Genomic DNA, 911,113 nt, shown 5'->3' on the forward strand with positions numbered 1-911,113 from the left:
GCCGTCGATCGTTGCGCCGAGAACTCGAACAATTGAACTGTGCAGTTGATTACCGCACGCTCCCTGTGGATATAGCGTGTACCGCACCGCCGACGTCGCACCGCCAACGTAGGACGGCCAGCGCTTTCGTTGAACAATAGCACGGTCAACGTGCTGGACAATCGAATCAGTCGACTGCCGAGATAAAGGCCACACGCAAAGTATCAAACAATGTAGATCGGTGGTTGCAATGGCTTGACCACGCGGAATCGATCACTTCACTCGCGAACTTAGAAGCACCAAATCTCTATCACTTCGACCGTGATCCGGTTCGAAGGACCATAAATTATGTAAACTCTTCGATCACAGGTCTCTGGGTGATATCGATCCTACAGGTCGTTACTTCGATTGCTGGACACTTCTTTTCGCGAATAACTAACACGGGACTCGTACAGAAAAACGACTGCTTAAGTGCACGGTTTATTGCAAACTGATCTGGTTGGGTATGATCGGATGATCTTCGGGTGTCTACTTCAACTGATATTTTACATATGAGTATTGAATGTTTGCAGAGAATGAGATAGGGTTCCCTCTCACAATCATCATTGAAGATGATGATTGTTGCAGAGTGGTTTAAAATACTAAATTGGATTAACTAATTTACAGATATATTACATGATTATCTTCAGAATATTTCATATCAGAAAATTTCATTAATCCATGCTTCTCATGCCATTTTGACTCCAAGATAACAGATTTTTCGGTACCACCTAGAACAAAACTCAATTTACTACTGACAAAATTTGCAAGAATTGTATAAGTATGTATGGACAACTTTTGTGGAATATGATAAACTTTAATTTCGAGCTATAATCATTATTGTACATATGTCTTTCCGTTCAATAGTTATGATTTTTTAAAGTGTAGAAAAGCCCGAAATTACCAAATCGACTTGAAGCACATGAGAATTATGATGCTTACTTGACCGGTGGGATTCAAGACATTTTCTAAAATGTGAACATGTCTAATCAACACCCTCGGTGTGCCTCAATAGTCTGTTGAGTTTGATCTTCTCGAGCACCTTCCTCGCCGTGTCGATCAAGCATATTGGTCTCTATGGCGAAGGGTGTCCGGGTGGTTTCCCCACCTTCGGCAATAGTGCCTCTGGAAAAACTCCCTCGTCTAGGCATTTCTGCATAGCAGACCTGAACATCCCGGGAGCATCTGCAATAGATACTTCTAAGGCCAGGTTCGGAACTTCGTCCGGACCTGATGCCTTACCAACGCTAAGGGACTTTGCTATCCCCGCAAGTTCCTTATCGGTAAATGTAACCTCATCACCTGCCGCAGTCTCCAGCTGTCCCAGCTGCGGAAAAAGCCCCTCGATGATCCCCTCCAACATCTCTGATGACTGCTCGGTAGGTGCAGTTACACCTCTTGTCTTGGCCAGCACGATCCTATAGGAATCCCCCACGGATTCGTATCGTCACTCTGACAGAGATCCTCATAGCAGGGCTCCCTGAAAAACGTCATTGGAGTATGGTGTCTTCCACCTACGAGGACTTGGCTTTGGCCTAGTCGCCCCTTCTTCTATTCGCTGTCTGCTGTTGTTGTATAAAGTGTAGTCGATATTGTAGCGAATCGCCAGGTGATCGCTATGAGTGTAGGCTTCATCTATCCTTTAGTTCGAACTACTTGTTAGGCCAGAACTACAAAAACTAATGTCGATGATCGACTTCGTTCCGTACTTTTGGTACCGACATTAGCCAGATTGACATCTAGCATGACTAGTGCCTCTAGTAGGATCTCACTCCACTGGTTCGTAAAGCGATTTCCCCATTCAACGGCCCAGGCATTGAAGTCACCTGCAATTGGCTTCTTTAGCGGTGTTGAAATAATTCCATATTCTGAATCTGCATGCCAAACTGAGCCGAAATCCAAATTTTCATGAATTTTTGTGCCCGGGAACCTATTTAAAAATACAATTTGAAGTTTGTATGGGAGCGATTTGATGAATCACCCCTCGTTGGATTTTGTACTGGGAAGAGCTGTCAAACAGTTGCCCAGCTGTCAAAAGGTGATTTGAAAAAATATCTTTGCAATTGATTTTAGGTATCAAAACAAAGTTTAAAAATCTGAAAAAAATCATAGTGGTTCAAAAAAAGGTGCTCTTTCGTTTAAAAATATAAAATTATTGAATTTATCTAAATTTAAAACCCCTATTGGTAATATAAAGTATATGTATACTGACAGGATACCGTATTCAATAAAATTACAATTACAATTACAATAAGGTTTAGCTGTGTTATCTGCACTGCTGCACTGCGATTTGTTCGCTACGGCTTTCATGAAGACCGGGCACCTAGGACCACCCGTTGGATGTCTATTGTTCACGTATTTCCCGGTACAAATCAGACAAATGGATGGACTCCCCAACGAACATTTTTGCTGTACAAGAGTGGAACAAACTACTCTTAAGCAAACTTTAGCTTAAGAAACTGTTATTCAGCTAGTTCTGTTACTTGGGTCGTGCATTCTTTTGCCTTATGGCCTTTGGCGCCTCATACACAGTTTGCTCCTTTCAGGGCATTTGCAGTCTCATGATTTGTGTCTTAGTTCCAGATACCTGAAATAAACCCCTGAAATAAACTTCAATCGTGGTGGATTCGTTGGTCGATTTATACTTTGACTCACTGACGACGACATCCCGAGCAAGGTAAATACACCTGCCTGCGATTGTTCTACAAACGATATCTGTTCTCGCCGTAGCCTATGAAGTGGCACGTCTGGCTAATCGCAACCAGCTTGGATCGTTTCTCCTTCAGAAAAAGCTAAAGGGCTTGCTTCCCTCTGATGCGGAGTTGGGACACGTCTGGTTTGTGTCCGTACCATATCTCGTACGGCGTTTTCTTGTTCAACGCCTCGCGCTAGAGCTTCTTCTCGGTAGACCAGAGCTTTCGCTTTATTCAGGATTGTTCGATTCAACCGCTCAGCCACTCCGTTTTGCTGCGGCATTTGTGGAATGGTGTACACCACCATCGTACCACCGTGTCTGCAGTAGTGCCGGTAATCCTTTCCAACATATTTACCTCAGTCGTCGCACCGGAGGCGACGATTTTTTTGGCTTAAGTGGCCGTCCTCGCCATGCTCGCGTATTCCTTGAAAGCATCCAGTACCTCATCTCTTGCCACAAGGATGTATACGGCGAGGAATACGGCACAGAAATCGGAAAAATCATCAGCAAATGTAACGAAGTACATTTTCCGTTCCAGGTCGTCGGTGTTACGAAGCCGCACACGTCGCTGTGCACCAGTTCCAATGGTTAATTGGAAGTCGTTAACCGGACAACTTACCGGTGGCAACGACCTCGCCGCCGCCGGATTTCGTTGCGTCGTCTGTCACATTGAGCTTTGTCGAGATCCAGCGCCCATGGTACTGCTCTGTAATTTTCAGGATTTCACTGACTCGACAGGCAACGAAAGGAGAATGGCGGCGGTGGTTCGAGTACAGCCAGCAGATGACGTCGCTGAAATCCGAATGGTAGAACCGCTTGCTGATGTTGAAGGTCAGGGAATCAAGAACTGTTTGGCAGAGTCATGTGCCAATAACCACTGCCATGAGCACGAACCTCGTAATCGATATCGTAAAGAAACTATTCTTGTTTTAGCAGCTATTAGACAGCACCAGACGACTTCATTCCGGACGAATCTCAAGAAGCATGCAGCGGCCATGCCGTTTTCGTTCGTATCAACGAAGGTGTGCAGGTGAAAGTCGTCGAATGCAGGATTCGAGTGGGAAAGGAAACATCGTTGTATTTGGACGTGCTCGACTTGAGCACAGGACCTGCAGTCAACTACACCACTTGGAGAAGGCGTTGTCGTCTCACTGGATGCCACTTCACCAGATTTCTTGCAGCAGGATCTTGAGAAACATTAGAAAGGGCGCGATGAGTCCAAGGGTGTCGAATATCGTCATAAGAACTCGGAGAACTCCTCGTTTAGTAGGTTGACTGAGACCTTCCACAAATCTTGATCATAGCGGTCCCAACCGACTTTGTAGGTTGAAACGTCGATAGCTGTACACCACCACCTCCTAAGCACCTTTTCGGTTGTCATTTCTGGCAAGAGGTCCAAACTCTTCTCCTTGGCGCCACATCTGCAAAGACTTCCAATCGATTCGTACCACAGTGTCCGATTACGGATTGAGGCTGGACACTGTGTGGCGGAGAAACCTCAGAATCTGCACTCAGCCCAGTGCACTCGGCCTACCATATCGGATCCTGTATAATAAATTGTTGGGAATTTGCCAACATATACATAATAGCACGGAGGTGTTTGCAAATAAATAATACCACAAACGACCGAAGGTATAGGATTTACGTGTAGAGTGGATACAACGTTGACAGTTCATCGATGTTCAGGGTCTGGTACGGCAGAAGAAGCTTGTACACTGTGCGTGCACTGCTGATAGCGAAACTTCTAGCCCCACTGTACACGCCGACTATCTCCAGTTCAACGATCTTGGACTTCCCCATCCAACTCTATTTCGTCGGCAAGCTCTCCATCCAGCAGCGTAAGATCGGAGCCATCGTTGAGGAATGCGTGAGTGCGGATTGATCTATACGTTTACCGTGCAGCACTACCGGAAGGTAGCGAAACAGTACGTCGCCTGGTGTGTGCGACAACCATGTGCTGTTAAACTAGAGCCGGCTCTTGCGGATTCAGTAGTTTCCGCTGCTGAAGACACTACTACTGTTAAAGTGTATGGCGTCGCCAGAGTAGCTGACGATTGCTGTTCTTGATCATTGAGGAGCAACGCATGGTGTTTGAACCGGCATCCATTCTTACCGCAGGACTAGGCTTGGCACAATCCATTGTGGCGGCAAAATACAAACTCTCGTACTACACCCGAACGTGAGTCCCGAGAAAATTTGAGGAACCCTTGGATTTGTCAACCGTCTTGGAAGTTCCTTTCACTAGAGAGGTACGATGAACGAGGTATTGCCGAGGAACTTTCAGGATATGCGTTCACGAAAGCATTTTCTTTCTTCGCACTATAACTCTCGTACCGAAGTTTTCCTGCATTCGTGATGTTCGGAATAGTTACAGCGCTGATCGCTTCGGCAAGGGAATAATCCAGCTATTGAACGCAGCTAAGTTGACTCCTGATAAGTATATTCTGTACTACATATATCCAGTTCAGCTTGATCGATGGATGTAACTTGCTCACAAGCTGATGTAGAAGGATTGTATTGTGCAAGTAATCGTTCAGGCCGCAGGTGTCAAAAGTGGTGCAAAACTTCTCCACACGTTGCCGTCACCACTAGAGTTTCTAACTTGTCTTCTCTTAAGGGCGGCAGAGAGTTGATTTTCCCAATGAGCGTATGCACGATGGCTTCCGGCTGACCGAACATCATTTTCAGGGTCTTCAGCACACCAGGAACGTTTGAAGGATGTACTAGACGAATCTTCAATACTTCAAAGGCTCGTCCTTTAAGGCTTTTCTGCAATTGGAAGATGTTCTCTTCGTTTGTGAAGCCGCACGCACCGTGGTGTCGGCGAACGTCGCTATTAATAAAACCCAATTCTCGGGTTGCCGGAAAACTGGGGCAGACCCTTGGAAACAGCCTGCCGGGCCGTTAACTGCTTCTTGGTTAACGGATAGCAATATTCTTCACGTTCTATAACACGGTTGACGAAGGGTGGGACTTCTCGGTTGCGTTGTTCTTCAACGAATGACCTACATCTGAGGTTGCCCGGGGAATCGGCGCCAATATCAAAAGGTTCGTGTTGGGCTGACCGCTGATCTCCCAGCTGCGAGTGGTGACTCAATTGCGCTCGGGGACGCCAGAATCCGATACGCTGTTTACAGCAGATCCTCTCTCACTAACCATCTGCTCCAGCAGGCTATTATAGGACACATGTCCGCGAAGTGCTCAGCACCACTTCTGAAGGCAAAAGCCTCGATAATCACAGTTTCAACTCTGATTCCATTTAACTTTTACGATTGATTTGTCGTCCTTGATCTACGACCTTGACGTCGCTCATCGCCTTCAAGACTGCCGAATACTCTTGCGACTGTTTGCAGTCTTGATGACAAGCGCGTTGCTCTTCTCACGCTTGGCACCAGCCCTCCTACATTTCCTACGCCTGGTGTCTCTACGCTCCTGCACCTCCTGCGGTTTCTTCTTCTTTTTCGTCTCTACTTTTGTCGTTCTCCACCTGACCCGCCTGGGATCCGATTTACCGGCTTTTCCACCGACTTCCGGATTTAACAACCGCCTAGTCTTGCGGCGTCACCTGGTAGATTACCTGACGGCTGCCCTCACACGCTTTTGCAATTGCTTGTCTCATGGGCAAACACGTCAACTGCAGTTTTAGGGCTGCTCGAGAATGTGAAGGCTTCCGTCTGGGTGCGGCCGCTACCAGTTTCCATGAGTTTCTCTAAGTCCTAAGCTAAACCGCTAAGGCTAAGTCCTGCTTAGCCGCCATCATTGACTTACAAAATCTGCTTGAGGTCCTTGCTGATCTTAGACGCAAAGTCAATGATGGAAAGAAGCGGTCAAAAGCTGCTGCGCAGCCACCTTTATCACCAAAAAGCCCAGCTCTATTTTTCTATTATTATTGATGGTTCTCAACAGCTACGCCTCATCCATGAACTCTCCCGACAAGTAAGTGGGAGAGGAAATGGGGTTTCCAACACTGCAACTACGTACGCAGCTGCCTTCTTCTGTTTCCGCTCTCCTCAACGAAGACCTAGCTAACTTACTTCTTGCGAAAGGGTTAACCTCTCCACTACCGCTTTGTTTCTGATTAGGGCCTGTTCATAAACTACGTAGACTCTTATGGGGGAAGGGGGAGTTCTGGTCAAAGTCTACGCTCCCAACAAATTAAAAAAAAATAGTCTGAACAAAAGTCAACAAGGGGGGAGGGGGGTCTGAGATGCCCAAAAATAAGTTTATGTAGTTTATGGACAACGCTTTACTGTTATTGTTGCTAATATTAAATCTTACGAGTTGCAGGTGTATACTAGGCCGTCCCTTATTTTGCAAAAATTGGAAATGTTAAAAGTTCGTTAGTGGAAAATGATCGTTTTAGCTAAAAAATGATCGTGTCAAAATTTGAAGTCCGTATCTCAAGGCTGCAAAACGGTGAGTCGATAAGGAGAGCGTCCAATATAGCTCTGGTCCTCACAAGTTCCTACCTCATGCTTCCACGGGTCAAGCGATGACAAAGACCGCCAGCTAAGAGTTGTGTGCTTAGCTGGTAGCGCAGCCTGGGCACTGTTGTCCTTCTGACATCAGCTAGATTGAGGAGGTACGATCCGAGTGTCTGTTCACCAAGGAGGTGCGGCTCAAACAGCGTCTGTTCTGGCATCCAGCGGCTGAGTAAGAAACGCTGCACCACGCCCAGCTAGATCCAAGGTGGTAGCCCCATCAGCGTGGTCGTCCCAGTGCTGGTTGGGACGTTAAACAGAACTGGCACGATGGCCCTCCGGCGAGACAGGAGTGTTGGCGTAGGCCCAATAAGCCACCCGTAAAAATCCCCATTGCGAATAACATAGGAGAAAATACGACTCGATACAATCGGCAAAGACCCACGCGACGAAATAAGGACTACGATTGGAAACTTGGAACATGGAATTGCAAGTCACTAGGTTTCGCAGGATGTGACAGGATAATCTACGACGAACTAAATCCCCGCAACTTCGACATCGTGGCGTTGCAGGAACTTTGTTGGACTGGACAGAAAGTGTGGAAAAGCGGGCATCGAGCGGCTACTTTCTACCAAAGCTGTGGCACCACCAATGAACTGGGAACAGGATTTATAGTGTTGGGCAAGATGCGACAACGTGTGATCGGGTGGCAGCCGATCAACGCAAGGATGTGCATGTTGAGAGTTAAGGGCCGTTTCTTCAACTACAGCATCATCAACGTCCACTGCCCACACGAAGGGAGACCCGATGACGAGAAAGAAGCGTTCTACGCGCAGTTAGAGCAAACATACGATGGGTGCTCGCCGCGTGACGTGAAAATCGTTGTCGGCGACATGAACGCGCAGGTAGGAAGGGAGGAAATGTACAGACCGGTAATCGGGCGAAATAGCCTGCACGCCGTATCGAATGATAACGGCCAGCGGTGCGTAAACTTTGCAGCCTCCCGTGGTATGGTAGTCCGAAGCACCTTCTTCCCCCGCAAAGATATCCACAAAGCCACCTGGAGATCACCCGACCAACAAACAGAAAATCAAATCGACCACGTTCTAATCGACGGTAAATTCTTCTCGGATATAACCAACGTCCGCACATACCGCAGTGCGAATATAGATTCGGATCACTACTTAGTCGCTGTATGCATGCGCTCAAAACTTTCGACAGTTATCACCACGCGTCGAAGTCGAACGCCGCGGCTCAACATCGAGCAACTTCGTAACGTAGAAGTGGCTCAAGATTACGCGCAGCAGTTAGCAGTGGCCCTACCAACGGAAGAGCAGCTTGGCGCAGCTACACTTGAAGATGGCTGGAGGGACATCCGATCCGCCATAGGTAGAACCTCGGCTACAGCACTAGGCTTCGCGACTCCGAATCACAGAAACGACTGGTACGACGGCGAATGTGAACAGTTGAAAAACGAGAAGAATGCAGCATGGGCGAGAATGCTGCAACACCGTACGAGAGCGAATGAGGCACGTTACAAACAGGCGCGGAACAGGCAGAACTCAGTCTTCCGGATGAAGAAGCGCCAGCAGGAAGAACGAGATCGCGAAGCGATGGAAGAGCTGTACCGCGCTAAGGACACACGAAAGTTCTACGAGAAGCTGAACCGCTCGCGCAGAGGCTTTGTGCCACAAGCCGACATGTGCCGAGATAATCACGGGAATATTCTCACGAGCGAGCGTGAGGTGGTCGAGAGGTGGCGGCAGCATTACGATGAGCACCTCAATGGCGACGTTGCAAGTACCGAAGGTGGCGTGGTAACAGATCTAGGAGTATGTGCACAGGACGAAAGACTTCCGGCCCCTGACCTTCAAGAGATTGAGGAGGAGGTTGGCCGGTTGAAAAACAACAAAGCCGCTGGAGCAGATCAACTACCAAGCGAGCTTCTAAAATACGGTGGAGAAGCACTGGTGAGAGCACTACAGTGGGTCATTACCAAGATTTGGGAGGAGGAAGTATTACCGGAGGAATGGATGGAAGGTATCGTGTGTCCCATCTACAAAAAGGGCGACAAGTTGGATTGCGGGAATTACCGCGCGATCACACTACTGAGCGCTGCCTACAAGATACTCTCTCAAATCTTATGCCGCCGTCTATCACCGATTGCAAGAGAGTTCGTGGGGCAATATCAGGCTGGATTTATGGGTGAACGCGCTACAACGGACCAGATGTTCGCCATCCGCCAGGTGTTGCAGAAATGCCGCGAATACAACGTGCCCACACATCACTTGTTCATCGATTTCAAATCGGCGTATGATACAATCGATCGAGAACAGCTATGGCAGATTATGCACGAATACGGATTCCCGGATAAACTGATACGGTTGATCAAGGCGACGATGGATCGAGTGATGTGCGTAGTTCGAGTATCAGGGACACTCTCGAGTCCCTTCGAATCTCGCAGAGGGCTACGGCAAGGTGATGGTCTTTCGTGCTTGCTGTTCAACATTGCTTTGGAGGGTGTAATAAGAAGAGCGGGGATAAACACGAGTGGGACGATTTTCACGAAATCCGTTCAGCTGCTTGGTTTCGCCGATGATATTGATATTATTGCTCGTAAATTTGAGACGATGGCGGAAACGTACATCCGACTAAAGAGTGAAGCCAGGCGAATCGGACTAGTCATTAATGTGTCGAAGACAAAGTACATGCTGGCAAAGGGCTCCAGGGAGGAATCACCGCGCCCGCCACCCCGAATTCATATCGACGGTGATGAAATCGAGGCGGTTGAAGAATTCGTGTACTTGGGCTCACTGGTGACCGCCGACAACGACACCAGCAGAGAAATTCAGAGGCGCATTGTGGCAGGAAATCGTTCTTACTTTGGACTCCGCAGAACTCTACGATCGAATAAAGTTCGCCGTAACACGAAGTTAACCATCTACAAAACGCTGATTAGACCGGTCGTCCTCTATGGGCACGAAACATGGACCCTACGTGCAGAGGACCAACGCGCCCTTGGAGTTTTCGAACGGAAGGTGTTGCGTACCATCTACGGCGGAGTGCAGATGGAAGACGGGACTTGGAGAAGGCGAATGAACCACGAGCTGCATCAGCTGCTGAGAGAACCAACCATCGTCCATACCGCGAAAATCGGGAGGCTACGGTGGGCGGGTCACGTCATCAGGATGTCGGATAGCAACCCGACTAAAATGGTTCTCGAGAGTCATCCGACCGGTACAAGAAGACGTGGAGCGCAGCGAGCTAGGTGGATCGACCAAGTGGAGGACGATCTGCGGACCCTACGCAGAGTGCGGAACTGGAGACAAGCAACCATGGACCGAGTGGAATGGAGGCGGCTACTATGTACAGCAGAGGCCACACCGGCCTTAGCCTGACCGGTAAGGTAAGTAAATCTCAAGGCTAAGTGGTCCCTCAAGGGGCCTAAAGTTGTCAAAAATTGTATGGGACCAAAAAACATGAAATTTTTTTCGACGAAAAAAAATACGCTTTTCTACTAAAACCGGTGATTTTAGGACCCTAAAGGGCCAAAAAAGTGCTTAGATTTGCGATATCTCTACTCGTTTTTGTGTTTTGTCGAAAAAAAGTCATGTTTTTTTGGTCCCATACATTTTTTGACAACTTTAGGCCCCTTGAGGGACCACTTAGCCTTGAGATACGGACTTCAAATTTTGACACGATCATTTTTTAGCTAAAACGATCATTTTCCACTAACGAACTTATACACTTCTAAATTTTGCAAAATAAGGGACGGCATAGTGTATACTCTATAGAGGTCCGCCACGCCAGAGCCCTGTATAACGCGGTAATGGACAAATTACTGTGGGGTGCCCAGGTATCATACAGGCTCCGCAAATGATCGAGCATCTTTTCACCCCCTCGACCATTTATTCGTCGCCACGGATCGCCTGACAACTTAAATTGGGGTTACCCTGTTTGGTGGACTCTTACCGGAACTTAATACTATTCTAAGCCGGCAGCTACACAGCCACGGTTCCACGGTTTAGTGGATCAGAAATGAAGTCCTGCCTCCTTCGTTGGGTTGAATGTGCTCTCTAATCACACATTATCTAAACCTCCTGCTCAGGAATCTCATATGACTAAATCTGGACTAATTTCGTCGAACACAGGGCATTCTTTCCCTTCTACTCGCGAGTCAAGCTCATTGCTAAGCCTTTCAATACGAAAAGAACATTTATTCATAAAAATAGGGCTTACGTAACTTACCTCCTCCACTCAAGCCTTCACGATTACCTTATCCCGGGCGATCTGGAACGCCGCAATCAGCGACGCCATCTGCGGTTTCTCAACGCATCCGGCGGCTAGCCGTTCCTCCACGGCAGCCATCTTGATCAACAGCTGGGACATCACCCTCGGCGGCAGTTCCATCCGGTGCACGTACAGATGGATCTCCGTCAGGATGTCCTCCAGCGCGAGGCCCTTGTTGGTTTTCAGCTCTTGGATTTCTTGAGAAAGATGGTAAAGAATGTTAAAAAAAACCCTCAATAGAAATTTGGCGAAGAAGTTACTCACTCTCAAACGTCTCCCGGAAGCTCTCCACGTTCAGCAGCCAGTTGACAATGTTGGTGATGTCGATTTTCAACGGATGACCCACGCAAGTGTACACATTGTCCTCCGTAACGTCCTTGTACGCCATCCAGGTACTCTGCAGCACGTTCAGCACCTTCCGCATATCGCCTCCGGCCAGCGTCATCAGTGCCTTCTTCCCATCCTCCGACACCTTTATCCCTTCGGCATCGATCACGTGTTCCAACCGCGGCAGAATTTGATCCGGCGCCAGCGGAGCAAATCGGAACCGAGTGCATCTCGACTGCAGCGCCGGAATAATCTTGCTGAGGTAATTGCAAATAATACAGAACCGCACATTGTCCGTGTACTTCTCGATGATTCGCCTCAGGGCGTTCTGCGCGTCGTTGGTCATGGCATCGGCTTCGTCCAGAATGATCAACTTGTACCCGCCGCTGAAAATCGTCCTCGTCGAGGCAAAGTTCAGGATCTGGTTGCGGACGATGTTGATACCACGGTCGTCCGAAGCGTTCAGCTCCAGCACCATCTGGTTGAAGGACTGCGGTTTGTAGAGCTGCCGGGCGCACGCCAGAATCGTGCTGGTTTTACCCGTTCCGGGCGGGCCATAGAACAGCAGGTGCGGAAGCTGCTCCTCCTGGATGAATTTGTTGACTGTCGGAGCAAACAAAAAGGAAACACGAAATTAGGAACGATGCGACATTGTGTGGGCAGATGCACTTACTTGTGGAGATGATTTCCTCGTGGGAAATGAGATCGCTGAGGGTGGCCGGACGGTACTTCTCCACCCAGGGGAGATTCGATTTGCCGTCTTTGAGCATTTTAGCGGCACTGTTGGTCACTTTCGATCGGAATTCACACAGAAAATAACGAAATGGACTAACTGAGAGCAAGATGCGTTCGCCGCCCGCCGGAATGTTTTGACTGCAACTGCGAGCGACTGTTGTGTTTTGTGTTTTTGCGCCAAATCCAAGTGTCAGTTGGGTGAATTCAATTGTGTTCATTAGGGTACATGCAACGATTCATGCGCAACCGCACACTGAACTTCAAGCTTCTTTATATTCGGTCAAAACACAGCCAAAAAAAAACAGTAAGTTCTAGACGAGGTTCTAGATTGAGTTTAAATAAGGGCGAAAGTAACATGAGAGAGTTCTCTTCATCGACTCTCTCTTCTTCAAATTAAAGTGACAAGATGCAAGTATGGTTGAACTTTTTGGTCAAAAATCGCGAGGTTGCGATGCAATCTAGCGTCTAAGTGTAAAAAAGTTCGATTGAATTTGCATCTTGTCACTTTAATTTGTTGAAGAGAGAGTCGATGAACACTGAACCAAAGCCTTATCCTGTATGTGACTGAAAATAGATACGGTCGCGCCCTTTAACAATAAACAGTCGAAAATCGGATGATGCCCATACGCTCGAATTCAAGTCGGATAATAAACAAGCGAATACTTGTCATTCGGTGTCCGTAAGATATTTATTCAAATTAGACTTCAGCTGAATGCCATATATAATATGAATGAGTTTCATTCGTAAAATAAATGAAATAATATTGAAATGTGAATGCAATAAATTAGCTTTTACTTATTTTTAAATTCAAAAAAATAGATTTCTTAATTTATTGAAAGAAAAGTGTGCTATATTATTGCTTTGTATATGTTTTTATTAGAACTATGATATAAAACATGTGATCCACACGCCATGTTATAGGAATAAAATATATTAACAAACTTTGTTCAGCATTATATTAGGTTCCTTCGCTGGTGCTGCCCCAATTTACAACGATAAAAATGCAAAGGAAGATGATCCATCCTCGTTTTGTCGGAGCACCAAATCCAAGAGCTGCCCAAGCGCCATCCTGAAAACAAGATTACAATATGTTTATGCACAAGAAGTGCTTCTGTTGTAATAATTTTATTGCTTACCTTGAGCACAACGGCATGTTTGTGCACGTTTGTATTTTCCGGAAAAAGCGCCGATAGAAATAACTGTGGATCAAACAGAACTTTTCTGCTTTTTCCGATCTTACCCCAATATGGCTGCCGGACAAAACGAAAATGTTCATCACGAACCAGCACCATCCATTCAAGCGCGGCGTTTAGAGCACAGCGGGGCAGCGCGGACGTCAACCACGAATAGATGTGCCGTAGTCCACATGAATTTGACATGTTTGGGAAATTGACACTTTTGGGCACTCTGACAGATCTGAGATGTGCACGACATTTGCGAAATAGTCATTATCATAAGTTATTACTTAAGTAAAACGTGTAAAACTAGCAAAAGGTTACCAAAATTTTGGCGTGCAATCGTTTAAAATTACACGACAACGCAAAGATAGCAAATAAATCAGTAAGAAATTGTGTAATGCATCAGTTTTCAGCACAAACAATTTTGAACGTGTTTTTGTTGTGAGCTACGAGGATTTTGCCTTTTGTTGGCCCCCTGTTAGAGCATCAATTCTAGATTGAGTTTAAATAAGGGCGAAAGTAACATGAGAGAGTTCTCTTCATCGACTCTCTCTTCTGCAAATTAAAGTGACAAGATGCAAATTCAATCGAACTTTTTTACACTTAGACGCTAGATTGCATCGCAACCTAGCGATTTATGACCAAAAAGTTCAACCATACTTGCATCTTGTCACTTTAATTTGAAGAAGAGAGAGTCGATGAAGAGAACTCTCTCATGTTACTTTCGCCCTTATTTAAACTCAATCTAGAATTGATCTCCATCAGGAGACGCATACGACGACTGGATGATTCGCGTTATGGGGCGCGCGTGAATCAAACATCCTCCATAAAGTGGATGATGCTCGTTCGCTTGCTTCTCAGCCCATTTTCGAGTGACGGTGCATACTGTGACCATTGTAAATTTAAGACTGTTGTCAATAGACAATCGTTCGAAAAAGCTGTGATTCGGCATTCGGCTGCAGCACTCATTTGGAAAAGGGTGTATTCTATTTTGGATGAGAGGGAATGATGATTCATTCATTTCAAGGAGGGTGTTTCCGTTTAGTGAAGAGAACTCTCTCATGTTACTTTCGCCCTTATTTAAACTCAATCTAGAGTTATTGTTCGTGCAGCTGAAAATCGGAATTTTTGACACGCAAAAATCGATTTTTCTCCTAAAACGTGTGTTGAATGATTTTATATTGTCGGGCCGCCACCAAACCAGACGTCGCACAATCAAGTCGCGACGCGACCCAACTCGCGACGTTTTTGAATCATGTCAAACGTAGTGCGCATCCTTCCCGCATCCAGCAACACAGCGCACTAGATGCGAAACAGTTGCGACACTTGTGGACCCCTAGGTGGACCCGATTGTGGACCAAGAAAATTACAATTTTTGATTGAATGTCTGTCTTGATTCCAACCGGATAGACAATAGGGTGAAAACGAAGCTTGTTTTTCTCAGAGATGGTATTGTGCGTTTAGCACTAAATTGATTTCCGAAAAACCTTCATTGACTTCCGCTGCCTTTGCTATGCGTTAAACGTAACATCGGAAGTAGTGCGCTGTACAGTAAATTTGGTTTTCTATACAGCGCACTACTTCCGACGTAATGTTTAACGCATAGGAAAGGCAGCGGAAGTCAATGAAGTTTTTTCGGAAACCAATTTAGTGCTAACGCCACAATACCTCGGTGGTAACATTGAAGTAAAATAATTGTTCTTGTATAGACAAATCGCTGGCTTGCACTTGTTCCACATCGCAGCGATTTGAACCCTGCGGCAAAATGTTGCAAATTAGAAACAAAATCATTATGCCTATGCGTTTCTTTCGGATTCATTACACTAACAGAGAATGGATTACGCCACCATACAAATTTCAAGCTGTTTACTTCATTTTTTCTGACTGGCATTTTCCACCCGTGTTGCGCACGATGTTTCCGAGTGGATAGGTGCAGGCGGTGCCGCTGTATATGTGAAAAATACGTGGTACACGAGCGCCGTCTATGATTCCGTAGCGCCAAGGAGTTGGAAACTCTGACACCTTGTGTGAAACACCCATTTCACACACCTAAAACACCTTTTGACACCATGTCGTCACCTATCAATAGAGCTTGCTGACGTTTATTCACCTCTCTCGTTCAAGCATGCAGGTGGGATAGGATTTGTTTTCATCGGAAAACCTTTCCTGATGAAAACAAATCCTATTCCGCCTGCATGTTTCAGAGAGAAAGGTGCATAAACGTCAGCAAGCTCTATTGTAGCACCATGATTATATTTTATTCTGGCGCCACTGGTCTGCCGATGTTAGAGTGGTGTGGTATCCGTGATCGATCCGCGGTAAAATTATAAAATCCCGACCAAAACTCTCGTTCATATTTCGCACGCCGCGCATGAAACATCCATACGCCACAAAATTCGTTCATAAACTGACTTCTTGTCATTCGGAACAATCGCTTTACGACCACGAAAATCCCAAACCCACACACTATTCCTATTTCACTCACGCACATTCTCATTCATGTCATCTCCGCTTCACGGTCGCTGTCTTCCGATTCATACGAGGGCATTCGAACTGACGACAGACTCGGAGGCATTTGCTTCGAAAGCACCAAACAAAAGCTTTCATCGCAGAAGCTGTGCGATGTTTATTTCGCGCGTGCACTCTAAATCCGTAACCAATTTTGAAAACGACGTATAATCAATGGTGTAGCATTGATTATACGTCGTTTTCAAAATTTGTTACTGAAATAGCATGCACGCAAATCGACATGTATCATCCACAACATTATAAAATTATTAAACATGCAATGGCATTAAGTGAAATGCTAAATCTAGAAACCTAGTATTTCCATGTGTGTTTGTGAGCACCTATTTTTATTGATGAATTTTATCAATTTTAATATACAATACACACTCACTACAAGTGGGTCATCGTTTATATGGAAAAATTAAAAATTTTGATGGTATCCCATCAGATCAAAGCTTTTTTGATCCCATTTCAGGGCCCAAATAAGTGTGCAAAATTTGGGAACGATCGATTATGTCTACGTTTTGCGCATCGCGTTTGAATTCAACTTAAGTTTGTATTGTCGGGCCGCCACCAAACCGGACTTCGCACAATCAAGTCGCGACGCGATCCAACTCGCGACGTTTTTGAATCATGTTAAAAGTAGTGCGCATCCTTCCCGTTGTTGCGAAACAGATGCGACACTTGTGGTCCAAGGAAATGGCAATTTTTGATTGAATGTGTGTCCTGATTCCAACCGGATAGACAATATGGGTTTTACATGGGAAAACACACTTTTTTGCATTTCTCTCATAACAAGCTCGATTTTTTCTGAAACCATGTAACCGATAAAGTGAAAACATAGCCTAGGGTGTCCTGAAAACTTTGTCGAAGACCGCGAAGTGATATGATGCTTATGAAAAAAGTTATAGCGTTGGCATTGCTTGGCGAAACAGCATGATTTGTTGCTATTGTTATTTCTTTACATGTTGAAGCATAAACCCATGCATGCGGTTCGTTGGTTATAACGGTTATAACTATTTTCACAAGCATTGGATCGCTTTGCGGCCTTCAACAAAGTTTTTCAGGACACTCTAGGCCGAGCTCTAGGCTATCATTTTACAGTATTGGTTAAAAAATTTTAGACAAACTTTTTCAACTTATGATGCAAAAAAGTATGTTTTTCCATACAAAATCCCATACAAATTTCAATTGCAATGCGGATTTGGCAAAATGATTTGCCAGGGTGTAGAGGCAGTTTGTCCTTAAGCTATTACTTTTTATGCTGCTACACTTTGCATGTTATGTATTCTATTCATAATGTATGTTAAAAGTGTTACTTATAATTTCTATTACTCGCACATAAACTGACTCCGCCAGCAAATGTGGTTTGTGCACATGGATTTTATCAGTCAAATAATTTGAGTGTATAATCTGTAAGTGATCGACTAGCTCAGGCTTACGTTCTCAGGGTCGATCGCATCACTTTCTTGGGGTAGACTTACGATACCATTACCAAAGGAACAACGAGCAACGCCACAGGAAAATCAAGTCCTTCTTCCTAGAAATAACTTACGCAACACAAGAGAAGCTACGCTTATACATATTTATTTAAAGAAAGTTACATAGAAATAGGGGGGGGGGGGGGGGGGGTTCGTTGCGGCCGATGCATTGACGATGGGGCCCATGGGCATGCAGGAGAGAGAGAGAACATGTATTTGGTGTTGGTACTTGCCACTCGCTGGTATTAGTGGAGCTGGGGAAGCCAACCGCGATTCCATCGGTCGGATCGACATCAACGACGGCAGCTGGTGGTTACTTCGGGTGGCTTGCGTGTCGGATGGGACGCTACACTTCCCACTCGCCTCCCTGCTGTTCCAATCGCAGGAGATCAGTCCGTTTGATCCGGCAATCGGCCAGATTCGGATAGCGTCCAGGGGATTCGTGGAATGGCGGCAGGTCTTCTTGACGGTAGGTTCTTGGAGTCGGCTTCACCGACAGGCGTCCTTCACAAGGTGTGGTCCAATAATCGAGGTTCTCTGGTCCAAGTTTCTCGGTGACGTTCAAAGACTCGTGCACGGGGCCTCAACACATCGGATATTGAGCTGCTATGAGCGGGGGTAATCCCACCGGACCTCACAGTAGCCCTCACCTCAATGGCGGTCGTTGAGGCTCTCCCGCCACGTGTGGCGCGACAATAACGGAGGGGGCTCGCCGGCCACCAGCCTTTGACTCGCCACCACTTTCAACACTTTCCTCGATGCCCGGGGGAGGGGTGGTTCGTTGCGGTCTTCCTCGATGCCCGGGGGAGGGATGATGCCCAGACTCTGTCTACCAGGCCGAGATCACTAGCACATTGGGACACTCCTAGGTCGTGTCCCAAAATGGCCTTCGTCACCGGGTTTGGGTAACGGGGAAGAAGCAGGATCAATGATCACCCTTTTCGGGGGCCTCAACACTTCTCGGGGCACTTGATGGTCTTCGCAACACTTTTCTGCGGTTGGAGAAAATCACGCACTCTTGGACGCGGTAGATTTAATTGCCTCGCGACGGTAATCGTTCGTTCGACCAATCTCGTCTGATTCTCGCTATTGACTGCCGAGCATCCAACCAATTTCCTTCACCGATCTCCCAGCTCCCGCATCGTTCTCTCGTTCTCTTCTCTTGCTTTCTCCGGAAATCGTGTTACCAACCTCTCCGATACATGTATATTTTAGGACAGAAGTGAGAAGTGAGATTGCAACAGGGGGTATTTAGAGGCCTATCTACTATTGGACCGAATTCAAAAAAGGTGTCTTATCCTACAACTATCTGAACTGATTTTATATATTTAAATAACATCAACAAATTTTAACCTATCTGAAGTTTTTGATATCCGGTAGTACATTAGTCTCATTGTAGCCGTTAGTTACCCTGATAAAAAATATCATAAAAATACGATAAATTTTATTGTTACAACACCATTTATTCGAAAAATATTCACCATTAAACGTTTTGTAATTTACACTGTACACTCACCATCACCCCTATTGTTCTTTACCATTCGGCGAATGGTAAATGGCACTTTTACAATAAAAAATGGTGGTCGTTATGTATCTTAACCATAAAATTTTGAGAAAATTTTCATACACTTTTTCGCGAAAAACAATAGAATGTATTGTGTTTTTATGAGACATTTTTAGGGCAATTTTCAAAAGAAAACAATATATCTTAATGTTTTTTCATTGTTCTTACAATACAAATACAATTAATTGAATGGCGTCAAATAAATCGTTGTTGTAATAAAAATACTATAATATTCGTTGTTATTTGTAAGCAGTTTTCGTTTTTGAAAATCCATAGAATTTATATTTCCCGCTAACATTTATATCCAGCATTTGCGAGCACTAACGGCCACCAGAATGATATGTGTGGTATCGGTCTAGAATAGTAGGTCATGGATTAGGTAGTCAATCAGTGAGTTGAATACGGACAGCGAGCAAGCAAGTCAATATAGTGATGTTATACGTGTATTACATAGAAATATGGCTATGTTATTCCTCAGTAGAAACTATCCGAATAACTCAATATGATACAGAATATTATATTGGCGACGAGGAGAAAATGTAAGTACTTTAAAAGTAATACTGAAAAATGATTCCATTTGTGAAATTGGTGAAAATGCAATCGCCACAGCCACACGGTAGGAATTTGTTACCCATCGAATCATAGTGAAAATTCACTATGGCAACCAAAATGAAAGATTTCAAGAAGCTTCTCTGTGTGAGCTTTTGAAATATGTCATTATTATCCAATATTAGATAAAGTCAAGGATAAAGCTAAGAAATGTGATAACGCTACATGCGTTACATATAAGATAGAAAGAAGAACAACTGTCAAACATAGAATATCAAAACAAAAGTTTGTCTTTCTTTTGTTGCCAAAGAATTGTTGTTGGCGGACCCAATTGATAGAAAACATTTTGAATGAATTGTACTTTTGTGAATGGAGAGTGGAAGAGAGCTTGCAGATTGTGCGAAAAAAGAAACAAGGAAACATTTGAAAAAGTAAAACCAACCAGATTAAAGTGATTCCGAGTATAAAACACTCGATAAAAATACTGAAACTTGTCAAGTGAGATTCATTCATATTTACTCTAATTTTGAACAAAAATGATAATCGAATTAACATGTTTTGATGATAATAAATTCTTTTATGAATGGTTTGTTGGAGCTGAATATGATACCATGGTACTGTTTAACGGAAAAACTGGCGGAATTGCCAAACATATGAAACCGGTTGACTTATTAATCAAAATCATTTGGTTCGCTAGAATTGTAGAAAGACGGAATCGTCTAAGCGGGTTCGCTAAAGATATTGAAGGACGGAATCGTCTAAGCGGGTTCGCTACAGATATTGAAGGACGGAATCGTCTGAGCGGGTTCGCTAGAATTGTAGAAAGACGGAATCGTCTAAGCGGGTTCGCTAAAGATATTGAAGGACGGAATCGTCTAAGCGGGTTCGCTAGAATTGTAGAAAGACGGAATCGTCTAAGCGGGTTCGCTAAAAATTTTGAAGGACGGAATCGTCAGAGCGGGTTCGCTAGAATTGTTGAAAGACGGAATCGTCTAAGCGGGTTCGCTAAAGATTTTGAAGGATGGAATCGTCAGAGCGGGTTCGCTAAAGATGTTAAAAGGCAGAATCGGCAGAGTGGGTTCGTTAAAGACATTGAGTGACGGAATCGTCCAAGCGGGTTCGCTAACCATGTTAACTATGCCAACAGAGGGGTTCGCTAAAGATTTTGAAGAGCGGATTCGCTAGAGTTGTTGGAAGGCGGAATCGTCAGAGCGGGTTTGCAGATGATTTTGAAGGGCGGAATCGTCAGAGCGGATTCGCTAAAGAAGTTGAGTAACGAAATCGTCGGAGCGGGTTCGCTTGGAATGATGAATGACGAAATCATCTGAACGAGTTTACTTAAGATGTTAAGAGGTGAATTCGCTAAAGTTTATGAATGATGAAATCATCAATGCGAGTTCGCTAAAGAATCAACGGTGTAATTGTAATAACGGCATCGTTGGAGAATTAATTTAACGGTGGAAGCGGTGTAAAAGTGACTGAAATTTCTGAAGCGGGTTCGAAATCCAACAAATTTATTGAATTGCAATCAACATACATATACACATCAACAAACTGATACCAATGGGTATTTAAGAATATTATAACTTACAAGAATGAAATATGTGATTTACAATAACCAAGGGGATTGTAATTGAATTAAAGCTTCTCAGACGAGTTTGTACATGGTCCAAATGGAAACAAGATTTGGAGTGGTACTTTGAGTAAGAGGAAAATCTTTTTTGGATACTATAAACGTACCACAGTCGACTGTGGACAGATCTTGTACCTTTGTGGTTCTGTGAATATCTGTGGCAATCTGAATGAAGGCGGACATTTTTCACCCGTTTCAACAGGTCCGCCGTATTAAGGCGTGATAATAACCAAATTAGGTTGTCAAAAAAAAAGTTATCCTGAATTTGTGTTACTTTGGAGAACGCAGGATTAACATTGCTAAAACAACAAACCCGAGGAACTTTTATAAGATTAGAATGTTAAAGAATGTCGATCCGTGAAGCTCAAACTGAAAGTCTGAACACTAGATATACTTTTGACCTGAAATTAAAGATCCGGGTGCTAGTTAGAAATAAACTGAACACAAATTCCTGTATCTTCGGTAAGTGTTATATAGTTGATCACATCAGCAGTAGGTTCCAGGGGCGTTCAATTTCGTTTCAATGATACACTTTCATGCAGCATTTGAATGAGTCACTTTATCCGTTTGACACACTATTTGAGTCTCGTTTCGATTCGGAAAACGTTGTCATTTATCGTAGCACTCAGTAGTCTCTCTTCTGGGTCGCGTTGCTTGCGCTTCACCTGGAAGAGCGTCAGTACCTCTCTCTTGCCTAGTCTCTCAATGGTTACGGGCGTCGGTTTATTGCATTTAAGTGGTCGAACTTGTATTCCTTTTTCGTAAAACATAATTATCATTATACTGGTATGCACCACTATTTGAAAATTTATCGAAAAGCTGCAAACCGGCTTTCAAGTTGTCAAATGAATTCATATAAGTTGATTTGATTTTGGTTTTATGTTTATGTACATTTATGTATAGTAAAAAAAAACTACAAACTACAAGTCTGAGAGCAAATTGAAAACTAATGTTGATGTTGTCATATTGTGAATTATGATAACTCAGGTTCTTATCGTTTTGGCCGTTTTAACGGTTAAAACATCAAAAAAATGAGAGTAGAAAAATGTTCCTTTTACAGCAAGTTGAAAACACTTCCTGCTGTTACTGATAGCAAATTGTCTTTGCTATAATTTTGTTGTTGGACTTTTTCTCGTGATGACAATAGGGTAGAGGTGTTATTTGATCGTACCGAGGAGATTTATGATCTGAAGTAATCTTTATTTTTTTAACCCATGGTTTAGCTGCTAAATGAACTAGGTGTTCGATCTACTGATATTCTTATTTGAGCGGTCAAAAATGTCAGATGACCAAAAATGATTCAGGAATTAAGAAGTCTTGTAGAATTATTAAAATACATACATTGGTCGATTCATTCCCAACCTAGTGGTTTTATGTATTGATGTGGGCTAAGCGGAATAAGCTCAACCAATATTAATGTCGATGTGAAATATTAGCAACGGTATGTTTGGTAGTTCTGAGTAGACTGACGTCTATTTTATCCACGAATGGCTTTCGAGCCCTTCGGCTCTGTTGGTCGGGCTATAAACTTATAGTTTATGAATGCGCCAGGGGTGCGAAATCAAGCTACAACAATGGAAGAAAAGAGCCTTCAAGAAGATTACTTATAGTCGGAAAATCATCGTCGACGTAAGTCCAAAATCCAGAGAAGCTAAGAGCGGGATTAGTTTAGGAGGATAAGTACAGAATAGAAGTATCTCTTTTACAAGTAAGTCTCTTACAAATCTACTTCTAATGAAGCGTGAAGATTTGGCGTTGAGCTTGGTAGCATAAAAGATTAGGCTGTATTTTCTTGAAAGCAGATTACTACTATCCAGTTTGTCAATTTCCAAGGCACAATATTTTGATAAATCGATGAACCATAATGTTAACCATCTTCTGGGATATGCAATACCAATAGTAGTACCATTCATGCAAGTAAATGAAACATGTTTGGCAAAACATGAGATGCTAAATCATTTTTGAACGGCAGATTTAAAGATTTTAAGCACTAAAAAAACAACCTATCATGCTTTAATGAGACCAGAACGTTTAGTAATTCAAAAATCCCTTCAACGAGTTCCTTAATGTGATTTATTGATTTCATTAGACCTTTGTCGTTAGGACCTTATTTACACTAGTGTAGGTTCGACTGTTTCTTTTTTAATATTATTAATATTATTAAAATTATTTAATATTATTTACTTTGTTGGTCGACTATATCAGTCAATTTACGGAACGTATCGTCGTGAAATAAATAACAGCGGAATTTGAGTTAATTCCGGAAGTAATTCCGTCAGATAACAGGCCACAGTTTATTATGCAATCTTTAATTATTTTTTTTGTAAGAAAAACCGAGTATAAGTAAAACATATTGGCCGTATGCTATTGATAAGGTAAAAAGAATGAATAGTACAATTTTGAAGAGCTTCCGAGTAAATCTAGAATTGCAAAATGATTCCTGCACACCAACTCGACAACCAATTATCAACAGCTCTTATGTTTAGAAGGACCAAGCAACCAAACGTATACTTTTTGGCCGGTATTCTATCTGAAACAGTTCGTGATCGTGAGTGGAAGTAGAAATTCGAAGCAACAAGAAAAGCCGATATTCAGAGATGTTTCAAGAGGAATGACCTATAAAAAAGGGGATAGTGGTCAAGCGTATCATCACGGAAAGTAAACTGTCTACAAAATGGTTCGAAGCACACTTAACAAAGAAAGTACAAAAGCGTAATTTCGTTCCAAGAAGTCAGGAAATGTGTAATGCTGAACTGTCATTTGAAGTGATTAGTTGGAGGATGTACGGAGAAAGATGACAATATTGAAGCAGATGTAGGAGCAGCAATAGGGGAAGCCGCAGAATTAGTTTCGTCCACGTGTTCGACATAGTTGGTGGGAAAAGAGACCCCATATCTAAAAATAAAAATGATAGCTTATGTCAATAAAAATGATTGTTTTTAGAAGTAAGTAAAAGGGGAGTGTGGTATCGGTCTAGAATAGTAGGTCATGGATTAGGTAGTCAATCAGTGAGTTGAATACGGACAGCGAGCAAGCAAGTCAATATAGTGATGTTATACGTGTATTACATAGAAATATGGCTATGTTATTCCTCAGTAGAAACTATCCGAATAACTCAATATGATACAGAATATTATAATATGCACATTTCATGATAAGAGTCAAACACTCTGATGTCTGTCTGGTATGTGTTGCTTGGCGGCTGTTGATAAGATCTATCATCAATCTTTTCAAATAACTGCCAAATATCACAAGTCAGACCTCAGGTTGTATGATCCATACCATAAATCGTTCACAATTCATGTGGCCATTAGTATCTGTAAATGCTGAAGAAAAATGTTACCGAGAAATATGAATTCTTTAGTTTTTAAAAGACGAAATCTGTTTACATAACAACAAATATTATTGCATGTTTATTTTAACATCGGTTCAATTGATCCCATTAAACAAATTGTATTTGTATTGTTATCAATGGTAGTTTACTATTTACTAGATTCCTTTAATTTATTGGAAAACATTAGAAAAATCATTGTTTGTCTTTTTCTTGTCGAAACGTCCTCACTTGGCTAAAACCTGCTTTTCAGCTAGTTTTCTATAAGTACTTCCTCAGTTATTCATTGATAGCTTCCTCTGCCAACACGGCTTGACGTCTGTCAGTCGTTGAAGTTTTAGCGAATAACATTCGATAATCGAAACATCTACTGTACTCAAATTTAAAACGAAAACTATAAAAAAATATGTCAAGTGATTTTGTATTTGATTATACAAACATGATCCAAGCAACAATAATATATATCGTTATTTATTTGTTACGAATTGTTTTTAAGTGAAATTGAGAAATAAACCCTCTTTAATAAAAAGTCCATGAGAACTTTGCAGGCACTTTTGCAACTATATAAAAACAACTTAAATTAATTTTTACTGATAGTAACTTTAAATTATTATAGAACTATTGAAATACAATCGAATCAATTAGTCACTAATAAAGCTAATGTTCACTTATTGTACGAACTATATGGGCTTGATATCTATTGTAAAAAGTTACAATATATCTACTATGTGTTTTATGGTGAACAATAAAACCAGTCATATGTTAATAATATTTACCATGTAATGAATGGTAACTTTTTATCCGGGTACGGTAACAAATCGAAGGGACAAACGCAAAAGTCCTTCTCCGCATTGTAACCCTCATTGGTCTAGTCAACCGCCATCAGTAACAGCACGGTGCTACACGGTTATGAATATTTATTGGGTACCGGACTGGTCACCGAAAATTTGATCGTTTTCTTTGGTACATCGAGGTCTTGAAATTAGTCTATGGTGCTACTTCCTCGCCACCACACATCCACCCAAAGCTGAAACGAAGGAGATAGAATGCCAGACCACAGACCCTCAGGTCCGGCGACCTTGCCGGCGACATCGTCAGAAAAATCTTTTAATTCTTCACGACGCGCGCTGTAGTAAAAAGTACAACACTACAAAAAAAAACCTCGCTCATCGCATGCAGCGACGTTACAGCTGCTTGATGTCGCGCGTCCTGAAAGGTGAAATTACATATATAATTCTTAACTATAACAAAACAATTATAACTTTTATGTTTGCGCAAACATAACCATAATAAGGGGCCTCATGATAAATATTGCTTCCATTATACTTTGTATATTGGCACACATAAAACACAGACAAACAGACGTATCACTTGTAACAAAATGCGATAAAAATCATCGTCACGTAAGCATAATCGCCCAATGCTAATTATGCTGTAGTACGCAAACCCACTGAGTAGATGGCGGTAGTGAGCAAACGTCAAACAGGAGCAAAAACGATGCGAGCGCTATGAGCGAGCGATTTGCGAACTACGGAATATTTGAATAATCCGTTAAAAGGGAAACGATGGGAAATGAGTTTGTCTGTGGTAAAATTTTGTGGTAAAATTAAGCTAGTATGACACTCTTTGACCAATGCCAAATATTTGACCACTTTTGACAGTTAAATTTTGACCAAGGTGTACCTGGCAAACAAAAATATTTGTCACTCTCGAAAAACGAATAGGGACAAACTGAGCCAAACAACCTGCCAAAATTTATCTGTCAAAAGTGGTCAAATATTTGGCGTCTGGGCAAAGAGTGTAAATATTTAATAGCACCCTTATTAAACATTAAATTTAATTTTAAATTAAATATATATCATGAAATTTATATCAGTGTATGTAGAGTGGAGTTCATTTCCAAGCGTTAGAATTTGTGTTCATCCAAAATGAACAAAATGAAATGTGTTTGTTAAAACGTTAGCAAAAATCAAAATAAACAAGAGTAAACAAAAAATATCAAACACGAAAAGTCACGAAAAACCACAAACAAAAGCAAACAGTTTTTCTAGCCAAAAGTTTTGTGTCACATTCCGGATTAATTTAAGCTGTTTGTGTTCGGTTTTTAATGTTAACTGCGTTTGTAACATGTTAATCATCCGAGTGAAATTCATGTGCTAGTGTGTCCCGAATGAAATGAACGAATCCAGCAGTGCCAACGAATCGGCGGCGAGCACATCCCGTGGATTCCTGAACGCGACCAGCTACTCGCTGAACGACGACAGCGAACTGCTCGGCGATGAAAGTGTCCTGCAGCTACTGGATAAGCCATTCTCCCAGCTGGTCGATGGGATGCAGCTGCGGAAGAACGATAGGTATGCGGGGTTTGATAATAACGCCGGTGACAGTTGGATCTATCCGACGAACTACCCGGTCCGGAAGTACCAGTACTCGATCGTGCAGGCGGCTCTGTTTCGGAACACGCTGGTGGTGCTGCCGACGGGATTGGGGAAAACGTTTATCGCAGCGGTGGTGATGTATAATATTTATCGGTGGTATCCGACGGGGAAGGTGATATTCATGGCCCCGACCCGGCCGCTGGTCAACCAGCAGATTGAAGCATGCTATAAGGTGATGGGGATTCCGAAGGAGGACACGGCGGAGATGACGGGGAAGCAGCAGCGGAAGAATCGGACCGGGTTGTGGCAGAGCAAGCGGGTGTTCTACGTGACGCCGCAGGTGGTTCTGGCGGATATAAATTCGCCGGAGCAGAATTTTCCGACGGACGAGGTGAAGTTGGTGGTCGTGGATGAGGCTCACAAGGCGAAAGGTCGCTACGCCTACACGGAGGTGATCAAGGCGATCGCCGCGACTAACAGGAATTTCCGGGTGCTGGCATTGTCGGCGACTCCGGGTCGGACCCTGGAGGACGTGGCGGAAGTGGTCAGGAATCTCCTCATTTCGCACATCGAAGTTCGGTGGGAGAATTCCATCGACGTTTCGCCGTACAGTTTTAAGAAGAACATCCGAACGGTTTTGATTCCGTTGGGTCCGAAGCTTTCCCGGATAAGGGAGCAGTACATGGAGATTCTGGATCCGTACGTGCGGCGGTTGCAGGAGGAGAATGTGATTTCGGGGCACGCACGGTCTTTGAGCCGCGGTTGGTTGATCATGGAGCAAAAGCGGTTCCGGGAGGCCAATCTGATCCAACGGCATCCGAACTACTCGGCGATCAATTCGGACTTGATCACGTGTGTGAGCATGTACCACGCGTTGGAACTGCTGGTCCGGCATGGGATCCGGGCGTTCTTGAACTTCTTCGAGGACGAGAGCAATCGGACAGTGGAAAAGTACTTTGTGGCGAAGGATGCCCGGTTGAAGGCTTTCCTGGACGATCTGCGGGAGGAGTACGGGAGGAATCCGTTTGCGATATTGGCGGGGGCTGGTGGCGGAGAGGTCGGGGTGGGGCAGCCGCCGGCGAAGGTGGAGAAGGACGAGGGAATCGACTTTGGACATCCCAAGTTTGCTATCTTGGAGAGGCATTTGAAGTCGCACTTTCAGGTGAGTTCATTAACCATATCGCTGTACGCTACAGAGCAAGATTATGACGTTCCGCTTGATTTCAGAACAACCCGGACTCGAAGGTGATCATCTTCTGCGAGTACCGCGATTCGGTCGCGATGATTCACCGTCTTCTTTTGCGCAACCGTCCGCTGATCAAGCCGAAGTGCATCGTTGGCCAGGGCGGCACCGGTGGAGGTCTCCGAGCCGTTACGCAAAAAGAGCAGATCGCCGCCATGAAGGACTTCCGGTCGGGGGCGTGTAACACCCTGATCGCGACCTGCGTGGCCGAAGAGGGCATCGATGTGGGCGAGGTGGATCTGATCGTGTGCTTCGACATCACCAAGAATCCGACGCGGTTTGTGCAGCGGATCGGACGAACCGGGCGGCAACGCGTCGGAAGTGTGCTCATGTTGGTGACTGAGGGCAAAGAGCACGACACGCTGAAGGAAGTGCTGGCCTTGAAGGATAAGACCAATCAGAAGCTGTCTAGAAGTCGGGAGATTCTGACGATTTTGTACAGACAGTCGCCTCGGCTGATCCCCACCGAGTTTGACCCGAAGTGTGTGAAGACCTTTATTAAGATTCCGGAGGAGGCCGAAGAACCGGAGAGGAAAGTTAAGAAGGGCCGAAAGAGGAAGAACAATGAGAATCAGGGAGGGGATGCGGTGGGAGATGAGCAGCCGGAGACGAGGAAAAAGCGGAAGAAGGTTGAGGCACCGAGAGGGACCCAAGATGTACGGAACTTCTTTCGGAAGGTCGATACGGATCTTGACGCCACGGAGCGTGAAATCTTCGCAAGTCCGGAGAAGGATGTCTCGATCAATTCGGTGGATACGTCGCGAGGGAGTTTCCGTGTGCCGCAGGATGCATCGTTGAGGCTGGGGAAGACCGATCAGGAGCAGGAACTGGAGAAGATCATTAAGCCACTTCTGCGTCACAAAGCTAGGATTGACAGGGAGCAGTTTCTCCGGGATCGTAACGAGCTTTGTATTCAAGAAGAAAAGATTTCCAAGTCCATCCTTTGTACAAGTCCTCTGAAGAAACTCTTCCTGGAAGCAAACCTTGGATACCTGAAGGAGGCTATCGAGAAAAGTGAAGTTTTGCATGCAGTCGTTGGCGATGAAGAGGACGATGACCTAATTGTGTTGGATGATCGAGGTGACTGCCTCAAGTCGGAGATCAGGACCATCGAAAATCTTTTTGGTGGACGAACTCTGCTCAAGGATCGAGTCTCGGATATTGAAGACTACAGCGCAGCTATTAACCGGCTACGATCGCCGGAAAATAAAGGAAAAGTCGATCAACCGGAAATTTCGGAAGATCAGGTAACGCAGTTCAACGAGATCTTCGCCAGGTTCTCCACTCATTACCTCGAAACCAACGTTTCGCATCACCGCCTCAGCCCTGAACCTCCCAATTCTCCTCTGTATCCTGAAGTGCCATATGATCCCACCACTTCAAACCTCTTCGACTCGCAACTCTTCCTCCCACCGCTCCCAGAACCAGAAGAATCCCGCTACCAACCGAACCCGGCAGATCTTCCCGAACCGCCGCCACCTCCGGACGACGAAACCCCAGTGAACCGCCACAAAGCCAAGTCCCGAACCGCACACCTCATCAAGAGCGAGAACCCAGCGAGAACTCCCGCCGACTACAACAACAGTCCCCTGTTGAGGGCGTTCAACCGCTCGATCCAGAAAGCGAAGAACTCCGACTACGCCTCGCCGTTAACCAGCCGACCCAAGGCACTGAACTTCCGCATGGTGCTGGAATACTTCGGGTTGGACGATCTGGACCAGGTGTTCGAGGAACCGACGGAAAACCCGCCGCCTGCAGAACCCTCAGGACGGAAATTCCTAGATCGCTTGCAGACGGTTGCAGAAGACGAAGAACCTGCGGCGGTTGAGACTTCCCTGACGCAGCAGATCGCCGAGTTGAGCAAAAGTCTTTTCGACCCTAAAGACCTGGAGATGCAAGCGCAGGAGGCCGCCTTCCTGGCCGGGGACTTCGATCGTACGGTTGAAGGTTCTCCGGTGATCACTGCGAGCGAAGAAAATAGGGATCTTGCCAGGAAGGAGCTCGAAGCTCTTGAGGCGGACTTCCTGGACGCTGACTTCTCTGCCGCTGAGCGCGTCAAGAGTTCATCAACGAAAACTCAGATCCCGATCGAGGACTTTCTCCGGGAAAACTTCCCGGATGAGAAAACTCAGGCAGTGCCGTGTTCGGCCACTTCCGTCAGGAGCGTTCCCAGTAGTGACCTGTTTCCGCTGAGCGCGGCAAGCAGCCGGAAGAAGAAGGAGCTCGACCTGGACATCTCGGGTTGTTTGGAGGATCTGGTGGGCGACTCCGGCGGAAGCGAAGAAGTTGTCCCGAACTCGCAAGAACCTCCGCCAGCGCCACCACCACCGTCTAAAAGCCAAGCCCGGCAATCTCAGAAAAAGAATCTGGTTGTCGGCACCCTGGAGGATCTTCTGGCGGACAGCGATGACGACCTGTTCAAGAACAGCTGCCCATCGAAGAAATCCGCCGACAATTCGGACAGTACCGTTGACTACGATCTGAGGGACGCCCTCGCGAGTGCCACTTCCCAGAAAGAGAACATTCCGATCGGCCAGCTGCCTAGTACGCCCACCTCCCGGCGAAAATCGGACAGCAAACCTCAGGAATCGCCCCAGGTCGTGGAGCGATCGCCGTCTCTCCTACGCAAGAAGTTGAACTTCACGCGACTTCGGCTTAGCCGAACGAACAACACTGGAACGCTGGAAGTGAACTCGGCACCGGTGGTTCGAGCTCCGGACTCCTCCGCTTCCAACCACCACCAGTCACCGTTCTTCGCCTCCTGCCGGCCAGGAGGTGATCGAGAGGAGCAGGGCTCCCGTTCTAGCAGTTTCCGACAAGAACTGGAACGGAAGTTTGGATTCCAGCAACAGATTCAGCAGCAAGACGATCACTTGGAGGGATCTCAGCCCGAAATGTCAATGATCGTGCCCAGAAGCAAACGAAAAGCGTTCGTCGTTAGTTCCGAATCGGAGGGAGAGGGCGCTGGCGCCGGCCATGATCGGAAGCCGGTGGAAAGTGACGAAGACGACGACGGAGATGTCTTCCAGACGGCAAGATCGGTAAGTTGTGGACGCTCTGAGTCTCAAGTCCTCATGATCAACCCGCAAATCTTTCTTACAGAACGTGAAATCCTCGTCGGAGACGATGAGACCACCTCCGACAATCTTCCGACGACCGGAACGCCGAAAGACTCCTCCGAAGTGGCAGCAACCGAGCAAGCGACGGAAACGGAACCAGCGTCCGGACTTTTTCCTGAGTCAAGCTGCGGTGTCTGACGATGATGACGGTGATGAGGATGAAGAGGACGAAGCTGACGACGACGCATTGTCCCAGTTTGTGGACGATTCCATCATCCACCACGGACCGGTGGAGGAGGACGATCCGGATGCGATGCGGGCCAAGTACTTGCAGTCGGTTAGGTGAGTTGTTTTTCCTTAGATACCTCTACTAGAGTACTTCCTCTCGTTGACCTTACCGCTCTTGATCACGGACGCCATCGTCACTTGTTTCAGGTTCAACTTCAATGCTTAGAGAGCCAACCGTTAAGTCTTGGTACTGCTTTACCCAATACTATATCGTTGTACGATATCTCACGTATCGTAGCTAGCGATCCTTCTAATACCCGTCCTCTAAATCTTAACCTTTAGTTTCATAGAGCACCAGAGTGCTAATCAGCTTCGAAACCGAAGCGTTTCGGTCGTTGGACAATATTTCCCGTAATGATCATTCTACGCCGAGTTCGCTGACATGTGTGTTACGTCTAGTATTTGTCCCTGATATCCCTGGCAACAGGCCAAATTAGTACCGATTCCTCCTGAGTCCTGACCCATGAGTGAGCCGAATGTGTCCGTTTCTCAACCGAGTCAGCACCTTCCGATCTCATAAATTTTCCGCATCTTCCATTTTTATGTGTCGTTTTAAATCCTGTGGGCTGTGGAAGAAAGCTTCTCGGTCTGTCTGATCCAGCGGGTTGGACCACAGAGTGGATCCGAAGTTATCTCTTGATATGCTAGAACGTCGGCAGCCACATTGTCAGATATGCCTGCGTATTCAGGCACCCAGATAAAGGTTAGGTTCATGTATCCTCGATCAACCATGGATGTCCAGCCTTGCCATGCTCTAGGGTAAACAGACAATTTGCGGAGTCGGAGAATACCACGGTATAGAAACCGGTTAAGCCTCCTCAGACACTCCATAACCTATTTCCTCTTATGCTAATGAGCCATTGGTGGATAGGTGTGACCTATCTGCATACGAAGTTACTCGTCAGTCGATCCTAGAGAAGTCGGCATCCTAGGCCCATTGACGAGGCCTAGTGTCCTAGTGGCTAACAGTGGCAGGTTCGTCGACGTGAGATCGTGCCACTGGTTCGAGGCACGCTGGACAACCGGCGTTCCACCGGATAGGTGGTCTCTTTACCAAGAACGCGCAGACTTAGTAGTTGCAGGTCCTCCACTACCACCAGTGGTAGCCTTCCACACTCCACCACCAGAGAAGCTCCTAGTAAAGGCTTGAAAGTAGCCTGAGCAGATTCTAAACACCTCATTGTATCGAGGTTCTAGAGTTTTTAACACCGCGGCGCAACCTTTGCTCCACAATTCAGATCAGGAACACACATTTCCCTGGCTACTTCAGCCAATAATGTACCACGAGAAGCGTCCAATAAGGACCCGAAGGATGGTCAACTTGGCATTGAGTTTCTGCTTCGCTTGCTTGACCTGTTTGATGAAGGTAAGCTTATTCCTAAGTGGTCTCAGTGATCTTCGCGCTGGTACGCGCAATTTGACTTATTGACCCTACCGGTCAGCAGACGAAGGCCTGAGTGTCCTCTGCTGTTCGTAGGAGTCGTCTCCATTCGACTCGGTCCATGGCTGTTAATTAGGTACTCCGTTTTTCTGCAAATCTATCGTGAATCCGTTTTTCGTATAAATATGTTTTGATAGTTTCCCAACTCTCCCGTTCTTCACTTAATGTATACTGCTTTATGTATCCTCCATAATCTTAATCACCTTCACCTTAATCGTACAGTACTTTCTTTAACCACAGTGGCTCCTGACTACAGGCTTCAGCTAGAGCGACGAATTCAGCTTCGGTTGATGATAGTGCTTCAGAATCCTTCCTTCTTCTTTCGTTGGATATATCCTGGGTCCATAGGGATTGCTGACGGCTTGGCATTTCGAAAGGCCGATTTTCTACGCCTTCTGGTTCACCATGTAAAAGCCGCTGCTGAACTCGACATGCATTCCCAGGAACAATTTGAGATTTCCGAGTAGCGATATTTTGAACTTCTTCTCAATAAGGGCCACAATTTCTTGAATTTGTGTCTCGCTGCTACACGCGATTACCATGTCGTCTACAAAAACTGCGATGAACGTGTACCTCTTTTTCGTAATCCTCTGCCGTAGATGCGATCCATCCCATTCCCCGAAGTACTGCATCCAGCGTTTTATTCTAAACACGACCAGCATGCTTGAGGCCATACAAGCTTCTTCTCAATCGGCAAACTGTGTTGGAACTAGGTTGTTCGATTCCTGGAGGTACCTTCAGGTATATGGTTTCTTGCAACTCGCCGTACAAATAGGCCCTCTCAATGTCCTCCTGCTTGACAATCAGGTTCTCGTGAGAAGCAACAGTCAACAGGATCCGGAAGGTGGCTTGCTTCCCAACCGGAGAGAAAATTTCTTCATAGTCCATCCCATAGTTATAGCATGACGGTGGCGTCCGCCTCCTCGTGTTCAAACGACAATTCGACAGCAGATTCAAACTCCTCCTGAAGGTTACCATCAGTGACTCGTTCATCCTGAGCTACGACATCTGCTACAGGATCTTCCTGTAGGTGGCGACGTCTTGATTGGCCTGATGTCTTCTTGTATTGAACTCCACGAAGTCCGTATCTAAACTTACAAAAAGCTTCAGCGATTTCATGTCCGGGATCCTCCACGAATATCCAACCAACGTCATCTTCTGCGAAACAGGACTTTGCTTTTTCGGAGAGGCTTCAGCTCCAAAAACACGCCCGTATGAAATTTCACATGGAGTGACATAACGGATTTTGATGGAAGTACGTTGTGACGATAAACCGGCGTATTCATTGCTTCCTCCCAAAATCAGTTGTCTTATTTGGCATCAGCCAGCATGTATCTTATCATCTCGGACAGGTATCGGTTGTTTCGTTCAGCAACTCCATTGGACTTCGGCAAGTAACCTGTAGTGTGCTCTCTCTGTCTTGGATTCCGTTTTGCTTGTCAAACTTCTGCAGCTCTGTACTGACATATTCTCCACCATTATCCGATCGTATGGCTTTCGAACGCGACCTTTTTGCGTCTTCCCGAATGTTCTCCGGAATTTCCTATTTTCTCTTCAGAAAGTAGAGCACACAGAAACGACTGTGGTCATCGATCAGGGTCATAAAGTACTTGAAACCACCCAGTGAGTACGCATTCATGGGGCCGCAAACGTTGGTACTAGGTCCAACGTTGCCGTTGACTACTTCTGGGTGTTCTTCGGGAATGGCTCCGAGCTTTCTTTTCCTTGAGACACACTTTACAAATTTCGTCGGTTCCACAGTCACATGCTTGTATTCCGCTTGCCAAATTCTTGCTGATGATCAGTAGAATGACGGCTAATCCCGGTGTAGCAAACGCCTGCGCCAAGTTTGCTGGTAGCTCTCGGTTTGATTCTGTCCGGCAACCATCGCTCTTTCACCGTGGATCTTCAACCGGTACAGGCCTCCATGCATGACTGCTACACCTACTACTTCCGTCTTGGGCAAAATTTGGAAACCGCTTTTTCCTAATTGCACGTTTGCACCTTTTCCGATCAACTTATCCGCCGAGATAAGGTTCATTTCCAATCCAGGGGCGTAGAGAACATCGGACATGGCCTTAATGATCCGATTACCGTTGGAATCTTCACCGTTTAAACAACTCACTCTTCTCCAAACTTGACTTGAGGGCATTGAAAAAACTTATTCTTTCGCAGTACATATGAGATGTCACGCTGGAGTAAACAATCCACAGGCGTATTCTGAACGGCGTATGAGGTGAGACGTGTCGAATGAGGGGATAAAAGTCGACTCGGTCCCATTTGCATTAGTCGTCTCACATCAAGTGAAACGAAACCGTCCATCTCACCTCACACGGCGCGCAGAATACGCCTGCCAGTCAGTCTTTTTTCGATCAGTAGAATCCAGAACGAATGCGTACAGCTTGTCATGAGGCTAGTCATTACTAGTGCCAGGATTGTGTTTCGGTTTCGACTTCGAGTTCTTGTTCAAAGATTTGTCGAGATGGGTTGATATTTTGAAGGCTTGGCAATCTTTCTTCTTGTGCGCTTTCATTCTGAAAAAATGGCAGGTGATCTTCTTTGCTTTTACCTCGAACGCGGATTCATCCACGACAGCATCATTCTCTTGTTACTACCGGGCGTAGTCCAAAACTTTTCTCTTCGAAAAAGACAACTTCAGTTCAATCGTTCTTCAGAATCAGCAAGGCTGTCCGGATGCTTTCGTAAGATGCCGGAAGGCTTCGCTAAATAATTGCCTTGAAGTCTTGAAAACAATTCCTTCAGCTCGTACACATGTACTTCAAGATCTCCTCCTTCTGATAGCTTCTTATCGCAGACTTGACCGATGAGCGATACTCTTCAACACATTGTAGTCTTCAGATGCTGCTCCTTCAAGCGATTCCAGATTTTCTTCGCAGTCTGGACGTCTCGGATGAGTGGATGTTGTCGCGCTTTTCGACCAATAAAACAATTGTCACTGTCTTTGCGATGGGACGAACAACGACCTAACGGATTACTGAGCTCCATTCAGAAGAGTTAGTACGCTGGGACCGTCAGGGGGTTGGCTACGGATAACTCGAGAGAAGCCGTTCTGGTCTGCCTTCTCAATACTCCAGTAGACAAGGAAGTCTACGGCCTGCGACAAGAGAATAGAGAGAAGTCGCTATCATAAGATCGTCCACTTGCCATGTAAACCGACTAGCGACATCCTCCAGCGACATATCCAGTAACTGACGTAACCGCTCACCTCTTACGTCTACTTTATGTGATCCCCGTGATGAATGATGGGAGTTTAGCCGCACACAATCACTTAAAGTACAGGTAGCTGTCGGACGCCGTCCTCCTGCATACCTATGACGTTTCTTTCTAGTCTAACCTCGTCATTGATTGAACCACTTCAATGCGGTATATAACTCAATCGCTGCCAGTCCAACGCCGCAACCAGAGTTTCTTGGAAGGCCATGACGCAAGGATTGTACCTGTTCGTAAGAAGTTGGATCTCAGGTACCCTTGATCTCAACCCGTGTTCTTTCCAGTGCAGTGTGCGACAAGCGAGTATCCACTCCCAGTAAACGGTGCAATGCTAGCCATGGGTTCACTCTGCCCGATAACAGCAGCGCATTCGCTTCGGCGCTTCTTTCCTTTGAGACAAGATATCAGGCTTTACCAAGGGGTTGGTCACTCGGCACATTGTGCCCGGCACACATGCCGGCACATCTCGGCACACATGCCGGCACAATCCGGCACACATGGGCACAACATAGAAATCCAACTTTGCGGTATGGAATCAAACTGTCATTATACTTACGATTGCAAAAAATCCCTTCATACAGATTCTAGACAAGTGTTCTGGGTGGAATTTTGTCGGTAAACACCGACTAGACCAATAACATTCGCCAAAAATAGAAAGGATTATAATTAGCGCAAAAACATTCTAAGAAAATATTCCACTGGGCACATTCGGCACACCTCCGGCACGTTCGGCACACTTCGGCACACACTGAAAAACAACCGGCACAGTTTAGGCATATATTGGCACACGCTCAAAAATCACGGCACAAATGAAGTGTGCTGAATGACCAACCCCTTGGGCTTTACCTTCCTTTTCATGATCTTCATCTGTCGCTTTGATGCCCCTTTCTTTTAGGGCGAGATGTAATTGACTTCTTTGACCGGGTTTTCATCTGTCCGCTTTGGCGTCTCTCTCCTTTGAGACACGATATCAGGCGTTACCTTCCTTTTCACGATTCTCATCTGCCGCTTTGGCGTCTTCCTCTTTTTGGGCAAGAATTATTGACTTGTTTGACCGGATTTTCATCTACCGCTTTGGAGTCAGAATTGAAACCAGATATTAGGCGTTATCTTCCTTTTCATGAATTTCATCTGCCCCTTTGGCGTCTCCTTCTTTTGATGCGAGATATTATTGACTTTGACCGGTTTTTCATCTGTCGCTTTGGCGTCTCCCTACTTTGAGACAAGATATCAGGCGTTACCTTCATTTTCATTATTCTCACCTGTCGCTTTAGCGTTTCTCTCCTTTGAGGCGAAACATTGAATATCGCCTTCCTTGACCGGATTTTCATCAATCTTTTTAGCGTCTCCCTCCTTCGAGACGAGATATTAGGCGTTAGCTTCTTTTCATAATTCTGATCTGCCGCCTTGGCGTCTCCTTCTTTTAGGGCAAGCATTATTGACTTCTTTCACCGGTTTTTCATCTGTCGCTTTGGCGTCCCCCTCCTTTGAGACAAGATATAAGGCGTTACCTTCCTTTTCATGATTCTCATCTGCTGCTTTGGCGTCTCCCATTTTTGGGGCAAGAATTATAGACTTCTTTGACTCCTTTGAGACGATATATCAGGCGTTATCTTCCTTTTCATGAATTTCATACGCCACTTTGGCGTCTCTCTCTCTCTTTTGGGGCGAGATATTATTGACTTCTTTGACCGGGTTTTCATCTGTCGCTTTGACGTCTCTCTCCTTTGAGGCGAAACATTGGGTATCGTATTCCTTGACGGATTTTCATCTACTTCATTGGCGCCTCCCTCCTTTGAGACAAAATATTAGGCGTTACCTTCCTTTTCAGGATTTTTATCAGCCGCTTTGGCGTCTCCCTCTTTTAGGGCAAGAATTATTGACTTCTTTGATCGATTTTTCATCCACCGCTTTGGCGTCCCCCTCCTTTGAGACAAGATATCAGCTTTAGCGTTTCCCTCCTATGATATAACATATTATTGCCTGCCTCAGCTGGATTTTCAACCGCAACAGCGTTTCGTTTGAACTAGGGAAGTGGAACCATCTCGGCAGGGGTCCTATTTTGGGCACTCTTCTGCTATAACTCAGCCAATCCTGAACCAATTGACACAATTTTTGGAACGCGATGTGATACGTATTTATAGTATCTAGTCGTGTACAAAATTTTAAGTCAATTGGTTTGGAATTGACTAAGTTATAGCGAAGAGTGCCCAAGCCATTCCGCTGCCCAAGTGGTTCGCTACTCTAGTTGTGTTATACCTAATTTTGGTTACCAGGAAGCAGTTCCATTACTTACCCCAGCTATTAAGCAACTATCAGAATTACCAATTGTTTCAGCGCAATGGAGTTCCTGCGAAGCAAACAAATTGACTGGTTACACAACTTCCAATAGCATTTTATTTACACTTACCACCAATTTTACCTCTTTCTCTTCTTCCAGGAGTCCCATCCGCCGACCGGGAGGTTTCAAAATCCCCGCCGCCCCGTCCCGGTTCGTCAACACGTTGGACATCTACTCGCAACCGCCGGATCGCCATCACCATCAACAATCGATGTACGAGATGAATTCCTTCCTGGTGTCCGAAGGGGAAGAAGACCTCGAAGGATCGGAAGAGGAGGAAGACGAGCACGAATTCCCGTTGTCACAATCCCGCAGCCGCAGCACCCCGGAGGAACTGGACGAACTGGAACAGGCCGAAGCCATTCTGCGGGAACGGCGTCGGGCCCGGCGACTGCAGAAGCACCTACCCAAAGCCAAACGACGGCGGAGGAAAATCATGGATGGAGGTGGTGACGGATCCAGCAGTTCCGACGACGAAGGCGAAGAACTGAGGGCATTCCGGCGGGAGATTCACTCGATGCCGTCCGATTAGAACTAGCGCTGGAAGACTTGTGTGAGTACAAAATTGTGCTGTGAGATTGTGTTATGCTGGGAAAGAGATGTTTTAAAAACGAAGACAGTTTTGGTAATCTGTTGATTTGGATGACATTCCGACGTTTCGGCTGCCGAAAGTATTTCGCCTTCGCCAGGGTGTTCTTTGCCTCTATTTCTCTGTCAATAACCTTTCTTGTTTCGTCGCAATAAGGTATCTGTGATTCTTCATCATATATATTATATCGCTTCATTCCAACGGGTACGTTTTCTTTGATTTCGTTTCGTCGTATTTCTTGTCTCTTCTAATTTGTAATCCTACGCGCGCGTTTATCCATTTTTATTTTTATTTTTTTTTCAATCAGTTAAGGTCAAGTCTACACATTATATACGTTTGCAGGGGGGAAATGGAATTCAATAATATCTCCGGCGGCTTCGAGAAGGAAGAAGGTGTTTGGGCCTAGGGGGTGCTAAAACCAATAAGTAACACACAAATCTCCCTGTCTCGGTTGTTGCCCCTTGTCCTTGTTTCCAGTGCCTCGCTTCCTTCTTCGGCGCATGGTTTGCATTCACACGTTTCTGTTTCGCAGGTCACTTGTCGCTTCTCTGAGGGTGGTTGCAGCGGTTCTGCTTCCTCTTTTCTACATCTCTCCTTTTCTTTGTATTGTTTCTCGTTGATTGGTTTTCTGATCAGCTGGTTTTGTTTCCTTCTGTTTTCTAAATGATTGATCTGTTGTTTGGTTTTATTTACTATTCTGAGAAGTTTGAGAATTGGTTATAATGGCTGTCGTTTTTTTTGGTAATTGTAGTAGTAGATAAGGGGAACTCGCTTTTCTGTTTCTAGTTGTTTATGTGCTAACTGTTGTTTCTACATATTTCGTTAAGTTCTCTACTTTGTGTCAGAGTTAGTTTTTATTGAATTTTGTAGCAGTCTAACATTAAATTACGCGATGAACCGAATGAATCTATAGCTTGTCGGCAAAAATGAATTCGTATGTTTATGCTGTTGTACGATATTCATGTTTGGCATTCGTTGAGGGAAAAGGTTGATCCATTCACTTGAAAATGAACACTCATGCGTGAACAACATACAATGAACTTATCTATCGGTGAACCGAATTCACTCCGTGCGAGAACTTTGACACTAGAGTGGGCCATTTTCAATCAGAATTTTTGATTGGAAATGACTTCGCTGTAGTGTCAGCAATTCTCGTCCCGAGTGAATTTAGCTCACCGGTGGATCAGTCCATCGAACGGTATTCACTCAGTTCATCTTGCGAAGCCATGTTAGACCGATTCAAAACCTTTTTTTGCTTCTATTCTGTAGATTAGTTTGTGTGATTGGTTGCTTCAACTGCGTATGACTGTGTGAGTGTGAGATAAATATGTCTATGTGGATTCGCTTTAAAACAGATTTTGGAGAAGTTGCATCCGTTACAATCATCACTTGTAACCGAAGTTGTCTGTCCCGATAAACAGAAAAAAATTCCGGGAGGTTTTTGGTTTATCCACGCAGAGGCAGATCTTCGATCAGGTCCGAGGGTACCTCCAACAAACGAACAAACAAACGTGGCGTGCACTCGTCTCTCTCTCTCTCTAGTGCGGTCAATTCAGCGACGGTGTCCGCGCATCGTTCCAGTTGACCTCGATGTTGGGCCACTTGGTCTGCAGGCAGGTCAGCATCGGATCCGACGGGTTGCACATCCGTACGTCGCTCTCGAGCTGGATGGCCTGGCCCTTGCTGTAGCGCACCCGGTTGTCGCTGTTCGAGTTCGGGATGCCGTTGTAGTGCAGCAGGTCGAACGTGTCCGGGACGGACTTTTGCTCCGTCGGGAAGAACTCGTTCATGAAGTCGTTCAGCAGGATGATCCCGAGGCTCTCCGGGTCCAGCTTTCGGCGCATCAGGTCCACGCTGGCGGAAAAAGAATTGGAAAGGTTAGTCGGAATGGAGTCTTTTAGTGAGAGGTGGGAGCTCAGCTAAAATAACTCCGGGGCGTCCATGAAAAAAACACCATATGAGAAGCGGAAGCTCCGGGAATGAAAGCATACCCAACATGGAGACAAAATCAAGACGAAGCTCTAGAATGCGATCACCCGAGGAGGGAGCCCCTACTGGAGCTGGCCCTGTGACGAAGGACAGAGCAACAGCTGGAATTGGGAAAGGGGAGGACAAGATCGAACGATATGTCGAAAAGAAGTTCTGTTTGGCTGGATGCATCGAACACAAGTGCACACAAGTTCCAGGATCATCAGTGGATAACGACAACAACTGCGAGATGAACTAGCGCTCCTCACGGTCACATAATTCATGGAGTTCCGTGAGACAGACCACATGTCTCGAATACCAAAGCTGCGGAATTCCTAGCGGTTAACAAGTGCTGTAAGCATCCTTAACCAGGAAACTTTACTACAGTACTTGGAGGCCGTACAGAACCTCGAGGATCTACAGTTTACTGTGTATTCAGCTGCGGTGGCTGGTGCCAAGATGTTGGGATTGCGGACGCGCCTGCAAAGAGACGGTTAAGGTCGCACACGCCTCAGAAGAATACAAAAACACGCTTGGATGTGACGTTTGAAGAACCGAATCGCCACATTGCGGACCAAGATTGGTCGAATAGCACAGTATAGGCAGTGGAATCGATCAACAAGCACAGTATAGGCAGTGGAATAATAAAAACTCCATTCTTCAAAAGGTCCTTCACATAGCAGTATTTCGTGTATACATATGTTTTTTTTTTATTTGCTTGTAGTTCTATCTGCAACAGTTAGAGCTATGCAGCTCTGGTTAGCTTCATAAACGCGTACAGGCAGCTTCAACGGTTCGTCCAGGTCATCCATCAGTTTGTTTACGCATCTATTGAAGTTATTGTTAACGAAACAGCAGTTTGATTGCTGTACTTTCAGTTGACTAGACCACCACAAAACTTAAAAATATAACTTGCAATCGCCGCACTCGGCCTGGTGTTAACGGCGATATACAGCAAACACCCAATCAGGTTCTGGAACTGCTCTGGATTATGCAAAGCTTCCTCCTTTTGTTGTAGAAAGCCGGTCATCATCCTTCCAGCTTCCATCCTAATCTGTATTCCAAGCAAGAGTGAAGATCTCCTAACTTCGTGATCTTGAACTCCTTCTCAAGTGTTGCAACCAAAGCACAGTACTCCGACTCCGTTTGGACAACCATGACAACATCATCGACGTAGATCAGGAGATACATTTGGAACTTCGTTGCTTGCTTCACGTACAGGCAAGAATCGGCTGTGGAGCTTGGGAATCCCATCTTCCTGAAAATGTTAATGGTTCCAAACTCTCGCTGCTTGTTTCAGTTTATATAGGTTTTTTCGTAGTCTGCACACGTCGTTGGAATTGCTGTTCTTGAAGCCTGGAGGTTGTCATGCTATTTTGATGTTCAAATGGCGCATCAGCATCTGGTCCCTGCTTGCGAGTGTTAAAACAGTCGGAAAAGCTACTTGCTTTACGACCGGAGCAAATACTCGGTCATAATCCGTCCAGAACTCTTGAGAAAATCCTTCGGCCACTAGTCTGGCTTTCTATCTTGCCACTTAACCGGTCTAATCCTGCTTCCGCTTGTAGACCCATTAGTATCCTATTGCCTTACGACCTGGAGGTAGTTCGATGATCTCCCATTTCTTTATTTTTTGTGCTCTGTACCGGATACAGCTTCTTCGAATGTTTTCGGTTCTGCTTGTTGAATGACCAGTCTGATGGTTTCCGCGAATCTCTCCGAACACACTCCAGTTGATCGAGTTGATCGACGAACTGCCGCAATTCCGTTAGATTCACCACACACTTGGTGCTCAACTTCTGGCACATCTTGATGCACAGCCTCTCCAGTTTCATGTTCGGCCTCGTAAAATTGCAAGGAATCATCAAGTTCACCACGATTAACAACGCCCTCCTGCTCAGCATCCATCACATCCGTTATTTGTACAGCAACTTCGTCAATGCTTTCATCGATCAGGGGTCCTTCCACGGATCCAAACACACGCGCCACAACCGAACACTTTCAAATGGCTTAAATCCGGTATCCAGTCGTATACTCCGCATCAGAGAGTAAAAAATTCGAAGATTGAGAGTGAAGATTGACATTCTCATTTTTTCATTCGTGTTTGACCACATTCATTGTCAGCTGAATGCCTCTCTTTTCTCATTCAATTCTCTGTCACGAATATTTTTTCGCACGCCGTAAAATGTCCAATTTCTGTTAACAGACGCACAATCCGACTTAATGGACAAATAGAGAACATAATCAATATTCTAATTTACTACTATACACAAGTTATGACGTGATTGGAAGTATAATCGGGAGTTACGGTCCAGTTATATTTCTCAGTGAAAATTGTCAGTGACAGAAAAATGAATGAATAGGTGAAAAATTCATTCACCAAAATGAATTTTATTTTGATCCCTCAGTTGAAAATTTTCAAAATTCACGTTGAATTTCATTCATTGAAAATGAAAATTTTAAACTCTGCTCCGCATTGATGCCTTCTCCAACGTAGAGTTTCCGGATTCTCTGATTCGTAAACTTGCCTCCCCTGTCCGATCGGATAATTCTCGGCTTCTTTCCAAATTGGTGTTTTGCCATACGTACACACTCACGAAATCTGTCCTTAACTTCCGATTTCTCCTCCCCTGTGATCATGGTCTATCATGGCCAAGTAATATCTGTATCCGCCTGGAGTTTTCGTCATCGGGCCGCTTACATCACTATGAACGATGTCAAGGATCTCCATTGAAGTGTTTACAGCTACCAATGGAAGAGCCGGTCACTTCATTTGGATCTCGGAAACCAAGTGCTTCCGTTCAATCTCACCTAGGACATTTGAATCTCTGTGACCGAGTCTGTGGTGCCACAAGTGTTAACAATGTTTGTTATGTTGACAATTGCTTACCATCAAGGAACGAGTTTTCGACCGCGTTTAGTCGGTACAGACCACTAACTCGATCTACCGTTGTCATTTCAGTTCCATTGAAGCACATACTGCATCTATTGTCATCAAATACGGTACGGATACCTTTCTTCTCAAGCTTCGTCACTGATATCAAGCTCGGGGGTGCAGCAGAAATGGTCGCACAGTACTGCCCAAACTCAGGAATGACCATTGATCGTTGGCGATGTGAGAAGTCGCGCCGGAGTCCACAATCCAGGATTTCGATACATCACCATGGCTTCGGATCATGAACGTAAATGCCCCTTGTTTCCTTAATTTTTCACGTATTTACTGGCTTGGCTCTTTCGTTGCTTGGCGCCTTCTTTAACCTCTCGTTGGTATTTCGCTGCGCCACGTTATGCTCGACAATTCTTCTTCCGAGTGTGGTAGTCCGCGAAGAATGAGAGCAACCTTCAAACACTTTTGCATCCAGAATCCGGAGTTCTCCAACCTTGCGTAGTTTTTCGTGATCTTTGCGGTAGTTCTGATATGTGATATGCTTCAGGAGGGTCACCTTTTGTCCTAGCGAAGTTTTGTTGTGATTCTTCTTCAACGCTACCCATGCCGATATTATTGGATGGAAAATAGCAGAGAAAGCAGTAAAACACGTCTTTAGGTCGAGGTGTGATCTTTATTCATCTCCTTTTCTCTCTTCATTCATGCCCCATTGCGTTACACTAATGGTCCATTCACACTGTCGATTGCGTATTTGATGAATGCGTGATGCTCAATGGCACAACGATGCTCAATGGTACAGTGCTGCCATCACTGTTCTCCAGCTTCACCCTGTTCAGCGGTTTTGTTAGTATGTCCGCCAACATGTCCGCCGATGGGAAATGATTGTGCTACTTTTACTCGAATGTCGTTTCCCCGAACGCCGTTTCCCCGAATGTCCCTTTTCCCCGAATTCCGTTTCCCCGAATGTCGTTTCCCCGAATTCCCGTTTTCCCGAAACGCGAAAGAAGTAGTTTTAAGGCTCAAGTATCTGTCATCATTTTTCGGAAAACTAAAAGCAGTTTTTTCACTGGAAATCAAAACAATGACCATGGAAATATATTCACTGTATTCCATTCCTCATGTGGAATGCAGTGAATACATTTTCATGGCAAAATTTTTTGTTTTGAACGAGAAAACTGCTTTTAAATTCTTGATGATGACAATGATTACAATGACGAATGGTTCAACGTTAATTCACTAGTTTTTATATATTCTTCAAAAATATGTATGTGTGTATGTACATGATTTAACTGAGATTTAACTAAATACAACAACTTCAACGGAAACTTTGTCAGTACTAGTTATTTCAAAAACTATATTAATTGCCATGTTAACAAAAACTTGTTAGCATTTACACTTGGAAGAACCGCCTTCTTTGAAAGAAGGGCAAATTTCTAGGAAAACTATATTAGCTGCCATGTTAACAAAAATGTGTTAGCACTAAAACCTGAAAGAACCGCCTTCTATGAAAGAAGGGAAAATTTCTAGGGAAACTATATTAGTTGTGATGTTAAAAAAAACTTTTTAGCATTAAAACTTGAAAGAACTGCATTTTTAAAAGAAGGGGAAATTTCTAGTGAAACTATATTAACTACGATGTTAATTAAAACTTGAAAGAATCGCCTTCTTTGAAAGAAGGGAAAATTTCTAGTGATGCTATATTAGCTGCGACGTTAACACAAATTTAAGGAACATTTTTAGTGGATCAATATTAACTATAATGTTAACAGTTCCCAAAGAACTCGAAAGAACAACCATCTTTGTAGGAAGGAAGTTTCCTATGATTAAGTGTTAGCCGACAATACTTTAGAAATAAAACTAATAAAAGCGGCCTAGCCAGTAGCATCTAATCATTTTTTGACAGTACATTATTTTTTTTCGGGGAAACGTACTTATTTGGGCAAACGGCATTCGGGGAAAAGGGTTATTCGGGGAAACGGCATTCGGGGAAACGGCGTTCGGGGAAACGACATTCGGGGAACCGACATTCAGGGAAAAGTAGCACAACCATGGGAAATATATCACATTTATGTTGCGTAATTTTGCCAAATCCTTCACTTTGATTGTCTTCGAAGATTTGCTGGGAACCAGAGAAGTCCTTCAGTAACTTTTTGACCCAAAGCAGCTCCCGACAACTTTCAGCTGCTAACGAAATGTACTCCGCCTTGGTCGATGAAAAAGTCACGCACGCTTGCATTCTGGCACACCACGAAATCAAGCCAGCACCAAAGCGAAATATGTAACCCGAATTCGATTTCCGGTCCTCCAAATTCCCGGCCCAGTCTGCGTCCGAGTACCCTTGAAGTTCTTCTTTGTCTTCAGGTAGCGCAGAATCCTTTTCGCTTCCGTCCAATCCGCATTCATTGGATTGCTCACCTGCCTTCCAATAATCGACTTATAGCGATGTCTGGCCGGGTCGGTGAATATAGGTACAGCAAACCACCGACGAGGCTATGGAACTTGTGATTGTTCGGTAGACTTTCCAACTCCTCTTTTTGCTGTAAATATCCGACCTCCATAGGAATAAGGACTACTTTCGCATCCGCAAGTCCAAACTGTTCAACCAGCTTGATCCTACTGCTTGGATCGTTACCTTCCTTCGTCAGTCTTATCCTCAAGAAATGCTTTACCTCTCCAAGTGTTGTTATTTGGAACTCCGTAGTCAAAGCCTTCACAATCCCGTCGTATTCCTTGTCATGGGAGGTGACGACCAGCATATCATCCACATAGACGAGGACGTACACTGTGCTGGCGTTCTTCTTCCGCACAAACAGGCGCATTCGACAAACCTTGTCACTTCCAACTCATAGTTTTAGGTGGTGCCCGCATATAGATGGTCTCCTTCGAATCGCCATTCAAATACGCCGTATTCACACCAACGTGTCTTACCTTCGATCCCGCAGCGACTTCAGCTCGTCGTTCATGGAAGCCTTCCAGTGATCACTCTCGGGACCACTCACCGCCTGCTGGTAGCTACGAGGCTCATCTTGCTGACACTTAGCTAACTTTCCATCCGCCATATAACGCTCATGTGGAATACCTTTGGTTGACCTTGCTTACCGACGAGGTGTATCTGCGAGTTGCTCCTCCTAAAAGTGGTTCGACTCCTTCTCGATAGGAATGATATCCTCATCTTGGCAAGATTCTTCATTTCCACTGGCATCTTCATGCACGCTTTGGTCTGCTGAATCATCGAAAAGGCTGGATTTATGGGCGAACGCGCTACTACGGACCAGATGTACGCCATCCGCCAGGTGTTGCAGAAATGCCGTGTATACAACGTGCCCACACATCACTTGTTCATTGAATTCAAACCGGCGTATAATACAATCGATCGAGAACAGCTGATACGGTTGATCAAGGCGACAAGTGATGTGCGTAGTTCGAGTATCAGGGACACTCTCGAGTCCCTTCAAATCTCGCAGAGGGTTACGGCAAGGTGATGGTCTTTCGTGCTTGCTGTTCAACATTGCGTTAGAGGGTGTAATAAGGAGAGCGGGGATAAACACGTGTGGAATGCCGTACATTTAGTAAAATCGTATTTAAGTAATCGCTCTCAAGTCGTTGATATTGACGGTAATCATTCCACCCCAATTAATATCTTATCGGGGGTACCACAGGGGTCGGTCCTTGGGCCACTATTATTTTCACTTTTTATTAACGATCTGCCGTCTGTTTTAAAAGTTTGTATGATCCATATGTTTGCCGATGATGTACAGCTGTATTTTTGTTCAACTGACATTGGAGTGAATGAGATGGCCAGACTAATAAATGCTGACCTAAGAAATGTGGCGCGGTGGTCTCTGATGAATCTACTGCCTATCAATCCCTCAAAAACAAAAGCAATTTTCTTTTCGAGGCGTCAGGCAAGTCCCGTTTAACCGGAACTAATAATAAATAACGAACGAATTGAATACGTTGATAAAGCCAGTAACTTAGGAGTTATATTCCAGAGTAATCTAGAATGGGACTACATACCAACTCAATTCGAAATGCGGTAAGATCTATGCAGCACTGCGCCATCTTAAAATCACAGCTGGAGCATTGTCAGTATCGACAAAAATTAACCTCTTCAAATCTTTATTGTTGCCTCATTTATCCTACGGCTTGGAAGTAATCTTGAATGCTTCTGCAGCTTCATGTGAGCGATTACGCGTTGCTCTTAATCATTGCATACGATGGGTATACAGTTTGTCAAGATATTCTCATGTAACACATTTACAACGACAACTTTTAGGGTGTTCTTATCAAAATTACTTTGAATTGCGATGTTGTCTTCTTTTATTCAAAATTGTTCACCATGGACCTCGATACTTGGCTGACAAGATACAACCTTTCAAGAGCAATCGTGTACGACACTATGTAATTCCTCAGCATTTCTCTTCACACTACGGCGACTCCTTTTTTGTTCGTGCAATAAATATATGGAATCTGCTTCCAACAGACATCCAATCAATTGATTCATACTCAAGATTCCATCGGCAATGCTTGAACTGGTTTAATGGGGAAAGATAAGTGAATGGAATGAGCAAACAGATATTTTCTTTTTCTTTTGTTTTGATAGTATTATAATGATTTTTGTTATGGAAGTGGTCCGGACAATGAAAAAACCGATTGTAGAATTTAATAAGGATTAAGCCTTACTCTACATGTATAAAATGAAATAAATGAAATAAATGAAACGAAATGAATGATTTTCACGAAGTTCGTTCAGCTGCTTGGTTTCGCTGATGATATTGATATTATTGCTCGTACATTTGAGACGATGGCGGAAACGTACATCCAACTAAAGAGTGAAGCCAGGCGAATCGGACTAGTCATTAATGTGTCGAAGACAAAGTACATGATGGCAAAGGGCTCCAGGGAGGAATCACCGCGCCCGCCACCCCGAATTCACATCGACGGTGATGAAATCGCCGTCACTGGTGACCGCCGACAACGACACCAGCAGAGAAATTTAGAGGCGCATTGTGGCAGGCAATTGTGCTTACTTTGGACTCCGCAGAACTCTACGATCGAATAAAGTTCGCCTTAACACGAAGTTAACTATCTACAAAACGCTGATTAGACCGGTCGTCCTCTATGGACACGAAACATGGACCCTACGTGCAGAGGACCAACGCGCCTTGGAGTTTTCGAACTGAAGGTGTTGCGTACCATCTACGGCGGTGTGCAGATGGAAGACGCGACTCGGAGAAGGTGAATGGAGCACGAGCTGCATCAGCTGCTGAGAGAACCAACCATCGTCCACACCGCGAAAATCGGGAGGCTACGGTGAGCGGGTCACGTCATCAGAGTGTCGGATAGCAACTCGTGGGTTAAAATGGTTCTCGAGAGTCATCCGACCGACCGGTACAAGAAGACGTGGTGCACAGTGAGCAAGGTGGGTCGATCAAGTGGAGGACGATTTGCGGACCCTTCGCAGAGTGCGATACTAGAGCCGCACAGCCATGAACCGAGTAGAAAGGAGACAGCAGAGGACACTCAGGCCTTAGTCTGACCGGTAAGGTACGTATGTCCCGAAAAGAATATCGGTAAAATTCCCCTTTTCAAAAAAATTCACTTCAGTTCACTTTGGTTCGAATTACTTACTATTCCGGATCGCTAACGAGATCCACCGCGCACAGCACATCCTGCAGCAGCGGACTCGGGATGAAGTTGCTGCCCTCGGTGTCGAACTGCCGGAACACCCGCCTGGCCATGTCGCTGTTCGTTTCCTGCGACACTAACCGCCGTTCGTTGCTAAACAGGACCGTGAGGTGCGTTTCCGAGCCCATCACCCAGACGGGGTTCTTCGGGTTCTTGTAGAAGAACCCGACCGTGCAGTACTGCATCTGCTCCATCAGCGTGATGAATCCGATGTCCGACTGTTGCGTGATGCCTTTCAGTTCTGAAATGAGGGTTTTTGCGCGATTATTCGATCTGAGCTCAGTTTAAAAATCTAGAAACGGCATACTTAAGCCACCGACGTCCTGTTCGTTGTCCCAAACGTAGGGAACAGCCCTCCCGGTTAGCATGAGATTGATCAGTGCCTGACTGCCGTAACCGTACGTGCCGTGTATTAGCGGTTCCGATGTATCCGACACTTCACCTAGTACGTTATCAAGTTCCTACCAGGAAAACAACAAAATCATTTTGAAACTTAACATCATTCAAAAATCCCCGAAACTCACCTTCGTCAGCAGAACCGTATACAACAGCAGCAACACTCCGCACTCATCGGCCAGCACGTGAAAGTTGCTGGCGTAATACTTCTCGACGTCATCGATCTGTTCCAGCTCGCTGACGCAAAGCCTCTGGTGGAACGTCTCCGGATTCAACGGATCCGGACTGGTTCCGGCGCCGCCACTTCCGCTCCCCTCCGACCCTTCCTCCATGGTGTTCTGATTGACCAGATCCGAAGCAGCTTCTGTCGTCGTCGTTGAGGCCGCATCCACCCCTAGTTCCACTTGCTCATTCGGTGGTAGGTTCTCCAGGGCGTCCACCATTTCGGCATCGCCCTCTATCTCTTCCGCGGCAGAGGTGGTTGCTTTGCCGGATGAGGAGCAGCCTCCCGGACCGCTGCCGGTCTGACGAGCTTGCAGGCTAACGATCCGGTACTTGGAGGATTTGCACTTCATCAGAATCTGGCAGATGGCTTGGATGAGCAGGGTTTTGCATTTGTCTGGTGTTAGCTGCGGGGAAAATAGAACAGAAAGGTGGTGGTCATTTGAAGGTCTACAGTAGTTTAGATTGATAGATCATCTGTAATGGGTTAACTAATCTTTTTTTTTTTTGAAAGGTTCCTAGCTGCACGCCGAGGGACGTAGAAACCTCTCCCATCACTGTGCGCACAATCGTCTCGCGTCTATATGGAGGAGCACGATGCGTTTGCGCGGACAACGACAGTTCACTAGGCCTTTGGATAGGATAGAGAACGTAATCCTTCAGAAGCAGTTCACCAGCCGTGCACGGAACATGTCGTCCAGTAAGACACTGTTGCGTACTGACTCAGAAGGTTACGGTAGAAGGTGTGAAAGTTTTGGTTTTGTCATATGGTCGATTTTGTTTGAATTTGTTCTTTTGTCATGTCACGGTTCAAGGAATGTTATTGTTCAAATTCATGTTGTGCCCTGTAATCCACTAATCTTTGGTGTGTCTATGATCCGTTACATGGTCGATGTGTTCGTTATGTAAATTATTTGATCCTCATTTTAGTACTGTTTTTTATCTTTGAAAGTTGTCTTTCGTCCATATCTCTAGCACTATCAGCATCTGTCCAAACATTTCATACATTTAACGCCTAATTTGTCATAAATAGGTTACATTAGTCAATGTCGAACTAGCCAGTTTTAGTCGATTTTGTCAAATATGCGTCTTAAGTCTTGATCACACGCTAGCTTCGAATCTATAAGCAAGCACTATTAAATGCTGCACTTTCCCACTATTAGTTTCTTAGTTAATTTAAATTGATATTGCAAGAAAACGTTATTAAGCATCAGGCATTCGAAATATATTAGGGTTTACTCAAAAAACTATCAGATATAAAAATAATAAAAGTTAAAATTAAATCACGTAAGCAAATCAAATGTTGTGAACTAGGTATAAGCAAATTGAATACACTAGATACAACTAAGTATTACATTATTGATTTTTATAGTGTTTGTCAAAATTAACCGAATAGTGGGAAGCCCAGACAACAATGCAGTCTGCTGACTCCAAAAAGATTCTAAGATTCGTCACAAAACACAAATATTTTCATTATGTTTCACAACGACACTCAAAACCCTTCCAGAATCAACCGACCGGAACTGTTTTCTGAGTATAGAAACTACTGCAGCTGGCTAGATCTCTTGAACACCGTCGTCTTCTAAGAATGGAGCAAAGATACCAACCAATTGCGTCAATGTGACGTTCAGAGTAGACAGTCTACCAGAACGGGTCAGATTGTTCTACTGCTCTAGCCGCGTTCAACCGTTTGTGGAAAAGGTAGTGATCTGCCTAATTGCCTACGCACGAATCAACGTACTGCGAACTGTCGAAGTGGAAAACGCTGCCAGCGATGCGCAGAACGACACGAGGATGACAAAGAGTACGAAAGATACCAAAAATGTAAGAAGTGCGCCAACTGCAGAAGCACGGACCACAATACAACAGATCCGAATTGTCCTGAAATCAAACGTCAGGACAAAATCAAGAAGAGCTTATGACAAAGAGGAATCTCACATACGCAGGTCAAAACGTGTATGAAGCTCTGTACGATGCTGAAGAGTTCCCAACTCCGGCAGAAACATTTGCGGACATGGCAAAAGGCAGATTCCGCTGGAAGGACCCACTGCGAGAGCAGTGGCTGCCAACAACGAAAGGAAGAAAGTATAAGCTGCAGTGAACATGGGGAAACCAGAAAACCAAACCAAAACGAGGAAAACAACAACAAACGCGGACAGAACAACTGAAAGGCGAAATCTCATTGTTGGAAACGAAGCAGAAGAAGCTAGCAAGGGAGTGGCTCTTAACAACAATCAACGTGTGGACGAAAAGGAGCGCTTGGAAAGTCTTTCCAAGCAGATCATGGAACGGGTACAAAAGGAGCAACAGAACCTGCTGATGACGTTCTACGCGGACTTTATCGCTCAACTGGATAACGACGAAAACACCAAACAGAAGTTCAAGATGTGCACCAATAGGCACTTCAATTTCGCAAAGTCAGTTACACACCACACCGACACCAAATAAGGTAAGCACTTCTTCATTACATAGCTGTAACCAGAAAAAAAGATAAATAAATAAAATTAGCTTTTACCTCATACCAAGTAAAATTCGGGGAGTTCAAGAAATCAATAAAAGTACTACAGTGTACAACGCGCAGAGGTTTGGTAAACATAAGGCAGAAATCCACAGAGTTCTATTCGATGAAGGCTTCGATGTAGCTCTCTTGTCCGAGACAATGCGGCACTGGAAACCACCAACAAGTACCGAATCTCTGGATGCCATCTTATTCGAGACAAAATGGTTACGGGGGAACGGCGATCCTTTTGAAGAACGAGCATAGCTATACCAGAGTAAATCTATCTGCTCTATCCAATAGAACACAAGTTGTAGTAATTTCGGTGTTATCGCTAAAATCGGTCTTTTTTTCATGTACGTAAGCCCCTGTTTGATACTATACATCGGTTTGACAGAATAATCATTGAAGGGGATTTCAATGCCCACCATGGAGACTGGGGAGACTGGAATGTTGACAGAAAAGGTGAAATACTAGCTGATATGATCAATGACTCGAACAGCCTTCTGTTGAATGATGGATGCATGACGTTTATCCCGCTAATATCAGGATGTGGGTAGGTCTTCGGCAATAGATCTAAGCATGTGCTCTCCACAGATGCTGCAAAACGTTCAGTGGTGGACGTTGGCGTATGGCATTGGCAGTCACCACGTAGCAATTGAAATTACTATCAACAACGGTAAGAAAAAGCGTCCAAAGTACTGTTACGACAACAAGAAAATAGCATCTTCGATAGCAAGCATGGAACCAACCGAAATACACAATGTAGAGGACTTGAAATTAGCGATAAAAAAGATTCGGAAGTGAAACGGGAAGAAAGACACTAAAACGCCCAAGTTTTGGTGGTCGGACTCGGTGGACCAGGCTTGCAAGGAGAAGACAGAAGCGAGACGAGCTTTCAATAGGTAGTCGTCCAGTTTGCAGAATCTCATCCAGTTCAAACGCAAAGCGGCTATTCAAAAAAAAAAAAACGTGTGGAAATCCGAAAGAAGTTTGACGAATTTGCAGAGGAGATTGGTCCACATACCAGTGCCTACGAGTTGTGGAACAAAATCGGTAGGCTCACCGGAAAGAAGATAAGAATCGCAGAGCAATTATCCAGAAGAAGAAACGAAGATCTGCCCCAGGGGAGGACAGTGTTTCATATGAAGTACCACGTCAACTAAGTCCAAGAGTAGCGGAAAACGTGACCGAAGATTTAAATCGAATGTGAATTCGTGGTACCCTAACTGAGGAACTTAAGACCATCAAAGTTGTAGCAATACCAAAGCCAGGCAGACATCAATCAACGGTAGAAGGGAAAAGACCGATTTCACTGATACCTACCATGACCAAGGTAATGAATACAGCTGTGTTAGATATTCTACAAAATCACCTTTACCAGAACAACATCATGCCAGAGAAGGCATTCGGGTTTCGGCGAGGAAACTCAACATCCACTGCAATTTCATTTGTCGTCAATGAAATAAAAAGAAACAAACTGACTGTATTAATATGCGTAGATTTGTCGAACGCGTTTAATGCTGATCGCACAGACACTTTGGTAGAAACGTTAGCTAGTATAGGAGCATCCGTTGAGGTCGTAACGTGGATATCCTTTTTTTCTAAAGAACGGGAAGAGTGTTCTACACCAGCATCATGGGGTGATCTCGCGAAGAGTTTCGAACGGGATGCCACAAGGAGATGTCTTGTCTCCAACACTATTTAACGTGCACACCACTGTATTGCACGACATACGCGCAGAAGGAATCACATTGGTTCAGAATGCTGATGATTTCGAAATAATTGTAACGGCAAACAACTGGGAAACTTTGAATGTTAGAGCACAGGAATATATGGATAAGTTTGTGGCAGAATGCGAAAAACTGAATTTGGCAATAAACTAGGGGCAAGACAAATACAGCGAGAGTAACTCTGTTATCGAAGTGTTGCCAAGGATAGGAATACTCACTTGCAAAGTGTTACACTCACTTGCTATTTTCTCAGTTCAGAAGCGTGCTATCAAGAAACGATATAGGTATGGACGACTTTTGCCTTTTGGTTTTGTCTAAAAGTTTGCCGAATAGAGTAGAGGTCGCACACGCATATCGAAGTCGTGAGGGAGCTGTGAAGGCAACTCTCCACTAGGTGAATGTAAATTACACTCAGCTCGTGGAGAGTCGCTTCCACAGCTCTCTCCCGACTTTGGTGTGCTTGTGTGACTACTACTCTATTCGGCAAACTTTCAGACAAAACCACAAGGCAAAAGTCGCCCATACATCGTTTCTTGATAGCACGCTTCTGAACTGAGAAAATAGCAAGTGAGTGTAAGTCTTTGCAAGTGAGTGTTCCCATCCCTGAGTGTTGTATCCAGAATTCCTCTGGATAGCTCTGGATAACTCTGGTTTGCCCGAAAGGTTGCCTGATACCAGTGAAAAATCGAACAGTCTTGCCCGATTTCCGGCTTCGTAGAGACGTTTCTGAATGGATTCGAGCGAAAAGAGTTACTCAGGATTGATCAGAGTTGCTCCGGATTTCACAGTGTCTAACCCCTAGATCGACAGTTAGTGGAATCGACATTAGAAGAAGAGGTTGCCCTTTTAGGCATAGTTTAGTGTGTATCCTTTCAACCGTATTGTATAGCAAACACGTATGAATGTATTTTTAACATGGTTTTTAAAATTGGAACTCTGACATGCTCGCATTCTGCCAAATAATGCTATTACACATTGCTAACACTAAGATACTCCAAACTCAAGGAAGTTGAGAACATTTCCAATCCGGAAATTTTCTGAACCACATCATCTTCAATCGAACAGAGACTTATTCAGCATGGTCCAGCTTTATAACCGCGTACCTTAGAAATGATTCTTTACAGATGGCAGCTTTAAATTTCAAATCAAATCATTACCCAAGTAACCATGGAGCTGTATATTGAGCATTAATTTCACTTTATAGTGTATTATATGACTTGCGATATAAAGTTGCTATATATAGGTACCATTAAAGTATGGTTACAGTTGAAAGTGGCGCTACTATTGTGTATATAATGCTTCAACAACCAGCTTTTCTTTAGTCATTGCTAAAGTATATAAAAGGCTTGTACCATATAGAAGCTGTTAATCAAATACAGCTAATGCAATAAAATCGAATGGGACAAAAGAAAAAAGGTGTTTATCGTCTGTCTACTTTATCCTGCTTCAACTTTCTCACTCTGATGAGTTTTTTTTTTCTGTATCGGGAATCGAACCTTGATTGCTGATGCTGCTCCACGATAGAATCCGAACGCGCCTACGATGTGTGCTACAATTGCCATGTCTGTCTCTCGGGAAAATTGCTCAATTTAAGGAAAGTATACTCAAATTTTACCTTACTGTATTCTCAACAGCTTGAAAACGTTGTTTTGAATAATGTTGGCTCCCTCAGTGAATAATTTTGTTTATGTTCCAACCAAGAAATGTTAAACCATTTCATTCAGCAACATCATTTATCATATAAAAATACTTTCCTAGAATGGTTCTATATCCTTGAACGTGATTGATTAGACGCCCGATTCATTCTTTCAATCAGCAAAGTAAATACAGTTATTAATGAATTGTTTGAGGACAAACACCATTTAGGTTTATCAACCAAATCTAAACATCTAAATCAAGCAAAATTGAAATGAACATTTTGGATTCGAGTTTTTGTATTCTTTAGAATGGTTCTTCCATTCAAAACCTTTCTGCATTTTTCTCCTGAATGTGGATTTATTGTTTACATGTTAAAAAATGATGCATACTTTAGTAATGGTATACATAAAGCAACAAATGCCTGCGTTATTGTTTACTATAAGGCTTTTAAAATGGCAATGCAATGAAGCATTAAACAACGCCACTTTAGAACTACCGTCAAGGCACCATTCACCGTGGATCTACGAAGATTCGGGGCAAATAAGGGCTGTCATTTGACACCAGTCTTATAAACATTGTTGGTGCCGCTTTTAATAGTCTTCATTATAGGTTAAAATTAAAGCAATATCCACAGAAGTAGAAATTTTTTCACAAAATTTGGTGATATAGTACAATTAGTAAAGGGTAGTAGGGTCGCCTAATTCCGTGGTAGGTCACCATTCACCGTGGTAGTAGGGACCCATTCACCGTGTATGAGAAATTTTATTCTTCTTTGTTTAAAAATGATCAAAACAACCCAGCCAAGGGAATTTTCTTCGTTTAAATTCATTTCAAGTAATAACTTGCAAGATTTTATTAGAAAAATGAATGTTCAAATTTTCGATTTTTTTCTAGATATATGGGACAACATGGGGCACGATAAATGGAGACCATTGATTTTTAGGGTACCCATTTACCGTGCCTTTTTGTTTCAATTAAAAAGTACGAGTAATCGTACTTTCTTGTTAAAACTTATTTCGGTAATGGAACATACATACCTGATATGTGAATTTAATTGCTTCTTGGTGGAATAAAAACGTTACTACATTTAGTTTATCGCTTAAATCACCTTAGCGCAGTTTTCGTTTTTTCACTATGAATGCAGTGAACGAGCAGAAACCCGCTTCATGTAAACACACTTTAGTGTCAAAATGATACTTTTAAATGTTTCTAATGAGCGTTATGGCATGGTAACAGTACATTAGTGTTGTATTGGTGAAATTGAAGGGAAATTGTCATATCATTCAATCATAATATGGAAATAATGAAAAAATATTCGAAGGCACACGGTGAATGGAGCCCCCACGGTGAATGGCGCCTTGACGGTATATTGAACTGTCAAAAAACCCTTAATGCTTCAATGCATTCATAATGTAGGTTTAATGCTTTATCACTTGACAGATGTTGAATAGAAGTTATCGTGCATTAGCTATACTCACATACGGTTGAATTAATGTTATGTTATAATGCTTGTGGTTACTTGGGTATATTCTGACAATGTATAGAGATAACCATCAATATATCATTTTCTTGTAGATGATCTCGAAATGTAGAATCCACTATAGTTTACATCTTGTATCGTAATGTTACAAAACATTGCACAAGGTCGAACAAGAATTTACATCAGTAATGCACATGTACCAACATTCGCATCATAAATTGCATCAATAAACGTAATAACTACTACCCCCACCAACCCCCTTCGCCCATACTTACATCACTGAAGCTGTGTCCGGGTGTTTCCATCAGCAAAATCTTCAGCAGATAGGCCTGCACCGGAGCGATTACACAACAGGGTCCGCCGTCGTGCTGGACCAGCGCCGATGGTTCGTACGCACTGAAATCGAATCCCTGGGACCACCGTCGGAACACTTCCGGCCGAATGACGGGACCCCACAACAGCTGCCGGATGTCACGCAATTCCCCTTCCAACTGTTGCCGAGAGACCGTCGACGTCGTCGTCGTCGTCGTTGAAGTTCCTTCGCCTCCGGCCTGCTGCTGGTGCGGATCGCCGCCACTACTCGGCTGCGGCTGCTGCAACGAATGCTCACCCATCTTCGCCGTCGTCGTCGTCGTTCCGCTTGCCTTCGTCGACAGAATCCAATCCCTTAAAAAGCCAAATGTCACAGCAGCGCAGCTCAGGCAGAGGAGCAAAAATCCCACACACAAAATCGCCAACACTTTTACGGGTTCGAAGTACTTTCCCGCAGAACAATCTCCTGGAGGCGACGGTGAAAGTGAGCCTATCCGCACCAGGGTCTTCCCGCAGCTGCTGAGAATCCGTAGCGGGTACCGTTCGAAACCAGCACGTCAACAATGGGGATGAAAAATTCGATTTTTCCGCTGCCAGATCTTGCACTGCTGACTGCTGCCACTGCGTTTTTTCTTCCCTTTTTTGCACTCCTCCGCACACACTTTCTTCGCAGCTGCCACTTTCTGAATCACCGCACGACGCTTCTGTCAGCAGAAGCACCACCGATTCCGCGAAAACCGCGACGCGATGTTTGTAAAACCACACTCGGTCGTCGGAACGCACCAGAATCTCTTCCGAATATGTGCACCACCGGATGCTCGATTTTATCCGTCTTTTCGATTACGCACGGCAGGCAGAATGTGTCTTGCTGGTGGGCTGGAGTGACACACGCACACGGGACAGCGATGGGGAATCGAATCGCGAACGAAAACGACAAAACTGCGATGGAAGGCGAGAAAGAATGCACCGCACGGACGATCCACCAACAACAAAAGCACCAACACAGTTGCACAAACACGCGCGTGTACTTCGCGACTTCGCGACGTGACGGCAACAGACGATGCGACATTTTTTACGGGCGCAAGGTCACTTTAAAACAAGGGATGTTAACTTGTGATTAAATCTGGAGCTCGATTTGAAAAGGTCGTATGTGCTTTTGTCGATTAAAACATCGATCAGATGGATTCGCTTATTATATTGTGCGCTTAGCACTGAATTGATTTCCGAAAAAACTTAATCGACTTCCGCTGCCTTTCCTATGCGTTAAACATAACGTCGAAAGCAGTGCGCTGCCCTGATAAAAAATATCATATTTAAAAATACGATAAATGTTATTGTTACAACATCATTTTTTCGAAAAATATTCACCATTAAACGTATTGTAATTTACACACTCACCATCACCCGAGCCATCACCCCTATTGTTCTACAGTCCGGATTCGCTGGTTGGGTCACGACTGCGCCCCGATTAGCGAATCGTGTTCGTTCGTTGGGGCAACTGATCAAAATGCTCTAGACACACGCAAGTGACGAGAAATACGTCACGGAACACTCACATACTTGCGTAAACGTTCTGTATACAGGAGCTGTGATGCGACGGCGGTCAGACGTCAAACTCGTTTTGACATCTATTTTGACATTGACAGTGCTTTTTAGTTGGGTTTGGCCCCAACCAGTGAACATTCAACCATCGAGACAGCCCATCTAACGAGCTCTCAACGAACGAATCGTCACTGTATACCATTCGGCGAATAGTAAATGGCACTTTTACAATAAAAATGGTGGTCGTTATGTATCTTTACCATAAAATTTTGAGAAAATTTTCATACACTTTTTCGCGAAAAACAATAGAATGTATTGTGTTTTTATGAGACATTTTTAGGGCAATTTTCAAAAGAAAACAATATATCTTAATGTTTTTTCATTGTTCTTACAATACAAATACAATTAATTGAATGGCGTCAAATGAATCGTTGTTACAATAAAAATACAATAATATTTGCAAGCAGTTTTCGCTTTTGAAAATCCATAGAATTTATATCTAGATTGAGTTTAAATAAGGGCGAAAGTAACATGAGAGAGTTCTCTTCATCGACTCTCTCTTCTTCAAATTAAAGTGACAAGATGCAAATTCAATCAAACTTTTTTACACTTAGACGCTAGATTGCATCGCAACCTAGCGATTTATGACCAAAAAATCAACAATACTTGCATCTTGTCACATTAATTTGAAGAAGAGAGAGTCGATGAAGAGAACTCTCTCATGTTACTTTCGCCCTTATCTTGGACCACCGCCATTGCGTTGCGGTTCGCAAAGCGTCCAAAATCCCACCGTTCTCGATACACGGGCTCAGTCAATAGAGCTTTGTCTCGCCCGTGTAGCTAATAGCCAAGGAGAACGAAGGCAGGACACAAGGGGTTGGAAACTCTGACACCTTGTGTTAAACACCCGTTTCACACACCAAAAACACCTTTTGACACACTTCGACACCTTTCAGATGTGCTACCAGGATATTTTTTTATTTTTCTGGCATCACTGACCTGCCGATGTTTTTGTTTTGTTGATTTAAATTCGCAGTCGCAGTGCAGAACACAAAAGTGCTCGCAATAATCTGTGCGCGTTCGAAGAAATACGTTCGTCTGCCTCCCAATCACATGGGATCGGGACAAATTGTCGTTAGATTGCTCGGAACCGGGAAGAGGCAGCCGAGGAGGCAGCAACGGAAGGCCGGATGAGTTTACACTGGAGAGCTTCGACCCGCCCAGCTTAAAAGATTCGATACAGCTGGTAGACGAAATCCTGTGTCAACACCATCATGGACCGGATGACGAAACTCGACTACTCTGCCGCCGCCACCGCTGCAGCCCAAGACCAAAATAAAGGAGGCCGACTGCCAGACGTTTAACACCGGTAAACCAAGGAAGCCGGAAAAGGTCTTGACCAGCCGAGCGTAGCAATCAGGTTGGAACGAGGATCCTGGTGCAACAGCGGAATTCCGTGAGGGCCTGCCAGGGTCAACCACCGGTGGGTAACCGGTACGGAAGTGGTGGTGGTATGGGTGCTGACAACGGTGGACAATCGGTGGCGCTTCAGTCGTTACCCGTCGCACAGCCGGACGGATTGATCGAAGTTGACCGATACATACCGAGTCACGTTCACCAGCGCCGTGATCAGTTTCATAGTGGCCATGATTTCCGTGTGACGGATCGTCCGAAACGATTGAGTCCACCGGAACTGTTTGACCAACGTATGTGTGAAGTCACAAAAGTTCATCTTGAGCTGTTTCCAGACATGATCAGCAGCTTCTCTTGGAGCAGCAAGTGAAAACGCCGGAACACGATCAACTACCGAGTAACCGGTACAGAAGTGGTGGTGGAAGGGATGCTGATAACGGTGGACAATCGACGCATCAATTTACTACCGAAAGCAACAGCGAGGAATGTAAATTCTAGTCGTATTGAGAAAGTATTCTTTTCTGTTTTTGGACGGGTTTTTACTTTCAATTCGAGTTTTAGTTTAACAACGTTAATAGTGAGTTAGATTTTGTGATTTAATACGAGCATTAGCACTATTCACACTTACAATCAGAAAAAAATGGAACTAATATGCCAACAATGAATTGTATTGAAAGTAAAGTAAACAGTGTAATAAAAGTGAAGTACGAAAGTCTAATCCGCTCTTGATATCCAAATTGTGCTGAAAAATCATGTAAATGATGTAATGTGGATTCAAGAAAACTATGCTTCATTTTATATTTCGCATTTTAATTGGCAAAGTTCTTGCTTCTGGTGTAAATTCCCCACTAAAAACTCCTTCCTAAACCATAGCAATGATCCCTCCCAAGACGTCGGATTGATTAGATTTTATCTTGCTCTGAACGAAACTAGCGCTTCTTCGAGAACTGACTTCCGAAAAACCAATATTTTTATTTTAATAATAATTCAATCTGGTTATAATTACAATTCCTTTTATGCAATTCCACCTTCCACCTTCATCCATGTTTCCCTTCAGCTCGGTGTGCTTGATCGTTAGCGTGGCACTTCAGTCGTTGCCCGTGGTACAGCTGGACGGCTTGATCGAAGTTGACCGATGCATGCAGTCACGTTCACCATCGCTGTGATCAGTTTCATAGTGGCCATGATTGCCGTGTGACGGATCGTTCAAAGTGATTGAGTGCACCGGAACTGTTTGACCAACGTCTGTGTGAAGTCACAAAAGAGATCTTGAGCTGTTTCCTTGGTTGATCTCGTCAAACTACTCAGACTCGACATCGTCCGGATTCTCACTGTTGCAGCTCTGTGGTAATTTGCAAGGGGAATGACATATCCTTTTCTAACCGGAATATCCGCATTTATCCGTTTCTAACCGTCGCTAACCGTTGCTAAGCGAGCTGCTAAGTGAGCAGAAGTTAGACGCGGATAACGACGGTTAGAAACGGATAAATGCTGATATTCCGGTTAGAAAAGGATATGTCATTCCCCTTGGTAATTTGGCCTATTAGAACTAGTTCATCAGCGTAGTTAATACCGATTGGGATTCGAATCCTTTCAGGATGTATTTCTCGATCCAGCCGTCCACGATTGTGGTGATAGCCGACTTCGAGTATCTCCGAATCAAATACATTTTTTTCTCATCCGTTGCACTTTCCAATCCGTCACCACCACTAGCAGATGAGCGCGAACACATTTCTTGGAGTTTTGAACTTCTTGTTCAACTGCTGCTGCTGCATCGTAACGCGTTCCGAGTCGGAATATGAATTTACCGTTCCGACGTAGTCTGGATCGTACCGATTGTTATCGCTTTTTACCCGGGCCACGATTGATTCCTTCAGATTCCTTCCACTACCATCAAAACAAACAACTGATGAGGAGAATCTCGAAAAGTGTTGCTAGTAAATTGAAAAAGAATGACGTCTATCACATGAGCTGTCATTGAACTGCTCATGCACCGAGAAACACGCAAAAACACCCAAAAACACCCGATCAGCACACTTCAGCACATTCCAGGGTGTCAGAGTTTCCAACCCCTTGCGGTGGTCCTCACCCTAGCACAGCACTATCACAAGCACTACACTTTTCTATGCCCGAACCACGGGCCGGCACAAATAGTCGGGGAACAAATGTTCACTAAGTTCACTCCCGACAAGGCAAGGAACAACCATCTAGCCTACGCACAACGCGAAAACGGCACTAATTAATTGTTCCGGCACGCTTTCGCGGAGTTAAAACTGCGCCCGTCGCGTTTCGTGGTTCGACACTTTCTTCTTCTCAAAACAAAATAGCCACCACACACCGCAAACGATTGTTCTGCTGCTGCTGCTGCTGCTGTCGATGTGTGCAATGTGGTGGGAGATTGGGGTCAAATGACTCACCGATACAATATACATACGAATTTGAATACCCTACATTCTAACTAACTAAATTTAAATAAAAAATAATAAAAATAAACAAATTAAAATGATGCAAAACACAGTGGTGTATGTGGGTAAAATGCACACTAAAATTAAAGAACACAAAATTGCAACCACAGGTTACACCCTCTTCCCCTTTTTCACCGATTTCTTCTGCAGTAGCAGGACTGGATCATCGTTCGCCTTCGCTTCATCACACTAGAAACATCATTTCCTTGTCCTTGCTAGATCTCGTCACCGTTTGACTCCACGATTACTAACCCATCGACCAAGGGGAATGACATATCCTTTTCTAACCGGAATATCAGCATTTATCCGTTTCTAACCGTCGTTATCCGCGTCTAACTTCTGCTCACTTAGCAGCTCGCTTAGCAACGGTTAGCGACGGTTAGAAACGGATAAATGCGGATATTCCGGTTAGAAAAGGATATGTCATTCCCCTTGCCATCGACGTCTCTTCCTTCGGATCTTCTACAGGAATGTCATCCAGCACGGCATGCTCAACGATAGCTAGAGCAGCATATATGGTTTTGTCCCCTTCTTCGCTCGATTGCTATTGCGGCGTGGTTTTCTTGGCTGTTACGCTTGATGTTCCGTTTAATTTTGAGTTTTGGCGAAGCATCCTGATGGACTGGGCAATGAACTTGCTTCCGAGGGTGTTGAATTTGATTCAAGCTTCTGGTCAACAACTTCCTATTCCTGAAATAAAGAAAATGTTGAAAAATATCTGATCAATTAATACTTCATAGAATTAACAGCTTCTCTTACTTACCGGGACCGGAATTCTGCAACATCCGGCAAGGTATAAGCACCGACGAACCGACGTGACAGCTAGAACAAATAAATTCAAATTTGTTGTCCGCGACGCCATGATTAAAAATAGCCGAACACTATCGCCACCTCTATAACGACCCGCGATGATTTGATAGCTCGACACCAAACCCTCGTGTGTTCATATAGGAAACGGTTCGCGTCTGAGCTGATTTGACAGAAGCGATCGCTCGCTTCGCTGGTCGACCGTTAAATTTGGGGGGGGGGACAGTTTTGGATCGCCACTGTCACGTCGGTTCGTCTGTGGTATAAGGTCGCTACGGCCGTTTAGATTGCCCACCAGCGGCCACCAGCGATGATCGTAAATTCACATCAAAACAACGATCACAAATGCTCAAGTGCTGCCAGTAATTTGGAAAAAAGTGACGTCTATCACTTTATATGTCAAAAACGTCAAAGCACCGAAAAACACCCAAAAACACCCGATCAGCACACTGCAACACAATCAAGGGTGTCAGAGTTTCCAACCCCTTGACTGGAATCTATCCAGTGCAGCTAGAATTACACGATAAAAAATCTGCAAGCTAATATGAACTCATTGGATCTTTGATGTTTTGATTTAAAAATAAAGTGTGCCCTGGGTCCAGCTCGGTCCAGATTTGATACCGGGACCTTGTGCGTCATGATCTTCCCCCTTACCATTACACCACTTCACATCTAATAGAGGAATGCGAATCAAAGCAAAACAGTTTCTACCACCTGTCAAACATATTTACTTTCACGCCACTCTCAAATCAATAGCATTTCACTTCGGATCGTACTGCTTTGTACATTAGATCAAATCAAAATTATAAAAAAAGCAAAAATATTTCAAAGGGATGTAGACTGGAATCTATCCATGAATGTCGAGATCATTGAGCTATTGTTTAATCCATACGGCTATTAATGCCTGATGATAAATTGTTGCTAAATGTGTATAAAAACCAATCTGTGACTGCGTCTCAGGGCGCCCTTTTGATGCAGTCCTGCTCTGTCGCACAGGAAATTTGAAATTCACTGAGTTTACTTTGATGACTATGGGCGGAGCAAACTGACATTAGAAGCGTCGCGTTAAAAAAACAGTATTGGGTGATTTTTCTAGGGGAAACATGAGGGAAAAACTGGCGTCACAAATCGAACTGAATTTGTTCCTTTACATTTATATCTTACTGTTCAGTCTAGGTCGTGTCAGGGGCCTGCACTGAACCCAAACATCCTCCCCAAATCAAATGTAAAGTTATACGCACGAGCCCTTTAACGCGCATCATTCGCTTGGCGAATGATTTATCAACCGAATGACTCCGATCCAGGATGATACTCATCTGAATGGCAGTCATCTGGAAACCATATGATTTATCAGATGAAAAAGGAATGATCTTGCATTCAGTTTTTTCATGAGTTTTATATGGTTATCGAAAGAAGAAGGTTTGTATTCTGTACGAAAATCAAAGCAGCTCTAAATGTTTATGGGTCCACCGCTTAATTTGTGTGAAACATGCTTAAATAATGAAAATCTGAGACGAGACTCGCGAAGAGGAAAAAAAGCAACGTCAAGTGAAGCCCAACTGAGCTATCAGTTGTAGCCCGTTTGATTACGTTACCTAAAACGAGGAAAGTATTGCTATCCGAGATAAATTCTGAAGCCAAAATTCACTCCGAGCAGCATTTTCTTCTCCTGTACTGTCAAAAATAAATTGAAAACAAAATATTCCCATGATTACCTTGCTTGGCGATTGTTGGCGATGCAAAATTTCACCTCAACATGATTTTGTGCGTGAATGGGATTCAGTCACACTGCATGTGAGGTGATGCGGTCACGTACGTGTTTGAACCACCAGACCAAAACATAATGTCAACAGATAGGAAGAAGGAAAAAATAACAAAGTGGAGAAAAAGAAGACCGTCTTCGCGAGTCTCGTCTCAGATAAAAATGAGTTTATTTTTAGCGTTTATTGAGAAAATAAAATGTAGGGGGAATTTGACATGCTTGACTCAATAAATTAATAAAGTAAACTTTTAAAACACGGCACTGATCGACTCCGGAATGACAGCAATGCGGGTTTGTTAATTTAGTTACAGGTTCCAGATGGAAACATTGACGGGTGCCACGGCAGCAAATGTGATCATGTTCGTTTCGATTCCACCTTCCATTTTGGAGTGCGGAAACTGGTTCCCGTATGAACTTTCGCCCTCTTCGTTGTTTCGATTAGCGCTGCAGCAAGACGTTTATCTGAAATAGATGAAATCATATTTATAATTGTATACTTTGAAAATTTATTCTAATATACTTACCAAAATGTGAACAAACCCAAATAAACCTCTCGTCACTGTTAAACAGAACAATGGCCGAACTCAAACTGTTCCTGACGACCGACGCAACAGTTCGGCTCACGGAGACTGCAAATAATTGCAAAAGCGGATGACGAATCATCCGGAAAGCGGGTGACAGTCATAATAGGGCGCGCTCAGTGTACTTTTCATCTGCTGACGGGATGATAGCCAGATGCAGTCGCACGCAATTCAAAAATCGAATGAAGACGTACTCATCAAGCATAGTACAGTAATCTGAGTGGGCACTGCCTTTCATTCGATATTTCGATGATAAGCGATTCGCTCGTTGTCATCAGATGAAAAGGGAAGGGTGGATTTTGAACATAAGCCAGATGACAAAAAATACGATTGAGTGATGATGTTTGGGTTCAGTGTGGTTTCCACCATGGCGCAGGTTCCACCTTAACTAAAGTAATTCTCCGTGTAAAAAGAGAACTTCCCAGCCGGGAAAATCTCCAAGCTCGAGATATTTTTCAAGCCAACTTCCCTTTCTTCCCATCGGTCGCGTAAACAAAACAACACAACACGCACACACTCAAGCCGAAAGGATGCATTTTTCGATACATTTCGACAATGTCGCGTCGCACCACCCACCACCAACGACGTGTCGTTTGCGGCTTCTGTGGTGACGGGAAACCGTTTTTGTGCAGATGTATGCGTAAATAACCGACGTTTTTATTGCGAATCGCGCAAGCAACACAACAAAATCGGAGATTGCGTCGCGGCGACGTTCTTCGGCCAGCAGCAAGCAGCAGAAGTTTTTTTTCGCTCATCTCGCATTCAGACGGTTTCAGAAGATAGACACATCACGACATCCGATCAGCAGCCAGCCAGTCAGAAGAAAAGCGTAGTGTTCGTTTTGTTTGTTGTTTTTTCCGTCGCAGGTTGAAAAGCCAAGAGTTTGAATCTGTTTTTCTTCGGAAAAGTGGAAAAAGTGCAGTGTCAATCAGGTTCGGGAGTGAAAAATCGGTGACATTTCTGCGCACGAAAGGAGAACAAAAGCGTCGACATTTTTTTTTTTTCGGTTGAGGTGGGGTGACATCTTGCGCGATTTTTTTCCTCTTCGTCGCGATTGTACGTGTTCCCTTTCTATCGAGTGTTCCGATTTGAACGTGGACTGTTTGGGAGGAGGCGGATGCAGCGGCAGATCTATCAGCTGTCCGATCAGCAGCAACAGACAGGAGAAGCCGACCGGCTGGAACTTCCGCACCATCATGGCCATGGAGTACTACGCAATTTATCTGCCCTACAAGGAACCGGAGCTGTGTAAGGAAAATACCCCACCTCCTAAATTGATCCCCCCTCCCTCCCATCCACCTACCCAGCCAACGTTAATCGCAGTCTGCTTCGATTAGCATTGACTGTCATTCCAATTTCCGAATCGAACCCAAACTACAACAACAAGCTAGACAACAGACTGTCATCATTGTTTCCAATTCCGATTCTTGTTTATTTTTAGCCGTCAAGAGCTTCTACAACGATAAGGAGGAGGCACTCAAGGTGCTGAAAGCGCACAAGGAAGCCCGGCTCAAGGCGTTCCGCACCAGCGAGGAGGCGGTCTATTTCTATCTGAACGGACCGTCGGATCCGGTGCCGTCGTCGATGTCGATGTCGTCTTCGGCCGCAGCACCCAAATGTAAGTACCTACTCTGCTAGTGTTCCATTCTCTCTCAGTTCTTTTTTGGTTTTGTTGATAGTGTTTCAACAGAGCGAAAACGGGATTAAAAATACCGATTTCTCCGCGATTGGAATAGTTGACTCGGGGTTTATTTATGGAACATCTAGTGCTCCAATCCATGTGCTGGAATTTTGCTTAATTGAGTTTAGATGAAGATAGCTTTCGATAGGTTTATTCAGTTTCAGTCACACATGATAGTGCAAGCTGTTGTAGTACTGCATCATGTTCAGGTTTTATTTCTCAATTAAAGAAAATTGCCGTAAGTTTCTTACTGTTATATATTGTGTAATTGCTACATTCTACAGTTTTCATGTTAAATAATTGTCTGTAAATTTATTCGTAGTCATTCTTAAATTTCTAAATAGGTACTTGGTAAAAATCCTTTGAAATTGATTATCATAACTGAAAACAAATGTAAGCTTATGCGGGCTCACAGGAAAATTTGTTGGAAACTAGTTACGACTTCTTGTTTTGCCGTGGTTCAACTCATGGAAAACAAGGTGCTGGCTGGTATGGTTATCAAGAGCGGAATTCCCTTCCAACGTATCCCTTTGCAAACCACGAGACCTCACTAGCAAAACTCTACGAGCAGGAAGCTCCCTGACAGTTGAAGAAGTTCGAATAAGCTCATATTAGCTGGGAAACCTTCCATCCCAAAATCTGCTGGAAAGCGCAAGAGCTGTATCAGAAGCTTCAAGTAAGAGCGGGTAGCTGCGCACGCAGCTCCGCCGTGGGAGCTACGATCCACTCCTCGGCAAGCCGACCGGTAGAGATACTGGACGAACCGTGGTTGTTGAGGACCATTAACCAACAAAGAGAAGGACTACCCGCAATCGAGGTGGCTGAGCAGCAGCTTGACAAGATCATCTTCATCGGCACTGCGTCTACGAAGTCCAATATAAGTAAGAACCTGAAAACGGCCCTGTTGCGACTTTGTAAGTCGATGGACGATGCCAAGCACTCGCAGGTAGTCCAAAAGGTGTGGTGGATGCGACTGCTCGTGATAAGCACTCGCAGAAGAAGATAAAGCCCCAGGTCGAGGGAGCTAGGAAAGTCAAACCAAGGCGTAATAAAGTAGGTGCTAAGCACGAGAAAGGTGACGCACTCGTCATCCAGACCGAACAGTCGAAGTCTTCGGACGTCTTGAAGCCGATGCGAAGCGATGCCAAGCTCGTGGAATTGGGAGCCAACCTGCGCAATAATACACGTATTCGTACGGGCGAGATGATCCTGGAGCTGAAGTGCAACGGCGCCGCCTACAAGAGGCGGCCAAGAGGTCCTTGGCGAAGGGGTAGAGGTGAGGGCTCTCACACAAGAAGCGACTCTGAACGTGGAAAACCATGACGAGATCACTGGCGCGGAAGAGCTCGTCTCGGTACTGCGGCAACAATGCGAGGTGCAGGTGACCACCGCAGCCTTTCGGCTATGTAAGGTATCGGCAAGGACACAGGTAGCCTTGGCACAACTACAACTTCGTTAAACTAAAGAAGCTTAAGATGGGGTCGTCAGTATGCCAACTTATCCTACACGAACCACCGGAGGCTTGTTTCAGATGTCTGAAACCAAAATCCGAACATTAATTTCCTCCAGCTTCAACAGAAGACAGTTGAGAACTGCTACCATGCAGGTAACGCCATACAGAATCAGATCCAAGCACTGTCGCTCTCTGAGAAAAGGCAACCGGCCTTTCAGTTGTGCGCGCTAATTGAAGCGGCGACGGATACGAAAATTGAAGCAGCTCCCCCAAACGGGCCTCCGAATGCTGCTGTGCAGCCAGCGATACCGATCCAGAGCCATAACTGCCTCCGTTGCAAGCAAGGTTGCAAGTTCCTTTGCCGACCTTCGACGGGTTGTACGAAAAGTGGTACTCATTTAAAGCGTTGTTCTCCACTGTGATGTGCCGATACCAGCACTGAAGCTGTTCCACCTGCGAAACATTCTCGTCGGGAAAGCAGCTGGCATAAACGATCAAGACCTGGTCAATAATATTGACTACAATGCCACATGGAGAGTGCTCACAAAAGGGTACGAAGATAAACGCGTCGTCGTCGACAAACACGTCGAAAATTTGTTCATTCTGCCGAAGGATGAACAAAAGAATGCAACCAATATGAGGAAGATGATTGACACCTGCACCAGGAACGTGGAGGCCTTGAAGCACCAGAATTATTTGACATTTCGGAATGGCTGACGTTCAACCATCGAAGACGTGTCGATATGCTTATCGGCGCCGAATTGTTTTGGAAACTGCTGGCCAATACGAACTCGGTCCGAACATTCCAACTTTCAAAAATACCAAGCTCGGATAGATTGCTGGAGGAACAATTGTTAGCGTTACGCAAGTCATTGCCCGAACATTGAGCCAAACTACCGACGACGATCCCCTCATCGAGTAGCTGAAAAGCTTCTACAAGGGAGGGCTGCGACGAACTTCGGTTGCCTACCAAGGCGGACGATAGCACAACAGAAAATCGGAGATTCACCGGAAATGGCGCAGAAACGCTTTCTGAAACTGGAACATTAGTTGGACCAGCAACCGGCACTCAAGGAACAGCACTCAGCTGGGATCGGTCTACTGCTTGTTACACCACTGCATTCTGAGACCTACGAGCACAACTATCTAACTGAGAGTCGTTTTCAGTGGAACCGCTAAGACGACGGTTGTTTCTATCAACGCCGTGCTGATGACGGGCTCAATCATTCACAACGATCTAATCGCAATTCTGCTACGTTTCCGAAGATTTTAATACATACGTGTTCACAGGCTAGACAATCCGCAAGTGTTTCGTAAAATTGGTGTCCATCAACACCTTACCATGTACAAACGCATCTTCTGGAGGTACAACAGAAGCGATTTCTCACCGTTCGAAAGCTGCAGACTGTGAGCCCTTCGCCGTTTCAAGCAACTATGGCGCTGAAGCAAGCTGCTGTTGATCATAATGAAAAATTCCCGGAAGCCGCCAAGGTAATCGAAAAGGAGACGTAGGTATGTGGATGATATTTTGACGGGAGCCGATACGCTAACTGAAGCATGCCAGTTATAACGTGAACACACGGGTCTACTGGAGAAAGGGTGCTTTGATGCTCATAAGTAGTGTGCCAACCACTTTCAAATTCTGCAAGATGTCCTCGAAGAACTGTGAGGAACCTTCTTCGCGGTTAGTGACAATAGTTCGAAAGTGATTGTTGGAACGTTTTCATGATTATTTTAGTCAATTGTTTTAGACAGTTTTTGATCGCCGGTTTCTCGAAAAGTTACGGTCGTCGTTCTCGAGGAAGGCCGCGCCGGTCGAATGGACGCGTAAATAACATCAACTCTCGCGAAAGAGTCGGAAAATAAGCTGAAAATGTACAGCACGCCAGTCGGTGTTCGACAGCAGCTGAAAAAGAAAATGGCGGAGGAGTTCCAAGCGATTGTGCTACAGCGCGGTGCCGTGCAAGGCAAAATTACTCTGATCAGAAACGTTCTCTTCCAATGCGGGCAAGACAACACAATCCCGGACGAATTCCTGTTGCGTACCCAGTTGAAGACGATTGATGCTGCCTACGATGAATTTAACCAGTCTCAGAACAAAATCTACGCTCTTTCGCCCGCCAGCGCGGAGAAAGGGGAGCAGAAGTACTCTTCACATTCCGCTGCCTACGTTCGACGGGAATCCAGAAAACTGGTTCAAGAGACCGTCCCTTATTTTACAAATATGGGAATTGTTATAAGTTCGTTGTTGGAAAATAATCGTTCTAGCTAAGAAATGATCGTGTCAAAATTTGAAGTCCGTATTTCAAGGCTAAGTGGTCGCTCAAGGGACCTTAAGATGTCAAAAATTGTATGGGACTAAAAAATATGCAAATTTTTTTCGACGAAAAAATACACTATTCCACTAGTACCGATGGTTTTAGGACCCTAAAGTGCCAAAAATGTGCTTAGAATTGTTATATCTCCACTCGTTTTAAAGTTTGACGCGATTATTTCTTAGAAAAACGATTATTTTTCAACAAACTTATAACATTTCCAATGTTTGCAAAATAAGGGACGGCCTATGGATTACTGCACTAATTTATACTGGCCTGCTTACTCTCAAAAGAAATTTGGTGGATCGATTGGATCATTTGAGCGTAGATTATTTGACAGCCCGCTACAAAGACGAACGGAAGATTGTGGGCATCCCCATCAACGGGACACTTATCGTCAAAGCTATGACGAGCGAGAATGGGAAACAACTACCCGATCTTGTGGATGAGTGCAAGCGGCATGTTGATGCACTCAATTTCTACGAATTCGAGATGGATGGACTCTCACACATCATGGTCGTCAGTATCCTGACGTCGAAGCTCGATCTGGAAACAAGGAAGTTATGGGAAAGCATCATCGACCACGGTGACATTCCGGATTATGCCGATATGATCAAGTTCCTCACAACTCACAGCAAAGTTTTGGAACGGATCGAACCAGCTAGCAAGCCGAAGAAGTCCAGCAACGCTATTACGAAGAATCCCCCACTGACTGAAAGCCGAAATCCCAGTCGAACCTCTACAAGTATTTGCAATGGCGACAAATGCACGCACATCTTTCTACACCGAAGTCCGCGAACGATACCCCACTAAAGATATCGTCCTTGCCAACGTCGGTCGAACACCGATACAATTTTGTGAGCAAGACCACCTGAATTATAAGTGCAGCGATTATCTTAAGCTGAATCCGAAGAAACGCTGCGGGAAAGCTGAGCAAGCTGGAGTCTGCTATAACTGCTTGAGGCAGGGACTCATCACTGCGCGCTATTCGTCTAGAAGTCGTGCAAAGCCTGCAACAAGCGACATCATTCTACTCTCCACTTGAACACTACTCCCACGGATGTCGTCGAGCAGAGAACGGTTGCGGTACCAGTGGCATCAAACGAGGATTCCACAAAGCCCACTACGACGAACAAGATCAGCGTTTCCTGAACACTCTATCAACAAAATACACTGTTGTGTACAGCACTTGTGAACATTCTCGACTACAGTGGCAAGGCCCAACCGTGCCACGTTATGCTGGATTGTGGTTCACAAGTGAATCTATTGACGGAGAAATTAACATCGTTGCTACGGGTGAAGCGCCGGAGCGTGAAGGTCGATGTCACGGGGGTGGATAGTTCTACGACCAGGGTTACGGCCTTGGTACACGTGAACGTACAAGAAATACACAAACAACATTGGGTGTCTGGTGATCAATCGGATCACTGGAATCATACCTGCGATGAACGTTGACATTTGTACGTGGCCGATACAGCCCGGGCTTAACCTTGCCGACCCGGAGTCTCACTACCCTCAGCGGGTGGATATGTTAATTGCAGTCGGTCTTCTGAATTCAGGTAAATTTAGGCTCGCCGAAAGCCTACCGTTTTTACAGGATACAGTTTTTAGAAGCATGAAGTCATCCACTGCAACGTCGCGGTCCGTGAAGCAGAAGATCGATCAATCTCGTTGAACGATTCTGGGAATCCGAGGCGGTAGCCACAACTTTCAGTCTGTAGCCGGCTGCCGCGCTCTCGAACGGGAGATACATTGTCAAGTTGCCTTTTCGTGACAATGTGAGTCAACTCGGCGACTCGAAGCAGCACGCTCTACTACGATTCTCGTACCTCGAGAAGAAGCTGGCGAAAAATGCAGAACTCAAGGAGACATATTGCGCTTTTATGGAGGAGTACAGGCAGCTTGGCCACTGTCGGAAAGCCGATTCCGAACGAAGAAGAAGCTGGTGGATTCTACCTGCCCCACCACGCTATACTCAAACTAAGCTCATCTACCACTAAGCTTCGAACCGTACTTGACGCTTCGGTACAATCAAATTCGGGTCTGTCTTTGAACGACACTTTGATGAACGGCCCTACTATCCAGGATCCGCTCATCGATATTGGTCTTCGATTTCGAACACATGCGTTTGTGGTCACGGCAGACATCTGTAAGATGTATCATATGATACTGGTACATACTGATCACACGTGTTTTTGGAGAATAGATCCCGCAGAGCCACTCAAGACATTCGAGCTATTGACTGTTACCTATGGGACGGCGTCTGCGCCGTACTTGGCCACACGCACGCTCAAGCAGTTGGCTCGTGATGAAGGGCACGGCCACCCTCGTGGAGCAGAAATACTTGAAAACGACTTCTATATCGATGACGCACTTTCGGGTGCTGATACCCTAGAGGAATTGATGCTAGCCCGTACTGAACTGGAAGAGGTACTGATGATGCTCAAACTCTGACCCTTTCCCGTCGAGAGAAGCGGATGTCATACGAATTGGATGGCGTAAACGATTTGATCAAGACCCTCGGGCCTCGGCATTTTGTGGAACCATACCAGCAATCAATTGATGTTTCGTATTGCTCCCACTGATCGGACGGATCCGGTATCGAAACGCTACATTTTGTCAGAAATAGTCAGATCCTTTGACCCGTTGGGTCTGCAAGCACCGGTTTGTTTCACCACTAAATTGATAATGCGTCAGTTGTGGATGAAAAAGGTATCATGGAACGAAAAGCTGAACAAGGAATTTGCATAGAACTGGAACAATTTTCGTGATGGTCTACGGCAGTGTTTCCCAAACTTTTAGGAGGTTTCGCCCCCTTGGAGTTTGCGAAAAACATTTTCGCCCCCCTAAGTGAGATTTATTTTTCTATAATAAAAGACTGAAAATTTGGTAAGCGGAAGCCTGCGAAAGCCCACTATTTGACGCTACTGTGGCAAACTGGTAATTAATGTATCTCAATAAGTATCGCTCTCATATTCATGAGTTCTTTTCCAAATGCATTGATTGTCTGCACTTGAGAAAAAAAAACTAATGTTGCATGTAAAAACGAACGCTTGTTTGCCTCAACCAGATGTTTTACCAGTGTTTTAAAAGTGGGTTCTTTAACACCCGAGATGTTTGATCACAAGTACTCAAATAAGACTGGTGGAAAATTGAAGAAAACAATTGAGGGGGTTAAGTGACATTACACAATTTTGAGTAATTTATTGTAATTTTTCCTAACATCGTAGAAACAATTTTAAAAAAGTTCCTGAAAGTTTGAAATCTGAAGAATTTTATGATTTGCTCAGCTCTTAATCGATAAAATGGTCATTTACACCCCTTTGATTCTGGGCCCCTCAATTATAAAATTATCATTTATGCAAAAAGTGCAACTCATGAGTGTATTAGTGTATTTTTGAATGTAGTCAGCTTTGCTCAGTAATTTAAAATGAAATGCATTGACAAGCTTCCTATAAATTAGAGAACTTTTTAATGTCAAATAATGTTTAATGTCACAATTGTGACGACTTTCATCCGAAAAGTGTTTTAAGATTAATCTTAAATTTCATGTTTTAGGTTGAAATTTTCATGAAAAACAAACCGCATGATAAAAAAACTTTTTATCTCGTAAAAATAAACCCTGTTCCTTTCATAATTTTTACAGAAATCAATCAGGATTTTTTGCCATAGAAATTTCTTTTTGATTAGATCTCCAGATTCACTAGAAATTCTTTCGGAAATTCATGTAGCAATCGTTTGTTTTTTTTTTAATTTTGCCAAAATGTCCACATAAACATAGAAAATTTGGTTCATTCAATCGATTTCAGTACAGACATTTTTCAAAAATCCTAGAAACAAAAAATCTTGAAATGTTAAGGAGTTTTAATAATTCAGTTGACATTGAATACAACACAATCCAATACTTTTGATTTTCCTCAATTATTAAAAAAAAATCGCCCCCCTTTTTAGTATTTTCGCCCCCCAATTTTGGTTTTTCAAATTTTCGCCCCCTTAGACCTGATTTTCGCCCCCAAGGGGGCGATTTCGCCCACTTTGGGAATCACCGGTCTACGGGCTCTGTTGGATCTACAAATCGAATGTCGACTCATCGCACCCAAAAGAGTTGCTTTCAAGTTGCATGCATTTTCAGATGCCTCGCAAGATGCATATGGCACCTGCGTCATATGTAGCATTATGGCGGACAATACAGTGGAAGTTCACTTGTTGATCAGCAAATCGCTCTTCTCACCGAAGGCCACAATCCCGAGATTTGAACTACAGGGGATACTCAAAATAACTGGGACAGGTAAAATTTTCACTTTTCAAAAAATGTTCAACTTGCTGTAACTTTTTGAAAAGGGCATCAAATATTCTCAAATTTTTACTGTAAGTTCATCAACTAGTTGTGTATCAGTGGTTCAAATTTGGAAAAGATCGGGCTATTCTTCACGAAGATATAAAGATTCTTGAAAAGGGTATAATTATTCGGTAGCCAACTTTGAGCTTTTATATCTCCGGATTCAATGAACTGATTGCAATGAAATTTTGACCATTCATGACTTATATGATGAACTCTTAAAAACGTTTAACTTAACTTTAAATTTTTAACAAGAGAAAAAGTTATAACGATTTCATTCATTTCACTATTTTTTAGTAAATTCATCAATTTCTAATATGCATCCCATTACTTTTTCAATTTATTAGCGGCTATGTTGTAACTTTCCTTCAAAACACTTTTATATATAAGTCATTTAGAGGGAAATTAATTGAACTATAATTTGCATCTTGAATTTTGAAATGATATTGAAGTTTTGGATAATTTGGTGTTTTAATAGCAAAATAATCTAATCGTTATAATTTTCTTCCGTGTTAAAAATTTTATATTAAGTCAAAGGTTTTTCATAGCTCATTATACAAGTCATGAATGGTCAAAATTTCATTGCAATCGGTTCATTGAATCCGGAGATATAACAGCTCAAAGTTGGCTATCGGATAATTTTACCTTTTTCTAGAATCTTTATAACTCCGTGGACAATGGTCCGATCTTCTCCAAAATTGGACCACTGATACACAACTAGTTGATGAACTTACAGTAAAAAATTGAGAATATTTGGTGCACTTTTCGAAAAGTTACAGCGAGTTGAACATTTTTTGAAAAGTGAAAATTTTACCTGTCCCAGTTATTTTGAGTAACCCCTGTATGTGGCTTTCGTTTGATGTCAGGGTTGGTGGTCATGGTCGTTTCGGCACTCAAGGTGGAATTCGATCGAATAGTGATGTACTCGGACTCGACCATCACTTTGGGGTGATTATCGAAGTCGCCAATCCAACTCAACAACTACGTAGCGAATCATGTGGCACACATTCAAGAACTAACCCATCGACTAACCTATGATTACAAGTACGTGTGCACCAACACGAATCCAGCGGACCTTGTTTCCCAAGGTCTGTATCCGGAGGCCCTAATCGGTTTGGTAGTACGGTTCAGATTTCATTCAGAAAAGCACTTACGAAGAAGACCCATTGGATGAGGTTGCCGAACTACCAGAAGTGAAAGTTGCCGTAGCAGTGGTGACTGATTACAACGAGCTAGAGTACAACAGAGTTTTTGCGAAGTTCAGCTCATTCTGCAGATTACTACACGTGATCCGTTACAGAGGTGGCGCAGTGACTCGGAGATTGGCTAGTTCAGACGTTATACAAGAGGGGGCCCAAGGGTTCGAAGTCGGCTACGTATGTCAAACCGGTGCCCTGCGGTCAAAATCGACCCTTATGTTTTACCGTAATCCCGTCATGTTTTATTTACCGTCTCATTCGTTAATACTTAGATCTAACCTTTAACTTTTTATTCCCTATCTCCCACAGCACCGACCAGCTCGACGGCCAAGCTCAAGCTCGAAAAGACGCCCTTCAAGGCACCGAAAAGCCAAGAACTGGTAGCCTTCCGCAAGAACATCGAAAAGAACGAACTGGACATGGTGCGCAACATCGTCCAGCTGAATCCGCGCTATCTGGTCAGCTCGGGCGACATGCCCACCATCCTGAAGGAAGGTCCCCGCTACAACGCACTGCACGTAGCGGCCATCGAAGGCAGTACGGACATGTGCAAGCTTATACTGCAGACAATCGAAAATCCCGGCTTCATCGAGTTCCTGCACGGTCAGCGGAATCCCTCAACGGACGAAGTCAGTGCCATCCTGTTGGATCTGTATCTGAACATGCCGGACAAGTGCCGGAGCGAAACGCCTCTGCACTTTGCGGCCAAGTTCGGTTCGGTGGGCGTTGTGGAGGTGTTGATTTCGTACCCGCAGTGCAAGATGACCAAAAACTCCGACGGACACCTGCCGAAGGATGTAAGTGTGCGGGGATGGGGTGATAGAAACACAATATAAATAGTAAAACGGAAAAACTGGAACTGCAAATTTTCAGAACATAGAACTCCGTACAGTAGCTTTTGAGAATTTTGTCCGGAATCCCTTCCGAGAATTCCTTCAGTAATTCTTCTGAAATTTTTTGGAATTTTGACTTCTTGGAGGGATTCATCTCAAAATCCCTCCAAGAGTTGCTTCCAAGGTTTCTTCAGAAACTCCTCCTGAAATTCCTACAGGAGTTCTTTCTTGGATTCTTCTAGGAGTTCATTCTGAAAACCTCTTGGAGTTCTTTCTGAGATTCCTAAAATAATTCATGCAGGGTTTCTTCTGGGATTTCTGCCTCTAACATTCTAAAAGTATTTTTTTGCATTGCTTTCTGGGGTTCCACCAGGAGTTGCTTTCTTGGATTTCTCCAGGAAATCTTCCTTGATATCTTTTCCAGGTGATGAAATTTCTCCAGGAGTTTCTTTATTGATTCTTCTTGCAGCTCCATGATTAATCCCGGTGAAAACTCTTAGAGAAATCCCCAGATGAAACTCCTCAAAGAATATTTGAAGGATCTCCTGCATTAATCCTGGAAGGAAATTAGCGAGAAATTCAGAAAGGAACTCCTGAAGGAATTCCAGAAGGAGTCATTGCAGGAATCTCAGAATGAACTCCTGGAGAAATCTACGGAAACACAGAAGATTCTTGGAGGCATCTTAGAAGGAACACTTGAAGGAACTCCAAAAGTTCATTCGAGGTTTCCTCCAGAAGTTCCTTCCAAGATTATTTCAGGAATTCTTTCAGGGATTCTTTCAGAGATTCATCCAGAACTACTTTTCAAACTTTCTCCAGGAATCACTTTCAAGATTTCACCAGACGGTTCTTTTGATATGCCTCCAAGAGTTCCTTTTATAGTTCCCTCGAGAATTTCTCCAGTAGTTCCTTCTGGGATTCCTGCAGGAGTTCTTTCTGGGATTTCTTCATGAAATCTTTCTGAAAACCGCCAGAAATTCCGGGAGTTATTTTTGGGATTCTTAAAAAGATATCTTCTAGGATTCCTAAAAAGGTTCTTTCTGGGTTTCCTCCAGAAATTCCTTCTGAGATTGTTTCAGGATTTTTTTCAGGGATTCATCCAGAAATTCTTCTCAAAATTTCTCCAGGAATTACTTTTAAAATTCTTCCAGAAGCTTCTTTTGATATGCCTTCAAAACTTTCGTTTAGAATTCGTTCGAGAATATCTCCAGAAGTTCCTTCTGGGATTTCTTCAAGAGTTCTTTCTGAAAACCACCAAAAGTTCCTTCTAGGATTCTTAAAAATGTTTTTTTTTTATTTTTCCAGGAGCTCCTTTTGGGATTTCTCCAGGAGTTCATTCTGGGATTCTTCCAGGAGTTCGTTTTTAGACTCCTCCAGAAATTCCGTCAGGAATTAATTCTGTGATCCTTTAAAACATTCCTTAAGGAATTCTTCCAGGAGTTTCTTCTGGGATTCCTCCAGGAGTTCCTTCTGGGATTCTTCCAAGAGTTCGTTCTGGGTTTTCTCCAAGAGTTTGCTCTGCGCTTTCTTCAGAAATTTTCTCTGGGATTCCTGAAAAGGTTGTTTTTTTTTTATTTTTCCAGGAGCTCCTTTTGGGATTTCTCCAGGAGTTCATTCTGGGATTCTTCCAGGAGTTCGTTTTTAGACTCCTCCAGAAATTCCGTCAGGAATTAATTCTGTGATCCTTTAAAACATTCCTTAAGGAATTCTTCCAGGAGTTTCTTCTGGGATTCCTCCAGGAGTTCCTTCTGGGATTCTTCCAAGAGTTCGTTCTGGGTTTTCTCCAAGAGTTTGCTCTGCGCTTTCTTCAGAAATTTTCTCTGGGATTCCTGAAAAGGTTCCTTCTGGAACCACCTAAAAAGTTCCTTTCGAGTTTTTCTAGGGATTCCTACTGCAATTCTTCGAGAAATTCCTTCTGGGACTCCTTCCTTTCTGCGAGTTCTTTCTGAAAATCTCCTGAAAAGCTCCTTCAAGGATTCCTTCTGGAATTCTTCCTAGGAATTCTCCAACAGTATCGTTTGGGACTCCTGCAAGAGCTTCTTCTGGGATTCTTAAAAAGGTTTCTTCTGGGATTCCCCCAGAAGTTCCTTCTGGGATTCTTGCAAAAGTTTGTTCTGGGTTTTCTCCAGGAGTTTCTTCTAGGATTCCTAGAATGGTTCGTTCTGGAATGACCTAAAGTAGTTCCTTCCGAGATTTTTTCCGAAGTTCTTACTGCTATTCCCTTAGATGTTTCTTCTGGAATTCCTCCAGGAGTTCTTTCTAAAATCCTAAGGAATCCTTCGAGAATTGCTCGAAAAGCTCCTTCAAGGATTCCTTCTGAAGTTCCTTCAGGGATTTCCAAAGGAGTTTCTCCTGGAAGTTCTCCAACATTATCAACTGGGACTCCTTCATGGGCTTCTTCTTGGATTCTTAAAAAGGTTCCTTCTGGGATTCCTCCAGGAGTTCATTCTATGATTCTTACAAGAGTTTGTTGTGTTTTTGTCAGGAGTTTCTACTGGGATTCCTTCTGGAATCACCTCAAAAGTTGCTTCCGGGAGTTCCTACTGCAATTCCTCCAGAAGTTCCTTCTGGGATTCCTCTAGGAGTGAAAATCTTCTGGAATCCTTCGGGAATTCCTCCAAAAGCTCCTTCAGGGATTCTTTTTGAAGTTCCTTCCGGGATTTCTGATGGAGCTTATCCTGGGAAACCTCCATCAGTACCAATTGGGACTCCAGCAAGGCTTCTTTTGAGACGTTTCTGGGATTCCTACAAGAGTTCTTTCTGATGATCTCCAAAAATCTATTCAGAAATTCCTCCAACAGCTCCTTCAAAAATTCCTTCTGAAGCTGCTCTTGGAATTTCTAAGAAGTTTATCATAGGAATCCTCAGTACAGTATCTTCTGTAATTCCTCCAGGAGTTCTTTCTGCGAGTTTTCCAGGAGTTCATTGTAGAATAACTCCAGAGGTTTCTTCTGGTATTCCCAGACGGAATTCCCGGGAAAATAAAAGAAGAAATTCCAGAAAAAAACTAATTGAGCTAATCCAGGAGGAACTTTTGAGGAATTTCTGGAGCAATACCTAGAAAAAACTCTTGAAAGAACTACATGAGGAACTCCTGGTGAATTCCAGAAGGGACTACTGGAGGATTTCCTGAAGCAGCAACTGCTGAAAGAATTCGGCTTTCTAACTGAAGGAGTCCTAAAAGAAATTCAAGAAGGAAATCCGGAAAGAAGTTATGAAGGAATTTCAGAATGAATCCCGGGAGAAATTCTTGACGGAATCTTGAAGGAAACTCCTGCGAGAATCCTGTCCTAGGGTTAGAAACTCCCGGATAAAACTCCTTGGGGAATTTCAGAAGGCTCTGCTGAATGCAACTCCGACTGAAAATCTGAAGAAACTATTGAGTATGAAGGCGCCGTGGCGCCCGTCAGCAGTTTGCTCTTTTTTCATCATTTTTTTTCAAGAATAAAACATTCTTGCTTGTTTTCCTGCATTTGTGAACAGCGGAGTGTTTTTAGTTTGACATACACCCAAACCTTATTTTACGTCCACTGTTGGCTTAGCGAAATAAAATTCTACTGCCAAAATTATAATCAAAATAGACATTTTTATATTTTTGTACACTTCTCCTAATCACGGAGATGTTTTAAAAAATATAAAAATATTGAGTTTGCTCTTTGTCTTGGCGGTAATTTTTTTTTGTCGCTTAGCCAAGCATGGACGTAAATAAAGGACGAGGTGTAGTTCGAATTAGGCATCGCCTAAGGAATTATAGGTGGAATCCCCGATGGAATAGATAGAGGAATTTCTGAAGGAATTCCAGGAGGAATCTCTAAAATAACTCCTACAGGAATCCTTGAAAGAATTCCTGTAGTAATCCTTAAAAGAACTTCTGGAGGAATCCATGGCGGAACTTCTTCAGAGATCTGTCTAGGGTCTTTTGAAGCAATAACTGTATGCATTCCTATATGTATCCCTGATTGAACTCCTGGAGCTATCACAAAATCGTCCTGGAGGAGCCTCTGAAGTAACTCCTGGAGAGATCTCTGAAGAAACTCTTGGTGAAATCACTGACTGAAATTTTATAAGAATTCTAGAAGAAAATCCAGGAGGAATACCTGAAGGAACTCGTCAAATAATCCTTGAAGTGACTCCTGGAGGAATCCCTGAAAGAACTCCTAGACAAATCACTGAATGATGTCCTGGAGTAATCTCTAAATGAAGTCCTGGACTAATCCCTTACGGAACTCCTTAACTAATCTCTGAAGGAACTTCTGGAGATATCTCTGATGGAACTCAAGGAGCGATCACTGAAAAAGTTTCAAGATAAATCTGATTGAAATTTTAGAGAAATCACAGACAGAATTTCAAGAGCTATTCTTTGAGAAATTCCTGAAGGAATACCTGGGAAGGACTCCCTGGAGGAGCTCAATAAATAATCCTTCCTAATCTCAGAAAGAGCTGCTAGGGTTATCCCTCGAAACGAAACTACGAAAATCGAAGGAACTCCTAGACAAAACTCTTTAAGAATTTCTTTAGGAATTCACGCAAGAATCCTAGAAGAAATTTTAGGAAGAATTCCAGGCAGAATCCCTGAAGGTACTCGTGACGTCATCTCCGATGGAATTCCTAGAGAAAGCCGAGAAGGACTTCCTGAAACAATACCAGAAGGAATCCGTCGAGCAATTCTTAGAGGAATCCCTGAAGCAATTCCTGGAGGATTCCCAGCAAGAACAACAAGAGGAATCCTAGAAGGAATTTCAGGAGGAATCCTTGGAGCCATTTTAGGAAGAATCTCTGTAAGAACTCCTGCAATCCTTGAAAGAATTCCTGTAGGAATCGATGAAGGAGCTCCATGAGGAATCCCTGAAAGATTTTCCAGAAACTCATCTCATCTCTTCTCATCTACCCTATTCTCTACCCTACCCTACCTAACCCTCTACCAAAGAATAAAAATAGAAAGAATGCCCTCTCTTGTCTTTTTCTATGTAAACGTCAAGCGACAAGACAAGTGGCGCTCCCTAAGCGTTTCAAGGTGGAAGCACTATGTAATAGTGTACGTGGTTTGTCATAAGATATGGTGGTGTGCGTATGTTTTGGTATCCGCATACAATCAATAACACACACTACCGCATGAAGGTTGAACTTTCATCCGCAGATAGCGCGGCGGTAGTGTCACCCCGAGCATCAGCGGAGTGGTCATTCTTGATATTCTTATTCTTTGCCTCTACTCTACCTTCTACCCTAACCCTCTACTCTACCCTCTACCTTACCCTTTACCCTAACCATCTACCCAACCCCTACCCTACCCTCTACCCTAACCCTCTACCCTACCCTCTACCCTAACGATTTACCCTAACCCTCTACCCTACTTTATACCCTAACCCTCTACCCTACCTTTTATCCTATCCATCTACCCTACCCTCCACCCTAACCCTTTACCCTACCCACTATCCTACCCTCTATCCTAACCCTTTACCCTACCCTCTACCCTTCCCTCTACCCTACCCTCTACCCTACCTTTTATCCAAACCCTCTACGCTAACCCTCTACCCTACCCTCTACCCTAACGGTTTACCCTACCCACTATCCTACCCTCTACCCTACTCTCTACCCTACCATCTACCCTACCCTCTACCCGACTCTCTATCCTAACCCTCTACACTACCCCCTACCCTACCCTCTACTCTAATCCTTACCCTACCCATTATCCTACCCACTATCCTACCCTCTACCCTTGGTCATCATCTCAATACCCAGCACTTGTTTGCAAATTTTACCAACTTGCATGCAAGCATTACAGACAGAAGGACAAATAGACAGATCAAGGCTATTCTATTAAGTAATACCGAAAGGAAATCTTGAAGGAGTCTCTAAAGGAACTTCTACAAGGAAGGAGCTTCCTAGAGGAATCCCCGTTTGAAACCGTGGAGGAATCCCAGAAGGAACTCTAGGAGCTCTCTACAGTCTTACGTAATTTATACTAATTCTGCCTGACCTTTTCCATCCCAACAGATCATTTGCAGTCGCGCCAAAAGTAAAAACGACACGCCGGAGATTCGCAAAGCCATAGCAGATCTGCTGCAGGAGCGATTTTTCGTTCCGGTGATTCGAGCCGTCGACAACAGCACCCCGCCGGTCGTAGGGGAACCGTTCACGTTCTCGAACCCTCCGAATCTGGATGCCAAAGACCGATTCAGTCCCAAGTTGGAAATCAAAGCCTACGCCGGACCGATGGACAAGGAGAAGGCCCATGTGTTCTGCAAGCGGTGGAAGACGCCGCCTAGGTTGATCCCCTCGCCGAAGTTTATCTCGCCGGTCAAGGCGTTGAGTTCCAGTAAGATTCCGGTTTCTACGGTGAGTCCTCTGTCGTCGACGCCGATCGGGAAGAAAACCGGCGGCCGGAGAGCGCTGTTTCCCAATAGGTCCTTCGAGCTGGACCCGGATGAGCATGATAAGAGCAACTCGCTGAATAACAACTTCGAGATCGAGGTCGTCAAAGAGGATGTGGATCAGGAAGCGCTGGAGGAGCAGCGGCAGCTGGACGAGAAAAATGGGAACAGCATGACGATGGGTGGCAAACCGACACCGAAAATTATCAACCTGAGGGCGAGCCCGGCGAAGAAGGGAATCGATGGATTCCTGTTCCGGAAGTACCGGGAAAGATTGCAGAACTCGTTTGCCACGATCTACGACGACGATGATGACGAGCTGGACGGAGCGATGAACGATAGCCGAGATCTGGAAAGTGTGGCCGAGAAATCCATGGGGAACGGCGAGGCCAACTACAGCTACTTTTGTGATGAAAACAACTCGATCTACGAAGGAACCAACATAACGGAATCGCCTTCGTTCAAGGAACGGAAACTGCGGCTGACCGATACGGAGAAAGGCCTTGAGATCATCGGGCGTAACTTGGCTCAGGACCACGACGTCGGATGGAACGAATACTGGAACTTTCTCGGGACGTTCGCAGACCTAAGAAGTCCCGAAGGCCTCCAACTGCTGGAAGACTACCTCCGAAAGCGCCAACTCCAGCTAGATCTGAACGAGCAGGAAGCACTCCTGAAAGCATCCCGTCTTCCGGTGGCCGCCAAACTCGCCGCCGTACCCTCTTCCCCGGAGAAACCCAACGACAGCCTTGGGTCGATCTGTGACGCCCTGGACAAAATGTCCCTGGCCGATGCCCTGAAAGCCTCGCCTCAAATCACTGCCGTAAACTTCCGCAAGCGACTGGGCAACCAGCAGCAGCAGTCAACTCCGGTGCCACCGGAACCGATCCGCTCGCGGATCACCAACCCGTACCTGTGCCTGCACAACTCGCTGCAGGTGTTTGCCAAACGGTTCGTCAAGAATCTGGACGAGAGCAGCAGCAGCACCATGACGCTGGACTTTGGGACGTTCTTCCAGCAGGCCGTCGTCGATTGCGTGCGGAAGCTGAACACCATGGTGGACAACTACCGGAAGGACGCCGCGTTCGGGTCGATCGACTTCAGCAAGGTGCACTCGCGGTACGCCCAGCTCATTGTGATCACCATCGAGCAGCAGCGGGAGACGGCGCAGGGAGTGGTAAGTTGAAAATTTGGTCAGTTAGTATGTCTAAAAGATAGTCCGGTGGACTGAAAGCGAACTCGATTGATGATCATCAGTCATGTCGACTGACTTTCAGTCAGTTAAATTGACTGATGACAGGGATGACTTCCAGCCAACTCAAATGACTGACTGACTTTCAGTCATTTTAGTTGAATGACTTTCAGTCAGTTGAATTGATTGATGACAGTGATGATTTTCATTCAACTCAAATGACTGAGTTTCAGTCGTTTTAGTTGAATGACTTTCGGTCAGTTCAACTAACTGACTTTCAGTCAACTGGACTGTGACTTGTTGAACTATTAACTGATTTCCAATCATCTGAATGATATTCAGTCAACTGAACTGAGATCGAGTCGATTGAATCTATCATGTCTTCAGTCAGTTGAACTGACTGACATTCAGTTAAACTGACTGACATTCAGTCAAATTAAATGAATTCCATTTCAAATGAACCGATTGAAATTCAATCAGCTTGGTGACTGATTTTCAATCATTTGAAAAAAAAAAATGATCAGTTAGTATGTCTAAAAGATAGTCGGTGGACTGAAAGCGAAACCGAATGGTTGAAAATCAGTCAACCAAGCTGGTTGAATTTAAATCGGTTCATTTGAAATGAATATCATTTAATTTGACTGAATGTCAGTCAGTTTAACTGAATGTCAGTCAGCTCAAGCTGCTTGAATGCCATTTCAGTTAACGAATGGAAATATGTCATTTCAGCTGACTGGAAATCAGTTAATCTAGATGAAGCTCGACTAAAAGTTACAGTCCAGTTGACTAAAAGTCAGTCAGTTGAACTGACCGAAAGTTATTCAACTAAAACGACTGAAAGTCAGTCATTTGAGTTGACTGAAAGTCATCACTGTCATCAATCAATTCAACTGACTGAAAATCAGTCGACATGACTGAGGGTCATCAATCGAGTTGACTGAACGTAATTTGGTTAGCTGATTGAAATCCCTTCACCTTACCAGACTGAACCTGAAAATCAGGTAATCCAGATGACTGAGAGCCTGTCATTCAAGTTTGTCAGTTGAGCCGACTGAAAGTCCGTCAGTTCAACTGACTGAAAATCAGTCATTCATGGCTGAAAGTCAGTCAGTCGATTTGACTGACAGTCAGTCAGCCATAATGAATTAAAGTCAGTCAATCGATACGACTGAAAGTCAGTTAATTCAGTTGACTGATAATCAATCAGCCAAGCTGATTGAAAGACAGTCGAGATGACTGAATGTCAATCAGTCCACCTGATCAGATTGAATGAATTTCACTCATTTCCGCCAACCATCAATACCATTTTCTTCCTCCCTTCCAGATCCACCGCTTGAAAGTCCTGTTGGACAAAAGCCGAGAGCTCAACTCGGCCAGCCGCTATCCGGACCTGCACGACAGTCTGATCTGCCTGCAGAACTTCCTCGATTTCTACATCTACAAAAAGACGGAACTGATGAACGGCCTCAGTCACGACGCCGCCAATGCCGCCGACGATCCGAACGCTGATGGTCAGGACTGTTCGCCGCCGCACCAAACCGAGGCCAGCTGTAGTCGAACGTGGCGAGAGGATCCCCTGGTGCACTGCTGCAATTGTCGGATCGACGGAGTCTACGCCAAGAAGGGCAGCCTGGAACGGTTGAACAAGCGGCGCGAGCAACGGAAGCTGGCGGCCGCTGCGGCCAGTAGCGGTAGTAGCAGTGCGGCAACGGCACTGAGCAGGACGGTTTCTAGTCTGGGACGAACGGCGGCGGCGGCAGAGGTGACACCGACTACGACGGAGTTGGGAAACTTCGATACTTACCGGAATCCCACGACGCGTGGTGGAGCCTCCGACGATGAGGATGACGAGTACTTTGTAAGTAAACATCAATTTCAAGGAAAAAGCAAAACATCTAACCCGTGAATCTTCTTCGCAGAGTTGCAGCGACTCGGAGCTGGAAAGTGACTCCGACTCGGACGATCCGAACGTGAGCTACGAAACTCCCCCGTCCAGTCCTTCGTTCTTCTCGAAAACGGGCGAATTCGATTTTAGCTCCTTGTCGAACTCGGCGGAAAACGACGACGACGACGACAAACCGATGCTGAGTGCTGACGAGGAGCGCGACGATGACCAATTCCTGGATGTGGAAGATCGTGAGGAAGATAGTAGTGGGGGTAGTAGTAGCAGCAGCAGTGATGAGCAACGGTACAAAGTTTTTATCGAGGGACAGGAACCAAGCAAACAGGACGTGGACGTGCTGAATGTGCTGGAGAAACGCGTGATAGACCAGGACAAGTTTCCGCTGGTGCATGAGTGGCGGAAAGCGATGCTGAAGCTGTCGACGGAGGCTAGGGACAGGTGAGTGAAGGGGTCTATGAAATGAATCAAGTTCAGGGCTGGTAGCGATTAATTTCTGAGAATTGTTCACTTTTCACACACATTTCATCCACACGTTTTCCCAGAATTGCTCCCAAAGCTAATCGCCGAATTTCTTGCGGAGTTTCTCCGGAGATATCTGCTGAAGTACCTGCAGGGATCTCCTCCAGAGAATTTTGCGGGTTTCCTCTTGAAGTTCTTCGTGGAATTTCTCTAAGAGGTTTTCCTCCTGTAGTTGCCCTTATAGTTCCTCCCGAGATCACTCTCAGAAGTTTTCCCAAGTGTTTCCAGGGATTTCTCCCGGAGTTGCTCCCGAGATTTTTATTCTTCTGCCGGAGCCTTCTTTCTGGATTTCTCCAAGAGTTTCTTCCAAGATTCTTTCCAGATTTTTTTTCAAGTATCAGGAGATTGGGCTGAAGTACAGGTTACCCGTCCTTGGCTTCACCCATTCGGCCTAATGACCCAGTACCGGCTTTCCAATAAGGATTTTTGCAGGAGCTCTGCTAGGAATTTCATCCAGAGAGATTACTCTTTCATTTCCTCCCGGGACTTCCCTTCGATTATTATTATTATTACCATTGGAATGGTATTAAACAGTAACTATTTAAGAAACCCCAAGAGCACTAAGAATTTCGGCACAAGTTCCCGAAGAATACCTGGAAAAACTCTGGAAGAAATTCCGGTAAAATCTCTAAAAATAATCTCAGAGGGCCGGGCAAGCAATCCTGTAAACTGCGAGAGAAAGCCTAAAAAATCTGAAAGTATTCGCGGGAAGGATTCCATGAGAAATATCAGCATTACAGATATTCCAAAAGGAACTCCGGAAGAATCTTCGGAAAATATCTAGCGAGAGAGTCCAGGACCTGGGACTCCAAGAAGGAGTGCTCCATCTGAAAGAATAATCACCACGAACTGGTCCATGCCGACGAATCAATAAGGAACTCGAGGTTCAGCCGTACGGAAGCGCCTAGCGGCGATGAGAATGTCGGCAACGTCAACGCCAAGAACATGAATACGCTGCGACGAGTTGGAAAGGTGAGGACATCCAGACGTTATCGAACATCGCACTGCCCGTGGTGAAATTCGATATTGCTAAGGTGAAACAACTGTACCCAATGCTGGATGAAGACAAACTGAGTGCGATTTAAGATGCATGTTCCTAGTATGCTTGCTTATTGGTTCGAATAACGCAGGTCTGATTGTGCCTTTGAAGACGGTGCAATACTCGCTCGATGGTTTACAACTGACTCGATGTCTCCTGGGGTGAACAATCCATGGCGTAGTTGACCCAGCCGGCGTCACGCGCTCCTGTGATCCGCTGACGATGATATCAAACTTATGGACCTGGAGGAGCAAATGTATATGGTGGACAACTTCGGAATATCTGGTCAGTCGATGAAAATAGCCGATGGAGATCAGCGGACAGATCCCGCCCAAGTAACCACGCTGTTGAAGCTGTACGTATTGCATAAATAACGTACATATATTGATATGCATTACTCTATATAAACCAATAAAGTTGAATTAAAGTGGGAAGTGGCGCCACTATTGTTGAGTTACGATTATACCAGTATAATCGTAAGTCAGCAATAGTGGCGCCACTTGCCACTTTATTTCAACTTTAATGGTTAATGTAGAGCAAGGTTTGTCTACCCGATCAGAAAGGCATAACTAAATTATAACCGATTAAGTTATTTATTTCAAAGATTTTTCATAACAGAATGAGTTATAAAATTCGCCGGTTAGGTGTTAAAATAACAAAAATTATAACTGAAATTGCTCTAGTCATAACATAATTATAACAGGTCTTGATACAATTATAACAAGCTTATAACAAAATGAGATATAAAAAATCAATCAAATTATATCACATGTTGTTATAAAGCAGTTATAAATATATTGGGTAAAAATTAAGTAGTGTAAAAATTAACTCATTTTTGGGTAATCAATTTTTAGAGTGAAATTTTATTTTTAGTAAAAAGTTACTGGCATCAAAAAACTTCTCCACATAGTATACATAAAACCCAGGGATTCGAACCTACGACGGCTAGAACCTAGAACAGGAGCTCATCGTTTTTACCAGTGAGGCCATCACAGCACTTGAAGTGAGGGGCAATATATGCTGAAATGGTTCTTCATATTGGTAGCTCCTCTATAAATTGACTCGCTGATCCAACATACCGTATGACGTCATCTTACCCAGTTATGACGTCACCATGTACGTTACTACAGCCCATTTAGTCCCTCAGCTTCAATGTCGTGTGCGCTCGTTGTGCACTAGAGCCAGCGTTCACTACTTCGGAGCTGGAGCCCACATCGCTGTACCTACGCGAATGGACGTCACACGAAACTGTTTTTAATACAGTTGATAGCAATTATATCTTCGAGTTATTAACTAAGTTGAACAGATAGCTAATGACTTTCAAATAGTGAAAAGTGTGTAACTAAGCACTAGTTGCGCCAGCGTTTATTTAAATGTTTAAAGCGTTTTTTGGCATGTTTTATTTCATTATTATTAATTAATGATATTCCTTCTGCATAGTTGTTCAGTAGTATTATGGCGCTTAAGTGGTGAATGTTTCAGTAGGAATATCCACCGCAAATTCTTGCAGGAATATTCCCTTGGAGGAATTGTCGATAAAATTTGTAAAGAAACCTTTTGATAAATACTTGAAGTAATTTGTTTTCGAACACAGCGCGTTCAGGAAATCCAAAGGGATATCAAAACACTTCGTTTCGCTGTTGAACTGAATATTTTATTAACTTTAACAAAACAACTTCACTTCATTTGCTAGTACATAACTATTTCGATCGGCAGATATGCATACACAGATTATCTATGCGAAAAAAAGCTGTAGTTAATTGTAGTGATATTCACAACAGAGACGGAGTGACCACATACTAAGAAATTTCGAAGAAATTGGAATTGGATTGAAAAGTTTAACTTTAAAACTAGAACTTAATTAATTACTGAGATCCTTCAGAATTTCTGATGGATTTTCCCTGATGGAGAATCCTTTGAGGATTTTTTGATGCATGGGCTGAAGTAATTTGCTAAGAATGTCTTAAAGAATCTCCCTTTTGGATTCTCTGAAGAAATTCTCAAGAGACGAAATGTATGTTGGATTTTAAACTTAAGTTAAACCTTGCGGGAAATCCCTATCACGAATGATCTGTATACTGTACAATTGAATTCATAGTAATAGTTTAAGTTGAGAGCTCCGACAGATCAAAGGCGACGTGAGCTGGTCGGTGAAATATAACTGGTGAATTGGAATGTGTGTTTGTGTACTATGATCGGAGATGATGGTTCATGGGAGTGGTTTACTTGGGATCTCATCATGTATATGAACTAATCTTCCAACAAATCCTTGGGGTAAAGTTCTTTGAAGAATTCAAAAAGGAGGTCATGGAAAAAGTCATGGAGGAATTGTTGAAGAATTCCTTAGAGTATTACCCGGAAGAATACGTGGAGGAATTTCTTATGGTTTTTTTTGCAGAAATTCCTGGAGGAAACCTTTGAGAATTTTTGGAAAAAATCTCTAGAGGATTTCCTTGGAGGAATTACCGTAGGAATATTTAGAGTAATTTTTTGTAGGAATCATCGGAAGCCTTTCTTAAGAAATCCTTGGAGAAGCTGAAGAATTCTCTAACCACAATTTCTAGAGGAACTCTAGGGGAAATCTATTTAAGAACTTTTGGAGAAATATTTGAATATTTGACTGGACAATCGTCAGTAAGAATTCACGTAGCAATCGTTGAGAAAACTCTAGGAGAAATCTCTGGAATAACTTCTAGTGAGCTTCCTAGAAGACCTACAAGAGAAATACTTTTAATATCTCTAGAAATATTCCCTGATAGTTCTCCGTAGCCATCCATAATAAACATTCAACCTGTAAGACATGTACAAAATCCTGTAAACAAATGTAAACGCCGCAGTTCAATTACATGTAACATTTTCCACTTGAGAGCCAAGGACTTCTCGACAACTTCGCTGATGAGGACAGCAGAATAAAGAGATTTTACATATCAAATAGCTCGTAGTAGTGAAATTGTGCATACAATTTTACACCATTCGAGAATTTCAAGAATCATGGACAACTATGCTGAACATACGAACTGTGCAGGCGATCTGGATCATGATTAGAAACGTTTAAAATTACCCAATATAATCACGTAATGTTGGAGTTGCTTACCTCATTTTCCACCTTCCAAAGTCACAAGCTTTCTGTACAAATTTGATAAAGACATGAGCTTTTTTGGTAGTTCATATAATTTATTTTATTTATTTATTTATTTGTAAGTTAATTCATCTGACAATAGTTATTGGGAACGTTCAAAAATTACGTGATTTGGGGGAGGGGGGGGGGGGGGGGTCTAGAAAAGTGTGACAATACGTGTATTGGGTATAGGAAAAATGCGTGACAGAGGGGGGAGGGGGGGGGTCTAGAAATCCCGAAAAACGATGGACGTAATATTTGAATCTTCCCATTAGTCTTAATGAATCTTATATACTATTTCTAAAACTATTTACACTCATTCCGAAGTCAAAATTAGGATACGCTTCTTTAAAAATACTCATCATTGAGCGAATGGTCTCATTAAAATCATAGTTATAAAAAGGACGAGGAAGGCGAAAGAGGTCGTTTGAGCGAAGCGTATAAGCGGGCACATTTATATCCAACGACGCCAGCAGAAAGGGAGCATCTATTTTACCGGCCAGGATTTTAAAGACAAACACTGCCTTAGCAGCTTTCCTACGATGTTCCAATGTCTCGATGTTTATCAGCCGGCATCTCGCTTCATACGGTGGCAGATTGTAGGGATCATTCCAGGGAAGACTGCGTAGAGCAAATCTTACAAACTTCCGTTGAACAGCTTCCAAGCGGTCGATAATTGTGGCATGATACGGGTCCCACACAACCGAAGAGGTTTCCAGTATGGGTCGAACTAGTGAAACGTACAAAGCCTTCAGTGTATACGGGTCACGGAACTCTTTTGTGATCTTGGACACAAATCCTAGCTGGCGACGAGCTTTTCCAAGTATTTCCTCATAGTGCATTTTGAACGTAATTTCGCTATCTAGTGTAACTCCGAGGTCACGTACAGATTCCACGCGCAGGAGTGGTTCGTCATCAATGACATATTCATGCAAAATTGGTCTTTTTTTTCGTTGAAAACTTATGACGGAGCACTTAGGCACACTAAGCGTCATGTTGTTCGCCCGGCACCAGACGACAAGCCGGTCAATCAGGCTTTGTAAACGCATGCAGTCGCACATATCCTCAATCATCATGAATATTTTCATATCGTCAGCGTATAAAATGCAGAACCCTTCGCCGATTTCAAGGACAACGTCATTGAAAAAGAGCGAGAACAGAAGAGGATCCAAGTTGCTTCCTTGAGGGACACCAGAGCTGTTCGTGAACCAATCAGAGACAGACGAGCCAATTTTCACCGCAAGTTTTCTATTGCATAGGTACGATCTTAGCCAATCAACGAGCTGAGCAGTAACCCCGAGCTTTTCCAGTTTAGCCAGAAGAATCGAATGGCTGACGCGGTCGAAGGCAGCTTTCAAATCGGTGTACACAGCATCCAGCTGCTTACCACGCGCAATAGTGCGTACACATAGCGACGAAAATTCAACCAAGTTAGTCGTTACGCTCCGCCCAGGATAAAACCCATGTTCCTTTGGACTGATGTAGCTTTTTGCGCACGACAACAGGTAGGTAGAAACTACAATTTCAAACAACTTCGAGCACGCGCACAAAGACGTTATCCCTCTATAATTTCTGATGTCATTTTTCGAGTCCTTTTTATGAACTGGAAACATGAATGAGGCCTTCCATAGAGTAGGAAAGCGACATTGTTGCATTGACAAATTGTACAAGTGGATTAAGGGAGCTATCAGACACTGGAAGCATTTTTTAAGGACACAGGCAGGGATTCCGTCAGGTCCAGCTTTGTATGACATTTTTAGCTTGGACAGCGCTTTCGTTAAAACTTCAGCAGTAACCGTAAAAGTGCCGGCATCGATAACATCAGCAGGAACGTACGAAAGTGCGTCACGAATATTACGATCATTTTGCGGTTCGATGAAGACTGATTCAAAGAATTGTGCGAACAATGTAGATTTTTCTTGTGCTGTGTTCGCTTTGTGGTGATCTAGGTGCATAGCGGAAGGCAGCCCCGAATCCTTTCTTTTCGAGTTCACGAAACTCCAAAACTGCTTAGGGTTGCGCTTCAGGTCACGTTCAGTTTTTCTCGCGTAACGCCGATAAAGTCGGTTGTTCAACTGCTTATAACGCTGGCTGTAGTACTTATAAGATGCTTTACTCCACGATGTTCTGTTTCTACGGTGCGTTCGACGTGCGGCGTTTCTTTCTCGTTTAAAACTTCGAAGCTCCCGACTCGACCACGGTGGTTTTACAGGATGGCGCTGTAGTGGCACACATTCCGTGAAAACATGACGAAGGGTCTGCGTGAACTTGTTTACGCAATCATCAACATCAGGGGAACGGCAAACCACGGACCAGTCAATTTCCATCAGCCGGTGGCTCAATACATCATAGTTGGCTCTTTTGAAATTAAATGCTGAAAGATCGTAAGTGTCGTCCACATCAAAGGTATTAGTGCAGTCGTGCACCGTCAGGACATGAGGAGGATGAGCTGGATCAACAGCAATCAGTGGATTAACAGCTTCATCAAGATCGCATTCTCCAACAAACGACTCACTAACGAGGACAAGATCGAGAGTATTACCAGCGTGATTCTTTGCATTGTTAACAATTGTTAAAGGATATCAACAATTGTGTATTTTTTAAGCACAATGGCGCCATACAGCGGTTAATTTTCGCACTAAACATTACCGAAAGATATTGATTAGTTACTCATTGCATTTTAAAAATTATTACTGAGTTTGTTATAATGTTGATGTAATGATGATCAAATCACATATTCATTTATTGTAACTGACTTTGTTAGAACCTTGAAATAATACAAACTAGTTTTCGTACCGATTCCAACAAATATATCTAAATATAACAAACCTTGATATAAATATCAACCGTTGATACAATTATGTTATGTTTTTGTTATGCCTTTCTGATCGGGTATGCGCTTTATATATGCAATACCATACGTATAGCTTCAACAGCATGGTTACTTGGGCGGATACCAGTCCTCAAGCCCTTCATCGCCTCCAAACCATCGAGAACAAGATGGACTCGAATCTTGATTTCGCTGATCGGTACTGCAGAAAGATACAGGACTACGTCGACAAAGGGTACGCTAGACAACTGGAGCCTGAATTGCTAGCTGAAACACCGAACTCCTGGTATCTGCCATGCCGCATTTCAGCGTGGCTACTAATGAGAAGTTCCGCTTGCTGATGGACGCCAAGGTAAAGTCGCACGGCTTTTCCCGGAACGATCTGCAGCTGAAAAGGGTCCGAACTTTGTTCCTCCGTTGATCGCGGTCTGATACGAGCCCGAATGAAGAAGGTTGCCTTCGTTGCGGACATACGGAAAATGTTCCATCAAGACCTCACGGGTTTCTAACGAGGAAACCGATTGACTTGATTTTTCTCGACATAAAAAAGCGTACGACTCCGTGTACCAGGACAAGGTCTTCCGCTCGAATTTCTAACGTTACCTTTACCTTTCAAATAGGACTTTCACCGTTCCTGTGATTGATAAGACCTCCAACGCCCCAACATTCCTTTGAGCGTGCCCTTGTAACGATCAGTGTGGAGCCGGATTCTCTATGACGTCCCCACTTCTAGTGTACTGATGATAGAGTACCGTCATGCTGAGCCTAAACACGAACGGTCAGGAAGACATCCACATTCACAACTGACACCCTACATACTGAACCCATCAACACGTGGGTCGGATCTTACGGCTTTACTTTCTATCCAAGAAAAGGCATGATCAGATATTTTTGCATCAGAAATATGGAGAAATAAGGCTTTTACTTTTCGTTGTTTAAGATAACTTTCATCAGCTTCCCATGAGTGGTTGAATGGGTTTAAAATGTTCAGTTCGCGTGATTGGGCTTATTTATGACTTGCTGGAGGTTTCCCTCCAGATGATCCTTTTGGGATTTCCCCAGGAATTTCTTCCGAAACATCTCTAGGAGTTCGTTTCGTGATACCTCCAGATCTGACATTTTTTCCTAGGGTTTCTTTCAGCATTCCCCCCGTGGTGTCTCCAGAAATTCATTCCAGGGTTCCTGTAGGGGTTCCTTCTGTGATTCCTCGAGGAACTCCAACTGAGATTCTTCTTGGGGTTCCTTCAGAAGTTCCCTCTGGGATTACTGCTGTGACTTTAAGTGATTCCTTTCGGAATTTCTGCAGGAGTTTGTGTCCATCTCAATCCATCTCTTCCAGGATTCCTTTCCGGATTATCCTAACGGTTTGTTTTGGAATGTCTTCAAATGTTTGTGTTTTTGGGATTTCAGGAAAGAACTAATGGAAAATGGAACCTATTGGAGGAAACCTGAAAAAAAAATACTCCTGGGAGAATTCCATACATAGCCGATGATGGAGGAACACCTGAAGAAATTGTTGGAGGAATTTCCCATGTCACTCCGGCAGAGATGGCATGCTCCTCAGTGCGAAACGTGAGAAGAAAAAACATACACTCTACACACGACTTTCAACGAGAGCGAGGGTGAACTACGCAACTTTTTTCACACACAAACCAGCCGCTCACTCTCTGGCATCCATCAGCGGCACACTCAAAATGAGTGCTCATACAAATGATAGAACAAGCATGTTTTTCAGTTTCTGCGTGCACATTTTGTGCGCACAGAAAATGTGCACACAAAAATTCGTTGAGTGCGCACTCAGTCGTGCTTCCAGTGCAATACTGTGTGTACCACAGGGAGTATGAAAGTACTATTACGCCGTCTAGTAGCAAATGCATCTGCTTGTCTAAGATATTGCTAATTTAGAGAAAACTTTCCGTTTTACGGTAGATTGAAAAGCTACCGCAGCTGTCAGACTGATGATTTTCACCAAGGTATCATCAATCAGTCCAAGGATACCTTGGATCAAGCCTTGGATACGACGCCGATGATCATTGTTTGTTGTTTTGTTGTTGCTTTCCAGAACATTTCACTTTGCAAGCATGCTTTGATTTGGCCAAACTTTTCAATGATAGGATGATTTTCATAGCTGCGGTAGTACTTTGACAGCTGCGGTAGAACTCGGCGGCTACCGCAGAGTGGAAAGTTTTCTAAAAATCCGCAATATCACATAAATCACAGACAAATAGATATGTGACACTAACGAAATTTCAATCTCATATATCTCATGATCCTGATTACTTAGAGAGTTGGTGTCTTCGGCAAAGTTGTTTGGCTGGTCAAGGACTAACCGATAATAAAACTTAAGATTCAAAATTCCACCGCTAGGCGGTGCTAGTGAGTTAACAAATTTTGTTTTTCATAAATATCAGGAAAATTTGCAAAAAAACTGCAACTAGCGCCGCCTAGCTGCAGAAACTTGAACCAAACGGTAATTATTCTGAAAGCCCATGATCTACTAAACAATATTGCCGAAGACACCATCTTTCTACAAAATCAGGATGCTGAGATATGCGAAATTTAAAATTTGTTTGCTCTCTAGCGCCGCCTAGCGGTAGAATTTTGAATCTCAAGCCTTATTATCGGTTAGTCCTTGACTAGCCAAACAACTTTGCCGAAGACACCAACTCTCTAAGTAATCAGGATCATGAGATATATGAGATTGAAATTTCGTTAGTGTCACATATCTATTTGTCTGTGATTTATGTGATAATATCATAGACAAGCAGATGCAACACTGACAAAATTTCTGTCCAATATATCTCAGGATCCTGATTACTTAGAGAGTTGGTTTCTTCGGCAAAGTAGTTCAGCTGGTCATGGGCTTTCACAATATGGGCCGTATGATTCGTGATTTCACCGCTAGGCGGCGCAAGAGAGCGTACAAATTTTACATTTCACATATCTCAGTACTCTGATTCTTTAGAATGATGGTGTCTTCGGCAAAATTGTTTGGTATATCAAGGGCTTTCAGAATAATTACCGTTTGGGTCAAGTTTCTGCAGCTAGGCGGCGCTAGTTGCAATTTTTTGCAAATTTTCCTGATATATATGAAAAACAAAATTTGCTAACTCACTAGCACCGCCTAGCGGTGGAATTTTGAATCTTAAGTTTTATTATCGGTTAGTCCTTGACCAGCCAAACAACTTTGCCGAAGACACCAACTCTCTAAGTAATCAGGATCATGAGATATATGAGATTGAAATTTCGTTGCAATTTTTTGCAAATTTTCCTGATATATTTGAAAAACAAAGTTTGTTAGCTCACTAGCACAGCCTTTTGGTGGAATTTGGAACCAAAATATCCATCAACTGTAAGTACTTGACCAGCTTAAGACGTATGCTTGTTTCTGATATCACAGGATTTGATACCCCTGGTTTTGGGCTCACTGGCATGCTTCCGGTTCACCAAATGCTCAAACAACACTGACCCCTTTGAACACACTGCGTGTGCACTGAGTTCTGTTTTTTCTGCGTGTGCGCAGAAATTGCGCACTGGGATTATGATCTGCGGGCTCTCATTGCTCTCACGCAGCACTCTAATCACCCGCACAAAAACTCTGCGTGAGAGAAATTATGTACATTTTATTGTGCGTTTTTTCTCTTTCTCTTTTGAAAGAAAAATGAAAGTGAGAAGTTCAGTGAAAGATGAGTGTAAATGGGCACAGTTTCTGCGTGACATGCCATCCCTGCACTCCGGTACCCAAGTAACCAGTAAGCATTTTAAATAGCATTCCATCGGCATTATAGTACCTTTACGACAAGGCGTTTAAGGCTAATTAGCCGTATATGCGCCTATAGTTCTACCTCACAGCAGGTTTTGGCAAAATAACGGGCTGTCTTAGTGCTATCCCTTCAGGAACGTCGTGACGAAATGTCAAAGAAGCGTAACGCCTCGTCGAGCAAAAAAAAAAAACAAAAATAGATTGACGTCTGCTTCTCGTTCTCTCAAGCCTGCTTCCCCGCTTCATCGTCCTTCCATGTTCCAGCCGGTGCTAGGTGGTACTTTTTTGCTGATTTTTGTAGTGATGTAGGTTTGAACTTACGATCCGGAGATTGATGAATCATATCTGCTTCTGATTCTGTTGCTCTTGATCCACGATGCTAAAGCTGTTCCGGTGGCGTGCGTTGATTTAATCGCCAATATAAAGAATGATTCGATAACAGCTTCAGATTCAACATCCAAAGCTTGTTTTCTTTGAGATATTTCATTGTGGTAGAGCATTCCAATCCAATCCAGCTGCAGTAATGTTTTCTTTGGTGCTTTTGGGTGAGTAAGGGAAAATGAAGAAACAAATAAGATGCACAAACTTGCAAACAGAAGCATAGGATCTGGAAGAGAGAGACAGTATGTATTACCAAATGCGTAACATATCTCCCAACCTTTTTGCTCTGAGCATTTAAAGAGCAGATGAAAAGCATTCTGATTGCTCCCAAGTGAAAACACTTCAAGCAGTTGAAATGCTAATTAACAGCCAAAAGCTTTTGAGCAGCACAGCTTATGCTAACTCAAGGCAGTTATGCATTCGAACTGCTTATGTAGGGCAGCAAGCAGTTTAAATGCATAATACGGGCTGATATACGGCTTATTCAAATGCTTAGTGGTTACCTGGGATAGTTTCTTGAAGAATACCACAAAAACTGAAGAAATTCCGTAATAAACTCCCAAAGGTTTTTCATCCCAGGAACATCTTCGAGAATTACAGAGTGGAATTCCGGAGGACTTCTAGAAGAATTTGTAGAAAACAGGAGGAATCCAGAGAAGAGTTCCTAGAGGTATCCTGGATAAACTTCCTGAGAAAAATCCGGAAGAAGTTTTTGAAGAAAACCTTGAAGGGGTTCCCGAAACAATCCCGTTCCTGGAGGATTTCCGGAAAGAAGTTCTTGGAGGAATCCTGGAAGGAGTTTCCGGAGGAATTCCGAAGGAGTCTCAGAAGGAATTCGTGGAAGAATCCCGGAAGAAGGTCTTGGAAAAATGCCAGGAAAAGTGTTTGGATGATATCCGGAAGGAACTTGCAGAGGAATTCCCAAAGGAGAATCCCAGAAGGAGCTTATAAATAAATGCCGGAATCCTGTAAAAATCTTTGAAGAAGCTGCCGGAGGAATTCTGGAAAAAGTTCCCGTAGGAATCCCGAAAGGAGTTCTCGCATGAATTCCGGAAAAAGTCTCTGGCGGAGTCCCGGAAGGAGTTCCGTAGGAATCCCTAAAGAAATTATCGGAAGAAGTTCTTGAAAAAATTTCCGGAAATAGTTCTTGAAGGAATACCGGAAGAGGCTTTTGAAGAATTCTCGGAAGGGTTTCCCAGAAGAATCTCTTCTTCTTCTTCTTAATGGCTCTACGTCCCCACTGGGACTTGGCCTGCCTCGCTTCAACTTAGTGTTCTTTGAGCACTTCCACAATTATTAGTAGAAGGGCATTCTTTGCCTGCCATTGCATGAATTTGTATATTATGAGGCAAGCACAATGATACACGATGCCCAGTGAGTCGAGAAAATTGTCCCGACCAGAACGGGAATCGAACCCGCCGTCTCCGGATTTGCGATTCGTAGCCTTAACCATTATGCTAACTGGAGACCCAGAAGAATCTCAGTATTCCTAAATAATTTCCTAAAGAAATCCCAGGAAGAATATCTGGAGGAATCTCGTAAAGAATTCCTTGAGGGAACCTAATGGAATTCCGGAAAGAATTCCTACTGGAATTTTGGAAGTAGCTCCTGAAGGAATCCCCGATTGATTTACTAAAGCAATCCATGAAATAACTTTTGGAGAAATCGCCGAAGAAAATCCTTATGGAATTCCTGAAAGGATCCCAGAAGGAACTTCTGGTGTAATCTCAGAAGAAGATCCATGAGAAATTTCAGTAAGAATAATGGAACGAATTCATAAGTGAACATCTGGGAGGATACTAGGAGGACCTTCTGAAGGATTGCCAGAAAGAATTCTTTAACCCTCCTAAGATGTTAGGTTTTTCGCACCACGATAATGTAGTGCACGTTCAGCGTGCCTGTCTGGGTCATATTGATCCCAACAACCTACTAGGGTTAAGAAATCCAGGAGGAAATCCCGATAGGGCTGAGTAAATCCTCAGATTGTTTAGGAATCTGAGAAGAAATTTCTGGAAGAGTTCCAAAGGGAACTTCTGAATGATCTTAAATAATCCTACAGAAGTATTTCATAAGAAACTCCCTGGAAATGCCAGAAGAAACTCCTGGGAGTCCTGGAAAAAAGTTTGTGGAGAAAGCGCGGAAGAAAGTCCTAGGGGATGAAATTTCTGTAGAATTTCAGATAGAGCTTACTTACTTCAATTTTTTTTTCGACTTCTTTTATTTGTTTGTTAAGGATGTGCCACCATTAGCCTTTGGAATCACCTCTGATGCGATGTCTTGCTGGGTTTTAATCTAATGCTTACTTGCAGATTTCGTTTCTGCCCCTGCTTAGAGAGTGTGTCCGACCCACCTGCACTGGCGCAGTCTTGTGTCTCGCACCTTTGACAGCTGCATAAAACCTCCGCATATCGTTCCGATCCATGTTTTGTTGCACTGCAGCTAAACAATTAAACATTTGTAGGAGTACTCTTCCACACATTTTAAATCCTTGAATGACTTTCCCGTTTAAATCTATCGTCGTCGTTCAATCGCTACCAGTTAAAAATTCGGAACCGTTGAACTTCAAATAACGCAACCATTCATCCTTTGCAGACTATCCTCAAACACGCAGAAATCTCGCTGGCGGGCAGCCACCAGCGGAGGCATCTCGGTGTCAGATCTCAGCATCAGTAGCACCAACAACAACATCCCTAGCAGCACCCTCATCAGTGGTGGCGCTGGCGGCATTGACGGTAACGTCAGCCCTCCAGCTAGTCCCGTAGGTTCCATCTCCAGGGTGATGGGAAGTATGGGAAGCAACGTTGGCGACAACGGCATCACATCCACAGCCTCATCCTTCGATGGCCGGTTAAGCTTGATGAACGTCTCGGACTACGCCACCGGTGGCAGGCTCCATCAGCGAGTGGCTCCTGCGACGTCGTCGTAGTCGCCGTGGCCGTCTTGGACGCTTTGGAGGTTAGTTTTTCTTCGTTTTTCATTAGTTCCTTCTTCCTTTTTGGTTCAGAAGGACCTTTGTTTTATCCGTGCGAGTTAGGAATCGAGGTTTGTTCTTGATTCGTCGTTGAAGTGATTTTATTCCGTTTTACAATTAGGTTATTCAGGAGGTTCAGAATTTTATGTTTTAGAAATCACTTAGCACATTTTTAGTATGTAGGTACAGAGGAAAACCAGCCTGCCAAACAATCAGACAAATCGCGACGTTCAGAGAACTGAACCAGTCAGCAACACTTAACATAATTCCTCGTCACCGCTCTCGAACAGCGCAATCCAGTCAAGTGTCAAGAACCAGTGTCCATTGTGAGACTAAGATACCTAAGCCTTCTATTTCCGTTTCTACTCCTAAACTTAAACCTGAATTTTACACTAACTAAGTAAGCGAACTAAGCGATTAATGAATGAAACGCTATTATATGGGACATTTATCTAAAGAAATGCAAAACATTAGTCAATCTGTATCCGCTTCTCCCGTGCTTGGTTTAATCGCCTAAAACTATTCGAAAACTGCCCATGTTCTGTCATCGTCGTCATGCTCTTCATTCGAAATTTATATGAGATGCAAATTAGGGTATCCCCTTCAAACAACACCTCACACTTCAAGGAATCTGAAGGTAGAAGCTGGAGTAATTAAGTCCAATGAATAAATTGGCACGGTTGACAAGCGCTCCCCTCCCAGTCGGTGCTCACTCACAGGTGCTAAATACAGAAGGCATTTAGTTCTTTCTCTGCGCCTATCAACTGCCTCTCTTCCCTCCCGTCGTCGCATTGTGGCATTGTCATGCGAAACTTTTTATGTGACAGGGCTTCTGACATGATGCCTGTTGAATAATTTATGATCCCATTCATTGGGTGACAAGGATTCTTTCCGCATTCCCTTTCGTGGTGCCTGCTTAATTGAGGTCCGTGTGTGTGTGTCTCTGCAGATGGTGCTGCTGTACTCTGTCCAGTGGAATTGTTAATAAGTTTTCTCGAGTGGTTGTTGTCAAATTATGTATAATTCTTGAAACTTTGTGTATTCTGTTTTGTATTGGTTTTGGTTTGAACTATTTCAACACCATTTTGTCGGTTTTCCAGGGATTAGGGTTCCCCCTTTCTAAGTTCCATCCATAAATTACATACGTAGACCTCTGAAGAACCTTCAAAACTGTGATATAGAGGACCTTAGGCCAACAATCTACTGTTTCCGAAATCCAAAAACCATTATAGAAATCAAAAATGAAAGATTTCGAACTGATTCAACGGCAACGACTTTTAGCGCGAAACAACAGACAACAATTGGATAACAATTGGTCCAGCAGGGTACACTGGCACAACTAGCCATTGAGGCATGCCGCATGCCGTATAAAGCTTGAGATCCTAGGACTGAGCGAGGTCCGTTGGCCGAACTTTGGAGAACACACATTGGTTTCGTTTGTTGCTCAGCGCTCACGCCCGCACTGCGTTCTTGAAGTGGGAACCTATTAAGGACAAACGTCTTGAAATCCCGTTTCAACAGTGCATCGGTATTTCAGACGCACAAATCTCAAGAAGCAAGCTTCAAACAACAATGCATTTTATTATTCTGTTCTTGTTCACTTGTAATAAGCTTAAAATAAGAAGATCAGGTGCGCTGGTATTGTTTACGAAGAGATTTGTGCGCTCAAAATCGTAAGTAGGTGCCAGAGTCGGCCATTGTGGCGGCAATTTTGGAATTCTAACAAGGAGAGGATTATTGTGGCCAGATTCAGAACACGGGTTCGAGACCTTACCATGATCCAATGTTACGCGCCAACCGATGCTGCCGAATTGCAAGACAAAGAGAACTTTTACAGCCACCTGAATGCTGTCATGGACAAGATTCCGAAAGATGATAGGGTCGATTCAAATATGACGTCCATCATTTTTCCGGATTTTTAGACCCCCCCCCTACCCCCACTGTCACGCTTTTTTGTATACCTTATACATGGCGTGTCACACTTTCTCAGACCCCCCTCCCCCCTAAATGATGGACGTCATATTTGAACGACCCCATATCAAGACCCTCATGGGCGACTTCAACGCGAAGGTTGGTTCCGACAACTCGGACTATGAGCACGTCATGGGACGCCATTGTCTCGGAGAAATGAGCAAAAACGAAGAGCTGTTTGCAGAGTTTTGTGGCAGCAATGACCAGTGCACAAAGTGACATGGGTTTTCCGTGATGGCGTCACAGAAAATCAAATCGACCACATCTGCATCAGCCAAAAATGGAGACGGAGCCTTCTTTTTTTTTATCTAATCGTTTATTTGGTAGGCTCGCTTGTTTACTTTAAAACTCTACAGAGCCGAAAAACTTGAGATATAATATAATGTGAAATATAATATAAAATAGCTATATCGAGGCTTCAATAACGAGACTTTCTGGCGACCTTCATTCTCGGTCCAGAACCTGAACTGGAGCCTGAGGCTGAGGAAGCATACTGGGCCCGCCGTTGATTTGCTTGAGGATTCAGCATCGCATCATGGATCGCTCTAGCCACCTGTTCCAATTGTTCCAGGCTTTCTTTACGCTTCGCTTCCTTTTCAGCATCCGTTGCCGCCTTTCGGACGTTTTTCACTTGTTCCGCTTCCGATACTTCCGTGGGCACGTCTATGTATTCTTCGTCGTCTTCTTCCAGAACTTCAATTACTTCTTCCTCTTCAACTTCCGCAATTTTTGGGGTTTCCAATGTGCTTCCTTGTCCAGACACGACGTCAGCATATGAACAAGCTACCGAGTTGCCTTGTCCTTGATTTGCCCTTTGTTTTCGGTTTTGACGCTGAGGGCAAGACTCCCTCCGATGTCCAAGTTCTCCACACAGAAAACAAGTGTCCTTAAGACCTTCGTAAAAAATCCTTGCCTTCCTTTCTCCAACATCAATCGATGGCGGGATACTCCTTTGTACATCCATATATACTCCTCGTACACCAGTGTACATGTGACCGAGGCCTGATTCCGCTGGAAACTTCTCTCGCGTCACATGATTTATTTCACCGAACTTCCCGAGTGTCAACGACAGACTATCATCAGACAGCTCCGGTGGCAGGTCGAACACACGGACGTACTGCATATTAGCACCCGCGATTGACATCTTCACTGCCACCGACTTGCCGTTTGCATAAATAAACTGTCGTGGTTCCACGTTCTTTTACAACGATTCCGTCATGGCCTCCGAAGTCGTGAATTTGATGTACAAAGTACGATTTTGAGCTGTTTTGTACGCAGCTTCCATCAAGCTCAAATCCGTGTCCAATTGCTTCAGAAAATGAGCTGTTTCCTCCCATGACGGCGGTGGACTTCCCGCGGGGAAACGGTACTGCACGGTGTTGATAATTATCTCACTCATATCGAAACGCGTACAAAAAGCACCAGCGACAATTGACCGTAACCGACCGAGAACAAAGCGCGCTCGAGGTTCACAACACAGCAAAGGCTGAATACAAAGAGGACCGAGTGCACGTCCGTGTTTGACGACGGCTGCTGTAGAACTGCCGGAGCCTTCTTGATGTGCGGAGCAAACGTAGCGCCAACATTGCGTCCGACCATCATCTCCTTATCGGCGAGATCCGGCTGCGCATTGCGAGGATCCATCGCCGACACACGCCGACTGGAAGACACTGCGGTGAAAAGGTTCTTCGTCGAGCAGCTAGAGAACCGTGCTGCGGATATTCCGGAAGGTGGAAGCGAGAAAAGATCAATGGAGTGCCATTAAGAACGTCCTCATCGCTACCGACGAGAATACTTTGGCTGAGTTACGCACCCGGAGAAAGCAGTGGATCACAGGTGATACTTGGAGGAAGATAGAGGAGCGAAGGAACGCCAAAGCCGCGGTAGAGCGAGCGAAAACACGATGAGCCAAAGCCGTAGCTCGTCAGTGCAATTAATTCGGCTCTTGAGAAGGAAGTGAAACGCGTAGGCGCGGCAAAAGAGCGTGGGTGATGAATGTTACGATGCCCGCGAAAGACACGTCTGGACAGCTATTCACAGACCCGGCTGACCATCTGAAACGCTGGTTTGAGCACTTTGGAAACCTTTTCTAAGTGTGGTCCACGCCACCAACACCTCAGCATGATCCGCCAAGGGTTCGACGCATTGCCCGTGGCAACAGCGAAGCTTCAACATTGCAGGAGATAAAAACAGCCACCCATATCATGAAATCGAACAGGACCCCGTGGGTAGATCGCATTTCAGCTGAGATGCTCAAAGATGACCCCGTAGTATCTGCACAACTGCTGAATCAATTATTCTGCAATATGGGGGACACCACGACATTTCCGGCCGATTGGATGCAAGGCGTCTTAGTAAAAGTACCTAAAAAGGGTGACTTGACTGTATGCGACTGCATGGTCATAGGCTGACAGGGAAGGGGGGGGGGTTTGCTTCGGCAAACCTGAGCGTCTGTTCTCCAGGAGGAGCGGCTCACAACAGCGTCTGATATCCATGTTAGGGGCGGCTGATCTACGTCCGAGTGCCAGCGATGGACTCTAAACTCAACTGTGCACTATGGTCCTCCGGAAAGTAGGGGGTTGGTGTCAGGCCCTACGAGCCAGCCGTAAAAAACCATTGTAACGGAAAATCAGCAACAGAATAATACGAACCGAGACCAACGGCAACGACCCCAGAGAACAAAAAGGACCTGCGATTGGAAATTCGGTACGTGGAAAGGCCGATCTCCCAACTTCATTGGGAGCACCCGCAGACTCGCCGATCTACTGAAGGATCGCGGGTTCGGCATCGTAGCGCTGCAGGAGGCGTGTTGGACAGGATCCATGGTGCGAACGTTTAAAGGTAATCATACCATTTACCAGAGCTGCGGCAACACACGCGAGCTGGAAACAGCTTTCATCGTGATGGGTGATATTCCGAGGCGGTTGGTGGCCGATCGACGAAAGAATGTGCAGGTTGAAGATCAAGGGTCGATTCTTCAACATCAGCATAATAAACGTGCAAAGCCCTCACTCCGGAAGCACTGATGATGACAAAGACACATTTTACGCGCAGCTCGAACGCGAGTACGATCGCTGCCCAAGCCACGACGTCAAGATCATCATAGGAGATTTAAACGCTCAGGTAGGCCAGGAGGAGGAATACAGACCGACGATTGGAAAGTTCAGCGCTCACCAGCAGACGAACGAAAACGGCCTACGACTCATTGATTTCGCCGTCACCAAAAATATGGCCATACGTAGCACCGTTTTCCAACACAGCCTCCCTTATCGTTACACCTGGAGATCACCACAGCAGACGGAATCTCAAATCGACCACGTTCTGATTGGCGGACGGCACTTCTCCGACATTATCGACGTCAGGACCTATCGTGGCGCCAACATCGACTCCGACCACTATCTGGTGATGGTCAAACTGTGCCCAAAACTTTCTGTCATCAACAATGTACGGTACTGGCGACCGCCACGGTACATCCTAGAGCGACTGAAGCAACCGGATGTCGCCTCAGCATACGCGTAGAATCTCGAGGCCGCGTTGCCAGACGAGGGCGAGCTCTACGAGGCCCCTCTAGAGGACTGCTGGAGTACAGTGAAAGCAACCATCAACGACGCAGCCGAGAGCACCATCGCGTACGTGGAACGGAATCGACGGAACGAATGGTTCGACGAAGAGTGCAGAACAGTTTTGAAGGAGAAGAACGCAGCGAGGGCGGTAATGCTGCAGCAAGGGACCCGACAGAACGTGGAACGTTATAAACAGAAGCGGAAACAGCAGACCCGCCTCTTTCGGGAGAAAAAGCGCCGCCTGGAAGAAGCGGAGTGTGAAGAAATGGAACTGCTGTGCCGTTTCCAAGAAACACGGAAGTTCTATCAGAAGCTCAACGCATCCCGCAACGGGTTCGTGCCGCGAGCCGAAATAAGCAGGGATAAAGACGGAGGCCTCTTGACGGACGGACGTGAGGTGATCGAAAGGTGGAAGCAGCACTTCGATCAGCACCTGAATGGCGTGGAGAACGTAGGCATGGGAGACCACGGCAACGGAGGAAACGACGACACCAGTGCAGCGGAGGACGGAAATGAACCAACTCCCACGATGAGGGAAGTTAAGGATGCCATTCACCAGCTCAATACCAACTGTTAACGCACTTAACTGGCCCTTTGGATATACGGTCGTTTGACGTCGACCACTACAACTACCTGTAACTGTTCCCGTGACCGGGTTAGGCTATGAACAGAAGACTTTCTCTCTACCATTGTTCGGTACAACGTGGAAGAACATGTAAACAACATTATTGTACCACCTATTTACTCTTATAATCTAAAGTGAATTTCTGGATTAAAATTAAACCTACAAATTAAAGCTACAACTAAACCTTATATCGAGCACTAGGACACTGTTTAGAACAGGTACAGTGGAATCGGATACACAGTTTATTCTATATTAACATACATTTTCCTTTGGGCAATGAACTTCGCCTCTATAGGTTTGATTCGTAGTTATTACCTTGATTATTATTATAAACCCATCTATTAAGAGTCCTGCTGTAAATAAGGCCAAGTGTTGAACTGTGAGTATAAGATAACTATAACATAGTGAACAAGAACAACTGTTAATTGATGGCCCACTATCATCTACAATAGGTTCCAGATAGAAGGAAAATTGTGCCCACTTGAGGTTCATTACGCTCAACTATCAAAACTAAATTGTAAGTAGAATGTTTACCTATATTTAGACAATCACTAAACCACTGAAATATAATTGCAGTCGAGTCACGCGCGCTACGCTCGGACTACGAAAAAGTTTATACAGTAAAACCTCCATGAGTCGATATTGAAGGGACCATCGACTCAAGGAAATATCGAGTAGTGGAACAAAAATCCTTTGGGAAGCTTTTTGGGGGGACCATCATAGTAACCCAGAAATTATTTTTCAGTATGGAAAAAATTACTTCCATGAGTCGATATCGAGTCAAGGAACATCGACTCATGGAGGTTCGACTGTACACCAACAAAGCAGCTGGTAAGGATGATATCGCAGCTGAACTCATCAAGATGGGCCCAGAAAAGTTGGCCACCTGTCTGCACCGGCTGATAGTCAGGATCTGGAAAACCGAACAGCTACCGGAGGAGTGGAAGGAAGGGTTAATCTGCCCCATTCACAAGAAAGGCGACCATTTGGAATGTGAGAACTTCAGGGCGATCACTATTTTGAATGCTGCCTACAAAGTGCTATCCCAGATCATCTTCCGTCGTCTGTCACCTAAAACGAATGAGTTCGTGGGAAGTTATCAAGCCGGCTTCATCGACGGCCTGTCGACAACGGACCAAATCTGCACTGTACGGCAAATCCTCCAGAAATGCCGTGAATACCAGGTCCCAACGCACCACCTGTTCATCGACTTCAAGGCGGCATACGACAGTATCGACCGCGCAGAGCTATGGAGAAACGGCTTTCTTGGGAAGCTGACTAGACTGATTAAAGCAATGATGGACGGTGTGAAAAACTGCGTAAGGGTTTCGGGTAAACTATCCAGTTCATTCGAATTTCGACGGGGACTACGACAAGGTGATGGACTCTCATGCCTACTTTTCAACATCGCTCTGGAAGGTGTGATGCGACGAGCCGGGCTCAACTGCCGGGGAACGATTTTCACAAAATCCGGTCAATTTGTGTGCTTTGCGGACGACATGGACATTATCGCTAGAACATTTGGAACGGTGGCAGAGCTGTGAAATTCGGAGGCGCATCATCAGCGGAAGTCGGGCCTACTACGGGCTCCAGAAGAACCCACGCACCAAATGCACCATGTACAAAACGCTAATAAGACCGGTGGTCCTCTACGGACACGAAACATGGACCATGCTCGAAGAGGACCTACAAGCACTCGGAGTTTTCGAGCGACGCGTGGTAAGGACGATCTTCGGCGGTGTGCAGGGGAACGGTGTGCTGCGGAGAAGGATGAACCACGAGCTCGCTGCACTTTACGGCGAACCCAGCATCCAGAATGTGGCCAAAGCCGGAAGGATACGGTGGGCAGGCCATGTTGCAAGAATGCCGGACAACAACCCTGCAAAGCTGGTGTTTGCCACTGATCCGACTGGCATAAAAAGGGTGGATCGCAGAGAGCACGATGGGTGGACCAGGTGGAGCGATTTGGAGAACGGCAGCCGAATGTATGTATTAGAGTGGGTCATCGTTTATATGGAAAAGTGAAAAATTCAATGGTATCCCATCAGATCAAAGCTTTTTTGATACCATTTCAGGACCCAAATAAGTGTGCAAAATTTGGGCACGATCGGTTATGTCTACGTTTTGCGCATCGCGTTTGAAGTTTGTATGGGGTTTTACATGGGAAAACACACGTTTTTGCATTTCTCTCATAACAAGCTCGAATTTGTCCAAAATCATGAAACCGATAAAGCGGAAACATAGCCTAGAGTGTCCTGCAAAACTTTGTCGAAGACCGCGAAGTGATCGGATGCTTATAAAAAAAAGTTATAGCATTGGCATTACTTGGCGAAACGGCATGATTTTGTTGCTATTATTATTCCTTTACATGTTAAAACATAAACACATGCATGCGAATCGTTGGTTATAACTATTTTCACAAGCATCGGATCGCTTTGCAGTCTCCAACAAAGTTTTTCAGAACACCCTAGGCTATCATTTTACAGTATCGGTTAAAAAGGCAATGCGCAAAGTGTAGACGCAACCGATCGTGCTCAAATTTTGCACAGATACTCAGGGCCCGAAACGGAACCAAAAAAGCTTTGATCTGAAAAAGTGGTTCCGATGACCCACACTAGTATGTATCGTTGGTAAAATGACATAATTATTCAACACAGATATTGTCTATGTATTGGAAAATTTATTTGTAATAATAAAAGTGGGTACATATTAAAATTCCATGCATAGCCTGTTAAACATAATATTATCATGGTAAATACCCATTGTAGATGAGCCCTTCATTGTCATTTATCACATTCTTATCCGACGGTTTGATCCTCTCGCTGTACGGCGCCACCAGAATTGGACGAAACTGGTTCGGTCTGGCCAGGTGCGCAATGCGTTCGTACCGGGAAATGTACCGTTTGGTCGGTCCAACCAGTACCAATCCCTTACTGGCCGGCACCTTAACGGCTTCAAATTCCTGGTCGATCAGCGCCACGGTTATCACTTGTTTGTTGTTGAACGGTCGTTTGCTCGGACCTTCAGGTTGTGGTTCCGGTGGAATTGCCAGAGTCGAAGTGTCAATGCGATTTCCAAGATCCGGTTTAAGGCTGAGATTGTACCGGTGTTGTGGTTGCTTCAGCTCTTCCTGTTCGATGGCGATCAGTTCGTCACGGTTTTTATACAGCATGCAGCAAGCGCGCATCGTGAAGAAGTAGATGATCTCTACTCCAGAGAGTAGGCTGAAGCCCAAAAAGAGGCCAGCGATGCCTCCAAACGATACCAGCAGGTCGACCCAGCCGAACAGAACCTCGCGCTTGTAGCGAATGATGGGCCACGTGAGATACTCGATCGTAACTACCGCATCCTTGTTGCCATCTGAGATCAATCTGCGTGGGAAATTGAACATTTTAATATCTGGAAGTCTTCTCCAAACACAACACTTACGATTTGGAATACTTCTCGATGTCGTACACCGTATTGTGGCAACCCAGCTCGCAGTCCTGACACCCACTGATGCTGGTGATGTTCGCGGCATACTTGTCCAAGCATACCATATCTCTGACGGTGCAGAACGGAAGCGAAACCGGCGGAGCGTAGAACGGTGGAATGCACCGGCAGTACTTGAGACACTTCTGCATCCGGCATTCCTTCATGCACCCGGAAAACGTGTAATCGTCCCAGTAGTACTTGAGTTTTACCTCGTCCGGGAAGATGCACTTACGCTGCCCGGTGGACAGCTGACGGGCATCCTCGGTGGTGTAGGTTTCCTTCATCGAGATGAGAAAGTCGATGGCGAAGTTTTCCTCCCATTCGACGTGCGGACGGAAGTCCCAGCCGGAGATTTCGTTGTACGAGTGCACGAAGATGTGCGATCGTCGAATCGGTTTGAACGTGAGGCCCCACTTTTTGTCCGTTTCGTAAAGGAAGTTGACCTTGGTGGTGCGTTCTCTGTTTTTTTTAGGAAAGATGAGGTAAAGTTTTAGAAATAATCAAGGGCGCAATGGGACCACGCTACGGCTCTGGGTATAAGCTTTCTGTTAAGTGGTAAAAAGTTTGTATTTGCACCGAATTTCATTGAAAAATTGAATTATTCGTCAACAATGATTTTAATCTTAATTTGAACCATCGTAATCATAATTTGAACCAATTTTAATCTTAATTTGAACTACTGGCGGCTGCAGCTTGAGCATCTCCCACAACAGCCAATTTCATGCTGAACAATAGAAAAACACATGGATCTGCTAATTCCCATATCTATTTTTCATTAGGCAGTGGAATTTCAACTAAGAATGTTCAAAACTCTTCAGGAACTTGGAAACTAAGGGCAACTTCACTGGTGGTCCAAATCCTTGTTTTGTTCCAAATTTTTGAACCAAACCAAAAATTGAGCTTGCACCGGTGTTGTAAATTTTGTTTTAAAAATGTTTTATACCATTTTTCTGATCTATTTTTTTGGAACTGACATAAATTTTGTTTCAATTTTGTCTCGATTTGGAACAAATTCTTGCCTGTTCCAAATCCTTTTTGACAGCTCAGTTTGTTTTCAGATTGTTTGTTTGTCACCAGTTCGCAGCTGTTCGCGAAAAAAAAAACAACGAATTTTCCAACGAATTCCGGAATCCTGAAGTGCCCGCGGAGGATCCCGCCGCATACAGTCATAGATTTTTGGAGGTACACATCGCCGGACCCATCTGGAGCGAGTATTTGCGGATTGAAATTTGTGGCAGATAAAAGGATCCGTGTCCCGACGAGCTACAGCGGCTACAACGATTGAGCAAAGGAGATGCTACCGGATCACCGGATTCATAGTTACCCCCAACTCCGAGTTGCGTATCGGAACAACAGAAGCAGCTTCAGGAGTCAAACCGCCTGAAGAGTTTATTTTTGCCGCATTGCTGCGATGCTGTAAAAATATTGGACTGACCGGGCGCTGCAGAAATGCTGGACGCACTCCGTCGGAGTGAAAGGAATTAGCTGGAATCCAAGCTGGAACCACGATTAATGTGTCACGATGGTAACTGACATCCCTTCAGCAGATTAATTAAGAATGTCTGTAGGGATTTTTTAAAGAATTTCTGCAATATCTACTAGAGATCCTGCGAAAGCTACTGCCAAGATTTCTTGCTTCAGGAGTTCCATCTGAAATTCCTACAGAAAGGCATTGCCGGACAACTTTTACCAGAATTACCTTAAGGTCTGAGGTCAAGCTCGTCCGTTGAAAATTTGAAATTACCACGTGCTGCCGTTGAAAAAGCACGTTTTAGCTCTCTCGGAGAGGCAGCTTGTCCCACTCGTTCGGGGTTGGCAGTGTGGCCAGGATTATTTTGAAATGAGTTTATGGTTCAGTATAGCCAAAGTTGTACAAGATGGTTTTGTATCAACATTCTGGTTTTCATTTTGTCCTCAGTGACAAAAGTTATAACATGGATATGGTAGAAGATTTGCAGAGAAAGAAAATAATGTAAACAAATATAATAATGAAAGATGTGAATATAACTGGCTCAGTAAAAGGTCGGGTATTCATCAAGAATATACTGATGGTGTCTGAGCTCGTTTCTTGATCAGTACATAAACTTTACAAAAATTATCGTTGTTATCCAAGGCTATGGGTATCTTAGCATGCATATACGATATAAGAATGCGAAAATGATTCATTGATCATAGAAACCACTTAGCTATTTGCTTTATAATTATAAGCTAAGTAGCAGGTTGAGTCCAAAAGACGGGAGTTACGAAGAAATAGAACAAGAATAAGTGTATTGTATTGATACAGCAATAAAATGCATGGCGAATTATATATAACAAGCAGAGTTACTTCTTATTATGCTTGACGTCGGAGAAGATTTCCACTATTGTTTCATCGAGCATTTCATTGTGTTTTCATTTATATTGAAACTAAATACTATCACAGCATGGAATCATAAATGGTTAGACTTATCAAACCTCTTGTATCTAAAGATAGATCTCAAATCATTATTGGCAACCACCAAAACGGTGATCCACACCGACCTCAATTTTCTCATTTCAGTCGATACCAACAAAGCAGAAGAGAAAAAAAACTCTCCCGGCTGAAGGCTGTGGATGGATGCCCGCAGATGGGAGAACAATAGAGCACGGTATAAACAAACGCCGTCCTGGCAGGGCAGGTGCGTTTGGTAGCTGCGAAATAGTTGCTATGAAAATGATTTCGTGCAGTTCGAGCAAGTTGCTCGAATACTCAATCAATGATTTTATGTAGCAGCAAATGCATTGATTTGCATTCATTGCATTGCATTGATTGCAATTCAAGGTTTACATGGAAAACTAAGAGAAAATAAACTAAATCTTCTCAAAACTTAAACAAAACAGAAACATTTTATAGATTCAAATTTATTTAACATATTTCATTCAAACATACAGAGAAAATAAAACTGCTCGAAACTCTAGTCGGCTGTAAGCGTCGACTCATAGGAGAGCTACGAATTTTATAGAAATCATATATGGTATACCCGATGATTTTGGGTGGATCGGTGAATATTTTTTTATCATCCGGAAATTCATCTAGAAATTCAATGGATTTCCTTCGAGAATTTCTCTAGGAATTCCTCTTGAAGTACCTCCAGAAATTTCTCTAGGAGGTCCTCCACGAATGCCTCAAGGTGTCCTTCAAGGCAGTCTTCAGGAGATTTCTTGAGAAGTTCCTCCCGGAAATCCTCAAGGTGTTCCTCCAAAAAATCCTCTAGGAGTACCTTTACGAGTTCCTCTGGAAATACCTTGGGAAGTGTCTCCAGAAATACCTTTTGGAGCCCAACCAAGAAATTCCAGAAAATTTCTAGAAGTTCAAAAGATTTTTTTTCTACGAGCTTCTCCAGGATATTCTTGGGGAGTTCCTCCGAGAATTCTTCCCAAAGTTCCTCGCAAATCTCCTGTAGAAAATCCTCAAGGAATCCCTCTAGGAGATTGTCTAGGAGTTTCTTCTAGAAATTCTTCTAGAAGTAGGATTTTTTCTATAAGTTCCTCCGGGAATTCCTCGAGGACTGCCAAAGGAAACTCTTTGAAGTTTCTCTAGGGATTTCACTAGAAGTTACTTCGTGAAATCCTTTTCGAGTGTCTCCAGGAATTCTTCTTGAGTTCTTCCGGAAATTCCTCTAGAAGTTCTTCCAGAAATTGCTTTTCGAGTGCCTATGAGATTTCTTTGTAGGAGTTCCTCAAAGAATTCCTCGGGATTTCTCTAGTCGGTCCTCCGCGAGTTCCTCTAGGAGTTTCAATTGCATTTTTTTTTTCTAGGAGTTTCTCTAGGAATTCCCCAAAGAGCTCTCTTGAGATTGCCTCTAAGAGTTCCTCCAGAAGTTTCTCTAGGAACCTTTGAAAAGTTCAAATGCATATTTTCTAAGAGTTTGTTCTGGAATTCTTCGAGAGGTTCTTCCGGATATGCCTATAGGAATTTCTCCGGGAATTCCTGAACGAGTTCCCACCCTTAGTAATTTGTCCAGCAGTTTCTGCGGGGCTTCCTTTAGAAGTTTCTCCAAGAGTTCCTATGGTCTCGCCGGGAATTCTATTAGGATTTCCTCCAAGAATTACTCTAGGAGTTCCTCCAGGAATTTCTGTACAAGTTCTTCCGGGAATCCTAAGAATTTTTTCGGGAATTACTCTTGGTGATCATTCAACAATTCCTCCAGGAACTCCTCCAAACAATTCTTAAGTAGTATACCTCTAATTCCTGTAGGAGTACCTCCAAGAATTTCTTGAGAAATCTCTCCGGAAATATCTCTAGGAATACCTCTAGAAATTACTCTAGAAGTTGAACATGCCTTTTTTCACGAGTTACTCCTGGATTTCCTCGAGGAGTTTCTCGGAGAATTCTACCAGAAATTCGTCCAGATTTTTTTCAAGAAGCTCTTCTAGGAGTTTCTCCGGAAACTCTTTCAGAAGTACCGATTGGATTTTTTTATGAGATCATCCGGGAATTTCTCTAGAATTTCTCTGAGAGATTCTCCGAGGATTCCTCAAGGAATTCCTCAAGGAGTTTCTCCGGTTAATCCGCTAGGTGGTCTTCTGGGAATTGCTATAGAAGTTCCAAGAGGATTTTTTTTTCTAGAAGTCTCCCCGAAAATTACTCTAGGAATTCCAAGAATTTCGCTAGGAGTCCTTCCGGGAGTTTTCTTGGGAGTTCCATCAAAAATTCCTCTAGAGGTTCATCCGGAAATTACTCTTCGAGCTCCTATCGGATTTCTTTCTAAGAGTTGCTCCGGGAATTCCTCTAGGAGTTTCAATTTGATTTTATTCTAGGAGTTCCTCCAAGAATTTTCCTAGGAGTTCTTTTGGAAATTTTTCAAATGTGATTTTTTCTAAGTGTTCGTACATAAATTTCTCGAGAAGTTCTCCAGGAAATGCCTATGGGAGTTTAACCGGGAATTCCTGAAGGAGTTCCTACCCCAGAATTTTCTCGATGGGTTTCTCCGGGAATCTAGATCCTAGATTCCTCTAGGATTTCCTCCAAAAATTCCTCTAGGAGTTCCTCCGGAACTTCTTCAAAAAGTTCACCAGAATCTCGTCTAGGAATTCTTCCAGGAATTTATTTAAACATTCTTCTATAAATTCTTCAGGTAGCTCCTCCGGAAATTGATCTTCGAGTTTTTATAAGATTTCTTTCTGGGAGTTCTTCAGGGAATTTCTCGAGATTTCCCTAGTCAGTCCTCCGGAAATTCCTCTAGGAGTTTCAATCGGATTTTTTTTTCTAGGGGGTCCTCCAAGAATTCCCCAAAAAGTTTTCTCGAGATTTCTTCTAGAGGATCCTCCAGCAATTTATAAGGAGGCCTCAGCGAAATTCTTCTAGAAATTCAAATGGGATTTTTTCTAAGAGTTCGTACGTTCGTATCTCTGAGAATTCCTGTAGTTTTGCCGGGATTTCTACTAGAATTCCTTCAAGAATTCCTCTAGAAGTTCCTCCAGAAATACCTCAAGAAGTTCCTCCAGAAATTCTTCCAGGAATTTCTCTAGAAGTTCTCCCGGGAATTCTTCTAGGAGTGTCTCCGGGAGTTCTTCTTGGTCGTCAACCAGCAATTTCTTCAGACGTTCCTCCAAAAAATCTTTAAGAAATATCTCCTGGAATTCCTCTAGGAGTATCTCTCCCGAGAATTCCTCTACAAATTTCTCCAGATTTTTTTCTAAGAGTTCCTCCTGAAATTCTTCTAGGAGCTCCTACGGGATTTTTTCTTTTAGTTCGTTCAAGAATTCCACGAGTGGATCCTTCGGGAATTCTTCTTGAAATTTCTTCAGAAACTCATCTTGAAATTCCTTCAGAAATTCCTCTACGAGTAACTCCAGCAATTTCTCCAGGAGTTTCTCCTAGAATACCAACTAGAAGTCTCTCTGGGAATTCTTCTAGGACTTCCAAGAATTTCTCTAAGAGTCCCCCTGGGAGCTTCATTGGGGGTTCCTCTAGGAGGTGCTCCAAAAATTTCTATAAGACTTTCTCCTTGTTCCTCAAGGAGTTTCTTCAGCAATTTCTCTACAGGTGTTTCAAAAACTATTCTATGAATTTATTTTTAAAGTTCCTGCGGGAATTCCTCTATGCTGTCGTTCGGGACTTCTTCTAGGAGTTACAATGTATTTTTTTTTCTTGCAGTTCCTCCGGAAATTGCTCTACGTAGAATTAGCGACACCAGTAGAATTCGTCCAAAATTACCTCCGAAAATTCCTATGGAAGTTCCTTCGGGAATTCCTCAAGGTGTTTCTCCGCATATTTACCCAGGATTTCCACCGCAAATTCTTCTAATTGTTTTCTTCAGTAATTTCTCTTACAATTTCTCCACGAATTCCTCTGGGAGTTGCTCCAGGGGTTCCTCCAGAAATACTTCTTGGAGTTCCCTTCAGAATTCATCTAGGTGGTCTTCTGGGAATTCCTCTCTAGGAGTTTCATAGGATTTTTTTTTTCCTAAAATCTCACCGGGAATTCCTCTGGGAGTTCCTCCGGGTATTATTACATGAATATCCCAAAGAGTGTCGTAAGCAATTTTCTTCAAATGTCATCCAGGAATTATTTTATGAGTTTCTCCCGAAATTCCTCTTGGAGTTCCTCTAAAAATCCTGCAAGAAATCCCGTCGGGAATTTTTATAGGAGTACCTTCAAAAATTTCTCTATAAGTTCCTCCTGGAGTTCTTCTTGAGATTTTGTGTGTATGTTTCTCCGGGAATTAAACTAAAGTTTCTCTAAGAAATCCTGTCGGAGTATTTTCAAGGACTTTTCAAAAGTTCCTCCGAAATTGCTCTACCAGTTCTCAAGGAATTTCTTTCTAGCAGATCCTCCGGTGATTCTTCGGGGAGATACCCCGAGAATTTCTGCAGGCGATCCCGATATTCCTCTAGAAGTTTCAATGGGATCTTTTTCTTGGAGTTTCTCCATGAATTCCTCGAGTGATTCTTCCGGAGTTTCCCCGGGAATTGCTCTGGGAGTTTCATTTCTCCTAGAGAAATGGCTGAAGAAACTCCATGAGGAATTTAAGGAGGAACTCCTGGAAGAATTCCGAGAGGAACACCCAGAGAAATTCCAGGAGGAAGTCCTAGAGGTATACCTGGAGGAACTCCTAGAGCAATTCCCAGAGGAATTCCTAGAGGAGTTCTTGAAGGAACTCCCAAAAGAATCCCCGAAGAGAATTTTAGAAAAAAAAATCTCTTGGAACTCCTGAAGGAATGCACCTAAAGAAAGAGGATCTCCAAGAGGCATACCTGGAGGAACTCCTATAAAAAATCCCGCTGGAACTCATCGAAGAGAAACACCTAGAAAAACTCCTAGAAAAACTCCACAGATTATTACAGGAGTTTCCTCTGAGATTCCTTCGGAAATTTATCCTGGAGTTCTTCCGGGATTTCAACTTAGGATTCCACTTGAAAATCCTCTAGGCATTCATACTAGGATTCCACCTAGACTTCCTTCATTGATTTCTCTCTTTCTTCCTGGCATTCCTACTGCCATTCCTCCAGGAATTCCTCTTGGCATTCCTCTAGGAATCTCCTGGGATTCTTCCAGGGATTCTGCCTGGAAATCCTCCAAGGATTCCTCCAGGAATTCCTCCAGGAATTCCTCATGGGATTCCTGCGTGAATTTCTCCTCAGATTCCTCCATGAAATCTTCCTTGGATCCTCCTTGGAATTCCTCCTAGGACTCCTCCAAGAAATCCTCCTCGGGATTCCTAGAAGAGCTCTTCCTAGGATTATTACATAGCTTCCTTTTGGTATTCCACCAATAATTCTTCCTGGGATTTTTCCAGGAATTTCTCTTCGGATTCCTTCAGATATTACTCTAAGGAATCCTCTAGGAATTCTTTCAAGAATATCTCCAGGAATTCCTTCTAGGATACTCACAGGTTTTTTTTTCTGAGATTTTACCAGCAATTCTTCCTGGGAAGAATCCCAATCCAAGAATTCCTCTTGGAGTTTCTCCAGAAAATTCTCCTATGATTCCCCCAAGAAATCCTCCTGGGATTCCTTTTGGAATTCATCTTCGTCAATCTTCCTGAGCTTCCTATGGCAATTACTCCTGGTATATCTCTAGGAATTCCTCCTGAGGTTTCTCCAAAAAGGCCTTCAAGAATTTCTCCAGAAATTCATCCAAGCCATTCCTCTTGGGAATCCTCCGGGAATGTCTTCGGAAATGCTTCAGGAATTCCACAAATATTTCTTCTGAAACTCCTCCTATGATTCCTCCTAGTATCAATACAGGAATTAATTCTTGGATTCCTTCAGCCATTTTTCTCTGAATTTTCCAAGGCTTTCACCACGAAATTTTACAGGAATTGTTCCAAGGATTCTTACATGAGTTTTTTCTGGGGTTCCTTCTACAATTCGTCCTAGAATTCCTCTAGGAATTCATCCTAGGATTCCACTTGGAAGTCCTTTAGGAGTTCGTCGTAGGATTCAACTTGGAATTCCAACGTGGATTGCTCCAAAAATACCTCCAAGTATTCCTTCAGGGGATCCTTTAGGAATTCCTCTAGGCATTCTTCTGGGAGTACCTCGTGGGATTGTTCCAGGCATTCCTGCTGGGATTCTTCCAGGAATTCCAGGTATTCCTATTGGCATTCCTCCAGGTATTCCTCTTGGCATTCCTCATGGGATTCCTCCAGGAATTCCTCCTGGCATTCATCCGGGAATTCCTCCTTGAATTCCTCCAGGAAATCCTCCTAGGATTCTTCCAGGAAATCCTCCTGGGATTCCTCCAGGAAATCCTGGGAGGTTTTCTATAAATTTCTCCTAAGATTTTTCTAAATTTTGTTGCGGGGCTTCCTACAGAAATTTCTCCTCAGGTTTCTTTAGGTGTTCCTCCAAAGATTTCTCCAGGATTTCTTTTGGGAATACTCCAGGCATACCTTCGGAAAATCTTCAGGAATTCTTCCAGAAGCTCCACCTGGGACTCCTCCATTAAATCCTCCTGCGATTCCTTCAGGAAATCCTCCTGGGATTCTTCCTGGAACTCTTCCTTGTATTATAACAGGCAATAACTCTGGAATTTCTGAATCAATTCTTCCAGGGATTTGTTCAGGAATTCCTCCAGAATTTTTTTTGGATTCCACTAAGAATTCCTCCAGAAGCAATGCTTATGAGAAATCTCAGTAGGATTTGCTGTAGAAATCTCAGTAGGATTTCCTGGAGAAATCTCAGTAGGATTTCCTGGAGAAATCTCAAGAGGAATTCCTGGAGGGATCTCAGTAGGAATTTCTGGTGGAAACTCATTAGGAATTTCTGAAGGAATCCCAAGAGGAATTTAAGGAGGAATAGAAAAATTGGGAGAAATATCTGGTGGAATCCAAGGAAAAATTCCTAGAAGAATTCTAGAACGATTTTCTGGAAGAACCTTACGAGGAATTTCTGGAAGATCACCAGAAGGAATTTCTAGAGGAACCCCAAGGGAAATTCCTTCAGGAACTCCAGGATGAATTCCTGGAGATATCTTGGGAGGAATTTCTGCAAGAATCCAAGAAGTAATTTTTGAAAAAACCTAGAAGAAACTCCTGGAAAAATCCCAAGAAAAATGCTTGGAAGAATCCTAGGTAGAATTTCTGAGAAAATCCCAGGAGGAATTTCTGGATGAGTCCTTGAAGGAAATCCTGTAGGAATCCGAGGAAGAATTCCTAGAGGAATCCCGGGAGGAAACCCTGGAGAAATCTCAGAAGAAATTCCTGGAGGAATTTCAGGAGGATTTTCTCAAGGAATCACGGTTACAACTGTTGTGGGAATCCCAGAAGGAATTCCTCGAAACATCCCGGAAAGTATTCCTTGAGAATGCTTAGGAAAAATTCCTTGAGAAATTCCAAGAGGAATTTCTATAGAGGAATCCCAAGATGAATTCCTGGAGGAACCCCAATAGAAACGCCTGCAGGAAATCCAGGAGGAATTCCAGTAGAAACCCCGGGAGGAATTTTATGAGGAATTTATCAAAAAAAAATCCTGAGAGAAATTCCTGGAAGAATCTCAATTTGTGGAGAAATTCTTGGAGAAATGCTTGTAGAATCGAAGGCAGAAATACTGGAAGAATCCAGGAAGGAACTCTTGGGGGAATCCCAGGAGTAAGTCTTGAAGGTATCCCAGAAGGAACGTCGAGTTCTAGGAGGAATTTCGCAAAGATGACCCGCAGGATTTCCTGAAGGAATCGCAGGACGAATGCTAGGAAGACTCCAAGGAGGGATTCCTGAAAGAGTTCCAGAAGAAGTTCCTGGAAGGAAATCAGAAAGAATCTCCGCAGCAATTTCAAAAGAACTTCATAAAGGAATCTCAGGAGGAATTTCTGGAAGAATCCCAGGAGGAATTTCTGGAAGAATCCGAGAAGCAATTCCTGGAGGAATCGCAATAAGAATCCCTGAAGTCGAAGATTCCTTTAGATCTAAGACAAAATTCCAGTAAGAATTCAATAATTAATTCATGGAGGAATCCCAGGAGAAATTCGTGAAAGAATTCCTGGAGGAATCCTTGAAACAATCACTTTAGAAATTCCAAGAGGAATTCCTGGAGGAATCCCAGTAAGAATCCTAGGAGGATCCTTGAGTTCTTCGGAAATTCTTATTGCGATTTCTCCGGGAATACTACCTGCGATTCCTCCAGGAATTGCTTCTTGGATTTTTCCAGAATTCCTCCACAAATTCATTTTGGGATTCCTCAGGAAGTCTGTATGGAATTCTTCCAGGAATTCCTCTTGGGATTAATCCAAGAATGCTTCCTAGAATTTCTCTAGGAATTCCTCCCATAATTTCTCGAGAAATTTCGCCTGGGATTCTTCCAGGAATTTCTCTCAGGATTTTTATTTTTGATAAATTCCTTCTAAAATTCATCCATGAATTCCTCCTGGGATCCCTCCAGGAATTTCTCCTTGGATTCCTCCCACGATATACTTTCAGGAATTCCTTCAACAAATTTCCCAGGAATTCCTTCCAGGGTTTTTCCATGAATTTCTTCTTGTAATCTTTGAGGAATTCCTCCCGGGGTTTCTACTGGAATTCCTCCTGGATTTCCTGCAGGGATTTTCCTTGGGATTCCTCCAGGAATTCATCTTGGGATTCCTCTAGGAATTCGTCTTGGAATTTCTCAAGGAATTTCTCCTAAGCATTCTCAAGGAATACTTTCCGGGATGTTTCGAGGAATTCCTCCTGGGATTCCCACAACAGTTTTAACCGTGATTCCTTGAGAAATTCCTCCTGAAATTCCTCCACGAATTTCTTCTGAGATTCCTCCAGGGTTTTTTTTTTCTTTATTAAAGAGGCTTTCAGCCAGACGCTGGTTCCTACAGGATTTCCTTCAAGGACTCATCCAGAAATTCCTTCTGGGATTTTCTCAGAAATTCTACCTAGGATTCTTCCAAGCATTTTTCTTGGGATTTTTCCAAGAGTTTTTTCTGGGATTCCTCCAGGAGTTCCTTCTAGGTTTTTTTTTAGGAATTACTCCTTGGATTCTTGCAGAAATTCCACCCGGGGTATCTCCAGGAATTTATCCTGGAGTGCCTGCAGAAATTTCCCTTGGGGTTCTTCCAGGAATTCCTTCTGGTGATCTTCTAGAAATTCCTCATAAGAGTCTTCCAGAAAATCGTTCTAGAATTCTTCTAGGAATTTTTCCTTCGATTCCACCAGATATTTCTCCTAATTTTTTTATACCTTCTAAAATTCCTCTTGGGATTCCTTCAGGAATTCCTATTGAGATTTCCTCCAGAAACTCCTACTGAGAATCCTCCAGGAATTCCTCTTGAGATTTCTCCAGGAAATCCTACTGAGATTTCTCATAAGAGTTGCTACAGGAGGAATTCTTAGTGGAATCAAAAAAAAATCTGGAGGAATTGCTGAACAAATCCCTGGAAGAATTGATTCAGAAATTCCAGAATAAATTCCTGTTATAATGCAAGGAAGAGTTCCTGGAGGAATCCCAGGAAGATTTCCTGAAGGAATCGCAGGATGATTTAATGGAGGAGTCCCAGGTGGAGCTTCTGGAAGAATTCCTGAAGATTTTCCGAAGATATGCCTGGAGAATTCCCAAAAGAAATTCCTGGAGAAATCTTTGGAGGAACACCTTAAGAAACCTTAGGAGGAATTTCTTTAGGACACCCCGCAACAAAATTTAGAGGAATCCTAGGAGAAATTTATAGAAAACCTCCCAGGATTTCCTGGAGGAATCCTAGGAGGATTTCCTGGAGGATTTCAAGGAGGAATTCACGGATCAATGCCAGGAGGAATTCCTGGAGGAATCCCATGAGGAATGCCAAGAGGAATACCTGGAGGAATGCAATAGGAATACCTGGAATTCCTGGAAGAATCCCAGCAGAAATGCCTGGAACAATCCCACGAGATACTCCCAGAAGAATTCCAAGAGGAATTCCTGGAGGATCCCCTGAAGGAATACTTGGAGGTATTTTTGGAGCAATCCATGTTGGAATTCCAAGTTGAATCCTACGACGAACTCCTAAAGGACTTCCAAGTGGAATCCTAGGATGAATTCCTAGAGGAATTCTAGGACGAATTGCAGAAGGAACCCCAGAAAAAACTCATGTAAGAATCCTTGGAGCAATTCCTGTAAAATTTCGTGGTGGAAGCCTTGGAAAATTCATAGAAAAATAGCTGAAGGAATCCAAGAATTAATTCCTGTATTGATACTAGGAGGAATCCCAGGAGGAGTTTCAGAAGATATATTTGTGGAATTCCTGAAGGATTTCCGAAGATATGGCTTGGATGAATTCCTTGAGAAATTCTTGAAGGCCTTCTTGGAGAAACCTCAGGAGGAATTCCTAGAGAAATACCAGGAGGAATTCCCAAAGGAAGCTCAGGAAGACTACGAAAAGGAATCCCAGGAGAAATCCGAAGATGAATTCCAAAAGGAATCCCAGGAGGATTCCCTGGGGGAATCATCGGAGAATTTTCTGGAGAAACTCTAAGAGGAATTCTTGGAGAAATCCCAGGAAGAATTGCTGGTAAAATCTCAGAAAAAAAACCTGTGAGTATCCTAGAAGGAATTCCTGAAGATATTCTTGAAGGAATTCCTAGAGGATTCCTTAGAGTAATATCTGAAGAAATTCGAAGAGAAATTCCTGGAAAAATCCCAGGAAGAATTATTGGTGGAATACCAGAAGGAAGCTATGTTATAATCCTAGGAAGAGTTCCTATAGGAATCCCAAGGAGGATTTCCTGGAGGAGTCCTAGGAGGAATTTCTGGAGGAATCCAAGGAGGATCCAAGGAAGAATCCGAGGAATCCGAGGAGGAATTCACGAAAGAATCCCATGAGGAATTCCAAGAGGAATTCCTGGAGGAATCGTCGGAGGAATTCCTGGAAGAATCCCAGAAAGAATTCCAGATAGAATCCCAGGAGATTCCTAGAGGAATGCCAAGAGGAATTCCTGGAGGAATGTCAGGAGGAATGCCAGGAAGTATTTCTGGGGAAATCAATGAAGGAATTCTAGGTGGAATCCTAGCATGAATTCCTAGAGGATTTCCAAGTGGAATCCTAAGTTGAAATCCCGGAAGAACTTCTCTTCGATGAGTTCCAGTGGGATTTTTTATAGGAGTTCTTCCAGGTATGCCTCTTGGAGATCCTTTGGTAAATTCTTTAGGTGCATTCCTTCAGGAGTTCCAAGAGATTTTTTTTTTTTCTAAAATTCTCTTCGGGGTTTCTTTCAGGAGTTCCTTCAAAAACTCCTCTAGGAATTCCTCTGGGAATTGCTCTAGAAGTTCCTCCAGGTATACCTCTAGGACTTCCTCCGGGAATTTCTCTGGGAGTTCCTCCCGGAATTCTTCCAGGGGTTTCTCCTTAAATTCCTCATGGAGTTTTTTCAGCCATTTCTCTAAGAGAAATGAAACTCCCAGAGCAACTCCCGGGGAAACTCCGGAAGAATCACTCGAGGAATTTATGGAGAATCTCCAAGAAAAAGACTCCATTGAAACTTCTAGAGGAATATCAGGATCGCCTGCAGAAATTCTCGGGGTATCTCCCCGAAGAATCACCAGAGGATCTGCTAGAAAGAAATTCCTTGAGAACTGGTAGAGCAATTTCGGAGGAACTTTTGAAAAATCCTTAAAAATACTCCGACAGGATTTCTTAGAGAAACTTTAGTTTAATTCCCGGAGAAACATACAAAAAATCAATTAGAACTCCTAAAGAAAAACACGGAGGGCAGCCTAAAGGAATTCTCAGAGGAACGCCAAGAAAAATTTCAAGAGGAACTCTAGAAGGAACTTATGGAGAAATTTCTGAAGGTACTCATATAAAAATTCCCGACGGAATTTCTTGCAGGATGTTTAGCGGAACTTCAAGAGGAAATGACATTTGAAGAAAATTGCTTACGACACTTTTTGAGAAATTCAAGTAATAATACCCGAAGGAACTCCCAGAGGAATTCCCGGTGAGAATTTAGGAAAAAAATCCTATGAAACTCCTAGAGAGGAATTCCCAGAAGACCACCTAGATAAATTCTGAAGGGAACTCCAAGAGGTATTTTTGGAGGAACCCCTGGAGCAACTCTCAGAGGAATTTCCGAAGAAATTGTAAGATAAATTACTGAAGGAAACAATTAGAAGAATTTGCGGTGGGAATCCCTTGAGGAATTCCCGAAGGAACTTCCATAGGAATTTTCGGAGGTAATTTTGGACGAATTCTACTGGTATCGCTAATTCTACGTAGAGCAATTTCCGGAGGAACTCCAAGAAAAAAAATAAATTGTAACTCCTAGAAGAAGTCTCGAAGGACAGCATAGAGGAATTCCCGCAGGAACTATAAAAAGAAACTCATAGAATAGTTTTTGAAACACCTGTAGAGAAATTGCTGAAGAAACTCCTTGAGGAACAAGGAGAAAGTCTTATAGAAATTCTGGGAGAACCTCCTAGAGGAACCCCCAATGAAACTCCCAGGGGGACTCTTAGTGAAATTCTTGGAAGTCCTAGAAGAATTCCCAGAGAGACTTCTGAAAGGTATTCCAGGAGAAACTCCTGGAGAAATTCCTGGAGTTACTCATAGAGGAATTTCTGAAGGAATTTCAAGATGAGTTTCTGAAGGAACTTCAAGAGGAATTCCCGAAGGATCCACTCGTGGAATTCTCGAACGAACTAAAAGAAAAAATCCCGTAGGAACTCCTAGAAGAATTTCAGGAGGAACTCTTAGAAAAAAAATCTGGAGGAATTTGTAGAGGAATTCCCGGGAGAGATACTCCTAGAGGAATTCCAGGAGATATTTCTTAAGGATTTTTTTTGAGGAACGTCTAGAGAAATTGCTGGTTGACCACCAAGAAGAATTCCCGGAGACACTCCTAGAAGAATTCCCGGGAGAACTTCTAGAGAAATTCCTGGAAGAATTTCTGGAGGAACTTCTTGTGGAATTCTCGGAGGAACTTCTAGAGGAATTATTGGAGGAAATCCTAGTAGAAATCCCGGCAAAACTACAGGAATTCCCAGAGAAACTTATCGAGAAAATCCTGGGAGTATAAACTCTTTCAGGGATTCCCGGTGAAACTCCTGAGATTTCTCAAGTAAATTCTCTCGAGATTTCGCGAGAGATTTCGCCTGGGATTCTTCCAGGAATTTCTCCCAGGATTTTCTTGATAAATCCCTCATAAAATTCCTCCATGTGTTCTTCCTGGGATTGCTCCAGGAATTCCTCCTGGGATTTCCGCAAGATTTTTCCTGGGATCCCTTCAGGAATTACTCCTTCGATTCCTCCCACGATACAACCAGGAATTCTTCCCGGGATTTTCTCAGGCATTCATGTGGAAATTCCACTGGAGGTTTCTACTAGAATTCTTTCAGAAATTCCTTCTAGGATTCCTCCAGGAATTCCTTCAACAAATTCTCCAGGAATTCCTTCCAGGGTTTTTCCATGAATTTCTAGTTGTAATTTTCGAGGAATTCCTCCCGGGGTTTCTGCTGCAGGAATTTCTCTTGGGGATTCTCCAGGAATTTATCTTGGGGTTCCTCCAGGAATTCCTCTTGGAATTTCTCAAGGAATTCCTCCTGAGCATTCTCAAGGAATTCTTTCCGGGATGTTTCGAGGAATTCCTCCTCGGATTCCCACAACAGTTTCATCCGTGGTTCATTGAGAAATTCCTCCACGAATTTCTTCTGGGATTCCTCCAGGGTTTCCTCCCGGGATTCCTCTAGGAATTATTCCTCGGATTCCTACAGGATTTTCTTCAAGGACTCATCCAGAAATTTATCCTGGGATTCTCTCAGAAATTCTACATAGGATTCTTCCATGCATTTTTCCTGGGATTTTTTTATGATTTTTTTCTTGCGATTCCTCCAGGAGTTCCTTCTGGGATTTTTCCAGGAATTACTTCTTGGATTCTTGCAGAAATTCCCCCCGGGATATCTCCAGGAATTCATCCTGGAGTTCCTGCAGGGATTTTCCTTGGGGTTCCTCCAGGAATGCCTTCTGGTGATCTTCCAGAAATTCTTCGTAAGATTCTTCCAGAAAATCATTCTAGAATTCTTCTAGGAATTTTTCCTTGGATTCCACCAGGCATTTCTTCCAATTTTTAAGTCCTCCTAAAATTCCTCTTGGGATTCCTTCAGGAATTCCTCTTGAGCTTCCTTCAGGAATTCCTACTGAGATTTCTCCTAAGAATAGCTACTGGAGGAATTCCTAGTGGAACCAAAAAAGAAATTTTTGAAGGAATTGCTGAACAAATCCCTGAAAAAATTGATTCGGAAATCCCAGAATAAATTTCAGTTATAATTCAAGGAAGAGTTCCAGGAGGAATTCCAGAAAGATTACAGGAGTCACAGGTGAAATTTCTGGAAGAATTCCTGAAGAATTTGCGTTATGCTTAGAGAATTCGCAAAAGAAATTCCTGGAGAAAGCTTTGGAGAAATACCTAAAGAAGCCTGAGGAGGAATTCCTAGAGAAATAATAGGAGAAATTCCTATAGGAAGCCCCGCGACCAAATTTAGAGGAATCCTAGGAGAAATTTCTAGAAAACCCTGCAGGGTTTCATGGAAGAATCTTAGGAGGACTTCCTGGAGGAATCCTAGGAGGATATGCTGGAGGAATCCAAAGAGGGATTCACAGATGAAACCCAGGAGGAATGCCAAGAGGAATACCTGGAGGCATGTCAATAGAAATACCTGGAATTTCTGGAAGAATCCCAGCGGGAATGCCTGGAACAATCCCACGAGGTACTCCCAGAAGGATTCCTGGAGGAATGTCAAGAGAAATTCCAGGACGATCCTCTGAAGGAATTCCTGATGGAATACTGGGAGGTATTTTTGGAGCAATCTATGAAGGAATTCCAAGTCGAATCCTAGCTGAATTCCTAGAGGATTTCCAAGTGGAATCCTAGGATGAATCCTAGGAATCCTAGGAGGAATTCTAGGGCGAATTGCAGAAGAAACCCCAGAAGAAACTCATGTAAGAATTCTTGGAGCAATTCCTGTAGAAATTCGTGGAGGAAGGCTTAGAAAATTCCTAAAGGAATCCAAAGAATAATTACTGCAGGAATTGCTGGATCAACCACTGGGAAAATGGCTGAAGGAATCCAAGAATAAATTCCTGTATGGATACTAGGAAGAATTCCTGGAGGATCCACAGAAACATTTCACGAATGAATCCCAGAGGAGGATTTTAAGGTGATATTTTTGTGAAATTCCTGAAGGATTTCCGAAGATATTGTTGGAGGATTCTCAAGAGGAATGGCTTGGATGAATCCCAGGAGAAATGCCTGTAAAAATTCTTGAAGGCATTTTTGGAGAAACCTCAGAAGGAATTCCTGGAGAAATACCAGAAGGAATGCCCATGGGAAGCTCAGGAAGACTTCTAAAAGGAATCCCAGGAGAAATCCGAAGAGGAATTCCTGAAAGAATCCCAGGAGGATTTCCTGGGGGAATCCTAGGAGAATTTTCTGGAGAAATTCCAAAAGGAATTCTTGGAGAAATCCCAGGAGGAAATCCCAGGAGAAACTGTCGGTGAAATCTCAGTAAAAAAAACCTGTGAGTATCCTAGAAGGAGTTCCTGGTGATATTCTTGATGAAATTCCAAGAGTAATTTCTGAAGGAATTCGAAGAGAAAATCCTGGAAAAATCCCAGGAAGGATCATTGGAGGAATACCAAAAGAAAACCATGCAATAATCCTAAGAAGAGTTCCTCTAGGAATCCCGAGAAGGATTTCCTGAAGGAGTCCTGGGAGAAAGTTCTGGAGGAATCCTTGGAGGATTTCCAGGAGGAATCCAAGGAAGATTTCATAGAGGAACTCAAGGAAGAATTCACGAATGAATCCCAGGAGGAACTCCTGGAAGAATCCCATGAGGAATTACAAGAGGAATTCCTGGAGGAATCCTCGCAAGAATTCCTAGAAGAATCCCAGAAAGAATTCCTGGAAGAATCCCAGAAGGAATTTCTAGAGGAATGCCAAGAGCAATTCCTGGAGGAATGTCAGGAAGAATTCCTGGGAGAACCCCTAAAAGAATGCCAGGAAGTATTTCTGGAGTAATCCATGAAAGAATTCTAGGTGGAATCCTAGCATGAATTCCTAGAGGATTTCCAAGCGGATTCCTAAGATAAATGCCTAGAGAAATTCCAGCAGGAATTGCAGAAGGAATCCCAGAAGAAACTTCTGTAAGAATCTGTGGAGCAATTCCTGTACCTATTAATTCCTGGAGGAATCCTTTCAGAATTCCAAGAGGAATTCAAAGAGCAATTTGTGGAGAATCCAAGAAGAAATTCCCTTATTATTACTAGGGAGAGTTCCTGGAGTAATCCCAGGAGCATTTCCCGGAGGAAACCTAGGAGGAATTCCTGGAGGGGACATTTGTGTTGGAATTCTTGAAGGATTTCCGAAAATATTCCTGGAGGATTCTCAAGAGGAATGGTCTGGAGGAATTCCAGGAGAAATTCTTGAAGACATTTTTGGAGAGTCCTCAGGAGGAATTCCTAAAGAAGTTCCTGGAGGAGTTCCCATAGGAAGCTCATGAAGCCTTCGAAAAGGAATCCCAGAAGAAATTTCTTAAGAAATCCGAATAGGAATTCCTGAAGGAATCCCGGGAGGATTTCCTGGGGGAATCCTAGTAAACATTTCTGGAGAAATCCTAATTCCTGGAGGAATCCTAGAAAAATTTCCTGGTGGAATCCTAGGATAAATTCCTGGAGGAATCCCAGGTGAATTGCTAAAGAAATCTCAAGAAAAATGAGATTCTGTGAGATTCCTAGGAGGAGTTCCTGGAGATATTATTGGAAGAATTCCCAGAGGATTCCTTGGAGAAATTCCTGGAGAAATCCCAGAAAGAATTATTGATGGAATACCCGAAGAATAACATGTAATAATCATAGGAAGAGTTCCTGCATACCAGGAGGATTTGCTGAACTAAATCCTGGCCATCCGGAAGAACAACCCACGCAACAGTTGATTCCAACACCAGCAGACGCCGAGCACACAAGCGCAGTACTCCCGGATGATTTCCAGAGAAACTCGTTACCCAATCATCACCTTACCCATCCTTGAAAAATGTGACCTCCTAACCTCGAGTTGCCCTAATTTAGAGTACATTGGCCTCTATTCAGAACTAATCACTAAAATTAAGTAGTTATTGCCTTCAATAAATTAACTAGATTAAAAAAAAAAAGATTTCCAGGAGGAATCTTAGGAGGAATTCGTAGAGGTATCCCAGTTGGAATTCCTTTAGAAATCCCAGGAGGAATTCCTGGTGGAATTCCAGGAGGAATTTCTGAAGAAAATCCTGTAAGAATCAGAGAAGGAATTCCGGGAGGAATTCTAAGTATGTATCCAATAGTCACGAATTATACATAGATTCTTCAAAAATCCTTGAAATCCTTTAGTGGACCAATGTATGGACAAAGAATTAAATATATGGACAAAAAATTATATAAGGTTCGCGTAGTTTCTTCAAAAATCCTTGAGCTACCTTATAGATAAAATATGGTCAAGAATTTCAAGTCTTCCTAAAATTGATTAAGTTTACATAGTTTTTTTCGAAATCCTCGAATTACCTTAGCGAACCAAGATAAGAACAAAAAAAAATCTAAATATTTCTCAAAGTCGTTAATTTTTTATAGATTCTTCAAAAATACTCAAACTATCTTTGCGGACAAATAATTCCCAATATTTTTACGAATGTAGAATAAGAAATTCTACATTTTTAAAATATTCAAATAAACTTATAGAGCATTCACAAATGACGTAGCTTTTCCCATACCTATTACATGGTGCGTAGCAATTTGAGGAACTCCATTCTATCCCAAAATTGCTACGTGATTTATGGACGGTCCCTTAGAGGATCCAGGTATGAACAAGAAATTCCAAAAGTCAAGAATTTTACACAGATTCTTCAAAAATCCTTGAACTTCTCTAGCGGACCGAGATGTGTACAAATAACACTAGCTTACAAAATAAATCGAAAGTCGTGAGCTTCTATCAACGACCAAAATTTTTGATGCATAACTATGTGCTGATATCAAGATCGTGCAGCAAAAAAATTTAAGTAGAACAGTTTTTAAGTTTTTCCTGAAAATCGAGCTCTACAGTTTTCAAAAATATGAAATTTACTAATATATAAATATCTATCGTTGCGATCAACCAATTTTCAATCCTTTTCCATAAATAGAAAGCTGAATACAATATGTTTCAATCATCTGAACATAATTTTTGAATCAAATTAGTGGGATTCGAGATATTGGTGATTATATTGGCCAATCTGCTTAAATTTGAGCGAATTTTCCATAAAATAATGGAGATTTGTATTTTTATTTTTCAGTAAGAAAATATCAATTGAAAAATTCTTTCTCATGGGCAAAAAAGTTCCTTATATTCCTAAGAATGAAGAATAATAATTTATACTATTCGAAAATCCTCAAATTACCAAAGCGCACCCAGATTTGGACATGGAATTCCTAGTAATTCTAAATGTCGAAAATGGCGGGTATGATCTCCTAACGATTCATAAACTATTTATAATGGGAATTGCCTCTACTTTCATGTGATTAGTGTTATCGTCGGGCCTACAACACGATATAAAAGTACAGAATGGTTATTGGAAGAGAAAAGTCAAAATTTATAACTATGGAAGAGCTCATGGATGCAAAAGCCCACTAAAATGACGTTTGAGTAGTGCCGCATTTACAGAAAATTAACTCTTTTCAATGGCATAGCACAAAAATCAAACGTGGGAACACGTGCCTTGATTCACAGAACAGCAGGCTTCGTCTTAGTGAGAACAATACTCAAAAAAGAAGAAGAACAATACTCAAAAAGAAGAAGAAGAAGATATAAAACATCTCATCAATATTTTAGCAGAGTAACCATGCACTATCAAATGATACTTGTTTCCCAGAAATACTCAACTTTTGAGAATATCTATAAGTTTACTAAATTATCCAACAATGAATTTGATATAAATGATTGTGTTCATAATCGTTTTTTTTTTCGCTCTGCTGTTTCTACCATTGCATTGATGTTATTGTTTTTCATTTGGTTTATAAACAAAACAGGAATAAAAAAGAAAAATTGAAAAACGGTTAAAGTTTTTTGTTACAAATTTGATAATAAATGAAAAAAAAAATTTATCTGTTTGGATTCGAGCACCTTAGAGGTGAACAACTAAACGCACCGCAGTCGTAAATACAGAGCCAACGATGGAGAGCGAAAGTAAACCGCGTAGGGTTGCCAACAATGCCTCGACTCTTCTAATTTCCTCACAGGGTGAATGATTGAAATAAAATGATAAATGTGTGCATACGTCTTTTGCTATATTTTCATTTTATTTCACTGCTACTTGCACTTGTGATATGAACCATTTTTATACTATAAACAAAAGCGTTTTCAGTATGTGACATAATTTCAATTAGTTGGTAATGTATCCTACCACCACAAGACATTTTTGGTAACCCTGAATCCTTGCGCTACCCGCTATGCTCTTGCTCTTTCTCTGGATGAGAGAAAATGGGAGATTGGCTCCTCTCAAATTTGAGTAAATTTGAATGATTTTACCAAAATTACATTTTCTAAAAAAGCACGGTTTACAAAGTTTTATGCTGTAACATGTACTTTTTTTTACGTTTACAGCATCTATGAACTTATAATAGTATTTGCACATGGGCTTTTGAGGATACATGACTTTTTTGTGTATCAAATTTGCAAGTAAAGTGCACAACCATCTACTTTTTGTCTGTAGATTTGATCGCTCTTGACCACGGTATTCAAATTTGGGATATCCTAAAATCATGAAATTTTTACAGAAGACTCTGGGATACCTGAAGAATAATTGCACATGAGGAAATTGCGATATTCGACCTCATATTCGACAAATTACGCAGAATATACCAAAAACCCATGAAATCCTCTCTCTCGTGAGAAGCGTGACCTCAGACCTTAAAGATCCCTCCCGAAGAACGCTGGGGATTTGTTCAAAAATTACATGTGAAAATTCTTCTATGAATTGTCTTGTGGGATTCCGCCAGATATTGCATTTGGGAATTCCATTAGGGTAGAATTCTCTAAGGGTATTCAACCACAAATTCTCTGGGCATTTTACAAGAAATTCTCTCTGAGGATTCTTCCTAGGAGTTTCCTCTTGGATTTCTACAGGAGTTCCCACCGGGGATTCCACCAGGCAACGGCGTTGCCAGCTTTTTATTTTTCTTGCTCACTCTCCTGACCAACACGAGAAATACCTAGCGGGATGAAACCAGGGGCGACTGGCCCATCTCTCCATTCTTCTATTTCTCATGTTTGTTTAGGGAAGTAATCTAGAAATGAAAAAAGCTGACTGAGCCGTTGCCACCAGGAAATTCCCACCAAAGATTCCACCAGGAGTTCCCACCGGAAATTCCTCCCGCAGCTCATCCGGGAATTCCCTTGGAATTCCACCAAGAGTAGCTCCAAGATTCCTGGAATTCCTCCAGGAGCTCCTCCGGGAAAACTTCCAGGAGATTCTTCGGGAATTCCTACAGAAGTTCCTCCGGGAATTCCAAACAAAATTCCCACAGGAGTTCCTCCGGGAGTTTCTCCAGAAGTTCCTCAGGGAATTCCTCTAGGAGTTCCTCCAGGAATTTCTCTAGGAGGTACTCCGGGAATTCTTCCAGAAGTTCCTTCGGGGATTCCTCCGGGAATTCCTTTGGAAGTTCCTGCGGGAATTCCTCCAAGAGTTCTTTCGGGAATCCTTCCAGGAGTTACTTCAGGGTTTCGGAAATTCATCCAGAAGTTCCTCCAGGATTCCTGGTATTCCTCCAGGAGTTTCTCCGGGAAAACTTTCAGGAGATTCTCCGGGAATTCCTCCAGGAGTTCCTCCGGGAATTTCTCTAGGAGGTACTACGGGAATTCTTCCAGAAGTTCCTTCGGGGATCCCTCCAGGAGTTCCTCCGGAAATTTCTTTGGAAATTCCTCCGAGAATTCCTCCAGCAGCTCATCCGGGAATTCCTCCGGGAATCCTTCCAGAAGTTACTCCAGGATTCCTGGTATTCCTCCAGGAGTATCTCTGGAAATTCCTCCAGGAGTTCCTCCGGGAAAACTTCCAGAAGATTCTCCGGGAACTCCTACAGAAGTTCCTCCAGGAATTCCTTACAATATTCCTACAGGAGTTCCTCCGGGAATTCCTCCAGAAGTTCCTCAAGGAATTCCTCCAGGAGTTTCTCCTAAAATTTCTCCAAAAGTCACTCAGGGATTCCTCCCTGGAGTTCCTCCAAGAATTCCTTCAAGAGTTCTTCCAGGAATCCTTCCAGGAGTTACTTTAGGATTTCTGAAAATCATCCAGAAATTCCTCCAGGATTCCTGGTATTCCTCCAAGAGGCTCTCTGGGAATTCCTCCAGGAGTTCCTCCGGGAATCCTTCCAGAAGTTACTCCAGGATTCCTGGTATTCTTCCAGGAGTTTCTCTGGGAATTCCTCCTGGAGTTCCTCCGGCAAAACTTCCAGGAGATTCTCCGGGAATTCCCGCAGAAGTTCCTCCGGGAATTCCTAAAAAAATCCCAAAGGGGTTCCTCCGGGAGTTTCTCCGGAAATTCCTCCAGAAATTCATCAGGGAATTCCTCTAGAAGTTCCTCCGGGAATTTCTCTAGGAGGTACTCCGGGAATTTCTGTAGAAGGTACTCCGAGAATTCCTCCAGAAGTTTCTTCGGGGATTTCTCCAGGAGTTCCTCCGGGAATTCCTTTGGAAGTTCCTCCGGGAATTTTTCCAAGAGTTCCTCCGAGAATTCCTCCAAGAGTTCCTCCGGGAGTTCTTCCAGAAGTTACTCCAGGATTCCTGGCATTCATCAAGGAGTTTCTCCTAAAATTTCTCCAAAAATCACTCCGGGATTCCTCCCAGGAGTTACTCCGGGAATTCCTCCAAGATTTTTTTTCCGGGAATACTTCCAGGAGTTACTTCAGGATTTCTGAAATTCATCCAAAAGTTTCTCCAGGATTCCTGGTATTCCTCCAGGAGTTTCTCTGGAAATTCCTCCGGGAAAACTTCCAGAAGATTCTCCGGGAATTCCTACAGAAGTTCCTCCAGGAATTCCTAACAAAATTCCTAGAGATGTTCCTCCGGGAGTTTCTCCGGGAATTCCTCCAGAAGTTCCTCAGGGAATTTCTCTAGGAGGTACTCCGGGAATTCCTCCAGAAGTTCCTTCGGGGATTCCTCAAGGAGTTCCTACGGGAATTCCTCTGGAAGTTCCTCCGGGAATTCCTCCAAGAGTTCATCCGGGAATTCTTCCAGAAGTTACTCCAGGATTCCTGGCATTCCTCCTAGAATTTCTCCAAAAGTCACTCCGGGATTTCTCCCAGGAGTTCCTCCGGGAATTCCTCCAAGAGTTCTTCCGGGAATCCTTCCAGGAGTTACTTCAGAATTTCTGAAATTCATCCAGAAGTTCCTCCAGGATTCCTGGTATACCTCCAGGAGTTTCTCTGGGAATTCCTCCAGGAGTTCCTCCGGGAAAACTTCCAGGGGATTCTCCGGGAATTCCTAACAAAATTTCTACAGGAGTTTCTCCAGGAATTCCTCCAGAAGTTCGTCAGGGAATTCCTCTAGGATTTCCTCCGGGAATTTTTCAAGGAGGTACTCCGGGAATTCCTCCAGAAGTCCCTCCGGGAATTCCTTTGGAAGTTCCTCCAGGAATTCCTTTGGAAGTTCCTCCGGGAATTCCTTTGGAAGTTCCTCTGAGAATTCCTCCAAGAGTTCCTCCGGAAAACCTTCCAGAAGTTACTCCAGGATTCCTGGCATTCCAGGAGCTCCACCTTAAATTTCTCCAAAAGTCACTCCGGGATGCCTCCCAGGAGTTTCTCCGGGAATTCCTCCAAGAGTTCTTCCGGGATTCCTCCAGGTGTTTCTTCAGGAATTCCTCCAGGAGAATTCCTCCAGGAGTTTCACCGGGAATCCCAACAGAAGATCCTCCGGGATATCCTCCAGGAGTTCCTCAGGGAATTCCTACAGGAGTTCCTCCCAGAGTTCTTCCTGCAATCCTCCCAGGATTTACACCAGGACTCCTGAAATTCATTCAGATGTTCCTCCAGAATTTCTGATGTTTCTCCAGGAATTACTCCAGGAGATTCTTCGGGAATTTCTACAGGACTTCTTCCGGAAATCCTGCAGGATTCCTGGAGTCGATGCAGGAGTTCCTTCAAGATTCTTGGAATTCCTCCAGGGGTTGCTCTGGGAATTCCTCCAGGAATTCCCCCAGGAGCTTCTCCGAGAATTTCAACAGAAGTTTCACGGGAATACCTCCAAAAGTATCTCTTGAAAAACCTCCAGAATTTTCTTTAGAAATTCCTCCAAGAGTAGTTACAGGTTCCTCCGGGAAAACTTCCAGGAGATTCTCCGGGAATTCCTACAGAAGTTCCTCCGGGAATTCCTCCAGAAGTTCATCAGGGAATTCCACCGGAAGTTCCTCTCGGAGTTCCTCCAGGACCTTCTCCAGGATTTCCTTCAGGAGTTCCTCCGGGAATTCATCCAAGAGTTCCACCAGCATTCCTGGAATACCTCCAGTAGTTCCTCTAGAATTCCTGGTATTCCTCCAGGAGTTTTTCCGGAAATTTCTTCAAATATCACTCCGGGATTCCTCCCAGGAGTTGCTCCGGGAATTCCTACAGAAGTTCCTTCTGGAACTCCTCCCAGGAGTTCCTCAGGGAATTCCTCCGGGAGCTGCTCCAGGACTTACTCCGGGAATTCTTTCAGGAACTCCTCCGGGAATTCCTTCAGGAGTTTCTCCGGGAATTCCTCCAGTAGTTATCCCAGAATTCCTGGTATTCCTCCAGGAGTTTATCCGGGAATTTCTTCAAAAGTCACTCCGGGATTCCTACCAGGAGTTCCTCCGGGAATTCCTACAGAAGTTTCTCCGAGAATCCTTCCAAGAGTTACTCCAGGATTCCTGAAATTCATCCAGAACTTCCTACAGGATTCCTGGAATTTCTCAAGGAGTTCCTCCGCGAATTCCTACAGAAGTTCCTCTGGGAATTCCTCCAGAAGTTCTTCCGGGAATTCCTCTGGAAGTTCATCCGGCAATTACTTCAGGAGTTCCTCCGGGAATTTCTTCAGAACCTCCTCCGGAAATTCCTTCAGGAGTTTCTCCGGGAATTCCAACAGAAGATCCTCCGGGAATTCCTCAAGAAGTTCCCCAGGGAATTCCTCCAGGAGTTGTACCGGGAATTTTTCCAGAAATTCCTCTAAGAGTTTCTCTGGGAATTGCTCCAGGAATTCTTCCGGAAAAATTCCGGGAAAAATCCAGGAGTTCCTCCTAAAATTGCTCCAAAAGTCACTCCAGGATTTGTTCCAGGAGTTCCTCCAGGGATTCTTCTAAAGTTTTTCCGGGAATTCCTACAGGTGAGTTCTTTGGGGAATACCTCCAGGAATTTATCCGAAAATTTCTACAGGAGTGTCTCCTGGAACTCCTCCAGAAGTTCCTAAGATGATTTTTCCAGGCATGCTTAAGAGAACTCCTTCAGGAGCTTCTCAGGGAATTCCTTCAAGAGTTCCTTCGGAAATTTCTCCATGAGTTCCTCCGAGAATTCAGAAAACTCTTTGAGGAACATCCAGTCCTTCAGGAATTCCTCCAGGAGTTTCTCCGGGAATTTCTCTAGGAGTTTCTAAGAGGATTCTTTCGGGCATTCTTAAGAGAATGCCTTCACAAGCTTCTCCGGGAATTCCTTCGGAAATTCCTCCAAAACTCTTAAAGGAACATCTGTTGGGATTGCCGGAGGATTTCTCCGAGGAACTTCATGAAGAAGTCCGTCAAGAACTCCTTGTGGAATTCTCGAATGAGCTCCTGAAGGAATTCCTGGAAGAACTCCTGAAAGAATTCTCAAAGAAACTCGTGCAAAAATCTCCGGAAAAACTCCTGTAAAAAATCCAGGAGGAACTCCTGGAAGAATTCCTGGAGGATCTTTGTGAGAATTAATGGAGGAACGCCTAAGCAAATTTCCGCAAAAAATGGAAATATTTCCGTATGAGATTTCTTGGAGGAACTCATAGAATAATACCCGGAAAAATGACTGAAGGAACTCCTGGAGGAATTTCCTGAGGAGCTCCTGGAGGAATTTCCTGAGGAGCTCCTGGAGGAATTCCCGGAAAAAGTCCTGGAAGAACTCCTAGATAAATTATAGAAGTAACTCCTGGAAGACTCCTGGAGGAATTTCTTGAAGAATTTCTGGAGAAATCCCCAGAACAACTCTTGGAGGAATTAACGAAGGAATTCTTATAAAGGAATTTCCGGAGGAACTCCAGGAACTCTTGAAGGAATTCTCGGAGTAACTTTTAGAGGAATCACCGGAAGATCTCCTGGAGGAATTCCCGGAGGAACTTCTGAGAGAATTCCCAAATAAACTCCTGCAGAAATTTTCACGGGAATTCGTGGAAAAATTCCCCGAAAAACTCCTACAAGAATTCTTAGAGAAACTCCTGAATGGAAGAATTCCCGGAGAAACTCTTGGTGGTACTCCTGGAGGAACTTTTACAGGAATTCTGAAAGAATTCCCGGAGAAACCCCAAAATAAATCTCCGGAGTCACTCCTGGGAGGATTCCCGGAGACATTCCTGGAAGGAAACTGCTGCAGAAATCCACGGAGGAACTTCTGGAAGAATAACTGAAAAAAATCCTGGAGAACTTCCTGGAATTCTTGAAGGAATTCTTGCTGAAATCTCCGGAAGAACTTCTAGAGAAATTCTTGGAGAAACCCCTGTAAGAATCCCCGGAATAAAACTCTTGGAACAATTCCAGGAGGAACTCCTGGAGAAACTCGTGGAAGAATGCCTGGAGGATCTTTAGTAAGAATTTTTGGAAGAACCCCTGGAGATTTGTTGGACGAACTCTTGGAGAATTCCTGGAAAAAATCTCGGAAGAAATCTTAGGAGAATTTCCGGAGAATTCCCTAAGGAACTCCTGTCTAAAGGAACTGCTAGAGAAATTCACGGAGGAATTACTGGAAGAACTCCTGGGGTATTCTCGGAAAAACCCCTAGAGGAATTGTCGAAGGAATTCCTGGAGAATTTCCTAGAGGGGTGCTACGTGCTAGAGCAGGTCCTGGAGCAATTCCCAGAAGAACTGCTAAAAGAACTCCTGCAAGAATTCTCAAAGAAACTCCTGCAGAAATCTCAGGAGTAACTCCTGGAAAAATTTCTTCTGGGAGGAATTCTTGGAAGAATTCTCGATGAAACTCTTGCTCGTATTCTCGGCGAAACTACTGAAAGAATTTCCAAAGAAACCTTTAGAGGATGTCTAGAGAAAAACAAAATCAAAGAATCAAATCCTCGGAGTCTGCAGGAAGAATTATGAGAATATAAGAATTCCTGGAGAAACTTCTGGAAGAATTCTCAGAAGAACTCCTGAAAGAATTCCCTGAGATATTCCTAGAAGAATTCTCGAAGAAACTCCTCTGGGAATATCTCCTGAAAAAATGACGGAGGAACTCCTGGAAGAATTCCTGCAGAAATATTCGAAAGAACTTCTGGGCGAATTCTTGGAGAAACCACTGAAAGAATTCCCGGAACAACTCTTGGAGAAAATCCCGGAGGAACTCTTTGAGAATACCTGGAGAAACTCGTGGAAGATTTCTCGGAGGATCTTCTATAAGAATTGTGGAGCGGACCTGGTGTGGTGGTTAGAACACAATACTATCACGCCTAGGACCTGGGATCGAATCCCACTCCAGACATACTCACAAAATGTGGGTTTTTCCTTCGGAAGGGAAGTAAAGTGTGGGTCCCGAGATGAACTAGCCTACACACCAAATTTTGAATTTCTCATCCAGCAAAACGTATTGCTGGAACCATATCAGCAAATCAAATTTTACTGAACAATCAGTAATGGTAACTGAAAAATCAGCAAACACTCAAATTGCTGGATAATCAGTTAAACACTTGTCAAACACTTTTTTTTTTTTTTTTTTTTTTTTTTTTTTTTTTTTTTTTTTTTTTTTTTTTTCCTCCCCTGTTGGGGAATTTAAGCCACTGCGTCAAACACTTACAATTTTTCAAAAATATTTTTGCACGTCTGCATTACTGGATAGCCAGCAAAAATTATTGCTGGATGGATTGCTGGATCCACAGCATGTCAAAAACCAGCAAAATTTTGCTGGTTTCCAGCGAAATAAAAATAGTGTGTGTATACAGCTGTTCTATTTTCGTCAAAAATTTATCGAACACGGTTTTCCAAATTAAGTGTGTAGTGATTACAATCAATCTCATGTATCAAAAAAACGCCTAAAAGTAGGCAATTTTCAGCAATTTCTTATAGATCATTGACCGCCTTGAGGACGGTCCAAATTTGACCTCAAAAAGTGCACAGGTGGATAAAATAGGCGAAGTAAAGAAAGTTTTATTAGTTTATAAGAGAAAAATTGAGATAATCCGTCTTTATGATCCGTCCCGAAAGGGATATCTTCAAATATTTGTATTGTCACAAAATCTCTTGATAAAAAGTTTTGATATTGAAAATCATTCCACTGGTTGAAAAAATATAGCAAAAAAAGTAAATAAAACTTATTCACATCTAAAATAAACTATTAAATCTTAAGTTCTGGTTAACTTACTCCAAATCCGATTTCGACACGTATCGTGCGTTGAACGAATAGCAGAACCCATGCTCCGAATACACCTGCTTGAAGTACGCACAGCAATCGATCGGTTCGTCCTTGTACCGACAGTCGGCGAATGTTTTGGCGCAACTGATCGCCATTTTGAAAACCAGTTTCCGCAGGTTCTGCAGTTGCTTCATGACCAATCCGTTCTTGTCCGAAATGTTACTGCTCAGGGCCACCATCTTATCCAGCACGCCGTACGACATCTGTGTCAACAGCTGCAGAAACGGTTCGTACTGTTCCGATCCGGGTTCGTAGTTGGCCAGCGTGATCAGGGCCACCTCGCTGACTTCCTTCTCGTCGTACGGCACCTCCGGGCAAACCATCACCGTGGGGAAAATCACCTCCTGGTTGTGAAAATCCGTGTCCAACCCGGTGATGGTCGGATTGGTTTGGAACTTTTCCCACAGACTGAAGATGATCACGATGGCCGCGACGGCCCCGGTGGCCACAAAGCTGAACCACATGAACCGCTCGAAAAATGGCCGCCCCTCTTCGGCGATGTAGCGCACTCCATGGAGGGTGGAATTTTCAAAGAACTCCTTCGTCTGGTACAGAAGGCTGCCCTTCAACAGCCGGATCGTTCCGAAGGGGTCCTTACTTTTCTTCTTTTTCTGTTTCTTCGCCTTCTTGGCCTTGGCGGGCTTCTTCTCGCCGGCCTTTTTCTTGACAGTCCCTAAATCCGAGGTGTTCATCCTGCCTTACTAAGGTGATTCACATTTTATTGCTTCGCAATAGCACGGTCGACGAACATCACTTGAAACTACACACTAGAACTGGAGTGTTACACGTGTTCCCTCGTTTTGGAAACGTTGTCCAGCAGTGCTGGGCGTGCTCGCGTGATTGACTGTGATTATAGGGTTCGGGTGAAATCGACACCATAACCAGACGTATAATGCATATAATTTTTCGGTTATGCGCACTGATTTCCGGCGTAACAATCTTATCGGAGGTTGTAATCTGTATGTTGGTCTGAGGACACGCGACTGCCGTGTGATGAGGGCGTTGTTTTGGGTGGATTTCAGTATAATTCTTCAACGATACTGTAAGCTGGATAACATTTCTTACTGAAACACTTTTCCGATATTGAAACAGAAATTCAAGGGTGTGGAAAAAAGTAAACTAAACAATTGACTATTTCGGCTAAATATGTGAATCATGCTTACAAATTTGTGAAGTTTTTGCCATTGCTATGTATCCGGCAACGTAGGAATGCATATTGGTGAGTTCGTTTCATACTATTATTTTATTTGTGAAAGTTTAGTAGAATGTCTTTCATGTATTTCATGGAAAGTGAGGTCTCGGTCTTTAGTAGTTCTATGACAAACAATTATTAAACGATTTCACCATTTCACCCTCAATTACGGTACTCATCAAAGTGTTGTAAAAGAAAGCCGGCTTGGGATATGTCGTCGTGTCGCTGTCGTCCGCCAGTTTGGAAACTGGCTTGTGAAATGGGCTCATAACAGTTATTAAATATAATCCATATTTATATTGCTCACGTTTAAAAATAAATTAATCACTGTCACTGAATTACATATCCGTCGATTGATGGAGGGTCGTTTATTAGTAAACTATGTCCACGCAGGACATACATAGTGGACTAGTATACCAGGTTATGGGTCCAATAGCGTGTTACACTGTGCGTTTTAACCTGGAAAAAGATAGGCTACATAAACCTTGAAGTTGAAGTACTGAAGATCAAGGCGGATGGATTGGATGCAACGGGAGACAGGAGACATTGGAGCGATATGTAAGGGTTCGTTCAAATATTACGTAACGCTAAGGGGGGAGGGAGGGGGTCTAGGGCTGTGTTATGCTTCATACAAAATTTCAAAATTTCCTATACAAAAGTTGTTACGTGGGGGAGGGAGGGGGTCTAGAATGGTCAAATTTTGCGTTACGTAATATTTGAATGAACCCTAATACGAGAATGCTGGACGGCTACTGGCTGGTCGACAGACACGGAAGCAGCTTGCAGGACGTATTGAGCACTATAATTATCGGATGGAACACTTGACACTTGGACGAGAATGTAAAACCGGAAGGAAACACTTTCGTAGGAACAGCTTGGATAGAGGCTCCGCCAGAGCATTTTTTTTAAAAATGACCCTTTTTGATGTAAATTCTCAAAAAAAAAATTTTTTTTCGAATAGGGTATTGGTTCCCTTCTTAAGCATATGGCTCCCATTTTCATCCTACGAAAAACAAAGGATTGAAGCGCTGTTTGTTTTGTTTCTTATTTTTGTATTTTTTTTTGTTAGAAGTGAGCACCCATGAAAACAAAAAGAACGGAATCAATCGGTGCCGTAATCGCTTGTTTTCGAATATGATGAATATGGGAGCGTGAGATTAATGATGGAACACATACCCTATATTAAATCTTTTGTTTTTGAAACGGTGCCTATGAATAGATAGTACTATCAGATAAAAACTTACATGGTTGAAAATAAAAAATAGTACATGTATTTTTGCCTTTCTCGTACGCTAAGGGTACTGGAAAGGTTATATGTTCACTCCAAAAATGAATTTTTGATAGAAGGCCCGGAGGGTCGAGTCACATATACCAATCGACTCAGCTCGACGAATTGAGGTGATGTCTGTGTGTATATGTGTGGACAAAAAAACTCACATCACTTTTTGGCAGTAAACCTCAACCGATTTTAATGACCAACGGTTCATTCGACGCGGAATCTGGTCCCATTGTTTCCTATTGAAAATGGTTCGGATCGGTTCAGCCGTTCCGGAGTTATGGCCATTTAGGTGTTCCGGACCGGTACCCTTGGAAGGGGCTAGACATGAAAATGCAACAAACCCATGCATGCGACCCATCAAACCACGGCATTTTTGATTATCTGATGAACGGTAAGCAGGAACATAGTCTCAGACCATACCTGAACCGGTAGTGCTCCGGAACCGGTTCCGGGGGTCCTGATGAAAGTGTTCAAATACAACATTGAACATAACCCATTCATGCGATACATTAAACAGCGGCATTTTCGGTAACCTGATGAACGGTTAGCAGGAAAATAGTATCAGACAATATCTGAACCGGTAGTGTTCCGGAACCGGTTCCGAATGTCCCGCCGGAAATGACCAAATACAAAAGTGACCCAATTCCATGCATACGATACATCAGAGCGCTTTTTTGATAACCTAATGAAAGGTTAGCAAGAAACTAGTCTTCGACCATATCTGAACCGGTAGTTTTCCGGAACCGGTTTCGGATGTCTCACCGGAAACGTTCAAATATAATAGTGAACCAATCCCATGCATGCGACACATCAAACAGCTTTTCGCTAACCTGATGAACGGTTAGCAAGAAAATAGTCTCAAACTATATCTGAACCGGTCTTGTTCCGGAACCGTTTCCGGGTGTTCCACTGGAAATGGCATTATATAAAAGAGAACCAATTCCTCCCATGCATACGATATAAAAAATAACGGCGTTTCCGATAACCTGATGACTGGTTATCAAGGAAGTAGGCTAAGATCTCATTAGGGACTGCCGGTAGTACCGGAACTAGCTCCGGGTGTCCCTCCAAAAGCGGCCAAATATAAAATTTAACCAAACCTATGCATGCGACACAGCAAAGCGCGACTATTTCGATAACCTTACGAATGTTAGCAAGCAAATAGGTTCAAACTATACAGGGTGTTAGGTTCGTGAATGCAAACTTTTTAAGGAGTGATAGAGGATCATAAATGGTGAAAACAATTTTCTATGCATATAGTCAAATCTCAACCGTTACTTATTAATTGAACTTTAAATGTTTTTGACTTTGCTTGCCTCAAACTGGCTATAACTTGAAAATGGTCAAACTTATCGCAGCTTTTTAACCCTCATTCGAAAGATTATTAATTTGGGACAATAGGTCCTGTCCGGGAACCGATTTTGGGTGTCTCGTCATAAGTGGTAAACATAGAAGAAGAACAGGTAACGAGTGCCCGCCGGAAATTGTAAAATATAGAAGTTAACCGAAGACCACATTATCAAGAAGACTTGCAGCACTGCTGAAAATCGGGAGTTTCTGCTAGCATCGCCACCCCGGATGAAGGTGGCACTATTCAAGATAGTGTGTAAATTTTCATACTCGCACCAATACACTCTTACACTTTACCACCTTAGCTCACCAGGTTGCGGTGCCGGTGACGCTTGCCGTTAGTATGGGAAAATAACTGAGTTGCATGTCTTCTTGATAAAGTAGTCTTCGAGTAAACCAAAATCATGCATGGGGCCATCCATTACGTCACGATCCTTGGGAGAGGTGGGGGTGTTGATTTGTTCAAGTGTGACAAGCAATGTATTAAGTATAGGAAAAACCCGTACGAAGGGAGAAAGGGGGGCTTCGAAAATTCAAAATTTCAACGTGACATACTTAATGGCTGCTCCCCATGCAACACATCAATTCGCGGCTTTTTATGCAGCCAGTTGACAAGAAAACAGCCACTGACAATATTTGGGACAACCAGTAGTGTCATGGAATCGGTTCCAGGTGTCCACCGGAAATGTCCAACTGTAAAATTGAACCAAACTCATGCATGCGGCACATCAAATAGTGGAATTATGAAAGTGAACACGCAAAAACGCCTTCGCTCAAAAATGTGTTCGGCCTGCACATTTTTAGTAAACATCCATGCCGCACATGACTGTGTTGGAAACACACATTTTTTTAAAATTGCTCGTACGCTCACATGAGGATGTATTTTGCAATAATTTCGACATGGCAACCTCACTGGGTTTATAAACCACCTTCAAATACCGAAAAATATTGAAATTTTGCAAAAATGTGAGCGTACGAGCAATTTAAAAAAATGTGTGTTTCCAACACAGTCCTTGTGCGGCATGGGCGTTACTCAAAAATGAGAGCTTTTATTTTAGAGAGAACAAATCATGGGTTTTTTTTTGGTAGCCTGGTATACGTTGGGGAAGATTAAAAGTGAATAAATAGCCAAAGTCTTCATATATGCAAGAGAACAAAATCGTGATCAAAGCAATCTCATCAAATCACACCATTTTAAATTCCTGCGGTGTTAATATAAAGTAGGATGGATCAACATGTTATGGGAAAATTATAATTTGATCGCATCATCAATGAATAAAGTTTTTCCAATTTCCTTTTACATCTGAAATTACTGTGTACAATTTGGGCCCATAAGGAGTTCAAATTTTACATGAATCGTATTAAGCGTTTAAGTATTCTCTGGATCGACTCATGTCGACGTAAAGATCGTGAGTATATATTCGACGAGAAAGGCACTATCACCACTAGGTGGAATCATCTGGGTTTTTTTTAGTAAATTTTGTTGAAAAATGTTCAAAAAATAGACCTTTTACCAGCCCTAGCGGAACCTCTGAACGTTTTTTTTTAAATCGAAATGTTCTATAAAAATGCTTCCAATGTGTAAGGGTTGAGCAGCTTGACTTTTCAAACATCGATTTTTTTTTTGGGACAGCCTAATACAGACGTAAACATTAGGATATTTAATTAATTATAATACCTATTGAACTTAGTGGGTTTAATTTGCACTCATTTGCATCCAAGATAGTTACACAGCATTGAAAAACTGCTCTTTTTCAAAAATAGCCATAACTTACCCTATTGACATTTTAGAACCCTATTCACTTCTACAAAGTTGTTAATTTTGACATTATACTTATGACACACATGTGATACAAGAACCACTGTACAATTGCGCTTAAAATGGGTGCCATACTGAAAATTCTCTCAGTTCAAATCAGTCTTGTTAGAATTTTCTTGACACTGCGTACCGTTGGACAGGAATCACACTCGTATCACATGTCTGTCTGGGGTATTATACATAACTATGTAGAACATTGCAACTTTCTAATCCAGCAATTCACGAATGATAATGGTCGCCCCATTCGTGCTCACTTTCTGGTAGGCATAAGCCGATCTGACGTTTGGCTTGTGTCGTTTGACAGCGGCTCGATAAGTTATACACTCAGCCTAATAAATTTAAGATTTCCATAAGACCCAACTTATGAAATGGCCTTTAAACAATTCATAATGATCCGAATGAATTTCATAAGGTCGCTTTATGACGTAAAATCGTCTCACAGCTTGGCTTTTATATATGTTTAGCAATATGGTATTCTCAAGCGTCGGTAGCCGTGTGGGTAGAACGACGTTCGTGGATCGAGTCCAGTCTGCATCATTTTAAGATTGTTTTGTTCTTTTCATAATTCTATCTTATGAAATTTGTCATAACAAGCACGATCAATTTTCATAAGGTATTCTTATGGCATCCATATATTTTACTTTTTTAATTCTTCAATCACTTAACCTAATTTACAGCTCTTTTTGTCCATAAGGTCACTGCATTAGCGATTCCAATTGGCGGCTGCACTTACACTACACCACAGAGAACAGACATCCAGGCTAGAACAAAGAGTTGTGTAAGGATTTGAATCTTCACTTGAGTAAGGTTTTTATTTTCTTTATTTATTTCAATTCATAGTACATATTTAACAGTTGGTAATTAAGTATGATCCCTATTGAACTATTGTTCTTTGAAAGGGTCATCAGATCTTATTGGACTAGCTTAGTAAATTATTCATTACAATTAAAAAAGAAAGATAATGAAATAACAATGATTATAATTAGAAAAAAAGTTGTTCACAGGAACTCAACGAACAATGAAGGTTTCAATATTACTTTTTATATGAGCTATAAAACGACGTTTAAACTGAGCTATGGATTGAGCATTCTTGATGTCCTCTGGCAGTCGATTAAATGTGTCTGGTCCTATATTCTGGAATCGTTTCCTTCCTACCTCAGATCTGAAACCAGGTCTCTGCAAGAGATGAGCGTACCGCGTGCGATAGTGATGGGATGCGGAGTTGAACGACCAATTGTGGTGCATGTTGAGGCTATTCGTGGTTTTGTACATGATCATACAGACTCTGAGAGTGTAGAGTCCTTGAATTGGTAGAATATTATGTTCTGTCGTACTGTACAGATCGTTCGTTGGATGTAGGAAAGGTAGCTTGAATATTGCTTTTATACATCGGTTTTGCTGAATTTGGATGTCCTTGAGATAGGTGTTATAAGACGATCCCCAAGCAGAGATACCGTACTGGTACCGGCTATGGATGTACGCGAAATACACTTTGAGCAGTACATGTTGAGGCACATATCTCGCGAGTTTACGCAGAATCCCACACAGAGATGCACAGTTTGCAACAGTTTTCCGTATATGAACGTCCCATCGTAGTTGATCATCTATGTGAACACCTAAGTATTTGTAGTACGACACCCTTTCGAGAATCTCTCCTTTGATAGTCAGAGTAGGAAACAATGAAGTTTCATCCTCTTTGGCACCAAAAACCATCGATTTTGTTTTGCTCAGGTTCAGCGCAAGAAGGTTATTCTCTAGGTAAGCTGTAACAAGATGTAGATCGTTGCACATATATTGATACAGTTCAGCCACAGAGTTGGTTTCGTACGTAAGCGCTGTATCGTCTGCAAATAATCTAGGTTGTCCTTTCAACGGGAGCTTTGCAATATCGTTTATATAAAGCAAAAACAGCAAAGGGCCGATGTTGCTTCCTTGAGGAACGCCACAACTAACGTTTCGATACTCACTACAAATCCCGTCAACCATAACCTTCTGATATCGACCGGTGAGATAGCTATTAATGAGATCATTCGCAATACCACGGATTCCATAGGCGTCGAGTTTCTTCAGAAGTATCGAATGATTAATGGTGTCAAAGGCCTTAGACAGATCCAAAAACACTGCTCCGGCTACCTTCCTTCGATCTACAGATCGAGCGATGTCGTCCACCAACTCTAAAATAGCTACATCGGTCGTAGATCCTTGTCTGAACCCGAATTGTCTTTCATAAAACAGGCCTGTAGTCTCTAGGAAACAGTGCAAACGTGTCGACAAAAGTTTTTCAAATACTTTGTTGATAGTTGGTAGGACGGAAATGGGTCTATAGTTGGTTGGATTTGTTGGATCGCCGCTTTTGAAGACTGGATACACGAGGGCCTTTTTCAAACAGTCGGGATACGCTGTAACGTTTATGTAATTTGTTGATGTTATTGTACGTACGGATATGAAAATCATAAAAAGCACAAAACAGCACCAAATCAAATATAGTGTTCCAAGAGTAAATAATCAAACACCCCTATGAAATGCCTCATTACGCCACTGTGAACCAAACCACCATCGACGCCGCGACGTTCAAGCCTTTGCCACACCGGCGCCGTACACAACCGATGCACACAGCCGAAGCTAGGCACATAGTTCACCAACAACGAGCGCACCATCGTCAGCGACCAACGTTAGAGTCGGTTACCCAGCAACACGATACGAACAGTCGATTCTACGCTCTTCCACCTGCTAGAGCAGGACGAATGTAGGATCGCTCGATGCATCGGTGATTCTTCGTCGGCACACACACCAACAGATCATCCACCTTCAGCCTGGTCGTATGGTTTGCAGCACGACAGTCCCGACAGCTCACTCGATCGCTTCGGAGGCAAGCAATACGAGCTCAAATCCCCGTGCTTGATCCACCCAGGAAAGTGACCGTCCGACCGATAGAGAAAAGGATTTTCCCTAAAGAACCTAGTCGCCATCGACTCGGTAAGCCACGCCACAACGTACGAGAGCCAAAACGTCGCTTGCTGTAAGTTTCCCAAACACCAAAACGGCCAACAGAAACGCTGATTAACTTTGATTGCAGATCAAACGCAACCGGAAGATCATTCACCGGATCGACACCTGGAAAGGCGAGGCAAACGTTAAGTGCGATTGATTTGCTGATAAGTAGACGGTGAGTGATTATTCTTGGAGAGCCAGCCAGTGGATTTAACGGTAGCATTACACTCGCAATAGGTTCCGGACGGCACATTGGGCGTTCGCCAGCACGGTGAGGAGCAGCGTGCAAGGGGAAGTGAACGATGCAAGGTGAGTCGCTTTGTGAAAAGCGTCAAACAAAAGGGAATTAACAAAGCGCATTTCGTATCCACAGACAATTGGAGCGGCCTGGACGCTTAGCACTGCGCGCGACAGCCTACGACGCACGAGCACACACACGTTGAAAACCCCTATTCAGGGTAAGCAGTATATGTCGCCGCACACAAACAATCTCTAACTTGTCGCGCGACAGGGTTTTTTTTTCTTGTAGTGTTTCATCACGTGAACGGCACAAATCGCGCAACAACCTACAGCCAACTGATCGTCGTGACTCAATGTCTTAAATTTGACAGGTCCGGCCCATCGTATGGGTTTGTTAGTATTGGTAGCGAAAAAAATGTAAACATGCGACAAATTGGCGGTGACGTCAAGTTTGCAAAAACAAAAATAGATTGCTTGCAATGTGAATTGGAATAGTAGTTCTTTAAGTACTTCTGTGTTCTAAATAAAGAATTTCCATGAGTTTTTCATTCAATTTATGGTAGTGTGATAATCCACTAATGTTGGCATACCACGGAGAATCGAAAGTTAGCTTGTCAAGCCATCAGAAGCCAGCAGTGCAGCAGAAATCACCAAGGAATCACATCCGCCGTGGCCTCGTTTTGCGGCACCAAAGAAAGTCCACCAGAAGCAGATTCCTGAATTAAAACCATCTACCTTCCAAAGAATATCAACTAGGCACCACAAACTACATATTATAAACTTCACCGACAAAATATGTATGCGGTTAAGCTTGAAAGTTTCGGATGCATAAAAGTAAACTTTGCAGTAGGTGGCTTTGGCTGTGGATCGCGCAACAACGGGAGATAGATTCTGGTCTTGGAGATTGAGGAAGCGGAACCATCATAGAATCTAGAGATTCGCGGAACAATATCGGCAATAGTAGGATCCGAAAATAAATCGAGTCCCGATGATGACCAACATAGTGAGATCAACCTGGATAGTTAAATAAAACTGATACCGATAGTAATGGAACTAAAATAATTATAGTTCTCTGATAAGCATTTCAATTTAAAAGTGATAAGGTGACTTGGGGTATTTTTGGCAGTCATGTTTTCTTGATTACGAGGGGATTCTGTCGGCAACATTGCCTAAAACTTGACCATGTAAATAAGTGTGATAGTGGAAGTTTTTAGGTCAACTTTGAGTTCAATCGATTCTTAGAACCCCTTGACGGAGAGAACAAAGCTGCCAAAAATAGCATTTGTTCCCCTATTTCAGTACCCGAAAAAGTGTAAAAGTGTATTGTATTCGTGGACAGATAATATTTAAATCACCAGACACTCATTAATAGAGGCAATTCAATCATAGGCTACTACAGTGTTTCAACGATCAGAAAGAATTTCAATCATTCATGGATGTATTACTGGTTTACGATTGTGCTGTTTTTTCCCGAATACCCCATTTCTCCGGATGACTATCATTATTGCTCGAAGCGACCAGTTATCATAAACAGTTCGTGGTCCAAGGGCATATATAACCTATGAGTTGTTGAAAGAGTAAACCAACAATTAACTGAAAAGTGTTTAGACCAAGGTTCAGACAGTATTCGAAGAACTAGTAGCGTTTCTTCTGCATTTTTTTAGACACTAGCTGTCCCCGGCAAACTTCGTCTTGCCTACTACGTTTTTGACGTTTCAAGTCCCTAGCCAAGTCCAAGTCCCCATTCAAAATGTATGAAACATCGATTTTCAAAACCAAAAAGATAGATAGATAATGTTCTGTTCTAATCATATGATCCTTCTTCCCAAAATAACCTAAAGAGATAATCGGTGATGAGAAATTGCCCATTGCATATACTGCCCCCGCTCGCATAACAGTCCCATTTTTGCTGGATTTCCTATTCATATAGGACTGTTTTGCGAGTGAGGCAGCTTAATGCCTGTGTGATACTGAACGTCAGAAAGATATGAACATGATTTTTTCAACTTATTTTCCAAATTCGTTGTATCTTTGAATAAAACATTTTCAGTTCGAATCGATTTATTTACGTGTTTTGAAAATTTTGATCGATATGGTGAGATCAAGGATCGGATATAGCCACGCCGTGATGATCTGAAAAATAATTTAGTTATTTGTAAAAAGCAAGGTAAAACGTAATGTAAAACAGAAATATTTCAGAAGATTTTACCTAGCACCTGTCTTCAATTGATTATATGGTTTAGTTTTCTACTATTCTGTCGAATAGCTGGAGTTCGCTCCTTTTTGTATGCTTCACCTGCGTTTTCTTTGCCCCTATGTCTGCGTTTCTTTCTAATTTTGTTTTCATGAATTTTGCTCTCCTCCAAACGTTTCTTCAAATGTCGTACTCGTATGTTAATTCTGCTGTCAACGTATTTTTTTATAATTTTTTGTGGAACTTCGGGAAACTGCTTATGCAGTCGACTGATAGATCTTTGCTGGACATTTGTAGGATCCCGGAAGCCAATTATAGACCGGTCTTCAGTCGTGGGTTCTGATTTATTATTGACATGATTGAAGAACGAATCCATTTGAGAACAAACATTATTCCACGAATCTGTCGGTTGTAATAGTCCTCCATAGGACAAATCTTGTACGTAGTTCTCAGGTCGTGAATCATCTTGATCTTCATTCTGCAGTGTGTGAGTGTAATTTGCAAGGTCAGGGAAATTTTTCAGTAATCCTCGAGCCACGAATCCGGCAAAATATTCCCCACCGTCAGCTTCCTCTAGACTACTTTCTCTTGGGACAAACTGCCACGGCTCATCATCATCATCACTGTCAACATCGTTCAAATTATCTTCATTTTTCCTCTTTGTATTAACGTTCATTTTCTTCCGAAACAGTCTTGCCATAATAAAATCTTCATCGACTTGGTTGTCCTCAGTATTTTTGTTACGTTTCAAATTGGGCACATTTTTCCCAAGAAAAATTAGTCGTAAACGATCGAGTGCCTTCAACGGAGACGGGTGGTCATGAGTTCCACCGTTCAACCTTATGATAGCAAAAAGATTTTCAATAAAATCTTGGTTCAATTTGTAGGTCATGATAAAAATCACTCCATATTGCTCCTGCATTCTTAAGAACAGCTTTTTCGTTGATGCTATAGAAATTAGAATCGCTTTTTGGAACACCTGAAAAACAAATTAAAAATAGCAAGATTTAAATTATTAAAATATGTTTAGTCTATATGGTCGGTGTTATGTCAGAGCGAAAACATGTTCACACAGAGAAACAGATGTCACACCATAAATCGCTTTCTATCGATCACCTTTTTAACGGTTGATTCAAATTGTCGGTAGTTTGGTCAATAAATCGTAGCTGCAACTTTCTGTTTTCTGAGAAGTGATTTTTGGGATAATATGTTTTTCGGTGTGATGTGAATTTCGAAGCAAGTTAAAGGTATTGGTTTTTCGGGAAATAACATTCATAGTATAGGATCTAAGACTCACCTCAAGATGCGACCTATGTGGCAAGCAGTGCCGATTTAAAGCTCTGATGTTCTTCATCAGCTCAGCCATATCATCCAGTATTTTGTCTTGATTGGGAAGATCCATGCCATAGCATTTTTTACTTGGAATGTTCTGCGAAATTTGGTACGAATTCATGACGTCGAACCACAGATTGACTTTCTCAATTATTTCTGCTAGGAGGACCGCCTCTTCATACTCTCCAAAATGGCGCCGTAAATTCACGGCCGTCGTGTGACTTAGCAACTCAGCAGCTAAGCGCACATTTTGCCTTTCAGATTTCTGCACGGTCAAATGTTTTATAGAAATTTTGAAAAGAGAATTCAGTTCTATGTTTTTTGATTGTGCGTTTTGGGATGCCATCGGGTTTTGTAGAGTCGATGCCTTTTCCACCAAAAGTTCCAAGAACTTCTTAGTGACCAGCTTGCCTGTGTAAAACAAGAGTAGTAAAACTTTAATAAGATAGTTAATTTACAGACAAATAGACGTAACATCAACAACAATTTTCGTGAAAATCCACCACCCACTTTACACTACCATCGTCAACAGAAGGCGCTAGAGTGAAACGTCAAACGCAATGAAAAATGATGCGCGCACCTCTGGTTTTGAAAGCCACAACTTTGAATGCTCGTGAAAAGCGTGGTCGATAGTAATTTCGGAGGTGTTACGTCTGTTTGTGGGTTAATAATCCTTCTAACAAGGAATAAAAAGACATACAAAAATTTCAAACTGTGTTTAAAGATCTGTTCTGTAGTCCAATGACCATTGGGCTTAACACATTGAACGACCGAACATTTATAAGGTCAAACTAACTAATCATATACCCACAGACAAACAGACGTAACACTTCGAACATTTTACGGTTCAAATCATAGTCACGGAAACATATTCGCCCAATGCTATAAGGACTGAGTTTGGCCAACCTTCATCTAGATGGCGGTAGTGGGCAAACGTCAAACACGAACAAAAACGATGCAAGCGCCACGAGTGGGTAGTTGGCCAACTATCAAATTTTCGAATATACCGTTAAATCGTTGTACGATGGGAATTCTCAGAGTGTTACGTCTGTTTGTCTGTGATATACCTATCTATAGGTATTACTGACGTATACGTCATATAATCTATATATGCTCCCGCCTATGGCATTTACTTGCTCTATTTGTATTTACCTTTGTAGTAAAATCCGTGATCCAATAACCAGTTTCGGATGAGTTTAAGAAGATGAGGTGCGTCCGGAAAAAAGAAAATGTCCTCGTTGGTGACAGGGTGCTTCATACTAGTTCGTTCCGAAGAGTAGTCTATGCCAATTTTGTTCCACAATGTCCGGTTTTTCGAGCTGCAATCATGTACGTTTCCCACAACTGTGAAACCGATTTCGTGTAACCGAGTGATGACTTCATTCAAGATAGGCAACGTCACTGCCTGATCGAAGTTGACATATATTGGCTGCTTCCAGTTAGAAAAAAGTCCACGAGCTGATATGACCTGCATTTCGTTATGAGGTCCTACTATCTCATCATTCCGTCTGTCACGCTCGAACGTTTGGCTGACTGACATTTCATCGTAGCCTAGAATAACTACTTTCTCTCGTTCTGTCATATTCGCACCAGCTAACTTGAGGACCGTCAATACATCGGCGATAATCCCTTTCCGCATGTCAATGTTGGATGCCCATTGCCTAAGAGTTCGGAGACACGGTAAAGGAATCCTCATTTCTCGACGAACAATTTCGTAGCCAGGTTGACTGTGGTACCTGTGAAGGATATAATAAATCATAGTACTGAGACATGTTTGGATCGTTGTGACGAGCTGTTATTTTGTGCTAAAACCTAATCTAAAATTCATGTATATTTGTTGGCATAAATAGGGTCATGGTTAAAAATACTCAGTTTATTTGTAACCAAATGGCACTGTGGAATACATGCGTACCGTGAGGTCGCCATTCACCGCTCGTTTCATTCATAGAAATTGTATGTAACGAGCGTCGAATGGAGCATGAGCGGGGAATGGCGGCCTCACGGTATATTATCTAGCCGTATGCAAAATTTCAAGTCAACTAGTATGAAAGCGACTGAGTTACAGTGGAATAGTTTCAATTTTGTCGTTACCTCAAAGAAAATGCCATTTGAATATCTTCTGGTGTCCAAATAACTCTTTTCTTGTTTCCGAGGATTAAGTCGGCCTGATTCGGGGTGAACACCTTGAGGAATGCTGATCGAATTCGCGAATTGATTACGGATTCAGGAACGTTTTTCAACTCAGCGCAAGCCTTTCGAAGGGTTTCAACGTCCTGGTCCTGGTCATCCTTCTGTTTATTTAGTTGTCGGATATCACGCTGTAGTGTTTTAATGTGTGAATCCTTGCTCCGTAGCTAAAATACAGAAGATAAATTAAAAAAAAAATAGTACTCTTTTTAATAATAACATTTACCTGCATTCGAAGGTTTCGAATCGTTTGCCGTTGATGTTGCAAAATTGTATTTAGCCTGGCAACAGAACCACGAGATGCTTTGGGTTTGATGATTGATTCGGCTCGTTCGCTCTCTTCAGGGATCTCGCAAATGATTTGATCTTGATCCGGGAGCGAAATAATTGAGTCTCCAGAGCCACGCTGTATTTCAGGCCTATTGATAGCTTCGGACCCTTCAAGAATCTCAGAACTGATTTCCAAATCATGAGCTGTTGACTTCATCACGGTATCACACAGCAACTTGATGTTGTAGTCCGGATCAATTTCATCGGATACGATGATCGTGCTGCATAAATCAGGGATGAAGCTTATGTCGAGAGATTCTTCGAGTTTTTGTTCTGTATCGGGACACGAAAGCTCGCTCTCGATAGAGCTGGGTAAGCTGTTATCAGCATCCAGATTATGAGTCGACCCCGGGCCCGGGGAACACGACATGCGCTGAAAGTCATCAGACAGTGCTTCCGGAAACTTCTGGTGCTGCTGTAGAAGAGTTTCGACCAACTTTTCACGTGACTTCCGACGTGCACGTTTGAAACGTTCAGATGGTTGTTGTTCCATATCGAGACACGAAAGCTCGCTCTCGGTAGAGCTGGGTAAGCTGTTATCAGCATCCAGATTATGAGCCGACCCCGGGGAACACGACATGCGCTGAAAGCCATCAGACAGTGCTTCCGGAAACTTCTGGTGCTGCTGTAGAAGAGTTTCGACCAACTTTTCACGTGACTTCCGACGGGCACGTTTGAAACGTTCAGATGGTTGCTCCGGAGGTAAGTGTAGAACAGTTGGAACAGCTAAAAATATATATTTGTTACACATGAGTACACATATAAGATCCTATTTTAACCTACCATTTAGCGTCAAGCGGCGTCTACGGATGTCCGGGTCGTAATAGTTATGATAATCTTCCGGGATAAAATGTTTGGAGCACACGTAAATCGGCCAGTCTTTGTTGCAGTTCGTACCAATGCCGCAGAACAACAACCACTTTTTTCTTACGTCTTCTTTCTTTGGAACGCGATGAAGCTTTATTTTCACAGCGCTATTTTGAATTGAGTACCGCCGGGTATCGCATTTTCGCACAGAGCACGCCATTTCCACACAAAACTGCATCAAATAATGAAAAATCAGTACAGCCTGCACAGCCGGCAGGCAGGAAACTTTATGTAAATAATAAACGTGACGTCACCACTTTTGGCAGCGATCAAAACAATCATCGACTATAGTGTATACAGAGAGTCACACGACTACTATGATACATCTCACAAATACATTATGCTTTTTCATCCGCACCTGTAAATCCAGCACATCGGGCGGATCCCAAGCGGGTGAACGTTGCAGGCCATAGCAGCGCAACTCGGTCGGCCAAACTAATTGCCAGCAGCCCAGAGAAGGCGGTGAGGTGGAGCATACCCGTCGGCGGCCCCTTTCGCCTACTACCGGTGAAGTTAATCGGGTGTGTGGCATACGGCGAGTGAACAAGAGCGAGTTTCGTGTGGGCTGCCGTCCAGAGATCGAGGTCGTGGAGTGATTCCACGCGTGGTCGGTCCAACGGCACACCTAGGAGCATGCACGTGGAGAGAGGGTGCGCAATCCTCAGACGGTAGTCTGGCAGCGTCGCAACGCGTCGAGGGTCCGTGAGTAGACCGAAATCATTAGTCTTAAGCATCAACATATTTAAGCACGACATAGTGCGAGTTAGGAGCTAGGGCAAAACTTTGATGGACTCGGTTTTGTAAAGGGGACGACAATATACACTCTAAAATGATTTGATTGGTGCGTTTTGATTAGTTGGTGCATATGCCAAGCCGTATGAGTTGCTTTACCCCTTTTGTTGAGCTAGCGGGAAAACTTGATTACAACGCTCCAGATGACAAACTATCATTGAAGCAGTTGCAGATAATACCAGATAATACTGCGCTGTACTGCTTAAGTGCTGATACAGGGAAGCTGTCTACTCCTGTTGCTTTAGAGCTGTCTAATGTTTCTATGATGTTGATCACTTCTGATTGTGTAGCAGATCTGAAGAATATAGATCTATCAGATAACTCCACGGTATTGAACCTGTTGATATTGCCATCCGATTGCAAACAACTAGCAACGTTTTCTCCCACAGATGTAAAGAAGCTGTGTGTATTATCACCTACTTCACCGGGCTCAGTAACAAGGTGACCATCTACGATGAGTTTGTGTTGCTTGTGTTCGCCGGTTTTGTTTCCAAGTGCGTCGTTGACTCGGGTCCAGAATACTTTGGGATTACTCGTAGAGAAGAATCGTTGGTAGTATCTAGATTTTGCACGCCTTTTAGCTTCAGCCAACTTGTTATTGGCATGTTTTAGGAGATCCTTCACATGTTGATCCTGACGATTCCTTTTCCACCTTTGAAACAGATTATTCGATATTCTTCCGAGCTTCCAAATGTCCAAATTGTACCACGGGCAAACATTTTTTTTTTACTTTCACCTCTACTGTGATTGTCTTGGAGAAGGAATCTTTGAGCTGCTTATAACGGCTGGTAATTGCTAGCAGTCGATCGTTGGGTTGCATGGATGAAAAATCGGTGGTCTCCAGAAACGATAGGAAATGTGTTTCTAATAATCGGTGGTTTACAACAGATTTGTATAACGTTCTGGTGCATTTTTCTATTTTAGTATTGAAGTGAGTTACTATGTAACAATGATCACTTAAATTACAATCCATTGTGCAGTTCGTAATGCGCTCGGAGGTTTCAGCATGACAAACGACGTGATCAAGTATGTTGCTGCTTGTGGGGCGTGTAACATGCGTATTTGTGACAAGCATGTTGTACGAAGCCAATAACTGTAGATACGTTTGGGCACCGCGCGAATCGATACTGTTTATAGGGAAATTGATATCCCCAAGGATGAAGCAAGGGTTTCTTGGATCTGACAATGATATGATGCTTTCCACGAAGGAGAAAAAGCGGTTGGAATCGAAGCTAGGAGGTCGATAGATTCCATGAACCGTGACACGAGATTTCCCAGGTAGTATAGCGGTTTCAATGTGGTGTAAACCATCGTCAGCTGTGTTAGCTTTCACTTCAAAATTGAGCCCATTTCTGATGAAAACGGCAAGCCCTCCAGAGGATGTTGTGCGACAAGAGTGAATGCTACTAAATCCCGGGATGTTGTAATACTTTTGTCTGCTAGCTTTAATCCAAGTTTCTCCAATGACCAGAACGACAACGACAATGGGAAGACCTTGCAGGAAAATGCAAAGTGAATCCAACTTTTCGAATCGATTTATACCTCGAAGATTAATCTGCACCATGTTCAAACCAGCAGAGTTGAAGTGTTCCAGCAGGTTTTCCAAAGAGTTCGCGCGATGATTTTGAGCTTGATTGATCGAATCCATTTATGATAGATTGCATTTTTACTGGCTTGCTCTCTACCATTATTGTTGGGTTCTCAGCGTTAGCTTTTGTAGATCGCTCCGCGATCGGATTTTGATAGGGGAGGAATTTTCAGTAAATTTCACATATATCACTCCATCTCGACCAGGCCAAACGTAGCGATATTTCAGCGAGGTCTTTTTCGTTTTTAGTTCACGAAAGATATCCAGAGAAAGTGGGGATAGCTCATCTCGAATAAAAACCTTGTTGGTCCAGCCATTAGGCCACCTAACGCCAGCAATCATCGAAACAGTGAGTGTGCCAAATTGTCTCTTCCTAGCAATTAGACGTTCTTTGGCCTGGGTAGTTTTGAACGTAATTCTGATCGGATTGTTTTCTGCTTTGTTGGAAATTAGTCTGGTACATGAAATAATAGCATCATCCTCATCACCGCAACCGAGCAATTCACATGTTTTGGCAACTAAAGATTTTGTATCTTCGTTCGGTAAACGCGGTATTCCTAGCAGAATGGCGTTAGAGGCTAATTCTGAACGCCGTTGCATATCTAGTGTAGACTCTTGTTTGTCAACTGCAACCGATACTACTTCGGTTTTAGTTGAAAGATCAGACAACGTTTTCTTCAAGAAGGTGTTCTCCGATTTCAATTTAGCAATTTCCGATTTCAGTTGAATTATCTGATTGCCGAAATCGTCCAATTTGTCCGACAAGAATTGCTGACTGTGCTCGATATTCGCAAAACTTATTTGCATGCTCATTGAGCGCATTAGAAATCAGATTTGGCAACTCTGCTACGTTTATACGAGCTGCTGTTGTCATGTTTCTAGTATTCGCTAGCAGATGGCGCTTTGCGAAAAATGATTGAACGTGACGTCTGTATGATTGATTCTGGTGATCATACACAGCTATACACAGCAACAAGATCTAGATTATTTACTCACACAGTGACGGATGACCAGCAGGTTTTGGATATGCAGGAGCGATCTTCTTGCAAATCAATACACGATGACAGCAGTAACGCCGCCAAACACCATATTGCCACAGTCAGTGGTGAATTGAAATATTTCAAGTGATGAATTAAATTAGTATGGGAAATTAACCGATTGCAACGCCGCGCTATTGCCACTTGTGTTGCCGATGAAATATTCCTTACACAAAGTTCAGATTGGACTTGGATGTCTGTTCTCTGTGGTTTAATGAGAAATATATATATTTATTAAAAAATATGTTTTTGCGACACCGTTTTTCATTATACGGTGGAGCTCACTAAAGACACTGTAAGCAAAGACACGAAATGTTCCAATTTGAATTCCAAGTTTATTATTAACTAGCTGACCCCGGCAAACTTTGTCTTGCCTACTGCGTTTTTGACGTTTCAAGTCCCCAGCAAAGCCCAAGTCCCCGTTCAAAATATATGAAAACCCGATTTTCAAAATCTCTCAATTTTCCCATGTTTTTTGCCTCATAAACCTTCCTTGGGTGAAAACTAACAGAAAAGCCCCAGAATTTTTCATTTTTTATTTTTAATCGGCTGGTTCCTGACTATTGAATCATAACATATAGAAAGCGGTTTTCATTATGATCGCTGGGAAGAGCTGTACTTCAAGTAAGGGTAGTTGTGAAACCGGAAGTTCATGCTTGATCCTTTTTTTTGCACCGGAAATAAGGGTTAAACCAGATGTTTTCACAATTGGACTGTGAATCTGGCTTTTAATAATATTTCTGATTTCTGGCAAGCGGCGCTATTCGGTGTGGTGCTGGTGTTCTGGTTAGCTTGGGAAGTTCCGAAATCCGAGTCCGGCCTGTATGTATAATAGAGTGGGTCATCGTTCATATGGATAAATGAAAAAATCAATGGTATCCCATCAGATCAAAGCTTTTTTGACCCAAATAAGTGTGCAAAATTTGGGCAGGATCGGTTATGTCTACGTTTTGCGCATCGCGTTTGAAGTTTGTATGGGGTTTTACATAGGAAAACACACTTTTTTTGCATTTCTCTCATAACAAGCTCGAATTTTTCTAAAACCGTGTAACCGATAAAGTGAAAACATAGCCTAGGGTGTCCTGAAAAACTTTGTCGAAGACTGCGAAGTGTTCTGATGCTTATGAAAAAAGTTATAGCGTTGGCATTGCTTGGCGAAACAGCATGATTTTGTTGCTATTGTTATTCCTTTACATGTTAAAACATAAACAGATGCATGCGGTTCGTTGGCTATAACTATTTTTACAAGCATCGGATCGCTTTGCGGTCTTCAACAAAGTTTTTCAGAACATTCTAGGCTATCATTTTACAGTATCGGTTAAACAGTTTCAGACAAACTTTTTCAACTTATGACAAAAATGCAAAAAAGTATGTTTTCCATACAAAATCCCATACAAATTTCAATTGCAATGCGCAAAGTGTAGACGCAACCGATCGTGCTCAAATTTTGTACAGATACTCAGGACCCGAAACGGAACCAAAAAAGCTTTGATCTGAGAAAACGGTTCCGATGACCCACTCTAATGCGCATGCGAGTGAGAATTTGTTTAATAATTTTTTACCCGATTGTCGAAATAAGTTCCGGTCTTTGGCAACATTCATCTTTAGGATCTGAAGTATTCAATTCGGCGTTGACCCTATGACTTCATCCATGTGGTAATGCTCCACAGCGAGGAGAACCTTTTTCGAAAATTGTCCATAGTAATTCCCATATAAATCTATTTTGCTTTTGGGCCATCATTAAATCACCACCGAAATGGCTGAAAATTTTATAGGACCCTAGTTTTGCACCAAGGATTGTATTGAACAAATGGGAGCTTTGAATTTTTGACATGTTTAAAGTCTGAATTGCCCTAGTGACGAGTTATCAGCTTGAACTCAATGATAACTTAACTTCTTATCATTTTGGTATTCGAGAAGTAAATCTGAGTTATCATTTTTGTTATGTTGGCTCTTAATTCAACCTAAATGATAACAAACTCAATTTTCAAACGAATGATAACCAGGTAACAGAACTTGTTATCATTTTGTTATCCGCCTTTGCTAGGGTATTGTCTACTAAGAACAAGGTATGGATGTGGAGATCATCTTCTCTAAGTAAAGTATTCTAAAATTTTGCCTAATTCTGGAGATATTGGATTCGATTGGATTGATTGGAGGACTGTTCTATTTATAGGACGCTGGGCGTTCGGGGCATCTGTCCTATAAATAGGACGCTGGGCGGATATGGGTTAATAGGATTCTGCGGAAAACCACGAAGCGCATCGAACATAGTTTCGAAATAGAACTTTTATGGAAGTACGACTGTTTCGAGTTCCTGGGACACTACCATAAAGCGATGACTGCTGTATCTGAAGTAGCGTAAATATGCAGATTGACCTTGCCATTGAAGAAAGCGTAAGAAGACAGCTGTCCGGGTATACGTTATCCTTCCATCCATAAGACGACGGAGAAGAAGGAGCTGGACGAGTTGGACACAAGACGTACATCTACCTTTAGGAGTACATAGTTATCAATTCCAAGAAGCCGTCCAATATTCACATATTTGTGATGCGGTGGCGATTGTAGGCGGCATCACTCTCAGCGATGCTTCTAAAAAGACCACAACATTTCTTTGCACATTATGTTCTCTTCGGGTTCCGAGAGAGACATTTTTTTTTTATGCGCGGACTTGCATGAGATGTTTCAACAGATATACGGATTAGGCCGTTAGACCGCCACACTGAACAGCTAATCTGGTGCGAAAACTCATCTCAGGATCCAGAAGTTGGTATACTGGATGGACGTCGCCACCTTTGGAGCATCAAGTTTATTGTAAACTTTGTCAAGAATTTGAACGCTGAAGAGCTTGCAAAAGAGTTTTTCGCCGCTGAAAATGCCATTATCCAGAAACACAACGATGATTACTCGGGCAGCGCTGACAAGGAGGAAAAAGCAATAAAGCTCGCAAAGGAGGTTAAACATGTCTATTCTCGGCGTACTTTATCTCGGCTTTCGAACTTCGTGAAAGTTTTGGCACGGGTTAGAGAGACCAACCTAGCCACGGAAAAGTATCTCCTGCTAGACGTTTTCATGATCTCCGCTATTCCAGCATTGAACACAGAGCACCCGGCTCAACGTCAGGCGCTACGTGTAGTCATGTGTCCGTTTGATCCAGCATCTTCATCCACGGCAAGATATCACTAAATAACTGTAAAAGTGTTTTCACGCAGACTAGGACAAGTACCCGAGAACTGTCCTCATCCAACTATTTAGGGCTCAAATAAAACTACTTACTAAAATGAGTTCATTGCACAAAATCAACATTTAATTCAAACATAATTTTATGACACACTTCACATACACCCTTCCGAATCAGCAGTTTAAGGTAAATATCCATTGTAAAGCCTGCCATTTGAATTTTCCTCGCTGTATGGCACTTTCAAATTCGAGCGAAACTGATTGGGCCTGGCCAAGTTCGCTATCCGATCGCTCCGTGAAATGTACCGTTTGGTCGGTTCGGCCAGAATCAAACCTCTGTTGTTGGGCACCTTAATGGCTTCGAAATCCTGCTCGATCAGTCCAACCGTAATCACGTGTCGGCTGTTGAACGATCGCTTGGTCTGATCCTCGGATTGTGTTGCCAAAGGTGACCTTGCCAAGGCCGACAATTTCGGACGGATCCGATATCTGAGACCTGCCTTAAGGCTGAGGTCGTAACGGTTTTGAGACTGTTTTAGCTTTTGCTGCTCTATGGCTATCAGCTCATCACGGTTCTTGTACAGCATGCACCAAGCACGCATCGTGAAGAAGTAGATGATCTCCACCCCAGAGAGAAGGCTGAAGCCCAAGAAAAGGCCAGCAATTCCTCCGAACGATACCAGCAGGTCGACCCAGCCGAACAGGACTTCGCGTTTGTAGCGGATGATGGGCCACGTGAGGTACTCGATCGTTACCACTTCATCCTTGGTGACGTTCGTTACCCTGCGAATGCGAAACTATATTGTTGAACTTTGCAGATCTTGTAGAAACAAACACTTACGATTTGGAATACTTCTCGACGTCGAACACCATATTGTGGCAAGCCAGTTCACAATCCTGGCAGCCTCTGATGCTGGTGATGTTTGCCTTGTACTTGTCCAAACATGCCAGCTGCTTAACAGTACAGAACGGCAACGAAACCGTCGGTGCGTAGAACGGTGGAATGCACCGGCAGTATTTGAGGCACTTCTGTATCCGACACTCCTTCATGCACCCGGAAAACGTGTAATCGTCCCGGTAGTACTTGGGCTTGACCTCGTTCGGAAAGATGCACTTGCGCTGTCCGACGGACAGCTGGCGGGCGTCTTCGGTGGTGTAGGTTTCCTTCATCGAGATGAGAATGCCGATGCCGAAACCGTCCTCCCATTGGGTGAGCGGGTGGAACTCCAGACCGGAGATTTCGTTGTGCGAGTGCAGGTAGATGTTCGAGGGGCGAGATGGTTGGATTGTGAGGCCCCACTTCTTGTCCGTTTCGTACAGGTAGTTGAAGTCGGTTGAGCGTTCCCTGTTGGTGGAGTATAGTAAAGCTATCGTTAAAAAAATTGCCACAATTGTGATGCTTGAGAACTAACAATAATGTTATGGATGTTCTTCAATGACTCCAATGGGAAGATTTCTTCACCCTGACTTAAGCGTAAAGCCAGGTTTAACTGTATGGGTTGCCCGTGTAGCTGCCGGCTTAGAATAGCACTACGGACCACCTGTTCCGGGGGTAAAAGCCCACCAAACAGGTAACCCCAATCCAAGGTGTCAGGCGACCCGTGCTGAGGGATGAATGGTTGAGGGAGTTTAAAAGATGCTCGATCTTTAACGGAGCCCGTAGCGTGGGTAGATCGCCTTTTTGGGTTGCGTTGCGGTGATAGATCTACCAAACCGAAATCTAGTGTCGTCCTATTTTTCATTTTTGGAATATGTGTTCTGGTAATTCAAGGAATTATAGTATTTAGTCCTTACTACTGGTGTTTTGGTGACTTCAAGTTCTGAATTAAACTGAGTTTACCAACTTTACTTTGCATATAGTTAAAAACCTCACCATCTGAGGCTAAACTTAATGCAAAGGAAATCAAATTGGGTTAGGGATCCATGTATGTACTAACTCTTCGAAGACTGGAAAGTGCTAGTACGCAAGGACCATACTAAAACCCTTATTACTGAACACATTTTCCATTATTGGAATAATATTGCTGCTAATGTTAAAACCCGGGTCCTAAACTTCCTACTGGGGTGAATTTAGCAGTAAAACAAGGGTGATGCTAGATTTCGGATGAATGATCAATATCAGTACCCTTGTTTTGTTTTCTAAGAAAACAAAACAAAAACTGTATCAAAATCGATACTTTATTGCCCCTCAATGGCAATTGAGTAATGCGACATGCACTACACTAAGGATACGGGTAATGTCACCAGGGGCGTTTAATTTCGTTTCAATGAGACACTTTCATGCAACATTTGAATGAGTCACTTTATCTGTTTGACACATTATTCGAGTCTTTCTTTTCGATTCGGAAAACGTTCTCATTCATCGTAGCAGTCGGTAGTCTCTCTTCGGGGTGGCGTTGCTTGTGCTTCACTCGGCAGAGCAGTAGTGTCTCACTCTTGCGCATTAGTCTCTCAATGGATACAGGCGCCGGTTAATTGGATTTAAGCGTTCGAACTTGTGCTCCTTTTTCATAAAACATAATGATCATTCTATTGGCGTGCACCACTATTTGAAAAATTGTTTTAAATAGTGTTTTAGCACATTGAAAATTTTCAATGACCCACAATTGAAACGAAAATCCAAAGTGTTTCACTTCAATTTTCAAACACACTTGTTTCAGTAGCAATAATGAACGAACGCGTTGCAGTGTGAGTTATGAAGCATCGCAGTAGTCCCGTCGCATGGGAAACGATTTGCTACAGCTTTCGTGCGTCATGTTTTCCTTTCGAAATTGCACGTCCCTGAATGTCACAATAGATCTAAAAACTGGTCGCAGTGACAAACCCGAACAGGAATAAAAAGCCTGGCTTACCGGTTAAGCCGAGGTGAAGAAATCGGCCCTAAGGAAGTGCCCGGCGGTGCTTTATTATTTTTTTAAAATATTGAATTATGTACATCGAGAATGATTAGGGCCTGTCCATAAACTACATAGGCTCTGGGGGGTTGGTCTCACCAAAGTCTACGCTCCATACAAATTTCGAAAATTTTGTATGGGCAAAAGTGTACGAGGGGGGAGGGGGGGGGGGGTCCGAGATGACCAACAATGAGTCTACGTAGTTTATGGAGAGGCGCTTAGCTAGTCCTTTTTGAAGTAAACCGAAGTTCGGATAAGAGGATATAAGAGTTAAACAGCGTCTTAAAGGTTAGGTTGTTCTGTACCTAACGTTTCCACCGGTCACAGTGGGCAAAAACCAACCAAAACCGACAAAGAATTCTGTATCTTTCGTTCCAAGTGGCGTTGAACATCGAACTAAACCATTTCCGAATGGAAAAAACCTGGGGAATCGATTGAGATTGGTTGCATCCACCATACGCGACGGCAAATTGCTCTATGGGGCTCATTTAGCCCCAAATCCCTTATATTTCAAAAACATGTTATAGTTTTCGCATCGCAAATCAGATTTTTTGGTATTACTTGAGGTGTCTATCATGACAAAATGTCTTGAGGGCTTACACAAAAAGATTTGAGCATAATAAATTCTCGTAAGTTTGTTCAAACACCCCATTTCACCCCAATTCCCTTATATTAGTATATTATTAGTAGTTTTCTAATTGTTTGCCTAGCTTCTCAGCATAATTTAATGCGATACTGATTTCAAAATCTTCAAACATACAGGCTTATTCTGCGCGGCGTGTGAGGTGAGACGGACGGTTTCGTCTCACGTCACGTGAGACGACTAATGTAAATCAAATGGGGCGAGTCGACTTTTGTCACCTCATTCGACTCGTCTCACCTCACACGCCGCGCAGAATAAGCCTGATAATATTCAAATTGATGTAAGCTCCCTGGGCCGAATCTTTTAAAGTTACCGGAGCAATTTAGCCCCAATTCCCTTATATTATGATTAGGGACAATGGAAATTCGCGGAAAAATTTCTCAAATTTCGCGCGCTACCATTGTAAATTTCGCGGCAATTTCTCGGACTCATATTTTTGACCGTTTTGTTGAGAAAAACTTGAATTTTGTAAAGCGTGATCAAAAATTCATCAAAAAAGTAACAAATCTGATGAAAATCAGATGAGAGCATAAATATAAAATTCATTAAATTTTTATCATGCTGATAAAGAATCGTTAATTACTCTACACTGTCAAAAGCTAACAGTCAATTTCTACCAAAAAGTTTTGAAATAATGGAAATTTGTAGGGTGTTTTCTCAAATTTGCCAGATTTCACGGCATTTCGCGGGATATTTCGAATTTCGCGGTCAAGACCCAATTTCGCGGATTTCGCGGCTTCCGCGAAATCGCGAATTTCCATTGTCCCTAATTATGATATTCCTAAAAAAAGCGATTTTTTCAAGACTAATTCGACTTACTTCGCATAATATAAGATACTCATGATACTATTTTTTGCTCTGTGTGTATGTCTTTTATAAAGCAATCGATTCGGGTATTTCAGTAGCGCTACATTAACTCCTATGACCCATTTGGCCCTACTTCCCTTATATTTCAAATGAAAATAATGAGTAGCTCATCGTTAATCAAACTTTTTGGATTTTTTTAGGTTTTCAACATGAGAAACTGTATGCAGAGCATACATAAACAGATCTGTATGACCACACACATGCGCGAAAAAGACGGATCATAATTCTACTTTATCGATCTTGTTGCGCCGTCCTTTTCATGCTCATGTTACATCTGTCAAAATGACCTGAGAGTTGTCAGTCATTAGTCCTGTTCAACGACGTAGGTTTAACTTGCTCGAAGTTGCTGCATCCTACTCTTACTCATTTGTCAACAAACGGGAAAGAGCGGGATGGAGCAAGTTCGAGCAAGTTCAACCTACGTCGTTGAACAGGACTATTTTGAGGTTAGGTTCGTTGGTGCAATAAAGAATGTGCCAAAATCGTCAATGCCACTTACGTCACTTTGCAGCATTACGGCAGTGCGGCAACAGTGCGAGGCGTAGCTGGCCCCGGAAAGGCCCGGCAGGGACATAGATGACCTTGGTACAACTAGCTGTGGTGTGCGCTAATAAGACCGTAATAGTAGGTAAAGCTCAAGGTGAGCTAGTCGGTACGCCAATAGACCATACACGAGCCATACACAAGCCACCGGAGTAAGCCTCCGGTGTCTGGAACCAGGACACAAGTCGTGGGACTGCGAAGGCCCTGACAAGAGCAAGATTTGTAGTCGATATGGAGGTGAAGGCCTTAAGGACAGACTTGTTAGAACCCCAAAATGGCCGCCACAATGGCCGACTTTGGCACCTACTCACGATTTCGAGGGCACAAATCTATTTTTAAACAAAACCAGCGCCCCTGAGCTTCTTATTTTAAGCTTATTAGAAGTGAGCAAGAAAAGAATAATTAAATTCACTGTTGTTTGAAGCTTGCTTCTTGAGATTTGTTCGTCTTAAGTTATGATGCACTGTTGAAGCGGGATTTCAAGACGTTTGTCCTTAAGGTATAAGACTGCACGAATCCTGCCAAGTGTTTGATTTGTTCTAGGGTAAAAGCCCCCTTCTTCGGCCTAGTACCTATATTCATCTCATTTTGTCTCAAGGACTAGAGATGTGCGCCGTCGAGATTTATTACTTCACGCCGCCGGATGTTTTGATTTTCTAGCACGCCGCCAGCTTAAAACTCATCACGCCACCGAACTTAGAATTTCCCCAATATTCTTCAGAAAATAATCGATTTAAGTTTAAAAGCTCCCAAAATGAATGCATGTCATTCATTGCCGAATAAACAAAATATTTCGTTCAATGATCCTGTTGAGATTTTAGTTACTTTTTAGTCACTTATATATCATCATATAAAAATCCTAGCAAATATCATATTCTTCACACAAGGTGTATAAAGCATGCAATGACAGCATGCATGCTTTTCCCCGCGTGACGTCATAACAACGTTCGTTTATATTTGAGGGGGTTAGAAGCAAAGGGGTGTAAGTGACAAAAACCCACTTTGGGGCTGTCCATAAACCACGTGGTCATTTTTTGGGACTTTTCAACCCCCCCCCCGCCCCCGCGTGGTCATTTGTCCATACAAAATTTTTAATTTGTCCATACAAAATTGTCATTGGCCGAACCCCCCCCCCCCCATCCTATGACCACGTGGTTTATGGACAGCCCCTTTCGAGTAAATCAGGTTTCAAATTTTTCGTCAATTTTTATTACATACATACAAAATGTGAGGAATTTCAAAATCAACCCAATTTTCTCCGATGTAATGAAATCTGAAGAATTCAGGTTCTAATAATTCAATTCATGCCATAACTTAAGAATTATTATGGATTTTTTTTTATTTATTATGGAACGTTTAATTGTCTGCCGCACTATATACGAGTGCGCAATTACAAGTTACTACACTAAAACCTCAATTTATGCACATGGCTGGGGGTGCATAAATTAAAAAAGGCATAAAATGAGGGAAATTTGTGCATAAAAAAAAAACGCTTCCGTAACGCCTCTGAATCCCGCCAAAAATGCTCTGAAACTTCCTGAAATGCCTCCAAAATCCCTCTAAAATCCCCTCGGACCCAATGTAACGCATCTGAACCCCCACTTGCACCCGTTTAACGCACGTGAGATCCTCGGAAACCCCCGAAAACGTACCAGTAACGCCTCCAAACCCCGTCGAAAATCCTCTGAAACTCTCTGCAATGCTTTCGAAAACCCCCTCAGACCCCCGAAAACCCCCCGGAGATCTCCTGGTACCTCGCGGAAACCCCTGGGAACCCCCTGAAACTCCCCTGTGACTTCCATTTGCTCACCCTTATAAACACCCTTTAGCCGCCGTTGCAATAGTTACCGTCATTATTAACCTTCCAGGACGCGCGCCGTCAAACAACTGAAACTGCACCGCGCTAGCGCTGTATACGAAAAGCGAGGTTTTTTGGTAGTGTTGTACTTTTTACAACAGCGCGCGCGCTGAAGGGTTAAATATTCTTATGCACAATATTGGTTCTGAGTAGCTTTCCCTTAATTTATGCAGGTCATAAAAAAAGGTGCATAAATTAAAATGTGCATTAAAATAACATGCATAAATTGAGGTTTTAGTGTATTTACATTCTCATATGCAAAGTATAGTTTGTTAAAATGTTTCGCTATATGAGATGTAAAAGAGCGAAATATTGAATTCTCATTTTTAACGCCGCCGCCGCCGACGACCAAAAATGATGTTTTAACCGCGGCGCACATCTCTGCCGAAGCACCAAAGCAAGCATCACAGCGGTGCCAGACATCAAGAAACAAGTAGTTAATTGAATGAGATTTGGTCACTACAAATTCGATGTTTTTTCAATCAGAATATGGTCGTTTCTTGGTTTAACATCTTGGTAATCGAACTTCTACGCAAATCGATCAATAATTTCATTTTCCAACGCCATTTCTTTCAAAATATTTGGTTTGGTTTTCATCTAAATATGCTGCTACCGCTCAAGCTTTACGAACTATCATCCAGTTCGGCAGCACTGATTTGCCAATCAGCTGTGAATGTATGCGAGTGCAAAACGTGGGGAGCGAGCATAGACGATTCGTCGCGCCGCACATTGTTGTGACTTCTCCTTTGCGAGAGAGGAAAACAATTACAATGAAACTGTCACCTGCTAGGGAAAGGGAGTGCGTTAGTGGGTGAGTGCAGAATGCTCTACGATGAGAAAATGTGAGAGTGGTTGTGGATTTGCTGTAAATACTGTTGAGATGAATAAGGGGCCACCCGGTGGACCGCGATGAGATGAAAATTTTACGGTGTGCTGAAGATAGGTGCAAGTGGCTCGCGATTTGTGATCGCAATTAAATCAAATATTGAAGGTAAATCCCACTCTAGTGCATCGTAAGATCAACAGTGGAAGTGAGCACGTGTGTTAAAGGTTTGTATCATTAAGTTTGAAGCGTATACATTGCGCTGTGAGTGATTTTTCATGTTGCACATCCTTAATGAGACTAAGATAGGCACAAATACCCTAGGAAATCCGCGAACAGTAATCACCCAAAGAGAGGTCGAAGGTGCTCGGCCTTCAGCAAAGCCACAGCTAACAAGTCTTTGACGCTTCGTGACCTTGTTTACGGTTCAAACAAATAATTTCGTCAGCTTCCCTTGGGTGGTTGAGGGAGCTAAAAATGTGGTGTTCGCGTAAGTGAGAAACTGTGCTAATTTATGACTTGGTATCCCTCCTGAAGCTCCTTCTGGGATTTCACAAGGATTCGTGCCAGAATTTCCCCATGAGTTCCTTTATAGGAATTCGTTCGTGGGATCTCCAGTTAGCCTAATGGTTAAGGCTATGGATTTCCAATCCGGAGATGTCGGGTTCGATTCCCGTTCTGGTCGGGAAATCCCGACTCCCTGGGCATAGTGGATCATTGCATTTGTCAAACAATGTACAAATTCAGGCAATGGCAGGCATAGAAAGTCCTGTGGAACTGCTCTAAGAACACTAAGTTGAAGACAGGTAGGCCTATTTCCAATGCGAACGTCGAGCCATAAAGAAGAAAAAGAAGAAGAATTCGTTAAAAGATTCTTCACGGTATTGCTCTGGGTATTCCTTTTGAGATTGCGCCAGTATTTTTTCCAAGGCATCTATGAAATTCAGGAAGGAATGATTAGAGAAAACTTGGTAGCAACAAGAGCGGAAATTCTTCACAAATGATGAGGACATTCCTTGAAAAAAATATTGGAGAAATTTCTTAAGAAACTCCACGAGTAATTCCATTAAGAATGTCACAAAGAACTTCTGGAGGAATTCCGTAATAAACTCATGAAGGATTTGCCTCCTAGGAGCATTTGGGAGAATTCCAGAATGAATTTCCGGAGGAATCTCAGAAGGAACTGCATGAATTTTAGAAGAAACTCCTGGAGAAGTACAGATTTCTAAAAGGAGTACTGGATTAGAGTTCCTGAAAAAAAAACTGGATTCAGTCTCTGAAATAATCTCGAGATGTGCGTCCGAAGGGATCTCTGATGAAGTTCCCGAAGGACTCCTGTGAAAAGCGTCTGAACTACCGGAAGATGTTCCTGGAGGAATCCCTGAGGAGGTTTTTGGACTTGGAGGTATCTTGGAAGGAGTTCCTGGAAGAAACCCAGAAGAAATTCCCGGAGGAATCCCAGAAGGAGTTCCCAAAGCAATATCGGAAGGAGTTCCTAGAGTAATTGAGGACGGAGTTAACGAATAAGGAGATATTCAGGAAGTCGATCCTGAGAGAATCACGGAAGAAGTTCCCGGAGAAATTCCGGAAGGAGTTCACGAAGGAATACCGGAAGAAGTTCCAAATAAATAATGGTCGTATGCACCACGGATTATCATACACGAATCACGTATAATACTCGATTTTGGTCCTATTTTGGCGCACTAAACTAGTTTGAAGATTAAAGGAGACTGGCTGCATGCTTGAAATTGCGTTCACACGCATGCCAATGAATTCGTCAAATCATCGAGAAATGAAATGAAATCAAAATTATTCCGTTCTTTTTCCAAAATATATTTATGAACTCGGGCTATTCGGAGTTTCTTCAGGAATTTCACGGGTTCTCTAGGCGTTTCTTCTTGTATTTTTCAAAGAGTTACTTCATGAATTCGTTCCTGCCTTTCTTCAGGGTTTCATAGGGATGCTTTTGTAGGAATTCCAACAGGGATACTTTCAGGGATTTGTCCAAAAGTTATTACAGGAATTCCCAAAGGAATTTCTTTCTCAGAATGTTTCTGGAGTTCCTGTAGAGTTTTTTGTTGCGTTCCTTCAGATAGGAGTTCTAGGAGTTTCTTCAGGGATTCCGCCGAGAGTTTAGAGAATTCCTTTCCTTTGGCAATTTTCTTTGAAAAAAATTTCGGAAAACAACTTGAGAATTGAGAAATTTTATGGTAGTTTTTTTTTTGAAATTCATTCGAATATCTGTAAGAGAATTTTATCGAAAATTTCTTTGTGCACTTCTACAGCAATTGATCTTGAAATTCCTTCTTCAATATTTTTTTGATGATCCTTTTGCGAATTCCTTGTTTTGGAAATTTATCTGGGATTCTTTTCCGCAATTTCTTAAACAATTCCTTCGGAAATTCTTTTGGAAATATCCCATGCAACTTCTTTGAAAAATCTTGAGGCAATATTTTGGGGAATTTATTTGGTAATTCTTAAAATTTTCTTGATAAATTAATTATGGAATTTCTTCAGAAAATTTTTGAGGATTTGCTTCGAATATTTTTGGAGAATTACTCAAACAATTTATTTGGAGTTCGCTGCAAAAACATTTGTGGAAATTTTGTAGTTAATCATTTTCAAAATCACTTGTAAAAATGTTGTGGCAATTAATTTGAGCAATTCTTTTGGGAAATGCTTGAGCAATTTCTTTTAAATCTTTTTCGTCCACATTTCGGGGAATTTCTTCGTCGATTGTAAGTAATGTTCCTTTACAGATTTCATCTAGAACTTTTCCAGTAATCACTGTAGCAATTTCTACGCAAAAAGCTTTGAGTTTCTTAAAAAAATATTTATAAATTCTTCCAAAAATTTGAAATACTAGAGCATTTTTTTGAAACGTTTTCGTCATAATTTTAAGAAATTATTTTGTTGATTATATTAAATATTTCTATACAGGTTTCTACTAGAACTCTTTCGGTATTTACTCTAGGAATTCTTTGGGAAGAGCTTCAAACTCCTAAACTTCTGAAATTTCTTTATGAATTCCTGTAACAATTTGTTTGTCTATATTTTGTTCGTTTATTTGTTTGGAAATTCTTTCCATTTTTTGACAAATAAATTATGGATTTCTTCGGCATCTCCTTCGATAATTTGGGAAATACTTCGGGAATTTCAATCGAAATTCAGTCTATTATCATTTATTTGAACATTCTTTTGAGATGCCCTTCGATAAATTGCTTGAGAATACATCCGAAAATTTCTTAGGTATTTTTGTAATAACTTCGCCAATTTTGTCTGGAATGCAGTTGAAATTCACTTCAATTCACTGGAAATTCCTGTGAGATTGAATTCGAAATTCCTGCGAACATTTCTAATGATTTTTTTCGGTAAAAAATTTAGTAATTCTTTCAGCAATCCAGTTGAAATAGACTTTCCCAATTAATTTGAAAAGTGCTTTCAGATATCCTTTATTTGGGAATTCCCCGGAAATTTGTAAGACATTCTTTCTGTAATTCTTTTGGTAATTATTTCGGAAATTTCAAGAAGAATCCAGCTGAAAACTGACGTTACTTCTTTTGATGTTTTTTTGTGAATCTTTCGGCAATTCAGTTGAAATTGGCTTCGGCATTTTATTTGAATCGAGTCGAACCAGCCAAGGGCTGAAAGTCTCTTCAATAAAGACAAATCAAGACAAATTTTATTTGTGTATTTATTAATGATTCCTTTCAGAAAGTTATTTAGATATTTCTTCAAAAATATCTAGGAAAATTTTGTTGATTTTTTTTTTTTTGATAATTTTGATTGGTAAACCCCTCAGAGATTTCTAAGAATTCGATAGATATCCGGAAGAAGTTTTTGGATGAATCCTGGAAGGAGTTCCCGCAGCTCCAGAAGAAATTCTTGAAACAAACCCCGGAAGTGATTCCTGAAAGAATTCCGGAGGTTGGTCATGGAGGATGTTCTTGCATAAATACCGGAAGAAGTTTTGGAGGATTCTCGAATGGATTTACTCAGTGGCGTAGCCAGAAATTGTCTCTGGGAGAGGTTTTCAACGGTCAATGATACCATTTTTGATTTGACACTTACATTTTGTAAACAGTAATGAGTAATTGTATTCGTAGTTTGAAAATAGCGGCGCAGCCGAAAAAAATTTTCGTTGCAAAGCGCTCTACACTGAAAATTTGTTCCACAAATGTTGGCTCTGATTTTAACCCTGAAACCCCCCCCCCGTGGCTATGCCAGTGGATTTACTAGATAAATCTCAGAATTCCCAAACAAATTCTTGTAGAAATCTCAGAAGGAACTGCTGGAGAAATCTTGCACGGAATTCTTGGAGAAATCCCGAAGAAATCCCGGATGAAGTTCCTGCAAGAATTTTGGAAGGAGTTATTGAAGAAATTTCGGAATGAATTCCTAAAGCAATCCAGGAAAGAACTTCTGGAGGAATCCCGGAAATCTCTGGTGAAATTCCTGGAAGAATCCCAGAAGGCGTATTTCAGAAGGATACATACATTTATTTGTTCAACATCATTAATACAAGACATAATCAACAATAGTACGCCACAATACTCGGTTTGTGGCTGCCGCTCTCCATCCTCGGTCGCGCCCAATGCTCGCCAAGTCACGCTCCACCTGGTCCGCCCATCGTGCTCTCTGCGCTCCACGCCTTCTTGTGCCAACCGGATCCGTTGCAAACACCAGCTTTGCAGGGTTGTTGTCCGGCATTCTTGCAACATGCCCTGCCCACCGTCTCCTTCCGGCTTTGGCCACCTTCTGGATGCTGGGTTCGCCGTAAAGTGCAGCGAGCTCGTGGTTCATCCTTCTCCGCCACACACCGTTCTCCTGCACACCGCCGAAGATCGTTCTTAGCACGCGTCGCTCGAAAACTCCGAGTGCTTGTAGGTCCTCCTCGAGCATGGTTCATGTCTCGTGCCCGTAGAGGATCGCCGGTCTTATTAGCGTTTTGTACATGGTGCATTTGGTGCGTGGGTGAATCTTTTTCGACCGCAGTTTCTTCTGGAGCCCGTAGTAGGCCCGACTTCCGCTGATGATGCGCCTCCGAATTTCACGGCTCACGTTGTTGTCAGCCGTCAGTAAGGATCCGAGGTAGACGAATTCCTCCACCACCTCGAAAGTATCCCCGTCTATCGTAACATTACTACCCAGACGGATCCGGTCGTGTTCGGTTCCGCCTACCAGCATGTACTTTGTTTTTGAGGCATTCACCACCAGTCCGACCTTTGCTGCTTCGCGTTTCAGGCGGGTGTACAGTTCTGCCACCGTTCCAAATGTTCTAGCGATAATGTCCATGTCGTCCGCAAAGCACACAAATTGACCGGATTTTGTGAAAATCGTTCCCCGGCTGTTGAGCCCGGCTCGTCGCATCACACCTTCCAGCGCGATGTTGAAGAGTAGACATGAGAGTCCGTCACCTTGTCGCAGTCCCCGGTGAGATACGAATGAACTGGATAGTTCACCCGAAACCCTTACGCAGTTTTGCACACCGTCCATCGTTGCTTTAATCAGTCTAGTCAGCTTCCCAGGAAAGCCGTTTTCGTCCATGATTCTCCATAGCTCTGCGCGGTCGATACTATCGTATGCCGCTTTGAAGTCGATGAACAGGTGGTGCGTTGGGACCTGGTATTCACGGCATTTCTGGAGGATTTGCCGTACGGTAAAGATCTGGTCCGTTGTCGACCGGCCGTCGATGAAGCCGGCTTGATAACTTCCCACGAACTCATTTGTTTTAGGTGACAGACGACAGAAGATGATCTGGGATAGCACTGAAGTTCTCACATTCCAAATGGTCGCCTTTCTTGTGAATGGGGCAGATTACCCCTTCCTTCCACTCCTCCGGTAGCTGTTCGGTTTCCCAGATCCTGACTATCAGCCGATGCACAGGTGGCCAACTTTTCTGGGCCCATCTTGATGAGTTCAGCTGCTATACCATCCTTACCAGCTGCTTTGTTGTTTTTGAGCTGGTGAATGGCATCCTTAACTTCCCTCAGCGTGGGAGTTGGTTCATTTCCGTCCTCCGCTGCACTGGCGTCGTCGTTCCTTCCGTTGCCGTGGGCTCCCGTGCCTACGTTCTCCACGCCGTTCAGGTGCTGATCGAAGTGCTGCTTCCACCTTTCGATCACCTCACGTCCGTCCGTCAAGAGGCCTCCGTCTTTATCCCTGCATATTTCGGCTCGCGGCACGAAGCCGTTGCGGGATGCGTTGAGCTTCTGATAGAACTTCCGTGTTTCTTGGGAACGGCACAGCAGTTCCATTTCTTCACACTCCGCTTCTTCCAGGCGGCGCTTTTTCTCCCGAAAGAGGCGGGTCTGCTGTTTCCGCTTCTGTTTGTAACGTTCCACGTTCTGTCGAGTCCCTTGCTGCAGCATTACCGCCCTCGCTGCGTTCTTCTCCTCCAAAACCGTTCTGCACTCTTCGTCAAACCATTCGTTCCGTCGATTCCGTTCCACGTACCCGATGGTGCTCTCGGCTGCGTCGTTGATGGCTGCTTTCACTGTACTCCAGCAGTCCTCTAGAGGGGCCTCATCGAGCTAGCCCTCGTCTGGCAACGCGGCTTCGAGATTCTGCGCATATTTCAGAAGGATATCCTAGAGGAATCCCAGGAAGAACAATGGGAGGAACCCGGAAGGGATAATCTAGGGATACTTTAGGACGAACAGATGTAATTCCTTAAAAAATCCTGGAATAATTATCTGGAGGAATACGGGGATGACTTCCTGGAAGAATCCCAGATAAAACCTTTTTAGGAATCTCAGTATAAAGGTGAGAGGTAACTTTTAAGGGAATCCTAAATAATCCCTCAGAAAAGTCTTATGAAAGTCGTGGAATAGTTCTGGTAGAACTTTGTGCAGAAACCGTGGAAGAAATCCCTGGGTGAGTTCTGGATGGAATTCCAGAAGAAGCTTCTGGACGGATGTCACCAGCAAGTCATGAATCAGAACATTTTCTTAAGCACGTGAACCTCACATTTTGAAATATTCTGGTAGGATTCTCGGAACGATTCAGGAAGGATTTTTTTCTTCCAAATACTTCCGGAAACTTCATCGCCTTCGTTTCAGAATTTATAATCAAAATCGAAATAGAAATGAGTGGAAGCAGTTATTCTCATTATTTTCTAACTATTGCTAGGAAATTTGTTCAAAAACTTCAAGAATTTATACTTGGAGCACAGGTAGAGGTTAGAGAATCTCTATTGGTTTCAGAAAGTCTACCAGAACCTCCCAGGAATTTTAGTTGTGATTTCAGAAAAACTCAAGATTATTCTAGGAGGTTTTCCTCCATCAGAAGTTACTTCTGGATTTTTTCCAGGACTTTTTTCTAAAAGTCTTGAAGAGGTTCCTTCTGGGACATTTCCAGGATTTATTTGTGGGATGCCTGTAGTGAATCCTGAAGGAATTGCTTCAGAGATTCCTTCTGGAATGTCTCCAGGAACTCCTCTCGGGATCCTCCAACAGTTTTAGGAATACTCAGGGAATTGTTTTCGAGATTCCTGCATGAATGCCTTCTGAGATTTCTCCACGAGTTTGTTGTGAGATTCCCTTTTTGGAAAGTCCTTAGAGGTTTTTTTTTCTGGGATATAGATTTTAATTCCGAGAACTATTGGTATGACTAGTGGAGGGAACTCAGAAGAATTTTCTGGGCGATTCCTTACAAAACTTGCGGAGGAAGTAAGTAAGCAGTCGTTGGAGGAATTGCTGAAGGAAGTCCTGTATGAATGTAATGAGAAACGCATAGTTGTCATTCCATAAGGAATTCCATCAGAAAAACATCTGATATAATTCCAGAACATTCCGCATGAATTAAAAAAGTATGGACAGGGATCCCGCAAATGGTTCCTGAAGGAATCTTGAAAGAGTTTCTGTAGGAATCCTGGAAGGATTTCCTGAAGAAATCCCAGAAGGAGTTCTTGAGAGAATCTCGGATGAAACCTCAGGGAGAAACCCGGGTTCCCGAAGAGCCCCCGAAGAATCCCAGAAGGAGTTCCTGAAGGGAATCTGGAATGAGTTCCTGCGCATATCCCGCCAGCAAACCCAGGAGAAAGTCCGCCCAACTAACATTTATTATGAACTAGCTGTCCCGGCAAACTTTGTCTTGCCAAGCTGCGGTGGTTTGACAACTGTTGGGGGTATCGCAGCAACGCACTCTAGATTGATTTAATTTCCATCATCCTGAATTTGTTCCCGGCTCATAAAAAATCTGTATTTTCACAATTTTAATACTTTTTTAAATAATTTCCGTAACTTTTTCTGAATATAAACACAGCCACCATGAATACGAAACAAACCCTGCATAAGTCATCCTGATTGGTTCACCCGTTCGTAAGTTTTGTTGCCTCAAAGGGACTTCAAACTCATTTTTATATATATAGATGTAAACGTCAACAAAGCGTCCTCAATACGGCTTGATGCTGAGTTACTGTGTTGTACATGTGGACGGAAGCTTCTATGCAAGCCCTATACCAATGAATCTGGCGAACTTAATCCACATGTATATGTTGTGCGAGCAGCTTCTATGCCACGAAGTCGTAGCTCTTTTATCGGTTCCTATATAACCACTAACTGAATAACATCTTGAGAAGGCGCTTTTTCAGCCTTTTCGCAGTTGTTAAATAATAGTTATACGGCATCCCCAAATTAAACGTTTACATCCGACAAGCCGTGTTGGTATTCCAACAGTTTCTTTATTACAGCTTCTATCTGTAATTATATCGCATAACGGCCTTCAAAGCGCTTCTGGTTTGTGGATTTGTCAGTATTAGGAATTGTGCTGTATAGTAGCAGCTGTTTTGTTAGTGGGGACTCCTATTCGATTTGTTCAAGTTTTCACATCTTCCGGGAAATCTCCCGGAGTTGGAACAGAGTGCAGTAAAGGCAGCCCCAGTGACAAGTGATTGATTTTTGTAAACCGAGTTTGGCAGCTGTATGGTGCTTGTTTTGCAGTCGTGTATTAGCTTATGGTTAATATTTGACTAGCTTCCCTTTTACTCAGCTTTGATTGCTTCAATTCAATGGTTACACAACAGAAAGCAAATGACTGAAGCTTATACCGCTGAAAATGTTAGTTGGGCGTAAGAAGTTCCTGAAAGAAAACCTGTAAGAAGTTCTTATAGCAATTCCAAAAAACTCCTGGAGAATTCCCAGAAAGAACGCCTAGGTAAATCAAAGAAGGGTTCCTCAAAAGATCTCCCAGAAGGAGCTCGTGCATGAATTTCAGATGGAATTTGTGTGGGGATCATTGCAGGAACTCCTGTGCGAATCTTAGGAAGAATTCCTAAAAAATCCCAGAAGTAACTCGTGGATGGATTTCGGATGAAAATCCTGGAGTGAGCTTCTGGAGAAGTCTCAAAAAGAATTCCGGAAGGTACTAGAGGAAGCTCAGAAAAAAACTCATTTAAAGATCTCAGAAGCAACTCATGAAAGAATTATAAAAATAATTCCTGGAGAAAGCTAAGAAGGAGGAATCTTCTAAAGGAGGAACCCCAGAAGAAACTCTTTGAGAAATCCCCGAAGGAATTCCTAGACGCTTCACAGAAAGAACCCCAGAAAGAATCTTAGAAAGTACTCTTTGCGGAATTTCAAATCACACTCCTAGACGAGTTCTCAAAATAGTTAACTCTGATAGAAATTCCCTCAGGAATCTTAGAAGGGTTACTTTCTTGAGGAATCCCAGTTTTCCTCAAGGATTTTCTATTGTGATTCCATCAGAAGTTCATTCTGAAATTCCTTCCGAGATTCCCCCAGGAATTCCTTCCGGATATTTCATTCAACATTTTTCCAAGACTTTCTTCGGGGATTTCGCTTTTAGGGGGAAGTGTGGATGAGCAAAGCGTGAAGATACCAAAACTGCATAGGTCACACAAAAAATGTGACATAGGGGGAAGGTGGTCTGAGTTAAAAACTATTTATTTTTGCGTCACGTAATTAATGAACGTACACTGATATATGTTGCCCTTTACTGACATTTACCAGATTTGTTGGTATATCATAAACATACAGAAAAACTTGTAGTTAGAAGGACAGAATGTTGTTGATTTGTGAAAAAAATTGCGTTCTGGTGGGATTCGAACCCACGACCCCGTATTCGCTAGACCGGTGCTTTAACCAACTACCAACTAACTGTGGCTTAGTCGGTTAAAGCACCGGTTTAACAGAACGCGTTTTACCCTTCTTACACCCATAAGAAGGGTATAAATACCGCTTGGAAAACCGACTTTCGATCCGAGGCCCGCAGGGCCGAGTCACATATACCAATCAACTCAGCTCGACGAATTGAGCAAATGTCTGTATGTGCGTGTGTGTGTATGTGTGTGTGTGTGTATGTATGTTACAAAAAAATGTCACTCACGGTTCTCAGCCATCTGTTGACCGATTTGAGTTCTCTTGGAAGCAAATGAAAGCTACTACATCCTAGTAGAACGCTATTGAATTTTATTTTGATTGGACGTTCGGTTACCGAGATATCTTTCAAAGAGTGCTAGGGAGTAGTACAACTTAATTATTTTAGATATTTTTGACAAAGTGTATCACCATAAATTTCTCAGCCGTCTATCAACCGATTTGGGTTCTTAAGGCCCCAAACGAAAGCTACTACATTCTAGTAGAACGCTATTGATTTTTTTTTGATTGGACGTTCGGTTACCGAGATATCTTTCAAAGAGTGCTAGGGAGTAGTACAACTTAATTATTTTAGATATTTTTGACAAAGTGTATCACCATAAATTTCTCAGCCGTCTATCAACCGATTCGGGTTCTTAAGGCCCGAAACGAAAGCTACTGCACCCTAGAAGAACGCTTTTGAATTTCATTCCGATTGGACATTTTGTAACCGAGATATCTTTCGGGGAGTACTTTGGAGTAATACAACTTAACTTTTTAAGAGGTCTTTGACAAAATGCTTCATAATAAATGAATCAGCCGTGTGCAATCGATTTGAGTTCTCTCAGCATCAAATGAAAGCTACAGCATCCAAGTAGTATGCTATTAAATTTCATGCCGTTTGGACATTTTGTTTCCGAGATATCTTTCCACGAGTACTAAGGAGTAATGAAATTTACGCTTTTGAGAGATTTTTGATAAAATGTATCATAATACATTTCTCAGACGTTTGTCAACAGATTTTTTATGATCATATTTGGTTTCTCAAGGAGCTCTGCATGAAAATGCAATTGCATCAAATGTATAAAAGCTACTATCTCTTTGTAATATTTGAGCTTAATAAACAGTAGCAAAAATATCACGGAATGTATGTAGGAAAAGCCTTTTTTATTTATGATCAAATTTGGTTTCTCAAGCTAGCTCTACATGAAAATGCAACTGCATCAAATACATAAAAGCTATTATCTCTTTGTAATATTTGAGCTTAATAAACAGTAGCAAAAATATCACGGAATGTATGTAGGAAAAGCCTATTTTATGACCAAATCTGGTTTCCCAAGTTAGCTCTACATGAAAATGCAATTGCATCAAATACATAAAAGCTACTATCTCTTTGTAATATTTGAGCTTAATAAACAGTAGCAAAAATATCACGGAATGTATGTAGGAAAAGCCTTTTTACCCTTCTTACACCCATAAGAAGGGTATAAATACCGCTTGGAAAACCGACTTTCGATCCGAGGCCCGCAGGGCCGAGTCACATATACCAATCAACTCAGCTCGACGAATTGAGCAAATGTCTGTATGTGCGTGTGTGTGTATGTGTGTGTGTGTGTATGTGTGTGTGTATGTATGTTACAAAAAAATGTCACTCACGGTTCTCAGCCATCTGTTGACCGATTTGAGTTCTCTTGGAAGCAAATGAAAGCTACTACATCCTAGTAGAACGCTATTGAATTTTATTTTGATTGGACGTTCGGTTACCGAGATATCTTTCAAAGAGTGCTAGGGAGTAGTACAACTTAATTATTTTAGATATTTTTGACAAAGTGTATCACCATAAATTTCTCAGCCGTCTATCAACCGATTTGGGTTCTTAAGGCCCCAAACGAAAGCTACTACATTCTAGTAGAACGCTATTGATTTTTTTTTTTGATTGGACGTTCGGTTACCGAGATATCTTTCAAAGAGTGCTAGGGAGTAGTACAACTTAATTATTTTAGATATTTTTGACAAAGTGTATCACCATAAATTTCTCAGCCGTCTATCAACCGATTTGGGTTCTTAAGGCCCCAAACGAAAGCTACTACATTCTAGTAGAACGCTATTGAATTTCATTCCGATTGGACATTTTGTAACCGAGATATCTTTCGGGGAGTACTTTGGAGTAATACAACTTAACTTTTTAAGAGGTCTTTGACAAAATGCTTCATAATAAATGAATCAGCCGTGTGCAATCGATTTGAGTTCTCTCAGCATCAAATGAAAGCTACAGCATCCAAGTAGTATGCTATTAAATTTCATGCCGTTTGGACATTTTGTTTCCGAGATATCTTTCCACGAGTACTAAGGAGTAATGAAATTTACGCTTTTGAGAGATTTTTGATAAAATGTATCATAATACATTTCTCAGACGTTTGTCAACAGATTTTTTATGATCATATTTGGTTTCTCAAGGAGCTCTGCATGAAAATGCAATTGCATCAAATACATAAAAGCTACTATCTCTTTGTAATATTTGAGCTTAATAAACAGTAGCAAAAATATCACGGAATGTATGTAGGAAAAGCCTTTTTACCCTTCTTACACCCATAAGAAGGGTATAAATACCGCTTGGAAAACCGACTTTCGATCCGAGGCCCGCAGGGCCGAGTCACATATACCAATCAACTCAGCTCGACGAATTGAGCAAATGTCTGTATGTGCGTGTGTGTGTGTATGTGTGTGTGTGTGTATGTGTGTGTGTGTGTGTATGTGTGTGTGTATGTATGTTACAAAAAAATGTCACTCACGGTTCTCAGCCATCTGTTGACCGATTTGAGTTCTCTTGGAAGCAAATGAAAGCTACTACATCCTAGTAGAACGCTATTGAATTTTATTTTGATTGGACGTTCGGTTACCGAGATATCTTTCAAAGAGTGCTAGGGAGTAGTACAACTTAATTATTTTAGATATTTTTGACAAAGTGTATCACCATAAATTTCTCAGCCGTCTATCAACCGATTTGGGTTCTTAAGGCCCCAAACGAAAGCTACTACATTCTAGTAGAACGCTATTGATTTTTTTTTGATTGGACGTTCTGTTACCGAGATATCTTTCAAAGAGTGCTAGGGAGTAGTACAACTTAATTATTTTAGATATTTTTGTCAAAGTGTATCACCATAAATTTCTCAGCCGTCTATCAACCGATTTGGGTTCTTAAGGCCCCAAACGAAAGCTACTACATTCTAGTAGAACGCTATTGATTTTTTTTTTTGATTGGACGTTCGGTTACCGAGATATCTTTCAAAGAGTGCTAGGGAGTAGTACAACTTAATTATTTTAGATATTTTTGACAAAGTGTATCACCATAAATTTCTCAGCCGTCTATCAACCGATTTGGGTTCTTAAGGCCCCAAACGAAAGCTACTACATTCTAGTAGAACGCTATTGATTTTTTTTTTTGATTGGACGTTCGGTTACCGAGATATCTTTCAAAGAGTGCTAGGGAGTAGTACAACTTAATTATTTTAGATATTTTTGACAAAGTGTATCACCATAAATTTCTCAGCCGTCTATCAACCGATTTGGGTTCTTAAGGCCCCAAACGAAAGCTACTACATTCTAGTAGAACGCTATTGATTTTTTTTTGATTGGACGTTCTGTTACCGAGATATCTTTCAAAGAGTGCTAGGGAGTAGTACAACTTAATTATTTTAGATATTTTTGACAAAGTGTATCACCATAAATTTCTCAGCCGTCTATCAACCGATTTGGGTTCTTAAGGCCCCAAACGAAAGCTACTACATTCTAGTAGAACGCTATTGATTTTTTTTTTTGATTGGACGTTCGGTTACCGAGATATCTTTCAAAGAGTGCTAGGGAGTAGTACAACTTAATTATTTTAGATATTTTTGACAAAGTGTATCACCATAAATTTCTCAGCCGTCTATCAACCGATTTGGGTTCTTAAGGCCCCAAACGAAAGCTACTACATTCTAGTAGAACGCTATTGATTTTTTTTTGATTGGACGTTCTGTTACCGAGATATCTTTCAAAGAGTGCTAGGGAGTAGTACAACTTAATTATTTTAGATATTTTTGACAAAGTGTATCACCATAAATTTCTCAGCCGTCTATCAACCGATTTGGGTTCTTAAGGCCCCAAACGAAAGCTACTACATTCTAGTAGAACGCTATTGATTTTTTTTTTTGATTGGACGTTCGGTTACCGAGATATCTTTCAAAGAGTGCTAGGGAGTAGTACAACTTAATTATTTTAGATATTTTTGACAAAGTGTATCACCATAAATTTCTCAGCCGTCTATCAACCGATTTGGGTTCTTAAGGCCCCAAACGAAAGCTACTGCACCCTAGAAGAACGCTTTTGAATTTCATTCCGATTGGACATTTTGTAACCGAGATATCTTTCGGGGAGTACTTTGGAGTAATACAACTTAACTTTTTAAGAGGTCTTTGACAAAATGCTTCATAATAAATGAATCAGCCGTGTGCAATCGATTTGAGTTCTCTCAGCATCAAATGAAAGCTACAGCATCCAAGTAGTATGCTATTAAATTTCATGCCGTTTGGACATTTTGTTTCCGAGATATCTTTCCACGAGTACTAAGGAGTAATGAAATTTACGCTTTTGAGAGATTTTTGATAAAATGTATCATAATACATTTCTCAGACGTTTGTCAACAGATTTTTTATGATCATATTTGGTTTCTCAAGGAGCTCTGCATGAAAATGCAATTGCATCAAATACATAAAAGCTACTATCTCTTTGTAATATTTGAGCTTAATAAACAGTAGCAAAAATATCACGGAATGTATGTAGGAAAAGCCTTTTTTTATGATCAAATTTGGTTTCTCAAGGAGCTCTGCATGAAAATGCAATTGCATCAAATGTATAAAAGCTACTATCTCTTTGTAATATTTGAGCTTAATAAACAGTAGCAAAAATATCACGGAATGTATGTAGGAAAAGCCTTTTTTTATGATCAAATTTGGTTTCGCAAGGAGCTCTGCATGAAAATGCAATTGCATCAAATATATAAAAGCTACTATCTCTTTGTAATATTTGAGCTTAATAAACAGTAGCAAAAATATCACGGAATGTATGTAGGAAAAGCCTTTTTTACCCTTCTTACACCCATAAGAAGGGTATAAATACCGCTTGGAAAACCAACTTTCGATCCGAGGCCCGCAGGGCCGAGTCACATATACCAATCAACTCAGCTCGACGAATTGAGCAAATGTCTGTATGTGCGTGTGTGTGTATGTGTGTGTGTATGTGTGTGTGTATGTATGTTACAAAAAAATGTCACTCACGGTTCTCAGCCGTCTGTTGACCGATTTGAGTTCTCTTGGAAGCAAATGAAAGCTACTACATCCTAGTAGAACGCTATTGAATTTTTTTTTGATTGGACGTTCGGTTACCGCGATATCTTACAAAGAGTGCTAGGGAGTAGTACAACTTAATTATTTTAGATATTTTTGACAAAGTGTATCACCATAAATTTCTCAGCCGTCTATCAACCGAATCGGGTTCTTAAGGCTCGAAACGAAAGCTACTGCACCCTAGAAGAACGCTTTTGAATTTCATTCCGATTGGACATTTTGTAACCGAGATATCTTTCGGGGAGTACTTTGGAGTAATACAACTTAACTTTTTAAGAGGTCTTTGACAAAATGCTTCATAATAAATGAATCAGCCGTGTGTCAATCGATTTGAGTTCTCTCAGCATCAAATGAAAGCTACAGCATCCAAGTAGTATGCTATTAAATTTTATGCCGTTTGGACATTTTGTTTCCGAGATATCTTTCCACGAGTACTAAGGAGTAATGAAATTTACGCTTTTGAGAGATTTTTGATAAAATGTATCATAATACATTTCTCAGCCGTTTGTCAACAGATTTTTTATGATCATATTTGGTTACACAAGTTAGTTATACATAAAAATGCAATTGCATCAAATACATAAAAGCTACTATCTCTTTGTTATATTTGAGCTTAATAAACAGTAGCAAAAATATCACGGAATGTATGTAGGAAAAGCCTTTTTACCCTTCTTACACCCATAAGAAGGGTATAAATATTGCTCGAAAAACCGACTTTCGATCCGAGGCCCGGAGGGCCGAGTCTCATATACCAATGAACTCAGCTCGACGAACTGAGCAAATGTCTGTATGTGTGTGTGTGTGTGTGTGTGTGTGTGTGTGTGTGTGTGTGTGTGTGTGTGTGTGTGTGTGTGTGTGTGTGTGTGTGTGTGTGTGTGTGTGTGTATGTATGTTACAAAAAAATGTCACTCACGGTTCTCAGCCGTCTGTTGACCGATTTGAGTTCTCTTGGAAGCAAATGAAAGCTACTACATCCTAGTAGAACGCTATTGAATTTTATTTTGATTGGACGTTCGGTTACCGAGATATCTTTCAAAGAGTGCTAGGGAGTAGTATAACTTAATTATTTTAGATATTTTTGACAAAGTGTATCACCATAAATTTCTCAGCCGTCTATCAACCGATTTGGGTTTTTAAGGCCCCAAACGAAAGCTACTACATCCTAGTAGAACGCTATTGAATTTTATTTTGATTGGACGTTCGGTTACCGCGATATCTTTCAAAGAGTGCTAGGGAGTAGTACAACTTAATTATTTTAGATATTTTTGACAAAGTGTATCACCATAAATTTCTCAGCCGTCTATCAACCGATTTGGGTTCTTAAGGCCCCAAACGAAAGCTACTACATCCTAGTAGAACGCTATTGAATTTTTTTTTTGATTGGACGTTCGGTTACCGCGATATCTTTCAAAGAGTGCTAGGGAGTAGTACAACTTAATTATTTAAGATATTTTTGACAAAGTGTATCACCATAAATTTCTCAGCCGTCTATCAACCGATTCGGGTTCTTAAGGCCCGAAACGAAAGCTACTGCACCGTAGAAGAACGCTTTTGAATTTCATTCCGATTGGACATTTTGTAACCGAGATATCTTTCGGGGAGTACTTTGGAGTAATACAACTTAACTTTTTAAGAGGTCTTTGACAAAATGCTTCATAATAAATGAATCAGCCGTGTGTCAATCGATTTGAGTTCTCTCAGCATCAAATGAAAGCTACAGCATCCAAGTAGTATGCTATTAAATTTCATGCCGTTTGGACATTTTGTTTCCGAGATATCTTTCCACGAGTACTAAGGAGTAATGAAATTTACGCTTTTGAGACAAAAAAATCTGGTAGTTGAGCCCATGGTCGATGATTCTATTATGGAAAGCAATTAACTACAATATTTTCTAGAATGACCAAAAATCACAATCATACTAACGAATAATACAACAATAATTTTAATAAGTGTAAGAAGGGTTCTGTTTACCATAGGTGGATTAATTCAGGTTTTTTTTCACAAATTCATCTCTCAATTTGTCATTTAGCAACATTCTGTGCATTCTAACTACAAGTTTTTCTGTATTAATGAACGTGTCCTAAGAATTCTTATCAAGATTCCTGCAGAAGTTTCTTTAATGATTCTTTCAGGAGTTTCTTCTTAGAAATCCTCAAAGAATGTCTTTCTCGATTGCTCTGGGCGTTCGTTCTGTGATTATACCAGAAGTTGCTTCTGGGATTCCTCAAGAAGTTTCTTGTGGGATTCTTCGTTTTGAGGATTCCTCCAGGAGGAGGTCCTATACACAAGTGTATCATAGGGAGAAGGAAAGGGGTTTCAAAAGGTCGATTTTGCGTTACATAATTTGTGGGGTTTTCAGTTCGAACTTGTGGATAAGGCTTTGGATCGACAATCCGGAGACGGCGGATTCGATTCCTGTTCCGGTCGGGAGCTTTGCTCTACTTCCCTGGGCAAACTGCATCATCATTATACTTGCCTCACAATATACAAATTTATGCAATTGTAGGCAAAGAAAGCCCTTGAATGATTAACTGTGGAAGTGTTCAAAGAACACTAAGTTGAAGTGAGGCAGGCCAAGTCCCAGTGGGAACGTAGAGCCACAAAGAAGAAAAATAAGAAGAAAAAAGAAGAAAAAGAAGAAAAAGAAGAAAAAGAAGAAGAAGAAGAAATAGTAGTTGAAGAAATAATTTGTATATCTCCTCCAGGAGTTTTCTCTGGGGTTTCTCCAGAAGTTCTTTTAAGGATTCCTTCTTTGATTTTTTTAGACATTCCTGCTGTGATTCCTCTAAGAGTTTCTTCACCAGGATTTTTTCAGATACATATTCTTTCTGAAATTCCGTGCGGGTATTCTTCAGGATGGATTCCTCATAGAATCTTTCATGGATTCTTTCCATAATTCCTTCTGTAATCCCTCCAAGAATTTAACCCGGCATTTCTTCCGGAATTCCTTCATAAGCTCTTTCCAAGTTCGCTTCAGGAAATCATTTCGGGACTGCTTTAGGAATATCTTCCTAGATTTCTTAAGGTTTTATTTTCTAAGATCCATCAAAAAACTTCTTCCGAATATCCTTCAAGATGGCATTGGCCGATTTTAGTGCTACGTAATTTGTGTACTATGCTAAGTAAGTGCAGTCTTCCATGTGTCTGATGCATATATTTTGAATTCAATCACACTATACCCATGAAAGTTGACGAAAAGTCCAAACCGCAAAAAATAAGGCCACAAAACTCAAGACCTTAGAAAATTTTTGCATAGAAACCGCGTCGTGCAGTGCCTTCTCCAGCTTCCAGGAGTTCCTTTCAATCCTTACAATTGCTTATGTGGTGTGTCTCAACATTATCAAGCAAAGTTACGGTTGTAGATCACATATTATGCATTGCAGAACATCATGGATAACCCTGAATATCTCGAAGGTATCTCACAGACTCTTGTTATATTCGTATGTAAGTATTCGCAGTTCAGTGTGGAGTGTTTTTTAGAGATTTTGTATGAATTTGAATCGTGTGTTGTATAAACAAGTGCAGGAAGTGTTCGTATCTGTTGTGTAGTTTTCTCCGTTAGTTAGATATCTGCTAGACCGTAGTTGAATAGTCTAGCATACTACACCACCAGTTTCCAAAACCCACCACCAGAGGGGCAAGCAGATCCTGTTGGTAGCCTGGAAGGAATGGTGATGAAGCAACAAAGATGGACGGGTTAACGGGCACGATGATGAGACAGGGACACGAATGGTCTAGGTCGCTGACCGAGTATGAAAGACAGTGACCCAGTTGGACTCCATGATTCTTGAGAATTTCAAAAGGACCGCCAACCTAAAAGGTCGTAGTTACTAATCGTTCCAACCCCCCCCCCCCCCCCCCTACGACGGGCAGTTCCAACGAGACCCGTCGTCCATCGAGTCCGTAAACACACTCGGTGACAGCCCGAAGACAAGAAGGGCCTACGGAAGCCGCCATCGCTACCTCGAAGGTTACTGGTGCGCCGAGAGCGTAAGGCCGCCAGCGTACAGGATATGGTGGGAGCTGATGAAAGGTGGAAGGTAGAAGGGATTCCGAATAGGTGAAAAACAGGTTAGAGTAGACTAAGAATGTGGGAAAGTGTAGGGAGGAGAAAAGGCCGGAAAAGTCCGGGAATAAAGGTGTTAAAAATGTGAAGTGACGTAAGTTTCTTTGTACGACAGTGCGCAGATTCCCTGCCCGCGAATAACTGGTCGAGAAGCATGCTGACCCTGAGGTGTTCTATGAGGGAGTCTCAGGAAGGCTCCTCTACTGAGCTAGTCGGCAGTCGCACGTATGAGCTCCAATTAGTCCAGTTGATCGTGTAATATAACTCCAAATAACAAAAAAAAAATAAACTCTGGCCGCGATAGATTCTATGATCTAAACTTAATAATAGTTTGGGTGAACTAGAAAACCCCAACTCATCTTATAATGTTTGCTAAAGACCCACTGAACGCTGTAGATCATATCTTACGTGAAAAGTTACTGTTACACCTGTAGACTTTATGACGTATAAACTCAAGGACAGTTTGGATGACCTAGAACATCCGAAAAATATCCTTCATATTTTTTGCCGTTTCAATGTTTTCGAGCATTAAAAATATTGAAGAATGTCTTAAGCAGCTTAAAGCTGCCTGAGATACTCATCAAAATCTTATATATCCTGAAGTTTCTCGTGAGTTTACTTACGGAGCTTTTGGCTACTTGGGTAGCTCTATTCAATAGTTCTCTGTGTAGTTTAGATAGTTTAAGTCAATTACGGATCAGTAGCAACTATGATATAATATTGAAAAACTCACCACTGCGCCATGGTATCGTAGAATTTTGCATTAAACCCATAGCAGAACCCAACCTCCGAAAACACTGCCCTAAACTGGCTGCAGCAGTCCATTTCCATCCCTCGGAACCAGCATTTCGAAAGCACATCGGCACACGCAGCCCCCACGTAGAACACGAACGATCGCACATTCTTCACTTTTCCATCCAGGAAACCCACGTCCTCCAGCGTGACCATGTTCCAATAGGAAATCCCCGCCAGCGCCTCCACCATCGGTTCCACTTCGGTGTAGTTCGCCAACGGGTCAAGCAGTGCCATCACCTTCTCCCCTCGGACCACTTCCAGCACATCCATGGGGCAGACCAGCACCGTCGGGAAGATGGTCCAATTGTTGCGGGACCCGGTGTCCGGCCCGGTAATGGTGGGCTTCGTCTGGAACCGCTCCCACAGATTGAAGATGATTATCAACGTGGTGACCGTGCTGATGGACACCATACAGAACCAGCAGAACCGTTCCCAAAACGGACGTCCCCGCTCGGTGATGAATCGGACTCCGTGCAGGGTGGATTGGGCGAAAGTTTCCCTCAATTGTACTAGTAGACTAGTACGGAGCAGTTTGAGGAAGGCCAGTAGTGGATCCATGCTGCCGTCTTGAGGTCGTGATTTAACGACACTGGACATGCAGGCTCGGTTCTTGCTGGAAAACTAGAACGGACTCCCTGATGCTAGAAGTGCGCCGAGTAAATCTGACGTGACCGTTGCATATAATTCAGTCGGTGGGGGCGGGGTTGTGCTGTTATAATTGAATTGCACCATGGCGAGGTTGTAAGCGTGAATGTTGGACATGATTTTCGTTTTAAACGGGGAACATGCTAGAATTAACGAGCAAAGCATTCTGCGGCGAGACAGCACCCTGCATAAGCTTGCCAACAGATTTATGGTGTTTTACTAGATTAGGAGTATTTATTAAGTGTTATGGTGTGTTTTAAACGTTTACTTGAACTGATTTCAATAATGACCAACAATCTATGCCACAGAAAAGGATATTTTTCCGCGTATTGTGCTTATTTGGGGATATAATATTTCACAAATGAGGGGCCCAGATGCAATGTATTCCCAACTAACATTTTCAGCACTATAAGCTTCAGTTATTTGCTTTCTGTTGTGTAACCATCGAATTGATGCAGTCAACGTTGAATAAAAGAGAAGCTAGTCAAATATTAATCATAGGCTAATACATGGCTGCAAAACAAGCACCATACAGCCTCATACAGCTACCAAACTCGGTTTTCAGAAATCCATTGCTTGTCACTGGGGCTGCCTTTATTGCACTCTATACCAACTCCGAGAGATTTCTCGGGAGATGTGAAAACATGAACAAATCGAAGAGGAATCCCCACTTACAAAACAGCTGCTACTATACAGTACAGTTCGTAATACTGACAAATCCACAAACCAGCAGCGCTTTGAAGGCCGTTATGCGATAACATTACAGCTAAAAGCTGTAATAAAGAAACTGTTGGTATACCAACACGGCTTTTCGGATGTAAACATAATTGTCAAAACAAGTTTTCAACGGGATATATAGCTACTATACAATTACTTCATAGCTATCCATCTCTGTGTTGTGAAATTAATTGAGTTGCTTTTATTGCACTTTAATCCAACTCTGGAAGATTTGCCGGTAGATGTGCAAATCGAACAAGAGTCCCAGCCAAAAAAAAACAGCTGCTTTTATAAAGTACATTTGGCAATGTTGCCAAATACACAAAACAACAGCGCTTCGCAGCTGTTTAAAGAACATAAAAGAGTGTTAGAAGTTGTGACGAATAACCTGTTGGCGCAACCACACAGCTTGTTCAATGTGAACATTATTGCGTTTGACGTTTCACAAGCTTTTGTAGCAAAATGAAGTTGGGTAAGGCTTCTTGTGGCACAATCATGAAGCCTTGCCTGGAGCAAAACCAAACGGGCTATTTTCTATGCTATTTATATATAGCAGTGTGGCAGCGAGGACATCATCGGAACCAGTGGATACGGAGATCGGGAGTTCGATTCCAAGTAACGGCAAGTACTTTAATTATTCCATTTTAAAACCGATAATACCGTGACGCAATACATGTGGAACTGATGTATTGCGTCACGGTATGCATAACCTTGTTTTATTTAATCGATTAATTTGGAAATGCCGTATAACTATTATTTAACAACTGTAAAAAAGCTGAAAAAGCTCCTTCTCAAGATGTTATTCAGTTAGTGGTTACATAGGAGCCGAGAAAAGAGCTATGACTTGGTGGCATAGAAGCTGCTCGCACAGCATATACGTGTGGATTAAGTTCGCCAGATTCATTGGTATAGGGCTTGCATAGAAGCTTCCGTCCATTCCATAGGTACAACACAGTAACTCAGCATCAAGCCGTATTGAGGACGCTTTGTTGACGTTTACATGCACAATAAATGTTAGTTGGGAATTAATCTTTTTGTCGATTTTGAGCTGGACGAATTTAAGATAATTTAAAAATTATTAGAAAAAATACAATAAATTGGAGATAATTGGGTCCGTTTTGAAACTCCATACAGTTTGAATGGGATGAAAAATTGCTGAAAATTTTAAATATCATTTACTTGAAAGTGGGGTTTTGTCACTTACACCCCCTTGCTTCTAACCCTCTCAAATATTGTCTTTTTACAACTGCTGGTACAACTTGACTGTTAATGCACATGAAAATACGCATCCAACATCTTGAAGTTAAATAAAAAACATCCACATGAATCCTGGGATATTTCACAAGAGAAGCCAGGAGAAGTTGTTTTTCCAGTCTGCCTGTAGAGTTTCGGATAACTGCATGAGATTCCTGGAAAACATTTCATGTAATTTCTGGGAGAATTGTCACCTTACTCTGGGAAAAGTCGCCTGGAAATGTTTCAATAAAAAAAAAAACTAGAATCAACTTCACCGAGAACCCAGCCATATATTTTAGGGAAATTTTGAAAGGAAAAGTTTTTCGGAGAAATATATTTCCAAGAAAACCCTGGACACATTTTCAGCATAATTGTGGACTTATGCTTATGGAGAAGCCTGAAAAATATTCCAGGAAAATTTTCAAAACAGCTTCTAGAAGAGGCCTTCAAAAACATCCAGACGAAGCTTGTGGAAGTTTCAAAGGAATCCTAAATCATTATTTTTTTTCAGGAAAACTCTGGGAAACCTTCGGTAACAATCATCGGAAACTCCAGTAGAATACTGTGAAAGTCTCCAAAAAAATATGGAAAAAGCTTTCAATAGGAACCTAGGGAAATTTTCAGATTTAAGTCCGAAATAGCTTTCCAGACAATCTGGCGTCAGAGAACAGCCTGAGTAATATTCTTGAGCTTCCGATCCAGAAACCAGAATCGTGGAAAAAAGTTTCTGTGAGAGGTATAAAAAGCTTTCGAGAGTAAATAGCCTAAAAAAGCTGTCAACGGAAACCTATCAGTAAAAAAACTAAAATTGTTTTTAGTAGATGCCAAGATGATTAAGAAAACCATGTGTGTACAGTGTAAAGGGTTCCCAGAGAAATCTGGAATATATCCCAGGAGCAACATTGAAACCACCAGAGGTGTTCCAGGAGGTTAAGGAGATGGTACGGGAATTCCAGAGGCGTTCAGCCTCATGGGGTTTTAGAGGGTAATGCAGTTTCAAGAGCGTTCCAGGGATGTTACATATGGTTTCCAAGGGTCCCAGAGGCATACAGCCCAAGTAACATTTTGATGACAAACTAGTCTTGAAGAGGTTTTTAGAACGGTCATAAAACCTAATATATTAAAAAAAGAACAACACAACACAAAAATAACACAGCGCAACATTTTTTTGTCTCAAGAGCAAACTTATGTGTCTCTGACAGATTTTGGGCCGCTGAATCCGAATCCGGGCTCAGATTTTCTCCAGCACGTGACAATTTTGAGCTATACCTCAATTTATTGGGCAATATATGCGATTTTGAGCTTTTTTGACTGCAAACCATTAAGCATGGAAATATATATTTTAAGCAATCAAAGGATAAATTGGTTGATAACCGTCTAAATTAACGACTCATGCAAAATATTTCGTTTTATCAAATTAAATTTGATAGATTTAAGCATTTTATGTTAGTATGTAAACTTGCATGCAACTTTTGGAGGATGACTTGTATGGGAAATATCGTACCTAACATAAATCGCTTAAAACTATCAAATTTGATATGGTAAAACGCAATATTTTGCATGAGTCTTGGTTTTTTTTCGTCAAATCATGCTAATTTTATTGGAACTTGAGCTTTGATAACACATTTATTTAAAGATTTAAATTGTGAGACACCTTGGGCGTTAACGGGTTACTAATGTGGAAGATCCCCTCTTAGGATCCCTATCAGGGTTCTGGGCAATCTCTATTAGAATTCGCCAGGAATCCGCCAGAACTCCGTCTAAGCATTCTGGGAGAATCCCGAGGAAAAACTTCTCTCCAGATTCTGAGGCAATCCATCACAGGATTCAGAGAGAATCCATCTAGGGAATCTGACGAAAATCCCTCAGGATTCTGTGAGAATTACTCTAAAGATTCTGAGCGAATCCATTTCAGAAAACTGGGGTAATCTATCCCAGGATTGTAGGAAAATCCTTAACAGAATTTAGGGAGAATTCCTATTGGAAAAGTCTTTATTTCTTTTCTGGAATAAAGTCTCTCAGGATACTGGTGTGATAATTTTCAGCATTTTGAAGGAATCTCACAGAATTTTAGTGGAATTCTCAGAAGTATGGAAGAGTCCCTTTAAAATTCTGGAGGAATTTTTCTCAGCAATATTTTATGGGAATACCTATCAGAATTCTATCTAGGGAATCTCTGGATTCTAAAGAAATTCATTTCAGGATTTTGGGGTATTCCCTTCCAGGGTTCCCCACTGAGAGCGAAATCCCTTTTAGGATTCTAAGAAATTTCTGGATGATCTGGGTTGATTCCTCTAAGGATTCTGGAAGACCCTCACTTAGAATCCCATTCAGAATTCTGAGCAAATCTTTCCCAGCATTCTCAAGATCTCCTCTTCTTGGAGAATCATACCCAGCGTTCGTAGAATTGTGGCGAAATTCCTCTCCACAATTCCGGAGAAATATTTCTTAGGATTCCGGGGGAATCCCACACAGGATTCCGCGAAAGATCCTTTTCAGATTCTGGGGGAATATCACTTAGTATTAAGCGGGTACCTACATTGATACCTTGTTGGCTACAAAGTAACTTTACTCCAACGCCGAGCGTATAGTAGAGCACCATCTTCGTCGGTCTTGGGCGATGTTCCTCCAGTTTCCCCGAACGTGTAGGGATCATAGATCTTCTTGAACCGCGTGCAGCCAGCGAGTTCGCGGCCGCCCACGAAGTCGCCTACCTCTACCGGGTTCTCTGCTGAATATTGTTTTCGCTATTCTTTCTTCCGACATTCGCACTACGTGTCCAGCCCACTGAAGTCTGCCGTATTTTATACGTTTCACAATATTTGCATCTTCGTACACTTGGTACAACTCGTGATTCATGCGTCTGCGCCACACTCCATTTTCTTGTTTCCCACCGAGAATTGTCCGCAGCGCTTTGCACTCAAAAACTTCAAAAGCTTTTCGGTCTACCTCCTTTAGCGTCCACGCTTTGTGACCGTAGAGGGCAACCGGACGAATCAGCGTCTTATACAGAGCGAATTTTGTTTGCGTTTGCAAGTTACAGGACCTAAGCTGGCTACGCAATCCATAAAAGGCCCTATTCGCAGCTGCAATACGCCTTTTCACTTCACGGGAAACGTCATTGTCACATGTCACAAGTGTTCCAAGATAAACAAATTGTTAAACAACTTCAAACACTGCCCCATCAATCACTACATCAGCACTAACACCACTAGGCCTGCTTCTGTCTCTACCCGCTATCATGTACTTCGTCTTGGTAGAGTTAATCGTGAAGCCTATCCTCGCTGTCTCTCTCTTCAGAGGAGCATAAGCTTCCTCCACTGCCCTACGATCGATGCCGATGAGATCAATATCGTCCGCAAAACCGAGGAGCATGTGCGACCGTGTGATGATAGAGCCATTCCTCTGCACGCCTGACCTCCCAATCGCTCCTTCGAGTGCAATATTGAGCAATAAATTTGGAAGAGCATCCTCCTGCTTCAATCCATCCAAGGTCACAAACGACGTAGATACTCCGATAGTCCGCGATCCGAATACTTGATTTTGATCCATACAGCGTTGCGCGTATCAGCCTAATAAGTTTCGCCGGAAAACCATGTTCTGACATTATCTGCCAAAGCTCATTTCTTTTCACTGAATCGTACGCTGCTTTAAAATTAATGAACAGATGGTGAGTCTGCAAGTTATATTCCCGAAATTTATCTAGGATCATCCGCAGGACAAACATTTGATCCGTCGTTGATCGGCCCTCACGAAAACCAGCCTGGTATTTGCCGACGAAGGACTCCTCAAGAGGTCGCAGTCTGTTGAACAGGACACGCGACAGTATCTTATACGCCGAATTTAAAAGGGTAATCCCTCTGTAATTGGCACACTCCAGTCTGTGCCCTTTCTTGTAGATTGGGCATATGAGGCCATCCAACCAACTGGTGGGCAATTCTTCATCCTCCCAAATCTTTATAATAATCTGGTGGATTGATTGATGTAGCTGCTCTCTTCCATGCTTAAGAAGTTCGACCGGGATCTCGTCCTTCCCAGCAGCCTTGCTGTTTTTCAGCTCCTTAAGGGCCTTTTTAACCTCATCCAGTGTTGGTGGTTCCACTGCTTGACTGTCATCCTTTATGTTAATCCTGTTCCTGGGTGCTCCTCCGCTGCTACCATTCAACAAATCTTCGAAGTGCTCCTTCCACCTGGCTGCCACCATTGTTTTGTCTGTCAGCAAATTTCCTTCCCGGTCATTGCACATGGCGGGCACTGGCGCAGTCTTGTGCCGCGCGCCATTGGCAGTTGCATAAAACCTCCGCATATCGTTCCTGTCCATACTTTCCTGCGCTTCAGCAATAACACTCTCTTCATGTTGCCGTTTTTTCTGCGGTGGATTCGTTTCTCTTCTGCTCTTGCAACCCTGTACCGCTCTCTGTTCTGCCGGGTACCGGCCACTAGCATTCGACTTCTGGCGGCATTCTTTTCGTTCGTCACTCATTGGCAGTCCTCGTCAAACCAACCATTACGTTGGCGTCGCTGAGCGGTACCTATATAGGTATATAGGTGATATCACCTCTTGCGTTGTTGTTATCACTGCTTCATGGATAACTCTCCATAAGCTGTTGCCATTAAGCGGGTACTCTTTCTCTAATATTCTGAAAATTCGGTTTTCTGGGGTACTCCCGGTCAGGATTCTGGGAAAATTTCTCTCAATATTCTGCGGAAAGATTCTAGGGCACCTCCTTTCAGAAATATTTGTTAATGACGAGATTCTGGGCAAAGTTCACTAGAGAAATTTGGATTTTGGAGAATCCCTCGCATAGATTTTGTAATTCCTCTTAGGGTTTCAGTCAGGTGTTGAATTTTAAAATATTCAAGAGAAATCACTCTCACAGTTCAGAGAAAATCCCTTTAACCCTTTGGAGACGGCATTTTCACCTCTCTAGATGCAGCCTCGCTAGTCTAGAACACGTTTGTGATGGTCGATTTTCTCGGCTGGGTACATACGACCCATCCGTCCCCAAAGGGTTAAGGAGTTTAGAGAAGTCCTTTAAAAGATTCTGGGGGAATGTATTGCAGGAATATGCGGTAGTTTTTCTGGTTTATGTGGAAATACCTTTCAGAATTCCAGAGAATCATTCTCAGGGAAGTCCTTTCTAGAAGTTTCCGTAATCCCTTCCAGCGAGAATCCTTATCAGATTTTCGGAAAAATTCCTCTCAGGTTTCTAGATCTATTTTACTCAAGAATTTGGAAGAATACCTCTTATGATCCCTCTCAGGATTCTGGGAAAATCTTTCGTAGAATTCTAATACTTTTCGGTTGATTGATTGATTTGTCTTTATTTCAGAGATTTTCAGCCCTTGGCTGGTTCATCTCTCAAGACTTTTCGGGATTCTGACATCAATCTAAAGGATTCCACCCAGGATTTTAGAGGAATAATGGGGGAATAACTAAAAGGATTCTGGAGGAATCACCTATATCGCCCAGAATTCTGTGAGAGTATATCTCAGGTTTCTTCAGCAATCCTATCCAGTATTTTGAGGAAACCTTTCTCATGATTTCAGGATTCTTGGTAATTTCTTTCAAGTTTCTTGGGTTATTCATCTTAGAATTCCGATTTTTTTGTGAGAATTTCTCTCAGTATTCTAGATAAATTTATCTCAAGAATGTGGAATAACCGCTCTTGAAATTCCTCCCAAGATTCTGGGTGAAATCATCTTAGGGTTCTGGGATAATCCCATTCAGGACTCTGGGATAATCCTTCTTAGGATTCTGGAACATTTTGGTAGAATGGCCAAAGGAAAGCTTTTCTTAGGATTCTGAGACAATCTATTACAGGATTCTGGGAGAAATCCTCTCGGGACTCTGTTGTTCTAGATCACAGGTTCCCGAACTTTCAGGTGCGCGACCCCCTTTTGCCAGCAGACGTACTTTTCGCGTCTTACCATAGAAATTTTCTCATTTGTTGCCTGTTACAGTAGAATATTCGACTGTCTCTCGCGACCCCCTGGATGAAAACCGGCGACCCCCTGGGGGGTTGCGACCCACAGTTTGGGAAACCATGTTCTAGACTGTTCCAGCGAGTTTCAGATTGTCCCATGGGCGTTCTAGGAGTGCTCCAGGTGACCACAGGGAGTTTTAAGGAGATTCAGGAGCGTTCCAGGGAGTTTCAAAAGGTTTCAGGGGCTTAACAGCGTGTTCCAGGGGCTTACATGAGGTTTCAGGGCGGTGCAAGATGTTTCAGGAGTGATCCAGGGGGCTTAAAGGGCGTTCCATGTGTTTCAGGGACGTCTGTTCCAGTGGTATTCAAAGAGTTTCAAAAGCGTTCCAGGGGATTTCAAGTACGTTTTAGGGTATTCCGGCTGGTTTCATGGGGTTTCATGAGCGTTACAGGTATTTTTTAGAGGTTTCAGAAGTGTTATAGGAGTTTTCAAGAGGTTTCAGGGAGTTTCAGAAGTTTCCAGAAGGTTTCAGGGGCGTTTCATAGGGTGTCAGGGTGTTCCAGCGGGTTTCAAGAGATTTCAGAAGCATTTCAAGGCATTTCAGGAAGTTTCTGGGAGTGTCAGATAGTTCCAGGAGTGTTCAAGAGATTTCAAGGAGTTTCAGTAGCCTCCCATGAGTTTTCATAGGATTTCAAAGGCGTTCCTTGGGCGTTCCAGGGATCTATAATTTCACCTGAAAACCTAGCATGTGTGAAGAATTCCTTTAAATTAAAATTCACGAATAAAAAGAAAAAATAAAACCTAAAAAGCCCTCTGAAAAACCCATGAAACTTCCTTGGAAGCCTCGACAATGTTTCATGAATCCCCAAAGAACCCCTCCGAAACCCTTCTGGAACTGAGAATGAGCATAGGTGACCGTACAACTCGTAGTTGCTACTCTGCGATTGACCGGAGCAATCGAAATTGCACAGAATCAATGAATAGGGCTTGGGACTAGTTTACCAATGTGCACCACATCACGGGGTGAATCTGCGTCACGAATAGTGCTGCTTCCTGAACACTAGCGAACCTGGTGTTGGAAGGCACGCTTTTGTATACAGCGAGCATAGAGCGTCCGCTCCGAAAACGTCGCCAATCTAGTTTTCAAGAGACAATTTAACAGTCTCCATCTCTAAACTTCATGTTTGTCCAAAGATACATACATATCTGTCCTGTGCTTACATCCAATAGAGCTGATTTTAATCGTAACTAGTGCCTGAAATAGGCCAAGCTACGAAAAGCTAACGCACGTAAGAGTGAAATTACAGAAGGCTGAATACTTAATGCTAGGTAAGCACCTCAATCGAAAACTCTTCTTTTGAAAACTATTCACTTTTCAGTGCAAACTTCACCGGAAGGCGTAGTGCCATGGTTCAGTCAGCTAAATCAGCTCTTTGGAGCTAAAAAAAAAACGTAACAGTGATTTCAAAGCGCAGCCACTTGCGCGCACAGCTTGCTGCGATTCTACCAACGGCCGGCTTCCAATTGGGCATATTCACGTGAAAATTAGTGTATTATGCGAGGTATGCACTTCAAACGGAATCGCTCAAGTAATTTTCGTTCAGTGCATTATTTTTCCGTAACCGAAATGGTCAAGAAATTTAAGGGCGTACGGGACGGTCCGCCTTGCTCCGTGGCTACTAAGATGGTAATCTCAGATTCTACTTCATATTTTGCAACAAAAACCTGTCATTGTGTATACTCACTTGCAGTGCATATGCTGATTGTTTTTCAGCATCTTCAGTGCGATAGAACTCGAGATTACCATCTTCAAAATCGTGAGGAAATTGTTAGAAAGAGAGGCAAGATAGGAATAATAACACGGTGTCCCGTTTCACCTTAGCACAGCAAGCCCCATTTGATTTGACGTTTCGTTTCAGCTCCTTACCTAGGATAGGATGTGACACCTGCAACTTCTCTGTCTAATTTCACAGCTTGCTGTCTTGTTTTTCCGCGTTGCTAAGATTATTGGTCCCCAAATTGGTCTCTTTTGGGCTGACTAGTTGTCGTATCCTATCCTAGCTCCTTACTAGGATCGGGAATAAAGCGACGCTTTATTATTTCTTGAGCGATTCCTTGCCTGAATTTTCCACGCATCGAGATAGACCAAGAAATTTCTTGCGATCTGCGTACTACCCTAAAAAAAACCTGAATTTTGTCTAATTTTGAAGAGTTTGTTATCCTCATAGACTGAGAAATAACGGAGGGCTTAGAGTGTGGAACCATGTTATAGGGATTCCGACTGTACAAAGGATGCAAAACCGAAGGAACTCGTGAAAAATCAGTTCATTTTTTGATCCCTAAACGCGTTTAATCTTATAATAACAGCACGCGCGGGAGATGCAGGATTAAAAGCTGATACCCACCTGAAGCGCCACCACCGAACCCGGATTACTGTTGATGGGTGTTGATGACGATGGTCAGTCAGTCCCTTCCAGTCCTAATACTGAGGCCGGCGTTTAAGGGACCGCACGAAACGGTCATCAAAATGCAATTAGATGCAAATCTTTCCCGTGCGTTATTGTTGATGCTGATTTTGATGGGGGCTGGGCAGGATTTTTTTTCCTGACTCACTCGACCAGAGACTAAACTGTGCTGTGACTGACTGGCTGACGTGATTGTGTCGACCACCAGATTATGGGTGGTAATAGCTACCTTTAACGTGGATGGAGGGAACTTTTCGGATTTATGGAAATGATGGGACAGACGGTCGTTCTATACGAGCGGCGCGGCACGCACGACTCCCACCCTTTACCACTGATGATCGTTTTCCATGTGTTAGTGCAATTTATTTTAGTAGTTTATTACTTCATTCCGTTCTGTTTTTAGATTTAGGTAAGAATTTTAAAGTTGGAGGTTTCTCATACACTTTTGATTTTGTTTCTTGGGGTGTACCTATATTTTCCTTTTTCTTCTGTCACACAGTTTTGATTTGAGTTGCCATTTTGATTTTTGACGGTAAAGTTGCTTTAACTTTTAGGTTTGCTGGCCGGGTGTGGGTGGGATCGCTCTTTGAAAATGTAGCTCACATACGCGAGAGGAACAGTTTGATATGTTGAATCGATTCGGTCATTGTACGTAGTTTTATGCAAATGGAGTTTAGCTCGGTAAGTAGGTAGGTTCGCTAAATTGTTGTGTGGTTTTCGATACTGTTGAAAGTGGAAGTCTTTCGAGGAAAGTTGTATTTATAGGTATACAAAGTTGCTTTAGAAATGTTTTCAATATTGCCAGTCGTGTTCAATGAAAGAATAACTTGTGTCAGATGTAGATAGCTGCGCTCCTGTGATAGAGATAGTGATAACAGTTCCGGTGGATATGCTCTAGGGCAATTAAGAAATCCCTAATGAACTATCTCCTCCCAGGAGACTCCGAGAAAAGCTTTCATGAGCAGCTTGGAATAATAAGGAGAAGCCTGGTAAACTTCTAGAGCTTGTAAATAAGAGCTTCCTAGTGAAATCCAGTAGAGGGTTCTAGAAAACCATTTAAAAGCATTCATGAGAAGCGTAGAAAAAGTCTACAGCTAAAGTCTGATATATTTTCTAGTATGGGCCTGGAAAAGCTTTTAGAAGAAGCTTGAAACAACTTCAACGATATGCCCGGTGAAGCTCACAAGAGAAAACTGGAAAAGCTTCCAGCGAAAGATTAGATAAACTACTAGGTACTAGAACAAGTCTCAAAAGCCTCATTTCAAAAGAAAAATGGTTTGGTTTCCAGTGAAACCCCAATAAAAACTCTCAAGAGTAGCTTGAGTAGGTCTCCAATGGAAACTTGGAAAAGCTTCCATAAAATGCCTAGAAATAAGCCAGAAAAAGCTTTCACGAGAAACCTGAAAAGTCTGGTAGATGCCATAAAAAGCTTCCAGAAGAAATCTGCCAAAGTTTCCAGGAAACGCAAGAAAAACTTCCATGGAAAGTAATGAACACTTTCTAAGAAAATTTTGCAAAAGCTTTCATAAGGAAAGACCAGAAAGGCTCCAAAAGAAGCCTGCAAAAGCTTTCAGGAAAAATCATAAAAAGTGTGGAACAATTTCAAGAAGAACGTTGGAAAAGCTTCCATAAGAGAACAGGAAAAACTTCCAGGAGAAGTTTGTAGAAACTTTCAGTATTAGCGAGAACCATAGACAGTTTTCAGCAAAAAACTATAAAATATCCAGTAAAAGCTTCCATGAGAAGAATGGAAAACCTTACAGGAGAATGCTGGAAAAGTTATTGGGGAATGCATTGAGAAGCAACCAGAACAAACTTAGAAATACTTTCAGAATGACAAACTTCTAGAAGAAGCCTGGAAAGCTTGTAGTTCAAGTCTTGAAAATGTTCAACTTCCAGGAGAATCCTGATAAAGTTCATTAGAAAAACTCGGGAAAGCTGCCAGAAGAAATTTCAAAATGCTTCCTGAGGAGACCTGACTAAGATCTCAAGGGAAGCCTGTAAAAGCTCCCACGAGAACTCTGGACAGGAAGCGTTTACGTGAAATCTGGCAAGGCTTTCTGGAAAAGCTTAAAAAAGCTTCCATGGGAATGCTGGAAAACTAGAAATAGTAGAAACCTGGATCAGTTTCCAGGAGAACTTTGGAAAAGCTTTCGTAAAACAGACAAGAAAGACTACCAGTAGAATTCTGGAAAAGCTTGCATAAACAATCTGGATAAGCTCCTAAGGAAAGCTTGGGAAAACTTCCAGCAGAAGCCAGAAACTCCAAGAAGAATCAGAAAATTCAATGAGAAACATGCAGTAACATTTTTCAGCGGAATACAGGACAAAGTTCCTTGAGATGTCTGGAAACAAAGGAGAACCTTGGACAAGTTTTCTTCAGGAAACAGGAAAGTCTTCCAGAAGTAGCCTTTAAAAGCTTTCATGGCAAGATTGTAAAAGCTTCCAAGAGAAGCCTGAAACATTTTTCACTGGGAATCTACTAGGATATCCAGCAGAATCCTGGGAAAATTTCTATGAGAAGACAGGAAATGCTTAATGGAGATTGCTGAAAAAGCATCCAGTAAAAGCATGGAGAAGCATACATAAGAAAAAAGAAAGATAAAAAACTGGAAAAGCTGTGAGGAGAAACCTGGAAAAGCTGTTAAAAAAAGCCTTGTAAAGCTGCCATGGGAAAATTTTACAGCTGTCTGGAAAACTATACAGGAGAAGCACGAAAAAGTTTGCAAAAGAAGCCAGGACAAGCTTCTGAGGAACGCCTAAAAACATTCAGGAGAATTTTTGAAAAGCTTTCATAAGAAAACAAATAAAATAAATAGATAAAAGAAACTTCCAGGAGAAGTCTGAATAAAGCTTCCATGACAAGTTTCCAGACTCCAAGAGAACTCTAGAAAAAAAATCAGGAGAAGTTTTTCTAGAAAAATTCTGGAAGAGCTTCCATGAGAACAGCCTAGCGAAGCTTTTGAGGAAAATTTTTAGGAGAATCCTAGAAAAGCTTCTATGAGAGAGCAGGAGCAGGAGAGAGCCCTAAAAAACCTTTAAAAGCATCCGAGAAAAACTATGAAACAATTTCAGAAGTCTGGAAAAGCTTCCAGGAGAAGCCAGAAAAAGATTCCAGAAAATGCCTGGAAAGCTCTCAGAAGATGTCCGGGAAAAAATTCATGAGAAGCTTGGACAAAAATCCAGAAGAAATTATTATTATTGATTTTTTTTTTATTATGGGGAAATTCAGCCCGAGGCTGGGTCATCCCCGTCCAGAAGAAACCTTAAAAAGCTCTTCAGTTCAATTCTGAAACATCCGTGAGAACGCTGGACAAGCTATCAAGTGAATGCTTTCAGAAGCTTCCTGGAATGGTTTTCCGAAGACGCCTGAAAAGCAATCCCTGATTGGCTTTGGGGATAGCTTCCTAGGGAAGCTGGCAAAGCCAGGAGAAGCCTGGCAAAGCTTCCAGGAGATGAATTTTATAGCTTTTATGACATGCCTGGAAAACCTCCAAAGTAAGCAGCAAAAATGAAAATGTAAAAGCTTCCAGCAAAGGTTTCAGTAAAAGTTTAGATGAGCTTTCAGAAAGCTTGTTAAAGCTAACAACAAAAGCATGAAGTTTATTTCGAACTCTCAGTCAGTCCTGTTATTGGTCGTGATCATCCCATGACGATGAACAAGTAGGCCTTTTCATCGTCACGAAATGAAACGAGCACTCGCGCTCTTCGTCATGTCATTTCGCAATAATCAAGCGTCATGACGAAAACTTCCATATTGTTTTGAAATTAAAATTTGTCCGTAGTCCAAGCAAATTTAGGCTAGTCGTTGTATTTAATAGATAGAGGAGGCATGTATTTATGATTCGAAGGATTTAAACAATAACAAAATCCATCTTTGTGCTGGTAATTGCCCTGTTAACAACCTTGTCACGCTCCGTCATGACCAACAAATGAGCGAATATTGTTAGACTCTTTTGGTCATCGTCTCTCGATTCAATGACATTGAGAGAGGCATTTCTGTAAAAATCACGTGACGAATCGTGTTGAAATTGACGCTTTCCAAGCCTGCTCTCAGTAAAAGATGTTTAGTTTTCAGCAAAACTTTATGAAAAGCTAGTAGGAGCTTTCATCAAAACTTATTGACACTTTCAGTAAAAGCATGTTGTAGTTTCTGGTTGGAGTCGGAGGAGCTTACAGAAAAAATGTTCTTCCCAACAAACATTGTTGCTGTACAACAGATGAATAAACCACTCTTAAGCTTAATTTCGAAATTTTTGGCCGAATAAGCTTTTAATCAGCATTCATTGTTAATTTGATTATTCATGGGACTTTCCTTGAAAAAAACGAAAGTTTGTTCAAGCTTATATAAAAAGCGTAAAGCTTTTAGAAAAACAATCATCAGCAAAACTATCAGCAAAAGCTTGTTGAGGGTTTAAAAGAACCTTGTTAAACCTTACAGCAAAAAACTTGGAATTTCTATCAGAAATGTTCGCTAGAATAAAACCATCAGCAAAAGCTCGTTTGAGTTTTTAGAAAAAGAAACAGAAGCCGCTGGATAGAGCTTTTAGCAGAAGATTGCTAGAGACTACAAAAATACCTTCCAGCACATCGCAGTTCTGATTTCCACTTTCAACTTTCAACTTTCAGTAAAAGCCTTCAGTAAACTTTAACTATAAAAGAAACCCGGAAAAGCTTCCACTAGAAGCATGGAAAAGCTGTCAAGAGAAACCTGGCAAAGCTTTTAAGTGAATTCTGCGAAAGCTTCTACGAGTAGCGTAAGCACTTCCAGGAAAACTTGAAAAAGCTTCCTTACAAAGCGTGTAAACGTTTCCATAATGGGTCTTAAATTCTAGAAAAATAAAACTAGAAAAACTTTTATGAGAAATTTGGAAAAGCATTTATAAATTGCCTGAAAAAGCTCGCTGAAATGACCTGAAAAAGTTTCTCAGAGAAGCTTTGAGAAGCTTCTGAGAGAAGCCTAAAAAATTTTCTGCAGGAAAGCTTACACGAGTAGCCTCGAAAAGTTGCCCGGACGATTTTGAAGAAAAAAAACAAAGATTCCATATGAAGACCATAGGATAGGCCTGGAGAAGACTGAAAAAGCTTCAATGAGAAGTAAGAGTAGCTTCCTGAGCAAACAAGAAGAAGCATCCAGGAGAAGCTCGACAAGCTTCCAGAAAAACTGGCAGTGGTATCCTTGAAAAGCGTCAGAAGAAACTTTAAAAATCTTTCATAAGAAGCCTTGAAAACCTTTCAGCACTCTGGAAAAGTTTCTATAAAAAGCGTGGAAAACTGTCTAAGAGAAGCTTGGAAATGCTTCCAGGAGCAAGGTGGAAAAAATCTTCCACAAGAAGCCTGGAAAAGCCTTCATGAGAAACCTTTAAAGCTTCCAGAAGTGACCAGAAAAAGCTCCTAAGGGGTGTCTGGCCATTTGCCCGAATGTCGTTCGACCAAATGACCCTGAACCGTGCTAAGGAAAGATTGGAAAAACTTCCACGATAAGTCTGTATAAGCTTCTAAGAGAGATCAGGAAAAGTTACCAGGAGTAGTCCGGAAAATCCTTCGAACGAAACTTTAAAAAGCTTCCGGGAGTCACTAAAAGCTTCCAAGAGAAGCCAGACCAGCTTCTTGGAGCGTCCTGGAAAAGCTCCCAAGGAAGCTTGGGAAAACTTCCACGATAAGCCTAGATGAACTTCTAAGAAAGACCACGCAAAAGTTACCAGGAGAGGAGAGGAGCTCGGAAAAGCTTCCTAACGAATCCTAAGAAAGCATCCGTGGTAAGTTAACTTAAAAACAACTTAACAGTAAAAGCTCTTGGATAAACCTGGAAAAGACTCCATTAGAAAAACTCCCAGCCTAGAAATGCTTCCAAAAGAAGCCTCGAAAAGTTTCATTGAGCAGCCCTCATGTAACATTTTTTAGTCAAATACATTAGAAGAGGTTCTTCGAACCATCACAAAACCAATATAAAAGGTATAAGGTTTTACGACGGTTCTCTAAACTTTTGCAAGACTAATTGGTCATCAAAATGTTATTTGGGGCAGAAATGCTTTCATAATAAACTTATGGATTATTATTATGATGCTTCTTTCAGAAACCTGGAAAATTTCTATAGAAAGCCTAGAAAAGTTCACAGGACAGGCCTGGCAAAGCTTCTTTAAGAAGCCGGGGCAACCTGGTTAAAGCCTTGAAATATTCCAAGAAGAAACTAGCAAAGGCTTCCAAGAGAAGTCAGAAAAAAAATTCAACTAAATGCAGGAAAAGCTTGCATGAGAAGTTTTGAAAATTTTACAGAAGAAACGTGGAAAAAAATCTAGCCAAGTTTTCAAATTATTTTTCTTGAAAACAACGGAAAATTTCCAAAAAAAGTCTGATTAAGCTTTCTGGGAAAAACTTCCATGAGAAATCTGGCAAAAGTCTTCAGGAGTATCTTAGAGAGGCGGCTTAAATATGCTTTTTAGGGAAGCCTTAAAAAGCTGTCTGCATTTAAAAGCTTTCTGCAGAAAAAAAACTTGCATGAGAAATGTTCAAGAGAATCGTGGGAAAATAAGGAAAGATTTCCAGGAAATGCGTAAGAAAGCTATCTTAAGAAGCCTGAATAAGCTTGCATGAGAAGCCTGGTAAAAGTCCGTAGATAAATCCTGCAAAATTTCTCAGTGTGAGAGCCTGAAAAAGCTTCAAGGAAAAAGTTGGAACAACTATCAGGAGTAGCCTGGTAAAGCTTATAAGAGAAACCTGGATTGGCTTCCAATAGAAGCTTGGAAAAGTTTCCAAGAGTAACCTGGCTAAGCTTTTAAGTGGATCCTGCAAATGCTTCCACGAGTAACCTGAATAATCCCCAAAAGACACCGGGAAAAGCTTCCATAAGAAGCCTGAAAAAGCTTTGAGGAGAACTCCAGTAGGGGTACCTTATTCAATCGGAAACAGACAAGAAAAAAAAAACCTGGAAAAGTTTCTATGATGAGCCTGAAAAAGCTTCTATAAATAGCCTGAAAGCTTGTACAGGAGAGACCTGGAAAAGCTTCTTAGAGATGCTTTGAGAGGCTTCTTAGAGAAACCTTTAAAACGTTCTGCAAAAAGAAAAAAAAACTATCAAAGAGCTTCCATTAGAAGCTCTGAAACATTTTCAGCACTCGGGAAAAGCTCAGAGAGAGGAGACAGCTGGCTTCGATTGCGTGCTATTTAATGTCAAGGAGGACCTGTCACAAACTATCACCGCGAACCGAGCTGAAAATCGCACATTGGTGGTGTGGAGTGGCCAAATATTCAAAGTATCTTATAAAAATTTCGCTCCGTTTGTTGAAATTAAAAAAGATAAAATGCTGTTGGACAGTTTTCCTCAACCAGCGCAACGAATCCATTTATTTTCCATGCTCTGTCGCAGCAAACTCAATATGCAAAACAGTTTTGACCAATAATAAATTTTCAAACCATTGTGCGGCGCACAAAATTGTAAAAAGAAGTAAGAAGAAGAAATCTAAACATCGACGCCGTCAGTGAGTTGTCTCCTCTCTCTCAGGGGAAAAGTATCTATAAATAGTGTGGAGAAGCTTGGAAAAGCTTCCAGGAGCAGAGTGGAAACAATCATTCATAAGAAGACAGAAAATAATCCCAGAAGTAGCCTGGAAAAGCTAACATGAAAAGCTTGCAAAAGCTTCTAAGAGAAACCAGCAAAAGTTATCAGGAGAAGCCTGGAAAGTCTCCAAACAAAAATTGAAAAAAAAAACATCGGGGAGAAGCTAGGGAAAACTGCCAAAAGAAATATGAAATAGATTCTTAGAGAAGCCTGCAAAAGTTTTTAGAAGAAATTTGATAAAACTTTCAGAAGAAACCTGAAAATAAAATCTGAAATAAGCCATGAAAAGGGGAATGCAGAAAAGCTTCTAGGAGTGGACAGGGAATGTCCAAAGGAAAGCTTCGAAAAACTTCTAGGATAAGCCCGGATTACCTTCTAAGAGAAACCAGCAAAAGCTTCCAGAAGATACCTGGAAAAGCTTTCTGATGACGCCAAAAAAAGCTCCCCGGACAACCATTGAAATGCTTCCATAAGAAGTTTGGAAAATTCCACGAGGAGCTTGGAAAAAACTTCCAAGAAAAGCCTTGAAAAGCAACCGGGAGGAGTTTTGAAAATCTCTCAAAAGAAACTTGGAATAGATTCTAACAGAATCCTAAAAAAGTGTCCAGGAGCAACCTTGAAGGAATTCCAAAAAATGCATGGGAATGCTTTCAGCAAATGTATAAAAAACTTCTAAGGCAAACTTTAAAAAGCTTCCGGAAAAAGCAAGGGGAAATCTTAAATAGATTTCAGAAAAACCCTTTCTGGGGGTTTCTGGGAGAATGCTGGAAAAGTTTTAAAGAGAAGCCAGGGAAATCTTCCAAAAGAGCCTGTAAAAGAGGTCAAGAAAAAACTATGAATGTCTTTGAACGCTTCGAGGAGAAACCTGGAAAAGTTTACTTGAAATACATGAAAAAATCTCATGGACAGCCTGAAATGCTTCCAGAAGGAGCAGAAAAAAATAGAAAAGAATCAAACACATGGCCAAAACGTTTGAGAAAGCTTTCAGCATAAGCTTTCAGTAGATTGGATCATTCAGCAAAATCTTGTTGAAGTTTCCAGCAAATGCTCGTTGGACCTTTAAGTAGAATCTCATTTCAACGTTCAGGCTGATAAAGCTTTCGGTTGAGCTAACAAAAAAAGCTTGAAGCTTTAGGCATAAGCTAGTTGGAGCTTTCAGTAAAAGCTGGAATATCTAGCAAAAGCTTGTAGCTGTTATCAAGAACTTGTTGGAGCTTTCAGGGCAAGTTCATAGAAGCTTTCAACAAAAGCTTTTTGAAAAGTTTACCAGAAGATTATTGAAGTTTTAAGAAGGAGTTTGTAAGAGCTTTAATTAAAAATCTATGGAGAGGGGAACCAGCGTCTGGCTGGAAGCGTTTTTGATGAAGATAAGAAAAAGCTTCTTGAAAATTTCGAAAGTACTTTTTTTAAGTCTACACCTTAAATTTTTGAAAAAAAATCTCAAAAGAAGCTTTGAATAGATCTTTAGGGGTGTCGGAAAAAAAGTTAACGACAAAATTCATGAAGCAGCTTAGAAAAGCTTCCAGAATCGGTATCTTCTAAGAAACTGAAAACTCCAAAAGCTTTCAAGGCTAACTTTAACAAGCTTCCAGAAAAATTAAAGAAATGTTTCCAAAAGAAATTGTCCAAAAAATGCTTTCAATAGATTGTAATAGAAACCTTGAGAAGTTTCAAGGAGATTTTAAAAGAAGCCGGAAAAAAGCTTTAAGAAGACGCATTAAAAGCTCTCAAAACAACCCCTGTAAAGCTTCCTGTACAATTTTGGAGAAGTTTTCATGAGAAGCCTGCAATATCGTTCAGAAGAAGCCTGAAAGAGCTATCAAAAATATTTGGAAGATTCCATGAGATGTTTGAAAACACTTTCAGGATAAGTTTGGAAATGTTTTCCGGAGATATATGAAAAAGCTCTTATGAGAAGGCTAAAAAAAGCTTCCAGTAGACATAAGGCCGGAAAAGCAGAAGCTTAGAGATATTATCAGTAATAGCTTGTAGGACCTTTCAACAAAGCTTGTTACTTTCAGCCTTGGAGCATTGAGTGGAAATTTATTGGGTGTTCCAGCAACATTGTTGACGCTAACAACAAAAAGCTCGAAGCTTTGGGTAAAAGCGTGTTTGACCTTAAGGTAATGTGTCGCAAAAGTTTGTAGCTGTCATCGAAAGCTCATTTGAACTTTCAGGATAAGCTTTGGAATAAGCTCATGAGAGCTTTACGAAAAAGCTTTTCCAAAAGTTTACCAGGAGCTTGTAGAAGTTTTCACATAGAGCCTGTAAGATCTTTAATCAAAAACTTGAGAGGTGAACCAGCCTCTGGCTTAACGCTTTTCTTTAAATTAAAAACAGAACTTTTTCTACGTCTACAGCAAAAATTTGTGAAGGCATTAAAAAACGAGCAAAAGCTCGTTAACGCTTACAGAAAATGATGGTCGATCGTTTCGGTAGAAGCCTACGTTTGGAAAAGCTTTGAGCTTTTTTAAAAAAGATTATTTAACTTTTTGGGAAAAACATGTTGAAGCTTTCAGCAAAAAAAACTGGAGCTTTGCTTAAGAGAGCTTACAGAAAAAAGTTGTAGCTTACAATAAAGGCTTGGAGCATTTAGCAAAAGCTTGCGAGTTTGTTCAAGCTTATCAAGTTTATCAAAAGCTAGTAACTTTCAACGAAAGCTTGTTAAAGCCATTATCAAAAGCTTGCTGGACCTCTCGACAGAAGCTTACTCAAGAGTTTAGCAGAAGCTTGTTGAAGCAAAAGCTTGTAAGGGCTTTAAGAGAAAGCTTGACAGAGATTTAGCAAAACTTTTTGAAAAATTCAGTTAGGTAAAGCTTTTAGATGAAGCTTATTGAAGTTTTATACCAGTACTATTGGTAGATGCCTTCCTTAAATAGATAGTAAAACTAAATCATCATCATCATCAGCCAAAGCTGGTTGAAACCTGCAGCTAAAACATGTTGAAGCTTTCAGCCAAAGCTTTGTGAAGAGTTCAGCAGAAGCTTGTAGGAGTTTCCGGCAAAAGCTTGTTGGATCTTTCAGCAAAAGCTTATTGAAGAGTTCAGCAAGAGTTTGTTGAAGCCTACAGCAAAAGATTGCAGAGGCTTTCACAAAATGCAATACTGCAGCTGAATACAGAAGCCTGATAAATGTTGCATAAAAAGCTCGATGGAGCTTTCAGCAAATGCTTACTAGAGCCTAAAGCAATAGCTTGTAAGTTGCAGCAAAAACTTGGTAGTGCTCTCAGAAAAATGACTGTTGGAGACTCAGAAATAGCCAATGTCTTAGTTACGTCTTTTATTGAACCCGTTTGAGCAATATGGCAATATAGATAATATTCAGGATATATGGACGATTTCGGTGCGCTTTTCGGTAGGAATTCTGTTTGTTTTGAAAATTTTAACACTTTTCAATGCTATTTTACTTTTTTGATTTTTATCGCAACAGTTTCTCGACATAATACGAACACATCAGTAGTGTCATTCCACACAGTTATTATCAATTGTACAATTCTCAACATTTAAAAAGAAGCTGGTCTGTAAATTTTATGTGTCGTTTGATTGATGTTGACAGTGGATTTCTTCTCACTAATGCTGTTTTAGCTTAACCCCCCCTATAGTAGCTTCAGCAACAAAGTAAAACATTCGATTCAATTGCAACACGTAAAAATTTACTTGAGACATACACTCAAACCGTTGCGGTTACATTTACCATAACCTAGAAACTGTAGTTTGGAGCCACTCATAACATAATAGTCCAAACGTCAACCAAAAACTCAAACGATTTCAATAACAATACTGTTTTGTTGACTATCTATCTACCACATCACTCACACACTCTTATAATTTGTTGATTTCATTTGACGTTTCTGACGTTTCATCGCCTACTTTTGCCTACTATTGTTTTCGTTGTTTCTCCGCGCCTACTCCTTTGTCGAACAGGGAAAAGGTCAATCAATAATGAAAACCGCTTGCTTTGATCCCATTTGGTTGCTGATTCTACATTTGTTTTGGTTTCCACCTAATCGAAAACACAAAAGTGCCTAGTTTTTAAAGTGTGGGTTTTTTGTGTGTGTGTTTGCAATATTTACACAACAAATGTACAAATAAACCACAGCTACATATATACATCTACGCGTGAATGTACGCGCACTACCACCGGCGCGTTAGATCTCTAGATCACAAACAGGTCGCTACAGCTGCCGGAGCTGCGCCGTTTGACGCGCAGGTTCCGTTTGAACTTCAAAAACGAAGTCAGCAGCAGTTTGGTGCGGTTGGCGAATTTGTTTGCAGCGGTACCGGTGGCGGAGCACGACTTGTCGTCGATGAGGTTAAACCGCTTGACGTTGCTGGGCTGCGGCGAGGAACGCTGTTGCTCGCGGGCTTCCTGCTGTTGCGCTCCCTGGTCTTCCTGCGTATGACCGTCGAAGGAGAGCCGTTTCAGGAAGCGGCTGTTTACGCTATTGAGGTTCTGGGTTGAGGTGCTGGGCAGGTCGTACCGCTTCCGGTGCAGAAGGTTCATCTCGTTGTCGGTGGATCGCTCGTCGTCGCTTTCGGCGTCGTCATCGTCGGGGAAGTCGTGTACCTTACGGCGGAGACGCTTGTCACCTAGGTTGTAGTCATCGTCGTCTTCGGAGCCGAACTTTCCGATGCTGCTGCGACGAACGATTCGCCGTATCCGGCTGGTGGCGTCACGGGCGGGAAGTTCCCGCATGGACATGGCCATTTTGCGACCCTTGATGGGTGTCTTGACCGGAGGAACTATGGAGCCGGCTATACTGTTGCGTTGCTTGTCCGTCAGCCGGTTGATTCGTTGAGGGTTCAGCTTGACCTGGGCTACGATACCGACGAGCAGTTCGTCCACGTTGTAGTCCATGCCGCTGGACGTTTCGATGAACTTGGCACCGATTTCTTTGGCAAGCCGCCGGGCGGCATGCGTAGGAACTTCGCGCTGACGCTCGAGGTCAGTTTTGTTGCCGACCAGGATGACGCCCCGGGTCAGCAGCATTTCCGAATCTCTTAGGAAGTGCAGAATCTTCTCTGCTTTCTTGAACGATCCGCGGTCTACCACCGAGTAGACCACGACGAAGATGTCGATGTGGTACGTCGAGCAGAAGGCCTCCTCCTGTCGAAGGGATAGAGTTTGCGTGGGAAAATCTGAAAACTTTTTAGAGAACAAAAACCTACCGACATCTCGCAAGCTGGATGATCGATGATCTCCAGGTCGGTCTCTTGACCGTCCAGCAGTACCGAAACCGTCTTCTGACCGTAGTCATCATCTGAAAGCAACTGTAGTGAGTTTCCTAAAGCACGGAACAGTAGTCCTCCCAGACTTACCAAGGCTCAAATCGTACGCGCAGATGTACTCCGACGTGGTGAACTGGTAGGTCAACGCCGTCTTACCAACTCCGGAAGCTCCCAGCATTGCCACCTTGAAGCCCGGTATCTTCTCCTTTTCGCCGTCGTCCAGATTGTCCTCACTGCCTTCCCGGGAGGCCGAGGCCATCTGGACGTCCTGCTTCTGGGAACCGCTGCTACCCTTGCGATCTTTGGCACCTCCAGACCCGGTCGAGGTGACCGAGTTGATCGACCTCGATCGACGGCTTCTGTGAACGATAAGGAAATCAGGGTAAGTTAAGACATCCAACGAATCAAATATGGTTAAAGTACCGCATCGAATCTCCCAGGTTGCAGATCCCGTGCGAAGTGATGCTGAAGCTCCGTAACCGGTAGTACTCGAGGTCCATGTCAGCGCAATGGATGGCCGAACGTCGTGTGTCCGCCAGTCGAGGCTAGCAAATGATACAAAACATGAAAGTTCAAAGTTAATTCAAAGCTCGCTTACATCTGATTGAGAAAGTTTCCTTTGCAGGAAGAATCTGGAGCAACCATCTGTGGGATTCTACACATTTGTACGTTCCAAGCATTCAACATCTTTCCGCCCGGAACTAGGTCACAGACAAAATCGACCAGCACATCGCAATGGCATCTAATATTTTGATTCGATATTAGCAACTTTTAGCTGTCTGCAGTTAGTTAGTGCCAAGTTAACGAGCCATGATCTGAAAAAGCGTTAAAACTTTCGCCGCCTTAATTACGCTCCCTCTGCTGAAGGCACAGATTGAGCCAAAGGCAACTTGGCCCCATGCTAACGGAATTGAAAGCATGCACGGATGAGCATAAATCTTCTTCTTGGCGCTGCTGGCTGCTTCTCAGACAAACCCAAACCTCGAAACAGCAGCACACCCTGAATGGATGATATGAGAAAAGTTTTCGGGGAAGCGTGCCGAACCCCAAATGGAGTTTTGGGACAGAAGTTTCCAAACTGATTTCATATTGGGTATCGTTTTTTTTTTAAATTTGCTGGACATTCTTTCAAAATATATAATGTAAATGAATTTTTAACCGAAAATTTCGTTGCGAAAGAAGTTACGAACCGACTTTCTATCTAAAATATGTTCTCAGGGAGTTTCAGGATCAGGATCAGCTTGATAAATCCGAGCAAGTTTTCTAATGAAATTAAAGCATATTTAATTTCAAAATTCTTTATAGTACAAACATCACTAGAGAATTTCTTGAAGAACTTTTTGAATGAAACTCCGAATGTGGTTTTCATCACGCTTGAAAACCACTGAGTAGTGTTTCCAGGTCAGCAAACTATCTGATGTGACCAATCTTCAAAAAAAAGTTGTTTATGATATTATATGTGAATTATGTTTTACATAGAACTTTTGCTTGACCCTGCATACCCTGATTGAAGCGAAACTGTACATGTACAATGTAATTTGAAAACTGTACTGTCAATAAACTTTAAGTAGTTGTGTATCAATGTTATGAATGTCATGAATTCTTCTAACGATTATGTGAAGAAATCCAACATGGGCGTCTCCAGAAGTTTTTTATGGACGTCTTGCAGGATTTGTTTAGGATAAGGATAATAATGAATTATATCCAAGTAATTAGTAAGCTTTTAAAATAGCAGCCCTCAGCAATATAGTAGTCTTTACGACAAGGCTTTAAATGCTAATTGGCCGTATATGCGTCTATAGGGCTACCTTACAGCAGGTTTTTGCCAAATAACAGGCTGTCTGAGTGCAGCACCTTCAGAAACGTCATATCAGCTTCATGCTTTCTTAGCGTTCCAAAGCGTTCCCACTTCTTCGTCATTGTACACTCCAGCTAATGTTAGGTGACACTTTTTTGCATGTTACTGAAATTTGAACTTACAATCCGGAGATTACTCAATCATGATTGCTGCTCAAGTTTCTGCTCCACGCTGTGCGCTGATTTTTTTTTTTTTTTTTTAATTTCTTTGTATATGTGAATTTTAACTTATTGCTAATTCTTCACAGAGGCTGTGCGCTGATTTTATCCCAATTATAAAGAATGATTGAAAGACAGCTTCAGTTCTAATACCCGGAAATTGTTTTCCAGTAGATGTTCCTATGTGTATGAAGCATTTTCATTTCATTTCATTTTCAAAATTTTGGAAGTAAAATTCGACTACAATTAGCAAATGTAAACAAAACAGCGTAAACCACAACAAAGTCACGCAAAAAGTTTGTACATCTAGCTTTGTGGCAAGTGTTTACAGCAGTTGTAAACGAAACAAACAACTTTGCCGAATGGTCCACTGCACGAATTTGTGCTGGCCTGCTTACTCTCACAGAAAATTTGACATTTGAGCGGTGCCGACACCGCTCAAGCGTCAAATTTCGTGTGAAAGTAAGCAGGCCAGTATATATTCGTGCAGCAATCCATCGACATATGTAACTTCCGCCCCATATAGCCGAGGCGGAAAACGCACGGGTATTCAGCATGACCATGCTGAGGGTGACGGGTTCGATTCCCGGTCGGTCCAGGATCTTTTCGTAAAGGAAATTTCCTTGACATCCTTGGGCATAGAGTATCTTCGTGCCTGCCACACGATATACGCATGCAAAATGGTCATTGGCAGAGAAAGCTCTCAGTTAATAACTGTGGAAGTGCTCATAGAACACTAAGCTGAGAAGCAGGCTTTGTCCCAATGAGGACGTTACGCCAAGAAGAAGAAGAAGAAGAAGAAGAACTTCCGCTCATTTTTATGTAGAGTGTTGGTATTGCAGTAGTTCCTCTCTGGAGCCACCATATGTTGGTGTCAGCAAAATCTTCCGATTGGCAGCACGATTGGTGTGATGTTCCTATTGTTACGCTGGGACTAGACCGAATGCTTACTGAATCCAGCAGCATCGCGATGAAGAATCGACGATGATCAGGATGACGAAACCCACAATCGGTTCACGGTACCGTTGCGAAGGGATACGGTATTACATTCCGTGTGCGAAAAAATCTGTTCTGATAAACGTGAACAAACAAACGCAAATATGAGAACAAGCAAATATGCACCGTGAACTGGAACTAGTTCCAGCTGTCAATATGGGCGTTCTAGAAACCGTGATATCTAGTTCACGGTGTACATTTCTTATTGTTGTTATCGTTGCTATGCATAGTTCCCGTTTGTTCCCGTTGCCGTGACTGAAAGTTCACGTATATCGGAACGGATTTTTTTGTGTATGTGATAACCAACATACTAGACGGAACGTGTTACTTTCGAACACCGATACTACTCAACTCACTCAGGGTAAGAGGTTCGAGAGGAAGAATAATCAAAATCGATACGTCCAAATCGTGTACACTCAGCGAAGTAAACTACCGAAATTCATCAAAATACCTTATGAAATTTAGGCTTCGCGTTCGTAACTTAGAGGATTTCTAATAGGTTATGTAAGAGAGAGATAGAATGCGCTGTTGAGCACATAACATGTCTACCATACTCTCTGCTCTTGTTAAGCATTTTAAGAGCAGTTAAAAAGCATTCTGAATGCTCCCGAGCAAAAGCTCATCAAGCAGTTGAAACGCTAATTCACAGCCGAAACCTTTACAGTAGCACAGCGTATGCTATTTCACTGCGCCTATATATTCGAACTGCTTCTGTTGGGCCACAAGCAGTTCAAATGCTTAATATGGTCTGATGTACGGCTTAGTCAAATACTTAGCGGTTTCCTGAGAATTCCGGAAGGAACCCTCCCAAATTTGATGGTCAATTAGTCTTGTAGAAGTTGTGAGAACCGTCATTAAACCTTTTACCTTTTATTTTAGTTTTATGATGGTTTTGGAAACCTCTTCTAGACTATTTGACTATAAATTGTGGAATCAGTGCTCTGCGGCAGAGCTGGGGCTTACGGATTGCTCCAGCGACGTAAGCCAAGGCGTGGCGAGGGTCCAGCAGTGGGCTCCTTCAGAAATTCCACACATCCGGAAGCAACTCTGTACAAGCGATAAGCGATACGGCACCGTTTCGCAAAGTGCCACAGCCCAGCTAGGAGTACCTCGGGCACATCAGGAACGACGCCAGTAAGTTCCTGATTGCGGCATACTGGTCCTACTTTGTAATTGGTAATTGAGACGGTCCACGCTTAGGTAACTACGCACAAGTGAGTTGGTAGCGACGACATTCTCTCCTATTAGTAAGATCGGGTAACACTCAGGTAACCTCCCTGCTTGCATAGATAACCACCAGGATCCTTGGTGACTACTTCATTGGCAGAGAAGGATAACGGCTCTTAGGGGGGCCCAATAGACATGACTAGTAAAACTACAACTACAATCAAAGTAAGCGAGACCCGTGCAGGAGAGAGAGTGACGGTTAACCCGTTCGCCACCACGTGGGGGCAAGAGTGGAAGCTGAAGTACTCCCCTGCGAACAAGCGCCATGGTGGTACAGCGTCGGCTAAGTATGCGCAGACGTCTAGTGGTTAAGGCTGTCATAGGTGGGCACCGTTAACCGAAAAGTTAACGCCGTTAACCGTTACCGTTAATGCTTTAAAATTTAACGCGTTATCGTTAAATCGTCAATCATGTTGACGTGTAATGATTAATAACAAGAAACGGCAGCACTGATGGTCCACTGCACGAATTTGTGCTGGCCTGCTTACTCCCACACGAAATTTGACGGCACCGCTCAAACGTCAAATTTCCTGTGGGAGAAAGCGGGCCAGCAGGAATTCGTGCAGTGGACCATGGTCATGAGGTTCTATTTTTAGAAAAATTCAATCTAGTATGTTCAAATAATGAAGTTGTAAATAAATACATTATTCGCTGCAATTCCTGTTTCATTGAGTTAACCAACAGGTTTTGGGCCCGCAGCAGGCAATTTGCAATGAGGGATCCGTTGATGCTGAAGTTCTGATTCGCTTTGGTTGGTGCATAAAATCTTGAGTGGCCGACGATGGATAATTCTAAATGGAGTATTCAGCGGCTTGGATACGATAATTACGAAGTCTGGAAGGGTCGAGCAAGGCAGTGTTTGATCAGAGAAAGGCTTTGGGCAATGGTGAACGACAGAATGGACTGTGAAAAATGGACGGTCGTGACTGGGATTAGAGATGGACAGTTTAATCATTTGGCAAGTACAAACCAGTGAAAGGACAGTAAAGTTAGGAGTAATTAGTCAGGAGGAGTCTGTTCCTTTGCTACTGGTTGTCGAGGAGAAGTGTTGACGTGTAATGATTAATAACAAGAAACGGCAGCACTGATGGTCCTGAGGTTCTATTTTATGAAAATTTCATTCTAGAACGTTAGTTGGTGTCAAATGATGAAGTTGTAAATAAATACATTATTCGCTGCAATTCCTGTTTCATTGAGTTAACCAACAAATCATTCATAGAAATTTAACGTTGTTGAAGTTAACCGTTAACGTTGAAATGAAATCTATGAATTTAAAATATAGATTTATAGTGGAATCGATGAAATCACCGAAAAGAATATCCAATTACAGGACTCTTTGCAGTTCAGAAGGAATTTTTCGGCCTATCAAAATTCATTGCCTGAATCGCCCAAGAAACCGTTTTTCTTCGATCGCAGTACGCAGTTGCGAAGAAATGACAATTCAAATGGCAGTTATGCCTGGTTTAGACAGTGCAAGTGACTTGATTCAAGTGAATGGAAAATGCCCAATTGAATGCGAATTGAACGTGTAAACACCACCATTCATTTCACATGAGCAACTCACTTGACTTGAACGAAAGTTGAACATGTTGAACTTTTTCATTCAAGTCAAACGAAATCGTCACACTTGCCCCGTCTAAACCCGCGATTCATGTGAGCTGAATTCAAGTCATCTGTCAGTGAGATGAATTCAATTCAGTTTGCTTACGCTCCGCACGAGTTGAACAATGTAAACACTTGCTTCAACTGAGATGCATTCAAGAGCATTCAAGTGAACACTCAAGTCATTTGCTCAGTCTAAACACATCATTCCATTGGATTGAACATCTTTGAGAAGTTAGCAAGTGAAATGTTCGTTTCAGTTGAACAATGTAAACCAGGCATTACTGTAGGAAGTTTCTGCCAGGAATCGATCAAGAAATTTCTTGAGCAATTCCTTTTATGCACGAAACTGGGCTTATCCAGCAAATCCACAAGAACACTGTTGATAGTTAAGCAAAATGGGTGGGTCGACTTTATCGGACTACTTTGATAAGTGTTCAACGGGGATTTAATATGTGAAAACGCACTTTTTGCATTATTTTCATAAAGGATTCAAATTTGACTAATACCATGTGAAAGTATGGTCTAAGATATACTGAAAACTTGTTCATAGATTATTCTTCATTTCTTGCCTTTTTATTTTCACACTAGCCCTGAGTTTTACTCAAACAACATCAAGGTATACAAGAAATACTAATGCCCATTCTGTTGGCACGATTTCATTACAGAAACGGAATATTTATTACCGCTCGTGTCCTATCGACATACGAATCAGAATGAAAGCTAAAGTGAAACATGCAGCAAAATGATAGGACTTATAGAAAATTAACGGTTGATTTAACGAGCGCCGAATTCAACGCCGTTAACGTAATTCGATAATGGTTTGAAAAATTTACTGTAACGTTAAATCGTTAAATTAATTTTAACGCCGTTAATTAACGGTTAACGGATTAACGGAAATGTGCCCACCTCTGAAGGCTGTGGATCGCCAATCTGGAGACAGCGGGTTCGACCCCGTTCCGGTCGGGAAAATTTTCTCGATTCCCTGGGCATTGCCCAACAAACATTTTAGCTCTATAAGAGTGGAACAAATCACTCTTAAGCAAACTTTAGCTTAAGAAACTGCTATTCAGCTAGTTCTGTTTCTTGGGAGTGCATCATTGTTCTTGCCTCACGATATACAAATGCATGCTATGGCAGGCAAATAATAACTGTGGAAGTGTTCAAAGAACACTAAGTTGAAGCAAGGCAGGTCAAGTCCCAGTTGGAACGTAGAGCCATAAAGAAGAAGAATAAGACTAACTGGTCTTTTTCCATGCTTATTCTCTTTCTCCCAATCAGTGCATCGATCACTTATTGGCTGATATTTACAAAGGACTTCAGACTCTTCATTAGTTACATGAGGTTAGCTTAAGTGAAGAAAATTGAATAAAGACAATAGAGTTCCAACCGTCCGAAGTGTTAGATCTTCGCCATTTGATATCACCGCATTTAGCCGGACTATGAACGTTCTCTGAACTTTACACCACCACCATCATTATCTCCTCAAGCCAAGCGCATAACATCGAATCAACGGAGTCGACTGAGCAAAAAACAACACCAAACCATCAAGCCACACCCGTTGTAGCAGCTACAGTGGAGGCTTCGGGCAGCCGAGGCCCCGTCAGTGCGGACGCTACACTCCAACCGGAACTGGCGGACAACTCACGGCACCTGAATGTCCTCTCTGTCGGGACGCAAAAGAGTTTATACACCCATTCCCCGAAGGACGACGAGAGAGTTTCTCCGCTGGACAACGTGGGAGTCAAGCCAACCCTGAATCCTCTTACAAACCACCGGAAAGGCACTACACACAATACACAATATACAATATCATAGACGATGGCAAAGCTGCTTCCTTCCGCTGCCAATTCACATAGCTCCAAAAGAATTTCGGATGCAATTTAAGCCGTTGCTCTATTCCCCTTTGATACCGTTGAAAGCAGAAACGACTTAAACGCTTGTACTCGTAGTTCAACCTTACATAATAGTGTTTCAAGGGCATTGTGCGAAATTTAGTAAATCGTTTGAGTGCTGCCTTTTTAGACCTTTTCAGCGATCGGAGATAACTCGTCATCCACGGAACCTTGAAATCTGTTCGTACGACCTTCTTTGGAACGTGACGATCAATGACATACGCCAAGATGTTGGAAAAGGTTTTCGCTGCGATGTTCACGTCGAAGGCTTCTAGGATAGACTCCGAATCCAGGCCGGGTAACAATTCAGCTATGCTACGAAGATCGGTTCTCCGGAAATCGTAAGACAAAGCAGATGTGTAGAGGCACCGATGACGTCGGACCGTGCCTAACGGTCACCGACACATGCGCGCGAGACTGGCCTCACCTATATTAGATATCATTGAGCAATGGCAATGAAATCACGTGTGGGTATGATAGAAAAATTGTAAACAGAACCGTAACAATAGCAAGCTGAAGCGTTGGAGTTAAAGAGAAGATTATTGAAAATAAGTGATTAAATCTTGTTTGAAGCTTAAAATAAAATCGGGCAAATTGAAGAAGGGGATAATTTGTACCAGGTAATATGGATTGCAATTAACTTAAATTGAATACTAACTGCTAAATGTTGTAGGCCAAAAATAGATTGCAGTGGACCCTAGCAGACACTGAACTTTAGTTGCGAGGGAAACTATCCATGTAAGATAAAATAATTTACTTTATTATGCTGAACTACAAAAAATATACATATTTTAGTTTTGAGCTGTTGTGAACCGCACCCTACTACAAAAATAGTTTTCAACTGATCCGAATAAGATGGGTTGTTGATAAAATCGCGAACGGCATTTGTTTCAATGGCGACTTATAAAGGTGGATGACGGCGAACAACCTTTACTAAAGGTGCTGGTGCCATCGAGATACTAGCAGTGGTATTGCGACCACTCACAAAGCAAAGATCAGGCTGCTTTCGTTCAACACGCCATTGATTTGAATTAGAGCGGCGGTACTGTAACTGTCCAGAAGATTTACGGCTCCGACGTGAAAAGTAGAATGCTCGTGATCGGGACGAAGAAAACCACTGTGAATTGGAATCCAAGCGATGCTGGAAAGGTTGAAATCGCTCATTTGGTCATAGAGAGTTGCGACATTCGAAACAGCTGCGACAGAGTTACTGTGTACATCGATAAGATCCACATATTGAACCCGATCTGGAGGAATGTATAATGCGCAAAGATAAAGTTGACGATCGCCAAGCAGAATTGCCACCCAAACTTGTTCAATGGTGTACTATGAATCGTTCACGATTAGCCTAAGTTTTAGCCCAGAATGAATTGCTATGAGGACGCCTCCTTCAGTGGCTTTTCGGCTGTTGTTTGCGTTCCTATCGCAGCGGAATATTTCGTATGCGCCTCCAAAAATGCAGCTTGAGATCGTACGGGAGTCTAGCCATGTTTCGGTTGAGACGATGACATCGAAGCACTGGTCCAACACAGCTAAATGATAGTCTTCCAGGAGGCCGTTCATCCCGCCCACATTTTGGTAGTAGACTGTTATGTCCGAAACCATTTGTCGATGAGTCGCAGCACTAGAAATCGGGATACCATCATGTGGAGAAGTTTTAACTTGTCGATCATACTTGCCGATAGCTGAAGTTCGGAAGACCCCGTCAACCATCCCAAACACAGGACCGGGACGACTGCTAGTCGCTGGCGGGAGGGGCTCGACTGTGTTGGAAGGATCAGGGGCTTCCTCAAGACTAGTGGCAAATGTGCGTCCCGGTGTCAAGTTGGAGACTACGTAGGTCGAAGCTGAGTAGTGGGTAGAACTGTGACGTGTTGGAACAGAGGATGTTTCTTGTAGGGGAGAAGTATCGCTGGTCTTGACGCAAACCGAAACTCTTTCAGGTGGCGCAATGTTTGTTGGTTCGCTATACTCGTCGAAACTAGGAGTTTGGAAGACCCCGTTTTCCACCTCACACGCAGGACCGGGACGGCTGATGGTCGCTGGCGGGAAAGGCTCGACTGCGGCGAGAGGAATAGGGGCTTCCATGTGGCTAGCGGCAAATCTGCGTCCCAGTATCAAAATTGTTGAAGACAAACACGCTTGGATTGATGACGTTGAGCTAGAAGCAACGAGGGCTACAGCGGATGAAGACTAGAGTGGGTCATCGTTTATATGGAAAAATGAAAAATTCAATAGTATAACATCAGATCAAAGCTTTTTTGATCCCATTTCAGGACCCAAATGACTGTGAAAAATTTGAGCACGATCGGTTATGTCTACGTTTTGCGCATTGTGTTTGAAGTTTGTATGGGGATTTACATGGGAAAACACACTTTTTTGCATTTCTCTCATAACAAGCTCAAATTTTTCTAAAACCATGTAACCAATAAAGTGAAAACATAGCCTAGGTTGTCCTGAAAAACTTTGTCGAAGACCGCGAAGTGATCTGATGCTTATGAAAAAAGTTATAGCGTTGACATTGCTTGGCGAAACAGTATGATTTTGTTGCTATTGTTATTCCTTTACATGTTAAAACATAAACACATGCATGCGGTTCGTTGATTATAACTATTTTCACAAGCATCGGATCGCTTTGCGGTCTTCAACAAAGTTTTTCAGAACATCCTAGGCTACCATTTTATAGTATCGGTTAAAAAGTTTCAGACGAACTTTTTCAACTTATGACAAAAATGCAAAAAAGTATGTTTTCCCATACAAAATCCCATACAAATTTCAATTGCAATGCGCAAAGTGTAGACGCAACCGATCGTGCTCAAATTTTGCACAGATACTCAGGACCCGAAACGGAACCAAAAAAGCTTTGATCTGAGAAAACGGATCCGATGACCCACACTAATGAAGACTTCGAAAAGAAAGCGTACTTGCCTGTAACAGGAGTTCGGAAGACTCCATCTTCCAGCTCACACGCAGGACCGGGACGACTGCTGGTCGCTGTCGGGAGCTTCCATGAGACTTGTGGCAAGTGTGCGTCCCGAGGTGGTGGAGGTATTGGTTTCGATTATTCCATTGAAACGATGGCTTCTAATGAAATGCTCAAAGGATCATCGGATGCGGCTACAGCTCCCGGGTGCCAAAAATTTTCATGGGATCTGTTGTCGGTGAATTCCCTGATGTATAGGACCTAGTATAGGACACCTTTTGGCCAAGTCGATGTGGACACAGCCTTAGGTTTCAACTCCAAGTTCATGCCATTTTTTTAACGAAATGAAGGACATTGTGCGTATGTCCCTTCCTTTGGCCACTAGCCGGACGACTTGCATGTCGTCGGTGCTTAGGCGTTATGCTTATGCTTATCTTATGACTATCAAATGTTAGTTCAGTCAAATTAATAAAAAAAAAAATGCAAAGTTGCTTCAAAATACAAAGTCTGATAGCCACATTGGATTCTGAGAGGGTGCTGCCAATACCGAAGACGAGTTGGAGAGAAATTCGTCTAAAATAAAACACATCTAATAAGTGTTAAAGTAATTTACATCTAGCACCTGAAGTATTTTTAGGCAAAATACGTTTAATTGGCAAATTGATAGATAAATTTGTGAAGAAATTACCACTTGTTTTGGTGGCAATCGAACCCACGACTCCGTATCGCTAGTCCGGCGCTTTAACCAACCAAGCCACAGAACAAGTTACAATTCTGCGGAATAGAAAGTCAAACTGGATTCCAAGCACCACCCTAACCGGGTCCGTCTTCCACAACTTTATCTCTTTTTCGGCTCTTAGATGTCAATCTTTCGCACTCTCGCGGCCTACGAATATTAAGTGTGGGCGTATTGTTTTTAGAATGTTAATATTGAAGCTTGATTCTGTTCCGCAGAATTGTAACTTGTTCTGTGGCTTAGTTGGTTAAAGCGCCGGACTAGCGATACGGAGTCGTGGGTTCGAATCCCACCAAAACAAGTGGTAATTTATTCACAAATTTATCTCTCAATTTGCCAATTAAACGTATTTTGCCTAAAAATACTTCAGGTGCTAGATGTAAATTACTTTAACACTTATTAGATGTGTTTTATTTTAGACGAATTTCTCTTCAACTCGTCTTCGGTATTGGCAGCACCCTCTCAGAATCCAATGTGGCTATCTGAAACTAATCGGTCAATACTCACAGTGGCAGACCGACTCAAGATACAAGAGACTCTCCGGTAATCCCAGGGTCGGCTAGCTACTGGGTAATCAAGGGCACATTTCACGATACAAAAACTAAACACAGATCTTTAACGTTACTTACATATTTATTAAAATCCCTAATTTGTGGCGTGTGCGTGTTGTTCTGTGTATAAATACTGTGTTAATTTGTTAAGTGTAACCTATCTATGCTCGGTGGTACCGGTACATACCGCTGCTGCTTGTTGATGGTGGGTTCGTTGGCCGACACAGCGACTCCTGTCCAGCTGTGCGGCCGGAAATCTCGCCGGATGACGAGGCGAGCGGTGTCAAGGGCCGATACTCGGCCGACGGGCCAGCGGGCGTTGCTTGGGGGGGGGGGGGGGGTATGCAGGCGTCTTCCCTCTTGCACGCAATCGGCCGGCCGTGGACTAACCACCTTGACGGCCGAGAGGGGAAAGCTCCTTAACGTTTAGGGCCTTCGGCCCGAGCTATTCGTCCTCCTATGAGGACTGATGTTCCTTGACGGTTAGGCGCGGTAACCGTTCCCGGTTCCACGGGCCGAGCCGTGTGCTGGACGGAGACCTATTTTAGGTCCAACAAAAGAGGTCCTGAACGGTATTTATTCCCATTCAATCCCTTGACTCCTCTAAAGGGGGGGGGGGGGGGGGGGGTTTCTTGAATTTCTCGTTCACTTTAACCACTGCACTACGGAAATCACGTCTACAGCGCACGGACGCCTGATTTTTCTCAGAGGCCAAATTTAGGCAATGGCCGCTACAATTTACTTTTCTCCCATTCCGTCATTCCACTTAATTTTAATTTTAGCATTCAGCCAGCCATGTTTTGAAATTGGTAGCCGACGAATACATTCACAGCGGTACTGAACCCTATCACTTCTGTGATATTTCCTTCTGTTTTTACACAAGAAACGTGAAGGGTCCGACAAATACAACAAATACAAAACAAAAATCAACAATTTGTAACCAAACGGTTACATATCAGACTTTGTATTTTGAAGCAACTTTGCATTTTTTTTATTAATTTGACTGAACTAACATTTGAGGGTTCGAATCCCACCAAAACAAGTGGTATTTTTCTCACAAATTTATCTCTCAATTTGCCAATGAAACGTACTTTGCCTAAAAATGCATCTTTTTACAACTATTTCAGACATACTGGCCAACTGTTATTGCCGGAAAAGAGCAATAAAATCATTGTAAATTACACCTATTTGGGACGTTATTCCCCTTGTTTTCCATCTTCTATTCGGCGCTCTAACCAATAGATACAACATCCACTTATAAGTTATATTAAAAATTCATATGCTGTACGTCTAGACGTATTGTTATTGCAAAAGTTTTCGTCCGTTTTATATCGTTTCAGGTATAATTCATTAACTTAGTGAGCTCTCTGATGTCAGTTTCACCCAAGCTGTTGAAATGTATCACCGTGATCGAGATACATACATATAGAGACACTAGGGGTAGATTAGACAGTGGACACCTTTGACTTTCGATTTCCAACGGGAAGTGTTTTCTTAGATTCTCGTTGACTTTGAAATAATGCAATCAATAGATTTTGATTTGCAGCTTGAAGGTTCCGCTGCCATTTTCGAAATGAGTGGATGCCAAATGTCATCGATTACTAGATTAGATTGGAAAAACATCAGTTCAAGCCTAACTTTACCAAACACCGTATCTAACAAAATCCACGAACGGAGAAAATCGAAGGGGAAGTTCACTGTTCCCATAGCATTTCAGAAACGTGAAAAATCCGGGTATTATTTCACAAATCATCCCCAAAGGTGAGTGATACAAGTAGCCCTTAACGAAATTAAGCACCTCATGTAAAAATCTCTTTTTTGTTTACATATGCTACATACGGTGTTTGGTAAAGCCTGTATCCGCAATAATCGGGACACAGAAATACGGCTGTAACTCTGGCATGAATCAATAAAAATGTCCAAAAAATTGACCGAATAATCTTTGGTGTTTGTTTATGATTTGTGCCAAATTTAATAAAAATCGGTACATTACTTTCAACTGTAGCTCAAAAACAAAACGACGTGCGTTAAAGCATTTTGTACAGACACGGCCAATTTTCATCTATATGACAGATGGTTATTTTGCGCTACAGATCAAAGTACTGCAAGGATAATAACGAAATTTTATAGGCAGTTGTGATACACACAAAGGCACTATCATACAAAATTTCATCAACATTGATCAACTGGTTTGGAAGCTACCAGTGTTGATAGGAGTGAGTGTTAGTGGAATTTTTTCGTGTTTTTCATATGCGCTGTTAGCCTACTCATAACTTTTAAATTTCTCGGCCAATTTTCATGAAATTTTCACAGAAGATAGTTGATATTGTGCATATTATACCTGCAAAATTTCATGATATGTGGAATTGTACTTTAAACAGTACATTCGAAACAACAAGGGATGCTCACTAAATCCTGCCCAAAGGGCTAAAATCACGGTTAGTCCCAAAACATGTTTAGATCATAAAATTGTTCATAGTGCATCGATTTTTTGAAATTTTGTACATGCAAAGAACGTATATCGAGAGGTTACAAAAAAAAAGTTACAGCGTCGACACGCTAAAGTAGATGCTGTACAAAATTCATTTGTGTACGTTCTACTGTTTCATTGCTACAACAAAAAGTACTGCGCCGATTTACATGAAATTTTGCAGGTAAAATGAACACATGTTAAGATGTTCCCAGGCCAAATTTGAGCAATTTTAGTGTATCCATTGCAGAGTTACAGACGTTTTTCTGTGTCCCGATTATTGCGGATACAGGCTTTAAAGTTAGGCTTGAGTTCAGACATGCATGGCAGCGTGGTTCATGAAATCGTTTTTGCTCCACACCACATATTCGATTCGTAAACAGATTCTTTGCCATCTCCCAAAATTTGAGTTCATTTGGTTAAAAATTGAGAGTGCACAAGTCCTTCAAAGTCTGTATGGAAATTACTGAAATGATGTTTTTCATTCAATCGACCATAGCATTTCCTTTCCCCACAGGGTTAGTTGACCCTTGGTACTCCTATGCTACTCTATCAGCTACGACTTTGTTGAAGACCACATTGGAATCGGACGCCTCATTAACCTTTCAGGACGCGGGCCATCAAGCAACTGAAACTGCATCGCGCTCATGCTGTATACAACGAGTGAGGTTTTTTAGTAGTGTTGTACTTTTTACAACGGCACGCGTCCTGAAGGGTTAACTAGTTATCGATTTGTATCCAACTGGACAAACTTTAACAGTGATCCTCTAGCTTCCCAGCAGGCAACATTGCTTCTTATGGATTACTGCACGAATTTATACTGGCCTGCTTACTCTCACGCGAAATTTGACGTTTGAGAGGTGTCGGCACCGCTCAAACGTCAAATTTCCTGTGAGAGTAAGCAGGCCAGCATAAATTCGTGCAGTGGACCATAGGGCACTGCATGAAATTCTTTCCCTCTCTTTCACTCTTACAGACATTTTGTAAACAACAAGGCCAAGAAACGTCAAAATCCCATACAAAATCAAAACAATGTAGGGCCCTATGGCGCCAAAGATAGCACACTGAAATCATGGCTACTATGTTTCACTGCAAAATGCAGTGATGCCCATCTATTAGTTTAACCATCATGAGTAAAGATTTCGATTCTGGATAAAAATCGGTAACTAATTAATGAGGCATGCGATTTCAATGCAGTCTTCGGCAAAGTTGTAGCTGATAGAGTAACCTAGCAGTATCAAGGGTATACTACGGCTCTAGAGCAATTGAAGAACTACTACGGTCGATTGAATGAAAAACATCGTTTTCCCATAGTAATCCCCATACAAACTTTGAAGGGCTTGTGCAGTCTCAATTTTCAATCAAATGAGCTAAAATTTTGGGAGAAGGCATAGAATTTGGCTACGAATCGAATGAGCGGTGTGGAGTAAAAACGATTTTTTGAACCACGCCAATGCATGGATTAAGTAGATGCAGGATGTCGGCTTGTGCTCGTTAGTATATACGGTTTTTTAATTACCAATGAGCACCCCGATATGGTCGTAAAACGTTGTTTACAGATAAATTAGTGAGCTCGTTTCATGATACTTGTATATTTTAGGAAATTAGTCGTGTAAACTATAGCCACAGCCTATGATTTTCCCTCTGCAAATAACTGTTGAGCGCGTTCATCAATCAGAAATGTATGCTATTTGCTGTTTACTAAACAGTGTTTGGGGTAACTTCTACTAGCTTGGATCAAGCTAAGCTAAATAATCGATATTTCTATATTAATGTGATTAGATCGTCCACAATGCCCCCATTGTCCCTATTCATTGAAAAAGCGCGCCAAGCACGGCCGACCATTCAGTAAAACCGGTAATGAAGTCATTTCTCACGCAGACCTAATAGAAGCAATTCGCCGACTACGTGGCCGCTCGTCTTCACCAGAACTACCTAGCAGTCAGTACGAAACTCGTAAAAGGAAGCAGCAGCGTAGTAAAGATATTATGGCTACCGTCGTCGCGTCGTGCTTTGTCAGCAAAATCATGACGTCCCCATCACATCAGCCCCACCCTCAGCACGCGAATTTCTTTATCCTCGCCACTCACTAAGCCCGGAAAGCTTTGTTCTTCGTCCTGTTCAGGACTCACCCCAATAGCAGCAATGGATTGCGGGAAGTACAGGGGATGGCCAAAATGTTTGGGATAGGCAACTTTTTTTCTCCCACAAAAAAAATCAACATGCTGTAACTTTTCATAAAGTGCATCAAAAAATCTCAAATTTTGACTGTTTGTCAACCTATTATATGTGCATCATTGGTACAAATTTGGGCTTGATTGATTAATTTTTCGCAAAGTTAGAACCGTTCGGGTAAAACACTATTTTTTAAACAACTATTTTTTGAACTGTCATATCTCGGAAACCAGTGAACCGAATTGAATGAATTTTTTAACGTTTATCAACAATATATTGATACTTAATACGACGTTATAAAATGTAATATTTTCTCACGGCGAATTAAGTTATACCGGGTTGAAATTTTTACCCATATAGAGTAAAATTTACAATACCACACAAAAATTATTAAGTTTGTTCTTCCTTCAATCTAAATAAGCTCTAATATATCTGATTAGAGATAATTTGAGCACAGAAGTGGAAAATCTCTGGATATCAAAACTAAAATTTATTGACATTGATGTAAAAAATATACATTTTTTCGAGAAAAATCCAAAAAGTATCAATCCATGATAACTTTTTTCAACGTTTCAAAAGTACCAATGTTTTAATAGTTTGTGAAGCATTTACATATTGTTAGTGTACGTTCAAAATTTCATTCAATTCGGTTCACTGGTTTCCGAGATATGACAGCTCAAAAATGAGTTGTCTAAAAAAAGGTGTTTTACCCGAACGATTCTAACTTTGCGAAATATTAATCAATAGAGCCCAAATTTGTACCAATGATGCACATATAATAGGATGACAAACAGTCAAAATTTGAGATTTTTTGATGCACTCTATGAAAAGTTATAGCATGTTGAACTTTTTTGTGAGAGAAAAAAAGTTGCCTATCCCAAACATTTTGGCCATCCCCTGTATGTCGTCCTCGTTGTCGACAAACGACATAAGAAGGTATAAAAAAGAAATAAATCATTCATTCTTGCACGTTCGTCGTTCTTGGGCCAGTATTTGAGAAGACGACTATTACAGCATTCCAGTGGGAGTAATCTCAGACTCTTCAATGAAATAGTGATGATTATATTCAATTATGTATTTCCTTATATGAAGAGTTCTTAGCCGCGGCATGTTGAGATCTCAAGCGGACGTCTTCATTCTTTGGTATTTAGGACATACCTAAACCTATTGAGTACAATGTTTCACATGAGCTATTCAAGTTATAGTAGTTTGGCATTTTGGGAATAAGACATGGAAAATTGAATCAATTCATATTACTGAGAAGAGCCTTTACGAACATTTTTGAAACATGTGACTATCTATCCACATTTCGATACCGGGTATCGTTGTCAACAGCATTTTGAATAAAACAACCTTCTCGTATCGCCGCCACTCCAAATTCAATTTACTTTTGCAACAGTCGAGCAATGTCGAAACATTTCCCATAACGCACATTACATCAACGGTTACAAGCAGGGATGAGAAATGTACTGGAAAAAACGGTTACCGGCTGTACATTTGACACTTTTCCACACGAACATCATAAGCCCAGCCAAACTCAAACTGTTCGAAAAATAAATGTCATAACATTTTTTTTCCTGCAGCCTTCTTCCGCGAAACGGTTTCCAAGCGCGAGAGCGCCAGTACTCGAGCACAACGACGACAAAAATGTCTGTCTCTCCCGTTTTCGCATTTTTGTGCGTTTCAAACCGCTTCTAGACAAACTTCTTTACATGCATCACAAAGCTAGGAGTGTGCTCTAGCTATTTGTGCAAATCGATTTAAATTATTTATTAAAACAAGTGAGTTATTAGCAGTTGAAAATATTTGACATTTTTCGCAATCACCCGCCTCAGCATGACTGCTCATAAATATTTTCGTGGGGAAGCGAAAACCATCAAGCGTCTGCTTGACTGCCGTCGGCGCGGCGTCTGATGGTATTGGTGCTGCCGTTGTTTTGTTTTTATTTTACTGCCAGTATCGATGAACGGAAAAGGAAAAAAAGTATTTTTGCCATCCCTGGTTACAAGCTCAAAGCGGCTGCGGCTGGCATGGTGCTCGTTGCCAGAAAGCAAGAAATTCCTATGAACTTCTATCGCCAGCATCACCGCCGCCGTACTGAATGCTCCAGGGGAAATACAACGTGAGATCACGTCCGCCTTGCCCTGCAATGGTCGTCTGTCTCCTTCTCAGGTTGCCCATACGATGATGGTATGCGAACAAGCACTTCCAAAGTGCCTTTGACATAACCGTCTGACAACTCACTTTGGGGCGAGAAGTGGCCCATATTGGTCAATCCATAGCAAGTCGAAAAAAAAAATTAAACCGACATTTGAGCACATGCCGCCTAGTTATATTCAGTTACTGAGAGCAATAATGATCAATAATTGGCAAATAAAGGTCTTCATCTCGAAGAAACTCAGGTTTTTCGCGAGTGGAATTCGAACCAAGGTCTTTGGCATAAAGTTCATTGAAATGTGTTCAGAAGTGTACTAATTTATGACTTGTTTGTGGGTGCTCCACCAGCAACTCCTTCTGGGATTCCCCCAGGATTCCACCATGAGTTTTTTTCTGGGATTCTTCCAGGAGTTTATTTCTGAGTTTCTTCAAGAGTTTCCAGGATTACTCCAGGCACTTCTCCATTGATTTTTTTTTGAGATTACTTTCGAAATTTATCCAAGAATTCCTTCTGAGGCTCTTCAGGATGTTCCAGTATTCCTCAAGGAATTCGTTTTATTATTCCTCCCAGATTTCGATCCGGGATTCTTCCAAGATTTCATTCCGATATTCCTCCAGGAATTCGTTTCGAGATCCTCACCGAAATTCCTGATCTGAATTTCGGGATACCTGCAGGAATACTTGGATGAGTCCTAGAAAGATTTTCTGGAGAAATCCCAAAAAGAGCGAATCTCAGAAGAAGGAAGAAGAGCTCTTTGAGGAGTCCCAGAAGAAACTTATAGAACTCCTGGTCAATCTCGGACAAAAATCATGAAGGAATCTCAGAAGGAACTCTGGAAGGAATCCTGAAAGAAACATCTAGAGGATGGAAGAGCTTCTGTAGAAATCTCTAAAGGATGAACCGTAAAAAAATCCAGGAGCTCCTTGAGAACTGCTCGAGGAATTCCAGAACTCTTGCAGTAATCTCAGAAGGTACTTCTTGAAAAATAATCAAACTAGGGCAGCGTTTCTCAAACTATGGGTCGCGACCCACTGGTGGGTCGCGGACTGATTTTAGGTGGGTCGCGAAGTGTTTATTAGATACACCAATTAAAAGCGAACAAGATCAAGTAAGCGGTAATCAAAGAGTATTTATTAGCTTATATCGAAAGTTATTGATAGCCATTTTCTAATTCACTTCCCTTTTCTCCTTAAATCTATTCAAAATTTTGTATTATTAGTCTTGCTTGGAGTATATTGCATATTGAAACTTCTGTTTCCGTTCTGAAATCTATTCTAAAACTGTGAGTTTTCTATCGGATGTTTTAAGATTAGGATACAATTTTAGATTTTACTTGTGTTCTGAAAAAAAATGTTGTTGCTTGCCGTTAGCATTTTCTGTTAGATTAATACGCCAGTTACTGCAGTTAAAATATAAAAAATATTCAAATTCAAAAAATTACCAAACTTCGACAAGAAACCTTACTTTTACGAAACTTCAATAATGCTAAACTTCTGTGAAATTCAGATGAATGTAGGTAATCTGAACTTCACCGGAACAACTAAAAAGTGTTTTCAGTAAAATGGAAATACAATAAGTGTGTATGAATGATATCATTAAAAATTTCAAGAGGACCCATCTGACCATCCAGCAGTACTATAATTCTAAAACTATTTGATGTTCACCCACTCGCTATGAATATCTATATTTTCAACTAATATTTAATTTTAAAGTAGATTTTGAAGTTCTGCAGAAACATAAAATTACCACTATATGGTAGAAACTTGGTATCTTATCTCAAATTGTATAGACTAAGAGTTAACTGATGCTGCAAACTTGGGCACCTTAACCTTTCTTAGACTTTTTTTTAAAAAAAGAGAAAAAAAAAAACTAAAAGAGCACAAACAAGTTTGAAAGCTACGTAACGTTAGTTCATCACAACTTATGAGAGTGATAAAATGTATTTATTCAAAAAGGCAGTGCAAATCTACAAAAAATGACTTATTTTATGAAAAACCATGCTGGTGGGTCGCCAAAATCTTTAAACATCAAAAGTGGGATGAAAAAGTTTGAGAACCCCTGAACTAGGGAATTCTAAAAAATCCCAGAAGGTTTTTTTGGGAATCCCAAGTTTCCTCCATGATTTTCTTCCGAGATTCCTTCAGAAATCCCTAATTTCTTCTGGTATTTATCCAAGGAAGGCTTTATAAGATTTGTTCAACAATTCCCTTCAAGATCTTTCCCGATATTCCATCGGTGATTCCTCCTGAAGTTCTTCTTAACATTCCTCCTAAAATTACTTTCTGGGGTACTTGAGATGTTCTTTCTGAAATTATTTCAGGAGTCCCTGCTAGGACTTTTGAGATTCTGATGATTACTCCAAGGGTTCCTTCATGGGCATCCTCAAGATTTTCTTGTAAGATTATTAATTAAAGAGTTCCCTTTTTGGGATCTTTCCAGGAGTTTCTTTTGGAATTCCTTATTTTGAAGATTCCTTCTTCTGAGATTTCTCCAGGAGGTTTTTCTAAGATTCCTCCAAAAGTTCCTTCACCGATTTCTGCCGGAGTTCCTTTTGGAATTCCTTTTTTTTTATTAACCAGGAGTTGCTTCTGAGATATCTCCAATTTTTAAATTTATTGAACAATGAATGTGAGAGTATGCATTTTGACCCATTCTCACCCCCAACGACGGTACTACAAAAAAAAAAAATAAAAAACAAAAGTCTGTAGAAGATTTTCAGTAAAATATGGTAGGACCACTTCTTGGACTTCAACTAGACATTTCTTACTAAAACAACTTGAACTATCGTATTAAGTAATATTGTAATACATATAAAACACATTGTTTATATCTTTGTTATCTTTATTCATTCCAAACATAGTGAGTGATGGAATCCTTGAAGAAATTTGTGAAGCAATTCCTGGAAAATCGATGAAGAAGTTCCGGGAAGAACTCCTTCCTAGATGAATTTCTTGAGAATTCATAGGAGACATTTTTTGTATGAATCCCTGAAAAAATGATTCCTTGAAAAATTTCGGAAGCATTACTCGGAGAAATCCTGAGCGTATTCTTGGAGGACTGCATGAAGATGAAGAGGAACCTCAGAAACAATCGCTGGTAGCCGAAACTACGTGGCTTTTTTGTAATTCTAATAAATTCTAATACAATCTATTACTACCCATCATAGTCTATTGAAGTTTTGATCCCAGAGCTATTCTAAGGCCTCCAAAGTACTCCGAAGTTTGTGTCACAAATTCTAATCCAAATTTTATACACGATGAATGATTACAGAACATTTTATACACGATGAATGATCACAGAACATAGTCTACGGTCTAGTCTACGGTACTCAAAAAGCCTCAAAGCACCCCTAGAAAATTCATGGTACATGAGTTGGGTGATCTAGGTCATCCAAACTACTCTGGAATTCATTTTCTTAAGACCTACAACATCTAACATTGTTTGTGTTCACTCTGTTCAAGAAATTTGTTTACGTTGATGTCCATTAGACCTCGCAATGCTATGAGAAACTCGATATTGTGGCAGTTGGACATTCCGTAAAATACAAATGGCCTCCAATATACTTTGAAGTTTGGGTAACGATATCTACATACTGTATCATTCTTTAATAGTAAAAAATATTCGTGGAATGTAGTCTTTACTGCTGATGGAGCCTCAGTGCACAACTATAATGGCTTTGGTACATCCATGGGGTATTCTAGGCTATTCAAACTTAGGAATTTAGGACCTTCAAGGCCTACAACAGGCTCTACTCTTAATTCTCTTGACTCTATCGGCATAGTTCTTTCACGATTGTGTCTGTTGCACTTTGTTATATATCGAGTATCCCTATGTTTTGTTATTTGGGTGTCCACTGGCATACATATCAACCCAATGTATTTTAAAGTATGGGTCGCAATATCTGCAAATCTTGGGATATTTTTAACCCTCCTTTGGCCTTATGGTCAATTTTTACCCAAACCGTATACTACGCCAGCGATCTGTTCCCAACGTGATGCAAAAGGAAGGCTAATGTAGCGAATGCTCGCGGAATATAATTTACGCTACTCCCAGAGCCTCAGAGTGCAATTCTGATAACTCAGCAACATTCACTTGGTGACAGTGTTGGTAAAATCACACTCAAAGCAGACTCATGAACCGCTCATGCGTGAGCAAACTCGCGTGCAATTCTGAATCATTTTCTCATGCGCGAGATTTTCATGCAAAATCTCGCTCTCACGAGTCAAGCGCCTAAATCTCGTTCGCTTGTAAAACGAACCCAAATAAATTTGAACGGCATTCAATGCTATTGTACGCTAGATTTGCTTTTGCTCTATCATATAATCCTAAAGACTTTGATGTAAATAATAAGAACACCAAGAAATGAAGCAATGAGTGAAATCGCGAGTCAAATCATGCTTGATTTTTTCGGTGGTGAGTTTGGCGAGTCAAGAATCGCGCGTGAAACAGCTCAACCATGAGATTTGAGAATTTGAGTTTTTGCCAACACTGCTTGGTGATATAGGTCATCCAAACTATTCTGGGATTAAGACCTTCAAGCCCTACAAACTCTACTCTTGTATCTCTTTACTTTATCGGTATATTTCCTCCAGAAAATCCTTCAGAAACTCCTCTAAGACTTTCGCCAAGAATTCCCCAAAAAAATTTTCCAGGGATTCCTCAAAGAATTTCTGCCAATAATTCCTTCAAGAATTCCTGCACGAATTTTTCAAGAAATCCCTCGAAAATTCTTCCAAGAGTTCCTTCAAAAATTCTACTAATTTTAAATCCATTCAAGAATCCCTCTCGGAATTTCTACAAGAATTCCGTCAAAAACTCCACCTTGACTCCACCAGAATTTTCTCCAGAAATTCCTTTAAAAATTCTGCCAAGAATTGTTCTAAGAATCCCTCTAAGTATTCCTCCAAGAAAATCTTCACGAATTCCTGGGGCTAGTTTAACTAGGGACCCACGGCTTCACTTCCCTTTCGAAGGAAGAACTTACATTTTTGTGAGCTTGTCGAGAGCGGGTTTTGATTCCATCGGCGTAGTAGTCACGTGCTTTAACCAAACACACCGGGTCCGCTATACTAATCTGCAGAAATATTTGAATAAACTCCCGAAGATAGCTCTTGTGAAAGTTCTAGAAAAATTTGTTGATAAATTTCGAGAGGTATTTCTGAAGATGTGCCACAAGGAATAAAACCTACAGGAATTTTTGAAGGTTTTCCTGGAGGAACCTGAACTCCTATATAGAATTTTCGTCCCATAGAGACTTATTCTTGTTTTGATGAAACCTTTTATATAAGGTATGAGTGTACTGGGGATGGACATTCTTCTTTTTGAAAGAATTTTTGTAGGAACACCTGAGGGAATCAGAACAAACGAAATCTTGTGAAATTTTTAGAGGAATACTTGCAGGAATATAAGGAAAATTCTTGTATGAATTCTAGCAGAATTTGTTCTGGTGAAGTCATAGATGAAGAAAAGGTTTTTTGGAGACATCTTTTACAGAGCTCTTGGAGGATTGCTTGTAAGAGTTCCTGAAGAAATCCCTGGATGAATTGCTATAGGATTCTCTCGAAAAATTTCTAGAGAAATCTCTAAATAAATCTATATTGGAATTTCTGAAGGATTCCTGTAAGTAATTTATGCAGAAACGTGTAGAGAAATTTCCGGATGTATCCCTCAAGTAATTTCTAAAGGAATTGCAATCTCCGATGATATCCTTAGAGGAGCTCCTGGGAAAATTCTTGAAGAATTATTGGAAGAATTCCTATTGAAATCTCTGAAGAAATTCCTGTTAGGATTCCAGTTAAAAATTCTGAAGAAATAAACGGAGCGCGTCCTGAAAAAGGTTGTTGGAGAAGTTCTGGAACAATTCCTGGGGGAAGCAGCAGAAATGTCATGAATTCCAGGAGAATTCTCTGCATGCATTTTGGAATAAATCACAAGAGAAATTCTTTCAGTAATAGAAAGAGATATTCCTGCAGGAATACCACGGAGGTTCTGGAAGAATCTCAAGAGTGAACCCCGAGAATCTCCATAGGGAAATCTATAGAGGAATCCAAGATAAAATTCTAGAAGAATCCAAGGAGCAGTTTTAGTTTTTTTTCATCAGTTTTTAGCTAGTTCTTCATGATCCAATTCTAGAAGGAATTATTAGAAAAATCGCCACAGAAATTTCCGGGTACATCTCTAGAGGAGTTCGTGTAGAATTTCCTGGAAAAGCCCTATAGGAATGCTAGCAATAATTTCTGGAGGAATCCTAGCAGGAGTTTCTGAAGGAATTGCAAGAAAAACTGCTGGAGGTACCACGGAGAAATTTTAGGAGGAATGCCTGAAAAAAATCTTAGAAACATATCTGAAGTGATTGTTGAGCTTGAGCTTGTAGACTACACTAGACTAGACAAGTTTATTGAAAGATGAGAATAAGATCTTTTGAACAAGATTTAAAAAAATTGAAATCGGCTTGCGCCATTCTGAGAGATTGAGTGTCAAAAATAAACCGTTTTTATAAGAGAAAATCATGAATAACTATTTAAGGATATAGAACTTTGCTGTCTTTGGAAAAAAATGTTGCATATTAAATGCACTAAAACTTCTCTGTACTAAGTTTTAGCGAAAAATCAATGTATAAAAAGATGTCGAAAGAAAACTTTTTTTCGGGTGTCAACTGTGAATACCGGGCAACTCACTGGAACAATCCGTTCCCAGCCATCTTAGCAAACTGCAGTAGAATCACTTGGCATAATACGGAACCTCACGGTGATGGCGTCTTGCTCCGCCAACAGTCCACTCGTCAATGAGGCAGCATCACACTGACGACGACCCCGTCATGGTGCTGGCTGTCACTGATGCTTGCTAGGGGAAATACACGCATGGGAAATGCTACTCAGCTTTGTTCATACCCCACATCAACCTATTTTTTTTTTCAAAAACAAAATATCTCTGAAACAATATGGTTTTTTCGGCAAAGTTGTTCATACTTCAGACTGCTTCTCAACTTTGTCGAACATTCGATTATTCTATATGGAAACAATAAAAAAGTTGACATTGTGATCTTGAGAACCATGTGGACCACCCTTTTTTTACATTATTGGAAAAATGTTCCAAAAATATGAAGAAATTTTCCCGAAGACAGCCTAAAGCCCAAACTAATAATTTAGGCGTAATATTTTTTTTCCACTTAAATACGGCCCACACAGTTAGAAAAAATCACCAACTTCGGTTATGTTTTACCGAAATCTAAACCTTTAAGTTTGGTTTACAGGAAAAAAACGGTAATGGTAGCAACTTTTACCGAAGCTCGTTAGAATTTGAGAGATAAACGATACCATTTTACCGAAATTTGTTTATTTTTTACAGAATTTCGTTGAAAACCCATTACCGAATGCTCAGCGGTTGAGATTTCGGTAAAAATGACCGAACGCGATTAGCTGTGCACGGACTATTGCACAACCCAACAAACAATTTTGCTGCACAAGAGTGGAACAAACTTTAGAAACTGGTAATGGTTCCATAGCCGTATTTACGAAGACAAAAATGTTTGTGCCTAAACTTTAAGTTTTAGATACATGATGTTTTTAGGAAAGTTTCTTCATATTTTTCTACCTTTTTTCTCGTAATAAATAGGGTGGTCCCTCTAGTTTAGCTGATTCAAACATCTGCTTTTAATATTTTTCTGTACGTTTACAAAATGTTCTACAAAGTTGTAAAAAAACTTATTAAAGTTAGAGTTAGAGTGATTCATGAAATTCAGCTTTCTTGCAATAAGTTTTAATCCATTCATTTTTCGAGAAAATTTTATTTTGAGCACTTTTAGAACCATCGATGACGCATATTTTCCCAAAGAGCTCAATGTTCAATCTTTCATATATAAAAAGATATTGGCTTTTTTCTACGAAAAAACATTTTTTCAAAAAGTCATCTTAAAAAGGAGCAAATGGATTTTCAATCGTCTATTGCATTGAAAAGATCGTACTCTTTTCTATTTATGGTGAAAAAAAATGTGAGTATCTTTTTTTGTTTGAAGCTTTTTATTGAATTTTAAAAATACGTTTTTTACATAGAAAATCAGATGTTACTCACAAAATCGATGACATACAAATTTGGCGTCTTCGACAATATTGTGAATTTTTGGATGATCTGAAAGTGCTCAGAAAGTAAAGCGAAAAAATCAATGCATAACATTATATTGAATGAAAACGAATTTTCATATGGAAAACGAAACAATTCAAGCAAATTTAACTTGTCTTTGTTAGATAGATCGAAGCCTCAACAAAGACATCAAGGAAGTCGATAGGAATTTTACCTGGGCCCAGGTCAAGGCTAAAGCGAGCAGCCGCCCAGGATGGAGATCTTTTACGTTGGCCCTATGCACCCCCAGAGGTGCTCAGGATACATATGGGTAAGTAAGTTGCAATGCTTTTCACAAGAGCACTTCACTAGCTAGGAAGTCTCTTCTCTGTAATGTGGTTAGCAACTACACCTTTCTCTGTCAGTCCGTTTGTTACTTTAAGCCTTATGGCGTTTTTTTTTTCAAAGAAATGCCGAAATGCTATTCAGTTTTACGTTTTTAAGAGAATAGTGTGACAAACGTGTATCAACAAGTCCAATACGTTGTGCCTCCGCCGGATATCTTTGCTCCAACGCACACTGTTTCCAAAGGCCCAATTTCGTGATCGAAATTGTTTTGGGCATGAAAAATTGATTTTAGAGATTTGGTGTCTTCGAAGAAGTTGTTTGGTATATCAGAGCCCTTCTTTTGGAAGTATTACTAATGTGATTAATCCACCTAAAAGTGAGATACAAATTCGATTTTTCTCATAAGTGAAGATAGCGTGTTTATGTGTTCAAAGAAGTTGTAGAAAATGTCATTATGAGAAAACTTGCCGAACAAACTTTTGCTCTATCTGCTCAATTTCTAGAGATATGGACCATTATTTGTGAATGACCCCTTAAAATCAGTTATTTTGTTGTAAGTTTTTCCAGACATTTTTGGGAATTTTCAAATGTTCTACAAAGTTATTTAGTATGACAAAATACGTGTTTCTTCTGAAGACGGCAACATTGTATCTTTGATAGTTTTTGAGATATTAAATAATTTATTTAAAAATATAGCCTTTTTTACGGCTTTGTGACATTTACAGAGGCAATGAAAGAAGTTTATAATAGGTGTACATTTTATTTCAACTCAGGCTGGACACTTGCTTCCTTGACAGTAAAATTGAGCTGTGAAATATTTTAGTTCGTAACTGAAATTTTCAAAAAACTCAAAAAGTATTGAAGGTAGAACTTTGTCGTCTTTAAAGAAAACATGTATTTTATCATATATGATAACTTCGTAGAACATTTAAAAATTCCTAAGAATGTTTGAAAAAAGTTACAATGAAAAAACTGATATTTAGGGGTCGTTTTCAGGAAATGACCCATATCTTTCAAAATGGAGCATATAGAACAAAAGTTTGTTCGGCAAGTTTTCTTAAAATGATATTTCCTACAACTTTCCTGAAGACATCAGTATACTATATTCACATATGGTAAACACTGAATTTTAATCTCACTACTAGGTGAATTGATCACAAAAGTAATACTTTCAAAAGAAGGATTCTTGTCTATCAAACAACTTCTTGCAACAAACTTTTGTCCTATCTGCTCCGTTTTGAAAGATATGGGTCATTTTCTGTTAACGACTCCTAAATATCCGTTTTTTCATGGTAACTTTTTTCAGACATTTTTAGGAATTTTTAAATGTTCTACAAACTTATTATATATGATAAAATTCATGTTTTCTTTGAAGACGACAAAGTTCTATCTTCAATACTTTTTGAGTTTTTTGAAAATTTCAGTTACGAACTAAAATATTCCATAGCTCAATTTTACTGTTAAGGAAGCAAGTGTCCAGCCTGAGTTGAAACAAAATTTACACCTATTATAAATTATTCAATTGAAAAATCTTGCCCCATTTTGCCTCTGTAAATGTCACAAAACCGTAAAAAAGGCTACTTTTCAAAATAAATTAGCAAATATCTCATAAAGTATCATAGATACAATGTTGCCGTCTTCAGAAGAAATACGTATTTTGTCATATTAAATAACTTTGTAGAACATACGAAAATTCCCAAAAATGTCTGGAAAAAGTTACAACAAACAAAAAAACTGATTTTAAGGGGCCATTCACAAATAATGGCCCATATCTCTAGAAATTGAGCAGATAGAGCAAAAGTTTGTTCGGCAAGTTTTCTCATAATGACATTTTCTACAACTTCTTTGAACACATAAACACGCTATCTTCACTTATGAAAAAAATCAAATTTCTATCTCACTTTTAGCTGGATTAATCACATTAGTGATGCTTCCAAAAGAAGGGCTCTGATATACAACTTCTTCGAAGACACCAAACCTATAAAATCAATTTTTCATGCCCAAAACAATTTTCGATCACGAAATTGGGCCTTTGGAAACAGTGTGCAACGCAGTGATTGTTTGGACGTCACATGGAATTATCTGCATATTTTTAGCCTTTCTCATCATATTCCGTCCTACAAAACTCACCTTCCGATTCTCCACCGGCATGCTGGAGGTCCGCATCCGTTGACGCGCCGAGTCGGTTGATCCCGGACCTCCTCCGCTTCCGCCACCACCCCCTCCTGCACCAGTCCCCGGTGGCACCGGTGTCCTACTACCGTCCCGTCCGCCACCGCCACACACGATGGCCGTGGTGCTGATGCTGACGGTGCGATGTGCCGTGGGATGCCCCAACGGATGCGAATGGTGATACGACTGCTGTTGCTGCTGCTGGTGTTGTTGTTGTTGGTTGCTAAAATTTCCGTCGTTTTCCTCGTTCTGAAAGCGTCCGGATTTGCTGTGGGGCGGTGCCGAAGTGCACCCATCCAACCCGCCGCCATGTTTCAGTCGCGACGTAGACGGTGACGATGATAGATGGCCACCGGCGCCGCCATCTTTCGGCAGCGGCGGCGCCATTGTGCCAAAGTTGAAATTGAGCTGCTGCAGTTTGCCATTCGGTTGGCCACCTCCGGTGGAGGCGTGTTCCAACGGCTGCTGTCCGATGCCGTCGATAGCTTCGGTGTTTGTGGCGGATGTTAAGGGGTTGCCTCCTTCGGCGGTGCTGGTGCTAATACCGCTGACGCTTTCCACCAGGGTGGACAGGGTGGACGTGGACGAGGCGAGGGTGCTTCCTTTGGTGCTGGTCGAAAGGGTGGAAAATTTGTCTCGGGGCTCGAACCTGTAAATTGGAAGGCGGAAAAATGTGTGACTTTATTAGTAGTAGTATTATTTTATGGGAAGAGTTTTACTTCTTGGAAAGCATTTTTCTACACACATTTTAAGTATGATTTACATTATATTCAATTCATCCTAAAATGTTCGTGGAAATACTCATACCGTCGTTTATAAAAGCACATTAAAGCCATCTTTTAGATAAGTAGTTCCTTTTTCAATTGTTGTTTTTAAGTGCTGCGTCCCAAGAAATTTAGGGATATGGCTAATCAAATATCGTCAAAGAACTTATAAAAAACTATAAAAACGCTCTGATAAAGTTATTTATCATATCAAATAGATACAACCAGATACAAATCAGATTTTTACTTGAGTGGGAGACAAAAATTTTCATGATCCCCGTCATGGTCTTAGGTGATTCAGGTTCAGTCCGATGAAATCTACTCTAGTGGCACCATTTACTTGAAGTTTATACCATTCCTGACACGATTCACAACCGAGATATAAAAGCACAAATAAACCCCCATCGCACCATTCTTCTTCAAATGCGCCATGGAAAATGCGGACTTTGGAGGAACGAATGAATGAATGCACGGAATATTCAGATTATGCTAGTTTGAGCTCTCTTCCATTCCAAGCAGCAACGGCGAGTTGGCAGTCATCTTCCATCACAACCTACCTACGCGACAACTACTGCGAACACGACGGTGCAGTGCGGGGATGACTATGCGCGAACCAAGTTCGTTAGATAAACCGGTCGGATAAGGACACGCCATCTCGTCATACGGCGGCAAAGGCCAAGAAAGACGACGACGGACAACTTATTTTCCTCCTGCCTGCCTACCGTGGAATAGGGTGACTTTGGTTGCGAAATCGTGCCTACGTTCGCCTCGCCATTCATCGAAGTGTTGCTTCCAACTTTCAATCATCTCACGTCTATCCGTTAAGATGCTTTCGTCATCATCCCTGCACATTTCGGCTCGAGACACGACAGTAATGTCATCGAGGTTACTCCATGTTACTCACTGGATAACCAGCTCTTTTTTCAACTCCCGGTATGAGCGCTCTCGAAAACATAAGAAAAACAGCCTATGAGTTTTTTACCCTTCTTACACCCATAAGAAGAGTATAAATACCGTTCGAACACTTGGCCTGACTTTCGATCCGATGCCCGGAGGAGGGCCGAGTCTCGTATACAGGGGTTTCTTCAGTTTCTTACAGATTTTTCACTCGTTATTCCTCCAAAATGTCACAAAAGTTTATGATTTGTTTTTTTTTTTCAGAAATTCTTCAAAACTTTTTGAGAGATTCCTCCAGAAAACTATCGAAGGATTTAGCATAGCATAGTATAGCGTAGCATAGCATGAATACTTGCACAAATCTTGGATGGAGTTGCAAAGTTGAATATATCCATTGACTTTTGTGATTTCGCTACTATCTACAATGCCATAGACTTACTCAGTTCCACACACCTGGCCAAGTCCTTGCAAGCATTTATAAATCCTTTCATTAACTTAGAAAGAGCCCAGAACTAACGCAGCTTCCAATAGATGAAAGGATGTTGAAATTAGCGAATTTTCAACTTACATGTAGTTATATAACAATATAGGGTATTGAAAATAGAACAAGTAAAAGAAGAATCATGAAACATTCTCACCAAATTTGAAAGGTCCATCGTTAGATCCGTTTGAGGAGCGATTTCCCTGCTTCAGTGACGTCCAGTGGATGAATCTTGATAACTGGTTTTATTTGTATTAAAACTTGAAGACCGATGCTTAATCCAGAAATTCATCCGAATCGCATTTCGGGATGCTGGGTCATTAGGCCGAAGGTCATTAGGCCGAAGGCCATTAGGCCGAAGGTCATTAGGCCGAATGGTCATTAGGCCGAATGGTCATTAGGCCGAATGGTCATCAGGACGAATTGAAAGTTAGCCGTTGTTTTTACCTTTTCCAACAATTTTTGACAAAAACTAGTTTAACAATGGAACTAGAAAGAATAGCCTATGTTTTAAAGAAGGAAAAATTTATGAATTGAATATCAGCAATTTCAGCGCCAAAAACTATTTCAGCAATGATACTAGAAAGAACAGCCTATATTTAAAAGAAGGAAAAATTCATGGGTAAAATATCAGTAGATTCAGCATCAATAAAGTATCTTCGTGCCTGTCACACGATACATACATGCAAAATGGTCATTTGCAGAGGAAGCTCTCAGTTAATAAGCTGAGAAGCAGGCTTTGTCTCAGTGGGGACGTAACGGCAAGAAGAAGACCCAATGACCATTCGGCCTGATGACCATTCGGTCTAATGACCATTCGGCCTAATGACCATTCGGCCTAATGACCATTCGGCCTAATGACCTTCGGCCGAATGGCCTGACACCATCTTGAAAATATAACACGGTACTAAAACATTTCTTCAAAAATCTTGCTGAAAACGTAAAATATACCTAGCATGAATAACACTTTCCACCTATTCTCTGGCGTTGCATTCAAAAATAAGCGGAGCAAGAAAACACTTGAAACACAATGGGTGGTATAAGCCTAATCTGAACGGTTACACTTCACTAATTAGTTCTTTTAAATAAAAAGGCTTAGGTAAGAACTTACACAAACACTTGAAAGTTTCTTATTCAGCGATATCTCTCCAAGCCGAAATGAAACATAACAGACGAGACCCGCAAATTTCAACACGTCCACACGCGCGCACAGACTACTTCGATCTCCTCCAGAAAACTATCGAAGGATTTATTTAAAAAACATGAATGGATAATGTGGTAGTTTCGTGTACCACCTAGTAGGCCTTGCCATTGATGAAAATTATTATTACTGGATCTGTCAAGCTGGAGAGTACCACAGTGGCGACGAGGAAGAACCCATTAAATTTTAATAAGCAAAACCAGATTGTGGCCGAGTGAAATCTACTACGACTCATTTTGTAACGTAATGGACGGATACGAGGATCAGGATCAGCGGAAATTCGATGGCATTATTTTCAATTGGAAATTTCGAGAACGAGGACAAACAAAGGAAGGACAAGGAAAGCAGTTTTAACGCTGAATGAAACTGAGATAGCCGGAACTTGAGGTAATTATAGTCTGTTTTCCGACGGATAGCATCTGATCGGATCAGACATGAGGGAAGTCGGAAAATCTCGCCTCGAAAGAGAGAGATGCCGAAACGGCGGATGAAAATCCGGTCGTAGACGGCAATAATGTCTCGCCTTAGAGAAGGGAGACGTCAAAGCGGCGGATGAAATTCCGGCCTGGGCTGGCAATAATTTCTCGCCTCAGAGAAGGGGGACGCCAAAGCGGCAGATGAAAATCTGGCCGGTACTGGCAATTATGTCTCGCTTTAGAGAAGGGAGACGCCAAAGCGGCTGATAACAAACGAGTCAATACAGACCTGAAGATATACTCAAAAAGCGGGATCCAGGTTGCAAATAAGATTCGATTCAAAAGAAGAGATACAATAACACAGAACGGTCCAATATTTACATGTATGATTTAACAAAAAGCATGATTCCAAATAAAAAAAAAAGAAATGAACTGTTTGTTTCTACTGACAAAACTAAAAAAACAATGTAAATCAAATTAATTCGCGCAGTACCACCAAAAATAATTTTGAAGGTATTTTTGTAACCATTTCTACTAGAGATAACACAAAATTCTATTTGATACTTTATTGATTGCAATACAAGTGCAAAATTAATGATTTAATATTTTACTTATATGAAGTAGGAAAAAAATGCAATTTTCTTTAAACAAAAGGAGATGTGGTAGTTTCGTGAACCACCTAGTAGGCCTTGCCATTGATGAAAATTATTATTACTTGATCTGTCAAGCTGGAGAGTACCGTAAACCGGGGTGAAATTGATCAGCGGGGTGAAATTGATCATTTGGGTACTACATTGTAATTCCATACTAGGAACTCTTAAGCGTCGTAATGATCTTAAACTTTTTACGTTATCTGGTTCGTAGATGTCTAGAGATGAGTGTAGAATTTTATTTTTTTTAGATAAAAGTTAGTTTTGCCTTATTTTTTTAGAAATTTGCAATGTATTACTCATTTAGCTGAAATCATGGCTACTAAACAATCGATTGCTAATAGGACTTCCCTTAAATTCTCTGTTTCAACATTTTTTGTGGAGCCTTGGTTGGAAAGTTATGTAGCTAATAAGAACATGAAATAGTTAAAAAAAAGTTCATTTTATGTTGAAATAGTCATTTATTGTGACAGAAATCACTTATTTCAAATGAAATTGCCTACCTGTAGGCGTTTAAGGGGAAATTTCAAAATTTAATTCTGCATTTAAAGTAATAAATTCACTAGTTGTAAGATTTTAAACGCGTTATTCGGTTTTAGAAGGGCAAAATTAAGCGGACAAGGAAATTTTCCTTTCCAACTGATGCTTAATTGGATACTGATCAATTTCGCCCCAAAGTGGCATTTCCAATTTAACGTGGAACAATTCGTCATTGAAATAATCGTCATCATCAAAATTTTAAAAGCAGTTTTCTCGTTCAAAACTAAAGATTTTGTAACGAAAATATATTCACTGTATTCCTCATGAGGATAGGAATACAGTGAATACATTTCCATAATCATTTATTTGATTTACTGCGAAAAAACTGCTTTTCGATTTCGGAAAAATGATGACGAATGCTTGAGCCTTAATGATTTTTGGAGTTATTTAACTTAAAGTTTAAACTTGTTGAACAAAATTCTGTCAAGTGGTTCCATGGAGATCCACTGGGTACTGATTTGACATAAATTCTTTTGGCAATATTTGGAATTCCACCAATGTTATCCGCAAAAGTTGTTTTAAAGTGATCAATTTGACCCCGGATTACGGTACCACAGATAATTTCGGATATTTATCCAAAATTCCTCTAGATTCTTCAGAAATTCCTCCAGCGATTCGTTCACAGAATCTTCCAGCAAATTTGAAGGCAATTCGGTCAGGAATGACTTCGGAGATTTCTCTGAGAAATCCTTCAGGTGTCAATCATTGAAACCTACTATAATGGTGCTCACTGCATCAAAACAAAGGCGCCCGTTTACGAACTTCACAACATGGTGACAGCAGCCAGAACACTCAAGGCAACGGTGGCGCTATCTGTTCAGCTAATAGCGGCCTTTTTAGTTATTTTAATGGTGCATTATTCCATAGAATCTGTTAGAATATTCTTTGTTTCCTTTAGAACTTTCTCCAAAGTTTACTAGAGATTACCCCACAAATTAATTTTGGAACATCTTTCATAAAACTTTCCATGAATTTCTTCCGATATTGCTCCATACATTTCTGCAAAAAATCCTCAAGGAATTTCTTTTGCTAAGTCTAGAATTACCTTCCAAATTTTCGTTACAGGATCCTCCAGACAGTTCTCCAAAAAATCCGCTAGAAGAGCTTTCAGTGGTTTCCTAAAAAAGTCCGCCATAGGTTTTATTCCAGGAATTCATAAGAGAATTCTTTCGGTAAATCATCTATGGCCTTCTTTAGAAATGCATTCAGTGATTCTCTAAGAAAATCAAATGTTCCTCCAGAAATTTTTCCAAGGATTGCTTTAGAAGTGAATCTGTGAATTCCTTCAGAAATTCTTCTATATACTACTTAAAAAAATCTTACAGGGATTCTTTTAGAAATATCTCTGAAGGTTCCTTCAACAGTTCCCAATAAGCTTCCTCCATAAATTTGTCCAAGAATGCCAAGTCAAAGGAAGTCTTCTATAAGTTTCTTCCACAATTTATTTTTCTCAGAAACTCCTCCGTCTTTTTTTCAGAAATTTTTCCAGGGATTCTTCAAGAAATTTCTCCAGGGTTTCCTTCAGATGTTCCCTCATAAATTTCTCTAAGATTTCTTTAGATATATTTTTGTGGACCAGGAATTACTTGAAATTTTTCTTGAAATTCGTTTAAAACTTTCATCGTAAATTTCTCCAGGAATTCCTTTGGAATTTTCTACAGGGATTGTTTTAGAAATTCTTTCAAATATTTTTTTAAATAAATTATTCCAATGGTTTCTTCAGAAATTTGTCTAGATGTTCCTATAAAAGTTCGTTCAGGTTTTTCTCAGGAAGTCCACCAGAGATTTATTCAGGAATTACTCAGGGACTCCATTGAAAATTTCCGTATGACTCTTTTCCGGAATTTTTTCAGATATTCATCCAGAAAAACCTGCAGTAATTTGTCCAGAGATTCCTGCAGGATTTCATACTGAGATTCCTCAAAGATTTCCTCCAGATATTCGTCCATGTCCTCTCTCCTCTTCTTGGCGTAACGTCCTCACTGGGACAAAGCCTGCTTCTCAGCATAGTGTTCAATGAGTACTTCCACAGTTTTTAACTGAGAGCTTCCTCTGCCAATGACCATTTTGCATGTGTATATCGTGTGGCAGGCACGAAGATACTCTATGCCCAAGGATGTCAAGGAAATTTCCTTTACGAAAAGATCCTGGACCGACCGGGAATCGAACCCGTCACCCTCAGCATGGTCATGCTGAATACCCGTGCGTTTACCGCCTCGGCTATATGGGCCCTATTCGTCCATGTATTGGCACGGTAAAGGCTGGGTATGCTGCGCAATTCAGATCCCATTGTGATCCACTAGCCTCTGCCCAGCAACTCCTATCCCTACCTCCACGCGGTACCGGCCGGAAACTATGAGCAACCTTAGGGAAGATCGGGTAACCAACCCCGGTGGGACCTTTGGTCGTAGGCTGACAGGGAAGGGGGGGTTTGCTTCGGCAAACCTGAGCGTCTGTTCTCCAGGAGGAGCGGCTCACAACAGCGTCTGATCCCCATGTTAGGGGCGGCTGATCTACGTCCGAGTGCCAGGGAAGGACTCTAAGCTCAACTGTGCACTATGGTCCTCCGGAAAGTAGGGGGTTGGTGTCAGGCCCTACGAGCCAGCCGTAAAAACCCATTGTAACGGAAAATCAGCAACAGAATAATACGAACCGAGACCAACGGCAACGACCCCAGCGAACAAAAAGGACTTGCGATTGGAAACTCGGTACGTGGAACTGCCGATCTTTCAACTTCATTGGGAGCACCCGCATACTCGCCGATCTACTGAAGGACCGCGGGTTCGGCATCGTAGCGCTGCAGGAGGTGTGTTGGACAGGATCCATGGTGCGAACGTTTAGAGGTAATCATACCATCTACCAGAGCTGCGGCAACACACGCGAGCTGGGAACAGCTTTCATCGTGATGGGTGATATGCAGAGGCGCGTGATCGGTTGGTGGCCGATCGACGAAAGAATGTGCAGGTTGAGGATCAAAGGCCGATTTTTCAACTTCAGCATAATAAACGTGCACAGCCCATACTCCGGAAGTACTGATGATGACAAGGACGCATTTTACGCGCAGCTCGAACGCGAGTACGACCGCTGCCCAAGCGACGACGTCAAGATCATCATAGGAGATTTGAACGCTCAGGTAGGCCAGGAGGAGGAATTCAGACCGACGATTGGTAAGTTTAGCGCCCACCAGCAAACGAACGAAAACGGCCTACGACTCATTGATTTCGCCGCCTCCAAAAATATGGCCATACGTAGCACCTTTTTCCAACACAGCCTCCCTTATCGTTACACCTGGAGATCACCACAGCAGACGGAATCTCAAATCGACCACGTTCTGATTGACGGACGGCACTTCTCCGACATTATCGACGTCAGGACCTATCGTGGCGCCAATATCGACTCCGACCACTATCTGCTAATGGTCAAACTGCGCCCAAAACTCTCCGTCATCAACAATGTACGGTACCGGCGACCGCCACGGTACAACCTAGAGCGACTGAAGCAACCGGATGTCGCCTCAGCATACGCGCAGAATCTCGAAGCCGCGTTGCCAGACGAGGGCGAGCTCGATGAGGCCCCTCTAGAGGACTGCTGGAGTACAGTGAAAGCAGCCATCAACGACGCAGCCGAGAGCACCATCGGGTACGTGGAACGGAATCGACGAAACGAATGGTTCGACGAAGAGTGCAGAACGGTTTTGGAGGAGAAGAACGCAGCGAGGGCGGTAATGCTGCAGCAAGGGACTCGACAGAACGTGGAACGTTACAAACAGAAGCGGAAACAGCAGACCCGCCTCTTTCGGGAGAAAAAGCGCCGCCTGGAAGAAGCGGAGTGTGAAGAAATGGAACTGCTGTGCCGTTCCCAAGAAACACGGAAGTTCTATCAGAAGCTCAACGCATCCCGCAACGGCTTCGTGCCGCGAGCCGAAATATGCAGGGATAAAGACGGAGGCCTCTTGACGGACGGACGTGAGGTGATCGAAAGGTGGAAGCAGCACTTCGATCAGCACCTGAACGGCGTGGAGAATGTAGGCACGGGAGCCCACGGCAACGGAAGGAACGACGACGCCAGTGCAGCGGAGGACGGAAATGAACCAACTCCTACGCGGAGGGAAGTTAAGGATGCCATTCACCAGCTCAAAACCAACAAAGCAGCTGGTAAGGATGGTATCGCAGCTGAACTCATCAAGATGGGCCCAGAAAAGTTGGCCACCTGTCTGCATCGGCTGATAGTCAGGATCTGGGAAACCGAACAGCTACCGGAGGAGTGGAAGGAAGGGGTAATCTGCCCCATTCACAAGAAAGGCGACCATTTGGAATGTGAGAACTTCAGGGCGATCACTATTTTGAATGCTGCCTACAAAGTGCTATCCCAGATCATCTTCCGTCGTCTGTCACCTAAAACAAATGAGTTCGTGGGAAGTTATCAAGCCGGCTTCATCGACGGCCGGTCGACAACGGACCAGATCTTTACCGTACGGCAAATCCTCCAGAAATGCCGTGAATACCAGGTCTCAACGCACCACCTGTTCATCGACTTCAAAGCGGCATACGATAGTATCGACCGCGCAGAGCTATGGAGAATCATGGACGAAAACGGCTTTCCTGGGAAGCTGACTAGACTGATCAAAGCAACGATGGACGGTGTGCAAAACTGCGTAAGGGTTTCGGGTGAACTATCCAGTTCATTCGTATCTCGCCGGGGACTGCGACAAGGTGACGGACTCTCACTCTTCAATATCGCGCTGGAAGGTGTGATGCGACGAGCCGGGCTCAACAGCCGGGGAACGATTTTCACAAAATCCGGTCAATTTGTGTGCTTTGCGGACGACATGGACATTATCGCTAGAACATTTGGAACGGTGGCAGAACTGTACACCCGCCTGAAACGCGAAGCAGCAAAGGTCGGACTGGTGGTGAATGCCTCAAAAACAAAGTACATGCTGGTAGGCGGAACCGAACACGACCGGATTCGTCTGGGTAGTAATGTTACGATAGACGGGGATACTTTCGAGGTGGTGGAGGAATTCGTCTACCTCGGATCCTTACTGACGGCTGACAACAACGTGAGCCGTGAAATTCGGAGGCGCATCATCAGCGGAAGTCGGGCCTACTACGGGCTCCAGAAGAAACTGCGGTCGAAAAAGATTCACCCACGCACCAAATGCACCATGTACAAAACGTTAATAAGACCGGTAATCCTCTACGGGCACGAGACATGGACCATGCTCGAGGAGGACCTACAAGCACTCGGAGTTTTCGAGCGACGCGTGCTAAGAACGATCTTCGGCGGTGTGCAGGAGAACGGTGTGTGGCGGAGAAGGATGAACCACGAGCTCGCTGCACTTTACGGCGAACCCAGCATCCAGAAGGTGGCCAAAGCCGGAAGGATACGGTGGGCAGGGCATGTTGCAAGAATGCCGGACAACAACCCTGCAAAGCTGGTGTTTGCAACTGATCCGGTTGGCACAAGAAGGCGTGGAGCGCAGAGAGCACGATGGGCGGACCAGGTGGAACGTGACTTGGCGAGCATTGGGCGCGACCGAGGATGGAGAGCGGCAGCCACAAACCGAGTATTGTGGCGTACTATTGTTGATTATGTCTTGTCTTAATGATGTGGAACAAATAAATGTATGTATGTATGTCGTCCATGTATTACCCCCAGAAAGTTATCTGGCGTTTCCTCTAAGGATTACTCCATTAGCTTCTCCAAAGATTCTTTATGAATTTATTTCAAGAAAAATTCCTAGGAATTTCAACGGAAATTCCTTTGGAAAGTTTTTTTTTATGAATCTTTGCAGACACTCATCTGTACGTTTTTTTCCACGTTTCAAATATCAGAAAATCCTATTAGAATTTTATTGAAGGATTTCTCCTGGAATTTCCTCAAAAATTCCGATTTTTCTACTACAAACTATACCAAGAAGTTTCTCCAGATATTAAAAAAAAGTTGTTAAGAAATTCCTCCTGGGATTCCTTTAAAATTTTCCCTGGGATTTCTTCAGATATTTCTCCAGAAAAACTTTTCTAAGATTTCAGATTCTACTGAAGATTTCTTCAGAAATTTCTTCAATGATTCTGTCAGAAATATCTGTCTTCTGTTCGGGATGGTATTTTCATCTCCAGAATCTTTTTCAAAATATTAGGGATTTCTTCAGGAATATTAGCAAAAGATTTCTTCAAAAGTTCTTATATGGAGTTTTTAAGAAATTTATCTAAAAGTTTCTTTACAAATTGTACAGGGATGGCATCAAAATTGCCGACTCTGGGTTTCTCCAAGAAAGTAATTCCTACAAGTATTTTTTTTTTTCATTGCTCCTGCGGTTCCATCAGAAATGTATCCTGGGATGTCTTTAGAGATCCTTCCTTTTTTTTCAGATATACCTCCAGGAATTTTTCAGAAGTTCTTCCAGAAATATCAAAGAAATGATACTACATTTTTTTTTAAAGGAATCCCTGAAGGTATTTCTAAGAAATCCCTGAGAGGTTGTCTCAATAAATCCCTTAAAAAACCACCGGAGATATCTTTGGAAACTCTTAGATAAAATTATTGAATAAAATGGTAAGATTTCTGGACAAAAAATCCTGATGCAATTTCTGAAGATATCTCTGGAGCAATTCCTTGATGAATGCTTAGGAGAATACCTGAAAAAAAAACCATCAAGATACCCCCTTGATTGTCAGAATGAACAATCGAGAGATAATTTAGGAGGAGCTCTTCAAGTACTTCCAAGGAAAAATGCTTGAACATTTTCTGGGATATCTGAATAATTAATTGCAAATTCCTTGAGAAACGCTTAAGAGTAGATTCTGAAGTAATTTCTGCAGGCATTTGTTATAGAATCTTTGAAAAAAAAAAAAATCTGAACGAATTCCTGAAGGAAGGAAGTAAGCAGTGTCTGGAGGAATACCTGAAGGAACTATTGGAGGAAGAATTCTTTGAGATTTTTTTGTAGAAATTTCCAAGAAAATGCCAGCAAAAACCATGAATACATGGAGCAATACCTGAACGAACCTCTGGAGAAATTCAAGCAATAATTTCTGAAAAAGTTTCAGGACAAGTTCCTGAATTCCTTATTCCCAATCTTTATGGTAAAATTTCTCCTGGAATTTCAACTTTTGTATAAACATTTGGAAGAAAACAACCCTGGAAAAACTTCTAAAATAATCTGTAAAGATTTTTTTGAGGATTTTTTTTTCAGAAATGTTTGAAGGAATGCATGAAGGAATTAATAAGCATGAACTTATGTAGCAATCCTTAAAAAAAATTCCATAGAATCCCTTAAGAAATTCTCAGAGGAATTTCAAAAGGAATTTCTGAAGAAACCCGTCAAAATGAATCTTCTGATAAATTGGTTGAGAAACTCCTGAAGAAGTCCCAAACAAAATACCTGGTGGAATTCCTGAAAGAATCGCTGGAGCAAGCTCTGGAAAAATTTTCAAAGAGTTCTTCGGACAGAGACACATTCTGAAGAGGTACTAAGAGAAATCTTTGAAGCAATTCTTGCTAAAAACATTCTAAGAAATCCTGAGATAATATTCTTTCTGTAAACATCTAAGAAATTCTCTGAAAAAACTCTGAAATAGTCCTGGAGAATTGGAGGAACCCTTAAATAAATTTTGGGAGTAATTCCTGTAGGAATCACCAAAGGAAGCCCTGGAGAAATCCATGGAGTAATCCCTGGATCAATTCCTGGACATATTCCTCAAGGAATGCTTGAAGGAATGTCTGGAGGAATCCCTGAAGAAATTTTGGAAAAAATTCTGGTAGAATCCCCGGAGGAATTCCTTGCGAAATCCCTGAAGGAATCCAAGCAGAAATCCCGGGAGGAATCCCAAGAGGAATTCTTAGAGGAATCCCTGGAGGAATCCTACGAAGAACCCCTAGATGATTCCTTTGAGAGGAATCTCTGAATGAATGCCTGGAGGAATGCCTTGAAGCATTCCTGGATGAACTCTGAAGGAACCCAATGATGAATCCCGGAAACAATAGTAAAAGGAACTCTTAAAGGAATCCCTTAACAATTCCTGTAAGAATTCCTGGACTTGTTCCTGGAGGAACTGTTGAAAGAATTCCAGGAAGAATCATTGCAGGAATTTTTAAAATAATCCCTGGAGTTGTTTCTGAAAGATTCTCAAATTTTCCGAGTAAATCCCTGAAGGAAATCCATAGGGAGTCCCTGGAGAAATTCTTGAGGAAATCCCTGACGGAAATATTGGAGGCTTTCCTGAGGGAACCCCAGGAGGAATCCCGGAAGCAATTCCACGAGGAACTTCTTAGCATATTCCAGAAGAGCTTCTAAACGAGTTCCTGGAAGAATTTCTGTAGGAAGCCCTGGAAAAATCACACTGTTGGAATATCGAGCAGAATGATCGCGCATTATTTGTGCAGCCCGGTGTCCAATCAGAAGCTGAACAACGACCTGAAGAGCCACTACACGCTGGAGGAGTTTGGCATTTCCATCGCCATGCTTTCGGAGCCGGAAGAAGACCAGAGCGAAGGAGATTCTGAAGAAGATGACAACACCGAATTTCTCGACACACAGTAAAACCGCTCAGCACTAAAATGTGTAAGCCCTACTCATAAGTGCATAATTTCCAGACCACACAAAAATGTGTTACAGTTACACATTCTCAAAAACAGCTCGTATACTCGTCTAGTTGCGAAATGTCGATATTTTTTTGTTTTCCAAGCTCACTAGTAAACCTAGCTAGATTGCTGTACAAAAATTGTTGCGAATTTAACGATTTTGCGGACACAGGAGCTGATTTTGTGAATGTGCAAGGGTTACACATTTTTGGTGTAGTCTGGAAATTATGCACTTTAGTGCTGAGTGGCGTTAGCGTGCAGCTGCCCTATGACAGTGAAGCGGCTGGAGTGCCGGAATCATATCGAGTATTGTTAAAGTATACGTTCCATGATCGCCAAATATCTTCAATCCACTCCCGACAAAGGCGGATAACAAAATGATAACAAGTTCTGTTACCTGGTTATCATTCGTTTGATAATTGAGTTTGTTATCATTTAGGTTCAACTAAGAGCCAACATAACAAAAATGATAACTCAAATTTACTCCACCAATACCAAAATGATAAGAAGTTGAGTTATTATTAAGTTCAAGTTGATTACAAATTGTGTTATACAATATTTTATTCAATATTCCATTTAGTTATCAACAAGAAAAAATACAGCTGATTGATAACAGGTTTTGTTATCATTTAGTTATCATTCACAGCTATTTTATCGACCAAAATAGTAAAAATCTACTTTACCGTCATAGCAGCTGCAAAAAGTTTCTTATAATTATAACACCCATGTTTTCAACTACCACACCCAGTGGGTCTCGAACCCTGATCGAGTGATTACACAAGTTTACAAAATAAAACGAAAGTTGTGAACTTCTGTCAACGACCAAAATTTTTTAAGCACAACTTAGTGCTGATTTCGAAACCGACCTTCAAAAAATTTAAAGTAGAACAGTTTTTGAGTTTTAGCTCAATATCGAGTTTTGCAACTTTTCAAAATATGTAATTTACTAAAATTCAAATATATTGCGTTTTGTTCAACCAATTTCAAATCTTTTTCCATAAATTAAAAGCTGAATACAATACCATTCGATCATCTGAATACAGGTTTTGCGTCAGATTGATGAAATTCAAGATATTGGCGAGTTTTAGGGACGATCTTCTTAAATTTTAGCAAAATTCCCAAAATTTTTTGAAGAAATGTATTTTTTTCAATAAGAAGAAACAAACTTAAAAAATCTTTCTCGACGTTTATTTGACATATCATATGTAGGCGAGTTACAGTAAACATTTCAGCTCAATCGGAGCACTGATTACGGAGAATGAGATGTTTGAAGTGAGCGACTTTGCTTAAAAATAGAACAAAAATCGATTTCAAATCATCAACCTTGTATGGAAAGTCGAAAAAAATTCCGCTCTACTGTAATTTTTTTCCTTCGCGTTTTCGAACTCAGGGCATGATTCTACACCAAAAATGATCATCAGCTTACCGAGTTCAAAAATGCTGTAAACTAGTGTTATCGATCGCAGCCGATAGCCCCTATACCAACGGGACTCAGTGAGAGGGAGAGTATAGTTGAATTAAGGCTACGCTTTCGTACTGCAGTCGAATCGAAGATGGAAAGAGAAATCTATTTTTAGATTCGAGGTCCATCAGACCCTCAGTTATGGGAAACCTTTGAAAGTTGCTTTTGGAAACTGATAAAATATTTTGTTACAATTTAGTATTTCAGAATTTGTTAAAACAGGCAATCAAAGACACCCTGCTCTACGGTTGCCGCATTTTCGCTGACAACAGTTTCAGAAAAGACGGTGGCTGGCTGGCTGGTCGTTGAAGGTGCACGCCAGCAACTGCTCTTCTCCGAACGACCCGGCAAGACTAATAAGAGAGCCATGCGATATCCTAGTGTATAGGTAGGTAGGTTGGTACAAAGTAGTACGACCGAAGGCGAAAGGAAGAATCATCGTTGTCGTCCCCATCGCCGACTGTGTGGTCTCGTCATAGCAAGTCATGAATTTTAAAACGTGCAATCTCTCAAACAGCTCGTTTCCTTTAGAGGTCTCGTCGACAACGAGACCGAAACGAGTGGCGATGAAGCTGGAACATCCATAGAACGTAAGGAAGATGCAGTTTTTTTTTCTTCCTTGCGCAAGTTAGTTCCGCCTTCCGGCCATAGTGAAGTGCCAGATTGAGTTTTTCCAAAGGAGCAGCTCTTTAGCCGCACTATTTACCGCGCGCTTCCTTGGATGACGGTGTGTAATGGACCCCACCACTGACTGCACTGATGATAGTGGGTGATCCAAGTTGGCGGATGAAAATATTCAAATCAGCGTGTTAACTCGCGATCGTGAACCGGAATAAAGAGAAAAATCGTGTTATTTATGCGTCCCTGGAGGGGCGGAAAACACGAAATTGGGTTCCATCATTTTTATCATTAATCGGGATCAGTGTCAGTGGGTGAATGAAATCCACTTCTCTAGAGCTCTTTGCGTCTACACAACCTGGAAATCTACTCGACCAGCAGCACAAAACACGTGTGTTTGGGGAGGCCAGCAATGCGAAGCGAAGCGAAAATGGAACAAGACCGACCTGAAGAATCTCATTAAAAATTTGAATTTCCCAGCAGTTCAAGTGCGGCTGGAAGGAGGACTTACAGCGCAGCGGAAGAGACAGAGCCGTTGTTACGGCTCACCTAGCTATTCACTGTTCGCAGATGGGCGATAACAAAAGAATGGAAACGAGCTTCGCGCCACACCACCGGTGCGGTAGTGGTGTCCTCCGCTGCTGGAGGAGTCCCCAGGGATCCAAAGGACAGGAGGAGAGTATGCTTTGCAATTTACGAAGCTTTTGTCGTTGATGTGGCTTTTGGAATTTGAATGACGCTCTGGCACTGGGTGAGATGGGCTGGACGAAGTAGGCCTTGGTGGGAACAGGAGTACTACTAAACAGGAACCAGATACCTTTAGCATAGCGCAAAGTAGGCGAAGGACGAGAATGGTTGTTGGAATTTTACTGATGTCGGCAGATGCTACCGAATATTGCTTTGTAATTCGGACCGGAAATATGCTCTGGTACATCCATATCGAGCGTAAATTTATCATGAAGACAAATTGCAGAACTTTTATACCTGTGCATTGCAATAGAAAACATAATACCTGGAGCGAATGATACGAGGGAGTTTTTTTTTTCTACGATAATCATTTTTTCATGGTTTCGATAAAATTATAAGAGAACGTTGGAAACTTTCAAACGAATACAGTTTTTGAATGAACCAATCCCTGGCAATCTTTTCCCAACACACCACAAACAACTTCATAGAGTAATGCGGGGCAAAAGTTCGCACGGGGCAAAAGTTCGCAGTGGGTCTTTTTCTGAGCACGAGTTAAGAACCCAAACAAATCTGTATGGGTTCGACACGTAACCAGGTCAGCTACTCGTCAATAAAATTTGGAACTATTTCGTTATGGTTTGGCAGAGTTATGCGGAAAATGTGTTTCTAGGGGTTTTTGATAGATTTTTGGACCTTTTGGAATAAGAATTTGTAGTAACAGGAAGAAGAAGAACCTCATAACCTCTTTATGTCGGAGAATCGTTATTCCACAGTAGTTCGCGAGGTGCACTCGAATAAACAATAAACTACTAGTGCTTCTTGCAGAAAGGGATATTCTTAAAATCGCGACAGTGGGGCAAAAGTTCGCACTAGATTTCTGAGTCTAGTACATCAATATAATTACAGAATCTTTGAAGCAATGATAATTTCGTATAGAAACTACTATATGTGCATAATATAAGTAGTATGCACCCTAAAATCGTTGCGACAGAGGGTCTGAACTTAGTTTTGTAAGAAGATTGATTGTAAAGCAAACATTATGTTCACGCATTAAAATCAACAAATGAAAAATGGCTAAAAACATTTTAAAACATTTTCTTCGTCATCCTCGTCGTGTCTTTTCGTATGTTTCTGAAGGTCACATGTTCATCTACTTTACCGGGGTCTTTCATAGCTTAGTTTGTAAATTCACAGTTATAATCCATCACCATACTGACGGGGATAAGATTCGATAACAGTCCCGTTCAACAGTTTTGCTGCCTATTTGATTTTTTTTTCATGCATTTTGTGCAACACGCATCTCTATGATTACCCCACAATGTATTTTGACAACTTCGGTAGCGCTGTAAAGGACAGTTAATAGATGCGGAAGTCTTCATAAAACACACTCTATACAAAAGCTGAACACCAGGTCGTATTCCAGTTGGGCCGTAATTCTAAGAACAGAAAGAAACAGATTTCATGGCTAGAGTGAAAAGATGAACATGAATTAACATGAAATAAATGAACATCACGCCAATAAACTACCCTGTAGAGTAAAGTGGGGCAAAAGTTCGAGTGGGGCAAGAGTTTCTTTTGAAGTTTTTGAGCTCAATTCAAATTATTTCTTTCGGGTGTCAAGGTTGTTCGAACCCTTTTTTTTAAAAAGAGTCTTTCACTCCAAAAATTATGAAAATTGATCAATATTTCAAGAACTTATGACAAAAAGTTGGTTTTTGATCAAAACATTGTATCATGCGATGGCCCTTCCAACGCATGGAATGAAATTTTAATGAAATCGAATTCGATATTTTATTTTGGGGCGTAACAAGGTATATTTTGAAGATGCTCTAGCATGTATAACTTTTTGAAAAAAAGATTTGGAAAGCGTATTTTACACATAGTGGGGCAAAAGTTCGAGTCAGGTGGCAACTTTAGGTATAAACCTAAAATTCTGCAAAATGTACATATTATCTTCAAGAGTGATGGAATTAGTGAGAAAATTCGATTAAAGTTGTAAAAAATGTTGTTTTATCTGAATTTGGCGGAAAACTACTAATTTTTGGTGCAGTAAATTTAACCCTGATTTGGGTAAAATCCAAATCGAATTTTAAAGTGTATTCCAGTTCTAACATCAAATATAGAGATGGTCGGGTTTCGGGTTTTCAAACCCGAAACCCGACCCGAACCCGAACCCGACGGGTACGGGTCGGGTTCGGGCTTGGAAATTTGACAAAAGCTCGGGTTCGGGTCGGGCACGGGTTTAAAAAATTTCAAAATTTTCGGGTACGGGTCGGGTCGGGTTTGAATAACGTCGGGTTCAAATCGAGTTTGGTACCAGTTTAGATAAATCAGTATTTAGAAAAATGATTCATTTGTTGTATCCGATACATTTAACGATTATTTTTCAACTCGGGTTTCGGTCGGGTTTATTGACATATATTTTTTCGGGTTCGGGTCGGGTTCGGGTTTGATCGACGAAAATTTTTCGGGTTCGGGTCGGGTCCGGGTTTGACAGAACAAAAAAATGTCGGGTACGGGACGGGTCCGGGTTTCGAAATTGAAAATTGTTCGGGTACGGGTCGGGTTCGGGTCTGTAAAATCTGAAACCCGACCATCTCTAATCAAATATTAAGTGGTTTCAGGTATTCCTATTACCAAAGTGTCAAAATAGTGTGCTACGGTTAGCGAAATTCCACAAACACTAGATTCGAACTTTTGCCCCAGTGGTGGGGCAAGAGTTCGAATAAAACACACACATATAAAAAGTGTTGTAACTCAAAATTGAAAAGACATTTAGCGTAACTTTGTTAAGCAAAATTTTAGCTCATGGATGGTAGAATCACCACACGGTATTTATTTATTTTTATCTGCTTCGATTTTTTGAAATTGGTTGAATTATCAACTAAGGTCGAACTTTTGCCCCACCTTACTCTACAAGGTGCGAACTTTTGCCCCCACTATGGGGCAAAAGTTCGCATTGGAGTACTTGTTTTAAAAATTGTATTACTAAAACTACCAAAGGAACGCGAAAAAAATCTAGTACTACGTATTGAAGGCAACATGATAGGGACCCGTTTAACGAAGAAAAACGATATTATTTTCTTATCGTTCAATAGTCATTTTGTGAAGTCTGTTAGGTGCGAACTTTTGCCCCGCATTACTCTAATACATTATCCTCCGAATGTTTCTACAAAAGTACGCCAGGAATTAAATCTCCCTTACAGCCGATGCGTTGTAATCAGTATGGTAATGCTGAAGATGACGGGTTCGATTCCCAGTCGGTCCTGCAACTATTCGTAAAGAAAATTTACATGAATACTCTACACAGGTTGTCACGCTCGGTAATTTTTAACGAAATCTCAACTGCTGAGCATTCTTCAGTAACGGGATTTAAGCAAACTTTTGTAAAACACAAAACTTCGGTAAAATCTTATCGTTTATCTGTCAAACTCTAACATCTTGGATATACTGGATATACAAAAATGGCGTTTGTACTCCAGACCGGACATTTTCTTCATATCAAATATATCCATATTTCATGATTTTGAAGCCTCTGACAGCTACCATCTTGAATTTTGTCACGCCATCTTGGATATTCTGGTCGCCAGTTTTGGACTCCGGTCATCTACCCCATACCACATATACCCATATTGCATGGGTGTAAAACACAATTAAAAAGGATTTGGATCCGCCATCTTGGATTTGAGACCGCCATCTTGGATATTCTGGTAGCCTTTTTTGGATTTCAGATATCTTTCCTTTACCAAATATATCCACACACTTAATTTTCAATACCGTATTCGGTAAATTTTTGACGAAAATAGAACAGCAAAATACAGCTATACTTCATTGTTTACCTTTTAGACCCAGTTTTGACAGTTGGTGTAATGAGCCACAGTAAAATCAATTACCGAAGCTACCGAAATAGTTTTGCTGTTCTATTTTCGTCAAAAAAGTGCTGAACAGGCAATTCAGGATTGAGTGTGCATATTGCATGGTTTAAGAACCGAAAACACCATTAAACAGCCGCCATCTTGAATTTGGAGCCGCCATCTTGGATTTTATATCGCCATCTTGGATATTCAATTTATTTTTGGACTCAAGACATCTTCCCCATACCAAATATACCCAGTATTAAATATACAGCTCGTATTGTCCCCAGCAAACGTTTTTTTTCCTGCTGCGTTTTTTGACGTTTCAAGTCCCAGCTAAGACCAAGACCCCGTACTAGATGCATAAGAAATCAACTTTCAAAAACTATCCAGATTTCTTCCCTCTACTCAATATACCCATATTGCATGGTTTTAGAGCCTACAACACCATTGAACAGCCGTCATCTTGAATGTGGAGCCGACATCTTGGATTTTAGACCACCATCTTGGATATTTTGTTCGTCATTTTCAAACTCCATACATCTTTTTAGAAACTGAAACACCATTAAACAGCCTTCATTTTGAATTCGGAGCCGCCATCTTGAAAATTAGGCCGCCATCTTGAATTTTGGTGAAACGACTACGTCTGCACGGCAGAGGAAGGAGATGACCCAACTGCCACGCTGAAGAAACCTAAGGAATGTAAGAACTTCAACGCGATCACCATTTTGAATGCTGCCTACAAAGTCCTATTCCCAATAATTTCCGTCGTCTATCACCTTCCTAAAGTGAATGAGTACGTGAGCCAGTTTCTTCGACGGCCGGTCGATAATGGACCTGATCATTACTGTACGGCAAACCTTCCAGAAATGTCGTGAATACCAGGTCGCAAAGCACCACCTGTTGTTCATCGATACGGCGGTGTCGACCGTACAGAGCTACGGAAAATCATGGACAAATACGGCTTTCCTGGGAAGCTCACCGGACTGATAAAAGCAGCGCTGGTTTGTACACATAAGGATTTCGGATGAACTATCAAACATGATGGTTGGTGGAACGTTGCGTAATTAATGGAACCGTAGACGCGTAGAACGAAAGGTTCTTGGAAGAGACGGATGAGTACTTCGGATGAGACATCTGGAATAGCAATTAACCTGACGGTTTTTAACATGGTGGCTCCAGAGAGGATACACAGTGCACAGTCGTTCAGAACCCAGATTTATAAGCAAAGCTACATTCAGTGGCTTCAAATGATTTTTTGACGAATATGGACTTCTACAAAGCTGTTTCTAATAATAGGGCACTGCACACCGTGGTTTCTAAGGTAATGTATTCTGTGTCTTTGACTTTTCGTGGCGTTGCTTACGATTCGGGAATTCTTTCGAGATTCCTGGAGGAGTTCCATGTAGGAGATATTGCCACAATTCTTCCAGGAAGCACTACTGGGATTCCTCCAGAGATTATTTTTGGATTGCTTAAGGAACACCTTCTGGGAATCCTCCAGAAGTTCTGGGAATTCTTAAATTTCTCTAGGAACTGATTCCGTGATTTCTATGGAAGTTTTTTTCTGGGGTTACCACAGTTTTTTTTTTCTGGGATTTCTCCAGGTATTCTTACCGTCTCTCTTACAGAAATTTATTTCAGGAATCTTCTAGGAGTCCCTTCTCTGATTCCTCAGGGAGCTTCATCTGAGACTTTTCTTGAAGTTACTTCAGATGTTTCCTTCGGAATTCTTCCAGGTATTTCTTCTGAGATTCCTGCAAAAACTCTTACCAGAATTCCTTCTAAGATTTCAAGAGACTCCCTCCGGGATTTCTCCACGACTTCTTGGAATCTTCCAGGAATTTCTACTGTAAACATCTAGAAGAACTCCAGAATAAACTTCCGGAGGAACTCCGGAACTCCGGGGGCCCATATAGCCGAGGCGGTAAACGCACGGGTATTCAGCATGACCATGCTGAGGGTAACGGGTTCGATTCCCGGTCGGTCCAGGATCTTTTCGTAAAGGAAATTTCCTTGACTTCCTTGGGCATAGAGTATCTTTGTGCCTGCCACACGATATACGCATGCAAAATGGTCATTGGCAGAGGAAGCTCTCAGTTAATAACTGTGGAAGTGCTCATAGAACACTAAGCTGAGAAGCTGGCTTTGTCCCAATGAGGACGTTACGCCAAGAAGAGAGAGAGAGGAACTCCAGAGGGAGCTCCTGATGGAATCAGGAAAGAGTCTCTAGAGAAATCCTGAAAAAATCTTGGAAGCAGGTGCACCAAAGGTTTGGTAAAACCGTCGGCTGCTGAGGTATTTTACGTCGATTGTTCGGTTGTCCAGCGAGTCATGCACGAAGTGATATGGTATATCCACGTGTTAGGTCCGAGGATTGTACGACCTGTTATTGGCACCGCCGACCGCCATGATTGTCAAACAGCCCGACTAGATGAAAAAAAAAACAAAATTATTACAAGTTGTTTTAATTTGTTACAATGGTTTTTGTATCAACGGTTGTTATAAAACATATACCGTTAGTAGTTAAAATAACAAAAATTCTAACAAAAATCGTTCCAATAAAAACAAAAAAGCACGCAGTCATTTTCTCTCTCGTGATTGTCCAGCGAAAATGCGGAAATGCCAACTCAGTTTGCAGTTAATTACTCCAGGAGTTCCATTGGAAGTGCCTCGAAGCGTTCATCCAGGATTATTTTCCTTCACTAGTTCAAAGATTTCTTTGAATCGAAGTTTCTGTAAGGTTTCTCTAGCAGAAACTCCTTCTGTGGGTTAAAATTTACGTTGAAATTACTTCAAAAAACCCTCAGGGAATCACTAACACACATATCCACGAGAACTCCTCCGGAAATTCATCCAAAACCTCCTCCTGGAATTCATAAAGGAATTTCTCTTTCCTTCCGGGAATTCATCCATAAATGCTTGACGGAATTTCTCCAGAAATTATTTGGGAATTATGTCGGAAATTCCTGCAAAGATTCCTGAATTTTTTACTGGAATTAATCCAGAAATTTATCCGAAAATTCTTCATAAAATTTCTCCAGAAAATTTTCTGGGAATAAATCCAGAAATTATTCCGGGAATTCCTTCAAAAATTCCTCTAGGTTTCCTCCAGAAACTTCTCGCTGAGTTCCTTCAGGAATTCCTATAGGAACTCCTCCAGAAATTTCTCAGGATATTCTTCCAGACATTCCTTTGTGAATTCCTTGACATATTTTTTCAGCATTTTTTCCAGAAACTCCTCCGGGAATACCTCCAGGAATTCTTTCGGAAATACCTGAAAAAATTCCTCAGCGAGTTTTCCAAAAAATCCTACGAGATTACGTCCAAAAAGTCCTCTGGGTTTTTTTCAAGATTTTTTTTTTCCGGAAACCGGACATTAGTCCGGGAATTTCTCCAGAAGGTCCTCCGGCAATTTCTGAAGAAACTCCTCCGCGAGTTCCTTCAGAATCTTCTCATGGGATTCCTCCGCAAATTTGGCAATCCTGTCAGAAATTTTTCCAGAAGTTCTTCTGGAAATTCCACAAGAAATTCCACTGGAAATTTATCCACACATTACTCCGGGAAATCTTCAAGGAATTGCTTCAGAAATTCCTTCAGAAATTCCGTTGGGAATACGTACAGAGAAACATAAGTGAATTCCTTCAGAATTTTTTACGGGATTTTCACTAGAAATTCCATCGTAAAATCCTCCAGAAGTTTCTCCGAGAATTTCTTCAAACCATTCCTTCAGCAATTCCATTATAAATATCTTCAACAATTCCTCAGGGAATTCTTCGAAACATTCCACTAGAAAATCATCAAGAAATTCCTCAAGGAATACCTCTTGAAATTTCTCTGGGAATTCTTCTAGAAATTCCTTCGCAAATTCATCAAGCATTGCTCTGGAAATTCCTCCGGAAGCTTCTTCGGGAATTTCTCAAGATCAAGGTCCCCCAGAAACTCCTCCGGGGATTCCTCTAAAATTTCCTCCAGGAAATCCTCCAGAAATTCCTCCGGGAACTCCTTTAGAAATTACTGCTGGAATTCTTCCAGAAGTTCTTCTGCGAACTTCTCCAGATTTTACTTTTGTAATTCCTTCAGAAATTCTTCTGCAAATTCCTCCAGTAATTCCTCTGTCAATTCCTCAGAAACCCTACCCATTTTTTTTCTGGACATTCCTCCAGACACTCCTCCGGAAATTTATCTGGGAATTGCTCCAGAAATTCCTTTAGGAATCGGTCCACAAATTCCTTCGGGAATTCTTCCAGAAATTCTTCAAATTCATTCTTTTTCCAGAAATTTTCCTTAAAATTCTCAGGAAACCCCTTCAAAAATTTCTTCGATAATTCCTCCAGAATTTTTTCCGGGTATTTCTCCAGAAATTCCTCAGGAAATTCTTCCGGAGATTCGTTTGGAATTTTTTCAAGAAATTCCTCAAGACTTTTCTCTGGGAATACCTCCAGAAAGTCCTCTGGGAATTCCTCTAGAAATTCCTCTTGGAATTCGTCCACAAATTCTGCCGTGCATTTCTCACGAAAGAACTAGAGGAATTTATCCAAAACATCCTCTGGAAACTGTTCCCGAAATTTGTTCAGAAATTCTTCCAGGAATTTGTTCAGAAAATCTTTCAGACATTCTCAAAGGAATTGCTGGAGGAATTCTTGAAGCAATTCCTGGAGGAATTCCCGAAGCAATTCCTGTAAGAATTCCCAAAGCAATTCCTGGAGGAAATTCCGAGGATTCTTTTGGAGGAGCTCCCGAAGAAATAACTGGAGGAATTCCCGAAGAAATTCTTGGAGGAATTCCCCAAGCAATTCTTGGAGGAATTTCCGAAGCAATTCCTGGAGGAATTTATGAAGCAATCCCTGTAAGAATTCCCGAAGAAATTCCTGGAATAATTCCCGAAGAAATTCCTGAAGGAATTCCCGAGGAAATTTTTGGAGGAATTCCAGGATGAATCCTGAAGCAATTCCTGGAGGAATACCCGAAGCAATCCCTGGAGAAATTCCCGAAAAAATTGCTAGAGGAATCCTCGAAGAAGTTCCTGGAGGAATTCACGATGGAATTTCTGAAGGAACTGCCGAAGAAATTCCTGGGGAAATTCCCGAAAAAAAAATCCTGGAGGAGTTTCCCAAGAAGTTCCTGGAGGAATCCCTGGAGGAATTTCTGGAGGAATGTCCGGAGAAATTCTTGGAGGAGTCTCCGAAAGAAATTCCCGAGTAAATTCCTGGAGGAATTTCCGAAGAAATTCCTGGTGGAATCCCCAAAGGACTTCCAGAAGAAATCTCCAAAGGAATTCCTGGAGAAATGTCCGAAGAAATTTCTGGAGGAATTCCCGAAGAAATTCCTGGATGAATCTCTGAAATAATTTCTGGAGGAATCTCCGAAGGAATTTCTGGAGAAATCCTCGGCGGAACCCTGCGGGAATTCCTGCAAAAATCCGTGAATGAATTCCTGGACAAATTCTCAAACGAGTTCGTGGAGAAATCCCCGAAGAATTTCCTGAAGACATGTACGAAAGAATCCCTGGAGGAATCTCTGAAGGAATTCTTCTAGGAGTCTTCGAAGGAGTTCTTGGAGGAATCCTCAAAGGAATTCCCAAAGGAATTAGCGAAGGAACTCCTAGAAGAGTTACCCAAGGAATTCCTAGAGGATTCACTTAAAGAATTCCTGGAAGAATTCCCGATGAATCCCAGAAGGAACTACTGAAAGAATCTTTGAAAGAATACTCTAAGGAATCTCTGGAGGAATGCCTGACAGAATTCGCGGAGAAACTCCTGCTTGATATTTAGGGGTTCATTTCAAATTTTATTTTCAAGCATAATTTTTCTCGAATAAATCGGTGATTGTAGAACACGATTGGGCAAAATTTGCGCTCAAAAACGCGATATCTCCACTGGTTTTGAAATATTTGAAAATAAATGTTATATTTTGGTATCCAACCCAAAAACTACCGAAATAAGACATTTTTTTCAAATATCTCAGAAACCAGACCATGTTCTAGAATCACTGATTTAGTCTAAAAAAAATGTTTGAAAATTAGATTTGAAATGGTTTTTCAATGTTTGCTCTAGCAAAAAATCCACTTAAATTCATTTTTATACAGTTCACCAATTTCGACCAGTAGTAGATCACTTCCCACTTGGAAAATCATATCTCGAAGATTTTTTTTAAATTAGCTTCACCCTACTCCTACAGGTATTTAAAGAGTAACTGCTAGCGATCTCCCAGAAAAAGACCGGTTGAACTTTGAGATAAATTCCCATTGAAACTTCCACAGGAATTCTAGAAGGAACTCGTAATTTAAACTCGTAAACTCATAGAGAAATTCCACGGAGAAATCCTAATCGGACGCCTAGAGAAATTTCCGGTGGAACTGCTAAAGGATTTCCTGAGGAACTCCTAGAGGAATTTCTGGTTGAACAATAAGAGGAATCCTCGATCCTGTGGTAATTTGCGGTGTACTTATGGTACTTGGAGGAACATTTCAAATTCAAGTCGCTGGACGCAGGTACAGATGCTTGGTTTGGTTCACTTTATGTAAAAGATGAAAACAAACCTTTTTTCCAGCTTCTTGAGACCTTTCTTGATCTAATCCAGCGTTTTCCACACTGCTTTGTCTGTTAGCAAATTTCCTTCCCGATTATATTATGTCCCGCACGTGACAAACAATGGCGCAGTCTTGTGCCGCGCACCTTTGACAGTTTCATAAAATCTCCACATATCGTTTCGCTCCATGCTTTCCTGCGCTTCAGCAATCACGTTCTCTTCCTGCTGCCGTTTACAATATTATGTAAGTTCAAAATAAGATGTAATTTCCATAGGAGTGCGGTTTGTATCGACCACCTTTATTAAACATACCCGGTGCCACGGTAGCCACAAGCAAAATGTCCGTCGTCGTCTTTCTTGGCCTTTGCCGCCGTGACGAGATGGCGTGTCCTTATCCGACCAGTTTATCTCACGAACTTGGATCGCGCATAGTCGTCCCCAGCGCCCGCACCGTCCTGTTCGTAGTAGTTGTCGCGTAGGAAGGAAGACGACTGCCAGCTCAGCGTCGCATGGATGAGTTGAGTATAAACTAGCATAATCTGAATATTCCGTGCATTCATTCGAAGTCCGCATTTTCCATGGCGCATTTGAAGAAGAATGGCGCGATGGGGTTTATTTGTGCTTTTATATCTCGGTTGTGAATCGTGTCAGGAATGGCATAAACTTTAAGTAAATGGTGCCACTAGAGTAGATTTCATCAAGCTGAATTCGATTCACTCTATCAGAGGTTTTGCATATTTCTTGCCATCGTGTCTTCAAGTTCCATGGATTTCTGAAAATGTTGCCATTCAGAAATTGATTTTTCTTAGCAATTAGTTTAGCCTTAGATAATTATTAATTTAGCTCTTGTAATTATCGAAGATCCTAAGAACGTTTATGTTCAGCTGTCGTTTGTCCAAACTTTGCAAAAAAAGTCTTATTTTAACAACATTGGTAAGGTAAGAATCGATTATCTATGAACAGTAGTATTTTATACCCACCATCCAACACTTCCGAAACACATTTCCTAATTTAATCAATTTGATCGAACATCAAGCATCAACTTTTGACGGGATTAAAGCGAATTACCATTTGATGACATGTGATCCGATCTTCTTCGAATCGAAACATCATTGAACCAAATTCCATCCTTCTCTTCTCAGTACCAACACTAACGAAGTTTGGCATCGTCTCGTCGAGCATTGAGCCTCTTCCCGGTAGTACCACCTTGTATTGGAAGGCTTGAAGGAGAGACTAGCTATCAGACAACCGCAAGATAGTACCACTGCTGGGTCTGCTGATGCTGCTAACAGGATGGGAAACCAATCCACCGTGAAGCGAGTAGAGCAGTAGTAGTAGTAGGTGGTAGTCTGACAAATCCCATCTCCATACATAAAACCTACCGGTGCGTGGTGCTGTTGGATCTGGATCTAGTTCGGGGTAAGTATGGAAAACGTACATATGCTTTTAGACTATAGCATACGGCGACGGCTGGAGTTTTCTCTGTTCCATATCATCAGAGGTCGTTCGGAATGCTGCGCTGCTCCCCGAGATATGTGTAGAAGATAGCAAGAGAACATCCAGACTTGAAAAGGGGACACGTTCCCGGTCGGCTGCCGCAAACGGAATACTCGATATGCAGAACCGGCATTGGAGGGGAGATCGGGGTGAGAAAACCCTCACAATTGCCCAGTATGACAATAGTTCCCTAGCGTCACCTATTGGCAGAATGTCCAACCGAAGAGTCCGTTATCTGTAAATCCTGGATCTGCACAACAACTTTGCCGAAAACATCATCTTTGTAAGTAATCACCCGACTAGAAAATTATATCAAGTTTGTAACATATCGTGTTATGATGTTATAAAAAATTTCAATAACTTATTATGTTATAAACTAGATGCAGGGTGATGTTAAAATAACTAAAATTGTAACAAAAAGTACTCTGATGTAATCAAGAAAATAACTTATTGTGGTATGAACAGATCAAAATTATAACAAAACGTGAATAAATCTTAGCTTCAAAATAACAAGTTTCTATCATAATTTGATACAATTGTGTAACAATGCTATATAATCAGATATTATAACATAATGTGATATAACTGAGTTATAATATTTATGTATACCAAATGTTTCTAACAGAAGTATAACACAATAAGTTATAAATATCAGGTTTAGTTAGAAAGATGTTACATTTTTGTAAGTCGGGCAGTAATCTGAATTAGCGTTGGCTCTAGGCATTCCTCCAAGAATTCCTACCGACAAGCTTCCAGGGATTCCTTCGAGGATTTCTTCTGGAATTGCTACTGGGGTTCCTTCTTGAATTCCTTCACTGATCCAGGGATTCCTTTTGGGATTTCAGAGGTTCCTTCGAGAATTAATTCCGCTTTTTCTAAGATTTTTTCCCGAGATTTTTAAGGGGTCAAGGGTCAAGGGTTTGCCACCAGTGATTCCTCCAGGCGGAGTTCTTGATTCCTCTCGGAATTCCCTCACTGATTTCACCATGTTTCCTTTAGGGATTTCTTTAGAAATTTCTTCAGGATTTTCCGTGTGGAACTCCTCCTGGGATTCCTGCATAGATTACTCTCGGGATTCTTTCAGAAATTTCTTCCGGTACTTCTTCAGGAGCTTCTACCAGAATTCCTTCAGCGATTGCTCCGTGAATTCCTTCCAGGATTCCTCGTGTGATTCACTCCAGATTTCATTTAGGGCTTCCCTCTGGGATCCTTCGGGATCCTTGTAAGAAATTCTCCGGAGTTTCCGGAATTCTTTCAAACAATCCTCCAGGATTCATTCGGATATTTCTCTCGGAATCTCCAAGAGATCAAGAAATCTTCCTGGATTGCTTCAGGAATTTCTCTCCAAATTCCTTACTCGCTGGATTATTACCGGAGCAAGTGTAGCAAAAATATCTTTGTGTGTTTTGCACTTTTGTGCCCTAACACGTGTAAAAAAAACGCTGTGATCTTGGGATCGTTTTGAAGTCCGTTTTAGCCTTTCAGACACCACTTCATCTATCTATCTAAAAAAGAATTTCTGTCTGTCTGTCTGAAAAAAAAAACACGGAAAACAGAGTTAAGAGTTTAGGATCGTTTACGGCGTGTTCAAGGGTTGAACCATGGGTTAAACGCTGAAGGGTATCCGAGAACACCCTGGAGTTTAGGCCATCCGATCTACTAACGTTTTTGGTTGTCTTTAAGAGCTTTTTGACTAAGGTACATACTCACTCAGCCTCAGGTAGCATTGATCTGTCAAGTTCAATGATTCTGTAAGGGTCTCCTTTGAGTAAAGATCATCGAATCCACGAGAGCTACTAATACTATTTATTAGGACTATGAATAAGGTTTATACTCACACTGCCTCTGCCATCTATGTTCAACAAAGTCTTAAGTTCTATGATTGTATAGTATTATATCCAAGAACATCCAGGAGTTTATGCCATTTGATCTACAAGTGTAATCATTGTTCTATTGGATCACTACAGCCTCAGATAACTATGTGTTGTCGAGAGGAGAGTTCATTTTCAGTTTGAGGGGCTCCAAAAACTTCCTCGAGTATATGCCATCGGATCTACCAACGTAGTTGATTGTCTCTTCGAGCTTTATGGTCAAGGTTCATACTCACGCAGCCTTAGGTAGATATGATCTATCAAGTGGTGAGTTCGATGGTCTATTTAAAAATACCTTGAGTAAAGGTCATCAAATCTACGAAAGCTACTAGTTGTATCTACTTAAATTTTGAATGAGGTCTATACTCACACAGCCTCTCGTATCTATTCGATTTATTTTATTATATTTTAATTTATCCATTGAGTATAGGTCATCGGATCTACTAACGTATTTGGATGTCTCTAGGAGCTTTATATCTAAGGTTCATATTCGCACAGTCGCTGATAACTACGGTCTGTCAAGTGGTGAGTTCAATTAGTCTTTAAGAGTCTCCAAGAACTCCCTTGAGTAAAGGTCATCGAATCTACGGGAGCTACTCGTTGTATCTAAGAGCATTATGAATGATTTCCATACTCACACAGCCTCAGGCATCTATATTCTATCAAGTGTTGAGTTCTATCATTGTGTAGGAGTATCCGATAACTTCCTGGATTCAAGGCCATCTGATATACATGCGTAATCAGTCATCTATTGGAATATTATGAATGAAATGTATGCTTGCATAGCCTCATGCAACTATGTGCTGTCAAGTGGAGTCAAGGAAACGTCTTGAAACACCGAAACCTCTGAAACCCCCATGACTAATCTGTTAAATTCATCTGAATTCTTTTGAAACACCCCAGAAACCTCATAAAACGTCATGAAATGCCTTGAAACACCTTGAAACGCCGTTTAAACTCTCATGAAACCTCCGTGAAATACACCTGAGAGCCGCTAAAGTTCCCTAAAACCCTCTTTGAAACCTTCTGAAACGCTCTGAAATGCCTTGAAACGTTTTGAAATGCATTTAAATTTCCCTTAAAACCTCCGCACCATTAACCTGAGAGCCTCTAAAGCCCCTCTCAAGCGTCCTGAAATGCACTGAAATGCATTGAAACACTTTCAATCGTCTCTGAAACCCCATCTGAAATCATGTGAAGCTCACCTAACAGTCTATAAAGCCCCCTAAAACGCCTCTGAAACCTCCTGAAATACCTTGAAACGCAATGAAATGTCTTGAAACACTTCTGAAACCACTTGAGAGCCTATGAAGCCCCCTAAAAGCCCTCTGAAATCTCCTGAAACGCCGACTCCCCTTAAACTTCCGTGAATATCCTCTGACCCTCACTCTTTACATCTGAAAGCATTGACCTCCCTCCCCTTTGCATCTTGCTAGCCATTTTCCCTTCTTCAACTTTTTCTGTAACCTTGCAATTCATTTAGGTAAGGAACTGAATCCGTATAACAGCATGGCATGGCAATAAAGTATCGCTTTTGATACAGTTTTGGTTTTGTTTTCTTAGAAGCATCAAAACATACCAAATTTCATAATAAGGCCGCATTATTGAGGCTTAGGAATCTCCGAAGGAATTCTGTGGGAAACTTTGAAAAAAACTGCAGAAGGAATCCCTGAAAGAACTCGTGAATGAATCCCTGAAGAAACTGCTATATAACATCCTGAAGGAACTTCTTCAGGAATCCCTGGTGGACCACGAATCTCCTTTAGCGAGAGTTCGGTAGAATCTTCTCGAGAAATTACTGCTTGGAATCTTAAAGGAATTTCAGGAGGAATTCCAAGAAGATTTATTATTATTATTATTTTTCTTTATTATCGAGATTTTCAGCCCTCGGCTGGTTCATCTCGTAATTCCAAGAAGACTTCCTGATGGAATCCCCGAAGAAATTCCAGGAAAAATCTCTGAAGGATTTCCAGGAGGAATCCCTAAAAGAATTCCAAGAACAATTTCCGAGAGAATTCCAGCAAATTCCAACAGCAATCCCCAATTGAATACCAGCAAAAATCTCCAAAGGAACCCCAACGGGAACCCCGAAGGGATTGAAAGAGAAATCTCCGAAGTATTTTCAGAAGGAATCCTCAAAGGAATTACAGGAGAAATCACCGAAGGAATGGCAGGAAGAATCATCGAAGGATATCCAGATGGAATCATCGAAGGATATCAAGGAGGAATTCTCGATGGAATTGCAAAAGGAATCCGCGAAGAATTTCTGGGAAGAAAAAAAATATCAGCAGGAATCCCCAAAGAAATTCGAAGTGGCGTCCCCAAAGGATATCCAGGAGGAATGCTCAAAGGAACTCAAGGAGAAATCCTCGACGGAACAGCAAGAGAAATCCCCGAAAGAATTTCTACAGGAATTCCCAGTATAATTCCACCAGGAATCTCCAAAGGAATTCGACGAAGAATCCCCGAAGGGTTTCCAGGAGGAACCCCTGAAGGAATCCCAGGAGAAATCCCCGTAGAAATTTGAGGAGGAATCATCGAAGGGTATCTAACAAGAATCCCCGAAAAGTTTTCAGGAGAAATCCCCGAAAGAATTTTAAGAGGAATCCCCGAAGGAATTTCAGGAGGAATCCTAGAAGGATTGACAGTAGGATTCTTTGAAGGATTCCCGAAAGGAATCTCTGAAGGATTTCTAAGCGAATTCTTCGAAGGATTTGCAGGAGGTATCCCGGAAGGAATTCCAAGAGGAATCTCCGATAGGTTTCCTGAAGGAATTCCAAGAGGACATCCTGAAGGATTCCCTGAAAGAATTTCTGGAGGAATTCTTCTCGTGTAGGAAATACTGGAGATATGCCTGATTATATTCAAAAAAATTCTTGAAGGAACTCCTTTAGGAATTCTTGATGTAACTCCTCCTGGAGCCACCCTGAGTCCTTCTGAAACAATCTCCGAAAATATGAGAAACTAAAGGACGAATTCCTGAAGGAGCTCCTGGAGGAGTCTTAGAAGAAACTCCTTAACTAATCCCTGAAGGATTTTTTATAGGAATCCCTGAAGAAACTTCAGGGGGAATCTTTGAATTTGCCTGGCGGTATGCTTAGATCCTGCTATAAGAATCTACGAAAGAAACCCTGGATAGATCTCTGAAGGAACTTCTGGACTAATTCCAGATGGAGCTCTGGCAGAAACTCCGGAAGAAACGGCATCCATGAATTTTCCTGAAAGAATCTCTGATGAAACTCCTGTTGGTATATCTGAGGGAACTTCTGAAGAATTCCCCAATGAAACTTCTGGAGACATCCTTAAATCCTTCTGGAACTACTGCGGAGATCCCTAAGGGAACGTCCGGAGCAACCCTTGAAAGAACTACTGTACTGCAGGAGTCTTCGAACAAACTTCTGGTTTGATTCCTGGCGGAACTTCTGTCGGAATACCTGAAGGAACTTATAGACAAACCCCTGAAATAGCTCCTGGAAAAACCTGTGACAAATCTTCATGAGCCATTTCAAAGAAATTGCAGACTAAATGTCTGAAAAAAAAAATCTGGAGGATTCATGGAAAGGGACTCTTGCAGAAATTACTGAAGAAACTCTTGTGGTAATCGCTGAAGGAACCCCTGAGGCATCTCTGGATTCTTTTGAAAGAATCTCTGAAGGAACTACCGAAACGATACCTGAAGGAACTCCTAGAGACATCCCTGAAGGAACACCAGGGAAATCTCTGATTGGAATTCTAGAGGAATTCCTGGAGGAACTCCTGGAGCAATCTCTGACGGAGCTCATGTTGGAAGTCCTGAAGGAACGCCTAAACAATTTTTTTAAGGACCTCGTATAGGAATCCCTGAAGGAACTTCTGGATGAATCCCTGATGAATCTCCTGGACGCATCCCTGAATCTTCCTGAAAGAATCTCTGAAGGAGCACCTGGAGACACCTCTGAAGGAATTCCGGAAGAGGTCTAAAGAAACTTCTGAGAAATCCTTGATCGGAATTTTAGAAGAATCTGTGAAGAAATTTTAGGAGAAATCTTTGAAGGAACTAGGCGTGAAAAATGAAAATCAGCGGGATTTTTTGGAGATTTCGCGAGGACTTCTGTTAGAATTTCCTCCCGGAACTCTGCTAGAGATTCATTTAGGATATTTCAGAGATTGCTCCAGGATTCATTCGGAGATTGCTCCAGGGATTCTTCGTGGATTTCTTCCGGAATTTCTTTTTCACATTCCTTTCGGTATTCCTTCAGGGATTTCTTCGCTTTTTCAGATTCTTACAGCGATTCCTGCAAAAATTGATGCCTCCAGAATGCTTCCAGGGTTTTTTTTTCGGAGATTCCATCTGAGGTTTATCGCGGGATTCTTTCCGGGACTAGGAATGATATTTATTGGTGAGCTCGTTCTATATTATTTTGTTAATTATTTATCAAACACCAACGGTGTACGTCGGGGCTCGTGGCGTAGTGGTCACACGTTTACTTTATAAATGGATGGTCGTGGGTTCGATCCCCCTCCCAAGAGCGGCAGACACCTGACCCTCTTCTGAGATTATGCTCTAACGCAGTGGTTACCAAACTGCGGCCCGCGGGCCGCATGCGGCCCGCGATCTAATTTTCGAATATATTAGAAAGATTTCAAAAACTAAAAGCAGACACTTCTATCAAAGCCCTTTTAAGAAGTAAAGAATTAATTCCCAAGCAAAAGATACAAATAAACGAAAAGCTATTTTAAATCAGTATAGTTAACTTTAAAAATAATTTTTATCTGCAAAATTATTATGCCTAAAAAATATAAAAAGTCATATATTTTGACTCTAAAACATTATTCTGATGAATATAAAGGATGACTTGTACGTCGAAGTTAAATGTTCTATTAAAATTTTATCAAAATAAATTTTTAAATGCCTTGCGGCCCGTAGCCTTCTTGTGAAATTCGATTGTGACCCGCGTAGACAGTACGCCTGAGGACCACTGCTTTAACGAACCCGGAGCTTGGATATCGGCTAACGGCAACTCATAATGGACCCCAATCGGCCTGGAAAAGGAACAAGAGCCACACAGGGACAGGGTAGAAAAGTGACAGCAGCGCCAAACGCAACCAGTTCGATATAGTAGAATTAGAATAGAATACATTTAGGCGCTGTACAAAGTGTAAGTGCTGCTGCCATTTGGAATCGCTCACGCAGTGCTCTAGTGAACTGTAAGCTATTAGGTTAAGTGGTTGAAGAAAAAAAAACCAACGGTTCATTTCGTACCGATTCCCCCCACATTTCCGAAACCGAATGGGAAATATTTCAACCATAGGAAAAACAGCTGTATTTGACCCGGCGGGCAGATAAATGTGGTTGGGAATTGAAGGTAGGTAGGGAATAGGTAGTGGTGGGAAAGAAGGTTAAGCATCTTGCGCTCGACTACATACACCTTCGCTCTTTATTCCGAACGGGTTCTGCGATGAAAAATAGCAAGATGAAGTGAAAATGAAGTGGAACATTGCTCACAGCTGGAGATGAATGGATTCAATAGGCTCCCGTATAACCTACTTAAAGATTCTATCGCCGGCCGCGACGATGGGTAGGAGCTTGGCCATTTCTATTCAGGATTTGAATATGCGTCTTTTCTACTGAAATGTTCCTAGCAACTGCCCTGTTGGGCACTGTTTTGATATGTTCCTTTTCGCTGTTTTTTGTCGATATAATTTTTTTTAATAAAATCAACTACATATCTATTATTTTTCTAAAATTGGAAGTGGAGGTAAAAAGGAAAGCTATAAATATCATTATTCGCCATATTAAAAAAGTTAAAGTTTAAATCTGCATCAAATGAGAGCCTCCATTAGTTCAACAAGACAACGTCCTTCCGCACTTCCCTCCGAAACATTATGTTGATATGCTGTGTAAACATATCAATAACACTACACTAAACAAGTCGTTTTGTCACCACTTTAAAAGCTCTCAAACCCCTCGCATCGTTAAAACTCACAAACAGGCGCTCATCCTTCCGCACAGCAGAGCACTGCAGTATACAGTTTGTACGTAGTTGTTATTATATCCGTTGGTTGTTTGCTCTCTTCAACTCTCCGCGCCCTGTCCGATCCCTTTCCTCGCTTTGTATGTCACTTTTCTCAACTACAAATTCATCCATCTGTGTAGGCACAGTAGGGTGGGCCAAGATCGGTGAAATATGGAAGCCTATCTTTTCCGTCCTCCATTTTTTGCTTCTATTTTCTATCTTCGATCTTCGATCTTCAATCTTCAATCTTCAATCTTCAATCTTCAATCTTCAATCTTCTATCTTCTATCTTCTATCTTCTATCTTCTATCTTCTATCTTCTATCTTCTATCTTCTATCTTCTATCTTCTATCTTCTATCTTCTATCTTCTATCTTCTATCTTCTATCTTCTATCTTCTATCTTCTATCTTCTATCTTCTATCTTCTATCTTCTATCTTCTATCTTCTATCTTCTATCTTCTATCTTCTATCTTCTATCTTCTATCTTCTATCTTCTATCTTCTATCTTCTATCTTCTATCTTCTATCTTCTATCTTCTATCTTCTATCTTCTATCTTCTATCTTCTATCTTCTATCTTCTATCTTCTATCTTCTATCTTCTATCTTCTATCTTCTATCTTCTATCTTCTATCTTCTATCTTCTATCTTCTATCTTCTATCTTCTATCTTCTATCTTCTATCTTCTATCTTCTATCTTCTATCTTCTATCTTCTATCTTCTATCTTCTATCTTCTATCTTCTATCTTCTATCTTCTATCTTCTATCTTCTATCTTCTATCTTCTATCTTCTATCTTCTATCTTCTATCTTCTATCTTCTATCTTCTATCTTCTATCTTCTATCTTCTATCTTCTATCTTCTATCTTCTATCTTCTATCTTCTATCTTCTATCTTCTATCTTCTATCTTCTATCTTCTATCTTCTATCTTCTATCTTCTATCTTCTATCTTCTATCTTCTATCTTCTATCTTCTATCTTCTATCTTCTATCTTCTATCTTCTATCTTCTATCTTCTATCTTCTATCTTCTATCTTCTATCTTCTATCTTCTATCTTCTATCTTCTATCTTCTATCTTCTATCTTCAATCTTCAATCTTCACTTCTATCTTCTATCTTCTATCTTCTATCTTCTATCTTCTATCTTCTATCTTCAATCTTCAATCTTCAATCTTCAATCTTCAATCTTCAATCTTCAATCTTCAATCTTCAATCTTCAATCTTCAATCTTCAATCTTCAATCTTCAATCTTCAATCTTCAATCTTCAATCTTCAATCTTCAATCTTCAATCTTCAATCTTCAATCTTCAATCTTCAATCTTCAATCTTCAATCTTCAATCTTCAATCTTCAATCTTCAATCTTCAATCTTCAATCTTCAATCTTCAATCTTCAATCTTCAATCTTCAATCTTCAATCTTCAATCTTCAATCTTCAATCTTCAATCTTCAATCTTCAATCTTCAATCTTCAATCTTCAATCTTCAATCTTCAATCTTCAATCTTCAATCTTCAATCTTCAATCTTCAATCTTCAATCTTCAATCTTCAATCTTCAATCTTCAATCTTCAATCTTCAATCTTCAATCTTCAATCTTCAATCTTCAATCTTCAATCTTCAATCTTCAATCTTCAATCTTCAATCTTCAATCTTCAATCTTCAATCTTCAATCTTCAATCTTCAATCTTCAATCTTCAATCTTCAATCTTCAATCTTCAATCTTCAATCTTCAATCTTCAATCTTCAATCTTCAATCTTCAATCTTCAATCTTCAATCTTCAATCTTCAATCTTCAATCTTCAATCTTCAATCTTCAATCTTCAATCTTCAATCTTCAATCTTCAATCTTCAATCTTCAATCTTCAATCTTCAATCTTCAATCTTCAATCTTCAATCTTCAATCTTCAATCTTCAATCTTCAATCTTCAATCTTCAATCTTCAATCTTCAATCTTCAATCTTCAATCTTCAATCTTCAATCTTCAATCTTCAATCTTCAATCTTCAATCTTCAATCTTCAATCTTCAATCTTCAATCTTCAATCTTCAATCTTCAATCTTCAATCTTCAATCTTCAATCTTCTATCTTCTATCTTCTATCTTCTATCTTCTATCTTCTATCTTCTATCTTCTATCTTCTATCTTCTATCTTCTATCTTCTATCTTCTATCTTCTATCTTCTATCTTCTATCTTCTATCTTCTATCTTCTATCTTCTATCTTCTATCTTCTATCTTCTATCTTCTATCTTCTATCTTCTATCTTCTATCTTCTATCTTCTATCTTCTATCTTCTATCTTCTATCTTCTATCTTCTATCTTCTATCTTCAATCTTCAATCTTCAATCTTCAATCTTCAATCTTCAATCTTCAATCTTCAATCTTCAATCTTCAATCTTCAATCTTCAATCTTCAATCTTCAATCTTCAATCTTCAATCTTCAATCTTCAATCTTCAATCTTCAATCTTCAATCTTCAATCTTCAATCTTCAATCTTCAATCTTCAATCTTCAATCTTCAATCTTCAATCTTCAATCTTCAATCTTCAATCTTCAATCTTCAATCTTCAATCTTCAATCTTCAATCTTCAATCTTCAATCTTCAATCTTCAATCTTCAATCTTCAATCTTCAATCTTCTATCTTCTATCTTCTATCTTCTATCTTCTATCTTCTATCTTCTATCTTCTATCTTCTATCTTCTATCTTCTATCTTCTATCTTCTATCTTCTATCTTCTATCTTCTATCTTCTATCTTCTATCTTCTATCTTCTATCTTCTATCTTCTATCTTCTATCTTCTATCTTCTATCTTCTATCTTCTATCTTCTATCTTCTATCTTCTATCTTCTATCTTCTATCTTCTATCTTCTATCTTCTATCTTCTATCTTCTATCTTCTATCTTCTATCTTCTATCTTCTATCTTCTATCTTCTATCTTCTATCTTCTATCTTCTATCTTCTATCTTCTATCTTCTATCTTCTATCTTCTATCTTCTATCTTCTATCTTCTATCTTCTATCTTCTATCTTCTATCTTCTATCTTCTATCTTCTATCTTCTATCTTCTATCTTCTATCTTCTATCTTCTATCTTCTATCTTCTATCTTCTATCTTCTATCTTCTATCTTCTATCTTCTATCTTCTATCTTCTATCTTCTATCTTCTATCTTCTATCTTCTATCTTCTATCTTCTATCTTCTATCTTCTATCTTCTATCTTCTATCTTCTATCTTCTATCTTCTATCTTCTATCTTCTATCTTCTATCTTCTATCTTCTATCTTCTATCTTCTATCTTCTATCTTCTATCTTCTATCTTCTATCTTCTATCTTCTATCTTCTATCTTCTATCTTCTATCTTCTATCTTCTATCTTCTATCTTCTATCTTCTATCTTCTATCTTCTATCTTCTATCTTCTATCTTCTATCTTCTATCTTCTATCTTCTATCTTCTATCTTCTATCTTCTATCTTCTATCTTCTATCTTCTATCTTCTATCTTCTATCTTCTATCTTCTATCTTCTATCTTCTATCTTCTATCTTCTATCTTCTATCTTCTATCTTCTATCTTCTATCTTCTATCTTCTATCTTCTATCTTCTATCTTCTATCTTCTATCTTCTATCTTCTATCTTCTATCTTCTATCTTCTATCTTCTATCTTCTATCTTCTATCTTCTATCTTCTATCTTCTATCTTCTATCTTCTATCTTCTATCTTCTATCTTCTATCTTCTATCTTCTATCTTCTATCTTCTATCTTCTATCTTCTATCTTCTATCTTCTATCTTCTATCTTCTATCTTCTATCTTCTATCTTCTATCTTCTATCTTCTATCTTCTATCTTCTATCTTCTATCTTCTATCTTCTATCTTCTATCTTCTATCTTCTATCTTCTATCTTCTATCTTCTATCTTCTATCTTCTATCTTCTATCTTCTATCTTCTATCTTCTATCTTCTATCTTCAATCTTCTATCTTCTATCTTCTATCTTCTATCTTCTATCTTCTATCTACTATCTTCTATCTTCTATCTTCTATCTTCTATCTTCTATCTTCTATCTTCTATCTTCTATCTTCTATCTTCTATCTTGAATTCCGGAAGGATTTCCTGCAGAAATGCTTGGAAACGTTACTAGCATGTTAGTGCTTTGTTTGTTTAAATTAGGTCACAGTGACTTCTGCGTAACCAAAACCTGCGCTGCCGTGATTCTTCTTTGACATGTGTGTTGCTTGGAAGAATCCTTATAGGATTTATTGAAACAATTCCTTTTTGGAACACCTGAGTGAACGCCTGAAGAAACTGCTGGAGGGATTTCTGACGAAATCCCTGGAAAACTTTGAGACAACTTCTTGTAGAAATTCCAAGAGCAATTTCTAGAGATATTCCTACAAATATTGGGAAGGAGATCCCTGACGAAATTCCTGAAGAAAGCCTAGGATAAGTCCTTAAACAATCGTTGAAGGAAACCCTTGAGGGATTCTCGGAGAATTTCTGGAGCAGTCTCTTGACAAATTTTGAAATAATCCCTGAAGGGCTTTCTAAAGGAACACCCTCAAAATTACTTAGAACAATCTCTGGAGGAGTTCCTGAAAAAAAAAAACCAATGGATAACTTCTTGAAGGATTTCTTGGAGAAATAATAATAACATCAGGATACATTCCAGGACGAATTTCTGAAGGAATTTCTTTGCAAGAACTGCAGGGGGTATTCGTGAAAGAATTCATGGATGGATTCCTGAACAAATCTGTGGACGAACTCCTGGACGATTTCTTGAAGATAATTGTGAAAAACTTCCTTGTTGATTTCTTGGAAAACTTTATCTTAAAGAGTTCCAATACAAATCGCTGGAGGAATTCCACGAAATCTTCACGTAATCCTGGACAAATTCTTGGGTGCATCCCTAGAAAAGATGACGAAAGGAACTTCTGAATACATTTTTGAAGAGATCCCGGGAGGAATTTCTGAAAAAATCGTCAGAGGAATTCCTAGAGCAATCCCTGGAAGAACTGCCGGAGCAATCCCTGGGAAATTCCTGGAGAAATCCCAGGAGGAATTTCTGAATGAATCCCAAGAGCAATTCCTGGATGAATTCTTGGACGAATTCCTGAAGGAATGCCTGGAGGAAACTCTGTAGGAATCCCTGGAAGAATTCTCTGGAAAATTTCTAGAGGAATTTTTGGAGGCATTGCTGGAGGAATCTCAGGTGGAATCCCCGGAAGAAATCCTGGAGAAATCTCTGGAGGAATCCCTGAAGCAATTCTTGGAGAAATCCCTGATATAATGCTTAAAGGAATCCGTGGAGGAAATTCGTGGAGAAATCCCTTGAGGAATTCCTGAAGGAATCCCTTAAGCAATTCTTGGAGGAATCTCTGGAAGAACCCTTGAAGGAATCCATGAAGAAATTTCTGAATAAATTCTCGGAAGAATTCCAAAGGAAATTTCTGAAGGAATCCCTGAAGCAAATCCTGGAGGAATTCCTCGAGAAATCTCTAGAGGAATTCTGAGAGAAATTCTTGGAGGAGTTTTTAGAGGAATTTCTACAGGAATTCCTGGTTGAATTCTGGAGAAATTTCTTAAGGAATCCCTACGGGATTTCCTGTAGAAATTCCTAGAGGAATCCCAGAAGCAGTTTCTGGAAAAATCTCTGGAGGATTTCCTGGAGGAATGCCCAGAGGAAGCCCTAGAGGAATTCTTGGATGGGTTCCAGGCGAAATCATTGTTGGAATCCCTGAAAGAATCCCTGGAGGTATTCCTGGATAAATTCCTGGAGGAATTCCTGGATAAATTCCTGGAGGAATTCCTGGAAGAATTCCTGGATGATTTCCTGGAGATAATCCTAAAAGAATTTCTGAAGGACTCCCTGGACGATTTCCTGGTTGAACTTCTGGAGCAATTGCTGTGGGAATTTCTAAATGAATTGCTGTAGGAATTTCTGAGTGAATTCCTGGAGAAATTGCTTTAACAATTCCTGACGAATTCCTGAAGGCGTCCCTGGAAAATTTCCAGGATGAAATCCTGCAGGAATGCCTGGAGGAATGCCCAGACGAATTCCTGGAGAAATTACAGGGGAAACCCTAGAGAAATCCCATGAGGAATTTATCTGGGAATCCCTGGAGGAACACCTGGAGGAATGCTGGAGGAATGCCTGGAGGAATGCCTGGAGAAATTTCTGTACGAATTCCAGTAGGTATTCCTGGAGGAATCTCTTGCGGAGATCTAGGAGGAATCCCTGGAGAATTTTTGCAGGAGTTCCTGGAAAAATTCATTGATCAATTCCTGGAGGGATTTCTGAAGGAATTCACTGGATTTGTCACTGGATGAATTCCTGGAGGATTTCCTGGAGGCAAGCCTAGAGGAATCGCTGGAGGAATACCTAGCGCAATCATTAATGGATTCCTTAGAGGAATTTCGATGGAATGCCTGGAGGAATCCCTGGAAGAATTTCTGGAGCAATTTCTATTGGAATTACTGGAGACATGCCTGTAGGAATTCCTGGAGGAATCTCTGGCGAAATTCCTGGAGAAATTCCTTAAGAAATCCCTCGAAGAATTCCTTGAAGAATCACTGGAGCAATTCCAAAAGGAATCCCTGGAGGAATCCCTGGAGGAATTCCCGTAGGAACTCCTGGAGTAATCTGTAGAGGAACTTCTGGAAGAATCTCTAGAGGAATTGCTGGAGGAATCCCTGCAAGAACACCCGGAGGAATCCCTGGAGGAGTTTTAGGGGAATCCCTCCAAGAATTCCTAGAGGAATTCCTTGAAGAATTCCCGGCGGAACTTTTGGAGGAATCCCTGGAAGGAGGAATTCCTGAGGGTATCCCAAGAGGAGTTTCTGAAGAAATCCCTGGAGGAAGTACTGAATAAATCACAAATTAAATCTTGGAGTTATTCTGAAGGAATCCTATGCAGAGTTCTTGGAGGAACTCCTGCACGAATCCCTGTAGCAGTTCCTGAACGAATTTGGGCCAATTCCAAAATGAGCTTCCGGAGGAATTCCAGAAGGATCTGCGGGAATTCCAGAAGAAACATCTGAATATATCCCAGAAGAAGTTCCTGGGGGAACTTCAGGAAAACAAACCGGGGGAATCCCAGAGGAATTTCCTGGATGAACTCCAGAAATAATGCCTAGTGAAATCCCAGAAGGAATTCCAAGAGTAATCTCGGGATGGAATTCCTGAAGGAATCTTGGAGAGAGAGAAGAAATTCATGTCGCATTCCCAGAAAGAGCTTCCGAAGAAATCTCTGATGGAATCCCAGGTCACATTCCAGGAGGGTTTCCCGACGAAACATCTGATATAAACCGTGAGAAACTGTGAGAAGCCCCAAAAGGAACTATAGGTGAAACGTATGAAGAAAATTATAGAGGAATCATAGCAGGAATAAATTACTTCCAATTACTTCATTCCCAGAATGAATTACTGAAGAAATCCCAGAAGGAACTTCTAGAGGAATCACAGAAGCAACTCTTAGAGGGCTCCTGGAAGAATCCCAAAAGTATTTCTGGAGGAATCAGGGAATTTTACTGGAGAAATCCCTGAAGCACCTTGGAGTTTGGAGTTGGAGTTTTAGATAGAATTTCTGGAAGATACCCGAAAGAAATTCCTGAAGGAAGCCCGGAATGAATAGGTGAGTGAATCCCGGAAGCCATTCTGGTTGAAATTCTTGGAGGGATGTCAGAAGGAACTCTTTGTGGAATTTCTGAAGAAAACCCTGGAGAAACCCATGAAGGAACTCCTGAAGGAATCTCTTCTTCTTCTATCCTCTGGTCGAAGCTGTTGTTCTGACAGCTTCTGTGTGTGGCCCGGTGACGACCATTATATGGCCAAAAGGATTCTCAAAAGGAGGACTTTTAGAAGGAAGTCCTGGAGGAATCCCAAAGTAACTCCTTGCGGTATTTTGGAATGAATTACAGAAAAAATATCTGAAGGAATTTTTGGAGGTATTCCGGAATCCATAAAAGAATTCCCCAAGTCACCAGTAAGCATTTAACCCTAAAAGGGATACCTTCATGGCCTCAGTTTCGTCACATCGCTGAGTGTGTTCCATCAAAGACGAGCTCTGAAAGGCGCCTGGGGTCCAATGGACCCCAGGTATCCCTTTTAGGGTTAAAAAAGCACTCCTTCAGCATTACAGTTGCTTTTACGACAAGGCGTTTAATGCTAGTTAGCCGTATATACGCCAATAGTGCTACCTCACAGCAGGTTTAGGCAAAATAACGGGCTGTCTTAGTGCAACACTTTCAGGAATGTCGTAACAAAATGTCAAAGAAGCCTAACGGCCCGTCGAGCAAAACAAAACAAAAATATATTTGCGTCTGCTCTTCGTTCAGTCAACCCGCTTCCCCGCTTCCTCATCCTTCCATGTACTTCAACTGATGATAGATGGTACTTTTTTGCTTGTTTTCGTAGTGATTTGGATTTGAACCTACGATCCGAAGATTACTCAATCATATTTACTCCTCAATCTGCTGCTGCTATTCTACGACGCTACAGCTGTTCCGAGACGTGCGTTGATTTTATCCTCAATATAAAGAGTGCTTGAAAAACAGCTTCAATTGCAACACCTAAAACTTGTTTTCAAAGAGATATTTCATTGTGAGTAGAACGTTTTCATTCCTTCTTTGATCTGTAGCATATGATTCTCTCTTCCTCTTTCGATTAATCTTATGATCCGTCAAAGCATCACCCTATTCGGCACACATTTTCCGAAGAAATGAAAATTAGTAACTTTTTGAAGGCCAAGTTTCCAATACAAACAAGCTGCAGCAATGTTTACTTCTGAGCCCTTGGATGAGTAAGGGAAAAACGAAGAAGCAAATCAGATGCACAAGATGTAAACAGAAGCATAGGCCCCGTAAGAGAGAGGAGCGATTCCAAGCAACAGCATTAAAATTAAGGAAATTTTTTAATTCATGATTTTCTGTTGAGCTGAAACTTTGCACAGTTTTTCAGTTCCATCTAAATCGCCATTTTCAATATCAAATTTTTATTCTGAATCACGACTAACTTTCAAAAGGAGTGTGTGTGAAAATGATTCAAAAATATTCAAATGTCTTCACAGCAAAAATGGTTCGTTCGATTGTTGTGAATTTTTTAGCAAAGTTAGATAACTAAATGGTAAATCCTAAGAAAATATACACTGTAAAAAAAAATCTTTTTTAACATTAAAAAATACCATTTTTGTCACAAAAACTCAAATATCTCAAAAACCTATCTTTTTACCAACGTAACTTTTTTTTAGAGGAAACGGTCCATTGTATTAGCAATCTGCCATAAAAGTTTTGTGATGGTAAACTTATAAACAAAAAAGTTATGAAATTTCAAACATTTCACAATTTTCACATTTAGTAATAATTTTTTTTAAGTGTAAATTATTTCGGCCGGAAATCGCAGTTTGATGCTGATTTTATTGTTAATGGCTTTGCGTGAGTAAAACAAGCTGTTTTTATTATGTATTATGTATATTATATGTACAGTAATGTTCCGATTTTATCACGCCCTCAGCGCATCAGTCGTTTATTCATTAATTTGCTGTTACAATTGAGGACAACTGTTTTCCCTCTTCTTCAAGATGAATGTTGAAAGCGTGTTTTGCAACGTTAAAAATATTGAAATGGGTATAGATGTTGAAGAATAGTTCAAAACATTTTTGAAAAGGGGCGTGATTAAATTGTTTAAACAGATGTCGCTGATGGTACGGTGGCATGACTCTGCACTTGGCACTTCTGGCAATTTCTCAGTTGTTGTCGTTTTCGAACTTTTTGCGCCCTACTTTACCGATGATATACGGATTGTTCGCTTGTCAATGTCTAGACGGCAGGACGTGCAAATGCGTAAATTTGTATTTAATGTGGACATTTGGGCATAACCAGTCTCTTTCAATTTATCTATGGTGCTTTCGGTGAGATTTCGTAACTCTTTTGAAAATTTTTTTCCATCAAACGGCCTACAAGAGAGCGTTGAGTTGTAGACCGTTGAGAAAGCGACTAGTCATGTTGTTCGTTAGATTATAATAAACAAAATCACTTATTAGTTTTAACTGACTAGTTTGGTGTCGTTTGCTTGGCTGAAGAAAAAAAATACTATAAAATCTTTAATATCCATATCGGTAGTATTTTTTTTGTGCTTTTTCGTGAGCATTGTCATGGTATGTACACAGACAAACAAACATAACACTGACGAAATTTTCATTGACCACGATCGTTAAGATCATTTTAAATCTTGGTTGTGGCTTTCATAACCAGAAGAGCGCCCATCGTATTTCTTTGCGTTTGACGTTTCACACTAGCGCCTTCTGATGACGATATTGCACAACGCAGTGTTTCGTGAAACATTTCCACCAGGTGGTGGTAGTGTGAATTGTGCGATGGATTTTCACGAAAATTGTTCTAGGTGTTTCGACTGTTTGTCTGCGGTATGTACCTCTCATGCATTTGTTGTTGTTGAAGTTACTCGCTTTCTTGCAATCAAAAAGTCCGTCCTCTAAGAGGTAATTTTTTTTTGCAGATAAACTAGACGTATACGCGTATGTAAAACTTTTATTATGCAGCTTTTGTCTTAAAAATAAGTTTAATTCTATTTTTCTTATAATCAACAGGTTTTCAACACTATCAAGAGATTTTTTCACCAGTCACGTACAATAAAAAGTATGACACTCTCAATATTTTTGATCACAACACTGGATCGCGTCTAAGTTTCAGATAGATACTATAGTAGATGTTTTGGGTGGCTTTCTCAGTCTTTAAGTCGAGAACGAAATGTTTCCTACTCTCCCGACGTTTCGGCCGAAGGGTTTTGGCCTTTCTCAAGGGTCGTAGAAAGGCCAAAACCCTTCGGCCGAAACGTCGGGAGAGTAGGAAACATTTCGTTCTCGACTTAAAGACTGAGAAAGGCACCCAAAACATCGATCAAACATCCAGTCGAAACCCTCTTGAAAGATACTATAGTAGTTATGAATAATCAAACAAAAATATAATGAAAACAACTTGTTTAATTCAGGCGATAGCCTTTACAATAACATCAGCATCAAACTATAATTCTCGAAATTATTTACACAGAAAAAAATTTTTTTTTTGTTACTAAATGTAAAAATTGTGAAATCTTTGAAATGTCATAACTTTTTTGTTTATTAGTTTACCATCACCATAATTAAATGGTAAATAGCTGATATAATAGGCCATTTCCCCTAAAAAATTGACGTTGGTAAAAAGATAGGGTTTTGGGAAATTTGAGTTTTTGTGACAAAGATCATATTTTTTTATTGTAAAAAAAGAATTGTTTTACAGTGTATATTTTCTTAGGAATCATCATTTAGTTATCTAACTTTGGTGAAAAATTCATAACAATCGAACAATCCGTTTTTGCTGTACAGCTTTTAGAATATTTTGGAACCGTTTTCGCATACACCCTTTTGAAAAGTTAGTCGTGAGTAAATATGAAGGTTTAATATCGAAAAATGGCGATTTAGATAAAAATGAAAAACTGTGCAAAGTTTCAGATATTTTTGAAATGGTCGCTCAGGATCGACTGACATGACCCCGTGGAATTCCTCAGAGATAACTTGTGCTGTGCAATGCATAACATATCTCCCATCAACTTTGTTCTTAACATTTTAAGAACAGTTGAGAAGTATTCTGATTGCTCCCAAGCGAAAACACCTCAAGTAGCTGAAATGTTGATTAAAAGCCAAAAAGGCTTTTGAGCAGCATAACAAATGCTATTGCAAGGCAGTTACGCATTTGAACTGCTTATGTAGGGCAGCAAGCAGTTCAAATGCATAATTCGGGCTGCTATACGGCTTATTGAAATGCTTAGTGGTTACCTAGGCCCTGTGGAATCCCAGAGGGAACTTCTGAAGGATTCCTGGAGGAGCTTTTAGGCGAAACCACAGTGGAAATTTTTTCCCCGACTGGAACGCGAATCAAGCCGCTAACCGCACTGCTACGAAGCAACATTTTCAACGCTCGTGAACTTACATTTTGAATTTAATCGCACTACATATACCTAGGGAAACTATAAATGGCATAGACTATTTTGATCGATTTTTGACACTCCCCTTCCCGCTCATAGCACATTTTCCTATACCTTCTACATAAATCCTAGCAAAACCAGAGACTCTCTCCTCCCCTCTAATTGCTACGTCATTTAACCCTCTAATGGATACCTGGGGTCCATTTGGATCCCAAGCAACTTTAAAGTAATGGCAAACATGTTTGGTATAACATATTGACTTTATTTTTGCAATACCTTCAAACTAGACCTAGTTATATTATTTGAGTAAAAATAAAGTTGCTTTCATGGCATACTTTTATTTTTATTCCATGTCAAAGTTGAACCGGGCGATTTTGTATACCTCGGGTCCATTGGGACCCCAAATTGAATTCTCTATATCTATTGATTCTGTTGTTTTAGAATATTCATGTCTTTGGCAAATTTGTTCGGTAAGTCAAGCGCCATCTGGCGGTGAATTGATTAATTCCAAATTGCCCCACTAGATGGCGCTATTTGGCATTAACAATAATGTCTTCAAACGAAATTATCGGAAGATCTAGAGTTTGCAGAAGCGTCACGTCTTCGGGAAAGTTGCTCAGTAAGTCGAGCGCTTACAGATAATGGACGGATTGATTCGGAATTCCACCACTAGGTGGTGCTAGTGAGCATGTAAATTTTGTATCTCGTATATCACTGGATCCTTATCAATTAGAAAGATGACGCCTTCGAGAAAGTTATTGTGTTGGTCAAGTACTTCCAGATGATGGGCCGTTTGATTTGAAACTCCACACATAGCTGGCGCTAGTGAGCATGGAAATTCAACATCTTATATATCTCAGGATTCTAATCACATTGAAAGATGGTGTGGTAAACAAAGTTGTTTCATGGGTCAAGAACTTACAGATGATTTGATTCGGAAATCCACACATAGATGGTGCCATTGAGTATGCAAATTTTAAATTTCAAATATCCCAGGATACTGATCACTCTCATACCGTCTCTATTATCTTCAGCAACGATGTTTGGTAGGTCAAGAATTTACAGATAATGGACCGTTTGATTCGAACCTCTGTCACTAAATGACGCTAGTGAGCACACACATTTTGAATCATTTATACATCAGCATTTACATTATTTAGCAAAATTGAAGTTTCTGCAAATATATTGCAAGAACTTAAAAATGATGAATCGTTATGTATTAATTTAAATATCTCATATGTATAGCACAAGATTGTAACTATTTGGCAGGGATGGCATACCGCACAGAAACTGCGCCCATTAAGCTCATCTTTCACTGAACCACACAGTTTCATTCACCTTTCAAAAGAGAAAAAAAGGAAAACGCACATCTGAAAATATAAAATTGCTCTCACGCAGAGTTTGTGCGCGGGTGACTAGACCCCTGCGTGAGAGCAGTGAGATCCCTCAAGCCATCCCACTGCACAATTTCTGCGCGCACTCAGAAAAAAAAAACACCACTCAGTGCACACGTAGAGTGTTCACAGGAGACTGTTCAAATATTTTGATGATCCAAACGCATACCACTGAGTCCCCAAAAAAGCTAAAATACATCTCATCTTATAATTTCAGAGACAAACAGACATAACACTAACTCAATTTCTCACCCATATATTTCAGGGTTTTGATTACTTAGATTGTTGGTGTGTTCGGCAATACTGTTGAGCTGGTCAAGGACTAACAGTTGGTGAGCCGTTTGATTCAAAATTCCACTGAAAAGTGGCGCTAGAGAGCCAATGAATTTTAATTTTTAAATATCTCTGGACGTTGGTTGCTTTGAGAAATGGTTTCTTCGGCAAAACTGTTTGGTAAGTTAAGGGCTTACAGGTTTTTACTATTTGATGAAAAATTTCATCTCTAGGCGGCGCTAGTTACAAATTTGCAATAGGTTGCAAATGATTAGAATTTCTAAAAATGTATTCATCAAGCTGTAACTTTTTTCCCTTCAGACATATTTAAGTCACGTCAAATGGTAATCAAAGACGAATGTATTAGTCATACATTTTCAAAATTTCATTAAACTTGGTTTACTTAACCTTAACATATAGTAAATTAATGAACTGCAGTGAAATGAGGAGTATTTTACTAGAAACACTTCAACTTCACGTAGAGTTAACCAATCAAGCCCAATTTTGTACCAATTATAGCTATCTAGTTGGGGAACTTGCAGTAAAAATTTGAGAAGACGTGATCAGATATTTTTGTCTCACAAACTACGAGAGCTAGGAGTAGGATAGAACCTAGATCATCTATGATGCGAGATAATCACGCTCACCACTGTATGTTTGACAATGCTATCCGCACGGCCACAAGTTTGCCATGTAAGTATAAGAAACATACACCCACACATAAATTGAAGTCATTGTCACTATGTTGTACAGCGTGAGCCACGACGCAAAAAGTAACTAGTTCAACAAATTGGGTAAACCTGAAATGTATGGCAATGATACATTATATATTAAAATTGCATGGTTTGTATCGCCATCTATATGTGGAGTTTCGAATATACGGCTCATTATCTGTAAGTCCTTGACCTACCCAACAACTTTGCCGGAGATATCATCTTTCTAGGTGCCCAGGATCCTGAGATACATGAAATATAAAATTTACACGATTAGTTGCACCATCTATGAGTGGGATTTTCAAACAAACGGTCCATCATTAGCAAACACTTGACCCAATAAACAACTTTGCCAAAGACACTAAATTTCTATGTGGTCAGATTCTTGATATAAATGTGATCATATACTTAATACTTACATGCTCACAAGCGCCACCTATGTGTGAAGTTCCGAATCAAACGGATCGGCATCTGTCAGTCCTTGAGCATCTCAACAACTTTGCCGAAGATACCATCATTCTAGATGATCAGGATCCTGAGATATATCAATATCAAATTTGCACGCTCAGTAGCGCCGTCTATGTGTGAAATTTTCAAACGAACAGTCCATCATTAGTAAACGCTTTACCTAATAAACAACTTTGCTGAAGACACCAAATTTCTATGTTTTAAGGATCTTGATATTTATGTGCTCAAATACTTAATACTTACATGCTCACTAGCGCCGCCTATATATGAAATTCCAAATTAAACGGTCCAGTATCTGTAAGTCCTTGACTAACCCAACAACTTTGCTGAAGACACCGATCTTCTAATAAGTCAGGATCATGAGATACTGAAGAACAAATTTGGGGTCCAAATGGACCCCAGGTTTCCGAAATGGACCATCATTTAAGGTTTCCGAAATGGACCATCATTTTAGGTTTCCTGTAGAGGGTTAAGGACGCTCCCCTTCGGAAAACCGATGAAAGTCCGAATAGTTTGTTAACATTTAGGCCAAGAAACATCGAAGATTGGAGCTGCTATTTGTGGTGTTTCCAGGTGTTTCCATTTCATGTTCCGTAATAAACTTTCATAAAACAGATCTAAGCTTAGGGGCATCGTATTAGTTTTTTAAACTTCGATCCATTCCTCCTTAGGACCACCCTATTACACAGCACACTTACTGACTGCTACTGTTTCCCTACTTCCTAGTCCTTTCGTTTCTATCCCGTGAGTAGGTACGTGCACCCACTGTTGTGCCCTTTATTGTAGGCAACAATTTGACCCTTCTTGTTCTCCTGCTTCTATTGCTGCCTATTGTTGTTGACGAAGCAAACTTTCCACAACAAGGTAAACCACACAAATTTTACTCATTTTCTTCATGTTCTGCTGTTTGGTTGGTTAGTCGGTCAGACGACCGTTTGATTGCTTGGTTGACTTGGCGGTTTTTACTCGCTTTTGCCATCTCTCCTTAAACGTCCACACAAACCTTGCAACAGACAAGGCTTTTTAGATTACATATTTCACGAGCACTTTTCAGCGAGGCGTTGTCCTCGGAAGAGCAACATTTCCCAGCAACAAACAATAATCTCGAAGTTTCGACGGCGACGACAACGAGATGTTCAACTCACTCACCTCACTTTCTCGAACGTCCTCCTGCTGCCGCCATCGTAGTATGCGGGATAAAAGTAGCAAGCGTAGTAGTCGTCCTCGTCTGGTGCCTCAGTTGCAACATCAACGTTGGCGGCGGTGTAATGTTCCAGCAACAGCGATCTAGTAGGCAGTAATGGTCTGGTTACATGAATTTGAATCATGCTTTACACTGAGATGCCACGTGGAACCGTAGGAAAATTGCACTCTGCACTCCGACTTGAAGTCGGTCTAGATTGTAACTGAGAGTTCGCGCTACCGCGTCTCGCGAACCCGAGGAATCAAGGTCCACTCTTGATGCGATGATGAGACGTTGGAGGAGGATGAAGTGTTTTGGAAAAGTGCCTAAACAATCGTTAACCCAGTTGGAGGGGTGGTTGTTGTTTGCTGGACCCAAGTACGTACACCCACCGCTGGGTGGATAAACACGGTTTCCCCCCAGTCTATTTTCGAAATGTAATACGCGCGATAACCGTCATTCAACCGGACTTGACGTTGATGACGCTATATAATGGTCATAAGTGAAAAGTGATGTGTAAACCATTTACTGGGCTGTGTTTTCATCAGTCAACAACAATGCCCCGTGAAGGGCGAAAGGTGTTGATGATTGAGTTGCTATTTTGGAACTTGCGGTTCGTAGTTTAGAATTCTGTCGAACAAAGGTCACTTCTTAGAAGCATTCAAATTAAGTTGTTTTTCAGTTTGAACACGATCACACATGAAAATATCCCTAAAAGTAAATTAAAAGTTTGAGCAAATATTCATTTGTTTATATTGCTATATATACTTGAGCTTGTTTACCACTCGTAATTACTACTCCAGTACTGCATTACAAGTTTTATTTTTGTGTTAGATGAAGTAATTCTCGCTGAGACCGGCCCACTATTTACACCTTGTCTTCAAAAATGTTTATGGTGGCGATTTTCTGAAAGTCCTCGCTAAAAAAGTAAGGAAAATGCATTTGGTTACTCATATTGATGGACCCCCCGTTAGATAGAGCCACAACAAAGTTCGCAAGCCCCTCGTTTTTGGTCAAATGGTGGTTCATTTAAACCGTTATAACTCGAAAGTTTCTCCAAAAACCACCTCAAAACGAATTGTTGTTGCAAAGAGCAAAGATAGAGCTACTATTTACAATAATAAGAAGTTGGGTCGGCCATATTGATTTTGGCCGCCATCTTTGATTTTTATACCAAAGCATTTTTCACCACCGATTTTCAAAATTTTTGCATCAATTGAAAGCTGAGACATTTATACATAACATATCAAAAAATTTGAAAGGCCTTTTTATCCTATCAAAAGTTATCTGCAGTTTTGCAAATTAAGCGACGTTTCCTCCATACACTTCCATGCGCACCGGCAACGACATGCCACAGCATCCGAGTTTACGCCTGCATGTAAATATGCACAAAGGCATCTGCCGCAAAATTTCGGCACATCGGAGGTTCGTTTCCGCTTTTGACTATTTCTCAATGATGCGGGCATTGCTTTTATAACTTTTTGCCTTTCTCGTACACCAAGGTGTACCGAAAGGCTATATGTTCACTCCAAAAATGAAATTTTGATAGAGTCCCCGGAGGGGTAAGTTTCATATACCAATCGACTCAGCTCTCGACGAGTTGAGATGATGTTTTTGTGTGTGCGTGCGTGTGCGTGTGTGTGTGTGTGTGCGTGCGTGTGCGCGCGTGTGTGTGTGTGTGTGTGTGTGTGTGTGTGTGTGTGTGTGTTTTTTTTTCCTCCCAACCTCCCAAGCAGAGAAAACCGATTGGAAAAACTCTGCTACACCTTGACGCCTCGATCCCCCTTGTACCACTGATATGCGACTGCTTCAGGGGGGGCAATGCGCTCATGCGCTCTTCTGCTATTGTGCTCATGCACTTTTTGTCGCTTCTAAATTTGTTATTCTAGTCGTTCTCGTTTTCGTACCTAACCTATCGCCATTCAGCGACACAGTTAGCACAAACATACACCAAATTTGTTATTCTAATACCACCAGCAAGTACTTCGGATCATACTAAGTTTCTCCGAGGAACGGTGCCGTTTTAGCACTCCAGTTTTTCGCGCACGACTCGGATAGTCCCCGACGGTGGATCTACCCTACGCCGACAAAGACTTCCCCGGCAGTGGAACATCTTCCGAAACCGTTTCTTCCCGGACAGGTGCCGAGGTCTCTCCTGCGATTCCGGTTGGAGACTGGCTTCCGGTTCACAGGCGCCCCGACGACCAAGTTCCGGTGCTTCTCCGCGATATACTCGTGCTAGTCCCCGGCGGTGGACGGACCTAGCCTACTCCGACAGAGAAAGACCCCGACGGTGGAAGTTCTCTCGATGTTTTCATCCCGACCAGTAAGGTGCCGAAGTCGACCCGGCGATTCCGGTTGGTGGTAGACTTCCGGTTCACCGGCGCTCCGACGACCAAAAACCGGTACTACGCAACGGACGACTCAGTCATGTCCCCGGCGGTGGATCAAGCCTACTCCGATCGCGTTCCGGCGCTCTCTGGTCTTCGCGCCACTTCCTTTGCAGCGCGGACAGCATCCTCGTTACTGCTCTGTCGACAGTGTTCCACGTAGCTTCGTCGCGACACATTTCTTCGACAATGTTGCCGACTGTCAGGCCGCGCATATCCCTGCGCATCTCCGAGAACCTAGGGCATTCGAAGACGACGTGCGCCGGTGTTTCCTCCACGTTCACACACTCCGGACACAGAGGGGAAGACGCGTGACCGAATCGAAACAGGTACTTCCGGAAACAGCCGTGCCCGGACAGAAACTGCGTCAGCTGGAAGTTCACCTCCCCCTGTTCACCCACGCCGACACATTTGGGATCAGTCGGTGGGTCCACCTTCCGTTCGCCGCATTGTCCCACTCTTGTTGCCACTTCACCAGTGAGTCCATTCTAGCAGCTGCTCTCGCATTCCTTACGTTACTCCGCCGATAGCACTCAACGTCTTCCTCTAGGGTGATGCAGATGGGCATCATCCCAGCGATAACGCATACAGCCTCCGACGAGATCGTTCTGTAGGCACTCGCGACTCTCATAGCCATGAGCCGGAACACACTGCCCAGCCTTCCACGGTTTCTCTTCGTTTTTAGCGCCGGAGCCCAGGCTGGCACTCCATACCTAAGTATTGAGGTTGCAACATTTGCCAAGAGGCGCCTCCTACTGCTTTTTGGACCGCCCGCGTTTGGCATAATCCTCGCTACTGTGTTAACCGCCTTCGCCGCCTTTTCGCAGGCGTAGTCTACGTGCGCGTTAAAGTTTAAGCGGTCGTCGACCATCACGCCCAGGTGCTTCAACGCGCGCTGCGATGAAATTCTCTCCTCTCCGATCGTGATCTCCAACCTTTGCACTGTTTTGCGGTTACTGACTACGAGCACTTCTGTCTTGTGATGGGCTATCTGCAGCTTCACTCCATTCATCCATCTTTCCACTGTGTCGATTGCCTCCGATACCAGCACTTCGACTTCATCGATTGATTCGCCAGATACCGCTAATACAACGTCGTCTGCGAACCCCACGATAATGACACCTGCCGGAAGCTTCAGTGTTAACACACCGTTGTACATTGCGTTCCAGAGCGTAGGGCCAAGTATTGACCCTTGTGGAACACCTGCTGTCACTCTAAACGACCTCTGCCCTACGTTGGTTTCGTACACAAGGACTCTATTCTGGAAGTAGTTCCTTATAATCCTACACAGATAGTCGGGGACCCGCATATTATGCAGGGCTACGGCGATAGCTTCCCAACTGGCGCTGTTAAACGCGTTTTTAACGTCTATCGTTACCACGGCGCAGTAGCGATCTCCTCTCCGCTTTTATAAGGATGCCATTTCCGCCATCTCAACGACGGTCCGAATTGCGTCAACCGTCGATTTTCCCTTGCGGAAGCCGAACTGCATCGTGGACATCCCTCTAACACTTTCGGTATACTCGGTCAGCCTGTTAAGGATAATCCTCTCCAGGAGTTTTCCGAGCGTATCCAACAGACAGATCGGCCTGTACGATGCTGGATCTCCCGGCTGCTTTCCTGGTTTTGGCAGCAGCACTAGTTTTTGGACCTTCCATATATCCGGAAAGATGCCTTCCTCCAGGCATTTCTGCAACACTGACCTGAACATATCGGGATACTCCAGGATCGCTGCTTTCAACGCCACGTTGGGGATTCCTTCCGGACCGGGAGCCTTCTTCACCTTCAATGCTTTCGCCACGGCAACGAGCTCGTCGTTGGAGACCAGTCGGTTTACGTCAAATTCCGCATCGCCCTCGCTGTACGGCGTAGGTAGCCACGTTGTTGTATCGTGTTTTGGAAACAAACCCTCCACGATACCCTTCAGTTTGTCTGGGCACATTTCGACTGGCGTCATTGGGCCCTTCAGCTTTGCCATTATGATGCGGTAGGCATTTCCCCAGGGGTTAGCGTCGGCTTCCTGACATAGCGCCTTGTAACAGTTCGCCTTGCTCTGCTTGATAGCTCGTTTGAAGGCAGCTCTAGCTTCACGGAACGCAACCTTGCGCTCTTCTCTATCGGCCGCAGTTCTTGCCCTCTGAACTCGTCTCCTAGCTCGGAGGCAAGTCGCACGAAGGGTGCTGAGCGTCGCATTCCACCAGTACGCTGGGCGTCTAGCGTTCCTAGGTTCAATCTTCCTCGGCATTGCTGCATCACATGCCGTTGCTAGCGCTTCCGTCAACCACCCTGGGTCGAGGTTTGCCGCATCGCTATTTGGCCGAAGTGCCTCGATAAAAGTCTCCTTGTCGAAGTCCTTCGTCTTCCACTTCCGCTCATAAGTTCTAGTTCTCTGTATGGACGTAGGAGCTCTCTGGCCTATCTTGTAGAGGATCGCCTGGTGGTCGCTGTGGGAGTACTCCTCACTCACCCTCCAGTCCATGTCTTCCATCAACGATGGACTACAAAATGTAATGTCGATGATGGATTCACGTGTGTGTGTGTGTGTGTGTGTGTGTGTGTGTGTGTGTGTGTGTGTGTGTGTGTGTGTGTGTGTGTGTGTGTGTGTGTGTGTGTGTGTGTGTGTGTGTGTGTGTGTGTGTGTGTGTGTGTGTGTGTGTGTAGTCTCAGACCATATCTGAACCGGTAGTGTTCCGGAACCGGTTCTGTGTGTCCCGCCGGAAGTGGCCAAATATCAAATTGAACATAACTCATGCATGCGACACATCAAACAGCGGCTTTTTTTATAATCTGATGAACGGTTAGCAGGAAAACAGTATCATACCACATCTGAACCGGTAGTGTTCTGGAACCGGTTCCGGATGTCCCACCGGAAGTGGCCAAATATAAAAGAGTTCCAAACCCATGCATGTAATACAACAAATAACGGCTTTTCTGATAACCTGATGACTGGTTATCAAAGAAATAGGTTAGGACCACATTAGAGACAGCTGGTTGTATTCCGGAACCAGTTCCGAGTGTCTCACCGGAAATGGCCAAATATAAAAGTGAACCAAACCCATGCATTCGACACATCAAACAGCGGCATTTTCGATAACCTGATGAAGGTTAGCAGGAAAACATTATCAGACCATATCTGAACCGGTAGTTGTCCGGAACCGGTTACGGGGGTCCCGACGGATGTGGCCAAATATAAGAGTACACTGAAAATATATTTTGTTTCATTGTACGAAATCGCTCGTCATGTTTACAAATGCCATTCGTTGTTTTCTGCAACGAAAAGCTTCGTAATGTGCATGAGTTCTTTTCGTACAAAATTGCTCCGACACATTTTTCTGTCTCTTTTTTTTGTCGGAATGATAATAAACATGCTTAAAAAAATACCACACATTCGTCCACTTGGATATCACAGGCTTCGAATCACGTATCTTCTGATTGATACCTACCAGTGCTAACCACCCATCTGTGGGCGCTTGTTGAAACCATCTGAAAACAACCAGAACGCTTTCCACTTTGGTTCTGTTTATAAATAACTTTTACTTCCAACCGAGTGCATGTTTCCTTTCCTCTTCTCGCACACGCACCGGCATATGCTCATGAAAACAGGTTGCTTTGTTTTCTCTGCGATCCAATCAATCGTCAGTGATGCCTGCAAAACTTTGTTGCATTCTACGAAGCAAAATTTTCTTTTTACGCATGGTTAGTAAAAAACGTTTGACATTTGTATGTTTTATTTTATTCTACACAGCTGGAGCTAAAATCTACGAATGAGCAAGTTGACCGCGTGTCGGATTCGTGATTTCGTACATGATACTACTCCATTTGTATTGTTTCAGCATGGTGGTACGAATGGACCGTACATTATACGCAAATTGCTTTCAATTTACGAAAATTAGTTTTACGAAACATATTCGTTGAGGTTTAACGAAAGAATATTCTGAGTGTACCAAACCCATGCATGCGATACAACAAATATCGGTTTTTCTGATAACCTGATGACTGATTATCAAAGAAATAGGTTAGGACCACATTAGGGACAGCCGGTAGTGCCGTAACCAGTTCCGGGTTTCCCTCCGAAAGCGGCTAAATATAAACTTGAACTGAACCTATGTATGCGACACAGCAAAGCTAGGATTTTTTGATAACCTTATGAACGTTAGCAAGCAAACAGGTTCAGACCGGTGAAAAAAATGTTTTACGCATATGGTCAAATCTCAACCGTTGTTGGCCCAATGCCAACGTAGCCGTATGCTTAGTTAGTAATAGAGCCACACTAGTGGCGAGTGTATCGATTTAGACAAATCTGATGATGGCTGAAGAAGAGTAAGCCGAAACGTAATAAATCGAGGCGTTAGTGTGTAGCAATCACCGAAAAATATCAACAACCAATAAATATATATGTATGCTTCGAAGGACTAGATGCGTAAGCATCCACCGGAATCACTCGGACCTCCAACTGTCACCGCCAGCTCAGATTTGCCATTCAATTGTCACACTGCATTCGTCTGCCTCCTGGGAACCAGCTCTGAAAAGAGCTGGTTGAAAATAACTCATAAGAACACTGAAAATATATTTTGTTTCATTGTACGAAATCGCTCGTCATGTTTACAAATGCCTTTCGTTGTTTTCTGCAACGAAAAGCTTCGTAATGTGCATGAGTTCGTTTCGTACAAAATCGCTCCGACAAATTTTTCTGTCTCTTTTTTTTGTCGGAATGGCATACAAATGCTTAAAAAATACCACATGTTCGTCCACTTAGATATCCTAGGCTTCGAATCACGTATCTTTTGATTTATACCTACCAGTGCTAGCCACCCAGGGCGCTTGTTGGAGCCGTCCTAAAACAACCAGAACGCTTTCCACTTTGGTTCTGTTTATAAATAACTTTTACTTCCAACCGAGAGCATGTTTCTTTTCCTCTTCTCGCACACGCACCGTCATATGCTCATGAAAACATGTTGTTTTGTTTTCTCTGCGATCCAATCAATCGTCAGTGATGACTGCAAAGCTTCGTTGCATTCTATTTACGAAGCGAAATTTTCTTTATACGCATGGTTAGTAAAAAACGTTTGACATTTGTTCATTTTGTTGCATTCTACAAAGCGTGAGCTAAAATCTACGAATGAGCAAGTTTAGCGTCTGTCGGATTCGTGATTTCGTACATGATACAACTCTATTTGTACTGTTTCAGCATGGTGGTACGAATGGACCGTACATTATACGCAAATTGCTTTTATTTTACGAAAACTGGTTTTACGAAGCATATGCGTTGAGGTTTAACGAAAGAATATTCTGAGTGAAGCGGTAGGCAGCGAACAATTCGGTGACCATGAATGCAAACGAGCAAGCAGGTACAGCAGCCGAGGATGGATGGATGGATGATGGCAGCAGCAGCTTTCAGCAGCGGAACGACGAAATCTTCCCCATCAGCCAGCTCCGGACGAAACCAAACACTTTCGGTTGAGTGGTAGAAATTCGCCCCTGTTGGCGAGTCACGGTTGTTCGGATGATGGAATAAATCTCCAATCACTTGCACTTAACTTTAACTTTATTCCGTACAGTGTAGTCGTACATGTAAAACTGATCAATGTTCACAAATGTTCCTCCCGTTTTATACCCTCTTGCTTCGATGCGATTGCATCATCTTTTCTCTGATTGGCTGGGCGCTATTGCGCAGTTAGATAAAAAAAATACAAAAACAAAAACCACTTAAAGTGGGACTGGAAAGCCCACCTTCGTCGCGCAGGCGTATACTGGCAGTTGCTGTCGGCGGCTGAGATTATGATTATGACTGCCAGTAGCATCAGTGTTTCTCAATGTTTTCGCAATCGCGAATAACCGTTACGTAGTAATTGAACTTTACATGTTTTTGACTTTGCTTGTCTCAAACTGGCTATAACTTGAAAATGATTTCAGAGATTATTAAATTTGCTACCAAAAAGATCTTGGAATCTATTGGTTTAGTTAGATAACTAAAGCAAAAAAGCTCGAAAGTAGTGTTTTGCCTTTCTCGTACACTTAGTGTACTAAAGAACTATATGTTCACTCAAAAAACGATTTTTCGAAAAAAGGCTCGGTAGGTCAAGTCGCATATACCAATCAACTCAGTTCAACGAATTGAGATTATGTCTGTATGTGTGTATGTATGTATGTATGTATGTATGTATGTGAGCAAAATAAGTTCAGTCACTTTTAAGGCACTTCCCATTGGCCGATTTTTCGGATTATAGCTTGAATCGAACCGGAATTGTTTGCCATCAAAAATGGTCCAGATCGGCCAAGGCGTTCCGGAGTTATGGCCATTTCAGTGATCCGTACCAGCACCGGTAGAACTAGCCGTATATAAAACTAAACTCTTCCCATCATTGTATGAAAGTGCGATGTACATCAACATTTCGCTTGAGTTTTATTGAAATGGGGTTTCGAAGGCACGAGAAAGGCGTCATCACCGCTAGGTGGATTAATTAGGGTTTTTAGTGTTTTGAAACACTTAAACCTTCAGCTTTCCATTAATGGGTTTAAATTCGTGTTCGTAAACACTGCGAAATAACGCTGCATTTATGAAAACGGCCGGCACCGGGCCCAGTGCGCAAAAGTGGCATGGTTTACAAAACGGCAGATAACTTTTGAAAGAAGAAAAAGACATCGTTAATTTTTTGATATGTTATGTATAAATGTCTCAGCTTTCAATTGAAGCAAAAAATTTGAGAATCGGTGGTTGCCATCATGATGAAAAAAATGTTTTGGTATGAAAATCCAAGATGGCGGTCAAAATCAATATGGCCGACCCAACTTTTTATTATTGTAAATAGTAGCTCTATCTTTCCTCTTTTCAACAACAATTCGTTTTGAGGTGGTTTTTGGAGAAACTTTCGAGTCATAACGGTTTAAATGAACCACCATTTGACCAAAATCGAGGGGTTTTGCAAACATTGTTGTGGCTCTAACTAACGGGGGGTCCATCAATTTGAGTAACCAAATGCATTTTCCTTACTTTTTTAGCGAGGACTTTCAGAAAATCGCCACCTTAAACATTTTTGAAGACAAAGTGTAAATAGTGGGCCAGTTTCAGCGAGAATTACCCATGTTGTATTTTAACTTGTAAATATTCTCCCAGTATTAATGCACATTTAAAGGGCTCTGGTAGAATGGAGGCCCGCAATCCTATTTCGATTGCCAACATTCAGGCCATTTCGGGCCGCGATTAAGTACTAGAGATGTAAACCTTTCCCTGGCACAGACTTCAAGTTATAGGACTATTGTGATGAAACCCGAATCGGCAGGCCCCCTTCCTTAGGATTAGAAATTCCTAGACAAAACTCAAGCTATGAAAGCAATTAATGCTGCGAACAAAAGGCAGCCTGCCAGAGAAAATACGATTACAGGATTGATTGATGGACCAACATTTATGAAACCTCGTCATCCTGGGTTCGGAAATTGTTATCCACTAGGGTAACAGGGCAAAATATATGTTTTGTGCTATAAACGGACCAATGAGTTCTTAATGAATATCTATAACAAATACTGCGAAATAATCGGTTTAACTATGTCAAGACCACAACTAAGAATAGTCCTAAATGGTAGGTCTAACAACACTTAAAATGTTATATAAGTATCAATATCTGTAAATTTATACATTAAGGATGTATTCTACAATGATTGACGAAGTGAAAAAAAAAATGTGTTGTGTTTGTCCATTTGTGATGTCCTTATTTAGTACGCATTTGTAGTGTTTCACTACAATATGTTATATTCCAATATGTATTTGTAGTGCACCATTACTTTTCGTTATAACTGCCAGCTCAGCTGCACTTACACGAGGTATCAGCAGACTTGGAATTAACTAAGGAAACCTTAGTGTATAAATAGGTACAACTGGTGATCTTAGATTTTCTTCGCAGCAATGACACCAGCTACGACTAACTGAAGGTAAATATGCGGGGAAGAGGTAGGAATTGATGATGCATTCGCTCGCCCACGGCATACCACTGCCTTTACACGACTTATGTTTGTGCCAGATAAATTTGTGAAAAAATATCACTTGTTTTGGTGGGATTCGAACCCACGATTCCGTATCGCTAGTCCGGCGCGTTTACCAACTAAGCCACAAAACGAATTACGAGTATGCGGAATAGGAAGTCAAAGTGGACTCGATACTCCTCCCTAACCGAATCGACCGAATCGTCTCATTCAGGAATGCTGGCCGACTGGTTTAGCTCGAAAAGAGCAATACACTAATTGTCATGCATGAGTTGTGTTCTCTCCAACGAAGTTGGTCGGTCGAGCGTCCGACCGCGTTGAGTCGGTGACGAAATATGCGTCAGTCAGGCTTCCCAAGTAACAGATAAGTCACGGCGGCGCAGGTTTGTGTTGTGCAGACGTCACTGTGACTTACTTCTAACAAATAAAGACTTACTTGCTAGGTGTAAGTCATAGTGACTTCTGTGCAATAAAAACCTGTGCCGCCGTAACTCTTCTGTGACAAGTGTGTTACTTGGTTTCAATATCAACATTCTAAAAACAATACGCTCGCACTTGTTGTTCATAGGCTGCGAGAGTGCGGGACTTCTATGAGCCCAAGGTGAGATGAAGCTGTGGAAAATGGATCCGATAAATGTAGAGCTTCGAATCCAATTTGACTTTCTATTCCATAGAATCGTAACGGATGGGTTGGCTAATGCGCCAGACTTGTGAGACGGAGTCGTTGGTTTGAATCTCATCAGAACAAGTAGTCAATTAAATGCACTTTGCCTCCAAATGCTTCAAGATTTTACGTCGCTTCAGTTTCAGTTTCAGGGGAGTTACAGAGGATTTCAGAGGCACTACACTGGGTGCCAGAGGCGTTCCTGAGGTTCTCAAGGGGTTCAGAGGCGTTCCAGATGTTTCTAAGAGGTTTCAGTGCGTTCCAGGAGCGTTAAAGGGGGCATAAGGGGCGTATCAGAGGCGTCTGGGGCGTTCCAAAGGATTTCAGCGTCCCAGGACTTTTAGAAGCATGAGGATGAAACCGAGTATAACGAAAGGCCAAGGGACATTCCAGCGGATTTCATGGGGTTTCAGGAGTGTTCCAGGGGATTTTATAGGTGCTTCAGGGGGGTTCAAGGGCGGTCTAGGGTTTCAAGGTCGTTCCAGGGGTGTTTCTGTAGATTTCAAGAGTGTTCTAGAGGGTTTCCATTAATTTTCAGGGGCGTTCCGGGGATTTAATGGTGTCCCAGGAGTAGTTTATCGGATTCAGCTAGTTATAGATGGGTAAAGGACGTTCCAAAGAGTTTCAAGCGCTTGCAAAAGAGTACCATTGGCGTTCCAGGTGGGTTCCAGTGATCTCATGGAGATGCAGGGGCGTTCCAAAGCATTTCAGGGGTGGTCTCTCAATCCAACGAAAATTTCTTCGGAACTCTCCTGAATTTCCTCTAAAAGCTTTGGTATGCCTCTGAAACATATCTGAACTTTCCCTTGGAAGCTCCCTGGGAACTACTGCTTTTGACATATTTTTAACTTTCCTATTACATCTCATCAGGGAAGCTCGGTTTGGCTCAAAAATTACCCTTATACAAAAGGAGAGTTAATTATGATCCAGACTACCAATAAACATCATGTCTTCAAGTAAGTTGTACAGAAAGCTTATTACTTTCAAAGGGTGGAAAGTGTGGTACGCAGCTTCATCACAACGTGGCGCTGGTGTGCATTTTTTTTTCTAGATGTTTTATCCAAGGTTTCATCCCATAATCTAGATACAAAGTTAATGCCTAGAGCAAAGTTGTTCTGAAGTTTTAAAGTCCTCAAATGATGTAAAGTTTGGTGCTCAATTTCACCGCTGATGCGATTTATTTTAATGTAGCAATTTGATAAGTTCGATCACATAATCCTGACCCACAGAAAATTCGAGTCTTCACACAGAAAAAAAATGTAATTAAATTTCAGCGAGAAATCATGCACATAAAGGGAATGCTAGAGTTAGTGCACTTTTACATGAGATATAATGTAAAATTATATTATCATCGTGTAAATTTCCGCCAACCATCGCGTAAATCATCATGGACTACAACCGGTTACGCGACTATTGGCGGAAATGTAAACGAACGTAACGTAATGTAATCTCATGTAAATATGCACTAACTCTAGCATTCCCTTTATGTGCATGATTTCTCGCAGAATTTTAATTACATATTTTTTTCTGTGCAGTGCAGTTGTTAAGTCACATGATTGTCAACTAGTGAAAAGTTGGATATATAAATAAACCGCAATGTGGCGCTAGTGTATATTATAAGCACATTGGAATCATAATTTCGGTATAATCCATGTACACTCAAACCTCCATTTAAGTCGAATCCATTAAAGTAAATTCTATTAAAGTCCCTCCATTTAAGTAACGCAACTTAAATGGAATTTGACTGTATTCACAGCAAAACGAATGTAAATATTCTACGGTTTCGAAAACATCTGTTCTTCGAAAAGGTCATTAGGCTGAATAGGCCGAATAGGGACCTTTTCGACCCAGTCATGAGGCTGAACACGTCATTAGGCCGAACAGGTCAATAGGCCGAATAGGTCATTAGGCTGAATACGTCATTGGGCTGCAAAATTTATTAGACCGCAAAAGTTATTAGGCTGCAAAGGGCTTTAGGCCGAAAAGGTCTCTAGGCCGAAAAGGTCTCTAGGCCGAAAAGGTCTCTAGGCCGAAAAGGTCTCTGAATTTCAATTATATGATAAATATGAGAGATAGATATATACTATCTTCGAAAAAGTTACGCGTTTTAATATGGCAAAACATTTGCTAGGACATTTGAAAATTGTCAAAAATGCATAGAAAAAGTTATACCACCAAGAAGGTATTGCTTCAGAGAGGGGCTAGTGCACATCGCACCCTCAAGGTTAGCTGCGTAGCCTAGCAGCAACGAACATCGATGACTCGCTTTGGAGAGTCCATCACGGTAGCATGCTGGCGCTTAGCCAGTTTTCCGAGTGGTCCTCGCCACTCCCTTTGTCCTTGGAAGGCGGGCAGGGTCAACCCCGCCCGCGCCCAACTGCTTTGCAGACATCAAGAACTGATGCCCACGTGCAACCCGATCTGACCTACTGAAGGCAAGGGTATCACTACCTACAGGCCCTATCAGCTGCACCAGAAGGTTGCTGACAGCAGGGTCTCCACCTGCCCCGGCCCTTGCCGGGGACCCCTGTCCAACCGCGGGCTCGGATCCAACCCAGTAGACCGACGCCACGACAGCACCGCTACCGGGACTTCTTCTCCGCGGCCACTTAATCGCTGTAAGGGTCGATCTCGACCGCAGGGCACTGGTATGACCTACGAAGCCGACTCCGAACCCCTGGACCACCTCTTGTACTGCATCTGGACTAGCCACTCTCCGAGTCTACGCGCCACCTCCTCTGTAGCTCCCAGACGATATGGGTGATAGCCGTTGAAACGGCGTTCCAGCCAAACTCATCCCTACACATCCTCTGGACCAAGTTTTCCGGGTTTGTGTCCTCCCCGCATGTGGCAAGCATGCGGTCACGCATTGTGCGAAAACGCGGGCACACGAACAAAACGTGTTCCGCCGTTTCCTCTAAACCATTGCACACTGGGCATTCGGGAGAATCCGCATGCCCGAAACGGTGTAGATACTGTCGGAAGCAACCATGACCTGTAAGGACCTGTGTCAGGTGGAATGTAACTTCCCCATGGCACCTATTAATCCAACTATCTACCCTCGGTATCAACCTATGGGTCCACCTTCCTTTGGTGGAACTGTCTCACGCGCGCTGCCTTTTGACCTTAGAGGCCATCCTAGCAGTCCTGCGTATGCCTCTTGTGCCGCGCATTTCGAAGCACTCCATGTCCTCACTGATAAGAATGCTGATAGGCACCATACCAGTAATGACGCAGAGAGCGTCGTGTGACACGGTACGGTACGCGCTAGCAACCCTCAGGCACATAAGCCTGTAAGTACTTTTCAGCTTCCGTCGGTAGCATTTAGTACTTAGCGCGGTGCCCCAAGCCGGGCCGCCATACCTAAGTATGGACGTAGCAACACTAGCCAGAAGCTTGCGCTTACTGGCGTACACCGCAGAGCTATTGGACATCATCCGGGACAGTGCCGCAATAGCTGTGGAGGCTCTTTTACAGGCATAATCGACGTGGCTACCGAAGGTAAGCTTATCGTCGATCATCACGCCCAAGTGTTTGACGGAGCGCTTTGACAGGATAGTGCACTCTCCTACACTGATCTCCGTCTGCTCCGACTTCCGGTTGTTAACAACCGTCACCTCTGTCTTGTGGTGAGCCAGCTCCAGTTTCCTGGACCGCATCCACGCCTCCACAACCTTGATCGAGTGGTCGGTAGTCAACTTCACCTCCTCGATCGTTTCACCGTAGACTTCGAGCGTAATGTCGTCGGCAAATCCGACAATCTCCACTCCCACTGGGTACTCTAACCTCAACACCTCGTCGTACATGACATTCCATAACACCGGACCCAGGATGGAACCTTGCGGGACTCCTGAGGTTATGTGAAAGCACTTCCGACCCACCTCCGTGTCGTAGACTAGTACACGATTCTGAAAGTAACTTCCGAGAATCTTGTACAGGTACTCCGGTATCCCCAGACGCAAGAGCGCATCGGCAATAGCAGACCAGCTGGCGCTATTAAATGCATTCCTTACATCCAGAGTCACTACCGCGCAAAAGCGAATTCCCCTCCTCTTAGGCTCGAGTGCTTTCTCGGCGGTTTTTGTAACCGACAAGATAGCGTCTACGGTGGACCTCCCCTTCCGGAAGCCGTACTGGTTGCTCGAAGGACCATTTTCGCCCTCGGTGTGCCTCAACATTCTATTGAGGATGATCTTTTCGAGCACCTTCCCCGCCGTGTCAATCAAGCATATTCCAAGCTTCTGGGAAAACTCCCTCGTCCAGGCATTTCTGCATAGCAGACCTGAACATCTCGGGAGCCTCTGCAATAGCTACTTTTAAGGCCAGGTTCGGAACTCCGTCCGGACCTGGGGCCTTACCAACGCTAAGGGACTTAGCTATCCCCGCAAGTTCCACATCGGTGACCCTCTCCTCATCGCCAGTCCCAGTCCCCGGCTGTCCTTCGAAAGGAGGCTAAGGACTAGGATCATGACGCGGAAGAATTCCAACATCTCTGGAGATTGCTCTGTAGGAGCCATCACACCTCTCGTCTTGGCCATAACGATCCTGTAGGCGTCACCCCACGGGTTCGTATTGGCACTCTGACAGAGACCCTCGAAGCAGGCCTTTTTGCTTGCTCTTATCTCGGTCTTGAGCGTTAGGTTTCGCTCACGACGGAGCGTCTCCCCTAATACCCCTTCGTCGAAGTATGATGTCTTCCACCTGCGAGGGCTTGGCCTTGGCCTAGCCGCCTCTTCGTCTATCCGCTGTCTGCTGTTATTGTAGTCGATACTGTAGCGAACCGCCAGGTGGTCGCTGTGAGTGTAGCCATCATCTACTCTCCAGTTCGAACTACTTGTTAGGCCAGGACTACAAAAGGTCACGTCAATAATTGACTCCGCTCCTTTTCGACTAAAGGTAGGGTATCGCGCTACTTGGGCGGTGGTTTTCTTCGTCTGTTATTTTCTTCTGTTTTCCACTGTAACTCGGTCAATTTTGAACCGATTGACTTGAAATTTTGTACACGGGTAGATACTATACCTATCTCACCGCATTCCAAGAATTGTGTCAATTGGTTCAAGATTGACTGAGTTATAGTGGAAAACAGACGAATATAGAAGCCACCGCCCAAGTAGCGCGATTCCCTACTCTTGGTACCGACATTAGCCAAGTCGACGTCTAAGATGGGTGGTTTGGGAGAGACGAAAGGTTTGATAACTATGGGAATGTTGTTTAGTGGATCGAGGAAAGAGTAGGTCCTTGCTTTCACTTTTTTTGGAAGTTGGTCCTTAACCCAACACTACCTGGACATCCCTGTTAAAAAAGGCATATGTGAGACTTAAAAAAGGCATGCGTGGGACGTGGGCCAGTTCCACCCCACAAAATGCCCAATCCATTATTTGATTCCCACTATGATGAGTTAATAATCAAATTTTCGTATTAATCAAATTCTAATTCGCCGAGCCTCCGCCATTCCCACGAAGGTAAATAAACAAATTTTCCCGCCGAAAATTCAGCAGCGCAAAACAATCTATCGCTTTCAAATCAACCACCTGACTGACAGAGAGAAGCACGAAAACGTGATCCAATTTTAGACTACAAACAAACAATTTCGGTGGCACGGCGGCGGTAGTAGCCCCAAAAGGCAATTTGCATCGGCAAAAATGTTTAAAAATAGCGCACTTTTGTTTCCATTCTAGCATGCTAGCTAGCGCGCGTAAGCCATCTGATGCGATTCATTGTCGAATCGCAGTAGGCCATACCTGGAGCTTGCAGGCAAGCAGGTATGTAAATACAATGTACAGACATTGTTCTTCCTAAAATCATTGTGCTCCGAATTTGACGCGTTGCGTTGGCATTGGATTTATGTGAAATGGTGAGGTCGAGGCTACCGGCCCACTACATAATATGTATGATGCTTGTCAGGAAATGGATTACAATGGATGATCGGATGGTTTCCCGGAAAACATGCCTCCTTGAAATGTTGGGCAGTGTAGGAAGGCTATGGAATAGTGCGTCGTAAATTCCATAGTGAACACTCTCTAGAGGAGGAGCTGATACGTAAACACACATTTCCCAAAATTACAAGACTTCATGAAAGTGCAAGCGAAACAACCTTGCCCTTTCGCTTCGCTTTGTATATGTGTGATAAATACGCCCACAGGGGGTGACCGGGTATAGGGGTGATTGAGGTGAAATGCACAATAGGACAGATCGGTGAAGTAATAGATTTGTAAGAATGAGCTGAATTTTAGTATGGTGAGAAGGTCAATTCTCCGTTTCTGCAATGAAATGGTGCAAAAAGCGTGGGTATTATGATTCCTTGCCTAATTTGATGCTGTTTGAGAAAAACTTTGGGTAACAGTGTTGTTGTTTTCTCCATTTCTTGCAACATAAACAACATAGTTATCCAAAGTTTTGCTCAAACAGCATCAATTTAGGCAATGAAACATAATACCCACGCTTTTTGCACCATTTCATTGCAGAAACGGAGAATTGACCTTCTCACCATACTAACATTCAGCTCATTACTACAAATCTAGTACTACACCGAACGTGTCCCATTGGTGTATTTCTTGAAGTACTGATTATAGAAGTGAATGTGTATTTAACTGCAATCATGAAAACCACCTTAGGAAATCCTAAAGATAGAACACTTATGAAATGGCATTTAACCCTTTGGAGCCGGAGGCGTCATATATGACCCCAACATAGAAACGGCTGTATAAATTCATACATTTAATGAAACAGAACACTGTCTTCGGCAAAGCTGTTGCAAATTGAGTCCTCTATTTAGAAAAAAAAATGGGAATATTTGTATTTGAGACTTTATTAACAACCTAGAATATCCTGAACACCATGTAGTTTGAAGAAACGAAATATTTGACATACCAGTTGTACTAGAAGCTGAATTTAGAAATGGGATACGTTCATATGTGTTCATTCAACCTTCGTCAAGAATATCGAAAGGTGTTTTATATTCTGGGATGTTCTAGGCATTCCAAACTGTTCTATAGTGAAGTCCTTCAAATCTACAAGAATAATTTTCTGTGTTTTCACCACAAATATTTGCATTACATAATCCACTGAGATCCGTGAAGCTCTTGAAGTCTATAGGGTTACTCCAGGTCAGCCAAACTAACTTGGAGTTCAGAACTTCAGGTCTACATTCGTAACAGCAGCCATATCTGATGCACTGAGTAACGTTGCATAATCAATTGCGATTACTGGACTAACCTGAAGTCTACTAGATGTTATTATAAACCTTTGGGGCATTTAGGGTCGTCCAAACTGTCCTGAAATTTATCTCTTGACCAGGGATGCCAGGTGCAATTTTCAAATGTCTTCGCAAGGCACGCTAAAATGTCTTCACATGTCTTCACACTCTATATTGTATATCCGGTTGGAATGAAGACAACCATTCAATCAAAAATTGTCATTTTCTTGGTCCACAAGTGTCGCAACTGTTTCGCATCTAGTGCGCTGTGTTGCTGACAACAACGGCAAGGGTACGCACTACTTTTGACATGATCCAAAAACGTCGCGAGTTGGGTCGCGTCGCGACTTGATTGTGCGACGTCCGGTTTGGTGGCGGCCCGACAATATTATGACTTTGGTATAAAATTAATGTTAAAAATCCAAATGTATGCTATGTTCTCACTGCGTTCTATATCAAGTCATATAGCATGATGATCTTGGTGATGACATCATAGACTAATTTCAAGACCTCGATGTACCAAAGAAAACTATCAAATTTTGTTTGTCCAATCCGGTACTCAACAGTATTCATAACCGTGTATTTTTTTCCGTGTAAATTGCCTTTTGTGTAAATAAAATTAAGCGTGTCACACCGATCTGACAGCTCTGACAGTAAAGGACTAAACATAAATTACGTAAGTGGGTACCGATGATTGTTCACAATCTGCGAACTTGACTGCAGAAAAAATCGCGACCATGACGCCGCTGATGACATCCTATATCAAGAAAGGCGTTAAAACTACGCCGAAATCATATAGCTTATTACCGTTTATGTTGATGAGCGAAAAACAATAACGTTACGCGTAAACTTACAGAAAATGTTTAAATGGAAATGGAACAGCTTAAACATTTTAATATTCTCTTCATTCCTGTTTTATTTTTTTCGTAATTCCTCCAGGAGTCTGGAGTTTCTTCTGGGATTCCACCAGTTTTTTTTGTGACATGCAGTTTCTCACTAAGTTCACCGGGAAGTCTTCCTGAAGTTTCCCAAGAATTACTTCAAGTGCTCTTTAGAATTCCTCCACGAGTACATCGGAGATTGCTTCCGGAGTTTCCAGGTAAATTTATCCAAGAGTCTTCAAGAATTTCTCCAGGAATTTTCTGGGAATCCCTCCATGGCTTCCCCACAAATACCATGAAATTCCTTAAGAAGCTTTCGAAGAATTCCTGCAGCATTTGTTGTAGAACTTCTCCATGGTTTGACTGGAAATAACTACATTAATTATCAGAAAATTCCCTCCAGAACTTCCATGAAATTTACTTCAAGAGTTCCCCAAGAATTCCTCCAGCAATAATGCATGGTTCCCTCAGGATTTCCCGCGAATATTTACCTTTTTTTTCGAAATTCCTCAAGAGGTTCCTCGGAATTAAGAGTTCCACAAAAAAAATCCGGGAACTCCTTCAGCAGATCCTCGGGAATTCATGCTGGAGCTCCTTAGAAATTCCTCCAAGAGTTCCTCGGGAATTCTTCCAGAAATTTTACAGGAACTTTTCTAGGTGTATCTCGGGAATTCCTCCAGGAGATCCTCAGGAATTCCTCCTACAGATTCTTTGGAATACCTATAGGAGATCCGCGAGAATTCTTCTTATTTTTCCAGAAGTTCCTCGGAAGTTCCTCGAGAATTTATCCAGGAGATTCTTAGGAATTTTTCTGAGAGATCCTCGGAAATTCCAAGCAATAGTTTCCAAGCAATTTCTACAGAAGTTCCCGAGAGTGTATCTTGGAGCTCCCAGGAAATTCCTTTAGGAGTTTCATGGAAATTTCTCCTCGAGTCCACGAGAATTGCTCCAGGAACATCACGGGAATCCTTCCATAGATTCCCCACGAATACCACGGGAATTCCCTTAGAAGCAACCGCAGCATTCCTGCAGTAACTGTGGAAGTATCTCTTCATGATTTCCCAGGGCATTTCTCAAATAACTACATTAATTATCCGGAAATTCCAACCAGAAAATTTACTTCAGAAGTCTACCAACAACTCTTCCAGCAATAATGCATGGTTCCAAGAGTTCCACAAAATATCCGGAAATTCCTCCAGACGATCCTCGAGAATTCATCCTGGAGTTCCTAGGAAATTCCTTGACGAATTCTTCGGGAATTCTTCCAGGAGTTCCTCAGGGATTCCTCCTGGAGATCGTCGGGAGTTCTGCAGAAATTCCCTCAGAAGTTCATCGAGAACTCCACCAGGAGATCCTCGGGAATTCCTTCATAAGTTTCCCAAAAAAATCTTCCAGGAGTTCCTCAGGAATTTCTTCACGAGTTCCTGGAGGTATCCATAGGAACATCCAGTTGAACGTCTGATAAACTCCTGAAAGATTTCTTGAGAATCACGTGGAAGTATTCCCGAGAAAATGCTAGAGGGATTCTCGAGGATCTCCTGGAGAAATTCCCAAGGACCTCCTAGAGAAATTTCCAGGGGTCTTCTTTAGGAATTCCCGAGTAACTCCTGGAAGAAATCTAGAAGAACTTGTGGAGTAATTCCCGAAGAACTCCTGAAAGTATTCCCCAGGTAATCCTAGTGGATTTTTCGGGAAACTCCTGGAAGAAGATCCGTAGAAATCCTGGAAGAATTCCCAAGGAATCCTTGAAAAAATCCCGAAGAACTCCAAGAAGAAATGTCGAGGATCTCCTGGAGAAATTTCCGAGTAACCAGTAAAGCATTTCTCAAGAAATTTTAAGAAAAATTTCCGAAGAAACTCCTTAAAGAATTCCCTAAGAACATCTGAAGAAATTCTTGGCAATCTCCTGGAGCTATTCCCGAGTAGCTCCTGGAGGATTTTTTGAGGAACTTATGGAGCAATTCCCGAGAAATTCCTGAAAGAATTCCCGAGGAACTCCTAAAGGAATTTTCCTGATAGAGTTCCTGTGGATCTCCTGGAGGAATATCTCAAGAACTCCTAGAGGAATCCCCCTGGAACTCCTGGGGGAATTCTAGAGGAAATCCTGGAAGAATTCTCTAGGAACTCCTGGATAAATTCCGAGGAATACATAGAGGAATTTCCTAGAAACTCCTGGAGAAATTCTCGAGGGACTCCTGGAGGCTGGGGGCGACACAAGTTTTCCCAAGCCAAAAAACTTCAAAAAAAAGCTGAAAAAATACCAAAAGTCGCTAAAATCCGCAAAAGTTTTGCGGGTTTTACCCTAGGGGCAAGACACTGTGCAAACGAGAGTAACTCTGAGAAATTCTGAGTAGCTCTTTTCACCAATGATTGACGAAATGTGTTGAAAAACACCCCTAAAGCTGCAAGAAAAGCTAGATATCGGGTAATATTGTTTTGATTTTGCGATAAATCAGGCAACACCCAAGTAAAAACTGGAACAATCCAGTGAAATTCTGAGTAACTCTGTGAAGGAAAATGAACTCTCCAGCACTGTGTCTTGTCCCATAGTTTTACCGGTTTTTTCGTCTTTTTTCAACTTTTTTTTTGGGGTTTTTAGGCTTGGCAAAACTAGTGTCGCTCCCCCTGCCTAGAGGTATACCCGAGAGTCTCTTGAAGAGATTTCCGAGGAACACCTGGAAGAATCTCCGTGGAACTCGTAGAGAAATTCCCAAGAAACTCCTGGAAGAATACCCGAGGAACTCCTGGAAGGATTCCAGAAGAAGTTCAGGAGAATTTCTCGAAACTCTTAGAGGAATTCCCGAGGAACTCCTAGAGGAATTTCCGAGGAACTCATGAAGGACTTCTCGAGGTGCTTCTGAAGAAATTCCGAGGAATACATGGAGGAATTCCCGAGGAACACCTGCAGAAATTCTTGGCAAACTCTTGAATAGATTTCCGAAGAACTCCTGGAATAATCTCCGAGAAACTTGTGCAACTCCTGGAGGAATTCCCGTGAAACTCCTGGAGTAATTATCGAGGAGCCTCTGTGTGAATTTCGAGGAATACATGGAGGAATTCCCTAGGAACTCCTGAAGGATTTCCAGATGATATCCTAGAGAAGTTCCCAAGGCATTCCTGAAGAAATTCTGGGCAAACTCCTGGAGGAATTTCCGAGAAACTCCTGAAGAAATACCCAAGGAATCCCTAAAAAGATTTCCGAGAAGCTCCTTAAAGAATTCTTGAGTACCTCCTGGAGAAATTCCTGAAGATCTCATGGACGAATGTCTGAGGAACTCCAGGAGCAATTTCGGAGAAACTCCAAGAGGAATTCCCGAGAAACTCCTGGATGAATTCTCGAGGAACTGCTGTAGGAGTTCTCGAAAAACTCCTGGAGGAATTCCGAGGAACTCCTAAAGGAATTTTCTAGGAACTGGCAAACTCTAGCAAATTTGTAGAATTCCAGAGAATTTTGTAGAGGAATTCCCAATGAACTCCCGAAGGTTCCTGACGATTTCCTGAAAAATTGTCGGCTAGTTACTGGAGGAATTCCCGAGGAACTCCAGGCGGAATTTGCGAGGAGCTTCGGGAGGAATTTCCGAGGTACACCTGGAAGAATTCCCGAGAAACTCTTGAAGTAATTTCTGGAGGAATTCCCGATGAAATCCTGAAGGAATTGCCATGGAACCTCTGGAGAAATCTCAACAGGCTTCATTGGACAAATCTTCGGAATAATCTGCGGGACATTATGGACGTAGCTCTGTTTGAAATTCAAACGAAGTTTTGGTGAGGTATTCCGAAAACATCGGTAATACTTTTAGAGATTTTCGTAAAACTATAGGAGAATACCCAGATAAATTCCTAGAGGGAACTCAAAAAAATCTTAAAATAACCTTTTATAAAATCTTTGATGACATTAAAAAAAGTCCTTGAATGAAATTCAAAATAATATTTACAAATATTTGACTGTTCTTAAAAATATCTTGAAGCATGCATGGAATGTGTTGATTGTTCCTTAAAATTGTGCCTTCTTTATATTTATCTGAAATTAATTCAATAAATCAGCATATAACTTAAAATTCTCAAGAAATTGTGGTCGTCATATTTGAATCGTATTTTAACTAAACACTGCTCCAAAATTTCTACCAACACGAAGATCGAAAAATTAGAAATCTGTAAGTTTATATCAACAAAAATGGAAACGCATTTCATCTGGAATTGTTCCAAGATTTGAATTATTGGGTTGGATCAACAATACAAATATTTCAGAAGTCTTCGTAAGTCTTCACATAATTTGAAATGTCTTCAATATGTCTTCACAAAAATAAATGTCTTCACAGAAGTTCAAATGCCTTCAAATTAAAGACATGTCTTCACATCTGGCATCCCTGCTCTTGACAGTAACAATAGTTACTGTTACAGTTTCCAACTGTAATCTGTAATCCCCCTCACATTTCATGAGTCATTCCAAGATTCTTTTGAGATATTCCAGATCAACCAAACTACTCCGAAGAGCATGGCTTCTGGTCTACACCTATGATAATAGCTTTTGCCTCTACGTTAAGTAGTGTTACATAATCAACTGTATTTACCAAAGTTGTTCGAGGAACAATAGGCGTTGTTATATATTTTTGGAGTATTGGGGGTCTTCCTTACTGTTATGGAGCTTAGGTGATGAAAACAATCACTGGTGATTTCGGTTTAAATAGTAACGTTACACAACCAAATAGGTTTTAAACATCATAATAGTTTGGATGACCCAGCTGATCATTCAGAAGATTCACTGGACATGATAGGCTACAAATAGTAGCTTTGTATAATGAATGAAATTACCGTTACACCCGTAGACTTTAGGATCTGAACTCAAGAAGGTTTGGATGGCCTCGGATATTCCGACTGATCCGATACTGTCTATTGAACTTTCAGAAGACTTACTGGAATGACAGATTACAAATCTTAGCTTTGTATAATTAAAGAAGTTACCGTTACACCCGTAGACTCCAGGATCTGAACTCAAGAAGGTTTGGATGACCTAGGATATCCAAACTGACCTGATACTGTCTTGAAGCTTTAAAAGACTCACTGGATATGATAGATTACAAATCGTAACTTTGTATAATGAAAGAAGTTACCGTTACACCCGTAGACTTTAGGATCTACACTCAACAGATTGGATGACCTAGGATATCCACAAAACATATTCTGAATCATATTCTACCCTTTTTATGCTGTTGAGCACCAAAACTACACAAATACGTGGAAAAAACTCTAATGAAGTTTGGAATAATTTCGGCTTCAAAGGGTTGAGCAAGAAATCATCTAAAAATTCCTCTCAGTATCCTTTCAGAATGCATCCCTGTCCGTCCATGAGTCCAGAGATTATTTCAGATATTCCCTCAAAAGTTGTCCCTGGGACTTCTTCAGGAGTTTCTCAAAGAATTTCCCATAAGATTCATCTTGAAACTGGTCCACGGGTTCCCTCAGAAATTCTTGCAACAATTCCTCCTGGGATTCTATAAGATATTCCTTCAAGGATTTCTTCAAGGCTTTTTTTTAAGAAATTTAGAAAATTTTCCAAATATATTTCAGAAATTATAGCTTGAATTTCTTCAGAGGTTCTTCCAGGTATTGATCCATCCAGCATTTAGTCAGGGTTTTTCGGGCATTTATTTAGAAATTTGTCTAGCAATTCTCAAGAGACTTATCTGAACGTTCTTCTAGGGGTTTCTCCAATGGTTTCTTCAGGTATTCTTCCAAGCATTGCTTTGGATTTATCCAAACCTTCCTACAGGGATTTTTCATATATATTTTTTTTTCAAATATTCTTTCAGAAATTGCTGCAAAAATTACTCTAGTATTTATTCTTTTGCATTTTGTAGGATTTCTCAAGTCGTTTTCTATGAATACCTGCAGTGGGTTTTCCAGTTCTTCTAGGTATTATTTCTAAGATTCCTTCATTTGTTTTCTTCTGTTGTTCTCTTTCCTATAGATAATCCCTTCTGAAATTGTTTAATATTTTTTTACTGAGAATTCCTTCAGATGTATCTCCAGTAGTTCTTCCAAGGATTCTTTCAATCCTCTAAAGATCAGAAATTTATTATTCAAACGTTTTTGCAGACAGATTACGGATTTTCCAGCAATCACTCCAGAAATTTCGCAAACATTTGTTTCCCTTGGAATTACTTGCAGAGTTCCTCGTGAAGTCTCCCAAAACTTTTTTCAGAGGTGATAAAAGGTATCTTAAGGTGTTTCTTCAGGTATTCTCTTCAGGTATTTCCTCCAGGAACTATTCCTACATTAATGCCTAAGAGAATACCTGATGGTGTTCAAGTGATAACTTCAGAATTAGCTTCAGGACTTTTTTGTCCACCATTTTTTTTTTTCAAAAAAATCCAATAATTTCTTCTCGTAGTTGCCAAAGGTATCTCCAGAATTTTTTTTAAAGAATTCTTGAAACAACCCTCCAGGGATTTCTTTAAAAAAATCCTTATTGTGAGATATTTTCAATGAAACTGCAGGATAACCAATGAAGGACTTTTCGAAAGCATTCTTGAAAAAAATTCTGGGAAGAATTTCCGAAGCAATCCCTTGTGTGATTTGTTAACAATATTTTTAAGAATTTCTGATCATTCCATATAAGAACTTTTGAGGAAGTCCCTTTTTTGAAATTCCTGAGAAAATCTCCAACATTTTGAAGAAATCTTTGGAGATAAAAATAGTTTCTCAAAAAAAAAAATTAAGAAGGAATTTCAGCAGCAGCAGGGTTCTTAAAGCAACCCTGAAGAACTTCTGAAATACTGTCCCTGTAGAAATCCTAAGAAGATCTTTTAACTGAATCTCTGGAAGGATATCAGATGAAAGCCCCGGGGATTTTTTTGAAGGAATCCTAGAATGAGTTTTTCGAAAACTTTCTGGAGAAACTTCTCGGGCAGCACTTGGTGTAATTCCTAGAAAAAAAAATAATAAGGGATTTATAGGCAAATTCGTAGAGAAATCCTTCCCTAAAATTCCGTAAGGATTTTTTGAAAATATTCTCTGCGAAAGCTGTGGACGAATTTCTGAAAATAAATCATGACCTGGCAAAGATCCCCAGAAAATAAAAACTTTTGAAATATTTCTAAAAAATGCCGTAGAAATTCCTTGGATTTTTTTTGAATAAATTTCCTAAGGAATTCCAACAGGACATCCCTTCTGTGGACAAGTTTTTTTCTGAAAATTCCCTTAGAGGTATATCCAGTAGTTCTTCTAAGAATTGTTTCACAAAATCCTCCAGGGTCCCTCAGAAATTTATTGAGGGACTTCTTCAAAAATTCTATCAGTACCAAGGGGTCGGACACCTTGATGATATCGGGGTTAATATCGGTTGATATTTTTAATATTTATTAAAACCATTCGTTCAATCCAAGTAGCTTCCGTTTTGCTTTCAATGTATGTCTGTCATAAACCAATGTGTCGCAAAGAAAAAGCAAACATCGATGGGTAATGAATTTCAGCGATATCAAATGATAATTTATTCATGAGTTTCTACAGCATAACTAATTATTTTTACATTTTCAGATATTAGAGATGGTTGTTGAAGAAATTCATAATTTTTATAACGTGCCGAAAGGTGGATAGAACCAATTCTCTAAATCACCACTCAACTGGATGTCTCCAGAAGAGGATTAGCAATTTTCTCCTTGGTCACATAGATGAAATATTTTATATTTTAAACTCTAATCCATAAATAAAACGTAGATTTATTACCCCGTGATTGATCATTTTAGAATTTCTGTCTAGAGCATGCGTGTGCAATGCTTGAACATCAAGCGGTTGGGCAATTTAGCGTCTGAAATGATGTCGTAAAGCAGACTCAGCACTTTTTACATTACGGTTGTTTTCAACCCATTCCTACCAAAAAGTTGCGGGCTCGCTACTTTCTACTACGATGGGGATTTTATCTTTTTGTTAGATGTTTAAACGATATGACCTAGTAAAACAGTTGAAAAGACTTTTACTTCTATTTTTTCAACAATGTAGCGGTTTACAATAGTTTGTTTTAATAGCTACAAGCCGAAAGAAAAACAATATTGTACAGTACGATGCGAATCACAGAACACGGATGACCATATTTAGGATGATAGGATGCCATTCTAGCTAAGACTGCTGCTTGCTCAAGACCCGCTCAATGAACGTTTTGAGAAGCATGAATCCAGATACTTGTGCACACGTTGGAATTATACGGTTGAGTGGCAAGGGATGGACTGCAATCATGAGCAACATCGGCATGTTTACCAGATTTATTATTTTATTAAAGCGCAATCGCTGACTCGAACTACAAGGAACTAAATATACTGATTCGTGTAATCACTTTTCAAAATCATTTGACATGATAATAAACAAAACGAATGTCGCAGCACACTTGATCATTTTGATGATATTTGGATTAATATTTTTAATATTTCTGATATTTTGATACCAGATCGAGCTGTCCGCCCCCTTGATCAGTACCTCTGTTTCCGATTTTAGCAGACGTTTCAAATAAATTCCTTCAGAAATTCCTCTCCGGATGTTCTAGGAATCACTCCAGAAATTTCACGAACATTTTTTTTTCTTCGAATTACTTGCAGAGTTCCTCGTTAAGTCTCTCAAGATGTTTTTTTTTTCGGAAAATAAAGAAGTTACCTTAAGGTGTATCTTCAGGTATTCTCTACAGGTATTATTCCTGCATGATTCCTAGGATAATGCTTAACAGAATTCCTGAAGATGATCGAGAGATAACTTAAGAAATTGCTTCAGGATTTCTCAAAAAATTCCAAGAATTTCTCCTCGTAGTTTTCAAAGGTATCTCCAGGATTTTTGAAGGGGTTTCTTGAAACAACCCATCAGAGATTTAAAAAAAATCTTTTAGGGAGATATTTAAAATAAAACTGCAAGAGCAATTTCTAAAAAAATCCTTGTTAAAATTTCTGCAAGAATTACTCCCAAAGAATTCTTGAGGGAATCCTGGGAAGAATTTCCAAAGCAATCCCTGTGAGATTTGTCTACACTATTTTGAAGAATTTCTGGAAATTCCATATAAGAACTTTTGAGAAAATCCTTTTTTGAAATTCCTGAAATAATCTCTAAATTTTTGAAGAAATCTCTGGAGATAGATATTTTCTCAAAAAAATGTGAGAAGGAATCCCTGCAGAAATTTCTTTAAGCAACCCTGAAGAACTTCTGAAGTATAACCCCTGATAAAATCCTAGGGAGATCTTTTGAATAAATCTCTGGAAGGATATCAGAAGAAATCCCAGGGAAATTTTTGAAGGAATCCTAGGAGGAGTTTTTTGAAAACTTTCTGTAGAAACTTCTTGGGCAACACTTGGTGGAATTATAAGAAAAAAAAATACATATAAGATTTATTGAAAAATTCTTAGAGAAATCATTTCATAAAATTCTTAGAGGATTCTCTAAAAGCATTTCAGGAGAAATCTGTGGACGAATTTCGGAAAAAATTCGTGTTGGAAGACCTAAAAAATAAATTTTGAAATATTTCTAAAAAAAATTCCGAGGAAATTTTTTTCAAAAACCAATAAGAAATTTTTTCTGAGAATTCTTTCAGAGGTATGTCCAGTAGTTCTTCCAAAGATTCTTTCACAAAATCCTCCAGGGATCCCTCAGAAATTTATTGAGAGATTTCTTCAAAAATTCCACCAGTACCTTTGGCTGCGATTTCTGCAGACATTTCACGGATTTTTCACGAATCGATCCTGAAACATTTCTTTGCCTTCGAATTACTTGCAGAGTTTTCACGAGGAATTCTATTCAGATATTTTTTTCGGAGAAGAAAAAAGGTTTCCTAAAGTGATTCTTCAGGTATTATTCCTGCATAATTACCATAAAGAAACCAATACAAGAATTTCTCCTCGTAGTTTTCAAAGGTATGTCCAGCAATTTTTTTCAGGGATTTCACAACTCTCCAGAGATTTCTTAAAAAATCTTAATAAGAGATTTTTTCAATGAAACTGCAAGAGCAATTTTTAAAAAAGAATGCTTGATAGAATTTCTGCAACAATGACTGAAGAAATTTCCCAAAATTCTTGAAGAAATCCGAAGCAGAAGAATTTCGGAAGCAATTCCTGTGCAATTTGATAACAATATTTGGAAGAATTTCTGAACACTTCATATAAGAATTTTTGAGGAAATACCTTTTCAAAATTCCTGAGAGAAAAAAATTTGAACAAATCGCTGGAGATAAAATTATTTTTCCAAAAAAAAAAAAATGAAAAGCAATTCCAGCAGGAATTTCTTATAGCAACCCTGAAGAAATTCTGAAGTGTAGTCCTTGCTGTAATTCTTAGGAAGATCTTTCGACTAAATCTCTGGAAGAATATCAGAAGAAATTCCAGGGAATTTTTTGCAAGAAAATTAGGAGGAATTTATTGAAAACTTTTTGGAGAAATTTCTCGAGCAACACTTGGTGAAATTCTTATAAAAAAACTAGGGAATTAATAGGAAATTTTCTGTAGAAATCTCTCCAAAAAAATTCGAGAGGATTTTCTGAAAATATTTCTGGAGAAATCTGTGAACGAATTTCTGAACAAACATCCTGCTGGAAGACCTGAAGAAACACTAGAATATTTTTTAGAAAATCCTCTCGAAATTTTATGGAAAGATTTCTGTATAAAATTTCCTATAAATCTCTTAACGTTTTATTAAGAATTTCACTGTTGTGTTGCTCGAGAAGTTACTCCTGGAAAATTAAAAAAAAACCTTCTACTATTCCTTGAAAAATTTCCTTGGGGTGTCTTCTGGCAAAAATCCCTGTAAAAAGAATTTATTTTTAAGAAACCACTAGAAAACCACTCTCTCTCTCTCTCTCTCTTCTTGGCGTAACGTCCTCATCTGCACAAAGCCTGCTTCTCAGCTTAGTGTTCTATCTGCACTTCCACAGTTATTAACTGAGAGCTTCCTCTGCCAATGACCATTTTGCATGTGTATATCGTGTGGCAGGCACGCAGATACTCTATGCCCAAGGAAGTCAAGGAAATTTCCTTTACGAAAAGATCCTGCACCGACCGGGAATCGAACCCGTCACCCTCAGCATGGTCATGCTGAATACCCGTGCGTTTACCGCCTCGGCTATATGGGCCCCTCAGCTTAATTCAGCATAATGTTGAATAACATTTGAATTATTTTCACGTACAACCTATGTTCGGGTTTTGTTCACACAAATTTGGTGAAGTTATAAAGCATCAGGTTGTGCACCAACTTAATTTTTTGTTGTTCAAAGCGTTTTACAAATGTATAAGAAAGTTGTTATTAAGCTTTGGCAAAAATGACTGAAAATAAAAAAAAAATGTAAAAATGTTGAACTTTCATGAGAGTAATTAATTGCTCTCATGTTGTGAACACCTATTATGAAATAAGAATTACATATAAAATTACCTAAATCCGGATTAGAACTCGAGACCTGTCGATTGCCAGCCGCATGCCTTCCCGTCTGCGCCATCCTAGAGATGGTGAGATGCAGCACCCAAAGCAAAACATAATCTTCCCATGCTGAACTTGTGTTCAGCAGTGGTGAATCAGCACAGCACGTGGTAATCAACTGAACAAGGGTTTATTCAAATATTACGTAACGCAAAATTTGACGATTTCAGACCCCCTCCCTCCCCCACGTAACAATTTTTGTATAAGAAATTTTGAAATTTTGTATGAAGCGTAACGCAGCGCTGGACCCCCTCCCTCCCCCTTAGCGTTACGTAATATTTGAACGAACCCCAACGCCTTACACGGAGAGATTGGAAAATGCTAAAATGCATAAAATATTTACTAAAACCATATTCGATCTGCCCACCCTTTGGAATGCATATTTTTGTGGTTATTCATTCAATGCATATTGGTATATTGGTGTTTTGCATTGGAATGCATACAACGGCTATATTTGTTAAAATGCATATTCAATTTTGTTTTTATGTTTTTGTTATTAAGGCAATTCAATAGCCATATTTAACAAATTACACAAATTACGCTTTAGCAAACAGGCATTTTTAACTTTATTTCAATTGTTTATGATAAATACAATGAATTTATTACAAAGATATAAAAACAAACGTTTATAAGCAGCACCCGTCCGATCGACATTCAGAAACCACGCAAGACGCACCAGAAGTCCCTCCATGCTCCTCTACCGCATCTCTGGATCAATTCGGATACGGGAACAGCATAAATAATCGATTATCACACACGGTATCGGCAACAATCAGCGACTTCCTCCACCGACGAATTCCTGGAGCAAATTAGTAAGCAGGAGCAGATTGTCACCCGTAACCAAATCCAATCTGTAATTTAAAACATTGTGAAGTTTCATGTCTTAGAAACATGTAGATGCTGTACTTACCGATTTTGGTAATCGAAAATTGCGATACTCAAGTAGATACATGCACTTTTACAAACTTTGTGGCCAAATTGCGAACGAAAAGAACTGTTTATCAAACTACGCGATGGCGGCAGCTGTCGGTTAAAATTTTGTTAAGTCTCAAGAGTATCATATATGGCATAGTATTCACGGAAACTATAATAAATGCCTGATATACCGAGAAGTGCATAATAGATAAGATGCTGTGCATATTTTTTATGCATTGCGAAAATTAAAACGGAAAAAATAGATTTTTTTATTATATGATAAGCTAACATGCATATTCTGTTTTCTCAGTGTATACTTCAACAGCTGTTCAGCCCAAAACACGTGTTTTCCATGAGCCATTTTACGAGACGTTTCCGATCAGATGATCGCTCATTTCATGAATGAAAATTTGACAGGAGGTTGCGCCCAAGCCCGTGAGTGTTAATATCAATATCAACACTGTTGTCGTTTCGTAAAATAGACTATTCAGATTTCGTTGTCAGTATTTTTATCGCACGGTGAGAAAACTTGTATCGAATGCGCCCAAAAAGTGTTGGTACTTATTGAAGATATTGTTTCCAGACGTACTAATTGCGAAATAAATATGTTTTATTTTTATTATTAAATATCGATCTTTATAATTGTACGGCAATGTGTGGTGTGTTATGGTCATGGACATGGTGCATTCATAACATCTGTTCAGGTAATCTACTCATACTCAGGCAAAGATCCGTTAAGCCATTTTTTTTATTTATGTTTTTGTCATAGAATCTTGATATTATGTTCAACAAATAGTGTATAAGGATGTTTAGGGATACTTGAAATGTGTCGACTGCTGAATGCTGTTTGGTTATCTAGGTGACTGTGAGAATAATATTCAGTAAACAGACAGCAATGAAATGTCAAATGCATCGATCTAAGCGTCTCGTACATTCGAACTGCTGCGGAAGATAAAAAATATAATAATCAAGGTACAAGATATCTTATTACAGACTAATACATAATACTAAATGTTGTCTCATTTTTACGTTGATTACGTCTCTTGGCAATCAATGTTCTTTAATAACTTGGTTGTCTAAACAGTTTTAGCCATGATTTATCCCATTATCCGAACAATATTCCGAGTCAAACTACGACGGGTTGAAGGCGTTTATTTGACAAGTGAAAAGCACATTGTACAGAAACATATGCTTATCGATACATCAGCTTAATTAGATGCAGACAAATGTTTTGTTAAACTCCTTTGTTAAGGAATCAATGCTTGTCGAATAATTTTCTTGTTAAACTTTTAAAAAGTGTTTTAATTTATCATTGTTAATATCGAAGAGGAAAGTCGAACATTGACTACTTTCTCAATTGATAAATCATTTAAACAGTAATGTGTAGAGCATAATTCTAGTTCAGCTATCATTACCATTATCAAGTAACAATTCAACAAGCTTGCTTGTTTGTGACTTGCAGTTGTTAGTTGGGAAGAACTTTTGAGAAAATCCCTTTTTGAAATTCCTCTAAATTTTTGAAGAAATCTCTGGAGATAAAAATATTTTCTCAAAAGAATTCGAGAAGAAAGCCCAGCGAGTATTTCTTAAGGTGAAACTGGAAGCATTTCCTCATTTTTTTGGTTTTTGATTTTTTTATAAAATAACGAAGCAATATTTTCAAAATCAGTTTTCGTGCACATGTAGAGTATGGATCAAGGTATCTCCTGAATTTTTTCCAGGTGGAAATTTTTTTTCGTTTTTGCAAAAATCAATTTTTGTGAAATTTTGTTTAAAAATGGTTTCTGCAAAAACTAAAACCATTTTCCATCTGGAAAAAAATCAGGAGATACCTTGATCCATACTCTACATGTGCACGAAAACCGATTTGAATAAAAAATTGCTTCGTTATTTTATAAAAAATCAAAAACCAAAAAGTGAGGTAATGGATCCAGTTTCGCCTTAAAGCAACCCTGAAGAAATTCTGAAGTAAAATCACTGGAGGGGAGATCTTCTGAGTAAATCTCTGGAAGGATATCAGAAGAAATGCCAGGGAAATTTTCAAAGTATTCCTGGGGCCTGTCCATAAACTACGTAGACTCTTAGGGGGGGACGGGGGGGTCTGGCCAAAGTCTACGCTCCATACAAATTTCAAAAATTTTGTATGAACAAAAGTCTACAGAGGGGGAGGGGGGGTCTGAGATTTCCTAAAATGAGTCTACGTAGTTTATGGACTGCGCCTAGGGGAAATTTCTTAAATTAAAAAAAAAATGGAAAAAAGAAAATTGGAATCTGTGCAGGAATGATTGGAATTATTCTTAAAGGTAATGCTGCTTAAATTTCTAATTGATTTTTTTTAAGAAACCACTTAAAGAATTTATCGAAGATGCTTTGAAGATTTCAAAAACAAACCCTAATTTGCCTTTAAGAGTTCCTGGAGAAATTCATCAGGAAATATCTGAAGGAAGTCCTAGAGAAATTTCTTGAAGAATCCTTGGAAGAATTTCTGAAAAAAATGCCGGAGGAGTTTCTTAACCAAACATTGATAGACTTTAAGACCGAAATCTATGGATTATTTTTTGGAATTGAAGATTTCCATGTGATATTTTCTTCAACATTTTGTTTGGAGCTCTTCAGAAAGGGAAGAAATTTTTTCAGCTTAATGCGCTATATTTCACGGAAATATGTCTAATTCAAACGAATCGCGACGATTTTATTCGAATTGTGACACAAGTTGCTGTGTATGCCTCCAGAAGTTCGGTGGTTTCTTTAAAGGTTTCATCGATGAGTTATCCAGAAGCCTTTCCCAGGCGGAACTGATTCAGGCATTTCTCCATGGGGAGTCCCATCCTCGATTCTTCCTTCAGCGATATTCCAGGATTCTTAAATAAGTTCTTTCGGAGACTTCTCCAGGAGGAGTTCCATAAGGGATTTCCTCAGATCTTTCAGGAATTTCTGCAGCTGAAATGAGATGAGGGATCTTTCCAAACGTTGCATCAGTAATTTGTCCAGAAGTCCTTCCAGGAGTAGTTCCTTCAAGAATTTCTACAGTAGTTACTTCAGAGATTGCTCCAAGAGAAAGGCTTCCAGACATTACTTCAAATGAAGTCCAGAAGAGATTTTACTAGGAGTTTCTTCGAAGATTGATCCAGGAACAGAAACTCCAGGAGTTTGTAAGGAGCTCTTTTAGGCATTCATTCTTCAGATACTTCAGGATTTTTTCCTATTGCGTCCATCCTCCAAGAGCTGCATCAGTGATTCCGCCAGGAGTCGTCCATCAAACGAGTTTCATGAGAGTTTCTTCCAGAGGGATTACCTTCAGGAAATCCTTTAGAGGGAGTTCCATCGGGGATTCCTCCAAAGGCAGTTTTCCCAAACAACAATTGCAGGTGACAGACGAGCATGTATGCTGAATTATTGCTTGATAAAGGTAATGATAGCTGATTTAACATAACACTGTACTCATTACAGTTTGAATGATTCTTCAATTGAAATAGTAGTGAATGTTCAACCTTCCGCATCGGCATTAACAATCAGTAGTTGAAATACTTTTCAAAAGTTTAATAACATTTTTAATCGACTTTCAATGACTCCTTTACAAATTAGTTCAACGAAACTTTTATCTGGTTCTTATTAAGCTAATGTATCAATAAGCATATATTCCTGTACAATGCGTTTTCCTCTTGTCGAGTAAACACTTCCGTTCCATCAAACTTCCTCTCAATTTGTACGTTTTCCAGACAGCGTTTTTAAAAGCTAGATAATGATCCTGAACAACTTTAAAACGACCTCGGAGCTTTGCTCTGATAATCGGTTACATTATGGTTAACACTTCTTTGACAATCAAATCATCACATGATTGATTTTCAGTTGGGTTGTCAGGAATTCTTCTAGAGGGGATTCCTTCCCCAACAAGAAATACTGAAATGCACAAGGAATTTCTCCTTCAAAGTCCTACCTGGAGTTTTTCAGCGATGAACTACAAGCGTTTTTCCAGAAATGCAACCGGATTTTCTCTCGAGAATTCTTCCAAGAGATTCTTAAGAAGTTCTCTCGAAATTCCTATAGAAGTTCCAGTGAAAATTCTTCTTGAAACTACCAGAGGAGTTTTTGAAAAATCACTTGAAAGAATTTCTAGAGGAACTAACTCTTTGAAAAACTTTTGAAGAAATAGCTAAAGGAATAATTGCATGAAGTTTTTGAGAAACTGTTCTGAATCCTGATCTTCCGAAAAACTTTTTGGAGGAGTTCTCGAGAAAATTCATCTTCGAACTAATACAGTAATTCCTGAAGGAGCTCTACGAGAAATTCTTGGAGGAAGTGTTATGAAATTGGTAGTATAAACGTATGATGTATCGTCTACAATTCCCAGATGAACTCCTGCAACAGTAATTACTAAAGGAATTTGTAGAAAGATTGCTGATGCATCTCCTGAAGCTAAAGCATTCCCTAAAAAAAACTGCTGAGCAATCCCCTGCATATCCTCATGATAAAACATGCTTTACTAACAAATACTCCTTCCCGAAACAACTGTGTAGGTTCCACGGTCTCTGGTTGTCGAACTAACATTCCTTCCCTTTCTTGAAAATCGCAAGGACGTGGCCGACGGCGTTATTAAATTTTAGAATGTTGTGGATCAGCAAAACAAATAAGATAGACGTTTTGATCATTGAAACCAAGTTCAAACTGTCAAACTTAAGTTGAAATTAGTTTCATCTCATATCCTACTTTAAGCAAAACCTTTACGTTTCGTTTTTTATTCTGAACAAAATGGAAATTTTTCTTTCATCGGCACATTTTGCCTCGCCTTCCCCTCAGTTATGACGGAACCACATTAGAGTGCCGTGCCGTCATGCATGTAGGTGTAGCGATGTTTGACACGTAATTCGCATTAATTTTGCTCGCGCGCACTTACCTCGCACCGGGTGACAACGGTTGCTGCGATGGAATCTCCGTCTTCAGGAACCGATACAGGTCCGGGGTGGGCCGCGCCACGCTGATCGACGACGAACGCCTCCGGTTGAATATGGGTGACTTTTGGTGCTGGAGATAATCCTGTGGCAAAATACGGACGGATAAGGAAGGACCAAGGTAAGTGTATGTGACGAGAGGTGAGGCCGAAGCCGCTTGGTTAATGTTTACCTGCGTCGAACAACAGCAGGCTGCTCCGTTGAGCGGCAGGCAGTTGCCACAGGTGGCACAGTTGGTAGCCGTGGTAACGCCACCACCGCCGCCGGTTGAAAAGGAAGAACAGGAGCCACTCAGGTTGGCTTTATTGACACTTTGATTGAAAACCGACACAATCGAGGGGGACGGAGAGATCGAACCGCCGCCGCCGGCTGCTGAAGCTGCTCCCGTCGAACGGTGCACCCTTAATGAATTGTTTCTGCTGTGATGTGGCTTCAACGAGGTGGGTTGCTGCGATTGTTGCTGTTGCTGCTGCTGCTGTTGTTGTTGGTGATGGCGCATGAAACAGTAGGAGGTGGTTGTTTTTGTCATCTTTGACGAGAGGGTTTTGTTGGTGGCGCTGTTGGCGTTTCCGGAGCTGAGGGTGTCCTCTTCGACTTCGTCGCTGTTTTCTGTAAGGAGAAGACGGGAAATACCGGAAAAGTGATTTTGAGTGACGGGCCTTTGTAGTTGTCGCTGACGATGCGCGTTGCTGTTGTCGATAGGGAAATGGGGTGCTCTTTAACGAACGTTTAACGGAAGCTGGCGGGAAATTATTTGATGTTTGAGTTTTGGTCTTGAAGTTCTACAGTGTCAACGGTACCTTGAACAGCATTTCAGCTTGATAAACCTCTTTAGGATAACCTTGCAGCTTAAGGTCTGAGGTCACGCTCCTCGTGAGAGAGAGAGAGAGAGGATTCTTCGATTTTGGGAACTTCAATCGTAATATCTCGAATATGAAGCCAAATATTACAATTTCCACAAGACAATCTCTTCAAAATATATTTTAGAATATTCTGTGAAAATTTCATGATCTTAGACTTAGCCAAATTTGAATTTATTAGAAAAGAGTAAACTGTTGTCAAAAGCTGTTTTCGCCGCCTTGACACTTGTTTCTAATTATTTGAAGTAATTAGAGGCATTTGATCGCAAAATCGTCCCGACAATCTCTGAAGATATTTGCTATGATCATTTCAGTCCAAAAAAAAGTACGCTAACTATGGTACATTTTTAGTAGTCTACATTTCATTTCAGTAAAAATCTAAAAATTTTGATGAAACTTCTCTCATATGAGAGAAATTATTTTCTCATTTTCTCTGCTCGTAACAGACAAACAAGAGCACATGGATGGAATTGTGGTGGGTTTCAGGCTTACCAGGATTGGTCATGCGCATAACACGCATAGTTGCATTTCTAACAATAATATTTACATATTCTAAAGTTATTTATTTCACTATAAAATATTTTTCATCTTTCTAAAGTAACGACCAAAATGGAACTGAGTCTGCTTTAGTTTTCTATGAGAACTTCCTCGGTTATTGGCTGAGAGCTTACTTTGCCAATGGCAGCCTATTTATTGCACCCATAAACAAATAGAAACGCTCCATAGAAAATCAAAAAGTGCTCCATAAAGAAAGAACATATGTTCCATGAAAATGTGCAATGTTACCCATAAATAATTGAAAACGTTCCATACTTTATAAAAAATGTACCGGTAAAACATAAAATTTTCTAATTAAAAGTGAAATTTTGCACCAATAAATAATACTGAAATGCTCCATAATAAAATACAAATGCTCCATAGAAAAATGCAAACGCTCCATAAAAAATTGAAATTGTACCCATAGAAAATTGAATATTGCTCCATAGAAAAATTAAATTGCACCATAAAAAATTTAAATTGCACCATAGGAAATAGATGAATTCTCCATAAGTATTATCAAACTGCACCATAGAAAATATGAATTGCTCCATGAAAAATTGAAAATCCTCCATAGATAGCATATTCTTATAATTTAATTCGGCAGGGCTGAATTGCTTTACATTGCACTGCTTTAGTGGTGCAAATGTTTAAAGTTATGGAGAATTTTCAATTTTTTATGGAGCAAATTGTATTTTATGTGGTGCAGTTTGCTAATACTTATGGAGCATTCATATATTTTCTATGGTGCAATTTCTATTTTTTATGGTGCAATTTAATTTTTCTATGGAGCAATATTCAATTTTCTATGGGTACAATTTCAATTATTTATGGAACGTTTGCATTTTTCTATGGAGCATTTGTATTTTATTATGGAGCATTTCAGTATTATTTATTGGTGCAAAATTTCACTTTTAATGAGAAATTTTTTTGTTTTACCGGTACATTTTTTATAAAGTATGGAACGTTTTCAATTATTTATGGGTAACATTTCACATTTTCATGGAACATATGTTCATTCTTTATGGAGCGCTTTTTGATTTTCTATGGAGCATTTGCAATTTGTTATGGTTGCATTAACGTTTTGCCCTTTGCCAATCGATCATTTTTCGTTTGTGAGGAATTCACTCTATAACCAAGGAAGTCCAGAATATATTATCCATTGAGAAAAGATCCTGGCTCGACCGAAAAATGTTTTATTTCAATCTCATACTTCGTTTAGCCAAAGATGGCAATCCTATGAGGCTCACAATGATGATCCTCTGTATGTTGCTCTGCGTTTGCTCCCACGGTGCGTTTAGTGGAACACGCTTTGACTGCTCGAATATATACCAAGTGCACAACCTACTAATACTAAATAATATATCAAGTTCGTTAGAAGTCAATTCACTTATGACTTTCCTGTTCAGATACACTGGACAATATCCCTAAATTTATGCCCCATGGTATGTGGCCACTTCCAAATGTTAACCGAATTTTGTCATACGTCAATCAATTTGGATAATATTTGAGTTCACTGAGCTTTCTCCAGGATTCTTGAAGAATTTAAGAATATCCCTCGTTTTTTTGTAATTATATAGGAATTCCAATGAATATCTGAGTTTGCTGAGATTATTCGAGGATACTTGAAGAATGTTAGAGTTTTCCTCGATTTTACGATAACTAAGAAATTCAGATGAATGTTTGAGTTCACTGAGCTTGCTCGAGGATTCTTGAAGAGTTTTAGAGTATTCCTCGATTTTCTGTGATTATTTAGGAATTCTTATGAATATTTGAGTTCACTGAGCTTGCTCGAGGATACTTGAAGAGTTTTAGAGTATTCTTCGATATTTTGTGATTATTTAGGAATTCTATTGAATATTTGAGTTTGCTGGGATTATTCGAGGATTCTTGAAGAGTTTTAGAGTATTCCTCGATATTTTGTGATTTTTTAGGAATACTAATGAATATTTGAGCCTGCTGAGCTTATTCGAGGATTCTTGAAGAATGTTAGGAGTTTTCCTCGATTTTACTATAACTGAGAAATTCAGATGAATATTTGAGTTCACTGAGCTTGCTCGATTCTTGAAGAGTTTTAGAGTATTCCTCGATATTTTGTGATTATTTAGGAATTCTAATGAATATTTGAGTTTGCTGGGATTATTCAAGGATCCTTGAAGAGTTTTAGAGTATTCCTCGATATTTTGTGATTATTTTGGAATACTAATGAATATTTGAGCCTGCTGAGCTTATTCGAGGATTCTTGAAGAATGTTAGGAGTTTTCCTCGATTTTACGATAACTGAGAAATTCAGATGAATATTTGAATTCACTGAGCTTGCTCGAGGATTCTTGAAAAGTTTTAGAGTATTCCTCGATATTTTGTGATTATTTAGGAATTCTTATGAATATTTGAGTTTGCTGGTATTATTCGAGGATTCTTGAAGAATGTTAGGAGTTTTCCTCGATTTTAAGATAACTGAGAAATTCAGATGAATATTTAAGTTCACTGTGCTTGCTCGAGGATTCTTGAAGAGTTTTAGAGTATTCCTCGATATTCTGTGAATATTTAGGATTTCTTATGAATTTTTTAGTTCACTGAGCTTGCTCGAGGATTCTTGAAAAGTTTTAGAGTATTCCTCGATATTTTGTGATTATTTAGGAATTCTAATGAATATTTGAGTTCACTGAGCTTGCTCGAGGATTCTTGAAGAGTTTTAGAGTATTCCTCCATTTTTTGTGATTATTTACGAATTCTAATGAATATTTGAGTTCACTGAGCTTGCTCGAGGATTCTTGAAGAGTTTTAGAGTATTCCTCGATTTTTTGTGATTATTTAGGAATTCTAATGAATATTTGAGTTCACTGAGCTTGCTCGAGGATTCTTGAAGAGTTTTAGAGTATTCCTCGATTTTTTGTGATTATTTAGGAATTCTAATGAATATTTGAGTTCACTGAGCTTGCTCGAGGATTCTTGAAGAGTTTTAGAGTATTCCTCCATATTTTGTGATTATTTAGGAACTATAATGAATATTTGAGCCTGCTGAGCTTATTCGAGGATTCTTGAAGAATGTTAGGAGTTTTCCTCGATTTCACGATAACTGAGAAATTCAGATGAATGTTTGAGTTCACTGGGCTTGCTCGAGGATTCTTGAAGAGTTTTAGAGTATTCCTCCATTTTTTGTGATTGTTTAGGAATTCTAATGAATATTTGAGTTCACTGAGCTTGCTCGAGCTTGCTCGAGCAATCTCATTCAACTCAAATATTCACCAGAATTCCCAGGTCACCATAAAAATCAACAATTATTCACAAATTCTTCAAGAACCCTCGAGCAAGCTCATTAAACTCAAATATTCACCAGAATTTCAAGATCATCATAAAAATCAACACATATTTACAAATACTTCAACAAACTCACGAGCAAGCTCATTCAACTCAAATATTCACCAAAATTCCCAGCTCATCATAAGAATTAACAAATTTTCACAAATACTTCAACAAACTCTCGAGCAAGCTCATTCAACTCAAATATTCACCAAAATTCACTCTCGAGCAAGCTCATTGAACTCGAATATTCACCGGAATTCCCAGGTCATAATGAAAATCAAGAAATATTCACAAATACTTCAACAAACTCTCGAGCAAGCTCATTCAACTCAAATATTCACCAAAATTCCCAGCTCATCATAAAAATTAACAAATATTCACAAATACTTCAACAAACTCTCGAGCAAGCTGACTGAACCCAAATATTCACCAGAATTCCCAGCTCATCATAAAAATTAACAAATATTCACAAATACTTCAACAAATTCTCGAGCAAGCTGATTGAATTCAAATATTCACCAGAATTCCCAGGTCATTCTAAAAATCAACAAATATTCTCAAACTCTTCAACAAACGCTCGAGCAAGCTGATTGAACTCAAATATTCACCAAAATTCCCAGCTCATCATAAAAATCAACAAACATTCACAAATATTTCTACAAACTCTCGAGCAAGCTGATTAAACCCAAATATTCACAGAATTCCCAGGTCATCATGAAAATCAAGAAATATTTATAAATACTTCAACAAACTCTCGAGCAAGCTGATTGAAATCAAATATTCACAGAATTCCCACATCATCATGAAAATCAAGAAATATTCACAAATGCTTCAACAAACTCTCGAGCAAGCTCATTGAACTCAAATATTCACCAGAATTCCCACGTCATCATAAAAATTAACAAATATTCACAAATACTTCAACAAACTCTCGAGCAAGCTGATTGAATTCAAATATTCACCAGAATTCCCAGGTCATTCTAAAAATCAACAAATATTCTCAAACTCTTCAACAAACGCTCGAGCAAGCCGATTGAACTCAAATATTCACCAAAATTCCCAGCTCATCATAAAAATCAACAAAGATTCACAAATACTTCTACAAACTCTCGAGCAAGCTGATTAAACCCAAATATTCACAGAATTCCCAGGTCATCATGAAAATCAAGAAATATTCACAAATGCTTCAACAAACTCTCGAGCAAGCTCATTGAACTCGAATATTCACCAGAATTCCCACGTCATCATAAAAATTAACAAATATTCACAAATACTTCAACAAACTCTCGAGCAAGCTGATTGAATTCAAATATTCACCAAAATTCCCAGGTCATTCTAAAAATCAACAAATATTCACAAATTCTTCAAGAACCCTCGAGCAAGCTGATTCAACTCAAATATTCACCAAAATTCCCAGCTCGTCATAAAAATTAACAAATATTCACAAATACTTCAACAAACTCTCGAGCAAGCTGATTGAATTCAAATATTCACCAGAATTCCCAGGTTATTCTAAAAATTAACAAATATTCACAAATACTTCAAGAACCCTCGAGCAAGCTCATTGAACTCGAATATTCACCAGAATTCCCACGTCATCATAAAAATTAACAAATATTCACAAATACTTCAACATGCTCTCGAGCAAGCTGATTGAATTCAAATATTCACCAAAATTCCCAGCTCATCATAAAAATTAACAAATATTAACAAACACTTCAACAAACTCTCGAGCAAGCTGATTGAATTCAAATATTCACCAGAATTCCCAGGTCATCATGAAAATCAAGAAATATTCACAAATACTTCAACAAACTCTCGAGCTTGAGCTTGAGCTTGAGCTTGAGCTTGATTGACCGCCCGTGGATGCTACTCCAGTATCGCCAGACCAGCTACACTCACACAAGGACCAATGAGATAACTGTCGGGGACTAGCAGGCATCTTCAGTGTGTGAGCGTTGGTGATCTTCTATTTATTTAGGCGACAATGGCGCCTGCCACGTCAGGTTGCAGGTCAATGTGGGGAAGAGGTAAGGAAGTGATGATTGCAATCGTTTGAATCCACATCTGGCCGAATATACCTCTGCGCCAGCACAAATTCATGCGGATGTTGGAGTGTTGGTGGGAATTTGTTGGTAGAAGGTTCACACATTGGTGTGTGGATACCAGGGGAAGGAAGGTGATAGAAATGTGTGTTTTTTTATTATTTTGAAGATGTGCGGCACAGTTCGCTTGATTGCATAACTTGTAGGCGTTTTCTAATAGGATTGTGACACTGTGCTGTGAAAGTTTTGGAAGGAAGAGAAACGGCTTTTTCAACCCGTTTCTGTTCTAGCGACGGCTATGAACATGTTTATATACATGAGTCGTATATGTAGAGAGCAGAGAGAAAGTATATAGAAAGATACAAAGTAGGAGGAAAGGGACGGGCCAGGGATTGAACCCAGGACCTTCTGCATATAAATCAGAAGCGGTAGCCACTAGACCACCAAGCCCGTCTAGACCACCAAGCCCGTCACAAATACTTCAACAAACTCTCGAGCAAGCTGATTAAACTCAAATATTCACCAGAATTCCCAGGTCATTCTAAAAATCAACAAATATTCACAAATACTTCAACAAACTCTCGAGCAATCTGACTGAACCCAAATATTCACCAGAATTCCCTCGACATCATAAAAATCAACAAACATTCACAAATACTTCAACAAACTCTCGAGCAAGCTGATTGAATTCAAATCCAGTATTTTTCCGATTTTATCACGCCCCTTTTCAAAAATTCTTTTAAATATTCTACAAAATCTATACGCATTTTCATTATTTTTAACGTTACAATACGTTCCTTCAAGATTCATCTTGAAGAAGAGGGGAAACACTTGCTCTCAAATGTAACAGCAAATTAATAAAAAAAGAAGGTCTGACGCGCGGAGGGCGTGATAAAATCGGAACATAACTGTATTCACCAGAATTCCCAGGTCATCATAAAAAATCAAGAAATATTCACAAATTCTTCAAGAACCCTCGAGCAAGCTCATTGAACTCGAATATTCACCAGAATTACCAGATCATCATAAAAATCAACAAATATTTACAAATATTTCAAGAATAGGGTCCTAAAATTAAAGACGAAATCTCGCTTATATTGAATAATACGATTAAGCATGGTATTCTAATCGGAATTGTACTTTACTCGAACTTGAAAAACAAAGGAATAATGAGAAAATTCGAAATAAGTAAAATGGTAAATAGTTCTACTTTGACATTTGAGGTCAACCTTATGTGACTGAGCTCGACATTTTTCGCACTGGGATTTCAAAAATGTTCCTATCTGACATACACGGTGAAAAAAAATCACTCAAAGTATGTGTTAAAAGCTAAAGACGAGACAAAAGGCTAAAAAAATAAAAATTATATATTTTCAACTTCGATTAATAAAAACGTCAAAAAATGAGTAAATATGTATTCTTGAACCATATATTGTGGTTTAAAACAAGAATCCCGATAGGACTTTAGGAGCCTATTTTCGTGCAAGGTCATTGAACTCACACATGCACCAGAGTTCCACGTTTTATCAACGACTACAGACCATGAGAGCTTTCGAGCAGTCGTGATTTTTATTCCTGGTTCAATGAAATATGGTTTATGTGAATGTCTAATTTGTTATGTGTTGAGGATGTAGCGCTGAATGCAAGCTCTTACACTCTATTATATTTATTCATACAAACTTCAAACTGCTCATAAATAATATCATTGAATGTTTGTATATTCGAGCAATTTGCTCGAACAGCATGAAATTATTTCCTAAACAACTGTTACTGTTTCAGCAGCTACCAAACGCACCCGCCTTACACGGAGAAATCAAACTACCTAATTTTTCTGTCGATTTTACTCAAAGCTGAGTATATCGAATAAACAAAAAAAGGCACCACTGCTTGTGATCATCGTTTGTTTTCGTTTTTCGTTGCGCTGATTTTTCTAGCTTTTCTCGCTGCAAATCGACCCAATATTCACCATAAACCGCCCACGATCAAGCTAATCATCCACTGCAAACCCGCTGTAGGGTCCCAGTCGGGAAGGACATCCGCAGCGGCCAAACTCACCCGGATTCGAGACCACCGATTACACGCACCGTCTCCCGTTCTTTGATCCCATCGCTCTTCCAAAACACACCCCTCCTGTCACACACTACACGCTCATGCATAACAACCCTATCGGCATTTTTATTACACACTTAATACAAACCCTACAAATAAATGCTGGTATGAACCCTACACCCCCATCCTTCTTTAAATAAACAGGTTCAGGATTACTCATCTTCCCAATAGCATTTGCCCACCCTGTGAGAATAAATTTATTTATTTTTTTTTCAACTGTTTTTAGTTCACAAATATGCTGAACATTCCATGGTTGACGTGAACACCATAATTGACAAAACCACGATTTCTTGTAATAGCCAACCACACCTGATGCTTGCCATGTGAACCCTCTCCCTCCACTTTTATAGAACCGTTGCCATATATTTCGCTGTATGTGCCCTAACTACTGAATGAACAATTCTGCTAATTGAAAAGTGAAAATATAATTCAAACTTCTACCTAGTCAGACGTGCATAAATCGTGGAACTGTCTGGAACACATAGTGTACGATACGTCTGGGTTGGCGGCAATTTGATCAATTTCTCATGAATTTTCTGTCAAAATTCTTCCGTAACTATACGCATTTGTAAAACCCTACCCAAAGTATACAACATAAACTTTTCAAAACACAAAAATCTGATTGTGTTTATACATTTTTTTAGCCTCTGGTCAATTCTTTAGATCAGATCATCTTCTGAGTCAACCTTAGATCCTCACAACTTAAATCACCAAAAACATTTTCTTTCAGAGCATAGCAAGTTTATCTAAACGTAGACTCATTATCAAGCCGTCACATTAATCACATCAGCGCAATCAGCGGTGATAACTATCCACACATACCAACATATTGGTAGAAACTCATTAAATTCATAAAAATAAATTCTGCATATGCTATTCCCTACTCGTACTCGTACATACAAACAGCTGGCCAGAATATATTATGTCATCTACTTCAACACATAATTTTGTATTTAATAAACCATCCAAATTTAATTGCAGAAACTACATGAACTCAGACGTTCGATTCTAATAGGTCCTAAGTATGCTGTGATACCTTTGTAGATTCGACCTATTTAAACTGAACGCCAGACCTATTCCCTTTTTAGACTGTTCCCAGCAGTGAGTGAGCAGTTACTTAAATCATCTTTTTCAAATCACACTTTTCCGATCCACCCATTTTTTGTAAATGGATTACACTCCTCGTAGCACTCAATAATCCTCTCTGTATGATTATATCCATTGGATAATAAGTAAACAGGAGCCTTTCAGTGTACTTGTCTAGTCGATAAACAAATTACTATGTAAGACCACAAAAACTTCACCGGAAAATATTGAATAATTTGAGACTTTGTACTCCCACCTCTTGACAGATATACACAATTCCACGGAACACCACAAAAATCAAAAATCCGCATGCAGAACTACTCTACTGTCACAGAAGAGATAAGCCTCACAAGAACCTCTGTACAACAACATGCCCAATGACCTATTAGGCTTCACTCAGGCTATCATCATTTATTCCACTCAACCGGTCATATAAATCTACATCATTTCCAAAAACACAAGGAAACATCACTGGTCATACAAAATTCATGACATTTTCATTTCTACTCCAGCAGCCAGCTTATGGTAAAACTGCACTCAGGAAAATTGCCTCATACTTAATGGCAAATATCCATGTGCCAAACCACATCCAAAGTATATGCAACCAATACCCGATTACGCAGGTAAATTAGCGCATGAATAGTATGTGCTCTAAATTGAATGAGTCGCTGCTGTATGGTGCCTCATCAAAAGTATGAGTCGCACTAATGGAAAACATTTGTTTACCCCCATTGCAAAAATCCATGTCCCGGACACATAGAAGGAATAAAGATTTTTTCCTAGTGTGTACTTCAAGACCCTCGACAACTCACTCTGATTATATCATTGATATCCAATCCAGACCAAAAAGGTAACCAAAACCGAACTTCGTCAATTTGGACTCCTCTCATCCTACTTACTTTAAAATTTCTAGCATTGATATCATAGACCGATCCAAAAGACTAAGAAGTAGCGACAATAATCATGTTATTCTGAACTCCAAGCTTGGGTACACAATATTCACCAGCTCGTATACCTCGTGTGTACCCCGACAAAATTTTCAATTACATCATTAAATACTACCATCGAGTTAAAATAAATTCTATTGTTGAACAACAAATCATATAATTATCTATTTTACTGCTGAAAAACCCGTACTGGAACTGCAATACGTGTACTATCAATAGCACCAGAGATTTCAATAATAAAACACCATAAAATTAATGGTAGTGAACTTGAATTTGTTCCACAAAATATGATTTTTTTAAGGTACTTAACAACCCCCATTTTGTATTGCATACCCACGTGTTATTTAGCCTTCGTTAAAATCGAATTGAGCATATTACCAATCTAGCAGAGTTGCCATGAAAATAAGTTTTTCTGACTCCTGCGTCAAGAGCACATTTCGTCTTTACTGACTCTCCCCTTAATGGAGCTCACTGATCAAATTATCTAACTTCAAATACCTGTAACTGTGTCAATCAACTATTCCTTAACATATCCGAAACTGATGAGACGTTCTTCTTCTATACCAGAAGCTAGACCAGAAGCCTTTACAAAATGTAGAATAAACAATTATTTCCGGATTTCTCTTGCCTTAAGATGACTCTCGAAAACACTACTTTGTTTCCAAGTATAAGCCTAGACAGCTGCTTCCAGATTCCTGCAAGCCACTAGAAATTGTCTCACTAGCAAGCAGCCTGTTCACTCAATTGTCAAAGTTATATCTTTCTAGTTACTATTTTCAATACAGTGCGCCCACGTTAACACAAAGGCCAAAGGGAAAGATCTCCATCTTTGACGACTCCTTGCCAATGCCCCAACCTATGACCTGGTCAAATTTCCATCGAGTACTGGGCCTAGCTCTTTTGCGATGTTCTGCTAAGTTCCATCCGAGGTTCCATCTCAACGCTTGCTTGCAGATTTCTTATCAGCTCCTGCGTAGAGTGTGGGCAGCAGAGCTCCGCTTCCTCTCCCATTCTTTTGCTGAAATTCAGCTTCGCTAATCGGGTCGAAGTCGTGACCCTCGAGGCTAATCGCTAGCGAAGTATCCCTCGGGGAACCCGTGCAGTATTCACATCGACAATATAGTTCGGCGACACAAATACAATCATGAGCCAAACCACTCCTCCGAAATCATCAAGGTATACTGCCCTCTTTAAGGTGTTCCTAAACCATGGAATTATTAGTTAGTTCTCAAGAACCTCGCTTGCATTATCTGTGAAGACATGATACATAGAAGAACACAATACCTTTTTCCCATCCACGTGCAAACTACTCATCCACTGTATATTCATCAACCGGGAACCCACTACGGCTTCAATTTTTTTTTTTTTTTTTTTGACCAGCAACCCGCTACGGTCACATCTACTTCTATGATCGGCAACCCGCCACGACCATCTTTTGACCGGCACCCGCAACGGCCACAATTCTTTTGATCGGCTCCCGCCACGATCATCTTTGAGCTTTGACCGGCACCCGCAACGGTCACAACTGTTGTTTTGATCGGCTCCCGCCACGATCATCTTTGACCGGCACCCGCAACGGTCACAACTGTTGTTTTGATCGGCTCCCGCCACGATCATCTTTGACCGGCACCCGCAACGGTCACAACTGTTGTTTTGATCGGCTCCCGCCACGATCATCCTTTGACCGGCACCCGCAACGGTCTCAGTTCTTCCAGTGATCGGCTCCCCGCCACGATCAAAATTGTCCTCAAGACCGACGACCCGCCACGGTCACAAAATAGTGACGTCATTAATCACCTAATCCTCCAACATACTCACACTGCAAACATCACAAATTGTCGAGCAAATTGTTGCCACCTCTTTCTCTTTCATCATTTGCTTAAAACCTTCCCTGCGAACCAAAACCCAAAACAAATTAACTGCAAACCGACTCACAAAAAATGCACCCACCGCAAATGCGAATGTCCATCCCATCCTCGTCGCCAGATGTAGGGTCCCAGTCGGGAAGGACATCCGCAGCGGCCAAACTCACCCGGATTCGAGACCACCGATTACACGCACCGTCTCCCGTTCTTTGATCCCATCGCTCTTCCAAAACACACCCCTCCTGTCACACACTACACGCTCATGCATAACAACCCTATCGGCATTTTTATTACACACTTAATACAAACCCTACAAATAAATGCTGGTATGAACCCTACACCCGCCACCCGTCATATCATCAAAAACAGTCAGGTAGGATAGTAGAATTTCCTCGAAAATTCCGAGCCGGCTTGAGTGTGGTCTGAGTATTGATCCCATTGGCAAGCCGCCTGCCAGTTCTACTCCCACCTCGCCCCTCTCCACCTGTACTGCTGCTGCTGCTCTGCTGACAAGCTGCTGCTGCTCGAATACCCTCGCTACCAATAAACCCACCTCCGCTGCCGCTGCGGCCGCTGCCCTATTATCAACAACAGTGAGCTCTCTTTTCTGAGATTCAGCTACGTTACCATTGACACCTGTAAACGCCAAGCCTGCGAAATACATCTCGATTTCCTTCCGCTGTTTTCATTACACGATCCGAAACCAACCAAGCATAATACCGGCCTCCCGCAAATCGTATTCCAATCGCCGCAGCTCGTCGCATCCAGATCCAGCATATAAAGGTTAACAAACGTCGTTTCCTATATCGCTTCTAACGTTCCGTGCCTGTGTGGGAACATCACATACACGTCCAACGCGATCATCCGTCATTTTACCAGTGTTGCCATACCTCCTTGCTTTCGAAGCGGCACGAGCTAAGAGCATCTCCACCGGTCATTGCTATTTTTCGACGCTATGGAAATCTGCAATAGTTGTGCCGTCAACCTGACTTCTCCAGAAGCCGTTTGCGGCGGATTTTGCAAAGCGACCTTCCACTATAAGTGTGCCAGAATATCTGAGACATTTTATAAGGAAATCGTGGCAAACTCTGCATCATACTGGATGTGCCCGGAGTGTCGAGAAATAAGGAGTGTATCGGAAAGTAGTTGAAAATGTTCAGGATGCTCTATCTCGAAGCTGGGTTGGTCTTTTCACTTCGGTTCTTCTATGAAATCTTCACAATATAGTTAAGTTTAGAACAGCATGGAAACATTTGGAAAATGTTTAGTATTATTGAAAATATGGTTTAATGAATACACCTCACAAAATAAAAATCTGCACAAAATGCAATTTTGTTAAGATTTTCCAATATTTCAAAAATCTGTAGCGAATAAAATTCGTACGATAAAAAATCTGGAAAATATTGATGCTTGTTAACAGTTATGTACACATAACATATCATTCAACACCGACCTTCAAAATTCATATTTTCGGTAGAAAATTCTCCTATATCTACAAAATGGTCCACTCCAAAAAACGTCTATTTTTTGGTAAAACTTTGAAGTTCTGCTTTAAATATCTTGAAAGGTTATAAAATTCTCTCTAACTTACTCGTACATAAATTAAAAAACATACCCTATTTAAAAAAATGCGAATTTTTCATTTTATGTATTTTTTATTTACGTAAACATAATTTGGAGGAGCGTAGAAAAAAGGGGTTCCTAAAAAATGGCCTTTTTACATTTTTAAGAATTGCGCTTAAATTCAGTGGAGATTTTTCTTGAAAAAAATAATTTGCCTATATCATGAGGATTCTGGAGCTTATTATATTTGCCCAAAAAAGTTGACAATATTCGAACATTATCGAACTTTTTTCGCAATGTCATTTTTTTAGAAGGTGTGCAAAAATTTGAAAACATGCGTTCAGTAATCTGGGTTAAAAACCTAGTTAAAAGAACATTTTTAGAAAATGTTAATAGCTATTTCTTTTTTCATGGATTTATACAGTACCTCCAAAAATAAAATTACTTAAAAGTTGTATTAAACTATTCTTGAGGCTATTGTAAACATTTTCAACTACTTTACGATACACTCCTTAATGGGTAATGCACGATTTAAGAACACGTTGGTATCCATGAACGCTGCGACGAAAGAGGTGAACGATGGGTATCAGAAGTTAGTCGAAGATCTGAAATCCGAGATAAAAGACAGTCTGATTGCCGAACTGAGGCTGGAAATCCAAGGCGGTTTCAGCAAGCTTTCTCCAGCAATTTTGTCTCCGGCTCCCAACCGGTTTCAGTTCAACTACCGACCTGCTTCGAAGAGGTCTCGTGAGCCAGACGACGTTCCCGCTCATCAACCAGCCCAGCCTGCGAAGGTTTTCCGCGGGACGAATGAGCCCAGCAGCTCTGCGGGAGTTCCTGTTACGACGCCTGAGAGCAAGTTTTGGATTTATCTGACGAAAATTTCACCCGAGGTTACCGAAGATGAGGTCGTCAATCTAGCCAAGAACTGTTTGCAGGTGGACAATGTGGTAGCGAAGGCATTGGTACCGAGAGGGCGACCACTATCGTCCCTTACGTTTATATCCTTCAAGGTAGGTGTCAGTCAAGAGTTAAAGCACAAAGCTATGGACCCTTCTACCTGGCCCCAGGAAATACAATTCCGAGAATTTGTTGAATCTGGCTCAAGCGTTCGACATTTTTGGAAACCAGGGCAGGCAGCCGATCCCGGAGCTTCGAACAACATAGAACCTCATCCTATGTCTGGACCAGCGTCGAGTCAGCAGCAGCCATTATTGTAGAATGTCCCGATCGTCAACTTATTCACTCCGAACCTCGCTCAGTTTCAAGTACTATGATTTCTGCTCCTTCTCCATCGTCTCGTAGATGCAGCTCCTCTACTTCTTTGACGATATACTATCAAAACGTCCGGGGGTTGCGTACTAAAACGAATAATTTGCTTCTCTCCTTGCTCGCCTGTGACTTCGACATTGTTGTTTTAACCGAAACCTGGCTCCATGTCGGCATTGCTTCCAGTGAACTGGCATGCAACTACGTTATCTACAGATGTGACCGAAACGCTTCTACCAGCAATCTATGTAGAGGCGGTGGGGTTTTGATTGCAGTGAAATCGGATTTGAATTGCAAGGCTGCGAAGCTAGCTAATTGCGTGGAGCTGGAACAGACTGCCGTACAGATTGTATTGCCGCATTTCTCTTTGTTTGTTTGTTGCATATATATAAGGCCGAACACCCGTCCCGACATCTACACTAAACACGTGGAATCGGTAGAGCAGATTCAAAATCAAGCCAACGCTCATGACGTTATTGTATGTATAGGGGACTACAATCTGAAGGATTTGATTTGGCGTTTCGATGAAGACGTATTAGGGTATTTGCCAACTAATGTTTCAACCGAGCAGGAGATTGCCTTAGTTGAGCCCATGCTTACGGCTGGTCTACATCAGGTGAACAATGTTTTGAACGTGAACGGTAGGCTGCTTGACTTGGTCTTCGCAAATGATCCATGCAGAGTAGATCTCTTCGAGTCACCATCATCGCTTCTAAAAATTGACGCCCATCATAAGCCAATTATTTTATGTGTTGACGCCCGTTCTCGTGAAGAACCCCCGTCGTCATCTCCCGCTCTTAGCGTTTATGATTTCACTCGCTGTGATTATCAAGTCGTGAACGAACTGGTAGCTTCTCAGGATTGGAATCAGCTTTTAAATCAAGATTCTATTGACGACTCCGTTGCTGCCTTCTATTGCACCATCGACCAAATCATTCGTGAAGCTGTTCCTGTGAAACCTCAGCGGCCTAAGAAAATATTGAGTCAGCCATGGTGGACCCCGCAGCTTCGAAACCTCCGTAACCGTTTACGAAAAGCTAGGAAAAGGTACTTTCGCAATAGGAACCCCATAACAAGTAGCCATCTAAAGAATGCCGAAGAGGAATTCTCCCTTCTTCAACGCGACCGCTTCCGGGAATACACCGACAGCCTCCAAGCAAATTTCAAGCAAGATCCGTCATCCTTTTGGGCGTACATCAACAAAAGAAAGAGCACAGCCAGAGTCCCAGCCGATGTTTCTTTCCGCTCTCGTAGTTCCTGCTCGCCGGATGCAACCGCTAACCTTTTCGCTGAATTTTTCGGTTCGGTGTATAACGAAAACCCTATTCCAGTTGATCCTGACTATATAAACAGTCTCCCGTCATACAACCTCCAGTTTCCTCAAATAACGCTCAATGACGCTGATATTCGTGCTGCTCTCAGCAAGGTGGATGCATCCAAAGGTCCCGGACCCGACCTCATTCCTCCAATCTTTATTAAGCAATGTGCCCAATCGCTAGCATCCCCCATCGCGTCGATTTACAACCGCTCGCTGATGGAAGGAGTGTTTCCTGAAGCATGGAAGCTCGCCTCTATAACCCCTGTTCATAAGTCGGGGAACATACATGACGTGGAGAATTACCGACCGATATCGATTCTCAGCTGTCTGGGAAAAGTGTTTGAAGGCTTGTTGCATGATGCTCTGTATCCGGTTGTTCAGTCTGTGATATCGGAGCATCAGCATGGGTTTGTGAAAAAGCGATCAACAACGACAAATTTGATGATGTTCACCCATACAGTGATCGACAAATTCGAAAGAAAGCGCCAAGTCGACGCCATCTATGTGGACTTTTCAAAAGCCTTCGACAAGGTACCGCATGATTTAGCCATTGCTAAACTAAATCGCCTTGGAATGCCTCATTGGATCATCCAGTGGCTGAAATCTTACCTGACCTCGCGAAAAGCTTTCGTCAAAATACATGATGCTAAATCCAATATCTTTGATATACCGTCAGGAGTTCCGCAAGGCAGCCATCTTGGACCGCTCATTTTCGTCCTTTTTATAAATGATTTATGCGATCGCTTGCAGTCTGGCAAACTGCTCTACGCGGATGATTTGAAGCTGTTTCGAGTAGTAGAAACGATACTAGATTGCTGCGCTTTACAAGCCGACATCGAACGTGTGTCGAAATGGTGCGATATGAACGGTATGCAGATGAATGCCAATAAGTGTAAAGTGATCTCGTTCAATCGCCGCCGGTCTACTGTTAGGTTTGAGTACAGCTTAGATAGCAAGCCTCTGGAGAGAGTTTCGTCGATCAAGGATCTTGGTGTGATTCTCGATTCTAAACTTCGCTTCGACCAACATGTTGCCATAACTACGGCCAAGGCCAATGCAATGCTTGGTTTCCTGCGACGCAACACTCAGCATTTCGATGACATTTATGCACTTAAATCGCTGTACTGTGCATTAGTTCGCAGTGTATTGGAGTATGGAGTGCAAGTTTGGGCTCCGTATCATGCCGTCTATGCTGAACGCATCGAGAGAGTCCAGAAGCGGTTCATCAGATATGCTCTTCGAGGTCTACCGTGGAATGATTCTGTTAACCTGCCTCCTTATAACCAACGATGTGCGCTGATTGACATGGAGTCTTTAGCCAACCGTCGTACATTGCTGCAAAGACTGTTTGTTTTCGACGTGGTCACCGGCAAAATCGATTGCAGCTGTCTTCTCAGCAACTTGCGCTTCCACGCTCCAACCCGCCGGCTTCGTAATTCAAGATTGCTGTGGATTCCCATTCATCGTTCGGATTACGGATATCACAGCCCGTTTGATTCGTGTTGTAGGTTGTTTAATGATGTGTGTGACTCGTTTGATTTTAATATAAGTAAATTAGTGTTTAAAAATAGAATTAAGTCTAGCTGATCAGTCTGTGCGGCATTCAGCCGAAGATGTTGTCAAATAAAATTAAAATTAAAATTAAAATTAGGTTGTTTTCCCTCTTTCCCCCACCGATGTTTTCAAAAATAAACAGAGATGCGTCTACCCAATGGGGGTCCTTGAGCCCAATAAGCCAATTTTGAGTAAATGTAGGTATACTCAAATTTGGGTTGAATGAGGGGGGGTCTTGGGTTGAATTTACCTACTGTTAAGTATATTTTTTTGCTGGAGGTAAAGGCAATTTACCTAGTGTGAGTTTAATCGATTTACTCAAATTTGGCTTATTGGGCGGAACTATGGGATTGCGTCAAAAGAACTCAATTTTGGGTAGTTTGACGGTTCCGTGTACCGTGCTTCATTGTTCTCTCCTCTCGAAACAAGCTGGCTGAGCATTGTATGTACCGATCGACGCAATTGTTTCCCCGCTTGACTCCTGAGCGGTGCTGTGTTATCAAGGCAGCCCCAGAACGAGTTTATTTTTAGTCAATACGCACCCGTTCAAACGTCAAATCCGTTATGTCGTGTATTGGTCTTATGCGATTTTTTTTTCTTTCCTTTTGCTCTGTGGTTTGCAGGAGAGTAAAGATAAAATAGAAATCAATGTGCACGGATCATCGTATTCATGGTTGCCAATGATCATGTTTCTGCCACTTGGCAAAATGTACAACAATTATGATTTTATTTTGTGTGATATTATATAGTTTTGATGAAGCTGCTATGGATTGTCAGACATCAAAGATTGTTGGTACTAACATTGCTTATTATACAAAACTGACAATAATTTAATCGTGATTAATTTCATACTAACTATCCTTGCCCTGATATTTTCATTCAGGGCTGAAAATCGTCGCCGTACGACCAAAAAAGTCGACGACGAGAACGAAAACTAGATCGTCATCCTTGCCCGTTCCATATCGGATGACTCATTCAAGCCAGCGAATCGTCGTGAAGGGCTTGCGTCGTGACGAAAACAAAACCTTCATTCGTTTTGTTTCGCTCTTCGTCCAAGTGCGTCTAGCCGACGGAGTCAATGTTGCCACCAGCAACACACACAAAAAAAAGATTTTAATAAAAAAAATAATTGCACCTGGAATCAAACAACGAATCTCTTGATTGCCAATCCAGCACTCTTACCAACTGAGCTAGTGAGGTTTCACACCACCGTAAGTGCCGAAACGCCAATAAAAGCTATTCCCAGTTGGCGTTCGCTTGGCCCGTCGTCGCTCATTTCCACGGAACAAAGAGAACGACGAAAAAGTTGGTGGGTGACTATTTATGATTGAGCTTCGTCGTGACGCCCGTAGTCAGCGGCGAAAAGGCTAATCGTCATCGTTGTTCTTTCGGACGAAGATTGTTTTATTGTTATCTTCACGCAGTGGTGACGAGAAGGACGATTGTCAACCCTGTTTTCATTACTTTTCATTACTAGAAAGCAGCTTATTTTTCTTATTTTTTCTTTACTCAACGTATGTACACTGGATCACGGCCTGCTTCTCAGCTTACTGTTTTATGAGCCCTTCCACAGTTATTATTACAATTATTTTCTTCAGAATGTATGTTATTCGAATATGTCGAATCCAAGTATTCCCTTGTGTATAATTATTCAATTATACAAAACTTACATATAAATGTTATAACAAAACCTGATTACCAAGAGCCAAATAGAAACCGGAGTTATGATACTGATTCATGTCGTAGCATTTTAGGGATTTCCCCCCACACAATCTTGGCCACCCTGCCACACTTGATCAGGCGGGAAAGTTTTCCTCTCTGAGAGAACTACAACGTGCTTTCTAAACGACAACACGTGACAATATCAATTTTTTAACGGACGAGCTTGACCTCAGACCTTAAATATCCACATACACTTTTTCAGGGGGCATCCATAAAGTACGTCACCGTTAGAGGGGGAGGGGGGGGGGTGGGTTTTCTGAAAAGTGTGACAAGCAATGTGTTAAGTATTGGAAAAACCCGTTCGAAGGGGAGGGGGGGAGGGCGGGTTGAAAATTCCCATTTTTAGCGTGACGTACTAAATGGATGCCCCCTCATGGTAGTTGCGGAGGTGCAGATGTATCCCAAGTATTCGAAAGTTCGGAATAGTACCCTCTTGGATATTCTTGGATACGACGCAGATGATCATTGTTTGTTATTGGTGTTGAAAGCATTTCACTTTGCAGGCATACATACTTTGATTTGGCCTTCAGTTTCAATGATAGGATGATTTTCATGGCTGCGGTAGGACTTTGACAGCTGCGGTAGAACTCGGCGGCTACCGCAGAGTGGAATTTTTTCTAAAAATCCGCAATACAGATAAAAATCAAAATTCTCGTCAGATGGTCGCTAAATCTTTATTCTCAAAACATAATCTGCTCTGTATAAAAACCGCAAATTAGGAGTTTGTATCGGAATGCATTCTTTCCCAAATGAATTTCAACACAGGTGTTTTCAAGTTTTATTACATTTATTCATCGCATCGCTTTCTCATACTACAAATACCATTATCTGAAGTAACGGACTATACAAAGTGTGATTCAAATAATACAAAAAATGTACCTACAACCAGTGATCCAAAATGTACTATCAAAAACTGTAGTTTGCATGATAATCATGGGTGTATGGTCTTGACTATCATGCAACAAAAACATTCACGTATGACCAGATGAAATATTCATGGGTGACTGTGACATTTTTTTAATCACGGCAAAAAATGTAGTGGATTTTCAAATTGAGTGAACTAATGAAATACCAGTGGTTCCGAAAACTGCGAACGGGACATGCGTATAACTTAGGAACCGGAAGTGTGAAGAAGCGGAGACAAAGATTTTCGGATTGTGCGTTCCGAGGGTCATAACCACCAATGGAGCAGGGAAACAAAAGTCAGTGGCTCCCAACTGAATAGTTACGGCCCACGTCTAACAAATCAAAAAGTCTCATGCCATACGGATATTTTCAGACCTGGCTAATTGAGCTGATGTTGAAAATCGATATCCTAGGCCATTTTGGAATTAAATATGGCGCTTGGGGTTTCTGGAACAATATGGGGACACTACTGAGGGTTTCCGCCATCCTCAAAAACGCCTTTGTAACGACTTTGAAATCAAATCCGCTGAAAATGCTCTGAAGCTTCTTGGAATGCCTCCAAAATCCCCCTAAAACCCCCAGAAACTCCATGTAATGCACCTCAGACCATCCGAAACCCCAGATAACGCCATGTAACGCCTCCGTAACGTTTCTGAAATCTGCCGCAAATGCTCTGAAGCTTCTTGGAATGGCTCCAAAATCCCCCTAATACCCCCAGAAACCCCATGTAACGCACCTCAGACCCTCCGGAACCCCAGAAAACGCCATGTAACGCCTCCGTAACGTTACTGATACCCGCTGAAAATGCTCTGAAGCTTCATGGAATGCCTCCAAAATCCCCCTAAAACCCCCAGAAACCCCATGTAACGCACCTCAGACCCTCCGAAACCCCAGAAAACGCCATGTAACGCCTCCGTAACGTTTCTGAAATCCGCCGAAAATGCTCTGAAGCTCTTTGGAATGCCTCCAAAATCCCCCTAATACCCCCAGAAACCCCATGTAACGCACCTCAGACCCTCCAAAACCCCCAAAAACACCATGTAACGCTTCTGTAACGTTACTGAAATCCGCCGAAAATGCTCTGAAGCTCTTTGGAATGCCTCTAAAATCCCCCTAATACCCCCAGAAACCCCATGTAACGCATCTCAGACCCTCCGAAACCCCAGAAAACGCCATGTAACGCCTCTGTAACGTTTCTGAAATCCGCTGAGAATGCTCTGAAGCTTCTTGGAATGCCTCTGAAATCCCCCTTAAACCCCCTCAGACCCCAAGTAACGCCCTTGACACCCTCTAGCACGAGTAATCCGCATTTTTCTTTCGCAGTTTTCGGAACCACTGGAACTCCAACTCTACATTTCAAAACTGTCATTTCGTACTCCCATCATCTTGATTTGTGTTACAATCAAGGTGCCAAATGCTACATTCATGGTAGACGACATTGATGCATCGACGGCAGCATGAATGTAGTGTGTGACGGTAGTATGCAACATTAGTCATGACGATAAATGCGTTGCGACGATAATGAAAAAAATGTACTATACGGTTCACTGCCTACAACTATCACAGTAATATTATCTTTCTATTTCATGTTATTTTACTTTGAACACTCTTTGAATTTTCACATTAAAACAAAAACATGAACGAGCTCACCCATTTATGTGCCTCCATCCATCTTGAATCTCCATCTCCAACGCTGGTTATCTGGGACACCCTTCGAACTAAACACAAGCTGTTAAAAACAAAACCAAGCGCGCTCTTCTGCTGCATAACTATCGCACAATAAATTCATCTCTCCCTTCGGCACACGCGAATGACATCTCGATATAAAGAACAACAACAAAAACAGAATCGAATCCAGCAGCACTGGCACAGACAAACAGACGTAACACCTTGAACGATTTTCATGGAAATCCATCGCCAAGTTCACACTAGCATCACCTGGTGGAAAAGTTGCACGAATCACTGTGTTGTGCAATATCGTCAACAGAAGGTGCTAGTGTGAAACGTAAAACGCATAGAAAAACGATGCGCGCGTCTCTGGTTGTGAGAGCCACAACTATGAAAATTTAAAATGATCGTTAAAAGCGTGGTCGATGGAAATTTCGCAAGTGTTACGTCTGTTTGTCTGTGGCACTGGCTTCCGGCTCTCAAACGATCTAACCAAGCCACCGGATCTGAATTCTCTGGAAAGGGGGGGGCTCCCATACAGTTGAAGTTTCGGGGGACTTCTCTAGGGAGCTGTACTACAAAAAAACCATAGTAGACAAGCAGTACGACTTTTGCCGATACGGCACAGCTAGTAGAATATAAAAACTAGGTTCTACGAACAATGGGCATAACATCTTTGAAATCTGCCACCATATTGTATAAGAAACATGTAAAAGTCCAAGACACAATCATTTATCAGCAGAATCATAAACCAAAAGTCAATCGCATGTAACCTGTAGTCAGTTTATGTACCAGTGAATATTATCTCAAATAGGTTCTGCGGACACAAGATAGTTCAAGCACAGACAAACAGACGTAACTCTTAGAGGAAATTCACCTTAAAGTTTTGCCCGATGTATTTTTTATGAGCACACTGCCACCTGTTGGTAGAACCGCGCGAGACACTGTCAACCATGATGGATTTCGATTAAACGTTTGTCTAACACGCACACTATTACACAAATTGCCTGTAATTTTCGTTTGCATCCTTCAGCAACGTGTACACTGGCAAACGTCAAAGCGATCGAACGAACACTAGCACCTCTGGTGGAAGGATCGCGGAAATCAATTGAAGCATGAATTGATCGTTAAATGCATGTGCCAAGCCGTTTTTAAGAGCGTTACGTCTGTTTGTCTGTGGTTCCAGTGTGCAAGTGTACCAGATGGTGTAATAAACCACGAAAAGCCATCAGTAATCACCGAGGTAATCACAAACGGACTTGGTACGTACATACATTTATTTGTTCAACATCGCATTTAAGACAAGACATAATCAACAATAGTACGCCACAATACTCGGTTTGTGGCTGCCGCTCTCCATCCTCGGTCGCGCCCAATGCTCGCCAAGTCACGCTCCACCTGGTCCGTCCATCGTTCTCTCTGCGCTCCACGCCTTCTTGTGCCAACTGGATCAGTTGCAAACACCAGCTTTGCAGGGTTGTTGTCCGGCATTCTTGCAACATGCTCTGCCCACCGTATCCTTCCGGCTTTGGCCACCTTCTGGATGCTGGGTTCGCCGTAAAGTGCAGCGAGCTCGTGGTTCATCCTTCTTCGCCACACACCATTCTCCTGCACACCGCCGAAGATCGTTCTTAGCACGCGTCGCTCGAAAACTCCGAGTGCTTGCAGGTCCTCCTCGAGCATGGTCCATGTCTCGTGCCCGTAGAGGATTACCGGTCTTATTAGCGTTTTGTACATGGTGCATTTGGTGGTGGGTGAATTTTTTTCGACCGCAGTTTCTTCTGGAGCCCGTAGTAGGCCCGACTTCCGCTGATGATGCGCCTCCGAATTTCACGGCTCACGTTGTTGTCAGCCGTCAATAAGGATCCGAGGTAGACGAATTCCTCCACCACCTCGAAAGTATCCCCGTCTATCGTAACATTACTACCCATGCGGATCCGGTCGTGTTCGGTTCCGCCTACCAGCATGTACTTTGTTTTTGAGGCATTCACCACCAGTCCGACCTTTGCTGCTTCGCGTTTCAGGCGGGTGTACAGTTCTGCCACCGTTCCAAATGTTCTAGCGATAATGTCCATGTCGTCCGCAAAGCACACAAATTGACCGGATTTTGAGAAAATCGTTCCCCGGCTGTTGAGCCCGGCTCGTCGCATCACACCTTCCAGAGCGATGTTGAAGAGTAGGCATGAGAGTCCGTCACCTTGTCGCAGTCCCCGGCGCACGCTATGTCTGAACCAGCAGATTATAAAAATTGAATGTACATCGGGTTTCTTTCCATAAAACATCAGTAATCAAGCTATATTTTCATTTGCAGGAAGTTTTAAAATATTCTATCGGTGAAAATTTTTACATACATTTTGTATGGGAGAGAAATTGACCGAAAATGAGGATTTCAAGCAAATGTGTATGAAAAACGGTCAAAAAGATGGAAAAATCAAAATTTCCCCGATAGAATATTTTTAAACCTTCTGCAAATGAAAATATAGCTTGAATACTGATGTTTTATGGAAAGAAACCCGATGTACATTCAATTTTTTATAATCTGCTGGTTCAGAGATAGCGTGCGGCGAGATTCGAATGAACTGGATAGTTCACCCGAAACCCTTACGCAGTTTTGCACACCGTCCATCGTTGCTTTAATCAGTCTAGTCAGCTTCCCAGGAAAGCCGTTTTCATCCATGATTCTCCATAGCTCTGCACGGTCGATACTGTCGTATCAAAGTCTTTGGTCGTATGCCGCTTTGAAGTCGATGAACAGGTGATACGTTGGGACCTGGTATTCACAGCATTTCTGGAGGATTTGGCGTACGGTAAAGATCTGATCCGTTGTCGATCGGCCGTCGATGAAGCCGGCTTGATAACTTCCCACGAACTCATTCGTTTTAGGTGACAGACGACGGAAGATGATCTGGGATAGCACTTTGTAGGTAGCATTCAAAATAGTGATCGCCCTGAAGTTCTCACATTCCAAATGGTCGCCTTTCTGCCCATACCTTCCACTCCTCCGGTAGCTGTTCGGTTTCCCAGATCCTGACTATCAGCCGATGCAAACAGGTGGCCAACTTTTCTGGGCCCATCTTGATGAGTTCAGCTGCGATACCATCCTCACCAGCTGCTTTGTTGGCTTTGAGCTGGTGAATGGCATCCTTAACTTCCCTCAGCGTGGGAGTTGGTTCATTTCCGTCCTCCGCTGCACTGGCGTCGTCGTTTCTTACGTTGCCATGGGCTTCCGTGCCTACGTAAACGGACTTGGTGTTTTAGTGATTTCACGATGAAGATACGGTCTGTAGAAGTTCCAAATGCACGTCTAAATGCAATGACAGTTTGCGAATTAAGCTTCTGAGGGCTTGGAATGTTTCAGGGAGGTTCAGCATTTCAGAATGTTTTCAGGGGCGCTTCAAGGTATTTCTGTGGGACTCAGAGGCGCGTTAGGAGGAAGAAGCAAGAAAATTCAAGAAGATCCAAAAAGTCTCAGTGATATTTCAGGTGAATTTTAGGGGCATTTAAGGGAAACGCATTTCACAGGGTCTCAGGGGGGTTCAGATGAGGTTAAATGGGTTTCAGTTCTGGAGGATTCAAGGGAGTTCAAGAGACTTTCTGGGTGCTTCAGGGAGGTTCAGAGGGTCTCAGGAGGGCTTCAGTGGAGTCTTAGGGGCCTTTCAGAAGTCTCAGAAGGATTTAGGGCCGTTTCATGGGGTTTCCGGAATTTCAGGTACGGCCGAGGAGCTCTTTGAATTCCTTTGAGACGCCTTCCAAACATCTTCAAACGCCTATGCAACCCTCTATAACTAACTCCCCTGAAATACCCTGGAATGCCCCTGAAGCGCACTTAACTCCTCAAAACTACTTTGAACTCTGGAACGCCCTCCCTTTTGGCTCCCCTTATACCGCAACTCAAACAACCAGGAGAAAAACTTTTTTGGGAAGTAAGTTCCCTCTGATAGCGCTGACTTAACATAAATAAGCACATACCGTAAAACGGGGTATCATTGATCAGCGGGGTAACATTGATCGGCTTGACCGACCTCATGAAATGTTCAAACAAGCATTTTACATTGAATCTGTTTCTGCTATCGAATGTATATCGTAATCTGCTATTATTTAGCTATTAAATGACATGTAATTCTTGAAAATTGAATTTCATGAACATTGAAATAAATCGATTTTTCAATAGTTGCGTTTCGTAGCACAATGAGATGCATTGTCAAACATTCATGCATGGCATGAATACTAGATACAATATGAGGTTCGAAATCACTGTTCACTGTATTACTTCAATATAATATCCTAGAGTTGGATTTAATGAACGAAACTTTTATGAAAATGCCCTTTTTCAATAAAATATACGATTTATTGGAAGTACGCTATCAATTCCTTAAGTCATTGCCTACCTTTAGGCGTTATTCACTGTTTAAAGGATTTTAATCCTAAAATAACTCAAAAAGTACATAACTTGTAAGAATTTGGACAACATATTCGAAATCAGCGACCCCGAATTTAGTAAGTAAGGGTATTTTCAACACAAACGAACATTGTTAACTTAGGTGATCAATGTTACCCCAAATCAACAAAATCAAAAATTAGATTAAAAAGCCTATTTAAACATGTTTAAAAGTTTTACAATACTTTTTCGAGTAGCTTAACACATAATCAGAGAGCGAGTACTTGTTTTAAAAATATAAAACATGTAACATTCACTTTAACAAGAGAATTATTTTTTTTTTTTTTTTACTAGTTCATTTATTTGGGGCTCAATCGCGTTTAACGCTTTGCGGAGCCAAAACTCATTTTTGTATTTTATGTACAAATATGATTCTTATTCAACATAGTTAGTACGGGACGGAGCCAGGATACTCGTGGCAGCTCGAGATTAGTGGGTCACATATGCTTTTAGGATGGGCGTGGTAAGGACTGGGGGTAAGGGTTCTCTGAAGCTCATCCGGAAGGTATAACGTAATGGCGTGTTCGTTGTCTTCATAGTGGTTCAGCACCAGATTGTAGCGGGCTTTTCATCTGCCGGATGGCCAGGAACAACACAAAGACGAAAACAGAGAGAAAAAAAAAACTAGGGGAGAAAACACAAGAGAATTAAACCTTTATACAAGACAAACGAAGAAAGTCGTAAATGCATAGCATATAAGTGACATCGCGAGTGCCCAACACATCTCTCACAAGAACAAAGGGTTGTCTACCTCGGGCCTCAAGGGTATCCAAAAGTAGTGCTCTGGAGGCGTCATTATCCGGGCATTGCCAAACTACGTGGTCGATGTCATCATAACCGGAACCGCACTTAGTACAAACATTGCTCAACGCGAGGTTAATCCTGTGTAAATGCGCATCTAGCGAGTAATGGTTGGACATAAGCCTTGACATTACGCGAATGAAATTTCGATTTACATCCAAACCATGCCACCACGCTCGCAAGGAAACATTAGGAATAATGGAATGTAACCACCGTCCCAGCTGGCCATCTCGCCAATCATTTTGCCAACTTTGAAGAGAACTCTGGCGAACAAAATGGAAAAATTCATCATGTGAAATTCTTCTATCATAGATCTCACCTTCCTGTGCGCCCACCTTTGCGAGAGAGTCCGCCTTCTCATTGCCATAAATTGAGCAATGTGAGGGGACCCATACAAAGGTAATCTTGTATGATCTTTCGACCAGTGCACCCATCTGCTCCCTTATTTTTGTAAGAAAGTAAGATGAATGTTTTACAGGTTTCATCGACCGGAGTGCCTCAATCGAACTAAGGCTATCCGAGAAGATGAAGAAATGGTCTACGGGCATGTTGGAAATCATCCCCAAAGCGAAGTTGATTGCTGCCAGCTCAGCAACATAAACCGAGCAAGGTTCCTGAAGTTTGCGGAAGGCGGTGGAATTTTCATTGAAAACACCGAAACCAGTGGATCCATTTATGCGAGATCCATCAGTGAAGAATCCAAGAGAATTATTCAAGAAAGATCGAAAATTCTGATCAATGTTACCCCGGATTACGGTAATTCCTTCTTTTGAAGCCCTGGTTTCACCTTCACGTACCCGCACCCGTACTCGATGGGGTCTCGAGTTAGCCTAGTGGTTAAGTCTATGGATCGCCAATCTAGAGACGGCGGGATCGATTCCCGTTCCAGTCTGGAAAATTTTCTCGACTCCCTGGGCATAGCGTATCACTGTACTTGCCTCACAATATACAAATTCATGCAATAGCAGGCAAAGGAAGCCCTTCAATTAATAACTGTGGAAGTGCTCAAAGAACACTAAGTTGAAGCGAGGCAGGCCAAGTCCCAGTGGGGACGTAGAGCCACAAAGTATTTAGAAGAAGAACTCATTTTCAAAATGCTCTCATTTCGTCAATTTTCATCCGATTTTTTTTTTGAAGTCGCCCTCAATCGATCATAAATTGTTGCTAGTTTGTTATACTCAAGTGGCCATGAAATATCTAGAACCATTCCGGGGATATTCCGGATTGTGCTGGGGTCAGGGAGTTGCCAAAATGGCTAAAAGTGATTATATCGTATGTTATTGTGTTTGAACCATTGATTTTCAGCGACATTTTTGTTGCGAACAGTGAACCACAACTGCCATAACCAGATTTGAATAAGTTAACTCATCTGGATCCCCGTGGCAGGTTCCGCGGGGCCTCATTGGGGACACTTCTGGTTTTCAACCTAAACATGCCGTGCGACATATCAATCTTAATGACTTCAACAGACTGAGTCAGAAACGATAGACTGAAGTCTGTATCAACTTATTTGGCCACCCGGACCCATCTAGCACAGGTTCCATGGGGTGTCATCGGGGACAAGCAAAACATTCCGTGCGACGTATCTATCTTCATGATTTCGAGAGAATGGGACAGAAAAAAATGACTGAAGTATGTATCAACTGATATGGCCGCTCCAGAACACCTGGAAGCTGAAACACGTTCAGCGGGGGCCTCTCAAACACAATAACACAAGAAATAATCACTTTTAGCCATTTGGCAAAACAAACACCTCCCCCACCCCCTGACCACAGTACAATCCGGAATATCTCTGGAAAGGTTCCGGATATTACACGGCCATTTCAGTATAATAAACATGCACTAATTTATGATCAATTGAGGGCGACGTAAAAAAATCGGATAAAAATTAGCGAAATGCCAGCATTTTGAAAATGAGTTGTCGGGGGACGGGTATGTAAAGGTTAATTCATACACATTTTCAATATATGCACCCAATTGGGGGTGACATAAAATGAGGTTCCAGTGAATCTCCAGTATCTCTCCGTATGACATCTTGTATCGCAGGCTTAGCTTTATCAGGGTGTTTTAGGCTCCATCGGGATTCGAACGATTTGAAATTATTACGCAGTTTAAAACTCGTTCTTTTTGCTACTCTTATGAGCTTTCAACTTGGGGTTTCCAGTTAGCCTAGTGGTTAAGGCTATGGATCGCCAATCCGGAGACGGCGGGTTCGATTCCCGTTTCAGTCGGGAAAATTTTCTCAACTCCCTGGGCATAGTGTATCATTGTGCTTGCCTCACAATATACAAATTCAAGCAATGGCAGGCAAAGAAAGCCCTTCAATTAATAACTGTGGAAATGCTCAAAGAACAGAACACTAAGATGAAGCGAGGCATGCCAAGTCCCAGTGGGGATGTAGAGCCATCAAGAAGAAGAAGATGAGCTTTCAACTAATTATACGAGGATGGTAACTTAAGGCTGAATTTCAGAAGGCTGAATGCACAAAAGGCTGAATACGAAAGGCTGAAATTAAGAAACTGTTATATAAGGCTGAAATAACAAAAGGCTGAAAATACGAAAATGCATATACAAGTTAAATCACTTCATCATTTTCGTGGAGTTACGCCCCAACTGAGATAAAACCTGCTTCTCAGCTCATATCGTGTAGGAGGTACGAAGATGCTCAATGTCAAAGGGAGTCAAGCAATATTTCATAATGAAAAGATCTTGGCTTGAACACGTAACCCTCAGCATGGGCCTTAGTTTGTAAACTGAACTTAGTGAAAAGGCTTATGATGCATACCAATGAACACAGAAAGGAACTGATCATATTTATATTGTTAATTTTTCTTTCTATAAACATGAGCCATTCTTTCTAGTCAAGTTGTTTCGGAGATTGTTGTCGTTACGAATACTAACAATTTTATACAAGATTTTCCCTTCTTTGAAGTGTATGCTATTCTATTGAAACATATTGTCTTAGTGATATAGGCAGTCAATAATGCATAGCATTATCACCAGTCGTAAAACTTTTCGATTCAGAACATAGTAACTGAAGCATGTTACCCCAAAATGGCTTAGTATGGCCAACCATGAACTAGGGGACGGCAGGACGGCCAAATGTCAAGCTCAACCAATGCGAGTCAGGGGTGTAAGGTCCTACCAACATGCCCACCTGCGCGCCATCTACTGTTGGTTCTGATTTGTAAACATCTTTTGTTTAATGGTTTTATAAACATCAACAGTAGCACAAACATCAGTGTTTTCTCTCGATTTAGATGCTTATGATCAGTGTTTTCGGTAATGGTAATTATCGAATTTTCTTGAGTCATAGTCTTAAATTACCCTCTCATTTGAGAAAAATAATCGCCCAGGGAGTTTTCAATTTATAGCCGATTTTCGCATTCCAAACAAAGCAACAACAAAAACAAGCGAGAGTAGAGGCTAATATTTCATAATGGTGAAAACAGAACACTGATTTTTTTCAATCTAATATGCTGAATATAACAATTTTAATGTTCAAATCACATACTGAGTTGCTTTTAGCATGATAAAACGGTATTAAATTCAGTTTTGCAATCGAAAATTGAACTTTTCTTGTTTGGTAGTTACGTCTTTTTACTGGTTCTAAAACATGGTAGAGGGTAGGCGAAATTTGTTCCCGGTTGACAGTCAACTTACACCCCTGATGCGAGTGCCACGGCTGGGTAATCGACCAACAAGCAAATTTTCGAATATACCGTTAAATTAGTGTATGTATGTAATTTTTTCCAATTAGATTGTTTGTCTGAGTTTTTAGTGTTAAAGCACAGACAAACAGACGTCTCACTCTATTCACTTCCCATCGTTTCCCTTTTTAACGAACTATTTAAATATTCTGTAGTTCGCAAATCTGTCGCTCATGGCGCTTGCATCGGTTTTGCACCTGTTTGACGTTTGCTCACTACCGCCATCTACTCAGTGAGTTTGCGAAACACAGCGTAATTAGCATTAAGTGCGATTATACTTTCGTGACAATGATTTTAATTGCGATTTGTTACAAGTGATACGTCTGTTTGTCTGTGGTCAAAGTTAGTCTTTTGGCTGGTGTGTTTGAAAACTAATCGGATCATTATTTCGGCCTTATGTTATTTCAGCCTTTTGTTATTTCAGCCTTCCGTAATTCAGCCTTTTGTACGTAACCCATTATACTAAGGCACCCTACACACCAGTCAAACGGTTTGACCAACATTGACTCCGCCTCCAGGTTGGTGTTGAAGTTGGTGCTAAGTTTGACCGTGTGTGATGCTGTTTGACGAACCGATTTGGCAGTTCGTTCAACCGATTTGACGGTTGACGGTTTGGCCGGCCAAAAACAAACCAGTTTGATTTTACTCAAACCAACGGTGGGCAGAGCCAATGTTTGACGAACCGATCGTACCGTGTGTAGTGTTGTTGCACAAACATAGTGCGATTTCAAATGGGAGAAGAAGTTGGTGCAACCAAAGTGACATGTTGGTGCAACACGATTTGGCAGTTCGTCATACGGTTGCAGAAACATAAGCTGGTTCAATGAACCAGTGGGCGGTGGCAATGTTGGTCAAACGGTTTGAGTGGTGTGTAGGGTGCCTTATGTAAAGAAAATACGATGGATCCTACACAAGACCCCTTCGGCCCAGTTCGTACAAATCCTATTATGGAGCATTATCAGATCCATTCGGTAGCTGAAGAGTCAAAATTCGGATAACGTTTTCATGCGAATCTAAAAACCCAAAAATATTTCCAGGTACATCAAAACGGCAACAATCGTAAACTGTAAAGTTCACAGCACAAAAACACACGAAGGTAGCATCGTTTCCCGCACATTCATAAGTCGCTCTTTTTATGTCCCATCATCAAACCCCCATATATGGTTAAGACGTTCTTGTGTTTTTTTTTCTGTTCGGAGAAAGCAAAATTTTCTTTCATTCAATATTGCTCCGGCAACGTTTGTTAAGAGGAAAAACTGATTCTAAGCCGGGCCGAGCATACACACAATACCGAATGGTTGGCTGGAAAAGACTGTGAAATCGTATAGAGCGCTATGGCAACACTCAGCCTCAGTCGGTCCCAAGACCCAAGAGGCCTGGCTGTGACTATGTGCGTGTGTGTCGAGCTCTGGGGGTCGAGAAGTTTTCCACCAAGCTAACAGACCACATCTGCTCTCATATATCGAGTATAGTGTTGTGGTCAATTCCCGGAAGATTGAGGAACCATGTTGAAAAGCTTTCAGACGGAAGGAATGTTTGGGGAAAGTTATAATCGTTTGGATCGACGATATGTATCCAGGATGAAATGAATTTGTACGGAAAATCTTACTTGTGGTTGAGTTCAACAACTTTTCGCATTGTTGCTAATAATGGAAGATTGAGATTTATTTATTTGTTGAAGATGCCATGAAAAATTTCTTAGTATAATTGCTGGAACATTTTGTTGGTCGTTTCGTGAAAAGAAATCTGATGAATTTCGGAAGCAAATCGTATAAAAGCAGTTGATAGAATCCCTTTAGCATATTAAATACGAATTCTTCTGGCAATCTGTTGAGATATTTCAGATGGACGGATTCGATGGCACGTACGTATTTGTTTCAGTGAAATAATAAGTCGCAAAAATCACAATGGAAACAACCCAGAAAAAATACAGTCTTCGCAAAAAAAAACCCTCTCTCCAAAAAAAACCTTTCATCATATGCAAAACATGGCAGCTCACCGAAAAACCCAATTGTGTTTTGAATTAATCTGATTTACTCAACAACAACCTTTTACATCGGATCTAAACCCACGCTTTCGCTGTGTACACTAAGGGCTTTTTTTACACAGGTAGTTTTTCTGCTTTAACTCTGTCGATTTTGAACCTACCTATCTGATTTTCCGTACACAGGTATTACTAACCGTGTCTACCTGTGTACAAATTTTCATGTGAATTGGCCCAAAATTGACCGAGTTAAAGCAGGAAAACTACCCGTATAAAAAAAGACCTTAGTGTACCCCGTTTGTAGGGGCTGGGTGGCTAGGTACATACTTCTAGTCTAGATGTGCATGGTTAGTAGATACCGTGACATCGCGAAAAATGTAACGAAATTCGTGTAGGTACTAGGTAATACCTAGCGCTAGACAGAGTTCATGTTTCATTTCGACATCGCGTCGCGTCGTTGTCATTGAGCACTCAATCTCGTTATGAGTGCACCCGACCAGATAATATCTCCACCCTCACCACTGCTTTGAAGAAGAGATATGTATATTGTCAGCATATTTTTCTATATGTCACCAACTGACAGAGGCAACCCTTTTTGGATGCTTCGTCATTTACATGTAGAAAATATTGGAGGGCCCATATAGCCGAGGCGGTAAACGCACGGGTATTCAGCATGACCATGCTGAGGGTGACGGGTTCGATTCCCGGTCGGTCCTGGATCTTTTCATGAAGGAAATTTCCTTGACTTCCTTGGGCATAGAGTATCTTCGTGCCTGCCACACGATATACGCATACAAAATGGTCATTGGCAGAGGAAGCTCTCAGTTAATAACTATGGAAGTGCTCATAGAACACTAAGCTGAGAAGCAGGCTTTGTCCCAATGAGGACGTTACACCAAGAAGAAGAAGAAGAAGAATGTAGAAAATATAGCGCGTATCGTTTGGTTACATATTTGTCTCTCTTTCAAGCTTTATATGCAGCCACGGTGTGGTGCTTGTTTGATGAGATTGGATTTTCAAAAGGAAACTGAATTGGATTTTCTACCAGAATTCTGTAATATTTCAATATCCTTCAACTAAGCTGAACTCTTCTCACAATCTTCATTCGCATCTCATTCAGTATTCAGTAAATCGCCCGAATTCGTAGGTGGCACAGTCCTGACCGCTGTTACGAGAATTGCCACCTTCCCGTCCGTCACCAAAGCGCAGATATTTGGGGCTTATCACTGACTCTAAGACAAGATTGTTTCAATTCTTAAATGCACAATGCACAGTGGTCCACGAACCAGATTTACGAGGAAAGATGCATTCAACGCCTTCAAATGAGTTTTTAGACAAATATGGTCAATATGGAAAATTAGCGTGGTCCATATTTTCAAAGAAATTGGGAATCAAACTTTTTTATTTGCAAGAATAACTATATATATTCTTCGGGGAAGTTGTAGATCTATCAATTTTGAGCAAGTTTGTTGAAGACATTTTTTATGTAGCTTCGAAATTGACCGATCTAGAAATATTTTTCTTAATAAGCTTAGGGTGGTTAAAGAAAAACCGGTTTCTTGGCATTAACTTTTTTTCAGTTTCGATTTTTCATCAAAGTCGTCCAAGAAACACTTGTAGAGCATTTGAAGACGCGTCGTTTCGAGCGCTGAGATGGTCGCTTTCTCTTTTGGTTCAATAGTTACAGGTGTTTTTCTTAAAAAAAACATAGTTTTTTGAAAAGGTGATATGACGGGTTGGGGCAAACATAAAAAATATCTTTTGCCCGCATTAAAAAGAAGAAAAATATTGTTTAAAACATATCAAAAAATTGAAGGGGTGTTATTTTTGTAACTCAAGCAAAAAATACTTGAAAAGTGCCTATTTTTTCTAGAAAATCATCAATATCTTTTGAACGGAATGACGTAGCAACATTCTCAGCGCACGAAAATCCCATAGTTTTCATAGGGTGACGCTAGAACAAATCGTTTTATTGCTTTATCTTTTTTGTTTCAAATTTCTCGTCAAAGTCGCCTAAGAACCACTTTTAGAGCTTCCAAAAACGCACATTTTCGTGCGCTGAGAATGTTGCTACGTCATTCCGTTCAAAAGATATTGACGATTTTCTAGAAAAATAGGCACTTTTCAAGTATTTTTCACCTGAGTTACAAAAATAACACCCCTCTAATTTTCTAATATGTTTTATAACAACATTTTTTGTTTTGAATGCGGGCAAAAGATATTTTTTATGTTTGCCCCAACACCTTTTTTAAAAACTATGATTTTTTTAGAAAAATGCCTGTAACTTTTGAACCAAAAGAGATAACGACCATCTCAGCGCACGAAATGACGCGTCCTAAAATGCTCTACAAGTGTTTCTTGGGCGGCTTTGATGAAAAATCGAAACTGAAATAGTTAACGCCAGAAAACCGGTTTTTCTTGAACCACCCTAAGCTTATTCAGAAAAATACCTCCAGATCGGTCAATTTTAAAGTTACATAAAAAGTGTCTTCGGCAAACTTGCTCAAAATTGATAGATCTACAACTATTCCGAAGAATGTATACAGTTACTCTTGCAAATAAAAAAGTTTGGTTACCAATTTCTTTGAAAATATGGACCACCCTAATTTTCCTGCTAAAACTTATTTGAAGGCGTTGAATGCATCTTTCCTCGTAAATCTGGTTCGTGGACCACTGTGCATTGTAGTCAAGAACTATCAAATCGTATGGAAAAATCGCGAAAAACATTAATTGTTAGGAAACGGGACAGTTTTGTGAAAAGTTAGTGAATAGAAATCAAGAATGCCCTTTACTATTACTTTAGAGCTTTTAGTAGAACTTGTTACTTCAGACTCTAGTTTAATTTAAAAACACTTCACTAATACTTTACTTTTGCAAAAGAAAATAAAAAATGAATAACTCTTTTAAAGAAAAACTAGAAAGGACGAGCAAATTCCTTTTAATTCTACTACTGTGCTTATCTTCGGACAGATAGGCCTATTTCGTCTGTGACTTACAGACTTCTTCAGTGTCAAGTGCTCGACTGGCCTATCTGTCCGAAGATAAGCACAGTAGTAGAATTAAAAGGAATTTGCTCGTCCTTTCTAGTTTTTCTTTAAAAGAGTTATTCATTTTTTATTTTCTTTTGCAAAAGTAAAGTATTAGTGAAGTGTTTTTAAATTAAACTAGAGTCTGAAAAAAATCAAGAATGGTTTGAAAGGACAACTTTCTATGTTTACCTCGTGTTCCGGAACAACTACCACACAAAAAAGTGCCATCTATTATATTTTTAGTTTGGAATGTCGATGTATTATAACACTTATAACAGTTTTCACCTCGGAACATTCACACAGGTGAGATGAAAGCTGTAGCGAGTAGCCATCCCAATTGTCCACGTTCAAACTCAATTGACATGAAAACAACTTTTAATTTTGCCCTGAAGACGAGTGAATAAACGCTTGAATCGTCGGCTGTAAGTAAATAAATCAGTTGTTTTAAAAAAGAAACTGAGGACCGAAAACGCGCCAGCAATCTCAAATTATTTCCGAAGCGGTCGTTATCCCAGCAACGGTTTCAGGAAGTTTCAGTGGCATTTCAAAAGAGTTACGGGGTTTTCAAGAGCCTTGAAAGGGGATTATGGAGGTTTTAGGGACGTTTTGAGACATTTCGGGAACGTGGTTTTGATTTTTTTTTCTGAAGAGTTGTCCGGAGTTTAATGGCCTTCAGGGTATTTTTTTAATTTTTATTTATGTGTATTTTAACTTCTGATTCTACACTCAGCATTCTGGGGTATTTCAAAAGGGTTACGGGTAATTCAGGAGCGTTTCAATGGTATGAAGTACCCCAGAAACCCCCTGGAATCCTTCTGAAACTCTAGGAGACCCCTGAAACTCCCTTAAACATCCTTGAGTCCTCCAAGTACCCCTCTGAGATCCCATTGCCCTCTAAAATACCCTGGGATCCCGTGAGATCTTATGAGACCCTCCCTGAGACCCCCTTAAACGCCCCTGAGACCTCAAGGTTCCCTCTGAAACTCCCTCGGACCCCCTTGAAATGCCCCTGACATCTCCTGGTATATCTTGAAGCTCGTTGAAACCCCCTGGGATTTCCAGACGCCTCATTGAAATATCTGAAAAACCTTGGGATTCCGCCCCTTAGACCCATACGAACGCACTTTAGGGTATCAGGTGAACAAAAATCAGAAACGTGACTTTCACCAATGCTTCTTCCTAAATTTTCTATCAATAAGAAACTTATATATAGCCGGGGTCCGTGGCACAGTGGCTACACGTTCGCTTCATAAGCGGATGGTCATGGGTTCGATCCTAGCCCCGGCACTTCGTCAGTTGCTCTTCCCCCCCGAGAGCGGCTGGCACTTGACCCTCTTCTGAGCTCTCATAGCTCAAACGGACTCGGATAATTGGATATCGGCGAATGGCTACCCATAATGGACGACCTCCAATCGGACTGGAAAAGGAACAACATCCACACATCATTTCATCATCCCCGACACGAATGCCTACTATGGTAAAGTGTCGTAAATAAATAAATAAATAATAATAATAATAATATTGGGTTTCTTATCAATGTTTAGACTACTGTGATAATTTGAAAATCCACTGAATCATCATTTCCCAGCGACATTTCACACAAATCAAACTTATTTTGTTTACTTGTTGCATGAACTCAACCGAACTTGTGTATGCCAGGCGCTGCGAAGTCGTGTGCGAAATTCGACTGTGATGATAATGAATTTCGGTCGAGTCTAAATGGGTGCAAATGTCGCAATAATAATAATAAATTTCATCATCGTGCTCATCATTCTACTAAGGACAGAGTAGAAAAGTTAAAGCAGCACAAAGGCAAACTAGTTCGATATAGTAGAATAAGAACATAATAGAATACATTTAGGCGCTGTACAAAGTGTAAGTGCAGCCGCCAATTGGAATCGCTCGCGTAGTGCCCTTGTGGACAAAAGAGCTGTAAAATAGGTTAAGTGGTTTCTAGCTGATGTAGTTACAAAGATATTGTGTATCAAAGTTAAGTAAAGCTAAAAAACTTGATTTTCGCCAAAATAACATAATTTCAAATCGATATTTTCTAATTATTATCATCATTATCTATTGAAACATCATTGGTAAGATAATGTAGCAAACTTTCCAACAAACAGGTGGTTTTGTAAAATAGTTGAACAATTATAAGAAAAACGGAGAAAGAAGAAGAAGTAGTTAAAAAAGGATTGATATTCAAATTTTGTTAATAGGCATCTATTCGATTTTCGCAGACACGAATGCCACTTAAATAGTTAAGTGTCTTAAATATATAGTAATAATAATAATAATAATTCGATTTTCAAACATTCTAAGCAAATTCCCTTTGAAACTCATTTTCGAAGAAAACCCACAATATTTTCATCATTCCAAGAGCAGAAAACAAAAAAAAAGTAAATTAAAATGAATCAAATCCAAACTTTGACCATATTGAAAATACGCCCTTTTCAAAACATGATCGTGATATTTAAAAATGATCATAAACACATATTTTGGCCGAACCAACAACAGAAAACTGGGAATCCCCCATAGTGGAACGCTCTTGGAAGCCCTGAAGCGTCTTTGAGGCCCCCTAGAACGCCACTGAAACAGAGTTTCCCATGGCTCATGTGTACATAAATGTGACAGCGAGCCTCCCATCAAAATGTCTCCTAGGTCCTCAAAATTGTAATGTGCTGCGCTGCTAGGAGGCTTACGAAAATCCTATGGGTTCTTCTATTGTTGTTGTCGAGAGGCTTTAACCCGAAGGCCATCTATCTAAGGTAATCTAAGGTGAAAATCAACTTCTTGGTATCGAAGAACCAGTAATGGTTGACGTTTCAATTCTCGTTCATTTAGGAAGTTTTTATCATGAAATTTTCCACTTCCACTTCCACATCTTGAGAAAAATTAGGCGCACAACTTTGAGTCTCAAAATGTACAGAGCTCCTGGGAGCTCGCTTGCAATGCGGTTCCCGTACATGATGGGAGCATAGCACGTGTACACCAACTCTGGGGTACACCAAAACAAAGGGTTTCAGTGACACCCTGAAACATCCTTCAGACCTCTTGAAACGTCCATGAGACTTCTACAAACCTTAAACTTCCTGAGACACAACTGAGAGCCCCTGAAACGTTCCTGAGGCCTTCAGTACTTCATGAAACCTTCTTGAAACGTATCTGAGATCTCCTGGTACCCTCTTAAACTTCCTAAAACACCCCTGGGACCCCTGAAATCTCATGGGATCCCCTAGAAAGCTCTTGAGATTCCCTGAAACTCCTTTCGACCCCCTGAAACGTCCTTGATACCTCATTGAGCGCTCCTGAGACCTTCTAAAGCGCCTTTGAGTCCCTGTGTAAAAATGCACCTGAGACTCTCTAGAGCAGGGATGCCAGATGACTTTTTGAAAAATCTGTATCATTTTTTTCGAAAATCTGTATCTCATACAAAATTTGGGTGGAAAAACTGTACATACTTACCGATCAGGCTAAGGCCGGGGTGGCCTCTGCTGTACATAGTAGTCGTCTCCATTACACTCGGTCTATGGCTGTTTGTCTCCAGTTCCGCACTCTGCGTAGGGTCCGCAGATCGTCCTCCACTTGGTCGACCCACCTAGCTCGCTGCGCACCATGTCTTCTTGTACCGGTAGGATGACTCTCGAGAACCATTTTAGTTGGGTTGCTATCCAACATCCTGATGACGTGACCCACCCACCGTAGCACCCCGATTTTCGCGGTATGGACGATGGTTGGTTCTCTCAGAAGCTGATGCAGCTCGTGGTTCATTCGCCTTCTCCAAGTCCCGTCTTCCATCTGCACTCCGCCGTAGATGGTACGCAACACCTTTCGTTCGAAAACTCCAAGGGCGCGTTGGTCCTCTGCACGTAGGGTCCATGTTTCATGCCCATAGAGGACTACCGGTCTAATCAGCGTTTTGTAGGTAGCTAACTTTAAACGATCGTAGAGTTCTGCGGAGTCCAAAGTAAGCACAATTTCCTGCCACAATGCGCCTCTGAATTTCTCTGTTGGTGTCGTTGGCGGCGGTCACCAGTGAGTCCAAGTACACGAATTCTTCAACCGCCTCGATTTCATCACCGTCGATAGAAATTCGGGGTGGCGGGCGCGGTGATTCCTCAGTTCTCATAAATCCCAAACCTGCTCAAAATCCCACCCCACGCATCCGAAACGTTATTAATCTAATGAAAAATTCCGTAATTTTTTCATTTCCCAAACCGCCAAGCATCCGTCACGATGAATGATAAACAATTCGATTAAAAGTACGCAATTATGAAGCACACTTGACGCTGGCTGTCTGACTGGAACGCGTATTTCATTCATCAGCTGTTGCAGTGGCAGTGGTGGATAATTAACTTGGTCGATCACAGATAGATGGATGGATGGGCCACCATCCTCCACTTTTGTTCGTGAACAGATGGATGATGGATAATTGATAGACAACTCTCCCACTTTGCGTCGAATAATAATTCATTCGCTGGGAGCAGTCGATAATCATTTCTAACCCCCACCCCCAGCGGACTTCGGCGGGGACACGAGTTTTCAATTAAGTGCTTTACGCTGCTTTTTAACACCGCGGAAAGACCTGCGAAACTCGTGATAGCCGTAATTCATCGGGATTAAATGGCGAAGTGGAAAGCTCACACTTTGAAAAACTGGGAATGAGGTTTTAGAATTACGCTTAGAGTTCGGAGAAACTCTGTGAAATTGCTTCGAAACGGGGGAATCACGACTAGATAAGTAGATGAAACACTTGCTGTAGTGAACATATATGCTGAACAGTACTAGCTTAGCACTAAGCTGGGAAGCAGGATTTGTACCAGTTGAGACGTTACGCCAGGAGGCTAGTGGAGCGGACCTGGTGTGATGGTTAGAACACTTGACTATCACGCCGAGGACCTGGGATCGAATCCCACTCCCGACAAACTCGCAAAATGTGAGTTCTTCCTTCGGAAGGGAAGTAAAACGTGGGTCCCGAGATGAACTAGCCTAGGGCTAAAAATCTCGTTAATACAGATAAAAAAAAACGTTACGCCAGGAAGAAGAAGGAAGTTTCAGAAACAATCCACTTTGAGTCGTTAACAAACCTACAAACCGAACTCCTATACAGTTAGAAAAAATCACCGACTTCGGTAATGTTTTACCGAAATCTCAGCCGTTAAGTTTGTTTTACAGGAAAAAGTCGGTGAATGTAGCAACTTTTACCGAAGATCGTTAGAGTTTGGCAGATAAATGATAACATTTTACCGAAATTTGTTAATTTTTTACAGAATTTCGTTAAAAATTCATTACCGAACGCTCAGCGGTTGAGATTTCGGTAAAAATTACCGAACGCGATTAGCTGTGTATGTCGAAGCTTTAATTTTTTTTCCTTCATTCTTTAAAATGCCAAACAAAACCCCTTTCAACGAATTAGCATACAAACGCAACAAAACCAGGTTTCCTCTATTTCATTCGCTGGTGGAAAGAAAAACTTCCATCCGTTCGTTGGAGCCATTTCCGTTTCGTTGAAACCACAAACGAAAACGAGAGAAAGTTATTTCACTCCTGGTTAGCCTATTTTTTACACTTGCACGCTAAGAATAACCTCCATAGGATTGAGTAAGATCCCTTTCCAAACTGAGTTATTTTGGAACAGCTTAAAAACTGTGTTAATCACTTTTCTAGCTGTTCTGGTCAGTTCAAGCATAGTTACCGGAGGAACCGGTTTAGTGTAAAACTGTGTTGTTCCATCCAAAATAAGGTCTCTTTGGTGTGATTTTTCTGACCGTGTACGCTTGAAAGGAAACCAAAGCAGGCCACCGACGACTGCAGCAAGCGTAAAATCGTTTGCGGTCGTTTACCCCGTGGAAGCCATGGGCTACTGAGACGGCACTGAGCCGTCCATCGCGTAGAAGGTCCGGTCGGTCGCTATCAACTTAGTGACCGACGACCGACAAACGACAATGGCGGCGGCTGCGGCGGTGACGACTTCCGTTTCCGTGCCGCCGTGACTTTTCCATTCTCCAGAAGCTGCCATCCGAGCGGATACTTTTCATTTTCCTATTTCTTTCAACATACGATACGGTATGGAATTATGCTAATGGCCTCGGGGAGAAATCTATTCCCAGAAAGGAAGAACCATGGTAGAGGATCAATACCCGCTGCTGGAAGGTCTAATTCAATTCCTGCTTGTATCGGATAATTCCGTTGTTGTCGCGTTCGTTCCCCAGACGGATGCGGGTGTGTCAGAGGTAAAATGTTAAACAGGAATTTCACATAACAGAAATGCGATCGTTTCCATATTCAAGAGGCATTACATTCGCATGTAAGACAAGCAATTTTTCTCCACCACAGACAGGCGCTGGTGCAACACGTGTCGATGCAAATCTCAGCACCATTTTTTTTGTTTTTGTACAGCACATTGTATTACAACAGCACAACGCATATTTTTCATCCAATTTGCGTACGGAATGGGGGAGAGTAGGTTAAAAGGGACCTGTTGAAGCAATTTTTTTTTGTCTGTATTAATGAGATTTTTAACCCTAGGCTAGTTCATATCGGGTGAAGCAATTTTAGGATGTTGGATACCCACGTAGAACAACCAGATTAGTCGACGCACCAAAATCTGATCTTTCAACTGAAACGTAAAATCTGTGATGTTGTACGCCATTCAAACCTGGTGTGTATTAGTGGAGAACACTCAACGGTTGCATGTCTTCAGCAATAAATAGGGTTATAATTCGTGCAGAAATGGATCTCTAACATCGATGTCATCAACAGCCGATAGCGACAGAAATTCGGAAGCAAAAGTGGAGATGAGTCGCAGGAACGAAATTTGGCAGCAAGCGTTGGATTGGAACCCATCAGGACATCGCAGCAGAGGCTCATGGCATCACAGCCGCAATTCCCAAAATCTGTAAAAATTGGTGGATATACAGATGGCATTCTACGGGTATATTTTTAGCCTGTCATAATACTCCAAAAACATGTCTTGAAACACCTAAAATCTCAAGATACTATCCTAATATCTCTCTAAAATCCTGAGACCCTTCTAAATAAACTTTCCTGTAACTTCCTTAAAACCACCATGACATCATTCCGGACATCCGCTCAACCCTTATTAACCTCCCATACCAAATTCCTGATATACGCGTGGAATATCAATGACTACTTTTAACTACATATCCCATATAAATTCGTCCTAGGACCTGCTTAACCTTACCGGAAACCACTTGGCTTCTTAAAGTTTCCTTGCCTCCCACTTTTCTTAAACTCTTATTACCAGGGTACAAAAAACGGATCACGCCGAAAAACAAACGCTTTGTCCTAAGCGGTGCATGTCAGTAACAAAGGCACTCCGCAACAAACGCATGTCAAGCGATGAGAGCAATAAAACAAATATCGCTTGCCGTGTGTGTGCCGATATTTTGGCGTTTCTGCTGAAATTTTCGACCCACATCATCGAATTCATGAGCATTTGGATGAATTAAGACTCTTACCATCCTCAGAGTCGAGTTTTAGTTGTAAAACAATGCGAAAATCACGATGTGAATAGAACAAGACAAATATTCCTACCGTTTTTGTTGTGAACAAACTCGGGAGCGCAGCAGATAATGGCTTGTAGAGATAGAGCATATAACATTAGAAAATTAAAATAAGCTTAGTTTGGAAGTATCAAAAATAATTTCCCTCAGTGTATCTATTCAAAAATGCATGCATACAGAAATCCTATTACAACGCGGGCGATTCACAGAAAGCAAGCATCCGAAATCCTGCTCTGAGTCTGAGCGTGCGCTGATGAAGAGGAAGAAAGATAGATGGTCGACGGGTGATGAATAAAAGGAAGAAAGAGAGAGGTAATAGATTTGATTCACGGTGCGGTTGAATGAAAAGTTCAGTTATGAGATAGATGTTGTTGAGAACGGTCTAAGTGAGTCGGTCGGAAATAAAATGTTATATGCTCTATCTCTACATGGCTAACGAAAAAACAAAGCGTTGTTGCCGTGCCTTCTTTGTTGCCTATTTTTCGCTTGCGGTGCCATATTTTGCGTATACTGCTTATTACCTTATATCCCCCTAAACCTCCCTTTAAACTCATTATACATATTCCTATTTCCTCACCTACTGAAAATTTCCTGGTACATCCTGAAACCAGCCCTAAAATCCATCTACCCGTTTCAAACTCACCAAACAAATCCTTGAAAGTTTCGTGGATTTCCCTTGACCTCAAATAAATCCTCTCTGATACCTCCTTAGGCCCTCCTGAACGCTCTTGGAATTCCGTGCGGTCTTCGTTAAATCTGTTGAAAAAGTGTATTTATGTTGCAATCGAGCACCCCCTCGTATCAAGACAACCTGAATTGAATTGTACACCATGATCTTTGTGTGACATCGAATATTGTATGTTAATGTTTACGTTCTGAATAAATTAGTCGTTTGTGTACAGTGGAATCGCACGGTTGTTGTTTTATTACGATCCGTAAACTCTGTTGTTCCTCTCTCGGTCCGCTATTCTCATGTCCACTGGAAGCTGCTCTCAACAAAATCAAGCCTTCTTTTCCAGCCTCCTTAACTACACCTGAAACCTCGTCTTCTACTTCTTCTTCTTCTTCATTCTGGCGCTACGAAACTACTGAAACTTGGCTTACTTCAGCTTTATCTCAACTTGCCATTGCATGAATGAGGCAATCAAAACGGTACACTTTGCCCAGGAATTGACTAAGTTTCCTCGACCAGAAAGCGAATCGAACCCGCCGTCTCCGGATTTGTAGCTGGACTGAAACCTTTCAACCTTTCATCTTCTTGATCGGGAGTGTACATGGCTCTGGATTAGTATGCCTTGGATTTTCATCGAACTATAGTTAATTTTTGTTTAGTATATTAGCCATTTTGTGTCCAATGGTCAGGGCGCGCAGTTTTTGGATACTCACTTTTCGAGCTTACATTATCACAAGTTTAAAATCAAATAAATTTATTTTTTTTTCTTTGACAGCTTTTTGAAGTTTTCGCATTTTTTCCTGCCGCACCCTGTATGTAAACATGTGTGTATCCAATGCTTTGTTATTGATACACGATAGATGTTGGCTCCTGTCAGATCCATTAGATGGGAATGAGATTGCCACAACGTGATGTGAACTTTTCGGCAAAATTCTAAGAAATAAAAACAAATAAGACTGCTACGCGAATTTCCGAAAGAATTCCTAGTAATTCTGAAGATCCCTTCCCTGGAGTAACTCCTGTGGCGAAAATTTATGATTGATGTTTGTCCAAATTATGAAAGGAACAGGTTTTTTTTACTTGATAAGATAGTTTTGTTTTTAATCTATATGCGTTTTTCGTAGAAATTTTAATCAAAATCATGAAGTTTATGAAGAATCTTAGAACACTTTTCGGATGCATGTAGTCACACATTGTTTGAAAACATTACAGGTAAGCTTCCCGGATAAATTTCATACAATTATTTATATGTATGCATTTCTACTTATTTTACAATGAAAGTTCTCCAATGCATAGGAAGCTTGTGAATTCATACCACTGGGTTTTCTTAATTTTCAATTACTAAGCAAATCTGACTATATTTGAAAATACACCAATATATTAAATAAAAAGGAAATCGGGTTAAGTACGGTTCCTTTGAATTCCACTAAGAATTTGCATCCTTTGACAGATACGTATTTCGACCTCAACTGTAAGGTCGTCTTCAGTGTCTTGTACTTGACAAGACACTGAAGACGACCTTACAGTTGAGGTCGAAATACGTATCTGTCAAAGGATGCAAATTCTTAGTGGAATTCAAAGGAACCGTACTTAACCCGATTTCCTTTTTATTTACAGATATTCCCCTAACAAGCCCAGGTTAATCATCATCACCAATATATTCCTGAGTTGTACTTTTTGCATAATAGATATTTTTTTAAATTGTTTTTCAATTCCCCACCAGTCTTATTTGAGTACTTGTGACCAAACATCTCGGGTGTTGAAGAACCCGCGTTTAGAATACTAGTAATACATCTGCTTGAGGATAACAAGTATTCGTAAATGTTCACAGTCTGTTTTGCTCAGTTTTGTTCAAGAATATGTATAGCAAAAACAAGATTTCAAAATGTATTGTTTAACAAGCAATAATGCAGTTTTTTTTCAAATGCAGACAAAATGCATTTACATAACAACTCAATGAAAATGAGGGTGATACTAATTTGAATACTGATTAGATACCAGTTTTGCCACAGTAGTGTCAAAAAGTGGACTTTAAAAGGCTTCGGTTAAGCATATGTTAAACCCGGAAAAATTGAATCTCTTTTGGGGGCGAAAATGTTTTTCTCAATTTCCAAGGGGCCGTACCTCCTAAAACTTTAGAAAACACTGGTTTCAGCTAAGCCAAGCCAATTCTTGCATACCTCATAAGAGAAGCATGAAATGTAAACAACATTTTACGAGATTTCAAGGTGTGCAATAGTTTCCGATTTACCCTATAATTGAGTCGATAATCTCCCGGAAACTCTGCAGTAATTTTCTTAAGACTTTGTTCGGCTTCCTCCAGATACTCAATGTAATTTTGGAATTATTTCGAATATTTTTCAAGGCAGGCAGTGCTCTAGGATTATGACATTCAGGATTTATCTAAGAATTTCGCAAGTAGGAACTTAAAATATGATATAATTAGAATCGTCTTTCTTCAGGTAATATTTACATATACACAATCAAAGGATTATTTCTAATAATATCTCCATTAGTTATTTCAGGCCATCTCAAAATTATTGGTCAGAATTGCATTACGATACTTCCAATGCATTCTGGAATCTTTCTGCTGTTTTTCAAGTATTTTCACTTTGTTATTTTCTTTAATTCCTTAAAAGAATTTAGCCAAAAGAAGATGGAGATCTCTTCACAAAAACTAATTGATTCGGAAAAAAATCTATGTGAATCATATTACCCCAGTGATGCATTTCACTCCAACTTCCTCTACATAACCCCTTATTTTCCAGTAGTGACTGAGTGCACTTTCTTTTGTTCCATTTTCTCGTTTAAGCCAGCCGACAAACATCGTCGGGCTCGTGGAGACACCTAAATTCGCCTTGACGGAGGCTCTCTGAGAGAATTGCGCTGTGCGTGAAATCAATTTTTTTGAACATGGGAAAGGATAGGAGCTGCATTTTCAAATGCTTCTAAAATATTTTAGGGACTTCAGATTGAAAAAAGTGTTAATGTTTTGCAATATACTTTCAATTAGCTACATTATAACTGGTTTTAGACAAAAGTTTTTAAATCACAATGTTATGTCTATAATATAGCGTATCTAAATCTCATTCGATAACATTAAGAACGTTTTGCTTGAAAAAATTTCTATAAAGAATTAGAAGCATTTGAAAATGCAGCTCCTATCCTTTCCCATGTTAAAAAAAAAATGTTTTCACGCAAGCGCAATTCTCTCAGAGAGCCTCCGTCAAGGCGAATAGCTTCTGGTTCTGACGCCGTCCCGCACCGTGTCGGACGGACGTAGTGCGGGGGGTTGTACATATTTGCATAGTTCTAGGAGTTCGCAAAGAGGAAATTGCTCTGGCAAAAACAATTCCTTCTTTCGTTTTTTTTTTTCATTCTTTCTACATCATTCCGCACGGAATGCTTTGTTTACGTTGGAAAGTTTCCATTATAGAAGTGATGCAATTTGTAGTTGGAAACAGTGAGGTCGGGTCGTTTACCTCTAGGAATGAGATATGAGGGAATCGAAAACGGGCTTTAAAGGTTTCATCAAGGTTCTAACGAGGTTTGAAACCCAAAATCCTGGTAACACAAACTTTTAAGCGACAGTTACCAGAATCGAAAAGTTTGGCAACACTGCCTCCCGAGCGGGACATGTTATTCCCAGCAATCATATCCCATAATCCGTGAAGTAATCGATGATCCAAGCATGAGTTGGCACCACCAGAACCAATAAAATTCCCGTTCTGTTGGAAGAGGAACTTTTCAATGGTTTTATTGAACTCCCCCTCTCTCTCTCGCTGGCTCGTTAGAGCATCATCGTTTTAAATTGCATCATCGAAACATCAACCGGTCCGTGTGTGTATGTGTATATGGAATTTATCGAGGAATGGGATAATTGAGTCGCTTGTGTTTCGGTTTAAATTTTCCTTCATTTTCCCAGGAGGCGATTTGTAAAGCTCCTGGATGAGCGAGGAGCACGTGCCAAGGGGAGAGGGTGGGAAACAAGCCGACTCTATTCGAGTCATGTGACGGACGACGACGACGACGACAGTGGAATGAAATTATGAAAATGAAAACGTGTGCCGTTAAATCGCTCGTTAGCAATGGTCGTTAGGCATTCCATTCCGTCGTGGTTGGTGCGTGGTGAAAAATTGAATCAATTCTCATAAATTATGTCAATCAATTAGGGGGCTATTGAATGTGCGGATTGGCACACAGTCACCACAGGTATCAATTTGGAAAATTTTCTGACGAAATAATGAGCTTTTTGGAAGCAGTTAATGGTAAGGATTGCTGATTTTTCTGTTACTTTTAATTTCTACTTTATGCCTTTCATCTGATATCGTTAAGGATCGAGCTATCTTCTATCTTCTATCTTCTATCTTCTATCTTCTATCTTCTATCTTCTATCTTCTATCTTCTATCTTCTATCTTCTATCTTCTATCTTCTATCTTCTATCTTCTATCTTCTATCTTCTATTTTCTATCTTCTATCTTCTATCTTCTATCTTCTATCTTCTATCTTCTATCTTCTATCTTCTATCTTCTATCTTCTATCTTCTATCTTCTATCTTCTATCTTCTATTTTCTATCTTCTATCTTCTATCTTCTATCTTCTATCTTCTATCTTCTATCTTCTATCTTCTATCTTCTATCTTCTATCTTCTATCTTCTATCTTCTATCTTCTATCTTCTATCTTCTATCTTCTATCTTCTATCTTCTATCTTCTATCTTCTATCTTCTATCTTCTATCTTCTATCTTCTATCTTCTATCTTCTATCTTCTATCTTCTATCTTCTATCTTCTATCTTCTATCTTCTATCTTCTATCTTTTATCTTCTATCTTCTATCTTCTATCTTCTATCTTCTATCTTCTATCTTCTATCTTCTATCTTCTATCTTCTATCTTCTATCTTCTATCTTCTATCTTCTATCTTCTATCTTCTATCTTCTATCTTCTATCTTCTATCTTCTATCTTCTATCTTCTATCTTCTATCTTCTATCTTCTATCTTCTATCTTCTATCTTCTATCTTCTATCTTCTATCTTCTATCTTCTATCTTCTATCTTCTATCTTCTATCTTCTATCTTCTATCTTCTATCTTCTATCTTCTATCTTCTATCTTCTATCTTCTATCTTCTATCTTCTATCTTCTATCTTCTATCTTCTATCTTCTATCTTCTATCTTCTATCTTCTATCTTCTATCTTCTATCTTCTACCTTCTATCTTCTATCTTCTATCTTCTATCTTCTATCTTCTATCTTCTATCTTCTATCTTCTATCTTCTATCTTCTATCTTCTATCTTCTATCTTGTATCTTCTATCTTCTATTTTGTATCTTCTATATTTCTATCTTCTTTATTCTATAATTCAATTTTCTCGATTCTATCATTCTTCTATCATTAAAGTTCGATCTCATAACTTCTGTCTTCTGTACTGTGCCTTATATCCTTTGTCATCTTTCTTCTGTTCTGTTGTCTTCTGCTTTTCATTTTCCATCGTTTGCATTCTATATCATCCCTCCTGTCTTGTGTAGTCTATTTTTTCTGTTATTTGTCTTCTGATTTCTATCTTGTGTTATTTTGTATTGAATACCTTCTATCCTTTTTCTTGTTTTTTATCTGTTTCTTTTTATTATCTGTCTCTCACTCTCTATAATCTCTCTGCTATCCTCTACTTCTATGTATATATTTTTTTCTTTTTTGTGGAGTTTACAGATAGTTTTATAGGCAAAGAGGCAAAGGGTGTTCTCAGAAGGTCAAAGAGACTGGCAAAAGAAGTGTCTCTGTGAGGTTCAAGAGAGACGTGACGATGGGTCCAATTTTCTCCCATCTTGGAGGTTTAAGGGACCAATAAGTAACTTCTTTTTGTCCTTCATAAATGAAAAAAAAAACCTATCCAGAACCACTATCGTGCATAAGGTGATGGCATCTATGGCAACTACGGCCAGGGGCGATTGTATGAGAGAGCAAAATGGAGTTTACAGGAGCATTTCAGGGGATCTCAAGGGGATTCAGCGGGATATCCAAAAATCTCAGCATTTCAAGAGGGTCCAGGGAATCCGAATGTCTCAACAACGTTCAAGGGGATCCCAGGGGCGTTTGAAGGGGTCTCAGTAAATTGCAGGAGGATGCAGGTGGTCTTACAGGCGCTTGAGGGAGTTCAGAAGTCTTCAGGAGAGTTTCAGGGGGTCTCAGGGGCGTTTCAGGATCATCCAAGAAGTTCCAGAGGGTCTCAGGCAGACATGCCAGATATACAGATTTTTCTGTTTTATATAGATTTTTAACCTTCTATACCGACAAGATACAGAGTACAAAAAAAATACAGATTTTTGAAAGATGATGCAGATTTCTCCAGAAAGCATAACCTTTCAAGTTTCAATAAATTTAACGAAAACTTTATGAATTGCTGCCTAAACTTTCAAGAATTTATGAAAATTTCTACATTTTGAGCTTTTTCTTACATGCTTTTTCTTACATGTTAAAAAAAATAAATACCACTTTAAATTTAAAACCGTAAAAAAGTAGTACATTTTTTGAAGTTTCTATTGAAATTGAGGACTCTCGGTGCCTGCTATACCCTCAAATATGGCGATGCAGAAAAAATTGTATTGATACAGATTTTTGATAAAAAAATGGCATCTCTGGCATGGGCGTTTTAGGGGGTTTCAGAGTGATTTCAAGGGGTTCCAGCGGTCCCAGTGGATTACAGAGCAGTATCAAAAGGTCTCAAGGGCGTTTCGGGGTTTTTTAGGGCATCAGGAGATATCAGGGGCGTTTCAGGGGGGTCCCTGGAGGTTTATGGTGATACTGGTAGGTCTCAGGAGCGTTTCAGAGGCTTGCAGTGGCATTTCAGGGGGTATTAAAGGGTCCAGGAGGCTCTCGAGGATCTTAGAGGTGATTCAGGGATGTTTCAGAGGGTGTCCATGGGATTTTTTAGGGATCTTTGGGCATTTCAGGGGAACTTCGATTTGCATATATGTTCTACAAAAGTACAAACTGCTCTTGTATCACTGAAATTAGCCATATAAGAGTTATACACACTTTTGTAGAATATATGTGCTACTAGGGAAGGGTTCAATGGGTCTCTGGGGGTATTGAGTTCAAATTGAGGGTCTCAAAAGTGTTTTAGGATGTTCCAGGGCATACCAGGAGATCTCGGTGGCGTTTCAATGGGGTTCAAAGAGGTTTCAGAGGGTACTGGGGGATTTCATGGGCGCTTCAAGCTCAAGGGCTCTCAGAGTTTTTTTTAAGGGGGCTCATGGGCGTTCCAGGGGATCCCAGAGAGTTTCAGAGGGGTCCCAGGGGAACTCATAGGTGCTTCTGGGGGACTCAGAGGCATTTCAAGTGGTACTTGAAACGCCGTTCCCCGTAATCCATTAGATGCCCATGAAACCTATGAGAACGGCTTTAGAAGACTCCAAAAACTAAGTGGAGAATTAGCTTTAACCCTTTGGGGATGGATGGGTCATATGTGCCTAGCCGAGAGAATAAAGAAAAAATATAAATATAAACAAATATAAATAAAAAACGAGACCTCTCGGAAGGCCTTTAAAACATTCCTGAAACTCCCTGAGACTCTCTCAAATTCTTCTGAAATGCCTCTAAACGCCCCTGTATACCTTCGTTACGGCCATTAAATGCTCCTAAGATCCCTTTAAATCTCCCTTTAAGCCCGTTAAGTCTTCCTTAGACCCAAGATATCCCATAAAAACGCCAACTAAACCAGTTGGGAAGCTCTTTTAAGGCTCCTGAAATCCTCTGAAACAATCAACTGAAAGAGCCTTGGAACACTCTTTTTTGAGATCCCTGGAAACTTTTTAGAAACCCCCTTGACCTTGTTTCAATTGTCCAGATAGAACACCTGTTCTCGCAAACTGATTTTACTCATTGAAACCCTGACTTTATTTATGCACGAGATTTCTTCTTTTATGACTTTTTTAGTTATATGTGCACCACTATCCCCTGGAATTCCTGTGTATCAGAGAAGGTGGAAGCAGGGGATAAAGATGTTTAACCCTTTGGAGCCAGAGGAGTCAATATGACATCGGCGATGAAACCGAGCACAACAAACGTATTCGAGGACAGCGAGGTTGCGGCAGCAGTGGCGAGGTTATCCGGCTCCGAAGGGTTAAAGTTTAACCGTTAAACGAATTTTGAGAGCAAAAATGGGTCTAAAGGGAATCTCATAAAACCATTGAAATGTTTTGAAACACTCCTGAATCTCTCCTGAGACCCCAGAGAACAAATCTTAACCTCCCCTGTGTCCCTTGATACAAACCGAAACTTCCCTGGAATTCCCAGGAGCCCTTCAAATGCCCTACTGAAACGTTTCGAAGTGCCTTGAAACCCATTTGAAAACCTACTGATACTCCCTTAAGGCCCCCGTTAGCTACTCCTCTCCTCTTCTTGGCGTAACGTCCTCACTGGGACAAAGCCTGCTTCTCAGCTTAGTGTTCAATGAGCACTTCCACAGTTTTTAACTGAGAGCTTCCTCTGCCAATGACCATTTTGCATGCGTATATCGTGTGGCAGGCACGAAGATACTTTATGCCCAAGGAAGTCAGGGAAATTTCCTATACGAAAAGATCCTGGACCGATCGGGAATCGAACCCGTCACCCTCAGCATGGTCAACTCCTAAACACTCCTGATGCCCGCAAAGACCACCTGAAACATTTTGAAGCCCCTTTAAAACCCCCTGAGGTCAACAGGATGTTCTCCACAGTCCTGTAGAAAGCCTCTTGAACCGTGCTAAGACCGACGATAAGTTTACTCAAACTCTTCTTAAACCCCCTAGGACCCTATTAATATCGCCTTTTACACCTCTGAAGCCCTCTAAGACCCCTGCAAACTTTTAACACCCATGACACCTCCTGAAACGCCTTGTAACTCCTCTAACATCACCATCCCACCCTGAGAGCCTCAGAATCATCTCTGAACCGCCAGGGATCCCCTGAAATACGCCGAAAGTTCTCGAACCCCAATGAAATTTCCTTGAGCCTACTGAAACGCTTTGAAATGCCTTCTAAACCTCTCTTAACCCTAAAAGGGATACCTTCATGGCCTCAGTTTCGTCACCTCGCTGAGTGTGTTTCATCAAAGACGAGCTCTGAAAGGCGCCTGAGGTCCAATGGACCCCAGGTATCCCTTTTAGGGTTAAGCTCGTCATGGAACTCTCTGAAACCACCTGATGACCCTTAAAACGCATTGATATCCTTCTGAAAACACCCCAAAGCCTCCCGAAACCCCTGTGCAACCGAGGTTATGGTACCAGAGTTGACCGTTGTTCCCGATTAATGGCCGGAAATACTGCAGTAACCTTCTCAAGAGATGGAGCTACCATTCGATTTGCATTCAAAAACAAGCTTGTGACATGTTTAACTTCATGATTTTGTGAGACAAGAGTATTGGAACTTGTTTCTACAGATTTTGAAAATACGGACCATTTCTCCGGATGTTCCGGAAACTTGGAACCCCTAGGGCAGTGGCCACTTTTGAACCGGTACCGGAACCTGGCTCAAACCGGTCAAAGATGACCGTTTGCAAAGTTATGAAGTTTGAAATTTCATCAGCCAGATTCCAGAACCGGTAAAAAATGGCTACTTCCCAGGGTGTACCAGGTTTCCGGTACATCGGGAGAAGTGGCCAGTGTATTCTTAATCTCTAGAAACATGTTTCAATAGCACTGTTTTTGAAATTCATGAAGTTTGATACGTTTCAGAACAAAATATAGAACCAGTCAAATATAGTCACTTCCCTGGGGGCACTAGGTTTCCGGAACATCCGAATAAGTGCCCATTGTGTCCAAAATCTCTAGAATCATGTACACCTAAATCTCCATTTGGGTTATAAGTCGGGACTGCTTAAATATGTTTAGATCTACCGAACATTACCCAAATAAATTTGAAGATTGTAAAGAAGTTTAAAAAGGACGAGTGTGCTGGAGATTTAAAGGTGGTCATGCGGAATTTCAGAGGGCTTTCAAAAAAGTTTCAAGAAGGGAGGTCTAAGGTATTGCATGGGGAATTCAGGGACGTTTTCATGGGAAGGGGGCTGGGGAGTTTCGAAGGGTCTCAGGTGCGTTACATGGGGTCCGGTATTTTCAATTGGCATATCACAGAGCTTCACAGAATTTTGGGCGAGTTTCAGGAAGCTTCAGATGACTGTAGGCGCGTTTCAAAGGCGTTTCGCACGCGTAATGTAGGCGTTTTCGTTGGTTCCTGGGTCTCAGGTGCGTTACATGGACTTTGAGGGGGTTTTAGGGGGTTTCGCAGATATTTCAGAAAGCTTCAGAGAATACTTGACGAGTTGCAGAGCCATTAGGCAGGCGTTATGTAGGCGTTTCCGGTGGTTTATGAGGTTCACAGGTGCATAAGAAGGGTTCCGAGGGGGTTTTAGGGGGAATTTCGCAGGCATTTCCGAAAGCTTCAGAGAATTTTTGGCGAGTTTCAAAGGCGTTACGCAGGCGTTATGGTGTTTTCGTAGGATTGTGGGTAACAAATGCGTTACAAGGGATCCGAGGACGTTACTCAGGCGTTACGTAGGCGTTATCGAGAGTTTCTGAGGGTTTCAGGGGGTCCGAGGGGGTTTTAAGGGGATTTCGAAGGCATTTCTGAAAGCTTAAGAGGATTTTTGGCGGGTTTCAGAGGCGTCACGTAGACGGTTTCGGGAATTTTGGAGGGTTGCAGGGGCGTTACAGGGAGTTTTGAGGGGGGGCTACATTTTCTGAAAACACATTTTGGATCACTGCTCTTAAGTGAGCTTCAGGGAGATTCAGCGGTGCTTCAAAGCGTTCCCTAAAAGTTTCTGGCGGTTTCAGAAGGGATCAAAGACGTTCCAAGCTGTTCACGTAGATCCGTTGTCTTATACTCAAGGGAGCTCTTAGAGATTCTTGAACAAACATTAAACTTATCACTTGGCTGGCAGCACACAGTTACATGAGGATGTGCAAGCATAACTTTCATTCAATGAGTCAAGCACACAAGTAGATTCGACGACTTGAGCTCAAGTAAGATTTTAGGCAGCCTTTAACAGTACAAGGTTAAGAAGCTTACCCCATTACTCCCTATTTTCCCGGCAATTCGGAACAACGGTAAAATATGGAACCATGACTTCGCTTCCATAAGCTAGAAAGGTGCTGGGATGTCGAAATTTGACGAATTTCAGCAGAGAAACGGCTGAGAACTATAAGTTTAAAGTTTTGAAATTGGGTGCAAAATAAGGGCTCAGGCACATTTCAGCCCTCATAAGGACCCAAAAACACCGATAGTCTTTCTTTCAAGCTTCATAAAAAGATGTTTTATTGTATCAGCCATTCCATAGAAAAACGATATAGTGCAACTCCGATTGCCGTGAAGCTTGGTGGGTTTGTAGTTCATCGAAAATAACTAGAGCCGTACTTTTTTTACTTCGTCATTTGGGTGACCAGTTTTCAGATAGGGTGGTCCTAAAAATCAAGGTTTTTAAAAACTGAAAATTTTCAAAAAATCCCAACTTTCAAACCAGTTGACCGATTCAAAACTTTTTTTAAAGCTTAAAGCTTAAGATTTAAAGCTTTTGAATTGCAGTTTTAAGGAAAAATACGTTGAAGGGACCAAATTGTGTTAAAGTGCAAAAAAATGCAATTATTTTAGTTTTTTCACGTTCTTCTGGTCTTGGGACCAAACGGGTAAACTAGTTTTTTTATTTTTATCAGAAAATTCAAGGAATTTGGCGTAACATATCAACTAAGAGATGTATGTTTTTTTTAGTTTTTGAGATATGATTTTTTTTAAATAAAAGGCCAAATTTTCCCATTTTTTTTTAATTTGATTATATTTGGAATCCAATATAACTCATTTCCCAAAAACTAAATACATGTCTGAGTTTTCGACATGTTACGCCAAATTTTGTTAATTTTCAGATAAAAATATAAAATCAGGGTACCTTTTTGATCCCAAGACGTAAAAAAACTGAAATAATAGCATATTTTTTGCATCTAAACACTATTTTTGCTTAAAACTACAATACAAAAGCTTTCAAACCAAAAGACGATGAAAATCAATCAACTGGTTTGAAAGTAATGTTTTTTTTTAATTTTTAGTTTTCAAAAACCTTGATTTTTAGGACCACCCTATCTGAAAATTGATCACTCCAATGATGAAGTAAATAAAATATACGGCTCTAACTATTTTCGATGAACTACAAACCCTTCAAGTTTCACGCCAACCGGAGTTACACTATATCGTTTTTCTATGGAATGAATGGCTGGTATCTTCTGTCCGCTGTCTTCTGTATTAAATCCTCTATCTTACCATTCCCCGTATGCAGTATTCTATTTCAAAATCTCTCTTTTGTTTCTTGTCTGTATTTTCTATCTTCGGGCTTCTAGCCTTCGTCTTCCATTTCCTCTCTTCTGTATTATTTATTGTTTTTTTTTTTTAATTTGATTCTGTTTTCTGGCCTCTGTCTTCATTTTTTAAAATTTATTTTCTATCGTACATCTTCTTTTTTCTATCTACTATTAACTATCTTCTGTCTTCTACTTTCTACTTTCTATCTTCTGTATTTCTGTCTTGCTTTCTTGCCCTCTTTCTTCTATCTTCAATACTCTCTATTCATTTTTTGTCTTCCTTCATTATTCAATCTCCTATCTAATGCTTATATAATTACAACTCTTGAACAAAAAATGGAAACAATCTAGAATAAATTTTCGCTGATGCTTCAAATCAGTCCCAAAAGCTCCATCACGTATCGATTGCCACTTCCACCGAGCTAATCCCGATAATGTTCTTTATTGTTTTTGTTTTCCCCGCTCTCATAACATTTCGCACCATCGGAAGATAAGGTTCCCAGGAAACTTTTTCCACGCGCGCGCTCTCTCCACTCAAAGAACGACATTTCTTTCACGAAACTTTTCGGACCCGGGTAGACACGGCCGGAAGGCTTCGGCGTCGTCGTTGCGCGTATTCTCAAAGTTTAGGGAGCCACCAAAAACTCACAAAAGCGATTAAAATATCTTTTCACCGGTAGGTATATTCGCCCTTCCGATGAATTGACTACCGACGACTGGTGTTGGTTGACGATGCTTCTGGGAAGATAACTGCTCGTTTATTGTCTTTCGCCGCCGTTGATTCAATTCAGCGCTTGAGATAACTTCATTTGCACCAGCCAGCAGCCAATAGTCGCGTTCAAGGCTGACATGGGGACCTGTAAGATATGAATTTTTGATTTGGCGAAATGACGAACCTGAGAACTGTGAAAAGGGGAAATGCGGAATGAATGCACTTTCCAGGGAAGAATTTGAAGTCTATGTAGTATTGTTCAAAACCTTTATAAAGCTTAAAACGTGTTAGATGGTTTTATAATGGTTTTAAGAACTTCCTTAAGCCTAATTTATTTAAACTTGCTTGTAAAATTATTGAACAGGTATTCACTCAATGAATTTTCAAGTTATGAAAAGTTTTGTACAGCCATAATCAAACTAAAATAAGGTCTTGTAGGTTTTATGACGGTTCTCGAAACCATCTCAAAACCCATTTGACTTAATATCATGTCTTTAGTGGGTGTTGCATACAAAAAGGCGTTTAGTTTTATTTTCTGATCTGTTACTCGACGCCAATAAAGGACATTTGTAATGTTCCGATTGAAGGATAAGAACAAAGGTGCATTTTGCTTCTCAGCACATTTGAATTTTTTCAAGATGAGAGTACCGAGATTGTTCGTCATCTTACTCATCTACTTAATACCAACTCTTCCCTAACTCGATTTCTATTCTGCACCCGACTGACTGACTGGTTGGTTTGCTTTCCATTCTGCAAAATTTCCCGTGTTTGTCTTCCACACACACACGGCAAACATTCGGTGACTGACTGCTGACGAAACCGAACGAAAAGTGTGATGGCGACGCGACAGCAGAATCAACGGAGCAAATTTTTGAGATCAAGCGTCAAGTCAACAAAGTTCGGTTCGGTTGTATAATTCAACGTGTCACATCGCGCGACGTCGTCGTCGTCCCTGCCTGCCTGCCTTAATCGCATCCGCTGGCTGGTCTTGATGGAGAAAAGCAAAGAAGAATCCACCGAAAGTGACTGATTAATATTCATGGAGTGTAAAAATGTGGTTTGTTTGGCGTGGAAGAAGTTACTTTGTTGTGTGAGTGTGTACGCTAGGATGAGGCAATCTAATTTGTAACATTACCTTGGTGCTCTTGGAAGGAAGTGTTTCAGACGATAGGAAATCGTCATCGGTTGAAGAACTGGGTTATCCGTTAGGGACTCCATTCTACTGATTTGAATAAAAAAAATTACGATTACTGTAATAAAATTTGGATGATGAAGCTGCCAATTTAACCCTTTTAGATCGAAGGGAGAACCGCGACCCCCTTTCCAAAGGAAGTGGAATCGATGTGCTCCGATTGAGCTGAAATTTTCAGGGTATGATTTTCCATATAAAAGATGATATCTGGCCGATTTTCAGATTTTTCCGTTAGGGGGAAGTGGGGTAAAATAGCCTTCAAAGATTTCATGTCTAAAAATAGGTAAAATCACCAAAATCGCAATAACTTCCGCAAAAGTTAACGGATTCAGCTGAAATTTTGCATGGACACTCTACTCCTATGACACTTTCATTTAAGCCAAGCGTTGGATATTCTTTGATATTTAATTTGAAGAAATAGGTTATTTTAATTTTTTTTGACGATTTTCAGGGTGCCTGTTTTCGTACCAACAGAACTAGGATGAAAAACTGAGTACTACGTTTTGAAGGATTACCCAAGAGCTTTCATTTGATATGTGACCCAGATGCGCCAACTTAAAAACTTTCGAAAAAAAAATTTTTTTTCGGGGTATGCATTTTACCCCACATTTTTAGCTGTCTAAAGAAGTGTTGTCTCAAATTATGACAACGTTATTTAACTTTTAAGGGGTTTTCTTCAATAATAATTCAACAGGAAAGTGATGACCATGAAATGCAATTATTGAATTTTTTTCATTTGGGGAAAGTAGGGTAAAACGGACTAACTCAACCTCCTTTAGAATTAACGTTGCTTCGATGTTCTCTGATCGGACTTGAATTTTCAGAGTTCTTTATTCTATTCAAGAATAGATGCTTTATGACATATTATTTTTTTTTTCTTGAGAAGATAACGGGATAAAACAATTCTCAGAAAAAAACTGTTGAAAATAATCAATACTTAAAAACCTACAAATGCTTTGGTAAAACTTGGCGAAATTTCATGAAATTAGAAAAAAAAATCTTAATTTTTATTGCTTATTCAAATGAGCAAGTCTGGCAACATTTTGACGTCGAGAAATGTCACTGATTAGCACGTGGTGTGTGATTCACCGGATTCTTTCTCGATTTTTCTTTTGACATGCATCTCCGGTTCAATTTTCTCCTTTTTTTCTCGTGAAAGTTGCAGCAGTGCACAATGGTCCACGAAAAAGATTTACGAGGAAAGATGCATTCAGTGTCTTCAAATTATTTTTTGGACAAATATGGTCTTCTACAAAGTTGTTCCCAAAAATCAGGCCCTCTTTTCAATGTACATAAAAACTAGGGTGGTCCATATTTTCAAACAAGTTGGAAACCAAACTTTTTTTTTGCAAGAATAACTGTATACATTTTTTGGGGAAGTTGTAGATCTATTAATTTTGAGCAAGTTTCCTGAAGACACTTTTTATGTAGCTTTAAAATTGACCGATCTAGAGATATTTTTCTGAACAAGCTTAGGGTGGTTCAAGAAAAATCGGTTTTCTGGCATTAACTGTTTCAGTTTCGATTTTTCATCAAAGTTACCCAAGAAACACTTGAAAAGGTGTTATGACGGGTTGGGGCAATCATAAAAATTATCTCTTTCCCGCATTCAAAAGAAAAAACGTTGTTATAAAACATATCAAAAAATTAGAGGGGTGTTTTTTTTGTAACTCGAGTGAAAAATATTTGAAAAGTGCCTATTTTTTCAAGATAACCATCAATAACTTTTGAACGGAATGACGTAGCAACATTCTCAGCAAAAGAAAATGCGCTTTTTTGGAAGCTGTAAAAGTGGTTCTTACGCGACTTAGACGAGAAATTTTAAACAAAAAAGATAAAGCAATAAAACGATTTATTCTAGCGTCACCTTTATCTTTATCTTTTTTTTTTTTTCAAATTTCACATCATAGTTGTCTAAGAACCATTTTTAGAACTCAAAAATAACGCACATTTTCGTGCGCTGGGAATGTTGCTTCGTCATTCCGTTCAAAATATATTGATGATTTTCTAGAAAAAATAGGCAAACACCTGTAACACCTGTAACTATTGAACCAAAAAGACCATTTCAGCGCACGCGTCTTCAAATGCTCTACAAGTGTTTCTTGGGCGACTAGGGTCCGTCCACAAACTACGTAGTCTCATAGGGGGGGACGGGGGTGTCTGGCCAAAGTCTACGCTCCATACAAATTTAGAAAATTTTGTTTGAACAAAAGTCTACGAGGGGGGAGGGGGGGTCTGAGATGACCAAAATTAAGGCTACGTAGTTTATGGACAGTGCCCTATGATGAAAAATGGAAACTGAAAAAGTTAACGCCAGAAAACCAGTTTTTCTTGAACCACCCTAAGCTTATTCAGAAAAACATCTCTAGATCGGTCAATTTCAAACCCTAATTTTTATATACATTGAAAAAAGGACCTTATTTTTGGTAACAACTTTGTAGAAGACCATATTTGTCCAAAAAACCATTTGAAGGCGTTGAATGCATCTTTCCTCGTAAAGCTTTTTCGTGGACCATTGTGCACTGCAGCAACTTTCACGAGAAAAAAAGAGAAAATTGAACCTGAAATGCATGTCAAAAGAAAAATCGAGAAAGAATCCGGTGAATCACACACCACGTGCTAATCTGTGACATTTCTCGACGCCAAAATGTTGTCAGACTTGCTCATTTGAATAAGCAATAAAAATTAAGCAATTTCTTCTAATTTCATGAAATTTCGCCAAGTTTTACCAAAGCATTTGTAGGTTTTGAAATTTGGATTATTTTCAACATTTTTTTTTCTGAGAATTATTTAACCCCGATATCCTCTCAAGAAAAAAAAATGTGATAAAGCATCTATTGAGTAGAATAAAGAACTCTGAAAATTCAAGTCCGATCAGAGAATATCGAAGCAGCGTTAATTCGAAAGGAGGTTGAGTTAGTCCGTTTTACCCTACTTTCCCCAAATGAAAAAAATCCAATAATTGCATTTCATAGTCATCACTTTTCTGTTGAATAAATATTGAAGAAAAACCCTTAAAAGTTAAATAACGTTGTCATAATTTGAGACAACACTTCTTTAGACAGCTAAAAATATGGGGTAAAATGCATACCCCGAAAAAAATTTTTTTTTCGAAAGTTTTTAAGTTGGCGCATCTGGGTCACATATCAAATGAAAGCTATAGGGTAATCCTTTAAAACGTAGTACTCAGTTTTTCATCCTAGTTCTGTTGGTACGAAAACAGGCGCCCTGAAAATCGTCAAATAAATTATGAAAAAAACCTATTTCTTCAAATTAAATATCAAAGAATATCCAACGCTTGGCTTAAATGAAAGTGCCGTAGGAGTAGAGTGTCCATGCAAAATTTCAGCTGAATCCGTTAACTTTTGCGGAAGCTATTGCGATTTTAGTGATTTTACCTTTTTTTAGACATGAAATCTTAAAGGGCTATTTTACCCCACTTCCCCCTAACGGAAAAATCTGAAAATCGGCCAGATATCATATTTTATATGGAAAACCATACCCTGAAAATTTCAGCTCAATCGGAATACATCGATACAAGAAGGGGTTGCGGCTCTCGCGAACTGGCTCTTATCGTTTATCTGGCTTTTGATGTTTGAGCCTCAAACCCTAAAAAAAGCCGCTGTGTTGAAATTTGAGCCGCCACTTTGAATTTAAGTCCGCAATCTTGAATACTCTGGTCACCATTTTTGGACTCCGGACCTCTTCCCCATACCAAATCTACCCATTTTACATGATTTTAGAGCCTGAAACTCTATCAAATAGCCACCATCTTGAATTTGGAGCCGCCATCTTGGATTTTACTCCGCCATCTTGAATATTTTGGGTCGTCATTTTTGAATTTCAGACATCTTCCCCACACTAAATATACCCATATTGCATGATTTTAGGGTTTAAAACTCCATAAAAACAGCCGCCATATTGAAGTTGAAGCCGCCATCTTGGATTTTAGGCCGCTATTTTGGGTATTCTATTCGCGTTTTTTGGACTCCAGACATCTTCCTCATACCAAATAAACCCATATTGCATGGGTTTAGGGCTTAAACCTCGATTTAATAGCTGCCATCTTGTATTTGGAGCCGCTATCTTTAATTTTGAGCTGCCATTTTTAATTTGAGCCGTCATATTGGATTTTAGACCGCCATCTTTGTTGTAAGAGATGAACCAGCCTCGGGCTGAAAATCTCTCTAATAAAGATACCTAACCTAACCGCCATCTTTGATATTCTGGTCGCCATTTTTGGATTCCAGGCATCTTCCCCATACAAAATATACCCACATTGCATGGTTTTAGAGCCTAAAACTCCATAAAATAGTCGCCATTTTGAATTTGGAGCCGCCGTCTTGGATTTTCGCCATTTTTGATATTCTGGTCACCATTTTTGGACTCCGGACCTCTTCCCCATATCAAATATACTCATCTTGTATGGTTAGGGCTCAAAACACCATTAAACAGCCGCCATCTGGGATTTTAGACCGCCATCTTTGATATTATGGTCGCTATTTTCGGACTACAGACATCTTCCTCATACCAAATGTATCCATATTGCATGTTTTTGGGGCCTAAAACTCCATTAAACAGCCGCCATCTTGAATTTGGAGCCGCCATCTTGGATATTCTGATAGCTATTTTTGGACTCCGGACATCTTCCCCATACCAAATGTACCCATATTGCATGGTTTTAGAGCAGAAAACTCTATTAAACAGCCGCCATCTTGAATATTAGGCTGCCATGTTGAATTTTGGGCTGACATCGTGGAATTTCCGGTCTCTAGTGTTGGTTTCCGCACAGAATTCGTCAACCATGCTAAAGGTTACACAAATCGCCGCAGTTTGATGTGTCGCGTGATGGGACTTGGTTCAGTTTTATATACGGCCAGTTCTATCGGTGCTGGTCCGGATCACTAAAATGGTCATAACTACGGAACGCCTTGACCGATCCAGACCATTTTCAATAGCTAACATTGCGGTAAAACTCCGGTTCGATTCGAGCTATATTCCGAAATATAATCGGCCAATGGGAAGTGCCGTAAAAGTGAGTGTTTTTTTTTGTACACAGACATACATACACACACACATACACACAGCAGGTTGCGACCGCTAGTGGGCCCTCAACAGCCACAGAGCAGGGCGATCCAAGGGGAGGACCCCCCTTGGACGAAGGTAGAGCGGAAGAGGAAGAAGAAGGTGAATCCGCAGGTAGAAGTGCAGGACGCCAAGCCAAGGCGTAGGAGAGCAGGTGTCAGGCGCAAGAAAGGCGACGCTATCGTCATCAAGACGGAACAGTCAAAGTACTCGGACGTCTTGAAGACGATGCGAAGCGACGCCAAGCTTGAGGGTCTTGGAGCCGACGTACGCAGTATTAGACGTACTCGTACGGGCGAGATGATCGTGGAGCTGAAGCGCCAGAAGGAACACAAGGGCGCCGCCTATAAGAGGCTGGCAGAAGAGGTCCTTGGTGAGGGTGTGCAGGTGAGTGCTCTGACACATGAGTCGACTCTAAAGGTCAAGTACATTGACGAGATCACCGAAGTGGAAGAGCTCGTCACGGCACTGCGGCAACAGTACGATGTGCAGGTGGCCGCCGCAGCCGTTAAGCTACGGAGAGGGCCAGTAGGGACACAGATAGCTTTGGTTCAGCTACCTGTGGCAGATGTTAAAAAGTCCGTTAAAGTAGGGAGTATAAAGGTGGGCTGGTGTGTATGTCACCTGACATTCCACGAGCCACCAGAGGTTTGCTTCAGGTGTCTGGAACCAGGATGCAAGTCGTGGGACTGCAAAGGCCCCGACAGGCGCAAACTGTGTAGGCGATGCGGCGCTGAAGGTCATAAGGCCCAAAGCTGCACGAGTCCGCCCATCTGCATGATCTGTACCGGGAAATCCTCGAAAAACAGACATCCGATGGGTGGTCCAGGGTGCCCGGCCTTCAAGAAAGCCGCAGTGAATAACAAATCATAGTGCGTTACCTGCAGCTGAACCTGAACCACTGTGATGCGGCTCAGCAACTGCTTTGTCAGGCAGTTTCTGAGTGGGAGACGGATATCGCCATCATATCGGACCCATACCGAGTACCCGCCGGCAACGGCAACTGGGTCGCGGATGGGACCAGAAAACTGGCGGCGATATGGACGACGGGTAAATACCCCGTTCAGGAGTTGGTGTCTAGTACCTATGAGGGCTTCGTGGTCGCCAAAGTAAACGGGGTCTTCTTCTGTAGCTGTTATGCGCCTCCGCGGTGGCCGATCGAGCAGTTCACGCAAATGCTGGACCGCTTAACGACCGTGCTAACAGGGTGAAGGCCGGTGGTAATAGCGGGTGACTTTAATGCCTGGGCCGTGGAATGGGGAAGCCGTTTCACGAACCAGCGGGGTCAGATCCTGCTAGAAACACTGGCCATCTTAGATGTCGACTTGGCTAATGTCGGTACTGTTGTGTTCCGTGATTTATAGGTTTAATAAAAGACGTGTTGATCACTTGGTAGTTAAACATCGACTGATTTATTCAACTGAGTATGGTATTACGTTCGGTTCACACTCGGGTTCGCTCTCTGATTGTGAGCTGTATAACAGTTTAACTTCGCACACTACAATCCTCCCTTCTTTTATAGTTTAGAGTTTGTTTTACAATGTCTATCTTACAAGCTAACATTCAAATTCAGAAACCTAATTTACGATGAATTTCAGAACTCCTAATACCTAGGAAATACATCAGAACCTGTTCAACTTTCTTGCTTCACAACTTTAAGAATCTTAATGATCATTTCGAAAACATATCAATAGTACTACGAAATTGGAAAATGTATATTCTTCTTGATTCATTTGTAATTTCAAAATCCTAAACGTTACATGCAATTCTATACCCGAAAATTTCTGAACTATTCATTTTCTTGTTCCATTCATTTTCTCTGCATCGATACTTAAAACACAATCCTTAGCGCCGTTGATCTATTGACGTTTCTTCTTTAAACGCTCGGATCTTCTAATTCCTGAAACGGTAGATTTGGAAATACATTTATCTACAATTAAAGGTGGCTGACTTAGTTTAGGTTGATCAGGAAACCCTAAAAAATCTGGTTCGTCGTCGGAAGAATCCTCACGCCTTCTTTTGTGATTATTGTTAATTTGCGTGAAACCGGTCAGTTTTGTATTTTTGCGTAATCTTATTTGCTCCCGATGGGCTGACATCACATGGCCGTTTACCGAAATTTGAAAAACATTTAGCGATAATCTCTTAACATACGTAGCTTCCACCCATCGTTCGGCTTGTTTAGGACGGTAATTTCTATACCACAAGGCGTCTCCAGGACTTAGATGTTCCAGCTCATCAGCTCGATCCAATCCAAAATTCTCTTTTATCGGCGAATCTTGGGGACGAGGAGCCAAATTACATTTATAATGATTTTTGGGGTGGACAAGATCCAATAAAACTTTCGGTTTGTAAGACAACACATGCTCAGATGGCAATGTTCCGCTCTTTGTTAAATAACTATTCCTATAGTTCAACAAAAAGTAGTTGTTATAGCCAGGGTGAGAGGCAGACTTACATCCAACAGATTCTATATGTCTATCGCCGCGAACACGGAGTAGCTTGGTGAGACGGTTAAATTACTGCTATTCGGAGTGGCTTTCTCATTCGTAGAGCATTGGCAACCCGACACTTGTTGAAGCACTACACATTTTATTTATCGGCAAGCACTTAAGTTAAAGTCACCTTTATTTAGCTTTAATATTCACTTATAATCTAGTTTCTTGAACTTAAATCTATCGCATAATTAGAATTATCTTCGGTAATAAACTACACTGGCGACGACTAACGTTGAACCGATCCCGGCGAAGTGTATGAGGCGTACTGATCATTGCGAGTTTCACGACGACTCGCTATCCCATCACTCTAGGTAAAATCGCGTTCGTAGAAGATCGTAGGTTCTCTCGCTCACGTTGATTTCGTGGATGGAACGTATCATTACTGGTACTCACAAATGATAGTCCAGATTTTTGCTTGTAGGTTTGATTGTGTTCTACGCACTAATGATGATCTGCCGATATCGTCGTCGAAGGTGGCACGTGGGGCGGTGCTACATTTAGGAAACTACATCAATGTTGTATCGCCTGTTGATTCCTATTTTGATCTATATTGGCTTATTGGTGTTGCAAACAGTAGTTAATTAGCTCTTCCACGTCAAGTTGCTTCATTTTTGGCTCTAGAAGAAATTTTTTTAGTACCGTCGTGCGGGGTGTCATTGGGCCAAAGTGGGGTGACATTGGGCCACTATTTCGCACGTTTAGAATACGACTGGAATACATATTGTGTGCTAGACTACTAGAATACATAATTCTAAGATACTTTGCATCTACCGTCGGATTGTCTGACTTATATTGAATCCATGAGATCGATGGACCAATGTTACCCTCTAGGCCCAATGTCACCCCGAACGACGGTATTTCCTTGACGGTACGCACCGTCCTTTCAGCCTGTCCATTACTGGCTGGATGATAAGGGGGACTTTTCAATACTACGATGCCCTGGTTACTCATAAATTCCACAAAATGGTCAGAGTTGAAAGGTGGTCCTCCATCAGTCACAAGGACATCCGGAAGCCCAAACCGAGCAAAAACATTAACAAACTTTTTTAAAACCTTTTTGCAATCAGTTCCATAGCGCATATAGTATAGTTCTACCCACTTCGAGTAGCTGTCTACAATTAAAAGGACAACTTTTTCTCCTAGATGAAAAAAATCCGCGTGGATGCGACTAAAAGGTCGATTGGTAGGCGTCCACGACGACTCTTGCTTAGATTTGCAAACAACAAGGGTACGATTGCACACATCACAGTTTTTCACATATTGCTCCAGGTCAGCGTTTATGCCAAACCAAAAAACTGTTCTGCGAGCTAATTGTTTGATCTTGACGATCCCTGCATGATTTGCATGCAGCAGTTGCATAATGTTTTGTTGTAGACATTTCGGCACAACTACTCGATTGCGAAATAGTAGACAATCTTCGATCAATTCAAGGTCATAAGCTTGAGCCTTAATGTCTTTAAGCTCTCTTTCAACTCTTTCAGGCCAACCAATTTGAACGTATTTAATAATTCGAGCTAAAAAAACATCTTTTTTTTGTTTCACGTGCAATAATCTTGAAATCAATAGGTATTTCGTTTGTGAAGTTAAGGCTATTTACGTACTCTCTATCCAGACTTCTTGGCACTGTACCAGGAACGGGAAATCTAGAGCAGAAATCTGCGTTTCCCATCTTTTTGGACGGGCGATATCGGATTTCAAAACTATAAATGGACAATTCCATGATGTAACGTTGTAAACGTGTAACCGAAATAGCATTTTGAGCTTCCTTTCCAAACACTCCAAGCAGGGGTTTATGATCGGTGTAGATCACAAAATGTTGACCATACAAATACCGATGAAATTTTTTTACACAGCTTACCACAGCCAGAGCTTCAAGGTGTAAAATCGGATATTTCTTCTGTGCTTCATTGAGAGTGAAAGAAACAAACGAAATAGGTTTTTCCAAACCTTCTATTTCGTGTGCCAATACGCCTCCTAGTCCATAACCACAAGCGTCTGTGACCACCACTAGTGGCTTTTTTGGATCAAAAAACTCTAAAATGTTCGGTTTTAGTAAATATTTTTTGCAATTTTCAAAAATTTCGTTACATTTTGAGTCCCAAACAAATTTTGAATCTTTTTTTAGCAAATTGTAAAAACATCGTAGTTTGGATGATAAATTTGGTATGAATTTACCATAGAAGTTTACCAACCCTAAAAACGCTTTAAGTTCTGTGGGATTATTTGGAGGCTTAGCATTAGAAATGGTATCAATCTTCTCAGGGTTAGGTAAAAGTCCTTTCTCAGTTACAACATGTCCTAGAAATGGGAGTTCATTGACGAAAAATTTACACTTACTCAGTTTAACCTTAATGTTTGCTGTTTTCAGGCGATAAAGGACCATTAAAAGTTTTTGTTTGCATTCTTCGAAATTTTTACCTGCGATTAGCACATCGTCAAGATAGCATGAAACTCCGTCTATACCATGTAGGACCTGGTCCATGACTTTTTGAAAAATCTATGCAGAAGAGGCAGCTCCCTGTGGGAGGCGATTATATGTATACAATCCTTTAATTGTATTAATCGTCATAAACTTCTTAGATCTTTCTGTTAGTTGTAACTGCGTGTAAGCGCCCGCTAAGTCTAACGAGCAAAACATTGTGCACCCCGCCAAACTAGCAAAAATGTCTTGGGCTAAAGGTAGCGGGTATGTATTTGGCACAATAGACTTATTTATTGATACCTTACAGTCTATGACTAGGCGAATATCGTTGTCCTTTTTTACTATTGCAACAACTGGGGAAGCCCATTCACTGGCTTGGATAGGCGTAATTATTCGTAATTACGTGAAGAATATTCGTAATTATTATGACTAATAACTTTGTCTTTCAGACGTAGAGGCACAGTGTATGCTTTTTTGAAAATCGGTGCAGTTTCCCGCATAGACAGTTCTCCTTCAAACCCTTGAATTGGTACAGACAAATCTTTGCTAAATATATCTTTATACTTTAGTTTTATGTCCTCAATCACTTCAGCTTTCTCGTCCTTTTCACTCACATTGTTAATATTGTCTATTTGTAAAAAATTTGTTCTCCATCCATTGAAGAATACGTCAAGCCAGTCTCGTCCAACAAGTGGCACAAAATTTGTTTTGCCTTTCAAAATTACTTATGTTACGTCAGCAATCATGCTTCTCATTGAAACAGTGACTTCTAAAACACCCAATATTTCCAATCTGGCTCCGTCAACTACAGATAACCGTCGTCTGCATACTTTAAGAGGCAATTTATAAAAATGTTTCCTATATATTTGTTCACCTACCACCGATACAGCAGATCCACTGTCCATCTCCATATCAAAACCTAACCCATTGATTTTCGTATGTATAAAAACTGGTTTATTTACCTGTGCTCCAACAGTGATAGACATGCAATCCAAATCCTCTTCAGAATCGCTAATGTTGTTCGGTTGTCCTAACCTCTTGAAATCGAATCCGGATTCCTTCGTAGAAACATCGTCTCCCACGAAACGAATCGACTGACGGGATCGTTGAAGCTTGAAGCAGTTCTTTCGCACATGACCTCTAATCTTGCAATAACTGCATAACACGCTCTTGGCATTGCTACTCCTCCAACGCTGTCCAGATCTTGAACGACTCCTGCTGGGATAGCTATAGCGATCCTGGTCACGACGACTACGGTGCGGATACACTTCTCTCCTTCCATTACGATGATCCCAGGTTCTACTTGAATAATCATCACGATGGTTATGTACGCTGGGTCTTTCTATAGCACTCACTCTATCACCTGTTTGCTCCATCCGCAACGAACTACGAGCCATCTGTTCCCGGGCAATGAGAATCCGTTCTGTTTCTTCTAGAGAAGGTTCACCTTCTTCAAGTAAGCGTTCACGCACTTTTTTATCATAGGCTCCCAAAACCAACCTATCGCGTATGATTGAATCCCTCATCACACCAAAACCACAGTTTTCTGCCAGAAGTTTAACATCAAGGATAAAGTCCTCAGCTAGTTCATCTCTACGCTGACATCGCTCGTAAAAAAGCGCCTTTTGTACCATTGTTCTTTCCTTTTTGTCGAATCTGTTCTTCAATTTGACAATGATGTCATTGTACAATAATGTGTCAAGGTCCGTACCGGGATAAAGCTTCTTTAATTCGGAAAAAACTGCTGCTCCACTGACAGTGATGAACAGCGATTTGCGATTTACTTCAGGCACTCTATTGTAATTGAAAACGTGCTGCAAACGTTCCGCGTAATCGCTAAAAGATGTGCCTACTACATAGGGCTCAACAGAACCGATGAACGTCGACATCGTTCTTCAACACGATCGTTGTAATATTTTACGGTAGAAACCTGGATAAAACAGAGCAGATTGATATTACAATTTTCCAGTAACTACACTGATTTTGACGCACTCAATCTCTATATAAAAAACCGCAACACACGATGATGTCGTTTTACTGTGCGAATATCTATGACGGTTAAGTCAAAATCACTCACCTTTCTTTAAAGATGTAATGCACACAAGAGAAAAACTCCTGATTTACTGCCAGGTCGATGGGTAGATGATCTTGTTGCACTCAATACTTTTATTGAAAAACGGCTTGGGTTAACAATGGCGAACCCGACAATGCTGGTATGAAACAAAGATAATAATGTACCTTGAATTGCAAGATGATGGCGGAGATATGAACAATGGCAAACCTCGTGTCGATCGTGTTAGAGATGATGAGAATGCTGGCGGTGGCGAATTTGGTGGCGGCGACGATGGTGGCGATGGCAACGACTTTGAAGGCGACGGTGGCAATCTCGTGGTGGACGACTCTCAGTAATGAAAATGGGCTGGGCAGCAAAAGTAGCAGCAAACCACACCAAAGCACAATTTCTTCAATGTAACTGGGATTTATGGGATTTATGCACAAACCAAAAACGTATGGTTCAAAAAAACGATTTTCTTCGGGAATTATACGCGTCTGGCGTCACCTAGAACTTTACTTGCACGCACTGGGTCTTTTCACAATCCTTGTCGACACTGTTGTGTTCCGTGATTTATAGGTTTAATAAAAGACGTGTTGATCACTTGGTAGTTAAACATCGACTGATTTATTCAACTGAGTATGGTATTACGTTCGGTTCACACTCGGGTTCGCTCTCTGATTGTGAGCTGTATAACAGTTTAACTTCGCACACTACAGGTACCAAGAATACCTATAATCGAAACGGAGCGGAGTCAATTTTTGACGTGACCTTTTGTAGTCCTGGCCTAACAAGTAGTTCGAACTGGAGAGTAGATGATGGCTACACTCACAGCGACCACCTGACGGTTCGCTAGAGTATCGACTACAACAACAGCAGACAGCGGATAATAAGAGGCGGCTAGGCAAAGACCAAGCCCTCGTAGGTGGAAGACATCATACTTCGACGAAGGGGTATTTAGGGAGGCGCTCCGCCGTGAGCGAAACTTAATCGGTTTAGACGGCGACGAGCTGGTAGCGGTGCTCTCACGTGCGTGTGATGCGACCATGCCTAGGCGAGTCCACCCTAGAAATGGGAGGCCACCGGCTTACTGGTGGACCGACGCGATTGCGGACCTGCGCCGCGCCTGCCTACGGGCTAGGCGGGTGGTGTTCGCCGCTGCAAAAGCCATGCTCAAGACCGAGATAAGAGCAAACAAAAAGGCCTGCATTGAGGGTCTCTGTCAGAGTGCCAATACGAACCCGTGGGGTGACGCCTACAGGATCGTTATGGCCAAGACGACAGGTGTGATGGCTCCTACAGAGCAATCTCCAGAGATATTGGAGGGGATCATTTGAGGGCTTTTTCCGCGTCATGATCCTAGTCCTTGGCCACCTTTCGTAGGACAGCCGGGGACTGGGGCTGGCGATGAGGAGAGGGTCACTGATGTGGAACTTGCGGGGATAGCTAAGTCCCTTAGTGTAGGCCCCAGGTCCGGACGGAGTTCCGAACCTGGCCTTAAAAGTAGCTATTGCAGAGGCTCCCGAGATGTTCAGGTCTGCTATGCAGAAATGCCTGGACGAGGGAGTTTTCCCAGAAGCTTGGAAGAGGCAGAGCCTGGTACTATTGCCAAAGGCGGGGAAACCACCCGGAGACCCGTCGGCATATAGACCAATATGCTTGATTGACACGGCGGGGAAGGTGCTCGAAAAGATCATTCTCAATAGAATGTTTAGGTTCACCGAGGGCGAAAATGGTCTTCCGAGCAACCAGTAGTGTGGCTTCCGGAAGGGGAGGTCCACCGTAGACGCTATCTTGTCGGTTACAAAAACCGCTGAGAAAGCACTCGAGCCTAAGAGGAGGGGAATTCGCTTCTGTGCGGTAGTGATTCTGGATGTAAGGAATGCGTCTGGGGATACCGGGGTACCTGTACAAGATTCTCGAAACCTACTTTCAGAATCGTGTACTAGTTTACGACACGGAGGTGGGTCAGAAGTGCTTTCACATAACCTCAGGAGTCCCGCAAAGTTCCATCCTGGGTCCGGTGTTATGGAATGTCATGTACGACGAGGTGTTGAGGTTAGAGTACCCAGTGGGAGTGGAGATTGTCGGATTTGCCGACGACATTACGCTCGAAGTCTACGGTGAAACGATCGAGGAGGTGAAGTTGACTACCGACCACTCGATAAAGGTTGTGGAGGCGTGGATGCGGTCCAGGAAACTGGAGCTGGCTCACCACAAGACAGAGGTGACGGTTGTTAACAACCTGAAGTCGGAGCAGCAGACGGAGATCAGTGTAGGAGAGTGTACTATCCTGTCAAAGGGCTCCGTCAAACACTTGGGCGTGATGATCGACGATAAGCTTACCTTTGGTAGCCACGTCGATTATGCCTGTAAAAGAGCCTACACAGCTATTGCAGCACTGTCCCGCATGATGTCCAATAGCTCTGCGGTGTACGCCAATAAGCGCAAGCTTCTGGCTAGTGTTGCTACATCCAGACTTAGGTATGGCGGCCCGGCGTGAGGCACCGCGCTAAGTACTAAATGCTACCGACGGAAGCTGGAAAGTACTTACAGGCTTATATGCCTGAGGGTTGCGAACGCGTACCGTACCGTGTCACACGACGCTCTCTGTGTCATTACTGGTATGGTGCCTATCAGCATTCTTATCAGTGAGGACATGGAGTGCTTCGAAATGCGCGGCACAAGAGGCGTACGCAGGACTGCCAGGATGGCCTCTATGGTCAAATGGCAGCGCGCGTGGGACAGTTCCACCAAAGGAAGGTGGACCCATAGGTTGATACCGAGGGTAGATAGTTGGATTAATAGGCGCCATGGGGAAGTTACATTCCACCTGACACAGGTCCTTACAGGTCATGGTTGCTTCCGACAGTATCTACACCGTTTCGGGCATGCGGATTCTCCCGAATGCCCAGTGTGCAATGGTTTAGAGGAAACGGCGGAACACGTTTTGTTCGTGTGCCCGCGTTTTCGCACAATGCGTGACCGCATGCTTGCCACATGCGGGGAGAACACAACTCCGGACAACTTGGTCCAGAGAATGTGTAGGGATGAGATTAGCTGGAATGCCGTTTCAACGGCTATCACCCATATCGTCTGGGAGCTACAGAGGAGGTGGCGCGTGGACTCGGAGAATGGCTAGTCCAGATGCAGTACAAGAGGTGGTCCAGGGGTTCGAAGTCGGCTTCGTAGGTCATACCGGTGCCCTGCGGTCGAGATCGACCCTTACAGCGATTAAGTGGCCGCGGAGAGGAAGTCCCGGTAGCGGTGCTGTCGTGGCGTCGGTCTACTGGGTTGGATTCGCGCTCGCGGTTGGAAAGGGGTCCCCGGCAAGGGTCGGGGCAGGTGGAGACCCTGCTGTCAGCAACCTTCTGGTGCAGCTGATAGGGCCTTAAGGGTAGTGATACCCTTGCCTTCAGCAGGTCAGATCGGGTTGCACGTGGGCATCAGTTCTTGATGTCTGCAAAGCAGTTGGGCGCGGTCGGGGTTGGCGCTGCCCGCCTTCCGAGGACAAAGGGAGTGGCGAGGACCGCTCGGGAAACTGGCTAAGCGCCAGCATGCTACCGTGATGGACTCTCCAAAGCGAGTCATCGATGTTCGTTGCTGCAGGCTACGCAGCTAACCTTGAGGGTGCGATGTGCACTAGCCCCTCTCTGAAGCAATGCCTTCTTGGTGGTTCCGGAGAGACGAAGGGTTTGGCGACCATAGGAATGTGTTTTAGTGGGTCGAGGATAGAGTAGTCCAGACTTTTACATTTGCTGTACAAGACGGCCTAAACCCCACACTACCCTAACCTTCCTGTTAGGGTGTTTGTTGAGCAGATTTTCCCCCCTATGGTTTAGAAAAAAAAACAGGCATCATCTCAATTCGTTGAACTGAGTTGATTGGTATATGTGACTTGACCCTCCGAGCCTTCTATCGAAAATTCGTTTTTTGAGTGAACATATAGCCTTTAAGTTCACCTCGGTGAACAAGAAAGGCAAAAATCTTTCGTTATCTTTTGCTACTTTTATGTTTTTGGGCACCGAAACTAAAGGAACACATTAAGGCGAAATGAGAGCGCGTCCAGGTGCATTTTTGACTCGCGTTTTCAAGAGCACCGATCTCATCATCGACAAAATGTACGAAGTCGAAAAGGGTATTCGATGTTTACCACGAGTGGCCGAGCAATGAGTAGCAAGGCCAGCTTTGTGTGTTTTTATTGGATGACGAGATCCATGCTGCTTCGGTCGTATATGTCCCTAACAGTATTTTATAATAACGCTTAGATAAACTATAGACCCATAGAGGTAAATCACAGTGTAAACTGTGTTAACTGAAGAGATGACTAAAACCTCCCTTCTTGTTATCGATCTGATGGAAAGCGAATGAATGCATGAAAGGTGAATGTGCTTATTTTACCATAAATTTTTAATGACACATGAAATTAAGTCATAGTGACCGAACATCGAGATGGTAAATTACAAATGACTTGTAAGACTTGAACATTATTTTCTGCCATTACTAAATTGCACATAATAGGTGTCACAATTATTTGCAGTGTTCATTTGATAAATCATGATCTTTCTGCTAGCAAAAACTAAGCTCTTACGATGTTCCTGAGAACATATTCGATACTTAATGTTATGTTATAAGAATATATTGAAGAACATCTTTTGTTACGTGATGAAGATGTTCTATAAGCCGCCATTTTTTGCGCTTTTTCGGTGATATAAGTGTACGAAAATAAGTTTTTTGCAATTTCTCATCGTAATAGGCTGTTTTACCTCACGTAAAACTGTCAGGAAAAGGCCTACTTTCCCACACCAGATTAGCAGTGCTGTAATGGTTTATTACAGCATTGATTTGCGTTGCGTAATGAACCATTACAGCACTGTTTTAATAATGATCAACTTCTTGATGCTTTCTGGACGCAGGTTTGATAAATTGTGACAACTCATAGCAGGTTATACTGTGCAGACTTTCTTAAACATGCCTATGAGCGTCAGCGTGCAGTTTGATGAAAAAGTTTTGTCAAAAACTATCCCCAAGTGGCAGTTTATGAAATTGCAAAAAACGTTGTACGCAACTCGGTGCAGAATTCTGCACCTTGTTTCGTAAATTACTATTTGTAATTACGTTGTAAAAAGTTTCACTTTTCAATTGCCTGGAGTGTGTAGAAATGGCCTACTTTTCACTACTGATGCAGATGTGCCGAAAAGTACTACTTAAGAGTGCTGAAAAGCACTCACACTTTTTACAAACTTCCGTGTCTTCCGTAGATTCAGCTACTTGCTATTACATCAATTGATCAGCTGGAATCCCAATTTAGACGGTTTTTATTCCTAACCGAACTGCAAATCGGGTGAAAAAGCAGCTGCTGAAGCTACTTTTCCGTCTTTTGTCAAGCCTCACACACTATTGTTTGACAACGGGATCTCGTTCACAGGCTACAGCATACCATGGCCTACCTGATCGAAAAAAAACTGCACTGCCGAGCATGGATGGTCTGGTCACACGTGATTCCTCCTGATGCATGTTTGTGTACCGAGAAAAGATCATACTGAATGTGTATTTTTCGTAATTGCAAGCCTCGTTGGATAAATGTACGACTCGTGCTGAAAAAATCATCATTTTGCAACTTGTTGCATAAATAACTATTTCCATAGTAAGAACAAAACATAGACGTTTGTATGAAGCATGTATTCTATACATCTATCTATATATATAAAAATGCAGTGGCATACGGGGGACCGCGCATAACTTGCAAACGGATGGACCGATTTGGGTCGTCTAAGTTTTGTTCTGTTAGTTTTCGCCTACGATTTATGAGGCAAAAAACATTGAAAATTTGAGAGTTTTTGAATAGAAACTTGAAACGTCAAAAAACGCAGTAGGCAATACAAAGTTTGCTGGGTACAGCTAGTTATTATAACAAGTTGTGTTACTTGGGTAAAGTTGCGGATTTGTTTCATAAAAATCACAAACTACCTCGTGTTTGACATCGATTCGAGGAGGTGGAGCTAACATATTTTTCACTAGGTATAATACAGTCAGCTTGCATTAAATGTGCTGTGTAACAGACTTGAAACACCGTACTCTGGTTTGTTTGTTCAGATCAGGTTCCAAATGTGTTGCGCAAAACTTGCGCGTCTTTTCATTTTGGCAGTTCTCTAACTTATATCATAGAAGATGCAATGAAGAATAACAAGTAACTTCAGTAGCTTTTATGGTGTATTGAGCAGCGATTCTCTCACTGATTCCTTGGTGCAGTATGGAAGATGAGTAGTTAATACTCATGGTGTCCATTGTTCGAGTCTGGATTGAATGTTTTTCTATTTTTTTTTTTTTTTATCATTACCTTTTAATCAAGATGGATTCAGAATCTGCGCTTCTTAGGTTTTGAAGAAGAAGCAATTATGCTCTGTCATCCATAATACGAGCAGTGAATAAATTTCACTAAAGTTGCTGTTACTGACTTAGAAACAAGTCGTGTTGCTTGGGCATTTTGAGGTGTCCAACTAAGCTGCCTTTTCCATCCCTCAGCTTTCATGAGGACATGGCCAGGACAGCTTTCGACCTTTGGAGGTTTGCGTCTATCTTGTCATAGTAAGTGATTAGCGTCAAAACTCTGTGCTTTGGTAACGGATGGAAACGAGGCAATTCTCATAACAGCGGTCTGGGACTGTACCACCTACGAATTTGTGCTAATCTGAAGGAATCTCTGGAGAAATTTCTTAACCTTCCGGCAGTCACGCGGTTGGCCACTACCTGCAGCACCACGCTAATGCGGATTACAGAAAGCGATATTTTTTCAACGTGTTGTACCAAATACAACAACATGATCGTTCGAGGGTTAAAGATTCCCTGGAAGACGTTTAAAAAAAATCCTTGAATGATTTCATGAGATACTAATTTCCGAAGATATACAATATACATAGTAAAATTTCGAAAGAAATAAATAGAAGATTCTCTAAAGGTGAAATTCCCGAAGGAATTCTTGGAAGAATTTATAAAAGAAACGTTGGAGGTTTTTTTTATAAATCTCTGGAAGAGCCCGAATTTCAGCCTGGGTGGTTCCAAATTTATAGAGTCAAATCATTCAAAAAGTGTTACGTTTCAGGTGCTGAAAAATTGTAGGGGGCAAAATGCCCGATTGCATTGTTCGCTTTGGCTTGATAAAATGTACCAGGGAGCTCCATCAAACTATTCACAGCAATAATGGAAGAACAAGGGGGCGCCTGGTTTTTAATGGGTTACCGTCATATAATCTAAGCTTAATCGTTCAAATTCCGTTTGCTTCAAATTGGTTAAACATTCCGTAAAATCTTCGTTTTCCACGCTTTCCTTTCGACTATACCACCGACCATCCTTCGGCATCTTTTCTTCTCTTCTTCTTGGCGTAACGTCCTCACTGAGACAAAGCCTCTTTCTCTACTTAGTGATCAATTCTGGCGTTCGATTTGAATAGGTCGAATCTACATAGGAATCACAGCAAACTTAGGACCTATTCAAATCGAACGCCTGAATTAGCACTTCCACGGTTATAAACTAAGAGCTTCCTCTGCCGAAAATCATTTTTTCAAGTTGTGTGAGAGGCACAAATATACTCATTGCCCAACCGCCCAAGGAAGCCAAGGATACATATCTCCATTACGAAATGGGTTCAACAAATCAAAAATATGTTTTCTCTCCTCTATATCCGCAAAAGGCCAATCCTCGATACCTGGCATTGCTCTTTTTGTCTGATTTTCCAAGCTGAGATGCCAACTGGTGGAGTTGATGCCTTCTCTCCGGTCGACTGTTGAATGAGCTTAAAAGAACCTTACGAGAGAAAAAAAATAGGTATGAATGCTTTTCAAAAGCAACCCTCGTCGACGACGGTCGGGGAAAAAGTTAAATAGAGGGAAATGTACCAGAAAGAAAAGGGGCGGATGGAAACGACTAAATTAGCGGTCAGAAAGAAAGAAAACGTTATACGAAAAGAGTGCCATGACTGGAACGAACGGTCAATTGATTTCTTTTCTTTTTTTGCGCAAGGCTGCGCTGTGGTTTTTCACGACGGATTCCTTAATAAATGGAAAATGCTTACGTTGCTCTGCATTGAATCCTCCGAGAAAAGTTGGAATAACATAACGGGAAAGTTTCCAACAAATGTAAATCAAACCAGGACCAATACTAAAAGTTGAAAGCTCAAACGCCTCGAACGAACCGGCGCGGCGGAACAGTAAGTTTCTCCACTATTATCCGGCGAGCCGCGTTGCAATCATAAATTGTAATTAACTTTCTTGCTAAGTGGTTCGGGGAGCGCGTGTTCGGTGACAAATGTTTCCCCCCTTTTTACATTGTAGAATGCAAAGTGTAGTGTGATAGCCACGAAATATCTGCGATGTGACAGTTTTTATGGTGGAGAACAGTGATACGATATAAACGCAACGAAATGGGATATAATCACAAAAAAACGGACATAACACTAATTTATAAAATAAAACCAAAAAGGTGTATTTCTATTAACAATCAACATTTTTTCAGGTAAAAAGAAATGTAACTGTTGAAATAAAACCCAAATTCAACAACCTCATCTACAAGTCCGGTTACATGGTTCTAATCTGTAAGGATCAAGAGACTGCTGATTGGTTAAAGAGAATATCCCCATCCATGAAACCCTGGGAAGGTGCAGAGCTGATGGCAATGGACGAAGTGGCGATTCCACGTCCAGAGATGATCCGAGCATTCTTCCCACAAAGCTCCAGCTATGACGACGACCGAATAAAGGCTCTCATAGAAAGCCAAAATAACATCACAACAACTAATTGGCGTATTGTGAAACGATCCATTCTGAAAGACATTCATGTCGAATGGATCTTCACAGTAGAGGGTGCGTCGATGGAAAAGTTGAAGAAGTCCAAATACACCCTCAACTACCGATTTGGTGAAATCCAACTAAGGAAGATTACAGATCAACCGACTGCCGATACCGCCAATCCGACTGGAAGGCCGACCCAAGAGCAATCTGAGGAGGCCTCCTGTTCGGGCAAGGTTAGTAAATCTCACCCCAAAAGCACCATAAAGGCTAGTCAGTCCGCCTCTAAAGGAAAAGCTCGAAGCTTACATGCGACTCCCTGCTCTAGTGGTACCAAACCAAAGGTATCTAAACAGGGCAAAGGGAGTGCAAAAAGCGACAATTTGACCACAGAGGCGAAACTGGCGGGCCAGGTCGCTACAGGGAAGAGAAACAACCCAAACTGTAACACCAAACGACACCCTGATGATCCGCAACATCCAAAGCCGGATAGTCGTCGTCCGGAAAAAAGCGGGAGCCCCGGAAATGGCGACTAAAGTTCTGCAAGTGAACCTCCACCATGCTGAGAGCGCCACGGGTGTGCTCTGTCGGAGGTTCACCAAAGAGAATCTAACCGTGGCCCTCATTCAAGAGCCATGGGTCAATAAATCCAGAATACAAGGTATTCCACAACACTCATGTAAGTTGGTATATGATGACAACCAGCTTTCTCCTAGAGCGGCTATTTTATTACATAACAACTGTAAATACTTTCCAATTTCAGAATTCATAAAAAGGGACATCGTAGCTGTCAGGATGGAGGTACCTTCCGCTAGAGGGAGTAGAGAGATCTTGATGGTCTCGGCATACTTCCCAGGTGACGTGGACGAAATCCCTCCTCCAGAAATAGCTGCGCTCGTAGCCTACAGCCACCGACACAACATCCCCTTCGTCATAGGGTGTGACGCAAATGCACATCACACCGTATGGGGAAGTACAAATATAAACACCAGAGGTGAGTACCTGTTACAGTTTCTCTCTTCCAAGAACATTGACATTTGTAATGTTGGTGACAAGCCCACGTTTGAAAACCTCATTCGTCAGGAAGTTTTGGACTTGACTCTATGTAGTCGGTCTATCTCTGATAAAATAAAAAAAACTGGCATGTTTCTGAAGAAATATCAATGTCAGACCACAAACACATCATCTTCGAATGGGAAGGGGGTCTAACGATAGAAAAAACATTTAAAGATCCTAAGAAAACTGATTGGGAATCCTACTCAGCTATCCTACAATCTGAAGAGTACATCATAGAAAGTCACATCAAGTCCATTACACAATCGGAAGATGCGTCCAAATCCATTAAAAACAAAATCCTTAATGCCTACCAAGAGAGCTGTGCAACTAAATCAATTAGTTCGAGCAGAGACGTTCCATGGTGGAATAAAACTCTTGAGAAGCTTAGGAAAACTGCGCGTAGGGAATTCAATCGTGCCAAGCGAACCGGCGATTGAAGCCTATACAGAAAGGCCCTGACGAACTACAACAAAGAAATAAGGTCAGCCAAACGGAAATCGTGGATTCTAATATGTGAAAGCATAGAGAATACACCCGTAGTGGCCAGACTCCAAAAAACTCTTTCAAAAGACCACTCCAATGGTGTGGGTAGCCTCCGAAAGACGGATGGTTCGCTCACTGTAGAGCCTAGCGATACACTGAGCGAATTGTTAAAGATCCACTTCCCAGATTAAATCCCTGAGTCGAGCATCGGCGACCAAGACACTGGAATTTCTCTCTCAGATCCACAAGTGATCCAATCATGGGCAGTGTACGCAGAATATGCCACCGCAAGCGAAAAATAGGCAACAAAGAAAGCACGGCAACAACGCTTTGTTTTTTCGTTAGCAGATAATGACAAAATCGCTCCCGAGTTTGTTCACAACAAAAACGGTAGGAATATTTGTCTCGTTCTATTCACATCGTGATTTTCGCATTGTTTTACAACTGAAACTCAACTCTGAGGTTTGCAAGAGTCTTATTTCGTCCAAATGCTTATGAATTCGATAATGTGGGTTGAAAATTTCAGCTGAAAAGCCGGAATATCAGCACACGCACGGCAAGCGATGTTTGTTTTATTGCTCTCGCCGCCTGACATGCGTTTGTTGCGGAGCGCCTTTGTTGCCAACATGCACCGCTTAGGACAAAGCGTTTGTTTTTCGGCGTGATCCGTTTTTCGTACCCTGATCATGGGTTTCTGGATCTAAAAAAGACGCAATAAAGGTTGCAAAGGAAGCTTTCACTCGGGCCAGGGTTGAGAGGGCTGTGAGATCTTTCGAGCCATTTAAGTCTCCTGGCATGGATGGAATATTCCCAGCGTTGATCCAAAAAGAGGAGAAAACACTGGTTCCACCCTTGGTTGAGATTTTTAGGGCGAGTCTGATTTTGGGGCATATACCCAACGATTGGCGTCAAATCCGGGCTGTCTTCATTCCGAAGGCAGGAAAGAGAGATAAAACCAACCCCAAAGCATTCAGGCCGATAAGTTTATCCTCTGTAGTGCTCAAAATTATGGAAAAGGTACTATGCGAGTACATAAATCACAAATTTATGAAAGCAATGCCTTTGTCAAAAAACCAATTCGCTTATCAAAGTGGAAAATCTACGATCTCGGCACTACATACGGTAGTTCAAAAGATCGAAAAAACACTCAATGCAAAAGAAATTGCTCTTGTAGCATTTCTTGATATTGAGGGCGCATTCGATAACGCTTCTTATTCGTCTATAGGGTCAGCAATGTTGAGGAGAAAATTCGACCCATGCATTGTTACCTGGGTACATGCTATGCTAGCTAATCGAAAAATCTTCTCTGAGCTTAGCGGTTCATACATTACTGTTAAAGCAACAAGGGGGTGTCCGCAAGGCGGAGTACTTTCTCCTTTGTTGTGGTCACTGGTGGTGGATGAGCTTCTAGACAGCTTAGAGAGAAGAGGCTTCGAAGTGGTTGGATATGCTGATGACGTTGTCATTATTGTACGAGGCAAATTCGAAAGTGTTATCGTGGAAAGAATGCAATCTGCCCTAAATCACACTTTTTCCTGGTGTCATAAGGAACAACTAGGCATAAATCCTACAAAAACTTCCATTATCCCTTTCACCAAACGGAGGAAGGTCCAACTGAAACCCCTTTTCTTGAATCAAGCGAAGTAAAATATCTAGGTGTCATACTCGACGCAAAACTGAATTGGAACTCTCATCTCCAATCAGTTGTGCAGAAAGGTCTCAATACACTTTGGGTTTGTTCAAAAACCCTGGGTGAAAGATGGGGCCTAAAACCAAGTATGATCATGTGAATATATAAAACCATTGTTCGTCCCAGGACTACTTACGCTTCCCTTGTCTGGTGACCTAAAACTAATGAGGCTGCTGCAAGGGCGAAGCTCAACAAAATCCAACGCACCGCTTGCATAGCGATCACTGGTGCAGTTCGTAGTACACCCACTTTGGCCCTAGACGCAATGCTTCACCTGCCCCGGTTAGATCAATTCATAAAGCTGGAAGCGGAAAAAAGTGCTCTAAGGTTAAAGAGAACAAAAACGCTGCTGTCGGGAGACCTTACGGGTCACCTCAGCATATTAAATGAATTTGCCATAAATCCCACAATAGGAATTTGTAGTGACTGGATGGAAACGGTAGTCAATTATGACTTACCTTACGATGTGTTCATTCCTTCCCGCCAGGAGTGGGAAGAAGGTGGACCCACATTATGCCACAAAAGTTCAGCCTATTGGACGCAGTGGCTTAATTTCCCCAACAGGGGAGAAAAAAAAAAGGTGGACCCAGCGTTCCAACAGGCTCTATAAATTTCTTCACAGATGGTTCGAAAATGAATAATCTGACAGGCTCCGGAATCTATGGCCCTAGAACAAAAATCTCTGTCCACTTAGGACAGTGGCCCACAGTATTTCAGGCGGAAATATATGCAATATTAGAATGCGTGTTATTATGCCTGAGGAGAAAGTATAGGTTTGCAAAAATATGTATTTTCTCTGACAGCCAAGCGGCACTTAAGTCGCTTAATAACTACACTTGTAACTCAAAGCTAGTGTGGGAATGCATTCTGGCTTTGAAAAACTTATCCATACGCAATCGAGTCTACCTATATTGGATCCCAGGACATACGGGTCTAGAGGGAAACGAGATTGCTGATGAGCTAGCCAGAAATGAATCTAATGAAAGGTTCATTGGCCCTGAGCCCTTCTGCGGGATCTCAGACTGCTCAGACTCACATCAAACTGGAATGCACTTCCCCATACGAGCCAATCCAAAAGGCTCGTAACGATAAACCCCAAGAAAACCCAACAACTATTAGGTCTCAACAAAAGGGATCTCAACATCTACACCGGTCTAATAACTGGACACTGCCCCTGCAGATACCATCTACAAAAGATCAGAGCAATCCAAACCTCAAATTGCCGCTTCTGTGACGAGGAGAGGGAAACATCAGAACACATCCTCTGCTATTGCAGTGCACTCACTCAACGTAGGTTCAAAGTTCTCAGCAAGCCCTTTTTAGGGCCTGCTGACATATGGATCTTATCTCCCAAGGACGTGGTTGGCTTCATAAAGCTAGTCTCGCCAGAATGGGGGAGTCACATACTGTAACTCAGGATCTCTATTCATCAATAATAGATGGTCTTGAGTTCAGTCGATACCAAGGTATCTCAGTGACAAATATGTTACTGAGATAACTTGCGTACCTCACAGCAAAAGGGTATATCACAATAGTTCTAAAATCTGGACGCAGTGATTTTCACCCGACAAACGAGAGAGATCGATTTTGATTCCAGCAGCATTTTGATGACCAATTAGTCTTGTGGAGGTTTCAAGAACCTTCATAAAACCGAACACCTTTTTATTTTGTTTTTATGATGGTCCTTAAAACCTCTTAAGGACTGTATCGTTAATTATTAGTACTCCTTTGAGGCTCTGTATTAAAAAGACTATGCCTTATTTTGACAGCTTCTATATGTCTATGTGTTGCTAACGATGTAAACAAACGATAACCTTCATTAAAAGTTAAAGTTTCTGCTCAAGCGGAACAATACGAGGGTTTACGGAAGAGAAGCAAAAATCGATTGTGACCAGGCACTGCAATGAAAAATGATCATCGCTAAGAAAATTAGCAAAAGTTGAATGTGTTGGAGTTTTTGTTGCCCAAAATGCTATCAAACGTTTCGGTATGCGGCAAAAAAAAACAGGTGCGTCCAAGTCAAATTTGGATAGCAAAATTTGCAAAATCGTTAAAGGAAAATAGGAGGTATCCATCAGGAATTGCGCAAAAAAGTGTGGAACGATTGGTATGGTTCAGCGCGCCAAGGAGCGTAATTTTATGAAGACCTACCCAAAACAGAAATGTCGAAAATGCAGTCAAATTCTGTCGGATTATGTGATTTGAGCAAAAATTTCATTTGTATAATCATGGATGATGTAACATATGTCAAATTGGACTACAAGGCACTTCCAGGAGCACAGTTTTTCACTATGAAGCATGGCACAAATGCATGAAGAAATCGATTTTTTTGCGAAAAAATTGGGAAAATGTGTTGGTTTGGCAAGCAATTTGTCAATGTGGTATGAAATCGTCACCTTTCTTCACCGTCTCAAGTATGAACGTCGAAATACACCGGAAGGAATGCCTCCAGAAACTTAATCTGTCACTCATCTGAAAGCACAAAGGCCCTACATTATTTTGGCCGGATTTTGCATCCTGCCACTATGCCAATGACACCTTTGACTGGTATGAAGAAAACAATGTTCAATTTGTGGAAAGGCAATGAATCCTCTAGATTGCCCGCAAATAAGGCCCATTGAGAAATAGAGGATAGAGGAGCAAAGGATGTCACCAAATTCAAGAAAGCTGGGTCAACCCAAGCAAAACCGTCGTCGGAACGGTTGTCCAAAACCTTCTGAAGAACACCAAGAAGAAAGAGCGAGAGATGGTAAGATACACGAAAAATTAAATATACAATGATGTCACGGGCTTTTCTGTTGGTCAATAAACAATGTAATTGAATTTAATTTACAAAATAAATAAAGCTTTTTCAAATACAGCAATTTTCAGGTGTACTGATAATTAACAATACAGTCCTTAATCAAACGGATCGCCATCAACCCCATGAAACGGCTGTCATCCACATACAACTGGATTGAAGCCAAAAATATGGTGCTGGACGTGGTGCTGATTTGAATCGGCGGTTGCGTAAGGCTGAAAACATAGTGATTTTTTCTGTTGGAGCAGGTGCGACATTCAAATTTAATGGACTTTAGTGTTGTTTAAAATGGGCTAAATGTATTTTCATACTTGTGCGTCTTGTAAATTTTACAAAGAACACTATACCCATTGAACAATATGTGGAAATGATTGTTTTTCGATCACGAATTTATCTTCGCACGACAAAGTTCGCTTCCGCACGTAGCAGATTGGTCAGCAGACTGAAATTTCGTAAACAAACCCGTGGCGCCCCACCAAAGGCGGCGGCTTCAAGAACTAACGCTTTCTTCAGGGGGTTGATCGCCATCTGTTGAGAGTTTGAACAGTTTTATTGTGGTAATAATGAATTCCAGAAGGTTTACATATAGGAGAGTTTTATTTACTCTTAAAATCTGGCTTTATGGATATCTCAAGTATACTATAAAACATTTCATCAATGGTTTTCATAAAAGTAGTCATAAAACTGTGAGTTTTATTTATTGCTGTAATAAAACCCCAATAAAAATCAAACGAAACCAAATGGAATTGTTACTTGGGAACAGTATTGCCGAAAATTGAAGGAGTCAAGGAGTGGTTACGGTCAACTGAGTACTGCGATTGAAGAAAAAACGGTTTCTTGAGTGATTCAGTCAAGGAATTTCCCATGCATCAAGATAGGCTGAGAAACTTCTTCTGATCTGCAAACAGCCCTTAAGCTAGAAAGTTTATTCTCCGTATACACCAAGTTCGATACTGTGAGAAGCGCGCGACTATTTCCGTCGGTTTTCTCGGTAGGGACGCGAATATTGAATGCGGAATCAGAAAGCGCGATAAAGTGCATTATTACTCTTACTATAGCGACCAAATAAATCATAATCGGGATGAAGACCGTGTTGTGTATTTTCATATAACTTGTGGACCACTGTTTCTAGTAACCACGGTTGTCGAACTAACATTTCTTCCCTTTCCCGATGACCGTAAGGACGTGGCCGGCGCCGTTACTGACTTCAAAATATTGAACTCTCGAATTGTGCACATTTGAGAGTGTGTAGCTAGTCCCAAGCACCATTCATTGGTCCTCTATGCAACTTCGATTATTCTGGTCAATCACGGAGTAGCAACTACGATGTATACGATTATATTTGATTTGATTTGCTTTGCTTTCGACTTTTCATCAAAGTCGCCCAAGAAACACTTGTAGAGAATTCGAAGATGCGTCGTTAAATTTCTCGTCAAAGTAGTCTTGGAAGCACTTTTAGAGCTTCCAACAACGTGCATTTTTGTGCGCGGAGCCATTCCGCCATTCCGCTCAAAAGAAAAAATAAGCACTTTTCAAGTATTTTTTACTTGAGTTACAAAAAAATACCCCTCTAATATTTGGAAATGTTTTATAACAACAGTTCTTCTTTTGAATGCTGGCATATTTTTTATGTTTGCCCCAACCCGTGATAGCGGAACTTACGTATTTTCGGCAGTTTTGTTCTCTTCGTCATGGGTGTTTTTTTACAAATTGATTTTACCTTCATTATAAAGTTCCGATGAGCTTTCCGGTGTGGAACTGTGCTATCATAGCTTCATTATCCTAGATATTGTTTTTGTAAATCGAACGGGAGCTCTAACCCAGGGATTTTGTTATTCTCTCGTTAAATTCCGGGTGTGTTTTGCCTGACGACAAAGAATTCCTATCAATTCTACCTCATCTGACGTAGGAATGGATTTTTGCTGCAGCATCTCCAGATGTCTGTTCTAGCATACAGCGAAGGTAGCCAAGATGGCGCCCATGAGTCCGATAAACTGGAACGGCGAAGTCAGGTTTTGCCAGGGGTTTTGCGCTCCATCATGCACTGAGATCTATACCGAATTAAAATAAATGCAAACTGTTTTTGCTCTCATTCCTTAAGCCAACAATTACTTACCTAAAATACTAGTTTGCGGAGTGATTCACTGTCCGACTATTCCTCTGAAAGGCATAATTGAAACAACGCAAGAGCCAGCGGGGGGGGGGGGGGGGGGGGTATCCCATGCCGAAAGTACAACAAAAAGTTGGTTCATTCCAAACTAATCTGTTAGTTGTTTTGGCTCTCAACAAAAATATAGTTTAACCGTTATGTGTCCGACAAATTTTTTGCTTTTTTCTACACCGTGCTTTTTAAATGGGCGCTGGGTACCCGGGTACCCTGTCGGCCACATAAGGGTTAAAACAACTACCCGGTCGGTTGAATCAAACTATAGTTTCAGATTGTTCAGCGCATTCGACAGCAGAATCTAAACAATCAGAAATTTAGTAAATTCAATCTGCACCAGTTGGTTTGAAATAACCGATTTGTTTGTTGTTCCAGATTAATCCTTTGGAAGTAGAAACAACAATCCTATCGGTTTGATTCAAACCAAGAATTAGGTTTGAAACCAACTAATATGCCTTTTGATGCTACTATTAATCTGGTTTGAAAATTGACAAACGTGTTTGTTATTTCAAACTGCACTGATTTCTGTCCGTGAAAGAGGGCCTTATTATTTGGGACAACTTTGTAGAAGACCATATTTGTCTAAAAATCATTATAAGGCGCTGAATGCATCTTTCCTCAAAAATCTGGATCGTGGACCACTGTGCAATGTGGCGGCCATTTTCAGTCTCTAATAACTCTGTCCTTAAAAAAAACAAATTATCAGCTGTTGGACTAAGGACAGCCTTACACTGAGATCGATTTCTGGCGAATTGTGCTCTCGGGTCTTTGCGTTCAATGTCTTCAATGTCTGTTTGCCGCATGATATCATGCAAATTACCGCGGTGCGGTGGTGCTATATCACCGAGGTGAGAATGCGTTTATGACCCGTGCATACACTGACACTGAATAGCACAATAAAACCAGGCTATTTTTAATTACAAATTGCCAGCTCTGCTGCTGACCGTTGTCACCGCGGTCAGCATTGTCTCCTGCTTACATTTTATACCTACTGCACAGTAACGCTTTTCCCCTCCAGAAACCGGAAATAGCCATCGAGCGTGTGGTATGGGCACAAAGTACATTCTTCGGTCGGTGACAAACGGCCCCGCGCCCGGGAAAGGTGTTGCCCGAGTGCATTTTTAGCACTTTTTACGATCGACTCGTCGTAAATTAATGCCAAACCGCATCGCCCATGTTTGGCCGGTCACCCAGCCGGCAATATACCCACCCATCTACCCAGTCATCCCCGTCAGTGAGTGAGAGTATAAGTAAGTGGCTGGAACCATAAAATGTATGCAGCTATAGGCAGCGCACGCGATGTTCGGAGGGCATTTACGGTCGGTGTTACTTTGAGAAACAATTTAATTAACATGAAACGAGGGCTTTAACTTGATTCTGGTTTTAAAATTTAAGCCACCGCGCCGCCGGAATGGCTGCCAGCAGTGTAATCGATGCATGGAAGGGACTGTTAAGAGGATTTTTGGATTATTTGAACAAAATGAAATTATGTAGTGCCTTTTGATGCTGCATTGTGGAGAGTTTTTTTTTTCAGGATTCCTGTGGATAGATAATTATGATTAGAGCTCCTGAAAATCCATCTCAGTATTCCAATGATGAATAGTACTGAGCATTCTCGGTAGGTTAGCTGTGGAGAAGTTTTCTCAGGATTCCAGAGTAGAACGCATGCTAGAGGGGGGCCTGGGGGCCAGCCCCCTCCCCAATAATCTGCCAGCACCACAGAGAAATTCTTGGAGAAATCCCTGTAGGAAATCCTGGAGGAACTTCTGGACAAATTCCTGGTGGACTCATAGGAGAAATTCTGAAAGTATGCCTGGAGGAGTTCCTTAAGAAACCGCTAGAAGAATTCTTGGAGAAATCCCTGTAGGAATTCCTGATGGAATAATTGGAAGATTTCATGGAGACATCCTTGAAGAAATTCCTGGACGAATGCCTGGAGTATTCCCTGGATAAATTTCTAGAGAAATCTTTGGATGAATCCGTGGAGGAACTTCTAAAAGAATTTCTGCAGGAATATTTGGAGGTAACTCTGGAGTAATTCCAGGAACAATCTTCAGGAGGACTTACTGCAGAAATTCCTGAATGAATTCTTGGAGCAAACCCTGGGAGAAATCCTGCAGGAATCCCTCGATGAATTCCTTGAGGATTCCCTGCAGGAATTCTGGGAGGAATCCCTAGAGAAATTTCTGAAGAAACGTCTTCAGAAATTCCGGAAGAAACCAAAGAGGAATTTCTGAAGAAATTTCTGGAAAAATCCCTGCAAATATGGAAGAAATCTTTGAAGAAATCGCTTGAAGAATCCAGGGAGGAATTCCTACACCAATTTCTGCAGGAGTTTCTAGACCAATTCTTGGAGAAATTCCTGAAGGAATTTCTGAAGGAATAATTGGAGGATTTCCTGAAGACATCCCGTGAGAAATTCCTTGACGAACGTCTAGAGTATTTCCTGGATAAATATCTAGAAATTAGTCTAGAATAAATCCGTTGAGGAATTCCTGCAGGAATATCGAGAGGAAACCTTGGAGGAATTCCAGGAAAAAAATCCTGAAGGACTTAGTGCAGAAATTCCTGGATGAATTCGTGGAGCAAACCCTAGAAGTAATCCGGCAGGAATCCCTGCATAAATTTCTAGAGAATTCTCTAGATGAATTCTGGGAGGAATACCTGGAGAAATTTCTGAAAAAAAAAGTCTTGAGGATTTCCAGGAGGAACCCTAAGAGAAGATTCTGAAGAATTCTTCTTGGATGAATCTCTGGATGAAATTGTGGAGGGATCCTTAGAGCAAATATGGGAGGAATCCTTGATTTTTTTTTATTTGAAGAAATCGCTTGAAAAGTTCCGGGAGGAATTCCTAGACAAATTTCTGGAGGAATCCTTGGAGGAAATATTGGAGAAATCTCTGGATGAATTCCTGAAAAAATCCATTAAATAATTCCTAGAGGAATCTCTGAAGGAAATCCTGCAGGAACTTCTGGACAAATTCCTGGAGGAATCTCAGGAGAAATTTCTGGAGAATTTTTTGAAAGTATACCTTGTTTTTCCTAGAGAAACTGCTAGAAAAATACTTGGAGAAATCTCTGAAGGAATTTTTGAAGGAATAATTGGAGGACTTCCTGGAGGCATCCCTGGAGAAATTCCTGGACGAATGCCTAGAGTATTCCCTGGATGAATCCGTGGAGGAATTCCGGCCTGTATATATGGAGGAAACCCCGGAGGAATTCCTGGAAAATCCAGAAGGACCCAAACCCTGGAAGAAATCCTGAAGGAATCCCTGGATGAATTCCTTGAGGACTCCCTAGAGGAATTCTGGGAGGAATCCCTGGAGAAATTTCTGAAGACACGTCTTGAGAAATTCCAGGAGGAAGTCTTAAAGAAATTTCTGAAGAAGTTCTTGGAAGAATCCCTGAAGCAATTTCTGGAGGAACCCCAGTAGGCATTCCTGGAGAAATTCCTAGAGGAATTCTTGGGATACTTCCGAGGAACTATCCCTGGAATAATTCCTGGAGCAATCCCTGAATGAAATTCTGGAGAAATTCTAGAGGAATTGTGAGAGGAATGCCTGGAGAAATTACTGAAGAAATTCCTAGGGGAATTTCTGGATGATTTCCAGGAGGAGTTTTGAAGGAATGTCTGAATAAATTACTGGAATAACCATCGGAGGAATTCCAGGAGAAATCTCTGGAAGAACAATTAGAGGAATCCTTGAAGAAATTCCTGGTAAATTCCTTAAGAAATGTCTGGTGAAATTTTTGGAGGAGTCCGTGAAATATTTCCTGGTGGAATCCACCGAGAAATCTCTGTACGAGAAGTTGCTGATGGAAATTCTGGAAGAATTCCGGGAGGAGGATTTCCTGGAGAAATTGCCGTAGTAATTACTGAATCAATTCCTGAAGAAACTTCTGCAGAAATTCCTGGGGTAATTCCTGGTAGAATTCTTGAAGGTATTTTTGGAGGAGTTCCTGAAATCCTAGAAGACTGCCTGGATGAATCCCTGGAAGAATCCCTATAGAAATCTCTGGTGGAACTCCTGGAGGAATTCCTAGTGCGATCCCTAGAGGATTCTCTAGAGGAACTCCTGAAGGAATGTCTGGAGGAATCCCTGAAGAAATTCCTAGAGACATGCTTGTAAGAATTCCTGTTGGAATCTCCTTGGGAAATCTTCAGAGCAACACCTGGAGGAATCCCTAGAGGAACCTTGGAAGAATTTCTGGAAGATTTTCTTGAAAAATTACTGGGGAACCTTCAGGAAGAATCCTTAAAGAAATTTCTGGTGGAAACTCTGAAAGAATTCCTGGAGGAATCCCTGAAGAAATTCCTGGAGGAATCTTTGAAGAAATTCCTGGAGGAATCTCTGAAGGAACTCACAGAGGAACAATTCCCGAAGGAATTTCTGGAGGAACCCCTCGAGGAATTCCTGGAGAAATACCAGGAAGAAATCCATGGATCAATTTCTGAGGGAATTCCAGGAGTTTCTAAAGAAATCCAAGGAGGAAGTATTGAAGAAATTGCTGAAATTCTAGAGAAAATCCTGAGGGATTCCTAAAAAGAGTACGTAGGCGAACTCTTGGGGGAATGCCTGTGGCAGTTCCTTAAGAAAAACCTGGAAGAGTTTCTAAAGAAACTCCAGGAGGAACTTCGGAAGTAATGCCAAGAGCAATTTCTAAGGGAATCTCTAAACAGTTCCTGCTGCAGTTTATGAAAAAAATCAGGAGAAATCCCTTAAGGAATCCCAAGCAGACTGCTTTGCGGCATTTTTAAATAATCCCGGAAGTAGTTCCTGAAAGAATTACAGAAGAAATTTGCGGGTGAATCCCTGGAGGAATTCTTGGAGGAATTTCAGAAAAAAAACCCCATGAGGAATTCCTTAGGTAATCATAGGAAAGTTTTCTTAGGTAACTCGTGGAAGATTTTCTGTGGGAATCCCTGGAAAAAAATATGGAATAATCCATGTCTGCTGTAATTTCTAGACAAATTATTGAAGGAACAATTGGATGGACTCCTGGAATAAATTTTGAATAATCTCTAGTAAAATGTTTTGAAAGAATTTCTGAAAGACATTGCTGCAGAAATATTTCGAAAAATTCCAGATGCAATTATTGAAGCAATCTCTAATAAAATTCTGAAAAAAAAACATATAGAGAAATCGCTGAAGAAATACCTGCAGAAATACCTAAAAGGATCTCTGGAGAAACCCCCGAAGAAAATCGCCAAAACAGTACTGGAACACTTATTGGTTTGTTTTGCTAACGTAAGAACTAGGTACACGACATTCACAAGACGCGACACGCGAGACAAGACATAACACTTATCATTCTTACAATCGTAATTACAATCGTTAACGATTGTAAGAACAATAAGTGTTATGTCTTGTCTCTTGTGAATGTCGAGTACTGGAACAATCACTGGAGGAACCTCTAAAGATATCCCAGGACAAATCCCCACAGAAATGTCTGCTGGAATCCCTAGATGCATTCTCTGGAGGAATCGAAGATGGAATCACTGTAGCAAGCTTTGCAAAAAATCCTGGAGGGATTGTGCCGGTTTGCATACACACATATCGGGTGACTTACCCACTTAAAAATCATCTTAAGTCTGGCCCCCCTGAGCCCCCTCCAGAAAGAAAATCCTAGCTACGCCAATGGTGAATTGGTAACTTACTCTGGCTTTATATAGAGAATCCTATTATGGAATTCTACGGGAAATCCTATTCAGGATATCTGCGGATTTTTTTGCCTTTCTCGTACACTAAGTGTACTGGAAAGGCTATATGTTCACTCAAAAAATGACTTTTTGATAGAAGGCCCGAAGGGTCGAGCCACATATACCAATCGACTCAGCTCGACGAATTGAGGTGATGTCTGTGTGTGTGTATGTGTGTGTACAAATAAACTCACATCACTTTTTGGCAGTAAACCTCAACCGATTTTAATGACCGATGATTCATTCGACGCATCATCTGGTCCCATTGATTCCTATTAAAAATGGTTCGGATCGGTCGAGCCGTTTCGGAGTTATGGCCATTTAGGTGTTCCGGACCGGTACCCCTGGAAGGGTATAAAAGTGAACATAACCCATTCATGCGACACATCAAACAGCTGTATTTTAGGTAACCTAATGAACGGTTGGCTGGAAAATAGTCTCAGACCTAACTGAACCGGTAGTGTTCCGGAACCGGTTCCGGATGTACAACCAGAAGTGACCAAATATAATAGTGAACCAAATCCATGCATGCGACACATCAAACAGCGGCATTTTCGATAACCTGATGATCGGTTAGCAGGATAACCGTATCAGACCGTATCTGAACCGGTAGTGTTCCGAAACCGGTTCCGGGTGTCCCGACGGAAGTGGCCAAATATAAAAGGGAACCAAACCCATGCATGCGACACATCAAATCAAGGCTGTTCCAGTAACCTGTTAGCCGATTATCAAGGAAGTAGGCTCAGACCACATTGGGGACTGCCGGTTGTATTCCGGAGCCAGTTCCGGGTGTCTCGCCGGATATGATCAAATATAAAAGTGAACCAAACCCATGCATACGACACATCAAAGCGCGGCTTTTTTTGATAACATAAAGAAATGTTAGCAAGAAACTAGTCTCCGACCATATTTAAACCGGTAGTGTTCCGGAACCAGTTCCGGATGTCCCACCGGAAGAGGCCAAATATAATCCAAAACAATGCATACGACACATTAAAGAGTGGCATTTTTGATAACCTGATGAACGGTTAGCAAGATAATAGTCTCAGACCATATCTGAGCCGGTCTTGTTCCGGAACCGTTTCTGAGTGTTCCACCGGATTCCAGTCGTCAAAGTCGACTAAGAACCACCTTTAGAGCTTCCAAAAACGCACATTTTCGTTCGCTGAGAATGTTGCTACGTCATTCCGTTCTAAAGATATTGATGATTTTCTAGAAAAAATAGGCACTTTTCAAGTATTTTTCACTTGAGTTACAAAAATATCACCCCTCTAATTTTTTTATATGTTTCATAACAACATTTCTTCTTTTGAATGCGGGCAAAAGATATTTTTTATGTTTGCCCCAACCCGTCATAACACCTTTTTAAAAAACTATGATTTTTGAAGAAAAATGCCTGTAACTTTTGAAACAAAAGAGATGACGACCATCTCAGCGCACGAAACGACGCGTCTTCAAATGCTCTACAAGTGTTTCTTGGGCGACTTTGATGAAAAATCAAAACTGAAAAAGTTAACGCGCCAGAAAACCGGTTTTTCCTGAACCACCCTAAGTTTATTCAAAAAAATACCTCTAGATCGGTCAATTTTAAAGCTACATGAAAAGTGTCTTCAGCAAACTTGCTCAAAATTGATAGAACTACAACTTTCCTGAAGAATGTATAAGTTATTCTTGCAAATAAAAAAGTTTGGCCACCAATTTCTTTGAAAATATGGACCACCCTAATTTTCATGCACATTTTGAATAGGGCCTTATTATTAGGGACAACTTTGTAGAAGACCATATTTGGCTAAAAACTCATTTGAAGGCGTTGAATGCATCTTTCCTCGTAAATCTGGTTCGTGCACTGTAATGTATGTAGTCTCCAATAAGATTTTGTCACCCGTTTCATATCGAATCAAGTCGACATTGAGAATGCTGTGCTAGTCCCAAGCCCCATTCTTTGGTTCTCTGTGCAATTTCGATTGCTCCGGTCAATCACGGAGTAGCAACTACGAATTGTGCGGTCATCTATGCTCATGCTCATGCTCATGCTCATTTCATATTGAATCATCTTGAATAGAGGTCTTATATAATATATTAGCAAATATAGGATAATTATGGTCTAAACATCCGTTCAATCGATTCAAAAACATTCGAGAAATTACTGTGGGTTGAAGTCAATGTCTTATCAGAAGACTAAACTGCAACATAATTCTCAAGAACTACGCCATTAATTCTCGTTTCTCTGTGAAAGATGAACTTCACTCAATGAACAATTTTAAACAGCATGCCAAGAAACGAGAATCAACTTCCACATACAGCAATGCATCTCAACTCAACTTGACTCCACCCCCGCTTATGCTAATGCAATTTCCCGATGGGAAAATAAAACTGTCCCACTGTCAACCCTTGGTATAGGGTGAATAATGACCGTTCAATGTATCGGAATAATAATCTTCCGCGCGCTGCTGCTGCTCGTTGCTTGTTGGCTTGGCAGGCTGTCACTCGCTTCTCCAGCACAATGTTGTCCGTCCCTAACCCGACGTCTCCACTAGACAGAAATGTCTTGCCATTTTGCTGGACAGATGTGTCATGACAGAAATGTTCTCTCGCTGTTTGCATGGAAAACAGCGGTGTTGATCATTTCTGTTACGTTTTCTCTTTCTGGCAGCAAAATGGCAAGACATTTCTGTCTAGTGGAGACGTGGGGTAAACCAACAGAAACCGATCTCGCAGCGGCAGAAGGGCAATTTATTTCGCATTCTTGGCGATCACGAAGACACAGAGAGAGACGCACAAGGAAAGCTCCGTCCAAATCCACCGCCATCATCATTATCGTCGTCCACAGTTCACAGTCGTGCTCACGATGCCAATGCTGAAATTCCACTTTTCCCGACGTTAATAGTCCCAACGTCGAAAGGAGGCGTTGGGAGGGTACATGGGAGGATGCTAGCCAGCTTCAACGAGCCGGCCGTACATGTGTATGCCCAGTAGCCTGGTACACGGTTTATATGGGAAAATATAAAAAATGGAAAAACTCCAACTCCTGTATACTTTTTGAGCTCCATTTTGGTTCCATATCAACTGTGCAAAATTTCAGATCGATCGAAGAAACTATATTTTAGCGCCCGCCATTCTTAGTTTTTCATACGATTTACTATGGGGAAAATTTACCTCTTCAAAGAAAAATCGCTGGAGGTCAACCATTGATCCCTAAAAATAAGTCGTTGAATGATTTCTGTAGATAACTTCACGAGGAATCAGACCACCGAAGACCGCAAAGCGATGCGACATTCGTGGAAAAAGTTATTAAGCCTTACCCGATCGATAAAATGACGAGATTTTATTATTTATTGTTATTCCTTACGTGTTAAACAGCGTGGGAATGTCATTCGGTTTTCAGTCAATAACTTTTTCCACATGCCTTCGATCGCTTTGCGGTCTTCAGAGGGTTTGTTCCTCGTAAAATTTCCAACAGAAATCATTCATCGATATATTTTTAGGGGTTAAGGGGCAACCTGTGGTGATTTTTCTTTAAAAAAGTGATTTTCCCCATAGTAAATCGTATGAAAATTTAAAACGGCTGGCGCTAAAATATAGTTTCTCCGATCGAGCTGAAATTTTGCACAGTTGATATGGGGCCAAAATGGAACTCAAAAAGTGTACAGGAGTAAAATGTATTTTGGTGTCCCACACTAATGCCCAGCTCGGCTCAACGCAGCGGATCCTCCTCCGCCGGTCAAGAATCCAAAAACGGAAAACAGCGTAATGTTTGCTGGCTCATGGACGGATGAGCATGAGTAGGGTAATTCGTTCCTCGTCAGTCGTCACTAGTGCCAAGCCAAGCGGACCGGAGGCTGTTTGTTGACATAATGTCATCCCAAGGGTAAACCGATTCACTTCTTTCGTCGGCTTCTTTGAAACGGACTATGTAGTTCATAATAAGGTTCCAGTGGGGTTCTGGCAGAAACTTTGTGCAAAAAGTCCGGCAGAAGATGCTAGTTTGGAACGTCAAACTGGAAGAAAAGCGATGCATGTGCCTCTGGTAGTGAGGTACACAACTAAGAAGTTTATATGATCGTTAAATGCGTTTACTAGTGTTACGTCTGTTTGTCTGTGGTATAAATTTCGGTGATCTTCTATTTTATGACGCCTGTAATGTTTCAATGCTGATCAATAGGCCTGTCCACCTTTTCAAAAATGTTCTCTGATTCTCAAGTCCACCCCCATATTTTGATTGGCATCCTAAAAGAAGTAACTGGTCAAAATTTCAGCCAAATCCATTGAAATTAAGAGGTGCATCAAATCAGTTTTGCGTTTTTCGACTATTTTTGGACTTCAAAAAATCATAACTACACTAAACCTTGTCAAAACTAAATTCTTTTGGCACAAATTGAAAGATATACTTGTTTGCTACAACTTCTCCGAACAACGTGTGCCAATAAATATGAAGGAAACATGTGAAATTATCACATTAGAAATCAGAAAAACCTTAAAAAGTTGATTTTTTGATAGATTTTGTTCTGGAACACTCTAATATACGTAATAAGTTGGATATTTGAGCAAAAATTGTTAAAATTTGGGAAAGGCAAAGACGTCCCAAAAACTAGCTTTTTGGAGGCAATCACGCTGTGGCGCGAAATTGTACTGAACGTAGTAGCTTTGCTTCCTTGTAGTTTGCCTTGGCTACCATCTACCACGGATGTCAACAAACAAGCGTGTTGACAGGTGTTGGCTATCAATATCAGTGCTGAGTCAGCAGTGCTGAAAATTTCATTTCGTCATATCTAAATTCAATCACTTACAGCTCATTTCAGAAGCTGAACCTTAGAATATGGTATATGAAAAACTTGTGCGGCTAGACCAGTTCTGCAAGAAAGTCACGGAAAAAACGCTATTTTTCGAATATTTAAGGTAAATGTCACGGACTACCTTCGAAAAATGCAAATGATATTCACGGTGAATATTATTTGGCATTTTTCAAAGGTAGTCCGTGACATTTACCTTAAATATTAAAAAAATAGCGGTTTTTCCGTGACTTTCTTGCAGAACTGGTCTAGCCGCACAAGTTTTTCATATACCATATTCTCAGGTTCAGCTTCTAAAATGAGCTGTAACACGCGATGCCACTTTCTGCGCGCCAAAGCGTGATTGCCCCCGAAAAGCTAGTGTTTATGACACATTTGGCTTTCACGAATTTTGGTAATTTTTGCTCAACTCCTACAGCATTGGTATCAAAGAAGCAAATAACCAAAAAAAACATTAGAGAATATGATGCCGTTTTAAAAAATCCAACTTATTAAGTATATTAGGGTGTTCCAGAACGAAATCTATCAAAAAATCTACTTTTTAAGGTTTTTCTGATTACAAATGTGATAATTACACATTTTTCCTTCAATAATATTGGTAAACGTTGTTCGTTTAACTTGTAGAAAGCAAGTATAGCTTTCAATTTGTGCCGAAAGAATTAAGTTTTGACAAGTTTTAGTGTAGTTATTATTTTTTGATGTTCAAAAATAGTCGAAAAACTCAAAATTGATTTGATGCACCTACTAATTTCAATGGATTTGGCTGAAATTTTGACCAGTTACTTCTTTTAGGATGCCAATCAAAATATGGGGGTGGACTTGAGAATCAGAGAACATTTTTGAAAAGATGGACATGCCTACTGATCAATCGCTTGCCCGCAGCTGGCCATATAGGGTAGTGGACGTATTGTGGCCCGGGGCATGTATTTTGGCCCACCTTGGGAATTCCATCACATTTATCATAATCTCTACAAAATTTTGGCAAATTATTATTAGAACTTCCAATAATCCTTTGCCAAAATTTTGTAGAGATTATATGATAAACTAGCTGTACCCGGCAAACTTTGTCTTGCCTACTGCGTTTTTTGACGTTTCAAGTCCCTAGCCAAGCACCCAAGTCCCCGTTCAAACTGTGTCCGCGCACGGAGCGTACATAATGTAAATATGTGTTTGTGTTTAATGGCATCCTAAATAATCCTCACCCGTAACATTTACATCCCAAAATCCTAACCAACTAATCCCGAGTCGACCGCGGGTTATTTCGGTCCCCCTCTTATCAGGTACCAGAAGGCCGGCTCCAGAGGCACGTTATCCTCCATTTGGGACATTTGTGCCATCGCCATACATATGAGCCTATTTCATCATTTACCTGAGGGAGAATGGGACACGGGATGGGAATTGGGAAAGGGAAAGGTGATGAAATAGGAAGGGGTGCCCTAGAAGAGGGAATGAGCGCATAAGCGCAACGAGAGCTCATAGCTCATACCACAACGGGGTTAATCAGTGCCCTGAAAAGGACACTGTAAAACGCATAAGCGTAAAAAGAGCCTATAGCTCATTGGAGGTAGCTTGCGACGTCATGCGACTTTCAATATGACATAGAAAGGCACGTCATCAAAAGCATCCTCAATATTCAAGAAATCATCCAAGCAAAAACTACGTTTGAGCGAGTGCTCTCTTGAAAACGTATACAACTTTATGTAAAAGAGTCACACATCCCAAATTGGGAGACAGGTGAGTTCACATGAACAGGCATGTTAGCCAGACGAATATCACAGATGTGATAATCGACAATGCGTTTAGAGCATTTCAGAAAGAACGACGTAACCAGATAAATCTGGAACTTATTCCTTCTTAAATACCCAATAGAAAACTACAGGAGTTCAAAACATGTTTGAAAAACTCAAATCCCTCTGGAGAAAAATAGGATAAAGCCCCATTTGCTCCAGGAGATTTGAAGTAAGCAGAGCTTTTTAGTGCTCACTAAATCGATTCTATAGCTACAATCCTCGGGGTAGAAGCTAAAGATTCGTAGCTATACAAAAGACTGGTTTATCCGAAGATATTTAGAACTTGAACAGGTCCGAGTTCCATTCAGGAATACCTCTTGCGGTCCGCACAGACCGCAGAGGACAAGCTTCTTTCAAAGCAGTAGCTATGGTATACCACAATGAAGGGCGTTGTAATAACAAAACCATAATGAAACTCTCTTGGAGTAGCAATGGAAGCGAGTTATCCATAAAATGTGATCGCAACCAATTATTCCAGGTTCCCTAGCTTGTTGAGCAGGGACGCCTGAATACGCAAAGTTTGCGAAGGAACACTCCAAAGTGCAAAAAGGTCAAATGAAGAGTCCTCATCTGACACATGCCAATCAGTCAACTCATGACAAATTCTGCTCATGCAGAGTTGGGTTAGGTGCAATTCTATGTTAAGTTAACCATGAACTGTACTACCTAAGTAATCCATCCAACTGAAGCACCTCAAATTAATGTTTGAGCTACTTCAGATGCCAAATATCAGCGAAAAGATGCTGAAAACAAGAGCTTGCTTGAAGGCATCCATAAGGAAAGGTTGAAACATACTGTTAACGTTATTCTAAAATAGAGCATGCTCGAGGCACGACAGTTCATCTATAATGAAAAACCCGATTTAATCCACCTATGGTGAACAGAACCCTTCTTACACTTATTAAAAATATTGTTGTGTTATGCGTATTAAGCAAATTTATTTTGTGTGATTGAATAAAAGTTCTAGAAAATATTGTGGATTTGACATCTAGTGAATTGGTTCCCAAAATAGCATCAGACCATGGACTTACCAGAAATGTCAGACACCTCCTAGAATCTTATATGGAATGTTAAAAAAATAGCCTTCATATTTTGGAATATTGTATCTTTTGTTAACTGCCAAATAATCTTGAATCGATTAACAAATGGATAAGAAAATCAGCGAGATGCACTTTGTCTAATATCTCTTAATCAGTCGAATAAATTAGCTCCGAAGTACTTGGTATTCATGGTTAAGGTGTAAAAAGGACAAAAATGACATATCTACTAAGTTAATCAGTTTTGGCATTAACTAGTTATTTTGGCGGTTCTTGCATTTTTCCCACAATATATAAATTCAAAGCTTTCATTTAACATATTGTTAGTTTTCATAAAATTCCTGTGTATTTGTAATTTGTTAATTATAATTTTGTTGAAAACAATAACCTGCTAGAATACACTTTGTATGAGATCAGAATTATTTATTGGAAAATAATTTCCCATAGATTGGTGAAAAACTAATGCAAGATAACAAGTGAATATAATAATAAAAAAGAATTTATTGAAATACTCTTCGTAAGATATCTCAGTAATCAAATGTCGAATCGAAATAAAATTTCAGGGCCTTATACAAGGATATTGTAGCTTTTATTTGGTGCTTAGAGAACCCAAATCGGTTGACAGATGGCTGAGATATTTATTATGGTACCCTTGGTCCAAAATCTTTCAAAAAGTTAACCTGTATTACTCCCAAGTACTCTTTGAAAGATATCTCGGTAATCAAATGTCCAATCCTAATGAAATTGTATAGGGTTCTACTAGAATGTTGTAGCTTTCATTTGGTGCCAGGGTAACCGAAATCGGTTGACAGATGGCTAAGATATTTATTATTATTCAATTGGTCCAAAATCTTAAAAAGTTTAGTTGTATAAATCCTAGGTACTCTTCGAAAGATATTTCTATAACCAAATGTCCAATCGAAATAAAATTTCTGGGTGATCTACTAGGATGCTGTAGCTTTCATTTGGTGCCAAGAGAACTTAAATCGATTGACAAACGGCCGAAATATTTATTATGATACACTTGGTGAAAAATCTTAAAAAGTTTAGAAGTATGACTCATAAGTACTCTTCGAGAGATATCTCGGTAACCAAACGTCCAATCGAAAAAAAATTCAATAGCGTTCTACTAGGATGTAGTAGCTTTCATTTGCTTCCAAGAGAACTCAAATCGGTTGACAGACGGCTGAGAAACGTGCGTGACTTTTTTTTGTAACGCACATACACACACACACACATACACACATACACACATACACACATACACACACACACACACACACATACAGACATTTGCTCAGTTCGTCGAGCTGAGTTGATTGGTATATGAGACTCGGCCCTTCGGGCCTCGGATCGAAAGTCGGTTTTTCGAGCGATATTTATACCCTTCTTATGGGTGTAAGAAGGGTAAAAAGCAAAGCTGAGTTCACAAGGTAACCTAAACAGAAGTTACCCTACGAAATTGAACTTTTTGAAGTAGATCCACTTGGGCTACATACGCTTTTTACGCTGAAAATTGATCTGAGGTTTCCTTGCCGTAGCCACTACCCAAACTAGACAGGATTATACTCTTCACAATCACAGCACAAAAAGGAAACATCAACGACGAACCAAATCGTGGTCAATTGAAAAACGCCAATGGCGAAAACGCATTAGGCGAACCCATATAGGCAGTAATGTAAGCTAATTAACAACATTTGAATAACCCCGCCCTTATTTAGCCTCAAACTTGAGACTTAAGAAGGGCAACTGATTATCTCGGAGAAACGCAAGGTCCACTGCACCATTGCTCCGGTTAGCGCAGTAAGGGCGTAATACTGTGGAGGACGCCCTAATTCTCCACAGGCTCCGTTTGTGGTTAGGTTTTTATTAGACCCCCCTAACCATTCATTCTTTGGCACGGTAAGCATAAAGCCGCATAACACCATGAATTAGGGGTCACCTGTTTAGTGGACTCTTACCACTGGATCAGGCGGTCCGTAGTGTTATTCTTAGCCAATTATGACAATTGCTACCGACACTACACAGCTATCTAGGCTGATCGGGAAAAGAAGTTAACATTGATGGTCAACTTCCAATCGAACCCGAACAGCCAGCCAGACCGCGGGTTATTTCGGTCCCCCTCTTACTAACACCTATGTCTATGTCTAATGTGTGAACGCGCACTACCCACCCGAACGGTAATGCTTCTGTTGCTTGGCTGGCGGCCGACAAGCGGCTGCACATTGGAACGGTGACGACGGCAACCACATGAGAGCGGTGGCGGCGGCCAGAATCATCATGCGAGCGAAGCGAGACGACGACGCGAAGAACACGCTGCAACATGTTCGCATCGCAGCATCGAGCAGGGCACCGACCAATCCGAGCGAGGCTCGCGCTGATTGGTGGGTGATGTATTTTGGGAATGCTGGGGTGGGATATAAAAGTGATGGCATTTTCGTGAATCAGTATCAGTCTTTGTAAAGTAGTGATCAAATAAACATCGTTATAAAGTGAAACCGAATCTCTTTCCTTGGACAGCCGAACAAATCAGCCTTTTACAAGGCTTACACTTGAGAGTTATTCGAAGTCGTCGAGCTATCGTCTGCAGCTTTGTTCCTGCGGCCCTCTTCAGTGGGAAGAGCCGGCCAACCTTCGTCCAGTGTCCGTGATCGGACAAACTGTATGAAAACTCTATCTTCAAAAACTCTCAATTTTCCCAGGTTTTTGGCCCCATAAACCTTCCTTGGGTGAAAACTAACAGAACAAAACTTAGACGACCCAAATCAGACCAGCCGTTCGCAAGTTATGCGCGGTCCCACGTATGCCACTGCATTTTTATATATATAGATATATGTAATGAAATTCCCAAGGTAGACCACAATACGTCCACTACGCCACTACCCTAATGTCACTAAATCTCGCAAGTTCATGCGAATGTCGGTGTAGTTGAGAAATGGCTGTATGGTAGAGGATTATGTTGGTGTGTGGATTGCAGTTTAGTATGCGTAGTATGACATGCTTATTGTAATGCACATTATACTCTGCTTTTGAACTAGACTAAACTTTCTCGCCATTCATTTTACTCATGTATTTATCAAGATAAAACTGAATTAACAATATGACGCATTTATACACGGTTCGTAGCTGGCCAATCTCTAACCTCTGTCACGCCCAACTCTCGCGAGATCTCTTTCCACCTGATCCCCACCTGAAGCCCCCAGTAATCCTCGCTGAAGCTCACCTTTAGAGCTTAGGAAGCTCTCTAAAACTCCATCTGAAATGGTTTAATACGCCTTGGAGGAGCTCGTCACGACAGGTCACGACATCAGTGCGAAATACAGGGCACCCATACTTGAGACTGCGGAAATACCCGTAAGAGGAACATGTGGCCTTGATTCCAATACATCCATGAAAATGCGGAAGCTCAAGGTGGGCTGGAAGGAATCCTCATTGAGCACTTAGCATCTGTTGGAGGTTTGTTTCAAGTCTACCATCAGTTTTACTTGAAACGTTGCTGTTCAGCGGTTCTTGAACCTCTGGCAAGGCTCTTCAACCTCTCGTTCCAATGTCAGCAGTTTCCATCTAACTGGAAACATTCATTTCAGTTTCCAATTCACAAAAAAGGCGACAAACGTGATGTCAGCAATTACCACGGAATAACCTCCCTTTCAGCTTGTTCCAAGGTGTTCGAAATCATAGTAAATGATGCACTTTTTACCTGTTGCCAGCATTATATTTCAACTGTCCAACATGGTTTCTTCCCGAGACGGTCTGTCACCACCAATCTGTCTCAGTTCACTTCAACGTGTTTGCAAGCAATGGATGCTGGGAAGCAGGTAGATGCTATCTATTTGGACATAAAGGCCGCCTTTGACAGAGTTGACCACGCCATTCTTCTGAAGAAACTAGAGAAAATTGGCGTGTCTGGCCATTTTGTCGAGTGGTTTAGATCCTATTTGACCGGCCGATCGCTTAGTGTTAAAATCGCATCCCTTCAATCTACGCCCTTCAATAACGTGTCCGGTGTACCTCAAGGCAGTAATCTCGCCCCTTAACTGTTTTTGCTGTTTATTAACGATGTGACGTTGATATTACCGCCAGGAGTAAGGCTCTTCTATGCGGATGATGCTAAGCTGTACATCGTCGTTACGTGCATCAACGACTGCATTAAGCTTCAAATGATTTTATTTCGATTAAAGAAATGGTGCACGGATAGCAGACTTACTCTCAGTTTAGAAAAATGCTAGGTTATCACATTCAGTCGGAAGCAGAAGCCAATAACGTTTGATTATTCGCTTGCAGGTATGTACAGGGGATGGCCAAAATGTTTGGGATAGGCAACTTTTTTTCTCCCACAAAAAAAATCAACATGCTGTAACTTTTCATAGAGTGCATCAAAAAATCTCAAATTTTGACTGTTTGTCAACCTATTATATGTGCATCATTGGTACAAATTTGGGCTCGAATGATTAATTTTTCGCGAAGTTAGAACCGTTCGGGTAAAACACTATTTTTTAGACAACTATTTTTTGAGCTGTCATATCTCGGAAACCAGTGAACCGAATTGAATGAATTTTTTAACGTTTATCAACAATATATTGATACTTAATACGACGTTATAAAATGTAATATTTTCTCACGGCGGATTAAGTTATACCGGGTTGAAATTTTTACCCATATAGAGGAAAATAAGTAAAATTTAGAATACCAGACAAAAATTATTAAATGTGTTCTTCCTTCCATCTAAATAGGCTCTAATATATCTAATTAGAGATAATTTAAGAACAGAAGTGGAAATTCTTTGGATATCAACACTAAAATTTATTGACATTGATGTAAAAAATATACAAATTTTCGAGAAAAATCCAAAAAGTGTCAATGCATGATAACTTTTTTAAACGTTTAAAAAGTACCTATGTTTTAATGGTTTGTGAAGCATTTACACATTGTTAGTGTACGTTCAAAATTTCATTCAATTCGGTTCACTGGGTTCTGAGATATGACAGCTCAAAAATGAGTTGTCTAAAAAAAGGTGGTTTACGCGAAAGGTTCTAACTTTGCGAAATATTAATCATTCGAGCCCAAATTTGTATCAATGATGCACATATAATAGGTTGACAAACAGTCGAAATTTGAGATTTTTTGATGCACTCTATGAAAAGTATAACATGTTGAACTTTTTAGTGAGAGAAAAAAAAAGTTGCCTATCCCAAACATTTTGGCCATCCCCTGTATATCTCTTGACCGAGTACAGCAAGTTCGTGACTTAGGTGATATCCTCGATCATGGTCTAACGTTCCGTTCTCATTACGATGAGATCTCTGGAGCGAACCGGCAACTCAGATTTATAATGAATATTGCCAACGAATTCGAAGATCCTCACTGCTTGAAAGCACTCTACTGCTCATTAGTGCGCTCAATACTGGAGTTTTCCGTCGTTGTTTGGTGCCCCTTCCAGAACACCTGGACAGCGCGCATTCAAAATGTTGCCCTGCGGAATCTACCTTGGCGCGAGGATCAACGTTTGACTCCCTATGTCGACCGCTGCCAGCTTCTTGGGATTGACACTTTAGAAACGAGACGCCATACCGCACAGGCCATGTTTATTGCAAAGATCCTGAAGGGTAGTATAGATTCATCGGCACTCCGATCACAGATTAATTTGTACGCTTCTGCAAGATCGCTTCGAAGACGGGACATTTTGCGGCTGGATCGGCGAAACAGTCGGTACGGACAACACGACTCTATACGGTTCATGTCGTCTTCTTTCAACAAAGTTGCTTATCTGTTTGATTTCAATAATTCCTTGGCTTCCATGCTGCAACCAACGCTTCACGATGCACTTCCGAAACCTTAACCGAGCTTTAAGTTACATGTTAAGTTTTAATTTTGACGATTGTTGTTTTTCCTCTTATGTTTTGTAATTTGCTTTTATCTATGTATGTATTTATTTTACTTCATTAAGACATAGTCAGATGAAGATTGGTGTTAAATAAATAAATGTTTTGAGGTTATGGCTTTCAGTCTTGGAAGAAAAACTCAAAAAGGGATTGTTAAATTTTCATCCGACGTTTTGGTCACTATATTGTGCCTTTCTCAAGGAATTAACTATGCTCCGGAGCATAATTAATTCCTTGAGAAAGACACAATATAGTGACCGAAACGTCGGATGAAAACTTAACAATCCGTTTTTGAGTTTTTCTTCCAAGACTGAAAGCCATAACCTGAAACCTTAAGATCAACAGTCGATTCCTAAATAAATAAATAAATAAATAAAAGTGTTTTGAGCCAGAAGACATGGGACTGCAAAGGCACACAGAGATAAGTTTGCAGTCCGAGGATCGGCCTTCAAGAGAGCCTGAACTCAGGCAATTCAGATACTCCAGAACCACTGTAACGCTGCCCAGCAATGTATCAGGCAGTCACTGAGTAGAGAGCGGTAACGACAATTGGATCGCGGATGGATCCAAAATGGCGGCGATATGGATGACGCTCTAGAGTTGATGTCTACATCCTACGAGGACATCGTGGTCGTCAAGGTCAACGAGGTCTTCTTCTGTAGCTGCTTTGGGCCTCCACGGTGGTCAATTGAACAGTTCACGCAGATGCTGGGCTGTATGACGACCGTGCTAACAGGGCAAAGGCCGTTAGTAATAACTGACGACTTCAATGGCTGGGTCGTGAAATGGGGAAGCCGTTTCACGAACCAGCGAGGTCAATCCCTGCTGGAGGGACTGGCCGCTATGGGCGATGTCGATCTAGCTAATGACGATCCTAATTACAGCAGGCAGTGGGCGGAACAAGGAGTGGCTAGGACAAGACCAAGCCCTCGCAGCTATCTTACTACTATCTTACTTCAACGACGAGGTATTTAGGTAGTCACTCCGCCGTGAGCGAAACTTACTCGGTCTAAGGTGGCGCTCAAGACCGAGATAAGGGCAACCAAAAAGGCCTGCTTCGAGAGTCTCTGTTAGAGCGTCAATGCGAATCTGCGGGTTGATGCCTATAGGACCGTGATGGTCAAGACAAAGATGGAGGAACTACCCGAAGACCCGTCTGCATATAGACCAATATGCTTGATCGATACGGCGAAGTAAGTGCTCGAGAAGATCATCCTCAACATACTGTTGAGGCACACCTAGAGTAACCAGTAAGGATGGGGCGGTTGGTCGGAGACGCTATCTTGTCTGCGACTCAAACTGTCACAATAGCTTTCCAGCGTAAGATAGCATCAGAGAATTTGCTACTGTACAATAGTGACCCTGTAGGTATGTGAGGATCGCATGCAACAGCGCCAGTTCGGAGGCTATGGCCGATGCGCTCCTGCGTCTTGGGATACCCGGATACCTTATTTAACATACTCGGAAGTGTAGAGCAGGTCGTGATATCTCATTTTAGAAGACACGATTTGTTGAAGGTTGTCACCCGAATGAATCTTTATTCAAAATCTTAACTTAAGCTAACCCCTATTTACTGGAGGTATCTGAAGTCCTTATTTACGAGTTAACCAATCAGTGATCGATGCACTGATCGGGAGAGAGAGAATATGTTGAAAGAGAGACCATCGAGTCAGCGCTGTCGCACAGCATGGCACCTTGGCAACAGCCCTGCCTGGGAACAGCCATAAAACAATAACCCCGTAAGTTGACACTTACTTGGGAAACGCTTATGCAATGTAACAGCCATCAGCCTTATGGGTTGATGACTGCCGATGTCTAGCGTTGACTCAGCATGACGCCAAGAAGGAATTGAAATTGGACATCGTTCGATGACATGTGTGAAGCACATGTCACAGAAGCTATTTCCAGAATCGAGTACTTCTGTTCTGCAAGGTTCGTTGGTCTAGTGTTATGGAAGGTCGTGCACAACGAGGTGCTGAGGTTGTACAGTATGCGGCAGGAAAAAATGCGAAAGTGTTTTTCAACTTCAAACCTCATTTTCGTCCATTTAACGTTAACCAATCTATGTTTCAACGTTCCATGATCTCTAATAGGCTAGTTTTCTGAAAAGCTAATTAAAAAAAAATCCATTTTGGTCACTAACCTTTACAGGGCGGCGCCTGAAGCTGAAGACAATCAAAATTTTCAAACCGCAGAAAAGTACACAGGTCGCTAAATTTCGTATCTGGTGGAACAAAACTTTAATTTGCTCTTCAATATCATCAAATATATGTACTTATTTCATCTAGTACTAGCTGTCCCGGCAAACTTTGTCTTGCCGCCTTGTGGTAGTTTGACAACTGTTGAACTCAAAATAGCACCGCGCTCTAGATTGACTTCATTTTCGATCGTGTTGATTTCCTTGCCAGCTCATGAAAAATCAATACTTTATCTATTTTCTTACTTTTCTAGTTGATTTTCCTAACTTTTTCGGCATATAAACACAGCCAACATGAATACGAACCGAACCGTGCAAGAATCATGCTGATCAGTTCATCTGTTCTTGAGTTTTGTTGCCTCAAAGGGACTTCAAACTCATTTTTATATATATAGATAGATGTGAAACTTCGTGGCTCTGGATCAGTTTGGTCTGGTTATTCATCGAATTTAAGCAAATTTTATTACTGTTATAGTCATTTTGTTTAATGACAATTGGGCGCGCAGTTTTTTGATACCCGCTTATTAGGCTTACATTATCACATGTTAAACATCGAATATGTGCATTTTTATTTTGCAGTGCTAGAATATAGACATTGACTGATACACTGTCATGGAAAAATAGTCATATATATGCCATATTTAGCGTGTAATAGTGCCTTGAACTTTTCGCATTTGTTCCTGCCGCACCCTGTAGCTCCTAGTGAGCGTGATTATCGTAGGGCTCGCTGAAGATATCACGCTGCAGGTCTACGGTAAACTGGACCAAAGGATTGTATTGTTCGCTGGTTCGCAGTGGCCTTGAATATGGAGTTCAAATCTGGGCCCCGTATCGCGGTGTTCACGAACTACGAATCGAAAATGTTCAGAAACGGTTCGTCCGATTTGCATTACGCCGACTGCCCTGGATTGATGCCCGAAACCTACCACCGTATGAACACAGGTGCGCTCTAATTGGACTGCAGACTCTAACGGAACGACAAACTTTCCTGCGGAGAATGTTTATTTTTGACATGCTGACCAACCGCATCGACTGTAGCTGCTTGCTCCAAAGAATCAGTTTCCGTGCACCCAGCCGACAACTCCGCGTTGCTAGCCTTTTATGGATTCCCGGACATAGAACTGATTATGGACGTAATAACCCTCTGGACAGGTCTTGTGAATTATTTAATGCTGTTTATGACGAATTTGATTTTAATATTAGTAGAATAGAGTTTAAAAATAGGATTAAGTATCGGTCTGTGTAGTTTTTCTAACTAAAGACGGCAAATAAATACAAATACAAATAAATACAAAGGGGTAAAGCTGAGTGCTGCCCACTCGACCGCGGGTGTGGAGGAGTGGCTGAGCTCCAGAAAACTGGAATAGAATGATAGCTGTTTTCATTTCTAGTCAAAGCTCCCAGTTGGCGCCAGTAGTGAAAAGTGTAGACAAGAACCTTTATAGCAGTTTTCAAACGTGAACAGCTCAGTGGCAACACCATCACTTGTATTCAATCCATTGTCTGCTACTCTCGATTGTCAACTTCCCCAAATTCTACCCCTAAGTTCACGGAGTCATGGTAGTCAAAAAATCATTGTATGGAAAAATCATGGAAAACGTTTAATTGTTGGGAAACAAGAAAATTTTGTAAAGAGTTAGTAAACTAAAATTAAGAATGGAAACTGTTTGTGTTAACTTCATGATCAGGACTACCTTCTTCTGCGAGAAAATTAGATTTTACCACAGAGAACAGACGTCTAAGCTCATGAAGTGCGGTTGTGTAAAGCATTGCATTGGTTGTTTTGAAATAACTGGCAATGTAGCCATTACGCGGCGCTGTCACATTCCAAATCGCGGTGCAAATTCGCCGTTGTTTTATTTTTTGGCGCTAGTGTCGCCAAGTGTGCAGCCTTACATAGTTCCATCGAGAGATACACTAGGAAAACGAAAAAAAGTATTGTTTTTGAGGCATTCACCACCAGTCCGACCTTTGCTGCTTCGTGTTTCAGGCGGGTGTACAACTCTGCCACCGTTCCAAATGGTCTGGCGATAATGTCTATGTCGTCCACAAAGCACAAAAATTGACCGAATTCTGAGGAAATCGTTCCCCGGCTGTTGAGCCCGACTCGTCGCATCACATCTTTCAGAGCGATGTGTAAGAGTAGGCACGAGAGTCCGTCACCTGGTCGCAGTCCCCGACGAGATTCGAATGAACTGGATAGTTCATCCGAAACCCTTACGCAGTTTTGCAAACCGTCCATCGTTGCTTTAATCAGTCTAGTCAGCTTCCCAGGAAAGCCGTAATCGTCCATGATTCTCCATAGCACTGCGTGGTCGATACTGTCGTATGCCGCATTGAAGTCGATGAACAGGTGATGCGTTGGGACCTGGAATTCACGGCATTTCTGGAGGATTTGCCGTACGGTGAAGATCCGGTCCGTTGTCGACCGGCCGTCGATGAAGCCAGCCTGATAACTTCCCACGAACTCATTCGTTTTAGGTGACAGACGACGGAAGATGATCTGAAACAGCAGTTTAGGAAGCCTTCAAAATGGTGATCGCCCTGAAGTTCTCACATTCCATATGGTCGCCTTTCTTGTGAATGGGGTAGATTACCTCTTCCTTCCACTTCTCCGGTAGCTGTTCGGTTTCCCAGATCCTGACTATCAGCCGATGCAGACAGGTGGCCAACTTTTCTGGGCCCATCTTGATGAGTTCAGCTGAGATACCATCCTTAACTTCCCTCAGCGTGGGAGTTGGTTCATTTCCGTCCTTCGCTGCACTGGCGTCGTCGTTTCCTCCGTTGCCGTGGTCTCCCGATCCTATGTTCTCCACACCATTCAGGTGCAGGCATCAACCTTTTGATCACCTCACGTCCGTCCGTCAATAGGCCTCCGTCCGTATCCCTGCATATTTCGGCTGGCGGCACGAAGCCCTTGCGGGATGCGTTGAGCTTCTGGTAGAACTTCCGTGTGTCTTGGGAACGGCACAGCAGTTCCATTTCTTCACACTCCGCTTCTTCCAGGTGGCGCTTTTTCTCCCGAAAGAGGTGGGTCTGCTGTTTCCGCTTCTGTTTGTAACGTTCCACGTTCTGTCGAGTCCCTTGCTGCAGCATTACCGCCTTCGCTGCGTTCTTCTCCTCCAAAACCGTTCTGCACTTTTCGTCGAACCATTCGTTCCGTCGATTCCGGATTTATGGAAGTCGTGCTATAAACAAGTAGGGGAACTTACGTAATTTTCAGCAGTTTTGTTCTCTTCGTCAGGAGTGTTTTTTTTTTAAACCTATTGAACTCAAAGTTGGCCTCAAATCCTTCCCAAACAAGTTGAGATATTTGCCCAAATTTCTGGCAATTTGGCCCACAAAAACTCCCCACGACTAGACCTGTGCGCCGCTGCGCCACGCCACCGCCGCCGACACGTTTTGTCTCACGCCGACGCCGAACGAGGTATCGGCGGCGTGCCATACGCCGCTTTTTGTCACGCCAACGACTTTCATTTTTCGCGCCGAACAGAATTAAGTTTACATAAAGTTGAGATAAAAAATATCACGATCACTCTTACAGGATTTTGACTGCAATAACCGATTTCTCATCATCTATTTTCTGATTTGTTTATAATAATATTATATGATTCTATGATTCCTTCAAAAATCCCTCACACTTAATATTCCTTCGAAGATTCCTCTAAAATTACAATCAAGTTTTTCAACAGAAGTTCCTTTAAAGGTGTCCAGAGATTCATTCAGGACGACTCAGGGATGTCCCTGGGCGCATGGATTTTTGGAAGATCTCTCAGGAATTCCGACAGCAGGCTGTTCAGGAATTAATCCAGTAGTTCCTTCAGGAATTCCTCTAGAATTCCAATAAGAGATTTCTCCTGGTGTTCCTTTAGGGACCTCTCTAGCAGTTCCTTCAGGGATCGCTCCAGGGATACCACCAGGAGTTTCAGAGTTTCTCCTACAAGTTTCTTTAGGGATTTTTACTAAAGTTCATTAAGGAATTATTCCAGGAGCTCCATCTAAGATACCTCCAGGAGTTCTTTAGGGGATTCCTCTAGAAGTTCATTTCGGGATTCCTTCAAGAGTTGTTCCAGGTATCGCTCCTACAGTTCTCCCGGAGATTTTATCCAGGAAGATTTTCAGATTCTCCAGGAGTTACATCGAAGATTTTTTTTTTACTTATTCGTTTATTTGGAAGGCTCGAGCGCCACATGGGCATAACTGAGCCGAAATCATCGAAGATTTATCCAGAAGTTTTTTTGGGAATTGCTACAGGAGTTTCTTCGGGGATTCTTCTAGGAGTTTATTTTGAAATTTCCGAAGTACTATAATCAAGCATATCTCCAGAAGTACCTTGAATGATCTCTCATGGAATTCCTACAAAAATTCTACCATGATTTCTTCAAAGAATTTTCCAGGATTTCCTTGTGGAATTGCTCCAGGAATTCTTTCTGGAATTCCTCCTGAAAATCCTTCGGGGATTCCTCCTATGGAAATTACTCTAGAATACCTTCCCACTGGCGTAGGGGGGGGGGTTTAGGGTTAAACACCCCCCCCCCTCCCCCCCCGAGCCAAAATTTGTGAAACAAATTTTTAGTATAAAGCGCTCTGCGACGAAAAAATTTTTCGGCTGCGCCGCTTTTTTCAAACTACGAATACAATTACTCTTTAGTGATTTTTAATGAAACTCAACGTACATATGTACAGATGGAAATATTATTAGTAAAATTGCGAAAAAATCCACAGCTCAGGTGAGATTTGAACTCACGACCCTTATACGCTAGACAAGTGCTTTTCCAACTAAGCTACCGAGCCAATTAATGACACGGCATTTTGGTTGGTACAAGGTAATTCCAATCTCATCGATCATGCTTCATCTTTCCCTTAAATTTTCACCGCAAATATATCCATCTCTTATGTACACATGCATGAAGAGCGATGCGATTTATTTACTGTTGAAACTGTTTGCCTAACTTTCAGGCGTCTCTTCATCACCGACTGTGGTGAGGAAGAACAATTGAAACCTGGTAGGCGACCAACGTACCTCTTCTGTAGTAATCTGTCGTATATGAAAGAGTGCGAACGACACGTTGGTCGCCTACCAGGTTTCAATTGTTCTTCCTCACCACAGTCGGTGATGAAGAGACGCCTGAAAGTTAGGCAAACAGTTTCAACAGTAAATAAATCGCATCGCTCTTCATGCATGTGTACATAAGAGATGGATATATTTGCGGTGAAAATTTAAGGGAAAGATGAAGCATGATCGATGAGATTGGAATTACCTTGTACCAACCAAAATGCCGTGTCATTAATTGGCTCGGTAGCTTAGTTGGAAAAGCACTTGTCTAGCGTATAAGGGTCGTGAGTTCAAATCTCACCTGAGCTGTGGATTTTTTCGCAATTTTACTAATAATATTTACTCTTTAGTGTTTACAAAATGTGAGTGCCAAATCAAAAAAGGTATCATTGACCGTTGAAAACCCCTCCCAGAGATAATTTCTTGCTACGCCACTGTACCTCCCGTAAATCTTTCCTCCTTTCTGGAAAGATTCCCTCTGGATATCTTTCAATGATTCCTCCTGGACTTCCTTCGAGGATTCCTTCTGGACTTCCACTGGAGATTCCTCCTGGAATTCCTTCGGGGATTTCTCGTAGAATCCCTTTGGAGATGCCTCGCGAGTTTCTTTCGGGGATTCCTCCTGGGATTCCTTCGAGAATTCCTCGTGAATTTCCATTGGAGATTCCTCCTGCCTCCTGGAATTCCTTCGGGTAGTCCTCATAGATTTCCACCAGGAATTCTTCCTGGACTTCCAACAAGGTAGCTTCCTGGAATTTCTTTGGGAATTCCTCCTGGAATTTGGGGATTTCTGGGGAAATTCCTTCAGGGACTCTTCATGAAATTCCTCCGAGAATTCCTCCTGAACTTCCTTCGGGAATTTCTCCTGGAATTCCTTTGGGGATTCCTCCTTGAATTCATTCGGGAACTCCTCCTGGAATTTCCTCTTGAATTCCTCTCAGAATTTTTTTGGCGGTTCCTCTAAGATTTCCTTGATGTTACTCCTTCGCGGATCCTCCTGGATTTGATTAGAGGATTCCTCTTCGGCTTCTTTGGGGGCTTCTCCTGAACTTCCCCTGGGCATTCCTCCTGGAATTCCATTGGGAATTCCTCCTGGTATTCCTTTGGGGATTACTCCTGCCTCTTGAAATTTGTTTGGGTATTCTTCACGGATTTACTTCGGGGATCCTCCTGGACTTCCTTCGGAGCATCATCCTGAAATTCATTCAGTAGTCCCTCCTTGAAATCCTTCGAGGATTCATTCTGAATTTCCATCTGTGATTTCACCTGGAATTACTTCGGCGATTCCTCCTGGAATTCCTTCGCGAATTTCTCCTGGAGTTCTCTCGGAAATTCCAGCCGGAATGTTTTTCGGTAATTCTTCCTGGAATTCCTTCGAGGATTCCTTCTGAATTTTCTTCAGGGAATCTCCCAGAAATTCATTCAGGGATTAGTCCAGGAGTTCTTTCAAAGATTCCTCCAGGAGTTGCTTAGGGGATTCCTCGAGATGATCATTTAGGAATTGTTTCAGAAGTTGTTGTAGGGGACGCTCCTGGAGTTCTCTCAGAGAAATTTTCCAGCAGAATTCACGAATGCCTTTAAGAGTTACACCACAGAATTCTTCAGAAACTTGGGATTCTTAGAGAAGTTTCTTCAGTGATTCTTCTAGGAATTCCTTCAATAATTTCCTAAGGACTTTAATCAGTCGTATCTGCAGGATTTCCTTGATAATATCTCCTAAATCTCCTACAAGAATTTCGCCGGGTTTTCTTTCAGAGAATTCTTAAGAATTTCTCCTGGAATTCTTCCAGTGATTCCTCTTGAAAATCTTGCCCCACTTCCAGAAAGACTGCCCCTGGATATCTTTCAAATATTCCTCCTGGAATTTTTTCGGGGAATCCTCTTAAAAATTCTTTGGGGATTCCTTCTGAAAATTTTACAAGGATTAATCCTGGAATTTCATCGGGGATTCCTTCTGGAATTCTTTTATAGATTCTTCATGAAATACCTTCGAGGATTCCTTATGGACAGCCTTTGTGGATTTCTGCTGGAATTCCTCCTTGAATTCATTAGAGGATGCCTATTGGAATTCCTAAAAGGATTCCTTCTGGACTTCCTACAGGGATTCCGCCTGAACTTCTTTCAGCGACTTATCCTAAAATTCCTTCAAGGAATCCTCCTGGAATTCCTTGGAGGATTTTTCCTGGACTTCGAGGATTTCTTCTGGACTTTCTTTGGGGATTATTATTGAATTCCTTAGGGGATTCCTGCAGGATTCCTTTTAGTATTTCTTCGGGGGTTCTGCCTGGGATTCGTTCGGGGATTCATCCTGAAGTTCCTTCGGGCATTTCTCCCGGAATACTTTTGGGAATTCCTTCTGGAATTATTCGGGGATTCATCTTGCTATTCCTTCGAGAATTCAATCGAAGATTCCATCAGGAACTCTTTCGAGAATTCATCCTGGAAATATTTCGTGGATTCCTCCTGGTATTCCTTCGAGGATTCCTCCAGGATATTCTTCGTTGATTTCTCCTACAAATCCTTTGAGATTTCCTCCTCGAATTCCTTTGGAGATATCTCTAGGAATTCCTTTGGGGGTTCCTACTAGAATTGCTTTGGGTTTCTTGCTGAAGTTCTTACAGAAAATTTTCCTGATTTTCGAGAATTTTTGCACGAATATTTTCGGGGATTCTTCTTGGAAGTCCTACTGGAATTCCTCTAAAATTCCAATCAGAGTATTTTTTAAAAGTTCCTACAGGGATCTCTCTAAGAGAGATTCTTGCACCACCAGGGATTCCTGTAGAAATTCCTTCAGGGTTTCGTACATCAGTTTTTGCAGGGATTAGTCAAGTAGTTCCCCCAGGTATTCCTCCACGAATTTTTCAGAGATGTCTCCAGGAGTTTCTTCAGAGATTTCTTCTGAAGTTCCTTGAAGATTCCTCTCAGCATACGTTCAGGGATTCCTCCAGGAAAACCTTCAAGGGTTCCTAAGTCTAAATAACAATTTATATATTAACTGCTTTGCTTTCTCAAAGATGACTACATGGTCAAATTACGGTCACGCCGATTCACGTCGCTGCCGCCGCCTTCGCCGAAAGTTGCCACCGGCGTTCGCGGTGGCCGCCGCCGAGTTAAATATAATCGGCGCACAGGTCTACCCACGACGAAAAAAAAACAAATCTGCCGATAATATCCTTTGTCACCCTATATGGGACAATTTTTGCCAAATTTTGAAAAAAAAAGGTGGGAAAGTTTTGTTTTTAAGATGTAGGTACATAGTTGTTTGCGAATTGTTCTAAACATTTCAACTCAACCGGAACATTGGTTATACGGAGAATTGGATGTATGAAATGAGCATTACTTGGTGTCATTTTAAATATTTGAAGCCATCCTGAATGCAAACCTTGTTTCCGTCTGCCACATCTAAATAGCTCCGTCGCATACTTCAAGACCGCTTCCGGAGGGCGATAAGTTTTCACGACAATTTACTTCCGCACGACAAATTGCTTATCGCTACATCCCGGTGACAGCGACAAACCGCTTTGCTGGCAATGGCATGCGATTGAGCTCAGCTAATGAATTATTTTGTCAGTTCTAATTATCCCCTGCGGTGGCTGGCTGCCGCGTGGTTGTGGTCGGCGCCACAGCTATCTAGGAGCAAAATTCCAACGATAACATCATCCGAGCCGTCCGATGCACTTTATATTCCTAGAGTTGGCGGGGCAAGCTGTGGTTATTGAGTTGCCTATTGGCGTTGGAAGCGACCAGGCTCTTCTGACCCACCTCGATTATGATAGCGCGCATTTCCGGAAAAAGCACCTACGTAGTTCCCGCGGATCCGCCACACCGGATCCGCTGCAGTATTCGAAAGTGTCTTGATGGAAAAAAGTTTTTGCTACAATGTACTTGCTATTCTTATTGAAAATAATGGACAGTTTTTGATAATTTTTCACCAATAATCCTTAAATTCAGCTCTCGGTCAGATCGGATCTATTTTTGTTATGATTTAGAAATATTTTTTTAAAAGCGACTTCAAGCATGTTTTAACTTTATGTGTTTTTGACAGCAAAGGAAATAACTTAATTCTCACTTTCAGGGTTGCCAAAAACGCCTAATGCTCGAAAATAACATTTAAAACTTTTCTTGAGAAAAAACAATATATCATTAGCTTGTATAATTTCATTCATCTAATGATCCTTTTTTCCATTAATAAAAAAAAATCGTAATTTTTATTGGTGCTCTTTCTAGTTACACATACGATGCGTGCCATGTACTTTTAAAGACCCAATCAACAGCCTACCCTGCCTTATCAGTGAGGTTGGATTTTCATCATCGCCATTATTGCCACTGGGTGGCAGTTGAGTGGCGCGCATTTCCGCTAGGTACACACACCGAGTTTGACGTTGATTATAATGGATTTGCTATCAAATTAATGGAGAGAGTACGCTGAAAGCGATCAGCTGGGTCCTGCGTTTACTGGCAGCAGCGCCCTTTCGACTAGAGAGTGAGAACGTCCAAGATAAACTCGATTAAATGGAGTCAGAGGCTTTGGGCGGTAATTCTGGAATGTAAATAGTGCTCCGTTGAGTACATTGCCACGAATTGAAGCAGGTAGGAAAGTGACGGCCTAGAACAGGGATTTATTGTCAGTAAATAGTTGAGTCTTTCGTGCCAAGGAGTTCTATTCAAAACAGGGCTATTCGAAGTAACATTAAAAACCGAAACTCTAAGTTTGTACATAAATTGATAGTGTATGGGAACAAAGTCCAGAATGCCAAGGTGGGGTAAAATGACCCAACTAATAAAATCATTTCTGAATGTGATTTTATCATGACTATAAGTGAATGATCCCAATGAAAACTGGTTAGAGGTAGTGGGGGTAAAGTGGACAACCTAAGCATTGTGCTTGTTTCCAGTGGAAATGCGGCAAAATCCATCTGCTTTTCCGAGTGACATGGAAGGTAATGATATACTCTAGAATTCTTGTAAGGGATTACATTTAAAAATATTGTTTTCTTTGATTATTTTCTTCACCAAAACTTGCATAAAAATAGCGTGAAAAAAATCGGTGGGGGTAAAATGGACAATCGATGGGGTAAAATGAACAAGTCGTTAAAAATTATATAACAGCATATTATTTCTATATTTTTAAATGCAAACTATCAAATTTCATACGATACCTTTATTTTGTTGCTTTCAAACTTTTAATACAAACTTTGAAACACACCTAAATAATTATTGTAAAAATAGTGTAAAAAACAAGCACTGCACATTGGGCAAAATCAAGCCCAAAGGTGGAAAAAATTAATAACTTTCTTAATACAAGACCATATGTGATCATCAATGGCTTATTCGAAAGCAAATTTTCTCAAGAATTGGTTGGTGGATGACTCATGTACGGGCAACTTCTCTGAAGCGAGTTATAGAGCCCGTTTTACCCCAGTTCCCCCTAAAATTTGTGAATTTCTGTTATTTTACGGCACTTGTTATGATTTTAATGATTATTTCGCTGGGATACCATCGCCCCACTCCCATTGAGTAACGTTACATACAAAAAGTTTTTAAAATGTTGGCATTTTAGGGTGTTGTGGGGTCAATTAGGCAATGGTATATTTTCAAGGTAAAAATTCATTTTTTATTTTTATTTATGATTTTTTACGTGACAACTAAATAAATGATCGAATACACATGGTTTATTCCTAAAGAAACCATTTTTGGCGAGTTTGATCTCAAATTATTGGTTATATTTAAGTTTTCCCGCATACAAATATGAGTAGTTCCCATCCTTGTACCACCGATTCCAAACATTTCCAAACGATGAGCCATTGCTTATATACTCCAAAAATATCCTAAATGTTGTTTGCGCATAGCCCCATAGACGGGAGGTGACGGCAGCATATAGTTTTAGAGCTTAGTTTACCCAAACTCCCCTATAAACTTATTTTTTATTGTTTTTAAATTAAAACAATTTTAACTTGAAACTTCTATGCATGATATGAGTTAATATTGATGAAGAGCTAACCAGTAATATCTCTGCATCCTATGAAATTTGGAAATTTAGGGTACAATGGGGTTAAATGAGAAAAAAATCATTCAAAAAGCTTGAATGACCATATAAGTTGACAAACTGCATGTTCGGTAGATAATTTCTATAGGGAATCGCACTACTTGGGCGGTGGCTTCTATTTTCGTCTGTTTTCCGCATTAACTCAGTCAAATTTGAACCAATTGACACAATTTTTGGAATGCGATGAGATAGGTATAGTATCTACCATTTCAAGTCAACTGGTTCAAAATTGACTGAGTTATAGTGGAAAACAGACGAATATAGAAGCCACCGCCCACGTGGCGCGATACCCTACGAATGATTCTTGTACTTACGACATTGCTTCAGCGGGGTGTAAAGCCTGTTTCACCCCAATTTCCCTAAAAGTATAATCAAATTGTTTCATTGCAGTTAATATAATTTGTATATCATCCATATTATAAGATTCTGATTCCAATGAGTATATGTACATTATTTATTATTATTATATTTTACTAGCTGAACCCGGCAAACTTTGTCTTGCCTACTGCGTTTTTTGACATTTAAAGTTTCCAGTCAAGACCAAGTCCCCGGTCAAAATGTATGGAAGATCAATTTTCAAAAACTCTCAATTTTTCCATGTTTTTTGCCTCATAAACCTTCCTTGGGTGAAAACTAACAGAACAAAACAAAGACGACCAAAATCGGTCCTTCCGTTCGCAAGTTATGCGTGGTCGTATGCCACTGCATTTATATATATATATAGATTAAAGACACATTACCAAATAAGTTGGCATTCGTGTCCAAAATGAGTATACATGAAAGATGTTATAAATATGACGTTTGGGGGATAATTGGGCAAAACATGCTGCTGCTTATTTGTCGGAATTTTGGTATTGAAGATGAAGAAATTTATAATCAATACGTGAAATAATGACTAAAATATTAACGCGCACTGAAACGGCAAAATATCTCACAGAAATAATTTTAAAAACTATCAAAGTCTTTGATAACAGAGAGATGTTCCTTCTTTTTATCATCTGCACAAAAAACTATTGAAAAATATCCATAGGATTGCTAGTTATTCATCAAAAACCGATATTTTTATTGCTTCACCCATACAAAGTGTTAGGCGATTTTGATCAAGTTTATTGCTAATTTCTAATTTTCAATTGAGCGATAATATAGCTGCCGTGAAATAATATTTAAAATCCATGTTGCACGCTTCCATTATTCACCATTCCAAGCATTTCATGATGAAGAGCTGTAGCGTGAATTTGAGAATATCCAAACTGCTGCTCGCCGATAGACTTTATGGGGGTTGTAGTAACACATTGTAGTAAAAAGTCTCCAAAATGCATTCGTTATATTTTTGTTAACGAAATGGGAACTTAAACATCAAATAGGTATTTTTTTTGTTTTGCTATACACTAATAATATGACAGTCTTATTCCACTTAGCCAAGTACACTACCCGTCATAAGTATATACTCAAAAAATGTATTGCAACAATATTGTAAGATACACCGGGGCAAGTTGAAACGGGTGGGGCAAGATGAAACAGCGGGTAAACATAATGTTATCCAATGATGGTTAACAGATTGAATGCCATAATACATAGTTTTTGATTCAAACAATCTTCTAGCGAAAGAAAAATTTCCAAATTGTATTGAAAACTATTTCAAAACTTTGTGTTTCATCTTGCCCCACCCGTTTCAACTTGCCCCGGTGTACCTTATCGCATTTACTCACCTTGATATCTCCAATACCTTACAAAGATGCTGTCTTCATCAATGTTATTCAGAAGCCCAAGAGCAACAACTTTTCTGAAAGCGGCATTTTTGTAGGTGTTCTGGTTTTAGAGATATCGAGGTGAGTAAGGGTGATTCAATATTATTACAATACTTTTTGTGAGTCTCTACTTATGACGGATAGTGTATGTCTTTTAGTAATAGATACTAGATTTCCTAAGCACATCTCTTTGCACATCTGATCATAATCGAAGTCACCTTCATCTGGTGTTGCGTTCATTGAAGCAGAATCTTCCCGTTTGAGGCGGTAGTACAATTTCATCGTTTTTATAAAGACATACTGCCATTATATTTGACAAATTTTGCTCTGGGGATGATTTCATTGCCAGATGTTCTCGAACAAACTTATGTCGTATATGCGGTCTTTCGCCTGCTTGTTCGCTAACGAAGATCAGTGGTGGATATGGTCAATGCCAAAGAAGAGGTTAGTAATTAATCAAGTTCAATTGCACAAAAAACAAAACTCTTCAGGTTAGATATAAATTCCACAAGATGCTGGTATTGACTTGATTTTTTGTATTCGGCTAGGTACTTTGCTGTACGTACTGTGCAAAATCGGACACCCTGTCCAAAAAGTCTTGCACCCTACATTACATACACTCAATTCTTTCTTTGCACGGGTTGTTTTTCAACATAACTCAATCTAAAAATTGACGGTCAGTACTATCCTTATACGAAAAATCAAGTCAATATGTTGATACACACGTCAATTCTGAGGAAATGCTGTCGTTCATTTGACATTATGTCAAGGGAATTTCAAAAATGCCAAACCCTGGACCGACAAAAAATCGAACCCAACACTCTCAGCATGGTTCTGCTGAATACTAGCGCGTTTAGCGCTTCGGCTATTTGTGTTCTGCCTGTGCATCAATCGGTCATTAATGATTTCGTATGGATATTATCTTTCAAACAAGTTATTTGTCAACTTATATGGTCATTCAAGCTTTTTGATTGTTTTTTTTTATTTAACCCCATTGTACCCTAAATTTCCAAATTTCATATGATGTAGTGATATTACTGGTTAGCTCTTCATCAATATTAACTCATATCATGCATAGAAGTTTCAAGTTAAAGTTGTTTTAATTTAAAAACAATAAAAAAAAGTTAATAGGGGAGTTTGGGTAAACTAAGCTCTAAAACTATATGCTGCCGTCACCTCCCGTCTATGGGGCAAAGCGCAAACAACATTTAGGAAATTTTTGGAGTACATAAGCAATGGCTCATCGTTTGGAAATGTTTGGAAACGGTGGTATAAGGATGGGAACTACTCATATTTGTATGCGGGAAAACTTAAATATAACCAATAATTTAAGATCAAACTCGCCAAAAATGGTTTCTTTAGGAATAACCCATGTGTATTCGATCATTTATTTAGTTACTGTCACGTAAAAAATCATAAATAAAAATAAAAAATGAATTTTTACCTTGAAAATATACCATTGCCTAATTGACCCCACAGCACCCTAAAATTCCATCATTTTAAAAACTTTTTGTATGTAACGTTACTCAATGGGAGTGGGGCGATGGTATCCCAGCGAAATAATCATTAAAATCATAACAAGTGCCGTAAAATAACAGAAATTCACAAATTTTAGGGGGAACTGGGGTAAAACGGGCTCTATAACTCGCTTCAGAGAAGTTGCCCGTACATGAGTCATCCACCAACCAATTCTTGAGAAAATTTGCTTTCGAATAAGCCATTGATGATCACATATGGTCTTGTATTAAGAAAGTTATTAATTTTTTCCACCTTTGGGCTTGATTTTGCCCAATGTGCACTGTTTTGGATGAAAATGATATTTTGTAGATATAAAATATTTTTTTATAACTTTTTACTTCAACTATCTCACGACATGTAAGACGGCTGATGATTCTGGAGTTTGCAAAAAAAAAAATGAAATTTTGGTGAAATTTGAACCGATTGTTCATTTTAACCCCACCGTCTGGTTATGCTAAAATTATTTCCAAAACTTTTTTTTTACAAAACTTAAATTTTTTTTTCGTTCAAATATATTTTTCTATGTGGGCTTTATTAGTTCAGGGTGTAAAACTTGTAATAATTTGAAAATAACTCACGAAAAAACCTTAGCAATGATAAGCAGATTTTACATCATTTCCGATTTTTCTCGTGATTTTTAAAGTTTTTGTCATTTTAAAGAGGTTTATTTGATTTTAATGTTCAAGATCAGCAAAAGTATAATGATTCATGCTTAGGCATAAGCTTCAATCGTTAAAACATTTTGAAAAACAATAAAAGCCATGAAACTGTACCCTGTCCATTTTACCCCACCCGTCCACTTTACCCCCACCACCCCTACCTCCGATTTTTTTTTGCCTGCAATTATGGTTTGCTGGTGATTTTATTATCAGCAGTGTTTCCAATGAGATTAACAAACACTGGAGGCGCATGGTTGTTAATGCCTACGCTATCCATGTTAGTGGTCATTTTGATGGTCATAGTAACCCTTGAATTATTTAAGCTTCAATAAATCATTCTAGTTTGTCATTGCGTTGCAACCACACGTGATTTCCTTCAGGTTATGGGTCTGTGGCACCATAGCAACGGACAAACAGTTGAAGAAAATTTTTCACCCACATGAAGATCCGAAGAAATTGTGAAGATTTTTGAAATTTGGAAGAATTGAATGTCGACCTCAGAAAGAACTTCTTGTTGCATTTCAGTGCACCATGGATATCAACAGACAGTACCCGCAAACATAGATTGAATGGCAATTGAGGTAGACTCTGTAGAACTTGAAAGTCCTGAACTCCAGGACATTTTGAAAACCTTACAATGCCATACGACCTCAGAAAGGACTTCTCGTTGCATTTTGGAGCACCATGGATACCAGCGGACAATAACCGCAAACGTAGATTGACTGGTGACTGTGGTAGATCTTGTTGTACATGAAGTCGTAACTTTTTTTTTTTACTTAATCGTTTATTTAAGGCTCATGCGCCATCAGGCATTACGGAGCCGAATTCATTTTGGATCTATTTTACAATTTCATATGTATGACTTATTAACTAGGTTAGCTTTGGGGAACCATAAAACTCGCGGTTTGGTCGAGGTTAGGGGGAACAATAATGTTTAAGGAAGGGATGGGGTAATAGGGGCATTCGTTGACTTTCAGCAGCGTGGCGTAGCGTAGTTGCTGCTAGTCAAACGTAAAGTGGACAAACAACCTGTAATGATACAAACAAACGATTTTCGAAGGGACACGAGGTGGACAAGTGGAACAACAAGACGGGGGTATCAAACGAAGACTTCAGCTTGTTTCAAAAAGTCGTATACAAGCTTCATGTAGTCAAGATCAAGCGTATTCAACACATCCCTAATGTCTTTCTTTTTCGGGTTTCCCTCGGGCCCTGAGGGATGCACATAAATCGGATCTGGCAATACCGTATTCGGGGCATTCCCACACAACATGGTTGATATCTTGATAGCCTGCACCACAGCTACAACGATTGCTATCTGTGAGCCCTATTCGATAGAAATGCGAGCCCAGAGAGTAGTGATTGGACATAAGTCGACACATTATCTTGATAAAATCTCGACCCATATCCAACCCCTTAAACCACGCCGTCTTCGATACCTGTGGGAGGATTGAGTGTAACCACCTGCCCAACTCTCCTGCATGACGGTCATAAATATCGCCTTCCATAGCGCCCGCCTTGGCGAGTGAGTCCGCTTTCTCATTGCCCGGGATCGAGCAATGCGAAGGGACCCAAACCAAGGTGATATTATATGCTTGATTCAATAAAGCACTCAGAGTAGATCGTATTTCACTGAGTAAATACGGAGAGTGCTTTACCGGTCTCATTGAACAAATAGCCTCTATTGAGCTGAGACTATCCGTAAAAATGAAATATTGATCAGAGGGAAGAGAGGCAATTCGCTCTAATGCGTAGTGTATAGCCGCCAATTCTGCGATGTATACTGAGCAAGGGCTTTGAAGTTTATAGGCGGCGCTATGCAAATGTGGTGGATGCAGTTGGAATTGTAAATTAAACATTGCGATTTATTGCCCCTTGTGAAGATTTATAGATTCCGACGCAAATAAATGATTAGGCTCGTTTTCAGCGTAGGTCCGTTATAAATGTTTGTTTACAATGCAAAACTATCACCAAATGTGTACCTAACAACACAGCGTAAAATATTCACCAGGATGCGGTCTGGTTTTATATCTGTGGGCCCACGCAAGAAAAATCCACGCAACTAATTTTTGCGCAGGAGTCTAAACAGGTGGAATCTCCGCAATATTTACGTGTGTATTGAAAATAGCGTGCTGATTTGGACATCCCTAGCGGATCAGCGTGGAAACGTGGCGAACACGCAAAACTTAACGAAAGTTTGCTTCGACCTGAAACGAGACAATGGAACGAGTCAAGATCGAGGCAAGTACTGTGAATGTAGTGGTATCGGATTGAGCCGAGTCAAGAAAGTTTCGCGTGTTGGAAGAAATACAGATGAACGACATTCTAGTAACCAAGGTTGTACCAATCGGATGTGTTTCTGAAATCATCCTTCGTTACGACAATTAAATATACCAAATCCAGTGGAATCATTTGTTTTTGACCCGCCAGTGAAAAACCTTCTGTCGCAACTGACTTGGCCAAACTTGTTTGCAAAAAATTTTGGAATGTGCTCCGATCGGAGCGGATCTGGAATTCCACGGATTTCTTGCAACATGGACAGATCAAAAACTATAGTGGAATTGGAGAAGTCTGGGAAGCAATCACGGTTAAAAACATTCGAAGAAGGGTTAACCTCCAGAGTCATGTACGAGTAGTACACTGTCATAAACTTTGTTTGATGAATTCGTTCGATCAGCTTCTCAAAGTTTTCAATTACCAATGGATTCAGCACCTCACAGCGGATGAGGAACCTTAACGACAATTCCACGAAACGATCTGATAAAGGGAGTACTGCTGCTAGTACCTCCAAACTCATTGTGTGCGTCGAGTTCATGCAGCCTAACGCGATCCGAAGACAACGATACTGGATACGCTCTAGCTTCAGGATGTGTGTTTTCGCGGCGGACTGAAAGCAAAAGCTACCGTATTCGAGAACCGACAGTATCGTTGTACGATAAAGCTTTATCAGATCTTCCGGGTGGCATTGGCGTATCTAGGATTTTTTCCTAGGGGGTGCCTAGAGGGTGCCGGTTTCAGTGGCTTCTAGGTTATTTTGCTATTTTTATAAAAGGAAATACCGATCCACCCTCATTTTCTTAGTATAATGATATACTGCGTCGCGGAAAATAATAGAACGGGAAATTAAACGAGCTATATTTTAAAGAACAACTTTTTTTTGGAAAATCCAAACCGATGTACTGATGTGAGGTTTGGGAACTTGATAACTTGATTGCGTATAATACATGGAAATTGTTTTGCAATTTATTTCAATTAAGACTTCTTTTGCAAATCTCTCAGTAATTCCTTTGGATTTGTCAAATTTCTTCAGTAATATCTTTGGATCTCCTTCGGCAATTTCTTTAAGAATTTATTTGGTCTTCTTCTTCTTCAATATGGCTCTACGTCCCCACTGGGACTTGGCCTGCCTCGCTTCAACTTAGTGTTCTTAGAGCACTTCCACAGTTATTAATTGAAGGGCTTTCTTTGCCTGACATTGCATGAATTAGTATATTGTGAGGCAAGCACAATGATACATTATGCCCAGGGAGTCGAGAAAATTTCTCCGACTGGAACGGGAATCGAACCCGCCGTCTCCGGATTGGCGATCCATAGCCTTAACCACTAGGCTAACTGGTAATATGTTTAGAAATTGATACTCAACACCTTTCACGCAACTTTTGAAAATTTTATCGGCAATAACTTTGAAAATTTCTTCGTCAGTTCCATTACGAGTTTATTTAGCTTTAATTTCATTGGCAAATCCTCTAAAATTTATTTTCGGGAGTTCCTTCGCCAATTTTTAAGTAGTCTTTCAAGCATTGTTTTGTTAATGTCAGCAATTCTATTGATATTTTCTTTTTAAAATTCTTTTAGTAAAAGCTTTGATAATTCATTCGACAATCACTTTGGGAAGTTCCTCACATTTTTTTTTGGAAATGTCATCGGCAGATCATTCTACTTTTTTTTTTTATTTTCGTCGATTTTTTGGATTTTCATTATCTATGCTATACTATTCCTTTGCCAATTCCTCCGAAAACTTTTTCGGAAATTCTTTTATAAATCGCTTTTATAATTTTAATGAAAAATCTTTAGAAAATTTCTTCTAGATTTCTTCAGTAATTATTTAAGGAATTCCTGCAGCAGAAAGTTTTGGAATACCTTCGGCAATTCCGATATTACTTTATTTGGGAATTTTATCAACAATTTCCTTGTAAATTTTGGAAACTTCGGTTATTACTTTGGAAACTTCTTCAGTAATTCCTTTAGAAATTGATTCGGAAAATTCTTAACGATTTCCTTCGAAAATTTATTTGAAAAAAAAAATCTTTGGTGTTTCTTTAAAAATTCTGTCACGGTGATACTACGACAATTACTTTTAGAATTCTTTCAAAATTTTATTAAGGAATTCTCGGCCACGTATTTTGAGATTAGATTTAGCCTTTTTTTTAGGCCTTAATATTTTCTTCAGGAATTCCACTGGTAATTCTTATATGAATTCCTTTGAAACTACTTTGAAAGTTCTAAGGTAATTTTGATGGACATTTTTCCAGTAATTTCTTTAGGAATTTGTCGGTAAGTTTTCCGTGAATTTCATAGAATTTTCTTCAAGCAAGCCCAGTTAAGAATTTCTGAATTTCCAATTCAGCAATTTTTGGAAGCAATAGATATAAATAGAATGAAATCATAAAGAATTGAAAAATAATCATGATAAAATTGCCTGAGAAATTTGAAAAAAAACTGAAAAAAATGCTAAAATAATTTTAGAAGAATAGCCATTGAAATTATAAAAAAATCCAAAGAAATTGAATAAATTAATTTCCAATCAAACTACCGCAGAAATTAAAAAAAACATGCTGAAGAAACTCGCAAAGAAATGGCCATACTGCGGTCTAGTGAATACGGAGTTGTGGGTTCGAATCCCACCCATCCATCTCTCAATTTGACAATTAGCAATATTCTGTGCCTTCTAACTAATTACATTAATTAATCACTAGAGATTTTTCTAGTAATACCTCCTACGATTTCTCTGGAAATTTCAAATATTCCCTAAATTAATTCGTTTGGGGGATCCTCTAGAGATTTATATTGGGATTTCTTTAGCTGGAATTTCTTGAAGAATGCCAAGGGGAGTGCCAGGAGTAATATCATGATTAATTTCTAGAGTAATCCATGAATAAAAACTCTAGAAGATCTCCTGGATGAGTGTTAAGAAAAATCCCTGGAAGAATCAAAAACGTTTCTGAAAGTATCCAAGGAAAATTGCCTAGAAGGATCCCTGCAATACTGCCAGAAGAAATCCCTAGAGGGATACCTGCAGGTATCACAATAAGAATTTCTGGAGGAGACCTAGGAGGCATTGCTGAAACATTAGAGGCAGCAAGAATCGCTTATGGAATCACAGGAGGAGCTCCTGGAAGAAAGTCAAGAGGGGTTCCTGGAGGAATCCAATGATAAATATTTGGAAAAATCTCAGGAAAAACTTCCTTTAGGATTTCCAGGATGAAACACTGAAGGCAAGGCTCCTTTGAAGATTGCCTTGAATAATCCCAGCAAGTTTTTGGAGGAATCCCTGGAGAAATTCTTAGAAGACTCCCAAGAAGAATTCCGGGAGGAATTTCAGTAAGAATTTATGGAGGAGTCTTCAGAGGAATTGCTGGAAGAACCACAGCAGGAATAGTTTGAGAAATCCAGGTAAAATTCCTGGAGGAAGAGCATGAGAAGCTTATGAGAGAACCCTTGGATAAAAATTCCTGGAGGAATCACCGGAGAGCTTCAGAAGAAGTCAAAGGAAAAATCTCAGAAGGTATTATTAGAAGGATTCTGGGATGTATCATTGTAGAAATCTCAGCATAAATCCTAGGAGGAATCGCTGGAGGAAACTATACAGGAAATGCCTAGGAGAATCAAAAAAAATCCTTGGAATACCTATAGAAGTCCCTGGAAGAACCGGTAAAGGTATTTTGGAAGAACTTATAACGAAGGCCCTGAATGAATCGCAAAAGGAACTTCTGAAGGAATCTCATAAAGATTTCCGGGAAGAATTCCAGCCACAATGCTAGGATGAATTCGTATAGTAATCACTAGAAGAATTTCTAGACGTATTCTAGTTAGAATTTCTGGAGAAATTGCTGGAAGAACCGCAGGAAAAGTTGTTTTAGGTATCCTTGGAGGACGCCCAAAAGGAGTTTCTGCAGGAATTTCTGGAGGAATCTTTGGGTAAAATCTCTGAAGGAATTCCTGGATGAGTCCTTGGATAAATCCGTGGTAGAACAATCAAAGAAATTTCTGCTTGAATTCCAGGAAGTTTGCCTGGAAAGATCCCAGCAAAAAACCCAGGAGAATGCTCTAGAAGAATCCGTAGTATAATTTCTAAAGTTCCACAGTTATCTGGAGGAATTCTTAGAATTCCGGGAGGTTTCATAGAAGAAATTTCTAGAGAAATCCTAGAATCAGTAAAGCCGGGGGTAGCCTAAAAGTAGTTCCTCTTACAAATGCCTGGAGGATTACCTACAGTTCTCCTCGAAAGAATCGATAGAAGTATACTGTAGGAATTCCTTATGGAATCGCAGGAGGAGTTTCTGGAGGAATCTCAGGCGGATTTCCCGAAAGTATTGCAGCAAGTAAGTATGCCAGGAGAATTCCCTAGAAGTATTTCTGAAGGAGTCCTAATGGGGATTGCTTTAAGAATCCCATCCGGAATTCATGGAGGAAGGTCAAGAGAAGTTCTTGGAGAAATCGGTTGTGGAATATCTGGATGAAACTCCGGAGGAAATCTTGTATAAATCCGTGAAGAAATCTCTGGAAGAATCACCGATGGTATTTTTAGAAAAATCCTAGAGAGATTTTCCGGAAGAATTTCTGAAACTTCCCTAGTAGAATAACTGAAGGTACCACAGTGAGAAGTTTTGGAGGAGTTCTAAGAGAAATTTCTGCAAGAATCGCTGCAGGAGTAGATTGAGGATTCCTAGCCACAATTTCTGGAGGAAGGCCAATATAAGCTCCTGAAGGAATTCCATGAGAAATTTCAGGAAGAATCTCTGAATAAAACCTCCGAAGAAATTCCTGAAAGAATCACCGGAGAAACTTCTGAAAGGATCCGGGGAAGATTGTCTTGAATAATCCCGCCAGGAATACCTGAAGGAACCCCAATAGAAATTTTTAGAGGAATCTCTAGAAAAATTCCGAGAAGTATCAAAGTAAGAATTTCCAAAGAAATCCTAGGAGAAATTGCTGGACCAATCTCCACAAATTTCTGGTATGTACAACCCCATCAGGACTGCCTGGAGAATCCTTAGGGAAGTTTATTGAAAAAAAAAAATCGGTTGGAATCCATACGGAAGCCTAGAGAAATCACTGTATTAATAAATAGAGGTATTTCTGGAGAAATCCATAGAGAAGTCTGTTGATTGTATCCTAAACGCTAAAACGTACAACAAGTATACAAGTAATTCTGGGTGCGCTTAAGTTTTGTTGAAATGTGCCATTAATAAATATTAGAATTATTGTGTTAAGTTTTAAATTTTAGGTGTCTGTCAAGAAAAAAATCTAGGGGGTGCCAAATTTGTTCTAGGGGGTGCCAGGCACCCCCTGGAACCCCCCCTAGCTACGCCAATGCCGGGTGGGCTCCCCACCATGTTCCGGTAAGTGTACGCATGAAGTTGATTCGTTGTTGGCACTTCTGATACAGATAACACTAGTTTACAAAATAAAACGAAAGTCGTGAACTTCTCTGCCGTGTTCAGCATAGTTGTCCCATGTTCTACGGGAATCCCTATTAACATGGGACAACTATGCTGCACACGGCAGTTCTGTCAATGACCAACATTTTTGAAGCATAATTTAGCGCTGATTTCGAAACCGTGCTTCAAAAAATTTAAAGTAGAACAGTTTTTGAGTTTTAGCTCAATATCGAGTTTTACAACTTTTTAAAATATGGAATTTAAGAAAGTTCAAATATCTTGCGTTTCGTTCAACCAATTTCAAATCTTTTTCCATAAATTAAAAGCTGAATATAATACCATTTGATCATCTGTATACAGATTTTGCGTCAGGTTGATGAAATTCAAGATATTGGCGAGTTTTGGGGACGATCTCCTTAAATTTTAGCAAAATTTCCAAATATACAGGGTGTTTGGTTCCGGGTTTTGGATATTTTCAGGGCTGATAGGTCTTGATGAGAGATGAAAAAGTTCCCATGGAACATAGGGTCGGAAATCACTGCTAAGTGAGTTAATCACATTTTAAGCTTTTAATTTTTGGTTATCTTTGAAGTCCTATATCTACTAAACTATCAATCGTACAAACTTTCTCAGCGCACGAATTGAAAGCTAATTACTTCTACTTTCTTAGTCTCTTGGACGTAAACTTTGTAAAAATAGTTTAAAAGGCCTTAAATTGAAAAATAATGCAAAATTGGTCGAAAAAATCGACTCTTTTTTGGACATTTTTGATGATTTAAATATGAAAATAAAGCTTTTGTTAAAAAAGTTCTTCTACAAAACATGCACGAACTTATTCCCTAAAAATGTTTCTTTGACATCAAAACTCTATCTTTTGTAGTTAAGCCAGAAAATGTTTTTGAAAATAACGTTCCAAATTGCATTAACTTCATGCCAAAACAATGGTCATCACCCTATACGTCGTGCGTTCGTGTGCTGTTGCTCCACGTCATGAGGACGACTACTGCTGCTGGCTTGGCTGCTGGTGATGTCATCGCATACAGAAAACGAGCTCGCTCTTTGTCGCGTCACATCTCCGCCTGTGGAATCATTCGAGGCGGAGTTTGGATTTGCGCATACTAAGTGCGACGTGCAGTTAACTTGTTTTTCGACGGAGCGGAAGGAAAGCGCCGACGAAAGAGCAACAAGAGCAACCATTTAAATCCTTCGCACTCGTAGCTCTGCTGCGGTGCTGTTCAGATGGGGGGGTCTGTGCGTGCGGCAATTTAGAGCATGCACTTATTTGATGCATTTCATTTTTTTTTGTATGATGTGCAAGGATAATGATTCTTCTTATTTCTTGCATAGCATTCCCACTGGGACAGAGCCTGTTTCTCAGCTCAGTTGTAAAACATACAGCAATAAATTCCTTTGGAACCAATCATGGGGGATCCTTGGGAAATGATACCTTTGGGGAATCTAATCAACAAGTTGGACATTTTAGGAGAAGTTGGAGATTCTTAAGGAACATCGGGGATTTATAGGAGATATTGGAGAGGGTAAAGGGAACTTAGGAATCATGGCGGTCCTTGGGAAATGATACCTTTGGGGAATCTAATCAACAAGTTGGACATTTTAGGAGAACTTGGGGATTTTGAGGAGATATTGGGGCGGGTAAAGGGAACATAGGAATCATGGGGGGTCCTTGAGAAATGATACCTTTGGGGAATCTAATCAACAAGCTGGACATTTTAGGAGATATTGGGGATTTTTAAGGAACATTGAGGATTTTTAGGAGATATTGGAGAGGGTAAAGGGAACTTAGGAATCATGGCGGTCCTTGGGAAATGATACCTTTGGGGAATCTAATCAACAAGTTGGACATTTTAGGAGAAGTTGGGGATTCTTAAGGAACATTGGGGATTTTAGGAGATATTGGGGAGGGTAAAGGGAACTTAGGAATCATGGCGGTCCTTGAGAAATGATACCTTAGGGGAATCTAATCAACAAGTTGGACATTTTAGGAGAACTTGGGGATTTTTAGGAGATATTGGGGCGGGTAAAGGGAACATAGGAATCATGGCGGTCCTTGAGAAATGATACCTTTAAAGAATCTAATCAACAAGTTGGACATTTTAGGAGATATTGGGGATTTTTAAGGAACATTGAGGATTTTTAGAAGATATTGGGGAGGGTAAAGGGAACTTAGGAATCATGGCGGTCCTTGGGAAATGATACCTTAGGGGAATCTAATCAACAAGTTGGACATTTTAGGAGATATTGGGGATTTTTAAGGAACATTGAGGATTTTTAGGAGATATTGGGGAGGGTAAAGGGAACTTAGGAATCATGGCGGTCCTTGAGAAATGATACCTTAGGGGAATCTAATCAACAAGTTGGACATTTTAGGAGATATTGGGGATTTTTAAGGAACATTGAGGATTTTTAGGAGATATTGGGGAGGGTAAAGGGAACTTAGGAATCATGGTGGTCCTTGAGAAATGATACCTTAGGGTAACGAGCCTGGATTAAACAAAGAGGAGAAACGTCAAAATTGGAACAGTCGATTTAATGTCATCCCCATAGTTCCAATCGAGCAGGAGACCTGTCAAAACGACCAGGATTCGCCACTTTGGTATACTCGAGACACTTTACCTTAGGGGAATCTAATCAACAAGTTGGACATTTTAGGAGAAGTTGGGGATTCTTAAGGAACATTGGGGATTTTAGAAGATATTGGGGAGGGTAAAGAAAACTTAGGAATCATGGCGGTCCTTGAGAAATGATACCTTAGGGGAATCTAATCAACAAGTTGGACATTTTAGGAGATATTGGGGATTTTTAAGGAACATTGAGGATTTTTAGGAGATATTGGGGAGGGTAAAGGGAACTTAGGAATCATGGCGGTCCTTGAGAAATGATACCTTAGGGGAATCTAATCAACAAGTTGGACATTTTAGGACAACTTGGGGATTTTTAAGGAACATTGGGGATTTAAAGGAGATATTGGAGAGGGTAAAGGGAACTTAGGAATCATAGCGGTCCTTGGGAAATGATACCTTTGAAGAATCTAATCAACAAGTTGGACATTTTGGGAGATATTGGGGATTTTTAAGGAACATTGAGGATTTTTAGGAGATATTGGGGAGGGTAAAGGGAACTTAGGAATCATGGCGGTCCTTGAGAAATGATACCTTTGGGGAATCTAATCAACAAGTTGGACATTTTAGGAGATATAAGGGATTTTTAGGAGATATTGGGGAGGGTAAAGGGAACTTAGGAATCATGGCGGTCCTTGAGAAATGATACCTTTGGGGAATCTAATCAACAAGTTGGACATTTTAGGAGATATAAGGGATTTTTAGGAGATATTGGGGAGGGTAAAGGGAACTTAGGAATCATGGCGGTCCTTGAGAAATGATACCTTAGGGGAATCTAATCAACAAGTTGGACATTTTAGGAGAAGTTGGGAATTCTCAAGGAACATTGAGGATTTTTAGGAGATATTGGGGAGGGTAAAGGGAACTTAGGAATCATGGCGGTCCTTGAGAAATGATACCTTAGGGGAATCTAATCAACAAGTTGGACATTTTAGGAGATATTGGGGATTTTTAAGGAACATTGAGGATTTTTAGGAGATATTGGGGAGGGTAAAGGGAACTTAGGAATCATGGCGGTCCTCGGGAAATGATACCTTTAGGGAATCTAATCAACAAAATGGACATTTTAGGAGAAGTTGGGGATTCTTAAGGAACATTGGGGATTTTAGGAGATATTGGGGAGGGTAAAGGGAACTTAGGAATCATGGCGGTCCTTGAGAAATGATACCTTTGGGGAATCTAATCAACAAGTTGGACATTTTAGGAGATATTGGGGATTTTTAAGGAAAATTGGGGATTTTTAGGAGATATTGGGGAGGGTAAAGGGAACTTAGGAATCATGGGGGTCCTTGAGAAATTATACCTTTGGGGAATCTAATCAACAAGTCGGACATTTTGGGAGAAGTTGGGGATTCTTAAGGAACATTGGGGATTTTAGGAGATATTGGGGAGGGTTAAAAGAACTTAGGTCATGGCGGTCCTTGGGAAATGATACCTTTGGGGAATCTAATCAACAAGTTGGACATTTTAGGAGAAGTTGGGAATTTTTAGGAGATATTGGGGAGGGTAAAGGGAACTTAGGAATCATGGCGGTCCTTGAGAAATGATACCTTTGGGGAATCTAATCAACAAGTTGGACATTTTAGGAGATATAAGGGATTTTTAGGAGATATTGGGGAGGGTAAAGGGAACTTAGGAATCATGGCGGTCCTTGAGAAATGATACCTTTGGGGAATCTAATCAACAAGTTGGACATTTTAGGAGATATAAGGGATTTTTAGGAGATATTGGGGAGGGTAAAGGGAACTTAGGAATCATGGCGGTCCTTGAGAAATGATACCTTAGGGGAATCTAATCAACAAGTTGGACATTTTAGGAGAAGTTGGGAATTCTCAAGGAACATTGAGGATTTTTAGGAGATATTGGGGAGGGTAAAGGGAACTTAGGAATCATGGCGGTCCTTGAGAAATGATACCTTAGGGGAATCTAATCAACAAGTTGGACATTTTAGGAGATATTGGGGATTTTTAAGGAACATTGAGGATTTTTAGGAGATATTGGGGAGGGTAAAGGGAACTTAGGAATCATGGCGGTCCTCGGGAAATGATACCTTTAGGGAATCTAATCAACAAAATGGACATTTTAGGAGAAGTTGGGGATTCTTAAGGAACATTGGGGATTTTAGGAGATATTGGGGAGGGTAAAGGGAACTTAGGAATCATGGCGGTCCTTGAGAAATGATACCTTTGGGGAATCTAATCAACAAGTTGGACATTTTAGGAGATATTGGGGATTTTTAAGGAAAATTGGGGATTTTTAGGAGATATTGGGGAGGGTAAAGGGAACTTAGGAATCATGGGGGTCCTTGAGAAATTATACCTTTGGGGAATCTAATCAACAAGTCGGACATTTTGGGAGAAGTTGGGGATTCTTAAGGAACATTGGGGATTTTAGGAGATATTGGGGAGGGTTAAAAGAACTTAGGTCATGGCGGTCCTTGGGAAATGATACCTTTGGGGAATCTAATCAACAAGTTGGACATTTTAGGAGAAGTTGGGAATTTTTAGGAGATATTGGGGCGGGTAAAGGGAACATAGGAATCATGGGGGGTCCTTGAGAAATGATACCTTTGGGAAATCTAATCAACAAGTTGGCCATTTTAGGAGATATTGGGGATTCTTAAGCAACATTGGGGATTTTAGGACATATTGGGGAGGGTAAAGGGAACTTAGGAATCATGGGGGTCCTTGGGAAATGTTACCTTTGGGGAATCTCATCAACAAGTTGGATATTTTAGAAGAAGTTGGGGATTCTTTAGGGACATTGGGGATTTTTAGGCGATATTGGGAAGGGAAAAAGGGAACTTAGGAATCATGGGGGTCCTCTTAGGAGAAGTTGGGTATTCATAAGGAACATTGGGGATTTTTAGGAGATATTGGGGAGGGTAAAGGGAACTAAGGAATCATGAGGATTGTTGAGAAATGATACCTTTGAGGAATCTAATCAACAAGTTGGATATTTTAGGAGAAGTTGGGGATTCTGAAGGAACATTGGGGATTTTAGGAGATATTGGGGCGAGTAAAGGGAACATAGGAATCATGGGGGGTCCTTGAGAAATGATACCTTTGGGGAATCTAATCAACAAGTTGGACATTTAAGGAGAAGTTGGGGATTCTTAAGGGACATTGGGGATTTTTAGGAGATATTGGGAAGGGGAAAAGGGAACTTAGGAATCGTTGGGGTCCTCTTAGGAGAAGTTGGGTATTCATATGGAACATTGGGGACTTTTTGGAGATATTGGGGAGGGTAAAGGGAACTTAGGAATCATGGGGGTCCTTGAGAAATGATACCTTTGGGGAATCTAATCAACAAGTTGGACATTTTAGGAGAAGTTGGGGATTCTTAAGGAACATTGTGGATTTTGAGGAGATATTGGGGAGGGTAAAGGGAACTTAAGAATCATGGGGGTCCTTGGGAAATGATACCTTTGGGGAATCTATTCAACAAGATGAATATTTTTGGAGATATTGGGAATTTTTAAGGAACATTGGGGATTTTAAGAGTTTTTGGAGAGGGTAAAGGGAACTTAGGAATCATGGGCGTCCTCTTAGGAGAAGTTGGGTATTCATAAGGAACATTGGGGATTTTTAGGAGATATTGGGGAGGGTAAAGGGAACTTAGGAATCAAGGGAGTCCTTGAGAGGTTCTGTCACATTCGCCCGAAAACCATTCGTCCGAATTCCAAATGCCCGAATGACAAACACCCGAATGTAACTAACGCCCGAAAGTCATTCGCCCGAAACGACCATTCGCCCGAAAGACCATTCGCCCGAAAACCATAATAATCTAGAACACTTTTCTGAAATCAGTTTAGGCGTCGTCCACGCGTATGGCTGAACGCCATTATCAACTAAATGTTACTGCAACCATTTTCGTCGGAGGTTTTTGGTTTATTTGAACACAGTCTGATTTAAGACTTATACTGTTACAAACATTTTCAGCAATATAGCTGTGGAAACCTTGATTGGAATTGTCCCTTCTTTTGTTAATAGGCTTTTCTTTCTAGTTTCACCTTCAAAGAAAGTAAATTCAATTTTATGTCATTTGTTACCAGAAATTTGCCCTTCTTGCAATCATGGGCTGTTCTTTTAAGTTATTCTGTTATGGGAAACCTTGACGTTTTACGTTTTTACGAATTCTGGATTCCAAACATGATTTCAAAAGAACAGCTTGCTCAAATAAAAATGCTGAATTAGCTCACACGTTCTAACTTTTATCAATTATTGTTCATTTTAACGAAACGTAGTTATTCCGAGAAGATCAGTCGTGAACACTATTAACTTAAAAGTGTTGACTACTCTGTGCTGAATTATTATCTTTATCCTTTCGATCAGCAATGCTGTAACCAGTGAATCAAAATTCAACCATCGCGCAACAATAATGACAATGTCGCAACCTGTATTTGTTGCGACAAAACAACCCATGCGACATAAGTTTGTCCCAACTTGAAAATAATGGGATTAACATCGTACACCACGAGTTTAGAGATTTTTAAGCCTTGCATTGCGATTTTCGAACGGTAACTTCGAGTCAGTAAACACTGCAACACTGGAGAAGCTCCATCATCAAACAGTTTCGACTTTGATTTAGTAATAATTTATTATTCACGAGTTGAAAAGTACGCAACAAATTCAGCTTCCGTTTTGTCTGCAACAAAAAATTTCGAGATCATGTCATTATCTGTCACCAGTAGGGATAAAGAGTAATCGTCGCACCTTCTTTGTTGCTTGTTTTGTGCCTCTTTTGTCTGACAATTCTCTTCACTGGCTGTAACAATTAATGAACTAATATGTAATACTTTCACAAGCAATTAGGCCTTCTTCAAAACATGGGCCGTTCTTTCCAACTAAGTTGATATGATTATTATTGGCGCTAGTCCAGCTGTTCTTGCGATTGGTCGGACACTATGGGCCTGTCTTTAAACTTTCATCATGGCAAACCAAAAAAAAACTTGTCCTAAGAAATTGCATGGAATTGGCGCATGACTTTCGGGTAAATGGTCTTTCGGGCGAATGGTCTTTTCAGGTGAATGGTTATTCGGGCGAATGGTCCATTCGAGCGAATGGTCTATTCGGGCGATTGGAATTCGGGCGTTTGTCATTCAGGCGAATGGTTTTCGGGCGAATGTGACAGAATCCCTTGAGAAATGATACCTTTGGGGAATCTAATCGACTAGTCGGACATTTTAGGAGAAGTTGAGAATTCTTAATGGACATTGGGGATTTTTAGGGGATTTTTCAGGAACATTGGGGATTTTTAAGGAACATTGGGGATTTTAGGAGGTATTGGGGAGGGTAAAGAGAACTTAGGAATCATGGGGTCCTTGAGAAATTATACCTTTGGGGAATCTAATCAACAAGTTGGCCATTTTAGCAGATATTGGGGATTTTTAAGGAACATTGGGGATTTTTAGGCGATATTGGGGAGGGTAAAGGGAACTTAGGAACCGATAAACCGACGGTGCTGCGTCGTCGCAGATGCCGGTTTGTTTCACACTCACAAGCTCATGCACGCTCGTTCGACATCGAATGAATTTCTCTGTTATAACTCAATTAATGAGTGTAAAAACCGACAAATCTGTGTAATGCTGATGTAATCGATGCACATTTTACTGAAATAGTCTATTACCCATAAAAAAAAATTGAGCAAACATACATTTTAGATAATTTGAAAATTTCAATTGAAGCCCAGTCGGTGTGAAAATGAGAAGCCGCCCGTCGTTGCGTCGAAGAAAGCGACAAGAAGGACGGATGAAGCGAAGCGCTTGGATGTTGTTGTGGATATTCCCGTCGTCGGCGTCCGTCCGATGCTGATGGGAGCTCGCTTTCAGCATCATGTTTTGGTTTCGACGATGTAGACCCCTGATCCCCAATATCTTCTAAAATGGCCAACTTGTTGATTAGATTCCCCAAAGGTATCATTTCCCAAGGACCCCCATGATTCCTAAGTTCCCTTTACTCTCCCCAATATCGCCTAAAAATCCCCATTGTTCCTTAAAATCCCCAATATCTCCTAAAATAGCCAACTTGTTGATTAGATTCCCCAAAGGTATCATTTCCCAAGGACCCCCATGATTCCTAAGTTCCCTATACCCTCCCCAATATATACTAAAAATTCCCTAATGTGCCTTAAAAATCCCCAATGTTCCTTAAAAATCCCCAATATCTCCTAAAAATCCCCAATGTTCCTTAATAATCCCCAACTTCTTCGAAAATATCCAACTTGTTGATTAGATTCCCCAAAGGTATTATTTCTCAATGACCCCCATGATTATTAAGTTCTCTTTACCCGCCCCAATATCTCCTAAAAATCCCCAATGTTCCTTAAAAATCCAAAATGTTCCTTAAAAAGCCCCAATATCTCCTAAAAATCCCCAATGTTCCTTAAGAATCCCAAACTTCTCCTGAAATGGCCAACTTGTTGATTGGATTCCCCAAAGGTATCATATCCCAAGGACCCCCATGGTTTCTAAGTTCCCTTTACCAGCCCCTATATCTCCTAAAAATTCCCAATGTTTCTTAAAAATCCCCAAATATCTCCCAAAAATCCCCAATGTCCGTTAGGAATTCCCAACTTCTCCTAAAATGTCCAACTTGTTGATTAGATTCCCTAAAGATATCATTTCCCGAGGACCGCCATGATTCCTAAGTTCCCTTTACCCTACCCAATATCTCCTCAAAATCCACAATGTTCCTTAAGAATCCCCAACTTCTCCTAAAATGGCCAACTTGTTGATTAGATTCCCCAAAGGTATCATTTCTCAAAGACCCCCATGATTCCTAAGTTCCCTTTACCCTCCCCAATATCTCCTAAAATCCCCAATGTTCCTTATGAAAACCCAACTTTTCCTAAGAGGACCCCCATGATTCCTAAGTTCCCTTTACCCTCTCCAATATCTCCTAAAATCCCCAATGTTTCTTAAGAATCCCCATTATCTCCTAAACTGGCCAACTTGTTGATTAGATTTCCCAAAGGTATCATTTCTCAAGGACCCCACATGATTCCTATGTTCCCTTTACCCGCCCCAATGTCTCCTAAAAATCCCCAACTTCTCCTAAAATGTCCAACTTGTTGATTAGATTCCCCAAAGGTATCAGTTCCCAAGGACCGCCATGATTATTAAGTTCCTTCAGAATTCCCAACTTCTCCTAAAATATCCAACTTGTTGATTAGATTTCCCAAAGGTATCATTTCCCAAGGACCGCCATGATTCCTAAGTTCCCTTTACCCTCCCCAATATCTCCTATAAATCCCCAATGTTCCTTAAGAATCTCCAACTTCTCCTAAAATGTCCGACTAGTCGATTAGATTCCCCAAAGGTATCACTTCCCAAGGACCCCCATGGTTTCTAAGTTCCCTTTACCAGCCCCTATATCTCCTAAAAATCCCCAATGTTCCTTAAAAATCCCCAAATATCTCCCAAAAATCCCCAATGTCCATTAGGAATTCCCAACTTCTCCTAAAATATCCAACTTGTTGATTAGATTCACCAAAGGTATCATTTCCCAAGGACCGCCATGATTTCTTAGTTCCCTTTACCCTCTCCAATATCTCCTATGAATCCCCAATGTTCCTTAAGAATCTCCAACATCTCCTAAAATGTCCAACTTGTTGATTAGATTCCCCTAAGGTATTATTTCTCAAGGACCCCCAATGATTCCTATGTTCCCTTTACCCGCCCCAATATCTCCTAAAAATCCCCAACTTCTCCTAAAATGTCCAACTTGTTGATTAGATTCCCCAAAGGTATCATTTCCCAAGGACCGCCATGATTCATAAGTTCCCTTTACCCTCCCCAATATCTCCTAAATATCCTCAATGTTCCTTAAAAATCCCCAATATCTCCTAAAATGTCCAACTTGTTGATTAGATTTCCCTAAGGTATCATTTCTCAAGGACCGCCATGATTCCTAAGTTCCCTTTACCCTCCCCAATATCTCCTAAAATCCCCAATGTTCCTTAAGAATCCTCAACTTCTCCTAAAATGTCCAATTTGCTGATTAGATTCCTCAAAGGTATCATTTCTCAAGGACCGCTATGATTCCTAAGTTCCCTTTACCCTCTCCAATATCTCCTATAAATCCCCAATGTTCCTTAAGAATCCCCAACTTCTCCCAAAATGTCCAACTTGTTGATTAGATTCTTCAAAGGTATCATTTCCCAAGGACCGCTATGATTCCTAAGTTCCCTTTACCCTCTCCAATATCTCCTAAAAATCCTCAATGTTCCTTAAAAATCCCCAATATCTCCTAAAATGTCCAGCTTGTTGATTAGATTCCCCAAAGGTATCATTTCTCAAGGACCCCCCATGATTCCTATGTTCCCTTTACCCGCCCCAATATCTCCTCAAAATCCCCAAGTTCTCCTAAAATGTCCAACTTGTTGATAAGATTCCCCAAAGGTATCATTTCCCAAGGACCGCCAAGATTCCTAAGTTCCCTTTACCCTCCCCAATATCTCCTAAAATCCCCAATGTTCCTTAAGAATCTCCAACTTCTCCTAAAATGTCCAACTTGTTGATTAGATTCCCCAAAGGTATCATTTCCCAAGGACCGCCATGATTCCTAAGTTCCCTTTACCCTCTCCAATATCTCCTAAAAATCCTCAATGTTCCTTAAAAATCCCCAATATCTCCTAAAATGTCCAGCTTGTTGATTAGATTCCCCAAAGGTATCATTTCTCAAGGACCCCCCATGATTCCTATGTTCCCTTTACCCGCCCCAATATCTCCTCAAAATCCCCAAGTTCTCCTAAAATGTCCAACTTGTTGATAAGATTCCCCAAAGGTATCATTTCCCAAGGACCGCCAAGATTCCTAAGTTCCCTTTACCCTCCCCAATATCTCCTAAAATCCCCAATGTTCCTTAAGAATCTCCAACTTCTCCTAAAATGTCCAACTTGTTGATTAGATTCCCCAAAGGTATCATTTCCCAAGGACCGCCATGATTCCTAAGTTCCCTTTACCCTCTCCAATATCTCCTAAAAATCCTCAATGTTCCTTAAAAATCCCCAATATCTCCTAAAATGTCCAGCTTGTTGATTAGATTCCCCAAAGGTATCATTTCTCAAGGACCCCCCATGATTCCTATGTTCCCTTTACCCGCCCCAATATCTCCTCAAAATCCCCAAGTTCTCCTAAAATGTCCAACTTGTTGATTAGATTCCCCAAAGGTATCATTTCCCAAGGACCGCCATGATTCCTAAGTTCCCTTCACCCTCCCCAATATCTCCTATAAATCCTCAATGTTCCTTAAAAATCCCCAATATCTCCTAAAATGTCCAGCTTGTTGATTAGATTCCCCAAAGGTATCATTTCTCAAGGACCCCCCATGATTCCTATGTTCCCTTTACCCGCCCCAATATCTCCTCAAAATCCCCAAGTTCTCCTAAAATGTCCAACTTGTTGATTAGATTCCCCAAAGGTATCATTTCCCAAGGACCGCCATGATTCCTAAGTTCCCTTTACCCTCTCCAATATCTCCTATAAATCCCCGATGTTCCTTAAGAATCTCCAACTTCTCCTAAAATGTCCAACTTGTTGATTAGATTCCCCTAAGGTATCATTTCTCAAGGACCGCCATGATTCCTAAGTTCCCTTCACCCTCCCCAATATCTCCTATAAATCCTCAATGTTCCTTAAAAATCCCCAATATCTCCCAAAATGTCCAACTTGTTGATTAGATTCTTCAAAGGTATCATTTCCCAATGTTCCTTAAGAATCTCCAACTTCTCCTAAAATGTCCAACTTGTTGATTAGATTCCCCAAAGGTATCATTTCCCAAGGATCCCCCATGATTGGTTCCAAAGGAATTTATTGCTGTATGTTTTACAACTGAGCTGAGAAACAGGCTCTGTCCCAGTGGGAATGCTATGCAAGAAATAAGAAGAATCATTATCCTTGCACATCATACAAAAAAAAATGAAATGCATCAAATAAGTGCATGCTCTAAATTGCCGCACGCACAGACCCCCCCATCTGAACAGCACCGCAGCAGAGCTACGAGTGCGAAGGATTTAAATGGTTGCTCTTGTTGCTCTTTCGTCGGCGCTTTCCTTCCGCTCCGTCGAAAAACAAGTTAACTGCACGTCGCACTTAGTATGCGCAAATCCAAACTCCGCCTCGAATGATTCCACAGGCGGAGATGTGACGCGACAAAGAGCGAGCTCGTTTTCTGTATGCGATGACATCACCAGCAGCCAAGCCAGCAGCAGTAGTCGTCCTCATGACGTGGAGCAACAGCACACGAACGCACGACGTATAGGGTGATGACCATTGTTTTGGCATGAAGTTAATGCAATTTGGAACGTTATTTTCAAAAACATTTTCTGGCTTAACTACAAAAGATAGAGTTTTGATGTCAAAGAAACATTTTTAGGGAACAAGTTCGTGCATGTTTTGTAGAAGAACTTTTTTAACAAAAGCTTTATTTTCATATTTAAATCATCAAAAATGTCCAAAAAAGAGTCGATTTTTTCGACCAATTTTGCATTATTTTTCAATTTAAGGCCTTTTAAACTATTTTTACAAAGTTTACGTCCAAGAGACTAAGAAAGTAGAAGTAATTAGCTTTCAATTCGTGCGCTGAGAAAGTTTGTACGATTGATAGTTTAGTAGATATAGGACTTCAAAGATAACCAAAAATTAAAAGCTTAAAATGTGATTAACTCACTTAGCAGTGATTTCCGACCCTATGTTCCATGGGAACTTTTTCATCTCTCATCAAGACCTATCAGCCCTGAAAATATCCAAAACCCGGAACCAAACACCCTGTATATGAAGAAATGTATTTTTTTCAATAGGAAAAAAAAAAACAATTTAAAAATTATTTCTCAACGTTTATTTGACATGTCATATGTAGGCGAGTTACAGTAAAAAATTCAGCTCAATCAGAGCATTGATTACGGAGAATAAGATGTGTGAAGTGAGCGACTTTGCTTAAAAATAGAACAAAAATCGATTTCAAATCATCAACCTTGTATGGAAAGTCGAAAAAAAATCCGCTCTACTGTAATTTTTTTCTTTCGCGTTTTCGAACTCAGGGCATGATTCTACACCAAAAACGATCATCAGCTTACCGAGTTCAAAAATGCTGTAAACTAGTGTAATTAATGTGCTTTCCCCAGGTGCCTTTAGAGTCAAACCAGACCCCCAGATGCATATGTGAAAGACTTTGAGTGTGTTCCCAACCCAAAAATTGAAGCTCTAGATCTGCTGGATCACGCTTCCTAGAAAAGACAACTCAGTTTTCTCCGGAGAGAATTCGATACCCAGCTTTACAGCCCAAGCAGACAAATTGTCTAAGGTATCTTGCAGTGGTCCTTGCAGATCTTCCGCCACTGGTCCGGTGATAGAGACCATGGCGTCGTCCGCAAGCTGGCGTAGCGAGCAATTTTCCACGAGACATTCGTCGACGTGTCTCTAACGTAAAAGTTGTATAAAAGGGGGCTTAAGCATGAGCCCTGGGGGAGCCCCATGTATCTAATTCGTGAAGTTGCCGAGGTTCCATGAGAGAAAAACATGTGCTTCTCAGACAACAAGTTGTACAAGTAGTTGTTTAAAATCGGAGAAAGCCCACACTCGTGGAGTTTGTCTGCAAGGACATCAACGCAAACTGCATCAAAAGCCCCCTTAATATCCAAAAATACTGAGCCCATTTGCTCTTTTTGAGCGTAGGCCAATTGAATTTCTGTAGAAAGCAGCGCCAGACAATCGCTCGTTCCCTTGCCTCTGCGGAAACCGAATTGAGTATCTGACAGAAGGCCGTCCGATTCAACCCATGTGTCAAGCCGATGGAGAATCATCTTCTCTAGCAGCTTCCGTAAGCACGACAACATCGCAATTGGACGGTACGAGTTGTGATCCGACGCGGGCTTTCCGGGCTTTTATATGGCAATAAGCCTCACTCGTCTCCAGTCATCCGGAACAGTGTTGCTCTCCAAGAATAGATTGAATAAATTCAACAAGCGCCTCTTTGCGACGTCTGGGAGGCTTTTAAGCAAGATGAACTTAATTCTATCCATTCCTGGGGCAGAGTTGTTACATGATGTAGCATTTTTGAGACTCTTCCTTTCTCATCACATTAAAAGAAAAACTTCCGGATGTTATCAGCTGTATTTACAACATTTTTCCTGCCTATCTGACCCTACCTTCCTACGCCACTGTTCATTTCTCGTTATAATCTACTCACATCGATTACCACCGGTGCTTCCACCACCTTCTCGGTAGTCCAACAACGGCCCGCCCCACGGCGATGAGATGTTGCTGCGTCGAAATCTCCGGAGGACTTGGCCACTTCCCGCGCTTGCTCCGAACTCGGCCGTGAATCTTCCCTCATCTCGTTCGTTGCTGAATGGCGTAACTCGCCGCCTTCCATCACGCGACACCCTTGCCGCGGTTCGTCGTCGATTGTGCCAGAAGGATCGGTCCCTAACCTCAACTCGAGTGCAAAGTTTGACGGACCAGAGTGCATTCTCGAGGCCGACGGTCTGCCGGATCTCCTTCCGGTGGCTGATCTTCTGACTCCGGTCATGGATTACGGTTCCCCTGTGAAGCGGTGCACACTGAACAGTCTTTCCGACTCCGAATTCCACTATTCGTCTCGCTATCACACTTCTCTTAATTACGGTAGCGGAGCACGAAAACGACCTCACTGCACGATAGTTCGGGAAGAAGAGACCTCTTTCGTTCGTTTTTCGGCTTCTCCAACCTTCGTCGCCGTCGGCTGTCATTCTTGTTGGCCATCTCCATCGACGCGCAGTGGCGCCGTTAGGCGAAAGTGGCGAAAAGTGGGTAATCGTAACGTGAACGAAGGTGGGCGTTGTTTGAAGCACGGTGTGGCAGATGCATGATTTAATTGTAATCTATTGTTTGGCTTCTATTTTTTTTATTTACTTTTACACTATTTATTGCACAAATAAGAATCACACAATACAATTTAGTAACGTAACAATGACAGAAGCGCGAGTGAGAATTCTAGCATCGAAAAGGGTGAATCCATCGCATTCCTTTCGGGTGGATAACGACGAATATTCGCTTGTACTTGGACCGAATCCGGACAGACTTTCTTTGCGAAATCGAAAATCCATCGAGGCGAGCTTTCTCGATCCTCATTAACCGATACCGCGTTGCGCATTCTCCTTCCGACCGTCCAGAGAGTTCGCATTGACGTCTCCCGCGATAAACCGTTGACGAAATTCCTCCAATAACCACGTTTCTTCGCCTTCACGAGGTTCGCGAATTTATGGTCGAGAGAGGAATACCACTCGTAGTTCTCCCGTGTACCTCGCTTCCGGTATGTTTTAAACGCGGCGGATCTTTCGCGATGGACTCCGGTACATTCCTCATCCCACCACAATGTGAGGGGTCTTCGCCGTATCGAAGTTCCCGGAACCGGTCTACGCTGCGCTTGTAGAGCACTTTCGACGATTAATCCGGACAAGAATAGGTACTCTTCCTGCGGTGGAAGAACGTCAACCGACTGCTCGCCCTCTGAGACCAATTCAGCATATTTACCCCAGTCGATATGCTTCGTGAGGTCATACGCGACGTCGATCTGGCGAGCCTGACACGAATCATTGGTGACTGAAATTTTGATCGGCAGATGATCACTACCATGGGGATCCTGAATCACCTTCCACGTGCAATCCGATGATAGTGAATTCGAACATATTGAGAGGTCTAACATACTTGGAGGATCTGGAGGTTTAATTCGCGTTGCTTCCCCGGAGTTCAAAATTGTCAAATTGAAATAGTCACAGAGGTCATATATCAGGGTTGCGCGATTGTCGTCCTTCGGAGACCCCCAGGCTGTTCCGTGTGCATTAAAATCTCCTAGGATCAACCAAGGCGCAGGCATAGCACAGCATATCTCCGCAAGATCTCTGCGAGATACTCTTGTAGGGGATTTTGGGGTAATACGCACCACTTAAGGAAGATGCGTCCAAATGCATATAAAAAAGCAATAATTTATTGGTTTAATGCATGCATTCATTGCATATACTTTCATTCTAAGACAAACCAAACAAAATTTCGGCCTTAATACAGTTCAGCTCTTGAAAATAACGTTTTTTGTAAAGATCAACATTACGGCTTCGTATGTTTATGCGGGGCAGTATGCACCCTTGCTCGGGGTAAAATGCACTACAACAATGGGGCAGGATGCACTCAAACAAAGGGGCAAGACGCACCACAACATTGAGGCAAGATGCACCGTCGAGTTTAGAAATCTTTTTACTTCTTAGACAAAATGCATGTTTTTTAAGGTTTTAAGACAAACAATAGCTCAATTTTGTTTGCGATTACTTACAGAGCACTCATAAATATGATTACAGCTTGTTTTCTATAGGTGCGTTTTGCCCCAACGAATGGAGTGCATATTGCCCCAATCAATAGCAAAAATAAAATAGTTTAAAACATATAATTTACGTAGATTACCGTTTAAGTTATTTTTCCTATGCTTAGCATTGCCCTCAATGAACTGAATAAACACAACAGCATTATATGTTTGGTCGATTTTCACCATCAAATCATTCGACAAACGATCGGGAAAATTACATCAGAATCGTGCTTTTCAATTTTATTCATTTTTCTCACTAATTACGTAACGCAGATATGTAAAATTTTCCAGATGCTCATTTATTAAGACGTTCTATTAGACTGATAAGGTTTCAAAGCTCTAAAACCGATAATCCCTGAAAAACAAAGGGGGTGCGTTTTGCCTCGACAGTGCGTATTACCCCAGATGCCCCTACTAGGCGGTATATAAACACTGGCTACGCTGAAACTTTTTCCTTGTATAGTAACATGACATGCAACTATTTCAGTGCCGTTCATCGGGGGGAAATTGAAGTCATAACTCCAGGATAGTTTGGATATCATAGAGCATCCAAACAGCAAGAAGACAGTTGCCAGCTTATGTCTGGCGGCTCTAGGAGTATTCTCACACTCTTGCTCCATGAAATAATTGCAGACATAACATTGAGGAGCTTACAGAGTATTATAACTGTAATTCCATAGTATATTGGAGGCCTTAAGATGATCTATGTTGATAAGACACGTTCAACGAAGTAAACTTGACATCTAGGATCTGTGAAACATATTTTCTTATGACTCAAGTCATGACTGTAAACAGTTTCATGGAGCATTCCAATAAAATACAAATGAAAGCCATCTATTTCGGTTCGCCAAAAAAAGGGGGTGGGTGCGGGGAGGGGGGGACGGGGTGTTAATTGGTGCATCTTAAAATACAACTATTCCCTTAATTAATCAAAAAAAATTAACTTAAAAGCTCAAAACACCACTGAGATCTCGATTTTTGAAAATTTTCGGACCGTTCAGCCACTTAACGGGTTAAGACGAATAATAGCTCAATTTCGTTTGCGATTACTTACAGAGCTCTCATAGATATTATTACAGCTTGTTTTCTATAGGTGCATATTGCCCCAATCAAATACATAGCAAAAAAATAACTTGTTTAAAATATATAATTCAAGTACATGACTGTTTAAGTTATTCTTCCTACGCTTAGTATTGTCCGCAATTAGCTAAATAAACACAACAGCTTAAGATATTTGGTCGGTTTTCACCATCAAATCGTTCGACAAACGATCAGGGAAATTACATCAGAAACCTGCTTTTTGATTTTATTTATTTTTCTCACTTATTACGTAACGCAGATATGTAAAATTTTCCAGGTGCTCATTTATAAAGACGTTCTATTAGACTGACAAAGTTTCAAGGCTCCAAAACCGATAATCCCTGAAAAATCAAGGGGGTGCGTTTTGCCTCGACAGTGCATATTACCCCAGATGCCCCTATATATTTTTATCAGAACAGAACTCTGCATTAACATGTCTAAAGGGTCTAACTCGTTTTGTAAACAAACATTGTTTCTGTCGCTGTAGGGTCTATCTCGATCCACCCACGCATCTGGGGGCCGTTATCAGAAAGATCAATCTTCGCTCTTTCTGATAACGGCCCCCAGATGCGTGGGTGGATCAAGATAGACCCTACAGCGACAGAAACAATGTTTGTTTACAAAACGAGTTAGACCCTTTAGACATGTTGATGCAGAACTCTTCGTGGTCTCCTGCACGGAGAAACGAAAGTACCCAAAAGTTCACTCCACCCAACTTCGAGGTTGCGTGCGGGAAGCCAATTTTGAGTTGATGGAGTCGATGTTGAGGTAGGAAGTTTGCATTTAGGCGTATACGGCCAAAGTACCTAGAGTCGAAGTTCTTTTTACTCAACGATCAGTTAAAATTACTCAACTTTTGGTACTATGTCACCTACTCAATTTTGGCTTCCCACATGGAACTCTCAAAGTTGGTGTCGTGACCAGTTGAAACGTGAAGCGTACTCAACTGGACTGCAACACGTCTGTTGCTCTCAGCAATACCCGATTAACTGAAACGACTGAAACCAACTCTACCGATCCCGGCATAGTCGGATGCCGAATCGGCACTACATTGTCTTCGGGGCTCTTTCACGCATTCTTTCCCTCTCTTAGGGAAGATTCAAATATTACGTCCATCGTTTTTCGGGATTTCTAGACCCCCCCTCCCCCCTCTGTCACGCACTTTTCCTATACCCAATACACGTACTGTCACACTTTTCTAGACCCCCCCCCCTCCCCCAAATCATGGACGTAATTTTTGAACGTTCCCTTATCTTTCACGAGCGAATGACAGTTGGCATCACCGCTGGGAAAGTCTACACTAATTCAAAACTGTTTATAAAGGACGCAGCCAAAAACAAGCCAAATAAATGAAACGGTCTAATATGTAAAAGCAAGTTGATCCTTCTGTCCAGAATTTGGCCTATGTTTTCGAATGACACAAACTGAATAGTATCCCTTACCACATTCTCCCTTACCTCTACTCTCAAATTGATATTTATCAAACATTGTAGGCTAAATGAAAATAATACTTCTCTATTCAAGCAGAGCAATGGAAAAATCGGTTCTATAGTGGTAATCACGTTCAAATGTATGCGTGCCTTTTTTGTAGATGTAATTGTGAAACTGCGAGGAAAATATTTGCACTCTTACCCCGGACGTTAGTTTTATCATTATTTACCCGTTTTACCCAATTCGATTGGGTAATATTTGCATATGCAATCTGAATAGCCTTTCAATCGGTGTGAACTTTTGTGTGAGGAAAAATTTGCGCTAGTGTTCGTGTGCTGAAATGTCACTTATGTCTATAAAAAAACATGCATTGTTTGTCCAGCTATGGTAACAAGTAATATAATATCAGATTGCGCTTTAGTATTACACTAGCAAATCATCTCTTAACCTTCACATACCCGCACCTCGACATCTCATTTTCAAAATGCTGGCATTTCGTCAATTTTCAGCCGATTTTTTTGAAATCGCCCTTAATCGATCATAATTTGGTGCTAGTCTATTATACTCAAGTGGCCATGCAATATCCGGAACCATTCCGGAGATATTCCGGATTGTACTGGGGTCAGGGGGGGTGCCAAAATGGCAAAAAGTGATTATTTCGTAGGTTATTGTATTTGAATCATCAATTTTCAGCGTAATTTTTATTGCGAGCAATGAAACACAACTGCAATAACCAGATTTGTATAAGTTGACCGATCCGGACCACCGTGACAGGTTCCGCAGGGGCCTCATTGGGGACACTTTTGGTTTTCAACCAAAACATGTCATGTGACGTATCAAACTTCATGATTTCGAGAGAATGAGTCAGAAAAGTTACACTGAAGTATGTATCAACTGATATGGCCGCTCCGGAACACCTGAAACAGGTTCCGCGGGGGCCTCATTGGGGACACTTCTGTTTTTCAACCAAAACAAGTCGTGCGACGTATCAAACTTCCTGATTTCGAGATAATGAGACAGAAAAGGTAGACTGAAGTATGTATCAACTGATATGGCCGATCCGGAACACCTGGAACAGGTTCCGCGGGAGCCTTATTGGGGACACTTCTGTTTTTCAACCAAAACAAGTCGTGCAACGTATCAAACTTCCTGATTTCGAGAGAATGACACAGAAAAAGTAGACTGAAGTATGTATCAACTCATATGGCCGCTCCGGAACACCTGGAACAGGTTCCGCGGGGGCCTCATTGGGGACCCTTCTGTTTTTCAACCAAAACAGGTCGTGCGACGTATCAAACTTCTTGATATCGAGAGAATGAGACAGAAAAGGTAGACTTAAGTATGTATCAACTGATATGGCCGCTCCGGAACACCTGGAACAGGTTCCGCGGGGGCCTCACTGGGGACACTTATGTTTTTCAGCCAAAACAAGTCGTACGACGTATCAAACTTCATGATTGCGAGAGAATGAGACAGAAAAGGTGGACTGCAGTATGTATCAACTGATATGGCTGCTCCGGAACAACTGGAGCAGGTTCCGCGGGGGCCTCATTAGGGACACATCTGGTTTTCAACCAAACCATGTCGTGCGACGTATCAAAACTCATGTTTTCAAATGAATAAGCCAGAAATGATAGACTTAAGCCTGTATCACCTAATATGACCACCCGGAACATCTTGCACAGGTTCTGCGGGGGCCTCATTGGAGACACTTCTTGTTTTCAATCAAAACATGTCGTGCGCCGTACCAAACTTCATGATTTAGAATGAATGAGCCAAAAATGATAGACTTAAGTCTGTGTCAACTAATATGGCCACCTCGGCATATCTAGCACAGGTTCCGCGGTGGCGTCATTGATGACACTTCTGGTTTACAATCAAAACCTGCCGTGCAACATATCAAACTTCATGATTTCGAATGAATAAGCCAGAAATAAGATAAAACTAAGTAGACTCGACTCGGTATCGACTTGAAAGGGCGCTCTAGAAAACTTCCCATAGATTCCTTTTAATTTTAGATTAAGCAATCCACAAAACGTACACAAGCTGTATATTTTCGGAAAAATCGGCATATGTTTGAAAAAATAAAAGGTTAGATGTTTATTTCCAAAAATACTTTTTATACTTATAATATGTTTTTTACTTCTTCTATATCTAAATAACAACACACAACAGATAACAATCGAAGTAGTCATCTTTAGGCTTTTGATTTGCAATTTGTGCAAACAACAGTTTCGAAGACTTTACTACCTTTGTAGCAATGTAATCGCTTTGTTCCGAAATAGAATAAATAGGATTACAAATAGCTCCATACAAATAGCTCCACATGCCGGGGCCCGTGGCGTAGTTGGTCACACGTTCGCTTCATATGCGGATGGTCATGGGTTTGATTCCCAGCCCCGGCACTTGCAATTTTTCGTCAGTTGCTTTTCCCCCGAGAGCAACTGACACTGACCCTCTTCTGAGCCCCATGGCTCAAACGGACCCGGATACCTGGACATCGGCGAACTGCTACTCATAATGGACCCCCAATCGGACTGGAAAGGAACAACGGCCAACCATCATCATCCTTGTGCTCATCATTCTACTAGGTATCAAGTAGAAAAAGTGAAAGCAGCAGAAAAGGCAACTAGTTCGATAAAGTAGAATAGAATCTAGGCGCTGCACAAAAATGAAAGTGCAGCTGTCAATTGAAATTGCTCACGTAGTGCCCCAGTGGACAATGGAGCTGTAAATTAGGTTAAGTGATTAAGAATGAAATAGCTCCATGACTGTATTCAATTTCAATTGCAAAATTTGATATCCTCCTGTTATTTGTTCCTACCTCGGTAGCAGCATGCAAGTTTAAAATTAAAATAAAAAATAATATACAGCAGATAAATGACATATGAAATACTACAATATACTTACTGTTCAATCCCAATTCGTTGCCAACACAATCTGCACGAGATTATTCTTCAATATTCCTAAAATATTTTCTTTCTACCGTAATGTCATTGCACAATTATTGTCCCCTCTATCACAATTATTAGTTAGTTAGTTCACTACGCTATTGAAATGGAAATGACCCATTATTGAGGGTGACCATAATCGTGGTATGACTGTACGTTTCTTACAACTTTATGTATATTTATTTCGCTATAGGGGAAAGCGTGGTTCATCTCTTGCTGACGATCATCGTTCGTATTACGCGTAACGTGGACATTCCACATGCGTACAGGATTTCCTGAAGCATAACCTAGGAAGACCAGAGGTATTCTCATCATTTTGTACCTTCCACTCCTTCAAAGTGTTTTATTCATTCGAAATCATGAAGTTTGATACGACGCATGGTATGTTTTGGTTGAAAACCAGAAGTGTCCCCAATGAGGCCCCCGCGGAACCTGTTACAGGTGTTCCAGATTGGCCATATCAGTTGATACATACTTCAGTCTACTTTTTCTCTCTCATTCTCTCGAAATCAGGAAGTTTGATACGTCGCACGACTTGTTTTGGCTGAAAAACAGAAGTGTCCCCAAAGAGGCCCCCACGGAACCAGTTCCAGGTGTTCCGGAGTGGCCATATGAGTTGATACATACTTCAGTTTACCTTTTCTGTCTCATTCTCCCGAAATCATGAAGTTTGATACGTCGCACGACTTGTTTTGGTTGAAAAAAACAGAAGTGTCCCCAATGACGCCCCCGTGGAACCTGTTCCAGGTGTTCCGGATCGGCCATATGAATTGATACATACTTCAGTCTACTTTTTCTGTCTCATTCTCTCGAAATCTGGAAGTGTGATACGACGCACGACTTGTTTTGGTTGAAAAACAGAAGTGTCCCCAATGAGGTCCCCGCAGAACCTGTTCCAGGTGTTCCGGGTCGGCCATATCAGTTGATACATACTTCAGTCTACCTTTTCTGTCTCATTCTCTCGAAATCAGCAAGTTTGATACGTCGCACGACTTGTTTTGGTTGAAAAATAGAAGTGTCCCCAACGAGGCCCCCACGGAACCTGTTCCAGGTGTTCCGGAGCGGCCATATCAGTTGATACATACTTCAGTGTACGTTTTCTGTCTCATTCTCTCGAAATCATGGAGTTTGATACGTCGCATGACATGTTTTGGTTGAAAACCAAAAGTGTCCCCAATGAGGCCCCCGCGGAACCTGTCACGGTGGTCCGGATCGGTCAACTTATACAAATCTGGTTATTGCAGTTGTGTTTCATTGCTCGCAACAAAAGTTACGCTGAAAATTGATGATTCAAATGCAATAACCCACGAAATAATCACTTTTTGCCATTTTGGCACCCCCCTGACCCCAGTACAATCCGGAATATCTCCGGAATGGTTCCGGATATTGCATGGCCACTTGAGTATAATAGACTAGCACCAAATTATGATCGATTGAGGGCGACTTCAAAAAAATCGGCTGAAAATTGACGAAATGCCAGCATTTTAAAAATGAGATGTCGAGGTGCGGGTATGTGAAGGTTAAAGGCATTAAAGGATCAAACTTGGACAAAATATACAAAAGTATTCCAACAGTACCACTGATAAAGATTCATGTGAAACCTATTTTTCTTATTATAATCCGAGAAAAAAATAATAGAGTTTCAACACATTTGCCTTCTCTTTACTCTATCTGGACAATCGTTATAAATAAACATAATAAATTTGTATTCCTTGCCAAATTCAATATAAATACAATTGAAATCCTATTCAACAATCCCAATCGAATTCAATACAAATTCAATTCGAAAGAAACCCATTACAATTCAAATCCAATCTAAATCCAATATAAATCCAATCGAAATGCTATCCAAAGTCTATCTAATGCAAATTAAACCAAATGCAATCAAAATCCAACCCAAATCTGATTCCAATCTAAATTCAAATCCAATCCAATTCCAAACCAAATCCAAATCCATTCCAAATCAAATCCAAACCCAAATCAAATTTAATCTAATCAAAATCCAAATCTCGTTCAAATCCTATCTAAATGCAATAGGCTCCTAAAGTCCTATCGGGATTCTTGTTTTAAACCACAATATATGGTTCAATAGTACATATTTACTCATTTTTTGACGTTTTTATTAACCGTAGTTGAGAATATATAATTTTTATTTTTTTAGCCTTTTGTCTCGTCCCTTGCTTATAACCAGGGCGCAAAATTTTCGAGCAGACGAGTTGAAGTTCACCGTGCGGCAATTTTCATTCACTTGCCTGCATATTCATATTCAGCTGCTCGATACTCGTTTGTCAACTGAATGAAAGTCAATGAATATTTGTAAACATCTTACAAAGTGTTAAATTGCTGATAAAATATTAACGTTTCGATTACATTTAACGGTGCTTTACACAGATCTTTTCCCATTTGATTGTTGTGGAGTGTTTTTGGAAGGAATCGTAGCCATAAACGTAGATAATTGTGAAGATGTTTCTCGATCGGCTTCATATTCAATGACTACGAATTGACTGACTGTGTGAAGAGGGAGAGCGAAAATGAATTTGATTGTTTTGAATATTCAGTGCATAATCATTCAAATTCGTGCTGTTTTCAGTCAATGACTATGAAAATTTTGCGTCCTGCTTATAACACATACTTTGAGTGATTTTTTTTTTCACCGTGTATGTCAGATAGGAACATTTTTGAAATCCCAGTGTGAAAAATGTCGAGCTCAGTCACACAAGGTTGACCTCAAATGTCAAAGTAGAACTATTTACCATTTTACTTATTTCGAATTTTCTCATTATTCCTTTGTTTTTCAAGTTCGAGTAAAGTACAATTCCGATTAGAATAGGGTCTGGGACCATTTGGGCAGGAGCACCTATTTTGGGCACTTGCTGCTATAACTCAGTCAATTTCAAACCGATTGACTTTATTTTTTGCACATGGATAGATACTGTGCGTATCTGATCATGTTTCAAAAATAAAGTCAATCGGTTCAAAATTGACTGAGTTATATCAGCAAGTGCCCAAAATAGGTGCTCCTGCCGAAATGGTCCCAGACCCTACCATGCTTGATCGTATTATTCAATATAAGCGAGATTTCGTCTTTAATTTTAGGACCCTATTCAAATCCAATACAAATCAGATAAAAATCCAATCAAATAAAAATCCATTCCAAATCCAATACAAATCCAATTCAAATCCAATCCAAATCCAATCCAAATCCAATCTAAATCCTATCCAAACCCAATCTATATCAAATCCAAATCCAATCCAAATACAATCGAAATCAAATCCAAACCAAATCCAGATCCAATCCAAATCCAGATCCTATCCAAACCCAATCCAAATCCCATCAAATTCCAATCCAAATCCAATCTGATCGAAATCCAAATCCTGTCCAAATCCAATCCAAATCCAATCCACATCAAATCCAAACCCAATCTAGATCCAAATCCAATCCAATCGAAATTCAAATCAATTAAAATTCAATCCAAATCCAATCTAAATCCAAACCATTTCAATCTAAATCCTATCTAAATCCAATCCAAGTACAATCCAATTCCATTCCAAATCAAATCCGAACACAAACCAGATCCAATCAAATCCAAATCAAATCAAAATCCAAATCTAATCCAAATTCAATCCAAATCTAATCCAAATCCAATCCAAATCCAATCATAATCCAATTCAAATCCAATCCATATCCAATTCAATCCAAATATATTTCAATTCCAATCCAAATCCAATCCAGATCCAATCCAGATCCAATCCAGATCCAATCCAATTAGAATCCAAATCCAATCCAAATCTAATTCAAATCCAATCTAATCCAAACCCAATCTAATCCAAACCCAATCTAAATCCAAATCCAATCCAAATCCAATCCAAGTCCAATCCAAATCCTATCTAAATCCAATCCAAATCCTATCCAAACCTAATCCAGATCCAATTCAAATCCAATCCGATCGAAATCCAAATCCTATCCAAATCCAATCTAATTTCAATTCCAAGCCAAATCTAAATCCAACCCCAAACCAGATCCAATCCAAATCCAAATCTGATCCAATCCAATTTAAATCCAATCGAAATTCAAATATAATCCAAATTCATTCTAAATCAAATCCAAACCCAATCCAATCAAAATCCAAATCCAATCCAAATTCAATCAAAATCTAATCTAAATCCAATCTTAATCCAATCCAAATCCAATCCAAATCTGATTAAAATGCACTCCAAATCCAATCCAAATTAAATCTAAATCTATTACAAATCCAATCCAAATCCAATCCAATCCGATCGAAATCCAAATTCTACACACTTAAATTAAATCGCCGACCTCAGTGAACGGATTGCCGAGAATCCAACAGCCGAGAATCCGGTAATAATTTTCACTGAATCTCGGTAAAAGTTTTACCGAGATGTCATTAAAACTTCGCCGAGATCTCGGTAATCCAACTTTTTACCGAGATCTCGGCAAAGTTCACCGGTACTCGGTAATGGTTTACCGAAATCTCGGTAAAAATTTTACCGATAATCAGTAAATATTTTACCGAGATATCAGCTGTTGGATTCTCGGTAAACCGTTTACCGAGATCAATTTCTGAATTTAAGTGTGTATCCAAATCCAATCTAATTTCAATTCTAATCCAATTCTTAATCCAATCCAAATCTAAATCCAATCCAAATCAAATCCATACCCAAATCAGATCCAATCCAATCCAAATCTAATCCAAATTCAATCCAAATCCAATACAATTCCAACCGAAATTCAAATATAATTCAAATCCATTCCAAATCAAATCTAAACCCAATCCAAATCCAATCCAATCGAAATCCAGCACAAATCCAATATAAATTCAATCCAAAAGCAATGAAAATCCTATGCAAGTCTTGTCCCAATTCAATCCTAATTCAATCCAAAGCCACTTTAAATCTAAATCTAATTCAAATCTTATTCAATACTAGTCCACATCCAATCCAATCCAAATACAGCCCTAATGTAATCCAATTCAAAGAAATCAAAATCTGTACTGAGTTTCATCCAAATCCAATTACAGTAGACATTCGCTCGGTGCAAACGGTTTAACTGCAATGCTTTATAACTGCAAGTCCGCTAAGTGCAACAATTTTGCAGTTATCGCACCGCTATCTGTCAAAAACAAAACGTCAACAGAGTTGCGATGTTTTTCGGATGCACTACATCTGCATTGCGATGTTTTTGAGTGCATTCTGGCTGCGTCCAACAGCATTTGACAACTGTTTGACGGCTGTCAGTCGTTGCAGTTAGCGAATTTCATTCGGTAACAGAAACGTAAACATGTTGCACTTATCGAACGTCTTCTGTAAATTCTTTCCAAACTCAATTCCAAAACCAAAAACAGAATTGATTTTAATTTAAATCCAACCCTAATCCAATTCAATCCAAACTAAATCCAATCCAAATCAAATCTATATCAAATCCATCCCAAAATCTATTCAAATCTAATCTACTTAGCATCCATTCTAAATCTAAATTCAAATACAATCTAAATTCAATCCAAATACAACCTCAATCCGATCTCAATATAACCTATATTCAATCCAATTTCATTTATAAATGCGGTCTTATTCCGTCCAAATAAAATACAAATGACGTTTAAATCCTATCCAAAATCAATGGATGTTTAATCCAAACCACATATAAATTCAATCCAAAACCAAATCTAATCCAAGTCACAATCTAATTGAAACCAAATTCAAATTCAAATTCAATCGAAAACCGAATCAAACAAATTCAAATCAAATCGAAAATCAATCAAAATCTAATCCAATATGTATTACCATCCAGTTAAAATCAAATCCTTACCAATTCAATATAAATCAAACCGTAAATCCTATCCGATACTAATCAAGTTAAAATCCAATGAAATTTTATTCCATTAAAATTGTGAAAAATAAAAACTCTTTCATCCGGCAATTTTTCATTATTCCACTTTTTTTTTTTTGGTGGAAGAACTCCCTTTTCCAACTTGCAAAAATCCTCGAACTTCCTTTTCTTCCGTTGATCCGGTGAGAAACTCGCATTCAACTGACGGAACATTTCACACTCCCTCCTTTGCCGTGAACCGCATATCAATCCCATGTTTGCTGGATTTTCTATGCATATAGGACAGATATGCGATTCGGTAGTCTACCACATTCACAAGTCACCTTAGGTCACGTGTAGCATTTGCACGAATCTCGTTACCCAAAGTGTTATCCAAAAATGCTCCCAATCCAAACCAAAACCAAAAAAAAATCCAAGTGCTTTTTGATTCCTTCCATCTTGTCTGTGTCTCGACCATTTCCTTTTAGGATTCTCCTTCCAACTTCTCTTAATTTTCATCATTTGCCTCTTGTTTTTTTTTGTGTTCCGCTTTTTTTTTTGCACTGCTTTTTCCATCATACTTTTTTTTTCTGTCGTCTCTTAAGCCTCATCTATTTTTTTGGCTCCTTTCCACTTAACTCTTCTTTTTTTTTAAGCCCCATCTATTTTTTGGCTTTTTTCATCTTCATCTGTCTTTTTTTTGCTTTCTCATCTTTCATCTTTTTTTTCTCTATCTTTTCAAGCCCCATCTATTTTTTTGGCTCCTTCCAACTTAACTTATCCTTTTTCTTAAAGCCCCATTTGTTTTTTGGCCTTTTCATCTTCATCTCCGTCTGTTTTTCATCTTTTTTTTTTGCTTTTTCATCTTTAATCATCTTTTTTTCTGTCCCATCTATTATTTTGGCCATTTTCATTCCATCCTGTTTCCTGTTTTTTTGGTTCTTTTCACCAACACTCTGTGTTACTTTTCCTCCAGCTTTTCGTTTGACATTACTTCCCTTGTAAAACAAAACTGGTTCAATAACTACCGACCAGTGAAGAGAATTGTCAGACAAAAGAGGCACACAAAACAAGCAACAAAGAAGGTGCGACGATTACTCTTTATCCCTACTGGTAACAGATAATGACATGATCTTGAAATTTTTTGTTGCAGACAAAACGGAAGCTGAAATTGTTGCGTACTTTTCAACTCGTGAATAATCAATTATTGCTAACCCAAAGTCGAAACTGTTTGATGATAGAGCTTCACCAGAGCTGCAGTGTTTACCGACTCGATGTTACCGTTCGAAAATCGCAATGCAAGGCTTAAAAATCTCTAAATTCGTGGTGTACGATGTTAATCCCATTATTTTCAAGTTGGGACAAACTTATGTCGCATGGGTTTGTTTGTCGCAACAAATACAGGTTGCGACATTGTCATTATTGTTGCGCGATGGTTGAATTTTGATTCACTGCTACCGACTGAACCATGTCGTGACCAGTTGAAACGTGAAGCGTACTCAACTGGACTGCAACACGTCTGTTGCTCTCAGCAATACCCGATTAACTGAAACGACTGAAACCAACTCTACCGATCCCGGCATAGTCGGATGCCGAATCGGCACTACATTGTCTTCGGGGCTCTTTCACGCATTCTTTCCCTCTCTTATCTTTCACGAGCGAATGACAGTTGGCATCACCGCTGGGAAAGTCTACACTAATTCGCCTTGACGGAACTCTTTGAGAGAATTGCTCTGTGCGTGAAAACATTTTTTTTTAACATGGGAAAGGATAGGAGCTGCATTTTCAAATGCTTCTAAAATATTTTAGGGACTTCAGATTGAAAAAAAGAGTTAATGTTTTGCAATATACTTTCAATTAGCTACACTATAACTGGTTTTAGACAAAATGTTTTTAAATCACAATGTTATGTCTATAATATAGCGTATCAAAATCTCATTCGATAACATTAAGAACGTTTTGCTTAAAAAAAATTCTATAAAGAATTAGAAGCATTTGAAAATGCAGCTCCTATCCTTTCCCATGTTAAAAAAAATTGTTTTCACGCACAGCGCAATTCTCTCAGAGAGCCTCCGTCAAGGCGAATTCAAAACTGTTTATAAAGGACGCAGCCAAAAACAAACCAAATAAATGAAACGGTCCTTATAATGTAAAAGCAAGTTGATCCTTCTGTCCAGAATTTGGCCTATGTTTTCGAATGACACAAACTGAATATTGTGCGTTTAGCACTAAATTGATTTCCGAAAAAACTTCATCGACTTCCGCTGCCTTTCCTATGCGTTAAACATAACGTCGGAAGTAGTGCGCTGTATAGAAAACCAGATTTACTGTACAGCGCACTACTTCCGACGTTATGTTTAACGCATAGGAAAGGCAGCGGAAGTCGATGAAGTTTTTTCGGAAATCAATTTAGTGCTAAACGCACAATAGTATCCCTTACCACAGTTGGGTTGTTTTGCTATTCACTTTTTGACAACAATAAAGAGAGCATATGAAACAGGATGCAAAAAGGAACTCAAAAGTGAGTTTAAAAATACTCATATTTGGGTTCTCTTGTTTTTCAGTGTGGAGATAAGATCAGATGGTCAAATGGATCAGTCAGAGCCTTCTCGAATACCTACGCTTGGTTTAATGTATCGAAAAGTGGGCACTCTATTCATCGCTTCTTTTAGCTGCTAACATTTAGCTTGACGTTTAATCACCACACAACTGGAACGAAACACTTTCTTTCATCATATAAGAGTACCATCAGCAAGCACCGTACATTTCCACATTGAATGAAACGCTCAAATACTCTATTTCCTGTTGTCGTCGACAGATCTTCGACCTCTTCTGCCCTCGTCGTTGCACCTCGCTGAGCCAGCAGCTTTTGACGCCCCAGCAACCCTACACCACCGTCGGCACGCTTCCACTCCCCTCACTTGGTCCCAATCGATAAACCGCTTTTCCATTCAATTTTCGGATGTTGCTTTTATCCTTTCGCACTTGACGCGCACGGTTCGGAGAAAAATACCCAGACGACCGAGCGAGGGTGGCGGTAACCGACGAAAATGTCTGCTGCGGACTGCGGTAAGGAGTGAAAGGAGACCCCACTCAGCATCCACCCTTTCCCACTTGACTTCGGCGACACCGGCTCTCAAGTTTCACCAACAACTCGAAAACGGGAAGCAACGACAATATGAAAATTTACGCTTTTCTTCCAGCAGCCGGCAGCCGCCTTCGCAGCCGAAACCGAAAGCGCCATGAAAGCCGACGAAGGCTAAATTTGCTCGTTAGCACGGAAGGGATGCCGTCGGTCGCTACTGAAGCCCATGGTACCACCACCTGCTGTACCTCCTACCTGTATCAACCTCTTTCACACGTGGGGAATGTGGTGCTCTTGTCGATTATCATGCAACAGCGCGCTACAGCTCAGCTACATTTTGTGTCGCAAGAAAAGGAAAACCGCCAGCCGCCATCGCAACATGCCATGACTCAATTTTATACAACATGAACGCGAAATGATTGGCAGCTTTACATTTTTAGCTTTTTATGCGAGGTAATTTTAGCTTAGAAATTATCAGGGAAACATAATACTTTTGTTTATGTCTTTGAAACCATAATGTGCTGTTCAGCCATTGAAAGACATGGAAGCCGCCAGTGTAATCCAAAGAAAAGCATCCTGAATGTACAGCTTTAGTGTACTGTGTTGGAAACGACTTATTTAAAATTGTAAGTTGTAGTATCAATGCTTAAGCTGAAATGACCACCTTCTTTTCTCAAAAATATGTAAACGGACATAATTAAGAAGTTCCAATGCTCGATTAGTACCGGATACCGACTTGGGGTTGAGGCAATAGCAGTGTCGATTTTTGGCAAATTTAGAATACACAAAACCGGAACAGTGAACATTTTGTTAGAAGACAACTTTTTAATTGCACATAATTTATTATGTGCATACCACAGGGTATTGGCACCGACCCCCTGCCTGATGCCGTGTCACCTGCCAAGTGTGAGGAAAAGCAGCTCCTCCAGCAACAGGTGAAATCTTTTTCGGTCGAGATCGCCCAACCTAAGAGGAAGTACGCCGAAGCCCTGAAGACGATTGATCGTCTCGAAAAGGATTGTAAGCGGCTTTCTGGGCAACTTGAAAAAGCTGGTGAACCCACTCCCGAAGTAGAGAGTGGACCGCCCCTTACCCGTTGTAAGAGGAAGCTCACTGGTCTTGACACGGTCCCTAGTGGGAAGAGCCGTAAAAAAGAGCGATCCGGCACCGACCACCCTCCCCTAGCCTTGGTACCGGATTGCGAAAGCGAAGCTGTTACCGGACAGAGTGAACCCCATGACTAGCATTCCACCGCTAACTGGGAATGGACACTCGCTTGTTGCACTGCACTGGAACGCGCACGGGTTGAGATCAACGTTACCCGAGATCCAACTGCTAACGAACAGGTACAATCCTTGTGTCATGGCCCTACAAGAAACCATGGCCAAGGAGACCGACCTACCCCGCAACTATCTCGGGGGTATGTATAAGTGGTACATCAAACGCCACAATCCACGGCGTTGGACTGGCGGTGAGGGAGGATATACCACATAAGGTGGTACAGCTGGAGACTGAACTGGAAGCCATCGCCGTCACCATCAGCTTTCCCTTTTTACTCGCCATAGCAAGTGTGTACATGGCCCCAAGGAATAGGGTTGGACTAGAAAGCAACGTCATAGGTATGCTACAGGACGTCGTTCGGCAGCTACCTGCACCTTACGTGATTGTGGGCGACTTAAACGCCCATCACCTATCATGGGGATCGCATAAGGTAGACGTGAGAGATGAGCGATTACGTCAGTTACTGGATAATGTGCATATCATAATCAAACCATTCTACTTGGATGCCCAATGCCCGTCCTTAGGATGAAAGTCATTCAATTCGATGACCAAGCACCCTAATGACTTTATACATTCACACCGCGAAACTCATCATTTCCGGAAATGTATCATTCCGGGAAATGTTACTCCCGGAAATGTCACTCCGGGAAATGGCATTCCGGGAAGTGGTATTCCGGAAAATGTGATACCACCCACGATTCACTTGCTTCTAAAAATTTTCCGAGTTGCAGCCATCCGTTTGTACCTAAACCCGCTGGACGTAGATCAAAATGCACTACAAGAAGAGCCACTGATCGCCAGGGACGCACGAATCAGGCAATAAGAAATCCCTGCTAACTCTAAACCAATCCAACCTTTCCACACCCAAGACACCTTTGAGTCAATGCCAGCCCGTCGTCGTCCCGGTTAAATTTGTGGTAAAGGTCTCTTCACAGGCAACCTGTCAACTGATAACAGCCGTGTGATATAAAAAGTGGCGAACGCAGCAGTTGACCTAACGTATCTTCTAACAATTCCCCGAGCAACGCAATAAGTAAATAGTTAGATAAGTTTTTGACGCGTCCTTAAAAGAGCAACTGTGCTCACTGAACGTGTAAGGTGGTGTAGATTAATTGGAAGTTTTGTAAAAAAGGGCAATGAATAACCTGAGCAGTACAAAAGTAAAGGTAACTAAAATTGGCATCTGGAGGTTTTGAAGGCTCAAAAAGTCCATAATCCATGAAGGCGTAATTTGGAAATGGTGTCCGGCCGACAGCCATTAGGCCAAGCGTCATACAATCAAATGCACAATATCCCGAATGGATACTAGGCCATTGAACCAAAAGACCATCAGGCAGAATGATCATCATGCCCTCACTGCCATACAGAATATACTTCCTGCTACTTATACTGCTCACTCCATCTGAGATTTTTACTTTTTAGGAATAGGCTGTTATTTCAAGCACACTGTTACATGTGTGGTTCAAATACTGAAAATGAAAACAGAAATGTTCCCTTCTTTTAATCAAAGGTTTTTCTTTCGAGTGGCAGAATTTAACACTGATAAAGAGTTGGTTAGCAACCACACTGCAAAAATAGGCTATTCTTTCGAATTAAACTGTTACGAAAGAATAGAACGTCCAATAAAAATCAACCAAAAATTACATTTATGCAATTCAGTATTATAATTTCTATTTTATACTATTCATTCCAGTATCATAATGATTTACTTTTCCGTACCGGTTCATTATGCAACTGAAATGAGTTGCATAATGAAAAATAGTAGCATAATGTTCATTATGCAACTCATTTGAGTTGCATTATGAACATTATGCAACTCAAATGGGTTGCATTATGAAAAAAATCATTGCATAAAATTTTGTATGAAACTCGTTGCAAAACTCGATTTTTTCAGCACTCTTCGTATTCATTCAACTCGGCAAGCCTCGTCGGATAAATGTACGACTTGTGCTGAAAAAATCAACTTTTTGCAACTCGTTACATAAATAACTATTATACTACAGTATGCGGCAGGAAAAAGTGTTTTTCAACTTCAAACCTCGTTTTCGTCCATTTGACGTTAACAAATCTATGTTTCAACGTTCCATGATCTCTAATAGGCTAGTTTTCTGAAAAGTTAATTGAAAATTTTCCCATTTTGGTCATTAACCTTTACAGAGCGGTGCCTGAAGCTGAAGACTATCAGAATTTTCAAACCGCAGAAAAGCACACAGGTCGCTAAATTTCGTATCTGATAAAACAAAATGTTTAATTTTCTCTACAGTATCATCAAATATATGTTCTTATTTCATCTAGTATGTGAAACTACATGGCTCTGGATCAGTGTGGTCTGGTTGTTCATCGAATTTAACCTTTTGGAGCCGATTTGTTTCGCCGCTGTCGATGCAACCTCGCTGGTGTCGAACACGTTTGTTATGCTCGGTTTCATTGCCGGGGTCATATATGACCCCTCCGGCTCCAAAGGGTTAAGCTAATTTTGTAACTGTTATACATAGTCATTTTGTTTAATGACCATTGGGCGCGCAGTTTATTGATACCCGCACATAAGGCTTACATTATCACATGTTAAACATCAAATATGTTCATTTTTATTTTTCAGTGCTAGAATATAGACATTGACTGATACACTGTCATGAAAAAATAGTCATATATATCCTATATTTAGCGTGTAATAGTCCCTTGAACTTTTCGCATTTTTTCCTGCCGCACCCTGTAGCAAATAAAACACGAACGGTGTGTTTCTCAGATAAGAAGCATGTTTTAATAGAAGCTTAAACTTCCCATTAGTCAAGCATGTGGGATTAGGATAACAGATGGGAACCAACGCCCAAAAATGGAAGATAATGAATGAGCGGAACATTCATTGGGGAATCCATAACTTCTCAAATGAAGACTTATGAAAGACTCTATGTAGTAACATCTGAATCTGAAAGTATACATATCAGAATCTTTGAGGAAATCCTGATCAACATATCCAAAAAGTCTCCGTGAAAATTGCACCGGATGTTAACTGGGACCATTTGGATGTTAACTGGGTTTGTCTTACGCTAACCTTACACTCATGTTTTCCTTTAGGAGTCCATCCAATTGCATTCCTCTTGGGATTCCACCAGAAATTCTTTCAGGAGTTGTTCCAAGATTCCTCTGTGAATTCCTTCAGGGATTCATCTAAAAGTTTCTGCAGCGATTCGTCCAGGAATTCTTCTATAAAGTCCGCCAGAGATTCCTCTAGAAATTCATCCAGGTATTCCTCTATATATACCTTAAGCAATTCCTCCAGAGATTCTACCAGGGGTTCATCCAGGAACTCCTCCAGGAATTCTTTCAGGGATTTGTCCAAGAATTCATCCAGGGATTCTTCCTGAAAGTTCACCAGTGATTCTTCAAGAAAATCCTCAAGAAATTTCTCTAGGGATTCCTCTAGAGATTCCTCCAGAAGTTCATTAGAAGATATCTCAGGGAATTTCTCTAGAGATTGCTCCAGAAAATCTCTCAGGTATGTCTACTGGAATTCCTTCAGGAGCTCCTCCAGGCATACCTTCAAGAGTTCCTCTAGAGATTTCTCATGGAATTCCTCCACGATTTTAGGAATTCCTCCAGGAATTCTTTTAGAAATACCTCCAGGCATTCCTCCAGGGATTTGTATAGGAATTCCGCCAGGGATTCATCTAGACATTCCTTCAGGATTTAATTATGGGACTCCTCCAGAGATATCTTTAAGAATTCCACCAGGAATTACCCCAGGAAATCCTACAGAATTTATCTCAAGAATTCTGGATTTAATCCTGGCATTTCCTCCAGGATTGCCACCAAGAATACTTCCAGAAATTACCCTAAGAATTGATCCAGAAAATCCTCCAGGGATTCCTTTTTGAAATTCTTTCAAGAATTTCTTCAGTAATTCCTCCATGAGTTTTTCCAGGGATTTTTCCGGGAATTCATCCAGGGTTTCCTTGAGGATTTTTTCCAGAAATTTCTCCTCCAGCTATTCCTCCAAGGATTCCTCCAGAGATTTCTCTAGGAATTGGTTCAAGGGATCCCTCCAGGAATACCACCAGCATTTCCTCCAGGAATTCCATCAGGAATTGGTCCAGGTATTTACCACAAATTCCATCAGGGATTCCTCTAAAGATTCTTCCAGAGATTCCTCCAGAAATTCCTATGATGATTCCTCCCATAATTCATCCAGATATTCCTCCAAGAATTTTTCCTGGAATTCCTCCAAAAATTCCTCTGGAAATTCCTAATGGAATTTCTGCAGGCATTCCTCCAGGAGTTCCTCTGGAGATTACTTAAGGATTCCTCGAGGAATTCCTGCAGGTATTTCTCTAGAGATACCTCATGAAATTCCACTAGGGATTCCTCGAGGAATTTCTTCAGAAATTCTTCGTCCAGGGATTCTACCTGACGGTTTTCCAGCAATTCTTCAAGAAAATCTTCCAGAGCTTCGCTAGGGAATCTTTTAGGGATCGCTCTAGGATTTCCTCCAGGAATTCTTTCAGGTATACCTCCGGGAGTTCCTCCAGGGATTTTCATAGGGATTTCACCAAAGATTCATCAAGGCATTTCTTCAGGATTTGATGCTGGGAATCCTCCAGAAATACCTTTAAGAATTCCACCAGGAATTACTCTAGGAACTCCTACAGAAATTACCTCAGGAATTCTCACAAAAATTAATCCAGTACAATTACAACGGCAATTTATCCAGGAAATCTTCCTCCCGGAGTGTATACACACGCATTATTTCAAGATCCCAGGGATTCTTTCAAGGATTCCTCCAGAGATTTCTCCAGGAGTTGTACACTGTTATGAAAGGCTGTTAAGAGAAAAAAATAATCCATAGATAAAATTTGTTTGGACAATTCAAACACAAACTGTTTATTTCACAGGTGAAAAGCATGTTCTGTTAGAAGTTCTGTTCTATTGTGTTCTGTACATACACGATGTTCTATTATATATATATAACTGACTTTGTAGTCGATGAAATATTAGAACGATCGGCATGATTTTTGCACGGTTCAATTCGACTTCAGGGTGGCTATGTTTAAATGTAGAAAAAGTTGGGAAAATCAACTACATAATTTATTTAAAACAAAAACAGCGACATTACTAAAATATGCATGAGATACAAAGAATTTCAAAAACAACACGATAAAATTAATATTAAATGCGCTAGATAATTGAAAAAAAAAACTACACCAGCACATTTAAAATGGGCAATACCAGGTTTGCCGGGTCAGCCAGTACCAGTATAGATCAAACAAATGTGTGTATTACAGCGTTTCTCAAACTATGGGTCGCGAGCTGATTTTTGGTGGGTCGCGAATGAGCGATATTGTAATAAATGTCTTAATTAATTTATAACAAACGGTATTGCTAGACATTTTTTTTTTCAAGTACTCTCATGAGAATCGGCAGTTATCTTTAAAAATTAGGTTTCACCCTTATTCTAAATAATAAGTCTTAGTCTGGGAATCGATTTGAAAACTACAGGTTTAAGATTCTGGTAAAATTACAGAATTTCCTTGTCTTATGGGAAAATGAGTTCAGGTTTTTGCTTGAAGTTTTCAAAAACTTAAATACCAAAAAATCAGCTAAAAATACAAAATCAATCTATCGAACGTTTGCTAGTCTTCATCGAATTATTTGTTTTTTTTTTTACGGAACTTCGGTAAAGCTAAATTTCGTTAAAATTTCCACAAATTTTGAGAGTTTGAACTTTCATAGACGTAGAATAGGTATTTAAGAAGGATCTGCATAAAAATATCAAGAGGACTCATTTGAATATCAGGCAGTACAAAAATTTCAAAAATTCTACTTGTTGTTTATCTACTCATCGTAAATATAAAATAGCATTCTTAACCCAAACTTTTTGATGGATTTCAAAACATTTGCACGAGAAAACACGACACAAAATTCTTGATTTCACTTTCTTTCATTTTAATGGAAATTATTGAAGTTCTGCTGACTTCTTCAAAGATTTTGTATAAATACTATATTTCCTTTGTTTCTAAAATGTGTGGTACAATGCCTAAATTCAGCGATGTTCTGTAGTGTTGTATGGAGCCATACTGGTTAAATTTTAATAGAAACTTGCGAACTTATCTTAAATTCTTAAGGTAAAGGGTTCACTGAAACTGATAACATGGGCACGATCATTTTTACTTTTACTAAAAGAAAAAGTGAAAATGATCGATAGAGGGCTACGTAACGCTAATTAATTTAAAAGTAGGAAAGCGATAAAATGTATTTATTCAGAAAGATTAGTTATTTAGTTAGTAAGTCCATTTTTTTTTAAATGACGTTTGTTATGAAAATACGAGCTGGTGGGTTGCCAAATTCCAAAACATTGAAAAGTGGGTCGCTAGCTGAAAAAGTTTGAGAACCCCTGCCTTAGCAGGTTAAATTTGTACATATTTGTGTATCAAGCAACGTTCAGAAACACGGATACCGCTTCAGGTATTTTTAGCATTTTCAATTAGTAGGTGTCGTCTAACGTAAGATATAAATAAAGAATCATTAGTTTTTTGGACATTCGTAACGAGTAGATGAAGTTTTTAAAAACTGGCACTGGTTGACAGTACTCAGAAGTTACATTCTGGGATTTCTGCAGGAATACATTCTAGGTTTTGCCCAGGAGTTCTTCGAGAGATTCCTTTAGAAAGCCCTTCTGAAATACATCCAGGAGTTCCTTCTAGAATTACATCAGGAACAGCTCCCGATAATCCTGCAGGAATTGGTTCCGAGATTCCTCCAAGAAATATTAGTGAGATTTTTTTGCGATTCCTCCAGAAATTTTTCAAGAAATTTATCCAAGATTACTTCGAGAATTGCTTCTGGGATTCCTCAGAAAGTTCCTACAGAGAAATTTATTACGATTTTGTTCCGAAGTTTCATCTGAATCTCTTACATGAATTCTCTCCAGGATTGTTGCTAGAACTGAGATTCCAACAAAAATTGTTTCAGGAGTTCCCCATGAAATTCCTCTTGAAGTTCGTTCAGGAATTTCATTACCATTTTCTTCTGATATTCCTTCAGTTTCTGTTCAGGAACTTTTAGAGGAATCTCAAAAGGAACTCCTGTAGAAATTCGTTTTAAAACAGCTGGAGGTATTCCTTAAGAATTTTTTGGAGGAATTCTTCCGGAAATCTTCAGTAGGTCTTGGAATACTTGGAATATTTACAATGGGTGTGGGCCCCGTGGCCGAGCGGTGAGCGGCGTCAGTCGTTTAGGCAACTCGTAGTCGTAAGCCTCGGAGTGATCTGCAAAAATGATCTGCAAGAATTCCATTAGAAGCTCCTGCAGGAATCCGGAAAGAAGTTTCTGGAGCGATTACGGAAAGAGTTAATGAAAAAATCCCGGAAGAAGTTGTTTGAGGATTGTGTGGTATACATCTGACAATGAGCATCTCTCAGTGTATTTAGAGTCTTTTCCCTCAATATGTCAACAGACAATTGTGAAGGCAAGAACATTTTCGTACAGCCTACGCTATCGACTGACAGCTAATGGCGAGATCATAGTAGGCCACGGCACTTCCTCTTTCTTCGGTCAGCGTTCGACCATATCGAGCATACTGCAGTGTATTGAGTCGCTGTGCTGGGAGATTCTCATCGAGAATCATCAGCAAAATTCCCAATCTAAGAAGGAACTCCTGGAGCAATTATGCCACTACTAGTGTAATCTTAGAAGAAGATCCTGGAGGAATTATAGAAGGAAATATTGGTGGAATTCGTGATGTGACTTCTGAAGGAATTCTAGAAGATCTCCTGGATGAATCTTATGAAGAATCCGTTAGTAAATTCCATAAATAACTCCTGAAAAAAAACCCATGCGGAACTCCTTGAAAAATAACATAAGAGAACCCCTGGACGCATCTGAAAATAAGTTCTTAAAAAAGTCCCAGAAGAAACCCTTGGAAAATTCCCGGAAGGAATTCCTGCGGGAATCTCACATGCATCAGCTACTGGAGAAACATTAGAAGAAACTCATGCAGGGAATTCTCGTAGAACTTTTAATGAAAATCCCAAAGAAATATTCAATAAACCCTGGTGAAACTCCTGGAAACATTTCATGAAGATCTTCTGCGAAACTCAGAGAAGAACCTTCTTACGGAATGCCAAAAGATGCTTATTTTTTGAGCGTTTCCTTGCCTGAATTTCCCACGCATCGAGATAGGCCAAGAAATTTCTTGCGATTTGCACTTTACCCACTATTTATCATCTTTTTCACTCATTCAGAGTTGTATGGTATCTATACGTATTATAATGTAACGAGAGTACAGCTGAAATAGAACTTGAAATAGTAGTTTACGCAACAAGGTGCAGAATGAAGATTGTTACAGCACGAGTCGTACATTTATCCAACGAGGCTTGCCGAATTGGATAATCACGACGAGTGCTGTAAAAATCGAGTTCTGCACCGAGTTGCGTACGTTTTTTTTGCAATTTCATAAACTACCACTTGAGGATAGTTTTTAACATTTTTTTCATCAAACTGCACACTGATGTTCATAGCCATGTTTAAGAAAGTCTGATCATAGCTATACTGTGCAGTGTAACAATTTTCCAAAATTGCGTCCAGGAAGCATCAAGAAGTTGATCAAAACTGAAAACAGTGTTGTAGTGGTTCATTACGCAACGCAAATCAGTGCTGTACGTGAGGTAAAACAGCCTATTACGATGAGAAATTGCAAAAAAAATAAGATGTTGAGGACCTGCATTGAAGGATTGTTTTGAAACTACACTATAGAGCTATAGACTTCCTGTGTCGAATTCGTGAAATCATGTATATTCGGTTGGAACTTGACTATTGATAACAAGTTAGTATTATAACCTTGGACATTAACGGATAAACTGATAATGAAGGTGACGAGGCACTGTAATTTCCATTTGAAAGTTAAATGCTTACAATATAATCTTTATTTTTTTATCGCCAATACGCCCAAGAAAAAGTTTATCTCCATCATTCACACCTGCAGAGAACAGTTTCCATTTCGGTCCTCATTTCTCATCATCCATAAGTTGCATTACATCGCTGAAACGGCGATGTTCAGATATTCCTAACAGTTCCAAGCTGTTAAATTTCCCCACCAAGGCCACACAGCGATACAACGAACGGTAAGCAGACTAGCAGCAGCGGGCGGAAGTGCCAACGCTATAAATCGACAGGTCTGAAAAGGGTTCCCTTCAACTTCTACCACGGGCGACCCATTTCAGACTGATACGGTGAAATCGAATTTACTTAAATGCCAGAAAGAGGAGTTAGACCGGCTACCGGCAGTGTCCGGGTCATAATTTTGGCATTCACAAAGAAAATTGAGTGATAAATTATGGGAAGAATGTCGGCACACACATTCCTCGTCGACAAAGTGGAAATAAACTTGCACAAGTCAGCAGCGGGGTTGCTATTTTTGGACGTTCTTTGTTGGGCACAAAGATGTATTTGAAAGTTTGACCCCGAAGTTATTCTCGAAACTTTTGAAGGAATTTCATTGCCAAGGAAAGTTCAGCGATGAACTTAAATTTTCCGAGAAATCAATTTGTCAGAAAAGTAAGTCGGGCGTCTGTCCGGAGAGTATGTATGTTTCGGGGGAAAAAAACCGTAGTAGGCCATGGACACGACTCGTAGGGTGATATGTAGAAAGTTGATTGATTGGAAAGGGGGCTAGCAAGCGGATGAGAAAAATCACTGACCGGAGGCTTGGATGCGTCTGCCAACGGATGTCAAGAATTCTTTCGGTCGGAAATTAAATTAAGGAACGAAAATGGATCACTGGAATAAGCTGATGCTGGAAACAAGCCCTCATCCTCCTTCAAGGGGATGGACGATGAAAGATAAAGTGTCATACAATCTCGAACAAATTACCCAAGTATGTGTTGAGCATTTTATGCGACTTAAAGTAAGGATCAAAACTTTCAAAACTTACCGCTAATTTTATAGCTCCTTCCGGCTCCGCTCCCGCTCGCCTTCGTCCCGTACTCAAAGTTCTTCATCTCGAACGAAGTAGGCGACCGATCGTCAATCTTCGAATTCGACTTGGAACGATTGATCCCCCCTACACCACCAGCAGGCCCTGGAAAACCCGTCACTGTCAAACCACCTCCCCCTCCACCACCACCTCCGGCAACGATCCCAGCAAGCGCCGACGACGACGGCGACCGATCCACTATGGCACTCTTGATCAAACTCAGATTCTTCATCGCTTTGTCTTCTTCACTTCCGGCACCACAGCCACCGAACCCCCCCAAATCACTTCCCGACCCACCCAACTGGTTCCGGATGTTGTTGATCAGCAGCTGTTGTTGCTGCTGCTGATTGTCCCCCCGCGTCGTCCCAAACGGATGAAACCCGATCGTGGCCGACGGAGGCCTATGGTCGGGGTAGGCCGGTTTGTTCCGGTGCAACCGGAACGAGCTGGACCGGCCAAAGTTGTAGTTGGTGTTGCCGCTGGCGAAACCCAGCCCGAACGACCGATTGCCGGTGTAGGATGAGGCGGAATGCGGAGCTGGGCCGGCACCGGGGTAAACGGATGAGCTGCTGCCGCTTCCGCTGCTGGGGGCACCCGTTGTGGCGGCATTGGAAGACCGATTGTAGCGACACTTTGTGCTGCGGGGGATGTCCTGTTTGGGATGGGAAAAGAGCAGTCGATTGTGTTAGTTTTTCGTATTGGAATGTTATAGAGCCTAAAATTGGCATTGAATGTGCATCTAATTAGCATAAAGTTTACATTGGATTCAAAGAGGCACTAAATTAGCAGGAAAACGGCATTGAATAGACATTAGAATGGTATTGGATTGGTATCGGATTGGTATTGGATTGACATTGGATAAACATTAGATAGGTAACCTAAGTAATAGTCAAATAGACTAGAAATGGTTCTTAAAACCACCATAAAACCAAAAACTGGTTTTATGATGGTTATCAAAATCTCTACAAGACTAATTGGTCATCAAATTGCCTCTTGGGAATGCATTGGCATTCAATTGGCATTGATTGAACTTCGATTGACATTGGATTGGCATTAGATTGTCCTCTCAGGATTCGGAAGCAGAATCCTCTCAGGATTCGGAAGCAGAATCCTCTCAGGATTCTGAAGCAGAATCCCTCAGGATTCTTAAGCAGAATCCCTCAGGAATCTTAAGCAGAATCCCGTAGGATTCTGTAGCAGAATCCCGTAGGATTCTGTAGCAGAGTCCCGTAGGATTCTGTAGCAGAATCGCATAGGATTCTGTAGCAGAATCCCGTAGGATTCTGTAGCAGAATCCCGTAGGATTCTGAAGCAGAATCCCGTAGGATTCTCAAGCAGAATCCCGTAGGATTCTGAAGCAGAATCCCATAGGATTCTGAAGCAGAATCTCAGAGGATTCTGAAGCAGAATCCCGTAAGATTCTGAAGCAGAATCCCGTAGGATTCTGAAGCAGAATCCCTTAGGATTTTGAAGCAGAACCCCGTAGGATTATGAAGCAGTATTCCGTAGGATTCTGAAGCAGAATCCCGTAGGATTCTGTAGCAGAATCCCGTAGGATTCTGAAGCAGAATCCCGTAGGATTCTCAAGCAGAATCCCGTAGGATTCTGAAGCAGAATTCCGTAGGATTCTGAAGCAGTATTCCGTAGGATTCTGAAGCAGAATCCCGTAGGATTCTGAAGCAGAATCCCGTAGGATTCTGAAGCAGAATCCCGTAGGATTCTGAAGCAGAATCCCGTAGGATTCTGAAGCAGAATCCCGTAGGATTCTTAAGCAGAATCCCGTAGGATTCTGAAGCAGAATACCGTAGGATTCTGAAGCAGAATCCCGTAGGATTCTGAAGCAGAATCCCGTAGGATTCTGAAGCAGAATCCCGTAGGATTCTGAAGCAGAATCCCTCAGGATTCTGAAGCAGAATCCCTCAGGATTCTGAAGCAGAATCCCTCAGGATTCTGAAGCAGAATCCCTTAGGATTCTGCAGCCGAATCCCTTAGGATTCTGCAGCCGAATCCCTTAGGATTCTACAGCTGAATCCCTTGGAATTCTGAAGCAGAATTCCTTAGGATTCTTAAGCAGAATCTCTCAGGATTCTGAAGCAGAATCCGCTCAGGATTCTGAAGCAGAATCCTCTCAGTATTCTGAAGCAGAATCCTCTCAGGATTTGAAGCAGAATCCTCTCAGGATTCTGAAGCAGAATCCTCTCAGGATTCTGAAGCAGAATCCTCTCAGGATTCAGAATCAGAATCCTCTCAGAATTCGGAAGCAAAATCCCGTAGAATTCTATAGCAGACTCCTTTAAAATTCCGAAGCAGAATCCTTTTGGGAGACTGAAGCATAATCCTCTCAGGATTCTGAAGCAGAATCCCTCAGGATTCTTAAGCAGAATCCCAAAATCCCGTAGGATTCTGTAGCAGAATCCCGTAGAATTCTGAAGCAGAATGCCGTAGGATTCTGAAACAGAATGCCGTAGGATGCTGAAGCAGAATCCCGTAGGATTCTGAAGCAGAATCCCGTAGCATTTATTGGTAATTTTGATTTAATTTTTTATTCCTATACCTTCCGATTGGACTTTGGGGCTGTCCATAAACCACGTGGTCATTGGCCAATGACCATTTTGTATGGACAAATTAAAAATTTTGTATGGACTAATGACCACGCGGGGGGGGGGGGTTGAAAAGTCCCAAAAAAATGACCACGTGGTTTATGGACAGCCCCTTTCTAGTTAAAATTTAGATTGGGCATTTGGATTAGACCTTTGAGTTTGACATTTTGATTGAACTTTAAGCATGAACTCTTTGTTCGAATGATTAGACTTTTGGGTTGGACTTTCAAATTAGGCTTGCTACGAACTCGTGAAGGAATTGCCGAAGTAAGTTCCCTCAAATAAACATTCTCAAATAAACTCCAGTAGTGGACTCCGGAAGAAATTTCCAAAATATTTTCTGCAAAACTCTCAAAGGAAACTTCAGAAGAAAGCTCTGCAAGATTTTCTGCAGTTGTAGAAGAAAAAAGAACTTCTAAATGTATTTCTGACAAAACTCGCTAAGAACCTCCTAGATGATTATCAAATTAACTTCTGGAATATTTACCGACAAAAGCCATACAGAAGAAGAAAATCGCAAATTGTCCTAAATAGAGGCATTTTCGATGGAACACCTGAAGAAATAACCGAACGTACTACTTAAAGGATTTGCAAAAAAAAACTCGAAAAATTAACAAATACACTTCAAATCCCCAAATGAATTTCTGATTCAAGAAATCTGATTTAGCTCCCTAAAGAATTTTGAAATTCACATCTGAAAGGATAACCGCATGATCGTTTGAACGCATTCAAGAAAGAACTCCTGAAGAAAATTTAAAGCAAACAGCATGACGAATTTCTATAAAAAAAACACTCGGAGAATTTGTATGAAATACTCCCAGAGGTATTGCCGAAGGAACTCCAAGGGAACTCACAATGAAAATTCTGTAGAAATTTCAAAAAAAGCTTGTGAAAAACAGAGCTCCGGTAAAAAATTACGAGGGAATATTTTGAGAAATTCCCAAAAAAAAAATTATGAAGAACTCTCAACGGATCGCCTAGAAAAATTTACGAAGTAGCTCTTGAAGTTGTTTCCGAACCAAATCCTGGAAGAATTCTTGAAGTAATTACTTGACAAAATATCAAAAAAATGGAGGACTTTCTCTGAGACCTCTTTTAGAAATTTCAGAATTCGAAACCCTTAGTCAAACACCAAAAACAAACTCCTGGAGAATTTCCCTAAAGACTCCTAGAGAGCTTTTAATTGAATTACTGACTAAATTTATAAAGGATCTCCTGGAAAGATTCTCTAAAGAAACTCTTAAATAAATTCCCTAAAGAACACCTGAGAGGAATTTTTGGAAAAATCCCTTGAAGAAATTTTAGAAGAAAATGCAGGATTCAAAATGGAATCATGGAAACTGCATTGTTTGTTGTTTGTTTGTTAATGTATTTACGACACTTTACACCTGAAGGGTGCATTCGTGTCGGGCCAAATTCCTTTTGCAACAGATTTTATCCTATTTCACATATTAGTTTACAAATTTTCGTATAACCTAGTTTCATGTAGGAATTTCAATAATTTTTTGACAACTTCTTCTTCGTTATTCAATGCATCTTGTAAACTTGTTTCACTTATGCTATTTTCTCGTCTTTCCTTCTCATATTTTCGGCAATCAAGGATCAGATGTCGCACATCCAAAGTTGTTCCGCACGTTTCGCAAGTCGGTGGGGGTTCCTTCTTTAATAGAAAGGAATGTGTTATTCTTGTATGGCCGATCCTTAATCGTGTTAGTATACGCTGATCAGCTGGGTTTTCGTGGTCCTTCCATTTATGCGTGTGGTGTTTTACTACCCGTAGTTTCGCGTCTCTATTGTTGTACCACTTGTTATCCCACGTAAGGCGAATACTTTGTTTGACTGCTCGTAAAGCATCTTCGCCGGGTATGGAAACATCAATGGTAGGTAGTGCCCTAGCCTCGTTGGCCAAACGGTCAGCTTCAACATTTCCACTGATGCCGGCATGCCCCGGAATCCAGCAGAAGCTTATTGGTTTGTTTTGAACTTTGTGCTCAATCTCTTGGATCCACGCGTGTTTAGAAGTTCCCGCTTCTAAGGCCTGTAGACAGCTCGCAGAATCCGATAGTATTACCATTTCTCTACCGATATTCGGGATCGAAACTGCCTTCTTCATGGCGTACGCTTCTGCGGAAAAAACGCTGCAATGTTTTGGGAGGCTATACGTGCCAGTCAGGCCTCCAGTGTAATATGCAGCCCCAACCGAGTCATCTAACTTGGAGCCGTCAGTATAGACAACGGCCATTTCCTTGAAACGGGTCGAGAGTAGTTGTTGTACGACTGGACGAACTTTTTCCGGTGGGTCACCGCACACTGTTGCGGATGGCATAAAAACGTGATCGAAATTGTTTTGACCATGAAAACATGATTTTTGATCTTTGGTGTCTTCGGCAAAGTTTTTCTATAAAATAAGCCCTAATTTATGGAAACACCAGTTTTGTGATCAATCCCCCTAAAAGTGAGAAACGATTTCTATCTTTTTTATTTGTAAACTAAAAAAATATGTTTGTTCAGAGAAGTTGTAGACAATTTCACTAGAAACAACTTTGCCGAACATACAAAATTTCTATCTTTTGATTTGTATGTACATTTGAGGCGTTTTTTATAAAGCACCCCTAAAAATCAGTTTTTTGCTTATAACTTTTTCTATGCTTTTTTCACAATTTCCAAATGTTCTAGCAAATGTTTTGCCTTATTAAAACGCATAACTTTTGCGAAGAAAGTATATATCTATCTCTCATATTTATCATGTTATTGGAAATTTCACTTTAAAAAATGCTTATGTTTGACATACCCATTTGCTAACTTTCGCACGTTTTCGCAGGCCAGGATTTTCACATTTGAAAATATGGAACGAGTTTTATCCGTTGCAAATATAGCCAGTTTTAGCCTGATTTCGCCTGTATATGAAAATTCACATACTAGAAATGACTACCATTATAAAACGTGTCATTGTAAAACGTTCAACATGTCAAAAAATGTACTTAGTGCTTTTCTTACATGATTTTCCCACATGAACACGCAAAAACGTTTTCACAGAATCATTTGGAACTGCATCAGATGACTTTCCCATAAAATTTAAGTTTTTTTTTCAGATAAACAGTGACTCTCAAAATAGTACGATAAGTCTCTTCCACAAAATAAACGATATTGTTAAATGCTCTTGCTAATGCTCATAAAATTTTTCGTGTTCATGTACACTTTTCAAAAATGTTAAATTTCAGAAGGTTCAAATAACAGCAACTGATGTTTTGATTGAAATTAATTTTTAATTTGTTAACTTGAAAAATAGAACTGTTAATATTAACACATATCTTTGATTACTGACATCATTGAATGTATTGTTCCAGTTACTGTATATATGTTTTTTTTCTGTCCGAGGAAGCACAAAAGTCACGCAACAAAGACATCAAGGAATTACAGAGAGGATCATACACGTAAGTTTTCAAGAATCCAAACTTACACAGATCTCTTACATCGACTGCTTGAAACATCTGATCCCATAATAAGAAATAATGAACTATTTCCGAAAAAATAACTACAACATCATAAACGTAGGATTCGAAAAACCTTTTGCTCTAAACATATGACGAGATAGTAACTAGAAGCAATGGAATCAGTGATGACGTTAATCAATGATATGTGTTAATAATAACATATAAGTTGTATTTTTCAAGTAAACAAATTGAAAACCAATTTTAATCGAATCATTAGATGTTGTTATTTAAACATTCTGAAAATTAACATTTCTGCAAAGAGTACATGGACACGAAAAATTTTATGAGTATTAGCAAGAGCATTAAACAATATCGTTTATTTTGTGGAAGAGACTTATCGTGTTACTTTGAGAACCAAAAAAACTTTAATTGTATGGGAAAGTCATCTGATGCAGTTCCAAATGATTCTGTGAAAACGTTTTTGCGTATTCATGTGGGAAAATCATGTAAGAAAATAACTGAGTACATTTTTTGATATGTTGATCATTTTACAATGACACGTTTTATAATGATAGTCATTTCTAGTATGTGAATTTTCATATACAGGCGAAATCAGGCTAAAACTGGCTATATTTGCAACGGATAAAATTCGTTCCATATTTTCAAATGTGAAAATCCTGGCCTGCGAAAACGTGCGAAAGTTAACAAATGGGTATGTCAAACATAAGCATTTTTTAAAGTGAAATTTCCAATAACATGATAAATATGAGAGATAGATATATACTTTCTTCGCAAAAGTTATGCGTTTTAATAAGGCAAAACATTTGCTAGAATATTTGGAAATTGTGAAAAATGCATAGAAAAAGTTATAAGCAAAAAACTGATTTTTAGGGGTGCTTTATAAAAAACGCCTCAAATGTACATACAAATCAAAAGATAGAAATTTTGTATGTTCGGCAAAGTTGTTTCTAGTGAAATTGTCTACAACTTCTCTGAACAAACATATTTTTTTAGTTTACAAATAAAAAAGATAGAAATCGTTTCTCACTTTTAGGGGGATTGATCACAAAACTGGTGTTTCCATAAATTAGGGCTTATTTTATAGAAAAACTTTGCCGAAGACACCAAAGATCAAAAATCATGTTTTCATGGTCAAAACAATTTCGATCACGTTTTTATGCCATCCGCAACAGTGTGCACCGGCCCTAACACTTTTCTTCACATCCCAAATAATCGAGGGCTTTCGTGCATTCCACACACGATCGCCCGGTCTGACGATTCGCTCGACTGTGGGGAGGGCTGTACCAGTTAGTTCAACCAATTGGTCAGAAATTCGATGACTGAGAGGAATGCTGATGTTGGGAAATTTAGACATTATTCGAATCGCCGTTCGCGCGGTGGATTGTATTGATAGTAGTTCAAACGGCAATGTACCTGCTTCGGCCATGACTGAGTCTGTTGGGCTAGTGACAAACGCCCCAGAAGCGAAACGAATCATCCTATTGTATGCTGGGGCGGGAGTTCGTAGAGCTGCTGGTCCACCTCGACTAATAAGCCCTATTCCGTAGGTTAACTTTGCAGTGATCAAAGCAGACCCAACTTGCAGCATAGTTGTCCGATTCCCACGCGGAAGTTTAGCGCCAATCATCCGGAGGATCTTCAGTCGAGATTCACACGATTTCTTCACAATCTCGCAGTGGGGTTTGAATGTCAGGGTACGATCTAACGTGACACCCAAGGTCCTCAGCCTATTAGTCTTCGGGATGGGAACTCCATCAAGGGTGATCTCGTGCACTGGTTCCCGACGTGCGTTTGGGCTGCAGTAAAATATATGAGATTTTGTTGCAGACACGGTGAATCCGACACTTTTTGCCCATTTATCGACAGCCTTGACAGCAGCCTGCATTTTGCGGAGTAGCCCTTGATGTTTTTCCTTTCGCACGACGAGGAGGATGTCGTCTGCATACACAAGTATTTCAACTTCTTTGGGTAGAGTTCGAAAAATGGGTTGCATCGCGACAAGGAATAATGTCACTGACAAAACGGACCCTTGAGGAACCCCATTCTCCAATGAGTGCTCGCGTGATAGATATCCATCAACGGACACTTGGAACATTCGTTCTGCTAGAAAGCTTTGTAATATGTTCATCATACGACCCCTAATACGCCAAGATTTCAGTGTTCGTAGTATACCATATCGCCAGGTGGTATCGTATGCTTTAGACAGATCTAAGGAAGCTATCAGACAGTGCTCGTCAACGCTTGGTAATGATGTCTCCAGCTCAGCAAAATAGGTATCGGTACCGCGCCCTGCACGAAAGGCGTGTTGGCGTTTGTCAAGTCGTCCGCTAGACTCTAACTCTGTGATTAAACGACGGTTGACGATCCGCTCGAATACTTTCGCCATGCAGCTAGTGAGTGAGATTGGCCGGAAGGCGTTTGGTCCAGAATCATGGCAGTTAGGTTTCGGGATGGGTACCACAATGGCATTACGCCAGCTGGCTGGAAACCCGCCATTGTGCCAAATTTTGTTAAACAGCTCTAGAAGCGTCATTTTCACGGATAGAGGGAGACGTTGGAGCAGGGGGTACCCCACCATATCTGGACCTGTCGAGGTACCTCGCCCTTTGTCGAGAGACCACAGAAGTTCGTTCAGAGTGAGGTCCATGTTATACACATTTTCGGTGTTTGGCGAGAATTCTATAGACACGCGTTCAGCTGCCGCTTTTGCCATCTGAAACGATGGAGGATAGCTGGTAGTCGCTGATCTCTCACTGTAAACTCTTGCCAGTTCTTCCGCTGCTTCATCGTGAATCCGTCCTGTAGTTTCAGGACTATTGGGCGCCGTTGACGGTTTCCACGTAAGGTATTGACTGTTCTCCACAATTCGCTTGTCGTGCTGTTAGGCGATATTTTCGCGACGAAATTTTCCCTTTGCTTCACTAATTGCTTTGCGTGCCGCTGACCTTGCTTCCTGAAACTTCGCTAGTGCTTCTGGTTGATTTGGATCGGATCGTTGTAGTCGTCGAAGGGAACGGAGACTTTTTCGTCGCTGCCTAATTGCTGCCTTTACCTCGGGGCACCACCACGGTACTGCTTTGGGTCCAATCCGACCGCTGGTACGCGGTATGCATTCAGTCGCTGCTGATATAATCTTCTCGGTGAAGGAGTCAACGTCCCATTGCGTATCTGGTCGGATGGTTTCCGTTATGATCCTTTCGTATAATGACCAATCAGCTTGGTCAAAGAGCCATTTTTGTCGTGTGGTTCTATGATTTGACCACCCAGGGATGGACACCGTTATTGGTAAGTGGTCACTGTTGTGTGTGTCCGACAGGGTTCGCCAAGTGAATCTTTGGGCCAGGCTCTCGGAGCAGATCGTCACGTCAATCGCTGAAGTATTGCCCGTAGCCGGGTCAATTCGAGTAGCAGATCCATCGTTGAGAATAACCAATTGTTTTTCCAAAGTCGTTTCGGCTATATATCGGCCGAGCGCGTTCGACTCACGTGACCCCCACGCAAGATGGTGCGCATTGAAGTCACCCAGGAGCAAAATCGGGCCTTCTAGTTGTTCGAACAACCCACCAAGTGCAGCTTGACACTGAGTTGAGCTTGGCGGAACATATATAGACACAATAGTTACCTGTATGGGATTATAAATCCGTACCGCAACCAGGTGTAGCGCTGTGTCCAGCTGAATTCGCTCGAAAGGTATGCCTTCTCTGATGGCAAGGCCTACCCCGTGCTGCCAGTGATGTACGGCTTTCGATTCCAGCAGCAGCGTGTAGTTCCTGCCGAGGAAGTCCGACGGGATGATGTGGCGGTCCACTTTGGTTTCTTGCAGGGCTACAACGCAAGGCTCCAGTTCGGCGATGAGATACTTCAGCTCGTTAATGTGGGCTCTGAGTCCACGGAGATTCCACTGAAGGGCAAAGCATCCGCCTGTGCAGTTGTCCGTAGCTGATCGGGAGGCGAGTGACGATACTGATGAACTACGTGTGGGCGAGTCGGCTGTAGAAGAGAGGGGTACGGCAGTAATCTCCGTGGATGAAATCTCAAGGTTGGGACTTGCCTGTGAGGCGATTTGCCCCACAGTGCCAGCTGCTGTCGAAACCATTACACTGTTTTTCCCATTACCGACAACAGCCGGCACTGGGGAATCGCTTTGTGTAATGTTTCTTCGATGACTTCCCGAGGTTCCTTCTTCAGTTGAGTGGATTGGAGCGGTTTGTATATAGTTCGAAACTGATATAGTGGCGAGCGAGGATGTTGATGATCTTCGTGTTCGTGGGTTGCCTGTGGAAGAAAGAGGTAGGGCAGTTACCTCCATCGACGAACCTTCAGAGTTGAGACTTGCCTGTGAGGCGATTTGCCCCACAGTGCCAGCTGCTGTCGAAACCATTACACTATTTTTCCCTTTACCGACAACAGCCGGCACTGGGGAATCGCATTGTGTAATGTTTCTTCGATGACTTCTCGAGGTGCCTTCTCCAGGTGATTGGGGCAGTTGCATACAGTCAGCTGAATCAGATTGCATACAGTCTTCGCTTGATGTAGATGAGTGATCAGTTGTTAGCATTTGTGTAGGGCGGCGGCTAGGGCAAAGAAGGGCTACCCCTTCCCCCTGCCGACTATCCCAAGATTCTGGTGTCGTGGTGTATTCTATGATTGAATCGGCTACAGCGGTGAATTCATCATCAACGGGTTGGGGTATGACGTCCCGGATGACTCGTCCAACCTGCTGTACTTGCGTCGGAAGAGGTACTACACATTCCCTTCTCCCGAACCGATTATTCTCGTTGTCCGTTTTCGTGCCTTGGTTGTCGTTGATGTCCAAACGTTGTTGGGAGGTTGATCTATCGAAGATGCTGATTTGGGGGTGTCTCCGATGCCTCAGATTCTACGCCGGAGTAATCCATTTGCGTGAGGTCGTGCGTACTAATGGCGGTTTTCTTCGGAGGTGGGCTTGGATCCGGTGACGTGGCTGGTTTGTTGGTGTTTTGTTTCGATGATCGTCCGCGTTTCGTTTCCTGTACAGCTGGAGAGTTGGTTCGGGATCGGGTTACCGGTCCGGTTGTAATTGTTGTTATACGCTTTTCTCGGCTACTGTGCGGTTTTTCGCGACTAACAGATTGTTCACGGTTTTGACGTGATTTTTCTTGACCAGTTTGGTGATTCATCTTCTCTATGACTGCCATCATTCGTTCTATCTTCTCGTCTTTTTGTTTGCTTTCCTCTTGTAATCTTGCAATTTCTTTGTCTTTCTGTATCATGGCCTCTTCTAGCTCCTTCAGTTTCTTTTCAAACGCGGTCTGTTGAGCAGCAACCTGGGCGTAGCTACCTGCCTGCTGCTCGACGCGTTTTCTGGCTTCCGGAAAACTCAGGTTGTCACGTACTTTCACTTTGATTATCTCAACTTCTTTCTTATACACCGGGCACTGGCGGTTTGTTGGTCGGTGGTCTCCTTTGCAGTTTAAACACAGTGTTGCTTCACCGCATTCGTCTCCATGAAACTCGCCTGAACAGTTGACACAACGCTGCGGTCCGGGACATCGAGCACGAGTATGCCCATAGCTAAAGCATCCATAGCAGAGCATAGGATTCGGAATGTACGGGCGGGTTGGGACACGTCTCAGACCGATCTTAATGGTCTCCGGGTACGTGGTCTTGCAGAAAGTTAAGATCAATGCCGGTGTATTTACTTTCTTGCCGTCCGTGTATCTGGTGATCCTCTGCACACGGATGACGTTATCTTTGGCCATCTCTGCTAATATATCTTTCTCTTCCATCCGAATCAGGTCGAATGTGGAGATGATACATCTACATACATTCAGGTTGGGATGGGGAACAACTTCAACCTCCGTTCCGTCGATGAGTCTCGTCAATTTGAGAAGCTTGGTCACTTGAGTCGGATTACGTACCATCAGGGTGTACTTGGTGCCTTGTGCTTCCGATTTCGCATCTTCAATTTCGCCACCAGCACAAGCCTCAACTGATTTCCCGATAATGTATGGGTTGAACGGCAGCGTAACACCATTCTTACCAGACAGTTGGAGGTACGTTAACTCGCCAAAACTGTTTGTTGGATCCAAATACAATGGCAGTCGGCGTCCAACTGACCCCCCTGGGTCGCCGCTACTAGCGGCCGCCATGATAGGTTAGGTTGGTTTCGCCTCAATGGCAACGGTCACCCGTTACCTACCCCGAGTGAGTCAAAAAATAAATGAAAATCCTATCTTCTCACTCCTTCAACCTTATGTTGCTTTTATTTTGCACCACACTGTAGATGGACGACACTGCAACGTTCCCCGGATGTCAATCCAAATCTTCTCAACTTTCAATAATATTCTTCAAAACTTATCGTCACTTTTTATTTTACGAAAAAAACTTTCTTCGGGCGCACCGCGTCCCACACCACTGAAACGGTGAATGAAATCGCCGGGGAAGCCGACTGACCACCGTTTGTTTTGTTGTTTCAACCACGTACGGTATGCACTGGATCACTGTTTTCGGTCGGTTTTTCACCGATTTTCACCAAACTTCCACTATTATTCCCTTCTGGACCGCTTTACGCACCGATTAGTGTACGTTTCGGCCGCGGCAATCGCGAAAAACTCGGAAAAATCACCTCGTTTGATTCGAGGGAAAACTGCATTGACTTTGTGTGAAATCGAAGGAATTACTGAAAAACGAATATTATCCTGGAGGAATTCCTGCGGAAACTCTTGGAGAAAAATATAAAAATAAACACGAGATATTCCAGTAGGAACTCCCGAAGATTCTAGAGAAATTCCAAGAAATTCTGCAAATTCTAGCAAAATTTGGTGAAGAAATTTCAAGATAACCGAAATAACTCTATCGAATTCTGGAAGGAACACGAATTCACGATTGTTATTAGTATAGCTTTATTATAGAGACTTTCAGCCCGAGGCTGGTTCGTCTCTACGAATTTACTTCCCTTCCAAAGGAAGAAACCGAAGTTATGTGGGAATTCCTCAAGAAGTTCCCCAGGAATTTCTCCAAGAGGTACAGAGAGATTCCTTCAGGAGGTCCCTGTACTCCAGGTACTCCAGAATTTTTTACTGGAGCTCCTTGAGAGTTTCATCACAAGTCGCCATGAATTCCCCCAAGAGTTCCCTCAAAGTTTCTCACGTTTTTTCCAGGAACATCACCAAAAGTTCTCTAGGAATTACTTCAAGAGTTCTACAGGAATACGTCCAGGAGTTCTCTGGAAATTACTCGAAATGTACAATGGGATTCCTTCAGAAGTTCACCCAGAGCTCTACTAGAGGTTCTCCGGGAATTTCTCCAGGAAGTTCCTTAAGAAGTTCCCGGGAATTCCAACAAGAGTTCTCTGAAAATTTCAACAAGAGATCTCCATGGGTTTCCCCGATATTTTTTTCCAGGAACATCTCCAGAAATTCCCCGGGAATTCCTTTAGGAGTTCTCCGGGAATTTCTCCAGGAGTTCTCAAGGAATTCCTCCAGGAGTTTTCCAAGAGTTTCTTGAGGATTCTTTTAAGAATTCTATCAGGAAAATCATCCAGGCCCAAATTAGAAAATGCAAATAGGAGATCAAACGTAGTTTTCAAGGTTTTCATGGCCTCAGGACCTCAGTTGAGGGTAATTTCTCCTTTCAGGATTCATTCAAGGATCCCTCAAAAAATTATCCAATGATTTCATCTAAAACTAATCTAAGGATTCCTCCCGGAATTCTTATAAGGATTTCTTCAAGTATGCTTAGAAGGTCCAGTCTAACTTCTCTACGATTTCCTTTAAAGATTAATCAATGAATTCTTCTAATGATTCAATTTGGATACATGCCCAAGGATTTTTTTTTTTGACTTCTTGTAATTTTTTTCTGAAAATTCCTTCAATGACTTCTTTAGGAATTCCTTCAAATTTTTTCTAAGATTCATTCAGCAAACTCTTACACCATAATTGGAATTTCTTCAGAGAATATATTCAAGAATTTTCCAAATAACCCTTCGAAAATCCTTTAAAAGACGTCTGCAGACATATTTTTTTATATATTTTGAGAAATCTTCAGAATAAATGCTGGAAATGTCTCTGGAGGTATCATCTAGAAGATGTTGTTCTAGATTTCGAATATGAAGCCGTAAAGGCATTGATGGAGATTTTTTTTCTTCAAAAAAAATATTGGAGAAATCCTAGAAAAAAAAACTCTTGGAAGATTCTCCACAATAATTTCCGGAGAGTTCCATGGACAAATTCTTGAAAATTGGTTGAAACTTTTCTTAAAGAGTTCTATGAAAGTTTCTTCAAAAATTCCTTGGGTGAATTCTTAGTGGAATTCATAGAAGAATTCTTTAAAGTCTAGCTGATTTTTCGGAAGATTTTCTGGACGAATTCTTTTGAAATTCTCGGAAGTTTGGCAGATTTTCTAGAGGAATCCTGCAAGTGCTCCCAGATGTATCATTCAATGAATTCCAGACGGAAACATCCATGGAGGAATCATTATAATAATTCATGATAAAATTTTCAAAAGAATTCTTGGTAGAATTCTTGGAGCAGATCCTAGAGTAAGAATTGGAGAAATTCCTGTTGAATTCACTAAAAAATATCTGAGGGATTTATATAAAAAATCCTCGAGAAATTCCTTGAAGACATCCTTGAAATTCTTAGAGATGTTCCTGAAGGAGTCCTTGAATCCTCGTAGGAAATTATAGAGCATCTGCATAGAAATTGTTCGAAGTATTGCAACAAATTGGAAAATTTCTTGGAGGTATGAATTAAAATCCTTAGAGTATTCCTGGAAGATTTTCTGGAGGATTTTTTAGGCGAATTCTGAAGGTACCCCGGAAGATTTTTTGGAAGAATCCTTGCAGGAAATTCTTAGGGTTTTTCTTAAGATATTTTTGGAAAAATATTTGGAAAATTTTCTGAAGGAATCTTTGGAAGAATTCATTGAGAAAATTGAGGCTAGATAATTACGTTCGAGGTAGTAATATACCGGATTTTTTTTGCGAAATAACGTCCAAAAATTTAGATGCGTCCTAATATCCTATGTGCTTTCTTTTCTAGGACTTTTTGACGCATCTGCATGCTATGTTACTGCTCCGAAGAAACCCTACAGGAATTTCTGGAGTAATACACGGAGCACAGGCTCGTAGCAGTCTCGAAAAATGCCTTGGAAAATTATAAGAAATTTGTGGAGAAATTTTCTGCAGGAATCCCGGGAAAACAATTAAAACCATATGTGGAGATATTCCCGAAACCGTCCTCTGACGAATTCCTGGAAGAATGTAATTGGAATAATTTGGGAGTTATTTTTTGTAGTTGCCCTTAGAGAAATTCCTGCTGGAGACTTTGGAGGGATGGATGTAATGGTTGAATCAAATCTCAAAGGATATTGGACACTAGGATGTATTTCAGAAAATATTGGATAAATCCTATAAAAATCCCTAAAAGATTTTCCGGAAAAAATACTAATGAAATACTTGAAGGAATTTACGAGAAATTCCTCGGTTGAATGTTGGGAACCCTAGTAATATTTTTTAGTCAAATAGACTAGAAGAGGCTCTGAGAACCATCATACAACCAAAATAAAAGTTATTAGGTTTTATGGTGGTTCTTAAAACCCCTACAAGACCAATTGGCCATCAAAATGTTTGCAGGGAAACATTTCTGTTTCTTTGAAAAGTTTCTTGGAAAAAAACTTGATAAAATACTTTGTGCACATTCCAGATAAATGCTTGGAAGAGCATTTGGAAGATTATATGGAGACATTCATGGAGAAGTTTTTTGGAAGAACTCCTGCAGAAATTATTGGACAATAACTACAAAATTTTCTGAAAGAACTCCTAGAAGAATACCTCGAGAACTCCTGCAAAGTAAATCCTGGTGTAACTCCAGGGAATTTATTTTTATTATCTTACAAATTGGGCCAAAGGGTCTCAGATTTTCATGAAACTTTTTACACAGGCAGGGCTCATGGATATATGAACAAAAAAAAATTGAGTAAAAATCAGGGTCGCTTATTTTCTCGGAAAACTCAGGTGGAAATTCTTTCTTTTCCCCTGGCTCTACTTACTTTGAAAAATCATAACTCAAGAACGAAGCATCATAGAAACAAGTTTTTTTAGAAAATGAAAGCAAATTTCCTCAGAAACCCAAAAAAAATATGAACTGGAAGTTTTCCACAAAATTGTCCACAGTTGAGAACATTTGTAAAGAAAAGCCGGAAAAACAATGCCCGAACTCGTGGAAAATTTTCAAAAAAATATTTTTGAGAAAGTTATTTCATAAGCTTTAATCGCTGAAAATTTTGAAATGCACTTTTTTTCGTTACTGAGTTATGGATTCCTGAGAAAATTTGCTTTTATTTTCATTAAAAAACTTTGTTTCAACGATGCCTAGTTCTTGAGTTATTATTTTTCAAAGAAAAGGCTTATATGACACATTTAAACATTTCTATAAGTGTAGAATTAGCATAAGTTAAAATACACAGAAATAAAAATTTAAAAAAAAATTAAAAAATTGGACATTACTCAACAAAATGAGTCATAACTTAAAAACGAAAAAAAAGTGCATTCCAAAAATTTCAGCAATTAAACCTTCGGAAAAACATTTTGTTAAAAATTTTCCACGAGGTCAGGTATTGTTTTTCCGGGTTTTCTTTACAAATTTTTTTCAACTTTGGAAAATTTTGTGGAAAACTTTTTCCAGTTCATATCTTTTTTGGATTTCTGAGAAAATTTGCTTTTATTTTCTAAAAATAAACTTTTTCTATGATGCTTCGTTCTTGAGTTATGATTTTTCAAAGTAAGTAGTGTCAGGAGAAAACAAAGAATTTGTACTTGTTTTCCGGGAAAATAGGCGAATCTGAGTTTTTTCTCAATTTTTTTTTTTGTTAATATATCCACTAGCCCTGCCTGTGGAAAAAAATTGATGAAAATCTGAGACCCTTCGGCCGAAACCCGTACAGTGATGAAAAAAATCCAGCCGACATTCCAGGTGATATCACTGTAAGAATTTATTATTATTATTTAGTATTTGGGACATCGGGAGAAACTACCGGAGGCACTTCGTAAAGATATTGCATTGGAAGAATTCCCGGAAGAAAAACGAAAGAAGTTCCGGGTAAATTTCTGAAAAAACGGAAAATTTCCAGAAAAACTACTTGATGAATTTGCAGAGAAACTTCTGAAGGAGCTCTAGAATGATTTTTTAACAGAACTATCGGAGTTAATTCTGGGAAAATTCCCAGAGGAATTTTTGGAAGAATTAAAAAAAACACATTTAAAATTTTACCCAAATTTCTTAGAAATATGTCTTTGTAAATTATTCCTGAGTTTTACCTCCAGAAATCTCCTTGAAATTTTTCCAGAAGCACCGCCAGCAATTATCTTCGGAAATGCTTTGTGAATAGTCCAAGAGTTCCTTCGGCAACACTTTCATTTGTATTCATATATATTGGCAAATTCTCCGAGAGTTTTTTCGGGAATACGTCGGCTCGGAATTTCATTCTGCAGCTCTTTACTGAATTTTATGAAGAGATCGTTCGGTTATCTTGAAGATTCTTCAACAGTTTCACTAGTAGTTGCAGAATTTCTTGGAACATCTCTAGGAGTCTTCGGGATATTTAAAGAAATTGGAAATCTCCCATGTTTTTTTTTTTAATTTTTTTTTCTCAAGTCTTTTCTCCAAGACTTTAGGAATTCCACCAGGAGCACATTCTAAAAGTTTTTCAGGAGCTCTGTCGATTTTTTCTCGAAGTCAATTCAAGAACTTTCTATGATTCCCTTATAAATCCCGGATTTTCTTCTTTAATTTCTTCAAAGGATTTTTCGGAAACTGATCTCAAGAGCTCTTTTGGAAATTTCTTCAGGGCTCCTTTTGGGAATCTTCTTTCCAAGAGTCACTTCAGGAATTTCGTCAGGAATTCCGTTAAGAGTTCTTCGGGAGTGTTTTGGGAAATCCTACAGGAGATCCTTTGGGGAATTTTTCTAACGGTGATTTTTTTCGGAAATTGCTCAAGGGAACTCTTTAAGAATTTTCCCAAAAGTACCTTAGGTCTTAGAGAAAGTCGTCTAGTTTTTTCGCTTTTCTGTCAAACAATTGCTTGAAGAATTCCTTCAGGAGTTTGTTCAGAAAACCCTCCAGAAGCTGCTTCGAGAATTTATCTAGGCAATTGATAACACTGCTCGACACGACAAAATTTTACAAAATTTAGAAAGGGGTTTGGGACCTTAGAAGTGTCATAGTGAAAGAATTTTTGAAAAATATAGGACCGGGCCTTCAAAATTTTCTTTTTAGTCCCGATATTCTGGGGGATTTTTTTATGAAATATCTTCAGGAATTTCTCAAAAAAATCTCAAAAGATGTCTATTGAATTTTTTTTCAAAGTATTTTTTCAGAAACTTTTCCTAAGATCCGTTCTAGAAATTCTTCCAAGAATATGGGATTTCTTTTGAAGAATGAAGATTTCTCTGGGAATTGTTTCACAGTTTTCTCCAAAAAATCCTGGGGAAACCTTTGGAAGAACCGACTATCTCCGTCGCCAGTAGGCGTAGAACTGAACTCGATTCCACAGTCGCACATGGTTATCTACTTTTCATAATCCAAATCTTCTTCGGATGAAAATCTAACAAGTGACTCCGTAGCTTGAAGTAGTAGAAGCGTCCGTCTAGCGAATTGGGAGTCGTGAGTTCGAGTCTCACCTGAGTATATGGATTTCTTATCATAAATAATTCAAATCTCGATCCAAGAAATTGACATTTATGGAGGGAGCCTTGAAAAGAATTTTTGGACTGTTTTCAGTAAGTATAAAGCTTTTCACACAATTTTTTCCATAGAATTGCCAGGAGAAGTCCTAGAAGAAACTATTGGAGAAAGATTTCTCACCGAAACTTCCGTAGAATTCAATGGGCTAATTTCAAACGAATCGTTTAGAAAAATCCTTAAATAATCCTATGAAACTTTCTTTAAAAGTGCCCTGTAATTTGTAACAATCCTTGAAGATGTTCGTTGAAGATTCCTTCGGATATTGGAGCGTTTCTTGAAAGATTTCATGGAAATATCCTTTAGATTTTCGGAGCAATACTTGGAAGAACTCTAGGAGGAATTTATGAAACAGTTTCTAGAAGATTATATAGAGGAATCCTTGTAGATTTTTTTTTTTAGTTCAGGACTTCAGGTCAACACTCGTAACAGTTTCCATACTGAGTACCGCTGCATAATCAACCGCAGTTACTGGACCAATCTGAAGTCTCATTTTTTTTATTATAAACCTTTGGGACATTCAGGGTCATCCAAACTGTTCTATGATGAAGCCTTTCAAATCTACAAGAATAACTTTATGTGTTTTTACCGCACATAATAGTATTGCTTAGTCTGCTGGGATCCGCGAAGCTCATGAAATCTCAAAGGTCATTTGAAGACACTACAGGGATATTCCAGGTCAGCCAAACTACTATGGAGTTCAGGACTTATTCAGGACAGGTCTATACTCGTATCAACAGCTATATATACTATACTGCGAAACGTTGCATATTTATCCGGGGTTACTGGATCAATCTGAATTCCACTTTTTATTATAAACCTTTGGGACATTTAATCCCGACTGACCTGATATTGTCTATTAACCTTTCAGGAGACTTACTTGATAGATTACAAATCGTAGCTTCATATAATGAAGGAAGTTACACCCGGAGACTTAAGGATCTAAAGTCAAGAACAATTTGGATGACCAAGGATATCCCGACTGACCTGATATTATCTATTAACATTTCAGAAGACTTCCTGGACATGATAGATTACAAATCGTAGCTTTGTATAATGAAAGAAGTTACCGTTACACCCGTAGACTTAGGGATCTAAACTCAAGAATAGTTTGGATGACCTAGGATATCCAGATAAAATATTCTTTATAATATTCTACCGTTTACATGCTATCGATCACCATAACTATGGAAAAACCTCCATAATAACGCTAGGAAAAAATCCGGCTTCAAAGGGTTTAAGAATTCCTTGTTAAGTATTTAGAAAAATTTCCAGAGAAACTCTCTCGAAAATTCCTGAAAAATGTTTCTTGAAAAAAATCTAGAAAAATCCTTTGAAAAATCTTGTAAAATCCTTTGGATAAGTGCTTAGCATATATTGAATCATTGTTATATGATATTCCTATTTTGGGCTTTAGGGAAGAACTCCTGAATGAATTCTGGAAAGAATATCTGCAGGGTTCTTAAAGCATTTCCAGTGCACATCCTTTGAAAAATTTCTAGAAAATTTCAAGAAATTCTTAAAAAGAAAATTTGGAACAATCGCTAGAGGAATCATTCAAAACATGCCTGGAGAAATCCACACAATAATTAATGATGTCCGGGGGAGTCCCAGGGAGGACAAGTGGAAGATTTTCGATAGAATTCCTTGAGTGATGATTGAAATCCAGGAAGAGTTCTTGGTAGGATGTCCAGGAAGAAATATTGGCATGTCCGCTAGAGGGATTAGTAAAAAGGCCTAGATCCTTGGAGAAATCTTAGAAAAACACCGAAGTAATCCAAGGAAGAAACCTGGATGGATAATTGAAAAAATCCGTTGAAACAAGGCCTGGAACAATTTTAACAAGAACTCCTGGAAAATTTTTCGGAACAATTCCTGTGCGTGTTCAACCAATCAACTCTAGAGAAATGCCTGGAAGCATTCCTGTATTCTAGTAAAAAAACCAATGGAGAAGCATTAGAAAAATATGGGATATAAACGGCTACGCAGTCTGTAATATGGGAAAACGAGGTACATCATTTACCCAACGTTTCGACAATAATAAGTTTTGTGTCTTCCTCAGGGGTAACTAATTGCTCGTTTTTGGTATTCCAGGGCAATTTTTGAAAAAAAAAACGTGAACAATTTCTGGAGAAATTATTAGAGAAATTCTTAGAATAATGCTTTTAAGAATTTCAGAAAAAATACACTGACTTCCTGTAGAAATTATTCGAAAACTTTTGCATTGTAAACTTCAATTTCCGATTTTGAAACATCAAACAGGGAACTCAACAAAACACTCAGATAAACAGTCGCTCAACCAAAACCGAAAAACCCACCTTATCCTCTAGTATGTTGGAGAACACATCGACGTGGTCGTCCTCCTCGTTGAGCATGGCGAAAAAGTCTTTGAAGCTGTCGGGGAACGAGGCGGGAAATTGTCCCGTTCCACCGGAAGTGGACGAACCAATCGAGGGCGAGCATCCATTGCTCCCGAATTGGTTCTGCTGCTGAAGCTGCTGATGCTGGAGCTGATAATGATGATGCTGCTGGTGCTGCTGCTGTTGGAGGTGTTGTGGCGTTTGCTGTTGACTTTGCTGTTTCTGCTGTTGTTGTTGTTGCTGTTGATGTTGCCGAACGCCCCCACTGCTGCCACCGTCCATGATGGTCATCTCCTGGAGTGACTTTGTTCGGTATCACTTTCACACCATCATGGCTCTGTCGGTTTCCCGGTTTCGGTCTCGATTGGATTCAGATGGTTTCGCCGAACCGTGACCCTGGGAAGGAGAAGGTGGAGAAATGAACGCGTTAGATGTTTTGTGCATGTTTTTAATATGTTTCAAGAAAGTTTTCAAGAACAAAGTCAGAAACTAAATGATGAATATTCCTACTAGCAAGTAACAAAACTAGCTAAATAACAGTTTCTTAAGCTTGAATTTGCTTAAAAGTAGTTTGTTCACTCTTATACAGCAAAAATGTTTATTGGGATCACTTATATAAAACTTGTTGTTTCACGCAAACCTAATTACGACTTATTTTGAACTTGTTTCCACTTTTTTGTTTCATAATAGTTGTATATAAGTTTTAAGTAACATTTCGTAGTCAACTTCTGTTGCAATTATTTCTCAATCATGTAAGCATTTTTGCAGTTTCTGTACGTTGTTGTATACACGTTACATTTAAGTTTTCTAATATAAGACAGTTTTTGATATGCATCAACCTTACAACGCACAGTTTTACCCCCAGCTCCCCAGCAGATGTGTGCCGATGTGTGCCCGGGAGCATAAAATAACAAAAGCAGAGAGCGCCATCGAAATAAAAGCGGAAATTGTATTGTTGATTTTGCACATGTTTGTTTACTCGTGTGGTGTTGATTGCGCTAGGAGGTGTTTGTCGGGGAAGGGGGAAAGAGTGGTGTCGATGTGGAAGGTGATTGCCGGAGAATTTTATTGCTATAATCGCTGCTGGGAGCTTCGACCGACCGCGGTCGATGACTGCGCGCGTGGGATTATCGCATTTTGCCAGCCCGGTATTACAACCGTTTTCCTAGTTGTCCTACAACACAACACTACCTACATAACGGACACGGACACGGAGAAGAGTTTTCACGCAGTGACGATCGGAGCAGGCCGGGTGCTACAGGCCTGGTGTGTCGTCATTTGCATAAACATGTGCAATCAGTTTCGGCCTGCTTAGTTTGGGATTTTACTATTACTGCCTAGTCATGGCAGTAATGATCACGGGGCTTCTGTTTGCTTGCGTACATGTTTGCTTCAATTTGCATCATCAGATTAGTAGGCCGTTTAGAAAATTAAACTTAGAAGGCTGATTTGAAATTTGGCAGGCAATGATATCATCTGCTTGATACACTGGAACCTCTTTTTATGCATTGGAGACCTATGGAGACGAGCAGATGCAGTTTGAAGGGAGATTTCAAAGTTGCTTCAGTGGATTCCACAAGCCTGTCGGAGGTTTCGGAGAGCTTTGCGAGATATAGGGGTTTCGTTTGAAAGTTTGAAAGTAAGATGATGAATTAGTGAGTTACAAAGCAAGTACCTAAGTGATTTAGTGAGTGAGTGAGGTAGTGCGTTGATTCATTAGTGAATGAGAAGTAAGTGAACCAGTTAATGAGTGATGTAGAAAGTAAGTGAGTAGGTCAGTCTGTTGTCTGTCAGTCTTCAGAATTTCCAGGAGAAATTCTCCAGAATTTCCAGGGGAAGTTCTGCGGAATTTCCAGGGGAAATTCTCCGGAATTTCCAGGGGAAATTCTCCGAAATTTCCAGGAGAAATTGTCCGGACTTTCCAGGGGAAATTGTCCGGAATTTCCAGGGGAAATTGTCCGGAATTTCCAGGGGAAATTCTCCGGAATTTCCAGGGGAAATTCTCCGGAATTTCCAGGGGAAATTCTGCGGAATTTCCAGGGGAAATTCTCCGAAATTTCCAGGGGAAATTCTCCGGAATTTCCAGGGGAAATTCTCCGGAATTTCCAGGGGAAATTGTCCGGAATTTCCAGGGGAAATTCTCCGGAATTTCCAGGGGAAATTCTCCGGAATTTCCAGGGGAAATTCTCCGGAATTTCCAGGGGAAATTCTCCGGAATTTCCAGGGGAAATTCTCCGGAATTTCCAGGGGAAATTCTCCGGAATTTCCAGGGGAAATTCTCCGGAATTTCCAGGGGAAATTCTCCGGAATTTCCAGGGGAAATTCTCCGGAATTTCCAGGGGAAATTCTCCGGAATTTCCAGGGGAAATTCTCCGGAATTTCCAGGGGAAATTCTCCGGAATTTCCAGGGGAAATTCTCCGGAATTTCCAGGGGAAATTCTCCGGAATTTCCAGGGGAAATTCTCCGGAATTTCCAGGGGAAATTCTCCGGAATTTCCAGGGGAAATTCTCCGGAATTTCCAGGGGAAATTCTCCGGAATTTCCAGGGGAAATTCTCCGGAATTTCCAGGGGAAATTCTCCGGAATTTCCAGGGGAAATTCTCCGGAATTTCCAGGGGAAATTCTCCGGAATTTCCAGGGGAAATTCTCCGGAATTTCCAGGGGAAATTCTCCGGAATTTCCAGGGGAAATTCTCCGGAATTTCCAGGGGAAATTCTCCGGAATTTCCAGGGGAAATTCTCCGGAATTTCCAGGGGAAATTCTCCGGAATTTCCAGGGGAAATTCTCCGGAATTTCCAGGGGAAATTCTCCGGAATTTCCAGGGGAAATTCTCCGGAATTTCCAGGGGAAATTCTCCGGAATTTCCAGGGGAAATTCTCCGGAATTTCCAGGGGAAATTCTCCGGAATTTCCAGGGGAAATTCTCCGGAATTTCCAGGGGAAATTCTCCGGAATTTCCAGGGGAAATTCTCCAGAATTTCCAGGGGAAATTCTCCGGAATTTCCAAGGGAAATTCTCCGGAATTTCCAAGGGAAATTCTCCGGAATTTCCAAGGGAAATTCTCCGGAATTTCCAAGGGAAATTCTCCGGAATTTCCAAGGGAAATTCTCCGGAATTTCCAAGGGAAATTCTCCGGAATTTCCAGGGGAAATTCTCCGGAATTTCCAGGGGAAATTCTCCGGAATTTCCAGGGGAAATTCTCCGGAATTTCCAGGGGAAATTCTCCGGAATTTCCAGGGGAAATTCTCCGGAATTTCCAGGGGAAATTCTCCGGAATTTCCAGGGGAAATTCTCCGGAATTTCCAGGGGAAATTCTCCGGAATTTCCAGGGGAAATTCTCCGGAATTTCCAGGGGAAATTCTCCGGAATTTCCAGAGGAAATTCTCCGGAATTTCCAGGGGAAATTCTCCGGAATTTCCAGGGGAAATTCTCCGGAATTTCCAGGGGAAATTCTCCGGAATTTCCAGGGGAAATTCTCCAGAATTTCCAGGGGAAATTCTCCGGAATTTCAAGGGGAAATTCTCCGGAATTTCCAGGGGAAATTCTCCGGAATTTCCAGGGGAAATTCTCCGGAATTTCCAGGGGAAATTCTTCGGAATTTCCAGGGGAAATTCTTCGGAATTTCCAGGGGAAATTCTTCGGAATTTCCAGAGGAAATTCTCTGGAATTTCCAGAGGAAATTCTGTGGAATTTCCAGAGGAAATTCTCTGGAATTTCCAGAGGAAATTCTCTGGAATTTCCAGGGCAAATTCTGTGGAATTTCCAGGGAAAATTCGCTGGAATTTCCAGGGGAAATTCTCTGGAATTTCCAGGGAAATTTCTGTGGAATTTCCAGGGAAAATTCGCTGGAATTTCCAGGGTAAATTCTCTGGAATTTCCAGGGGAAATTCTCTGGAATTTCCAGGGGAAATTCTCTGGAATTTCCAGGGGAAATTCTCTGGAATTTCCAGGGGAAATTCTCTGGAATTTCCAGGGGAAATTCTCTGGAATTTCCAGGGGAAATTCTCTGGAATTTCCAGGGGAAATTCTCCGGAATTTCCAGGGGAAGTTCTCCGGAACTTCCAGGGGAAATTCTCCGGAATTTCCAGGGGAAATTCTCCGGAATTTCCAGGGAAAATTCTCCGGAATTTCCAGGGGAAATTCTCCGGAATTTCCAGGGGAAATTCTCCGGAATTTCCAGGGGAAATTCTCCGGAATTTCCAGGGGAAATTCTCCGGAATTTCCAGGGGAAATTCTCCGGAATTTCCAGGGGAAATTCTCCGGAATTTCCAGGGGAAATTCTCCGGAATTTCCAGGGGAAGTTCTCCGGAACTTCCAGGGGAAATTCTCCGGAATTTCCAGGGGAAATTCTCCGGAATTTCCAGGGGAAATTCTCCGGAATTTCCAGGGGAAATTCTCCGGAATTTCCAGGGGAAATTCTCCGGAATTTCCAGGGGAAATTCTCCGGAATTTCCAGGGGAAATTCTCCGGAATTTCCAGGGGAAATTCTCCGGAATTTCCAGGGGAAATTCTCCGGAATTTCCAGGGGAAATTCTCCGGAATTTCCAGGGGAAATTCTCCGGAATTTCCAGGGGAAATTCTCCGGAATTTCCAGGGGAAATTCTCCGGAATTTCCAGGGGAAATTCTCCGGAATTTCCAGGGGAAATTCTCCGGAATTTCCAGGGGAAATTCTCCGGAATTTCCAGGGGAAATTCTCCGGAATTTCCAGGGGAAATTCTCCGGAATTTCCAGGGGAAATTCTCCGGAATTTCCAGGGGAAATTCTCTGGAATTTCCAGGAGAAATTCTCTGGAATTGCATCCATGGGAAATTCTCTGGAATTTCCAGGGGATATTCTCCGGAATTTTCGAGGAAAATTCGCTGGAATTTCCAGGGGAAATTCTCCGGAATTGCCAGGGGAAATTCTCCGGAATTTCCAGCAAAAATTCTCCGGAATTTCCAGGGGAAATTCTCCGGAATTTCCAGTGAAAATTATCCGGAGTTTCCAGGGGAAATTCTCTGAAATTTCCAGGGAAAATTCTCTGGAATTTCCAGGGGAAATTCCCCGATATTTCCAGGGGAAATTCTCCGGAATTTGCAGGGGAAATTCTCCGGAATTTGCAGGAGAAATTCTCTGGAATTTCCAGGGGAAATTCTCTGGAATTTCCAGGGGAAATTCTCTGGAATTTCCAGGGGAAATTCTCTGGAATTTCCAGGGGAAATTCTCTGGAATTTCCAGGGGAAATTCTCTGGAATTTCCAGGGGAAATTCTCTGGAATTTCCAGGGGAAATTCTCTGGAATTTCCAGGGGAAATTCTCTGGAATTTCCAGGGGAAATTCTCTGGAATTTCCAGGGGAAATTCTCCGGAATTTCCAGGGGAAATTCTCCGGAATTTCCAGGGGAAATTCTCCGGAATTTCCAGGGGAAATTCTCCGGAATTTCCAGGGGAAATTCTCCGGAATTTCCAGGGGAAATTCTCCGGAACTTCCAGGGGAAATTCTCCGGAATTTCCAGGGGAAATTCTCTAGAATTTCCAGGGGAAATTCTCCAGAATTTCCAGGGGAAATTCTCCAGAATTTCCAGGGGAAATTCTCCAGAATTTCCAGGGGAAATTCTCCGGAATTTCCAGGGGAAATTCTCTGGAATTTCCAGGAGAAATTCTCTGGAATTGCATCCATGGGAAATTCTCTGGAATTTCCAGGGGATATTCTCCGGAATTTTCGAGGAAAATTCGCTGGAATTTCCAGGGGAAATTCTCCGGAATTGCCAGGGGAAATTCTCCGGAATTTCCAGCAAAAATTCTCCGGAATTTCCAGGGGAAATTCTCCGGAATTTCCAGGGGAAATTCTCCGGAATTTCCAGTGAAAATTATCCAAAGTTTCCAGGGGAAATTCTCTGAAATTTCCAGGGGAAATTCTCTGGAATTTCCAGGGGAAATTCCCCAATATTTCCAGGGGAAATTCTCCGGAATTTGCAGGGGAAATTCTCCGGAATTTGCAGGAGAAATTCTCTGGAATTTCCAGGGGAAATTCTCCGGAATTTCCAGGGGAAATTCTACGGAATTTCCAGGGGAAATTCTACGGAATTTCCAGGGAAAATTCTCCGGAATTTCCAAGGGGAATTTCTCCAGAATTTGCAAGGGGAAATTCTCCTGAATTTCCAAGGGGAAATTCTCCGGAATTTCCAAGGGGAAATTCTTCGGAATTTCCAAGGGGAAATTCTCCGGAATTTCCAAGGGGAAATTCCCCAGAATTTCCAGGGGAAATTCCCCAGAATTTCCAGGGGAAATTCCCCAGAATTTCCAGGGGAAGTTCCCCAGAATTTCCAGGGGAAGTTCCCCAGAATTTCCAGGGGAAGTTCCCCAGAATTTCCAGAGAAAGTTCCCCAGAATTTCCAGGGGAAATTCCCCAGAATTTCCAGGGGAAATTCCCCAGAATTTCCAGGGGAAATTCCCCAGAATTTCCAGGGGAAATTCCCCAGAATTTCCAGGGGAAATTCCCCAGAATTTCCAGGGGAAATTCCCCAGAATTTCCAGGAGAAATTCCCCAGAATTTCCAGGGAAATTCCCCAGAATTTCCAGGGAAATTCCCCAGAATTTCCAGGGGAAATTCCCCAGAATTTTCAGGGGAAATTGCCCAGAATTTCCAGGGGAAATTGCCCAGAATTTCCAGGGGAAATTCCCCAGAATTTCCAGGGGAAATTGTCCGGAATTTCCAAGGGAAATTCTCCGGAATTTCCAGGGGAAATTCTCCGGAATTTCCAGGGGAAATTCTCCGGAATTTCAAGGGGAAATTCTCCGGAATTTCCAGGGGAAATTCTCCGGAATTTCCAGGGGAAATTCTCCGGAATTTCCAGGGGAAATTCTCCGGAATTTCCAGGGGAAATTCTCCGGAATTTCCAGGGGAAATTCTCCGGAATTTCCAGGAGAAATTCTCCGCAATTTCCAGGGGAAATTCTCCGGAATTTCCAGGGGAAATTCTCTGGAATTTCCAGGAGAAATTCTCTGGAATTGCATCCATGGGAAATTCTCTGGAATTTCCAGGGGATATTCTCCGGAATTTTCGAGGAAAATTCGCTGGAATTTCCAGGGGAAATTCTCCGGAATTGCCAGGGGAAATTCTCCGGAATTTCCAGCAAAAATTCTCCGGAATTTCCAGGGGAAATTTTCCGGAATTTCCAGTGAAAATTATCCGGAGTTTCCAGGGGAAATTCTCTGAAATTTCCAGGGGTAATTCTCTGGAATTTCCAGGGGAAATTCCTCGATATTTCCAGGGGAAATTCTCCGGAATTTGCAGGGGAAATTCTCCGGAATTTGCAGGAGAAATTCTCTGGAATTTCCAGGGGAAATTCTCTGGAATTTCCAGGGGAAATTCTCTGGAATTTCCAGGGGAAATTCTCTGGAATTTCCAGGGGAAATTCTCTGGAATTTCCAGGGGAAATTCTCTGGAATTTCCAGGGGAGATTCTCCGGAATTTCCAGGGGAAATTCTCCGGAATTTCCAGGGGAAATTCTCCGGAATTTCCAGGGGAAATTCTCCGGAATTTCCAGGGGAAATTCTCCGGAATTTCCAGGGGAAATTCTCCAGAATTTCCAGGGGAAATTCTCCGGAATTTCCAGGGGAAATTCTCCGGAATTTCCAGGGGAAATTCTCCGGAATTTCCAGGGGAAATTCTCCGGAATTTCCAGGGGAAATTCTCCGGAATTTCCAGGGGAAATTCTCCGGAATTTCCAGGGGAAATTCTCCGGAATTTCCAGGGGAAATTCTCCGGAATTTCCAGGGGAAATTCTCCGGAATTTCCAGGGGAAATTCTCCGGAATTTCCAGGGGAAATTCTCCGGAATTTCCAGGGGAAATTCTCCGGAATTTCCAGGGGAAATTCTCCGGAATTTCCAGGGGAAATTCTCTGGAATTTCCATGAGAAATTCTCTGGAATTGCATCCATGGGAAATTCTCTGGAATTTCCAGGGGATATTCTCCGGAATTTTCGAGGAAAATTCGCTGGAATTTCAAGGGGAAATTCTCCGGAATTGCCAGGGGAAATTCTCCGGAATTTCCAGCAAAAATTCTCCGGAATTTCCAGGGGAAATTCTCCGGAATTTCCAGTGAAAATTATCCGGAGTTTCCAGGGGAAATTCTCTGAAATTTCCAGGGGAAATTCTCTGGAATTTCCAGGGGAAATTCCCCGATATTTCCAGGGGAAATTCTCCGGAATTTGCAGGGGAAATTCTCCGGAATTTTTAGGAGAAATTCTCTGGAATTTCCAGGGGAAATTCTCTGGAATTTCCAGGGGAAATTCTCTGGAATTTCCAGGGGAAATTCTCCGGAATTTCCAGGGGAAATTCTCTGGAATTTCCAGGGGAAATTCTCCGGAATTTCCAGGGGAAATTCTACGGAATTTCCAGGGAAAATTCTCCGGAATTTCCAAGGGGAATTTCTCCAGAATTTGCAAGGGGAAATTCTCCGGAATTTCCAAGGGGAAATTCTCCGGAATTTCCAAGGGGAAATTCTCCGGAATTTCCAAGGGGAATTTCTCCAGAATTTGCAAGGGGAAATTCTCCGGAATTTCCAAGGGGAAATTCTACGGAATTTCCAGGGAAAATTCTCCGGAATTTCCAAGGGGAATTTCTCCAGAATTTGCAAGGGGAAATTCTCCGGAATTTCCAAGGGGAAATTCTCCGGAATTTCCAAGGGGAAATTCTCCGGAATTTCCAAGGGGAAATTCTCCGGAATTTCCAAGGGGAATTTCTCCAGAATTTGCAAGGGGAAATTCTCCGGAATTTCCAAGGGGAAATTCTACGGAATTTCCAGGGAAAATTCTCCGGAATTTCCAAGGGGAATTTCTCCAGAATTTGCAAGGGGAAATTCTCCGGAATTTCCAAGGGGAAATTCTCCGGAATTTCCAAGGGGAAATTCCCCAGAATTTCCAGGGGAAATTCCCCAGAATTTCCAGGGGAAATTCCCCAGAATTAATCTGGCAGCACTGTTTCTGGTAGTTGGTGCAATTGCAATAAGTGCGATAGTTTTTTCAACAATTTATAGTGATATTTATTTATTTTAATATTAATTTTCATTTTAAAGTGTGTAGGAATATCAAATAGTGTCATATAATGTCGTGTAATTAGAATCTGTTGTGCATATAAGGGGTAATATCAGTTTACATTTTTGTTAAGTGCTCGTCAGTGGTTATTGTCTTGTTCAGCAATCTATCGTATATGTATATGTAATGTATATCGTATTTTTAGTACACAATCGAAAGCAGTGATCCGATAACTCACTGGGCATCACATCATATCGATTGTTGTCAGATACCGTGGAGTGACAGCTTGCGAGTTCTTGTTGATTAGTTTGTGTATCGAGTATATTCCAGTAGTAGCACACGAAAGTGGTTTCTCTGGTCTCTGGCAAGGGCCACCGTCGCTGCATATAACTCCTGTTAGGTAGTTTGTATGTATGCAAGTGGTTGCGGAGTGACACTGCAGAATTTAGCGAAATTGGATAAGTCTTCCTGTATTTTTCTGCGGAACGAATTTATCCATTAGTAGCACACGAAAGTGGTTTCTCCTGGTCTCTGGCAAGGGCCATCGTCGCTACATACAGCTGCCACAAAGTAGTCTGTAGGTATGCAAGTGGTCGCAGTGTCACAATGCAGAATTTAGCGAAACCGGATAGAAAGATTCAAAATTAATCCAACTCCTCGCATAGCCAGTAGCTCTACGGGTTCTTTGTCTCTCATGGCAAGTAGCTGAGTTGCGCACATCACCGTTTTTGTTGCATAGTCGTTTTCGCGCATCTGGCTGTATGATGATTGTTCTGGATTAGGCTCGTCAACCCAATTTTTAAATTGTTCTATGTATTGTATATTGTATAACCCTTTATATGCTGTAGGTTCTTGTTAGGCAATACGCTCGTTCGACTTGGTGTGTGTAGTAGTATTCAATATTTATCTCTATAAATTTGTTTGTGTTTTGTTTCGCAGTTTTTGCAAGAACGATGAATGATCAGGCTTACGATGTTGGTTTTTGTGTTGAATGTAAGAGAAAAGAAAATGAATCTAGTAAATTAATAACATGTTTATATTACACTGTTGAAAATGCTTTGACATCCATGTGCACAACAGAACACGTGCTCGATGAACAAATTGAGATTTGAAATTATGAAAAGAAATCCACGTACTCCGGTGAGACTCGAACTCACGACTCCCAATTCGCTAGACGGGCGCTTCTATTCCGCCCGTCTAGCGAATTGGGAGTCGTGAGTTCGAGTCTCACCGGAGTACGTGGATTTCTTTTCATAATTTCAAATCTCAATTTGTTCATCGAGCACGTGTTCTGTTGTGCACATGGATGTCAAAGCATTTTCAACAGTGTAATTTCCCACATGGCTTGGTCAGCCAAAGCAAAATCAAGAAATTGACATGTTTATATTGATTCTCTAATGCTCATTTTTCATGTCGTAATATTTTTGGCTCTGCCATCAAGAAGTTAAGGAAAACTATGTACTTTTGTACACCTAAATGCTCTATTGCTTACAACAAAATAATCGATATGCAGAACATTCAGGCACCAATGATCGAGAAACTGAGTTCAGAACTTCAAAAAAGTGTGACAGCTGTTGTGTCCACTCAACTGAAAGAGGTAAAAACCGAAGTTGATATGCTAATTGGAACAATTGAAAACTCGCAGCAATTTCTTTCGTCGAAATTCGATGATATCATGAATGATTTCCTTTCATTGAAGGCAGAGAACGTTCAACTGAAATCCGAGGTTGAAGCTCTGAAAAATGAGCTGTCATCCTTGAAGACATTCGTTTACAAATTGGAATGCAGTGACGATAGATCCAACCGAGAAAGTCTTTCCAAGAATGCAGTGTTGTTTGGTGTACCAGTTCAGGCCAATGAAAATATTCCTAAATTTGTTACTGGCGTTGCTAGTCGTATCGGTTTTGAGCTTCCTGCTGATGCAATCGAATCTGCTTCTCGAATATATGCTCCGGAATCCAAGGTTAATGAACTTGTACCGATTCGAATTGTTTTTAAAAATCCGGCTGTGAAGGAGTCGTTCTTTTTGAAAAAGAAGAAGTTTGGGAAGTTGTCGTCATCTGATATCGATCGGTCATTGATTTCTAAGGGAAAGCCAACTAGAATTGTCATTCGGGATGAATTGTCTCCGCTTTCATTAGACTTGCTTCGGGAAATGCGAGTGCTTCAGAATAAAATGGATTTGAAATATGTTTGGGCAGGCAAGGATGGAGCAATTTTAGTTAAAACGGATGAAAATTCTAAACCAGTTGTTATCAAGAATCGTAATGATATGGAAAAATTTGTCAATAGAACTGAATTGAAATCATCATTGATCCCTTTACCAGCGCCTAAGTGTACAAATAGGTAATATGTATTTGCGTTTTAATCTTGGTAGTGTTTTCTTTTTTGAAGTTTTGTTACAGTAATTATTTAAAATGGATAATATAAATCAAACCTACGATAATTTTGATGAGCTGAATGAGTGTTACCTTGCCAATAACACTAATGCTAATTGTCTTCGGATCTTGCAATGGAACATTCGTGGCATGAATGACCTTGATAAATTTGACTCCATTCTTGAAGCATTGGACTTCTTCCCTTTGCCGCTCGATGTAATTGTTATAGGCGAAACATGGCTTAAGAAAGATATCGTGTCATTGTATAACATCCCTGGCTATAAATCGGTATTTTCGTGCAGAGATTATTCTAACGGTGGCCTAGCAGTGTACATAAGAAGTAACCTTACCTTTACTGTTCAATGTAACGTGCATATTGATGGTTTTCATCATATTTATGTTGAAATTAGTATTAACAATCGTGTTTATGATGTCCATGGCTTTTATCGTCCTCCGTCTTTTGATATAAATAGTTTTTTGAATATATTTGAAAATGTGCTCGATAGCTCAAACCAGAATAGGTCTTGTTTTCTAGTCGGTGATATCAATGTGCCAATGAACGCTTATGGCAACAATGTTGTTGTTAAATATAGGGCACTTTTGGAATCGTATGGGTTTACATGTTCTAATACTTTTCCTACTAGACCGGTTAGCTCCAATATACTCGATCACGTTATTTGTAGAATGGATGATCTTTTCCGTGTTAGAAACGATACAATTTCTACTTGCCAAAGTGATCACTGCATAGTGATTACGTCTTTTAAATTATTCGTAAATAAAGAAGTGGTAACTCTAAGTAAAAAAATTGTCGATCATCAAAAACTCAACACAGAATTTACTACTTTCTTAGAAAACTATGGGGATATTCGAGATGGAGATTCCTGTTTGTCCGATATTATGTTAAAATATAAATCGTTACACGATAAATTTTCTAAAATTGTTACTAAAAATGTGAACGTTAAAGGTCAATTTTGTCCGTGGATGAATTTCAATCTTTGGTATTTGATAAAATTAAAAAACAATTACGTTAAAAGATTAAAAAGGAACCCTGTTGATCATCGCTTAAAAGCTCTATTGAAACATGTATCTAATAAAGTTAGCACCGCGAGAAAAAATTGTAAAAAAATGTATTATGATAACCTTCTTAACAATACCCCTCACTCAAAATTGTGGAAGCAAATAAACTCTATCTTTGGAAAAAGCAGTAAATCTGACACCATTACGCTCCTTGATAATGGCGTTAGAGTTAGCGACAATCAAAAAATCTGTCAAATCTTCAATAATTATTTTTCAAACATTGGTCATGAGCTTGCTAATAATATCCAAGTCAATACTACAATTGATCCTTTGTCATGTATTCAAAGAGTTTCCTCTTCTATATTTCTAACTCCGGCATCTGCGAGTGAAGTAACTCTGCTTATTAACGATCTGGTACGAAAGAAGGGTGGTGGTCCTGATAATATTTCTGCTGATGTAGTTAAAAATAATTCCGTTAGTTTCTCTAGAATTTTAGCAGAGGTATTCAACAAAATTTTAGAAACTGGCTCTTATCCACAGTGTTTGAAAATCGCTAGAGTTGTTCCTGTTTTTAAATCGGGAGATGCCAGTGACGTTAACAACTATAGACCCATTTCAACTTTGTCCACGTTTAATAAGATAATAGAAAAACTCTTAATAAATAGGCTAATACCTTTCCTGAACCAGCATAGTGTTTTCTATAAATTTCAGTATGGCTTTCGACAAGGAAGTAGTACAGAAACAGCAATCTCGGAGCTTCTAGATGATGTCATCAAAGGTATTGATTGTAAGCAAGTAGTCGGGGCACTTTTTCTAGACTTACGAAAAGCATTCGATACTATTAATCATTCAATACTTTTAAGGAAACTAGAAGCGTATGGAATAAGAGGTGTGGCCAACAAAGTTATACAAAACTATTTAACGAACAGGATGCAATTTGTCTCTATTGGTGATTCCGTTAGTTCGAGCAAGCCAATAACCATAGGGGTGCCTCAGGGTAGCAATATTGGCCCCTTATTATTTCTGCTATACATCAACGACCTCTGCAAACTTCCGTTGAAAGGTGTCCCACGCTTATTTGCTGATGACACAGCCCTGTTTTATTCACGTCCCGATGCACAAACGGTGGTAGAGGAGATCAATGATGATTTGAAAATTTTGTCCAATTATCTGGCTTCTAATATGCTGTCTCTAAATGTATCTAAAACAAAATATATGATTTTTCGTTCTCCGAGGAAACTTATAGATCGTCACAGCTCAGTAGAAAGGAAAGTTTCTTCATTATGTGGTATATTGCGGAAAGTAAGTAACTTTGTGCCACGTAGTGTCTTATTAAAATTTTACTTCGCCCACATCCATTCATCGTTCAATTATCTTATAGTTGCTTGGGGACGAGCTTGCAAATCGCATCTCAGGAAACTTCAAACCCTACAAAATAGGTGCCTTAAAACAATTTTCAAAAAACCTTTTTTATATCCCTCTATTCAGCTTTATTCAGATCCTTGTCATAATATTCTTCCCATAAACGCTCTCTGTGAATTACAAACTGCAATATTTGTACACGATATGCTTTATAAATCTGGTTTTCATCACAATGTTCGAATGCCTAGAGTACAACACGGTTATCAAACAAGACGTGCCAATAATTTGCTTCAAAGTAGAGCTTCTACAACACTTGGTCAAAAAAGAATCTCGATCATTGGTCCATTGAAATATAATCAATTGCCAGATGGAATAAAACAGATCATGAATCGTCGCACTTTTAAAGAAAAATTGAAACAACACTATAAACTGAATCTACCTGATATTCTCAACTAATTGTTTTTTTTATTGCACCATCTATCAGTAACATTTGTATTTTATTTGTAATGTAGTTCATAATATTTTTTTTATATTCGTTTAATTTCTAGTTTCAATCCGGCTCCCTTAAAAGGAACATTTAGTTCCACTGGGATGTCGCACCCATCACATTTATTAATTTTAAATTTAGTTTGTCAAGTTTATCTCAGCTCATTTAGTTATTTGTTCTTTTCTTTGTATTCTATTCAATGCTGCTCAGATAAGAGCTGAGATAGTTGCGTCCACTACCAGAGGGCTCTCTTCGAGCTTTTTGGTGTGGGGGAGAGTGGCGGGTAAAGTAAAAAAAAAAAAAAAAAAATTTCCAGGGGAAATTCCCCAGAATTTCCAGGGGAAATTCCCCAGAATTTCCAGGGGAAATTCCCCAGAATTTCCAGGGGAAATTCCTCAGAAATTCCAGGGGAAATTCCCCAGAATTTCCAGGGGAAATTCCCCAGAATTTCCAGGGGAAATTCCCCAGAATTTCCAGGGGAAATTCCCCAGAATTTCCAGGGGAAATTCTCCGGAATTTTCAGGGGAAATTCTCCGGAATTTGCAGGGGAAATTCTCTGGAATTTCCAGGGGAAATTCTCCGGAATTTCCAGGGGAAATTCTCCGGAATTTCCAGGGGAAATTCTCCGGAATTTCCAGGGGAAATTCTCCGGAATTTCCAGGGGAAATTCTCCGGAATTTCCAGGGGAAATTCTCCGGAATTTCCAGGGGAAATTCTCCAGAATTTCCAGAGGAAATTCTCCAGAATTTCCAGGGGAAATTCTCCAGAATTTCCAGGGGAAATTCTCCAGAATTTCCAGGGGAAATTCTCCAGAATTTCCAGGGGAAATTCTCCAGAATTTCCAGGGGAAATTCTCCAGAATTTCCAGGGGAAATTCTCCAGAATTTCCAGGGGAAATTCTCCAGAATTTCCAGGGGAAATTCTCCAGAATTTCCAGGGGAAATTCTCCAGAATTTCCAGGGGAAATTCTCCAGAATTTCCAGGGGAAATTCTCCAGAATTTCCAGGGGAAATTCTCCAGAATTTCCAGGGGAAATTCTCCAGAATTTCCAGGGGAAATTCTCCAGAATTTCCAGGGGAAATTCTCCAGAATTTCCAGGGGAAATTCTCCAGAATTTCCAGGGGAAATTCTCCAGAATTTCCAGGGGAAATTCTCCAGAATTTCCAGGGGAAATTCTCCAGAATTTCCAGAGGAAATTCTCCAGAATTTCCAGGGGAAATTCTCCAGAATTTCCAGGGGAAATTCTCCAGAATTTCCAGGGGAAATTCTCCAGAATTTCCAGGGGAAATTCTCCAGAATTTCCAGGGGAAATTCTCCAGAATTTCCAGGGGAAATTCTCCAGAATTTCCAGGGGAAATTCTCCAGAATTTCCAGGGGAAATTCTCCAGAATTTCCAGGGGAAATTCTCCAGAATTTCCAGGGGAAATTCTCCAGAATTTCCAGGGGAAATTCTCCAGAATTTCCAGGGGAAATTCTCCAGAATTTCCAGGGGAAATTCTCCAGAATTTCCAGGGGAAATTCTCCAGAATTTCCAGGGGAAATTCTCCAGAATTTCCAGGGGAAATTCTCCAGAATTTCCAGGGGAAATTCTCCAGAATTTCCAGGGGAAATTCTCCAGAATTTCCAGGGGAAATTCTCCAGAATTTCCAGGGGAAATTCTCCGGAATTTCCAGGGGAAATTCTCCGGAATTTCCAGGGGAAATTCTCCGGAATTTCCAGGGGAAATTCTCCGGAATTTCCAGGGGAAATTCTCCGGAATTTCCAGGGGAAATTCTCCGGAATTTCCAGGGGAAATTCTCCGGAATTTCCAGGGGAAATTCTCCGGAATTTCCAGGGGAAATTCTTCGGAATTTCCAGGGGAAATTCTCCGGAATTTCCAGGGGAAATTCTCCGGAATTTCCAGGGGAAATTTACCAGAATTTCCAGGGGAAATTCCTCAGAATTTCCAGGGGAAATTCCTCAGAATTTCCAGGGGAAATTCCCCAGAACTTCCAGGGGAAAATTCCCCAGAATTTCCAGGGGAAGTTCCCCAGAATTTCCAGGGGAAATTCCCCAGAATTTCCAGGGGGAAATTCCCCAGAACTTTTAGGGTACATTTCCCATTACTTCCAGGGGAAATTCCGCACTTGATCGAACAATACTGAGCGTCTTTAGTACTCAGTAGTGCGTTGTTATTGATTGGGTGTCATTCAATGTTGAATTGAATTAACTGAAACATCGAACTGAACCTGATAAAGCGGGAGATACAACAACCCATCATTATGGTCTGCTTGAATACCACAAAACGATTTCAATTTATACCCACAAGCACGTACGGGGCGCCGTACATTAAACTGGGCCCATAACCGTTGACTCACAAAGCCCACACTCTTGCCAACGTCGTGTGTTGGGTCGTTCCTTAGAGAAAAACTCCCCCTACATACAGACGCCGTCAATTAGGGCGGCGATGATGGGAGGGCACGGGTATGCTCGCTCACCAGGACATCCCACCCAGAGCAGGTTGCCTTAGTGGCTAATGGACTCCGAAGCCGGCGTTGACTTCGACCGACGCACACGGCCAACAGACGATAATTGCCCGCATTCATTCCACACATCATCTCGTCTTTGCTGCCAACAGTGCGCAAAAACGACGCCATGAAAAACCAACCAACGACAGCTGGATAGGTGGCGCTTGCCAATCTCGGTCAATTTCCATTCCTGTGGCATGGTGTGGCATTCCAGCAGACGTGCGTGCGATGTGCCATTATGATAAATACCGTAGGAGGTTGGGTGACGACGCTCGGTATGACAGTCAGTCGTTGCGAAGTTGATTTCGAGGGAATCCATGCCACGTTAGATAATTTCCACATTACGGTAGGAAGAACCCTATTTAACCCGTATTCATGGCATGCCCAAATTGAATTGAGAACCTCTGAAGATGAGACCACAGTTCCAAAGGTAAACGAATGATAAACCAAGTAGGTGAGCTAGCTGTGCGCTTGTCGTAGCCTACTGATAAAAATGAATGCCGAATCGTGTTCCGGCGGTGTTTCTTTTTCAAAGCATCATCCGGATCCAAGTAACCCGCAGTGTGATGACTGCGTGATATGTGCGGTGGTTGCTTGCCGGAGTAGGTAAATGACAATTTCCCTCTTTCGCTCTCATGAACTCACATGAGTTCGGAAATAGGGTCGTCTGGGGAATAGGTATGGAGGGCGTATGAGCCAGGGGTAATTATGTTGAGAAAAGTTAATTTCTCCCATATCATTTCGGTACCCATTGCAAGGGAAGCTCCAGGGTAGAACTAACTCGAGGGCATCGTGAAGAAACGCAGGGGTCCCTAGGGGTTGGTCGGAAGAATGATGAATTTTAAACATTTTCAACGGATAATCCGATCTACTAGAAGTATGTTTGAGCGCATTCCGGTGAAATCGTGAGCGAGGGGTCTACGGAGAAGGCCAAGCATTCCACAGCGCTCATCTGCTGGCACGTTATCAAATCATGCCGGAACGGAACCACCATCGCATCAGTATAGTATAGCGCTGCGGATCAGATCAACGTTGCTGGTCTGATAAACCGCCAACCGTTTGCGATGTGAGATGTGGGTGCAGATAGCTGCAGACCGAGGGAATTTCCCCCGAGTCGTCGGATGAGGATGAGTGAGTGAATACTGGCGAATTAGCTTCCTTTCCCCGCGCGCCAATCACTGTTTGCTCATCGTTTCATCATCATTACCCGGAGATGGAAAAGGAAATGGCAGCAGGGCATCATACCACAGCACAGCACATGAAGCGTTTGATATACGCAGTGAAAAGACACGTTGGATGACTAGATCTCGTTTGCTTGCTCGTCCGTCCGTTAATTGGATTCAAACAGTCACATGGCACTTGGGGTAACCAGGGTAACCATTCGACGACGGTGGCTGAGGTTAACTTAACAGCACTCGTTCTTTATCTGAGAATTGATCGCAGCAGGCACCTCGTGGCACTCCATACAATTTTCTTAAAAACAGTTTCCTCCTTCATCTCTCAGAGTAGTTTTCTCTTAAGCTTTTCATTTTCGTGAATTTTAACATAAGCTTCACACTCGCTGAACAGTGCCAACCGGCAATAGCAAGCAGTCTGTCAAATTTAAACAGTTCCTGTGCAAAATAGGTACAAACTAAAGCACGATAATTGAGAAACTTTCTTGCATTCGCATTTGAGAAATCATTTGTTTGAGACTGACGACGGCAACCCGTCGTCGTCGTGCTCGTAGTTAGTTATGTTGACATAGAGCAGCTCTTGTAAACATCAGTAACCCGTGCGCTATTTCATCTCTCCGTTTCTCGCAAATGAACTAAACAAACAAGTTGTGCATTTGTGCACAGTTGCACTGGTTGACATCACGTCCTCTTCCTTGTGCAAATGTTGTGCAGTAAGAGGTAGTATATCATAATAATTTTTTTTGTTCAGTACAACCAGACCAGTTGAATTTAAATGCCTGTTTTCTACCGACATGTCATGTCAGCAGTGCGCAGTGATGATGTGTTTATCCGACATTGACACATCGCTTTGAGATCAAAGCAATCCACCACATGGATCAACCAATCCATCCATCCATCCGTCTGTCTATCGGTTGCAGCTGCAATCTGTGATCTCGCCCCGGATTACAGCCTGCTTTGACAAGGCTTTTGAAGTTTATCGATAGAGGGTACGTAGGTACTCGTGCCCTGGGGAAAGAGGACTAGAATTTTGCGATGATTTACGAACTGGAACTGCCATTCATAGTCTAGTCTAGTCTACACATACACAGCCATTCATTGAAAGAATTCTGGAAATTATAGAATCAACTACTTCTATAATTTTTCTTATCAATATCAATGCTTGCAGCACATCGGAGATGTGAATGGAACTGCCAATCAAAGTAGGCCAAAACTGAGAGAACGAGTTGCAAATTGGTGCCCTTACCCCAAAAAATCAGTCATTACCTAGTTGTTTTGCTCACAGATTCTGAATAATCCAGAAATAATATGGCAATGCTCGTAAAACGATTAAATTAAATGGGCTTTGGTTGCACTATGGAATGACAGTCTTCCAGCAAACAAGGTGTTATCTTAAGGAGAAACATCAGAGAGTACAAATATGGCTTCCACAATGGCCGACTTGGACCCCTACTCACGTTTTCAAGAGCACCAATCTTAAAAATTTGTAAGCAAATGCGCTCGATATGCAAAAGCTGCCTGTTTTTATGAGCGAGCAAAGCCAGGATAATCAAGTGCGACTTGGTTTGATGCTTCATTCGTCAGATTTGTGCACACGCCGCCGTAGTCTAAGATCTCACCCGTTTCTCAATCTTCCACCTGCAAACACCAATTACAGCCTACATGAGCCGGTTCGTGATATGTCCCGTTTGTTCAATACTTGTTATTTTGTATTTGATTTTAATGTGTCACGTTTAGTAAATAAGCGTAGCTTTAAGCGTATCTTCTGTTAAATTTAGTATAATAATGTATCTTTCGTTTTTTTATGTCATTGGGGTAAACATTTTATCTGTTGACTTTATGTGTAAATAAAGTTTGTATGCAGAATTGCACTGGGATTTCTTGATGTTTCACCTTAATTGCCTAATGACAGTGCTTTACAAGACGGGTTAGTCGTCTATTCAATTATTAATGGCTATCACTTGTACAAAGCACTTTGAAGCGCGGAAAGGGATGGGATCAGCACTGTCAACTTTGGTAGGCTAGATCTAAATTATTTACAAACTGATTAACATCGCATTGGGATTTCTCGGCTCTGGCGGTCTGAGTGGGTAGCAAAATGCTGTTTTGCTCCTACATCCGACGTTTCGGTTATATTTAATCAACCTTCGTCAGGGAATCTAAAAAATTTCCAAAAAATAATGAACAGTGGGCCCAAACAGATGTTGTTTACAAACTTCTCATGTAACAATTTCTCTACATGCTACATTGGAATGACCATCAACCGATTAAAAAACGTCACAGAACATACTACAATGAACTGGCAGCAAACCTTAGCTCAATATATGCAGGCATACCTCATGTACACAGCAAACAATATGAAAATTAAACAATACGTAAATTGAAGATCGACTGAAAATTGTTTGTAGATGTAGTTGTGAAACTGTGAGGAGCACTCTCACCCCGGACGTTAGTTTTATCATTATTTACCCGTTTTACCCAATTCGATTGGGTAATATTTGCATATGTAATCTGAATAGCCTTTGATTTATTTTTGCATTTTTTGTGTGAGGAAAAACTTACGCTAGTGTTCGTGTGTTAAAATGTCACTTATCTCTATAGAATTCTGCAACGTGACGTCACGAATGAACGTTCGGTTCATTCTCGTTCGTCCCTTCCTTTTCCCTCTCACGCGAATTTTGACATTTTCCGGTGGTTTGTTTTGATTCTCATTCGTTGCCGTTCTTTTCTCTCTCGGAGAGAAAATTGAGGTTAAATTTCGATGCAAAACTCTATAAATCATACCAGTAACTCTCTGCAGAGCTCTTTTCTCTCTCTTTGTACTCGCTACAGCAGCTAGCACATGGCCGAGGATGGTTGTTCGTTTATGGTAAAAGCTGTTTAACTTTGACTGTCAAAATTTCATCAAGCTGAGATAGCCGTGAGTACTCGGGCGCAGGGATGGGAATACTCACTTGCAATGAGTTACACTCACTTACAATTTTCTCAGGTCAGAAGCGTACAATCACGATGCGATGTATGTAAATTACACTCACCTCGTTGAGAGTCGCTTTCACAGCTCTGTCACGACTTTGGCATGTGTGGTGCACTCCAACTTTATTTGGTAAACTTTTAGACAAAACCACAAGGCAAAAGTCGACCAAACATCGTTTCTTGATTGCACGCTTCCGAATTGAGAAAACAACAAGTGAGTGCAACTCTTTGCAAATGAGTGTTCCCATCCTTGCTCGGGCGTGCTTCTCACATCCCAAGGATCAGAGTTCGAGTCCAATTCTTATTTTTCTTTTCCAGCTCGCACCCGCCACCCGCGTCTAGCAGCGCAGCACACTGCGATTTTGAAGAGCTAGTAGACAATTTGGTGGGAGGCTCGCTGTCACATTTATGAACACATGAGCATTTCTTCATTACACCAACAAAGCTAGCCATGAAAATGTTTGTCACTTCTCAGGTCATTTTGACAGACCACATACATGCAAGAAAAATACGGATTATATATTCTACAAGCTGTCCCCGGCAAACTTTATCTTTTTTTTAATTGTCTCCCTTTTTGGCACAGACCTACGGTCCATATCGACCAAACTTTATCTTGCCTACTGCGTTTTTCGACGTTCGTAGTCCAAGTCCCCGTCCACAACTCACCCAGCCAGCAATTTGGTTCCTATATTGCAATTGCAAATGAATTAGCCATACATATATAGCATCGAAGGAATCGTATTCAATGCGCTAAACAAGTATATAGGGTATTGGTTCCCTTATTAAGCATGTGGTTCCCATTTTCATCGTACGAAAAACAACGCTGTTTGTTTTGTTTCATATTTTTGTATTTTTGTTAGAAGTGAGCACGCATGAAAACAAAAAGAACGGAATCAATCGGTGCCGTAATCGCTAGTTTTCGAATAAGATGAACATGGGAGCGTGAGATTACTGATGGCACACATACCCTACATACTAAAGTGGAGGCCATATAGAAACATATAACCGATTGCAGCGATTCCATGCAACAAGATTAACGATTTCTCGAAAAAAAAAAAATACGATTTTGCCGGTTTTCTCCGTTTAAATATACGATAATGCGTAATCTTATTACTATTATGTTCAGCGATATACAACTCAAGATTTTGAAATGAAAAAAAGTTAGTATTCAGTGGGAATCGAACCTAGGTCCGATGATTGAGAGATGTGCGTTATCTCCATTGGCTATAATGCCAAGTTGACAATAGAGGGTTCAAAGAGAATGGGCTGAAACGAATAAAAATTAGCGTGATACGGTGCAAGACTTGTGGTGAGAGCGTTGTGGTTGCGCATTGAGTGGCACCAATATTGGTGACGTGGAAGAGGCTTGGATTTCACAACGTGGTTAAAATCTATACACCGTTAATTATAATTTATCTTGAGTATACGAATAGTATTAAAACCTACATATTTGGTTGGCATGTCTCAACAAAATAAAATAAAAAATAAATTTGTGATGAATACACACTTTTCCTACCCTCCGCCATACAAAGATGTAAACAAAATCATTTACGATTTAAGAGATCAATATTCTACTGCTAAAAGTGAAGTTTCAATCATATACAACTGTTAAATAAATATACGATTTCTTCGATTTTCTTCGCTTCGTATACGACGCAAGTATGACGCAAACGATCAATATACAACATTGTTATAGGTGTATATGATTTCACCGATTTTGATCATACCTTTAGGTAGCAAGCTCGATTTAGCATATTCATATACGATGTGAAGCGACGATTTGCACAATTCCATGAAATCACATATACGATGCTTGCGAACTTGCAGCTTGACACTAAGAACGTATGATTTTTTCACGATTCTATCCGAATCTGTGCGATTCTATCGATTGAATCTAGCACCTTCCATGATCTGCGACGACTTTATGAAACAAAATCTAAATTGAGATTTTATTTGGCATAAAATCCGATTTTACACAATCAATGTCAACAAATATCCATCTATCTATCTATATATATATAAAAAATGCAATGGCATACGTGGGACCGCGCATAACTTACGAAGGGATGGCTCGATTTGGGTCGTCTTTGTCTTGTTCTGTTAGTTTTCACTAAAGGAAGGTTTATGAGGCAAAAAACATGGAATAATTTGGAGTTTTTGAAAATTGGGTTTTCATACATTTTGAATGGGGACTTGGACTTGGCTAGGGACTTGAAACGTCAAAAAACGCAGTAGGCAAGACAAAGTTTGCCGAGGACAGCTAGTATACTTATAAAATTCTGATTCAATTTATAAAAATAAACGATTTTGCCCATACAATGATTTACGATATGTGGTTGCCCTGATAAGAAATATCATAAAAATACGATAAATTTTATTGTTACAACACCATTTTTTCGAAAATATTCACCACCCAAGTAACAAAATTAATTTTATAATGCTTTTGAAGTATTCTTCAACACCTGTTCTTTAAAACCATGCATAAACCAAATTGCTCTGCAACACGATATCAACTCAACCATAAACCCGCCATAAGACCAAAGAGGCCCATCCTAAGATGCTCTTGGAGAGTTGTTTTTAAATTTCTCTTAAAACTTGTTGTACTTTCCAAGTTGTCCTCAAGGCGAATTGCTCTCTCCTTGTAGAATTCTTCAAGTGCACGATAAAATGATAATAAATTTGTCAGTGTTGTTGCTGATGCAGCTTTTATGTCGACAGAAAAGTTTGGTGAATTAAATTGAAATTAAAAACACAATGAAAATGACACATTATTATAATCGGGATTAATTTATTACACAAATTGGAAATATTTCCGTGGTGTAACAAGGATGCCAAATGCCAAGCGAAATTCATCGTATATATGTTGCAAGATACTTCCAAAAATTGCAACGCGCTTTCATTATAACGCACTAATAAAATATTTAAAAATATTATTCCTGGTCATGCGAACATTGCTCATGAGTTTTCTCAACATGGCTTCCATTGAAATCTAGGCCGGTGGTCGGTCCATCATCGATGGTTTTAATCAACATCACCATAAGATCGTCTTAAATATCTTTCAACTCATGCCAGAGCTAAAAGAATAACTCAAGAATATTAGGATTTATAACGTTTTCAATGCAGCCTGGTTGGCCTCCATCCAGAACGCCTTAAATTTATTTCATCTTATGCAAGGGAAAGAAGTATTACTCAAGAGTACTCAGGTTTATAACGTTCTTGATATAGGTTTATGCTAACTCCGCCAAGAACGTCATAAAACATGTACGCCAAATTGTAAACAAACAATAAATTATCGCACCGCGGTGGATTTTGTGAATCTCGTCCGATGAATTTATTTATCAGCCCGGTACCGTTGCCAACCAGGCAGACCTTTTTCGATAACCGGCCTTGATGCGGTGCAGTGCCTCATTCCTCCGGTCAGCACTTCCAACAGGTAAGTAGTTGATTTTGAAGATCGATGATTGGAACCCCGATTGCACGGGAAACGACGTCCTAGATGAACATACCCACCTCATTTCGAATGCTGCAACCGGAGGAACTTGGCACTGCACCGCGTTGCGGTTGGGTTTCCGGGTAGGTGTTCTTGATTGGCAGCAATAATGGAACGATGAGAATCAAAATCTGATGCTTAAGTTTTTTCTTGTATTTTTCATGTACCAAACTGTTCTTATGCGAGAACAGTTACTCTTGATCAAGAACGGATGATTGAAGATAGCTACAAGAACCTTATAAAACTGAAAATAAGTTCAACAGTTCTTGTTGTGTTTATGGTTTTATGAACTGAACCTCAAGTATTCTTGGAGGTGTTTTTAAAACCACATATTGACGAAGAATAGTTGTGCTCAGCTGAGACTCCGATAAGATCAACTAGAATATGCAATGTTCCGATAAAACTATCATAAAAACAAATAAAACCAAATAGAATTAAGATTGTTACTTGGGCATTAAACGTATTGTAATTTACACGGTACACTCACCATCACCCCTATTGTTCTATACCATTCGGCGAATGGTAAATGGCACTTTTACAATTGGAAAATGGTGGTCGTTATGTACAGGGGATAGACAAAATGATCGGGACAGGCAAAATTTTCACTTTTCAAAAAATGGTCAAATAGCTGTAACTTTTTAAAAAGTGCATCGAAAAATCTGAAATTTTTACTGTAAGTTGATCAATTAGTTGTATATCGATGGTCCAATTTTGGAAAAGATCAGTTTATCATGCAGGCTATTCTGTACCAAGTTATAAAGATTCTAGAAAAAGGTATAATTATCCGATAGTCAACTTTGAGCTGTTATATCTCCGGATTCAATGAACCGAATGCAATGAAATTTTGATCATCTATGACTAACATAATGAGTTCTGAAAAACATTTAACTTAACTTGAAATTATTAACAAGAGACAAAGTTATAGCAATTTCATTTATTTTATGATTTTTTAGGAAATTTGTCTATTTTTAATATGCATCCCATTACTTTTTCAATTTATTACCGATTATGTTGTCATAAACGCTCAAAATTTCATTGGCTTTGATTCATAGAATCCGGAGATATAACAGTTCAAAGTTAGCTATCGGATAATTTTGACTTTTTCTAGAATCTTTCTTGCTTCATGTGGAATAGCTCGTTCTTTCCCAAAATTGGACCATTGATGCATAACTTGTTAATCAACTTACAGTAAAAATTTTAGATTTTTTTATGAACTTTTCAAAAAGTTACAGCTATTTGACCATTTTTTGAAAAGTGAAAATTTTGCCTGTTCCGATCATTTTGTCTATCCCCTGTATCTTAACCATAAAATTTTAAGAAAATTTTCATATACTTTTTCGCGAAAAACAATAGAATGTATTGTGTTTTTATGAGACATTTTAGGGCAATTTTCAAAAGAAAACAATATATCTTAATGTTTTTTCATTGTTTTTTCAATTCAAATACAATTAATTGAATAGCGACAAATAAATCGTTGTTACAATAAAAATACAATAATATTTGTTGTTATTTGTAAGCAGTTTTCACTTTTGAAAATCCATAGAATTTATATTTCCCGCTAACATTTATATCCAGCATTTACGAGCACTAACGGCCGCCGAAATGATATGCATATTTTATGATAAGAGTCAAACACTCTGATGTCTGTCTGGTATGTGTTGCTTGGCAGCTGTTGATAAGGGGCTGTCCATAAACCACGTGGTCATGAGGGGGGGTTCGGCCAATGACCATTTTGTATGGACGAAAAAAAAAATTTGTATGGACTAATGACCACGCGGGCGGGGGGGGGGGGTTGAGAAGTCCCAAAAAAATGACCACGTGGTTTATGGACAGCCCCTAAGATCTATCATCAATCTTTTCAAATAACTGCCAAATATCACAAGTCAGACCTCAGGTCGTATGATCAATACCATAAATCGTTCACAATTCATGTGGCCATTAGTATCTGTAAATGCTGAAGAAAAATGTTACCGAGAAATATGAAATCTTTGGTTTTTCAAAGGCGAAATCTGTTTACATAACAACAAATATTATTGCATGTTTATTGACCCCATTAAACAAATTGTATTTGAATTGATATCAATGGTAGTTTACTATTTACTAGATTCCTTTAATTTATTGGAAAACATTAGAAAAATCATTGTACATCTTTTTTTTTTGTCGTAACGTCCTCCTTTAGCTAAAACCTGCTTTTCAGCTAGTTTTCTATAAGTACTTCCTCAGTTATTCATTAAGAGCTTCCTCTGCCAACACGGCTTGACGTCTGTCAGTCGTTGAAGTTTTAGCGAATAACATTTGATATCCGAAAAATCTACTGTACTCAATAATGTAAACAATAATATTTATTGTTATTTATTTGTTACGAATTGTTTTTAAGTGTAATTGAGAAATAATTTTTTTTTTTAAATAAGAAGTCCATAAGAACTTTGCAGGCACTTTTGCAACTATTTAAAAACAACTTTGATTTTTACTGATAGTAACTTTAAATTATTATAGAACTATTGAAAAACAATCGAATCACTAATAAAGCTAATGTTCACTTATTGTACGAACTATATGGGCTTTATTTCTATTGTAAAAAGTAACAATATATCTACTAAGTGTTTTATTGTGAACAATAAAACCAGTCATATGTTAATAATATTAACCATGTATTGAATGGTATTTTTTTATCCGGGTGGCTGGGCAGTCCTCCGGATGAAGAAGCGCCAGCAGATATAGCGAGATCGCGAAGCGATGGAAGAGCTATGCCACGCTAAGGACACACCAAAGTTCTACGAGTAGGTAGCTGAACCGCTCGTGCAGAGGCTTTGTGCCGCAAGCCGACATGTGCCGAGATAATCACAGGAATATTCTCACGAGCGAGTGTGAGATGGTCGAGAGGTGGCGGCAGCATTACGTTGAGCAGCTCAATGGCGACGTTGCAAGAACCGATGGTGGAGGGGTAACAGATCTAGGAGTATGTGCACAGGACGAAAGACTTCCGGCCCCTGACTTCCAAGAGATTGAGGAGGAGGTTTGCCGGTTGAAAACAACAAAGCCGCTGGGGCAAATCAACTACCAAGCGAGCTTCTAAAATACGGTGGAGAAGCACTGGTGAGAGCACTACACTGGGTCATTACTAAGATTTGGGAGGAGGAAGTATTACCGGAGGAATGGATGGAAGGTATCGTGTGTCCCATCTACAAAAAGGACGACAAGTTGGATTGCGGGAACTACCGCGCGATCACACTACTGAGCGCTGCCTACAAGATACTCTCCCAAATGCCACCGTCTATCACCGATTGCAAGAGAGTTCGTGGGGCAACATCAGGTTGGATTCATGGGTGAACGCGATACAACGGACCAGATGTTCGCCATCCGCCAGGTGTTGCAGAAATGCCGCGAATACAACGTGCCCACACATCACTTGTTCATCGATTTCAAATCAGCGTATGATACAATCGATCGAGAACAGCTATGGCAGATTATGCACGAATACGGATGGATCGAGTGATGTGCGTAGTTCGAGTATCAGGGACACTCTCGAGTCCCTTCGAATCTTGCAGAGGGTTACGGCAAGGTGATGGTCTTTCGTGCTTGCTGTTCAACATTGCGTTAGAAGGTGTAATAAGGAGAGCGGGGATAAACACGAGTGGAACGATTTTCACGAAGTCCGTTCAGCTGCTTGGTTTCGCTGATGATATTGATATTATTGCTCGTAAATTTGAGACTATGACGGAAACGTACATCCGACTAAAGAGTGAAGCCAGACGAATCGGATTAGTCATTAATGTTTCGAAGTACATGATGGCAAAGGGCTTCAGGGAGGAATTTATATCGACGTTGATGAAATCGAGGTGGTTGAAGAATTTGTGTACTTAAGCTCACTGGTGACCGCCAACATCGGCACCAGCAGAGAAATTCAGAGGCGCATTGTGGCAGGAAATCGTTCTTACTTTGGACTCCGCAGAACTCTACGATCGAATAAAGTTCGCCGTAACACGAAGTTAACCATCTACAAAACGCTGATTGGACCGGTCGTCCTCTATGGGCACGAAACATGGACCCTACGTGCAGAGGACCAACGCGCCCTTGGAGTTTTCGAACGGAAGGTGTTGCGTACCATCTACGGCGGAGTGCAGATGGAAGATGGGACTTGGAGAAGGCGAATGAACCACGAGCTGCATCAGCTGCTGAGAGAACCAACCATCGTCCATACCGCGAAAATCGGGAGGCTACGTTGGGCGGGTCACGTCATCAGGATGTCGGATAGCAACCCGACTAAAATGGTTCTCGAGAGTCATCCGACCGGTACAAGACGTACGGAGTTATCTAGGCTCTGATAGAACTAATTCTTCATGTCATCGGGATTATAATTCGTTGGCGCATAGATGCTGATCAGGCTGTAGTTGAAGAATTTTCCCCTCCAAATTAACACACAGATTCAGTCGCTTATAGGCTTCCACTGAATAACTCGCTTCATCTGCTTCCCGATCACTATGAGGCCAACTCCACGTTCTGTCTTATCGCAGCCGCTGTAGTAGATAAGGTACTTGAATGAAGTGTTGGCGATGGGATTCACCGCTCGGAGTTCACGTTCTCCGGTTTTAAGCCAGCGTATCTCCTGAATAGCTGCCACATTTACGCCGACATTCTGCAGCACACGAGCCAGGAGCCCAACACGTGCGGGTTCATTCAAAGTTCTCACGTTCCAAGATCCGACTTTCCAATCGTCCTTAATTCGTTGCCAGGTCTTTTGCGTTGAATCTATCCGTTTACTCTACCATTGATTTTCTTGGTGTTTGAAGGTTTTCAGCAGGCAAACTTACCGGGGTCGCGCTGACTACATCGCCTTGATGAGGCTGCCTCCTTAGGTATAGGTGATGCGATACAATATCAGCCGCTGGATGCCAGAGCAGACGATGTTTGAGCCGCACCTCCTTGGTGAACAGATGCTCTGGTCGTACCTTCTCAATCTTGCTGAAGGCAGAAAGACAACAGTGCTCTGCCCATGCTGCACTACCAGTTAAGCACACAACTCTTAGCTGGCGGTCTTTGTCATCGCTTGACCCATGGAAGCATGAGGTAGAAATCTAAGCTATGTTGGATACTCTCCTTCTCGACTCACCGTTTTGCAGCCCCGAACACCGGCTATATGGGCCCTTATTCCTCCTAAGCCTCATATCTAATTATCAAGTTCTCTCCGGAGACACGTGTTGCAGCATTTTAAAATAAAATTCTTCCGCAGAGCGTCTATCAGAGTGGAGATAAAACAGACAATAAGCTGGACATAAAGCAGCATCACTAGACTAAAGGCTCCCCGTTCGAAGTGGGTAAGAAAAAAAAATTGAAGTTCTCGTCCCGACGACAGTTCAAATCGCCATTCTTTTGCGATGCCCGGCAGGCTCTTGTAGTAGTGGCGGCGCGCCTCAGAGATGGGGTATGGTTTGCGTCTGTTTCTTCTGGCTCGTGGCTTGATAATAAACTGTTGGTTGGTTGATCGGAACCAGAAGCGGCGGCTTTCGCATTTAGTTTGGCTTTAGATACGGCTCTTTCATGCTTTTTCCTCGCTTTTATTGGTATGTAGGTATTATGTTCAGCATTCTTCGGCTGGTTGATAGGGGGATGGGAAAAGTGGTCCATCGAAAACCGGAAAGAAGCATAGCATACGCTATGCGTTGGCACGTGGGGTGGATCGATTTTGGAATCAAGTGGCTTTGCCGAGATGTGTTCACTGTTGTGGCAAAAATTACTAGAGATGAAACAATCTCCTATCTTTGTATGCTGACCGTCATTCAGTTATTGTCATTGATTTGTGTCATCCGATTGACAGTTTTTCCACCAGAAATTCCTTCAGGAATTCCTACAAAAAAAATCTTACAAAGGTTCTTTTTGAAATTTATCCTGTGATTCTGTCAGAATTATCAACTTTCTAAAAACTAGGGTTTCTTCAAAAATTCCTTCACAGATTTTTTACAGCAGTTCTTCTTGGAATTGCACAAAAAGTGCAGAAGGATTTTTTGAATTCCTAAACCATTAACAATTCATTCAACATCAATAACCAATCAATAGTTTTTTTTCCCTTTTTTTCTTTTTTTATCTGTATTAACGAGATGTTTAGCCCTAGGCTATAGTTCATCTCGGGACCCACGCTTTACTTCCCCCTTCCGAAGGAAGAACTCACATTTTGTGAGTTTGTCGGGAGTGGAATTCGATCCCAGGTCCTCGGCGTGATAGTCAAGTGTTCTAACCATCACACCAGGTCCACTCCACACCAACCAATAGTTTCATACCTAGATCCACTGAACTGTGTGATGTACCCCAAGAAGCCCTAATGAAAAAACATAGAAATACAACATAATGTATTGTTATAACACGCTTAAATGAATGGTAGTTACCATTAATCGAATTGTCTAAAACGTTAAGGTAACTGCAGATCCTAAGGTTTTTTTCCTATAGCATTTATTGTAAATGCTACTTTTACAATAGAAAAAGGGGGTTGTTATGTATCATAACAATAAAAGAAATCAAAATTTTCTGGAGCATGGTCAAGCTAACTAGTTGGACGAGCTACTTGGGTACCCACGTTAATTCCCGGCACCTCACAACAAAACAAATCAAAATATCACATGCCGCTTATTTTTTAAACGCACTTCTGTGGGTAACCATCTCCCGCAATATTTCCGCAATGGGATCCACGGAGAATGAGCTACACGTTCACTCAACGTTCACTCTGAAGCCGCACAAGTGCTCGAAATAACTATTACACGCAGACGAGAGTACTTCGTCAGCACAAAGATGGGTGCCGAAGTGATTTCCCATTTGATTTTGCTGGAAGTTCGGAACTTGTGCCGAGAATTGGTGCTGGACTAGGTGCAGTAAACGCGTTCAGAATCAACTTTCCGGCAAAAAATCTCATAAACAATCACTGTTAACAACAAGTTCATGCAATAAGGTATCTGATTCAGATGTTAGAAGTGGACGAAAACGGTCGTTTTGTTGTGTATTTTGGTAATGTACAATGTTGTTTACCTGTACATAGTGCCGGTAAAGGGGTCAAAACCCACAGGTATTTTTTATATTTTTAGTCTTCAAACACCTAAACCTAATTTACAGCTCTTTTGTCCACTAGGGCACTGCATGAGTGATTGTAATAGGGTCCTAAAATTAAAGACGAAATCTCGCTTATATTGAATAATACGATGAAGCATGGCATTCTATTCGGAATTGTACATAACTCGAACTTGAAAAACAAAGGAATAATGAGAAAATTCGAAATAAGTAAAATGGTAAATAGTTCTACTTTGACATTTGAGGTCAACCTTGTGTGACTGAGCTCGACATTTTTCGCACTGGGATTTCAAAAATGTTCCTATCTGACATACACGGTGGAAAAAAATCACTCAAAGTATGTGTTATAAGCTAGGGACGAAACAAAAGGCTAAAAAAATAAAAATTATATATTTTCAACTATGGTTAATAAAAACGTCAAAAAATGAGTAAATATGTACTCTTGAACCATATATTGTGGTTTAAAACAAGAATCCCGATAGGACTTTAGGAGCCTATTGGCAGCTGCACTCACACTTTGTACAGCGCCTAAATGTATTCCATTCTAATTCTACTATGTCGAACTGGTTGCCTTTGGCACTGCTGTCACTTTTCTACCCTGTACATTCTTCATTACACCAACAAAGCTAGCCACGAAAATGTTTGACGTTTTTCAGGTCATTGTGACAGACCACACACATGCACGATAAAGACGAATCATATATTCTACTTTATCGATCTTGTTACCGTCCTTTTCATGCTCATGTAACATCTGTCATGTGTGGCTCTTGTTCCTTTTCCAGTCCGATTGGAGGTCCATTATGAATAACCGTTATCCGATATCCAAATTTTCTGGGTTCGTTTGAGCATATGCTCTGGAGAGGGTCAGGTGTCAGCCGCTCTCGGCTGAAAGAGCAACTGACGAAAAATTGCAAGTGCCGGGGCTGGGATCGAACCCATGACCATCTACTTATGAAGTGAACATGTGACCACTACGCCACGGGCCCCGACAATGCGGCTTCATTCTCCTAGAGTTCCTCAGAAACTCTTCCAGGAGTTCCTCGGGATTTTCTCCAGCAGTTCCCCGGGCATTCCTCCTGGAGTTGGTGGCGATTTCCTCCAGGAGTTCCTCCAGGAGATTTCTTCTAGGAGTTAATCGATAATTCCTCCAGGAGTTCCTGGGGAATTTCCCCAGGGATTCATTGGGATTTCTTTGCAGGAGACCTTTCGAAATTCTTCTGAGATTCTCCTGCTGTTCCTCGGAAATTCCTCCAAGGTTTCTTTTAGAATTCCTTCAGAAGTCCCTCGATAATTTCTCCAGAAGATCCTCGGAAATTCTGCCAGCAGTTCCTCGGAAATTTCTCCAGGAGTTTCCTGGGAATTTCTCACCTAGTCTCTCGGGAATTCCTCCAGAAGTGGCTAATTAATTCCTCCGGGAGTTCTTCGGAATTTCCTCTAGGAGTTCATCGGAAATTCCACCAAGAGTTCCTGGAGAATTTATCCTGGAATCTCTTAGGAATTTCTCCAAACTTCCTCGGGAATTCCTTTAGGAGTTTTTCTGAGGGTCCCCGAGAAATCCTTCAAGAGTTCCTCGGAAATTCCTCCAAGAGTTCTTTGCGAATTCCTCCTGGAGCTCAACGGGACCCCTTCAGGGGTTTCTCGGAAATTCCTCCAGAATTTCCCCAGGTATTTTTCTCGTAGAGTCTAGGAAATTCCTGCAGGGGTTCCTTAGAAATTCCTCCAGGATTTCCCCATGAGTGTCACAAGAATTCCTCCAGAAGTTCCTCGGAAATTTAGCTTGGAGTTCCTCCAGGAGTTCCATGGGCATCCCTCCAGGAGTTCATCGGAAATTCTACCAGGAGTTCCTCGGAAACTCCTCCAGGAGATCCTCGATTTTTTTTTCCATGAATTCTCCGGGAATTTCTCCAGGAGCTCCTCCCTTCAGGAGTTCCATGGGATTTCCTCTAGGAGTTCATCGGAAATTCCTCCAGGAGTTCCCCGGGAATTCCTCCAGAAGTTCCTCGAAAATTTTGGTTGGAGTTCCTCAGGAATTCCTCCAGAAGGTCTATGGCAATCCCTCCAGGAGTTCTTCGGAAATTCTACCAGGAGTTGCTCAGAAACTCCTTCAGGAGATCCTTGGAAATCCCTCCAGTAGTTCCCCGGAAATTAATCCAGGAGTTCCCCGGGAGTTTCACCCAGAGTGGCTCGGAAATTCTGCCAGAAATTCCTCGGGATTCCTTCAGGAGCTCCTCGGAAATTCCTCCAGGAGTTCCTCGCGAATTTCTCCAGGAGGTCCCCAGGAACTCCTCAGGAGTTGCTGGTGAATTTCTCTAGGAGATCCTCGGAATTTCCTCTAGGAGTTCATCAGACATTCTGCATAAATTCTTCCAGGAGTTCTTCGTTATCCGGAACTTCCTCTGAGATTTCTCGACAATTCCTTCAAAAGATCCTCGGTAATTTCTCCGGAAGTTCCTTGAAAAATCTTCTAGGAGTTCATCCAAGAATTCCTCGTTCATTTCTCCTGGAGTTCCACGAGAATTTCTCCAGGAGTTCCGCGAAAAATTCTATATAAGTTCCCCAGGAATTTCTCTTGGAGTTGCTGGTGAATTGCTCCAGAAGTTCAACGGGAATTCCCTCAGGAGTTCTTAGGGAATGTCTCTAGGGATTTCACTGGAATTTCTCAAAAAAATCTTCAGGAATTCTTCTGAGATTCCTCCAGGAATTCCTCGGGCATTCCTCCTGGAGTACCTCGAGAACTAAAAACTCGAAAACTAAAGTGCATCCCGCAACGGCGGCAAAAAAAATGGCTGTCAAAATAATTTCGACTTCTAATGTAAGGCCTAGATTTTCACTTCATAGAAATGTGAAGTTTTGTACATGTTATAACATGAAGCAACAACTAAAGCAATTCCAGAAATCCTAAAAAAAAATTATTAGAAATCTCCGATGAATTTTCTACGAGTTTCGGAACCCCTTTGATTTACACTCGTGCCGCTGTCCGATTATTTTTGCACATTTTGAACGCCTTGTCACGCCTAGACCTGTGAACGAAAACGTTTCGTAAAATTCAACATATCAGTAGTTCCGTGTTAAAAATTGAACTCAATCCATCGAAGCAAACCATAGTTACAGCATCTCAAACATGGCCATTTTGTATGAAAATCGGCGTTTGTCCGATCAATTATGCACCAAAGCATGGTTTCCCAACCTGTGGGTCGCGACCCACTAGGGGAGTCGCCGGCCTTTATCCAGGGGGTCGCAAGGGCCAATCGAATATTTTACTGTAACAGACAACAAATGTCTATGGTGGGTTACGATAAGTACGTCTGCTGGCGAAAGGGGGTCGCGCACCTGAAAGTTTGGGAACTAGACCTGTGCGCCGCTGCGCCACGCTGCCGCCGCCGACATTTTTTGTCCCATGCCGACGCCGACCGAGGTATCGGCGGCGCGCCATACGCCGCTGTTTGTCACGCCGCCGGTTTTCATTTTTAACGCCGGTGATCAGTTCACAAACAAAATAAAGTTTACATAACATTAAAATAAAACATTCTGACGATCACTATCATAAGAGTTTCTCATCATTTATTTTCTCATTTGTAAATCTTAGAAGCATCACTGAGTCCTTCTGGAAGAAACTTCTGTAGAGCTATGAATGATGAATAATGAACGAAATCTAATAAAAAATGACAGGCGTACTTTCAAGGAACCAGGAGTTCCTTCAGAGTTCCTTCAGAAATTCTTTCAGAAGAATTTAGGGATGCCTCCTAGGGATACATCAGAGATTCATCCAGAAGATCCTTCAGGGAATTTAATAGGAGGCCTTCAGAGATTAGTCTAAGAGTTCCTTCAGGTTCAGGGGTTCCTTCTGAAGTTCCCCCAGGAATTCCCACAGGAGTTTTTTTAGGGGAGTTTCTTGAGGGACTAGTCCAGGAGTTTCCTAAGTGATTTCTCCAGGAGATCCTTCAGAAATTCCTCTAGAATTCCAAGAAGAAATTTCTCCTGATATTCTGTAGGGATCACTCAAGCAAATCCTTCAAGGGCTCCTAGAGGAATCGTTTCTAGCATCCCTTCTGGAAGACCCTGACATTCCTCTGGGGATTCCACTTAAAATTACTCCGGGATGCCTCATGAAAATTTTTCAGAGATTCTTTCAGGAGTTCTATAAAGGATTGCTCCAGCAGTTCCTTTGGTGATCTCTCCTGGAGTTCGTTCAGGGATCTCTCTGATAGCTCCAGGAAGGATGCCTCCAGGTGTTTATTAAGAATTCCTTCCCTAAGCTATTTCAACAGAAGTTCGCTCAGGTATCCTTCCAAAAGTCCCTTCAGAGACTTTTTCAGGAGGATTTATATATGCCTCGAGGAGATCCATCAAGAATTCCGTAAGAAGATTCTTCGGAAATTCCTGGAAGAGGTCTTTAGAAATTAGGCTAGGAGTTCCATCAGAGATTTTTCCAGGAGTTTCAGGGATTCTTGCAGATGTTTCGTCAGGAGATCCTTGGAAATCCCTCCAGTAGTTCCCCGGAAATTCATCCAGGAGTTCCCCGGGAGTTCCACCCAGAGTGGCTCGGAAATTCTGCCAGAAGTTCCTCGGGATTCCTTCAGGAGCTCCTCGGAAATTCCTCCAGGAGTTCCTCGCGAATTTCTCCAGGAGGTCCCCAGGAACTCCTCAGGAGTTGCTGGTGAATTTCTCTAGGAGATCCTCGGAATTTCCTCTAGGAGTTCATCAGACATTCTGCATAAATTCTTCCAGGAGTTCTTCGTTATCCGGAACTTCCTCTGAGATTTCTCGACAATTCCTTCAAAAGATCCTCGGTAATTTCTCCGGAAGTTCCTTGAAAAATCTTCTAGGAGTTCATCCAAGAATTCCTCGTTCATTTCTCCTGGAGTTCCACGAGAATTTCTCCAGGAGTTCCGCGAAAAATTCTATATAAGTTCCCCAGGAATTTCTCTTGGAGTTGCTGGTGAATTGCTCCAGAAGTTCCCACGGGATTTCCTCTAGGAGTTCAACTGGAATTCCCTCAGGAGTTCTTAGGGAATGTCTCTAGGGATTTCACTGGAATTTCTCGAAAAATTCTTCAGGAATTCTTCTGAGATTCCTCCAGGAATTCCTCGGGCATTCCTCCTGGAGTACCTCGAGAACTGCTAAAGTGCATCCCGCAACGGATTTCGTCAGTGATTATTCCTGAATTTCTTCAAGCAGCATCCATTTATTACGTAACGCTAAAATCGACATTTTTCGACCCAACCCCCATCCCTCTCCGTAATGCTTTTTTGTATGAAAACCCTAAAATTTTTGTATGGGCTGTAACGCTCGGTCATACTCCCCCCTCCCCCTAGAGCGTTACGTAATTTGTGGATGGCGCCTCAGGGATTCCTACGGAAGTTCCTTCGGAAATTCCTCCAGGAGTTCTTTCAGAGAATTTTATATTTTATATTTTTTATTTTATATTTTATATTTCAGAGATTCCCCCAGAAGTTTATTCAGAGATATATAAGAGTTCCTTCTAAGACTACTTCAGGTATCCTTAGTGGATTGCTCGTGAAGTTCCTTTAGGGATTCTTCCAGGAGTTCTTTCATGGATCGCTACTGGGGTTCTTTCAGATTGTAGATTTAGATTGAGATTATTCTAGGAGCAGAGATTTCTACAGAATCTCATTCAGTAATTCCTACTGGAGTTCCTTTAGGGAATCTTGTATGAGTTCCTTCAATAATTTCCTTAGGATTATAATTAGGCATATCTATAGGATATTCTTGAGGGATCCTTCATTAAGTTTCTATAAGATTTTTTTCTGGAATCCCTCCAGGAATTCTATAGGGGATACCTTCTGCAAATCCTTCCCCTACCTGGAAAGATTCCCTTCGAGAGATTCCGCTGCAAATCCTTCGAGGATTCTACCTGGAATTCCTTCGGAGATTCCTACCGGAATTCCTTCGGGAGTACCCCCTGGAATTCCTGCAGTTTTTTTCCTGTAATTTCTTCGGGGATTCCTCCTGGAATTCCTTCAAAAATTCCTCCTGGAATATCTTCGGAGATTCATCCTAAATTTCTATGGGGAAATTCGCCTAGAGTTCTTTCGGGGATTTCTCTTGGAATTCCTTCGGGGACTCTTTCTAGATTTTCTGTCGGAGTTTCCTCCTAGGCTTCCCTTGAAAATTCTTCCTGGAATTCTTTTGGGGATTTCTCCTGATATTCTGTCGTGGATTTCTCCTGAAATTCCTTCGGGATTTCCGACGGATTTTCAGTCGTGGATTCATCCTGGAATTCCTTCGTGGTTTCAACCTGTTATTGCTTTGGTGATTCTTCTTAGAATTCCTTCGGTGATTCCTCTTGGAACAACTTCGAGGATTCCTCATGGAACTCCTCCGGGGGTTTGTCCAGGACTTCCTTTGGGGATTCTTCCTGGAATACTTTCGGGTATTTCTTCTGGAGTTCCTTTGGAGATTCCTCCTAGAACATTCTGGAATTTCTCCTGGAATTTTTATCGGGAGTTCAACCTGGACTTCCTTCAAGGATTCCTCCTGAAATTCTTCTGGAAGTTCTCCTGATATTCTGTCATGGATTTCTCCTGAAATTCTTTGGGGGTTTCCTCTTGGAAATTCTTTGATGACTTCTTTTAGAATTCCTACGGAGATTCCTCCTACATTTCCAGGGATTGTTCATGGAATTCCCCAGGAGTTCCTCCTTGAGTTCCTCCGGGGATTCCTCCTGGGATTCCTTGAGAGATTTCTCCCTAATTTCCTACAGGGTTGCCTCTTGGAATTTCTTCGGGGTTTCCTCTTGGAAATCCGTCGTTCAGAAATCTTTTGGAGATTCCTCTCTGATTTCCTACCGGGGTTTTCCCTGGGATTCTTGCAGGGATTTATTCTGCAATTTCTTTGCGCATTTCTCCTGGAATTCTTTCAGGAAATCCTCCTGGAATTTCGTCGGGTATTCTTTCTGGACTTCCATCAGGGATTCCACCTGGAATACATTCGAAGATTCCTCGTAGAATTCATTCGGAGATTCCTCCTATAATTTCTTCACGGAATCCTTCTGGAATTCTTTAGGAATTCTTCCTAGAGCCGAGCCTAGAGCTCCTTCGGGGATTTTTCCTGGAGTTCTTTTGGGAATTCCTTCTGGAGTTCCTTCGGGGATTCCTGCTGGACTTCCTTCATAGATTCCCCATGAAAATTCCTCCTGATATTCCGTTTGGGATTTCTCCTGAAAGTTCTACGGGAACTCCACTGGAATTACTTCGGAGGCTCCTCCTGGGTTTCCTTCGGAGTTTCCTCTTGGAATTCCTCTTTTGATTCCTTTTCGATTTTTTCCGGAGATTTCTCATGCAATTGCTTCTGGAAATCCTCATGGAATTCCTCCGGGAATTTCTCATGGGATACCTCCGAGGATTCCACCTAGATTTTTTCGGGGTTTCCTACTGGAATTCCTTGGAGAATTTCTTCTGGAATTCTTTTGGGGATTCCTCTTGGAATTTCTTCGGTGATTCCTCCTAGAATTCTCTCAGGAATTTCTCCTGGAACCCCTTCAGAGATATCTTCTGAATATTTTTCGATGATTGCTCCTAGAAATCCCTTGGGGATACTTTCTAGAAGTCCCTTAGAAACTCGTGCTAGACTTCTTTTGGAGAGTCCTGCTTATTGCTTTATTGTGATTATTGCTGGAATTCCTTCGGGATTCGCGCTGGAATTATTTCCAGATTCCCTCTTGAAATTCCTGCGGGGATTCCTCCTGAAATGCCTTCGGAGATTTCTACAGCAACGTCTCCGGGGATTCCTCCTAAAATTCATTTAAAAATTCCAATTCAAATTCATCCAGAGGTTCCTTATGGAATTTCTTCAAGGATCACTCTAGATATTTTTTTATGATTCCTCCTAGAAATCTATTGAGAATTCCTTCTCGAATTCCTTTGAAAATTTTTTCTGGAATTTCTTTGTGGATTCCTCCTTAACTTTCTACATGGATTCCTTCTGAAATTCTTTCGGAGATTCCTCTTGATATTGTGGCGTAGCCCAGTCAACACACGATCGCATATGATGTTGAATAGGATGCAAAAGTACGTACACTTTACACGCGGTCAAATGGAAGCATGTACGTATATGGCCTCCACTTCAGCATCCTATTCAACATCATATAAGACTTTGTGTTAGCTGGGAGATTCCTCCGGGAATTCCTTCGGGTTATCCTCTTAGTGGTCCTTCGGGGGGTTTCTCTTGGAATTCCTTTGGAGATTATTGCTGTACTTCCTTCAAGGTTTCCTCCTGAAATTTCTTCGAGTATTCCTCCTGCCGGGGATTCTTCCTGAAATTTCTACGGGAGCTCCTCCTGGAATTACTTTGGAATTTCCTCTTGGAATTCCTGTGATTTCTCCTGGTATTCTTCCGAGATTTCCTTTTAGAATTTTGATTTCTTCTAGAATTCCTTCGGAAATTCCTCCTAGACTTCGGAGATTCTTCCTAAAGTTTCTTTGGGGATTCCTTCTTAAATTTCTTCGGGGATTTCTTTTGACTTCCTATGGGGATTCCTCATGGAAATTCTGCGGGGTTTCCTCTTGAAAAGCCTTTGAGGTATCCACTCAGAATTCTTTCGGTGGTCCCAGCAATTTCTCTTGTAACACTAGTAGACAAAATTGAAAGTTTTTTCACGCATTTGGACCATTTGTTCCATTTCTAATGGAATTTGGTCCACTGATTTCGAATCTGACTTCAGAATTCCTGTAACACGTACAGTTTTTGAGAAAAATAGGATTTTATTCACAAGATTTAATATGTCATAGAAAATAAAATATAGGTATTTTAATTTAAGGTTTTTCATCTGCTCATTATAACTAATATTCCTATTCAAAAGATTTTGATCCACTGATTCTTAATCTGACGTAAAAATTTCAGTAACACGTATTTTTTTTTTTGAGAAAATACGGTTTTATTCACAAAATTTTATATTTTCTATTTTCAATGAACTATTGTCTTTATAATTTTATTTTTTTTATCTGCTCATCTTAAGCAATATTTATATTTTTTAGATTTCCATATACTGACTCGGAATCTGACCTAAGAATTTCAGTAACACGTAATTTTTTTGAGAAATATAGGGGTTTATTCACAAAATTTCATATTTTCATATAAAGCAAAATCTTGTCTTAATAATTTTGAATTTTTTATCTGCTCATCATAACCAATAGTTATACTCAATAAATTTTGATCAACTGATTCAGAATCTAGCCTAAGAATTTCAATAACACGTAAAATTTTGAGAAAATAAGGATTTATTCACCATATTTCATATTTTTATGGAAAATAAAATATTGTCTTCATAATTATATTTTATTTCATCGGCAGATCATAATCAATTGTTATTTTCAATAGATTTTGATCCACTGATTTAGAATCTGATCAAAGAATTTCAGTAACTCGTGATTTTTTTGAGAAAATATGGTTTTATTCACAAAAGTTCATATTTTCATAGAAAATACACTATTGTCATTACAATTTTGTTTTATCTGCCAATCATAACCAATATTTATATTCACTTGATTTTGATCCACTGATTCAAAATCTAACCGGAGAATTTCAGTAACACGTAACTTTTTTGAGAAAAATGAGTTTTTCACAGAATTTCATATTTTAATAGAAAATAAACTTTTGTCTTTATTATTTTAATTTTTTTCATCTGCTCTTCTTAACCAATATTTACATTTATTAGATTTTTATATACTGTCTCGGAATTCGACTAAAAAAATTCTGTAACACGTAAAGTTTTTGAGAAAAATAGGGTTTTATGCATCATATTTCATATTTTCCTGGAAAATAAAATATTGTCTTTATAATTTTATTTATTTTATCTGCTGATCATAACCAATATTTTTTTCAATAGATTTTGTTCCACTGATTCAGAATCTGAACAAAGAATTACGGTAACACGTGATTTTTTGATAAAATAGGGTTCTTAAGTCACATTCTGAATCAGTTATTTAAAATTATAAAGAGAAGATTTTATTTTCTATGAAAATGTGAAATTTGATAAATAAAACTCTATTTTTCTTAGAAAGTGTAAACACGTAAGTGTTACACAAATTCTTATGTCAGATTACGAATCAGTGACTCAAAACCATTAAATATAAATATTGTTCATGATGAGCAGATAATAAAAAATAAAATTATAAAGACAATATTTCATTTTTTATGAAAATATGAAAATTTGTGAATTATACCCAATTTTTCTAAAAAAAAATACGTTTTACTCAAATTCTTATGTCAAATTACGAATCAGTGCACAGTGGGAAAAATCGACCCAAAAAACGGATCTGTTAACGCCGCTGGTTTCGGTACGTGAAGTTGACCATTTCTGACGTAGAAAAATACGAGAAATCGATTGGTGCTAAATTCATTCACCGCACGGCACGGGAAGTGGTCCATTTTGCCCCATTTTGCCCTTTTTTCATACAAGAAGAGAGTCAAAATGTACTTTCAAACAACAAGCACGACTGTAGACCGTTGAAAAAAGCTGCAGGTATAATTAGAGGTTCATAGCAATCATAAAAATACAATAAAGAACCTTTCAAATGCTTATTTTGCCCCATATGCCCCAACAACTGCCGGAAATTCACACTTTTACCTACTTATGAATAGATTTTTAATGTTACTGATTTGAAATTAATTTTTTTGGGATTAAAAAAAAGCGCTTAATCTATTATCACCACAATCATCTTTGGGAGTTGCCCAATTTGCCCCATTTTGCCCCATTTTCATAGAAGGAGACTTAAAATGTATTAATAAGAAACAGATACTGCTAAGGAGCGTTAACATTAGTTTTAGGTGCAATTGGCAGCTAACAGTTATTATGCGCGTATATGAAAGATCTTTTCCCTGTTTACCCTACATGCCCCAAAACCTGTTGGATAATCACATATTTTGTATGGTTTTGCAATGTCACTGATTGCAAAACGTAAATGAGATCATTTTTGATATATACGAATGCGGTTTATCGATTAATACTAGAATCATTCTCGGAATAGTACAAACAGCTGTCCATTTTACCCCAATTCACCCTGCTCTTTTATATAATGAATTAAAAGCTAATAAATAAATTAATTAAAGTAATAAATTAATTTCCCTTATTTTCATTGGTGCTGAAACCGATGTAATCGAAAATACAGTCATATATACGCTTTTTTCTATAATTTCAGCTTCTCATGAGGAATTAGGGTATAATAAGTATTTTATAAAATGTGTCAAATATAAACAAAACTGAATAAATAGGCCGTCTTAAAGTATATTAGAGATGCTACATTTAACCAATTCTGAGCATATTTGCCACATATTAAGATTAACATTAATGCTTATTATGCCCTCAGTTGCCCACCAAAAGCAAGAATTGGAAAAAAAGTCATATATTATAACTGTCCTTTTGATTACATTGGTTTCAGTATCAGAAGTCGATTAGTTAGGGCATAAGTAAACACGAGAAATCAATTTATTCATGAGACGACAAAAAACCAGGGCGAATTGGGGTAAAATGGACAACTGTTTGTACCCTCCCTTGATTCTAAAGCTAATCGATGAACCGTTTTTGTATGTATCAAAAATGACTTAATGTTGCAACCATAATGTAGAGTGATGGTACAAAACAATGCAAAAAATGTTATCATCCAGCAGTTTTTGGGGCATGTAGGGTAAAATAGGGAAAAAATCTTTCATATACGAGTATGATTACTGTTAGCTGCCAATTATACCAAAAACTAATTTTAACGTTTCTTAGCCGTATCAGTTTCTTATAAATACGTATTAAATCTCCTTTTTCTATGAAAATAGGGCAAAATGGGGCAAATTGGACAACTCCCGAAGATGATTCTGGTGATAATAGATTAAGCGCTTTTTGTGTATGCCAAAAAAAATCAAATTCAAATCAGTAACATTAAAAATCCATTCATAATTAGGTAAAAGTGTGAATTTCCAGCAGTTGTGGGGGCATAGGGGGAAAATAAGCAATTGAAGGATCTTTAATGTATTTTTATGATTGCTATGAACCTCTAATTATACCTGCAGCTTTTTTCAACGATCTACAGTCGTGCTTGTTGTTTGAAAGTACATTTCGACTCTCTTATTGTATGAAAAAAGGGCAAAATGGGGCAAAATGGACCACTTCCCGTGCCGTGCGGTGAAGGAATTTAGCACCAATCGATTTCTCGTACTTTTCTACGTCAGAAATGGTCAACTTCACGTACCGAAACCAGCGGCGTTAAAAGATCCGTTTTTTGGGTCGATTTTTCCCACTGTGCAATGGATCAAAATCCATTAAAAGTAATTATTGTTTATCATGAGCATAGAAAATTTAAATCATAAAGACAATATTACATTTCTTTTAAGAAAAAAAAATGAAATTTTGTGAATAAAACCCTATTTTGCTCAAAAACTGTATGCGTTTCAGAATTCTGAAGTCAGATTCCGAATTAGTATACGAGAATCTATTGAATATGAATATTGGTTAAGATGAGCAGATAAAAAAATAAAACTATAAAGACAATATTTTATTTTCTATGGAAATATAAAATTTTGTGAATAAAAATCACTTTTTCTCAAAAATTGTACGTGTTACAGTAACTCTTAGGTCAGATTACGAATTATTGGATCAAAATCTTTCTAATAAAAAATATTGGTTAAGATGAGTAGATAAAAAATTCAAATTTAAAAAGACAATAATTTTATTTTCTCTGAAAATATGAAATTTTGTGAATGAAACCCCATTTTCTCAAAAACTGTACGTGTTACTGAATTTCTAAGGCCAGATTCTAAATCAGTGGATCAAAATCTTTCGAATATAAATATTGGTTGAGATGAGCAGATAAAAAAATAATAATATAAAGACAATAGTTTATTTTTTATGAAAATATGAAATTTTGTGAAAAAAGCCCTATTTTTCTCAAAAACTGTACGTGTTACAGCAATTCCGAAGTAAGATTCGGAATCAGCGGGCCAAAATCCATCAGAAATGGAATAAGTGGTCAAAGTGCGTGATCCACTGTCGACCAGTGTAATTAATTCCAAGATTCCTCCTAGGCTTCCTTCGAGGATTCCTGTCAGGGTTCTTCCTAGAATTCCTTTGGGGATTCCTGCTGGAATACCTTCGAGGGTTCCTCGTGGTGTTTTTCGTCTATTCCTCCTAGAATTCCCTCAGGAATTTCACTTGGAATTCCTCCAGAAATTCTTCTAAGGTATTTTTCATTGATTCGTCCTAGAAATTCTTTTTGGATTCTTTTTCGAATTCTCTTGGAAATTCCCACCAGATTTATTTTTTGAGGATTTCTGCTGGAAATTGTTTGGGGATTCCTCCTAGATATTTTTTGTTGATTCCTCCTAGAAATCTTTGGAGGATACCTTCTCAAATTCAATCATGGATTTTTTCAGAAGTTTCTGCAGAAATCTCTCTAAGATAGATTCTTGAACCACTAGAAACGTAATAGTTTATTTCATGGCATCAATGGTCATGAAAAAGTTCAGACTAAAAATTCTAGAGCGTAATGACAACTTCTTTGCTTTTCCATAGTAACATTGTGGTCAAATTTTGATCACGAGGATTCACGCCGCCGCCGGCCTAAAATGCCCCTCACGCCGCCGCCGAGCAAAATATAGTCGGCGCACAGGTCATGGGAACCTATGCACCACAGTGTAAATAAATATGGGTTTCGTTGTGCACACTTACTCCAGCTCGTGCTGTCACAGAAGAGCCTGCTCTCCGGTTCAAGTTCAAGAAGAAAGAACCCAAATGGACGGACGAAAGACCGGATTGGAATGCCTCGTTAAGAAAATATCCCCGAAACCGCATTCCTTGTGGCAGATTAACCTCGCTCGGCTCGAAAGCTTGTGCTTTGTGTGGTATGTTGTTATTTATTTCTTCGTTTTCTTTTCAGAGAGAATGAAACGGATCCGGTTGTTGGTGCTGTGGATCGATTTTAAAATACTCAAGCGCTTGCAAAAATAGAAGCGGATGTGGCTTCGTCATTGATTATTCTTCATCGGTTTCACTCTGGGCTCGGTAACAAATTACACGAAGTAACAATATTTGCATTCCATTATCTTCTTCTAGTGGATGATTTCGACTAGACCGAGGAAGATTTGCCTTCCGATTGAGTGAGATCTAAGCCCTACGAGCCTGTGATGAAAGCTAGCGCTCCAAATGTGCCTTCGTCAGCAAAAACATAATCCTCATTCAACTTATGTTATTCTCATCTGGAGAAGAGGTTATTCCAGTCCAAAGGATGCCCATTGTTCCGGTTTCTTACTATCGCAGCGAAGTTCCGCCTGGCTTCTAACGATTAGTCAAAAGCGACGTTAATCGCAAACGTTTTTCTTATGCAAAAGAATAATGACGTCCAATTATTTTCCACTTGAATTAGGAATCATCCCTTTAATAAGGCAAAAACTGATTTAAACATCAGTAGCATCTGATACCTAAGCATATTTGCTAATGTGGATGAGTTGATTATGCATTCGCTCGCCCACCGATCTGGACCGATGTTGGTTATCACTTTCCATATGGAATCTCATTCACTACAAACTCATATTAGAATGTAAATTTAAAACATAGCTTAAAGGTTCACACCACCGGATCCCATATCGCCTTTCAGCACCTTCACGCTTGCATCCGGGAAATGCTGATCAGCACGAAAAAATCTCATTAATTAGCACACAACCCATCCAGCCAGCCAGCCATAATTCCTTTTCCTCTTTTTGGCAAGCCACATCACACCGACGACCATGCGAAAGGATGGGCACTTGGGCAGCACTCAATTTCCCTCTCTTTGACCATCCGGCCCCAGAAGGCACACAACAGACGACGCGACGACGGGAGGAGACGTGTCCATCGTAATGCAATTAATTATCACCAACCATCCCGGCCCCCGTAGGCCCTCTCTATGATGATGTAGTAATAAAGCTCCGGCCGGCGGCACCCAGTCAGTGGTGTGGCTTTACGCCTGTCTTCACTTCTTTTCCGTCATAAATATGGGCTGGCAACGGGGAAAAAATCTTGCCTCCAGCACTCCAGAGTTCCCCACCCTGCTAGTCTCGAACCAACCAAGATTTTCACTCTGATAAAGGATTAATTTGCTACAGGGTACGTCCGGTTGGTTGGTGGTGCTTAAAAGCGGCTTTGATGTCGTCCGTCTTGATGTCTGTTTCTTCTGTGGTGGAACGAAGGAGGCGCATGGTTCGGCACTAACAAAGTTGGCCGCGGTAACACATACAACAGAGATTATTTCAGGACTGTTGTGGAAGAGTGTATCAAGATTGTCAGCAATCTAGAATAGGTGGCGTTGCGATAGCAACCACCATCATTTGTCAGTGCTGGAGGGGGCATGTACTTAACCTCAATGATTTGAGCCCATAACTTGTTTGGATGTAAGAGATACGGGTGGCATGTGTGCCAATGAAGGTCAAACGATTGAGGAGTCAAAAGGTTCGCCAAGAGCAAACCCATTGCACCTCTTACCATTGTAGTCAGCCTTTCTACAACAACAATAACTAGATAGCATGATACACGGCCGCATAGTTTGGCAAAAGGATGCCAAAGAAGGATAATAACCAGTTTATTGCAACTTGTGTTGGAAACGATGAGGATATGTGGCCGTCTGACGCAGTCCTGCAAAATATCAGTCTCAGTGCCTGTTTTTCAGCCGAAAATGAATGACTGCGGCGGTCGTTTTCAGTTTCTCGATGTGAGAACTGACAGAGTCCGAGAGCTCCATTCGTGAGCGACCCAACAAGATCAATTCCCAATCATCCACACACTACTCATGCTGAAAGGCCATTCGTCTCAAGCGGTGGCTTGTGAGAGTGAGTGCCCTATACGTTAGCACGGGTGAAAACACTCAACTACAGAAAATTGAATGGAAATTTAGCCCTGTCAGCTCTCGCTTTCAGCACGCTGCGTGCGAGTGTGAGTACCTATTTCATTTCGCTCCCGTGTTGCTGATCGGAAAGCAACTTTGACAGGAAAACCAAAACAGAGAAAATGAAAAAAGCAAAATATCGCTATCATAAAGGCCTGTCGAAAAATTGCAACACTGGTCTGACGTTTCATTCTAGCCAAAGCCACTTAGAGTTGCATATTGTATACGGCAGGCAGGACCGACTAGAGTCGAGGGGTGGTCCGAGGTTTGCTCCGTACTTCTAGCACTGCTTCAAGAACGCTTGTTGGTACGCAACGAAAGCCTCGCTCGTGAAAAGACCCTTTCTGCCGGAGCTGCTTTCCCTCTGATGGTGGACTGAAATAATTCGTTAACCCTTGGGAGACGGAGGGGTCATACAGGGGATGGCCAAAATGTTTGGGATAGGCAACTTTTTTTCTCCCACAAAAAAAAAATCAACATGATGTAACTTTTCATTGAGTGCATCAAAAAATCTCATATTTTGACTGTTTGTCAACCTATTATATGTGCATCATTGGTACAAATTTGGGCTCGATTGATTAATTTTTCGCGAAGTTAGAACCGTTCGGGTAAAACACTATTATTTAGGCAACTCATTTTTGAACTGCCATGTCTCGGAAACCAGTGAACCGAATTGAATGAATTTTTTAACGTTTATCAACATTATATTGATACTTGATACGACGTTTTAAAATGTAATATTTTCTCACGGCGAATTAAGTTATACCGGATTGAAATTTTTACCCATATAGAGGAAAATAAGTCAAATTTACAATACCACACAAAAATGACTAAATGTGTTCTTCCTTCAATCTAAATAGGCTCTAATATATCTGATTAGAGATAACTTGAGAACAGAAGTGGAAAATCTTTGGATATCAACTCTAAAATTTATTGACATTGATGTAAAAACATTACAATTTTTCGGGAAAAATCCAAAAAGTGTCAATCCATGATAACTTTTTTCAACGTTTAAAAAGTACCTATGTTTTAATAGTTTGTTAGGCATTTACATATTGTTAGTGTACGTTCGAAATTTCATTCAATTCGGTTTACTGGTTTCCGAGATATGACAGCTCAAAAATGAGTTGTCTGAAAAATAGTGTTTTACCCTAACTCGCCTCGGGCGAAAAGCCACTTTAATACAGAAAAAAAAAGTGTTTTACCCGAAGGGTTCTAACTTTGCGAAATATTAATCAATCGGGCCCAAATTTGTACCAATGATGCACACATAATAGGTTGACAAACGGTCAAAATTTGAGATTTTTTTATGCGCTCTATGAAAAGTTATAGCTTGTTGAACTTTTTTGTGAGAGAAAAAAAGTTGCCTATCCCAAACATTTTGGCCTTTCCCTGTATATGATCCCAACAAAGAAACGGTTCAAACTGTTCTGTAATGAAATCCTTCAAATCTACAAGAAAAACTTTATGTGTTTTCACATTCAATAATAGCATAGCATCACCTGCTAGGATCCGCGAAGCTTTTGAAATCTCAAATGTCATTTAGAGACACTACAGGGATATTCCAGGTCAGCCAAACTACCTTGGAGTTCAGAACTTCCGGTCTACACTCATAACAGTAGCCTTAACTATTATACTGAATAAAGTTACATAATTAACCGTAGTTACTGGAGCAATCTGAAGTCTACTAGCTACTTATAAACCTATGCGACATTTAGGCTCGTCCAAACTGTTCTGTAAAGCAGTCCTTCAAATCTACAAGAATAACTTTATGTGTTTTCGCCATAAATAATAGCATAGCATAATCTGCTGAGATCCGTGAAGCTCTTGAAATCTCAAATGCCATTTAGAGATACTATGGGAATGTTCCAGGTCAGCCAAACTATCTTTGAGTTCAGAACTTAAGGTCTACGCCCTTAACATCAGCTATATCTGATATACTGAGTAACGTTTCATAAATCAATCGCGGTGACTGGACCAACCTGAAGTCTACTATATATTATTATGAATCTTTGGGACATTGAGGGTCGTCCAAACTGTCCTGAAATTTAGCTCTTGATAGTAACAGTAGTTATTCTCACAATGAACTTTAAACTGCAATCTGTAATTCCTCTGGCATATCATGAGTCATTTCGAAATAGTTTTGAGATATTCCAGATCAACAACACTACCCCGGAGACCATAGTTTCAGGTCTACACTTGTGATAATAACTTTTGCCACAACAATTAGTAGTATTACATAATCCACTGTACTTACCAAAGTAGTTAAAGGAACAATAATCGTTGTTATATATTTTTGGGATACTATGGGCTTCCTTACTGTTATAAAGCTTAGTTGATGAAAACAACCACTGTTACTTTCAGAAGACTTACTGGACATAATAGATTACAAATTGTAGCTTTGTATAATGAAAGAAGTTACCGTTACAGCCATAGACTTAAGGATATAAACTCAAGACTAGTTTGGATGACCTAGGATATCCAGAAAAAAAATTCTATACAATATTCTACCTTTTTTATGCTATTGACCACCAAAACTACAGAAAAACGTAAAAAAAACTCCATGATGACGTTTGGAAAAAATCCGGCTTCAAAGGGTTAAGGTATTTCAGTGGGCTGTATGTGGTATGTGTCTGACAATGAGAATCTCTCAGTGTGTTGAGAGTCTTGACCCTCGACATGTCAACAGACAATTGAGACCGCACGCGCATTTTCCACTCGGGGTAACGCCTACTCTATCGACTGACAGCTACTGACGAGATCGTAGCAGGCCACGACTCTTCTTCTTTCTCCGGCCTCTCTCATCGTGAACCATCTGCCAAATTTGCACAGGCTTTACTAGACTTTAAGAAAAGTCTACAGGGGTATACACTGAAATAACCCAAAAAGTATGCAGTTTTCCAGTTAAAAAATAATGTCGATTTTTTTTTTCTAATTTTTTTGCAGAATACTCTAAAAAAAAAGTTCAACAATCTAAATAAATTTCATGAAGATAATGAATTTCTAGAGAATCAAATCTAGTTAACATGCAATTTCAATTTTCGGAGGAATTCCAGGGGGTCTTCAAAAGCATCTGCAGTGAATTGGGTCAATTTTTAGGAATCCCATATGATTTCGAAAGAATTTCTAAATGATTGATCTGCTGATACTGAAAATTTAGGGTAAATTCAAAACAAAACAACCCAAGCAACATTTGTTAGATAAATAGACTAAAAGAGGATCTTATTACCATCATGAAACCAAAATAGAAGGTATAAGGTGTTACAACGATTCTCAAAACATCTACAAGACTAATAAGGCCATGTTACTTGGGAAATTCTAGTGCAATATCTAAAGGAATTCCTGGGGAACTTCCTGAAAAACTATTTCAGAATTAAATCTAAAGCATTTCCCAGTATTTCATATTGCACTAGCTAAAGGAATAACAGACTTAGGATTTCTTCGATCTCAGAAAAGGCTCACAGAATCATAAATTCTACCATTAATTCATCAACTGTAAGGCATTCCGTTGGATCGACCACTAGAAGTTTGTAGTAGGCACTGGTGAATAGTTCTAAACTTAAGTAGGCCTTGACATAGACTAAGTGACAGACTATACCCATTACGTAATAAAGCCTTGAAAAGAGAACATCATAGTCTTGTCATTTCTGCAACGTCAGAAGTGGGATTACCGACACGATGATTCTTCGCAGTCAAAAATTGTCCAACGAATTTCACCAGTGCCTACTACAAAGTTCAACTCGGATTTTACCATACGTTCTTAAAGATTTGTCTTGATGTTTTTGCCTTTCTCGTACACTAAGTGTACTGGAAGGGCTATATGTTCACTCCAAAAATGACTTTTTGATAGAAGGCCCGGAGGGTTGAGTCACATATACCAATCGACTCAGCTCGACGAATTGAGGTGATGTCTGTGTGTGTGTATGTATGTATGTGTGTGTGTATGTGTGTGTACAAATAAACTCACATCAGTTTTTGGCAGTAAACCTCAACCGATTTTAATGACCGACGGTTCATTCGACGCGGCATCTGGTCCCATTGTTTCCTATTGAAAATGGTTCGGATCGGTCCAGCCGTTCCGGAGTTATGGCCATTTAGGTGTTCCGGATCGGTACCCCTGGAAGGGGCCAGACACGAAAATGCACCAAACCCATGCATGCGACCCATCAAACCACAGCATTAACGATTATCTGATGAACGGTAAGCAGGAAAATAGTCTCAGACCATATTTGAACCGGTAGTGTTCCGGAACCGGTTCTAGGTGTCCCGCCGGAAGTGGCCAAATATCAAATTGAACATAACCCATGCATGCGACGCATCAAACAGCGGATTTTTCGATAATCTGATGAGCGGTTACCAGGAAATTAGTCTCAGACCATATCTGAACCGGTAGTGTTCCTGAACCGGTTCCGAATGTTCCGCCGGAAGTGGCCAGATACAAACGAGTACCAAACCGATGCATGCGACACATCAAACAGCGGCATTTTCGATAATCTTATGAACGGTAAGCAGGAAAACAGTATCACACCATATCTGAACCGGTAGTGTTCCGGAACCGGTTCCCGATGTCCCACCGGAAGTGGCCAAATATAAAAGAGTACCAAACCCTTGCATGCGACACATCAAACAGCGGCATTTTCGATAACCTGATGAACGGTTAGCAGGAAAACAATATCAGACCATATCCGAACCGGTAGTGTTTCGGAACCGGTTCCGGGGGTCCCAACGGATGTGGCCAAATATAAAGGAGTACCAAACCCATGCATGCGATACAACAAATAACGGCTTTTCTGATAACCTAATAACTGGTTATCAAGGAAATAGGTTAGGACCACATTAGGGAAAAATGATTTACGCATATGGTCAAATCTCAACCGTTACGTAGTAATTGAATTTTCGACTTTGCTTGCCTCAAACTGGCTATAACTTGAAAATGGTCAAACTTATCGCATTTAGAAGATTATTTGCTACCAAAAAAGATCTTGGAATCTATTGGTTTAGTTAGTTTGAAGCAAAAAAGCTCGAAAGTAGTGTTGGCCTTTCTCGTACACTTAGTGTACTAAAAACTATATGTTCACTCAAAAAACGATTTTTTGAAAAAGAAAAAAGGCTCGGAGGATCAAGTCGCATATACCAATCAACCCAGTTCACCGAATTGAGATTTTGTCTGCTTGTCTGTATGTACATATGTACAGGGGATAGACAAACTGATCGGGACAGGCAAATTTTTCCCTTCTCAATTTTTTTTCAAAAAGATGTAACTTTTCGAAAAGTGCATCAAATATTCTCAAATTTTCACTGTAAGTTGATCAACTAGTTGTGTATCAGTGGAAAAAATTTGGAAAAGATCGGGCTATTCTGCACGAAGTTATAAAGATTCCAGAAAAAGGTATAACTATCCGATAGCCAACTTTGAGCTGTTATATCTCCGGATTAAATGAACCGAATGCAATGAAATTTTGACCATTTATGACTTATATAATACGCTTTGAAAAAATTTTGACTGAACTTAAACATCTTAACACGGAAGACAATTATAACGATTAGAATATTTTACTAATAAAATACCAAATTTTCTTAAATTTCAACATCGTTTCAGAATTGAAGATGCTGATTAGAGGTCATTTTAATTTCCTCTAATTGTCTTAAATATAAATATGTTTTGAAAGAAAGTAACAACATAGCCGGAAATTCATTGGAAAAGTAATGGGATGCATATTAAAAATAAACCAATTTACAAAAAAAAAAAATATACAACAAATTAAATCGCTATAACTTTATCTCTTGTTAATAATTTTAAGTTGAGCCAAACGTTTTTCAGAGCTCATTTTATAAGCTCAGTATGTACGCAAAATAAGTTCACGCACTTTTAAGACACTTCCCACTGGCCGTTTTTTCGGATTATAGCTTGAATCGAACCGGAATTGTTTGCTATCAAAAATGGTCTAGATCGGCCAAGGCGTTGCAGAGTTATGGCCATTTCAGTGAGCCTCATCATGAGATACATCAAACTGCGGCGATTTTTGTAACCTTTAGCATGGTTGACGAGTTTTGTGCGGGAATCAACACTGGAGACCAGAAACTCCACAATGTCGGCCCGAAATTCAAGATGACAGCCGTGGCGGCTCAACATTAAAGATGGCGGCTGTTTAATTGATATTTAGGCTCTTAAAGCATGTTATATGGGAATATTTGATATGGGGAGATGTCTGAACTCCTGAAATGGCGACTAGAATATCCAAGATGGCAGTCTGGAATCCAAGATGATGGCTTCAAAATCAAGATGGGGTCTGTTTAAAGAAGTTTAAGGCTCTAAAATCATGCAATATGGGTATATTTGGTATGAGGAAGATGTCCGGAGTCCAAAAAGGCCGACCAGAATATCCAAGATGGCGATGAAAAATTTAAGATGGCGGCTTTTTAATGGAGTTTTAGGCTCTAAAACCATGCAATATTGGTATATTTGGTATGGAGAAAACTTCCAGAGTCCAAGATGGCGATATAAAATTTAAGATGGCGGCTCCGAATTCAAAATCGCCGCTGGTGAATAGAGTTTTAGCGCCTGTAATAATGCATTATTGGTATATTTAGTATGGGGATGATGTCTGGATTCCAAAAATGGCGACTAGAATACCCAAGGTGGTGGTCCAAAATACAAGATGGCGGCTCCAAATTCAAGATGGCGGCTGTTTAATGAAGTATATTTTTTGTAGGGAAGATGCCTGAACGCCAAAAATGGCGACCATAACAACCAAGATGGCAATCTTAAATTCTAAATGGCGTCTTCAAGATAGCGTCTTTTTCTTAAGAGGTTGAGGCTCAAACATTAAAAGCCAGAAAATGATATGATTTCTGTTATCATGAAATGGATTTCTGTTAATTGTATGAAAGTGCGATATATATCAACATTTCGCTTGAGTTTTATTGAAATGGGGTTTGGAAGGCACGAGAAAGGCGCCATCACCACTAGGTGGATTAATTAGGGTTTTTTGTTAATTCTTTCACGACGGATGCCTCTCTAAAAATTTTCTATGCATATTCTGTTTCTACGAATTTTACGAATCTTTTCTAAAGATTCTATAGCTTTGTTGACGAAATTCGTCAGTTTTCTTTATGAGAGTATATGAGATCAAAAATAAAACACAATAGATTCATCTAAATACTTAGTTAATAATTTATAATACATTTTAGGAGGCTCAGAGAACTTTCAGGGGGCGTTGTGGGGATTTTCAGAGGCGTTATAGGTGGTTTCGATGGTATATAAGGGAGATGCGGGGTAGATCATTTCAAGGGGCCCTGAATGTCAGTTTAAGGTCAGTTGTAGTGCCCAGGAAATCTTCGAAAGTCCTAAAAAAACGCCACAGAGACACCATGTAACTCCCCAAAACAAGCTAAAAGTACTAACTCCCTGAAATGTCTCAGAAACTCTCTGAAACGCAATAAAACGCCCTTGTAACACCCCTGAAACTTTCTTAATCCACCTGTAACGCCTCTGAAATGCATTCAAATTGTTTCGAAAATCCTTAAAATCTTCTCGAACCCTACGAAAACTCCCGACCCGGATAAAAACTAACCATGGGGTGTTGGTGAAACCATTTCTACACCATACAGTGTACCAGCTACAATTAAATGTATTGTTTTTCCATTGGAACCATTCACTTTTCCGAAACATTATTTTTCCGTGCGTTTTTAATTATTTATTTAGTTTTAGATTTTTTCCGTGATTTGTTTTGTTGATGTTCATGATTTTTTTATGCAAAGGAAAGGAAAGAGAAAAAGTGAATAAGTTGAAACATCAATTTAAAGTAAATAAAATGCTTAAATAAGTGGTAAACCAGGTGTCCTAAGGACTGCAGGTCCAAGAAAAATGGCGGGCTAAGTATGTAGAAATTTATCTTTGATGTAAAGTCATCTTTAACATATGGACTGGACTGGACACTGAAGCGACTTCTAATATAGGTTCGTCTGCGGTTTCGCTTTTTAACCTAACTTATATTTGTATTGAACTTGACAGTTTGTTATGAGTTGTTATGTATTTTAAACTTAAGTCAAACGGAAGCCTCAATATTGCAATAACGGTTAAGCACGCTGTAATGATACTTATGTACCTTGTCACCCACTTCATGCAACTACATTAGTGGTCTAATAACACTTAGCGCGCTCGGCGTAGTTCCATCATGCCGCTCAAAGTGTTGCCACAAATAATGCTTAGTTTGTAAACCCCGATTATCTGGCTAGTGGGGCATGGGAGCCTAAGCTTCAACTGTTATTGCAATCAGGGACTACTCAGACTTAGACGTGGGCGATCCTATATATGAAGGGTTATCCAAAACGCTCTGAAGAATTCCCAAAGCGTATTCTGATAAGGCTAGAAAGCCTAAGATGCCATTAACAGGAGGAAAATGACAAGATAATATAACGTTATATGGTTTATGTAATGTAAAACAATACAACATAACAAAAGAAATCCATTGCGAAACCGTTTGATTAAATGTAAATCCAGTAGTAACATTACAAATAAAAACAATATATGTACAGTACATTTTATTGTTTGAAACCATACAATGTACGGTATATTAAAACCCATGTATCAGTATTTAAAACAATTCATTTACAAAAAAATGTATAGTTTTGCAAAAATATAAATATACAGGGTGTTAGGTTCCTGAGTGCAAACTTTTTAAAGGGTGATAGAGGACCATAAATGGTGAAAAAAATGTTCTACGCATATGGTCAAATCTCATCCATTACGTAGTTATTGAACTTCCCATGTTTTTGACTCTTATTGCCTTAACTGGCTATAACTTTAAAATGGTTAAACTTATCGCATTTTTTGGCTCTTATTCGAAAGATTATTGAATTTTCAATCACATGGCATCTTTGAATCGATTGGTTTAGTTAAATAACTAAGTTTTCTAGAGCAAATAGCTCAAAAGAAATGTGTTTTAGTTTGTTTTGGTCAATTATCTTTGAAAAATGCGTAATAAATTAAAATTTCTTCTTAGGCAAAGTTGTGGCCCCTGTTTCACTCTACAGTTCGTTCTTTGACATCAAACTTCTATCTCTTATCGTTTTCTTGCAATTTCGATTTAAACATCGCATTTCAGATCATAAATTTGAAACTGTCATGGTAAGCACTTTTTTGCGCACTGGGCTGCACATTTAAATCGAAATTGCAAGAAAACGATAAGAGCTAGGAGTTTGCTGTCAAAGAACGAATTGTAGAGTGGAACAGGGGCCACCATTTTGCCAAAGAAAGTATTTTAATTTGTTACGCATGTTTCAAAGATATTTGACAAAAAAAAAATAAAACACACTATGTTAAGCTATTTTGCTCTAGAAAACTTAGTTATTTAACTAAGCCAATCGATTCAAAGATGCCATTTGATAGAAAATTCAATAATCTTTCGAATAAGGGTTAAAAAAACTGCGATAAGTTTGGCCATTTCAAAGTTATAGCCAGTTGAGGCAATAATAATCAAAACATGGGAAGTTCAATAACTACGTAACGGTTGAGATGGCATGGTTGAGATTTGACCATATGCGTAGAACATTTTTTTTTCTCCATTTATGGTCCTGTCCTTTAAAAAGTTTGCACTCACGAACCTCACACCCTGTATATGAAGAAAAATATGTTTTTGTATTGTTAACAACCTGTGTAATATATTGTAAAAATCTTATTTACAATTCACTGTATGGTGTCTACATTACATCTTATTATTTTTGGTTTTTTTTACAGTGGTGTCCATTGTAAAAATATGGTTCTAAATAGTACTGTTACAATACAACGTTCGATTTTTCTACTGTTTTTTTTTTTTTATTCGGGGACACCTCCTGAAATTCCCTGTAACGCAAGGAAAACGCTTTGAAACCCTCCAAAATGTCCCAAAAACTCCTTGTAACGCCAGTAACGCCAAACTAAAAATCCTCTGACACTCCCTGACATGACTGCGAAATCACCTCAAGCCTCCCGTACCTCCCCTGAAGCTCTCTAGGAAGCCCTGTAACGGCATCCCAATGTTTGCGCCGTTAAACTTATAAAATGATCCATAAAAAATGCCAAATGATCCATTGATAACTTTACCCCCTCCTTTTACACTCTCCTAAAACGACTTGCAATCCTCCTTTGACCCCATCTTAAACACCCAGAAGTAAAATCTGTTCTCGCAATAGTTTTTTATGTAATGAGTTGCAAAAAGTTATTTTTTTTTTCTGAACGAGTCGTACATCTATTCAACGAGGCTTGCCTTGCCTTCGGGGATATGTATTACGATTTATCTAGCAGTTACTTCAAAGACTTAAACTAAAATTCCTCTGAAATTTAATTTAAAACTTTTTTCAGGGACTGTTTTAGATATTATTTTAAGCGTTGATTTAGGAATACTTACAATGATTCCTTCAGGCACTCCTGCAGGCATTTCTTTAGGAATTTCTTCAAAAAATTATTAAGGAATCCTTCAGATATTCCTTCAAGGATTTTTTTTAGGAATTTCTTCAATCATTCCTTCAGAAACACCTCTGCGGATTCCTTCATAAAGTCCTCTAAGAATTATGTCATGAAGTCCTTCAACGAATCCATCAAATGAACCTGAAGAAATTTCTCCAATAATTATTTCAGAGACTTTTCCAAGAAAGAATTTTTCAGGAATTCCTTATGGAAAATATCGTTGATGAATTTCTGAGATCATGCTTGAAGCCATACCTGAGATTATCTAAATCATCCTTGGAGATTATCTAAAAGAGGAAGAAGAATTCCCGAAGAAATCCTTGTTGAAATGCTTGCAGGATTTTCTTGAGGATTTTTTAAAGGAATCCCTGAAAAATCTTCTAAATGAATTCTAAGACATGTTTGGAAAAAATCATTGAGTTGATTTTGGAGTTATTTTTGATGGCATTCTTGAAGGATTATTACAGTACTATGAAGTAGTACTAGAAGTACTATGATTAATTACGTAGAGGAACGCTGGAGATAAAATGCCTAGATTAATTCTCAAAGAAATTCATGGCGGAATCCCCAAAGAATTCCTCTCAAATTCTTTGATGCAAATCAAAAAACAATTTTCATAAGAATTCATAATTCATAATTCATTAAAATTTCCTTGGAGAAATAATCAAGGACACCTTGGAGTCATTAAGGAAATTTTTGTAAGATCCTCAGAGGAAATTTGTGCAGGAATCCTTTGGGGATGAATGTGTTCCCTTTGTAGGATTTCTTAAACAAAACTTTGAAAAATCCCTGAAGGAATCTTTGTAATGTGTCTTGAAAAAATCCTTAGAGAAAAAGATTGAATCTTTACTGGAATTTCTTAAAGGATTCTTGTACGAATTGTGAAAGAGAGTTCGAAAAAATCGCGTAAGGAATTCTTGGGCATTTCCTGCAGTAATTACATGTTGGAGGAATTTCTGAAGAAATCCCTGCAGGTATACTTAAAGGAATGCTTGAACAAATTCGTAAAAATCCTTGTAAGGACTTCAAGAAAACCCGTTTAAGGCATTGCGTTGAAGAAAAATTAAAAAAAAAAATCTCGAAGGAATTTCTGAAGGATTGCTCTGGGAAATTGCTGAAGGAACCATATGAAATAGCCCTTGTTAAGAATAGGATTACTTTTGCATCACCCTAACGGTATTTAAGTATCAGATTCTCTCAATAACGACCTAGGTCTCTCTCAACATCATCTATCCTTCCGATAGGTGAGCGAAAGCAAATAGTTCTCGTTATTTCGTTTCCCAACTATGCTCTATGCGTATTGTATAGCTAGTATAGAATAGCCAGGCCTGCCAGTTTATTGTAGATCGCCGACCACCCAAGATCATTTGGATCTCTTCGCAAATAAAACGTACCCCTTTTGTTCAAACACCGAGCCAATCTAGTTTCATTTCGTACAGCCCTAAAGGAATTGTTTGTTGAAATCTTTAAGAAACTCTGTATAGAATTCTTGGAATTTCATAATAATCTTGGAAGAATTTGAAGTAATTTCTAAATGAATCGTAAAATATATCCAAGGAAGAGTTCTTGGAGTTCCTCAATTAGAACGAATGCTAAATGAAATCATTAGAAAAATTCCTTAGAATTTTAGTGAAGAAAATCTGGACGAAATTGATGTTATCGCTAAACAAAAATAAGTGTGGCTCCGTGGTCGTGCGGCTAGGGTCACCAAGCTCTTAGTCGCATCGTGCTGAAGAGCGCGGGTTCGATTCCCGCCGCAGCTGTCAGGAAAAGTTTTCGGCTGTGCCACTGGGCGTTGCATGCTAGTCCGTTGTCTAGTGTCGTGCTTCCTTCAAAGAGCGAAAAGCTCACTGGAAGCATTGAACGTGTCCGTGTCTCTCTTGAAAAATAATGGTATCAAAAGCAATAATTCTTGTTGGAATCGTAAAGAATTCATTGAAAGAATTCCTATAGAATTTCTTGGAGAAATTAAAGTGAGAATTCTTGAGAGAATTCTAAATGTTTTATTTGGATTTTTGGTTTTTCTTTGGAAATTTCTTTTTCATCTTTTTCAGTAATTACTTTAAAAATCCGTGCAGCAATTTTTAAGGAATAATTTTGCAAACTTATTTGAAAATTCCTTCAGCAGAGTAAAAATTTCCTTCGGAAATTGCTTTAGGAATTCCTTAAGTATTTTTTTTCTGAATCACTTCTGCATTATTAAGAAAAAAAAATCTTTGGAAATTCTCAGCTATTGTGTCGAAAATTGAGTTTGTAATTCATTGGTAAACATTTCAAAGATTTTTTAGAATCTCCGTTATAAGTTTCATTGAAAATTTCTGCGACTATTGTTTTGAGAAATTGTGAGCAATTCCTGTGGAAACTTCTTTAAACAGTTCTCGGGAATGCCTCAGTAATGCAAACTGCTTTAAATTTTTTATCTACGGAATTTTTTTCGGAAATTCCGTCGGCAACATGTTGTTTTTCTGAGAATTCATTTGAAAAATCCTCTGGCAATTACTTTGGGAATAACTTCAACACTTTTCTTTTTTTTTTTTATCTGTATTAACGAGATTTTTAGCCCTGGGCTAGTTCATCTCGGGACCCACGCTTTACTTCCCCTCCGAAGGAAGAACTCACATTTTGTGAGTTTGTCGGGAGTGGGATTCGATCCCAGGTCCTCGGCGTGATAGTCACGTGTTCTAACCATCCAACCAGGTCCGCTCCACAACACTTTTCTTGAATCTTCTTCCGGGAAATCCCTACGGGATTTGATTGGGTAATTCATTTGGCATTTACTTTGAAAATTCATTCGGCGAATTTCCTGTGTGTTACCCCGTGAAAATTCCTCGTATTACTTTTGTCGGAGTTTTTTCGGCAAATTTTTTGGGAATCCTCTTAACATTTTTTTCTGGATTTGATCTAAAGATTCCTACAAGATTATTTTGGGGTTTTGTTGGGAATTGTTTTTTAAACTATTTCAGCAATTCCTTCGGAATTTGATTTAGTAACTCTTTGGAAATTTCTCGGCAATAATATTTGAAACTGAATCAGGTTTTTTTAATATCCACGGCATAACTTTTCAAATTTCTTTGGGCAATTGCTTTGGAAAATTATCAGGCAACGTCTTCGGGATTTCCTTCAGCAATTTCTTTGGAAGTTTCACCAGCAGTTTGTCTGCTAATTCATTCATTTCATTTATTTAGTTAACATCAAATTCATGATAATACTGAATCAACAATTTGCCGCCATAATACTCGATTTGCAGCTGCAGTTCTCCAACCTCGGTCACGCCCAACAATCGCCAGAACACGCTCCACCTGGTCCGCCCATCGTGTTCTCTGCGCTCCACGCCTTCTTGTACCAACCGGATGGTTAGCAAACACCAACTTTGCAGGGTTGTGTTGAATACCTTCCTTTTTCTAAATCAACTGTGGCATTATATGTAACGCCTTCGGGCAGTATTCTGAGCTCATGCGAATAAACGGACGGACCGATCTGATCAGTTCATTTACGATCTTCAAGCTGAACACTTGTGTTCCTCTATCTCTCTCCAAAAAGCTACAGCCGAAATAGGGTAATTGTTCCCTTCGTTGTGGTTGTACCTAATGTTGCGGTAGTGGCAATTGAGCACTTTTTCGACTGAAATGTTACCAAAAGGCATTTTTAATAGATGTATTACGCTTAAATTATGAGATTGCACCATTTGTGTGCTTAAGATTTGCCCAAAAACCTATTTTAAAAAAATATTTTCCTTAAATTTTTCGCAGCTGTGTTCCTATTGTTGCGGTAGTGTTCCTAATGTTGCGGTATCCCATATGATTTCAATGGGATACCGCAACAATAGGAACCAAAATTAAATTTTACCTCCATAGTAGGAACAGTGTGCCTAATGTTGTGGTAAGCGATTTATGATCGAAAACAGAGCGAAACGATAGTTTTTATATTTTTCCAAGCAAATTTGGATAGAAAACTACCAACTAAAGTTTTGCAACCCTTCATTAGATGGTACGATCATTGTTTTTAAAATGAATTTACCTTAATACCACAACGATGGGCACACTTACCCTACCCGATAAGAAAACCGAACAGTGTCGACGAGGCAAATTGGTTAAATCGTTCAAGGTATCGCGTGTGAATTCTGACGATAGTGTTCCATTTTGCGAGAAATCAAAGCCTGATACGCGTGATTGCAAATTTCTTCGTGGGAGAAGACTCATCAACGTGAGGAATCTGCGGGGTGTCATTTCAGGCAAAATTTCTGCATCCGCACCGGCATAAAGGACATCGAATAGTGTGCACACGTGTCACCTCGCATTTGATAGTATCTGGAAATTTTTCATTTTCATTTTCATTTTGCAGCATTTGGTGGGGCAATGAGAGCGCAAGTCAGTCCAAAGCCGATGATAAGGAGGGGTAATGGCTGAATAGTCTAAGCTGACCACATAAACGCCATGGGATAGGAAAAGGGTATTTTGGTGTGGGATTAGGGTGTTGGTACAGACTTGACAATATCAATGCTATTCAGATGCAAAATAAATTTTAAGGCTCAATAGTGAATCGCATACCTTCCAAAACCAAAAAAACAATAATCCACAAAATACCAAGCAAGTCAAAGAAAGAAAAAGCGTCCGATTGTTTATTTTGTCAATTATAACAAACGGAAACTTCTACCCTCTCCGACTCGCCAGTCACCCCGGAAAAAATGTCCCTTCAGTTCTGGAAAATATATTATTCACAATTAAGCCTTTAATCGAATTGTCCGCGTGGTCTTGTAGTACCCCTGCTAGGTAAGAACCAGTCATTGCCATACATATTAAATGCTAGACATGACCCCATGGATAGCATTTGCATATGTAAAAGCTTTGCTGATGTGACTTTCCTATTAGGCAATTCTCTCATCACATGTTTGTCTTCAAAACCTTGTCAAGCTTAGAAAGTTGGAGTTAATAAACAATACATTACAAGGTTCGAATTCCCATAGAATGAGATCATTCATTCGCACTACAACACCATAGGAGATAATACCACATTGGCTGACTACAGTACAAATGCGAAAAATCTCCCTTTTCCCCCTATCCGCAACCCGGGGACGCGCCCTGTTGGATTTCGAAAGCCTCGGAGAATATTACAAACCTTCAATGGCATTCCCATACACTAACCCACATTGCCCATTCAGGGGTCTGACTGGGCCTATTACCCTCCCTCAGTTTGTAATATTCTCACCAACTTGGAATTATATTTTCCCGGCACATAAATGACTTCGACAAATGTTCGATATACTATGCAGCATTATGATCAGTATAACAATATCAGATGACTTGAAGGTCTGATTTTTACAGAATTGTTTGCCATTGATTATACATTCAGCTATTCCAATCATTACTGCAAAGCACATCGACTACATGCTTGAAATCAAAGCTTCCTGGAAGATATAATCCAAGCCCAGGGCATTTGATAGTATCTGGAAATTGGTTCCAAACCTGGTTCCAACAAATAAAGGAGTAAGTTTTGCAGTTTGATTGAGTGTCATACTGTGTAATTAATTGTTGCTAAACTATACTAAAACTTCCTAACCTTTTGTTAGACGCCATTTTGAACGCTGTGCTATTCAGGGAGAGAGACAGGCAATAAAGCACCAAGGGCAAAACGGTCACAGACCATAATTGATATAGCCATTGAAAGAAAACTATTGTTCTAAGGAGTGTATCGGAAATTAACTATAAACATTCAGAATGCTCTATCTCGAAGCATGTTTGGTCTTATCATTTCGGTTCTTCTATCAAATCTTCACAATATAGTCAAGTTTAGAATAGCCTGAAAAAATTTGAAAAATGTTTAGCATTATTGAAAATATTGTAGAATGAATACATCTCACAAATTAAAGTTTTGGACAAATTGTTGTTTTTTAAAGATTTTTCAGCGTTTCAATAACCTGTAGCGAATAAAACTTGTACGGCGAAAAATCCAAAAAATATTAATTATTGTTAGCAGTTATGTATACATAACATATCACCGAACACCAACTTAAAAAAAATATTTATGATCGAAAAACCCTCAACATTAAAAAAAATGACCTATCCTAAAAAACACTAATTTTTTGTCGAACTTTGACAGTCTGTTTTAAATATCTTCAAAGGTTCTACAATTCCGTTCTCTACTAAAGCTACCTCGTCGTTAAGTTTAAAAACATTTCCAATTAAAAAAAAAATGAATTATCAATTTGATGTATTTTTTATTTGCGTAATCCTGCTTTGAATGAGCATCAAAAAATGGGGTCCCTGAAAAATGACCTTTTTTCATTTTTAAGAATTGCGCTAAAATGGAGTCGATTTTTTTCTTGAAAATAATTTTTAACCTATATTATGAGTAATCTGGGAAAGAATATATTTGCGTTAAAATATTTTAAAAAATCAAAAAAATTTCCATTTTTTCCGCAATTTCAAATTTTTAAGAGGTGTCCAAAATTTCAAGATCATGCGTTTAAACTTTGAGATTGATGTCCATGTAAAATAATTATTTTTACAAAAGCAAAACTGCCGTTCTACGCCCGATTGTCCCATGTTATATGGGAATCCCATATAACATGGGACAATTATGCGTATAACGGCAGAAAAGTGCCATTCCTTTTTCTGAGGATTTATATAGTACCTCCAAAAATAAAATTATTTATAACTCGAATAAATTATTTTTTAGGATGTTTTGAACATATATAGTTAATTTCCGATACACTCCTTACCAGCTATTAATTTCTTCCTCTCTAATCCATCTAGGCATTCCAAGTCCTATTAACGAGGGCTACTCAGGTGGATTTAAAACGACGCCTCATCACTGTGTGCCCCTGCCCACTTCGCACCGCCTCCAAGCCACGCCTGCCAAAGGGTAGAAGGTCCAGCTGTGTACGGCCAAGGTCGACAGCATCCTCATTCGGTAAGCTCATTCCACTTTTTCCTTTTTTTTGTGAACCCGGCCGATTATAAAAGTGAATAGAAAAGTGTTTATAGTGATTTCTTAAACAAAATGGCGCAAACCAACATTTCGCTGACAATTGAACCTTATCGTAGAGGCAATTCTTTCACGGACTGGGTTGAACGATTGGGCTATTTCTTTTTGGTTAACCATGCGTCGAACGACATGAAAAAAGCCCATCTCATTACAATGAGCGGTCCAACAATTTTTACAGAGCTAAAGCTATTGTTTCCCAATGATGGTTTAACAAATGCTTCTTATGAAGACATGGTGTCCAAATTGAAATTGAGATTTGACAAAACAGAAACTGATTTGATACAGCGGTTTAAATTTAACAATCGGGTTCAGCAACCAGACGAATCGATTGAGGATTTTATTTTATCGGTCAAGCTGCAGGCCGAATTTTGCAATTTTGCGGATTTCAAAAATTCTGCTATTAGAGATAGAATCGTAGCGGGTGTGCGTGATAAGCTATTGCAACAACGCCTCTTCAATGAGGAGAATTTGACTGTAGCTTCAACGGAAAAACTTTGTACAACTTGGGAGATGGCTGGAAACAATGCGCAAAGGCTCCAAGATGTGGGAAACGCCGCGCAAATAGCTTCAATCCGTTCTCCTAGTGGCTCGGCTTTAGCAAAGTTGGCGGCAGTTTATCGTTTCAACAATTCAGGGCAATCAGGGCAAGGTAGAGGGCCAGTGAAAAGCCGACTGGGTTTCAATAGGCCTTTTAATAGTACACAACCAGGAAGAGGAGCAGACAGCAGACGTGAGCAGGGTTATAGCAGAAGCGTGAATAACTCAAGGGCTATGGAGTGGAGAAGGAATCCAGGGCGACCACTGGCGGATATAGTGTGTGACTTCTGCGGTATAAAGGGCCACATTAAGCGTAAATGCTTCAGGCTGAAGAACATGACACGTGACGCGGTTCATTTCACAGAGGATGTGGAAGCTGAGGAACTCGAGCGGCCCAGCGAGGATCTTTGCGAACGGATGCAGTATAGGGTGTCCCAGAAAGTATGGGCACAACTTTGCCGCTCTGTCATTTGGGAATGGATGCATAAACAAACTTTATTTTCACACATATCCTGCCTTAATATGTCAACATCAAATGCCAATCATTAAAATTTGCATTTCACACTTCGTTTGAATGCGGTAGAACATTTCCTGAAAGACCTTTTAAAACTTCTGCACAAATTGCTATATTTTTCAATAACATCGCTTAATAAATTGTTTTCTGCGCATGAAATTAAGCTCGATAAAAATTTCAAAAAATATATCCGTGTATTTCTACATGCGTATCTATTATACAACCCTAAGTTCGAATTAAAAATAAATACTTTTGGACCTGAAAAATGAATTGAAACACCAAAATAAATATTTTTGTAAACCCGTTTTTCTAATAGTTGAAAACAAGCTTCTTAATATGTATCAAAACATGCAGAAAATTACATTTTAATTTCACTATAAGTTCAATTAATGCTCCAGCTTTATAAAGTATAGATTGAATTGTTTTTATTCTCGACAAAACATGTTTTAAAACTCGAATGTCTGTGGGCATGTCTAATCTAAAAATAGAAAAGGCGAATTTTTCAGTTTTCTCAAAATTATGATTTATCCGTACGCACAATAAAAACATATTTTTATAAAAAATTTCAATCAACCATCTGAGGAAACATGTTTTTGGATGTATCATGTGAAAAGAATTCAAAAAGAATGTTTCGAATTTGGATATTTGGCAAAACCGTAAAAAAGTAGTTTGTGCAGAAGTTTTAAAAGATGTTTTTCCATTTTAATCATTCTGCATATAGAAACCATTTTTGATGTATAAACTCTTCACAGTTATTAATCAAAATGCTCTGAATAATAATACAAAAATATAAAAATTGTTGTTTGTTAAGAAAATGATTGTATTTTCGCTATACAAAGTTGTGCCCATACTTTCTGGGACACCCTATATCTGAGGACGATGATGATAACTCAGGTGAATTGCAATGTATGATGATGTCTTGTATTAACAAAATTAGCGATGCATGTTATGTGCAGGTTGAAATTGAAGGAAAGTTTACTAAAATGGAGATTGATTGTGGGTCATCGGTCACGGTAATGGAAAACGCTCAATATTATTCGCAATTTAAAGGCCCTTTGAGGAAAAGTGATAAAAGGTTGATTGTAGTGAATGGTTCGAGGCTTAATGTTGAAGGTGGCAAAATTGCCATTGTTGGTTTGAAATAGTGGGTATAATTTTACACCGCTGCTGGGGAGAACTTGGTTAGATGTGTTCTTTCCCCAGTGGAAAATTTTTTTTACGGATTCGTTAAATATAAATAGTTTGACTGATCTGCAAAATAGTGCCTTAATTGAAGAGGTCAAGGGAAAATTCTCAAACGTTTTCATTAAAGATTTTTCAACACCTATTAAGGAATATGAAGCTGACTTGGTTATCAAGGATGGGCCACCTATTTTTAGAAAGGCATATGACGTACCTTAGGGCCCATATAGCCGAGGCGGTAAACGCACGGGTATTCAGCATGACCATGCTGAGGGTGACGGGTTCGATTCCCGGTCGGTCCAGGATCTTTTCGTAAAGGAAATTTCCTTGACTTCCTTGGGCATAGAGTATCTTCGTGCCTGCCACACGATATACACATGCAAAATGGTCATTGGCAGAGGAAGCTCTCAGTTAATAACTGTGGAAGTGCTCATAGAACACTAAGCTGAGAAGCAGGCTTTGTCCCAGTGAGGACGTTACGCCAAGAAGAGAGAGAGAGAGAGAGATGACGTACCTTACAGGTTGAGGGAAAAAGTTTTGGATTACTTGACGAAATTAGAGAATGAAAAAGTTATCACTCCTATTAAGACAAGCGAATGGGCTTCGCCTGTAGTTATCGTTATAAAGAAAAATAATGACATTCGCCTTGTTATTGACTGCAAGGTGTCAATAAACAGAATGATTATACCGAATACGTATCCCCCACCGGTTCCCCAAGATATTTTTGCTAAATTGGCTGGTTGTAGGGTGTTTTGCGCATTAGATTTAGAGGGGGCATATACCCAGCTGGCATTGACGAGTAGATCCAAACGGTTTATGATCATAAACACGATTAAGGGCTTATACGTATATAATCGTGTACCACAGGGGGCCTCATCGAGTGCATCGATTTTTCATCAGGTTATGGACCAAGTATTAGACGGTATTGAATTCATATCTTGTTATTTAGACGATGTACTCATTGCCGGTAAAAATTTGGAGGATTGTAAGCAAAAACTTTACATGGTTTTGGAAAGATTGGAAAAAGTTAACATAAAAGTAAATTTGGATAAATGTAAATTTTTTGTCACGGAATTGCCATATTTGGGTCACATCATAAGCGAGCGAGGGCTAATGCCATGTCCAGATAAAATTTCAACGGTGCAGAATGCGAAAGAGCCCTCTAATACAACAGAGTTGAAATCATTTCTGGGACTAATTAACTTTTACAATAAATTCATTCCACAACTGTCTACAAAACTGCATCCGTTATACAGTCTTTTGAAAAATAATGTAAAATTTGATTGGGATAAAAATTGTGACCAGGCATTTAAAATCAGCAAACACTCATTATTGGAAGCCCCTTTGTTAGAATTCTATGATCCGCATAAGCCGATTGCTGTCGTTTCGGATGCTTCAGGATATGGATTAGGGGGAGTGATAGCTCATGTAGTGAATGGGGTGGAGAAACCGATATCGTTTACTTCTTTTTCGTTGAATGACGCTCAAAAGAAGTATTCAATCTTATATCTAGAAGCCTTGGCACTAGTATGCACAATTAAGAAGTTCCACAAATATTTGTATGGGAAAAAGTTTGAGGTATTCACGGATCACAAGCCACTTGTAGGTATTTTCGGTAAAAATGGCCAGCATTCTATCTATGTCACTAGGCTTCAACGCTACATATTAGAGTTATCAATATATGATTTTGAAATTCAGTATCGTCCCTCGGCTAAAATGGGCAACGCCGATTTTTGTTCCCGTTTTCCGTTAGCACAGAGTATACCACAAAATTTGGATGCTGAAATGATTGGCAGCATAAATTTTTCCAAGGATTTTCCAATAGACTTGATGGCAGTGGCTAGGGCAACCAAGGAAGACGGATTTTTACAAGATGTAATATCGTATATACTTAAAGGTTGGCCAAAGAAGGTGGATAAAAAATTCAGTGATGTTTTTGCCAATCAGCATGAATTAGAATATATTGATGAATGTTTGTTATACAGAAATAGGGTAGTAGTTCCAAAGACGATGCAGAAAGCCGTACTTAAACTTTTGCATGCAAATCACGCCGGCATTGTTAAAATGAAACGTTTGGCACGATACACAGTGTATTGGTATGGAATACACGCGGATGTTGAAAGTTATGTGGGTGTTTGTGATGCGTGTAATGGCATGATGATAGCACCTAAACAGAAAATAGAATCCCATTGGACACCCACGGTTAGGCCTTTTAGTAGAATACATATTGATTTCTTCTTTTTCGAACGACAAACATTCTTACTTATTGTAGACAGTTATTCTAAATGGGTAGATATTGAATGGATGCGTGGCGGTACTGATTGTGAAAAAGTTTTGAGAAAGCTTGTTGCGTTTTTTGCACGGTTTGGCCTACCCGATGTGTTGGTATCCGATGGTGGGCCACCATTTAATTCACACTCTTTTGTAAATTTTCTGGAAAGACAAGGCATTAAAGTTTTGAAAAGCCCCCCCCCCCCTATCACCCACCGAGCAACGGTCAGGCGGAAAGGTCCGTTAGAACAGTCAAAGAGGTTTTAAAGAAGTTTTTATTGGAACCAGAGATATCTCAATTAAACTTGGAAGATCCAATCAATCTATTTTTGATTAATTATAGAAACTACAATATGACTGATGGAGGGAAATACCCTTCAGCTAAAATCTTCTCATACAAGCCCAAAACATAAATTGATTTATTGAACCCTAAACATAGTTATAAAAACCAACTGTCCTCAGCCAAAGATGAAATTAGTGCAAAGACTTATAACGTGGTAAAAACCCAAGAACAACTTGATCCCTTTGACAAACTGATGGCTGGGGAGCAGTTGTGGTATAAAAACCATAACCCCCACCATCACGCTAGATGGCTAAAAGCAATTTTTATAAAAAGATTTTCTCTGAATACCTTCCAGGTACAGCTTGGAAACGTGGCAACTATGGCTCATCGGAGTCAACTGAGGATTGCAAAAGACGTTGACTGCCGACCCAACATCACAGTTTCTACGCAGCAACAATCACAGACGACGAATCGACAAAGGTCGAGGATGGAAGAGGTTCCGGTCGGTCTAAGCGATCGTGATGATGGGATGGTTGAGGACGCGGTGAGAGGTCAAGCGGCTTCACCGTTGCCTGCAAGCCGTAGTAGAAAGAGGAAGCATGTGCAGAGTGGAGAGATAGATGGTGAATTGAGGAGATCCAAGCGCCAGCGTAAATCAACCAAAACTGGAGATTTTTGGTATCCTGAGAAGCCATCGGCGATCCTTGGAGTAAAAAGATCAAGCAAATGATTTTCAGCGTGGTGATGAATATCACTTTCGAATTATTGGAATACTATGATTATTGTACTAGCTTTAAGTTAGAGCTTTCGAACTCGTAATGAATTTTATAATCTAGGTTTAAGCTTCGTTTGAAAAAAGCTATCGATAAAGTTTTAAATTTTCAATTGTAATTTTGAACTCTCAAAAGGGGAAGAACTGTTGAATACCTTCCTTTTTCTAAATCAACTGTGGCATTATATGTAACGCCTTCGGGCAGTATTCTGAGCTCATGCGAATAAACGGACGGACCGATCTGATCAGTTCATTTACGATCTTCAAGCTGAACACTTGTGTTCCTCTATCTCTCTCCAAAAAGCTACAGCCGAAATACCCGATAAGAAAACAGAACAGGTTGTTGTCCGGCATTCTTGCAACATGCCCTGCCCACCGTATCCTTCCGGCTTTGGCCACCTTCTGGATGCTGGGTTCGCCCTAAAGTGTAGCGAGCTCGTGGTTCATCCTTCTCCGCCACACACCGTTCTCCTGCACACCGCCGAAGATCGTCCTTCGCACGCGTCGCTCGAAAACTCCGAGTGCTTGCAGGTCCTCCTCGAGCATTGTCCATGTCTCGTGTCCGTAGAGAACCACCGGTCTTATTAACGTCTTGTACGTGGTACATTTGGTGCGTGGGTGAATCTTTTTTGACCGCAGTTTCTTCTGGAGCCCATAGTAGACACGACTTCCACTGATGATGCGTCTTCGTATTTCACGGCTCACGTTATTGTCAGCCGTTAGCAAGGAACCGAGGTAGACGAATTCTTCTACCACCTCGAAAGTATCCCTGTCTATCGTAACATTGCTGCCAAGGCTTGTCCTGTCTCGCTCAGTCCCACCTACCAGCATGTACTTTGTCTTAGCCGCATTCACCACCAGTCCGACCTTTGCTGCTTCACGTTTCAGGCGAGTGTACTGCTCTGCCACCGTTCCAAATGTTCTAGCAATAATATCCAAATTGGCCGGATTTCGTGAAGATCGTACCCCGGCTGTTGAGCCCGGCTCGTCGCATAACGCCTTCCAGGGCGATGTTGAATAGTAGGCAGGAAAGTCCATCACCTTGTCGTAGTCCCCGTCGAGCTTCGAATGAACTGGATAGTTCACCCGAAATCCTTACGCTGTTCTGCACACCGTCCATCGTTGCTCTTATCAGTCTAGTCAGCTTCCCGGGAAAGCTGTTCTCGTCCATAATTTTCCATAGCTCTGTGCGGTCGATACTGTCGTATGCCGCTTTGAAGTCGATGAACAGGTGATGCGTTCGGACCTGGTATTCACGGCATTTCTGGAGGATTTGCCGTACGGTGAAGATCTGGTCCGTTGTCGACTGGCCGTCGATGAAACCGGCTTGGTAACTTCCCACGAACTCATTTACTTTAGGTGAAAGACGACGGAAGATGATCTGGGATAGCACTTTGTAGGCGGCATTCAAAATGGTGATCGCTCGAAAGTTCTCACACATTAACTTGTTGCCTTTCTTGTGGATGGGACAGATTATCCCTTCCTTTCACTCCTCCGGTAGCTGTTCGGTTTCCCAGATCTTCACTACTAACCGGTGCAGACAGGTGGCCAACTTTTCCGGGCTCATCTTGATGAGTTCTGCTGCGATACTGTCCTTACCAGCCGCTTTGTTGTTTTTGAGCTGGTGGATGGCATCCTTAACTTCCCTCAGCGTGGGAGTTGGTTCGTTCCCGTCCTCTGTTGCACCAACATAGTCATTTCCTCCGCTGCCTTGGTCATCCGTGCCTACATTCTCTTCGCCATTCAGGTGCTCGTCGAAGTGCTGCTTCCACCTTTCGATCACCTCACGTTTGTCCGTCAAGAGGCTCCCGTCCTTATCCCTACAGATTTCGGCTTGCGGCACGTAGCCTTTGCGGGATGCGTTGAGCTTCTGGTAGAACTTGCGTGTTTCCTGTGAACGGCACAGCAGTTCCATTTCCTCGCACTCCGCTTCTTCCAGGCGGCGCTTTTTCTCCCGGAAGAGACGGGTCTGCTGCTTCCGCTTCTGTCTGTATCGCTCCACATTCTGTCGGGTTCCATGCTGCAGCATTACCGCCCGCGCTGCATCCTTCTCCTCCAGAACCGCTCTGCACTCCTCGTCGAACCAATCGTTTCGTCGACTCCGTTCTACGTACCCGATAGTGCTCTCGGCTGCGTTGTTGATGGCTGCTTTGATTGTACTCCAGCAGTCCTCTAGAGGGGCCACATCGAGCACACCCTCGTCCGGCAACGCTGCCTCGAGATTCTGCGCGTATGCGGTGGCGACATCCGGTTGCTTCAGTCGTTCTAGATCGTACCGGGGCGGCCGCCGGTACTGTACATTGTAAATAACGGAGAGTTTTGGGCGCAGTTTAACCATCACCAGGTAGTGATCAGAGTCGATATTAGCGCCACGATAGGTCCTGACGTCGATAATGTCGGAGAAGTGCCGTCCATCAATCAGAACGTGGTCGATTTGCGATTCCGTTTGTTGTGGTGATCTCCAGGTGTAACGATACGGGAGGCTGTGCTGGAAGAAAGTGCTACGTATGGCCATGTTCTTGGTGGCGGCGAAATCGATGAGGCGTAGGCCATTTTCGTTCGTCAGCTGGTGGGCGCTAAACTTTCCAATCGTCGGTCTGAATTCCTCCTCCTAGCCTACCTGAGCGTTTAGATCCCCTATGATGATCTTGACGTCGTGGTTCGAGCTGCGCGTAAAATGCGTCTTTATCATCATCAGTGCTTCCGGAGTGAGGGCTGTGCACGTTAATTATGCTGATGTTGAAGAATCGGCCCTTGATCCTCAACCTGCACATTCTGTCGTCGATCGGCCACCAACCGATCACGCGCCTCTGCATGTCGCCCATCACTATAAAAGCTGTTCCCAGCTCACGTGTGTTGCCGCAACTCTGGTAGATGGTATGATTACCTCTAAACGTTCGCACCATAGATCTCGTAAAACACACCTCCTGCAGCGCTACGATGCCGAACCCGCGGTCCTTCAGTATATCGGCGAGTATGCGGGTGCTCCCGATGAAGTTGAGAGATCTGCAGTTCCACGTACCGAGCTTCCAATCGCAAGTCCCTTTTCGTCGCTGTGGTCGTCGCCATTGGTATCGGTTCGCATTCTTCTCTTGTAGATTTTCCGGTGCTAGTCTTTTTTACGGCTGGCTCGCAGGGCCTGACACCAACCCACTAACCCAGGGAGCTGGGCTTACCTTCCCGGAAGCCAGAGATGGCATTTCACCGTAGCGATTCACTGCGGCGTCAGTTTATCGACCACACTGGAGATAGGAACATTTTTCACCACACCAAGAAGCCAGTTTCTCTTGTTTTGGGTGGTAGGTAGACCAAGCGCTAGTGCGTGCTCTTGCTTGTCCGCCTTGGATCGAGTGTGGCTCACTCTTTCGCGCGCATCGCTCTCCGGCGCTCTCCCGTGTTTTCACCCAGTACACCCTTAAATGAAACAACACAGCGCACGAGTAACTTTCACGCAGCGAACAAAAAGACAAAAGAATTTTCACGCAGATTTGTGTAACATCGGATCAGCACATTTTTTGTGTTGATCCGGTGTTACACAAATCTGCGTGAAAATTCTTTTGTCTTTTCGGTCGCTGCGTGAAAGTTACTCGTTGCGCTGTGTACATCGAGTTCTGCGTGTAGTCACCGAATTATCACCATGGTGTCGCCGGGGCGAGAACTCTCCGGTGTTGCACCGCAGCGCGCACTCTGGCGCAAAAACCTCACTGGAGCGCGCGCCCGGGTGATTTTTTACACTTTCACAGAAGAGAATTTTAAATCGCTCTCGCCGCACTGTTGTGTGGCCTAGTGCTCAGAGAGCTAAGAGATTTATTTCTACCCACCAAGCTTGCGCGCATCCGAATCGCAGTGGTGGATCCACATATAAGAGAAGGGCTCCTGTTCAGATGCACAGGGTGAGCGGTGTATTTTCTATTTCTCTTTCCCACACTGAGGATATGGACATCTCTGCCGGAAGCTACGGGTTCTGCATTGGCATTTCCTCCAACTACAGTGCTAAATAGCTAGGCTCAAGCGCCAGTCTTCGCCGGGGGTGGTGTTTTTAATGGGCGCCCAGGAGATAATATTTTACCTGAGCTTCCACCCCCTTTGTCTGCTAATATACCTGGCAAATACTTTTGGAATTCTTTCAATACTTCTTTTCGAAATTCATTCGGAAGGTACTTTGAAAATTCCTTCGTCAATTCGTTTGAAAATTTAAGTGCCAATTTCAGAAAATTCCTTTGGTTATTTCTCTGGAAATTTCATATTAAAATTCCTTACGGAATTCCATCCATTGTTACTTTTGAAGTTCTATGAGATACAATCTTGCAAACTTAATAAAAAAAAACAAAAATTTACAACGTAACGGCCGAATAAAATCTCAAAAGAATTACCTAGGGAATTTCCAAAAAGTTCACAAACATTCCCCGAAAAAAAATCACAAAGCAATTCCTTAAAATATATGAAGGAATTCCAGTAGAGATTTCGAGAAATTTCAGTGAGAATTCTTGAAAGAATAAATAAAGACAAATGAATATCTAAAGTGTTCATTGGAGGCATTCCTGAATCCTTGAAAGGCTTATTGGAGAAATTTTTAAAGCATTTCCAGCCAAAATACTTAAAGGATCCTCTGGAGCAACTCCTACAGAATTTCTTGGAGCAATTTATGTTAGAATTTTCGAAAAAAATCTTGCAGGAGTAGTTAGTTTTTTAAATACATGAAGAAAACATTGCATGAAAGAATTCCCGAAAGATTTCTTGTACAAAATTATTTGATAAATACCTGAGAAAATCAGATTAACAATGAATGAATAAATAAAATTAATTTAAGAAATTGTAAGAAAATACTTGGATAAATTATGAACGAATCTTTAGAGAAATCGCAAGAGAATTTATTGGATGTACTACTGAAGAAATCTTTGGAAAAATTCCTGGAGGAAGATTAGGAGAAATTTCTCAATGCCCCTTTGAAGGAATTCCTTTAGAATTTAAAAAAAAAACTTTGGTAGAATTCCTTACGCGATCCCTGGAAAAATCCCAAAAGAAATCATCGGTAGAATCCTCGGAGAAATTAATAAATAAATTGAGCAAGGAAGACTTTATCCCATTCGCAGGAGTTCCTAACGAGATCTTGGAAGAAATTCTGAAATAACCTTTGGACCGATTTTTTTTAAAGATTTTTTTTAATCCTGAAGAAAACCGAACTCGAAACATAGAAACGCAATTCCAGTCAATGAAACTCACTACCACGAAAGCCGACCTCCTCTTCACAAAAAAAAAAAAACCGGAACACGGAATGAGGTCGACAGCTGACTGCGCCTGTCAACACCATCAGCAAACTCAATTTCCGTTGTTGAACAGTGCAGTGAGGTTTCATCATCGCAGCTGCATCCTCAACAGCTTCAACACCCTTCATTTCCACGAATCCGAGTATGTTGCTGTACCTACTACTACGAGTGAGAGGGTTGGCTGGCTTAGCTCATTCATCGCCTACCGCGGCACCGAGCCAAGCGATTGCGAACAGCAGCGATTTCCTGTGCGGTAGCTGTCAAACTGCAGAAACATTCAATTTGCATAGGTTTTGTAATTTTCATTTCGTTCTGAAGTTGATGAAACCACGAACTTCGCCCAGATTTGCGACATGATGAGTCTGATGAATAACTTATCGTCAGGCTTCTACACTGAGAAAAATTCTCAGATGGGTGTTATATGATTTCTGCTAATTGAAGTGTCCAAGCTTGCCATGGATAAATCCATTCTACAAAATCTAATGAAACTTATATGATTTTTTGCCTTTCTCGTACACTAAGTGTACTGAAAAGGCTATATGTTCACTCCAAAAACGACTTTTTGATAGAAGGCCCGGAAGGTCAAGTCGCATATACCAATCAACTCAGCTCGACGAATTGAGGTAATGTCTGTGTGTGTGTATGTGTGTGTGTGTGTGTGTGTGTGTGTGTGTGTGTGTGTGTGTGTGTGTGTGTGTGTGTGTGTGTGTGTGTGTGTGTGTGTGTGTGTGTATGTGTGTGTACAAAATGAACTCACATCACTTTTTGGCAGTAAACCTCAACCGATTTTAATGACCGACGGTTCATTCGACGCGGAATCTGATCCCATTGTTTCCAATTGAAAATGGTTCGGATCGGTCCAGCCGTTCCGGAGTTATGGTCATTTACGAGTTCCGGACCAGTACCCTTGGAAGGGGCCATTCATAAAAATGTTACAAACACATACATGCGACACATCAAACTGCGGCATTTTGGATAACCTGATGAACAGTTAGCAAGAAAACAGTCTCAGACCATATCTGAACCGGTTGTGTTCCGGAACCGGCTCCGGATGTCCCGCCGGAAGTGGCCAAATATAAAAGTGAACCAAACCCATGCATGCGACACATCAAACTGCGGCATTTTGGATAACCTGATGAACAGTTAGCAAGAAAACAGTCTCAGACCATATCCGAACCGGTAGTGTTTCAGAACCGGTTCCGGGTGTTTCGCCGGAAGTGGCCGTATATAAAAGTTGACAAAACTTGTGTATGCGGCACATCAAATCACGGCTTTTTCGACAACTTGATGACCGGTTATTGAGGAAGTAGGCTAAGAGCACATTTTAGACTGTCAGTAGTGCCGAAACTAGTTCTGGGTTTCCCTTCGAAAGCGGCTTAATATAAAATTGAACTAAACCCATGGCTTTTTTGATGAACTAATAAACTTTAGCAAGCATATTGGCTCCGATTACTTAAGAGACTATCGGTAGTATTCCGCAACCGGTTCCGGGCCGGAAGTGACACCAAACCCATGCATGCGATAGCTCAAATCACGGCTTTTAGGCAACATGGTGAACAGCTACAAGACGTAAGCCATATCAGTGTGTTACGGAACCGATTACGGGTGTCCCGCCAGAAATGGTCAAATGTAAAAGAGAACTAATACATGCGACATATCAATGACTTATTCAGTAACAAGATAAACGGTTAATCAACAAAAAATCTCAGACCATATTTGGGAGAACCGGTAGTGTTCCAGAACTGGTGACAAGACGAGTAACGCGTCGGAAGTGGTAAAATATAGAAGGGAACTAAACCATAGCGGCGTTTTTGATAATCTGATGAACGGTCAACAAGAAAATAGACCACATCTAGAACTTGTGATAATATTAAGGAATCGGTTGCGGGTGTTCCATCGGAAGTGATTTAGTAGAAGTGAACCAAAACCATGCATGCGATACATAAAATCGTGGCTTTTTCAAAAATTTGCTGAACGGTTAGCAAGAAAATAGCCTCAGATCACTTTCATTTTCGGCTTTTCAGGTAACCCGATAAACAGTTGACAAAAACATAATCTCAGACCATATTTGAGACAACCGGAATCGGTTCCAGGTGTCCCGCCGGAAGAGGTCAAACGTAAAATTTAACAAAACCCATGCAAGCTGCACATCAAACAACGGAATTATAAAAAAATGTCAAAGCGATAAATCAAATTGTGGCTTTTTTGATAGCATTTAAACGTAAGTGAAGAAATGGTCAAAGTCTTCATATATGCAAAAGAACAAAATCGTGACCAAAGAATCTCTTCAAATCAAACCATTTCAGATTCCTGTGGTGAAAATGTATAGTAGGATGGATCAACGTTTTATGGGTAAAATATAATTTAATCGCATCAACGCCTTATACAGTTTTTCAATCTTCAATCTCCTTATGCTTCAAAAAATATGGCTCACAATTTGGGTGCGGCTGGTTGAGCCCTCTCTCTTCTCATTGCGATTAAAATTTGAATGGAATATTTACATTTGCTGCATTTTTTCGTAGGAAGGTCAAATTTTACATAAATCATGTTTCCAATGATAATAAAATATAGCCTAAAGTGTGCTGTAATAAAACTTGGCAAAGTGATCTGTGATTGTGAATAAAGTTAACCCTCTTCATGCATTAGCTGACGCTCACCCCGCTGCCGTAGTGGAAGGAATGGGGTCATAATGACCCCAATACACGACTAGGGTTAAGGTGGTCAAGCAGTCAACTGAGAGGTCTGATATTTTTCAGATACATCGGAATATGTATCATCAATAAGTTTCGAAAATCGATGATGGCTTTGTTAAAATTGTTGCTTTTCTATATGAAGTATTTTCAGGATTCAGGAACATTTTGGCTAACGTCGATGAAAAGTTCATGAGTACATATTCGACGAGGAAGGCACTATCACCACTAGGTGGATTAATCTGGGTTTTTTATTCTTCAATCACTTAACCTAATTTACAGCTCTTTTGTCCACTAGGGTACTGCGTGAGCGATTCCAAATGGAAGCTGTACTTCCACTTTGTACAGCACCGAAATGTATTCTATTTTAATTGTACTACATATATCAAACTGGTTGCCGTTGCGCTGCTTTCACTTTCTACCCTATCATGGTAGAATGATGAGCACGAGGATGTTGATGTGTGGCTGTTGGTTATTCCTGTTTCCAGTCCGATTGGGGGTTCTTTATGGGTTGCCGTTCGCCAATGTCCAAGTATCCGGGTCCATTTGAGCCATGGGCTCAGAAGAGGGTCAGTGTCAGCTACTCTCAAGGGGAAAGAGCAACTGACGAAAGTGCCTGGGCTGGGATCGAACCCATGACCATCTGATTATGAAGCAAACGTGTGACCAATTGCGCCACGGGCCCCGGCCTAAATGAATTTAATATGCCAGATATTACGCATCTTAAAGCAAACAGTCTGCAAAAGCAACGATAAAAATACATTGAGTGTATGACGCGCATCATCAAAGTGCATCCAAAACCACACCCATGGAAACTTTTCCCCTCTTGATGAAGTATGCATATCAGCGCCAAGTTCATTTTATTAAATCAGAGAGGACACGCTGAATCAAATTAGAAAACTATTCCAGAAGATTGGAACCCTATACCTATACCTAGTTGTTGGAAACCAACCACTCGTCATGACTGCAGCGACGACGCTGCGTACGTACTTGAATTGCTGACTTCTCCTACAGGACAGTTCTTCACAACCCTGGAGTAGATTCGAGTCAAGAGTGCCTCCTGCCCGCTTATTAAATTCTAAACGGTGAGTTTATTTAATTAGATTTTCTCTGTACAGCTCGTTTTTGAAAAGGCAGTGCAAACGCAGTAACGTGATACTTTGTTGTATAAGATGCAGAAGCCGTCCTCCAATGAGCGTAGAGAAATAGAGCAGGAGAAGTCTCCTTAGATAATGGACTTCTACAGGGGATAGACAAAATGATCGGGACAGGCAAATTTTTCACTTTTCAAAAAATGTTCAACTAGCTGTAACTTTTCGTAAAGTGCATCAAATATTCTCAAATTTCTACTGTAAGTTCATCAACTAGTTGTGTATCAGTGGTCAAAATTTGGGAAAGATCGGGCCATTCTCCACGAAGTTATAACAATTCTTGGAAAAGGTAAAATTATCCGATAGCCAAATTTGAGCTGTTATATTTCCGGATTCAATGAACCGAATGCAATGAAATTTTGACCATTTATGACTTATATAATGAGCTATGAAAAACCGTTGACTTAACTTGAAATTCTTAACACGGAAGAAAATTATAACGATACGATTATTTTTCTAATAAAACACCAAATTATCAAAAACTTCAACATCGTTTCAAAATTCAAGATGCAAATTATTGTTCATTTAATTTCCCTCTAATTGACTTATATATAAACGTGTTTTGAAGGAAAGTAACAACATAGCCACCAACAATTTGAAAAAGTAATGCAATACATATTAAAAAAAGACCAATTTGCTAAAAAATCGTGAAAAAAATAAAATTGCTATAATTTTTTCTCTTGTTGAAAATTTCAAGTTTAGTCAAAAGTTTTCTGGAGTTCATTATATAAGTCATGTATGGTTAAAATTTTATTGCACTCGGTTTATTACATCCGGAGATATAATAGCTCAAAGTTGACTATCGGATAATTTTACCTTTTTCAAGAATCTTTATAACTTCGTGGAAAATTGCCCGATGTTTCCCAAATTTTGACCACTGATACACAACTAGTTGATGATCTTACAGTAAAAATTTGAGATTATTTGATGCACTTTACGAAAAGTTACAGCTAGTTGAACATTTTTTGAAAAGTGAAAATTTTGCCTGTCCCGATCATTTTGTCTATCCCCTGTACATTCTGAGAAAAAGAAAAACCACTTGCTCGTCTGGAAGATCTACTTGATATGTCAGAAGATACGAAATTAACTTAGTAGAAACAGTTCCACCCAAATCAAATTTAAAGATGTGCTTGAATTTCCATTGGCTCTGTGCATCCAGAATCTTGATTAAGATTAATAAAATACGACGACGGTTAGAATTAAACTCAGATGGGTTACTTTCACCACACTTTCAATCAAAGGAGCCCATGAGAGGAGCGGGAATTTATCGACCGGCGGACCCAAATCACGGCCACCCATGATGGCTCGTGGTTGGTAGGTACTCGGCACTGGCACTGGACTCCTTGGATCAGCCAAGGAATTCGATATTGAGCGAAAGGCTACTTCGGTTTCTCGGTTTATTGTCCGTTTTATGCGTATCGTAAAAAATCGTAAAATACCAAACCAGCAGCGGAGGAGGGAACCCTTTTCATCCGGTTCATTGCGCAGAAACCGGGAGTTACATTATCATATTGGTCAGGCGGGGCTATTGATAGGTTACAGTGAGTCTACAATCGTGAGTCACGAAATAAACAAAAGGGTGATTTTTATGTAGCTTTGCCGCATTGAAAAAAAGGTCTTTCTCTAATGCAAGTTCATCTGCTGCCATTTTTGTTTCAAAGAGTGAGCTTTAACTAAACAATATAGCAAATTTGAAAAAAAATAACTGTGGATGGAATGCCCGGAAGAACTTCTGGAAAAAATCTTTGATAGAATCCCTTGAGGAATCCGATTCAGTAGCGTAGCTAGGAATTTGGGGGCCCGGTGCGGAACCATTGTGGGCCCCATGAAAATTACAGATATACATATTTTACAATGTTAAATCTATTCTTCTAACTCTCAAATAATTACGCCGTTGTATTTTGTACAAAGCTTTGAAACAAATCTCGACTTCTCAGTATTAGCGTGATGCTGGCAGTGGTGGCCAACTGACTGACTGAAGGTTAAAAAATCTTGAATGTATTCCTTTAAGAATTTCTTCGGGGTTTTCTGCAAGGATACATTCCGGAGTTCCACCAATTAGCGATTTTTACTAAGAATTATGAAGATTTTTTTAACAATTTATTTAGGAATTACATCAAGTAATCAAGAATTCCTTCAAAGATTGCTTTATCATTTTCTTTGAAAAAATCTTTCTTGAATAATAATTTATCTTTAAGAATCTTTCAAGTGATTAATGCAAGGGTGTCATTCAATATTTCTCTAAACACTCTTTCATGTACACTCCCAATCAAAAGTTTGGGGTCACCCCCTCATAAACATGCCATTTTTTTGGCCCATATCTTCGCCAATTTGCGTCTGATTTCAAAACCCTAGGTCTCATTCAAAAAATAATAAGTCAAAGAAACTTTGAACATGATTTAAAATAAAACTTTTTCAAAAAAAATTGTATGTAAACTTAACATAAAGTTGGAAAATTTTCAAAAAAAAAAATATAAACTTACGGCAGTGTCGCTGGAAATTGGGTCGACCAAATTTTAAGATAAAGCGGTAATATAACCCATTTTCTATTAGCTTTCAACTGCTTTTTACAGAACTTAGCTAAAAAATCTAGAAAAAAAGTTATTAAACAAATTAATACATCATATTGAGGGATGACCCCAAACTTTTGGTCGATGACATGAAGAGGTAATTTACTTAAAAACTTTTTTTCTAGATTTTTTAGCTAATTCTGTAAAAAGCAGTTGAAAGCTAATAGAAAATGGGTCATATTACCGCTCTCATCTTAAAATTTGGTCGACCCAATTTCCAGCGACACTGCCGTAAATTTATATTCATTTTTTAGAAAATTTGGCAACTTTGGTTTAAGTTTACATACGAAATGTTTTGAAAAAGTTTCTTTTAAATCATGTTCAAAGTTTCTTTGTTATTATCTTTTGAATGAAACCTAGGGTTTTGAAAACGGACGCTAATTGGCGAAGATATGGGCCTAAAAAAATGACATGTTTTTGAGGGGCTGACCCCAAACTTTTGATCGGGAGTGTATTCTTACAGTGTTGTCTCCGAGATTGCTTTCAAAAGTACTTCAGAGTACTTCAAAAGATTCTTGTGAAGGCTTCAAAGTCTTTTTAGAATTTCTTCAAACATTCCTCCATAGTTTCTATCAGGAGATCCTCCACTGATCCCCCAAATGATTCTACCACGGAAGTAAATTATTTTTTCAGTGGTTTATCCAAGAATTCATCTTGGATTTCCTCAAGTATTCATTACTCATTTTGGCGTTCCTTTGAAGATTTCTTAAGAATTTCTTCCGAAGATTCTTTTAGAAATTTCTTCAAGGATTCCTTCAAGAATTACTGCAACGCTTTTTTTTCGAAACAAAAAATTGCAAAGATTCTTCAAGGGGTTTCTCTAAAGTTTTATTATGAGATTCATCCTGGAAATCCTCCTAGAAATTTCAAAAGAATCCATTGGATAATAATTTTAAAAAAATCTTCCAAAGATCCCTACAGAAGTTCCTCTAATAAAATTCTAAAAGGAACTTCCGTTCGAATTCTTTCCAAAAATCCTTCTGGATTTCTTCCAACGAATTCTTTAAAATTCATCTACTCTACGAGTTTCCCCAAGGATTCCTTCAGGAATTTTAGCTAACATTCCTCTTAGAACACTTCTAAAACTTTATATTGTGACTTTTGATTAGACTCCTTAGAAATTCTTTCGAAAAACTCTCATTCTCATTTCGAAAAAAAAATCATTCAGAGGTACCTTTAGGCATCTCAGTCCAGCATTTCTCCAGGATTTTTTATTGATTCCTCCAGAAGTTCCTCTGAAAATTCGTCCAAAAAAATCTTCGAGGATTCCTGGTAGGGTCACCGTGCCTCAGTAATCCTGCAATCCCCAATTCATCCTATTCGAAAACAAAGCGATTACCGCGCCGATTAATTACGTAATGTTTGTATCATTCGTGCTCACTTCTAACAAAAATATAAAAAAGCGCTTCATTACTTTTTTTTAGTAGGATGAAGATAGGAGCGTATGTGTCCACATAATAAGGAAATAGATATCTGATATGATAAGATAAAATCAAATGATTGCTTCAGAAGTTTCTAAAAGGATTTCTCCTAAGACTGTTTTGCCACTTTCATAAAGAATTCTTTGAGAATGCCTAGTAGCATCTTTTAAGTGATTAATGCAAGTTTAAGATTTCATATATGGTACCCATCGAGAATTCTTCAGGAGTCGCTTCAAAAATTCCTACGGGGTTTTTCCAAGGATTTCTTAAATATTTCTTCATAAAAATCTTTCGGAATTTCTTCAAAGATCTTATTAGGAACCTCTGCGATGGTTTCATCAATCGGATAAAACACTCTTTGCTTGATTTATTCAATAAATTCTCCAAGAGCTCTATAGAAGATTACTTTTGGGCTTTTTCCAGGGATTGCTTTAGGAATTCTACCAAGGATTTATTCAAAACTCTAAAAGAATTCCTTCTTTAGAAATTCCTCCTAAACTATCTTAAGGAGATTTTCCAAAGATTTCTCTATTAGTTCATCAATAAATTCACTTGCGATTTCTTCAAAGATTCAACTGACTCAAATAAAAAATTGTTAGAATTCTTTCAAGAATTCTCACAGAAATTCCCCCAAGAACAGTGGCAAATAAAAAAAAATCTACTGGTATTCCTTCAAACAATTTTTGTGTTTTTTAGGAAATTGTTTGTGAACTTTCTTAGATTTTCGAAAATTCCTTAGGTACTTCCTTGAGATTCTTTTCGGCCTTTCCATTGTAAATGCTTGTATCTCATAATCGAATGAAATTTCCACAGGAATAACCAAAGAAATTTTCTGAGAAACGGAGAAATTTTCTAAAATTGCCGCCTGAATTTACGAATTAACTAAGGAATTTTCAAAGTACCTGCCTAATGAATTTTGGTAGGAACTATTGAAATAATTACAAAAGTCAAGTATAATTGCAAAGGGACCACCAGTGAAACTTCCAAAAAAATTGCTGAAGGAAATATCGTAAGGTTTGCCTGATAAATTGCTAAAGCTATTGCTTTAGAAAGAGAAAGAATTTAGAAATTTTATGCCGTAGATATTTTCAAAAATAAGAACCTAAATTAATTTCGAATGCCCATAAATTTTCGAATGAGTTACCGAACCAAATTTCAAAGGAACTGCCGAGATAGTTCTGAGAAAAAAATCCAAGAAACCCCCAAAAATAATCTTATAGGAGTTTTAGGATCAAATCCAATAAAAATTACAAGAAGGATTTCCAAAAGCTTTGTCAAAATAAACTCCGCCAAAGGTAATATGTAAGATTTCCACGGGGTAGATCACAGGAAATTCGCCGAATGCATTTCCAAAGTAAATTCTTCCTAAGGTAATTATCAGAGGATTTTTTAAACGAATTGTCAAAAAACCCAACGAGAAGTTGTAAATGGAATTTCGAAAGAAATTTCTGTAGAAAAAATATTCTGAATAAGTTCGCAAAGTTATTGCTGAAGCATAGCCGAGAACTGATGAAAGAAGTTTCCAAATGAATTGCCTTACAATTTCTCAAAAGAATTGCCGTAGGAATTTTCAATGAAACTTCTAACAGAGTTCCTAAAAATATCTCGATAATTTTTACCTAAGGAATTGCAAACACAATAGCTGAGACAATTACCAAAGATTTTTTTTTTTAAATAATGAACGGTGTCGAAGGAGTTTCCAAATAAATTTTCCAAGATATTCCCTAACGAATTGCTGCACGGACTTCCAAAGCAATTACTGAAAAAGATCCAAAAGAAATTTCCAAAGGAAAACAGAGGAAAAGAAATTTCCAAAGACAAACAGACGTAACACTTGCGAAATTTCCATCGACCACGTTTTTAACGATCATTTCAAATCTTCATAGTTGTGGCTTTCACAACCAGAGGCGCGCGCATCGGTTTTCTTTGCGTTTGACGTTTCACACTAGCGCCTTCTGTTGACAATATTCCACAAAGCAGTGTTTCGTGACACATTTCCACCAGGTGATGGCAGTGTGAAGTGGGCGATGGATTTTCACGAAAATTGTTCAAGGTTTTACGTCTGTTTGTCTGTGATGAATCCTTTAAGAAATTCCAGTGAAGACTTCTTTTCTCCAAGGATTTTTTCGAGCTACGTTACAAAGATTCCTTCAGGGATATCTCAACGTTTTCCTTCAGATAACCCTGCAAGGGTGAACACATTCATCCCCAAAGGATTCCTGCACAAATTCCCTCAAGGGGTCTTAAAGAAATTCCGCCAAGGCTTCCATCATTTCTCCACGGAAATCTATAGAAATTGTTTTGAAAATCAACATCAACGAATTTGAGAGGAATTCTTATCGGTTTATGCCATTGATTTCTTTGAAAAATAATCTAGGCATTTCATATTTACTTGATTCTTCTGCTTTCAAAATTTCTTCAGGAATCCTTTACGTGATTCTTCATAGTACTTGTAGTACTTCTACTACTACTTCACAGTACTGTAGTAATCCGTCAAGAATAGCATCAAAGACATCTCCAAAATCAACCCAATGATTCTTTCCGAGTACATCTGAGAATTCATCTAGAAGAACCTAGAAGAATCTAGAATCGTGGATTCTTTTAAAAATTGCTCCAAAACTTTCTTCAAGCATTTATACAAGGATTCTTTCGGGAATTCTTCCGAAATTCCTTCAGAAAATATCACAAGAATCCATTCAAGAGCCATACCTGATCAAGCATGATCTCAGAAATTCATCAAAGGTATCTTCCATGAGGAACTCCTGCAAGATTCCTTCTTGGAGAAGTCTCTAAAAGAATCCTTGGAAAAATCCCTTAAGGTTCATCTGAAGGATTCGTTGAAGGACTCCATGACATAATCCTCGAAGGACTTCATGACGGGATCCAAAGAGGTATTCCTGAAGGGATTCGTAAAAAAAATCCTTGAAGGAATTTTTGAAGGATTTCTTGATAAATTTTTGAAGAAATTCTTGGAGGTGTTCCTGAAGGAATCAATTCAAGTACTCGAAAATCAATGCTTAGAAGAATTCCTGAAGCAATCCATGAAAAAGTTCTGAAGTAAATCTTAGAGGATTTTTTGTAGAAGTCTTTGAAGTCTTTGAAGTAACTGCTAGATAAATCGTAGTACGTATTCCCGAAGGCAAGGTAAGTATTTACCTTGCTCGAAGGAAATCTCACAGAAACCCTTCAAGGAATACTTAGAAAGAAATACTTGACGAAATCGTTGGATACATTGATTGCACTTATTTTTCACACGAAAGCAACTAGTGTTAGAAACCTTTCTTGATTTGGAGGCCCCCTGAAATCGAGGGCCCGGTGCGGACCGCACCCATCGCACCCCCCTTGCTACGCCACGAATCCCTGTAGGTGCTCCTGAAGAGGTTTCTCGGGGTAATAACTGAGGGACTCCTGTAGAAGTTCTGAAGAAGTTTCTGCAGGAACTCCTAAAGCGAGTGCAGAAAATTCTGGAGGAAATTTTGTAAGAACTCGTAAAAGAATTCCTGGAGAAACTCCTGAAGCAATACCTGGAAAATCTTCAGGTCTGTCTGGAGGAAGTACTAGATAAATACAAAAAATCATTGAAAAAATTCTTGTGGAACTAGTGAAGGGATTTCTCGAAATAATTGAGAAAGAAATTCTGGAAAAACTCCTCCAGAAATTTATAGAAAAACATCTGCAGGAAATCATAGAAGATCTTCTGCACGAATTTCTGCAGAAAATCCCAGAGGAACTACTAGAGGAGCTTCTGGAGAAATTCCTGCAGAACGTCCTAGAGGAATTCCTGAAGGAATTTTTCTGAGGAATTTCAGTAGTACTTTCTGGAGAAACTACTGAATGAGTACTGAAAGTATTGGTAATTTGTGAAGCATATGCATACATTCCTGAAGGAACTCCTAAAAGAATACCTAAAAGATTTTTTGTAGAAATTTATGAAGAAATTTCCGGAGAAATTTTAAGAAAAAATCATGGAAGAACATCTGTAGAAACTTCTAGATGGAATACTGGAGAAAAACCCCGGAGGAATTGCTAGAGGAAATCCTGGATGATTTTTTTCGATGCACTTCTGGAGAAATGTCGGTAACTTCTGCAAGAATTACTGGAACTCCTGAAAGAAAATTTAAATATGAAATTCCGGAGAAATTTTAAGAAATAATCTCCTAGAAGCTTTTGGAGAAACTACTGAAATATTTTCTGGAGGAGTTGCTGATGGAACCATCGATGAACTTTCAGAAAGAACTTCAGGAGAAATGTGTGGTAAATCTTAGTAAAAATCCTTGGACAATTCCACAGGATATTTCTAAAGGAAATCCTGAAAGATCTAGTGTAGGAATACCTGGAATAGCTCCTGGAGATGTTTTCAAGAAAACTTGTGAAAGGATCACTGGATAACTGAAGAAAATTCCTAGTGGAACTCATTCCTGCTGGAAGTTATGGAGGAATTAGTGAAGGAACTTTATTAAGAATTGCTCGAAAAGCTTCTGCAGATCTTGGAGGATCTACTCTACGAATTTCTTAAAAAAAATCGGTAATAACTTCTTGTGGGATTATTGGATAGGTGCCGAAAAACGAGGAAGAATTTTCAGCGTAGCTCATGCAAGAACTCTAGGAACTCCTGGTGTAATTTATGGAGGACCTAGTGAAATTTCAGGAAAAAAAATTCTTTATGAGTTCAGAAAATCCTGGAGAAATTACAGAAGAAACTATTGGAAGAACTTTAGAGAGACACCTAAAGGAGATCGTGGATGAGTGCAGAAAATTCAAGAGAAACTGCCGGAAGAACTCTTGCGCAATTCCTGGAGGAACTTATAGAGGGACTGCTAAAGGAACTCCTGTAGGGACACCTGGAGGAATTTCAGGAAGAGCTCCTGTAGATTTTTTTCGAGAAACTTATAGCTGTATGACTTCAGAACCTCCTGTAAGATCTCTTGGGTAGATTGCTAGATGATCTCCAGCTGAATAAGCGCGGAAAGTCCTGGAGAAATCTTCAGTTCCACCGGGAAGGAGTTTCTGGAAAAATGCCGAAGGTTCTCCAAGAGGAATCCCTGATAAATCCTTCGAGCAACTTCTGAAGGAATTTCTGGAGAAATTCCCGAAGAAAATAATGAGGAATTTATTGAGAAACGTCTAGAGAAATTTCGGGATAAATTTCTGCAGAAACTCCTGGAGGAACCCTAAATGGAAATCCTCTAGGAACTCCTGAAGCAACTCCAGTGGAAATTGCTGCTGGAACTTCTGGATGCACTCCTGGAGCGACTCCGGTACGAAATCGTGAGAGAATGTCTGCAGGAAATCTCGGCGGATTCTTGAGGATCCTTGAGGAACTTCCACAGGAAATCCTACAGGAATTGCTAGTGGAGCTTCAAAGTTATTCCTGGGATAGTCTTTGAAGGAAAATCGAAAGGAACTCCTGATGCAACTTCTGGAGGATGTTCTGGTGAAGTTTCTGAAAAATAAATGCTGGGAGAACCCATAAAAGATTTCCTAGAGGATTTCCTGGAGGAATTTCTGGAGCAGCTTCTGATGGAACTCCTGTGGAACTGCTGTAGCAACTCCTGGAGGAACCCCATGGCAAACTCCGATCCCCATGAGTAATTTCTGAAGATGTTTTTGGTGGAACTCCTCCTCTGAAAGAATTTTTGGAGGAACTTCTAGAGAAAGACTGGAGAAGCTTCCGAAGGAATTACTGGAAGTCTGCAAAACATAAAACAGTGGAAGAATCCCTGGAGGAACTCAGGAAGCAATCTCAAGAAACAATTCTGAAGTAACTTGTGAAGAAATTTTGGCGAAATTCAGGCTGAATTTTTGGAAATCCTGGAGGCAATCATGGAGAAATTTATCCAGTATAACTTCTGGATGAACTACTGGATGAGTGCAGAACACCGGGGAGGAACTACTGATAAACCACCTGTACAAACCTCTGGAAGAACTTCGGAGGAAATTTTTAGAGGCATATGATAATGAGGATTTTGTTCTATCATCTATTGTAGCAAGACAGCTGCCGATAAGGGAAACTCTCAGAAGAACATCAGCAAAAACTTCTAGAATATTTTCTGGAGGAGCTACTGATGGAACTAGAGAAGGAATTCCAGGAAGACCTTCAGAAGGAAGATCTAAACACGTTTTCGAAGATACTTCTAGAGGAACTAGGAGTCGATAAAATCGTGGAGCAATTCTTGGTGCAGCACATCAAGAAGTTCCTAGAAGATTTTTGGGTAGAATATCTGGATGCACTGCTGGAGGATCTCCAGGAAAAATTTCTGTAGGGAATCATGGAGAAAAATAATGGAAGAACTTACGAAGGAATGCCTGCTAGAGTTTCTGAACAAAATTCTGAAAAAAAAAAATCGGGAGAAAATCTTGGGAATCAAGAAAATCCTGGAGCAATTCCCGGAGAAAGTTCTGGAGGAAATCCTGAAGGAACATTGGTAGTAACTTCTGGAGGAATTACTTGATGGGTGTAGAAAACGGGGGATGTATTTTTGATGGAGCTCATTCAAGAATTCCTGGAAAAAATCATGATGAATGTTTTGGAGGAATTCCTGGAGAAAAAGTTGGAGGAACTCCTGTAGGAACCCTGCTAAAATTCGTAGATGAATACAGGAAGTTCAGGAGAAACTCCTGGAGAAACACCTGGACCAATTTCAAGCAGAACTCCTGAAGAATATTTTGGAAAAAAAATAGGGAGATATGAATGGATGAGCTCAGATAATGGAAGAACATCTAGGGACGTCTTTCTTCCAAGCAACATTTAGAATATAATTTAATTTAGAAAAGGTTCTGAAAGTCGAGATAAAACTATTTTTGAAGGCTCTACGAGACTAGTTAGCTTTAAAATGTTGCTTGGGCTAGAGAATCTCCTGCAAGGATTCCAGGATGACTGCGGAAACTTTTGAAGGAATTCTAGAAGGAACTTCGGGAAAAAAATCCTAGACAAGATACCGCAGAAATTCCTGAAGCAGCTCCTTTTTGAAGTAATTCCTGGAGAAACATCTGCAAAAGTTCCTGGAATCACTTGTAGTGGATCTACTGGGGGAATTCAAAGAAAAATTCTTGCAGAATTAACCTCTTTGGGAATTTCTGGTAAATCACCGGAAGGAATTCCGCGAAAAACTCCTGGAGATACTCCTGTGGAAGATCGCCCAGAAGAACTCGTGGAAGTACTCCAGGAAGGAATTATCGTTGGAATGCCGTATTGAAGTTCTGGAGGAATTTCTGAAGCAATTACAGAAACAATTCCTGGAATAATTTCTGCTGGAAATCACGTGGGAATTTTTGTAGAAACTACTGGTTGATGATATCTAAAGGAAAGCCTAGAGGATCTCCTGAAGCAATTCCTGGAAGAATCCCTCCCAAGTAACATTTTGATGGAGCGGACTTGGTGTGATGGTTAGTACACTTGACTAACCGAGGACCTGGGATCGAATCCCACTCCCGACAAAACTCGCAAAAATGTGAGTTCTTCCTTCGGAAGGGAAGTTAAGCGTGGGTCCCGAGATGAACTAGCCCAGGGCTAAAAATCTCGTTAATACTTCTATGGAACTTCTATGAGTTTGTCATGGAAAACTCCGTGACATAACCTACGAAATACCTATTCATGGAAATTCCTGGATAAATAGCGGAAGGAATCCAAGTGACATCTTTAGGCCAGCTCCGGAAAGATATGTTAGAGGAATCTCGAAAGGAACTTCGGAAGAAATCCTGAGAAAAGTTGGATGTTTGTCTGTAGTTTATTCATACGAACATAGTGCTTGTTTCTCTTCATGTTTTCAACATTGTTGCTGAAATCTAAGTTGGTTTGGAAGAATAACGCGATGAAGCATGCTATCCTGATCGCTACAGCACTTTTTTCGAACCTTAAAATGACGAAATAGTTAATAAACTGTTCTTGTTTTACATTTGAGGACAACCTTGACGTAACGAAAGGGGTACGGCATGTTGCTAAAGACATCACATTGGATCACTTTTGACAACAAATGTATCTTTTCGACATACACAATAGAAACCCAGCGCTAAAAATGGCTGTCGTATGCAGCATAGTTGTCCCCCCAAGAAACAAAACTAGCTGAATAACAGCTTCTGAAGCTGAAGTTTGCTTAAAGCCCAGTTTCGTGTTCCATAGAAATCGCTCAACAAATTTCTTGACCGATTCCTGTCAGAAACTTTCTACAGTGAATGCCATTTGAATTGTCATTTCTTCGCAACTGCGTACTGAGATCGCAGAAAACACGATTTCTTGGACGACTCAGGCAAGGAATTTCCCATGTATCAAGATAGGCCGAGAAATTCCTTCTGATCTGCCAACAGCCCTTAAGAGTGGTTTGTTCCACTCTTGTACAACAAAATGATTGTTGCGCCCTAGGCTGTCAAACGGAGACCAGTTGCTGATTGGTCGAAATTGATAATCGTTTGCTGCGATCAGATCGCTTTGTTATTGGTTTGGCCGTGTTGCTAGTTTGGAGGTTTAGCATGTGATACCAATATTCAAAATCGTTGTATTTTTTTTTTGTTCCAGTTTTATCGACACAAAAACGAAGTTTCACTGTGCACACTTATTCCAACCGGTATGCTCTCAACTTCAAGAAGAAAGGGTTCACCCAACGAACGAACGAACGTCCAGGACAGAATTGGAATGCCTCGTTAAGAAAATATCCCCGAAACCACATTCCATGCGGCAGTTTAACCTCGGCGAGGCTTGTAGGTATTGTGTGCTTTGCTTGTTCTGTCTTTTCGTACTTCGAGAATGAAACCGATCCGGATTCAGATCCGGACCGATTTAAAAATATCCAAGCGTTCGCAAAAAATAGAAGCGGATCCGATGTCATCGATTATTCTTCATTGGGTTGATTTCTCTGGGGCTAGAAACACATTACACGAAGGAAAAATATTTGCATTTCATTATCCTCTTATGGGAGTAAACGATTCAGAACACTGAAAATTTGCCTTCCGATTGAATTGGCCGCAAAAGCACAAATGCTATCTGTGATGCCAACAAACGCTTAAAATGTACTTCCGTAGTCTCGCCTGCACGAGGCCCAATCTTCTCATTTTTTTTAACAAAATAAGGATGAAGTTTAACTTCAAAGTCGATCGTTGTTCTGATTTCCTGCATCTATAGCACACTACCGCCTGATACCGAATAATTAGTCAAAAGCGACGTTAATCGTGAGCGTTTGTCTTGTGGAAAAGAATAATGACATCCAATTAGTATCCACTTTAATTAGGAATCATTTCGACAAAAGTTGGAGAAAGAAGAGCGAGTGAAATGTTGATTTCAGAGAAAAAAGGCGAGATAATTGAAGCTCCAAGAGTCGTTTCCTGATGAAAACAGTGCACTAACACATCCACATTTTAACAACCTCTATACAAACGATATCAAAATAAAAAACAATCTGATTTTTGTATAGAATGAGTGAACGGACATTCACAGTAAACTTCACAAGCAGATTAAGTTGAGAGTAACTCGAATTATCAGAAGTGATACGGGATGAGCGCGCAACAAGTTGTCGGAGGTGGATCGGGATGACCGCGCTATAAGTAGGTGTTAATACGTTTCTGTATGATTCTGTCATCCCGTGCCTGGTTCGTATGTGATATCCAAATTGTTGATGCCGAAGTTAATGTCACAAAAGGTGTCTTTTTGTGTGATCTGCCGCAGAGAAGAAAAAGATCCACGCAGGCTAGTGGTATGTGGTTATTGCCGCAAAAGTGAGCACTTGAATTGTAAGAACATCAGTGGGAGCGCAGTTCGGAAGCTACGTGCAGAAACATACTACTGTTCTGAGGACTGCAAGGAGCTACACCATTCATCTTCACAACAATCAGAAATGGATTCTGAAGTCCTCTCGGAAGTTCGTAAGGTTTTGGCAGAAGTCAGGGAAACGAGAGCGGAAATGCATGCTGTAAGAACAACGATTGCTGAACTTGAGAAGTTTCACAACTTCTTATCTGGCAAATTGGACATGATGAAGATGAAAACTTTCCAACGGGAGCAGATCGAATTGAAGAAGAAGTATGAATGGTTGCAGAGTGATCAACGAGCTACATCGTCAACTGTGGAGCAACTGGAATTGGAGGTGGACCGAATGAAAAGAAACGAGCTGTCCAAAAACGCAGTTATCATTGGAGTTCCAATGGTTAAAAATGAATCGTCTGTGCAGATCGTCAGGAAAATAGCTACGGTGCTCGATTGCGACCTACCGGATAATGCAGTGCTGGACGCCAAGCGTATCGTATCCAAAGACTAGTCATTCAAAGACACGAAATCACCGCCTATCAAGGTCGTATTTGCCGATGAAACTTACAAAGAGGAGCTGATAGCCAAAAAGAAGACCCATGGACCCCTGCTACTGTCAGCCATTGATGCTACCCTCGGAGTTGGCAAAGTTTTACTGCGCGATGAGCTCACCGCCTATGGGATAAATCTGCTGAAAGAGGTTCGCGAAGTGCAGAAGCAGGTGGACTTAAAGTACGTGTGGCCAGGACGTCATGGAGCGGTGCTGGTCAAGAGAGGAGACAATTTGAAGGTTGAGATCATACGGCGACTGAGTGATGTGGAAATGCTGCAACGTAGGAACCTAAAGCGTCAACAAACAACGTCACCAGAAAAGCCGGCACAAAAACGTTAAACGAGATTTGATTGTTTCTGATGTTTGATTTATAACTCGCAATGTTTTCTAGCAATAAGTTTGATTGTATCAAAGATTGGATTGAATATAATAAAGAGAATGCTGGTCGCCCTAATTCACTGAAAATACTTCAGTGGAATATCCGCGGTATGAATGACCTTGTAAAGTTCGATTGTATTGGTGAACTGCTATAAAGCTGTGGAATGCGTGTTGATGTTGTCGTTGTATGTGAAACCTGGGTGAAAAGCGATAGAACAAGGATATATAAGCTGGATGGATATACTGGTATTTTCTCTTCAAGAGAGGAGTCGCATGGAGGGTTAGCGGTTTTCTTGCGGGATGGATTGATCGTCGAAGTATGCCAGAATAGACTTGTTGAGGGATTCCATCACATTCATTGCCAACTACTTTCTTCTGGGAAGCGAATCAACTTTCACGCTGTCTACAGGCCTCCATCGTTCGGGGCAAGAAGGTTTCTTGATGAAGTAGAGGATATGCTATCGACTGTTAGCAAGGGAGATGAATGTGTTATTGTCGGAGACATGAATGTACCTGCGAACCTGCCTTCAAATAACATTGTACGCGAGTATTATCGACTATTAACTTCGTACAATGCAATAGTCACTAATTCGCATGTTACCAGACCGTCTAGTAGCAATGCCCTCGATCATGTCATTTGTTCGGAGAACTTGACCAACACAGTAGTAAATGAAACGATTGAAAATGATGTAAGCGATTATTGTTTGATTGTATCGACATTCAATTTTGCGTGTGCTTCTACAACTCGCACATTACAGAAGGAAATTGTGGATCATGCACGATTAAGTGAACTATTTGTTTCTGTCTTCGAGTCTCTTCCTGAAAGCATGTTAGCCAGTGACAAGCTAGCCCATATGACTGAGTGCTATCGTATATGTCTCTCGCAATGCACAAAAACTGTCTCCGTTGAGGTAAAGTTGAAAGAGCACTGTCCCTGGATGACAATTAATCTATGGAAGCTAATCACTATGAAGGACCGCCTTTTAAAGAGGCATAGAAGACATCCTAATGATCAACATACATCAGATCTATTGGATCACGTGTCAAAATTGCTTTGCAAGAGGAAAACGATGGCTAAACGAAACTACTATCACACCATAATTGAAAAAGCGTCGCAACGGAATGCATGGAAAGTAGTCAATGAAGTGATTGGTAACCAGCGGAAGAATGATAAGCCTAGCCGCATTTTAAAAGATGGTGTGTTATTGACTGATGAGGCAGAAATTTGTTCTGCATTCAATGAATTTTTCTGCAATATTGGAGCAAACTTAGCAGCAGGAATTCCTGGTTCAGGAGATGTGGAACGCTTTGGAACCATAAACTACCACCCGTCATCGATATTTCTCTCTCCTTCGACAACCGCTGAAATAATCACGCTTATATTGTGTGTTGCTTTCATAACAAAACGCACTGCCAACTTCCAGTCGGCATTACTGAATCATCGCAACGAATCAAGCACCACTTCTGCTGCTGTTTGTGTTAGTGAGATCGGAGAAACGTCAGACTCCCGCCTGCTGATTGGCTGCGACGACTCTGGCGACGGTTTCATCCGCGACGGATTCAAATCGTCGCGTTCGATAAGGGGGGAAACCGTCAATAAATGGATTAAACGAAAAGAAATCTTCAGGTCCCGACATGATTCCTGCTAAATTTGTTAAATTTCATCATTCCATATTTGCACCTCCCCTCTCTGATGTTTTCAACGAAATGATATCAACCGGCCATTTTCCTGATTGTTTGAAAATTGCCAAAGTAAAACCAATTTTCAAATCCGGCGATGTCAAAGAGCTGAACAATTACAGGCCCATTTCTTGTTTATCAGCTCTAGACAAAATATTAGAAAAACTACTTGCATCTCGGATTATAAATTATGCCACTCGATTCGATCTTCTATCAAAGCATCAGTATGGCTTCAGAAAAGGGTCAAGTACGTTGAGCGCATCTTGTGATTTGGTCGAAGAAATATATGACGCTTTGGACACGAAAAAAATGGTCGGTGCAGTATTCATTGACCTTAAAAAGGCGTTTGACACTATTGATCATGTGCTACTATTAAAAAAACTGGAGTCGCTTGGAATCAGAGGAACTGCCTTAACTCTTGTGGAAAGCTATCTCACCAACCGTCAACAGTTCGTCTCAATTGGAGCTAGTACAAGCGGGATCCTTACTGTGCCAACAGGAGTTTCCCAGGGCAGTAACCTCGGCCCTTTATTATTCTTGTTGTTCATCAATGATATTTGCAACCTGGAGCTGAAAGGGAAAGTTTGCCTATTCGCGGATGACACGTCGATATTCTACAAAAATGCCCAATGTCGCATCATTCAGCAGCAAATGGAATACGATCTTAACTTGCTATACGACTACTTTTGCGCAAATAAGCTGTCTTTAAACCTAAAGAAAACAAAATGCATGTTCATACATTCACCGCGGAGACGAGTTCCTGTTCACCCAATACTGTACGTTCATGGCAGCATTGTTGAGGAAGTTGAGGAACATACATTCCTAGGACTCATTATCGACTCTACAATGAGCTGGTCTGGAAACATTACCCACCTGAAGAAGAAACTCAGCTCTCTCTGTGGCATCCTACGGAAAGTGTCGTGGTTTATCCCTGACAAATGGATGAAGCAGCTGTATTATTCGTTGATCCACTCAAGACTTCAATACTTGGTAGCTGTTTGGGGTTCGGCCAGCAAATCGACACTCCGGGAACTCCAAGTAATGCAAAATCGGTGTCTTAAAGCAATTCTTCGCAAGCCCTACTGGTATTCTACAACATTGTTATACTCAAAAGAAGAGGATAGTTTTCTACCGATAAAAGCGTTGCACGATTTGCAGACGCTAACTTATGTCCAAAGAATAGTTCATGACCCGATTATGCATCACAACATCGCCATTAGAAGAATCCAAAGTAGTCGCGTTACCAGACAAGCCGGAAACTTCTCACTTCTTAGACCAAATACCGAAATGGGTCGCAAGAAAATAACCTACTCTGGGTTCAAATTGCATAACGCACTCCACCCCGAATGGAAATACACGGCCAACATAAAATCCTTCAAAGCATTAATCATAAAGGATATGAAGCTCAACATATCTAGATATCTAATCTGATTAAAACGCCCACTTACACCACCCGTCATAATATACCGTATATTATTCTTTGTTCCGCCTCCATTCACAGCCGCCAGCCACCACCCTCCGAACTCCACCCACCACCCACCACCGACCGCCCACGAATCATCGCCACCAACACTCGCCACAGCCAATCACATCGCCTTCCGTAATAGCAACAATACTAGTTACCTTTAAGTAGTTAAAGATGTCAATGTGCTAAAAAGTTTGAAAATGTAAAATGAAGAAGCACTCTTCCTTAATAGAGCATGTGCTCACTGGAAGGTGCATATTTGTAATACATAATGAATAATTTCCTTATTAAAAAAAAAAGTAACTGGAAGCAGTTTGGGGTGAAAACACAATAAGATGTCGGAGCGGGTTGGGATGACCACGCAATGAGTCCATGCACAATGAGATATTGAAAACGGATCAGGATGACAATGCAATGAGTTATTGGAAGCGGATCGGGAAGACTGCGCAATGAGTTATTCGAAGCCCATCGGGATGACCACGCTATGAGTTACTGAAAGCTTCAGAGATGAGCCAGCCAAGGGCTGCAAAACTTTTTTATAAATATAACATAATAATAGTTATTATTGAAAGCTGATCGAGACGACCTCGCAATGAGTGATTGCAACGCGGCCGCGTAAATGAAAACTCCATACTAAATTTTTTTCATCGTCTTATTTTTGCATGATTCGTCGAGAAATGGTGAGACTTTTTTTACGCGGTTTTTCGAATTTGGAACTGAGTTTTATTTTTACGCGGTACGTATCCTCCGCGTAAAAAAAACCTGACTGTATTGGAAGCGGATCGGGATGACCGTACAACGAGTTGTCGGAAACGGTTCGGGATGACGTGGACGAATATTGCAATGAAAAATGACTGCGTATTTAGCTATTGAAGTATTTGGTCGAGATGACCATGAAATGAATTATTGCAAACGGATCAGGTTGACCGTGCAATGAACTATTGGAAAAGGATAGAGAGGAACACGCATTGAGTTATTGGAAGTGAATTGCGATGACCACACAATGAGTTCTAGGAAGCGGATCGAGATGACCACGTAATAAGTTATCGAAAGCGCATTGGGATGACCATGCAATGAACTATTAGAAGCGGATCAGGATGCTCATGCATCAAGTTATTAAAGTTATTGAAAGCGGATCGGGACGACCGAGCAATAAATTATTGAAAGTGAATTCAGGGTGATCGCGTAAAAGTTAGCGGATCAAAATTATCATGCAACAAGCAATTGGGTTGTTTAACTAATCAATTATTGCCATTTTCTTTGGCCTAATCGAAAGAGCTAATTTTTCTGAGTATATGGTGATTGTTGGCGCGAGTTTCTTCTGGATCAATGAAACACATATCGAGAGCAGCGTTTGATAACGGCAGCTTCAATGCTATATTTAAAAGAATTCATTTTAATTATTTACATGGTTTTACTTAAAATTAACTTACATGATAGTTTCTTAATCACTAACGAACCCTTCCATTCAACGCTCAACTTAACACTAAATCTCCTTACAAATCTAATGTGTACATTCACATTCAACTAATTCCTTTTGGATAGGACAGTTGCCAGTATCACCCAAATACATGCGATACCGTCGCAACATTCTCCCCTCCGTGACAACTGGTAACTAACTATCTCATCACTTTTTGAATCTATATACATTTTAATTGTTGGAAATAAAGTTTTCAAATAATACCTTTCTGTGCCACTGTGCACTGTAATGGGCAAAGCAGCTCCGCCGGGGTCGAAAACAATACATCTAGAAACAGCCTTGCGACCGACACTGACGACGACGAGAGCCTTCTCCACTGGTGCACATTTTTCTACTGTATTACCCGTCGATTGTTCCACTTCCATCTCTATCGGATCAGAAGCAAGCTGCACACTGCGTGCTGATTGATTCTGATTAGAATGGTTTGTCGTCGATACGATGGGGACCGTGTGCGGGATGCCATTGTTTTCATTAGATACCGCTGAAAGCGGCTGGGGAAGTTGCGTTCGCGGAGCAACGAAATTAATTTGGGATGTCGTTGTGGTTGGATCTGGAGCATTGGAGCAGGCAAACTGTAACTGGGTTTGGTCGTCGCACGATTCGGACTTTTCTGCTGCCGATTGTACTGGAACACTTTTCCCACTATATTTGCACATTAGTGCCTCTTTCTTCGCCGTGTACTCCAATTCAATTTTCTCCATAGCATCGGAGAACTTTTTATCCACCTGCGCAAGCTCGCGCTCGAAATCCAGTGCCCTGCGCCTTTCTTCATCTTGGCGCTGTTTACGCCAAAGCGCTCTCCGGACTTCGAACTCTTCGAGCTGCTGTTTGAGGGCGTCCAGTCGGGTAGCCATACCGACCTCTTTGTGTTGATGATTTATCATCATTGAAGTTTGTTGGCGCGAGTTTCTTCTGGATCAATGAAACACATATCGAGAGCAGCGTTTGATAACGGCAGCTTCAATGCTATATTTAAAAGAATTCATTTTAATTATTTACATGGTTTTACTTAAAATTAACTTACATGATAGTTTCTTAATCACTAACGAACCCTTCCATTCAACGCTCAACTTAACACTAAATCTCCTTACAAATCTAATGTGTACATTCACATTCAACTAATTCCTTTTGGATAGGACAGTTGCCAGTATCACCCAAATACATGCGATACCGTCGCAACAGTGATATTATTGCGTTCTAATTCCTTTGTTTTGACGGTTAAATAAACAAAACAGTTTTGATTTTCGTGGATAGAATGACAGTTTGCCCCGAACAAAAAATTTTCCCCATACAAACTTTAAATGCATTTTCAAAATAGTTCGACGGCGGATCAGGTTGACCACGCAATAGGTTATTGGAAGCGGATCAGGATGACCACGCAATAAGTTGTTGGAAGTGGATCGGGGTGACCGCACAATGAGTTGTCGGAAGCGAATCTGGATAACCTCGTAATGATTTATTGAAAGCGCATTCGAATGATCACCTTTTTGAAAGAGATCAGGATGATCATGCATCAAGTTATAGGAGTATAGGATGACCACGTAAAAGTTATCGGAAGTGGATCGGGATCACCAATCATTGAGTTATTGGAAGCGAATCGGGATGACCGCGCAATGGTACATTGAGAGCGCGTCGGGATGATCACGCAATGAGTTATTGGAAGTAGATCGGGATGACTTAACATCAATCGGGATTTGCGGCGTACCAACCAAGAATTGAAAACCTCTTTAATAAAGACAATAATAATAATAATAATATTTGATCGGCATGACTACGCAATGAGTTATCCGAATCAGATCGGGATGACCACGAAATGAGTTATTGTAAGTGGATCGGGATGGCCGCGTAGTTCGTAACGAAGTCTGTGGTATCGTTTCAAGCAATTATGATTATCTTATCACAGAGCAAGATTGCTTTTATGTTTCCAACGAAATTATTCCATGATATACTGTAACCAGAAAATAATATTAATTGTTGAATTCAACATTCCCAAGAAACAGAGATAGCTGAATAACAGTTTCTAAGGTGAAGTTTGTTTGAGAGCTGCTCGTTCACCTCTTGTATAGCTAAATTGTGTATTGGGTTTTCAGCAAAAGTATAGACGAACAGCGGGAGCATACAGTGATTGAGAGGGAAATACAAACGAAAAAAAAATCAGGAAAACCATAAAATCCATTTCACCAGCAAAACTGAAATGAGTCACGCAACCGATTAGCGTTTCACCATCCGGTAACAATTAGTTCCGCGGTTGACGAAACCATTCACACAAACACACTACTGGAATGTGTGACTACCAGGGTGCAAAATGTTCATAGTCATTGACTGAAAACAGCAGGAATTTGAATGATTCTGCACTGAACATTCAAAACAAACAAATTCATTTTCACTCTCCCTCTTCACACAGTCAGTCAATTCGTAGTCATTGAATATGAAGCCGATCGAGAAACATCTTCATAATTACCTACGTTTATGGCTACGATTCCTTCCAAAAACACTTCAGAACAATCAAATGGGAAAAGATCTGTGTATAGCACCTTTAAATGTAATCGAAACGTTAATATTTTATCAGCAATTTAACACTTTGTAAGATGTTTACAAATATTCATTGACTTTCATTCAGTTGACAAACGAGTATCGAGCAGCTGAATATGAATATGCAGGCAAGTGAATGAAGATTGCCGCACGGTGAACTTCAATTCGTCTGCTCGAAAATTTTGCGCCCTGGTGACTACACGGCACCACGATGGAATATTCGCGTAAACCACCAAAACACAAACATCATCGGCACAAAGTGGTTAGGTCACTCTCGTCGGTTTTGATATCGCGGGCGCTTATCGTGGGTTCAGGCGGGAAAATCGATAGAAAATTTGCACCTTGCATGCTGGCAAAGCCTGTCGAGGCTCCCAACCTCCCCGGCTTAGATAATTATCATTTTGGTGTTCACCGTCCACGTCCAGCCTCTCGCACCCCTTTCGCGCCGTCGAAATCGATGACACCTAAACGGCCTAAACGACCTATTTATAGCGTCGTCGTCCCGTCCCGTGTGGTCGTTTGCGTTCCCTTAATCGATCGTTATCACGCTCCTGGAGTGATGCCTTCCCTGATTCAACCTCTCCTTTTCTATCTGATGCCACCTCCTCTCGAGGTAGGTGGCCACTCTACTCTGTTGCCCCACAAATGGAGAATCCATCAAAAAAAAAACGAACGATAATGATTTAATAACTCGGCTAAGCTGCACTAATGTTATCATTACTGGGAAATTTCACCACTCAATAGAGCCGTTCGCACTCGACGATTTAGTGGGAAATTTAAAATTAGTTACTTTGCAATTGGTAAAACATTTGTGTAGTAGTAGTCATTGTCGAAGTCGTTCTCTTAAAGGTAGTCATAGAGGTATACGTAGTCGTAGTTGTAGTCGTAAACGTAGACATAGTCGTAGACGTAGACGTAAACTTAGCCATAGACGTAGACGTAATCGTAAACGTATACGTAGATGTAGCCGTAGACGTAGACGTAGACGTAATCGTAAACGTATACGTAGATGTAGCCGTAGACGTAGCCGTAGACGTAGACGTAGTCGTAAACGTAGACGTAGTCGTAGACGTAGATGTCACCGTAGACGTAGTCGTAGTCGTAAACGAAGTCGTAGACGTAGACGTAGACGTAGTCGTAGACGTAGACGTAGACGTAGTCGTAGATGTAGACGTAGACGTAGTCGTAGACGTAGTCGTAGACGTAGTCGTAGACGTAGATGTAACCGTAGACGTAGTCGTAGTCGTAGACGTATACGTAGACGTAAACGTAGTTGTAGACGTAGTCGAAAACGTAGATGTAGTCGTAGATGTAGACGAAGTCGTAGAGGTAATCGTAGTCGTAAACGTAGTCGTAGATGTAGACAAAATCGTAGACGTAATCGTAGTCGTAGACGTAGACGTAGACGTAGACGTAGACGTAGACGTAGACGTAGACGTAGACGTAGACGTAGACGTAGACGTAGACGTAGACGTAGACGTAGACGTAGACGTAGACGTAGACGTAGACGTAGACGTAGACGTAGACGTAGACGTAGACGTAGACGTAGACGTAGACGTAGACGTAGACGTAGACGTAGACGTAGACGTAGACGTAGACGTAGACGTAGACGTAGACGTAGACGTAGACGTAGACGTAGACGTAGACGTAGACGTAGACGTAGACGTAGACGTAGACGTAGACGTAGACGTAGACGTAGACGTAGACGTAGACGTAGACGTAGACGTAGACGTAGACGTAGACGTAGACGTAGACGTAGACGTAGACGTAGATGTAGACGAAATCGTAGACGTAATCGTAGACGTAGACGTTGACGTAGACATAGACATAGGCATAGACATAGACGTAGACGTAGACGTAGACGTAGACATAGTTATAGTGGTTGTCGAAGTAGTAGTAGTAGTAGTTTTTTTCAAAGTCACTAATTCAACTTTTGCGTAAACTATCCAACGTTTCGGCAAACATTTCACAATCTTCAGGAACTTTAATGGGTTAGTTATTAAGAAAATCTTACCTAGGTCCAAAAAACAGAAATCATTTATAAATTTATTCGTCGAGCAAGGCCTATTCAACCCGCCATCGAAACAGTAAGCAACCGACTGTCCCCTCGCATTCAGAAAGTATTTTTCCACGCGTAGGGACGCAAATTTGATGCCCCACGTCGGTCGGTTCGAAATAACTTTTTCCCTGACCCTCCAATCCCCTTCCTACCACAACTTCTCGTCCCCACGTACCGCACCATAGTCCACCCAGACGCAATACTTTTTGACCTTACTGAGCTGAGAGGGGCTGACTATACTGACTGGCAGCAATCAGTCCGTCATCCACAAACCTGCCATCTGGTTTGTTTCCCTCCCATCTTCGGTAAGTAGGTATGGGTCGCGTTTTTTGCGAAAATCGATACTTTCGTGGGTCGCCTTCGCCGCCAACAACAGAGTATGGGCACCGGGACAGGTGCGGTGGAGGGGGAGCTTGTGAAGGGAGATAAAAGTTTTATCAGCGCTGGTTTTTCACGCTGAATTAAGAGTGTTTAATTAAAACACGGTGGAAATTGATATTAGAAACGACACGGGTGCAGAATTTTCGGGACGGACGGTGAAAGAGTAAAAGGGATCATCAAGGGGTCAAGCCGACAGTAGGCCGGCGAGTTTACGTCTTGTTTTGCGAAGGTTGGAGAATTCAATAATGGTTTTCCCGATTCTTACCTTCGCTATTATGTAGAAGGTATAGAAAGATGAGTGAAAGATAACATGGTATTACAAAAACTGAATTTATACTTCCAGTTGAGATCAAATTTCACTTTCTTTCATATTTTATTTGTTAGAACCCAATTTAGGACTTAATAAGAGCGGGGTTATTTATTGAATTTCTCATGCGAACTCATTCTTTTTCTTATATGGTATGAACCTGTGCATTCTGTGCATCATCGCCTTTACCGTTTTTCCAATTTCCTTCGACAGTAATCGGAACTTGTCGAATATTTGATCTACGTACGTGTATAACTTAAATAATATAAAACCCTACAAATGTTCTATTTTATTTTTCGCTTAGGCACCCTGTCACAAACAATAATGGTGGAGCGGACCTGGTGTGATGGTTAGAACACTTGACTACCACTCCCGACAAACTCGTAAAATGTGAGTTCTTTCTGTAGTAGCCAGAGGTGTCAACTTATGAATTGTATATTTTGAGAGTTTGGACAATTTGAAAGTCTTATCATACCGTGTGCGATTAGCTTTAGTTTAGCGTGCACGAATGAATGCTTGTGAACGTGTTCTCAAAACGCTAACGCTTACTTGACACCTTGCGTGCGAGATGTACCAGAAACGTCAATCATGCGTAAGCATGTGCTGAATGGAAATTTAGATGGACTTCAGTTTAGTGAACAATTTTGTGGCAGATGGACGTATCGTCAGTTGAGTGCGGGAAAACAAATCGGCCGATGGCAGACCAGCCGAAAAGCTCGGATACTACACTTCCTTCGGGAAGTTACACGTGGGTTCCAAGATGAACAAGCCCAGGGCTAAAAACCTCGTTCATACAGATAAAAAAGAAAAAAAAAGAAAAAAAACAAACAAACAAATAATAAAACAGAACACTACTAACACACAATAAGACCGATCACAGGATGACGAGGCTGCATTCCCAAGTAACAATTCAGAACCATTAATAAGCATGCCAGTTTATTAAACATTCTACAAAAGCGCCGACAGTTGAACAAGAGCATGCGTTGATCAAAGTGACGAACAAACATTACAAACGGTTAAAATAGAACTTTTGTTCATCATATAGATGTTAATTTAATAACTAGTCGAACAAAAGTTTAAAGAAAGTTGTTTAGAAATTACCGTCAATAGCATAATAATGTTGTAACAATGTTAGAAGAGAAGCTGCTTCTAACTCATTAGATGTCGTTGTTCCACATATGATTCTCAGTGGAACAAGTAGCTTAAGTATAATTTAATAATACTTGCTTAGTCATTTTATTCAGTTGCTGATTAGTAGTGTAATAGTATCACTTCATAGTCATTGTTCGCCATGTTCACAATTATAAATCTGATCACTATTTTTAAGCCCGCACTGGATTAAACATTAACCAAGAGAGTTCCAGCAGCAAATAATTATATACCGAACGCTCTTAAAAACATCACAACTTACCTTTAAAACTACAATGATGGACGATAGCAAAACCACTGAGCTTCAAAAACGGCAGCTGAAGCCCCTCTAACTACCATCGGCAGAAAGTTCCCCAGTGGCTCGTTTCTTCTGCATGACACGACGCGGATTGAACATTGTTTTCATTAGGCTCGAGATCCACTTAATGCCTGATGCTTTTCACTGAAATCACACACTTCCCATACGAAAAATGTTAAAAACTATTTAAACACAGCTCAATTGACTGGATGTTCAAAATGATTAAAAAGTGTTTGACAGCTGACAATTTTGCAAAACAACAACATCAGCTACACACAGCTACTGTTAAGCTCCAGTAGCACTGCAGATGAACAAACCTTGCTAAAAGGTTTATAAGTATGAATAAACGTTGCGGTAATGATTAATCAAACATTGATCAGCTTTAATGTCGATCTAGACAATTAGTCGAATAATATTACTCAAGCGATGTTTATTCAACGCATGAAAGGAAACGTCGTCGACCTAATATTTAAATACTGCTATTTTTTTTTTTCAATTCTTGTATCCCGCATTGGAGCAGAGCAGATGCAGACGACAGTGAAGCAGTATGTCCCGAGTTCGAGTCTTGTCATTGTTGAAAGTTTTCCATAAACATGTAATTAAAATGCACTGCTGTAAGTAATTTAAAGTTGTTTCAAGTTTAATATATGTAAAAAAATGAAAAATGGAAATTAGTTTTTCCAATTAATTGGTACAGTTATATTGAAGAAACGTTTAACAAACATGTTTGCAGCATTTGTGCTATCAAATCTTTAAATAGACATGATATCCATGTTTTGATTGTATTATGATGGAATGATTGTTGTAGAAATCTTGTTTTTATGAACTTAGCAGCTAATTGGTAAAAATGGTTTCCATGATCTTTATTAGACGATCATACAAAAAAAAACATCATACAACTTGGTTTAATCAACGTTGAAGAAAAGCTTCTAATATTTTTGTAAATAGCTGATGGTTTTGACGTTGAACAACAGTTGCTTAACCAAGGAACAATCATTGAAAAAACATGCATTTCTCAATGCTCATACAACGGTCGTTGTTGTACAGATTCTCCATTTCTGGGCTAACAAGAGTTGAACAAAAGTTTCAGTTCCAGTAAACCAAATATTATTCCACATATGGTTTAATAACAATGGTTTGAGAAACCTTTCTTAAATTAATAATTGTTTCTTGGGTTCATTGTTTAAAGTCCATGATATTGAGTTTTGTATGGCAGTTCGCCTTTTAGTTCGCAGCATTTGTTCCCAAGTAACACACTTGTCACAACAGAATCACGGGGACGCAGGTTTTTGTTGCGCAGAAGTCTCTCCAACTTACTTCTAACAAATTAATACATACATACTTGCTAGGAGTAAGTCAAAGTGACTTCTGCGCAACAAAAACCTGCGTTGCTGTGACTCTTCTGTTGCAAGTGTGTTACATGGGTTGCTGCATTCAAAGCTTGTTTTGGTCTTGGAATACTTATCCTAATTGGGCCCTCTGATTCGAAATCTCAAAAAGCCGCCTACATTTTTAAGTACCTGCTAGGGAACGGGTTGCTTGACTTCTAAATAACCAATGGCCCGAAAAAAAGGCCATCGAATAGTGCTTACATTTCGTGAGCCTTCTTATTCCGGAGCCCTATAAATGCTCTAATGACGAACAGGAAGACATTTACTAGAAAATACAAAATAATAGTTATTTATGTGACACGTTGCAAAAAGTTGATTTTTTTCAGCACGAGTCGTACATTTATCCAACGAGGCTTGCCGAGTTGGATAAATACGAAGAGTGCTGAAAAATCAAATTTTGCAACGAGTTCCATACAACATTTTATGCAATGATGTTTTTTCATAATGCAACCCATTTGAGTTGTATAATGTTCATGATGCAACTGAAATGGGTTGCATTATGAACATTATGCAACTTTTTTTTTATTATGCAACTCATTTTAGTTGCATAATGAACCGACACGGAAAAGTAGGTCGTTATGATACTGAAAAGAGTAGTATAAAATTAAAACTATGATACTGAATTGCATAAAATAATTTATGCAATTCAGTATCATAATTTAAATTTTATATAACTCATTTTGGTATAATAATGGCCAATTTTTCCGAACTGGTTCATTATGCAACTGAAATGAGTTGCAAAATGAAAAATAGTTGTATAATGTTCATAATGCAACTCATTTGAGTTGCATTATGAACATTATGCAACTCAAATGGGTTGCATTATAAAAAATCATTGCATATAATTTTGTATGGAACTCGTTGCAAAACTCGATTTTTTCAACACTCTTCGGCACTCTCGGCAAGCCTCGTTGGATAAATGTACGACTCGTGCTGAAAAAATCAACTTTTTGCAACTCGTTACATAAATAACTATTTCATACTTTTCTCTTCTTTATAACATATATTAGAGTATGGCGCCATTGGTGATAATTGTAGAAAAAACACTAATCTACACTACATGTTTGCCGAACACCACATTTCAATAATTTGCTTCTGAACTGAGTTATGGGCAAATGAGTCAAACGATTGCCAGGTGATCGAAAACATCCTTGACATAAACTCCAATAAACAAAATAAAATCCGTAACACATGCCAGAAAAATCAACCATGATTTTATATTTTGTTCTGGTGTTTCTACTCAAACAGAAATGAAACAGTTTTGCCTTTCTCGTACACCAAAGTGTACTGAAAGGCTATATGATCACTCAAAAAACGAATTTTCGATAGAAGGCTCGAAGGGTCAAGTCACATATACCAATCAACTCAGTTCGACGAATTAGGATGATGTCTGTATGTGTGTATGTGTGTATGTATGTCTGTGTACAAAAAGGTCACTCACTTTTAAGGTACTTCCCATTAGCCGATTTTTCGGATTATAGCTCGAAACGAACCGGAATTTTACCGCATTATTTGCTTTTCAAAATGGTCCGGATCGGTCAAGGCGTTCCGGAGTTATGGCCATTTGAGTGATCCGGTAGAACTGGTCACATATAAAACAACCAAGTCCCCGACCAAGCCCCATCATGCGACACATCAAACTGCGGCGATTTTTGTAACCTTCAGCATGGTTGACAAATTTTGTGCGGATATTAACACAGGACAAATTCTACGATGTCGGTCCAAAATTCAAGACGGCGGTCTAATATCCAAAATGGCGGCTCCAAATTCAAGATGGCGGCTGTATAATGGAGTGTTAAGCCCTAAACCATGCAATATGGGTATATTTTGTACGGGGAAGATGTTTGCAGTTCAAAAATGGCAACCATAATATCCAAGATGGCGGACTAAAATCCAAGATGGCGCCTCCAATTCAAGATGGCTGCTGTTTAATGGAGTTTTAGGCTCTAAAACCATGTAACATGGGTATATTATGTATGGGGATGATGTCTGGAGTCCACAAATGGCGATCTGAGTATCCAAGATGGTGGTCTAAAATTCAAAATGGCGGCTCTAAATTCACGATGGCGGCTGTTTAATGGAGATTTAGCCCCTAAAACCATGCAATATGGGTATATTTCGTATGGGGAAGATGTATGGTGACCATAAATGGCGATCTGAGTATCCAAGATGGTGGTCTAGAATTCAAGGTGGCGGCTCCAAATTCAATATGGCGGCTGTAGACGGAGTTTTAGGCCCTAAACCATGCACTAAGGGTATATTTTGTATGGGGTAGATGTCCGGTGTCCAAAAATGGCGACCTGAATATTCAAGATAGCGTTCTAAAATTCAAGATGGCAGCTTTAAATTCAAGATAGAGGCTGTTTAAAGGAGTTTTAGACCCTAAAACCATGCAATACGGGTACATTTGGTACGGCGGTCTAAAATCCAAGATGGCGGCTCCAAATTCAAGATGGCGGTTGTTAAGTGGAGTTTTTGGCTCTAAAACCATGCAATAAGAGTATATTTTGTATGGGCAAGATGTCCGGAGTCCAAAAATGGTGACCTGAATATCCAAGATGGCGGCTCCAAATTCAAGATGGTGGTTGTAAAGTGGAGTTTTGACTCTGAAACCATGCAATATGGTAATAATTTGTATGGGGAAGGTGGCCGGAGTCCGAAAATAACAACCTGAATATCCAAGATGGCGGATTTAAGACCGGCAATAGGAAGCAATCAGTGAAGTACTAGATTGAAAGTAGTGAGCTGGATTTTTGTATGGTGAGATGATCAGTTCTCCATTTCTGCAATGAAATGGAGCAAACAACGTGGGTTATATGGTTTCTTGCCTAATTTGATGCTGTGTGAGCCAAAGTTTGGGTAACTGTGTTGTTGTATTATTTATTTCTTGCAACTTCAACCACACAGTTACCCAAACTTTTGCTCAAACAGCATCAAATTAGGCAAGAAACCATATAACCCACGTTGTTTGCACCATTTCATTGCAGAAATGGAGAACTGATCATCTCACCATACAAAAATTCAGCTCACTACTTTCAATCTAGTACTTCACTGATTGCGTCCTATTAAAGTTTCAAAACGTTTTTTCTTTTTTTCGACATGTCCGAGATACTTTGAATCATAAATTTATACATTAATAGTAGTTTTTACTAAAAAAAATATTTGATGGGACTGTTATGCCTAGAATCGTGGTTCCACTCGGCTAAATTTCTACGCATATCAATCCCATAAAAATTACTCACTCGTCTTTTTCGTGGTCTGCTCTGCATGATTTTTTTCTATATCTTTTAACTGTTACTTTCTCTTATAACATTATAAGACTTTCATGCATAAGGCTTAAATGTCTTGAAGCAAAACGGAGCCGAAAGACAACATACGAGTGGTTTCATACTTTAACAGTTTAACAACACATTATTTATGATCGGATAAGTAAAAACCAGGTGAGGGAAGGAGTAAGAAGGTTAGTGAATTAGTGAGTGAGTGTGAGCTGTCCCAAGATATAGTGAGTTAGTGAATGAGCCAGTTGCTGACTGAGAATGTCATAGAACTTTGGACTGAGAGCTGTTCTGTGAATGTGAGTATGTTACATGGTATGTTAGTAAGAGAATAAGTGAATTAGTGAGTAAGTGTGTATGAATTAGGGAGTCAATGAGTTAGTGAGTGAGGCAGAGTAAGTGAGTTGGTAGATCTAACTCCGTGGGAGTCAGCATATAAGTGAGTGAATTAGTGAGTTAGCTAGTGAGTTAATAAGCGTTTGTAAATAAGGAAGTTAATGAGTGAGTGAATGAACGAGTAAAATGATTGATGAAGGAGTTAATGAATGGGTGAGTTAGTGGGCAAGTTGGTAAAAGATTGAGGTAATTACTTTAGGAGTGAGTGAGAAAGTTGATCATGACATAGTGAGTGAGTGAGTGAGTTGAAGAAAATGAGTGATCTAGTAATCTAGTTAATGAGTTCAGGGGTGAGTTTGTGAGATATTGAGTTTCAGAGTTAGTGAGCAAGAAAGTTGGTAAGTAGGTTGTTGAATGAGAAGGCAAATGAGTGGTTTAGTGAGCAAGTGAGTGTAGTAGTGAAATAATATGTATATGGCTCAGTGAGCTAGTGAATTAGTGCATGAGTGAGATTTTTAATGAGTTAATGTGTGAGTAAATGAGTAAATTAATAAGCAAGTGAGTCTGTTATTGAGTGAGCCCGTTAGTGAGTAAATGAGTGAGTTGGTTAGTTAGTGACTAAATGATTGTTTATGAATAAATGAATGAGTAAGTGAGTAAGAGTGAGTAAGTGAGAAATATAGTGAGTTAGTGAGTAATTTAGTGAGCTGTCCAGTAAATGAGTGAGTGAGAGAGTGACGAATATAGTGAGTTATTGGGTAAGTGAGTGAATAAGTTTGTTAGTGAGTGTATGTGTGGGTAAAAATGTGTGACTAAGTGGATGATGTAGTTGGTTTATGATTTAATGAGTGGGTGAGTTGCTAAGTGCGTGAGTTAGTAAGTGTGTGAGCCTGTTAGTAAGTGAGGTTGTGAGTGATGTAATAAGTTGGTTAGTGATGTAATGAGATAATAATTTAATGAGAGGGTGATTTGCTAAGTGCGCGAGTTATTGTCGCGCTTATCTTTTGTTAGAGTCTGGCGGCGGTCGTACGCTCGCAAGGCATACCTCCGCAGTCGCAAGGCAAAACAAAAGAAAATCTGTTCCCGCCAACAACAAAAGCACGTGGGTTTCGCGAAGTGACAGATGTTTATGAATGTGTTTGTGATAAACGGTAAGAGTGACTCACTGGAATGAGTGTGCTTGCTGTCAAGCCACATATAATGGAATTAAATACTTTTAAATCTGGTGACGCTGTTATGATTAGTGACTGTCGCGCTTAAATCAGAAGCCAGAGGCAGATAATCGCCATATTCTGATTTTTCATGAGACGCATAATAGTAAGTGAGCCTGTTATTGAGTGATGTAATGAGTTAGTGGTTGATGTGGTGAGTTGAAATATCGGGTAGTGACTGAGTTGATTAAAAGAATGAGCAGAGTGGCAAATGAGTGAGTGAGTGAGCTAGTGAGTTAGTGAAGTAGTGACTGAACGAGCCTGATAGTAAATAAAGGTGCGAGTAAATGAGTGAGTTAGTGAATGATGTAGTGAGTTACTGATAAACTGAGTGGGTGAGTTGGTAAGTGAGTTAATGGGTGACCAAGTGAGTTGGTAAGTGAGCCCATTAGTGAATATGTGAGTGAATGTGTGAGTAAATGAGCCAATGAGTGAATTAGTGAGTAAGCGTGTGTGCGTGAATGAAAGTGATGGCCACGAATGATATTTAATGAATGGATTAATGGGGATAGTATCTGCCATTGAAAAAAGTTTGCGAGTAAAATTTATAGGTGAGAGATACCGTAACAGGATAATGATAACATATGACCTTTCCCCCTTCAATGTTGCGGTATAACTTGGATCAAAGTGTTCAAACCTCCGATCTGACGAATAGAGTTCTTTCCGTAGACAGGAATGATGAAACGGTGCAGCATAATAACAATGTTAGCTAAGATCGGTTGACTGTGTGCAGCTCATCCAATGAGAGCATATTACAGGTGGGGAAGAAGAAGAGATGGCTATGTATTAGTAAAGAAAAAAATGTAAGCACAAATAGCGACGTCACTATTTGACACGCGTTCTTATGGGAGCTCGCTTTGCTTGTAATAGTGACATGTTTTGCACCAGACACGGATCACACGCACACGAAGTAGGGTAACCAATATAATTTGGACCCCTATATATTTTGGACCCCCTGGGTCGTATTATCACAATTTTTACAGATTTAATGGAGAGATGATGCAAATTTTTAGAATCATTCGCTAAATTAGATTGCTCTGCACGAGCAACAATCATTTCCTCACTGGAAATATCATTATTTGCCATGAAATTATTTTTTGGCAATTTCGTCATCCGTGCGAGTGTCGCATCATGTTTACGAAAAGAGAATCTGGTGCCGAGGAAACTTGCAGATGTAAACAAAAACGTTTATCATTCTAGTGCACTGAATTCGCAAAGTTCGTCTAATCAGCCTTTGTCAATCAAGTAATTAGGATGTGATCCAGCATATTCAAGTGGTAGATGCTCCGAAAATAGTTTCAAACGGGTTTAAACACCGGGTGTCCAAAATATATACTTAAAAGGGTCCAAAATACATTGGGGTGTCCAAAACAGTGGAAACTGATGCTTCAAAAATCAGTTATTTTCATCAACTTTTCATCCAGAAATGACCTTGGGAGTATTTTAACGGGCAGTTGAGGCTTTAAGGATCATACTAACATTATCATTATGTGTAACAGCTTCTGAATCTATTTGATTTTGACTTAAATTCAAACTAATGTCCTCTAGGGGTCCAAAATTCGACCGTTACCCTATCTTCTTCCCCACCTTTATTAAACTCTCATTGGATCTCATTCTTACAAACGCTCTGACCTAAGATGCTGGCAATGATAACATTGTGTTCGTTGACATGGAGATATCATTTCATTGATTGGTTCAAACGCATGGGATTAAGCGTCAACAATTCTCAGTGCATAGGATTTTCATGCTGCACCGCTTTACTGCTGACCAGAGTTTCCCATTGTCCCATTGTCCCAATCGAGTCTCAAAAAGCACAGTGCTCCTGGGAGCTCGCTTGCAATGCGTCTTCCGTGCATGGGGCTACAGCACGTGTATATCAACTCTGAAGCTCACTGTACAAAGGAACAAGTCATGGTTCTATTTTTCAAAAGTACCATTTATATTCCTTCGAAATAACCAAAATATCATTGAAATTGAAATATGTTTTTCATATGGTGAAATTCTTATAATTTCGAAGCAGCAGCAAATAAGGTATTACGAGTGTTGGAGTGTGTCCACCATTAAAACAAGTGAATTGTTACCTTATCTGCATGTATATGAAGATTTAGCAATGGATGAAGTGTTGTATTTTTGATCAGAATTTAGCTAACATAGCAACTTTAATGTTGTAGTCGATTCGGGGCGAAATGAACACCGGCAATTACGAATGGATGTACATGCATTGCATACTGTTAGGCGTTTTAGAGAGTTTGGAAAAATCAATTACATGTACATGTTAGAAATACGTAGGAAACAAGTTAAAGTTGTAAGCCAACTGATAATATGTTAAGTTTTTCATCGTTATAACGGTCTAAAGTACTCATTTGCTTAGGGTGTCCATTATGCCCCTAATCCCCCTACACACTTTCTACCTAGTCACTAACAAAACCTTTCCCCAAGTCACAAAATCTCAAATTCACTCCTTTGATTGCTCACTTATCAAATCATTCACTCACCCTTACCTCACTCACTTTTCAAATTACTTATTCAGCAACTCTCATTTACTAATTCACTCACACATCAATTCACATTCCGATAACATATAGCAGTCATTCTATTCAACATCCTCAGCGTCATCATACACGGCATATTACTTCGGCCTTGGTTATAAGTATAACTTAAGTTAAGTTGAATGAACACTATGTTTGCTTTATGGACGTGCATTGCAGTTATATGTAACGTAGAAACGACAGGTAGTGTTATTAAATTGAAACTGATGTTTGTGAAGAAGCCACATTTTTCATTCAAGTGGAAATCAAGTTCTGTTCCAACTTGAACGTAATGCCAGCATAACAGAAGAGCATTTACTATGCAGCATTGAAGTATTCATGCTATTAAGCGAAGTAAATAACTGAAAATGGCTATTGCATCAATTTTGCGTATACATTTTATAGTGGGACTGTTATGCTTAGAAATTCAACAGTGGGACAATTTGACTTGACATGCTTTTCATTGAGTCTTCGAACAAAGTATATTATTTTTTGATGTTATATGAAAATATATACATAAATAGAGCGCCTGGTGCAAAAAAGTGAAAATCGTCAAAAAGTAACATGGAACAACTATGCGTAGAACGGCAGTGAAGGAATCCTTTGAAATTAAAACAAAACTATTGAAGAAATTAACGGAGCCCCTTTGAAGGAATTCTTGGAGAACTTCCTGCGGGAACACTTGGAGGACATCCGGAAGCTTCAGGTAACACATTATGTTATATAAATGTATAAAATACACGCTTCACACATATACTCAAGTTAGGCCAAGAATACAAAAAACTAAAATTCATATACTTACAACACCGTAAAATACCTGAAATGCCTGAATGTTTGCCAGGATGGTTATCAGTTAGAATTAAGTGGACATCGCGGAGGTAACTCTCGGAGAAATCCCTCAAGGTACCCCAAATCAAACTTCTAGAGGAGAACTACAAGAGAAATATTTTCTTCTTCTTCTTCTTTTTGATTGAGCGGATGAGCTCTTAAGGGCCAGTATCAAAGACTATATGCCCGAGAAATATTTTGGAAAGCTTCAGAAGTGATTTCTTTTTCGTCAAAATCTCTTTTATACTAAAAATTGGTTCCAAAAACTTCAACCCTAAAACACCCCATGGCTACACCACTGGTATACCGAATTTTCTATCAAATGGCATCTTTGAATCGATTGGTTTAGTTAAATAATTCAATAATCTTTCGAATAAGGGTGGAAAAAACTGCGATAAGTTTGACCATTTTAAAGTTATAGCCAGTTCAGGCAATACAGTATTGTTCCGATTTTATCACGCCCCTTTTCAAAACTACTTTTAAATATTCTACAAAATCTATACGCATTTTCAATATTTTTAACGTCGCAAAACGTGCCTTCAACATTCATCTTCAAGAAGAGGGAAAACACTTGCTCTCAAATGTTACAGTAAATTAATGAAAAATGAAGGACTGACACGCGGAGGGCGTGATAAAATCGGAACATTACTGTAATAATCAAAAACATGGAAAGTTCAATAACTACGTAACGGTTGAGATTTGACCATATGCGTAGAACATTTTTTTTCACCATGTACCTATGGTCCTCTATAGCCCTTTAAAAAGTTTGCACTGACGAACCTAACACCCTGCATAATAAAGAATATTAAAAATGTAGAGAAAGACGCACATTACAGAAATATTCTCAAAAACTTCACAGGCTAATTATTTCTCGCAATGAATTATGCATGTATTGTGTAGCTCATCTTAAACTCTTATTAGATAGCACAGTTTTTTGTGATACAGTTATAAAACTAAATAGTAAACATAACAGTAATTTTATGGATGGCGATAGCGTGCATGCATACTTATTCTCAGTGGTAATGAATTCAAAGCCATGGAATCGTTGATACCGATGAGCATTTCAATGATATATTTTTCATTTCATGAGAAACATGTTTGTAACATGTTGCAACAAACTGGCTACACGGTGTGCCTGATACTGTTAAGGACAAACGTCTTGAAATCCCACTTCAACATTACATTGAAACTTCAGGCGAACAAATCTCAAGAAGCAAGCTTCAAATAACATTGTATTTCATTATTCTCTTCTTGCTCACTTGTAATTAGCTTAAAATAAAAAGCTCAGGTGCACTGGTCTTGTTTACGAAGAGATTTGTGCCCTCGAAATCGCGAGTAGGTGCCAAAGTCGGCCATTGTGGCGGCCATTTTGGGATTCTCACAAGTCTGTCCTTAATAGCAAACGAAAATGTCCACCAAATTGTCGCTCACCATTTAAAAGTTCCAAACCCCCAAACTACATTGATATTAGAATAGTTTCAAAATTATCGCAAATAGTCTAAACAATCACGTACCTTCAATATCAATTGCTAAAAACGTTAATATTGTTGTTCTGATAACGTAGACGGGCTTGGCTCCAGGATGTGACTCAAAACTCTCTGCGTGCCACACACGCTGCTACGAGACGGCACAACAAACCAGAAGGAGACGAGTAGGGTGCGGGCACCGGTTTTGGCCAGTCTAAGAGAAATCATCTTTATAAAAATAACCAATAATCCAATGAAAGTTACCAATGTGTCAAATGAAAGGTTTCGATCTATACTTCATAAGAAAAATGCAGAAACCAAGCCAATACTTAATTATTGCACAGTAGACGTTCGGTCGGTGCAAACGGTTTAACTGCAGTGCTTCTTAACTGCAAGTCCGGTAAGTGCAACAAATTTGCAGTTATCGCACCGCTATCCGTCAAAACGGTGCACCAAGTTAGCCTAAATGAACATTCGAATGAATTTTGCATTCATTTAACGTCAATTGATGGGTTGTTGACGTCTATTTGACGTTGCAGCTATCGAATTTTGTTCGCTAAGTGAAACGTAAACATATTGCAGTTATCGATCGTCTACTGTATTAAAAGTGGCACTGGCCAAAATAGAAGCATTGCCGCAGTTTTGGCCGTATTCTCAACTTTGGTTTCTATTTTGGCCAATCACGTGTATTTCTTATGGGAGTGGCCAAATTAGAAGCACCCTGGTCAAAATAGACATTTTTTCTTCCAGTTTATAATCAAAATGTACGGTTTTCACTGCTGTAATCATCATACTACTTTAGAATCTACCTGTAAAAATAAATTTATGCCGATTTAAATCGTAACAGGCTGAATGCCGCACTATCACCAAAATTCCAGGCTGGCCAAAACTGAAGCTTCTACCCTACTCGCAATCGGTTGTGTGTTGCTCGCTTACTTTGCCGCGCGCTGGAGCTCTCCTGTCTCTCACGCTCCGTCGTATACACTCTCTCGGTGCTTATCTCCGTGCTTTGCACTTGGCTTGATACTACGCATGATTGGGACAATTTCGAATCAAGCGACCCATCACTTGTCAACGCTGGACAAGCTTAACAACTTTGCCGAAAACACACACTCTTCAATTAATTTATTAAGTGTTTTTTTTTTCGGTTTGGTGACAAGCACAGTTCGAACCACCGTGCATTACTCCCTTCGCCACTCATACGTCTCTGTCTCTCGGCAAAACGGAAGACAAGCGCTTGAGATTGTGTGAAGCACTCGCTTTTTTCGCACCGCACGGTGCATACCGCCAATCCCTACTTGGATCTCGCATATTAGTGATTGGATTAAAAGTAAAATATTAGGAAAATATAGTAAAATATTCAATAACTGTAACATGTGATTACTTAAACGAAATATCGTCAAACTTGTAGAAAATATGCTTGAATATCATACATTTTGATTAGCATTTGAAAAATTAATCTAAATTTGTTGAAATCATAAATGGTTATAGAACCACGGTATGCACTAACTCATAAAAGAATATCCTTTAAAAATGTTTTCAAATTTACCATGTCAAAACGTGATCATCGACCCACAATCGCTTCTTGTGTGCGTTTTGTTTCCTCTCACATCAACCGGTGCGATAGCCTAGTGGTAGCGTGCAAGCCCGGTGATCTCAAGGTTCTTGGTTCGAACCCGGTTGCCAACAGAAAATTTTTACCTCTCTCGTACATTAAGTGTACTGGAAAGGCTATATGTTCACTTCAAAAATGACTTTTTGATAGGAGGCCCGGAGATTCGAGTCACATACAGTGATAGACATTCGTTTAGCCGAGACCAAAAAAAAAGTGTCAGGAAACTCATACAAAAGATTTTATGATAAAACTTTTTTATCGTAGTGATAGTATATCTAGTACTGTTTTATAAAAATGTGATACATTAAACTTACATATACACTGAAACAAAACCGAGGGTAAAAACCCTTCAAATGTCATTTTTTGCCTAGACATTCGTTTAGCCGAGGTAAATGACAAATTGGTTTTCAATAGATTTTTTGCAATTTCTTGAGTATATTTCGTGGATATACTCCAAGGCATTTAGTTTATGACGATTTTGCAAGATAATTGACCTTAAAAGTTTATTTATTTATGAAATTCAGAGAAATATTGTAAAAGAGTGTCCCGATAAGGAGAAGCGAAGATAAACAAATTTATTTAAGAAAAATGATTTTAGTAAACACTCAAACGTAAGCTAGATTAGCAGTTTTGAAAATATGACACAGAATTATTGTTAGAAATGTTCAAATTTTTGCATAAAATGACACGAAAAAATAGTGTATATTGGTTTTTGGTTGGTTGAACTTAAGTATGGGATTGATAAAAGCTAAACTAAATAGTTCTGCATTGAGATAAAGACGTGCCCTAATGCCTGTGGAGTATACCTGTTTGATACTAGCATTACTAAATGAGTTAGAAGACTGCAAAGTGAAAGAACTGCAAGAAGTGTCAGATTTTTTGTATCCTGTTTATTCAAAAGCAGATGCTCATACAAAAATGCAAGATATGGTCAAACAATTGGCTTATTTCATTCAATGTGAAGAAATATATTATAAATGAGTCTTAGTTGTGAACCAAATTCATTTTTAACATAATTTATTTGAAAAGAATGTCTAAATTATAAAACAAGTAGTTTATGCTAGAAATTTGAATACTTTCGGTGCCATTTCTCGAAATATGAGCCGTCCAATGTATGTTATTTCAGCCAGAATACAGTCTAGAAGATTTTGGGAGCTATTAGAAGACGTAATAGTAGTAAACGCTGTGGTTTATGCAAGTGAAACCATCATATTTCATCAATACAATACTTAAATATGTGATTTTTTGATGGTTTGCGTTATATTTTTCTGTTAAAAACATTGTTTTTCGTAAATTTTCAACCTGCTTTGGTCATGAAACTTTCATTAGATTCTTTTGAAACACTTCCGATAAAAATAACTACATCAAATCTCAATTTGGAAACATTTACAATATTATGACATATTTATATAAGATGCATGCAAAATTAATATGGCAACACTTCCAAAAACGATCTAATTCATGATTTACAAGTCGATCTATAATGCAAATCACCATACAAAATGACTTTGTTAGATATTTTTTGAAATTTGATAGTTTTTTATTATGGAATACTAAAAATTGTACAATTCGGCTAAACGAATGTCTAGGCAAAAAATGGCATTTGAAGGGTTTTTACCCTAGTTTTTGTTTCAGTGTATATGTAAGTGTGATGTATCACATTTTTATAAAACAGTACTAGGGTAATTGTTCCCATCGTTGCGGTAGTACCTATTGTTGCGGTAATGGCAATTGAGCACTTTTTCGACTGAAATGTTACCAAAAGGTATTTTTAATAGATGTATGGTGCTTAAATTATGAGATTGCACCATTTGTTTGCTTAAGATTTGCCCAAAAACCTATTTTAAAAAAATATTTTCATAAATGTGTTTGCTGCTGTGTTCCTATTGTTGCGGTAGTGTTCCTAATGTTGCGGTATCCCATATGATTTCAATGGGATACCGCAACAATAGGAACAAAATACCGCAACATTAGGAACACATACCGCAACATTAGGAACACAATGATCTTTCAGATAAAAACGAATAAAATGCTCATAACAACATCAAAGTGGCAATATTTCGTTATTTTCCCGTAGATTAAGGATGGATTTTATTATTTTCAATTCAATCCATGTAAAAAGTTTGCTTGGGGCGATACAATTGTGGTTTAAACATGAACCCAGCGCTTAACTCCTCCATGATCGGATCAATTACCCTAGATATACTATCACTACGATAAAAAAGTTTTGTCATAAAATCTTTTGTATGAGTTTCCTGACACTTTTTCGAAAATTTTTTAGCCTCGGCTAAACGAATGTCTATCACTGTATACCAATCAACTCAGCTCGACGAATTGAGGTGATGTCTGTGTGTGTGTGTATGTGTGTGTGTATGTGTGTGTGTATGTGTACAAATGAACTCACGTCACTTTTCGGCAGTAAACCTCAACCGATTTTAATGACCGACGGTTCATTCGACGCGGAATCTGGTCCCATTGTTTGCTATTGAAAATGGTTCGGATCGGTCCAGCCGTTCCGGAATTATGGCCGTTTAGGCGTTCTGGATCGGTACCCCAGGAAGGGGCTAGATATGAAAATGCAACAAACCCACGCATGCGACACATCAAACCACGTCATTTTCGATAATATGATGAACGGTAAGCAAGAAAAAAGTCTCAGACCATATCTGAACCGGTAATGTTCCGGAACCGGTTCCGAAGGTCTCACCAGAAGTGGCCAAATATAAAAGTGAACCAAACCCATGCATGCGACTCATCAAATCGCAGCTTTTTCAATAACCTGATGAACGGTTAACAGGAAAATAGTCTCAGATCATATCTGAACCGGTAGTGTTCCTGAACCGGTTCCGGGCGTCCCGCCGGAAGTGGACAAATATAAAAATGAAACAAACCCATGCAAGCGACACGTCAAATCGCGCCCTTTGCGATAACCTGATGAACAGTTAGCAAGAAAATGGTCTCAGATCACATAAGAAACTACCGGTGTTCCAAAACCGGTTCCGGAGGTCCCGCCGGAAGTGGCCAAATATAACAGTGAAGCAAACCCAGACATGCGACACATCAAGTCGCGGCTTTTTCCATAACTTGAAGAATAATAAGCAAGAAAATAGTCTCAGACAACCTAAGATTCTACCGGTAGTGTTCCGGAACCGGTTCCGTATGTCCCGCCAGATGTGGCCAAATATAAAAGTGAACCGAACCCATGCATGCGACACTTCAAATCGCGGCTCCTTAGGCGACCTGACGAATGGTTAGTAAAAAATAGTTTTAAACCATATTTGAGACAACCGGTGGGTTTCCGGAACCGGTTCCGGGCTCCCTCCGGAAGTGGCCAAATATTATTTTTTTGTCTTTATTAACGAGATTTTTAACTCGAAGCTAGTTCATCTCGGGACCCTTCCCTTCCCTTCCGAAGGAAGAACCTACATTTTGTGAATATGTCGGGAGTGGGATTCGATCCCAGGCCCTTGGCATGATAGTTTTGTGTTCTAACCATCAAATCAGGCCCGCTCCCCCGCCAAATATTTAAGTGAACCAAACACATGCATGCGACACGTCAAATCGCGGATTTTCCGATAACCTGATGAACGGTGTGGTAACGATCATGAAAGATCTAATTAATGTTTATCTGTTAATGGCACGCGCGCTGCGGGAGACGACAAACCATGCTGGCGCACGGCAGGGAAGAGACTGACCCGATCAATCAACGCACATTACTTATCGTGTAGCACTCGTGTGCGCACGAGATAGACGAAGTGGAAACGGACATTAATAGAGGATCTACCACATCCCCTTTTCTCTGGAAAAGAAGATTGTAATTTTGTATCCAATGTTATTCTATTTCAGGAAATAATTATATTAATTTCAATGAACAAATCAGTATTTACACGTCAGCATGTGAGACGCAGTTAAAACGTTATTTCAGATTATATCACATGTTGATGTTTTGCAAACCTTTCCATACAACTATCCTCCTTTAATCAAACAGAAGTCAGTAATTCAAGGTTATCAGTATCATATACCTCTCCCGATTCATTTGGACGAATACCTGCACATTTCCAATATGTACATGAATTTAAACTAACTTCGTTATTTTTCAAGCTCTTCCTATGAATATTACTACTTTGTACTAAGTATAAAAATAATTGGCAGAAGTTTGTTTTTTTATGTGATTATTCGTGGACTCGCAACTGCATTCCTAAACTATGATGCACTTAATTATTATGCATATTACTCTTATTTGAAGCGAGGTCAAATCCCAAATTATCTGTAACGAAACTTATCGTGGATATTAATGGATGATTTTGAAGCAGATTATATTTTGATTGTTTCGTGTCTAATTTGATTAAACAGGAACATTTTTTTTTTCATTGTATCTGTACCATTTCCTGTTAAAACTATATTTGTTTTAATAGTAGGAAGACATATTTCGAAACTCCGAGAAGTCATTGGATTTTCAAATAGTTCAGGGTACGATAAACTTCAATGCAACAGCTTTTTTGTACTTGGAAATTTCAGCAAATGTCATTCTATTTTGCCTCGGGAAAGTGTTGTGAGTGAATATTCTGTAATTAACAACAAAACGGCCCTAATAAGTAAATGCAAGATTAAACTCCTTCAACAGTGTAATTGTATAGTTAATGCATGTTGTCGAAAGCGTAAATAGTTTTTTTTTCTTTTACAAGTTCTCATATATAATACTATGAAACTATCAACATTTTTTTTATTCAACTTCCCAGTGCAATAAGTATGTTCTCATTTATTTTAGCTGTTAACTGTTACTCGATACAATGATTTTTTTTACATCGGTACACCCATGTTCGCTCTCGTTGATTATTTTCAACTATGCTTACTAATAATAAGCACCAATCTGTTACTTAATATCCTTTCATTTCAAGCGAGGTAAAACCTCCCCTGCAATACACTAGCATGGCATTTTTTTTTGGGTGACCCAAATGCAAGTACATGTATTACATCTCCTCTTCCTTAAAGACCATTCGCTATCGATTATTGATAGTAAGTGTTCTGAGTCGAGTCGAGTTCGAGACACTGAAGACCACCTTACAGTTGAGGTCGAAATACGTACCTGTCAAAGGATACAAATTCTTAGTGAAATTAATAGGAACTTAAGTGTTTCTTCGGTAACGCTTCCTATGTAATTGACGTAATTGTTTTTTTTTGTCATTGCATTTTATGTAGGAAACATTGTTAAGCTTTAAACTCGGCTTTTGCAGGAAACTTTGACTTATGTAACTCAGGGATCACTTATCGCTTCGTCTGTTGGATACATTTAAACCATAACCTAAATCATTCAAAGACAATACATTTTTTTTATCATGACTTTCCATCTCATCTGTAAACACTGTGCTTATGAACATAACTGGAAGCAGGTATGACAGATTACCGATGTCACACACGACTTACTCTCCATCAATCACTTTTTTTACTGTTGATTCAAATATTCAGAAGCCGCTCAACTAAACACACGCGATAGCCACATAGAGTTTTTTTTTTGTTTCTATTGCGGAGATTCCACCTGTTTAGACTACTGCGCGAATATAAGTTGCGTGGATTTTTCTTGCGTGGACCCACAGTTATAAAAACAGGTTGCGTCCCGGTGAATATTTTATTCTGCGTTGTTGAGAACACCTTTGGTGAATGTATTGCAATGTAAACAAACATTTATAATGCACTTACGCTGAAAAAGAGCCTAATCATTTTGTTGCGCCGGAATCTCTAAATGTCCTCAATCGGCAATACGTTTGCTCACTACCACCATCTAGCAATTGCTCAACTACATACAGCAATATAAACATTGGGTGGTTAGGGTTTCGAGACGATGTTTTTTTATAGTTATTGTTACGTCTATTTATCTGTTGGACAATATGTCTAAAGAATTTTACATCAGTGCTGCTAAGTATCACTTTTTCAGCCGAAAATGAAAGGTTACGGCAGCCGTTTTCAATTCCACGCTGTGAGAACTGACAGAGTCCGAGAGCTCCATTCCTGAGTGGCGTTACCAAGTATCATTCCCAATCATCCACACAATACCAGAGCTGACAGGCCATTCGTCTCGGTGGCTTGTGAGAATGAGTACGCCACCACGGGTAAAAACACTCACCTACAGAAAAGTGAATGAAATTTGACGATGTCAGTTCACGCTTTCAGCATGATGCAAGTGAGTGTGAGTACCTTGTTCATTCTCTCCCTTGTCGTCGCCTGGAAAACAATCAAAACAGGCAAACTGAAACTGCGAAAATGACAAACGCTTAACTCCGCAATCATAACATAACAAGTCATAACAAGGTATGCATACAATACATTTTCTTTGGACGTCACAGTGGATGTTCGATTCTGCAAATGCCTTAACTTAAGTGATTTGTGCTTCAACACCAATAATTCCTTCAAATTTTCAAGAATTTCGCCACGGTACCTTGAAATGGTTCAAAATTCATTACGCTTCCTTGTATCACCATAAAGTTATCAACCCATCATTCCCATCGCATTTTTTCAAAAAAAAAACTTTATTTCAACATCTGTTTAAGGTTGACATCTTCTCACTCTCATTTGTCTTATCGCATCATTCAGAGTGATCATTAGCTTTTCGCAACATTTAAGAGCTATCTACAGATAGCTATATCACTATATCCAAGTGCGAACTACTCCTTACATCATTCAATATCATTTCGCATAATCCAAGAGCGTTAGTCAAATTTTCGCATCATTTAAGAGCGATCATCTATTTACCGAATCATTTGTGGACAAACTTCGCATCATTTAAGAGCGATTATACCTTTTCTTGCATCTGCAATCCTGTATCATCGCATCATCCAAGAGCGATCTACTTTTCGCATCATTCAAGACCGATCAAATATCATCTCGCATCATCCAAGAGCGACAATTGTCCTATCGCATCATTTAAGAGCGATCATCTACTTCCCGAATCATCTGTGGATCATACATCGCATCATTCAAGAGCGATAGTTGACATTTCGCATCATTTAAGAGCGATCATCGATTTACCGAATCATTGATGGACGAACTACGCATCATTTAAGAGCGATTATATCTTTTCTTGCATCATCCAAGAGCAATCTAATATGGTCATATCATCTATGAGCGATGTATTTTTCACATCATTTGAAAGCGGATATCTCGTTTCCGAATCATCTGTAAGTAAATTAAACTTCAAACCGTTAAACAGCGATTATCTATTCACCTGTATCATCCTTGGCAAACTACTTTTCGCATCATTCAGAGCGATGAACTGTCAACACGCATCATCCAAGAGCATTTTGTTTTTCTTTCTGCTGTGATTTACTTTTCGTATCATTCAACCTACTAAGATGTTAAGTTTTTCGCACCACGATGACGCAGTGCACGTTCAGTGTGCCTGTCTGGATCATATTGTCCCCAATATTCACCGGGATTAAGAGCGAGGATCTATTTTTTTTACTACTTACTTAATACTTGATGGGCTACAATTCGTAGCGGTGAGTCTACGCCGACTGAACCATTCGCCTCCACTGGTCTTGATCCGGGGTCGTCTGTTTATCTTTATCATCGATATTTTTAACCTGAGGTTAGTTCATCTCGGAACCCAACGACTTTACTTTAAGCGCACACGTTGTGAATTTGTCGCGTGTGAGATTAGATGCCAAGCGTGAAAGTTATGTGCTACTCCACGACACCAGGATCTACTTTTTAATCCGTTAAGAATTCATGTCCCACCCATTCCTATCCTAGAGGATCATGATCATTAGAATGCATTAAAGGCTGCTAAGACTGTCGTCTTTCAATATTTTGGATATCTCAGAAACAATCTGACCATGAGCACGTTATAATTATAAAACCTGGAAATATATAAAGCTTGATACACTATAATCATTGAGTAAGGATGATATATTTGACGGATCTTTTACTACATACTCAAGCAAGAAAATAGTAATTTATTAACAACACAATGATTCTCGTTCCGCAAAATGACCAGGTTTTTTTTTTCTTCATTGATTTAACCCTTCTTTGGCATTAGGGTCATTTTTTTTTACCCAAACCGTAAGCTACGTCAACGAGCTGTTCCCAACGTGATGCAAAGAGAAGATTAAATCTATTTAAACACTTCACTTTCAAAACCAAGAGGAAGCCTTGGCATGAATGTCAATTTTGAGCAATTCATAGAGGTGACTCGCCTCACTCTCCTTTTCCGACACAATTTTGTTAAAACATAGCTCTGCTTAGTTTGTATTAATGTTTTGTTGTTGTCAATCAAACATATAAATTAAATGAAGACTTACCTTGTACTCCACCTAATTAGTCCCACTGGCCTAATTCATCACTATACTCCGCAAAATGCTCTGACCAGCCCAACTAATTTACTATCTTATCCAACAGTCTCCAACATTCGATGATCAGTGATGATCATTGATCACGCATCACCCAAGCCATCAAACCCCAATATACACGGAAACAATTGAACCCCATACCGAACGGCCTTGAATGCCTGACCTTGAATTGAATCAAGCGGCGAGCACAAAAGCAAACGAACAAAAGCGGGGCACATCCCTCGATTTGATGCGTGTTGCGCATCCGTGTTGAGCACAACCTAATTTTCACCGTTTAACCTTATAAATGACTTCATTCTAAAACGTTTCACTTTTATTTTTTTTTCACTTTTCTTTGCCAACAATATAAATAGTCGTCACCACTTTTCCGCTTTTCTCTCGTGCACGCAACCAAACACTTTTTTTTACATTTCTTTTACACATATTTCTTATTTTTTTTTTCAAAGCAGGACAAATCATTGCATTCATTCTTTGGATTCTACATCCTCGTCGCCATCTTGTGGTAACGATCATGAAAGATCTAATTAATGTTTATCTGTTAATGGCACGCGCGCTGCGGGAGACGACAAACCATGCTGGCGCACGGCAGGGAAGAGACTGACCCGATCAATCAACGCACATTACTTATCGTGTAGCACTCGTGTGCGCACGAGATAGACGAAGTGGAAACGGACATTAATAGAGGATCTACCACAAACGGTAAGCAAGAAAATAGTCTCAGACCACATAAGAAACTGCCGGTAGTATTCCAAAACTAGCGTTGGGTCGAAGGCGGCTAATAACAAGACAGACATCTACCGTCTTGCTCCATATACCTTGGGAGCTACAAGCACACTAGCGCCACGAACGACTTCAGGGAACAACATCATGAATGAGTGTGCATGCGATGCTACCATTTCCGTGTACGTATTTGCATGTACACGCACACAATCATATTTTAATGTTCCTGTGAATCGTTGAGGGCGTTTCAACCATGTCGCCTGAAACAGGGTGGAAGCTGTCTGTCTTGTTATTAGCCGTCTTCGTTTGTGTGCTTCGTCGGAATTCAAAAGTGAGAAAAATTAAAGCAAGCGATAGATATCTTGACAATACTAAGACGATCTCATCCAATCACACCATTTCAGATTCCTGAGGTGTAATAATGCAGAAGGATGGGTCAACGTTGTATGGGAAAATTAAAATTTAATCGTAATAACTCCGAACAAACTTTTTCAATTCTCTTTCGCGTATAAAATGAATGCGTAAAATTTTTATGCCACTGGTTGCTCCCTCACGCATGGGATTCAGTATGAAAAATTTCAGTTACTTGCATGTTTTTGTCAAATTTTACATACATCTTGTAGCCAATGATCATAAAATATAGCGTGTGTAGAAGTGTGTAGAAAATAGACATGAGTACATATTCGACGAGAAAGGCACTATCACCACCCCTTCACCATCCCCATTTAACTGTATGCCGATTTTGTCGGCCCAAAATACAATCAAGGCCCACTGTAAACAATATTGTAAGGGAACATCCATATATTACGTCACGCTTTGAGAGAAGAGGGGAATTCAACATAGTGTAATCGCCAATAGAAAAACTTCAGGGGTCTCAAGCAAAAAGTGTGACTAGGGGGAAATGAAGAATAAAGTTACGTAATTTATGGGCGTCCCCTTATCCAAATTTTTGGCTACATTACTACTTCATGCGCATGAAAAAACAAAAATATATTCATTCCCATACGTTTTAAAATTCTGATTGAATTTTTTTTTTTCGTGATTCGATTATCCGGAGTGAAACAAATGTTTACGTTGATCCTGAATGTTCTCTTGCCATAAGCTGCTTATGTTGTCATAACAACACCAGCTGCTTTCGCCTGAATCAGGGTTGGAAGGCGAAAAGCTGTTGGAAATTACTTATTAGCACGATTTTCGGGCGAGTTCAATTTCGTCATGGAAGTCTGATTATTCGTAATAAATACAATAGATTTTTTTGTATGCATTAACGAGATTTTTAGCCCTAGGCTCGCTCGTTTATCTCGGGACCCACGCTTTACTTCCCTTCCGAAGGAAGAACTCACATTTTGCGGGTTTGTCGGGAGTGGGATTCGATCCCAGGTCCTCAGCGTGATAATCACGTGCTTTAACCATCACACCAGATCCGCTCCAACAACGCGAGTTTTGTCTTCGTTTGCAGCCTACGGGACTTCAGCTGGTTTCGCAGACCGAAAAAGGCCCGATTCGCAGCTGCAATCCGTCTTTTCACCTCGCGGGTAACAACATTATCGCACGTTACTAGAGTAGCAAGATAAACAAATTCGTCCACAACATCATACTTTTCACCACCTAGCACCACTTCGTCACCACTACCACGGCCGGACCGACGTTGACCACCAGCAATCATGTATGTACTTGGTCTTTGTGGTGTTAATCGCTAGTCCAATCCTCGCAGTCTCCCTTTTAAAAGATATGATGTCGATGCGAAGCCCAGAAGCATATGCAACCTCGTGACAATGCAACGCTCCGCATTCGCCCAGAAGACCAGCATGCACAGAGATTTCTGATGAGGGAAGATTCGAGCCGAGAACCAGACGTGTACATCATGGACGTGGCCACCTTTGGTTCTACCTGTTCCCCTTGTAGCGCGCAGTATATTAAGAACGGGAACGCAGAAGACTTCGTGCACGACTGTCCCAGGGCGGTGGAAGGAATTACCAAGTGCCATTACGTGGACGATTACTTGGATAGTTTCGACACGGTGGAGGAAGCTCGACGAGTAGCCGCTGAGGTGCAAATGATCCACGGAAAGGGCGGATTTGAAATCCGGGGTTGGCGTTCCAACTCGGCCGAAGTTCTCAGCCACCTGGGAGAAACGACGGTTCCGACGACGAAAGATCTTCAATTAGACAACGGCGGAGTAACGGAGAGGGTTCTCGGTATGCTGTGGCTACCAACAGAGGACGTGCTGTCATTTTCTACGCAAATGCGGAAGGACATAGATGCGATCATCGACGACGGCCGGTGGCCAACCAAGCGTCAAGTTCTAAGATGCGTCGTGTCTTTGTTCGATCCACTCGGACTGTTGGCCATGTACACCGTGCACGGAAAGATCCTAATCCAATCGATATGGCGTTCGGGTAAGGATTGGGACGAGGAAATCGGCGATGAAGAATTCCACCGCTGGATGAAATGGATACGCGTGCTGAACCAGGTTGACAGCATTCGCCTCCCCCGTTACATCGGCAAAACTGTCTCCTCGGCTCTGGGATCCGTCCAACTTCACCTCTTCGTGGATGCAAGTGAAGAAGCCTACGCTGCTGCCGCCTACTTCCGGTTCACACTTCTCGACGGAACGATCATCTGTAGCCTCGTCGCGGCGAAGACCAAAGTGGCTCCCCTTAAGCCGCTTTCTATACCTCGATTGGAGCTGCAAGCGGCAGTCCTCGGCGCAAGGCTAGCCATCTTTATTGGCGAAAATCATACAATTTCAATCGAAAGAAGGGTTTTCTGGTCAGACTCCAGCACAGTTCTAGCATGGATTCGATCAGACGCCCGTAGATACCGGCAGTACGTAGCCTGCCGTATAAGTATACGCCGTATAAGCTTTGACGCCGAACCACTTCTTACTTGGAAGCACAACTGGTGTCAAACAACCACCTGTGGTTTCCACCGATCAACGAGATGCAGTTTCCAATAATTGGAAGCAGATTCGTCATCAGCTGGACATTTTTTGGAACCGCTGGCTAAGAGAGTATTTGCCGGCCATCTGCCGGCGCACAAAGTGGTTCAGCGATACCAAACCCATCGAGGTGGGAGACTTAGTACTTGTAGCGGAAGGTACTAAACGAAACAGCTGGACACGCCAGGTGCCGACGGACGTGTACGACGGGCCACAGTACAAACATGTTCGGGTTTCATGAGAAGGCTAGTTTGTAAGTTGGCCCTGCTTGATGTTCAAGAACCTTGTAAAACAGCTCCGAACACGCAGTCTTACGGGGGCGGGAATGTTCCTAAGCTAACTGGCAACGCTGAAGGTCTCATACTTCGGCCCTGCGAGAACCACTCACACCAACCGACGTGACAATGCGATACCTGCAGTTTCTATAGCATCGCAAGATCAAAACAAAACCGATAACGAAACCTCAGATGAATGCGAGCCCTGAAAGCATGGTGAAGTGAATGTGCATTATAATTACTATTTAGATATCGAAAAACCGTGAATTTCTACATTATATACCCATTAAACTATCCCTTATCTAAGTGAATTTCGAGCGATAGTGAAGTGTAAGCCCGTTTATTGTCTAAGTAATTATAAAATTCATTAACTAATGTTGACCCTCACTAGGTGAATCATCACAATCGATTCATGCGAAAGGAAATTATAAAAAGTAATTTACCTAAATTAGTTATCTATAACGAGTGAGCTTGGTCAGATTATTCCGTAAATATGCATAAGATTGCTAAATTGATTTGTAATTTCAGTAACTACTACTTTCCAAGACGGAATTGAGCCTACACTGAACCTAACCTAAATTCTATAAGCCCACACCAAATTGTGAGTATATACGTTCAGATTTGTTGAAATTTTCTAATATGAAATATATTTTAGCTTGAGCTGATCTGGAACTAAGCGCTTCAACTGCTAAAAGAAGTGTGGCTACTTGTAGTTTTTAACACTCACCATCCATTGACTTTCTCTCTCTCTCTCTCACTCTTCTTGGCGTAACGTCCTCATTGGGACAAAGCCTGCTTCTCAGCTTAGTGTTCTATGAGCACTTCCACAGTTATTAACTGAGAGCTTCCTCTGCCAATGACCATTTTGTATGCGTATATCGTGTGGCAGGCACGAAGATACTCTATGCCCAAGGAAGTCAAGGAAATTTTCTTTACGAAAAGATACTGGACCGACCGGGAATCGAACCCGTCACCCTCAGCATGGTCATGCTGAATACCCGTGCGTTTACCGCCTCGGCTATATGGGCCCTTACCATCCATTGACACTCCGAGTGTTTTAGATGATGCTGTTGATACTACAGCGACCTTCATAATGGAAGCTTTTGAAGAAGCATGCCCTCTACGGTCTGTGAAGATCACAAGAGGAACCCCTTGGTGGAACTCTGATCTGGCGAAACTCAAGAAACAATGTAGAAAGAGTTGGAAGCCGCACGGAGTCATGTTATATGTTCAATGATTTCCAATTGGATTCATCAAATGCTTAAAAACCGATATCTGTTCTCGACATTGCGTCTAGCAGGGATTAGGAAATTGAGTGTTTGTGGATGCCCCCAAGGGGAAGTTTTGTCATCACTTTTGTGGAATCTCGTAGCAGATACGCTATTGAGGCATCTCAATAAAAGCGGTTTTCCTACTTATGGTTTTGCCGACGACTACCTAACATTGTTAGTCGGTATGTGCATCAGCACCCTTTTCGACCTGATGCAAAACGCTCTTCAGGTAGTTGAGGGTTGGTGTCGCCAATATGGCCTTTCGGTAAATCCGAGTAGAACATTTATTGTTCTTTTCACGGAAAAGCGAAACCGTAATGGTGTTCGACCTTTTCGTCTCTTTGATTCTGAAATCGATGGGACTGAACAGGTAAAGTACGTTGGAGTTATTCTTGATTCCAAGCTTTCCTGGACACCTCACATTGAGTTCAGAATCAAGAAAGCTTGTATGGTCTTGCCGGCGAACCTTTGGTACAACTTGGGGTCTAAAACCCAAGTATATCAATTGGATCTACACAACTGTTGTTCGGCCAATATTGGCTTATGGATGTCTTGTGTGGTGGCAAAAGGGCGAAATGAGAACGGTCCAATCAAAGTTAGGCCATCTCCAAAGGATGTGCTTAATGGCGATGTCTGAAGCGTTCTCTTCAACTCCCACGGCAGCGCTCGAAGTTCTCTTTGACGTTGCTCCACTACACATTCATCTCAAACAAGAAGCCCTTTCTTGCACTTACCGGTTACGGGTACTCGGTCTACTAGAGGAAACTCCTGTGAGCCGCACATCAACACACACCTCGTTGTTTCCACTTTTAGTGAATTGGGACAAAATTGTCCTTGCTCCAAGTGATCTTACAATTGATTGTAATTTCCCTCATAGGACATTTTCTACGAAATTCCCTTCCCGGGAAGAGTGGACATCTGGTTATCTGGAGAGAAGTATTTCAGACGGCATCGTATGTTACACTGATGGTTCCCTTCTCGAAGGTCTAGCAGGTGCTGTTGTTCATTCTCGTGAGCCAAGGCTGTAGCAGTCTTACTCACTTGCACGCACTGCCACAGATCAGGCCGAAATCTTTGCTCTTATGTGCGGAGTGCAATCAGCACTTCAGCAGCACGTAATGGGAAAAGTAATATACTTCTATTCAGATAGCCAGGCTACTATTGAAGCACTTGCTTCGGCCAACTCCAGGTCGAAGATAGTTATCGCTTGACAAACTCAAATCGAGGAGCTGAATTCAGCAAACGCTGTTCACCTTGTATGGATACCTGGCCATTCTTCCATCGTTGGAAATGAATTGGCTGATGAGTTAGCTCGCACTGGAGCATCACTTGACTTCATTGGCCCTGAGCCAGCTATTGCGATATCGAAGTGTTGGGTTAAGCTTCAGATTCACACCTGGGCTCCCACTCAACACAGACAATGCTGGAATAGTTTGGAGTTATGTCGTCAAACCATATTCTGAGCCATCTCCAAGGGTGGCGAAGTATCTTACAATTCTGGAAAAGCAGAATAGGACAGATCGGTGAAGTACTAGATTTGTAGTAATGAGCTGAATTTTAGTATGGTGAGAAGGTCAATTCTCCGTTTCTGCAATGAAATGGTGCAAAAAGCGTGGGTATTATGATTCCTTGCCTAATTTGATGCTGTTTGAGCAAAACTTTGGGAAACAGTGTTGTTGTTTTCTCCATTTCTTGCAACATAAACAACATAGTTATCCAAAGTTTTGCTCAAACAGCATCAAATTAGGCAAGGAATCATAATACCCACGCTTTTTGCGCCATTTCATTGCAGAAACGGAGAATGGACCTTCTCACCATACTAAAATTCAGCTCATTACTACAAATCTAGTACTACACCGAACGTGCCCCATTGCAACATTCTGGTGAAAGCATTAACTGGCCACTCCTGACTCAGCTATCACATGGCGAATATCCAGCAAGCTGATTCATTTGCATGTGATAGCTGTGAATCCGATTATGGAACTTCGTATCATTTGATATGTAACTCTCCAGTTTTTGCGCAACTGCGTTTCCGAGTATTCGGTAAACACTTATTAAGTGAAACTGACTTCAGAGACCTGAATATTCAGGATATTCTGTTGTTCAACAATAGCAAAACGTAGATCAGGTGACAAATATTATGTGAATATACAGATGTATTTGACACCACAGCTAAACTGAAACTGGAAGACAGCCTAAACTTTTTATATTGTACATGTTTTCATGTATCATATAAATCTGGAGCTCGATTTGAATAGGTCGTATGTGCTTTTGTCGATATAAAATTCGATCAGTTTATTTTAGCCATTGTAGCAATATGGCAGATATATTGCAATCTTTTAATGATGGAACAGAAAGCCTGTTTTGTGAGGATTCTGCTGTATGTATAAACTTTGCTCAATTTCAACGGTTTTCGCTATAATAAGCGAATCCAAGTGATCGAATTTTTAATCGACAAAAGCACATACGACCTATTCAAATCGAGCTCCAGAAATAAATTTAAATCTATTTAAAGGTAAGGAGAGATGTAGTAGGCTGCGAAGAACATGAAAAGCAAAGCACATAAATTAACATCACTTGTTATCTCAACCGAACTGATAATAGACGCGTTTCTTCCACTACTCTACGCGATTTATTATGTGCCCGACGTTTAAACACTGGGGTTTTTTCGTCATCTCTAGGGGTAATTAATTTTTCGTTTTTGGTCCTATGATTCATCTAACTGTAACTGTCTTGTCAGGTTGTTGTTGGTACATGAATGATTTGGTTTGTTTAGTTTTGCAACGAATTATACGCATTCGGATTAAATCTACTTCGTTTTTACAAATTAAAAGACTGCGTAGCCGATAAAATCGTAGATTCCTTTTTGCTTGAAAACTCTGCGTACGTTGGAATTCTTTAGTATACATTTACAACAACGTATCTAATGACACTCTTCTATCTGCTCTGGGTACCGAGATAGCAAAGTTTGAAACTATACGTGCCAACTTGCACCATCTAGCGGTGCAATCACCAACTAATTGTTGAATCACCAGATTGTTTTTTACCTACTGAACAACTTTGTCGAAGATGACACTTTTCTATCGCTCTGGATCCCTAGATAGAGAAGTCTGAAATTTTACTCAACAACTAGCGCCACATAGCGTCGAAATCACCAACTAATTGTTTAATCACCAGATTGCTCTTGACTTCCCGAAGAGCTTTGCCGAAAGACGGCACTTTTCTATCTGCTCTGGATCTCGAGATAGCGGAGTTTGAAGCTTTACTTGATGACTAACGCCACCTAACGGTGAAATGATTGTTTTTGACCTACTGAACAGCATTGTTCCAAATAAAGTAGATCTTGAGATATCGCTTGTGATAACTTATGAGTGCTTCTACTGGCGAGTGTACATAGCAACCACTTCTACATAGCGCCTCTATCGGCCAAATTGCCAACTAATTGGATGATAGTTCACGTTGTGTGGTAGATCTTTTCTAGTACTACAGCTTTGCCAAAGAAAGTATGGTACTATCTTGTAATACGCCTGAGCTATTCACTCACACCCACTCACAAAAAAGTTCAACATGCTGTAACTTTTCATAGAGTGCATCAAAATTTCTCAAATTTTGACTGTTTATTCTTAACCACTTAACCTATTTGACAGCTCTTCTGTCCACTAGGGCACTTCCTGTCTTTTTTCGAAGATGGCAACCGGCAACACGTTTCGTTTTCACTTTTGACAGATGCTGTGGCAAAAAAAGTTTGCCGATAATCAGTAATGAATGTAAACTACCAAATTTCGTTATTTTTGACAAGTTATTTTTGATAAGGTGTCAAATTTTAACGACATTTCAGTTAAAATAACCTTTACCGATTGAGTTCGTTATTCGTTCTTACCTGGGACGGTACCCGTCAGGTGCTAGTGCAAATACGAAAGCATTTTCCTGTCAAAAAAGACCACTTCTGATTGGTCGATTTGACAAAAGCAGCGTTGCGCCGCGTTACGTTCGTTTACAAGAGGGCACTCTGTTGCTGAGTTAGCCGTGTTGCTAGTAGTCACGGGTTTTTAAACCTCGTATGATTGATAATTAATAACTAACAACATTAATCGTTTTTCTCACTTTCTGTGCTGTTTTTATCCGGAACTTGACATGGTGAAATGAAGTGCAAAACGATACATTGTGGGCGCAGTGATGTGTATCATTCTGGGCTTCATTTTTACTAATTTTCGAAGAATCCGAAGGTTTTCCGGCAAGGGATGGAAGTCTGTGTGTGAGATCCAAACGAGGAAGATCAGATTGTTTTCAAACTCATTCTTTGAAGTAGAATCTATATATATAAAAATGAATTTCCGTCTGTCTGTCTGTCTGTCTGTCTGTCTGTCTGACCGCTATGGATTCGGAAACTACTGAACCGACCAGTGTGAAATTTTGTGTGTGGGTATTTTTGGGACCGGGGAAAGTTCTTAGCTTGGTGCGGGACCTCTCCGGTCTCTGGAACGGGGGGCTCCCATACAAATGACCTTGCGGGGCACTTCGCTATGGAACTGGATGTCTAAAAACACAGTAGGCAGGCAGCACGGCGTTTGCCGGGAAGTACAAGTGAATGCTTCTAAACAGATATGTCAACATTGTAAGCGATCATGCAAGGCTATTTTGGCATCGGAATCCGATTACCTCTGGGGGAGAACTACAGATTCGACATGATTGTTCAGGCAAAGGCGTCAGTAAGAGCAGGTAAGACACTATTTTTTTCGGCTTAGGTCATAGAGCGTTGATAATAATGAAAATCTTCACGAAATAGGAGTACGCCAGTTTTGATGGTGGTCTGCATATTTCGGCACTTCACAATTCAGCCTGTAAAATATTACTACCATGGTGCAGACCTATATATCAGCAAGCAAGGACAAGTAAAACGATATCGGGACGCGGAGCATCCACCGACCGAGAAATTCAGCTGGCTTGAGAGGGCTGCCACCAACCGGCAGGTTTCTGGGGATTACTACGAACCGGACAAACCGGATGGTTTTTTTTTTCTGGAGGGGCCAGGGGGCCTAACTTGAGATGACATGATCGCCCGATATTTAAATATGCAAATCTGGATTGCAGTTTTGAAGAACAAAATGACTGGATTTTCCCAGAGATTCCTTCAAGAATGCATCTAGGGATTCCACAAGACATTTCTTTGGGGATTTGTCCTCAAGTGGGGATTGAAATATCTTTTGATGTTCCTTCAGTGATTGTTCCAGTGCTGTTTTCGCGGTTTCCTTCGAGAGTTTAACCAGAGATCCTTTAAAGTATTTCTGCAGGTATTGTCTTCCAGTATTTTACTAGAGATTGCTCCAATTAATCCATCTGAAATTCGCAGTATTTCTACAGGAATGTCTAGCAGAAATTCTTCAGGAAATGTTCCAGGATTCTTCTTTGCTTTCCTTCAGGGATCTGTCTAAAAAATCCTACAGGGATTTGTCCAGGAATTCCTCTATAAAGTTCGCTAGAGATTCCTCTAGAAATTCCTCCAGTTATTTCTCTAGATATACCTCGAGCAATTTCTCTAGAGATTCCACCAGGGGCTCATCCAGGAACTCCTCCAGGAGTTCTTTCAGGGATTTGTTCAAGAATTCCGCCAGGGATTATTCCTGGAAGTTCTCCAGTGATTCTTCAATAAAATCCACCAGAAATTTCTCTAGGGATTTCTGTAGAGAATCCTCCAGAAATTATCTCAGGTATGTCTACTGGAATTCCTTCAGGAGCTCCTCCAGGCATTCCTTCAGGAGTTCCTCCACAAACTCTTTAAGGAATTCCTTCACAAATTATTTTAGGAATTCTTCCAACAATTATTTTAGAAATACCTCCAGGCATTCACCCAGCGATTTCAATAGAGAATGCTCCAGTGATTCATCCGGGCATTCCTTCAATTCTGGGACTCCTACAGGAATACCTTTAAGAATTCCACCAGGAATTACCCCAGGAATTCCTGCAGATATTAACTCAGGAATTCCTGCAGAATTTTGCTCAGGAATTCTGGATTTCATCCAGGCATTTCCTCAAGGATTGCCAAACAAGAATGCCTCCAGGAATTTCCTCAAGAATTAATCCAGCAATTGATCCAGAAAATCCTCCAGGGATTCCTTTTTGAAATTGTTTCAAGAATTTCTTCAGTAATTCCTCCAGAAGTTTTTCCAGGGATTCCTCCGGGAATTTTTCCAGGGTTTCCTTGAGGGATTTTACAGAAATTTCTCCCTCAGGTATTCCTCTAAGGATTCCTCTAGAGATTTCTCCAGGAATTGCTTCAAGGGATCCCTCCAGGAATCCCACCAGAATCTCCTCCAGGAATTCCTTCAGGAATTGGTACAGGTATTTACCAGAAATTTCTTTAGGGATTTCTCTGAAGATTCTTTCAGGAATTCTTCGAATGATTCCTCCAATAGTTCATACAGATATTCCACCAAGAATTTTTCCAGGAATTCCTCCAGAAATTCCTCTGGAAATTCCTAATGGAATTTCTGCAGGGATTCTTCCAGGAATTTCGTTAGAGAATTCTCAAGGACTCCTCCAGTGATTCCTCCAGGTATTTTTTTAGAAATACCTCATGAAATTCCTGCAGAAATTCCATAAGGGATTCCTCGAAATTCTTTAAAGGATTCCCCCCAGGATTCTACCTGAAAGTTTCTCTTCAAGAAAATCCTCGAGAATTTCCTCCAGAAGTTCCTCTGAAAATTTCTCAATGAATTTCTCTAGATATTCCTCCAGGAATTTGCACAGACATATCTCCAGGCATTTTTTCGGGAGATTCTCTAGGGAATCTTCTTGGGAAAGTTCTTGGAATTCCTCCAGAAATTCTTTTGGGAATATCTCCAGGCATTCCTCCACGAGTTCCCCCAGGGATTTTCATAGGCATTCCTCCAGGGATTCATCCAGGCATTTCTTGAGGATCTGATTCTGGGAATCCTCCAGGAATACCTTTAAAATTCTACCAGGAATTACCCCAGGAATTCCTGCGGAAATTACCTCAGGAATTCTTGCAGAAATTAATCCAATAATTCGTTCACAAATTACAACGGCAATTTATCCAGGAATTTCTCCAAAAAATCATCCTCCCGGAGTTTATACACGAATTATTCCAAGAATCCAGGGAATCCTCCAGAGATTTCTCCAGAAATTGGTTCAAGAGATTCCTCCAGTAATTGCACCAGGATTTACCAGTAATTTACCAGCAATTCCTCGAGGAATTCACCAGGAACACCTTCAGAAATTCCACTAAAGATTCTTCCGGAACAGAATATATTAAAAACCATCAGAACTAATCCAATTTAAAGTGTCGTATTGAAAGATCCACAATTGAAATGGGGCAATACAAAGTTTGCCGGGTCAGCTAGTGCTAAATAAAACTAGTCAACAAGTTTTGATTGATTTGCATATGAAAAGTGTTGGCAACACTAGAGCAACCCCCGTATGAACAGTAACAAAAAGTATTAGAAGGTTTGTACCAATGAGCTGTCACGTCCCGTCCCAGGTTCTTACCGAGATCGAATTTGGAAATTAACTGTGTAACACTTGAATGAAGTGTTGAAGTGTTGGCTCGGAATTCGCCAGGTTTGGGCCAGCCATGGAACCAAAAAGTAACCTCGATCTGACAAACAATCACATGACGTGATCCACGCCAATATGGTTCCGCACCGGGGTCACAAAACCCCAGCTTCGCTGCTGGTCATGCTATGAAAATAAAATGCGTCACAATGTCCCGACCGTGCTTGATCAGAGCACACATTTTGAGTATAGACACTATAGTTTCCATAGACTCGCGGAGACATGGTTGAGCTATACGATTTTAGTGTGTTGCACGCGTGAATTTAGAGTGTACCGAGCAAATATGACGTCACGTGATGCATTATCGCTATTGAAATCGTGACGTCATGCTCGTTTGGCTACAGTTGTCTTCGCCTCCGCGAGTCTATGGAATCTATAGTGTCTATAATTTTTTAGCTGTTTTTGCCGTTTTTGCTCGTTTTGCAACATGAGATTAGATAACGATTTTCGAGTTCGTCCACTCCAATTGCTCCAATGGTATGAAACAAAAAGAGTTATTCATCGGCAATCGGTTCGGTTGGGCGGATTGTTGCGCTGTTCAATTAAAGTTTCAATACCTGAAGATAAATCAGAGATTTCGCATCATGAAAGCAGAAAAGTTCGACCCGGCATCCACTTCGGATTACATCAGCGGTAAGAATATCGCAGAGCACGGTAACAAATACCAACGGGATCTGGCATTCATGCTCTTCGTGCGCGTCGCTTTGAAGGGGTACAAGTTTAAGCTGTTCACGGAGTTGCCGGAGGCGGGAAAGTTCGATGACGTCGCCGTGTACGTGGAGGATTTGAACGAAACGTGGCTTTTTCAATCCAAACACACGGATCCTACGAATCCTGGTAAGATTTTGACCAAAGCACTCGTGCCTTCAGATGAGAGATTGCTCGGAAATGATTTTGATCTGTTTAAATATGCGAGGTCATACATTGAAGTAGCGCGTCGAATCAAGGGCAACAAGCAATACTTTTTATTCACCAATAAAAACCTGGACGAGGAATCGATTCGTAACAGTGAATATTTGGAAATAATTCCTGGAAAAGTTAATGAAATGGTAGACTTGTCCTCGCTTGGCGGTGAGTACAGAAAGTTTCGACTGAAAATTGATAAGAGCGAAACAAATAACAAGCTAATTCGTGATGCGAACAAGAATTTCTACAATTTATTGGATGCGATAGGGAATCTGTTCTCCCCTAATGCAACCGAAGGGAATGACAAAAATCGGAATAAAATTTTGTCGGATTATAAAACTGTCGTTCGCAAAATTTTGGTCAGGGATGGCAAAAAAATGTGTTTTTCCAAAGAGTTCCTGCTAGCAAATAGCGAATCACCGGCCATGAAAAGGATGAAAGAAGAGCTTAGCTGCTTACTCGGAAAAAACCTTGATACCTTGAAATGTGACAATGTAGCGGGTCTTTTGGATGCGAAAAATTCCAGAAATACAGAACTTCCCGAATTTATTGGAGAAACGGAGTTGAAGGATTTTTTTGACAATTTCACCATGTGTGTTAACCAACCCAACGTTTTAGAGAGTGCCGTTAAGAACGAGTTACGATTGTGGCTCAGAAAAACAGTACCTCCGCACAGCTTGGGCCAATTCACTAGCAGCCAGCTTGATCAACCGATGTATAAATTTGATCAGACATTTAAAAAGTGGTATGAGCCAAATATGGTAAGCTCGCCATCAAATATGATGGTCTCCCTAGGCTCTGAAAAAGCGGAAGAATGCATAAAAGAAATTCTCAACGATTTCGAATCCCACATTTCACAACCGGGTATTTTGAAGCAATATTATGTGCCTCGAGAAATAGACTGTGAAAACTCAGTGAGAGTATCTGACGAAGAGTTTCCCGAATGGCTGATAAAGGAGTTTCACAGAAAAAACTGTTTAGTCCTCATTGCAGGGCCCGGCATGGGAAAGACTACGTTTATGCAACATGTTTCATTCGCAATGCAACAAGCCTACCATTCAACTGACTTCTACATGATTTATTTGAAAGAACTCAAAAAAAAACTACAGGAAATGGCGAATGATCAAATCAGTTTGGAACAAGCGCTGCAAGTCTTCAAAGGATCGCTTTCTGAGCAAAGTTGCACCGTGATTAGAGAACATACGCAGAACACGAACAGTCGAATTCTGTTTTTTCTGGACGGATTTGATGAAGTTCCATCTGCCGAACACAGTAAGATGATTGCTGTTCTCAAGCAACTGCTATCAATGGATCGTACTCAGTTGATGATCAGTGGACGCAAACACGTACAGCAACAGCTTAAACAGCTTTCATCAGAAATTCGGACTGTCAATTTGGTCCCGTTTTCTAATAAAGATCAGCTGGACTTTTTGCAAAAGTTTTGGGACGTTTCGACGAAGAATGCAACAACAATGGCGAAGTTTCGTAAGTTTGCCAATCAATTGCTGAAAACATTTCATTTCGGCATAAAACGTCCCCAATATGATGTCACCGGGGTACCATTGATGGTGAGAATGTTGGCTGAAGTTTACATTGAAAAAGTTGAAGAATGTCTACTAACAGATAATGAGACTGACGGCGAAACATATATAACAACTACAGAGTTCAGTGAAGTAAAGTTGTACGAGCGATTCGTAGAGAAATCCTTTTGCATGAAATTAAGGAAGAAATTCTATTTGGATGCATACACCACATGCAAGGATAAATTGGATGGAGAATTTAAACCAATATTTGATGAAGACACACTGGAACACCAACTGGCGGCCATAAATGAGCTTAATATTAAAGAACTGGACGATATCGTCCGAGAGAAGCATGGAAATAAGTACGAAAATTTTTTAAAACGAGTCGAAAATGGAAATGACAAGTCACTGCTGATCAATACTAGCGGAAAGACCGTGCGCTTTGTGCATTTATCATTTGCGGAGTACTTCACCGCAAAGTATTTGTGCGATTATATTGAGTGCTGCAAGCCTGTTTTATATCACATTCTTAGGAAACAGGTAGGTGTACGAAAGCTTTTCTTCCGGTTAATCGAAGAAATGTCTGAAGAAGCGCACACTAAATGTTTGGCTGCATTAGGTAAGATTTGTGAGCAAACCCCGAAAATTATTTTTTGGGCTTGTGAGGCAGTATGTGTCAATGTGACGAAAAGCTTAAACTACAATGCCTATCAGAATATTCACATTGATGATTATGGTACAATTCTTCATCTGGCCGTTTCTGTTGATTCTTTTGGGCTTTTGCAATATCTTCTCGATGATTGTGGTACGGATTCCTATATAATTCCTAACACTGAGATAAACCCGATGGCAGATTTCGTAAGAAATAAAGAAAATTACAACGATAGCCACAGGAGTGCTGAATGGATTGTTTACCATAACCATGCAAAAATAGTAAGCCTTCTATTGAGTCACAATGCTGATGTAAACGCTGAGTCCTACAGTAAGCTTACTGCACTACATCTGGCCGCGAATTTTGGCTTTCTAGAAATTGCTGACATTCTAATACAAACCAACCAGATTAACGGAAATGCTCAAGATGAGTACGGGCGAACGGCACTCCATCTTGCGGCCTGCTTCAACTATATAGAAATTGTTAGGCTCCTGATGAACCATGCAGCACACCTAAAACTAGACTTAAATGCTGTGGATAGCGATAACAACACGGCCCTGCACTTAGCCTTGCTAGAAAATCACACAGAGGTAGCCAAACTGCTCATTGAAAATCCATCAGTCGATATCAATGCAATAACTAAGGATCGCATTGCTCCTCTTCAGCTGGCTGTCGCACATGGTAATTCGTTTATTGTTGAACTTCTGAAGACCCGTAACGCTAGCATCGATGGCTTAAACTCAATGAACTGCACACCACTCCACATAGCTACTGAAAAAGGGGACCCGAGTAGACGAAAATATAGACAGCATTATGAAATATGTTATTTTGGCGTAATAACTAAATAATGGAACCAGTATTTTTTATGTTATAAACATGTCTGTCATACGCTGCAAAACAACAAATATCATAACAAAAACCCGTTTCAATCCACCTAGTGCCTTTCTCGTCGAATATGTACTCAAGATTTTCACGCCGACGTAAGCCAAAGTGTTCCCGAATCCTGAGAATACTATAGAATGAAACATATTTCATTCGCTTCTTTTGTCACAGTGCTCGTTGACTCCTCAATAGGCTCCTAAAGGCGTATCTCAATTTTTGCATAAATCGATCAAGCATTGTTTAATATGACATATTTACTCGTTTTTCATGTATTCCTATCAGGGAAAGCCCATAAAATAACTTTTTGGAAAATTTAATAATTTTTCAAACTCTCCTTGTTTAGCACTCAATTTTGAATAAATTTTGTTTACCGTGTATGTCAAACAGGAACATTTGTTGTCAAAAGTGAGCCAATGTGATTTCTTTTGCAACCCGTCGGTCCACTTTCGTAACGTCAAGGTTGACCACGAATGTCAAACAGAAACTGTTTACGATTATTTTATTTTCGAGTTTATTAACAATTCTGACATTGTTTAAGTTCGAAAAAAAGTCTATTGATATCAGAATAGCATGCTTCTTCGTATTATACAACAAAATCGGGAAAATATTCTTCATTTTAGGAGCCTATTGGAAGGTGATAAATAATAAATGTGTTTGATAAAAAAAATACCCAAACCATTAAGCAAAATCGCTGAACTAATCGGATTTAAAATTTAAAAATTTCTTGACTTATTTATTTGTGCCCTTCGTCAAAATGTTTCCTAGGGGATGAGGGGGGTTGACATAGGAGAAAATCGAAATTTGTGTCAGCCTTTTTCAGCATGTGGGAGTTCTTCCGTGAAAGCAGAGCAAAATAAAACACGTCTTGTGAACTTTCACTTACGAACTCATCTATTTATTACATCATCAACTTAAAAACATTAACACAGATATTCGAATACATTCTTTCGAAAACAGATCATGTCAAGTATCCGCTACTGAAAACATCGCAACATCACTCACACTCTAACACTCCTCCTCGATGTTTGCAGTTCCAAACATATACATCTACAGACGGTATACTTCACTTACAACGTTTGCAATCAAAACAATCTTGTCCGCATTCAGAATGCAGCACTTTTCTGCAGTGAATCTACTCGCGCTCCAGACTCAACAATACGTTTCACAGAAATCAGACTGTGCTGAAGACCCGGAACAAAAAGAACATTTGTCAACTTCACATCAACCACATTCCCATCATTGTCAAAACCTGAGAGAGAGGAGACAGCTCACTGACGGCGCCGATGTTTACATTTCTTCTTCTTACTTCTTTTTACAATTTTGTGCGCCGCACAATGGTTTGAAAATTGATTATTGGTCAAAACTGTTTTGCATATTGAGTTTGCTGCGACAGAGCATGGAAAATAAATGGATTCGTTGCGCTGGTTGAGGAAAACTGACCATCATCATTTTATCTTTTTTAATTTCAACAACCGGAGCGAAATTTTAATAAGATACTTTGGATATTTGGCCATTCCACACCAGCAATGTGCGATTTTCAGCTCGGTTCGCGGTGACAGTTTGTGACAGGTCCTCCTTGACATTAAGTAGCACGCAATCGAAGCGAGCTGTCTCCTCTCTCTCAGGTCAAAACCAGTGAAATGTCCTTCTCCAACTCCGACAACATCCATCTCCTTTCCGTCGGCCAAGCAAAGTTTAGAGTCTTTGTATTGGAATCGATCGAAAAATGACGGATCAGCTGTCATATGGTGCGATGCGCCTGAATCAACAATCCATCCACCACCACCACATAACTCCTCCATTGCAGAAAAACAAACAGACCTGGACTGATTCTCCTCTTTTTGTGTAGCAATCTTCGCATTATTCTTGTCAACAGGGCTTTCGCGATGGACTCCTTGTTCTTCAGCTAGTCTCGAGAGATAAATGTAGCAATTCTGCCTTATATGTCCTGGCTTGCCACACTCAAAACAAACACGCCGTTCTTCGCGACGATCCGATTCCAAACCGAACGGTTTTCTTCCTCTCGGCACTGCAGCTTTCATCGCTTCCTCCTCCTGGACCGAAACTTTGTGCTGACGTTTGTAAAACTCGTTCAGAAGTTTAGCCTTTACCGTTTTCTCCGAGAATTTGCCAGCGAATCCCTCCACCATAGTGACAAAACTATCGTAGGATTCAGGAAGGCTCGCCATGATGAAACTACATTTCATTTCTTCTGATATTTCACAACCTACCTCCGCAAGCTTATCAAATAATGAATCCGTCTCGATTATATGCTCTTCGACGTTCCCATTTTCCTCCATTTCCAATCGACATAAACGTTTCACCAGGCCAACTTTTCCCGCAGAAGACTGACGTACATGATAATCACGTAAAACATTCCATGTTTCTTGGGCTGTATTTGCATTCTTGATCAGCTGCAGCTGACTGTTTTCCACCAGATAACCGATCGTAGCCGCTGCTCTTTCGTCCTTATCCACCCATGCATCAGATCGCTCGTCAACCGCTGGAGGATTATCTGCGACGACACGCCAAAGTCCTTCCCGAATCAAGATTTGTGTCGTTCGCTGCTTCCACAAATCGTAGTTGTGGAAATTCAACCGCACGGTCACTTGTTTCAAATCCATGTCCATTTTTTCAACAACAGAGTTCATAAATCACTAAGTCTTATGTTCTTCCTCTTTGTATTATTTACTCTTCTGGGCCCATTACCTGTGGGAGTTCTTCCGTGAAAGCAGAGCAAAATAAAACACGTCTTGTGAACTTTCACTTACGAACTCATCTATTTATTACATCATCAACTTAAAAACATAAACACAGATATTCGAATACATTCTTTCGAAAACAGATCATGTCAAGTATCCGCTACTGAAAACATCGCAACATCACTCACACTCTAACACAGTAAAGTAAGAATTTTATCAAAGCCAAAATCGAATCTGGAAACTTTTTGATGGCATATATACCGACGTTATGTTAAACGTGCATATAGGCAGAGCTGAAAAATGACGAAACTCTCAGTTGACTGCTTGGCCACCTTCACTAGCACTGGATGTCGATCGTTACCAAGACAATTCGACATTTTTTTCTGCACACTTCAGCCTATATTTAACATTGGGTGTAAGATTCATGTAAAATTTGACAAAAAAGTGCAAGCAAATGGCATTTCCCAAAATAAAACCCATGCAAATTTCAATCATGTTACACAGCGCGAGGGCTCAACAAGTTGCATCGAAATTGTAAGGTGCAAAATGTTCATAGTCATTGACTGAAAACAGCACGAGTTTGAATGATTCTGTACTGAATATTCAAAACAAACTAATTCATTTTCGCTCTCCCTCTTCACACAGTCAGTCAATTCGTAGTCATTGAATATTTAGCGATGTTTCCCAAACTTTCAGGAGGTATCGCCCACTTGGAGCTTGAGAAATACATTTTCGTCCCCCCCTACCATAAGTGAAATTTATTTTTTTCCTAAATTAGTATTTTAGTATACATATTAGTATATTAGTATTTTAGTATTGCTCACATTTTCATTGAGTTTTTTTTGCAAATGAATAGGTTGTTTGCATTTGAAAAAAAACTACATAATTGCATGTAAAACAAATACGATTTGAAATGTTTGTGCTATACATATTCTTGAACAAAATCGAGCAAATTAGAACGGATTGTGAACATTTGCGACCACTCGTTATCCTCAACCAGATGTTTTACTAGTAGTTTTCAACACCCGAGATGTTTGTTCACAACAAGTACTCATATAAGAAATTGAAAAACAATTACAAAAATATCTTTAATGCAAAGAATACAAATCATGAATATATTGATGTATTTCCAAATGTAGTGAGCATTGCTCAGTAATTGAAAATTTTAAAAGCCAGTGCGAATTGACAAGCTTCCTATGATTCGGAAAACTTTTTATTGTCAAATAAGAAGACATGCATCAGTCATTACTCAGTTTTGAGGGAATTCAACGCTGAAATTGTATAATAAATTCAAAATAGCTCCTAGAAATAAGCATAGTTTAGAATTCCAACAGAAAGCCTTTCTGAAATATTTTCAAACAAATATTCATCCGAAAAGTGTTCATAGATTCATTTTAATCTTCATATTCATGATTAAAATTTCCAAGAAAAACTAACTGCATGTAAATTAATAACAATTTTTTTAATAATTAAAAAACCTGTTCCTTTCATAATTTAGACAAAACTCAATCATGAATTTTCGCCATAGAAGTTTCTTATTTATTTGATTTCCAGATTCACTAGGAATTCTCTCGGAAGTTAGCATAGCAGCTTATTTGTTTTTTTCCCTTGGAATTTTGACAAAAAAATCACGTAAACATCAAAAATTCTGTGACACTAAGTATATCTCGAAACAGACATTTTTCAATAATCCTAGAAACAAAAAAATCTTGAAATATCAGGGAGTTTTAATGATTCAGTTGACATTCAATACTTTTCATATTTCTCAATCATTTGAAAAATCGCCCCCCTTTCTAGCATTTTCGCCCCCCAATTTTGGTTTTCCAAATTTTCGCCCCCTTCGGCCTGATTTTCGCCCCCTGGGGGGCGATTTCGCCCACTTTGGGAATCACCATTTTAGCCGATCGAGAAACATCTTCATAATCACCTACGTTTCTGGCTGCGATTCCTTCCAAAAACACTCCACAACAATCAAATGGGAAAAGATCTGTGTGAAACACCATTAAATGTAATCGAAACGTTAGTATTTTATCAGCAATTTAACACTTTGTAAGATGTCTCCAAATATTCATTGTCTTTCATTCAGTTGACAAACGAGTATCGAGTAGCTGAATATGAATATGCAGGCAAGTGAATGAAAATTGCCGCACGGTGAACTTCAACTCGTCTGCTCGAAAATTTTGCGCTCTGAATTTTCAGACGCAAAAGGGGATTGATGCAATCAAATTTAATTTTTTCTCATATAACGTTGATCTATCCCACTGTATAATTACGCCTCAGGAATATTGAATGGTGTGATTTGACGAGATCTCTATATGATGATTAACCGGGGCTTGTTAGGGGAATATCTGTAAGTAAAAAGAAAATCGTGTTAAGTACTGTTGCTTTGGATTCCACTAAGAATTTGCATCCTTTGACAGATACGTATTTCGACCTCAACGGTAAGGTCGCACACTGGGGCACAACGTTGTTATTGACAGACGAAACCTCTAGTGCTCTGGATATCTATCCTAGAGCTTCGGTGTCTTTCAAGAAGTGTCTTGTAAGAGTTTTTGCTAAAAGCTGGTTACAAAATATTTGATCTAGATAAGTTTGAACTGATCTAGATCAGTTTTAGCTTTCTCTAATAGCGTCATAGAAGAAAACATTCTTCTGCAAAGTTGTTCATTCTGCCATTTTTGACATTTCTTCCGAAGACACTTATCTATATAAATAAAAATGGAATGGTGTTTGCATGTCACGAATAGGCTCGGAAACGGGACAACGGAATCAAATAATTCTTTCACTGTTGCATTCGTACAAGGCTCCGACGTGTTCGTACGAAAAAAAAAAAATAATTGCGAAATTCGACCGGGAAAGTAGCAAAAACGGGAAAATTTAAAATTCCATTTTGCGGGTCATTTGTCTTCGGAACTGCATGTCAAAAAACATAGTACATAGGCAGGCAGAACGACATTTGCCGGGACAGCTAGTACTCTATGAGCCTCTGCACGAATTTGCCCTGTCCCGCTCACTCCCACAGAACATTTGAAAACAGCGCGCACAGTAAAAGTCAAATTTGACTTTTACTGTGCGCGCTGTTTTCATGTTTTCTGTGGGAGTGAGCAGTAGGCCAGATTCGTGCAAAGGCTCATAGGGCACTGCATACGGCGGTTGCTATGATAAATTTTTCTAAGTCTTTGACGTTTCGTGGCCTTGTTGTTTACGTTTCGGACTTAGAGAAATTTCGTCGGCTTTCCTTAGACAGCGTGAATCAATTCAAAAGGTGAGTTTGCGCGCACTGAGTAGTGTGCTAATTTATTACTTACTGCTAAGATTTCACCAAGAGCTTCTCCTGGAATTCCTTCAGGAACTATCAGCGGTTCACAACTAACAGGAGCGTCCCGTCTACAATGTCCATTCCGGTATCGCTGCCCGCAGGACTGCGGAACGACGATTCACGCCGACAATGTCGAATTCCAAATCAACTTGGATGTGCAGCAACTTAGAAGTTTCGGTGATGGCCTCCGACAACAGAATTATCATCATCGAAGGGAATTCGACGAGAAGCAGGACGATCACGGCTACCTACATCTCCCAGTGCTTCATTCAGCGCTACACCTATTTTCCAGGATTCCTTTAGGAACATCTTACGGGATTCTTCTATGAACTTCTTCTAGGATTCCTCCAGGAGTTGCTTCACGGGTTCGTTCCATGGTTATTTCTGGAATTTCTCCATTATTTCCTTCTGGAACCATCCAGAAACTTCATCCAGAAATTCCTTTCACAACTTCTCCACGATTTTTCTTTTTTTTTTTTTTTGAGATCGCTTCAACAATTCCTTCCAGCATTCCTTCAGGATTAGTCTAGGAGTTCCTCCTAAGAACACCGTGTAGAATTCTTCCAGCAATACCTTCATGGATTCCTCCCGGAACTCCATCTGAGCTTCCTCCACGAACTCCTACCGGAATCCCTTTAGTAATTGCTTCCGGCTTTGCTTTAGGAGGTCTTTATGGAATTTCTGCAGATCCTTATGCAATTCCCCCAGGATTTCATTTTGAACTTCTCGCAGATGTTCCTTATGGTAATCTAGGATAGGATGCGTTACGTAGTCAGCCGATTTGAGATCATTTTGCTGTCAAACGGAGACCAGTCGCTGATTGGTCGAAATTTATATCCGTTTGCTGCGATCAGATCGCTTTATTGTTGGTTTGGCAGTGTTGCTAGTTTGTGGGTTCAGCATGTGACAACAATATTAAAATCATTGTATTTTTCTATTCAAGTTGAATCAACTCAAAAATATCAGTATTCAAATGTAAATCAACCTAAAGTAACTCCCATGTCCAAACATTGATAGAAACCATTGACTTGATACAACATCAATTGAATTTTTAAAATATTTAACTATAAATGAAATAACTTTTCGTTTGATAGCAATTTTACTTGCGAGTTATGCTATTCCAATTGCAAATAGTGATTTACGGTGCGAAATATGCATCCGAATTTCAATCGGTTAATTTGAATTGTATGAAAGATTTGGATTAAAGTAAAGTGGCAGCACTGGATTTCCATCCTCGACGAGATCGAACGAAAAAATAACAAGGCAGGCGAATTTCTGTGGTCACACTCTATCCTAGATGGTAATCCTCCCGGAGGGTTCTACCCCGTTAGGCCGAATGCCGTTAGGCCGAAAGGGTCGTTAGGCCGAAAAAGTAGTTATACCGAAAGAGTCGTTATGCCGAAAGGGTCGTTAGGCCGAATATGCCATTAGGCCAGATGGGTCGGGTCGTTAGGCCGAACTGATCACTAGGCCAAATGGATTGTAAGGTTAAACGGTTTGCTTAGGCAACTGGATGGTAAAATAGTTATTTATGTGACGAGTTGCAAAAAGTTGATTTTTTCAGCACGAGTCGTGCATTTATCCAACGAGGCTTGCCGAGTTGGATAAATACGGAGAGTGCTGAAAAAGTCGAGTTTTGCAACGAGTTCCATACAAAATTTTATGCAATGATTTTTTTTATAATGCGACTCATTTGAGTTGCATAATGTTCATAATGCAACTCAAATGAGTTGCATTATGAACATTAAGCAACTAGTTTTCATTATGCAACTCATTTCAGTTGAATTATGAACCGGTACGAAAAAGTTGGCCATTATGATACTGAAATGAATAGTATAAAATAGAAATTATGACACTGAATTGCATAAAACTGTTTAATATTTGAGGGAAACGGTCTTCGACCTTGAATTTTTAGTTGGCTTTGAATGGTTAAATGAATAAACACACTAATAGTTTTTCGCATTTTAAAGTCTAAATTATAGTTACACCGAGAACAAATTCAGAGTTCCAGTACGAACATGATTAACAAGATTAAGTGCAACTGAATGGAGTTCTCTAAAACTTAGAAAGAATAGCCTATGTTTAAAAGAAGGAAGAATCTTCGATGAAAATGTTATTAGCCGTTATACTTATAGTGAGTATAAAAGTAATATTACGAAAAAAAAACCCTATGTTCAGAAGAAGGAAAAACTCTGTTGAGGGCTGTAACCCTCATAATGAGTACTTGAATGAGTAAAACAATAAAACTAGAAAGAGCAGCAGTAGTCTACCGCCTTGAAACAGAACAGTTAAACTAGAAAGAGTTTAGAAGAAGTAAAATTTCAAATGAAAAAGTTGATAGCTATAATACGTATATGAGTAAAACAGCCTATGTTCAGAAGAAGAAGGAACTCTGATGAAAAATTTAATGGTTGTAATCTTTATAATGAAAAAAGAACAGCCTATTTTCAAAAGAAGGAAAAAATTCCGATGAAAAATTTAATAGCTGTTATGTTCATAGTGAGTATAACTGTTAGGCTAGAAGAAAAGTCTATGTGCAGAAGAAGGAAAAACTCTTATGCAAAAATTTATGGCTGTAATACTTATAATGAGTAGAATAGTTAAACTAGAAATAACAGCCTATTTTCAAAAGAAGGAAAAATCTCTTATGCAAAAATTTATTGCTGTAATGCTCATAGTGAGTAGAACACTAAAACTAGAGAGAACAGACTATGTTTTGAAGAAGAAAAAATGTAATGCTTATAGTGAGTACAACTGTTAGACTAAAAGAAACGCCTATGTACAGAAGAAGGAAATTCTCTTATGAAAAAGTTTATGGCTGAAATACTTATAATGAGTAGAAAAGTTAAACTAAAAAGAACTGCCTATTTTCAATAGAAGGATGAAAAATGTAATTGCTGTAATGCGCATGGTAGAACATTTAAACTACAAAGAACAGCCTATGTTTAAAAGAAGGACAAATCCCCGATGATACATTTAATAGCTGAAATGCTATATTTATTCTTATCCACTTATGCTTACAGTTTTTTTGTCCACTACGGCACTACGTAAGCGATTGCAATTGGCAGCTGAACTTGAGCCTAGTACAGCACCTAAATGTATTCTATTCTACTATATGGAACTGGTATTATAGCCTTTTTGATTTGTATTACATTAATTTGCAAGTAGTATAATTATGTTGACAATGTTACTGTATTGGATATCTTTATCCCGTCGATAGCTTTGGTAGTGCCTGTTCATCATAATTCTTTGTTTCTGACTAAAAATAAGCTTTTTCGAGATGCTGCATTATAAATCTTTTCTATTTCGCCTCCCAAATTGATTTCCCCTACAGTTCCCCTATGACGTCGACTTTTCTCATGTTTATTTTGTTTTGTGCAATATAAAACGATAAAATCAGTAGACACATACAATGACAACCTATTCAGCCTAACGACCCTTTCGGCCTAACGGCATTCGGCCTAATGGACTTCGGCCTAACGACATTCGGCCTAACGGCTTTCGGCCTAACGGCCTGCTCCCCTCCCGGAGATAATTACGATATCCTTCAAGAAGATTTTGTCATTGGATTTCATTGGAAATTCCTCAAGGAGATCCATATGAAATTCTTCAAAAAGTTCCCTTTAAAACTCCTACAGGAGTTATCCTTGAAGAATTCTTTCAAAAGATCCTTCTGAGTTTCCTCCAATTATTCTTTCAGGAATGCCATTAGCCTTGTGGAAACCAGAAAAAAAAACTGCCGGAGCCATTCCAAAATGAACTGGAAGAATCTCAGAAAATACGCCCATAGAAATCCTTGTAGTAAGATCTAGATAAATCTCAGAAGGAAATCCCAGAGAAATCTCAAAACGAATTCCTGGAGGAATATCGGAAAAAATAAATAGATTTATTATTAAATATTAAATATTAATAAATAAATTCCGGTAGGAATCTCGCGAGGAGTTGCTGGAGAAATCCAGGAAAGTACTACCGAAAGAATGCCAAATGGAACATCTTAAGACATCCTTAAAATATAAACTCCTGGAAGGATCTCAAAGGAACCTCCGATGGAATCCTGAATAAACCACTGGAAGAATCTCAATGAGGAATCCCAGAAGGAATTCCCGTAGGAATCCTGGAATACATTTTTGGAGAAGCAAGGAATTCCTGGGGTAATCTTAGATGAAGTTCCTAGAGGAATCCCAAAACTCTTGGGGAAGGAAAGTTCTGGAGGACTTCTGGCAAGAACCCCAAGAGGAATCATAGTTGGAACCGTTTTAGGGATCTTGGAAGAAACTCCTGGAAGAATCCCAAAGGGCATTTCCGATGGAGTCCTGAATAAATCCTTAGAAAAATCTCAAGAGGATCTCCCTCAGATACAGCAGAAGGAATTCCTGGAGAATCCTAGATTAATTTTCTGGAGAAATCGTGGAAAAAAATCTGAAGGAATCCTGAAAGGAATCTGACCTGCATACTCTCACACGAAATTTGACGTTTGAGCAGTGTCGGCACCACTCAAACGTTAAATTTTCTGTGAGAGTAAGCAGGCCAGCATAAATTCGTGCAGTGGGCCATAATGCACACGAAAGGCACAGTGGGCCACTTTACTGAAAAAGTCGAAAAAATCGATTTTGATCAATATTTTCAAGTAAAAAAAATAGAAAAAAAATTCGAACGTCAGGTTAGCAACAATATATTAGAAAAAGATTATTCCATAACAAAAATCTTTATAATCACGGAAATTAGAGGTTTATCTTATTTAAATAACAAAAAAAGGTAATTTACAATTTATTTGATAACTCATGAAGCAGCAGGCGGAGGCAGCTAATTTTTTGGCCAAAAACATGTCAATACCACTAGCATCGATACTGTGGGGAAAGAAAAGTGGGGTAACTCGGGGATTTTGTTATACACTAGTATGAAATCATCGCAAAAATAAATGAAAATTGACATTTGAGATCAACATTTTGAACTCCAAGCATGATGTAAAGCAATTTTCCGAATGTTATAATTATTAAAACAAATTTATTATATCGCACATCCTGAGTGCTTTGCTCTAAGCGTTTATACTGGTTGCTTTTATTTTAGCGTGTTTAACAGCAAGAGCCAGAATTTTCAGCACGCAAAAACGGCTACGCTCAAAAATGTGTTCGGCCTGCACATTTTTAGTAAACATCCATGCCGCACATGACTGTGTTCGAAACACACATTTTTTTTAAATTGCTCATACGCTCATATGAGCATGTATTTTGCAATAATTTCGACATGGCAACCTCACTGGGTTTATAAACCACCTTCAAATACCGAAAAATATAGATATTTTGCAAAAATGTGAGCGTGCGAGCAATTTAAATAAATGTGTGTTTCCAGCACAGTCCCTGTGCGGCATGGGCGCTACTCAAAAATGAGAGCTTTTATTTTAGAGAGAGTTTTGTGGGTGTTGTCGTCGCGGACGGTTGGTTGTTAAATTCCACGTGAAAGTGATTCGGCTGATGGCGGATCAGCCGAAAAGAAATAGGTTAGGTATTTTTGACTCTGCTCGGACACTACAATGGCGTAAGTCGGTTTGGAACCGTTGCGCTTCCTCTTGTGGTAACGATTCCAAAAAAAAAGGTGTGTATGTTTACGGAATAATGGATCCGGCAGTGCCCGGAAGGCTCCGTGGATAGAAATTGGAGTAGGCAAGTTTTCTTGGTAGGCCCACCTGTCTGAAGGGCAGTTTGGTAGGCCAGGAGGAAATGTAAACAGAAGATTCCCTGGTAGGCCACCTGTATGTAGGGCAGTGCGGTAGGCCGGGAGGAGGACAACAAAATTCCCCGGAAAGGCTCCCTGACGTAAGGACAGAGGAGCAGGCCGGGAGGTAAGATCACAGACAAACAGATGATGCGATGCTGATCACACACAAACAGATGATGCGATGCTGATCACAGACAAACAGATGATGTGATGATGATCATAGACAAACATACACTGAAATAAATTTTGTTGTGGAAACTACCGATTCCATAGTAAAATTACTAACCGTACCTATGATTCTCAACCGACAACAAAATCTGTTAAGGTAGCTGAAATATGCTTGAAATTACAATGCATTGTAGTAAATTCAACTAAAAGCATGGTCTTCTCAACAACAAAACATTGTTAATTTTTCCAGGAAACGCATTTTACAACACAGTATGCATAAAAATACAATGCTCATTTGTTAAATTAAAATTATTTTTGGTAATGTTAACTGAACTGCTAGTTAAGTTGACAATGTTTTAGTGGAATTAACTGGGAAATGTTGTCGGTTGAGGATCATAGGTACGGTTAGTAATTTTACTATGGAATCGTTAGTTTCCACAATAACATTTATTTCAGTGTATGATGTGATGATGATCACAGACAAACAGATGATGTGATGCTGATCACAGACAAACAGATAATGTGACTGAGTATAATTCTGGGATATTTACGACCACAAAATGTAAAGAATTTGAACATGTGTGAGCTGAAGTGCAAATATGCCACATGCACATCAAGCAACCTAGTAGGCGTGCAAACGGTCGTCGCGTCACCACTTTGCGAACGTCAAAAGATAAACGCAAGTCACTTTCTGAGGGCACCCTTGCACTAAATCGATTTTGAATTGGATAAATAAGACGTTTTCGCCATCGTCTCAAATTTACGAGCTATAATATCAATATCATCGACGAAACCAAGCAGCTCAATAGACTTCTTGAAAATCGTCCCACTCGTGTTTATCCCCGCTCTCCTTATTACACCCTCTAACGCAATGTTGAACAGCAAGCACGAACGATCATCACCTTGTCGTAACTCTCTGCGAGATTCGAAGGGACTCGAGAGTGTCCCTGATACTCGAACTACGTACATCACTCGATCCATCGTCGCCTTGATCAATCGTATCAGTTTATCCGGGAATCCGTATTCAAACTCTGCCTCATAGCGACAGTAAAAACAGTTCACAGCATGTCAAGACAATCGCATCCTTACTTTAGTAAGAAACTGTGTCTCATGGCGATAGTAAAAATAGTCCACAGCGCGTCCGGATGACCGCATCCTTACTTTTCTAAGAAACTCAATCCCATGGCGACAGTACAAACAGTCCACAGCGCGTCCGGATGACCGTACTTCTATTTTTTGTAAGAGATTCTGTCTCATGACGAAAGTAGAAACAGTCCACAGCGCGTCCGGATGACCGCACCCTCACTTTTGTAAGAAATTCTCATAGCGACTGTTAAAACAGTCCACTGCGCGTCCGGATGACCGCACCCTTACTTCTGTAAAAGATTCTGTCTCATGGCAACAGTAAACAGTCCACAGCGTGTCCGGATGACCGCACCCTTACGTTTGCAAGAAATTCTCATAGCGACAGCTAAAACAGTCCACAGCGTGTCCGGATGACCACATCCTTACTTTTGTAAAAGATTCTGTCTCTCTCATGGCAACAGTAACAACAGTTCACAGCGTGTCCAGATGACTGCACCCTCACTTTTGTGAGGAGCTCTATCTCATAGCGACAGTAAAACAGTTCACAGCGCGTCCGGATGACCGCACCCTTATTTATGTAACCAATTTTGTCTCATGGTGAATTGATCTATCATATGGCTGGAAGTTGAAACTTCAACATTTGTGTTTGTTGTATAACACAAGTTTACAAAATAAAACGAAAGTCGTGAACTTCTGTCAACGACCAAAATTTTTGAAGCACAATTTAGTGCTGATTTCGAAACCGACCTTCAAAAAATTTAAAGTAGAACAGTTTTTGAGATTTAGCTCAATATCGAGTTTTGCAACTTTTCAAAATATGTAATTTACTAAAATTCAAATATATTGCGTTTTGTTCAACCAATTTTAAATCTTTTTCCATAAATTAAAAGCTGAATACAATACAATTCGGTCATCTGAATGCAGGTTTTGCGTCAGATTGATGAAATTCAAGATATTGGCGAGTTTTAGGGACGATCTTCTTAAATTTTAGCAAAATTCCCTATTTTTTTTGAAGAAATGTATTTTTTTCAATAAGAAAAAACCAATTTAAAAATTCTTTCTCGACGTTTATTTGACATATCATATGTAGGCGAGTTACAGTAAAAAATTCAGCTCAATCGGAGCATTGATTACGGAGAATGAGGTGTGTGAAGTGAGCGACGTTGCTTAAAAATAGAACAAAAATCGATTTCAAATCATCAACCTTGTATGGAAAGTCGAAAAATTTTCCGCTCTACTGTAATTTTTTTCCTTCGCGTTTTCGAACTCAGGGCATGATTCTACACCAAAAATGATCATCAGCTTACCGAGTTCAAAAATGCTGTAAACTAGTGTAATTGTTGTTCCATCAGAATCTGACCGAAGGAAATAGACGGTATGACATTTATAGAAGATACGCCTAAGGGAAGAACTGTGAGACACGGATTACATATTTTGGTTTGGAATGTAGTCATAAATAGTAAAGTTTGATATTTGTTTATTACCTATGTAAGCTTTGCAAGTTTATCGTGATGAATGATCCGTGTTACTGATTAAAATTCGAAGGCTGCGCACAACTTTCACCATGATCAAAAATATCTCGAACAGGGTGGTGTCGTAACACAGTTGTGCGACGTATGGTTTAATGACAGTTCAATACTACTAATGGGACTACTACTAACTACTAATTCAGTAAAACTTTGCTGGTGGCAGACATGTGTACAGTAGATATATATTATCGCTCAGTGCTCATCGATTATCAATTCTATAATTACAAATTAAATAAAACAAGAACAACATCAAAACATGAACAACTGTGGAAAGCTGATGTTAAAATGGAACGAAAAAAATTAAATTCCTGAGTAGAGGGAGGATGAGTGGTATTGAATCAGCATTGTTGTCAGACTAGCCTTCCAATGGACGCTGGTAGCACATGGTCTGCCAAATGCACTTCAAGCAATCTAGTAGGCGTGCAAACGGTCGACGCGTCACCACTTCGCGAACGTCAAAAGATAAACACAAGTCACTTCCTGGGGGAACCCGCTTGTCCACAATAATTCCAAGCTCCACAGATCCAACCAGTCCAACTTCTATAGTGGACTGAATCATATCTGGTCAACCGTGATCTTATAGTCAGATTTATTGGGCAGAAGTCAACGGCCGTACGCGCCACTTCGGGGGTGCCGCAAGGCTCTCATTTAGGTCCGCTTTTATTTATCTTGTGATTATTAATTTATGCTGATGATATGAAACTATATCTTAACCCTTTGAAGCCGGAATTTTTCCAAGCGTTATTATGGAGTTTTTTCTACTTTTTTCTGTAGTTTTGGTGGTCAATAGCATAAAAACGGTAGAAAATTATGAAGAATATTTTTTCTGGATATCTTAGGTCATCCGAACTATTCTTGAGTATAGATCCCTAAGTCAACGGGTGTAACGGTAACTTCTTTCATTATACAAAGCTACGATTTGTAATCTATCATGTCCAGTGAGTCTTCTGCAAGTTCAACAGGCAGTATCAGATCAGTTGGGATATCCTAGGTCGTCCAAACTGTTCTTGAACTTAGATCCTAAAGTCTACGGGTGTAACGGTAATTTTGTTCATTATACAAAACTATGATTTGTAATCTATCATGTCCAGTAAGTCTTCTGATAGGTTAATAGACAATATCAGATCAGTCGGGATATCCTAGGTCATTCAAACTGTTCTTGAGTATAGATCTTTAAGTCTACGGGTGTAACGGTAACTTCTTTCATTATACAAAGCTACGAATTGTAATCTATCATGTCCAGTAAGTCTCCTGAGAGGTTAATAGACAAAATCAGATCTGTCGAGATATCCTAGGTCATCCAAACTGTTCTTGAGTTTAGATATTAAAGTCTACGGGTGTGACGTTAACTTGTTTCATTGTATAAAGCTATGATTTGTAATCTATCATGTTCAGTAAGTCTCCTGAAAGGTTAATAGACAATATCAGGTCAGTAGGGATGTTCTTGGTTATCCAAACTGTTCTTGAGTTTAGATCCTTAAGTCGACGGGTGTAACGGTAACTTCTTGCATTATACAAAGGTATGATTATACGTTACGATTATACGATTAACTACGTTATTCTTGTAAATTTGAAAGACTTCGTTATAGAACAGTTTGGACGACCCTAAATGTCCCAATGGTTTATAATTAGCTAGTAGACTTCAGATTGCTCCAGTAACCGCGGTTGATTATGCAACGTTACTCGGTATAACAGATATGAGTACTGTTACGAGTGTAGATCTGAAGTTCTGAACTCCAAAGTAGTTTGACTGACCTGGAATATTCCTGTAGTGTCTCTTAATGACATTTGTGATTTCAAGAGCTTCGTGGATCCCAACAGATTATGCAATACTATTATTTATGGCGAAAACACATAAAGTTTCTCTTGTAGATTCGAAGGATTTCATTATAGAACAGTTTGGACAAACCTCATTGTCCCAAAGGTTTATAATAAGCTAGTAGACTTCAGATTGCTCCAGTAACTGCGGTTGATTATGCAGCGGTACTCGGTATAACAGATATGGATACTGTTACGAGTGTAGACCTGAAGTCCTGAACACCAAGGTATTTTGGCTGACCTGGAATATGCCTATAGTATCTATAAATGACATTGTAGATGTCAAGAGCTTCACAGATCCCAAAAGGCTATGTAACACTATTATTTGTGACGAAAATACATAAAACTATTCTTGTAGATTTGAAGGACTTCACTATAGGACAATTTGGAAAACTTAGAACATCCCAGAAAATAAAACATCTTTTGATATTCTTGACTAAGGCTAAATGAATTCATATAAACGTAACCCACGTCCAAGTTCAGCTTTTAGGTCAACTGGTATGCCAATTATTTCGTTTTTCCAAATTTCATGGTGTTCAGGATGTTCTAGGTTATCAATGAAGTCCCAAATACAAATATTCCCATTTTTCCCTAATAGAGGACTCAGTTTGCTACAACTTTTCCGAAGACAGTATACTGTTTTATCGAAAGGGTGAATTCATACAGCCGTTTCTATGTTGGGGTCATATATGACCCCTCCGGCTTCAAAGGGTTAAGGCGAAAAAGGAAGCATTTCCTTACTTTTTGGTTTTTGATTTTTTTTATTAAATAACGAAGCAATATTTTTAAAATCAGTTTTCGTACACAGTTAGAGGAAGGATCAAGGTATCTCCTGATTTTTTTTTCAGGTGAAAATTGTTTTTCAGTTTTGAGGAAACCATTTTTGAATAAAATTTCCAAAAATATGATTTTTGAAAAAATGGTAAAAGTTTTACACCTGAAAAAATCTAGAGGATAGCTCGACCCATTCTCTAACTGTGTATGAAAACCGATTTTGAGAATATTGCTTCGTTATTTAATAAAAAATCAAAAACCAAAAAAATTAGGAAATACTTGGAGTTTCGCCTAAAGATAAAAAATTCAAAGGGTAGAATAAACATAAGTTAAAATACACAAGAATAAAATTTAAAAAAAAGTTAAAAATACTGGAGACATTGAATCGTTTCAAAACGACATAAAAAATTTCAGTTGAATGTGAAGAAATGCAACCTAATTTCTTTTAGTAGGAAACGAAATACCACTAATATAGCAATAACTCTTGGAAATCAAAATTTTGATAGGTGCAACAGAATCAAAGATTTATGTATTCTTTTGGATTCAAAACTTACTTTTATGATCACAACAACACAATTATTAATAGAGCAAATAGCATGCTGAGCTCCATAAAACCACAGACAAACAGACGTAACACCTTGAACGATTTTCATGGAAATCCATCGCCCAGTTCACACTACCATCACGTGGTGGAAAAGTTGCACGAATCACTATGTTGTGCAATATCGTCAACAGAAGGCGCTAGTGTGAAACGTCAATCGGATAGAAAAACGATGCGCGCGCCTCTGGTTGTGAAAGCCACAACTATGAACATTTAAAATGATCGTTAAAAGCGTGGTCGATGGAACTTTCGCAAGTGTTACGTCTGTTTGTCTGTGATAAAACGCTTTTGTCATAACTTTAATGATCCTTACACTATTAAAACGTTGTATATAGCCTATGTCAGATCAATATTAGAATATTGCAGCATAGATAGAATTGAGTCTGTACAGAAGCAGTTTTTGTTATATGCACTCCCCAGATAAGGCTGGTCATCATTTGCTTTATGGTGTTATAAATCTCGATGTATGCTTCTTTATAAATATTGAAACATTAATTAACTATGCTTGTTTATAATAATCACAATGAACACATTGATTTCACATTTTCCAAGACAAGATTTAAGGAATACTTAAGATCATTAAGTTAACGAAGAGTTGCGTATTGAAAGATGCATAATTCCAATATAAGTGAACTAGTACTTAAGACAATATGTAACAACACGGTCTACATATGTTATTGACGACAATAAAAAATAAACATTTATGAGTGCTTCGGAAGTTAATAATGCACAAATTCTTCAAGATGTGTTGTGGAAAGCCATTGTCTCAGGTCACGTGGAGATTGTACGACTACTATTAAAAGCGTTAGTGTTAACGATACGACAAGCTGTGGATCAACGCCATTAAGTAAATCAGCTTCGCGGGCTCACACGAACGACGTTGTAAAAACACTGCTCGACCATGATGCTGTCATTGACACCAGGGACAATGACAATATGACACCCCTTATGAAAGCATGCAATGCAGGCCATGAGACAATTGTTATAATTCTACTAGAACAAATGGCTGACCCAAATGCTCAAGCTACTTGCCAATTTATTGCTCTTCATTATGCAACGTACTGTGGCCATCCTGGATGGAGGAGCGGAAGTCAATGCTGTCGATGATAATCAACGTACTCCCCTGCATTTGGCGGTCACAGGCAACCATGAGGAAATAGTGAAACTTCTTCTTTTGCGATTAGCCAATCAAAACCTTCAGGATTCGAACCAAGACACGCCTCTCCATCTAGCAAAACCTAGTCAATACACTGAATGTTCCGAGATGCTTATCAACGAGCGCACCGATTTGAATTTTCAAAACAAAAAGGGATGAACGCAACAAAGTTGTACCTCAGTTGATCCAACCGAAGAATCTGAATGTCCCGGACTTTAAGGGACGTAGACCTCTACACTTGGCTATGGACAAAATTTCTGTTGAAAACGTATTGCCAAGTTTTTCACCGGATGTTGACCCCAACGTCTCGGACCATAAGCAGCAAACGCCGCCCCTCCATCTGGCAGCTCAACACGGCAACTTGGACATTGTCAATTTCTTGATTTTGCTTTGGCTGACCAAGCCATGTGGGAAATTACACTGTTGAAAATGCTTTGACATCCATGTGCACAACAGAACATGTGCTCGATGAACAAATTGAGATTTGAAATTATGAAAAGAAATCCACGTACTCCGGTGAGACTCGAACTCACGACTCCCAATTCGCTAGACGGGCGCTTCTATTCCTTCAAGCTACGGAGTCACTCGACTATCTCCGTCGCCAGCAGGCCTAGAACTGAACTCGATTCCACAATCGCACATGGTTATCTTCTTTTCACAATCCAAACCCCCTTCGGATGGGATTAGATGAACATCTAACACATTGTCTGTTGTGCACATGTATGTCAAAGCGGGAGAGGAAGTTATTTTTAATTGTCGAGAGCTTCGGGCACTGCCTTCCAATCACTTATTGGTATGGCAATTAGTGTGCAGTCGGACTCTCGACGGGTCGGTCCTCGGCCGACCGAATACGGTAAGGGTGACCGTAGCACCTTACAAATGTCAATTTCTTGATTTTGCTTTGGCTGACCAAGCCATGTGGGAAATTACACTGTTGAAAATGCTTTCAACAGTGTAATTTCCCACATGGCTTGGTCAGCCAAAGCAAAATCAAGAAATTGACATTTGTAAGGTGCTACGGTCACCCTTACCGTATTCGGTCGGCCGAGGACCGACCCGTCGAGAGTCCGACTGCACACTAATTGCCATACCAATAAGTGATTGGAAGGCAGTGCCCGAAGCTCTCGACAATTAAAAATAACTTCCTCTCCCGCTTTGACATACATGTGCACAACAGACAATGTGTTAGATGTTCATCTAATCCCATCCGAAGGGGGTTTGGATTGTGAAAAGAAGATAACCATGTGCGATTGTGGAATCGAGTTCAGTTCTAGGCCTGCTGGCGACGGAGATAGTCGAGTGACTCCGTAGCTTGAAGGAATAGAAGCGCCCGTCTAGCGAATTGGGAGTCGTGAGTTCGAGTCTCACCGGAGTACGTGGATTTCTTTTCATAATTTCAAATCTCAATTTGTTCATCGAGCACATGTTCTGTTGTGCACATGGATGTCAAAGCATTTTCAACAGTATAATTTCCCACATGGCTTGGTCAGCCAAAGCAAAATCAAGAAATTGACATTTGTAAGGTGCTACGGTCACCCTTACCGTATTCGGTCGGCCGAGGACCGACCCGTCGAGAGTCCGACTGCACACTAATTGCCATACCAATAAGTGATTGGAAGGCAGTGCCCGAAGCTCTCGACAATTAAAAATAACTTCCTCTCCCGCTTTGACATACATGTGCACAACAGACAATGTGTTAGATGTTCATCTAATCCCATCCGAAGGGGGTTTGGATTGTGAAAAGAAGATAACCATGTGCGATTGTGGAATCGAGTTCAGTTCTAGGCCTGCTGGCGACGGAGATAGTCGAGTGACTCCGTAGCTTGAAGGAATAGAAGCGCCCGTCTAGCGAATTGGGAGTCGTGAGTTCGAGTCTCACCGGAGTACGTGGATTTCTTTTCATAATTTCAAATCTCAATTTGTTCATCGAGCACATGTTCTGTTGTGCACATGGATGTCAAAGCATTTTCAACAGTGTAATTTCCCACATGGCTTGGTCAGCCAAAGCAAAATCAAGAAATTGACATTTGTAAGGTGCTACGGTCACCCTTACCGTATTCGGTCGGCCGAGGACCGACCCGTCGAGAGTCCGACTGCACACTAATTGCCATACCAATAAGTGATTGGAAGGCAGTGCCCGAAGCTCTCGACAATTAAAAATAACTTCCTCTCCCGCTTTGACATACATGTGCACAACAGACAATGTGTTAGATGTTCATCTAATCCCATCCGAAGGGGGTTTGGATTGTGAAAAGAAGATAACCATGTGCGATTGTGGAATCGAGTTCAGTTCTAGGCCTGCTGGCGACGGAGATAGTCGAGTGACTCCGTAGCTTGAAGGAATAGAAGCGCCCGTCTAGCGAATTGGGAGTCGTGAGTTCGAGTCTCACCGGAGTACGTGGATTTCTTTTCATAATTTCAAATCTCAATTTGTTCATCGAGCACATGTTCTGTTGTGCACATGGATGTCAAAGCATTTTCAACAGTGTAACTTGGACATTGTTCGCCAGCTGTCCTCGCCATTTCCACAACAATTATCGACGTTCTGGACAAGGACCACAATACACCTGGCTCCACCTGACCCTGCAGCATGTTAATGGGGAAACGGCAAAGCTACTGATTAGAAGATCGTCCAGATTGGAAACGCCGCCTCACCTGGCATCGCACGCAGGTCTGGACCTGGAAGTCTGCTCTCTCATCCAAAAAGGCGTACAAGTGAACCCCCGCGACTGAATGCAACGTACACCTCTACATCTGGCGGCCCTCCCAGGGTCACGTCGGTGTTGTGCACGTCTCGATCGATAACTCAGCCCAAGTGGACGTCACGGATAGAAATGGGAGAACGCCACTCGAATTGGCAGTTAAACGGAAATAGGACGATGTTTTCACTGTGTTACAGAATTAAAATTATAAATCCGTTTAGAAAATTATTGTTTTTTTTTATCATTTTTGTAGTGTGAATCACTGCCTGTTCTCGATACGCCCAACTTCGTTTCGTAGACATTTCTGTTTGTTTCACCGCACCAGTTGTAAATGCCGTTGTTCCGACGCCGCAACTAGATCAGTTTTTTTTTCTTGAACCGGTCTAATAATGGACCCGTCTAACCGCAACATAACCACCGCACTATACTGGTTTCTGCTTTTAGTAGTGTTGCGTGTACGTACACACTGCATTACACGAACACCACTTGAGTTACTGGTTGAAAATAGTAAACAAAGATCAGCTGTTCCCAGCAAAATCAAATAGGCATATTTTCAACCAGTAGATTTGCATTAGTGTAAGCGACACCACGCTGCGAAACCACTATGACAGCTCGCGTGTCTCAGCTCGCGTGCTGTGGTAGTGGTAGGAAATGAGAGAGATGTGATATGTGAAGTAGTGATAAAAAATAGTAAACAAGCGGCAAAGTGCAGTTTCGCCATTGCAATCAAATCGCAGCTGAAAAGTTTAGGAATCACGGAGAAAAAACATGTAGTTTGAATCAACTAACACGTTTGTTGAATTACAAACTGAACAAATAGTTGTTTCGAAATGTAGTTTTGTTGTTTTTGATCCACGTTTACAATTTGGAACAAACCGGAAAATTGGTTGTTTCTACTATCATATAGTGATATAAAACAACTGCCGAATTAGTTATTTAAAATCGAAAACTTTGTTATTTCTACAAACAGTTTGGTTTGTATTTACCAATACAGTAGACGTTCGCTCGGTGCAAAAGGTTTAACTGCAATGCTTTTTAACTGCAAGCCCGCTAAGTGCAACACTTTTGCACCGCTATCTGTCAAAAACAAAACGTCAACAGAGTTGCGATGTTTTTCAGATGCACTACAGCTGCATTGCGATGTTTTTGAGTGCATTCTGGCTGCGTTCAACAACAATTAACAACTGTTTGACGGCTGTCAGTCGTTGCAGTTAGCGAATTTCATTCGGTAACTGAAACGTAAACATGTTGCACTTATCGAACGGCTACTGTATACGGTTTGTTTTTGATTCAGATAAACACAGTAAAATATTAGGTAAGTTCAACAAATCGGGCAGTAAAATTAAACCGATATTTTGTTTGGAGAGGAAACAACCAATTATTTGGTTTGAAACTGACCAGAACAAACTAAACTTTGGTTTGTTTCTGCCACCGTGCCACCTGATTCTCTTTGTCTGGTGTGGCTCTGATATGAGATTCATTTTACACTAATGGTTTGATAAGCTCGGTCTGCAGCCATGTTCCAGAATTCTTTGCTAGACTTTTCTGCTGCGTGATTGATCAAAATTTGATTTGAATCCAAATCCTGGCTGCATAAGAGAAGAGAAATAACCAAGTTGATTTTTACTTAAAATTTGTCTGCATTCTAATTAATAAGCACATTTTTCAGCATCACAAAATGCCAACTCTCACGTTATAAAAATGTTATTGCATCTTGTACGTGGAGGAGAGCCCGATTCTTGGGTTGTCTGATTCTCGGAACCACAGAAAGTCTGAATGGAAGAAGCATCTAAGGATCCTGGAGAAAAAGTTCGTAAAAAATAAAAATATTAAAAACAAATTCGTTCATTTTATTTGATGCGTAAAAATGATTGGGAATTGTAAGGGAAATGAGTGAAGGGGAAGGGGGGGGGGTGTGAACGGGTGTAACGCTGCATGTGATTTCAACAAACAAGTTCGTTGATTTAAACTGTAGATATTGTTTGTTTCAAACTAAATATTAGTTGATTTAATCGACGAACGTTGGTAGACTTAATTACCATTTTGGTTTGTTTTGATAACTGACAAGAATGAATAACCGACCGAAAGGTTAAATCAAACTAAACGTTTGTTGAATTTGATGACTGAGTAATAGGCTGCGGCTTATTTTTAAAAAGTTGTTGAAACCTGGAATTCGTAAGCTCTTTTGGATTCAAATGACACAAAAAGAGAAACCTCTGAGTTTAAGCCAAAAATATTGTGATTTAGAGGTCGCGCAATCGCTTCAAAGTTGAATTTTCAAGTAATAAAAAAGGTGTTTTCACTTCAAGTGCCATAACTTTCTCAATTTTCAACCGATTTTCAATCTTTTTTTTATGAATTTCTCACAAATTGAATTTCGAATAAACTCCAAAGTCACGCAAAATATGAGTTTTTGAAGATTTAATTCATTTTTTTCTTCTTTTTACAAAGTTTTTTTTAACTCTAGAGTCCTATAACTTTTTAACCGTTTGACCACCGTTTCAATTTTTTTAGCTTGCTTTTGTAAATATTGTTTTTGCCTATCTTTGTCCTAAACAAACTTTTCATCAAAGTAGTCATTTTTATGATACTTTTCACCAAAAACTGCCAAAACATGCCTTAATGATTTTTTCATGCAAACTTGGAGTTTTTGACGATTATTTGCAATTTTTTACTCCGAACCAGATACTTAGCATCATATTTAGGGATATGGAACATATTGGAGGATTTTGTTTTTCAAATTTTTTTTTCTCGTATTTCGAACATAAAAATATTTTTTGATTCTGAACACTCCAAAAACTGAAGTTTAAGGCTTCCATATGATTATTGAGAATATTTTTTCCACTTTGAGCCCAAAACTAAGCATAAAAACTATAAAAAATTTGCCAAAATTCTGATTTTTCCAACAAAATACGTGATTCTGAACGGTTTTTGGTATTTATCTATTTTGAAACGATTTTTTGAAGGTACAGTTTATTCACAGCATTCTTAGGCAACAAAAATATCTACAAAAGCAAGCTAAAAAATTTAAAATTGGTCAAACGGTTAAAAAGTTATAGGACTCTAAAGTTGAAATGTTTTGTGAAAAGAAGAAAAAAATGAATTAAATCTTCAAAAACTCATATTTTGCGTGACTTTGAAAAAAAATGATGTTTTACAAGTTTATTCGAAATTCAACTTGTGAGAAATTCATGAAAAAGATTGAAAATCGGTTGAAAATTAAGAAAGTTATGGCACTTGAAGTGAAAACACCTTTTTATTACTCGAAAATTCGACTTCGAAGCGATTGCGCGACCTCTAAATCTCAATATTTTTGGCTTAAACTCAGAGGTTTCCCTTTTTGTGTAATTTGAATCCGAAAGAACTTACAAATTCCAGGATTCAACAACTTATGAAAAATAAGCCGCAGCCTACTGGGTAATTACTAACAATATAGTTTGTTTTAACAAACGGCGGTAGTTGAATTCAACTAATATTTTGTTTGTGCCAAATTCAATGCGGTATTCCGGTTGAATCAAACTAAATATTGGTTGTGTTTACTATTATTTTTTCTCCGTGGTGGTATTAATCAGTAGTTGAACTTGCAAAAGTACAGCGCGGTGCAAAGTGCTGTGTCATCTACTAGAAAAACCGTAAGTTAAAACCTGAAAAGAAATGTTAATGGTTGGTGGAACGATTCCATATACTTACCTGCATATTTTCCCTTAGCTGCACAAATTTTCACCGGCACCGGGTAGCCCGGAAACAAGGAAGGTTACCGATGAAACCTACCGTGCCAGTATAGTGTAATGTAAGTAGACTCGAATAGAAGTTGGTCGAGATTCGATAAATAATCATAAATATTCGTGTCCCAAAAATAGCAACCGCGCAAATCTACCAATTTAGGGTAACTGCACCCATATTAAACCACCTTGATTTAACCCTTTGGAGCCGGAGAGGTCATATATGACCCCAACATAGAAACGGCTGTATAAAGTCACCCACTCGATAAAACAGAATACTGTATTCGGCAAACTTGTTGCAAATTGAGTCCTCTATTAGGGAAAAATGGGAATATTTGTATTTGGGCCTTCATTGATAACCTAGAGCATCCTGAACACCATGAAATTTGGAAAAACGAAATAATTGACATAGAAGTTGTTCTAAAAGCTGAACTTGGATGTGGGTTACGTTTATATGTATTCATTTAGCCTTCGTCAAGAATATAAAAAGGTTTTTTATATTCTGGGATGTTCTAGGTGTTCCAAACTGTCCTATAGTAAAGTCCTTTAAATCTAAAAGAATACTTTTATGCATTTTCGCTACGAATAATAGCATTGCATTACCTACTGGAATCCGTGAAGCTCTTGACATCTGCAATGTCATTTAAAGATACTATAGGGATATTCCAGGTCAGCCAAACTACCTTGGAGTTCAGAATTTCAGGTCTACACTCGCAACAGTAGCCATATCTGTTATACTGAGTAACCTTGCATAATCAACAGCAGTTACTGGAGCAACCTGAAGTCTACTAGCTTATTATGAATCTTCGGGACATTAAGAAACGTCCAAACTGTTCTATAATGAAGTCCTTCAAATCTACAAGAAAAACTTTACGTACTTTCGCCATAAATAATAGTATTTCATAATTTGCTGGGATCCACGAAGCTCTCAAAAACTCAAATGTCATGGAGCGACACTACAGGGATATTCCAGGTCAGCCAAACTACCTTTGAGTTCAGGACTACTGGTCTACACTAGAGATGGGCAAAACAGTTCTTTCAAGAGAATCGTTCTCAATTGATCCGTTCTTTAGAAAGAACTAGTTCTTGTGAACCGTTCTACCGCTCAGTAGGTTTTATCGTTGTTTTGTGATTCTAATGTTGAGTTAGTACTTAGGTTAGGTGAGTTAGGTAATTGGCCCTACTTGACATTTAATGTTTTGTAAATCCAACTCCGCAATAAATAATATGAAATATAGGATCTTGTGCATCCTCCCGTTATTCTCCAATTGCTGTTCTCCAACCGACTGCATATCATCGGAGAACTGTTTGCGAGTTGGCTTGACAGATCATTTATTCAACTCTCTCAGAAACCAAACTTCGTTCTTTGGAAAAGCTGAATGAACGCTTCTAAGGGACATTCAGTTTTCCTGTTTTTAAGAGAATTGAGAACTACCGTTCTTTTCAAACGAATGACCGTTCATTCATTCTTTTCTAAGAACTAGTTCTTTTGAACCGTTCGCAAACGGTTTGCCCATCTCTAGTCTACACTCGTAATAGTATCCATATATGTTATACTGAGTAACGCTGCATAATCAACCGCATTTACTGGAACAATCTGAAGTCTACTAACATATTATAAATCTTTAGAACATTCAGGGTTATCCAAACTGTTCTATAAATAAGTCCTTCAAATCTACAAGAATAACTTTATTAATTTTCGCCATAATCTTGCATAATCTGCTGGGATACGCGAAGCTTTTGATGTCTCAAATGTCATTTATAGACACTACAGGGGATTTCCAGGTCAGTCAAACTACATTGTAGTTAAGGACGTCAGGTCAACACTCGTAACAACAGCCATATCTACTATACTGAGTAACTTTGCATATTTATATGTGGTTACTGATCCAATCTGAAGTCTTTTTTTTTATTATATACCTTTGGGATATTCAGGTTCGTCAAAACTGTTCTATAATGAAGTCCTTCAAATCTACAAGAGAAACTTTATGTGTTTTCACCATAAAAATAGCATGGCATAGTCTGCTGAGATCCGTGAAGCTCTTGAAATCTCAAATGTCCTTTAGAGACACTATGGGAATGTTCAAGGTTAGCCAAACTATCTTTGAGTTCAAAACTTCAGGTTTACTCTCGTAACATCAGCTATATCTGATATACTGAGTAACGTTTCATAATCAATCGTGCAACTTGAAGTATATTATTTATTATTTATTATGAACCTTTGGGATATTGAGGGTTGTCCAAACTATCCTGAAGTACACTTCTGATTATAGCTTTTGCCACTACGTTAAGTACCGTGATTTCGGGTGAAATTGATCACTTTTCGTAGTTTTTTAAGGATAATTTCTGAATACTTGTCGATATGGTTAAATTTAATGCATTAAAACAAGTATGACCATGGTTTTCATCAGTCAACGAGGTTAAAAATTCTACTGCAAATCATTTTATCACAAAAAATATCATTAGAAATAAAAAATTCTAATTTCGGGGTGAAAATGATCAGTCAGTGAAATGTTTTTGTGCATGCTGACTGTTGCGATGGGATAGCGCTTGGACACCCCTGGTGAAAAGCATAACTGCAACATGACACATCGAACGCAGATCGGCTGTGGGAAGTAAAAGAAAAGCAACAACAAATGAGAAGTGCAGTGGTAGAAACGGTAGAAACAGATTTGTGAAGAGTTTATCACCTTCAGAAAATACCTTTAATTGTGCAAAGTAGGAAGGCAATATCTAGTGTATCGTATAGTGTATACTGTGATATTAATCCGTAAGTAGAAGCTCGGAAAACGTTGAATTACTCCAAAATTATGCTGAGCTCATCCGTGATACTTACGTGATTGTTTTCCCTCCACAGCTGCGGTGAATCGGTTCTCAAAACGAGTGAAATGCCCATCGGCTTAATGCTTGATAGTAAGTAGGAAACCTGTGAGAAAATAGTTAGTTTGATTGTATGATTGTATGATACGCGCACTTGTAGGCTTTCCTTGAATAGGGCAGAGGTTCCCAAACACGTCACACAAGGAACATTTGTGAATGGCGCGGAAGTGAATTGTGGGAAGGAAACCACTTTCTTGTAAGTTACTAATATTAAGAATATGATGGAATTTGTTATTAATTGTTAATAAAATTTGCAGTTGAGCATCGCTGAAAACAAGTCGGCTGCTACAAAAAATCTGGTTTCCCTTCGGGAACACTGGCCATATTTTTTCCTTCTGAATTAACCACCACTGAATGCGAAAAGCTATGAAAAATATTTACAAGTTTACTAAATTTTTAATGCTTAAAGTTTTAAGTTAAATAAATCTAAGAAGAACGCCTGAAAGTATGCAATTTCCATACTAAATATGTTATAACTCCCGGAAAAGTACAATTTTATGCATTAATTTCAATATTTATAGAACTTTTGATGACGAAATCGGGTTTAGCTAATTATTTATTATTACGTTTATTCGAATTATTCGTTACATGTGCGATACAGCTACGGTAACAAAAGTTTGAAAGCGTCTTTGAAGTTCGTCTGACAGGCAGTTTCGTAAAACATTGAATTTTATACAAAAATATATAACTAAATGGCTGTAAAACATGTAAACTCATCATTCAATACCTCTCCATACCTCTTGAGCTAGTTGATAAACATTTTTTACAATTTTTTTAAATTTTAAACGTTTTTTTTAACAAATAAAAATGGCCTACTCGTCGATCAATTTCACCCGAAATCACGGTAGTGTTACATAATCCACTGTACTCACCAAAGTAGTTAGACGAACAATAAGCGTTGTTATATATTTTTGGGATATTATGGGCTTCCTTATTGTTATGAAGCTAAGTTGATGAAAACAACCACTTTAACTTTCAGAAGACTTACTGCACCTAATAGATTACAAATCGTAGCTTTGTATAGTAAAAGAAGTTACCGTTACACCCGAAGACTTTAAGATCTAAACTCAAGAACAGTTTGGGTGACCTAGGTTATCCCGACTGTTCTGATACTGTCTATTAACCTCTTAGAAGACTTACTGGACATGTTAGATTACAAATCGTAGCTTTGTGTAATGAAAGAAGTTACCGTAACACCCATAGACTATAGGATCTAAACTCAAGAACAGTTTAGATGACCTAGGATATCCCGACTGATCTAATACTGTCCATTGAACTTTCAGAAGACTTACTGGACATGATAGATTACAAATCGTAGCTTTGTTTAATGAAAGAAGTTACCGTTACATCCGTAGATATTAGGATCTAAACTCAAGAATAGTTTGGATGACGTAGGATATCCAGAAAAAATATTCTGCATAATATTATACCATTTTTATGCTATTGACCTCAAAAACCACAGAAAAACGTAGAAAAAACTCCATAATAACGCTTGGAAAAATTCCGGCTTCAAAGGGTTAAAAGATTGAAAAAGAAGTCGTGGCAGGGGAAACCACTTAATTGTAAGTTGTTAGTTATTAAGTTTGTGTTGTTAATTGTATTAATTGAATTTTTGTCTTGAGTTTTGTTAATAAATTTCAGTTTAAGCGTTGCTACAAAAAACTTGAGCCGCTCTAAAAACCTGGTTCCCCTCTCGGGAACAGCCGTTTTTGTTTTTTTTTTTTGCAGTTTCTCATCGTAATAGGCTGTTTTACCTCACGCAAATCTGCCAGGAAAAGGCCTCTTTTCCCACACTAAATTAGCAGTGTAGTAATGGCTCATTACAGCACTGATTTGCGTTGCGTAATGAACCATTACAGCACTGTTTTCGGTTTTAGTAAATTCAAAAATTCAGTATCAAAAAGTTACCGGCAAAACATGTCGTTGATTATTTTTCCCAAGAAGTTTGGATCCATATCAAGCTGGAAAAAATATAAAAATAGTGGGTATTGCCAATTTTCGTACGGTAAAAAATATTTGTATGAAATTTATTTAAATAAATGGCCATTTTTCAAAAAATCTCGCCGGGGTGACCTCTAAACGTCATTTCTGAAAGTTGCCGTCATACAAAAGTTTGTTTCTAACACCCTTAGCTATCATTTGCAGGGTGAGCTCCCAAGTTTTTTGACCATGTGCAATTTTAGGACAACCTACTCTCTATTCTTCCTTAACGTTGAACCATTCGTCATTGAAATCATCGTCATCATCAAACATTTGAAAGCAGTTTTTTTTTTCGTTCAAATCAAACATTTTTGCAACGAAAATAGATTCACTGCATTCTACATGAGGAATGTAATACAGTGAATATATTTTCGTGGTCATTGTTTTGATTTTCAACGAAAAAACTGCTTTTCTATTTACCGAAAAATGATGACGAATGCTTGAGCCTTAAGAGATTTTCCCTACTTCAAGCAATAGGCCGTTCGAGGCCCACTTTTGGATCGGTTTTATTTTGATCTAGCTGAGTGATCATTTGGCTTAGTGATACTTTGGCCAAATGTCTTTATGGTCTAATGAACCAGTATCGACAGACAGTATTTAAAGGACCTTTGCTGTCAGCTATATCTCATACAAGATCAGATCGCATAGGTATTATTCATTTATTTTGTTTAGGGCTATCCTTTCAAATGATTTCTTCTGGTATTGCAGTTGTCATTGTTTTTTTGTATTATTCCTTCTTCCAACAATGTTTGCTTTTTCTAACAGTAGTGATAATACTGTCGGCATCGTAACTATTATTTTTTGTATTTTTTTAAATTTATTTTTCAGAACTTTTGAATATCAGCATGACTTAATTCTCAAATGAAGACCAGTCTGAGCCAGAATGTTTCAATTAGTATAGATCGACTAGAAAATATTTAAATTGTGAAAAAAAATGCGATAACGGTTTTCGGGAAATGTAGCATTCCAGAAAATGGATTTCCAGGAAACAATTTTCTGGAGAATGGGTCATTTCGCATAATGTTTTCCAGGAAAGGGCATAGATTTTGAATACCTGAGTTTATTATCGCCTGTCTTTAGATAGTCGCGCTCTGTGTTAAACTACATTTTGCTAAGGTTTATTTTATTTCATTTATTTTTTGAAAGTGCGAAAAAATTAAGGAAAATTTGTGGACTTCGTGGCCGAACGGTTAGCGGCGTCAGTCGTTTAGGTGTCTCGTAAGCCTCGGAGTGTGGGTTCGATTCCCGCTCCAGTCGAGGAAAACTTTACATCAAATGGAAAATTTTCCACTGAGCCACTGGGTGTAATATGTGTTGTCTATTGTCGAATGTTTGTAATGTTCAGTTTGTAAAGGCCGCAAGTGTATTCTCTTTCTAGAAATAATAAAAAGGAAACCCATCTTCTCCTATATCCTTTATGAAAAACATATATAAACCATCATCAGAATAACCTATCCAAAAAGGTTAGGTTAGGTATCTTTATTAGAGAGATTTTCAGGCCGAGGCTGGTTCATCTTTTATTATCCAAAACTATTCTTTCGGGGTAGTGGCCTTTTCGGGGTAGTAGCGTTCGAGGTAATGGTGCATTCGGGGTAATGGCTTTCGGGGTAATTGCTTTCGGGGTAATTGCTTTCGGGGTAGTGGCATTTGGGGTAATGGGGTAGAACCCTCAGGGGATTTTCGGGGAGTCTCAGGGGTGTTTCAGGGGGTTTCCCGAGGATTTTAGCAACGTTTCGGGGACGATTGGGGTGTCTCAGGACGAAGGTCTCATGGGGTTTCCAGGAGGTTTTGGAAGCGTTTCATGCAGTTGTCTGTCTCAAGATGTCTCAGGGGATTTCCCGGTATCTTTCACAAGGCTTGAGAGGTTTTATGGGGTCTCAGGGGCGTTCCATAGGCTTTTCAGGGAGTCTCAAGGAATTTCAGCTAGTATCATAAAGTTCTTGTGGGTCAACGGGGCTTCGGGGATGTCAGAGGATCTCAAGGTGTTGAGGCGAAACTGGAAGCATTTCCTAATTTTTTTGGTTTTTGATTTTTTATTAAATAACGAAGCAATATTTTCAAAATCGGTATTCGTACACATGTAGAGTATGGATTAAGGTATCTTCTGAATTTTTTTGTGGTAGAGAATATTTTCTAAACCAAAAAGTGAGGAAATGCTTCCGGTTTCACCTTAAAGAAGATTTTAGAAGATTCATCCATGAGCTGTTGGAGTGTCGGGAGCATTTTAGGGAACCTCGAGTGCGTTTCAATGGGTTTAAGTGGCATGTCGTTTCTTGAGCTTGAACTTGGGCTTGATACTGGATGCTACTCCAGAATCGCCAGACCAGCTACGCTCACACAAGGAACCAATGAGATATCTGCCGGGGACTACCAGGCATCTTTAGTGTGTGGGCGTTGGTGATCTTCTATTTTTAGGCGACAATGGCGCCTGCCACATCAAGTTGCAGGTCAATGTGGAGAAGGGGAAGGAAGTGATGATTGCAATCGTTTTATCCGCATCAGACCGAATATACCTCTGCGTCTGCACAAATTCATGCAGATGTCGGAGTGTTGGTGGGATATGGTTGACAGAGGGTTCACACATTGGTGTGTGGATGCCAGTCGTAAGGTGAAAGATTAGTGAATTTATTACCATTGAAGATATTGTGGCACAGTTCGCTTGATTGCATAACTTGAAGGCGTTACATGATAGTTGGGCGCTGTGCTGTGCGAGAAAGTTAGAAGGAAGGGAAAAGGCTTTTTCAACCCGTTTCTGTTCTAGCGATGGCTATGAACATGTGAATATACATGAGTTGGGAATTCCTCCAACAATTCACACTGGAATTTCTCCAGGAATTACTCTTGCAGGGAATATTCCATAGTTTTCTCCAGTGATTCCTCCGGATATTTCTCCGAAGATTCCTTAAGGAAATTTACAAGATTTTTTTAAATTTTTTTCCAGGAATTGTTTTAAAAAGTTCTCTAGAGATTCCTTTAGAAACTCCACCAAGGATTCCTCCAAGAATTTCTCCAGGGATAACTCCAGGAACCCCCTCAGAGATTTATCGAGGAATTCCTCAAAGGAATTATCAAGAAATTCTTCCTGGGATTTTTCAAGAATTCCTCCAGGAATTTCTCCGGGAATTCTTCCCAAAATTTCTTTTGAACTTTCTTCAGAGATTCCACCGGGAATTCCTCCAGGAATTAATGCAGGGATTTCTCCCGAGATTTGTCACGGAACTCCTCCAGAGATTCGTCAAGGAATTTCTGCAGGAGTTCTTCCGAAAACTTCTCCAAATTAGTCGGGGAATTCATCTTAGATTTTTTCCAGGAATTCATCTCAGAGTTTCTCACAAAAACCATCCAGGATTTCCTCCAGCTCCAAGATTTCCTCCAGAAGTTCGTCCACGAACTCTTCCATAGAATTCTTCAGAGATGCCTCCAGGAATTCGTTCAGAAATTTCTCCAAAAATTCCTCCAGGCATTCGTTCTGAGATTTCTCCAGGATGTTATTCAAGGATTCCTTCAGGGGATTCTTCAGGAATTCCTCCAGAGATTCCTCCACAGATTTCTCCAGAGAATTCTCCAGAAATTTCTACATAGATTTTTCCAGGGATACCTGCAGAAATTTCCCCTGGGATTCGTGCATGATTTTTTTTTTCCAGGGATTCGTTCATAAACTCATCCAGAGATCCTTCCAGCGATTTCTTCACAGATTGCTCCAGGTAATCTTTCAGGAACTCGTTCAAATTCTTCTAATGGGATTCTGACGGAATTCTAGCAGAAATTTATAGGGTTTTTCTAAAAGTAATTTTTGAAGATTTTTTGAAGGAATTTTCAGAGGAACTCCAAGAGAAATCCCTGGAAAATTTTCGTAGGAATTCTTGTAATATTCCGGGATGGCTTTCTGGAGAAGTTACTGGAGGACTTCATGAAGAGATTACTGAAGGAATTCTTGGAGGAATTGCTGGAAAATTCCTTGGATGAATTTCTGTTGGAATTTCTTGGAGAAATTTTTGAGGACATTCCTTTGGGAATTCTTGAAAAAACCCTGGAGGAATTCTTAGAGGAAAACTTGGATGATGTTCTGGTGGAATTTCTGGAGAATTTTTTCGAGAAGTTTCTGCAGAAATGGCTGGAAAAAATCCTGGAGGAACTCCTGAATGAGTTCTGGGTAGAACTGCTGAAGGAATTATTTGAGGAATTAGTGGAGGGATTCTTGGATAAATTCCTGGAGGAATTTCTGTAGGATTTCCTGGAGAAATTTTCAAAGAAATTCTTGGAGGGCTTCATAGAGGAGTTCCTAGAAAAAAAGCTCTGAAGGAATTTATTATGTAGAGAGGAGGGAGAAAGTATATAGAAAGATACAAAGTAGGAGGAAAATGACGGGCCAGGGATTCCCGGTTCCATTCTCGGTCTGTCCAAGATCGTGAGAAGAACTTTATTGAGTTCCTTGGGCGTAGAGCAGCGTTTCTCAAACTATGGGTCGCGACCCACTAGTGAGTCGCGGGATGATTTTTGGAGGATCGCGAAAGTTTAGACGATATTGTAATAAATGCCATACTGAACTTAGCCAAATTATTCAGGAAGCCATTCTTACAGTCCATAAACACTATCTTAAATTGGAATTATTTCTAGAAATAAGGTTTCTTCCTTGGTTTCTCCTTATTTCTACCAAAAGTTTTGTATTAGTAATCGTAGTCCGAAGTAGGCTGAGTGTACCAGTTATCGCCATAGTGGTTCCCTATTTGGCCATAGTGATTATATGAGATAATTCAAAATTTTGCATCAATTCAAGAGTTTTAATAACAAGACACATTAAAACTCTTTGCTACTAAAACTTTCATAGTAGATCAAAACTTGAAAACTTTCTAAATTTCTTCTATGGCCAAATAGGGCACCACTACGGCGATAACTGGTACACTTACCCTACAGTAAAGAAGATCTAAAACTATGAGGCTACTACAAAATAGGTTCAAGAATCTGTTTTTTTTTTTCACTTGTTCTGAAAGAGATGAGTTTACTTTTTTTTCATTTTGCATTTGTAATTAGATTTAAGTTGACGAACCCCAGGAACTTTGGTGTATTTTATGGCGACGGAATAGTTATATTTGTATTGGAAACCTAGCAAATTTCAAATTCTCAAGACAGAGAGTTCACTGAAGCTGATACCATGAGCGTTTTCACATTATTTCAACTATTTTAAAAATTGCGCCTAAAAACATTTTAACATAAGTGTTACGTAACGCAAGCTTATCTTAACTCTTATTCGTTTATTTTTGCCACGATTAAACATAGACTTATCACAACCAAAGTGATGAATTGAGTTTCATTAAGAATCAGTTCAATTTTTCAAACGACTTATGTTAAAAAAATACGTAAAGGTGGGTCGCTAAATTTTATTACAATCAAAAGTGGGCCGCCAGCTGGAAAAGTTTGAGAACCCCTGGCGTAGAGTATATTTGTGCCCGCATGCATAATGGCCGTTGGCGAAAAAAAAGCTCTCAGTTTATTGACTTGGTTGCAATTCCAACGATATGGTTCTTATCCACTCAACCTAACATTCATGTCACCTAATGTCTGTTCGTCCTAATGATATTATGTTTGACTGAATGGCCAGAAACCGTCCAAGATAATTGAAACTTGAAAAGTTTGACAATCAGTTCTAATGGAACTGACCTTCTACATGGACACTGGACAGCCATCCCCAGACTCCGTGTAAGATCCATGCGTGTCGCCAGCATTGCTGTCAGCAACGCACCCAATTCAATTAAATTCCTTTCCACACTTCCATCAGAGAAAACAGAATCTTTGCTTCCCAGTAGCGCTACTTGAATATAATTAAATTATCGCTTCCCTGTACCCTTTTCTCCCACACAAGGACTCGTAAGGACGCCTTCTCCCCATCATTGTGCCCTCCAGCAGACCCGGACAATTGTGTGCAATCAACTTCAGACCGGGTCGGTCTTTAGCTACTTCGCCTCCCGGTTCCACCGGGTGGTTCCACCCACGATCGTAAATGGTGCCTGATGTCCGTGTCCATCTGTCCGTCTGTTTGTGATACCACCCCGACGAGAAAATTATATCAAGTTTATATCATATTGTGTTATGATGTTATAATATTTTTCTATAACTAATTATGTTATAAAGTAGATGCAGGATGATGTTAAAATAACTAAAATTGTAACAAAAAGTACACTAGTATAATCAAGATTATAACCTATTTTGTTATAATCATATCAAAATTATAACAAAATGTGATATGAATTTTAGCCTCAGGTTTACTAGTTTCTATCAAAATTTGATACAATTTTGTAGCATAACATTTCAAATGTCGAAGACCTTAAACTAAATTATAATACAATGAGTTATAAAACAACATTTGTAACATAATGTGATATAATTGTGTTATGGTATTTTGAAAACACCAAGGATGTTGAACAAGATTATATCATAATGAGTTATGAATATCATAATTTGTTATGATTATGTTTTATTTTTGTTACAATTTTCTAGTCGGGACCCCTCTACATCCGGATTCGGACCGGAATGGGACAGAACAGACTGGCAGCAGCTAGCCGTTTTCACGCCACTTGATTGATTTAATTACACTCGACTATCCGTTCTTCCTGTTCCCCCTTGTCACTGACTGTCCGTCCGTTCGTCCAGGATAGGCCGGGCCACCATCGCACCGGTTCAAGAAGAACATACACAGTGAGAACGGTTCGAGCATCCGTAGACCGATTTATATCCGGTTGGAGCACTTGGTGTTGATGGAGATTAGCTTCTCTCTGTGCTTGGTCGGTGCTTGTTTGAAATGTATACACTCGGATCGTTGTAGCTGGAGCTAGAGCTGGAGCCGGAGCGCACAAAGCACTACATCATAGTAATTACCTTCTAACATACAATGAGCATAATACAATAATACTGACTGCTGAGATTGTTTGATATTTACATTTATTGCTGACAGTTGTAGCGGGGCGAATGGGAAGACCGTGAAGTTATTGTATTACACGAGAAGCCAGTTGCTGTGTAATCAAAGCGATGCAAAGTTTTGGTTTCTAGGTCATCTAGTGCCAATGCAATGAAGGCTTCTCCTCCTCTTCTTGGCGTACTGTCCTCGCTGGAACAACGCATTCATCTCAACTAACCCTTTTTCATCCATCAGCGCTACAGCTAGCCGTTTCTATGTCACTAATAAAGGCATTCGCGGCGGACGCATTGCTACGATGGGAACTCCCACCAACCACTTACTTTGAAAATCTGCTGAGCAGCCCAAAGCATGTTACCGGTCACTCTGATGCAGAAATGATGACACTCCCTGCTAGAGTGCTAGATGACCGTCCATCACGTCGCGTCACCTTGTTTGTGTTGGATTGTAGGTACATCCTTGGAGGTGCATCATACAGTTGTAAATAAGATTATACCTAGATGAAATAAAGGAGAGACCTGACATGGTAGCGATATCAGTCAGTGTCGAAGCCTCGCTTGTTTTTATTTCCAGCAGTTTGGTCCGATGAGGGTCAATTGATTAAGTATTACCCAGACAACCAGGAGTGTATAAGAATGCACGCTGTATATCGTATAAAGTACTATTTTAAGTCACTATCTCATATATGTACAGCGGACGGACAACATTCATCGCATACGATGATATTTTTTGAACTTATTACGACGTATCAGGTAAACTCATATAAGAATACATATCATCTTTTATTTGGTATGAGTACATCGTAGTAGATGACATTCTGATGTTTTATTACGATGAACTTTACTTATTCGCAAAAGCGTGCGAGTGAACCCACAAAGTGTCAAATGAATTCGCATAATTGTGTAATACGATGCAGAGCGTTAATGATTAATCATAAATTTAATCATGATTAATGATTAATGATTAGATTAATAGAAAATCATTAATCATAATCACAAAAATTTATCGTTTAGTCAATAATCATTAATCTTAATCACACTACTTTCGCAATTTAATCATTAATCAGTAATCTTAATCATAAGAAAAATATTTAATCAATCATTAATCATTCATCATGTAAAAAATGATTCTTCATATATATAACATATGCTCATTTGAATAAGTTTAAATGCTGAATACTAAACCCTCGTTTTATGCAAGTCTTTCTTATGCATGAGCTACTCTGAACCAATATTGTGCATAAGAAAATGTAATAATGACGGTGACTATGGCAATGGCGGCCAGGGGACGTTTATAGGGACGAGCAAAGAGAGGTTGCAGCGGGTCAGAAAGTGGGTTCAGCGGTGTACCAGGAAATTGCAGGGGTGTTTCAAGGGGGTGCCAGTAGATCTCTGGAGCGTTTAAGGGGCTTTCAGGGTCGCCTCAGGGAGCTTCAGGGATTCTAGGAGCTCTCAGGAGTGCGGGACGTTTCAAGGTATTCAGGGGGGTACCTAGAGGTTTCAGAGGATACGAAGGGGTTTCAGGGGGTACCTGGAGGTCAGGTCGGGGACATTGTTTTAAGGAGCAGGTTTTAGTGGCGTTTTCGGGGACTTTTCAGGAAGTTTCACAGAATCTTTGACGGATTTTGAAGGCGGTACGGAGCAGTGGTGTCATCGGGAATACTCCAAGTTACTCACTGAGTAGCCAATTCTTGAGGTCAAAGAAATTTTATCTCAACTCCCAGTATGACCGCCCTCGAAAATATAAAATAAATGACCTATGCTTTTTAAAGTTATTCATTGTGCTTCCATACATGTGGTACTTTCTTACATGTATGGAAGCACAAAATATAATTTAAAAAACAGGTTATTCTCAGCGAAATTAGGAATGTTTCCGTCTTACTGGATAGAAGATGGTCGTAAACAGAGTTGCCAGATTATTTTATCAAAAATCTGTATCAACATAGATTTTTCTGTATGCCGTATTTGAGCGTATAGCAGACACCGAGATTCCTAGATTTTATTAAAAACAAATAAAATTCCACTATTTTTTGACGGTTTTTAATTTTTACTGGTATTTGTTTTTCTAAAACATATGTGAAAATGTTGTAACATGCGCAGCGCACATGTTATTCACATTCCTTTCGATCATACATTCCCAGCAGACCACACCAGTGGAATCATGCTGAGAAGGTAAATTCAAACCGACATTGAACCTTCAGTTCAATGTCTCGCACCCTTGGCGACAAACGAAAAGTGTCGCATTACAAATTTATTGAACCACGCTGTTACCAGCTGTGGGTAAAGTCATGCAGTTTTGAGGGACTCTGTCTCTCCCGCTTTCGCATGAACAACGATCGCTGATTGGTGATCGTTGTACATAGCGCTTTTATATATCGGTACTTCAAGTGTCTCCTGATAGGAACCATGGAAGATATTTTTTGAAAGTAATAAACATTCTCATGTCTGAAGTCAAGACAAACAGTCTATCCGTTGGAAGATCCGAAAACAAACTTGACAATGTACAAACTTTCATAAATTCTTTAAAGTTCAAGCAACAATCTACAAAGTTTTCATTAAATTTATTTAAAATAAAATTCAAATTTTATGTTTTTGGAGAAATCTGTATCACTTTTTAAAATCTGTATTTTTCTGTACTCTGTATGGTCAAAAATCTGTGTAATACAGAAAAATCTGTATATCTGGCATCTCTGGCCGTATAGGTGATTTTTTTCGATATTTTTGCGTTTGCCATGTACAGAAAGCGCGACAAGGTAGTTTTTTTTCGTATTTTCAGTAAAAGGCGGAGGGACATCTAAATGGAACTTGGGTAATGGGAAGGGTTTTACCCCCAAAACCCCTCCCTTGGGAACGAGCCTTTTGTGCCGTCATATATGTAAGATAAAAAAAATGTCTTATTGTTTTGCTCCAGAGAAAGTCCTGAACAACTTTCAAAAGAAATCCGTTCAAGACTATCCAAACGGAATTCCCAGAAAATTTTCTAATAGAATCCATGTCTACTACTTCAGTAATTTTCCAGGGATTCTTTAAGAAATTTCTCCAGGTCTTCCTTCAGTATTCTCTGATGAATTTCTCCAAGATTTTTTTTTCCGTAGATCTCTATGGGTTCCTTCTGAAACTACATCAGGAATTGCTTAAGAAATTCTTCTAGGAATTCATTTATAAAAAATATCGGAAAATTCTCCAGGTATTCCTCCAAAATTTTCTTCAGAGATTTCTTTAGAAATATTTCAAAGATTCTTTAATAAACTCTTCCAGTGGTTTCTTCAGAACCTTTCCCCGATATTCCTCCAGAAATTCATTCAATTCAGATAGATTTGTTAAATAATTGCTCTTGGGATTCCATTAAAAACTTCCACATTAGTGTGTTCAGAAATTTCTTCATGGATTCATCCAGAAAATTCTGCAGAAATTCTTCCAGAGATCATGCATTACTACTTTAAGTGATTCAAGCAGAAAATCCAGAGATTACTGCAGATGTTCTAACAGAGATTTCTTCAGAAATTTCTCCTGATATTTCTCCATGTAGGTATTACCCCAGAAATTTATCTGACATTTCCTCTTAGGATAAAGCCAAAAATTCCTGGACGGATCCTTTAGGAAATTGATTTGAAAATATTTCCTTGGAATTTCTACAGTTCTCAATAGTTTTTTTTTCTAGGGATCTTATCAGACGCTTATCTATGTGCTTCTCCAAGTATTCTTACAAGATTTTTTTTTTAATTCGTCCACATTTTTTTCCAGGAATACTTTCAGAAAATACTCCAATGGTTTTATTAACGGATTTCTTCAAACATTTTTTTATACATCCCTCAATATTTTTTAATAAATTCCACCAAGGATTCCCAATAAGTTTCTCCTGGTATTCCTCCAGGAAGTTTTTAAAAATATTCTTCTTCGGATATTTTTTCAAAGATTCAATAACAGATCAACTAGGTCCGAGCTCTCCACATAGTGGAAACGTCAAAACAAAAAAAAAACAAAAAAAGATTAAGTAAAAAAGACCTCCTAAGATTTATACAGGGATTCTACCGAAGATTTCTGCAGATATTCTCTCAGGATTCCTTTCGGAAATTTCGGTTGGGATACCTGGGATATTTTTATCTCGAGAGATTTTTCAAAATTTTAGAGATTTCTTTTGGAAATCAGCAACGGAATTTGAATTTGAATTTGAATTTGAATATCAGCAACGGATTTCTTTGAAAAACCCTGCTCGGAGTTTTTCAGATTTTATTCAAAAATGTCTGTTAAAATCCTATAAGAACTGCTTTGAATTTTTTTCCCAGGGTTTCTCCGAGAATTCTATGAGAAATTGCTTCAGTGATTCCTGCAGAAATTCCTACAAGATTTTTTTTTTTAGCAATTGCTCTTTCGGTTTCATTAGAAATACCTCCTGAGATGTCTTTAGAGATACCTGCAGAATTTGTTCTAATATTCCTCCTGGGATTTTGTCAGGATTTTTCTCCATAAATTGCACAAAATTACAGAAGAATTCTTGGTGGAATCTCTGAAAGAATTTCTAAGAAATCCCCCCTGGAGAATTGTTTGAAGAAATTTGTAAAGAAAAACCTTGAAAAAAATTCTGAAAGAATGTCCAAATCTTTGTGAAAAAATCTTTTGGAATTTCATTTTTTGAAAGAAAATTTAGAGGAATTCATGAAGAAACCCCTGGAGAAATTCCTCAAAGTATTTTCGGAGGAATCCGAAAGAAAAACTCCTGGAAAAATTTTGATAATATTTCTGGAGCCATTTTTTCACAAATGTTTGAAGAAATACCTTCATACAAGCATAAACTTACGGAATGGCCTTAAGGAATGGCAGGAAAAATTCCGGTTGGAGTTTCTGAGTAAAACTGTCGACCAGTTTCAAAAAATTCAGAAATCCCCTAAACAACCTCCTGAAACGCCCTTGAAGACTTTTGGAACCCCCTTTCGTTGGGCTTGCTGGGAACTTCCTGTAAATGCCCTTGACCCCATTAAGCCCTTACTTAATTCATGTACAAATTTTCCTCTTTTTATGCCAGTTTTAAGTTATGCGCCAGCCAATGACATAAAAAAGGTTCCAGTGTAATATAATTGATGATTCCTTTTTATTTTTTAAATATCTCTAATACAGAGTTATCGTTTTAAGGGTAGTTTCCACTTCGTACGTACTGTACAAAAAGATAGGACAAGTAATGGGCAAGTAATGATTTCGAATGAATTTCGCTTCGAAATTACTTGAGCGGTTCGCAGATGGCAAGAAAAGTGTGACACCGGTACATCTTCTGTGCAATTCAAATAGAGTCCTCGCGAAAAATAGTCCGCTCTATCATTCCATAAGATAAAGTAACGCCTTCTCCCATACTAAATCAATTGTCAAAAGTACTTGCGGAGACAGGAGGAATTCTACTTGAGCGCTGTACTTGGGTACAGGAGACTTAGCTTTGCTTTTGTAATTTCAAATAATTTTAAATATCTCAGATCTAGTTAATAATTAATCATTTCCAGTTTTTTTGTGATTGATTAATCATGATTATTAATCAGTGAGCCATTTTTAATCATTAATCATAATCACTAATCACAGATAAAGCCAAATTTAATCATTAATCATAATCATTAATCATCTTAAAAATCAAATTAATCATTAATCTTAATCAATAATCACAGGAATTGGAATTTTAATCATCAATGATTAATCATGATTAATTTTTTTGTTAATCATGAACGCTCTGATACGATGATTATACGACTTCGCTTGGTACTTTTCTTATTGTGTCTGTTTAACTCGCATTTGTGTACAGATGCAATCGCATAAAAGTACAAATAAACTCGTTAAAGTGTGCATAGAAACTCGCATAAGCTAGAAGTGTTTATGATGACATAATTTCATATGTAATAACAATGAAAGAGTTGCTGTTGGACTGTGGATGCAGTGCCAAAATGCTATAAGAAAGTGAACAGCCGTAATTATGGTTACAAAGTCATCATTATTTGTTTTTTTTTTGGCTTGATAATCAACAATGAGAGGTGCTAGCCAGAGAGGGGTAGTGAAAACTGTGTGGGAAATGGCGCTTCATCGTTTTTAACTCCAGATAGTCTCCCAAACACGCACAGCGCATGTGAACCAAGTGCATTCCAACAAACACTGAGGTGAGTTAGAATATCACGATAATCAATCAGCTTGTTTCATAAGTAGCGTTTGGTGTTAAGTGTGAATTGTGGCTCAACAATCCAAAGGTCATTAGTTCGATATCGAGCTGACAAGAATTGTTTTTTTTTCGAAAATTATTAAGTCGCATAAGATGCTGAATTACGTCGCTATAGTGCTCACGGTACATCGCATAAGATATCGCTTAAAGTCATACACTGCGGCCACTTTCTATAGCCGCACCCACGATTTCGCACTTCTAGCAATTTCTACGATTCAATCGATATGTGGAACGGTGTGTATCAACTACTGTTTGTAAAATATATGATTTACATGAATAAGTATTGTAAACTATTTGTTTGTTAAGCGAAAAACACGATATTTCCATAATTTGGGCGACCATTTTCTATAGCCGCACTACGGGTTCTTCTTCGGTAATCTGATTTTTTATAAGAAATCATTTGATCAAACTGTCTCTAATGGCAAAATTAAGCAAATTGGAAATAAAACTCACGAAAAGCAATGAAAAAATCAACCAAATAGTTTTCTTAGTACAAAAAAACTAGTTAACTTTCACTATTTTTACTTAAAAGTTCTCTTTAAATCACAAAAACAATATTTTAAGTTGACAAATATATTGTATTGCTTCCTATCGGCAATATTTATTTGAAACATGATTTCTTGGATGATTTATATAAGATTTAAGGCTTTAATACCAATTTAACAATCACTTTTCTGGAACTTTAGAATTAAATTTAGCCTAATATTCGCTTTATTTGAACGAATACGCAATATTTATGACATTATATCACTGAAAATTCAACTAAACAGTTGCTAATGATCCTCATGAATACAGATTTAAATAATCCTAATGGATGCAAGAGCTTAATTTTGCGCCAGCACTTCACTAAATTTAGCCCAATTTTACAATTTATTATATAAAATCAACCAGAACTACAGGAAGACTACAATCATAGCCCCTTTCTTTTCTTTTGCCCCAAAATGAACAGGAACATCTATATTTGAAATCTTTTGATAGAAACACATCATTTTTACTTAACCAAATATCGTCAAATTGATGGAAAGTTGGATAAAAGCTGTTATTACAAATCGTCTTCATAATTTAAAATTTTCATCTTATGTTTAAATGGTAGCGAAGACAATGCTGACCTTCCATATTGAGTTTGATGAATTCCCGAAGTATCTTCATTGTATATTGATGTTGTATACGATGTCTTTTCCAAGTTTCATCAGGATTGATACACAAAAACTTATGAATTTTCCATTTAAAAGCATAAAAACCCGATTTTTTACAATTTAATTAGATTAATAAGGGTTATACGCAAAAAATTGAAACCGGAAGTATAATGCAATGATTGTTTTGAGTCAGCAGCATTTATACTTGAGATTTAATTCGATTTTTTTTAGTTTTTTGGGATATCTTTAATAACTTATCCATAAAACACCAGTTTACCAAGTCTGTGCCCTATTTCTCGTATTAAAAGACCTTGTTACTTAAGTATTTCGTTAAACTTCTTTGGTTTGGTCTTGATAAGCTTTATTTGGTCGTTTAAAGCAGTAATAATGAGCATACTTTATGATAAAGCAGCTGATCTAAGGAAAACCCGAAGTGCGGCTATGGAAAATGGTCGCCCAAATTGTCGAAAAACTGTATTTTTGATATGGAAAATATACACAAGAAGAAAGTTATGCTTGCAAACATCATATTTTGCAATAACTATCAGATGCATATTGCTTTCCATATCGATTGTATCTTTGATATTGCTAGACATGTGAAGCTGAGGGTGCGGCTATAGAAAGTGGTCGCAGTGTATAGCTTTATTATTGTTCCCTCAATTTACGTATGTATAGCGCCTCCACTTTTATACGCATAAGGCTTTTTTACTGCATCTTATGCGATGTAACTTTAACGCATAAAAGTACGTACAGTGTCGGACAAAACAATAAGACCACCAGCCATTTTTCATACAAAATGGTCAAGTTTGACGATGTGATACTCAGTTTATTGTGAACCAATTTGGCTGAAATTTTGAAAGTCGCCATGGAGTTACGTGAATTTTGATTTGTATTTAATTGAGTGAGTTCTGCTCACTACATCAAAAGTTACAGATATACGAAACGACAAAATAATAGGACCACTTTCAGATTGCCATTATCAAATGATATATGAGAGTATCTGATACTTGATGATTGATAAACAAGTACTAAGATTAAGGATGCCATTTAAACTTGGGGACATTTTTATTTAATTGGCCACAAATATCCATCAAATAAAAACTTGGTGTCAGAATTTTGTCGCACCGGATATCTGTAACTTTGGAAGTAGTGAACAGAACTCAATCAATTTAATTTAAATCAAAATTCCCGTAAATCCATGACGGCTGCCAAAATTTCAGCCAAATCGATTTACTAGAAACCGAGTACCATATCGTCAAACTTGACCATTTTGTATGAAATAGGACCGGTGGTCTTATAGTTTTGTCCGACACTGTATAAAATGAACATAAACTTCATTATATGTGTAAATTGGTTGTCTGGGTAGCGCACAGTGCTACCAACATAAATATATTTAGGACGCCGAATGAATGACGTAGTACAAAACATCAAGCAGTCAGATCTTCGTGTTTCGTTGTGTGTTTCAAGAAAAAGAGACGATCGCTGTGACTGAATGTTGTTGATATTGCCTTGAACGGGTGTTAACTTGGCGCGACAAGTGCAGTGGTTCGATTCTGTTTAGATGTGGATGCCGTTAGGAGCTAACCGTCCTGAAATGGCACAATTCTGCACCCGGGTATTCCAAAAACTCCGCTAGAGATTCCTTTAGGAGTTGCTCCGGAGGTTGCTCTAGAAGTTCTTCCATAAGCTCCTGTGAAGATTCTAACCTCCAACGTCTGGGAACACTCCAGAAGTACCTCCACAGATTACTCCATAAGTTGTTCCAGAATTTTCTCTAAGAGGTCGTCCATAAATGACGTAGCATTTTAGGGGGATGGGGAGTCCCCGAAGTTGCTACGAGTCATGAATAAGTTATGGAAAAATAGGCTACGAAGTGGGGAAGGTGTGTTGAAAATTGACCAAAAATGCTACGTCATTTATGGACGACCCCTAGAAGTTTCTACGATTATTATCCCACGCTTCCTCTAGGAATGCCTCCGGAGATTCCTCTGGAAAATTCTCTAAAGTTCCTGCCCCGAATTATTAGTGATTTTCTCTCGAGTTGGTGATCCCTTCGGGGATTTTTCCTGAGTTGCTCCGAAAAATCCCACATAAATTTTCAAGGATTCATTCCAAAAGTACATCTGGGAGTTTTTGAGCTTCCCTCCAAAGTTTCCTCCAGTAGAAGCTTTAGGGTTCCTCCAACGGATCGCCCGGGGATTTCTCTATAATTTTTTTTTTTTTTGAATTCCCAAATCCAGAACATGTTCTGGGAATTGTTCTAAAAGTTTTCCTGGAGATGAACCAGCCCCGGGCTGAAAATCTCCCTAATAAAGCTAATAATAATAAAAATTTCTTCAGTATCTTGTCTTGGAGCCCCTTCGAAGAAATATCTGGGTGCCAAATGGTGGAAACCATGCCTCTGGAGCCAGTCTTCTGATACTTCAGTAGTTCCTTCTGCGGTTCCTCCGAACATTGCTATAGAAGCTCCCTCCAACAATTCCAACAATAATTCGTCCAGAATTTATTTCAGACACGGATTCATGCATTTTTTTTTCTAGATATTCCTACAGAAATTCTTCCAGGAATTTGTTAAGAAAGCTTTCCAGAGATTTTCTAAGGAATTCCTCATGGGATGGCTTCCGGGATTCCTTATGGGATTTCTTCAGGAATTCATTATGGGATTTCTTCAGGAATTCCTCCAGGTTTCCGTCGAAAAAAATCCTTCAGGGATTCATCCGTGAATTTCTTCTGTGTTCTTTTCAGGGACAACACCAGGGATTGTTTTAAAAACTCCTCCAAGGATTCTTCCTGGAACTTTTTTTAGAATTACTTCAGGAGTTCCACTTGGAATTCTTTCAGGAACTCCTCCGGGAATTATTCCAGTGCTTCCTCCAGGAAATTTTCAAGGATTTCCTTATGAATTCTCCTGGGTATTGCGTCCAGGATTCCTTCTGGGGTTTCTTCAGGAATTCCTCCAGGAACTGCTACAGGAACTCCTCAAGGAGTTCCTCCACGAACTTCTCTTAGGTTTCCATCAGGATTTCTCCAAGAATTTCATTTGTGATTTCTTCAGGAATTCTTCCTGGGATTCCTCCAGAGATTCATCTAAAAATTTATTCTGTGATTCTTTCAGGAACAACTAGTGTTGGAGCGGAGTGTGATTCAATCACGACACTGGTTTTTATAGCAGATCCAAAGTCGGTGTTTTGTTGATCAGCTTAAACTAAATATATTTATTCAATATCAATTCATTTTGGGTTTTACTATTCTACTTACAATTCTCAGTGTTTTCTCCCGCTGGTTGGGTTTCAAACCACTTATTCAACCATCTATTTCTTATGTACTCTGCTTTCTAACTGCTCCATATATGTACTATCGCCAATCTTTCTCTTTCTTCTTTCTTTTCTTTCAACAATTGATCTTCTATCCTACTCAATTTGGATGTAGGGTTACCAGTAGTAACTGCCGCGCCAACATTCCCACCCCCGTAACACTACATATCAACTGGAGTTTTACTAGAATCTTTCAAGCGTGCATTTCACTCGTAAGGGGCTGTCCATAAACCACGTGGTCATGAGGGGAGGGGGGGTTCGGCCAATGAGAATTTTGTATGGACGAATAAAAAATTTTGTATGGACTAATGACCACGCAGGGGGGGGGGGGGGGTTGAGAAGTCCCAAAAAATGACCACGTGGTTTATGGACAGCCCCTAACCTGCCGATTTCGTACCCGATGTAGCAAAGGATGGTGCAATAATTGACATCGGTCTATTCTGCACTCAACCGCATTTTGGCAAACCCTAGTGGAGTGGCGACCTAAACAGCACCGGCATAATTTTAACTCTCCTACCAGACGCCAACGTTGACAAACATCGTAAGATTGAAATTGATTACAATCCTGCACATTATGACCTCGTTCCCTACAAATGAAACAATAGCAATTCTGATTCTCAAATATCGAATTCGTTACGGCTGCTTCATCATCTCGATCGGTTCGAGCCCTTGAACTAGTAGTGGTAACTTCGCACGCTACTTCCACTATTTCATTCATGTAATCGTTCAACGTTTTTAATGAAGATGGGGAATGCTGTCTCTTGTATTGTGCCCACTGTAATTTCAGTTCACTAGGAAGCTTCATCTCCAACTCCTGCAACAGAGTTGGATTTCGCAAATGTTCTACCTGATTCATTGCTATCATGTGATCAACAAGATTTTGGATTGCCATCCCATAATCAATGATGGATTCTAAGCGCTCCATCTCGGGCGGTGGCATAGATTGCACCTTATTTATCAACGATTTAATGATTACTGTTGGCTTACCATACAACATTTCTAGTGTATTAATAACCTTTGGAACTAGTTCTGGCAGTAGCAAACGGCTACGAACGTATTCTAAAGCCTGTCCTCTCAAACACCGTTGCAGTCTTACTAAGTTTTCAGAATTATTGTAACCACAAGCTTCAGTGGTATTCTTGTACTGACTAAAAAACACGGGCCAATCTTCTGGATCTCCTGCAAATATAGGTAGATCCATTGGCATTACCTGACGAGCACACACTTGTTGGGGTGTCGGCAAACTCTTTACCGTCACTGGGGGGTTCATTGGTAGTGAACTGTTGATCGATGGAACATATTGGAAGGCACCAGGCTGGGACATCTCATCTGAACTGCCGGAAACATTCATCCTGTCTGGAGCGACGGTATTAAAACTGTTTTCGTCACAACTATTCTTCAACTGCAAACGGGCTTTCATTAGGGAATAACTTTTTCGGGCAACAGATAACTCTACAGTCTCTCTGTCCGCTATGGCTTTGAGTTTTATCGATCGTTCTCTTTGTAAAAAATCCAGCTCAAGCTCTATCATTTCTGCCGCCAGCGTTGCCGTGGGATGCGCTGTTGAGCCATTGTTTGTTTGGTCCATCTTCTTTGCATCAACTTCGCTGCGTTGATCCGCAGATCGCTTCGAACGCTTTTTACTCATTTGCAGCGATTGAAAATGAGAATTTTTAAGATTGTTGGAGCGGAGTGTGATTCAATCACGACACTGGTTTTTATAGCAGATCCAAAGTCGGTGTTTTGTTGATCAGCTTAAACTAAATATATTTATTCAATATCAATTCATTTTGGGTTTTACTATTCTACTTACAATTCTCAGTGTTTTCTCCCGCTGGCTGGGTTTCAAACCACTTGTTCAACCATCTATTTCTTATGTACTCTGCTTTCTAACTGCTCCATATATGTACTATCGCCAATCTTTCTCTTTCTTCTTTCTTTTCTTTCAACAATTGATCTTCTATCCTACTCAATTTGGATGTAGGGTTACCAGTAGTAACTGCCGCGCCAACAACTAGGTAGTTCCTCCAAGGATTCCCCCAGGAATTCTTTTCAGCATTCTTTCCGGAGTTCCTCTTGGGATTGCTTCCAGGATTCCTACTGGGGTTTCTTCAAGAATTCCTGCAGGGATTCCTTCAGGAACTGCATCAGAGATTCCTCAAGGAGTTCCTTCATGAACTCTTCTTAGAATTCCTCAGAGAAATTCATGTGCGATTTTTTCAGGAATTCTTCCTGGGATTCATCCGCGAATTTCTACAGAGATTCCTTCACGAATTATTCCTGTTTAGATATTCCTTTAGGAATTCCTCTTGAAATTACTTCCGGGATTCCTTCTGGAGTTTCTTAAGAAATTCATCTATTCATTCAGATTTATTCAGAAACTGCTACAGGGATTCCTCCACGAGCTCTTCTAAGGATACCTTCACAATTTCTCAAACAATTCCATCTGCGATTTTTTCGGGATGGTGTTCCCCTTCGAGTTTCTTAGGAGATTCCTCCAGAAATATCATCAGCAATTCATCCAGAAATTCTTCCCGGAATTCCTCTGGAAGTTCCTGCAGGGATTTCTCTAAAAATTCCCCCAGGAATTCATCCAGATATTCCGCCAGAAATTCCTCTAGGAATTTCTCTAGAGATATCTCCAAGAGTTTCTCTGGTGTTTCCCTCAGGAGTCCCTACAGGCATTCTTCTAGGGTATCCTCTAGGCATCCCTCCGAGAATTGATACAGGAATTCTTTTAGCAATTTCTCCAAGAACTCCTCCAGCGATTCTTCCTTGGATTCTTGCAGAGATTTCTCCACAATTTTTTCAGCGGTTCCTGCAGGTATTCCTCCAGGAATTCCCCAGGAACTCATTCAGAAAATCTTCAAGGGATTCCTCCAAGGATTTTTCCAGGATTTACTTCAGGGATTTCACCAAGAATTGCACCAGCAATCCGAGCCATTCTTTCAGGAATTAATCCAGGAATTCTTACAGGGATTCCTCCTTGGATTCTTGCAGAGATTTCTCCAGGATTTTTTTCAGAGATTCTTCCTGCTATTCTTTTATACAGGGAGTGGCCAAAATGTTTGGGATAGGCAACTTTTTTTCTCTCACAAAAAACTTCAACATGCTATAACTTTTCATAAAGTGCATCAAAAAATCTCAAATTTTGACTGTTTGTCAGCCCAAGGAGTGTATCGGAAAGTAGTTGAAAATGTTCAGGATGTTCTATCTCGAAGCTGGGTTGGTCTTTTTATTTCGGTTCTTATATGAAATCTTCACAATATAGTTTAGTTTGGAACAGCTTGAAAAAATTTGGAAAATGTTTAGCATTATTCAAAATATGGTTAAATGAATACACCTCACAAAATTAAAATCTGCACAAAATGCAATTTCGTTAAGATTTTTCAACATTTCAATAATTTGTAGCGAATAAAATTTGTACTATAAAAAATCTGGAAAATATTGATGCTTGTTAACAGTTATGTACACATAACATATCATTCAAAACCGACTTTCAAAATTCATATTTTCGATAGAAAAATCTCCAATATCTACAAAATGGTCCACTCGAAAAAACGTCTATTTTGTGGTCAAACTTTGAAATTCTGCTTTTAATATCTTAAAAGGTTATAACATTCAATTTTTTGCCCTAACTTACTCGTCCATAAATTAAAAAACATATCCTATTTGAAAAAAATGCAAATTTTTCTTTTTATGTATTTTTTATTTGCGTAAACATAATTTGAAGGAGCATAGAAAAAAGGGGTTCCTCAAAAATGGCCTTTTTTCATTTTTAAGAATTGCGCTAAAATGCAGTGGAGATTTTTATTGAAAAAAATAATTTTCCTATAGGGTATCGCGCTACTTGGGCGGTGGCTTCTATATTCGTCTGTTTTCCACTATAACTCAGTCAATTTTGAACCAATTGACTTGAAATGTTGTACACGGGTAGATACTATACCTATCTCACCACATTCTAAAAGTTGTGTCAATTGGTTCAAATTTGACTGAGTTATAGTGGAAAACAGACGAATATAGAAGCCACCGCCCAAGTGGCGCGCTTCCCTATCATAAGCATTCTGGAGATTAATATATTTGCACAAAAAAGGTAACAATTTTTGAACATGATCGAACTTTTTTTGCAATTACAATTTTTTAGAAAGTGTGCAATATTTTAAAAACATGTGTTCAATAATCTAGGTTGAAAACCCAGTTAAATGAACATTTTTAGGAAATCACAAAAGACGTTTCTTTTTTCAAGGATTTATACAGTATCTCCAAAAATAAAATTACTTAAAAGTTGTATTTAACTATTTTTGAGGCTATTGTAAACATTTTGAACTACTTTACGATACACTCCTTATTATATATGCATCATTGGTACAAATTTGGGCTCGATTGATTAATGTTTCGCAAAGTTAGAACCGTTTGGGTACAACCTTTTTTTTTCAGACAACTAATTTTTGAGCTGTCATATCTCGGAAACCAGCAAACCGAATTGAATGAAATTTTGAACGTGCACTAACACTATGTAAATGCTTCATGAACTTTTAAAACATAGGTACTTTTTGAACGTTGAAAAAAGTTATCATGGATTGATATTTTTTGGTTTTTTTTCGAAAAAATGTATATTTTTTACATCAATGTCAATAAATTCCAAATCCAAAGATTTTTCACTGCTGTTCTCAAGTAATCTCTAATTAGATACATTAGAGCCTATTAAGATTGAAGGAAGAACATATTTAGTAATTTTTGTGTGGTATTGTAAATTTGACTTATTTTCTTCTATATGGGTAAAAGTTTCAACCCGGTGAAACTTGATTCGCCGTGAGAAAATATTACATTTCATAACGTCGTATTAAGTATCAATATATTATTGATGAACGTTAAAAAATTCATTCAATTCGGTTCACTGGTTTCCGAGATAAGACAGTAAAAAAATTAGTTGTCTCAATAATAGTGTTTTATCCGAACGCTTTTTACTTCGCGAAAAATTATTCAATCGAGCCCAAATTTGTACCAAAGATGCACATATAATAGGTTAACAAACAGTCAAAATTTGAGATTTTTTGATGCACTCTAAGAAAAGTTACAGCATGTTGAATTTTTTTGTTGGAGAAAAAAAGTTGCCTATCCCAAACATTTTGGTCATCCCCTGTATATTCCTCCAGGAATTGCTTCAGGGACTCCTCAAGAATTTCATCCTGGAATTTCTCGAGGGTCTCCTCGAGGAATTTCTGCAGAAATGAACCGAGGAATTTCTTCAGGGATATCTGCAAGAATTTCACCAGCAATTAATCTGGGAATTCCTTCATAAATTCTGTCAGCAATTCATTCAGAAATTTCCTCAAGAAATCCTTCACGGATTCCTTCAGTGATTAGTCCAATATTTTCTCTAGGAATACCTTATGGAATTTTTCCAGGGATTCCTCCAGGAATTCTTCCAGATTTTTCTCCAGGAATTGCTGCAGGGATTCCTCCAGGAATTCCACCAGGATTTCCGCTGAGAATTTCTCCAGGAACTTCTGCAGGGATTTTTCCATGGATTTCTCCACGATTTTTTCCAGGGATTCTTTCAATAATTCCTTCGAGGATTTTCCCAGGAATTCCTCCAGAAATTCCTCTAGAAATTTCACCAGGAATTCTCAAGGAATTGCTTCAGAAATTTCCTCCCAGAGGTACTCTAAGAATCCTCCAGAAATTCATCCACTAATTGTTTCAAGGGTTCTTCTAGAGATTCATCCAGCAATTCCTTCATTGACTCTTCCAGCAATTCATACCGGAATACCTCCAGGTATTCCTCCAGGATTTCATTGAGCAATTTCTCCAGGAACTCCTCCATGAATTTCTCCGGGAATTAATTCATGTATTGCTCTGAAGCTCTGAATCTCTTTGAAACGCCGCACAATCCTCTCGAAGTTCCTTTGGAAGTACCGCAATTTCTTTGAAACAAATCTCAAACACAAAACCAGACACCCAGCCCCCTACCCTCAAGAGCACATTGATGCTCATTTCAGTAGGTTTCCGGGGGTTTCATTCGATTTCTGGAGATTCCAACGGATTTCAAAGGGGTTCAGGGGATTCCGAGGGTCTCAGGGCTTTCCGAGAAGTTATCGAGAGTTTCTTAGGAGTTTTAGAACGACTTCAAGGCATTTCAAGGCGTTTCATGGGGCATAAGAAGAGCTCAAGAAAATTGTACGGAAGTCTTAGTGTGTTTTAGAAAGTTCAAAAAAGGCTTCAATGGGATTTCAGAGGAATTTCAAGGCGCTTCAAGAAATATCACAAAACCTCCAAAGAGCTCATATGGCCAGAGATATGACGAAATGTCTTCATAGATAATATATTTGACATATATATGTTTCTCCGTAGCGATGCAATCAGCAACGCAAAATAATTCACATTCTATCTTCGGAAACTGGCAAGCACTGAAGCGCACCAGAAATGAAAACAATTTTCCCGGAATCAATTAAAACATTGACAATCCACAGAACATTTATTTCCGAATGCCGGGGAATGATTCAGAGAACGAAAAGAAAAAAAAAGCTGGTTGTGCAGCATCAGGAAAATTGCACTCTTCCACTTCTCCTGAAACGCTGAAACGGGAGACAGTCGTAGGTGCCTATGAAATGGCAAAAGTGGGAAACTGAATGATCAGCGTTTTCCCCTGTTGAACTTTCATTCCTCTTCTAGAACTACACAAGTTCATATCTACGATATATGATTTACGTTCGTACCTTGCTTCTACCCTTCTTGGGAATTCTAGTCGATGCACATCTTCGCCTCGTTGCCGAGGGCCGTCACCTAGTTACGCCTTCTGCACCATAAGTTATCCTCTCCAGAGAAGTAGGCGCAATGATGCTGTCATGGCAAGGGAAAGAGGGGTGTATCATATAGTTCGCCAAGGTAGTTACCAACTAGTTTTCAGAGAAAACTAGCTGAGTGAGATAGAAAAAAACTACTCACAGAGAAATGTGTTCGCGGAAAAGCATTCACCGACTTCTTTTTGAATTGGTGCCTTCTCAATCGTAGATAGGACGGATTGAGTTAGGGTAGGAGTTCCAAAGTTGTGCGTATTGGGGAAAACATACAACAACCATGTATGTTATGGTATTTAAAGTGCAATTGGTATAATCCTAAAACAATCGTGTGTTTGTCAAATGCTTAGGTGAACGATGTCAGAAGTTTGGAATTCATTAGTGCAGTATCATTAAATCAACAATAAAGTTATTATACTCTGAATAGTTTGACGAATTATTTGTTCAGCGTAACGGTATTTTTATAGGTTACAATGTACATCATATACTATGGATACATGTCTAACCATTTGCGTTATCGTTGAAACAATATAAATTATGATTCTCAATACCATTGCAAAATATTATGATGTTTTTAGGATGATCCATAATGAAAGGTAGAGCTGTAAGGCTTTTTTACTTTCCATTCAGAAAACGATAACCTGTATCATATTTATATAGGAAAGGTTCTTCAAAAAGTTAGTGAAACTACACGCCTTAAAGCCGACCTTATTTTTTATCGGAATATCTCGATGTAAGCTCTTTTTTTCACCTTTGATTTCAAAAACCATAAGCCATATCGTTAGCGTATCCTACGCATGTAATTTAAACGTTGTTAGTTAATATCAGCTGTCCGAAGTATCTCCAGAATAGCAATAAATACCCTAAGTAAGCTCAGCAAGGACCTCTCCCTCATCTGATTTGTGTCCAAGCGATATGAAAACGACGTCCAACGTGAATGCAAGTGTAAAAACTATAGCTGGAATGGTAGTATGGAAAATCCATGTGTATGCGAGCAAAGGAGAGGCAATGAGATGCCGCCTCTATGAACTCTCTCTCTCTTCTTGGCGTAACGTCCTCATTGGGACAAAGCCTGCTTCTCAGCTTAGTGTTCTATGAGCACTTCCACAGTTATTAACTGAGAGCTTCCTCTACCAATGACCATTTTGCATGCGTATATCGTGTGGCAGGCACGAAGATACTCTATGCCCAAGGAAGTCAAGGAAATTTCCTTTACGAAAAGATCCTGGACCGACCCGGAATCGAACCCGTCACCCTCAGCATGGCCATGCTGAATACCCGCCTCTATGAACGCGGATAATAAATTGATTGCTGTCGGTCGACTTCCCGTAGCATCCCGCAGTGAGGGGCCTGGCGGCTGAAACAAGCCTTCCGATCCTAGACAGGCGAAATAGTTTCCGTTCGTGAATGGTGAATTTCAATAACTGGACTGGGAAAAGGGGAAACAGTGAGCCTATTGGGAGCTTAATTGAGATAATTGAGAAAAAATGGGTCCGGATGTTGTGGGATGTCCAATATTGAAGGGAATAAATGAGAAGTATTATTTAATCGACGTAGAATAAGTTTATCATGACAGCCTTTAGGATATTTTAAGATCTATTGTTCACATTTTTATTGCGATGTGATATGTTTGTAGGAATTATGCAAAACAGATTGGTCGAATGAAACGCATTTCAATTGACAAAAGAAAAAGGGAACAGAACAAAGAACATAAAGACGAAGACATGAAGGAGAACAGATAGGGAACCGATGGTGGTTTTAGATAGAACAAAAAGAGAATGAAAGGGATAGTAAAAGAACAAATAAAGAGATCAGAATGAAGAAAGATGAAACATAATGGAACAGAAAAAGAACAGAACAGTAAGAGAAAGATGAAAAGGTAGTAAAACAATAAAAGAACATAATCAAAGTAAACAGTAAGGCAAGTAAGAAGAAGAGTAGAAAAACAAAAATTTTGAATGGAAATAACAGATACACAGAAGAACAGAACTAGGGATACGGAACCCATCTTCAGCATAGTGCTCCCATTTTTATCATATCAAAAACAAAGCTAATAAGCGCAATTTGTTTAGCTTTTTATTTTTGTGATTTTTGTTAGGAGTGAACATACATGATAACATAAAGAACGGACACAATTGGAGCTTAAATCATCTGTTTTTGCAATAGGATGAACTTGGGGACATGGTCTAAAGAAGGGTGCCTAAATGAAGAAAAGAACGAGTAAGTAACATAAAGTCAATAGAAAGCAAATAGACAAAGAACAAAAACAAAACAGAAACGATACATGAAGAAAGCTAAAATTATTGAGAAAATGAGCAGAAAATAACAGATAGGGACCATGTAATGAACTAGAGAAGAAGAGGTCCAGAAAGCAATAACAAAAAATAAACAGAAAGCGAACATAAGACCAAATACAGAAATGAAACATGAAGGGAGCAGTCGTGGAACAGGAAGATAACAAAAACCTGAAAAGGGAAAATGACATAGACGTAGCCAGAGGGGCATGGCGAGGTTATACACCCCCTGGCCACCATAGATTTTTGTTTAATTTGAGTCAACTCAAGATTATCAATAATTTAGAGTTTAAGAAAATTCTCTCAAGAGATAAACTATTCTTATTATTTACCATTTTATGAAACTTTTTTTCTCGAAAATCACAAGAAATTTCGCTAAGAATTTCTCTAGGAACATCACTTTAATGTAATAACAGAAATTTACCAAACAACGTGGTTAAAGGGCTATTTTTTATTCATGGAACACTAAAACAACATTCAAATTTCTCCAGATATGCCAAAACCGGTTTCGGTAGGGAAAGAGAAGGATTTTCTAGAATTATCTGCTCCCTCCAGGAATTCGTCAAGGGATTTCTTCAGAAATTTATCCAGGAATTCCTCCTGAAGTCCCTAACTAATTCCTTCTTGAATTCCTCCAGGGATTCATCCAGTAATTTCCCGAGGGAATCGTCCAGGAATTTCTCCAGGAAATTCTACAAAAAATCGTTCAGAGATGCCTTCAGAAATTCCTCCGAAAATCCTGGAATTCCTCTAGAAATACCTTCAGGCATTTCCCAAGGAATAAATCCTGACATTCCTCAGGGAACTGCTCCAGGCATTCCTCATGGAATTTTTTCAAGACTTCCACCAGTAATTCATTCAGAAATTCTTCCACGGATTCCCCCAGGGATTTGTTCAGACATTTTTCAGGGATTTCTATAGGCGTACATCTAGCGATTTCTCGAAGAATTCTCCCAGAGATTCCTCCAGGAAGTCATCCAGCAGTTTCATCGTGGATTTTTTAAGAAACTCCTCCAGGGATTCATCCAAGAACTCCTCTAAGGATTCCACCAGTTATTGGTGCAGTAATTCCTCCTGAACTCCATGGATTCCTCTGGGAATTCCTTCCGGAATTCGAAGGAAGTTCTCCAGAAATGATTTCAGAAGCTCTTCAAGAGCTGCTCCAGGAATTCCTCCAAAAATTCCATCGTTTTTTTTTCAGGAATTCCTCCAGAAATTTCTTTAGGAATTCCTCCAGAATTTCAACCAGGAAATTATCCAGAGATTCCTCAATTGGTTTCTCCACGGAATTCTCGAGAGTTTCCTCCAAGGGTTCCTCCAGGAATTCGTCTAGGGATTTTCTCCAGAAATTTCTCCAGAAATTGCTCCCAGAATGTTTCTAGGGTTTTCCCCAGCAATTTTCCTGGAATTCTACCTGGGATTTCGCCTGGAATTTCACCATGGGTCTCTTAAAAAAATCCTCCATGAATTCATCCAGAAATTCCGGCAGGGATTCCACCATGAATTTGTCCAAGAATTTCTCCACAGATTCAGGCATTTCTCCAGTTATTGCTCCACGAATACCTCCAGAGATTTATCAGGGGATTCCTCCGGAAATTCCTCCAAGAATTCTTCCAGGGATTCCTTCAGGAATTCCTTCAGGCATGTGTACGAAAACCGATTTTGAAAATATTGCTTCATTTAATTTGTTTTATGTCAACCGCCCCCCCCCCCCTCCCTTCAAAAATCCCAAAACATTGAAAGGGCGAAAAATAAACATGGCGGCCAATGACTCGATTTTCAATAGAAAAAATGTTATCAAGCAATAATTTTTCAATAGTTGAAAACTATTTTTCAATAGTGGTTATAGTTTTTTTTCAACAGTTTTTTTTATTGATTTGTTTTTTTTTTCGTTCCTTATTTATTCTCCATGGGAAACCCCTGGTGGAGATCCTAAAAAAATAATTATGGATATTTTAGAAGAATTCCTGGAGCAATACCTTAACGAAGTTCCTGGGCGATTTTCTGAAGAAATTTTGGAGAAATATCTGGAGAAACAAACATTTTTTGATAATATTTCTAAAGGAAATATTTCTGGAGATCTTTCTGACCGAATTCCTGAAAGAGTCTGTTGAGAATTTCCTAGAGGAATCCTTAAAAGTAATTTATGAAAGGACCTGTGGAAGATTTTATGCAGAAAAAAAACTGGAAGAATACTTGAAACAATTTTGAAAGAAATTGGTGGTTGCTAAAAAAATTCCAAATGAATCCTTGGAAAAAAAAACCTGGAGCTTTAAGAAATTCCAAACAAATCTCTGGAAGAATTAATAAAATTCAGAACTTATGACAAGTGCCCTTTAGTAATTTATGAAGGAATCCTTCCACTGATTCCTGATTCTCTGGAGAAATCTATGAAGTAATTTTGAAAGGAATTCATGGACAATTTTCTAAACGAATCTTTGAAGAAGTTTCTGGAGGAATTTCTTAAGCTTGAAGGGGTTTCAAAATAAACCTCTGCAAGAATTTATAAAGAAAACCTTAGAGGAATTTTGAGATGAATTCCGGTACTTTACAAATGAACCCTTATGGAGTTCTTGGAGAAATTTCTTGAGAAATCTCCAAGGAAAATTCCGAAGGAATCTCTGAAAAATGTATAAAGGGATCTCACGAAAATTTTGGTAAATCTTTCAAAGAATCCCTGGAGGTTTTTTTTTCAAAAAATGACTTTGAATCCGAAGATGAATTTCAAAGGAATTATAATAGGAATTTGTAGAGGAAACTCTAGATATTTTTCAGGAATCCCTGGAAGTTTTTTTTTTTGAAGGAATCGCTGGAGGAACTCCTTAACGAACGGAAGATATTCCAAAAGAATTGTGGAGCGTTTTCTGAAGAAACATTGGAGGATTTTCTAAAGAAACCTAGAATAATAGTGACATTACAAAAGATAAATCTAAGAGAAACCTAGTAGAAATCCTGAAGGAACCCTTACATGAATGGCTGAAAAAACTGTTTGTGCAATTTTTAAAGATTTTCGAAAAGATTCAATAAGATCCCATCGAGAAAATTACCTGGAGAAAATTCTGAAGAAAAAAATGCGATTTACCAAAATTTGGGGATAAATCCCTGATAGATTTCTAAAAGAATTCTTTTAGAATTTTCTTGAGGAATCACTAGTGGAATTTCTGATAAATTCTCTGGGGGTATTTTTGATTACTTCAGAAAAAAAAACAAATGATAGTACAGGAATTGCTTTGGCAATTTTCGAAGAAATCCTTGGGAAAATTTCTAAAATGTTTTTGAGAGATTTTCTGAAAACCTACAGAAGAATAACTGAGAAAAATCTGGAGAATTTTTTTTTTGTCCAGAGTAATTTCTGAAAGAATCAGAGGAGGAATTTTTCAAACAATCCGTGAACAAAATTTCTGGATGAATCGTTGGAAGATTTTCTAAAAGGCCTTCAGAAGAATTTCTTAAGCAATCTTTTAAGTTGAATTGGTAGCGACCCAGGATCAGTTTTGACTCAAATTTTCAAGAGCATCCGTTATCCATAAAACGCTCGAAACTGAAAATGCTCTATATTCACTGCGAGAAAGAAAACACTGAGAAACATATTCAGCTGTGTGTGTTGTTCAGATAACAAGATCAGTGTTTTCATTCATTTATTTTTTTTTTTTTTTGAGTGCAACAATTTTAACGATTAGATGGACCAAAGAATTCTCTAAAGAGAACCGTGTAAAAATTTCAGAAGGAATGGAATTACTACCTTTGGAACTGGAGGGGTCCATATGACCCCGGCGATAAAACCGAGCATAAGAAACGTGTTAGAGGTCAGCGAGGTTGCAGCAGCGAAGCCAAAACAATCCAGCTCCAAAGGGTTAAACAATGTCTGGTGCAGTGTTGGAAAAAATGCTTCAGGATGGTTTCAGGGGCGTTTCTTGAAGTTTCATGTGGATTTAGGAGGATTCAGGAGATTTCCGGGAGACTTCGAGTCATCTCAGGGGGCCTCTGAGGATATCAGGTGATTTCAGGGATGTTTCAGAAGTCTCAGGGAAATTCAAAGGTTTTCAGTGGATTTCAGGAGGACTTAAGGGGGCTTAACTATTATTATTTAATGGGTGTTTCAGAGAGTCTCGGGGGCTTCAGCTACCGCCCTGAAGTTCCCTGGATCCCTCTGAAACGCTCCTCAGATTCTCTTGAAACGCCTCTGAAAGGGCTTCAAACTCTCTAAACAAATCTATAACCCCCCATGAAATGCCAATGAAGCGCAACTAAAACTCCTACAAACCAGCTTAAGTCCTCCTAAAGTCTCCTGGAGCCCCGCAAGATACCCATGAAACCCCATGGAACTCCATCCTTTAAGGCGAAACTGGAAGCATTTCCTCACTTTTTGGTTTTTGATTTTTTATTAAATAACGAAGCAATATTTTCAAAATCGGTTCCCGTGCACATGTAGAGTATGGATCAAGGTATCTTCTGATTTTTTTTTTGTGGTGAAAAATGTTTTTCGTTTTTGCAGAAACCATTTTTGAATAAAATTTCACAAAAAAATGGTTTCTGCAAAAATGGAAAACATTTTCCACCTCAAAAAAAATCAGAAGATACCTTGATCTATACTCTACATGTGCACGGGAACCGATTTTGAAAATATTGCTTCGTTATTTAATAAAAAATCAAAAACCAAAAAAATGGGGAAATGCTTCCAGTTTCGCCTTAACCCTTTGGAGCCGGAGGGGTCATATATGACCCCAACATAGAAACGGCTGTATAAATTCACCTATTCGATAAAACAGAATACTGTCTTCGGCAAAGTTGTTGCAAATTGAGTCCTCTATTAGGGAAAAATGGGAATATTTGTATTCGGGACTTCATTGCTAACCTAGAACATCCTGAACACCATGAAATTTGGAAAAACGAAATAGTTGACGTACCAGTTGTTGTAAAAGCTGAACTTGGATGTGGGTTACGTTTATATGTATTCTTTTAGCCTTCGTCAAAAATATCAAAAAGTGTTTCATATTCTGGGATGTTCTAGGTGTTTCAAACTGCCCTATAGTAAATTCCTTAAAATCTACAAGAATAATTTTATGTTTTTTTTTTGGAGTGCATAACCTACTGGGATCAGTAAAGCTCTTGACATCTACAATGCCATTTCAAGACACTATAGGGATATTCCAGGTAAGCCAAACTACCTTGGAGTTCAGAACTTCAGGTCTACACTCGTAACAACAGCTATATCTGCTATACTGAGTAAAGTTGCATATTTATCCGTGGTTACTGGACCAATCTGAAGTCTACATCCAAAGTAACATTTTAAGTTTTGTTCGGCTCTATAAGAGATCTTCATGACCAATTTTATAAAACTTGCAATAAAACTGATTTATACATCAAAACCTCTTGATAACCTCTTAAAGAGCATCTTCCGGTTAAGTGGACCACTCTCGGACAGGTTTTGCAAACCACATGAAGAGTAGCTATAAAACTGTTTTAAAACCTAGTTGAAAATATTTCCATTCTCGAAAAGAGGTTATGATGATCGTTGATGTTTTTTTTTTCAACAAAAATTATGACAGCACAAGATGCAGAGAAGCTTCTTCGATGGCACTTAAAGTTCAGGAAGATACATTATTTGTAAGTAGAAAGCGATCATTTCAAAGTAATATTTTAGTAGTTATTGTGTTGATAGGCTTATGCGCATTCAATTTTACCGTGAATATAGGGGTTGCAGAAACATAAAATTAATGCGCTTCGAAAATAGCGAATATTATCATCTTGGAATGAAATAAATCAACTTATTAATTTAGTTAAACTATCTCGAATCTCAAGAAAACTCAGCTGAGAGAAATTATTTATGTGAGCATGTTATGGAAATGGCGGCAAACTATCAATTCATTGCGTATTTGAGCAAAATTAACTATTTTCAATTCACGTCAGCACCATAATTAGCGAAAAAAATCGAAAGCAGTTTTACTTTTATGATGACCGTAATAAACCTAGCAGTGTCGTAGTTTCTGCTTTTTCACCATCAGATGTCGTTACTAATCGAACGGATCGCCATCTATTGAGAGTTTTTTTAGTTTTATTGTGGAAATAATAAATGCCAGAAGGTGTACATATCGGAGAGTTTTGTTTACTCTTGAAATCTGGCTTTATGGATACCTTCAAGTATACTATAAAACATTTCATCAATGGTTTTCATAGAAGTAGTCATAAAACTGTGAGTTTTAATTATTGCTGTAATAAAACCCTAATAAAACTCAAACAAAACCAATCAGCAATGGAATTGTTACTTGGGATGTTTTTTTATAAACCTTTGGGACATTTAGGGTCGTCCAAACTGTTCTATAATGAAATCCTTCAAATCTACAAGAAAAACTATGTGTTTTCGCCATAAATAATAGTATTGCAAAATCTGCTGGGACCCGCGAAGCTCTTGAAATCTCAAATGTTATTTAGAGACACTATGAAAATGTTCCAGGTCTGCCAAACTTTCTTTGAGTTCAGAACTTCAGGTCCACTCTCGTAACATCAGCTGTATCTGACATACTGAGTAACATTTCATAATCAATCGCGGTGACTGGACCAACCTGAAGTCAATATATATTATTATGAACCTTTGGGATATTGAGGGTCGTCCAAACTATCCTGAAGTTTAGTTTTTGATAGTAACAGTATTTATTCTCACGTAATCTATAATCCCCCTGGCATATCATGAGTCATTTCAAGATAGTTTTGAGATATTCCAGATCAACAGCACTACTCCAGAGACCATAGCTTCAGGTCTACACTTGTGATAATAGCTTTTGCTACTACGTTAAGTAGTGTTACATAATCTACTGTACTTACCAAAGTAGTTTGAGAAACAATGAGCGTTGTTATATATTTTTGGGATATTATTCCTTACTGTTTGAAGCTTAGTTGATAAACACAGCAACTGTAACTTTCAGAAGACTTACTGGACATGATAGATTACAAATCGTAGCTTTTAATGAAAGAAATTACCGTTACATCCGTAGACTTAAAGATCCAAATTCAAGAACAGTTTGGATGACCTAGGATATCTATGACCACCAATACTACAGAAAAACGTAGAAAAAACTCCATAATAACGCATGAAAAAATTCCGGGTTCAAAGGGTTAAAGCTCTCCTTACTTAGAACTAAGTAGCCTCATTCAAAGCACTTACCCAAAAATGTATGCACAAAATTTCATCATTTCATGCCCTTTATTGTCCTTTTTAGCCTTTTTTAATTTCTATACATTGTCAAGTAGCCCTTCTTTATACCATAGCATAAAAAAGGCAGAACAGGAATAGGAAGAGAACAGGAAGGGGACACAAATGATTCATAAAGGTAATAAAAAAAAACAAAAAAACAGGCAGGGAAAAACAAAGAAAGAAAATAGAACAGAAAATGGAAACATGGAGAGGAAAAATAAACAAGAAAGGGAACACAAGGGGAGCAAAGACGGCACAGAAAAAGAATAGAAGAAAATGAAGGGGAATTAGAAGATAAAAAAAATAAAGAGCAGGAAAATGAGATAGGAAGGTAATATGCAGAAATATGGAGGAATCATACAGGAAGCAGAGAAGGAACAAAGAAGATATAGAAATATAACAGATTTGGGAAAGAAAGGAAACCAAACGAGAACAGAAAGCGAACACAAGCGGAAGCAGAGAAAGCAGAGGAATATAAATGGAACAGAATAGAATGGAAGAGATATGAAACCAATGAAGAAGGAGAACAAAAGCTGAACACAAATTGTAAGACTAAATGAGTAAAAGACATAAGATAACAGAACATCGTTATGTATTCATAACTGCTATACTGCCCATATTCGCACAGTCGATGTAAGCGCCACCGTACTTTTCAACATGCTTTTGAAATTTTAACAATGAATAAATATAAATTTCAAGATTTTTACCACGTTGACATCTAACTAAGGGTTAGATCTTGTGATCTATTGAATAAAACTGGTCACAAATATGAACATGCGTTAGATATTAGCTTTTGTACGGTGGCATTGCCAGTGGTGGTTACACCGACTATGCGAATATATGCGAGTATATGCTAATCACACTATGTTTGGTCAAGAACTCTCTAGATAATGGTAGTAAGCAAAGGTCAAGTAGGAGCTTAAACGATACGAGGCCATACGTGCTAATCGACCACCTAGAAATTGACTGATTAAAACGATGATCAAAGAAGAGTGACAGTGAGTAAAGTTTCGATTTTTCGTCTGTCGTAGAAAGAAGGTAAAAGGAAAAAAAATAATAGAGAATATTATCACTACAAAAAAGTAAACACGAGGAAAATAAAAATACAACAGATGGAAAATTAAAAATACTTAGAAAGGAAACAAATTAACAGTAAGAAACTCGAATGTAAGGAAAAATTCAGACAATGTGAAATAGTAATCGAGATGCAATAATTTAATTGATTACCAGTGAAAATTTGGCATGACAGAAAAAGGTTAAATCGATTTCTGGATTTTCGTTATCATCCTAAAAGCAGACTGACGAGTCAAAATAGATTTCGCACGCTCTGGCGGCAATATGTACCACAACATCTTGAGTGGAAAACTATGTTAACGAAACTTCTCTTCAACCCTTTCCAAAGCTTTCCGACATTTTCCATTAACTTTCCCAACAGAGTTAGCTGAGCTACAGAAACCTCTGTTTAATTTGTAGCTAGCAGCAGCCATCAACGGCTGCTTAAACTTTCGATCACATCCTCAAACTACGCTGGTTGGTTGAAACAGAGAATTAATTTCAAAGTTAAATTCCAACTTACCCCCCAGTCAGTCAGTGCTGCGCTGCACTGCGCTGCGTTGGGTCGTCCAACGACACAACACTTGTACAAACCCCGGAAAGCTGGGAAAGTTTCCGGTGAAGAAGCTACTCCCGCGTTTCCAACGTGGTGGTGCCGCCTCCTCCGGATGAGAAAAGGTGAGAAATTCGATACTTTGGCTTTTCCAACAACAACTTGAGAAATTGAAAATCTGAATCGTGTGTCTTGCGGAAGCATTTCCTAGCGAGGTTACACTGTCTTAACTGTTTCGCTTGGTATCCCAACTGGAAACCTGTTGAAACTTGCGCGCCCGCCGCGAAGCACTTGGTTGGTTCTAGCTTGGAGGTAAATGAGGAAAAACTTTTCCACTCTCCAGCTTGGTACAGTGGCGGTCGGAGGTGTTTCAATATTTTTTAAGAACTTTTTTTCAGCCAAATCAATACATAACCAGTTTTCCTCTCCTAACTTTTGAAACCTAATTTTGTTCTACAAAAAAATTTTACTCAAAACGGTTTGTTGGATTGCAATGATGTCTTTGAAAATTTTTGAGGATACTTGAAGGACTTCAAGAAAAGAAAATACACTGAGAGTAATATTTATCTCGGGTCTGTGCCAGTTCCCATTTTTTTTTTTTCAAAAAACCTTACCCTTCGATTTTTTCATCATTTCTACCTTTTTTTAAGATTTTTTAGAAATTCAAAGCCGAATTTTCGATGGAGGCTCGGAGGGTCAGGTCTCACATACCAATCAACTCTGTTCAACAAATAGAGATTATGTCTGTGCTGTGTATGCAATGTATGTGCGTATATATGTGTGTATGTATGTCTGTGCGCAAAAAAAGTTCACTCACTTTTAAGGCACTTCCCATTGGCCGATTTTTCGGATTATAGCTTTAATCGAATCAGTATTTTACCGCATTGTTTGCTGTTAAAAAAAGTCCGAATCGGGCAAGGTATTCCGGAGTTGAGGCCATTTCAGTCATCCGGACCATCACCGGTAGAACTGGCCGTATATAAAACTGAACCAAGCCCCATCATGCGACACATCAAACTCCGCCGATATCCGTAACCTTTAGCATGGTTGACGAATTTTGTCCGGAAATCAACACTGGAGACCAGAAATTCCACGATGTCAGCCGAAAATTCAAGATGGCAGCCTATTATTCAAGATGACGACTCCGAATTCAAGATGGCGGCAGTTTGATGGTGTTTTACTCAAAAAACCATGCAATATAGGTATATTTGGTATGGGGAAGAAGTCCGGACTCTGAAAATGACGATCAGAATATACAAGACAGCGATCTATAATCCAAGATGGCGGTTCCAAATTCAAGATGGCGGCTGTTTAATAAAGTTTTAGGCTCGAAACCCATGCAATATTTTGGGTATATTTGGTAAGGGGAAGATGGATGGAGTCCAAAAATAGTGACCAGAATTTCCAAGAAGGCGGTCTAAAATCCAAGATGGCGGCTTCAAATTCAAGATGGCGGCTGTTCAATGGTGTTTTAGACTCTAAAACCTTGCAATATGGGTATACATAGTATGGAGATTAAACCCGGAATCCAAAAATGGCGACCAGAATATTCAAAATGGCGATCCAATATCCAAGATGGCGGCTGTTCAACCTTCCAGGACGCGTACCATCAAACTGCATAAGCTGCACCGCGCTCACGCTGTATACGAAGGAGCGAGATTTTTTGATTGTGTTGTACTTTTAACAACGACGCGCGTCCTGAAGAGTTAATAGAGTTTTTGGCACGAAAATCATTCAATATGGGTATATCTGGAATAGCGAAGAAGTCTGGAGTCTACAAATGGATATCAGAATTTCCAATATAGCGGACCTAAATCCAAAATTGAGGATTCCGGCTTTTACCAAAACATCAAAAGTCACAAACATCAAAAGTCAGATAAACGATATGATTTTGGTGCCACAAAATGGATTTTTGTAACTCATAAACTTAACTTTACCGTACCTGTTTAGGTGGAAGGGTCTCAGATTTTCATGAAACTTTTTCCACAGGCAGGGCTCAATTTGAAAAAATCAGGGTCGCCTATTTTCCCGGAAAACTCAGGTGGACATTTTTTGTTTTCCCTTGACACTACTTACTTTAAAAAATCATAACTCAAGAACGAAGAATCGTAGTAACAAAGTTTTTTTTTATGAAAATGAAAGCAAATTTTCTCAGAAATCAAAAAAAAAATATGAACTGGAAAAAGCTTTCCACAAAACTTTTCACAGTTGAGAAAATTCGTAGAGAAATGCCGAAAAATCTATGCCCAAACTCGTGGAAATATTTCAAAAAAATATTTTTGAGAAGGTTTTTGTTCTGAAATTTTTGGAATGCACTTTTTTTTTGTTCTCCTGAGTTATCGCCAATTTTGTTAAAAATGTCCAAATGTGCCATTTAAGCCTTCTCTTTAAAAAATCATAACTCAAGAACAAAGCTTCGTAGAAACAAAGTTTTTTTAGAATTCTTCTAAGAAATCCAAAAAAATATGAACTGGAATTGTCCAAAAAATTGTCGACAGTTGAGAAAAGAAACGAAAAGCCGGATAAACTATGCTCGAACTCTTGGAAAATTTTCAAAAAAAATATTTTTGTTCAAAGTTTATAATTAAATCACTGAAATTTTGAAATGCACTTTTTTTGGCTCCTGAGTTACATATGGCCAATTTTGTTAAAAATGTCCAAATGTGCCATATAAGCCATCTCTATGAAAAATCATAACTCTAGAACGAAGCATCGTAGATACAAAGTTTTTCAGAAAATGAAAGCATTTTTTCACAGAAATCCAAAAAAAAATATGATCTGGAAAAAGTTTTCCACAGTTCAGAATATTCGTAAAGAAAAGCCGGAAAAACTGTGCCCAAACTCGTGGAAAATGTTCAAAAACATATTTTTGAGATGGTTATTTTATAAGCTTTAATCGCTGAAATATTTGGAATGCACTTTTTTCGTACCTGAGTTATGGCCAATTTTGTGCAAAAATGTCCAAATGTGCCATATAAGCTTTCTTTTTTAAAAAATCATAACTCAAGAACGAAATATAGTAGAAACAAAGTTTTTAAATGAAAATAATGGCAAATTTTCTCAGAAATAAAAAAATGAAGTGGAATCCCTCCCTAAATGTCTTCAGCAATTCCGTCAGAAGATCGATCTGAGACTCTTGAAATATTTCTCTGTGGCGTTTCTCTTGGACTTACTTCTGATACTGCTATCTGTTTTTGAGGTTGAGAAACATAAGAAAAATTTAAACAGTGCAGTACCACAAATTCTCGAGGAATCTCAGAAGGACCTTCTTTGGAAATTTCAGAAGAAATGCCTGGAGAAATCCTAGAAGGAATTCCTGAAATGAAAATCGCAAAAATAACTACTGGAGAAACTCCAGAAGGATCACTGAAGAATCTCTTCGAGGGGTCCCATCGGCAATTTTTGAAGAATGTGAAATTTGAAAAAAAAAAAAGAAAGGGAAATATCTGGAGTAATTCTAACAAGAACTGCTGAGCCTGTCGAATTTCATGATATCTTTAGTAAAACTAGTTTTTATTTCACCTACAAGTTTCCCATTAACGTGTTTTTGTATAACATGGAAAATAGCTTGAAATTGATTATTAACATCTTGGGAATATAATAATTCAGATTTCCATTCGTTCAAAAGTTCGTCCTGGAATTTCTACAAATATCTAGAATAAGGATTCTACAATAACAGATTCTACACACAAGTTCTGATGAAAAAACTTTGTAAAATTTTCCTCACGTCAAACTAAGTACAATCACAGAGAATTCAAAATTTAAAAAAAAAGGAAATTTATTGTTTTCTGGGACTCCTCTAGTAGATCCTCCGTGTGATCTTCCTGTAGATTATTCTAAGACTTCAAAAGTAGCTTCGTGAGAAATACTAGGAAGCACTACTTAACAAATTTGAGGAACCCCAGAAGGAACTTCTTGAAAAATGCATATAAATTTTTCGAAAGAATTCTATAATTCTAAAATAAATTCCTGAAAATATTCCAGACGAAACTCTAGGAGGAATAGTACAAGAAAGTCTTGCAAAGTTCTTAAAAGAACATCTTGGGAAGCCTTAGAAAGACTCTTTAGATGATTCCCAGGATAAGTCTGGATAGGTACCAGAAGGAATTCCGAAACAAAACCCTCAAAGATCTAAGGATATGATTCCAGAAGAATCCCCAGAATAAATCCCTGAAGATCCTTCCGATATTTTCTCAGGGACTCCTTCTGGAATGCCTCTCTAAATTTCTTCTGCGATTGCGTCAGAAGATCGTTCTGAGACTCTTGAAATATTTCTCTGTGGCATTTCTCTTGGACTTACTTCTGGTATTTCTATCACATAAGAAAAACTTACACAAATTCTTGAGGAATCTCAGAAGGACCTTCTTCGAAAATTTCAGAATAAATACCTGGAGAAATCCCAGAAGGAATTCCTGGAATGAGAATCGCAAAAATAACTACTGGAGAAACTCCAGAAGGATCTCTGAAGAATCTTTCCGAGGGATCCCATCGATCTTTTTTTAAGAAATGTGAAATTAAAAAAAAAAAAAAAGGGAAACATCTGTAGTAATCCTAACAAGAACTGCTGATCCCGTCAAATTCCATGAATTTACAAGCCAAAGTTGTGATTTCATGCTGTCTTCGGCAAATTTGATTTTTAGTTTTTTTACTTACAAGTTTCCCATACACGAGTTTTTTGTGAAGCATGGAAAAACTGTCTAAAATTGATTATTAGCTTCCTTTCCTTTCTTTCAGAAATTCGTCCTAAAATGTCAACAAAAATCTAGAATAACGATTCCCGCAATTATTCCCTCACAAATTCCTATTCCTTTTGATCCATCGAAGATTCATTCGGATATTTTCCTCGGAGATTTCTGCAATTGCTAACACGTATTCTTTCATATATTTAACTAGCTATTTCTCCGAATTTTCTCAAAAAAATATTTTAGAAAATCTATTACAGATTCCCTCAAAAACTACTCTAAATTTTTCGTTTTTTTTTAGAAATTCCTGCCACCATTCTTTAACAAATTTCCTTGAAGATTCCTTAAGAAGTTCTTTATTAGATTCCTCCATGATGTTTTTTTATGGATTCCTTCAAGAAACCTTCTGTGAGATACTTCCAAAATAACTGCATGCATTCTTCCAGAAAGTACTTCATAAATTCCTAGAGTACTTTTAAAACCTTCAAATTTATTAAAAAAAAGTCAACGGTTTCTTCTGAAAATTTTTAAGGACTCATTTAGTAACTTCTCCAAAGGCCTCAAGTAATTCTTCAGAAATTTTTACAAGAATCAAATTTGTAAATTTCCATGGATTCCTTCCGAAACTTCGCCAAGGTTTGCTTCGCATTTTTTTCTAGGCATTCGTTAAAAAAATATTCTGAAATATTCCTGAAATATGGCCAGGAATTCTTTCTGAATTTTCTTCAGGGATTTCTTCAGAAATTATTTTAAAGATTATGTCGTTACTGGTGGTTGTTTCAAAGATTCATCCACTGAATACTGGAATGAAAAATGAATACTCCAGAGATGGTTTCCTTTATGTATTTCCCCAAAAAATTCTCCAGCATTTGATCTAAGGATAACTCTTCACGAATTAATTTAGAAATATTTTCAGAAATTTCCACAAAATAAAGATTTTTTTCCTTTAAAAGTTTCCCAACAGATTTGCTTTTCTCGGAATATTTAAAGAAGTTTATTGAAATGTTTCTCCAGGTATTTCTACAGGAATTCTTTCAAAAATACGTTTACAGATTCCTCCAGCAATATTTCCAAACCCCTAGGATTTTATTAAAAATCTTTCCATGTATTTTCTTAAAATTTTGTCAATGATCTTGATCAATTGATCTTTTCTTCAGGTATTACTCTGGATATCTGGAGTCTTCAGGAATTTCTTCTGGGATTCTTCCTTCGCGATTTTTTTTCTAAGATTTCTTTAGATATTCTTCAAGAATTTCATTCAAGAATAACTCCAGAAATGTCTGCAGGGATTTCACTGAAAATTTATTTAGGAATTCCTTCAAAGATTCCTTCCAAAGCACATGCTCGAATTTCTTCCGAAATCTTCTGAAATATTTCCAGAGACTCCTTCGCTATTTAAAGGGGTTCTTCAGAAATTCCTCTAAAAATCCGTCATGCATTTCCCAGAAATTTCTCCACTATATCTTCTAATGATAATTCTAAAATTTCGGAGTTTCAAATTCTGGATTTCAGAAGCTTTTCCTAGAAATTTCCACCGAAATTCCTTTATAAGTTTCCTAAGAGTTTTTTTTTCTTGTAATCTTTACAGAAGCTTATTTAGGTGTTTCTGCAGGTATGCCTTTGAGAATTTCCTCAGAAATGCGTGCACAGATTCCTCCAGGAAAACTTTCCGAAAACCCTTCAAGAATTATATCACAGATTTTATCCATGCATTTTCCCAAAAATTTCCCAAAAAACTTTTAAAGAAACTCCACCAAGGATGTCCCAATGAGTTTCTCCAAGATATTCTACAGAAATTTCTACTGGGATTCTTTCTTCAAGAATTTTTCAGAAATTTCTCTAGGTATTCATTCAAGAGTACCTCCTGAGATTTTTAAAGGGAATCCACTGCAAATCAATTCAGAAATCCCTTCAGAGATACTTTCGGAAATACCTGCTCGGATTCCTGCTGAAATCAAAAATATCTCCAGAGACTAACGACTTGAAATTCGAAGGATTTCTTTATAAATTCCTCTAAAAATCGTGATTTCTTCCAGGGATTCCGTCTTGCATTTCCCCAACAATTTTCTCAAGCATTTCTTCTAAGGATAATTCTTCAAGTTTCTCCAATTAATTTATTAAAAAAATATTTCTTAAAAATTTCCCCTGGAATTTTTTTGAAAGTTTTTCAGTTTTTTTTTTCTAGGAATAATTGCAGAAGCCTATTTAAGTGTTTCTCCGGATATTCATTTAAGATTTCTCTCAGGAAAATGTTCACAGCTTTCTTCAGGAAAACTTTCCGAAAAACCTACAAGAATTTTATTAAAGAATTTCTCTAATTTTTTTCACAAAAAAATCTCAACAAACTTTTGAAGAAACTCCACCAAGAATGTCCCAATGAGTTTCTCCAAGATATTCTACAGAAATTTCTACTGAGATTCTTCCTCCAAGAATTTTTCGGAAATTTCTCTAGGTATTCATTCAAGAGTACCTCCAGAGATTTTTACAGGGTTTCTACTGCAGATTTATGCAAAAAATCCCTTCAGATATTCTCTCAGAAATAACTGCTCGGATTCCTGCGGAAATAAAAAAACATATCTCAAGAGATTCTCTTGGAAATCGAAGGATTTCTTCAGAAATTCCTCTAAAAACCGTGATTTCTTTCAGGGATTCCGTCATGCATTTCCCCAGAAATTTCTCAAGTATTTCTTCTAAGGATTATTCTTCAAATTTCTCCAAGGAATTTATTCAGAAATATTTCCTAAAAATTTCCACTGGAATTCCTTTGGAAGTTTCTCAACTTTTTTTCTAGGAATATTTACAGAAGCCTATTTAAGTATTTCTCCGGATATTCATTTAAGATTTCCCTCAGGAAAATGTTCACAGCTTTCTCCAGGAAAACATCCCGAAAAACCTACAAGAATTTTATTAAAGAATTTCTCTAATTATTTTCACAAAAAAATCTTAACAAATTTTTGAAGAGTCTCCACCAAAGATGTCCCAATGAGTTTCTCCAGGATATTCTACTGAAATATCTACTGGGATTCTTCCTTCAAGAATTTTTCAGAAATTTCTCTAGGTATTCATTCAAGAGCACCTCCAGAGATTTTGCAGGGATTCTACTGCAAATTTATGCAGAAATCCCTTCAGAGATACTGCCGGAAATACCTGCTCGGATTCCTGCTGAAATCAAAAATATCTCCAGAGACTCTCTTGGAAATCGAAGGATTTCTACGGAAATTCCTCTAAAATCGTGATTTCTTCCAGGGATTTCATCATGCATTTCCCCAGAAATTTTCTCAAGCTTTTCTTTTAAGGATAATTCTTCAAGTTTCTCCAAGAAAGTTATTTAGAAATATTTCCCAAAAATTTCCCCTGGAATTTTTTTGAAAGTTTTTCAGTTTTTTTTCTAGGAATATTTACAGAAGCCTATTTAAGTGTTTCTCCGGATATTCATTTAAGATTTCCCTCAGGAAAATGTTCACAGCTTTCTCCAGGAAAACATCCCGAAAAACCTACAAGAATTTTATTAAAGAATTTCTCTAATTATTTTCACAAAAAAATCTCAACAAATTTTTGAAGAGTCTCCACCAGGGTCGTGCAATTTCGAAAGGAAAACATGACGTACGACGACTGTAGCAAATCGTTTCCCATGCGAACGGACTGCTGTGATGCTTCATCTCTCACCCAGCAACACACTCGTTCGTTGCTGCTACAGAAACAAGTGTGTATGAAACATGGGATGATACACTTGGATTTTCGTTTCATTTATGAGTCATTGAAATACTTCAACATGCTAAAAACACTATTTAAACCACATTTTTAAATAGTGGTGCACGCCAATAGAATGATAATTATGTTTTATGAAAGAGGATAACAAATTCGACCACTTAAATCCAATTAACCGGCGCCCGTAACCATTGAGAGACTAGCGCGCACCAGTGAGACACTAATGCTCTGACGGGTGAAGCACAAGCAATGCGACCGGGTGGGAGACTACCGAGTGCTACGATGAGTGGAAAAGTTTTTTTTAACGACCGAGTCATTAGAAAAATGTATGAAACACTTGAAGTGACTCATTCAAATGTTGCATGAAAGTGTATCATTGAAACGAAATTGTACGCCCCTGGTCTCCACCAAAGATGTCCCAATGAGTTTCTCCAAGATATTCTACAGAAATATCTACTGGGATTCTTCCCAGTAGAATTTTTCAGAAATTTCTCTAGGTATTCATTCAAGAGTACCTCCAGAGATTTTTACAGGGATTCTACTGCAAATCAATTCAGAAATCCCTTCAGAGATACTTTCAGAAATACTTGCTCGGATTCCAGCTGAAATCAAAAATATCTCCAGAGACTAACGACTTGAAATTCGAAGGATTTCTTCATAAATTCCTCTAAAAATCGTGATTTCTTGCAGGGATTCTGTCTTGCATTTCCCCAGAAATTTTCACAAGCTTTTCTTCTAAGAATAATTCTTGAAATTTCTCCAAGGAGTTTATTCAGAAATATTTCCTTAAAATTTCCACTGGAATTCCTTTGAAAGTTTCTCAATTTTTTTTCTAGGAATATTTACAGAAGCCTATTTAAATATTTCTCCGGATATAAGATATAGAATCCCCTCAGAAAAATGTTCACAGACTTCTCCAGGAAAACTTCCCGAAACCCCTACAAGAATTTTATCAAAGAATTTCTCCATGCATTTTCCCAAAAAAAATCTCAACAAACTTTTGAAGAAACTACACCAAGGATGTCCCAATGAGTTTCTCCAAGATATTCTACAGAAATTTCTACTGAGATTCTTCCTCCAAGAATTTTTCGGAAATTTCTCTAGGAATTCATTCAAGAGTACCTCCAGAGATTTTTACAGGGTTTCTACTGCATATTTATGCAAAAATCCCTTCAGATATTCTCTCAGAAATAACTGCTCGGATTCCTGCGGAAATAAAAAACATATCTCAAGAGACTCTCTTGGAAATCGAAGGATTTCTTCAGAAATTTCTCTAAAAACCGTGATTTCTTCCAGGGATTCCGTCATGCATTTCCCCAGAAATTTCTCAAGTATTTCTTCTAAGGATTATTCTTCAAATTTCTCCAAGGAATTTATTCAGAAATATTTCCACTAGAAACCCTTTGAAAGTTTCTCAGTTTTTTTTTTTTAGGAATATTTACAGATAGGCAAGTATTTCTCCGGATATTCATTCAAGAATTCCTTCAGAAAAACGTTCACAGATATCTCCAGGAAAACTTCCCGAAAAATCCACAAGAATTTTATTAAAGAATTTCTCCTTTCATTTTCTCAAAATTTTCTCCATATAGTTTTGAAGGAATTCCACCAAGGATTTATCAAGGAGATTTTTTCTGGTGTTCCTCTAGGGAGTTCTTCATAAATTGCTCCTGGGATTCCTTTAAGATTTTTTTTTCTGAAATTTCTTTAGATATTCCTCTAGACATTCATTCAAAAAATTGCTCTTGCGGTTGCGCCAAATATATCTCCTGGGATTCTTTCTGATTTTTGTCTAGGGATTTATTTCCTAACTTTTTTCCAGAAATTGCTTAAAAAATAACTGGAAGAATTCTCGAAAGAATCCCCGAAGGAATATCTAAAGAGATCCCTGAAAGATTTTCTGAAGAAATCTAGAAAACAACTCATGGGTGATATCTGTGGACGTTTCTAGAATAAATTCTTGTATTTTTACAGGAATTCCTGGACAGATCCCCGAAGCTCGAAGAGTACCTGGAGAATATCTGTATGAAATTGCTTAATGTGAAACTAGATGCATATAAACATTTTTTTAATAAAAGAGCAATATTCTCAAAATCAGTTTCCATACACAGTTAGAGGAAGGATAAAAGTATCTCCTTATGTTACGCCAAGAAGAAGCTAGTTCTGCACACATGTACAAGCCAGATTCCTACATGTATTCCACTGAAGGTTTATTCAGAAATTCTTTCATAGATTCATTTAGAAATACCTGCTCTGATTTTTTCTGAAATTTCTTCAGGGCTTCCTTTAAAAATAAATCCAGAGACTACAGGACGCTATTTATAGGATTTCTAAAAAAAACCGCCAAAAATTCTACTGATTCCTCCGAATCCATTTGGAACTCTTTAGTTTCTTCAAGAACCACTAGAGAAATTCCTTCAAAGATTGCTGCATAAATTCCACCAAGGATTTTTTTCAAGAAATTTCTCTTATGGTTCCGCCAAATATATCTCCGGGGATTCTTTCTGAAGATTCCTCCAAGATTTTTTTTTATGTTCCTCCGTGAGAGCACTGGAGAACTTTCTTAAGAAATCTATTAGTGAACTTCTAGTGATAGCTATGGAGGGAGATTCCTAGAAGAAATTCTTGAAAATTTCAATAATCAATAAAATAGCAATATTCTCAAAATCAGTTTCCATACACAGTTAGAGGAAGGATCAAATTACCTCCTTATGTTACGTCAAGAAGAAGCTAGTTCTGCACACATGTACAAGCCAGATTTGTGCATATATTCTACTGAAAATTTATTCATAAATTCCTTCATAGATTCTTTTAGAAATACCTGCCCTGAATCCTTCTGAAACTTCTCCAGGGCTTCCTTTAAAAATAAATCCAGAGACTACAGGACGCTATTTACAGGATTTCTTTAAAAAAAACCGCCAAAAATTCTACTGATTCCTGCGATTCCATTTGGAACTCTTCAGTTTCTTCAAGAATTACTAAAGAAATTTCTTCAAAGATTCCTGCACAAATTCCAACATGGATTTTTTTCAAGAATTTCTCTTACGGTTTCGCCAAATATATATCCGGGGATTCCATCAGAAGATTCCTCCAAGGTTTTTTTTGGATGTTCCTCCGTGAAATCACTGAAGAACTTTCTTAAGAAATCTATTAGAGAACTTCAAGTGATAGCTATGGAGGGAGATTCCTAGAAGAAATTCTTGGAAATTTCAATAATCAATAACAAAATCAGTTTCTATACACAGTTAGAGGAAGGATAAAAGTATCTCCTTATGTTACGCCAAGAAGAAACAAGTTCTGCACACATGTACAAGCCAGATTCCTAAATATATTCCACTGAAGATTTATTCAGAAATTTCTTCATAGATACTTTTAGAAATACCTGCTCTGATTCCTTCTGAAATTTCTTCAGGGCTTCCTTTAAAAATAAATCCAGAGACTTCATCGCTATTTGCATTTCTCAAAAAACCCGCCTCAAAAAAACTACTGCTTCCTCCGATTCCATTGGGAACTCTTTAGTTTTTTCAAAAATTACTAGAGAAATTCCTTCAAAGATTGCTGCATGAACTGTGTGTTTTTGATGCCCACAGGGTTACTAGAAGTTCAAAAATGAACCTCGTTGGCATGAGGTGTCGTTCAAACTAACGGGGATAGACGGTAGTTCACTTTCAAGATTTTTTTTTATTTTTTTTTTTTCAGTAACTGCTGAAGCAGTCCCATAAAACATCCTGCAGGAATTTCTAAAACAATCTTTGGATATAAAGTTATATAAAGTCCTAAGTTGAAATTTTGACACAAGTTTAACAACAGAGAAACAATAAGTCAAAAAAGTTTTGAGCAGCACAGTAGATGTATTTCATGCTTATTCAAAAAAAAAACAAAAAACACAACAGCTTATTCCAAATCTCGCCACCTAAGCAGGAAAAGTTGTTTCCCGGAAAATCTAGGTCGTCATCTAGTGATTTAATTATGTTTTTCTCAAATTTCAGCACAATCAACCAACCAGCAACTTCGCGAAAGCAACGCAACACAGAAGGAAAACGGTGGTGATAGTAGTATGTAGTAGCTATGGCAAAGCGCGTTGGTTGGTTGAACGTTAAACTCGAACACTCTTCAATTAGTTTCGCTCGCAAAATCGAATTATAATTTGCGTTCCGTTCCGTTCCGTTCAGAATTGTTTTCCGAAGAGAGATTAATGTCGCCTTCGGGCGTTCAGGGGTATAGACACTTGAACGAAATGTCAACGTAGAATCGAATGATTTTCATAATCATGTGACCTTGTCAAATATCTGATTCTTATAAAAGCATATTTTTCAATTAAAACCAAATGAAAACATTAATTCTAAAAATGGTCAAATCTGCAACAGATCGTTTACTTCAGTGCACTATTGCACTGAAGATGTCAAAACACGTTTCATTTCTTCACAACATTCATCGTGGGGGTTGCAAAGCAACGTCAGAACCAGCAACACGCTTTTGAAACGATAGAAGGTAGGTAGGAACCTACTACTTTACACTAACCTATACTGACCACCACCACCACAAGGGGACGTCTTGACCAGGAATGCAATTTCCGCTCCGTTCCGTTCCATTAGGCACCAAGGACACGGTTCAGTTTCCGGTGTGCGGTGTTGAAGAGTTGGAGGGAGGGAGGTGCCACAAAAATAGCTCGGCGATGTGGAGCATCAACAAAATGGCATGAATTTAAAGGGGTCAGTGGAGCATTTTCTTTGTTTGTTTGTAATTTCTTCATGTTAAGATTGAAAATAGTTATTTATGTAACGAGTTGCAAAAAGTTGATTTTTTTTCAGCACGATTCGTACATTTATCCAACGAGGCTTGCTAAGTAGGATGAATACGAAGAATGCTAAAAAAATCGGGTTTTGCAACGAGTTCCATACAAAATTTTATGCAATGATTTTTTCATAATGCAACCCATTTGAGTTGCATAATGTTCATAATGCAACTCAAATGAGTTGCATTATGAACATTATACAATTATTTGTCATTATGCAACTTATTTTAGTTGCATAATGAACCAGTTCGGAAAGATTGGCCATTATGATACCAAAATGATTTATATAAAATATAAATTATGATGCTGAATTGCATAAAGATTATTTCAATAATGTGGTGCATGGTTAACCATACTATTTGATAACATGTTGAATCAAGTATTGCATTTTGGCCTTTGAAATGAAAACTCATGTAAACTTCTAACGCAACGCAACTCTTTTTAAAACTAAAGGCCTGAGTAAGAATTTTAAAAAACCTTTTCTAAATTCCGATTTAAATCCAAATCCAATCCAAATCCTTGAATGAGCTTCCGGTCAATTAACCATTAAAAGAATGTCTGTGCAAATATTTCGAAGAACTCTTGGAAGAATTCCAGAAAGCTTCCTTAAAAGAATGCATGGAGAAATCCATGGACAAATTCCTTGAGTTATCCTCAGATGACATTCTCGATATGAATATCCCAGAAGAGCGCTTTTGTGGATTACCAAAAGAATTGTAAGAAGAGTTTAAGGAAATATTCAAGGCAGAACTTTCTGACGATTTCTTGGAAAAAAATGTGGAGCAATTTTCAAAAATTCTCTAAAGAAAATCAGGAGAAAAACTGAAAATTTGTAATTGAAAACTTGCTTAATTGGGTAGGAATCTTCGGACGAATTCTGGAACAACTTTGAAAGAATACATGTAAAGATCCTTGGATTGGTAATCCAACAGGCTGCTTAGAACAATTTCTGAAGGGATCTTTGAAAGTACTTAAGGCGAGATTGTGAGGGAAAAAATCCTGAAGAAATGTTTGCAAGAATGCATGTAGGATTCTAGAGAATTCTAAAATGAATTCCTGGAGGAATAATTGCAGTAATTGTCACAGAAATCTTTGGAAAATTACCGGAAGAAATCTTAAGAAAAACTCCTGAAGAGCATCTTGGATCTCCTGAAAGAATCCTTATAATATTCTTGGCGAAACCCATGGGAGAATTACAGGACAAATTCTCTAGAAAATTTTTAAGGAAAATCTTTGGAAGAACTTCCGGAGGATTCCTAGTAATACTTCCATTATAATGTAGCGATTCTTAAAAAAAATCCTCAAGCGAATCTTGAAATAACACGTGGATCATTTTCTGGGAAAGTTTTCGAAGAAAACATACAAGTATGTTATCTTGATTCTAGGAAAATCTGGAAGAAATTCTCGGATGCATTTCTTGATAAATATACATGAAATTCTCGGAAAATACACAGAAACCTTTTCGGGAAAAATCTTGTGAGAAATGCATGTTAAGGATTTTTAGAAGGTCCTAAACTTTACATGAATTTCCTAATTAATTCGAGTGCTTGCTGTGCGTACGCAGGACTCTTTACAAAATTTTGGCAAACCTCACGAATTGCGAAATCGCTTGAGTAAATTCAAGAAACATTCATGAAGAAATCCCTGTCATGATCCTGTTGTATACTAAAGGGAAACCTGAAAGAAATTTTCTATCGTAATTACTAAAGGCTTCACTGAAACACGATGATTTCTTTGAATAATTAAGTGGCAGAATTTATTCATAGATACCTAAATTCAACCCAGAAGGCAGTTCAAGAGGAATCCGGTAAGAATCCCATAATAGTTATGAAAGCTTAAGAATTCGTTTTTGAATAATTCCTCCAAAGACTGAACGCCATTCCCCTTCCAACATAATCACCAACAGTCGAAATTCGAAGAAAGTTAAACATAATAGTCATCTATTCGACAAGTTGCAAAATAAAGATTTTACAGCATGACTATCCAACGAGGCTATAAAAAAAGAGCCCCTGGAGGAATTTTCCTTTCGTTATCCATTGATTCTTCCTGGAAACTCACATCCCTTCCCACAGTAACAGAAACTATCAACTTCAGTCTGGAACCGATACCTGACGTTCTAACTGATCAGTTTCTTGCTCGGCTTCTTCTTTGAAACCCTATGCTCCTGAATACATTCCTAGCTTACTTTTATTTACCTGTGCCTAGTATTCCCAGCTTCTAAATAACATGCTTCTTGAATTTTCCAGTTTTTTTTTCAAAATTATGCTGTTTTTTATCAAGAAATACTCGTATTTCTCCAACATCCCCAGTCCCCATTCACCATCTTGGAGGAAATCCTGACAAAATACCAGGAGGAATTAATGTGAAATCTGGAGGATATTCCTAAATACATTCCAAGGATAATTCCTTAAGATTTTTTTAAGAATCCCTGGAAAACGTTTTACAAGAATTCCTGAAGGAGTTCCTGGAGAAACTTCAGAAGAAATTCTTGGTGAAATTCCTAAAGAATATCATGGAGAGATTTCAGAAGAAATTTCTGGAGGATTTCATGGAGGAATTCCCAAAAAAAAAAATGCTGGAGTAGTTCTTGAAAAAAATCATGGAAGAATTGCTGAAAACTACGAGATTTTTGAAAAAAATCCTGGACAAATTCCTGAAAAATATCATAAAGAAATTCATATATGGTTCCTGATGAAATTCCTGGAGGTAATCTTAGAAGAATTTCTGAAACTAAATCTAGAAAAAATCTTGAAAATTTCTGGAATTTCTGTAGGAGTTCTTGGAGAAATTCCTGGAAATAGCCCTGAAAAAGTCCAGGTGAATTCCTGGACAAGTTCCTGAAGAAATTCATGAAAAACAACCTCGAGGAATTCTTGGAAAAATTTTGGAGGAATTTCTAAACAAAACTGCAGGAGTTCTTGGAGAATTTCCTGGAAGGATTCCTGAACAAATCTTGCAGTATTTTATGGAGGAATTCTTAGAGGACTAGTATTTCTTCAGGAATTCCTAAAAAAAACTACCCGAACGTATTCCTGCTGAAACTTCTAATAAAATACATAGGGCAATTCCTGAAGAAATTCAGGAAAATCCTGTACAAGTTCTAAAAAGTATTCCTGATAACAAAAATTAAGGAGGAATTTCTAAAGAAGTTCTAGAAGGTATTCCTGAAGCAATTTCTCAAGGAATTCCTGAAAAATCCTGAAAGAATTTCTGAAAAAAAAATATGGGAGAAGATTCTGGAAAAATTCTGGATAAATTACTAAAAAAAATCGGAGGAAGTCCTGTGAAAAATCTTGAGAAATATACTGGAGGAGTTCTTGGAGGAATTTCTGGAAAAATGCTTTAGTAGTTCCTGAAGAAGTTTTTGGAGAGTTTCTTGAACAAATTCATGGAGCGATTCCAGAAAAAAATCCCGAAAAAGTCGGAAGAAATCCCAGCATAAATTACTAGAATAAAGCTTGAATTTATTTGGGTATCATAACACTTATGATAACGATACTATCAATAATACATGAATCATTTCTAATAATATCGTTCTGGTAAGTTGTCAAGTTTTGTGCACTTATTTTAAGTAAAAGCATTGCAGTGGCATAGAATTACTATAGTATGTGTTACTGTTTTGTCATCAGTGATAAAATCACACACCTTTAAGTACTTCTGAGCACCAAAAACAACACTTCAGTGAATGCACTATTTTGCTCATGCGAGGAACACTTTGTCACCAAAAACTACCACACTAAAAGGCTGTTTTCATGTCAGCAGCTGTCGTTCCCTTGCTTTGCAAAGCACTTGAAATGTTTGTGAAATCAGGTGAAAGCTTACCTTTACTGTTTGCAATAGCATCATAGCATGCTGAAGTGGATAGTTGAAATGTTCCTTTTCACGCAAAATTCTTGTATCACAGCTCCTCGAAGCCGATGATTTTCACCAACTGCTATTTCACCTTCACAACATCACCTAGTTTCAACCTACCGCGAACACCGATTCCATTTGGCGTACTGCGTAAGTCCGCGCAAAGAGTTAGCAATGGTCATCTTACACGGTTCGATTCCCGGACAAAACAATAAAAAACGTCGGGGATGTAAACAACGATTCACACAATCGTAGAAAAACTTGACAGTGTCCGAGAAGTGCCCGCAGGGGTGTGCTTTTTTTCGATCAGTAAAACAGATTTGGTGAAATATTTCCGTTTTTGTTTTTATTATTCACCGAATCATTGAGTTGATGATAAAGTGATTATAACATGTACGATCGCATAAAACTTTTGTTCGAGAAATTTAGCGTTTTTGAATGGTAACGATACTTAACAACCCCATCGGTCTATCATTAAAATTCTCAAAATGCTATCACCAATATGATAAGTTGTATCATCGATTTATAATCCAGTTTATGATAACATGAATAATAGGAAAAGCATACATTGTACAATTGATATATGATACCGTTTTATTCGGGCATACATTTTATTGTAAATTAATTGTTCGAAATACTGATACGTGGGCTTTAATATACCGTATATTGTATGGTACATGTATAGTTTCAAACAATAAAATGTACCGTTAATATATTGTTTTAAATTTTAATTTCACTACTGGCTATACATTTAATCAAAAGGTTTAGAAATCGTTCTCTTTTGTTAAGTTAGATTAGATTAGATAAACCATAATGTTATATTATCTTGTCATGTTCCTTCGTTTATGGCAGTTCTAGCCAAACTAATCAAAATTCGTCTAAGTCTGAATAGCCTCTGATTGCATTAACAGTTGAAGCTTAGGCTCCCATGTCCCATCAGCCAGATAACTGGGAGAGTGTAAAATTAGCATCTAAGTTAAAATACACAAAAATAAAAACTAAAAAAAAGAAGATAACTGGGTTTTGCAAACTAAGCATTATTTGTGGTAACACTTTGAGCGGCATGATGGAACTATGCCGAGCGCGCTAAGTGTTATTAGACCACTAATGTAGTTGCATGAAGTGGGTGACGAGGTACATAAGTATCATTACAGCATGCTTAACCGTTATTGCAATAATGAGGCTCCAGTTTGACTGAACTATGAAACATGTACATAACAACTCATGAGAACACTGTCAAGTTCGATTCAACTATAAGTTAGGTTAAAAAGCGAAGACGAACTTACACTCCCGTTCAAAAGTTTGGGGTCACCCCCTCAAAAACATGTCATTTTTTTAGGCCCATATCTCCGCCAATTTGCGTCCGATTTCAAAACCCTAGGTTTCATTCAAAAGATAATAAGTCAAAGAAACTTTGAACATGATTCAAAAGAAACTTTTTCAAAAAAATTTGTATGTAAACTTAACCCAAAGTTGCCAAATTTTCTAAAAAATGACTATAAACTTACGGCAGTATCACTGGAAGTTGGGTCGACCAAATTTTAAGATGAGAGCGGTAATATGACCCATTTTCTATTAGCTTTCAACTGCTTTTTACAGAACTTAGCTAAAAAATCTAGAAAAAAAGTTATCAAGTAAATTAATCCTTGATGTCATCGATCAAAAGTTTGGGGTCACCCCTCAATATGATGTATCGGCCAAAAGTTTGGGGTCACTTTCGTAAAACATGGAAAAGTGATTTGGTGATATCTTCGTCATCTGTAGTTCAATTTTTATTCTTTTTGGCTCATTTCAAAGATAATTAACTAAATTTACGTTTGATGTCTTCAACTTAACGTATTTAACGATTTTTGTATATAAAAATGTTATGTAAAGTTAGCACATTTTACCACGCTTCAAAAAATGAGGCAACTTTACGTTAAGTTTTAGTATGTAAATTTCAACAAATATGTGTGGTTCAATGTCTATGCAGTAAGTATCATTCATTTTGTTTCAAATAAGCCAAGAAGAATTAATGTTCGGACGTTTTGCCTTTAGCGCGTACACACAAATATTGAGAGCAGCTTTATTCTTCATAGCAGCTTCAATGCTGAAATGCACTTTATTTAGATTAAAGATATTTACAAATAATAAAATATTTACAGTTTGGTGCCTGATTCACGCTCTCCTAAGGAAACGTCCTCTCGATCTTTTCACTCTAAACTCTTCACACAACTGATTCCCTCTATCGATCACTGTTGCCAGTTTCACAAAAACTCGTCACAACAATTCAAATTAAATGAAAGATGACAAAGATATCAACAAATCACTTTTCCATGTTTTACGATAGTGACCCCAAACTTTTGACCGATACATCATATTGAGGGGTGGCCCCAAACTTTTGATCGATGACATCAAGGATTAATTTACTTAATAACTTTTTTTTAGATTTTTTAGCTAAGTTCTGTAAAAAGCAGTTGAAAGCTAATAGAAAATGGGTCATATTACCGCTCTCATCTTAAAATTTGGTCGACCCAACTTCCAGCGACACTGCCGTAAGTTTATATTCATTTTTTAGAAAATTTGGCAACTTTGGGTTAAGTTTACATACAAAATTTTTTGAAAAAGTTTCTTTTAAATCATGTTCAAAGTTTCTTTGACTTAGGGTCTGGGACCATTTGGGCAGGAGCACCTATTTTCGGCACTTACTACTGTAACTCAGTCAGTTTTCAACCAATTGACTTGAGTTTTGGAATACGATAAGATACGCACAGTATCTAGCCATGAACAAAATTTCATATCAATTGGTTTGAAATTGACTGAGTTTTAGCAGCAAGTGCCCAAAATAGGTGCTCCTGCCCAAATGGTCCCAGACACTATTATCTTTTGAATGAAACCTAGGGTTTTGAAATCGGAAGCAAATTGGCGGAGATATAGGCCTAAAAAAATGACATGTTTTTGAGGGGGTGACCCCAAACTTTTGAACGGGAGTGTATGTATAGAAGTGATGGAAAATCCAAAATCGGTTTGCAGTATGGAGATAAAAATTCAATTATCGCATTGTTTACACTGTCAAAATTGAGTGTTTCCTGAACATGTACGTCTTACCACCAACCCTCCCCCTCCCATGTACGAAAGAACAGCCGACCAGAAGCTCCTAACAAGATTATAACAAAATTATTATAACCGTTGTTAGAAATGACACAATTTGATATAATTTGGTTGTAAGGATTCGTATATACGAATAACCATAACAAAACTGTAACAAAATTTGTTATTATTTTAAAAACAAACTATAACAAAACTTGTATTGTTTATTCAAACAGATACATAACAGCATTTGTTACATTATGCATATTAAAATAAATGCCTATAACAAAATTTCGTGACACATGTATTGTAGTATTTGCTACATTTTTTGTAACAAAATAATTTACAAATGTGTTAGGTCTTTTATATTGGTGCGAAATAGTTTGATATTTTAGTAATGCTGACCACTCGAGTCAAAAGCCATAAAACAAAACTTATAGCATTCATTTAGAACGCAACGCTAAAATCGTCATGTTTTAACAACCCCTTCCCCTTCCATTACGCTTTTTTGTATGAAAGTCCTAAAACTTGTATGGACCGTAACGCTCGGTTGTACTTTTTCCTCTCCCTTGAGCGACGCGTACTTTGGGGACGGCATCTTTGTTTAAAAGAAACTGCAACAGAGATATCATTTAGTTATAATCTGCCAAATTCTTCCCAAAACTAGTAGTGCTTTGTAGCGTTTTAAAGAGCATACTTTCTGCTGGAAGCTGCTGCGAAGAACCTGTTGACGCAGCAGCACAGTATTTTCTAGAATCTAGATGATGTTAAGTTAGTTTTGTGGCACAATTGTTAAGTCTTGTCTGGTGTGAAACAAAACAAGTAAACATTGACAAACTTCCCCTTCATCAGATCATTAGCTTTTCTTTCTTCTCTGTTAACCTTAGTTTTGCATTCTTACGCGATAGGTAGTCGGGTAAACAACGTGAAAAAAGGTTTGGAACTTTTTATCTGACCGGTTTTCAAATTTTAGTAGGATGTCAAAGATACAGTAGACGTTCGATAACTGCAACATGTTTACGTTTCACTTAGCGAACAAAAATCCGATAACTGGAACGCCTGACAGTATCAACAAACCATCAACTGACGTTAAATGAACGTTAACTTCATCCGTCTGTTCATTTGGGCAAACATGGCGCACCATTTTGACATTTGAGGGTGCTTGCAGTTGAAAATCATTTTAGTTAAACCGCTTGCACTGACCGAACGTCTACTGTAATAACCTTTATGAAAGTAACCGTTTCCGAGAAATTCGGAATTTAAATTCATGAGTCTCTCAATATGTAAGAAGCTACGCTATTTTTATAAGTTATTCGATGCTCCATCGACAACATTATGTTATTTCCAACACATTTGTATATCCCAAAAACAATCACTCACTTGATTGGACGATTATTCGAAAGTTATAGGAAGATTGTCAACTTCATTTTGTAGAGACGATTGAAGTTTCCAACGTGAAATGATGATAATGGGTTGTTTTTATCGGTAAACTCTAAGGGTCTGTTCCAATTGGCGAATCAAAATTTATTATTACTTAAATTTGACAGTTCAACACTTAAACTTGACAGTTCTCCTAAGGAAATAATTATCGAACTGTCAAGTTTAAGTGAAAATTTTTCTAATTCTCCAATTAGAACAGACCCTAAGTAAGAACAAAGAAATACAACTTTGGAATAAGTGAATACTCAGTTTGTAAATCAACCATGCGTTTTATTGTTTTAAACAAGCGTCATTTCTGCGTGAGCATCCCTATAAACCAGATTCGGATTTCCTTTATAGTGCTTTATCTGACGATAGTGCTCGCCATCGATTCAATACAAATCGATATCCATCGATATCGAAAATCTCTCACTGGTTGACCGGGATTTTTCAGGAAATTTGGCCGATAAAACTTTCAAGACGAATAGAACAAACCTGTCGATAATACCCAAAGTCATCCTATCTAAAACGACGGATATTGCATGTGCTGCAATTTACGACCGGACGAACAATGTTTCCGTTACATGGAACTACGTTTTGTATGCCTTCCAATACTTTTGAGTTTTTTTTTTTAGTTTTTATTAACGTGTATTTTAACTTGAATGCTAGATCTACACTCACTTTTGAGTTGAATTTCACACAAATGATGTAACTTTACACGTGAAAACATTAGATCAATTACAATGAATATCAAAACAGTAGAGCTGTTCAAATTTCGCCAAAAAGTATGCCAAGTAGTGAATTTTATTGAACATGGAGAAAGCAAAAGTGAAACTAAATGATTATAACATGGAATTCGTTTATTCTACTATTTTGCTTCGACTTTAGGGAGCATCTAAGTATCCCTGCCTCCTCCAAACGAGACGATAAATTTAATGAATGACCCCTTATGTGATAGATTCCATTTCATTGCTTAAAATAAAAAATGTGGAATATAACTAAATTATATCTACAGCTGTTATCATACCTGCATATGATATAATTGTGATAGATTAAAACAAAATCACTAACGACAAATCAAGTCTATTATACGTCAACGAGCTCAATGTGACGTCATACTACCCCGCTCGTGTGCATCTGACAAACAAAGATTTGAATGAGGAAACTTGCAATACGTAGAACCAGTAAAGCTTCTATCACCACCTTCTTCAAGTGTTGTGATGGCCTCATTGGCAGCTAGGATAGGATGTGACAACAGAAATTCACCTGCCTTGTTATTTTTTCGTTTGTTTTGTCGAAGATGAAAATCCAGTGCTGCCACTTTACTTTAATCCAAATCTTTCACACAATTTAAATTTAACGATTGAAATTTGGATGCATATTTCGCGCCGCAAATCACTTTTTACAATAGGAATAGCATGACTTGCAAGTAAAATTGCTTTCAAATGAAAAGTTTTTTCATTTATAGTGAAATATATCAAAAAATCAATTGAATTAGTACCAAATCAATGAATTCTATCAATGTTCAGACATGCAAGTCACTTTAGGTTGATTTACATTTGAATGCTGACATATTTGAATCGATTAATCTTGAATAGAAAAATACAATGATTTTGAATATTGGTATCACATGCTAAACCTACAAACTAGCAACACGGCCAAACCAACAACAATGCGATCTGATCGCAGCAAACGGATATCATTTTCGACCAATCAGCGACTGGTCTCCGTTTGACAGCAAAATGGTCTCAAATCGGCTGACTACGTGACGCATCCTTATCCTAGATTGGCAGAGGCGCAGATTGGTACCGATGGCAGGTGTCTTGGTTCAAATCCCGTTCGGATCCGAAAATTTTATAACGTACTGGAAACTTTTTTTGATGCTACCTACTTTTTTTAAAAAATAGAATAACACACTTAAAAATATTTACCCAAAAATGAGTATAAAAACTAGTTTTTACACTAAAAGGTTGCCAAAGAATTATAACACAATTTGTTATAATTTTGTTTAATTCTACCATATTTCATGGAACATGTGTTGTGATATTTTTGTTATGATCATAACAAAAATTATTATATTTTTGTTCTTTTCATGTGGGAACTTTGTTAGATTTTTTGTTATTTTAACTACTAACGGTACATGTTTTATAACATAACAAGGTTTGTTAAAAAATTTATTGTAACAAAATAACACAGCCTGTTATAATTTTGTAATGTCCATCTAGTCGGGTGTTTCGATAAAGAGTTATCGCTGCGCCTTCACTGTTGCTTGTTTTGTGTCTCTTTTGTTCGACAATTATTTTCTCTGACCTGTACACATTGTTGATTTATGTAGGGTAACCTGGGGTAATACGCACCCCCGGGGCAAAACGCCCTCACGCTATTTCATTATATAAGTGAAGTTCCATTCGATACAAGCAAACTAGACGTAAAACTGAGCCGAACAAGCCCAAGAATGCAAAGAATATTCGAATGAAAAGCGTGGAAAACGATGATTTTCCATATTTGGAGAGATTGTCTAATTTTAAGCACACGCAATTTAAGCAATTGCGCGCTGATTATATGGAATCAACCTAGTAACTACCATCCGCCTCCTACTCCTTTCATTTGCTGCCGTAAGTAGTAAGATGGAGCCGTCTGGTATCTCATTAGAATTCAAAGCGGAAAATGCCAGAGGTGGTATTGCCCCACCTCAAAAGTTTTTCAGCACCCAAAACGTAACACTTTTTTAAGTTGTTAGTTTGATTCGGTAAAATTGATACCACGCGTACCAAAAGCTGGCGTCTCTTTGTCGAAAAGGTAAACTAACTTTCAAAACGCAAGACACCCATAAAATCATCTAAATATTAGCTATAAGGCCACATTTGCTTAGGGGGTGCATATTACCCCACCTTCCCCTACTTTCAGCCAATGTCATAAAAAGATGTTCAAGTGTAGTGAAATATAGGGCAATGGAGGCGGTCAAGCAGTTCAATAACCCACATTTTATGATCTTCCTTTCCTTCGTTAATCTGAAAATGGAGACGCACAGTTTCCTTTATTAAGAAGATCACTCAAACCCATGACAATGGAGGCGCATGGTTGTGCTCATAACACGAACATCTCATGACATTCTTCGTTGCTTTGTGAGAAACCAATGCAATGGAGACGCACGGTAGCACGTGAAATGTTTTCTATTCGTTTCCGCCCCACTAATGTCGATCAGGTGAAGTGAAGTGTGATATAGCACTGACTAAACACAAAGTATACATATCGTGGAGAGCGGAGAGAAACAGAGATCGCTAGCATTTCAATTTATGAAAGCCGATTAAATCTAGTTTTTTTTTGTTCGGACAGGGACAGGTAATTGGTCTCAACCGCCTTCATCATGGTATTGTTTATAGGCGTACCTCCCTACGCTGGGATTGATTGTCTGGGTTGAGCAAAGCTCCAAATGATCAGTTTCTACCGCCACCCAATTGTTGTATGCATTTCAATAGTAATTCTGTATCATCAACGCATGACGCTCTCCAAATTAATCCTTTCATAGTGATATGCATCGCTTCGCTAAAATCCGTACTAAATATAGGCTGTACCAACATCATCGCGGTGCTCATCGTCCGTCGTCCGGTCCGAGCTTCAGCGTGTCCATTTGGGTGATTACATTTCAATTACCGTGGTCACCACCCCGTAGTCAAGCATTCACCACTGTTGGTGTGTGGCGTGGCGGCATTCGAATACAGACCGACGACGACGGAGACGATTTCCTGAAATAATGAAGTGAGCTATGAACTCATTGGCTTTGTGTCGTCCGCGTCGTGCGTCGCGTCGTTTCACCATTCACATCCGTTCCAGTAGTCAGTCAGTGTATATTGTGTACACTACTGTACATATTGGCATTCAGTTTCATTTGTTCGCTTTCGCTGGATGTCATTGCATTGTGCTCGCCAGATTGTATGTGTTGTGATCCCTACGGCAAATATACACATAGGCATTACACAAGTTTACAAAATAAAACGAAAGTCGTGAACTTCTGTCAACGACCAAAATTTTTGAAGCACAATTTAGTGCTGATTTCGAAACCGACCTTCAAAAAATTTAAAGTAGAACAGTTTTTGAGTTTTAGCTCAATATCGAGTTTTGTAACTTTTCAAAATATGTAATTTACTAAAATTCAAATATATTGCGTTTTTTTCAACCAATTTTAAATCTTTTTCCATTAATTAAAAGCTGAATACAATACCATTCGATCATCCGAATACGGGATTTGCGTCAGATTGGTGAAATTCAAGATATTGGCGAGTTTTAGGGACGATCTTCTTAAATTTTAGCAAAATTCCCAAAATTTTTTGAAGAAATGTATTTTTTTCAATAAGAAAAAACCAACTGTAGAATTCTTTCTCGACGTTTATTTGACATATCATATGTAGGCGAGTTACAGTAAAAATTTCAGCTCAATCGGAGCATTGATTACGGAGAACGAGATGTTTGAAGTGAGCGACTTTGTTTAAAAATAGAACAAAAATCGATTTCAAATCATCAACCTTGTATGGAAAGTCGGAAAAATTTCCACTCTACTGTAATTTTTTTCCTTCGCGTTTTCGAACTCAGGGCATGATTCTACACCAAAAATGATCATCAGCTTACCGAGTTCAAAAATGCTGTAAACTAGTGTTATCAGAAATATGCTGCCGCCAGTCAGTGACCAGAACACAGTGGAACAAAAGTATTTAGGGCGTGTGTACTATTACTCGTCCTATAATCCAGAAGTGTTAAAAAAAATCGCAAATTTCCAACAGGGGCGCCCTGTTTATTCTAGCCTTACTTTTGAGGAGGGTATAAACAAAAAATCATTTGAAATTTGCAATTAAAAAATACATCTTAGCAACAGTATTGATAATCTGTCTTCGGCAATGTTTTAGGCAAATCAAGGACTATGTAAGAAACATCTTCTTCTTCTTCTTCTTCTTTATGGCTCTACGTCCCCACTGGAACTTGGCCTGCCTCGCATCAACTTAGTGTTCTTTGAGCACTTCTACAGTTATTAATTGAAGGGCTTTCTTTGCCTGCCATTGCATGATTTTGTATATTGTGAGGCAAGTACAATGATACACTATGCACAGGGAGTCGAGAAAATTTTCTCGACCGGAACGGAAATCGAACCCACCGTCTCCGAATTGGCGATCCATAGCCCTAACTACTAGGCTAACTGGAGACCCATGTAAGAAACATATACACTGTAAAAAAAGTATTTTTTATTTAATTTAAAAAATTAAACTTTAAAACCAATTAGGGTGACTAGGGGTATTTTTGCCAGTTTTGTTCTCTTCATCATTAGGGGTATTTGTCGTCCAAATTGCTCGGATCTCAATCGTACAATTCAGCTTGGTTGAGTGAGATTTGGGGCCAATTTTGACCTCTTTTGCTTATCCTTTGACAGTTACGCGGATTTTGACTACCATTTGTAATCTTCCTCAGTGTCAGTTACAATATATTCAAGATGTACATGTTATCTCTAAAAATGAATAAACGAGTGAGATCGTGCGATCAATGTTGTAAAAAATCATGAAATTTGAGAAAAACTACTAAATTTCGGTATGTGTACTCGAAACACCACTAAGAAACAATGGCGATAATTATACACGAAATTCTCAAAAAAGCATATCTATACAAATGAAATTAAGTTATGTTAGGGACAAATATAAAACGCCATTTAATCGTTACAACTATCATAACTTCCTATTGCAACTGGCTGATACTTGTTGTTTCTGCACATGACCGTTGTTTACGAAGCAAAAATTCCTATGTACATGCTACTCTCCATTTGTATCGACGACATGACAGGCCATTCTATTGAAAATAAATTATTCATCCGGTTGACACATCGCCGTGATCACCACCTTTCGTTGTTTTTTCGTGTGGGGAAATCGGGGTCGTATGCGTCGTTTGAGATAAATCACCAGTGTAAATTCAGTTTTTTTCAGAAACTTTTTAAATTAATGACATAAAGGCTGGATTCGCAACAATCGGGACACAGAAATATGGCTGTTACTGTGCATTGAATTAGCCAACAACAATTTTACCGAACCATTGCAGAGTTTTTTTATTATTCATTTACTTTCTCGATTAACGGCTACGCAGTCTTGGAATTTAAAAAACGAGTTGTTTTATTCACCCGACGTTTCGACACGGGGATAGTGTCTTCCTCAGGGGGAAAATAATTACTATCGTTTTTTGTCAAATGTTTTGTCTAACTGTAACTGTAACTGTAACAAAACATTTGACAAAAAACGATAGTAATTATATTCCCCCTGAGGAAGACACTATCCCCGTGTCGAAACGTCGGGTGAATAAAACAACTCGTTTTTTAAATCCCAAGACTGCGTAGCCGTTAATCGAGAGAGTCAACCATACAGTCGTATTTCAATAGCATCTATTCATTTATTTAAAGGCTTACCTGCCATATTCGGCATAACAGAGCCAATTTAATGTAAATATTATGTAAATAAAATTTAAAAAAATAGAAAAATGTATGGGACCTTGTGACTTTGTGTCCTTTTTTTAAAAAAAGGATCAATTTTTCGCAGATATATGAATTTTTAGTCCGTCTTTAATAACATTTAACAATATCAAATTTTTTTTCTGTTTTTTTTTCATTCTTTGTATTCGTTGTAGCAATTTTACTTTTTTTTACTAATGACGTTAGGTAAGAAGATCGTCGTTGTGATTGTGTTGTTCAGCAATAGTACTATGTTTCTTTCAAGCTCTGTTGATTACCATCCTTACTCCCTCTATTTTTTAACAAAGATGACATACCATGTAGATACTGTGCCCATTTACGCTCATCTATCACTGAACTTTGCAATTTAATTCACCTTACAAAAAAGAAAGCATGAGCATGAGCATAGATGACCGCTACTCCGTGATTAGCCAGAGTAATCGAAATTGCACAAGGAACCAATGAATAGAACTTGGGACTAGCTTACTATTTTCAATGTACACACGATTTTAATAATGTCAACGCACGATTTTAATAATGTCAATAACGGCGCTGGCCACGTCCTTACGGTCATCGAGGAGGGAAGGGAATGTTAGTAAGACAACCGTTGTTATAGAGACCAGGAATCCCAGTGTCTCCACGATTGTCTTTGGAAGGAATTTTTGTTGGTAGGGTAGGGTACATTGTCATTCTAGGAGTCACCTATGATTGGTAATGTGATCTGACAATGGATCAATAACCACTATGTTTCGCGCACAACCGGCCACTTTTCTATGCAAAAATATGTCTAATAAAAGAAATTCTGCCATGCGTCTCCACCCCATTAGGGAGCAGGAACTGTAAGCCCATTCCACATAAAACTGAATTGAACGCGACAAAGGACAACCAATGATCAATACCACATGCATTCACAACAAGAAACAACGCAAAATCATTCATCTTCAGTGAAGAGAAGTGTCAGACAAAAGAGGCACAAAACAAGCAACAAAGAACACGCGGCGATTATTCTTTATCCCAACTGGTAACAGATAATGACATGATCTCGAAAAATTTTGTTGCAGACAAAACAGAACCTGAATTTGTTGCGTACTTTTCAACTCGTGAATAATCAATTATTACCAACCCAAAATCGAAACTTTTTGATGATATATCTTCAGCAGCCTTGCAGTGTTTACCAACTCGAAATTACCGCTCGAAAATCACAATGCAAGCCATAAAAATCTCTAAACTCGTGGTGCACGATCTTTGTCCTATTCTGTTCAAGCTGGGACAAACGTATGTCGCATTGGGTAGAATGTCGCAACAAATTCAGGTTGCGACATTGTCGTTATTGTTGCGCGATGGCTGAATTTTGATTCACTGCCTATTTTTGATTGTGCGTTTCCCTCTCTTTCTCTTTTGTAAGGGAACGTCCATAAATTACGTCACGCTTTTAGGGGGAGGGGGGTTCAGTAAAGTGTGACAACCCATACAAAAATTTCAAAGGTCTCATACAAATAGTGTGACATAGGGGGGAGAGGGGGGGGGGTTGAAAAAGGCCAATTTTCGCGTGACGTAATTTATGGACGCTCCCTAAGATGATTCATCTTACAAAAGAGAAAGAGAGGGAAACGCACAATCAAAAATAGGACATTGCTCTCACGCAGAGTTTGTGTGCGAGTGACTAGACTCCTGCGTGTGAGCAGCGCGAGCCCGCAAGTCACAATCCCAGAGCACAATTTCTGCGCGCATTCAGAGAAAAAAAAAAACACCATTCAGTGCACAAGCAGAGTTTTTACAGGTGTCAGTGTTGTTCAAGCATTTTGATGAACCAAACACATACCAGTGGATCCTAAAAACCGCTAAGGGGCATCGCATTCAGTGATATCAGATACAAACAGACATAACACTGACAAAAAATCCCACCCATATATCTCAGGGTTTTGATTATTTCGTGCTGTAGTGTTCGGCAATACTGTTAAGCTGGTCAAGGACTTACAGTTGACGGATCGTTTGATTCGAATCTCCACTAATACGTCGCTCTAAGCAGCTTATAAATTTAGTTTTTAAATATCTCAGGATGCTGGTTACTTAGAAAGATAGTTCGTTCGGCAAAACTGTTTAGTAAGTTAAGGACTTACAGTTTGATTACCATTAAATGCAAAATTTCGTCACTAGACGGCGTTAGCTACAAATTTGCAATAGCTCGCAAAAAATTTGAATTTCTAAAAATGTGATCAACAAACTGTAACTTTAAACAGCTTGAGCAGAAAACCCTTTAGACATATTTGAGTCAAGTCAAATGGTAATCAAAGACCAATATATTAGTCATAAATGTTAAAAACGTAATTTAATTTGGTTAACATAACCCTAATATATATTGAAGTTATTAAAAAAAAACCCTAATTAATCCACCTAGCGGTGATGGCACCTTTCTCGTGCCTTGTAAACCCCATTTCAACAGAACTCAAGTGACGTGTTGATGATTATCGCACTATCATAGTTTAACAAGAACTCATTGCATGGACCCCATAATCATATCGTTTATATGGATTTGAATATTGGATTTGAATATTTGAGCCTTGAAATCTCAAGAAAAAGCAGCTATCTTGAATTTTGAGCAGCATTTTTGGATTTAAATTTGCCATTTTGGATATTCTGGTGATTTTTTTTAGACTAAGGACCGGACATCATCTACATCTTGAATATACCCATATTTAATGATTTAAGAGCCTAAACCTCCGTTTACCAGTCGCCATCTTGAATCTGAAGCCGCCATATTGAATTTTGGGCCGGCATCTTGGATATACCCATATTGCATAGTTTATAGCATAAAACTCCATTTAATAACCGCAATCTTGAATTTAGATTCGCCATCTTAGATTTTAGACTGCCATCTTATTCTGGTCGTCATTTATGGTGTCCAGGCTTATTCCCCATACCAAATATACACATATTGCATGGTTTAGAACCTGAAACGTCCTTGAAAAGTCACCATCTTGAATTTGCAGCCGCCATCTTGGATTTTAGACCAATATCTTGGGTATTCTGTTCTCAATTTTTGGACTCCGGACATCTTCCTCATTCCAAATATACCCATAGTGTATGGGTTTGGGGCCTAAAACTCTATTAAACAGCCCCCATCTTGGATGTTAGGCAGCCATCTCGGATATTCTGGTCGCCATTATTTAACTTTAGACATCTTATCCATACCAAATATACCCATATTGCTTGGTTTTAGAGGCTAAAACTCCACTAAACAGCCGCCTTCTTGAAGCCGCCATTTTGGATATCCTGGTCGTTATTTTCGGACAGCCGCCATCTTGAATTTGGAACTGCCATCTTTGATATTCTGGTCGCAATTTTTGGAGTTCAGGCTTCTTTCAAATACCAAATATACACATGTTGCATGGATTTAGAGCCTAAAAATTTATTAAATAGACGCCATTTTTAATTCGGAACCGCCATCTTGAGTTTTAGGCTATCACCTTGAATTTTGGGCCGAAATCATGGAAGATCTGATCACTAATATTTCCGCACAAAATTCGTCAACCATGCTAAAGGTTGCAAATAGCGCCGCAGTTTGATGTGTCACATAATGGGGCTTGGATCAGTTTTATATACGGCCAGTTCTACCGATGCTGGTCCGGATCAGTGAAATGGCATAACTTTAGAACGCTTTGGTCGATCCGGACCATTTTTCATAGCAAACAATGCGGTAAATTTCCAGTTCGATTCGAGCTATAATCTGGCCAATTGGAAGTGCCTCAAAAGTGGAGTGAACTTTTTTTGGGCACAGACACACATACATACATACACACATACAGACATCATCTCAGTTCGTCGAACTGAGTTGATTGGTATATGTGACTCGACTCTCAGAGCCTTCTATCGAAAATTCGTTTTTTGAAGGCTATATTTCAGTACACTTTGGTGTAAGAGAAAGGCAAATCGTCGTAAAAAAGTCAAGTCACGGATGATATGAAAAAATACTAGAGGTTTCAGGTGATCCAGCATGTTTCAGAGGTGATCCAGCAGTGTCGAAGGGAATTTCAGTGGCGTATAAAAGGGTTACAGGAGGTTTCAATGATGTTTCAGAGGCGTTTCAAGGGGTTTCAGGGAGTTGAAAAGGACTTCAGGATTTTTCAGGTGGGCTTATAGGGGCGTTTCGTTTTAGGGCGTTTCAAGAAGATACAGGACATTCACAGCTAGTCGCGTTCGGTAATTTCTACCGAAATCTCAACTGTTGAGCGTTTGGTAACGAATGTTTTACAAAATTCTGTAAAAAAATACCAAATTTTGGGAAAACTTTATCGTTTATCTTTCAAGATCCAATGAAGTTCGGTAAAAGTTTCCAGCTTTATAGAATGTTTCCTGTAAAACAAACTTAACGGTTGAGAATACGGTAAAACATTACGTAAGCTGGTGATTTTTTTAAGTTTGTTTCAGGATGTTTCAGATGCGTTTTTTTGCGTTTTCGAGATGTTACAGAGGCATTGCAATGACGTCCGAGAAGAGGGGGTGCTATAAGGGCAGAATTCTATAAGGGCAGCATTTCAGGAAGTTTTAGGGGATTTCCGAGACGTTACTGAGGCGTTTTGGTGGGTTTTGGAGGGTTTTAGGGGTGTTACATGGGGTCCGAGGGGTTCTAGGGGGATTTCGGGATCATTTTAAGAGGTTTTAACGGATTTTCGACGGGATTAAGAGAAGTTACAGAGGCATTAGGGGGGTTTTGGAGGGATTCAGGTGCGTTACATGGGTCCGAGGGGAATTCAGGAGGATTTCGGAGGCATTTTAAGGCTCAAGCATCCGTCATCATTTTTCGAAAATAGAAAAGCAGTTTTTTCGCTCTAAATCAAAACAATGACCACGAAAATGTATTCACTGTATTCTTTTCCTCATGTGGGATACAGTGAATCTATTTTTGTTGCAAAAATGATTGATTTGAACGAAAAAACTGCTTTCAAATGTTTGATGATGACAATGATTTTAATGACGAATGGTTCAACGTTAAGAAGCATATGCGTTTTCGGGGCTTTTTGATGGTTTCAGTTGCGTTACATGGGCTCCGAGGGGGTATTAGGGGGATTTCGCGGGCATTTCAAAAAATTCTAGAGCATTTTCGGCGGGTTTCAAAGGCGTAACAAAGGCGTTACATAGGCATTTTCAGGGGTTTCTGAGAGTATCATGCGCGTTACATGAGGTCCACAGAGGTTTTAGGGGGACTTCGGGGCATTTCAGGAGGGAGAATAAGAAAAACATAATGGTGACATCTTCAAGTAACGGCTCCTTGCACGCTGATCTTCTGCTTAAACCTCGTGGCTAACAATGTTAGACATTTGTTAGTGCAACATAAGCTAATAAGTGTCTAACGACAGACAAACAGACGTAACTCTTGGAAGAAATTGATGTAAACTTTTTCCTGATGTCATTTTCATTAACACGCTGCCACCTATTGGTAGAACCGCGCGAAACACTGTCGGCTATGATGGATGACGAATTAAAGTGTGCATAACACGCACACTACTAAAAACAAATCGCCTGTAATCTTCGTTTGCATCGTTCAGTAACGTGTGTACACTTGCAAACGTCGAAGCGATCGAACATCAGCGCCTCTGGAGGAAGGATCGTGGAAATCAAATGGAATTCAAATTCATCGTTTAGTGAATGTGCCAAGCTCGTTTGAAGAGTGTTACGTATGTTTGTCTTTGGTCTAACAGCATACTTTATTCTTGATGAGATAAAAGAAAACTTATTAATATACAAAGGATTTCTTGTGATTACAAAGAAATCTTTAAGCAACTGAGAAAAACCAAAGGTGATGAAAAAGAGCCAGCTTCATACAACTCTTCTCGTTTTTCTGGGCTTTCCACTTCTCGGCGTGCTTCAGGATCATGTGTTGCAGATGCTACCCAGGATGTGCCAGCTCTGTCACATGACGACTCAATCAAATCATCGCTTCTTTGGGTTTGAACCTTCAGCATCGAACTAAAGAGGAGGACGAAAGCCGTTTGAGAAATTGTAGGTCACTTTCACGGTTCCGGGTCATTTTGCCGAATGCCGTTTGGCCGAACGCCATTTGGCTGACAGGGTCATTTGGCCGAACACTGTTTGGTCGAAAATTAATCTCAAGTGATAATGTCACTGTTCCCCACATCCATCAGTATAACTCGAAAGGAGTACCCTATATTTCAAAGAAGGATAAATCTCTGATAAATTAATGGCCATTCAACGCTAACTAATCGTTGAATGGTAAAATTAGAAAACAAGAAGGAAATATTTCTGATGATCATATTGGCGGCCAACATGTCAAAAAGTTCTACTAAAATCTATTGAGTTTAATTCGGCCAAACGGCATTCGGCCAAATGGCTGGGAACCCACTTTCACAATCATCAAATGTACCTTTCAATAACAATACAGATGAGAGAAGCACTTCTTTCTTCTTCTTTCCTGGCCAACAAGCACCGTTCAGCGCATGTTGTGATTCACGTCGGCTGGGCTTAGGAGCTAAGCCTGAAATTCCGACGCCCAGGGAGACAGCCACCACATTTGGGACCCTACATATCGAGCCCATCAATACATGGGCCGGGACCTACGGCTTTACATCCTATCCGAAGGAAGGCGTGATCACGGATTTTATGTCTCTGAAAATCCCATCGACGTCGACGGGAATTGAACTTCGACAGACTTGGGTGAGAGGCAACCACGCTTACACCACCGACGCCGACGAGAAAAGTCCTGAGACAGTGCAGGACGATCGTGGGTATCTCCGATAAAATGGGATGCGGCTCCGAACCACAAGCGATCACGTGCATCTACGATAGTGAATAGAAATAAGAATCAATATATTGATAATATATTGAGTGGAGTGGATATATCCACTGGAGAAAGCTTCATTCACTCTTCATTCTTTTAGTTAAGTAACCATTTCTTCAAACTGTATTCATCTCCTTGAATAGAAAACGTGTTTTTTTAAACCCACTTTTAAATCACTCAGTTTAAGATCCAAAAACTGTACACAATGAATTAAAACTTAAAATTTCTAATGATTTATAACTATGACAAAAAAACATATTTTTTTTTTCAAATATCAAGAATACGTATGAAAAACAGAAAACAACGTTTTTTCGTGTTCTGAATAGTTGGGAACCCCATGAAGCCCCAGAAACCCCCTGAAACACATCTGAAGCCACCCTGTAATCCCTTGAAACTCCCAGAAAACATCTCTGAAACCTCCCTGAAATGCCCTATAACTCTTCGAAATGCCATGAAAAGCATTGAAACGCACCTAAAAGCCCCCCTGAAACATCATCTCTGAAACCTAACTAAAACACCCTGAAACCCCTTGAAACCTGCTGAAATGCGACACTCCCTGAAACAGGCCAACCCCTTGAAACTCCCTGAAACACCTCTAAAACGCCCCTAAAAGCCTCCCTGAAACATCCTGGAACCCCCTGAAACCCTCAGAAACCCCCAAGAATGCCTCTGAAACCTCTTTGAAACGTCCTGAAACGCAACGAAATGCTCCTTAAAGCTCCCTGATAAATCCAGGAACCCAATTATTACTCAGATATGTGAATTTTCAGTTCGTCTCGAATTACATTTTACATGGTCTCATTTTTTTCTTTTTTTTTTTGTTAATTCGTTGTTGAATTCAAGAAAAAAATATTTAGAAGCATTTGGCCATCCTGGGCTTCCTGGCGAATTTTGAAGCTGGAAGTTAGCTTTCCACAGAAAAATAATAAATAAGGGTTAGGCTTTTGGAAAATTGATATTCTGTGACATCTAACAAATATCCGCGATAAATGGTACTCTCAGTGTATTTTTTTAACATCTCCGAAAACATAATTTTCCAATTCAACAAACTGTTTTTGAGTTTATTTTTTTTTTTTTTGAAGTAGATAATCAGGATTTTTTCATACGTCCTTTCCAAAAGTTATGTTAGAATATTGCCAAACAAATAACATGAAAAACATTTTCAGATAGGTGCTCATACATAAATTTCATTTGAATGGGTCACTAAAATAACTTAAACGGCCGCTATGGAATGAACAGATAGCGCCACGTAACTCGACTGCTGTCACTGTGTTAAGGTCCCATTAAAGTGCCATTACACTGTTTGTCATTTTGCCAAACATTTGCCATTGAAGTCCGACATTCATCCAAGGTTGCTATGATTATGGTCCCATTAGACGTGACAAATATTTGGTCCAACAAATGACCAACACAACGTGAATCATAGCAATCTTGGATGAATGTCGGACTTCAGCGGCAAATATTTGGCATAAAGACAAACAGTCTAATGCAGTGCTTCCCAAACTGTGTGCCGCGGAGCCCTGGTGCGCCGCGAACGTTTCGCAGGTGCGCCACAGGCTTTTCAGACAAAACAAAATAATTTTAAACCTTATTTTTTGTTTCATGGAACATGGAAGTATTGCTTCACGGCATTTTTCCAAAATTTATCCCAACCTTCGAAAATTCTATGGAATTTCTAATATCCTCCACAAGCATTTAAATTTTAACTATTTTTTTTTAATTTTCGGAGTTTTTGGGAAATTTTCGATGACATTCTAAAATTGCTTTTTGGATTTGTTGCTTCAGTAGAGTTTTCGATTCTACCAACACCTAGTAATTGAAAATAAATATTTCAAAAGCCTTATCAAAGTTCCTTCTAGAATAATTTCCGTCAGTCTTCTTGTCTTTATATTGTCTCCTGCTTTTCGGGACGACATTTTTTACGGACGTCACTATCACAGAACATTCTGCAAATCACCGGTTTTCTGCATGTAGGTCAAATTTCAAAATTTATTATTTTTGAGATTTTGATCGGAAATGATCAAAAACTATGTAACTATTGATCTCATTAAGATCCGTTCTTTGAGAAACGCGAGAATAATGCGTTTCTTATAAATTTTGTGCACCAGAGGCACTTACACTTGGCATACTTGATATAACATCTTTGTGATACGCGAAGAAATCTAAGAATTTCATCAAATTCTGTTAAATCATTTCAGAATTAAGTGTGTAAAATTAGCATTAGTTATAATTCACGATATAAAAAATTAAAAAAAAAAACGAAAATATCAAAGTATTGCAACAGGTTCACTGTTTTTGGTTGAATCATTAGAAATCAGCTGCTTGCTTTAGATGTAGATTTTTTTGTCATATTTGTTTGGATTCATCGTTAGTTTGAGCGATGAATAATTATGACATTTCAATAACAAATTTTGAAAACGACGTATAATCAATGGTGTAGCATTGATTATACGTCGTTTTCAAAATTTGTTACGGATTTGATATCTTACAAATATTTATGAAACCCTCAAGCAATTGATCTTAGGAAGACATGATGAGAAACTAAATTTTATTGGGATTTTGAGAAAAAAAAAGTACAGAAAATTCTCATAATTTTATATTTAACCTGAAGATTGATCTTAAATAATAAAAAAAATGTGCTAAAAATATTGGTGCGCCGCAACATTTTCAAAAATTTCGAAAGGCGCCGCTATATCAAAAAGTTTGGGAACCTCTGGTCTAATGGCACTTTTACAGTCCATATATGGTGGCGCATTTGTTATCATGTAGCGGAGTAGTGGAAAAGTTGGCTTCAATGATCGATTGAGAAAGGTCACGTTTACGCGATTCGTGCGTAGAGCTAGAAAAGCTCTTGAGCGTACGGGGCTGTTCATAAACCACGTAGAACAAAATTTGACTATCTCAGACCCCCTCCCCCTTCATAGACTTTGTTCATACAAAAATTTTGAAATTTGTATGAAGCGTAGACTGGTCAGAACTCCACCCCCTTTTCCCTACAAAGTCTACGTGGTTTATGAACGGCCTCTAGCCAGTTTTGCAAGGCGCATTTCATGCTACTCTCCCCCCTTTTACTCTCGTGCCATCTGCTGCTTTCGTCCGTCAATAAGCCTTCGCAGCAGCTTTTCGGCTTCCGCTTTGCCGCCGGTCACAATTCGCGCACCGTTGCCTCCATACAAAACTAATTAAAAACAATTAGCTTTCGGATGGTGGCACTGGCGGTTCTCCACCTGATTCGGCGAACAATTTGTTCGAGTTCAACATTTGTGTTTCCGCAACAATAATGTCGATTCGTACACTGGGAATTTCATCGGAACACACACAGTCCCGCTGCTGCCGCCGACGGCGAATCCCGAATGTACCGAATGTATTTGCTCTGATAGCATTTCCGTTGTCGGTTCTTGTCGAGCGGTTCCCTCGAGGCGGTGGTGTGTGGACTGCTGCTGCTGCTGCAATCACAATAATTTTTGTCTCCTCTCGTGCAAAAAAACGATTCATCCAATTCATCGCACGTGAACTTTGACCTACTTTTTCCATACAATGTAGTGTAGAGGTATACCTCTCTGCCTATGCCTACTATTCGTAGGTTGGAGATTTCCCGCCCGTTGACACAAGGGGGCGGAACGCCATCCCCCCTGAACAACACACGTTCGCACTCTGTTCACCGCTCACCGTGTGTTATCTGATTCCGGCGCACGTTTGCCAGCTGCTCTGCCACTACTGCATGATTGATGACCTCCCATCATCGTCGACGTCGTGTGCCAACAGCAGCTCAGCAACATACAATAGAAGTTCGATGTAGGTACTACTATTGCGTGTTAGGTGTGATATCCGTGAAACAGTGCGAAAATATGATTTCATTTCGTTTGGCTACCCGGTTAGGAAAGCTTCTTGTTATGCTTTGAACGACAAGTTTTCGAAAATATGTAATGTTATGCAATACAATGTCTTATGTTGACGTTTGGATTACGACAGCACCAGCTAGAGAAATCGTCAACCTCCAGAATTATCAATAGGGCATTCATATGTTCCATGGTTATGATTTTCATAATCCAATTTAACTCTACTCGGGTAGTCAGCCAGACATCCCCGAATTCTTTTATCGACTGATTTGATACTTGTGCAAGGTTGTATTGTACTCGTCTACATGAAATCCATCAAGCGTATGGCGAAAGCGTAGGCACCTGTGAAAGTTCCCACCCTGCGTGAAGGTGTGATGTAACAGCAGCCAGCCAGCCGGTCGCGATTGTGTGATTTTGTCACCAGGTGATCAATCAAAATTTCCGCCTTTGTGGGAGTAATAATGCGTGAGTTTAACTTTGTGTGCGTAAATGGAATTTGGGTAATTGAACTTCCGACAGTTGAAACTTCCTATCAGCGAGGGAAATCAGTCACTTTATTAATTACAACACAAATGGGAGAACTACAATGACACACTGCATGTTACTGTACACCTCTGCGGTCTGAGGTACGAGGTGAGGATCATAAAAATTTACTATTATCCCCTGTTTCATAGGGCGAAAATGAAACCTGCTTCCACATCCGTAATGGGCAACCATGCGTCTCCAAAGACTTCGTTACAAAGTATCGAAGAAGTTCGTACTCATGTAAAGAGCCATGCGTCTCCATTGTCATATATTCGCAGATCCTGTACATGATAGGACACCGTGCATCTCCATTTGCTTAACAACACAGATGAGTCGTGAGAACGATTGTGCTGTTACCGTCACGGCGGGCAACATTTAGTCGTAAAACTAATATCTGAGTGCGACAAAGGAAATATTTGATAAAGCAGCGAAGACCCTCAACGATCAATTCAGATCGTCATGCCTAAGGTTACCGTGAAGCGGTATTATGCGCATAAATGGCATAAATGAATACCAGAGTGGCAACCTCCGCTGCACTGAACTCCTACCGAGTGTTGGCAGAAAAAAGGCACAATCGACAAACGATATCGGCTAGAGAAGATTCCCAAGCACGCGAAAAGGAGTACAAGTTAGCTGAGCTTCAGCTACGAAGTAAAGGCGAACCGAGTGATGTTTTGCCAACACCGCACCATTTTTGCAATTTTTGCACCTTGCATCTACCCATGCAACGTTGAGAATCATTGAATCATGGTGGCAACTTTTGCACCACTTGCAATTTCTTAGTATTTCATGCATAACTGTGACGTTCACAGAACCATCTAGGCATCCTTGCTGATCTCACGCACCATCTTTCTACTAATTATTGATGTCAGCACCACATTTGAATAACATGCACCATTTGACATTCCGTGCACCTAGCCATACAAAATATCGAGTACATATCACTGAATAATGGATACGACTAATACAGCATATTCACATCATGCGCCTTCAAAGGTTTTCATGCACCATCATGATGGGCACAGATTCATCTAGGTATCCACGTATTATGCTGATCTCATGCACTGTATTTTAATCAATTAGGTATCTGAAGTATCATACTGATATGCACCATCATTAATTTTTATGCACCATCAAAGCTCTTCGAGCTCCATTTCAGCATTTATTAGATCATCTAGGCATCTAATGCATTATTATGGCGTGAGCATCACTCAAAATACTTTTTTTGTATTCTATGCACCATTTTTGCAATTAGTGCACCTAGCCATACAACATGTTGATAATCTTTGAATAACGGTGACAATTAATGCAGCACACTGCCATCATGCGCTTTCTTTAAAGCTTCCATGCACCATTTTGGCATTCACTATATTATTTAGGCATCTTATGCACCATTATTATGTGGTTCACATTTGAATTCGAGGCACTATTTTGGCATTTCGCATACAAAATAGTATTCCATGTATTTCTGTGCCACATTGAAATTCCTGCACCATTCTTGCAACTCGTGCACCTAAATATGAAGCATGTTGAGTAAAACAGAATTATGGTGAAACTAATGCACCATACTGACATCATGCAGTTTTTTTGCTTTCCATGCACCACCGTGATGTTCACAGAATCACCTAGGCACCATCTATGAATCAAATATGTGTCAAATGCGAAATCATGCACCATCGTTAAAATGTATGCACTACTAAAGTATTTCAAGCGTAATCGTTGCGTTCACTATATCATCTAGACATCTATTCCATCATTATTTTTATTTAATGTTTCGTACATTAAAATAGCATTTCATGTACCATAACTAATGTCGACTCTAATGCATCATACTGACATCATGCCCCTTTGATGCCATGCTCCATATCAGCATTCCATGCACCATCTAATGATCTCAGTGTTATCTAGGGATGCTATACACCACAGTGACATCATGCACCTCTATGGCCGCACGCAATTTGAATTTGATGTGCAGCATGAACAACTTTTAGAAGGAAGCTCTCAAAAACTGGAATTCTAGAGAAATTCCTGTAGAATTTCCGGGTGGAACTATTAAAGGAATTGCTGGAGAAATTATTGAAGGAATTCTCTGGATGAATTTCAGGAGGAATCCCAGAAGGAATTTATGAAGAAATCACTGGAGGCAATTCTAAAGGAGTCCTTGGAGAATCTCCTGGAGGAATCCGTACAGGAGTTTTTGTAGGGATCCGTAGAAGGATTCCTGAAAGAATCCATAGAGGAATTCCTGGAAGAATTCATGGCGGAATTTCTGGATAAATATTTCGAGAAATTCCAGGAGAAATTTCTGGAGGAATTTCAGGAGGAGTTCATTGACGAACCTCTGAAGGAATTCCTGGAGCAAACTCTGATAGAATCCCTGGAAGAAACCCTGGCGGATCCCTGTAAGAATTTTTTGAGCAATCCCTGGAGCCATTCCTGAAGAAATCGTGGGAACTGGGAAGAATACTTGAAGGTTTCCGTGTAGGAATTCTTGGAGGACTTTCAGGAAGAATGCCTGCAATGATTTCTGGAGGAAACCCTGAAGAAATTTCTGGAGGGACATTTGGAGGAATTCCTGAAGGAATCCGCGAAGAAATTTCAGGATGAATCTCTGGAGGAATAACAAGAGAAATCCCTGGAGGAATCCATGAAATAATTCCTAGAGAAATTCCTAAAGGAATTTTGGAAAAAAAAATCCTGCAATTATGGAAGAATTACTCGAGGAATTCATAAATGAATCCTTGCAGGAATTCCTGGAGGAATTTCTGGAGGAATCAGGAGGCATTCCTGAAGGAATCCTTAGAAGAATTCCTGGAGGAACTTCTAGAGCAATTCCTGGAGGAATTCCTGGAAGAATTGCAGGAGGAATTCTTGAAGGAATTTCTGTAGGAATCCCTTGAGACATTCTTGAAAAAAATCATGGAGGAATTTCTGAAAGAATCACTGAAGGCGTTCCCAAAGGAATCCGTGGAAGACTTCCTGGAAGAATCCGTAGAGGAATTCTTAGAGGAATCCCTGGAGGAATCTAAGGAGGATCCTCAGGATAAGTCCATGAAGGAATTCCTGGAGGAATTTCAGGAGAAATCCCTAGAAGAATCCCTATTGGATTTCCTAAAAGCTTTTTTGGAGGACTGTTTGGAGGAACTTCTGGAACAATCCATGGAGCCATTCCAGGAGGAATTCCTGGAGGACTTTCAGGAGGCATACTTGAAGGAATCCCTGGAGGCGATCCTAAAGGAATCCTTGGAAATTCTCGAGAAAACTTTGGAAAGTTCCTGGACAAATTGCTGCTTTAATCCTAAGGAGGAATTTCTGAAGGAATCCGTAAAGGAATTCCAGGATGAATCCCTGAAATGTTTTCAGGAGAAACTCTGGATGCATTCCAGCAGGAATTCCTGGAGGATTTTCAGGAGGAATCCCTGGAGACATTCTTAAAGGAATCCTTGGAAATCCTGGAGAAATCCCTGCTGTAATCCTAGGAGGAATTCCTAAAGATAAGTCCATGGAGGAATTCCTGGAGGAATTTCAGGATAAATCTCTAGAAGAATCCTCTTGGATTTCCTTGAGGTTTTTCTGGATAAATTTTGTTAAAAAAATTATGCAGGAATTCATGATAGAATTTCTGGAGAAATTCTTGGAGGATTTTTTTTGGGGAATTTGTGAAAAAATATTTGCGGTTTTCTGGAGGAATGACTAGAGGAACTCCACGAGGAATTTCTGAATGAATTCCTGGAGGAATTTCTGGAGGGATTTTTGAGGAATATCTGATGAAATTCATAAATGAATCTCTGGAGGAGTTCCTGAAAAAAATGTTGGAGAAATTTGTGAAGGAATCCCTGGAGGAATTTCTCGAGAAATTCCTAGAGGAACTCATGGAAGAGTTCCGGAAGATTTTTTTAGAATTTTCTGAAGAAAACCAAAGAGGAAGTCCTGGAAGAATACCTAGAGGAATTCCTGGAGGAATCCCTGGGAAAATTCCTGGAGAAATTCCTGAAAAAAAATCCTGGAAACATTCCTGGAGAAATCCATGGAGGAATCCCTGGAGAAATTTCTCGAGGAATTCCTGGAAGATATCCGGGTGAAACTGCTTTAGAATTTTCTGGAGAAATCCATGGAGGAATTCCTGGAAAAATCCCAGGGGAAATTCCTGGAGGTATTGCAGGAGGAATTTCTGAAGGGATTTTCGGAGGAATAATGTAGGAATTTCCGAAAGAATTCTTTGAGGTGTTCTTTGGGAAATATCTAAGGTTGGACGCAGTGGCTTAATTTCCCCAACAGGGGAGGAAAAAAAAGGTTTCCTTGAGAAAGTACTGGAAAAACTCCTGGAGGAATACCTGAAGACTTCCTTGAGGAATCCCTGGAGCAATTCTTGGAGGAATCCCTGCATGCATTCCGGGAGGTATTTGTGGAGAAATTCCTGAAGAACTTTTTTGAAGGAATTCATTGATGAATTCCTGGAGGAATAACAAAAGGAATTCCGGGAGGGATTTTTTAAGGAATTTATGAACAAACTCGTCGAGGAATTTCTGAAGGATTTTTTTTTCATGTATTTCTGGAGAAACTTATGGCTGAACCCCTGGAGGAATTTCCGAAGAACCTTCTGAATAAATTCCTGGAGGAAGCCATGAAGGAATTCCTGGAAAAGTTCCGGAAGATTTTTTTAGGGGTTTCTTGAGGAATTCGTGGAGGAATTCCTCAAATAAAATAAATAAATAAATAAATATTGGAGTTATTGTGGCAAAAATTCCTAGAGAATTCTCTGGAGGTATTTCTGAAGGATTCCATGGAGGTATCCCTGGAGTAATTCTTGGAAGAGATTTCTAGGAGACATTTCTTTAGAATTCTCTGGAGGAATTCCTGGAGCAATTCCGGGAGGAATTCCTGAAGATGTTTCTGGAGGAATTTTAGGAGGAATTTATATAGGAATTCCTGGAAGAAATAATGGAGGAATTTCTGGAGGAATTCCTGGAGAAGTTCTTTGAGGGATTCCTGGAGAAATGTTTTAGGCTTCCTGGATGAATTTCTGGAGGAACTCCACTACAGCATGTTTAATCACCTTCTTGGGAATTCATATTACGTGTAACACCATGATTCTATTTTGCACCATGATCACCCAACCAACAATCGCCAGCCGCAAACAAGCATGCATGCTGAATTGTTGCTTTATAATAGTAATTATATCTGAACTAAAATGATGCTGTACACATTACTGTACAAATGCTATTTCAATTAAAAAAGTAGCCAATGTTCAACTTTTCGTATTGGTTTAAACAATGATAATTCAAAACACTTTTCAAGCGTTTAACAAGATTTTTATTCGACTCGCAGTAATTCCTTTACAACATAGTTTAACAAGACTTTTTTCTGCTTCTTGTTAAGTTCATATAATAGTTAGGACATGTATCTGTATAATGTGTTTTTCACAAGTCAAATTAGCGCTTTCATTTTATCATACTTCGACTCAGAGTACATGATGAAAAACACGTATTTTTATTGAACAACCGCTGAATTAATCTGTTGTTCAGTCGTTAACCATAATGTTGTGCTAATTTACCACTGCTGAATAGGAGTCGAAGTCTGACAAGAAGTCTGATCATTATTAAACCACTGGAAGTTTATGTTTTGATTTGAGCGCTGCAATTCATCATCTCTAGGATGGCGTAGATAGGAAGGCATGCAGTGGGTCTCGAGTTCGAATCTGGATTTAGGTAAATTTATGTGTAGTTATTATTTCACAACATTTGATCACAGCATTAAGTTCCAATCATAAACTCGCGTGGAAATTGAAAAATTTTGCATTTTTTTCTTATTTTCAATCATTTTTGCTAAAGTTGAATAACAGCTTTACTATATAGTTGTAAAACGATTTAGCAACAAACAGTTCAGTTGGTGCACAACACTATGCTTTATAGTTTCTCCAAATGTGTGTGAACAAAACCCGAACAAAGGTTGTGCCTGAAAATTATCAAAACGTTATTCAGCATCATGCTGAATCAATTCGTCGTAAAAGTGCTTGTAAAATGAGTGATTGTTAGTTGAGGAGGAGTGAATGTTAGTGATTTTTTTTTCTTATTTTTCATGTGCGATGTTTGGCTATTCATATCTTTTGAATTTCTCTGCTAATGTTCATGAAATTTTCACAGAAGGTAGTTGGTAATGTGTCTATTATGCCTACAAAATTTGATGATTATTGGTATAATACTTTAAATAGTACAATCGAAACAATAAAGGGTGTCGATTAATTGCTGTCTGAGGGACTAAAATCACGTTCAGTCCCAATACATGTTTCGTCTATAAAATTCTTGATAGTGCATCGATTTTTTTTTTTGAAATTTTGCCTATGCAACAAATGTAGATTGAGAGGCTTGTTTTCAAAATTTCAGCCATTTCCTTTGTCAAATTCAAAAATTGCCTCACTGACATGCAAAACTAGGAGCTGTACAAAATTCAATGGCACACATTCTTCGGCACATTCTACTCTTTTATTGCTACAACAAAAAGTGTTGCACCGATTCAAATGAAATTTTGTAGGTGAAATAAACACATCTTAAGATGATACTAGGCCAAATTTGAACAATTCTAATGTATCTTTTGCAGAGTTACAGCTGCATTTCTGTGTCCCGATTATTGCTGATACATGTTTATCCCGAAATCGATATATTTTTCCTGTCGTCGCCAAATGTAGAAATGAGAAGTCTTGACTGATTGGTGTTTGAAACAAGAATGAATGTTTTATTATCTGTCATTATTATACTCTTTCTAGGCTACTTAGATTTATCTAGCACACTACACACAGAAAATTGAGGCTTGTTTAAAACAATAAAACGCATGGTTGATTTTCAAACTGAGCATTTACTTATTCCAAAGTTATAATTCTTTGTTCTTACTTATAGTTTATCGATCAAAACAACCAATTCCTATCATTCCATATAACGTTAAAATCTTCATTTGTTTCAACAAAATTAGAACCATAAACATGGCCCGGAAGCACTCACACATCTATAAAATTCTTACCCTCAACATCGCCACAACGAAGAAAGTGTAGCAAATCCATCACTCCAACTTCCAAGTGCAGTTTTGGCCGTGAAGGATAACGCGCAAGTACTCAAGACAGTATTCACAAAAAGTTGGTCGTTTTCGATGTTTTGCCTTTTTTTATTCGTTCTCGCTTCCATCCGCTTGCCGAGTGTCTAAAAATAGATTTCCGAACTGCCGCAGGAGCTGCCGTCACCAACACAATCACATTCCGGCTTTGTTAGTTGCAAAAGTGCAGTCGTTTAAAACAATGTGTTATTTTATGTTGAAACTAACAAATATCTGTTTGTTCTAACAAACTGTCAAAAATTTCGGCAAATGAAAATATTTGTATTTGTAAACAATGGAGCAGTTCAGTTTGAACTAGAAATCAGCTTGTCGCTATAACAAACTGAAAAATTGGTTAATTTAATTGTTTTTACAATTTATTTTTCTGCGTGTAGGATCCTACAGTTAATTTTACTCTGAGTCTCGCGGACTGACTCAATATGCTCTCTCAGCGGGAGCCAACCATCGGGAGCCAAACATTGAAGATGGAGGTTATGTTTAACCTTGTTGAACCTGTGTGGTTGATTGAAGAGTATTGTTATTTTGGTGCTGCTAATCAAAACTGTTGTCACGATATCTCCATTTGCCGCTGTCAAGCTGTTGGAAAGCGAAGAGAAGGATAAACATTGTTTTGAGCCTATTTTAGCTAATTTTGTAACAACTATCCATCAAAATTTCCATCGTGAATGGAAAATAATAAACTTTGAACACCGGAACAAAATTGGAATAAAGGTGGATTGATCATGTTTACCATTTGCGAACAGCGTCGCGACGGCGTGTTTGACAACCGAGCTGAGAGAGGTGGTTGCAAGAAAATTGAAGGCTTGTGCGTGTTTACAAGCTGTGTGCCGGGAGTTTGTAGGTGTGTGTGTTGGCTAGCTTGAAAAATAAAACCGTTTCTATTTGCAACACTCAGATTTTACTCTAAAATTCATTTCAGTGTATAGCGGCATATATTATCAAAAAACACTACTTTGAATTGTGTGAGCAAAATCCGTTTTTCAAATTATTAATCGTTTTTTGACATAATGTTGCACTCAAAGTAAATCATTTGCAAATAGTTCATGTACTGACTGATATTTGGACTTAATTGTCGAGAAAGCGAAGCAAAATAAAATATTTCAATTTAAAGCTGGGTAGTACCTACATGGTGAAAGTGTAGTGTCAAAATTCTCGGAGGGAGTGAACTTCGTCAGTGAGGTGCACTCGTCTATTCAGTAAATTAACCTGTTCACACCAGACGTAGTCTGACAGTTGAAAAATTTTAGTTCCGCAAAAGTCACTCGATTATTGCTGCAGCAATACGTGGAAACATGCAAACTAATCTGTTTTATTGAGAACTAAGAGTGGTATCGTACCTAGTACTAGTACTAACCGTGGCGTCGTCTTGTCAGAATCGGATACGGAAAAGTGCACACGAATGCACAGTTGGAAAAGTTCGACTTGGTCACGTACCAACCGTACCTAGCCCACTCGATTTTTCGTTTCGATTCAGCCGCCGCCTGCCGTGTCGTTGATCGAACGCCACAGAAGTAGGCGTTGGATGACTGCTGAACTGAAGCTGCAGATGCTCATAGCAAGAACTAGCTGGCTGCTTTAGAAAATATGCAACCATAAAGTGCAAGTAGGTATTGCGCAATGCGATATGAAAACAATTGAACTGTTGAAAGCCCCGTTAATGGATTGCCGGAAACGTGCTTGTTGTAAGAATGGCAATCTTCTTTGTTATTGAATACTTTTGGTCGTTTTAACCCGGATAAAAACTAACCATAGGGTGTTTGGTGAAAACCATTCCTGCACCATACAGTGTACCAGCTACAATAATGTATATTGTAATGAAATAGTTCACTAAAAGCTTCGCACATTGTAGCTACTATACATTTACATTCGATTTTTATGCAACAATATGTTATACTGTTTTTCTTACGTTTGAACCATTCACTTTTCCGAAACATTATTACTGGCGTTCGATATGAATAGGTCGTATGTTTGCTGTGATTCCTATGTTGATAGGACCTATTCAAATCGAACGCCAGATTTTTCCGTGCATTTTTAATTTTTTATTCAGTTTTAGATTTTTTCCGTGCTTTGTTTTGTTGATGTTTGTGACTTTTTTGATGCAAATGAAAGGAAAGAAAAAAGTGAATAAGTTGAAACATCAATTTAAAGTCAATAAAATGTTTAAATAAGTAGTAAACCAGATGTCTTAAGAACTGCAGATCCAAGAGATATGGTGGGCTAGGTATATAGAGTGCGATGAGAGGAATATGATTGACGAACTTTATCTTTGACGTAGAGCCATCTTTAACATATGGACTGGACTGAATACTGACTATTATAGGTTTGTCTGTGAGTTCGCTTTTTAACCCAACTTATACTTGAATCGAACAGTTTTCTCATGAGTTGTTATGTATTTCCCCGTGTATTTCAAACTTTAGGCAAACTGGAGCCTCAATATTGCAATAACGGTTAAGCACGCTGTAATGATACTTATGTACCTCGTCACCCACTTCATGCAACTACATTAGTGGTGTAATAATACTTAGCGCGCTCGGCATAGTTCCATCATGCCGCTCAAAGTGTTGCCACAAATAATGCTTAGTTTGCGAAACCCGGTATCTGGCTGGTGGGGCATGGGAGCCTAAGCTTCAACTGTTAATGCAATCAGAGACTACTCAGACCTCGACCTAGACTTAGACGTGGGCGATCCAATAAGAAGGGTTATCCAAAACGCTCTGGAGAATTCCCAAAGCGCATTCTCATAATGTTAGTAAGCCTAAGATGCCATTAACAGGAGGAAAATGACAAGATAATATAACATTATATGGTTTATGTAATGTAAACATAACAAAAAAGAACCATTCCAAAACCATTTATTTTAATGTATAACCAGTAGTGAAACTACAATCAAAAACAATATATTTACGGTACATTTTATTGTTTGAAATCATATGTGTACCATAAAATGTACGGTTTATTGAAACCCACGTATCAGTATTTATAACAATTCATTTACAATATAATGTATGGTTTTGCAAAAAAATATATATGGAGAAAAATATTTTTTTATATTGTTACGATACTTAACCACCCGTATAGAATATTGTAAAAATCTTATTTACAATTTACTGTATGGTGTCTACAATACATGTTATTGTTTTTGTATTTTTTATTTTTACAGTGGTGTCTATTGTAAAAATATGGTTTTAAATAGTACTGTTACAATACAACGTTCGGTTTTTCTACTGTATTTTTTATTCGGGAAATTGCTGCGGAAATACGATTCGGTATGTAAGAATCTTCATTTTGCAACTCGTTACATACATAACTACTATAAAACCACGACCAGACACCAATGGTCATGACAGATAACGAAGGAGTTTTCATTCCCGGGAAAACCTAACCATCTTGGGTTCGATCTTCAGGGGGCGCACTCGTCCTCCGCGAGGAGATATCGATTATTTCTACTCAGCTGCGCGGCCTGGTGTGGTGACGCCGTCGGCGGAAACAGTTGTTTACGTTTTCCCCGTCGTCCTCAATCGAACACTGCTGATGGCTGATGGAACTAGTGAAAACATTCAACTGACAGGCAGCAATCGGTTTTCTGCAGCTTGAGGGCACCCGTGAAGTAGGAAGCGGAGGATGAGAACTCCGAGCACTTCCGCCGAAGAACAAACAGCAATCATAATGGGGTGGGATTGGTACATGGCGATGGCAGGGCACGACACGACTGACAGTAGAGGTAGTAGCTATGGAAGGTGTTCCTGCTAGAACTGGTACGATGATGGCTGAGAATGGACAAGAAAGTAGAAGTTGATAACATTTTTCTTCTTCACTCGAAGGTGGGGATGGAAAACTTCGGGGAGCCGGATTGGGGGGCAGCTGTGTGGAGTGATAAATGATTTCCTCCACGTGGCATGACCCGGCAGTCCATGTATTGCGGTGAGAGTTTTGCCCGTCAGCTATGCACAGTAGGAACCTTTACTCTAGTCTATTCTGGAATGCCATTTATAGAGCGATCGGTGATGAAGGTATCGTGAATAGTACCCTAGGAAAGGGTTGGAGGATTGGAGAATCTTTCCTTCTGCTACTGCTGCTGGTCTAGCTTGACTCGAATCGAACCGAACACATCGCTTTTGATGTTGTTTATGGGCGGACGGACGTCCAATCTGGAGTCCGGTCCATTGTGGTTTCGTCGGAGTAAAATACCGAACCAGAGGAGTCTGGTGTGGTAAGTGGCAGCAGCTGACAATCGAAGAAAATTGATGAAGACGATGGACCGGTTTCTCAAAGCTATAAAGAAAGGGTATAAAACCGTAGGGTTCACTTAGGCGATCTTATGAGTTTGAATGGATCATCAACTGAAAAATTCGATAAACAGTTTACGACTCGTACTAAATCTATATTGGTTTGTACATTTGTACGTAAATACATGCACTTTCGTTTTCATTGTGTTACGATGATTCAAATCCGTCTCGATGTAGACGCATGGTAGTTTGTAGGACAGTGGTGGTGGTCATTCTTCTTTGGAAGGCAGATGGCGTGTTGCAGTCTCGTTAAAGTCGACATAAGGAAGTGAAACTTATTGCCGATTATTCCCCATATGGGGATAAAACACGAACACGGCTGTTGTGTGTTTTCAACCATTATTGAGTAGGTAGCACAACAAATGGAATGTGTGGATCCGGATTCGTAAATTAGGTACGGTTCGTTTAGGAAAGAAAGGCACCCTATGTGGATTATTGCCACTCCATCAAGTGGAATAATCGATTGCATGTTTTAAGGCAAATGGAATCTGACTCTTGAAATGCTTTTTGTCTTGTACAATAAGAGTTCAAGGAATTCAATTTGAGTAATCTAGGAATGCTTCATGATATTTATCAAATCAAACGTTTAGTTCTCCAGCAATGCGTAGCATTTTAGGAGTCATAAAGCATAGAGGCAATAGACACAATTTTGACTTACCAAAAACAATCAACAATTTGCCACTTTTTCTAAAGTGCATCAAAAGGTGCCAAAAGTTCTCATCACTAAAAAAATCATTATTGTTTTGGAATTACTTTATTGGTGTTCTGTCTGGGTATTCCTCCATGATCTTCCTTCTAAAAGATTTTTACAGAATTGTTATCCGGGATTTCCACCTTCGATTACTCTAAAAATGCCTTCTACGATTCCTGCAGAAATTATTATAAAGAATTTGACCAGGGGATACTCAAAATAACTGGGACAGGTAAAATTTTCACTTTTCAAAAAAGGTTCAACTAGCTGTAACTTTTCGAAAAGGGCATCGAATATTCTCAAATTTTTACTGTGAGTTCATCAACTAGTTATGTATCAGTGATCCAATTATCGAGCTTTTCTATATGAAGTTAGAAAGATTCTACAAAAAGGTATAATTATCCGATAGCCAACTTTGAGCTGTTTTATCTCCGTATTCAACCAAGCGAATGCAATAAAATTTTGACAATGTATGACTAATATAATGAGCTATTGAAAACTTTTGACTGAACTTTAAAATCTTTACATGAAAGAAAATTAAAACGATCAAATTATTTTTTCTAATATAACAGCAATTTATCCGAAACTTCATCATCGTTTCAAAATTTTGGATAGTAATTATAGTTCCCTCTAATTGACTTGAATATATTTATGTTTCGAAGGAAAGCAACCAAATTGCCGGCATTAAATTGAAAAGGTAATGGGATGCATATGAAAAATAGATTAATTTACTAAAAAAACATAGAATAAATGAAATCGCTATAACTTTTTTCTTATATATAATTTCAAATTAAGTCAAATGTTTTTCGAAGCTCATTATATTAGTCATAAGTGATCAAAATTTCATAGCATTCGGTTCATTGATTCCCGAGATATAACAGCTCGAAGTTGGCTATCGGATAATTATACATTTTTCTAGTATCTTTCTAATTTCATGTAGAAAATCCATAACTTTTCCAAAATTGGATCACTGATACATAACTAGTTGATGAACTCACAGTAAAAAATTGAGAATATTCGATGTCATTTTCGAAAAGTTACAGCTAGTTGAATATATTTTGAAAAGTGAAAATTTTGCCTGTCCCAGTTATTTTAAGTATCCTCTGTATGTCTTCTGTGTATTCCAGTGATTTTTTAATGGATTTCTTTTGAGAATTTCCGCAGAAACGTTAGAACACGAAGTAGGCAAGACAAAGTTTGCCTTGGGACAGTTAGTATATCTATATATATCAAAATGAGTTTGAAGTTCCTTTGAGACAAAAAAAACTCACGAATGGATGAACCGATCAGCATGGCTTTCGCATGGTTCGATTCGTATTCGTGGTAGCTGTGTTTATAAGGAGGGGAAAGCTACGGAAATCACATGGAGAGAAAAGCGTTAACATTGAAACTAAAGTAATGTTTGTTGAATTTACACATTGAAACTCTTTTGAAATTATGTGAATTCTTATAGTTTTAAACAGATTTGCTTATTGAAAATCCATTTGAGGTTCTGTTTGATTTAACAATCCATAAAACACTGGCGACTCTTGTGGAAATTAACATATTTCTACTATGTTTCTAAGTCAATTTAACTGACCATACCCTCGGCGTCGAAAAGGTTTGTAAAAACCACAATATTTAACATGAAATCAATCAGAGTATTTTGATACAAATGTTTTACAGACGAACCCCTCGGTTACTTCTGTCAAACCAATCAGAATGTTTTGTTTTGCAAAGCATTTACTACTTTGCTAATGCTGGAAAAGTATTAGTTTTTAAGTTATGCAAAGCTGTTGTAACGAAAAGCATTATTGAAAATTACCTTTAATTAGTGTGGCATGCGGAATATAAGGTAAGATCTTTTTGAAAAGTTGTAAATTTGATTAATCAGGAGATACCCTAACTTTTCTGTAAGAATCTTTTTTTTTATTTTTTAAATATGAATAATAATAACCCAGAGAAAAAAAACAAGCATGTTGTATTCCAATGAATATATTATTGAAAGTAAAAGAAAACTATTTCTGAAACTACCATAATATTGTAGATGTCAAGCTTGATAGCACACGTCTAAAGCCTGAAACTATTGTTATTTCAATCAGATTTCCGATTGAGGAACAATGATACAGGATTGTAAGAACAATCTTACAGGATTGTAAAAACAACCATACATTCTCATTGCGGCCAAAACAATGTCAAATTTCTTTTGACTTTACGTCGAATATGGTTATTTTTACTGTCGATTTTTCAGCGTGATTTAGTTCACCAGCAATGCGTAGCATTTTAGGAATCATAATGCATAGATGCAATAGACACAATTATCACTTACCAAAAATGATCGTTATTTGTAACTTTTTCTAAAAGATGCCAAAAGTTCTCAAATTTGGACTAGATAGGGTGTGTGTGCCATCAGTAATCTCACGCTCCCATTTTCATCCTATTCGAAAACAGACGATTACGGCACCGATTGATTCCGTTCTTTTTGTTTTCATGCGTGCTCACTTCTAACAAAAAATACAAAAATATTAAACAAAACAAACAACGCTTCAATCCTTTTTTTTCGTAGGATGAAAATGGGGGCCACATGCTTAATAAGGGAACCAATACCCTATGAGCTAATTAACTGGCCATACAATTATCTCCCGTTCTCATCACTAAACCCTAATTAATCCACCTAGCGGCGATGGCGCCTTTCTCGTGGCTTCGAAAACTAATTTCAACAAAATCCAAGTGACATGCTGCTGATGCACACCGCACATTAATACGTATAACAAAAATCCTTTTCATGGCACCAGAAATCATACCGTTTATCTGGCTTTTGAAGTTTGGGCCTGAAACTCTTAAAAAAAGCCTCAATGTTGAATTTTGAACCGCCATTTTAGGATCTTGGAGACTCTGGTCGCCATTTTTGAACTCCGGTCATCTTCCCCATACCAAATATACCCATATTGGATGACTTTAGAGCCCAATACCCAATTAGAAGCCGCCATATTGACCTTTAGACCTCCATCTTGGATGTTCTGGTCGCCATTTTTGGACTCCAGACATCTTCCCCATTCCAAATACACCCATATTCCACGGTTTTAGAGCCTGAAACTGCATTTTTAGCCATACTGAATTTGTAGTCGTCATATCGATTTAAGACCGCCATCTTGGATATTTTGGTCACCATTTTTGGACTCCAGATATCTTCCCCATACCAAATTATGGTTTTAGGGCCTAAAACTCCATTAAACTTTGTTAACTTTGGGAGATCTCGGCTATCAGTCTAACAGATTGCGTTGATGAATTTCTTATAAACAAATCAACACAGGTCACACAGATTCTGCTAATTTTCAAACAGTCGCGTTGTAAAGGGTCACACCGTCTGCACACTTAAAACAGAATGCCGAGATCGGCTGTGCGGATCTCGGTTAAAGTTCATTTACTGAAAAATTACTGAATTTTTAAAAACCTTGATTTTTAGGACCATCCTATCTGAAAATTGGTCACCCTCATGACGAAATAAAAAAAAATACGGTTCTAATTATTTTCAATAAACCAAGTTTGACCAAGTTTCACCAAGTTTTCTATGGAATGGCTGATGATTCTATACCATTACCCGGAAAATCATTACCCGGAATGCCATTTTCCGGAAAACCATTTACCGGAATGTTCTATTTACCGGAATCATACATATTTACTCTCAAATAGAACACTTTTCACAGAAGAGTCACGGTGGCGCAGAGTTTTGTTGCACAGAAGTCATTGTGACTTACTTCTAGCAAGTAAGAATGTATATGTTAGAAGTAAGTCACAATGACTTCTGCACAACTAAACCCTGCGCTACCGTGACTCTCTGTGACTTGGGCCTTCTACCCCGTTGGATTGAATGACACCTCATGCAAACCAACGGGATTCATTTTTAATTTTAACTCTGTGGGGCATCGAAAAACACTAATGGAAATGTTTTTTTTTTGTTGCTTTGTTATGATTCTGTGTTTCGTTTCACCCCGTTCCCTGAGCAAAATGACGTTTTAACAATTTACAACAAACTTAATAGTTTCGCTAATCAAGCTTGGCACGATGCAACTTGATGCAATTAAAGAAGGGCAAAACTTTTACAAAAAAGCAGCAATTTCCAATAAACAACATGGTAATCAAACAGCTCTATAACAAGGTAAATCAAAAGAACAACCCATTTTTTTAAAAGAAGGAAAACACTAGATGGAATTAAAAGATTGGTCGCCAACCAATTATGTAACGTTACATCGTTAGAAAGAACAGCCTATACATTGAAGAAGGGCCAATCTCCTACACAGTAAACAGTTCGACTTCGTAAATAAACCTTGAAGCACAATATTCGACAGAAAGATAGAAAATGTCATATGAAAAAGCTTCAGTTTCGCTGTCAGTCTAAAAATGTTCATTCAGCTCAACTTTGCTAAGTGAACTGAACCGAGAATCTAGTTCTAGTTCTATAATCGTAAAAAAATATATTCCGAATATAGTTTTTAGGCTTGATTTTCTTGAACTTGATCATCAACTGATAAAATTAATCGAAATAGGAAACAAAATAGCAGATTATGTTTAAAGACACCAAAACATCTTCTGAGATCTTAGGTTTTCCTATGCCTTTCCGGGAAATGGATCATTTCGGAAAATGGGGCAGTTCGGAAAATGTATTTCTGAGAATGGCATTATTCCGGAAAATGTCTTTCCGGGAAATAGTTTGAACTGTACGACCATAACAGTAAACCTAGTAAGAACAGCCCATGTTAAAAGAAGAGCAAATATCTGATGGAAAAATTAACAATCATATTCAGCACATTATTTATACAAACTCGTAGATGAACCACATAAATGTAACTACATGACAGCTCTGTCGGTAAACCAATTTACTGATAATCATAATTTGGCGAAACTAGTGTTCAGCTAAATGACCGGGTAATGGTTTGGGTCGAAAGATGACCGGCACAAAAAGCATGGGATCAAATGTCTGGATATCGCTGTGCAACCTGGAAACAAATTTCGGGAAAAAATCTTTTCCGATAAATGGTTTTCCGGTAAATGGCATTCCGGGTAATGGTTTTCCGGATAATGTCGTAGAACCATGGCTGATATCTACTTATGTTCCGGCATAGCTCTGAAATGCGTCAATCAATTTCAATCAAATTTGGCATACACATTCCTTAGGTTGCCGACGTGGTTATAGGGGTATTAGAATTCAAGATGACGGTTTAGGTTCCAAGATGGCTGTCAAAACTTGAGAATGTATACTATTTATCTGTATTGAGGCTTCGAATACTATGCAATATGGACATCTATCGATAGGGTTTGATGAGTAGAACTCAAAAATAAATATCAGACGCATTATGGAAACCAAGATGGCGGATCATAATCCAAGATGTTGGCCATGGAATGATAGTTTGAGCTATGCAATATGGGTATCTATCGATCGGGCTCGATGAGTAGAAACCAAAAAGCGATATTTGATGCTATTTCGAAATCCAAGGTGATGGCCTCAGAATGGTAATTTGAGCAATGATACCATACAATATGGGTATCTATCTATTGATGAGGCTTGATCACTAAAAGGGTGAAGTCTGGGTAGATGGTAGGATGGAAGATAGTGTAGAGCGTATGGCGAAGTATTAGGTTAGAGAGTACGGTGAAGACGGTTAGGTTTAGATAAGATGAGATTTTCTCGAGAAACCTTCAAGAAATCTTTCCGGAATTTCTTCAGGCATTCCTCTCTAAAATCTTCCCAAGATTCCTCCCGGGATTCTTTCAGATGTTGCTTCCGGAATTGCTGAGGGAATCGCTCCTGAGATCTTTTCAGGAATTCCTGCAGGGATGGCGTTAGAAAATCCTGAAAGGATTCTTTTAGTTATTCTATTCGGCATTCCTTCAGGGATTGAACTCCTTCAAAGATTATTTCCGAAATTCCTGCTGTTATTCCATTAGGGATTCCTCCCGAAAAGGAACATGAAAGAATATAGATTTCTGTCGAGATTTCTTCAGGCAACCTTAGATTTTTTAGGTATTGCTGCTGGAATTTCTGAAAGGATTCCTTCAAAAACTCTTTCCGAGTTTTTTTTTCAGGGATTTCCTTAATAATTCCATCCGGGATTTCTACCATGGTTCTTTTAGGGTTTTCTGCTGAGCTTCCATCCAAGATTCCTGCCATGATATCTCTAAAGATCCCGACTAGAAAAATATATCAACTTTATAACACATTGTGTTATGATGTTATGAATTTTTTCTATAACTTATTATGTTATAAACTAGATGCAGGATGATGTTAAAATAACTAAAATTGTAACAAACAGTACACCGGTCTTATCAAAATAACAACCTATTTTGTTATAATCAGATCAAAATTATAACACAATATGATACAAATTTTATCTTCAAGAAAACTAGTTTCTATCATATTTTGATACAATTGTGTAAAATGATGTTCTGAATATCAAAAAATCAAAACTAAATTATTTCACAATGAGTTATTGAACAACATTTATAACATAATATGATACAAATGAGTTACAATATTTTTAAACACCAAAGATGTTAAACATGATTATATCACAATGAGTTATACATATCATGGTTTGTTATAATTATGTTATATTTTTGTTAGATTCTTCTAGTCGGGATTCCATCAGCTATTCTCTACGGGATTCCTACAGGAATGAAATACTCCCTGATTTACAAAATCTTGAAAGGATTCTTTCAGAAATTATAGCCGGAATTCCTTCAGGGATTCCAACAGAAATTACTTCACCGATTCTTTCAAAGATTTCTATTATGCCTCCCATGAAAAATCAGAATATGGCGATTATCTGTGTCTGGCTTCTGATAAAAGCGCGACAGTTACTAATCATAACAGCGTTACCAGATTCTAAAAGTATTTTATTCCATTATATGGGGTTTGACACCAAACAAACTCATTTCATTGAGCCACTTTTGCCGTTCATCACAAAAACATTGAAAAACATCTGTCATCCACGTGTTTTTTTTTGGCAGGAACATATTTTCTTTTCTTTTGCCTTGCGAGTGTCACTACGGTTGTATGCCTTGCGAGCGTACGCCATTGAACCTTAATGAAGCATAAGCGCGACAATATTCAGAGAAACCTACACTGAACGACGGCTTGCGGTAATGACCAGTATGGAAATGTTTTCAAATTTACCATGGCAAAACATGATGATCGACCAACAAACGCTTCTTGTGTGCGTTTTGTTTCCTCCCAATTCAACCGGTTCGATAGCCGAGTGGTAGCGTGCGAACCTGGTGATGTCAAGGTTCTTGGTTCGAATCCGGTTGCCAACAGAAACTTTTTTTAATTGCAAATCGGGTCCATGGTAAAATTGAAAACATTATTCTGTTGAATTGAAACAAAACTCAGTCTGCACAAATTTAGTGGCGTTGTGTATTTAAATTGACCCTCAGAATAGTAATTTCAACCGCAAGCCGTCTTTCAGTGTAGTGTTGGTATTTCAGGTATAAGTGCCGGGACCCGTGCTGGCATTTCTTTCGGAATCTCTCCCGGGATTTCTCCAGTAATTCCTCTCGGTTTTTCATCTGCGAAAGTGAAGGCAGTGTGAAAAGCAACCAGTTCGACATAGTAGAACAATAGAATACATTTTGGCGCTGCACAGTGGGAAAAAATAGGTATAAAACGCGAATAAATTCAATATCTCTGCTCGGAGTGGATGGATTTGAATGAATTTTTTGATACAAACTGCAAAAATCTCTACAGTTTCAGATAAGGGTGTCATTCGCCGCACGATGCTGAAAATCAGTGAATTAAGCTCGTTTTACCATACTCTCTCTCACACGCATCTTTTTGAGAAAATTCTCATCTATTCCTGACTGGCGCGCAAAATAAATGACTTATTTAACTCGTATTTGTGTAAAAACTTCCATATTGCTAATTTAGAGGAAACTTTCCGTTTTACGGTAGAACGCAAAAGCTACCGCAGCTGTCAGACTACTGATTTTCACTGAGGTATCATCGATCTACCTTAGCGAGCCCTAGCGATGCAGTGGATAGCCTTGGATACGACGCCGATGATCATTGTATGTTGTTGGTTTTCAGTTCAATAGGACTCTGCACGAAATTCTCTCCCTCTCTTTTGCTCTTATTGAAATGTTGTAAACAACAAGGCCAGGAAATGTCAAAATCCCATACAAAATCAAAACAGTGCAGTGCCCTATTCACCTTGCAAGCATGCTTTGATTTGGCCTTCAGTTTCAATGATAGGATGGTTTTCAAGCCTGTGGTAGGACTTTGACAGCTGCGGTTGAACTCGGCGGCTACCGCAGAGTGGAATTTTTTCTAAAAAATCGCAATAGTATCAGCAATTTAACATAAGGTTGGTCTTGCTTTTATCAATTGCGTTCCACTCCGGGCGGAGATGCATGTGAAATTTTAAAGAAATAGGGGTCATCGAGGTTATTTGAAGATATTTCAATTTTTGAGGCCGTGCGGTGAGCCAAACCAGCTCTATTCGATGCTACGGAAAATTTTACATAAGCACGAATTAATTAAAACATTCATTTAACACTCCAGGATTTTTCGAAAAAGGTGAAAATGAGAGAGAGTGGGGTAAAACGGGCCCGGTACACTGATTTCTAGCATCGCGCGGCGAATGTCACCCTCCTTATCTGAAACTGTAGAGATTTTTGCAGTTTGTATCAAAAATTCATTCAAATCCATCCACTCCGAACAGAGATATTGAATTTATTCGCATATTATACCTATTTTTTCCATTGTGCGCTGTACAAAAGTGGAAGTGTAGCTGCCTAAGTGGACAAATATGCTGTAAAATAGTGGGTAAGAATAAAAATAATCGAATGTTGAGGACCCACATTGAAGAATTTTTTGAAACTCCATGACTTCCATTTTTTTCGTGAAATCATGTTCATTTTATTGGAACTTGACTGTTGATAACTATTTTTTTTTAAGATTGTAATTGTGAGACACCTGACTGTTCTTTCTAGTATCATTGCTAACATAGTTTTTGGCGCTGAAACTGTTGATATTCAAATCATATTTTTTCCTTCTTTTAAGCATTGAATATTCTTTCTAGTTTCGTTGTTTAAATAGTTATTGGCAATAATTGTTGAAAAGGGGTAATAAAAAAAGATCCGTTTCTATTAGCATTAGCATTAAGCGAGTCGCACAATTAAAAAATGATCCGTTTCCAGTTTCATAACTCAACTGTTAAATTGCAATCGTCCTAATGACCATTCGGCCTAATGACCCAGCATCATGTACAACGTATTTTTATCATTTCTCGCGCTTTGACAAAGAAGAAGCTGAGCCAAGTTTTGTTTTTGTTCATGACGATTTTTCACGAAACAAACGTTGCCATAGCCGGGGCCCGTGGCGTAATTGGTTACACGTTTGCTTCATAAACAGATTGGTCATGGGTTCGATCCCAGCTCCGGTACTTTCGTCAGTTGCTCTTACCTTCTGAGAGCAGCCCGTGGCTCAAACGGGTCCGGATACAAGGACATCGACAAACGGCACCTCATAAATGGACCCCCAATCGGACTGGAAAAAGGACCAATCAACAGCCACACATCAACATCGTCGTGCTCATCATTCTACCATGATAGGGTAGAAAGTGAAAGCAGCGCAACGGCAACCAGTTCGTTATAGTAGAATTAGAATAGAATACATTCAGGCGCTGTACGAAGTGTAAAGCCTGTATCCGCAATAATTGGGACACAGAAGTACGGCTGTAACTCTGTGATGAATCGGTAAAATTAGCAAAATAATTAAGTAAGAACTCTTTGGTGTATGTTCATTTTTTGTGCCAAATTTCATAAAAATCGAAGCATTACTTCTAACAGTGGATGAAAAACAAACAGACGTGAATTTGAGCATTTTATACAATCATGACCAATTTTCATTCGCATGATAGATGGTTCTTTTACGCTACAGTTCAAAGCTCTGTGATGATAATTATAAAATTTCGTTAGCAGTTATGATACTTATGGAGACACTTTCTTGCAAAATTTCATCAACTTTGATCAATTGGTTTGAAAGTTGCTGGTACTGATACGGGTGAGTGTTAGTGAAAACGTTTCGTGTTTTTCATGTGCGATGTTTGCCTATTCATAACTTTTGAATTTCTCTGCCAATTTTCATGAAATTTTCACAAAAGGTAGTTGATTATGTATATATTATGCCTGCAAAATTTGTTGATTATTGGTATAGTACTTTCAATAGTACAATCGAAACAATAAAGGGTGCTGACTAATTGATGTCTGAGGGGCTAAAATCACGTTCAGTCCCAATACATGTTTCGGCTAAAAAAATGTTGAGAGTGCATCGAATTTTTTGAAATTTTGCCTATGCAACAAATGTAAATTGAGAGGTTTGTGTTCAAAAGTTCAACCATTTTCTTTGCCAAATTCTAAAGTTACAGCGCTGACAAGCAAAACAAGGGGCTGTACAAAATTCAATGGCGCACATTCTACTCATTCATTGCTACAACAAAAAGTACTGCACCTATTCACATGAAATTTTGTAGGTGAAATTAACACATCCTAAGTAAGGTTTTATTAGGCCAAATTCGAGCATTTTTAATGTATCTATTGCAGAGTTACAGTTGTATTTCTGTGTCCCGATTATTGCGGATACAGGCTTTAAGTACAGCTTCCAATGGATCACTAAAATAACTAAAACGGCCGCTATGAAATGAACAGATAGCGCCACCGTAGCCTTGTGTGTTTGACGTAACTCGACTGCTAGTCACTGTGTTACCGTCCATATACGGTGGCGCTTTTGTTTTGATGCGATGAGTAGCGAAGAAGTTGGCTTCAATGATCCATTGGAAACGCTCACCCAGTACCCTAGTGGACAAAAGAGCTGTAAATTGGGTTAAGTGAATGAAGAATAAAAAAGCCCTGTAGCACTTCAAACTTGTATTTCACTGCTGCAGAATGCAACAAAAGCTGTCCAATTAATCAAATAGGGTTCTTATCTAATTCCCGTCTATCAAAGCACCAACCTAATGCTTCATCTGTCACAATTTAAAGCTTTTTGTTCAATCGTACTTTCAACACATGCGAAGAATTTGATCGATTTTTCGATTAAACACATACGGCCAAATCGTAGTTTTTGACCATCCTATGTACCATAGTATTACGAAGAAGGTGTGCCGGAAATTGAATCTAGGTTATGCCCGAAATATAACGGGAACTAGACGAAAACAGAATTCGAGGGACAATTATTCAATCTCATTATTTTAAGAAAATTGTAGTTCTTTCACAATATTTTTTATGTGACATTTATTAGTAATTGATACCAAATCGGTCATGAGGCATCAAGCGAGGTGCAATAATAAACTCGATCATAATTGGGTGTTTTTGCTTAGTTAGACTGAAATTAGATAAAAAACCCCATTGAGATTTGATTAAGATATTTGAACAAATCTTTATCAATAATTGATAATAAAATAGTAGTTATATAGCGAGCTCGAACGATCGATTTAGATGTGTTATTTGTCAAATATTATTGTTTAACTATAAGTTCTAACAACAAGGATGTTGAAGCTAGAATTGGTATTCCATTTCGTTTGTAATTTCTTCTTTATCCTAATCAATAGATATTCCACTGGCAAAATAATAACTTTGTCTAACTATTAGACAGCTTTAGTCTTCCCATGCGTTCAGTTGAGTTCACCAGAATTCCCCACAATTCTCGTGTTCAAATTCCACATTAACAAAACCACAACGCTAGAAGTCCACCGTCTTGTATGCTCTACCTCAACAACTAAACCACAGCATGGTGGTGACCCGGCCAAGATCATGCTCTATGTGAGACCGTCTCAAACATTGTTCCATTTTCCAAACATTAGCTAAGTCGGCATATACTTAGAGAAATTATTCCCCAGCAAAAGCGAATGCTTCGCATTCTTCTTCTTCTTCTTCTTCTTGGCGTAACGTCCTCACTGGGACAAAGCCTGCTTCTCAGCTTAGTGTTCTATGAGCACTTCCACAGTTTTTAACTTAGAGCTTCCTCTGCCAATGACCATTTTGCATGTGTATATCGTGTGGCAGGCACGAAGATACTCTATGCCCAAGGAAGTCAAGGAAATTTCCTTTACGAAAAGATCCTGGACCGACCGGGAATCGAACCCGTCACCCTCAGTATGGTCATGCTGAATACCCGTGCGTTTACCGCCTCGGCTATATGGGCCGCATTCTTGCTTCGCATTCTTGCACCGAATTCCCTGCCTTGATTCATTTGTATCGTTCCGTTACGTACCGTTAGTTTGTTTGTAGTTTGCTAGGGTTCCTGTAGAAAATTGTCTTAATATAGGTAAGATATGACAAAGAAGGGATCACTATTGTCATAATGGTACACTTGCACTAATGCTTATTGTATTATTTGATTGAATACATTTTAGAAAATAAAAAAAGTAATGGATGTCGAATCAGTCTTGATCAAAAAGGTTCAGCCGAAGCATCGCCCTACTATACCTTCTTCTTACTTTGTATTGAAAGATATTGTACCCAGTGCGGTTCAGCCTCAACAGCACAATAATTCTTCTCCATTTGGAGAATTATTCCAACACATAAATTGCCAGCGACTGGACGGTTTCCCAGGGGACGCATCTTGGGTCGGTGGCCGACCGTCCGTCGTCGTCGGTAAACGGATCCTTAATGGGATATTCCACTGTGATGGGTGGGCGAACGCACGGAGTGGGACGAACGACCGCAAACCGTAATGCCTGACCTGACTTTGGCTCCCTGCAAACCAAACACATTTTGGTGATGGCGTGCGATGACGAAGAGAGAACGGGGAGGTCGGGGTGAAATGAGTTCTTGGGAACTTTCTTGGTTTAGTAAGCCATGAAATGATTGTTTTATGAAACTTTGAAGTGGTTCACTTTACCCCCATGGAGCATTTGATACCGTGTTACCTCCGTACAGCATCTGAAGCAACATGGCTGGAGTCGATGCCTTTGGCATCGGATTTGGCAGAGGCCCAAACGAAAGCAGCTACTCCATTACCACTGACTGTCATGTCCGTTTGCGTTGAATAAATAGATTGAATCGACATGATGACGGTTCTTCGGAAGTTAAGGACATTATATGACGAAGCCATACCTCAAATTTTCAAGAGCACGAGCTGAATGAACCAAACCACGGATTGCGCTGAAAAGTTGATCGATTGGTCACACCCCGGTGGTGACCAATCGATCAACTTTTCAGAGCAATCCGTCGTTTGGTTCATTCAGCTCGTGCTCTTGAAAATTTGAGGTGTGGCTTCGTCATATATTCACCTTAACATTCTCCAGCTAAATAGCCCGAATGGGGAACTCTAAATAGCCGCAAAATTTTCGTGCTCCCTCATCATAATATTTGCTTGCGTATTTGACTACTTCCGTACGCGTTTGTTTTCCTGAAAAGCATCTCAAAGTTTGTTATAATTGTTGTTTGTATTCAGTTAATGGGCGACCTTTCATTAGCCATCATCAATTCCCATTTTTTTTTACAAATTAATCAAAATTATAAAAAATGGAGCTCCCTAGAAGCTGAAGTTTGCTCTCGTCGTAACAACAGTGTGATATCCTAAAAGCACGGACAAACAGATGTATCACTTGGAACCAATTGCGAATAAAATCATTGTCATGAAGACATGATCGCCCAATACTAAATACACTGTGGTTCGCACACCGTTAATTAGGTGGCGGTAGTGAGCAAACGTCAAATAGGAGCAAAAACGATGCGAGCGCTGAGAGCGGGCGATTTGTGAACTACAGATTATTAATCTGAAGTTCACAAATCGTCCGCTCACAGATTGATCGCTAACAGTAAGTTATCCCGAATGCTAGAATCTCAATTCTCATGTTTCTAAGCCTTAGTAATGCACTGCACAACATTTACTGCACATACTTCGACAAAGTTATCGCAAATATGCTCACACATTCCCAACGCGTTCCGAAATCACCGCTCGGCAAAACTCCTAGAACCCGGACAAACAAAGATACCTAAAATGCAAAGAAAAGCCACTTACGTTGTAAACTGCTAAAAGTCCACTCGCTGGTCAATCCTTTCTTTCTTCACTGCACCGTCTTCTTCTGCTCCCCTGCACACATTTCCTCCGACATGTGTCGGGACGGAACTAGTCTTCACTTATTCCAGGCCTTCTCGCCTCAGTCAGTAGCCCCACCGATGTCGATGATACGGCGCTGGCGCTGATGATGTTGTCGTTGGTGCCGGCCCCCCATCAAATGCGATTAGTTGTAATCCTTTTTGAACTGCTTGCTTTCGAACGACGACACTACAAACATGTATCGGCTGAACAATGATAGGGTGAGTCACACCTGTATGATTAAAAAAAAAAACATTAAACCTCAAAAATCCAAAGCATTACTATATTTGACTCCCAGAAGCAACTGTCCCATTTTGACCAAAATCGAGTTGTCCAAGGAGGCCCTGAAAGGATTTCAGCTTAATCTACAAGGGGTGGCCAAAATGTTTAGGATAGGCAACTTTTTTTTTCTCTCACAAAAAAGTTCAACAAGCTGTAATTTTTCATAGAGTGCATCAAAAATTCTCAAATTTTGACTGTTTGTCACCCTATTATATGTGCATTATTGGTACAAATTTAAGCTCGATAGGTTAATCTTTCGCGAAGCTAGAATCGCTCTCGTAAAACACTATTTTTTAGGCAACTGATTTTTGAACTGTCATATCTCTGAAACCAGTAAACTGAATTGAATGAAATGTTGAACGTTTATCAACAATGTATTAATGCTTCACAAGTTTATCAAACATGGGTACTTTTTGAGCGTTGAAAGAAGTTATGATGCACTGACAATTTTTGGACCTTTCTTGAAAAAATATAAATGTTTTACATCAATGTCATTAAATTTTAGTTTTGATACCCAAAGTTTTTTTTCCTTCTGTTCTCAAGACATCTCTAATAATATATATAAGAGCCTATTTGGATTGAAGGAAGAACACATTTAGTAATTTTTGTGTGGTATTGTAAATTTGACATATTTTCCTCTATATGGGTGAAAATGTCAAACCAGTATAACTTTTTTCGTCTTGAGAAAATAATACAATTGATAACATCGTATCAAGTATCGATATGTAGTTTATAAACGTTACAAATTTCATTCAAATCGTTTCTCTGGTTTCCGAGATATGACAATTCAAAAATTCGTTGTCTGAAAAATAGTGTTTTTCCAGAATGGTTCTAGCTTCGCGAAAGATTAACCAATCGAGCTCAATTTTGTACCAATAATGATGCACATATAATAGGTTGTCAAACAGTCAAAATTTTAGATTTTTTGATACACTCTATGAAAAGTTACAGCTTGTTAAACTTTTTATGAGGAAAAAAAGTTGCCTATCCCAAACATTTTGGCCACCCCCTGTATATTAAAAAGAATTTCTGTCTGTCAGTCTGTCTGACCCTTATGGAATCCGAAACTACTGAACCGATCGGCGTGAAATTTTGTATGTGGATGCTTTTTGGGGAAGGTTTTTAGCATAGTTTGAGACCCCTCTCCCTTTTTAAAAGTGGGGCTTCCATTCAATGACTTTGCGGAGCACTTCTCTATGAAGCTATATGTCAAAAACGCAGTAGACAGGCTGTATGACGCTTGCCAGGACAGCTAGTTCCAAATATACGGAAAAACTGCATGTTTTTTGTTTTTTTTTTTGCACTAAAGAGCGTTATATATGTACAATCATAATGAATTCGAAGCACTTAAAACTCACTGCAATTTGTTCTACAAGTCTGTTATATTTCCATTTCATCCCGAAACATATCCCATATTCCTTTTTTGTGATATGACTATTTCAAATAGATTAGGATCATCTTACTCAAGTAACAAGTTAAGTTTTTTCTTGTACCGTAAACCGGAGTTTAATTGGTCGTTTGCGGACTATGTAATTCCATATTCTGACCAACCCCGGAGTTCCCCGGGAGCTTTTCGTACCCACAGGATTTTCGTGAGCCTCCTGGCAGCGCAGCACTCTGCGATTTTGAAGAGCTAGGAGACAATTTGGTTCGAGGCTCGCAGTCACATTCATGAGAAATGAGAAACTTTGACTAGAACCCCCTGACACCTCTTGAAACTCCCTAGAATTTCAAACACGCTTCTGAAACCGCATGACACCCCTTGAAACACCCTGAAGTGCATCTTAAACGCCTTCAAACGTTTTGAAATTCCCTTACGATCCCCTGGAACGCTCCTATCTCTTTTGTAACGCCCTCAAAACCCGTTAAAACCATCTGAAACGATCTTGCAACCCCATTGAGACAACCTAAAATGTTTGTGAAACCCCCTCAAGCGTTCCTGAAATCGTCCTGAAACCACTTCAAACGCTTCAGAAGCAGAATTTCACTTCTGTCTACAGTCTCTATGCCCCAAAATCTGCCGGATGCCTCCTTGAAAAAATATGGTACTCTCCAGAAAGGCGTCTTAAACCCTCTCGAACGCCATAAATTCTCCTGGCAGCGCCTGAGACACTCTACTGATAATTTCTGAAACGCTCCCGAAACTCCCTAAAACCCCATGAAAACCTCCTTAAAAAGCATTTAAAACCTCTCGGAAACTCCCTGAGAACACTCCAGAAATCCTTTGAGATTTTGTAACGGTTCGTAGTACCCCCTCAGTAGGTTTGTGAGAGTTTGTCGCGGTCTAGAATAGTATTCGTCTGTTTGTTAAATTAAATTCAGGAAAGTGTTTGTGTTGTGTGTTTCCACTCTGTTTTACTGGTCTCCCGAAAAGGACGCAGCCATAAATAGCAGCTACCATCATCCTGCCACATTAGCCACCAGATGACTCTGCCTTGTCTGAAACATGGACGTAGACGGTGGTAGCGAAGGAAGGCCATTATGATCTTGGAGATCTTGGATTGACCGAAGAAACGGCCATTTGCCCAAGTGATCGACACTAGTGAAGTTCGATGCGAAGTGTCCACTGTGTGTCTATTGTGTGTGTAGGAATCTAAAGACACAGGTAAAAGCTAAATCTAGATGATTCGCTAAATTATATAATAACTGGAATGGTGAAGGTAGATAGCTAGAGGATAGACAGAAAGTGCACAAAAGTTAGCCAATAAACAGGAGTGTGAAAAGGCAATCCAAGTGTTTTCCTGAATCCGTGAAATAGTAGGATAAGCGTGCCGACCCTGTGATTGAGGGTAAATACAGAGTCTCGTTAGCCGCTGAGAAGGGTCACCTTCTGTGACCCTCTCCTCAGCCAACGGTAGCTGTGGCCCCAACTAACAATTGCAAGTCACAAACAAGCAAGCTTGCTGAATTGTTGCTTTATAATGGTAATGATAGCTGAACTAAAATTATGCTCTACACATTACTGTTTAAATGATTTTTCAATTGAGAAAATAGTCAATGTTCGACTTTCCTCATCGGTATCAACAATGATAAATTAAAACACTTTTCAAAAGTTTAACAAGAAATTTATTCGACAAGCATTGATTCCTTAACAAAGGAGTTTAACAAAACACGTGTCTGCATCTTATTTAGCTGATGCATCGATAAGCATATGCTCCTGAACAATGTGCTTTTCACATGTCAAATAAACGCCTTCAGCCCGTCATAGTTTGACTCGTAACTTTGTTCGGATTATGAGATAAATCATGGCTAAAAATGTTTAGACAACCAAGTTACTAAAGAACCAAAATTTTAAACGAATCACATAAAATAAAACAGAATAAAATTATATAGTTTAACATTGAGTGCCAAGAAACGTAATCAACGTAAAAATGAGGCATTTATTTTTTATTATTAGTCTGTAACAAGATATCTTGTACCTTGATTATTATATTTTTTATCTTCCGCAGCAGTTCGATTGTACGAGACGCTTGGATCGATGCATTTGACATTGCAGTGCTGTCGTGTTTACTGAATATTGTTCCCACATTCACCTAGATAACCAAGCAGCATTCAGAAATCGACACATTTCAAGTATCCCTAAATTTCCTTATGCACTATTTATTGAATATAATTTCAAGATTCCATGACAAAAGCACAAATAAAAAAATTGCATAACGGATCTTCGACTGAGCATGAGTAGGTTACCTGAACAGATGCTGTGAATGCACCATGTCCAAGACCATACCGCACTACATATTATCATACATTTTTAAAGATCGATATTTAATAATAAAAATAAAAACATATTCATATCGCAATTAGCTCGTCTGGATACAATATCTTCAAAAAGGACCAACACTTTTTGGCCGCATTCGATACAAATTTTCCCACCGTGCGATAAAAATACTGACAGCGAAATCAGAATGGAAAACACGTGTTTTGTGCTGAACAGCTGTTGAAGTGCAAGGTGTTGTTCAGTTGATTACCACGTACTGTGCTAATTCACCACTGCTGAACACAAGTTCAGGAGTGATGATTATTGAGTCATGGGAAGATTATGTTTTGCTTTGGGTGCTGCATCTCACCATCTCTAGGATGGCGCAGATAGGAAGACATGCGGCTGGCAATCGACAGGTCTCGAGTTCTAATCCGGATTTAGGTAATTTTATATGTAATTCTTATTTCATAATAGGTGTTCTCAACATGAGAGCAAATAATTACTCTCCTGCGAGTTCAACATTTTTGCATTTTATTTATTTTCAGTCATTTTTGCCAAAGCTTAATAACAACTTTCTTGTACATTTTTAAAACGCTTTGAACAACAAAAAATTAAGTTGGTGCACAACATGATGCTTTACAACTTCTCCAAATTTGTGTGAACAAAACCCGAACATAGGTTGTACGTGAAAATAATGCAAATGTTATTCAACATTATGCTGAATTAATTCGTCATAATGGTGCCTGTTAAATGAGTGATTGTTAGTTGGGGCCTAACCGCCATTAGTTACAATTTCCTGAAACGTCATCAAAACCCCTTGTAAAGCCCTGAAACCTGAGATCCTGCTGGCCCCCACTGTAGCGCTACAAAAACCACCCTGAAAAGTCCAGAAACGTTCACGAAACCCCTTAAACGTTTCTGAAATCCATTGTAACGCTCTGAAACATCCCTCAACCCCCTTGAAACTCACTGAAACACATCTTGAACACTCTCAAAACCTTTCGAATTGCCCAAATTACACACCCGGTTGAACGTAATTTCGAATCGCTCATTATACCTGGACACAGGATCAACTAGGCCTGTTTCACCTCATAGAGTATCAACAGAAACAATGAGATACTTTCGAGATATTCAGGACTTCTCAAACTCCTTAAAATAGAGGTTTAAGTTTCTGTTCCATTTCCATTTCTAAACGCAGCCTATAAGAATGCTTGAACTCAATACAAGTAGAGGAACAAAGTCCAAAATGCCAAGATGGGGTAAAATGGCATGAGTTGGTAAATTCAACTAAATTCCACTACTATGTAGAAGTAAATGGTATCAAATATGTTTGCATAAAGCATCTTTCTAGAAGCCAGGCAAGCAAACCCACGAAAAATCTTTAGATTTCCCAATGAAAACTGGCAACTTTCGGGTTTTCTTGCCTGCAATTAAGCTTTTCTGGTGATTTTATATCAGTCAAGTGTTTCCAAGGAGATTAAGAAACATATGGAGGCGCATGGTTGTTGATGCTATCCGATTCTATCACATTCGCCCGAATGACAGACACCCGAAAAGACCATTCACCCTAAAGTCGTCCATACAATTTCTTCAAACATTTTTTTTTATATTTGCCATGACGGAACGACTGGTGTACTTAGTAACCATCCAATCGCCAACCGACCAAACAATTTGACCAGCGCATGTCATATTAGTATATGTACTGCCCCCACTCGCATAACAGTCCCATTTGACTTTCCATCTTTTTTGAGTTAACGTAACGAATCGTCATCATTTTTGTGTGGTACTGAATCTGCATTGTTATTCGACTAAACTTCCAAAGCACGCTAGTAAATAGCACATGGTCTGCCAAATGCACATCAAGCAATCTAGTAGGCGCGAACTGTCGTCGCGTCAAAACTTCGCGAACGTCAAAGTGTAAACACAAGTTACTTCCTGGGGGCACCCGCTTGTCCACAATAATTCCAAACTCCACCATTTTCATCGTACTTTCAAAACCCATAATAAAAATTGCAGATTTTTTTGTCAATGTGCGAAAAAATACTAAATCTTAAGCGTCCCATATTGAAAGTATCCGCATAACAGTCCCATCATAGATGTGTGTACCCTAACACAAAGCTGAGCAATTTTGTAGTAAACGTAATATTTTTGTAATTATGTATTGAGGTGCAAATACAATCAGTGAAAATTTTGAGATGATCGGAATATTTTTCAAGTTATAGCGATTTTTCAAAGTTTTACATGTAAGCGAGTTGTCAAACTTCAAACGCTGTTTTCTCAATTTCTATTTTTTTACGAATGGGACTGTTTTGCGAGTGGGGGCAGTATAGTTAAAAAAACACCTATGTTTTGAAGAGGGCCTAACTACTTGTGAAAATATAACTTTATAGGTCACTGATTGTTATACATAGCAATATAAATCGAAAGACAACTCTATTTTATTAGCTCAGAAGCATTAAAAAAGGCATAATGTCAGTACAGAGTAGTCGATATTGTTATACCAATATTGTTCACGACTGATCTACTCAGAAACACTACGTTTTGTTAAAGAACAAACAAGCATCGATGGAAATTAAAACGCAAAAGCTAAAGGATACAAAAGCAAGCAAGCAAAGCCATATGATTAAAGCTGAGCAAATGCTCTTTACTCAGATCTCTGTGAAGATTCACAGAGATTTGTTCCACGGCTTCACAGAGATTTAGTAAAGAGTATTTACTCAACTTTATTCATATGGCCTAATGTGCACAATTCGAGAGTTCAGCAATTTACAGTTAATCCGAGGCGGTAAACGCACGGATATTCAGCATGACCATGCTGAGGGTGACGGGTTCGATTCCCGGTCGGTCCAGGATCTTTTCGTAAAGGAAATTTCCTTGACTTCCTTGGGCATAGAGTATCTTCGTGCCTGCCACACGATATACACATGCAAAATGGTCATTGGCAGAGGAAGCTCTCACTTAATAACTATGGTAGTGCTCATTGTCCCAGTGAGGACGTTACGCCAAGAAGAGGAGAGAGGAACTGTGCCGGCTACGTCCTTACGGTCATCAGGAAAGGGAAGGAGTGTTAGTTCGACAGCCGTTGCTACTAGAAACCGTGGCATCCACAGTATCCACAGCATCGTGGAATCCACATACGTTTCCATGAGGTTTTCCCAGGGTTTATCCCGAGGTTTCTACAGGAGTTTCTCTCGGCATATTTCTCAGCTGTTTTCATGGGATTCCTCTTGCGATATTTTCCGTAACTCCGGAATTTTATCAGTACTTCCCGCGATTCTCCCAGAGATTTTCGAACGATTCCTCCCAGAATTTCTACAGGAGTAATTCCCTGGATTTCTTAAAAAGTTCTTCCCTGGATTTTACAGGAGTTTAGCATGTGTTCTCTGTAGCAGTTTATATCGGAATTTCTTCCGGAGTTTTTCCCAGAATTGCTCCAACAGCCCCGCATGGGATTTCTCCCGGAGCTCCTCCTGTAAATTATTTGAGAAAATATCGCGAGCTTCCATCTGGATTTTTCCTTGGGATATATCGTGGGATTTTCCTTGAAGTTCCAATTGAGATTTCTTTTGGAGTTCCTCAAAGAACTTATTTTAAAAGATTCCTTATAGTGCAGGTTAATCTCGAGATGCCTCTCATAGTTTTTCAGAACTAGTCGGTCTGTCTATAGACTTCTTCCGGAATCATATGTATAAAATCCCAGCGTTGTCTGTCTGTCTGTCCGTAACGCTTTGAAATTTTCCATTGATATTTTTCAACTTAGCTATATCAAACTTCAAAAAATTTCGAGGACTTTCTAAAGTTATTGGACTTTCCTGAAATATTAATAAGAAGAACATTCGGAAATGTTCTTGAAACATCAAAATCCTTAAAACTTCTAGAACTTACTAAAAGTACTGGAATGTTCTGGAGCATTCATTTTTTTAAATTTTCCACAACTCCCCGAATGTTTCTGGACGAATTCTTCAATCAATTCTTCAATTTCTATTGCGAAAATCGAACCAGTCATCCCAGCCACCCCAAACATTCATATACGGTAGGTGAAATAAAATGAAAAAAAAAATCCCAGTTTCGGAGAAGCTTCAAGAAGTTTCTTTCCATTTCAGAGATTAGAACCCTATAACAGGCGTTCACGAGTCAAAGGTGTGTACTTGGAAGTATACCTTCTGGCGTTTGTGATTTCTAGAATATTATTTCATTGAATGGGCAAGAACCCTATAACAATCATTGATTATCACAAGGCGGATACATGATAGTATACCTTTTGGCGCTTCTGAGTACAATGCTGAGTGAAATGTTTCGCATTGATGCGATGGCTTCAGAGGAAGCTTCTGGAAAATGTTATCCAAGAAGTTCAAGAATTTCTTTAATGGATGAAAATATTCTAAATTTATTTTAAGGAGATCTAAAACGGCAAAGGGATGTATGAAATAAATTCCGGAGTTGTGTAGCCTCCCGTCATGAATTAGAAAGTTACAACTAACCAAGGTTGGATACTTAATAATATACCTTCTGGCGTTTTCCAAAGAGATGCACCATGCTGAGTGAAATATTTTACATACATTTGTATTGATGCATTAGCCTTCAAGGAAGCTTCTAGAGATTTCCTTTCCAGGTCATTCTAGGTTTTTTTTTTTGATTGGATGAACTACTTTTATTTAGGAATGTGGCTAGCCACGCTGGGTCTGCTAGTAAATTAAAAGTTTCTTTTGGGATTTAAAAAAAAGTTATTGTCAATGTGTGTTAGTGTAAAGTTGTTTCAGTGATTTCTTTCAAATTCTTGGATAGCCTACGAAATTCTCTGATAGAAATTCTCGAAGAAACACCACGTAGGATCTCGCGAGGAACTCCGCATAGAACTACTGGATAAATAACGAGAGGAGCTTCGGAAGAAATTCCAAGAAAAACTGGGACATCTCAGACAAACTTCAGGGTGTAACCTTGAGTGGAAATATAAGGAGAGAAATTTGTCAAAAAACTCCAAAATAAACCCAGAAAAGTATTTTATTTAGAAGAAATCCTTGCAAGGACTTCTCACAGAAGTCTCGCAAACATGCCGTGAAAAACTGTTCAAAACATCTTCCGGGAAACAACTAAGCGAAATCTCCGAAAAAAAAACTTTGAGAAGGTTTTGTTAAGGTCTGCGGAAGATGTCACCCGAGAACCTCTGGAAGGAATCCCGGCAAATATTCCAGCAGAAATTCCGTGAAAAACTCGTGCAGAAATCCTAGGATGAATTTTGGTAGAAATCCATGGAACAACTCTCAGAATTCCCGGAAGGAACACTGGAAAATCATGGAAAGAACTTTGGGAGCAAATCCGGGAAAATCCATGAATAGAATTTTGAGGAGAAACTCCTAGAGAATTCAATTATCAGCAGAAATTTAAAAAGAATATGTGAATGTCAATGGAATGGATTGAGATTTGGGGATAAATTTTCACGAGAACATTGGAATGGATTCCGAATAGATCGCCAAGTAAATCTCTCCACAAACCTCTGAATGAAATCATAACCAGTGAAAGAGTTCTTGAAATCATTCGGTTTTCCAGAGTTTACTTTTGTTCATCGGAATACTCCAGAACTACAGTGTATCAAACAATTGTGCGTACAGCAATTTTATGGTCAACATATTTTTTCATTCAAATGATCAAAACTTTTTTATACATCAATCAAATACGCGGAAATTTTGATCAATTATGAACCATATATCAAAGCTCCTATATAGGTACTAAGCATTTTATTCAAAATTATTAATATTCTATCGTAAAATTGAAAAATTTCCTAAGTATTTTCTCCGGAATCTCAACATTACCTCTGAGGCTTACTAAAACTTCAAGTTTTTATGAATACTACTTTTGTTCATACCGAACGCTTTGTTTTAGTATGATCAAAAGCCAAAACGGAAGCCATAGCATTCACAAGAACCCTGTGCAAGTGACGATTTTGTCCCAATTTTCCCTAAAATTACAGTTTTAAATGAATGAAAATTAGTTTCAACTTATTGTGGCTAACAAAACATTGTTTCTTCTTATGTAGAATTGGCAGGTGCTTATTATAAGGCACATCTCGTTCTGTGTCATTGACTGGAAACCAATAACACACACCGAATTGGGTTGTTTAGTGAATAAAATATAGCTATTTGTAATAGCCTAATAGAAAAAGTTCATTTTTCTGAGTGTAACGTGATGGTTAAATAAACAAAACAATAGAGTTAATAAACTATAGAGGACGAATGTCGCTGCTGTTCCCTTTGTTCTCGTTCGCAAACACCCCTGGTACCTATCTGTCAAACTGCATACTTTTTCGCTTTGACACTTATATCCCTCCCTATCCTCGTCAGCAAGAGATGTTGCGGCGGCGACGCCAGCGACATTCTCCCTCTATAGTTTTTACCTCTATTAAGGTTGAAGGATTTATCATTGACATAACCGTCATCATCAATAATTCCAAAGCAGTTTTCTCGTTCAAAACTCGAATGTTTGCATTGAAAATGTATTCACTGTACTCTTTTCTGTGACCGTAATACAGTGAATACATTTTCATTGCGGAAATTTCAACCTTGAACGAGAAAACTGCTTTCGAGTTTTCAATGATGACTAGAGTGTCCTTCCCGGGACATCCCGGGACAAGAATTCCCGGGATTTGTATGATTTCGGGATTTCTCGAATCCCGGGATATAGTTTTAGAAATCCCGACCATCCCGGGATTCCCGGGATAAAGATCACTTGTAGCTATAACTACCAAATATCAATGCAAAACATTATTTTCGCTTTTGAAATCTGATCGGTTTTTTCACATGCACTACCATCGGGCTTTGGACTATAGGTTTTACTTGAAAAAGAAAAAAAGAATAATGAAAATATTGATTTTATGTTATGCATTTAATTCAAATTTTCTATCTTACTGGTTTATTCAGTAGTTGCAAGAACAATCTGGACATAGCCCCAATATCATATAACTTTGTAATGTTTGGAAACACGATTCCAAACTTGTATTATATTATGTTAATAAATCGATTTTTTTTCTCATGAAATTCATGAATCTCAAAATGTACTACAACATCTTTAAAACTATCCAAAAACCGCAATGAATTACACGCATCGCCTGTTTTCCTACTCACCGTATGGCGTTACCTTCTATGTGCAAAAAATAGCTAAAAGTAAATCGTAAAAATGTCGTATGGCGAATGGCATCTAAAGATAAATTTCTCGAAGTGGGACGCGTTATTCGAAAAAAATATTTGGTAGCTTAGATGGATTATAATGCTTATTCCAGTCAAACTTTTAGAAATTTCTAATTTTCTACCTTGTAATAAATCAACTATCAAAGAGCTAAAAACAAATATTTCTTGGTGAGCATCATGCTGATACTTTTATTTCTCGTTATAATACTTCTTGTTTTGGAAACAAAATATAATCATAACTGTTCGAAAAAAATAATACTTGAACTGCACAAGAGAAAAGGAAAACTATTTTCTGGGTTTTTATTAAAATTTTGAAAAATTTTCCCGGGATTAGCTAAGTATTTTGTCCCGAATCCCGGGACAAGAAAAGTGGCCGGGAAATGGACACTCTAATGATGACGAATATGTCAATGACGAATCCTTCAACCTTAACAAAACAGTTCAAATTTCCGTGGATAGAATGACAGTTCAATCGATAGACAATTCGCCCCGAACAAAAATTTTCCCCATACAAACTTTGGAGGCATTTTAAAAATAGTTCCCGGGCACAAAAAATAAGTAAATTTCGGAATTAGGCTATTTTTTTAAGGAGATTCCGATTATGCAACAATCTGGATACCCCTAAAGAACCCATAAAATGCCCCGGTTAGAAATAGTCACATAGGAACGGTCTTCGACAAATATTTTGGAAATACGTTTGCTTTAAAAATGGAAAATTTTACTAAGTTTGGACTTATGAAGCGCTCCCTGGAGTAAAAAAAAAAACAACTGAAAACATGTAGTTTCCCTAGGTATTTGCATAATTTTTCTCATATAAACTTCAGGCCCATTGGACTTGGCCGATTTTGTTTATAATGTGATTGTTGCTTCTAGAAGTCAAACATACTCAAATCTGAGGATAATAAGACTTTGGGTTTATTATGTTTTTCACATAGAAGTGTGGGCCACCCTACTGGGACACAAACCTCGAGACAGAGAGCGGGCACATCCGAACAAATTTGCTTCAATAACTAATAATGGTTTCACATTTTTTTACACAGCACATTTTTTCTTCACTTCTTCATGCACACTGCATCGCGAGAACGCCGCGCTTTGTGATAGTAGGTGATAAAACAAAAATACGTAGTAGGCTTATGCGTGGCGTCGCGTAGTCACGGGTTTTCCTTCGTACTAGTAGACACTGGATGGCGGAGCTTCGCTACTGTGCTGTAAACCAAAGCAAGCCATTCGTCCGTCCGTACACATGAGGTGACCTCTCCCGGCGCACTTGGATGATTTCGCGTAACCTTTTGGCCTAAATTTAGGTCACTGTTTCCCCGTCTATTGCCTAACCACAGGGGACGTGTCGGAGCAACAGGCTGCCACCGTGTAGCTCGTGGTCAATTAGACTGCGACGACAACGAACACGAACGGAAACTCCAAGCTATTCGAAAAAAAAAACGGCGGAAATACACTCTCGAACAGTTGATTGAACCTCCCACGGTGCCAACTCCTTCCACCAGCACGATTCCACTAAATGTTCCAATATAGACACTATTTTTCACTTTTTTTGCTCCGATAACAAATATCAGCGAAGCACGCACATGTGCAATATAAATACACAGACCCCCGACTCCTTCAACTCCAGGCCCCTGGCCACCCCCACAGGAAACACACACTTGATAGATGTAGAGATACAGCTGCCTACATGCTGACTCTGATCTCGCACTGTACACTATCCAGCAAGAAAAAACGAAGCACAAAACTTCTGCAAAGTCAAGCAGCAGCAGCAAAAAAAAAATCCTTCTGTAAACGCGCGCGCCAATTTGCACTCCACCGGGTCAATTCACCGGAACTTCGATTTCCGCATCCGAGTAACTCCGCCGACGAACTGAAGCCAGCGGCCGAAATGGAGCTTGGTTTTATCAGACGAAACCGGGGAGCTTTCCTCGTACCTTCGGGGAAAAAGCTTCCTCTCGGAACTTCCCCGTAAGGGACGCATGCGTGGCCCGGCGCCCGAAACGGACCCGATTCCTAATCGGTCGGGTGGCCACGTTGCTACTACATACTATGGAGCTGCTTGCTGCTGCTGCTGCAACCTGAGGAATGTTGTTGTTTGGAATGCAATCTTGTGTGGTGTTTCTTTTCTTGCGAATTCTTCGCTTAACCTGGTGGTGGCTTGGCTACGCGTTGCACAAAGTGCATGTGGTTTGTACGAACGAGAGATAACGATCCCAGGACACGTGTTGGTGGGTGGAGTTGAGGAAAATTCTTCAAGCGCTTTACATTTAGCTTACAATGGTTTGTCTAAATTGTCTAAATTCTTTGTGCAGTTTTCCATACTGCTCATGATTGTTATTAAAGCCGTTATTCTTCTATGAGTTGACCTTCTTCGGGGCCTTGTGCCCTTCCCCCCTAAGTTATGTGTTCGTCATACTTAGTGCTATGGGTCGGTAGTGCTTTCACATAACCTCAGGAGTCCCGCAAGGTTCCATCCTGGGTCTGGTGTTATGGAATGTCATGTACGGCAAGGTGTTGAGGTTAGAGTACCCAGTGGAAGTCAAAGCAGTCCTGTCAAAGCGTTCCGTCAAACACTTGGGCGTGATGATCGACGATAAGGGGTCGTCCATAAATGACGTAGCTTTTTAGGGGGGAGGGGGGGGGTGTTTGTGATTTTGTGACGAAGTGTGACGATAGGGGGGTAGGGGTTCATGATATGCTACGTAGCTTTCTACTAAACTTAATAAAATTTTTACTGCTTTAAGTATCATTATCCAGTAAATAAAAAATATATAAGGACTGTTCATTAAAGAAAGTGGACATCTGTTTACCAATAGCTTAGAGTTAAAACTAAACAAAAAAATGTGAATTCTTTCTCAGTGTGTAAAAACATTGTTCACTTTGGCAACACACTCAAAGAAAACGGAGAAAGTAAGAAATTTCGAGCGATAGGTCGTATTAGCTTTGCGACTAGCAGATTAATTCTGCACAAATGGTGTTCCAAAAAGTTGTCGTTTCGAGAATTAGCTTACTAATACACTTCCGGGACCGCAATTTTTTAACGTTAAACAGGGGACAGATGTGCCAGATGATGTAGGATACATCAGAACTGAAAAAATTGGGAAAAAGTTTTTGGTGTGGCAAGCCAATTGTTCATGTGGCTTAAAGAGTTCTTCGTATTTCACAACGGGAACAATCAACGGTAAAAATAACAGAAAGGAATGCATCAAAAACGACTTCTACCCATCTACCGAAAACATACGGATCCTCTTTTGTTTTAGGCGGATCTGTCATCCGCTTATTACGCTTCTTCTACACTAGAGATGCTCAAGACGGAGAAGGTCGATTTTGTCGAAAAATGGCATAATCCACAAAACTACTCTGAACAGCGTCCTGTGGAAAGATACTGGACAATAATTAAGCGGCATCTCAAGAAAGATGGAAGAGAAGCAAGTTCTGTTGATTGCTTCAAAAAAAAATTGGTCTGCGGCACAACGAAAAATTACAGAGAAAGTTGTGCAGAATCTAATGGGAGGTATCAAGAGGAAAGTCCGAGCGTTTTTCCAAAAAACGAAGCAAATGTTCAAACTCACGTGAATTCGGCCACATGTATGTTGATTGTCATTTATAAAACATAAACCTTTGAATTTGTTCGAAAATACATATTTTCTATTGAAAAACAGGTGTCCACTTTCTTTAATGAACAGTCCTTACATGATTTGACACTATATTGCATGATCTATTTTTTCCATCACATTAATTTACCAATTAATGGACATAAAAGCCGGCTTTCTTTCATAAGGCATGCAGCTATCGGACGCAACGACTGTATCTGAGAAAATGGTTTTGAAATCCTGCGTAAAGAATAATGAATAGAATATTGTGTATGAAAAATAATTTTGCTCAAATGCTCAAATCATGGAGAAATTCCAATAGAAATCCTGTGAGGAGTTCCTGGAGCAATTCTAGATGGAACTTTTAAAGAAATCTTGAATAAACTTCTGGAAGAATCTCAGATGGAGCTATTTCTAGAGTCTCAGGATGAACTACTGGTTCAATTTCTAAATAAAACACGGAGGAATTGTTAAAGGAATCCCGGAAGAAATTTCTGAAGGAATCCCGGAAAGTGTAGAATAAGCACTTAAGTTAAAATACACGTTAATATAAACAAAAAAAAAATGAATCCCGAAAATAACTTTTGGGAGTCCCGGAAGATATCCAGATAGAACTCCTGGTGAAATCTTAGAAAGAAAATCCTAAAGGAATTCCAAACGAAGTGGATGGAAGGTGTAGTAGGCTATGAATTGGGTTGAAGAATGTATACATAAATAAACGTCACTTGAGATCTAGACTCCTCCGAAACATAACGTCTTTTAGCATTGCTACATTGGCGGCGAGGATAAAGTTGTTTTATTTAAAAAAAAAAAAAGAAAATCTAAAGAGCATCAATTTCTTTAGACGGCCACTGTAGGAGTAGCGAGGAGAACAATTGCAGAACCAACAGCAAACAACTGGCTGGCAGAAATCATCTGGAGCTTAAGGAGAAATAGACGAAGGGTAACAATAATGCGAGGAAATCTTGTGGTAGTATTACTAAAGCGAGGGTAAGTGTGAAAATGATCTTTTCTGTTGCTGAGAGCTGTATAAGAAAATTGGTGGACCAGTAGGGCAACCGTAGGACCACGGTATTAAGATTACCGGAAAAGGGAATTTTCTTGCACATCCAAACATATTCTGGATATCCTTTTGGAAACTATTGTGGACTATAATTGCTGCATGTTATTACCAAGGGGCTAGTCGCTTGGAACATTGTGCCAAGAGGTGCCAAGCACACCGTCTTATACGCTGTGTGGCACACCGAGGCACTCTGAGGCACAATTTTGACACTTGAGTTTGGGTGAAAAAACTAGGCAACCATGTGCATTTGACCTGCAAAATGAAAACAAACAGTTGGTTGTCTTGGTAGTTGCCAAGCAAAATCTGAATCATCAAGCAGTGGCACTTCGGGGCACACTGAGGCACAATTCAATACCCGGTGGCACACTGAAAATAATTGGCGCAAGTAAAGATGTGCTCAGCGACTCCCCCTTGGAGAACTCTCACCCCACAGCATATTGCAATTAGAAGCACGCTGACTCTAAGGCTTCACATTCCAATTTTTATTCAATGAATTTTCCAAATGTAGTTGTCAAATAGTGTCATCATTGTTGTGTAAAGTACAGGCATACTACGATTGGAATGTCTGTTAAAAAAAATTGATCCGAACAAATTTAACATCAACTCTATTGCTGGGTTAAAATCGTATTATTTTTATTAGCCTGTCCAATTCATAGTGAACATTTTCTATGGATCAAATTTGACACTTATTTAGCCGCTATAAGCATTTTAAACATTCATATAGCAAACTAAAGTTGAAGCGAATTATTGCGAAAATGGTCTGCTACTAATATATTGATTGCATTGATAGGAGAACGTTTTTGTTACTTTTAATGCAGTTTAGCTATTTTAGTAGTTTATTCTAAAAAAAGATTACAATTTCATTCTAGATTCCGTAATTGTGGGAATAGTTTTCAGTTGGAAAACGTAGCTAAGGAACCTTAAATTCGGGTGTTGTTTGTTAGTCATTATTAATCAAACCAATAATAACATATATCATCAATATATCAATACGGGTTTTGAAAAAAACCTTATTTGAAAAAATGTTCATTGATCAAAGCCTGAATATCAGAACAAAGGTTTTCGAGTACGATGACATTTTATTATTTTCTTTTAGTTACATAGGTCCGAGTAACTAGACATGGAACAACATTTCCATTCGAAAAATTTCAATATTTGAAATTGGTTCGTTTTATTTTCACGATAACTGTGTTATATGTATGAAAATCTAAAAAAAAATCAACTAAAAGAAATATACTAATGAAAGTTAATCACTGCAAATGTCCAAGCAAGTGTGTTGGTTAATGTTTGTTACGTCCAGGAAGACGGACAGAAGTTGATTCTAGTCCGTGAACCTGAAGAGCGCAGGGAATGTTGAATTCCAGTCCGCAAACCAAAACCCAGGATAACGAAGGGAACCAAAAATTCCAGCCCGTACACCTGGTACTCTAGCGTAGGGAATGTAGAATTCCAGTCCGCAATTGAAACCCAGGATAACGAAGGGAATGATGAATTCCAGTCCGTACACCTGGTTCTCCGGCGAAGTGTAGAATTCCAGTCCGCACATAAAACCCAGAATAACGAAGGGAACCGAGAATTCCAGTCCGTACATCTGGTATGCAAGCGAAGAGAATGCTGAATTCTAGTCCGCATATAAACAAAAGTCAAAAGACCAAATGTATAAGAATTGATATTCCGTATTTCATATATATGCTGAAAAAGTGGAGATGAGTTGTTTGAAAATTTTCATTGGTTGCCATGATTGAAGAACTGAAATCTGTATGATTCGCAAGAAACTCGAAATGATTTAAATGAAACCAATCGAGAGTTTTCCGGGACAACTAGTACTTTATAAAAGTCCAAATAATATATCAGTGATTGCAGTACATCAAACGATGGAATCAGATGTAATGTATAATACAGGCTGTATTTTAAATGTTATAAAGTAATAAAGTGAAGCACACGATTTGGCGGAAATATGTAGACATTTTAGTGAAAAAGCTTCAACTTAAATAATTGTGAACCCTGGTTATATTAAATGATAAAGAGGAAGTGACTGTAATCTCAGCATAATGCACATTGATAAAAAAATAGGAGATTGATATGTCCTGGTTTATTACGAGTACGTTGAAAAGAATAAAGGAGATTACGACTTCTAGCCAATTTTATAGCATCCCTTGAGGATGCCTTAACCGTCTTAAAAAAAACTAATATGAAGGAGGACAATCTTAGTTGATTTGGCTAGAAACGCAGAAAATTTTCTGAATGATTACTCTACTAACAATCGTAAGCCATAAACAAGCAAACATGTTGAATTGTTGCTTTACAATAGTCATGATAACTGAACTAAAGTTATGCTGGACACATTACCGTACAAATGCATTTCAATTGAAAAAGTAGCCGATGTTCAACCTTTCGTATCGGTATTGAAAATGATAATTTAAACCACTTTTCAAGAGTTTAATAAGATTTCTATTCGACTTGCAGCAATTCCTTTACAAAATAGTTTAACAAGACCTTTTTCTGCTTCTTATTAAGTTTATTTACAAATTAGCATATGTATCTATATAATGTGTTTTTACAAGTCGACTTCACGATTTCGTTTCATCATATTTTGACTCAGAGTGCAGGATGAAAAACAAGTGTTTTTACTGAATAGCAGCTGAATTAATGAGTTGTTCAGTTGTTCACCATAATGTGCTATGCTTATTCACCGCTGCTGAATAGGAGTCGAAGTGTGATCATTATTAAATCACGGGAAGTTTATGATTTGATTTGAGTGCTTCAATTCATCATTTTTGGGATAGCTCGCACACATCATCAAATGAAGCAGAGAAATCTTAGTCCAATTGGCATTATAAAATATTTCACTATAAGATGTAAAAAGCGAACAAACCTTCAATAAATCTTCTCTTATAGTGGTGGAACATGCAAAGGAAACATGAAGTTTCAGTCTGCATAAGAAAGACCAGATGTAGGAGATCCGTCTCAGTCCATCTGGCAGTCCAGTCTATCATGAGATGAAGGAAGTGAGACTTCAGTCCATCTATGATAAAGGAAATCGCAAAGGAAACATGAAGTTTCAGTCTGCAATAGAAAAGACCAGATGTAGGAGATCCGTCTCAGTCCATCTGGCAGTCCAGTCTATCATGAGATGAAGGAAGTCAGACTTCAGTCCATCTATGATAATGGGAATCGCAAAGGAAACATGAAGTTTCAGTCTGCATTAGAAAAGACCAGATGTAGGAGATTCATCTCAGTCTATTTGGCAGTCCAGTCTACCATTAGATGAAGAGAGCTATTTGATCTTCAACTCATCTCTTGGTAAAGGGACATTGGAAAGCATAACAATTATATTGACTACGTAACAGTTAACTTTACATATGATTATTTTAGGTCTCTTTTATCATCAGAATTATGATATCAAGATTATAAGATTACACCCTATTTTAAAGAGGCCCATAAAAATATATATATTGAAACAACATAGTCTCAATGCTTGAGGTAAGATTTTCAATCTGATGATCAAAGAAGGAAAGGTAATAATGTGGAAGGTTAAGTATCGATATGTTTAATTTCGCAAATGACTTTACTAATCATAGTTTAATTTTGTTCAGATACGTGTGTCTACCATTCAAACCTGAAGAATGCTGCTGATCACCGGAAAGCCCTCTCTTGAAGCACGTTTCTTTACGATTGGAGAATGTGTACAGAAGAACTGTTCAAGGCAATTATTTCAATACTAAATTATATATATTTTTTAAGTTAAATTGTTTAGTAACGGAAGTTGAAGCTATTACTCAGTTTATAGACTCCTTATACATGAAAAATGTATTCACATACACATTGCACCATTCAGAATTAAGGGTTAACAAAAAACTACATTGCACACATTATTCCAATTTTATTTAAAGTTAAGGAGGGATGTAGTAGGCTGTGAATTGGGTTGAAGAATGTATACATAAATAAACGTCACTTGAGATCTAGACTCCTCCGAAACATAACGTCTTTTAGCATTGCTACAGAAGGATGCCGGAAAAAGTTCTTGGAGGAGTGCTGGGAACCAAATCCTGGATAAACCCTAGAAGGATATCCTCGAGGAATCCCAGAAGAAACTCCCGGAAGAATCCAGGAAGGAATTCCTGAAAGGATCCTAAAAAGAACTCCTAGAGGAATCTCGAAAGGGACTTCTTCAGGAAACTTAGCAAGAAGTTCTGTCCGTTTAAAACCCCTGAAGAGATGTCCGAAGAAAATGCTAGTGGAACAGAGGAGAAGAAAACCTTGTAAGGACTCCTGAAGGAAGCCATGGATAAACTTATAGAAAGACCTTGGAAAAAAATCCCGGAGAAATCTCAGAAGGAACTTTTGGTGGAATCTAGGAAGGAACTCCGGAAGGAGTGCTTGGAGGGATCTTTGAAGAAATACAAAAAGGAGGAAATCTCAAATGGAGACCCAAAGGAGATTCTTGGAGAAATCCCAGAAGGAAGTGCTGGCGGAATTAAAAGGAAGGAATTCTCAAAAATGGGAATCCCAAAAGAAACTCCTTGGCGAATTCCAGAATGAACTGCTGAAAGAATTTTAGAAGAACTCCTGCAGGGTCATTCAAATGTCGTGGTGAATTTTATTCAAATGAAACCAAATTGGTATTCTCACCAGATTTATTTTGTGAGCAAACTAATATCATCGAAAGAGCTCCTAGGCTAATATGATATTGAACTGATTTGGGAGCATCAACTTACTGTTCTTCAGCAATCAGCAGAACAATGGGTGGTTTATTGAGTCATTAACTTTGGTGATAATCTCCTCTGGTTGCACCTATGATCTTTATATGTTGGCGATCTGAACCTGGTAGTCGGTAATGATTTTTTTTTCTTTCTGTATTAACGAGGCTAGATCAACAATTGGTCGCAGTGGAAACGTACCCAACAGGAAAAAAACGAGGCTATTTCATCACATTTTGCGAGTTTATCGGGAGTGAAATTCGATCCCAGGTCCTCGGCGTGACAGTCACGTGCATTAACCATCATACCAGATCCGCTCCACAGTCGGCAATATTTTCTACCAATTTTGTTTTTTTCATAATATTCGTTAAACATACATAGATCTATTTGTTTAACATCATTAGGACAAGACATAATCAACAATAGTAGAGTAAGGTGGGGCAAAAGTTCGACCTTAATTGAAAATTCAACTTTTTTCAAGAAATCGGAGCAGATAAAAATAAATAAATACCGGGTGAAGATTCTACCATCCATGAGCTAAAATTTTGCTGAACAAAGTTACGCCAAATGTCTTTTCAATTTTGAGTTACAACACTTTTTGTATGTGTGTGTCTAATTCGAACTCTTGCCCCACCACTGGGGCAAAAGTTTGAATCTAGTGTTTATGGAATTTTGCTAACCGTAGCCACAGAGAACAGACGTCCAAGCTCATGTAGTGCTACTGTGTAAAGCATTGCAACGGTTGTTTTGAAATAACTGGGAATGTGGCCATTACACGGCGCTGTCAAATTTCGAATCGAGGTACAAATTTGCCGTTGTTTTACCTTTTGGCGCTAGTGTCACCAAGTGTGCACCATAGTATAGTTCCACCTAAAGAATGTGTTGGTTTTACTTGAAAAACAATAATTGAATTCTTGTTAGATTTGTTCCTTATCAAAAATAATGAAAATAATTATAAATGGGTTGCTCAAATTTTGTTGCTGGGTTAGTGAAATAATCATACACATCTTGTTATTTAAGCAAATACAGCTCAGAATCTGAGTAGGAAAATTTAAAGGTGCGCTAGTGAAATATTTCTTCAGAAAGCGCCATCATGGTGTCGAAACAAGTTTTTGAGTGGGTTAGTCACCGTCGATGTCGCTACTGAGCTTGTTTTTACTTTACACAAGATTTTCAAGCAATTTTGTTCGAGCATGTTCGTCTGTTCTCTGTGCCGTAGCACACTATTTCGACACAGTGGTAATCTGAATACCTAAAACCAATTAATATTTGATATTGGAACTGAAATACATTTTAAAGTTCGATCTGGATTTTACTCAAATCAGGGTTAAATTTACTACCCCAAAATTAGTAGTTTTCCGCCAAATTCAGATGAAACAACATTTTTTTCAAATTTGATCGAATTTTCTCACTATTTCCGTCATTTTTAGAGATAATATGTACATTTTGCGGAATTTTAGGTTTTAACCTAAAGTTGCTGCATGACTCGAACTCTTGCCCCACAATTCGAACTTTTGCCCCACTATGTGTAAAATATGATTTCCAAATCTTTTTGCAAAAAGTTATACATGCTAAAGCATCTTCAAAATATACGCCCCAAAATAAAATGTCAAATTCGATTTCATTACAATTCCATTCTTTGCGTTGGAAGGACCATCGCATATTACAATTTTTTGATCAAAAACCAACATTTTGTCATAACTTTTCGAAATATCGATCATTTTTCATAATATTTGGAGTGAAAGACTCTTTTCCAAAAAGGCTTCGAACAACCTTGACAACCGAAAGAAATAATTTGAATTGAGCTTAAAAACTTCAAAAGAAACTTTTGCCCCACTCGAACTTTTGCCCCACTTTACTCTACGCCACAATACTCGGTTTGTGGCTGCCGCTCTCCATCCTCGGTCGCGCCCAATGCTCGCCAGGTCACGCTCCACCTGCGCTCCACGCCTTCTTGTGCCAACCGGATCAGTTGCAAACACCAGCTTTGCAGGGTTGTTGTCCGGCATTCTTGCAACATGCCCTGCCCACCGTATCCTTCCGGCTTTGACCACCTTCTGGATGCTGGGTTCGCCGTAAAGTGCAGCGAGCTCGTGGTTCATTCTTCTCCGCCACACACCGTTCTCCTGCACACCGGAGAAGTGCCGTCCATCAATCAGAACGTGGTCGATTTGCGATTCCGTTTGTTGTGGTGATCTCCAGGTGTAACGATACGGGAGGCTGTGCTGGAAAAAGGTGCTACGAATGGCCATGTTCTTGGAGGCGGCGAAATCGATGAGGCGTAGGCCATTTTCGTTCGTCAGCTGGTGGGCGCTGAACTTCCCAATCGTCGGTCTGAATTCTTCCTCCTGGCCTACCTGAGCGTTTAGATCCCCTATGATGATGGTTTGGGACGTCGTGGTTTGGGCAGCGGTCGTACTCGCGTTCGAGCTGCGCGTAAAATGCGTCCTTGTCATCATCAGTGCTTCCGGAGTGAGGGCTGTGCACGTTTATTATGCAAATGTTGAAGAATCGGCCCTTGATCCTCAACCTGCACATTCTTTCGTCGATCGGCCACCAACCGATCACGCGCCTCTGCATATCACCCATCACGATGAAAGCTGTTCCCAGCTCGCGTGTGTTGCCGCAGCTCTGGTGGAAGGTATGATTACCGTCGTTCGGGGTGACATTGGGCCTAGAGGGTAACATTGGTCCATCGATCCTACCGATTCAATATAAGTCAGAGAATTTTAAGGTGAATGCCAAGTATCTTAGAATTATGTATTCTAGTAGTTTAGCACACAATATGTATTCCCGTCATATTCTAAATGTGCAGAATAGTGGCCCAATGTCACCCCACTTTGGCCCAATGACACCCCGCACGACGGTACCTCTAAACGTTCGCATGGATCCTGTCCAACACACCTCCTGCAGCGCTACGATGCCGAACCCGCGGTCCTTCAGTAGATCGGCGAGTATGCGGGTGCTCCCAATGAAGTTGAGAGATCGGCAGTTCCAGGTACCGAGTTTCCAATCGCAAGTCCTTTTCGCTGGGGTCGTTGCCGTTGGTCTCGGTTCGTATTATTCTGTTGCTGATTTTCCGTTACAATGGTTTTTTACGGCTGGCTCGTAGGGCCTGACACCAACCCCCTACTTTCCGGAGGACCATAGTGCACAGTTGAGCTTAGTTCGTCCTTCCCTGGCACTCGGACGTAGATCAGCCGCCCCTAGCATGGGGATCAGACGCTGTTGTGAGCCACTCCTCCTGGAGAACAGACGCTCAGGTTTGCCGAAGCAAACACCTCCCCCCCCCCCTCCCCCTTCCCTGTCAGCCTATGACCAAAGTTCCCACCGGGGTTGGTTACCCGATCACAATATACAAATTCATGCAATGGCAGGCAAAGAAAGCCCTTCAAATAATAACTGTGGAAATGCTCAAAGAACACTAAGTTGAAGCGAGGCAGGCCAAGTTTCATTGGGAACGTAGAGCCATATAGAAGAAGAAGAATATTTTCAGAAATTCCTCTAGGAATTCCCCCGAAATTCCTCCAGGGATTTTTCCAGGAATTCCTCCAGGAATTGAATCTGGATTTTTTTTACAGGGATTGCTCCAGAAATCCTTTGGATATTCGTTCAGAAGTTCCTCTCGGGGTCTTTTCCAGGGATGCACTCATGAATTTTTCCAGCATTATCTGAAGATTTTTTTTGAATAACTTCATCTAGGCAATTTCTTCCAGCGAATTGTATTGGAATTTCTCAAGATAATTTTAGAAGGAGCCAGGCAATTCTCCAAGAAGTCATCCAGGAATTATATCACAATTATCCCCAGCAAATCTTTTAGAAGTACATCCGCGGATTTGTTCAGGAATCTATCCGTGAATATCTTCAAGAAAACCCCCTGCAGCTCCTGCAAAGGATTTCCCTCAGACATTCGTCCTGCGGTTCTTTCTGCAACATATATCCTATGAATCCCTACATAAAGTTATCCATGGTTTTTTTTAGGATCTTCTCCAGAGATTCCTTTAGGAATTTTCTTCACCTACAACGATTGTTTTAGGACTTATACGTGAATTCCTTCGGAATTTTGAGTAGGGTATTCTCCAGAAATTTCAGAAATCTTTCGAGAATCCGTCCAGCAGTTTCTTCAGGACTTCAATCAGTGATTTCTTCAGGAATTCTCACAATAAGTCTTGCAGGGATTCTTCCAAGCAACACACATGTCACAGAAGAGTCACAGCATCTCAGGTTTTGGTTGCGCAGAAGTCACTGTGACTTACTTTAAAAATATAAATACTTACATCACAGACAAACAGACGTATTACTTGGAACAAAATGCGATAAAAATCATCGTCACGCAAACATAATCGCCCAGTGCTAATTACGCTGTGGTACGCAAACCCACTGAATAGATGGCTGTCTAAAAAGAACCCATGTTTTGAAGAATTTTGAAGCATCAATATATTGTTGATAATTTCATCCAATTCGGTTCACAAGTCTCCGAGATATGACATTTCAAAAATTAGTTGTCTACAAATAGTGTTTTACGAGAACGGTTCTAGCTTCGCGAAAGATTAACCAATCGAGCTCAAATTGAATCACATATAATAGGTTGACAAGCAGACAAAATTTGAGAATATTTGATGCACTCTATGAAAAGTTACAGCATGTTGAAGTTTTTGTGAGAAAAAAAAGTTGCCTATCCCAAACATTTTGGCCACCCCCTGTATAAGAATTCACATATTTTCAAAAGAATTTCAATTTGTGAATTCAACAAACGTTATTTTACTTGCAATATGAATGCTTTTCTGTCCGTTTTGTTCACTTGTCCTCCCGATGATATCTGCAATCCCATGGATCAACGGAATACGAACCGACTTCTAAAAACTGATGAATCGATTTCAGCACTGATTGCATTCTTACTTTGACCTCTCTGCTCTCTGTTCCAATCGTTCCAAGTGGTGTGGAGTGGATAGGAGGCAACAAATGCCACATATCAAACCTGCAATCTGTGCCGCACTCTGCGGGAATACGAAAAAGTGTCCAGCAAATGAAATTACCATTATTTCCATACATAGCCAGCGTAATAGCATTTTCCTCCTTATCTTGATCGTTTCGTTACGTATCGTATGTGAAGCTTGAAAGAAATACACTATTTTCATATGATACAGGTAATCGATTTTTTTATGAACATGTGGGGATGGACAATTGCCAGTACGCTTAGATGGTGGACCAGCGATACGAAGTTTTTATCCATCATTTCGTAGCGTAGCAAGAGGGGGTAGCAAGAGGGGGGTGCGGAGGTGCGGTCCGCACCGGGCCCCCGAATTCAAGGGGCCTCCAAATCAGTGAAGGTTTCTTACACTAGTTTGAATAAAGTTTTTTTAAATAGCGAAAGTTTGCTACAATTATAAGTTCAATACTTGCAGATCTGCTGAAGGGTTTGTAGGGGCCCCTTCGTGAGATTTTGAAATGGGCACACAGATGACTTATTTGAAGTCTTTTTTTTCGATGATTGCTCTTTGTACCTACAGGGGTCCCGAAATACAAGAAAAAATGTGCTAGAAATCAAAATATAATTTTACGAAATTCAGTACCGATATGGAAGTAAAATTCATGAGCATAATGAAAATGTCCCTGATACTTATCCCAACCACAGGACCAAACATAGCTGTTTACTTAGCTTAGGATAGCAATTGAAACTCAGAGGTCTCATTTATTAAAGTTAAGATCTGAACACATGTCACGTCAAAACTGTAATAACAAAAGTTTGTGGATAAGTTTTACTCTCGTATAAAAAATGCAATCAACTTATTCCAACTATTTCATCAAGTATTTCTTTCTACATATTCTTTGAAGGGTTTCTGCGGGAATTCCTTCAGTTAAGGTCCTTGTATCTGGGGATATCTTTTACGATTTATCATGAGTTACATCAGGAGTTCTACAAAAATTCCTCTAAGATTAACTTCAGAACTTTTTTCAGGGATTACTTCAGAAATGCCTCTAAGCATTGATTTAGGAAAGCTTACAATGATGCATTCCTTCAGGAACTTTTCCAAGCATTTCTACAGGAACTTCTCAAGAAATCCTTCAGGAATTCCTTCAAGGATTTTTTCAGGAATTTCTTCAAACATTCGTTCAGGAATACCTCTTCGAATTCCTTCATAAAATCCTAGAAGGATTATGTCATGAAGTCCTTCAAGGAATCCCTCAGATGAGCCTTAAGAAATAATCTTGTAGGAGTTCCTCATGGAAAATATTTTTCATGAATTTCGGAGATCACGCTTGGAGCCATACCTGAATGGATCCATGGAAGATTTTCTAAAGAAATTGTGGAGGTATTCCCGAAGGAATTCTTGTAGAAATGTTTGCAAGAATTTTTGGAGGAATTTCTAATAGAATCTTTGTCTTGATGAATTCCAAGACGTATTCGGAAAGAATCATTGGGTTGATTTTGCAAGTATCTTTGATGACATTCTTGAAGGATTACTACAGTACAAGGAGTGCTTGAGGATTTAGGTAAAGAATTCCTGAAGAAATTTTGAAGGCAAAGAGATTTTTGGAAGAACTAATGATGACATGACTATTATTTCTCAAAGAAATCAATGGCGGAAACCTCAATGAATTCCTCTCAAATTCTTTGGAGCAAATCGAAAAATAAAAGAGATCCCGTATATTACGAGGAATTTATGCAGGAGGCCTTGGGGGAAATTCTGTATAAATCCTTTGGGGATGAATGTGTTCATACTTGTTGGATTATCTGAAGGAAAACTTTTAAAAATCCTTGAACGAATCTTTGTATTGTAGCTTGAAAAAAAATCCTTGGAGAAAAAGATTAAATTTTCACTGAACTTCCATAAAAGATTATTGAACGAATTGTGAAAAAGGACTTGAAAAATTCGCATAAGGAATCTTTGGTCGATTTTCTACAGCAACTATTGGAGGAATTCTAACGAAATCCCTGCAGGTATAACTAAAGAAATGCTTGAACAAATTCTCAAGAAATCTCTTGAAGGATTTCAAGAAAAACCATTTGAGGCATTGCAAAAAGAAATTCTTGGAGAAATTTCTTAAAAAAAGAATTCCTGAAGGATTCTTCTCCAAAATTGCTGAAGTGATTATGTGAGGTAGCCCCAAAAGAATCATTTGTGGAAATCTTAAAATTTTTTTTTAGAATTCATGGGAATAATACATACATATAATTGAAGAAAATGCTTCAGAAACGCATGGAGGAGTTTGTAGCAACTTTCGAAGGAAATCTTAGAGAAATTTGTAAAAAAGTCCTTGTAATAATTCCTAGATAAATCGTAAAATTCAAGAAAAAGTTCTTGGAGTTCCTCACTTGGAACAAATGCATCATGAAATCGTAAGAATCATTTTTAACAGTTTCGTGAAGGGAATCTGGACGAAACTGGTGTTCCTGATGGAAACCTTGTAAGAATACCTGAAGGATTAATTGAAAGAATCACAGTAGAATTTTCTGGAGGAATTTCTGTGAGAATTCTGGAAGGAAATTTTTTTTTTATTAGAATTTCTGATGCATTTCTTCGGAAATTTCTTTTGGATTTTTTTCACCAATTACTTTGAAAATCCGTGCAGCAATTCGTTAAGGAATATCTTAATCTCTTCAGCAAATGCTCTAAAAATTTTCTTCGGAAATTCCTTTCCCACACACGAAATTCTGAAATTCTGATTTCATTCTGCATTATTTCCAGAAAATTTCTGTGGCTATTATTTTAGAAACTGTTTCAGCTATTGTGTCGAAAATTGAGTGCGCTATCCCTTTGGTAAAATCTAATGTTATTTTTTTTTAAATTTCTAATGAGGAGTTCTTGATACCTTGAATAAATTATTGGAGGAATTTCTTAAAAATCTTCGAAAAAATCTTGCTGAAGTTATTATATAAATACATGAAGAAATCCTTGCATGAAAGAATGCCCGAAAGATTTGTTGTAAAAAAAAATAATTTGTGAAATACTTGGGAACATCAGTTTAACCCTTCAGGACGCGCGTCGTTGTAAAAAGTACACCAATGCCAAAAAAAAACCTCGCTCGTCGTATACAACGCATGCACAGTGTATTTTTAGGCTCGAACAGGCGCGCGCCCTGAAAGTTTAAGTAAGAATGAATGAAATCAAATGAGGAAATTCAAAGAGAATACTTTAATAAATTTTGAACGAATCTTTGGAGAAATCGTAAGAGCATTTATTGGATGAACTACTAAAGACATCTTTAGAAAAATTCCCGAAGAAAATTTGGGAGGGATTTCTAAAGGCCTCTTTGAAGGAATTTCTTTAAAATTTTGAATAAAACCTTGGAAGAATTCCTAAAGCGAGTCCTGGAAAAGTCCCAAGAGTAATCCTCGGTAGAATTCTGGGAGAAACTGTTAAATAAATTAAACGAGGAAAGCTTTATCCGATCGATGAAACCCTTGCAGTAGTTTCTAATAAGATCCTTGAAGGAATTCTGAAAGATTTTTTTTGATAATTTCCGAAAGTTTTGTTTTGGAGAAATAGTTAAGAAATCCTTGGAAAAATTCCCGTAGGAATTCTAAAAGCGATTCCTGAAGAATTCCCTATGGATATCCTCTATGAAATCTTAATCTTGCATTAATCACTTAAAAGATGCTTCCAGGCATTCTTAAAGAATTCCTGAAGAAAGTAGCAAAACAGTCTTAGGAGGAATCCTTGGAGTAACATGAGATTTTTTTTTTATTTGATAAGATAGGGCATCTGTTCCTTTACTGTTTAAGCATATACTGTGATTTCGGGTGTAATTGATCAGTGGGGTGAAATTGATCGATGTGAGGGGCATTTTTAATTGTCAAAAATAACGCTCTAAACTTAAAACAATATGCACGCAGAAAAATGGCGCTTGTTTAAAGCAATAAAACGCTTGGTTGATTTTCAAACACAGAATTTACTTATTCCAAAGTTATATTTAATTGTTTTCATTTAGAGTTTATCGATAAAAACAACCGATTACCATCATTTCATATAATGTCAAAAATTTCATTTGTTTCAACAAAATATTGCGCGCAAACCCCAAAATTTTATTCCCACCTTTGGGTTTCCGCGCCGAAGACCCAGCGCCAGATTCGGCGACAAAGAAAACTGACAGCAGTCGCCGGACAGTTGGCAATCCTGATATTTGAAGGCGGCCGCCCGGTAGTCATGTGAGTGGAATGTTGTCACGCAAATAGATCTTTTCGCTGAAAATGCATGTGTATTGAGTTATTGTTGACAGATTTTCTGCAGTGTTAGTGTGAAATTCAGCGATTTTCTGTATCGCGTAAGCCTTCGCTGGAAGAAAACGTCATGCTGTTCAGCGAAGCAAGGAAAATTTTCAGTGAAAAAAGCAATAAAAACCATAAACATGGTCCGAAAGCACTCATACATCTATAAAATGTTTACTCCAATATCACCACAACGAAGAAGGTGTAGCAAATCCATCACGCAAACTTCCAAGTGCAGCTTTGGCCGTGATGGACGGTCTCCTCCCCATCCGCATACCGACGGTCTAAAAATAGATTTCCGAGCTGCCGCAGTTGCTGCCGTCACCAACACAATAACATTCCGGGGTTGTTAGTGGCAAAAGTACAGTCGTTTAAATCAATCCAATATTTCATGTTGAAAATACCATATCTCTGTAGCCAATTCGTCACATATTTCTGTATTAAATCCAGGGGGAGCGACACTAGTTTTGCCAAGCCAAAAACCTCAAAAAAAGCTGAAAAAAAGCCCAAAAAAGTCGCTAAAAGCCGCAAAAGTTTTGCGGGTTTTACCGGGTTTTTTCGACTTTTTTTGGGGTTTTTCGGCTTGGCAAAACTAGTGTCGCTCCCCCCGATTAAATCCAATATTTTCCTATACTGCGTGTTAGGCAAACTTCAAAGACACTTTCAAACTTTTGCTACCGCTGCAGTATCGCACTTGAATATCCGAATTAATGCTTCTAGCTTCCAAGCATTCGCTAAATCCGATTTCGTCATTTAAAATTCTATAAATATTCAAATTTATTTCGGAAGTACAGTAGTGTAATTACATATTTAGTATGGAAATTGCATACTTTCAGGCGTTTTCTTGGGAATTGTTAAACTTTGAACTTAAATAATTCAAAATTTAGTAAAGTTGTATAAGTTTTGCAAAGCTTTTCGCATTCTGGGGTAGTTAATTTAGGTAGAAAAAATGTTTTCAGGACTTACAAAGGCATTTCACTGACTGATCAATTTCACCCCTAAAGTAAAATTCTTGATTTTTTATTTCAAATGACATTTATTGTGATAAAATGATTTGTAACAAAAGTTTCAACTTCGTTGACTGATGAAAACCGTGGTCGTACTTGTTTTAAAACTTTGAGTTCAACCATATCGTTGAATATTCAAACATTAGGCGCGAAAAACTGCGAAAAGTGATAAATTTCACCCGAAATCACGGTACGCTCCAATTTTCATCCGTCTTAAATCAAAATTTTTGTCTTGTTTCTTTTTTTGTATTTTTGTTAGAAGTGAGCACGAATGATAACAAAAAATACTTTTTTTTTCGTTTTTATTTTTGTGTATTTTAACTAGTTGCTAATTCTACACTCGCAAAAAATACGTAATCATCGGTTCCGTAATAGCTTTGTTTTCGAATAGAATTCATTTGCGATTGTAGGATTATTAAGGGCATGTTGATCCTACCAGGAATTCTCAGAGATTTTTTCGGAGGAATTTCTAGCGGAATCATTAATAACCTGGTAAAAGAAGGTCTCGAAAGAACTTTGAAAAATCACAATAGATTTTTTTTAAATAGTGCCCAGAGAAATGTTAGCAAAAATTCCTGTAGGAGTCCTTGGAAAATGTCCTTGAGTTGATGAATATTAAAGATTTCGGTGGAGGAATTCCAGAAGGATTTTTCGAAAGAATTTCTGCAAAACTCCTACGAAGTTCCTCTGAGAATTTTCTTAGAGGAACTTCTGTAGGAATCCTTGGATATTAAAAAAAAAATATCCAACGGATTCTTTGGGACTTGAAGAACCCTTGCAGATTTTTATCGAAACAAGCGTTCTTTAAGGAATGATTGGAGGAATTTCTGAGGAAATCCTTGGAATCCTTGTGAACATAACGTGATTTTATTGCGTTTCAATTCCTTTGTGTTCCCGGTTAAATTAACAGTTTTCATTTCCGTGGGTAGAATGACAATTCAATCGATAAAATGACAGTTCACCCCGAACAAAAAAAAATCCCCATACAAACTTTAAATGGATTTTAAAAATAGTTCCCGGGCACCAAAAATGATGAAATTTTGGATTTCGACTATTTTTTGGACGGAGATTCCGATTATGAAATAATCAGGATACTCCTACAGAACCCGATTCCGATTTTATTTTTTCGGAAGAATATGTGGTTCCAAAAAAATCTTTGGAGAATTTTTGAAAACATCCTCGGAGACAACACTGTAAGAACTCCTGAAGAAGTGCTTATAGAAATACTGAATGACATCCTTGCATTAACGACTTGAAAGATTCTTGAAGACAAATTGTTCTTCAAGAAAGATTTTTTCAAAGAAAACTGTAAAGCAATCTTTGAAGGAATTCCTTAAAGATTACTTGGTACAATTCCCAAATAATTTGGTAAAAAAATTCGACATAATTCTTAGAAAAAATCTTACGTTCATTGATGGATTTCATTGTTTTTTTCATCGTTTTGTACAAAATACAACAGTGCGATCAGTAATTTTCATGGGGGCCCACGAATTTTGTTCCGCACCGGGCCCTCAAATTCCTAGCTACGCCACTGCACTGACTGCACTGTACTAGAGTCCTATGTGGAAACAATTCTGCCGTAATCTCGTCTCCTGATTGCACGATTGCGTGACAAAATGCGACCACTCGGTTGGATCGGAAGCTTTATTGAGTGCATTGGTGGACGCACTGTGTTTGCACGCTCGAGGAGTTTCGCGGGAATTATGTTAAGTATGGGTTATAATACATATACATACAGTGTGCCTGGTATAGTGATACAAACTGAAACAGATACAAATGTGCTTCTTTTGAAGTCCAAATTGTATGCCAAGGTAAATATGCAAAAAAAAATGATTTCAAAAATAATTTATGAAAGAATTATTCTTTTTGAAATTGAACAGTTTCAAATTTACCCGATTTATGCCCTGATCTGCACGAATGCAACAGTGGAAGAATCGTGTGAATCAGTTGATGCGTTCCCGAGCCTATTCGTGATATGCGAACACCATTCCATTTTTATTCTGATAAATTTAAATTTTCCAATACCATTTTTCTTTCTAACGCAACTTAACGAATACAATGAGCTTTTAAAAGCTTCTTACAACAATAACATAGAAGAAGTCGGCCGGGTGGTGATTTGAGCCATCTGCTGGCCAGCATCACGAAGTCCAATCTTTCGTATTCCCAAGTCGTCCAGGGGAACCCTCAGCCAGGAATGTCAAACAACCTGCTCACCGTTGAGGAGTTCATGTGCCTCGCCAATGAGCTCTTCGAACTGCCAATCGAAGGCAATGCAATTCCTCGCTCTTAGCGAGCTTATCATCAAGTACGTCTACAATCTTAGCTCACTCAAGGTGCTGAATTGGAACTGCCGTTCTATCCGAAACAAGGCTGAGAAATTTTTCCACTTTCTTGGGAACCACGAAATCGACATCGCTGTGATCACGGAAACCTAGCTTCAACTCAACAACTCAATGTACCACGAAAACTACACTATTGTGAGAGCGGATCGAGACTCACCGGATGCCACCCGTGGGGGAGGAGTAGCGATTCTGATGAGGAACGGAATATCTTACTCCAAGCGGGAAACCTCGACACGGACCATCAAAACTGTCGGCATTACTGTGGTAGCAGATCCAACACCAGTTAACATCATCGCTGCCTGCTATCCCGGCTCGAACCACAGGGCAACGCTCTGCCAATTCAAACGGGATATTCGCCAACTGTGCAGCATTGACGAACCGTTCTTTTTTTTCGCTTTCTCCGATTTTAAACAACTATTTGTACAACTTGTTGTCTGAGAAGCACATGTTTTTCTCTCATGGAACCTCGGCAACTTCACGAATTAGTTACATGGGTCTCCCCCAGGGCTCATGCTTAAGCCCCCTTCTTTACAATTTTTACGTCAGAGATATCGACGAATGTCTCGTGGAAAATTGCACGCTACGACAGCTTGCGGACGACGCCGTGGTCTCTATCACCGGACCAGAGGCGGAAGATCTGCAAGGACCACTGCAAGATACCTTAGACAATTTGTCTGCTTGGGCTGTAAAGCTGGGTATCGAATTCTCTCCGGAGAAAACTGAGTTAGTTGTCTTTTCTAGGAAGCGTGTTCCAGCAGATCTAGAGCTTCAATTTTTGGGTAGGGAACTCACTCAAAGTCTTTCACATATGTATCTGGGGGTCTGGTTCGACTCTAAAGGCACCTGGGGAAAGCACATTAATTATCTGTATCAGAAGTGCCAACAACGAATCAACTTCATGCGTACACTTACCGGAACATGGTGGGGAGCCCACCCGGAAGATCTGATAAAGCTTTATCGTACAACGATACTGTCGGTTCTCGAATACGGTAGCTTTTGCTTTCAGTCCGCCGCGAAAACACACATACTGAAGCTAGAGCGTATCCAGTATCGTTGTCTTCGGATCGCGTTAGGCTGCATGAACTCGACGCACACAATGAGTTTGGAGGTACTAGCAGCAGCACTCCCTTTATCAGATCGTTTCGTGGAACTGTCGTTAAGGTTCCTCATCCGCTGTGAGGTGCTGAATCCATTGGTAATTGAAAACTTTGAGAAGCTGATCGAACGAATTCATCAAACAAAGTTTATGACAGTGTACTACTCGTACATGACTCTGGAGGTTCATCCTTCTTCGAATGTTCTCAACCGTGATTGCTTCCCAGACTTCTCCAATTCCACTATAGTTTTTGATCTGTCCATGTTGCAAGAAATCCGTGGAATTCCAGATCCGCTCCGATCGGAGCACATCCCAAAAATTTTTGCAAACAAGTTTGGCCAAGTCAGTTGCGACAGAAGGTTTTTCACTGACGGGTCAAAAACAAATGATTCCACTGGATTTGGTGTACTTAATGAGCTTCATAGCGCCGCCCATAAACTTCAAAGTCCTTGCTCAGTATACATCGCAGAATTGGCGGCTATACACTACGCATTAGAGCGAATTGCCTCTCTTCCCTCTGATCAATATTTCATTTTTACGGATAGTCTCAGTTCAATTGAGGCTATTCGCTCAATGAGGCCGGTGAAGCACTCCCCGTATTTCCTGAGCGAAATTCGATCAATTCTGAGTGCTTTATCGCATCAAGCATATAACATCACTTTGGTTTGGGTCCCTTCACATTGCTCGATCCCGGGCAATGAGAAAGCGGACTCACTCGCCAAAGTGGGCGCTATGGAAGGCGATATTTATGACCGTCATATCGCTTTCAATGAATTTTTTTCGATTGCTCGTCAGCATGCCTTGGTTAGTTGGCAACAAAAATGGGATGCAGGAGAGTTGGGCAGGTGGTTACACTCAATTCTCCCACAGGTATCGAAGACGGCGTGGTTCAAGGGGTTGGATATGGGTCGAGATTTTATCAAGATAATGTGTCGACTTATGTCCAATCACTATTCTCTGGGCTCGCATTTCTATCGAATAGGGCTCACAGATAGCAATCGTTGTAGCTGTGGTGCAGGCTATCAAGATATCAACCATGTTGTGTGGGAATGTCCCGAATACGGTATTGCCAGATCCGATTTATGTGCATCCCTCAGGGCCCGAGGGAAACCAGAAAAGGAAGACATTAGAGATGTGTTGGGTAAACTTTTTTTTTTTTTTTTTGTAGAGTGACCAGGTGGAGCTGCAGGACAGCTAATGGCAAAGCCTGGACCCTTTCCCAACTTTCCCCCTACTAGGACCAATACTCACGATGGACTAGACGATGTCGTCAACTTGAGCAAAGTGTGTAGTAATTAGTATTGGATCGTAGTAGTTTTTTAAAAATACTGTGTTTTCACTATTCCCATCGCACTAGTGTTTTGACCGAATGGAAGCTCCAAAGATGAATTGATAATTGAACAATATTTCAATAATCGAAAATCTCCGTGGTCACTGGACAACATTCAGAGAGAAAAAAGACTGTCTATGTCAACGCCTTCAAAGTACTATTTCTGAAAAATATTACAAAGAAGAGCAAAAAAAATATGTCATAGCTAATTTTCAAAGATTTGATATTTCTGAAAATTATTCGGAGACAGCTACCAGAGCTAGTGTTTTTAGCCGATATGGGCAACTAGTTTTTCTGACAGCTTCTCCAAACAATAATCAAATAATATCCTAAGTTATTTTATAATACATTCTGAAAATTATTTGAAGCTGATTACCAATAAAGTCAATAACCGATGTTGGTCATTGACAGCACCAGCATCATGCCCAAATAACTCTCATATTAGTGTAAGATAATATTTTTTGAGCTTCCATTCAATGTTGTAAATCAGTCAAACCCTATACGTCAAAATACAGTCTATAATGTGTCAAATTGTGTTATTAATTTCGCTAGTCGTTTTCTGCATATCTGTGATTATCTCAGTCCGAAGTATTCTTATATCCACCGTAACCCTTCACATTGTCAACCGTCCTAATTCCTAAAGAAACATGTAACTTAATTCCTGCTTTCTTTTTGGTCAGTGTTATAATACCGTCTAGGATATAAAAACAAAAATGTTCAGACAGTGGAACTCTGTGTCAAAAATAAAATGATAAAGATTATTTGTTGACTTTTATATATCCATCCCTACAAAACCAATAAAAAAATACAAATATAAACTCATTTCTAAGATCTAAGTAAAGATTAGACTACTTAATCAGTCCATAATTTTCTAATGGTAATGAATTTAATTGTTCACATAACCTAATCTGTAATGCTGTATGTCAACTTATCCTAGCGTCCCCTGTCCTGTACTTTCGATTTCAAGTGATGAATGATGAGTGTAACGCAGAGACCTCCCCTACCCACTCTTGCGTTATATAAAATTTAACAATGATTGTTAAATTTGAGAAAATTCAAAGAATGCCAATAGTAGGTCTATGCAAGCTGAATTATAACTTGTCTTTGACTTGTGATAAATGCACAACGGATACTCCTTTGGTTCCCATTAGCACTTACGGCCGATTCCTTCACTTGCGCTCAACTCGTAAACCAGATATATCTAGCTCAAAGTCCAAGCGATGGTGAATAAACTGGCGCTAAAGTGCTAATGGGTTAAGCCCTCCCATCGCGTCAAGATCGAATATCCAGGGGGAGGGTTAGAGATGTGTTGGGTAAACTTGATCTTGAATATATGAAGCTTGTGTACGACTTCTTGAAGCAAGCTGAAGTCTTTGTCTGATATCCCCGTCTTGTTGTTCCACTTGTCCACCTCGTGTCTTTATTTGATATCCCAGTCTTGTTGCTCCACTTGTCCACCTCGTGTCCCTTCGAAAATCGTCTGTATGTATCGTTACAGGTTGTATGTCCACTCTACGTTTGACCAGCAGCAATACGCCACACCAAGCTGCCACGTGTCAATGAAAAGCCCCATCACCCTATCCTTTCCTCAAATATTTTTGTTCCCCCTAACCTCGACCAAACCGCGAGTTTTTCGGTTTCCCAAAACTAACATAGTTTATAAGACAAAAACATGAAATTGTAAATAGTTTTAACTGGATTCGGCTCCGTTATGCCTGTTGGCGCATGAGCCTTAAATAAATGATTAAGTAAAAAAAACCGTTCTTTTTGGAAGGCGATATGTCATTTATCATTCAATTTCAATTTAATTTATTTGTCCACAATTCAACTTTCTTATATCTACTATTCAAATTTACACTTCAGAGATTTGGTTTACCTTTCAACTGAGAAAATAATTCAATTCATTTTATGCGACATAAATATACAGAACAAAAATTACCTACTTTCTTGAAAACGTATACAACTTTGTGTAAAAGAGTCACTGTGGACATCCCAAATTGGGAGGCATGTGAGTTCACATGAATAACCATGTCAGCCTGACGAACATCACAGATGTGATAATCGACAATGCGTTCCAAGCATTTAAGAAAGAACGAGGTAACCAGATAAATCTGGAACTCATTCCTTCTTTATACAACGCACGCATCCTTTCGGGATAAAACTGTGGAGTAAATTCACGCCATGAAAATACCTAATAGAAAACTGCAATACAGTCAACTTTCGTTCGTTGCACTAAGGTCTTAGCCCAGTTAGTGAAAGACTTTCACAAAGTGACATTTGCCTTCGTTTTAATTGGGCTATAGCCAACCTAACGGGCGCCCAGTTAAAACGTAGCCCATTTAAACGTAGAACAACGAGCGAAAGTTGACTGTAGTTCAAAACATGTTTGAAATACTGAAATCCCTCTGGAGAAAAATAGGACAAAACCCCATTTGCTCCTGGAGATTTGCAGTAAGCAGAGCTTTTTAAGGCCCACACAGTCGTTTATATAGCTATAATTCTCGGGCGGAAGCTAGAGGTTTGTAACAATACAACAGAATGGTTTATCCGAAGATATTTTGAACTTGAACAGACCAGAGTTCCATTCAGAAATACCTCTTGCGGTCCGCACAGACCGCAGAGGACAAGCTTCTTTCAAAGCAATAGTTATGGTATACAGAGAAAATAGGTAGAGAAGCGAAGAGTGAACAGCCGGCTGAACGGCAACACTTTTTCTGTTTTGATTTCATTGCTCGGATGCTGGCAACTGTCGCAAAGCAGATTAATCCACCCATCGAAGACAGTGCCTATCTCGCATACCGCATTTGAAAACTTTTTATACTGTTGTTGTATTAACTAGGAATTATCAAACTGATGTTCCAAAATGGAACAATTTTCATGATTTCAAGAAATCAATGTTGTTTGCACTGTTATCCATAATATTTGGAAACTTTGGTGAAAATTTGTTTGAAATGAGTGCAATACTTATCTTCACTTTTGCGGCAATCGTCAAGGTTTGTTGATTTTGTTCATTAGGATACCAGTTTGACGGTTCGATAAGGTATTTTTGGCTTCACAATATTCGCTTCTCTACCTATTTTCTCTGATGGTATACAGTCAACTTTCGCTCGTTGGGCTACGTTTTAATTGGGCGCCCGTTAGGTTGGCTATAGCCAAATTAAAACGAAGGCAAACGTCACTTTGTGACGTGAAGCTCGATTTGTCGAGGTTGGTAGCCCTGCATATCTATTGTTAGAAGTTATTTGACAGCTGAAAACTCAGCCCAGTTAGTGAAAGTCTTTCACTAACTGGGCTAAGAGCTTAGTGCAACGAACGAAAGTTGACTGTACCCAAGACTGTACCACAATGGAGGGCATTGTAGGTACAAAACCACAATGAGACTCTCTTGGAGTAACAATGGAAGCGAGTTATTAGTACAGGGAACGTCCATAAATTACGTCACGCAAAAATCAACCTTTTTCAACCCCCCCTCCCCCTATGTCACACTTTTAGTATGGGACCTCTGAAATTTTTGTATGGGTTGTTACACTTTGCTGAACCCCCCCTCCCCCCTCAAAGCGTGACGTCATTTATGGACGTTCCCACAGGTTCCCTAGTTTGTTGAGCAGGGTCGCATGAATACACAATTTTTGCGAAGGAACACTCAAAAGTGCAAAGAAGGTCAAATGGAGACTCCTCATCTGGCACATGCCAATCAGTCAACTAATGACAAATTCTGCTCATGAGAGTTGGGTTAAGTGCAATTCTATGTTATGTTATGTTATCCATAATCCGTAAATGAACTTTATGAAGTAGAGCCACTTGGGCTACGCACGCTTTTTACGCTGAAAATTGATCGGAGGTTTCCTAGCCGTAGCCACTACCCAAACTAGGCAGGATTACTCTTCACAATCACAGCACAAAAAGGAAACATCAAATCGGTGTCAATTATTGAAAAACGCCAATGGCGAAAACGCATTAAGCGAACCCATATAGGTAGTAATGTAAGTTAATTTACAACATATGAATAATCCCGCCCTTATTTAGCCTCAAATTGGAGACTTAAGAAGGGCAACTGATTATCTCGGAGAAACACAAGGTCCACTGCAAGGTCCGGTTAGCGCAGTAAGGGCGTAATACTCCCCCCTCCCCCTAGAGCGTTACGTAATTTGTGGATGGCGCCTAATGAAATTTGTTCCAAGTGTTACGTCTGTTTCTCTGTGGTTTAAGGGTGCGACCATATCAATTTTCAGGGTTTTCAGTCACATACAGGATGAAGCTATGGTTCAATGTAGAGGAGCGAAGGAACGCCAAAGCCTCGATAGCGCGAGCTTAAACACGAGGAGCCAAAGCCGTAGCCCGTCATCGCTATTCGGCTCTCGAGAAGGACCAGTTGAAGTGCTGGTTCGAGCACTTTGGAAAGCTTTTTTATTCGATGATCTTGCCGATCGCTCCTCGGTGGCAAATCTTACCATCAACATCAACAAGACCAAATCGTTAGATGTAAACAAGGTCAACCCTTCCAGCTTTACAGTAGCTAGGCAAGCAGTAAAATATGTTGACAGCTTCCAATGACTTGGTAGCCAAATGACGGCATCAAAATCGCCATAGGTTCACGGATCAAGAAGGCGTGGATTGCTTTTGCGAGTTTAAGAAATAAAGCAAGTCGCACAACCATTCTCTCCAAGCAAGTCGACCGAGACAGACGATCCTTGACGAGATGTGTGAATTTGATTTTATTTTCGCGAACGGTTTTGAGAAAAAGAAGAGAAAAACTGACTAACCTATAGTGTTGCTGTATATAGTAGTGATAAGATTACATTAAGTTACTGTAAGTATTCTCCATTAAGTTGATTTTATAGGGTATAAGTTATTTAAGTGCTTTCCGGGAATTTTGTACATAAGGGGGGGAATTGAAACATGGGAACATGATGGCGGAGGGAATTGGTGACAAGATGGCCGACGATGACTGGACACATGTGTTGACGAGGAAGTCGAAGGCTAGGCACAAAGACATTGATGATGACAGTGACGGTGATAGGAAGACGAAACGAAACAAAAAGGATGACAAAAAACTGTGCGGAGCGAACGATTATTTTAAGAAAAAAAAACAAGCGAAAGACAAATACCAAGCAACGCGAAGTATGACGGAAGACAACAACAATTCCAATGACGAAGACGTAAGTCACTATGGGAATACGGACGGAACAAATGAGGCAAGCAATACGGCTACACAAAAACAGACTGGAGCAAAGCCCAAGACGGACAATTTGTTAAAAAGACAAAACAAAGACAATACAGACGGAACCTACAATGACGGATGGATCAAAAACCAGCATTACACGACATTCATTATCCACAAGGAAATGAAAGACACGGACAAGAGCAACGAAGTCAAGTATCCGCACCCTATGGAAGTAGCAAAAATGCTAAAAAACATCGGAGTAACAAAATACAAATGCATGAAGAGCGTAGGAAGGGGCAACTTTCAGATTAGTTTTGAAAAACCGTGGGACGCAGAACAATTCTGCATCAACATGTCTAAAGGGTCTAACTCGTTTTGTAAACAAACATTGTTTCTGTCGCTGTAGGGCTCATCTCGATCCACCCACGCATCTGGGGGCCGTTATCAGAAAGAGCGAAGTTATATAACGGCCCTCAGATGCGTGGGTGGATCGAGATAGACCCTACAGCGACAGAAACAATGTTTGTTTACAAAACGAGTTAGACCCTTTAGACATGTTAATGCAGAATTGTTGAATTCCGAACTGCTCACTGAGAACTTTGGATTTTCAATTTTCGTGCCAACCAGATTTAAGGAGAGCATAGGAGTAGTAGGCGATGTTCCTCCTTCGATAACCGAACAAGAAGTGATGGAAAACATAGTATGTGAGAACAACATTAAGGTCTTCAAAGTTGAAAGAATCAAGAAGAGGGTAGGAGTAGACAAGTTTCAACCAACATACACAATCAAAATTTTCGTGAGGGGGGAAATTCTTCCGAATTCAGTGGAAATCTATGGCACTCCCCGATATGTGGAACCATACGTTTTTCCACTGAAGATCTGCTTCAAATGTTGGAGGTTTGGGCATCGCGACAAATTCTGCAAATCGAAAGAAGTAAGATGTTGCAAATGTGGACTGAACCATAATGAAAAGGAATGCGAAGAAACGGAATTGAAATGTGTGAACTGTTCAGGACAACACAAAGCATCAGATAAGGAATGCCCGGAAAGAGCACGACAGGACCTAATCAGACAAGACATGGCAACGAATAAAACATCTTATTTTGAGGCATCAGAGAAGTATCCCAAGAAACAAAAACAAGACCTGCAAAGTAGACTGGACTCTGTACGTGACTTTCCTCTCCTGCAAGACAGCAATGCACCAAACACTAGTAACAACAAAAAACAAAGAAAACGAATAGTAAATCTGAAACCACATTTCATAACCCCACAAAACCCCTTCAACTCTCAAAATACCAAACACGAATTCCTTCCGAATCCATACAAAACCACAGAAATCGAAAAAATAACCCAAATGATCAAAGAAGAACTAATCCGCGAATTTAACCTGAACAAAATGTTTGACAAAATCAAAGCCTTACAGGAAACCATAATTAAAAGCACAAGCAAATCGGACACAATAACACAAGATCTATTATTAATAAACATCAGCAATGAACTAAATAAAATAATTAATCCGGAAGTCATTCCCCAACAAAAGGACTAAACAGAATTAATAATGTCAGACACACTGAGGAAATTGACAATAATTCAAAATAACGTCACAAGTTTACGACCGATAGACACACGAGAATATATCAAAAACTTTCTTTCGGACAATAACACGGACTTAGTAATTTTAAGTGAGATTTGGTTAAAACCCAATGAAACTTATAAATTTACTGGATATAAACTACTTACAGAAACCAGACCCACCGGTTATGGTGGAGTCGGATTTCTTATCAAGAATGAACTGGAATATAAACCCTTCAAATTACCAACATTACATCCAATAGAGTCAATAGCCATAACTACATTAAATACACAACCAAACATTTTGTTTATTTCGATTTACATTCCACCACTCCCAATCAACAACAACGACATAAAGGAACCTTTAAACAAATTATTTGACACTATAGAAAATTTTCCAGGATCAGTTATATTAGCAGGTGATTTTAACGCACATAACCGACTATGGAATCCACTTCACGAAAATTGCACTCGAGGTGAACTTTTGGAACACTTACTAGATAACAGAGACTTAGTATTGTTAAACGATGGTTCGAGTACATTAATAAAAGCACCAAACACTGTCCCTTCTGCCATAGATCTCACCTTTGCAACACCGGATATAGCAAGCAAAATTAATTGGAAAGTTTTGGATGAAGATTTTTTCAGTAATCATAAAGTAATTGAACTCGAAATAGATAACACAGCAACCAAATATACATACAGAAAAGATTATTTTAATAAAAAACAAGCAATAGATGAATTAAATACACTTCAACCACATGCATTTCATACCCCAAATGATATAAATGAAATTGTAAAAGAAACTTTTGAAAAATGCACATACAAAAATAAACGGAATAAGAATAAGAATCCCAAAAAATGGTGGACGGGTGAAATTAAGGAATTATTGAACAGAAAGAATGAAAAGCTAAAGAACTTTTTTAGAAATCAGACTTACGAAAACTTTACAGAATTTAAACGAAGTAGAGCAATATTGAAAAGAGAAATACGTAGAGAAAAAAGAAAATGTTGGAAGGAATTAATAGATTCGATAGATGGAAACATGAATACCAAAACACTTTGGAACACAGTGAAAATGATCAGTGGAGGACGCCCGGCTAAAAATAATTTAAATCTTTTAAACAACAAACCACTTGCACATCAGTTTATGAACTTAAATTTTCCCACAATTACAGATAGTATTAACTTCTCTCCTGGACCAATAAAAACAGTAAAAATCGATCACTTGGAAGTCATTAAAATTATAAATTCTAAAAAAGATCACTCAACCCCTGGAATAGACAATTTATCCTTTTTTATATTAAAAAACCTAAAATTGAATTTAATCATCAGATTCACGGAACTTATGAACGAAGTACTAAATACGGGCGACATACCTCAAGACTGGAGATCAATTAGAATAATACCGCTTCTTAAACCCAATAAAGATTCCAACAATATTCAATCCTACAGACCATTAGCGATGATAAATGTTTTGATCAAACTCATAAACAATTTCATTAAAAACAGACTAAATAAATACTTATCCGATAATAAAATTATACCAACTAACTCATACGGTTTCAAAAAACATACGTCAGCAATAAATTGCGTAAATACCCTAATAGTAAAAGTAAACGAAGCCAAAAGAGAAGGTATGGTGTTAGCAGCCACCTTTCTAGATCTAACCAAAGCGTTTGATAATGTAAACATTAGTAAACTTTTAACAATAATGAAACAACTAAACATTCCATCAGGAATAATCAACTGGGTGTACACATACCTGAAAGAAAGAAAAATGATATTAGAACTTAATGATGGCACGCAAATTATCCAAATTTCGAATAAAGGTTTACCTCAAGGATGTCCGTTATCTCCCATCCTTTTCAATATTTATACTAGGATGGTACATGAAATCACGAAACAAGGGGAAATTCTCATACAGTTTGCAGACGATTTTACTGCAATAGTCATTGGATTTAGTACCGCGGTAGTAGCAGAGAAAATGAACAATTTCCTTTCAAGACTGTCAATAGTATTCAAAAACTTAGGTATGGAAATAAACCCAAATAAGTCGGCCTCAATAGTATTCACAAATAAATTTGATCCAACCATCTCCATAAAATTAGACACATCGCCCATTCCAGTAGTAGAAAACCATAAAATATTAGGGATTCAAGTAGATCACAAGTTATCATTCAAAGCTCATATAAACAATAGTATAACAAAAGCAAAGAAAAAAATTAACATTTTAAAAATTATTAGTAGAAAACGTAGTGGAGCGCATCCAGACCAAATGCTGAAAATTTATAAAGCTGTAGTACGCCCATATCTTGAATACGGTTTAACAATAATAGGTTCAGTTCCAAAAACTACATTTAAAAAATTAGAAACAGTACAATTACCTGCCATTAGAACTTCTTTGAGACATTTAAATTCCACTCCAAACCAAGTAGTATTATATGAATCAGGAGAAATCCCTTTGAGAAAGAGAGCCGAATTACTAGCGTTGAAAGAAATTGGTAAAACTCTATTTTACAATAATAGTTTAATAGTGGATAATTTGCGTGAAATCATGAACTTAAACAGTTTGCCCAAACACACTTCCTACTTAGAAAGAACTGCATCTTTAAATAACTTTTTATATTTCCAACTCCTCCCGAAAACAAATCGTAAGTTCGACCAAACCATTCAAAATAAAGTCACAGTTTCAAACGACATTAAGGATCTCACTAAGAAAAAACTAAACCTAACAACACAAAAACAATTAGTATTACAATTAATAGCCAATAAATATAGAAACACTTATCAAATATACACAGATGGTTCAATTTTAAACTCTTCAGTAGGTTGCGGATACTATGACGCCCAAGACAAATTTTCACGCAGTTACAAATTAAAACCAGGTTACACCATATTAAGTGCTGAAATAGTAGCGATTATTATTGCAATAGATTATGCCAATAATAAAAACATTGAAGAATTAGTGATTTTTACAGACTCCAAAAATACTTGCACATTACTCTCAAAATCATTCCAAACAGAAAACAGTTTGATAATAAAACTTTTAAATAAAATTCAGCAATCGAACATAAATAAAATTTATATTCAGTGGATCCCAAGTCACATAGGCTTAATTGGGAACGATCGAGCGGATCATGCGGCTAAGATGGGTACAATAAGGAGTACTGAGGAAACGTTAGGTTACACCTTGGAGGATCTATTCAATCTATTTAAGAAAGAAGTTTACAGAGAATGGCAAGATATTTACGAACAAGTCTCCAGTGAAAAAGGCAAATTTCATTTCGAGCATTCTAAAAATATTAGTGGAAAACCATGGTTTAAAGGACTGAATTTGACTACAATAGAAACTATACAAATCGGACGAATTAGAACTGGACATGTTGTCACTAAAGACAAATTAGCCAATTGGAATCTTGTCCCCAATGCCCGATGCGATCATTGTGGTAATATTGAAAATCTAACACCAGTGAATCAAAATTCAACCATCGCGCAACAATAATGACAATGTCGCAACCTGTATTTGTTGCGACAAACAAACCCATGCGACATAAGTTTGTCCCAACTTGAAAATAATGAGATTAACATCGTACACCACGAGTTTAGAGATTTTTAAGCCTTGCATTGCGATTTTCGAACGGTAACTTCGAGTCGGTAAACACTGCAGCTCTGGTGAAGCTCTATCATCGAACAGTTTCGACTTTGGGTTAGCAATAATTGATTATTCACGAGTTGAAAAGTACGCAACAAATTCAGCTTCCGTTTTGTCTGCAACAAAAAAATTCGAGATCATGTCATTATCTGTTACCAGTAGGGATAAAGAGTAATCGTCGCACCTTCTTTGTTGCTTGTTTTGTGCCTCTTTTGTCTGATAATTCTCTTCACTGTCTAACACACATACTATATGAATGCCCTCACTACGATCAAATAAGACAAAAAGCATCAATACTTTGTACCAAAATTCCTCTAATTGAAATATTAACTAACAATAGACCCGGAGAGTACAAACACATAACCAAATACCTGAAAGAAATCAACAAAAATGTTTGAGACTAATTTAAATGTCATGTAATCATGTCACTGATCTGTATCAGCAAATTACTAAAGGGGCTTCAGTTCGGTCGTCCCATTCATTTAAATTTAAAACACACATACAAAAGTGTGTTAGATTTCCAGGGCTGTTACAAAAGTGTCGATTTGAAAACCGCAAAATCCGCGTCAAGCCATTTGAAATCCGCGCCGAGGTCATCAAATCCGCGCCAGTACAAAACATATGGCTTTAATGACTCAAACTTATTATTGTCGCGCTTATCTTTTATTAGAGTCCTGCGGCGGTCGTACGCTCGTAAAGCATACCGCCGCATGACAGTCGCAAGGCAAAACAAAAGAAAAAGTATTCCCGCCAAAAACAAAAGCACGTGGATTTCGCGAAGTGACAGATGTTTTTGAATGTATTTGTGTCGAACGGCAAGAGTGGCTCGGTGGAATGAGTGTTCTTGCTGTCAAACCCCATATAGGGAATCGCGCTACTTGGGCGGTGGCTTCTATATTCGTCTGTTTTCCACTATAACTCAATCAAATTTGAACCAATTGACACAACTTTTGGAATGTGATGAGATAGGTATAGTATCTACCCGTGTACAACATTTCAAGTCAATTGGTTCAAAATTGACTGAGTTATAGTGGAAAACAGACGAATATAGAAGCCACCGCCCAAGTGGCGCGCAGGGATAGGGTGCGACTCAAAACTCTTTGCGTGCCGCACACGCTGCTACGAGACAGCACAACAAACTAGAAGGAGACGAGTACGCGCAATCGGTTGTGTGTTGCTCGCTTACTTTGCCGCGCGCTGGAGCTCTCCTGTCTCTCACGCTCTGTCGCATGCACTCTCTCGGTGCTTTTCTCCGTGCTTTGCACTTGGCTTGATACTACGCATGATTGGAAAAATTTCGAATCAAACGACCCATCACTTGTCAACCCTTGACAAGCTTAACAACTTTGCCGAAAACACAAACTCTTCAATTAATTTATTAAGTGATTTTTTCTGTTTGGTGACAAGCACAGTCCCAAGCACCGAGCATTACTCCCTGCGCCGTAGAGTTAGTGCTGCGATTGTCTCTCGCACAATTACGAAAGCTCTCACTCATACGTCTCTTGTCTCTCGGCAAAACGGGAGACAAGCACTTGAGATTGTGTGAAGCACATGCTTTTTTCGCACCGCACGGTGCATGCCGCCAATCCCTTGGCGCGATACCCTAATGGAATTATATACCTACTTTTAAATCTGGTGACGCTGTTATGATTAGTGACTGTCGCGCTAATATCAGAAGCCGGAGGCAGATAATCGCCATATTCTGATTTTTCTTGAGAGGCATAATAAAACCCAAAATTTTTAAGAGAAAATCAATTGATCAATTAATAAATTGATTTTTAATTACTAATCCATGAATTTGTATAACCACTTCTACATCAAACAAGAGTTTAACATGTTGATTTTTTTTAATTGCAATAATATGTTTTGGATCTATAATTTTTCGATTGCTTATCAATCAGTGCTTACTATTTTACGAGAAAAAGGCAGCAGTTTTACGAAACTTTTGAAATAATTTATAATTAACCTTATGGTAGAAATCCTGAAATCCCAAAATATCATTTGAAAATTTTCAGAAACTTTTTGAGAAATTCAAGGATTACTTTTTGCAGAAACAAACGGAGTAATACTAGTGAATTTTTTTATTGAATCACCACTAAATGTTATTCCTTAATGTGGTATTTATAAAATAATCTGAACATTAAGCAAGAGATACTTGAAAAAGTATAAATTCATTGGATTATTTATGATAAGAGTTTCTGGTCACACCACACCCTTGGAAATTAGTATTGGAAGGATATTTCAGCAAAATGTTCTTATTCTAAGGATTTCAAAAGCTTCAACATTTTTTTTCAAGAATTTTGCAAAAAATAATCTACAAAGAAACCCTTTAATCACTGTGCCCCTCACAACGAGTGCTCTGATCGGAAATCATAGTTTAAGCAAAACAAATTGTTTCAGAAGTAGTAATAACTGATTCAGGAATTTCGTCGATTCCGTCATTTTGAAACTCATCCATAATGAACCAAGAAATTCTTGCATGTTTAAAAAATCGCTAGAAATTTCTAATGAATAATATTCTATCCAGAGTTTTTAAAGTCTTTTCCATGGAATTATCTAAGAATGTAATCATTTAAAGCTCCAGGACGTCTTAGCTGTATCTTTTTTATTTTAATTTCTTACGACACACACAGTCAACCAAACCAATGATTTTCTTTACAAGATTCTGTTAAATTTGACTACAAAAATCAACCAAATGTTTCTCTAAAACTTCTGGTAGACATCTCTTTGCAAATTCCCTAAAAAAGATTTCAGGATCACCAAGAAACAACTATTTCAGAAATCTTGCCGTTCTATTCAAAATTTTAGCCAAAAATTTATTTCGGGGTTAAGACAGAAATAACTTCAATAGTTTGACAAAGAAATTCAAAAGAGGATCTTCTTAGTTTAACAAATGCGTATAGTTTAGTTTAACTTTAACACTCCAAGCTAGGGACTATTAAAATTGATTTTAATTAAGCACAACATTCCATAACACTACTTTAAAAACGTTCTTTTTCTGGTTTCGTTGAGCTACTTGTCTAAATATTTGATGTAAGTGCATTTGTAAACCATTTCCGCAAAATCCGCACCGAAATTCGCAAAAACGCGCTAAATCCGCGCGAAACGCAAAAACCGCGAAAAACGCAAAATCCGCGCCATCTGTAACAGCCCTGGATTTCACAACCCTTGGCTTTATGGATCAAAAGGTCTGAGCCAGTAGATAAGAGAGAAAAAAAAAAAGTCGCACATCGTATGGCCAGAATGATTCTGATAATACTACTGTAGTATGTAAATATTTTTTTGGCATATAAACACGATTGGACTATGATATTTTTATGCAACTAGTGTAACACTAGTTGCATAAAAATATCATAGTCCAATCGTGTGTACCGTGCCATGCCCTAATACCGTGTGCCTCCTAATACCGCGTATTTGACAAAAAAACTCTAATTTTTTACTAAGTGTATTATTTTTATAACTGAGTAAATAGTTCAATCATTAGCATATTAAACCTTCTCAAGTTAGGCGTGATAAATTTGGCACATATTTACAAAAACAAGCAATTTAAAATATTTTCAGAATGTGAGTGCAAAGTACCAATACACGGTATTAGGGCATGGTTCCTTATGTGTTCCAAATACCGTGTTTCGGCTAAAACTTGCAAACTGAAAATATTATTGATACTTTTTATCTTATGAACCAATTGCACAAACCTCTAGGCAACGTTTGACGCACAGGTTCTTTTAAGTATGAACTTAGTGAATATAGTGATGATTCAAAGGACCATCAATGTATGCGGGTCATATACACGGTATTAGGAACAATGCTATGTTTTACAATTTTGCTTTTAACAATGGATTAAACATTTGGAATTCCATTAATCATATTTATTATACATAATACATACAATAAGCAATAATATAGCGTTTGAAAAATCAAGAAACATGGATTATTGATTTTTACAGGGCTCTTTGAAGTGAAGAGCATCCTTAAGGTCACGGTATTAGGGCATGGCACGGTATAGGTATGCCAAAAAATATTTAAAAAAGTGTTGTTTTTGCGTCGATTTTAAACCGTCGGGGTAATATGAGTACCCTGTTTTCAATGAAGAATTTATATTACCTAACGTGATTAAAACTTTGCTTCGCTTGATATTGAATCACATACATACATAGTATCAAGTATATGGAAAACAAACTAATTTGAAAGTCATCTAAGGTATTTAAACAAGAGAAGTCTTATGTGGAGTTTTTGTTAGTCCCTGTCGGGGTAATTTGGCCAACAATTTTAAATTGATTTTTTCTAATTGAGGGTGGGGCGGGGCAAGATGGGTCGCCTAAGGATGGATCACCATAACTTTGTAAATACAAATCGTATTGATTTGTATTCGTCCGCTACTCTTTAATACACTAGTTAGCTATGCTAAAAGTCGATAAAAAGTTCATTAAATACAAAATATGATGTTAAACAAGCAGTTTTAAAAAGTGATCGATTTTGCGCCGTGGAAAAAGTGCGGGGCAAGATGGGTCACCTTTTAAGTAATTCACATTTTCTCAACGAAAAACGTCAAAATATAAGATTTGTTCCGCATTCATATATGCTCCATATCCATACTGAGTAAACAAGAGCTACTAGTAAGCATTTTATAAATTTATTTGGAATATAAAAAACTTTACGATTTGAGTGGTCCAAAGGCGACTTGAAAATCGATGTTTTCACTAAAAAATTCTCATAATTTTATGTTATAATTTTGAGCGTTCATTCCGCTTGATTGAAGTCATTTATGAGATAGTCTTGTAATAAAAAATAAATAACTTTTGAATGCTCCAAAAATACGTTCAAAATTGAAGGTGACCCATCTTGCCCCGCGGCCGTTTATATGGAGATTATATGGAATGTATCGCATAAGAAAAATGGATAAAAACCATTTTATTTTTTTTATTTATTTATTTATTTATTTATTTATTTATTTATTCAGTATTTATTCCGTAGTACATAAGTGCAAATAATGTTCCCGAGCTGAGATATGGACTACCTTTCAACAGCTATATAATTCAATTTCTGCAATCTAGCGCTTAACAAACAACTTCAAAAATATTATCAAATAAAGGAAAAATTACAAAAAAAACCTTTGAAGTAGCAAAAAGTGTTGGTATAGTTGGAGAAAAGTATTATTCTTAACCTAATATCACAGTTTGTTTATGTAGCTAGTTGTTGTAGCAGCGGATTTGCTGAAGAGGCGCATCCCATCCAAAACCTTGGGAGCACACGCTGGAACCAATCGTCGATTCGTTCTATTTTGGCAGCCCTATGAACGTCATCAGTTGAGTGGAACGCATTCAAGTTCAGCATCATTTTTAAAATTCTATTCTGCTTTATCTGAAGCTTCTTCTTGTGAGTAGCTGCACAATTATGCCATGCTGGAAAACCGTAGGTCATCGCTGGTTTGAACACCGTCTTATACAGCAACAGCTTAGAGTTTATGTCCAGATGCGAACGGCGATTTATCAGCGGGTAGAGCATCCTTATAAGTTTGTCACACTTGCTTAAAACATTTTTTATGTGTGTGGCAAAAGTTAGTTTCCGGTCTAGGGTTAAGCCCAGGTATCCTACGTCGTCTAACCAAGGAACTTGGCGACCCCAAACTGTAATCTCGTTTCTCGGGAGTTTCCGAGGACTTCGTTTCCGGGTAAAGAAGATTGCTTGAGACTTGTCAGCATTTGATTTAATCTTCCATTTCTTTTGATACCTTTCGATTGCGTTTTGAGCTGCTTGCAGCTTGGTAATCACTATAGCTGGATCGGAGTCCGAAGCGATAAAACCAGTGTCGTCAGCGAAAAGATAGTATTGGACATCATCCAACTTGACCAAGTCGGCGGTGAAAATATTGTACAGCGTGGGGCTCAGCACAGCCCCTTGTGGTACACCGAATGGTATTTCGTGTCGATCTGAAGAATGTCCATCAACAGACACATGGTAGCAGCGGTTTGACAAGAATGAGCGGATTATTTTCGTCAGATACATTGGAAAGTTTCCTTGCAGCATCTTGTGTAGGATTGCTTCCTGCCATACTGAGTCGTACGCTTTTTCGACATCCAGAAGCACCATACCGGAGGACTTTCCTCGCGTGAAGTTGGTACGAATTTCCCTTACGAGCCGGGTAAGTTGGTGGTTGGTGGAGTGACCTATTTTGAAACCGAACTGCTCATCGGGGACAATCCGTGTATTCTCCAAATGTTGCTGGAGGCGTTGAAGAATCACCCGTTCCAGTATTTTACTGAAAGATGATAGCAGGCTGATCGGTCTGTAGTTGGATGGAATCGAGGAGTCTTTATTCGGTTTCGGAATGGCGATTACCACGGCGTGTTTCCAACTGGTTGGAAAGTATCCAAAGCGAATACATGCAGAGAAGATTTTTGCGAGAAATATGAGGGCTTTACGAGGTAACTTCTTTAGCACACAGTTTCGAATTTTATCCTGACCAGGAGCTTTTTTTGATTTGAGCTTTCGTATGATTTGGGCTACTTCCTTTGGACGAATCAGCCACGGATGACCTCCAGTCAGGTCAGTCTGATCGATATGAGCGATTGATCTATTTACGGCTGTGACTGTTTCGGGATCGTCCGGCAGCTGATTAGTGTGCGCTTTCGCGAAACTCCTTGCCAGAAGTTTCGCTTTCTCTAGAGGAGAAGCAACCATGCTGTCGTCTTGGCGCAATGGTGGACTGCACTTGGTCGACTTCCGCAAAGCCTTTGTTATTTTCCACAATGCGTCACGATCTCCGTTCAACGAACGAAGAGTCTCGCTGAATCTGCTGTAATTCGCCTGATCACATTCTTGACGGATTCTACGGTTCAGCGCTAGCACAATGTCCCGATATATAGGATCCCTTCTTCTGTACCACTGCCGCCGGCGTTTGTTCCGCAGCGCGATCAATCTACGTGTAGTCTCTGGAATTTCCGCTACTTTGTAGGTACTTTTCTGGACTTCCGGAACCGAAATAGCTTCAGCGTCCAATAACGTTGTTGTCAGGAACCGAATGGCGGCATCAACGTCAGCTTCGTTGTTGAGGGTTGTAGTTACCGGATCAAGCAAATCCAACTTAATGTTGATTTCACGCTGGAAACGCGGCCAGTCCGCTCGTGAGTAGCAACGGTACTTCGGTGTTGATGCTATGATTGGAGCAGAGAGCCTGACGCTGAACGTTACAGGAAAGTGATCCGATGACAACTCGTTGTGTGCGACCGGCTTAGTCATGTCCAGCAGGTTATTTGAGAGAGTTAAATCCAAAGTGGACGGTCGGCCGCGACCTGTTGGTTGGAACGTAAACGAGTCTGGGAAGTGGATGAAGAAGTTGCGACTAGCCGCCTCTTGGTACAACAGTGTTCCAGCTTTGTTTGCCTTCAAGCAATTCCAGTGACGATGGCGTGCGTTCAGGTCACCGATTATGAAGAACGGATCAGCTCTTCTGGTAAGGGTGGCAATGTCCCGACGAAACTGTGACCAAATCGATCGCCTCCTCGCTCCAGGAAAGTAGGCAGCAATTATATGGAGGTTTCCGTTTGGGGTAGTAATAGAAATGCCCACACTTTCGATGACCTTGGTCGAAATGTTGAGCTCGGTGAACTTGATGCCTCTTCGAATTGCAATCAGCACCCCTCCTCCTCTTTCAGCGTCATTGGAAACACGATCGAGACGAATACAACAAAACTTCGGGTGACTAAATGCGTTCTTATGCTGGAGCCAGGTTTCGGTGACGATCCCTACGTCCACACTATGTTGGTCCAAGAAGTCAAAAAATTCCATTTTCTTTCCATGAACGGAGCGCCCGTTCCAGTTAGCCAGACGCAAGTAGCCTAAGTTATCCATTATAGACGTACTTGGTCGTTAGCTCGAAAAGAGCTAGAAGTTGTTGTTGCTTTGTTTGACAGGTAGCAAGCCGTTCAAACATTTCTCTCGCCAGTGCGAGAAATTCGGATACCGAGAAGAGGTTTTTATTACTACTTTGATTTTTTAACACTTCAGCGTATGAATTTCCCGAACTACTAGGACGGCCCTGCAGAGGGCGCGGGGGTGGAGGCGGAGGGGCAGGATTTCGTCGCTCGGCTCTGATTTTCGCCAGTTTCTCAAGATAATTCTTGCGACTGGGGCAACCACGATAATTAGCTGTGTGCTGGCCGCTACAATTTGCACATTTGATGGAATCACGCGTCCCGTTCCTATCACCGAGCTCTAGGTCCGCCTTCTTTGGGAGGTTACACTCAGTAGATAGATGCTTTTCCCCACACTTTACGCATAACGGTAGAAGATTGCAGTTTCGCATTCCATGTCCGAATTGTTGGCACCGGTGACATTGGACAGCATCCGTTGGTTTCCGCTCGAAGTAACGCCATTTCACTAAGGTATTGAAGACTGCCTTCACTTTCCGCAATTCAGATAGCCTTACGGATCCTTTCACGAAATGCAATAGGTACAATGCACTTTCTTCTAAACCAACAACCTTCCTAGAAAACAGCTTCACCTCTGCCGCAACAATGTTGAAGGAAGCAAGTTCTGCCTCCAGCTCGGAGATGTCGTACACCGACAGTCCGGACAGAATTATTCTTACCGGTTGTTCGGCAGCCGGAGTGAAAGTGTGGAACTGTATTTTGGACGTTTTCAATGCACTTACTGCACCACGATAGCCTTCCTCTCCCATGCACAAAAGCTTGACACCTGTTTTGGTTGCCTTCATGTGGTATTCAGTCTGCGAAATATCACTTTTCGACATCACTTCACGCACTTGTTTGGTTGTTAGGCCCACTACCGAGATTGGTGGGACACGGACCTTCTTCGATTTAGGTGGCGGATTTGATATCGCCGGCGCTGGAGTTAGTGTCGGCATTTCGTCATCTTCACCCTCTTCGTTTGACAGTAGTTCGTACTCGTTGTTTACTGTGATGTTGATTCCATGTTGCAGGGAGCCGCTGCCGGGAGATAGAGCGGCCGGCCCGTGGGGTTTGGAACGAACCACGGATTGCTGCTTGTCTGATGACATGAACGGGCTTTTCGCGCGCGGGGGGTGCAAATTTGTTTCACTGTTGTTTTGCTCTACCTCTAGGCCTCGTTTGTTCCGGGAATGGGTTTGACTTCGGAGGGTCATGTGCGTCATATCGGTGACCGCATTTTGCCCGACCGGGTCTGGAGGAACCTTCTGCGGCTTCAGGTTGGCGTTTCGCGAATTTAACTTTGATTTGAACGAAAATAAATCGCGAAAAAGCGGAGCTAAAAAAACTTGTTTACTAGGTACACAGGGCTCCATTTTATTTTTTATTTCCAATGAGAGTGAACAATTTTTCAATCAATGCCCAAAACTTTTGTATATTCATGCTGGTCATCTAACAAAATTATTAACATAATCAAAACATGAGTAATGGGCCCGAAAATGGCACTGACCCATCTTGCCCCGCCCCACCCTACTATGGTATTAAATTACTTCGTTCTAATGTTTAAATCGCTTCAATATCAGACCAGTATTAGAACTGTAAGGTGAATTAGTAAAAAATACTAGATTTTAGGTGATTTCCCAGTGGTGCTCAAATTGCCCCATTGGCCAAATTACTCCGACTACCCCTACATTTTTATTAGAGGGGTGATACACAAATTATGTCACGCAAAAATCGACCTTTTTCAACCCCCCCTCCCCCCTATGTCACACTTTTTGTATGAGACCTCAAAAATGTTTGTATGGGTCGTCACGGTATGCAGAACCCCCTCTCCCCCCTAATTTTAAAAGCGTGACGTAATTTGTGCATGACTCCAGAGAAGGAAGAAAAATATGTCGATTCGGCAACGGCTGTTTGTTTTGTTTAATTTGGATTTACCGGCTATCTGTATTCCACCGGACACATCAGAAGGGTCTCCTCAGTAGCCGTTTTATAAAAAGAAGGACTTAAAAATGAGCATTTATAGTAAACGGCTACTTAAGGGACCGATGGAATACAAGAAGCCGGCAATTCCACAATACAAATGCGGCCAACGCTTGCCAAAAAGCTAGATGTTCACTATGAGCATTAGATACCCTAGCGCTAGCCTATGTCTACAGCAAAAAAAACTTGGACTTGAACAGTTCCCGGCGTTGCTGAACAACTAGGGCAATCACTTCCAGTTCATTAGTAAACAGCACGATCACGGGATAATTCCTGAGCACCAGTGATCAATTTAACCCCGGATTACGGTAGCAATTTCAAACGGTTGTAGTAGTTTGATGAAACTAATATTTCAGGAAACACTATTCTCGATGTATTCGTAAAACATCTCAGCCACTATGTTTATACTTACATGTCGTCATACAACTTCGTTACTAACCAGGAAGAGCACTGAATTTCTTTCCGAATCATGAACACCAAAGATCCAACTTGTAGACGAATGTGTGTATCTTAGATCATACTTTTTATTATTAAATGTACACAGAAGATGGAATCAATCCGTGCCTTACTGTGGCCTCTGTCCTCGGCCGAATGGTCCGCGCTAGAAATTAGAAAGAGAAACAATAGCATTAGAAGGATCTCAAAGGTAAACAATATCAAAACTAAAGGGAGTAAACACTTACGAATTCCACATCTCCGGCTCCGGCGCCGACGTCTCCCTTCTTGTCCGGACCTCCGGCCTGCTGGGTGCGACGGTAGCCCTGTCGGTCTTCGCCTCCCTTCGGTCCATCGGCGGAACGGGGTCCGGCGGTAGCGCGGGCGCGCTGTGGCTCCGAACGGGCGGCACGCTTCAGCGTCGACGGAACAATCTCCGGGGGCAGATGCAGGTACGACCGCAGGTACTCAATACCCTCGTTGGTCAGATACCAGTAGTAGTGGCGCCAGGCGAACTGCTCCTTGACGAAGTTCTTCGACTTCAGCGACTGCATCGTCTTGATGACGTGCAGGTTGGGGATGTTCTCCAGCTCCGGGTGCTTCGGGGCATAGAAATCCTTCTGGGCCACTAGGACTCCCTCCTTGAAGAGGTACTCATAGATGGCGACGCGATGGGCTTTGGGCATAAACATCTGCCGGAAAAACGAAGGAAACACACACAATTAGAACCATTTTCTTCCCCGGTCACTTCCAAGCGGTGAAACATAAGAGGTTAGTGTAAATCTTCCAGCTCCTCCACCAGAAAGAGCTCTTCAATATTGACACTTTCAACGGGGAGGAGCGACGATCGGACGGCACTCGATATTTTCGAACACCATTTTCACCCGGAAAATCACAACTTCCGACAGCGTAAATCACAGATCCGCATCGAGCGCCATCCCTCACATCTTTTCACACTAATCTCGTCCATTTCAGGGCCATTTTTTCACGAAAAATCACAAAAATTCACCTTGCACGAAATGTGTTACAACAATTCCATACGATTGCCGGAAAGAGAAAGAGCGAAGGCGATCGCCGTTTGACAGATGGTGACAGTGTTTTCGCTCGAGCGAGAGCGATTTGACAGCTGGAACGCACGCCGAACGCAAAGTTTGTTTCCGGTGCGAGGCTGATGGATAGTGGGATTCGAAGGGTGGATAAAATCGATTTTTTCGAGCAGTTTACTACTGGAGCCAAGACTGGAGCCTTGACTGGAGCCGAGACTGAAACAAGCAAGTAGGGTAAAAAATATAATTTGGACATGTATGTAATTTGGACAGGCACGGCGATGTATGTCGTGTTATGGAGAGCTAATAAATGTAGATACTTCTTAGTATCGATTATTGGATAAAGTAGACCCTATTCTGATGACTTACGGTGAAAATACGCTTAACAATTAAGAATTTACTTCAAAATTATCGAAAATGTAAATTATTTCACTAAAACCCTTCAAATGTACAGGTATGCAAGACGACATACACTTCGCAGTCACATAAAATTTTCACCTCAAAATCGTTGAATCAATAATTGTAAGAATTTTAAAAGCCTTATTGCAATGAAACATGTTCAATAAAGAAGCATTAGGCAGCCAATCTCTTAACATTCATCTAGAACGCTTAAAATAGGTGGTGTCCAAAATACATTACAAGTTTTCTACTGTAAATATATTTTGGTCACCTGACGAACTACATGGGGATGCTGTGCGATTGCATAATTGGAGGCGTATTCTGTGGGTCTGGCGATATTTCCTCGATTTTAACAAAAACTGTAATAGTTATCAAAACAGATGCCTGTCAAGCGGAGAAATATGATTATTCGTAAGAAAATATTTTTTAATTTATGCTACTTCCATGATTTAACAGTATTCATGGATAAACATTGAGATAATTGCCCTGTCCAAATTATATATATCGGAGGGTGTCCAAAACATATATTCGGTGTCCAAAATGCAATTCTAACAGGCGATTGGAAATTGTGATTTTCTCAGCTTTAAATGCTTTCGTTAAGGTTTTTGTCACCAGGAATGCAAAGTACAATCATTTAATAAGCGTATTAGTACTTTGCAAAACAATCAATTGCTTTCTAAGGGAGCTAGGGGACGATTTTTCCAAAGTTGTCCTCAGCCTGTCCAAAATACATGAATTACCCTACAGTTTGATGAGTAGGCTCAATCAGAATAATAAAAGTTTTGGGTTTAGTCACCGCATGACTTTATCATAATTAATTTAAATTGGCTTTTTTCGGTGATATGAATACTACTCAAAGTAAGAAAGAGTAAGGAAAGTAATGAAAGAATACGGTTAGCGAGCAATAAGAGAAATTGAACAGAAACCAAGACAGAAACTGAAATTAACAGAGGGCTATTCTTTAGCTATACAGCAGCGACGATCCTTACTCCCTCTTACTTTGCGTAGTATTCATGGTATTCATATCTCCGAAAAAGCCAGTTGAAATTAATTATGATCAATCAGAAAATGTTTAAAATCAGCTGATTTTGAGGGCCTTTGACAGCTGCAGCTCATTGTAGAAGCTGAACCTGAGAAAGAATATATTTTTTTTTCAGTTCTGGACACCCACGAAGGTGCAGAGGGCCGAATTGAAAGATCTCCATCCTGGGCGATTTCCGCCATCACCTTCACCTTAAGGAGAAACATCAGAAACATATATGGCTGCCACAATGGCCGACTTGATCCCCTACTCACGTTCTTAAGAACACCAATCTTTAAAATTCGTAAACAAATGCTCGCGATTAGGAAAGCTGCCTCTTTTTGCAAGTGAGCAAAGCCAGGATAAACAAGAACGGCTTGGTTTGACGCTTCTTTAGTTAGATTTGTGCCTCTAAAGTTCGTATGCAAAATTGCCATGGGATTTCTTGATGTTTCACCTTAACCTGTGGCCAGGTCAGGGCCCTGTTATTTGCGTTGTATTTTAATGATGTGACTATTTTGCTCGCCAATGATGGTTTGCTAATCTATGCCGATGATCTGAAAATTATCGTGATTGTACGAAGCCGAACAGACTGCAAGGAACTTCAAAAGCTTTTGGATCGTTTTGCATGTTGGTGCCGCATATATTTTAAGCGGTAAGTGTATCCAAGTGCTGCATCATCTGGTACTGTCGCCGCAAATCTCCAATAGTGTACGACTACAATATAAATGGGCAGGAACTCGAACGCGTTGAGAAAGTTGTGGACCTTGGTGTTTTGCTCGATTCCCGATTGACGTTCAAGTTACACTACTCTTCTGTTATCGACAAAGCCAACCGTCAACTGGGTTTCATCCTAAGAATGGCAAAAGAATTCGACGATCCCATGTATCTCCGTTCTCTTTACTGTTCTCTTGTCAGATCAGTCCTGGAATTTGCGTCGATAGTTTGGTCACCATACGAGGAGGTCTGGATTGCAAGATTAGAAGCAGTACAACGTAGGTTTATTCGGTACGCGCTGAGAAATCTTCCTTGGCGAGATCCGTTGAACTTGCCACCTTATGCTCAACGTTGTACCTTAATGGAACTCGAACCGCTGTATGTCCGGCCCAGAATTAATAGAGCAGTGTATGGTGCGAAGATAATTCGAAATGAAATTGATTGCCCTGCCTTACTTGAGCGTGTTCTATTGAATAATACCAACGGCGTCATGGTTGCGATTTTTTCCGCAGTCAAGTTCGCAGATTGTGAACAATCCTCGGGTACCCACTTTACGTGATTTATGTTTAGTCCCTTACTGTCAGAGCTGTCAGATCAGTGTAACACGCTAAATGTAATTTACACAAAAGGCAATTTACACGGAAAAAAATACACGGTTATGAATATTATTGGGTACCGGACTGGACACACAAAATTTGATCGTTTTCTTTGGTACATCGAGGTCTTGAAATTAGTCTATGATAATACGTCTGCTAGGTTTGGTAGTCTAATACTGAATGACATTTATTATCATGATCTAATCCTAAGCATACTACGGTTCTATGGTTACTACTCTATCATTCCCCCTTAACCAAGAATCCCGAGGGCCTTCCGTCCATCTTGAAAGTTCTTGATCGTTAATGCCTTGGTGAGCAAGTCCGCTGCTTGATGTTCGGCACTAACATGTTTAAGGTGGATGTGTTTTTCTTCGATGTGCTGCCTGACGAAATGATGTTGAATATCAATGGGTTTGCTTCTTGATGAATAGCCGATGTCCTTTTCCGCCAGGTGAATTGCACTCTGATTGTCACATAAGATGGGTACCGGTTCTGGATAGTTCCTCTCGAAAACCTCTCCACCAAATGGCTTCCTGTGTAGCAACCGAAACCACCATACACTCGGCTTCCGTCGTCGAAAGGGCAACTGTTGTCTGCTTGCGACTGTTAGATATAGTCAATCTTTATTGGAATCGGAACTTAAACTAATTATTACAAAGTAATTTTCATCTACGGTTACTCTGATGATTGTTTGATCGGTTGCGTAGCACCGACGATTGGACGCCGCAGATCGAGTCGTCGCGTTGAACGCAACACGTCGCCGAAACGCTAGTCGCCGCTCCAGATGCAATACGCCACAACTACTCTTCCCCCAAGCGACGTGGTGGCAGCACAACTCGATTGTACCTAGTTACGTACGACCCGGCCGGTGGTGGTTGCTGTCTGGCCCGCTCCTCCGTGTCTGACTCGCCCAACGAGCCGTATTCCGACTCTTCACTAGATGCATCATTCGGTTGCGTACCTGCGCCTGTGGGTTGGCTTGCTTCGTCGTCATAGTCATCGAAAGGGTATTTCAACAACTGATGGCTCCTGCGCTTGATAATTCCTAGATCGTCCGAAACGCACTCGTATAGGACAGCTCCAATCTTCTTGACGATTTTTGCTCGTACCCATAGTGGCTTCTTCGGATTTCGGTAGTCTCTTGCATAGACTTTCTCACCAATCTTGAATACCGTTCTCTTCTGTTTGAGGTGGTGTTCTTCAATCTTCTCGCGTTGTCGTTTTTCGTGATTTACCTTCAGCTTGTCGAAACGGATTCTCATCTCTCTTCCGAACATCAACTTGAAGGGACTTTCACCGGTTGTCGCGTGCTTGGTGGCGCGATACATCTCCAGATATGCGCTCAACTGCAACGATACCGACTTTCGCTGGAACGCCGGATCCGATGATAGCTTCTTCAACGCGTGCTTGGCTGTTTTGACTGCGTTCTCTGCAGCACCATTGGAACAAGGGCTGTAGGGTGCTGTCCGCAAGTGCTTGATTCCCCGGGATGAACAAAAATCTTGAAACTCCTCCGAAGAAAATGCAGTCCCGTTGTCGGACACCAGTGTACCGATGGAACCGAATCTTCCGATGAATTCGGAGATCTTCTCCACTGTTTCCTTCGAAGTCAGCGTGCGTACTGGAAACACCTCGATCCACTTGCTGTGGCTATCCACCATCACCAGGAACTCAGCACCACGAAACGAGAAATGATCAACGTGGACTCGATCACAGGGGGCGCTGGTTAAACGCCACGGAGAAATTGGATCGCTTCGCTCTGGTCGCTGCTGCATGCACATCTCGCACTTCTTACCCATGTCCTCGATTTCTTTGTCCAGGGATGGCCACCAAAAATATGACCTGGCCAAACTCTTCATCTTCACGATCCCCAGGTGGACTGAATGGAGCTCGTCTAGCAAAAACTTCCTCAGCTTGGTAGGAACTACAATCCGGTAACCCCAAAGTAGAACTCCTTCTTCAACGCTCAGCTCATCTCGCTTCCGGTGGAAAACCTTCAGGTCCTCTTCTTGGATCATTTGCGGCCAACCAGATTTAACGTATTCAGCTACACGGTTCAACAACTTGTCACGGCGGCTTTCGACGATGATCTGCTTGCGCTCCACCAATGAACGGGTCTCAGCTTCCACAAAATTCAGGAAACTTACCGCTTCGTCCTCGTCTTCTTCGCTTCCGTCGTTACCAATGGGGTGTCTTGACAAAAAATCCGCTGGAACGTTTCGAACTCCTTTCACATGTTGAATCTCGTAGTCACAGTTCGACAGGAAAACTGCCCATCGCTGCAAACGTCCAGCTGCTGTCTCCGGAACACCCTTAGGACTGAAGAGGCTTGTCAAAGGCTTGTGATCCGTCATGAGCTTGAAATGTCGTCCTTGCAGGTAAGTGTTGAACTTGTTGATTCTGTAATAGATGGCCAGTGCTTCTTTGTCGATCACGGAATATCCTGCTTCGTGCTTCTTGAACACCCTCGATGCAAAAGATATCGGTCGTTCACTCTTGTCCGGAAACTCATGAACGATAACAGCTCCAATTCCTTCGTTCGAAGCGTCGCAATAGAGCTTGATCGGCATGTCCGAGTTGTAATGCACCAGTACCGTGTCCTCCGAGAGCAGCTTCTTGATGGCTGCAAACGCTCTCTGCCGATTCTCCGTCCAAGAAAACTTCACGTCGTCCCTCAGCAGCTCGTACAACGGTTTCATACACTGGGCCAAACTTGGGCAAAACTTCGCATAATAGTTCGCTAGGCCCACGAATGCTCGAACTTCCTTGGCATCCTTCGGCGGTTTGACATCCATAATTGCTTGAACTTTTTCAGGGTCCTTGTGCAGGCCATCCTGGTCAATGACGTGACCAAGATAACCGACTTCTTGTTTGAAAAATTCGCACTTCTGCATGTTCAGTACGAATCCCGCTTCCTTGAGTCGCGTTAGCACCGCATTCAGGTTTTCCAGGTGTTCTTCCACGGTTCTACCTGACACCATAACGTCGTCCAGATAACTGACTGTGCCACGACAGCCTTGTAGAACTTTCTCCAACGTCGCTTGAAAAATGGCACAGGCTGTCTTGGTTCCGAATGGCAGCCGGTTCATCAGGTACACAACTCTGTGCGTGCTCCAAGCCAGCAAATGTCTTGTGTCTGCGTCCACCTCTAGCTGATAATAGGCGTTCTTCAGGTCGAGCTTCGAAAAATATTTACCTCCTTGCAGCGCCGCAAAAATCTCGTCTATCACCGGGAAAGGGTGACGGTTGTCCACCAAAAACGGGTTGACCGTGATCCGATAATCTGCACACAGCCTGATGGACGAATCCTTCTTCAGAACGGGGACTAGCGGTGTACCCCATTCTGCTTCTGACGATGGCGCTTTCGAAATAATGCCGGACTCTTCCAGTCGATCCAGTTCCGCTTCCACCTTCTCCTTGAACGCGAACGGAACCTTTCTTGGCTTGCAGAACTTGGGAACTGCTTCCTCCTTCAGGGACAAATGCACCTTGCCATGCTTGAAACAGCCCAACTCACCTTCGAAAACTTCAGCATGCTTCAGCAGCAATGGCTTCAACTGCTCCTTGCAGTCAACCTTCTTCTCCGACACGTGGCAAAAATCGATCTTCAAATTCCAACGGCACATTGTTTGCCGTCCGAGCAGTGGCTGCCTCGTTCCCTCGAAAACGTAGAGCTCTTCCTTGGACACGTGCTCGTTGTACCGCAGCTCCGCCTTGAATGTGCCAACCGCACGGAAACCAGACCCGTTGTAACAGACGAATTCCTCTCTCGAATCGGTGTCCAACGGTATCGCAGAAAACAACTGGTCATACAGATCCTTCGATATGGCGTTCACCGGGCTCCCGGTATCCACCTCAAAACGTACAGGACATCCGTTGACACTGATACCAACCATAACCGGTGGGGGCACTTCCAGCTTGTTGATCCTCAAATGGCTGATCCTGGGGCTTCGCTTCTGTCCACACGGCTTCTTCTTCTCCTTTGGTTGCTCCGAATCCTTAGTGGGACACACCTTGGCAAGGTGTCCCTTCTTATCGCAAAGCTTGCACACGTAACTCTTGTATTGGCATTTCCGGAAATCGTGATCACCTCTTCCGCAGGCGAAACACCGTGAATCACTCTTGCACTGCTTCTTCTCCGCACCTTGCTGGATCTTGTGCACGTTCAAAACGCCACGCTGTTGGAGGGTCGATTCTTTCTTCAGTGCGATCTTCATCAAAACGTCGAAACTGGCCGTAGCTTCTTCCTCGCATACTCGCTCGAATAGTGGACCGCGACGCAGTCCAACCACGAACAAGTTCTTGATGAACACGTCCAGATCTTCTCCAAAATCGCAATTGGCTGCTAGCTTCTTCAACCTCGTGGACCATTCCATTATCGATTTCGCATCACCTTGCCGGGCTTTGAAAAACCGTGCTCGCTCTCGGAACACAACCAGCGTCGGGGTAAACCGCTGCTTCAGCAAGTCGCAGACCTCGGAAAACTTCTTTTCTTCAGGAAGCTTCGGGAAGCACAAATTTTTCACGATTTGATAGACTTCCATGGAAACCGCAGTCAACAGGAAAGCAGCTCGCCGTTCGTCTTTCGCTTCTTCGATTCCATACGCCACAAAAAATCGCTTCAGGCGTTCTTCATAAAGCGGCCACGAATCTCCAACGTTGAATTCTGGTGGCTTGACGAAATTCATTTTTCCGGAACTTCAATTTCCTTTCTTCCTCGTCGCCAGGAACTGTTAGATATAGTCAATCTTTATTGGAATCGGAACTTAAACTAATTATTACAAAGTAATTTTCATCTACGGTTACTCTGATGATTGTTTGATCGGTTGCGTAGCACCGACGATTGGACGGCGCAGATCGAGTCGTCGCGTTGAACGCAACACGTCGCCGAAACGCTAGTCGCCGCTCCAGATGCAATACGCCACAGCGACAATTCCACGAAATTGGTCCACCAGATTGCAGGAACACGTATCCAGTAATGGACCAACGGGTGTCAGTGTCATTGCCCCAGTTCGCATCGCAATAGCCTACGAAGCATCCGTCACATCGTGCGTTGTACGTCAGCTTCATGGTCTTTGTGCCTTTTAGGTAGCGAAGAATTCGCTTCGCTGCTGTCCAATGGGCTTTCCCTGGATCGTTGTAGAAATGGCTCACGGCACTAACAGCATTGGCGTAAATAGGGGGTGGCCAGGGGGGGCCTGGCCCCCTCCAGAATAATCCATTTCGAAAAAAAATCACGCAATTCCGGCAAAAATTATCTTTTTAGTATAAAAAATCAATATCGACATGGCCTTGCCCCCCCCCCTAGAGCTATGACCTAGTTACGCTTATGACTAACAGCAAAGCTAATATCCGGCCAAAGTATGAGTTGCACCAATGGAAAACATTTCAGGCCGAACATTTCAAATAGTCCTAACTGACATTTTTCAACAATTTGAGTTAAGTGCCCCACACAATGCATACGTTTGCGTGTGCGTGACAGTAGTTTGACACATTTCCCATGGGAAAACTGTCAAAAAAACGCAAACCTCGACGGAACGGACGCTATGTGTTCCAGGCTTTATTAGTGTATTCTAGTAGAATTACATGTAATCTAACGGAATAAATTGCAAAAAAAATATAATTATTTGTTTTGCTATAAAACTATAGGTAAAATCATATCGACCAATCTACATTTTCTACACTGAAAAAAATCCAAACTTAAAATTTATAAAGTCAGCACCTTTACAGTTCATAAGACTCCTCGAGAATTATTTTTATGTGTGGTAATATAAACTTTATGTCGAGCTTTTTACATTTCATCAGACGACCAATATAAAGTGTATACGGTCGTTTTAAACTTTATGTTTGTGCAAACATTAAAATTATAAGGTTCTCTGTTATAGTTAAAAATTATAGAGGTTCACTTATAATTATAATGTTTGGTTTCCAGCCATGAATTGAAAGAGATTTGCAACGGTCGGCAACAGCTCTCAATGTTGGTTTGCAGGAGAAGGACAAGCGCTTCATCCAAAAAGTTTCGAAGGCTGTCGGTTGTGGGGTATGAACAAAGCTGAGTAGCATTTCCCATGCGTGTATTTCCCCTAGCAAGCATCAGTGACAGCCAGCACCATGACGGGGTCGTCGTCAGTGTGATGCTGCCTCATTGACGAGTGGACTGTTGGCGGAGCAAGTGGCCATCACCGTGAGGTTCCGTATTATGCCAAGTGATTCTACTGCAGTTTGCTAAGATGGCTGGGAACGGATTGTTCCAGTGAGTTGCCCGGCATTCACATCGGTAAGTAACTGCAATAAACGTGCACATTTTGCAATCATAGCTTTGCTTTATTTACAGGGAAGCATCATAAGAACCGTGGGAAATAAGCGCGGTCACAAATGCCAGCAGGAAAAGCCATCGAAAGCATCAGTGCCACCGTGTCACCGTTTGAGACTGCGCAAAACCCCTTCGACTCCGATATTTTCGTGCTTCATGCTTCCGGCGATCCAACCTCAATCGGTTTCTGGACCACCGTCCGAAATTAGCGGCTAAAAATCTGGAATGTTTGGACCTACGGATATCCAGTGAAAGACATCAATGCCATCTCCGCCAACCCCTGCACCAGCATGAGCAACGGGACGGTGAAGGTATGAACGGGATGTTTGATCGCCAACGGAACCAACGTCAGCATCTTCACCACGACCTGCCGCGACCGATCCATGCAAAAAGCTGTTTTCAAGGTGCTGCCTCGGGTGGTGCGTCCGGACGATTTTTAAACTGCATCATTTGCCTAATAAAATATATGTATTTAATTCAATTTACATCAGATTGTTTTAATCAAAACAAGATTGAAGAAACATTATTAAATTAATTATAACTTTTATTTGAACAAAACTTATAAATATTATGTTTGCATGGCTAATATAAATCATAAACCTCACACATAAATTTCATGAATCGTCATTAATAGTTTCTATTAGATTTGAAACATAACTGTCATAAGTGATACACGATATAATTTTTATTTCTCTCTCATATAATATTTATTTGTGAATACAAATTGCAAAAATCTATGTAGTTTCACTTATAAAAGTTATACGGAAAATCGCCTCAGTGTATAATATCGCCCAACTCTGTTGGTTTGGACGTTTTGCAGCTTGACAGTCCAATCTGACAAAATGTCAAAACAATCAGAAAACGCAGATTGGACGTTTGGTAAAACAGGGAAAATAAGTTGATTTTTCAGTATTTTTGTAAGTTTTAAAATAAAACCGAGTTAATGCAGGTTTCTTTGACCAATCCGACATTGTGCTGTTATTGTTTGGGTAAGAATTTGAGTAGTTTTGCAAGATCCAGTTGAGTGGAATGTAATTTATTTCCAGTTTACATGACATCCGGGGAACAGATTGTTCAACAACGAACAACCATCGGGGGATCTCATCTGTGATGAATGCGGATAGGGATATGTCCAAGATATACCAAACCAACGGTATCGCAGGATGCACTACGCCACAGTCAAGCTATGTCACGATTCCAGTGCTTATTCCGATGTGGAACGCAGAGAAACGGCACCAATGCAACCACTGAGCAGCAATCCGTCGAAGCTTCAATGTGGACGAAAACCCGTCGTTAACGCTAGTGACCAGTGATTACAATACAACGTTTTTACAAAGACAAAAGTTAAATCGACTCTGCGTGCGATCAATGCAAGATTCCAGTATTTATCATGAAATCTTATCAGCAGCAATTAAAGAATATTCACTAGAATGAATGGTGTAAGTAGTTTTGATGCATTGATCATAGTCCTTGTCTTAATCAAGGCAAATTGAATATGTTTGCGCTTGTCGATGTGGGCTTTGGGATCTTATACCTGGTAAAGTAAATACATACATAAGGTATAAGATGGATCTGGGATCGAAAAATCGTAACGAATAGGAAGGAATATGGTGGAATATGTGCATCCCATCAGCCGCCGGATATGAACCTCATCAGTACCTACTGTAAGTGGTACTGTAAGAGCCTCATACTGTGGATTTCCTGTCTTGATTACCGAGCGATCCAAGATCTTTTTGATGGATATATCGTTGACATTTTAGTTCCTTAACTAAAAGCTGAGAAAATATCAGAAACTATCTGCGAATAGAAATATTTCTAAATAATTACTTCTGTTGGTTGGTAACTATTATAATCGCCACAAGCTATCTGTAAGCTTTTCTTGACTTTTTATCTTGTTCCGTCTATATATATAAAAAATGAATTTCTGTTTGTCTGTCTGTCTGACCGCTATGCATTCAGAAACTACCGTAAACTGGGGTGTAGTTGATCAGTGGGGTGAACCTGATCACTCAATTACCCTCGGATATCGACGTTTAAGAAAGTTAACAATTCATTTTAATGTTACGTCATTGGATTGCGAATGGTTAAAATATAATTATCGCTTCCTTGAAAGTCGATATTCGCGGGTAATTCAGTGATCAGGTTCACCCCACTGATCAACTACACTCCAGTTTACGGTACTGAATCGATCGGTGTGAAACTTTGTACGTGGGTGCTGTTGGGGCCGGGAGAGGTTCTTAGCTTGGTATGAGACCTCTCCGGTCTCAGGAACGGGGGCTCCCATACAGATGACTTTGTGGAGGACGTCCCTATAGAGCTGCATGTCAAAAACACAGTAGGCAGGCAGTACGTCGTTTGCCAGGACAGCTAGTATAATATAAAGCTTGCACATGTCCCAGCCGACACCAAAGATTTTTTCCAAGAAAATTGAAGACTGAAGCTGCAAATACCTTCATCTGATGAATGATTTATCATACATATTAAGCGTAAAAATCATTCTGTTACATTTTTTAAGTGCATAAAATTCATTTTTAATATCAATTTCCCAAAGTCCTAAGTGACACCGATCGTATGAAACAGTCCAATTTGATAGGTCCTAACTGCATTAGTAAATGCATAAGGTCCTATGTGAAAAATCTATTTGAAAACATGGAAAAATGTAGAAAAAGTGCAAAATAAACATCTTTTCCGAACTCTACGATAGATTTTCCTCCCTATAAGTGAAACAAGTTTACATAAAACATCTTGGTTTTAATTGGAATTTAAGTTTATCATTACTACTTTCGAGTCGCATTTTCTCCGATTTTATTAAATGTCAGTTAGGACTATTTGAAATGTTCGGCCTGATTTGTTTACTCCCATTGCAAAAATCCATGTCCCAGACAAATAGACGAAATGAAGATTTGTTTTCCCAGTGAGGGATTGTAGCAAAACGAGGATGATCGGGTGACGTGGATGAGGTTCTGTCTTTTCTGGTGTTAGCGACTGTAGAGAGAGCGAATCAGAAACCGCAGAGACAGGGTGATACAAGTTTGGTGTTTATCAGCTTTTTTGTGACTTGTACGCTGATGCTTCGCGGCATGTGTTTCCAGAGCATCAAAAATGATGATTTTTTTTTGCAATTTTTTATCCTAATAGGCTGTTTTACCTCAGGCAAATCTGCCAGGAAAAGGCCTACTTTCTTACACTAAATTAGCAGTGTTGTAATGGTTCATTACAGCACTAATTTGCGTCGTGTAATGAACCATTACAGCACTGTTTTCAGTTTCAGCTGCACCATTACAGCACTGTTTTCAGTTTTCAGCTTTCTGGACGCAGTTTTGAAAAAATGTGACAACTTCACAGTATAACCTGCTGTGATCAGACTTTCTTATACATGGCTATGCACATCAGTGTGCAGTTTGATGAAAATGTTTTGTTAAAAACTATCCTCAAGTGGTAATTTATGAAATTGCAAAAAAAAACAATTAATTACTGCACTTGCCGAAATTATCCAACTCGGCAAGCCTCGTTCGATAAATGTACGACTCGTACTGTAAAAATCTTCATTCTGCCCCTTGTTGCAAAAATTACTAATTTCGTATAATTTTCGGATGGAGATTTCGTTTGTGAAGCAATCTGAATACCCTTTAACTACCCTATTCGCCCGCAATTTTGACAAATTTTCCTGCGAGTCACGTCTTGAGATAAACGAGTCTCGTCTCAGTTTTTGTTTAAAAACTTGTGTTTAACAAAGTTATAGAAACAAGAATAGAACGAAAAATAAATTTCTGCAAGATTCTTTGAATTACATTGCATGTCGGTTACACCTTAAACTGCTCGATTTGAAATTGTTGCGTTTGTCAGGAGTTTGCGTTTCAGCCGTTGCGCAAGGTTCATTCCAGCATTGAAGTATTTTTCAATGTGGACGTAACGATCTTTACCAATTAAGGCTTGCCCCCTAGAGGCTCTATCAATGACCATGCCCATCATACAATAATATAGCAAAAACAAAAACGACGTGAGTTTGGTGCATTCCGTATTCAGTTTCACATTTTATATGAAGTGCTGATTGAAAACATGATCTTGAAAATCGAGCTGTTACGCTCTGATGACTGCTCAGTCTAGATGATTCATCGTCGCCGTTATTTCTGGCTGCTGTCAAAACTCCCGGCACGAGCGACTTTTTCGCACCGCGCAACGGGAGAGAGAGCTGTCATTCATCCGTCACCGCCATCACCGCACAAAGAAAAAATGAGAGAGAAGCTTTCTGCTGGACGCGCGTCACACAAACAAGTGCAGTAGCTCGAGGAGGAAAGCAAAAATCCGAGGTCGGATTTTTTCCAAATCCAATAAATTTCGTGTTTTTCCCCGTGTTTCGGACTTCCGGCCGTGCTGGGCCTGTACGCGCGTGCGGTCTGATTGTGGTTTTTGTGTGGGAGTGGAAGAATTTAGCGAGTGTCCGCAGTATTTGAGAGAGATTATTCGTTTGTCGGTCGTCGGTGCAGAAAATGTCTTCGTCGTCTTCGCATCATCCGTTTGGTCATCTGAACCACAACAACAACAACACTAACAGCAACAGTGGAAGCGGTGGCGGCCTACTGAGTGGGCTTGCTTCCGTAAATCACAGCGGCGCTCCGCCGCATCACAACAATCTGCAACCGCAGCTGGGGGCGGCGGCGGCGGCTGCGGTTTCCTCCTTTTCGGCCTACGAGGACTTTGACGATGTTGACAACGAGCAGACCCAGCAGCAGCAGGAACTTTTGTTCGACGACGATGACAACATGGACGATAGCGATCAAGGTAAGAGTCGAGGGTCCGGAGTTACTGGTTTATGATGCAATCCGGTGCGATGATTGTGATTCTTGTTTTTGTTTTTTTTTAGATACGGAAGAAGCGAGCGAGACGGAGCTGGGCTCCAGCGGCAACCATCGGAACATTGACGAACCGGTCGAGATCAAAGAACAGTAAGTAGCAACTGATTTTTTGTTTATTGCTATGGTTCACTTTTTATGTAGGGTCTGATTGAAAAACCGGGAATCCTCAGGGAATTTTATTTATCAGGGAAAAATCTGGTATAACCTACTCAGGGAATATTTTGAATACTCAGAGACATTTTACAAGGATCAAAAATAAAACATGAATACCAACTAGTGAACTTTACTACTTGTAGATCTACTCAGAAGTAGAGTCCACAGAGTTTTCTACATTGTTGGTATACATCTGGTAAATAGTTGAAATCAATCTAGAAATATCGTAACAATGACTTTTTCCAGACATTCTGTAAGGGTTTCTTTCTGGAACTTCCTTGAAATAATATTGAAATGTCTTCTAAGCTTTGTCACTGGATTCCGTCTGCATTTTTCCATGAAAAACGTTGATGATATTCTTTTTTGAATTTCTTCCGGAGATTTTTCCGGATCCATACTGGTTTTTTTCAATATTAGTGCATTTTTTTTTCCTTGAGAATCTTCCGAAATTCCTGCATTCTTACCGATTTCAGCTGGAGTTTTTCACGTGGATTTTTTCCAGAATTTCTTCTAGAAGTTTTTTTTTTTTGTTATTCCTCCCAGAGTCCCTTGTGGGATTTTCTCGAAGTTCCACTTGCGTTTTGCCCAAAAGAAATTTTTGCGGAATTGCTTCCATGATTGATTCCGAGATCTACACAAGATCTTCCCGGTAATTCTTCTAGAGATGCTGCAGGAGTTATTTATGTGATTTTTACCAGAACTCCTGCAAGGAGTTTTTTTTACGATTTTTTTGCAGAAGCTCCTGCCGGGATTTCTTTAGAAATTTCTCCTGCAATTTCATCGAAAAATTTCCGTGAGTTTTCTTCAGAGTTTTGCAGAGTTTAGATTTCTGCAGGTGTTTCAGCTATCTGAACTCCAACTATCCAACTATCTTTAGGAAATATTCTTACGAAATATTATTTTTAAGTTGCACCTTAGATTTCTCTCGGAGTTTCTCCCGGTACTTCTCTCAGAAGATTCCTTCCGGCGTTGGTCCTGGGATATCGCTCAGAGTTTTTCTGAATTTATTGTGGGCTTTCTCCTAAGTTTTTTTCAGTGCCTTTTGGGATTTCTGCTATGGCTATTTCTCCTGGAGTTCTTTCCTTTATTTCTTTTTTAAGGGCTATTTGCCGTTCGAAATTTGCGCACTACGTCATAGGCGGCTATGTTGTCCTTCATTTCCATTGCTCACGTGGATGGGCATCGAGACAATGAAGAATTACATAGCTGACAAACACGTACTGCATATAACAACCGAGAGTAAACGGGGAAAGATGTGCTCACTCTGCTTTCGTTGGCTGAAACCGCAACTAGATTAAGTTTTATCATGATTTGGTCTTCTACAAAGTTGTTTCTTATGGTATTAACTACTATTCTTTCAATTCTCAGCCAAATCGAACTCGCCAAACCAGAGTGCTGTAAGAGAGACTGGAGGTCATCCAATTTCCCATATATTTGGACTAAACATCCCATACAAACATTCAACTCATTTGCGCCAGCTCAGTTTTCAACCGATTGAGCTGAATCTTTCACAGATTGTTCTTGTCATCCAAAGGCACGATTCTAGAGGGTACCCCGTTGAATTTTTTCAACATTTTTGTATTTGGGCCAGTCTTACGTTCTTACATTCCACTTTGATTCCGAGGAAATGATGTATTTCGCCCATATCAGCCATTTCAAATTCTTTCTTTAATTTTTCTTGAATATTTCTCAGAACTCTTGCATCTTTTCCAGCGATTAGTAGATCACAAGGTACACGGAATTCTCCTTTTCTTCCTTCACATATAGCACGCAGAAAAAAGAGGCTTGTTTAAAACAATAAAACGCATGGTTGATTTTCAAACTGAGCAATTGCTTATTCCAAAGTTGTATTTCTTTGTTCTTGCTTAGAGTTTATCGATCAAAACAATCAATTCTCATCATTCCATATAACGATGAAAACTTCATTTGTTTCAACAAAATGGGGACCATAAACATGGCCCGGATGCACTCACTCATCTTTAAAATTCTTACCCCAACATCGCCACAACGAAGAAAGTGTAGCAAATCCATCACTCCAACTTCCAAGTGCAGTTTTGGCCGTGATGGATAACGCGCAGGTACTCAAGACAGCATCCTCAAAAAGTTGGTCGGTTTCGCTTTTTTGCCTTTTTTATTCGTTCTCGCTTCCATCCGCTTGCCGAGTGTCTAAAAATAGATTTCCGAGCTGCCGCAGGAGCTGCCGTCACCAAGACAATCACATTTCGGTTTTGTTAGCACAAAAAGTGCAGTCGTTTAAAACAATCTGTCATTTTATGTTGAAACTACCAAATCTCAGTTTGTTCTAACAAACTGTCAAAAATTTCGTCAAATGAAAATATTTGTATTATCTAACAATGGGAACAGTTCAGTTTAAACTAGAAATCAGTTTGTCGCTATAGCAAACTGAAAAATCGGTTGATTTGAATTAGAATTTAATTGTGTTTACAATTATTTTTTCTGCGTGAGGCAGTAATCGTGACGGGAACAATAAAAACCAAGACTGACTAAGAATTCATTAAACCGTTTGTTCTAGCACCTTGAAGATTGTTTGAGGCCATGCAAGGAATGCTTCAAAAGAAACACTTCTCCATTTCTAGTTGGCAGCCCTTCTGTCAAGGTCATGAACACCTTTTCCTGCAACTGGCCATTAAGACAAAACTGGATCCATTTCCTCACTTCTTGGTTTTTGAGTTTTTATAAAATAACGGAGCAATATTTCCAAAATCGGTTTTCGTGCACATGTAGAGTATGGATCAAGGTATCTCCTGATTTTTTTTCCAGATAGAAAATGTATTTAGTTTTGGCAAAAACCATTTTTAAACAAAATTTCACAAAAAATGGTTTCCGCAAAAACGAAAAACATTTTCCACCTGGAAAAAATTCAGGAGATACCTTGATCCATACTCTACATGTGCACGAAAACCGATTTTGGAAATATTGCTTCGTTATTTTATTAAAAAATTAAAAAAACAAAAAAATGAGGAAATGCTTCTAGTTTCGCCTTAAGGAAATCTGTCCTGACGTCAATTGTGAGACAATGATTAAAAGAACGTCTAGTTCGGCAAGAGCTTGAACAAGTAATGAAAATTTATTCTTACTGATTACTCCTGCTAAACAATCAGGTTGCTAGGTGTTACGACATCGCAGAAAGACATAACCGTCCCAGTAGGCAATCAGTGTTCGAATCGCAGAAACGGGTTTGAACTAAGGAAGAATGAAAATGTGAATGGAAGAATGAATCAAAACAAATGTAGATCATAGACAATTACAAAAGCGATGGAAGTAAAATTGTAGCTAGATGATGTTTCTAGTGATTTTGTAAGTTGCTAAATTGCAGGAAAATTAGCGTAAAGAAGCTAGGAAACGGTGTCGGGTCGTTGTGTGTACGAAGAATGAATACCAATTCTTGTAAGTAAGATTAGAAATTTGAAATTGGTGTAATTTAATTATTGAAAATAAACTCGTTTTAGTTTGAGCTGCCACAAAACAGGGCTGCTTCAGAAAATTGGGAAAACTATCCGAACATATGGGGGCTCGTCCGGGAAAATAAAATTGTACGAAGGGGGCGAAAATGATTTTTCTCAGCTCCAAGGGGGTGATACCTCCTAAAAGTTTGGGAAACACTGGATAACGTATCGTCGAGTATCTTACCATCGGTGAGTACGCCTCCGCATAATCAATACCCGGCCGCTGTGAACAGCCTTTCACCACCAGCCTGGCCTTGTACCGGGAAATTTCTCCATCCGCTCCACGTTTTGTCTTGAAGATCCATTTGTTTCGTATGGCCTTCCTTCCTTTGGGCAACTCGGTCAATTCCCACGTGTTGTTGCTTTCCAGCGCCTTCAACTCCTCGTCCATTGCAGCGATCCAGCGCTCTCGGTCTGGCCGGTTGACTGCTTCGTCGTAGGTTAATGGATCACCCATCACGTTTGAAGACTGGGAATGGGGGGAATCATCAGGGACAGAAGAACTATAACAAACATAATCGCGGTACTTGCCTGGAAACCTGCGCTCCCGACCGCTGTGCGTCGACCCTTGCTGCTCATCAGTTAGTCTTGTGGATTGCATCACTAGAATCAGCTTCCGGACGCAACGAGAACATTTGAACGTCATCAGTTGAAGCGCTTGGATTTTCTCCACGTGGCACGCTGGAGACCCCTTCGGTTGGTTCAGCACACTCGATCCACGATTGAAATTCCATGAAACTGACCTCTTCCGTTTGCTGTTCGCCAATCGCCGAAGACTTCCCTTCCTTAATGATCCGTACGTCTCGGCTTGTCACGATGCTGCTATCGCTTGGATTAAAAATTCGGTAACCTTTCGACTTCTCCGCATACCCGACAAAGATTCCTTTAACGGCTTTCGGGTAGAACTTTCGTCGCTTCTGCTTGGGTACGTGTGTCATCGCCAAGGAACCGAAAATCTTGAGATGCTGCAATGCAACGTTGATTTTCTGCCACTCCACACCTCTTCTGGTGTTTTTGCTTCTAACGATCTTGCGGGACTTCTATTTACCAGATATGCTGCGGTTGAAACTGCTTCTGTCCAGAACTTCTTTGGTTCTCTTCAGCATGCACCTTGCCTTTTCTACGAGCGTCCGATTCATGCGCTCGGCCACACCGTTATGCTGAGGAGTGTACGGACACGTCGTTTGATGGATTATTCCGTCTCTCCGCATGCATGCTTCCATCGCCGCATTAACAAACTCGGTGCCATTGTCAGACCTCAAAATCTTCAACTTTCTTCCGGTCTGCCGCTCCACCATGGATTTGAAATTCTGGAACACAACTTTAACACCGAATGCCGCTTCCTTCCGAAGATCCAAATCGTCCACCATGGTTGCGAGTTTCTTCATGCCTTGCTGATTCAAGTGTCCTAGCCGCCTGTGTCAGATTTCCGCTTCTGCTGTCAACAAGGATGTTTCCGGTTTCGTACAGTTGAGTCGATACAATCCATCCATCTCAGTCCCGGATGCGATCACTTCTCCATCTTCGTCAATGACTTTATAGGAATCCGCAGTAAACGTCACAGTCAATCCTTTGCGGCATATCTTGCTGACTGATGAAAGGTTTGTTGCCAGATCTGGAATATGTAGTACCTCCTGAACTTCAATGGGTCCTTCTTGCAGCTCGAGGTTCACCAATCCTTTCGCTGTGTACATCATGCAATGGTTGTACGCCGTAACAATCGGGTGCGCGAAAACTTCTTGCTTCGTGAAATTATCTTCACTTCTCGTCATGTGGGAGCTAGTTGCCGAGTCGAAAAACCCTTTCTCTGCGTTGCCCTTGCCAACAGCCAACATCGCACACAATGCCTTGTTCTTCGATTTCGAGTGATTGCCAGGTTTTTGTTGTTGGGGGCAATCAGCTGCAAAATGTCCAAGCTTGTTACAGTTGAAACACGATTTGTCCTTCTTGTCCTGCACAGGTTTCGTCCGTCTGGGCTTGTCCTTTTTATAGAGAGCGCCTTCACTTACCCGATCTTTAAATACGCCACTTCACGTCTTGCAGTATTTTCACTTTGACCGTATCAACCGTCATCGCCAAACCGGACGCCTGCAGCCCCATGACCATGGGATAATAGTACTCTGGAAGGCCCTACATCAACAGCGACGCCAGCCACTGGTCATTCACTTCAAAGCCAGTTTCACTTAGATCGTTGGCGGTGGACACCAAGTTGTCCACGTAATCTTCCACGGAACTGTGATTCTGTGATTCTCCAGATTCACCAAAGTCAACAGGTCCAACAATCCAAATCTTCGAATTAGACCGTCGTCTTGAAATGTCTTCCGGAGTTTCCCCCATGCGTCTTCAGCACTGGTCGCAGTTTGGACGAGACTGAAGTTGTTCTTCTTCACGATCACTGGCTTCCGGATCAACTTGCTGGCCCTCCGCGGGCTGGGAAGCTCTTCACGTTCCTTCTTTGATGAGAATCATATTCATTGAAAATGCCCATGAGGAGTAGTTTTGACGACTCTTGAGTTTTTCAATCGTCGGAAGATTCCCTGCATTCCCTTAGGCACAAACTACACCGCCGGTTCGCACACCGTCTCCTGATCCAGCCGCCAAGTCGCCTTCGGATCAGGTTGCACCGCTTCTAGTTGTATTCGCCCTACTGCTGCCTGGACCGCTTCCGCTTGAACTCTGTCTTTCTACGTCCCTTGGAATCATGGCTTCTTTCTTCAATGAACAAACTTGTCTTGATGAACAGGAACAATGATTACAAACTTCGGCCGTGTTCTGGGCCCATAACCATTTGTTAGTTGATAAAAGAACATCTGGTTTGGTTTGATTTGGTTTGGTAATTACACCTGCTAAACAATCAGGTTGCTAAGGGTAGTAAACTATGTACATATAAGCAAAGCTAGCTACGTTATCACAACAACTCCATCCGCACCACCTTCCTGAGGATACTGGTTTTGCTGGTACCCCAACTAACATTTATTGTGAATGTAAACGTTAACAAAGCGGCTTGATGCTGAGTTACTGTGTTGTACATATGGACGGAAGCTTCTATGCAAGCCCTATACCAATGAATCTGGCGAACTTAATCAGCTTGTACATGCTGTGCGATCAGCTTCTATGCCACCTAGTCATACACGCAGAAAAAAGAGGCTTGTTTAAAACAATAAAACGCATGGTTGATTTTCAAACTGAGCAATTGCTTATTCCAAAGTTGTATTTCTTTGTTCTTGCTTAGAGTTTATCGATCAAAACAATCAATTCTCATCATTCCATATAACGATGAAAACTTCATTTGTTTCAACAAAATGGGGACCATAAACATGGCCCGGATGCACTCACTCATCTTTAAAATTCTTACCCCAACATCGCCACAACGAAGAAAGTGTAGCAAATCCATCACTCCAACTTCCAAGTGCAGTTTTGGCCGTGATGGATAACGCGCAGGTACTCAAGACAGCATCCTCAAAAAGTTGGTCGGTTTCGCTTTTTTGCCTTTTTTATTCGTTCTCGCTTCCATCCGCTTGCCGAGTGTCTAAAAATAGATTTCCGAGCTGCCGCAGGAGCTGCCGTCACCAAGACAATCACATTTCGGTTTTGTTAGCACAAAAAGTGCAGTCGTTTAAAACAATCTGTCATTTTATGTTGAAACTACCAAATCTCAGTTTGTTCTAACAAACTGTCAAAAATTTCGTCAAATGAAAATATTTGTATTATCTAACAATCTAGAAATCAGTTTGTCGCTATAGCAAACTGAAAAATCGGTTGATTTGAATTAGAATTCAATTGTGTTTACAATTATTTTTTCTGCGTGTAGCTCTTTTCTCGGCTCCTACACGGTCAGAAAATTCACTCATTTTGGAGCTAAAGTGGGACAACTCAAAATTGAGTAAATTTTTTTTCCAGCGATAGCGCTGGCCCAAGTGTGAAAATCTCATCAGTTTAAGTCGTATAATATTCTTGATGATGTGAAGAATATTATACGGCTTAAATTGTTTGGATTTTTGCACTTGAGCCAGCGCTATCGCTGGAAATGCAATTTACTCATTTTTTGAGCTGTTCCAGTTTAGCTCAGTTTTGTGTGAATCTTACTCATTTTAGAGTAACTTTTTCTTAGCGTGTATGTAACCACTAACTGAATAACATCTTGAGAAGGCGCTTTTACAGCCTTTTCGCAATTGTTAAATAATAGTTTTACGGCATCCCCAAATTAAACGATTAAATATAATTAGGTTATGGATACCGTGACGCAATACATGTGGATCTGGAATTATCACTTTTAAAATTGAATAAATAAAGTACTTGCCGCTACTTGGAATCGAACTCCCGATCTCCGTATCCACTGGTCCCGATGATGTCCTCGCTGCCACACTGCTATATATAAATAACATAGAAAAAAGCCCGTTTTGTTTTACTCCAGACAAGGCTTCATAATTGTGCCACAAGAAACCTTACCCAACTTCATCTTGCTCTAAAAGCTTGTGAAACGTCAAACGCAATAATGTTTACATTAAACAAGCTGTATGGTTGCGCCAACAGATTCTTCTTCACAGCTTCTAGCTGAAAGAGTATTCTTTAAACGGCTACGAAGCGCTGCTGTTTTGTGTTTTGGCAACATTACAAAACGTACTGTATAAAAGCAGCTGTTGTAGTGGCTGGGACTCTTACTCGATTTGCACATCTTCCGGCAAATCTTCCGGCATTGAATTAAAGTGCAATAAAAGCAACCCAAATAATTTCACAGCACATACATGGATAGCTGTAAAGAATTTGTGTAGTAGCTATATATCCCGCTTAAAGCTTGTTTTGACAATAATGTTTATATCCGACAAGCCGTGTTGGTAAACCAACAGTTTCTTTATTACAGCTTCTAGCCATAATGAAATCGCATAACGGTCTTTAAAGCGCTGCTGGTTTGGGGATTTGTTAGTATAACTAATTGTACTGTATAGTAGCAGCTGTTTTGTTAGTGGGGACTCCTATTCGATGTGTTCAAGTTTTCACATCTTCCGGGAAATCTCCCGGAGTTGGAATACGGTGGAGTAAAGGCAGCCCCAGTAACAAGCAATGAATTTCTGAAAACCGAGTTTGGTAGCTGTATGATGCTTGTTTTGCAATCGTGTATTAGCTTACGATTTATATTTGACTAGCTTTCCTTTTATTCAGCGTTGACTGCTTTTACTCGATGGTTACACAACAGAAAGCAAATGACTGAAGCTTATAGCGCTGAAAATGTTAGTTGGGACGTCCCTGCTGCTCATGAGCACTCCGGATCGACTTCCATGCTTCCTTTGCGGTTTTCGTTTTCTTTAGGCTGTTCTGGGTAGACTCGTGGCCCTTGCCCGTTTGTCTCCATCGTCCCACTCCGCAAGATCCGTTAGGTTGCCTTGAGTAGTCGCTGTATCAACTTCAGACTCTAGTTTAATTTAAAAACACTTCACTAATACTTTACTTTTGCAAAAGAAAATAAAAAATGAATAACTCTTTTAAAGAAAAACTAGAAAGGACGAGCAAATTCCTTTTAATTCTACTACTGTGCTTATCTTCGGACAGATAGGCCTATTTCGTCTGTGACTTACAGACTTCTTCAGTGTCAAGTGCTCGACTGAAGAAAACCTCGCATTCGTTGTGGTATTTATACTAGGAGTGTATGTGTAGGTACGTGTGTGGGTAAAAGTGTAGGTATAAAAATGTAGGTACAAAATTGTAGGTATATATTTGTAAAAAAGGGGGTGTATCTGCCTGTTAGAAAACAGGGTGTCAATAAGATACCTAAAGCTAGGAAAATTCCTACCGATTTGGTAGGTAGTCAATTGGTGTTTGTTGTGTTATTTTTTCCTGCCGATTTGGTAGGTAGTCAATTTGTGTTTTGTGTATTGTGTAATGTTTTGTGTGTGTTAGGTAAAAATTTAAACAGCCACGTGTACCCATTGCCCTGATCCTTGTTAAGTAGTTTTTTATTGTTTTGTTTGTAAATTTCTAAACTTTCTGCAACATCAAGTTTCCATGGGTTTGTAATGTGTCGTAAGAGTTTAATATTTGAAGTATTCATAAAATGTCCTTCATTGAAAATATGTTCAGCAACTTTAGATTTAAAATGATGAATGAGTCCCTTGTCTGTGTCTTTGTGTGCTTTTGATACTTCCGTTATGTGTTCTTTGAATCGTGTGTTGAGTGTGCGTTTTGTTTGTCCTATGTATATTTTGTCACAGTGATTACATGTTACTTTGTAAACACCAGATTTTGTTAAGTTGTCCATCGGGTCTTTCGTAGATCCTAAGAGAGTTTGAAGTTGGTTAGCTTTGCTTGTGAAAACTAATTCAAAACCAAACTTTCTGAGAATTGGTCGGAGTTTTTTGGTGTCATTGTTGTAGTTCACAGTTATCCGTTTAAGTGTAGGTTCTGTCCGTGTCAGTGTAGTCAAAGAACGTCTGTATTGTTGTTGTGTCTTTTTGTTGATGATCTGTTGTATTGTTTGTTTTGTGTAACCGTTCAACTGTGCTGTTTCGAAAATGTAATTAAGTTCTTTCGTTTTTCCTGTTTCACTAAGTGGAAGTGTCTGCATTCGGTGTATCATGTGATTGAAGGATGCAATTTTGTGTTGATGTGAGTGATTTGATGAATTTGGAATAGTGCGTTGAGTGTGTGTCGGTTTTCTGTAAATTTCGAAGGAAAGTGTTGATTCTTGTTTTACGATGAGTATGTCCAAAAATGGTAGTTGGTTGTTCTGTTCAATTTCACAAGTGAATTCGATGTTTTTGTGTGCATTATTGATATTGTTCAAGATTTCAGGTAAAAGATGTTTCTTAACAATGCTAAACACGTCGTCAACGTATCTCCACCAGACTTCAGGAAGCTGTTTGTTGTTTTCTAAGCGTTTTTCCAAATTTGCCATAAAAATTTCACTTAAAAATGGAGAAAGTGGATTGCCCATGGGGGCACCATTAAGTTGTTTGTAGGTTTCATTTCTGAACGAAAAATAATTTTCTTCCATACAAAGTTTGGTTAATTTGATGTATGTACGAACTTTCTTAATCCAATCTGAATTTGAATCTTCATATTGGTTCAGAAGCCAATCTTCTAGTAGGTTAATGGCCTCTTTAACTGGAATGCTTGGAAATAGTGATTTAACGTCGAATGAAACTAAAATTTCATCGTCGTTAACGGATAAATTCTGTACTAGTTCTGTGAATTGTTCGGAATTCTTGACAGATCTACTGTGAAATTTTTTAGGCATGTTTTGGAATTCTTGTACTAAATATTTGGCAATTTTGTGTGTAGGTGAACCAATGGCTGAAACAATCTCACGCATTTCATTTCCAGGTTTATGAACTTTGGGAAGTCCTTTTATTCTTGGCAATGAAGGGTTAGATTCTTTCAGGCTTTTAATGACGCTTCCTAAAACTGGTGTAGACTCTTTGAGAGTTTTGTCAACACGTCTTACTAATCCTGGAAGAGGATCAGTACGTTGTTTTCGGTAAGGTCCATTTTGAATCTTGTTATTCATTATTTCATCATAGTCCTCTTTGTTCATGATTACTGTTTTGTTTCCTTTGTCAGCTTTCAGATAGAAAACTGGTTTCTGGTTAAGTTCTTTGATTATTCGTTGTTCTTTCAGGTGTTCTTTGTTCAATTTGTTTTGTTGTGTGTTTTGAATAGTGTTAGCTGTTTGTGTTCTGATTTCTTGAATCTGTGGTGTCTGTAAATTGTTTGGAAAAACGCTTAGAAAACAACAAACAGCTTCCTGAAGTCTGGTGGAGATACGTTGACGACGTGTTTAGCATTGTTAAGAAACATCTTTTACCTGAAATCTTGAACAATATCAATAATGCACACAAAAACATCGAATTCACTTGTGAAATTGAACAGAACAACCAACTACCATTTTTGGACATACTCATCGTAAAACAAGAATCAACACTTTCCTTCGAAATTTACAGAAAACCGACACACACTCAACGCACTATTCCAAATTCATCAAATCACTCACATCAACACAAAATTGCATCCTTCAATCACATGATACACCGAATGCAGACACTTCCACTTAGTGAAACAGGAAAAACGAAAGAACTTAATTACATTTTCGAAACAGCACAGTTGAACGGTTACACAAAACAAACAATACAACAGATCATCAACAAAAAGACACAACAACAATACAGACGTTCTTTGACTACACTGACACGGACAGAACCTACACTTAAACGGATAACTGTGAACTACAACAATGACACCAAAAAACTCCGACCAATTCTCAGAAAGTTTGGTTTTGAATTAGTTTTCACAAGCAAAGCTAACCAACTTCAAACTCTCTTAGGATCTACGAAAGACCCGATGGACAACTTAACAAAATCTGGTGTTTACAAAGTAACATGTAATCACTGTGACAAAATATACATAGGACAAACAAAACGCACACTCAACACACGATTCAAAGAACACATAACGGAAGTATCAAAAGCACACAAAGACACAGACAAGGGACTCATTCATCATTTTAAATCTAAAGTTGCTGAACATATTTTCAATGAAGGACATTTTATGAATACTTCAAATATTAAACTCTTACGACACATTACAAACCCATGGAAACTTGATGTTGCAGAAAGTTTAGAAATTTACAAACAAAACAATAAAAAACTACTTAACAAGGATCAGGGCAATGGGTACACGTGGCTGTTTAAATTTTTACCTAACACACACAAAACATTACACAATACACAAAACACAAATTGACTACCTACCAAATCGGCAGGAAAAAATAACACAACAAACACCAATTGACTACCTACCAAATCGGTAGGAATTTTCCTAGCTTTAGGTATCTTATTGACACCCTGTTTTCTAACAGGCAGATACACCCCCTTTTTTACAAATATATACCTACAATTTTGTACCTACATTTTTATACCTACACTTTTACCCACACACGTACCTACACATACACTCCTAGTATAAATACCACAACGAATGCGAGGTTTTCTTCAGTCGAGCACTTGACACTGAAGAAGTCTGTAAGTCACAGACGAAATAGGCCTATCTGTCCGAAGATAAGCACAGTAGTAGAATTAAAAGGAATTTGCTCGTCCTTTCTAGTTTTTCTTTAAAAGAGTTATTCATTTTTTATTTTCTTTTGCAAAAGTAAAGTATTAGTGAAGTGTTTTTAAATTAAACTAGAGTCTGAAGTAACAAGTTCTACTAAAAGCTCTAAAGTAATAGTAAAGCGCTGTATCAAGTCGCTCCACAGAATTGATGCACTCAGGCTCATAACCTGATGAGAGTGCAAGGAAACACGTGTGCTCTCTCTAAACATATGAATAGGAATGACTTTATAAGATCATAGGGGGGGGAAGGTGAGATCTATGATAGAAGAATTTCACATGATGAATTTTTCCATTTGGTTCGCCAGAGTTCTCTTCAAAGTTGGCAAAATGATTGGCGAGATGGCCAGCTGGGACGGTGGTTACATTCCATTATTCCTAATGTTTCTTTGCGAGTGTGGTGGTATGGTCTGGATGTAAGTCGCAGTTTCATTCGCGTGATGTCAAGACTTATGTCCAACCATTACTCGCTAGACGCGCATTTACACAGGATTAACCTCGCGTTGAGCAATGTTTGTACTAAGTGCGGTTCCGGTTATGATGACATCGACCACGTAGTTTGGCAATGCCCGGATAATGACGCCTCCAGAGCGCTACTTTTGGATACCCTTGAGGCCCGAGGTAGACAACCCTTTGTTCTTGTGAGAGATGTATTGGGGACCCGCGATGTCACATACATGGGATGTATTTTCGACTTTCTTCACTCTGCTGGTATAAAAGTTTAATTTGCTTGTGTTTTCTTCTCCAGTTTTTTTTTCTCTGTTTTGTCCTCTTTGTGTTACCAAGCTGCTCCTGGCCATCCGGAAAACCAAGTCCCACAACAAGTTGGTACCAACACCACAAGGCACCGAATACGCTAGCAAGATGCGATTCACCCCCGGATGAGCAGCAGTGAAACCTTTGGCCCAATCCTTACCCTGTCCATCCCTCAAAATGTGACCTTCTAACCTCGAGCTGCCACGAGTACCCTGGCTTCCACCCATTACTAACAGATATCATTAAAAAGTTATTACTCTGTATAATGTATACTATTAAGTACAAAGAAAGATTCTCGGCTCCGTAAAGCGTTATACGCGATTGAGCCCCAAATAAACGAACTAGATAAAAAAAAAAAAGATCATAGGGTACTACAATTCGCAATTTCTAAGGTGATTTATTCAAAGTCTTTCACGTTTCGTGGTCTTGTTTACGATGTGGACTTCGTCAGCTTCTGGACTTTGAACTTTTTTCTGTGATTCCCAGTGAGTTCTTGATGAGATTCTCCAGAGGGTTTATTTGGGATTATTTCAGAAGTTTCCTCTGAAGTTCTTCCAGGAGTTTCTTCTAAGATTCCGTTTGGGATTCCTTCAAAAACTCTTGCCCGGTTTCCTCTAGGAAGTACTCCCGGGATTGTTCCAGATCTTTCATCCTGGATTTCTTAAGAAAAAACTTCTGAGAATACTTAAGGAATTCCTGGATTTCTTCAAAATTCCTTCCGTGGTTTCTCCCCAGATTTATTCTAGGATTCCTCTAGAATTTCCTTTTTGTCATTCTTTAGGGAGCTTCCAGGAGTTTCTTCTGAAGGTTCCTTGAAGGTTCCTTTTGAGATTCCTTCTGGGACTTCAAGGGGTTTCTTCCGAGATTTCTCAGGGAGTTCTGGGAATCCTCCAGGAATTCCATCTGACAATCTTCTAATAGTTTCTTTTGGAATGCCTTCCAGAAGTTTTTTCATCTGTCAGAAGGTATTCCTGAAAAAAAAGGAATCGCTAAGAAACTGTTGAAGGAAAATCAGTAGGATCTTGCTGAAGTAAATCCTCAAGGAAATCCTGTAGGAGCTTCATGTGGAATCCTGAAGGATTTTCTGAAAGAATTATGGAAGTAGTTCCTGGACGAATTCCGGATTGGATTCCCGGTGGAATTACCGTAGGAATCCCGAAAGAAATTCTTGAAGCCATCGCAGAAGTAGTTCCTGAAAGAATCCCGGATTGGTTTTTGTAGGATTCCTGGAAGGATTTTACAAAGAATTGCTGAAGAAATGCCAGAGAGAACTCTTGGAACCATTCCGGAAGAAATCCCTGGATTTGCTGAAATTTACAGGAATATTTTCCAGCAATATTCTGGACTGAACTAACATAAAATGTAAAAATATTACAAATTTGCTTAACAAGTCATCCAATAGATGTTTTTTTTCTGCGAAAATGGCCTTAGATGAGCGGAATCTGCTACACTATTGGTATCACTACTAAATACTTATAGGTTCTGTGTCCTACTTACAGTTTGTGTATTGTATCTCAAGTTTAAGCCCCCCGTTGAATATACCGATCAGTTCCTTTATTTACTCCCATCTTCTTCTTCCTTCTAGAATGTACCAGGACAAGTTGGCATCGCTGAAGAAGCAGTTGGATGAGCTGCGCGCCGGAACCCATCCGGAGTACGTTCGACGGGTCAAAAAGCTAGAGCACCAGTACAACGAGCGGATCCGCCTGAACGAGATCTATCGGGAGTACTTGATCAGTTGCGTTGAGCGTGACTACATCCTGGAGAAAAATGCGGCCGTCAAAGAGTACGAGGAGAAAAAGAACGACCTGCAGGAGAATCTGGTAACGGACTTCGAGGACCGCCGAAAGATGATCGAGAGCGAGCGGGCAACGATGGAACTGACCGGAGATTCGATCGATGTGAAACCGACCGTCACCAGGAAGCTCCGTCGCCGACCGAACGAGCCACTTCCGGTCCCGGAAAAACGCCGCAAGCCGACGTCGGGCCAGTTGGTTCTCCTGCTGGACGAGAAGGAAGTCGAGAACGATCTTAAGCTAATCAGCCGCGGGAAAGCGGTTCATGCCATTCGGAATCACACCAACAGCACTTCCAATGCCGGCAACGGAAGCTCCAGCCAAAATGCCAACAGCACAGCGATGGTCAACATGGCCAGCCCGGTCAATAGCTATCAGCTGAATAGCAGTAACAGCATTTCCAGCACCGCAGGCATTGCTTCCAGCTCTAATGACATCAGTATGCCCAGTATTCCCACTCCGACGTTGGCCACCATCAATCCAAGTCACACTCCATCGGCACCGCTCGCTTCCACCGGAAGCGTTAGCCACAGCCTGAACCAAACTCAGCAGCAACCATCACAACAACCCCAACAGCCGCCACTGCAGCAGCAGCAGCAGCCAGCTGCTCCTCCTCAATCCGGCAGCCAGCAACAGTCGTCGAACTCCTCGAACCAACAGCAGCAGCCGCCACCACCGCCGCCGCCCCAGCTGTCCCAGCAACCCCAACAACAACAGCAACAACCGCCACCAGCGCCGCCGCTGGTCGAAACCAAAATCGAGGACGGCAAGCTGCTGTACGAACGCCGCTGGTTCCACCGGGGCCAACCCGTCTACGTCGAGGGCAAGGACATTCCGCGCTTCTCGGCCAACATCTCCGCCATCGGCAGCGAAGCCATCTGGGTCAAGAAGACCTCCGACGGCCAGAAGGTTCGGATCTTCACCAACCAGCTGAGCCGCGGCAAGGTGTCCATCAAGCGGCGCGCCAACTGAACGGGATCTCAAGCGATTGATTTTATTTCATCTTCTTCTTTCGATATACCTAAGCCCCGTTTTTGAGTGATTGTAATTTTTGAAGACACCCCAACTTCCAGGCAGGAATAATTTAAGTTAAGAGCACTTGGAGAATTTTTGGAGACAAATTCTCACATCTCATCGTAATAAGCATCAAACAAAACAAATTGAAATAGGCGCCCGACAACCGTTTGGGGAGAGAAGAAGCTTTGCCGTGTCGATGGTTTATAGTATTAGTAATGATCCTACGGAATAACTATGTTTTAAAACTGTACCTAAGAGATGTGCGTTTTTTTTTCTTTCGCGACGGTGATATTGTGAAATGTCCATTTGTGACACATCAGGACCTGTAACTTCGCTTGTCTGTACAAGATGGAACAACCGGTAAGTACAACAACGAAAACATTTTCTATTATTGTTTCCTGAATCGGAACCAACCGGATTCACTTTCGCTCATTCAATATTATGGTTATGGGTTATCTTTATCATTAGGGTACGTTCACCACGTAGAATCAATTTTGGTCATCTCAGAAAACCACCCTCCCCCCTTCCCAGCGTAGACTTGTCCATACACAAATTTTGGAATTTCCATGGAGTGTAGACTTTGGCCATGATCCCTCCCCCCTTCTAAAAAGTACACGTGGTTTAAGAACAAACCCTTACTAATAAACAGGGATTGGGAACACGATAAACGCATGAGAAGAAATTGGTACCGTCTCTTTGTCTGATACTAAAGTAGGTAACTAGTTGCAATGGCTACTTTTCGAATGTGTCACAATAGGTATATCTAACAGTAGACAGAAATTCAGGACAACAGATGTGACATACATCTTTAGAGAAATTATTACTTACTCCTATATTTGGCGTGCTACAATTTGCTTCGTTGAATCTACGTCGAATGGAGCGCCCTCTCTACTGGATTCGGTCTTGGGCCAATCGTTTCTAGTACCTAACCCTGGACGTTAGATACTTTAAGGCCCTCTTCAACCGCAAACAGCCATCTTGTACGCGACCTCTCACAAAGGCGCTGATTCTGTACTGAATATTATCTTCGCCTGTCGTTTTTCTGGAATCTTTGCAACGTGACCAACCCAAAGGCGCTGTTTTTCTCTACAAGCCTTTGATAAGAGTCCATTAGAACTTGTACGTGTCTTTGTCATTGTAGTCAGACATTGATCCAATGTTGCCACGATTCACGTTATGTTGGCCATTTGATGAACTTGTTTGGCCAATATTTGTCATATGTGATAGGACCCATAGATTCGTAAAATTTCCGCACATTGTTTTGTTTCATACTGTTTTACCCTTCGATAATGGCATTTCCTGATACTGTTTCTTCTTTCTGCGATGAGTTATTCTCTCAGCTGCTCTCGATTCCTTTTACCGCTCTCTATCCTACCGGGTAACAGACACTAACATCCGGTTTCGGGTAACGTCTTTTCATCAATCACCTTCTGGAACTGCTCATCGGCCTAAACCGTTTCTGGGTTGTCTTTGAGCAGTTCATATCCCTCTTTCCGCACAGCTGTACTCACTGCACCGTGGATAGATTCCCACAGATTATTCAAGTTCGCGTCCGTTTCGTCGTATTCGCTCATCAACAGTCTTATTTGTAGACCTAGGAAATCTGCTATCAGACACTCAGAAGGTGTTTCCTTGGGCTGTGTGGACAGAACGACCCACTAAAACCTTATTTTTCTGTTATATCGTGGTACGCCCGTTAGGAATACAAAAAGTATCTTGCATAGGGAGCCCTGCGAGCCACCGGAAGTGTGCTTTAGGTGCTTCGAGCGAGGACACAAGTCGTGGGCATGCAAAGGCCCCGATAGGAGCAAACACTGCAGAAGGTGCGGAGTAGAAGGCCATTTCATCAGAGAGTGCAAATCGGCACCAAAGTGTCTGATTTGCACAGCGAACAAAGGCCACGTGACGGGTGGACTTAAGTGCCCAAGTATGAGAGGACAGAACTGCCGAAAATGACGCAGGTCACACGGTTGAACTTAAATCACTGTGAAGCCGCGCAGCAGTTGTTGAGACAATCAGCGTCGGAGTCGAGTACAGACATCGCACTACTTTCGGACCCATATCGCAACGGGAACTGGGTAGCGGATAAAGCTAAGAAAGCGGCGATCTGTACGACCGGTCGGTGGTACCCGGTCCAGGAGATAATCTCCACAACGTGCGAGGGCTTCGCAATTGCGAAGATCGACGGGGTCTACTACTGCAGTTGCTATGCTCCCCCGGGGGCCGATAGACCAGTTCTCGTCCATGCTAGACTCTCTCGTAAGCGCACTAGTAGAACTGAGTCCCTTGGTCATCGTGGGATGAAAATCATAAATTCTAAACACAAAAATCAAAATCAAGGTGTAAGTAGTAGTGGTGCGATCAACCCCTTCGCAAGAAGCGGGTTGATGAGGTCTCCAACAAGGAGAAGCGAAGAAATAGGCGCGGGAAGCTGCGTACGCAGCTCAGGCGTGGGAGCTCCAGTCCACTCCACGGCAAGCCAGCCGGAGGAGATAATGGACGAAGCGTGGCTGCTGAGGGCCGTCAGTCAAGAGAAAAAAAGACTGCCAGCAATAGAGGTGGCTGAGCAGTAGCTTTGGCAAAATCATAGACTTTGCGTCCACCAAATCGCATATCAGCAAAGACCTGAAAACGGTCTTGTATCGATTGATGAAGATAAACCGGAGGACGCGGTACTCGCGATGCTGACTGCTGCAGCGGCGGAACCTGTGAAGGAGAAAGTGCCAAAGTTTACCCAAACGGTAGTCCGAGAAAAGTGGCGGATGCGAATGCTCGTGACAAGCACTCGCAGAAGCGGGCGAGGCAGCCGTCAGGTAAAGAGCTGTCTGGCGGCGTCCGTAAAGCCCGAATGTCGGCAACAATGCTGGAAGGTCGGACCCCAGCCAGGGTTCCCGGAAAGCTGGGAAGGGTGGGCCTGAAAAGGCTGACCCGTCCCGGAACGATGGGAACAAAGGGTTGCGACCGTTGTTAGGCCCCCAACAGCTGCAGAGTAGGGCGAACCAAGGGGAGGACCCTCCTTGGACTAAGGTAGAGCGGAAGAAGAGGAAAACGAAACCGCCGGTAGGAGTGCAGGACGCCAAGCCAAGACACGGTAGGTGCCAAGCGCGAGAAAGGCGATGCGCTCGTCATCCAGACGGAACAGTCCAAGTCCGGAAATCTTGAAGGCGATGCGGAACGACGCCAAGCTTGAGGGTCAGGGGGCCGCCGTGCGCAGTATTAGACGTACTCGTACGGGCGAGATGAACTTGGAGCTGAAGCGCGAGAAGGATCACAAGGGCGCCGCTTACAAGAGGCTGTCAGAAGAGGTCCTTGGTGAGGGAGTAAAGGTTAGGGCTTTCACACATGAGACGACTCTGAAGGTCAAAGATCTAGACCTTGATCTAGACGAGATCACCAAAGTGGAAGAGCTCGTCACGGCACTGAGGCAACAGTGCGATGTGCAGGAGGCCGCCGCAGCCGTTAGGCTACGGAAGGGGGCAGTACGGACACAGATAGCTTTGGTTCAGCTACCCGTGGTGGACGTCAAAAACTCCGTTAAAGTAGGGCGAATAAAGGCGTCACCTGACAGCCACCAGAGGTTTGCTGTAGGTGTCTGAAACCAGAACTCGAGTCATGGGACTGAAACGGCCATGACAGGAGCAGACAGAAGATGCGGCGCCCAAGGCCATAAGGCACAAGGCTGCACGAGTCCAAGGTGCCCGGCCTTCAAGAAAGCCGCAGTAAACAAATCGCTGTGCAAATAAGGCAGCTGAACCTGAACCACAGTGACGCAGCTCAGCAACTTCGTTAGGCAGTTTCTAGATTATCATAGCGGGCCTATACCGAGTACCCGCTGGCAACGGAAATTGGGTCTCGGATGGGTCCATAAAAATAGCGGCAATATGGAGGACGGATAAATACCCCGTCTGGAGTATCCCTACCTATGAGGAATAAATGGTCGCCACAGGAAACGGGGTGTTCTTCTGTAGCTGTTATGCGCAGGGTTAGATCCTGCTAGGTACACTGGTCATACTAGATGTCGACCTGGCTAATGCCGGTACCTTTAGTCGGAACGGTGCGGAGTCGATTACTGACGTTACTTTTTGTAGTCCTGGCCTAACAAGTAGTTGAACTGGAAAGTAGACGATAGCTATACAGTAGACGTTCGATAACTGCAACATGTTTACGTTTCACTTAGCGAACAAAATTCGATAACTGTAACGTCAGATTGGCGTCAACAACCCATCAATTGACGTAAAATAATCGTAAAATTCATTCGACTGTTGATTTGGGCTAACCTGGCGCACCATTTTGACGGAAAGCGCTGCGATAACTGCAAATTTGTTGCACTTACCGGACTTGCAGTTAGAAAGCATTGCAGTTAAACCGCTTGCACCGACCGAACGTCTACTGTATGTACTCACAGCGACCACCTGGCGGTTCGCTACAGTATCGACTGCAACAAGGCCAAGCCCTCGTAGGTGCAAGACATCATACTTTCACGAAGGGGTATTTAGGGAGGCGCTCCGCCGTGAGTGAAACCTACTAGGTTTAGACGGCGACGAGCTGGTAGCGGTGCTCTCGCGTGCGTGCGAAGCAACCATGCATAGGCGAGTCCACCCTAGAAATGGGAGACCACCGGCTTACTGGTGGACCGACGTGATTGTGGACCTGCGCCGCGCCTACCTACGGGCTAGGCGGCGGATGCAGCGAGCACGATCTGAGCAAGAGCCGAACGAACGGCTGGTGGTGTTCGTCGCTGCAAAAACCGCGCTGAAGACCGAGATAAGGGCAAGCAAAAAGGCCTGCTTTGAGGGTCTCTGTCAGAGTACCAATGCGTATCCGTGGGGTGATGCGGGTGATGCCTACAGAATTGTGATGGCCAAGACGAAAGATGTAATGGCTTCTACAGAACCATCTCCAGAGATTTTGGAGGGGGTCATCTATGGGATTTTTCCGCGTCATGATCCTAGTCCTTGGCCTCCTTCCGTAGGGCAGCCGGGGACTGGGGCTAGTGATGAGGAGAGCGTCACCGATGTGGAACTTGCAGGGATAGCAAATACCCTTAGTGTAGGTAAGGCCCTAAGTCCAGACGGAGTTCCAAACCTGGCCTTAAAAGTAGCTAATGCAGAGGTTCCCGAGATGGTCTGCTATGCAGAAATGCCTGGACGGGGAAGTTTGGAAGAGGAAGAGCCTGATTTTATTGCCAAAGGCGGTGAAACCACCCAGGGAACCCGTCGGCATATAGACAAATATGCTTGATCGACACGGCGGGGAAGGTGCTCGAAAAGATCATTCTTAATAGAATGTTGAGGTACACTGAGGGTGTAAATGATCTCGCCGATTACAAAAATCGCCGAGATAGCGCTCCGGCGTAAGAGAAGGGGAATTCGCTACTGTGCAGTAGAGTTCCCGTTGGGAGTGAAGATCGTCGTCTTCGCTGATGATATTACACTGGAAGTCTACGGTGAATCGATCGAAGAAGTGGAGTTTACTACTGCCCACTGGATCAAGGCTGTGGAGGCGTTCACATTGGAACTCTTGAAGTATGCCTACGGCGGCTCATAAATGCTTGAGGGTCGACACTGCGGCCAAGGCTGTCACCAGCACCCAGCACCTTCTTACCCAGAACCTCTTTGACTAGTGACTTGTGTCTTTCCTGGATGTCTCCTTTTTCCGCAACTTCATCATCTCTCCCGCCCTGGCGCGCTGATGCTTTTTGTATGGGATCCTAGCGATGAGTTGATTTTTCCAGTCGCATAAACCTGAGAACCTTGGCGTATGTGTCCACTTCGGTCTTGAGGACTCGATCGTCGGCCCTACCGCCCTTGCGGGTTGGTTTGACTTTTCTCACCTTGTTCTCCTCATATCCGTTCGGGCTCCGTCCTCGGCTTCAAGGGTCAACTTTTTGGGGCTATCTTTGTCCCGGTTTCGTCTAGCACGGTTAGCACCCGGTTTGGATACCTGGCTACTCGTGCTGGCCGTTCCCTTCGTCTTCGACGATCCGTCGTTCTCTGCCGACCCACAATGGGCCGTGACTTGTCCAGCAGGTTTCGGCCGTTCATCCATGTCAAGCCGTAGGGCAGTTTGCCCTCTCCCCTACGGTTCCCGAGAGCTGCATGGTTTCGTGCGCCATCGTCGAGTTTTCAACAAAGAAGAAGCAGTCCGTGTGGGTGGACCGCTCCTCTTTTCTCACATCGATCGTGCTCCGCTCCTCGAACAAAAGGTCGTACTCCTTCTTGGCCAGGGCCACCGATTTGCGCGGATTCAGCAGACCATGCTTAAGGTCATTGCTGATGGTTCTCCCGCCCACTGGTGTTATCGATCAACTCGTCTAGTTGCTCCGCTCTCTTTTTCTGTCAATGCACCTGATGGTTATCTATGCAAGCAGGGAGGCCACCCAAGAGTCGACACAGGCTTTGTGGTGACTGAGCTCAGAACTGGATCAGCGTTATTCAGGAGAGCTCAGCTGAATCAACTTCCACTCAGTAGCCTAAGCTGGATACAGGCCGGAAGCATACTTTAAGACCCCGCTACGGTCTTATGGGAGAGAAGAGAATAGAATTTTCTTTCATGAATTTCAAACAATAATATGCATTCAAATTCACAGTATAATTTAGCAAACATAAAGTTAAATATAAAAGTGCAAATTTTAAGCATAGTTCGTAGCGATTTATATCTAGTTATTATTGTTATCAATGATATTATGTATGCACGTTCAATAGTTAACTATGTACCTACACTACGGCAAATATTTGGAAGTGAATTTATGACATCCTTGATAAATAATTTCGTTTCAAGGGCTTTTCAACAAAGTTGTGTCTGCCACAATGGGGTTTAAATAGGATGATTTCAATCAAATTGATTGCTCCTAACTATTCGTTGCTAAGTACGATAGTGTAGGACTATGTGTAAAACCCGGGAATATGAGATGACTATAACAGTACCATAGTGAAAATTGTAAACTAGACAATTAACTGCAATTTCAAAGGACTTTTGCCAAAGCTCTCCCAAGAGATAAATGCCTGAAAAACCCCAAGATCGTTGGTTTGTATGCAAATGTGTGTACTATTGCTTAACCATATGTATGTTAGACTCCGAAGTCACGAATTCTTAAAATGATCCTTCCTATCAACTATTTCCCATCATGTCTTGAAATTTCTTGTCGCTGATTTTCTGTCTGGATTGGACACTATAAACATACTACTTCAAACTTCAAACCGTCAGTCGTTTCCGGATCTCCTCCGCCAGTGATTCCAACGGTACTTCGTCCTCCTTTCGGGTGGAGATTTCTCGCAGCTTGACGACACCCCGCGATAGCTCACCATCGCCGAGAACCACCGCGAAGGGAATCTGGTTCTCTTCGCAGTACTGCAACTGGGCCAGCAGTTTGGGGTTCTGCTTGTAGGGGTGTTCCGCCTGAGGAAAAATGGGAAAATTGAGACGAATTTTTGAATCGGAACTCCTCATGGTTTACCGAAATTCTGTAGAACTGCGAATCTTACCTTAACGCCAGCATCCCACAGCTTGTTCAGCACTTCCATCCGCTTCAAATGCAGTCCCTTGTGCGCTGACGCCACGTAAACCTCGATCTCCGTCGTTCGGATCTTCTGCTGGCTCTTGGCCTCCAGAATCGAAAAGATTCGCTCCACGCCGATTGAAACACCCACGCACGGAACCTGTTTCCGCTTTGGGTTGAACATCCCCACCAGATTGTCGTACCGTCCACCTCCGGCCACCGACCCAACACTGACTTCCTCTTCCTTGTCCTTTCCTTTCTTACCGTTTTCCACCGGTAACGGTTCTGCCTTCAGAACCGCTTCGTAGATAACTCCCGTGTAGTAATCCAATCCCCGGGCCAAGCTAAGATCGAACACGATCTTGTCCTTAAGTCCGAATATTTCGCAATACTGCAGCAACAGTCGCATATCTTCAATTCCTTCGACTGCCGACTTAATATTCTTAAGTTTCTCATCCTCCGCCAGCTTGTCCACCAATTCCGCTCCGCCATTCATCCTCACATACTCCCCAATCCGATCGGCAATCTCCCCCTCCAAACCTTTCTCGTCCATCATCTCCTTCCGGACCTCCTCCCACGGGGTCTTATCCAACTTGTCCACCGACGAGCAGATCGTCCGGAACTTATCCGCCGGCACGCCACAAGCCTCGAACATTCCGTCCAACAGTTTCCGATGATTCAACTTCACCACAAACTCCCCAATATCCAGCTCGGTCAGAATCTCCGCCACGACCTTGACGCACTCCGCATCCGGCAGCATCGGATCGTACGTTCCGGCAATGTCGAAATCGCACTGATAGAACTCCCGATAGCGTCCGCGGGTCATAGCCGGGTTGTCCCTCCGGTAGACCTTCGCGATGTGATACCGCCGGATGTTGAACACGTTGCCCATGCCGACGAACCGGGCAAACGGCACCGTCAGATCGTACCGCAGCGCCAAAATCTCCCCGCCCTGATCCTTCAGGTCGTAGATCAGTTTGCTGTCCTCACCGTACTTTCCGGTGAGCACTTCCTTCAGCTCAAACACCGGCGTATCGATCGTTTCGGCGCCGTGCTTCTTGAAGATGGTCTTCACCCGCTCCAGGATGTCCATTCGGAGGGCCATCGCTTCCGGGCCATAGTCCCGGGTGCCTTTCGGCGTTTTCAGTGTGATATTCTTGTTGGCCCGCTCCGGTTCGTCCTGCAGTTTGGCCTTGAGGGCCAACAGCTTGGCGACCTCCTCATCGATCTGTAATGAAGAGAAAGAGGGGAAATCGGGATTAGACTACGTGTGGAACCGGGTCATTCCGACGGTGACGCGAACCTGTGTGATTTGGTGGAATATTTTGTCGTTAGGTTTGAGTTGGAACGCAGCCGGCTTGGCGCACGAACAGAACCGGCAATTGCTATGGCCATCGAGGGCATTGATCCGACGGTGGTTTACGGCGAATGGAGAAGCATAGGCGGTGGCCGTTTTGGTGAGTGACCTTTGGAGTATGGTTATCGCGTTGAAGCCCCTCGGACGCATTTGGCTAAGCATGTTATTTGAGCGGCTACTTGATCTTAACACCCAGTTTAGGTGAGAACCTTTAGCTTATCAATTTATGTTTCCAAATGTTTAATGATCTTGACTACAGTTAGAGATGATGCTCACTGATTTCAACAGTAAGGGAAGATTTTCAGCCATACAAAAAGGAAAAAGAGAAAACGAATATTAATCAACATCAAGTAAGCACTAACGCATCACATACATGCAATAATAAGCGACTAACATATATTTAAGACGATTAAAAGTTGAGATTATATTCCAGAAATTCGGGATTTGAAGTAGAATTTTACAAGCTGCCTATTTATAAACTTTTCTGTAAATGTTACTGTATAAAAAATGTGCCCGGAAATCCGGATTTTCCGTTACCCACGGCGATCAGACCGATTCAACCAAATATTCTCACGATAAATAATGAGTTTCTGAGTTAAATGAGCCAAACATTGAAAGATGTTCCATATCAGGAGGCAATCGAGATTTTCAGCCAGAAGCTAGTTCATCACTGAGGGTTAAAGGGAAGAGGGTTTCGCAGTTAGATGCCTCTCTGTCAATCTTCCAAAATTTGAGGTTAACCACCCCCCCGAACCAAAATTTCTAGAATAAATTTCCCGGGGTATGGCCCGTCCATAGACATAGGAACAGATGTTCTACTGTCGACACTCCTCCTCGAAATTGTCAGCGGCCACTGCCTCCGATAAGACCCAATATTGCTGCGAACTGTTGTTGCTTGATGGATCCTAGGGGTTTGGTTAGGGTATCGGCGACCATAGATTCGGACGGCCAATAACGAATGCTCACCAAACCTTTTCCGACAAATCCTTGGCGAAGAACCTTCGGGTATCGATATGCTTGGAGCGCCTTGATGTTCGATCTACAGTGACGAAATCGATGCAAATGATGTTGTCCACGAACATAATCGTGGGCTCCTGTTGGTTGAACCCGACACAGTAGCTCTCTGCAGGCTTCGGACAGTGCTACGTATTCCGCCTCCATGCTAGACAACGCCACACCCATTTGTTTGCGGCTCGTTTAGCAGATAGTTGCTCCTCCTATTTGAAATACGAAGCCGGTATTGGACTTCCGATCCGTTGTATCGCTGCTCCAATCGGCGTCGCTGTAGCCGATCAGTTTGAAGGGGTTTTCACTATCACAAGAAAGCTTGAGTCTGTAGTCCATGATCTTCACCAAGTAGCGCATTGCCCGCTTCAACTCCGACCAATCCGTTTCAGTAGGTTTGCTGACTTTTCGGCAAATGATTGACACGCTCCGACCAGGCAATGCTACTTCATATTGTTGGGTAGCGGCTGGCTTCCTTCTCTGCTTCTGTAGAGAATCCGACATCCAATGGAATGCTTGAGCCTTTCGCGCGGTCCAAACCAAATTTCGTGGCAATCTTCGCTATGTAGCTCTGTTGATCCAAAGCATAGTATCCGTCTTCATCTCTGCTGACACGAATCCCAAGGAAGTAGTTGACCTCACCAAGCGACGATTATTTCACTTTCCTCTTCGACTGGCTCTCGATTTGGTCAATCTCCTTCTCAACTTCACTTGGAACGATGATGTCGTCAACGTAGATTAGCAGGTAGATCTGTTTTCCGAAAATACTTTTGGAGAACAAACACGGATCTGCCCGCGACTGGTGGAATCCTATTTCTCAGAGAATGGCACAAATCGTATCGCTCCACATCTTGGCACCTTGTTTCAGTCCATACAAGCTTCGTTGAAGTCGACAGACTAACTTTTCTTCGCCGCGGCGCACAAATCCTTTCGGTTGCTGCACATACAGATCCTCCTTCAACTGGCCATGCAAATAAGCATTCTCCACATCCAGATTATAGATAGTAGAGTAAACATAGATCCGTGTTGATGAATCCATTGTATCCAAACGAACTGTCAAAATCTGTATCCAAACGAGCATGACGTCACGATTTGGACAACATCAATGGAGCGGATGACGTCATATTCAACCGTCGAACTCTTGAAAATTACTACTTACACGCTTGAAACATTTTAGTCAGCGGTGTCCGCGGATCTATGTTTACTCTACTATCTATAATCCAGATGGCGTACTTCTTCTTCTTTCCGACAACACTTAACAGGGTGCTCAGCGTTGTTTGTGCAGCGACGAGAGCGAAGACGGTGTCATAGTCCACACCAAACTGCTTGGAGAAACCTTGCGCAACTAGTCGAGCTTTGAATTTGCAAACGTTTCCGCCACTATCTTTTTTCTTCTTAAACACCCACTTGCTGCCAATCGCGTTTCATCCAGCAGGTAGTTCAGCTAGAACCCACGTTCTATTCGTTATCAGCGACTCGTACTCTCCTTGCATTGCTGCTTTGCACAATTCACTCTCCGAGCTCCGAACTGCTTTTTCGTACGACGACGGATCCTCTTCAACGGTCATAGCAATATCCACTACAAAATCGTCGAATCGCCGTGGGCGAACTCCTCTTGTCGACCTCTTCTTTCTTCGCTGCATTGGATTTTCTTGTACTGCTTGATCGTCCCAGCCGTAGAATTCCTCTTCGGACTCATCTTGTTCGTCGACGGTCGGCTGCTGTTGTTGCTTTCGCGGCGATACTTTCTGTTCATGATCCTGTTCAGGTAGCTCCTCGTGCCCAATCGGCTCCGGAACTTAAAACTGTCGTCCATTCGCCATCCCCAATGTCATCGCTACAGTCTTACCACCTTCACTCACGATTGAACAGCTCGACCTCAAGAAATTCACAGCGAAACCTTTCTGGGTTAGTTTCCTGACAGATATTAGTCCACTATCCAAAGCGGGGATGTACAACACCTCCGTGAGCTTCACCTCCACTGCGTTTCCTTCCTGATCCACACACTTTACAATATACCTTCACCCATTCCACGGGACTTTGACGCTGAACCGTCTGCTAGTACCACTTCAAAACACTTTCTATCGTCTAGGTCCGTGATGAAGGCTCGGTTGTTCGTCATATGACACGAGCAGCCACTATCGATGTACCAGCAGTCTTTCCTTCGACCGCCGCCGATGGTGAAACAGACCGGCTTGACCTTTTCAGCGGTCTGCCTCACATTCGCCCCGTCCTTCTTCACATTTACTTTATCAGCTTTTTCACTTCTATGATTGTCATCACTTTTCTTCGATCGCAACTCACGGCAATCTCTTCTGAAGTGTCCTGGCTTCTTACAATGATAGCACACTTTCTGCTTCTGTTGTCCTTTCCCCTGTAGTTTCATAGCCGACTCACTAGAACCCGCACTAGGTTCAGCTTGTCGCTGGTGTTCGTCCAGCAACTTCTGCTTCACTAATGCCACCGTTAAATCTGCCTCCGGCCTACTTTCCAGTGCCGTCACGAGGCCACTGTAGGACTCAAACAAACTTTTTAACAGCATAGCGATCTTCATAGGTACTTCAAGAGCTTGGCCGTACAGTTCTTCCAGTTCAAACAAATGTTTTTCTACATCTGCACCTTCTGCCATGTTCAAACCACAGATTTTCTGTAATAAGGACCAGAGATGTCAGATTATTTGTAGAGTAGTGGTGCTACTTGTCGGGAAAACTCCGGAGGGTTTGAAGAAACGTCTGAGCTTGGCGATAGCAAACTGACTAATGAACATTTATTTGGTATAAACAACTTATGTAACTAGAGGGTTTCTAGGGTAGCGTTGTTAAACAACTTACTGGTTGGCTACTTGATTACACCCCCTCTCAAGCAATTAATCCTAGGTCCGAAGAGTCTTGAATCTTGAGAACACCAACGGCTTGGTGAAAACGTCGGCTTATTGGTCCTGGGTCCTGATGGGTTCAATGTTCAGAGATCCAGAAGCCACATGGTCACGCATAAAATGATACTTGATATCAATTGTCCGCTTTGTTTCGAAATTCTTCGCCATGCAGATACAGCCCCTGTTGTCTTCGTAGATGGTAACAGGCTGTAACATGCTTAGCAGTTTCTTGCAGGTTCTCCAAAATCCCTTGCAGCCATGCTTAAAGCAACATACTCGGCCTCGCTGGATGACGTTGCTACGGTAGGCTGTTTTTTACTGCACCAGGACACGGAACATCCAAACATTTGGAACAGATAACCGCTTACCGATTTCCGGTCATTCGTGTCCGCCGCACAATCTGCATCCGCATACCCGGTTAACGGTGAACTTGATGTATCCAGTCGAAATAGTAATTTTGTGTCCTTTGTTCCTTGCATGTACCGAACTACACGCTTCAGGGCTTGCCAATGTTGAGTAGAAGGGTTTTGCTGGAAGCGGCCCAAGTATCTAGCCGGAAAGCAAACATCTGGCCGTACGCACAACATGAGGTGCATCAACGATCCTAACAGCTCTCGGTATGGTTCATCGGTACGTTGCCCCGTCAGCTTCAGTGATAACCCTTTCTCCATCGGTGTTCGAACCGGATTGCATTCGCTCATCTCGATCATCAGTCAGTCAATGCTTGTGACTTGCGATAGCTGCATCACTCCAGCCTCCTAATCGTATGCAATCTTGATTCCTAAGAAGTGGCGAAGTTCTCCACAGTCGGACATCTCGAAAATCGCCGGCGACAAAGGCAAGATGAAACCTGAGGCAACGTTCAACGGAAGTACCATAAATGCGATCGGAAGGGCCACATGAAGAAAGACTGTCGCCAGAAGGGCGGTAGTGAAGCCAACGTTGCTGCGGGAAACAAAGCCGTAAGTTTTATGGTCAACCGTGAGGAGAAGATTCCGAGCCGAATTGAGAAGTTAATTTTCAAGCTGGACTCAGGATCAAACGACCATTTGGTTAACGACATCAGGGTGTTCTCGCGGTCATCAAGATTATCCAATCCGATCGTCATTCAAGTGGCAAAGGATGGGGAAAGTCTCGTTGCGAAGACCAAGGGAGTGATTAATGGATGCAGCAACAAAGGTGTTCCGGTCATCATCAACGACGTACTGTACATCCCTGATTTGAGGGACAATCTGATGTCGGTCAAGCGATTGGCGAGTGCTGGAATTCCGTGCTGTTCGATGGACGTCAAGCAGTGCTGCGGAAAGAAGGCCAAGTTATTGATACAGCTCACCTAAAAGGCAGTTTGTATGAACTACAGGTTAGCGTAGACCACGCCTTTGACATGCCTATATCAATAACATGGAGTGACAGTACAGACATTAGGGGCCCGTTTTCGTTTGATCAACACATTTTGGGCCCGTTATAACAAAAGAGATGTTGACAACAATGCCTGCCACTGGACTGGCGTAGACTCATCTACGGCGAACGTGTGCCAAGCGGAGACCAGTGGATTGTGGCATCGTCGACTCGGCCACCTCAACGAGCAAGCTATGATGAAATTGGTGCAACAGAACATGGTTGAAGGAATCAACATGAAGCCAAGACCCCTCGAATTCTGCGATCCTTGCGTACAAGGTAAGCAATGCCGTGGACCCTTCAGCGCAACCAGGCATCGAGCGACACGGGTGCTGGAGCGAATACACTCGGACGTCTGTGGTCCGATTGATCCACCGGCGTGGGACGGTTCGCGATATTTTATATCATTCATAGATGACTACACCCACTTTTCGGTCATCTACTTGATGAACAAGAAGTCCCAAGTTTTCGAAAAGTTTCGCAAGTTTGAAGCCATGGCAACCGCAGCGACTGGGAAAGCAATATCAAGGCTCACAGTGGACCAAGGAAGAGAATATTGTTCCAACGTGCAGAAGATACGGTACAAGGCCAAAGGTATTCAAGTCGAGCCGAAGACTGCATATTAGCCTGGTACACGGTTTATATGGGAAAATATAAAAAATGGAAAAACTCCAACTCCTGTATACTTTTTGAGCTCCATTTTGGTTCCATATCAACTGTGCAAAATTTCAGATCGATCGAAGAAACTATATTTTAGCGCCCGCCATTCTTAGTTTTTCATACGATTTACTATGGGGAAAATTTACCTCTTCAAAGAAAAATCGCTGGAGGTCAACCATTGATCCCTAAAAATAAGTCGTTGAATGATTTCTGTAGATAAATAACTTCACGAGGAATCAGACCACCGAAGACCGCAAAGCGATGCGACATTCGTGGAAAAAGTTATTAAGCCTTACCCGATCGATAAAATGACGAGATTTTATTATTTATTGTTATTCCTTACGTGTTAAACAGCGTGGGAATGTCATTCGGTTTTCAGTCAATAACTTTTTCCACATGCCTTCGATCGCTTTGCGGTCTTCAGAGGGTTTGTTCCTCGTAAAATTTCCAACAGAAATCATTCATCGATATATTTTTAGGGGTTAAGGGGCAACCTGTGGTGATTTTTCTTTAAAAAAGTGATTTTCCCCATAGTAAATCGTATGAAAATTTGAAACGGCTGGCGCTAAAATATAGTTTCTCCGATCGAGCTGAAATTTTGCACAGTTGATATGGGGCCAAAATGGAACTCAAAAAGTGTACAGGAGTAAAATGTATTTTGGTGTCCCACACTACTGCATATACTCCTCAACGAAACGGCGTGGCCGAACGCTTCAATAGGACGCTCATTGAGAAGCAGAAGGTTCGTGCCATGATGTTGGACTCCCAAACACCGAAAAACTTGTGGTCGGAAGCAGCCTACACAGGTGTGTACCTTCTTAACCGGAGCCCTACGACGAGTCTGTCGTGCAAGATGACACCAGCGAAGCTATGGTTCGGTACGAAGCCAAACTTGGAGAAGGTACGTATATTCGGCTGTGAAGCTTTTGCATGGATACCAAGCCAATCAAGAAAGAAGCTCGATTCGAAAAGCGTAGAGGTGACCATGATGGGCTACGCACCGAATGGTTACAAACTCTGAGACTGCAAACACCGAAGAATCATCGTAGCCCGCGGATGTCAAGTTTGACGAGACAAGGTTCCCTTATGCTGCCGAACCGGACGAAACGTCGCAGAAACCATTGGAGGTAGTATTGCCGGTCGAACAAGAAGAGGACGATGGACGTGTTCAACCTGTCGAAGTCGAGGCCGGTGATGATGTTGAAGATGCAGATGATCAACTCTACCACAATGAAGCTCAAAACGATGATCCAACACCGTCAGCGCTCCCTTCGCATCCAGAACACTGCGAGTCCGGCGGACAAACGTTAGTGAGGCGCAGCGAACGGGAGCGCACTCTCGCCGGTAAGTTTTTGGATTACTTTGATGGCTACGGAGCAACTTTACACAGATATCCCACAAACCTATGATTGACGGACGAGAAGACAGCGTGAACTGGTTACGAGCGGTGGACAACGAGCTCAAATCCCTAAAAGCGAACAACGTGTGGTAGCTAATGACGTGTCCAACAGGCGTTAAACCTCCCAAGTCAGAACGGCAGGCTGGTCCGCTACAAAACCAGATTAGTGGCGAAAGGCTATCTCCAAAAGCCAGGACGAGATTTCGAGGAAACCTACGCACCAGTGGTAAGGTTGGACACGATTCGAGCTGTTCTAGCCGTCGGAGTACACCGCAAGTTCTACTTTCATCAAATGGACGTACGGACTGCTTTCCTGCATGGCCGTTTCAAGGAAACCATCTACATGGATGTTCCGGCTGATGTTCAAGCAAAGCCTGGTCAAGCGTGCCGGTTGATCAAGTCCTTATAGGGTAATTCGCTAATTATTGAACACTACCCAAATGTTGAACAGTTTCTGAATATTTTATTATAAATCTTACTTAAGTAATTTTCATCCAACGTAAACGTATGATGTAGATGCATATACATGTGGGTCACTATATTGCTCTAATTAAGTTACAAAATTATACATATTTTTCGTGAAAAAAATTGATTGAAATTGTTGTACCGCTGATGACACGAAAACTGCACAATTCTTAAGATTAATTTTAAGAAACTGCTGTTACGAACTAAGCTTTGCGGGCAAATCGACCGCAAATATCGAAGGCACACCATAGTTACAAGAACTGGAAGGATATCATTAACAGTTTAACATTGTTTAAAATCACATTTTCATTGTAATTTAATTTGAAAAAAATATTTTTCTTATCACACTATCATTATGCATCCATGATCCAATTGTTGAACACTGGCATAACCTACAATGTTAGCATGACTGCTAGATTTTTTTTCAGTTTACCTAACCGTACATTTCGTGGGGTTTCAAAGGCGTTCCAGGGATGTTCTAGGGGTGTTCCAGTGGGCTTCAGAAAGATTCCAGTGGTTTTCAATGGGGTTCAAGGGCGTTTTAGAGGTGTTCAAGAGGAATTCAGAGTGTTAGGGGGTCCCAGGAGTATTTCAAGGCGTTCCAGGAGGCTTAGGAGCAATCCATGGGTTTCAAGGGATTTCAGGGTCGTTCCATGAGTGTTCTTGGGGGTTAAGTGGGTCCCATGGGTTTCCAGAAAAATTTCAGGGGCTTTAAAAGGCGTACTTTTCTTCTAACGTTTTCGCTTCTAATCAAATATTTTCAGCCATTTTTGCATCTAATCATTTTTAAACCGATTTTAGTCCACTAGAGCTCTCTTCAAATGTGCGACTCTTTGTCATTTAAATGAATTGTCACTAGCTCGGACTAGCTGGGCACAAAACACAAAAAACCCGGGAAAAAATCCGCCAGGGTGAAAAAATATCGGATGTCGGGTCAAAGTCGGGTCAATTTTTATCAAATGTTGGACCACTGTTGGACCCACATCGGATAACTGTCATGTCTATGTTGGATTTGGTGGCTAAAATGAAAACAGGTGAATGATAGGTTGATGTCGGGTTATACGTCATCAATTACGAACAAAGCTTCAACCGTTCAACAATTGGCGAGAACTGTCCAACATTAGGATGAGCTAGCTTAAGGAAGCGTTCAACATTTGGGTTACAGACTTCCCATACAAATGTTCTATTTTGTCTTAGAAAAAAGAATTTAAGGGAATACAAATTCAATGGGCAGTATAAGGGATAAGTACACTCAGAAATAAAAGTATACACGGAATTACTAATATTTATGCATTTTGTATCCGCATCTCTCTCACTCTCTTGCTGTTTTCATGCTATCTAGTGCTTCGCCTGGGTTGACAAAACACTTCTCTTCAACCCAGGCTAAACGGCAGATAGCATGAAAACAGAAAGAGAGTGAGAGAGATGCGGATACAAAATGCATAAATAATAGTAATTCCGTGTATACTTTTATTTCTGAGTGTAGATCTAGACGTTCATTGGATATTTTTTAACTAAAGTGGAATTATGCACGGAAAAACAAACGAATACCAAAATGCCGGTACTAACCGTTCAACAATTGGCGAATTACCCTACTGTTTGAAACAATCACCTCGATGCTGCACTCTGAAAAATTTTCACGTCCGATTTACGTGAAAAGATAGGTAGTTTTCATCCACCATATTTTTCACGTAACCTTCGCCTGAATGTCAGGTAGCTGGACAAATTTTAGTTTCGCTAATCGACGTGATTAGTCAGGTAAATTTGACAGGCTTTTTACGTATCGTTTCCGTGAAATGTGGGTGATACTGATATTTCAGGTAACTTTTACGTGAAAACATGATAATTTCTACATGAATTCCACAAAATTCATCCATGTTTTTTAATGAAAATTAAGCAGCCGCACCAGCTTGCAACGTATTTGAAGAGGCAAGAGATGTTAAATCCTACAAAAATGCAATGGAAAATTTGTATGCTTTTATACTGCCCCAACTCGCATAACAGTCCCATCTTTGCTGGGATTCCTATTCATAAGGGACAGTTATGCGAGTGGGGGCAGTATACTATCGCTAAATAAATATACCGTTGCATTTTATAGGGATTTCAAAACTCTTGCCTCCTCAAATACGCTACAAGATAGTGCCAATATGTATTAAAGAAGAATCTATAGTTTTTTTTTATTTGGAGTAAAATCTCGGGTTTTTGACGCAACATCTTAAGTCCAGCTCAAGGTACAGCCGTTTCGAACACTCGTTGAACTGAACCTCCGTCACCGTCATACACCTATTCCAGCTCCTGAAATAATTGAAAATAGAAAAACACACAGCTCATTATAATTAATAACAATCAATTGCCCTAAACAATTAAATTACCTCAATACTTGCAGCAACTTGCACAGAAACTCCCTATCAGCAAGCAGCTCTTTCGCCAACCTAACTCTCGACGCCATATTGAACTGTTTTTCACACCTGAAAATTCACGTAACTTTCGTTTCGCGGAAACTTCCAAGTCGGAAGTACACCAACACAAACGCATTGAAACGATTTACGTGAAAATAAGGTGGGTTTAACCAAACAGGGCGGTGCACATGACGTGGTTTTCGAGTGAGAGTTACTGACATCACATAACTTTTGAGGTTTTCAGAATAAGGATGAGCTACGTGATATTTCACGTAAATCGGACGTGAGAATTCTTTAGAGTGTGGAATGAGCGGTTCAACGAGGAGCTTCTCAAAAATTGAAAAAAATACTTCAATTTTCGAACATTTTAAACTTTAAGGAGTATCACATATTAAAAATCTTTTTTTTTTTATCTGTA

At 40.5% G+C, this 911,113-nt stretch overlaps 14 protein-coding genes and 3 long non-coding RNA genes across 18 annotated transcripts; 7 read left to right on the forward strand and 10 right to left on the reverse strand.

The window, feature by feature from the left end:
• Positions 1-11,330: 11,330 nt before the first annotated feature.
• LOC109401934 (replication factor C subunit 5) lies at positions 11,331-12,616 on the reverse strand. The gene is made up of 3 exons (XM_029855260.2): positions 12,425-12,616; positions 11,689-12,354; positions 11,331-11,621 (listed from the first exon to the last, which is right to left on the reverse strand). The coding sequence occupies exons 1-3, from the start codon at positions 12,519-12,521 to the stop codon at positions 11,392-11,394; spliced, it is 993 nt and encodes a 330-aa protein (XP_029711120.2). The 5' UTR covers positions 12,522-12,616; the 3' UTR covers positions 11,331-11,391.
• A 14,133-nt stretch (positions 12,617-26,749) lies between these two features.
• Positions 26,750-39,326, forward strand: LOC109401875 (uncharacterized). The gene is made up of 4 exons (XM_019674471.3): positions 26,750-28,270; positions 28,336-31,392; positions 31,454-31,752; positions 38,811-39,326. Exons 1-4 carry the CDS (start codon positions 26,906-26,908, stop codon positions 39,241-39,243), a joined length of 5,154 nt encoding a protein of 1,717 aa, XP_019530016.3. The 5' UTR covers positions 26,750-26,905; the 3' UTR covers positions 39,244-39,326.
• A 126-nt stretch (positions 39,327-39,452) lies between these two features.
• Positions 39,453-59,117, reverse strand: LOC109401876 (ubiquitin carboxyl-terminal hydrolase MINDY-3 homolog). The gene is made up of 5 exons (XM_019674472.3): positions 58,085-59,117; positions 50,368-50,868; positions 50,151-50,304; positions 49,787-50,084; positions 39,453-41,154 (listed from the first exon to the last, which is right to left on the reverse strand). The coding sequence occupies exons 1-5, from the start codon at positions 58,421-58,423 to the stop codon at positions 40,848-40,850; spliced, it is 1,599 nt and encodes a 532-aa protein (XP_019530017.3). The 5' UTR covers positions 58,424-59,117; the 3' UTR covers positions 39,453-40,847.
• Positions 59,118-67,357: 8,240 nt separating this feature from the next.
• Positions 67,358-103,082, forward strand: LOC109401891 (ankyrin repeat and LEM domain-containing protein 2 homolog). 2 transcript variants are annotated; one of them, XM_019674499.3, is made up of 7 exons: positions 67,366-67,939; positions 68,133-68,309; positions 77,988-78,475; positions 84,506-86,059; positions 87,399-87,932; positions 87,994-88,415; positions 102,220-103,082. In XM_019674499.3, the coding sequence occupies exons 1-7, from the start codon at positions 67,888-67,890 to the stop codon at positions 102,551-102,553; spliced, it is 3,561 nt and encodes a 1,186-aa protein (XP_019530044.3). In that variant the 5' UTR covers positions 67,366-67,887; the 3' UTR covers positions 102,554-103,082. The 2 variants fall into 2 exon arrangements, with proteins under 2 accessions (XP_029711644.2, XP_019530044.3); XM_029855784.2 differs by lacking the exon at positions 68,133-68,309 and having other exon boundaries at positions 67,358-67,939.
• An 8,421-nt stretch (positions 103,083-111,503) lies between these two features.
• Positions 111,504-142,924, reverse strand: LOC109401855 (sodium channel protein Nach). Its single transcript, XM_019674458.3, has 3 exons — positions 142,182-142,924; positions 112,187-112,690; positions 111,504-112,128 (listed from the first exon to the last, which is right to left on the reverse strand). Exons 1-3 carry the CDS (start codon positions 142,922-142,924, stop codon positions 111,504-111,506), a joined length of 1,872 nt encoding a protein of 623 aa, XP_019530003.3.
• A 6,787-nt stretch (positions 142,925-149,711) lies between these two features.
• On the forward strand, positions 149,712-151,656 carry LOC115260911 (uncharacterized). The gene is made up of 2 exons (XR_009996080.1): positions 149,712-150,891; positions 150,949-151,656. It is a non-coding gene; the product is annotated as an uncharacterized LOC115260911 (long non-coding RNA).
• A 13,136-nt stretch (positions 151,657-164,792) lies between these two features.
• Positions 164,793-193,138, reverse strand: LOC115256741 (sodium channel protein Nach-like). Its single transcript, XM_029855682.2, has 3 exons — positions 192,519-193,138; positions 165,452-165,955; positions 164,793-165,393 (listed from the first exon to the last, which is right to left on the reverse strand). Exons 1-3 carry the CDS (start codon positions 193,136-193,138, stop codon positions 164,793-164,795), a joined length of 1,725 nt encoding a protein of 574 aa, XP_029711542.2.
• Positions 193,139-215,794: 22,656 nt separating this feature from the next.
• Positions 215,795-817,552, reverse strand: LOC109401938 (AF4/FMR2 family member lilli). The gene is given in 11 exon segments (XM_062844653.1): positions 215,795-216,084; positions 216,086-216,235; positions 216,298-216,389; positions 216,448-216,716; positions 216,781-216,902; positions 245,643-246,333; positions 334,075-334,738; positions 508,935-509,628; positions 530,072-530,509; positions 804,106-804,372; positions 816,312-817,552. Coding segments are annotated over 9 exon segments (3,153 nt in total). The 5' UTR covers positions 530,405-530,509; positions 804,106-804,372; positions 816,312-817,552; the 3' UTR covers positions 215,795-215,946.
• Positions 403,699-405,746, reverse strand: LOC134285020 (uncharacterized). Its single transcript, XM_062844886.1, has 2 exons — positions 405,549-405,746; positions 403,699-405,477 (listed from the first exon to the last, which is right to left on the reverse strand). The coding sequence occupies exon 2, from the start codon at positions 405,154-405,156 to the stop codon at positions 403,993-403,995; it is 1,164 nt and encodes a 387-aa protein (XP_062700870.1). The 5' UTR covers positions 405,157-405,477; positions 405,549-405,746; the 3' UTR covers positions 403,699-403,992.
• Positions 415,499-418,194, forward strand: LOC134285023 (uncharacterized). Its single transcript, XR_009996085.1, has 2 exons — positions 415,499-417,831; positions 417,912-418,194. It is a non-coding gene; the product is annotated as an uncharacterized LOC134285023 (long non-coding RNA).
• LOC134288455 (serine-rich adhesin for platelets-like) lies at positions 632,263-633,212 on the reverse strand. The gene is made up of 2 exons (XM_062853385.1): positions 632,767-633,212; positions 632,263-632,722 (listed from the first exon to the last, which is right to left on the reverse strand). The coding sequence occupies exons 1-2, from the start codon at positions 633,210-633,212 to the stop codon at positions 632,263-632,265; spliced, it is 906 nt and encodes a 301-aa protein (XP_062709369.1).
• Positions 669,147-675,017, forward strand: LOC134284969 (uncharacterized). Its single transcript, XM_062844652.1, has 2 exons — positions 669,147-674,510; positions 674,895-675,017. The coding sequence occupies exon 1, from the start codon at positions 669,786-669,788 to the stop codon at positions 673,233-673,235; it is 3,450 nt and encodes a 1,149-aa protein (XP_062700636.1). The 5' UTR covers positions 669,147-669,785; the 3' UTR covers positions 673,236-674,510; positions 674,895-675,017.
• LOC115256805 (uncharacterized) lies at positions 701,099-701,757 on the forward strand. The gene is made up of 4 exons (XR_009996087.1): positions 701,099-701,331; positions 701,419-701,474; positions 701,542-701,637; positions 701,699-701,757. It is a non-coding gene; the product is annotated as an uncharacterized LOC115256805 (long non-coding RNA).
• Positions 817,553-860,452: 42,900 nt separating the features above from the next.
• LOC109401923 (small ribosomal subunit protein eS10B) lies at positions 860,453-861,570 on the reverse strand. The gene is made up of 3 exons (XM_062844654.1): positions 861,414-861,570; positions 860,653-861,096; positions 860,453-860,570 (listed from the first exon to the last, which is right to left on the reverse strand). The coding sequence occupies exons 2-3, from the start codon at positions 861,094-861,096 to the stop codon at positions 860,535-860,537; spliced, it is 480 nt and encodes a 159-aa protein (XP_062700638.1). The 5' UTR covers positions 861,414-861,570; the 3' UTR covers positions 860,453-860,534.
• A 3,413-nt stretch (positions 861,571-864,983) lies between these two features.
• LOC134288459 (uncharacterized protein K02A2.6-like) lies at positions 864,984-868,871 on the reverse strand. The gene has a single exon (XM_062853398.1). It carries the CDS (start codon positions 868,869-868,871, stop codon positions 864,984-864,986), a length of 3,888 nt encoding a protein of 1,295 aa, XP_062709382.1.
• Positions 868,872-874,735: 5,864 nt separating this feature from the next.
• Positions 874,736-891,896, forward strand: LOC109401915 (sin3 histone deacetylase corepressor complex component SDS3). Its single transcript, XM_019674532.3, has 3 exons — positions 874,736-875,278; positions 875,361-875,442; positions 890,412-891,896. Exons 1-3 carry the CDS (start codon positions 874,987-874,989, stop codon positions 891,592-891,594), a joined length of 1,557 nt encoding a protein of 518 aa, XP_019530077.3. The 5' UTR covers positions 874,736-874,986; the 3' UTR covers positions 891,595-891,896.
• A 6,315-nt stretch (positions 891,897-898,211) lies between these two features.
• On the reverse strand, positions 898,212-900,762 carry LOC109401901 (histidine--tRNA ligase, cytoplasmic). Its single transcript, XM_019674516.3, has 3 exons — positions 900,441-900,762; positions 899,124-900,365; positions 898,212-899,037 (listed from the first exon to the last, which is right to left on the reverse strand). Exons 1-3 carry the CDS (start codon positions 900,654-900,656, stop codon positions 898,834-898,836), a joined length of 1,662 nt encoding a protein of 553 aa, XP_019530061.3. The 5' UTR covers positions 900,657-900,762; the 3' UTR covers positions 898,212-898,833.
• Positions 900,763-911,113: the final 10,351 nt, after the last annotated feature.

The sequence above is a fragment of the Aedes albopictus genome, chromosome 1, assembly GCF_035046485.1.
Source record: "Aedes albopictus strain Foshan chromosome 1, AalbF5, whole genome shotgun sequence".
In the NCBI taxonomy this organism is placed as follows: domain Eukaryota; kingdom Metazoa; phylum Arthropoda; class Insecta; order Diptera; family Culicidae; genus Aedes; species Aedes albopictus.

Bases quoted from the DNA above. Each gene is read 5' to 3' on its own strand.
- LOC109401934 (XM_029855260.2), bottom strand. From the start codon at position 12,521: ATGCTCAAAGACGGCAAATCGAATCTCCCCTGGGTGGAGAAGTACCGT. The intron at 12,355-12,424 runs GTAAGTGCATCT...TTGCTCCGACAG, and splicing joins CGAGGAAATCATCTCCACAA to TCAACAAATTCATCCAGGAG. The intron at 11,622-11,688 runs GTGAGTAACTTC...ATCTTTCTCAAG, and splicing joins CTTCCGGGAGACGTTTGAGA to AAATCCAAGAGCTGAAAACC.
- LOC109401875 (XM_019674471.3), top strand. From the start codon at position 26,906: ATGAACGAATCCAGCAGTGCCAACGAATCGGCGGCGAGCACATCCCGT. The intron at 28,271-28,335 runs GTGAGTTCATTA...GCTTGATTTCAG, and splicing joins ATTTGAAGTCGCACTTTCAG to AACAACCCGGACTCGAAGGT. The intron at 31,753-38,810 runs GTGAGTTGTTTT...CTCTTCTTCCAG, and splicing joins AAGTACTTGCAGTCGGTTAG to GAGTCCCATCCGCCGACCGG.
- LOC109401876 (XM_019674472.3), bottom strand. From the start codon at position 58,423: ATGGGTGAGCATTCGTTGCAGCAGCCGCAGCCGAGTAGTGGCGGCGAT. The intron at 50,869-58,084 runs GTAAGTATGGGC...TTTTCCCCGCAG, and splicing joins CCGGACACAGCTTCAGTGAT to CTAACACCAGACAAATGCAA. The intron at 50,305-50,367 runs GTGAGTTTCGGG...TTTTCCTGGTAG, and splicing joins ATACGGTTCTGCTGACGAAG to GAACTTGATAACGTACTAGG.
- LOC109401891 (XM_019674499.3), top strand. From the start codon at position 67,888: ATGGCCATGGAGTACTACGCAATTTATCTGCCCTACAAGGAACCGGAG. The intron at 67,940-68,132 runs GTAAGGAAAATA...GTTTATTTTTAG, and splicing joins CTACAAGGAACCGGAGCTGT to CCGTCAAGAGCTTCTACAAC. The intron at 78,476-84,505 runs GTAAGTGTGCGG...CCATCCCAACAG, and splicing joins ACGGACACCTGCCGAAGGAT to ATCATTTGCAGTCGCGCCAA.
- LOC109401855 (XM_019674458.3), bottom strand. From the start codon at position 142,924: ATGAACACCTCGGATTTAGGGACTGTCAAGAAAAAGGCCGGCGAGAAG. The intron at 112,691-142,181 runs GTAAGTTAACCA...TAAAAAAAACAG, and splicing joins GTGTCGAAATCGGATTTGGA to AGAACGCACCACCAAGGTCA. The intron at 112,129-112,186 runs GTAAGTGTTGTG...TTTCCCACGCAG, and splicing joins ATCGAGAAGTATTCCAAATC to ATTGATCTCAGATGGCAACA.
- LOC115256741 (XM_029855682.2), bottom strand. From the start codon at position 193,138: ATGGATCCACTACTGGCCTTCCTCAAACTGCTCCGTACTAGTCTACTA. The intron at 165,956-192,518 runs GTGAGTTTTTCA...CTCCACCAACAG, and splicing joins TACGATACCATGGCGCAGTG to GGAACGCTCAACCGACTTCA. The intron at 165,394-165,451 runs GTAAGTGTTTGT...TCGCATTCGCAG, and splicing joins GTCGAGAAGTATTCCAAATC to GGTAACGAACGTCACCAAGG.
- LOC134285020 (XM_062844886.1), bottom strand. From the start codon at position 405,156: ATGTCGACGTTCATCGGTTCTGTTGAGCCCTATGTAGTAGGCACATCT.
- LOC134288455 (XM_062853385.1), bottom strand. From the start codon at position 633,212: ATGTCTACGTCTACGTCTACGTCTACGTCTATGTCTATGCCTATGTCT. The intron at 632,723-632,766 runs GTCTACGTCTAC...CTACGACTACGA, and splicing joins ACGTCTACGTCTACGTCTAC to TTACGTCTACGATTTTGTCT.
- LOC134284969 (XM_062844652.1), top strand. From the start codon at position 669,786: ATGAAACAAAAAGAGTTATTCATCGGCAATCGGTTCGGTTGGGCGGAT.
- LOC109401923 (XM_062844654.1), bottom strand. From the start codon at position 861,096: ATGTTTATGCCCAAAGCCCATCGCGTCGCCATCTATGAGTACCTCTTC. The intron at 860,571-860,652 runs GTAAGTGTTTAC...TCTAATTTCTAG, and splicing joins GAGCCGGAGATGTGGAATTC to CGCGGACCATTCGGCCGAGG.
- LOC134288459 (XM_062853398.1), bottom strand. From the start codon at position 868,871: ATGAATTTCGTCAAGCCACCAGAATTCAACGTTGGAGATTCGTGGCCG.
- LOC109401915 (XM_019674532.3), top strand. From the start codon at position 874,987: ATGTCTTCGTCGTCTTCGCATCATCCGTTTGGTCATCTGAACCACAAC. The intron at 875,279-875,360 runs GTAAGAGTCGAG...GTTTTTTTTTAG, and splicing joins CATGGACGATAGCGATCAAG to ATACGGAAGAAGCGAGCGAG. The intron at 875,443-890,411 runs GTAAGTAGCAAC...TCTTCCTTCTAG, and splicing joins CCGGTCGAGATCAAAGAACA to AATGTACCAGGACAAGTTGG.
- LOC109401901 (XM_019674516.3), bottom strand. From the start codon at position 900,656: ATGCTTAGCCAAATGCGTCCGAGGGGCTTCAACGCGATAACCATACTC. The intron at 900,366-900,440 runs GTTCGCGTCACC...TCTTCATTACAG, and splicing joins TATTCCACCAAATCACACAG to ATCGATGAGGAGGTCGCCAA. The intron at 899,038-899,123 runs GTAAGATTCGCA...ATTTTTCCTCAG, and splicing joins TGTGGGATGCTGGCGTTAAG to GCGGAACACCCCTACAAGCA.